This window comes from Mytilus californianus, unplaced genomic scaffold (genome assembly GCF_021869535.1).
Source record: "Mytilus californianus isolate M0D057914Y unplaced genomic scaffold, xbMytCali1.0.p SCAF_9, whole genome shotgun sequence".
Classification (NCBI taxonomy): Eukaryota; Metazoa; Mollusca; class Bivalvia; order Mytilida; family Mytilidae; genus Mytilus; species Mytilus californianus.
In genome coordinates, this window is record NW_026262745.1 from 80,662,826 (window position 1) to 81,635,714 (window position 972,889).

Below are 972,889 nucleotides of genomic sequence, written 5' to 3' on the forward strand. Positions count from 1 at the left end.
ATCGTGAGTGGAATATAGAGAGGGAGTTAATCTGTGAGAGAATGTGATTTCATAGTAAGGGCAGGGTGTACTGGTCTGGAAGTATAGTTTCTGTTTTGTCTCATGTAGTTTCTGTTTTCTACATCAATCTGATAAGTTTAAATATTGAGAAATTGCTGTCGTCTAAAAGTTCACAGGTTAACAGCCTTTCTTGTTACTGTTTATGTGCTGCTTATATATAAATATTGTAGCACTTCTCAGTAGCTAGATAGAGTTGTGGCTTTTCATCAAATTAAGCAGCAGCTTCTGTACAGTTCATGTTGGAATGATACCAAGTGCTGTGTTTTTCTTTCAAGTTGAGAACATTTTTGATCTTCATGAACTAGTAATTACACATGATGAAGCTTTTTATGGCCCCGCAACAAAGCTGTCGGGGCCATATAGTTTTACCCTTGTCTGTCATTCCATCATTCCGTCAATCCATCTTTCCATCATTCTGTCATTCCGTCATTCCGCAACAAACCATTATACGGGCTTTTTTTCTAACTGCCTTCAGATATTAGGCTGATTTTTGGTATGTGAGTTCACCATGATGAGTTTTAGATGAAGTTTTAGTTTCGTTCTGGTCCGCTAATTTTTGCCAAAATTACAGGCTTTGGACTTCGATAAATTGTTGAAAATCACAGTTATACAGACTTTTTTTTCTAAAGGCCTTCAGATATTGGGCTGATTTTTGGTATGTGAGTTAACCATAATGAGTTACAGATCAAGTTTGAGTTTTGTCCTGCTCTACTATTTTTGCCGAAATTACGGGCTTTGGACTTCGATAAATTGTTGAAAATCACAGTTATACAGGTTTTTTTCTAAACGCCCTTCAGATATTGGGCTGATTTCTGGTATGTGAGTTAACCATGATGAGTTACAGATCAAGTTTATGTTTAGTTCCGCTTTGCTAATTTTCCCCAAAATTACAGGCTTTGAACTTTGATAAATGGTCGAAAATCACAGTTAAATGGAGTTTTTTAAAGCCTGAAGATTTTGAGCAGAATTTTGATATGTGAGACTACCATCATGTTTGTGTTCACATGTGTTGTTGAAATTGCAGATTTTTCAACTTTTTGAGACAGGGCCATTCGTGTCGTTTCGACACATCTAGTCTTTTTTTGCAACATGTTTTTTTTATCAACACAACCAAAACACTTCAAAATTAAATATACACTTTTGACATTCATAATGATTATCAATTATTTTCAAATTTACATTAAATAATCAAATAACTTTAGTATAAGTAAATAGAAATGTATGAAATTTGAACACAAGGTTTATAACCACACAAGAAAGGTTGGGGTTGATTTAAGGGGTTGTGGTCCCAACAGTTTAGGGATTTAAGGAGGCAAAAAGGGGCCCAAAAAAACATTTTTCTAGTTTCCAGACAATAACTTGTGGAACATTGTATGGATCTCTCTGAAATTATACCACGATTTTCCATTCCTCAAAAGGATGGTTAGGATTGGCTTTTGAGGGTTATAGCTTAAACCAATTAGGAATTGGGGGCAAAAAAGGGGGAAAACAATGATTTCCTGTTTGATGGACTATTACTTATTTAAGTACATGAATGTTACGTTTGAATTACATCCCTTACACTACTTTTAAATCATGTATAACGAAATGTATTGTCTTGAGGTGATTTGCTGCCAATTTGTTTTTAGAAAAAAGTAAAATCACAAAAATACTAAACTCTGAGAAAAATTCAAAACGGAAAGTCCCTAATCAAATGGCTAAATCAAAAGCTCAAACACATGAAATGAACGGATAACAACTATCATATTCTGACTTGGTACAGACACTTTCTTATGTAGAAAATGGTGGATTGAGCCTGCTTTTATAACTAGCTAAACCTCTCACTTGTATGACAGTCACATCAAATTCCATTATATTGACAACGATGTGTGAACAAATCAAACAGACATAACAGGTGAAAATGTCAAAAATACAGCCATCAAGAGAGAACTAACTGTTTTAAAAAAGAATTTTAGGATGTATTTAAATGGGAAATTATGGTTGCAAATTCTATTTGGAATTTTAAATTGTAGATTACAGAAATTTCAGAAATTAAAAAGACATTTTCTTTAAATATAATTTATTTTTGCCAAAAAAAAAAGGGGAGGTGTCAATAAACAACAGCATAATAGTGTATTGCACAAGAGCAAAAAAAAAAAATGAGGGGTCAATACGCAACAGAAAGCTTAAGGGGTGTATTTTTTGGGGTAGGGGGGTCAATTCGCAACGATATAGTGTATTGCATATAAGCCAAAAAAATAATATAAATTGAAACATATAACCAATTTTAAGTTCCTTGACTACAGTTATTCTCTGTCAGAATCCTATTATGTGTCAAATATTTAATTACAATCCATATTCAGACCCAAGCGCGAATATTGTGTCCTTTTTTGCCCCAACTGTTCATGGTAGGACCTCTGCGGTCGTATCTAGCTGCGCTCGGCGAAGCAATTTATTATCTTTGAAATGTTTTGTAGGAAGTCTGCTTCACAGAAATACAAAACAAGTCGGTCATTAGGGATGACCAATAAGTACCCATAAGTGAGACTATAAAACATAACAAGGTTGAGAAAAATAAAATTTGGTACATTATAAACCTATAATAATGTAAGCTCTGTACAACTTTTTACCAACGAACAAATAAAAGTCGTATACAATTCATGTAAACAATTTAAGACATGCAAATAAAATAAAATGCATATCAATATGAAAGCATTATTAAGTGAAACAAGATGTCACAGTGCTCATGATAGCAACACTGAAAAAAGCACAGTTAAATTGAGCGCAGAGCCGGAATATAAAAGTAAAAACAAAGCAAAGGAGAAACTGAATATAAAGTACCGATGATAAAAGTATGTATGCAGTACCAGTGAAGATCCAGAAATTTTGATAAAGGGGATGGTAGTGTCCAAGAGGGGTCCCACTCCAGTCATGCTTCACTGATCCCTAAATAACTTAGTTAGTCAAACGAATTTTCCTACAAAGGGACCGGGACCCCTGTCCCCCACTTAATACGCCCCTGAGTACAAGTCATATTTTATGCCCATTATAGAATGACACGATTTCCCCGCTATAAATAACATTATCTTTAGTTTAGAATGAACAGTGTTTTCACAAGGTTCAGTTACAATTCATATTACATATAGATTTTTCTTTTAAATAATCATAACAGATATAAGTTTTAAGAATGTTCTAATTTACGAAAACAGGTTTGGTATTTGAATGTTAAATAAAACTGTTATTATAATAGTTTCCCAAAATAAAACCTTCCTCATTCAAAATATCTCTGACCATTGGCTATCGAACGGAGCAACAGGAGTACTTCTGTTTATTAAATAAAACCAACCGGAAGTTAGGTTGTTGTCGTGACTTTTCTACCAACTCATCCAAAGTGCAATATTGTTGTGTGATTTTACTTTATTCACGTGCTTTAGATAGATGACAACACAAATTACTATCAAGATAGATAAACAGAAGCTAAATTTTATTTACAATTTAAGTATCCAAATATTGTATGCTTTGTCATTACATAATTCAACCGACTAGATCTACAACAACCTATTCTCGGGAACCAGGTTCTGTAACCAACATCCTACAGACACTTGGCTGGTCAACACTAGCAACACGCAGACAAGGAGCCAGGCTTATACTCCTATATAAGATCCTGCATGGAGAAGCATCAGTCATTATCCCAGATTACATCAGGAGACCAACTGTAACAACCAGACAATACCACAGGCACAGAGACAGGTTTTCCAGAGTCAGCACTTCAACGGATGCCTATAAATACAGTTTCATCCCCAGAACAAATTTTTGACTGGAACCAATTACCTGAAAGTGACATCCAAGCCCCCACAACAGACGGCTTCCGGGTCTGTGTGTGGCAGTTCCTGGCGTAACTATTGATACCAGATTTTAACCCTGTACAGTTGCTGCAAACTTACATAATTTTATTTGATTTTGTTCCTGTAAATACACAAGTTTTTGTTTATTTTTAACTTGGCGTGTACTGGTTGACACACCCGCACAGTATATCTGTGTTATGGAAATTTCAACTGCAGATTAACCACAAAATATAGAAGAAGAAGTACAATAAACACTAGACAACAGGAATGACAGGATATATCTTCTGGGGGGTAAATGGTTAAAACTAGATATAAACAGATTAACTTACTAATGTTCTATTATATACTGGTAAAGTACTAGGGTATCAGTACTAGGGTATCAGGTTGTTCTGGCCCAAAATCAATCTGGCCCCAAAACAATCTGGTTAATTACACTGTGACCAATATTTACGACGGAAGCTTGATCAAATGTCGACAACCCATTTATGGTATTCAACAGCTCATTGGTCAGAGCTCTAGTCAAATCAGTATCCGGTCAAATCGGCACCCGGTATAGTCAAATCAGCACCTAGTCAAATTGGCACCTAGTTAAATGGCACCTGATGTAGTCTTTAGGCACACATGATAAATATATTTAACCCCAAAAATTTTTTTTGGATTGTATAATGGTATGATGTCGTCGTCTGCGTTGTCCGATGACACATTTGGTTTCCGGACAATAACTTTAGTTTACATGAATGGATCTCTTTCAAATTTAATAAAAACGTTCAATACCACAAAAGAAAGGTTGGGATTGATTTTGGGGTTGATGGTCCCACCGGTTAAGTAATAATAGGCCCAAAAAGGCCCCAAAACAAGCATTTTTCTACTTTCAGGATAATAACTTGTGTATAAGTATTTCAATTGCTCTGAAATTGTACCATAATGTTTAATACCACAAGTAAAAGGTTTGGATTCATTTTGCGGTCTATGGTGTCAACAGTTTAAAAGAATTAAGGGCCCAAAAGGGGCCAAAAACAAGCATTTTTGTAGTTTCTGGACAATAACTTGTGTGTAAGTGTATAGATCTCTCTTATATTGTACCACAAAGTTCCATATCACAAAAGGAAGACTTAGATTGAGTTTGGGCATTATTGTCCCATTCATGCAAGAATTAGGGGCCATAAAAGGGCCAAAAACAAGCATTTTTCTAGTTTCCAGACAATAACTTGTTGTAGTTTACAGTCAATAACTTGTGTTTAAGTGTATAAATCTCTCTGAAATTATACCACAAGTTTCCATACTACAAAGGGATAGTTATTTGGGGTTATGGCTTAAATCATTTAGCAATTAGGGGCCAAAAAAAGGGGGAAATACATGTTTTTCTGGTTAAAGGACAATTTAGACAATTTAAAAGCTGTGTTAGGGAGGTAATCCAATTTAAATTTAAAGAATACTGTTATATAAATGTTTGATTACCTCCCTTACACTGTTTGAAAATTATGTATTAAGAAATGATGATTGTCTTGAGATGATAAGCTGTAATTTTATTTAGAAGTAATACTATTCATTTATATTAATTTTAACCATGACTATGTCATTTTATATTTTTATATTTTATGATGTATTTATTAAATGAGTAGTTATTGTTTAAAACTCCATAAGAAATTTGAATTGAGATTATTATTGGAATAAAGGAAACGAGAAGATGAAAAAAAAGGGGGGGGGGGGTGTAGGGGGGAGACGGGGGTACAATTTTTCTCATTTCAGATTTCTTTAAATATTTTTTTTTAGGGGATTAATATTCAACAGCATAGTGTGTTACTCAAAAGCAAATGAATTTTTTAAGTTCATTAGACTACCAGAAACCTATACTGTGTCAACTATTTAATCACAATCCAAATTCAGAGCTGTATCAAGCTTGAATGTTGTGTCCATACTTGTCCCAACTGTTCAGGGTTCGACCTCTGCAGTCGTATAAAGCTGCACCCTGCGGAGCATCTGGTTACTTTATGTTTACATTAATATTTGAAGATTTGAACAAATCAAAGGGGAAACCAGGCATTATCTTGCATAATATGAAAAAGAAGATGTGGTACGATTGCCAATGAGAAACGAGCCACAAGAGACCAAATGACACAGAAATTAACAGCTACAGGTCACCTTACGACCTTTTACAATGAGCAAAGCCCATACATATAAGTTCTTTCAGTAATTTAACATGCCTAAATACCTTTGCTTACCATGATAAAAAGTTGAATAATGGAGATAAAGGGTATAATATATCAATGAGACAGCAACTTAATGACACAAAAAGTAAGAAGACATTTAAATATCAACACCAAAGCATCAAAGACCATTTGGATTGTATCTAAAAACCACAGGGTTAAGATTTTAAATACCTGGTTAAACTGTTGTATAACATTTCAAATACTGTTAATACAGAAATTATTGTATGGTTTTTATATTGTGAATGATATGGTTTTTTTTACTGACCCTGGTTATCCATGAGGGTCTTGCATGGTCGTATATGTGAATAATGTATCTGGGTGGGTATCACCAGGTGTATATGTATACACAATATATTGTGAGATGAAGCATAGCCAGACAACTGCCAGGGGTGTAGCTAGGTATCCAATAAACTGAAGGCACAAATTGCGGCAGGGGGTCTGGGGCCCCATAAGGCCCCTGGTAAGGGGTTCTGGGGGCGTAGCCCTCCGACGGAAAACAGTTTTCAGCATTTAAGTTGCAAAATTTTGTGTACAAAAAAACATAAAAAAACGTCATTTTATCATGATAATATACATGAAAACAATGTCGAAAAAATAAACATAATTCTACAATTACATCTGACTGATGAATTAACCGGCAGTACAATTGGAAATATAAAAAAAAAAACAATATCTATTTACTATTAATAAGCTAGGTGCATTTTTCTATATTTTTTTTATCTTAGGAAATTACTATTGAAACATTGTTTATCTGTTATCTTGAAATTATCGTTTGAAAAGGATGTTTTTTTATAGAGATGACTTAAGCCAATCAGAAAGTCAGACTAGAGGTCACATGTCTGGCATTTCATTCTCCTGTCTCATATTCTAAAATGTTATGGATAATTAAAACATTGTTGTGATGTCATTCTATTGTTTTACCCGTTCTTTATTTCAGTAGACCTCCTCTTTCTTAAAAATATTGGACAGCTAAAGGGTAGCATTACTGATTCTTACAGATAAATGATAGTTCAATCACTGAAATAAAAAAAAAACTATTAATTACCCCAATTGTTTTCATCATGTAAACAAAAATAAAACCGAAGATCAAATGACAATTAAAAAAACATTTTATTAAAGTCACCTTCCGATACAATAATTTTGTCCCTCATCAAAACGGTTTCTTGAGAAAAAAATCACTTTCAAATTGATTTTTGTCTCGCTTGACGGAGTCTAAAAGCGAGACATAGGTATGCTGTTTCCGGCGTCAGCGGCGACGGTGGCTTCAACAATGTATTAGTTTGTGATTATGTCTAGTATATAAGTATTTCAATTGCTCTGAAATTGTACCATAATGTTTAATACTACAAGTAAAAGGTTTGGATTCATTTTGCGGTCTATGGTGTCAACAGTTAAGAATTAAGGGCCCAAAAGGGGCCAAAAACAGGCATTTTTGTAGTTTCTGGACAACAACTTGTGTGTAAGTGTATAGATCTCTCTTATATTGTACCACAAAGTTCCATATCACAAAAGGAAGACTTAGATTGAGTTTGGGCATTATTGTCCCATTCATGCAAGAATTAGGGGCCATAAAAGGGCCAAAAACAAGCATTTTTCTAGTTTCCAGACAATAACTTGTTGTAGTTTACAGTCAATAACTTGTGTTTAAGTGTATAAATCTCTCTGAAATTATACCACAAGTTTCCATACTACAAAGGGATAGTTATTGGGGGTTATGGCTTAAATCATTTAGCAATTAGGGGCCAAAAAAAGGGGGAAACACGTGTTTTTCTGGTTAAAGGACAATTTAGACAATTTAATAGCTGTGTTAGGGAGGTAATATTTCAATTGATAGTACATATTGACGATCCTTCATTTAAAAAAAAAAATAGGCACGTAAACACTGAGACTACTACATAATAATACTAACTTTTGGAATACGGCGCATCGACCATTCATATTTTGATTCTTAAACCTTCACCCTCCCCGGCCACACAAACACATACACACACACAGTCAATACGTCATGCAGAAGTTCTGTTCTGTTCATACTAACGGTGTCTAACAAAATTCAAGAAATTCATATTTTCTTATATCCTGTACTGTAAAATCCCTACCTGCTTAGGAATTTGAATAATTATCATCATTACATGTAGATCTGAGAGTACTCGAAGTTACTGAAAGCTAGTTGATTGATTGATTGATTGATAGATTGATAGACATCAAGAGGCAAATAATTCATGCAGGTTCAGGACTAAAACAGATAGAGGTCGTCCAGGATGAAGGTCTGGAAATTTGGAAATACCATGCATTGGAAAATGAGGGTTTATGAAATAGGAACAGAAATTTGCCTTTCAGTAGACAACCTACTAACCCCTCAAAGAGTTGTTTCAAGTGTCTTAACGTGCAGAGAGCGTGGCATTCTTTCTCTCTTCACTAGGCATCAGATTGAACTTGGGCCAACAACAACTAATTAAAAAAAATCATTTATCTAAGTTGAGGTTCATTCAAGTATTTGTTGATTGAAGTGAATTATCTGAACCAAAGTTCTAGTTTATAGTTTCTATATTAGGTGGAATATAATGACATACAGTTCCAATACACCACTGATTCAATAAGGATGATAGACTAGTGTACGCATGACATTCGATAATTAAAGAGTTTTGACGAATTCACATGCATCTACAGATAACATTGTTTATTACTTTTTTTAATAAAAAAATTATTTGTTAAAAAATTATGTGTAGGCAGCTACGCCCCTGACTGCAGTTAATTACGTTTATTATATGCATTCAATTATAATTACTTTTTCATGTGATAGAAAAACTTTATAAAGTCATAAAGTAAAGATTATGTGAAATTATCTAATAGGTTTTTTCAGGAAAGTAACTAAAGTTAACTTTAAGTGCAGTATATCTGTGGACATTTTTTGTTCTGATAGTAATATTTTCTTTCTCTTTCACAATAGATGGATGGTAACTGAATCAATACAAATAGCCTCATTGAATTTGAAAAAGCTGCAAATGATCTCAGTAACAAAAGATTGTTAGTGTGCAGTGTGCAGACAGTGGTTAAACAGAAGTTAACATTCTATCAGTTTTGGGATTTTACAATCTGCTAGAGGAAATAATAGGAGAAAAAGGGACCTGTGTGGTAAAAACTTCCTAAAAGTCGTCCTTTATGTGTTCAACTTTTTCTTTTGGGTAAGTGTATTATATATATGTTTATAGTTGTAGAAAAGGCAACTTAAAAAGATATTACAATTTAAATGATTTATTGATTATTGGTTGCTTAGAATCATCCATTGGCAAATATTATATATGCATGTTCAGAACTAACTATATAAAGTATAGAATTTGTAAAAGTATAATATAAGACATAAGAGAAGATATAGATACATGTTAATTGAATAATCTCCCTTTGTTCTTTGTTCAAATTAAATGAAATTCTTCCTTCATTGTTTACTGTATTCTGTTGCCAGTAAGATTTTATAACCATGCTAACAGGATAAAAGATCCTAATATAAAATTATTTCTAATTTCTCAGCTAACATTGCTAACTTCAAATTACAAAAATATTACGTTTCCTAACTTTTCTTTATCATGTTCTGTCAATTAATTAAATGTTCTTTAAAATTCAATAGTATTTTTATGCATGATAAATTCTATATTTCTTTTCCAGCTGACAGCCCGGTTAGCTTTCCTAGCATTAGGGTTATATATCAAGTTCCAGAAGCATACCTATATCAATCTGCTAGGGAACAGTACTTTCCCTTTGGCAACATACTTGCTACTAGGAACAGGAGCCTTTATTATCTTGTCAGGAATCATTAGTTGTACTGGGACATGTATAGAAAATAGATGTTTTATGGTTATGGTGAGTTATTTCCCTTTGAACACATTGTCTACTAAGAATGTATACCAAAATTAAGTTTTTTAACTTTTCACAAGCAAACCCAACAATAAATTGAAAAAAAAACCATTTCAGCTAATTCCAATTACATGTTATTTTACTTATGATTGTAATGGATATTATGTTGTATGGTCTGTTCGTCTGTCAGTCCAAATAGATTTTTAGGTTGTTTACATTGACGTTGTGGTCTTATCAACATGAAAATAAGGCCACATGATGTGAAATTACTATGGTATTAGGCCTATTCCACGGTTCACTAAACATTGAAATTATTACATTCTCAAGTTTAAAGTCATATGAAACTAGTGACTAATGAAAAATAATGCTTATCCAATTCTTGAACCAATAAAATTGAGAATTAATGGAAATGGGGAATGTGTCAAAGAGACAACAACCCGACCATAGAGCAGATAACAGCCGAAGGCCACCAATGGGTCTTCAATGCAGCGAGAAACTCCCGCACCCGGAGGCGTCCTTCAGCTGGCCCCTAAACAAATATGTATACTAGTTCAGTGATAATGGACGTCATACTAAACTCCAAATTATACACAAGAAATTAAAATTAAAAATGATACAAGACTAACAAAGGCCAATGGCTCCTGACTTGGGACAGGCGCAATGCATGTTTAAATCATAAACTTAGTCTTCTCTGCACGATTTTATCATTTTTTACGCAAAGATATCGTTTTTAAATTGTCAATTTTTTTTCTCTCTGTCTGTTATGATCTAACAAATATGGTAGCTCATTAATTGCCGTGTTTTGAAGCCGAAGTTTACCGATTGTTACTTTTTAGTAAACTATCAACAAAAAAGGATGCAATCTATTGGCGATTTTATCATAAAGATGCTGCTAATAAATGCCTCTTTAATAAGCTAGGTGTATTTTTCTATATTTTTTTTATCTTAGGAAATTACTATTGAAACATTGTTTATCTGTTATCTTGAAATTATCGTTTGAAAAGGATGTTTTTTTATACAGATGACTTAAGCCAATCAGAAAGTCAGACTAGAGGTCACATGTCTGGCATTTCATTCTCCTGTCTCATATTCTAAAATGTTATGGATAATTAAAACATTGTTGTGATGTCATTCTATTGTTTTACCTGTTCTTTATTTCAGTGATTGGACTATCATTAACCTGTAAGAAACCATTATGTTACCTTTAGCTGTCCAATATTTTTAAGAATAGACCTCCTCTTTCTTAAAAATATTGGACAGCTAAAGGGTAGCATTACTGATTCTTACAGATAAATGATAGTTCAATCACTGAAATAAAAAAAAACCTATTAATTACCCCAATTGTTTTCATCATGTAAACAAAAATAAAACCAAAGATCAAATGACAATTAAAAAAACATTTTATTAAAGTCACCTTCCAATACAATAATTTTGTCACTCATCAAAACGGTTTCTTGAGAAAAAAATCACTTTCAAATTGATTTTTGTCTCGCTTGACGGAGTCAAAAAGCGAGACATAGGTATGCTGTTTCCGGCGTCGGCGGCGACGGCGGCGTCAACAATGTATTAGTTTGTGATTATGTCTAGTTTATGGTGAACCACTAGTGGTAAGTCAAAGATATTTGGTATGCAGTTGTATTGGTATTGGCACATCTCATTACCATGGGGATTATTTGGCCTCACCCCCTCAGTCATGGTCTATTGACTTTGAAACTTTGCTTAGTTTTCATGTATTAGTTTGTGATTAGGTCATTTTATGGGGAACCACTAGTGGTAAGTTAATGATTATTGGTATGCAGTTGTATAAGCATTGGCATATCTCATTTCCATGGAGATTATTTGGCCCCGCCCCCTCAGTCATGGTCTAATAACTTTGAAATTTTTGCTTAGTTTTCATGTATTAGTTTGTGATTAGGTCAGTTTATGGGGAACCACTAGTGATAAGTAAATGATAATTGGTATGCAGTTGTATAAGCATTGGCATATCTCATTTCCATGGAAATTATTTGGCCCCGCCCCCTCAGTCATGGTCTATTGACTTTGAAACTTTTGCTTAGTTTTCATGTATTAGTTTTTGATTAGGTCAGTTTATGGAGAACCACTAGCGATAGGTCAATGATATTTAGTATGCAGTTGTATTAGCATTGGCACATTTCATTACCAGGAAAATTATTTGACCCCTGCCCCCTCAGATATGGTTTATTGACTTTGAAATTTTGCTTTATTTAAATGTATTAACTTGTGTTTGAAATTTTGCTATATTTAAATGTATGAGCTTGTGTTCAGTTATGTTTAAAGGGAACTACTTATGATAAGTCAATGGTATTTAGTATGCAGTTGTATTAGCATTGGTACATCTCATTTCCATGGAGATTGTTTAGCCATGTACCGTCAGTCATGGTTCATCGACTTTGAATATTTGCAAAATGTACATGTTAAATAAAGTGTTTCTATTTTAATTTCAACATTTGCATTATCGAAATTACAAAAAAGCAGGACATATCTCTGTGATAACAGCTAGTTTATTAACACTACCAATACTTATAACACAGCCATTTTTCTCATGTTTTTGGGTTGTCTCTTTTAGCACTAATTCAATAAGTTGATTATGCTCGTTGTAAGTCTTGCTTTTATGAATTTCTTTTTCCAAAAGATTTATCCTCGTCCGTCTTTAGGTTATCAAAATTGACCTCTGGTGATTTCCTAACATCATTTTCAACTGCAACTAAAATGAAAAAAGCAATAAAGTAATGCTTCTAAAATTTGATAGATCATGCCGCAATACAAGGGTCATGAACAACGGAAACCTTATCCTGTGTGCAAAGTGCGAATTAGAACATCCTTCATGAACCAGGGGACTATGAAAGTTTTTATAATTTTCAGGTTTCAACGTGTAAAACAATGTAAGATATAAGCCTCTAACAGTCCATTCTGTAAAATATTTTACAGAATGGATTGTTATTGGCTTATATCCCTTAGAGAGAAAAATATCATGTGACATCAAACATTATCCATTGATTTTAGCAAACCTTAAATATCTAAATATTATAAAATATATCTAAATAAAGTAGTATACCGCTGTTCGAAACTCATAAATCGATAGAGATAAAAACAAATCCGGGTTACAAACTAAAACTGAGGGAAACTCATCAAATATAAGAGGAGAACAACGACACAACAAAAACACAACATTAAAATGTAACACACACAGAAACGAACTATAATATAACAATGGCCATTTTCCTGACTTGGTACAGGACATTTTAAGAAAAAAATGGTGGGTTGAACCTGGTTTTGTGGCATGCCAAACCTCCCGCTTTTATGGCAACGTCAAACACAACACCAAAACGACAACATCACATGACAGGACCACAAAACAAATAAATGGGAGAACATATAGGACAGAGAAACACACGAATAATAGCTAACAAAAGGTACTAGGCTTAAAATTCAATACGTCAGACGTGCGTCTCGTCCACACAAGACCAACCAGTGACGCTCAGATGAAAAAAGTTTGAAAGCCAAAACAAGTACAAAGCCAGAAATTATGGAATCATTGTTCAAAAGTACCTTTATGGTAGTAGTAGAATCTTTTTTTAAATATATTTCAATCTAATTTATGTACATACAGGTTGGAAGAGACTGATGAACTATACATATCTGGGACACAGAATCAATGAAACATCGTCAGTACTGAAAGGTCAACATCAAAGAGGGGTCTGTGCTGTAGACTTCTCAGGTATTTATTGTTTGTTCATTTTCAATCTTAATACAAAAAATTTATGCAGATTGAAACAGGATATTTTTGGTGGTTAACCTTGTAATGATTTTGACTGGAACAAAAGAATGGATGTCAGGAAAATCAGGAAAATAAGATTATAAGTACAGCTAGTATGGGAATAAAACCTGGAATTTTATCACCAGATCTGGTTGGACTTGGATATTTGTTGATTTGTGTTACTGCTTGAAAATAATCTACTACAGTGATACTTAATTTATTGCCACCTTTTGGAACATGTAAAATACTATCGACAAGTCAGGATGGCAGTATATCAAAGTAGAAATTTATATAAAAACTGCACACATTTGAGAAAAGTTGACTAGGATTATTCTGTAAATTCGTATTGGCATGCGTAGTCACCGGACACATCCATCTAGAACACCAATACCAATATTTAATATTCAAATAGTTCCAGTGTAATGCTGTGTGTTATTCAAGAAATAGAGTTAATTAATTGTCTATACAATTTTATACCCTTAAAGGTCACTTGCTGTGACAAAACTCCTGCAACTTTTATTGTATTGTACTTTCAATATTCGCATTGCACAGGCGCATGCAAAATCAATTGTTATATATAGTAATCCAGCATACATCCAAACGTGTAGAGCCGATTTTAACTTGGGGCCTACTATAAATAATAAAAACAATGGCAATACAACTATATCAAAGTAAGAAGATATATATTCCTTGATAATTATCAGATGTAGGCTTATCAGACTTTTCTTCCCCGATCTTCCTGATTCGCAGCGGGAGCTTTGCATGTATATAGCCTATGATTTTCATATAGTGTGAACAATGTATTTCTTCCACTGATGTCTTCCTATTTTTCTTATGCATTCCCAATATTTATATGTGTTGCGCCTTAAAGATGAAATCATATTCATTTGGATATGGTTCAGTATAACAGGAACATATATATTGATATACTGTTCCCAGGGTATAAGTTAACGGAGCTGTATGTCAAACTGAATTAAATTGTCTAGTCAGTTATGACATACAATTATCCATGACTTGAGTTTGAGCAGGTAGATGTTTCTTTGAGTTTATATCCTAAAAGGATTCACCACACGCACTGTTTAGGTTTTATTAGTCTATAGATTATTGAAAACACAAAAGGGGTCTGAAAGAGGGGGAGGGGGGTAAATTGTTTGATCCTTAATTTCTGGAAAAAATAACTTAATTTATACAGGGAAGTGAAAAAAAATAGTTTGTTTACCTTGAAAATTATGATAAAATAAATAAAACATTTAGTTTTAAAATAAATCGTGTTCCTGTCGATCTTTGATATTGAAGAAAATAGTTTTTATTCTAAATTGATTTGCATTAATATAACTGAGAAATTCACTGCATTTTGTGCTTAATCTATTGGGTTCTTAGGCTTAAGAATTGCGTTAATTAAACATGAAACTGGTTTTGCCAACTACTGGTATCAATTTGTTAAACAAAAAAATATGTAATGGATTTCCATTATAGAAAATTGTAGAAATGTATATAAATTTAGAACTAAATGCCCAAAATACAGCCTCGAAAATTTTCCATTTCAAGTTTTCATCCAAATCTACAATGCTGACTTTCTATCTGAAATGTTTTAATGTTCTGATATCATATTTATGTGTCTAGGCTGGTGTCAAGTTTTATTGATCATTTGTGAAATCCAGAAAAAAGTAGATTAACATTGAGAAAAATGTATTCATGGTCCTGGTTCTGGTGTTTTTAAAGTTATTCAAATGTGAGGTGCTTAATTTACATAAAAAGATGAAGATGATGTGTCCAGCTGTGTCCGCCTGTAGCCAGCAGATTAAATAAGTTTTATATAGATATTACGTTGTGTCCACTTGTGTCCGCCTGTAGTCACTAGTTTTTATATGTTTTATATAGAAATAGCACTGTGTCCTGCTGTGTCTGCCTGTAGCCAGCAGATTCTATAAGTTTTATATAGATATTACGTTGTGTCCACTTGTGTCCGCCTGTAGGCCCCTGTTTCTGTAATTTTTATATAGAAATATCACTGTGTCTAGCTGTGTTCGCCTGTAGCCAGCACATTCTATGTTTTATATAGAAATTACGTTGTGTCCACTTGTGTCCGCCTGTATCCCCAGTTTTTATAATTTTTATAGAGGAATAGCACTGTGTCCAGCTGTGTCCGCCTGTGGCCACCAGATTCTATAAGTTTTATATAGAAATTACATTGTGTCCACTTGTGTCCGCCTGTATCCCCAGTTTTTTATAATTTTTATAAAGGAATAGCACTGTGTCCAGCTGTGTCCGCCTGTAGCCACCAGATTCTATAAGTTTTATATAGAAATTACGTTGTGTCAACTTGTGTCCGCCTGTTTCCCCAGTTTTTATAATTTTTATAAAGGAATTGCACTGTGTCCAGCTGTGTCCGCCTGTAGCCAGCATATTATATAAGTTTTATATAGAAATTACGTTGTGTCCACTTGTGTCCGTCTGTAGCCTCCTGTTTCTTAAAGTTTTATATAGAAATAGCACTGTGTCCAGCTGTGTCCGCCTGTAGCAAGCAGATTCTATACGTTTTCTTTAGAAATTACATTAATGTGTCTACTCGTGTCCGCCTGTATCCCCATATATCTTAAAGTTTTAAATAGGAAATAGCACTGTGTCCAGCTGTGTCCGCCTGTAGCCAGCAGATTCTATAGTTTTATATAGAAATTACGTTGTGTCCACTTGTGTCCGTCTGTAGACCCCTGTTTCCTAAAGTTTTATATAGAAATAGCACTGTGTCCAGCTGTGTCCGCCTGTAGCCAGCAGATTCTATAAGTTTCATATGGAAATTATGTTGTGTCCACTTGTGTCTGCCTGTACATAGCCCCCTGTTTCTGTAATTTTTATATAGAAATAGCACTGTGTCCAGCTGTGTCCGCCTGTAGCCAGAAGATTCTATAGTTTTATATAGAAATTACGTTGTGTCCACTTGTGTCCGCCTGTATCCCCAGTTTTTATAATTTTTATAAAGGAATAGCACTTGGATTTCCATTATAGAAAATTGTAGAAATGTATATAAATTTAGAACTAAATGCCCAAAATACAGCCTCGAAAATTTTCCATTTCAAGTTTTCATCCAAATCTACAATGCTGACTTTCTATCTGAAATGTTTTAATGTTCTGATATCATATTTATGTGTCTAGGCTGGTGTCAAGTTTTATTGATCATTTGTGAAATCCAGAAAAAAGTAGATTAACATTGAGAAAAATGTATTCATGGTCCTGGTTCTGGTGTGTTTAAAGTTATTCAAATGTGAGGTGCTTAATTTACATAAAAAGATGAAGATGATGTGTCCAGCTGTGTCCGCCTGTAGCCAGCAGATTAAATAAGTTTTATATAGAAATTACGTTGTGTCCACTTGTGTCTGTCTGTAGACCCCTGTTTCCTAAAGTTTTATATAGAAATAGCACTGTGTCCTGCTGTGTCTGCCTGTAGCCAGCAGATTCTATAAGTTTTATATAGATATTACGTTGTGTCCACTTGTGTCCGCCTGTAGGCCCCTGTTTCTGTAATTTTTATATAGAAATATCACTGTGTCTAGCTGTGTTCGCCTGTAGCCAGCACATTCTATGTTTAATTTAGAAATTACGTTGTGTCCACTTGTGTCCGCCTGTATCCCTAGTTTTTATAATTTTTATAAAGGAATAGCACTGTGTCCAGCTGTGTCCGCCTGTGGCCACCAGATTCTATAAGTTTTATATAGAAATTACGTTGTGTCCACTTGTGTCCGCCTGTATCCCCAGTTTTTATAATTTTTATAAAGGAATAGCACTGTGTCCAGCTGTGTCCGCCTGTAGCCACCAGATTCTATAAGTTTTATATAGAAATTACGTTGTGTCAACTTGTGTCCGCCTGTTTCCCCAGTTTTTATAATTTTTATAAAGGAATTGCACTGTGTCCAGCTGTGTCCGCCTGTAGCCAGCATATTATATAAGTTTTATATAGAAATTACGTTGTGTCCACTTGTGTCCGTCTGTAGCCTCCTGTTTCTTAAAGTTTTATATAGAAATAGCACTGTGTCGAGCTGTGTCCGCCTGTAGCAATCAGATTCTATACGTTTTCTTTAGAAATTACATTAATGTGTCTACTCGTGTCCGCCTGTATCCCCATATATCTTAAAGTTTTAAATAGGAAATAGCACTGTGTCCAGCTGTGTCCGCCTGTAGCCAGCAGATTCTATAGTTTTATATAGAAATTACGTTGTGTCCACTTGTGTCCGTCTGTAGACCCCTGTTTCCTAAAGTTTTATATAGAAATAGCACTGTGTCCAGCTGTGTCCGCCTGTAGCCAGCAGATTCTATAAGTTTCATATGAAAATTATGTTGTGTCCACTTGTGTCTGCCTGTAGCCCCCTGTTTCTGTAATTTTTATATAGAAATAGCAAAATTACGTTGTGTCCACTTGTGTCCGCCTGTATCCCTAGTTTTTATAATTTTTATAAAGGAATAGCACTGTGTCCAGCTGTGTCCGCCTGTGGCCACCAGATTCTATAAGTTTTATATAGAAATTACGTTGTGTCCACTTGTGTCCGCCTGTATCCCCAGTTTTTATAATTTTTATAAAGGAATAGCACTGTGTCCAGCTGTGTCCGCCTGTAGCCACCAGATTCTATAAGTTTTATATAGAAATTACGTTGTGTCAACTTGTGTCCGCCTGTTACCCCAGTTTTTATAATTTTTATAAAGGAATTGCACTGTGTCCAGCTGTGTCCGCCTGTAGCCAGCATATTATATAAGTTTTATATAGAAATTACGTTGTGTCCACTTGTGTCCGTCTGTAGCCTCCTGTTTCTTAAAGTTTAATATAGAAATAGCACAGGTTTTATTAGTCTATAGATTATATAAAACACAAAAGGGGTCTGAAAGAGGGGGAGGGGGTAAATTGTTTGATCCTTAATTTCTGGAAAAAATAACTTAATTTATACAGGGAAGTGAAAAAAAATAGTTTGTTTACCTTGAAAATTATGATAAAATAAATAAAACATTTAGTTTTAAAATAAATCGTGTTCCTGTCGATCTTTGATATTGAAGAAAATAGTTTTTATTCTAAATTGATTTGCATTAATATAACTGAGAAATTCACTGCATTTTGTGCTTAATCTATTGGGTTCTTAGGCTTAAGAATTGCGTTAATTAAACATGAAACTGGTTTTGCCAACTACTGGTATCAATTTGTTAAACAAAAAAATATGTAATGGATTTCCATTATAGAAAATTGTAGAAATGTATATAAATTTAGAACTAAATGCCCAAAATACAGCCTCGAAAATTTTCCATTTCAAGTTTTCATCCAAATCTACAATGCTGACTTTCTATCTGAAATGTTTTAATGTTCTGATATCATATTTATGTGTCTAGGCTGGTGTCAAGTTTTATTGATCATTTGTGAAATCCAGAAAAAAGTAGATTAACATTGAGAAAAATGTATTCATGGTCCTGGTTCTGGTGTTTTTAAAGTTATTCAAATGTGAGGTGCTTAATTTACATAAAAAGATGAAGATGATGTGTCCAGCTGTGTCCGCCTGTAGCCAGCAGATTAAATAAGTTTTATATAGATATTACGTTGTGTCCACTTGTGTCCGCCTGTAGTCACTAGTTTTTATATGTTTTATATAGAAATAGCACTGTGTCCTGCTGTGTCTGCCTGTAGCCAGCAGAATCTATAAGTTTTATATAGATATTACGTTGTGTCCACTTGTGTCCGCCTGTAGGCCCCTGTTTCTGTAATTTTTATATAGAAATATCACTGTGTCTAGCTGTGTTCGCCTGTAGCCAGCACATTCTATGTTTTATATAGAAATTACGTTGTGTCCACTTGTGTCCGCCTGTATCCCCAGTTTTTATAATTTTTATAGAGGAATAGCACTGTGTCCAGCTGTGTCCGCCTGTGGCCACCAGATTCTATAAGTTTTATATAGAAATTACATTGTGTCCACTTGTGTCCGCCTGTATCCCCAGTTTTTTATAATTTTTATAAAGGAATAGCACTGTGTCCAGCTGTGTCCGCCTGTAGCCACCAGATTCTATAAGTTTTATATAGAAATTACGTTGTGTCAACTTGTGTCCGCCTGTTTCCCCAGTTTTTATAATTTTTATAAAGGAATTGCACTGTGTCCAGCTGTGTCCGCCTGTAGCCAGCATATTATATAAGTTTTATATAGAAATTACGTTGTGTCCACTTGTGTCCGTCTGTAGCCTCCTGTTTCTTAAAGTTTTATATAGAAATAGCACTGTGTCCAGCTGTGTCCGCCTGTAGCAAGCAGATTCTATACGTTTTCTTTAGAAATTACATTAATGTGTCTACTCGTGTCCGCCTGTATCCCCATATATCTTAAAGTTTTAAATAGGAAATAGCACTGTGTCCAGCTGTGTCCGCCTGTAGCCAGCAGATTCTATAGTTTTATATAGAAATTACGTTGTGTCCACTTGTGTCCGTCTGTAGACCCCTGTTTCCTAAAGTTTTATATAGAAATAGCACTGTGTCCAGCTGTGTCCGCCTGTAGCCAGCAGATTCTATAAGTTTCATATGGAAATTATGTTGTGTCCACTTGTGTCTGCCTGTACATAGCCCCCTGTTTCTGTAATTTTTATATAGAAATAGCACTGTGTCCAGCTGTGTCCGCCTGTAGCCAGAAGATTCTATAGTTTTATATAGAAATTACGTTGTGTCCACTTGTGTCCGCCTGTATCCCCAGTTTTTATAATTTTTATAAAGGAATAGCACTTGGATTTCCATTATAGAAAATTGTAGAAATGTATATAAATTTAGAACTAAATGCCCAAAATACAGCCTCGAAAATTTTCCATTTCAAGTTTTCATCCAAATCTACAATGCTGACTTTCTATCTGAAATGTTTTAATGTTCTGATATCATATTTATGTGTCTAGGCTGGTGTCAAGTTTTATTGATCATTTGTGAAATCCAGAAAAAAGTAGATTAACATTGAGAAAAATGTATTCATGGTCCTGGTTCTGGTGTGTTTAAAGTTATTCAAATGTGAGGTGCTTAATTTACATAAAAAGATGAAGATGATGTGTCCAGCTGTGTCCGCCTGTAGCCAGCAGATTAAATAAGTTTTATATAGAAATTACGTTGTGTCCACTTGTGTCTGTCTGTAGACCCCTGTTTCCTAAAGTTTTATATAGAAATAGCACTGTGTCCTGCTGTGTCTGCCTGTAGCCAGCAGATTCTATAAGTTTTATATAGATATTACGTTGTGTCCACTTGTGTCCGCCTGTAGGCCCCTGTTTCTGTAATTTTTATATAGAAATATCACTGTGTCTAGCTGTGTTCGCCTGTAGCCAGCACATTCTATGTTTAATTTAGAAATTACGTTGTGTCCACTTGTGTCCGCCTGTATCCCTAGTTTTTATAATTTTTATAAAGGAATAGCACTGTGTCCAGCTGTGTCCGCCTGTGGCCACCAGATTCTATAAGTTTTATATAGAAATTACGTTGTGTCCACTTGTGTCCGCCTGTATCCCCAGTTTTTATAATTTTTATAAAGGAATAGCACTGTGTCCAGCTGTGTCCGCCTGTAGCCACCAGATTCTATAAGTTTTATATAGAAATTACGTTGTGTCCACTTGTGTCCGTCTGTAGCCTCCTGTTTCTTAAAGTTTTATATAGAAATAGCACTGTGTCCAGCTGTGTCCGCCTGTAGCAAGCAGATTCTATACGTTTTCTTTAGAAATTACATTAATGTGTCTACTCGTGTCCGCCTGTATCCCCATATATCTTTAAGTTCTAAATAGGAAATAGCACTGTGTCCAGCTGTGTCCGCCTGTAGCCAGCAGATTCTATAGTTTTATATAGAAATTACGTTGTGTCCACTTGTGTCCGTCTGTAGACCCCTGTTTCCTAAAGTTTTATATAGAAATAGCACTGTGTCCAGCTGTGTCCGCCTGTAGCCAGCAGATTCTATAAGTTTCATATGGAAATTATGTTGTGTCCACTTGTGTCTGCCTGTAGCCCCCTGTTTCTGGTAGCACTCCACAGTTAGGTGTATAGTTTCGCATTTTGGCCCCTGTGGATGTTTCAAATATGAGAGCTAGTGTGCAATAAAATTCATTTTTGGATAGCTGAGGATTAAAATAGCCTTCCTATTGGGTTTATATGAACATCAAGATTATGTAATGTATGTAATATAGGCTGTTTTCTGTATGACAGTCCGTATTTGCATATCCATACCTACATTGGTCCGGCAATTATTGTAATGTTTTTTTCCAACTTTTTGTCGCACGAACTTTGTAATTAAATTTTACGAAAAAATGAGGCGAAACACACCCATTTTTTATTTGATTATTAGGAAGATTAATGTCAACAGTTTCTAAAAAGGTACCACTCATTGGCATTGAAATTCTAGTTTGATCCAAATTTTGGGGGGCTATGTGACATTTTCACCCCCCTTTTTGCAATATTTTATGGTAAATAAATGCAGAATGTTGCCATGGATACACATAGAAGGAATTATATTTCACCCTTTTAACTTTTGAAAATCAAATCTATGGAAGATACTGATTACATACATATGCACATGTACAATACAAACAGTTAGGTTAATGTATTAGAAATCCAGGAATAGGAGATGATAAAATATTTTGTGGTTTATTTTTAATTTTATTTTCTAACTGTGGAGTGCTACCTCTGTAATTGTCTCGCCTGCGACGAAAGTCGCAGAAAGTGAGACATAGGTATTACTATCCGGCGGCGGCGTAAACTATTTGTATAAAGCTTTATATTTCAGAAGGTAGAAGACCTGGATGCTTCATACTTTGTATGCAGATACCTTATGTTACGAACTTTCCGTCTGTCATATGTCCAATGTCCTTGACCTTATTTTCATGGTTCAGCGACTGCTTGTAAAAAAAGTTTAGTTTTTTTGTTATATAAATTTCTCACTTATTATGAGTAATAGGATAACTATATTTGGTATATGGGTTCCTTGCAACGTCTACATGTCCATCAGACAGGGTTCACCTGACCTCAGCCTCATTTCATGGATCAGTGATCAAGGTTAAAGTTACGTGATAAGTCCGTTTCTCAGATACTACAAGCAGTAGGTCAGCTATATGTGGTGTATGGAATGATTATAAGGGATACATGTCAGTCTGGCAGGTTTCATCTGACCTTGATCTCATTTTCACGGTTCATTGGTCAATGTTAAGTTTTTGTGTTTTGGTCTGTTTTTCTAATACTATAAGCCATTGGTCAACTATATTTGGTGTATGGAATGATTGTAAGGTGTACATGTCTGTCTGGCAGGTGTCATTTGTCCTTGACCTATTTTCATGGTTCATTGGTCAATGTTAAGTTTTTGTGTTTTGGTCTGTTTTTCTAATACTATAAGCAATAGGTCAACTATATTTGGTGTATGGAATGATTGTAAGGTGTACTATCTGACTGGCAGGTGTCATTTGTCCTTGACCTCATTTTCATGGTTCATTGGTCAATGTTAAGTTTTTGTGTTTTGGTCTGTTTTTCTAATACTATAAGCAATAGGTCAACTATATTTGGTGTATGGAATGATTGTAAGGTGTACATGTCTGTCTGGCAGGTGTCATTTGTCCTTGACCTCATTTTCATGGTTCATTGGTCAATGTTAAGTTTTCTTGGTTAAGACTATTTCTTAGAAACTATAAGCAATAGGTCAACTTTGTTTGGTTTATTGAATGATTGTAAGGTGTACATGTATTTCTTGTTTGGTTTATCTGACCTTGACCTCATTTTCTTGGATCATGTTAAGTTTATGTGTTACTTGTAGTAAAGCTTTATATTTAGGACTATCAACATAATATCTATGGTTAGAAAAGAAGGCGAGACATTTCAGCGTGTGCACTCTTGTTTTTATATAGAAATAGCACTGTGTCCAGCTGTGTCCGCCTGTAGCCAGCAGATTCTATAGTTTTATATAGAAATTACGTTGTGTCCACTTGTGTCCGTCTTTAGCCTCCTGTTTCTTCAAGTTTTATATAGAAATAGCACTGTGTCCAGCTGTGTCCGCCTGTAGCAAGCAGATTCTATACGTTTTCTTTAGAAATTACATTAATGTGTCTACTCGTGTCCGCCTGTATCCCCATATATCTTAAAGTTTTAAATAGGAAATAGCACTGTGTCCAGCTGTGTCCGCCTGTAGCCAGCAGATTCTATAGTTTTATATAGAAATTACGTTGTGTCCACTTGTGTCCTTCTGTAGACCCCTGTTTCCTAAAGTTTTATATAGAAATAGCACTGTGTCCAGCTGTGTCCGCCTGTAGCCAGCAGATTCTATAAGTTTCATATGGAAATTACGTTGTGTCCACTTGTGTCTGCCTGTAGCCCCCTGTTTCTGGTAGCACTCCACAGTTAGGTGTGTAGTTTCGCATTTTGGCCCCTGTGGATTTTTCAAATATGACAGCTAGTGTGCAATAAAATTCATTTTTGGATAGCTGAGGATTAAAATAGCCTTCCTATTGGGTTTATATGAACATCAAGATTATGTAATGTATGTAATATAGGCTGTTTTCTGTATGACAGTCCGTATTTGCATATCCATACCATACATTGGTCCGGCAATTATTGTAATGTTTTTTTCCAACTTTTTGTCGCACGAACTTTGTAATTAAATTTTACGAAAAAATGAGGCGAAACACACCCATTTTTTATTTGATTATTAGGAAGATTAATGTCAACAGTTTCTAAAAAGGTATCACTCATTGGCATTGAAATTCTAGTTTGATCCAATTTTTGGGGGGCTATGTGACATTTTCACCCCCCTTTTTGCAATATTTTATGGTAAATAAATGCAGAATGTTGCCATGGATACACATAGAAGGAATTATATTTCACCCTTTTAACTTTTGAAAATCAAATCTATGGAAGATACTGATTACATACATATGCACATGTACAATACAAACAGTTAGGTTAATGTATTAGAAATCCAGGAATAGGAGATGATAAAATATTTTGTGGTTTATTTTTAATTTTATTTTCTAACTGTGGAGTGCTACCTCTGTAATTGTCTCGCCTGCGACGAAAGTCGCAGAAAGTGAGACATAGGTATTACTATCCGGCGGCGGCGTAAACTATTTGTATAAAGCTTTATATTTCAGAAGGTAGAAGACCTGGATGCTTCATACTTTGTATGCAGATACCTTATGTTACGAACTTTCCGTCTGTCATATGTCCAATGTCCTTGACCTTATTTTCATGGTTCAGGGACTGCTTGTAAAAAAAGTTTAGTTTTTTTGTTATATAAATTTCTCACTTATTATGAGTAATAGGATAACTATATTTGGTATATGGGTTCCTTGCAACGTCTACATGTCCATCAGACAGGGTTCACCTGACCTCAGCCTCATTTCATGGATCAGTGATCAAGGTTAAAGTTACGTGATAAGTCCGTTTCTCAGATACTACAAGCAGTAGGTCAGCTATATGTGGTGTATGGAATGATTATAAGGGATACATGTCAGTCTGGCAGGTTTCATCTGACCTTGATCTCATTTTCACGGTTCATTGGTCAATGTTAAGTTTTTGTGTTTTGGTCTGTTTTTCTAATACTATAAGCCATTGGTCAACTATATTTGGTGTATGGAATGATTGTAAGGTGTACATGTCTGTCTGGCAGGTGTCATTTGTCCTTGACCTATTTTCATGGTTCATTGGTCAATGTTAAGTTTTTGTGTTTTGGTCTGTTTTTCTAATACTATAAGCCATTGGTCAACTATATTTGGTGTATGGAATGATTGTAAGGTGTACATGTCTGTCTGGCAGGTGTCATTTGTCCTTGACCTATTTTCATGGTTCATTGGTCAATGTTAAGTTTTTGTGTTTTGGTCTGTTTTTCTAATACTATAAGCAATAGGTCAACTATATTTGGTGTATGGAATGATTGTAAGGTGTACTATCTGACTGGCAGGTGTCATTTGTCCTTGACCTCATTTTCATGGTTCATTGGTCAATGTTAAGTTTTTGTGTTTTGGTCTGTTTTTCTAATACTATAAGCAATAGGTCAACTATATTTGGTGTATGGAATGATTGTAAGGTGTACATGTCTGTCTGGCAGGTGTCATTTGTCCTTGACCTCATTTTCATGGTTCGTTGGTCAATGTTAAGTTTTCTTGGTTAAGACTATTTCTTAGAAACTATAAGCAATAGGTCAACTATGTTTGGTTTATTGAATGATTGTATGGTGTACATGTATTTCTTGTTTGGTTTATCTGACCTTGACCTCATTTTCTTGGATCATGTTAAGTTTATGTGTTACTTGTAGTAAAGCTTTATATTTAGGACTATCAACATAATATCTATGGTTAGAAAAGAAGGCGAGACATTTCAGCGTGTGCACTCTTGTTTTTATATAGAAATAGCACTGTGTCCAGCTGTGTCCGCCTGTAGCCAGCAGATTCTATAGTTTTATATAGAAATTACGTTGTGTCCACTTGTGTCCGTCTGTAGCCTCCTGTTTCTTCAAGTTTTATATAGAAATAGCACTGTGTCCAGCTGTGTCCGCCTGTAGCAAGCAGATTCTATACGTTTTCTTTAGAAATTACATTAATGTGTCTACTCGTGTCCGCCTGTATCCCCATATATCTTAAAGTTTTAAATAGGAAATAGCACTGTGTCCAGCTGTGTCCGCCTGTAGCCAGCAGATTCTATAGTTTTATATAGAAATTACGTTGTGTCCACTTGTGTCCGCCTGTATCCCCAGTTTTTATAATTTTTATAAAGGAATAGCACTGTGTCCAGTTGTGTCCGCCTGTAGCCAGCACATTCTATGTTTTATATAGATATTACGTTGTTTCCACTTGTGTCCGCCTATCTCCCCCTATATCTTTAAGTTTTATATAGAAATTACGTTGTGGCCATTTGTGTCCGCCTGTAGGCCCCTGTTTCTGTAATTTTTATAGAAATATCACTGTGTCCAGCTGTGTCCGCCTGTAGCCAGCAGATTAAATAAGTTTTATATAGAAATTACGTTGTGTCCACTTGTGTCCGTCTGTAGACCCCTGTTTCCTAAAGTTTTATATAGAAATAGCACTGTGTCCTGCTGTGTCTGCCTGTAGCCAGCAGATTCTATAAGTTTTATATAGATATTACGTTGTGTCCACTTGTGTCCGCCTGTAGGCCCCTGTTTCTGTAATTTTTATATAGAAATATCACTGTGTCTAGCTGTGTTCGCCTGTAGCCAGCACATTCTATGTTTTATATAGAAATTACGTTGTATCCACTTGTGTCCGCCTGTATCCCCATTTTTTATAATTTTTATAAAGGAATAGCACTGTGTCCAGCTGTGTCCGCCTGTGGCCACCAGATTCTATAAGTTTTATATAGAAATTACGTTGTGTCCACTTGTGTCCGCCTGTATCCTCAGTTTTTATAATTTTTATAAAGGAATAGCACTGTGTCCAGCTGTGTCCGCCTGTAGCCACCAGATTCTATAAGTTTTATATAGAAATTACGTTGTGTCAACTTGTGTCCGCCTGTTTCCCCAGTTTTTATAATTTTTATAAAGGAATAGCACTGTGTCCAGCTGTGTCCGCCTGTAGCCAGCATATTCTATAAGTTTTATATAGAAATTACGTTGTGTCCACGTGTCCTCCTGTATCCCCATTTTTTATAATTTTTATAAAGGAATTGCACTGTGTCCAGCTGTGTCCGCCTGTAGCCAGCAGATTCTATAAGTTTTATATAGATATTACGATGTGTCCACTTGTGTCCGCCTATCTCCCCCTATATCTTTAAGTTTTATATAGAAATAGCACTGTGTCCAGCTGTGTCCGCCTGAAGCCAGCAGATTCTATAAGTTTTATATAGATATTACGTTGTGTCCACTTAAGTCCGTCTGTAGTCACTAGTTTTTATATATTTTATATAGAAATAACGTTGTGTCTAGCTGTGTCCGCCTGAATCCTAAGTTTTATATAAGAAATAGCACTTGGTAACTGTATCCACTATTATCAGGGGCGTGGCTAGGCCAATATGATGTGTACTCAATGCCGAAGGAGGAAGTCAAACGGCAGGGGGGTTTGGGGCCCCCAGAAGCTCTTGGTAAATGGTGCAAAATCCTGCATTCTCGCAATTTCCTAGGACTTATAATGACCTCACCAAAATCTTATTTTCATGAGTAACAAGTCAACTTTAACAAAAAAAAAAATTCAAAAAAAAAAATTTATTAGAGAAAAACAAACAAGTACTGTTGGCTTAGGAATTTGGATTTTCTAATGTGTAGTGGGTTGATCTTGATTAAATTAAATTAAAATAATATTCGCTGCTAGTTAGTTTAGGTTAAAAGGGGTGGTAAAGGGTGGTACTTGCACGGAAATAACGTTAAATACATAAAAGGAATAACAATTTCACGGTGAACGTGAATAATTTCGTCCATGAACGTTGATAACGAACGCGTATCATACGTTGGAAACCTTTAACTAGCAAGTATATAATATATACGTTTTAAGTCCCAAAATCTGAATCAAATCTAGTAAGGAAAATCATCAAATTATTTCCGATTTCTTTTTATTAACTTCCTAAACGATAGTCTTTTAATTTTACCAAGCATGGAATACAAGCACTTTAAATCTCGAAGCATTGAAAATAAGCACTTTTAATCTCGAAGCACGTATAATTAAGTTGGGGAAACACTTTGAACGAGGCACCCGTCTTGCACAACCGAACGTAAAAATAAAAAAGTCAAAACTCGATGATAGTCAATTTAAATAAAAGAAAGAAAAAAAACGGCAAGCACTATGCACGAAAATTACCCTTTTCCAACCCCGTTAAACTTAAGTCAGACTGGACTGTTTAAAAAAATCTGTTATGACGACGTATGTAATTAAGACTATGCATACCTCGCATGAAAATCATGAGAATGAATCGTTGTCCATAGTCTCTTTAGAACGTCATATTTTATTTCGTCAGTTATTTTGAAATCTTCAGAAAAGATGTCAGGACTGGGTAAGGAGACATAGAATTGTTTTCTGACACCTCGAGGACCATTTTAATTGTTTGCATCAGCAACATAAACATGATGCTGGTTCCGTAAATTAAAAGTAATTTCAGGAACGGAATATAGCTACAAAATGATTATTAACATGTTTGTAAGATAGTTTTTAATTTTATTTATTACTTTAGTTTTATTCTTACTAGATTTACCATATTTTTATTTTTGTATAATTTTCGATGTGTACGCAACTGCGTTTTTGCGTACCGGTTGCTACGCGCCTGATTATTGATTGTTTATATATAGATATAACGCTGTTTATATTTGTACTCTTTTTGGTGAAGCCATACATACGTGTCCATGTATCCCCGGACACAAAATGCATGCTAACTATATTTTGCACCGAAAATAGGACATATCTACGGATTGACGGCATTGCACAACACTGTAACTCGCCTATTTTATTACAGAGGCCTGCACGGAAGAAAGTCCCGCTCTAAAATTCTAAGTATTTTGCTAATTTACTTCACTATTATGCCGTCAATCATCATAACTCAACCCCTTGCACGTGAAAGGTGTTGTAGATTCGAACTTACAATCTAATAAAGTAAAAACAGCCGGAATAGCATGCCGTTCAGTTGTGTGTTGTTTGGTTGCTGTTTTATTGATGTATACCTTGCATCTTCTTTTGTTCATATTCTAAACATTGAAAATATTATCTCATTTTATAGCCGATGTTTATCATTAAAAAACTATTTCACGGCACCCCCTTTTCTAAAAGAAAAATCAAAACACAAAACAATGTAAAAAGCAAAAGTAAAACACAAAAAAAATGTTTTCCGCACATAATACGAAGCAAAACAAGCTACTTAAATTCTCTCAGAGATTAGCATACGATGTTAACTGTTAATAACAGATCTTTGATTGTTTTTGTTGAATTTATATATATATATATCTTTCATGGAATCGAGACTATTAAGAGCGAGACATATTGTGTATTGGTGGTCATCTGTCTATTTGTCGAAGACTGTATGTATGCATCAAGATGTTTTTTTTTTATTTCTGTTGTCGGGCTGCTGTTACATTGACGTATAATCCCTGTCTGATTCTCCTTCTATTTCACACTTAATTTTCCGTGTACACTGTTGGCTGAAAAAAAGGAAATCTGATAGCACTTATAAGACATATTTCTAGGACACCTGTCTTTTGTTGAAGACTACAGATCTCCCTCTAGATGTCTTTCGGTTTATTTCTGTAGTTGGGTTGCTGTCTCATTGACGTATACCTCACACCTCTTTTTATTCGTGCATCGTGCTATGTTTCGTTTACTATAGGTTATTAAAGAATGATATGATGTCCTGCACTCTAATATCGGTTACTGTACTTTAGAGAAAATATCATACAGCAACGCCATAAACAGTACAAGAGGGTCTGGATGGGGGCGGGGGGTCCTTCAATTCTGCATTCTTAATTTGTTGATCCATTTTTAGGCAGTTAAGCTGCCTTATGCTACCACCCTAGATTTGTGTTCTTCCCACTGAATGTTGTAAAAAGTGCTATTGTTATTATCTAGCTGGGTAATATGTTATTAATAACTAATTGGGCACTTTTTTCATACTTTCAATTCTGGAATACAAAAAATATGACCAGAAAAACCTTAAATGATCGTCGAACCACCCAAAATTTTTGAAGTTGCACATAGGCAGTAGTGCTCAATAGAAATCCGTACGTAGTTTATTATCCCATGTGCTTTTGGCTAAGAGCTTTTGGCTAAGATGACAAAGAACAATTGTATGAAATATTTCATCGCCGAAAATCTCTAATTGCAAGTCGTTTACATTTCCCAAATGGCAAACGGCGCAGCAATATTGTTCATGTACACCAAATCTCTATGATAGAGGAAATAAAGTTATACATAGTAGTCTAAGTTGGCGGTAATTTTAACTTACACGAAACGTAAGCTAGTAAGTATTCTGATGTTATAAAGTAAGTTTTGTTTATCATGATCTTCTTTTCGTTTAAGAAGATTGTGATTAATCAATTAATTTCAATTAAATGTATGCACATTTAAATTCCTTTCTTTTATTAAATTATTCCGACTGAACCTGCCAATAAGGTGTAACACCACTAATTCGGCCCGGCCAGAAAGCACATACCAGAAAGTAGTACATATTTAGCACAAAATAGTTCCTACGCATGAGTGTAACTTTCAAAATATGTAGAATATTTAGGTATTGTTGATATCAAATGAAAGCTTAATGACTGGTGATCATTGTAGAACACTTTTTGACTTATAATTTTAAATATTAAAAAAACTGCACCAAATTTTATAAAGAGGGTACTTTTTGCCTGTATGTCAGATCTGAAGTACCTGTTTTGGTACATCCGAAGTTCCGGGAACCAGTTCTTTCTTATATGCCATTAAAGGTATGTTGATTTTTCCAGTACAAGACACCGTAAAGTGTTGCTTTGACATGCAATGATTGTCACTTTATTTGAACTTGAAACAAAAGAGCTGTGTCTGCTTGAAATTGAGGAATTTAACATAGAAAGCAACGGGGCCATGAATTAGTGGTGTACTTCCATAAAGTCAGGGGAATATAAGTAAGGGGAAAGGAAACCAATGATACTATGCTTGGAAGATTTCGTTCGAACCTCTCTGGGTTTGACTATAATTTATGAGAAAATATCAGAGCTGTTCGAAAAATAATTTGTGTCATGCTATTGGTTTAAAAGTTTTGACGGAAGTATGACAATAAGTTATAACATGAATATTTATATATTTGAACTCTGTTTTTCTATCACTAAAAGGTCAATACACAGTTTTGTTTATCTAGGCGGCGTATTAATCACAACCACGCGCCACATCGTTCCTCCATTATACTGTTGAAGATAGTATAACCAGAGACATATAGATACATGTCTCTGGTATAACCATTACCGACAGTGTTTTTTTTTATTAATTAGTTTTTTTCTGCTTTTTGCTGTTTTTTTTTTTTTTTTGTCGGTGATCGAATTAATAGCAGATAGTTTGTTGTTAATCTGCAATACTTCATGTACACCTTATACTTGGTCCGCGGTGTATTCGACCGACTGTTTCATTTTACAAAGGATTTGATTTCACTATACAAATCCTGGATTTTACCATAGATGTATGGTTTTTTTAATACAGCTATGATTTTACGTACGGTTGTTTTTTTCTCTCTTGTTACACTAGTCCGTAAACGTGCGCATTATCCTTTCTTTTCAAAGGCTTTTGGTGGTATTTTCATTTTTCTTTCTTTCTTTTTTTTAGGGGGAGGGGGTACATTTGATTTTAAAATGGTATATAGAAAATAAAATATAAGAAATAGTAAAATAAGCAATGAAAATATCAGAAAACAGAAATAGAAAGTATTGACTCCGAGGTCATAAATGATTGGGCTATTATATTATAATTCATGCAATTTAAATTTTATGACTCCCTTTCTTTTTCTTTTTAATAATCGTTGTAGCCGTAACCTTTGGTATTGGTATTGTGTTTGAAGTTTAACACACGGTTTTCATTACCTTTATGGTTTATTCCTATTCAAAGAATTTGTCAGTTTAACTGATTGTATTTTTTCTCATTATATGAATTTAAAAATTTGAACTCTCGGTAGGTGGTACTTCGGTACGTAATCCTTTCACAAAAAAGCTAGGATATGCAGATATACGAATGAATATATTTTGTATAAATTTATGATTTCCCTTAATACGTTATATTATATCTTACTTTTTTAATACACGGGTTGGCAAGCGATTTCAAAATACTCTTGAAGAGTAATATATATGCATTGCTTTACATCATATTTTACCCTGTTTTCATCTTCAATCAATGTTTCATATACCATATCCGTTGCTGATCCAGGATTTAAAAAAGGGGGAACCACTAAAAAACATCAGGAGTGGGGCATACAGTCTAAATGCAATAGACATGTATTCCTATAAGGGTGGGCGGGTCCACTTGTCTACCCATCCCCTCACCTCAATCCAATTATGTATGGATTAAGGGGGAGGGCGTAGAATGCATACGCCCCCTTTAATTGGATAATGTATCATTGTTTAGCATTAAATCGTACAAGCAATTCTGGACCGCCCCAAATCTTTACAAATTCTTTTGATTCTTGTTTTTTAAAACACACCATCAGAATCAGAAACGAAAATAAAATATGAAAGCCAGCAACCAACGACAATCACCGAAATACAGCAGCACCTGTGTTGGAGACCCATTGGTGGCTATGGGCTGTTTTCTGCACTTTGGTCTGGTTGTTGTCTCTTTTAACACATTCCCCGCTTCCATTCTCAATTTGATCCTCCATGACATGGGACAAACGCATACAGAACCTGGCAGGGTTAATAATGTTTGTTAGTGCCCAGTCCTCCCTGTGACTCGAGACAGTGGTCAATTTAATTCATGACCCACTCTTTGTGACATTTTAAAGATAAACAAAACTTCGTCAGAAAGACACAACAAAGTATATAAGTTCAGCACTGATCCTGATATGAAGCTGTTATCAGTCACAGCAAAATGGTAAACTACAGGCTCAATGCGCCTAAAATGCTGATCTTTTTTTGTTTCAACTCGTCTTTTATTGACATACAATATTTAAGCAATATTTTACACACCACTAAGCACCATCGATCATGTCACTTTGGTTTGAATTGGTTCAGTAGTTTCAGGGCAGCTCTTTTAACTAGACAATAGTCTGTGTCACCATAGATGTATACATCTATGGTGTCACTCACTTGGATCTATTTGCATCTTCAAAAATGGCCACTCTCTTACATTATAGACCCGATTCTAATTCAGCATGCATATCTTATATGTAAATCATGCATATTGCTGATCATTTTGGCTGGTTACAGTTTCTCTTTTAAACTACTATTGAATTTGCCCAAAATGCAAAAATTGATTAAATCACTATTTAATGGTAATAATTCCTTAAAGACTCATCCAAAAGTGTTTGCTGTGTACAGACTGACCAGAATAAAAATCAACAAAGTTTATACTAGACACCATAAGAACCATTCACCTCAAGTTTGGTAAAAAGTTTACAATGGACAACAAGTAAGTTTATACAGTAGTTCAGTGGCTTTATGGGGATGTGAGCTAAAAGGTTTACAGACGACAAACAATGAACTGAGTATGAAGACACAATTAGTCACTTTTGCCAGATTAGCTTATAAAAAAGGATTCTCTCATAACTCATCTATTTTTAATGTGTGTATATGTCAATGTATACATTGTTTATTGTATTAATTTGAGTATTTTCTTGATCCAAAACAAACTTGTTTCATAGGTGGCTTTCGGTTGTTGTCTGCTCTTTGGTCGGGTTGTTGTCTCTTTGACATATTCCCCATTTCCATTTCCATTCTCAATTTTATTGTTTCATAAGTTTATGAAACTTGCCTTCCTCATGTCAGGTCAAACTTGATATCATTATGATGCCAATGATGATTCCAACAGTCTAAATTGTTATCAGGTCAAATATTTGCAATATTACAAAGCCTTGATGCAGATTTTTTTTAAATTTGTTGGACAAAATGATATATTTTCAAAGGGAATAAAAACAAAGAAGGCAAAAACAGCATTTCTTTAAAACATATAAAACTTCTGTATCAGACAATTACTTTATTTTTGGATATATTGTAATGTATGTGTCAGAATTAGATCCTATCAAACTAACTTATGCAGTAAACTTTTTTGTTTAAAATATGTACTACTTTCCAGTATGTTCTTTTTCGACTTAGCCTGATTGAGTGGTGTTACATCTTACAAAGTCTATCCAAATTATTTTTGCAAAAAATTCCGCTAAAGCCGGTGCTAGGGGCCGTCTTAAACTTGCAGTGAAGTGAGAGTTTCTTTGCTCAGAGTTGAGGTCTCACTGTGACTTTGGGATGAAGAACAGCAATAAAAGCACTGTTCCTTTGCTTTTTTGTTGTGCATTTACTGATTTTGTGTCATGGATGGATACTCCATAACCTTTGTTTTTCTATTAATATTGAAAATCTCTAAATCCAAGTCACTGCACCATATCCTAGGGACAGGGCCTCAAAATAGTTGTCAAACTGATATGTACTGATAGTAATACAACTTTATATTAAATATCAATGATCTATCACAAGTAATACCTGTCAAACTTACTAACTTAAGCAGAAAACTTAACAATTGTTGATGCCAGAGCCATCGTCGCCAGAAAAGGAACCCTTATGTCTCACTTTCCCGGACTTTCATCGCAGGCGAGAAAAAAATATATATATATAGTCGATTGTTTATAGCTTCTCATACAAAGAATAAAATTATTAATGTTTAGATAACTTATAAATAAAAAGTCAAATAAAGATAAAGTCACATATACAAGTACATAAAACTATATAAGCTCAGTATTCAGAATGAATTCAATTAATTTGCTTTCATACACTCAAATGGAAAAAAAAGTTAGGTCTTTAAATAGGAATATAGAACTCCTTACACAATTTATTCCTTGTGAAGAAGCTAATGAGGAACTGAAGAAATTAATTAATATCAGTCATTTCTTATGATTCAAAACAGCATCTGTATGCATGTAACTCCACAATCAGATGAGTCTCCTGCAAAAATTGAAATTGAGAGATGAAATAAAGAATAAAACATTTTATAGCAGTAAAAGGTAAACTGTTTTATCAAAATCAAAACATAACAACTTTATTTTAATTTAACTACAAATGGTACAGTGGCCAATTACAATGCAAAATATTAATACCGATTTAATTTTACTATTGAAATGTCCCCTATTCAAAAAGAACAAACAAATTTACTACTGTGAAAACTCACCTATTTCACCTGTACTATAAAGACTGTTTAATATCTTTATCCAATCAGTTTTTCCCACTTACATTAAGTGACCAACAGTGAACAAACAATTTGTAAATAAAAAAAAAAAATGAAATATTACAATACCAGTAATATTCTTTGAACTGGAAAAAAAGTTTTTTGTTCAAATAATGTTCTTTGATCCATTCTGTTATGTCAGGGTCTTGTATAAGGTATGGGTTTTACTCATTATTGAAGACCATTTGTTGACTTATAGTTGCTTTAATCCTGTCATTTAAACTCTGTTGGATAGTTGTCTCATTGGCAATCATATCACATATATCTAATATCCTTATTTTATACAATACTTGTTCTGTGCATTTAGTATATGAAATTGTTTGAGAAATTGAAGAAATTGATTTTTTTTTCTCTTCTTAAAATAACTCAAGGTTTTTCTGTGTAAAATGTTTATATATGGCAATGGTATTATGAAACTACAATATGTTTGAACTGTTTTGTGTAAAATTAAAATTAAATAAAACATGACAATATTGACAGATAGTTTCCAATGTGGCACATATTTTATCTGTCCAAGGACAATTATATATTACTTAAGAAAAATTTGTTGGGTTCTTATATACTTCTATGTATTAAATATCTTACAAAATGTAGTCAAGAAATCCCTAACAATGTAATTTTCCCTATAATATCTATTAACAAGCAGCATAACTCCTGTAAAAACAATTTGACTGAACAGTTCCAAGACCTTGCTGGTACAATGTATTAACCTTTGATAATGATTTTAATAACTTCTGACACCAAAAAATGTACAATGTATACCTACCATCAGATGGACGCAAGGTACTTCTACAAAATATTCTATATCCCCCATCCAGCATGGGTCAAGAAAACAACAACCACATTACTCAGTACATGCAGTACAACATGCATTTAATACCAACTTCTGGGGGTATTGCCTAACCTTAGAAAATCAGGTTTATAATAATTTGCCAACCCTGTAAAATTCAATGGCAAACTTTACATGTTATGTAATGTGAGTATGAACACTGCTTTGTGCTAGACAGGCGAACTTAGTCACCTTTTTAACATGCCATTTCTACTGTAAACATTCTACAGGAAGACATGAGCGGCTTAAGTCCTCAGCTGACCAAGTATTTACTCTAGTTACCCCTTAAAGCAGAGGGTGCTTAGCAGAGAAGCAGCAAAACCATTTTTCAAGTCAATAGATTGACTTGGCCCCAGATCCAACTTATAACTTCCCATGATTCATGCCTGCACACTACAGTTTAGTTACATTTTGTACCTGACATTACTACAAGACATCTGATGCAGTTCATGTACATTGTACATATACAAACTATATATACATGTATGTGTAAATGTAGAAGCAGCCTGCACTGTTAGCCACTAGTCTGATGCCCCAGACTAGTAAAATTTTATTTGGACTAGTTAATTTTTGCAAAACTTTGTTTAGACACATAAGGAAAATGTCTGAATATTTGCCTAGTAGTTCGAAAAGATTTTGGTGCAGACTGTCTAAGAAGAGGAATGTACAATATGTATTTCTATTAAATAATTAATTGCAATTTTGCTATATATATACATGTAATATACGAGCTTTTCTATTGTGGTAATTGAATAAAAAAGATACTGCCATGGTATATATCAATGTATGCTGAGACAGCAACCATACGACATGACTAAATGACATCTAGGCCCTACATGTACATATAAATTTGGGATAGATGATCAGATGGACACATATATGATAGCCAAGTCAGCTGACCTTGGCTATGGATTATACCTTCAGATAACTACCAGACACACTGCATAACTCAACATCCAAGCTGAACATGTATATTGTTTTGTACATCATGCATGTTAAACACTAATTATTGCATTATGGTTGTAAATTGCAAATCACTTTTGCTTCTGAACATCCTTTTCAGAATTAGGGACTATTTCTAGAGTTGGAAATGTACTGGGTGGTAAACAATTATTGACGTTGTGTTTCATTAGCATATCAATAAAATAACAACATGCAATATGTGCAACTGAAAACTCGTTATTTTGTTTACCGATCTTACTTTTTCAACATATAATATCAAGTAACAATAATATATCAATTATATTTTAAGTTATAACTTAAAAAATATGAAAGTATATCTTTTATACGCCAGAAATTTAAAAAAGTTGAAATCCCCATTATCTTGGGATTTCAATTTTAACATTTTTCAATAGCACAACTTTTTTGCAGTCAGATTTAACATATTTGCACCGTGTGATTATAATAGGCATATAGATAAACCGAAAGATCATGATCTTAAATAAATTATGGCAAAGTAACAAGTCATTCTTCTTCATACGATCTGCATAACCAACCTTTTTGTAAACACAAAACTTGATTTTCCCCGGATAGCCGCCATGTTTGCGTTAGATTAATGAGTTCTTTCCCCTTACTGATAAAGTTGTTGTTGTTTTATGAATGACAAAGATGAAAATCGACGTTGATCGGATGTTTTATAAAATGTGGACAACTCGTCCCAGAGACAACTCGGACCGCTTGTCAGATTTACTTAGGGTTTCATAAAATGTTAGACTAACATGTCAAGCGGAGCCATCAATCTTTCGTTTGTGCCTTGGGGTCTATTTAGGGGTATTTTGAGGGGCCTTAAGAAGGGAGGAGTTTAATATAGAACCCTATGGGATTTTATTTTTTTTCAATTTTCAAATGACTATTACTTGAAAATAGTAAGTGATAGACGCACACGGTCTTCAGTAATAATAACAGGACAATAGAACAAATCAAATAAAATATAGGGTGAGTTCCTGGGGGTCATCCCACCCCCTTCAATTCGAAAATGTGCTTTTATCTTGTAAACGGTCGCGATCCCCACCCCTAAACCATATATATACTTGTGTTGGGACAATAAAACAAATCAAATGAAAATTTGGGGGAATCCCCAGCGTCACCCCATCCCCTTATGTTTGAGAACTTGTAAAACGGTCGAGATCCCCACCCTACTGCATATATATTCTTGTATGGAACAGTAAAACAAATCAAATGAAAGATAGGGGAGTCCACAGGGGTCACCCCCTTGTTTTTTGAAAACTTGTAAACGGTCGAGATCCCCACCCCTAAACAGTATATATTCATGTATGGGACAAGGTAACAAATCAAATGAAATATAAAGAGAGTCCCTGTGGTCACCCCCACCCCCTTCTTTTTGAAAACTTGTAAACGGTTGAAATCCCCACCCGTAAACCATATATATTCATTTATGGGACAAGATAACAAATCAAATGAAATATAGGGGAGTTCCTGGGGTCACCCCCACCCCCTTATTTTTGAAAACTTGTAAACGGTCGAGATCCCCACCCCTAAACCATATATATATTCATTTATGGGACAATAAAACAAATCAAATGAATTATAGGGGGATTCCACGGGGGTCACCCCACCCCCCTTATTTTTGAAAACTTGTAAACGGTTGAGACCCCCACCCCGAAACCATATATATTCTTGTATGGGACAATAAAACAAATCGAATGAAATACAGGGTAAGTCCCCTGGGGATCACTCCCCCCCTTTTTGAGAACTTGTAAACGGTGAGATACCCAACCCTAAACCATATTTATTCCTGTTTGTCATTTCAAGAAGATTTGAATGATATACAGGGTCAATCTCCTAGGGGTCACATATGCATATCACATTACTATACCTAACCAATTTGTACTGGACTTTGCCCAATGTCAGGCGACCATGGGAATGAAGAATTATGGGAGCTCTGTTTGGAAGACTTCGTAACAATTATTTCTTGTTTCTTATAAAATTTAACTGATGCAAAAATAAGTCTAGGTTAATTGAATTTACTTTACTTATTTTTTTAATTATTTCTGGGCCTATGAAAATTTTTATTTATGGCTCATTTTAAAGAAAACATATAAATCTTTCAAGCAGTGTAAAGCCCAAGAATGTTTGACCAACTGTTTTATAATCACCTGTCATTTTACTCCAAACTTGGGATGGAGTGACATCATGGACTTGGTGAAGGTAAGGATCATTTACATTTACTATGGGCAGGTCAATCAGACCTCACCTTTGATCCCTGTAGTAGTAAACCTTTGGCTGATTTGTGTCTCAAAACTTTTGTACTGTAGAACCCAAACACAGTTTTACTGCCAGGGAAGCAAGTCCATTCATACTATTACAAACTCGTACTACGTCAACTTGTACCACTAAAAGTCAACTGGCACCAACATTAACTACCAACTACAACAACTGCAATCATTGCGAACTTGTACCATTGCAAACTCATCATTAAAAATATACATTGATATATGCATTGCTTTTGAGAACCTTGATAAAATATTAATTAATTTGCCTTAATAATCAATTCATTAAATAAACATACATGTACAATATACGAATGTTTAATGTTTGTTCTTTCAAATTAAAAAAAAAAAATGAAGCAACACTGCCACAGTTTTCATAATTATTTTTGCTTTGGTTTTTGGTTAACTGCCTATAGCGCTTACAGTGCTTTGATTCTTGATTCATTATAAATTTTGCCTGGTATTCTCTATTCTTTTTTTTTGCCCTTTATTCTGCACGTTTTGCCCATTATTCTCTATTTTGTAAACCGCATCCAGACCCTCATATCTTTGTGCAATGCAATGCAAAGATTAAAAAAAAACATTACCTTGTCATACTGTCAAAGAATTGTATGAAACATTGGCGGAAGCTTTTATGATTAAGAGATATATAGTTATATAAAAAAATAAGATGTGGTATGATTGCATGCCAATGAGACAACTCTCTACCAGAGACCAAATGACATAGAAGTTGCCAGCTATAGGTCACCGTACGGCCTTCAACAATGAGCAAAACCCATATCACAACGACAGCTATAAAAGTTCCCGAAATGACAAATGTAAAACAATTCAAACGAGAAAACTAACGGCCAGATTTATGTAAAAAAAATATAATCTAAAAACAAATATGATAGACAACAACAAATGACAACCACTGAATTACCGACTCCTGACTTGGGACAGGCATACGACCTATTCTTTTCCCCCATTCATATCCACGTTAAATTCTATTTTTCACTTCCAAATCTTTTAGGGGGATCAATATACCGTTATTTATACATCAGACCGTACTGGTTTCCGGAACTTTGAATACACCAAACCAGGTACTTCATATCTGAGAAACAGGCAAAATATGCCCTTAATTTTAGAATTCATTTATACATCTTTGCATTATTCAGAACTATCAGTCAATATGTGTTCTACGAGGATCACTAGTCCTTCACCTTTCATTTGATATCTTGATAACTAAAATATATTCTACATAGTTTTATATTTACACCTATGCGTAGGAACTATTTTGTTTTAAATATGTACTACTTTCTTGTACGTTCTTTGTGACCGTGTCCGAATTAGTGGTTCTATACCTTCTGGCAGTCAAGTCTAGCGCAAAATAAAAGAATTTACACACAAACCATTTTTGGGAAATTAGCACAAATGTCCTTCGGCGCTCTATGTAAGTATTACTAATTTTCTGGAGACAAATTCAAATAAGCGAAAACTAAACGATCGAAGAGGAAAATGAAAGAAAGAAAAAAAAACACTCCTCCCTTCGTGATTTTAAGTTAATATATCAACAATAGTCAGACTCTTTTTGAAATGATTTTGAGACTCTAAAAAGAGCCGTTTTCAATATGCAATTGTCTTTGTTCTGTAATAACCTGTCTGTCTGGGTGTAATCACTCTAACGGCTTCTTCGGCAGTGTTAACATTTGATTCTTCCTCTTACACTGCAGTGTAGACCGATTTTTCAGATCCTCTCCCCGTTTTTCCATTAGACGATTTATTAAATTGACTTCCTCTCTGCATGATCAACATAGTGGATTGTTTCTCCACAGTTCCGTTACATCTGGTACCATAGTGACGTCAACTTCGACTTACAACTTCCCCCCCTCACGGAATCATTAAAAAAAACTATTTCACGGCACCCCCCTTTTCTAAAAGAAAAATCAAAACACAAAACGATGTAAAAAGCAAAAGTAAAACACAAAAAAAATGTTTTCCGCACATAATACGAAGCAAAACAAGCTACTTAAATTCTCTCAGAGATTAGCATACGATGTAAACTGTTAATAACAGATCTTTGATTGTTTTTGTTGAATTTATATATATATATATATCTTTCATGGAATCGAGACAATTAAGAGCGAGACATAGTGTGTATGGGTGGTCATCTGTCTATTTGTCGAAGACTGTATGTATGAATCAAGATGTTTTTTTTTTATTTCTGTCGTCGGGCTGCTGTTACATTGACGTATAATCCCTGTCTGATTCTCCTTCTATTTCACACTTAATTTTCCGTGTACACTGTTGGCTGAAAAAAAGGAAATCTGATAGCACTTATAAGACATATTTCTAGGACACCTGTCTTTTGTTGAAGACTACAGATCTCCCTCTAGATGTCTTTCGGTTTATTTCTGTAGTTGGGTTGCTGTCTCATTGACGTATACCTCACATCTCCTTTTATTCGTGCATCGTGCTATGTTTCGTTTACTATAGGTTATTAAAGAATGATATGATGTCCTACACTCTAATATCGGTTACTGTACTTTAGAAAAAATATCATACAGCAATGCCATAAACAGTACAAGAGGGTCTGGATGGGGGCGGGGGGGGGGGGGGGGGGGGTCCTTCAATTCTGCATTCTTAATTTGTTGATCCATTTTTCTTGATTCATTATAAATTTTGCCTGTTATTCTCTATTCTTTATTTTTTGTCCTTTTTTTTTTAATTCTATTTTTTGCCCTTTATTTTGCACGTTTTGCCCTTTATTCTCTATTTTGTAAACCCCATCCAGACCCTCATATCTTTGTGCAATGCAACGCAAAGATTAAAAAAAACATTACCTTGTCATACTGTCAAAGAATTGTATGAAACATTGGGGAAGCTTTTATGATTAAGAGATATATAGTTATAAAAAAAATAAGATGTGGTATGATTGCCAATGAGACAACTCTCTACGAGAGACCAAATGACATAGAAGTTGCCAGCTATAGGTCACCGTACGGCCTTCAACAATGAACAAAACCCATATCACAACGACAGCTATAAAAGTTCCCGAAATGACAAATGTAAAACAATTCAAACGAGAAAACTAACGGCCAGATTTATGTAAAAAAAATATAAACGAAAAACAAATATGATAGACAACAACAAATGACAACCACTGAATTACCGGCTCCTGACTTGAGACAGGAATACCACCTATTCTTTTCCCCCGTTCATATCCACGTTAAATTCTATTTTTCACTTCCAAATCTTTTAGGGGGATCAATATACCGTTATTTATACATCAGACCGTACTGGTTTCCGGAACTTTGAATACACCAAACCAGGTACTTCATATCTGAGAAACAGGCAAAATATGCCCTCAATTTTAGAATTCATTTATACATCTTTGTATTATTCAGAACTATCAGTCAATATGTGTTCTACGAGGATCACTAGTCCTTCACCTTTCATTTGATATCTTGATAACTAAAATATATTCTACATAGTTTTATATTTACACCTATGCGTAGGAACTATTTTGTTTTAAATATGTACTACTTTCTTGTACGTTCTTTGTGACCGTGTCCGAATTAGTGGTTCTATACCTTCTGGCAGTCAAGTCTAGCGCAAAATAAAAGAATTTACACACAAACCATTTTTGGGAAATTAGCACAAACGTCCTTCGGCGCTCTATGTAAGTATTACTAATTTTCTGGAGACAAATTCAAATAAGCGAAAACTAAACGATCGAAGAGGAAAATGAAAGAAAGAAAAAAAAACACTCCTCCCTTCGTGATTTTAAGTTAATATATCAACAATAGTCCGACTCTTTTTGAAATGATTTTGAGACTCTAAAAAGAGCCGTTTTCAATATGCAATTGTCTTTGTTCTGTAATAACCTGTCTGTCTGGGTGTAATCACTCTAACGGCTTCTTCGGCAGTGTTAACATTTGATTCTTCCTCTTACACTGCAGTGTAGACCGATTTTTCAGATCCTCTCCCCGTTTTTCCATTAGACGATTTATTAAATTGACTTCCTCTCTGCATGATCAACATAGTGGATTGTTTCTCCACAGTTCCGTTACATCTGGTACCATAGTGACGTCAACTTCGACTTACAACTTCCCCCCTCACGGAATCATTAAAAAAAACTATTTCACGGCACCCCCCTTTTCTAAAAGAAAAATCAAAACACAAAACAATGTAAAAAGCAAAAGTAAAACACAAAAAAAATGTTTTTCGCACATAATACGAAGCAAAACAAGCTACTTAAATTCTCTCAGAGATTAGCATACGATGTAAACTGTTAATAACAGATCTTTGATTGTTTTTGTTGAATTTATATATATATATCTTTCATGGAATCGAGACAATTAAGAGCGAGACATAGTGTGTATGGGTGGTCATCTGTCTATTTGTCGAAGACTGTATGTATGCATCAAGATGTTTTTTTTTATTTCTGTCGTCGGGCTGCTGTTACATTGACGTATAATCCCTGTCTGATTCTCCTTCTATTTCACACTTAATTTTCCGTGTACACTGTTGGCTGAAAAAAAGGAAATCTGATAGCACTTATAAGACATATTTCTAGGACACCTGTCTTTTGTTGAAGACTACAGATCTCCCTCTAGATGTCTTTCGGTTTATTTCTGTAGTTGGGTTGCTGTCTCATTGACGTATACCTCACATCTCCTTTTATTCGTGCATCGTGCTATGTTTCGTTTACTATAGGTTATTAAAGAATGATATGATGTCCTACACTCTTATATCGGTTACTGTACTTTAGAGAAAATATCATACAGCAACGCCATAAACAGTACAAGAGGGTCTGGAGGGGGGGGGGGGGGGGGGTCCTTCAATTCTGCATTCTTAATTTGTTGATCCATTTTTCTTGATTCATTATAAATTTTGCCTGTTTTTCTCTATTCTTTATTTTTTGTCCTTTTTTTTAAAATTTTTTTTTTTGCCCATTATTCTCTATTTTGTAAACCCCATCCAGACCCTCATATCTTTGTGCAATGCAATGCAAAGATTAAAAAAAAACATCACCTTGTCATACTGTCAAAGAATTGTATGAAACATTGGCGGAAGCTTTTATGATTAAGAGATATATAGTTATAAAAAAAAATAAGATGTGGTATGATTGCCAATGAGACAACTCTCTACCAGAGACCAAATGACATAGACATAAAAAAAATATAAACGAAACACAAATATGATATACAACAACAAATGACAACCACTGAATTACCGCATGTACAAGAATTCGTTCGGTCTTTAATGCGCATGCGCTAGTAATTGTCCACAGACAGCAATTAATTTTACTATAGATTTGTATGGGCAAATAGTTTTTATACCCGTATTACTTTATATTAACTTTTGAATTTCTTCTTCGCGCCGTTAAATAAAGTTTATTAAAGGTTTAAACTGTGTAATGATGTAAATTTTATGAAAATAAGATATTTTAAACATCCGTCACTTTTGATTTAAAATTTGCTACCATAAGTAGCGAAGTAGCCCGTTTAATGTATACAGAGAAGGCATTGTTTTGCGAACCCCTGACATCTGTTTGCTTCAATAACAAATAGTATTCGTTATTTTCTTATTTTGGCGTCGATATTTTTATAATCTCCAAAGACAGGGAAATAAAATGATATTTTTGCCTAAAAATTAACTTTTGTAATTCTCCCGTCTTTTTATGGTTGAAAATTGAAAATTCTTTAATTTGTCATGGAATATAGAATATTAATTACACGCTTCGATACGAAGTCATCGGCAAACACTTATACTTTTATGAATCAGTATGATTATATCCTTTAAGACTTTGATAACCAATATAATTATGAATGTATACATGTTTACTCTACATGTAACATTAAAGTAGCAATACTTGCAATACACAAGGTATATGTTGGTTTTTTTTTGTGTTTTCCACTTTTCAATCATGAGAGAGGATAAAGTATACAATGGAATCATTATGTTGAAAAGTGAACTTCCAACAATTAACAATCTTAATATATTTTTCATTATTATGACAAAAATAAATTTGCTAAAAGCTTCAAAGAAAAACTTTGAGAAAATACACACGTATTATTATTAGGTTAGACTGGTGTTATTGTAGCGGATGCATGTGGAAATTAAAATCCTTCGGATTTATGACATAAAAGAAGAATCTTCATCGTTATTCCATATATATCGTGACCATATAAAACATCAATTGGATTAGGTTCTTTGGTTGCACCAGTTATATTTTTTTAACAGAACAAATGGCATGATTTTTTTTTATTATTAAAATTTCAATACTAGAAATTATTATTCCATAATTTTTCCATAACCGTAAGCTTACTAACAATAATATCTTTCCTGAAAAAACACATAAACTTCCCAATACTATGATAAAGTTTAAAATATGTTTTTAACAAAAATATTTACGAATTAACTTTTTACGACTACATGTACTGCATAAACCTACACACCCCGGGATACCAACATTGATTTGTGTGATTCAAGTAGCTAATTTAGATTGTTCTCCACAGGGAGTGATGCGTGTAATGTCACCGTGTATTTATTATTAATTTCTTACACTTTTCTTATCATTTCAAGTTGAAATCTTTCAGAGTTTTATCTTTGACGAGTTTTTGATTTGGCTAAGTTAGCTACATGTATTTGGAAAATCCCCCGTGTTTACTTAATACTTTGTCATAGTTCACGGAGATCCGTTACATATATTCCTTTAGAAATAAACATAATTATAAAATGATTAATTAAAACGAATATGAAAATAAATCAAAAATACTCGAAACTGTAACATATTTTACTAGACTCAAGCTGGCAGCCACTTTTAGCAGCCAATCAAGATAGCAGCCACTTTTTTCCAGCAGCCAATTTTGATGATATGTCTAAAAACCAAAAAACTGTATAAGACTCAAACGTTCCAAATATCTCAAAATCTTAGTTAATTGTAATTCAACAGCGGAATTTGACAATTTCACGGCTTGTAGTCATTCTCAAAAGATTTCAGTCCGTTCTAAATACCAATAATGATAGCAGTCACTTTTTTGTTGGCAGTTGTAAGGAATCGTATTATATATATAATTCAAACCAATTTGGAATGAATAAACAAGATGCAACGCACGATAGAAAAGTTACATACATGCTTTCCATAAACTCGGCATCCTCAAATATCAAGTATTTTCGCTGAAATCATTTTTAATATTTTTTTTTGTAAATATGAAATGAAAACATTTTGATATACTTGTAATGGTTATCTATATTTTAATGTGAACAAGTATTTTCACAAAACTCCTGCGTGGACTATTTTGTACGGCATGCATCATTACCAACTCATTGAATAAAAACTGAAACTTTCCTTGTCAAATGTGCCAGTACAAATAATTGACATATAACTAAAACTGTGGTTAAACGGGCCCGGATCCCAGACAAATATTTAAGCGGGGAATAACCTTAATCAACACCTTTAAAATGAGCTAGGTCTGGTTCGGAACTTTGCCGTAGGGAGTTGCCGAGGAGTACCGAAAGCATGTGTAGTTAATACGAAAAGTACGTATAGGGACAACTTTGAACCCCTGTGGTGGCCAGACGTATTTTTTTTCTATAACAACAACTTTGAAAATCTACAAATACCGAATGGGCCTAACTCCCAAAAAAACCTTCCAGTGGGCCCTTCCCTAAGTTATTACCTTTCATTTGAGCCATGTCCTGTAGCGAACTTTGCCGTACGAAGCTGGCGAGGCTTACCGAAAGAGTGTAAGGTGGAGACGTATTTTTTTCTATAACAACAACTTTGAAAATCTACAAATACCGAATGGGCCTAACTCCCAAAAAAACCTTCCAGTGGGGCCTTCCCTAAGTTATTACCTTTCATTTGAGCCATGTCCGGTAGCGAACTTTGCCGTACGAAGCTGGCGAGGCTTACCGAAAGAGTGTAAGGTGGAGACGTATTTTTTTCTATAACAACTTTGAAAATCTACAAATACCGAATGGGCCTAACTCCCAAAAAAACCTTCCAGTGGGCCCTTTCCTAAGTTATTACCTTTCATTTGAGCCATGTCCTGTAGCGAACTTTGCCGTACGAAGCTGGCGAGGCTTACCGAAAGAGTGTAAGGTGGAGACGTATTTTTTTCTATAACAACAACTTTGAAAATCTACAAATACCGAATGGGCCTAACTCCCAAAAAAACATTCCAGTGGGGCCTTCCCTAGGTTATTACCTTTCATTTGAGCCGTGTCCGGTAGCGAACTTTGCCGTACGAAGCTGGCGAGGCTTACCGAAAGAGTGTAAGGTGGAGACGTATTTTTTTCTATAACAACTTTGAAAATCTACAAATACCGAATGGGCCTAACTCCCAAAAAAACCTTCCAGTGGGCCCTTTCCTAAGTTATTACCTTTCATTTGAGCCATGTCCTGTAGCGAACTTTGCCGTACGAAGCTGGCGAGGCTTACCGAAAGAGTGTAAGGTGGAGACGTATTTTTTTTCTATAACAACAACTTTGAAAATCTACAAATACCGAATGGGCCTAACTCCCAAAAAAACCTTCCAGTGGGGCCTTCCCTAGGTTATTACCTTTCATTTGAGCCATGTCCGGTAGCGAACTTTGCCGTACGAAGCTGGCGAGGCTTACCGAAAGAGTGTAAGGTGGAGACGTATTTTTTTCTATAACAACTTTGAAAATCTACAAATACCGAATGGGCCTAACTCCCAAAAAAACCTTCCAGTGGGCCCTTTCCTAAGTTATTACCTTTCATTTGAGCCATGTCCTGTAGCGAACTTTGCCGTACGAAGCTGGCGAGGCTTACCGAAAGAGTGTAAGGTGGGGACGTATTTTTTTCTATAACAACAACTTTGAAAATCTACAAATACCGAATGGGCCTAACTCCCAAAAAAACCTTCCAGTGGGGCCTTCCCTATGTTATTACCTTTCATTTGAGCCATGTCCGGTAGCGAACTTTGCCGTACGAAGCTGGCGAGGCTTACCGAAAGAGTGTAAGGTGGAGACGTATTTTTTTCTATAACAACTTTGAAAATCTACAAATACCGAATGGGCCTAACTCCCAAAAAAACCTTCCAGTGGGCCCTTTCCTAAGTTATTACCTTTCATTTGAGCCATGTCCTGTAGCGAACTTTGCCGTACGAAGCTGGCGAGGCTTACCGAAAGAGTGTAAGGTGGAGACGTATTTTTTTCTATAACAACAACTTTGAAAATCTACAAATACCGAATGGGCCTAACTCCCAAAAAAACCTTCCAGTGGGGCCTTCCCTAGGTTATTACCTTTCATTTGAGGCGTGTCCGGTAGCGAACTTTGCCGTACGAAGCTGGCGAGGCTTACCGAAAGAGTGTAAGGTGGAGACGTATTTTTTTCTATAACAACTTTGAAAATCTACAAATACCGAATGGGCCTAACTCCCAAAAAAACCTTCCAGTGGGCCCTTTCCTAAGTTATTACCTTTCATTTGAGCCATGTCCTGTAGCGAACTTTGCCGTACGAAGCTGGCGAGGCTTACCGAAAGAGTGTAAGGTGGAGACGTATTTTTTTTCTATAACAACAACTTTGAAAATCTACAAATACCGAATGGGCCTAACTCCCAAAAAAACCTTCCAGTGGGGCCTTCCCTAAGTTATTACCTTTCATTTGAGCCATGTCCGGTAGCGAACTTTGCCGTACGAAGCTGGCGAGGCTTACCGAAAGAGTGTAAGGTGGAGACGTATTTTTTTCTATAACAACTTTGAAAATCTACAAATACCGAATGGGCCTAACTCCCAAAAAAACCTTCCAGTGGGCCCTTTCCTAAGTTATTACCTTTCATTTGAGCCATGTCCTGTAGCGAACTTTGCCGTACGAAGCTGGCGAGGCTTACCGAAAGAGTGTAAGGTGGAGACGTATTTTTTTCTATAACAACAACTTTGAAAATCTACAAATACCGAATGGGCCTAACTCCCAAAAAAACCTTCCAGTGGGGCCTTCCCTAAGTTATTACCTTTCATTTGAGCCATGTCCGGTAGCGAACTTTGCCGTACGAAGCTGGCGAGGCTTACCGAAAGAGTGTAAGGTGGAGACGTATTTTTTTCTATAACAACTTTGAAAATCTACAAATACCGAATGGGCCTAACTCCCCAAAAAACCTTCCAGTGGGCCCTTTCCTAAGTTATTACCTTTCATTTGAGCCATGTCCTGTAGCGAACTTTGCCGTACGAAGCTGGCGAGGCTTACCGAAAGAGTGTAAGGTGGAGACGTATTTTTTTCTATAACAACAACTTTGAAAATCTACAAATACCGAATGGGCCTAACTCCCAAAAAAACCTTCCAGTGGGGCCTTCCCTGAGTTATTACCTTTTATTTGAGCCATGTCCGGTAGCGAACTTTGCCGTACGAAGCTGGCGAGGCTTACCGAAAGAGTGTAAGGTGGAGACGTATTTTTTTCTATAACAACTTTGAAAATCTACAAATACCGAATGGGCCTAACTCCCAAAAAAACCTTCCAGTGGGCCCTTTCCTAAGTTATTACCTTTCATTTGAGCCATGTCCTGTAGCGAACTTTGCCGTACGAAGCTGGCGAGGCTTACCGAAAGAGTGTAAGGTGGAGACGTATTTTTAGCTCACCTGGCCCGAAGGGCCAAGTGAGCTTTTCTCATCACTTGGCGTCCGTCGTCCGTCGTCCGTCGTCGTCCGGCGTCGTCCGGCGTCGTCCGTCGTCGTCCGTCGTCGGCGTTAACTTTTTACATTTTGAACTTCTTCTAGAGAACAACTGAATGGAATGAAACCAAACATGGCATGAATGTTCCTTATGAGGTGCTGACCAAGTGTTGTTACTTTGTAGCTGATCCATCATCCAAGATGGCCGCCAGCGGGGGACTTAGTTTAACATAGGACCCTATGGGAAATGCATACAAATGACTTCTTTTAGAGAACCACTGAATGGAATGAAACCAAACATGGCATGAATGTTCCTTATGAGGTGCTGACCAAGTGTTGTTACTTTGTAGCCGATCCATCATCCAAGATGGCCGCCAGCGGGGGACTTAGTTTAACATAGGACCCTATGGGAAATACATAAAAATGTCTTCTTTTAGAGAACCACTGAATGGAATGGAACCAAACATGGCATGAATGTTCCTTATGAGATGCTGACCAAGTGTTGTTACTTTGCAGTCGGTTCATCATCCAAAATGGCCGCCAGCAGGGGACTTAATTTAACATAGGACCCTATGGGAAATACATACAAATGTCTTCTTTTAGAAAACCACTGAATGGAATGAAACCAAACATGGCATGAATCTTCCTTACGAGGTGCTCACCAAGTGTTGTTACTTTGTAGCCGATCCATCATCCAAGATGGCCGCCAGCGGGGGACTTAGTTTAACATAGGACCCTATGGGAAATGCATACAAATGACTTCTTTTAGAGAACCACTGAATGGAATGAAACCAAACATGGCATGAATGTTCCTTATGAGGTGCTGACCAAGTGTTGTTACTTTGTAGCCGATCCATCATCCAAGATGGCCGCCAGCGGGGGACTTAGTTTAACATAGGACCCTATGGGAAATACATACAAATGTCTTCTTTTAGAGAACCACTGAATGGAATGATACCAAACATGGCATTAATGTTTCTTATGAGATGCTGACCAAGTGTTGTTACTTTGCAGTCGGTCCATCATCCAAGATGGCCGCCAGCGGGGGACTTAGTTTAACATAGGACCCTATGGGAAATACATACAAATGTCTTCTTTTAGAGAACCACTGAATGGAATGAAACCAAACATGGCATGAATGTTCCTTATGAGGTGCTGACCAAGTGTTGTTACTTTGTAGCCGATCCATCATCCAAGATGGCCGCCAGTGGGGGACTTAGTTTAACATAGGACCCTATGGGAAATGCATACAAATGACTTCTTTTAGAGAACCACTGAATGGAATGAAACCAAACATGGCATGAATGTTCCTTATGAGGTGCTGACCAAGTGTTGTTACTTTGTAGCCGATCCATCATCCAAGATGGCCGCCAGCGGGGGACTTAGTTTAACATAGGACCCTATGGGAAATACATAAAAATGTCTTCTATTAGAGAACCACTGAATGGAATGGAACCAAACATGGCATGAATGTTCCTTATGAGATGCTGACCAAGTGTTGTTACTTTGCAGTCGGTCCATCATCCAAAATGGCCGCCAGCGGGGGACTTAATTTAACATAGGACCCTATGGGAAATACATACAAATGTCTTCTTTTAGAGAACCACTGAATGGAATGAAACCAAACATGGCATGAATGTTCCTTATGAGGTGCTCACCAAGTGTTGTTACTTTGTAGCCAATCCATCATCCAAGATGGCCGCCAGCGGGGGACTTAGTTTAACATAGGACCCTATGGGAAATGCATACAAATGACTTCTTTTAGAGAACCACTGAATGGAATGAAACCAAACATGGCATGAATGTTCCTTATGAGGTGCTGACCAAGTGTTGTTATTTTGTAGCCGATCCATCATCCAAGATGGCCGCCAGCGGGGGACTTAGTTTAACATAGGACCCTATGGGAAATACATACAAATGTCTTCTTTTAGAGAACCACTGAATGGAATGGAACCAAACATGGCATGAATGTTTCTTATGAGATGCTGACCAAGTGTTGTTACTTTGCAGTCGGTCCATCATCCAAGATGGCCGCCAGCGGGGGACTTAGTTTAACATAGGACCCTATGGGAAATACATACAAATGTCTTCTTTTAGAGAACCACTGAATGGAATGAAACCAAACATGGCATGAATGTTCCTTATGAGGTGCTGACCAAGTGTTATTACTTTGTAGCCGATCCATCATCCAAGATGGCCGCCAGCGGGGGACTTAGTTTAACATAGGACCCTATGGGAAATGCATACAAATGACTTCTTTTAGAGAACCACTGAATGGAATGAAACCAAACATGGCATGAATGTTCCTTATGAGGTGCTGACCAAGTGTTGTTACTTTGTAGCCGATCCATCATCCAAGATGGCCGCCAGCGGGGGACTTAGTTTAACATAGGACCCTATGGGAAATACATAAAAATGTCTTCTTTTAGAGAACCACTGAATGGAATGGAACCAAACATGGCATGAATGTTCCTTATGAGATGCTGACCAAGTGTTGTTACTTTGCAGTCGGTCCATCATCCAAGATGGCCGCCAGCGGGGGACTTAGTTTAACATAGGACCCTATGGGAAATACATACAAATGTCTTCTTTTAGAGAACCACTGAATGGAATGAAACCAAACATGGCATGAATCTTCCTTATGAGGTGCTGACCAAGTGTTGTTATTTTGTAGCCGATCCATCATCCAAGATGGGCGCCAGCCGGGGACTTAGTTTAACATAGGACCCTATGGGAAATGCATACAAATGACTTCTTTTAGAGAACCACTGAATGGAATGAAACCAAACATGGCATGAATGTTCCTTATGAGGTGCTGACCAAGTGTTGTTACTCTGTAGCCGATCCATCATCCAAGATGGCCGCCAGCGGGGGACTTAGTTTAACATAGGACCCTATGGGAAATACATAAAAATGTCTTCTTTTAGAGAACCACTGAATGGAATGGAACCAAACATGGCATGAATGTTCCTTATGAGATGCTGACCAAGTGTTGTTACTTTACAGGCGGTCCATCATCCAAGATGGCCGCCAGCGGGGGACTTAGTTTAACATAGGACCCTATGGGAAATACATACAAATGTCTTCTTTTAGAGAACCACTGAATGGAATGAAACCAAACATGGCATGAATGTTCCTTATGAGGTTCTGACCAAGTGTTGTTACTTTGTAGCCGATCCATCATCCAAGATGGCCGCCAGCGGGGGACTTAGTTTAACATAGGACCCTATGGGAAATACATACAAATGTCTTCTTTTAGAGAACCAGTGAATGGAATGAAACCAAACATGGCATGAATGTTCCTTATGAGGTGCTGACCAAGTGTTGTTACTCTGTAGCCGATCCATCATCCAAGATGGCCGCCAGCGGGGGACTTAGTTTAACATAGGACCCTATGGGAAATACATAAAAATGTCTTCTTTTAGAGAACCACTGAATGGAATGGAACCAAACATGGCATGACTGTTCCTTATGAGATGCTGACCAAGTGTTGTTACTTTGTAGCCGATCCATCATCCAAGACGGCCGCCTGCGGGGGGCTTTTTTTAACATAGGACCCTATGGGAAATACATACAAATGTCTTCTTTTAGAGTACCACTGAATGGAATGAAATCAAACATGGCATGAATGTTCCTTATGAAGAGGTGACCAAGTGTCTCTACTTTGTTGCCGATTTACTGTTCAAGATGGCCACCAGGATATTTTATTAAATAAAGGGACCAATATTAATCAAAATTTGGCCTCAATCATTATTTGGGTATCTGTTATGATTTTTATCTATCTTTACATGATTTCTAAAACCAAAGTAGAGTCAGGTGGGCGACACAGGCTCTAGAGAGCCTCTAGTTTTCTAAAACAACAACTTTGAAAATCTACAAATACCGAATGGGCCTAACTCCCAAAAAAACCTTCCAGTGGGGCCTTCCCTAGGTTATTACCTTTCATTTGAGCCATGTCCGGTAGCGAACTTTGCCGTACGAAGCTGGCGAGGCTTACCGAAAGAGTGTAAGGTGGAGACGTATTTTTTTCTATAACAACTTTGAAAATCTACAAATACCGAATGGGCCTAACTCCCAAAAAAACCTTCCAGTGGGGCCTTCCCTAAGTTATTACCTTTCATTTGAGCCATGTCCGGTAGCAAACTTTGCCGTACGAAGCTGGCGAGGCTTACCGAAAGAGTGTAAGGTGGAGACGTATTTTTTTTCTATAACAACAACTTTGAAAATCTACAAATACCGAATGGGCCTAACTCCCAAAAAAACCTTCCAGTGGGGCTTTTCCTAAGTTATTACCTTTCATTTGAGCCATGTCCGGTAGTGAACTTTGCCGTACGAAGCTGGCGAGGCTTACCGAAAGAGTGTAAGGTGGAGACGTATTTTTTTCTATAACAACTTTGAAAATCTACAAATACCGAATGGGCCTAACTCCCAAAAAAACCTTCCAGTGGGCCCTTTCCTAAGTTATTACCTTTCATTTGAGCCATGTCCTGTAGCGAACTTTGCCGTACGAAGCTGGCGAGGCTTACCGAAAGAGTGTAAGGTGGAGACGTATTTTTTTCTACAACAACAACTTTGAAAATCTACAAATACCGAATGGGCCTAACTCCCAAAAAAACCTTCCAGAGGGGCCTTCCCTAGGTTATTACCTTTCATTTGAGCCATGTCCGGTAGCGAACTTTGCCGTACGAAGCTGGCGAGGCTTACCGAAAGAGTGTAAGGTGGAGACGTATTTTTTTCTATAACAACTTTGAAAATCTACAAATACCGAATGGGCCTAACTCCCAAAAAAACCTTCCAGTGGGCCCTTTCCTAAGTTATTACCTTTCATTTGAGCCATGTCCTGTAGCGAACTTTGCCGTACGAAGCTGGCGAGGCTTACCGAAAGAGTGTAAGGTGGAGACGTATTTTTTTCTATAACAACAACTTTGAAAATCTACAAATACCGAATGGGCCTAACTCCCAAAAAAACCTTCCAGTAGGGCCTTCCCTAGGTTATTACCTTTCATTTGAGCCGTGTCCGGTAGCGAACTTTGCCGTACGAAGCTGGCGAGGCTTACCGAAAGAGTGTAAGGTGGAGACGTATTTTTTTCTATAACAACTTTGAAAATCTACAAATACCGAATGGGCCTAACTCCCAAAAAAACCTTCCAGTGCGCCCTTTCCTAAGTTATTACCTTTCATTTGAGCAATGTCCTGTAGCGAACTTTGCCGTACGAAGCTGGCGAGGCTTACCGAAAGAGTGTAAGGTGGAGACGTATTTTTTTTCTATAACAACAACTTTGAAAATCTACAAATACCGAATGGGCCTAACTCCCAAAAAAACCTTCCAGTGGGGCCTTCCCTAAGTTATTACCTTTCATTTGAGCCATGTCCGGTAGCGAACTTTGCCGTACGAAGCTGGCGAGGCTTACCGAAAGAGTGTAAGGTGGAGACGTATTTTTTTCTATAACAACTTTGAAAATCTACAAATACCGAATGGGCCTAACTCCCAAAAAAACCTTCCAGTGGGCCCTTTCCTAAGTTATTACCTTTCATTTGAGCCATGTCCTGTAGCGAACTTTGCCGTACGAAGCTGGCGAGGCTTACCGAAAGAGTGTAAGGTGGAGACGTATTTTTTTCTATAACAACAACTTTGAAAATCTACAAATACCGAATGGGCCTAACTCCCAAAAAAACCTTCCAGTGGGGCCTTCCCTAGGTTATTACCTTTCATTTGAGCCATGTCCGGTAGCGAACTTTGCCGTACGAAGCTGGTGAGGCTTACCGAAAGAGTGTAAGGTGGAGACGTATTTTTTTCTATAACAACTTTGAAAATCTACAAATACCGAATGGGCCTAACTCCCAAAAAAACCTTCCAGTGGGGCCTTCCCTAAGTTATTACCTTTCATTTGAGCCATTTCCGGTAGCGAACTTTGCCGTACGAAGCTGGCGAGGCTTACCGAAAGAGTGTAAGGTGGAGACGTATTTTTTTCTATAACAACTTTGAAAATCTACAAATACCGAATGGGCCTAACTCCCAAAAAAACCTTCCAGTGGGGCCTTCCCTAGGTTATTACCTTTCATTTGAGCCATGTCCGGTAGCGAACTTTGCCGTACGAAGCTGGCGAGGCTTACCGAAAGAGTGTAAGGTGGAGACGTATTTTTTTCTATAACAACTTTGAAAATCTACAAATACCGAATGGGCCTAACTCCCAAAAAAACCTTCCAGTGGGCCCTTTCCTAAGTTATTACCTTTCATTTGAGCCATGTCCTGTAGCGAACTTTCCCGTACGAAGCTGGCGAGGCTTACCGAAAGAGTGTAAGGTGGAGACGTATTTTTTTCTATAACAACTTTGAAAATCTACAAATACCGAATGGGCCTAACTCCCAAAAAAACCTTCCAGTGGGCCCTTTCCTAAGTTATTACCTTTCATTTGAGCCATGTCCGGTAGCGAACTTTGCCGTACGAAGCTGGCGAGGCTTACCGAAAGTGTGTAAGGTGGAGACGTATTTTTTTCTATAACAACTTTGAAAATCTACAAATACCGAATGGGCCTAACTCCCAAAAAAACCTTCCAGTGGGCCCTTTCCTAAGTTATTACCTTTCATTTGAGCCATGTCCTGTAGCGAACTTTCCCGTACGAAGCTGGCGAGGCTTACCGAAAGAGTGTAAGGTGGAGACGTATTTTTTTCTATAACAACTTTGAAAATCTACAAATACCGAATGGGCCTAACTCCCAAAAAAACCTTCCAGTGGGCCCTTTCCTAAGTTATTACCTTTCATTTGAGCCATGTCCTGTAGCGAACTTTGCCGTACGAAGCTGGCGAGGCTTACCGAAAGAGTGTAAGGTGGAGACGTATTTTTTTCTATAACAACTTTGAAAATCTACAAATACCGAATGGGCCTAACTCCCAAAAAAACCTTCCAGTGGGGCCTTCCCTAAGTTATTACCTTTCATTTGAGCCATGTCCGGTAGCAAACTTTGCCGTACGAAGCTGGCGAGGCTTACCGAAAGAGTGTAAGGTGGAGACGTATTTTTTTCTATAACAACTTTGAAAATCTACAAATACCGAATGGGCCTAACTCCCAAAAAAACCTTCCAGTGGGCCCTTTCCTAAGTTATTACCTTTCATTTGAGCCATGTCCTGTAGCGAACTTTGCCGTACGAAGCTGGCGAGGCTTACCGAAAGAGTGTAAGGTGGAGACGTATTTTTTTCTATAACAACAACTTTGAAAATCTACAAATACCGAATGGGCCTAACTCCCAAAAAAACCTTCCAGTGGGGCCTTCCCTAGGTTATTACCTTTCATTTGAGCCATGTCCGGTAGCGAACTTTGCCGTACGAAGCTGGCGAGGCTTACCGAAAGAGTGTAAGGTGGAGACGTATTTTTTTCTATAACAACTTTGAAAATCTACAAATACCGAATGGGCCTAACTCCCAAAAAAACCTTCCAGTAGGGCCTTCCCTAAGTTATTACCTTTCATTTGAGCCATGTCCGGTAGCGAACTTTGCCGTACGAAGCTGGCGAGGCTTACCGAAAGAGTGTAAGGTGGAGACGTATTTTTTTCTATAACAACTTTGAAAATCTACAAATACCGAATGGGCCTAACTCCCAAAAAAACCTTCCAGTGGGCCCTTTCCTAAGTTATTACCTTTCATTTGAGCCATGTCCTGTAGCGAACTTTGCCGTACGAAGCTGGCGAGGCTTACCGAAAGAGTGTAAGGTGGAGACGTATTTTTTTTCTATAACAACAACTTTGAAAATCTACAAATACCGAATGGGCCTAACTCCCAAAAAAACCTTCCAGTGGGGCCTTCCCTAAGTTATTATCTTTCATTTGAGCCATGTCCGGTAGCGAACTTTGCCGTACGAAGCTGGCGAGGCTTACCGAAAGAGTGTAAGGTGGAGACGTATTTTTTTCTATAACAACTTTGAAAATCTACAAATACCGAATGGGCCTAACTCCCAAAAAAACCTTCCAGTGGGGCCTTCCCTAGGTTATTACCTTTCATTTGAGCCATGTCCGGTAGCGAACTTTGCCGTACGAAGCTGGCGAGGCTTACCGAAAGAGTGTAAGGTGGAGACGTATTTTTTTCTATAACAACTTTGAAAATCTACAAATACCGAATGGGCCTAACTCCCAAAAAAACCTTCCAGTGGGCCCTTTCCTAAGTTATTACCTTTCATTTGAGCCATGTCCTGTAGCGAACTTTGCCGTACGAAGCTGGCGAGGCTTACCGAAAGAGTGTAAGGTTGAGACGTATTTTTTTCTATAACAACAACTTTGAAAATCTACAAATACCGAATGGGCCTAACTCCCAAAAAAACCTTCCAGTGGGGCCTTCCCTAGGTTATTACCTTTCATTTGAGCCATGTCCGGTAGCGAACTTTGCCGTACGAAGCTGGCGAGGCTTACCGAAAGAGTGTAAGGTGGAGACGTATTTTTTTCTATAACAACTTTGAAAATCTACAAATACCGAATGGGCCTAACTCCCAAAAAAACCTTCCAGTGGGGCCTTCCCTAAGTTATTACCTTTCATTTGAGCCATGTCCGGTAGCGAACTTTGCCGTACGAAGCTGGCGAGGCTTACCGAAAGAGTGTAAGGTGGAGACGTATTTTTTTCTATAACAACTTTGAAAATCTACAAATACCGAATGGGCCTAACTCCCAAAAAAACCTTCCAGTGGGGCCTTCCCTAGGTTATTACCTTTCATTTGAGCCATGTCCGGTAGCGAACTTTGCCGTACGAAGCTGGCGAGGCTTACCGAAAGAGTGTAAGGTGGAGACGTATTTTTTTCTATAACAACTTTGAAAATCTACAAATACCGAATGGGCCTAACTCCCAAAAAAACATTCCAGTGGGCCCTTTCCTAAGTTATTACCTTTCATTTGAGCCATGTCCTGTAGCGAACTTTGCCGTACGAAGCTGGCGAGGCTTACCGAAAGAGTGTAAGGTGGAGACGTATTTTTTTCTATAACAACTTTGAAAATCTACAAATACCGAATGGGCCTAACTCCCAAAAAAACCTTCCAGTGGGGCCTTCCCTAAGTTATTACCTTTCATTTGAGCCATGTCCGGTAGCAAACTTTGCCGTACGAAGCTGGCGAGGCTTACCGAAAGAGTGTAAGGTGGAGACGTATTTTTTTCTATAACAACTTTGAAAATCTACAAATACCGAATGGGCCTAGCTCCCAAAAAAACCTTCCACTGTGCCCTTTCCTAAGTTATTACCTTTCATTTGAGCCATGTCCTGTAGCGAACTTTGCCGTACGAAGCTGGCGAGGCTTACCGAAAGAGTGTAAGGTGGAGACGTATTTTTTTCTATAACAACAACTTTGAAAATCTAACAATACCGAATGGGCCTAACTCCCAAAAAAACCTTCCAGAGGGGCCTTCCCTAGGTTATTACCTTTCATTTGAGCCATGTCCGGTAGCGAATTTTGCCGTACGAAGCTGGCGAGGCTTACCGAAAGAGTGTAAGGTGGAGACGTATTTTTTTCTATAACAACTTTGAAAATCTACAAATACCGAAAGGCCTAACTCCCAAAAAATCCTTCCAGTGGGCCCTTTCCTAAGTTATTACCTTTCATTTGAGCCATGTCCTGTAGCGAACTTTGCCGTACGAAACTGGCGAGGCTTACCGAAAGAGTGTAAGGTGGAGACGTATTTTTTTCTATAACAACAACTTTGAAAATCTACAAATACCGAATGGGCCTAACTCCCAAAAAAACCTTCCAGTGGGGCCTTCCCTAAGTTATAACCTTTCATTTGAGCCATGTCCGGTAGCGAACTTTGCCGTACGAAGCTGGCGAGGCTTACCGAAAGTGTGTAAGGTGGAGACGTATTTTTTTCTATAACAACTTTGAAAATCTACAAATACCGAATGGGCCTAACTCCCAAAAAAACCTTCCAGTGGGCCCTTTCCTAAGTTATTACCTTTCATTTGAGCCATGTCCTGTAGCGAACTTTCCCGTACGAAGCTGGCGAGGCTTACCGAAAGAGTGTAAGGTGGAGACGTATTTTTTTCTATAACAACTTTGAAAATCTACAAATACCGAATGGGCCTAACTCCCAAAAAAACCTTCCAGTGGGCCCTTTCCTAAGTTATTACCTTTCATTTGAGCCATGACCTATAGCGAACTCTCCCGTACGAAGCTGGCGAGGCTTACCGAAAGAGTGTAAGGTGGAGACGTATTTTTTTCTATAACAACAACTTTGAAAATCTACAAATACCGAATGGGCCTAACTCCCAAAAAAACCTTCCAGTGGGGCCTTCCCTAAGTTATTACCTTTCATTTGAGCCATGTCCGGTAGCGAACTTTGCCGTACGAAGCTGGCGAGGCTTACCGAAAGAGTGTAAGGTGGAGACGTATTTTTTTCTATAACAACTTTGAAAATCTACAAATACCGAATGGGCCTAACTCCCAAAAAAACCTTCCAGTGGGCCCTTTCCTAAGTTATTACCTTTCATTTGAGCCATGTACTGTAGCGAACTTTGCCGTACGAAGCTGGCGAGGCTTACCGAAAGAGTGTAAGGTGGAGACGTATTTTTTTCTATAACAACAACTTTGAAAATCTACAAATACCGAATGGGCCTAACTCCCAAAAAAACCTTGCAGTGGGGCCTTCCCTAGGTTATTACCTTTCATTTGAGCCATGTCCGGTAGCGAACTTTGCCGTACGAAGCTGGCGAGGCTTACCGAAAGAGTGTAAGGTGGAGACGTATTTTTTTCTATAACAACAACTTTGAAAATCTACAAATACCGAATGTGCCTAACTCCCAAAAAAACCTTCCAGTGGGCCCTTTCCTAAGTTATTACCTTTCATTTGAGCCATGTCCTGTAGCGAACTTTGCCGTACGAAGCTGGCGAGGCTTACCGAAAGAGTGTAAGGTGGAGACGTATTTTTTTCTATAACAACAACTTTGAAAATCTACAAATACCGAATGGGCCTAACTCCCAAAAAAACCTTCCAGTGGGGCCTTCCCTAGGTTATTACCTTTCATTTGAGCCATGTCCGGTAGCGAACTTTGCCGTACGAAGCTGGCGAGGCTTACCGAAAGAGTGTAAGGTGGAGACGTATTTTTTTCTATAACAACTTTGAAAATCTACAAATACCGAATGGGCCTAACTCCCAAAAAAACCTTCCAGTGGGGCCTTCCCTAGGTTATTACCTTTCATTTGAGCCATGTCCGGTAGCGAACTTTGCCGTACGAAGCTGGCGAGGCTTACCGAAAGAGTGTAAGGTGGAGACGTATTTTTTTCTGTAACAACTTTGAAAATCTACAAATACCGAATGGGCCTAACTCCCAAAAAAACATTCCAGTGGGGCCTTCCCTAAGTTATTACCTTTCATTTGAGCCATGTCCGGTAGCGAACTTTGCCGTACGAAGCTGGCGAGGCTTACCGAAAGAGTGTAAGGCGGAGACGTATTTTTTTCTATAACAACTTTGAAAATCTACAAATACCGAATGGGCCTAACTCCCAAAAAAACCTTCCAGTGGGCCCTTTCCTAAGTTATTACCTTTCATTTGAGCCATGTCCGGTAGCGAACTTTGCCGTACGAAGCTGGCGAGGCTTACCGAAAGAGTGTAAGGTGGAGACGTATTTTTTTCTATAACAACAACTTTGAAAATCTACAAATACCGAATGGGCCTAACTCCCAAAAAAACCTTCCAGTGGGGCCTTCCCTAGGTTATTACCTTCATTTGAACCATGTCCGGTAGCGAACTTTGCCGTACGAAGCTGGCGAGGCTTACCGAAAGAGTGTAAGGTGGAGACGTATTTTTTTCTATAACAACTTTGAAAATCTACAAATACCGAATGGGCCTAACTCCCAAAAAAACATTCCAGTGGGCCCTTTCCTAAGTTATTACCTTTCATTTGAGCCATGTCCTGTAGCGAACTTTGCCGTACGAAGCTGGCGAGGCTTACCGAAAGAGTGTAAGGTGGAGACGTATTTTTTTTCTATAACAACAACTTTGAAAATCTACAAATACCGAATGGGCCTAACTCCCAAAAAAACCTTCCAGTGGGGCCTTCCCTAAGTTATTACCTTTCATTTGAGCCATGTCCGGTAGCGAACTTTGCCGTACGAAGCTGGCGAGGCTTACCGAAAGAGTGTAAGGTGGAGACGTATTTTTTTCTATAACAACTTTGAAAATCTACAAATACCGAATGGGCCTAACTCCCAAAAAAACCTTCCAGTGGACCCTTTCTAAAGTTATTACCTTTCATTTGAGCCATGTCCGGTAGCGAACCTTTCCGTACGAAGCTGGCGAGGCTTACCGAAAGAGTGTAAGGTGGAGACGTATTTTTTTCTATAACAACTTTGAAAATCTACAAATACCGAATGGGCCTAACTCCCAAAAAAACCTTCCAGTGGGGCCTTCCCTAAGTTATTACCTTTCATTTGAGCCATGTCCGGTAGCGAACTTTGCCGTACGAAGCTGGCGAGGCTTACCGAAAGAGTGTAAGGTGGAGACGTATTTTTTTCTATAACAACAACTTTGAAAATCTACAAATACCGAATGGGCCTAACTCCCAAAAAAACCTTCCAGTGGGGCCTTCCCTAGGTTATTACCTTTCATTTGAGCCATGTCCGGTAGCGAACTTTGCCGTACGAAGCTGGCGAGGCTTACCGAAAGAGTGTAAGGTGGAGACGTATTTTTTTCTATAACAACTTTGAAAATCTACAAATACCGAATGTGCCTAACTCCCAAAAAAACCTTCCAGTGGGCCCTTTCCTAAGTTATTACCTTTCTTTTGAGCCATGTCCTGTAGCGAACTTTGCCGTACGAAGCTGGCGAGGCTTACCGAAAGAGTGTAAGGTGGAGACGTATTTTTTCTATAACAACAACTTTGAAAATCTACAAATACCGAATGGGCCTAACTCCCAAAAAAACCTTCCAGTGGGGCCTTCCCTAAGTTATTACCTTTCATTTGAGCCATGTCCGGTAGCGAACTTTGCCGTACGAAGCTGGCGAGGCTTACCGAAAGAGTGTAAGGTGGAGACGTATTTTTTTCTATAACAACAACTTTGAAAATCTACAAATACCGAATGGGCCTAACTCCCAAAAAAACCTTCCAGTGGGGCCTTCCCTAAGTTATTACCTTTCATTTGAGCCATGTCCGGTAGCGAACTTTGCCGTACGAAGCTGGCGAGGCTTACCGAAAGAGTGTAAGGTGGAGACGTATTTTTTTCTATAACAACTTTGAAAATCTACAAATACCGAATGGGCCTAACTCCCAAAAAAACCTTCCAGTGGGCCCTTTCCTAAGTTATTACCTTTCATTTGAGCCATGTACTGTAGCGAACTTTGCCGTACGAAGCTGGCGAGGCTTACCGAAAGAGTGTAAGGTGGAGACGTATTTTTTTCTATAACAACAACTTTGAAAATCTACAAATACCGAATGGGCCTAACTCCCAAAAAAACCTTGCAGTGGGGCCTTCCCTAGGTTATTACCTTTCATTTGAGCCATGTCCGGTAGCGAACTTTGCCGTACGAAGCTGGCGAGGCTTACCGAAAGAGTGTAAGGTGGAGACGTATTTTTTTCTATAACAACTTTGAAAATCTACAAATACCGAATGTGCCTAACTCCCAAAAAAACCTTCCAGTGGGCCCTTTCCTAAGTTATTACCTTTCATTTGAGCCATGTCCTGTAGCGAACTTTGCCGTACGAAGCTGGCGAGGCTTACCGAAAGAGTGTAAGGTGGAGACGTATTTTTTTCTATAACAACAACTTTGAAAATCTACAAATACCGAATGGGCCTAACTCCCAAAAAAACCTTCCAGTGGGGCCTTCCCTAGGTTATTACCTTTCATTTGAGCCATGTCCGGTAGCGAACTTTGCCGTACGAAGCTGGCGAGGCTTACCGAAAGAGTGTAAGGTGGAGACGTATTTTTTTCTATAACAACTTTGAAAATCTACAAATACCGAATGGGCCTAACTCCCAAAAAAACCTTCCAGTGGGCCCTTTCCTAAGTTATTACCTTTCATTTGAACCATGTCCTGTAGCGAACTTTGCCGTACGAAGCTGGCGAGGCTTACCGAAAGAGTGTAAGGTGGAGACGTATTTTTTTCTGTAACAACTTTGAAAATCTACAAATACCGAATGGGCCTAACTCCCAAAAAAACATTCCAGTGGGGCCTTCCCTAAGTTATTACCTTTCATTTGAGCCATGTCCGGTAGCGAAGTTTGCCGTACGAAGCTGGCGAGGCTTACCGAAAGAGTGTAAGGTGGAGACGTATTTTTTTCTATAACAACTTTGAAAATCTACAAATACCGAATGGGCCTAACTCCCAAAAAAACCTTCCAGTGGGCCCTTTCCTAAGTTATTACCTTTCATTTGAGCCATGTCCGGTAGCGAACTTTGCCGTACGAAGCTGGCGAGGCTTACCGAAAGAGTGTAAGGTGGAGACGTATTTTTTTCTATAACAACAACTTTGAAAATCTACAAATACCGAATGGGCCTAACTCCCAAAAAAACCTTCCAGTGAGGCCTTCCCTAGGTTATTACCTTCATTTGAACCATGTCCGGTAGCGAACTTTGCCGTACGAAGCTGGCGAGGCTTACCGAAAGAGTGTAAGGTGGAGACGTATTTTTTTCTATAACAACTTTGAAAATCTACAAATACCGAATGGGCCTAACTCCCAAAAAAACATTCCAGTGGGCCCTTTCCTAAGTTATTACCTTTCATTTGAGCCATGTCCTGTAGCGAACTTTGCCGTACGAAGCTGGCGAGGCTTACCGAAAGAGTGTAAGGTGGAGACGTATTTTTTTTCTATAACAACAACTTTGAAAATCTACAAATACCGAATGGGCCTAACTCCCAAAAAAACCTTCCAGTTGGGCCTTCCCTAAGTTATTACCTTTCATTTGAGCCATGTCCGGTAGCGAACTTTGCCGTACGAAGCTGGCGAGGCTTACCGAAAGAGTGTAAGGTGGAGACGTATTTTTTTCTATAACAACTTTGAAAATCTACAAATACCGAATGGGCCTAACTCCCAAAAAAACCTTCCAGTGGACCCTTTCTAAAGTTATTACCTTTCATTTGAGCCATGTCCGGTAGCGAACTTTTCCGTACGAAGCTGGCGAGGCTTACCGAAAGAGTGTAAGGTGGAGACGTATTTTTTTCTATAACAACTTTGAAAATCTACAAATACCGAATGGGCCTAACTCCCAAAAAAACCTTCCAGTGGGGCCTTCCCTAAGTTATTACCTTTCATTTGAGCCATGTCCGGTAGCGAACTTTGCCGTACGAAGCTGGCGAGGCTTACCGAAAGAGTGTAAGGTGGAGACGTATTTTTTTCTATAACAACAACTTTGAAAATCTACAAATACCGAATGGGCCTAACTCCCAAAAAAACCTTCCAGTGGGGCCTTCCCTAGGTTATTACCTTTCATTTGAGCCATGTCCGGTAGCGAACTTTGCCGTACGAAGCTGGCGAGGCTTACCGAAAGAGTGTAAGGTGGAGACGTATTTTTTTCTATAACAACTTTGAAAATCTACAAATACCGAATGTGCCTAACTCCCAAAAAAACCTTCCAGTGGGCCCTTTCCTAAGTTATTACCTTTCTTTTGAGCCATGTCCTGTAGCGAACTTTGCCGTACGAAGCTGGCGAGGCTTACCGAAAGAGTGTAAGGTGGAGACGTATTTTTTCTATAACAACAACTTTGAAAATCTACAAATACCGAATGGGCCTAACTCCCAAAAAAACCTTCCAGTGGGGCCTTCCCTAAGTTATTACCTTTCATTTGAGCCATGTCCGGTAGCGAACTTTGCCGTACGAAGCTGGCGAGGCTTACCGAAAGAGTGTAAGGTGGAGACGTATTTTTTTCTATAACAACAACTTTGAAAATCTACAAATACCGAATGGGCCTAACTCCCAAAAAAACCTTCCAGTGAGGCCTTCCCTAGGTTATTACCTTTCATTTGAGCCATGTCCGGTAGCGAACTTTGCCGTACGAAGCTGGCGAGGCTTACCGAAAGAGTGTAAGGTGGAGACGTATTTTTTTCTATAACAACTTTGAAAATCTACAAATACCGAATGGGCCTAACTCCCAAAAAAACCTTCCAGTGGGCCCTTTCCTAAGTTATTACCTTTCATTTGAGCCATGTCCTGTAGCGAACTTTGCCGTACGAAGCTGGCGAGGCTTACCGAAAGAGTGTAAGGTGGAGACGTATTTTTTTTCTATAACAACAACTTTGAAAATCTACAAATACCGAATGGGCCTAACTCCCAAAAAAACCTTCCAGTGGGGCCTTCCCTAAGTTATTACCTTTCATTTGAGCCATGTCCGGTAGCGAACTTTGCCGTACGAAGCTGGCGAGGCTTACCGAAAGAGTGTAAGGTGGAGACGTATTTTGTTCTATAACAACTTTGAAAATCTACAAATACCGAATGGGCCTAACTCCCAAAAAAACCTTCCAGTGGGCCCTTTCCTAAGTTATTACCTTTCATTTGAGCCATGTCCTGTAGCGAACTTTGCCGTACGAAGCTGGCGAGGCTTACTGAAAGAGTGTAAGGTGGAGACGTATTTTTTTCTATAACAACAACTTTGAAAATCTACAAATACCGAATGGGCCTAACTCCCAAAAAAACCTTCCAGTGGGGCCTTCCCTAGGTTATTACCTTTCATTTGAGCCATGTCCGGTAGCGAACTTTGCCGTACGAAGCTGGCGAGGCTGACCGAAAGAGTGTAAGGTGGAGACGTATTTTTTTCTATAACAACTTTGAAAATCTACAAATACCGAATGGGCCTAACTCCCAAAAAAACCTTCCAGTGGGGCCTTCCCTAGGTTATTACCTTTCATTTGAGCCATGTCCGGTAGCGAACTTTGCCGTACGAAGCTGGCGAGGCTTACCGAAAGAGTGTAAGGTGGAGACGTATTTTGTTCTATAACAACTTTGAAAATCTACAAATACCGAATGGGCCTAACTCCCAAAAAAACCTTCCAGTGGGCCCTTTCCTAAGTTATTACCTTTCATTTGAGCCATGTCCTGTAGCGAACTTTGCCGTACGAAGCTGGCGAGGCTTACCGAAAGAGTGTAAGGTGGAGACGTATTTTTTTCTATAACAACAACTTTGAAAATCTACAAATACCGAATGGGCCTAACTCCCAAAAAAACCTTCCAGTGGGGCCTTCCCTAGGTTATTACCTTTCATTTGAGCCATGTCCGGTAGCGAACTTTGCCGTACGAAGCTGGCGAGGCTTACCGAAAGAGTGTAAGGTGGAGACGTATTTTTTTCTATAACAACTTTGAAAATCTACAAATACCGAATGGGCCTAACTCCCAAAAAAACCTTCCAGTGGGGCCTTCCCTAAGTTATTACCTTTCATTTGAGCCATGTCCTGTAGCGAACTTTGCCGTACGAAGCTGGCGAGGCTTACCGAAAGAGTGTAAGGTGGAGACGTATTTTTTTCTATAACAACAACTTTGAATCCTAACAATTCCCAAATAGGCCTAACTTCAACAAATATTTTAGTAGGGCCTTCCCCAAGTTATCACTTTTTATTTGAATCATGTCCGGTTGCAAACGTTGCCGTACGGAGCTAGCGAGGCTAACCGAAAGAATTTAGGATGTACACGTATTTTTTCTCTTAACAGCAACTGTGAAACCTAACAATTCCCAAATGGGTCTAACTCCCCAAAACACATTTCAGTGGGGCCTTCCCCAAGCTCTTACCTTTTATTTGTGCCATGTCCGGTGGCGATTTTGCCGTAGGGAACTGTACATAAAAACTGAAAAATGTGCCTATACCCATAATTGATAGTTAACTCATACTTTGAACGACCAGTGAAGTCATCATGTGCATTTTCCAACCCAGGTCTTCATATGTGTTGAAGAAATGGATAATAGTTTTCAATCAAACCACTGTGGTCAAAAACTTTGCAGTAAGGAAATGGGAGGATAGCGATTCCTACCACCACCGCTGTGCTGCAAAATGAAACATGGTTATATTTCTGGTGCACTTTCCCACCCAGGCATTATTATGAATAAAAGGGGCTTGGACAAGCTTTCAATTCTACTAGCTGTATGTTAATCTTACCAGTAGGACACTGTATACAAAGACTGAAAATAGTGAGACGAATGTACGGTGGACATTAAATTTTCAACTATTAAAAAAGAAAAAAAAAGAAACATAAACTTTGAACCCCTCCAATCCCTAGTAGTTTCTAAGTTAGTGTACATTTTCTCGCATTGTCTCTGCAAGCATGACCAGCTCTGTACGGCAAATTTAGTCACCGTACATGGCACAACTGAAAGGTAAAAAATCAGAGCAAGGCCCACGGAAATATATTTTTTGGGGGTTAGAACCTTCTAGGAAATTGATGTGGTTCAAAGTTGGTGTTAAATTTATTTTTCACGTGTCCACCGTTCATTTTTTCGGCAATCTTCAAAAGGAAATAAAAGGTAATAAATCAGAGCCGGGCCAAATGAAATTCTTTTTCGGGGGTTAGAACCTTCTGGGTGTCGTGAAAATGGGCCAAAAGACTTTAGAACATTATGTTATGTAATTGTTTCCCATACTTTCCCGCACTATTGTAATGTAACGTAGCACTATTGTTACTTATCGCACCGCGGGTAATTTATTACGTTGTGATTGGTTCAACACCGTCACGTGATGACCCCCTTTAGATCCGTAGAGGGTTAGTAAATTTTATAGTGGGTTCATGACGTCACGTCTACTGTTAATGGTGACGTCATCTATTGATGTTGTATTTCATTGTTTATTTTTCTACAAAACGCTGCAGAAAAAGTCTCGCGTGCGATAAATTCGTTATACGGTTCACTTCTTACCCCCTACGGACCATAGAGGGTGAATAAAATTACTAACCCTTTATGGATCCGTAGGGGGTCAGTAGCGAACCATATAACTTATAGTATCTACGCATCTTAGAATCATACAGCATCTCAACTAGCAAGGCGATATTTTCTTTCACAAGTATAACAATGTTAATAGATAAATAAAACAAATAGAGATGGTTCGCAACTCAAAACAGTACGAGCAGCACATCGACGAGCAGTAATAAAGCTTCTGTAAAAAGGAGACCAGACAGAAGATGTTGTTAACCTGAAATCCATCATAGAGCTAATCAAAACAGAGCAAAAGACATTGTCCGATCTTAATGAGAAGACTACGGAAATTATTGAACAAGATTAAGACATCGACGAAGAAATTGAAGAAGTTGACATATACGAGTTAGAGATCCAGATTGGTATCACGAAAATTGAGAAGTACATCTCAAAGAAGTAAGTCTGTCAAAAAATCAATCCGCATTAAACCCTCAAGCACCAAACTTCATATGCACTAACACCAGCGTACAAGAACATTAAAATCCGATAAATTTCAACTCAGAACAAATTGCCTAAAATCAACCTACCCACTTTTGGCGGAAATAAACTAGAATGGTCAACTTTTTGGGATACATATAATTCTGCCGTACATGAAAATCCTTCATTGAGTGACGTACAAAGATTTAATTATCTGAAATCGTAACTAGCCAGTGTATATCGGGAATGCAAATTACTAGTACAAATTATAACCAAGCAATACAAATTCTAGACGAGATTGTGGCCAACAACACAAAATTGTATACGCATACATGCAAAACTTAATAAATTTGCCTGCACCAACGCCCAGAATTAAAGGACACGATGGAAAGTTATATACGTGAACTAGAAGAAATCGGTCAATATCAAGAATCGTCTCGAAGCCAATTAATACCACTAATACTCAACAAATTTCCAAATTTAGTCAGACAAAACATTACTCGAGACCACGGTGATGATGATTGGGATATCTCAAGTTTACGTAAAGCAATAAAGAGAGAAATTTGTATACAAGAGGCCGCTAATGCCAATCATATTGAAACCGACATTATCTCAACCGCATCGATCGTTGGAAACATAAACTACAAATACAAGATGGAGGTCAACATGGTCTGAAGATAGTAACGACAAATGTACATTTAAGACTAAAAGGCCGTGTTTGTTTTGTCAAACCACGTATTACCCAAATGAATGTAAATATCACTGATATAAACGGCCGCACAAAAATTGTCCAGGAAAAAAAAGAGTTTGCTTTAACAGTTTCGGTATTCATAAGGGTTCGGAATGTAAGTCACAATATAGTTGCTGATGAGTTAGACACATCATAGTAGCATTTGCCGTAATAATTTACAAAATAGAAATTCCACTTCGAATGAAGATAAAGCCTAATAAAGCCTAACAAAACCTGCTAATGGAGATTTTCTAAGTACTACAGATACAAAGAACATCGCTATTCATTCTGCCGTTACAGCACCTACCGAAATTCTATCAAAAACTGCCGAAGCGCCCGAGTGATACCATGACGAAAGTGACTAACATTCTACTCATGGAAGGCACACAAAACTCATTTATTTCTCAAGAAGTTTAAGAAAAACTCCATATCATACCGAATGGTATAGTAAGCAATCAAATTTCAGCATTTGTCGGGAAAGAAGATTAGGTACGCAACCTGGAGAAAGCGACAATATCGATTGAGACCGAAAGAAAAGAAAGAATTCCAATGGAAGTAATAATTGTTCCATAAATTGCCCAACCGATACATATGAAGAAACGTGTAAATATCAACAGCTTGTCCTATTTACGAGGATTGCAACTTGGCCACACCGTCACACACGATGAAAAGTTCAACATTTCACTACTCGTTGGAGCAGATTACTACTGGTCTTTAGTAGAAGATGAAATTATCCGAGGTGACGGACCAACAGCGATTAAATCCAAAATAGCCTATATGCTGTCAGGACCGCTGAACACAGGTATTAATACTAGATAATGGACCTCTACGGTGATGAATGATTTAGTGGCGGACAAACCGAAGGAGTGCGCTTTACAGAAATTTGGGGAGATTGAGTCGAACTGTTAAGAGATGGATTCTGTTGAAAATATAAAAAATGTACAAAACCTAATGCTTGAGTACCAAAAATAAGCAACAGATGAAGATTTAAAGTACCTACATACATATCAGCAGACTTCACTGAGATTTGAAAATGGACAATACCACGCCAAATTGCCATGGAAACAGGACCACCCTGACTTGCCATCAAATTTTTATATCGCTAAATCGAGAACAGAGAGCACAACCAGAAGACTTTTTTTTGAGAACCATAGATACTACATAGATATGGGGATATTATTCAAGAGCAAGAGAAAAGAGGATTCATAGAAAAGGTAAATGAAGACACAAATCCAGTCAAAACTCATTACGTTCCTCACCATGCTGTTAAAAAAGACTCAGCTACCACACCCATTAGAATAGTATACAATTGGAGCTGCAGACAATCGCCATACTATGCCAGCTTAAACGACTGTTTAATGCCAATACCACCAGTACTTAATGATCTAACAAAATTCTGATGAGATTCCGACAAAATTGGAGTAAGCACAGATATTGAGAAAGCCTTTTTACATGTTGGCCTAGACAACAGTGACAGAGATGTAACACGCTTCCTATGGTTGAGCGATCCGAACGATCAAACAAGCAAGCTGACTACTTACAGGTTTACATCTGTATTATTTGGCGCCACATTTCTCCATTTATCTTAAATGCAGCATTACTGAAACACTTAGATAAATACAAAACGGAAACTGCATCCACTATGAAGAATGATTTGTATGTTGATAATGTTTTGTCAAGCCTTGAAAATGAGAAGAATGCTCTTACATATTTCTGTGAAGCAAGATCGTTAATGTCAGAAGCTGCGTTTGATCTACGCTCATGGACATCAAATAGTAGCCATCTACGAGAACTTGCACAATCTGAAAATGTACTTGACAAAGACACCAAAACGAAAATACTTGGACTACGTTGGGATACAATTACAGACAAACTTTCTTTTCCGGAAGTAAAATTGAACTAGGAAATCGGGAATATCACAAAGCGGGAGATTTGAGGCCAGTCATCAAGGATTTACGATCCGTTAGTACTTTTAAGTCCCATAACTGTGAGTGCTAAAACATTAATGCAAGATTTATGGAGACAGAAAATTGACTGGGACAAACCTATACACTCGGCAGAACTACAACATCTATGTATAAAACTTGTCAAAGATTTAAAGATAACAACAACTGCAGAAATTGAAAGGTACTATTTCACAATCTGGTTACTAGTAGTTATTATGGACCACAATGAATTACATATTTTCGTCAATGCAAGTATGGACGCATATTGAACATTATCATATATTTGTAATGGAAGACATTCAGCAGTAGTAATGGCGAAGAATCGTGTAGCACCACTAAAGAAGGTGACTCTTCAACAATTAGAACTCATGGCCGCATTTATTGGCGCTCGCCTCGCTAGCCACATCAGAACTACTCTACCTATCAACAAAGTGGTATTTTGGTTAGACAGTCAAATTGTTCTACACTGGTTGAATACGTCAAGACAGTTAAAACGATTTGTTCAAAACAGAATTTATGGGATCAGAAATTTGACTGCACAGGATGAATGGAGATATTGTCCAACTAAAGAGAATCCAGCAGATTTACTGACTCGAGGATTGACTGCAGAACAGTTTTTCACAGAACGCACTCTGGTTTAACGGACATGAATTGCTAACCGATGAGGAAGAATGGCCGACATGGATGTCAACACTCACAGATAGTACCGTATAATCATCCTTCGAAGAACACGAAAACAACGACGACCCAACAACAAAAGAAGAAAGTAACAGTCTAAATGAAGCTGGAGTTGACATTATTATTGACAGTACTTGGTACAGCACTTTATTCAAAACTATCCAAATTCCAAAATCATAGAGAAAACCCAACCAGCTTACAACTAGTGAATTACAAACATGTACAACATGCCATGGAACTATGAATAATGAACTGTCAGCAGAGACAATACTCGGAGGAAATTGCAAACTTTAAGTCATAGTACAGCAAAAGATTGTCGATCGTGAAACAGTTAAGACTATTTCTTGATACAACTGGAACTATTCGTTGCGGGGGAAGGATTCACAACGCACCATTGACAGAGACTGCTAGATTCCCTTATTTATTAATTAGAGACCACCCACTTACTCGATTGGTTGTTCTGGGTGTACCTGAAAGATTGAAGCATTCTGGAGTACTAGTATTAACTACAGTAACTCAGATGTGAAAAAACATACTGGATTCCATGCATTCGCCAGTACGTGAAGAAGGTTCTACACAAATGCATAACTTGCCTAAAAGTCAGCGGAAAACCATACATAGTACCTTATCCGCGGCCATTGCCGAATATCAGATTGACAGAAGCTCCGCCTTTTACAGACACTGGAGTGGACTTTGCAGGACCCCTGTACGTTAATGACAGACATTGAAATGAGAGGAAAGTATTTATCTGCCTGTTTACGAGTGCTGCAACACGTAACAGTCATCTTGAAGTAGTACCTGACCTAACAGAAGAACCATTTATACAGTCATTTAGAAGATTGACTAGCCGTAAATCTCTTCCTCGTACAATGATCTGGATAATGCGTCTACATACCTAGCAGCAGCAAACACAATAGAGAAATTCACAAATTCATCAACTTTGAAGGACAAGCGGCTTGCAAAAAATGGAACTACATGGAAGTTCATACCACGACGCGCACCTTCGTATGGAGGCTTTTGGGAGCGTCTTATTGGTTTGACAAAAACGTGTTTGAGAAGGACATTTGGTAGGTTATACGTCACTATGGAGACACTTCAAACTATCATCACAGAAATTGAAGCGATTATCAATGACCGACCCCTGACATATGTTTCTTCAAACATCACAGACGAAGAGCCTTTGACACCATCACACCTGCTATATAGGAGGAAAATAACTGCAACCCCGTATCCACAAACAGACAATCAAGATATAGCAAATATTTGCAGTGGAAAATCGGATATCTTGAAACGTGCACAACTACAGAGTAACATACTGGACAATTTTTTGGAACCGTTGGAAAAGGGAATATCTCACGTCATACGAGAATTCCATCGGACTACAGGAAACAACGAAAGAGCAATCAACACTGGTGATGTCGTGCATATTCATGAAGACATGTTACCAAGAAGCAAAATGAAACTAGCACGTCAGATTTGCCGCAGTGAGAACTAGCACAGGACACACAACGCGACCCATTGTTTAACTCTATCCAATTGAAGTGAATCTAAAAACTGACTTTGTACGAACAAACGATTCTAACGATCACGTTAAATCTCACGAAAACACATGTCGTACTTTATCAAAAAGAGAAGCATCAGTGCGAGCGAATGAAAGAATTCACCAGTTTGTATTTTGTGAAAGTTACAATTAAATTTTAGTGAAATCTAATATTGACAGTTTAAAGTTAATTTCACTTTCAACCGCAACTACACATGGACAATGTTGAGAATTATTTCATTTCTAAAAGCAATTAATTGGTAACAGGAAAATTGATTTTTTGATAAATTGTGTTTATTTTCTTTTGCGCGCCCGGAGAATGTTGTGGATTACGTTCATATGTTAATGTACTTTTGTTTGTCTACGTCGGAACGTCAATGACGTCGGCATGGGCGGAAGTCGAAACTATATGTTATTTAATTGTTGACTAGAATGGCTGTATTTATATATATCTCTTATTGTCACTACACAACTCTACAAGAAGACTTATATGTTGATAATGAACTTACCAGCATGTACTCCGAATAAGCAGCAGTTAAATAGAATCATTTTCATAACAGCGTGGACATGACTATTTCTTGGCGCGCTCAGGGTTATCAATTGACTGGGTCTGATTAGGTGAACGTTCGACTGTAACGCCCAGTTGTCATATCGTACGTGCTATACACATTTAAACTGTAGGTCGCCAAAGGTTGTAAACGCCTAAATCAAATTATACAAATAACTTGAGGACTAAATCTTGTGTGCTGATTTAAATGTGGAATACTTAAACTTTTTTTCCCTCTCGTGCACCTGTTTGTATTTTACTCTTTTATTCCATTTATATCCCCACTTGAAGGCCTCTGACAGACTGAGTGAGCGTAAAATCACTGTTATCGATAGCCGATGACAAACCAGTTTAAAGAAAATGATTCAGTTGCATTACCAACATAAGTATTGCAATTGTCCACGCTGTTATGAAAATGATTCTACTTCAATGAATCGAGATAATTACATAAAAAGGGAGGCTTTAACTTACAGTCATGGATGTCAAACAGCGACAAACTCAGAGATTTTGCCCCATCTGAAAAGTACTAGACACAGACAAGGAGACGAAAATATTAAGTATGCACTGGAATACAGTATCAGATACACTCAGTATTGCCGAAACGAAACAATTAAACAAGGACACACAATTGACAAAAAATGTACTTTTGCGACAGTCTTCCGCTATTTGTGATTCGTTAGGACTACTCGTACCGATCACTATTAGAATAAAAATACTTATTCAAGAAATTTGGGGAAAAGGATATGCATGGGACAAGACACTACCGAAAGAAATTGAAAACCCATGGACGATGTAGAGAATGACATCTTATAGATAACTTCGAAACCTAAATTACATAGATACTATTTTGCAAACCATGACGAGGAAACTAGCGAAACTAGTCTACACATTTTTTTATGAAAATCAAAAAGCATATGGAGCTTCTGTTTACTTGAGTAAAGGGACAGTGTCGACACTTGCTATCGCATAAAACCGTGTTGCGCCTTTGAAATTGATAACGTTACCGAATTAGAATTAATGGCTGCAGTGATCGGAACACGACTCTCATAAGATGTAATCGAAAACTTAGGAATTAAAAAGCAGTATTTTGGAGCGATAGTCAAAAAGTTCTACATTGGCTTACCTCATAAAAACCGTTAAACAATTAAACAAGGACACACAATTGACAAAACGTGTACTTTTGCGACAGTCTTCCGCTATTTGTGATTCGTTAGGACTACTCGTACCGATCGTGTAAGTGAAATTAAAGATATAACTGAAACTCACGAATGTAAATATGAACCCACAAAAATGAACCCAGCTGACCTTCAAACACGTAGAATAACTGCATCGCAATTTGAAGATTCGACATTATGGATTTATGGACACCAGTGGATAACGGACGAGCGTAAATGGCCTACGTGGACGGGACATATGGAGATAAGCACTAATATATCCAATCTAACAGGAACAGAGAGACACAAAATTGACGATAATACTATACGCAGCGAATTTCACAGATCATAGATATGTCAAGGTATTCTAATCTACATAAAATTATAACTGTGACTGGATACGTCTTGAAATACGTAAACAATTGTCAGAAAAACGACCAGATCGACTTAGAAGTTCACAAGGTGACAGGAAGCTCAAAAGAATTTTAACAAAATAGGAAATTTCATTAGCTATGAACTTATGGATCAAAGATACACAACAAGGCAGGTTCGTGAAAGAGCTAGAACATATTTCGTTGATTCCGAAAATTAAATCACTACCGCTTGTGCAACAATAACGTTTATATCTGGATGAAAGTGGAATCATACGATTTAAAAGCAGAATACAAAATTCATCTCTTTAAGAAAACGCTAAGTTTCCTATTTAATACCCAAGAACTACAAACTTACAGATTTTGTTATGAGGGACGCACCTCTAAGAAATCTACATGCAGGAGTCGGGCAGACAATCATACTGGATACCAGCAATTCGACAATGTGTGAACAGTGTCTTACGTAAATGTGTACAATGCCAAAAATCATTGGTTAACCATATAACAGACCAGAACCTCCATCGCTACCAAATGATCGAGTAAAAGACAGCATACCACCGGACATGCCTCAAATGAAAAGTAATAACTTGGGAAAAGCTCCACTGACATGTTCTTGGGGAGTTAAACCCATTCAGGAATTGTTAGGGTTCAACGTTGCTGTTAAGAAAAAAAAAGAACGTGCCCACCCTTCATTCTTTCGGTAAGCCTCGCCAGCTTCGTACGGCAAAGTTTGCTACCGGACATGGCTCAAATGAAAGGTAACAACGTAGGGAAGGCCCCACTGGGAGGTTTTTTTGGGAGTTAGGCCCATTCGGTATTTGTAGATTTTCAAAGTTGTTGTTATAGAAAAAAAATACGTCTCCACCTTACACTCTTTCGGTAAGTCTCGCCAGCTTCGTACGGCAAAGTTCGCTACCGGACATGGCTCAAATGAAAGGTAATAACTTAGGGAAGGCCCCACTGGAAGGTTTTTTTGGGAGTTAGGCCCATTCGGTATTTGTAGATTTTCAAAGTTGTTGTTATAGAAAAAAATACGTCTCCACCTTACACTCTTTCGGTAAGCCTCGCCAGCTTCGTACGGCAAAGTTCGCTAACGGACATGGCTGAAATGAAAGGTAATAACTAAGGGAAGGCACCACTTGAAGGTTTTTTTGGGAGTTAGGCCCATTCGGTATTTGTAGATTTTCAAAGTTGTTGTTATAGAAAAAAAATACGTCTCCACTTATACTCTTTCGGTAAGCCTCGCCAGCTTCGTACGGCAAAGTTCGCTACCGGACATGGCTCAAATGAAAAGTAATAACTTAGGGAAGGGCCCACTGGAAGGTTTTTTTGGGAGTTAGGCCCATTCGGTATTTGTAGATTTTCAAAGTTGTTGTTATAGAAAAAAATACGTCTCCACCTTACACTCTTTCGGTAAGTCTCGCCAGCTTCGTACGGCAAAGTTCGCTACCGGACATGGCTCAAATGAAAGGTAATAACTTAGGAAAGGCCCCACTGGAAGGTTTTTTTGGGAGTTAGGCCCATTCGGTATTTGTAGATTTTCAAAGTTGTTGTTATAGAAAAAAATACGTCTCCACCTTACACTCTTTCGGTAAGCCTCGCCAGCTTCGTACGGCAAAGTTCGCTACCGGACATGGCTGAAATGAAAGGTAATAACTTAGGGAAGGCACCACTTGAAGGTTTTTTGGGGAGTTAGGCCCATTCGGTATTTGTAGATTTTCAAAGTTGTTGTTATAGAAAAAAAATACGTCTCCACCTTACACTCTTTCGGTAAGCCTCGCCAGCTTCGTACGGCAAAGTTCGCTACCGGACATGGCTCAAATGAAAAGTAATAACTTAGGGAAGGGCCCACTGGAAGGTTTTTTTGGGAGTTAGGCCCATTCGGTATTTGTAGATTTTCAAAGTTGTTGTTATAGAAAAAAATACGTCTCCACTTTACACTCTTTTGGTAAGTCTCGCCAGCTTCGTACGGCAAAGTTCGGTACCGGACATGGCTCAAATGAAAGGTAATAACTTAGGAAAGGCCCCACTGGAAGGTTTTTTTGGGAGTTAGGCCCATTCGGTATTTGTAGATTTTCAAAGTTGTTGTTATAGAAAAAAATACGTCTCCACCTAACACTCTTTCGGTAAGCCTCGCTAGCTTCGTACGGCAAAGTTCGCTACCGGACATGGCTCAAATGAAAGGTAATAACTTAGGGAAGGCACCACTTGAAGGTTTTTTTGAGAGTTAGGCCCATTCGGTATTTGTAGATTTTCAAAGTTGTTGTTATAGAAAAAAAATACGTCTCCACCTTACACTCTTTCGGTAAGCCTCGCCAGCTTCGTACGGCAAAGTTCGCTACCGGACATGGCTCAAATGAAAAGTAATAACTTAGGGAAGGGCCCATTGGAAGGTTTTTTTGGGAGTTAGGCCCATTCGGTATTTGTAGATTTTCAAAGTTGTTGTTATAGAAAAAAAATACGTCTCCACCTTACACTCTTTCGGTAAGCCTCGCCAGCTTCGTACGGCAAAGTTCGCTACCGGACATGGCTCAAATGAAAAGTAATAACTTAGGGAAGGGCCCACTGGAAGGTTTTTTGGGAGTTAGGCCCATTCGGTATTTGTAGATTTTCAAAGTTGTTGTTATAGAAAAAAATACGTCTCCACCTTACACTCTTTCGGTAAGTCTCGCCAGCTTCGTACGGCAAAGTTCGCTACCGGACATGGCTCAAATGAAAGGTAATAACTTAGGAAAGGCCCCACTGGAAGGTTTTTTTGGGAGTTAGGCCCATTCGGTATTTGTAGATTTTCAAAGTTGTTGTTATAGAAAAAAATACGTCTCCACCTTACACTCTTTCGGTAAGCCTCGCCAGCTTCGTACGGCAAAGTTCGCTACCGGACATGGCTGAAATGAAAGGTAATAACTTAGGGAAGGCATCACTTGAAGGTTTTTTTGGGAGTTAGGCCCATTCGGTATTTGTAGATTTTCAAAGTTGTTGTTATAGAAAAAAAATACGTCTCCACCTTACACTCTTTCGGTAAGCCTCGCCAGCTTCGTACGGCAAAGTTCGCTACCGGACATGGCTCAAATGAAAAGTAATAACTTAGGGAAGGGCCCACTGGAAGGTTTTTTTGGGAGTTAGGCCCATTCGGTATTTGTAGATTTTCAAAGTTGTTGTTATAGAAAAAAATACGTCTCCACCTAACACTCTTTCGGTAAGTCTCGCCAGCTTCGTACGGCAAAGTTCGCTAACGGACATGGCTCAAATGAAAGGTAATAACTTAGGAAAGGCCCCACTGGAAGGTTTTTTTGGGAGTTAGGCCCATTCGGTATTTGTAGATTTTCAAAGTTGTTGTTATAGAAAAAAATACGTCTCCACCTTACACTCTTTCGGTAAGCCTCGCCAGCTTCGTACGGCAAAGTTCGCTACCGGACATGGCTGAAATGAAAGGTAATAACTTAGGGAAGGCACCACTTGAAGGTTTTTTTGGGAGTTAGGCCCATTCGGTATTTGTAGATTTTCAAAGTTGTTGTTATAGAAAAAAAATACGTCTCCACCTTACACTCTTTCGGTAAGCCTCGCCAGCTTCGTACGGAAAAGTTCGCTACCGGACATGGCTCAAATGAAAAGTAATAACTTAGGGAAGGGCCCACTGGAAGGTTTTTTTGGGAGTAAGGCCCATTCGGTATTTGTAGATTTTCAAAGTTGTTGTTATAGAAAAAAATACGTCTCCACTTTACACTCTTTCGGTAAGTCTCGCCAGCTTCGTACGGCAAAGTTCGGTACCGGACATGGCTCAAATGAAAGGTAATAACTTAGGAAAGGCCCCACTGGAAGGTTTTTTTGGGAGTTAGGCCCATTCGGTATTTGTAGATTTTCAAAGTTGTTGTTATAGAAAAAAATACGTCTCCACCTAACACTCTTTCGGTAAGCCTCGCTAGCTTCGTACGGCAAAGTTCGCTACCGGACATGGCTCAAATGAAAGGTAATAACTTAGGGAAGGCACCACTTGAAGGTTTTTTTGAGAGTTAGGCCCATTCGGTATTTGTAGATTTTCAAAGTTGTTGTTATAGAAAAAAAATACGTCTCCACCTTACACTCTTTCGGTAAGCCTCGCCAGCTTCGTACGGCAAAGTTCGCTACCGGACATGGCTCAAATGAAAAGTAATAACTTAGGGAAGGGCCCATTGGAAGGTTTTTTTGGGAGTTAGGCCCATTCGGTATTTGTAGATTTTCAAAGTTGTTGTTATAGAAAAAAAATACGTCTCCACCTTACACTCTTTCGGTAAGCCTCGCCAGCTTCGTACGGCAAAGTTCGCTACCGGACATGGCTCAAATGAAAAGTAATAACTTAGGGAAGGGCCCACTGGAAGGTTTTTTGGGAGTTAGGCCCATTCGGTATTTGTAGATTTTCAAAGTTGTTGTTATAGAAAAAAATACGTCTCCACCTTACACTCTTTCGGTAAGCCTCGCCAGCTTCGTACGGCAAAGTTCGCTACCGGACATGGCTGAAATGAAAGGTAATAACTTAGGGAAGGCACCACTTGAAGGTTTTTTTGGGAGTTAGGCCCATTCGGTATTTGTAGATTTTCAAAGTTGTTGTTATAGAAAAAAAATACGTCTCCACCTTACACTCTTTCGGTAAGCCTCGCCAGCTTCGTACGGCAAAGTTCGCTACCGGACATGGCTCAAATGAAAAGTAATAACTTAGGGAAGGGCCCACTGGAAGGTTTTTTTGGGAGTTAGGCCCATTCGGTATTTGTAGATTTTCAAAGTTGTTGTTATAGAAAAAAATACGTCTCCACCTTACACTCTTTCGGTAAGTCTCGCCAGCTTCGTACGGCAAAGTTCGCTACCGGACATGGCTCAAATGAAAGGTAATAACTTAGGAAAGGCCCCACTGGAAGGTTTTTTTGGGAGTTAGGCCCATTCGGTATTTGTAGATTTTCAAAGTTGTTGTTATAGAAAAAAATACGTCTCCACCTTACACTCTTTCGGTAAGCCTCGCCAGCTTCGTACGGCAAAGTTCGCTACCGGACATGGCTCAAATGAAAGGTAATAACTTAGGGAAGGCACCACTTGAAGGTTTTTTTGGGAGTTAGGCCCATTCGGTATTTGTAGATTTTCAAAGTTGTTGTTATAGAAAAAAAATACGTCTCCACCTTACACTCTTTCGATAAGCCTCGCCAGCTTCGTACGGCAAAGTTCGCTACCGGACATGGCTCAAATGAAAAGTAATAACTTAGGGAAGGGCCCACTGGAAGGTTTTTTTGGGAGTTAGGCCCATTCGGTATTTGTAGATTTTCAAAGTTGTTGTTATAGTAAAAAATACGTCTCCACCTTACACTCTTTCGGTAAGTCTCGCCAGCTTCGTACGGCAAAGTTCGCTACCGGACATGGCTCAAATGAAAGGTAATAACTTAGGAAAGGCCCCACTGGAAGGTTTTTTTGGGAGTTAGGCCCATTCGGTATTTGTAGATTTTCAAAGTTGTTGTTATAGAAAAAAAATACGTCTCCACCTTACGCTCTTTCGGTAAGCCTCGCCAGCTTCGTACGGCAAAGTTCGCTACTGGACATGGCTCAAATGAAAAGTAATAACTTAGGGAAGGGCCCACTGGAAGGTTTTTTTGGGAGTTAGGCCCATTCGGTATTTGTAGATTTTCAAAGTTGTTGTTATAGAAAAAAATACGTCTCCACCTTACACTCTTTCGGTAAGTCTCGCCAGCTTCGTACGGCAAAGTTCGCTACCGGACATGGCTCAAATGAAAGGTAATAACTTAGGAAAGGCCCCACTGGAAGGTTTTTTTGGGAGTTAGGCCCATTCGGTATTTGTAGATTTTCAAAGTTGTTGTTATAGAAAAAAATACGTCTCCACCTTACACTCTTTCGGTAAGCCTCGCCAGCTTCGTACGGCAAAGTTCGCTACCGGACATGGCTGAAATGAAAGGTAATAACTTAGGGAAGGCACCACTTGAAGGTTTTTTTGGGAGTTAGGCCCATTCGGTATTTGTAGATTTTCAAAGTTGTTGTTATAGAAAAAAAATACGTCTCCACCTTACACTCTTTCGGTAAGCCTCGCCAGCTTCGTACGGCAAAGTTCGCTACCGGACATGGCTCAAATGAAAAGTAATAACTTAGGGAAGGGCCCACTGGAAGGTTTTTTTGGGAGTTAGGCCCATTCGGTATTTGTAGATTTTCAAAGTTGTTGTTATAGAAAAAAATACGTCTCCACCTTACACTCTTTCGGTAAGTCTCGCCAGCTTCGTACGGCAAATTTCGCTACCGGACATGGCTCAAATGAAAGGTAATAACTTAGGGAAGGCACCACTTGAAGGTTTTTTTGGGAGTTAGGCCCATTCGGTATTTGTAGATTTTCAAAGTTGTTGTTATAGAAAAAAAATACGTCTCCACCTTACACTCTTTCGGTAAGCCTCGCCAGCTTCGTACGGCAAAGTTCGCTACCGGACATGGCTCAAATGAAAAGTAATAACTTAGGGAAGGGCCCACTGGAAGGTTTTTTTGGGAGTTAGGCCCATTCGGTATTTGTAGATTTTCAAAGTTGTTGTTATAGAAAAAAATACGTCTCCACCTTACACTCTTTCGGTAAGTCTCGCCAGCTTCGTACGGCAAAGTTCGCTACCGGACATGGCTCAAATGAAAGGTAATAACTTAGGGAAGGCACCACTTGAAGGTTTTTTTGGGAGTTAGGCCCATTCGGTATTTGTAGATTTTCAAAGTTGTTGTTATAGAAAAAAAAATACGTCTCCACCTTACACTCTTTCGGTAAGCCTCGCCAGCTTCGTACGGCAAAGTTCGCTACCGGACATGGCTCAAATGAAAAGTAATAACTTAGGGAAGAGCCCACTGGAAGGTTTTTTTGGGACTTAGGCCCATTCGGTATTTGTAGATTTTCAAAGTTGTTGTTATAGAAAAAAATACGTCTCCACCTTACACTCTTTCGGTAAGTCTCGCCAGCTTCGTACGGCAAAGTTCGCTACCGGACATGGCTCAAATGAAAGGTAATAACTTAGGAAAGGCCCCACTGGAAGGTTTTTTTGGGAATTAGGCCCATTCGGTATTTGTAGATTTTCAAAGTTGTTGTTATAGAAAAAAATACGTCTCCACCTTACACTCTTTCGGTAAGCCTCGCCAGCTTCGTACGGCAAAGTTCGCTACCGGACATGGCTGAAATGAAAGGTAATAACTTAGGGAAGGCACCACTTGAAGGTTTTTTTGGGAGTTAGGCCCATTCGGTATTTGTAGATTTTCAAAGTTGTTGTTATAGAAAAAAAATACGTCTCCACCTTACACTCTTTCGGTAAGCCTCGCCAGCTTCGTACAGCAAAGTTCGCTATCGGACATGACTCAAATGAAAAGTAATAACTTAGGGAAGGGCCCACTGGAAGGTTTTTTTGGGAGTTAGGCCCATTCGGTATTTGTACATTTTCAAAGTTGTTGTTATAGAAAAAAATACGTCTCCACCTTACACTCTTTCGGTAAGTCTCGCCAGCTTCGTACGGCAAAGTTCGCTACCGGACATGGCTGAAATGAAAGGTAATAACTTAGGGAAGGCACCACTTGAAGGTTTTTTTGGGAGTATGGCCCATTCGGTATTTGTAGATTTTCAAAGTTGTTGTTATAGAAAAAAAATACGTCTCCACCTTACACTCTTTCGGTAAGCCTCGCCAGCTTCGTACGGCAAAGTTCGCTATCGGACATGACTCAAATGAAAAGTAATAACTTAGGGAAGGGCCCACTGGAAGGTTTTTTTGGGAGTTAGGCCCATTCGGTATTTGTAGATTTTCAAAGTTGTTGTTATAGAAAAAAATACGTCTCCACCTTACACTCTTTCGGTAAGTCTCGCCAGCTTCGTACGGCAAAGTTCGCTACCGGACATGGCTCAAATGAAAGGTAATAACTTAGGAAAGGCCCCACTGGAAGGTTTTTTTGGGAGTTAGGCCCATTCGGTATTTGTAGATTTTCAAAGTTGTTGTTATAGAAAAAAAATACGTCTCCACCTTACACTCTTTCGGTAAGCCTCGCCAGCTTCGTACCGCAAAGTTCGCTACTGGACATGGCTGAAATGAAAGGTAATAACTTAGGGAAGGCACCACTTGAAGGTTTTTTTGGGAGTTAGGCCCATTCGGTATTTGTAGATTTTCAAAGTTGTTGTTATAGAAAAAAAATACGTCTCCACCTTACACTCTTTCGGTAAGCCTCGCCAGCTTCGTACGGCAAAGTTCGCTACCGGACATGGCTCAAATGAAAAGTAATAACTTAGGGAAGGGCCCACTGGAAGGTTTTTTTGGGAGTTAGGCCCATTCGGTATTTGTAGATTTTCAAAGTTGTTGTTATAGAAAAAAATACGTCTCCACCTTACACTCTTTCGGTAAGCCTCGCCAGCTTCGTACGGCAAAGTTCGCTACCGGACATGGCTCAAATGAAAAGTAATAACTTAGGGAAGGGCCCACTGGAAGGTTTTTTTGGGAGTTAGGCCCATTCGGTATTTGTAGATTTTCAAAGTTGTTGTTATAGAAAAAAATACGTCTCCACCTTACACTCTTTCGGTAAGTCTCGCCAGCTTCGTACGGCAAAGTTCGCTACCGGACATGGCTCAAATGAAAGGTAATAACTTAGGAAAGGCCCCACTGGAAGGTTTTTTTGGGAATTAGGCCCATTCGGTATTTGTAGATTTTCAAAGTTGTTGTTATAGAAAAAAATACGTCTCCACCTTACACTCTTTCGGTAAGCCTCGCCAGCTTCGTACGGCAAAGTTCGCTACCGGACATGGCTGAAATGAAAGGTAATAACTTAGGGAAGGCACCACTTGAAGGTTTTTTTGGGAGTTAGGCCCATTCGGTATTTGTAGATTTTCAAAGTTGTTGTTATAGAAAAAAAATACGTCTCCACCTTACACTCTTTCGGTAAGCCTCGCCAGCTTCGTACGGCAAAGTTCGCTACCGGACATGACTCAAATGAAAAGTAATAACTTAGGGAAGGGCCCACTGGAAGGTTTTTTTGGGAGTTAGGCCCATTCGGTATTTGTACATTTTCAAAGTTGTTGTTATAGAAAAAAATACGTCTCCACCTTACACTCTTTCGGTAAGCCTCGCCAGCTTCGTACGGCAAAGTTCGCTACAGGACATGGCTCAAATGAAAGGTAATAACTTAGGAAAGGGCCCACTGGAAGGTTTTTTTGGGAGTTAGGCCCATTCGGTATTTGTAGATTTTCAAAGTTGTTGTTATAGAAAAAAAATACGTCTCCACCTTACACTCTTTCGGTAAGCCTCGCCAGCTTCGTACCGCAAAGTTCGCTACTGGACATGGCTGAAATGAAAGGTAATAACTTAGGGAAGGCACCACTTGAAGGTTTTTTTGGGAGTTAGGCCCATTCGGTATTTGTAGATTTTCAAAGTTGTTGTTATAGAAAAAAAATACGTCTCCACCTTACACTCTTTCGGTAAGCCTCGCCAGCTTCGTACGGCAAAGTTCGCTACCGGACATGGCTCAAATGAAAAGTAATAACTTAGGGAAGGGCCCACTGGAAGGTTTTTTTGGGAGTTAGGCCCATTCGGTATTTGTAGATTTTCAAAGTTGTTGTTATAGAAAAAAATACGTCTCCACCTTACACTCTTTCGGTAAGCCTCGCCAGCTTCGTACGGCAAAGTTCGCTACCGGACATGGCTCAAATGAAAAGTAATAACTTAGGGAAGGGCCCACTGGAAGGTTTTTTTGGGAGTTAGGCCCATTCGGTATTTGTAGATTTTCAAAGTTGTTGTTATAGAAAAAAATACGTCTCCACCTTACACTCTTTCGGTAAGTCTCGCCAGCTTCGTACGGCAAAGTTCGCTACCGGACATGGCTCAAATGAAAGGTAATAACTTAGGAAAGGCCCCACTGGAAGGTTTTTTTGGGAGTTAGGCCCATTCGGTATTTGTAGATTTTCAAAGTTGTTGTTATAGAAAAAAAATACGTCTCCACCTTACACTCTTTCGGTAAGCCTCGCCAGCTTCGTACCGCAAAGTTCGCTACCGGACATGGCTGAAATGAAAGGTAATAACTTAGGGAAGGCACCACTTGAAGGTTTTTTTGGGAGTTAGGCCCATTCGGTATTTGTAGATTTTCAAAGTTGTTGTTATAGAAAAAAATACGTCTCCACCTTACACTCTTTCGGTAAGTCTCGCCAGCTTCGTACGGCAAAGTTCGCTACCGGACATGGCTCAAATGAAAGGTAATAACTTAGGAAAGGCCCAACTGGAAGGTTTTTTTGGGAGTTAGGCCCATTCGGTATTTGTAGATTTTCAAAGTTGTTGTTATAGAAAAAAATACGTCTCCACCTTACACTCTTTCGGTAAGCCTCGCCAGCTTCGTACGGCAAAGTTCGCTACCGGACATGGCTGAAATGAAAGGTAATAACTTAGGGAAGGCACCACTTGAAGGTTTTTTTGGGAGTTAGGCCCATTCGGTATTTGTAGATTTTCAAAGTTGTTGTTATAGAAAAAAAATACGTCTCCACCTAACACTCTTTCGGTAAGCCTCGCCAGCTTCGTACGGCAAAGTTCGCTACCGGACATGGCTCAAATGAAAAGTAATAACTTAGGGAAGGGCCCACTGGAAGGTTTTTTTGGGAGTTAGGCCCATTCGGTATTTGTAGATTTTCAAAGTTGTTGTTATAGAAAAAAATACGTCTCCACCTTACACTCTTTCGGTAAGTCTCGCCAGCTTCGTACGGCAAAGTTCGCTACCGGACATGGCTCAAATGAAAGGTAATAACTTACGAAAGGCCCCACTGGAAGGTTTTTTTGGGAGTTAGGCCCATTCGGTATTTGTAGATTTTTAAAGTTGTTGTTATAGAAAAAAAATACGTCTCCACCTTACACTCTTTCGGTAAGCCTCGCCAGCTTCGTACGGCAAAGTTCGCTACCGGACATGGCTGAAATGAAAGGTAATAACTTAGGGAAGGCACCACTTGAAGGTTTTTTTGGGAGTTAGGCCCATTCGGTATTTGTAGATTTTCAAAGTTGTTGTTATAGAAAAAAAATACGTCTCCACCTTACACTCTTTCGGTAAGCCTCGCCAGCTTCGTACGGCAAAGTTCGCTACCGGACATGGCTCAAATGAAAAGTAATAACTTAGGGAAGGGCCCACTGGAAGGTTTTTTTGGGAGTTAGGCCCATTCGGTATTTGTAGATTTTCAAAGTTGTTGTTATAGAAAAAAATACGTCTCCACCTTACACTCTTTCGGTAAGTCTCGCCAGCTTCGTACGGCAAAGTTCGCTACCGGACATGGCTCAAATGAAAGGTAATAACTTAGGAAAGGCCCCACTGGAAGGTTTTTTTGGGAGTTAGGCCCATTCGGTATTTGTAGATTTTCAAAGTTGTTGTTATAGAAAAAAAATACGTCTCCACCTTACACTCTTTCGGTAAGCCTCGCCAGTTTCGTACGGCAAAGTTCGCTACCGGACATGGCTCAAATGAAAAGTAATAACTTAGGGAAGGGCCCACTGGAAGGTTTTTTGGGGAGTTAGGCCCATTCGGTATTTGTAGATTTTCAAAGTTGTTGTTATAGAAAAAAATACGTCTCCACCTTACACTCTTTCGGTAAGTCTCGCCAGCTTCGTACGGCAAAGTTCGCTACCGGACATGGCTCAAATGAAAGGTAATAACTTAGGAAAGGCCCCACTGGAAGGTTTTTTTGGGAATTAGGCCCATTCGGTATTTGTAGATTTTCAAAGTTGTTGTTATAGAAAAAAATACGTCTCCACCTTACACTCTTTCGGTAAGCCTCGCCAGCTTCGTACGGCAAAGTTCGCTACCGGACATGGCTGAAATGAAAGGTAATAAATTAGGGAAGGCACCACTTGAAGGTTTTTTTGGGAGTTAGGCCCTTTCGGTATTTGTAGATTTTCAAAGTTGTTGTTATAGAAAAAAAATACGTCTCCACCTTACACTCTTTCGGTAAGCCTCGCCAGCTTCGTACGGCAAAGTTCGCTACCGGACATGGCTCAAATGAAAAGTAATAACTTAGGGAAGGGCCCACTGGAAGGTTTTTTTGGGAGTTAGGCCCATTCGGTATTTGTAGATTTTCAAAGTTGTTGTTATAGAAAAAAATACGTCTCCACCTTACACTCTTTCGGTAAGTCTCGCCAGCTTCGTACGGCAAAGTTCGCTACCGGACATGGCTCAAATGAAAGGTAATAACTTAGGAAAGGCCCCACTGGAAGGTTTTTTTGGGAGTTAGGCCCATTCGGTATTTGTAGATTTTCAAAGTTGTTGTTATAGAAAAAAATACGTCTCCACCTTACACTCTTTCGGTAAGCCTTGCCAGCTTCGTACGGCAAAGTTCGCTACCGGACATGGCTGAAATGAAAGGTAATAACTTAGGGAAGGCACCACTTGAAGGTTTTTTTGGGAGTTAGGCCCATTCGGTATTTGTAGATTTTCAAAGTTGTTGTTATAGAAAAAAAATACGTCTCCACCTTACACTCTTTCGGTAAGCCTCGCCAGCTTCGTACGGCAAAGTTCGCTACCGGACATGGCTCAAATGAAAAGTAATAACTTAAGGAAGGGCCCACTGGAAGGTTTTTTTGGGAGTTAGGCCCATTCGGTATTTGTAGATTTTCAAAGTTGTTGTTATAGAAAAAAATACGTCTCCACCTTACACTCTTTCGGTAAGTCTCGCCAGCTTCGTACGGCAAAGTTCGCTACCGGACATGGCTCAAATGAAAGGTAATAACTTAGGAAAGGCCCCACTGGAAGGTTTTTTTGGGAGTTAGGCCCATTTGGTATTTGTAGATTTTCAAAGTTGTTGTTATAGAAAAAAATACGTCTCCACCTTACACTCTTTCGGTAAGCCTCGCCAGCTTCGTACGGCAAAGTTCCCTACCGGACATGGCTGAAATGAAAGGTAATAACTTAGGGAAGGCACCACTTGAAGGTTTTTTTGGGAGTTAGGCCCATTCGGTATTTGTAGATTTTCAAAGTTGTTGTTATAGAAAAAAAATACGTCTCCACCTTACACTCTTTCGGTAAGCCTCGCCAGCTTCGTACGGCAAAGTTCGCTACCGGACATGGCTCAAATGAAAAGTAATAACTTAGGGAAGGGCTCACTGGAAGGTTTTTTTGGGAGTTAGGCCCATTCGGTATTTGTAGATTTTCAAAGTTGTTGTTATAGAAAAAAATACGTCTCCACCTTACACTCTTTCGGTAAGTCTCGCCAGCTTCGTACGGCAAAGTTCGCTACCGGACATGGCTCAAATGAAAGGTAATAACTTAGGAAAGGCCCCACTGGAAGATTTTTTTGGGAATTAGGCCCATTCGGTATTTGTAGATTTTCAAAGTTGTTGTTATAGAAAAAAATACGTCTCCACCTTACACTCTTTCGGTAAGCCTCGCCAGCTTCGTACGGCAAAGTTCGCTACCGGACATGGCTGAAATGAAAGGTAATAACTTAGGGAAGGCACCACTTGAAGGTTTTTTTGGGAGTTAGGCCCATTCGGTATTTGTAGATTTTCAAAGTTGTTGTTATAGAAAAAAAATACGTCTCCACCTTACACTCTTTCGGTAAGCCTCGCCAGCTTCGTACGGCAAATTTCGCTACCGGACATGGCTCAAATGAAAAGTAATAACTTAGGGAAGGGCCCACTGGAAGGTTTTTTTGGGAGTTAGGCCCATTCGGTATTTGTAGATTTTCAAAGTTGTTGTTATAGAAAAAAATACGTCTCCACCTTACACTCTTTCGGTAAGTCTCGCCAGCTTCGTACGGCAAAGTTCGCTACCGGACATGGCTCAAATGAAAGGTAATAACTTAGGAAAGGCCCCACTGGAAGGTTTTTTTGGGAGTTAGGCCCATTCGGTATTTGTAGATTTTCAAAGTTGTTGTTATAGAAAAAAATACGTCTCCACCTTACACTCTTTCGGTAAGCCTCGCCAGCTTCGTACGGCAAAGTTCGCTACCGGACATGGCTCAAATGAAAGGTAATAACTTAGGGAAGGCACCACTTGAAGGTTTTTTTGGGAGTTAGGCCCATTCGGTATTTGTAGATTTTCAAAGTTGTTGTTATAGAAAAAAAATACGTCTCCACCTTACACTCTTTCGGTAAGCCTCGCCAGCTTCGTACGGTAGAGTTCGCTACCGGATATGGCTCAAATGAAAAGTAATAACTTAGGGAAGGGCCCACTGGAAGGTTTTTTTGGGAGTTAGGCCCATTCGGTATTTGTAGATTTTCAAAGTTGTTGTTATAGAAAAAAATACGTCTCCACCTTACACTCTTTCGGTAAGTCTCGCCAGCTTCGTACTGCAAAGTTCACTACCGGACATGGCTCAAATGAAAGGTAATAACTTAGGAAAGGCCCCACTGGAAGGTTTTTTTGGGAGTTAGGCCCATTCGGTATTTGTAGATTTTCAAAGTTGTTGTTATAGAAAAAAATACGTCTCCACCTTACACTCTTTCGGTAAGCCTCGCCAGCTTCGTACGGCAAAGTTCGCTACCGGACATGGCTCAAATGAAAGGTAATAACTTAGGGAAGGCACCACTTGAAGGTTTTTTGGGGAGTTGGGCCCTTTCGGTATTTGTAGATTTTCAAAGTTGTTGTTATAGAAAAAAAATACGTCTCCACCTTACACTCTTTCGGTAAGCCTCGCCAGCTTCGTACGGCAAAGCTCGCTACCGGACATGGCTCAAATGAAAAGTAATAACTTAGGGAAGGGCCCACTGGAAGGTTTTTTTGGGAGTTAGGCCCATTCGGTATTTGTAGATTTTCAAAGTTGTTGTTATAGAAAAAAATACGTCTCCACCTTACACTCTTTCGGTAAGTCTCGCCAGCTTCGTATGGCAAAGTTCGCTACCGGACATGGCTCAAATGAAAGGTAATAACTTAGGAAAGGCCCCACTGGAAGGTTTTTTTGGGAGTTAGGCCCATTCGGTATTTGTAGATTTTCAAAGTTGTTGTTATAGAAAAAAATACGTCTCCACCTTACACTCTTTCGGTAAGCCTCGCCAGCTTCGTACGGCAAAGTTCGCTACCGGACATGGCTCAAATGAAAGGTAATAACTTAGGGAAGGCACCACTTGAAGGTTTTTTTGGGAGTTAGGCCCATTCGGTATTTGTAGATTTTCAAAGTTGTTGTTATAGAAAAAAAATACGTCTCCACCTTACACTCTTTCGGTAAGCCTCGCCAGCTTCGTACGGCAAAGTTCGCTATCGGACATGGCTCAAATGAAAAGTAATAACTTAGGGAAGGGCCCACTGGAAGGTTTTTTTGGGAGTTAGGCCCATTCGGTATTTGTAGATTTTCAAAGTTGTTGTTATAGAAAAAAATACGTCTCCACCTTACACTCTTTCGGTAAGTCTCGCCAGCTTCGTACGGCAAAGTTCGCTACCGGACATGGCTCAAATGAAAGGTAATAACTTAGGAAAGGCCCCACTTGAAGGTTTTTTTGGGAGTTAGGCCCATTCGGTATTTGTAGATTTTTAAAGTTGTTGTTATAGAAAAAAATACGTCTCCACCTTACACTCTTTCGGTAAGCCTCGCCAGCTTCGTACGGCAAAGTTCGCTACCGGACATGGCTGAAATGAAAGGTAATAACTTAGGGAAGGCACCACTTGAAGGTTTTTTTGGGAGTTAGGCCCATTCGGTATTTGTAGATTTTCAAAGTTGTTGTTATAGAAAAAAAATACGTCTCCACCTTACACTCTTTCGGTAAGCCTCGCCAGCTTCGTACGGCAAAGTTCGCTACCGGACATGGCTCAAATGAAAAGTAATAACTTAGGGAAGGGCCCACTGGAAGGTTTTTTTGGGAGTTAGGCCCATTCGGTATTTGTAGATTTTCAAAGTTGTTGTTATAGAAAAAAATACGTCTCCACCTTACACTCTTTCGGTAAGTCTCGCTAGCTTCGTACGGCAAAGTTCGCTACCGGACATGGCTCAAATGAAAGGTAATAACTTAGGAAAGGCCCCACTGGAAGGTTTTTTTGGGAATTAGGCCCATTCGGTATTTGTAGATTTTCAAAGTTGTTGTTATAGAAAAAAAATACGTCTCCACCTTACACTCTTTCGGTAAGCCTCGCCAGCTTCGTACGGCAAAGTTCGCTACCGGACATGGCTCAAATGAAAAGTAATAACTTAGGGAAGGGCCCACTGGAAGGTTTTTTTGGGAGTTAGGCCCATTCGGTATTTGTAGATTTTCAAAGTTGTTGTTATAGAAAAAAATACGTCTCCACCTTACACTCTTTCGGTAAGTCTCGCCAGCTTCGTACGGCAAAGTTCGCTACCGGACATGGCTCAAATGAAAGGTAATAACTTAGGAAAGGCCCCACTGGAAGGTTTTTTTGGGAGTTAGGCCCATTCGGTATTTGTAGATTTTCAAAGTTGTTGTTATAGAAAAAAATACGTCTCCACCTTACACTCTTTCGGTAAGCCTCGCCAGCTTCGTACGGCAAAGTTCGCTACCGGACATGGCTGAAATGAAAGGTAATAACTTAGGGAAGGCACCACTTGAAGGTTTTTTTGGGAGTTAGGCCCATTCGGTATTTGTAGATTTTCAAAGTTGTTGTTATAGAAAAAAAATACGTCTCCACCTTACACTCTTTCGGTAAGCCTCGCCAGCTTCGTACGGCAAAGTTCGCTACCGGACATGGCTCAAATGAAAAGTAATAACTTAGGGAAGGGCCCACTGGAAGGTTTTTTTGGGAGTTAGGCCCATTCGGTATTTGTAGATTTTCAAAGTTGTTGTTATAGAAAAAAATACGTCTCCACCTTACACTCTTTCGGTAAGTCTCGCCAGCTTCGTACGGCAAAGTTCGCTACCGGACATGGCTCAAATGAAAGGTAATAACTTAGGAAAGGCCCCACTGGAAGGTTTTTTTGGGAGTTAGGCCCATTCGGTATTTGTAGATTTTCAAAGTTGTTGTTATAGAAAAAAATACGTCTCCACCTTACACTCTTTCGGTAAGCCTCGCCAGCTTCGTACGGCAAAGTTCGCTACCGGACATGGCTGAAATGAAAGGTAATAACTTAGGGAAGGCACCACTTGAAGGTTTTTTTGGGAGTTAGGCCCATTCGGTATTTGTAGATTTTCAAAGTTGTTGTTATAGAAAAAAAATACGTCTCCACCTTACACTCTTTCGGTAAGCCTCGCCAGCTTCGTACGGCAAAGTTCGCTACCGGACATGGCTCAAATGAAAAGTAATAACTTAGGGAAGGGCCCACTTGAAGGTTTTTTTGGGAGTTAAGCCCATTCGGTATTTGTAGATTTTCAAAGTTGTTGTTATAGAAAAAAATACGTCTCCACCTTACACTCTTTCGGTAAGTCTCGCCAGCTTCGTACGGCAAAGTTCGCTACCGGACATGGCTCAAATGAAAGTTAATAACTTAGGAAAGGCCCCACTGGAAAGTTTTTTTGGGAGTTAGGCCCATTCGGTATTTGTAGATTTTCAAAGTTGTTGTTATAGAAAAAAATACGTCTCCACCTTACACTCTTTCGGTAAGCCTCGCCAGCTTCGTACGGCAAAGTTCGCTACCGGACATGGCTGAAATGAAAGGTAATAACTTAGGGAAGGCACCACTTGAAGGTTTTTTTGGGAGTTAGGCCCATTCGGTATTTGTAGATTTTCAAAGTTGTTGTTATAGAAAAAAAATACGTCTCCACCTTACACTCTTTCGGTAAGCCTCGCCAGCTTCGTACGGCAAAGTTCGCTACCGGACATGGCTCAAATGAAAAGTAATAACTTAGGGAAGGGCCCACTGGAAGGTTTTTTTGGGAGTTAGGCCCATTCGGTATTTGTAGATTTTCAAAGTTGTTGTTATAGAAAAAAATACGTCTCCACCTTACACTCTTTCGGTAAGTCTCGCCAGCTTCGTACGGCAAAGTTCGCTACCGGACATGGCTCAAATGAAAGGTAATAACTTAGGAAAGGCCCCACTGGAAGGTTTTTTTGGGAGTTAGGCCCATTCGGTATTTGTAGATTTTCAAAGTTGTTGTTATAGAAAAAAATACGTCTCCACCTTACACTCTTTCGGTAAGCCTCGCCAGCTTCGTACGGCAAAGTTCGCTACCGGACATGGCTGAAATGAAAGGTAATAACTTAGGGAAGGCACCACTTGAAGGTTTTTTTGGGAGTTAGGCCCATTCGGTATTTGTAGATTTTCAAAGTTGTTGTTATAGAAAAAAAATACGTCTCCACCTTACACTCTTTCGGTAAGCCTCGCCAGCTTCGTATGGCAAAGTTCGCTACCGGACATGGCTCAAATGAAAAGTAATAACTTAGGGAAGGGCCCACTGGAAGGTTTTTTTGGGAGTTAGGCCCATTCGGTATTTGTAGATTTTCAAAGTTGTTGTTATAGAAAAAAATACGTCTCCACCTTACACTCTTTCGGTAAGTCTCGCCAGCTTCGTACGGCAAAGTTTGCTACCGGACATGGCTCAAATGAAAGGTAATAACTTAGGAAAGGCCCCACTGGAAGGTTTTTTTGGGAGTTAGGCCCATTCGGTATTTGTAGATTTTCAAAGTTGTTGTTATAGAAAAAAATACGTCTCCACCTTACACTCTTTCGGTAAGCCTCGCCAGCTTCGTACGGCAAAGTTCGCTACCGGACATGGCTGAAATGAAAGGTAATAACTTAGGGAAGGCACCACTTGAAGGTTTTTTTGGGAGTTAGGCCCATTCTGTATTTGTAGATTTTCAAAGTTGTTGTTATAGAAAAAAAATACGTCTCCACCTTACACTCTTTCGGTAAGCCTCGCCAGCTTCGTACGGCAAAGTTCGCTACCGGACATGGCTCAAATGAAAAGTAATAACTTGGGGAAGGGCCCACTGGAAGGTTTTTTTGGGAGTTAGGCCCATTCGGTATTTGTAGATTTTCAAAGTTGTTGTTATAGAAAAAAATACGTCTCCACCTTACACTCTTTCGGTAAGTCTCGCCAGCTTCGTACGGCAAAGTTCGCTACCGGACATGGCTCAAATGAAAGGTAATAACTTAGGAAAGGCCCCACTGGAAGGTTTTTTTGGGAGTTAGGCCCATTCGGTATTTGTAGATTTTCAAAGTTGTTGTTATAGAAAAAAATACGTCTCCACCTTACACTCTTTCGGTAAGCCTCGCCAGCTTCGTACGGCAAAGTTCGCTACCGGACATGGCTGAAATGAAAGGTAATAACTTAGGGAAGGCACCACTTGAAGGTTTTTTTGGGAGTTAGGCCCATTCGGTATTTGTAGATTTTCAAAGTTGTTGTTATAGAAAAAAAATACGTCTCCACCTTACACTCTTTCGGTAAGCCTCGCCAGCTTCGTACGGCAAAGTTCGCTACCGGACATGGCTCAAATGAAAAGTAATAACTTAGGGAAGGGCCCACTGGAAGGTTTTTTTGGGAGTTAGGCCCATTCGGTATTTGTAGATTTTCAAAGTTGTTGTTATAGAAAAAAATACGTCTCCACCTTACACTCTTTCGGTAAGTCTCGCCAGCTTCGTACGGCAAAGTTCGCTACCGGACATGGCTCAAATGAAAGGTAATAACTTAGGAAAGGCCCCACTGGAAGGTTTTTTTGGGAGTTAGGCCCATTCGGTATTTGTAGATTTTCAAAGTTGTTGTTATAGAAAAAAATACGTCTCCACCTTACACTCTTTCGGTAAGCCTCGCCAGCTTCGTACGGCAAAGTTCGCTACCGGACATGGCTGAAATGAAAGGTAATAACTTAGGGAAGGCACCACTTGAAGGTTTTTTTGGGAGTTAGGCCCATTCGGTATTTGTAGATTTTCAAAGTTGTTGTTATAGAAAAAAAATACGTCTCCACCTTACACTCTTTCGGTAAGCCTCGCCAGCTTCGTACGGCAAAGTTCGCTACCGGACATGGCTCAAATGAAAAGTAATAACTTAGGGAAGGGCCCACTGGAAGGTTTTTTTGGGAGTTAGGCCCATTCGGTATTTGTAGATTTTCAAAGTTGTTGTTATAGAAAAAAATACGTCTCCACCTTACACTCTTTCGGTAAGTCTCGCCAGCTTCGTACGGCAAAGTTCGCTACCGGACATGGCTCAAATGAAAGGTAATAACTTAGGAAAGGCCCCACTGGAAGGTTTTTTTCGGAGTTAGGCCCATTCGGTATTTGTAGATTTTCAAAGTTGTTGTTATAGAAAAAAATACGTCTCCACCTTACACTCTTTCGGTAAGCCTCGCCAGCTTCGTACGGCAAAGTTCGCTACCGGACATGGCTCAAATGAAAGGTAATAGCTTAGGGAAGGCACCACTTGAAGGTTTTTTGGGAGTTAGGCCCATTCGGTATTTGTAGATTTTCAAAGTTGTTGTTATAGAAAAAAAATACGTCTCCACCTTACACTCTTTCGGTAAGCCTCGCCAGCTTCGTACGGCAAAGTTCGCTACCGGACATGGCTCAAATGAAAAGTAATAACTTAGGGAAGGGCCCACTGGAAGGTTTTTTTGGGAGTTAGGCCCATTCGGTATTTGTAGATTTTCAAAGTTGTTGTTATAGAAAAAAATACGTCTCCACCTTACACTCTTTCGGTAAGTCTCGCCAGCTTCGTACGGCAAAGTTCGCTACCGGACATGGCTCAAATGAAAGGTAATAACTTAGGAAAGGCCCCACTGGAAGGTTTTTTTGGGAATTAGGCCCATTCGGTATTTGTAGATTTTCAAAGTTGTTGTTATAGAAAAAAAATACGTCTCCACCTTACACTCTTTCGGTAAGCCTCGCCAGCTTCGTACGGCAAAGTTCGCTACCGGACATGGCTCAAATGAAAAGTAATAACTAAGGGAAGGGCCCACTGGAAGGTTTTTTGGGAGTTAGGCCCATTCGGTATTTGTAGATTTTCAAAGTTGTTGTTATAGAAAAAAATACGTCTCCACCTTACACTCTTTCGGTAAGTCTCGCCAGCTTCGTACGGCAAAGTTCGCTACCGGACATGGCTCAAATGAAAGGTAATAACTTAGGAAAGGCCCCACTGGAAGGTTTTTTTGGGAGTTAGGCCCATTCGGTATTTGTAGATTTTCAAAGTTGTTGTTATAGAAAAAAATACGTCTCCACCTTACACTCTTTCGGTAAGCCTCGCCAGCTTCGTACGGCAAAGTTCGCTACCGGACATGGCTGAAATGAAAGGTAATAACTTAGGGAAGGCACCACTTGAAGGTTTTTTTGGGAGTTAGGCCCATTCGGTATTTGTAGATTTTCAAAGTTGTTGTTATAGAAAAAAAATACGTCTCCACCTTACACTCTTTCGGTAAGCCTCGCCAGCTTCGTACGGCAAAGTTCGCTACCGGACATGGCTCAAATGAAAAGTAATCACTTAGGGAAGGGCCCACTGGAAGGTTTTTTTGGGAGTTAGGCCCATTCGGTATTTGTAGATTTTCAAAGTTGTTGTTATAGAAAAAAATACGTCTCCACCTTACACTCTTTCGGTAAGTCTCGCCAGCTTCGTACGGCAAAGTTCGCTACCGGACATGGCTCAAATGAAAGGTAATAACTTAGGAAAGGCCCCACTGGAAGGTTTTTTTGGGAGTTAGGCCCATTCGGTATTTGTAGATTTTCAAAGTTGTTGTTATAGAAAAAAATACGTCTCCACCTTACACTCTTTCGGTAAGCCTCGCCAGCTTCGTACGGCAAAGTTCGCTACCGGACATGGCTGAAATGAAAGGTAATAACTTAGGGAAGGCACCACTTGAAGGTTTTTTTGGGAGTTAGGCCCATTCGGTATTTGTAGATTTTCAAAGTTGTTGTTATAGAAAAAAAATACGTCTCCACCTTACACTCTTTCGGTAAGCCTCGCCAGCTTCGTACGGCAAAGTTCGCTACCGGACATGGCTCAAATGAAAAGTAATAACTTAGGGAAGGGCCCACTTGAAGGTTTTTTTGGGAGTTAAGCCCATTCGGTATTTGTAGATTTTCAAAGTTGTTGTTATAGAAAAAAATACGTCTCCACCTTACACTCTTTCGGTAAGTCTCGCCAGCTTCGTACGGCAAAGTTCGCTACCGGACATGGCTCAAATGAAAGTTAATAACTTAGGAAAGGCCCCACTGGAAGGTTTTTTTGGGAGTTAGGCCCATTCGGTATTTGTAGATTTTCAAAGTTGTTGTTATAGAAAAAAATACGTCTCCACCTTACACTCTTTCGGTAAGCCTCGCCAGCTTCGTACGGCAAAGTTCGCTACCGGACATGGCTGAAATGAAAGGTAATAACTTAGGGAAGGCACCACTTGAAGGTTTTTTTGGGAGTTAGGCCCATTCGGTATTTGTAGATTTTCAAAGTTGTTGTTATAGAAAAAAAATACGTCTCCACCTTACACTCTTTCGGTAAGCCTCGCCAGCTTCGTACGGCAAAGTTCGCTACCGGACATGGCTCAAATGAAAAGTAATAACTTAGGGAAGGGCCCACTGGAAGGTTTTTTTGGGAGTTAGGCCCATTCGGTATTTGTAGATTTTCAAAGTTGTTGTTATAGAAAAAAATACGTCTCCACCTTACACTCTTTCGGTAAGTCTCGCCAGCTTCGTACGGCAAAGTTCGCTACCGGACATGGCTCAAATGAAAGGTAATAACTTAGGAAAGGCCCCACTGGAAGGTTTTTTTGGGAGTTAGGCCCATTCGGTATTTGTAGATTTTCAAAGTTGTTGTTATAGAAAAAAATACGTCTCCACCTTACACTCTTTCGGTAAGCCTCGCCAGCTTCGTACGGCAAAGTTCGCTACCGGACATGGCTGAAATGAAAGGTAATAACTTAGGGAAGGCACCACTTGAAGGTTTTTTTGGGAGTTAGGCCCATTCGGTATTTGTAGATTTTCAAAGTTGTTGTTATAGAAAAAAAATACGTCTCCACCTTACACTCTTTCGGTAAGCCTCGCCAGCTTCGTATGGCAAAGTTCGCTACCGGACATGGCTCAAATGAAAAGTAATAACTTAGGGAAGGGCCCACTGGAAGGTTTTTTTGGGAGTTAGGCCCATTCGGTATTTGTAGATTTTCAAAGTTGTTGTTATAGAAAAAAATACGTCTCCACCTTACACTCTTTCGGTAAGTCTCGCCAGCTTCGTACGGCAAAGTTTGCTACCGGACATGGCTCAAATGAAAGGTAATAACTTAGGAAAGGCCCCACTGGAAGGTTTTTTTGGGAGTTAGGCCCATTCGGTATTTGTAGATTTTCAAAGTTGTTGTTATAGAAAAAAATACGTCTCCACCTTACACTCTTTCGGTAAGCCTCGCCAGCTTCGTACGGCAAAGTTCGCTACCGGACATGGCTGAAATGAAAGGTAATAACTTAGGGAAGGCACCACTTGAAGGTTTTTTTGGGAGTTAGGCCCATTCTGTATTTGTAGATTTTCAAAGTTGTTGTTATAGAAAAAAAATACGTCTCCACCTTACACTCTTTCGGTAAGCCTCGCCAGCTTCGTACGGCAAAGTTCGCTACCGGACATGGCTCAAATGAAAAGTAATAACTTGGGGAAGGGCCCACTGGAAGGTTTTTTTGGGAGTTAGGCCCATTCGGTATTTGTAGATTTTCAAAGTTGTTGTTATAGAAAAAAATACGTCTCCACCTTACACTCTTTCGGTAAGTCTCGCCAGCTTCGTACGGCAAAGTTCGCTACCGGACATGGCTCAAATGAAAGGTAATAACTTAGGAAAGGCCCCACTGGAAGGTTTTTTTGGGAGTTAGGCCCATTCGGTATTTGTAGATTTTCAAAGTTGTTGTTATAGAAAAAAATACGTCTCCACCTTACACTCTTTCGGTAAGCCTCGCCAGCTTCGTACGGCAAAGTTCGCTACCGGACATGGCTGAAATGAAAGGTAATAACTTAGGGAAGGCACCACTTGAAGGTTTTTTTGGGAGTTAGGCCCATTCGGTATTTGTAGATTTTCAAAGTTGTTGTTATAGAAAAAAAATACGTCTCCACCTTACACTCTTTCGGTAAGCCTCGCCAGCTTCGTACGGCAAAGTTCGCTACCGGACATGGCTCAAATGAAAAGTAATAACTTAGGGAAGGGCCCACTGGAAGGTTTTTTTGGGAGTTAGGCCCATTCGGTATTTGTAGATTTTCAAAGTTGTTGTTATAGAAAAAAATACGTCTCCACCTTACACTCTTTCGGTAAGTCTCGCCAGCTTCGTACGGCAAAGTTCGCTACCGGACATGGCTCAAATGAAAGGTAATAACTTAGGAAAGGCCCCACTGGAAGGTTTTTTTGGGAGTTAGGCCCATTCGGTATTTGTAGATTTTCAAAGTTGTTGTTATAGAAAAAAATACGTCTCCACCTTACACTCTTTCGGTAAGCCTCGCCAGCTTCGTACGGCAAAGTTCGCTACCGGACATGGCTGAAATGAAAGGTAATAACTTAGGGAAGGCACCACTTGAAGGTTTTTTTGGGAGTTAGGCCCATTCGGTATTTGTAGATTTTCAAAGTTGTTGTTATAGAAAAAAAATACGTCTCCACCTTACACTCTTTCGGTAAGCCTCGCCAGCTTCGTACGGCAAAGTTCGCTACCGGACATGGCTCAAATGAAAAGTAATAACTTAGGGAAGGGCCCACTTGAAGGTTTTTTTGGGAGTTAAGCCCATTCGGTATTTGTAGATTTTCAAAGTTGTTGTTATAGAAAAAAATACGTCTCCACCTTACACTCTTTCGGTAAGTCTCGCCAGCTTCGTACGGCAAAGTTCGCTACCGGACATGGCTCAAATGAAAGTTAATAACTTAGGAAAGGCCCCACTGGAAGGTTTTTTTGGGAGTTAGGCCCATTCGGTATTTGTAGATTTTCAAAGTTGTTGTTATAGAAAAAAATACGTCTCCACCTTACACTCTTTCGGTAAGCCTCGCCAGCTTCGTACGGCAAAGTTCGCTACCGGACATGGCTGAAATGAAAGGTAATAACTTAGGGAAGGCACCACTTGAAGGTTTTTTTGGGAGTTAGGCCCATTCGGTATTTGTAGATTTTCAAAGTTGTTGTTATAGAAAAAAAATACGTCTCCACCTTACACTCTTTCGGTAAGCCTCGCCAGCTTCGTACGGCAAAGTTCGCTACCGGACATGGCTCAAATGAAAAGTAATAACTTAGGGAAGGGCCCACTGGAAGGTTTTTTTGGGAGTTAGGCCCATTCGGTATTTGTAGATTTTCAAAGTTGTTGTTATAGAAAAAAATACGTCTCCACCTTACACTCTTTCGGTAAGTCTCGCCAGCTTCGTACGGCAAAGTTCGCTACCGGACATGGCTCAAATGAAAGGTAATAACTTAGGAAAGGCCCCACTGGAAGGTTTTTTTGGGAGTTAGGCCCATTCGGTATTTGTAGATTTTCAAAGTTGTTGTTATAGAAAAAAATACGTCTCCACCTTACACTCTTTCGGTAAGCCTCGCCAGCTTCGTACGGCAAAGTTCGCTACCGGACATGGCTGAAATGAAAGGTAATAACTTAGGGAAGGCACCACTTGAAGGTTTTTTTGGGAGTTAGGCCCATTCGGTATTTGTAGATTTTCAAAGTTGTTGTTATAGAAAAAAAATACGTCTCCACCTTACACTCTTTCGGTAAGCCTCGCCAGCTTCGTATGGCAAAGTTCGCTACCGGACATGGCTCAAATGAAAAGTAATAACTTAGGGAAGGGCCCACTGGAAGGTTTTTTTGGGAGTTAGGCCCATTCGGTATTTGTAGATTTTCAAAGTTGTTGTTATAGAAAAAAATACGTCTCCACCTTACACTCTTTCGGTAAGTCTCGCCAGCTTCGTACGGCAAAGTTTGCTACCGGACATGGCTCAAATGAAAGGTAATAACTTAGGAAAGGCCCCACTGGAAGGTTTTTTTGGGAGTTAGGCCCATTCGGTATTTGTAGATTTTCAAAGTTGTTGTTATAGAAAAAAATACGTCTCCACCTTACACTCTTTCGGTAAGCCTCGCCAGCTTCGTACGGCAAAGTTCGCTACCGGACATGGCTGAAATGAAAGGTAATAACTTAGGGAAGGCACCACTTGAAGGTTTTTTTGGGAGTTAGGCCCATTCTGTATTTGTAGATTTTCAAAGTTGTTGTTATAGAAAAAAAATACGTCTCCACCTTACACTCTTTCGGTAAGCCTCGCCAGCTTCGTACGGCAAAGTTCGCTACCGGACATGGCTCAAATGAAAAGTAATAACTTGGGGAAGGGCCCACTGGAAGGTTTTTTTGGGAGTTAGGCCCATTCGGTATTTGTAGATTTTCAAAGTTGTTGTTATAGAAAAAAATACGTCTCCACCTTACACTCTTTCGGTAAGTCTCGCCAGCTTCGTACGGCAAAGTTCGCTACCGGACATGGCTCAAATGAAAGGTAATAACTTAGGAAAGGCCCCACTGGAAGGTTTTTTTGGGAGTTAGGCCCATTCGGTATTTGTAGATTTTCAAAGTTGTTGTTATAGAAAAAAATACGTCTCCACCTTACACTCTTTCGGTAAGCCTCGCCAGCTTCGTACGGCAAAGTTCGCTACCGGACATGGCTGAAATGAAAGGTAATAACTTAGGGAAGGCACCACTTGAAGGTTTTTTTGGGAGTTAGGCCCATTCGGTATTTGTAGATTTTCAAAGTTGTTGTTATAGAAAAAAAATACGTCTCCACCTTACACTCTTTCGGTAAGCCTCGCCAGCTTCGTACGGCAAAGTTCGCTACCGGACATGGCTCAAATGAAAAGTAATAACTTAGGGAAGGGCCCACTGGAAGGTTTTTTTGGGAGTTAGGCCCATTCGGTATTTGTAGATTTTCAAAGTTGTTGTTATAGAAAAAAATACGTCTCCACCTTACACTCTTTCGGTAAGTCTCGCCAGCTTCGTACGGCAAAGTTCGCTACCGGACATGGCTCAAATGAAAGGTAATAACTTAGGAAAGGCCCCACTGGAAGGTTTTTTTGGGAGTTAGGCCCATTCGGTATTTGTAGATTTTCAAAGTTGTTGTTATAGAAAAAAATACGTCTCCACCTTACACTCTTTCGGTAAGCCTCGCCAGCTTCGTACGGCAAAGTTCGCTACCGGACATGGCTGAAATGAAAGGTAATAACTTAGGGAAGGCACCACTTGAAGGTTTTTTTGGGAGTTAGGCCCATTCGGTATTTGTAGATTTTCAAAGTTGTTGTTATAGAAAAAAAATACGTCTCCACCTTACACTCTTTCGGTAAGCCTCGCCAGCTTCGTACGGCAAAGTTCGCTACCGGACATGGCTCAAATGAAAAGTAATAACTTAGGGAAGGGCCCACTGGAAGGTTTTTTTGGGAGTTAGGCCCATTCGGTATTTGTAGATTTTCAAAGTTGTTGTTATAGAAAAAAATACGTCTCCACCTTACACTCTTTCGGTAAGTCTCGCCAGCTTCGTACGGCAAAGTTCGCTACCGGACATGGCTCAAATGAAAGGTAATAACTTAGGAAAGGCCCCACTGGAAGGTTTTTTTCGGAGTTAGGCCCATTCGGTATTTGTAGATTTTCAAAGTTGTTGTTATAGAAAAAAATACGTCTCCACCTTACACTCTTTCGGTAAGCCTCGCCAGCTTCGTACGGCAAAGTTCGCTACCGGACATGGCTCAAATGAAAGGTAATAGCTTAGGGAAGGCACCACTTGAAGGTTTTTTTGGGAGTTAGGCCCATTCGGTATTTGTAGATTTTCAAAGTTGTTGTTATAGAAAAAAAATACGTCTCCACCTTACACTCTTTCGGTAAGCCTCGCCAGCTTCGTACGGCAAAGTTCGCTACCGGACATGGCTCAAATGAAAAGTAATAACTTAGGGAAGGGCCCACTGGAAGGTTTTTTTGGGAGTTAGGCCCATTCGGTATTTGTAGATTTTCAAAGTTGTTGTTATAGAAAAAAATACGTCTCCACCTTACACTCTTTCGGTAAGCCTCGCCAGCTTCGTACGGCAAAGTTCGCTACCGGACATGGCTGAAATGAAAGGTAATAACTTAGGGAAGGCACCACTTGAAGGTTTTTTTGGGAGTTAGGCCCATTCGGTATTTGTAGATTTTCAAAGTTGTTGTTATAGAAAAAAAATACGTCTCCACCTTACACTCTTTCGGTAAGCCTCGCCAGCTTCGTACGGCAAAGTTCGCTACCGGACATGGCTCAAATGAAAAGTAATAACTTAGGGAAGGGCCCACTGGAAGGTTTTTTTGGGAGTTAGGCCCATTCGGTATTTGTAGATTTTCAAAGTTGTTGTTATAGAAAAAAATACGTCTCCACCTTACACTCTTTCGGTAAGTCTCGCCAGCTTCGTACGGCAAAGTTCGCTACCGGACATGGCTCAAATGAAAGGTAATAACTTAGGAAAGGCCCCACTGGAAGGTTTTTTTGGGAGTTAGGCCCATTCGGTATTTGTAGATTTTCAAAGTTGTTGTTATAGAAAAAAATACGTCTCCACCTTACACTCTTTCGGTAAGCCTCGCCAGCTTCGTACGGCAAAGTTCGCTACCGGGCATGGCTGAAATGAAAGGTAATAACTTAGGGAAGGCACCACTTGAAGGTTTTTTTGGGAGTTAGGCCCATTCGGTATTTGTAGATTTTCAAAGTTGTTGTTATAGAAAAAAAATACGTCTCCACCTTACACTCTTTCGGTAAGCCTCGCCAGCTTCGTACGGCAAAATTCGCTACCGGACATGGCTCAAATGAAAAGTAATAACTTAGGGAAGGGCCCACTGGAAAGTTTTTTTGGGAGTTAGGCCCATTCGGTATTTGTAGATTTTCAAAGTTGTTGTTATAGAAAAAAATACGTCTCCACCTTACACTCTTTCGGTAAGTCTCGCCAGCTTCGTACGGCAAAGTTCGCTACCGGACATGGCTCAAATGAAAGGTAATAACTTAGGAAAGGCCCCACTGGAAGGTTTTTTTGGGAGTTAGGCCCATTCGGTATTTGTAGATTTTCAAAGTTGTTGTTATAGAAAAAAATACGTCTCCACCTTACACTCTTTCGGTAAGCCTCGCCAGCTTCGTACGGCAAAGTTCGCTACCGGACATGGCTGAAATGAAAGGTAATAACTTAGGGAAGGCACCACTTGAAGGTTTTTTTGGGAGTTAGGCCCATTCGGTATTTGTAGATTTTCAAAGTTGTTGTTATAGAAAAAAAATACGTCTCCACCTTCCACTCTTTCGGTAAGCCTCGCCAGCTTCGTACGGCAAAGTTCGCTACCGGACATGGCTCAAATGAAAAGTAATAACTTAGGGAAGGGCCCACTGGAAGGTTTTTTTGGGAGTTAGGCCCATTCGGTATTTGTAGATTTTCAAAGTTGTTGTTATAGAAAAAAATACGTCTCCACCTTACACTCTTTCGGTAAGTCTCGCCAGCTTCGTACGGCAAAGTTCGCTACCGGAAATGGCTCAAATGAAAGGTAATAACTTAGGAAAGGCCCCACTGGAAGGTTTTTTTGGGAGTTAGGCCCATTCGGTATTTGTAGATTTTCAAAGTTGTTGTTATAGAAAAAAATACGTCTCCACCTTACACTCTTTCGGTAAGCCTCGCCAGCTTCGTACGGCAAAGTTCGCTACCGGACATGGCTGAAATGAAAGGTAATAACTTAGGGAAGGCACCACTTGAAGGTTTTTTTGGGAGTTAGGCCCATTCGGTATTTGTAGATTTTCAAAGTTGTTGTTATAGAAAAAAAATACGTCTCCACCTTACACTCTTTCGGTAAGCCTCGCCAGCTTCGTACGGCAAAGTTCGCTACCGGACATGGCTCAAATGAAAAGTAATAACTTAGGGAAGGGCCCACTGGAAGGTTTTTTTGGGAGTTAGGCCCATTCGGTATTTGTAGATTTTCAAAGTTGTTGTTATAGAAAAAAATACGTCTCCACCTTACACTCTTTCGGTAAGTCTCGCCAGCTTCGTACGGCAAAGTTCGCTACCGGACATGGCTCAAATGAAAGGTAATAACTTAGGAAAGGCCCCACTGGAAGGTTTTTTTGGGAGTTAGGCCCATTCGGTATTTGTAGATTTTCAAAGTTGTTGTTATAGAAAAAAATACGTCTCCACCTTACACTCTTTCGGTAAGCCTCGCCAGCTTCGTACGGCAAAGTTCGCTACCGGACATGGCTGAAATGAAAGGTAATAACTTAGGGAAGGCACCACTTGAAGGTTTTTTTGGGAGTTAGGCCCATTCGGTATTTGTAGATTTTCAAAGTTGTTGTTATAGAAAAAAAATACGTCTCCACCTTACACTCTTTCGGTAAGCCTCGCCAGCTTCGTACGGCAAAGTTCGCTACCGGACATGGCTCAAATGAAAAGTAATAACTTAGGGAAGGGCCCACTGGAAGGTTTTTTTGGGAGTTAGGCCCATTCGGTATTTGTAGATTTTCAAAGTTGTTGTTATAGAAAAAAATACGTCTCCACCTTACACTCTTTCGGTAAGTCTCGCCAGCTTCGTACGGCAAAGTTCGCTACCGGACATGGCTCAAATGAAAGGTAATAACTTAGGAAAGGCCCCACTGGAAGGTTTTTTTGGGAGTTAGGCCCATTCGGTATTTGTAGATTTTCAAAGTTGTTGTTATAGAAAAAAATACGTCTCCACCTTACACTCTTTCGGTAAGCCTCGCCAGCTTCGTACGGCAAAGTTCGCTACCGGACATGGCTGAAATGTAAGGTAATAACTTAGGGAAGGCACCACTTGAAGGTTTTTTTGGGAGTTAGGCCCATTCGGTATTTGTAGATTTTCAAAGTTGTTGTTATAGAAAAAAAATACGTCTCCACCTTACACTCTTTCGGTAAGCCTCGCCAGCTTCGTACGGCAAAGTTCGCTACCGGACATGGCTCAAATGAAAAGTAATAACTTAGGGAAGGGCCCACTGGAAGGTTTTTTTGGGAGTTAGGCCCATTCGGTATTTGTAGATTTTCAAAGTTGTTGTTATAGAAAAAAATACGTCTCCACCTTACACTCTTTCGGTAAGTCTCGCCAGCTTCGTACGGCAAAGTTCGCTACCGGACATGGCTCAAATGAAAGGTAATAACTTAGGAAAGGCCCCACTGGAAGGTTTTTTTGGGAGTTAGGCCCATTCGGTATTTGTAGATTTTCAAAGTTGTTGTTATAGAAAAAAATACGTCTCCACCTTACACTCTTTCGGTAAGCCTCGCCAGCTTCGTACGGCAAAGTTCGCTACCGGACATGGCTGAAATGAAAGGTAATAACTTAGGGAAGGCACCACTTGAAGGTTTTTTTGGGAGTTAGGCCCATTCGGTATTTGTAGATTTTCAAAGTTGTTGTTATAGAAAAAAAATACGTCTCCACCTTACACTCTTTCGGTAAGCCTCGCCAGCTTCGTACGGCAAAGTTCGCTACCGGACATGGCTCAAATGAAAAGTAATAACTTAGGGAAGGGCCCACTGGAAGGTTTTTTTGGGAGTTAGGCCCATTCGGTATTTGTAGATTTTCAAAGTTGTTGTTATAGAAAAAAATACGTCTCCACCTTACACTCTTTCGGTAAGTCTCGCCAGCTTCGTACGGCAAAGTTCGCTACCGGACATGGCTCAAATGAAAGGTAATAACTTAGGAAAGGCCCCACTGGAAGGTTTTTTTGGGAGTTAGGCCCATTCGGTATTTGTAGATTTTCAAAGTTGTTGTTATAGAAAAAAATACGTCTCCACCTTACACTCTTTCGGTAAGCCTCGCCAGCTTCGTACGGCAAAGTTCGCTACCGGACATGGCTGAAATGAAAGGTAATAACTTAGGGAAGGCACCACTTGAAGGTTTTTTTGGGAGTTAGGCCCATTCGGTATTTGTAGATTTTCAAAGTTGTTGTTATAGAAAAAAAATACGTCTCCACCTTACACTCTTTCGGTAAGCCTCGCCAGCTTCGTACGGCAAAGTTCGCTACCGGACATGGCTCAAATGAAAAGTAATAACTTAGGGAAGGGCCCACTGGAAGGTTTTTTTGGGAGTTAGGCCCATTCGGTATTTGTAGATTTTCAAAGTTGTTGTTATAGAAAAAAAATACGTCTCCACCTTACACTCTTTCGGTAAGCCTCGCCAGCTTCGTACGGCAAAGTTCGCTACTGGACATGGCTCAAATGAAAAGTAATAACTTAGGGAAGGGCCCACTGGAAGGTTTTTTTGGGAGTTAGGCCCATTCGGTATTTGTAGATTTTCAAAGTTGTTGTTATAGAAAAAAATACGTCTCCACCTTACACTCTTTCGGTAAGTCTCGCCAGCTTCGTACGGCAAAGTTCGCTACCGGACATGGCTCAAATGAAAGGTAATAACTTAGGAAAGGCCCCACTGGAAGGTTTTTTTGGGAGTTAGGCCCATTCGGTATTTGTAGATTTTCAAAGTTGTTGTTATAGAAAAAAATACGTCTCCACCTTACACTCTTTCGGTAAGCCTCGCCAGCTTCGTACGGCAAAGTTCGCTACCGGACATGGCTGAAATGAAAGGTAATAACTTAGGGAAGGCACCACTTGAAGGTTTTTTTGGGAGTTAGGCCCATTCGGTATTTGTAGATTTTCAAAGTTGTTGTTATAGAAAAAAAATACGTCTCCACCTTACACTCTTTCGGTAAGCCTCGCCAGCTTCGTACGGCAAAGTTCGCTACCGGACATGGCTCAAATGAAAAGTAATAACTTAGGGAAGGGCCCACTGGAAGGTTTTTTTGGGAGTTAGGCCCATTCGGTATTTGTAGATTTTCAAAGTTGTTGTTATAGAAAAAAATACGTCTCCACCTTACACTCTTTCGGTAAGTCTCGCCAGCTTCGTACGGCAAAGTTCGATACCGGACATGGCTCAAATGAAAGGTAATAACTTAGGAAAGGCCCCACTGGAAGGTTTTTTTGGGAGTTAGGCCCATTCGGTATTTGTAGATTTTCAAAGTTGTTGTTATAGAAAAAAATACGTCTCCACCTTACACTCTTTCGGTAAGCCTCGCCAGCTTCGTACGGCAAAGTTCGCTACCGGACATGGCTGAAATGAAAGGTAATAACTTAGGGAAGGCACCACTTGAAGGTTTTTTTTGGGAGTTAGGCCCATTCGGTATTTGTAGATTTTCAAAGTTGTTGTTATAGAAAAAAAATACGTCTCCACCTTACACTCTTTCGGTAAGCCTCGCCAGCTTCGTACGGCAAAGTTCGCTACCGGACATGGCTCAAATGAAAAGTAATAACTTAGGGAAGGGCCCACTGGAAGGTTTTTTTGGGAGTTAGGCCCATTCGGTATTTGTAGATTTTCAAAGTTGTTGTTATAGAAAAAAATACGTCTCCACCTTACACTCTTTCGGTAAGTCTCGCCAGCTTCGTACGGCAAAGTTCGCTACCGGACATGGCTCAAATGAAAGATAATAACTTAGGAAAGGCCCACTGGAAGGTTTTTTTGGGAGTTAGGCCCATTCGGTATTTGTAGATTTTCAAAGTTGTTGTTATAGAAAAAAAATACGTCTCCACCTTACACTCTTTCGGTAAGCCTCGCCAGCTTCGTACGGCAAAGTTCGCTACCGGACATGGCTGAAATGAAAGGTAATAACTTAGGGAAGGCACCACTTGAAGTTTTTTTTGGGAGTTAGGCCCATTCGGTATTTGTAGATTTTCAAAGTTGTTGTTATAGAAAAAAAATACGTCTCCACCTTACACTCTTTCGGTAAGCCTCGCCAGCTTCGTACGGCAAAGTTCGCTACCGGACATGGCTCAAATGAAAAGTAATAACTTAGGGAAGGGCCCACTGGAAGGTTTTTTTGGGAGTTAGGCCCATTCGGTATTTGTAGATTTTCAAAGTTGTTGTTATAGAAAAAAATACGTCTCCACCTTACACTCTTTCGGTAAGTCTCGCCAGCTTCGTACGGCAAAGTTCGCTACCGGACATGGCTCAAATGAAAGGTAATAACTTAGGAAAGGCCCCACTGGAAGGTTTTTTTGGGAGTTAGGCCCATTCGGTATTTGTAGATTTTCAAAGTTGTTGTTATAGAAAAAAATACGTCTCCACCTTACACTCTTTCGGTAAGCCTCGCCAGCTTCGTACGGCAAAGTTCGCTACCGGACATGGCTGAAATGAAAGGTAATAACTTAGGGAAGGCACCACTTGAAGGTTTTTTTGGGAGTTAGGCCCATTCGGTATTTGTAGATTTTCAAAGTTGTTGTTATAGAAAAAAAATACGTCTCCACCTTACACTCTTTCGGTAAGCCTCGCCAGCTTCGTACGGCAAAGTTCGCTACCGGACATGGCTCAAATGAAAAGTAATAACTTAGGGAAGGGCCCACTGGAAGGTTTTTTTGGGAGTTAGGCCCATTCGGTATTTGTAGATTTTCAAAGTTGTTGTTATAGAAAAAAATACGTCTCCACCTTACACTCTTTCGGTAAGTCTCGCCAGCTTCGTACGGCAAAGTTCGCTACCGGACATGGCTCAAATGAAAGGTAATAACTTAGGAAAGGCCCCACTGGAAGGTTTTTTTGGGAGTTAGGCCCATTCGGTATTTGTAGATTTTCAAAGTTGTTGTTATAGAAAAAAATACGTCTCCACCTTACACTCTTTCGGTAAGCCTCGCCAGCTTCGTACGGCAAAGTTCGCTACCGGACATGGCTGAAATGAAAGGTAATAACTTAGGGAAGGCACCACTTGAAGGTTTTTTTGGGAGTTAGGCCCATTCGGTATTTGTAGATTTTCAAAGTTGTTGTTATAGAAAAAAAATACGTCTCCACCTTACACTCTTTCGGTAAGCCTCGCCAGCTTCGTACGGCAAAGTTCGCTACCGGACATGGCTCAAATGAAAAGTAATAACTTAGGGGAGGGCCCACTGGAAGGTTTTTTTGGGAGTTAGGCCCATTCGGTATTTGTAGATTTTCAAAGTTGTTGTTATAGAAAAAAATACGTCTCCACCTTACACTCTTTCGGTAAGTCTCGCCAGCTTCGTACGGCAAAGTTCGCTACCGGACATGGCTCAAATGAAAGGTAATAACTTAGGAAAGGCCCCACTGGAAGGTTTTTTTGGGAGTTAGGCCCATTCGGTATTTGTAGATTTTCAAAGTTGTTGTTATAGAAAAAAATACGTCTCCACCTTACACTCTTTCGGTAAGCCTCGCCAGCTTCGTACGGCAAAGTTCGCTACCGGACATGGCTGAAATGAAAGGTAATAACTTAGGGAAGGCACCACTTGAAGGTTTTTTTGGGAGTTAGGCCCATTCGGTATTTGTAGATTTTCAAAGTTGTTGTTATAGAAAAAAAATACGTCTCCACCTTACACTCTTTCGGTAAGCCTCGCCAGCTTCGTACGGCAAAGTTCGCTACCGGACATGGCTCAAATGAAAAGTAATAACTTAGGGAAGGGCCCACTGGAAGGTTTTTTTGGGAGTTAGGCCCATTCGGTATTTGTAGATTTTCAAAGTTGTTGTTATAGAAAAAAATACGTCTCCACCTTACACTCTTTCGGTAAGTCTCGCCAGCTTCGTACGGCAAAGTTCGCTACCGGACATGGCTCAAATGAAAGGTAATAACTTAGGAAAGGCCCCACTGGAAGGTTTTTTTGGGAGTTAGGCCCATTCGGTATTTGTAGATTTTCAAAGTTGTTGTTATAGAAAAAAATACGTCTCCACCTTACACTCTTTCGGTAAGCCTCGCCAGCTTCGTACGGCAAAGTTCGCTACCGGACATGGCTGAAATGAAAGGTAATAACTTAGGGAAGGCACCACTTGAAGGTTTTTTTGGGAGTTAGGCCCATTCGGTATTTGTAGATTTTCAAAGTTGTTGTTATAGAAAAAAAATACGTCTCCACCTTACACTCTTTCGGTAAGCCTCGCCAGCTTCGTACGGCAAAGTTCGCTACCGGACATGGCTCAAATGAAAAGTAATAACTTAGGGAAGGGCCCACTGGAAGGTTTTTTTGGGAGTTAGGCCCATTCGGTATTTGTAGATTTTCAAAGTTGTTGTTATAGAAAAAAATACGTCTCCACCTTACACTCTTTCGGTAAGTCTCGCCAGCTTCGTACGGCAAAGTTCGCTACCGGACATGGCTCAAATGAAAGGTAATAACTTAGGAAAGGCCCCACTGGAAGGTTTTTTTGGGAGTTAGGCCCATTCGGTATTTGTAGATTTTCAAAGTTGTTGTTATAGAAAAAAATACGTCTCCACCTTACACTCTTTCGGTAAGCCTCGCCAGCTTCGTACGGCAAAGTTCGCTACCGGACATGGCTGAAATGAAAGGTAATAACTTAGGGAAGGCACCACTTGAAGGTTTTTTTGGGAGTTAGGCCCATTCGGTATTTGTAGATTTTCAAAGTTGTTGTTATAGAAAAAAAATACGTCTCCACCTTACACTCTTTCGGTAAGCCTCGCCAGCTTCGTACGGCAAAGTTCGCTACCGGACATGGCTCAAATGAAAAGTAATAACTTAGGGAAGGGCCCACTGGAAGGTTTTTTTGGGAGTTAGGCCCATTCGGTATTTGTAGATTTTCAAAGTTGTTGTTATAGAAAAAAATACGTCTCCACCTTACACTCTTTCGGTAAGTCTCGCCAGCTTCGTACGGCAAAGTTCGCTACCGGACATGGCTCAAATGAAAGGTAATAACTTAGGAAAGGCCCCACTGGAAGGTTTTTTTGGGAGTTAGGCCCATTCGGTATTTGTAGATTTTCAAAGTTGTTGTTATAGAAAAAAATACGTCTCCACCTTACACTCTTTCGGTAAGCCTCGCCAGCTTCGTACGGCAAAGTTCGCTACCGGACATGGCTGAAATGAAAGGTAATAACTTAGGGAAGGCACCACTTGAAGGTTTTTTTGGGAGTTAGGCCCATTCGGTATTTGTAGATTTTCAAAGTTGTTGTTATAGAAAAAAAATACGTCTCCACCTTACACTCTTTCGGTAAGCCTCGCCAGCTTCGTACGGCAAAGTTCGCTACCGGACATGGCTCAAATGAAAAGTAATAACTTAGGGGAGGGCCCACTGGAAGGTTTTTTTGGGAGTTAGGCCCATTCGGTATTTGTAGATTTTCAAAGTTGTTGTTATAGAAAAAAATACGTCTCCACCTTACACTCTTTCGGTAAGTCTCGCCAGCTTCGTACGGCAAAGTTCGCTACCGGACATGGCTCAAATGAAAGGTAATAACTTAGGAAAGGCCCCACTGGAAGGTTTTTTTGGGAGTTAGGCCCATTCGGTATTTGTAGATTTTCAAAGTTGTTGTTATAGAAAAAAATACGTCTCCACCTTACACTCTTTCGGTAAGCCTCGCCAGCTTCGTACGGCAAAGTTCGCTACCGGACATGGCTGAAATGAAAGGTAATAACTTAGGGAAGGCACCACTTGAAGGTTTTTTTGGGAGTTAGGCCCATTCGGTATTTGTAGATTTTCAAAGTTGTTGTTATAGAAAAAAAATACGTCTCCACCTTACACTCTTTCGGTAAGCCTCGCCAGCTTCGTACGGCAAAGTTCGCTACCGGACATGGCTCAAATGAAAAGTAATAACTTAGGGAAGGGCCCACTGGAAGGTTTTTTTGGGAGTTAGGCCCATTCGGTATTTGTAGATTTTCAAAGTTGTTGTTATAGAAAAAAATACGTCTCCACCTTACACTCTTTCGGTAAGTCTCGCCAGCTTCGTACGGCAAAGTTCGCTACCGGACATGGCTCAAATGAAAGGTAATAACTTAGGAAAGGCCCCACTGGAAGGTTTTTTTGGGAGTTAGGCCCATTCGGTATTTGTAGATTTTCAAAGTTGTTGTTATAGAAAAAAATACGTCTCCACCTTACACTCTTTCGGTAAGCCTCGCCAGCTTCGTACGGCAAAGTTCGCTACCGGACATGGCTGAAATGAAAGGTAATAACTTAGGGAAGGCACCACTTGAAGGTTTTTTTGGGAGTTAGGCCCATTCGGTATTTGTAGATTTTCAAAGTTGTTGTTATAGAAAAAAAATACGTCTCCACCTTACACTCTTTCGGTAAGCCTCGCCAGCTTCGTACGGCAAAGTTCGCTACCGGACATGGCTCAAATGAAAAGTAATAACTTAGGGGAGGGCCCACTGGAAGGTTTTTTTGGGAGTTAGGCCCATTCGGTATTTGTAGATTTTCAAAGTTGTTGTTATAGAAAAAAATACGTCTCCACCTTACACTCTTTCGGTAAGTCTCGCCAGCTTCGTACGGCAAAGTTCGCTACCGGACATGGCTCAAATGAAAGGTAATAACTTAGGAAAGGCCCCACTGGAAGGTTTTTTTGGGAGTTAGGCCCATTCGGTATTTGTAGATTTTCAAAGTTGTTGTTATAGAAAAAAATACGTCTCCACCTTACACTCTTTCGGTAAGCCTCGCCAGCTTCGTACGGCAAAGTTCGCTACCGGACATGGCTGAAATGAAAGGTAATAACTTAGGGAAGGCACCACTTGAAGGTTTTTTTGGGAGTTAGGCCCATTCGGTATTTGTAGATTTTCAAAGTTGTTGTTATAGAAAAAAAATACGTCTCCACCTTACACTCTTTCGGTAAGCCTCGCCAGCTTCGTACGGCAAAGTTCGCTACCGGACATGGCTCAAATGAAAAGTAATAACTTAGGGAAGGGCCCACTGGAAGGTTTTTTTGGGAGTTAGGCCCATTCGGTATTTGTAGATTTTCAAAGTTGTTGTTATAGAAAAAAATACGTCTCCACCTTACACTCTTTCGGTAAGTCTCGCCAGCTTCGTACGGCAAAGTTCGCTACCGGACATGGCTCAAATGAAAGGTAATAACTTAGGAAAGGCCCCACTGGAAGGTTTTTTTGGGAGTTAGGCCCATTCGGTATTTGTAGATTTTCAAAGTTGTTGTTATAGAAAAAAATACGTCTCCACCTTACACTCTTTCGGTAAGTCTCGCCAGCTTCGTACGGCAAAGTTCGCTACCGGACATGGCTGAAATGAAAGGTAATAACTTAGGGAAGGCACCACTTGAAGGTTTTTTTGGGAGTTAGGCCCATTCGGTATTTGTAGATTTTCAAAGTTGTTGTTATAGAAAAAAAATACGTCTCCACCTTACACTCTTTCGGTAAGCCTCGCCAGCTTCGTACGGCAAAGTTCGCTACCGGACATGGCTCAAATAAAAAGTAATAACTTAGGGAAGGGCCCACTGGAAGGTTTTTTTGGGAGTTAGGCCCATTCGGTATTTGTAGATTTTCAAAGTTGTTGTTATAGAAAAAAATACGTCTCCACCTTACACTCTTTCGGTAAGTCTCGCCAGCTTCGTACGGCAAAGTTCGCTACCGGACATGGCTCAAATGAAAGGTAATAACGTAGGAAAGGCCCCACTGGAAGGTTTTTTTGGGAGTTAGGCCCATTCGGTATTTGTAGATTTTCAAAGTTGTTGTTATAGAAAAAAATACGTCTCCACCTTACACTCTTTCGGTAAGCCTCGCCAGCTTCGTACGGCAAAGTTCGCTACCGGACATGGCTGAAATGAAAGGTAATAACTTAGGGAAGGCACCACTTGAAGGTTTTTTTGGGAGTTAGGCCCATTCGGTATTTGTAGATTTTCAAAGTTGTTGTTATAGAAAAAAAATACGTCTCCACCTTACACTCTTTCGGTAAGCCTCGCCAGCTTCGTACGGCAAAGTTCGCTACCGGACATAGCTCAAATGAAAAGTAATAACTTAGGGAAGGGCCCACTGGAAGGTTTTTTTGGGAGTTAGGCCCATTCGGTATTTGTAGATTTTCAAAGTTGTTGTTATAGAAAAAAATACGTCTCCACCTTACACTCTTTCGGTAAGTCTCGCCAGCTTCGTACGGCAAAGTTCGCTACCGGACATGGCTCAAATGAAAGGTAATAACTTAGGAAAGGCCCCACTGGAAGGTTTTTTTGGGAGTTAGGCCCATTCGGTATTTGTAGATTTTCAAAGTTGTTGTTATAGAAAAAAATACGTCTCCACCTTACACTCTTTCGGTAAGCCTCGCCAGCTTCGTACGGCAAAGTTCGCTACCGGACATGGCTGAAATGAAAGGTAATAACTTAGGGAAGGCACCACTTGAAGGTTTTTTTGGGAGTTAGGCCCATTCGGTATTTGTAGATTTTCAAAGTTGTTGTTATAGAAAAAAAATACGTCTCCACCTTACACTCTTTCGGTAAGCCTCGCCAGCTTCGTACGGCAAAGTTCGCTACCGGACATGGCTCAAATGAAAAGTAATAACTTAGGGAAGGGCCCACTGGAAGGTTTTTTTGGGAGTTAGGCCCATTCGGTATTTGTAGATTTTCAAAGTTGTTGTTATAGAAAAAAATACGTCTCCACCTTACACTCTTTCGGTAAGTCTCGCCAGCTTCGTACGGCAAAGTTCGCTACCGGACATGGCTCAAATGAAAGGTAATAACTTAGGAAAGGCCCCACTGGAAGGTTTTTTTGGGAGTTAGGCCCATTCGGTATTTGTAGATTTTCAAAGTTGTTGTTATAGAAAAAAATACGTCTCCACCTTACACTCTTTCGGTAAGCCTCGCCAGCTTCGTACGGCAAAGTTCGCTACCGGACATGGCTGAAATGAAAGGTAATAACTTAGGGAAGGCACCACTTGAAGGTTTTTTTGGGAGTTAGGCCCATTCGGTATTTGTAGATTTTCAAAGTTGTTGTTATAGAAAAAAAATACGTCTCCACCTTACACTCTTTCGGTAAGCCTCGCCAGCTTCGTACGGCAAAGTTCGCTACCGGACATGGCTCAAATGAAAAGTAATAACTTAGGGAAGGGCCTACTGGAAGGTTTTTTTGGGAGTTAGGCCCATTCGGTATTTGTAGATTTTCAAAGTTGTTGTTATAGAAAAAAATACGTCTCCACCTTACACTCTTTCGGTAAGTGTCGCCAGCTTCGTACGGCAAAGTTCGCTACCGGACATGGCTCAAATGAAAGGTAATAACTTAGGAAAGGCCCCACTGGAAGGTTTTTTTGGGAGTTAGGCCCATTCGGTATTTGTAGATTTTCAAAGTTGTTGTTATAGAAAAAAATACGTCTCCACCTTACACTCTTTCGGTAAGCCTCGCCAGCTTCGTACGGCAAAGTTCGCTACCGGACATGGCTGAAATGAAAGGTAATAACTTAGGGAAGGCACCACTTGAAGGTTTTTTTGGGAGTTAGGCCCATTCGGTATTTGTAGATTTTCAAAGTTGTTGTTATAGAAAAAAAATACGTCTCCACCTTACACTCTTTCGGTAAGCCTCGCCAGCTTCGTACGGCAAAGTTCGCTACCGGACATGGCTCAAATGAAAAGTAATAACTTAGGGAAGGGCCCACTGGAAGGTTTTTTTGGGAGTTAGGCCCATTCGGTATTTGTAGATTTTCAAAGTTGTTGTTATAGAAAAAAATACGTCTCCACCTTACACTCTTTCGGTAAGTCTCGCCAGCTTCGTACGGCAAAGTTCGCTACCGGACATGGCTCAAATGAAAGGTAATAACTTAGGAAAGGCCCCACTGGAAGGTTTTTTTGGGAGTTAGGCCCATTCGGTATTTGTAGATTTTCAAAGTTGTTGTTATAGAAAAAAATACGTCTCCACCTTACACTCTTTCGGTAAGCCTCGCCAGCTTCGTACGGCAAAGTTCGCTACCGGACATGGCTGAAATGAAAGGTAATAACTTAGGGAAGGCACCACTTGAAGGTTTTTTTGGGAGTTAGGCCCATTCGGTATTTGTAGATTTTCAAAGTTGTTGTTATAGAAAAAAAATACGTCTCCACCTTACACTCTTTCGGTAAGCCTCGCCAGCTTCGTACGGCAAAGTTCGCTACCGGACATGGCTCAAATGAAAAGTAATAACTTAGGGAAGGGCCCACTGGAAGGTTTTTTTGGGAGTTAGGCCCATTCGGTATTTGTAGATTTTCAAAGTTGTTGTTATAGAAAAAAATACGTCTCCACCTTACACTCTTTCGGTAAGTCTCGCCAGCTTCGTACGGCAAAGTTCGCTACCGGACATGGCTCAAATGAAAGGTAATAACTTAGGAAAGGCCCCACTGGAAGGTTTTTTTGGGAGTTAGGCCCATTCGGTATTTGTAGATTTTCAAAGTTGTTGTTATAGAAAAAAATACGTCTCCACCTTACACTCTTTCGGTAAGCCTCGCCAGCTTCGTACGGCAAAGTTCGCTACCGGACATGGCTGAAATGAAAGGTAATAACTTAGGGAAGGCACCACTTGAAGGTTTTTTTGGGAGTTAGGCCCATTCGGTATTTGTAGATTTTCAAAGTTGTTGTTATAGAAAAAAAATACGTCTCCACCTTACACTCTTTCGGTAAGCCTCGCCAGCTTCGTACGGCAAAGTTCGCTACCGGACATGGCTCAAATGAAAAGTAATAACTTAGGGAAGGGCCCACTGGAAGGTTTTTTTGGGAGTTAGGCCCATTCGGTATTTGTAGATTTTCAAAGTTGTTGTTATAGAAAAAAATACGTCTCCACCTTACACTCTTTCGGTAAGTCTCGCCAGCTTCGTACGGCAAAGTTCGCTACCGGACATGGCTCAAATGAAAGGTAATAACTTAGGAAAGGCCCCACTGGAAGGTTTTTTTGGGAGTTAGGCCCATTCGGTATTTGTAGATTTTCAAAGTTGTTGTTATAGAAAAAAATACGTCTCCACCTTACACTCTTTCGGTAAGCCTCGCCAGCTTCGTACGGCAAAGTTCGCTACCGGACATGGCTGAAATGAAAGGTAATAACTTAGGGAAGGCACCACTTGAAGGTTTTTTTGGGAGTTAGGCCCTTTCGGTATTTGTAGATTTTCAAAGTTGTTGTTATAGAAAAAAAATACGTCTCCACCTTACACTCTTTCGGTAAGCCTCGCCAGCTTCGTACGGCAAAGTTCGCTACCGGACATGGCTCAAATGAAAAGTAATAACTTAGGGAAGGGCCTACTGGAAGGTTTTTTTGGGAGTTAGGCCCATTCGGTATTTGTAGATTTTCAAAGTTGTTGTTATAGAAAAAAATACGTCTCCACCTTACACTCTTTCGGTAAGTCTCGCCAGCTTCGTACGGCAAAGTTCGCTACCGGACATGGCTCAAATGAAAGGTAATAACTTAGGAAAGGCCCCACTGGAAGGTTTTTTTGGGAGTTAGGCCCATTCGGTATTTGTAGATTTTCAAAGTTGTTGTTATAGAAAAAAATACGTCTCCACCTTACACTCTTTCGGTAAGCCTCGCCAGCTTCGTACGGCAAAGTTCGCTACCGGACATGGCTGAAATGAAAGGTAATAACTTAGGGAAGGCACCACTTGAAGGTTTTTTTGGGAGTTAGGCCCATTCGGTATTTGTAGATTTTCAAAGTTGTTGTTATAGAAAAAAAATACGTCTCCACCTTACACTCTTTCGGTAAGCCTCGCCAGCTTCGTACGGCAAAGTTCGCTACCGGACATGGCTCAAATGAAAAGTAATAACTTAGGGAAGGGCCCACTGGAAGGTTTTTTTGGGAGTTAGGCCCATTCGGTATTTGTAGATTTTCAAAGTTGTTGTTATAGAAAAAAATACGTCTCCACCTTACACTCTTTCGGTAAGTCTCGCCAGCTTCGTACGGCAAAGTTCGCTACCGGACATGGCTCAAATGAAAGGTAATAACTTAGGAAAGGCCCCACTGGAAGGTTTTTTTGGGAGTTAGGCCCATTCGGTATTTGTAGATTTTCAAAGTTGTTGTTATAGAAAAAAATACGTCTCCACCTTACACTCTTTCGGTAAGCCTCGCCAGCTTCGTACGGCAAAGTTCGCTACCGGACATGGCTGAAATGAAAGGTAATAACTTAGGGAAGGCACCACTTGAAGGTTTTTTTGGGAGTTAGGCCCATTCGGTATTTGTAGATTTTCAAAGTTGTTGTTATAGAAAAAAAATACGTCTCCACCTTACACTCTTTCGGTAAGCCTCGCCAGCTTCGTACGGCAAAGTTCGCTACCGGACATGGCTCAAATGAAAAGTAATAACTTAGGGAAGGGCCCACTGGAAGGTTTTTTTGGGAGTTAGGCCCATTCGGTATTTGTAGATTTTCAAAGTTGTTGTTATAGAAAAAAATACGTCTCCACCTTACACTCTTTCGGTAAGTCTCGCCAGCTTCGTACGGCAAAGTTCGCTACCGGACATGGCTCAAATGAAAGGTAATAACTTAGGAAAGGCCCCACTGGAAGGTTTTTTTGGGAGTTAGGCCCATTCGGTATTTGTAGATTTTCAAAGTTGTTGTTATAGAAAAAAATACGTCTCCACCTTACACTCTTTCGGTAAGCCTCGCCAGCTTCGTACGGCAAAGTTCGCTACCGGACATGGCTGAAATGAAAGGTAATAACTTAGGGAAGGCACCACTTGAAGGTTTTTTTGGGAGTTAGGCCCATTCGGTATTTGTAGATTTTCAAAGTTGTTGTTATAGAAAAAAAATACGTCTCCACCTTACACTCTTTCGGTAAGCCTCGCCAGCTTCGTACGGCAAAGTTCGCTACCGGACATGGCTCAAATGAAAAGTAATAACTTAGGGAAGGGCCTACTGGAAGGTTTTTTTGGGAGTTAGGCCCATTCGGTATTTGTAGATTTTCAAAGTTGTTGTTATAGAAAAAAATACGTCTCCACCTTACACTCTTTCGGTAAGTCTCGCCAGCTTCGTACGGCAAAGTTCGCTACCGGACATGGCTCAAATGAAAGGTAATAACTTAGGAAAGGCCCCACTGGAAGGTTTTTTTGGGAGTTAGGCCCATTCGGTATTTGTAGATTTTCAAAGTTGTTGTTATAGAAAAAAATACGTCTCCACCTTACACTCTTTCGGTAAGCCTCGCCAGCTTCGTACGGCAAAGTTCGCTACCGGACATGGCTGAAATGAAAGGTAATAACTTAGGGAAGGCACCACTTGAAGGTTTTTTTGGGAGTTAGGCCCATTCGGTATTTGTAGATTTTCAAAGTTGTTGTTATAGAAAAAAAATACGTCTCCACCTTACACTCTTTCGGTAAGCCTCGCCAGCTTCGTACGGCAAAGTTCGCTACCGGACATGGCTCAAATGAAAAGTAATAACTTAGGGAAGGGCCCACTGGAAGGTTTTTTTGGGAGTTAGGCCCATTCGGTATTTGTAGATTTTCAAAGTTGTTGTTATAGAAAAAAATACGTCTCCACCTTACACTCTTTCGGTAAGTCTCGCCAGCTTCGTACGGCAAAGTTCGCTACCGGACATGGCTCAAATGAAAGGTAATAACTTAGGAAAGGCCCCACTGGAAGGTTTTTTTGGGAGTTAGGCCCATTCGGTATTTGTAGATTTTCAAAGTTGTTGTTATAGAAAAAAATACGTCTCCACCTTACACTCTTTCGGTAAGCCTCGCCAGCTTCGTACGGCAAAGTTCGCTACCGGACATGGCTGAAATGAAAGGTAATAACTTAGGGAAGGCACCACTTGAAGGTTTTTTTGGGAGTTAGGCCCATTCGGTATTTGTAGATTTTCAAAGTTGTTGTTATAGAAAAAAAATACGTCTCCACCTTACACTCTTTCGGTAAGCCTCGCCAGCTTCGTACGGCAAAGTTCGCTACCGGACATGGCTCAAATGAAAAGTAATAACTTAGGGAAGGGCCTACTGGAAGGTTTTTTTGGGAGTTAGGCCCATTCGGTATTTGTAGATTTTCAAAGTTGTTGTTATAGAAAAAAATACGTCTTCACCTTACACTCTTTCGGTAAGTCTCGCCAGCTTCGTACGGCAAAGTTCGCTACCGGACATGGCTCAAATGAAAAGTAATAACTTAGGGAAGGGCCCACTGGAAGGTTTTTTTGGGAGTTAGGCCCATTCGGTATTTGTAGATTTTCAAAGTTGTTGTTATAGAAAAAAAATACGTCTCCACCTTACACTCTTTCGGTAAGCCTCGCCAGCTTCGTACGGCAAAGTTCGCTACCGGACATGGCTCAAATGAAAAGTAATAACTTAGGGAAGGGCCCACTGGAAGGTTTTTTTGGGAGTTAGGCCCATTCGGTATTTGTAGATTTTCAAAGTTGTTGTTATAGAAAAAAATACGTCTCCACCTTACACTCTTTCGGTAAGTCTCGCCAGCTTCGTACGGCAAAGTTCGCTACCGGACATGGCTCAAATGAAAGGTAATAACTTAGGAAAGGCCCCACTGGAAGGTTTTTTTGGGAGTTAGGCCCATTCGGTATTTGTAGATTTTCAAAGTTGTTGTTATAGAAAAAAATACGTCTCCACCTTACACTCTTTCGGTAAGCCTCGCCAGCTTCGTACGGCAAAGTTCGCTACCGGACATGGCTGAAATGAAAGGTAATAACTTAGGGAAGGCACCACTTGAAGGTTTTTTTGGGAGTTAGGCCCATTCGGTATTTGTAGATTTTCAAAGTTGTTGTTATAGAAAAAAAATACGTCTCCACCTTACACTCTTTCGGTAAGCCTCGCCAGCTTCGTACGGCAAAGTTCGCTACCGGACATGGCTCAAATGAAAAGTAATAACTTAGGGAAGGGCCCACTGGAAGGTTTTTTTGGGAGTTAGGCCCATTCGGTATTTGTAGATTTTCAAAGTTGTTGTTATAGAAAAAAATACGTCTCCACCTTACACTCTTTCGGTAAGTCTCGCCAGCTTCGTACGGCAAAGTTCGCTACCGGACATGGCTCAAATGAAAGGTAATAACTTAGGAAAGGCCCCACTGGAAGGTTTTTTTGGGAGTTAGGCCCATTCGGTATTTGTAGATTTTCAAAGTTGTTGTTATAGAAAAAAATACGTCTCCACCTTACACTCTTTCGGTAAGCCTCGCCAGCTGCGTACGGCAAAGTTCGCTACCGGACATGGCTGAAATGAAAGGTAATAACTTAGGGAAGGCACCACTTGAAGGTTTTTTTGGGAGTTAGGCCCATTCGGTATTTGTAGATTTTCAAAGTTGTTGTTATAGAAAAAAAATACGTCTCCACCTTACACTCTTTCGGTAAGCCTCGCCAGCTTCGTACGGCAAAGTTCGCTACCGGACATGGCTCAAATGAAAAGTAATAACTTAGGGAAGGGCCCACTGGAAGGTTTTTTTGGGAGTTAGGCCCATTCGGTATTTGTAGATTTTCAAAGTTGTTGTTATAGAAAAAAATACGTCTCCACCTTACACTCTTTCGGTAAGTCTCGCCAGCTTCGTACGGCAAAGTTCGCTACCGGACATGGCTCAAATGAAAGGTAATAACTTAGGAAAGGCCCCACTGGAAGGTTTTTTTGGGAGTTAGGCCCATTCGGTATTTGTAGATTTTCAAAGTTGTTGTTATAGAAAAAAATACGTCTCCACCTTACACTCTTTCGGTAAGCCTCGCCAGCTTCGTACGGCAAAGTTCGCTACCGGACATGGCTGAAATGAAAGGTAATAACTTAGGGAAGGCACCACTTGAAGGTTTTTTTGGGAGTTAGGCCGATTCGGTATTTGTAGATTTTCAAAGTTGTTGTTATAGAAAAAAAATACGTCTCCACCTTACACTCTTTCGGTAAGCCTCGCCAGCTTCGTACGGCAAAGTTCGCTACCGGACATGGCTCAAATGAAAAGTAATAACTTAGGGAAGGGCCTCCTGGAAGGTTTTTTTGGGAGTTAGGCCCATTCGGTATTTGTAGATTTTCAAAGTTGTTGTTATAGAAAAAAATACGTCTCCACCTTACACTCTTTCGGTAAGTCTCGCCAGCTTCGTACGGCAAAGTTCGCTACCGGACATGGCTCAAATGAAAGGTAATAACTTAGGAAAGGCCCCACTGGAAGGTTTTTTTGGGAGTTAGGCCCATTCGGTATTTGTAGATTTTCAAAGTTGTTGTTATAGAAAAAAATACGTCTCCACCTTACACTCTTTCGGTAAGCCTCGCCAGCTTCGTACGGCAAAGTTCGCTACCGGACATGGCTGAAATGAAAGGTAATAACTTAGGGAAGGCACCACTTGAAGGTTTTTTTGGGAGTTAGGCCCATTCGGTATTTGTAGATTTTCAAAGTTGTTGTTATTGAAAAAAAATACGTCTCCACCTTACACTCTTTCGGTAAGCCTCGCCAGCTTCGTACGGCAAAGTTCGCTACCGGACATGGCTCAAATGAAAAGTAATAACTTGGGGAAGGGCCCACTGGAAGGTTTTTTTGGGAGTTAGGCCCATTCGGTATTTGTAGATTTTCAAAGTTGTTGTTATAGAAAAAAATACGTCTCCACCTTACACTCTTTCGGTAAGTATCGCCAGCTTCGTACGGCAAAGTTCGCTACCGGACATGGCTCAAATGAAAGGTAATAACTTAGGAAAGGCCCCACTGGAAGGTTTTTTTGGGAGTTAGGCCCATTCGGTATTTGTAGATTTTCAAAGTTGTTGTTATAGAAAAAAATACGTCTCCACCTTACACTCTTTCGGTAAGCCTCGCCAGCTTCGTACGGCAAAGTTCGCTACCGGACATGGCTGAAATGAAAGGTAATAACTTAGGGAAGGCACCACTTGAAGGTTTTTTTGGGAGTTAGGCCCATTCGGTATTTGTAGATTTTCAAAGTTGTTGTTATAGAAAAAAAATACGTCTCCACCTTACACTCTTTCGGTAAGCCTCGCCAGCTTCGTACGGCAAAGTTCGCTACCGGACATGGCTCAAATGAAAAGTAATAACTTAGGGAAGGGCCTACTGGAAGGTTTTTTTGGGAGTTAGGCCCATTCGGTATTTGTAGATTTTCAAAGTTGTTGTTATAGAAAAAAATACGTCTCCACCTTACACTCTTTCGGTAAGTCTCGCCAGCTTCGTACGGCAAAGTTCGCTACCGGACATGGCTCAAATGAAAGGTAATAACTTAGGAAAGGCCCCACTGGAAGGTTTTTTTGGGAGTTAGGCCCATTCGGTATTTGTAGATTTTCAAAGTTGTTGTTATAGAAAAAAATACGTCTCCACCTTACACTCTTTCGGTAAGCCTCGCCAGCTTCGTACGGCAAAGTTCGCTACCGGACATGGCTGAAATGAAAGGTAATAACTTAGGGAAGGCACCACTTGAAGGTTTTTTTGGGAGTTAGGCCCATTCGGTATTTGTAGATTTTCAAAGTTGTTGTTATAGAAAAAAAATACGTCTCCACCTTACACTCTTTCGGTAAGCCTCGCCAGCTTCGTACGGCAAAGTTCGCTACCGGACATGGCTCAAATGAAAAGTAATAACTTAGGGAAGGGCCCACTGGAAGGTTTTTTTGGGAGTTAGGCCCATTCGGTATTTGTAGATTTTCAAAGTTGTTGTTATAGAAAAAAATACGTCTCCACCTTACACTCTTTCGGTAAGTCTCGCCAGCTTCGTACGGCAAAGTTCGCTACCGGACATGGCTCAAATGAAAGGTAATAACTTAGGAAAGGCCCCACTGGAAGGTTTTTTTGGGAGTTAGGCCCATTCGGTATTTGTAGATTTTCAAAGTTGTTGTTATAGAAAAAAATACGTCTCCACCTTACACTCTTTCGGTAAGCCTCGCCAGCTTCGTACGGCAAAGTTCGCTACCGGACATGGCTGAAATGAAAGGTAATAACTTAGGGAAGGCACCACTTGAAGGTTTTTTTGGGAGTTAGGCCCATTCGGTATTTGTAGATTTTCAAAGTTGTTGTTATAGAAAAAAAATACGTCTCCACCTTACACTCTTTCGGTAAGCCTCGCCAGCTTCGTACGGCAAAGTTCGCTACCGGACATGGCTCAAATGAAAAGTAATAACTTAGGGAAGGGCCCACTGGAAGGTTTTTTTGGGAGTTAGGCCCATTCGGTATTTGTAGATTTTCAAAGTTGTTGTTATAGAAAAAAATACGTCTCCACCTTACACTCTTTCGGTAAGTCTCGCCAGCTTCGTACGGCAAAGTTCGCTACCGGACATGGCTCAAATGAAAGGTAATAACTTAGGAAAGGCCCCACTGGAAGGTTTTTTTGGGAGTTAGGCCCATTCGGTATTTGTAGATTTTCAAAGTTGTTGTTATAGAAAAAAATACGTCTCCACCTTACACTCTTTCGGTAAGCCTCGCCAGCTGCGTACGGCAAAGTTCGCTACCGGACATGGCTGAAATGAAAGGTAATAACTTAGGGAAGGCACCACTTGAAGGTTTTTTTGGGAGTTAGGCCCATTCGGTATTTGTAGATTTTCAAAGTTGTTGTTATAGAAAAAAAATACGTCTCCACCTTACACTCTTTCGGTAAGCCTCGCCAGCTTCGTACGGCAAAGTTCGCTACCGGACATGGCTCAAATGAAAAGTAATAACTTAGGGAAGGGCCCACTGGAAGGTTTTTTTGGGAGTTAGGCCCATTCGGTATTTGTAGATTTTCAAAGTTGTTGTTATAGAAAAAAATACGTCTCCACCTTACACTCTTTCGGTAAGTCTCGCCAGCTTCGTACGGCAAAGTTCGCTACCGGACATGGCTCAAATGAAAGGTAATAACTTAGGAAAGGCCCCACTGGAAGGTTTTTTTGGGAGTTAGGCCCATTCGGTATTTGTAGATTTTCAAAGTTGTTGTTATAGAAAAAAATACGTCTCCACCTTACACTCTTTCGGTAAGCCTCGCCAGCTTCGTACGGCAAAGTTCGCTACCGGACATGGCTGAAATGAAAGGTAATAACTTAGGGAAGGCACCACTTGAAGGTTTTTTTGGGAGTTAGGCCCATTCGGTATTTGTAGATTTTCAAAGTTGTTGTTATAGAAAAAAAATACGTCTCCACCTTACACTCTTTCGGTAAGCCTCGCCAGCTTCGTACGGCAAAGTTCGCTACCGGACATGGCTCAAATGAAAAGTAATAACTTAGGGAAGGGCCTACTGGAAGGTTTTTTTGGGAGTTAGGCCCATTCGGTATTTGTAGATTTTCAAAGTTGTTGTTATAGAAAAAAATACGTCTCCACCTTACACTCTTTCGGTAAGTCTCGCCAGCTTCGTACGGCAAAGTTCGCTACCGGACATGGCTCAAATGAAAGGTAATAACTTAGGAAAGGCCCCACTGGAAGGTTTTTTTGGGAGTTAGGCCCATTCGGTATTTGTAGATTTTCAAAGTTGTTGTTATAGAAAAAAATACGTCTCCACCTTACACTCTTTCGGTAAGCCTCGCCAGCTTCGTACGGCAAAGTTCGCTACCGGACATGGCTGAAATGAAAGGTAATAACTTAGGGAAGGCACCACTTGAAGGTTTTTTTGGGAGTTCGGCCCATTCGGTATTTGTAGATTTTCAAAGTTGTTGTTATAGAAAAAAAATACGTCTCCACCTTACACTCTTTCGGTAAGCCTCGCCAGCTTCGTACGGCAAAGTTCGCTACCGGACATGGCTCAAATGAAAAGTAATAACTTAGGGAAGGGCCCACTGGAAGGTTTTTTTGGGAGTTAGGCCCATTCGGTATTTGTAGATTTTCAAAGTTGTTGTTATAGAAAAAAATACGTCTCCACCTTACACTCTTTCGGTAAGTCTCGCCAGCTTCGTACGGCAAAGTTCGCTACCGGACATGGCTCAAATGAAAGGTAATAACTTAGGAAAGGCCCCACTGGAAGGTTTTTTTGGGAGTTAGGCCCATTCGGTATTTGTAGATTTTCAAAGTTGTTGTTATAGAAAAAAATACGTCTCCACCTTACACTCTTTCGGTAAGCCTCGCCAGCTTCGTACGGCAAAGTTCGCTACCGGACATGGCTGAAATGAAAGGTAATAACTTAGGGAAGGCACCACTTGAAGGTTTTTTTGGGAGTTAGGCCCATTCGGTATTTGTAGATTTTCAAAGTTGTTGTTATAGAAAAAAAATACGTCTCCACCTTACACTCTTTCGGTAAGCCTCGCCAGCTTCGTACGGCAAAGTTCGCTACCGGACATGGCTCAAATGAAAAGTAATAACTTAGGGAAGGGCCCACTGGAAGGTTTTTTTGGGAGTTAGGCCCATTCGGTATTTGTAGATTTTCAAAGTTGTTGTTATAGAAAAAAATACGTCTCCACCTTACACTCTTTCGGTAAGTCTCGCCAGCTTCGTACGGCAAAGTTCGCTACCGGACATGGCTCAAATGAAAGGTAATAACTTAGGAAAGGCCCCACTGGAAGGTTTTTTTGGGAGTTAGGCCCATTCGGTATTTGTAGATTTTCAAAGTTGTTGTTATAGAAAAAAATACGTCTCCAATTACACTCTTTCGGTAAGCCTCGCCAGCTTCGTACGGCAAAGTTCGCTACCGGACATGGCTCAAATGAAAAGTAATAACTTAGGGAAGGGCCCACTGGAAGGTTTTTTTGGGAGTTAGGCCCATTCGGTATTTGTAGATTTTCAAAGTTGTTGTTATAGAAAAAAATACGTCTCCACCTTACACTCTTTCGGTAAGTCTCGCCAGCTTCGTACGGCAAAGTTCGCTACCGGACATGGCTCAAATGAAAGGTAATAACTTAGGAAAGGCCCCACTGGAAGGTTTTTTTGGGAGTTAGGCCCATTCGGTATTTGTAGATTTTCAAAGTTGTTGTTATAGAAAAAAATACGTCTCCACCTTACACTCTTTCGGTAAGCCTCGCCAGCTTCGTACGGCAAAGTTCGCTACCGGACATGGCTGAAATGAAAGGTAATAACTTAGGGAAGGCACCACTTGAAGGTTTTTTTGGGAGTTAGGCCCATTCGGTATTTGTAGATTTTCAAAGTTGTTGTTATAGAAAAAAAATACGTCTCCACCTTACACTCTTTCGGTAAGCCTCGCCAGCTTCGTACGGCAAAGTTCGCTACCGGACATGGCTCAAATGAAAAGTAATAACTTAGGGAAGGGCCCACTGGAAGGTTTTTTTGGGAGTTAGGCCCATTCGGTATTTGTAGATTTTCAAAGTTGTTGTTATAGAAAAAAATACGTCTCCACCTTACACTCTTTCGGTAAGTCTCGCCAGCTTCGTACGGCAAAGTTCGCTACCGGACATGGCTCAAATGAAAGGTAATAACTTAGGAAAGGCCCCACTGGAAGGTTTTTTTGGGAGTTAGGCCCATTCGGTATTTGTAGATTTTCAAAGTTGTTGTTATAGAAAAAAATACGTCTCCACCTTACACTCTTTCGGTAAGCCTCGCCAGCTTCGTACGGCAAAGTTCGCTACCGGACATGGCTGAAATGAAAGGTAATAACTTAGGGAAGGCACCACTTGAAGGTTTTTTTGGGAGTTAGGCCCATTCGGTATTTGTAGATTTTCAAAGTTGTTGTTATAGAAAAAAAATACGTCTCCACCTTACACTCTTTCGGTAAGCCTCGCCAGCTTCGTACGGCAAAGTTCGCTACCGGACATGGCTCAAATGAAAAGTAATAACTTAGGGAAGGGCCTACTGGAAGGTTTTTTTGGGAGTTAGGCCCATTCGGTATTTGTAGATTTTCAAAGTTGTTGTTATAGAAAAAAATACGTCTCCACCTTACACTCTTTCGGTAAGTCTCGCCAGCTTCGTACGGCAAAGTTCGCTACCGGACATGGCTCAAATGAAAGGTAATAACTTAGGAAAGGCCCCACTGGAAGGTTTTTTTGGGAGTTAGGCCCATTCGGTATTTGTAGATTTTCAAAGTTGTTGTTATAGAAAAAAATACGTCTCCACCTTACACTCTTTCGGTAAGCCTCGCCAGCTTCGTACGGCAAAGTTCGCTACCGGACATGGCTGAAATGAAAGGTAATAACTTAGGGAAGGCACCACTTGAAGGTTTTTTTGGGAGTTAGGCCCATTCGGTATTTGTAGATTTTCAAAGTTGTTGTTATAGAAAAAAAATACGTCTCCACCTTACACTCTTTCGGTAAGCCTCGCCAGCTTCGTACGGCAAAGTTCGCTACCGGACATGGCTCAAATGAAAAGTAATAACTTAGGGAAGGGCCCACTGGAAGGTTTTTTTGGGAGTTAGGCCCATTCGGTATTTGTAGATTTTCAAAGTTGTTGTTATAGAAAAAAATACGTCTCCACCTTACACTCTTTCGGTAAGTCTCGCCAGCTTCGTACGGCAAAGTTCGCTACCGGACATGGCTCAAATGAAAGGTAATAACTTAGGAAAGGCCCCACTGGAAGGTTTTTTTGGGAGTTAGGCCCATTCGGTATTTGTAGATTTTCAAAGTTGTTGTTATAGAAAAAAATACGTCTCCACCTTACACTCTTTCGGTAAGCCTCGCCAGCTTCGTACGGCAAAGTTCGCTACCGGACATGGCTGAAATGAAAGGTAATAACTTAGGGAAGGCACCACTTGAAGGTTTTTTTGGGAGTTAGGCCCATTCGGTATTTGTAGATTTTCAAAGTTGTTGTTATAGAAAAAAAATACGTCTCCACCTTACACTCTTTCGGTAAGCCTCGCCAGCTTCGTACGGCAAAGTTCGCTACCGGACATGGCTCAAATGAAAAGTAATAACTTAGGGAAGGGCCCACTGGAAGGTTTTTTTGGGAGTTAGGCCCATTCGGTATTTGTAGATTTTCAAAGTTGTTGTTATAGAAAAAAATACGTCTCCACCTTACACTCTTTCGGTAAGTCTCGCCAGCTTCGTACGGCAAAGTTCGCTACCGGACATGGCTCAAATGAAAGGTAATAACTTAGGAAAGGCCCCACTGGAAGGTTTTTTTGGGAGTTAGGCCCATTCGGTATTTGTAGATTTTCAAAGTTGTTGTTATAGAAAAAAATACGTCTCCACCTTACACTCTTTCGGTAAGCCTCGCCAGCTTCGTACGGCAAAGTTCGCTACCGGACATGGCTGAAATGAAAGGTAATAACTTAGGGAAGGCACCACTTGAAGGTTTTTTTGGGAGTTAGGCCCATTCGGTATTTGTAGATTTTCAAAGTTGTTGTTATAGAAAAAAAATACGTCTCCACCTTACACTCTTTCGGTAAGCCTCGCCAGCTTCGTACGGCAAAGTTCGCTACCGGACATGGCTCAAATGAAAAGTAATAACTTAGGGAAGGGCCTACTGGAAGGTTTTTTTGGGAGTTAGGCCCATTCGGTATTTGTAGATTTTCAAAGTTGTTGTTATAGAAAAAAATACGTCTCCACCTTACACTCTTTCGGTAAGTCTCGCCAGCTTCGTACGGCAAAGTTCGCTACCGGACATGGCTCAAATGAAAGGTAATAACTTAGGAAAGGCCCCACTGGAAGGTTTTTTTGGGAGTTAGGCCCATTCGGTATTTGTAGATTTTCAAAGTTGTTGTTATAGAAAAAAATACGTCTCCACCTTACACTCTTTCGGTAAGCCTCGCCAGCTTCGTACGGCAAAGTTCGCTACCGGACATGGCTGAAATGAAAGGTAATAACTTAGGGAAGGCACCACTTGAAGGTTTTTTTGGGAGTTAGGCCCATTCGGTATTTGTAGATTTTCAAAGTTGTTGTTATAGAAAAAAAATACGTCTCCACCTTACACTCTTTCGGTAAGCCTCGCCAGCTTCGTACGGCAAAGTTCGCTACCGGACATGGCTCAAATGAAAAGTAATAACTTAGGGAAGGGCCCACTGGAAGGTTTTTTTGGGAGTTAGGCCCATTCGGTATTTGTAGATTTTCAAAGTTGTTGTTATAGAAAAAAATACGTCTCCACCTTACACTCTTTCGGTAAGTCTCGCCAGCTTCGTACGGCAAAGTTCGCTACCGGACATGGCTCAAATGAAAGGTAATAACTTAGGAAAGGCCCCACTGGAAGGTTTTTTAGGGAGTTAGGCCCATTCGGTATTTGTAGATTTTCAAAGTTGTTGTTATAGAAAAAAATACGTCTCCACCTTACACTCTTTCGGTAAGCCTCGCCAGCTTCGTACGGCAAAGTTCGCTACCGGACATGGCTGAAATGAAAGGTAATAACTTAGGGAAGGCACCACTTGAAGGTTTTTTTGGGAGTTAGGCCCATTCGGTATTTGTAGATTTTCAAAGTTGTTGTTATAGAAAAAAAATACGTCTCCACCTTACACTCTTTCGGTAAGCCTCGCCAGCTTCGTACGGCAAAGTTCGCTACCGGACATGGCTCAAATGAAAAGTAATAACTTAGGGAAGGGCCTACTGGAAGGTTTTTTTGGGAGTTAGGCCCATTCGGTATTTGTAGATTTTCAAATTGTTGTTATAGAAAAAAATACGTCTCCACCTTACACTCTTTCGGTAAGTCTCGCCAGCTTCGTACGGCAAAGTTCGCTACCGGACATGGCTCAAATGAAAGGTAATAACTTAGGAAAGGCCCCACTGGAAGGTTTTTTTGGGAGTTAGGCCCATTCGGTATTTGTAGATTTTCAAAGTTGTTGTTATAGAAAAAAATACGTCTCCACCTTACACTCTTTCGGTAAACCTCGTCAGCTTCGTACGGCAAAGTTCGCTACCGGACATGGCTGAAATGAAAGGTAATAACTTAGGGAAGGCACCACTTGAAGGTTTTTTTGGGAGTTAGGCCCATTCGGTATTTGTAGATTTTCAAAGTTGTTGTTATAGAAAAAAAATACGTCTCCACCTTACACTCTTTCGGTAAGCCTCGCCAGCTTCGTACGGCAAAGTTCGCTACCGGACATGGCTCAAATGAAAAGTAATAACTTAGGGAAGGGCCCACTGGAAGGTTTTTTTGGGAGTTAGGCCCATTCGGTATTTGTAGATTTTCAAAGTTGTTGTTATAGAAAAAAATACGTCTCCACCTTACACTCTTTCGGTAAGTCTCGCCAGCTTCGTACGGCAAAGTTCGCTACCGGACATGGCTCAAATGAAAGGTAATAACTTAGGAAAGGCCCCACTGGAAGGTTTTTTTGGGAGTTAGGCCCATTCGGTATTTGTAGATTTTCAAAGTTGTTGTTATAGAAAAAAATACGTCTCCACCTTACACTCTTTCGGTAAGCCTCGCCAGCTTCGTACGGCAAAGTTCGCTACCGGACATGGCTGAAATGAAAGGTAATAACTTAGGGAAGGCACCACTTGAAGGTTTTTTTGGGAGTTAGGCCCATTCGGTATTTGTAGATTTTCAAAGTTGTTGTTATAGAAAAAAAATACGTCTCCACCTTACACTCTTTCGGTAAGCCTCGCCAGCTTCGTACGGCAAAGTTCGCTACCGGACATGGCTCAAATGAAAAGTAATAACTTAGGGAAGGGCCTACTGGAAGGTTTTTTTGGGAGTTAGGCCCATTCGGTATTTGTAGATTTTCAAAGTTGTTGTTATAGAAAAAAATACGTCTCCACCTTACACTCTTTCGGTAAGTCTCGCCAGCTTCGTACGGCAAAGTTCGCTACCGGACATGGCTCAAATGAAAGGTAATAACTTAGGAAAGGCCCCACTGGAAGGTTTTTTTGGGAGTTAGGCCCATTCGGTATTTGTAGATTTTCAAAGTTGTTGTTATAGAAAAAAATACGTCTCCACCTTACACTCTTTCGGTAAGCCTCGTCAGCTTCGTACGGCAAAGTTCGCTACCGGACATGGCTGAAATGAAAGGTAATAACTTAGGGAAGGCACCACTTGAAGGTTTTTTTGGGAGTTAGGCCCATTCGGTATTTGTAGATTTTCAAAGTTGTTGTTATAGAAAAAAAATACGTCTCCACCTTACACTCTTTCGGTAAGCCTCGCCAGCTTCGTACGGCAAAGTTCGCTACCGGACATGGCTCAAATGAAAAGTAATAACTTAGGGAAGGGCCCACTGGAAGGTTTTTTTGGGAGTTAGGCCCATTCGGTATTTGTAGATTTTCAAAGTTGTTGTTATAGAAAAAAATACGTCTCCACCTTACACTCTTTCGGTAAGTCTCGCCAGCTTCGTACGGCAAAGTTCGCTACCGGACATGGCTCAAATGAAAGGTAATAACTTAGGAAAGGCCCCACTGGAAGGTTTTTTAGGGAGTTAGGCCCATTCGGTATTTGTAGATTTTCAAAGTTGTTGTTATAGAAAAAAATACGTCTCCACCTTACACTCTTTCGGTAAGCCTCGCCAGCTTCGTACGGCAAAGTTCGCTACCGGACATGGCTGAAATGAAAGGTAATAACTTAGGGAAGGCACCACTTGAAGGTTTTTTTGGGAGTTAGGCCCATTCGGTATTTGTAGATTTTCAAAGTTGTTGTTATAGAAAAAAAATACGTCTCCACCTTACACTCTTTCGGTAAGCCTCGCCAGCTTCGTATGGCAAAGTTCGCTACCGGACATGGCTCAAATGAAAAGTAATAACTTAGGGAAGGGCCTACTGGAAGGTTTTTTTGGGAGTTAGGCCCATTCGGTATTTGTAGATTTTCAAAGTTGTTGTTATAGAAAAAAATACGTCTCCACCTTACACTCTTTCGGTAAGTCTCGCCAGCTTCGTACGGCAAAGTTCGCTACCGGACATGGCTCAAATGAAAGGTAATAACTTAGGAAAGGCCCCACTGGAAGGTTTTTTTGGGAGTTAGGCCCATTCGGTATTTGTAGATTTTCAAAGTTGTTGTTATAGAAAAAAATACGTCTCCACCTTACACTCTTTCGGTAAGCCTCGTCAGCTTCGTACGGCAAAGTTCGCTACCGGACATGGCTGAAATGAAAGGTAATAACTTAGGGAAGGCACCACTTGAAGGTTTTTTTGGGAGTTAGGCCCATTCGGTATTTGTAGATTTTCAAAGTTGTTGTTATAGAAAAAAAATACGTCTCCACCTTACACTCTTTCGGTAAGCCTCGCCAGCTTCGTACGGCAAAGTTCGCTACCGGACATGGCTCAAATGAAAAGTAATAACTTAGGGAAGGGCCCACTGGAAGGTTTTTTTGGGAGTTAGGCCCATTCGGTATTTGTAGATTTTCAAAGTTGTTGTTATAGAAAAGAATACGTCTCCACCTTACACTCTTTCGGTAAGTCTCGCCAGCTTCGTACGGCAAAGTTCGCTACCGGACATGGCTCAAATGAAAGGTAATAACTTAGGAAAGGCCCCACTGGAAGGTTTTTTAGGGAGTTAGGCCCATTCGGTATTTGTAGATTTTCAAAGTTGTTGTTATAGAAAAAAATACGTCTCCACCTTACACTCTTTCGGTAAGCCTCGCCAGCTTCGTACGGCAAAGTTCGCTACCGGACATGGCTGAAATGAAAGGTAATAACTTAGGGAAGGCACCACTTGAAGGTTTTTTTGGGAGTTAGGCCCATTCGGTATTTGTAGATTTTCAAAGTTGTTGTTATAGAAAAAAAATACGTCTCCACCTTACACTCTTTCGGTAAGCCTCGCCAGCTTCGTACGGCAAAGTTCGCTACCGGACATGGCTCAAATGAAAAGTAATAACTTAGGGAAGGGCCTACTGGAAGGTTTTTTTGGGAGTTAGGCCCATTCGGTATTTGTAGATTTTCAAAGTTGTTGTTATAGAAAAAAATACGTCTCCACCTTACACTCTTTCGGTAAGTCTCGCCAGCTTCGTACGGCAAAGTTCGCTACCGGACATGGCTCAAATGAAAGGTAATAACTTAGGAAAGGCCCCACTGGAAGGTTTTTTTGGGAGTTAGGCCCATTCGGTATTTGTAGATTTTCAAAGTTGTTGTTATAGAAAAAAATACGTCTCCACCTTACACTCTTTCGGTAAGCCTCGTCAGCTTCGTACGGCAAAGTTCGCTACCGGACATGGCTGAAATGAAAGGTAATAACTTAGGGAAGGCACCACTTGAAGGTTTTTTTGGGAGTTAGGCCCATTCGGTATTTGTAGATTTTCAAAGTTGTTGTTATAGAAAAAAAATACGTCTCCACCTTACACTCTTTCGGTAAGCCTCGCCAGCTTCGTACGGCAAAGTTCGCTACCGGACATGGCTCAAATGAAAAGTAATAACTTAGGGAAGGGCCCACTGGAAGGTTTTTTTGGGAGTTAGGCCCATTCGGTATTTGTAGATTTTCAAAGTTGTTGTTATAGAAAAAAATACGTCTCCACCTTACACTCTTTCGGTAAGTCTCGCCAGCTTCGTACGGCAAAGTTCGCTACCGGACATGGCTCAAATGAAAGGTAATAACTTAGGAAAGGCCCCACTGGAAGGTTTTTTAGGGAGTTAGGCCCATTCGGTATTTGTAGATTTTCAAAGTTGTTGTTATAGAAAAAAATACGTCTCCACCTTACACTCTTTCGGTAAGCCTCGCCAGCTTCGTACGGCAAAGTTCGCTACCGGACATGGCTGAAATGAAAGGTAATAACTTAGGGAAGGCACCACTTGAAGGTTTTTTTGGGAGTTAGGCCCATTCGGTATTTGTAGATTTTCAAAGTTGTTGTTATAGAAAAAAAATACGTCTCCACCTTACACTCTTTCGGTAAGCCTCGCCAGCTTCGTACGGCAAAGTTCGCTACCGGACATGGCTCAAATGAAAAGTAATAACTTAGGGAAGAGCCTACTGGAAGGTTTTTTTGGGAGTTAGGCCCATTCGGTATTTGTAGATTTTCAAAGTTGTTGTTATAGAAAAAAATACGTCTCCACCTTACACTCTTTCGGTAAGTCTCGCCAGCTTCGTACGGCAAAGTTCGCTACCGGACATGGCTCAAATGAAAGGTAATAACTTAGGAAAGGCCCCACTGGAAGGTTTTTTTGGGAGTTAGGCCCATTCGGTATTTGTAGATTTTCAAAGTTGTTGTTATAGAAAAAAATACGTCTCCACCTTACACTCTTTCGGTAAGCCTCGTCAGCTTCGTACGGCAAAGTTCGCTACCGGACATGGCTGAAATGAAAGGTAATAACTTAGGGAAGGCACCACTTGAAGGTTTTTTTGGGAGTTAGGCCCATTCGGTATTTGTAGATTTTCAAAGTTGTTGTTATAGAAAAAAAATACGTCTCCACCTTACACTCTTTCGGTAAGCCTCGCCAGCTTCGTACGGCAAAGTTCGCTACCGGACATGGCTCAAATGAAAAGTAATAACTTAGGGAAGGGCCCACTGGAAGGTTTTTTTGGGAGTTAGGCCCATTCGGTATTTGTAGATTTTCAAAGTTGTTGTTATAGAAAAAAATACGTCTCCACCTTACACTCTTTCGGTAAGTCTCGCCAGCTTCGTACGGCAAAGTTCGCTACCGGACATGGCTCAAATGAAAGGTAATAACTTAGGAAAGGCCCCACTGGAAGGTTTTTTAGGGAGTTAGGCCCATTCGGTATTTGTAGATTTTCAAAGTTGTTGTTATAGAAAAAAATACGTCTCCACCTTACACTCTTTCGGTAAGCCTCGCCAGCTTCGTACGGCAAAGTTCGCTACCGGACATGGCTGAAATGAAAGGTAATAACTTAGGGAAGGCACCACTTGAAGGTTTTTTTGGGAGTTAGGCCCATTCGGTATTTGTAGATTTTCAAAGTTGTTGTTATAGAAAAAAAATACGTCTCCACCTTACACTCTTTCGGTAAGCCTCGCCAGCTTCGTACGGCAAAGTTCGCTACCGGACATGGCTCAAATGAAAAGTAATAACTTAGGGAAGGGCCTACTGGAAGGTTTTTTTGGGAGTTAGGCCCATTCGGTATTTGTAGATTTTCAAAGTTGTTGTTATAGAAAAAAATACGTCTCCACCTTACACTCTTTCGGTAAGTCTCGCCAGCTTCGTACGGCAAAGTTCGCTACCGGACATGGCTCAAATGAAAGGTAATAACTTAGGAAAGGCCCCACTGGAAGGTTTTTTTGGGAGTTAGGCCCATTCGGTATTTGTAGATTTTCAAAGTTGTTGTTATAGAAAAAAATACGTCTCCACCTTACACTCTTTCGGTAAGCCTCGTCAGCTTCGAACGGCAAAGTTCGCTACCGGACATGGCTGAAATGAAAGGTAATAACTTAGGGAAGGCACCACTTGAAGGTTTTTTTGGGAGTTAGGCCCATTCGGTATTTGTAGATTTTCAAAGTTGTTGTTATAGAAAAAAAATACGTCTCCACCTTACACTCTTTCGGTAAGCCTCGCCAGCTTCGTACGGCAAAGTTCGCTACCGGACATGGCTCAAATGAAAAGTAATAACTTAGGGAAGGGCCCACTGGAAGGTTTTTTTGGGAGTTAGGCCCATTCGGTATTTGTAGATTTTCAAAGTTGTTGTTATAGAAAAAAATACGTCTCCACCTTACACTCTTTCGGTAAGTCTCGCCAGCTTCGTACGGCAAAGTTCGCTACCGGACATGGCTCAAATGAAAGGTAATAACTTAGGAAAGGCCCCACTGGAAGGTTTTTTAGGGAGTTAGGCCCATTCGGTATTTGTAGATTTTCAAAGTTGTTGTTATAGAAAAAAATACGTCTCCACCTTACACTCTTTCGGTAAGCCTCGCCAGCTTCGTACGGCAAAGTTCGCTACCGGACATGGCTGAAATGAAAGGTAATAACTTAGGGAAGGCACCACTTGAAGGTTTTTTTGGGAGTTAGGCCCATTCGGTATTTGTAGATTTTCAAAGTTGTTGTTATAGAAAAAAAATACGTCTCCACCTTACACTCTTTCGGTAAGCCTCGCCAGCTTCGTACGGCAAAGTTCGCTACCGGACATGGCTCAAATGAAAAGTAATAACTTAGGGAAGGGCCTACTGGAAGGTTTTTTTGGGAGTTAGGCCCATTCGGTATTTGTAGATTTTCAAAGTTGTTGTTATAGAAAAAAATACGTCTCCACCTTACACTCTTTCGGTAAGTCTCGCCAGCTTCGTACGGCAAAGTTCGCTACCGGACATGGCTCAAATGAAAGGTAATAACTTAGGAAAGGCCCCACTGGAAGGTTTTTTTGGGAGTTAGGCCCATTCGGTATTTGTAGATTTTCAAAGTTGTTGTTATAGAAAAAAATACGTCTCCACCTTACACTCTTTCGGTAAGCCTCGTCAGCTTCGTACGGCAAAGTTCGCTACCGGACATGGCTGAAATGAAAGGTAATAACTTAGGGAAGGCACCACTTGAAGGTTTTTTTGGGAGTTAGGCCCATTCGGTATTTGTAGATTTTCAAAGTTGTTGTTATAGAAAAAAAATACGTCTCCACCTTACACTCTTTCGGTAAGCCTCGCCAGCTTCGTACGGCAAAGTTCGCTACCGGACATGGCTCAAATGAAAAGTAATAACTTAGGGAAGGGCCCACTGGAAGGTTTTTTTGGGAGTTAGGCCCATTCGGTATTTGTAGATTTTCAAAGTTGTTGTTATAGAAAAAAATACGTCTCCACCTTACACTCTTTCGGTAAGTCTCGCCAGCTTCGTACGGCAAAGTTCGCTACCGGACATGGCTCAAATGAAAGGTAATAACTTAGGAAAGGCCCCACTGGAAGGTTTTTTAGGGAGTTAGGCCCATTCGGTATTTGTAGATTTTCAAAGTTGTTGTTATAGAAAAAAATACGTCTCCACCTTACACTCTTTCGGTAAGCCTCGCCAGCTTCGTACGGCAAAGTTCGCTACCGGACATGGCTGAAATGAAAGGTAATAACTTAGGGAAGGCACCACTTGAAGGTTTTTTTGGGAGTTAGGCCCATTCGGTATTTGTAGATTTTCAAAGTTGTTGTTATAGAAAAAAAATACGTCTCCACCTTACACTCTTTCGGTAAGCCTCGCCAGCTTCGTACGGCAAAGTTCGCTACCGGACATGGCTCAAATGAAAAGTAATAACTTAGGGAAGGGCCCACTGGAAGGTTTTTTTGGGAGTTAGGCCCATTCGGTATTTGTAGATTTTCAAAGTTGTTGTTATAGAAAAAAATACGTCTCCACCTTACACTCTTTCGGTAAGTCTCGCCAGCTTCGTACGGCAAAGTTCGCTACCGGACATGGCTCAAATGAAAGGTAATAACTTAGGAAAGGCCCCACTGGAAGGTTTTTTTGGGAGTTAGGCCCATTCGGTATTTGTAGATTTTCAAAGTTGTTGTTATAGAAAAAAATACGTCTCCACCTTACACTCTTTCGGTAAGCCTCGCCAGCTTCGTACGGCAAAGTTCGCTACCGGACATGGCTGAAATGAAAGGTAATAACTTAGGGAAGGCACCACTTGAAGGTTTTTTTGGGAGTTAGGCCCATTCGGTATTTGTAGATTTTCAAAGTTGTTGTTATAGAAAAAAAATACGTCTCCACCTTACACTCTTTCGGTAAGCCTCGCCAGCTTCGTACGGCAAAGTTCGCTACCGGACATGGCTCAAATGAAAAGTAATAACTTAGGGAAGGGCCTACTGGAAGGTTTTTTTGGGAGTTAGGCCCATTCGGTATTTGTAGATTTTCAAAGTTGTTGTTATAGAAAAAAATACGTCTCCACCTTACACTCTTTCGGTAAGTCTCGCCAGCTTCGTACGGCAAAGTTCGCTACCGGACATGGCTCAAATGAAAGGTAATAACTTAGGAAAGGCCCCACTGGAAGGTTTTTTTGGGAGTTAGGCCCATTCGGTATTTGTAGATTTTCAAAGTTGTTGTTATAGAAAAAAATACGTCTCCACCTTACACTCTTTCGGTAAGCCTCGCCAGCTTCGTACGGCAAAGTTCGCTACCGGACATGGCTGAAATGAAAGGTAATAACTTAGGGAAGGCACCACTTGAAGGTTTTTTTGGGAGTTAGGCCCATTCGGTATTTGTAGATTTTCAAAGTTGTTGTTATAGAAAAAAAATACGTCTCCACCTTACACTCTTTCGGTAAGCCTCGCCAGCTTCGTACGGCAAAGTTCGCTACCGGACATGGCTCAAATGAAAAGTAATAACTTAGGGAAGGGCCCACTGGAAGGTTTTTTTGGGAGTTAGGCCCATTCGGTATTTGTAGATTTTCAAAGTTGTTGTTATAGAAAAAAATACGTCTCCACCTTACACTCTTTCGGTAAGTCTCGCCAGCTTCGTACGGCAAAGTTCGCTACCGGACATGGCTCAAATGAAAGGTAATAACTTAGGAAAGGCCCCACTGGAAGGTTTTTTTGGGAGTTAGGCCCATTCGGTATTTGTAGATTTTCAAAGTTGTTGTTATAGAAAAAAATACGTCTCCACCTTACACTCTTTCGGTAAGCCTCGCCAGCTTCGTACGGCAAAGTTCGCTACCGGACATGGCTGAAATGAAAGGTAATAACTTAGGGAAGGCACCACTTGAAGGTTTTTTTGGGAGTTAGGCCCATTCGGTATTTGTAGATTTTCAAAGTTGTTGTTATAGAAAAAAAATACGTCTCCACCTTACACTCTTTCGGTAAGCCTCGCCAGCTTCGTACGGCAAAGTTCGCTACCGGACATGGCTCAAATGAAAAGTAATAACTTAGGGAAGGGCCCACTGGAAGGTTTTTTTGGGAGTTAGGCCCATTCGGTATTTGTAGATTTTCAAAGTTGTTGTTATAGAAAAAAATACGTCTCCACCTTACACTCTTTCGGTAAGTCTCGCCAGCTTCGTACGGCAAAGTTCGCTACCGGACATGGCTCAAATGAAAGGTAATAACTTAGGAAAGGCCCCACTGGAAGGTTTTTTTGGGAGTTAGGCCCATTCGGTATTTGTAGATTTTCAAAGTTGTTGTTATAGAAAAAAATACGTCTCCACCTTACACTCTTTCGGTAAGCCTCGCCAGCTTCGTACGGCAAAGTTCGCTACCGGACATGGCTGAAATGAAAGGTAATAACTTAGGGAAGGCACCACTTGAAGGTTTTTTTGGGAGTTAGGCCCATTCGGTATTTGTAGATTTTCAAAGTTGTTGTTATAGAAAAAAAATACGTCTCCACCTTACACTCTTTCGGTAAGCCTCGCCAGCTTCGTACGGCAAAGTTCGCTACCGGACATGGCTCAAATGAAAAGTAATAACTTAGGGAAGGGCCTACTGGAAGGTTTTTTTGGGAGTTAGGCCCATTCGGTATTTGTAGATTTTCAAAGTTGTTGTTATAGAAAAAAATACGTCTCCACCTTACACTCTTTCGGTAAGTCTCGCCAGCTTCGTACGGCAAAGTTCGCTACCGGACATGGCTCAAATGAAAGGTAATAACTTAGGAAAGGCCCCACTGGAAGGTTTTTTTGGGAGTTAGGCCCATTCGGTATTTGTAGATTTTCAAAGTTGTTGTTATAGAAAAAAATACGTCTCCACCTTACACTCTTTCGGTAAGCCTCGCCAGCTTCGTACGGCAAAGTTCGCTACCGGACATGGCTGAAATGAAAGGTAATAACTTAGGGAAGGCACCACTTGAAGGTTTTTTTGGGAGTTAGGCCCATTCGGTATTTGTAGATTTTCAAAGTTGTTGTTATAGAAAAAAAATACGTCTCCACCTTACACTCTTTCGGTAAGCCTCGCCAGCTTCGTACGGCAAAGTTCGCTACCGGACATGGCTCAAATGAAAAGTAATAACTTAGGGAAGGGCCCACTGGAAGGTTTTTTTGGGAGTTAGGCCCATTCGGTATTTGTAGATTTTCAAAGTTGTTGTTATAGAAAAAAATACGTCTCCACCTTACACTCTTTCGGTAAGTCTCGCCAGCTTCGTACGGCAAAGTTCGCTACCGGACATGGCTCAAATGAAAGGTAATAACTTAGGAAAGGCCCCACTGGAAGGTTTTTTAGGGAGTTAGGCCCATTCGGTATTTGTAGATTTTCAAAGTTGTTGTTATAGAAAAAAATACGTCTCCACCTTACACTCTTTCGGTAAGCCTCGCCAGCTTCGTACGGCAAAGTTCGCTACCGGACATGGCTGAAATGAAAGGTAATAACTTAGGGAAGGCACCACTTGAAGGTTTTTTTGGGAGTTAGGCCCATTCGGTATTTGTAGATTTTCAAAGTTGTTGTTATAGAAAAAAAATACGTCTCCACCTTACACTCTTTCGGTAAGCCTCGCCAGCTTCGTACGGCAAAGTTCGCTACCGGACATGGCTCAAATGAAAAGTAATAACTTAGGGAAGGGCCTACTGGAAGGTTTTTTTGGGAGTTAGGCCCATTCGGTATTTGTAGATTTTCAAAGTTGTTGTTATAGAAAAAAATACGTCTCCACCTTACACTCTTTCGGTAAGTCTCGCCAGCTTCGTACGGCAAAGTTCGCTACCGGACATGGCTCAAATGAAAGGTAATAACTTAGGAAAGGCCCCACTGGAAGGTTTTTTTGGGAGTTAGGCCCATTCGGTATTTGTAGATTTTCAAAGTTGTTGTTATAGAAAAAAATACGTCTCCACCTTACACTCTTTCGGTAAGCCTCGTCAGCTTCGTACGGCAAAGTTCGCTACCGGACATGGCTGAAATGAAAGGTAATAACTTAGGGAAGGCACCACTTGAAGGTTTTTTTGGGAGTTAGGCCCATTCGGTATTTGTAGATTTTCAAAGTTGTTGTTATAGAAAAAAAATACGTCTCCACCTTACACTCTTTCGGTAAGCCTCGCCAGCTTCGTACGGCAAAGTTCGCTACCGGACATGGCTCAAATGAAAAGTAATAACTTAGGGAAGGGCCCACTGGAAGGTTTTTTTGGGAGTTAGGCCCATTCGGTATTTGTAGATTTTCAAAGTTGTTGTTATAGAAAAAAATACGTCTCCACCTTACACTCTTTCGGTAAGTCTCGCCAGCTTCGTACGGCAAAGTTCGCTACCGGACATGGCTCAAATGAAAGGTAATAACTTAGGAAAGGCCCCACTGGAAGGTTTTTTAGGGAGTTAGGCCCATTCGGTATTTGTAGATTTTCAAAGTTGTTGTTATAGAAAAAAATACGTCTCCACCTTACACTCTTTCGGTAAGCCTCGCCAGCTTCGTACGGCAAAGTTCGCTACCGGACATGGCTGAAATGAAAGGTAATAACTTAGGGAAGGCACCACTTGAAGGTTTTTTTGGGAGTTAGGCCCATTCGGTATTTGTAGATTTTCAAAGTTGTTGTTATAGAAAAAAAATACGTCTCCACCTTACACTCTTTCGGTAAGCCTCGCCAGCTTCGTACGGCAAAGTTCGCTACCGGACATGGCTCAAATGAAAAGTAATAACTTAGGGAAGGGCCTACTGGAAGGTTTTTTTGGGAGTTAGGCCCATTCGGTATTTGTAGATTTTCAAAGTTGTTGTTATAGAAAAAAATACGTCTCCACCTTACACTCTTTCGGTAAGTCTCGCCAGCTTCGTACGGCAAAGTTCGCTACCGGACATGGCTCAAATGAAAGGTAATAACTTAGGAAAGGCCCCACTGGAAGGTTTTTTTGGGAGTTAGGCCCATTCGGTATTTGTAGATTTTCAAAGTTGTTGTTATAGAAAAAAATACGTCTCCACCTTACACTCTTTCGGTAAGTCTCGCCAGCTTCGTACGGCAAAGTTCGCTACCGGACATGGCTCAAATGAAAGGTAATAACTTAGGAAAGGCCCCACTGGAAGGTTTTTTTGGGAGTTAGGCCCATTCGGTATTTGTAGATTTTCAAAGTTGTTGTTATAGAAAAAAATACGTCTCCACCTTACACTCTTTCGGTAAGCCTCGTCAGCTTCGTACGGCAAAGTTCGCTACCGGACATGGCTGAAATGAAAGGTAATAACTTAGGGAAGGCACCACTTGAAGGTTTTTTTGGGAGTTAGGCCCATTCGGTATTTGTAGATTTTCAAAGTTGTTGTTATAGAAAAAAAATACGTCTCCACCTTACACTCTTTCGGTAAGCCTCGCCAGCTTCGTACGGCAAAGTTCGCTACCGGACATGGCTCAAATGAAAAGTAATAACTTAGGGAAGGGCCCACTGGAAGGTTTTTTTGGGAGTTAGGCCCATTCGGTATTTGTAGATTTTCAAAGTTGTTGTTATAGAAAAAAATACGTCTCCACCTTACACTCTTTCGGTAAGTCTCGCCAGCTTCGTACGGCAAAGTTCGCTACCGGACATGGCTCAAATGAAAGGTAATAACTTAGGAAAGGCCCCACTGGAAGGTTTTTTAGGGAGTTAGGCCCATTCGGTATTTGTAGATTTTCAAAGTTGTTGTTATAGAAAAAAATACGTCTCCACCTTACACTCTTTCGGTAAGCCTCGCCAGCTTCGTACGGCAAAGTTCGCTACCGGACATGGCTGAAATGAAAGGTAATAACTTAGGGAAGGCACCACTTGAAGGTTTTTTTGGGAGTTAGGCCCATTCGGTATTTGTAGATTTTCAAAGTTGTTGTTATAGAAAAAAAATACGTCTCCACCTTACACTCTTTCGGTAAGCCTCGCCAGCTTCGTACGGCAAAGTTCGCTACCGGACATGGCTCAAATGAAAAGTAATAACTTAGGGAAGGGCCTACTGGAAGGTTTTTTTGGGAGTTAGGCCCATTCGGTATTTGTAGATTTTCAAAGTTGTTGTTATAGAAAAAAATACGTCTCCACCTTACACTCTTTCGGTAAGTCTCGCCAGCTTCGTACGGCAAAGTTCGCTACCGGACATGGCTCAAATGAAAGGTAATAACTTAGGAAAGGCCCCACTGGAAGGTTTTTTTGGGAGTTAGGCCCATTCGGTATTTGTAGATTTTCAAAGTTGTTGTTATAGAAAAAAATACGTCTCCACCTTACACTCTTTCGGTAAGCCTCGTCAGCTTCGTACGGCAAAGTTCGCTACCGGACATGGCTGAAATGAAAGGTAATAACTTAGGGAAGGCACCACTTGAAGGTTTTTTTGGGAGTTAGGCCCATTCGGTATTTGTAGATTTTCAAAGTTGTTGTTATAGAAAAAAAATACGTCTCCACCTTACACTCTTTCGGTAAGCCTCGCCAGCTTCGTACGGCAAAGTTCGCTACCGGACATGGCTCAAATGAAAAGTAATAACTTAGGGAAGGGCCCACTGGAAGGTTTTTTTGGGAGTTAGGCCCATTCGGTATTTGTAGATTTTCAAAGTTGTTGTTATAGAAAAAAATACGTCTCCACCTTACACTCTTTCGGTAAGTCTCGCCAGCTTCGTACGGCAAAGTTCGCTACCGGACATGGCTCAAATGAAAGGTAATAACTTAGGAAAGGCCCCACTGGAAGGTTTTTTAGGGAGTTAGGCCCATTCGGTATTTGTAGATTTTCAAAGTTGTTGTTATAGAAAAAAATACGTCTCCACCTTACACTCTTTCGGTAAGCCTCGCCAGCTTCGTACGGCAAAGTTCGCTACCGGACATGGCTGAAATGAAAGGTAATAACTTAGGGAAGGCACCACTTGAAGGTTTTTTTGGGAGTTAGGCCCATTCGGTATTTGTAGATTTTCAAAGTTGTTGTTATAGAAAAAAAATACGTCTCCACCTTACACTCTTTCGGTAAGCCTCGCCAGCTTCGTATGGCAAAGTTCGCTACCGGACATGGCTCAAATGAAAAGTAATAACTTAGGGAAGGGCCTACTGGAAGGTTTTTTTGGGAGTTAGGCCCATTCGGTATTTGTAGATTTTCAAAGTTGTTGTTATAGAAAAAAATACGTCTCCACCTTACACTCTTTCGGTAAGTCTCGCCAGCTTCGTACGGCAAAGTTCGCTACCGGACATGGCTCAAATGAAAGGTAATAACTTAGGAAAGGCCCCACTGGAAGGTTTTTTTGGGAGTTAGGCCCATTCGGTATTTGTAGATTTTCAAAGTTGTTGTTATAGAAAAAAATACGTCTCCACCTTACACTCTTTCGGTAAGCCTCGTCAGCTTCGTACGGCAAAGTTCGCTACCGGACATGGCTGAAATGAAAGGTAATAACTTAGGGAAGGCACCATTTGAAGGTTTTTTTGGGAGTTAGGCCCATTCGGTATTTGTAGATTTTCAAAGTTGTTGTTATAGAAAAAAAATACGTCTCCACCTTACACTCTTTCGGTAAGCCTCGCCAGCTTCGTACGGCAAAGTTCGCTACCGGACATGGCTCAAATGAAAAGTAATAACTTAGGGAAGGGCCCACTGGAAGGTTTTTTTGGGAGTTAGGCCCATTCGGTATTTGTAGATTTTCAAAGTTGTTGTTATAGAAAAGAATACGTCTCCACCTTACACTCTTTCGGTAAGTCTCGCCAGCTTCGTACGGCAAAGTTCGCTACCGGACATGGCTCAAATGAAAGGTAATAACTTAGGAAAGGCCCCACTGGAAGGTTTTTTAGGGAGTTAGGCCCATTCGGTATTTGTAGATTTTCAAAGTTGTTGTTATAGAAAAAAATACGTCTCCACCTTACACTCTTTCGGTAAGCCTCGCCAGCTTCGTACGGCAAAGTTCGCTACCGGACATGGCTGAAATGAAAGGTAATAACTTAGGGAAGGCACCACTTGAAGGTTTTTTTGGGAGTTAGGCCCATTCGGTATTTGTAGATTTTCAAAGTTGTTGTTATAGAAAAAAAATACGTCTCCACCTTACACTCTTTCGGTAAGCCTCGCCAGCTTCGTACGGCAAAGTTCGCTACCGGACATGGCTCAAATGAAAAGTAATAACTTAGGGAAGGGCCTACTGGAAGGTTTTTTTGGGAGTTAGGCCCATTCGGTATTTGTAGATTTTCAAAGTTGTTGTTATAGAAAAAAATACGTCTCCACCTTACACTCTTTCGGTAAGTCTCGCCAGCTTCGTACGGCAAAGTTCGCTACCGGACATGGCTCAAATGAAAGGTAATAACTTAGGAAAGGCCCCACTGGAAGGTTTTTTTGGGAGTTAGGCCCATTCGGTATTTGTAGATTTTCAAAGTTGTTGTTATAGAAAAAAATACGTCTCCACCTTACACTCTTTCGGTAAGCCTCGTCAGCTTCGTACGGCAAAGTTCGCTACCGGACATGGCTGAAATGAAAGGTAATAACTTAGGGAAGGCACCACTTGAAGGTTTTTTTGGGAGTTAGGCCCATTCGGTATTTGTAGATTTTCAAAGTTGTTGTTATAGAAAAAAAATACGTCTCCACCTTACACTCTTTCGGTAAGCCTCGCCAGCTTCGTACGGCAAAGTTCGCTACCGGACATGGCTCAAATGAAAAGTAATAACTTAGGGAAGGGCCCACTGGAAGGTTTTTTTGGGAGTTAGGCCCATTCGGTATTTGTAGATTTTCAAAGTTGTTGTTATAGAAAAAAATACGTCTCCACCTTACACTCTTTCGGTAAGTCTCGCCAGCTTCGTACGGCAAAGTTCGCTACCGGACATGGCTCAAATGAAAGGTAATAACTTAGGAAAGGCCCCACTGGAAGGTTTTTTAGGGAGTTAGGCCCATTCGGTATTTGTAGATTTTCAAAGTTGTTGTTATAGAAAAAAATACGTCTCCACCTTACACTCTTTCGGTAAGCCTCGCCAGCTTCGTACGGCAAAGTTCGCTACCGGACATGGCTGAAATGAAAGGTAATAACTTAGGGAAGGCACCACTTGAAGGTTTTTTTGGGAGTTAGGCCCATTCGGTATTTGTAGCTTTTCAAAGTTGTTGTTATAGAAAAAAAATACGTCTCCACCTTACACTCTTTCGGTAAGCCTCGCCAGCTTCGTACGGCAAAGTTCGCTACCGGACATGGCTCAAATGAAAAGTAATAACTTAGGGAAGGGCCTACTGGAAGGTTTTTTTGGGAGTTAGGCCCATTCGGTATTTGTAGATTTTCAAAGTTGTTGTTATAGAAAAAAATACGTCTCCACCTTACACTCTTTCGGTAAGTCTCGCCAGCTTCGTACGGCAAAGTTCGCTACCGGACATGGCTCAAATGAAAGGTAATAACTTAGGAAAGGCCCCACTGGAAGGTTTTTTTGGGAGTTAGGCCCATTCGGTATTTGTAGATTTTCAAAGTTGTTGTTATAGAAAAAAATACGTCTCCACCTTACACTCTTTCGGTAAGCCTCGTCAGCTTCGTACGGCAAAGTTCGCTACCGGACATGGCTGAAATGAAAGGTAATAACTTAGGGAAGGCACCACTTGAAGGTTTTTTTGGGAGTTAGGCCCATTCGGTATTTGTAGATTTTCAAAGTTGTTGTTATAGAAAAAAAATACGTCTCCACCTTACACTCTTTCGGTAAGCCTCGCCAGCTTCGTACGGCAAAGTTCGCTACCGGACATGGCTCAAATGAAAAGTAATAACTTAGGGAAGGGCCCACTGGAAGGTTTTTTTGGGAGTTAGGCCCATTCGGTATTTGTAGATTTTCAAAGTTGTTGTTATAGAAAAAAATACGTCTCCACCTTACACTCTTTCGGTAAGTCTCGCCAGCTTCGTACGGCAAAGTTCGCTACCGGACATGGCTCAAATGAAAGGTAATAACTTAGGAAAGGCCCCACTGGAAGGTTTTTTAGGGAGTTAGGCCCATTCGGTATTTGTAGATTTTCAAAGTTGTTGTTATAGAAAAAAATACGTCTCCACCTTACACTCTTTCGGTAAGCCTCGCCAGCTTCGTACGGCAAAGTTCGCTACCGGACATGGCTGAAATGAAAGGTAATAACTTAGGGAAGGCACCACTTGAAGGTTTTTTTGGGAGTTAGGCCCATTCGGTATTTGTAGATTTTCAAAGTTGTTGTTATAGAAAAAAAATACGTCTCCACCTTACACTCTTTCGGTAAGTCTCGCCAGCTTCGTACGGCAAAGTTCGCTACCGGACATGGCTCAAATGAAAGGTAATAACTTAGGAAAGGCCCCACTGGAAGGTTTTTTTGGGAGTTAGGCCCATTCGGTATTTGTAGATTTTCAAAGTTGTTGTTATAGAAAAAAATACGTCTCCACCTTACACTCTTTCGGTAAGCCTCGCCAGCTTCGTACGGCAAAGTTCGCTACCGGACATGGCTGAAATGAAAGGTAATAACTTAGGGAAGGCACCACTTGAAGGTTTTTTTGGGAGTTAGGCCCATTCGGTATTTGTAGATTTTCAAAGTTGTTGTTATAGAAAAAAAATACGTCTCCACCTTACACTCTTTCGGTAAGCCTCGCCAGCTTCGTACGGCAAAGTTCGCTACCGGACATGTCTCAAATGAAAAGTAATAACTTAGGGAAGGGCCTACTGGAAGGTTTTTTTGGGAGTTAGGCCCATTCGGTATTTGTAGATTTTCAAAGTTGTTGTTATAGAAAAAAATACGTCTCCACCTTACACTCTTTCGGTAAGTGTCGCCAGCTTCGTACGGCAAAGTTCGCTACCGGACATGGCTCAAATGAAAGGTAATAACTTAGGAAAGGCCCCACTGGAAGGTTTTTTTGGGAGTTAGGCCCATTCGGTATTTGTAGATTTTCAAAGTTGTTGTTATAGAAAAAAATACGTCTCCACCTTACACTCTTTCGGTAAGCCTCGCCAGCTTCGTACGGCAAAGTTCGCTACCGGACATGGCTGAAATGAAAGGTAATAACTTAGGGAAGGCACCACTTGAAGGTTTTTTTGGGAGTTAGGCCCATTCGGTATTTGTAGATTTTCAAAGTTGTTGTTATAGAAAAAAAATACGTCTCCACCTTACACTCTTTCGGTAAGCCTCGCCAGCTTCGTACGGCAAAGTTCGCTACCGGACATGGCTCAAATGAAAAGTAATAACTTAGGGAAGGGCCCACTGGAAGGTTTTTTTGGGAGTTAGGCCCATTCGGTATTTGTAGATTTTCAAAGTTGTTGTTATAGAAAAAAATACGTCTCCACCTTACACTCTTTCGGTAAGTCTCGCCAGCTTCGTACGGCAAAGTTCGCTACCGGACATGGCTCAAATGAAAGGTAATAACTTAGGAAAGGCCCCACTGGAAGGTTTTTTTGGGAGTTAGGCCCATTCGGTATTTGTAGATTTTCAAAGTTGTTGTTATAGAAAAAAATACGTCTCCACCTTACACTCTTTCGGTAAGCCTCGCCAGCTTCGTACGGCAAAGTTCGCTACCGGACATGGCTGAAATGAAAGGTAATAACTTAGGGAAGGCACCACTTGAAGGTTTTTTTGGGAGTTAGGCCCATTCGGTATTTGTAGATTTTCAAAGTTGTTGTTATAGAAAAAAAATACGTCTCCACCTTACACTCTTTCGGTAAGCCTCGCCAGCTTCGTACGGCAAAGTTCGCTACCGGACATGGCTCAAATGAAAAGTAATAACTTAGGGAAGGGCCCACTGGAAGGTTTTTTTGGGAGTTAGGCCCATTCGGTATTTGTAGATTTTCAAAGTTGTTGTTATAGAAAAAAATACGTCTCCACCTTACACTCTTTCGGTAAGTCTCGCCAGCTTCGTACGGCAAAGTTCGCTACCGGACATGGCTCAAATGAAAGGTAATAACTTAGGAAAGGCCCCACTGGAAGGTTTTTTTGGGAGTTAGGCCCATTCGGTATTTGTAGATTTTCAAAGTTGTTGTTATAGAAAAAAATACGTCTCCACCTTACACTCTTTCGGTAAGCCTCGCCAGCTTCGTACGGCAAAGTTCGCTACCGGACATGGCTGAAATGAAAGGTAATAACTTAGGGAAGGCACCACTTGAAGGTTTTTTTGGGAGTTAGGCCCATTCGGTATTTGTAGATTTTCAAAGTTGTTGTTATAGAAAAAAAATACGTCTCCACCTTACACTCTTTCGGTAAGCCTCGCCAGCTTCGTACGGCAAAGTTCGCTACCGGACATGGCTCAAATGAAAAGTAATAACTTAGGGAAGGGCCCACTGGAAGGTTTTTTTGGGAGTTAGGCCCATTCGGTATTTGTAGATTTTCAAAGTTGTTGTTATAGAAAAAAATACGTCTCCACCTTACACTCTTTCGGTAAGTCTCGCCAGCTTCGTACGGCAAAGTTCGCTACCGGACATGGCTCAAATGAAAGGTAATAACTTAGGAAAGGCCCCACTGGAAGGTTTTTTTGGGAGTTAGGCCCATTCGGTATTTGTAGATTTTCAAAGTTGTTGTTATAGAAAAAAATACGTCTCCACCTTACACTCTTTCGGTAAGCCTCGCCAGCTTCGTACGGCAAAGTTCGCTACCGGACATGGCTGAAATGAAAGGTAATAACTTAGGGAAGGCACCACTTGAAGGTTTTTTTGGGAGTTAGGCCCTTTCGGTATTTGTAGATTTTCAAAGTTGTTGTTATAGAAAAAAAATACGTCTCCACCTTACACTCTTTCGGTAAGCCTCGCCAGCTTCGTACGGCAAAGTTCGCTACCGGACATGGCTCAAATGAAAAGTAATAACTTAGGGAAGGGCCTACTGGAAGGTTTTTTTGGGAGTTAGGCCCATTCGGTATTTGTAGATTTTCAAAGTTGTTGTTATAGAAAAAAATACGTCTCCACCTTACACTCTTTCGGTAAGTCTCGCCAGCTTCGTACGGCAAAGTTCGCTACCGGACATGGCTCAAATGAAAGGTAATAACTTAGGAAAGGCCCCACTGGAAGGTTTTTTTGGGAGTTAGGCCCATTCGGTATTTGTAGATTTTCAAAGTTGTTGTTATAGAAAAAAATACGTCTCCACCTTACACTCTTTCGGTAAGCCTCGCCAGCTTCGTACGGCAAAGTTCGCTACCGGACATGGCTGAAATGAAAGGTAATAACTTAGGGAAGGCACCACTTGAAGGTTTTTTTGGGAGTTAGGCCCATTCGGTATTTGTAGATTTTCAAAGTTGTTGTTATAGAAAAAAAATACGTCTCCACCTTACACTCTTTCGGTAAGCCTCGCCAGCTTCGTACGGCAAAGTTCGCTACCGGACATGGCTCAAATGAAAAGTAATAACTTAGGGAAGGGCCCACTGGAAGGTTTTTTTGGGAGTTAGGCCCATTCGGTATTTGTAGATTTTCAAAGTTGTTGTTATAGAAAAAAATACGTCTCCACCTTACACTCTTTCGGTAAGTCTCGCCAGCTTCGTACGGCAAAGTTCGCTACCGGACATGGCTCAAATGAAAGGTAATAACTTAGGAAAGGCCCCACTGGAAGGTTTTTTTGGGAGTTAGGCCCATTCGGTATTTGTAGATTTTCAAAGTTGTTGTTATAGAAAAAAATACGTCTCCACCTTACACTCTTTCGGTAAGCCTCGCCAGCTTCGTACGGCAAAGTTCGCTACCGGACATGGCTGAAATGAAAGGTAATAACTTAGGGAAGGCACCACTTGAAGGTTTTTTTGGGAGTTAGGCCCATTCGGTATTTGTAGATTTTCAAAGTTGTTGTTATAGAAAAAAAATACGTCTCCACCTTACACTCTTTCGGTAAGCCTCGCCAGCTTCGTACGGCAAAGTTCGCTACCGGACATGGCTCAAATGAAAAGTAATAACTTAGGGAAGGGCCCACTGGAAGGTTTTTTTGGGAGTTAGGCCCATTCGGTATTTGTAGATTTTCAAAGTTGTTGTTATAGAAAAAAATACGTCTCCACCTTACACTCTTTCGGTAAGTCTCGCCAGCTTCGTACGGCAAAGTTCGCTACCGGACATGGCTCAAATGAAAGGTAATAACTAAGGAAAGGCCCCACTGGAAGGTTTTTTTGGGAGTTAGGCCCATTCGGTATTTGTAGATTTTCAAAGTTGTTGTTATAGAAAAAAATACGTCTCCACCTTACACTCTTTCGGTAAGCCTCGCCAGCTTCGTACGGCAAAGTTCGCTACCGGACATGGCTGAAATGAAAGGTAATAACTTAGGGAAGGCACCACTTGAAGGTTTTTTTGGGAGTTAGGCCCATTCGGTATTTGTAGATTTTCAAAGTTGTTGTTATAGAAAAAAAATACGTCTCCACCTTACACTCTTTCGGTAAGCCTCGCCAGCTTCGTACGGCAAAGTTCGCTACCGGACATGGCTCAAATGAAAAGTAATAACTTAGGGAAGGGCCTACTGGAAGGTTTTTTTGGGAGTTAGGCCCATTCGGTATTTGTAGATTTTCAAAGTTGTTGTTATAGAAAAAAATACGTCTCCACCTTACACTCTTTCGGTAAGTCTCGCCAGCTTCGTACGGCAAAGTTCGCTACCGGACATGGCTCAAATGAAAGGTAATAACTTAGGAAAGGCCCCACTGGAAGGTTTTTTTGGGAGTTAGGCCCATTCGGTATTTGTAGATTTTCAAAGTTGTTGTTATAGAAAAAAATACGTCTCCACCTTACACTCTTTCGGTAAGCCTCGCCAGCTTCGTACGGCAAAGTTCGCTACCGGACATGGCTGAAATGAAAGGTAATAACTTAGGGAAGGCACCACTTGAAGGTTTTTTTGGGAGTTAGGCCCATTCGGTATTTGTAGATTTTCAAAGTTGTTGTTATAGAAAAAAAATACGTCTCCACCTTACACTCTTTCGGTAAGCCTCGCCAGCTTCGTACGGCAAAGTTCGCTACCGGACATGGCTCAAATGAAAAGTAATAACTTAGGGAAGGGCCCACTGGAAGGTTTTTTTGGGAGTTAGGCCCATTCGGTATTTGTAGATTTTCAAAGTTGTTGTTATAGAAAAAAATACGTCTCCACCTTACACTCTTTCGGTAAGTCTCGCCAGCTTCGTACGGCAAAGTTCGCTACCGGACATGGCTCAAATGAAAGGTAATAACTTAGGAAAGGCCCCACTGGAAGGTTTTTTTGGGAGTTAGGCCCATTCGGTATTTGTAGATTTTCAAAGTTGTTGTTATAGAAAAAAATACGTCTCCACCTTACACTCTTTCGGTAAGCCTCGCCAGCTTCGTACGGCAAAGTTCGCTACCGGACATGGCTGAAATGAAAGGTAATAACTTAGGGAAGGCACCACTTGAAGGTTTTTTTGGGAGTTAGGCCCATTCGGTATTTGTAGATTTTCAAAGTTGTTGTTATAGAAAAAAAATACGTCTCCACCTTACACTCTTTCGGTAAGCCTCGCCAGCTTCGTACGGCAAAGTTCGCTACCGGACATGGCTCAAATGAAAAGTAATAACTTAGGGAAGGGCCCACTGGAAGGTTTTTTTGGGAGTTAGGCCCATTCGGTATTTGTAGATTTTCAAAGTTGTTGTTATAGAAAAAAATACGTCTCCACCTTACACTCTTTCGGTAAGTCTCGCCAGCTTCGTACGGCAAAGTTCGCTACCGGACATGGCTCAAATGAAAGGTAATAACTTAGGGAAGGCACCACTTGAAGGTTTTTTTGGGAGTTAGGCCCTTTCGGTATTTGTAGATTTTCAAAGTTGTTGTTATAGAAAAAAAATACGTCTCCACCTTACACTCTTTCGGTAAGCCTCGCCAGCTTCGTACGGCAAAGTTCGCTACCGGACATGGCTCAAATGAAAAGTAATAACTTAGGGAAGGGCCTACTGGAAGGTTTTTTTGGGAGTTAGGCCCATTCGGTATTTGTAGATTTTCAAAGTTGTTGTTATAGAAAAAAATACGTCTCCACCTTACACTCTTTCGGTAAGTCTCGCCAGCTTCGTACGGCAAAGTTCGCTACCGGACATGGCTCAAATGAAAGGTAATAACTTAGGAAAGGCCCCACTGGAAGGTTTTTTTGGGAGTTAGGCCCATTCGGTATTTGTAGATTTTCAAAGTTGTTGTTATAGAAAAAAATACGTCTCCACCTTACACTCTTTCGGTAAGCCTCGCCAGCTTCGTACGGCAAAGTTCGCTACCGGACATGGCTGAAATGAAAGGTAATAACTTAGGGAAGGCACCACTTGAAGGTTTTTTTGGGAGTTAGGCCCATTCGGTATTTGTAGATTTTCAAAGTTGTTGTTATAGAAAAAAAATACGTCTCCACCTTACACTCTTTCGGTAAGCCTCGCCAGCTTCGTACGGCAAAGTTCGCTACCGGACATGGCTCAAATGAAAAGTAATAACTTAGGGAAGGGCCCACTGGAAGGTTTTTTTGGGAGTTAGGCCCATTCGGTATTTGTAGATTTTCAAAGTTGTTGTTATAGAAAAAAATACGTCTCCACCTTACACTCTTTCGGTAAGTCTCGCCAGCTTCGTACGGCAAAGTTCGCTACCGGACATGGCTCAAATGAAAGGTAATAACTTAGGAAAGGCCCCACTGGAAGGTTTTTTTGGGAGTTAGGCCCATTCGGTATTTGTAGATTTTCAAAGTTGTTGTTATAGAAAAAAATACGTCTCCACCTTACACTCTTTCGGTAAGCCTCGCCAGCTTCGTACGGCAAAGTTCGCTACCGGACATGGCTGAAATGAAAGGTAATAACTTAGGGAAGGCACCACTTGAAGGTTTTTTTGGGAGTTAGGCCCATTCGGTATTTGTAGATTTTCAAAGTTGTTGTTATAGAAAAAAAATACGTCTCCACCTTACACTCTTTCGGTAAGCCTCGCCAGCTTCGTACGGCAAAGTTCGCTACCGGACATGGCTCAAATGAAAAGTAATAACTTAGGGAAGGGCCCACTGGAAGGTTTTTTTGGGAGTTAGGCCCATTCGGTATTTGTAGATTTTCAAAGTTGTTGTTATAGAAAAAAATACGTCTCCACCTTACACTCTTTCGGTAAGTCTCGCCAGCTTCGTACGGCAAAGTTCGCTACCGGACATGGCTCAAATGAAAGGTAATAACTAAGGAAAGGCCCCACTGGAAGGTTTTTTTGGGAGTTAGGCCCATTCGGTATTTGTAGATTTTCAAAGTTGTTGTTATAGAAAAAAATACGTCTCCACCTTACACTCTTTCGGTAAGCCTCGCCAGCTTCGTACGGCAAAGTTCGCTACCGGACATGGCTGAAATGAAAGGTAATAACTTAGGGAAGGCACCACTTGAAGGTTTTTTTGGGAGTTAGGCCCATTCGGTATTTGTAGATTTTCAAAGTTGTTGTTATAGAAAAAAAATACGTCTCCACCTTACACTCTTTCGGTAAGCCTCGCCAGCTTCGTACGGCAAAGTTCGCTACCGGACATGGCTCAAATGAAAAGTAATAACTTAGGGAAGGGCCTACTGGAAGGTTTTTTTGGGAGTTAGGCCCATTCGGTATTTGTAGATTTTCAAAGTTGTTGTTATAGAAAAAAATACGTCTCCACCTTACACTCTTTCGGTAAGTCTCGCCAGCTTCGTACGGCAAAGTTCGCTACCGGACATGGCTCAAATGAAAGGTAATAACTTAGGAAAGGCCCCACTGGAAGGTTTTTTTGGGAGTTAGGCCCATTCGGTATTTGTAGATTTTCAAAGTTGTTGTTATAGAAAAAAATACGTCTCCACCTTACACTCTTTCGGTAAGCCTCGCCAGCTTCGTACGGCAAAGTTCGCTACCGGACATGGCTGAAATGAAAGGTAATAACTTAGGGAAGGCACCACTTGAAGGTTTTTTTGGGAGTTAGGCCCATTCGGTATTTGTAGATTTTCAAAGTTGTTGTTATAGAAAAAAAATACGTCTCCACCTTACACTCTTTCGGTAAGCCTCGCCAGCTTCGTACGGCAAAGTTCGCTACCGGACATGGCTCAAATGAAAAGTAATAACTTAGGGAAGGGCCCACTGGAAGGTTTTTTTGGGAGTTAGGCCCATTCGGTATTTGTAGATTTTCAAAGTTGTTGTTATAGAAAAAAATACGTCTCCACCTTACACTCTTTCGGTAAGTCTCGCCAGCTTCGTACGGCAAAGTTCGCTACCGGACATGGCTCAAATGAAAGGTAATAACTTAGGAAAGGCCCCACTGGAAGGTTTTTTTGGGAGTTAGGCCCATTCGGTATTTGTAGATTTTCAAAGTTGTTGTTATAGAAAAAAATACGTCTCCACCTTACACTCTTTCGGTAAGCCTCGCCAGCTTCGTACGGCAAAGTTCGCTACCGGACATGGCTGAAATGAAAGGTAATAACTTAGGGAAGGCACCACTTGAAGGTTTTTTTGGGAGTTAGGCCCATTCGGTATTTGTAGATTTTCAAAGTTGTTGTTATAGAAAAAAAATACGTCTCCACCTTACACTCTTTCGGTAAGCCTCGCCAGCTTCGTACGGCAAAGTTCGCTACCGGACATGGCTCAAATGAAAAGTAATAACTTAGGGAAGGGCCTACTGGAAGGTTTTTTTGGGAGTTAGGCCCATTCGGTATTTGTAGATTTTCAAAGTTGTTGTTATAGAAAAAAATACGTCTCCACCTTACACTCTTTCGGTAAGTCTCGCCAGCTTCGTACGGCAAAGTTCGCTACCGGACATGGCTCAAATGAAAGGTAATAACTTAGGAAAGGCCCCACTGGAAGGTTTTTTTGGGAGTTAGGCCCATTCGGTATTTGTAGATTTTCAAAGTTGTTGTTATAGAAAAAAATACGTCTCCACCTTACACTCTTTCGGTAAGCCTCGCCAGCTTCGTACGGCAAAGTTCGCTACCGGACATGGCTGAAATGAAAGGTAATAACTTAGGGAAGGCACCACTTGAAGGTTTTTTTGGGAGTTAGGCCCATTCGGTATTTGTAGATTTTCAAAGTTGTTGTTATAGAAAAAAAAATACGTCTCCACCTTACACTCTTTCGGTAAGCCTCGCCAGCTTCGTACGGCAAAGTTCGCTACCGGACATGGCTCAAATGAAAAGTAATAACTTAGGGAAGGGCCCACTGGAAGGTTTTTTTGGGAGTTAGGCCCATTCGGTATTTGTAGATTTTCAAAGTTGTTGTTATAGAAAAAAATACGTCTCCACCTTACACTCTTTCGGTAAGTCTCGCCAGCTTCGTACGGCAAAGTTCGCTACCGGACATGGCTCAAATGAAAGGTAATAACTTAGGAAAGGCCCCACTGGAAGGTTTTTTTGGGAGTTAGGCCCATTCGGTATTTGTAGATTTTCAAAGTTGTTGTTATAGAAAAAAATACGTCTCCACCTTACACTCTTTCGGTAAGCCTCGCCAGCTTCGTACGGCAAAGTTCGCTACCGGACATGGCTGAAATGAAAGGTAATAACTTAGGGAAGGCACCACTTGAAGGTTTTTTTGGGAGTTAGGCCGATTCGGTATTTGTAGATTTTCAAAGTTGTTGTTATAGAAAAAAAATACGTCTCCACCTTACACTCTTTCGGTAAGCCTCGCCAGCTTCGTACGGCAAAGTTCGCTACCGGACATGGCTCAAATGAAAAGTAATAACTTAGGGAAGGGCCTCCTGGAAGGTTTTTTTGGGAGTTAGGCCCATTCGGTATTTGTAGATTTTCAAAGTTGTTGTTATAGAAAAAAATACGTCTCCACCTTACACTCTTTCGGTAAGTCTCGCCAGCTTCGTACGGCAAAGTTCGCTACCGGACATGGCTCAAATGAAAGGTAATAACTTAGGAAAGGCCCCACTGGAAGGTTTTTTTGGGAGTTAGGCCCATTCGGTATTTGTAGATTTTCAAAGTTGTTGTTATAGAAAAAAATACGTCTCCACCTTACACTCTTTCGGTAAGCCTCGCCAGCTTCGTACGGCAAAGTTCGCTACCGGACATGGCTGAAATGAAAGGTAATAACTTAGGGAAGGCACCACTTGAAGGTTTTTTTGGGAGTTAGGCCCATTCGGTATTTGTAGATTTTCAAAGTTGTTGTTATTGAAAAAAAATACGTCTCCACCTTACACTCTTTCGGTAAGCCTCGCCAGCTTCGTACGGCAAAGTTCGCTACCGGACATGGCTCAAATGAAAAGTAATAACTTAGGGAAGGGCCCACTGGAAGGTTTTTTTGGGAGTTAGGCCCATTCGGTATTTGTAGATTTTCAAAGTTGTTGTTATAGAAAAAAATACGTCTCCACCTTACACTCTTTCGGTAAGTCTCGCCAGCTTCGTACGGCAAAGTTCGCTACCGGACATGGCTCAAATGAAAGGTAATAACTTAGGAAAGGCCCCACTGGAAGGTTTTTTTGGGAGTTAGGCCCATTCGGTATTTGTAGATTTTCAAAGTTGTTGTTATAGAAAAAAATACGTCTCCACCTTACACTCTTTCGGTAAGCCTCGCCAGCTTCGTACGGCAAAGTTCGCTACCGGACATGGCTGAAATGAAAGGTAATAACTTAGGGAAGGCACCACTTGAAGGTTTTTTTGGGAGTTAGGCCCATTCGGTATTTGTAGATTTTCAAAGTTGTTGTTATAGAAAAAAAATACGTCTCCACCTTACACTCTTTCGGTAAGCCTCGCCAGCTTCGTACGGCAAAGTTCGCTACCGGACATGGCTCAAATGAAAAGTAATAACTTAGGGAAGGGCCTACTGGAAGGTTTTTTTGGGAGTTAGGCCCATTCGGTATTTGTAGATTTTCAAAGTTGTTGTTATAGAAAAAAATACGTCTCCACCTTACACTCTTTCGGTAAGTCTCGCCAGCTTCGTACGGCAAAGTTCGCTACCGGACATGGCTCAAATGAAAGGTAATAACTTAGGAAAGGCCCCACTGGAAGGTTTTTTTGGGAGTTAGGCCCATTCGGTATTTGTAGATTTTCAAAGTTGTTGTTATAGAAAAAAATACGTCTCCACCTTACACTCTTTCGGTAAGCCTCGCCAGCTTCGTACGGCAAAGTTCGCTACCGGACATGGCTGAAATGAAAGGTAATAACTTAGGGAAGGCACCACTTGAAGGTTTTTTTGGGAGTTAGGCCCATTCGGTATTTGTAGATTTTCAAAGTTGTTGTTATAGAAAAAAAATACGTCTCCACCTTACACTCTTTCGGTAAGCCTCGCCAGCTTCGTACGGCAAAGTTCGCTACCGGACATGGCTCAAATGAAAAGTAATAACTTAGGGAAGGGCCCACTGGAAGGTTTTTTTGGGAGTTAGGCCCATTCGGTATTTGTAGATTTTCAAAGTTGTTGTTATAGAAAAAAATACGTCTCCACCTTACACTCTTTCGGTAAGTCTCGCCAGCTTCGTACGGCAAAGTTCGCTACCGGACATGGCTCAAATGAAAGGTAATAACTTAGGAAAGGCCCCACTGGAAGGTTTTTTTGGGAGTTAGGCCCATTCGGTATTTGTAGATTTTCAAAGTTGTTGTTATAGAAAAAAATACGTCTCCACCTTACACTCTTTCGGTAAGCCTCGCCAGCTTCGTACGGCAAAGTTCGCTACCGGACATGGCTGAAATGAAAGGTAATAACTTAGGGAAGGCACCACTTGAAGGTTTTTTTGGGAGTTAGGCCCATTCGGTATTTGTAGATTTTCAAAGTTGTTGTTATAGAAAAAAAATACGTCTCCACCTTACACTCTTTCGGTAAGCCTCGCCAGCTTCGTACGGCAAAGTTCGCTACCGGACATGGCTCAAATGAAAAGTAATAACTTAGGGAAGGGCCCACTGGAAGGTTTTTTTGGGAGTTAGGCCCATTCGGTATTTGTAGATTTTCAAAGTTGTTGTTATAGAAAAAAATACGTCTCCACCTTACACTCTTTCGGTAAGTCTCGCCAGCTTCGTACGGCAAAGTTCGCTACCGGACATGGCTCAAATGAAAGGTAATAACTTAGGAAAGGCCCCACTGGAAGGTTTTTTTGGGAGTTAGGCCCATTCGGTATTTGTAGATTTTCAAAGTTGTTGTTATAGAAAAAAATACGTCTCCACCTTACACTCTTTCGGTAAGCCTCGCCAGCTGCGTACGGCAAAGTTCGCTACCGGACATGGCTGAAATGAAAGGTAATAACTTAGGGAAGGCACCACTTGAAGGTTTTTTTGGGAGTTAGGCCCATTCGGTATTTGTAGATTTTCAAAGTTGTTGTTATAGAAAAAAAATACGTCTCCACCTTACACTCTTTCGGTAAGCCTCGCCAGCTTCGTACGGCAAAGTTCGCTACCGGACATGGCTCAAATGAAAAGTAATAACTTAGGGAAGGGCCCACTGGAAGGTTTTTTTGGGAGTTAGGCCCATTCGGTATTTGTAGATTTTCAAAGTTGTTGTTATAGAAAAAAATACGTCTCCACCTTACACTCTTTCGGTAAGTCTCGCCAGCTTCGTACGGCAAAGTTCGCTACCGGACATGGCTCAAATGAAAGGTAATAACTTAGGAAAGGCCCCACTGGAAGGTTTTTTTGGGAGTTAGGCCCATTCGGTATTTGTAGATTTTCAAAGTTGTTGTTATAGAAAAAAATACGTCTCCACCTTACACTCTTTCGGTAAGCCTCGCCAGCTTCGTACGGCAAAGTTCGCTACCGGACATGGCTGAAATGAAAGGTAATAACTTAGGGAAGGCACCACTTGAAGGTTTTTTTGGGAGTTAGGCCCATTCGGTATTTGTAGATTTTCAAAGTTGTTGTTATAGAAAAAAAATACGTCTCCACCTTACACTCTTTCGGTAAGCCTCGCCAGCTTCGTACGGCAAAGTTCGCTACCGGACATGGCTCAAATGAAAAGTAATAACTTAGGGGAGGGCCCACTGGAAGGTTTTTTTGGGAGTTAGGCCCATTCGGTATTTGTAGATTTTCAAAGTTGTTGTTATAGAAAAAAATACGTCTCCACCTTACACTCTTTCGGTAAGTCTCGCCAGCTTCGTACGGCAAAGTTCGCTACCGGACATGGCTCAAATGAAAGGTAATAACTTAGGAAAGGCCCCACTGGAAGGTTTTTTTGGGAGTTAGGCCCATTCGGTATTTGTAGATTTTCAAAGTTGTTGTTATAGAAAAAAATACGTCTCCACCTTACACTCTTTCGGTAAGCCTCGCCAGCTTCGTACGGCAAAGTTCGCTACCGGACATGGCTGAAATGAAAGGTAATAACTTAGGGAAGGCACCACTTGAAGGTTTTTTTGGGAGTTCGGCCCATTCGGTATTTGTAGATTTTCAAAGTTGTTGTTATAGAAAAAAAATACGTCTCCACCTTACACTCTTTCGGTAAGCCTCGCCAGCTTCGTACGGCAAAGTTCGCTACCGGACATGGCTCAAATGAAAAGTAATAACTTAGGGAAGGGCCCACTGGAAGGTTTTTTTGGGAGTTAGGCCCATTCGGTATTTGTAGATTTTCAAAGTTGTTGTTATAGAAAAAAATACGTCTCCACCTTACACTCTTTCGGTAAGTCTCGCCAGCTTCGTACGGCAAAGTTCGCTACCGGACATGGCTCAAATGAAAGGTAATAACTTAGGAAAGGCCCCACTGGAAGGTTTTTTTGGGAGTTAGGCCCATTCGGTATTTGTAGATTTTCAAAGTTGTTGTTATAGAAAAAAATACGTCTCCACCTTACACTCTTTCGGTAAGCCTCGCCAGCTTCGTACGGCAAAGTTCGCTACCGGACATGGCTGAAATGAAAGGTAATAACTTAGGGAAGGCACCACTTGAAGGTTTTTTTGGGAGTTAGGCCCATTCGGTATTTGTAGATTTTCAAAGTTGTTGTTATAGAAAAAAAATACGTCTCCACCTTACACTCTTTCGGTAAGCCTCGCCAGCTTCGTACGGCAAAGTTCGCTACCGGACATGGCTCAAATGAAAAGTAATAACTTAGGGAAGGGCCCACTGGAAGGTTTTTTTGGGAGTTAGGCCCATTCGGTATTTGTAGATTTTCAAAGTTGTTGTTATAGAAAAAAATACGTCTCCACCTTACACTCTTTCGGTAAGTCTCGCCAGCTTCGTACGGCAAAGTTCGCTACCGGACATGGCTCAAATGAAAGGTAATAACTTAGGAAAGGCCCCACTGGAAGGTTTTTTTGGGAGTTAGGCCCATTCGGTATTTGTAGATTTTCAAAGTTGTTGTTATAGAAAAAAATACGTCTCCACCTTACACTCTTTCGGTAAGCCTCGCCAGCTTCGTACGGCAAAGTTCGCTACCGGACATGGCTCAAATGAAAAGTAATAACTTAGGGAAGGGCCCACTGGAAGGTTTTTTTGGGAGTTAGGCCCATTCGGTATTTGTAGATTTTCAAAGTTGTTGTTATAGAAAAAAATACGTCTCCACCTTACACTCTTTCGGTAAGTCTCGCCAGCTTCGTACGGCAAAGTTCGCTACCGGACATGGCTCAAATGAAAGGTAATAACTTAGGAAAGGCCCCACTGGAAGGTTTTTTTGGGAGTTAGGCCCATTCGGTATTTGTAGATTTTCAAAGTTGTTGTTATAGAAAAAAATACGTCTCCACCTTACACTCTTTCGGTAAGCCTCGCCAGCTTCGTACGGCAAAGTTCGCTACCGGACATGGCTGAAATGAAAGGTAATAACTTAGGGAAGGCACCACTTGAAGGTTTTTTTGGGAGTTAGGCCCATTCGGTATTTGTAGATTTTCAAAGTTGTTGTTATAGAAAAAAAATACGTCTCCACCTTACACTCTTTCGGTAAGCCTCGCCAGCTTCGTACGGCAAAGTTCGCTACCGGACATGGCTCAAATGAAAAGTAATAACTTAGGGAAGGGCCCACTGGAAGGTTTTTTTGGGAGTTAGGCCCATTCGGTATTTGTAGATTTTCAAAGTTGTTGTTATAGAAAAAAATACGTCTCCACCTTACACTCTTTCGGTAAGTCTCGCCAGCTTCGTACGGCAAAGTTCGCTACCGGACATGGCTCAAATGAAAGGTAATAACTTAGGAAAGGCCCCACTGGAAGGTTTTTTTGGGAGTTAGGCCCATTCGGTATTTGTAGATTTTCAAAGTTGTTGTTATAGAAAAAAATACGTCTCCACCTTACACTCTTTCGGTAAGCCTCGCCAGCTTCGTACGGCAAAGTTCGCTACCGGACATGGCTGAAATGAAAGGTAATAACTTAGGGAAGGCACCACTTGAAGGTTTTTTTGGGAGTTAGGCCCATTCGGTATTTGTAGATTTTCAAAGTTGTTGTTATAGAAAAAAAATACGTCTCCACCTTACACTCTTTCGGTAAGCCTCGCCAGCTTCGTACGGCAAAGTTCGCTACCGGACATGGCTCAAATGAAAAGTAATAACTTAGGGAAGGGCCTACTGGAAGGTTTTTTTGGGAGTTAGGCCCATTCGGTATTTGTAGATTTTCAAAGTTGTTGTTATAGAAAAAAATACGTCTCCACCTTACACTCTTTCGGTAAGTCTCGCCAGCTTCGTACGGCAAAGTTCGCTACCGGACATGGCTCAAATGAAAGGTAATAACTTAGGAAAGGCCCCACTGGAAGGTTTTTTTGGGAGTTAGGCCCATTCGGTATTTGTAGATTTTCAAAGTTGTTGTTATAGAAAAAAATACGTCTCCACCTTACACTCTTTCGGTAAGCCTCGCCAGCTTCGTACGGCAAAGTTCGCTACCGGACATGGCTGAAATGAAAGGTAATAACTTAGGGAAGGCACCACTTGAAGGTTTTTTTGGGAGTTAGGCCCATTCGGTATTTGTAGATTTTCAAAGTTGTTGTTATAGAAAAAAAATACGTCTCCACCTTACACTCTTTCGGTAAGCCTCGCCAGCTTCGTACGGCAAAGTTCGCTACCGGACATGGCTCAAATGAAAAGTAATAACTTAGGGAAGGGCCCACTGGAAGGTTTTTTTGGGAGTTAGGCCCATTCGGTATTTGTAGATTTTCAAAGTTGTTGTTATAGAAAAAAATACGTCTCCACCTTACACTCTTTCGGTAAGCCTCGCCAGCTTCGTACGGCAAAGTTCGCTACCGGACATGGCTCAAATGAAAGGTAATAACTTAGGAAAGGCCCCACTGGAAGGTTTTTTTGGGAGTTAGGCCCATTCGGTATTTGTAGATTTTCAAAGTTGTTGTTATAGAAAAAAATACGTCTCCACCTTACACTCTTTCGGTAAGCCTCGCCAGCTTCGTACGGCAAAGTTCGCTACCGGACATGGCTGAAATGAAAGGTAATAACTTAGGGAAGGCACCACTTGAAGGTTTTTTTGGGAGTTAGGCCCATTCGGTATTTGTAGATTTTCAAAGTTGTTGTTATAGAAAAAAAATACGTCTCCACCTTACACTCTTTCGGTAAGCCTCGCCAGCTTCGTACGGCAAAGTTCGCTACCGGACATGGCTCAAATGAAAAGTAATAACTTAGGGAAGGGCCCACTGGAAGGTTTTTTTGGGAGTTAGGCCCATTCGGTATTTGTAGATTTTCAAAGTTGTTGTTATAGAAAAAAATACGTCTCCACCTTACACTCTTTCGGTAAGTCTCGCCAGCTTCGTACGGCAAAGTTCGCTACCGGACATGGCTCAAATGAAAGGTAATAACTTAGGAAAGGCCCCACTGGAAGGTTTTTTTGGGAGTTAGGCCCATTCGGTATTTGTAGATTTTCAAAGTTGTTGTTATAGAAAAAAATACGTCTCCACCTTACACTCTTTCGGTAAGCCTCGCCAGCTTCGTACGGCAAAGTTCGCTACCGGACATGGCTGAAATGAAAGGTAATAACTTAGGGAAGGCACCACTTGAAGGTTTTTTTGGGAGTTAGGCCCATTCGGTATTTGTAGATTTTCAAAGTTGTTGTTATAGAAAAAAAATACGTCTCCACCTTACACTCTTTCGGTAAGCCTCGCCAGCTTCGTACGGCAAAGTTCGCTACCGGACATGGCTCAAATGAAAAGTAATAACTTAGGGAAGGGCCTACTGGAAGGTTTTTTTGGGAGTTAGGCCCATTCGGTATTTGTAGATTTTCAAAGTTGTTGTTATAGAAAAAAATACGTCTCCACCTTACACTCTTTCGGTAAGTCTCGCCAGCTTCGTACGGCAAAGTTCGCTACCGGACATGGCTCAAATGAAAGGTAATAACTTAGGAAAGGCCCCACTGGAAGGTTTTTTTGGGAGTTAGGCCCATTCGGTATTTGTAGATTTTCAAAGTTGTTGTTATAGAAAAAAATACGTCTCCACCTTACACTCTTTCGGTAAGCCTCGCCAGCTTCGTACGGCAAAGTTCGCTACCGGACATGGCTGAAATGAAAGGTAATAACTTAGGGAAGGCACCACTTGAAGGTTTTTTTGGGAGTTAGGCCCATTCGGTATTTGTAGATTTTCAAAGTTGTTGTTATAGAAAAAAAATACGTCTCCACCTTACACTCTTTCGGTAAGCCTCGCCAGCTTCGTACGGCAAAGTTCGCTACCGGACATGGCTCAAATGAAAAGTAATAACTTAGGGAAGGGCCCACTGGAAGGTTTTTTTGGGAGTTAGGCCCATTCGGTATTTGTAGATTTTCAAAGTTGTTGTTATAGAAAAAAATACGTCTCCACCTTACACTCTTTCGGTAAGTCTCGCCAGCTTCGTACGGCAAAGTTCGCTACCGGACATGGCTCAAATGAAAGGTAATAACTTAGGAAAGGCCCCACTGGAAGGTTTTTTAGGGAGTTAGGCCCATTCGGTATTTGTAGATTTTCAAAGTTGTTGTTATAGAAAAAAATACGTCTCCACCTTACACTCTTTCGGTAAGCCTCGCCAGCTTCGTACGGCAAAGTTCGCTACCGGACATGGCTGAAATGAAAGGTAATAACTTAGGGAAGGCACCACTTGAAGGTTTTTTTGGGAGTTAGGCCCATTCGGTATTTGTAGATTTTCAAAGTTGTTGTTATAGAAAAAAAATACGTCTCCACCTTACACTCTTTCGGTAAGCCTCGCCAGCTTCGTACGGCAAAGTTCGCTACCGGACATGGCTCAAATGAAAAGTAATAACTTAGGGAAGGGCCTACTGGAAGGTTTTTTTGGGAGTTAGGCCCATTCGGTATTTGTAGATTTTCAAAGTTGTTGTTATAGAAAAAAATACGTCTCCACCTTACACTCTTTCGGTAAGTCTCGCCAGCTTCGTACGGCAAAGTTCGCTACCGGACATGGCTCAAATGAAAGGTAATAACTTAGGAAAGGCCCCACTGGAAGGTTTTTTTGGGAGTTAGGCCCATTCGGTATTTGTAGATTTTCAAAGTTGTTGTTATAGAAAAAAATACGTCTCCACCTTACACTCTTTCGGTAAGTCTCGCCAGCTTCGTACGGCAAAGTTCGCTACCGGACATGGCTCAAATGAAAGGTAATAACTTAGGAAAGGCCCCACTGGAAGGTTTTTTTGGGAGTTAGGCCCATTCGGTATTTGTAGATTTTCAAAGTTGTTGTTATAGAAAAAAATACGTCTCCACCTTACACTCTTTCGGTAAGCCTCGCCAGCTTCGTACGGCAAAGTTCGCTACCGGACATGGCTGAAATGAAAGGTAATAACTTAGGGAAGGCACCACTTGAAGGTTTTTTTGGGAGTTAGGCCCATTCGGTATTTGTAGATTTTCAAAGTTGTTGTTATAGAAAAAAAATACGTCTCCACCTTACACTCTTTCGGTAAGCCTCGCCAGCTTCGTACGGCAAAGTTCGCTACCGGACATGGCTCAAATGAAAAGTAATAACTTAGGGAAGGGCCTACTGGAAGGTTTTTTTGGGAGTTAGGCCCATTCGGTATTTGTAGATTTTCAAAGTTGTTGTTATAGAAAAAAATACGTCTCCACCTTACACTCTTTCGGTAAGTCTCGCCAGCTTCGTACGGCAAAGTTCGCTACCGGACATGGCTCAAATGAAAGGTAATAACTTAGGAAAGGCCCCACTGGAAGGTTTTTTTGGGAGTTAGGCCCATTCGGTATTTGTAGATTTTCAAAGTTGTTGTTATAGAAAAAAATACGTCTCCACCTTACACTCTTTCGGTAAGCCTCGCCAGCTTCGTACGGCAAAGTTCGCTACCGGACATGGCTCAAATGAAAGGTAATAACTTAGGGAAGGCACCACTTGAAGGTTTTTTTGGGAGTTAGGCCCATTCGGTATTTGTAGATTTTCAAAGTTGTTGTTATAGAAAAAAAATACGTCTCCACCTTACACTCTTTCGGTAAGCCTCGCCAGCTTCGTACGGCAAAGTTCGCTACCGGACATGGCTCAAATGAAAAGTAATAACTTAGGGAAGGGCCCACTGGAAGGTTTTTTTGGGAGTTAGGCCCATTCGGTATTTGTAGATTTTCAAAGTTGTTGTTATAGAAAAAAATACGTCTCCACCTTACACTCTTTCGGTAAGTCTCGCCAGCTTCGTACGGCAAAGTTCGCTACCGGACATGGCTCAAATGAAAGGTAATAACTTAGGAAAGGCCCCACTGGAAGGTTTTTTAGGGAGTTAGGCCCATTCGGTATTTGTAGATTTTCAAAGTTGTTGTTATAGAAAAAAATACGTCTCCACCTTACACTCTTTCGGTAAGCCTCGCCAGCTTCGTACGGCAAAGTTCGCTACCGGACATGGCTGAAATGAAAGGTAATAACTTAGGGAAGGCACCACTTGAAGGTTTTTTTGGGAGTTAGGCCCATTCGGTATTTGTAGATTTTCAAAGTTGTTGTTATAGAAAAAAAATACGTCTCCACCTTACACTCTTTCGGTAAGCCTCGCCAGCTTCGTACGGCAAAGTTCGCTACCGGACATGGCTCAAATGAAAAGTAATAACTTAGGGAAGGGCCTACTGGAAGGTTTTTTTGGGAGTTAGGCCCATTCGGTATTTGTAGATTTTCAAAGTTGTTGTTATAGAAAAAAATACGTCTCCACCTTACACTCTTTCGGTAAGTCTCGCCAGCTTCGTACGGCAAAGTTCGCTACCGGACATGGCTCAAATGAAAGGTAATAACTTAGGAAAGGCCCCACTGGAAGGTTTTTTTGGGAGTTAGGCCCATTCGGTATTTGTAGATTTTCAAAGTTGTTGTTATAGAAAAAAATACGTCTCCACCTTACACTCTTTCGGTAAGCCTCGTCAGCTTCGTACGGCAAAGTTCGCTACCGGACATGGCTGAAATGAAAGGTAATAACTTAGGGAAGGCACCACTTGAAGGTTTTTTTGGGAGTTAGGCCCATTCGGTATTTGTAGATTTTCAAAGTTGTTGTTATAGAAAAAAAATACGTCTCCACCTTACACTCTTTCGGTAAGCCTCGCCAGCTTCGTACGGCAAAGTTCGCTACCGGACATGGCTCAAATGAAAAGTAATAACTTAGGGAAGGGCCCACTGGAAGGTTTTTTTGGGAGTTAGGCCCATTCGGTATTTGTAGATTTTCAAAGTTGTTGTTATAGAAAAAAATACGTCTCCACCTTACACTCTTTCGGTAAGTCTCGCCAGCTTCGTACGGCAAAGTTCGCTACCGGACATGGCTCAAATGAAAGGTAATAACTTAGGAAAGGCCCCACTGGAAGGTTTTTTAGGGAGTTAGGCCCATTCGGTATTTGTAGATTTTCAAAGTTGTTGTTATAGAAAAAAATACGTCTCCACCTTACACTCTTTCGGTAAGCCTCGCCAGCTTCGTACGGCAAAGTTCGCTACCGGACATGGCTGAAATGAAAGGTAATAACTTAGGGAAGGCACCACTTGAAGGTTTTTTTGGGAGTTAGGCCCATTCGGTATTTGTAGATTTTCAAAGTTGTTGTTATAGAAAAAAAATACGTCTCCACCTTACACTCTTTCGGTAAGCCTCGCCAGCTTCGTACGGCAAAGTTCGCTACCGGACATGGCTCAAATGAAAAGTAATAACTTAGGGAAGGGCCTACTGGAAGGTTTTTTTGGGAGTTAGGCCCATTCGGTATTTGTAGATTTTCAAAGTTGTTGTTATAGAAAAAAATACGTCTCCACCTTACACTCTTTCGGTAAGTCTCGCCAGCTTCGTACGGCAAAGTTCGCTACCGGACATGGCTCAAATGAAAGGTAATAACTTAGGAAAGGCCCCACTGGAAGGTTTTTTTGGGAGTTAGGCCCATTCGGTATTTGTAGATTTTCAAAGTTGTTGTTATAGAAAAAAATACGTCTCCACCTTACACTCTTTCGGTAAGCCTCGTCAGCTTCGTACGGCAAAGTTCGCTACCGGACATGGCTGAAATGAAAGGTAATAACTTAGGGAAGGCACCACTTGAAGGTTTTTTTGGGAGTTAGGCCCATTCGGTATTTGTAGATTTTCAAAGTTGTTGTTATAGAAAAAAAATACGTCTCCACCTTACACTCTTTCGGTAAGCCTCGCCAGCTTCGTACGGCAAAGTTCGCTACCGGACATGGCTCAAATGAAAAGTAATAACTTAGGGAAGGGCCCACTGGAAGGTTTTTTTGGGAGTTAGGCCCATTCGGTATTTGTAGATTTTCAAAGTTGTTGTTATAGAAAAAAATACGTCTCCACCTTACACTCTTTCGGTAAGTCTCGCCAGCTTCGTACGGCAAAGTTCGCTACCGGACATGGCTCAAATGAAAGGTAATAACTTAGGAAAGGCCCCACTGGAAGGTTTTTTAGGGAGTTAGGCCCATTCGGTATTTGTAGATTTTCAAAGTTGTTGTTATAGAAAAAAATACGTCTCCACCTTACACTCTTTCGGTAAGCCTCGCCAGCTTCGTACGGCAAAGTTCGCTACCGGACATGGCTGAAATGAAAGGTAATAACTTAGGGAAGGCACCACTTGAAGGTTTTTTTGGGAGTTAGGCCCATTCGGTATTTGTAGATTTTCAAAGTTGTTGTTATAGAAAAAAAATACGTCTCCACCTTACACTCTTTCGGTAAGCCTCGCCAGCTTCGTATGGCAAAGTTCGCTACCGGACATGGCTCAAATGAAAAGTAATAACTTAGGGAAGGGCCTACTGGAAGGTTTTTTTGGGAGTTAGGCCCATTCGGTATTTGTAGATTTTCAAAGTTGTTGTTATAGAAAAAAATACGTCTCCACCTTACACTCTTTCGGTAAGTCTCGCCAGCTTCGTACGGCAAAGTTCGCTACCGGACATGGCTCAAATGAAAGGTAATAACTTAGGAAAGGCCCCACTGGAAGGTTTTTTTGGGAGTTAGGCCCATTCGGTATTTGTAGATTTTCAAAGTTGTTGTTATAGAAAAAAATACGTCTCCACCTTACACTCTTTCGGTAAGCCTCGTCAGCTTCGTACGGCAAAGTTCGCTACCGGACATGGCTGAAATGAAAGGTAATAACTTAGGGAAGGCACCACTTGAAGGTTTTTTTGGGAGTTAGGCCCATTCGGTATTTGTAGATTTTCAAAGTTGTTGTTATAGAAAAAAAATACGTCTCCACCTTACACTCTTTCGGTAAGCCTCGCCAGCTTCGTACGGCAAAGTTCGCTACCGGACATGGCTCAAATGAAAAGTAATAACTTAGGGAAGGGCCCACTGGAAGGTTTTTTTGGGAGTTAGGCCCATTCGGTATTTGTAGATTTTCAAAGTTGTTGTTATAGAAAAGAATACGTCTCCACCTTACACTCTTTCGGTAAGTCTCGCCAGCTTCGTACGGCAAAGTTCGCTACCGGACATGGCTCAAATGAAAGGTAATAACTTAGGAAAGGCCCCACTGGAAGGTTTTTTAGGGAGTTAGGCCCATTCGGTATTTGTAGATTTTCAAAGTTGTTGTTATAGAAAAAAATACGTCTCCACCTTACACTCTTTCGGTAAGCCTCGCCAGCTTCGTACGGCAAAGTTCGCTACCGGACATGGCTGAAATGAAAGGTAATAACTTAGGGAAGGCACCACTTGAAGGTTTTTTTGGGAGTTAGGCCCATTCGGTATTTGTAGATTTTCAAAGTTGTTGTTATAGAAAAAAAATACGTCTCCACCTTACACTCTTTCGGTAAGCCTCGCCAGCTTCGTACGGCAAAGTTCGCTACCGGACATGGCTCAAATGAAAAGTAATAACTTAGGGAAGGGCCTACTGGAAGGTTTTTTTGGGAGTTAGGCCCATTCGGTATTTGTAGATTTTCAAAGTTGTTGTTATAGAAAAAAATACGTCTCCACCTTACACTCTTTCGGTAAGTCTCGCCAGCTTCGTACGGCAAAGTTCGCTACCGGACATGGCTCAAATGAAAGGTAATAACTTAGGAAAGGCCCCACTGGAAGGTTTTTTGGGGAGTTAGGCCCATTCGGTATTTGTAGATTTTCAAAGTTGTTGTTATAGAAAAAAATACGTCTCCACCTTACACTCTTTCGGTAAGCCTCGTCAGCTTCGTACGGCAAAGTTCGCTACCGGACATGGCTGAAATGAAAGGTAATAACTTAGGGAAGGCACCACTTGAAGGTTTTTTTGGGAGTTAGGCCCATTCGGTATTTGTAGATTTTCAAAGTTGTTGTTATAGAAAAAAAATACGTCTCCACCTTACACTCTTTCGGTAAGCCTCGCCAGCTTCGTACGGCAAAGTTCGCTACCGGACATGGCTCAAATGAAAAGTAATAACTTAGGGAAGGGCCCACTGGAAGGTTTTTTTGGGAGTTAGGCCCATTCGGTATTTGTAGATTTTCAAAGTTGTTGTTATAGAAAAAAATACGTCTCCACCTTACACTCTTTCGGTAAGTCTCGCCAGCTTCGTACGGCAAAGTTCGCTACCGGACATGGCTCAAATGAAAGGTAATAACTTAGGAAAGGCCCCACTGGAAGGTTTTTTAGGGAGTTAGGCCCATTCGGTATTTGTAGATTTTCAAAGTTGTTGTTATAGAAAAAAATACGTCTCCACCTTACACTCTTTCGGTAAGCCTCGCCAGCTTCGTACGGCAAAGTTCGCTACCGGACATGGCTGAAATGAAAGGTAATAACTTAGGGAAGGCACCACTTGAAGGTTTTTTTGGGAGTTAGGCCCATTCGGTAGTTGTAGATTTTCAAAGTTGTTGTTATAGAAAAAAAATACGTCTCCACCTTACACTCTTTCGGTAAGCCTCGCCAGCTTCGTACGGCAAAGTTCGCTACCGGACATGGCTCAAATGAAAAGTAATAACTTAGGGAAGGGCCTACTGGAAGGTTTTTTTGGGAGTTAGGCCCATTCGGTATTTGTAGATTTTCAAAGTTGTTGTTATAGAAAAAAATACGTCTCCACCTTACACTCTTTCGGTAAGTCTCGCCAGCTTCGTACGGCAAAGTTCGCTACCGGACATGGCTCAAATGAAAGGTAATAACTTAGGAAAGGCCCCACTGGAAGGTTTTTTTGGGAGTTAGGCCCATTCGGTATTTGTAGATTTTCAAAGTTGTTGTTATAGAAAAAAATACGTCTCCACCTTACACTCTTTCGGTAAGCCTCGTCAGCTTCGTACGGCAAAGTTCGCTACCGGACATGGCTGAAATGAAAGGTAATAACTTAGGGAAGGCACCACTTGAAGGTTTTTTTGGGAGTTAGGCCCATTCGGTATTTGTAGATTTTCAAAGTTGTTGTTATAGAAAAAAAATACGTCTCCACCTTACACTCTTTCGGTAAGCCTCGCCAGCTTCGTACGGCAAAGTTCGCTACCGGACATGGCTCAAATGAAAAGTAATAACTTAGGGAAGGGCCCACTGGAAGGTTTTTTTGGGAGTTAGGCCCATTCGGTATTTGTAGATTTTCAAAGTTGTTGTTATAGAAAAAAATACGTCTCCACCTTACACTCTTTCGGTAAGTCTCGCCAGCTTCGTACGGCAAAGTTCGCTACCGGACATGGCTCAAATGAAAGGTAATAACTTAGGAAAGGCCCCACTGGAAGGTTTTTTAGGGAGTTAGGCCCATTCGGTATTTGTAGATTTTCAAAGTTGTTGTTATAGAAAAAAATACGTCTCCACCTTACACTCTTTCGGTAAGCCTCGCCAGCTTCGTACGGCAAAGTTCGCTACCGGACATGGCTGAAATGAAAGGTAATAACTTAGGGAAGGCACCACTTGAAGGTTTTTTTGGGAGTTAGGCCCATTCGGTATTTGTAGATTTTCAAAGTTGTTGTTATAGAAAAAAAATACGTCTCCACCTTACACTCTTTCGGTAAGCCTCGCCAGCTTCGTACGGCAAAGTTCGCTACCGGACATGGCTCAAATGAAAAGTAATAACTTAGGGAAGGGCCTACTGGAAGGTTTTTTTGGGAGTTAGGCCCATTCGGTATTTGTAGATTTTCAAAGTTGTTGTTATAGAAAAAAATACGTCTCCACCTTACACTCTTTCGGTAAGTCTCGCCAGCTTCGTACGGCAAAGTTCGCTACCGGACATGGCTCAAATGAAAGGTAATAACTTAGGAAAGGCCCCACTGGAAGGTTTTTTTGGGAGTTAGGCCCATTCGGTATTTGTAGATTTTCAAAGTTGTTGTTATAGAAAAAAATACGTCTCCACCTTACACTCTTTCGGTAAGCCTCGTCAGCTTCGTACGGCAAAGTTCGCTACCGGACATGGCTGAAATGAAAGGTAATAACTTAGGGAAGGCACCACTTGAAGGTTTTTTTGGGAGTTAGGCCCATTCGGTATTTGTAGATTTTCAAAGTTGTTGTTATAGAAAAAAAATACGTCTCCACCTTACACTCTTTCGGTAAGCCTCGCCAGCTTCGTACGGCAAAGTTCGCTACCGGACATGGCTCAAATGAAAAGTAATAACTTAGGGAAGGGCCCACTGGAAGGTTTTTTTGGGAGTTAGGCCCATTCGGTATTTGTAGATTTTCAAAGTTGTTGTTATAGAAAAAAATACGTCTCCACCTTACACTCTTTCGGTAAGTCTCGCCAGCTTCGTACGGCAAAGTTCGCTACCGGACATGGCTCAAATGAAAGGTAATAACTTAGGAAAGGCCCCACTGGAAGGTTTTTTAGGGAGTTAGGCCCATTCGGTATTTGTAGATTTTCAAAGTTGTTGTTATAGAAAAAAATACGTCTCCACCTTACACTCTTTCGGTAAGCCTCGCCAGCTTCGTACGGCAAAGTTCGCAACCGGACATGGCTGAAATGAAAGGTAATAACTTAGGGAAGGCACCACTTGAAGGTTTTTTTGGGAGTTAGGCCCATTCGGTATTTGTAGATTTTCAAAGTTGTTGTTATAGAAAAAAAATACGTCTCCACCTTACACTCTTTCGGTAAGCCTCGCCAGCTTCGTACGGCAAAGTTCGCTACCGGACATGGCTCAAATGAAAAGTAATAACTTAGGGAAGGGCCTACTGGAAGGTTTTTTTGGGAGTTAGGCCCATTCGGTATTTGTAGATTTTCAAAGTTGTTGTTATAGAAAAAAATACGTCTCCACCTTACACTCTTTCGGTAAGTCTCGCCAGCTTCGTACGGCAAAGTTCGCTACCGGACATGGCTCAAATGAAAGGTAATAACTTAGGAAAGGCCCCACTGGAAGGTTTTTTTGGGAGTTAGGCCCATTCGGTATTTGTAGATTTTCAAAGTTGTTGTTATAGAAAAAAATACGTCTCCACCTTACACTCTTTCGGTAAGCCTCGTCAGCTTCGTACGGCAAAGTTCGCTACCGGACATGGCTGAAATGAAAGGTAATAACTTAGGGAAGGCACCACTTGAAGGTTTTTTTGGGAGTTAGGCCCATTCGGTATTTGTAGATTTTCAAAGTTGTTGTTATAGAAAAAAAATACGTCTCCACCTTACACTCTTTCGGTAAGCCTCGCCAGCTTCGTACGGCAAAGTTCGCTACCGGACATGGCTCAAATGAAAAGTAATAACTTAGGGAAGGGCCCACTGGAAGGTTTTTTTGGGAGTTAGGCCCATTCGGTATTTGTAGATTTTCAAAGTTGTTGTTATAGAAAAAAATACGTCTCCACCTTACACTCTTTCGGTAAGTCTCGCCAGCTTCGTACGGCAAAGTTCGCTACCGGACATGGCTCAAATGAAAGGTAATAACTTAGGAAAGGCCCCACTGGAAGGTTTTTTAGGGAGTTAGGCCCATTCGGTATTTGTAGATTTTCAAAGTTGTTGTTATAGAAAAAAATACGTCTCCACCTTACACTCTTTCGGTAAGCCTCGCCAGCTTCGTACGGCAAAGTTCGCTACCGGACATGGCTGAAATGAAAGGTAATAACTTAGGGAAGGCACCACTTGAAGGTTTTTTTGGGAGTTAGGCCCATTCGGTATTTGTAGATTTTCAAAGTTGTTGTTATAGAAAAAAAATACGTCTCCACCTTACACTCTTTCGGTAAGCCTCGCCAGCTTCGTACGGCAAAGTTCGCTACCGGACATGGCTCAAATGAAAAGTAATAACTTAGGGAAGGGCCCACTGGAAGGTTTTTTTGGGAGTTAGGCCCATTCGGTATTTGTAGATTTTCAAAGTTGTTGTTATAGAAAAAAATACGTCTCCACCTTACACTCTTTCGGTAAGTCTCGCCAGCTTCGTACGGCAAAGTTCGCTACCGGACATGGCTCAAATGAAAGGTAATAACTTAGGAAAGGCCCCACTGGAAGGTTTTTTTGGGAGTTAGGCCCATTCGGTATTTGTAGATTTTCAAAGTTGTTGTTATAGAAAAAAATACGTCTCCACCTTACACTCTTTCGGTAAGCCTCGCCAGCTTCGTACGGCAAAGTTCGCTACCGGACATGGCTGAAATGAAAGGTAATAACTTAGGGAAGGCACCACTTGAAGGTTTTTTTGGGAGTTAGGCCCATTCGGTATTTGTAGATTTTCAAAGTTGTTGTTATAGAAAAAAAATACGTCTCCACCTTACACTCTTTCGGTAAGCCTCGCCAGCTTCGTACGGCAAAGTTCGCTACCGGACATGGCTCAAATGAAAAGTAATAACTTAGGGAAGGGCCTACTGGAAGGTTTTTTTGGGAGTTAGGCCCATTCGGTATTTGTAGATTTTCAAAGTTGTTGTTATAGAAAAAAATACGTCTCCACCTTACACTCTTTCGGTAAGTCTCGCCAGCTTCGTACGGCAAAGTTCGCTACCGGACATGGCTCAAATGAAAGGTAATAACTTAGGAAAGGCCCCACTGGAAGGTTTTTTTGGGAGTTAGGCCCATTCGGTATTTGTAGATTTTCAAAGTTGTTGTTATAGAAAAAAATACGTCTCCACCTTACACTCTTTCGGTAAGCCTCGCCAGCTTCGTACGGCAAAGTTCGCTACCGGACATGGCTGAAATGAAAGGTAATAACTTAGGGAAGGCACCACTTGAAGGTTTTTTTGGGAGTTAGGCCCATTCGGTATTTGTAGATTTTCAAAGTTGTTGTTATAGAAAAAAAATACGTCTCCACCTTACACTCTTTCGGTAAGCCTCGCCAGCTTCGTACGGCAAAGTTCGCTACCGGACATGGCTCAAATGAAAAGTAATAACTTAGGGAAGGGCCCACTGGAAGGTTTTTTTGGGAGTTAGGCCCATTCGGTATTTGTAGATTTTCAAAGTTGTTGTTATAGAAAAAAATACGTCTCCACCTTACACTCTTTCGGTAAGTCTCGCCAGCTTCGTACGGCAAAGTTCGCTACCGGACATGGCTCAAATGAAAGGTAATAACTTAGGAAAGGCCCCACTGGAAGGTTTTTTTGGGAGTTAGGCCCATTCGGTATTTGTAGATTTTCAAAGTTGTTGTTATAGAAAAAAATACGTCTCCACCTTACACTCTTTCGGTAAGCCTCGCCAGCTTCGTACGGCAAAGTTCGCTACCGGACATGGCTGAAATGAAAGGTAATAACTTAGGGAAGGCACCACTTGAAGGTTTTTTTGGGAGTTAGGCCCATTCGGTATTTGTAGATTTTCAAAGTTGTTGTTATAGAAAAAAAATACGTCTCCACCTTACACTCTTTCGGTAAGCCTCGCCAGCTTCGTACGGCAAAGTTCGCTACCGGACATGGCTCAAATGAAAAGTAATAACTTAGGGAAGGGCCCACTGGAAGGTTTTTTTGGGAGTTAGGCCCATTCGGTATTTGTAGATTTTCAAAGTTGTTGTTATAGAAAAAAATACGTCTCCACCTTACACTCTTTCGGTAAGTCTCGCCAGCTTCGTACGGCAAAGTTCGCTACCGGACATGGCTCAAATGAAAGGTAATAACTTAGGAAAGGCCCCACTGGAAGGTTTTTTTGGGAGTTAGGCCCATTCGGTATTTGTAGATTTTCAAAGTTGTTGTTATAGAAAAAAATACGTCTCCACCTTACACTCTTTCGGTAAGCCTCGCCAGCTTCGTACGGCAAAGTTCGCTACCGGACATGGCTGAAATGAAAGGTAATAACTTAGGGAAGGCACCACTTGAAGGTTTTTTTGGGAGTTAGGCCCATTCGGTATTTGTAGATTTTCAAAGTTGTTGTTATAGAAAAAAAATACGTCTCCACCTTACACTCTTTCGGTAAGCCTCGCCAGCTTCGTACGGCAAAGTTCGCTACCGGACATGGCTCAAATGAAAAGTAATAACTTAGGGAAGGGCCTACTGGAAGGTTTTTTTGGGAGTTAGGCCCATTCGGTATTTGTAGATTTTCAAAGTTGTTGTTATAGAAAAAAATACGTCTCCACCTTACACTCTTTCGGTAAGTCTCGCCAGCTTCGTACGGCAAAGTTCGCTACCGGACATGGCTCAAATGAAAGGTAATAACTTAGGAAAGGCCCCACTGGAAGGTTTTTTTGGGAGTTAGGCCCATTCGGTATTTGTAGATTTTCAAAGTTGTTGTTATAGAAAAAAATACGTCTCCACCTTACACTCTTTCGGTAAGCCTCGCCAGCTTCGTACGGCAAAGTTCGCTACCGGACATGGCTGAAATGAAAGGTAATAACTTAGGGAAGGCACCACTTGAAGGTTTTTTTGGGAGTTAGGCCCATTCGGTATTTGTAGATTTTCAAAGTTGTTGTTATAGAAAAAAAATACGTCTCCACCTTACACTCTTTCGGTAAGCCTCGCCAGCTTCGTACGGCAAAGTTCGCTACCGGACATGGCTCAAATGAAAAGTAATAACTTAGGGAAGGGCCCACTGGAAGGTTTTTTTGGGAGTTAGGCCCATTCGGTATTTGTAGATTTTCAAAGTTGTTGTTATAGAAAAAAATACGTCTCCACCTTACACTCTTTCGGTAAGTCTCGCCAGCTTCGTACGGCAAAGTTCGCTACCGGACATGGCTCAAATGAAAGGTAATAACTTAGGAAAGGCCCCACTGGAAGGTTTTTTAGGGAGTTAGGCCCATTCGGTATTTGTAGATTTTCAAAGTTGTTGTTATAGAAAAAAATACGTCTCCACCTTACACTCTTTCGGTAAGCCTCGCCAGCTTCGTACGGCAAAGTTCGCTACCGGACATGGCTGAAATGAAAGGTAATAACTTAGGGAAGGCACCACTTGAAGGTTTTTTTGGGAGTTAGGCCCATTCGGTATTTGTAGATTTTCAAAGTTGTTGTTATAGAAAAAAAATACGTCTCCACCTTACACTCTTTCGGTAAGCCTCGCCAGCTTCGTACGGCAAAGTTCGCTACCGGACATGGCTCAAATGAAAAGTAATAACTTAGGGAAGGGCCTACTGGAAGGTTTTTTTGGGAGTTAGGCCCATTCGGTATTTGTAGATTTTCAAAGTTGTTGTTATAGAAAAAAATACGTCTCCACCTTACACTCTTTCGGTAAGTCTCGCCAGCTTCGTACGGCAAAGTTCGCTACCGGACATGGCTCAAATGAAAGGTAATAACTTAGGAAAGGCCCCACTGGAAGGTTTTTTTGGGAGTTAGGCCCATTCGGTATTTGTAGATTTTCAAAGTTGTTGTTATAGAAAAAAATACGTCTCCACCTTACACTCTTTCGGTAAGCCTCGTCAGCTTCGTACGGCAAAGTTCGCTACCGGACATGGCTGAAATGAAAGGTAATAACTTAGGGAAGGCACCACTTGAAGGTTTTTTTGGGAGTTAGGCCCATTCGGTATTTGTAGATTTTCAAAGTTGTTGTTATAGAAAAAAAATACGTCTCCACCTTACACTCTTTCGGTAAGCCTCGCCAGCTTCGTACGGCAAAGTTCGCTACCGGACATGGCTCAAATGAAAAGTAATAACTTAGGGAAGGGCCCACTGGAAGGTTTTTTTGGGAGTTAGGCCCATTCGGTATTTGTAGATTTTCAAAGTTGTTGTTATAGAAAAAAATACGTCTCCACCTTACACTCTTTCGGTAAGTCTCGCCAGCTTCGTACGGCAAAGTTCGCTACCGGACATGGCTCAAATGAAAGGTAATAACTTAGGAAAGGCCCCACTGGAAGGTTTTTTAGGGAGTTAGGCCCATTCGGTATTTGTAGATTTTCAAAGTTGTTGTTATAGAAAAAAATACGTCTCCACCTTACACTCTTTCGGTAAGCCTCGCCAGCTTCGTACGGCAAAGTTCGCTACCGGACATGGCTGAAATGAAAGGTAATAACTTAGGGAAGGCACCACTTGAAGGTTTTTTTGGGAGTTAGGCCCATTCGGTATTTGTAGATTTTCAAAGTTGTTGTTATAGAAAAAAAATACGTCTCCACCTTACACTCTTTCGGTAAGCCTCGCCAGCTTCGTACGGCAAAGTTCGCTACCGGACATGGCTCAAATGAAAAGTAATAACTTAGGGAAGGGCCTACTGGAAGGTTTTTTTGGGAGTTAGGCCCATTCGGTATTTGTAGATTTTCAAAGTTGTTGTTATAGAAAAAAATACGTCTCCACCTTACACTCTTTCGGTAAGTCTCGCCAGCTTCGTACGGCAAAGTTCGCTACCGGACATGGCTCAAATGAAAGGTAATAACTTAGGAAAGGCCCCACTGGAAGGTTTTTTTGGGAGTTAGGCCCATTCGGTATTTGTAGATTTTCAAAGTTGTTGTTATAGAAAAAAATACGTCTCCACCTTACACTCTTTCGGTAAGCCTCGTCAGCTTCGTACGGCAAAGTTCGCTACCGGACATGGCTGAAATGAAAGGTAATAACTTAGGGAAGGCACCACTTGAAGGTTTTTTTGGGAGTTAGGCCCATTCGGTATTTGTAGATTTTCAAAGTTGTTGTTATAGAAAAAAAATACGTCTCCACCTTACACTCTTTCGGTAAGCCTCGCCAGCTTCGTACGGCAAAGTTCGCTACCGGACATGGCTCAAATGAAAAGTAATAACTTAGGGAAGGGCCCACTGGAAGGTTTTTTTGGGAGTTAGGCCCATTCGGTATTTGTAGATTTTCAAAGTTGTTGTTATAGAAAAAAATACGTCTCCACCTTACACTCTTTCGGTAAGTCTCGCCAGCTTCGTACGGCATAGTTCGCTACCGGACATGGCTCAAATGAAAGGTAATAACTTAGGAAAGGCCCCACTGGAAGGTTTTTTAGGGAGTTAGGCCCATTCGGTATTTGTAGATTTTCAAAGTTGTTGTTATAGAAAAAAATACGTCTCCACCTTACACTCTTTCGGTAAGCCTCGCCAGCTTCGTACGGCAAAGTTCGCTACCGGACATGGCTGAAATGAAAGGTAATAACTTAGGGAAGGCACCACTTGAAGGTTTTTTTGGGAGTTAGGCCCATTCGGTATTTGTAGATTTTCAAAGTTGTTGTTATAGAAAAAAAATACGTCTCCACCTTACACTCTTTCGGTAAGCCTCGCCAGCTTCGTATGGCAAAGTTCGCTACCGGACATGGCTCAAATGAAAAGTAATAACTTAGGGAAGGGCCTACTGGAAGGTTTTTTTGGGAGTTAGGCCCATTCGGTATTTGTAGATTTTCAAAGTTGTTGTTATAGAAAAAAATACGTCTCCACCTTACACTCTTTCGGTAAGTCTCGCCAGCTTCGTACGGCAAAGTTCGCTACCGGACATGGCTCAAATGAAAGGTAATAACTTAGGAAAGGCCCCACTGGAAGGTTTTTTTGGGAGTTAGGCCCATTCGGTATTTGTAGATTTTCAAAGTTGTTGTTATAGAAAAAAATACGTCTCCACCTTACACTCTTTCGGTAAGCCTCGTCAGCTTCGTACGGCAAAGTTCGCTACCGGACATGGCTGAAATGAAAGGTAATAACTTAGGGAAGGCACCATTTGAAGGTTTTTTTGGGAGTTAGGCCCATTCGGTATTTGTAGATTTTCAAAGTTGTTGTTATAGAAAAAAAATACGTCTCCACCTTACACTCTTTCGGTAAGCCTCGCCAGCTTCGTACGGCAAAGTTCGCTACCGGACATGGCTCAAATGAAAAGTAATAACTTAGGGAAGGGCCCACTGGAAGGTTTTTTTGGGAGTTAGGCCCATTCGGTATTTGTAGATTTTCAAAGTTGTTGTTATAGAAAAGAATACATCTCCACCTTACACTCTTTCGGTAAGTCTCGCCAGCTTCGTACGGCAAAGTTCGCTACCGGACATGGCTCAAATGAAAGGTAATAACTTAGGAAAGGCCCCACTGGAAGGTTTTTTAGGGAGTTAGGCCCATTCGGTATTTGTAGATTTTCAAAGTTGTTGTTATAGAAAAAAATACGTCTCCACCTTACACTCTTTCGGTAAGCCTCGCCAGCTTCGTACGGCAAAGTTCGCTACCGGACATGGCTGAAATGAAAGGTAATAACTTAGGGAAGGCACCACTTGAAGGTTTTTTTGGGAGTTAGGCCCATTCGGTATTTGTAGATTTTCAAAGTTGTTGTTATAGAAAAAAAATACGTCTCCACCTTACACTCTTTCGGTAAGCCTCGCCAGCTTCGTACGGCAAAGTTCGCTACCGGACATGGCTCAAATGAAAAGTAATAACTTAGGGAAGGGCCTACTGGAAGGTTTTTTTGGGAGTTAGGCCCATTCGGTATTTGTAGATTTTCAAAGTTGTTGTTATAGAAAAAAATACGTCTCCACCTTACACTCTTTCGGTAAGTCTCGCCAGCTTCGTACGGCAAAGTTCGCTACCGGACATGGCTCAAATGAAAGTTAATAACTTAGGAAAGGCCCCACTGGAAGGTTTTTTTGGGAGTTAGGCCCATTCGGTATTTGTAGATTTTCAAAGTTGTTGTTATAGAAAAAAATACGTCTCCACCTTACACTCTTTCGGTAAGCCTCGTCAGCTTCGTACGGCAAAGTTCGCTACCGGACATGGCTGAAATGAAAGGTAATAACTTAGGGAAGGCACCACTTGAAGGTTTTTTTGGGAGTTAGGCCCATTCGGTATTTGTAGATTTTCAAAGTTGTTGTTATAGAAAAAAAATACGTCTCCACCTTACACTCTTTCGGTAAGCCTCGCCAGCTTCGTACGGCAAAGTTCGCTACCGGACATGGCTCAAATGAAAAGTAATAACTTAGGGAAGGGCCCACTGGAAGGTTTTTTTGGGAGTTAGGCCCATTCGGTATTTGTAGATTTTCAAAGTTGTTGTTATAGAAAAAAATACGTCTCCACCTTACACTCTTTCGGTAAGTCTCGCCAGCTTCGTACGGCAAAGTTCGCTACCGGACATGGCTCAAATGAAAGGTAATAACTTAGGAAAGGCCCCACTGGAAGGTTTTTTAGGGAGTTAGGCCCATTCGGTATTTGTAGATTTTCAAAGTTGTTGTTATAGAAAAAAATACGTCTCCACCTTACACTCTTTCGGTAAGCCTCGCCAGCTTCGTACGGCAAAGTTCGCTACCGGACATGGCTGAAATGAAAGGTAATAACTTAGGGAAGGCACCACTTGAAGGTTTTTTTGGGAGTTAGGCCCATTCGGTATTTGTAGATTTTCAAAGTTGTTGTTATAGAAAAAAAATACGTCTCCACCTTACACTCTTTCGGTAAGCCTCGCCAGCTTCGTACGGCAAAGTTCGCTACCGGACATGGCTCAAATGAAAAGTAATAACTTAGGGAAGGGCCTACTGGAAGGTTTTTTTGGGAGTTAGGCCCATTCGGTATTTGTAGATTTTCAAAGTTGTTGTTATAGAAAAAAATACGTCTCCACCTTACACTCTTTCGGTAAGTCTCGCCAGCTTCGTACGGCAAAGTTCGCTACCGGACATGGCTCAAATGAAAGGTAATAACTTAGGAAAGGCCCCACTGGAAGGTTTTTTTGGGAGTTAGGCCCATTCGGTATTTGTAGATTTTCAAAGTTGTTGTTATAGAAAAAAATACGTCTCCACCTTACACTCTTTCGGTAAGCCTCGTCAGCTTCGTACGGCAAAGTTCGCTACCGGACATGGCTGAAATGAAAGGTAATAACTTAGGGAAGGCACCACTTGAAGGTTTTTTTGGGAGTTAGGCCCATTCGGTATTTGTAGATTTTCAAAGTTGTTGTTATAGAAAAAAAATACGTCTCCACCTTACACTCTTTCGGTAAGCCTCGCCAGCTTCGTACGGCAAAGTTCGCTACCGGACATGGCTCAAATGAAAAGTAATAACTTAGGGAAGGGCCCACTGGAAGGTTTTTTTGGGAGTTAGGCCCATTCGGTATTTGTAGATTTTCAAAGTTGTTGTTATAGAAAAAAATACGTCTCCACCTTACACTCTTTCGGTAAGTCTCGCCAGCTTCGTACGGCAAAGTTCGCTACCGGACATGGCTCAAATGAAAGGTAATAACTTAGGAAAGGCCCCACTGGAAGGTTTTTTAGGGAGTTAGGCCCATTCGGTATTTGTAGATTTTCAAAGTTGTTGTTATAGAAAAAAATACGTCTCCACCTTACACTCTTTCGGTAAGCCTCGCCAGCTTCGTACGGCAAAGTTCGCTACCGGACATGGCTGAAATGAAAGGTAATAACTTAGGGAAGGCACCACTTGAAGGTTTTTTTGGGAGTTAGGCCCATTCGGTATTTGTAGATTTTCAAAGTTGTTGTTATAGAAAAAAAATACGTCTCCACCTTACACTCTTTCGGTAAGCCTCGCCAGCTTCGTACGGCAAAGTTCGCTACCGGACATGGCTCAAATGAAAAGTAATAACTTAGGGAAGGGCCTACTGGAAGGTTTTTTTGGGAGTTAGGCCCATTCGGTATTTGTAGATTTTCAAAGTTGTTGTTATAGAAAAAAATACGTCTCCACCTTACACTCTTTCGGTAAGTCTCGCCAGCTTCGTACGGCAAAGTTCGCTACCGGACATGGCTCAAATGAAAGGTAATAACTTAGGAAAGGCCCCACTGGAAGGTTTTTTTGGGAGTTAGGCCCATTCGGTATTTGTAGATTTTCAAAGTTGTTGTTATAGAAAAAAATACGTCTCCACCTTACACTCTTTTGGTAAGCCTCGTCAGCTTCGTACGGCAAAGTTCGCTACCGGACATGGCTGAAATGAAAGGTAATAACTTAGGAAAGGCACCACTTGAAGGTTTTTTTGGGAGTTAGGCCCATTCGGTATTTGTAGATTTTCAAAGTTGTTGTTATAGAAAAAAAATACGTCTCCACCTTACACTCTTTCGGTAAGCCTCGCCAGCTTCGTACGGCAAAGTTCGCTACCGGACATGGCTCAAATGAAAAGTAATAACTTAGGGAAGGGCCCACTGGAAGGTTTTTTTGGGAGTTAGGCCCATTCGGTATTTGTAGATTTTCAAAGTTGTTGTTATAGAAAAAAATACGTCTCCACCTTACACTCTTTCGGTAAGTCTCGCCAGCTTCGTACGGCAAAGTTCGCTACCGGACATGGCTCAAATGAAAGGTAATAACTTAGGAAAGGCCCCACTGGAAGGTTTTTTAGGGAGTTAGGCCCATTCGGTATTTGTAGATTTTCAAAGTTGTTGTTATAGAAAAAAATACGTCTCCACCTTACACTCTTTCGGTAAGCCTCGCCAGCTTCGTACGGCAAAGTTCGCTACCGGACATGGCTGAAATGAAAGGTAATAACTTAGGGAAGGCACCACTTGAAGGTTTTTTTGGGAGTTAGGCCCATTCGGTATTTGTAGATTTTCAAAGTTGTTGTTATAGAAAAAAAATACGTCTCCACCTTACACTCTTTCGGTAAGCCTCGCCAGCTTCGTACGGCAAAGTTCGCTACCGGACATGGCTCAAATGAAAAGTAATAACTTAGGGAAGGGCCTACTGGAAGGTTTTTTTGGGAGTTAGGCCCATTCGGTATTTGTAGATTTTCAAAGTTGTTGTTATAGAAAAAAATACGTCTCCACCTTACACTCTTTCGGTAAGTCTCGCCAGCTTCGTACGGCAAAGTTCGCTACCGGACATGGCTCAAATGAAAGGTAATAACTTAGGAAAGGCCCCACTGGAAGGTTTTTTTGGGAGTTAGGCCCATTCGGTATTTGTAGATTTTCAAAGTTGTTGTTATAGAAAAAAATACGTCTCCACCTTACACTCTTTCGGTAAGCCTCGTCAGCTTCGTACGGCAAAGTTCGCTACCGGACATGGCTGAAATGAAAGGTAATAACTTAGGGAAGGCACCACTTGAAGGTTTTTTTGGGAGTTAGGCCCATTCGGTATTTGTAGATTTTCAAAGTTGTTGTTATAGAAAAAAAATACGTCTCCACCTTACACTCTTTCGGTAAGCCTCGCCAGCTTCGTACGGCAAAGTTCGCTACCGGACATGGCTCAAATGAAAAGTAATAACTTAGGGAAGGGCCCACTGGAAGGTTTTTTTGGGAGTTAGGCCCATTCGGTATTTGTAGATTTTCAAAGTTGTTGTTATAGAAAAAAATACGTCTCCACCTTACACTCTTTCGGTAAGTCTCGCCAGCTTCGTACGGCAAAGTTCGCTACCGGACATGGCTCAAATGAAAGGTAATAACTTAGGAAAGGCCCCACTGGAAGGTTTTTTAGGGAGTTAGGCCCATTCGGTATTTGTAGATTTTCAAAGTTGTTGTTATAGAAAAAAATACGTCTCCACCTTACACTCTTTCGGTAAGCCTCGCCAGCTTCGTACGGCAAAGTTCGCTACCGGACATGGCTGAAATGAAAGGTAATAACTTAGGGAAGGCACCACTTGAAGGTTTTTTTGGGAGTTAGGCCCATTCGGTATTTGTAGATTTTCAAAGTTGTTGTTATAGAAAAAAAATACGTCTCCACCTTACACTCTTTCGGTAAGCCTCGCCAGCTTCGTACGGCAAAGTTCGCTACCGGACATGGCTCAAATGAAAAGTAATAACTTAGGGAAGGGCCTACTGGAAGGTTTTTTTGGGAGTTAGGCCCATTCGGTATTTGTAGATTTTCAAAGTTGTTGTTATAGAAAAAAATACGTCTCCACCTTACACTCTTTCGGTAAGTCTCGCCAGCTTCGTACGGCAAAGTTCGCTACCGGACATGGCTCAAATGAAAGGTAATAACTTAGGAAAGGCCCCACTGGAAGGTTTTTTTGGGAGTTAGGCCCATTCGGTATTTGTAGATTTTCAAAGTTGTTGTTATAGAAAAAAATACGTCTCCACCTTACACTCTTTCGGTAAGCCTCGTCAGCTTCGTACGGCAAAGTTCGCTACCGGACATGGCTGAAATGAAAGGTAATAACTTAGGGAAGGCACCACTTGAAGGTTTTTTTGGGAGTTAGGCCCATTCGGTATTTGTAGATTTTCAAAGTTGTTGTTATAGAAAAAAAATACGTCTCCACCTTACACTCTTTCGGTAAGCCTCGCCAGCTTCGTACGGCAAAGTTCGCTACCGGACATGGCTCAAATGAAAAGTAATAACTTAGGGAAGGGCCCACTGGAAGGTTTTTTTGGGAGTTAGGCCCATTCGGTATTTGTAGATTTTCAAAGTTGTTGTTATAGAAAAAAATACGTCTCCACCTTACACTCTTTCGGTAAGTCTCGCCAGCTTCGTACGGCAAAGTTCGCTACCGGACATGGCTCAAATGAAAGGTAATAACTTAGGAAAGGCCCCACTGGAAGGTTTTTTAGGGAGTTAGGCCCATTCGGTATTTGTAGATTTTCAAAGTTGTTGTTATAGAAAAAAATACGTCTCCACCTTACACTCTTTCGGTAAGCCTCGCCAGCTTCGTACGGCAAAGTTCGCTACCGGACATGGCTGAAATGAAAGGTAATAACTTAGGGAAGGCACCACTTGAAGGTTTTTTTGGGAGTTAGGCCCATTCGGTATTTGTAGATTTTCAAAGTTGTTGTTATAGAAAAAAAATACGTCTCCACCTTACACTCTTTCGGTAAGCCTCGCCAGCTTCGTACGGCAAAGTTCGCTACCGGACATGGCTCAAATGAAAAGTAATAACTTAGGGAAGGGCCTACTGGAAGGTTTTTTTGGGAGTTAGGCCCATTCGGTATTTGTAGATTTTCAAAGTTGTTGTTATAGAAAAAAATACGTCTCCACCTTACACTCTTTCGGTAAGTCTCGCCAGCTTCGTACGGCAAAGTTCGCTACCGGACATGGCTCAAATGAAAGGTAATAACTTAGGAAAGGCCCCACTGGAAGGTTTTTTTGGGAGTTAGGCCCATTCGGTATTTGTAGATTTTCAAAGTTGTTGTTATAGAAAAAAATACGTCTCCACCTTACACTCTTTCGGTAAGCCTCGTCAGCTTCGTACGGCAAAGTTCGCTACCGGACATGGCTGAAATGAAAGGTAATAACTTAGGGAAGGCACCACTTGAAGGTTTTTTTGGGAGTTAGGCCCATTCGGTATTTGTAGATTTTCAAAGTTGTTGTTATAGAAAAAAAATACGTCTCCACCTTACACTCTTTCGGTAAGCCTCGCCAGCTTCGTACGGCAAAGTTCGCTACCGGACATGGCTCAAATGAAAAGTAATAACTTAGGGAAGGGCCCACTGGAAGGTTTTTTTGGGAGTTAGGCCCATTCGGTATTTGTAGATTTTCAAAGTTGTTGTTATAGAAAAAAATACGTCTCCACCTTACACTCTTTCGGTAAGTCTCGCCAGCTTCGTACGGCAAAGTTCGCTACCGGACATGGCTCAAATGAAAGGTAATAACTTAGGAAAGGCCCCACTGGAAGGTTTTTTAGGGAGTTAGGCCCATTCGGTATTTGTAGATTTTCAAAGTTGTTGTTATAGAAAAAAATACGTCTCCACCTTACACTCTTTCGGTAAGCCTCGCCAGCTTCGTACGGCAAAGTTCGCTACCGGACATGGCTGAAATGAAAGGTAATAACTTAGGGAAGGCACCACTTGAAGGTTTTTTTGGGAGTTAGGCCCATTCGGTATTTGTAGATTTTCAAAGTTGTTGTTATAGAAAAAAAATACGTCTCCACCTTACACTCTTTCGGTAAGCCTCGCCAGCTTCGTACGGCAAAGTTCGCTACCGGACATGGCTCAAATGAAAAGTAATAACTTAGGGAAGGGCCTACTGGAAGGTTTTTTTGGGAGTTAGGCCCATTCGGTATTTGTAGATTTTCAAAGTTGTTGTTATAGAAAAAAATACGTCTCCACCTTACACTCTTTCGGTAAGTCTCGCCAGCTTCGTACGGCAAAGTTCGCTACCGGACATGGCTCAAATGAAAGGTAATAACTTAGGAAAGGCCCCACTGGAAGGTTTTTTTGGGAGTTAGGCCCATTCGGTATTTGTAGATTTTCAAAGTTGTTGTTATAGAAAAAAATACGTCTCAACCTTACACTCTTTCGGTAAGCCTCGTCAGCTTCGTACGGCAAAGTTCGCTACCGGACATGGCTGAAATGAAAGGTAATAACTTAGGGAAGGCACCACTTGAAGGTTTTTTTGGGAGTTAGGCCCATTCGGTATTTGTAGATTTTCAAAGTTGTTGTTATAGAAAAAAAATACGTCTCCACCTTACACTCTTTCGGTAAGCCTCGCCAGCTTCGTACGGCAAAGTTCGCTACCGGACATGGCTCAAATGAAAAGTAATAACTTAGGGAAGGGCCCACTGGAAGGTTTTTTTGGGAGTTAGGCCCATTCGGTATTTGTAGATTTTCAAAGTTGTTGTTATAGAAAAAAATACGTCTCCACCTTACACTCTTTCGGTAAGTCTCGCCAGCTTCGTACGGCAAAGTTCGCTACCGGACATGGCTCAAATGAAAGGTAATAACTTAGGAAAGGCCCCACTGGAAGGTTTTTTAGGGAGTTAGGCCCATTCGGTATTTGTAGATTTTCAAAGTTGTTGTTATAGAAAAAAATACGTCTCCACCTTACACTCTTTCGGTAAGCCTCGCCAGCTTCGTACGGCAAAGTTCGCTACCGGACATGGCTGAAATGAAAGGTAATAACTTAGGGAAGGCACCACTTGAAGGTTTTTTTGGGAGTTAGGCCCATTCGGTATTTGTAGATTTTCAAAGTTGTTGTTATAGAAAAAAAATACGTCTCCACCTTACACTCTTTCGGTAAGCCTCGCCAGCTTCGTACGGCAAAGTTCGCTACCGGACATGGCTCAAATGAAAAGTAATAACTTAGGGAAGGGCCTACTGGAAGGTTTTTTTGGGAGTTAGGCCCATTCGGTATTTGTAGATTTTCAAAGTTGTTGTTATAGAAAAAAATACGTCTCCACCTTACACTCTTTCGGTAAGTCTCGCCAGCTTCGTACGGCAAAGTTCGCTACCGGACATGGCTCAAATGAAAGGTAATAACTTAGGAAAGGCCCCACTGGAAGGTTTTTTTGGGAGTTAGGCCCATTCGGTATTTGTAGATTTTCAAAGTTGTTGTTATAGAAAAAAATACGTCTCCACCTTACACTCTTTCGGTAAGCCTCGTCAGCTTCGTACGGCAAAGTTCGCTACCGGACATGGCTGAAATGAAAGGTAATAACTTAGGGAAGGCACCACTTGAAGGTTTTTTTGGGAGTTAGGCCCATTCGGTATTTGTAGATTTTCAAAGTTGTTGTTATAGAAAAAAAATACGTCTCCACCTTACACTCTTTCGGTAAGCCTCGCCAGCTTCGTACGGCAAAGTTCGCTACCGGACATGGCTCAAATGAAAAGTAATAACTTAGGGAAGGGCCCACTGGAAGGTTTTTTTGGGAGTTAGGCCCATTCGGTATTTGTAGATTTTCAAAGTTGTTGTTATAGAAAAAAATACGTCTCCACCTTACACTCTTTCGGTAAGTCTCGCCAGCTTCGTACGGCAAAGTTCGCTACCGGACATGGCTCAAATGAAAGGTAATAACTTAGGAAAGGCCCCACTGGAAGGTTTTTTAGGGAGTTAGGCCCATTCGGTATTTGTAGATTTTCAAAGTTGTTGTTATAGAAAAAAATACGTCTCCACCTTACACTCTTTCGGTAAGCCTCGCCAGCTTCGTACGGCAAAGTTCGCTACCGGACATGGCTGAAATGAAAGGTAATAACTTAGGGAAGGCACCACTTGAAGGTTTTTTTGGGAGTTAGGCCCATTCGGTATTTGTAGATTTTCAAAGTTGTTGTTATAGAAAAAAAATACGTCTCCACCTTACACTCTTTCGGTAAGCCTCGCCAGCTTCGTACGGCAAAGTTCGCTACCGGACATGGCTCAAATGAAAAGTAATAACTTAGGGAAGGGCCTACTGGAAGGTTTTTTTGGGAGTTAGGCCCATTCGGTATTTGTAGATTTTCAAAGTTGTTGTTATAGAAAAAAATACGTCTCCACCTTACACTCTTTCGGTAAGTCTCGCCAGCTTCGTACGGCAAAGTTCGCTACCGGACATGGCTCAAATGAAAGGTAATAACTTAGGAAAGGCCCCACTGGAAGGTTTTTTTGGGAGTTAGGCCCATTCGGTATTTGTAGATTTTCAAAGTTGTTGTTATAGAAAAAAATACGTCTCCACCTTACACTCTTTCGGTAAGCCTCGTCAGCTTCGTACGGCAAAGTTCGCTACCGGACATGGCTGAAATGAAAGGTAATAACTTAGGGAAGGCACCACTTGAAGGTTTTTTTGGGAGTTAGGCCCATTCGGTATTTGTAGATTTTCAAAGTTGTTGTTATAGAAAAAAAATACGTCTCCACCTTACACTCTTTCGGTAAGCCTCGCCAGCTTCGTACGGCAAAGTTCGCTACCGGACATGGCTCAAATGAAAAGTAATAACTTAGGGAAGGGCCCACTGGAAGGTTTTTTTGGGAGTTAGGCCCATTCGGTATTTGTAGATTTTCAAAGTTGTTGTTATAGAAAAAAATACGTCTCCACCTTACACTCTTTCGGTAAGTCTCGCCAGCTTCGTACGGCAAAGTTCGCTACCGGACATGGCTCAAATGAAAGGTAATAACTTAGGAAAGGCCCCACTGGAAGGTTTTTTAGGGAGTTAGGCCCATTCGGTATTTGTAGATTTTCAAAGTTGTTGTTATAGAAAAAAATACGTCTCCACCTTACACTCTTTCGGTAAGCCTCGCCAGCTTCGTACGGCAAAGTTCGCTACCGGACATGGCTGAAATGAAAGGTAATAACTTAGGGAAGGCACCACTTGAAGGTTTTTTTGGGAGTTAGGCCCATTCGGTATTTGTAGATTTTCAAAGTTGTTGTTATAGAAAAAAAATACGTCTCCACCTTACACTCTTTCGGTAAGCCTCGCCAGCTTCGTACGGCAAAGTTCGCTACCGGACATGGCTCAAATGAAAAGTAATAACTTAGGGAAGGGCCTACTGGAAGGTTTTTTTGGGAGTTAGGCCCATTCGGTATTTGTAGATTTTCAAAGTTGTTGTTATAGAAAAAAATACGTCTCCACCTTACACTCTTTCGGTAAGTCTCGCCAGCTTCGTACGGCAAAGTTCGCTACCGGACATGGCTCAAATGAAAGGTAATAACTTAGGAAAGGCCCCACTGGAAGGTTTTTTTGGGAGTTAGGCCCATTCGGTATTTGTAGATTTTCAAAGTTGTTGTTATAGAAAAAAATACGTCTCCACCTTACACTCTTTCGGTAAGCCTCGTCAGCTTCGTACGGCAAAGTTCGCAACCGGACATGGCTGAAATGAAAGGTAATAACTTAGGGAAGGCACCACTTGAAGGTTTTTTTGGGAGTTAGGCCCATTCGGTATTTGTAGATTTTCAAAGTTGTTGTTATAGAAAAAAAATACGTCTCCACCTTACACTCTTTCGGTAAGCCTCGCCAGCTTCGTACGGCAAAGTTCGCTACCGGACATGGCTCAAATGAAAAGTAATAACTTAGGGAAGGGCCCACTGGAAGGTTTTTTTGGGAGTTAGGCCCATTCGGTATTTGTAGATTTTCAAAGTTGTTGTTATAGAAAAAAATACGTCTCCACCTTACACTCTTTCGGTAAGTCTCGCCAGCTTCGTACGGCAAAGTTCGCTACCGGACATGGCTCAAATGAAAGGTAATAACTTAGGAAAGGCCCCACTGGAAGGTTTTTTAGGGAGTTAGGCCCATTCGGTATTTGTAGATTTTCAAAGTTGTTGTTATAGAAAAAAATACGTCTCCACCTTACACTCTTTCGGTAAGCCTCGCCAGCTTCGTACGGCAAAGTTCGCTACCGGACATGGCTGAAATGAAAGGTAATAACTTAGGGAAGGCACCACTTGAAGGTTTTTTTGGGAGTTAGGCCCATTCGGTATTTGTAGATTTTCAAAGTTGTTGTTATAGAAAAAAAATACGTCTCCACCTTACACTCTTTCGGTAAGCCTCGCCAGCTTCGTACGGCAAAGTTCGCTACCGGACATGGCTCAAATGAAAAGTAATAACTTAGGGAAGGGCCTACTGGAAGGTTTTTTTGGGAGTTAGGCCCATTCGGTATTTGTAGATTTTCAAAGTTGTTGTTATAGAAAAAAATACGTCTCCACCTTACACTCTTTCGGTAAGTCTCGCCAGCTTCGTACGGCAAAGTTCGCTACCGGACATGGCTCAAATGAAAGGTAATAACTTAGGAAAGGCCCCACTGGAAGGTTTTTTTGGGAGTTAGGCCCATTCGGTATTTGTAGATTTTCAAAGTTGTTGTTATAGAAAAAAATACGTCTCCACCTTACACTCTTTCGGTAAGCCTCGTCAGCTTCGTACGGCAAAGTTCGCTACCGGACATGGCTGAAATGAAAGGTAATAACTTAGGGAAGGCACCACTTGAAGGTTTTTTTGGGAGTTAGGCCCATTCGGTATTTGTAGATTTTCAAAGTTGTTGTTATAGAAAAAAAATACGTCTCCACCTTACACTCTTTCGGTAAGCCTCGCCAGCTTCGTACGGCAAAGTTCGCTACCGGACATGGCTCAAATGAAAAGTAATAACTTAGGGAAAGGCCCACTGGAAGGTTTTTTTGGGAGTTAGGCCCATTCGGTATTTGTAGATTTTCAAAGTTGTTGTTATAGAAAAAAATACGTCTCCACCTTACACTCTTTCGGTAAGTCTCGCCAGCTTCGTACGGCAAAGTTCGCTACCGGACATGGCTCAAATGAAAGGTAATAACTTAGGAAAGGCCCCACTGGAAGGTTTTTTAGGGAGTTAGGCCCATTCGGTATTTGTAGATTTTCAAAGTTGTTGTTATAGAAAAAAATACGTCTCCACCTTACACTCTTTCGGTAAGCCTCGCCAGCTTCGTACGGCAAAGTTCGCTACCGGACATGGCTGAAATGAAAGGTAATAACTTAGGGAAGGCACCACTTGAAGGTTTTTTTGGGAGTTAGGCCCATTCGGTATTTGTAGATTTTCAAAGTTGTTGTTATAGAAAAAAAATACGTCTCCACCTTACACTCTTTCGGTAAGCCTCGCCAGCTTCGTACGGCAAAGTTCGCTACCGGACATGGCTCAAATGAAAAGTAATAACTTAGGGAAGGGCCTACTGGAAGGTTTTTTTGGGAGTTAGGCCCATTCGGTATTTGTAGATTTTCAAAGTTGTTGTTATAGAAAAAAATACGTCTCCACCTTACACTCTTTCGGTAAGTCTCGCCAGCTTCGTACGGCAAAGTTCGCTACCGGACATGGCTCAAATGAAAGGTAATAACTTAGGAAAGGCCCCACTGGAAGGTTTTTTTGGGAGTTAGGCCCATTCGGTATTTGTAGATTTTCAAAGTTGTTGTTATAGAAAAAAATACGTCTCCACCTTACACTCTTTCGGTAAGCCTCGTCAGCTTCGTACGGCAAAGTTCGCTACCGGACATGGCTGAAATGAAAGGTAATAACTTAGGGAAGGCACCACTTGAAGGTTTTTTTGGGAGTTAGGCCCATTCGGTATTTGTAGATTTTCAAAGTTGTTGTTATAGAAAAAAAATACGTCTCCACCTTACACTCTTTCGGTAAGCCTCGCCAGCTTCGTACGGCAAAGTTCGCTACCGGACATGGCTCAAATGAAAAGTAATAACTTAGGGAAGGGCCCACTGGAAGGTTTTTTTGGGAGTTAGGCCCATTCGGTATTTGTAGATTTTCAAAGTTGTTGTTATAGAAAAAAATACGTCTCCACCTTACACTCTTTCGGTAAGTCTCGCCAGCTTCGTACGGCAAAGTTCGCTACCGGACATGGCTCAAATGAAAGGTAATAACTTAGGAAAGGCCCCACTGGAAGGTTTTTTAGGGAGTTAGGCCCATTCGGTATTTGTAGATTTTCAAAGTTGTTGTTATAGAAAAAAATACGTCTCCACCTTACACTCTTTCGGTAAGCCTCGCCAGCTTCGTACGGCAAAGTTCGCTACCGGACATGGCTGAAATGAAAGGTAATAACTTAGGGAAGGCACCACTTGAAGGTTTTTTTGGGAGTTAGGCCCATTCGGTATTTGTAGATTTTCAAAGTTGTTGTTATAGAAAAAAAATACGTCTCCACCTTACACTCTTTCGGTAAGCCTCGCCAGCTTCGTACGGCAAAGTTCGCTACCGGACATGGCTCAAATGAAAAGTAATAACTTAGGGAAGGGCCTACTGGAAGGTTTTTTTGGGAGTTAGGCCCATTCGGTATTTGTAGATTTTCAAAGTTGTTGTTATAGAAAAAAATACGTCTCCACCTTACACTCTTTCGGTAAGTCTCGCCAGCTTCGTACGGCAAAGTTCGCTACCGGACATGGCTCAAATGAAAGGTAATAACTTAGGAAAGGCCCCACTGGAAGGTTTTTTTGGGAGTTAGGCCCATTCGGTATTTGTAGATTTTCAAAGTTGTTGTTATAGAAAAAAATACGTCTCCACCTTACACTCTTTCGGTAAGCCTCGTCAGCTTCGTACGGCAAAGTTCGCTACCGGACATGGCTGAAATGAAAGGTAATAACTTAGGGAAGGCACCACTTGAAGGTTTTTTTGGGAGTTAGGCCCATTCGGTATTTGTAGATTTTCAAAGTTGTTGTTATAGAAAAAAAATACGTCTCCACCTTACACTCTTTCGGTAAGCCTCGCCAGCTTCGTACGGCAAAGTTCGCTACCGGACATGGCTCAAATGAAAAGTAATAACTTAGGGAAGGGCCCACTGGAAGGTTTTTTTGGGAGTTAGGCCCATTCGGTATTTGTAGATTTTCAAAGTTGTTGTTATAGAAAAAAATACGTCTCCACCTTACACTCTTTCGGTAAGTCTCGCCAGCTTCGTACGGCAAAGTTCGCTACCGGACATGGCTCAAATGAAAGGTAATAACTTAGGAAAGGCCCCACTGGAAGGTTTTTTAGGGAGTTAGGCCCATTCGGTATTTGTAGATTTTCAAAGTTGTTGTTATAGAAAAAAATACGTCTCCACCTTACACTCTTTCGGTAAGCCTCGCCAGCTTCGTACGGCAAAGTTCGCTACCGGACATGGCTGAAATGAAAGGTAATAACTTAGGGAAGGCACCACTTGAAGGTTTTTTTGGGAGTTAGGCCCATTCGGTATTTGTAGATTTTCAAAGTTGTTGTTATAGAAAAAAAATACGTCTCCACCTTACACTCTTTCGGTAAGCCTCGCCAGCTTCGTACGGCAAAGTTCGCTACCGGACATGGCTCAAATGAAAAGTAATAACTTAGGGAAGGGCCTACTGGAAGGTTTTTTTGGGAGTTAGGCCCATTCGGTATTTGTAGATTTTCAAAGTTGTTGTTATAGAAAAAAATACGTCTCCACCTTACACTCTTTCGGTAAGTCTCGCCAGCTTCGTACGGCAAAGTTCGCTACCGGACATGGCTCAAATGAAAGGTAATAACTTAGGAAAGGCCCCACTGGAAGGTTTTTTTGGGAGTTAGGCCCATTCGGTATTTGTAGATTTTCAAAGTTGTTGTTATAGAAAAAAATACGTCTCCACCTTACACTCTTTCGGTAAGCCTCGTCAGCTTCGTACGGCAAAGTTCGCTACCGGACATGGCTGAAATGAAAGGTAATAACTTAGGGAAGGCACCACTTGAAGGTTTTTTTGGGAGTTAGGCCCATTCGGTATTTGTAGATTTTCAAAGTTGTTGTTATAGAAAAAAAATACGTCTCCACCTTACACTCTTTCGGTAAGCCTCGCCAGCTTCGTACGGCAAAGTTCGCTACCGGACATGGCTCAAATGAAAAGTAATAACTTAGGGAAAGGCCCACTGGAAGGTTTTTTTGGGAGTTAGGCCCATTCGGTATTTGTAGATTTTCAAAGTTGTTGTTATAGAAAAAAATACGTCTCCACCTTACACTCTTTCGGTAAGTCTCGCCAGCTTCGTACGGCAAAGTTCGCTACCGGACATGGCTCAAATGAAAGGTAATAACTTAGGAAAGGCCCCACTGGAAGGTTTTTTAGGGAGTTAGGCCCATTCGGTATTTGTAGATTTTCAAAGTTGTTGTTATAGAAAAAAATACGTCTCCACCTTACACTCTTTCGGTAAGCCTCGCCAGCTTCGTACGGCAAAGTTCGCTACCGGACATGGCTGAAATGAAAGGTAATAACTTAGGGAAGGCACCACTTGAAGGTTTTTTTGGGAGTTAGGCCCATTCGGTATTTGTAGATTTTCAAAGTTGTTGTTATAGAAAAAAAATACGTCTCCACCTTACACTCTTTCGGTAAGCCTCGCCAGCTTCGTACGGCAAAGTTCGCTACCGGACATGGCTCAAATGAAAAGTAATAACTTAGGGAAGGGCCTACTGGAAGGTTTTTTTGGGAGTTAGGCCCATTCGGTATTTGTAGATTTTCAAAGTTGTTGTTATAGAAAAAAATACGTCTCCACCTTACACTCTTTCGGTAAGTCTCGCCAGCTTCGTACGGCAAAGTTCGCTACCGGACATGGCTCAAATGAAAGGTAATAACTTAGGAAAGGCCCCACTGGAAGGTTTTTTTGGGAGTTAGGCCCATTCGGTATTTGTAGATTTTCAAAGTTGTTGTTATAGAAAAAAATACGTCTCCACCTTACACTCTTTCGGTAAGCCTCGTCAGCTTCGTACGGCAAAGTTCGCTACCGGACATGGCTGAAATGAAAGGTAATAACTTAGGGAAGGCACCACTTGAAGGTTTTTTTGGGAGTTAGGCCCATTCGGTATTTGTAGATTTTCAAAGTTGTTGTTATAGAAAAAAAATACGTCTCCACCTTACACTCTTTCGGTAAGCCTCGCCAGCTTCGTACGGCAAAGTTCGCTACCGGACATGGCTCAAATGAAAAGTAATAACTTAGGGAAGGGCCCACTGGAAGGTTTTTTTGGGAGTTAGGCCCATTCGGTATTTGTAGATTTTCAAAGTTGTTGTTATAGAAAAAAATACGTCTCCACCTTACACTCTTTCGGTAAGTCTCGCCAGCTTCGTACGGCAAAGTTCGCTACCGGACATGGCTCAAATGAAAGGTAATAACTTAGGAAAGGCCCCACTGGAAGGTTTTTTAGGGAGTTAGGCCCATTCGGTATTTGTAGATTTTCAAAGTTGTTGTTATAGAAAAAAATACGTCTCCACCTTACACTCTTTCGGTAAGCCTCGCCAGCTTCGTACGGCAAAGTTCGCTACCGGACATGGCTGAAATGAAAGGTAATAACTTAGGGAAGGCACCACTTGAAGGTTTTTTTGGGAGTTAGGCCCATTCGGTATTTGTAGATTTTCAAAGTTGTTGTTATAGAAAAAAAATACGTCTCCACCTTACACTCTTTCGGTAAGCCTCGCCAGCTTCGTACGGCAAAGTTCGCTACCGGACATGGCTCAAATGAAAAGTAATAACTTAGGGAAGGGCCTACTGGAAGGTTTTTTTGGGAGTTAGGCCCATTCGGTATTTGTAGATTTTCAAAGTTGTTGTTATAGAAAAAAATACGTCTCCACCTTACACTCTTTCGGTAAGTCTCGCCAGCTTCGTACGGCAAAGTTCGCTACCGGACATGGCTCAAATGAAAGGTAATAACTTAGGAAAGGCCCCACTGGAAGGTTTTTTTGGGAGTTAGGCCCATTCGGTATTTGTAGATTTTCAAAGTTGTTGTTATAGAAAAAAATACGTCTCCACCTTACACTCTTTCGGTAAGCCTCGTCAGCTTCGTACGGCAAAGTTCGCTACCGGACATGGCTGAAATGAAAGGTAATAACTTAGGGAAGGCACCACTTGAAGGTTTTTTTGGGAGTTAGGCCCATTCGGTATTTGTAGATTTTCAAAGTTGTTGTTATAGAAAAAAAATACGTCTCCACCTTACACTCTTTCGGTAAGCCTCGCCAGCTTCGTACGGCAAAGTTCGCTACCGGACATGGCTCAAATGAAAAGTAATAACTTAGGGAAGGGCCCACTGGAAGGTTTTTTTGGGAGTTAGGCCCATTCGGTATTTGTAGATTTTCAAAGTTGTTGTTATAGAAAAAAATACGTCTCCACCTTACACTCTTTCGGTAAGTCTCGCCAGCTTCGTACGGCAAAGTTCGCTACCGGACATGGCTCAAATGAAAGGTAATAACTTAGGAAAGGCCCCACTGGAAGGTTTTTTAGGGAGTTAGGCCCATTCGGTATTTGTAGATTTTCAAAGTTGTTGTTATAGAAAAAAATACGTCTCCACCTTACACTCTTTCGGTAAGCCTCGCCAGCTTCGTACGGCAAAGTTCGCTACCGGACATGGCTGAAATGAAAGGTAATAACTTAGGAAAGGCACCACTTGAAGGTTTTTTTGGGAGTTAGGCCCATTCGGTATTTGTAGATTTTCAAAGTTGTTGTTATAGAAAAAAAATACGTCTCCACCTTACACTCTTTCGGTAAGCCTCGCCAGCTTCGTACGGCAAAGTTCGCTACCGGACATGGCTCAAATGAAAAGTAATAACTTAGGGAAGGGCCTACTGGAAGGTTTTTTTGGGAGTTAGGCCCATTCGGTATTTGTAGATTTTCAAAGTTGTTGTTATAGAAAAAAATACGTCTCCACCTTACACTCTTTCGGTAAGTCTCGCCAGCTTCGTACGGCAAAGTTCGCTACCGGACATGGCTCAAATGAAAGGTAATAACTTAGGAAAGGCCCCACTGGAAGGTTTTTTTGGGAGTTAGGCCCATTCGGTATTTGTAGATTTTCAAAGTTGTTGTTATAGAAAAAAATACGTCTCCACCTTACACTCTTTCGGTAAGCCTCGTCAGCTTCGTACGGCAAAGTTCGCTACCGGACATGGCTGAAATGAAAGGTAATAACTTAGGGAAGGCACCACTTGAAGGTTTTTTTGGGAGTTAGGCCCATTCGGTATTTGTAGATTTTCAAAGTTGTTGTTATAGAAAAAAAATACGTCTCCACCTTACACTCTTTCGGTAAGCCTCGCCAGCTTCGTACGGCAAAGTTCGCTACCGGACATGGCTCAAATGAAAAGTAATAACTTAGGGAAGGGCCCACTGGAAGGTTTTTTTGGGAGTTAGGCCCATTCGGTATTTGTAGATTTTCAAAGTTGTTGTTATAGAAAAAAATACGTCTCCACCTTACACTCTTTCGGTAAGTCTCGCCAGCTTCGTACGGCAAAGTTCGCTACCGGACATGGCTCAAATGAAAGGTAATAACTTAGGAAAGGCCCCACTGGAAGGTTTTTTAGGGAGTTAGGCCCATTCGGTATTTGTAGATTTTCAAAGTTGTTGTTATAGAAAAAAATACGTCTCCACCTTACACTCTTTCGGTAAGCCTCGCCAGCTTCGTACGGCAAAGTTCGCTACCGGACATGGCTGAAATGAAAGGTAATAACTTAGGGAAGGCACCACTTGAAGGTTTTTTTGGGAGTTAGGCCCATTCGGTATTTGTAGATTTTCAAAGTTGTTGTTATAGAAAAAAAATACGTCTCCACCTTACACTCTTTCGGTAAGCCTCGCCAGCTTCGTACGGCAAAGTTCGCTACCGGACATGGCTCAAATGAAAAGTAATAACTTAGGGAAGGGCCTACTGGAAGGTTTTTTTGGGAGTTAGGCCCATTCGGTATTTGTAGATTTTCAAAGTTGTTGTTATAGAAAAAAATACGTCTCCACCTTACACTCTTTCGGTAAGTCTCGCCAGCTTCGTACGGCAAAGTTCGCTACCGGACATGGCTCAAATGAAAGGTAATAACTTAGGAAAGGCCCCACTGGAAGGTTTTTTTGGGAGTTAGGCCCATTCGGTATTTGTAGATTTTCAAAGTTGTTGTTATAGAAAAAAATACGTCTCCACCTTACACTCTTTCGGTAAGCCTCGTCAGCTTCGTACGGCAAAGTTCGCTACCGGACATGGCTGAAATGAAAGGTAATAACTTAGGGAAGGCACCACTTGAAGGTTTTTTTGGGAGTTAGGCCCATTCGGTATTTGTAGATTTTCAAAGTTGTTGTTATAGAAAAAAAATACGTCTCCACCTTACACTCTTTCGGTAAGCCTCGCCAGCTTCGTACGGCAAAGTTCGCTACCGGACATGGCTCAAATGAAAAGTAATAACTTAGGGAAGGGCCCACTGGAAGGTTTTTTTGGGAGTTAGGCCCATTCGGTATTTGTAGATTTTCAAAGTTGTTGTTATAGAAAAAAATACGTCTCCACCTTACACTCTTTCGGTAAGTCTCGCCAGCTTCGTACGGCAAAGTTCGCTACCGGACATGGCTCAAATGAAAGGTAATAACTTAGGAAAGGCCCCACTGGAAGGTTTTTTAGGGAGTTAGGCCCATTCGGTATTTGTAGATTTTCAAAGTTGTTGTTATAGAAAAAAATACGTCTCCACCTTACACTCTTTCGGTAAGCCTCGCCAGCTTCGTACGGCAAAGTTCGCTACCGGACATGGCTGAAATGAAAGGTAATAACTTAGGGAAGGCACCACTTGAAGGTTTTTTTGGGAGTTAGGCCCATTCGGTATTTGTAGATTTTCAAAGTTGTTGTTATAGAAAAAAAATACGTCTCCACCTTACACTCTTTCGGTAAGCCTCGCCAGCTTCGTACGGCAAAGTTCGCTACCGGACATGGCTCAAATGAAAAGTAATAACTTAGGGAAGGGCCTACTGGAAGGTTTTTTTGGGAGTTAGGCCCATTCGGTATTTGTAGATTTTCAAAGTTGTTGTTATAGAAAAAAATACGTCTCCACCTTACACTCTTTCGGTAAGTCTCGCCAGCTTCGTACGGCAAAGTTCGCTACCGGACATGGCTCAAATGAAAGGTAATAACTTAGGAAAGGCCCCACTGGAAGGTTTTTTTGGGAGTTAGGCCCATTCGGTATTTGTAGATTTTCAAAGTTGTTGTTATAGAAAAAAATACGTCTCCACCTTACACTCTTTCGGTAAGCCTCGTCAGCTTCGTACGGCAAAGTTCGCTACCGGACATGGCTGAAATGAAAGGTAATAACTTAGGGAAGGCACCACTTGAAGGTTTTTTTGGGAGTTAGGCCCATTCGGTATTTGTAGATTTTCAAAGTTGTTGTTATAGAAAAAAAATACGTCTCCACCTTACACTCTTTCGGTAAGCCTCGCCAGCTTCGTACGGCAAAGTTCGCTACCGGACATGGCTCAAATGAAAAGTAATAACTTAGGGAAGGGCCCACTGGAAGGTTTTTTTGGGAGTTAGGCCCATTCGGTATTTGTAGATTTTCAAAGTTGTTGTTATAGAAAAAAATACGTCTCCACCTTACACTCTTTCGGTAAGTCTCGCCAGCTTCGTACGGCAAAGTTCGCTACCGGACATGGCTCAAATGAAAGGTAATAACTTAGGAAAGGCCCCACTGGAAGGTTTTTTAGGGAGTTAGGCCCATTCGGTATTTGTAGATTTTCAAAGTTGTTGTTATAGAAAAAAATACGTCTCCACCTTACACTCTTTCGGTAAGCCTCGCCAGCTTCGTACGGCAAAGTTCGCTACCGGACATGGCTGAAATGAAAGGTAATAACTTAGGGAAGGCACCACTTGAAGGTTTTTTTGGGAGTTAGGCCCATTCGGTATTTGTAGATTTTCAAAGTTGTTGTTATAGAAAAAAAATACGTCTCCACCTTACACTCTTTCGGTAAGCCTCGCCAGCTTCGTACGGCAAAGTTCGCTACCGGACATGGCTCAAATGAAAAGTAATAACTTAGGGAAGGGCCTACTGGAAGGTTTTTTTGGGAGTTAGGCCCATTCGGTATTTGTAGATTTTCAAAGTTGTTGTTATAGAAAAAAATACGTCTCCACCTTACACTCTTTCGGTAAGTCTCGCCAGCTTCGTACGGCAAAGTTCGCTACCGGACATGGCTCAAATGAAAGGTAATAACTTAGGAAAGGCCCCACTGGAAGGTTTTTTTGGGAGTTAGGCCCATTCGGTATTTGTAGATTTTCAAAGTTGTTGTTATAGAAAAAAATACGTCTCCACCTTACACTCTTTCGGTAAGCCTCGTCAGCTTCGTACGGCAAAGTTCGCTACCGGACATGGCTGAAATGAAAGGTAATAACTTAGGGAAGGCACCACTTGAAGGTTTTTTTGGGAGTTAGGCCCATTCGGTATTTGTAGATTTTCAAAGTTGTTGTTATAGAAAAAAAATACGTCTCCACCTTACACTCTTTCGGTAAGCCTCGCCAGCTTCGTACGGCAAAGTTCGCTACCGGACATGGCTCAAATGAAAAGTAATAACTTAGGGAAGGGCCCACTGGAAGGTTTTTTTGGGAGTTAGGCCCATTCGGTATTTGTAGATTTTCAAAGTTGTTGTTATAGAAAAAAATACGTCTGGCCACCACAGGGGTTCAAAGTTGTCCCTATACGTACTTTTCGTATTTACTACACATGCTTTCGGTACTCCTCGGCAACTCCCTACGGCAAAGTTCCGAACCAGACCTAGTTCATTTTAAAGGTGTTGACCTAGGTTATTCCCCGCTTAAATATTTTTCTGGGATCCGGGTCCGTTTACCCACAGTTTTAGTTATATGTCAATTATTTGTACTGGCACATTTGACAAGGAAAGTTTCAGTTTTAATTCAATGAGTTGGTAATGATGCATGCCGTACAAAATAGTCCACGCAGGAGTTTTGTGAAAATACTTGTTCACATTAAAATATAGATGACCATTACAAGTATATCAAAATGTTTTCATTTCATATGTACAAAAATAAATATTAAAAATGATTTCAGCGAAAATACTTGATATTTGAGGATGCCGAGTTTATGGAAAGCATGTATGTAACTTTTCTATCGTGCATTGCATCTGGTTTATTCATTCCAAATTGGTTTGAATTATATATATAACACGATTCCTTACAACTGCCAACAAAAAAGTGACTGCTATCATTATTGGTATTTAGAACGGACTGAAATCCTTTGAGAATGACTTCAAGCCGTGAAATTGTCAAATTCCGCTGTTAAATTACATTTAACTAAGATTTTGAGATATTTGGAACGTTTGAGTCTTATACAGTATTTTGGTTTTTAGACATATTATCAAAATTGGCTGCTGGAAAAAAGTGGCTGCTATCTTGATTGGCTGCTAAAAGTGGCTGCCAGCTTGAGTCTAGTACATATTTTGAAAAGTTTTAATTCTAAAAAATCGCATAATGGATTGTTACTTGATTACACAACGACCGAAATCATAAAGTCTCGCAGCATGCATGGAGGTTTACATCTACTGTGTCAAATGAAAGATACACACACGTATTCCTCATTATTAACTTAAACACAAAGTAGACTTATATAAGTCCATCTTTTTTAAGATGCCATAGTAAAAACAAATGTCTTGCTTTAGGAACGGACAAATCATATTTAAAAAAAACTCTTAATTCGACAAAAATGTTGAAACTGTGAAACTGATATGATGTTTGATTTTTTTTTATTGACCAAATGTTTTTTAATTTATTATTATGTTAGGTTGACGTTTTATTTTCAACTGAGACCATATGCAATCCCATCAGAAATAATTATGGTTCTCTTTTCACCGACATGTCCCTTTTTTTAACCAAGCTAATGTTTAAAGCTATTGATTTAAAGTACATTGGAAATTTCCATTATTGTATGACAAATATTCTACAAATCATGATTTTGCATGGACTAGACTTTTGTGCGAGTGTGTGGCTAGTTAATTTATCATATCCAGTATAAAAGTTATCCCAAGCAATGGAGTATAACAAATATGGCAATCTATGGACTTCTTCCATCTGGCAGTAAATGGGTATTCTTTATAGATTGCTGTTCGGTGTAAGCCAAGGCCCCGTGTTGAAGGCCGTACTTTGACCTATAATTTTTCATTTTACAAATTTTGACTTGGATATAGAGTTGTCTCATTGGCACTCATACCACATCTTCTTATATCTATTCGCTTCATTGTGCTGAATGTATAAACACGCAGCCACGTCCGATGCCACATCTCCTTTACGTTAGCATATATATATACCCTTGCAACAACTCTTTCAGGGGTTTGATGGCAAAAAATTTATTTTCGAGTTGCATTCGAAATTTCTGTTCTTCATCGTGTTCTTCCTAGTCGTTCCACTTATTGAATTATTGTTGATTTGTTCTCGTTCCGAATATGCATGAACTATTTGTCACTCGACGCCAAGCAAATCCGTCAATCATATCCGCGCATGATATAAAATTAATCTTTTGCACCTTAAGATGCCGAAAACTTTGCAGTAGAATGTAAAAAATTTCTTATTTGTATTTCAAGGTGCATTCACACTAAAATTGTTCATTCTTTTTTATGTCTCAACCCTTCATGGAAAGCTTGTATTAATTCAATGGACAACCGACTGAATAAATCAATAACAACACTAAACTGTTCTATCACGCTTAACATGATCTTTCAAAGAATGTGCGATGGGTGCGCTGAAGGTTAGAAAAAGAGTTGAATTCAAACGGTATTGAATAAAGACCACGAGCTAGTGTTTGTCATAGAATGTGGACATACTGAGTGTTTTAAATCAAGAAAATAGTTATAGGACACGGTGGTACTATCTGGATGCACAAACGGGAAAAGTTACCCGAGATGTTGAGATATTGAAATATAAGCGAAAAAAGGTTAAGTTCCGCTTATCTTCTATAATAAAGGAATTTAGCCTAAATAAAAAAAAGAGTGTTTAAACAATCTCTGCAATTGTTTAGTCATGACACAGTCTTTCGAATCAACTTGTACTTATTATATCTGCTAAAATGTAAAATGAAATTAGAAAAAAAACTTTTCCAAATGAAAAACTTTGGGATTCATGTCTAACATTGACAATATCACTTAATGATTTTGATGCGTCCAAAGCCGCTTTTCTGTATTTACCTTTATTTTGATATCCAAAGTTATAACACACCATACAATTAATTGGTTAAATGTGTCTTCTTAAAACTAAGGAATATAAGTATGAGTATGATGGCCATAAAATCAGTAGGACATCATCGTTTTCGAAGCAATAACATAAAGGTGTTAATTCTGTTTATTTATGTTTACCTTACTACCTTTACATATAAAAGATCATAAACTTGAAATAGATATTTAACCAAATTTGATTACATAATACTTTTTATTTATTATTAGTGGCCAAAGTTATGTATACCACATGTATTGAAGAAGTGAAATCAATTTTGTTTTAAATCGTTCTCAATTTTAAACTTGCAAAATTTGTTAGATTTCTTAGATGCATTTCGCCATCTTGCAGTTCAAAGATGAAAAAAGAAGCAAACATTTCACTAAGTTCGTTAATAGTTAAATTGAGTTAATATGAGTTTATAATTTTTCTCTGTACCGATGTTATGCATTGTCTGTATGAGAATCAAAATATATATAGTCATTCAACCAGACATGGCAAAATTCAATATTCAGTTAGGTGGGCAGATTTCTTTTTTTTTCTTTTCTTTGTTTTTTTTTTTTTTTTGTCTTATAAAATCAAATACTTCTATTTTTCATAACAGAGTTTGCATGTTTAGAAAAATGTTCAAAGATTAAGAAAGAATTTTTTACAATAGATACGCATCTCGTATAATAAAAACTAATTGAAATTATTATATATAAACCGTAATAATTCTAATTTGATTCTAAACTCGGTTTCTTATTAAGATTACAAATTGTTATACTATTGGAATTAAACGTGGATATCGATCATCAAACATTCAAAACCTGTTGTGATCCGATATTTAATTATTTATGTACACAAGTTGGCGTGCAAAAATCAACATGCTCCAGTCGGAAATACTGATAAACTCGTTTCCCTTTATAAGAAAATTGAGTTACCTCCCTTTTTTGAGTACGAGTTGTCTTTCTTGACCGAACTAATAGTTCAGTATGGGCTCCTGACTTGGGACAGGCATACCACCTATTCTTTTCCCCCATTCATATCCACGTTAAATTCTATTTTTCACTTCCAAATCTTTTAGGGGGATCAATATACCGTTATTTATACATCAGACCGTACTGGTTTCCGGAACTTTGAATACACCAAACCAGGTACTTCATATCTGAGAAACAGGCAAAATATGCCCTTAATTTTAGAATTCATTTATACATCTTTGTATTATTCAGAACTATCAGTCAATATGTGTTCTACGAGGATCACTAGTCCTTCACCTTTCATTTGATATCTTGATAACTAAAATATATTCTACATAGTTTTATATTTACACCTATGCGTAGGAACTATTTTGTTTTAAATTTGTACGTTCTTTGTGACCGTGCCCGAATTAGTGGTTCTATCTATGTAGTATAACGTAGTATAACGAAATCCGAGATCTATATTTTAATTAGAACGTCAACGTACGTAACAGCAGTACCGTAATCGGTTTATTGATTAGCAATTAATTATTAATTAATCAGAATCGTGCTATTCACGGTTCTGGATGCTGTTGCGAATAATGTTTGGTGTTGTCATTGGTTCATGTTCTAATCTGACACAGACTGAATAAACTGAAATGCCATGATGGATAATCTGAAGAATGCAATAGCCAACAACAATCGCCTGTTAATTGGGCCAATCTCCACAAATGTTGCTAGTTCTTTAAGTTTAACGCTTCAACTTAGAAACATTTTCACGGTCGAAGAAGCCAGCAGTTTTTCTTTTGATGAATTCGGGATTGGTTTCGTTCGGGATTTCGGCATTTTATGTTTTTTAATTCGGGATTTGGGGATAAGACCCCTTCCTACCCCTTTCTGCACTGTGCCCTTCCGTAACATATGCATAAACCCCGAGCATAAATCACCATTATTTCACATGTTGAAAAAAATCTATACTTCACCGGGAGGCACTTTTCGCAAGACCGTCGATTTACTCTTCCCATTGATCATTACAATAATTTAGAAAAACTGTAGGAATGGTGTAGAATTTCAGTAGAAAGTGCATTGTATTTATAATTATCACTATTCTGGTCATTTAAATATTGATTTTAATAAAGCGATTCAGTGTCCGGCGAAAAATCGCGATACCGTCGCTGGTGAAGTATAGATGTGCCCTTAAAAGCAAGCTACATGTATCTTGATAGTATAATATTTCCCAGAAGTCACAACATGATACTTGTACTGATTAGTGGTTCATCATTTTTTACCAATCAGTTTTTTTGGGGTATCAAGGTTTGTTTTGGATAGGGAAAAAATGTAAACTTAATATAAAAATAGACAAGCGGAATAACATTCCTTATTATTCTAACATGAAGAAAAGTTTTCCTTTTTGCAAGGGTGATTTTAGCATTTTTCATCGAAGTAAAATCAGAGATTGGGAGCTCCCCCAACCACTACCGGTAAAAATGATTATAGTCCTTTGAAATCTGAAATCTGATTTATTATGTAATAAAGTTTTCAATCAGGGAAATAAAAAGCCACCAAACTGTTAAAAAGGTGCAATGGAGTAAAAAGAAGAGTCGACAACCGAAGCGCTATCCAAAAAAGAATCGCCATCAATGGACAAAAGACAAACCAGGTAACAAATAAGACACACAAAGACAAACAATACCATTCAACATTAAGAACTAAAAAGAAATAAGAAACACGGACCCCGAAAAAAAAATGGGCGACCTCAGGTGCTCCGGAAGGGTAAGCCGGTCATTCTTGCAAGACACCAGCTGTCCAAAAAATCACGATAATTGCGACAAGCTTTCGAGTAAATGTGCACATGACAAAAACGTACACAATACATATAGACAAGATACAAATTTTCAAGAAACACAGTGCTTTATTTTAGTTCTTCATCTTGACAGTCGCTGCATGATTTTCAAAAATCATATCCTACAAGGTCAAGACGACCCCCCTAGTGTCGGCTTAAGTGGTTGTCTTGAAAATTCACATTAAAACATGTTAACCCTACCGCAATTTTGCGCCTGTCCCAAGTTAGGAACCTCTGGCCTTTGTTTTTCTTGTATTGTTTTCAATTTTTGTTCTTTTGTGTGTTATGGAGTCTGGAATGGAGTGCATTCCTCTGAACCAACTTACATCGTTGTTTCTTGGTCGGCTGCAGCCTACCCCAGTGTGTGAGGATTCCCGTATTGTTTTGACACATTCCCCATTTCCATTCACTTTTCTATTCACTATAGCTCAATAGTTGCTTGCCGCACTGTTGTTTTAATTTTTTTTAAATACTAAGATTCTATAACAAATAAACTGACAGAAATCTCTTATAAAGCATGAACTTTGCGCAATGATTTGTGGTGAAGTGGCGAGGTATAATTCTAAATATGGTGTGAAGGATTGTGTACCTAGTAGAATTCAGACAGCTAGAAAGACGGTGTATGCCTTCATGGGAGCTGGGCTCCATGGATTGAATGGACTTAACCCTAAAGTTTCGATGCACCTGGTGAAAATTTATGTGCTACCCAGACTTTTGTATGGCTTAGACTCTATAAGACTTTCCGTTTCTGATATGAAATTACTCTCCGTATACTATACCAAACTTCTAAAGCAAATTCAGCATCTGCCAGAGCGCACTGCTACTTCTGCTGTTTACTTACTTCTCGGTCAAATTCCTGTTGAGGCTGAACTGCATAAGCGTATGCTGAATTTTTTCGGAAACATCATCAGAAACCATGGTTCTGTCGAGCGTGAAGTTGCTATCAGACAATTGGCTGTAATGCCGCGTGATTCAAATAGTTGGTTTGTGAAAATTGTTGATTTAACCGAACAGTATGGCTTACCATCACCACATGATCTTATTAATGTGCCACCTGGAAAAATTGAGTGGAAAAATATTGTAAGAAAAACAATCTCCTCATATTGGATGGATCTACTAAAAACAGAAGTAAAATCTAAGTCATCTCTAAAGTTTTTAAATGTCAATAATATCACTCAAGGAAAAACCCATAATGTCTGGGATAGCTGTGGAACAGAGCCTTTTACTTCAACTATGGCCTGTATAAAAGCAAAAATCATGCGTGGAACATACACCTTACAACATGACAGAGCTAAGTTCGACAGATCTGGTGGAACTAATTCAGCATGTAAATTATGTGGCAAAGGAAGCGAGGACATTAAACATTTCCTTTTATGTTGTGAAAAATTGAGAGACATACAGGAGCATTTCCTAAATATTATGCTAGTAAAGTTATATGACAGTGTTGATGTAGGAGTGTATAATGAAATATTATCATCTGATGATTTGCAACTCAAAGTTATTATTGACTGTTCATCCTTTGAATTCCTAGACGAATCCACCATCTCTATAATTGAATGCATATCTAGAGGTTATTGCTATAGATTGCATCAGAGAAGAGCTTTGCTACTTCAAATAACCTAGAATTATACAAGTGACAATAATTTTGAAACCGTTAAATTGTGAACAATTCCATTTGGAGAACTTTTGTGAACTATACAAGCAGAAGTATGGATAGCTAGTAGAGGAGTCATGTACATACACGTTTTAAAGTATATATTTAATTACCCATTTTTTGTCATTAATTGTATATACCTGGTAATATAAAGTTAACGTTGAAATCCCAAAATAAAATATAAAGTTAACGTTGAAATCCCGATATAAATCATGTAGTTAAGGTGTGATTGAGCCCCTGTATATAGCAAGTCCCAAGTTACACCGGTTGGTGGTGCGCCTGACAGAGGCGGAACTTACAGAATAGGTAACAGGTATGACAGTGTTGTTCTCATTCATCGATCTTGTTATGTAAATTACACAAAAATGGAAAACAAACTACAAAACCCGCAAGTGATTGACACAGACATTCATATTTTATTTTTTTCAAGTTGTCGAGTAAAAAATGCTGCTTTTCAAAAATAATTTTTAGTGCCAGGAAACACCTAGAATGCAGGATTATAACGCTATTAACCCCAGAGCTTCTGGGGGCCTTAAGCGGCCCCATACCCCCTGCCGTAATGCAGCCTCGCTATGCGAGGCTGGAGGGACACTTCGTGTCCCTTTTGTCTAATTTGCCGAAACCGTACCATTTTTTTTGGCGGCATGCTACGCCTATGATACCAAAAACGACTTGAAGTCGGTGACCATACCGGATATTTTATATCGTTAAAACGGAAATTTATATAACATATAGTTTACGTATACCAGAGACATATAATACATATGTATTATATGTCTTTGCTTATAGTTATACCGTCTACAAAAGACGAACTAAACCATCGTCCAGCCGGGATGTTTTTACTACACTGTATATTGAATAGCACACTCTACTCTTTTTCTCTATAAACCACATATGCATGTATTTACATGCGCATCAGTCTGTTTCGATGCAGTGTGCAAAATGTCCTACCATAGGACCTCACCATAGCTCATGATGGTGCTCCTCAGAAACGAGGCTTATACAGAACTTACAATTTACGAACTTTTCATTGACATCTTTCCCTCACACTTACATTCCCCAAAATTTGACCTGCAACTTGACGTTGAGAGATTGTGTAACAGGGAAACTATTGATCCATTTGTTGATATTGTAGTTTAATTTCTTACGTAAGAAATATAGCAAAATGATGGACTAAAGAAAATTATAAGCTTTGGTTTTACCAGGTCCTATGGCAAAAACTATTTGAATTTTGTACCCTGACCATAATATTAATAATCGTACCTCGTGGAATATTTATATGTATGCCATTTCGTACCTCATGGAATATTCTTATGTATGCCATTTCGTACCTCTTGGAAAATTTATATGTTGCCATTTCATATGCTAATGGAATATTTATATATGATTGAGAATGGAAATAGGGAATGTATCAAAGAAAAAGAGACAACAACCCGACCAAAGTGCAGAAAACAGCCCAAGGCCACCAATGGGTCTTCAACACAGCTAGAAAATCCCGCACCCGGAGGCGGTCTTCAGCTGGCCCCTAAACAAAAATGTAAACTAGTTCAGTGAAAATGGACATCACACTAAAACTCCGAAACATATAAATGCACCAAAATAAAAAAAAACAGTCAAGACTAACAAAGGCCACAGCTTCCTGACTTGCTGTACCGGTCCCCAGACAAATAGGCATCCTGACAAATCAGCACCAGAGAAAGACACTTCAGCACCCTGACAAATCGGCACCTAGACAAATCGGCACTTTATAATGATAAAATCAATTATTTTATCCTTGATCAAAATATAGTGAACCAAACATTAAAGTTACCTGGCACTGATATATGTATGTGGGTATGAACTCAATTTACAAGTTTAGTGTTAATATAGCGATTATGTTCCACTGTTTTTACAAGTTACCAATTTAATTCCTGCACTATTTATGACATTATTGTCAATATTGTATATGGTATCTTCGAAAAAGTATCTTACGAAGTGGTTTATTCTTTTTGTTGTTTATTTGTGAAGACTGTATTGCAGCTTAGTCATTTGGGTAGCTGTCTTATTTTTGTGTATTCTTTTTCCTGATACATGAACATTTATTTTATAGAAACTGTATACAAACAAAGACAACATAAGCTCTAATGAGCTTTAAACCGACATACAAGACATTTATAACAATACAACAAATAATTTAATTGCATTTATAAGGGGATTTCTAATATTACTGTTAATTTTGCAATGATGAAAAAATTCCCTTTACTCCCTTATGTACAAATGCTACTAGCTCTATCGGAATTGGCTCCTGTATGGAAATGAAAAGTATGAAAGGAGAATAGGGGCTACCTGTTTTATAACAATTTATATAATAATTAAAAATATCTAAAAGCCACTTACCAGTGATGCATGTTCTATTTTGCCACTTTTGACAGCCACCAAATTGTAAAGCTTCCTGTCTTGGGCGGACAACATTGTGGCACTGTATGCATTTTGTACAACTGTCGTCTGACATTGTGTAAGAAAAGGATATTAAAAAGTGTTGACCTTTATATATACTTCTGGGTTTTTACTCATTATGGCTTGCACACGCTTTTATGTTTACGGCTTTTAATATTAAAACAATAAAATATAGTTTTCAGGTATTGTGTTGTCTTTACAGATGTAAGGATCAAACGAGAACACAAGCTGAAACACAAGCTATACACTTTTGATCTCTCATTTGTCTCTATTGAGAAATTATCAGATTTATACATAAAATACTGATTAATGCATAACTATAATTAATTATGATTTAATTAAATGATGTTTATTCAAACACCGTCATATCTAACAATCAATTATGATTTAATTAAATGATGTTTTACTATTCATACACAATCATTTAGGACATGTAGGATTTAATTAAATGATGATTTCAAATTTTGTATTGCATATTTTATCTACGGATTATAATATTACTGTAACAATTCTTTTATTTTTCCTAATATATATATTTAAAAAAATTAGGTGCCGAATTGTCTTGGTCCCATGTCCAGATCCGGAAATGTCCAAAATGTATGCCGAAATGTCTTCGGACTTGGGTGCCGAAATGTCTTGTTACCGCAAAAATGTGGGGGCTTAAACAGTTTTAGTGAGATCTCAACCCTCCCCCATTACCTCTAGCCAATGAATAAACAAACACACAGCAGTAATGTCAGTTTATCAGATATTACATGTATAAGCAATGGGTCAACTTTATTTAATTGGTGTATGGAATGATTGTAAGGTGTACATGTCTGTCTGGCAGGGTTCTGACATACAACCTTGGCTTGACCTCATTTTCATGGTTCATTGGTCAATGTTATGATTTTGTGGTTTGATCTGTTTCTCAGGTACTATTAGCAATTGGACCACTAAATTTGGTTTGAATTATAAATTTTTGTTTTACAAAATCTCCAATACCGATGTTGGTGCAAAATTTCAACGATTTACAAATATATGATACGAATAGTAAACATTTATTTATCTATGAGGTTCGAAATAGTATATGCAGTTTGTCCATATGGTCATAATGGTTTTGATCATGAGAATGAAATGGTAAGTGTTGGGTATGAAACTGTAGTTTTGAGTACGAAATGGCAAAGGTACAAAATGGTCAAGGTACGAATGACTAGCTTCCCAAAGATTTACTCCTCACTTCTCGTTGTATTAAATCCAGTATTGTTTACTACAACATACTCATACAAGATACACCCAAAAATACTCCAGAAACCAAAAAATTACAACACGGGCAACTTCACGTTATGGCCAGTCAAATTCTATTGGATTCATTGACTTCTATTGGTCACTTGATTTCAGAAAATGAAACAGACGACGACAGCCATTTTGTAAACAAATTTTTACGGATCACATCAAAGATTTTACCATATTTGATAGATGCTGTTTGTTTTCTTTTGGTAATTACAGAAAACCAATGTTATGATATGTTTCTTTATGTGATGATTAGATTTAAATCAGGGCTTCCAAAAAGTATTTGAGCCAGGTGGACATTTTTTTTCTTATCCCTTTTTTAGCCCCTTTTAGATGTGTATTTGAATTACCATACTTGTCAAGAAAACAATTTTTTATTAAAAATACAAAAGTATTTAGCATGGTGTATGTATCTGTTTTTAAGATAGGTTCAACTACAATGAACAAAGGAAGATAACTCCAACTCAATTTTTTTATTTTTCTAGCAAAATACAATTCAATGTTTTATTTAAAAATTCACAAAATTGCAAAATGAAAGCAGTCTTCACCCTTCAGTGCCCACAAGCACTTTGATTTGTCATGTGAATTTCTCACTGGAAAACTATATTTGGTATATGGGTTCCTTGCAATGTCTACATGTCTTTCAGATAGGGTTCACCTGACCTGGACCTCGTTAATTTTACTAGATCAGTAATCAAGGTAAAGTTACATGATAAGTTCTGTTTCTCAGATACTATAAGCAGTAGGTCAACTTTATGTCGTGTATAGAATGATTGTTAGGGGTACATATCAGTCTGGCAAGTTTTATCTGACCATGACCTTATTTTCATGGTTCATTGGTCAATGTTAAGTTTTTGTCGAGCCTGTGACTTTTGTTGAAGAAAGCTTGACATAAGGATAGTGATCAGACGGTAGGGGCGGCGTTAAATAACTACTTAAAAGCTTAATATTTCAGAGGGTAGAAGACCTGGATGCTTCATACCTTGTATATAGAGATGCCTTATGTTATGAAGTTTCCGTCTGTCTTATATCCTTTGTCCTTGACCTCATTTTCATGGTTCAGTGACTGCTTGAAAAAAAAGTTAAGATTTTTTGTAATGTTAATTTTTCTCTTATTATGAGTAATAGGATAACTATATTTGGTATGTGCATACCTTGCACAGTACTCATGTTTGTCAGACAGTTTTCACTTGACCTCGACCTCATTTAATGGATCAGTGAACAAGGTTAAGTTTTTTGTGGTCAAGTTCACATCTCAGATACTATAATCAATAGGTCTACTATATATGGTGTATGGAATGATTGTAAGGTGTAGATAGTCAAGATTGGAATCAAACGAACTTTGCCCAGACCGCCAATCGAGCTCGCCTCAATGATTGTAAAGTTAAGTTTTTGTGTTTTGGTCTATTTTTCTAATACTGTATGCAATAGGGCATCAATATTTAATGTATGGAAATATTTTATGATGTACATGTCAGTCTGGCAGGTTTTATTTGACCTTGACCTCATTTTCACGCATTGCTCAATGTTAATTTTTTGTGTTTTGGTCTGTTTTTCTTTAACTATAAGCAATATGTCAACTATGTTTGTTGTATGGAATGATTGTAATGTTTATATGTCTGTCTGGCAGGTATATATGACCTTGACCTCATTTTCATGGTTCATTGGTCAATAATAAGTTTTCGTGGATAAGTTTGTTTCTTAGAACTATATTTGATACTTTAACTATATTTGATCCATGGAATGATTGTAAAGTGTACATGTCTGTCTGGTAGGGTTCATCTGACCTTGACCTCATATTCACGGTTCATTGGTTAATATAAAGTTTTCATGGTTTGGTCTGTTGAATGATTGTAAGGTGTACATGGATTTCTGACTTGGTTTAACTGACCTGGACCTCATTTTCTTGGATCATGATAAGTTAATGTGATACTTGTAGTTAAACTTTATATTTAGGGCTATCAACATGAAATCAGTGGTAGTAAAGCAGGCGAGACATTTAAGCGTATGCACTCTTGTTGTGTTTTGTTCTGTTTCAAGTACTATAAGCAAAATGGTAAACTATATTTGGTGTTTAGAATGATTGTAAGGTGTACATGACTGTCTGGCAGGTATCATCTAATATTGACCTCATTTTCATGGTTCATTGGTCAATGTTAAGTTTTTGTGTTTTGGTCTGTTTTTTAAATACAATAAGCAGTAGGTTAACTGTATTTGGTGTATGGAATGATTGTAAGGTGTACATGTCTGTCTGGCAGGTATAATATGACCTTGACCTTATTTTCATGTTTCATTGGTCAATGATGTCATTGTTTAAGTAATCTTTAAAATTGGAATTATCTTCCTTTGTCCATAATTGTAGTTGAATCAACTACAACCAATGCTTCATACAAAGCAATGTTTAATTTTACTTCCCATTAATAAATTAAAGCAATAATTATCCTTCTGTGCTTACAAGCACTTTGATTGGTCATTTTTTATGCAATGCTTATTATCACAAAACACAGATCAAGTTTGAATTTTGGTGGCGTCACTTTTACCGTTCTAGAGTTATGCCCTTTACAAATGAAACAATTGCTGAATTTTTCGTTTCCATTCTCTAATTTTAGTTTGCCTCAACCAAATGTTATGAAACTTATACATCATGCTTATTACCACAAAACACAGATCAAGTTTGAATTTTGGTGGCGTCACTTTTACCGTTCTAGAGTTATGCCCCTTTACAAATGGAAAAATTGCTGAATTTTTCGTTTCCGTTCTCTAACTTTAGTTTGCCTCAACCAAATGTTATGAAACTTAGACACAATGCTTATTACTACAAAACACAGATCAAGTTTTGAATTTCGGTGGTGTCGCATTAACTGTTCTAGAGTAATGCCTCTTTATTAATGGAAAAATTGCAAAATTTTTATTTTCTTCTAAATATCAAGTTTGAATTTTTATTAAAATTGGAGTTATCTTCCTTTGTCCATGATTATAAATGAACCTATCCACAATATTCATTACCACAAAACTAATATCAAGTACAAATTTTTTGTTTCCGTTTTCTAGCTTTAGTGCCTCAACCAAATGATATGAAACTTATACACAATGCTTATTACTACATAATACAGATTAAGTACGAAATTTGGTGGCAACACTTTTACCATTCTTGAGTTGTGTCCCTTTATAAACATAAAAATTGCTGAATTTTTCATTTCTGTTCTCTAACTTTAGTTTGTCTCAACCAAATGTTATAAAACTTATACACAACTGTTCTAGAGTTATGCGTGTTTACAAATATTAAAATTGCTGAATTTTAAGTTTCTGTTCTCTACTGAAGTTAGCCTCAACCAAATGTTATGAGACTTACACACAATGCTTATTACCACAAAACTCAGATCAAGTTCAAATTTGGGTAGTGTCACTTTTACCGTTTTTTTCAGTTATTTGTTTAATTGAAACTAGTGTGTTTCCTTCAAAAAGTCCTATTAAATGAAATCAAAGCATACTGTACATTATAAAGGACAACTGCGTATACTTTTTAGAAGTTCTAACATAAAAATTGTTTTCATTAAATGTACTGAATTTAAATATGAAACCTTCAAACCACAAACTTGTCACCCGATGCATCAATTTTTTTCATCAAAGAAGTTGAAATTTTCTTCTTGACTTCTGGGAAACATAATTATGCTGAATTTAAAGGATCTCTTTTGTGTACAATACTGGAATATTTTTTTTTTTCCAGTATTGTATTACAGTGTTGTGGTTTTTAAAAAAACTATATCAGATGGCAAAACATAATAAATGAAATATGACATGACAATTTTATCAGATTTGAGCATAAAATATTCATCATAATAATAATTAATGATGTCAAAAAGAATTTTTTTTAGCACTAATACTCATATTTATGATTGACAAGGGTTGGAATATGTTTAAAGAACAAATGATGATAGAGCAATTGTCATCAAAGAAAGTCTCAAATCTGCAGTGGTCTTTATCTTAAGGGGACCATACTTTTCCTACAGAACAGTTTTCACAATAAGATTGATAGATAATTCTAAACATTTATCAAATTGCCATTCTGTCTAAATTGGAATGGTCAAACTGTTAACATCAAACCAAAGAATTCAATTTGACTTTTTTCACATGGAATAAAACTAATATTAAGAGTTAAAAAAAATAGTTTAAATAAATGTAATGAAACTGACTATTCAAAAATGTTTAAATAATCATTGCTAAAAAATGTAATTTTAGTATACTTATGGGTACATCATTAATTGATAAAGTAATTATTCAGATTTGATTATATAACAATAATAAGCCTTATTATTTATACTAGTGTTGGGGACTTGTGGCATTTATTAAGCAATATGATTGGAAGCAATTAAATTTTACAATTCACTCATATACTGCACTAAAATCAGATGCATTTTTTTTTCAAACTATGGATTGATTCAGACAAAGCTGAGAAATAATCAAAGTATCCCAAAATGTCAAAAACTTAGTTATATTCTTCCTATATGAAAAAGTATTGGAGAAAAGGAAGAATTTTTTATCCCTTGAAAATGACTCAATTTTTATATGTATTGAATTCTGTGATGTGTCTTTTTGTGAACTAGCCTGTGTCGAATTTGTGCCACTTGATATGCTGTAATACACAAATGTGCCACTTGGATCTGACAAAATTTCTGACGTATCGGTTCCAATAGTATTTTACTAGTTATGTCCCTTTTTTGACACGTATATACTTCAAACTTATTTGTACTATTATAATTATTTTAGCACCATATGCTGTTGTGTACAAGTTTAATAACCTTTTAACTATTATATAATTGATTATATATTTATACTACAGAATACCGATATATGTAAAACAAAAAGGGAAATATATTTTATCATTTTCAAAACAGTTCCTGGACTAAATAAGTCTTTGCAGTAACTCTGGGACATAATATATTATTTCATGATTTTCTTTGATATTTTGGTATTTATTTTTTTCACTGCTGTAACCAAATAAGTCCCTGAAAGAGATTGTTTTAAGTTCAAAGGACAAGACTTTTATATTTCTCTGTAAATGTAATATTTGTATTAACTTTAAACTTTTATTACAGGAGTCCTTCATCACAAAAATAATAAAATATTTACATTACTATTGTCTATAAATGATTTTTTCCTATCATCTTGATTTAAGCTTGTGCACAGACCATATAAAATTTTTGTTTCAGTTAACGTTGAATAAGTCAAATTCACAGCTGATTCATTGCTTTTTCAAACACATGTGCTTTTCCAAACACACCAAATATTGTGTACAATCGGTTCACATGCATGTTGACATCAATGTTTGAGACAAAAAAAAACTACAATGTCAAAAAATGTCTTTCCTTCGGAATTTAGTTCAAGCAGGGTTTCATAAGAGGTGACCAATCGTTTGGATTTAAATATTTTTTTATGCCCCCGCCGTAGCGGAGGGGGCATTAAATTTTACCCGTGTCCATCTGTACGTACAAACGTACGTACATCCCAAAGTTGGTTTTCGTTCTCTAACTTTAGTTTGCCTCAACCAAATGTTATGAAACTTACAAACAATGCTTATTACCACAAAACACAGGTCAAGTTTGAATTTTGGTGGCGTCACTTTAACTGTTCAGGAGTTATGCCCCTTTACAAATGGAAAAATTGCTGAATTTTTCGTTTCCGTTCGCTAACTTAAGTTAGCCTCAACTAAATGTTATGAAACTTATACACAATGCTTATTACCACAAAACACAGATCAAGTTTGAATTTTGGTGGCATCACTTTAACCGTTCTAGAGTTATGCCCTTTACAAATGGAAAAATTGCTGAATTTTTCGTTTCCGTTCTCTAACTTTAGTTTGCCTCAACCAAATGTTATGAAACTTATACACAATGCTTAACTTATTACCACAAAATACAGATCAAGTTTGAATTTTGGTGGTGTCACTTTAACTGTTCTAGAGTTATGCCCCTTTACAAATGGAAAAATTACTGAATTTTTCGTTTCCGTTCTCTAACTTAAGTTAGCCTCAACTAAATGTTATGAAACTTATACACAATGCTTATTACCACAAAACACAGATCAAGTTTGAAATTTGGTGGCGTCACTTTAACCGTTCTAGAGTTATGCCCTTTACAAATGGAAAAATTGCTGGATTTTTCGTTTCCGTTCTCTAACTTAATTTAACTTTGAGTTACATATTAATTTTTTTACTTCTGTAGAATTTATATAATGTTAGTTTATCTGAAAATATAAGAAAAAAGTAACAGACAATTTCGCATAATTTTCAACATATTTGTATTAGGACGGCAAATTTGAGTTATATTTTCTATTATAAAGAGATAGAAAGACATCAATTTCTGACTCCAAAGGCAAGTAAGAACCAGAAAACAGAAAATTTTCCAAATTGCAGCCAATTTCATTTTCCTTGAAAATAATGCAACTTCAGATTGGCAGGCTTTAATATCAGTCCCATCGTTGTCTTTAGAAAGTAGCAACAACAGTTGTTTCTAAGGGCTTGCTTTCCGACTGTTTTATAAAAAAATTCACAAACAAGAACATTTTCTTTTGGGAGTTAACTGAACTATTCCTATTTTCCCACCCATACAAAGCTATTGGTTTTATAGTATGGGAAAGGTGAAATAGATTTTATGTCTCTATAAAGTTTAAAACGAGCTTTCAGTCCTTTTTCGAATTGATACAAAATTTTCCTAGCTTGGTCAAATTTCCCAGTGTTTTTTTAACAGTATACCAAGATATTTGTAATTCATAACACGTTCAATGTTATCTTTATTAATTCTAATCTTGTCTGTCGACAGACAATCATCATGTTAATGATTCTTTGATAGTTATTTTTTTTTCTTTCTTTGGTATTAATTTCTAGGAACTTATAATCTTGACAATATTTATACAAAATATTTAACTTGTTCTGATCAAAGACCTTGGTGTGAATCTGAAAATAATGCATATAATGGGAATGGAATTTTTCACCCATTTAATATTGGGCAGTCACTTTTCTTCTCGATACTGTGGGTAATTCATTTATGAAGAACGTGAACAGACTGGGACTTTAACCATCACATTGAAGAACACCAACCTCTGATGTTAAAAAATCAGTTGCCTATTGGTGTTGCTGATTACCTTTACCTATTGTCATGATTGTCAGAGCTACAGATAAGAATTCACAACTTGGGGTTTTTATCCACCATTTTTTTATATAATTGAGTGAAATAGTTTTTTTCAATTGCATTATTATTTCCAATTCACCCCTCAAGCAAAAATCAAATTGGGTTTTTCACCATCAAACTCCTTAATGTATTGAGTTTTTTCATCATCAAGATATTGAATTTAGGTATGTTATATTGAAATGATATCAAACCGAGATGTTCATCCATCTTAAATATGTTTCTTTTGAAGATGAACTACATTTTCTTTTAAAATATTCATCGATCTATAAATATTCGAGAGATAACCTCATTAAAAAATTAAATAATGTTCTATTGAACAACAAATAACTTGCTTATATCAATTCTAAATAGTAATTCCCCAACAGTATCTAATTGTTGTGAATTATTTGAATGAATGCTTGTTGGTGAGAAACTCATTGTTAAAAGGTACTTGAACTTTTTAAAAATAATTTATATATTTTTTCTCATACTTATCCACTGTCACTCCTTCATTGTACATTTGTTATTTTAGTTTGTCTGTATTTTGTTGCCATAACCATTTATTGTTAACTATATTAGCATGAACACTCGTGTTAATATAGTTATCTTCTCTTATCTTCATTATATATGTGATAGCTGTTTTATTTGGTTTATACCCTGACGAACAATTGTTCGTTTAATTTGTGTCAGGTTTGTTTCAACCGTTCTGCCAGTTTTGTATTTTCTCTCAAATTAAATAAACTGGTGTCACTAGTGGGACAGTAACTAATTACCTTTTTAGAGCACATAAGATCACCCTTCGGTTTATTTGGGGTAGGTGTTGCTAAGTTTTTAGATTTTTATGTAGTATTTGTGAACATTGGATCCTGTAAGACAGTTTTGCCAGTCCTACTTTAAAAAAAAAAGATAGTTCCCAGTTGAATTAAGATACACCTTAAAACCTTGACTAGATCGACAAGGTTAAGGATATCACTCATCAACAGAAATGAAAAAAAAAAAAAACTTTTAAAACTAAAATAATACTTGAATGTTTTTGTTTAATTTTATTTACATAAATCTGATTAATTTAGTTGTCCCTAATAAGGTTTGGTTTCCATTGCTTTTCAACGACATAAATTGTAATTGATTTGGCTTTTCACTGTTCCAACTGATTTAATTCTCGCACCACTTATTAGTCATATGGAGACGAAACCCGTGTTTGTCGTTCTAACAAATTATGTTCTCGTTACTTAGGCGCGTATACTCGCCTTGGATGCATGGTTTTCTGTCTGGACTCGCCATTGCAAGAACCCGTGAGTCCGAGGAACGGTTCCTGACAACACTAGCTGAGTCTTATTATCATCATAATTATCCCTTGGCTATGCGTCTATTCAATATTTTTACCGGAAATTTACATTTGTTTTAATTCATTCATTGTCATTGCTATTAATAAGAAATAATAAGAATAAGAATATTTATTGAATCCAATTAAAGGGCCCGTTTCCGAGCATATACATATATATATAGTATTAATTATACAGTAATTTTTAAGATACCGGTATATTACTTTAAAAATAAATGATTAAATAACTATACTCCATACCAGATGGTGTTTGAAAATAAATAAAATAGAATATTAACTCTCTCTAATACATAAAAATAAATAAACTACTGTAACATCACTACTACATGTATATTTAGTTAGTTACTGGAATGCAAATTTTCTCTTATTTCAAAACAAGTACTTATAAATCTTGACACTGACATATTAACATTTTCAGACTCACATGACATTAACCAAATAAATTGTTCATACTTTGAAATAAAAGGGAAGTTTTTACATTGAATGCATGCTTCATTAAGAATAAAATTCCGTTCATTTTCATATACAGTGCATTTCATTAAAATATGAAACTCGTCTTCAACCTGCATATTTTTACACTGCCCACGAAATCTTATCTTTATCGATTTTTTTATATGTCGTAATGATATGTCCCGAGCACTACGAAAATACTTAAGATCACATGACTTACGCTAATTGGATAAACGCAGAGAAGATCGAAATCTGTTTACATCAGCATGTTTCAGTTCAGTTTCTTGTATGTTCCTCAATTAATTGTGGAGCACTACCCATAGGGTATAATTGTAGCAACTATATGTATGAAAGTGTTTACCTTTTTGAGCAACGGACAATTCCAACAGGGACCCAGATCAACTATTTGATGTAACGCTCTATATTTAGAACGAAAGAAGATTTCCAATTATAAATATTACAAAAATATATTTACGCGACGATAATGTATAGATAATATAAGGGTAATACTGCACACGATAACGACTAGAAGGGTTGAGAACGCATGGTTTTGACATATATATTATAGAGAAATTTTCATTAAATATTCTTCAAAGTTTGAAATATAATGTATACATAGTTTAGTTGCACTTGTCCATAGATAAATGTCCATGTATAAAGTTTTATAGACCATGTACAAATTTAGCCAGTGGGGTTTATGATGTAAGTAAACACTCGATTCAGATTACTAAATGACCATGTTATGTAAACCCCATTACACATGTTACTTTTAAGTGTATTGGGAAGGTTAAGAGTTTAAAGAAGGGTAATTCAACGGTCACTTCAAAGATGCAAAATTTTAGTACCGACATTTATTACTTTATTTGATTAATGGGATAGTTTCTCCGGGTACTATATAAACAAGTTTGTTCAGTTGGTGTACTATCTGTGTATTCCAACTGAACAGAACTTTGTGTTTTTATTTTAAAGGTAACCGGACAATTTCAGAAACCCTAGTGGTATGATAAAGTCCTAAAAAAAACATGAACAGCATACAAATTACTTGTCAGCCACATACACATACGAGTTTCATCCGACCTCCCTCTACACCAAGTCGAGTATAGTCTCACCCCAACTGACACCAAAACCAAGTATAAAATATAATTGGGTTTTCCTTTGCATAGATTGGGTTTTTGAACGCTGCAATCGTCAATTGCATTAGGTTTTCAATTGTTTTTATTGCGTGATCACGCAAATACGCAGCTTATCTGGAGCTCTGTATAATTGTTCAACCAGATTGTAAAATTGACAATACAATTGGGACATTTAAATTGACCAGTTGGTATTATTAGAGTTGAATTAACCTTGATGCTACCTGTACTGTTTTTTATTCACCTTACCCAACCGTACAGCTTTTCTTCACCTAGGGATATTCTATTATAAAATTGATAGGGAATCGTCGTCGTCTGTTAACTTTTACAAAATCTTCTCCTCTGAAACTATGGAGCCAAATTCAATTAAACTTGGCCACAACTATCATTTGGTTTTTTAGTTTAAAAAAATTGTCCAAGATGGCTGACATGGCTAAAAATAGACCATAGGGGTAAAATGCAAGTTTTGTCTATTATTTTGAAAACCACTATAAATAGAGAAAATCTGGCTGGGAAAAAATGTTCAGAATGAGGAGCTTTACCTATTGTCCCTTGAAGTCAAGACTGTCAGACAACTTCTTATAGGAGTTATTGCCCTTAAGTGACGAATTTTATCTTTTTTTTCAACAAAATGATCAGCAAAACAAGATCTACAAATTAGACAATATTGCAGAAATCCTTAAACAACTCCTTATTAGAGTTATTGCCCTTTAATGACAGTTTTTACCAATTTTTGCATTTTTGCCTAAAATCTTAAAAATAACAATAAACAGATAGAAACTTAAAAAAGCAAAAGTGATCAGCAAGACAAGTCTTCAAATATGTCTAATGGCTGAATTCTTCAGTGGACTTGTTATTGTAGTCATTGCTCTTTAATGACGATTTTAACCAATTTTTAGTGTTTTTGCTTATTATCTTGAAAACTTTAATAGATAGATATTAAAAGTCATGTGTATAATTTTGATTTCAGAGATAAATTTATCAAATCTGTTTGAATGAATAATATTAAATAGCTATCCAATACTACTATTAATAGCAATGCCTCTTTAGTATTCTATTTGGGGGTTTTTTGGGGGTGGGGTCCTCAGATTTAAACAAAAGAGTAATAAAACTTACTGACCATTTTTTGGGAATAATAACTAGACCTGACAACTGCATTAGATAATTTAAAAGACAAATTGTACGTCATGTTTTTAGCATCTCCCTGCTGATTTTGTCTAGTCCAGGACATTTATCAGGTTTCAATTTTTGCATAGCTATTTGTAATTTTGATATAGATATCTCAAAATTAAGAGGAAGAAAACTTCTTACTTTACCCTTTAACATTTTAAATCTTTCCTTCAAAACAAATTTTCTATCTAGCATTTTCTTTTAAAAAAATTTGTTGTGATCAGCTGTTGGTATAGTCAATTACAAGACTGCAACCTTAAAGTTAGAGGGGCATAAGATGCAATTTAGACAAAAAATTAAAATACGATTTTTTTGTTTCAAACAGTCATAAAAGCAGAATAATGAAATAATGTTTCGCTATAAGAAGTCAGTTTGGTTCAATTTGGTCAAAATAAGATCAAAAACATTGCAACCTCAGTTGAACCCGTTTTCATGCAACCCTAACTTGACCTTTGGCTGAAGATGGGTTACGCATGCCCTAAACATGCTAAGTTATTGTCTTTATCATGCAATTAAATTTGTACATTTTTTTTCCATCCCAATCGTTGAATTTGTTTTTGAAAGAAATCAACATGACTTAAACGCGGACCGCAATGAGGACCCAAATTGAACTGTTACGTAAACAGTAATTTGACATAACCGTTCGCTCGCAACAGAAGCAGGATACCAGGAGACTATATACGTCTAGTATACGTATATCGATATCGCTTCATGTTATCTGTACACCTGTATTAGTATAGTAGAAAGGTCGATTATTGGATAAAGTAAAGAAAAGAATGTCAACATTGAATATTGAAACAAGGGATCCACCATTAAAAAAAATCATTTCTTTGACCGATTCAGCCTACAAGAAATCATTCATATCCAGGTAAAACCATGATTTACATTTTTTAAATCTATGAAATCAAATCAAACAGACCTGGAAAAATTGTAATTATGCATCTCCACATGCTTCTCAGTCTATTTATATTTATATTTATGCTTATATCATGTATATAGGGTCGAATGACTATCAGCAGTCTTCGGAGGTAATCTCGATGGTTAAATAGATGGCGTCCAGTCTAAAATATGCACAAAATGCTAATACACTATATCGAGTTCATTCATTGTTCATCTTTTCTTTTGGACTTTTTTTAATTTGGAATTACGTTTTAGTATGTTATGAATCAAATATGAGAATTTTAGTCAAATCAGTGATCATGAATTTGACAGCAAATGCCCCTTTAAAGATAAATATCATGCATCAATTTCTTGTTCTGTTGTCTTTTATGAGTTGTTTATTCATTGATAAGTACACTGTATTATATTTAGAAAGGAGGGAATTAATTATGAAAATCTATATCAATATTTTTAGTTCATTTATTTTTTAGAATACAGAATTACTAAAAAGAAAGTCTGAGTATACACCACAGAAACATGCAGTCATTTGTAAGAGTAGGGTATGATGCATGCCAATCAGTGGTAAGACAAATTACCAAAACGCCAACATACTGCAAATTACAACAAATCAGGGTAAGTGTAGCATACTGAATAGCATGAAGTAGAGTAGAAAAGGTCAAAATTGTCCAAACCTTGTACAATTACAGAAATGAGGACCATGTGTAAGCTTTGCAGCTCAAAGAATTTTTTCTGAAGAGATGCTTTTTCCTCAATAGACGAATTTCAAATAGTGCATTTTCCTATACATTTCCTATGTCACAATACTTATGTTCGATCTGATTTTTCAATGAGGTAATTTATGCCTATTGACCTCGGGTCTACAAGTGTAACTCATTCATAAAAAAACACTTCCGGATTGGTCTGTAATGCCTTCTAAATTTAGAAATTTATGTATACACTTTGAAGTTTTGTAAATGCAGTTCCTCCCTCATGCTTAAGATGATGATGAAACTATGTACATTGTAAGATCCTAACATTCTCCCTTAGACTGAAATTGCTTATACTATTCAGTATGCAGTATTAAATGTTCATGAAACTTTGTGCATTGGAAAATCCCAACATAAAGATATGCATATTAAATGGTGGTTGGCAAAAAGTGGGGTTTTATGAGTATTTCCCAGCCCAGTGGGAAATACTAGGAAAACCTGGGTTTTACTGGGCAATACTGGGTAATAAGAAATAATGTCTTTGAAATTTTAAGATGATTGATCAGTGAACGATTAAAAATGCAATATATAAAAGACATAATATTTTAATTCATAAGTTCATTTGAGACTTTTTATACAATTTATAAATTTGAGAAACTCTAGGAATGCATGTTTTTGATTCAGCAATGCTGGATCTATATGATAACTCCGGATTTTGAGATGTTGCAGCATTTTAAGTTGAAGACATATCATGAAACTAATTATGTGTTTTTATACGACCGCAAAAAATTTTTGCGGTCGTATATTGGTATGACGTTGGCGTCGTCGTCGTCGTCGTTGTCTTCGTCGTCCTGCGTCGTCCGAAGACACTTTGGTTTTCGCACTCTAACTTTAGTTTAAGTGAATGGGTCTCTATGAAATTTTACCATAAGGTTCAATACCACAAAAGGAAGGTTGGGATTGGTTTTGGGGGTTATGGTACCAACAGTTAAGGAATTAGGGGCTAAAAAGGGGCCAAAAATAAGCATTTTTGTAACTTCCAGACATAACTTGTGTGTTAGTGTATGGATCTCTCTGACATTGTACCACAAGGTTCCATATCACACAGGGAATGCTGGAATTGATTTTGGGGGTAATTGCCTCAAAATATTAGGAATTAGGGGCCAAAAAAGGGGCAAAAAACAAGCATTTTTCTAGTTTCATGACAATAACTTGTGTGTAAGTGTATGGATCTTTCTGAAATTGTACTACAAGGTTCCATATCACAAAGGGAAAGCTGGAATTGAGTTTGGGGGTAATTGCCCAAAACATTAAGGAATAAGGGGCCAAAAAGGGGTCAAAAATAAGCATTTTTCTAGTTTCATGACAATAACTTGTGTGTAAGTGTATGGATCTTTCTGAAATTGCACTACAAGGTTCCATATCACAAAGGGAAAGCTGGAATTGAGTTTGGGGGTAATTACCCAAAACGTTTAGGAATAAGGGGCCAAAAAGGGGTCAAAAATAAGCATTTTTTCTAGTTTCATGACAATAACTTGTGTGTAAGTGTATGGATCTTTCTGAAATTGTACTACAAGGTTCCATATCACAAAGGGAAAGCTGGAATTGAGTTTGGGGGTAATTGCCCAAAACGTTTAGGAATAAGGGGCCAAAAAGGGGTCAAAAATAAGTATTTTTCTAGTTTCCAGACAATAACTTGTGTTCAAGTGTATGGATCTCTCTGAAATTGTACTGCAAGGTACCATACCACAAAGGGAAGGCTGGGATTGAGTTTGGGGGTGATGAATCATAAGGGGGTTCAAAAAATTTGGGGGGGGGGGATTTTTTTTTTTTCCTTTTATTTTCTTTTAAAATTTTCCATTTTAAGTTGGTTATTTCTGTTTTATATTTAAAAGCAAATAATAATGATATGGTAGGAGATACACACCAAACAGGATGTGAAAATTATTATATAATAAGTATTGTGCAATAGCAAGAAATTTTCAATTGCACAGTATTGCACAATAGCAAGAAATCTTCAATTGCACAGTATTGCGCAATAGCAAGAAATCTTCAATTGCACAGTATTGTGCAATAGCAAGAAATATCCAATAGCACAATATTGCGCAATAGCAAGAAATTGTCAATTGTTCAGTATTGCGCAATAGCAAGAAATATTCAATTGCACAGTATTGTGCAAAAGAAGATACTTCGTATAAATTGCTTATTTCTTGACCAATTTCAATGGGGTTTTATTCTTGAATTCTTGGGGTTCTTTAATATGCTGATTCTAACCGTGTATTAAGTTTTTGGATTTTGGGCCCTGTTTTTAAATTGGTCCACATTGAGGTCCAAAGGGTCCAAAATTTAACTTTGTTTGATTTCATCAAAAATTGAATTATTGGGGTTCTTTGATATGACGAATCTAACTGTGTATTTAGATTCTTAATTTTTGGTTCCGTTTTCAAATTGGTCTACATTAAGGTCCAAAGGGTCCAAAATTAAACTTTGTTTGATTTCATCAAAAATTGAATTATTTGGGTTCTTTGATATGACGAATCTAACCGTGTATTTAGATTCTTAATTTTTGGTTCCGTTTTCAAATTGGTCTACATTAAGGTCCAAAGGGTCCAAAATTAAACTTAGTTTGATTTTAACAAAAATTGAATTCTTAGGGTTCTTTGATATGCTGAATCTAAACATGTATTTAGATTTTTGATTATGGGCCCAGTTTTCAAGTTGGTCCAAATCGGGGTCCAAAATTAAACTTTGTTTGATTTCAACAAAAATTGAATATGTGGGGTTCTTTGATATGCTGAATCTAACGATGTATTTAGATTTTTGATTTTTTGGCCCCATTATCAACTTATCAACCACATTGAGGTCAAAAGGGTCCAAAATTAAACTTTGTTTGATTTCATCAAAAATTGAATTCTTTGGGTTCTTTGATATGCTGAATCTAACCATGTATTTAGATTTTGGATATTGGACCATAATAGGTGAATGTCCAATTTAAAATTTTTAAGTTCTTAGACCACATTCATTCTGTGTCAGAAACCTATGCTGTGTCAAATATTTAATCACAATCCAAATTCAGAGCTGTATCAAGCTTGAATGTTGTGTCCATACTTGCCCCAACTGTTCAGGGTTCGACCTCTGCGGTCGTATCAAGCTGCGTCCTGCAGAGCATTTTATTATGACTTCCAGAAACTTGATATTTATACACCATTTTAATCATCTACTGCCAACTTTTGACATCTAATTTGCCCTTAAATTAAGAAAAGATTGGTCGAACAGCTTCTTTATTTTAGATATACACTTGCATAAGAATTATGAAAGTATCTTATGTTTGTGTAAGTTAACAAAATTTGGTACAAGATGTGTATTAATATCAATGTTGATTCCCACACTTTTTTGAAATGCTATTATTCTATTCTTCTCAGGTAAGTAAGAGTACTGATAAAATACAGTATGATAGACAACTGTCATTATTTACAAACAATTTCATTCAAAGGTGAAGTATTAATTGGAATCTCCTCTATTTTATTGCCAATCATAATTGACCACAGTCAATATCTTTTGTATAACATAATTGAATGTACACTCTATTATACTGCTCAATTTATACCTTAATACACCATTTATTGTCAATTATTGACCTCAGTAGTATACCTATAGTAACTTTTGATCTACACTACATAAAATTATTCTGTAAATTCTGTTTCAAAGATGAATGATTAAAGGATTAAAAAGATGCATTTTTGCAAAGAAATAAAGAAAAAACCAAATATGTACAAAAAATGCAAGCAGGGTCTATTTTACTTGATAAATCAGTGTAATAATCATCTGATTTTAGTCAATAATTTAGGTTGATTTAAATTACAATTGTAATTAATTTGCTGTGAACAATAAACAAATATGCATTTTCTGCAATCAAATTTATTTGTTTATTCCCCATTATATTGCAATTTAACAGTGTAAGGTTATTTGTACATGTATTTGAATACAGGATTTTTTTCTCAATGAAGAATGAACTCCAATTTTAATAAAAAAAAAAGTTATTTAATTTTTGTTGTTAAAAAAGTGCATTTTCAATGCCTCTTTCTGGAAATTATTAAGTCAGACAACAATAAAAAAAATATATACTACACCTTCCTTTGAAGATTTCTATTTCCAATCATGTCAAAATTATTTAATTGAAAAAAAGAAGATATTGAAAATAAGTACCCCTTCTAAAAATTGAAATATCAAAAGAATTTGTACCAATATTGAAAAATTCTCCATTTTTGGGCAATTGAATACATTTATTTTTTAGTAATATTATGAAAAAAAAAAAAAACAACCATTCACAAGTGACTATTACTTACAGATGGTGGTATTCTGCTTTTCTGCTGTCATATTCATTTGACTGCTCATCTTCCCTCATCTCTGTCGCTCTCTGCCAGTGCTTTAATGTCTTCACATGGTTCCAACCTTCACCAGATGTTTCGACCCTGTACCATTAAATCCTCCAATTGGTGGGTCAGTAGAGTTGGCCTAACCTCTACTCATTAGCATCTGCTTTGCCTCTGTTGTTGTTGGTCTCGTCTTCCTTCTCTCCACATCAAGGGTTTCTGCCAGATGTTTAGGACCTTGTAATGCCGCCATCGATATCTTCCCTGTGTCAGTGCAACTTTACAGCCTGAAAGTATGTGTGCCATCTTACCTCTTTCTCCACTTAACTTGCAGCCTGGTTCTTCTATCAGTCCCCATTGGTGTAAGTTTGAAGGGGAAGGAAGTGTATCATAGACTGACCTAAGCATGAATGAAATTCTGAATGGTTCCATCCTCCATAACTCGGCCCATGTGATCTTTCTTTCTGGCAAGTTTTACTTCATCCATGCTCCTTGATGGCTGAACTCTACTGCTTTTGCCCTTCTTTGTTCTTCTTCTACTTTGTCTTTTTATTGACTGCACCATGCTGCTCTTCTTTTTGGTGTTGCCTTTGACCACGGTTGGAAATGTGTCATTCCTAAGCCATGTCTACCAGTAGTACAGGTGTTGCCGACTATGTCTTTGTGATGAAGAATACTTTCTGCTTGATCTACTGAAGTTCTCACTGACAATTTTCGACCAGTACATATCAGGATTCCAGCCTTACTGATCTTTTATCCTTTGAGTCTCTGGGAGTCATTGCTCTTTGATACCTTTTATTCCTCCAAAGTTGATGTTAAAGGTAGCTGGATTTGTGATGATCGACTGTAAAGACCTATGGCTGTAAAACTTGGTGGTACTCCTAGCCATCTTCTGAGGTAATTGTTTATCTTTCCTTCTATGGCTTCGACTGTTGTTGCTGTCATTTCATAGATCATGAGACGCCATGTCGGTCTTGGTAGCAACCCATGTTGGTATATCTATGCCTTAAACTTTCCAGGCAATCCACTCTTGTCTACCTTCTTAAGCCATTCTGCAACCTGTGTTTGTACTGTCTTCATATTGGAATTGTCTTTCAGGGTGTCATCAAACCATTTTCCAAGGCACTTAATAGGGTTATCTACAATTGTTGGTATTTCTTCCCCTTGGATCTTAAGCTGGAACTTCGTTGTAATCTGATCCTTTCTCAGTATCATTGATCTTGACTTTGGCTTAAATTTCATCCTGGCCCATGTGACTACCTCTTCCAGTGCTAAAAGTATCCATCTTGCTTAAATATATGGGATGATGTTGTTATTATAAGGTCATCCATGAACCCTCTTTTTGCTGGTAGAAAAATCCGTGAATCTGTCTTTGGACCTCTTGTTTCTCTTTCTGCTGTGTTCATGATGATATTCATACTCATAATGAACATGATGAATAGTATCTGTGAGATGGTACAACCCGTTACTATTCCTTTCTCTAACTTCTGCCAGGCTGTTGTCTTATTATCTACATCTACAGTTAATCATGGTAGTGATCCATTGCCTTCTCTATTAATTTGTGTGGTACTGATCTGTATATATTTGCCAGGTCTAACCAAACAACTGCGAAATTCTTCTTACCGATCTTCGCGTATTGTATTAGTTGGCTTAGAACACTAGTATGTTATACACACCCTGAAAAACCGGCAATGCCTCCTTTCTGCATAGATGTATCAATGTAACCATTCTCTACCATATATTCTGCCATCCTGTTTGCCAATACAGAGAGGTAGATTTTTCCCTCTACGCTCAACAGTGAAATTGTCCTAAACTGTGAAATGTCTTTTGAATCTTTTTCCTTTGGTACAAAGCACCCTTCCACCATCTGCCAGCTTTCTGGAATGTTCCCTTTTTTCCATAGTGTTCGGAATAGCTGCCATAGTTTCCTCAGTATCTTTGGGCATTTCTAGTAGACTTTGTATGGTACACCACTATACCCAGGCGCTGATCCTGTTCTTGCCTTTTTTACCACCTCACTAACTTCCTTCCATGTTCGGCCTTCTGCCAGCTTTCTGGAATGTTCCCTTTTTTCCATAGTGTTCAGAATAACTGCCATAGTTTCCTCAGTATCTTTGGGCATTTCTTGTAGACTTTGTATGGTAAACCGTTTTACCCAGGCGCTGATCCTGTTCTTGCCTTTTTTACCACCTCACTAACTTCTTTCCATGTTGCTTCCTTTGTTTCAAAGTCTATTGTTGGTTGTTGTTTATCTTCAACTCTTGGGCAATATCCCAAAGGTACCTCTCTTTCTTCGTCTAGTGTGATTCATACAGATACTGTTCTAATTCTTCCTTACTACAATGCAGATGTCCTGTTTTCTCCACCCAACAGTGTTTTTGTGTAGTTATATGGATTCTTGATGAAATTAGCTCTATTTTTGGCTTTCTTCTTATTACTATTCTTGAGTTGTTCTGCCCTTCTTTGTTCTTCTCAACTCATCTCTAATACTGTCTGTAAGGCAGGCTATTCCTAACTTCTCTATCTCATTACTTTTCTTGTACCTCCTGTTTAGGTCTCTGAACTCCTTCCTTAGCTGTTTAATTTTCTGTTCTCTCCTGTTTGACATCTGCTTGATGTTACTCCTTTCTTTCCTCTCCTCAACACAACTTCTCTCATTCCCGATGTTATATACTAGCATTGTCAGTGTTTTTATTCTCCTCTCAGCACATCCTTGAAGTGATGTTTCCAAAATTACTCCCAAATCATTGTTCAGATCTCTCCATTGGGCTTCACTGTTGGTCTTTGGCCATGCTATCCTTTCTTTCTGATGTGATATCTCTTACTTTTACTGTGTAATGTACTCCTCACTATTCAAGCGTTGGCTGCTGTCGTGGGATGATACTGTTGCTGAGAGATTCATTGCTCTATGGTTCGTGTCCTGAGTAGGATTCTCCTGTGTCTCAACAGATATATCTGTGCGCTGCTCTGTAGCAATTCCTTGACTGGTAAATCTTTAAGCCTCTGATTTTTGCAGATCTTTCCACAATGGCATTTAGCTTCTGTGTTCTTTCCTGTCAAAGTTTTTTGCATCATCTGGGGATGTAAGGAGACAAATTTGTTTTATCAACTGAAAAAAAAACAATTATCTTTCTGAATTTAATGCAAGAGTGATGTATCAAGTTTTTTTTCCACCACGATACCTGAGGATATGATTTTAAATTATGCACACAACTCTTCCAATCTTTCCATCAGTGATTTCGATTACTTTGATTGTCAGAAGTACCTAAGAAGTACATATGGATAGTTACTTTAAAAAGCAAAAGTGATCAGCAAGACAACGTCTTCAAATAAGTTTAATGGCTGAATTCTTCGGTGGACTTGATATTGCAGTCATTGCTCTTTAATGACGATTTTAACTAATTTTTGTCGAGCCTGCGACTTTTGTCGCAGAAAGCTCGACATAGGGATAGTGATCCAGCGGCGGCGGTGGCGGCGTTAGCTAACTCCTTAAAAGCTTTATATTTTAGAAGGTAGAATACCTGGATCCTTCATACTTTGTATATAGATGCCTCATGTTACGAAGTTTCCGTCAGTCACATGTCCAATGTCCTTGACCTCATTTTCATGGTTTTTTGTAATGTTAAATTCTCTCTTATTATAAGTAATAGGATAACTATATTTGGTATGTGCGTACCTTGCAAGGTCCTCATGCCCGTCAGACCGTTTTCACTTGACCTCGACCTCATTTCATGGATCAGTGAACAAGGTTAAGTTTTGGTGGTCAAGTCCATATCTCAGATACTATAAGCAATAGGTCTAGTATATTCGGTGTATGGAAGGACTGTAAGTTGTACATGTCCAACTGGCAGGTGTCATCTGACCTTGACCTCATTTTCATGGTTCAGTGGTTATAGTTAAGTTTTTGTTTTTTGGTCTGTTTTTCTTATACTGTATGCAATAGGTCTACTATATTTGTTGTATGGAATGATTGTAAGGTGTACATGTCTAGCTGGCAGGTGTCATCTGACCTTGACCTCATTTTCATGGTTCAGTGGTCAAATTAAGTTTTTGAGTTTTGGTCTTTTTTTCTAATACTACATGCAATAGTTCAACTATATTTGGTGTATGGAAATATTTTATGATCTATTTGTCAGTCACGCAGGTTTTTTTTTACCTTGACCTCATTTTCATGGTTCATTGGTCAATGTTTAGTTTACTTGGTTAATGTTAAGTTTATGTGACAGTTGTAATAAAGCTTTATATTTAGGACTATCAACATAATATCAATGATTAGTAAAGAAGGCTAGACATTTCAGCGTGTGCACTCTTGTTAGTGTTTTTGCCTATTATCTTGAAGACTATAATAGATATATAGACACTTTGAAAAGCAAAAATGATCAACAAGACAAGATCTACAAATTAAGTCAACAGGGTTGAAATTGTCGGTCAACTCATTATTGGAGTTTTTGCTCTTTAATGATGATTTTTACCAATATTTTGTGTTTTTGCCTATTATCTTGAAAACTATAATAAATAGATAGACACTTGAAAATCAAAAATTATCAGCAAGACAATATCTTAAAATAAGGAACATGATCGAAATTGTAAGTCGACTCATTATTGGAGTTCTTGCTCTTTAATGACGATTTTAACCAATTTTTAGTGTTTTTGCCTATTATCTTGAAAACTATAAATGATAAGACACTTTAAGTAAAAATAAATTGCTTCGCCGAGCGCAGCTGGATACGACCGCAGAGGTTCAACCCTGAACAGTTGGTGCAAAAATGGACACAATATTCGCGCTTGATACATTGTACTTTTTTTAATTGTCCATTAACCAGGAAACCCTTGTTTTTCCCCCTTTTTTGCCCCTAATTCCTAAACGGTTTGAGCCATAACCCCCAAAGCCAATCCTAACCATCCCTTTGTGGTATGGAAACTTGTGGTATAATTTCAGAGAGGTCCATACACCGTTCCACAAGTTATTGTCTGGAAAATAGAAAAATGCTTATTTGGGCCCCTTTTTGGTCCCTAATTCCTAAACTGTTAGGACTATAACCCCCAAAATCAATCCCAACCTTCCTTTTGTGGTTATAAACCTTGTGTTAAAATTTCATAGATTTCTATTTACATTTACTAAAGTTATTGTCCGGAAACCAAATGTCTTCGGACAACGCTGACGATGACGACGTGATACCAATATACAACCGCAAAATTTTTTGCGGTCGTATAAAAAATGATTAGCAAGACAATATCTACAAATGACTAAAATTTTGCAAAATCATTAGTAGACTCTTTTTAGGAGTGATTGCCCTTCAATGACTATTTGTTTACCCTTTTTTGTGTTTTGGGCAAAAACTAAAGAAGTTAGAGAAAACTGTAAATAGAAAAAATGATCAGCAGTGCATTCTCAATAAAAAAGAGATTTCTGTCATGAATTCTATTCTAGTCCACAATGTTGGAGAGTGTCCATTGTTGAAGATGCACATGGACCAAGGTGAGCGACACAAGCTCTTTAGAACCTCTAGTTTTATTTTGTTCCTATCTGGTCAATTTACCCAATACATGCAATATTTCTTTTTATTCATATTTCTTAGCTTTCATATTGTAATCATGTAAAAGATTTTAAAACTATATTGTATTTCAGAGTACCTGTGTTTTTGAGCATGAAAACTACACACCAGAGCGAAGAAGGGGAAGTCATCCAATATTTGACCAAAAATATGATGTGATAAAACTGATAGAAAACAAACATCAGATTCCACTTCCTGATATAGAATGCCTATTGACTAAAGTAGTTGATGGTAAGTCATACGACTAAGACTGTCTTCTCTTCTTAAACTACAAGACCAAATCTTTCAACTTAATTGTACAATTAAATGAGACTTACCTTAAGTCGAAATTTGATTGTAATTTTGTTGAACATATTTATGCTGAGAGTTAACATGAGATGCGCATGCAGATCGTAGAGGTCACTTTTCAGAGAATGTAGCAGAGCACATAAGCACATGATACACCAAAAGAAAACTGGGTGGGAATACGAGTGATAGGGAGGGCATGTTAACTCTCAGCATAAATAGGTTCAACAAAATTACAATCAAATTTCGACTTAAGGTAAGTCTCATTTAATTGTACAATTTTATTGAACCTATATGCTGAGAGTACCATGAGATTTCAGAGATATGTGATCTGTTACTCATGTTCACTGTAATTTAATACAGCCTCATCAATCATGATTTATTTTCAGGCTTTAAAAAACAAGATGTTGTATCAACTTTGTATTCTATCAAAGTACAAAAGTAAAGTAAATCAAACATACATTGACATATGCACATGTTATGTTAAACTTTAAAATGTCATTGATTGTAAATCTAACATATGTATTATCATTATTCATGTTATACATGAGACTTATCAGAATTTGATAAGATATGACTTCTCAAAACCTTCACACTATAATTATCATTATAATTTTGTTTAGATACAGGTTTATCATAAAATTTTCTGAATGTTGATTCATTTGACCAACCTGCCGCTTTTAAAATAGTATCTACTGAAGTAGCACACCATAGTGCTGCAGATGTACTTGCTGATCTAGTACTATGTGGTTTGCATATAGTTATGTCTACACCAGACGTTTGCAAAACAATCTTAACCCAACGTCCAAGAGTGTCTTTAGACACATGAGAATATGGTTTTATACAGCTCAAGATTAATTTTTGGGTTTTCCGAAAACATGATGTTCTAACTAAATACTCTTTTAGAACAGTTACAATACACAGACTATTATCCTCAATAAAAGCTGGCAACTCTATTGGTTGTAAATGCCTCCCTGGCTTTGAATATTTTAATAAACTTCTCACATCTATATATATGTTACTATCTGTAACAGTTATATCATCTAAATCTAAGCTATGAATGGTTTGTAACCTTTGACCTGTTAACAATAATAGCAGTGTAACTAGCTTATATGATAAAACACGTAAAGATAACATATAAACTGGTGTTAATGTCTTCAAATATTTAAGCACGACTTCAACATCCCAGGTTCTTTGATATCTGGGTAATGATGGCTTAAGATTGAATATGCCTTTTAGAAAGCGCTTCACCAATGGCCATTGCCCAACAGTTTTCTCTTGATTTACAGACATAAATGAAGATAACATACTTCTGGCAGTATTAATAGCACTGTAACCTAAACCTATTTTATATAACGAAGTTAAAAATTCTAAAACATTTAACTCAGTGGCTTTAAATGAATTAATTTTTCGTTCCCTGCAAAATAACAACCATCTTTTGAAATATGTCCAATATTGTTGTCGAGTAGCTGGTTTCCAAGATGCAATGATGATTTCGGAAGATTCTTTTGATAATCCATAATTTTGCAAGATTTCCCCCATATCCTGAAAACTGCTAATCGTAATTTCACTAAATGATGCTCTTTTGTTGGATTCTGGGGTTGATAAAGAAGATTTTTTCGACTGTTTATTATAAATGACTGTGCCACAATCCGATGAAGTATTTGTGGAAACCAGTTCTGAGTGTTCCACAATGGTGCCACTAATGTCATGTCCGCTTGATCCTGGTCCACCTTTTGCAATATCTTCCCTATCAGACTGAAAGGTGAAAAACAATAACAATTAATGTTACTCCATTTTACAGAAAAAGCATCTACTGCTTCAGCATATTTATCAGGAAAGTAAGAGTCCATTTTACAGAAAAAGCATCTACTGCTTCAGCATATTTATCAGGAAAGTAAGAGAAATAACGGAAAAATCAATAATATTAAAAACATCATCATGCAATTTCCACTCAATATCCACATTTATTGATCTCGATAGTCTATCTGCTTCTATATAAGAAACTCCTGGCAAATGACAAGCAGTAACCCAAATTTTCCTTTGTATACACCAAATCCACAATTCCTTTGTCAAATTGTTTAACTTTACAATGCGGCCACCCATTTTATTAATATAATTCACTGCGACCATGTTATCTAGATACACTTTTACATGAATGTTGTTTCTTGACGAACAAAACCAAATTAACGCTAAAAATGCTGCCTTAAGCTCTAGAAAATTAATATGGTTTTTCTGTTCTTCATATGACCAAAAACCTTTGGTTTCGAACAATGTATCTTGCACAACTGCACCCCAACCAGTGTTTGAACTATCAGTGTTAAGAATAAACTTCAGATCTATTAAAGTCATTGGTTTGAAACTACTATTTATATTATTAACCCACCAATTTAAATCTGAAATATTTCCATCTGACAAAGACATTTTTGCATCAAAATTTCCATAATTTTGTTTTAATAATATATCTTTTGTAATTTCTAAAGACTTTATATATAATGGTGCATACTGTACACCTGGTTCCGTTGCTACTAATTTTCCAATAACTTGTGCAAACTCTCTTATTGTAATCTCTTCTTTGAGAATTAACCGACTACATAATTTAATTATATTGTCTGCCTTTTCTTCTGTTACTCTAATTAACATTGTTATTGAATTAATTACAAAACCCAAAAATACAATAATTTGAGTAGGTTGAAGTACCGATTTATCTGGATGTATGGTAAAACCAAAATGATCTAATAATTGTACTGTGTCAATTATATTACTTTGACATCCAGAAAAGGTCTTGCTCACAAGTAAACTATCATCAATATATGGTGTGTTGCAATGTCCTTTACTTCTCAGTTTTGAAAAAACAACTTTTAAAATTTTTGTGAAAATTCGCGGTGCTGTTGTTAATCCATTTGGCAAACAAGTGTATTCATACAAAACCTCATTCCAATAAAATCTAAGATATTTCCTATCTTTTTCATTGATGCTAACAGAATAATATGCATCTTTTAAATCAACAGAACCAAACCAGCAATTTTGTGTAATGTTTGTTATTGCTGTTTTAAAAGTTTCCATTTTAAAGTGTATTTGTTCAATATCAAGATTTAACTGTTTTAAATTTAAAATTACTTGATAAGTGCCATCTTTCTTGGGTCTCACAAAAATATTTGAAACATACTGATCCTTAATTGGAGTAACAGGTTGAATAATTGTTTTTGAAATAAACTTATCTATTTCTTTTTGTACATATTCATTTTCTTCACTGCTGAATACAAGTGGGTATGGCTTTATAAGCTGTGTAGGAATGTTTTCAAATTCTAACTTATAACCTTTAATAATATTTAAGATCCAATAGTCAGATGTTAATTCCTTCCATCGATGAAAAAACTTTGAAATTTTCCCCCCAATAAAATTATTAGGAATATTTTGAAGTTTTATAGCAGTTAAGTCAATCAAGTGATCATTTGTACTTACATCACTATCAGAAATAACATGATCTACTTTTTGTCTTTGTTTTTCTTCTTGTTGAATGTCTTGCTGCGGTCTAAAAAACCATCATCATCATATTTCCTTATTCTTTTGATTGGTTTTCCTCCATCAATGTGGCGTTTTCTTTTCCCAAATTTATGAGGAAATCCACGCCCTCCATGGCCATGATGGCTACGTCCCCTGTTAGAAGACTGATATGAGTTCTTGGGATTATCATACGTATAATTATGGTCCTTCCCAACTTTTTTACACACACTATGCTCCGCATCTAGCTCTTTGATTTTTTCCTTAATATCGTCCCCAAACAGCATGTCAGTGACTGGTGTGGTATCATCACACAGACCTTTATACTGGGGTTGAATGTCCCCCTTAATGAAACTCCTTCGTCTGAAGGTTATTTCGCTATAACAAGCTTGAAATAGCTGGTACGTATCTCTGCACGTAACTGCATATGCTTGCAGTTCCTCTCTAGACATTCCTTCTTTCTTTGAAGATTTATCCACAAACATATCCATCATATACATCAATGGGCAAGCTGTTTTAGACAAGAGATTCTGTAAACGTTGTAATTTTACATCCACATCTTTATTCCGTGGTGTCATTTGTTTCCAAATACCTACAAGTATAATATAAATTTAGTATATATACACTAAAAAGTTTATAGTGTGTATATTATTATTACATGCAAAGGATTTTTACGCAATATTTATACGTGTACACATTTCGCATAATCATGATAATTAGTGCGAGTTTTTAATCATATTTATAATACTATATGATTTATTACCATGTAAATTATGGTTTGTAATATAAAAAATTGATTTGCAGATACACTTGATTTTTCACAAGATAAAAATTTTATTAAAATGCAATTTAATTGCATAAATCCTCACCTATGTTGACTCGTGGGACTTTTAGACTGCTCACATTAGCAGGCTTATCATATTTCTTTGTGAGATCTTTGTATTTTTCTTCATTGACTCGTGTCCTCAGTCCCTGGTTCATGTATGAGGCTAAACCAGAATTAATTTTTGGACCTGTCTTTTCATCTGAACTAATGAAGTCTTTCATGGATTCCAAGACATTTTCATTTTCTGCCTTTTCAATATCATTATCTACTTCATTCTCAGAACATGCTTCATCATCGCTATCGTAACTTTCGTCACTAGAAATATCTGAATATAATTCAGACGGTGCAGATATGTTTTTAGTTTGGTTATTGTTCATATCATTATCAAACAAACTGTCCAGTTGCGATTGGTAATCATCCTTTGTGGGTTTATTTTTCACGACCTTTCTTGGTCCGGCCATTGTTGCCGATTGTCTAGGATTCACCTTTGTGGAACTTTGTGTAGTATCAGTTCTTGAATTCTGATTTTTCATCAAAGTTTGGATATACAATTGATTTTGCAGTAGCATATTGTAGATATCCGGTGTGACTACTTCCGGAGTGTGAGTGACAGGAGCATTGCTCATGGCTCCTCCTCCTACATTAATGTTTTCAATGCTTGCTTGAAACCCACTAATATTGTTTTCATAACCTGGCGAAATAAGTTGCCTGTGGTCATTCATAATGCTAAAAATATTGTCACTTTTTGAACTAGTCTTGGCCGTGCCAGAAAGTTCCGATACCGAGTCAATGCTCGAATGTTCAGCCATGTCATTAACAAATGTATGCTGACAACTTGACAAATTATCCATCACAAGCTACATCGTTAGAATATTAATCCATCCAAAAACTATATCAAATCGTAAAGTTTGTATTCCAAATGTCACAAATATATTAATTTCCAGTTAAAAACAATTAATCCATTATTTTCAAATAAACATAAGAGGGATAAATTCCATGACTTGACCTCATAAGACCAAATACGCTAGTGACCTCTACGATCTGCGTGCGCATCTCATGGTACTCTCAGCATATAGGTTCAATAAAATGATTATTTTGAGACCCTTTACCATAAAAAGTCCTTATTTTTGGTGGTTTATGACTTTATGTGTAGCAGTAACAGATAACCTTAACTCTCAAATCCTGATTGCATTGGACAAGTGAAAGTAACCTTAGGTCAACAAAAGCCATTGTCCAAAATCAACCTAAGTAGAATTATTTAATTTTTACTTGAACACTTAAATGTAATTAAAATTGGGCATATCTACAACAGTAACTAAAAGTCACTTAGCATTTCTGTTGGTTAGACTACTACCTGGGGTTACCTGGGTATATCTTACTGATACGAATCATGCTCTACTTTTGGGTAGGTTTCATACAACAATGTCATACAAAGTAATGATAATGATATAAGCCATTTATTTAAACAGGATTTACCCATATATTAGCACATAGACTAGTTTATGCTGGGGTTCTGTATTGTAATACAAATAAAGTCAAATATAAAAGTTGCACACATAAATGTATAAAATCACATGTTAACACGAACAATTTATTCAAATAAAATTAGTTTTTGGAAGAAAAATATTGCTCTAAGTATAAGTTTTTAAAGGACAGTAATTAGGATTACTTCACAAATCTGCAGATCATTCCATAGACTTATGCCTGATACAATGAATGAAAGTTTATAATACTCAGAGTTGTACCAAAAAAATGTTACTTCAACTATGTGGTAATCCTATTAAGAACATAATTAAGCATAGGACCTTATTGGATAATGAAGCCAAAAACTTTCCGCTTTGACAACCAGAACTTTTAGAACAAAACTTTACCTTGACTCATCACAGTGATACCTTTTGTATAAAAACAGGTATTGTTTACAGAGCAATACAGGTTCTATTGGGGCTTCTAATTCCATGAGAATAAGATTGAAGGTAAAACTAGAATTAATGTTCTATTGCCTTTTTCAGATTTAATTATCAGTTAACGATATCCCAAAGTATATTATATGTTATAGATAACAATAATTTTGTAGTAAAATAATTTACAGGTGTAGGATACCCTGGCCAAGTTGTAATGGTGAAAAGATCTATTTTTAGAAACTCATTATTGCCATTGGGACATGCACTTTATCCCACATCAGAGAACATTGCTGAAGTTCGACAGAGACTGGAGGTAAATGCAGGCTAAGTCTTCTCATCTTATAGAAAAACGACTTTATATTTTTGTAGATAAAGTGGGATGAATATTTTGAATTAGGGAGTAACGTGCATCAACAAGGCAATTTTTTTCTCGCCTGCGACAAAAGTTGCAGAATGTGAGACAAAGGGGTTACAATTGGGGGTCATGGCGTAAATTATTTGTAAAAAGCTTTATATTTCAGAAGATAGTAGACTCAGACGCTTCATACCTTGCAGTGTTTTCAATAAGTTTTTGAATAAGAGGAAGAAAAATAAAAGTAGCAGGCAATCATGAGGGCCGCAAGGCCCGAACTGAGCGTTGCAGACGCCAGAGGGTGGATATCCCCCCTAGCGTTAAGCCGGGGGTTTGGAAAATTTTGAAAATCTAGATTGCAGGAGGTGGCATCTGGGCTGTTCTGAGTAGATTTTGACCTCTTATTCTTCATGTTAATTTGTCCATTTTTTAGTAGCTCATTTAAATTTTTCCTCAAAAATTGAAAATTAATGTGATTTTTTTTGCAGATTTTATATGACATGGCTTGCTTCACCCCTTTCCATGTTCAATGTTCTTCTTATTGCAAGTCTTTATCACTAAGGGCTATTCCTGAATTGATTGTATGGGGAGGGAAAAGCATTATTTGAATAAAATTTTAATTCATTTTTCCTTAATTTTAAGTTTTGATTGGGAAAATATGTGAAGTAGCCCATGCAATTTTTTTTTTATTAATGTGCCTTCCCCCTCTCCATAAAGACATTTCTGGAATAGCCCTTATAATTGTGTCTTCACTTCATATTATTTCTTAGTGTCTTGTATTATAGTTTCAAATAGAATTCATTGAGAACATTAATTGATGCTTTATTCGGTCATTCAAAAACTGGTAAGATTTATATTTAGAGGAAACCAGAGTTGCCTTTGGAAACTGTCAACCTGCAGAAAGCAACTGACAAAATATGGCTAGAAAAATATTAAATTTTAAATCCAGGAAATATGAACTATGTAGTGTCAACAGTTTATCAGGTTACACTTAATCCTCTCTGTTGGTCAGAGGGTAATCGGCACTTATCGAAAAAGTCAAATCAGCGCCTATTTTAAAGTCATTTCAGCATTTAGTTGGTCAGTTCCGTACCAAATAATGATTTTCATCTGTTTTCTGCTTTTTAATTATTTAGAAAAAATTGGGGTTGGATTTTATTTAGTTCAGTACATTGTTAAAAATAATCTTGTTATTAAGAAGTAAAATGTTTGAAGTTTTTTTTTTAAAACTCCTATAACTGATGTTTCATTTGATTTGTTATTTTTCAATTAATTATTTAATAACTTATATCAATTAAATAATTAACATGTTTGTTGTTTTAACTCTAAACAGTAGTTATTGATGTTTTTTCTTCAAAAACTTAAATAAAAACCAATGAAGCCATTACCCAAGCTGTTGTTTAATCATGAAAAAATAAGAAGCAATAAAAGGGCAAACTATGAGTCCATGTCATCAATATCAACTGGTTAAAACATGCATAATAAATATCCAATACCTTGAATACACATATAGTTGACAGAAGAAAATACACAAAGAAACAAAAAGAACTTGATTATACAATAATTCTGGCCATCCCCCCTCTTTATTTTATTTTTTTTGCTAAGAATACTAAAAACAATATATATTCAACGTATATTTGACTAGGTACCGAACTGAGTATACCGGGTGCCGATTTAACCACATTCCGAAGTGACTAGAATTCGTCAGATGTGGACTGATTTCACCGTGTTTTATTTTACTTTATACACCGGCGATTATGCAATAAAATACATAAATGCACACAAGTTTAAATCCATGTAAGATACACTAAGCGAGCTTTCTTATCTTTACTTTACTGTAAATCCGGCTCACGCTAAAAGGAATCACTGATCGTTCTCTTCATGTTTGATTCATGTTCAATTTCGATTGTACAGATTTTATTGTATTGTTTCAAACGCTCAAATGATTTAAAACTGGTTTACGTTGACTATTGTATTATTTACGCCTGGCGGACGACTCGGAACCAGTTAGTAAAAAAAAGATGTACGACAGATCCTGACTATGCGATTTTCGCCTATGTCATATTTTTGTCAATAAATTAATAGCCGGCACAAAACATGCATTAAGCGGCAGATTTTGCCGGTTGCCTGCTCTTATTGAGAACACTGCCTTGTATGCAGATACCTTATGCATAGATGCCAACCATAACGATTTTTCCGTAATTATTACAAATTTTGGACCAAAATTAGTGTTAAGATTAACAGTCTATTTGTTTTGGATTTATGTTCATTATCAGTTCTCTGTTTATATATCATTTTTATACGACCGCAAAAATTAAAAATTTTTTGGTCGTATATTGGTATGACGTTGGCGTCGTCGTCGTCGTCTGGCGTCGTCCGGCGTCCTCCGAAGACACATTGGTTTTCGCACTCTAACTTTAGTTTTAGTGAATGTATCTCCATGAAATTTTACCATAAGGTTCTATACCACGAAAGGAAGGTTGGGATTGATTTTGGGGGTTATGGTACCAACAGTTAAGGAATTAGGGGCCAAAAAGGGGCCAAAAATAAGCATTTTTGTAACTTCCAGACAATAACTTGTGTGTAAGTGTATGGATCTCTCTGACATTGTACCACAAGGTTCCATATCACAAAGGGAAGGCTGTAATTGATTTTGGGGGTAATTGCCTCAAAATTTTAGGAATTAGGGGCCAAAAAAGGGGCAAAAAAGCATTTTTCTAGTTTCATGACAATAACTTGTGTGTAAGTGTTTGGATATTTCTGAAATTGTACTACAAGGTTCCATATCACAAAGGGAAAGCTGGAATTGAGTTTGGGGGTAATTGCCCAAAACGTTTAGGAATTGGGGGCCAAAAAGGGGCCAAAAATAAGCATTTTTCTAGTTTCCAGACAATAACTTGTGTTCAAGTGTATGGATCTCTCTGAAATTGTACTGCAAGGTACCATACCACAAAGGGAAGGCTGGGATTGAGTTTGGGGGTGATGAATCATAAGGGGGTTCAAAAAATTTGGGGGGGGGGATTTTTTTTTTTCTTTTAAAATTTTCCATTTTAAGTTGGTTATTTCTGATTTATATTTAAAAGCAAATAATACTGATATGGTAGGAGATACACACCAAACAGGATGTGTAAATTATTATATAATAAGTATTGTGCAATAGCAAGAAATTTTCAATTGCACAGTATTGCCCAATAGCAAGAAATCTTCAATTGCACAGTATTGCGCAATAGCAAGAAATCTTCAATTGCACAGTATTGGGCAATAGCAAGAAATATCCAATAGCACAGTATTGCGCAATAGCAAGAAATTGTCAATTGTACAGTATTGCGCAATAGCAAGAAATATTCAATTGCACAGTATTGTGCAAAAGAAGATACTTTGTATAAATTGCTTATTTCTTGATCAATTTCAATGGGGTTTTATTCTTGAATTATTGGGGTTCTTTAATATGCTGAATCTAACCGTGTATTAAGTTTTTGGATTTTGGGCCCCGTTTTTAAATTGGTCTACATTGAGGTCCAAAGGGTCCAAAATTTAACTTTGTTTGATTTCATCAAAAATTGAATTATTGGGGTTCTTTGATATGCCGAATCTAACCGTGTATTTAGATTCCTAATTTTTGGTTCCGTTTTCAAATTGGTCTACATTATGGTCTAAAGGGTCCAAAATTAAACTTAGTTTGATTTTAACAAAAATTGAATTTTTAGGGTTCTTTGATATGCTGAATCTAAACATGTATTTAGATTTTTGATTATGGGCCCAGTTTTCAAGTTGGTCCAAATCGGGGTCCAAAATTAAACTTTGTTTGATTTTAACAAAAATTGAATATATGGGGTTCTTTGATATGCTGAATCTAACCATGTATTTAGATTTTTGATTTTTGGGCCCCATTATCAACTTTGTCCACATTGAGGTCAAAAGGGTCCAAAATTAAACTTTGTTTGATTTCATCAAAAATTGAATTCTTGGGGTTCTTTGATATGCTGAATCTAACCATGTATTTAGATTTTGGATATTGGACCATAAAAGGTGAATGTCCAATTTAAAATTTTTAAGTTCTTAGACCACATTCATTCTGTGTCAGAAACCTATGCTGTGTCAAATATTTAATCACAATCCAAATTCAGAGCTGTATCAAGCTTGAATGTTGTGTCCATACTTGCCCCAACTGTTCAGGGTTCGACCTCTGCGGTCGTATCAAGCTGCGCCCTGCGGAGCATTTTATTATCATTGTTACGCTTTATTTTTTTGGTTAGAATTGTCAAACATTAAGTGCTTGAATGATTCGGACTGTTATTTTCTTTAAGGTTTCTCTGGACTATCTACCAGTAAAAAACGATCTCTCTATTTCTTGTTCAATTCAGAATAATTAATGAACGAAACAAGTCTTTGTTTTCAATTTTACAATGTCTGATGGCACAATTAAATTTCTGAAGCAAGGAAAGAAATCTCAGACAACGAAATTGGAAACCAGAACATTATGCCTTTTGCATATGTTGCGAACACGACTTCCATTTAGTGCAATGGTGGATGTTCCTCACTTGCTCATCAACTTTGAATCGTAGTTCTGATAAATAAAGGAAATCATTTATTTGTCAATGAGTGCCACCCCCAAGGGTGACTGGGGAATAAAAATATGGTCATTACAGGTCTTCTTCCGACCGGCAGTAAAACCCTTACCAAAGTGGGGCGTCTGTTTTGGCTGTGCGGGATGTTCCAGTATGCAGCCTTGTCTATAGATAAAAGAAGATGTGGTATGAGTGCCAATGAGACAACTCTCCATCCAAGTAAAAATTCATAAAAGTAAACCATTATAGGTCCCAGTACGGTCTTCAACATACATGCATGGAGCCTTGGCTCACACCGAACAGTAAGCTATAAAGGGCCCCAAAAAATTACTAGTGTAAAACCATTAAAACGGGAAAACCAACGGTCTAATCTATATAAAAAACAAGAAACGAGAAACACTTATGAACCACATCAACAAACGACAACTACTGAACATCAGATTCCTGACTTAGGACAGGTGCAGTATAAGGACTTTAAATCTTATGCCTCGTGTAGAAAGAATGCCTGTTTTCATCCTGAACATGCATGGAATATTTGCCACTGGACTTTAAGCAACCAATCATCAATCACTGTGTACCTAGTTGTTCATATGACTATTATATATTATATGGTTCAGTAACTGCATGAAAAAAATTACTGTTGTTTTTTTTAAAGTGAAATACTTTCTTATTATGAGTAATAGGATAACTATATTTGGTATGTGGGTTCCTTGCAAGGTCTACATGTCTGTCACCTGACCTTGTCCTGATTTCAGTGATCAAGGTAAAGTAACGGGGTCAAGTCCATATCTCAGATAATATAAGCAGTAGGTCAACTATATTTGGTGTATGGAATGATTGTAAGGTGTACACGTCCAACTGACAGGTTTCACCTGACCTTGACCTCATTTTCATGGTTCATTGGACAATGTTTAGTTTTTGTGGTTTGGTCTATTTCTCAGATACTTAAAGCAATAGGGCCACTTACTATATTTGGTGTATGGAATGATTGTAAGGTTTACATGTCTGACTAGCAGGTTTCATCTGACCTTGACTTCATTTTCATTTTTTTTATTTGTGTTTGTATATTTTTAACCATTTACTGTTTAGTCCATTTTGTTATATCCTTTTGGTGTGGCTCTGTATTTATACATCCCGCCATTATGTTATTGTGTTACAGAGATGGGTCAAATTACTTTCAATGTAATTGATTGAATTACAATTACTTTGTCAATTGTACAATTAAATTAAATTAATGATTACACCATTTCTCAAAGTAACTAATTAAATTAATGGTTACATTGGCAAGTAATCATGATTACATCTGCTTACAATGAATTTCAAAATAACCCATTTGAATGATGTGAATGAATAAAGGTTATAACTATAGCACTTTTTGAGAAAGGATTTTACAAAGTTTACACTGTGCTCTGACTTTCCAAAATTCATCTTTAGGCAAAATAAAGTACTCCAAAATAGGTGGACCTGACATACTAATGTATCTGATCCCCTTTTCACAATGAAAATCAACTAATTCACTGTACACATATATAATTATAATGCCGATAGAAATTCACTATGCATATGGCCAGTCTTGAGCATATTTTTGCCAAGGGCTTTAGGAATGAGAGACATTAAATTTCTATACCAGGAGTTTTTCTTAATATGCAAGTCATTTCTACCTTTCAACATGTAATGATGTCCCCACAAAACAAGTTTTAAAAAAAAATCATTAAAACAACATTTTGTTGGTATCAAATTACATGTATATCCACATATCATAATATCTTAAAATGCTTAAAGTAAACAAAACTATTGTAACAAATTATATATTTATCAAATATGAATAATAAAAATATTCATTTAAGACATGATATAATGACCAAAAACACAATTTGAGATTTTGTTTTCATTTTAATCAGAATGTCCGTCAGAGCTCAGACATGAATAAGTCTAGTTTTGCTTTTGACTTGTAGAGGTCTAAATTTGCATGTTTCATAGGTTCTCTCCCTTTATTTTAAATCAAAATAAGACTCCAACAAGTCAATTAATGTTAAGCAAAAAATATTTAACATTTATCAAAAGGTTGTGATTAATGACTTCTTCAAGTCAAAAAGTTACCAAAATCGGTTAACTTCAAGACCCATGCATAAATAAAAAGAGGTCACACATCTACATGAAATTGAGACAACATTGTTAGGCAATACTTTGACTTCTGAAGAAAAATATGAGTAAGATTCTAAAAAAACAGAGACAATGTCCATTCACTTTCTGATGCAACCATTTATAACCACTGAAATTGGAAAAAATTTAGATGTAATGAAAACCTGTTCAATCAGATCATTACTTGTAGATAACTCAGGTCCTTGTAAATTCTCTGACAAGATTTTATTGTCATAGGTGATGTACTTTGACCACAAAGTCAAATAACGTGTTTTTGTCCTGTTTCATGACGTATAAATAGACTTAAACAAGTCTTTCATTTTCTGACTTAGACAAGTCCTAAATTGTAAACACAATTTTATCAAAATACATGATTTGACTTCTATAAGTCAGAGACATAAACAGGTCCGTTTTTGTTTCTGACTTATAGAAGTCAAATCATGTATTTTGATAAAATTGTGTTTACAATTTAGGACTTGTCTAAGTCAGAAAATGAAAGACTTGTTTAAGTCTTTTTTATACGTCATGAAACAGGACAAAAACACGTTATTTGACTTTGTGGTCAAAGTACATCACCTATGACAATAAAATACATGATTTGACTTCTATAAGTCAGAAACAAAAACGGACCTGTTTATGTCTGAACTCTGACTGTATTAAGTAATCAGGATTACAAGGTATTTTGAAAAGTAATTGATTAAATTAAAATACATGTAAACAGATTTTGGCTGATTTTAAATGATTACAATGATTACTTGAAAAATTGTAATCGATTACAGCTGATTAATGATTACCGGTACTATTACAATTACCCCAAGCCTGTTGTGCTATGGTCATTTTTGTATTCTTGTCTTTCATTTTTACGGTCTATATGCCAATTGCCATTGTGTTTTTCTTTGTTGAAATAGTTGTTTGTTTTTATAGTTATTAAGATTATAACACAATGTTGACTGCTGAACCCCATTTTTTGACATTGCCTTGACCGTCCTTCCGTCTTTCCTTCCTTCTGTCCATCCGTCTTTCAGTTTGTCTGTCTTTACATCCATATGTCCCATTTTTGTTTCTGCAGTCTAACATAAATTTGTCACATCCAAATTTTATGAAACTCATACCCAATGCTAAAAACCACAACACACAGACAGTGTTTGAATTTATAACTTGGAAAATAGCAAAGCTTTGAGAAGGGGCATTTGTGTCCTCAGACACATTCTTTTATTTCCTTTTTAGCTCACCTGGCCCAAAGGGGGGGGGGGGGGTGATCTCAGATGATCTAGAAGGGTAAGCAGATCTTGCTCCACTAGTGGCACTTTGTGTTGCTCATGAAAGTACAAAACCGGTATAAATCTAATTCGGTAGGTCAAATTCAAGGAAAAGAGGTTACGACAATTGAAACATACCTGTCATCATCTGTAAAACAGATATTCCATAGTGGTCAACCAATCTGTGCTACATTGAAAGAAGAACTTCACAATTGGGAAGCTGAAATCATCTCTTTTGTCATAAAGTTTTGTTCTCAGCTAACATTGTAATTTGATTAATGGACAAGACTTTAAATGATTGTACTTTCCAATCCCATCTTCCATAACAGTAGTTTATGTCACATACTGCAGGCAGTAGTCAAGAAAAGAAAATAAGTTTGATTTTCTTTGTTATTACTGTAAATATATTGATAAAACTTTGTAAATATGTATTGTATATTTTGGTGATAAGTAAAAATTTCTGAGTTTTACTTTTAACCAGCAAGACCAGAACACTTTAATGTTGTTAGGTACTTACATACATATGTTAGTTTGAATGTTACTTTTTATAAGATTTTTGCGTCGTATAATGCTATCATGTCGTCGTCTGCATCGTCCGAAGACGCATTTAGTTTCCGGACAATAACTTTAGTTTAAGTGAATGGATCTCTATGAAATTTTACCATAAGGTTCAATACCACAAAAGGAAGGTTGGGACTGAATTAGGGGCCAAAAAGGGGCCAAAAACAAACATTTTTGTAGTTTCCGGACAATAACTTAGTGTGTAAGAAGGTTCCATATCACAAAGGGAAGGCTGGGATTGAGTTTGGAGGTAATTGCCCCAAATGTTGACAGGAATTAGGGGCAAAAAACAAGCATTTTTCTAGTTTCCAGACCATAACTTGTGTTTTAAGTGTATGGATCTCTCTGAAATTGTACTACAAGGTTCCTTACCACCACAAAGGGATGGCTGGCATTGAGTTTGAGGGTAATTGCCCCAAACGTTTAGAAATTAGGGGCAAAAAAAGGGCCAAAAACAAGCGTTTTCCTAGTTTCCAGACAATACCACATCTTCTTATATCTAATAACTTGTGTTAAAGTTATTGGAACTCTCTGAAATTGTACATTTTTCCTGAAATGAAAATAATCTTCAAAATTTTTTTTCTTCCAGATTTTTCAAAATTTAAATTTTTTCAAAAAAAATTTTTTGGAGGGGATTTTTTTTTTCATAGTTATTTGTTTTTTTCAAAAAAATTTTCTATTTTTGTCTTGCTTGACGGAGTCAAAAAGCGAGACATATGTATGCTGTTTCCGGCGTCGGCAGCGTCAACAATGTATTAGTTTGTGATTAGGTCTAGTTTGAGGTGAACCACAAGTTGTAGGTCAATCATATTTGGTATTAGACTGGTACCCAGCCATTATTGAAAATCTTGATTTTGGGTCTGGTTTTCAAATTGGTTCATATTAAGGCCCAAAGAGTCCAAAATTAAACTTAGTTTGAGTTTAACCAAAATTAAATTCTATGGGTTCTTTGATATGGGTCAATATCCCCAATGCGCCTCCAATTGAGGAACACAAAAGTTGTGTGTAAACAAAAAATCTCTATGTAGTGATATTGGACATGTTTCAATTTTTAACAAGTGACTGAGCTTAACCATTTGTGTTGATCTGGAAAGTATAGGACCATAGAATAAATGTGTAAAAACTATGGAGTTATTATATGTATTCAAAGTATTAAATTTTCAAAGAAATTATTGTGTGAAAAAAGGGACTTTTTACTATGAAGAGCCACGTCACGAAAAGATTTTCGGGGTATGCTAATTTAGGGAAAAATGAATCACACTTCGTACCCCGAAAATTTAACCACATATGTGAAAATGTCTCAGCTTCGAAACGAACCATCATACATATCCAAGTTTACGATATGGACTGAGCTACAGAAGAAAACGTTACCATTACCGCCTATGGAGAAACAATTGCGCATATTGCCCCATATGCTGAATCTATCCAAGCATTTAGATTTTGGATATTGGACCATAATGCAAATGCATGTAAATATCCAATTTCAAATTTTTTTAAGTTCATAGACAACATTCATTCCGTTTCAGAAACCTTTACTGTGTCAAATTTTAAATCACAATCCAAATACAGAGCTGTAATAAGCTTGATTGTTGTGACCATACTTGTTCAGGGTTCAACATTTGCGGTCGTATCAAGATGTGCCGTCTGGAGCATTTTATATTTTGTTGTTTGAATTTCCATTATTATGAGTAATAGGATAACTAACTGTATTTGGTATATTGGTTCCTTGCAAGGTATACATGTCCATCAGACAGGGTTTACCTGACCTCAACTTCATTTCATGGATCAATGATCAAGGTTAAGTTTTCTTATCAGATACTATAAGTAACATGTAAACAATATTTGCTGTATGCAATGATTGTACATAAGGTATGGTTCATCTGACCTCATTTTCATGGATGATTGATAATGTTAAGTGTATGTGATACTTATAGTAAAAACTTCATATAACAGACTTCGCCTGTCCCAAGTCAGGAGCCTGTAATTCAGTTTTTGTTGTTTGTTGCTTTATATCTTATTTGTTTTTTTTTCATTATTTTGTACATAAATCAGGCCGTAATTTTTATGCCCCACCTAGGCATTATGTTTTTCGGTCTGTGTGTCTGTTCGTCTGTCCAGTCTGCTTCAGGTTAAAGTTTTTGGTCATGGTAGTTTTTGATGAAGTTGAAGTCAAATGAACTTGAAACTTAGGACACATGTTTCCTATGATATGGTCTTTCTAATTTTAATGCCAAATTAGAGTTTTGACCCCAAATTTCACAGTCCACTGAACATAGAAAATGATAGTGTGAGTGGTGCATCCTTTTACTTTGGACACATTCATGTTCTGAATTGTTTTACATTTGTCATTTCGGGGCCTTTAACAACTGACATTTCGGTATGGGTTTTGCTCATTGTTGAAGGCCATACCTTTAGTTGTTAATTTCTGAGTAATTTGGTCTCTTGTGGAGAGTTGTCTCATTGGCAATCATATCACATCTTACTTTTATATTTTCAAATTTCAACATAAATTCAGTCACAATATTAAGTAAAGCAGGCAAGACATTTCAGTGTCTGCATTCTTTATGTTCATCTTTGCTAGCCAAGGCCTACGATCCAGTCCCCTCGGACAGGATCGTAACCCTTGGCTAATGAAGATGTCGTGTTAAAAATCAGAAATTTTGAAAAGCATCTTTTTTGTGCCAAGTTTTCAACAAAAATATATTAAGGTGTATACTACGCTATCCAAAAGTGTCACATTCTCGATTGATTATTATAAAAATTGGGAAAAGATTGGAGTAAAAATATACGTTTGTTAAAAATTTTAGAGATTTGAACAAACAACTTTTTGCTTCAATTACAACAAAACTCAAGATCTATGTAAAATGTATAATATGCTTTTCCATGTAATCTTGGTTCAAGATTTGCAGTTAAATTGGAGGATACAGTGAAATTGTCTTCTTATGCTAAGATTTCAACAAGGATTGATATGTAAGTGTAAATAAGTATTTCAAAAATTAGAAAACCAATTTAAAATAAAATTGGTATAAACTTACATCTCGTTTAAAATCTCAAATTTTGAGAAATATCTTCTTGCGCTGGAATTTAACGAAACCGATATATAGTTACAATGTATTAAGGTCATCCTGAATTGTTCCCAGGGGTCAAAAGTGTGGTAAAACCTTATATTATGTGAAAAGATGGTAAATTTTGGGAAACACCTGTTTTGATAAGATTTAAATTTCAACAAAGTATACCAGACTTAAGAAAAAACATATGATACAGTACAAACAATGACAAACAACTTAAGGTCCAGAAAGCCTGACTTGGTATAGACACAAACTAAGGTGGGGTTTAACCAGTTTTATGTTCACACACACACCTCCTCTTTTGCAGATCTGCACCATGAGTCATAATACTAGAACAAACACAATAAAAACATAGAACAAGGAAAAACAATATAATTTTTTGATGATTTATTTTAAGGTAAAATATATTAGAAAGGTGATTCAAAGAGGAATGAAGTGAAAACAGCCATTATTTGCTAATCTATGGCAATGAGACAATATTGCACCCGTGATGAAAGGGCCATTGGCCCCAAGTCATTTTCAACTTATTAGTTGCAATTGATTTCCTATTTATGAATTCTTCTCTGGTTTAATGCACATAACTTCAATAACAATTATTGTTAATGCCAAGAGTATCAGGACAAAATTTGGGTGTAATAGCTACAAAGGTAACTGTTAGCTTAAAACCCAGTCCCCAATCATATATATTAAATAATTGATATTGGTTAATGTGCAGTACCATTAAAACATTTAAACCCGCTGCATTTGTTTGCATCTGTCCTAAGTCAGGAATCTGATGTTTAGTAGTTGTCGTTTTTTGATGTGGTTCATAAGTGTTTCTTGTTTCTCGTTTTTTATATAGATTAGACCGTTGGTTTTCCTGTTTGAATGGTTTTACACTAGTAATTTTTGGGGCCCTTTATAGATTGCTGTTCGGTGTGAGCCAAGGCTCCGTGTTGAAGACCGTACTTTGACCTATAATGGTTTACTTTTATTAATTTTGACTTGGATGGAGAGTTGTCTCATTGGCACTCATACCACATCTTCTTATATCTAAGTAAAAGTAAAAATTGAATGTAACACTTGGTACACATTAAGAATTTTATAGGCAAATCAATGGACTCAATATTGTTGGTCATGGTGAGTAGGGACATCCCAATTTTGCCATAGTGAGTCTAACAGCGGGAAGAAAATAAATAGCAATGCCTTAATTGACTATTTTCTGATAATTTTGGCCATTTATGCAAACTTTAGAAACAGTATGTGACAAACAACCCTATATTAAGAAAATCATGATCTAGCTTCACTTTATTTCTTTTCAACTTACCGGTAATAAGATGGTGAAAGAAAAGACAGAAGGGATCAAGATCATTTTTAATAAGCATATATAAAATCGAAAAATAATAAAAAATAATGCACTGTAATAATATTGCTAATCTATGGCAATGAGACAATATTGCACCAGTGATGAAAGGGCCATTGGCCCCAAGTCATTTTCAACTTATTAGTTGCAATTGATTTCCTATTTATGAATTCTTCTCTGGTTTAATGCACATAACTTCAATAACAATTATTGCTAATGCCAAGAGTATCAGGACAAAATCTGAATTACATGTACTTTATAATTTTCTAGTTGGCAAGAATAGGCTTCATAATTTTATAATTTTTGGGAATAAAAAACCTACAATACACCAGTTAATAGGAGCACAGAGATTTTTTTAATTATTTCAATACATGTACTACTATTTTGACACTTCCCTTCTGTAAAAATATGAATCAAAAATTGTAATCCTCCTAAAAAAACAAACAACACCATTTAACTATTCAAATCACAAAAGAGGAATGGTCAGTGCGTAATTATTGCAAAACATTTTTTGGTATACAGGATAGGGGTAAATAAAAAGTGGGGATGTGGGATAATTTTTTTTTTTGTTTTTTTTTGGGGGGGGGGGTAAAACATGGACTGTGTCATCTAAGGGAGCTACCATTTGATTTTTATGGGGGGGGGGGGGGGGGGGGCTAGGACGAAATTTGAAAAAAAGGCAGGACAGGAGTTTTTAGTAAATAAAAAGGCAGGATGAGCAACTTGGCAAAAAAAAAGGCAGGATGACAATTTAAGTAAAAAAAGTCAGGATAAACTAATTAAAAAAAAAGGCAGGACCGAATAGATTGAAAAATAAAAAGGCAGGACAGAGATTACAACAACAAAAAAATGCAGGACAAAATTTTTCATCCTAGCCCCCCATAAAAATCAAATGGTAGCTCCCTAAGAAATAAAAGGGAGAGAGTTTCAAAATAACAGCGATTTAGGAAACGACCCACCCACTCATTTATATCAAACAACAGCCTAATGTTGCAGTCTTCACGATAAACTTTTGAATCCATTAGCCTGAAGCTCAAGTTTACAAGATGATTGGTTCATGGATTATGATATGCATTATTGAATGAGGAAAACAGTTGACAATCTATTTTTCTTTGGTGTTTATATGCATGTTTCCCCCTGTTATTAAATCATGAATCAATGAGTTTGGTATATTTGTTTCCATCAAGAACAGACTTCAGTCAGGGGAAATTCAGTCTGACGTTTAACGCCATTTTCAACTGGTACCGTATGTGGACGTTCGACAAACCGGGAACCGAAACGTTCAAGTTCAAGGCCATCATTAGCTCATACCGACCATTAATATTTGTATATTACGAAGGCATACTGAATATTTTACGGAGGGAACCAACCTAATTTGGTATACAGTTGTATTAGCATTGGCACATCTCAATTCCATGGAGATTATTTGGCCCTGCCCCCTCAGTCATGGTCTATTGACTTTGAAACTTTTGCTTATTTTACATGTATTAGTTTGTGATTAGGTCAGTTTTTGGGGAACCATTTGTGGTAGGTCAATGATATTTGGTATACAATTGTATTAACATAGGCACATCTCATTTCCATGGAGATTATTTGGCCCTGCCCCCTCAGTCATGGTCTATTGACTTTGAAACTTTTGCTTATTTTACATGTATTAATTTGTGATTAGGTCAGTTTAAGGGGAACCATTCGTAGTAGGTCAATGATATTTGTTATGCAGTTGTATAAGCATTGGCATATCTCATTTCCATGGAGATTATTTGGCTCAGCCCCCTTAGTCATGGTCTATTGACTTTGAAAATTTTGCTTAGTTAACATGTATTAGTTTGTGATTAGGTCAGTTCAAGGGGAACCGTTAGTGGTAGGCCAATGTTAATTGGTATTCAGTTGTATAAGCATTAGCACATCTCATTTCAATGGAGAATATTTGGCCCCATCCCCTCAGTCATGGCCTATTGACTTTGAAACTTTTGCTTAGTTTACATGTATTAGTTTGTGATAAGATCAGTTTTAGATGAACTGCTAATGTTAAGTCAATGATATTTGGTATGCAAATTTATTGGCATTTGTAAGTATCGTTTCCATGGAGATTATATAGCTCCACCCCTCTTCATGGTTCATTGACTTTGAAACTTTTACATAGTTTACAAGTTAATGTTTGTGTTTAGGTTTGTTTAAAGGGAACAACTTATAATAAGTCAATGATATTTGGTATGCAGTTGTATTAGCATTGGCGCATCTCATTTACATGGAGATGGTTTAGCCATGTACCTCAGTCATGGTTCATTGACTTTGAATATTAGCCTAACTTGTTAAGTATTGCCATTTTAATTTTAACATTTGCATAATCAAAATTACAAAAAAGCGAGACATAATTCTGTGATAACAGTTTATTACATTGATTATTTCTGATTTATATATAAAAGCAACAAATACTGATATGACAGGAGTTACAGACCAAACAGGGTGTGTAAATTATTATATATAACAGATTAACTAAGTATTGTGCAACAGCACAGTATTGCACAATAGCACAGTATTGCACAATAACAAGAAATCTTCAATTGAAAATAAATACAAATCTTTTAACCAATTTCAGTGGGATTCATTTAAAGTCTTTTATTTTTGGGGGTTCTAACCTTGTATTACTATTTTGGATATTGGGCCCCATTTTTAAATTGGTCTACATTGAGGTCCAAAGGGTCCAAAATTAAAGTTTGTTTGATTTCATCAAAAACTGAATTATTGCGGCTGTATGATTTGCTGAATCTTATTGTGCATTTAGATTTTTTATTTTGGGCCCTGTTTTCAAGTCAGTCCATATTAAAGTTTGAAGGGTCCAAAATTAAACTTTGTTTGATTTCAACTAAAATTAAATTTTTGGTGTTTTTTTATATGCTGAATCTAACCATGTTGTTAGATTTTGGATATCAGACCATACTAGGTAAATTAAATGTCCCATTTCAAATTTTTAAGATCTTTGACGACATTTATTTTGTGTCAGAAACCTATATTATGTCAAAAATTTGATCACAATCCAAATTCAGACAGTATCAATCTTGAATACTGTGTCCAAACTTGCCCCAACTGTTCAAGATCCGACCTCTGAGGTCGTATCAGGCTGCGCTCGGCGAAGCATTTTATTCAGATATGAAGGGGAAAAGGGTACATGTCTAGTGTAATCAAATCCTTATCAACTTGTAGCCTTCACTTTTCCAGATTGATTGTGTATACTGTAAACATTGAAGATGTGGACCTCATTTTGTACACAGATATGGAGAAGCTTCAAGATGTTGAAACTTTGAAACTAAGTTAATTTTCAGCAACATTTCAATGGATGAAGCAGATAGTGAGACAGTAAATTTTCACTAAAGTTGCAGATTGAGGGTAGTCATATTGTGTACTGTGGATTCATTGATATTCATTGAATACTAATATTCGTGGATTTCATGGGTAGGAAGTAACCATGTTGTAAAAAAATAGTTACTGATTATTCATAAAACATTTTCATAGGATTAACTCAGACTGCCATTAAACATCTATTGTATATTTTCAGGAAACAGGAGAAATTAAGAAATATAATAACTTCACACCATATACAAGAAAGGTAAAGAATTTAGTGCTAATTTCCCATCTAAATGGATAAAGAACACTTTAAAAAGAATACGAAACTTCAGATATACTTATGATTTTGGCCAATTGCTAATGAATAAAAATCATCACTTTTGACACAGGCATAAAGTGGGTGCCATTAATTGTCTTCAATGATGAATACCGGTATCAGATGAACTTTATTAATTTCTTATCTTTATCTTGCTTGGTTTTAATTATGACTAGAAGATGCCTGTGAAATCGCAGTACAATTGGGCAAGTGTTGAAACAAAGAGTGTCAAGGGTGCCTGTGTTTACACATAAAAAGGGGGGAGGGGTCCGGACGTCGGGTGCCTGTGTTTACACATAAAAAGGGGGGAGGATCACTTCAACACGTTCAACGCACATTTCATTTTTGGACAGTTCTGCACCTGAGTAAAAAGGATTGAAGTCGTTTAATTTAGCAAAATGATGCACTTACAATACAATACAGGATCCTTATAGGCCTAACTGTCCTATTTTCTATCCTTTCCTCTTACTTTCACTTGGATTTCGCGGGCAGTACGTCGACTAAGCATGCACAAAAGCGTATAAGACACGGATCGATAATGGTTTCCGAATTTGGATCGTTTCTCAAAAATTGGCGTTTTCTGTGGAAAAAAGATTGTTACAAAGACAAATTTAGGAAGTACAAAACACTACATTTATACGTCATATCACAAATATTTCCGACTTTGTATGGTTTTATAAGAGCTTTATAAAAGTAAATTAAAACATATTTTTGGAAAGGTAGAACTACTGTGTTCCAGTTTACATCTGTTAAAAAATTCATAAAATTAAATATGTCATTTAGTCATACATGTACAATAACTTGCCAAATATGTGTTTAAAGTCATATGAAAAGAGTTTCTTTTAATTATAATGTGAATGAATTTATTGAACCAATGAATGCATATATACTAAATTAAATTTTTGTGGTCGTATATTGGTATCACGTTGTCGTCGTCGTCGTCCGAAGACAGTTGGTTTCCGGACAATAACTTTAGTATAAGTAAATAGATATCTATGAAATTTAAACACAAGGTTTATAATCACAAAAGGAAGATTGGGATTGATTTTGGGGATTATGGTTCCAACAGTTTAGGAATTAGGGGCAAAAAAAGGGGCCCAAATAAGCATTTTTGTAGTTTTTAGACAATAACTTGTGTTTTTAATATATGAAACTCTCTGAAATTATACCACAAGTTTCCATACCACAAAGGGATGGTTAGGATTGACTTTGGGGGGTTATGGCTCAAACCATTTAGGAATTAGGGGCAAAAAAGGGGAAAAACAAGGGTTTCCTTGTTAATGGACAATTTTAAAGCAGTGTAAGGGAAGTAATCCAATCACATTTAATATACAATGTTGTGTATGTTTTGGATTACCTCCCTTACACTGCTTGTAAACTATGTATAAGAAATGCTGTATTGTCTTGAGGTGATTAGCTGTCAATTTATTTTTAAATGTTACAGTAATAAATATTAATTTTAGCCTTGAATATGTATGTCATTTTCTATTTCAAGACTTTTATGATGTATTTTAATGGGTAATTATGGTTGCAAACTGCATTAGAAATTTGAATTGAGATTATGGGGGGGGGGGAGGTCAATACGCAACAGCATAGTGTATTGCACAAAAGCATAAATTGAATATAAATTCAAATCATATTACCAATTCTAAGTTCTTTGACTACAGTTATTCTGTGTCAGAAACCTATTTTGTGTCAGTTATTTATTTACAATCCAAATTCAGACCTGTATCAAGCGTGAATATTGTGTCCATTTTTGCCCCAATTGTTCAGGGTTGGACCTCTGCGGTCGTATCCAGCTGCGCTCAGCGAAGCAATTTATTTTACATTTATTTGAAATCCATGACGTAAAATCCAAAAAAACATATTTCATTCAGTGATTGTTGATTGAAAACTTTAGCTGCAAATTAACTTTGTCATAATAGTTGTTACATGATTTAGTGACTAAAAATGTTTCTTTCAGGATCATTTAATTCTATTTTTCTATCTTCCATGTTTGTTTACCTTTTCTTGCATCACAGTTTTTCCCTCGCACTTGCGCTGTGTGGTTGTCAATTTCTAACAAGTGGGATCATGGTTAAGGTCACTGCATATGAAAAAACTGTCAGCAAATAAGAGTACAGGAAGACTATAATTCAATATCAATATAAAAAGAAGATGTGGTATGATTTCCAATGAGACAACTCTCCACAAGAGACCAGTACATTTCTGAAGATTTGGAGAAGATAAAGGATATTCTTTTAAATGAAAGTCCATGTACATTTGTTTTACAGTAAAGCTTATCTATTCAAGTATATAAAACGTATTAAACATTTTTTATGCTTTGTATGGTTCCATGCTGATGTGACTGTTTACTTTGCATTTGGAAATCTTGAAGTAAAAAAATGGCAAAATAATGCATTTGCATTTCTTTCTGAGTAGATATATTTTATGTAAAGAACCTGCTGTACTATCACTGTCTATGATGAAAAGTATTTATGTCAATTAAATGGTTTTATCATTTTAGTTTTTGAAGGAAATATCAGAATTACACCTTCCCATACCAATGAATGGAGACAGCAAATGGCAGCTAGAAAAGTCACATGTCAGAATAGCTCTCAGACTTTTGGTAAATATCAAAAGCACCAACCATTCATTTTTTGATGGGCATGGTGTTTCTTTAAAATGAATTGTTTCTTGAAAGAAATAATGTGTTTTAGAAGGGAAGTGAAAAGATTACAGATAGTTTGTTTTGGAAGGGAAATTAAAAAATATAGTTTGTTTCCATTGAAAAAAAAAAGTGATTGTTAAAAGTTGAATACACTTATTTGTCTCAAGACAAAAAAACCCAACATTTTAACAAATTTATTAAAGCAAACAAATCATGATCACGTGGAAAAGTTGTGTGTTTACATCTGTTGGCAGCAATGTGCATTTTGGCGGGAAAATATGAGAAAATCTCTATATCAAGGACAACAGTGTATCTGGTATTTATAGCCAGTAATGAATTTCAGTCTGATTAAGAGCTGAAATCAGAGTGCCATTTAAATTTGTTTAAAAAATAAATATTATCTGGGGAACAGATTGAAACTGGAAATACTTAGTATATACTTACTTTACATCCATTTATGATTTTTTTTGGAAGGGGGGAGGGTTGCATTTTATAATATATAAAAATTGTCATTTTATATTGATATGAATTTACTAGTCAGAACAGAATTGTTTGAAATGGCTATAAAATTCTGTAAAACTCTGAAGCCTGAGCCTTATCTGGCCTTAACTTCTCCCTGCTTAATAGGTTCATAAAAGTGTAGTAACCACTAATAAGAGCAATTATGCAAGTTCCCCTTCAAATTTGATATATATGGCAACAACTTTAAAAGAAGGGCACAAAATTAGCAACAAATCAGGGACAATTTGTGTACATGGAGCGATGCAATCCAACGCTACACATCACATGTAATTTGTTGACCTTTCTCCACCACCCATGATTTTCATTCTGTGGTGTACCCTGATAGAACTTAATATGATGATATATTGTTAACATACATTCCTGTTACCAAAAACGAAATGACAAAAGTAAAACAATATGCAAGGGAATAACTTGATTTTGGGTTTATTAGAAAGGGAAAAAAATACTGAACATTATATTGGGATGTTATAAAAATGAGATGATGTGGTATGATTGCCAATGAGATAACTCTCCACAAGAGACCAAATGCCATAGAACAACTATAGGTCACCGTACGGCCTTCAACAATGAGACATTAGTTTTGAATTGTTATTTTTCATGTCAAGGCCTTTTATAGCCAACTATATGGTATGGGTTTTTGTCGAGCCTTCGACTTTAGTCGAAAAAGCGAGACATAGCGATCCTACATTCCGTCGGCGTCGTCGTCGTCGGCGGCGTCCACAAATATTCACTCTGTGGTTAAAGTTTTTGAAATTTTAATAACTTTCTTAAACTATCCTGGATTTCTACCAAACTTGGACAGAAGCTTGTTTAAGATCATAAGATGGTATCCAGAAGTAAATATTGTAAAAATAAAATTCCATTTTTTCCGTATTTTACTTATAAATGGACTTAGTTTTTCTGCTGGGAAATATTACATTCACTCTGTGGTTAAAGTTTTTCAAATTTTAATAACTTTCTTAAACTATCCTGGGTTTGTACCAAACTTGGACAGAAGCTTGTTTATGATCATAAGATATTATTCAGAAGTAAATTTTGTAAAAAAATAAATCCATTTTTTCCTTATTTTACTTTTAAATGGACTTAGATTTTCTGCCAGGAAACAACACATTCACTCTGTGGTTAAAGTTTTTAAAATTTTAATAACTTTCTTATACTATTTTGGATTTGTACCAAACTTGGACAGAAGCTTGCTTATGATCAAAAGCTAGTATCTAGAAGAAAATTTTGTAAAAAAATAAATCAATTTTTTCCGTATTTTACTTTTAAATGGACTTCGATTTTCTGCCAGGAAACAACACATTCACTCTGTGGTTAAAGTTTTTAAAATTTTAATAACTTTCTTATACTAATTTGGATTTGTATCAAACTTGGACAGAAGCTTGTTTATGATCAAATGCTAGTATCTAGAAGGAAATTTTGTTTTCTTCCAGATAAAATTACATTCAGTCTGAAGTTAAAGTTTTTAAACATTTATTAGATTCATAAACTATACTTGATTTTTACCAAACTTGGACTGAAGCTTCTTACAATCAAAAGATAGTATCAAGTGGAATATTTTTATTGATTTACTTCCTCATTTTTGTAGAGCCTGCGATTAACAGAAAAAGTAGGCGAGACACTGGGTTCCGCGGAACCCTTACGAATTTTTGGAATAAGATTGCTGTCAAGCAATCTGTTTTCTTTTACTTTTGACCACTTTCTAAGACTCTCACGTCAACTGTTTCGTGCTTTGTAAATAGCAACAACTCAGATTCTTTAGATTGTTTTGATTAAAAGAGTCAAACAAACAAACATGTTAAATTAAAACAACTTTCCTTTAATTTTCTTCTCAAAATCCTCATGTTTTGATATATCTCTTTTTTATAATAGTTAATTTTACAATATGGAAAATCAGTTTTACTATTAAGCAATATCTATATTTAGCATTACGTCAATATAGGAATTCCACTGTGTTCATTGTTAAATTGTGAGAGTTGTTCTGGAATAAATCAGATCGATAAGTACTGAAGTGACGTTTTTCCAATTAGGTTACCTTAATGAAACTTTGATATTGAACTTCCATAAGGAAATGGAGAACCAGCATTGACAGGTTGTCCTCATTTAAAACATAATCCAAACAGTTTGTTAACGTCTTTGAGCGCATGCGTAGTTTTTGTCGAGCCTGCGACTTTTGCCGCAGAAAGCTCGACATAGGGATAGTGATCCGGCGGCGGCGTTAGCTAACTTCTTAAAAGCTTTATATTTAAGAAGGTAGAATACCTGGATCCTTCATACTTTGTATATAGATGCCTCATGTTACGAAGTTTCCGTCAGTCACATGTCCAATGTCCTTGACCTCATTTTCATGGTTCAGTGACTACTTGAAAAAAAAGTTAAGATTTTTTGTAATGTTAAATTCTCTCTTATTATAAGTAATAGGATAACTATATTTGGTATGTGCGTACCTTGCAAGGTCCTCATGCCCGTCAGACAGTTTTCACTTGACCTCGACCTCATTTCATGGATCAGTGAACAAGGTTAAGTTTTGGTGGTCAAGTCCATATCTCAGATACTATAAGCAATAGGTCTAGTATATTCGGTGTATGGAAGGACTATAAGGAGTACATGTCCAACTGGCAGGTGTCATCTGACCTTGACCTCATTTTCATGGTTCAGTGGTTTAAGTTAAGTTTTAATGTTTTGGTCTGTTTTTCTTATACTGTATGCAATAGGTCTACTATATTTGTTGTATGGAATGATTGTAAGGTGTACATGTCTAGCTGGCAGGTGTCATCTGACCTTGACCTCATTTTCATGGTTCAGTGGTCAAAGTTAAGTTTTTGAGTTTTGGTCTTTTTTTCTAATACTATATGCAATAGTTCAACTATATTTGGTGTATGGAAATATTTTATGATGTACATGTCAGTCTCGCAGGTTTTATTTGACCTTGACCTCATTTTCACAGTTCATTGCTCAGTGTTAAGTTTATGTGTTTCGGTCTGTTTTTATTAAACTATAAGCAATAGGTCAGCTATATTTGTTGTATGGAAGGATTGTAAGCTGTTCATGTCTGCCTGGCATGGTTCATCTGACCTTGACCTCATTTTCACGATTCATTGGTCAATGTTTAGTTTTCTTGGTTAAGTCTGTTTCTTAGAAACTATAAGCAATAGGTCAACTATATTTAGTGTATTGAATGATTGTAAGGTGTACATGTATTTCTCGTTTGGTTTATATGACCTTGACTTCATTTTCTTGGATCATGTTAAGTTTATGTAATAGTTGTAGTAAAATTTTCATTTAGGACTATCAACATAATATCAATGGTTAGTAAAGAAGGTGAGACATTTCAGCATGTGCTCTCTTGTTATGTTCAAAAACTATAATTACATGTAGATTGAATTAGATAGCAAATTCATTTGTAGATGTATTATATTTGAGAAAGAAAATAAGATAGCGAATACATGTGTAGTTGTGTCATATATGAGAAAGAATACTAATAACAAGGAATTATTTGAATCTGGATTAATTTTGAATTCCGGAAAATTAATAAAAAATGTTTGATGAAAACTTAAACCCAACTAAGGAGGGTTACCCAAGGTTCAGGGATACTTTCAATGATATTTCAGTATGAACTAACTAACCCCCCTTAGCCATGTTTGGCTTACCCTCCTTAACTGGCTTAGTTTTCATCATACAATTTGTATCAACTTATAATCAAAATTATTCCAGTTCAAATAATTCCTTGTTTAATGAAATATTAATGGAAACAATGGCGATCTAATTCCTCAGAGCGATCAAGCTCTTTGATTCTGATTGTTGAAGGCTGTATGGTTGCCTGTTGCTTACATCCACTTCATTCGAACTTTGGTGGATAGTTGTTGCATTGGCAATCATTCCACATCTCCTTATTTTTATGCCCCACCAAGGGGCATTATGTTTTTTGGTCCGTGGGTCCTTTCGTTTGTCCGTCCGTCATACAGTTCGTCCGTTCGTCCATCCGTGCGTCCGTCCGTTCATCTGTCTGTCCCACTTCAGGTTAAAGTTTTTGGTCAAGGTAGTTTTTGATGAAGTTGAAGTCCAATCAACTTGAAACTTAGTACACATGTTCCCTATGATATGATCTTTCTAATTGTAGTGCCAAATTAGAGTTTTGACCCCAATTTCACGGTCCACTGAACATAGAAAATGATAGTGCGAGTGGGGCATCCGTGTACTATGGACACATTCTTGTTATATTATGAATTGCTATCTCAGACTTGCATTGCTGGAAGATATTTTATAACCTTTGAAAACCAATTTTTAAATGTATTTTGTAGTACAGCATGAAAAATTAACAAACAATCTATCAATACAAAGAAAGAAAATATATAGAAGTTTTGTTCTTAAAAACCACCTTATTGGCCATTTAAAACAAGCTTAAAATTTTATTAGGACTTTTTCTAAATAGCTGAAAATTCCTTTTAAAAATGGTAAGGGAGAGACAAAATATTGCACCATTTATCCAAAAAATGTTTCTATATATTCTTGTATGACATTATTAAGATAGCAACTTTTAGCTTTTCTCATCACATCATCGTTAATTTTTACAAAAATCTTCTCCTCTGAAACTACTGGGCCAGTTGGAACCGAACTTGGCCACAATCATCATTGGGGCAAATAGTTTAAAAATTGTGTCAGATGACACCGCCTTCCTGGCCATATCAACATGGCCGACATGGCTAAAAATAGAACATAGGGGTAAAACAAAATGTTTGGCTATTACCTTGAAAACCATTAAAGATGGAGAAAACCTGACATTGACTAAAATGTTCAGAATGATAAGATCTACCTCATGTCATTGACATCAAAACTGTCAGATGACTTCTTATAGGAGATATTGTCCTTAAACAATGAATTTTGCCAATTGTTTTCATTTTTGCATATCATCTCAAAAATTATAATGTATAATAGATAGAAAGAAACTTTAAAAAACAAAAATGATTAGCAAGACAAAATCTACAAATAAGGCAACATGATCGAAATTGTTAGTCAACACCTTATGAAGTTATTAATGACAATTTTTCCAAATTTTTTGCGTTTTTGCATATTATCTTGAAATCTATAATAGATAGATAGAAATTTTAAATAGCAAAAATGATCAGCAAGACAAGATTTACAAATAAGTCATCATGGTCGAAATCTTCAGTCAACTCTTTACTGGAGTTATTGCCTTAAATGATAATTTTTTGTGGTTGTATAATGTTATGATGTTACGTTGTCAGCGTCGTCATCATCGTCATCAAAAGACATTTGGTTGTTAAGACTGAAAATTTGACAATATTTTACTTTAGTGATTTATTTTATTTTTATAAGATAAGGGAGAATCAATGACTGCAGAACTGTTAAATGAAGTGAATGAACTTTACTGACTAGTGTGTCTGATTTATATTTTTATACTTGGACTTTCTCAAATCCATTGACAGATCTTTCCGGTGATATAATTAGAAAAACAATTGAACTTTATAGCAGTTGAAGGAATGTAACCTACAGTGGTGCTAACTAATATATGCAGTGACAGAACACATTAATTTATGGAAATTTTGTTTATAGAAGACCAAAGCCACATATTCTGCAGAATAAGCAAATAGTTTGCATTTCATTGTATTGTCATTTTAGTAAATATAAAAATAGGGACTTCCCACACTTTTCAGTTTCTCAGTTGCTTGTAGATGCATTCACATGTTTTGTTTTATATGTTATACACTTGTACCATGGATTGAAAAATAATTACAATTTGTCTGGCTTGAATATAGTTTTGGATGTTTTATGAAGCCAAAGTATTTAAGGACAATTTTGCATGTAACATATCTGGTGGCAGCGTACATGGGATTTTTAATAATTAGAAACTTTACATTTAATTCTTACAGTCATACAGTTATATTCGTTATGATATAAGTATAGTAAGGACTAATTGTAAGTTTCTAGACAATAACTTGAATATAACTGTATGGATCTCTATGAAATTGTACCACAAGGTTCCATATCACAAAAGGAAGGTTGGGATTGATTTTCAGGGTTATTGTCTTTAAAACTGTTTAGGAATTGGGGGCCAAAAAGGGGCCAAAAACAAGCATTTTTCTTGTTTCTGGACAATAATTTGAGTATAAGTGTATGGATTTCTATGAAAATTTACCACATGGTTCAAAAGGAAGTTTGGGATTGATTTTGGGGGTTGTGGCCCAAACAGTTTAGGAATTAGGGCCCAAAAAGGAATTTTATGTTTCAGGACAATTACTTGAGTATTAGTCTATGGATCTCTATGAAGTTGTACCGCAAGGTTCTATACCATAAAAGGAAGTTGGGATTGATTTTTGGGGTTATGGCCCTTATTCTTTAGAAAAAAGAGCCAAAAACAATACTTTGTATATATTGCTTATTTCTTGACCAATTTCAATGGGATTTAATTCAAAGTCTTGAATTCATGGGGATCTTTAATATGCTGAATCTAACTGTGTATTTACATTTTGAATTTTTGGGCCACATATTTAAATTGGTCTGCATTAAGGTCCAAAGGGTCCAATATTAAACTTTGTTTGATTTCATCAAAAATTAGATTATTGGGGTTTTTTGATATGCTGAATCTAAATATGTATTTTAGATTTTTGATGTTGGGCCCAGTTTTCAAGTTGGTCTAAATCGGGTCCAAAATTAAACTTTGTTTGATTTCAACAAAAAATGAATATAAGGGGTTCTTTGTTATGCTGAATCTAATTGTGTATTTAGATTTTGGATTTTGGGCCTTGTTATCAAATTGGTCCACATTGAGGTCCAAAGGGTCCAAAATTAAACTTTGTTTGATTTGATCAAAAAAAGGAATTCTTAGGGTTCTTTGATATACTTTCAAATTTTTATATGACTTCAAAAATTTTTTGCACCATATAATGCTATCATGTCGTATGAAGACCCATTTAGTTTCCGGACAATAACTTTAGTTTAAGTGAATGGATCTCTATGAAATTTTACCATAAGGTTCAATACAACAAAAGGAAGGTTGGGATTGATTTTGGGGGTTATGGCACCAACAGTTAAGGAATTAGGTTTTTTTGTAACTTCCAAACAATAACTTGTGTGTTAGTGAATGGATCTCTCTGACATTGTACCACAAGGTTCCATATCACAAAGGGAATGCTGGGATTGATTTTGGTGGTAATTGCCTCAAAATTTTAGGAATTATGGGCCAAAAAAGGGGCAAAAAACAAGCATTTTTCTAGTTTCATGACAATAACTTGTGTGTAAGTGTATGGATCTTTCTGAAATTGTACTACAAGGTTCCATATCACAAAGGGAATGCTGGAATTGAGTTTGGGGGTAATTGTCCAGAACGTTTAGAAATAAGGGGCCAAAAAGGGGCCAAAAATAAGAATTTTTCTAGTTTTCAGACAATAACTTGTGTTCAAGTGTATGGATCTCTCTGAAATTGTACTGCAAGGTACCATACCCTAAAGGGAAGGCTGGGATTGAGTTTGGGGGTAATTGCCTTAAAATTTTAGGAATTAGGGGCCAAAAAAGGGCAAAAAACAAGCATTTTTCTAGTTTCATGACAATAACTTGTGTGTAAGTGTATGGATCTTTCTGAAATTGTACTACAAGGTTCCATATCACAAAGGGAAAGCTGGATTTGAGTTTGGGGGTAATTGTCGAAACATTTAGGAATGGGGGCCAAAAAGGGGCCAAAAATAAGCATTTTTTTAGTTTCCAGACAATAACTTGTGTTCAAGTGTATGGATCTCTCTGAAATTGTACTGCAAGGTTCCATACCACAAAGGGAAGGCTGGGATTGATGATGGGGGTAATTGCCTCAATATTTTAGGAATTAGGGGCCAAAAAGGGGCAAAAAACAAGCATTTTCTAGTTTCAGGACAATAACTTGTGTGTAAGTGTATGGATCTTTCTGAAATTGTACTGCAAGGTTTCATATCACAAAGGGAAAGCTGGGTTTGAGTTTTGGGGTAATTGCCCTAAATGATTAGGAATTTGGGGCCAAAAAGGGGCCAAAAAACACATTTTTCTAGTTTCCAGACAATAACTTGTGTTCAAGTGTATGGATCTCTCTGAAATTGTACTGCAAGGTACCATACCACAAAGGGAAGGCTGGGATTGAGTTTGGGGGTGATGAATCATAAAGGGGTTCAAAAAATTTGGGGGGGGGGGGATTTTTTTTTTTTTTCCTTTTTTTTTTCTTTTAAAATTTTCCATTTTAAGGTGGTTATTTCTGATTTATCTTTAAAAGCAAATAATAATGATATGGTAGGAGATACACACCAAACAGTATGTGTAAATTATTATATTATAAGTATTGTGCAATAGCAAGAAATTTTCAATTGCACAGTATTGCACAATAGCAAGAAATCTTCAATTGCACAGTATTGCGCAATAGCAAGAAATCTTCAATTGCACAGTATTGCGCAATAGCAAGAAATATCCAATAGCACAATATTGCGCAATAGCAAGAAATTGTCAATTGTACAGTATTGCGCAATAGCAAGAAATATTTAATTGCACAGTATTGTGCAAAAGAAGATACTTCATATAAATTGCTTATTTCTTGACCAATTTCAGTGGGGTTTTATTCTTGAATTCTTGGGGTTCTTTAATATGCTGAATCTAACCTTGTATTTAGTTTTTGGATTTTGGGCCCCGTTTTTAAATTGGTCCACATTGAGGTCCAAAGGGTCCAAAATTAAACTTTGTTTGATTTCATCAAAAATTGAATTATTGGGGTTCTTTGATATGCCGAATCTAACCGTGTATTTAGATTCTTAATTTTTGGTTCCGTTTTCAAATTGGTCTACATTAAGGTCCAAAGGGTCCAAAATTAAACTTAGTTTGATTTTAACAAAAATTGAATTCTTAGGGTTCTTTGATATGCTGAATCTAAACATGTATTAAGATTTTTGATTATGGGCCCAGTTTTCAAGTTGGTCCAAATCGGGGTCCAAAATTAAACTTTTTTTGATTTCAACAAAAATTGAATATATGGGGTTCTTTGATATGCTGAATCTAACCATGTATTTAGATTTTTGACTTTGGGCCCCGTTAATAACTTTGTCCACATTGAGGTCAAAAGGGTCCAAAATTAAACTTTGTTTGATTTCATCAAAAATTGAATTCTTGGGGTTGTTTGATATGCTGAATCTAACCATGTATTTAGATTTTGGATATTGGACCATAATAGGTGAATGTCCAATTTAAAATTTTTAAGTTCTTAGACCACATTCATTCTGTGTCAGAAACCTATGCTGTGTCAAATATTTAATCACAATCCAAATGCAAAGCTGTATCAAGCTTGAATGTTGTGTCCATACTTGCCCCAACTGTTCAGGGTTCGACCTCTGTGGTCGTATCAAGCTGTGCCCTGCGGAGCATTTTATTCTAGTTTTCAGACAATAACTTGTGTTCAAGTGTATGGATCTCTCTGAAATTGTACTACAAGGTACCATACCACAAAGGGAAGGCTGGGATTGAGTTTGGGGGTGATGAATCATAAGGGGGTTCAAAAAATTGGAGTGGGGGGGGGGGGTTCCTTTTTTTCCTTTTTTTTTTTTTCTTTAAAATTTTCCATTTTAAGTTGGTTATTTTTTATTTATATATAAAAGCAAATAATAATGATATGGTTTGATTTCATCAAAAATTGAAATATTGGGGTTCTTTGATATGCTGAATCTAACCGTGTATTTAGATTCTTAATTTTTGGTCCCATTTTCAAATTTTAACAAAAATTGAATTCTTGGGGTTCTTTGATATGCTGAATCTAACCATGTATGTATTTAGATTTTGGATATTGGACCATAATAGGTAAATTTAAAATGTTTAAGTTCTTAGACCACATTCATTCTGTGTCAGAAACCTATGCTGTGTCAAATATTTAATCACAATCCAAATTCAGAGCTGTATCAAGCTTGAATGTTGTGTCCATACTTGCCCCAACTGTTCAGGGTTCGACCTCTGTGGTCGTATCAAGCTGCGTCCAGCAGAGCATTTTATTAAGTTCTTAGACCACATTCATTCTGTGTCAGAAACGTATGCTATGTCAAATATTTTATAATTTTTTTAAGACATTGATGAATGATATTTTGTAAATTGTTTTTTTTTCATTTTTTGGGTAAATTTTTGAAGAACTTCATGGTAGCTTTGTTTGTTATTCTGTATAAATTAATTTTCAGAATGCTCTATTTATATTTTTTTTTTTGATGAAGCGAACCCCTTTGAAATCTTAGCTTATATTGTCCATTGATGAATAAATAAATTCAATTCTTGGTGTAATTGGATATGCTGAATCAAACCGTGTATTTAGATTTTGGATATTGGACCATGATAGGTAAAAGTCCAATTTCAATTTTTCAGTTCTTTGACCACAATCTTTCTGTGTCAGAAACCTATGACATATTGTTCATTAACTTCTGTTACCTTAGCCTATAAAGTAGATCATGGTAATACATACATGTGTGTATTTCAAACTGGTTTGGAAGAAAATTTCAAGTTACTCCTTTTTAGCTCACCTGACCTGAAAGGTCAAGTGAGCTTTTCTCATCACTTTGCGTCCGTCGTCCGTCGTCCTGCGTCCGTCGTCCTGCGTCCGTCGTCCGTCGTCCGTCGTCCGTAAACTTTTACAAAAATCTTCTCCTCTGAAACTACTGGGCCAAATTTAACCAAACTTGGCCACAATCATCATTGGGGTATCTAGTTTAAAAAATGTGTGGCGTGACCCGGCCAACCAACCAAGATGGCCGCCACAGCTAAAAATAGAACATAGGGGTAAAATGCAGTTTTTAGCTTATAACTCAAAAACCAAAGCATTTAGAGCAAATCTGACATGGGGTAAAATTGTTCATCAGGTCAAGATCTATCTGCCCTGAAATTTTCAGATGAATCGGACAACCCGTTATTGGGTTGCTGCCCCTGAATTGGTAATTTTAAGGAAATTTTGCTGTTTTTGGTTATTATCTTGAATATTATTATAGATAGAGATAAACTGTAAACAGCAATAATGTTCAGCAAAGTAAGATTTACAAATAAGTCAATATAACCGAAATGTTCAGTTGACCCCTTTAGGAGTAATTGCCCTTTATAGTCAATTTTTAACCATTTTTCGTAAATCTTAGTAATCTTTTACAAAAATCTTCTCCTCTGAAACAACTGGGCCAAATTAAACCAAACTTGGCCACAATCATCATTGGGGTATCTAGTTTAAAAAATGTGTGGCGTGACCCGGCCAACCAACCAAGATGGCCGCCACAGCTAAAAATAAAACATAGGGGTAAAATGCAGTTTTTGGCTTATAACTCAAAAACCAAAGCATTTAGAGCAAATCTGACATGAAGTAAAATTGTTTATCAGGTCAAGATCTATCTGCCCTGAAATTTTCAGATGAATCGAACAACCTGTTGTTGGGTTGCTGCCCCTGAATTGGTAATTTTAAGGAAATTTTGCTGTTTTTGGTTATTATCTTGAATATTATTATAGATAGAGATAAACTGTAAACAGCAATAATGTTCAGCAAAGTAAGATTAACAAATAAGTCAACATGACTGAAATGGTCAGTTGACCCCTTTAGGAGTTATTGCCCTTTATAGTCAATTTTTATAAATTTTTCGTAAATCTTAGTAATCTTTTACAAAAATCTTCTCCTCTGAAACTACGTGGCCAAATTGAACCAAACTTGGCCACAATCATCATTTGGTTATCTAGTTTTAAAAATGTGTGGCGTGAGCTGGTCAACCAACCAAGATGGCCGCCACGGCTAAAAATAGAACATAGGGGTAAAATTCAGTTTTTGGCTTTTAACTCAAAAACCAAAGCATTTAAAGCAAATCTGACATGAAGTAAAATTGTTCATCAGGTCAAGATCTATCTGCCCTGAAATTTTCAGATGAATCGGACAACCCGTTGTTGGGTTGCTGCCCCTGAATTGGTAATTTTAAGGTAATTTTGCTGTTTTTGGTTATTATCTTGAATATTATTATAGATAGAGATAAACTGTAAAAAAACAATAAATGTCGGCAAAGTAAGATCTACAAATAAGTCAACATGACCGAAATTGTCAGTTGACCCCTTTAGGAGTTATTGCCCTTTATAGTCATTTAACCATTTTTTCGTAAATCTTAGTAATCTTTTACAAAAATCTTCTCCTCTGAAACTACTGGGCCAAGTTAATTATAGATAGAGATAATTGTAAGCAGGAAAAATGTTCAGTAAATTAAGATGTACAAACACATCACCATCACCAAAACACAATTTTGTCATGAATCCATCTGCGTCCTTTGTTTAATATTCACATAGACCAAGGTGAGCGACACAGGCTCTTTAGAGCCTCTAGTGTTGTATCTCTTTTTTTAGCTCACCTGACCCAAAGAGTCACTTAACGTCCATCATCAGTCAACATCGTCTGTTATCTTTAACAGAAATCTTTTTCTTTGAAACTTTTGTGCCAATTGGAACCAAACTTGGCCACAATCATCCTTATGGTATCTAGTCTAAAAAAAGCGTCCATGATCCCTTCCAACAAACATGGCCGACATGGCTAAAAATAGAAAATAGAGGTAAACCGAAATACAAGTTTTGTCTATTATCTTAAAAACTGCTATAGATAGAGAAAGTGTAAGAAATGTTCAGAACATAGACATCTACCTATTGTGACTGTAGTACTGCCCATTTACACCAAAACTGTCAAATACTCCTTAAAGAAGTTATTATACCCCATGCAACGAGTTGCGGAGGGTATTATGTTTTCGAACCGTCCGTCCGTCCGTCAGTCCGCCAGTCCGTCAGTCCATCAGTCCTGTTTCTTGTCATCGCAACTCCTCTCAAACCACACAACAGAATTTTTCGTAACCTTTTTAGATAATAAGGACATACTATGTAGTTGTGCATATCGACAGGAAATTACGATTCAATTCTTTTTCTAGGAGTTATGTCCCTTTGAACTTATTAACTTTAATGTACTACTGCAACAGTTTGTCATCACAACTCCTCTCAAACCACACAACAGAATTTCATGAAACCTTTTCAGATAATAAGGACATACTACGTAGATGTGCATATCGACAGGAAATTACGATTCAATTTTTTTTCCAGGAGTTATGCCCCTTTGAACTTATTTGCCCAATATACTACTGCAACCTTTTGTCATCGCAACTCCTCTCAAACCACACAACAGAATTTCATGAAACCTTTTCAGATAATAAGGACATACTACGTAGATGTGCATATCGACAGGAAATTACGATTCAATTTTTTTTCCAGGAGTTACGCCCCTTTGAACTTATTTGCCCAATATAGACGGGTTTATCTGTAATTGACCTAGAAAACAATTGGGGGGGGTGACGATATTTGTTCATTTGGGACGGCGCTTTCATATTTCGAAGACTAAGCGGCATGTGAAATATTTTATTCCTGGTTGCAGTTCTTGCTGAAAAAATTAAAGGTTGCACAAACAGCTGCATCCAAAGACAAATCCCAGCAAAACTAACTATTAAGGGCTCTTCCCTAAAAGCCTCGTCTTAATGGTCCATATATACAACCCGAAATTCCGACAGTTCAGTAGTCAGACGGTCCGTTATACATTCCTAATGTTATATTGTAATACTGTATTTCACTGTATTGTATACATCGGGCACTTATATATAAGAGTCTAATACAGATTAAGGATGAAAATCTACGAGACCTCTGTTTTGGGGTGGTTGGGAGGGGAGTTGGCAAAACTCTAAATGACGCTTCTAAAACATAACTAATCATCGTTTGGAATTTACATGTTGGAGTCTTTGATGGTTTCAGTGGCGGATCCAGAAAGGGGGGGGGGTTGGACGATCAATGCATTTGAATGGGGACATATAGTTGGAACCCCCCCCCCCCCCCTTTATCCTGGGTTGGGATCCCCCCCTTTTTAAAATGGCTGGATCCGCCCCTGGGTTAAATGGCATTCGTTTATATTAAGCACGGACTGGGGCATGATGTTATATACTATACATACTATAGTAGTTGTATGTCGAGTAATTTTCTGCAAAAGAAATTGGAATCGAACACTTTATAACTATAGGATTACATGGGCAATGAAAGTTCAAAACTTCTAAAGCCCATATTCTAATCGCAAAGTTATATCTACATATGGCCCGGACACCAAAGTAATACGATACGTTACTCAATTTTGAGCATTATACGTGAGTCGAACCAAAAGCACAAAACTCTCGTCTCTGTGGACCCGTCCGATTAGAGGATTGTTAAATTTTAGGACTGTCTCATTATAGGTCTGACCACGGAAATTTCTATGATTTGATATATACATTCGACCGGGCAAGACTATTTATTTTTATCGATGTAAGCGTTATAATTATTAATATCATGATTACCAAATGATTATAATCGAAATGTAACCTGGTTTAGTATTCGTATATAATTTATCATGCCTCGCATGTAACGTATCAAATACACTGAGTTATATTTTAAGGACACGACACCTGTCCTGCAATACACTTAGAATCCTTATCTAATTACTTTATTATTTATAGCACTTATAATTTTGCCGAGGTCAAGTACGACTTCACATTCTTGTGTTTACATTTAATATTATGCGGTCTGGGCAAAAGATGTATATCTTGTTTATATTTTTTTCACGGTTGTAATGGCGATCGTACTACGACGACGCCTAGGAGTCGCGTCACAAACTAAGGCAGATAATCGGAAAAACCTGTCTATACTACTGCAACCTTTTGTCATCGCAACTCCTCTCAAACCACACAACAGAATTTCATGAAACCTTTTCAGATAATAAGGACATACTACGTAGATGTGCATATCGACAGGAAATTACAATTCAATTTTTTTTCCAGGAGTTACGCCCCTTTGAACTTATTTGCCCAATATACTACTGCAACCTTTTGTCATCGCAACTCCTCTCAAACCACACAACAGAATTTCATGAAACTGTGTAGATAATAAGGACATACTATGTAGATGTGCATATTGACAGCAAATTATGATTAAATTTTTTTTTCTGATACAATTTTTTTTTCTTAAACTTATTTTATTTCTCCAATAATAATGTGGGGACGTGGGGTATGTGAGCACGCTCACTAAGGTTCTTTAATTACCTTGAATGATGATTTTTACCAATTTCTCTTATATTTGCCTATAGACTTGAAAATATGGTAGATAGAGTGAAACTTTCAACTGCAAAAATGATCAGCAAGACAAGATCTACAAATAAGTAAACATGGCTAAAATCGTGGGATGACTTTAAATAGGACTTAGAACCCCTAAATGACCATTTTTATTATTTTTTGCATTTTGGCTTAGTATGTTTATAAGATAAAATGAAAATTTAAATTCAAAAAATGATCAGCAAGACAAGACCAACATGTTTGTCTACATGGCTGAAATTGTTTGTCAACTCCTTATTAGAGTTATTGCCCCTAAATGATGTTTTTTACCAATTGTTGCATTTTTGGCCAAAAATATTGATATAGAAAATTAGTTAACAGCAAAAAAAGATCAACAGGAAAATTTCTAGAAATTTGTCAAGATGGCAGCAATTGTCTGTTGACTCTTTCCTAAGTTATTTATTGCCCTTTTATGATGATTATTTCCCATTTTGGCATATTTGGGAATTTAATTAATCAAATTGGAGTGTATACATTTTGCACATTTCCTCATCATCTTTTACCCTGACCCATCATGTGTTTAATATTAGCAAGATACACATGTATTTACTTTGATCAGTTATTTTTGGCTATAAGATAAGGATTTGACCATTCACATTATAGATATTGGAGGTGGTCAGTTTATAAAGCTTGTTGCAGTTTCAGCAGCCATATTTTGTTTCTCTGAGATTTAATTTGACCCACCCACCATCCCCTTCAGCACCTGTCTTAATTGGGGCTACTTGATAATTTATACCATTAAAAATTAAGAAAAACACATATCCATAAAAGTACATAAGGCCAACATAATTTCAGGGAAATTATTTCCCCCCAATTCATTTATTAGGTTACCTATATGTAATATAAGAATTGTTTATACAAATAATATTTCCAGCCAACTTTGATAATTTATCTTTCCAGTAAACATGCTAACATCTTGGATACATTTAATTAACATACACAGACTACTTACTACATCTTGAGAGTAATTTATCTGGCATTTGACACTTTGAAGTTACACTGCAATCTCACCAGGGAACATACTAATCTATTCTTAATCAGATACATGTTACAATTATTCACTGTGTGTGGTGAAAGGCAGGATAATTTCAGATCTTATAAAAATAATTACACATTATTTAGTATATATTAACTGAAGGTCAGTGATTTCAGTCTCCTCCCACTAGATGATTGATGTACCCAAAATCTGTGTGTTAAGCCATATGCATGGTCTTTGTGTAATCAGTTTCTTATTTCAAAGCAGTCAAAATAAGTTCAACTTGACAGTTTAACAGTGCTAGAATTCAATTTACCACCCACCAACCCCTTCCAAACACCTTCAATGATGTTCATGACATGAGAAACATCTCAGCTTTTACCAGTGATATTTATGCCCCCGCTGTAGTGGAGGGGGCATTAAGTTTTACCCTTTTCCGTCTGTTCATACGTCTCAAAATTGGTTTCCGTTCTCTAACTTTAGTTTGCCTCAACCAAATGTTATGAAACTTATACACAATGCTTTTTACCACAAAACACAGATCAAGTTGGAATTTTGGTGGTGTCACTTTTACCGTTCTAGAGTTATGCCCCTTTACAACTGGAAAAATTGCTGAACTTTTTCGTTTCCGTTCTCTAACTTAAGTTTGCCTCAACTAAATGTTATGAAACTTATAAACTTTGCTTATTACCACAAAACTCAGATCAAGTACAAATTTGGGTAGCATCACTTTTACAGTTATTGAGTTGTGTCCCTTCATAACATTATATGCAAGCGGGGGCATCATGATCTGTGTCCCATGGACACATTCCCCATTTATTTTTATTTTATAACTTGTTTTCCTTGATGGAATTATATCACTGGTCATTTCTAAAATTTCATTCATCCCCAAGCATTTTGGAGACAAATTTTATCACCATTTATTCCAGCGCCAGATTGATAGACCCTTCTACTTACTACTTGTAACAGCACCACATGGCTATCCCCCATGCAGACCTTGCACACCCCGGCTGCAGATGAGACGCCTAGTCTCATCCCCTTGGTGGAGACCCCTCGCTTCACATTCCTGGCTGGCGTATTGTCGAGCAGGCAGGTTCTTCCTCACACTACAGGTTGCAATTTGACTTGCTCGGCAGAAACTCCTAAATTCTTAATTATACTGAGTGTTTCTCAAGTGCCAAAATATTTTGTTACTGAATTTATTGTATTAATAAAAATTATTCATTCAAATATTCTGTCTGCTTTGAGCCAGTATGATTTATTGAGACTATGTTTTGGTTTACACACAGATACCCCCTTTCACACTTATGCTAATATTAAATTATTTGGGAGTTGATTTAGATCTACAATGCTCAATTTCGCTGATGGTGAGTTTATAAAATTTTTACTTGTTACAATTTACTTTTGACCTAAACTCACCATTGGGGACTTTGTGGATTGTGATATTAAATTTGAGTTTTGCTATCAAGAGAGTTACATCAGAACTAAGAAAACATTGGATCTACAAGGATTTGATTCATTACCATACAAACAGAAAATTATTTACATATTTACATACCAAGAGACAATTACAGATAATAAAACACCACCTATAAAAACTAGGTTTGCACAATCAGTCAAGTTATAACATCAAATCTATGCAGTGATGGGATCTACACAACCTTGCCTGCATGTAACATCAACTTATAGGTGAGGTACCACAGGGTTCCATCAGGGTGAGGGAGTCAAAATAGAAAAATGTAGCTAAATATTTTAAGTGAAGATCTATTTATATGACAACATCATTTCATTTGCCTGTGTAAAAAACTAGGTAGATGCATAGAAGAATGTCACATGATATGTCCTTTCAAACTCAACAAAGAAATAGCAAATTCCCTATTGACTTGTCATAGAATTACTGGAATTAAATTATTTTACAAATAAAATATTTGCTTATTGACCATTTTATCTTGTTAATTTGTTGAATTCAGAATGTAGAAATATCAAATGAAGGCTGCATAGAACTTCCAGAAGAGCCTGTGACTACACCAGGGAGATTAACTCTTGGAATAACTGTAAGTAGACACCTGCCTTTTTTATGACCATTTTGACCTCTAGAAGTCATTTGGTTGCTTTCTTACTGCTCACCCAATTTTGTCACTATAACCCGCCTACAAACAAATCTCATACAAGTGGGAGGTTTAGCTAGATATAAAACCAGGTTTAACCCTCCATTTTCTTTGCAAATTGCCTGTACTAAGTCAGGAATATTGGTTGATATACTGTGAAAGTCCTTTAATTCGTGGGATTTTTGAACATAATCATATGTTGTTTTATAATGATTTGTGGGATATTGCAAAAAAATGTGTTCATTTGCACTTACTTGTTCATCTTTCATTACTGACAACATTCATCAAATTTTTAATTAGATAATTGCTTTTCATTTTCAAGTCATCTATGCTTACACATTGTCTTAATTGAAGGAAATTGCAAAGTAAACATTTTAATCGTTGCACACCAGAAGTGATGACACTAATTAACCCAAGATGTTTGTTAATCAGTTGATCATTTGGATCAACTGATTAACAAACATCAAGAGTGTTAATTGGGTCATAAATATGTCACTTAAAGAAAACGTAACATAACAAACTAATTCTTTTGAAAGCTAGCCAAATATGATTTTTGTCGAGCCTGCGACTTTTGTCGCAGAAAGCTCGACAAATGACTTTAATAGCAGACTTGTTTTTGTACTGTTATGAATCACAGTTTATGACCAAACTCAGTAAAGACCTGTCTAAATTGCATTTAATTGATAAATTCAACAACACCTACCGTTATCTTGATGATATTTTTTCGTTAAATAATCAAGAATTTTCTCAATATACTGCCGAAATTTACCCAAAGGAACTTACTTTAAATAAATCAAATTTAAACGGTAACAACTGTCCTTTCCTAGATTTAGATATTTCGGTTTTACACGGGAAACTCCACACTAAAATTTACGACAAAAGTGACGATTTTTCATTCCCTATTGTTAATTTTCCCTTTTTGGATGGTGATGTTCCTTTGGCACCATCTTACGGTGTTTATTTTTCACAACTCGTTCGCTATGCCCGTGTCTGTTGTGACTTTTTTGATTTTAACGAACGTATAATCTATATATTACTGGTAAATTATTAAGCCAGGGATTTCGTTACCACAAATTACTTAAAACCTTAACTAAATTCTTCCACAGATATAAAGATTTGGTTTTGAAGTTTGGTTTTACCTGTAGAAAACTTATTTCAAACGGGATTGCACATCCTCATTTTTACGGCAATATTGTTTACCGTGCCCGGAAATTTAGAAACGATCCTGGTAAACTTATTGATCCTTTAAATAAACTTATTCTAAAAGCTTACCAATTCAACATTAAATATTGATTTTGTTATCAGTAAATTAAAAGCAAACTAAATATTATTGTTATATAAATATACACATTCATGGATCTACAATCTGTCGATACCTGTATCTTGGCATTGCACAAGGTCATGTTTTTCTCTGACTGTTTATGACGTCTTTACACTAAATCCATTGGATGTTGGATGTGTACGGATTGATAATTAAGTCTTAGATGCATGATTTTTTTTGTTAGTTGTTAGTGGCTTTGAACTTGCTGTCAGTAACTGCGAGTACTCTCAGATCTGTACTTAGTGTCTTTTTGTTGTTTGGATGTACAAGTACCCGGCCACGTCCACTTGTATTTGTAGTATTTGTATTTTTATCCATCTGATGAGTTAAGCCTCTTTCAACTGATTTTTAGTCCCCTACCGACGAAGTCAAAGGGGACTTTAGGTTTGCACTTCGTCCGTCTGTCTGTCTGTCTGTCCATCTGTCTGTCTGTCTGTCCATCTGTCAGTCTGGCAAATCAGTTTTCCAGACTTTTTATCTTCATGCTTGAAGATATTGATTTATCATGACAAGTTACAGGTCAAGTTCAATTTTCACGATTTTAGCTTTTCTCTTTGTTCAGTTAAAGCCCTTTCCCTAGAATTAAATGTTAGTGAAATACTTATTAATTAGTAGATTTATGTTCAAAGGGAAATAACTCATTTTTTAAAAGACTTTTAAAAGACAAAATGACATTTTGGATTTTTTTCCTTTTCTTTGGTAAATTGTTTGAAGAATTTAGTGGTAGGTTTGTTTGTCATTCTTGAAGATATTGATTTGATAATTAGTATATAGTTCTATCATGATAAGTTACAGATCAAGTTGGAATTTTGTTCCAGTCTGAAAATTTTGTGCAGAGTTATGGTCTTTGGACATAGAAAATTCACTTAAATAATCAGTTTTCATCAGTTTTTTTTGTCATGCTTGAAGATTTTGACTTGATATTTTTATGTAGTTTACACCATGACAAGTTATAGATCAAGTTAGAATTTCGTTCCATTACAATGATTTTGTAACCGGTAGGGGACTATGTATTGCCATGCAATACTCACAGAATACTTATAGTTATAGTTCGTTCTTATGTTGTACTGTTACACCACTGTACCAGGTTAGGGGGAGGGTTGGGATCCCGCTAACATGTTTAACCCCGCCACATTCTGTATGTATGTGCCTGTCCCAAGTCAGGAGCCTGTAATTCAGATGTTGTCTTTTGTTTATGTGTTACATATTTGTTATTCGTTCATTTTTATACGACCGCAAAATTTTTGCGGTCGTATATTGGTATGACGTCGGCGTCGTCGTCGTCGTCTTCCGAAGACACATTGGTTTTTGCACTCTTACTTTAGTTTAAGTAAATGGATCTCTATGAAATTTTACCATAAGGTTCAATACCACAAAAGGAAGGTTGGGATTGATTTTAGGGGTTATGGTACCAACAGTTAAGAAATTAGGGGCCAAAATGGGGCCAAAATAAGCATTTTTGTAACTTCCAGACATAACTTGTGTGTTAGTGTATGTATCTCTCTGACATTGTACCACAAGGTTCCATATCACAAAGGGAATGCTGGGATTGATTTTGGGGGTAATAGCCTCAAAATTTTAGGAATTGGGGACCAAAAAAGGGGCAAAAAACAAGCATTTTTCTAGTTTCATGACAATAACTTGTGTGTATGTGTATGGATCTTTCTGAAATTGTACTACAAACTTCCATATCACAAAGGGAAAGCTGAAATTGAGTTTGGGGGTAATTGCCCAAAATGTTTAGGAAAAAGGGGCCAAAAATAAGCATTTTTGTCGAGCCTTCGACTTTAGTCGAAAAAGCGAGACATAGCGATCCTTCATTCCTTCGGCGTCGTCGTCGGCGGCGGCGTCCACAAATATTCACTCTGTGGTTAAAGTTTTTGAAATTTTAATAACTTTCTTAAACTATCCTGGATTTCTATTAAACTTGGACAGAAGCTTGTTTATGATCATAAGATAGTATCCAGAAGTAAATTTTGTAAAAATAAAATTCCTGTTTTTCCGTATTTTACTTGTAAATGGACTTAGTTTTTCTGCCAGGAAACATTACATTCACTCTGTGGTTAAAGTTTTTAAAATTTTAAAAACTTTCTTAAACTATCTTGGATTTGTACCAAACTTGGACAGAAGCTTGTTTATGATCATAAGATAATATCCAGAAGTAAATTTGTTAAAAAAAAATTTCATTTTTTCCGTATTTTACTTATAAATGGACTTAGTTTTTCTGCCAGGAAACAATACATTCACTCTGTGGTTAAAGTTTTTAAAATTTTAATAACCTTCTTAAACTATCCTGGATTTGTACCAAATTTTGGACAGAAGCTTGTTTATGATCAAAAGCTAGTATCTAGAAGGAGAAATTTTGTTAAAATTTGTACCTGTTTATCCGTATTTTACTTATAAATGGACTTAGTTTTTCTTCCAGTTAACATTAAATACAGTCTGCAGTTAAAGTTTTTAAAACATTTATTAGATTCATAAACTATCCGGAATTTATACCAAACTTTGACAGAAGCTTCTTACAATCAAAAGATAGTATCTAAAGGAATATTTTTATTGATTTTTTTCCTCATTTTTGTTGAGCCTGCAATTAACAGCAAAAGTAGGCGAGACACTGGGTTCCGCGGAACCCTTACAAATTTTTCTAGTTTCCAGACAATAACTTGTGTTCAAGTGTATGGATCTCTCTGAAATTGTACTGCAAGGTACCATACCACAAAGGGAAGGCTGGGATTGATTTTTGGGGTAATTGCCTCAAAATTTTAGGAATTCTTTAAAATTTTCCATTTTAAATTGGTTATTTCTGATTTATATATAAAAGCAAATAATAATGATATGGTTTGAATAGGTGTTCTTAGACCACATTCATTCTGTGTCAGAAACCTATGCTGTGTCAAATATTTAATTACAATCCAAATTCAGTGCTGTATCAAGCTTGAATGTTGTGTCCATACTTGCCCCAACTGTTCAGGGTCGTATCAAGCTGCGCCCAGCGGAGCATTTTATTTGTACATAAATTAGGCCGTTAGTTTATCGTTTGAATTGTTTTACATTGTCATTTCGGGGCCTTTTATAGCTGACTGTGCAGTATGGGCTTTGCTCATGTTGAAGGTCGTACGGTGACCTATAGTTGTTAATTTCTGTGTCATTTGGTCTCTTGTGGAGAGTTGTCTCATTGGCAATCATACCACATCTTCTTTTTAGCTCACCTGGCCCGAAGGGCCAAGTGAGCTTTTCTCATCGATTGGCGTCCGTCGTCCGTCGTCGTCCGTCGTCGGCGTTAACTTTTTACATTTTGAACTTCTTCTAGAGAACCACTGAATGGAATGAAACCAAACATGGCATGAATGTTCCTTATGAGGTGCTGACCAAGTGTTGTTACTTTGTAGCCAATCCATCATCCAAGATGGCCGCCAGCGGGGGACTTAGTTTAACATAGGACCCTATGGGAAATGCATACAAATGACTTCTTTTAGAGAACCACTGAATGGAATGAAACCAAACATGGCATGAATGTTCCTTATGAGGTGCTGACCAAGTGTTGTTACTTTGTAGCCGATCCATCATCCAAGATGGCCGCCAGCGTGGGACTTAGTTTAACATAGGACCCTATGGGAAATACATAAAAATGTCTTCTTTTAGAGAACCACTGAATGGAATGGAACCAAACATGGCATGAATGTTCCTTATGAGATGCTGACCAAGTGTTGTTACTTTGCAGTCGGTCCATCATCCAAGATGGCCGCCAGCAGGGGACTTAGTTTAACATAGGACCTTAAGGGAAATACATACAAATGTCTTCTTTTAGAGAACCACTGAATGGAATGAAACCAAACATGGCATGAATGTTCCTTATGAGGTGCTCACCAAGTGTTATTACTTTGTAGCCGATCCATCATCCAAGATGGCCGCCAGCGGGGGACTTAGTTTAACATAGGACCCTATGGGAAATGCATACAAATGACTTCTTTTAGAGAACCACTGAATGGAATGAAACCAAACATGGCATGAATGTTCCTTATGAGGTGCTGACCAAGTGTTGTTACTTTGTAGCTGATCCATCATCCAAGATGGCCGCCAGCGGGGGACTTAGTTTAACATAGGACCCTATGGGAAATGCATACAAATGACTTCTTTTAGAGAACCACTGAATGGAATGAAACCAAACATGGCATGAATGTTCCTTATGAGGTGCTGACCAAGTGTTGTTACTTTGTAGCCGATCCATCATCCAAGATGGCCGCCAGCGGGGGACTTAGTTTAACATAGGACCCTATGGGAAATACATACAAATGTCTTCTTTTAGAGAACCACTGAATGGAATGAAACCAAACATGGCATGAATGTTCCTTATGAGGTGCTCACCAAGTGTTGTTACTTTGTAGCCGATCCATCATCCAAGACGGCCGCCAGCGGGGGACTTAGTTTAACATAGGACCCTATGGGAAATGCATACAAATGACTTCTTTTAGAGAACCACTGAATGGAATGAAACCAAACATGGCATGAATGTTCCTTATGAGGTGCTGACCAAGTGTTGTTACTTTGTAGCCGATCCATCATCCAAGATGGCCGCCAGCGGGGGACTTAGTTTAACATAGGACCCTATGGGAAATGCATACAAATGACTTCTTTTAGAGAACCACTGAATGGAATGAAACCAAACATGGCATGAATGTTCCTTATGAGGTGCTGACCAAGTGTTGTTACTTTGTAGCCGATCCATCATCCAAGATGGCCGCCAGCGGGGGACTTAGTTTAACATAGGACCCTATGGGAAATACATACAAATGTCTTCTTTTAGAGAACCACTGAATGGAATGGAACCAAACATGGCATGAATGTTTCTTATGAGATGCTGATCAAATGTTGTTACTTTGCAGTCGGTCCATCATCCAAGATGGCCGCCAGCGGGGGACTTAGTTTAACATAGGACCCTATGGGAAATACATACAAATGTCTTCTTTTAGAGAACCACTGAATGGAATGAAACCAAACATGGCATGAATGTTCCTTATGAGGTGCTCACCAAGTGTTGTTACTTTGTAGCCGATCCATCATCCAAGATGGCCGCCAGCCGGGGACTTAGTTTAACATAGGACCCTATGGGAAATGCATACAAATGACTTCTTTTAGAGAACCACTGAATGGAATGAAACCAAACATGGCATGAATGTTCCTTATGAGGTGCTGACCAAGTGTTGTTACTTTGTAGCCAATCCATCATCCAAGATGGCCGCCAGCGGGGGACTTAGTTTAACATAGGACCCTATGGGAAATACATAAAAATGTCTTCTTTTAGAGAACCACTGAATGGAATGGAACCAAACATGGCATGAATGTTCCTTATGAGATGCTGACCAAGTGTTGTTACTTTGCAGTCGGTCCATCATCCAAGATGGCCGCCAGCGGGGGACTTAGTTTAACATAGGACCCTATGGGAAATACATACAAATGTCTTCTTTTAGAGAACCACTGAATGGAATGAAACCAAACATGGCATGAATCTTCCTTATGAGGTGCTGACCAAGTGTTGTTACTTTGTAGCCGATCCATCATCCAAGATGGCCGCCAGCCGGGGACTTAGTTTAACATAGGACCCTATGGGAAATGCATACAAATGACTTCTTTTAGAGAACCACTGAATGGAATGAAACCAAACATGGCATGAATGTTCCTTATGAGGTGCTGACCATGTGTTGTTACTTTGTAGCCGATCCATCATCCAAGATGGCCGCCAGCGGGGGACTTAGTTTAACATAGGACCCTATGGGAAATACATAAAAATGTCTTCTTTTAGAGAACCACTGAATGGAATGGAACCAAACATGGCATGAATGTTCCTTATGAGATGCTGACCAAGTGTTGTTACTTTGCAGGCGGTCCATCATCCAAGATGGCCGCCAGCGGGGGACTTAGTTTAACATAGGACCCTATGGGAAATACATACAAATGTCTTCTTTTAGAGAACCACTGAATGGAATGAAACCAAACATGGCATGAATGTTCCTTATGAGGTTCTGACCAAGTGTTGTTACTTTGTAGCCGATCCATCATCCAAGATGGCCGCCAGCCGGGGACTTAGTTTAACATAGGACCCTATGGGAAATACATACAAATGTCTTCTTTTAGAGAACCACTGAATGGAATGAAACCAAACATGGCATGAATGTTCCTTATGAGGTGCTGACCAAGTGTTGTTACTTTGCAGTCGGTCCATCATCCAAGATGGCCGACAGCAGGGGACTTAGTTTAACAAAGGACCTATGGGAAATACATACAAATGTCTTCTTTTAGAGAACCACTGAATGGAATGAAACCAAACATGGCATGAATCTTCCTTATGAGATGCTGACCAAGTGTTGTTACTTTGTAGCCGATCCATCATCCAAGATGGCCGCCAGCGGGGGGCTTAGTTTAACATAGGACCCTATGGGAAATACATACAAATGTCTTCTTTTAGAGTACCACTGAATGGAATGAAACCAAACATGGCATGAATGTTCCTTATGAAGTGCTGACCAAGTGTTGCTACTTTGTTGCCGATTTACTGTTCAAGATGGCCACCAGGATATTTTATTAAATAACGGGACCAATATTAATCAAAATTTGGCCTCAATCATTATTTGGGTATCTGTTATGATTTTTATCTATCTTTACATGATTTTTAAAACCAAAGTAGAGTCAGGTGAGCGACACAGGCTCTCGAGAGCCTCTAGTTTATATAGGGATAGTGATCCAGCGGCGGTGATAGCTGCATTAACTAACTTCTTAAAAGCTTAATATTTCAAAAGGTAGAACACCTGGATGCTTCATACTTTGTATATAGATGCCTTATGATATGAAGTTTCCGTCTGTCATATGTCCATTGTCCTTGACCTCATTTTCATGGTTCAGTGACTACTTGAAAAAAAAGTTAAGATTTTTTTGTAATGTTAATTTTCTCTTATTATGAGTAATAGGATAACTATATTTGGTATGTGCATACCTTGCAAGGTCCTCATGCCTGTCAGACAGTTTTCACTTGACCTCTACCTCATTTCATGGATCAGTGAACAAGGTTAAGTTTTCGTGGTTAAGTCCATATCTCAGATACTATAAGCAATAGGTCTACTATATTTGGTATATGGAATGATTGTAAGGTGTACATGGCCAACTGGCAGGTGTCATCTGACCTTGACCTCATTTTCATGGTTCAGTGGTCATAGTTTAGTTTTTGTCGAGCCTGCGACTTTTGTCGCAGAAAGCTCGACATAGGGATAGTGATTTGGCGGCGGTGGCGTTAGCTAACTTCTTTAAAGCTTTATATATTTTAGAAGCTAGAAGACCTGGATGCTTCATACTTTGTATATAGATGCCTTATGTTACGAAGTTTCCGTCTGTCATATGTCCATTGTCCTTGACCTCATTTATATGGTTCAGTGACTACTTGAAAAAAAAGTCAACATTTTTTGTAATGTTAATTTCTTTCTTATTATGAGTAATAGGATAACTATATTTAGTATGTGCGTACCTTGCAAGGTCCTCATGCCCGTTAGACAATTTTCATTTGACCTGGACCTCATTTCATGGATCAGAGAACAAGGTTAAGTTTTCGTGGTCAAGTCCATATATCAGATACTATAAGCAGTAGGTCTACTATATTTGGTATATGGAATGATTGTAAGGTGTACATGTCCAACTGGTAGGTGTCATCTGACCTTGACCTCATTTTCATGGTTCAGTGGTCAAAGTTAAGTTTTTGAGTTTTGGTCTGTTTTTCTAATACTATATGCAATAGGTCAACTATAAATGGTGTATGGAAATATTTTATGATGTACATGTCAGTCTCACAGGTTTTATTTGACCTTGACCTCATTTTCATGGTTCATTTCTCAGTGTTAAGTTTTTGTGCTTTGGTCTGTTTTTCTTCAACTATAAGCAATAGATCAACTATATTTGATGTATGGAAGGATTGTAAGGTGTATATGTCTGTCTGGCAGGTATCATCTGACCTTGACCTCATTTTCATGGTTCATTGGTCAATGTTAAGTTTTCATGGTTAAGTTTGTTTCTTAGATACTATAAGCAATAGGTCAACTATATTTAATGCCTACGTTGATTATAAGGTGTACATGTCTGTCTGGCATGGTTCATCTGACCTTGACCTCATTTTCATGGTTCATTGGTCAATGTTAAGTTTTCTTGTTTAAGACTGTTTCTTAGAAACATTAAGCAATAGGTCAACTATGTTTGGTTTATTGAATGATTGTAAGGTGTACATGTATTTCTCGTTTGGTTTATCTGACCTTGACCTCATTTTCTTGGATCATGTTAAGTTTATGTGTTACTTGTAGTAAAGCTTTGTATTTAGGACTATCAACATAAAATCAATGGTTTGTAAAGAAGGCAAGACATTTCAGCGTGTGCACCCTTGTTGTGTTTTGGTGTGTTTTTCTAATACTGTATGCGATAGGTCAACTATATTTGGTGTGTGGAAATATTTTATGATGTACATGTCAGTCTGGCAGGTTTTATTTTACCTTGACCTCATTTTCACGGTTCATTGCTCAATGTTAAGTTTTTGTGTTTTGGTCTGTTTTTCTTATACTGTATGCAGTAGGTCAACAATATTTGGTGTATGGAAATATTTTACGATGTACATGTCAGTCTGGCAGGTGTCATTTGACCTTGACCTCATTTTCACGGTTCATTACTCAATGTTAAGTTTTTGTGTTTTGGTCTGTTTTTCTAATACTGTATGCAGTAGGTCAACAATATTTGGTGTATGGAAATATTTTACGATGTACATGTCAGTCTGGCAGGTTTTATTTGACCTTGACCTCATTTTCATGGTTCATTGCTCCATGTTAAGTTTTTATGTTTTGGTCTGTTTTTCTAATACTGTATGCAGTAGGTCAACAATATTTGGTGTATGGAAATATTTTATAATGTACATGTCAATCTGGCAGGTTTTATTTGACCTTGACCTCATTTTCATGGTTCATTGCTTATGTTAAGTTTTGTGTTTTGGTCTGTTTTTCTTAAACTTAAAGCAATAGGTCAACTATATTTGGTGTATGGAATGATTGATTGTAAGGTGTATATGTCTGTCTGGCAGGTATCATCTGACCTTCACCTCATTTTCATGGTTGATTGGTCAATGTTCAGTTTTCCTGGTTAACTTTGTTTCTTAGATACTTTAAGCAATAGGTAAACTATATTTGACGCATGGAATGATTGTAAGTTGTACATGTCTGTCTTGCAGGGTTCATCTGACCTTGACTTCATTTTCATGGTTGATTGGTCAGTATAGATTTTCCATGGTTTGGTCTGTTTCTTTTATACTATAAGCAATAGGTCATCTATATTCTGTGTATGGAATGATTGTATTAAAGGTGTACATGTATTTCCAGCTTGGTTTATCTGACCTTGACCTCATTTTCTTGGATCATAAATGTTAATGTGATACTTGTAGTAAAACTTTATATGTAGGACTATCAACATAAAATCAATGGTCAGTATAGTAGTCGAGACATTTCAGCATGTGCACTCTTGTTTTCTAAATGTGATACATGTATGCGAATATCCACAAAACTGAATTCATGGTATTTGTAATAGTGCTGTGGGTTATTTTATTTTTTGTGGGTACCAATTTTCATCGATTGACAAAAAAAATTTGTAATGTTTCTGGATAAATAAATTTGTTGTTTTGCCAAAGTTTGCATTTAAGTCTATACAAAATTGTACTTTGTTGAACATTTAATTCTAGGTTAAAATATCACAAAATCAATGAAAGTTGGTATCCCACAATTTATAATGAATCCACAGTATACCAAATTTACTTGTTTCTGTCTCTTAACATGCTATCAATAATGTATAATATAAACATTAGAAAATTCATTCATGTCAACTTTCTAGAGCAATGGGAGTGTTCTAATATCTTTTGCACAAAAATGTGTTTTACATCCCGTTTTTATACGACCGCAAAATTTTGGTATCACAGCGTCGTCAGCATCGTCTGAAGACATTTGGTTTCCGGACAATAACTTTAGTAAATGTAAATAGAAATCTATGAAATTTAAACGCAAGGTTTATAACCACAAAAGGAAGGTTGGGATTGATTTTGGGGGTTATAGTCCTAACAGTGTAGGAATTAGGGGCCAAAAAGGGGCCCAAATAAGCATTTTTCTAGTTTCCAGACAATAACTTGTGGAACGGTGTATGGATCTCTCTGAAATTATACCACAAGTTTCCATACCACAAAGGGATGGTAAGGATTGGCTTTGGGGGATATGGCTCAAACCGTTTAGGAATTAGGGGCAAAAAAGGGGGAAAAACAAGGGTTTCCTGGTTAATGGACAATTAAAAAAAAGTACAATGTTATGTTTGGATTACCTCCCTTACACTGCTTTTAAATTATGTATAAAGAAATGTTGTATTGTCTTGAGGTGATTAGCTGTCAATTTATTTTTAGAAGTTACTATTTAAAAATGCTGATTAAGGAATATTAATTTTAGCCATGATTATGTATGTCATTTTCTATTTTAAGACTTTTATGATGTATTTAAATGGGTAATTATGGTTGCAAACTCCATTGGAAATTTGAATTGAGATTATGACCATATCTTGAGGGAAAGAATCGCAACAGCATAGTGTATTGCACAAAAGCAAAAAAAAAGTGGGGGTTAATTTTTTAATTTTTTTTTTTTGGGGGGGGGGGGGGGGGTCAATTCGCAAGTGCATAGTTTATTGCACAAAAGGAAAAAATTGAAAATCATATAACCAATTCTAAGTTCTTTGACTACAGTTATTCTGTGTCAGAAACCTGTTATGTGTCAAATATTTAATTACAATCCTAATTCAGACGTGTATCAAACGCGAATATTGTGTCCATTTTTCCCCAACTGTTCAGGGTTGGACCTCTGCGGTCGTATCCAGCTGCGCTCGGCGAAGCAATTTATTTTTATTACCCGGTAATATTGTATTTATATTGTGTCATAGATCAAATTTATTCTTTCAGTGTATGTTTACTTGTTTTTTGTCTCGTCTGCGACGAAAGTCGCAGTATTCTAGACATAGGTATTACTATGCGGCGTTGGTGTCAACTATTTGTATAAAGCTTTATATTTCAGAAGGGAGAAGAGCTGGATGCTTCATACCTTGTATGCAGATACCTTATGTTACGAAGTTTTCGTCTGTCATATGCCCATTGTCCTTAACCTCATTTTCATGGTTCAGTGACTGATTGAAAAATAAGTTTTTTTGTCATGTGAATTTCTCACTTATTATGAGTAAAAGCATAACTATATTTGGTATACGGGTTCCTTGCAACATCTACATGTCCGTCATACAGGGTTAACCTGACCTCGACCTCAATTCATGGATCAGTGATCAAGGTTAAAGTTACGTGATTAGGTCCGTTTCTCAGATACTACAAGCAGCAGGTCAACTATATGTGGTGTATGGAATGATTGTAAGGAGTACATATCAGACTGGAAGGTTTCATCTGACCTTGACCTCATTTTCATGGTTTATTGGTCATTGTTAATTTTTTGTGTTTTGGTCTGTTTTTCAAGTACTGTAAGCAATAGGTCAACTATATTTGGTGTATGGAATGATTGTAAGGTGTACATGTCTGTCTAGCTGGTGTCATCTGACCTTGACCTCATTTTAATGGTTCATTGGTCAATGTTAAGTTTTTGTGTTTTGGTCTGTTTTTCAAGTATTATAAGCAACATGTCAACTATATTTGGTTTATGGAATGATTGTAAGGTGTACACGTCTGTCTAGCCGGTGTCATCTGACCTTGACCTCATTTTCATGGTTCATTGGTCAATGTTAAGTTTTTGTGTTTTGGTCTGTTTTTCAGACTAATAGCAACATGTCAACTATAATTGGTGTATGGAATGATTGTAAGGTGTACATGTCTGTCTAGCCGGTGTCATCTGACCTTGCCCTCATTTTCATGGTTCATTGGTCAATGTTAAGATGTTGTGTTTTGGTCTGTTTTTCAAATACTTATAGCAATAGGTCAACTATAATTGGTGTATGGAATGTATGTCTGTCTAGCCAGTGTCATCTGACCTTGCCCTCATTTTCATGGTTCATTGGTCAATGTTAAGTTTTTGTGCTTTGGTCTGTTTTTCAATTACCATAAGCAATAGGTCAACTATATTTGGTGTATGGAATAATTGTAAGGTGTACATGTCTGTGTGACAGTTTTTTTATCTGACCTTGACCTCATTGTCATGGATCTTTGAAATTGTTAAGTTTTTGTGATACTTGTAGTAAAACCTTTATCTTCAAGATTTTCAACATTAAATCAATGGTCAGTCAAACAGGCGAGACATTTCAGCGTGTGCACTCTTGTGTTAATATGTCTTTTTGATCGAGTTAAGCCATTTCAATTGATATTTTATAGTGTGGTTTTCTATGTTGTAATGTTACACTACTGTTTCGGGTTAGGGTGAAGGTTGGCGCCTGTTAAAATGTTTAAACCCACTGCATTTGCTTGCACCTGTCCCAAGTCAGGAGCCTATTGTTCAGTGGTTGTCGTTTGTTGTTGTGGTTCATAAATGTTTCTCGTTTCTTGTTTTTTATATAGATTAGACCGTTGGTTTTCCTGTTTGAATTGTTTTACTCTAGTCATTTTGGGGCCCTTTATAGCTTGCTGTTCGGTGTGAGCAAAGGCTCCGTGTTGAAGGCCGTACTTTGACCTATAATTGTTTAGTTTTACACATTGTGACTTGGATGGAGAGTTGTTTCAATGGCACTCATACCACATCTTCTTATTTCTATATACCTCCTGAGAGGGAAGCAGAAACACCAATTTTAGATAAAAAAAATCTCCAAATTTCTGCATCTTCCAAGATAATTTCAAATTATTCATCTCAATTTAGATTGGAATTTTTTTCCCAGATTAAAAATTTAAAAAGAAAGATAAATCAGTAGAAAAGAAAATAAGTTCTACAACAAATGTCCCAATAAAAAAACTCTCCTTGGGAGAGGGAGGAGTTTAACTATTGACATTGAAAGTATAATGACAACATTATATTTAGTATAGCTCACTGCTTGGTTCATGACAACATTATTTCTAGTATAGCTCACTGCATGGTTCATTACAACATTATATCTACCCGGTAGTATAGCTCACTGCATGGTTCATGACAACATAATATCTAGTATAGCTCACTGCATGGTTCATGACAACATAATATCTAGTATAGCTCACTGCATGGTTCGGGACGACATTATATCTAGTATAGCTCACTGCATGGTTCATGACAACATTATATCTAGTATAGCTCACTGCATGGTTCATCACAATATTATATCTAGTATAGCTCACTGCATGGTTCATCACAATATTATATCTAGTATAGCTCACTGCATGGTTCATCACAATATTATATCTAGTATAGCTCACTGCATGGTTCATCACAATATTATATCTAGTATAGCTCACTGCATGGTTCATGACAACATAATATCTAGTATAGCTCACTGCATGGTTCATCACAATATTATATCTAGTATTGCTCACTGCATGGTTCATGACAACATAATATCTAGTATAGCTCACTGCATGGTTCATCACAATATTATATCTAGTATAGCTCACTGCATGGTTCATGACAACATTATATCTAGTATAGCTCACTGCATGGTTCATGACAACATTATATCTAGTATAGCTCACTGCATGGTTCATGACAACATAATATCTAGTATAGCTCACTGCATGGCTCATGACAACATGATATCTAGTATAGCTCACTGCATGGTTCATGACAACATTATATCTAGTATAGCTCACTGCATGGTTCATGACAACATAATATCTAGTATAGCTCACTGCATGGTTCATCACAATATTATATCTAGTATTGCTCACTGCATGGTTCATGACAACATAATATCTAGTATAGCTCACTGCATGGTTCATCACAATATTATATCTAGTATAGCTCACTGCATGGTTCATGACAACATAATATCTAGTATAGCTCACTGCATGGTTCATGACAACATTATATCTAGTAAAGCTCACTGCATGGTTCATGACAACATTATATCTAGTATAGCTCATGACAACATAATATCTAGTATAGCTCACTGCATGGTTCGGGACAACATTATATCTAGTATAGCTCACTGCATGGTTCATCACAATATTATATCTAGTATAGCTCACTGCATGGTTCATCACAATATTATATCTAGTATAGCTCACTGCATGGTTCATGACAACATAATATCTAGTATAGCTCACTGCATGGTTCATCACAATATTATATCTAGTATAGCTCACTACATGGTTCATGACAACATTACATCTAGTATAGCTCACTGCATGGTTCATGACAACATTACATCTAGTATAGCTCACTGCATGGTTCATGACAACATTACATCTAGTATAGCTCACTGCATGGCTCATGACAACATTACATCTAGTATAGCTCACTGCATGGTTCATGACAACATTACATCTAGTATAGCTCACTGCATGGTTCATGACAACATTATATCTAGTATAGCTCACTGCATGGTTCATGACAAAATTATATCTAGTATAGCTCACTGCATGGCAACTTTATATCTAGTATGAGGGTCTTATATTACAGTAAAATAGGCCAAAAGAATAAAGAATATAGAAAAATAGGGCAAGAAAATAATGAATAGAGAAAAATGCATAAATATAAAGAAAGGAGCATGCATAACAATACTTAAGATAGCTCTCTGCATGGTTTCCATGATGACGAATGGCCCGACAATAAAAACAACAACTTTTCTCCTTTTCAATTTCAGATAAACGATACAAAATCAGTGAAGTTTAGAAGTACAGTATACCTTAAGTACAAAGATCCAGTGAAAAAAAGAAAGCATCCAGAGCCACAGATTACAGTATGGAGAAATGAACCCCTAGAATATGATGAATTGATACACTCTAATTGAATAATAAAGTTTACTTAATACTAAAGTGTATTGCTTGTATCTTTTAATTGTCCTGCACATTAATATGTAATTTTTGTCAGATTTGTCACCCATAGGTCAAGTGAGCAATTCTCAACAATTATTGTTGTCTGTTTAACTGACAACTGAGCCAAATGAAAGCAAACCTAGTCACAATCATTATTTGGGTAACTTGTTTAAATAAACAGTTGCGCCATGTGCGCATGATACGCCCGTCACTTTTTCAAAGAATAAAGTTCAATAACTTCTCAATGTCATATCAGAAATTCATGAAAAACTAAAGGGAGGTTATCTTAATAGATATAAACCAGTCACCAAAGTTTCATGATATCTGCTCAAAGCATTGACCGAAAACTGAAAAATACCCCCTTTTTATACGCCCGTTTACGGACGTATTATGGTATACCATTGACTGTCTGTCCATCCGTCTGTCCGTCCGTCCGTCCGTCCGTCCGTCTGACCGTCCGTCCGTCGTCAACATGTCGGACATTAATTCAAAAACACTTCAACCAATATGCATGAAACTTTGGTGAATTGTTTATATCTATTTCCGTGAGCTCCCTTTCGTTTTTTATAAATTTCGGATTTACCATTTCTGAGTTTTGGGGTTTTATTCATTAAAAAAAGGGGTATTTTCCAGTTTTCAGACAATAACTCAAAAACACTTTCACCAATTTGCAAGAAACTTTGGTGAATTGTTTATTTCTATCGACATGAGCTCCCTTATGATTTTTATAAATTTCAGACTATATGTTTCTGATTTATGGGATTTTATTCATTACAAAAAGGGGGATTTTCCAGTTTTCGGACAATAACTCAAAAATGCTTTCAGGATTTTTTATGAAACTTTGGTAAATTGTTTATATCTATTTTTAGCTCACCTGGCCCAAAGGACCAAGTGAGCTTTTCTCATCACTTGGCGTCCGTCGTCCGGCGTCGGCATTAACTTTTTACATTTTGAACTTCTTCTAGAGAACCACTGAATGGAATGAAACCAAACATGGCATGAATGTTCCTTATGAGGTGCTGACCAAGTGTTGTTACTTTGTAGCAGATCCATCATCCAAGATGGCCGCCAGCGGGGGACTTAGTTTAACATAGGACCCTATGGGAAATACATACAAATGTCTTCTTTTAGAGAACCACTGAATGGAATGAAACCAAACATGGCATGAATGTTTCTTATGAGGTGCTGACCAAGTGTTGTTACTTTGAAGGCGATCCATAATCCAAGATGGCCGCCAGCGGGGGACTTAGTTTAACATAGGACCCTATGGGAAATACATACAAATGTCTTCTTTTAGAGAACCACTGAATGGAATGAAACCAAACAAGGTATGAATGTTCCTTATGAGGTGCTGACCGAGTGTTGTTACTTTGAATCCGATCCATAATCCAAGATGGCCGCCAGCAGGGGACTTAGTTTAACATGGGACCCTATGGGAAATACATACAAATGTCTTCTTTTAGAGAACCACTGATTGGAATGAAACCAAACATGACATGAATGTTCCTTATGAGGTGCTGACCAAGTGTTGTTACTTTGAAGCTGATACATCATCCAAGATGGCCGCCAGCGGGGGACTTAGTTTAACATAGGACCCTATTGGAAATACATACAAATGTCTTCTTTTAGAGAACCACTGAATGGAATGAAACCAAACATGGCATGAATGTTTCTTATGAGGTGCTGACCGAGTGTTGTTACTTTGAAGCCGATACATAGTCCAAGATGGCCGCCTGCAGGGGACTTAGTTTAACATGGGACCCTATGAAAAATACATACAAATGTCTTCTTTTAGAGAACCACTGAATGGAATGAAATCAAACATGGCATGAATGTTCCTTATGAGGTGCTGACCAAGTGCTGTTACTATGAAGCTGATCCATAATCCAAGATGGCCGCCAGCAGGGGACTTAGTTTAACATTGGACCCTATGGGAAATACATACAAATGTCTTCTTTTAGAGAACCACTGAATGGAATGAAACCAAACATGGCATGAATGTTTCTTATGAGGTGATGACCGAGTGTTGTTACTTTGAAGCCGATCCATAATCCAAGATGGCCGCCTGCAGGGGACTTAGTTTAACATGGGACCCTATGGGAAATACATACAAATGTCTTCTTTTAGAGAACCACTGAATGGAATGAAACCAAACGTGGCATGAATGTTCCTTATGAGGTGCTGACCAAGTGCTGTTACTATGAAGCTGATCCATAATCCAAGATGGCCGCCAGCAGGGGACTTAGTTTAACATTGGACCCTATGGGAAATACATACAAATGTTTTCTTTTAGAGAACAACTGAATGGAATGAAACCAAACATGGCATGAATGTTCCTTATGAGGTGCTGACCGAGTGTTGTTACTTTGAAGCCGATCCATAATCCAAGATGGCCGTCAGCGGGGGACTTAGTTTAACATGGGACCCTATGGGAAATACATACAAACGTCTTCTTTTAGAGAACCACTGAATGGAAGGAAACCAAACATGGCAAGAATGTTCCTTATGAGGTGCTGACCAAGTGTTGTTACTTTGAAGCTGATCCATCATCCAAGATGGCAGCCAGCGGGGGACTTAGTTTAACATAGGACCCTATGGGAAATACATACAAATGTCTTCTTTTAGAGAACCACTGAATGGAATGAAACCAAACATGGCATGAATGTTCCTTATGAGGTGCTGACCAAGTGCTGTTACTATGAAGCTGATCCATAATCCAAGATGGCCGCCAGCAGGGGACTTAGTTTAACATTGGACCCTATGGGAAATACATACAAATGTCTTCTTTTAGAGAACCACTGAATGGAATGAAACCAAACATGGCATGAATGTTTCTTATGAGGTGATGAACGAGTGTTGTTTCTTTGAAGCCGATCCATAATCCAAGATGGCCGCCTGCAGGGGACTTAGTTTAACATTGGACCCTATGGGAAATACATACAAATGTCTTCTTTTAGAGAACCACTGAATGGAATGAAACCAAACATGGCATGAATGTTCCTTATGAGGTGCTGACCGAGTGTTGTTACTTTGAAGCCGATCCATAATCCAAGATGGCCGTCAGCGGGGGACTTAGTTTAACATGGGACCCTATGGGAAATACATACAAACGTCTTCTTTTAGAGAACCACTGAATGGAATGAAACCAAACATGGCAAGAATGTTCCTTATGAGGTGCTGACCAAGTGTTGTTACTTTGAAGCTGATCCATCATCCAAGATGGCAGCCAGCGGGGGACTTAGTTTAACATAGGACCCTATGGGAAATACATACAAATGTCTTCTTTTAGAGAACCACTGAATGGAATGAAACCAAACATGGCATGAATGTTTCTTATGAGGTGCTGACCAAGTGTTGTTATTATGAAGCCGATCCATAATCTAAGATGGCCGCCAGCGGAGGACTTAGTTTAACATAGGACCCTATGAGAAATACGTACAAATGTTTTCTTTTAGAGAACCATTGAATGGAATGAAACCAAACATGGCATGCATGTTCCTTTTGAGGTGCTGACCAAGTGTTGTTTCTTTGAAGCTGATCCTTCATCCATGATGGCTGCCAGATGGGGACAATGTTTAACAAAGGACCCTAAGGACAATACATACAAATGTCTTCTTTTAGAGAACCACATACTGAATGGATTGAAACCAAACATGGCATGAATGTTCCTTATGAGGTGCTGACTAAGTTTTGTTACTTTGAAGCTGATCCTTCATCCATGATGGCCGCCAATGGGGGGACTTCCTTTAACATAAGACCCTATGGGAAATACATACAAATGCTTCTTCTAGAGGTGCACTTAATGGAATGAAACCAAAACATGGCATAAATGTTTCTTATGAGGTGCTGATTAAGTGTTGCTACTTTGTTGCCAATTTACTGTTCAAGATGGCCACTAGGATTTTTTATTAAATTACAGGACCAATATTAAACCAAATTTGGCCTCACTCATTATTAGGGTATCTGTTATGATTTTAATCTATTTTTACATGATTTCCAAAACCAAAGTAGAATCAGGTGAGCGACACAGGCTCTTGAGAGCCTCTAGTTGTAAGCTCCCTTTTGATTTTTATAAATTTTCAATTTTATGTTTCTGAGTTATAAGATTTTATTTGTTTATAGTCTGACAACAGATTTACTAAGTATTACGCAACAGCACAGTGTATTGCACAACAGCAAGAAATCTTTCATATAACCAATTTCAAGTTCTTTGACTACGTTTATTCAGAAACCTATAATATATCAAATATTTAATTACAATCCAAATTCAGACCTGTATCAAGCTTGAATATTGTGTCCATTTTTGCCCCAACTGTTGGACCTCTGCGGGCTTATCCAGCTGCGCTCAGCGAAGCAGTTTATTAATGAACACAATCACATAACTCCGAAACGTAAAATCTAAAATTTATAAAAATCGAAAGGGAGCTTACGTCAATAGAAATAAACAATTCACCAAAGTTTCATGAAAACTGCTGAAAGCATTTTTGAGTTATTGTCCGAAAACTGGAAAAAAACCCTTTTTTATACGACCGCAAAAAAAATTTTGCGGTTGTATATTGGTATGACGTTGGCGTCGTCGTTGTCGATGTCGTTGTCGTCGTCGTCCAAAGACACATTGGTTTTCGCACTCTAACTTTAGTTTAAGTGAATGGATCTCTATGAAATTTTACCATAAGGTTCAATACCACAATAGGAAGGTTGGGATTGATTTTGGGGGTTATGGTACCAACAGTTAAGGAATAAGGGGCCAAAAATAAGCATTTTTGTAACTTCCAGACATAACTTGTGTGTTAGTGTATGGATCTCTCTGACATTGTACCACAAGGTTCCATATCACAAAGGGAATGCTGGGATTGATTTTGGGGGTAATTGCCTCCAAATTTTAGGAATTGGGGGCCAAAAATGGGGCAAAAAACAAGCATTTTTCTAGTTTCATGACAATAACTTGTGTGTAAGTGTATGGATCTTTATGAAATTGTACTACAAGGTTCCATATCACAAAGGGAAAGCTGGAATTGAGTTTGGGGGTAATTGCCCAAAACGTTTAGGGATAAGGGGCCAAAAATAAGCATTTTTCTAGTTTCCAGACAATAACTTGTGTTCAAGTGTATGGATCTCTCTGAAATTGTACTGCAAGGTACCATACCACAAAGGGAAGGCTGGGATTGATTTTGGGGGTAATTGCCTCAAAATTTTAGGAATTAAGGGCAAAAAAGGGGCAAAAAAAACAAGCATTTTTGTAGTTTCAGGACAATAACTTGTGTGTAAGTGTATGGATCTTTATGAAATTTTACAACAAGGTTCCATATCACAAAGGGAAAGCTGGGTTTGAGTTTGGGGGTAATTGCCCTAAACGTTTAGGAATTTGGGGCCAAAAAACAAGCATTTTTCTAGTTTCCAGACAATAACTTGTGTTCAAGTGTATGGATCTCTCATAAATTGTACTGCATGGTACCATACCACAAAGGGAAGGCTGGGATTGAGTTTGGGGGTGATGAATCATGAGGAGGTTCAAAAAATTTGGGGGGGTGGGATTTATTTTTCCTTTTTTTTCTTTAAAATTTTCCATATTAAATTGGTTATTTCTGATTTATATATAAAAGCAAATAATAATGATATGGTTTGAATAGGTAAATTAAAAAAAATTAAGTTCTTAGACCACATTCATTCTGTGTCAGAAACCTATGCTGTGTCAAATATTTAATCACAATCCAAATTCAGTGCTGTATCAAGCTTGAATGTTGTGTCCATACTTGTCCCAACTGTTCATGGTTCGACCTCTGCGGTCGTATCAAGCTGCGCCCAGCGGAGCATTTTATTTAATGAATAAAACCCCTTAACTCGGAAACGTAAAATCTAAAATTGATAAAAATCGAAAGGAGCTCATGGCAATAGATATAAACAATTCACTAAAGTTTAATGCAAATTGGTGAAAGTGTTTTTGAGTTATTGTCTGAAAACTGGAAAATCCCCCTTTTTTAATGAAAAAAAACCCAAAACTCGGAAACTTAAAATCATAAATTTATAAAAAAACGAAAGGGAGCTCACGTCAATAGATATAAACAATTCACCAAAAGTTCTTGCACATTGGTTCAGGCGTTTTTGAGTTATTGTCTGACATGTTGACGACGGACGGACGGATGGACGGACAACGGTATACTACGTCCCGTAAACGGGCGTACAAAAAACTTGTCCGATGATCCCGTCTGCCTACTAACATGGCTGACATGGCTTAAAATAGAACAAAGGGGTAAAATACATGTTTTATAGATATAGGAAGATGTGGTATGATTGCCAATGAGACAACTCTCCATCCAAGTAACAATTTATAAAAGTAAACCATTATAGGTCAAGGTACGGCCTTCAACACGGAGCATTGGCTCACACCGAACAGCAAGCTATATAGGGCCCCAAAAATTACTAGTGTAAAACCATTCAAACAGGAAAACCAACGGTCTATTCTATATAAAAACGAGAAACATGTATGAACTACATAAACAGACGACAACTACTGTACATCAGATTTTGTCTTTTATTTTGAAAACCACTAAAGATAGAGAAATAGACACAAATGTTTTGATTGTCAAGATCTGTCTACTGTCAGTATTCATCAAATTTTCTTATAGGAGTTATTGTCCTTTAATGACACATTTTTTGTCTCGCCTGCAATGAAAGTCGCAGAAAGTGAGACATAGGGATTGCTTTTCCGGCAACGGCTTAGACAACGATGGCGTCAACAATTTTTTAGATTTCTGCTCAAGTTAGTTTGATAGGAACTACTTGTGATAGATCATTGATATTTAATATAAAGTTGCATTACTATCAGTACATATCAGTTTGACAACTATTTTGAGGTTCAGGGTCTAGTGTCTGCAGGGGCAGATTCAGGCGGGGGCATGGCAGGCGTGCGCCCCCCCCCTAAAATTTGCAAAGCATGGGTTGTCCTCAGCTAAATAAAGAATATTTCGATAATTTTACCTCAAAAAAATTAAGTTTACACCCCCTAACCTAAAATCCTGGATCCCTCCCTGGTCTGTATTAATTAGCAATTTTCAATGTTAAGTTTTCTGCTTAAGTTAGTTTGATAAGATCTATTTGTGATAGATCAATGATATTTTGTATGAAAACGCATAACTATCTATACATATCAGTTTGACGACTATTATGAGGTCCTGCGCCCTAGGACATGGTCCAGTGACTTTGAATTAATTAACAATTTTCAATGTTAAGTTTTTGCTTAAGTCAGTTTGATAGGAACTACTTGTGATAGGTCAATGATATTTTCTATAAAGTTGCATTACTATCAGTTCATATCTGTTTGACGACTATATAGAGGCCCTGCCCCCTAGGACATGGTCCAGTGACTTTGAATTAATTAGCAAATTTCAATGTTAAGTTTTCTGCTTAAGTTAGATGTGCATTTATAACTGTGTTTATTCGTAATCATATTACCCATGTCGTATTTAAAGTTGCATATATGATAGGAACTACTTACAATATACAACGATATTTTCTATAAAGTTACATTACTGTCTGTACATCTCAGTTTGTCAAATATTTCTAGGCCCTGCCCACAAGGTCATGGTCCAGTGATTTTGAATTAATAAGCAATGTTGCTGTCTATATATATATCAAATTGTCTTTTTCTCAATTAAATGCCGACAGGCGAGACATATCTCTGTGTAAACAGTTTATTACTTTTATCTAGTAAAATATAATAGAGAGAAAGAGAGAAACCTTTTATTGGAAAAATTATCAGCAAGTTTTGTGAAAATCTACAAATAATGCAACAATCCCGAAATCCTCAGACAACTCCTTATAGGAGTTATTGTCCTTAAATGACCAATGTGAGGCATTTTTATACGACTGCAAAAAATTTGCGTGCGTATATTGCTATCACATCGTCCTCTTCGTCGTCGTCGTCGTCTTCGTCGTTGTCGTCCGAAAACATTTGGTTTCCGGACAATAACTTTAGTTTAAGTGTATGGATCTCTATGAAATTTAATCAAAAGGTTCAATACCACAAAAGGAAGGCTGGGAGGGTTTTTTTGGGTGATGGTCCCAACCGTTAAGGAATTAGGGGCCACAAAGGGGCCCAAAACAAGCATCTTTCTATTTTCTGGACAATAACTTGTGTATAAGTATTTTGATTGCTCTGAAATTGTACCACAAGGTTCAATACCACACGTAGAAGGTTGGGATTCATTTTGGGGGTAATTACCCAAACCGTTCAGGAATTAGGGGCCAAAACAAGCATTTTTCTAGTCTTCAGACAATAACTTGTGTTTATTAAGGATGTTCGCTACTCTGTTTTAAAATAACAAGCTTTTTAAAAGACTGTTCTAAATTTATAGTATATAAATAAAGGAACCAAAAAAGCAGAAAAAAATGAAGGGTCCGTGTGCTTGCTTTTGAGATATAAGCCATTGAAAATTTGGCGGGAAATGATTCTCTCTAGATTTTTCATACTTTTAACATTGTCCGCTTTTCTCTTTTAAAAACTATGAAAAAATAACAAGGATTTTATAAGATTTTCAAATATGGCTATTAAAACTATATGAAATAAAATTATAAAAAGAAAAGTAGGGGTAAGTGGACAAAATTATTTAATGGCAAAACATGGATAAAACCAGAGGATTCCGAAAATCTGGCAAAATTTCAAAAACGAGGAGCGAACATCCTTAAGTGTATGGATGTCTCTTAAATTATACCACATTTTACAAAAAGAAAATTTCTTCAAATATAATTTTTTTTTTGGGGGGGGGGGGGGGGGTAAATTCTTTTTCCTCAAGATTTAAGAAATTATCAATTTTCCTTTTTTTTTGAAAAAGGGGGGGGGGGTAAAAAAAAATTTGTTTTTTTTGGGGGGGGGGGTCAATTTTTTTTCTTCAAGATTTAAGAAATTATCAATTTACCAAAAAAAAAGGAGTCAAAATTTATTTTGCTAATTCTTTGTATATAGTCTGAAAACAGATTTAGTAAGTATTGCGCAGCAGCACAGTGTATTGCACAACAGCAAGAAATCTTCAATTGAATATAAATTCAAATCATATAACCAATTTCAAGTTCTTTGACTACATTTATTCAGAAACCTATAATATGTCAAATATTTAATTACAATCCAAATTCAGACCTGTATCAAGCTTGAATATTGTGTCCATTTTTGCCCCAACTGTTCAGGGTTGGACCTCTGCGGTCGTATCCAGCTGCGCTCGGCGAAGCACATTTATTGTATATTATCACAGGAGTTTGAAATCCTAGCAATAAAGGTGTATAAATATGCCAAACTCGACTATCACAGTAGAGCTTCTCTCGAAGAGAGAAATCCTAGCTATAAAGGTGTATAAATATGCCAAACTCGACTATCACAGTAGAGCTTCTCTCGAAGAGAGAAGCGATTGTGATATTATCTTGGAAACTCAAATTGATAGATAGTAACTTTTAATAGCTTAAATCATCAAGATAAAATCTACAAATAAGTCAAATATGGCCGAAATAGTAATTTAACTTTTAATAAGAGTTACGATATTGTCCTCAGATAATCATTTTACCAATATTACTTGTGCTTTTATCTGCACTACTATCGGCGATAGCAGGTCTAGTAACTGCTCAACTCCATTCATCCAAAAAACACTGGGTAGTAAACTTTAGAAAAAACTTTTTTGGGCCTCTATGAAAGAGAATGATTTTATATTTGGTCTGCAGCTTGATAATTCTAAGTTGTAGCGTGTAAGCAATTTTTACATCTGCGTGTAGCCACTTTCTGTTTGATGTTACTTTGAAATTTTACAACACTAATTGTACAAAGAAAATTTTCAACAATTTTCTTGGCTTCTATGGAAGGGAAAGGTTCTAGATTTGGTCTGCTGCTTGATAATGATGAGTTGTAGCATGTAAGCAAATTTTACACCTGCTGTGCAGTCACTTCCTGTTTGCTGATAGTTTACAACACATTTTTGCATTACTATTGAAGATAGAGACAGACTAAACAGTAAAAAATAAGAATTATCAGCAAGATCAACAAATAGGTCATCAAATTGTCAGTCCACTTCTTTTATGAGTTATGCATTGCCATTGAATGGATTTTACTTATTTTTTCATTTCTAGCAAAACACTATCGAGAGAAACTACACAGAAAAAAAAGATCAACACAAGTTCACTGAAAAGTGTTTTTAATCATGAATTATATTCTAGTCTACTATGTGTGTTTTTGCTGTGCATGTACTGATTTTGTGTCATGGATGGATACCCCATATCCTATGTTTTTCTATTACAATTCTGGAGAGTGTCCATTGTTAAAGAAGCACCGATGATAGTTCCAGGTGAGTGACATAAGTTAATAAATATTTGTCACTGTACGTCAATGAATTAAATCAATATGAAATTTCCGTCTCTTTACGTCACTGTCAATCAATACATCCTTCCATCAAGCAAAACAATTTTATATTTAATGGAAGCAATATTAGAAAAAGCCATTGGTGTGCCGAGTTAATTAATGATTAAATTAATACTTTTGAGATAATCCCTTGTTTAAATGTCTAAATTGTAGACTCTTTGACTCTCATATTTGTCAGTTGTAAACATTTATCAACATGTCTTTTGTGTGTCGTCACTCGAGTTGGTTTATCAATAACATTTCGTAAATTAAATATATTTAGAATTTAAAATAAGGAGGCCGCCGCCAAAATTGTTACGATCTTTTCTTATGGTTTTATTTGAAAGTGAATTAAATATTGATATAAATAAATAGCGAACCCGTGCAAATGGATTTTTGTGCAAATTCAAAGAGGGGAAGTCCATAAAAGCTGACAAAATCAAACGCTATCAATCAACGAAACAAGTTTAAAAAAAAACTGCCATATTCCTGACTTGGTGCAGGCATTTTCCGAAGAAAAATCATCGTTTTACATGTATAAGCAAGGATTTGTATATAGTACGTTACTATACAAATCCTTGGTATAAGAATGATTTTTTGTGGGCCGAATCAATCAACGAAATGGTATGTTATTCCCTTGTTTCACTTTTCAAGGTTGGCTTTCTTTCCTTTTTAATGAACGAAAAACATGATGAACACATGCGCATCTCCACGAAAGGTCAAGTTAAAAGGTTTGCATGAATGCATATTCAAATTGGTTAAATTTTTGACTTGCAAGTCAATAATACATCAGTGATGTTTTGGCTTATTTTGACGACAGCACATATTAACTTATTGTCCTAAAAGTTCAGAACAATTAAGGCAATGTTGTTGGCAAATGGATCCGGATTAATTTATTTCAGGGGACGGGAGGGAACCCATATCTATCAATCAACTAGCTTTCAGATCTACGTGTAATGACCATAATTATTCAAAGTCCTAAGCCGGTAGGGAATTTACAGAACAGGATATCAGATTGGAGACAACCCGCTAAATGGAGAATAGTTCCCCAAAAGGAGTAACTTTCCCTCAAATGAGGAATACCTATATTTTTCTGTGTTAAAAGCTTTTTTTATCCACATTTGATACCAGAATGCCTATTTGACGAAAAATATGCAGCACTTGAAATTTTTCAAGAGATGAATAGTTCTGAACAGATTTACTGAGAAGTTACAGCCTATCAAAGAGAAGCGAAAGATACCAAAAGGACATTCAAAATCGTAAGTCAGAAACAAATTGATAATGCCATGGCAAAAATAACGAAGAAACAGACAAACAACGGTACACAAAACACAACATATATTAAGTTGAGGGACGTAGCTGCCTTAGGGTACTTTAGGCACGTGCCTACACATAATTTTTTCACAAATATTTTTTTTTATGAAAAAAAAAAATAATGAGAACGTTATCTGTAGATGCACGTGAAGTCGTCAAAACTCTTTAATTATCAAATGTCATTTGTACACTAGTCTATCATCTTTAGTGAATGGAGTATTGGATGGAATTTTATGTACATTATATTCCACCTTATATAGAAACTAAAAAACTAGAACTTTGGTTCAGATCATTTTACTTCTATCGACAAATACTTGAATGAACCTCAACATGCTCAAAACCCTGACATTTTATTCTTAGATACACGATCTGCTGAAAGGCAACATTTCTGTCCCTGTCCAATAAACCCTCATTTTCCAATGGCATTCCAAATTTCCAGACCTTCATCCTGGACGACCCCTATTACAGGACCTACCTGCTTTATTTATTGTAAATTTGTTTTTGTCCTCAACATGCATGAACTATTTGTCACTGGACGTTTAGCAATCAATCAATCAATCAATCAACTAGCTTTCAGATCTACGTGTAATGACCATAATTATTCAAATTCCTAAGCCGGTAGGGAATTTACAGAACAGGATATCAGAAAATATGAATTTCTTGAATTTTTGTAGATAGTATGAACAGAACCGAACTTCTCCATTAGGCATCGACTGTGTGTGTGTGTATGTGTTTGTGTGGCCGGCGGAGGGTGAAGGTTTAAGAATGAAAAGATGAATGGTCGATGCCTAGCCCAATGGATAGTAACCAATAACTGAGACTACTATAACACAGTAGTTTCAGCCAGTAAAAACTGAGCAACACGAACATATAAACTTGTAAAATCATGATAATTTGCAAGGCTTTTAACATTTTTAAAAACACAAAATGATATAATATAATGGTTCTTTTGGAATTTTTTTCTGAAAATCTGTTCTATTTCAAATTAAAAGACTAAACAGAGACATATTTATTATATGGTACTATACAAAATTTAGTTCGTTGTCCGTTCATGAATATTCATGACATATGTGTTGTATTTGATATATAAGATGTCTATGCTCTGACTAAACTACGAAATCATTTTAATCAATATTAAATTATTACTTAATTGAAGGTTTGTTTCTCAGTCATTTTGGAAATATTTGCACATTTGCCTGGTTCTCTCCGACCTGTTAATGTTATGCAGGGAATTTCTATACTAAGTTAGTATAGAAAGTCCCTATGTTATGGTGGAATATTAAGTATGACTCCTAGCACCTGGGACTATAGTAAACTGGTCCGCCATTCCATCTAAATCTCCGCACCGAAGTGTAGACATTACGCACGATATTGCGTCTCGATTGGTAACGTCTAAATTTTAGATTTTTCGCCGATAATCGATGATATTTTTTTGTTGGCAATTTTTCTTCTGCAAATCAATATGGATACTTCTAAATGTTTGGTTGTACTGAATATGCATGAAATATTTCCCACTGGAAGTTACGCAAGTAACAAACAACACAATATATGTATTTGGGTAAGATAATAGGGTCTATATATGTATATAAAAAAAAGAAGATGTGGTATGAGTGCCAATGAGACAACTTTCTACTGAAGACCAAATGACGTAGAACGTATTTAGTATGCAATGTTTCCCCATTTAAATCCGAGAAGAAGGGGAGGAAGATATCCATTTTGCTTTAATAAAAAAAGTGTGTGTTTAGGGGGGGGATTACAAGTTAAACGGGTCTTTCTTATAAAGAACTCTATTATAATATGTATCAAAATGGTCATCATTTTTCTTTCGGAATTCGAGTTCCTGACATTTTGAATCATTTTTACCTTTTTAAAATTTCCTATAAATTGCGTTTTGTCGCAATCGTATATTTCTCCATTAAATCAGTTCTCACTATTATAACACGATAAGTATCGGATAAGAAGATTTTTAATAAAATGTTTGGATATTATTTGGTGTATTTTGCGAGTCTGTTCCACGGGTTTACAATTTATATTACAACCAAGGTTCCCCGACTTCATCTACCATAGAAAACTGTCCGAAATGATACAACCAAGGACGCTAAAAAGTTGCGTTAAACACCAAAACACAAAACAAACAAACATTTCGATTTGATTCTAAAAGACATAAATAGCGTCCCGAATCGACAACGTTGAAAACATAAGAAAATCGTTCAGTGGACAAACTTGCAAGACATTGGATTTCTTTAAAAACGAAGTTGTTTTGACTACGCAATTATCAAAAAGTATGTAACTGTTTTGTAGGGTTAAAGTACAATTACGGAAAAGCACTATTTTGTATGCAACCAATCGAAATCTTATTTAAATGACATCGCAACTGACAGTTTATTCGTAAAAAGTGGCGTAAATTCACAAATGTCCAATGTCGAATTAGTAATTCGACATTGGACATTTGTGCAAGACATTTGCCAGAAGCAGTTGCATTTTGTTTGTGGTGTGAGTGCTGTAAAAATTCGGTTTTGAAATGATCTATCTTTTTACTTTTGTGAGCATGATTTATGAAAACGAAATTTCATACAATCTTATATTTTAAAAACATATGAATTTTGATAACTTACCATTTTCCGAAATCTGACCGTGAGAAAGACTATTTATTTTTGCAAAAAATCAGCTTTTGCCGTTGCATCAACGAAAATTTTGTAATGACGCAATACTTTATATATGACGCATATCATTCATGCGGATTTTCACGGATTTTACACTGTTTCGAAGAGCACAAACACCCTATAAAAGTCAATATTATGCGTATAGTCTGTTACGTCTGACATGCATATTTTTGACGTTTTGCCAATATTTTTGTCCTTATTTTAGACTATTGTAAAATATTATAAAACAATTTGTTGATTTTTTGGGAACAGTAATACCTGCCTATTCTATGAATATAAATTGTATATAGCTTAACTGTTCTGATTTTATAGAAAAGCTGTTTATCAGTGTGGACTGGTTGATTTCACGGTATTGACGCAATTACGTGCGTTACGTCGTAGCGATAAGTGAACACAACAGGGGGCCTGTTTACTGGGACTAGTATACCTGTGTCAATATATTATAGAAGCCCCTCATGGGGGTGTCCAAGTAATCACATAATCACAAATGTTTTGCCAATATAATCACATATTCACAAATGTTTTGCCAATATAATCACATAATCATTAATTATTTTTTTAAACAAGATAATCAAATAATGTCAAAAATACAGTCCTAGATTATCAAATAATCAAATAATCATGAAATATTTGGTCTGGTAATAAAATAATCACTATAAAAACGGCCAAGTAATCACATCATCAAAAACCCCGTGAGGAGGCTCATTATATATCCCAGCTAGCACACACGACTTCATTTTTGAGGAGGTTCACGACACGACCGTTGTTGTGGATCGCAATGATATTTTAAAGTTAGGGTATAAGATGATTTGTTTTGTGTAAAGCGGTCGATAAGTAGACGTCAGCGTGTGTTAATTCAGAACCAAGTTATTTGAGACCCGGAAGTGATTCTGGAACCAATACATGTCTTAATACCATATATATAAGGCTACTAAGAACCAAAATTTTGGAAACGGTATAAATGTATCATTAGTTTGATCGAGGAAGTGTATATATATATAATAATCATTGGTCAAGTCAGTATCTCACTCCTGATGACTTATTAACAACGAATTATATTACAAAAACAATCAATAATAGTAAATAAAAATCGGTTGGTGTTAATTTGAATTAAAAAGTGTTATCTCCCTTTAACTGTTACTGTGACCTGGCTTAACATATGTGATTTTCATTATTTTATCATCCTTTCAATTTCATTTACATGTAAAAAAAGATCCAAAATTTAATTACTGAATGTCAAAAATCTTTTTATACTAAATTCAAATTAATTCTGTTATTGAAATAATGTGGTCACTTTAATGAGGTTAACGTAAAGATTTTTTCAGCTGAAGAATACATCGGGATTTGGCCTTTATTTTTTCTGGAATTCGGGATTTACACTTATCGGGACTCGGGAATGGATGCTTTCATTTTCGTTAATTCGGGATTCACTGTTTATTTTTGCTAGGATGACAACATCTCCCAACCCACCCCACCCCTCAATATAATATGTGTAACAATGTGCCAATTGTAAAATTCGTGGTATCTAATTGTTTAACGTTAGATACAGTTGCGGACCCAGGATTTAAAAAGGGAAATATCTTCGCATTTTTTCACATTGCATGAACATACAGTAATTGCAATTTTGTTGGATGAGGAGGGGGACCTCGATAATAAACAAAAATATGAGAAAATTCAGATCAGAAGTAAATCCTTTATTTTCACTCTTCTGACGTCAAAGGTGAGTCGTTGTAACTTTTTGAGTCCTCTACGTCGGAAGTTGCAGCAAAACGCAGCCTGAAACAACAAAGAAACAGACATATAGTTACTTGCATTTTCTGCTTTTAAAAAATAAATACATTCTGATGTAATCTGCACGGAAGACCCCATTTAGACAATGGAAGAAAGATGTAAAGAATGGTTATCAACTTTTTCTTTGCTGTATCGTATATTAATCCTCTAATTTCCTCGTACTTCTTTTAACACTGTCTTCCAATGAGGCATAAATTTTACTTTTAACTTTGAAAAGCGTTGATCGTACGAACACGTTTAGTATGAAGAGTATCGTACTTAATAATGCTTTGATCAAACACCAACCTGTGTCAACAACTTTGAAGTTTAGAAGAAGAACGTATATCAAACTATTCCTTAGAAATGTGCCAACATTTTATTATATCCGTATGTGTCTTTAATATTGGCCTTTTCAAGGCAGACCATTTTTATCTCATCGAGTACGGGAGGTCATGGGTTCGATCCCAAGTCGGGTCCAAACAAATACTTTAAAATTTTTATTACCGCTGATCCGCCTACTGGTTCGCGACATTTAGGAGAAGGAGCAAATACTGGTCGGCTCGGATTCCGAATAAAATGTCCATTTATAGATCCTTGTGGCAACCCTTTAAACATTGATTTACAATAACGGGAATGAGAACATACTTCAACACACTTTTTTCTATTATATAGTTAAAAAATAAAGCTGTGTTTTGTATACTGTTTGTATTTTGTATTTTGGTCTTTGTCTTCTTTTTTTATCATGGCGTTGTCAGTCTATTTTCGACTTATGAGTTCGAATGTCCCTTTGGTAACTTTCGCCTCTCTTTTTTTAAATAACTTTACTAAAGATTAAGAGATGAGGGGGAGACAAACAAATTATTTTTAGCAAGAGAAGGTTATTGGGTAGGCAATCGAAAGCCTTGGACAAATCTATTAATATTGCCACTACATATTTAATATGTTGATATAAAGCCTTTTTTCTAGTCTTCTACTATTTTTTATAAAGGTGATTGTCATATGTATCATTTTCGAAACACTGACAGAAAAGTGTAAAAAATGTGACCCTTTATTAGTCGAGAATGGCTTGAATGTTAACCAAAAATTCTTGCTGTTAAGTCCTCCTACACATCTTTCCAGGAAATAGTTTCTGATTGATTTCTTTTTTTTCATAACCAAATTTCATTGTTTTCAATAAGATTCGCTTTATTCAATTATTTTTACAATTTGATATTTATTATACGCCATCCTTTTTATATATATATTTTCCTACATATATTTCCTATATTTTTGTCGGTTACGTTATAGTTATTGACCAAGCAAGTCGGTATATGTCATTTAATCTGCACGGCTCGGGTAACCCTACTTGACCCGAACGACGTAGGAGTAACAATCCAGTGGTTCATTGTCGTTTGTTGCTGTCTGTCATGTTTTTTTTTGTTTATTGATTTATCATAAATCAGACCGTTGTTTTTCTTGTTTGCATTGTTTTACATTGTGCCATGTCTCTTATAGCTTGTTATTCGGTATGGGATTTGATCATTGTTGAAGGGCGTGCAGTGAACAATAGTTGATTCCATCAACGTCATTTGGTCCCTGGTGGATAGTTTTCTCATTAGCAATCATACCAGATGTCCTCATTTTTTAATTTAATTTAACGCTGAACGTTATAAAGTCACCCATCATCATTTTCCTCACGTGTCTATTATTGGTATCTATATACAGAAAATAAAAGTATTTAAAAACCATGTTTTTAGCACATTTATAAATATGCCTTTATTATCTGTCAAGTATCTATTGAAATAAAGAAATACATGTTTTATACAGTGACACTTTTACACCATGCAAACTACAAATGCAATAAGAGCAAGTATGGTGAACACATCTTTTTTTATACAAAAATATCTGCTTATTGTTTAGATGTCAACCATGGATTCTGTTAACTGCCAAATATAACTTTGGATATCATTATCTAGATGTGGGGAATGCGAGTTAATGCAACAGCAACCCGACGATTAAAAATAACCAAAAGACATCTAGAGGGCAACATATGGACCTGTTTGTTTACTCTTATTTTTGCCCAGCAACAAAACAATAAAATGAGAACAACAGATATGCAAAATCACATAGTATAATTAATGGCAATGAAACATTACATGTAAAGCTGTAATGGATAAAAAAATATTGATTCCATAAATAATTAAAATCAACCTCAAAATTATATAAATTCACACCTTTGAACATAAACTGCAAATGCTGATCCAGAAGGCAAAGCGGCAGGATCCCCTCTTTTATGGCTCTTTTGTTGAGTACTGCGCTCTTTTTTATGTAAATGTTCTGTTGGCTCTCCTATCCTACCACCCTTAAAAGTCTACCGTGGTTTTTTTTTTAAATACCAATTCGATTTCAAAGTGTGACCGAAATCACTTAAAATATTATTTAGTATTAAGTTATTTTTAGTTGCTCATGTACTTAACTTTGGAGATTTCTTATATTATAATATACAATGTAATTAAATTTATGTTGAATTATTGGTAACACTTGCAAAATTTTGATTCCAGATTTTCTCTTGCAGATGCTTATTGTTCTTACTTTAGAGTCATTATTTTTTCGAGAATCCCCTGTCGACTGAAGTTAGCCTAAGTTGAGAACATAAAACTTATTATAACATTAACGTTACCAATTTTACTGTATATATATAACTTACGTTTGTACCTCTCAGAATCGAATAGCACATGTATGGCGATTTTGAAAAATAAATTAAATTAACAGGACAGTTGTGATAAGAGCAGGTGATTGTTTGGCCCCCTTATTCTCCGAAAATAAATAATTTTGCTGATTTCATTGATATATGAGCAAGTAATTATATAGTCCTGACACATTAGTGCAAAACGATTGCTTGTGATGTCATAAAGTTGACAAAATCGACAATGTTGATATAAGGTAGCCACTTTAAACATAGTTTTTGGACAAAATAGATAAGGATTAGATATTTTTTTACACATTAACACCTTTATTAAATACCTCTTTTAGCAAAATATCTTTTTGGATAAAGCCTTTACTCCTTTCTTAATATTAATGACAATTCTCAAAACTGTGACGCCACTTTGGCAGTTTTGTAATTTTGAGCTAATTGTAAGAAGTTTGAAGCCCTAATGCAAATATGTAAGACAACATTCAAAATATAAATACTGATGTCTCACGGAGTAATTCTGTCTTATGAACATCTGAATGATGTTATATATGATAGATTTATAATACTTTTTTTGATTTTCGAATCCAAGGCTTTATCATATATACCTTCTCCAAAGCGCATTTCCTTAAAAAAATATCATAGTCTAAAGTCCGGGAATGAGACCACACGACCATGACTGCTAACATAACCGTGTTAAGAAAAGTTATACTTTTACTACGCTTTTATTGGCATTTCGTGTCAATATAAATAAGATCAAATACTGTATCGGTTAAAAAAAGAGACGAAAGATACCAAAGGGACAATCAAAATTTGTTAGTTAAAGAGACATCGACAAAAAAAAAAAAAACGACGAAAAGACCAACAAAATTTACAAAAAAAACATTGCATAGCAATTAAACTAAATATAAAATCCAAATGCAGGATTGACATCAAAACATCATAATTCATAAAATATGTAAAATAGAATATGTATGCAACAAACACAATGTGTCAATATGTTCAGTATATTTCTTCTACTTCTACTTTGTAGTGACCGCCTTCAACACGTTGAAGTTTATGTCACTTGTACTACACTACAATTACCACGCCCATAGACAACATATTCTCATAAAAAGGTCTAGTATATTTCATTTTGGCTAATAAAAACCAAACTACAATATAAAATTTGATGCCCACATGACAGTGTCATGTGCTGAATACTCTTGCCAAGTTTAAGTTAAAAATGTGTGCATATATGAATACTAAAATATTCCTAAAGAACACAAAACATATGATAAAATAATCATAAACTTGTCAATACACATACACAAGAAAATTCTAGTACATTTCATTTAGGCTAATAAAAACCAACAAATTACAATATCAAAATATCAAATTGGATACCCACATGACATTGCCATGTGCTTAATACTCTTGACAAGTTTGAGTATACATGAATACTGCAATATACTTAAACAAAACAAAACATATGATAAAAGTAATCATTAACTTGGCAATACATTAACTCAATCAATTAACATTGTTCATTTATATACAGTATATATATTATGGCTGTTTTTTTTTACTTTAATGTTGTCGTTCTTTGTGTTAATTATTTCATTTTACACACATTCTCTGTGAACTGTTGGAAATGGACCTTTCGAAAACCAAACTTGGGATAATAATCACAATTTAACCATATGAAATAAAGTAGTACTATTAATCGTATCGCAATACCAAAATAAAATATTATTGCATGTTAAATATTCTAAAAAAGAAAAAGAAAAAAAAAAGAGAAAACGGATAAAATTCTCAACGCTGTTCACACATAAACACATGATATATTGCATGATATATCGGAAAAATTGTCTCACTTTTCGGATTTTTCTTATCAAAATCATCCAGAAACATTCAATCAAATTTAAAGAGAATCCTACAAAAATAGAGGAGGTAGTGTGGCGATAAAAACATAGTATTGGTTGACTTTGAAAGCCTTTTCTGCTCAAAATAGTGCCCATTTCAAATGTTTCTGAGTGTCTAACTCATCTATGGTTATGATGATTGGAAACCTTCATCCAGATTTGAAGAGGATGCGACAAAAAATGAAGGTGCTATCAAGGCGACATCAACGTAGTGACGGACGACCGGGTCAAAACCATTTTACCTCAGCAAATACAGTACGTTACTATGGGGTGTTGCTGTTTTACAATAAAGTCTAAAATGACAGCTACTGTCGTGACCCTATTTTTTTTACCACTAAAAGTGACACAAAATACATATTTTATTTCCTGTGATTAAAATAATATGTATGGGGTAAGCAACAATCTAATACTTATATTCCGGCGTAAGATTCGATCTCCCGTTTATTCAACATGTATCTCAACATGTATCGTTCTATCTGAACATACACTTATGTTGCCTATCGTCACCGCGTTGGTAAGATATCGAAAAAAATACATATTCTTATATACACCCATTAACTAAAGCATAATTAATTCTTCTGTTTTAAAATAATATTTTTGTTTTTATTATAGCCAATAATTGCGTTTTCTTGGTAATATAACAGAGTCTCTAGTAATAGTATATATCTAGCAGCTTTGACCGTATATACATGTACCCTACAATAGTAACAATAATAAAAAATATTAAACTACAATATTAAACTTTCTTTAATTTTCATATGCCTAAATATAGATGTGAACCGTATTAATTCCCACACATTCAAGAATAAAAAAATAAAATTGAAATTCTTTTTAGATACTTCTATTGATTTATGTTCCAAATTTAAAACGGTGTTCTAGTCAATTCAGAAACGATAATCAACTTGCGATTAAAGGCGCTTGTTGATTTTCCTTTCTATATCCACTACTTCATATAAATTCTCTGCATTTGTTGTCTTGTTTTTTCTTTTCATTAATATTGCTGTTATCTTGTTTTACAATTTCTTTTTTTACTAATAAGCTACAGCTTTTAAAACAATAAGAAAATAAAAATATCATCATAAAACGTTGAATATTGATGTTATAAGACCATCATAATTACTATATACAAACAAACAAAAATAAAATGTAATATATTCAATTTGAATGCTCATAGTTATTTTCTATGCTTCTTTTTCCATTCAATATACATATCCACTTCTGCATCCATACATTTTTGGTTTGCTAACTCATATGGACACCCTGTCTTCCTCTGGTGGAAGTATATGATTGCCTCCTTATGTAAAACAAAGGTCACATAGTGGTCAGCAAAACTGAAAGTGAAATAACAAGAATTTAAACTTTAGTATGTAATGGTTATACATTGTAATTCCTATCTTTTTGTTTGTAAAGTCAGTTTAAGACATTGACGTTTTTAAACATTTTTGCAAATGTGAAAAAAAACTATAACCTTCTGCGACGTCCCATTTATAAATAATAACAGAAAACAGCATTTGTATTGCAAAACTTAACATACTTTACTTAGCAGACTGGATATATATATATATATACCATGCCGTCAGTATATCCGCCCATCTAAGGCTGCATTCGCGGCGCTTTGTCCAACGTTTTCGTATATATATACCCTGTGGTTGTTTAATTGTTCCTTTCCATAAAAATTGTACTATTTTGATGAAAAATAATGACCAAAAATTGGCCAAATTATTTCATACAAGAAATAGAGTGATTTCAAATGGCTTCAAATGGAACTATGTGCCACCAATGCGAATGTTGCTGTATTAGCTCCCACATTAACCCATCAGAATTAAAAATTGCCTCTGATGGTTATGTGTTTTATGTCATAATAACTAACAGAGGAAAACTTATTCACAAAGCATCCGTAAAGTTACCGCACCCGTAAACGTTGCGGAATGGTTGCGGAATTGAAAATTTTGTATTCACAAAAGCTGCGGAAATTTCGCATCCGTAAACGTTGCGGAATATGTCCGGTAATACCTGAGAATATTTACGGGACGTCATGACTATCCGTAAACGTTGCGGAATCGGGCACTTTTGTAAATTTTAAATTATTTTTACGAAAATATTTGTTTCGGGATAAAAAAATAACTGCAGTTTATAAGTTTTAACAAGTTTTACTTTTACTCCAGTCTATTTCTTTACAACCATTGTTATGAAAGCGGGTGCTTTGTGAGATACTTTAAAATATAAAAATAAGAAGATGTGGTATGATTGCCAATAAAACAACTCTCCACAAGAGACCAAATGACACAGAAATTAACAACTATAGGTCAACGTACAGCCTTCAACAATGAGCAAAGCACATACCGCATAGTCAGCTAGAAAAGGCCCCGAAATGACAAATGTAAAACTATCCAAAGAGAAAACTATCGGCCTGATTTATGTACAAAATAATGAACGAAAAACAAATATGATATACAGCAACAAACGGCAACTACAGGCTCCTGACTTGGGACAGGCACATATAGAATGTGGCGGGGTTAAACACGTTAGCGGGCGCCCAACCCTCCCCCTAACCTTGGACAGTGGAGTAACAGTACAACATATGAACAAACTATAAACATCAGTTGAAAAGGGCTTAACTCATCAAAAAGATACAAAGCAAAAACAAGTAACAAAAAAAAAACAGAGTGGATGTGGCAGGGTACTTATACATCCCCACAACAAAAAGACACTAAGTACAGATCTGAGAGTACTCTCAGATACTGAAAGCTAGTTCAAAGCCAATAACAACTAATAAAATAATATAAAAAAAATCATGCATCTAAGACTAAAATATCAACCAGTACACATCCAACGTCCAATGGATTTAGTATAAAGACATCATAAACAGTCAGAGAAAAATATGACCTTGTGCAATGCCAAGATACAGGTATCGACAGATTGTAGTGCCATGAATATGCATATGTATATAAAGATAATATTTAGTTCGATTTTAATTAACTGATAACAAAATCAATATTAATACCAATAAAAACAATATTCAAAGATCTAATTACAGTGTTGAATTGGTAACCTTTTAGAATAAGTTTATTTAAAGGATCGATAAGTTTGCCCGGATCATTTCTAAATTTCCGGGCTTGGTAAACAATATCGTCGTAAAAATTAGGATGTGCTATCCCGTTTGAAATAAGTTTTCTACAGGTACAACCAAACTTCAAAACCACAACTTTATATCTATGGAAGAATTTAGTAAAGGTTTTAAGTAATTTGTGGTAACGAAATTCCCTGACTTAATAATTTACCAGTAATACATAGATTACGTTTATTGAAATCCAAAACATCACAACAGACACGGGCATAGCGAACGAGTTGTGATATATAAACACCGTAAGATGGTGCCAAAGGAACATCACAGTCTAAAAAAGGAAAATTTATAATAGGGAACAAAAATCGTCCCTTTTGTCGTAAATTTTTGTGTAGAATTTCCCGTGTGAAACTGAACTATCTCAATCTAGGAAAGAACAGTTATTACCATTTATATTTGATTTATTTAGAGTAAATTTCGGCAGTGTATTTGGAAAGTTCTTGCTTATTAAACGAAAAAATATCATCAAGATAACGGTAAGTGTTGTTGAATTTATCAATTAAATGCAATTTAGACGTTTCTTTTTTGAGTTTGGTCATAAACTGTGATTCATAGCGGTACAAGAACAAGTCTGCTATTAAAGGGGTGCAATTGGTGCCTATAGGAATACCTACAACCTGTCAATAAACTTTATTGCCGAAACATACATAAATATTATCAAGGAGAAAATTAACAGCTTCAATCATCTCATCACACCTAAAGTAAGTAAATCTAGCATATTCACCTTTCTCATTAGAGAAGAAGGCATTAAATGAGTTGCAGCAAATATATTTGCATTCAGATTTACCAAACGACCAGTTACTTAAATAGGAAAACTTTTGTTTGATAAGATTGTGTTGAAGTGTAGTGTAAAGAGTTGAAAAGTCAAAACTGTCAACAGAATCAAAAGGACCACCAAAAGCACGTAATTTATCTAAAACACCCATAGAATCTTTTACGCTCCAAAAATAGTTAATTCCACTATTTTCATATATTTTATTGCAAAAGTTAATGATAAGTTCTTTGATAGTAGTTAAGGAACTAGTTTAAAGCACTGAAAGATTAGTTGTACAACACTTACTAGAGGCCGAGATGAAACGATATTTTACTGGGTTTTTTTGTGTGTGTAGTTTAAGTAACCATATTAGGGACCTTCAAATGTTCAGAAGAGGCCTTAAGCTGTGATTTGGTTATGATATGTTTGTTTACTATATGATTTAATGTAGAGCGCACGGACTTAAATGTAGAAGAATTTAAAATCTCATTCTTAAAAACATCCGTGTAGTATTAACGGCATACTACTACCACATTGTTGGCTGCTTTGTCGGCCGGTACGAACAAAAACCGCTTTGAAAGTGCTTGAAGTTTGTTTCTTATTCTAGAAATAGGCGTATCATGTACTCTTTTTATTTATTTCTGAATTATTTTCAAAATATAATATTCGAATATCCACAACATTCATGCATTTATTTAAATAAGAATCAAGAGATTTTTTATCAGGTTTTTTTCGTTTACACCAACTTTTACAATACGACGAAAGAGCCTCTATTCTGGCATGACGACACTGTTTCCAATCAATTTTAGATGGAGGACGATATTTTGGTCCCCTTTTCAAAAAGTTTTTAACCTCTCGGTCTTGAACGATATTGAGGTTCCCCGTAATAACATGACCATAGGGATCACATCTAAAATTCGACGATTCACAGTCTAAAGTTAGAGGAGTATTATTTTCTTCATTGACGTCTGATGTTACTGACTAAAAAGTCCGTACTACTGAAGCCCATTTAGGACCTCACAAATATATAATTTGATTTCGATATCACGAATTAAAATCGTTATCATGAATTGTAGAATTCGATATCACAGATTAATTCGTAATCACGAATTTATGGAATTGGATATAACAGTTTTTGTAATTCGTAATAACGGATTAAATTCGTTATCACAATATTTTGTAATTTGTTATTACTATTTTAATCCGTAATCATGAATTACAAAAATTGTGATAACGAACTTAATTTCGGAAATTCGTGATTTCGAATTCAAATATATAATTTGGGAGATCTTGAATGGGCTTCCATAAAAAAGTTAAATAGAATTATCATTTACTAAACGCTTGATGGTTGTTTAAGCGATAGTATTCAGCAAACAACTTTATTTACGAATACATTTTGAACCCGCTTTTTTACGTTCCTGGACAATCATTTTGCCGGTCTTAATAAAAAAAAACTATCATTATTCTATGATATAGAGCCTACAGAAATCAACAATTTTTTTTTCAAATCAAATGTTGCTTTTATATCAATTTTTTAAAGAAAGACAAACTATATTTTTCACTTCCCTTCTGAAACAAATGATGATTTTCTCCAGAAATTTAGTTGCAGGAACACTATATATATGAGAACGCTTAATCTGTGGCTGTAAATTATCTCTCTAAATGTAAACATTTTAAAGATAAGTCTCTTTTGAAATATTCTCTCACTTCTATGCGTTCTATCAGGGGATATTCTTCGTAGTGTGTTGTTTTATAAATAGCGCATAGCTGAGAGGGTGATAGAGCAGATTGTCACCCCGAGAAAAGATTGTAAACCGAATTATTACAAAAACAACAAAAGTGAAGCAAGATGTTTTTCTAGTTAAAAGTCTATGAAAAAGGTCTGAGAACGAAACGTAGAACTTGAACATTGTCTTGAACATCTTCTTAAACTAACCATGTTCTTAAACTATTGATGTAAATTCATTGTCATTTAAATTATAATGTTTTGCTTTATATCAAGGCAACACAAGTTAACTATAATAACTAGACAAAGTGATGCCCCCGCACTCCAATCTGAAGTAACTGTATTATAACAAAGTCAATGTAGGACTTTCTTTGAGATATTCTTGTGCCTGGGAGACACAAATGATGCCCCCGCAGATGCAAAATGTTTTTTTAAAATACACAAAGTTGAGCATGGGAGCACATAGGTCTATGGTTCGTTGTAGGAGGAATTATCCGAAAACCCTATGCACCTCTTATGCAAAAAAAAAAAATGACAATGTTAAATTATCTCCCACAAGAGTAAATATTAATAAAAATTAAAACCCTGACTACATGCACACCTTCAATATAAGTACAAACAGCCAGCAAAGTGAAAACCTCCTATATAGCATTCAAACTGTAGGACGAGTTATCTGGAATAGCTATGCACCTCTTATGCAAGTATAAACTCTAAAAATGACAAATTTCAACTATCTCCCAAAAGAGCAAATATCAATAAAAATCAAAACCCTGACCACATGCACACCTTCAATATATGTACAAACAGCCAGCAAAATGAAAACTTCCTAGTATTCAAATTGTATGAGGAGTTTTTTTGGAATAGCTATATACCCATAATGGGGCGGACGGACGGACAGAAGGACGAACGGACAGAAGGACGGACGGACAGACGGAAGGACGGACGGACGGACAGGGGTAAAACAATATGCCCCGAACTTTCAGTTGAGGGGGCATAAAAAGATGACAGACTCTGTACGGTGAAAAATGGAATACAAAACATTACACAAAAGCTACGGGAATTTCATATAAAACCGGGTGTGAACTCAGTTGTTCCTGTAAATTAAGCAATCATCGGATTTCATGTGACCCATTTCCTCAGTATACCCATCCCCCCTCCTCCCCCCTCCCCCCCTAGGCGTTGGTTCTAGATTTACATGTTTGGTTCTGGATTGACAAGGTGTTGGTTCTGGATTTACAAGTTTGGTTCTGAATTAACACGTTATATTTATACCATATACAGACTTGGTTCTGGATTGACAAGGTGTTGGTTCTGGATTTACATGTTTGGTTCTGAATTAACACGTTATATTTATACCATATACAGACTTGGTTCTGGATTGACAAGGTGTTGGTTCTGGATTTACATGTTTGGTTCTGAATTAACACGTTATATTCATACCATATACAGACTTGGTTCTGGATTGACACGTTATATATATACCATATACAGACTTGGTTCTGGATTAACACGTTATATATATATACCATATACAGACTTGGTTCTGGATTGACAAGGTGTTGGTTCTAGATTTACATGTTTGGTTCTGGATTAACACGTTATATATATATACCATATACAGACTTGGTTCTGGATTGACAAGGTGTTGGTTCTAGATTTACATGTTTGGTTCTGGATTAACAAGTTATATTTATACCATGTACAGACTTGATTCTGGATTGACAAGGCGTTGGTTCTAAATTTACTTGTTTGGTTCTGGATTTATATGTTTGGTTCTGAATTAACACGTTGTATTTATACCATATACAGACTTGGTTCTGGATTTATATGTTTGGTTCTGAATTAACACGTTGTATTTATATCATATACAGACTTGGTTCTAGATTGACAAGGTGTTGGTTCTAGATTTACATGTTTGGTTCTGGATGCTTACGTTATATCTATACCATAAACAGATTAAATCATTTGGTTCTGAATTAACATGGTGTTGTTTCTAGTTTTTCATGTTTGGTTCTGGATTGACACGTTATATTTATACCATATACAGACTTGGTTCTGGATTGACAAGGTGTTGGTTCTGGAATTACATGTTTGGTTCTGGATTGACACGTTATATATATATACCATATACAGACTTGGTTCTGGATTAACACGTTATATATATTCCATATACAGACTTGGTTCATATATACACCTTATATATATATATATATATAGACATAGGTGTATCGTTGTTCAGTCTTTTTCGAAGGGAAGGAAGATTTTGAAAAATCAGAGGGGAAATATACAGTGTAAGTATAACAATAAATTACAGAGATTTACGTTACAATAACATGAGGGTCTGGATGGGGTATTCATAGAGAAATATGGCAAAAACATATAACACGTATAATGAATAGAGAAAAATGAGCAGAAAATATAAAGAATAGAGAATAACTGGAAAATAAAAGAATTGTGTAATACTTTACTGATTAGAGAAATGAACGATGTACAGAATAAAGAAATTCTCCAATTATAGAAAATTTTAATTGTAAAATTATTTAAGCGTTATTTTTACAGATAAAGAAAAATGCCCTAAAAATTTAAAGAAGACAGAAATTAAGGATCCCCCATCCATACCCTCTTACATGGCTTCATCCTTATTTTACTTAAGGGGACGGGCATTTGATATTCTGGGTTTTTGTGGATTGGCTATTTATTTACATCTGTTCATGGCTACGCATGCATATTTTTTTAGCGGATTTCCTCCCCCCACCCCTCCCCCGAAAATCAAATAGTCGTCCACTAAACAGAACGAAGTAAAAAATCGCTTTCGTTTTGACGCTTTAATAATGTAGACATTTAGTAGATAATCATATTAATTTTTTTTGTCATTTAAAGATTTTTAATCATTTACATGCCTACATAAATAAACTACGTCAAATTAATCTTTCTCTTTAAATTCCAACCTCTGTTTTACTCATAAATAGTTTCTGGTCAATGAACTTAAGTTATTTCAATCAAAGTAATTTTCACGGGGGAGAAAATGCTTGTGTAATAGTAATCGTATTTTAATATTTTAGAAATACTCATAAATGTAGTAATTATAGACATTGTGTCATGATCGTTCTGTCTGATATCTTTGAAAACACATATTACATTCTAATATTGAATAAGACTAATTTAATATGTATAAAACTGGGACTAATAGATAAATGTATCAATTAGTCCCAGATATAAAATAAATACACATTTTTTTTTACTTTACTGGTACAGTGAAGCGTTCATCAACCCAATACCTAAGCTTTCAATAAATTTCTTTTTTTTTGGTACAATTGTATCTTCAAAATTAAGGGCAACAAGCGTTTGTAAATAATTACGATAGAACTGGAACCAAATATTCATGAGGGTCTGGATAGGGGTTCCTTTATATCTTTATTCTTTAATTTTTTAGATCATTTTTCTATATTTGTTATTTATTGTGCATGCCCATTATTCTTTATTCTTTATAATTGTTCACCATACTCTTCTCTATTTTTTTATTATCATTTTTGCCAATTTTTCTCTATTCTTTATTTATTCTGCACCTTTTTTTTTACCATTATTCTCTTTTCTGTAAACCCCATCCAGACTCTCATTCATCAGTGCCAAACAAAACATAAATTTATGTGTCTTTAACAGAGAAAGATATTTTAATGTTGCCATTTAATTCATGCATTTTTTTATTATCAGTTCAGCAGTTTAATGATGTCCATTGATAATTGTGTAGAAAGTGTGTTTATTCAGCTACTTAATTTGATAATAAATCCTGTATCGTGACAGTTCACATCATCTTTTGGGTAGATATATATGTCTATTAGTAGGCTATAACGCATGTGTAACATATGGTTCTATTTTCACTTCCGGCTCTTAATTGACATAGGTTCTGTTTTCACACACGCTGATGGGTACTGTTGAAGCGGTCTCACTAATTAGCGACAAGAAGAATGTTAGCGACAAAAAGCGACAAGAAGCGTCAAGAAGCGACAAGAAGAATAAATTTAGCGACAAGAAGCGACAAGAAGACTATTTAGCGACAAGAAAACTATTTAGCGACAAGAAAACTTAATAAAAATATTATTAAAATAAATATATTAAAAAAATATGCATTGACATTTTTATTTTAATATACGGAAAGTAAAGTGATTTTCATTTTTTTTTTAAATATATTGATAGATATTGATAAATATAGAAATTTTCCTGTCATAGTATGATATTAATTTTTACATGTTCTTGTGTTTTAGAACAATAATATATTCATTTTATAAATTTTTTAACACTCTCTTTGTCTAAAATATAATAAACTGACTGCATGCAAAATGCATTATACGTGAATCAGTGTCCAGAAAAGATAATGTTACTAAAACGTGAATATTTTATTTGGGTATTGACTTATCAAACGATATGTATGATGTTTATGCATAGTTTAAAGTTGATTGAAGATTAAAGGTAATTATAGACAATGTTGAGTGTTAAACAGTTGCTCACTATTTACAATTATTGTATATTCTGGCGCGTGTAGTTGTCATAGTCTGACGCGTGTACAAAGTTATAGGTGTTAATTGAATGTTATTGTAGCAATACAATAAGGGACACACGTCCGTTACTCCAACCAATTTGTTCATCCTTAAGCGTCATTATGCTTCTATGAAAAGAAGTAATTCTTACAAGAAAATAATCAGCTGGTTCGAAAAAAAATGCCTGGCCATTCATTCTCTTGAAACCATGAATAAAGCAATAGCAGAATACATAGGTACCTATCCTATTAAACAAACAAAATATTGCTGATGATATATGCAAGCTGTCATCAATATTAATTCTTTGAAAGAAATTGTTCAGATCACAGGCAAACCTCCAAATGTTATCTTGACTCATTAATTTCTTCATCTATCAATATAATAAAAAAAAATGAAATCTCTTTATTGCTGTCAATGCATTTTTTTTTAATATATTTGTTCTAATAATATTTTTTTTAAAGTTTTCTTGTCGCTAAATCGAGTCTTCTTGTCGCTAAATTTATTCTTCTTGTCGCTTCTTGACGTTTCTTGTCGCTTCTTGACGCTTCTTGTCGCTAATTAGTGAGACCCTGTGTAAAGCTATAAGATTTAGTTTCAGATTTGATTAAGTGTTATAAGTTCCAAATTTTAACAATATAATTTAGTGGGATACATGAAGATATGTATTTTTGTATTCCAATCAGAAAGTGTAAGTGTCCATGGGAATAGATATTTCATAAGAGCATACACTTAGTGATTTTACAAATTTTCTTTGAACAGTTGAATATGCCGAAATATCCTCCGATTTGCGATATACGAATACGAAAGTTTTATTTTGATTCGGGTCACATATAACATTACAAACATAAACTCTTGAGAGCTTTTTACAGAACATAAATAACATAATCAAAACTAACTTGTAGTTATCATAGGCGGATCCAGGGGGGGGGGGGGGGGCCCTGGGGGAAAAATTTGGTTGATTATATAGGGAATCACTGAAGCGTGACTGGAGCGGGCCCCCCCTTAGGTCAGTCAACGGGCCCCCCTTACAAAAAGTTCTGGATCCGCCACTGGTTATATATATATGATATATCATATCTCTGGTTATGCATTCTGTTTTATTTACACTATAGCTATCTCCATTTTTATCAAAACTGGACCTATAACACTTTAAGATTCTCAGGACGATATGTCAAGTATGTTGTACACTTGGATTACACAATGTCATATTTATCATGTGTGCTAGACCCATTGGTGGCCTTCGGCTGTTTTCCGCTCTTTGGTCGGGTTGTTGTCTCTTTGACACATTCCCCATTTCCATTCTTAATTTTATTTATCCAATAAAATATTTGATTTGATAAAAACAAAGAGCATGCAGATATTACAATGCATATATACAGCGGTACCTCGAATGACCAAATAACACTGTTATTATCCAAATAACACTTGTAATGACCAAATAACACTTGAAATTTTAATATTAGCACATATTGGTGACATTTAAACATTGATTATTAAATAATATCATATTATAAGTGTATTTTATAACTTAAAAATGATTTACAGAAAGCAGGTAAGTTCAAAAAGATCATTATAAATATAGTGTGTACATCCAACATGGTGACCAAGGAAAACACAATGGGAAGAATTAAAAGAATGATTGCATATGCATTCAAAGGGAAATGCTATGAAAATAAAGTATTTAATAATGTACTGAGTATTGTCCAATAATTGTTTTTCAGTAAGGTTTTGAAAAGTTAACAAGTACATCAAAGCCATGCAATTACTCCAATCACCTATTAGTTTTCTTAACGATTTACTCAATATATGCTTTCTGTAAATAATTTTTATACGCCCGTTTACGGGACGTATTATGGTATACCTCTGTCCGTCCGTCCGTCGTCAACATGTCGGACATTAACTCAAAAATGCTTTAACCAATTTGCATAAAACTTTATTGAATTGTTTATATCTAATGACGTGAGCTCCCTTTCGTTTTTTATAAAATTTAGATTTTAGGTTTCCGAGTTATGGGGTTTTATTCATTAAAAAAAGGGGGATTTTCCAGTTTTCGGACAATTAGTCAAGAATGCTTTCACCAACTTGCAAGAAATTATGGTGAATTGTTTATATCTATTGACATGAACTCCCTTTCAATTTTTATAAATTTTAGATTTTACGTTTCTGAGTTACAGGTTTTTTTTCATAAGAAAAGGGTGGATTTTCCAGTTTTCGGACAAAAACTCAAAAATGCTTTCAGCAATTCTTATGAAACTTTGGTGAATTGTTTGTATGTATTGATGTAAGCTCCCTTTAGAATTTTATAAATTTTACATTTTACATTTCTGAGTTATGGGGTTTTATTCAATAAAAAGGGGTGATTTTCCAGTTTTCGGACAATAACTCAAAAAATGCTGTCACCAATTCTCATGAAACTTTGGTGAACTGTTTATATCTATTGATGTAAGCTCCCTTTTTATTTTCATAAATTTCTAATATAACATTGAGAATTAATTGAACTTTATTTGTTTATAGTCTGACAACAGATTTACTAAGTATTGCACAACAGCAAGAAATCTTTAATTGAATATAAATTCAATTCATATAACCAATTTCAAGATCTTTGACTACATTTATTCAGAAACCTATAATATGTCATATTTAATTACAATCCAAATTCAGACCTGAATCAAGCTTGAATATTGTGTCCATTTTTGCCCCAACTGTTCAGGGTTGGACCTCTGCGGGCGTATCTAGCTGCGCTCAGCGAAGCAGTTTATTAAGTTATAAAATACACATATAATATAATATTATTTAATAATCAATGTTTAAATGTCACAAATACGTGCTAATATTAAAATTTCAAGTGTTATTCGGTCATTACAAGTGTTATTTGGATAATAACGGTGTTATTCAGTCATTCGTGTTACCCTATATACAGGATATATTGAAATCCCTCTAATATCAAAAGATGATATTTATTTTGATATTTTTATAGACATAGAAAAAGGGGAGGAAATCCTTTTTGATATTATCTTCCTGAGGAATTTTCTTATTTGACACCAAATTACAGAGTTAACTTAGTGTTTTATCTAAAGTAATTTAGCATGCCCTTTTTATACGCCTTTTTACGGGATGTATTATGGTATACCGCTGTCCGTCCGTCCGTCTGTCTGTCCGTCGTCAACATGTCGGACATTAACTCAAAAACGCTTAAACCAATTTGCAAGAAACTTTGGTGAATTGTCTATATCTATTGACGTGAGCTCCCTTTCGTTTTTTATAAAATTTATATTTTACGTTTCAGAGTTATGGGGTTTTATTCATTAAAAAAAGGGGGATTTTCCAGTTTTCGGACAATTAGTCAAGAATGCTTTCACCAACTTGCAAGAAATTATGGTGTATTGTTTATATCTATTGACATGAACTCCCTTTCAATTTTTATAAATTTTAGATTTTACGTTTCTGAGTTACAGGGTTTTTTTCATAAGAAAAGGGTGGATTTTCCAGTTTTCGGACAAAAACTCAAAAATGCTTTCAGCAATTCTTATGAAACTTTGGTGAATTGTTTGTATGTATTGATGTAAGCTCCCTTTAGAATTTTATAAATTTTACATTTTACATTTCTGAGTTATGGGGTTTTATTCAATAAAAAGGGGTGATTTTCCAGTTTTCGGACAATAACTCAAAAATGCTGTCACCAATTCTCATGAAACTTTGGTGAACTGTTTATATCTATTGATGTAAGCTCCCTTTTTATTTTCATAAATTTCTAATATAACATTGAGAATTAATTGAACTTTATTTGTTTATAGTCTGACAACAGATTTACTAAGTATTGCACAACAGCAAGAAATCTTTAATTGAATATAAATTCAATTCATATAACCAATTTCAAGATCTTTGACTACATTTATTCAGAAATCTATAATATGTCATATTTAATTACAATCCAAATTCAGACCTGAATCAAGCTTGAATATTGTGTCCATTTTTGCCCCAACTGTTCAGGGTTGGACCTCTGCGGGCGTATCTAGCTGCGCTCAGCGAAGCAGTTTATTAAGTTATAAAATACACATATAATATAATATTATTTAATAATCAATGTTTAAATGTCACAAATACGTGCTAATATTAAAATTTCAAGTGTTATTCGGTCATTACAAGTGTTATTTGGATAATAACGGTGTTATTCAGTCATTCGTGTTACCCTATATACAGGACATATTGAAATCCCTCTAATATCAAAAGATGATATTTATTTTGATATTTTTATAGACATAGAAAAAGGGGAGGAAATCCTTTTTGATATTATCTTCCTGAGGAATTTTCTTATTTGACACCAAATTACAGAGTTAACTTAGTGTTTTATCTAAAGTAATTTAGCATGCCCTTTTTATACGCCTTTTTACGGGATGTATTATGGTATACCGCTGTCCGTCCGTCCGTCTGTCTGTCCGTCGTCAACATGTCGGACATTAACTCAAAAACGCTTAAACCAATTTGCAAGAAACTTTGGTGAATTGTTTATATCTATTGACGTGAGCTCCCTTTCGTTTTTTATAAATTTTAGATTTTACGTTTCAGAGTTATGGGGTTTTATTCATTAAAAAAAGGGGGATTTTCCAGTTTTCGGACAATAACTTAAGAATGCTTTCACCAACTTGCAAGAAATTGTGGTGAATTGTTTATATCTATTGACATGAGCTCCCTTTCTATTTTTATATATTTTAGATTTTACGTTTCCGAGTTACAGGGTTTTATTCATAAAAAAAGGGGGATTTTCCAGTTTTCTGACAAAAAATCAAAAATGCTTTCAGCAGTTGTTATGAAACTTTGGTGAATTGTTTATATCTATTGATGTAAGCTCCGTTTAGAATTTTATAAATGTTACATTTTACATTTCTGAGTTGTGGGGTTTTATTCATTAAAAAAGGGGGGATTTTCTAGTTTTCAGACAATAACTCAAAAATGCTGTCAGCAATTCTCATGACACTTTGGTGAATTGTTTATATCTATTGATGTAAGCTCCCTTTACATTTTCATAAATTTCTAATATGACATTGAGAATTAATTGAACTTTAATTGTTTATAGTCTTGACAACAGATTTACTAAGTATTGCGCAACAGCACAGCGCATTGCACAACAGCAAGAAATCTTTAATTGAATATTAATTCAATTCATATAACCAATTTCAAGTTCTATGACTACATTTATTCAGAAACCTATAATATGTCAAATATTTAATACAATCCAAATTCAGACCTGTATCAAGCTTGAATATTGTGTCCATTTTTGGCCCAACTGTTCAGGGTTGGACCTCTGCGGGCGTATACAGCTGCGCTCAGCGAAGCAGTTTATTTTTGGGCGCCATGCATTTTTTCTTCCGAAAAATTTGACGCCATGTGCCCTTTTACGTTATCTGGATCGAGATCGGGTTTTTCTCTGATCGAAAGGCGACAACCACAACGGAGCATTGACTAAAGTTGGTTGCATGTTATTTCATGAAGACAATTTTTATCACTTCTGCGAGACTCGAGAACATACACTGTACATCAAATCATTCTAACTTTCGGCAAAATAAGTTTGTTACTTCATTAGAACGTGATGAAAGTTGCCTGAAGTAAATTTGTAATCCATTTATTGCATTAAAAAGGTCATATTCCTTTCCAAATTGCGAGCCAAACATCCTTTATTTTTGTAAATTTTCTTCGTCCACCATTGAAATATTTGTACGAACTACAGATCAGAGTCAGGATTCATCGGAAACAGACCAGCTATGAACTAAATCCTGATTCGTACGATAATGACTACGGATGATGAATGGCACAGCTGACTATTGATCCCAAAAGGAAAAATTACACATTCCACACGCATTAACATATATGTAAATATAACTCAACATTCAGACGTCTTATACGTTCGGGTATTTCACATCCAATCTTTTATGGTAATATTCTTTACAAAGCACAAAAATGTCAGTATTCACCTCAAAAGCTAACAAAACCTTTAAACAGACTTATTAAGAAGGGACATAGTTACGATACTGTTGTCAGGTCATTAAAGATTGCATATTTTGGCTTTAATATTGATTCACTTATAGGGTCTTTGCATCGGAATTAAACACATTTATTCTAAAACCAGTTGTTGGCATGACACGGGTTATGTTCTTCTCATATATTTTATGACGGTATAATACTAAACCCCTAACAGGAGGGATTGTGCCTGATATTCATATGATGAAGACATAATCTTTCAATCAGTTAAATGAGGTCTGGAGCTGGCATGTCAGTAACTGCTAGTAGTCTGTTGTTATTTATGTATTATTGTCATTTTGTTTATTTTCTTTTGTTTCCTATTCTGACATCGGACTCTGACTTCTCTTATACTGAGTTTTACTGTGCGTACTGTTGTGCGTTTGTTTTTTCTACATTGGCTAGCGGTATAGGGGGAGGGTTGAGATCTCAAAAAACATGTTTAACCCTGCCGCATTTTTGCACCGGTCCCAAGTCAGGAGCCTCTGACCTTTGTTAGTCTTGTATCATTTTGAATTTTAGTTTCCTGTGTATAATTTGGAGTTTAGTATGATGTCCATTATCACTGAACTAGTATACATATTTGTGTAGGGGCCAGATGAAGGACGCCTCCGGGTGCGGGAGTTTCTCGCTGCATTGAAGACCTATTGGTGGCCTTTGGCTGTTGTCTGCTCTATGGTCGGGTTGTTGTCTCTTTGACACATTCCCCATTTCCATTCTCAATTTTATTTTAGTTAGATCTACGTGATTAATGTATATGCATTGTTTCAATTTATTTATTAAAGTTGCTCCACTCTGGGACTATTATACTAATATCATTATATTATGTCCCAGCTTAACTTTGTTAAATTTATATATCTTTTTAATGAGAAACACTGAATTTCATAAACATGATAACAATGAGTACCCGGTAGTTTTATTGAATTTTAATTGATATAACATCTTTCTTTTCCATTTTGATATAAAATAAAGTTCTTTGTTATAAGTGCTAGATATTTAGTTGGTAGTTTCTGACAAGAGGACTTATATAATTGTGCAACTAAATATGATAAACTTAAACAATTTTGAATTTGAACTGTTACTTTAATTGTATACCCAGGTATGAATTGAACAATATAAAAAAAAATAAGATACATGTATATATGGACCTTTTTATTACAGTAAAAACCAACCATTGTAGGGCCTCGAGCGAACGAGCACTATTCTTTCAAATCTCACCACTTCTCCCTATGATTCTGAAGTAGTGTGAGCATTGAATATGTGTAAATTACTATTTTATTTATGTGCCCTATTTGGTATAGTCGACGCGCAAAGTGCCCTTTTTGTAAAAAAATTACCATGCCTTTATTCAGTCCTAGATAAAACACTATAACTCTTATAACTTTAAACATGTTCCACAGTAATCTTGCAGGCCGTACAGTAACTTGTAGTTACTTTCTTCCAGGGATGGGGTAATCGTAATCTGTAATCGTAGTGGATTGTAATTGATTACATTTTTTCAAGTAATCCACAGTAATCTGTAATCGACAACATTTTCGTAATTTAATCAATTACAGCAAAATTATTATCAGTTATTTTTTTATGACATTTCGATTACTTTAGTGAAATAGTTTAATGAAATATAACCTAGTTTAAATGAAAATAGACAACGGCATGTATTCATCAGTTTATAGTACAGATAAAATAGTATGTATAATTAATATGACTTGAGAGAGTATCAAATGCCTTATTCAGTTCTGTTGTCTACAGCTGCATTATGATAAAGTAGATACAATGTATAACAAATTTTACTGTATTCCAAGCTTTTGAAACAAATGAATTTCAATGCTTGTCAATAATTGAGGACCTTTTATATCAAAAGACAAAAATAAGAAAATAGATTATTACAAGAAAATAGTCCTAAGTTTAGTTCTGTATTACATTGAAGTAGTAAACGTATTTGTATTACTTCCTTAAAGCACAATTTTCAATAAGAGTTTGATTTTTAGCTTAGAATAGATGAAAACATTGATTCATCATAAAGTTATGATATAAGAATTAAGAAAGTATACAAAATCCTTTTGACAATGTACCAATGCATTGCAATTCTTGTTCAGTAATAGATACTTGTATCTCATTTTAACACTAGAAATATATATTGTTTACACAATTAAATAGAGAATATAGAATTGTCAACAACCATCTTGTCTTTGCTAATCAGATGAACAAAGGATTTCTAATCAATGAGATGTAGACTTTGTTTTGATTTCAATTATGTCTAATTAAGTGAGAAATTTACATTATATTGCCCTAGGTTATAAATTTTACTCCATTGGCAGCTTTATAACCTGTATTTAGGGAGGTTATCCAAACAAAAGGATGTACATGTAATCATAAATTATAAAGATCCATCTTTAAAACTAGCTAACTAATAATAAAATTTGCAAAATATGGAGAAAATTACTGAAAATATAAAGAAGTGATTAATGCAATGGTTGATGTCATTGCAAGAACTTTATCACCACTCCCTCATGATGTAAACCAAAATTTTCAAGAATTTTGAATATTTTGGATCCTTGGTATAAGCTTAGATCTAGACAACAACTGTCAAGATAATATTTGGAAACAATGATTGAAATGCTGTTATTGTAAAGTTCTAAATTTCCACTATATATGTTTGAGCAACATGATTGTTTTAATTTCTTTGTTGATTTTTTATAATTTTGTAGCATGTAATTGACAGTAATCGAAAAGTAATGTAATTACTTTTGATAAAGTAATCGATTGCAATTGATTACATACAAAAATCTGAGTAATCGATTATTAATCGATTATAGCAAAATCCTTCAAGTAATAATCGATTACATTTTTCAGTAATCGTGCCCATCCCTGCTTTCTACGTCATTTGGTCTTTGGTACAAGTCAGATCGGCACCTGGTCAATTCAGTACCTATAGAAAAAGTCAAACCAGCACTTATAATTTAAAGTCATTTCGACATTTGGCAGCTAATATTATTTTTACCTTTTTCTTAATTGGAACTATTGTTCCAAGTCTTTCCTACGGCCTCCCAAACAAGAAATAGCACAGGTTAGCTACTAAATATACAAAATGTATACACACTGAAATATACAAATGATATAGTTCCCTATAATTCTTATGTCTGTGTACATATGCACATATGAACTGTGAAATTTGGGTTATATCTTTGGAGCAGGTCATTGAAGTATGTACATATAAATAAGAAGATGTGGTATGAGTGCCAATGAGACAACTATCCATCCAAGTCACAATGTGTAATCAAAGTACTGAAGTACTGAACATCGGATGACCGCAAGTTATTGTGGATGGTCACAAGCACTTGTCTCAGAAAAAAAATCAAATCTCTATACCTGAAAGTGAGGTTAAAGTACATAGATATAGTTTTTTCTGAGACAAGTTCGTGCGTGGATGATGAATAAATGACAGGGAATTTAACTTACTGTAATAACTATTATATTGTAGTGATACAAATCAGTATACTCTGGTTTGTTGTTATATTTTATATTAATATTTGTATATAACAGTTACATGTATATATAATTTTCATCCATTTGTATATCATTATATGCTACTATTCTAATAATAGTGCAGTGCAAGTGCACGGTGGACACTCTTTTGTAATAATTCGATTTTTCTAATAGATTGGATTTGAGTAGGCATTCATATTTTCCCGCAAATCGTTCTTGAGATATTCTTCCGCATGCGTTAACACAAATTTTCGGTATTCTTGATTTATTATTGATATATATATTTCTCACGACAAAACATTTTCATATCATTTATCTATGTTCTTAAAAATTATTTTCATGAATATTAATTGATAAAATTGATATATAACAAGCGATAAGGAATGTTATTTTGCCTTAGGTTATCAGTCAAAATCGAAAGTCACGTGGGTAGAAATGTATCTGGCAACAATACATCGGAATGCCCTCATGGTCATTCGATGTAAAAAGTAGACAATTATAGGTCAAAGTACGGCTTTCAACACGGAGCCTTAGCTCACACTGAACAGCAGATATAAAGGGCCCCAAAAAGACTAGTGTAAAACAATTTAAACAGGAAAACCAACAGTCTAATCTATTAAAAAAACGAGAAACGAGAATGTATGTCTTTAAGTTTTGTCGATTTACAGGCTATTTTTGTCAATTAATTAGATAAGAGTAATGATACAATACCAGTATGGTCCGAGGACACAGTTATTGTCCTTTGATTTTCGTTGTCTACAAATATAGTCCCTAGTGTGGACAGTGTATAACTTGCAAATTTTTTTCATACACTTTCCAAATTTATTTCTTTATATTTTATGCATGAAATATTAAGTAGGGGGATGAAATTACATGTTAAAAAAATTTGGGTGATGAATTTTTATGTAAAGTAGTGATTTGGTCCAGTATAAAAAGGTCAAAAATTAGTATGTCTGAAGCTGTCAAACTGAATTATAGACCCCCTTAACATAGAATTGTCCATATTTTGAGTTAGAGTTGGTAGACTTTTCTATAATTTTGATATTATTTGTCCCAAAAGTAGTACACTACACTGTAAAAATCTTTTTGAGATATAACAGGTGCGATTTTTTCAATTTGAATTTATTGTCTAAAAGAAATGCACTACCAAATGAAATAACTGTGTTCTCAGGCCATATGATTGACAACTGCCATGATCACAAAACAATCAGAGACAAGGTGGTGCCTTGAAGGCTTCATTACAATGTCCCACCTCCTTAAATGCCAATCATATTGGCAAAATTATTAATCATCCTCAGTCTTACATAATTTAACAGACCCTTCATTATACACCTCAATACACAAATACTTGACCTAATTATTCACAAATGTATATAAATAGAAATGATAGATTTATTCATTGCCTTTTACTTTTGATCTACACTACATAAAGTGATTCTATAAATTATGTCTGAAAGATAAATGATTAAGGATTAACAAGATCTTTTTTCAAAAGAAAAGACAAAATATGAAATCTAGATATCAAAAGGTATCTAAGTAAGGACTTTATTTTACTTGATAAATATGTGCAATCCTAATCTGTAATTAATTAATAATTTAGGTTCCACTTATCAGTGCTTGGCTTGAAACAGTAAGTAAAATTTCCGAACTTTTAACCTGAGCAATCCAATATTTTTATTTGTTTATTCCCGATGAAATGTCTTTTTTTTACTATATTAGTCATTTAAATACAGGAAGGGTATTTTTGCAATTAAGAATGAATCCCCATTTCAATAAGATAAGTTTTTTATTATGTTTATTTGTTTACGTTGTAAAACATGTAAAAGGAAATTTATTTTCAATGCCCTTTTCTGTAAAATATTAAATTATAGATTGAATTAAAATACTCTCTACATCTTTTAATCTACAGTGTCATATAATCATGATAATTGTTTTCAAAATCAATAAGCAATTCTTAGAGGAGAAAAATAGTATACCTATGTTTTAACTTACAAAAACAACAACCTTTTTCGAATAATTTTTGTAGACAATATAGATCTTAGTTTCAAGTCTATCTGTTGGTCCCATGTCCTACAAGGATAATTAATAAACTTTATGAAAAGAACCTTTATTTGGTAATTAGGGCCCGCCAAATGGCGGACGCCCTATAGTGATCAGTCTGTTCGTCCGTCCGTCTGTCCCTCCGTCTGTCTGTCCGTCTGTCCGTCCTTCTGTCCGTCCGTCAGTCTGTCTGTCCGTCTGTCCGTCCGTCCGTCCGTCCGTCCGTCCGTCCGTCCGCCCGCCCGTCTGTCCGTCCTTCTGTCAGTTCGTCCGTCCATCGGTAACAAATTGTGTCTGCTCTATATCTAGAGAACCGTTATGATTTCAAAGTTTATACTTGACATATATATTAACCAACACCAGAGGGTGTGTCATAATGTATGTACAACTTCCTAGGTCAAAGGTCAAGGTCAAATCTTTGGTTTTAGTTGACAACCCCATGTCCTATGGTAGAGATCGTGTCCGCTCTATATCTTGAGAACCGTTATGATTTCAAAGTTTATACTTGACATGTATATTAACCAACACCAGAGGGTGTGTCATAATGTATGTACAACTTCCTAGGTCAAAGGTCAAGGTCAAAAACTTTGGTTTAAGTTGACAACCCCATGTTCTATGGTAAAGATCGTGTCCGCTCTATATCTTGAGAACCGTTATGATTTTAAAGTTTATACTTGACATGTATATAAACCAACACCAGAGGGTGTGTCATAATGTATGTACAACTTCCTAGGTCAAAGGTCAAGGTCATAAACTTTGGATTCTGTTGACAACGTCCAATGCTAAAGATACAAATTTTTTACCACACATTATTCACAGCGGGGCCCACAGAGATGGCTCCCATCTCAATGATATCTAGTTTCTTCTGTTTCTAAAGATAAAACGTAAAAGGTGAAACATGTAGCAGGGAAGGTTATTTGGTTAAGATATGAAATTGCAATTTTTAAACAAAATTGTTGTAATAGAAAAACAAAGGATATGGGGTTTCCATCCATGACACAAAATCAGTACATGCACAGCAAAAAATACACAAAAAGCAATGGAACAGCGCTTTTATTGCTGTTCTTCATCTCAAAATCACAGCTAGGCCTTAAACACAAGGCAAAAAAACTCTCACCTCACTGCAAGGTAAAGACGCAAATTATGTTTAGGTATGGTATGGACAAAAAAGAACATTAAGAGTAGTTTGAATAATTTCAAATTTGCTATCATTGATTCACATTTAGCTCATTTTGTCTACTGAAAAAGTGCTTATCCTTCTAAAGACCTAAAGTTAATGCAATTGTTAGCAATAGTGCTATATTAATGTCCTTTTTGTCGAGCCTTCGACTTTTGTCGAAAAAGCGAGACATAGCGATCCTACATTTCGTCGTCGTCGTCGTCGGCGGCGTCCACAAATATTCACTCTGTGGTTAAAGTTTTTGAAATTTTAATAACTTTCTTAAACTATCCTGGATTTCTACCAAACTTTGACAGAAGCTTGTTTATGATCATAAGATAATATTCAAAAGTAAATTTTGTAAAAAAAAAATTCCATTTTTTCCGTATTTTACTTATAAATGGACTTAGTTTTTCTGCCAAGAAACATTACATTCACTCTGTGGTTGAAGTTTTTGAAATTTTAATAACTTTCTTAAACTATCCTGGATTTCTACCAAACATGGAAAGAAGCTTGTTTATGATCATAAGATAGTATCCAGAAGTAAATTTTGTAAAAAAAAAATCCTTTTTTTCCGTATTTTACTTATAAATGGACTTAGTTTTTCTGCCAAGAAACATTACATTCACTCTGTGGTTGAAGTTTTTGAAATTTTAATAACTTTCTTAAACTATCCTGGATTTCTACCAAACATGGAAAGAAGCTTGTTTATGATCATAAGATAGTATCCAGAAGTAAATTTTGTAAAAAAAAAAATCCATTTTTTCCGTATTTTACTTATAAATGGACTTAGTTTTTCTGCCAGTTAACATTACATTCACTCAGTGGTTAAAGTTTTTAAAATTTTAACAACTTTCTTAAACTATCCTGGATTTGTACCAAACTTGGACAGAAGCTTGTTTATGATTAAAAGCTAGTATCTAGAAGGAAATTTTGTTAAAATTTTGTTTGATTTTTTCCGTATTTTACTTATAAATGGACTTTGTTTTTCTTCCAGTTAACATTACATATACAGTCTGCAGTTTAAGTTTTTAAAACATTTATTAGATTCATAAACTATCCTGGATTTTTACCAAACTTGGACAGAAGCTAATAACAATCAAAAGATAGTATAGAGAGGAATATTTTTATTTATTTTTTTCCTCATTTTTGGTGAGCCTGCGATTAACAGCAAAAGTAGGCGAGACACTGGGTTCCGCGGAACCCTTACGAATTTTTTTCCATATCATACCCAAATATAATTTGAAATTATTCAAACTACTCTTCCAATCTTTCCATCACTTTGATTTTTTTTTAAGGAATTACAGTATATTTAAAAAAAAAGATTTGCAAAACTCAAAATTTCAGATATTTATGAAATAGTTATTTTTTGTAAATCGTTAAAAAAAACAGCACATGTAAATGGGTTTTTTGTTTGAAGTTATCTCAATATTCTATTAAATTTGTAATAATGTTTTGGTCTGTTTTCGTTTTAAATACTCATAGTGTGGTGACGGATAAGGAAAAAGTTGATTATTAAAAGAGTTTAATTTCACTTCATATTACACGGCTAAAAATTTGCAGAGTCCTAGAAAAACGATTTTACTTGATTTTAAGATTGGTCTACCAAAAAGTCATATGGTGCAGTTTTTTAATTTTAGCGTTTAGCTAGCAAATTTGACTAAAAAGCTACATGCAAGACGAGGAATAACGTACTCTTAAATAGATTCAGGTAAATGGTAACTTGCCCTTCTACCACTCTAACACCTAACAGGGATTAAAACCTTATTCATTAATTACAAATACAAATTTACAGAACAAGCGTTTTACAATAAGCTGTGCGATATCAATGCTAACCCTAGTTTATATATCAAATCAAATTTAACAAACTAGACTGTAGGGCAGAACAATCATGACAATCAGAAACTTTCGACAAACTACAATCGTGATCATGGCAAGTATACTGCCGATCAGAGATGGGTTTTTTTCTTTACTTTTGTTGAGGGATATTTAGAGTTGGAACTATTCCTTTCTGGACAGGGGTCATTTGTCCTAGAAGCGCCCCGATGATTCAGTTGTTTTATATTCCCATCATTTTTATACGACCGCAAAAAAATTTTGTGGTCGTATATTGGTATGACGTTGGCGTCGTCGTCGTCGTCGTCGTCGTCGTCGTCGTCGTCGTCGTCGTCGTCGTCCGGCGTCGTCGTCGTCGTCGTCCGGCGTTGTCGTCCGAATACATATTGGTTTTCGCACTCTAACTTTAGTTTAAGTGAATGACCATAAGGTTAAATACCACAAAAGGAAGGTTGGGATTGATTTTGGGGGTTATGGTACCAACAGTTAAGGAATTAGGGGCCAAAAAGGGGCCAAAAATGAGCATTTTCTAGTTTCCAGACAATAACTGTGGAACGGTGTATGGATCTCTCTGAAATTATACTACAAGTTTCCATACCACAAAGGGATGGTTAGGATTTGCTTTGGGGGGTTATGGCTCAAACCGTTTAGGAATTACGGGCAAAAAAAGGGGAAAAACAAGGTTGTCCTGGTTAATGGACAAATACTTTAGTACAAAACATAAGTTAAAGCAGTGTAAGGGAGATAAATCAAATACATCATTGAAATTATCTCCCTTACACTGCTTTTAAATTATGTATAAAGTAATGGTTAATGAACAATAAAGATAATCTAAAACAGTGTAAGGGAGGTAATCCAAATACAACGTTTTGGTTACTTCCCTTACACTGCTTTTAAATTATGTTTAAAGAAATGCATATTTATAAAGGAAGACCAGTAAAAATATCTGCAAATGTTTTCATCTTTTTTTTTTACAAAAAAATCCATATGAAAGATTTGACACTATATTTTTATTAATTCTATTATAAAATAGATTAAGTTAGCACTATGGTAAATTTAAATGGGTAATTATGGTTGCCAACTCCATTGGAAATTTGAATTGAGATTATGACCATATCTTGAGGGAAAGAATTTTTTTGGGGGAAAAAGGGGGGGGGGGGGGGGGGGGGGATAAAAAGAAATTGTGGGGGGCCAATTTTTTCTCATTTCAGATTTCAGAAATTAAAAAGAATTATTCTTCAAATATTATTTTTTTTTCAAATTTCAAATATTGAAAAATTTCAAGAAGTAATCTTTAATTGCACAGTATGGCGCATTAGATTTGTAAAATCTTTGATCACATTTATTTATTTGTTATGCCGAATCTAACAGTGTATTTAGATTTTTAATTTTGGGTCCAGTTTTCAAATTGGTCTACATTAATGTCCAAAGGGTCCAAAATTAAACTTTGTTTGATTTTAGCAAAAATTGAATATATGAGGTTCATTGATATGCTGAATCTAAACATGTATTTAGATTTTTGATTTTTGGCCCAGTTTTCAAGTTGGTCCAAATTGGGGTCCAAAATTAAACTTTGTTTGATTTCAACAAAAATTGAATATATGGGGTTCTTTGATATGCTGAATCTAACCATGTATTTAGATTTTTTATTTGTGGACCCCGTTATCTAATTGGTTCATATTGAGGTCAAAAGGGTCCAAAATTAAACTTTGTTTGATTTCATCTAAAATTGAATTATTGGGGTTCTTTGATATTCCAAATCTAACCGTGTATTTAGGTTTTTAATTTTGGGTCCTGTTTTTTAAATTGGTCTACATTGAGGTCCAAAGGGTCCAAAATTAAACTTAGTTTGATTTTGACAAAAATTTAATTCTTGGGGTTCTTTGATTTGCTGAATCTAAACTTGTGTTTAGATTTTTGATTATTGGCCCAGTTTTCAAGTTGGTCCAAGATAGGGTCCAGTATTTAAACTTTGTTTGATTTCAACAAAAATTGAATATATGGGGTTCTTTGATATGCTGAATCTAACCATGTATTTAGATTTTTTATTTGTAGGCCCCGCTATCAAATTGGTTCATATTGAGGTCAAAAGGGTCCAAAATTAAACTTTGTTTGATTTCATCGAAAATTGAATTATTGGGGTTCTTTGATATGCCAAATCTAACCGTGTTTTTAGATTTTTAATTTGGGTTCCGTTTTTTAAATTGGTCTTCATTGAGGTCCAAAGGGTCCAAAATTAAACTTAGTTTGATTTTAACAAAAATTGAATTCTTGGGGTTTTTTGATATGCTGAATCTAAACATGTGTTTAGATTTTTGATTATGGGCCCAGTTTTCAAGTTGGTCCAAGTTGGGGTCCAAAATTAAACTTTTCTTTATTTCAACAAAAATTGAATATATGGGGTTCTTTGATATGCTGAATCTAACCATGAATTTAGATTTTTTATTTGTGGGCCCCGCTATCAAATTGGTTCATATTGAGGTCAAAAGGGTCCAAAATTAAACTTTGTTTGATTTCATCAAAAATTGAAATATTGGGGTTCTTTGATATTCCAAATCTAACCGTGTATTTAGATTTTTAATTTTAAGTCCCGTTTTTTAAATTGGTCTACATTAAGGTCCAAAGGGTCCAAAATTAAACTTAGTTTGATTTTAGCAAAAATTGAATTCTTGGGGTTCTTTGATATGCTGAATCTAAACATGTGTTTAGATTTTTGATTATGGGCCCAGTTTTCAAGTTTGTCCAAGTTGGGGTCCAAAATTAAACTTTGTTTGATTTTAACAAAAATTGAATATATGGGGTTCTTTGATATGCTGAATCTAACCATGTATTTTGATTTTGGACATTGGACCATAATAGGTAAATTAAAAAAATTCAAGTTCTTAGACCACATTCTTTCTGTGTCAGAAACCTATGCTGTGTCAAATATTTAATAACAATCCAAATTCAGAGCTGTATCAAGCTTGAATGTTGTGTCCATACTTGCCCCAACTGTTCAGGGTTCGACCTCTGCGGTCGTATCAAGCTGCGCCCCAGCGAAGCATTTTATTTTATGTATATGCCCAAAGTGTATTCTGCAATGAGGAAATGTTTTGAAATGCCCTATGATGCTGGACATGTTCAAAACAAACAGTCAACCAGCACTCTATTTCATTGCAGAACATGTCAAATGTCAGAAGCTTAACATTCATAAACTCAATATTATAAGGATTTGTGGTTTAAGATTTTTGTCTTGTTCGTTAACCACTATAGTGAAACTTTGGACCAATGTTGATATCAGTGATTTATTTAGCTTAACCTGTACGAATATATATGTTCCAACCAAGAGTCAGAACCTTGTTATAATGTTCCCACAATACAGTAGTCATTGGAGGTCTGAATTACTTATCGATTTTAAGATTTTAGCATGTTTAGTGTGATGTTAAAATATCCCCTAAGTAGAGATTTGTTTGTCTTGTGTGACTAAGTTTGGGATTGAACAACCGAAACAATTTCTTAGCAGATGAAAGGCGGTTTTAGTAATCAAAATGCATTTTTAAAGTTTTTAGTCTGTCTTATAATGATTAATATGGCAAGCCATTTTACTATTTATTCTACCTTCAAGATATCTAATAAACTTTATAAGATATCTTATATAAAAAACATTTATAAGATTTCTTATAATATTGAGAATGGAAATGGGGAATGTGTCAAAGAGACAACAACCCGACCAAAGAGCAGAAAACAGCCCAAGGCCACCAAGGGTCTTCAACACAGTGGGAAAATCCAGCAGGCGGGCTTCAGCTGGCCCCTAAACAAAAATGTGTACTAGTTCAGTGAAAATAGACGTCACACTAAACTCCGAAACATATTATAAATGAACTAAAATTAAAAAAACATACAAGACTAACAAAGGCCTTATATACTTTATAAGATATCTTATAAAGAAAATTATATGAGATATATCTTATAAATTATATAGGATATCTCATATATATATAAAGTAAAATCACAAAAATACTGAACTCCGAGGAAAATTCAAAAAGGAAAATAAATCCCTAATCAAATGGCAAAATCGAAAAGCTCAAACACATCAAACGAATGGATAACAACTGTCATATTCCTGACTTGGTACAGGCATTTTCTTATGTAGAAAATGGTGGATTAAACCTGGTTTTAAAGCTAGCTAAACCTGTCACTTGTATGACAGTCGCATCAAATTCCATTATATTGACAACGATGCGTGAACAAAACAAACAGACACAATAGGTAAAAATGTCAAAAATAGGGGTACAGCAGTCAACATTGTGTTATCATCTTAATCACTATAAAAACAAACAAATGTAACGAAGAAGCACAAAAAGGCATACATCAAATTTAACATCCTCATTTTGCTTTTTTATTATATGATTTTATTTATCTATGTAAAATTCACCCATAAAGGATGGAAGGTTTTAAGTACTGGCGTAAAAACGCATGTTTATCAGAATTTAAAAGTTTATAAGATATCTTATACAAACTAGATTATATAAGGTATCTTATATATTATATGATATGTCTTATATATTATATGAGATATCTTATAAATTATATATGGTATATTTTGAAGTTAGAATAAACAGTAAAATGGCTTGCCATAGATTAATGTTCCTATTGATACATCATGACAATGTTTAAAGTCAAATATAAGTCTGTTTTGAAAGAACTTTTGTTACCAGTTTGCCATGTACCAAATTCAATCTATATGCCCAAAACTCAAATTTTCCACTTTCATTGAGGTATAATAGATATTTATATTAACAAATACATATTTTTTTCTTATTTGTCTATACATTTTGTATAGTTTTGACGGCTTTTGTTTTTATTATTTGAAGAAGTACATCTTTTTAAAATGAAAATCAGCCCCCTTTTTGTAAAATTGCATACATTTACTCAGGAAACTCATTTAATGATGGTTTTCCATTTTTTTTTATGAAAAATTGAATAAGAAAGAAAACAGATGCAAGTTTGCAATTATTTTTCTGCAAAAAGGTATTTAAATTGGAATTAAATATTCAATGTTTTTTTCTCATGAAAATGGTTAGTGATCTTTGATTTTTTTTTCTCAGAAAAACTGCACCATATTATTTTTTGACGACCAAACTAATTTTAAAGTAAACACATTTTGCAATCGAATGATATATGATATAGCTGTGTAGTAGTTCCGATGATTAAATTTTGAAAATTCTGTCTCTGGTCACTGGGCTATTAAGAACTGAAATCAATTAAAAAAATTGTCCAGTTTGTTGTTTTAACTATTCACAGGTAGTTTTAGATGTATTATAATTCAAAAACTTAAATAAGACAATGAAGCCATTACACAAGCTGTTGTTTAATCCAGAGGAACTTGGTGAGCAAAATAAACATATTTTATGCAGAAAAAAATTAGCATGCGTAGCAACAGATGAAAATAAATAGTCAGTCTTTTTGTTTTCAATGCTTTTCAACTACACAAATGACTTGGCCTTCCATTGTTCCAACTGTTTTAATTCAAGCACCACTGATAAGTCATATGAAGACGAAAGTTTACAAAACCTGTGTCTGCTGTACTAGTTATAGCTTCTGAGGAAGAATGATAGAAGCTAGCATTATACTTTAAAGGGACATTAGCTGTCAAATTCATGAACACCGATTTAACCCAAATTCTCATTTGATTTTTAACACTAAAATGTATATTCAAATTACAAAAAGTCCAAAAGAAACAGTTAACAATGCATGGACTCGTTATTATGTGTCAGCATATTGGGCGTATTTTAGACTAGTCCCCATCTAATAAGCCATTGGAATGACATCCTAAGAATGCCCACTGTCATGTAACTGGATATAAACATAAATACATTTTGTAAAAATGAATCGAAATGCATGTGCAATTGTATAATGAAGATTTTTCTAGGTCTGTTTGATTCATGTTACTTATATATTAAAAATATGTTTGTAATCATTTGACTTTTAAAAGAACAAATTTTATGGGCAGGATCAGTTAACGAAATGGTTATTACTGGTGTCTCCCTTGTTTCACTTTTCTTTTAAATGAATGCTGAACATGCGCAACCCATCCACTTCAGGTCAAATTAAAGGTTGCATGAACATGATGAATATGGATTCAAAGGAGTTGAATTACTGACTTGCAAGCCAATAATACATCAGCAATGTTTTTTTAGCTTATCTTGAAGAAATTGTACCAAACTGACTGCTAATAAAGAAATATAACTAGTATTTCTATAAAAAGAGTTGGAGACAGAAAAATCGCCAGCTGCTATAATATGTTGTTGCCAGTTGAAGCAATCTTAGGAGCCAGCTAGAGTCTTCATTTCCTCTATCCAGCTAAAGTCTTGAAAACTGAGTTTTGTAAATCAATTTTGCATCCGAAATTTTTGTAAATATTAATATGAGATATTTTTGCTTCATTAATTAGTGATTTAGTCTCCTTGGAACTACTCGTCTCTATATTTGTAGTACGTGTAGATACTATCTTACCATTAAGTATTATCAGATAGTAGTTTCTGCTTTGGTAGTGACATCATACATAACCTACTATTCTAAAGTTCCCTTCTGATAAATTGAGGAATTATTGAGAAACTAAGGTTCCAATCCATCAGGCAAAGTTGACCCTTAAAAAGATTAATTTGGCTATTTTTATAGGTCCTTTCTGGTATTTTAGCTCTTTATGTCACTACACATGTTACATATCCATATATATTATATCCTTGGCTTTCAATGTTTGGGATTGAATAGTTTTTATACGACTGCAAAAATTAAAAATTTTTTGATCGTATATTGGTATCACGTTGTCGTCGCCGTCGTTGTCGTCTAGGTCAGCGTCGTCCGAAGACAGATGGTTTCCGGATAATAACTTTAGTATAAGTAGATAGAAATCAAAAAAATTTTAACACAAGGTTTATAACCACTAAAGGAAGATTGGGATTGATTTTGGGGGTTATGGTCCCAACTGTTTAGGAATTAGAGGCCAAAAAGGGGCCCAAATAAGCATTTTTGTAGTTTTCAGACAATAACTTGTGGAACGGTGTATGGATCTCTCTGAAATTATACCACAAGTTTCCATACAACAAAGGGATGGTTAAGATTGACTATGTGGGGTTATGGCTCAAACCATTTAGGAAATAGAGGCAAAAAAGGGGGAAAAACAATTTTTTTTTCTGGTTAAAGGACAATTAAGACAATTTTAAGCAGTCTAAGGGAGGTAATCCAATCCATATTTAAAACAACAATGTTTGATTACCTCCCTTACACTGCTTGTAAATTATGTATTAAGAAATGATGATTGTCTTGAGGTGATTAGCTGTCAATTTATTTTTAAAAGTTACTATTAATTAATATTAATTTTAGCCATGACTATGTATGTCATTTTATATTTTAAGACTTGTATGATGTATTTAAAAGGGTAATTATGGTTGCAAATTTTATTAAAATTTGAATTGAGATTATGACTATATCTTGAGGGAATGATTTTTTTTTGGAATAAGGGAAAGGGGGAGGTGAAAAAAGGGGGGGGGGGGGGTAAATAAGATTTTTTTTTGGAGGGGGAGGACTATTTTTCCTCATTTCAGATTTCAGAAATTAAAAAGAAAATTTCTTCAAATATTTTTTTTGGGGGTTAATTTTCAACAGGATAGTGTATTGCACAAAAGCCAAAAAATGGGGGTAAATTTTATTTAGGGGGGGGGGGGGGGAGGGGGTCAATTTGCAATAGCATAGTGTATTGCACAAAAGCAAAAAATTGAATATAAATTCAAATCATATAACCAATTTTTAAGTTCTTTGACTACAGTTATTCTGTGGCAGAAACCTATTATGTGTCAAATATTTAATTACAATCCAAATTCAAACCTGTATCAAGCTTGAATATTGTGTCCATTTTGGCCCCAACATTTCAGGGTTTGGACATCTGCGGTCGTATCTAGCTGCGCTCAGCGAAGCAATTTATTATCATGGTCAATCCAAAAAAGGGTTTTGGACGCACACAATTTATTAAGTGTCATTTTTATTTAGAAAGTAAATCTTATTAAAAGTCAGCATACATGTATATGAACACAATAATGACCATAGCATATAAAACTGTGATGAGCTCTTAACCAACTATAAAGGATAATTGAATATTAAAAAAAAACAATATTATATGCACACATGTAAATTATTTTATTGTTTATTTGCATAGAAATATGAAAGATACATAGCAGAGGAAGGTATTTTGGACCCACAGACAGATGGCTTCAAAAGAAGAGAAAGGTAATATACACAGGGAAAACTTACTTTGTATGGGAGGTAGAGCATGGACCATCTAATATTTTTAAAACTTCCGTGCTGTGTACAGATTTAATTAGGGGGCCTCTGTGGCCGAGTGGTCAAAGTAGTTACTACTGTAATCACTAGCCAGTCAACACTGAGGTTGTGAGTTCCAACCCCGCTCGTGCGGGTGCACTCGACTCCAATCTTAATTGACTAGGATTGTCAGTTTTCCTATCGAAGGTCAGTGGTTTTCTCCGGGCACTCCGGCTTCCTCCACCAATAAAAACTGGCCGCCACGAAATAGCCCAAAAGCGGTGCTTAAAAGTGGCGTAAAAAACACAAAAAATCAAAATCAAATCAGATTTAATTAGAAGGATTCTCTTTTGACTGTCATATATAGATAAAAAGCAAAAATGATCCACAATATAAGATATACAAAAATGCTTATATAACTGAGACCTCCAATATACTCTGCATAGCCTAGGATTTCTTGTCATTAAATATCAATATTTGACAAATTTTAGCATTTCTTACTTTTATCTTTAAAACTTTTATTGATCATGTTGATAGAGAGCAATTTTTACAGCAAAAAAAAAAAATAAACAATAAAATTTCTTCAAAAGATCAATGTGACTGAACTTGTGGAGCAATCAAATTATAGTTATTGCCCTATAGATTAAGAAACAGTAAATGTGCTACATCACAGATTATTGAAAATTAAGGTCAGAGGACAGTAAAATGTGCTATGTCACAGATGATTGAAGCCCTTAAGTTGAGCCTTTATGATCAAGGAAAAGAAAAATGTGTGATGTCACAGATAATTGAAGACTTTAAGGTTACACAACAGTAAAATGTGCTATGTCATAGATTATTGAAGCCCTTAAGGTATCAAAACAGTATAATGTGTAAAAAATTCTTTGGATGTTTTAGATAAATTACGTGCTTTTGATGGTCCTTTTGATTTGGTTGACACTCAGACAGTTTTGACTCTTCCACTCTTTATACTACACTTCCATGCAATCTTATCAAACAAAAGTTTTCCTATCTAATTAAATGGTTGTTTGATAAATCTGGTCGCAAACTTATTTTCTGCAACTCATATAAAGCCTTTTTCTCTAATGAGAAAGGTGAATATGCTAGATATACTTACTGGAGGTGTGATGAGATGATTAAAGCACTCAGTTTTATCTTTGACATCCTTTATGTCATTTCGGCAAAAAAGTTTATCGACAGATTGTAGGTATTCCTTTGGGCACCAATTGTGCCCCTTTAATAGCAGACTTGTTCCTTTATTGTTATAAATCACAGTTTATGGCCAAACTCAGTAAAGAACCGTCTAAATTCCATTTAATTGATAAATTCCTTTGAATAAAAACCTTTGAATTAGGTAAACTTTCGTGTAGAGTGTATTAAAATCTATAGAAATCTTCCTCAAAATAAATTAGTCCATAAAATTTTTCTTATAAATAAGCATTTTGGTTGCCAGATAAATTTTCCTTTAAATGATGTAAAACTTTAGTAGTTAGTGAACATCTAATAAGAGCAATTGCCAATTCAGGCTCCTTGGAAACTCTGGTTCATATATATATATATAGACGTTTTATATATATATATATCTATATATATATAAATAAGGAGATCAAATGACAAAGATACATATTGAAATATAAATAAAATGTTGCACTGATTTTTGTTGAAAAAGAAGTTTTTCTGCACTGTTCATGGTATTGCTGTATGCGATGTGCTTGAAACTTGCTTAATACTTTAACAGGCTGAGCTTGATCTTTACAATACTATCTCCCAATAGTTTACATGTTACATAGATGTCCTTGTTTAAGTATATATGAATATATTATAAAGTATGAAGAAAGACACTGCTGCTGTCATCAAGGTTCAAATGAAATAAAATGTACATTTTCATTATTGTGCATCTATAGGTATAGTAGAAAATATGGAGAAAGACATTGACACTGCTGCTGTCATCAGGTTTCCGTGGAGGCATGATAATAGTAATCATGGTAACAGAAATGAAGAATTTAACAAAAAGCCAGGAGAGTACATACTTCAGACATTATTTTTAGAATTCTGCACAGTTGCTGAGAAAAAGATAGAACAGGTCTTAGGAGAACCATTGGTAAGAATAATAATGCATTTAACATGTTGAATTAAAATGCTATTTTAGGTGTTAATTACCTGTCACCATAAACATGTAATTTTAACTGTTATACAAACAAGTATGTTTACTCAGCTTTAATCTCCTTTGAAAATGATAAGTTACATAAGAAATACATCCGATTTGAATTTTTATCATTAGGTCTGCATCTTTCGAAAATTCTTACTTTCGAACATCGAGACATCAGGGTCAATTTACATTAATTTTACATTGACGGGACTATAAAGTTTACTCAACTTAACCGAGTATTCGAATCAACTGAGATCGACTCATCAGAGGTAATTATGCATTGATCAAACCGGAATTTTACCGGGACTGAGAAATTACTTCGACTCATTCGAGTTTTCGACACAATCCAGTTTGACACAACAAGGTTCGACTGTATTACCAAACACAAATAACTAATCCATTAAACATGGATATCATTTTATTTGAAAATTTAGGAAACACAGGAAATGATAAGATAAAAAACTTAATAGACCTGACAAAACTTCGTAAAAATCAAGTAAATTTTACAGGACTCAAAAATTAATATTTACTAATGCTAGAAAAAATACATTTAAAAAAAATAATCCTTTTCACATGGCAGATAAATGCTGGGACCCCTGGCTTCCAATACTAGAATAGTTTTATGCCCCACCTACGATAGTAGAGGGGCATTATGTTTTTCGGTCTGTGTGGCCGTTCGTCCGTCCGTCCGTTCCTCCGTCCGTTCGTCAACTTGATACTTAGTACACATGTTCCCTATGATATGATCTTTCTAATTTTAATGCCAAATTAGAGTTTTGACCCCAATTTCATGGTCCATTGAACATAGAAAATGATAGTGCGAGTGGGGCATCCGTGTACTATGGACACATTCTTGTTTATTATAAGATACTAGGAACCTAACTTAGTCTCACTTTGCATTTTTACCTTATCTGCACTACAGTATATATGGTATAAATATAATATTATTATGTTTTTTTTGTTTTTACAGGCAGTCTGTGACTACTTTTTTTTGACATGATAAATTTGTAAACCTTCATGGATTGTTATGAAACTTGGACAGGAGCTAATCGTCAAGATCAAGAAATAGCGTCTATACAAAAAAAATTGATTTTATTTTAAAATTATGTATTTTACTGATAAATGGACTCTTAATACAGTCAACATTGCACTTTTACACTTACAGCAGCAATCCCAGGCCAGACACAGGGTTCTGTGGAACCCTTTACAAATTTTAACTATAATTTTTTTTCAGAAAATAAAAGGAAGATAGGGTCACCAAAATCTCTTTTTTTCTATCTACAAAACAAAATACGTAAAACTACAGTAGTGCATAATTTTTTAATGGAATTAAATAATAATAAATATGGGTTATTTCTCTGTACAGTTTTTTTAAAATTTTAAGACAGTGTTTATTATAATTATACTTCCATTGGAAAATAGGGGATATGTTATGGCAATTGCCTGATGCGGATCCAGGATTTTGAAAAAGGGGGGCCTGTGGGCCCCAAAACCTAGACAAAGTTTGGAGTGGAACCGGTAAAAAGTCTGGATTAACCATATATGCAGCTCCATAAATCCGCCTCTGATTGCACTAGTATTGAGGAATTGTCCCGATTAGTATATCATATTGCATAAGCTTGCAAGTGCAATATGATAAACTGACAGGGACAATATTACTCAATTTTAGTTCAATAACCATTTTGTAATATACATGAACAAATGTAGTACCAAATATTTTTCACCTTTTTTCAGCTATATTTTATATCATTCATGTTTAGCTTAGAATTGTTTTAAGCAGTAAAAATGTTAGTGTTTAATTTGCCTTGCAGGAAAAATCATTGACAAAATCTTTACAGAGAGGAGAAGATCCACAGTTTGATCAGGTAATTTAAAAGAAAGAAAATGTTGTTTGATGGATATCACTGTGTTTAAAATACATTTACCCATTTGATTAAAAAAAGGGAAAAGAAAGAAAGATGTGGTATGATTGCCATTGAGGCAACTACTGTACATGTAAAATTCTGAAATTATTGTGTGCATTTATTTTTGCAACTTTTGAAGAATGGACAAAAATGTGAAATCTGCATACAGATATATATATATATCGAATTCAGAATACAAGTTCTTTTTATTGCGATACATACAGAGCTACATTATTTGCAATAATTTCTGAATTTACAGTATCCACATGAGTTCAACTGATGTTGATATTAACATTTATAGGTCACAGTATGGCCATCAGATTAAAGCATGTCTACAAATATTAGAAAAATGCATACAAAATTACATTACCAAAAAAAATTATGTAAGTTTCTCCTTTCTCTTCATATAATGATTTGGTATATATTGTGATGGCCATTTATACGTTAAAATCCCACCTACTGATAAAAAATATTTTTCATTTTTCATTATCTAAATTACAATCTAGATTTTGATATATCACTTATATAATATGATACCAGTTTTGTCTATTTGACAATAATCAAGGATTTCCCATAATCCTTACCAATTGTCCCACATATTTTCATTTTTTTCTCGCTTTGACTGAGTTGAAAAAGTAAGACTTAGGCGAGCTGTTTCCAGCGGCGGTGTCAACAATTTATTAGTTTATGATTAGGTTAGTTTAAGGAGACCCATTAGTGATAGGTCAATAATATTTGATAAGCAGTTGTATTAGCATTGCCAGATCTAATTTCCATGGACATTATTCAGCACTGCCCCCTCAGTCATGTTCTATTTTTCTTAGTTTACATGTACAAGATTGTGATTAGGTCAGTTTAAGGGGAATCATTAATGGTAGGTCAAGGATATTTGGTATGCAGATGTATAGCATTAGCACATCTCATTTCCATGGAGATTATTTTGCTTCTCATTCCCCTGAGTCATGGTCTATTGACTTTGAATGTTTTGCATAGTTAACATGTTATAGTTTGTGATTATATATAAGTTTATGATTCACCTCTAATGTTAGGTCAATGATATATGGTAAGCAGTTGTATAAGCATTTGCAAGTCTCATTTCAATGTTGATTATATGGCCCCAACACATCGTTATGATTCATTGACTTTGAAACTTTTGCATAGTTTACAAGTTAAAGTTTGTGTTTAGGTTACCGTAGTTTAAATGGAACCACTTATGATAAGTGAATGATAAATGGTATGCAGTTTTATAAGCATTGGCATTTCTCATTTCCATGGAGTTGATTTTGCCCTGCACCTTTAGTCATGGTTCATTGATTTTGAATGTTTTGTATAGTTTACATGTTTAAATATTGCCATTTGAATTTCAACATTCGCATCATACTATCAAAATTACAAAAAGCGAAACATATCTCTGTGTCAACAGTTTATTATATAAGGCCCGTTGTTGAAAATATATCTTTTACAGTACCAGATTGGTCCCACCACTTCATTTTTGCAAATTGACTTGCGTATAACCTTGTGATAAAACATATTTTATTTTCCCCCTACTATTTTATTTCAGTTATTGTAATTTCATTCCTAGGAATGAAGAATTTACTTTTTTGGTATCAGTTTTTTTCTTACTTGTTTTAGTTTTTGTCTCGCTTTGACGGAGTCAAAAAGCGAGACATAGGTATGCTGTTTCTGTCGTCGGCGACAACAATGTATTAGTTTGTGATTAGGTCTAGTTCATGGTGAACCACTAGTGATAGGTCAATGATATTTGGTATGCAGTTGTATTAGCATTGGCACATCTCATTACCATGGAGATTATTTGGCCCAGACGGCGGCAGGGGGGTCAACAATGTATTAGTTTGTGATTAGGTCTAGTTCATGGTGAACCACTAGTGATAGGTCAATGATATTTGGTATGCAGTTGTATTAGCATTGGCACATCTCATTACCATGGAGATTATTTGGCCCTGCCCCCTCAGTCAAGGTCTATTGACTTTGAAACTTTTCATAGTTTACATGTATTAGTTTGTGATTAGGTCAATTTATGGGGAACCACTAGTGGTAGGTCAATGATATTTGGTATGCAGTTGTATAAGCATTGGCATATCTCATTTCCATGAAGATTATTTGGCTCCGCCCCCTCAGTCATGGTCTATTTACTTTGAAACTTTTGCTTAGTTTACATGTATTAGTTTGTGATTAGATCAGTTTAAGATGAACTGCTAATGTTAAGTCAGTGATATTTGGTATGCAAATTTATTGGCATTTGCATGATTTGCAAGTATCGTTTCCATGGAGATTATATAGCCCCACCCCTGATCATGGTTCATTGACTTTGAAACTTTTACATAGTTTACAAGTTAATGTTTGTGTTTACAGGTTTGTTTAAAGGGAATGACTTATAATAAGTCAATGGTATTTGGTATGCAGTTGTATTAGCATTGGCACATCTCATTCCATGGAGATTGTTTAGCCATGTACCTTCAGTCATGGTTCATCGACTTTGAATATTTGCATAACTTACATGTTAAAGTATTGCTATTTTAATTTCAACATTTGCATTATCAAAATTACAAAAAGGCGAGACATATCTCTGTGATAACAGTTTATTTTTTAACATACTCCAAGGACTGAAAATGTAACCTTTATGGTACAAGTTTTGTCCCACTCTTTTCCCCCCTCTATTTCAATTATTATTCCAAGAGTGATAAATCTCCCCATATGGTACCAATTTTGTCTCACATTTTTTCCCCCAATCCTTACCACAGGATTGAAATGTTACCTATATTTACCAGTACCGTCCCACCACGTTAATATTTTTTCTATCTTAATTTTTATTCCCTTATGTATAATAAGGAATTGAAACCATTACCTATATGGTACCAGTTCTTTTCCACTATTTTATTTCATTTGTTTCAAGTGAGACTAATATAAGACTCTTATCTATATACAGTCAAACCTGCCTTTACGTTTACCAACTCTATGTTAAATATAACTAATTTCCATAGGCTGGGACGAAACTGGAATATATGTAAGACACTTTCTTATTTTAAATCCCAGTTTCTTTCCAACCCTATTAAAAAATCATTACATTTAGCATAGAGGGTGGGACAAACTGGGATTATATATTGGACACTTTTGTTAACATACTGTGGATTCATTATTATTCGTTGGGTACCAATTTTCGTGGGTTTCATGGGTACAGTTAAACCACGAATTCATATGTTCAACGAATTACACATTGTCTATAGGCTTTGTACACAGAAATCGGCAAACCACGAATTCAAGTATCAACGAAAATGTAAGTTTTCCTCAATCCACGAAAATTGATAACCACGAAAATAAATGAATCCACAGTAGCTTAATATAGATCCTTTGAAGGATATTGAAATTGAATTCCTTTATTTTAGTACATACTCTGATGTAAGAAATTTCGACAACCACATAATGATTAACTGTCCTTAGATCATCAATGATGGGACAAATTGGTTTATTATAGGTCACATTTCAATACCATCCCATGTGGGATGAAAACATGATTATGGCAATTATAATAGATATGTAGAAACTGTAAGCAGCAAAAATGATCAGCCATACAAATTCTACAAAAATGCCATGGTGATTAAAAGCAATTGAATGACCCAATTATAGGAGTGCCTTAAATGAATTTGATTAATTTTTGTGTTTTTGCCAATTATCTAGAAAACTATAACAATAAGGTAGAAACTCCAAACATAAAACAATGTTCAGCAAAACAAGATCTCCAAAAATGCCTTGTAACTGAAACCTTTGGATAAGTTATTGGCCTAAAATCACAATTTTAGACTACTTTTAAGAATTTGGCAAACTATGATAGTCAAAAGTAGAAACTGTGAACAGCAAAAATTATCTGCTGTACAAGATCTACAAAAATGCCAATGCGACCAAACCATTGGATGACTCCTTAAGGAGTTAACCTTGTAAATGATGATTTTTATTCCTTTTTTTTGCATTTTGAGCAAAATCTATATAGGTAATAGATTGTGAGAAACTGTTAACAGCAAAAATCATCAGCAATACAGGATCAATAAAAAGATATTTTGGTAATTAATTATATTCTAGTCTATTACGTTGGTGAGTGGCCAATTGTTGAAGATGCACATAGATCCAGGTGAGCGATACAAGCTCTTTGCAGCCTCTTTTTTTAGATGCTGTAAGCTATAAGTCAACTATATTTGGTGTATGGAATGATTGTTAGGTGTACATGTTGGTAAAGAAATCTGCTCACCTGACTGTGACCTCATTTAATGAATCAGTGGTAAACATTATGTTTTCTTTCTTAGGTCTGTTTCTAAGATACTATAAGCAATAAGTCAACTATATTTGATGTACAGAATGATTATACTGATCAGATTTGATTCACCTGACCTTGACCTGATTTTATGTTCATATGTTAAGGGTATTAATACTGTGATCTTGAAGACTTTTAATAAAAAATTCAATCATGGTCAATAATTCAGGCAAAACGATTCAGCCTGTGCACTCTTATTATGTAAATAAGTCATGTAATCCCGGCATAGAAGAGAAAAAGGAATTTTTGGCCTTGATTTTAGTTAAATGTCAATATGCTGAATATTTGAAAGTTAATGATTTGAATGGGCAAATGAATATCAATACTTTTAATTATCCAAAGTGTGTGATTCATGCCCTTTTGGCCTTCTAGTTGTATCATAAATTTTAATAAAACCGTGTTTTAACATTTCTAGGAAACTTTGTTCTTTTTGATAGTTTGTAATAATGTTTCACTGTACTAAGACAGCATTTTTTTTGTGCTAGGAGACAACAGTATTCAGTAATGATTTGACTGAACTAACTAAGGGCTCAGTTGTTGCCCAAAACAAATATCAACAAGATAAAGACCGTAAAATCTGATGAGAAATAATGAACCCATGTAAAATGTCAATTTCTAAAATAGTTTTGTCAAAGATAACAGTAAATGGTGTTGAACCATGTAGAAAAGAGCATCAGATTTATGAACTGAATCTTTGTTGTCTTGAACTTGCAGTGAGGTGAAAGTGTTTTTGCTTTATGTTGAAGATCTCACTGTAACTTTTCATTTCTGATAAGAAAAATTCTAAAATTTGCATCAAAATTAATCAACCTTCCATCAAAAGAAATAATGTAGTCAAAGTGATCATATATCTGTCATTAACATTTTTTATTTATTTTCAGTTACTGAATGCGTTAGGCAGTGTTGCAGAACAAACATTACCTTCGTTGCTGAGGAGTTTATTTCTTTGGTTTGATAGACAGATGTTAATTGATGACGGTGGTGTTCGACAAAGGCATAAAAGTAAAGGGTAGGTTTAAAACAATATGAAAAGTTTAATAAGGCAGGCGAAGGATAAAGGATAGGTTTAAAACAGTGTATGTACATGTATGTCCAAGGCTCAGGTGAAAAAAAGGTCTAAAACAGTGAATGCTAGAAACATAAGAAGACAGACAATTCAGTTATTTAAATGGCAAAATCAAAGTTAATTTTTAAGTAAAATTTTTATAAATTTTGTAAATGTTTAGGCTGAACAGCTTCAAAACTTTGTTACATTTTATATCTTCATTCTGATGTGTTATTGAAAAAAAAGGAGATGAGGTATTATTGTCAATGAAACAACTATCCACCAGAGACGAACAAAAGTTCAGATTGTTTAGGGTGCCAAAAGTAAAAAAGTGACCATACAAATCACATCTGCAGCATTTTAAGAGAAAATATTAATTGATAGATAACAGTTAAACATCTCACTTAAAGCAATATTGGCTTTGATTTAGCAAACAAAGAATTATTCAAAAAAGCTTTAGTAAAGGTCAGGAAAAAGACCCATCATATTCATAAGTTGATGTGTAAAAGAATATGATTTTCAAAAATTAAAGAAAAGTATTGCAAAGCACTAATTTCTAACAAAAAGATTGAATTATATTATCACGAGACCTCTCGTTAGTACATCCACAACTGCACAGCACAACTGTGATGGAAAAAATGTGATGAAAGAAATGTAAACAAACATGGAAGTCAGATAGTGTTAATTGATTCTGATAGAAAAAATTTAAAACACCAAATCAATGAACAACTTTTTAATTAACAAAAAGAAATGCATGGAAATTATAAAAAAAACAAAACATCGCTCTATTGTATGTCTTTCATCTCACTTCTTTTTTATGTGCTCACGATTTTGTGTTGCTGTTTAGTAAGGTCACGTTGGGTAAACTTTGGCCATAAAACACAAAAGTTAGATAGCAATCAAAGCATTAACTGAATGAAATAATTTTTGTCCATTATATGTCATGTATTCATAATAAATGTAAAAAAATTGTGCATAGTTAAGTATATATTCATGCATTGGTTCAATAATTTCCTTAACATTATAATTTCAAAAAAGTTGTTTCTTATGACTGCATGAACATGATCAAAAGAAAAATGGAATAGAAAATTTAATAGTAACACATTTTAAATCGTAGCAAGACAAGTTGGTATGAATGTTTTTAACATAACTATATAGACAATACAATATTATATTACATATGGTGTAGCATTTTTCTTTTTTCATTGGTTATTAAGATCACATGATTTAAAGGTATTCCATGTACCTGAAGCCTTGTTTCTATTTTTAACAATATGGATGCTATGTTTCTATTTATATTTATATTGACAGTCAATATTAAAAATCTTGCAAAATACAATGTAAAATACACAGAAAGGACATTGAAGTCCATTTCCATAATGCACTTTTTATATGTAATATATAAATTAAGGACTTTCACTCAGTCAATACGTTATATATGGACCTGTTAGATTATATTGACACTCAGACCTCGTCCACGATCAATATTATCTGAACAGGTCCATATATAATGTATTGACCTCGTCAAAAGTCCATAATTGATAAATATATCATACATTTATTGTTAATTTTACAGAAGTAAAGATTTTCTGCTAGAAAGGAGAGATGTAAGTTTTTAAAAAACTATCAAACATGAACACACTTTGAAATTATTAAAAACAGTAGTAGAAAAAACAAACCAAAAGAAGGTTTAGACGAAGAGTAAAACATATGTGTTGCTATTTACTTTCCCCTCTAGGGGTTGATATTGACTTTCTACTCTGGGTATTGATATTGATTTTCTCCTCAGAGTGCTAATATTGACTTTCTCCTCTAGGGGTTGATATCGACTTTCTCCTCTAGTGGTTGATATTGACTTTCTCCTCTAGGGGCTGATATTGAATTTCTCCTCTAGGGGTTGCTTTTGACTTTTCCTCTAGGGGTTGATATTGACTTTCTCCTCTAGGGGTTGATATTGACTTTTCCTCTAGGGGTTGATATTGACTTTCTCCTCTAGGGGTTGATATTGACTTTCTCCTCTAGGGGTTGATATTGACTTTCTCCTCTTGGGGTTGATATTGATTTTCTCCTCTAGGGGTTGCTATTGACTTTTCCTCTAGGGGTTGACCTTGTCTCCTCTAGGGGTTGATACTGACTTTTTCCCATAGGTGTTTTTATTGACTTTCTCCTCTGTGTGTTGAATTCAAAGCTTGCATATTGACTTTCTCCTCTATGTGTTTATCATGAATAAGGCAAGGGTTTTTTAATTTGTTGGTTAACAGATCATGCAGATCTGCCAACCCAATTTTTCAGATTTTCAAAAAAAAACTTAAAATTTACATTTCATGTTTTTTTTTTTATTCCCACCAACCCTAATAAATACATTATCCCTGAAATATAAATAAAAATATCTGTGTAGCTGCATTGAACTATTTAAATGCATTATCTTAGCATGATTAAACACATACCCAATTTTTACAAACTTATACTGATGATGACATGCATTGTATATTTAAAACAGCTGATGATGTTTGGAATTCTTGTGTTTTTTTCTTCCCCAAACGACCAACCCGACTTGTTCACATAAAAAAATCTGTAAACCAACAAATTAAAAAAGCCTGGCCTTATTTTGCCTTTCACAGAAAAGATAATGTTTTCCAACCTTATGTCTGTTACCTTGGTAGAATTTTAGTTTTTTTGTCTGATCACCTTCAAAGGAGGTGGTGTGCTCTGTTTTGGCTTAACAATTGGAGTATTATGAAAATATGTTATTTTTGTGTTGAAATAGTTGATAGGTGTGTGCAAAGCTTAAACTGAAAGGGCTTACAAAGGAATATTAACAGAGATAAATTCCTTCAAAAATGGAATGATACAAAAGATAAAATCCACCACTCCCTCTCAATCCTCAAATAGAAATGCATTATTTTGACACTGTAAGGAATGGGAAATATCAAGTTAATGAAAATGCAAAATAGATATTTACTAAAGAGTTAATGTTGATATAGACAAATACCATAGTTAAATATTTAATGGGTACTTGTATGCACTTAAAACTGTTGGGTCCAAAAACAACTTGAAAATCGACCAAAATCTATGCATTTTTCATAGAAGTGGTTTTATATGACATCAATGTATTCTATATGTTATATACAGCATTGAATGAAGAAATGTTTCTTTACAGTTAGCTGTTGAATTCATTTACTGCTTAGTACTGATAGAAGTTCTAGCCAAGGTATGTTTCAATTATGTTATTAAATGTAAAAAAGGTTGTTATTTTTTATTTATTCCCTTGCAAATTAACACTATTTTATTTTGACATAATGTAGCTAGGGCATACAGATTAATACTTGTCTGTCCATCAAACTCAATATGGTTATTGTTATGTTCAGATCCATGATTTAGAAACTGATGGTAAAATATATCAAGGACATTTCATTACTACAATCACCTATATATTTTTAAGTTAAAATGTGACTGATATTTCACTAATACAGTTATTTTGTACAGTAGACTCCACCTAATCTGATATCGGCTAAACGAATATATCGGCTATTGTAATATTATTTCAAAACATTAAACCCTTCCCTATATGTTAATGTTAATTAGTCTCCTACCGACGAAGTCGAAGGGGACTTTAGGTTTGCACTCCGTCTGTCTGTCCAACCATCAGTCTGGCAATTCAGTTTTCCACACTTTTTTTCTTAATGCTTGAAGATATTGATTTGATATTTGGTGTATTGTTTTATCATGACCAGTTACAGATCAAGTTTGAATTTTATTCCGGTCTGATGATTTTATGCAGAGTTATGGTCCTTGGACTTAGAAAATTTACTCAAATAATCAGTTTTCCGCACTTTTTTTCGTCATGCTTGGAGATATTGATTTTATAATTGGTATATAGTTTTATCATGACAAGTTACAGATCAAGTTCAAATTTTGTTCTGGTCTGATGATTTTGTGCAGAGTTATGGTCCTTGGACTTAGAAGATTCACTCAAATAATCAGTTTTCCACACTTTTTTTCGTCATGCTTGAAGATATTGATTTGATAATTGGTTTATAGTTTTATCATGTAAAGTTACAGATCTAGTTCGAATTTTGTTCCAGTCTGATGATTTTGTGCAGAGTTATGGTCCTTGGACTTAGAAAATTTACTTAAATAATCAGCTTTTACACACATTTTGTCATGCTTTAAGATATTGACTTGATATTTGTTATATAGTTTACACAATGACAAGTTATAGAATGATCAAGATCGGATATAAGAATATATCGGCAATTAGGTTAAGAATATTCTGGAAGTTTTGTTCAAAACAATGGACCATCGGATATTTTCAATGTTTTTCTGACAGGAAATGGACCCGGAAGTTACGAAATTATAATCTTGCAGACAAAAAAATTTAGTTTTTACTAAATATAAAAAATATAAAGGAACTATTTCTTAATAAATTGTTGTCTTTTTTCATTGTCTTCCTTTTTAATGTGAATTAGATGCCCTTTAAATTCAAATGGTTTGAATTTATTTATAAAATATACAAGAGCAGTACGTTGGAAGAATTTTGTTAAAACTCTAAGTGCTCACAGAATCAGAAATATAATTTAAACTGAATGTACCTCCTTCTGAATAATTTATTGCAATATACATATAAATCCCTTTTGACAAGAGAAATCTGACTTTTGTCAGATAAACTTTTGAAACATGTGCATGACCACATGTCATGGACGCCATTTTGTTTTGTTTACAAAATGTGAAGAAGCATCGAGAACCATGACCTAAACATAAACAGTCTTCAGAAAACTTATACTTGATGCAATAATATTTTATTAATCATGATTATCTTCATAAATTTAAATTTGATTATTTAAAGAAATAAAATATATAACAAATATGATTTTAGTTTAGAGACTACACAGAACATGCTTTGATCTATTTATAGCTAAATTATCTTACTGTGATAAATGTAAATAATGGATATTAGTTCGTTTACAAAACAAATAAAGACACAAACTATGGATGGTAGATATTTATTCACATAAATATTTCAGGACATTTGATTTACTTTAATAAATATAGGATTTAAAAGCTGAAAACAAATATGAGCATTACATAACCGATCATAACCAGCTGATAATTTTTTACACAAACATCGTGGTGATGTGACTAATAAAAATCACTCCAGCCCTTATATAGAGCAGTGGTCAGGCCTAGTAACATATCAGGATTAGGTCTACTCATTATTGCAGAATATTCAATGAATATACATTCATCGTCTAATTGAATATATCGGGTAATGGGATATTTTTGCTGACATTTTGGGTATCCGATTTGTCGGAGTCTACTGTATATAAAAATGCATTTATTCACAATGACCTACATTTCCTTTAGTTAAATTTTGTGTTAAAAGTCTACTTTTCAGAAACCCATGTTAGTGTATCTGTGATTTCACTTTATCCTTTGAATAGTACAATGCTGTCAATAAACACTTGGGTTACTATGGTCATGCAGGACCATAGGGCCAAGTGAGCTGTTCTCATAACTTGGCGACCTTTATCGTCAGGAGTCTGTCATCGCCCATTGTTGTCGTTCGTTAACTTTTACAAAATTCTTCTCTGAAACTACTGGGCCAATTTAAGTGAAAACTGTCAAGACGAAGACTTATAGGAGTTATCGCCCTTAAATGACTAATTTACTGTCAAGTGAGCTTTTCACATCACTTGGCGTCCTTCGTAGTCGTCATCTTCCGTTAACTTAACACAAAAATCTTCTCCTCTGAAACCACTGGGCCAAATTTAACCAAACTTGGTTTCAATCATCATTGGGGTATCTAGTTTAAAAAATGTGTCCAATGACTCCGCCTGTCAATCAAGATGGCAGACATGGCTAAAAATAGAACATAGGGGTAAAATGCAAGTTTTGTCTATTATCTTGAAAACCACTATGAATAGAGAAAATCTGACTTGCCAGAAATGCTGAGAATGTTGAGATCTGCCTCTGTCCATTTATGGCAAAACTGTCAGACGACTTCTTATAGGAGTTATTGCCCTTGGATATCAAATTTTATCAATTTTTTTCCATTTTTTTGTTTATTATTTTGAAAATAATAATAGATACAGAGAATTTTTATAAGGAAACATGATTAGCAAGACCAGATCTACATAAGAGAACATGGCTGAAATCATCAGACTACTCCTTATTGGAGTTATTGCTCTTCAATGCCATTTTTTTAGCTCACCTGGCCCGAAGGGCCAAGTGAGCTTTTCTCATCACTTGGCGTCCGTCGTCCGTCGTCGTCGTCGTCATCCGTCGTCGTCGTTAACTTTTTACATTTTGAACTTCTTCTAGAGAACCACTGAATGGAATGAAACCAAACATGGCATGAATGTTTCTTATGAGGTGCTGACCAAGTGTTGTTACTTTAAAGCCGATCCATCATCCAAGATGGACACCTTCGGGGGACTTAGTTTAACATATGACCCTATGGGGAAATGCATACAAATGTTTTCTTTTAGAGAAGCACTGAAAGGAATGAAACCAAACATGGCATGAATGTTTCTTATGAGGTGCTGACCAAGTGTTGTTACTTTGAAGCCGATCCATCATCCAAGATGGCCGCCAGCGGGGGACTTAGTTTAACATAGGACCCTATGGGAAATACATACAAATGTCTTCTTTTAGAGAACCACTGAATGGAATGAAACTAAACATGATATGAATGTTCCTTATGAGGTTCTGACCAAGTGTTGTTACTTTGAAGCGATCCATAATCCAAAATGGCCGCCAGCGGGGGACTTAGTTTAACATAGGACCCTATGGGAAATACATACAAATGTCTACTTTTAAAGAACCACTGAATGGAATGAAACCAAACATGGCCTGAATGTTCCTTATGAGGTTCTGACCAAGTGTTGTTACTTTGAAGCCGATCAATCATCCAAGATGGCCGCCAGTGGGGGACTTAGTTTAACATAGGACCCTATGGGAAATACATACAAATGTCTTCTTTTAAAGAACCACTGAATGGAATGAAACCAAACATGGCCTGAATGTTCCTTATGAGGTGCTGACCAAGTGTTGTTACTTTGAAGCCGATGCATCATCCAAGATGGCCGCCAGCGGGGGACTTAGTTTAACATAGGACCCTATGGGAAATACATACAAATGTCTTCTTTTAGAGAACCACTGAATGGAATGAAACCAAATATTGCATGAATGCGCCTTATGAGGTTCTGACCAAGTGTTGTTACTTTAAAGCCGATCCATCATCCAAGATGGCCGCCTTCGGGGGACTTAGTTTAACATATGACCCTATGGGGAAATGCATACAAATGTTCTCTTTTAGAGAAGCACTGAATGGAATGAAACCAAACATGGCATGAATGTTTCTTATGAGGTGCTGACCAAGTGTTGTTACTTTGAAGCCGATCGATCATCCAAGATGGCCGCCAGCGGGGGACTTAGTTTAACATAGGACCCTATGGGAAATACATACAAATGTCTTCTTTTAGAGAACCACTGAATGGAATGAAACTAAACATGATATGAATGTTCCTTATGAGGTTCTGACCAAGTGTTGTTACTTTGAAGCCGATCCATAATCCAAAATGGCCGCCAGCGGGGGACTTAGTTTAACATAGGACCCTATGGGAAATACATACAAATGTCTACTTTTAAAGAACCACTGAATGGAATGAAACCAAACATGGCCTGAATGTTCCTTATGAGGTTCTGACCAAGTGTTGTTACTTTGAAGCCGATCAATCATCCAAGATGGCCGCCAGCGGGGGACTTAGTTTAACATAGGACCCTATGGGAAATACATACAAATGTCTTCTTTTAAAGAACCACTGAATGGAATGAAACCAAACATGGCCTGAATGTTCCTTATGAGGTGCTGACCAAGTGTTGTTACTTTGAAGCCGATGCATCATCCAAGATGGCCGCCAGCGGGGGACTTAGTTTAACATAGGACCCTATGGGAAATACATACAAATGTCTTCTTTTAGAGAACCACTGAATGGAATGAAACCAAATATTGCATGAATGCGCCTTATGAGGTTCTTACCAAGTGTTGTTACTTTGAAGCCAATCCATCATCCAAGATGGCCGCCAGCGGGGGACTAAGTTTAACATAGGACCCTATGGGAAATACATACAAATGTCTTCTTTTAGAGAACCACTGAATGGAATGAAACCAAATATGGCATGAATGCTCCTTATGAGGTGATGACCAAGTGTTGTTACTTTGAAGCCGATGCATCATCCAAGATGGCCGCCAGCGGGGGACTTAGTTTAACATAGGACCCTATTGGAAATACATACAAATGCTTCTTCTAGAGGTGCACTGAATGGAATTTTCTTACACGCAAGGATAAGGCGTGCTAAGTATTAAAAAAAGGGGATTTTCCGACTAGCAAAACGAATTAGAACTCATCTTTACAGAAACTTAATAGGTAAATACTTCACGCACAAAAATCACAGAAAACCGTTAAACATATTGTACTTTCATTCTTAGTAGCAATTTATAGTTATAATAATAATTTCTATTTCTTCCAATAGTAGTTTAGTTGTTATTTTATTTAGAAAACCTGGCAAAGGTATTTCAACTATTGAATAGAATAAATATCTAGAGACTAAAAGTATTGCAAGAAAGACTGAGAACAATCTTTACACTGGTGGCAGCGGATTTAGTTTTCTTTTTAAAGAAAATTTTAAGAATCTACGTGAATATTTTATTAGGCACGCAATTGATAAGTAAAAATATTTTAAAATTGTTACTGTCCATATTTGTTTACACTTTAAAAAAAAAATGAACATAATAAAAAAGGACACTTCAACAAAAGGTGAAAGAAAAGTTGGTGAGATTAATTAAGCTTATAGTATATATTTCATTAATTTTGTATTCAACAAGGATAAATTCTAATCCAAGTTGAAGGAAAATATTTATTGAGTTTAAATATATATCAACAAGGATAAATATAAATCCAAGTTGAAAAGAAATAATATAGTTAAACAAAATCTATGTCAACAAGGATAAATTTTAATCCAAGTTGAAAAGGTTATAATTATTAAATTTGAATATATATCAACAAGGATAAATATGAATCCAAGTTGAAATAAAATAGTTAAGGGGTATACATCAACAAAGATAAATTCTAATCTAACTTGAATGTTAAAAGATAAAAAATTTAAGTCAAATTTCAACAAGGATAAAATAAAATCCAAGTTGAGCTAGATTAATATTGAATACCATATTCAACAAGGATAAACTTTAATCCAAGTTGAGTTTTAAATTTAGGAGTCTATTTTAACAAGAATAAAATCTGAATCCAAGTTGAATATTAAACCATAATTTTTCAATAGGGTCCAGTTGTAAAATTTATAGTTTATTTCAAAGTTGTAAATTAAATAGTACATTTCACAAAATAAGTTTTACAACAAGGATAAATATAAATCTAAGTTGTAGTTATATTTCATTAAGGTCAAAGTTGAACGTCTATTGTCTATTTCAAATTTGTAATGTATATAGTCTATTTCACAAAGTAAGGATAGATTCATAATCCAAATTGTGTTTTAAAAGTAAGGCATAGGAAATTCTTTATCAATTTCAACAAGGATAAAAGTCATCTAAGTTGAATAAATCTAAAAAAAAAAAAGCACAAGATTAACAAGGATAAAATTTAATCCAAGTTGATTGGTAAATTTAAACTCTTGATTCCATTTAGCAGTCAAAAGTAAGATGTATAATTTGAGAAATAGACAACCTAGTATGTCTACGGGATCAATGTCTTTAGGAAGGGGAAGAGGAAGGAGATCTGGAATAAACCCACCAAGTAGTTTAGCCATTCCCAACCATGCCATATCATCTGGAAATATGGAGGCCCATTTTTCAGGGGAACCTAGAAACTCTCCTGATTATTGTAATGCAAGGTTTAATATCCCTGAATTCAATCATGGGGAGACAATAAATAAGTATCCAAATATATTGCCTACTTCAATTAATGAAGGAGAAAGGGAGATAACTCATTTGACTGATGAAAATCCTCGTACCATGGATCATGCTATCAACGTACCTGCTATAAGTCAAGAAATTGAGAATAACTCTAATCCATTCCTTGTTCCAACTCAAAGTCGAAAAGATAGCGCTTTAATTTCAAGATCAACCAATTCTGATAGTGATGAGCTCACACAATTAAGAAGACAATTAGATGCCTTAAAGAATGAAAATTTTGAATTCAAGAGAACAGCCCAACAAAACAGCCTTCCGATACCAAGTTCAAGTCAAACAAACCCTAATTAAAATCTGGTCAACACAATTACCCAGTCAACAGAGTATATAGAGCCGAATGTATATGCTGGTACCTATACCCATGTAAACCATGATATTGTTAGCAGCCCTCAACTCAACCCTCCCCCTAACCTGGGACAGTGGTGTTACAGCACAACATAAGAACAAACTGTAAAAATTAGTTGCAATGTGCACTTGCTTTTATGGAATTGTTTAAATAATTTTTTCCCATTTTTAGACTGGAGAACTTAGTGATTTTTTTGCCAAAAATTTTGAAAATGTAACAATTTTTGTTTTTAATCTAGATCTTTGGAATTTCAGAGGGTTTGTAAACCTATGAGGTTGTGCACCATCGATTATGGAATTGTTTAAAGATGATTCCCCACACTTACAATTTATATTTCCATATATTTAAATGTTCAGTATAGACCATTCTCTATATATGTTTTAAGAATCAAACTGCCCACCCCTGCCATTTGAATCTTTGATAAATTTTAACACATTTCTGGTGAATTGGACTTTTACAAAGCTTGATTCTCATATCATAAAAAAACATTGAAAGGCTTTGCTGTAAAAAGAAAACTGGTGAAAAAATCAGACTCTGGTAATTTTTTTTAAAACCTTTTTTTTCACTGGGATCACTTATTATAAGATAGTTATAAGATTTTACATGATGTTATATCTGCCTTTGAAAAATAGATGTATTTGTTCTGAAAAACTGTTAACTGAGCAAAATAATTAGAAGCCAAAAAATTTATCGATATGATATGTCATGATTATATTACTATACTGAATTTCTGATTTTGATGTGATTTGGTTTTTTATTGATTTGTTGGGTTGTTGCCTCATATGGATTTTACCACACATTTATTATTGTTAAAATTGTTTAATATTTTATTTTCAGTTAAACTTCCATCCAGGACATGATGATTTGGTTCAACATGTAATTGCTCAGTCATTCAAACATTTCAAATATAGAGACAAGTAAGATAATATGTACTATTTGACATGATTATGAATGTGTTGAGTAAGGGAAACAATATTACTATAGGAAATGTCACCTTCCAAGATGTAAAAAATCAATGGACCAGTGAAAAATATCTAAATTCTAATCTATAATGTCTACTTTTGAAAAATAAACTTAAAAACTCATTCTTCCTCATATAGATAAAGGATTAATTGATTGTTGTGTGTTTAATGCTTAGTTGCAAATATTTCCTGAATATTCAAGGGGATGATTTAATGAAAGTTACTTATTTTTTCTAGATATACTTAAAACAAACATTCATTACAAAACATAAACTGCTGCATCACATTGTATAACCTGTTTTCAGGTAAAAAGTATATGAAAAGTTGAATATCAAAACCATATTTGTCTTCCAAAAGAACAATGAAATAAAAATTATGTATGAATTTTGAAGTCTTATCTTAAGAAGAGTTATTCAGTCTCTATTATAAGTCTTTTCCTTGTTTTTTGGCATACCAATTTACCTTATTATCATTTCTAAGTATTTATGTGTCTGTCAAAATTCTAATGCAAAATTTACAAGCACATTCCTCTCGGGAATTCTCTGGAAACGTACATTTATGTGGCAGATTTGTTGAAAGATTTAATGTATCTTTAAAATTTTTAAACTTGACAAACTTACTGTTGATTATATGTATTTCAGTAAAACATTTTAATTTAGTTTTAAAATGATATGTTTCCATGGGTTATAGAACAATAAAAAATTACGAAATTTTTCCTGAAATTTGCCTATTTTTGGTCTCGTCTTGACAGAGTCAAAAAGCGAGACATAGGTATGCTGTTTCCGGCATTAGCGTCGGCAGCGTCAACAATGTATTAGTTTGTGATAAGGTCTAGTTCATGGTGAACCACTAGTGGTAGGTCACTGATATTTGGTATGCAGTTGTATTAGCATTGGCACATCTCATTACCATGGAGATTATTTGGCCCCGCCCCCTCAGTCAAGGTCTATTGACTTTGAAACTTTTCATAGTTAACATGTATTAGTTTGTGATTAGGTCAATTTATGGGGAACCACTAGTGGTAGGTCAATGATATTTGGTATGCAGTTGTATAAGCATTGGCATATCTCATTTCCATGGAGATTATTTGGCTCCGCCCCCTTAGTCATGGTCTATAGACTTTGAAAATTTTCCTAAGTTTACATGTATTAGTTTGTGATTAGGTCAGTTCAAGGGGAACCATTAGTGTTAGGCCAATGTTAATTGGTGTTCAGTTGTATAAGCATTAGCACATCTCATTTCCATGGAGAATATTTGGCCCCACCCCCTCAGTCATGGTCTATTTACTTTGAAACTTTTGCTAGTTTACATGTATTCGTTTGTGATTAGATCAGTTTAAGATGAACTGCTAATGTTAAGTCAATGATATTTGGTATGCAAATTTATTGGCATTTGCAAGTATCGTTTCCATGGAGATTATATAGCCCCACCCCTGATCATGGTTCATTGACTTTGAAACTTTTACATAGTTTACAAGTTAATGTTTGTGTTTAGGTTTGTTTAAAGGGAAGGACTTATAATAAGTCAATGGTATTTTGGTATGCAGTTGTATTAGCATTTTTCACATCTCATTCCATGGAGATTGTTTAGCCATATACCTTCAGTCATGGTTCATCGACTTTGAATATTTGCATAACTTACATGTTAAAGTATTGCTATTTTAATTTCAACATTTGCATGATCAAAATTACAAAAAGGCGAGACATATCTCTGTGATAACAGTTTTATTGTTAAAAAAAATTGACAAATCTCCCTTATGAAAACAATTTATTGATATCATAATTGAATCCTGTCATCAAGCCTGAGTTAATACATTGTACTTCACTTGTCTTAAAGCCTTTATTTTTTAGATCAGATTCTAAAAATTGTCATTATTAAATGTATCATACTTTTATTAGCTCATCTGGCTTACAAGGCAATGAGAGCTTTTGTCATCACTTTGCGTCTGTCAAACTTTACCTGAATGTTCCTTTATAGAGTCAAGTTAAAAATTGTATCTGGGGATTTGATTAATCAACAAAAATGACTGCTTTTGCTTAAAATAGAACATAGGGGTAAAATACAGTTTTTGGCTTATATCTAAAGAATTAAAGCAGTTAGAGCAAATCTGAATGGGGTTGAAATGATATCAGCAGGTTAAAGGTCAAATCTGAATGGGGTTGAAATAATAAGCAGGTTAAGATTCTACCTCCTGTGGAATTTTTTTTGAAAACAACTCATTTTGGAGTTCTTGCCAATGAAATTTTTAGTAAATTTTAAAGTTTTTTGCTGATATCTCTAAAACTAAAGCAGTTAGAGCAAATACAACATGGGTTAATTGATCAGCAGGTCAAGGTCTATCTCATCCAGAATTTTCAGAATTTTGCAGTTATTGCCCCTGAAATGTCAATTTTTGTGAATTTCACATTTTTTGGCTATTATCTTGAAAACTATAACAGAAAGAGAGAAATTTTATACAGCAAAAAAAAAACTAGAACACAAAGTCAACTAGACAGAAATCTTTAAATGACCCCTTAATCTTATAGAAGTTATTGCTGTTAATTTTTACCCTTTTTGCATTTTTTTTTAGAAAACTATAGTTGATGGAGAGAATCTCTTGATAATAAAAATGTTCATCTATATATGATCTATAAACAGGTCAACATGGATGAATTTTCAATTAACCTTATAGGAGTTATTGCCCTTGAAAGACTAGTTTACCTATTTTTTGCTTTTTTGTAGAAACTACAATAAATACAGAGCAATTTTAGAAATTTTAAAAACAAAACTGTTCAGCAAAATATGATCTACCAATAATTTAAAAATAAGAAGATGTGGGAGGATTGCCAATCAGACAACTCTCCACCAGAGACCAAATGAAGTAGAAGATTACAAATATAGGTTACTGTACCGCCTTCAACAATGAGCAAAACCCATGCCGCATAGTAAGCTATAAAAGGCCCAGAAATGACAAATATAAAACAATTCAAACGAGCAAACTAATGGCCTGATTGATGCACAAAAATATGATACAGCAACAAACGACAACCACTGAATAACAGGCTCCTGTCTTTGTACAGGCACATACAGATTGTGGAGAGGTTAAACATGTCTGCGGGCGCCAAACCCTTCACCTAACCTGAGACAGTGGTGTAACAGTTGAACAGGCTTGAGAACACAGTTATTTGGTAGTGCATTTTTTTGTCGAGCCTTGCGACTTTTGTCGCAGAAAGCTCGACATAGGGATAGTGATCCAGTGGCGGCGTTAGCTAGCTTCTTAAAAGCTTTATATTTTAGAAGCTAGAAGACCTGGATGCTTCATACTTTGTATATAGATGCCTTTTGTTACGAAGTTTCCGTCTGTCATATATCCATTGTCCTTGACCTCATTTTCATGGTTCAGTGACTACTTGAAAAAAAAGTCAACATTTTTTGTAATGTTAATTTCTTTCTTATTATGAGTAATAGGATAACTATATTTAGTATGTGCGTACCTTGCAAGGTCCTCATGACTGTCAGAAAATTTTCATTTGACCTCGACCTCATTTCATGGATTAGTGAACAAGGTTAAGGTTTCGTGGTCAAGTCCATATATCAGATACTATAAGCAGTAGGTCTACTACATTTGGTATATGGAATGATTGTAAGGTGTACATGTCCAACTGGTAGGTGTCATCTGACCTTGACCTCATTTTCATGGTTCAGTGGTCAAAGTTAAGTTTTTGAGTTTTGGTCTTTTTTTCTAATACTATATGCAATAGGTCATTATACGACCGCAAAAAAATTTTTGTGGTCGTATATTGGTATGACGTTGGCGTCGTCGTCGTCGTCGTCGTCGTCGTCCTCGTCGTCGTCGTCGTCGTCGTCCGAAGACACATTAGTTTTCGCACTCTAACTTTAGTTTAAGTGAATGGATCTCATTGAAATTTTACCATAAGGTTCAATACCACAAAAGGAAGGTGGGGATTCATTTTGGGGGTTATGGTACTAACAGTTAAGGAATTAGGGGCCAAAAGGGGCCAAAAATAAGCATTTTTTTAACTTCCAGACATAACTTGTGTGTAAGTGTATGGATCTCTCTGACATTGTACCACAAGGTTCCATATCACAAAGGGAATGCTGGGATTGATTTTGGGGGTAATTGTCTCCAAATTTTAGGAATTAGGGGCCAAAAAGGGGCAAAAAACAAGCATTTTTCTAGTTTCATGACAATAACTTGTTTGTAAGTGTATGGATCTTTATGAAATTGTACTACAAGGTTCCATATCACAAAGGGAAGGCTGGGATTGATTTTGGGGGTTTTCCCTCAAAATTTTAGTAATAAGGGGCCATAAAAGGGCAAAAAAAAACATGCATTTTTCTAGTTTCAGAACAATAACTTGTGTGTAAGTGTATGGATCTTTATGAAATTGTACTGCAAGGTTCCATATCACAAAGGGAAAGCTGGAATTGAGTTTGGGGGTAATTGCCCTAAACGTTTAGGAATTTGGGGCCAAAAAGGGGCCAAAAAACAAGCATTTTTCTAGTTTCCAGACAATAACTTGTGTTCAAGTGTATGAATCTCTCTGAAATTGTACTGCAAGGTACCATACCACAAAGGGAAAGCTGGGATTGAGTTTGGGGGCGATGAATCATAAGGGGGTTCAAAAAATTGGGGGGGGGGATTTTTTTTTTCCTTTTTTTTCTTTAACATTTTCCATTTTAAATTGGTTATTTCTGATTTATATATAAAAGCAAATAATAATGATATGGTTTGAATAGGCATACATGTGAACCTCCCGACGGAATACAATAATCCCGTTTTCAGGGGTCTACTCCCCCCTCCCGTTGAAAAAATCCCGTGTATGAAATTTTTCATGAATGAAAAATTTCTGCCCAACATAACATCTCAGGCATCTGGTGTAACTGACATTACCTGAAGTTATATTTTACCTGTAAATCAATTAACATGCATAATTATATGGCTTCACTTGTCAGCTTGGGTGTCAAACATACTGGTAAGCAACGATTTTTACCTCAGGCTAACTGCCGTTGTGTAACAAAAACTGTGTATTTATTGGGTTACTTCCCTTGATTTATCCTGTTTTAAGTTACTTTCCTTTTAATAATGAAAATTTTTAAAAGAATATAAATAAAATATAAATTGAACAAATAATCATAAAAGGATGGTTATTAAATGATTTTAAATGTCTTAGGACAAATAAAAAAATAATAATTTGAAAATTATTTGAGGATTCTATACTTCCTTTTAAGGCTTAAATTGAAATTTATATAATAACTATGACCCTAACTTTACAGATAGAATGAATTTCTGAGTTTGCAAATAAAAACTATTTGCAAGAGAAAAAAAAAAAAAAATAAAAACTATTTGCAGACAGCTAAACAAATGTTCTGGTTGCAATGATTGTTTTATAGAATATGAAGTAAAAAATTTAAAGAACATACTGGAAAAAAACAATGTTAGATTGAACATGTAGAATATAAAGATGGAGAAACTTTATAAGTACAAGGGTACTATAAACATAATAAATTGGTTGGAAAGTTGAAGAAAACACACTTTAAAAGACCATTTTTACAGCACACGGTTACATTTACAACAAAATTAATGTCGATTAATAACCTCCTGATCTGAGTCCAAATCTCCTGACCAAAATTTCCCAATCTCCTGATCTGAGTTTCACAGTCCATCACATGTATGAATAGGTAAATTGAAAATTTTTAAGTTCTTAGACCACTTTCATTCTGTGTCAGAAACCTATGCTGTGTCAAATATTTAATTACAATCCAAATTCAGTGCTGTATCAAGCTTGAATGTTGTGTCCATACTTGCCCCAACTGTTCAGGGTTCGACCTCTGCGGTCGTATCAAGCTGCGCCCCAGCGGAGCATTTTATTGTTTCTATTTTCTTATTATGAAACAATAAAAAATGAACTTTCACCTAAAAAGTGCCAAAATGAATAATTTCATTAAATATTATTTGTGTTGATCACAAATTGTTTACTTAGTAGAAAATTATTAAATTTAATTATTATACATTTGATTACTGATCAAAGGTACCTTTTATTTATTCATTTTTGTAACAATGAATGAGTTGTCTTTTACTTTGTCTGATACACTATTTACTCTTTGATTTTGCATGTACAGCAAAGAATATTTCTTCTTTGTCTTAATAATGTAAAAAATATCTAATTTAATATTCCAAATGATAAAATAAACAATAAGACAGAAATTAAAGTTTATTTTATTAGCTTATACAAACTTCAATGGTGTTTGTAATCTGTTGTCTCATATTGTATTTTCATTGTAGTCTCTTATTATATATTTCCTGAAGTCTCATAGTGTAACTATTATTTCTGTAGTTTTAGTAGGAGGTTGTGTAATTATTTTGTAACTGTTGAGTGATCCTGATAGAGCAAATCTCAATTAAAGTCAAGACAGCAACCCACATAATTGATCTTAATAGACAATTTACTGACTCCAAACAAACTAAACCAAGGCTAACATAAGGGGTTTCTGTGTGTAAACCAAAACATAGTATCAGCAAATCATACTGGCTTTAAGCAGAAAGATAGTTAGAATGAATAATAATTTCATTATTTACAACACTAAAAGGCAATTGCGATTATAATTTTCTTTCCTTTTTTGTTTGTTTCTATTTGATTATTATCAACTGAGACATACAATAAAATTAATTTTAGTTATATAATAATATATTGCATTACAGAATTGTGCCTAAATGCAAAGGGATAATAAATAAAAACGGTGGCGATTTCACTACGCTTTAAATCACTGCACAACCTGAAAATCTTTCTTTTATGTGTCATTCTTAATGACAAATTATATTTTGTTTCGTTCAATACTTAACAATAAAAACTTTTTGACAATCTTTTGGAATTATTCCGTAAATTTATACAGCCGTTAACATCTTTCACTCCAAATCCTCACAAGTCTCGTTAAATCTCGTGGAGACAGGTAATTAGGTCATATCGTAAAGAAAAACCTACAAGATTCTTATCCCGTTAGTATAATAGTCCCAGATTACAACTAACTTCATTATTTAAGAACTTTTCAGTAAAGAAAATCGCCAATTCTGATTTAAAAATTTGATTTTTTATTAAATGTACGTTGGATTAAGTAATTTTTCACAAGTCAAAGATGTGCTTTATTTACTATGTAATATGCATAGGTGAAATTGTCTTCACCAGATTAGACACTTAATTGTAAAATGCAAAATGATTTCATGGTAAATTAAACGTGTGAAACCATTGTCAGTATATACAAGCACTTTTACAGGTAATAGAATTAAAAATAAGATGATTTCCTGTCATTTGATAAACAGAACGAATCCCATAAATAAATCTGGAATCACTCGTAATTTAGTATTAAAGTCATATGAAACTTCAAATTTAAAAAAAAGTTGAATATGTTTTATACACTGGAATGGCTAAGTTTTACTATAAAACAAGTGTACATGAACTTTATTGTAAAAGCAAATTCTTTCTTTTATCAAAATCTACATAATTGTACTGCTGTTGAATTATTGTCTTCCCGTACACTAATTCGCCTATATTTTCCTGTATGCAGTGACCTTAACTACGGGACTTCTCGTTAGAACTTCGGCCACCGCACAGTGCAAGTGAAAGAATGTAAACAAACGTACACTGGAAGGTAAATAGTAATAACTGATTCTTAAAGAACAAATTAAATACACCAAATCATTTAACAACTGTTAAGGAAAAGTTTGATTAACAAATTAACAAATGGGAATGCATAGAAAATATTAAAAAAAATTATCTTGCCTATATGTCTCTATCAATTCACTTATTTTTTAAGGGCTCCTAGTGCTCTGTGTTGATTGTTTATCAATGTCATGATCCAGTAAACTTCGGCAACATATATATATACTCGAAAGTTAATTAACATGCGATGAACAATCACTGAATGAAATATTATTTGTCTATAATATGTTATAGATTTGTAATAAATGTAAAAAACTTGCATACAGGACTTTCTTTAGTATATATGCATGCATAGGTTGATAATTTCGATAACATTATAATTACAAGAAAGTTGTTTCATATGACTTTAACTTGAAACATCTGGTTTTTATTTTTTCTTCAAAATCGAAAGAAGCGTTGCAGATTCCTAAGAATTTGCTGTTTTTAGTCATTAAATTCATTTAAGTTTTAAACTGTTGCATTCCATAAATCTTTCTGGAATGTTTTTAGTAAAACGGTTAGAAACTTCATGAAGTAAATGCAATAAAACCAGGCAATACAAGTTCGTTGATGCCAAGAATCTAGTGTAAACAATTTCGACAGTTTGAAAAAAGACATGAAAGCAAAGATGCTAAGCATAAGAAGATCTACAAATAAGTCAACATTGCCGAAATAGTCCCGTTTAGTTATTATTGCCCCTGAATGACCATTTTTACCCATTTTATGATATTTTTGCAGAAACAAAGAGAGATAAAGAGCAACAAAATATAGCAAAATAAGGTCTTCAATTAAGTCAACATGTTTGAAATCGTCAAATGACCCCTGAGAGTAGTTCTTGAAAGAGGTTTTTTTTTTCCATTTTTGCAGTTATATAGTATATAGAAACATAAAATGCAAAACTGTTCTCCACAATAAGATCTACAAATCAGTAGCTGTAATAACACATTGCTGTTCATCACAAAATACGATATGTCTTACATCGCAATTGATAGCAATATTAGAAAAAATGTTTATGAATATCAGATCCTGATTTTTGTAAGATCAAAACAGGACAGGCAGATTTGATCATCATACTCATTATGATTAATGCATTTAATTGTTATTTTGCAGTATTCAGACTAACCCTAACTCTGGTAACATCAGTATTATTAGTGATCTTTATGCTGAAGTGATTGGCGTTCTAACGCTCTCTAGGTAAGACATTTGAAGGGCTTTTGTCTCGCCTGCGACAAATGTCGCTGAGATTTGTCGCTGAGTGAGACATAGGTATTACTATCCGACAGCGGTGGCGGCGAAAACTTTTTGTATAAGGCTTTATATTTCAGAAGGTAGAAGACCTAGATGCTTCATACTTTGTATGCAGATACCTTATGTTACGAAGTTTCTGTCTGTCATATGTCCATTGTCCTTGGCCTCATTTTCATGGTTCAGCGAACGATTATAGTTTTTTTGTTATGTGAATTTCTCACTTATTATGAATAATAAGATAACTATATTTGGTATATGGCTTCTTTGCAACGTCTACATGTCCTTCAGACAGGGTTCACCTGACCTTGACCTCATTTCATGATTAAGGTTAAAGTTACGTGATTAGGTCCGTTTCTCAGATACAATAAGCAGTAGGTCAGCTATATGTGGTGTATGGAATGATTGTAAGGGGTACATGTCAGTCTGTCAGGTTTCATCTGACCTTGACCTCATTTTCACGGTTCATTGGTCAATGTTAAGTTTTTGTGTTTTGGTCTGTTTTTCTAATACTATAAGTAATAGGTCAACTATATTTGGTGTATGGAATGATTGTAAGGTGTACATGTCTGTCTGGCAGGTGTTATTTGTCATTGACCTCATTTTCATGGCTCATTGGTCACTGTTAAGTTTTTATACGACCGCAAAAACTAAAAATTTTTTGGTCGTATATTGGTATGACGTTGGCGTCCTCGTCGTCGTCGTCGTCTGGCGTCGTCCGGCGTCGTCCGAAGACACATTGGTTTTCGCACTCTAACTTTAGTTTAAGTCAATGGATCTCCATGAAATTTTACCATAAGGTTCAAGACCACGAAAGGAAGGTTGGGATTGATTTTGGGGGTTATGATACCAACAGTTAAGGAATTAGGGGCCAAAAAGGGGCCAAAAATAAGCATTTTTGTAACTTCCAGACAATAACTTGTGTGTAAGTGTATGGATCTCTCTGACATTGTACCACAAGGTTCCATATCACAAAGGGAAGGCTGTAATTGATTTTGGGGGTAATTGCCTCAAAATTTTAGGAATTAGGGGCCAAAAAAGGGGCAAAAAACAAGCATTTTTCTAGTTTCATGACAATAACTTGTGTGTAAGTGTTTGGATATTTCTGAAATTGTACTACAAGGTTCCATATCACAAAGGGAAAGCTGGAATTGAGTTTGGGGGTAATTGCCTGAAACGTTTAGGAATTGGGGGCCAAAAAGGGGCCAAAAAACACATTTTTTCTAGTTTCCAGACAATAACTTGTGTTCAAGTGTATGGATCTCTCTGAAATTGTACTGCAAGGTACCATACCACAAAGGGAAGGCTGGGATTGAGTTTGGGGGTGATGAATCATAAGGGGTTCAAAAAATTTGGGGGGGGGGATTTTTTTTTTTTTCTTTTTTTCCTTTTTTTATTCTTTTAAAATTTTCCATTTTAAGTTGGTTATTTCTGATTTATATTTAAAAGCAAATAATAATGATATGGTAGGAGATACACACCAAACAGGATGTGTAAATTATTATATAAGTATTGTGCAATAGCAAGAAATTTTCAATTGCACAGTATTGCACAATAGCAAGAAATCTTCAATTGCACAGTATTGCGCAATAGCAAGAAATCTTCAATTGCACAGTATTGCGCAATAGCAAGAAATATCCAATAGCACAATATTGCGCAATAGCAAGAAATTGTCAATTGTACAGTATTGCGCAATAGCAAGAAATATTCAATTGCACAGTATTGTGCAAAAGAAGATACTTCGTATAAATTGCTTATTTCTTGATCAATTTCAATGGGGTTTTATTCTTGAATTCTTGAATTCTTGGGGTTCTTGGGGTTCTTTAATATGCTGAATCTAACCGTGTATTAAGTTTTTGGATTTTGGGCCCCATTTTTAAATTGGTCCACATTGAGGTCCAAAGGGTCCAAAATTTAACTTTGTTTGATTTCATCAAAAATTTAATTATTGGGGTTCTTTATATGCCGAATCTAACCGTGTATTTAGATCCTTAATTTTTGGTTCCGTTTTCAAATTGGTCTACATTAAGGTCCAAAGGGTCCAAAATTAAACTTAGTTTGATTTTAACAAAAATTGAATTTTTAGGGTTCTTTGATATGCTGAATCTAAACATGTATTTAGATTTTTGATTATGGGCCCAGTTTTCAAGTTGGTCCAAATCGGGGTCCAAAATTAAACTTTGTTTGATTTCAACAAAAATTGAATATATGGGGTTCTTTGATATGCTGAATCTAACCATGTATTTAGATTTTTGATTTTTGGGCCCCGTTATCAACTTTGTCCATATTGAGGTCAAAAGGGTCCAAAATTAAACTTTGTTTGATTTCATCAAAAATTGAATTCTTGGGGTTCTATGATATGCTGAATCTAACCATGTATTTAGATTTTGGATATTGGACCATAATAGGTGAATGTCCAATTTAAAATTTTTAAGTTCTTAGACCACATTCATTCTGTGTCAGAAACCTATGCTGTGTCAAATATTTAATCACAATCCAAATTCAGAGCTGTATCAAGCTTGAATGTTGTGTCCATACTTGCCCCAACTGTTCAGGGTTCGACCTCTGCGGTCGTATCAAGCTGCGCCCTGCGGAGCATTTTATTGTGTTTTGGTCTGTTTTTCTAATACTATAAGCCATAGGTCAACTATATTTGGTGTATGGAATGATTGAAAGGTGTACATGTCTGTCTGGCAGGGTTCATCTGACCTTGACCTCGTTTTCACGGTTCATTGGTTAATGTTAAGTTTTTGTGTTTTGGTCCGTTTTTCTAATACTATAAGCAATAGGTCAACTATATTTAGTGTATGGAATGATTTTAAGGTGTACATGTCTGTCTGGCAGGTGTCTTTTGTCCTCGACCTCATTTTCATGGTTCATTGGTCAATGTTAAGTTTTTGTGTTTTGGTCTGTTTTTCTAATATTATAAGCCGTAGGTCAGCTATATTTGGTGTATGGAATGATTGTAAGGTAGAAGACCTAGATGCTTCATACTTTGTATGCAGATACCTTATGTTACGAAGTTTCTGTCTGTCATATGTCCATTGTCCTTGGCCTCATTTTCATGGTTCAGCGAACGATTATAGTTTTTTTGTTATGTGAATTTCTCACTTATTATGAGTAATAAGATAACTATATTTGGTATATGGCTTCTTTGCAACGTCTACATGTCCTTCAGACAGGGTTCATCTGACCTTGACCTCATTTCATGATTAAGGTTAAAGTTACGTGATTAGGTCCGTTTCTCAGATACAATAAGCAGTAGGTCAGCTATATGTGGTGTATGGAATGATTGTAAGGGATACATGTCTGTCTGGCAGGGTTCATCTGACCTTGACCTTGTTTTCACGGTTCATTGGTTAATGTTAAGTTTTTGTGTTTTGGTCCGTTTTTCTAATACTATAAGCAATAGGTCAATTATATTTGGTGTATGGAATGATTTTAAGGTGTACATGTCTGTCTGGCAGGTGTCTTTTGTCCTTGACCTCATTTTCATGGTTCATTGGTCAATGTTAAGTTTTTGTGTTTTGGTCTGTTTTTCTAATATTATAAGCCGTAGGTCAGCTATATTTGGTGTATGGAATGATTGTAAGGTAGAAGACCTAGATGCTTCATACTTTGTATGCAGATACCTTATGTTACGAAGTTTCTGTCTGTCATATGTCCATTGTCCTTGGCCTCATTTTCATGGTTCAGCGAACGATTATAGTTTTTTTGTTATGTGAATTTCTCACTTATTATGAGTAAAAAGATAACTATATTTGGTATATGGCTTCTTTGCAACGTCTACATGTCCTTCAGACAGGGTTCACCTGACCTTGACCTCATTTCATGATTAAGGTTAAAGTTACGTGATTAGGTCCGTTTCTCAGATACTATAAGCAGTAGGTCAGCTATATGTGGTGTATGGAATGATTGTAAGGGATACATGTCTGTCTGGCACGGTTCATCTGACCTTGACCTCATTTTCACGGTTCATTGGTTAATGTTAAGTTTTTGTGTTTTGGTCCGTTTTTTTAATACTATAAGCAATAGGTCAATTATATTTGGTGTATGGAATGATTTTAAGGTGTACATGTCTGTCTGGCAGGTGTCTTTTGTCCTTGACCTCATTTTCATGGTTCATTGGTCAATGTTAAGTTTTTGTGTTTTGGTCTGTTTTTCTAATATTATAAGCCGTAGGTCAGCTATATTTGGTGTATGGAATGATTGTAAGGTGTACATGTCTGTCTGGCAGGTGTCATTTGTCATTGACCTCATTTTCATGGCTCATTGGTCACTGTTAAGTTTTTGTGTTTTGGTCTGTTTTTCTAATACTATAAGCCATAGGTCAACTATATTTGGTGTATGGAATGATTGTAAGTTGTACATGTCTGTCTGGCAGGTATCATTTGTCATTGACCTCATTTTCATGGTTCATTGGTCAATGTTAAGTTATCATGGTTTTGTCTTTTTCTTTTATACTATAAGCAATTGGTCAACTATATTTGGTGTATGGAATGATTGAAAGGTGTACATGTCTGTCTGGCAGGGTTCATCTGACCTTGACCTCATTTTCATGGTTCATTGGTCAGTGTTAAGTTTTCCTGTTTCAGTCTGCTTCTTAGATACTATAAGCAATAAGGTCAACTATATTTGATGCATGGAATGATTGTAAGGTGTTCATGTCTGTCTGGCTTGGTTTATATGACCTTGATCTCATTTTCATGGATCATTGATAATTTTAAGTTTATGTGATACTTGTAGTAAAACTTTAGCTTGAGGACTATCAACAAAAACGAATCATGGTTAGTAAAGCAGGCGAGACATTTCAGCGTGTGCACTCTTGTTTAACAGTATCATTTACTTTTAACAGTATCGCTACTTTTAACAGTATCGTTTACTTTTAACAGTATCATTTACTTTTAACAGTATCGTTTACTTTTAATAGTATTGTTTACTTTTAAATGTGCCATTTACTTTTACTATTGCATAATTATTAGGACCATAAGGTGACAAAATTTGACAAAAAGCTTGAAATGATTATATAAGTGAAATATTTATTGACCAAAATTCATAGGGTTTGTGAAAAATTAATAAACTTGATAGGCAGGAATGACTAGCCTTTTGATACGACCGCAAAATTTTTGCGGTTGTATAATGTAATAACGTTGTCGTCATCATCGTTGTCTGAAGACATTTGGTTTCCAGACAATAACTTGAGAATAAGTGTATGAATCTCTATGGAAATTTACCACAAGGTTCCACAACACAAAAGGAAGGTTGGAATTGATTTTGGGTGTTATGGTCCTAACTGTTTAGGAATTTGGGACAGAAAACAAGCATTTTTCTTGTTTCAGAACAATAACTTATGTATAAGTGTATTGATCTCTCTGAAATTGTACCACAAGGTTCCATACCAAAAAAGAAAGGTTGGGATTAATTTGGGGGGTTATGGCCCTAACAGTTTAGGAAAAAGGGGCTAAAACAATACTTTTCTAATTCTTTGTATAAATTGCTTATTTCTTGAGCAATTTCAATGGGGTTTAACTCAAAGTCTTGAATTCTTGGGGTTCTTTGAAATGCTGAATCTGACAGTATATTTCGATTTGGATTTTGGGGCCAGTTTTTACATTGAGGTCCAAAGGGTCCAAAATTAAACTTTGTTTGATTTCATCAAAAATTGAATTATTTCGGTTTTTTGATATGCCAGATCTAGCTGCACCCTGCAGAGCATTTTATATGTCTATTATCTTGAAAACTGTAATAGATAAATAGAAACTTTAAAAAGGAAAAATAATCAGCAGAATAAGGTCTACAAAAATGTCAACATGACTGAAATTGTCAGTTAACTTTTTATAGAGTTATTCCCATTTTATGAAGATTTTTATTAAAAAGTGACCATTGTTGAAGATGCTGGTGAGCAACATAGGCTTTTTAGAGCCTCTAGTTCTAAGTGTTATTGAAGTGTAAACTGGGCCGTATAACTCACAAACTGAATAAAAGTCAGAAAGACTAATGCATAATTTCTTTTTTGTTATGTATAAGAATATGAATAACAGTTCTGTAGGGTTTTTTCAATTTCGTATGTGTATCACACATGAATAAATCACAGTGAAATTTTCCATCATATGGTCGATTAAAATGTAAGCCAAGGAAAAAAATTCAAACAGACCAATCCCATTCAAATACAAATATAAGAACTATCAATGAGTTATTATTTTTTGGTAAGTTGTAAAATGGTAAAACTGTCTTACGTCACATGTTACAGTAAATAATCTTGTTCTATATTATATTTGATTGATTGCAGATTTCATGCAGTTAAGAAACATTTTAACCTAGAATTACGTGAACTAAAGATTCGTGATCAAACACCATATACAGCTCAGAGTATAATTAGCTTGCTTACAGGGCTGAAGTATTTCAAAGTAAAGGTGAGAAATAATACTGTTAAGATGCTAGAATTTAAATCTGTAGTTATCCCTGCTTGAATTCATAAAATTTTAACACATTTTTAGGATGCAGTTATATTGGCAAGTTATATATTGTTCAGTATATTAGACAAATTCTGGATAACAGGAGGGAGTTGGTATTGAGTCCACTCAGGACATATAGTGGCCATACCTGCCAACTTTTGAAAATCCCCAGGGGGGTTTAAGTGCGTGACAACAACTTCAAAGGTTACAATTTTTTGTGGTGTTTGTTGCGTGCGCTGTTTTGTGCTCTAAAAAAAGTGTCTTATCTTTTTCTTTTTTATACGCCCGTTTACGGGACGTATTATGGTATACAGCTGTCCGTATATCCTTCTGTCCGTCCTTCTGTCCCTCTGTCCGTCTGTCCATCTGTCTGTCTGTCTGTCTGTCCGTCCGTCCATCTGTCTGTCCTTCCGTTGTCAACATGTCGGACATTAACTCAAAAACGCTTTAACAAAGGAGTAGGGGCATTAAGGGTCATTTTTGGCCCAACTTAGAATGATGTTAATATTTACATATATGTATCATGGTAACATGTACTGATGATATATACCCAAGTTTAAAATGTGGTTGCCATGGTAACAGAGGTAGATATGATTTTAAAGATACGTCTGAAAACCACTGAAATATCTTGAAATCATCAAAATCATAATTCATGTGATCAGTAAATTAGGTATGTATGCTGTGCATTTATTGTAAAATAATATTCCATCTATTATCATGAAACTATTTATTTTGATTTGGTTGCTATGGTAACCGCAAATATTTTTTTTGTGCAATTATTCCTTTAAATGGCCATTTTGGCTGAATTATCAATTTATGTATAAATATTTGATATTGATGCGTAAAATATGTATTCAAATCAAAGAAAACAATAATGGCAATTCGTTTATCAGAAATATCACCATGACAACCAAATTCCATTCTAATGTTTAGTAAGATGAACATGTCTTCATCATATAAAATAGAGCCATTCATTTTATTCTTTCATTCCGAGAAGATGTTTTGATAACACTAGAGCTTCATTGTTGTGGACATATTTCAAAGTTATATGCTAAAATAAGGTTAACATATTTATGTAACTATAGCATTACTGTATGACTAAATGGAAGAATATATAATGGCTAATGGGTGTGACTAAAACAACGCAATGAAATACGGTGCCCTATTATAATTGCTTAAACTGTCTTTGTCATTTGAACTCTGGTGGATAGCTATCTCATTGACAACCATACCACATCTCCCTATTTTGAAAAAAGAAACATCATAAAACTTGCCAATCTATTTATTTCAGCCTATAAAAATTTATAATAATTTTAGCTGAGCTTAAATACATATGAAACTATTCTTCTACAGGAGTTTGGAATATATAATATTATACTGATGGAATCAATTTTACTGCTTCTTCACAGGAAAGGCGGAGAGATTTGATGAACTGTGTACCATTATGTTTTGTTCAAAATAACCAAACATAGATTTTTTTCATGACAAATATCTTTCATTACAGTCGGTTAAAATGAAAAGTGCCCTGTTGACAAGTTAAATGTCCCTTAAGTTAGGAAAAGTTGAAAAAATATAGAATTAACGAATCTTATTGTGACTTAACTAATACAAACGTAAAGGACAGGTATATTGCATGTAGTTGCCTCAATTTACTTTTGTTCAAGTTTATTATTTAAAAATCTTTTTAATATTTCTACATCAAGTTAACTCCAATCGGATAATTTATTAGATTGTGTCTTAGTTTAAACTGAATTTAAGCTGACAACCATGATACATGTTTAAGATTGTATAATTCAAGAAAGTCACATATATTAACACATGTGCAGTTATCAATGATAATATGTATAGTCATTCTTCAGTAACTGTAGCTTCATCATCACTTGCATCAATTTCCTCGGGTTCAGGAATATTCTTAGCATCTAATAAATACTGACCCCAGTTGTTAATTCGGAATTGTTTGTCAGTATACCTGCCGTAACCCAAATACCATATTACTGAAGCAATGTGAGAGCACATACGAACTACACGACTACTAATTTTACATTTACAATACCAACCAAGTACAACACAATCATTGAATGAAATCCATAATTGGTAACATTTTGAACTTATATGTCGGCTTTGAATTTTAGCAGATAGCAGAAACTGATCTTCAGTAGATATCAAAACCTCATATTTTCCTTCAGAGTCGAAGTGTTCTTCTGTGTATGATTTTGCCATCTTAAGTTGATATGTTCCAAAAGTTAGGTTTCTAAGTTCTTCTTCGTTCAGACGTGGAAATTCAATATCAAAATCTGTTGAATCTATCTTGGACCATTTATAACTTCGTTTGTCCAAACCATCATTTTCAACTTTATTTTTCAATTCATTAATTTGTTTTGACAAAAAAAAGCATTTTTGCACCCAGCAGCTTGTGGATCACCTATATTCATTGGTTTGAAATAACGCTTAATTAAAGAACAAGCAATTTGTACATAGTCACGAATGTGTGGAACTTGATTCATAGGTAAGACTTTGTCCAAATATCAAAAAAACTTTATCCTACCATTAATTGATTCAACAATCCAACAAAGTTTGGTTACAAGGCGTGTTGTATTACTCTCTTCGACAGAGTGTTGCTTTTCTCCCCTTCCAAGAAAAGACGGCATTTCAGACTTAATACCTAATTCATTTAATAGATCAAGAGAGTCTCGAAAACCACGGTCTACAATTAATATGTCATCTTCCTAAAGCCAATCTGTTATTTTCTCTATATTTCTTTTAATGATATGAGTTAAAATGTTTGCATCATTGTTTTTTCCGTCACCCATATATGGTCCAATCACACTCACTATATACCCAGACGTAGTTACAAAATCATTGGCTTTACCAATGGCCTGTGTTTATGCATGCTAAATGATCTTCGTTGGAATTGGAAATTGCCACTTTTTTGTATATATATATATATATGTTCCATCTACAACAAGGATAGCAGGATTTGTAATATCACCGAAGAGGGACTGTGCTAATGGAGATGTGTGATTATTTATTACATGATTCCGTGATATATGTTCAAACCCAAGATTTTCAGGGACAAAGGTTTCAACTAAATATTTTCTGGCAGATGAAATAGCACGCCTTGTAGCATCACGACCCAAGTTGAATAACGTGGACAGTAATCTGTTAGACATTCCACACTTCAGTTTAGTAAGAAAAATGCCAATGCATTGTCGAATAGTATGGCAGTGTGAATCCCTCATGGGTGAGTCTTGGATCTTAGAACACAGATCATCAAAATTAGCCTTTGTCAAGCCAGTTAAATTATATATCACTTTCTGAAAGAAAATTTGGGGAGTCGAAGTCAATACGCTTTTTACTATTTTTTAGCGCTATGTCCCTTATTTGTTTCAATAAATTGGTGATTTCTGTACGATTAAAATCGCTGGATGGTTTTTTTTTCAACAATTTGTTCACACGAAAAGCTGGAAAACAAGTCATCTGAAAGATGTCCAGAGCAACATCTTGCACCTTGTGGTAAAATAATAAGTCTTTGTAAAAATAAGTCATATCTAGCAGAATTTGGAACTGTTACAAGTTTTGGCCCATGACGTTTACATACTACACATGGTGCGTGGCTGGCTGTTGTAGATGGTAACTTAAGCTGAATACTTGGGGGTGAACGACAATCAACATAATTTTTACTAGAGCTTCTTACAACTGGAATAAAATCTGGATCGTTGTCTAAATACTCAGTTTTTCTTTTTGGAGTTTGTTTCTTTTGTATTTCTTTTCCACAGAATAATCTACATTTATTACATGTTACACCTTCAATAACTTCTTGTGGACGAATGAATAATTTATTTACAGGATATTTCCGGATTTCTTTATTTTTTTTACCACTTAAATTTCTTCTTTCAGCCGGTTTTGTACGTTTACTACAGACAACACATGGATAACACTTAAGAGGAGGCATGCTGAAAGTAGAAGTTAAACTTGTTTTCAATGCATAAGGGAGAAAAATAGATTCATCAGTTAATTTTTATTTTGGAATAATTTATGCATATACATATAGGATTATCGGGAAAATTACATTCTTTTGATTTTCTTTTTTTTTTAATATGCCTCGTCTTTTATCTTTTATATACAGACTTAAAAGTTGATGTTCCCAAACAGCTGACTGGGAAGTATGTCACTGATTAGTCTACTTCCGACCTGTCATAAAAGATCTTAAGTTAAAACCCTTGTCAAATATGGGGCACCCGGACGGTTGTGCGGGATGTATAAATACGCAACTACATCTGGTCAAAATGGGGACGCCTAGTCAAAACCTAAAAGCCGGCGTCATGTTAGACAACCAGTTTAAATAACATATATTTCTGAGACAACAGCCTGTGTCTGAGAGGTCCCGCAATCATGCTATGTTGTGCATGTATGTTGATATGTAAAATCCTTTCGCTCATTCCATATCATACCTCCATTGGCCGTGAAAAAATCTTATTTTGAATTTAAGCAGCGTACCTTAAACAGCCTATAATATACCTATTGTATAATTATTTGTTTGTTTTTGCATTGAAGCAAGCAACAATTAATCATTTGTTTTACATAATAAATCATCAGTTCATCTTTTAACATTTTAAAAATACGCAATTAGTTATGTATTGACGACATTCATTTACATTGAAACAAACCTAGGATTCAATATACTGATTTTGCCATCATATCATGCTTTAATCGTTACGCTTTCTTGAGAATCTCATATCTGTAATTTTCTATATATACTCATAGATTAGTCTTCTTTCATTTTCGAAAGTTTACGATATTTGCATAATTTTTTTCGTGATAGCAATGTATAATTGATATGTATATTTTTTCAATATCCTATATTATCAAAATGTTTAAACATACATCAAGATGTTTTATATATAGATTGATATTCTTGAAAAAAAATTAAATATTTTATTTTTTATAACAGTATTTTTTGTACAGATTGATATGGGAGGTAATCGTCAATTGTTTACTGGCTACTTAAAAAATAGAAACGATGGTTTTCCAAACCAAAATATGATATATTACTTGTTTTGTTTCTTTGCATACATAAGTGAAATGTAAAACAGATTATAATTTAACAGAGTGGATCTTTTAGTATAATAATCAGACTGTTTTACATTTTTAAAGTCACACTTGAGACAGGAGTTGATGTGTCCAGTCAAGTCCTCTGTCTCTGATCTGTTCTAAGCTTTGAACACATATTAACAGTGGTTTTCTTTTACTTTGAATATAACAATTCATCAAAAATATAAATAATCAACAGTTGTATCCATAGTAAAGGATGTATAACAGTAAAACGGTTTGTATAACTTTTGAGGCACCAGTTTTATAAATGTTCTGATCATTTGTTTACGGGGGATAAAAATAGAAAGGTAGATTCCGCGATATACTTTTAGTTCAATGTCAAAAATCAAGTTTCACTTTGTATGACTGTAGAATGGGTGGCGCATAATGGCCTTGGACACATTTTCGCCGTTTTGCTATTTTTTTCTGTAAAATTTGTGAGCCTTTATCCAATACTTGCCTAAAAGGCTGTTTGTAATGTTACAACTGTTGATATTCCTCTTTACCCCATTTCCAAGGTTATTCGCACATATTGAGAAATACGCAGGTGTTTTTAAATGATTTTGGCAATTATGTAAGATTTATATGGCAATCATGTGCAGTCTTAAAGTAAATATTTGTGAGAAAAATCGCATAGGAATGATCTCTCAAGCTAATTCATGTAATTGCAAACATTCGTTTTTATAATATACCAGGATAATGAGGATGGTCATGTCATACATTTCGGCGAAAATGTGTCCCCCATGGTACACGAACAACTTGATTTCCTCTTAAGTTTGCGTTCGTTTTTAGAACAATTAACCAATGTTTTGAAGATAATTTCTTTATCAAACATTTTTTTCATATAGTTAAATTTCTGAATCCTTTATAAAAAGTTCCAAATATTCGAATGTAGGTCGGATGTAAGTGGAAATGAACGAATTATGCGGCGAATATGGGTCTCTCACTCTACTAACCTGTTTTTTGTTATTTGTGCTTCATTTTTACAACAATATGCACATTTTTAATGGAAGAAATATTTTTTCAACACAATCTGGCTGCTATCGTCTGCTATTTTGGAACATTTCAAAACTATTGAGTATCCCGATCACGCATTCGATCGCGTTTAGTACGGACATGGTGACACAATGACACGATCATGGGTCAAGAAACGTAATTTTATTCTTACTACAAATATTATCAAAATAATTTCCAGACCATTTTTATAACATATGATTCATTATTTTTGTTAAGAAATAGGTTCGTGAATTGACGACAACGTTTTACAAGTACAATTGTCCTTTGAAATCAGCTCACATTTCGTTTATTTTCATACCGTGCGCATGCAAGAAACAAAAAGATATTTGAGTATGCTATGTGTTTTTTCATGATAAAGATTGTGTATGAATATAAAGTTGTTTCTTGTGTGCGCACATAGTTTATTTTATATAAATTTGACAAATTTTCCAAAATTTTACTGGAAAACGTCCGAAATAGGCACAAAAACGTTGTTATTGTGACGTCATCGACGCAATATGACAGAAAAAAATATCAAAAATCTCAAGCTATTTTCTTAAAGTATTCAAACAATACAAGTTTTTAACTTTTCATGTGTTTTAAAATTTCCGAAAAATTTAGGCCAAAAAGGGGTCTTAATGCCCCTACTCCTTTGCATAAAACTTTGATGAATTGTTTATATCTATTGGCGTGAGCTCCCTTTCGTTTTTTATAAATTTTAGATTTTACGTTTCCGAGTTGTGGGGTTTTATTCATTAAAAGAAGGGGGATTTTCCAGTTTTCGGACAATAACTCAAGAATGCTTTCACCAACTTGTAAGAAATTGTGGTGAATTGTTTAAATCTATTGACATGAGCTCTCTTTCGATTTTTATATATTTTAGATTTTACGTTTCCGAGTTACAGGGTTTTATTCATAAAAAAGGGGGATTTTCCAGTTTTCTGACAGAAAATCAAAAATGCTTTCAGCAGTTCTTATGAAACTTTGGTGAATTGTTTATATCTATTGATGTAAGCTCCGTTTAGAATTTTATAAATTTTTCATTTATCATTTCTGAATTATGGGTTTTTATTCATTAAAAAAGGTGGGATTTTCCAGTTTTCAGACAATAACTTCAGCAGTTCTTATGAAACTTTGGTGAATTGTTTATATCTATTGATGTAAGCTCCGTTTAGAATTTTATAAATTTTTCATTTATCATTTCTGAGTTATGGGGTTTTATTCATTAAAAAAGGGGGGATTTTCCAGTTTTTGGACAATAACTCAAAAATGCTGTCAGCAATTCTCATGAAATTTTGGTGAATTGTTTATATCTATTGATGTAAGCTCCCTTTACATTTTCAAAAAATTCTAATATGACATTGAGAATTAATTGAACTTTATTTGTTTATAGTCTGACAACAGATTAACTAAGTATTGCGCAAAAGCACAGTGTATTGCACAACAGCAAGAAATCTTTAATTGAATATAAATTCAATTCATATAACCAATTTCAAGTTCTTTGACTACATTTATTCAGAAACCTATAATATGTCAAATATTTAATTACAATCCAAATTCAGACCTGTATCAAGCTTGAATATTGTGTCCATTTTTGCCCCAACTGTTCAGGGTTGGACCTCTGCGGGCGTATCTAGCTGCACTCAGCGAAGCAGTTTATTTTATATGGTATACTGATGATGACCGTATAAGCCTTTTTCTTCTTTTTATTTGCATGATTCTAGTACTTAAGTTATTGTGTAGAAAAGATGAACATGTAGCTAGAATACTAGGATATATTTTCTTGTGTAGGAATATTAAAGTGATTGTTGACTTTTCCGATTTTAAAATATGCACAAAGAAGGACATTTATCTGATTCCTTGTGAAAAATAAAAGATAGTACATTGTACTTTAAATGATTTTGTTAATTAATTACAAGAATGACAACACTGCATGATCTGTTACAATAAGTATAATGTCCATAAGCTACTATTGATTATGTTTATGGTAGCACTATATCTTTGAATGTTGTTAGTCAGCCATGCTTTTCTTCTTAACCTGTGTAAGAACCTTGTTGCAGATGAAAATTCATCTGCCATGATCACGATTTTTACAATTCTGACATACAGACAGAGGAATACAACTCAAATATTCCAAATAAGTTCAAAATTTAGCATGTTTGCAATGCCCAATAATCATGAGAAACAACAATTTTGATTGGCTGATCACGATTGTCTTCCCTTGGGAAAAATTCACAATCGGGAACAATCATTTTTTTCTTGTAGAATTTCACAAAAGCCTGTTTTAGAGCTTTTTTTAGATCACGATCGTGCAATCGTGACAAGGGGTCAAAATCGTGTAGTTCACGCCTAAATCGTGAAAGTTGGCAGGTATGAGTGCCCAACACTTTGTCCCTATACTATCACCAGGAAACCTGATATCAGATTTTAGCTGAACAGAGACATGAACTAAATAGAACTCAAAATTTTATTTACAAATGTACAAAACTTAAGTAAAACATAGTCAAATGTACAAAAATCTAGAAACATTATAGCTGAGAGGGTGATAAAGCAGATTGTTACCCCGAGAAAATATTGTCAACCGAGTATCATTAGTGATCTACTGCTCACAGTTCAACTTGTTTCAACCTCTGTGTATAAAGCAGGTGGTTTTAATTTAAGTTTTACAGAAGTAATCCTATGTTAATAACATTTTAATCTGTTTTCTCTGTAGATGCATCCAATAGAGGAGTTTGAAGCAAGTGTGTCATTTTTACATGAGCTGGCTCAGTATTTCCTGGATGTGAAAGATCGTGACATCAAGCATGCCCTGGCCCAGTTGTTTGTGGATATATTACTTCCAGTGGCAGCAGTATGTATACCGTTAGTTTGCATTGTATTCTGACATCATACTCTGTTTGTTTTCTTTGTTAACGGATGTACTTTGCACAGTTGTTTTGCCAGTATAAATAGATTAATGAGAAGGGAGGGGTGTAGGTTAAAGGGAAAATTCACGATTTTTTACTTTTCATCTTATCATGTTCATAATACCATAAAAAACATATTCACCAAGTTTTATCTGGATATGAACACTAATAAAGAAGAAAATTGGGAATTAATAATTTAATTTATTCGAACCTTCCTGACTTCTTTGACGTAGTTTAAGTCTTTTTGCATGCCGGGAGTGAATAAATCTCATTGTAAGTCTTGTTCGTTAATCATCTTATAACGCGATTTAAAGCGCAACGATGACTTTTGGCGTAGCTATTAACCAACTAATAATTAAGAAAGTAAAGTGATCAGCCGTGCAACTTTCAAAATTAAAATGTACGATTTATATTTAAAGGATTTCTGATATGATTATAGTAATAAAAGTAAATCATACAATAGAATATATTTTTATGATTTTTTTTTCCGATGGTTATTTTGAACAAACATATATAACTGAATAATCGAATGATATTGTTTTACAAATGCATGTTTGTATTCTCGCCTGAAGGCTTTTACTTCAGTCTAGCAATCATTTCCAACTAGTACTGTGTAAATACAATGTGTATTGTACTGTGACACTTAGTGACTACCTGTTGAATGCGTGGTTAAATTCAAGGCAATTAAAAGATAAGCATTCTGTAATTCTATTCTTTTGATCTTCACTCAGTGAATTTTAGCCAACACGGCCGGTTCACCGTTACAGCTGTGAACAACATTTCGTATGAATGATAAAAACATTAATTATTTAGGGAGGAATATGGTGGCAAAATACCTGAGTCGCCGTTATATATATCTTTTATATTTTGCGTAAGCTTAATTTTAAAATAGATAGGTGAGTATTTTATTGTAACATCGATATTCTGAATTACTTTCAATTAAATAATTTTATAAATAAAAATGGCCAACGAAAACGAGCGTATAAACCAAACACTGTACTTACTTTTTCAAATTATCATGGGTATTAACCTTGAATATTTCAATGTTTAGAGAAAATTATCGCGGTTACATGATTAATATAGCTTGGTCCGTCCCGGTACGTGTAAACACCGCTCAGGACCTCCTGAGTGCACTCAGAACATACAAAGTGCATTCAGGACATGAAATAGTTGTTTTAGTGAGTAGTGAAGGTATGCATTCGATAGATAATTTAATTCTCCATCTTATAATTTTTGTTTTGATAAAATCAATTTAATATTTAAGAAGTTATTGAAGTTTTCATTGGCACGCACCGATTTTATGAAATATGTCAGGCATGACCTATGATTATATTGAATATCAATTATCATGTTGATTAGGTCGTTTGATCTTTAATAATTAGGAGTGATTAGTGATGGTGCTAACCTCATACAAGTAAGCTTGGCAAACAAACAAAACCAAGATGTCTTTAGAAAAATAAAGAACAATGAAGATATATTGTTTTAGAAAAAAATGTTAAATAAACTTTTCGTTTTGTTTGTAATAGTTGAAGCCATTTGAGAAATATGAGAAATCTACATATAGTTGGGAAATTTTAATTCAATTCATTTCATTTGAAAACGTTCAAAAATATAGATATAAATTATTGCAAAATGTGGCGATTATTTCACGTAGTAAGATTTGGTTTAACATTGAGCTCGTTCTTGTCCAGTATTAAGATTCCTTGAGCAGTTTTAATGTAAAAGTAAATTCTGAAGAATGATTTGTTGTAAAACAGTGAAAAGAAAATGTCTAAATTTTATTTCTGAGTAATATAAATGTTTAACAAATCAGCATTTAGTAAGATTTTATTTCTCATTTAAATCGTTCTTGTCCATGCAGTAATACAAGCCTAGAACTAATTTCAATGTGTAAATAAATTCTGAAAAAAATGAATTTGTCTCCGTTTTCTGAAAATTACAATATTTGGGTATTATTTCTAAACATTTTGTAAGTAAGATTGTAGTATGATTCTAAACTAAATTAAAAAAAAATGATTTTTTTATTGTAAAACAAATGAAAAAAATATTTAATTTTGTTTCTCAGTTCTTCCCATGTTTATTTTTGTCAGTTTACTGTCCTAAATAAGTGCTATCGTATATTGAACTCTCGCCATTTATCATATTTTGGTATTTTACTGTAAAAAAAAATTATGAACATTTCGGTCCGTACAGAAAACATGATGTATCATTTCAATGTTGGTTTTCGAAAACAAAAGAACAGCGAGAAAGACTATTTCGGAGACTGTTGATTGACACGAAATCCGTCCAAACCACGACTAAGTCTTCGTGCACATATTTTGAAGTGCCAAAACCCCAGAAACTTGCTCGTAAGCCAAACCAAAGAAAAAGAACAAGGTCAGCATGTACGCAGCCAAGATATAAGACTTGCCAAATCATATAAATAAATTCATCTAAATATTTTCATTGTAAATATTGTACATAATTGTCTTCTCTATACCTATGTTTATGGTTTATTGAGAATAAAGATATACAAATTCAATAAAATTTGATATTCAGTAAACATTGTTTTTGTTTATTAAGTTGATTTGGAGAGAGAGAAAAAAGAAAATCCCAAAGAAAAACAAAAATCGAACTTGTTACAGAAAAACGGCAACTATAAAATAACACGATTTTTTTATTTTCTTTATGCATGAACTGCAGACCACAACAAAATTAATTTAGCCGTCATCATGAAAAATAAACTGAAAAAGAACATCGAAATAATACCCAAATATGATAATTTAAATACAATTAAATACAACAATGATGAAGTAGAGCAGAATATAATGGTACAACAGTGCCATCGTTCTGGAGATCCATAGGTATCCATAGAATTTTTTTTTTTTTTTTTTTCTCCATAAACGTAAAATTTACTATGCATAATTTAAATTTAACTACATTAAACAATCCCTAAAAACTTAAAACATTGTGTTATTAATTTTAAACGTAACACTGTACTAACAACACAATTCATAAACAACAATAAAGATAATCCAATCAATTTTGTTGATTGAATAATTCACGGCTCAGTAGTTGTGTAATCAGTGACACGTGCCCTCATTATTTTATAAGAATTGACATATCTATCTAAGTTCGATTTCAAATTCTACCAAAATTTAACTCTTATAAATAAGTAGCATGTAACGAATATATACAGCCATCCTGTGTGCTAATACGATGCCTATAAAGGGTCCTGAGTGCACTTTGTATGTCCTGAGTGCACTCAGGAGGTCCTTAGCAGTGTTTAGACGTACCTGGTCTGTCCACAGCGATCTACATTTACCTAATCGGGAATGCCCTTATTAAAATATTTAAAATCTCACAACGTATACATACTTTAGCTATTTGACCAACGATGTTTAAAAAAAAAATAACAGAATCAATCTAACGTCAACTTTCCTTTTTTGAATGGAGACCGACCGGCGGAATCAATTTCTGTGATTTAATACCAAGAAAGAAAAAAAATCCCGAAATTAATTTGATACTTTGATACTCAATATTTTTCCTGGAAAATATTCACATCCTCGTTTGGTCTGAAAATAAGATAAGAATTCGGTATACAGAACATGCAGAAGTGTGAATGTCATAAAACCTTGTTATATCAGAAACCATTATAAATGTGAACCTGTATACGTAAGACCTCATGGGACGTCACCTAACCACATACAGGTAATATACAAGTAGCTCTGTTATACCCGGAAGTGTCAAGGTAAATCACTACCGATACAGAATGATGTACCAATGCAAAGAAAATTCTGATGATTGTGAAGCATGATCATTCATGACTTTAGAGGAGTCTTAGGTGGAAATTGGCAGTACGATTTAAATTCTGACTAGATTTTTTTCTCTCAATGTAAATCACTGAACTAAAAAATAACGAAACCTACGTCCAAGATCAGAATTCTTCATGTAAATTCATAAATACAACGTTCTTATTTTGTAACTTTCGATATACTTTACCTCCAACCACCGCCCCCTCTCAACCTGGGAACAGTATATCTAACATTACAATGTTTGTGTACCTGCCCAAATAAAAAAAAGAAAGAAGAAAAAAGAAAGAGATGAACGGTAAGTCACATCAGATTCAAATATTTATATGGTTGATTGTCGTTAACTAGAGATGTATAGTTACATGTCTCTGCGTTAACTTATAAGAATGACAGGAAAGTATATACTTGAAATAGATTTATGATGAATAAAATGCAACTGCGGCACCCCTTTTTATCAAAGTGTACATGCATGTATTTTAATGACTGTCCGTTATTTCGATTAAGAATGACAATTGTACGTGACATTCTATAGTTGCCAGTGAGACTTTTTTTTACCATGCAGATATGCGACTTTTCGTATTTATATTTTCTCTTATATTATTCTCATTTAATATTTTATGTATAAGTGCAATATTGGGAATGGTTAATTCCCCCACAAGCCAACTAAATAAATTAATCAACCCTCTAGCTAATCAGACATTAATACAAATACTATCAGTCTATCCGGAGTGAAGTTTCTTTATTTCTTCAAATAGATTTTTTGGGGATCATTAGTGTACGTCCAGTGGCATATATATATAACATGCATGTCGGAACAGAAAAGTTAGCATAATGTACTTTTAGAACCATGTTCACATCATTATACATTATACCCAACAATTGTGGTGATGACAAATTTCTTGAACTGTTCGAGAACAATCTAAATGAAATATAAATCTGTGATTTTACTATGTCCATAGCTTTGATGAACCAAAGCAAGTAAGATATCAACCTGTATTTAAATCAAATTGGTTCTGGATGTTTCTCTGTTATATTCAAAAACATGTATATATTTTTAATTGCGACTATCTATAGTTCCGTAACTTTCTATCTAGGCGTATGTGTATTAACCAATGATCGACAAGTGCGTACATTTTTGTTAAATCAATATTTGTATGTTTCAAAATGTCCATCATTATTGACAACGAGTATATACTTACATTTTCCACAATTTAACCTTGGAAAAATTTTATCAAATCTTTTTTGGGAATTATTTAGATTTTCATCAATATCATTTTTTACACCAGAAATGTTATTTATAAACAAGCGTGTGTGTTTAGTAATGACTAGTATATCACTATCGGACACGCAAGACAAAGATGTATATTACACCTGATAGTTTCAAAATGGAAAGTTACAAGTTTTCGGCTGTGTACACTGATCAATACCCTGAGAAATGAAGGAATGCATGAACTTGCTTTATGTAATTGTGTAATAAGAGTTTTTAAGCCCGACAGGAAATCGCATGAATACCTGGACGTGTCACTTCACAATACCTCTGGGAATAATTCCTTTAGCCATGCTGGTGATCAGATAAGGGAAGGTCTAAATTTATTTAAATAATTAGATATAAGAAAATGTGGTATGAGTGCTAATGAGACAACTCTCCATCCTAGTCACAAATTGTCAATTTATAAAAGTAAACCATTATAGGTCAAAGTACGGTCTTCAACACGGAGCCTTGGTTTATTACATAAAAGAATTATGAACAAATTAGATTTTCGAAAACAATTATACACAGGACACTTATTTATGACTTTGAACTTTGACTTTTTAACTAATTCCCATAAATTTCTTGTTTCAAAACTTAGTAAAAACAAGGATTTGTTTAGTAACAAATACAAATCCTTGGTAAAAAAAAAACAGTTTAAAAACGACAGACCATAGTTATTTAAAAAAAATAATTACATTTTCCGTATCATGTTAGTTAGGAAAGGTTGCACAACCATGTCTATTATAATCATTTTTGTGATCCTGGAAATTGTTTATGCTTTTCTTGTCGGATAAAACAACTGTATGCTTGACAAGATATCGACACGCAATTACGACTACGTTAGGTTACTGCTGGTTTTGGTCCTTTGTGGTTTCTAGATATATCGTGGTTTCTAAACCGAGAAGATGTCAAAATGGCCGCATGCAGAGAATTGGTACTCTAAATTTAAAATTGATGGTGATCTCTTATATAGCAGAATAAAACTTTAATATTTATGAATTTGTGCTTTTTTATACAGAATGCACATAATATCAATTTTTTCATTTTTTTGCAAAGTTTCCCTTTAAAAGACAATGTCACATCATGCTTAGTTGTCTGCAGTTATTCGATTAACTTGATTGCATTATGTGCAATTTTCTATCTGGACTGAAAATATAAAAATAAGAAGATGTGGTATGATTGCCAATGAGACAACTATCTACCAAAGACCAAATGACTTAGATGTAAGCAAATATATGTTATCTACACATATTTGCTCCTTTTAACAGAAGTTACTCTAGACACTTTTTGTCGAGCCTGTAACACGTAGTGATCCTAAGATTCCATCATCGGCGTCTGTGTTATCGACATTAAGGTTCAGTCTGTGGTTAAATTTATTTAGACATCAATAACTTTGTCAAATCTTCATGGAATTTTAGGAAATTTGGACAGAAGCTTGTTTATGACCAAAAGACAGTATCAAAAAAATATTTAGATTTTCATTCTTCCGTATATTACTGATAAAAGGACTTAATTTTTTTTACATTTAACAAGTAGATACAGTTTGAGGTCAAGGCTTCCAAAACGGTCATATTTGACGGACAAATATAAATTTATTTGTCAGACTGGGACAAGCATGAAACGGACATCATACGTGGGTTTGCCATTCCAACGTTCATGTAATTCAGAAACATCAACCATTTTGACTTGACCTTGTGCCTTAAGCAGCCACACTTTTCCGGTCATAAAAGTGACAGTACTCTATAGTATACAAGCCCTACTATAATCCCCCCTCATAACAATCAAGGTTAATTAAGTGTCTAACAGGTGAGATTTACCTGTGAGCACCTGTGTCAAGTAAACTATTTGTACCGGACATCAATCGATCTTTTCGGAAGTTATTTTTTTATTAGAATTAAAAACATTCCTGGTTTAAATCTAACTACTTTTTAGCAAAACAGATTTAGACTATCAGAAAAACATATTTAAAGAGATAAGATCATAATTTACAAAAGGTGGTAAAAAAGTTTAACGGACAGAACCCATGGATTGAAATATTAGAAGTGTGCGCATGTGCACAAGTGATATTTATTATTTAATAATGCGTTCGAATTCATCCAAAACGATAAAAATGTCATTTATATCATTATCTTCATTCATCTCAAGTATTTTCCCTCAGAAACAACGTGAAAAGAACTGCTTAAACTCAATAATGCTAGATAAAAATACACGGATTTTGCACAACTGTCTCTGTTCCGCGTTCTATTGTCGTCTAGTAAATATCTAGTATTGGAAAATGTGTTTATCAAATAACTAAGCTGGTCCTCGACTGACTAATACACTTTGTTAAGTCTGAGGATATATGCCAATTCGAACCATGCACCGTGTTGAAGACCGTACTGTGACCTATAATGGTTTACTTTTATAAATTTTGACTTGGATGGAGAGTTGTCTCATTGGCGCTCATACCACATCTTTTTATGCTCCGTGTTGAAGACCGTACTGTGACCTATAATGGTTTACTTTTATAAATTTTGACTTGGATGGAGAGTTGTCTCATTGGCACTCATACCACATCTTCTTATATCTAACTATCAATGTAATTGTTAATGTCAAAAATGGAATTTATATGAAAACTGAAAAAGTATGAAGTCCATGAAGTTTATCGTCCTTTAATAGTTTAATAGCTTTATTATATGGTCCATCTTTTGTTATGGGGTAACCTGTCTAAAGGGATAAAAAACCAGATTGAAAAGAAATGTCCGGCTGGCTGAAATATTTTTTAGAAGCCCTGTTTGAGGTTTGAGGTTGAAGTTTTTCAGTCATTAATAACTTTGTCAAACCTTCATGGAATTTTATGAAATTTGGACAGAAGCTTAGTTATGACCAAAATACAGTATTCAGAGCAAAATTTTGAAAATATTTTTTTTCTTTTTTCCGTATTTATCTGATAAATGGACTTTTTTTTTACATTTGACAAGTAGATACAGTCTGGGATTAAAGTAGTTACATATCAATTACTTTGTTTTTGTTGAGCCTGTGACTTTTGTCGCAGAAAGCTCGACATAGGGATAGTGATCCGGCGGCGGCGGTGGCGGCATTAGCTAACTTCTTAAAAGCTTTATATTTTAGAAGGTGGAAGATCTGGATGCTTCATACTTTGTATATGGATGCCTCATGTTACCAAGTTTCCGTCAGTCACATGTCCAATGTCCTTGACCTCATTTTCATGGTTCAGTGACTACTTGAAAAAAAAGTTAAGATTTTTTGTAATGTTAAATTCTCTCTTATTATAAGTAATAGGATTACTATATTTGGTATGTGTGTACCTTGCAAGGTCCTCATGCCAGTCAGACAGTTTTCACTTGACCTCGACCTCATTTCATGGATCAGTGAACAAGGTTAAGTTTTCGTGGTCAAGTCCATATCTCAGATACTATAAGCAATAGGTCTAGTATGTTCGGTGTATGGAAGGACTGTAAGGAGTAAATGTCCAACTGGCAGGTGTCATCTGACCTTGACCTCATTTTCATGGTTCAGTGGTTATAGTTAAGTATTTTTGTTTTGGTCTGTTTTTCTTATACTGTATGCAATAGGTCTACTATATTTGGTGTAAGGAATGATTGTAAGGTGTACATGTCTAGCTGGCAGGTGTCATCTGACCTTGACCTCATTTTCATGGTTCAGTGGTCAAAGTTAAGTTTTTGAGTTTTGGTCTTTTTTTCTAATACTATATGCAATAGTTCAACTATAGTTGGTGTATGGAAATATTTTATGATCTATATGTCAGTCATGCAGGTTTTATTTGACCTTGACCTCATTTTCAAGGTTCATTGCTCAGTGTTAAGTTTTTGTGTTTTGGTCTGTTTTTCTTAAACTATAAGCAATAGGTCAACTATATTTGTTGTATGGAAGAATTGTTACATGCCTGCCTAGCATGGTTTATCTGACCTTGACCTCATTTTTATGGTTCATTGGTCAATGTTTAGTTTACTTGGTTAATGTTAAGTTTATGTGACAGTTGTAATAAAGCTTTATATTTAGGACTATCAACATAATATCAATGATTAGTAAAGAAGGCGAGACATTTCAGCGTGTGCACTCTTGTTATACAGTTAACATTTACAGACAGTCTGGGATTAAACTTTTTTGACAAGATAAATTTGTAAACCTTCATGGATTGTTATGAAACTTGGACAGCATCTAATCAATGGACTCATTTTTTAAGTCAACATTACACTTTTACACTCACAGCAGCAATCGAAGGCGAGACTTACAATTTTATAAACAATGCAATAATATCTGTTCCTGTAGGGAACAAATACTGCAATGTTTTTTATACGACCGCCAAAAAATTTTGCGGTCTTATATTGGTATGACGTTGGCGTCGTCGTCATCGTTGTTGTGGTCGTCGTCGTCGTCGTCATCGTCCGAAGACACATTGGTTTTCGCACTCTAACTTTAGTTTAAGTGAATGGATCTCTTTGAAATTTTACCATAAGGTTCAATACCACAAAAGGACTTTAGTACAAAACATAATTTAAAGCAGTGTAAGGGAGATAAATCAAATACATCATTTGAATTACCTCCCTTACACTGCTTTTAAATTATGTATAAAGTAATGGTTAATGATCAATTAAGATAATTTAAAACAGTGTAAGGGAGGTAATCCAAATACAGCATTTCGATTATTACCCTTACACTGCTTTTAAATTATGTTTAAAGAAATGCATATTTATAAAGGGAGACCAGTAAAAATATCTGCAAATGTTGCATCTTTTTTTTTTTAACAAAAAAATCCATATGAAAGATTTGACACCATATTTTAAATTCTATTATAAAATAGATTAAGTTAGCACTATGGTAAATTTAAATTGGTAATTATGGTTGCAAACTCCATTGGAAATTTGAATTGAGATTATGACCAAATCTTGAGGGAAAGAATTTTTTGGGGGAAAAAGGAGGGGGGGGGGGGGGGGGGTAAAAAGAAATTGTAGGGAGTCAATTTTTTCTCATTTCAGATTTCAGAAATTAAAAAGAATTATTCTTTAAATATTATTTTTTTTTCAAATTTCAAATATTGAAAAATTTCAAGATGTAATCTTTAATTGCACAGTATGGCGCATTAGATTTGTAAAATCTTTGACCACATTTATTTATTTGTTATGCCGAATTTAACCGTGTATTTAGATTTTTAATTTTGGGTCCAGTTTTCAAATTGGTCTACATTAAGGTCCAAAGGGTCCGAAATTAAACTTTGTTTGATTTTAACAAAAATTGAATATATGGGGTTCTAAACATGTATTTAGATTTTTGATTTTGGGCCCAGTTTTCAAGTTGGTCCAAATTGGGGTCCAAAATTAAACTTTGTTTGATTTCAACAAAAATTGAATATATGGGGTTCTTTGATATGCTGAATTTAACCATGTATTTATATTTTTTATTTGTCGGCCCCGCTATCAAATTGGTTCATATTGAGGTCAAAAGGGTCAAAAATTAAACTTTGTTTGATTTCATCAAACATTGAATTATTGGGGTTCTTTGATATGCCAAATCTAACCGTGTAGTTAGATTTTTAATTTTTGGTCCCGTTTTTTAAATTGGTCTACATTAAGGTCCAAAGAGTCCAAAATTAAAGTTAGTCTGATTTTAACAAAAATTGAATTCTTGGGGTTCTTTGATATGCTGAATCTAAACATGTGTTTAGATTTTTGATTATGGGCCCAGTTTTCAAGTTGGTCCAAGTTGGGGTCCAAAATTAAACTTTGTTTGATTTCAACAAAAATTGAATATATGGGGTTCTTTGATATGCTGAATCTAACCATGTATTTTGATTTTGGATATTGGACCATAATAGGTAAATTAAAAAAAATTTAAGTTCTTAAACCACATTCATTCTGTGTCAGAAACCTATGCTGTGTCAAATATTTAATCACAATCCAAATTCAGAGCTGTATCAAGCTTGAATGTTGTGTCCATACTTGCCCCAACTGTTCAGGGTTCGACCTCTGCGGTCGTATCAAGCTGCGCCCAGCGGAGCATTTTATTCCAATGGAAATAATATTCCACAATAGTTCTTCCATTTGGAACAAATTTTATAAAGAAACTTCTATTCCATGAAAAGGTCACCATATGTCCTTCAACAATGAGCAAAATGTAAAACAATTCAAAAAGCATAGTAGTAATAATTTACTTTTTACTGAGGAACTCTGTTTCAGTATATGTGCCTAAGGAAAATCAGTGTTGGAGATATTTCATTCAGATTGAGTCAATATCTATTTCTTATAGAAGTTCTTTTTTGTATTACAGATATACTTTATCTCACCTTGTGAAAATATTTTTCTGTTTAAGAAGTGCTAGAAGAGAGTGTGATTTTTTTCTATTACGCACCCATGAAAGACATGGCATACATAATTTTCCTGCATTAATATTGACTTGTCATATGGTTTGGGTTTTGTTTAGTGTGTGAAGGGTTTAAATCAAAGTGAAAGACATGTCAATAAAATTGAGAATGGAAATGGGGAATGTGTCAAAGAGACAACAACCCGACCATAGAGCAGACAACAGCCAAAGGCCACCAATGGGTCTTCAATGCAGCGAGAAACTCCCGCACCTGGAGGTGTTCTTCAGCTGGCCCCTAAACAAATATGTATACTAGTTCAGTGATAATGGACGTCATACTAAACTCCAAATTATACACAAGAAACTAAAATTAAAAATGATACAAGACTAACAAAGGCCAGAGGTTCCTGACTTGGGACAGGCGCAAAAATGCGGCGGGGTTAAAAATGTTTTTTGAGATCTCAACCCTCCCCCTATACCTCTAGCCAATGTAGAAAAAACAAACGTTCAACAGTACGCACAGTAAAACTGTAAGACAAAGCCAAATATGAATAAAAACACCTTGAATGGTAATTTAGTTGCTATTCACTGTGTTGGGCTTACATATTGAAAACTGTAGGAGATTTGGAGAGATTTCTGTAATTGAAAACAAATCAATAATTATGGAGGGCCATATCAGTTCATTTTTCATGAGGTTTATTTAATTTGAAATGATTTTCAGCTCAACTGTCAATAGTGCCATAGAGCTATATGATCTGTTGTATTCCCTTTGCATCTTTTGTCAATCTGTCATGGATCATTGGCAATGTGATGCTTATGTGATACCTGTGGTAAAAACATTATCTTAAAGGGGCATTAGCTACGATTTAACAAAAATTTAAGATACAAATCTTTCTGTTTCAAGTATTAAAAGCAGAATTTTGAAATAATATTTCGTAATAAGCAGTTTGTTTTGCTCAAATTTGTCAAATTAAGCTCAAAAACATTGCTGATATATTATTGACTTGCAAGTGAATAATTCAACCTCATGTGAATCCGTATTCATGTGAACTTTAATTTAACCCCTTAGCTGGAGATAGGTTACCCATGTACTAGGCGTGTTCAGCTATTAAAAGGAAAAGAATGTCAACATTGAAAGTGAAACAAGGGTGAACCATTTCATTGACTGATTCGATCCACAAAAAATAATTTTTATACAGGTGAAAACAATGAAAATAAATAAGAAGATGTGATACGAGTGCCAACAAGACCACGCTCCATCCAAGTCACAATGTATAAAAAGTTAACAATTATAGGTCAAAGTACGGCCTTCAACACAGAGCCTTGGCTCACACTGAACAGCAAGGTATAAAGGGCCCCAAAATGACTAGTGTAAAACAATTCAAACAGGAACTTATTATACGACCGCAAAAAAAATTTTGTGGTCGTATATTAGTATGACGTTTGCGTCGTCATCGTCGTCGTCGTCGTCATTGTCGTCGTTCGGCGTCTGCGTCGTCGTCGTCCGAAGACACATTAGTTTTCGCACTCTAACTTTAGTTTAAGTGAACGGATCTCAATGAAATTTTACCATAAGGTTCAATACCACAAAAGGAAGGTGGGGATTGATTTTGGGGGTTATGGTACCCACAGTTAAGGAATTAGGGGCCAAAAAGGGGCCAAAAATAAGCATTTTTGTAACTTTCAGACATAACTTGTGTGTAAGTGTATGGATCTCTCTGACATTGTACCACAAGGTTCCATATCACAAAGGGAATGCTGGGATTGATTTTGGGGGTAATTTCCTCCAAATTTTAGGAATAAGGGGCCAAAAAGGGGCAAAAAACAAGCATTTTTCTAGTTTCATGACAATAAATTGTGTGTAAGTGTATGGATCTCTCTGACATTGTATCACAAGGTTCCATATCACAAAGGGAAAGCTGGAATTGAGTTTGGTGGTAATTGCCCAAAAAGTTTAGGAACAAGGGGCCAAAATGGGGCCAAAAATAAGCATTTTTCTAGTTTCCAGACAATAACTTGTGTTCAAATGTATGGATCTCTCTGAAATTGTACTGCAAGGTACAATACCACAAAGGGAAGGCTGGGATTGATTTTGGGGGTAATTCCCTCAAACTTTTAGTAATTAGGGGCCATAATCGGGCAAAAAAACAAGCATTTTTCTAGTTTCAGGACAATAACTTATGTGTCAGTGTATGGATCTTTATGAAATTGTACTGCAAGGTTCCATATCACAAAGGGAAAGCTGGGTTTGAGTTTGGGGGTAATTGCCCTAAAAGTTTAGGAATAAGGGGCCAAAAAGGGGCCAAAAATAAGCATTTTTCTAGTTTCCAGACAATAACTTGTGTTCAAATGTATGGATCTCTCTGAAATTGTACTGCAAGGTACCATACCACAAAGGGAAGGCTGGGATTGATTTTGGGGGTAATTGCCTCAAAATTTTAGGAATTAAGGGCAAAAAAGGGGCCAAAAAAACAAGCATTTTTGTAGTTTCAGGACAATACTTGTGTGTAAGTTTATGGATCTTTATGAAATTGTACTGCAAGGTACCATACCACAAAGGGAAAGCTGGGATTGAGTTTGGGGGTGATGAATCATAAGGGGGTTAAAAAAATTGGGGGGATTTTTTTTTCATTTTTTTTCTTTAAAATTTTCCATTTTAAATTGGTTATTTCTGATTTATATATAAAAGCAAATAATAATGATATGGTTTGAATAGGTAAATTAAGAATTTTTAAGTTCTTAGACCACTTTCATTCTGTGTGAGAAACCTATGCTGTGTCAAATATTTAATTACAATCCAAATTCAATGCTGTATCAAGCTTGAATGTTGTGTCCATACTTGCCCCAACTGTTCACGGTTCGACTTCTGCGGTCGTATCAAGCTGCGCCCCAGCGGAACATTTTATTTTTTAACCTACAACATGAAATCAAACAGACCTAGAAAAATTACATCGGGTTATATGACCGTCGGCAGTCTTCGGAGGTCATCTCGATTGTTAATTAGATGGCATCTAGACTATAATACACAGGAAATGCTGATATATATTATTGAGTCCATGCATTGTTAATTGTTTATTATACGACCGCAAACATTTTGGGTTCGTATATTGGTATCACTTCGTCGTCATCCGAAGACACATTGGTTTCCGGACAATAACTTTTGTTTAAGTGTATGGATTTCTATGAAATTTTACCATAAGGTTCATGACCACAAAAGGAAGGTTGGGATTGATTTTGGGCATTATGGTCCTAACAGTTCAGGAATTAGGGGCCAAAAAGGGGCCAAATAAGCATTTTTCTAGGTTTCCAGACAGTTACTTGTGTTAAAGTGTGTGAATCTCTCTGAAATTATACCACAAGTTTCCATACAACAAAGGAATGGTTAGGATTGACTATGGGGGGTTATGGCTCAAACCGTTTAGGAATTAGAGGCAAAAAAGGGGGAAAAACAAGTTTTTTTCTGGTTAAAGGACAATTAAGACAATTTAAAGCAGTCTAAGGGAGGTAATCCAATCCATATTTAAAACAACAATGTTTGATTACCTCCCTTACACTGCTTGTAAATTATGTATTAAGAAATGATGATTGTCTTGAGGTGATTAGCTGTCAATTTATTTTTAAAAGTTACTATTAATTAATATTTATTTTAGCCATGAGGCATGACTATGTATGTCATTTTATATTTTAAGACTTGTATGATGTATTTAAAAGGGTAATTATGGTTGCAAATTTTATTAAAATTTATGAATTGAGGTTATGACTATATCTTGAGGGAATGATTTTTTTTTGGAATAAGGGAAAGGGGGAGGTTAATGGACAATTACTTAAGTACAAAAAATAATTTTAAAGCAGTGTAAGGGAGGTAATTCAAACACATATTGTCAAATTACCTCCCTTACACTGCTTGTAAATTATTTATAAAGAAATGTATTGTCTTTAGGTGATTAGCTGTCAATTTATTTTTAGAAATTACTATTTTAAAAATGTTTAGTAAAGGTAATTTAATTATAGCCATGATTATGTATGTGAAGGAATTTTATTTTTAGATATTTTTTAGATATTACTATTTAATGTTGCTGATGGAGGATTTTTAACTTTAGGCATGATTATGATGTCATTTTCTATTTTAAAAATTATTTAATTTTAGCCATGATTATGTATGTGAAGGAATTTTATTTTTAGATATTACTATTTAATGTTGCTGATGAAAGTGTTTTAATTTTAGGCATGATTATGATGTCATTTTCTATTTTAATACTTTATGATGTATTTAAATGGGTTTTTATGGTTGCAAAGTCCTAGCTATCAATTTATTTTTAGAAGTTACTTTTAAATGCTGATGAAGGAATTTTATTTTTAGATATTACTCTGAAAAGTTGCTGATGAAGGTTTTTTAATTTTAGCCATGACTATGATGTCATTTTCTATTTTAATACTTTTATGATGTATTTAAATGGGCTTTTATGGTTAAAAAAAGCATTTTTCTAGTTTCCAGACAGTAACTTGTGATTAAGTGTATGGATCTCTCTAAAATTGTACTACAAGGTTCCATACTACAAAGGAAAGACTGCAATTGAGTTTGATGGTTAATGCTAAAAGGGGGATTCAAAAAGATTGGGGGGAAGAGGGGGTTTCCAATTTTTTTTTAAAAGGGTTCATATTTTTTTTTCAAAATTTTCAAAATTTCAAATTTTTGAAAAGTTTCAAGAAGAAATCTTCAATTGCACAGAATTACGCATTAGATTTGTAAGATCTTTGACCACATTTATTTTGTGTCAGAAACCTATATTATGTCAAAAATTTGATCACAATCCAAATTCAGATAGTATCAAGCTTGAATATTGTGTCCAAATTTGCCCCAACTGTTCAGGGTTCGACGACTGCAGTCGTATCAGGCTGCGCTCAGCGAAGCATTTTTTTTCAGACTTATTGTAATTTGGATATACGTTTTAGTATGTTGTAAATCAAATAGAAAATTTGAGTCAAATCGGTGAAAATGAAATTGAAAGCTTATGTCCCTTTAAAGACTTTTTAAATAAAATTATGTCATGATCAGTAAAGCAGGCTAGACATTTCAGTGTGTGCTTTCTTGTTGAAAAAACTCTGAAACTACAGGGTAAATGTTTTGAAACTTTAGAGGATTGATAAATATAAAACCATCTTAATCTTTTTAATTTGTAAGAACTTCTCTTCTCTTTTTAAAATTTTTACACAGGAACATAGGTTGATATGATGCATAGATACCAGAAGAGCAATACAGGTTCGCTGGAGCCTCTTGTTTTGTCAATTTCGTGGTATGAGCAAAAGTTACATGTTCTTTGGTTCTTAAATTCGTGGATTTTAGTTTTCTGAAGAAGAAAAATGCAAGTGAAGAATTTGGAGCTATCAGAAACGAAGATTCTTGAAAATAATCATATGTTGTTTTATAATGAATTGTGGGACATTGCAAAATATGGTGTTCATTTTCACTTACTTGTTAGTCTTTCCTTACTGATAACATTCATCAAATTGTATAATGAATTAATTGCTTCCAGAAATAAGCTGATTCATCTATGCTTACAAATTGTCTCATGGAAAGAAATTGTAAAGTAAACATTTTAATTGTTGCACTGTGCACCTGTTATCAGAAGTGATGACACTAATTAACCTGAGATCCAATGATCAACAGATTAACGATCATTTAAGGTATTAATTGGGCCATAAACATGAAGAAAAGGGTTAATAAAAAAAATGCTACAAGGTACTTTGAATTGTAGAATTAATAATTATGAAATAAAAAAGCAAGCCCATAATAAAATTATTATTTTTTTCGTATGAGAATTATGAAGAGATATCATCGCATATCATCACCGGAGGTCTGACTTTCATCAATCAAAACTACTTTTTCATGAGAATTAAAAGGTTTAAAGTTACAGTTAAGGTTTTTGAAAGAATAAATTGGTAAAATCCTGTCTGAAGTTGTAAATATAGTTCATAGTGTGTTTGCTGATATTTGATGTATTCTCTAGACTATATGCTTGTATCTATGTACCGTAGTCAAACCTACATGGGGATCTTACCATGTCTTGATTTGGACAACAGTTGTTTTATTTCGTTGGATACTTAAATTCGTGAATGCATCCATCCACAAAACCATGAAAATTGATACCCCAGAATAAACATACTTTCACAGTATTAGGTAAAATGTATCATAGGAGACCAGTATTCTCTTCCATTTGAGTGAGGTTATAACAATATTGAAAAAAGGCCTATAAATGTCTCTACTCCTTTCATATTCTTTAATTTTTCTTTTGTAGACTGCTAAGAATGAAGTAAATGTTCCAGTTCTGAAAAATCTAGTTGATTCCCTGTATACATCAGCTGTAGATATGACCACAAAGAAAAAACATAATTTTGTAAGTAACAAGCAATAGCATTTATAAAAGAAGGTACAACCTTAATCAAGACCTATTAGTGTCATGTTGTTGAGAACAGAAATGTACATTTGAATTTGTAAAAGATTAGATTCAGAATAAATGTTAAAATATTTATGAATCTGGAATCTTTGAGAATCATTGTGAGATCACACTTCTCAAACAAATCATTCTGTGAAAAAAATTGTTCATTTTTGTTACACCTATCAGGGACAGTTTAATACAAAAATCTGCCTTAAACTGACAGAATAAAAAAAAAATCAAATGTGCCAAGCTTCTAATTGATACTTTATGAGCTTAGATATCAAGATAAAGAACAGTAGTTACTTATCTAAATCTAAGTTCTTGAAAAGTAGAACCAAATAAAAAATTGTCAATTTGTTTTTAAACCTTTAGTCCCTTATATCTTGGATATAATAAGTTTCTGTTACTTTTGTGTAAGCAGCAGAATGGGGGTGAATGGTTTATGAATTTTTTTTATTTCAATTTTGTCGAGCCTTCGACTTTTGTCGAAAAAGCGAGACATAGCGATCCTACATTCTGTCGGCGGCGTTGTCGTCGGCGGCGCCGGCATCGTCCACAAATATTCACTCTGTGGTTAAAGTTTTTGAAATTTTAATAACTTTCTTAAACTATCCTGGATTTCTACCAAACTTGGACAGAAGCTTGTTTATGATCATAAGATAATATTCAAAAGTAAATTTTGTGAAAAAAAAAATTCCATTTTTTCCGTATTTTACTGATAAATGGACTTAGTTTTTCTGCCAGGAAACATAACATTCACTCTGTGGTTAAAGTTTTTGAAATTTTAATAACTTTCTTAAACTATCCTGGATTTCTACCAAACTTGGACAGAAGCTTGTTTATGATCATAAGATTATATTCAAAAGCAAATTTTGTAAAAAAAAAAATTCCATTTTTTCCGTATTTTACTTATAAATGGACTTTTTTGCCAGTTAACATTACATTCACTCTGTGGTTAAAGTTTTTAAAATTTTAACAACTTTCTTAAACTATCCTGGATTTGTACCACACTTGGACAGAAGCTTGTTTATGATCAAAAGCTAGTATCTAGAAGGAAATTTTGTTAAAATTTTGTTCCATTTTTTCCATATTTTACTTATAAATGGACTTAGTTTTTCTTCCAGTCAACATAACATACAGTCTGCAGTTTAAGTTTTTAAAACATTTATTAGATTTATAAATTATCCTGGATTTTTACCAAACTTGGACAGAAGCTACTTACAATCAAAAGATAGTATAGAGAGGAATATTTTTATTTTTTTTCCCCTCATTTTTGTTGAGCCTGCGATTAACAGCAAAAGTAGGCGAGACACTGGGTTCCGTGGAACCATTACAAATTTTTTCAATTTCAAATATAGAAACTGATATCAAAGTAATCTTTAAAAATTTCCCTATTATAAAAGATTAAACCAACCATTTTTTTATTGGCCAGTAATTATGTCATCCGATTGACAATGTCGCTTTTCCCCCGTTTCTTTATCCCTATTATTATTATTCTTCCACCTTTTTTGTCTGAAGCATTCCTGGAAGACTAATGGACCAATATTGATAAAACTTTAGCATAATGGTAATCACCATATGTAGATTTGCAATTCCACTTTTGAACTTTTAAAATGGCCTCCGGTACCATGGAAACAGCAGAAATGCATAAAAATAGGAAAGTGTTCCAAACTTATTGAAACTTAACAGAAATGTCACTGGTCATGATGAGATGTGGCATCTAAGTTTTGAATTTTTAAAATGGCTGCCGTTACCATGGAAACAATGCAAAAAAAATTTAAATGCTCCAAACTTTATGAAAGTTTACAAAAATGTTAACTAGCATATTAATAGAAGAGCTATTTGACTTTGGAATTCTCAAATCGGCAGCCGTTTGCCATTTTCAGAAATATGTACATACATGACATACGAATTGAAATTATATTTCGATGCAAGTAAAGCTCATTTTTTTTTTGTATATCTAAATATCTATGAAATAGGTGAGCATATTGTACTGCTGATGAATAAAGTCCTGTTAATTGTTAATACATTAAAAAGCACTGTCTATAATTTGTTGGAATAAAGACGGATTTTTCAATATTGATGTCAAACCCAACTGACTCTCTTAAGAGTTTAACCTTTTCTGTATGTTGTGTATACAACGATCAAAGCTTTCTGCCTGCAAAAGTGAATCATCAATGTAAAAATATGAATCAATACCCATACTCTGAATATATAAAAAAATTACTTTCAGTATTTTGTAAATACTTTTGAAGCATAGGCAATTCCATTCAGTAGACATTGAAATTCATATAACTTTTCATTCCAAACAAATTTTAAATATTTTCTGTCTTCATTAGTAGATTGAAATGAAAAAATATGCATATTTTGGTATTAATATTGATTCACTCATAGGGTCTTTGCATCGGAAATAAACACATTTATTCTAAAACCAGTTGTTGGCATGTACTGGTTATGTCCTTCTCATATATTTTATGATGGTATGATACTAAACCCCTCACGAGAGGGATTGTGCTTGATTTTCATATGATGAAGACATAATCTTTCAATCAGTTTAATTGAGGTCTGGAGCTGACATGTCAGTAACTGCTAGTAGTCCTTTGTTAATTTATGTATCATTGCCATTTTACTTAGTTTCTTTTGTTACCTATTCTGACATTGGACTCGGACTTCTTTTAAACTGAGTTTTACTGTGCGTATTGCTGTGTGTTTGTTTATTCTACATTGGCTAGAGGTATAAGAGGGGGGAGGGGGGAGGGGGGGTTGAGATCTCACAAAACATGTTTAACCCCACCACATTTTTGCGCCTGTCCCAAGTCAGGAGCCTCTGACCTTTGTTAGTCTTGTATGTTTTTTAGTTTTAGTTCATTTATATGTTTTGGAGTTTAGTGTGGTTTCCATTTTCATTGAACTAGTACACATTTTTGTTTAGGGGCCAGCTGAAGCCCGCCTCCGTGTGCAGGATTTTCTGGCTGTGTTGAAGACCCATTGGTGGCCTTGGGCTGTTTTCTGCTCTTTGATCAGGTTGTTGTCTCCTTGACACATTCCCCATTTCCATTCTCAATTTTATCTGTCAAATCCAAATTTACACAATTCCTATTAAAATCAAATCTCTTGTTTGAAATGGTGATAACTAATAAATTGATTCAATGTTTTCAAATTAATGACAGGTCTCATTTTAGCATTTTTCTTTTTCACTTAAAATACATTTGAAATCATCAAAAGTCTCTTTGATGGCACCTTTCTCTAGCATATCAAATATTTCTTTATCAATAAGTTCCTTTTCCTTATTGTTAAATTTTGTAGAAACTGGAACTTTTTCCTGAACTGGCTTTTTATCAAATTCTATTTTACATCCCTTAAATGTAGAGAGGATCCAACTGTCTCTCTTTGAATATTTCCAAATAGAAATAAAGTTTCTTTGTTTACCTGACCTTCTTTTAAGTTTGTTTTTTTTGTATCGTCCTGAACATGCATGAAATATTTGCCACTGGTAGTTAAGCAACCAACAATCAATCAATCTTTTAGTTTTAGAAATTTTATTTCTCAACTTTATAACTTTCTTTTCTGACTGTTAACACTGGGTCTGTTTGAGCCTTCTCTTGACTGACCCCTCTGATAATTTTTGTCTTGGGTGCTGATAGCTTGAGCCGCTGCCCCTTCTTCCTTAAAAACAGTCCTAGTTTCTACCTCTGTAATTGGCCATAGTTAAAAATGTTTTTAATAATCTTATTTGTTTCATAAATATCTTTGAGCCTCTTCCCAATATCATCTCCAAAAGATTACTTCCAACATCTTCGCTTTGGTTACAAAGCTGATGATATTTTCTGTCAATTTGTGGTTTCAATGACATGCTTCTGATTAAATGTTCAAAATGTGTATGACTTAGGATAGCTAAAGCTTTTGAGATATACTGGCTTATCATTTTTACATCCGAAGTCTTTGATTTTTGAATTTCTGCCACTTTACCATACCACAACCTAAAGTTTTTTGTCTCACCTGCTACAAAAGTCGTTGAAAGCAAGACATAGGTGTTGCTTTTCTGGTGATGGCGTGGTCGGCTACAACAATTGTTAAATTTTTTTATTAAGTTAGTTTGATATGAACTACTTGTGATAGATCAATGATATTTTCTATAAAGTTGCATTACTATCAGTTCATTTTAGTTTGGCGACTTTTTCGAAGCCCTGCTACCTAGGTCATGGTCCAGTGACTTGGAATTAATTAGCAATTTTCAATGTTAAGATTTCTGCTTAAGTTAGTATGATAGGAACTACTTATGATAGACAATGATATTTTCTATAAAATTGCATTACTATCATTACATTTCAGTTTGATGATCATTTTGACGCACTGCCCTCTATGTCATGGTCCAGCAACTTTGAATTAATTAGCAATGTTGCTGTCCATTAGATTGTCTTTTTCTGAGTTTTCTGCCACAGACCAGACATATCTCTGTGTCAACAGTTTATTGTACTGTCTGTAGATTTAAATCAGAAGTTTTGGCTCTACAGTCAAGAAATTGCCACATCTTGGCATTTAATGGAGGGGTTACCAAACATTTACTATTGCCTGAAACTTTCATTTCTTTGGTCATGACTGACACATCAGATTTTCTCTTACAAATACTTTCAAAAACCTTTAACTCGAGAACATCTTCATCAAATTTCTAATCGTCTTTGAAGATTTTAGCTAATTCATAGTCAAATTCGTCATCTGATGCTGCAACTTGTGGTTCTTTCTCCTCATCAGAATAAATGTTAAAGTTCATGTCCATCACCTGTTCATCATCTGTGGAGTGGTATGAATTTATTGAAAATATCACGAAACACTTAGTTGTCTATGTCATTTTTATTGCAATATGGCCAATAATGGTGTTTTCGTGGTTCTATTGTGACTCCTTTGCTAAAAATGAAATATGATGAAATATTTTCGAACTGAAATTTTTTTTCATGAAAAAACACTCCATACAGCAATGAACCCCACTCATGGGTAAATAATAATAATAATAATAATAATAATAATAATAACAATTCTTTATTTAAAGAGGGTTACACAGTTAGCTATAAAACTAATCTTCCCTGAGGCCCTCGTGAAATACAATGAAATATAACAAACAATTACAAAATATGAAACAAACACACATATATGAAAAAATGAAATAAAAAATTGTTATGAAATATACAATTTTCAAAGCAGGTAAAAATTACAAATTCATATAGTATTGGCAACATCCAAATTACCTCACCAATATCTTAAGTTTGAGTAAGTGTGTGAAAATTATTATGCATATAAAATTACACAGCTTCTTAAAGTTCCAACAAGTAATTTTTTAAATCTTTTTAGAATGAGCTTGTACTTGAGGTTGATTTTTTCAGGGATATTGGTAAGTTATTTCATAAAATAAATCCTGAATATATAAAAAATTTCTTATACAGCTCTGTTTTGGCTTTTTTGAAGACACATTCCTCAAACAATATTGGTTTATTTCTGGCATTTCTTTAAATTTTTCAGTGAGATATACAGGGGCTTGGTTCATAAGGCATTTCTGCATCAAAACATATTTGTGGTATGAAATTCTGTTCCCTCTGTCATCCACCCAAGCTGTTTAAACAGTGGAGCTGATGATGAAAGTGGATCAGCATCTGAAATAAGTCTTGCAGCCCTTTTCTGCAATTTAATTATTCTGACAAGCTCATTTTTAGCACAACCTCTCCAAATAATGCAACAATAATCTATCAGTGGGAGAATATAACCATTATAAAATAATTTTCTTGAATCAATATTTAGAAATTTCTTGATTTTAGAGAGTAAATGCAGTCTAGATGATATTGATGAACATAAGTAATTAACATGGCCTGTCCAGGACAGATTAGAGTCAATTCTAACACCTAAAAGTTTTTCAATTGATGATTTTTGAAGAATATTATTCTCAATAGTTATAACTGGTTCTGCTTGATTTAAACGCAGCCTTTGTCTTGTACCTATAACCATACATTTCGTCTTATCCAAATTTATGAACATGTTATTTTCATGACACCATTTTTCAACACATTGGAGATCATCTTGTACTTTTAATTGCATATCAGCAATACTCTTTCCTGATGTATGCATTGTTGTGTCATCAGCATACAAGTCTGTATGGCAGTTTTTGATGTGTAATGGAAGGTCATTTATGTACAAAACAAACAAAATGGGACCAAGTATTGAGCCCTGTGGAACACCAAAATTTATAAACTTTTTATCAGAAAACTGATTATTTATATGGACTTGCTGTGTTCTTTCACTCAAATATTATTTAAAAAAATCAACAGTATCTTCATGGAAGCCATAAATTTGAAGTTTTTTACATAAAATTTCATGATCAACATCATCAAAAGCTTTCTTAAAATCCAAGAGGACTGCCAAATTGATATTTCCATTATTCATTTCATGTAGCCATTTATCAATGATATTAATGAGGGCAGTTTGACATGAATGGTTAGGTCTAAAACCAGACTGGGAAGGGTGTAAAATTTGAAACTTTGTCAAATAATTATACAGATGTTTAGATACATGTCTCTCTATTAATTTTGATAATGTTGGCAAAACAGATATTGGTCTGTAATTGCTAACTATGTTTTTTTTTCACCAGATTTGAAAATAGGAGCTACCTTGGCATTTTTTAAAACCAATGGATAAATACCAGTATCAATCATTCGATTAAAAATGTATGTTAAGGAAGATGCTATGAAAGGAGCACTCAGTTTTAAAATCTTTGGACCTATATTGTCAGAACCAGAAGATGTCTTAACATCTAGTTTAACTATTTCATCAAATAGTTCTAAAACTTTTACTGGAGGAATGATGAATTTATTGTGCCTTTTTTTCAAGAATTTCATTTGTCGAAGTTTGTCAGAGTATTAAAATTTGAGTTGCTTGGTGCCCTGCTATGCCTTAATTTTTCAACACATGAGGTGAAATAATTATTGAATGCATTAGCAATTTCTTTCTGATCTGTAGTTTTTATGGTCTCCAGTTGTAATAAGTTCATGTGGTTTTGATGGATTAGATGGATTTAGACTGTGAATACATTTCCATAGTGTTTTAGAATCTTTTGAGTCTTTTATCATATCATTATAATATTTCTGTTTAGATGTATCGATGATATGTTTTGTTCTGTTTCTCCAGAATCTATATTCAGCCCACATTCCCAGTGAATTATATTTATCTCTCATTTTTCTTGCATATGAGATTTCTTTATTGTACATTCTGGCTGTCGGTCTTTTTTTACCCTCTATTTCACAATAGGGGCATGTTTATTTAAATTGTTATTAAAAATGTTGTACCACATTTCAATACAAACAGATGGGTCATTTTCAAATTCAATACGTTGAAAAGGTGCACTTTTAAAATCTTTTAAATAATTTTGCTCATTAAAATGTCTTCTGACACCCACTAGTGTATTAACAGCTAGTTTCTCATTTTCTTCAACGTGTACATTGTGCTTAAATAACAATATGTAACTAGAATTGTTATTGCAAGCAAAAGCAGATGCCACCCTTCCCAATTACCACTAAACAGCAGCCATTTTGAAAATTCCTAAGTAGTATTAAAGCCACATCTACGCATGCAAGTTAAAATCTCTGTAAAGTTTCATTTATTTTGAAGCATTTTCAATTTTTTCACATTTTCACAGTTTCCATGGCATTGGCAGCCATTTTGGAAATTCCAAAGTAAAATGCCATATCTACACATGCCAATTAACATTTGTGTGAAGTTGGATTAAGTTTGGAGCTTTTTGAAATTTTTGGACATTTTTGCTGTTTTCATGGAAAGGGTGACCATTTCAAGAATTCCAAAGACAGATGCCACATTCGCACATGAGAGAGAACATAATATCAAAGTTTCACTGGGTTTGACCTAACATTTTAAGAGGGGAAATGCTAATTTATGGTTTTTGGACCATTTTAAAAATTTTTGAATTGTTTCCATGGTAACGACAGCCATTTTGGAAATTCAAAAGTCAAAGGCCACATCTACATATGCCAGTTAATATTTCTGTAAAGTTTCACTAAGTTTAGAAAATTTTGAAATATTGATATTTATCCCCTGTTACCATGGCAGCATAGATGTTCTGATGATTATCAAAATCATCCAAAATTTGTATATAGTGAACAACTACTTTGTATTAATATTTGATGATTTTAAGTTCAGGCATACTCAAATTATTCACCAAAAACAAAAAGCACGACGACGACGACCGAAGACATTTCGTTTCCAGACAATAACTCTAGTTTAAGTGTAAGGATCTCTTTTCCAAAAAAAAAATTGGGGGTCACAATTTATTTTGCTAATTCTTTGTATATAGTCTGAAAACAGATTTACTAAGTATTGCGCAACAGCACAGTGTATTGCACAACAGCAAGAAATCTTCAATTGAATATAAATTCAAATCATATAACCAATTTCAAGTTCTTTGACTACATTTATTCTGTGTCAGAAACCTATAATGTGTCAAATATTTAAGTACAATCCAAACTCAGACCTGTATCAAGCTTGAATATTGTGTCCATTTTTACCCCAACTGTTCAGGGTTGGACCTCAGCGGTCATATCCAGCTGTGCTCGGCGAAGCACATTTATTTGCATTTGTTCTGATTCCATGGTAACTTCACATCTACATAGGGTGCGCCTCATTATGCTGATGTTTCATCAACATTGGTCCAGTTGTCCTCCAGGATTGCCTGGGACAAAAATAGGTGGAAGAATAATAATAGGGAAAAAGAAACGAAGGAAAAGCAATAGACTATAGTTCGGGGTGACATAATAATAAAATGAAAAAAGTATATTAACAACTATTACCTGTATTTCTGACTATAACTTCTTATTTACAGCACATGTTTCCATTAGTGACTTGTCTCTTATGTGTCAGCCAGAAACAATTTTTCTTACAAAATTGGCCATACTTTCTTACCATGTGTTTGTCACAACTCAGATCTAAAGATACCAAGATGTCAAGGATAGCTCTGGATTCTCTACATCGACTTTTGTGGTAAGTGATTCAATCTGGTTAAATTGAAAATTCTTTGTTTTTGGTGAAACATTACACTTATGAGAGATAACTCTCTATAAGTCAACAGAATGTTTATATAGCACTATGAAATTTAAATATCTTATGAATGCAGACTTATGGATATACTCAGGTCAGGTTTATGAATTTTTGTCAGATGTTCGGACTTCTTGGGTTTTTTCCTACGATACAGGGTAAAATATTTTGCCCCATATCACCCACTTTACTTTTCATAGAAGACTTCAATAGCTCATAAAAAAGTCATTACCAAAATTTAAGCAGATTCTAGATTTTTTTTCGTACGATTTGATACCCAAATAATGCCATAAGGTAAAACTTAACCAATGCTATAAGGTAAAAGTCTGAGTCAGCCTTTTCCCGCCATTTAAAAAAAAAAAATATCACAAAGTACATCCTTAAGTTCAATGTAGATGACTTCTATTCTCTGGCTTTAACAATTTTTACTAGAATCTACTGGCTAATGTAAAACAAAATTAGAGTTTAAAATTGTTTTGCTGAATTGTAATGATTCTGAAAAAATGAAAATCTGAAAAAATTAAAAATATGAATATAATTTAAGCAAACTGTTGAAAGTACCTTGATATTTATGTCACAATTATCAATTACTGCTGATTTATTTAAACATGTTTTATAGAATATTTCCTTTTGGAATATCTATTTCCTGCTGCTACACACAATGCAAATCATTACATTTACTGCCATAATATTTGAAAAATAAAACACAGCAACTACTTCAAGTTCAATCCAGAAAAATCTTCCTTGAACCTAATACTTGATGAGCATAGCAGTAAAACAGAAAAAAAAATTTAATTTAAGAAACTGATATCCAATGAAGTTAAAAAGATTAAACAACAAAACACACATTCATGTGAAGAAATAAGAAACCATGAAGTTTAAAGATATCAAGATTCTCTTTGGAAATGCTCCAAACAATCCTCATGAAAACAATTTGCAATTAACAGTTATTGATTTGAATTTGTACAAGCACCTTCAAAAGAATTGGTGGGTTATACCAGGTTTTAACCTGGGAAGTTTTGCTGTATGTACAACCTGGTTGTATCACATTCACTTGAGTTTCAGTATACTAGGAATCTTAGAGTCATTGTCCCAATCCTAAAGCATATCAGCTTGAAAGCATCCACAAGTGATGTCAATGTTAAATGAAAGTACTTTATGGAGAAAATCAAGAGATTTCAAGCACTAGTACTAAAGATTGAAGCTCCAGTGGTCAGATTGTTAACAGTATTAGGTATATGGATTGGTTGTTAGGAGTATATGTCTGTCTGACATATTCACTTTAACCTCAGTTGCATGCTTCAGTGGTTTTAAAGTTTTCAGCATGATTTCTGTTCCTCAGTATATATACAATTAAGGTTTAAAATATTTGATATGTGCTTTGGTTTTAGGGGTAAATGTCCTACTTGTGGTAATGTTCTCATCTCGGGTGCAGGAGGTAGTGGTATATTTGGTACTGAATATGGGTTCCTTGCAAGGTTTACATGTCTGTCAGACAGATGGACCTGACCTCAACCTCATTTCATGGATCAGTGATCAAGGTTTTTGTGGTCAAGTCCGTATCTCAGATACTATAAGCAATAGGTCAACTATATTTGGTGTTTGGAATGATAGTAAGGTGTACATGTCCGACTGGAAGGTTTCATCTGAACTTGACCTTAATTTCATGGTTCATTGGAGAATGTTAAGATTTTATGGTTTAATTTGTTTCTCAGGTACTATAAGTTATAGGGCCACTATATTTGGTGTATGGAATGATTGTTTGGTGTACATGTCTGTCTGGTATGGTTCATCTGACTCTGTGACCTCTTTTTCATGGATCATTGATAATGTTAAGTTTATGTGATACTTGTAGTAAAACCTTCATATTACAGACTTTCAACATAAATTAATCATAAGTAAAGCAGTTGAGACATTTCAGTGTGTGCACTCTTGTAAAGAAGAAATAAGTTTGCAGGTAGATTATTTTAATATTGATTTCATCAAAATGCCTTTATTTGAATTTGTATGTACTGTATATTGTATTTGTATTTGTAGGATTTACATGGTCCGTATTAAGTGTGAAAGTAACACTGCTACACATAGTAGACTGCAGAGTATTGTTAGCAGTTTGTTCCCAAGAGGTTCCAAAATGGTCACACCCAGAGATGTACCTCTTAACTTTTTTGTTAAAATAATACAGTTCATTGCTAAGGTAATTAGGCCAAAAGAAAATGACCAATTTATCAGCTAACCTTACCCAATGGAATAATCATAATGTGTACATGTCTGACCGGAAAGTTTCATCTGACCTTGACCTTATTTCATGGTTCATTGGTCAATGTTCCATTTTCGTAGTTAGGTCTGTTTCTCTGATGCATAAGCAATAGGTTAACTATAATTTATGTATGGTATGATTATAAGGTGTTCATGTTTTTCTGGCAGGGTTCATCTTACCTTGACCTCATTTACATTGATCATTGGTAATGTTAGTTTTATTTGAAACTTATAGTAAAACCTTCATATTGCACACTATCAGCATGAATTAAATCATGATTAGTAAAGCAGGGGAGACATTTCAGCATGTGAACTATTGTTGGTATTTATCAGATAATTTTGGATTTAACATTAAAATTACATATTAATATGGATAAGGTAAATTATCAGTTTTGAAAAGAAATAAGGGTGCCCTCAACAATTTCAATAACAAACATGGCGAAACGTAAACAAACTGCAAAATCAAGTTTTTCTGTTATTCTTGCTTATAGTGTAACAGTAAATTCTGCCTGGTAAGATATCTTATAAAGAAAATTTAATGAGATATCTTATAAATAATATGATATATCTTATAAATTATATGATATATCTTATAAACTATATAAGATATCTTATAAACTATATGAGATATCTTATAAAGTTGATTAGATATCTTGAAGTTAGAATAAATAGTAAAACGGCTTGCCATATTTTGGAGTAAAATACCGCGGACAATACAAGATTGAATTTGGTAGTTTTTGTCGAGCCTGCAACTTTTGACGCAGAAAGCTCGATATAGGGAAAGTGATCGGCGGCGTGGACCACGACGGCGTTAACTAACTACCTGAAAGCTTAATATTTCAGAAGGTAGAAGACCTGGATGCTTCATACTTTGTATATAGATAACTTATGTTATGAAGTTTCCGTCTGTCATATGTCTTTTGTCCTTGACCTCATTTTCATGGTTCAGTGACTACTTGAAAAAAAAGTTAAGATTTTTTGTAATGTTAATTTCTCTCTTATTATGAGTAATAGGATAACTATAATTGGTATGTGCATACCTTTCACAGTACCCATGCCTGTCAGACAGTTTTCACTTGACCTCGACCTAATTTCACGGATCAGTGAACAAGGTTAAGTTTTCGTGGTCAAGTCCATATCTCAGGTACTATAAGCAATAGATATACTATATTTGGTGTATGGAATGATTGTAAGGTGTACATGTCCAACTGGCAGGTGTTATCTCACCTTGACCTCATTTTCATGGTTCAGTGGTTAAAGTTAAGTTTTTGTGTTTTGGTCTGTTTTTCTATAAGCAATAGGTCAACTATGTTTGGTGTATGGAATGATTGTAAAGTGTACATGTCTGTCTGGCAGGGTTCGTCTGACCTTGACCTCATATTCATGGTTCATTGGTCAACATAATGTTTTCATGGTTTGATCTGTTTCTTGTATACTATAAGCAGTAGGTCAACTATATTCAATGTATGGAATGATTGTAAGGTGTACATGTATTTCAGGCTTGGTTTATCTGACCTTGACCTCATTTTCTTTGATCATGATAAGTTAATGTGATACTTGTAGTAAAACTTTATATTTAGGGCTATCAACATAAAATCAATGGTAGTAAAGTAGGCGAGACATTTCAGCTGTGCACTCTTGTTTTCTTATCACATGTTTTTTTCAGTAATAATGAATAATAGGCCAACTATATATTGGGTATATAGAATCATTGGACAGTATATATATATATATTTATTCAAGATAAAAGGCATGGATTTTGACAGACAATTAATTAAAATGACATATAGATATAGCACTAGACATTTTAAATAGTTACAACACTAAAATGATTTACATGTTTACTAAAAATTATAACTTAAAAAATAAAAGTATGGAAATTGTCATGATATTTTGATATTAGACTAGATTTTAATAAGTAAATTATATAGACTAGATTATCACTGCAGCCTTATACCCTAGGATGACCCACAAAAGTTATTGAAACTTATTTCCAGTGTGGTCCTTTTAAGAAGAGACTTCCAGTTCTCACCAAAGGTTGACACATATAAATAACAAAAATCATTAAAAATTATCACAGATAAATGGTCAAAGCCTCAGTAAAATTAATAAAAAAACAAATTCACTATTGAAGATGGATTTAAATTTATCCATCAAAATTTTTTTCACTTGTACTTTAAAATTATATTTCTTTGAGCAACTTTTAACTATTTCTGGTAGGGAATTCCAGTCTTTTATTCCATTATAAATTAGAATAAAAAAAAGTGGTAGATTCACACCCTTTTATTCCTGGTATATAAAAATTCTTATTACTAGATCTTGTATTGAAAGATCTTTCATTTCTAACAAAATTAGTATGCAAATAATTTGGGCATATATTGTTAAAAATGTTGAAAACATATGATTGAGTCTTAGTTGTTTGACTCTATTACTAATATTTAAATAACCTAATTTCTCAAATTCAATATATGTCACACTCTTTCTAGGATGTAATTGCAGAATAAATCTCACAATCTTATTTTGTGCCACTTGAAGTTTATTCTTCATTTGTTTTGGTATACCCCCATCCCTAGATTTTCCATCATCTATCATGGAAAACATCATGGAATTCCATGGAATTCCATGGAGTATTGGAACCTGTTTTTCATGGAAATCCATGGAAAATAAAAAGAGAAAAAAAGTTAAATAATATTTCCATCTGAAACATTTTCCATGGAATTCCATGGAAATATATTCCATGATGTTTCTTTTTCCATGGAATTCCATGGAAATATTTCCATCATTTCCATTTAAAATGGATTGCTCAAATTAACCTTTTGGCAATATACCCTGTTTAACCTTATCTGTAATAATGAACATAAAAAAACTAGGTGCAATGTCTTTTTTCGGTTTGGTAAGGTCTTCTGAGTCTTGCACTCATCAGTAATAAGCAATAAAACTCAACCATCATTTTAACCTTTAATTCAGATTCATTTGATGTATTATGATAAATACAATAAACAAGCAAAAACTTTCAAATTTGGTATATGTTTGCACTGCCTTTAATTTATAACAAGAAATTAAGGTTATAAATGTCACTTTTGTCAACACCAATCTTTAGTAGATCCATCCTGTAGAACAGCATTAACCATTTGTTTTGGAGTTTCATTTCTTCCTCATGACACCTAAAAATATAATTTTACTGTAATAAATAATAAAATATTCTTTAAATAATGTCCTGAACACAATAATGGTTAACAACTTTAGTGGGTGATATGTTCATTTGATACTTATTTTATGGGGAAAACTCATGCAATCAAAAGAAATCAGTTTAATTACAAGTGAAAATATTTATTTGGAATGTGTGATGTCTAACAAAATATTCTTCCCCTTTAAAATCCTGGATTCACAACTGCTGTTTAACTGTCGAATACATTAAATAGAAACCTCATTTCTGTGTTATATGTACCAGTGACAGTCCCAACAATCTGGTGCATGAAGTTGAGAGGTTGTTCTGGCCTTTGTCTTAAATATTTGTTTTTAATAATCATTGTATATAAATGTCATCATTGGTATTGTCCATATCTTTAGAACTTAGTTTTGATCTGTAAATTGCTATAAAGATACACTTTTTTACTTTTATGGATCTATGTCTCATTGGCAACCAATTTCCACAGATCTTAAATTTTATAACCAAATTACTTCATTAATGGATTATAAGTTATTATAATACACTATATACAGTTTGTCTTGTCTTAAAATATCATCATAATTGAAAAGTGAAAAATCTACTATCTAGTAGGTGTTTTAATGTTATTATGTTGAACTGAAGGAGCTTGCACGCATTCAAAATTGTGGAATCTAATTCAGTGTACTTACCAAAAGATATGCTCCTAAGTCCAATTCAGTCAATGCAAGACATCAGAGAATAAATCTGCACTATTTGTAGAAGAACTATTTGGAACTTTTTCATCTGCAAACAATGTAAATTTTACATTTTGGTCAGGAGAGAAGACATCTTTGTTTGTTACCTGCATATCCATTGCAAGTTCAAATTTTAAATGTGTTGGGGGTTGTATTAGGAGTTATCTGATTTCTTTTAAAAGATCCCCAATTGAATACTGTTAATTAACTATATCTTGAATATTTTATATATATTATAATAAAAAAATACCCATTTATTGTTTATTTACCGTCTTATGTTTTAAGTAATAATAATTGCACAAAAATGTATAAATCCATGTGCTACCCTACATTTGGCCTCACACTGTATGGTCATATCACTTCCTGTCTTCTACACTAAGATTAATGAAAAACAGATAGCACATTACATTTCTTTCACTGGCTCACATGTCTAATTGATGATAAAGAATTAATGCATGGAAATGATTTGTGTGTACATTTTTTCCATGCTTAAGTCATCATTCAACCCTCTATCCATCTCAAAAATATTCTAAGTTAAGATTCTATCCTTTTTTCCATGTTAAAAATATTCTAAGTCAAGATTCCATCCTCTTTTCCATCTCGAAAATATTCTAAGTCCACTTTCCATCTTCTTTTCCTTCTACAAAGTTTTATTAGTGTACTTTCCATCCCATTTTCCATCCAACAAGTATTTTTTCCATGGAATTCCATGGAAAATGATAGAATAAGTAACACATATAAATTTCCATCTGTGATGGAATATTTTTCCATGGAATTCCATGGAAAAAAACGAAATTTCCATCATTTTCCATCATTTTTTCATGGAAAAAGTTGAACTGCATGGAAAATCTAGTGATGGGCCTTCATACCAGCATGCACATGCATAATCAAAATGACATTGAATCAGAGAAAAGCACAATGTTTTCCTAGATTAAATATTTAGACACTCTTTGTTTCTATATAAAAACTTAAAACAGATAACAAAAAACAAATCATGAAACTTTGAAATGGAAAAATACTTAATCCTAAACTCGTTCAAAGGGTATCTACACGTCTCAATCTTCAAAATCGATTATCTAAAAATACTACAATCGCTAACATTTTTAATAACAAAAATCGTGGTTATCCTTCTATCTGTAAGTGTCATGCCAAAAAATGACTTACATGTCCACGTCTTTCCACCAACAATACGGTAAGGTCCACGTTTAATGGTCGCACATTTTCCCTAAATTTTGAAACTGATATCACTTGAAAAACTAACAGTATTATATATTTACTCACATGAAACAAACCGGGATGCGGTATTCAGTACCTAGGTGAAACTGGACGATATTTATCTAGACGCATGCAAGAACACCTTTATCGTTTTAAAAGACCCCATAAATTCAAAAGTATCATTTATCAACACCTTAAGAAGCACAATCATCCTTTTAAATATTTAAGAGTTCAACCTTTAGAAGTAGTTAATAAGCAGCTTGGGAAATCTCATTCAAAATTTGTACGATCACGAAAAAATAATTGAATTAAATTGGATTAAAAAATTACAGACAGTCTATCCTCTCGGTCTTAACGACAATATCATGGGAATTGGTAATATATCTAAAACAGATTCTGCTAACATTTTGGATATAGTTTCTAAAACAGTACGTAAAAACCGTTCTCATGGGCGTAGAACAAATCGCAATCAAAGAAAATTTCGTAATAACAATACAAATATTTCTGACCTAATTTCTATTTCAAAAAACACTCAAGCGGTACAGCATCCGCGTGTATCTATCGTTTAACCGTTCCTAGCGTTATCGATTTTAGTCAGAAAAGTAAAAATGTACCTCTTACAAATATTCACATTAAAATTAAATAATGACAAATACATGTGTAAACTAAGTTTTTTATAGTTAATGATGCCAGATTTTTAAAATGCAGCGAAAAGTATAATTAGTTCTTTTTTATACGCCCGTTTACGGGACGTATTATGGTATACCGTTGTCCGTCCGTCCGTCCGTCTGTCCGTCCGTCTGTCCGTCGTCAACATGTCGGACATTAACTCAAAAATGCTTTAACCAATTTGCATAAAACTTTGGTGGATTGTTTATATCTATTGACATGAGCTCCCTTTCGTTTTTTATAAAATTTAGATTTTACGTTTCCGAGATATGGGGTTTTATTCATTAAAAAAAGGGGGATTTTCCAGTTTTTGGACAATAATTCAAGAATACTTTCACCAACTTGCAAGAAATTGTGGTGAATTGTTTATATCTATTGACATGAGCTCCCTTTCAATTTTTATAAATTTTAGATTTTACGTTTCCGAGTTGCAGGGTTTTATTCATGAAAAAAGGGGGGATTTTCCAGTTTTCGGACAAAAACTCAAAAATGCTTTCAGCAATTCTAATGAAACTTTGGGGAATTGTTTGTATGTATTGATGTAAGCTCCCTTTAGAATTTTATAAATTTTACATTTTACATTTCTGAGTTATGGGGTTTTATTCATTAAAAAAAGGGGTGATTTTCCAGTTTTCGGACAATAACTCAAAATTTCTGTCACCAATTCTCATGAAACTTTGGTGAATTGTTTATATCTATTGATGTAAGGTCCATTTTTATTTTCATAAATTTCTAATATGACATTGAGAATTAATTGAACTTTATTTGTTTATAGTCTGACAACAGATTTACTAAGTATTGCACAACAGCAAGAAATCTTTAATTGAATATAAATTCAATTCATATAACCAATTTCAAGATCTTTGACTACATTTATTCAGAAACCTATAATATGTCAAATATTTAATTACAATCCAAATTTGGACCTGAATCAAGCTTGAATATTGTGTCCATTTTTGTCCCAACTGTTCAGGGTTGGACCTCTGCGGGCGTATCTAGCTGCGCTCAGCAAAGCAGTTTATTTTAATTTGTAAACACGCAGCAGCTCTTGAGATAAAAAAAAAAAGTGACTGTGATAAAAAAAAAATATTTTGCTTGAAATAAAACGAGAAAGCTGGTAGTTATTTAATAGCCAATAAAGGGACCAAAATGAGCATGTTTGATGAATGCCAATGGATATTGTACGCAAACATTAATCTATATGAAGGTATCGTCTGATCAAAAATGTAATTTCGTCGAGAATATACAATAATATTTGCCACGGTACGTTAAGCAAATTTAATTGAACCAATTCCGTCCCGAACTTTTAAAAATTCACATTAAAACATATCTTTTTTTTTTTTGTCTAATTCGCCTGGAAAATTAAAATTTCGTTTAGCTTAAACAGTTTTAAATGCGCCCCGTACTCGTATACCGGATACCAAATATACATGAACACTGTTTGTCTTGAGTCTGATAGTGCTCTGCTAGTCATTACTAAATTCATACGTGTAAAACTGTACAATTTTACTCATCTGCCTTCAACACAAAGTCTTGGCTAACTCCGAACAGCAAGCTATAAGGTGCCCCAAAATGACCAGTGTAGAACCATTCAAATGGAAAAACTAACGGTCTATATATTCGACTTTTGAAATACATAATCAAACAACAACCACTAAACAGCAGGTTAGGGCAGATGCAAACAAATGCAGCGGAGTTCAAAAGCCCAAATACACGAATAATTCTCGAGACTTAAGTGACATTGTTTTAATAAGATCAGAACCTTATATGTGTTAATTTTAAAGCAAAAGATATAAGTTTGTAAGAAAAATATTGACGTACCAATTCTAATAGCTAAGAAAATTTCCTTTTGCTAAACGATGATAACATTTTAACATTTTGGTATACCTTATAATTCATAATCTATTTCTGAAACGACTTCTCGCCTTGGACATGTATGAAATGTTTGCCACTGGACGTTAAACAACCATTAATCAATCATTCAAATTGTGCTTTAAAAATAAATAAGCCGCAAGTGTATCCATCAATGAGTGCTGTTGTTTGTTTGTCCATTTAACATATACTGAATTCGTTTTTGTCCAGAATTATATTCCTAAGAAGAGTTCAAGTATGTAAATAAATTCATAGGGTATCATGTGCTAGTTGAAATTTTTCAGTGAAATCAGTATTGTGTGTCCAACGTTCTTTCATGCATATCAAATGTTGTATCCACTTTTTGCTGTTCGTAGTCTGTTAGTCCTTGGTCTCCAAACTTTAGCACACACTTATGTAATGACCAATCTCGAAAGGGGGAACATTTTTTTTTATTAAAAAAAAAACTAAAACAATTTCTATATTCTATCATTCAATTAACCGATGTACACTTAAGATTTTCAACTATAGATGTTGAATTAAAAAAAAACAATAATAAGTCCCAATGTATTTTTATGGCAAACATATCTAATGGGTTATTTTCTCATGCAAAATAATTATTTTTTTCATTTTTTCAAGATAATAGTGTTATCAGATATGTTCTTTGACACGTGTCTTACGGGTCACCGATTTTTGGCAAAATCAAAGAAAATCAGCAAGTACCTAAACATTAGTTTTAAGAATGTTGATGCTGTATTAATATATGGAACATGTCTTCATACCAAAATAGAGTACTCACATTTAATTTTCTTGTAAATGAAATTGGAAATGAATATGGGGATAATGGACGTTATACTCAACTCCGAAATATATAAAAGAGACTAAAATTAAAATTATACAAGACTAACAAAGGCCAGAGGCTCCTGAATTGTGACAGGCACAAAAATGCGGCGAGGTTAAACATATTCATATTTTTTTTCGAATTTTCTTTTTTTGTGAAATTATTCAGCAACAAATTAATCTATTTATTTTTAATACAATGAAACAAGATTTTTTTAACGAAATGAAGTATTTTTTCGTCCCTTATATTCAAAGGAAATAAACAGTTTGTCAAAAAAAAAAAAAAAAAAAAAAAAAAAAAAAAAAAACTCCACCCATCCTTCTCTTCAGAGGCAAAAAAAAAAAAAGATAACAGAATATAGAGGTGGTATAACCAGAATTATTCAGTCGTTATATTCCGCTGATCTACGATTACTACATAAATTCACAATTTTATGAATGTTGACATTGATAGAAATAGTTTTTATACGACCGTCAATTTTATTTTTTAAGGGACGTATTATGGTATACAAATGTCCGGTGTCCGTCTGTCTGTCAGGCGTAAACATGTCGCACCGTAACATCAGAACGACTTATTCAAATTTTATGAAACTTAACATAGTTGTTTCTTATGATGGTCAAACGATCTGTACACTTTTTGGTGAAAATAAGATTAAAACTTTTTGAGTTACGGGACTTAGTTACTAAAACAGGTGTGTGTTTTTTTTCACATGTCACGCCGTATCTCATAAACAATTTATGATTATTGCTTAAAACTTTACAAACTTCTTAGTTATATTAATCTTAAGATCTGTATACTTTTTGGTGATGATTCAACATTTTATTTTAGAGATATTGAGTATTTTGTTAAAAAAGGGGGAGGGGTTTTTCCACATGTCGCGCCGTATCTCAAAACAGTTTATGATTATTGCTTAAAACTTTACACACTCCTTAGTTATATTAATCTAAAGATCTGTATACTTTTTGGTGATGATTCAAAATTTTATTTTTGAGTTATTGAGAAATTTTGTAAAAAAAGGGGGAGGGCTTTTTCACATGTCGCGCCGTATCTCAAAAACGATTTATGATTATTGCTTAAAATTTTACACACTTCTTAGTTATATTAATCTAAAGATCTGTATACTTTTTGGTTTTGATTCAAAAGTTTATTTTTGAGATATTGATTTTTTTTGTTTAAAGGGGGGGTTTTCACATGTTGCGCCGTATCTCAAAAACGATTTATGATTATTGCTTAAAATTTTACACACTTCTTAGTTATATTATTCTAAAGATCTGTATACTTTTTGGTTTTGATTCAAAATTTTATTTTAGAGATATTGAGTTTTTTGTAAAAAAAGGGGGTTTTCGCATGTCAGGCCGTATGTCAGAAACTATTTATGATTATTGAATAACAATTCACACACAAGACGACGGGCGTATCATGCGCTAATGGCGAAGCTGTTTATTTGAAAATATTTTATCGAACTTTAATATCTTAATCTGTAAAGTTCAACGAGACTTTTTGTACCTTTTTGCATGGACTGTCTCGGATATAACGATAACGCAAATCATGTGTATTAAACATGGTATAGGCCCAGGAGGATATCATTTCATTATCACTTCCTAATATCCAATCCACAGACACGAGTCACACGACATCCCCGTATCTTCTAATTTTACTAGTATACGAATTACCAACAAATTTGGCATTTACCAGTTGTTGACGCTAGTAAGAAAATGAATAGTTAAGTTCGAATTATTATTATTTCAAATGTCAAAAACACTTTAAGTGTTATAACAGATCATCTAAAAATCAAACTAAATAAGAAGTATCACAGCTCAGATCGGCCAATGTAACTTATTAGGACTTATAACTAATTGAAATACAAACACATTGCTTATAGTTTGCCTAACGCTTATTTGAATCGTAAGCCATTACTGATTTAAAAACCTGTAGTATCAAAATTGAATTACATAAATTAAAAAGAAATACATTGTGTATCTAAAGTATTTTCATCAGCTTTCCGGATGACCCTAATAATATTTACCTTTCAAATGATTTTTCTACAGAAGGTTATATATCTTCTCTCTGGTCACTAAATTGCCCTAAAGCTAAAAGTCACCGTCAGATGTATAGTAGAAGGCAAAAATTGCTTAGTTGTTAATTTCTGTGTTATTTGGTCTCTTGACGAGAGATTATACCACATTTCCTTATTTTTTTAGATTTGTTTGTGTTCAATGTGCAAACAATGCAAAAACATATTATATAGTATCTTTAAAATGAAACTGTGTGTAGAAATACCGCAAAGGACTTCTTAGTGCACTAAGGACACAAAAACGATGTTTTAAGATCACAAAGAACATGGATATAAGTATATAACTCATAAATATAAAGTTAGGTATCAATAGATATTGTAATTTTGAAGCAAAATGACTTCTTAATCAGTGCGTGCCACTCGGCACGTGACCAACAGCTTATTGCAAATTCCCAATCATTAAGTTCAATCAACCATATCCAAATAACAATCGTCTTTTGATCGTTACTAATTGATTAATTAATGATAGTTGTTGAATAAACCTAACGGTTTAGGATGTTATAATTTCAAGCTGATGAAAGAAAAATTAAAAACTGAATTTTATGTTTACTTTGCCTTTGTTTTATTTTGTTTTGAAGGAAATTGCTTTAGTAAACTTTTTTTTTAAAAGAAACCTGTTTTGAGATAGAAATTGAGAAAAAAAATGCTTCTGAGATTTCATTTCCACATTTACAACTCTATACTTTACATACTATCATTATACCTTGAAAGACATTTGAGAGTAAAACATATCCTTCAAAACCCGATTATAGAAATGATATAGAAAGACTTCAAGAGGTTAATATTATTTTCAAAAAGAGAATAATCATATTAAATTGTCTTCTATGAAAGTTACCTTTATTACGGATGTCATTGTTTTTTTATTCTCATTCTCCGCCATATGTGTATTTTGTATAATTATAAAATTCAATTATGTTATTAATATAACACTGATGCATTTAAAAAAATAATGTAAACCATATATTCTTGCTCCTAAATAAAACTCTTATAATCTTATCCTTAGTAAATCTAGTATGTGTACCCATTAAATGTATTTCGGTTGAACAAAATTACCGTTCTATAACTAAAATTTGGCCCAGTGATTTCAGAGGAGAAGATTTTTTGTAAAAGCTAACGACGACGGACGCAAGATGAGCTAAAAATAAGAGTAGAAAATACGATATTACATAGAAGTAAAAAATATAACAGACAGAAATACAAAAAGCACCATATAACTGCATTTATCATGTCTATAAAATATTTCAGGTCTGCAAAAACATCACTATCAATCAAGCATATAAAAAAACAATTTCTTCTACTTAGAATATTACAGCAGGTCTTGTCAACCACACCAAAAACAGTACTTTTAAAAAGATTATGAACTTATCATCATCAGATAAAAATCTTTTAACTTCATAAAATAAACTTTCACGTAAATCTGCATATAAAGGATGTCTAATATACTATGTTTCTCATCTTCAATTTTACATGTTTAATCAGTATACAAAGTGGATTCTAAACGGTCAAGGTTTTTCGAATTTCGGGATGTCAGGATTTAACTTTTTTAAATTCAGGACTTCGGGATTTCATGTTTTTAAGCCCGGGATTTCGGGATCAGGACCCCTCCGCCCCCCCCCCCCCCCCCCTCACAAAAGATATGATCATAAAATTTAAAATAATGTATTTTTACAAAGTCTATTTCTATATGCCATGTCCTTTGTGAAAGTTGTATCATTCCATAAGGTCCTTAGTGCACATTTTTCTTCTTAGTGTACGAAGGAGGTCCTTTGAGGTATTTCTACGAATGTGCTGCCTTGGAGCCTTTATATCAGGAGACTGAATTAACGAGAGCTTCTAAACACCACCTAGGCCGCCTTTGTGCACTAAGCTCCTTTAACTGGGCCAAGCCCATGATGGGATAGTGTTATGAATAAAAAATAAACGTACCGTCAAATGTAGTTTTTCCACAAGATATTATATTATCTGATGTTGTTTGTCAAACAAATCAATCAACAAAGAAGCATGGATATTGAGCACTTGTATAACACTTGTACATAAGTTTAATAATGACAACTATCCATTTTGTTATAAAAAACATATGCATATTTTTTAATTTGAGGTTTCATATGACTTTAAGATCAATACCTCTTTATCTCTTCTAATTACGAAAACACAAGAATTATTTTTTTTAGTTTGAAGTGATTTCTTAAAGATTTATTGGATCAATTAAGAAGGTGATTAGACATTACACAAGAAGAGCGCGTGCCACATTAAAATAATAACATATTTTTTAAATTTTAAATAAGGAATCGTTTTGAAACTAATTTTTTATTAAGTTTTTGAAAAAAGTCATATTAATGGAAATTAGTTAAAAAGTCAAAGTTCAAAGTCATAAAGAAGTGTTCCGTGTAGAAATGTTTTGGAAAGTCTAGTTTGTTCATAATTTCTCTATGTAAAACGGTTTTGTAAACTTCTTTAAATAAATTCGGATCTTCCCTCATCTGATCACCAGCATGGCTGAAGAAGTTGTTCCCAGATGTATTGTGAGGTGACACGTCCAGGTATTCAAGCGATTTCCTGTCGGACTTTAAAACTCTTATTACACAATTACATAAAGCAAGTTGGTGCATCACTTGACCTCTGAGGGTATTGATCAGTGTACACGGCGGATAACTTGTAACTTTCCATTTTGAAAATATTAGGTGTAATATACATCTATGTCTTGCGTGTCCGATAGTGATATACTATAGTCATTACTTATACGCTTGTCAATAAATAACATTTCTGGTGTTAAGAATGATATTTATGAAAATCTTAATAATTCTCCAAAAAAGATCTGATAAAATAAAAATCTATTTACATATTTTCCAAGGGTATATACTAGTTGTCAATAGATATGGACATTTGAAACATACACATTATAAATGATTGGTTTATACGCCTTGAAAGAATGTTATGGAACTATAATAATAATAGATAGTCTCAATTTAGAATATATACATGTATATACATATTGAATATACGAGAGAAACATTCAAAACCAATCTGATTTAAAAACAGGTCAAAGTATTACTCGCTTTAATTTGGTTCGTCGAAGTTATGGACAAAGTAAAATTACAGATTTATCTTTCAGTAAGATTATTTTGAACAGTTTAAGAAATTCGTCATCATCACAATTGTTGGGTATAATCAGAGACATATGTCTAATGTATAATAATGTGAACATGGTTCTAATAGTACCTTATGTCAATTTTCCTGTTCCGACATGCATGTTATATATATGCCACTGGACGTACATAAATGATCCCCAAAAAGAATTTCTGAATAATATGATTTATGATAGTTTGTATGAGTGTAACCATTGTAACCAATGTAACCATTATGTCAATGGGGGTTACAAAACAAGGTAACTCAATTATGGTGCAAATTTTGTGCCTTATATACCTTTTCTGCTCTCTGGTCGGATTGTTGTCAGACACATTTTCTATTTCCATTCTCCATTTTGTTCAATTGGTTGCATGCATTTTTGTTTTATTTCTCTCTGATGTTTTCGCAGAATTAATCTAAATATTTTAAAGAAGACATTTAACTCTTTCTTCTAAAACTTTTAGCATTAAAAGCTAATTGCATGAAATTGAATTAGTATGTTATTATCAGTTTTATCACTTTTTCGGATGAACTTCATAATATTGACCCAGGAAATGATTTTTGACAGAATTTTATATATTGTAGAATTCGTTCTTTTTATCGACACATTAATTGATTATTTGCTTCCGTAAAATGTTATTTTTCGCGACGTCAAACTGTGAAATATCGGGAAAAAATGCATCTTTTCGAGATTTAACCATAAGCTTAAAAACGAGAACATGGACCCCCTCTTTTTAAAAATGGCGTTTGGCATGATACTGTAAGAAGACAGAGACATATAATACAATTCGGCGTTTTACGTTTCCGCATTTTTGCACTACGTTTCCGCATTAAAATTCTTACTTTTCCGCATTTTTATAGTACTCTTTTCCGCATTGTTTTAACATTGATTTTATTAAAGGTTATTTACGTTTCCGCATTTAAATTTTTAATGAAACCCCCCCCCCTTTTACTCACCAACTGGGTGGAAGTAGGACTTCGAGCAGGATAAGTCTTTATGACTAAAATGAAACTACAAATGTATCAACTTAAAATGATAAAAATCACACATGGTCATATATCAATTAAAAGTCAATGTTCAGCACTAAAAGTTTATATATATTTTAAGCGTCAGTATACTATTATACAGTACATGTAGCACAGTTTAAAGCGGTAAACTTGAAGCCAACTGACTTTATAAAGTCTAAACTCATATTCTATTCTCTACCATACTTGACAAACTGTTCGGATACTAATTCAGCACGTTCGCGATCATTTTTACGAACTGATGCTATTGCTGATAAAGACCGAATTTTGATGTAAGTTGTTGTTTGGATCTTCTGCAAAACGTCCATAAAAATAAATATAATTGTGTAACATGGATAGAACTGGAAGAACCGATTCCGGCCCAGTTGTGGTTCTTTTGGTATCTGTGTCGGGAGGAGATGACCATATTTGATAATAAAGTCTTATACCGATATATCATTATTACCATTTTTTACAGGTGAAATACAGGTTAAAATGCTGAAAAGTGGTATCTATTTATTTCGGAAAAGTAATGCACAAAAACGTGAACTGGATTTTTGCTAAAAATGCGGAAACGTTATACACCCATACAATTACTATATGTCTCTGATGAAGATTATTCGTTCCAACTTTTATGAAGAAATAACCGACTTTTTTCAACTAGATAAATAAACAACAAAAATGCCGTTTTTTTTTTCTTCTAAAATCAATTTCTTTCTTTAACAAAAAGGATTTTTGATCAGGATTGTTACACAAATGTAGAGCCCAATTTTGTAACGGAGATATTCCTTATCTCTTTACCGAAATCCGCATATGTTTATCTTTTGAAACAAAATTTAAGGAGACAGAAATGTTCGAAAACTTCAAACCCGTTTATCTTTAAAATTCAACACATGAAGATATAGATATAGTTTTTATTACATATTCAAGTTGATTTTGTAAATATTAGCTTGTATGTGAACTTTCATAGAAAAAAAAACACTGTGTTGTTGGTCGTTTGCCCATAATTGCCCTAAAGCTAAATGTCATCGTCAGATTGTGAGGGTCTGAATCGGGATTCATTATTTCTGTATTCTATCATTGTAGGCAATTTTTTCTATTCGTTATACCTTTTGCCGATCATTTTTTATTCCATGTATTCTAGAACCTCATCATTTTCTTTTTTATGTATTTGTCTGGTTATTTTCTGTTTTCTTAATTCTTTTGTCAATAATTTTCATCCACAACGTCATGTATAATGGAAGACGATAAACATTTTAGTATACATACCACCCATTGTCAATTCTCCCCTGATATACAAACCACGTGTAGTTATTTCTCACTTGGACACAGGACTTATATATATATATATATATACAACTCGTCTAAACATCAACCCAACAATGTTAGATCTGTAAATTTGCTTTCGCAAATTTTTGTTCTTCCCTCGCCGGGATTCGAACCCATGCTATACTGAGATATCGTGATATATATTTTACGTAATAGTAACGAATGGAATTTTATCGCACTGGCTTGTTAAATGTCTTTTGATCTGACAACAAGAATACATTTGTTTATCATAATTTTTTACTTTATCTAAAATTAAGAATGGAAATGGGGAATATGTAAAAGAGACAACAACATGAAAACAGAAGGCCACCAATTATATTTGATCATGTTTTAGTTTCGAAAAAGGCATCAACCATCGTATTTTCAAAAAATCTCTACAAGGATGATCAAAGTTTTAATGACCTTGAATGGCTATACAGACTGAGTCCTCGCACGGTCGGTCTCATAAATTTGCCGAATTTAAGAAACTTTATCAAGAGATAGGCTTTACCTAGCTTTAGGCCCCGGGTTTAAAAAAATATCCATTAAGAACCAAATTGTGGCTTCTTTATATTTAATTTTGTCGAAGAGAACAATTACACTAAGTGCAACATGCGAGAAGAGGTTTCATTTTCGCTTACATTTTTTTTTTTGAAGTGACTAATCTTTTGAGGTTACGTCACGGAAATATATTTCAAATGAAAAGGTGCAATTGGATGAATCCCTAAAAAAAAATAAAAAAAAAAAATATAGAGATAAAATTACGGCTATTCGTCAATCAGACAGCAATCCTACATAAAAACAAGTAGGTTATCTGACATATAGAATAAAAGGTTAACTTTAAGCATAACCCGCGCTGATATCAACTTTCTAAGTTCTGAGTAAAATTCAACATACATGTAGGACTCTGAAACGTAAAATATACGGAAGTTTTTTTTTTTTACGTACGATTCACGGAGAGTGCCATTCCCTAAATACATACAGGTCCACAAACTATTATAATGTAAGGGTAAATGAGGATCTCATTAGAGGAACAAAGTAAAGATGCATGCTGAAGGAAGAATAATTTCCACACGAAGAACATCAAAAAGGACATTCTCTCAATTAGTATGCAACTGTAACTAATACATCCATAGACATTAATACTAGTTATTGCTTTATATGCTGACATTGAAACAAATACACTGCTCATATAAAATTTGGCATTACTTTCCCGGGGAAAAGAATACGTTTCTTACGCTTCCGGAAATAAATACCTTACTTTTCCGAGAAAATAGTACAATTCCGGTATGTTCAGGCAAAAGTAGTAATATCTTTTAAAGTCAAATTCTAAGAAAAGGATGCACACAAGAGCTAACTGTACACATTCTGGTATGTTGTGTGGTTGAGTTGCTGTCTCTTTTACGTCTTTATCACATCTTCTCTTCGTATCTGTACGCGACTTTGATATCGTCATGCATGGACACAATACTTCACTATATTCGTTCCATTTTCGTATTTTGACATGATTAATATACAAATAAGAAGATGTGGTATAATTGACAAATTCGAGTATTTATACTACATAACATAGGTGATGTCATGATCACAAAACTTCCAATAACTTTGACATTGATCATTAGTTATATTTTACTATTTTGTAAATTTGAGTTATTGACAAACAATCGCAGGTCTTTATTTGTAGCAAGAATTATTTTACATGCGGACATAACGATAATCCCTTCGTAAACCCACTTCAAATTTCATTTGTCGTTTGCTGCTTTTACACAAATAACACACATTTTTAACCAGTGACCGGTATTACAATTTTACACAGGTTTAAAAGTTCATTGAGCTGTTACTTTAATTACAAGTTTTAGCAAGATGAAACTGTTTACTAAATGAATTCAACAAATGTCAAGCTCATCTAGATCAATTTTATTATTTAACAAAAAAATGTTTTTAATTACAAGCTATTTTAAATGTCGGTATAAATGTTAAAGTTTTTTTCTTACCGAAAATATAATATGCATCTATTAAAACTTATTGTCTATTGATTAAAAAAACATCTTTCACTTCTAGGTTTGTGATGAGCACAATTACGACCGTCTTATTATCTTTCCGGTTTTTATTTTTTCGCAGATATATTTAAAAGACCATACCTTACTTACATGCCACAAGTTTTCATATTAGTAAGCAATATTGAAAACAAATAATTTGATATAAAGAGCTATTTTATTTTTAACAGATTAACACTTTGTGCTTTTTAAATCGTGCATCAATATTTATAAATTTAGTTATATATCTATTGTTCATTCGTTTATCTTAATTATGAAGCATGTTTATATATTCAAATTCAATTTTTTTATTAAAGTCTCACCACTTGTATAACATTATACATTCCAATATACATATAAAACATTACGTATAACATAAATATTGGAAAACATATATAAAACTAACCTCCATTAAAATATCTTAAATCGATAATGCTCGGAGCGGATTAATGATAGATACACGAGGATGCTGTTCTGCTTGAGTGATTTACCTTACAAAAAGGCGGACACTTTAAAGTTTAAAAGGACTTAACATCAGTTTGATTCCGTTTAACGGGGGCGTGGCTAATTAGTTTGACGCAGTTTAACCACATCTCAAATTAACTTGAATGACCGCAAGGGAAACTATTTGACTGGTATTAAAATGATTTGATATGGATTGAAATGCATTAAAAATAATTTTTAATTTTTGTTAATCTTTATTCAATTTTCATTAATCTTAACATTGTTCGTGACCGAGAGTTGAAATCATTCCTCCGTAAAGGACCTAAATATCATCCACGACTCACTCCGTACTTACTGCTCTAAATGGATAAAACGAGAAAAAGCTGACAAGAAATCATTAGATTCTTTTTTTAATTCGGTAATGAACATAGTTTTTTTTTTAACTTTTGATTTTTTTATTTCCAACAATTACAACATATACATGACATACATACAATATAATACATATAAGATATATACAATGTCATTATTATAAATACATCTTAATTGGAAATATTTTACATTTTCTATTGAAAATAAAAAAAAAAATAAAAAAAAAAAAATATAAAAATTAATAAATAAATAAATAAATAAATTATGATAATTAACAGATTGGAGTTAAGAGTAAAGAAGAAGGGAAAAAAAATAAAAAAATAAAAAAACAAAAGGATTATCCAGTTACATCCCTATCTATATTTTAAATATCAAGTATTTATGTTGAAAAATATTTGCAAAATTAACTAGACATATTTCTTTTGTAACAGCCATCAACACAGATCAAGTACATAACATGAGAATAATATTTTCTTTAAAATAGATTATAATTAAATAGTCATAAGTTATTGTAACAAAAATAGACATTAGCTGGTATTCAATAAAAGTTTATCAAAAACATTCCATACATTGTCAAATTCAATTATCTTTTTATTTTTTACAGCTATCATACTCTCTAATTTATACATATCTTTCAGCTTTATTATAGCTGCTTGCAATGCGAGATTCTTTTTAAAGCATCTAGAATTATACACATATTGTTTAATATAAAGAAAAATCATGTTGTATGGGTTGTTGGGGAATATCTTGGATGAGTCTCCAAAAAGAAAGTTTAATTTATTCATTGGGAGACTTATTCCACCAGAAAGGAACCAATTATCAATATCCGATAGAAAAATTTGTACAGTATTGCAATTCCAAAATAGGTGTTCTATAGACTCGTTCTCTGATTTACAAAATGTACATAAAGGATCATCGGTCAATTTTATTTTAACTAAATACTGATTTGTTGCAATAATGCAATGGTTAATCCTATATTGCAACCACTGTAATTTACTATTTTTTGTAACAGCAAAAGGCAGTCTGAAAATCTTTTTCCAGTTCAGATTCTGTTCACCTAAAATTTTAACCCACTTAAGCTGTCCAGTAGGAGTAACATTATTTCTTGTCAGTACAGAATACATATCTTTTGATCCTTTACAATGTTTTAAAAATACTTGCAGACATGATGGTATAAAAGGACAAAATAATTTGTAAGATCCTTTAGTGAAAGATTTTGATGCCTCTTTCACTGCCGAAATTAACACTGTTAAATTTAAGAAAATCTGTGTTAATGTTATAGTTTTGCTTAAATTGGTCAAATGAAATATACGATCCATCTTGGTCAACTATATCATTTACAAATCTAATACCACTTTTGAACCATTCTTGATAAATTACTGATTTATGACCAATCTTAATATTATTATTTAGCCATAGTGGATTTGATAAAAATGAATCATAAGTCAAGTTTCTTTCTTTTTGAATAATAATTTCCCAGGATCTTAGTACATCTTTCCAAAAATGGTTGTTAACTGTCATATAAAGTTGTCTAATATAATCAACACAACAACTTTCTTTTATCTATATTTGACATGAAAATATTTTGCCATTTACTATCTCTCTGCAAAATCCTTCTAATCCATGTTGATTTAAGGGCTGTAATGAACATATTCAAATCAAGCATTTTCAAACCTCCCTCCAAATAATCTTTGATTAGGATATTCTTCTTAACTCTATGTATAGGTGAGTTCCATATGTATATATAAATAAGTTCATTTATTCTCTTAACAATATCATCTGAAGGATTTGGCAGAGAGATAATGGGATGGTTTACAATAGGCAAGACTAGAGTTTTAATCACAGTTATTCTACCTATTACAGTTAGATTCCTTTTAGACCATTGATTTAAAGTATTTTTAATCTGTACAATTCTTTCAGAATAATTTATCTTAACAATTTTTTCAAGATCTACATCAAAATTGATTCCTAGTAATTTAAAAGTAGTTTCACCCCAAGAAAGATTTCTGTTAGGACATAATGTATCCGTACTATATTTTTTGCTCCCAAACCAAATAACTTGTGTTTTTATGAAGTTAATATTCAATCCAGATATTTTTGCAAACCAGTCTAATTCTAATAGTGATTCTTGCAGAGATTTTTCACTCCCATCCAAAATCAAAGAGGTGTCATCAGCAAATTGTGACAATTTATGCTCAACCCGTGTGACCTTTATACCACTAATGTCACTATTTCCCCTTATTTTCAATGCCAGAATCTCAATGAATATAGTTGATATACGTATTCAACATATTAAAGATCATTTTACTCCTAACAACAACCATAATAGCCCATTTTCCCGTATCAAACATAAGCTAAAAGAACTCTCCAAGGAATATATTTTTGTCCCGACTGATAAGGCTGCTAACAATATCATTATTGTTTGACGTAAATTTTACATTGATGTTCTACAAAAGGAAATCACCAATTCACCAACATTCCAACTGACTCCATTTTCGGAAAATGACATCTGTAACAAACATAAACTTTTAGCTACCTCTTTACAAGCAGAACCAAATACAATGAAAGTTCCAACTATGTACTGGCTTACGAAGCTGCACAAAACTCCTTACAAATATAGATTAATTTCGTCTTCAAGCCATTGTTCCACTACTAAACTATCTATTCTACTTACTAGTACACTTGGTACAATCAAAAACCTGGTAATAAATTGTTCAAATAAGGCCTTTGAAAATAGTGGAATTAATTACTTTTGGAGTGTCAAAAATTCGTTGGAAGTACTTGATGAATTGCATGCTTATATTGGTGATTTCGAATCTGTTCAAAGTTTTGATTTTATTACCCTATATACCACGTTGCCTCATAATCTTATTCAGAAAAAATTCACACACCTGATTAAATGGGCATTTAAAAAGTCTGAATGCGAATGAATATGTATGTTCAAACTCTTTTAGGTCATTTTTTAGTACAACAAACAAAAGAACTATGTCAATTGGACCTGCTTTGATACTATAACTGCCCTTGAATTTTTACTAGATAACATTTTTGTTCGCTATGGAGATTCCGTATATCGTCAGGTTATCGGAATTCCCATGAGGACTAACTGTGCACCACTTATTGCGGACCTGTTTCTGTATTGTTATGAGTTACAATTTATGACTAAAATCAGCAAAGACCCATCGAAACAACATCTGATTCAAAAATTTAATAACACTTTTAGATATTTGGATGATATATTGGCTCTCAATAATGACGACTTCAGTATGTACACTAAGAGATTTATCCTGCCGAACTGACTTTAAATAAAGCTTATACTAACAATGAACACTGCCCTTTCCTGGATCTTGATATCTTTATCTTTAACAGAAGCTTAATACCAAAATTTATGATAAAAGAGATGATTTTTCATTTCCTATTGTTAATTATCCATTTTTAGATGGTGACGTTCCCTTGTCGCCATCTTATGGTGTTTATATATCTCAACTTGTTCGATTCCCTCGTGTATGTAACAACATATTAGATTTCAATGAAAGAAATCTGTATTACTGAAAAATTATTACACCAGGGTTTTCGATATCACAAACTAGTCAAAACATTTACTAAATTTTATCATCGGTACAAGGACATCATTCGTAAATATAAATCAACATGCAGACATCTTATAGGTTCAGGTATTTCATATCCAATATTTTATGGTAATATTCTTTACAAAGCACAAAAATGTCGGCATTCACCTCAAAAGCTAACCAAACCTTTAAACAGACTTATTCGGAAAGGATATAGTTACGATACTGTTGTCAAGTCATTAAGGATTGCATATTTTGGTAATAATATTGATTCACTCATAGGGTCTTTGCATCGGAAATAAACACATTTATTCTAAAACCAGTTGTTGGCATGATACGGGTTATGTTCTTCTCATATATTTTATGATGGTATGATACTAAACCCCTAACGGGAGGGATTGTACTTGATTTTCATATGATGAAGACATAATCTTTCAATCAGTTTAATTGAGTTCTGGAGCTGGCCTGTCAGTAACTGCTAGTAGTCCTTTGTTCATTTATGTATCATTGTCATTTTGCTTAGTTTCTTTTGTTACCTATTCTGACATCGGACTCTGACTTCTTTTAAACTGAGTTTAACTGTGTGTATTGCTATGTGTTTCTTTATTCTACATTGGCTAGAGGTATAAGGGGAGGGTTGAGATCTCACAAAACATGTCTAACCCTGCCACATTTTTGCGCCTGTCCCAAGTCAGGAGCCTCTGGCCTTTGTTAGTCTTGTATGTTTTTTAATTTTAGTTCATTTATATGTTTTGGAGTTTAGTGTGACGTCCATTTTCACTGAACTAGTACACAATTTTATTTAGGGGCCAGTTGAGGACCACCTCCGGGTGCGGGATTTTCTCGCTGTGTTGAAGACCCATTGGTGGCCTTCGGCTGTAGTCTGCTCTTATGTCGGGTTGTTGTCTCTTTGACATATTCCCCATTTCCATTCTCAATTTTATTAAGCCTTTGATTGACTTTTTTCACTATAGAATTGAGAATAAAATCAACTGTCAGAAACTGATCAATTATTATTCCCAAATATTTTACAAAATTTTTGGATTCAATATTAATACCATTACAGGAGATAGAAAAATCACCCGGTATTAGAGACAGAAGTTTTCGACCAGGACCAAAATTTATACTCTCCGTCTTTCCCAAATGTAGGGACAATTTATTGTCAGTTAACCAATCATGGCATGACTCCAGCATTCTGGATAATTTATGCGAGATGACCCCAGGGTCTATATGGGAAAATAAAATTGCAGTATCATCTCCATATATCAAAACTTTACAATCTTACTTGGTCAATGCTAGTTTGAACATCATTTACACTTACAACCTGTTTTCTGTTTGTCAAATAGGACTCATACCAAGGTATAGATCTAACCCCAATAACTTCTAATTTGTCACATAATATCTTGTGATCTACTGTGTCAAACGCCTTCTGTAGGTCTAATAGGACCATTCCTGTAAAAATACCTTTGGCTGCTTGAGTTTTAATGTGATCTATAAAGTGAATGAGACAAGAATCAGTTGAATAAGAACTTCTAAATCCTGATTGAAACTCAAATAATAAATTATTTGAAATCAAGAATTTTTCAAGTTGCTTATAGGCAGCTTTTTCTAGAATTTTAGAAACAATACTTAAAATGCTAACTGGCCTGTAATTTTCAGGCTTGAGTCTGTCATTTTTCTTAAATAGGGGCTTGACCTTAGCCATTTTCAGATCGTCAGGTACCGTACCTTCAGAGATAGATAAATTTATCAAGAAAGTAATGGGAATTTTCAGAATTGGGGCTGCATCCTTAAGAAACCTTGCCGGAATACCATCTAGACCCATGCTCTTACTTATATTTAAACTACATAGTTCTTTATAAACAAATTCCTCTGTTATATTTTTTAGATTAAAAAGTATATCTGATTTCCTTCTCTGAACATAGACAGATTTAACAATATTTGTAGTGGCACTATACAAACCCTTTGCGCTTGGTAGTTTTTCTACCAATTTTGCAGCTATAGTTGTAAAAAAAATGTTAAAATTATTTGATATTTTTTTGTTATCATGACAGTTCTGCCCATCAATATTTAGTACTATATCTGGATTTGATTTAGGATCCTTTTGATAATTGATATCCCAAATTTTTAAAACTATTCCAAAGTTGTTTACTTTTGTAGTATCAAAAGGGAAGAAAGGATTATTTCTGTTTTCTTCAATTTCACTACTATAGTAGTCAGATTTTGCAATTTTACATGATCTTTGAACATGATTTCTAAGTTTACTAAACTTTTTATAATCTTCAGGATTTTTAGAAATCTTAAAAGTCAGATAAAAATTTGTCTCTCAGTTGAATATTTATCAAAATTTCTGCTGATATCCATGGTTCTGTTCTTTGTTTAATACAAACTTCTTTAAAAGGAACAACACTGTCAAGAATATCCATAAACATTTCTTTAATAAAAGGCCAGGCCTCATTTATGTCTGAGGCACTGAAACACTTTTCCCATTTTGCTTTAGTAAGCTTAGCTATAAATTCATCTTTATTATATGATTTCACAGATCTGACTTAAACATAATTGTGCTTATTATATACAGATTTTGCTAATTTTCTAGTACAATATACCATACAATGATCACTGAAACCAATATTTAATACACCAGACTGAGAGATTTTCTCAGTATTATTACATAAAATATGATCTATTACAGACGCTGTAAATTCTGTAATTTTTGTTGGCTCTTTAATAATTTGACTTAAGTTAAACAATTTTAAAAGCTCATTAAAAGATTTATACAGTGATCCACTCTGATCTTTAAAACATATGTTCAGGTCACCAAGTAATATAATTTCACAATCCTCTCTTAGCTGAGACAAAAAAAAATTCAAATTTCTCAACAAAATTACAATTTTGAGGGGTCAATAACAAGTCTCTACAAAAATTGGTTTAGATTTTGGTAATAATAATTCAATACACAAAAATTCATCATTATTGTTTATTTCGTCCAAATTTATTGGTGTAAACCTGGACGAAATAAACAATAATGATGAATTTTTGTGTATTGAATTATTATTTCCAAAATCTAAACCAATTTTTGTAGGGACTTGTTATCGACCCCTCAAAATTGTAATTTTGTTGAGAAATTTGCAATTTTTTTTTTTATTTTCTTTAATGTATATACACACATCACCTCTACATCTGTTGCGGTCTTTTCTGAGGATAGTGTATCCAGGGATGTTAGCCTCTGTATTGGTTATTGTTTCATCAAACCAGGTCTCGGTTACAGATATCACTGCTGCTTTTGTTATACGACTGCAAAAAAATTTTAGGCGTTATCATCCGAAGACATTTGTTTCCGGACAATAACTTTAGTATAAGTGAATGGATCTCTATGAAATTTAATCACAAGGTGCAATACCACAAAAGGAAGGTTGGGATTGATATTGATTTTGGGGGTTATGGTCCCAACTGTTTAGGAATTAGGGGTCAAAAGGGGGCCAAAAAGGCATTTTTATACATCTGTTTACGGGACGTATTATGGTATACTGTTGTCCGTCTGTCCTTCGGTCCTTCCGTCTGTCCGTCCGTCCGTCCGTCGTCAACATGTCGGACATTAACTCAAAAACGCTTTAACAAATTTGCATAAAACTTTGGTGAATTGTTTATATCTATTGACGTGAGCTCCCTTTTGTTTTTTATAAATTTTAGATTTTACGTTTCCGAGTTATGGGGTTTTATTCATTATAAAAAGGGGGATTTTCCAGTTTTCGGACAATAACTCAAGAATGCTTTCACCAACTTGCAAGAAATTGTGGTGAATTGTTTATATCTATTGACACAAGCTCCTTTTTGATTTTTATAAATTTTAGATTTTACGTTTCCGAGTTACAGGGTTTTATTTATAAAAAAAGGGAGATTTTCCAGTTTTCAGGACAAAAAAAACAAAAATGCTTTCAGCAGTTCTTATGAAACTTTGGTGAATTGTTTATATCTATTGATGTAAGCTCTGTTTAGAATTTTATAAATTTTTCATTTATCATTTCTGAGTTATGGGGTTTTATTCATTAAAAAAGGGGGGATTTTCCAGTTTTCAGACAATAACTTCAGCAGTTCTTATGAAACTTTGGTGAATTGTTTATATCTATTGATGTAAGCTCCGATTAGAATTTTATAAATTTTTCATTTATCATTTCTGAGTTATGGGGTTTTATTCATTAAAAAAGGGGGGATTTTCCAGTTTTTGGACAATAACTCAAAAATGCTGTCAGCAATTCTCATGAAAAATTGGTGAATTGTTTATATCTATTGATGTAAGCTCCCTTTACATTTTCATAAATTTCTAATATGACATTGAGAATTAATTGAACTTTATTTGTTTATAGTCTGACAACAGATTTACTAAGTATTGCGCAACAGCACAGTGTATTGCACAACAGCAAGAAATCTTTAATTGAATATAAATTCAATTCATATAACCAATTTCAAGTTCTTTGACTACATTTATTCAGAAACCTATAATATGTCAAATATTTAATTACAATCCAAATTTAGACCTGTATCAAGCTTGAATATTGTGTCCATTTTTACCCCTAATGTCAGGGTTGGACCTCTGCGGGTGTATCCAGCTGCGCTCATTGAAGCAGTTTATTCTAGTTTCTGGACAATAAATTGTGTATAAGTGTATGGATCTCTCTGAAATTGTACCACAAGGTTCCATACCACAAAGGGAAGGTTGGGATTGACTTTGGGGGTTATGGCCCAAACCGTTCAGAAATTAGGGGCAAAAAAAGGGGGAAAAAACAAGGTTTTTCTGGTTAATGTACAATTACTTAAGTATTAGTCTATGGATCTCTATGAAATTGAACCACAAGGTTCCATGCCACAAAGGGAAGGTTGGGTTTGACTTTGGCGGTTATGGCTTAAACTGTTCAGGAATAAGGGGACAAAAAAGGGGGGAAACAAGGTTTTTCTGGTTTCCAGACAATTACTTAAGTATTAGTTGATGGATCTCTATGAAATTATACCACAAGGTTCCATACCACACACGGAAGGTTGGGGTCATTTTGGGGGTTATGGCTTTAATCGTTAAGAAACTAGAGGCCAAATAGGGGCCAAAAACAAGACTTTTCTTATACTGGCTAAGCTGGTTCTAACATAAATTATTTCTGATCTATATAAAGAAACAACAAATACTGATATGGCAGGAGATACACACCAAACAGGGTGTTTAAATTATTAGTCCCCTACCGACAAAGTTGAAGGGGGCTTTAGGTTTGCACTCCGTCCATCTGTCTGTCTGTCTGTCCATCCGCCTGTCCGGCAAATCAGTTTTCCACACTTTTTTTCTTCATGCTTGAAGATATTGATTTGATATTTGGTGTATTGTTTTATCATGACAAGTTACAGATCAAGTTCGAATTATGTTCCAGTCTGATGATTTTGTGCAGAGTTATGGTCCTTGGACTTAGAAAATTCACTCAAATAATCAGTTTTCCGCACTTTTTTTCGTCATGCTTGAAGATATTGATTTGATAATTGGTATATAGTTTTATCATGACAAGTTACAGATCAAGTTTGAATTTTGTTCCGGTCTGATGATTTTGTGCAGAGTTATGGTCCTGCGACTTAGAAAATTCACTCAAATAATCAGTTTTCTGCACTTTTTTTCGTCATGCTTAAAGATATTGATTTGATAATTGGTATATAGTTTTATCATGACAAGTTACAGATCTAGTTTGAATTTTGTTCCGGTCTGATGATTTTGTGTAGAGTTATGGTCCTTGGACTTAGAAAATTTACTTAAATAATCAGTTTTCCACACTTTTTATCCTCATGCTTGAAGATATTGACTTGATATTTGTTATATAGTTTACACCATGACAAGTTATAGATCAAATTAGCATTTTGTTCCAGTGAAATGAATTTTTAACCGGTAGGGGACTATGTATTGCTATGCAATACTCTCAGAATGCTTGTTATACTGTAAATTCAGAAATTATTGCATGCATTTATTATTGCAATTTTTGAAAAATGGACGAAAATGCGACTTCTTATTATTGCGATACATATCCAGCCACATTATTCGCATTAATAAAAACCTCGCAATAATTTCTGAATTTACAGTATATAGATTGTAAACAGATTTACTATGTATTGCGCAACAGCAAAGTATTGCACAACAGCAAGAAATCTTCAATTGAAAATAAATACAAATCTTTTAACCAATTTCAATGAGGATTAATTTAAAGTCTTGAATTGTTGGGGGTTCTTACCGTGTATTACTATATTGGATATTGGGGCCCCATTTTTAAATAGGTCTACATTGAGGTCCAAAGGGTCCAAAATTAGACTTTGTTTGATTTCATCAAAAACTGAATTCTTGTGGTTCTATGAAATGCTGAATCTAACTGTGCATTCAGATTTTTAATTTTGGGCCCTGTTTTCAAATTAGTCCATATTAAGGTCCAAAGGGTCCAAAATTAAACTTTTTGTTTGTTTGATTTCATGGTTTTTTTTATATGCTGAATCTAACCATGGAATTAGATTTTGGATATTGGACCATTTAGAAGATTAAATGTCCCATTTCAAATTTTTAAGTTCTTTGACCACATTTATTCTGTGTCAGAAATCTATAATGTGTCAAATATTTAATCACTATCCAAATTCAGAGCTGTATCAAGCTTGAATATTGTGTCCATACTTGCCCCAGCTTTTCAGAGTTTGACCTCTGCGGTCGTATCCAGCTGCTCCAGACGGAGTGCATTTTTTTAAACGCAATAGTCTGTAGTTCTGGAATTTTTGTAAGTAATGAGCGGGCATTCAGGTGGATAAAGTGCATTCCCTTCTGGAAACATTTAAAGACTTCATCAGAATATAAATTGTCATTTTTTGGAGCTTCGGCAGAACTCACTGACACTGGGTCACAACTGTTACCATCATGTTGATATTGGTCATCATCCTTGAAAAAGAGTCTGAAAAATTTGGTAATTGACATTTCGAACAATACCATTCATCATTACTTTCAGATAAGATGTTGTATGTTTTTACAGTAATGTTCATGCATTTAATGTTGAACCATAGATCACATTAGTCACACATTATTGCTTTCTTGTTGGAACGAACCAGCTTTGTACAGCTCCCTCATCGGTATTTCGCTGGGCCAGGATTGGAAGCTATGACACCACATACCAGAATGTTTATAAGAGAAAAAAGTGCTTTTCCATTTCGGGCATGGAGGCCGCCATTTTTTATTTTCTGTAAACTTTTTTGCATCAGATTTTCAACTGATAAGTCATTAATTTTCAAATGTTCTATGTTCGTACTGGCATAGTATCCTAGATCTTCAGCTTTAACAAGTACTTGCTCATAGTAATGGTCTATAGGTGGATAAAATCGAGTTAAAATACTTATAAAAAGGAGAGCAAAATTTAGCCATGCCATCTTGGCAGAACCGGAAGTCAACCTCTGACATGTTTGTCAGACAGGGTTCACTTGACCTTTACCTGATTTCATTGATCTGTCATCAACATTAAGTTTTCATGATTAGATCTGTGTTTCTATACATAAGCAGTAGATGAACTATATTTGGCGTATGGAATGATTGAAAGGTATTCCTGTCTGTCTAGGTTAAGTTTTCATGATTAGGTCCATTTCCAATAAGTTTTTATACGACAGCAAAAAAATTTTGCGGTCGTATATTGGTATGACATTGGCGTCGTCGTCGTCCGAAGACACATTGGTTTTCGCACTCTAACTTTAGTTTAAGTGAATGGATCTCTATGAAATTTTACCATAAGGTTCAATACCACAAAAGGAAGGTTGGGATTGATTTTGGGGGTTATGGTACCAACAGTTAAGGAATTAAGGGCCAAAAATAAGCATTTTTGTAACTTCCAGACATAACTTGTGTGTTAGTGTATGGATCTCTCTGACATTGTACCACAAGGTTCCATATCACAAATGGAATGTTGGGATTGATTTTGGGGGTAATTGCCTCAAAATTTTAAGAATTAGAGGCCAAAAAAGGGGCAAAAAACAAGCATTTTCTAGTTTCATGACAATAACTTGTGTGTAAGTGTATGGATCTTTCTGAAATTGTACTACAAGGTTCCATATCACAAAGGGAAAGCTGGAATTGAGTTTGGGGGTAATTGCCCAAAACGTTTAGGAATAAGGGGCCAAAAAGGGGCCAAAAATCATCATTTTTCTAGTTTCCAGAGAATAACTTGTGTTCAAGTGTATGGATCTCTCTGAAATTGTACTGCAAGGTACCATACCATAAAGGGAAGGCTGGGATTGAGTTTGGGGGTGATGAATCATAAGGGGGTTCAAAAAATTTGGGGGGGGGATTTTTTTCCCCCTTTTTTTCTTTAAAATTTTCCATTTTAAATTGGTTATTTCTGATTTATATATAAAAGCAAATAATAATGATATGGTTTGAAAAGGTAAATCAAAAATTTTTAAGTTCTTAGACCACATTCATTCTGTGTCAGAAACCTATGCTGTGTCAAATATTTAATCACAATCCAAATTCAGTGCTGTATCAAGCTTGAATGTTGTGTCCATACTTGCTCCAACTGTTCAGGGTTCAACCTCTGCTGTCGTATCAAGCTGCGTCCAGCGGAGCATTTTATTATTTTTAGATAAGATTAGAATTGATCACTGCAAGAAAATTAGCTTACAAGGATTCTTGTATACAACACTCATACAAAGAAAAGTAGTAAATTTGTTAACATTAATTAAATGTCATTTTCCATTACAAAAAATCCACTAATCATGTTATGACATTGATGATGTATTTTTTCTTTATTTTGTAGGAGAGAATAGATTTTGCTATGAAGGAAATCATTTTTGATTTATTGGGTGTGGGACGCCAGGCAAAAGTTGGTCTGACACCAGAGGTAGGATTTATAAAATAGTATTATTGCGAACCCAATGAAAGTTTTCCACAGTGCCATCTCTATCTTGACCATGTATTTAAACTTTTGCAAGTTCACCTGTCCTATTGAATGAATACAATAGCTATTTTTCTCTGTGTAGTTTATTCACTGGGACCTTTAAATTTCTTCTAAGAGAAATCTATCATTCATTGATTAAATTACCTGTGTAAAAAAAAATTCTTATATATAGACAAAAATACTTTTTTTATACTCATTAATTGCGTGTGCTGATGTATTTATTCAATATTTATAATATATTTTCATTCAGTTTAATATAAACATTGATTCAATCATAAAAAGTTGATTTCTAACAAAAGTTTTATCAATGTTCCTATTGAAATTTGATTTTTTTTTGTTTAGTTATAGAATACATTTAAGAAGATCTTAATTTGAAACATCATTATTTTCAAGTTCTTATTCATGTCAAACAAATTTTTTTTTAAAAGGAACAATGTTGAAAGTTTTGTCAGAAATCAAATTTTTATGATTGAATCAATGTTTATATTAAACTGAATGAAAATATATTAATAATATTGAATAACTACATCATCACACGCAGTTAACGAGTATAAAAACAGTATTTTTGTCTATATATAAGAAATTTTTTTTACTCAGGTAATTTAATCAATGAATGATAGATTTCTCTTAGAAGAAATTTAAAGGTCCCAGAGAATAAACTACACAGAGAACAATAGCTATTGTATCTATTCAATAGGACAGGTGAACTTGCAAAAGTTTAAATACCTGGTCAAGATAGAGATGGCACTGTGGAAAACTTTCATTGGGTTCGCAATAATAAAGAAATATAACATGTAATTTCAACCGTTTGAAGGAACTGAATTAGATTGAAATTAATTTCTTCTAGTTGTCTGCCCATAGACCATTATTTATATTCCCGCGCTTCATGGGATATAACCATTCAGCACGACAGGGCGGATTCGATTAGACGTGTTTCCCAGTTAATACCAAACATGGATTCAGATACACCCTCTGAAGAAATATCTTTGCGTACAGTTTTAGACGCAGTTAATCGTCAAAAGCAGGATATTGAAGTTCTTGTGGACACCAAAATCAGCGAAAAGATTAATAGTTTGCGCGACGAAATCCACGGAACAAACCAATGTATGAAAATTCAAGTCAAGAAGTTGAAGTCGGACTCCCAGTATAAATGGCGTTCTGAAGGTAATAAAATTCAGTTCAATGGTAATACCGAAAATTTAGAAGATTTAACCCAGGCTCTGTGGGCTATTGACAATGGCAAAGTTGACTATGCCAGAGACATTATTGCATCATGCACCGATAGGCTTAAACAAAGAAATAAGTTAATAAAGATCGCGGACACTTCTGATGGGGGATGGGACACTGCTCGCCAGTACGAGGCAAACCCAATTGCTAGCGATTCAGAAGACGAGTCCAAGATAATCAGAGCTGAAAACAGGGCCATTAGGAAGAAAAAGGCAAAGAGCAAACCAGCTCCTAAACAACAGCAGGTTCCTTCCACCGCCAACCCTAGCTTTAATCCTCAACAGCCTTTTCGAGGGGGCCAGCCGTCTTGGTATGGAAGTTTCCCGTATGCCCAAGACCAGTATGCTGGAAAATCTCAACGGGGACCATGCTTCAACTGTGGGTCGTACAAGCACTGGAGAGTTAACTGCCCCTTCCAAAACAACAAGACAGCAGCATCACTCAAAAGAAACTAGTTTTGTAAAAGATGAGTATAATTTTGACACAATTTCTTTAGAAAATTTGTCTGAACCAACTTTTACACATGATTATTTCCAATATGAGCAAGATGGTACTGATATAATTGTTAAGGGTAGGCTGAAGGAAAATATCCAATTTTGGATAAATATTGGTGCTTATGATTATATTATTGACACTATAAGAGATGGTTATAAGTTACCATTTTATTCTATTCCTCCGTCTACGTATTTATATAACAATGTATCAGCTTTAAAAAATTCCGATTTTGTGCATACAGCTATTCAGGATTTATTACATAGAGGTTTGATAGTTCAGTGTGATAAGCGACCTTTCGTTGTTAATCCTCTTACTGTATCAGTTCAATCTAATTCAAAGAAAAGATTGATACTTGATTTGAGAGCGGTTAATTAACATTTATGGAAACAGAGCGTTAAATTTGAGGATATGAGAACTGCTCAACAGCATATTAAATTGAACTATTCTATGTTTAAGTTTGATGTTCACTCAGCTTATCACCATGTTGATATTTTTGAACCCCACACAGAGTATTTAGGTTTTTCATGGACCATTAATGGATGTCCTACATTTTTCAAATTTCTTGTTTTACCATTTGGATTAAGTACAGCTTGTTTTCTTTTTACTAAACTGACTAGGCCGCTTGTAAAGAAATGGGGATCTGAAGGTAAACAAGTCATTATGTATCTTGATGATGGGTTAGGTATTGAACAAGGTAAAGATATGTGTAAGATTGTGTCAGAACAAGTTAAGCTAGATTTAGTTAAAAGTGGCTTTGTACCTAAGGCCGAAAAATCATTGTGGGAACCTACTAAACGTCTGGTTTGGTTAGGAACATTTATTGATACAGAGTATGGCTTTTATAAAATACCAGATAACAGAATAGATAAGATGATACATTCTATTGATGACATTATATCTTGTTTAACTGGGCCTAAAAGCGTGTACGTGAAAAAAGTTGCATCTGTTGTAGGTCAGATAATATCTACATACTTAGTTATTGGAAATTTAGTTTATTTAATGACTAAACATTTAACTATAGACGTGAACACATCTGCGTCTTGGTATTCTTATATTAAACTTTCTGAATCCAGTATTGAACAGTTACAATTCTGGAAACTGTATATTAGTGAAGTTAATGTAAAACATTTTAGTGTTGATGAATCATGTCATAGTATTATCTATAGTGACGCTAGTGATACAGGCTTTGGAGGTTATATTGTAGAAACACCACAAAGCATTGCACATGGTATGTGGGTTGAATCAGAACGTAGTAATAGTTCAACTTGGAAGGAACTTTCAGCGGTTAAGAAAGTTTTGCTGTCATTAATTAATTTTATATCTGGAAAAAAGGTCAAATGGTTTACAGATAACCAGAATGTTGTGAGCATTGTTAGCAAGGGCAGTACAAAAACTATTTTACAAAATTTAGCGTTGGACATATTTAGCGCATGTTTGAAGTACAATGTCAATATTGATATAGTTTGGATACCTAGGACACTAAACGAAAAAGCTGACTTTTTGAGTCGCATCGTTGATCATGATGATTGGGGTATATCATATTATATATTTCAATTGATAGAAGCTTTATGGGGACCTCATGAAGTAGATTGGTTTGCTTCTGACCACAATTTCAAGTTACTGGTATTTTATTCAAGATTTTGGAATGAAAATTCTTCTGGTATTGATGCTTTCACAGTTAATTGGTTTGGGGTTAACGGTCTTTTTGTACCGCCTGTATTTCTTATACCACGTGTTATTAATTACATGAGACAATGCAACGCTGTAGGTACATTGATTGTTCCTTGTTGGCCATCCGCAAGTTATTGGCCTATGCTATGCCCAAATGGGGGCGATTTTACAGATCAAGTTATTGCACATGTAGAATTACCAAGCGGTAAGGAGTTTTATACTCCTGGTAAAAGCAAGAAGGCCATTTTTGGTAATACTGATCTTACTTTTAAGATGTTAGCTTTGAGGCTAGATTTCAGAAAATAATACTGATATGTATGAAGATTGTAAACCTATTTTGCTTATGAAGCTGTTTATGCTTATCTGAATTTTACAGATGATATTTTAAATAGATATAAGAAGATATTTTAAAGGCTGTTTTAGTGCCTTGTTTGTGTACTAACGTTACAATGCATAACTGAATTGGTTTCAGATTTTGGCATTAAGGCTATAATTGGCCTTGTTGAGAACTAATATACTAACAAATACAAATGCTTATGTTAAGCATTTAAGACTATTGTGCATAGTCTTGTGAGATATACTAACAAGTATTTTTCTGTTGGTAGTTTCCATCATTTAAGATGCTATTATTGTTTAATTATTGTTTATACATGTGTTTTTGCAGGCTTATGAATCTGAGATTAATTCTTTGCCATCAACTCTGCATACCAATGTTGATGTTCTTATGGATTTACTTTGTGAATCTAAAGCTGACAGTACCGTTAAAACTTATCATGCAGGATTTATCCGTTGGAAAAAGTGGGCCGTTCATAACGGTATAGATGGTTGTGATATTTTACCGGCAAAACCTTTGCACGTTGCACTATATTTATCTTCATTAGTTCATAACAGTAACACTGCTAGTCCGGTTATTTCAGCATTTTATAGTATACAATGGGCATATCATATGATTGGTCAAACGTCTCCTACCGAAAATTTAGTTGTGAAAAATGTTTTAGAAGGTGCAAAACGGCGCTTAGCTACACGAACTGAGAAAAAGGAACCAGTTACTCCTGAGCTTCTAACTAAAATGTATAGTTCATTATTCAAGGAATACAATGTTATGTCACAGCATATTATTTGCGCGTGTTTACTTGCTTATTCTGGATTTTTGAGAGTGTCCGAGCTATTAAATATACGCATATGTGATATCAAGTTTGAATTAGGTTATGTATCTATATTTATTCCGAAAAGTAAAACTGATATTTATCGTGATGGCAATTCTGTAGTAATAGCCTGTATGGATTCCGATATTTGTCCAGTAAAGAATTTAAAGTTATATTTGTTGTGGGCTGATATTTCGCCGGATTCAGATGAATTTATTTTTAGAAATTTAACAAAATTCAAGGATCGATATGTACTTCGGAAGGATAACAAACCACTGTCTTATACACGTATGAGAGAATTATTTATTGGAGCTTTTCAACCATTTGTGTCAGATATTAAAAAATATGGATTGCACAGTTTACGTTCTGGTGGAGCTACAACTTGTGCCAATTTAGGCATTTCCGATCGATTGTTCAAAAGACATGGTAGATGGCGTTCAGAGACCGCCAAGGACGGTTATATTAAAGACTCTTTAAAAGACAGATTAATTGTTTCTGAAAATTTAGGTTTATAACCTGATAATGACTTTTTATTTTGAAAGTGAATTAAGTTCTATAAGCAAGATAAAAATTTTATTGCCCGTTCTTTGTAGTTCAGCACATGGCACTGTCGTGTGGGTATTCAATTTGAACATTAGTTTGGTTTTTATTAGTGTTATGTGTATAGAATTGGGTAGTCTATGGGCGTTAGTAATCGTAGAAGAAATGTAATTTCAACCGTTTGAAGGAACTGAATTAGATTGAAATTAATTTCTTCTAGTTGTCTGCCCATAGACCGTTATTTGTATTCCCGCGCTTCATGGGATATAACCATTCAGCACGACAGGGCCGATTCGATTAGACGTGTTTCCCAGTTAAAATTTTTATCTTGCTTATGTGAATTTATTTGATGTTATATTTACTGTTTTGATTTCAGTAGTATTTATTAATTACTGACTATATTTTGTCGACATGATATTATGTATCATAATGTGCAATTAAAATCAGCACATGGCACTGTCGTGTGGGTATTCAATTTGAACATTAGTTTGGTTTTTATTAGTGTTATGTGTATAGAATTGGGTAGTCTATGGGCGTTAGTAATCGTAGAAGAACATAAGGAGATGTTATGATTGCCTATGCAAGAAGGCTTTAAGCATGATTTCAATATCAACAGGATTTGAACTTGCTTCCAGTAACTGCAAGCCTGGTTTACTAAAGTATTTTTATGCCCCACCTACAATAGTAGTAGGGGCATTATGTTTTCTGGTCTGTGCGTCCATTCGTTAGTTCGTCCGTCATATAGTCCGTCTGTCCGTCCGTCCGTCGTCAACATGTCGGACATTAACTCTAAAACGCTTCAACCAATTTGCATAAAACTTTGGTGAATTGTTCATATCTATTGACGTGAGCTCCCTTTCGTTTTTTATAAATTTTAGATTTTACGTTTCTGAGTTATGGGGTTTTATTCATTAAAAAAAGGGGGATTTTCCAGTTTTCGGACAATAACTAAAAAATGCTTTCACCAATTTGCAAGAAACTTTGGTCAATTTTTTATATCTATTGACATGAGCTCCCTTTTAATTTTTATAAATTTTAGATTTTATGTTTCCGAGTTATGGAGTTTTATTCATTAAAAAAAAGGGGGATTTTCCAGTTTTCTGACAATAACTCAAAAATGCTTTCAGCAGTTCTCATGAAACTTTGGAGAATTGTTTATATCTATTGATGTAAAACCCTTTCAATTTTTATAAATTTTAGATATTACACTTCCGAGTTATGGGATTTTATTCCTAAAAAAGGGGTGATTTTCCAGTTTTTGGACAATACCTTTAAAGTGCTTTGAGCAGTTTTCATTAAACTTTGGTGACTGGTTTATATCAATTAAGATAACCTCCCTTTAGTTTTTCACAAATTTCTGATATGACATTGAGAAGTTATTGAACTTTATTCTAAAAAAATGTGACGGGCGTATCATGCGCTCTTGGTGCAGCTGTTTATTCTAGTTTCCAGACAATAACTTGTGTTTAAGTGTATGGATCTCTCTGAAATTGTACTACAAGGTTCCATACCACAAAGGGAAGGCTGGGATTGAGTTTGGGGGTAATTGCCCAAAACGTTTAGAAATTAGGGGCAAAAAAGGGGCCAGACAATAACTTGTGTTAAAGTTTATGGAACTCTCTGAAATTGTACATTTTTCCTGAAAAGAAAATATTTTTTAAAATTTCAAAAAAAATTTGCGGGGGGGTTTCAAAAAGTTTGGGGGAGGGATTTTTTTTCAAATCTTTTTTTGGGGTTCAATTTTTTTTTCTTCAAAATTTTTTTTTGGGGGGTTCATACTTTTTTCTTCAAAATTTTTCAAATTTTTTCAAAAATTTTTTTTGGGGGGAGGAACAAATTTTTTGGGGGGATTTTTTTTTTCATAATTTTTAGTTTTTTTTCCCAAAAAATTTTTCCATTTTTACATTGATTATTTCTGATTACTATATAAAAGCAACAAATACTGAAATGACATGAGTTACACACCAAACAGGGTGTGTAAATTATTATATATAACAGATTAACTAAGTATTGTGCAACAGCACAGTATTGCGCAATAGCACAGTATTGCGCAATAGCAAGAAAACTTCAATTGAAAATAAATACAAATCTTTTAACCAATTTCAATGGATTAATTTAAAGTCTTTAATTTTTGGGGTATCTAACCTTGTATTACTATTTTGGATATTGGGCCCCATTTTTGAATTGGTCTACATTGAGGTCCAAAGGGTCCAAAATTAAACTTTGTTTGATTTCATCAAAAACTGAATTATTGCGGCTCTATGATATGCTGATCTTATTGTGCATTTAGATTTTTAATTTTGGGCCCTGTTTTCAAATTAGTCCATATCAAGGTTTGAAGGGTCTTAAATTAAACTTTGTTTGATTTCAACTAAAATTTAAATTTTTGATGTTTTTTATTTTGGATATCAGACCATACTAGGTAAATTAAATGTCCCATTTCAAATTTTTAAGTTCTTTGACCACATTTATCTTGTGTCAGAAACCTATATTATGTCAAAAATTTGATCACAATCCAAATTCAGACAATATCAAGCTTGAATATTGTGTCCAAACTTACCCCAACTGTTCAGGGTTCGACCTCTGTGGTCGATCAGGCTGTGCTCGGTGAAGCATTTTATTGCCTTATATCTTAAAAATTATAATAGATAGATAAAAACTTAAATTAGCAAAAAATATCAGCAAGACAAGATCTACATTAAAGACGATATGGTGGAAATTTTGTAGTTATTGCCCTTTAGTGACGATTTTTACGATTTTTTTTTGCGTTTTGCCTTATATGATAAAAATTATAATAGATTAATAGAAACTTTAAATAACAAAAATGATCAGCAAAGGAAGATCCACAAACAAGTCAAATTTTGCTGATATAGTTAGAAGACTGTCACTCTTCATATTCACTTTTTTTTCCTCTCCGTAGACACATTGGTTTTCGCACTCTAACTTTAGTTTAAGTGAATGGATCTCCATGAAATTTTACCATAAGGTTCAATACCACGAAAGGAAGGTTGGGATTGATTTTGGGGGTTATGGTACCAACAGTTAAGGAATTAGGGGCCAAAAAGGGGCCAAAAATAAGCATTTTTGTAACTTCCAGACAATAACTTGTGTGTAAGTGTATGGATCTCTCTGACATTGTACCACAAGGTTCCATATCACAAAGGAAAGGCTGTAATTGATTTTGGGGGTAATTGCCTCAAAATTTTAGGAATTAGGGGCCAAAAAAGGGGCAAAAAACAAGCATTTTTCTAGTTTCATGACAATAACTTGTGTGTAAGTGTTTGGATATTTCTGAAATTGTACTACAAGGTTCCATATCACAAAGGGAAAGCTGGAATTGAGTTTGGGGGTAATTGCCTGAAACGTTTAGGAATTGGGGGCCAAAAAGGGGCCAAAAATAAGCATTTTTCTAGTTTCCAGACAATAACTTGTGTTCAAGTGTATGGATCTCTCTGAAATTGTACTGCAAGGTACCATACCACAAAGGGAAGGCTGGGATTGAGTTTGGGGGTGATGAATCATAAGGGGGTTCAAAAAATTTGGGGGGGGATTTTTTTCTTTTCTTTTTTTTTCTTTTTTCCCTTTTTTTTTTCTTTTAAAATTTTCCATTTTAAGTTGGTTATTTCTGATTAATATTTAAAAGCAAATAATAATGATATGGTAGGAGATACACACCAAACAGGATGTGTAAATTATTATCTAATAAGTATTGTGCAATAGCAAGAAATTTTCAATTGCACAGTATTGCACAATAGCAAGAAATCTTCAATTGCACAGTATTGCGCAATAGCAAGAAATCTTCAATTGCACAGTATTGCGCAATAGCAAGAAATATCCAATAGCACAATATTGCGCAATAGCAAGAAATTGTCAATTGTACAGTATTGCGCAATAGCAAGAAATATTCAATTGCACAGTATTGTGCAAAAGAAGATACTTCGTATAAATTGCTTATTTCTTGATCAATTTCAATGGGGTTTTATTCTTGAATTCTTGGGGTTCTTTAATATGCTGAATCTAACCGTGTATTAAGTTTTTGGATTTTGGCCCCGTTTTTAAATTGGTCCACATTGAGGTCAAAAGGGTCCAAAATTTAACTTTGTTTGATTTCATCAAAAATTGAATTATTGGGGTTCTTTGATATGCTGAATCTAACCGTGTATTTAGATTCTTAATTTTTGGTTCCGTTTTCAAATTGGTCTACATTAAGGTCCAAAGGGTCCAAAATTAAACTTAGTTTGATTTTAACAAAAATTGAATTTTTAGGGTTCTTTGATATGCTGAATCTAAACATGTATTTAGATTTTTGATTATGGGCCCAGTTTTCAAGTTGGTCCAAATCGGGGTCCAAAATTAAACTTTGTTTGATTTCAACAAAAATTGAATATATGGGGTTCTTTGATATGCTGAATCTAACCATGTATTTAGATTTTTGATTTTTGGGCCCCGTTATCAACTTTGTCCACATTGAGGTCAAAAGGGTCCAAAATTAAACTTTGTTTGATTTCATCAAAAATTGAATAATTGGGGTTCTTTGATATGCCGAATCTAACCGTGTATTTAGATTCTTAATTTTTGGTTCCGTTTTCAAATTGGTCTACATTAAGGTCCAAAGGGTCCAAAATTAAACTTAGTTTGATTTTAACAAAAATTGAATTTTTAGGGTTCTTTGATATGCTGAATCTAAACATGTATTTAGATTTTTGATTATGGGCCCAGTTTTCAAGTTGGTCCAAATCGGGGTCCAAAATTAAACTTTGTTTGATTTCATCAAAAATTGAATTCTTGGGGTTCTTTGATATGCTGAATCTAACCATGTATTTAGATTTTGGATATTGGACCATAATAGGTGAATGTCCAATTTAAAATTTTTAAGTTCTTAGACCACATTCATTCTGTGTCAGAAACCTATGCTGTGTCAAATATTTAATCACAATCCAAATTCAGAGCTGTATCAAGCTTGAATAATGTGTCCATACTTGCCCCAACTGTTCAGGGTTCGACCTCTGCGGTCGTATCAAGCTGCGCCCTGCGGAGCATTTTATTTTTAGTTTACGATTAAAATTTTTGAACATCAACAAACTTTTTCAAATTGTTCTGCTTTGTTAAACCTTCATGAGATTTTACAAAACTTGGACAGACGCTTCTTAATCATGTTAATCAAAGGATAGAACCCTGAGCAATATTGTGATTTTTTTCTTCTTCTTCTTCTTTTTTTCTGATTTTTGTTGAGCTTGCGACTTTTGTCACAGAAAGCTCGACATAGGGATAGTGATCCGGCGGCATTAGCTAACTTCTTAAAAGCTTTATATTTTAGAAGGTGGAAGGTCTGGATGCTTCATACTTTGTATATGGATGCCTCATGTTACGAAGTTTCCGTCAGTCACATGTCCAATGTACTTGACCTCATTTTCATGGTTCAGTGACTACTTGAAAAAAAAAGTTAGGATTTTTTGTAATGTTAAATTCTCTCTTATTATAAGTAATAGGATAACTATATTTGGTATGTGCGTACCTTGCAAGGTCCTCATGCCCGTCAGACAGTTTTCACTTGACCTCGACCTCATTTCATGGATCAGTGAACGAGGTTAAGTTTTGGTGGTCAAGTCCATATCTCAGATACTATAAGCAATAGGTGTAGTATATCGGTGTATGGAAGGACTGTGAGGTGTACATGTCCAACTGGCAGGTGTCATCTGACCTTGACCTCATTTTCATGGTTCAGTGGTTATAGTTAAGTTTTTGTGTTTTGGTCTGTTTTTCTTATACTGTATGCAATAGGTCTACTATATTTGATGTATGGAATGATTGTAAGGTGTACATGTCTAGCTGGCAGGTGTCATCTGACCTTGACCTCATTTTCATGGTTCAGTGGTCAAAGTTAAGTTTTTGAGTCTTGGTCTTTTTTTCTAATACTATATGCAATAGTTCAACTATATTTGGTGTATGGAAATATTTTATGATCTATTTGTCAGTCACGCAGGTTTTTTTTTACCTTGACCTCATTTTCAAGGTTCATTGCTCAGTGTTAAGTTTTTATACGACCGCAAAAAAATTTTGTGGTCGTATATTGGTTTGACGTTGGCGTTGTCGTCGTCGTCGTCGTCGTCCAGCGTCGTCGTCCGAAGACACATTGGTTTTCGCACTCTAACTTTAGTTTAAGTGAATGGATCTTTTTGAAATTTGACCATAAGGTTAAACACCACAAAAGGAAGGTTGGGATTGATTTTGGGGGTTATGGTACCAACAGTTAAGGAATTAGGGGCCAAAAAGGGGCCAAAAATAAGCATTTTCTAGTTTCCAGACAATAACTGTGGAACGGTGTATGGATCTCTCTGAAATTATACTACAAGTTTCCATACCACAAAGGGATGGTTAGGATTTGCTTTGGGGGGTTATGGCTCAAACCGTTTAGGAATTAGGGGCAAAAAAGGGGGAAAACAAGGTTGTCCTGGTTAATGGACAAATACTTTAGTACAAAACATAATTTAAAGCAGTGTAAGGGAGATAAATCAAATACATCATTAAAATTATCTCCCTTACCATGCTTGACCAATAAAGATAATTTAAAACAGTGTAAGGGAGGTAATCCAAATACAACGTTTTGGTTACTTCCCTTACACTGCTTTTAAATTATGTTTAAAGAAATGCATATTTATAAAGGAAGACCAGTAAAAATATCTGCAAATGTTGCATCTTTTTTTTTTACAAAAAATCCATATTTGACACTATATTTTTAATTCTATTATAAAATAGATTAAGTTAGCACTATGGTAAATTTAAATGGGTAATTATGGTTGCCAACTCCATTGGAAATTTGAATTGAGATTATGACCATATCTTGAGGGAAAGAATTTTTTGGGGGAAAAAAGGGGGGGGGGGGATAAAAAGAAATTGTGGGAGGTCAATTTTTTCTCATTTCAGATTTCAGAAATTAAAAAGAATTATTCTTCAAATATTATTTTTTTTTCAAATTTCAAATATTGAAAAATTTCAAGAAGTAATCTTTAATTGCACAGAATGGCGCATTAGATTTGTAAAATCTTTGATCACATTTATTTATTTGTTATGCCGCATCTTAACAGTGTATTAAGATTTTTAATTTTGGGTCCAGTTTTCAAATTGGTCTACATTAAGGTCCAAAGGGTCCAAAATTAAACTTTGTTTGAATTTAGCAAAAATTGAATATATGAGGTTCTTTGATATGCTGAATCTAAACATGTATTTAGATTTTTGATTTTTGGCCCAGTTTTCAAGTTGGTCCAAATTGGGGTCCAAAATTAAACTTTGTTTGATTTCAACAAAAATTGAATATATGGGGTTCTTTGATATACTGAATCTAACCATGTATTTAGATTTTTTATTTGTGGACCCCGTTATCAAATTGGTTCATATTGAGGTCAAAAGGGTCCAAAATTAAACTTTGTTTGATTTCATCTAAAATTGAATTATTGGGGTTCTTTGATATTCCAAATCTAACCGTGTATTTAGATTTTTAATTTTGGGTCCTGTTTTTTAAATTGGTCTACATTAAGGTCCAAAGGGTCCAAAATTAAACTTAGTTTGATTTTAACAAAAATTGAATTCTTGGGGTTCTTTGATATGCTGAATCTAAACATGTGTTTAGATTTTTGATTATGGGCCCAGTTTTCAAGTTGGTCCAAGATAGGGTCCAGTATTTAAACTTTGTTTGATTTCAACAAAAATTGAATATATGAGGTTCTTTGATATGCTGAATCTAAACATGTATTTAGATTTTTGATTATGGGCCCAGTTTTCAAGTTGGTCCAAATTGGGGTCCAAAATTAAACTTTGTTTGATTTCAACAAAAATTGAATATATGAGGTTCTTTGATATGCTGAATCTAACCATGTATTTAGATTTTTTATTTGTGGGCCCCGCTATCAAATTGGTTCATATTGAGGTCAAAAGGGTCCAAAATTAAACTTAGTTTGATTTCATCAAAAATTGAATTATTGGGGTTTTTTGATATGCCAAATCTAACCGTGTTTTTAGATTTTTAATTTGGGTCCCGTTTTTTAAATTGGTCTTCATTGAGGTCCAAAGGGTCCAAAATTAAACTTAGTTTGATTTTAACAAAAATTGAATTCTTGGGGTTCTTTGATATGCTGAATCTAAACATGTGTTTAGATTTTTGATTATGGGCCCAGTTTTCAAGTTGGTCCAAGTTGGGGTCCAAAATTAAACATTATTTGATTTCAACAAAAATTGAATATATGGGGTTCTTTGATATGCTGAATCTAACCATGTATTTTGATTTTTGGGCACCGTTATCAAATTGGTCCACATTGAGGTCAAAAGGGTCCAAAATTAAACTTTGTTTGATTTCATCAAAAATTGAATTCTTTGGATTCTTTGATGTGCTGAATCTAACCATGTATTTATCAAATTGGTCCACATTGAGGTCAAAAGGGTCCAAAATTAAACTTAGTTTGATTTCATCAAAAATTGAATTATTGGGGTTTTTTGATATGCCAAATTTAACCGTGTTTTTAGATTTTTAATTTGGGTCCCGTTTTTTAAATTGGTCTTCATTGAGGTCCAAAGGGTCCAAAATTAAACTTAGTTTGATTTTAACAAAAATTGAATTCTTGGGGTTCTTTGATATGCTGAATTTAAACATGTGTTTAGATTCTTGATTATGAGCCCAGTTTTCAAGTTTGTCCAAGTTGGGGTCCAAAATTAAACTTTGTTTGATTTTAACAAAAATTGAATATATGGGGTTCTTTGATATGCTGAATCTAACCATGTATTTTGATTTTGGACATTGGACCATAATAGGTAAATTAAAAAAATTCAAGTTCTTAGACCACATTCTTTCTGTGTCAGAAACCTATGCTGTGTCAAATATTTAATAACAATCCAAATTCAGAGCTGTTTCAAGCTTGAATGTTGTGTCCATACTTGCCCCAACTGTTCAGGGTTCGACCTCTGCGGTCGTATCAAGCTGCGCCCCAGCGAAGCATTTTATTCTAATCTCCTTTTATGCATATGTATGAGTCATAAATCTAAAGAAAAAAGCATCTGATAAATGTCTAGTTGATATCTGATTGATATTACATGTATTTGATATATTTTAAAATTTAGTTTTTCTTTGGAAAACAAAAAAATTAAAACAAAACAAAAACAACAGGTGATTTCTTTTCCTCTCTTCATGTCAATACATTTTAAGCATGCTCAAAATAATTAGTGTGTCTCTTCTAAAATATTTTAACACAATCTTAAATTTTCAGCGCATGAGTATAGGGTTAAGAGCTTTTCTTGTCATAGCTGATAGTTTGCAGCAGAAGGATGGAGATCCACCAATGCCCCAGTCACAACCAATACTGCCATCTGGAAGTACAGTCCGTGTAAAAAGGACATTTTTGAATAAAATGCTTACAGAACCAACTGCCAAAACTATTGGTCTTGTACAGTACTACCCTCACATACTTAAGGCATTTGATTCCATATTACGAGCACTAGATTTACAAGTAGGGAGAAGTTGGTTGATGACCAAGTCTGAAAATGCCAGTAAAGAACCTGAGGAACTCATGACGTAAGATACTGACCAGTGTTAATGTAATAAATTCCTTATCTTCCTTTACTAAATAAAAAATGAAAATAGAAAAAAATAAGTGTGTACATCCTGAATATAAATAAGTCTAAATTGAAAACAACGTTCAAACCTATGATTGCGTTGGATAAAAACCGCAATTTTTATATGTGTGCATGCAAAACAAATTTCTTGATAGAGGGGTCTAAATACAGCACAAACATCCTGAATATATACATACATTTGAACCATCTGTCCTTCAATACAATAATCTTGTTTTCAGGGGTCTCCTTCTGTTCTCAAATTGAAGCAATCAAAATCCTGTGTATCAAAAATTTAATGAATGAAAATTTTCCGACACCATTTTTACTACGCCTGTTTACAAACATTCACTATTGTGGTAAAAACCAGAAGATTATTGAAGGCATGTTTTACAATTGCTTTCTGGTGTAACTTTATACATTACGCAACTCAGTTAGATTTTGCCCCTAATGTTAATTAACAAGTGATTATAGTTAGATTGCACAGTCAACTGGTGATAGGATATTAATTGCTCCATATGGCTTCTGTTTATGATGCACACCAAGGAAGATTACATTTAAATACCGGCATTGATAGAAAAGTGGAATGTTGTTGTCAAATCATCGATCGGGAAGGTTTTGATGCAAAAAAATATTTTATAAACTTTCAACTCAGCAAAGTAATGCTCACTATTTCACACTCCAATGCTGTAGCGGAGGGGGCATTAAGTTTTACCCTTGTCCGTCTGTACGTCCTGAAATTGGTTTCCGTTCTCTAACTTTAGTTTGCCTGAACCAAATGTTATGAAACTTATACACAATGCTTATTACCACAAAACACAGATCAAGTTTGAATTTGGGTGGCATCACTTTTACCTTTCTAGAGTTATGCCCCTTTACAAATGGAAAAATTGCTGAATTTTTCGTTTCTGTTCTCTACCTTAAGTTTGTCTCAACCAAATGTTATGAAACTTATTCACAATGCTTTTAGATCAAGTACGAATTTGGGTAGCGATGCTTTTACCTTTCTTAAGTTATGTCCCTTTATAATGTTATATGTAAGTGGGGGCATCATCTGTGTCCAATGGACACATTCCCCATTTATTCTTACAGGACCCAGTGTTCCAAGACCAGTGCTTTAGTTATTTAATGACAATGTCAATGTAATACAGGCAATGCTTTAGCTAATATATTTTGTGTTTGAAACAATGACAATGTTAAGTTTTCTAGCAAAATGACTTTATCAATAGGTAAAAACCATGCATAACTAAGTAACTATTGTTATTGTTTGTTGTCTTTTTATCATATTATAGAAGTATAGCATATGTCTTTCTTATATATCTAGGCCAATGACATTGAATATAAATAAAAAAAATATTGAGGCATGAATAGAACACTATCCTTCAATTCTCTCTTTGTACTCAAAGGAAAGTTTTAATCACAGTACTTTATTCATGATCAGTCAACAATAAACAATGAAAAGCAAAAGCAGATACACAATCTTTGAACTGATATCTTTCAAATAGACATGCTACAAGGGTACAGTAAACACTTTGATATATTACATTGAGATGGAAGATTGAAGAAAAAACACACAAAAAAGACAATTTTTACATCAAACAACAAAAATGTAGATAAAAAGTCTGATCTGAGGTCTAAAATCCTGACCAATTTCCTAATCTCTTGATCTGAGTTTCACAGTCTATCACATGTATTTATATATTTGCACTGAAAATGATTTTTTTTGCTTTTGTTTCTACATCTATACAGACAAAACATTTCTTTATAAGTTTAATAGTCAAGCAGCAGAGGTAAGCTCTTAACTCAATCACAACTACAGTAAGGCTATGAAATGCTTGGAGCTTTTCATATTTATTTGATTCTACACCTTGTGCAATTAAAGTTTATATTTCAAGACAATTATTCCATATTTTCATGAATTTTATATATAAGAAAAGTCTATGCATGTTATATACAATTTTCTGTATAACACTAATTTTATGATAAGAAGTTTTATTTGTAAGACACATTTGAACTTGGCTACAGATGCAAAAAGGAATAATTATTATGTATCAACAATTCCTCCTAAACACTTGAAATTCACATACATGCCATATCTTATTCAATTCATGATTTTCAAGTATAAGAAATACCTGTTAATTTACCTTATAAATGCAGGTTATACCTTGTTCAACTCAACAACTGAGGGTCTGGATGGGGTTTATAGCTTATAGATAATAATGAGCAAAAAGTGCTGAATAAAGGACAAAAAAAAATAAAGAATAGAGAAAAAAAGAGGTAAAAATTGAAGAATACAGAAAAGAAGGACCCTAACTAATTTTCTGACTGAAAATTCCCCCCTCTCTTCCTTGAAATTTAGAAAATAAGTTAATTATGATAAATATGAAACTTACTGTTTGATTTGCAGTGGAGAACGAAAGGCTAAGATAGAGTTGTTCAGGACCTGCATCGCTGCTATACCTAGACTTATACCAGATGGAATGTCCAGTCAAGAACTAGTAGAACTTCTTACTAGACTAACAGTCCACATGGACGAAGAATTGAAAGGGTGAGTTGTCATAAAGAGTACAGAGATTGCTAATTTCTAGATTTACCCTCACTGTGAAAGCTAAAATAAGATAGCTGGGAATCCAAAATTGGATAAATAATCTTATGCTGCTTTGAACTACAACATGTGCTTTTTGGTGGTGATACAACTTACCAAGTTTTTCTGAATCATTTTGCAAAAAATCCGCTCACCGGTGCTAGGGACCGTCCTAAACTTGCAGTGAGGTGAGAGGTTTATTTGCTCCATGTTGAAGGCCTTACTGTGACTTTGAGATGAAGAACAGAAATAAAAACGCTGTTCCTTTGCTTTTTGTGTGTTTTTTGCTGTGCATGTACTGATTTGGTGTCATGGATGGATATCCCATATCCTTTGTTTTTCTATTGAAATATTTAATTCAACATTTTAGATTTATAATCTTTATTTTTCAGTTTCTAACAAGTCGAAAGAAATAAGACTTTATTTATTTTATCTAATCTTCATAGCCACATTCATGTGAGTTGACATCTAGTTGTCAGATATTGAATGACATACAGCCATTTATATAATAAGTGAGCCAGTTTCAGCTTTTGCTATCACTTGGATGTTGTCTGTTGTCTGTCATTGCATGTTAACATACCGCAGGCTACGAAGTAGCAGATTGTATAGTTTTTTACCTGAGTTATTGGATGTTTGTTTAACACAGCTAACACTATTGGTTAGACTTGATGCACATTTACATATGATTTATTTTATGATTTATATTATTGGTATGAAAAAAAAAGTATTGGACCTTTCCAATACAAGGTCAGACATATCTTAAATGACATTAGCATGATTAGAAAGGGCAATTACCAATCATTAATTCCCACTATTTATAACCCTTGAGTAATGCAATTTTTACTTGAATGATTGAACATATTTAGCAATTGTTAAAAAGTGATCAGAAATATTTTACTGTATGTTCTATGAAATATGATTTATTATATTTTAAGTCATGCTTTCCAAGCTTTACAAAACCTGATGTTGGAATCTAATATATGGAGAGAACATGTTATTTCTGGTAAGTTTCATTTACTTTATCTAATAAATCTTCACAAACAAATACCACAGACAAAAGGAAATGTATGTTGTACTTAAATGTGACACCAACCCAATGACAAAAAAACCCCAAATGACATCCAGAGGTCAACATAAAGTGTCTAAAAGTCATTTCCATTGTGGAGAGTGGACACCATATCTGCATAGCTATTATTACTTTTTTTACATTTGTTATATTATGTATTGATATTTTAGAATTTTTCCATTGTTTGTATTTATGTATTGTTCGCCTTCAACCCATCAGGGTATAAATGTGCATTTCTTAATAAAGTTATAAAAAGTCTTTTTCATAAAGAATGAGTATGATGTCAGACAAACTTGCAGAAATAGACAGAAACTTTATATACAGTGGAACGGCAAACGCCTGAATCTGACAGATAAAGGTCAATCTGTCGACACAAAAAGTACCTGTATGTAAAATGTTCACGCCTATAAACAGCGCCACCTATATTTTTTTCTTCGTTGTCTTTGAGAACGATGTTCCGTTATTTAGGAAATTAAAACATTAAATTAACTAAAACATAGAAAAGTAAGTGTAGAAAACATATTCAAAGATGTATTTTCACATGACTGGTTATGCATGATATGCTGGCAATGTGCGCAATGTCCTTTAATCCAAGATTGAAAATGAGTTTGTTTCCTATGTCAAAATAGCCGTTTCCAATGTTTACATTTTTCCATCAAAACAAAAGCTGAAACTATTGCTTGTCCGTCCATGAATATGCAAATTATTTATTGTTTTGAGTAGCTTGACATTTACTGTTATATAAGTGGCTATAGGTTACTATCCATCATTACAAAAGTAGGATGTGTTTGATGTGTACATCTCTGGAATGTGTGTATTCATTTTTTTTTACCGTAAAAATCAGTGTTATCTTTAATACATTTCCATGCATACACAAGTAATAACAACAAATACAATTTTTATACAACTTATAAAGTATGCAGACATGTTTAATTATTCTTCTTAGCAAATATTTGTTTAAATGAAACTGATGGGTCGTTTTATAATTCAAACACAGCACACAAACATTTGGTCGTTCATTGATGTTTGTTTTCTTAAAATGCATGTTTTTGTCCCTGCATACTTAGCTATAACCACTATTTTTTTCTTATTGTTTAACAGTAAATATAAGTAGTATTTACAGATTGTAATTTATTGCTTTCAAGAGTTATATAATACACCTATTATTCGCCTAAAAATAATCAAATTTTAAAGTAAATTTTGATTTTATTAGATAAATACTTACCATCATAAATTCTAGTGTACCCCAACTGCGTCATTAGGTCAGATGGAATATCCCCGACTAAAAATAAACGTACTGTCAGACAGAAACGTAAAGAAAAGGGATGAAGGGGAGGCGGGTGGGACCTATAATTTATGATGGTAAGTATTTATCTAATAAAATCCAAATTTACTTTAAAATTTGATTATTTTATAGCTATAAATACGTTACCATCATAAATTCTGAGTAACAGAATCTAAAGTAAGGCTGAATCCCCTGTAACAGAAGAAACAGGAGGAAAGTTCAATCTTTGTGCTGAAACTATAGGTCCAAGAGAGTATAAACTCTCGGCAAAAGTAGCCAAAGATTGGAGGTAATGTGAGATAAAAGAGTTCTCATTTCTCCAGAAACCTGCAGACAATACCTCTTCTAAAGATGCACTGTTAAACAGAGTCCAGGATGTAGAGATACCCCTAACATCATGAGCTTTAACATTAAAACTATCCAAAAGTTCTGCCTAATAGAAGAACCATAAGCTAAAGATATGCATTTGCATATCCAAGTAGAAATAGTTTTAACAGAAAGATCTGAGATTCCTTTTTTAATAGGAATAAAGAGTCTTGAGTTAGAAACAGAACGTAAACTCTTCGTTCTATCCAGATAAATAGAAAGGATTCTTACTGGACATAAAAGTACAGAAATAGAATCGCTAGGGAGTGCAGGAATCACGACTGGTACTACACCGTTATCTGGAATCTGATGCTTTGCCAAAAAAGCAGGATCAGTTAAAAGAGTAACAGAAGATTTATCCCTGTTAAATCGAAGGCAAGCATCAGAAATAGAGAAGGTATGGATTTCACTCCTTCTCCGTCCAGAAGCCAAAGCTAAAAGAAAACAGCATTTATAGGAAAGAAACCTTAAATCTATTTTTTCTGCTGGTTCAAAAGGAGAAAGTTTTAAAGAAGATAAAACTAGTCCAAGGTCCCACTTAGGAACTAAAGTTTTTTGTCTTGGTCTTTCAAGACTAAAACTACGAACCAAAAGAGAAATATGCTCATTGTTTCCAAAATCAGGACCACCAGAAGTATGAATAGTTCTTGAAATAGCTGATCTATATCCCTTAATGGTAGAGGGACATAGTCCTTTGGATTCAAAAAGAAATACTAGAAAGTCTGCTAATTGTTGTACAGTGACTTGGAAAGGATCGATTTCCCGCTCACTACACCAATCTGAGAAGGTTGACCATTTTGCATCATAGACAAGGCTAGTGGAGTCTCTGACAGACTTTGTGAGATGCTTGGTTGCTCCTTCAGAAAAACCTCTCTTTTTGAGGCTAACCCTGAGAGAAGCCAGGCGTGTAGACGAAGTTTTTCTGGATTTTGATAAAGAACCTTGCCCTTGATTTGAGACAGAAGGTCTGGTCTCAGAGGAAGAACTAGAGGACAAGCACATGATAGGCGCAGAAGGTCTGGAAACCAAGACTGTTTGGGCCATGCTGGAGCAATAACTATGAGCTTGCAATTCTACCCTGAAGTACTGGGGAGAGAAACCTGAAAGGAGGGAAGGCGTACCCGAACATTCCTTCCCAAGATAGGCTCATTGTGTCTACCGCAAAAGATTTCAGATCTGGAACCGGAGACACAAATGTGGGAAGTTTGTGATTGAGACTGGTCGCAAACAGATCTATCTGAGGTGAACCCCAATGAAGAGTCACAGCTTTGAAAACTACTTGAAGTAGTTCCCACTCCGTGTTTATTGGAGCAAGGGATCTGGATAGAGTGTCTGCTAGAATATTGAGGTGCCCCGCAATATGTCTCACCACTAGATGAACCTGGAGTTGAAAACACAGAAGGAGAATGTCTCTGGCTATCTGATAAAGAGAAGGCGAGTGAGTTCCTCCCTGATTCTTGAGATAAGCTATAACTGTTGTGTTGTCCGTGGCCAGAATGACAGACTGATTCTTTAGAGACAGTTGGAAATGATTCAGTGCAAACAGAACTGCTTTCATTTCCAATACATTGATATGCTCTTCCAAAAGATCTGGATTCCAGACTCCCGAGATTGTAAGCCCCTCCAGATATGCTCCCCAACCGAGGGTGGAGGAATCTGTGAATAAAGTTAGACTGGGAACTTGAGGGGACAGAGATAGGATTACATTTTCCCATTGAAGATGTGAAAATAGAGGCTGAGTGATTGGAATCAATAATTCCCATTCTTGTGAAGGTAGAATCCAAAACTTGTGCAAATAAAACTAAAGCGGACGAATGTGAAGGCGTCCCAATGGAATTACATCTGCCAGAGAATTCAATAGACCCAGAAGTTGCAAGAATTGATGTGCTCTGACTGATTGAACAGTCAGGAATAAATGAATTTTCTGACATAGTTTTGTAAATTTTTCCTATGGGGGAAGAACTAGGCCTAGATTGGTTAGGAAATGTTCTCCCAGTAAAACAAAGTCTTGAGAAGGAACTATCTCTGACTTTTTCCAGGAAATTAGGAAGCCTAGGGACAGAAAGTAATTGATGACCAAATCTGTCTGAACCCTCAATTTGATGGGGAAAAATTCCTTGAGAAGGGAATCGTACAGGTAGGAATGAATCTGAATAGACAGGGAATGTAGGTGAGCTATAGCTGCCTGCATGATTTTGGTAAAAGCCAAAGGGGCTGTAGATAGGCCAAAAGGGAGAGCTTTGAACTGGAAAACTTTGTTGTTCCAAACGAAGCGAAGGTATTTCCTGTAAGTATGGGAAATGGGAATGTGGAAGTAAGCATCTGAAAGATCCAGAGAGGTAGTCCACATTCCTGGAAGGATTGAAGCCCTGTATGATCTGTTGGTTTCCATTTTGAAATGGGGAACACTTAGCAAGTTGTTCAGAATAGATAGGTCTATGACCGGCCTCATTCCTCCCGTCTTCTTTGGAACCAGAAGAAGACGGGAATAAAATCCCGGAGATAGAGTTAAGAGCGACACCTCCTCTATTTCAGATTTCGGTAACATAGTTTCTACTTCTACTGATAGAAGTTGATACTTGACTGGATCTTGAGTATGAGACAAACTTATCGGAACTGCAGACAGAGGAGGTGGGTTCTTGAACTGAAGTGTTAATCCCCCTCGAATTATTGACAGCACATAACAGTCTGAGGTAATTTTCTTCCACTGATTTACGAAAAAATTTAACCACCCCCTACTGGTATTGATTTTTTGAGGAACTTGTTGTAAATTTTCCCCTGGGGAAGCTGTCAATAACCTACGAGGGGGGAAGAACCTAGGTACTTGACCCAGATTTCTTGGGGCCCTTAAAACCTTAGAAGGCTTACCTGAGCTTTTACCGGAGTTATGGGATTTGTTCTGAGGTTTGCCATAGTTATTCTTCCTTTTCTTAGCAGAAGAAGGAGGACCACCAGAAGCAGAAGTACTAGTAGAACTAGATGTAGCATTAACCGACCTCTTGCCATTGTTAACTTGTACATTAACTTTGATGGGAGGAGGGTTTTTGCTGAGTTCCTCTTGAACCCGCTGTATGGGTAAACCAAACATCTTGTCAGAAAGTGTAGATTTCAGTAAAGAATCTTTGAAAGACTCAGCAACAGAAGTTTTTTCTAAGAAACTCTGCTCTTTTAGATAGGGTGCAATTAACAATAGAACCCATTAAAAGCAACTGAGATGAACCTAGAGCTTTATCCAGTTGAAGTAAGAAAGATCGTACTTCTGCTGGAACAACCGAATCTTCACTGTTAAGCAAATGTCCGGTTGCAGCTAGAAAATGTTCGGCTGTGCCAAGAACTTGAGAAGCACTACGAAGGAGATTCTCAGTCTTTGCCCAAACAGTTTGAGTGAGAAGAAGACCATCTACTGGCTTTGTTCCCAATAAAGACGAAAAAGATTTGTCACAAATGGGAACAAGTCTACCCAGCGAAGAATCAAAGATATCAAAATCTTTGTACTTGAAGTGATCAGAAAAGGAAGACATACCAAATCCAGAGATATTGTTATTGGCAACCTTTTCACTAGCCGAATTAGCAATACCTTCATTGATAATTTGAAAAGCAAATGCCATATGGCCAGATTCAGGAAAAGAATTGTGAGAAGTCACAGTATCCTGAAAAATACCAAATGAAGCTTCAAAAGTGGAAGAAGGTCTCTTCGGCTTGGAAGGAGAGGCAAAAGGGATATGTGCTTCATCCCTCATCAGGGTATACACCTTATCCCTAATATCCTTCCAAGGATGAAGTCGGATCCTCAGTCTCCTTGAGGGAAGGTTGGTGAGCTGACTTAGAAGTAGGCTCAGGGGCCGTCTTCGATACCTTGGGAGAAGAAGAACTATCAACATCCTCATCAGTGAGGAAAGCCCTTTCTTGACTCCCAGGGGAAACAGAAAGCTCGTCAACCTCCCTCTCATCATTTTCTACAGACTTAGCTGGAGAATGTTGATGAGAAGAAACTCTATTCTCCAGTAGAGACATACGACTGGATAGAATACTAAACTCAGCCTTGAAAGACTCACCAAAGTCCAAAAGTAACTTCTGGAAACCATCTAAGGATGGTGCAGACTCAGAACCCTGATTACCATGAGAAGAGCTAGAAGACTGAGCTCGAGAGTCAGGTACAGGGTTAGAAGGAGCTACTGCAGGAGTCAAAGATACTGCTACTGGTGGAGCAGTAGCTACCCCAGAAGGGGGACCATAGATATTGTCCCTATAAGGCCAAAAACCAGGTTGGTTTGGCATAAACCCACCATAAGGGTAAGACTGTGGCCAAGGTTGGCTGAGACCATGAGGGTAAAGGTTGGGTGCCTGAGTTGGGAAGCATATACCCACAATAGGATACTGGGGGTCTAGAACCTGGTAAGTTCAAGCCCATAGCTGTACCTGGGACAGAACGAATAGTACCCGATGAATTAACAGGCCTAGATAAGGTATGAGCCACTGAAGTTGACGTAGGGACCCCCCCAAATACATGGCCGAACCTTGTGAAAGGGTCGGACAGGTAGCATTACCAGACACCGTTGTCGAAACTCCGGTTAATGTACTGGTAGTTAGGGGGGACTTAAAGGTAGTGACCCATCCAGGAGATAGTCCGAACCAGGAATAGTGATGAAAGGACTATTCAAATTATAGTCCATAATTAAATTTAGTCAAAAAACAAATAATTTTGTCTAGAAATTAATACTAAACAAGGGAATAATTTTCCAATAATACACAATATAAATTTGAAAAGCAATTAAGCAATTCAAAAAAACTTTACAACAAAAAACTTCTCTGTTAAATCTGTAAATACACGTGTGACCAATGTCGCAGATGGAAATTGAATGGGAGAATATGGGTACACAGGGGGTATATGTCCGGACCAGTGACAGTACGTTTATTTTTAGTCGGGGATATTCCATCTGACCTAATGACGCAGTTGAGGTACACTCAGATTTTATGATGGTAACGTATATATTTATAGCTATAAACATAGGTTTAGCTTGGTCCCTATAAAAAGTTGAGTCTATAATGATGTAAATTTACCATGTTCACATTACAGCTGCATTTTTTCCATTTAATATATTTTATATATGTACATAGAGAACAATGGAGTAGATGTACATGGGTTCAATTCCCATCCTAGGCATCAATTTTAATAGATGGGTGCAAAGCGGGCAGATTGACCTAGTGTCCCCACATCTACTCTGTTGTTCCTATATGTCTCGAAATTCTATTCGCACTAAGTCCTTAACATCTTTCTTTTCTAAGTATAGAGCTGCTCCTCTTAAGATTTATATATAGTCCAGGGGCTAAGTCCTGTCTTTTCTTGTCTCTCTTTTCATCGAATTCTGATTTTAGAGCACCCCTTGTATGCCACCAAGCAATAACTCCTCTTTTTGTGATACTGTCTGAAAACAATGTACTGGTTTTGTTCATTGTTGATGTCTGTACAGTGACTTATAACTGCTAACAGCCACATTATTTGAACTCTGGTGGATAGTTGTCTCATTGGCAATCATACCACATCTCCTTATTTAAGTATGGGTTATTTGAAGTAGATGACTAACAAATATTTGACAAACTAAATACTGTAAATTCAGAAATTATTGTGAGGTTTTTATAAATGCAATAATGCGACTTGGTGATTTTCGCAATAATACATGTAATAAGAACTTGCATTCTGATATCTGATACTATGCAGATTTTCCTGAAATTGCAATAATTAGTCTCGCATTTTTGTCCATTCTTGAAAAATGGCAATAACAAATGCATGCAATAATTTCTGAATTTACAGCATTCAAGTCAGCTTTGTTTTGTTTTGTATTTCAATAGCCTTTGCATTTTTGCATGTTTAGAGCAGTTTTATATGAATTTGGATTAAATTTGAAGTTGATTCAGTAAATTTTTTGACACAATAACCTTTTATTATTTCTAAAAAGCATATTCTGATTCTATATACTGATCACCTTAACTTCATTCATTATTCAATAAATAATTTAATTAAGGGACTCTTTCCATTTGTTGAAACTTAATGGTTATTTGTAGTACTTTTGAAATCAAATTTAAGAAAAAATTTCACAAACTTGTATTGACAGAAATGTTGTGAACTGTATGATATCATACTGCATTTCAGCTTTTTGTTCAGTTTTCTTTGCATTGATTATAATGTTTTAAATCCATTTCTGGCTTTTTGGATGTTTGGATTTTTTCTCTTAATTTAGAGCCAGCAGCAGAAATGCACATCTGATATAGTTTCTAATCTTAAAGCAGGTATAAAAAAATTGTTAAAATTCTGTTTATACTTTCGTCCTTGAGGAAAATGACAGCTTAAGTTATATTGATCGACGGATGCAAAGTGATGACTTGAGACTTACATGACATGTTAGTGTAACAGCCACTATGTTCCGTCAGTTACTTTGTTCCGGCGGAACTTTTCAACTAGTTATTTTGTCCGATGGAACTTTCCAACTAGTTGTTTTATTCTGAGTGCAGTCGAAAAGTTCCGGAAAAAAGTAGCTAGTTGAAAAGTCCCGGAACAATGTAGCTAGTTGAATAGTTCTGGCGGAACAGAACAACTAGTTACATCGTTCCGAATATACCATATTTCGTCCTTTTTGTAGAAAGAAGGGAAAGAATGAGTATCAGTATATATAAGAGCAAATCATTAATTTACAAGAATACCCAATGCACTGAAAGGGGTTTCTTTGGGGACAAATATGCAAAATTTAAGTTGTATTTCATAGCTCACATAAAACGGAATAAGTTGCATTATCATGCAAATTTAGTATTCATAGTACCCTCAAGAGAGGGAAGAATACCCCCCTCCTCATGTGGTTCTTTGCATCAATTCTCCAAATGGAACTTTGTGACTGGTTGATAAGTTCCGTTGGAACTTTTGGGCTAGTTTGTTAGTTCCAGTTTTGACTTATTTGCCAAAGAGGAACTTTGTGGCTAGTTGATAAGTTCCTTTTGACTTTTGTAATCAGTATCTTCGTTTCCCTTTGAAAGGTTCAAATATAATATGTTGCACTTTTACTTTGCATCAATTCTCCAAATGGAACGTTCTGCCTGGTTGATAAGTTCCGTTGGAACTTTTGGGCTAGTTTGTTAGTTCCGGTTTTGACTAATTTGGCAAAAAGGAACTTTCTAACTAGTTGATATGTTCCGTTGGAACTTTTCAACTAGTCACTTTGTTCCGGTGGAACTTTTAAACCAGAGGAAGAACAAAGTAACTAGTTAATAAGTTCCTTCGGAACTTTTCGGCTAGTTAGTTCTTTCCGCCCGGAACTTTCCAACGTCGGAACAAAAGAGCATTTACATAAGCACATTTGAGACGACAAATGCCAAGTGACACACTTAACACATTCCATGTGATCCTGGGTACTACTGTGCTTTATAATTACATGTACCTCAAGACCTCTTACTTAAATTTGTAGATCCTCTTATGATAGTGTCTATCAAGTGTCGCTCTTTAACCATGGAACAGCTGGTGCCAAATTATACTCAACATAAACATGTATATACAACACAGGCCCAAACACTACAAGTCTCTCAACTTTGTCTATAAGATGAAGAACCACAATTACTGACCATATAAAATCCAGAACCAGACAAATGACTAAACCTGACATAATTACTTCTACAAATTGATAAGGCTGTTGATAACAAAGGCTTGATAAAGTTTAACTTTTATTATATACATTTAATATAAGTTTGCCCTTTGGGAGTCAGTATCTCAGCTGGGAAAATTTTGCTCCAGGCCCTGTCGACGACACTTGGTATAGTGGGTAGCCAAGCCCCGTGGACATGGACACTCCGCCAATCAACTGGAACGCAGAGGGTGCTACGAAAAGGGGTTGAATTGACGGTGGAGAGATGAAAAGTAGTTAATTACTTGGGGATAAGAAGAGAAATTAACCAGTGGTGAATTTCGTAATGGTCCAAAGATCAGATGTGAAACAGCTGAGTGACCCCCAAGGAATTGAATAGGAAAGTTGTTGTAAGGGGATGGACTTATTGTGTAACACCTTGGACACCTTCAATAATTCACTGATACATTGTAATGAAAGATAGAAATAATAAAATTAACAAATTAAACAAAACTTACCTAAGTTGTAGTTTGATGTTAATTTGGTAAGGTCCAATCTCCCAGAATAACATGAGTGAACAATTGATCACGTGACACAAATCAGACTTCAGAGGAAAAGTCAGGAAACTGAAATTCACATCCACTGGGAGGGCATAAACACAACAGTGGAAATTCTAAATTTTGCTATGCTTCTACACTATGTGATTTGGAGTTCGATTTGTTATGACTGAATTATGATAAAGTACAGAAAACTGAACTCTAAAGACTCGTGTTATTCTGGGAGATTGGACCTTACCAAATTAACATCTAACTACAACTTAGGTAAGTTTTGTTTAATTTGTTAATTTAGTAAGTCCAATCTACCCAGAATCACATGAGTCTTTAGAGTTCAGTTTTCTGTACTTTATCATAATTCAGTCATAACAAGTCGAACTCCAAATCACATAGTGTAGAAGCATAGCAAAATTTAGAATTTCCACTGTTTTGTGATATATGTACAACTGCATCTATTCCAATAGTATTTTGTAAATTATATATCTTTATATACACATGATATTTACAACATTTATTTTCCAGTTGAATTTAAGACTTCATTACTAAATGTACTGTCATTAGTAGTGGGTCGTTTGTAATGTTTTCTAAAAACACTATCTTTTCTCCATCCTGCTGTTCTCAGAATAGTATCTATAGGTATCTTACCACTCACATAAGAAGTACAAGCTCCTCTTGTGCTATGAGGCGAGAAAATAGTCATATCAATGCCTGCTAAAGCAAGAACTTTTTTAATCCAGCTAGCTATAGTACACTTTTTGACAGCTTTGTGTGGTTTTTGATGACTTACAAATAATTGTGTTACATCATTTCTAAGTGCTGCTGTTCTTTCTAAATATTCATTTAAGGTATACACAACACATATTCTATAATCTGGTTTATATGCCTCAATAAACACTGATTTTTATATGACCGCAAAAAAATTTTTGTGGTCGTATATTGGTATGACGTTGGCGTCGTCGTCGTCGTCGTCCGGCGTCGTCTTCGTCGTCCGGCGTCGTCTTCGTCGTCCGGCGTCGTCGTCCTAAGACGCATTAGTTTTCGCACTCTAACTTTAGTTTAAGCGAATGGATCTCTATGAAATTCTACCATAAGGTTCAATACCACAAAAGGAAGGTGGGGATTGATTTTGGGGGTTATGGTACCAACAGTTAAGAAATTAGGGGCCAAAAAGGGGCCAAAAATAAGCATTTTCTAGTTTCCAGACAATAACTGTGGAACGGTGTATGGATCTCTCTGAAATTATACTACAAGTTTCCATACCACAAAGGGATGGTTAGGATTTGCTTTGGGGGGTTATGGCTCAAACCGTTTAAGAATTAGGGGCAAAAAAGGGGGAAAAACAAGGTTGTCCTGGTTAATGGACAAATACTTTAGTACAAAACATAATTTAAAGCAGTGTAAGGGAGATAAATCAAATACATCATTGAAATAATCTCCCTTACACTGCTTTTAAATTATGTATAAAGTAATGGTTAATGAACAATTAAGATAATTTAAAACAGTGTAAGGGAGGTAATCCAAATACAATGTTTTGGTTACTTCCCTTACACTGCTTTTAAATTATGTTTAAGGAAATGCATATTTATAAAGGAAGACCAGTAAAAATATCTGCAAATGTTGCATCTTTTTTTTTTACAACAAAATCCATATGAAAGATTTGACACTATATTTTAAATTCTATTATAAAATAGATTAAGTTAGCACTATGGTAAATTTAAATGGGTAATTATGGTTGCAAACTCAATTGGAAATTTGAATTGAGATTATGACCATATCTTGAGGGAAAGAATTTTTTTGGGGAAAAAAGGGGGGGGGGTGGGTTAAATGAAATTGTGGGGGGTCAATTTTTTCTCATTTCAGATTTCAGAAATTAAAAAGAATTATTCTTCAAATATTATTTTTTTTTCAAATTTCAAATATTGAAAAATTTCAAGAAGTAATCTTTAATTGGACAGTATGGCGCATTAGATTTGTAAAATCTTTGACCACATTTATTTATTTGTTATGCCGAATCTAACCGTGTATTTAGATTTTTAATTTTGGGTCCAGTTTTCAAATTGGTCTACATTAAGGTCCAAAGGGTCCAAATTAAACTTTGTTTGATTTTAACAAAAATTGAATATATGGGGTTCTTTGATATGCTGAATCTAAACATGTATTTAGATTTTTGATTTTTGGCCCAGTTTTCAAGTTGGTCCAAATTGGGGTCCAAAATTAAACTTTGTTTGATTTCAACAAAAATTGAATATATGGGGTTCTTTGATATGCTGAATCTAACCAAGTATTTAGATTTTTTATTTGTGGACCCCGCTATCAAATTGGTTCATATTGAGGTCAAAAGGGTCCAAAATTAAACTTTGTTTGATTTCAACAAAAATTGAATATACGGGGTTCTTTGATATGCTGAATCTAACTGTGTATTTAAATTTTTATTTTGGGTCCAGTTTTCAAATTGGTCTACATTAAGGTCCAAAGGGTCCAAAATTAAACTTAGTTTGATTTTAACAAAAATTGAATATATGGGGTTCTTTGATATGCTGAATCTAAACATGTATTTAGATTTTTGATTTTGGGCCCAGTTTTCAAGTTGGTCCAAATTGGGGTCCAAAATTTAACTTTGTTTGATTTCAACAAAAATTGAATATATGGGGTTCTTTGATATGCTGAATCTAACCATGTATGTAGATTTTTTATTTGTGGACCCCGCTATCAAATTGGTTCATATTGAGGTCAAAAGGGTCCAAAATTAAACTTTGTTTGATTTCAACAAAAATTGAATATACGGGGTTCTTTGATATGCTGAATCTAACCATGTATTTAGATTTTTGATTTTTGGGCCCTGTTATCAACTTTGTCCACATTGAGGTCAAAATGTCCAAAATTAAACTACGTTTGATTTCATCAAATATTGAATTATTGGGGTTCTTTGATATGCCAAATCTAACCGTGTTTTTAGATTTTTAATTTTGGGTCCCATTTTTAAATTGGTCTACATTAAGGTCCAAAGGGTCCAAAATTAAACTTAGTTTGATTTTAACAAAAATTGAATTCTTGGGGTACTTTGATATGCTGAAAGTTGGGCCCCGTTATCAACTTTGTCCACATTGAGGTCAAAAGGGTCCAAAATTAAACTTAGTTTGATTTTAACAAAAATTGAATTCTTGGGGTTCTTTGATATGCTGAATCTATACATGTGTTTAGATTTTTGATAATGGGCCCAGTTTTCAAGTTGGTCCAAGTTGGGGTCCAAAATTAAACTTTGTTTGATTTCAACAAAAATTGAATATATGGGGTTCTTTGATATGCTGAATCTAGCCATGTATTTTGATTTTGGACATTGGACCATAATTGGTAAATTAAAAAAATTGAAGTTCTAAGACCACATTCTTTCTGTGTCAGAAACCTATGCTGTGTCAAATATTTAATCACAATCTAAATTCAGAGCTGTATCAAGCTTGAATGTTGTGTCCATACTTGCCCCAACTGTTCAGGGTTCGACCTCTGCGGTCGTATCAAGCTGCGCCCAGCGAAGCATTTTATTACATATGTTTCTCCTAATTCTAGGTTTCGAATGTCAATAAGAAATAAACTTTGTATCCTTTGTCCTGTTGTCAAAGCCAACAACATTACCAATTTGAAAGTTAACTTCTTTAATGAAATATTTTTCACTGGCTTCAAAGTTTTTAAGAACTTTAAAACGATATCAATGTTCCAAGTGACATAATATTTTGGAAAAGAAGGTCTTTTATTAAAAAGTCCCTTAATAAACTGCTTCACTTGGACATGTTTTCCAATTTGAACATTAGTTATCAAATACACAAAACTTGACACAGCAGATTTAGCAGTATGTAAAGCACTGTAACCCAATCCATTTTCAAATAAATTGAAAAGAAACTGTAGAACATTGTTTATAGATGGATTAAATTGATTAATCTTTTCTACGTTACAAAAAAGCATCCACTTTTGGATATATGACCCATATTGTTTTTGTGTACTTTCTCTCAATGATGATATTGGCAGCGTCTTTTGATAAGCCTCTTTCACACAATTTTTCCCTGAGACCATGAAAACTCCCAATCTCATATTTTTTAACTGATGATTTTGACTTGTTTTCTGATTTTTTAAGATATTTTGAACTTTTGGTAGAATGTAGGGTTGTTTACATACTAATTTCAGCATCACAGGAAACCAAGGTTGTGTTGAAAATAACGGAGCTATCACCACTGCTGTTGCTTTTTCGAGACAAATTTTCTGTAATACTGCACTCAATACACTGAAAGGTGGAAAAATATATGCGTAATAGTCACTCCAGTTCAAAGAGAAAGCATTAACTGCAAAAGCATTAACATCTGGTCCAAATGAAACATACTTATCTAACCTGTAATTATATTTTGACGCAAATAGGTCAATATCACAAGGTCCAAACTTGTCCATGATATGAGCAAAAATATTGTCTACTATCATCCATTCCATATCAGCATTTAGCTTTTGCCTGCTGAGTGCATCTGCTTTAATGTTCAACTTTCCTTTTATGAAGAAAACACTTAACCAGATTTTTCTATGCATACTCCATAACCAAATTTGTTTAGCTAGTCTATTGAGTGATGTTTTTCTTCCGCCCATTTTATTCAAATATTTTATAGCTGTAGTGTTATCCAGAAATAATTGAACATGTTCTCCATGCGAATTTTCATAAAATTGTTTTAAGGCCAAAAAGGCTGCTTTTAGCTCAAGATAATTTATATGTTTTTGTCTCTCCTCTTTCGACCAAATACCTGATATATCTAAATTGTTTGTAACATCATATCCTATCATACTACTATCAGACTCAATTTTTCTGTCTGGTGATTTGAATACAATAGGTTTGAAACTATATGGTAAATTAAGAATCCACCAATTAACACAGTCTATAGATTCCTTTAAAAGCTTCATTATCCTGTCAAAATTTCCTTTATTTATTTTTAACTCAAAGTCTTTTTGTATTTCTAAAGTTTTGTAAAACAAGGGTGCATATAAAACACCATGTTCAGCTGCAATTAATTTCCCAAACTTTAGCAAACTCACGCACCGTAATAGATTCTTTCTTCAACATTTCGACACTTAAATTTACAATGTTTGCCACTTTCTTAGCTGTTAATCTAACAGTCATATTATCTGAGTCTATTTCAAAACCTAAAAACTCAATTTTTATACGACCGCAAAAATTAAAATTTTTTTGGTCGTATATTGGTATGACATTGGCGTCGTCGTCGTTGTCGTCGTCGTCTGGCGTCGTCCGAAGACACATTGGTTTTCGCACTCTAACTTTAGTTTAAGTGAATGGATCTCCATGAAATTTTACCATAAGGTTCAATACCACGAAAGGAAGGTTGGGATTGATTTTGGGGGTTATGGTACCAACAGTTAAGGAATTAGGGGCCAAAAAAGGGGCCAAAAATAAGCATTTTTGTAACTTCCAGACAATAACTTGTGTGTAAGTGTATGGATCTCTCTGACATTGTACCACAAGGTTCCTTATCACAAAGAAAAGGCTGTAATTGATTTTGGGGGTAATTGCCTCAAAATTTTAGGAATTAGGGGCCAAAAAAGGGGCAAAAAACAAGCATTTTTCTAGTTTCATGACAATAACTTGTGTGTAAGTGTTTGGATATTTCTGAAATTGTACTACAAGGTTCCATATCACCAAGGGAAAGCTGGAATTGAGTTTGGGGGTAATTGCCCGAAACGTTTAGGAATTGGGGGCCATAAAATAAGCATTTTTCTAGTTTCCAGACAATAACTTGTGTTCAAGTGTATGGATCTCTCTGAAATTGTACTGCAAGGTACCATACCACAAAGGGAAGGCTGGGATTGAGTTTAGGGGTGATGAATCATAAGGGGGTTCAAAAAATTTGGGGGAGGGGGGATTTTTTTTTTACTTTTTTTTTTCTTTTAAAATTTTCCATTTTAAGTTGGTTATTTCTGATTAATATTTAAAAGCAAATAATAATGATATGGTAGGAGATACACACCAAACAGGATGTGTAAATTATTATATAATAGGTATTGTGCAATAGCAAGAAATTTTCAATTGCACAGTATTGCACAATAGCAAGAAATCTTCATTTGCACATTATTGCGCAATAGTAAGAAATCTTCAATTGCACAGTATTGCGCAATAGCAAGAAATTTCCAATAGCACAATATTGCGCAATAGCAAGAAATTGTCAATTGTACAGTATTGCGCAATAGCAAGAAATATTCAATTGCACAGTATTGTGCAAAAGAAGATACTCCGAATAAATTGCTTATTTCTTGATCAATTTCAATGGGGTTTTATTCTTGAATTCTTGAATTCTTGGGGTTCTTGGGGTTCTTGGGGTTCTTTAATATGCTGAATCTAACCGTGTATTAAGTTTTTGGATTTTGGGCCCCGTTTTTAAATTGGTCCACATTGAGGTCAAAAGGGTCCAAATTAAACTTTTGTTTGATTTCATCAAAAATTGAATTCTTGGGGTTCTTTGATATGCTGAATCTAACCATGTATTTAGATTTTGGATATTGGACCATAATAGGTGAATGTCCAATTTAAAATTTTTAAGTTCTTAGACCACATTCATTCTGTGTCAGAAACCTATGCTGTGTCAAATATTTAATCACAATCCAAATTCAGAGCTGTATCAAGCTTGAATGTTGTGTCCATACTTGCCCCAACTGTTCAGGGTTCGACCTCTGCGGTCGTATCAAGCTGCACCCTGCGGAGCATTTTATTGTAGTTGGTGTAACAACTGATTTCCCATCGTGTATGGTAAATCCTAAGCTATCAAATAACAGCAATGAGTTTTTTACATTGTTACTACATTCTTCATGTGAGTCACCGATGAGTAAAATATCATCTATATATGCACAATTAACATATCCTTCCTTCCTCAAAGAGGAAAGAACTGGTTTTAATAGTTTTGTAAACACTCTAGGAGCTGAAGATAAACCGTTTGGCATAGCAGTAAACTGAAAAAAGTTTTCTTTCCATTTAAATCTTAAATATTTCCTGTCCTCAAGGCTAATTTTTAGACTATAAAAGTCATCTTTAATGTCCAGTCTAGAAAAGAGGCAGTTTTGTTTAACTAATTCTATAGCTGACTTGAAAGTTTCCATTTTAAAATGTTTATACTCTAAATGTTCATTTAAATTACTTAAATTGAGGATAAGTCTATGAGATCCATCAGGTTTAGGTCTTATAAATATGTGTGACACAACATCCCCAAACTGATGGTTAGTTAGTTCAATGACACTTTTATTCAACAAATTTGATAGCAGGTCATCAATAATGAGTTGCTCAGTGTCATTAAATTTTATTTCTTTACGTGAACATTTATTACAAGGTTCAGTCTCAAATTCTAAGTGATAACCTTGAGACACAATGCTCAAGAGGTTTATGTCACTTGTAATGTTTTTCCAAACTGGTAAACAGTTTGAAATTTTTCCTGCTACAAAATTGGCAGGTATATTTTCAAGACAATGTAATTCATTGTCCATAAAAGTACTTACATTATCTTGTGTAACTAGTGTTTTTTGTGGCCCAGATTTCCCTTGCCTTTCTTGTTTTTCTTTCCTTCTTGGTTCATCTGGGCCCTTTGGCTAAAAAAGAACTTTTAAAGCCACTGCTATAACCACTGTTAAAACCATTGTTCTTATTATTGTCCCTGTTTGATTTCTCAGGCTCTCTAGTTTTATCTTTGCCAAAACCTTTAACAGATCCAATCTTTTTCCCAAGTTTGACACTATCATCAATTTCCTTCATTCTTTTTTCCAGGTCTTCCTGTTCACCAAACAGATATTTTGAAGAAATCTTTTCCCCTTCATTGGAAAGTACATAGTACTTCTTGTCAAGTGCTGGAGTCAGTAATCTTTTTCGCTGGCTAGACATGTCTCTATGTGCATACAGTAACATATTCAAAGAATCAAGTGCCAATTCAAAATTTTCTTCAGATTCATCTGTTGAACTTTTCAAACTTTTGTCCATCAACAAAACCAGAGGAATCATCCCATTTACTAAATATCCTTGCATTCTCTGAAAATTACGATTCGAGTCCTTCAAACGTTTGTCAGTTTCTTTCGAAGTCCATAATACCTTATTGACCTTAGGCACTTCCAAATAATCACAATTATCAGGTCTTACGTATTTTTCTAAAAGCTCTTGGACCTCTTTGCTTCTATGGTCTACAGTAGACTCGGATCCTTGGTTTACGATTTTCGCTATTTCCTCATGCACGGAAGGCCCTAATTTTGGCTTTTTGGAAAGATCACGTTCTACTCTTTTGATCTTCTCAAACTTTGTAGGTGCAATTTCCACTTTTCTATGTTTAATCTTTGGTTCTCCTTCCTCATCTTCATTTGACGATTCAAATTCTCCTTCTGATTCTTCTTTCGATATGCTGTCATAAAAACTGTCAGCTGTATCAGCGCGCTTGCGTACTGGAAGCTGTAGAAGGTGCGTGTTTGTTATTGTTTTGAATACACGCGTTTTTAATCTCCGAAACAGATTGGGTCAGAGCGTTAATTGCTCTCTGTTGTTCTAAAATAAGCTTCTGGTTATTAATCATCTGCTCCTGGTACATCCCAAGTAAATCCGGCCTATTTGTCTGGTTAGATGTAGCGGTACTCGTAGCCCCTCCTTTTTTAATTTTTCCCGAAAACATAGAAGTAGCACTATTTTTTCGTTACATTTTCTGATGGAGCTCCAATAATTTGAAGAGAACCATCATCATTTACAATAACTGTTTGGTTTTCAAATATATTACAATCTTCCACTTGGATAGGTTCTATCGTAAATACCTCGGCCATTGTCTTGTAAAAAGCCCTCGCTAATTTGCCGAAGTCGATAACAAAGAAATTATCTGTAATACGTTATTTTGAACCGTATTTTCAAGATATCTAGTTCCTAAAATCACATATATCCCAAATTCAATTCAATTTCCTGAAACTTCACAGAATTAAAACCATAATTCGAATAAATTTTTCCCACAAAATAAAAATCTAATTTGCTTATGAAAGGATCAACCTTGTTCTGATTTGTGTCACATGATCAATTGTTCACTCATGTGATTCTGGGTAGATTGGACTTACTAAATATGTATTTAATCATATGAATCAGTTATTTAAATAAAGCAAGCAAATACATGATATTCAAAATACACAAATGTTTAATATCTACAGGTATGTACATATGCTAATGTATACTATATAGTATAAAATAAGAATAATAGCAAACATTATTTTACACAGGATATGACATAATGGATAGAAACAAGTATCATGATGATAACTTTTGTTGTGCCTTTTTTATTACATTTTTACTAGTTCTTATGTAGCGACAATAACTATTAGACTTCCATCTACCTAATGTTTTAATTAAGTGATCCTCAATATTAGATTTTCCAGCTGTTGTAGCAGCTCCAATTCGAAATGAATGTCCGTTAAAGGAATGAGGATTATATCCACATATACCCAAAAGATGCTTTAACTTGCTAATGAAAAATTCTCTTTCTAGAGCTTTACCCGATTTGTCAATAAACAAAGCACTATTATTTTGAAATTTAAACATGGTTTTCCTTACAATCAAATAATCATGTAAAGCTTTAAACGGACAAAAATCATGATTTAGCTTGTGAAGTTGAATATCCACACCCATCCTGAAAGGGTCAGTCTTAGACTGCTTTAAATGTAAAATAACATAGTCAGAATAAAACAAAACATCAGATATACATATATTGTTGTTACAATCAAATGATTTTGACTTGCGAATTGTAAATTCGCCACAGCGTAAGAAACCATAAAAAGCTACTGTAAAAGCAGTATATAACATGTGGTCAATAAAAGGTGAAAAAAGTCCTTCTTTAAGTTTAACACATAAATGTTGAAGGATATCAAAAGTTATGGGTAAGCGATCTTTAATGATCGGTTTCTGTAATCTTTTAATAGAATTAAAAAACAAGGACAGTCTCTCTAAATTGTTACTAGAATCGTTGAAAGGAGAACATATATTGTCCTTCAAGCATCTATGTCTAATTCCACATATGTATAGTTTAATTGTAGAGTACTGTAGTTTGAGATGTTGAAAGCAATGTGTAGCAAAATATATCAATAGATCTTCTGACACTGAATGAGGCTTGCTGTCAGTAACACTAATACCATTTAATAACAAAAATTTAAAAAAATGATTATAACTGGTCTCATATGACAGTTTCTGTCCCATCAGAAACAGAAAAATGCCGTAATTTACTAACTGTTTCGCTCAGTTATGTCTGGTTGAAGAAGCCATGTTATTTACCAAAGTTTTTATAGCCGTAAAATCACGAAACTATTAAAAAAAACTGATTCAAGTTCTCAATTCCTATTCAAAAGAAAGACAAATTATACTCTATTTAACTGCAATGAATATTATGTCCGAGATCACTAATTTACGATGAGGTATAAAGAGTTGACTACAGTTCTAGTGATAAAATCGTAATCACACTCTGGAAATAAAAGTCGTGTACAAAATACCTTTCCAGTCCAGAGAATCTTCCACAATAAAGTCTCAAGTTTAACAGCAGAAAAATCAGTATAATAAGTAAAACTGTAAAATGAAATTGAAAACTTATTCCTATAGAGTAAACGTCCTTTGTATTCAACAGCCAAATCAAAAGTGAGAAGCCGGCAGCCTGCAATTGTAATCTGAGAACCTAATCCCTGATAATCAGACAGACCAAATTAGGCATGACCTTTGACCTTATAATGGAATCAACTGCCCCATCTCATGGAAGAAACCATTCCGTCTGAATAAACAACACTTATACTCTGCATAAGTTACAATCTACTGCAAATAATCTTTTTTCCATTCTTTTTGAAGCATATATGGTCTACATTTTCAGCTTTTCCATATTGTATTTTATTGTAATGCAAAGTTATATTCTATTGTAACAAGAGTTCTGCTGATGAATCAAGAACAGAACTGGATATTAATCCTTTCTCTTGTTGGATCACTAGAAGGGGCTGCACTGGTCCTGCACCAATTAAACCGGTGAACATGTTTCTAAGTTTCACTTCACTCATCATTTTAGAATAATTTAACAACACTTTTTAGCAATAAATATAAAGAATAATGAAGCTTATTCACTCAAGATTCGAACACTTTAAGTTTTATTTATGTACAAGTAAAATTAAGATGATACGAGTTGAAAAACCATAGGGCATGCACGTTTACAAAAAAAAGTAAACTCTGACCTTTTGTCACGTGACCATTGTCTTGACCTTAGAAGCCATTAAATCGTTTGCCATCCAACTGTATAACAAAAATGATCAGCAAGACAAGATCTACAAGTAAGTCAACATGGCCAACATTGTTAGTAAGTCATTGCCCTTTAATGATGATTTTTCTGATTTTTTTGCATTTTTGCCTTTCATCTTGCAAACTATGATAGATAGATGGAAATTTTATATAGCAAAAATGATCAGCAAGACAAGATCTACAAATAATTCATTATGACCAAAGTCGTTGGTCAACTCCTTATTAAAGTTATTGCCTTAAGAGTTGATTTTCCCCAATTTTTCATTTTTGCCCTTTTATCTTGAAAACTATTATTAATAGATAGAAACTTTAAAAGCAAAAATAATCAGCAAGACAAGATCTACAAATCAGCCATCATGGCCAAAATCTTCAGTCAACTTGTTATTGCCCTTTAATTTTTACCATTTTTATGCATGTTGTGCCTATTAAAACTACAATAAAGAAAAATGATCAGCGGGATAAGATCTACAAATATGTCAACATGACTGAAATTGTCTCAATAGAGTTATACCCCTTTAATGATGATTTTTACTAAAAAGTGGCCATTGTTAAAGATGCAGGTGAGTGACACAGGCTCTTTAGAGCCTCTAGTTTTAAGATCTTAGAAAATAGTATAATCATGCCACACCTCCTTATTTTTATAATCAAATGATTAAAATACTCATAACCAATAAGTAAGTCTTGGTTAATTAAGGGAAAAGGCAAAGGAAAGATGAGATATTCCTGATTGACAAAAATGTTAGTTTTCTTTAACAGAAGAGTTCTGGATTGGTCTTTAACTAGACATATTAGCTTGAGCTTTATAAAAAATACTGTATAGACAAGACTGGTGAAAAATAGTATGAAATTTAGAAAATTATTTTGTAATATAGAATAAGGAGATGTGGTATGATTGCCAATGAGACAAGTATCCACCAGAGTTCCAATGACGAAAATAAAAGCAATTATAGGTCACCGTATGGCCTTCAACAACGAGAAAAACCCATACCATATAGTCAACTGTAAGAGGCCCAACATGAAAAATGTGTAACAATTCAAACGAGAAAACTAACACCCTTATTTATATAATTCAATTTACAAAAACAAATATGACAGACATGAACCAACGACAACCACTGAATTACAGGCTCCTGACTTGGGACAGGCACATGAAGAATGTGGTTGGGTTAAACATGTTTGTGAGTGCTCAACCCTCCCCTTTACCTGGGACAGTGATGTTACAGCACAACATAAGAACAAACTGTAAAAATCAGTACCAAATGGCTTAACTCAATTAATTGGTACGAAGCACAAATAAACCAAATAACATAAAAACAATAGACACAAAGCACCGAAACTAGTTTAAAGCCAATAACAACTAATAAATAAATCATGTTTTCCCAGACTAAAGTATCAACCAGTACACATCCAACTGATTCAGTTTAAAGAAGTCTGAGAAACACATGACCTTGTGCAATGCCAAAATATAAGTAAACAGTATGGACAGGATGTATGATCATGAGTACTCATAACTGTACATATATTGCAATAGTTTTAGTTTTATATAAAAAAAAAATAATTTGTTAACATTTCTTAAACCAGGTTTTCTGTTGACGATCTGTTTATTGTTTTAGGGTAGAATGGTGTATAGGTGGCTGTGTGGCTCTGTCTGTTTCTGTGTGAGACTCTTCAACCAATACTTTTCAAATTTTGATATGTTGTTAAAGATGACAAAATGGAAGTTTATTTTGTTATTGACGATTAACTTTAGCTGTTCAGGAGTTATGGTCCTTGATTGATTGTAAAATCTATTTAAGCTGTGCAGTAACTAATTGTAATTTTTAAAAATCCTGAACAGCACTGGTATAACATATATTCCTAACTTCCTGTATTTGTAAGGAATTTAAATTGAGAATAGACAAGGCCAGAATTGGAAAAAAACTCTTATGCAGCAACTGTTTATGGTTTTTTGTTTGTTTCAGGCTTTGTATTGTTTGTTCAAAAAGATATAGCTGATACACAGACACAGATTCTAGACAGTACAATACGACTCATCATGCAGTTACTTGTTCAGTGGAAATCTAATGTCAATTCACATAAAGTAAAACCTATATTCCAGCTTTAAAAACATTCACGGATTTTATGAACATTAAACAACTTAATACTACAGAAAAGAAATTTTTTTGGTCCTAATATTTAGTAATTTACACCATTTCTTAGATTCTTGGGAATACAAAACAACTAATCATGTAGTTCCTTATACACATAAAATCTTTAAGCCTCAATTTAGGTGTCTTCAGGATGGGGGAAATTTACAAAAAAGGCACTTTTTCCGTTTGACAATTCATCTTTTAAGCATACTTTTTTCATTAAGTTGGATGTACAATAATTGACCACATAAAAACTTAAAAAGAATTTGATTAAAGTACAAGTAGTATATCTACTGAATTTGGGCATGTATAATCCATAGTTTTTTTTGGCATCAAGATTCAAATTTCCAGGCAGGCTTGTATATTATATAGTACTACAAGCAAGAAATAGGAGAAAAAGTTGATTCTACAATTTTTGTTTACCTTTTGCTACCATGATTTTTGTTGACAAATTAGAGGGCGCCCTAATTTCTATTTTTTATAAGACCGCAAAAATTAAAAATTTTTTGGTCGTATATTGGTATGACGTTGGCGTCCTCGTCGTCGTCGTCGATGTCGTCTGGCGTCGTCCGGCATCTTCCGAAGACACATTGGTTTTCGCACTCTAACTTTAGTTTAAGTGAATGGATCTCCATGAAATTTTACCATAAGGTTCTATACCACGAAAGGAAGGTTGGGATTGATTTTGGGGGTTATGGTACCAACAGTTAAGGAATTAGGGGCCAAAAATAAGCATTTTTGTAACTTCCAGACAATAACTTGTGTGTAAGTCTATGGATCTCTCTGACATTGTACCACAAGGTTCCATATCACAAAGGGAAGGCTGTAATTGATTTTGGGGGTAATTGCCTCAAAATTTTAGGAATTAGGGGCCAAAAAAGGGGCAAAAAACAAGCATTTTTCTAGTTTCATGACAATAACTTGTGTTCAAGTGTATGAATCTCTCTGAAATTGTACTGCAAGGTACCATACCACAAAGGGAAAGCTGGGATTGAGTTTGGGGGTGATGAATCATAAGGGGGTTCAAAAAATTTGGGGGGGGATTTTTTTTTTTTTCTTTTAAAATTTTCCATTTTAAGTTGGTTATTTCTGATTTATATTTAAAAGCAAATAATAATGATATGGTAGGAGATACACACCAAACAGGATGTGTAAATTATTATATAATAAGTATTGTGCAATAGCAAGAAATTTTCAATTGCACAGTATTGCACAATAGCAAGAAATCTTCAATTGCACAGTATTGCGCAATAGCAAGAAATCTTCAATTGCACAGTATTGCGCAAAAGCAAGAAATATCCAATAGGACAATATTGCGCAATAGCAAGAAATTGTCAATTGTACAGTATTGCGCAATAGCAAGAAATATTCAATTGCACAGTATTGTGCAAAAGAAGATACTTCGTGTAAATTGCTTATTTCGTGATCAATTTCAATGGGGTTTTGTTCTTGAATTCTTGGGGTTCTTTAATATGCTGAATCTAACTGTGTATTAAGTTTTTGGATTTTGGGCCCCGTTTTTAAATTGGTCCACATTGAGGTCCAAAGGGTCCAAAATTTAACTTTGTTTGATTTCATCAAAAATTGAATTATTGGGGTACTTTGATATGCCGAATCTAACCGTGTATTTAGATTCTTAATTTTTGGTTCCTTTTCAAATTGGTCTACAGTAAGGTCCAAAGGGTCCAAAATTAAACTTAGTTTGATTTTAACAAAAATTGAATTTTTAGGGTTCTTTGATATGCTGAATCTAAACATGTATTTAGATTTTTGATTATGGGCCCAGTTTTCAAGTTGGTCCAAATCGGGGTCCAAAATTAAACTTTGTTTGATTTCAACAAAAATTGAATATATGGGGTTCTTTGATATGCTGAATCTAACCATGTATTTAGATTTTTGATTTTTGGGCCCCGTTATCAACTTTGTCCACATTGAGGTCAAAAGGGTCCAAATTAAACTTTTGTTTGATTTCATCAAAAATTGAATTCTTGGGGTTCTTTGATATGCTGAATCTAACCATGTATTTAGATTTTTGATTTTTGGGCCCCGTTATCAACTTTGTCCACATTGAGGTCAAAAGGGTCCAAATTAAACTTTTGTTTGATTTCATCAAAAATTGAATTCTTGGGGTTCTTTGATATGCTGAATCTAACCATGTATTTAGATTTTGGATATTGGACCATAATAGGTGAATGTCCAATTTAAAATTTTTAAGTTCTTAGACCACATTCATTCTGTGTCAGAAACCTATGCTGTGTCAAATATTTAAATCACAATCCAAATTCAGAGCTGTATCAAGCTTGAATGTTGTGTCCATACTTGCCTCAACTGTTCAGGGTTCGACCTCTGCGGTCGTATCAAGCTGCGCCCTGCGGAGCATTTTATTTCTTTTCTAATCAATATTAGTATGTCATTTTAATGAAAACAATACTGATAAATATCAAAATATTAAGCTTCAGTTCAAAATTCTTCTTTCATCTCGTAGCATAAAAAAATCTCCCTGTATCTACTTAATGATGTAAAGAGTTGGGAACCTAGTTTGTTATTCTTTCCAATTTAATGTTTAGACAGCTTCAGGTACACAATATTCATTACCACAAAACTAAGATCAAGTACAAATTTTTTGTTTCAGTTCTCTAACTTCAGTTTGCCTCAACCAAATGTTATGAAACTTATACACAATACGTATTACCACAAAACACAGATCAAGTTTGAATTTTGATGGCGTCACTTTAACCGTTCTAGAGTTATGCCCCTTTATAAATGGAAAAATTGCTAAATTTTTAGTTTCCGTTCTCTAACTTAAGTTTGCCTCAACCAAATGTTATGAAACTTATACACAATGCTTATTACCACAAAACACAGATCAAGTTTGAATTTTGGTGGTGTCACTTTAACCGTTCTAGAGTTATGCCCCTTTATAAATGGAAAAATTGCAAAATTTTTATTTTCTTCTAAATATTATAATAAGTAATTTTTAGAATTGGAGTTATCTTCCTTTGTCCATGATTATAGTTGAATCAACTACAATCAATGCTTTATACAATGCAATGTTTAATTTTGACTTCCACTGATAAAACACAGATCAAGTTGAATTTGGGTAGTGTCACTTTAACCATTATTAAGTCTCCCAAACGAAGTTTGGGAAGACTTATTGTTTTTGCTCAGTTCTTATTATTTTTATTCTTCTTCTTCTTCTTCTTCTTCTTCTTCCGCCGAACTTGTCCGCACCCGTTCTCCAAAACCACTGGTCAGATTAACTTAGGGTTTCACAATATGTTAGACTAACATGTCTAGTGGTGCAATCAGGGTTTTGTTTGTGCAATGGGGTTTATAAAGGGGTACTTTGAGGGGCATAAAGGAAGGAGGGGTTTACTATAGAACCCTATGGGATTTTATTTTTTTTATTTTCAAATGATTATAACTTGAAAACAGTTAGTGATAGACACAATATTTATAATTGAAAATGTTCTAAATGATAAAGCACATTAAATGAAATAAAAGCTTAGTCCCCAGGGGTTACCCCTACCCCCTACCATTAGAGAAAGTTTTAATATCTTGGAAGTAGTCAAGATCCCCACCCCTAAACCATATATATTTTGATTTGTCATGATAAAGCACATCAAATGAAATACAGGGTTAGTCCCCAGGGGTCATCCCCACCCCCTGCCATTTGAGAAAGTTCTAATATCTTGGAAGTGGTCAAGATCCCCACCCCTAAACCATATATATTCTGGTTTGTCATGCCGAGATGATTTGAATGATAAACAGGGTTAATCCCCAGGGTTTGTCCCGACCCCCTGCCATTTGAGAAAGTTCTAATATCTTGTAAGTGGTCAAGATCCCCACCCCTAAACCATATATATTCTGGTTTGTCATGCCGAGAAGATTTGAATGATAAACAGGGTTAGTCCCCAGGGGTCTACATGACCCCCTGCTGTTAGAGAAAGTTCTAATATCTTGGAAGTGGTCAAGATCCCCACCCCTAAACCATATATATTTTGGTTTGTCATGATAAAGCACATCAAATGAAATACAGGGTTAGTCCCCAGGGGTCATCCCCACCCCCTGCCATTTGAGAAAGTTCTAATATCTTGGAAGTGGTCAAGATCCCCACCCCTAAACCATATATATTCTGGTTTGTCATGCTGAGATGATTTGAATGATAAACAGGGTTAGTCCCCAGGGGTCGTCCCGACCCCCTGCCATTGGAGAAAGTTCTAATATCTTGTAAGTGGTCAAGATCCCCACCCCTAAACCATATATATTCTGGTTTGTCATGCCGAGAAGATTTGAATGATAAACAGGGTTAGTCCCCAGGGGTCTAGCCGACCCCCTGCCATTTGAGAAAGTTCTAATATCTTGTAAGTGGTCATGATCCCCACCCCTAAACCATATATATTCTGGTTTGTCATGCCAAGATGATTTGAATGATTAACAGGGTTAGTCCCTTTACTGGACCAAACCAATTTGTACTGGACTTTGCCCAATGTCAGGCGACCATAGGAATGACGAATTATTGGAGCTTCGTTTGGGAGAAATCATTTCTTGTTGAGTTATGCCCCTTTATAAATCGAAAGATTGCAAAATTTTTAGTTTCCATTCTGTAACTTAAGTTTGCCCCAACCAAACATTATGAAACCTATACACAATATTCATAACCACAAAACTAATATCAAGTACAAATTTTTTGTTTCCGTTTTCTAACTTTAGTTTGTCTCAACCAAATGTTATGAAACTTACAAACTACATAATACAGATTAAGTACGAAATTTGGTGGCAATACTTTTACCATTCTTGAGTTATGTCCCTTTATAAACATAAAAATTGCTGAATTTTTCGTTCTGTTCTCCAACTTTAGTTTGTCTCAACCAAATGTTATAAAACTTATACACAACCGTTCTAGAGTTATGCGTGTTTACAAATAGAAAAATTGTTGAATTTTTAGTTTCTGTTCTCTACTTGAGTTAGCCTCAACCAAATGTTATGAGACTTACACACAATGCTTATTACCACAAAACTCAGATCAAGTTCAAATTTGGGTAGCGTCACCTTTACCGTTCTTCAGTTATGTCCCTTTATAACTATATGATATGCAAACGGGGGCATCATCTGTGTCCACATGTGGACACTATCCACATTTATTTTATATGTTTCTACACCTGATTCATGCCTCAGCGTTGGAGAGTATGATCAGTAGATACTGTCTTTTTTGTCCAATCACAGTGTTCAGATACATTAACTTAAGTTAGGGTACACAAAAGAGCAACCTAAATTCCTGAATGTAAATACTACCATAGATATAAGTAGATGTGGTATGAGTGCCAATGAGACAACTTTAATAACAAACACAACTTTTGCACCACTTTTTTGGCAAATTTATTTGTTATCATTTCTTAACGAGGTTTTCTGTTTGAAATCTGTTAATTGTTTTAGGGTAGAATGGTGTATAGGTGGCTAAGTGGGAGGGTGGCTGTGACTGTTTCTGTGTGATTACTTTTGGACTGTTCAATCAATACTTTTAAAATTTTAACATGTTGTAAAGATGACAAAATGGAAGTTTATTTTGTTATTGACGATTAACTTCAGATGTTCAGGAGTTATGGTCCTTGATTGATTGGAAAATGGCACTTTGTGTTGTTTCTGTGCAATAAGTTGAGAACTGTTCAAACAATGCTTTTCAAATTGTAATCCAGAAAAGTGCTTCGAACACACAAAATTTATAAGGTGTCATTTTCATTTATTATGGGTAACTGATGACAAAATATATGCCAAGTTTGAAATTGGTGATTTTCACTTTGCTGTTCATGAGTTATGGTCCTTGAATTGATAAAAAAAATAGCATTTTGTTATTTTCTGTGTATTTTATCAGGAAAAATAGTTGGCAATGTATAGTTTTATGAATATGAGCATCTGTCAATAACGATAAAAAAATCAGCAAAGAACATAAGAGTGATTTAAAAATTTGTATTTTTTAGGAAAAACAGCCAACAGAGAATATTGTAGTGAATCGACTGGAACCATCAAATCTTGGAGTATTACATGAAGTTGAAGGCTTGGCTATTGTCTTACTTTGTAGTAACAGAGTTGTTACCAGGAAACTGGCATTACATTTGCTGAAAGAAGTTAGGAATATATTTTTTGCTAATGCTGTTCAGGTTAGTAAATATTACAATTAGTTGCAGCACAGCTCAAGTAGATTTAGATTTTTTTTACCAATTCATGCTGGACACAGTGTACATACCTATCTCTTTGTTCACAGATATTTATCTTTTATTTTCTAAAGCTAATGCATTTAAATGTTGTCATACTGTTTTCCTTGTACTTTCAACTATAGCTATGTCTTAGGCGGAATAGGTGGATCATTCAGAACTTTCAAAATCATGTGAAAAAATTATTAAATAAAAGTGCACAAAGAGGTATGCATTGTACCTCCAAAGGCAGGCAGGATGTCTACTTAAAATTTAGCGTACTGTAAATTCAGAAATTATTGCGTGCATTTATTATTGCGATTTTGTCATTTTAGACTAAAATGCAATTTTAATTTTTGCGATATTGAGAAAAATCCTGTTTAATTCATATAAAAATTTAAAATGCGAGTTTAAATTATTGCGATTATAACCCTGTCGCATTTTTGGCAATAGTAAAAACATCGCAATAATTTCTGAATTTACAGTATTTAATCAAATAGGAAAAGCTGATGAATTAAATTACATGAGATTTGTTTAGAATTGTTGTACGGTACACATTATAAGAATAAGAAGATGTGGTATGATTGCCAATGAGACCACTATCCACCAAAGTTCAGATGAAGTGGATGCAAGCAATCTGTCCATGTCCATCTGACATGGTTTACATGCTGTTAACCTGTTTTTCAATGTTTATTGATCAACATTAAGTTTTATTGATTAGGTTTAAGTTTCTCAGATGCAACAAATATCATGGTAGCTTCACTAGTGTAATGTAATGATATGTACTTTATTGGTACAGGGAGTAAACAGTAATGAGCCTTGTCTGTTAGAGGTTATTGACAAGGCTTGTCCTGAAGTGGTGAAGAAACTGTTACCATCATTACCAGCTGCAGAAAAGGTACCATTTTACCTGAAGACATATCATTGTAATTGAGATGCATGGATTTATCATAACTAAGACATGGAAAACAGTATAAAAGGGACGAAAATTCCAAGGGGCAATCAAAGACCAAAGTAAAAAAATTGAAAGATAAACTATTCCACAAAACATTACTCAGGAAACTAAAGATTGAGTAACATGAGCTGCAAGTTCATAACCAATCTAATCATTACATTTTCTTTATTTTCTTTCTTTTTATAAGAAATCTAATGAGATAAGAAGAGTAATAAAGCTCAGGGTTAAAACTTTAAAACATCCTTCTTGAAAATGATAAAAACAAGGTGCCCCAACTATATTATATTTTGTCACCCCCTTCAGATTCTAAATAGAACATAACATTCAGGTCAAGGATACAGGCTATAAACAAGCTTCATTTAGAGTCGACATGGTTTACAAAACAAATCATCTCAAATGTTTTATTTCCAACTGCAATGGCTTGGATTAAACTTAAAACAATCAATTTAGAACTGAACTTTCATTTTCAAGTATACATAATAAATTTTCAAAATCATCATCAGCATATGACAGAGTATTATCATCAGCATATGACAGAGTATTATCATCAGCATAGTTATATAGAGTTCTATGTTCAATGAAATAAAATATCAGTAATAAAGATATTAAATAATGAAGGTCCCAGGATTGAGCCTCTGGGTACACCTTTCTGGATTTAGTTTGATTAGTTCCCTACAATCTGTAAGATAATTTTGAAGTAATTTCACTTATTTTAAAGAAAGCCCATAGGCAGATAGTTTACTTAAAAGAATGTCATGTAGAAGAGGTTCAAAAGCTTTTGAAAGATCCACAAATATTTCTGCTGCATAGCCTTTAATTTTTCTTTGAGTTTTTTTGAAAATTGCCTGCTGAAATTTTCCCGTGGTACCTCTTAAGGTTTTGTCTATTTTGTGCAATTTGGGGCTCAAGTGGTAGCAAAAAACAAAAAAAGTTTTGTGTGTCAGGCCACAATTAAAATAATGTTTGTTTCCCCTACCCCTGCCCTTACCATTGGGGCTGACCAGGCAGGCAGGTATAACATTTTTAGCTCACCTGGGCCCGAAGGGCCCCATGTGAGCTTATGCCATCACTTGGCGTCTGTCGTCTGTCGTCGTCGTCGTCTGTCGTCGTAAACTATTTCAAAAATCTTCTCCTCTGAAACTACTGGGCCAAATACCTTCAAACTTTAACTAAATGTTCCTTAGGGTATCTAGTTTATAAATTGTATCCAAAGTTTGTATCCATCGACAAACATGGCCGCCATGGCTAAAAATAGAATATACGGGTCAAATGCAGTTTTTGGCTTATATCTCAAAAACTAAATCTTTTAGAGCAAATGTGACATGGGGTAAAATTGTTCAATTGGTCAAGATCTATCAGCTCTGAAATTTTCAGACGAATCGAACAACCCATTGTTGGGTTGCTGCCACCGAATTGGTAGTTTTAACAAAATTTTGCAGTTTTTTGTTATTATTTTGAATATTATTATAGATATATATAAACTGTAAGCAACAATAATGTTCAGCAAAGTAAGATCTACAAAAAAGTTAATATGACCAAAATTTTCAATTGACCCCTTAAGGAGTTATTGCCCTTTAAAGACAATTTTACACAATTTGTTCATCAAGTTTGCTAACATTGAAAAATCTTCTCCTCTGAAATACAGGTGAGCGATTCAGGCTCTTGAGAGCTCTTGTTTTTTTAGGATTCTACTTTTAATTGTACTAGAATTGAAAAAGATTAGAACGGCAATCTAAATATCATCAATTCATTCTAAAAACTATAGACTGGAAGAATACAATTGTTGTACTCAGTTTTTTCACAATTCTGACAATCACAAATAATATATTTTTTTGTTGTGTCATTAATGGCCTTTCCTAATATTTAATACTGGTATCTTTTTAGTAATATGTATTGCCAGATACTTGAAAGCCTACAACATATTTTTATGGTCATTGAACACTGAATTTCTAAGGTCATTGATTGCTCTTCACCTCAGTGTCAGATATACAATATGCCAGGTCACTATATTAAAAAAGAATTGATATATGAAACAGAATATTTATACAACAAGTGACTAGAATCAAACAGAATCAAACAACTATGACATCATGATCAGAATATTGTAATACTGTTGCAGATCATTTTTTTTTGGATTTCATTTGGGACTGTCCCTTTGAGCAGCAATGCACAGTTGACACACTGGCAGAACAGTTTTAAATTTGGTTATCAATGCAGGATCCCTTGGACAGTCAACTGATGCACAATGTGCACAAATATCTTTCCTGCCAACATCAGAGCCATAGTAAACGAATTATATAGGTGTCAAACAGTTCATTTTTCATAATAAGATATTCAGACAACGGTAAAATAAAAAAAATAGTGAACAACAAATTATATTCTTTTCCCAAAAGCGATACTTAGAAGAATGTGCTTGAGGACATAACCAGTGGAGATTTACAAGTTTTAAAGATTTGTCAAATTGAAGAACAACATTTATTGACTAGAAAATCTGGCTTGAAAAATTGAAGAACAACATTTATTGACTAGAAAATCTGGCTCGAAAAATTGAAGAACAACATTTATTGACTAGAAAATCTGGCTCGAAATTGTTCAGGGAATCTTTTCTGACACAAACGTAGCTGTGGAACCGTAGCTCATAAGTCCTTGTGATATTTTTTGACAATTTGCGGACCATCTATGGTACGGTCTGCAAATTGTCAAAAAATATCATAAGGACCTATAAGCTATGGTTCCGCAGCTGTCACAAATGGTGAGAAGACTTTCGTCTGTGGATGTCAATCTGGAAACTCCGCTGGTTATGTCCTCAAGCACTTCCTTCCGAGTATCCCTTATTGGAAAAGAATATAATGTGTTGTTCACTATTTTTTATACGACCGCAAAAAAATTTTGTGGTCGTATCTTGGTATGACGTTGTCGTCGTCCGAAGACACATTGGTTTTCGCACTCTAACTTTAGTTTAAGTGAATGGATCATTATGAAATTTTACCATAAGGTTCAATACCACAAAAGGAAGGTGGGGATTGATTTTGGGGGTTATGGTACCAACAGATAAGGAATTAGGGGCCAAAAAGGGGCCAAAAATAAGCATTTTTGTAACTTCCAGACATAACTTGTGTGTTAGTGTATGGATCTCTCTGACATTGTACCACAAGGTTCCATATCACAAAGGGAATGCTGGGATTGATTTTGGGGGTAATTGCCTCCAAATTTTAGGAATTAGGGGCCAAAAAGGGGCAAAAAACAAGCATTTTTCTAGTTTCATGACAATAACTTGTGTGTAAGTGTATGGATCTCTCTGACATTGTACCACAAGGTTCCATATCACAAAGGGAAAGCTGGAATTGATTTTGGGGGTAATTGCCCACAACGTTTAGGAATAAGGGGCCAAAAAGGGGCCAAAAATAAGCATTTTTCTAGTTTCCAGATAATAGCTTGTGTTCAAGTGTATGGATCTCTCTGAAATTGTACTGCAAGGTACCATACCATAAAGAGAAGGCTGGGATTGATTTTGGGGGTAATTCCCTAGAGATTTGAGGAATTAGGGGCCATAAAGGGGCAAAAAAACAAGCATTTTTCTAGTTTCAGGACAATAACTTGTGTGTAAGTGTATGGATCTTTATGAAATTGTACTGCAAAGTTCCATATCACAAAGGGAAAGCTGGGTTTGAGTTTGGGGGTAATTGCCCTAAATGTTTAGGAATTTGGGGCCAAAGAGGGACCAAAAAACAAGCATTTTTCTAGTTTAAAGACAATAACTTGTGTTCAAGTGTATGGATCTCTCAGAAATTGTACTTATACATGTGAACCTCCCGACGGGAGTACAATAATCCTGTTTTCAGGGGTCTCCTCCCGACCTCCCGTTGAAGACAAAAAAATCCCGTGTATGAAATATTTCATGAATGAAAAATTTCAGCCCAACATATCTGGTGTAACTGACATTACTGAAGTTATATTTTACCTGTAAATCAATTAACATGCATAATTATATGGCTTCACTTGTCACTTTGGGTGTCAAACATACTGGTAATCAACGATTTTTACCTCAGGCTAACTGCCGTTGTGTAATAAAACTTTGTTTATTTAAAATGAATGTTGGGTTACTTCCCTTGATTTATCCTGTTTTAAGTTACTTTCCTTTAAATAATGTAAATTTTTAAAAGAATATAAATAAAATATAAATTGAACAAATAATCATAAAAGGATGGTAATTAAATGATTTTAAATGTCTTAGGACAAATAAAAAAATAGTAATTTGAAAATTATTTGAGGGTTCTATACTTCCTTTCAAGGCTTAAATTGAAATTTATATGATAACTATGACCCATGTATTCAGTTTGAATGTGTTACTTATCATGCATCAAAAATCTACTTGCATTAAAGATAAAAAAAAAAAAAAAAATCTACTTGCATAAAGATAAAAATAAAAGATCTACTTGCAGATAGATAAGCAAATGTTCTGATTGCAATGAATAATGGTAAAAAAGATATGACCTAAAAAATTTAAAGAACATACTAAGGCCACACCAATTTGATTTTTAGTTCTTCGGACAAAAGCTCCAAAAAATATGGGGTGAGCGAGCCAAATTTTTTTGATTGTATATATTTCTTGAAAATGAGTTTTGTTGAGGCGGGTGCTCTACAAGTGGAGCGAGCGGTATAATTTTTTTTTTAAATTGTGCAATTTAGAATTTTATGTACATGTTAAAACTGGGTTACTTCAAAGAAAAAGGAGGAGAAACATGCTCTAATGCATATAATTTGATGTATTTGTGCCTGTAGTACAGTCTATACCATACCCAACTTTCTGGTTCACTTTGGTTTAGTATAATTTTGATTATTTTCGTCAAATAAGCTTTGACTGCGTAAACTTTCATTCAAATTCATACATGTGTATATATTAAGGCAGCATAGCGGATGAAGTTTAGCAAGAGGAATTATGTTAGTTAGGTAAATATAGTGTGTGGAATACAATTAAAATATGTGTATATATTCCAAAAAAAGCCCTTGAAAAATATTAAATATCTTTGATATAGTTGTTTTCGTTATATGGTAATGATTGTTTATTGGCTGCTTGACATCTAGTTGGAACTATTTATCCATAATAGGATCAACATAATGAGTGAGGTGAATATTTCAGCAACATCCTTAGTAAAATAGTTATATTGCTATGCATGTAGATCTCAGTGTAATGAAACATTCCCTTAAAGTATCTTAAGTCCTTTAACCACATTCACATGCATTATTCTGACTTGGCAAAATACATTTTCCTTTTGCCCCTGAAACCTGCAATGTATTTCAAACTGGAAGTAATTGCACCAATAATACATCCCTAATTATTATTAGCATGCCAATTTCAATACCACCACTTCGGTCTCGAACGTTGGAACTCTTAAATTTTGCCCTTACAAAAGAGTTCTGATTGCATGTCAATAAACTAACAAGGGGATATGGGGTTTTCATCAAAATAGGATTAATCTGTTAATTCTGTTAATCTGTCATTTTTTTTAAAAATCAGGTGAATTTAATATTAGTTTCATCTAAGACAGATAGCTCTACTTATGTCTGTTGTAGTCCGAGATTACTCTGACGTCCAACGGCTGTTTTGCCAGACAAGCTGGGCCGTGGAACAACAACACCATATCTTGCATGTCTGGCAAAACAGCCGTTGGACGTCAGAGTAATCTCGGACTATGTCTGTTGAAACAATGATCGGGGATGACAATGGTTAAAACGAGTACTGATGTGATCGTGGTCATCTAACGAAAGATTTTTTATTTTGTCTCCTAGAACAGGTCTTCATAGGTAAAACGAAATGCATTTCAAATAACTGTGTGTTTAATAACTACTTGTCGTCGGCAATGATCTGACATAACTTAATGTTGGCATCCCAGTTTTTGAACTTTTATTTACAAATCGATTTATCACACTTGCGTTTGAATAGATCGGCGCAATATATGCACAAGAAAAAACGTCTATGAGAAAATAAAATTTGTCAAAGATTAACTAATCTTGGAGCTGCATGCGGCCCAAAAATTGGCGGAAGCAGTAATTATTTTTTTTTATTGAAAAGTCAATTTCTCCAAAACAGGAGTGGGAAAATCCAAAGAACTATTAATCAAATTGGTGTGGCCTAAAAAAGAAGAATGTTAGATTGAACAAGTTGAAAGTTCAAAAAGATAGAGAAAATTTATAAGTACAAGGGTACTATAAACATAATACATTCGGATGGAAAGTTGAAGAAAACACACTTTAACAGACAATTTCTACAGCACACGGTTACATTTACGACAGAATTTATGTCGATTAAAAACCTCCTGATCTGAGTCCTAATCTCCCAAACTCCTGATCTTAGTTTCACAGTCCATCACATGTATGTGTACTGCAAGGTACCATACCACAAAGGGAAGGCTGGGATTGAGTTTGGGGGTGATGAATCATAAGGGGGTTCAAAAAATTGGGGGGGGGGGGGATTTTTTTTTCCTTTTTTTTCTCTAAAATTTTCCATTTTAAATTGGTTATTTCTGATTTATATATAAAATCAAATAATAATGATATGGTTTGAATAGATGAATTAAAAAATTTTAAGTTCTTAGACCACATTTATTCTGTGTCAGAAACCTATGCTGTGTCAAATATTTAATTACAATCCAAATTCAGTGCTGTATCAAGCTTGAATGTTGTGTCCATACTTGCCCCAACTGTTCAGGGTACGACCTCTGCGGTCGTATCAAGCTGCGCCCAAGCGGAGCATTTTATTTTATTTTACCGGTGTCTGAATATCATATTATAATGAAGGATTTGTATAGTAAGACTATACAAATCCTTGTTATAACAGACGACAACAAGGCAATCTTGCCATCCATCTTGAAATGGATTTAAGGAAAACAACTGAGGACTATTGAGAAATACTTTTCATAAGGACTGATGTCCGACAATCTCCGATTTTTTTCCGGAAATTAAAAATAGTGTTTTTTTTATAAACGCCGATTAATTTTTTTGACTCACTGGCTTTTTTTAGACACAGCAGGGGCGAGGGGAAACAAACTTAAAATTAATTTTGGCCACAGTAGTTCTATCTAAAGAATAGTGTAAACCTTAGGAACAATACTTCAAAAAAACAATATTTTCTTTGATACCCTGTACTTATATAAACTCAAAAGGACCTTAATAATGCCACGGTTGGTCATGGAAAGTTAGGTGAGCAATTAAGGCTTCTAAGAGCCTCTAGTTGCTGTTCTTTATAGTATTTAGTATATAGTATATAGTATAAATATTTTTCTTGGTATAGATTAATAGCAATTATATACATGTACCGGTATTCAAATTTTGAATTTTTCATCAGCATTAAACATTACGTTTAGCATGTTGGACAAATTATTCACTAGAGTTCACATTCAATTTAATTCATTTATATATGATATGTACAATTTATATTTTATGCAGACTATTTTACAAGTAATCAGTATTATGACAGACACCTTCATTCAAGCAAAGATACAAGTTTGTCTTCAATAATTAATCCAGCTTTATGTTTTACTCCCACATATTTATACTTTACACTCAAATTAAAGCACTGTCCTCTTTGGCATAAAGCTGCAAATAAGGACCCCAGATTTGGTTTAGTTTCTATTTATGTTGTTGCCTATGCCAGATAGTATGTTCCTCGAAAAATCATCTATTGTCCCTATATAAACTTTGTGTTAGTGTATAAGACTGAAGCATATGGTCAAGCAAATATGACAGTGATGGGTAAATCAAAGACAGAGTGTTGATTTTTTTTTGTCAAAATATGTCAGAGGTTTACAAAATTACAACTTGTACACAACATACATACTGGAAATGAAAATGTTGTATATTTTTCAGCCGATTATTTTAACCTCTGCCAACATTGATCTTGCATGGATCATTGATAGATCAGCCTCTGTTTGGAATCCAACATCACATGACCGTAAACTGGAGGAACATTCAACACCAATGTTTGCCAAAGTAGACCCATGGAACCGTTGTCTGGCTACATTTGTGTCTTATGATTATGGAATGACCATGTGTCCTCATGCTGTTGGAGCTGCTTGGCCAATTGTTTATTCTAGATTGCATTGTCTATTTCCATTGGTGGACCCAACGTAAGTATGCAGATGTTAACTATTACCCTGCTGAATTGTTTTCAGAAAATGTCTAATTTTCGTTTATTTGCAAAAATATGCAAATTATATGCAAATGAAGTATACCCTGCTGTTGGTGCATATTTATTCCATTAAAACTAAGATAGGGGATTACGGGGCGGGTTGGTTTAGGTGAGGAGGTGGTTAATCTGCCCCAAAGTTTGGTCATCAGGTGCAATTTTGAAGATTTTTCGTCCTATTTCTTGTTCTGGAAGACCGAGGGATGCTGATAGATGTGTCTCACTGTGGTCTGCATGTAGAGTGGACCCCAGTGAACACATTGACCCCAAAAGTGCTGTGTTCAGAGTGAACCTGATCTTAGTATGGTAGTCTAAAGATGGTCATTTCCACCATAAATCCAGAATTTTCCAATATTCGTGATTTTTGGCTTTGCCTGGCCCTGCAACCGGAAAGCAGTCCTTCCCTAAGCATATTTCAATAATTTAGATGAACAGTAGTTATATGCCCGTGGGTTGAAACTGTTTCTGGAAGTTGTAGGTCTGTGTACTGTGTGTCCCAGACACTGAAGGGAGGCCACCCCCGAAAAAAATGTTTATCCGATTTCAATATTTGTTTTTGGGCTCAAACTGCACGTTAAACCTGAGAAACATGACAATAAATAGCCTTAGGTTGAGGGAACATGCTTCAATTTCAAAAAACATGCCATACAGTTGACCTCTAAAAGTATGGAGAGCCGTTGGAGCCAAAAAACGGTATTTTGGGTAGAGGCTGTAATTTTACGGCTCCCGCATGGTAAGGGTTACGATTGACATCCTTAAAAGTAAAAGTGTACCATTGGACACATTAAAATGTTATTTAGGTCTAATTTTTTTAATGAAAAATATTTGAATTTAATATTACGGGTAATTAATCTATGGTCATTTTTTTTTTTTTTTACCTTGGTTCCTGTAATGATATTAAGGTACACTAAAAAAGGAAACCAGAAAGTAGAATAGAGAATGAAAACGGGGAATGTGTTAAAAAGACAACAACCTGACCAAAGAGCAGAAAACAGCCAAAGGCCACCAATGAGACTTCAATGCAGCTAGAAAATCCTTCAGCGAAATGGATGCCACACTAAACTATGAAACATACAAATGAACCAAAATAAACAAAAAAACAAAAGACTAAAAAATACTAGAGGTTCCTGATTTGGGACAACTTCAATGCATTAAACTAAATGTTGTACTAGACCAATTTTTAAGGTGCTAGTTCACAAGGGAAAGGTCTGCAGGAAGACTGTAAGAATGACAATTTTATTTCCTGACTAGTATTTAAATAGTATGGATAATCTTTTACATCAAGAATATAAAGGTTGATAAACAGAAGTTAAGATTGTGGGTAAATTATGTTCTTCAGTGAAGTCAAGAAGTCATTTCCAATAAAGGATTATTAATCCCTTGAAAAGAAGAATATAAAGAGTCAATGGATGTAAATATTATCTGTTCTGTAATTAGTGTGGGATTGCTTAGGAATAAATGAAATATATTTTTTCTCTTCAGTACTATTATGAGTGAGTACAGGGCTTCTTCACTTCTACGATCAGGAACCTCCAGTAAAAAACCAACATCAGAGAAAGATCTTCACATGCAGTTATGGCAAAATTATGTCATTTTGGCTTGTGCTATAGCACAGAGAGATGTAATAGCTCCTCTAAGATGTGCATCACCAGACCCTGCGTAAGTGTAAATCACCTGCTACAGTACAAAAAGACTATTTTATTTTGAATGTGAATTCAACGACCCTTGTACCATCATATAAGATATTATGAAGAGATTTTATAGTTTGTAATTACATGTATATATAAAGGAAAAGATGGAATATGCACTTATTAATGATATGTGTATGCAATACGAGTACAGTGTATTCATTTATTTTGGTGGGTACCAATTTTCGTGAATTGAGGAAAAATTGTATTTTCATGGATATTTGATTTCTTGATTTGGTAAAGTCTGCTTACAAGCCTATGGAAAACTTGTACTTAGTTAAACATTTAAATTTGTAGTTCACCTCTATTCACGAAACCCATGAATATTGGTATAAGACGAATAATAATGAATCCACAGTAATTAGATTTTGTCAGTTAAAAAAAATATATATATATATAACAAAAGTCAATCAATATGGTGCACAGAATGTATATATAAAAATTTAATCCTAAAGACTTCATTTCACGTCAAATAATTAAAGTGTCTCTTGTTAAATCGTTGCATGAACATTGCCAAAAGGCACGGAAATGCTAGTGACATTATTTTAAAGAACGTTAATTATTTGATGTGAAATGTAGTTGTTGCAAATTATCAATTTTTATATATTCTTTACTTTGTCCAGCATTCTAGACTCCTGGGCACACTAAGCTATATAAAAGATAGTTTCATTAGTCATGCAGTCTCATCAATATTATTATATAGATATAAGATGTGGTATGAGTGCCAATGAGACAACTCTCCATCCAAGTCAAAATATACATTTTATGACATGATATCTTTACAACAGACTTTCTCTAATAGATAATCTTGGGTTATACAGGACAATTTCTAACAAATTACATATACTTTGTCAGAGATTTAGCCTTAGTTCTACCTTGGTGCAAATATTGCAGATATAACATTGTTGTCTTTTTTCAGACTTTTTTATATTGTACATAAATCAGATCAAACTTAAGCTCTTAAGACCATTTTTGTCTCTCCTGGGACAAAGTCGATGAAAGAGAGACATATGGATTGCTTTTTCGGCTATGGAACAGCTCCAGCGTCAACAATTGTTAAGTTTTCTGCTTAAGTTAGTTTGATAGGAACTACTTGTGATAGATCATTGACATTTAACATAAAGTTACATTACTATCAGTTTCACAACTATTTTGAGGCCCTGACCCCTAGGACATGGTCCAGTGACTTTGAATTAATTAGCAATTTTCAATGTTAAGTTTTCTGCTTAAGTTAGTTAGATAGGAACTACTTGTGATAGATCATTGATATGTTATATAAAGTTGCATTACTATCAGTACATATCAGTTTCACGACTATTTTGAGGCCCTGCCCCCTAGGACATTGTCCAGTGACTTTGAATTAATTAGCAATTTTCAATGTTAAGTTTTTCTGCTTAAGTCAGTTTGATAAGAACTACTGATATTTTGTATGAAGTTACATTACTATCAGTACATATCAGTTCAACGACTATTTTGAGGCCCTGCCCCCTAGGACATGGTCCAGTGACTTTGAATTAATTAGCAATTTTCAATGTTAAGTTTTCTGCTTAAGTTATATTGATAGGAACTACTTACAATAAACAACGATATGTTCTATAAAGTTACATTACTGTCTACATATCAGTTTGTCAACCATTTTCAGGCCCTGCCCACTAGATCATGGTCCAGTGACAGAATTGATAAGCAATGTTGCTGTCCATCAGATTGTCTTTTTCTGAATTGTATGCCGATAGGCGAGATATATCTCTGTGTCAACAGTTTATTCCTAATACAGACAACAAATACATAACCTAACTTTTTTCTTAAAACATGCATAAAAAGATAAAGCAGCACATATAAAAATGCATAAATAGAGCATAACAGCACATTCGTATTAAATTACATGCAAATTCCAACTAAAATTAAAAAGTTAAAAAATATTTTGTACCAAGAGAGAAAAATTAGCAGGACTATAACTAATAATTATAATAATGTATGAAGCTTAGCTGTATGCAGAAAACCAGTTTCTTCTAACCCATGCCAAACTTTTAGATTTTAAGTTATGAAAATCTATTTTGTCCTGAAATGATCTGGAAGGTTGTCCAAAAAATATGTTATCCCACCATCTCCGTATTTTTAAGTCTCCCAAACAAACTTATTGGTTTTGCTCAGTTCTTCCTCTTCCTCTTCCGCCACTTTTAAATTTGAACTTGTCCGCACCCGTTCTCCAAAACCACTGGTCAGATTAACTTAGGGTTCCACAATATGTTAGACTAACATGTCTAGTGGTGCAATCAGGGTTTTGCTTGTGCAATGGGGGTTTTTAAAGGGGTGCTTTGAGGGGCAAAAAGGAAGGAGGGTTTTACTATAGAACCCTATGGGATTTTATTTTTTTTTATTTTCAAAAGATTATAACTTGAAATCAGTTAGTGATAGACACAATCTTTATAATTGAAAATGTTCTACATGATAAAACACATCAAATGAAATAAAAGGTTAGTCCCTAGGGGTCACCCCACCCCCAGCGATTTGAGAAAGTTCTAATATATTGTAAGTGGTCAAGATCCCCACCCCTAAACCATATATATTCTGGTTTGTCATGATAAAGCACATCAAATGAATAAAAGGGTTAGTCCCCAGGGGTCACCCCCACCCCCTGCCGTTTGAGAAAGTTCTAATATCTTGAAAGTGGTCAAGATCCCCACCCCTAAACCATATATATTCTGGTTTGTCATGCCAAGATGATTGTTTGTCATGTCAAGAAGATTTGGATAATATATAGGGTCAGTCCCAAGGGGTCACCCCCACCCTCTGCCATTTGTCATGCCAAGATGATTGATATTCTGGTTTGTCATGATAAAGCACATCAAATGAAATAAAGGGTTAGTCCCAAGGGGTCATCCCCACCACCTGTCATTTGAATATGTTCAAATATCTTGTAAATGGTCGGGATCCCCACCCCTAAACCATATATATTCCTGTTCGTCATTTCACGAAGATTTGAATGATATATAGGGTCAGTTTTAGTTAAAGATAATAATGAAAATTTGTTTCTTAATTTATTCACAAATTTTGTTGGTCATTAAGTATATTGTGCTGAGTAACTGAGATAAAAGAATTAATAAACATAAACAGAACACATTTGCATACATTGGTAAAGAAAATACTAAGAAAAAATAAGACAGGGTACCAACGCCTGGTAAATCTTTAATATGATAGAATCCACTTGATTGCAATTGAAAATAACAAATGACAGTGAAGCCACTTGAAAGGGTATGGAATTGCAAGTAAAGTGTTGTTCAATTGAATTTGGGTGAAACACAAACTGTAATCACTCTGACAATAACTTATTGAATATTTTAGTACTATAATGCAAGATGACAAACACATATTTTTTTTTTTTTTAGCAAATAACAGACTTTGACAATAATATTAACAAACATTTTAATTTCTACGACATGCACATATTATTGAACATTTTTGTTTTAGTTTTCTTCCATACCTTCTTTCTCTTTCTAATAATACTCACCATGGTAACATTGTGACTTAATTTATCACTTCCCAAATTTTGTACTTTCAGCCCGATTTTCTGTATTGTTTTTATTCTGATGATGGTGCCCTGGGCACCGAAACATGTTGATTTCTTAAATTTACTGCAGCAATCCATAAAGTGTTGTTGTTATAACTGCTTTTACATTTAAAAAATAGGAATAAAATGTCAAAACGTTGCGTGCAAGATTCTTTTTATACGACCGCAAAAAAATTTTTGTGGTCGTATATTGGTATGACGTTGGCGTCGTCGTCGTCCGGCGTCGTCGTCGTCGTCGTCGTCGTCGTCCGGCGTCGTCCGAAGATACATTGGTTTTCGCACTCTAACTTTAGTTTAAGTGAATGGATCTTTATGAAATTTTACCACAAGGTTCAATACCACAAAAGGAAGGTTGGGATTGATTTTGGAGGTTATGGTAATAACAGTAAAGGAATTAGGGGCCAAAAATAAGCATTTTTGTAACTTCCAGACATAACTTGTGTGTTAGTGTATGGATCTCTCTGACATTGTACCACAAGGTTCCATATCACTAAAGGAATGCTGGGATTGATTTTGGGGGTAATTGCCTCCAAATTTTAGGAATTAGGGGCCAAAAAAGGGGCAAAAAACAAGCATTTTTCTAGTTTCATGACAATAACTTGTGTGTAAGTGTATGGATCTTTCTGAAATTGTACTACAAGGTTCCATATCACAAAGGGAAAGCTGGGTTTGAGTTTGGGGGTAATTGCCCTAAAGGTTTAGGAATTTGGGGCCAAAAAGGGGCCAAAAAACACATTTTTTTCTAGTTTCCAGACAATAACTTGTGTTCAAGTGTATGGATCTCTCTGAAATTGTACTGCAAGGTACCATACCACAAAGGGAAGGCTGGGATTGAGTTTGGGGGTGATGAATCATAATGGGGGTTCAAAAAATTTTGGGGGGGGATTTATTTTTTTTTCCTTTTTTTTATTTTTTTCCTTTTTTGTTTCTTTTAAAATTTTCCATTTTAAGTTGGTTATTTCTGATTTATATTTAAAATCAAATAATAATGATATGGTAGGAGATACACACCAAACAGGATGTGTAAATTATTATATAATAAGTATTGTGCAATAGCAAGAAATTTTCAATTGCACAGTATTGCACAATAGCAAGAAATCTTCAATTGCACAGTATTGCGCAATAGCAAGAAATCTTCAATTGCACAGTATTGCACAATAGCAAGAAATATCCAATAGCACAATATTGCGCAATAGCAAGAAATTGTCAATTGTACAGTATTGCGCAATAGCAAGAAATATTTAATAGCACAGGATTGTGCAAAAGAAGATACTTCCTATAAATTGCTTATTTCTTGACCAATTTCAATGGGGTTTTATTCTTGATTTCATGGGGTTCTTTAATATGCTGAATCTAACCGTGTATTTAGTTTTTGGATTTTGGGCCCCGTTTTTAAATTGGTCCACATTGAGGTCCAAAGGGTCCAAAATTAAACTTTGTTTGATTTCATCAAAAATTGAATTATTGGGGTTCTTTGATATGCCGAATCTAACTGTGTATTTAGATTCTTAAATTTTGGTTCCGTTTTCAAATTGGTCTACATTAAGGTCCAAAGGGTCCAAAATTAAACTTAGTTTGATTTTAACAAAAATTGAATTCTTAGGGTTCTTTGATATGCTGAATCTAAACATGTATTTAGATTTTTGATTATGGGCCCAGTTTTCAAGTTGGTCCAAATCGGGGTCCAAAATTAAACTTTGTTTGATTTCAACAAAAATTGAATATATGGGGTTCTTTGATATTCTGAATCTAACCATGTATTTAGATTTTTGATTTTTGGGCCCCGTTATCAACTTTGTCCACATTGAGGTCAAAAGGGTCCAAAATTAAACTTTGTTTGATTTCATCAAAAATTGAATTATTGGGGTTCTTTGATATGCCGAATCTAACCGTGTATTTAGATTCTTAATTTTTGGTTCCGTTTTCAAATTGGTCTGCATTAAGGTCCAAAGGGTCCAAAATTAAACTTAGTTTGATTTTAACAAAAATTGAATTCTTAGGGTTCTTTGATATGCTGAATCTAAACATGTATTTAGATTTTTGATTATGGGCCCAGTTTTCAAGTTGGTCCAAATCGGGGTCCAAAATTAAACTTTGTTTGATTTCAACAAAAATTGAATATATGGGGTTCTTTGATATGCTGAATCTAACCATGTATTTAGATTTTTGATTTTTGGGCCCCGTTATCAACTTTGTCCACATTGAGGTCAAAAGGGTCCAAAATTAAACTTTGTTTGATTTCATCAAAAATTGAATTCTTGGGGTTCTTTGATATGCTGAATCTAATAATGTATTTAGATTTTGGATATTGGACCATAATAGGTGAATGTCCAATTTAAAATTTTTAAGTTCTTAGACCACATTCAATCTGTGTTAGAAACCTATGCTGTGTCAAATATTTAATCACAATCCAAATCCAAAGCTGTATCAAGCTTGAATGTTGTGTCCATACTTCCCCCAACTGTTCAGGGTTCGACCTCTGCGGTCGTATCAAGCTGCGCCCTGCGGAGCATTTTATTTGATAATAGAATAATCACAAGTGCTTTGGAAGGATGAGAAGTTTCCATATTGCATAAAGTAATGATAAACTCTGGTGCTTTCTATGAGTTATTATTGTCTCGCAGGTGACAAAAGTCGCAGTATGCAAGACATAGGTATTAATATATGGCGGCGGCGGCGGCATAAACTATTTGTATAAAGCTTTATATTTTAGAAGGAAGAAGACCTGGATGCTTCATACCTTGTATGCAGATACCTTATGTTACAAAGTTTCCGTCTTTTTGTGATGTGAATTTCTCACTTATTATGAGTAATAGGATAACCATATTTGGTATATGGGTTCCTTGCAACGTCTACATATCCGTCAGACAGGGTTCACCTGACCTGACCTCATTTCATGGATCAGTGATGAAGGTTAAAGTTACGTGATTAGGTCCGTTTCTCAGATACAATAAGCAGTAGGTCAATTATATGTGGTGTGTGGAATGATAGTAAGGGGTACATGTCAGTCTGGCAGGTTTCATCTGACCTTGGCCTCATTTTCATGGTTCATTTGTCAATGTTAAGTTTTTGTGTTTTGGTCTGTTTTTCAAGTAACAGGTCAACTATAATTGGTGTATGGAATGATTGTAAGGTGTACATGTCGGTCTAGCCGGTATCATCTGAACCTTGACCTCATTTTCATGGTTCATTGGTCAATGTTAGGTGTTTGTGTTTTGGTCGGTTTTCCAGATACTAATAGCAATAGGTCAGCTATGTTTGGTGTATGGATCAATTGTAAGGTGAACATGTCTGTCTGGCAGATATTATCTGACCTTGACCTCATTTTCATGGTTCATTGGTCAGTGATAAGTTTTCATAATTTTGTTAGTTTATCAGATACTATAAGCAACAGGTCAAATATTTTTATGCTCCGCCAATGATAGTAGAGGGGCATTATGTTTTTCGGTCTGTGCGTCCCTTCTTTCGTCCGTCTGTCTGTCCAACTTCAGGTTAAAGTTTTTGGTCAAGGTAGTTTTTGATGAAGTTGAAGTCTAATCAACTTGAAACTTAGTACACATGTTCCCTATGATATGATCTTTCTAATTTTAATTTTAAGTTTATGTGATACTTGTAGTAAAACATTCAACATAAATTCAATGATAAGTAAAACAGGCGAGACATTTCAGCATGTGCACTCTTCTTATCTTTATCTATAAAAGTTTTAAGTACATACTCACTACCTAAGTAAAGTATGATCATCCAACAAAAAAGAACCTAAACCTTGTAAATTTCAAAAGTAAATTTGAACCCCTGAAACCCCTGCAGTGAATGTTTTTTGTAATATTAAAAATGTCTTTTGATCACACAGTCTAAATAAGGCTTGGATAATCAAACCATTACTTGTCATTTAAAATGTTTATAAACGGAATATATTGCGCTGGGTATTGCTCTGTGTAAAATATTGTGTGAAATATGTGTAAAATATATTATGGTTTTAGGGACCATCATTTTATGAATTAAATGTTCCAATAATTGAATCCTATAAAGATCCCCAGCTATAAGGTATAGATTAATAACAGTTTAAAGGCAAACACATAAAAGTTTATATGAAGACAATATTTGAGTATTAATTTTGAAGAGTTGCTTGTCTTACAGGTCATCACCAGAAAGTACTTCATCAGACAAGGCTGACAACAGACAGAATGGTACAACAGCAACTGGCCTCTTTCATCTGATTGCACCCTTACTGAAATGTGAAATATCAGATATGAGGGATACAATAGTAAATGGCTTAGGATACACAAATCCTGCTGTGTTCAAGTGAGTTATCCCTGCTATTAGCTCAATTTGGCCAAATGGCCAGTGTGAGCTTTTACCTTCATATTCCATCTGTCATCTCCCTAGTTATTTAAAAAAAATGTCTTGTCTGAACCACAAAAAAAGTAAAATTGAACTATTCAATATGGCATCAACTGTCAAATATAGTTTTTGGAAAGATTTACTTGTTTCAATTCTTTCAAGTTCAGATAAATGATAAATCTGCCAAGTGAAATTACTGACATCAAAGACTTGTCAGATCTTTTTGTTTGACATTTTTGCTTCACATTTTCTCATGTTGTTTGAATTAAAAACAGTTCTCTTGCATCAGAAAAACTACTTACATAAAATAAGGAGATGTGGTATGATTGTCAATGAGGCAACTATCCACCAGAGACCAAATGACATAGATATTAGCAACAATAGGTTGCCATAGGGCCTTCAACAATGAACAAAACCCATACGGCAATGCAAGCTATAAAAGGTTCTAATATGCAAAATGTAAAAAAATTCAAACGTGAACCAATAATTTTATGATAAACTGTTAAATTTCTATCTCCAAATTAAAAAATTGGGTTTCTGTGAACAAATTTAGTAGTCTTTTGGTTTTGTGTCACTTGGTTGTTATCTTCTTAACCTGTGCCAAACTTTCAGCAAATTATTTACATATATGGTGATTACATGTAATTATATTTCTTATAAACAATTAAAGTTAGTATGCCCAAGCCTAGAAAAATATAAATGTAACAAAGAAACAGAAAGTACAGTCAAACTTTTTATATATATATATAAATAATCACTACCTACAAACGGCACATATTATAGATAACAAATAACTATCTACAAAGAGCACTGAGTTTTTTTAGCTCACCTGGCCTTTAACCCTTTCACCGTTAGCTGCCCAGACAGAAGCTACTCTGAGACGATGGCTTCCCTGGCTACTGTTACTCAAGTGGGAGATCTTCATAATAAATGTCAATCAAAACTTGTCTGTAGTTATTTGTGTCATTATTTCATTCACTAACACCATGTTCACAGTTTTGTTCATGTTTTGATAATTTTTTCTTCATAAAATATTCAAATTTTAAAATTTTCAGCATTATCTAGGTGAAATTCTCAAAATTCTGCTCTTTGACCCAAAATCGTAATTTTTTAACCCAAAACAGCAAAATTAAAAAAAATTTAATGAGGCTGTACAAATTCCTTACACTGAACGATGTCCATTCCAAGTGTTTTGTACATAAAACTACATTTTAGGTCAAAAAAGTATACTAGTTTGGCTTCAATTCTTCCATATTCTTTCAAAAAAAATGTTCCCTCATTTCAAATTCTTGTAAATGCCGTAAATTTCCTCTGATTTTGACATGGTTTTGAACAAACGGAAGCGCCATGTTTACACTTTCATCCGGGTATTCAACAAAGAAAGATAACTCGTGTTTGCACTGTTTTGAGCGGGAAATATAAAAGAGGTATTCTGATCCCGGTAAAACGGGACTCATCGTCAGCTGTCTGAAGTGTGAATCACGGAAAACCGGAACTCATCGGCAAAAGGGTTAAGGCCACTTGAGCTTTTGCCATCACTTGGCGTCTGTCGTCAATCCATCATCCGTCTGTCTTCAAAATCTTTTAAAAATCCAAGGATTTGATCCATCAACAAACATGGCCGCTGTTGCTAAAAATAGAACACAGGTGTAAACTGCTGTTTTTGGCTAATATCTCAAAAACTAAAGCAGTTAGAGAAATCTGACATCGGTTATGAATGATCAGCAAGTCATGGTCTATCACCTGTAAAATTTACAGAAAAATTGTACAAACCATTTTCGAGTTATTGCCCATGAAATGTAAATTTTTGACTCGCCTTGATGAAGTCAAAAAGTGAGACATAGGATTGCTATTTCTAGCCTTGGCGGCGGCAGCAGCATCAACAATGTATTAGTTTGTGATTAGGTCAGTTTATGGGGAACCATTAGTGGTAGGTCTATGGTATCTGGTATGCAGTTGTATAAGCATTGGCACATTTCATTTCCATGGAGATTATTTGGCCCAGCCCCCTCAACAGACCAACCCAAACATCGTCGGACCGCAGGTCATGACCTGTAAAAAACTTGAAGGTCCGCCACCATCCTGTGAACTACAGGACCTCCTGTCCTGTTCATTTTTGCAGCATGCAGTATTAAAATTGGGAAAAATGTGTTACTATATCAAACACAAAATATTGTTTTCCTCCTGAGATCAATGAAAAACAATTGTCCTTATGTTAATTAGGATTGCGGAAATACCCTAGTCATATTTATAGATATATATGGGCAACACAAATAGTAACCCAATCAAAATGAAATAATATAAAAAGCAGCCAATGAAATCAGCTTCCATTGACACACGGCGAGATTTTCTTGTCAACTATTTTATGCATTCCCTGAAAATCAGCATTTCTAATGTGACTTCTTTTTATGCCCCCGCCGTAGCGGAGGGGGCATTAAGTTTAACCCTTGTCCGTCTGTACGTACGTACGTCCCAAAATTGGTTTCCGTTCTCTAACTTAAGTTTGCCTCAACCAAATGTTATGAAACTTATACACAATGCTTATTACCACAAAACACAGATCAAGTTTGAATTTTGGTGGCGTCACTTTTACTGTTCTAGAGTTATGCCCCTTTACAATAGAAAATTGCTGAATTTATCGTTTCCGTTCTCTAACTTTAGTTTGCCTCAACCAAATATTATGAAACTTATACACAATGCTTATTACCACAAAACACAGATCAAGTTTGAATTTTGGTGGCGTCACTTTTACTGTTCTAGAGTTATGCCCCTTTACAAATGGAAAATTGCTGAATTTATCGTTTCCGTTCTCTAACTTTAGTTTGCCTCAACCAAATGTTATGAAACTTATACACAATGCTTATTACCATAAAACACAGATCAAGTTTGAATTTTTGTGGCGTCACTTTTACTGTTCTAGAGTTATGCCCCTTTACAAATGGAAAATTGCTGAATTTATCGTTTCCGTTCTCTAACTTTAGTTTGCCTCAACCAAATGTTATGAAACTTATACACAATGCTTATTACCACAAAACACAGATCAAGTTTGAATTTTTGTGGCGTCACTTTTACTGTTCTAGAGTTATGCCCCTTTACAAATGGAAAATTGCTGAATTTATCGTTTCCGTTCTCTAACTTTAGTTTGCCTCAACCAAATGTTATGAAACTTATACACAATGCTTATTACCACTAAACACAGATCAAGCTTGAATTTTGGTGGCGTCACTTTTACTGTTCTAGAGTTATGCCCCTTTACAAATGGAAAATTGCTGAATTTATCGTTTCCGTTCTCTAACTTTAGTTTGCCTCAACCAAATGTTATGAAACTTATACACAATGCTCATTACCACAAAACACAGATCAAGTTTGAATTTTGGTGGCGTCACTTTTACTGTTCTAGAGTTATGCCCCTTTACAAATGGAAAATTGCTGAATTTATCGTTTCCGTTCTCTAACTTTAGTTTGCCTCAACCAAATGTTATGAAACTTATACACAATGCTTATTACCACAAAACACAGATCAAGTTTGAATTTTTGTGGCGTCACTTTTACCGTTCTAGAGTTATGCCCCTTTACAAATGGAAAATTGCTGAATTTATCGTTTCTGTTCTCTAACTTTAGTTTGCCTCAACCAAATGTTATGAAACTTATACACAATGCTTATTACCACAAAACACAGATCAAGTTTGAATTTTGGTGGCTTCACTTCAACCATTCTAGAGTTATGCCCCTTTAGAAATGGAAAAATTGCAAAATTTTCATTTTCTTCTAAATATCAAGTAATTTTATTAAAATTGGAGTTATCTTCCTTTGTCCATGATTATTGTTGAATCAACTACAATCATTGCTTTATACAATGCAATGTTTAATTTTGACTTCCACTGATAAAACACAGATCAAGTTGAATTTGGGTAGTGTCACTTGAATCATAATTGAGTTATGCCCCTTTATAAATCGAAAGATTGCAAAATTTTTAGTTTCCATTCTGTAACTTAAGTTTGCCCCAACCAAACATTATGAAACCTATACACAATATTCATTACCACAAAACTAATATCAAGTACAAATTTTTTTGTTTCCGTTTTCTAACTTTAGTTTGCCTCAACCAAATGTTATGAAACTTATACACAATGCTTATTACTACATAATACAGATTAAGTACGAAATTTGATGGCAACACTTTCACCATTCTTGAGTTATGTCCCTTTATAAACATAAAATTGCTGAATTTTATGTTCCATTCTCTAACTTTAGTTTGTCTCAACCAAATGTTATAAAACTTATACACAACCGTTCTAGAGTTATGCGTGTTTACAAAAAGAAAAATTGCTGAATTTTTAGTTTCTGTTCTCTACTTTAGTTAGTCTCATCCAAGTGTTATGAGACTTACACACAATGCTTATAACCACAAAACTGAGATCAAGTTCAAATTTGGGTAGTGCACTTTTACCGTTCTTCAGTTATGTCCCTTTATAACTATATGATATGCAAGCAGGGGCATCATCTGTGTCCACATGTAGACACTATCCACATTTATTTTTTTTAAATATATTATTAGACGATTTTAAGGCTCACTGGCTTGTCCCCTACTGCCTAAACCCTTTCAGTTTGAATATTTTGAAGATTTTGTATCTCGATTGTCATGTCTGTTGCGTCACTTTCCAGCATTTCTTTTTCCCCGGTTCAATACGCATGCGCTGGAAACATTTGTTGTAAACAATAACATGACTTTCCTCCGTTTTTATGATGGGGCCGTGCTATGAAGCTCTGGATGAATCCATGAACTCAAATAAAGTACGATTATGCCAAAAGAGGAATGAATTTAAATAAAGTCTTAAAAAATTTTTATTCAATGTGATTAAACATGCAAAAGTGTAGTACGAGATAGTAGTTTTGGTTACTTCATTTATCAGTTTTTATCATAGTCAAAGCACTCAGAATGCAGGATTTTGCATCTACTTTTTCAAAATTTTTCTAGGAGGGGGATGACCCCAGACACCCGTTAGCAGGTTCGCTGCGTTTCGCGCTGCTCACCAGTGATAATAAGTAGGTCCTGTAACAGCAATGAAGGTCCTGTAAAAAATATTTGTTACTGGACCTCCTGACCTGTTAAAACAATTTAAGTTTGGCTGGGTCTGCCCTCAGTCATAGTCATTGACTTTGAAACTTTTGCTTAGTTAACATGTATTTAATAGTTTGTGATTAGGTCATTTTATAGGGAACCACTAGTGGTAGGTCAATGATATTTGGTATGCAGTTGTAGTAGCATTGGCATATTTCATTCCCATGGAGATTATTTGGCCCAACCCCCTCAGTCATGGTCTATTGACTGAAACTTTTGCTTAGTTAACATGTATTATTTTGTGATTAAGTCAGTGTATAGGGAACCACTAGTGGTAGGTCAATGATATTTGGTATGCAGTTTTATTAGCATTGGCATATTTCATTTTCCTGGAGATTATTTGGCCCCACCCCCTCAGTGATGGTCAATTGACTTTGAAACTTTTGCTTAGTTTACATGTTACAGTTTGTGATTAGGTCAGTTTATGGGGAACCACTAGTTGTAGATCAATGATATTTGGTATGCAAGTTTGCTTACAGTTGTATTAGCATTGGCACATCTCATTTCCATGGAGATTGTTTGGCCCTGTTCCTTCAATCATGGTTCATTCACCTATTTTGCATGACTTGCATGTTAAAGTATTGCTATTTTAATTATAACATTTGCATTTTACTATCAAAATAGACATATCTTTGTGTAAACAGTTTAGTAGTAAATTTCAAAGTTTATGGCTAACATCTCAAAAACTAAAGTAGTTACATAAAATCTGACATCGGGTAGAAGTGACCAGCAAATTAATATCTATCTCCTGTGAATGTTCATGTTAAAGTTATTGCCCCTGAAATGTCAGTTTTTGTTTTGCCTCTACAAAGTTGACAAATGTGTGCTGATTCTGGCATTGGCGGCGTCAGCAACGTCAACAATGTATTAGTACATTTGTATGTGATTAGGTCAGTTTATGGGGAAAAACTAGTGGTCCATGATATTTGGTATGCAGTTGTATTAGTATTAACACATCACATTTCCATGGGGATTATTTGGCCCCATCCCCTCAGTCATGCTCGATTGAGTTTGAAATTTTTGCATAGTTAACATGTATTAGTTTGTGATTGGGTCAGTTTATGGGGAACTACTAGTGGTATGTCAATGGTATTTGGTATGCAGTTGTATTAGCCTTGTCATTTCTCATTTCCATGAAGAATATTTGGCTGTCAGTCATGGTCTTTTGACTTTGAAACTTTATTTCAAAAACACGTTTATATGTTATTATGTTTATCGGAAGTCAACACTATACTAGAATTGCACAACATAACCAGAAATAAACATCGTCATCAATATGCATTTCTTGGCATTATTCTTCATTGAATTCTTAAGTTTGTGGTTTGCTGTGACCCAGGAAACTCACGAAAAATTGGTATACCAGGAATAAAAATAATCCACAGTATATTAGTTTGTGGTCAATTTAAGGGGAATCATTAGTGGTAGGTTAATGATATTTGGTATGCAGATGTATTAATATTGGCACATCTCATTTCAGTGGAGATTATTTAGATCCTCCCGCTCAGTTATGGTCTAGTGATTTTAAATATTTTGCATAGTTTACAATTTAAAGTTTGTGATTAGATCAGTTTAAGATAAACCACTAATACTAAGTTAATGACAGTTGTATGCAGTTGTAAAGGCATTTGCAATTCTCATTTTCATGGAGATAACATGGCCCCGCCTATAACATCATGGTTCATTGACTTTAAAACTTTTGCATATTTTTCAAATTTAGGTTAGTTAAAAGGGAACCACTTATTGCAAGTCGAAGGTATTTGGTATGCTATTTTCTAAGCATTGACATTTCTCATTTCTATGGAGACAATTTGGTCCAGCACCTTCAGTCATAGTTCATTGCATAGTTTACATGTTTAAATATAACCATTTTAATTTCAACATTTGCATTTTACTATCATAATTACAAAAAGTGAAACATATCTATGTGTCAACAGTTTGTTTTTAATTTGGCATTTTTTGGTTATCATCCTGAAAACTATAACAGATAGAGAGAAATTTTAATTAGAAAGAATGACCAGAACAGAAAGATATACAAACAAGTCAAAAATGTCAACTGACCCCTAATAGGAGAAAAAGAAGCTCTGTGTTAAAAGGGACCTGCCCATAAAGAGCACATGTTTCTGTTCCAATAGGGGCCCTATATATACAGGTTTGAATGTTTGTAAAAAAATAGTAATATTCATAAGTTAGGCCAGGGTTTTTTAATTGACGTTGTAAGAAAATAACACTTGACCATCCGTGTCACAAACGAAGTGTCAAGTAATCGCAAAGCGTTTTGTGTTTGTACCGGCCGACAAAGCAGCCAACAATGTGGTGGTGGTATGACGTAAATACTACACGGAAGTCCTTAAGAATGAAATTATACATTCAACTACATTCAAGGCCGTACGCTCCACAGAGAGTCATATAGTAAATAATTATGTCACAACCACAGCTCAGCTTAAGGCGTCTTCTGAACATTTGAAGGTCCCCACTATGTATTGGTTACCTAAACTACACAAAAAACCCTTAAAATATCGTTTCATCTCGGCCTCTATTAAGTGTTCTACTAGTATGTTCTACTAGTAGAATTTCAGTGCTTTTAACGAGTTCCTTAACTACTATCAAAGAACTGATCATTAACATTTGTAATAAAACATATGAAAATAGTGGAATTAACCATTTTTGCAGTGTAAAAAATTCTTTGGATGTTTAAGATCAATTACGTGCTTTTGATGGTCCTTTTGATTCGGTTGACAGTTTTGACTTTTCCACTCTTTACACTACACTTCCACACAGTCTTATCAAATTAAAGTTTTCCTATTTGATTAAATGGTCGTTCGATAAATCTAATTGCAAATTTATTTGCTGCAACTCATATAAAGCCTTTTTCTCAAACGAGAAAGGTAAATATGCTACATATACTTCCTGGAGGTGTGATGAGATGATTACAGCCATAAGTTTTCTCCTTGACAATATTTATGTACTTTTCAGCAATAAATTTTATCGACAGATTGTAGGTATTCCTATGGGAACCAATTGTGCTCCTTTAATAGCAGACTTGTTCCTGTGCTGTTATGAATCACAGTTTATGGCCAAACTCAATAAGGACCCGTCTAAATTCCATTTAATTGATAAATTCAACAACACTTACCGTTATCTTGATGATATTTTTTCATTAAATAATCAAGAATTCTCTAAATATAATGCCAAAATTTACCCACAGCAACTTACTTTAAATAAATCAAATATTAACAGCAATAAGTGTCCTTTCCTAGATTTAGATATTTCAGTTTTACACCAGAAACTCTACACAAAAATTTACGACAAAAGGGATGAATTTTCTTTCCCTATTGTTAATTTTCCTTTTTTGGACGATAATGTTCCTCTGGTACCATCTTACGGTGTTTATATATGTAGGACTCAAATCTATGGTGGGTTCCAAATCTATGGCAGATTCCTAATCTATGGTAAATGTGACGTCATGCCACCCCAAATCTATGGCAGATTGTTTTACAATCCTAATCTATGGCAAGTTTTGTAATTTCCTAATCTATGGCGGTTTTTTTGTTGTTTTCAAATCTATGGCAAAGTTTGTGCAAATGGAAAACAATGCAGTACATATACGACCAATGACTTGTCTTAAACAATTGGGCATGTACGACGGGAGCATGTATATAAATATTTGTGAAATAAACATTTCATAATGGTCAACCAAATCGTGTTGGCAACCAATCAAATTCGTAAAGGATGAAATCATATACCTTAATACAGACTTCAAGATTGAAATGATGTGCACCGTAAAAATAAACATTTTTTAATCTGTGCATGTTACCTATTTAACCCATTCATTAAACCAACTAGTAAGTCCCTTATAAACAAAAAAAAGGGGATAGTTTTTTTTATAAAACAAAAATGATAAATAAAAATGAACAGTTTGAGTTTTCAAATAATATTTACTTCATCGTTAATATCATTTTTATTTGAAGACGATTTAAATCAAATTGGTATCCGGTAATTTTATCTTTCACTTTATAAACTTTGCCAGCTGTAGACAGTAAAATATTTACTATAACTCCTTTTCTAAAATATCCGGTACTGAAAAAAGCGGTGCCCTTGTTCATCGCGGGTTTCGGCCGGTACAGCACATTTTGTCCCTCTTCCGGATAATAAGTCATATCTTCCTTTAAACCATCCGCAAATTGTTGTCGAGGGAAATACCTTCATATGGAATCGTGTTCAAATCTATGAGTTCCGCCAACGTTTGCGGCGGCGACGATGTAATATTGCGTTATTCTATTGTGACGTAATTTAAAGATCTGCCATAGATTTGGAGAAAACAAAAATCTGCCATAGATTTGATTTGTTTGACGTTTGTTACGTCACATTTGCCATAGATTAGGAATCTGCCATAGATTTGGAACCCGCCATAGATTTGAGTCCTACATATATCCCAACTCGTTTGTTATGCCTGTGTCTGTAGTGACGTTTTGGATTTCCATGAGAGTAATCTATGTATTACTGGTAAATTATTAAGTCAGGGATTTCGTTACCACAAATTACTTAAAACCTTTACTAAATTCTTCCAAAGATACAAAGATTTGGTTTGCAAGTTTGGCTGTACCTGTAAAAAACTTATTTCAGACAGAATAGCACATCCTCAGTTTTACTGTGATGTTGTTTACTGAGCCTGGAAATTTATATACGATGCGGGTAAACTTATCAATCCTTTAAATAAACTTATTCTAAAAGGTTACCAATTCAACACTGTAATTAGATCTTTGAATATTGTTTTTATTGGTATAAATATTGATTTTGTTATCAGTAAATTAAAATCATACTAATAGTTTTGTTATACACATATGCACATTAACGGTACTATAATCTGTCGATCGTTTGGCATTGCATAAGGTCATGTTTTCCTCTGACTGTTAATGACGTCTTTACACTAAATCCATCGGATGTTGGATGTGTACTGATTGATATTTTAGTCTTAGATACATGATTTTTTTTATTAGTTGTTATTGGCTTTGAACTAGCTGTCAGTAACTGCGAGTACTCTCAGATCTGTACTTAGTGTCCTTAGATGGATTTGGCTATTTTTAGGTCCTTTTTGGTTTATAGCTCTTCAACGTCTGGTCCTTATACATCCTTGGCTTTCAAATATTCGGCTTTGAGCGTTCCTGATGAAGGTAAATCCAGAAAAGCGCTTCGCATGAAATTTATAACGTGTTGTATTCATTTCTTGTTGTTAGGGATGAGGGATGGATAAATACCCTGCCACGTCCAGTCTGTGTTTATGTTTGATGTTTTTCTGCTTTGTATCAAACTGACAAGTTAAGCCTTTTTAGCTCACCATTCCGAAGGAACTGTGAGCTTTTGCCATCACTTGGCATCCGTCATCGTCCGTCGTCCACCGTCGTCCATCGTCCATCGTCGTCTGTCGTCGTCCGTCTGGTGTAAACTATTTCAAACATCTTCTCCTCTGTAACTATTGAACCAATTCCAACCAAACTTAAGCTGAATGATGCTTAGGGTATCTAGAATAAAGTTTGTGTTTTATTTACTGTTTCGTCAAATAGCATGGCCACCATTGCTAAAAATAGAACGTAGGGGTAAAATGCAATTTTTGGCTTATATCTCAAAAACCAAAGCATTTAGAGCTAATCTGATGAGATGTAAAAATGTTTATTAGGCCACGCTCTGTCAGCCCTGAAATTTTCAGATGAATTGAACAACCCATTGTTGGATTGCTGCCACTTAATTGGTAATTTTAGGAAATTTTGCAGATTTTGGTTATCTTGAATATTATTAATGATAAATATAAACTGTAAACAGCAAAAATGTTCAGCAAAGTAAGATCTACAAATAAGTTCGGATTACCAAAATTGTCAATTGTCCCCTTAAGGAGTTATTGCCCTTTAAAATCAATTTTTCACAATTTGTTCATTTAGTTTGCTTACTTTAAAAAATCTTCTCCTTTGAAACTGCTGAATCAATTTCAGCCAAACTTGGGCTGAATGAGTTTCAGAGTATCTAGTATAAATTTTGTATTTTATTTTCTTGTACATCAAGAAACATAGCCACTATGGCTAAAATGAAACATAGGGGTAATATGCATTTCTTTGATTTTGAAGAAAATATGACAGATACAAAGAACATTTCAATGGAAGTTTTAAGCCATTCATTAATATATATTGAAAAGCAAAAATAATCATTGATGAAAGATTTAAGCAAAAAATTACAGGTGAGCGATTCAAGCTCTTGAGAGCCTCTTGTTCAACTGATTTTTATACGACCGCAAAAAAATTTGTGGTCGTATATTGGTATGACGTTGGCGTCGTCGTCGTCGTCGTCGTCGTCCGGCGTCGTCGTCCGAATACATATTGGTTTTCGCACTCTAACTTTAGTTTAAGTGAATGGATCTTTTTGAAATTTGACCATAAGGTTAAATACCACAAAAGGAAGGTTGGGATTGATTTTGGGGATTATGGTACCAACAGTTAAGGAATTAGGGGCCAAAAAGGGGCCAAAAATGAGCATTTTCTTGTTTCCAGACAATAACTGTGGAACGGTGTATTGATCTCTCTGAAATTATACTACAAGTTTTCATACCACAAAGGGATGGTTAGGATTTGCTTTGGGGGTTTATGGCTCAAACCGTTTAGGAATTAGGGGCAAAAAAGGGGGAAAACAAGGTTGTCCTGGTTAATGGACAAATACTTTAGTACAAAACATAATTTAAAGCAGTGTAAGGGAGATAAATCAAATACATCATTGAAATTATCTCCCTTACACTGCTTTTAAATTATGTATAAAGTAATGGTTAATGAACAATAAAGATAATCTAAAACAGTGTAAGGGAGGTAATCCAAATACAACGTTTTGGTTACTTCCCTTACACTGCTTTTAAATTATGTTTAAAGAAATGCATATTTATAAAGGAAGACCAGTAAAAATATCTGCAAATGTTTTCATCTTTTTTTTTTACAAAAAAATCCATATGAAAGATTTGACACTATATTTTTATTAATTCTATTATAAAATAGATTAAGTTAGCACTATGGTAAATTTAAATGGGTAATTATGGTTGCCAACTCCATTGGAAATTTGAATTGAGATTATGACCATATCTTGAGGGAAAGAATTTTTTTGGGGGAAAAAGGGGGGGGGGGATAAAAAGAAATTGTGGGGGGCCAATTTTTTCTCATTTCAGATTTCAGAAATTAAAAAGAATTATTCTTCAAATATTATTTTTTTTTCAAATTTCAAATATTGAAAAATTTCAAGAAGTAATCTTTAATTGCACAGTATGGCGCATTAGATTTGTAAAATCTTTGATCACATTTATTTATTTGTTATGCCGAATCTAACAGTGTATTTAGATTTTTAATTTTGGGTCCAGTTTTCAAATTGGTCTACATTAATGTCCAAAGGGTCCAAAATTAAACTTTGTTTGATTTTAGCAAAAATTGAATATATGAGGTTCTTTGATATGCTGAATCTAAACATGTATTTAGATTTTTTATTTGTGGACCCCGTTATCTAATTGGTTCATATTGAGGTCAAAAGGGTCCAAAATTAAACTTTGTTTGATTTCATCTAAAATTGAATTATTGGGGTTCTTTGATATTCCAAATCTAACCGTGTATTTAGGTTTTTAATTTTGGGTCCCGTTTTTTAAATTGGTCTTCATTGAGGTCCAAAGGGTCCAAAATTAAACTTATGTTGATTTTAACAAAAATTGAATTCTTGGGGTTCTTTGATATGCTGGATCTAAACATGTGTTTAGATTTTTGATTATGGGCCCAGTTTTCCGTTGGTCCAAGTTGGGGTCCAAAATTAAACTTTGTTTGATTTTAACAAAAATTGAATATATGGGGTTCTTTGATATGCTGAATCTAACCATGTATTTAGATTTTTTATTTGTGGACCCCGTTATCTAATTGGTTCATATTGAGGTCAAAAGGGTCCAAAATTAAACTTTGTTTGATTTCATCTAAAATTGAATTATTGGGGTTCTTTGATATTCCAAATCTAACCGTGTATTTAGGTTTTTAATTTTGGGTCCTGTTTTTTAAATTGGTCTACATTGAGGTCCAAAGGGTCCAAAATTAAACTTAGTTTGATTTTGACAAAAATTGAATTCTTGGGGTTCTTTGATTTGCTGAATCTAAACATGTGTTTAGATTTTTGATTATGGGCCCAGTTTTCAAGTTGGTCCAAGATAGGGTCCAGTATTTAAACTTTGTTTGAATTCAACAAAAATTGAATATATGGGGTTCTTTGATATGCTGAATCTAAACATGTATTTAGATTTTTGATTATGGGCCCAGTTTTCAAGTTGGTCCAAATTGGGGTCCAAAATTAAACTTTGTTTGATTTCAACAAAAATTGAATATATGAGGTTCTTTGATATGCTGAATCTAACCATGTATTTAGATTTTTTATTTGTAGGCCCTGCTATCAAATTTGGTTCATATTGAGGTCAAAAGGGTCCAAAATTAAACTTTGTTTGATTTCATCGAAAATTGAATAATTTGGGTTCTTTGATATGCCAAATCTAACCGTGTTTTTAGATTTTTTATTTGGGTCCCGTTTTTTAAATTGGTCTTCATTGAGGTCCAAAGGGTCCAAAATTAAACTTATGTTGATTTTAACAAAAATTGAATTCTTGGGGTTCTTTGATATGCTGAATCTAAACATGTGTTTAGATTTTTGATTATGGGCCCAGTTTTCCGTTGGTCCAAGTTGGGGTCCAAAATTAAACTTTTTTTGATTTCAACAAAAATTGAATATATGGGGTTCTTTGATATGCTGAATCTAACCATGAATTTAGATTTTTTATTTGTGGGCCCCGCTATCAAATTGGTTCATATTGAGGTCAAAAGGGTCCAAAATTAAACTTTGTTTGATTTCATCAAAAATTGAATTATTGGGGTTCTTTGATATTCCAAATCTAACCGTGTATTTAGATTTTTAATTTTAAGTCCCGTTTTTTAAATTGGTCTACATTAAGGTCCAAAGGGTCCAAAATTAAACTTAGTTTGATTTTAGCAAAAATTGAATTCTTGGGGTTCTTTGATATGCTGAATCTAAACATGTGTTTAGATTTTTGATTATGGGCCCAGTTTTCAAGTTTGTCCAAGTTGGGGTCCAAAATTAAACTTTGTTTGATTTTAACAAAAATTGAATATATGGGGTTCTTTGATATGCTGAATCTAACCATGTATTTTGATTTTGGACATTGGACCATAATAGGTAAATTAAAAAAATTCAAGTTCTTAGACCACATTCTTTCTGTGTCAGAAACCTATGCTGTGTCAAATATTTAATAACAATCCAAATTCAGAGCTGTATCAAGCTTGAATGTTGTGTCCATACTTGCCCCAACTGTTCAGGGTTCGACCTCTGCGGTCGTATCAAGCTGCGCCCCAGCGAAGCATTTTATTATAGTTTGTTCTTATGTTGTGCTGTTACACCACTGTCCCAGGTTAGGGGAGGGTTGAGCGCTCACAAACATGTTTAACCCCGCCACATTCTTTATGTGCCTGTCCCAAGTCAGGAGCCTGTAGTTCAGTGGTTGTCGTTGGTTCATGTCTGTGATATTTATTTTTCGTTAATTGTTTTGTTATAAATTAGGCTGTTAGTTTTCTCAATTGAATTGTTTCATATTTTTCATGTCCGGGCCTTATATAGTCGACTTTACAGTATGGGTTTTTCTCATTGTTGAAGGCTGTATGCTTACATCCACTTTATTTGAACTTTGGTGGATAGTTGTCTCATTGGCAATCATACCTGTTCTCCTTATTTTTATATAGACCCGTCCACCGGAAAGACGAGGATATTGGTTTCTTCCTTGTCAGGCAATCCTGTTTTTTGATATCCAAATGGACAGACTTTATTTTTAGGCCCCTACCGTAGCGGTGGGGGCATTAAGTTTTACCCTTGTCCGTCTGTACGTACATCTCAAAATTGGTTTCCGTTCTCTAATTTGAGTTTGCCTCAACCAAATGTTATGAAACTTATACACAATGCTTATTACCACAAAACACAGATCAAATTTGAATTTTGGTGGTGTCACTTTAACCGTTCTAGAGTTATGCCCCTTTATAAATGGAAAAATTGCATATATATAAATTTTTGACGGGACGTATTATGTTATACAAATGTCAGGCATCCGTCCGTCTGTCTGTCCGTCTGTCTGTCCATCTGTCTGTCTGTCTGTCTGTCCGTCTGTCTGTCCGGCGTAAACATGTCACACCGTAACTTGAGAATGACTTATCCAAATTTCATGAAACTTAACATAGTTGTTTCTTATGATGGTCAAACGATCTGTATACTTTTTGGTGAAAATAAGATTAAAACTTTTTGAGTTACAGGACTTAGTAACTAAAACAGGTGTGTTTTTTTTTTTCACATGTCGCGCCGTATCTCAAAAACAATTTATGATTATTGCTTAAAACTTTACACACTTCTTAGTTATATTAATCTTAAGATCTGTATACTTTTTGGTGATGATTCAAAATTTTACTTTAGAGATATTGAGTATTTTGTTAAAAAAGGGGGAGGGGTTTTTCACATGTCGCGCCATATCTCAAAAACAGTTTATGTTTATTGCTTAAAACTTTACACACTTCTTAGTTATATTAACCTTAAGATCTGTATACTTTTTGGTGATGATTCAAAATTTTATTTTTGAGTTATTGAGTATTTTGTAAAAAAAGGGGGAGGGGTTTTTCACATGTCGCGCCGTATCTCTAAAATGATTGATGATTATTGCTTAAAATTTTACACACTTCTTAGTTATGTTAATCTAAAGATCTGTATACTTTTTGGTTTTGATTCAAAATTTTATTTTTGAGATATTGATTTTTTTTATTTTTAAAAGGGGGGTTTTCACATGTCAAGCCGTATCTCAAAAACGATTTATGATTATTGCTTAAAATTTTACACACTTCTTAGTTATATTAATCTAAAGATCTGTATACTTTTTGGTTTTGATTCAAAATTATATTTTAGAGATATTGAGTTTTTGTTAAAAAAAAAGGGGGTTTTCGCATGTCATGCCGTATGTCAGAAACTATTTATGCTTATTGCATAAAAATTCACACACAAGACGACGGGCGTATCATGCGCTCATGGCGCAGCTGTTTATTAAAATTGTAATTATCTTCCTTTGTCCATGATTATAGTTGAATCAACTACAATCAATGCTTTATACAATACAATGTTTATTTTTGACTACCACTGATAAAACACAGATCAAGTTGAATTTGGGTAGTTTCACTTTAACCATTATTGAGTTATGCCCCTTTATAAATCGAAAGATTGCAAAATTTTTAGTTTCCATTCTGTAACTTAAGTTTGCCCCCAACCAAACATTATGAAAAATACACAATATTCATTTCCACAAAACTAAGATCAAGTACAAATTTTTGGTTTCCGTTTTCTAACTTTAGTTTGTCTCAACCAAATGTTATAAAACTTATACACAACCTTTCTAGAGTTATGCGTGTTTACAAATAGAAAAATTGCTGAATTTTTAGTTTCTGTTCTCTACTTAAGTTAGCCTCAACTAAATGTTATGAGACTTACACACAATGCTTATTACCACAAAACTCAGATCAAGTTCAAATTTGGGTAGCTTCACTTTTACTGTTCTTCAGTTATGTCCCTTTATAACTACTGTGAATTCATTTATTTTCGTGGGTATCAATTTTCGTGGATAGAGAAAAAAAAAGACGTTTCGTGGTATACGTAAATTCATGGATCGCTGATTACAAAAAAAAATCATATACGTAATTCGTGGATTTCTTTTTGATTTAGAAAATCAGATCACCTCCTTGGTTTGATCGATAAAAAACAAACAAAAAAATAGGAGTTCATTGAAAAAGTTTTGAATTGTGATAATCCTCGCTTGGTCATTCTAGGTTAAAGTGTTCATTGAAAACGGGAAGGTCTATTAATAGGACAGATAAAACCAGGACAGTTATTTTTTATACGTTTTTATCTGTAACTTTTGTTTTACTCAACAAATTGTTAAACTTTAAATTGTATAATAAAGAAAAGGTTATTTACTTACATTATTTGTAAAAAAATTTAAAATAAAAAAAAATCTGCCAGGACTGTTAAATTCTAAGAAAAAAACGGCTGAAATTGGCGAGAAAAATTTACTTATAATTGAAATAATTTCTCCAAAACAACTGTCTGGCATAATATTTTTGCGCGGTTATAAAGTTTACGGAATAATCATTCCAAAAATCTATAATTCAATATTTATTTCGTCTTTTAAAGGTAAAAAAATCTGCCAGGACAGTAGCCTTTTGCGTCAGAATTTTTGTTGAAATTAGCTCAAAATCAAAATATAAAGTTAAATATCTTCTTCAAAATGAATGTCTGGTAAGCAAATTTTGGTTCATTGGAAAGTTTAAATCAAAGCTTTGAGAAAATATAAAAAATATGGACTTTTATTTCATTAACACAAAAAAAATCTGCCAGGACAGTAGCCTTTTGCGTCAGAATTTTTGTTGAAATTCAAAATCATTGGATAAATTTGAATATTTTCTTCAAAATGCAGGTCTGGCAAGAAAATTTGTGTTCATTGGAAAGTTTGAATTATCAGCTTTATAAAAATATAAAATTTTATGAACTTTTATTTTGTAAACATTAAAAACAATCTGCCAGGACAGTAGCCAACTATGTTAAATGTTTGTATAAATAGCGGTCATTGAAAGGGCATGCATTGGCTTATATTTTATTAATCAAAAACATTTCATACGCATACATATATATAAATCATCATACAATACAATAGAAAAAACACAAAGGTTAAAAACTGCAAAATCATTTTTTATTATATCGGAAGTAAAATCTTAACAAATTAAGTCCGGTAAATTATGTTTTGACAGTAATAAAAACTTCAAAGTCACTGATTGGTGTCAAATCCTTCAAAAGGTGTTTATTCACTAATTAATATTGTGTTTAGAGCACAGGAATGTGTCGCCTTCTGTCATCCCCGTACACGAAACGTATTTCCAAATGTTGCATTTTTAACTCCTTTCTGCCATTCACACCCTAACATGTATTCTACTGAATCACATTTACCACACTCACAATTACATTCCACCACACTAGTTTTATATTTCAGTTTACCTTTCATGCTATTTTTTTTCTTTGGAAATGGAATAAATTCACTTTTTTCCAAACAAATCACAAGATGTTCTCTAAAAAGTTCAGTGTCAAATTCTACATGTATCCCACCTGAAAAACTTGTAAAACGTAATTCTACAGCATTTGCAATTGCGAACAACCCACAATCTATGGAATTAGTTTGTTTCTGAACTTCTGGTATCTTGACCAACAGACGTTTTTTATCATATGAATATATTTGTGAAAGGTATTTCTGAAGATGATGTTAGTGTGCTGTACATGCTGTCCAATAAATTAACTTCATTTGATTGTTTGGTTAAAGAAGTGACCAGTGCGAATGCCCTGTATGATGAATTTGTACAACTGGGCCCTGTTAAGGTGTAAAACTTGTCTCAAAAAGCCATTTTTGTTGTTGATTACAGTACACTGGAACTGGAGCATATAAACATACATGTCCTGGACTTGTTTAAGTGTACCTACTGTGTGTATTCTTTACAAATAATTAGAACTTAAAACAATAGATATCTTCTCATAGGTATTCATTACCACACGCTCGTTTAGGGTTGACATAACATAATACACAAATACACAGATTCAACGACTGGTCGTAAAGTTTGGCACGTGCCAACCAAATTTTTAGTTATAGTAGGACTGTTGGGCAGATTTTTGAGTTATTAATCTATTATCAAATGAATAATTTTATCTTTTCCTAAAATTTATTGTTCAAACTTTACAACGAATAACAAAAATAATAATAATCTATTCAACTTTCTATTTCGATTTGAAACAAATTCCTCCACAAGTTAAGACATAATAAGTTACTGTCCTGGTAGATTTTTATTTACTTTAAAAATGAAAATTGTTCAATTTATTTTTATTTTATAATTTAGTCTGTTACTTTATAATAGTAACAAAATATTATGCCAGACAATCGCAATAAAGAAACTATTTCATTTATAGTTAGAAATTGCGATGTTAATTTCCGCCATTTATACAGAAATTTAACGGAGTAGGCTACTGTCCTAGCAGATTTTTATACGACCGCAAAAAAATTTTGTGGTCGTATATTGGTATGACGTTGGCGTCGTCGTCGTCCGTCGTCGTCGTCGTCCGAAGACACATTGGTTTTCGCACTCTAACTTTAGTTTAAGTCAATGGATCTCTATGAAATTTTACCATAAGGTTCAATGCCACAAAAGGAAGGTTGGGATTGATTTTGGGGGTTATGGTACCAACAGTTAAGGAATTAGGGGCCAAAAAGGGGCCAAAAATAAGCATTTTTGTAACTTCCAGACATAACTTGTGTGTTAGTGTATGGATCTCTCTGACATTGTACCACAAGGTTCCATATCATAAAGGGAATGTTTGGATTGATTTTGGGGGGAAATGCCTCAAAATTTTAGGAATTAGGGCTAAAAAAGGGGCAAAAAACAAGCATTTTTCTAGTTTCATGACAATAACTTGTGTGTAAGTCTATGGATCTTTCTGAAATTGTACTACAAGGTTCCATATCACAAAGGGAAAGCTGGAATTGAGTTTGGGGGGTAATTGCCCAAAACGTTTAGGAATAAGGGGCCAAAAAGGGGCCAAAAAATAAGCATTTTTCTAGTTTCCAGACAATAACTTGTGTTCAAGTGTATGGATCGCTCTGAAATTGTACTGCAAAGTTCCATATCACAAAGGGAATGTTTGGATTGATTTTGGGGGTAATTGCCTCAAAATTTTATGAATTAGGGGCCAAAAAAGGGGCAAAAAACAAGCATTTTTCTAGTTTCATGACAATAACTTGTGTTCAAGTCTATGGATCTTTCTGAAATTGTACTACAAGATTCCATATCACAAAGGAAAAACTGGAATTGAGTTTGGTGGTAATTGCGCAAAACGTTTAAGAATAAGGGGCTAAAAAGGGACCAAAAATAAGCATTTTTCTAGTTTCCAGACAATAACTTGTGTTCAAGTGTATGGATCTCTCTGAAATTATGCTGCAAGGTACCATACCTTAAAGGAAAGGCTGGGATTGATTTTGGGGGTAATTGCCTCAAAATTTTAGAAATTAGGGACCTAAAAAGGGGGCAAAAAACAAGCCTTTTTCTAGTTTCAGGACAATAACTTGTGTGTAAGTGAATGGATCTTTATGAAATTGTACTACAAGGTTCCATATCTCAAAGGGAAAACTGGGTTTGAGTTTGGGGGTAATTGCCCTAATTGTTTAGGAATATGGGGCCAAAAAGGGGCCAAAAAACAAGCATTTTTCTAGTTTCCAGACAATAATTTGTGTTCAAGTGTATGGATCTCTTTGAAATTGTACTGCAAGGTACCATACCACAAAGGTAAGGCTGGGATTGAGTTTGGGGGTGATGAATGATAAGGGGGTTCAAAAAATTTGGGGGGGATTTTTTTTTCCTTTTTTTTTCTATAAAATTTTCCATTTTAAATTGGTTATTTCTGATTTATATATAAAAGCAAATAATAATGATATGGTTTGAATAGGTAAATTAAAAATTTTTAAGTTCTTAGACCACATTCATTCTGTGTCAGAAACCTATGCTGTGTCAAATATTTAATCACAATCCAAATTCAGTGCTGTATCAAGCTTGAATGTTGTGTCCATACTTGCCCCAACTGTTCAGGGTTCGACCTCTGCGGTCGTATCAAGCTGCGCCCAGCGTAGCATTTTATTTTTTTTGTGTTAATGAGTTCATATTATTTTATATTTACATAAAGCTTATATTCTAAACTTTCCAATGAACCAAAATTTGCTTACCAGACATTCATTTTGAAGAAGATATTTAACTTTATATTTTGATTTTGAGCTAATTTCAACAAAATTTCTAACGTAATAGGCTACTGTCCTGGCAGATTTTTTTACCTTTAAAAATCGAAAAAAATATTAAATTATAGATTTTTAGAATGATTATTCCGTAAACGTACAAAAATATTATGCCAGACAGTTGTTTTGGAGAAATTGTTTCAATAATAAGTAATTTTTTCTCAGCAATTTCAGCCATTTTTTTCTTAAAATTTAACTGTCCTGGCAGATTTTTTTTAACTTATTAATTTTTTATTTTAATTTTTTTTACAAATAATGTAAGTTAATACACAATCTAAACTTTAACAATATGTTGAGTAAAACAAAAGTTACAGATGAAAACGTATCGAAAATAACTGTCCTGTTTTTAGACCTTCCCATTGAAAACTTCTATTACAATAATGGGCAGGGCAGAGACAAATTATTTGTTTGTTTTACAATTGTTTTACAATTTTTCAATTTTTTTCAATTTTTAAATTGTCAGAATTTTATAAGGCATTCAAAACTCTTTGATTGAAAGCTCATTTCCCTAATCACGATATAATTAACAGTCATATAAGTTAAAGGTGTGAAAATAAATGTTCCTGTCATAAACAACATTATCCCCGTACTTAATCCTATTGATTTTAAATCACCAGTAAACCAAACTATGACACGGTAATAAACAACTTGCAGTTATTTTTCATGAACAGTTTTAATCAATTTTAAAAAGTTAATTATCACTGATATTCGATATATTTATTATTGATTTTATCAAAATACTTGTATCTTATTTCAATTAAAACATGTGTTATGTTACAATGTTTATCGCTAGTCAACACTATACTAGAACTGCATAACATAACCGGAAATAAACATCCGACTCCATACACATTTCTCGGGATTATTCTTCGTTGAATTCTTAAATTCGTGGTTCGCTATGACCCACAAATCCCACGAAAATTGGTTTACCACGAATAAAAATGAATCCACAGTATATGATATGCAAGCGGGGGCATCATCTGTGTCCACATGTGGACACTATCCACATTTAATTCAATCTATGAAATAAGAAAATTCCTAATTGTTTGTGGATATCTCTTTCTTTTAACTTGACTTTCATGTTTGGACGGGTCTATTTCATCTATGAAAAGTAAAACAAATTAACTTAACAGGTTTTTGTCTCGCCTGCGACGAAAGTCGCAGTATGCGAGACATAGGTATCACTATCCGGAGGCGGGGGCGTAAACTATTTGTATAAATCTTTATATTTCAGAAGGTAGAAGACCTGGATGCTTCATATCTTGTATGCAGATATCTTATGTTACAAAGTTTTCGTCTGTCATATGTCCAATGTCCTTGGCCTCATTTTCATGGTTCAGCGACTGCTTGAAATTTTTATTTAGTTTTTTTGTCATGTGAATTTCTCACTTATTATGAGTAATGGGATAACCATATTTAGTATATGGGTTCCTTGCAACGTCTACATGTCAGTCAGACAGAATTCACCTGACCTCGACCTCATTTCAAGGTTAAAGTAACATGATTAGGTCTGTTTCTCAAATACTATAAGCAACAGGTCAACTATATTTGGTGTATGGAATGATTGTAAGGTGTACATGTCTGTCTGGCAGGTATCATCTGATCTTGACCTCATTTTCATGGTTCATTTGTCAATATTAAGTTTTTGTGTTTTGGTCTGTTTTTCAAGTACTATAAGCAATAGGTCAACTATATTTGGTGTATGGAATGATTGTAAGGTGTATATGTCTGTCTGGCAGATATCATCTGACCTTGAACTCATTTTCATTGTTCATTGGTCAATGTTAATTTTTTTGTTTTGGTCTGTTTTTCAATTATCATAAACAATAGGTCGACTATACTAATTGTAAGGTGGTGTATATGTCTGTCTGACAGCATTTATCTGACCTTAGTTTCGGTAATGCTTTTAGTTTAACTTTTATCTTTAAGACTTTCAACATAAAATCAATGGTCAGTAAAGCAGGCGAGACATTTCAGCGTGTGCACTCTTGTTAACATAGGTTTCGTTCCTCGAAATTATTTGCGCAAACAACATTTCGAGGTCAGTTTTGATTGTCTATTTTTAGAAACACAAACTACGGATTATTTTTAGACTTTTATTTTTTTCTGTTAATGTTTAACATGCTAAAATAATGCATTTAATTTCATGAAAATGCTGTTTTGCTGATATATTTCAGGGATAATGTATTTGTTAGGGTCGGCAGGAATAAAAAAGCATGAAATGTCAATTTTTTATGCCCCCGATGTAGCGGAGGGGTCATTAAGTTTTACCCTTGTCCGTCTGTACGTCCGTCCGAACCTCCCAAAATTGGTTTCCCTTCTCTTACTTTAGTTTGCCTCAACCAAATGTTATGAAACTTATACACAATGCTTATTACCACAAAACACAGATCAAGTTTGAATTTTGGTGGCGTCACTTTTACCGTTCTAGAGTTATGCCCCTTTACAAATGAAAAAATTGCTGAATTTTTGCTTCCATTCTCTAACTTTAGTTTTCCTTAACCAAATGTTATAAATCTTATACATAATGCTTATTACCACAAAACACAGATCAAGTTTGAATTTTGGTAGGGTCACTTTTACCGTTCTAGATTTATGCCCCTTTTTCGTTTCCATTCTCTAACCTAAGTTTGCCTCAACCAAATATTATGAAACTTATACACAATGCTTATTACCACAAAACTCAGATCAAATACAAATTTGGGTAGCGTCACTTTTCCCATTCTTGAGTTATGTCCTTTTATAACATTATATGCAAGCGGGGGCATCATCTGTGTCCCATGGACACATTCCCCATTTATTTTTCTTTCTGAAAATCGGAAGGTCGGCAACAAATTAAAAAACTCTCCCCTGACAGAAGGTAAATTTTGCAAATGAGTATTAATCACAAATGATGTTGGCATGCTGTCCAGTCTTATGATAAAGAAAGATTTTTGCTGCTTATTTTGAGAAAAAATGCAGGAATATAGATTTGACAGTCATCTTTTACTTTGCAGGTTTGGTTTTGATTTTGGCTGCATAATACAGTTTGACTTTGTTTTATCTGACAGATATGACTAGTAGGTTAAGATTTGTTTCTTAGTAAAGTATGATTAGAATTTAAGATTTTTTAATGGCAAAGAATTATAAAAAGATATTTGTCCTTGACAGAGATCTTGTAGAAGAACTGGTTCCTTATCTAAAAGAAGCAGTGGAGAGAAAACAGGAGAATATCAAAAGAAGAAGAAAAAAGGACATCATACGTGTACAGCTGGCTCATGTGTTTGAATTGATTGCCTCACAAAAAACATTCGCAATGAGGTAAACTTGTGTATATAGATTGTAGTACGTTTTGGATATAAAAGTGAATGTGTTTAAATCCAAACTTTTAGAATCAGGCAAAATTTTTGTATAAATTGATAAATATTTGGAAGAATCAAGAAAAAGACTTTGAAAAATAGGCAAATTCTCAGGTAAAAAAAATATATGTACTTGTTTCCTGCCTCCTGACGATCTCCGTCTCAGACCCTCTGACCCATTTTTAGCTCACCTGGCCGAAAGACCAAGTGAGCTTTTCTCATCACTTGGCATCCATCCTCCGTCATCCGTTGTCCTCGTCTGTTAACCTTTACAAAAATGTTCTCCTCTGAAAGGGAAACTTCGCAAAAAAATTGAAATTTGATATTATGTTTATTCGATATAAATATGCATATTTCCATTAATATTAATGTTTTATTCTCCTAAATATATGATCAAATTGGATTTTAAAATCTGACTATCAACTTTCGACATGTTGCCATCTTGATAGCATCTCTATACAAATAATCACGTGATATCTAAATACCACAAAGTCCCAAAACAAGCATGGCATACAGGAGTTTCATTCCATGTCAATATGATGTTGATGTGTTTCTGGTTAAACAACTTTGTATGTTATATATTTATTTGATTCTGGGTTCTCTCCTAATTTGATAAATGGCATGGCTGAAAAAATTAATGCCAGAGGTCATGTCAAAGTTACACATTCGGATATTCTAGCGAATTCCTGGAGGGTATAACATTACACAATGCGGGTATCCATGCATGAATGCTTCCTTGCTAAGTTAACCAGGTGTGCACAGGTAAAATTTATGAAAGATGCCATACCAAATGCTGCCAGATGTAATATACATCCTATGTACAACTTTCCAATGTTGATAGTAATATACAAGATATGAATAATGAAATCATACAAATATCAAATTGAGCGTGTACAGTTTATTTAGTTAACACTGAGTCTATATATTAATGGAATGTATAAAGAACGAAATTTATGATTATTATGAGATGCACCAGCTGAAGATAATGATGAGAAAGCATATATTTTCAAAATTTCTAACGGTTAAATTTTGACAAACAAATAGTATTAACTTGAAGTTCATAATAATTATGGACATATTGTTAATTTTATATAAATTTCAATTGACATTTGATACTGATATATTTGACTGTAGAGAACAGAAACAGATGCATTTTGCACTCAAATGTCAGCAAATCGACCTTTTGTAAATGGATAGAAAGTCACTGGGACAGATCCATTAACATTACAATTGTTTGAAAATACATGTATAAGAGAGACGTCTTGAACTTATTTCTTTTTACTATAGAAATATTCATTTTAAAGTTTTGGAAATTCAGTGTCAATTACCATTTTTCAATGAAGACTTATGAAATTTAAATTGTACGAGGCATATAGTTGTGGGCACCATGAAGCCAATTTGACGAGCTGATTTGACAGCTTGTTTTCTTAGCAATTATGCAAAATTGTTTTTTTTATGCTCCACCTACGATAGTAGAGGGGCATTATGTTTTCGGTCTGTGCGTCCGTTCGTTCGTTCGTTCGTCCGTCTGTTCGTCCGTCTGTCCCGCTTCAGGTTAAAGTTTTTGGTTAAAGTTTTTGGTCAAGGTAGTTTTTGATGAAGTTGAAGTCCAATCAACTTAAAACTTAGTACACATGTTCCCTATGATATGATCTTTCTAATTTTAATGCCAAATTAGAGTTTTGACCCCAATTTCACAGTCCACTGAACATAGAAAATGATAGTGCGAGTGGGGCATTCGTGTACTATGGACACATTCTTGTTTACAAATAAATTTTGTTTTTAATGTTAGATATTTTGATAAAAATACAAAGTTGTTTTTGTTCATCAGATAAAATTATTCCAAATGTTAATTGTGGCTTTTTATTCAGCTACATTCATGACATTTTTCCTGTTTGTCTTACTTCAAATATTTACTTATCTAACAGTCCATCATTCTGTGTTATGCAGATCAACTAACAATGACCCATTTTCTGTCTATTTCATGTTACTGAGAGAGCGTCACACTTTCCTTTATCGTTTATCTAGCGCTTCACGTTTTATTTATTGCACGTCAAAGTGAAAACAATCACTGTGTATATATATAAACGTATTACTTTTGTTCATGTGCTATTAGCCACGACAAAGACAACAGACAATTTTAGGGACCATATATAAATCTTCTTATGAAAAAATACGCTCCAATTCATATTAATACAATAAAGTGAATAAAAGTTATTCATGAGCAAAATTGACAACTTTTGATCACGAATAGTTTTTTTAAACATTTAGCAATAAAGGAAACCTTAATTATCTAATAAGCTTTCTAATAAGCTTGTATTTATACTTTATTCCATTATTGAAAAAACCGGGTTATCGACATTCTGTTAAAAAAGTAATTATTTGGATCTTTACAAGAGTTTTTTTAACTGAGACTCCTGGTGAAACCGCTCTAGGTGCGAAAGTCATTTCGAATGCATCATAAAAGTCGGTCTAATACACCAATATAAAAAAAAAAAATATATTTTTTATTTTACACAGCGATTTTCAAATATATGGATAAGAGCGTTCCCAGTGGGGTTAGTGAAAAGCGCTTCGGAGGTACTTAATTATTTCAATGCTATTTTGTCCTTTTTATACATATTTAATTTGTGAAATACATGTTAAAGTATTTCATGATTTATTTCAAAATTTGCAATGGAGCATACGCAAAAGATAATAAAATATTCCACGGAAGTCAATGTATTTGCCACCCTGTCTCCCCTCTATATATTAAATTATTTTTGTTTATATATGTGTATTATACTTGCCCTTGTGTCTTATTACTCATTCGTATTGACATTCACACCTGGAACGGTGTACCCTACAGGTTTAAATGCACACGGATAAAGATCAAAAGAACAGTTATACAGAATAAATACCGAAAATCATGCACGTTGTACTGTTGTATTTTTTCAGTTGAAAACTTTACAATTTAGATACTTTTTCGATTTTTTCACCTGGTGGCATTTTAAATACACATCGCCAAATTTTAATACAAGTGAAATAATTCCGTAAATAAAGTAAATTAAACACATATATAAATGCAATTGATATTTTTCTAAGCACATTTAGTACATTTCTTAGTTTATACACTCCTTATTTAGGGCCATTTTTAGCTCACCTGGCCCGAAGGGCCAAGTGAGCTTTTCTCATCACTTGGCGTCCGTTGTCCATCGTCCATCATCGTCCGTAGTCTTTAACTTTTTACATTTTGAACTTCTTCTAGAGAAACACTGAATGGAATGAAACCAAACATGGCATGAATGTTCCTTATGAGGTGCTGACCAAGTGTTGTTACTTTGTAGCCGATCCATCATCCGAGATGGCCACCAGCGGGGGACTTCGTTTAACGTAGGACCCTATGGACAATGCATACAAATGTCTTCTTTTAGAGAACCACTGAATGGAATGAAACCAAACATGGCATGAATGTTCCTTATGAGGTGCTGACCAAGTGTTGTTACTTTGAAGCCGATCCATCATCCAAGATGGCCGCCAGCGGAGGACTTCGTTCAACACAGGACCCTATAGACAATATATAAAAATGTCTTCTTTTAGAGAACAACTGAATGGAATGAAACCAAACATGGCTTGAATGTTCCTTATGAGGCGCTGACCAAATGTTGTTACTTTGAAGCCAATCCATCATTCAAGATGGCCGCCAGAGGGGGACTTAGTTTAACAAAGGACGCTATAGACAATACATACAAATGTCTTCTTTAAGAGAACCACTAAATGGAATGAAACCAAACATGCCATGAATGTTCCTTATGAGGTGCTGACCTAGTGTTGTTACTTTGAAGCCGATCCATCATCCAAGATGGCCACCAGAGAGGGACTTAGTTTAACATAGGACCCTATGGACATTACATACAAATGTCTTCTTTTAGAGAACCACTGAATGGAATGAAATAAAACATGTCATGAATGTTCCTTATGAGGTGCTGACCAAGTGTTGTAACTTTGTAGCCGATCCATCATCCAAGATTGCTGCCAGCGGGGGACTTTGTTTAACATAGGACCCTATGGACAATACATTCAAATGTCTTCTTTAAGAGAACCACTGAATGGAATGAAACCAAACATGGCTTGAATGTTCCTTATGAGGTGTTGACCAAGTGTTGTTACTTTGTAGCCGATCCATCAACCAAGATTGCTGCCAGCGGGGGACTTTGTTTAACATAGGACCCTATGGACAATACATTCAAATGTCTTCTTTTAGAGAACCACTGAATGGAATGAAACCAAACAGGGCTTGAATGTTCCTTATGAGGTGCTGACCAAATGATGTTACTTTGAAGCCAATCCATCATCCAATATGGCCGCCAGAGGGGGACTTCATTTAACAAAGGACCCTATGGACAATACATGTATACTAATGTCTTCTTTAGGAGAACCACTGAATGGAATGAAACCAAACAAGCCATACACGTTCCTTATGAGGTGCTGACCAAGTGTTGTATCTTTGTAGCGGATCCATCATCCATTTGGCCGCATGCGGGGGACTTAGTTTAACATAGGACCCTATGGACAATACATACAAATGTCTTCTTTTAGAGAACCAATGAATTGAATGAAATAAAACATGGCATGAATATTCCTTATTAGGTGCTGACCAAGTGTTGTAACTTTGTAGGCGATCAATCATCCAAGATGGCCACCAGCAGGGACTTAGTTTAACAAAGGACCCTATGGGAAATACATACAAATGTTTTCTTTTAGAGAACAACTGAATGGAATGAAACCAAACATGGCATGAATGTTCCTAATGAGGTGCTGGCCAAGTGTTGTTACTTTGTAGCCAATCAATCATCCAAGATGGCTGCCAGCGGGAAACTTAGTTTAACAAAGGACCCTATGTAAAATACATTCAGAAGTCTTCTTTTGAAGAACTACTGAATGGAATGAAACCAAACATGGCATGAATGTTCCTTATGAGGTGCTGACCTAGTGTTGTTACTTTGTAGAAAATCCATCAACCAAGATGGTTGCCAACGGGGGACTTAGTTTAACAAAGGACCCTATGGGAAATATATACAAATGTCTTCTTCTAGAAAACTGCTTAAATAACAAAGGACCCTATGGGAAATATATACAAATGTCTTCTTCTAGAAAACTGCTTAAAGGATTGAAACCAAACATGGTATGAATGTTTCTTTTGAGGTGCTGACCAAGTGTTGTTACTTTGTAGCTGATTTGTCATTGTTCTTACAAAGTCATTTTCTACAATTTCAATGAATTTATTGGTAATTTCTGTAAATTTTACAAAAGTCTTCTGCTTTTGATTAAATTATGGGGCCAATATTAAACCAAATTTGGACTCAATCATTATTAGGGTATCTGTTATGATTCTAATCTATTTTTACATGATTTCCAAAACCAAAGTAGAATCAGGTGAGCGACACAGGCTCTTGGGAGCCTCTAGTTATTTATAAAGTTATTCAATTAAGATTAATTCAGTATTTTATTATCACAATAAAATATTCATCTGGCATAATTTATTTAAAACTGAGAATATGCCAAATGATTTAATTTCTTCTTTAATTTTTGTGTCTCAAACTCGCAGTTCTCTCATATCATCTTTACCAGATGTTATTCACACCTTGAACGGTGAACCCTGGAGGCTAAAATACACTTGATTGAAGATCGAATGCTTATCTTTTAATTACCGTGAATTTAACCACGCCTTCACCAGGTATTGTCAGAGTAAACTACACACATTGTATTAAATACCTGTCAACCTCTGAAACTGAAAATGCAGGTCATGACCTGCATTGAAGAAGAAAATGTAAGGTCATAACACGTACGAACTTTTTCGGTCCATTTTAGTATTAAGAGTTTTTTTATACGACCGCAAAAATTAAAATTTATTTGGTCGTATATTGGTATGACGTTGGCGTCGTCGTCGTCATCGTCGTCGTTGTCGTCGTCTGGCGTCGTCCGGCGTCGTCCGAAGACACATTGGTTTTCGCACTCTAACTTTAGTTTAAGTGAATGAATCTCCATGAAATTTTACCATGAGGTTCAATACCACGACAGGAAGGATGGGATTGATTTTGGGGGTTATGGTACCAACAGTTAAGGAATTAGGGGCCAAAAAGGGGCCAAAAATAAGCATTTTTGTAACTTCCAGACAATAACTTGTGTGTAAGTGTATGGATCTCTCTGACATTGTACCACAAGGTTCCATATCACAAAGGGAAGGCTGTTATTGATTTTGGGGGTAATTGCCTCAAAATTTTAGGAATTAGGGGCCAAAAAAGGGGCAAAAAACAAGCATTTTTCTAGTTTCATGACAATAACTTGTGTGTAAGTGTTTGGATATTTCTGAAATTATACTACAAGGTTCCATATCACAAAGGGAAAGTTCGAATTGAGTTTGGGGGTAATTGCCCGAAACGTTTAGGAATTGGGGGCCAAAAAGGGGCCAAAAATAAGCATTTTTCTAGTTTCCAGACAATAACTTGTGTTCAAGTGTATGGATCTCTCTGAAATTGTACTGCAAGGTACCATACCACAAAGGGAAGGCTGGGATTGAGTTTGGGGGTGATGAATCATAAGGGGGTTCAAAAAATTTGGGGGGGGGGGATTTTTTTTTTTTCTTTTTTTTTCTTTTTTTCCTTTTTTTTCTTTTAAAATTTTCCATTTGTAGTTGGTTATTTCTGATTAATATTTAAAAGCAAATAATAATGATATGGTAGGAGATACACACCAAACAGGATGTGTAAATTATTATATAATTAGTATTGTGCAATAGCAAGAAATTTTCAATTGCACAGTATTGCACAATAGCAAGAAATCTTCAATTGCACAGTATTGCGCAATAGCAAGAAATCTTCAATTGCACAGTATTGCGCAATAGCAAGAAAAATGGAATAGCACAATATTGCGCAATAGCAAGAAATTGTCAATTGCACAGTATTGCGCAATAGCAAGAAATATTCAATTGCACAGTATTGTGCAAAAGAAGATACTTCGTATAAATTGCTTATTTCTTGATCAATTTCAATGGGGTTTTATTCTTGAATTCTTGGGGTTCTTTAATATGCTGAATCTAATCGTGTATTAAGTTTTTGGATTTTGGGCCCCGTTTTTAAATTGATCCACATTGAGGTCCAAAGGGTCCAAAATTTAACTTTGTTTGATTTCATCAAAAATTGAATTATTGGGGTTCTTTGATATGCCGAATCTAACCGTGTATTTAGATTCTTAATTTTTGGTTCCGTTTTCAAATTGGTCTACATTAAGGTCCAAAGGGTCCAAAATTAAACTTAGTTTGATTTTAACAAAAATTGAATTTTTAGGGTTCTTTGATATGCTGAATCTAAACATGTATTTAGATTTTTGATTATGGGCCCAGTTTTCAAGTTGGTCCAAATCAGGGTCCAAAATTAAACTTTGTTTGATTTCAACAAAAATTGAATATATGGGGTTCTTTGATATGCTGAATCTAACCATGTATTTAGATTTTTGATTTTTGGGCCCCGTTATTAACTTTGTCCACATTGAGGTCAAAAGGGTCCAAAATTAAACTTTGTTTGATTTCATCAAAAATTGAATTCTTGGGGTTCTTTGATATGCTGAATCTAACCATGTATTTAGATTTGGGATATTGGACCATAATAGGTGAATGTCCAATTTAAAATTTTTAAGTTCTTAGACCACATTCATTCTGTGTCAGAAACCTATGCTGTGTCAAATATTTAATCACAATCCAAATTCAGAGCTGTATCAAGCTTGAATGTTGTGTCCATACTTGCCCCAACTGTTCAGGGTTCGACCTCTGCGGTCGTATCAAGCTGCGCCCTGCGGAGCATTTTATTTTTATATACTATAACATATACATGTACCACTGAGTTTCCTAAAAATAATCACTTTTGTATTTGATAAGTATATAAATATTTATCATTAATTAAATATCTTTCTAAAGCAATGCCTTTTATTGTTTTATTCACAATAGTTTACTTCTTTTTATTAATGAATGTCATAAACCTCAGCTAATCAATTATAGCTAATGTGCTCCTATACACAGGAGGAAGATAAACAGAAAGAAGTTAGTGTGTTTCCTTTCAGTGTAATATCTAGAGCATATGGATTTGATTTAAAGCTTTTATATTTAAGTGATAACAAAATTATTCTCTCCAACAGAAATGTATTAAAAGGTTCAAATTGTTTTAAAATGATTTTTACAGGATATTTGATATTTGCAAATGGCAAATCTTTTAATCAGGGCATAGAATTGTATGTCAAGCTTGACTGGCTTCAACTTTCTGTGGTACAATTAACAAACAATCCTCATATTGTTACTTTTCAATCAAATGTAATGTTTTGATAGCTGTCATTGCCACGGTAAATAAGCAAATTTAATTCTAATTTCAATTGTTTACCTTTTCAAAGGAAGAATGCTGAGAAAACCGAAAGTATATTTGACTTCTAAATACCGGAAACAATACCGGTCAGAAATACGGGTGAAAACAGGTCATTGTCTGAAATCCCGGGTTATTTGAATACTCGGCCGGTATTTAAAAAATCCTGAGTGAAGGGGGAAATTCTTGGGTGTAACCCGCAGAATACAGGTCAGTTGACAGCTATGGTATTTACACAGTCCTAGCGGGGAAATGTTTGCTAGACTGGATTAAAAGGTCTGAAAACATACATTCATTGTCATCACATTATCAGTTATATATGTTTGTTCAACATATCCATCTAAAAAAGGTTTTACAAAAAAATATTATTGTACGATTCACTTTTATTACTATAGGCACACAGAAATCCATAAAATTTATATCTGCCTTTACCATTAGAATTTATAAAGTTAAAAAGTTGCACGGCTGTTCGTTTAATTTTTTATGCCCCCGCCCTAGCGGTGGGGCATTAAATTTTACCCTTGTCCGTCTGTACGTCCGTAAGTCCGTTCGTCCCAAAATTGGTTTCCGTTCTCTAACTTGAGTTTGCCTCAACCAAATGTTATGAAACTTATACACAATGCTTATTACCACAAAACACAGATCAAGTTTGAATTTTGGTGGCGTCACTTTAACTGTTCTAGAGTTATGCCCCTTTATAAATGGAAAAATTGCAAAATTTTTAGTTTCCGTTCTCTAACTTAAGTTTGCCTCAACCAAATGTTATGAAACTTATACACAATGCTTATTACCACAAAACACAGATCAAGTTTGAATTTTGAAAACAGTCATGGATGTTAATTCCACTTCTGGCATGCCACAGTTTAAAAGTACGTCACAATAGACTGGTAAATTCCAATAAATGAAATTAATAATTTCCAATTTTCTTCTTTATTAGTGTTCATATCTAGATAAAACTTGGTGAATGTGTTTTTTTATGTTTTAATGAACATAATAAGATGATAAGTCAAAAATCAGAATTTTCCCTTGAAACAACTGGGCCAAATTTAACCAAACTTGACCACAATCATTATTGGTGTATCTAGTTTCAACAATGTGTCCGATAACCCACCTTTCAACCAAGATGGCCGACATTGCTAAAAATAGAAAATAAGGCTAAAATGCAAGTTTTGTCTATTATCTTGAAAACTGCTATGAATAGAGAAATTCTGACGAGGCAGAAATGTTCAGAATGTTGAGATCTACCTGCTGTCCATTTACATCAAAACTGTCAGACAACTTCTTATAGAAGTTATAGCCCTTAACACTTTTAGTATGGAATTTTTTTTAGCGCGTTTGTATAGCCAGATTTTTTAGCACGAGTGGTTTTGTGGCTGGAATTAATTTAACAAGTGCCTTCATACAGCTATCATGGCTATTTGTCATCGATTTTCGTGAAAATATTTTGAGGTAAAGTCGTATACTATTTGTGATGTGGTTTGAGCCATTAGAAAAGGAAGCAATCGTAACATTTTAGCTTTTAGACGGATGGATTTTTTTTTACTGCATGTTTACAAAATCAATGACAGAGAAGGGACGAGTTTCTTTTTACTGTTCCCGTTTTCTTGTTTTAAACTTACGTTCGATATTTTGTTTTTTTACAAAGAATAACATTAAATGTCAATGACAACACCAATGCTGATTGGAAAACTGATAAACAACCTACAATTTGAGAAGTGGCAGCGAGGGAAATCCATCATTTCCAATGCTGAGTTCATGTCAACAACAATAAAAGAGAGACAACTCAACTGGAATTGGCGGATGACAACTCTTTTATACGTTGCTGTCTCTTTGTCATAGTAATTTACCTTACTGGCAAATAGAGGAAAATTTCAAACAGAGTAACAGGCATGCATCCTAATAGCAATTTAAAAAAAAATACATCCAAAAATTAAATGAATAAATAGATGAATAAAAAAAAATTACTGCTTAAGGGAATGAAATGTTTTAGAAATTGTTATAAGGTTATTTAACAAACAAAAAAATTACAAATTAAAATTTTTGTTACTTGTCTTCTAACTTTTTTTTAGTTTTCCATTCTGGAAGGTCATTTTCCTACATTTGGTATGAATACTACTTTGTCCTTATCCACAGTTATTCTTTAGTTTTGTTCAAAGCTTTTAAATGAATAAGTTCACAAATTGAAACGGTAAAGTCAATAAATCAAAAAATGTTTCCAACAAACAACATCAAATTGTAGATTTTTTCTAACAGTATTTTTAACAGAATGGAACACAGTAAAACAATCTCTGAGACAGAGATGTTTTCCACAGTCTAGGCAGCCATATCTTGTTTGTCTACGAGTGTCTTGCTGATTATTTTTGACCCTCATGGGACAGACATGGCACCGACTTTTATTTCCAAAGGAACCAGGCAAGTGTCTCTGTGTTAGACGGTCTTCAACTGGAACAGGTGATGGACATCCCTTATGAACTGACCCCCTGTGTATCCTCCTATCCGTCCGGGTACTGCCTTTGAAATCAAGAAAGGTTATCTGTCTCTTAACAGGTCCTGGTTGATAATGAGGAGAGAGCAAAAAAAGCCTGAAGGCATTAAATTTCAACATTTCTATCATGGTAAAGAAAATCCTTTTTGGCCATTTCAAGGTTTTATGTTGAAAAACATAGTATTGTATGTACTGGTCTGCCCTATCAACCCCACCCATGTACTGTGTGTAATCACAGATCATCTGTGGACATGGTATCTTTTGTTGTTGCTGCACATTCCTCTGCACTGCCCCAACGGAAAAGTCATGTATGTTAGAAATTAAGTTAACATTTTTTTTGTCCTTCCATACAACAGCAGCTATTACATCCTTCTGTCTGAACTGCATGTCCCCACGAACATTTACACCGTCAGGGCTTTTCCTCGTTATATCTTTTGGAAGCTCTCTCATATTCAGTCTTACTTTACCACATGCCCCAGTGTTATATTTTTGAAATAAGTCTGTAAATAATGTTGGAGAAGTGAAGTAGTTGTCCATATAAACATGGTACCCTTGTCCTGTGACATTAGCCTTTTCTATGCATGTTTTAACTACATGGTTTGCCAGACCATTATCTGTCCCATTTATCCTTCCACTGTACACCTGACAGAATGAAACATACCCTGTGTCAGCTTCAGCTATTGTTCACATTTTAATGCCCCATTTGGTAGGCTTGGCTGGCATCTAATGTTTAAAAGACAATCGTCCTTTGAAGGGAACCATCACCTCATCAACTGATAATTGCCTTTTAGGAATGTACTGATTAACCATTTAATCAGTAAACATATTCATTAACATTTCAATTTTGTATAAAGCTGTATAATTGGGTTCACCTGGCTGTGGGGCTTGCTCACTGTTGGAGAAATGAATGTACCTCATGATTTGCATGAAGAGATCCCTTTTCATGACTTTACCAAAGTAAGGGGTCTCAAGGATAACATCTGTGGTCCAGTAAGATTTGATATCTGGTTTTACTTTGATACCCATCAGGAAACATAAACCAAGAAATGCTCTCATTTCTTCAGTTAAGTTGGCGTAATTTTAACACATGCAGATTTATTTTCATCAGGATGCTCCAAAATTTGTTTATTAGCTATGTTAGTATATCTGTCTGTCTCCTGTATGATGAATTTCAAGATTTCACGGGTAAACAACAATGAGAAAAAATCAACAGGCTCTTTATTTGGCTCTAATACTGTTGTAGGACCTGTATTCCTACGTAGTAGAAACAAATGTGGTAAACCCCTTTCATAATAGTTAAAATCATCATGACACCCATCAGCTTCAACTGCAGTGTCACCAACCTCATCATTAGAGGGGTCATCATCAGAAAATTCATTTTCACTTTCAATTGCATGTAATTCACCTATTCCAATTTATTCGAGCCTCTGATTGTAGCACTGTGCAAAAGCATCAACTTTGTTTTGAGGAAATCTTTCAAACTCTTCATCTGAAGATTCAGACATTTTGAAACTTTCACACGGACGACAATACTACATGGTTTATTTCAGTTTTACTATGGGGCCGCCTTTTAGCCTAGAAAATTTTGATTGGCTGCACAAAAATATGGATTAGCTAATTTGGGAGATGACCTGAAGGTTATGGGAAATTTATATGTCGGCGAAAAACCATAAACTTCCGATCGTCAACAGAGTGTAAATCAAAAACATGCAAAGGTGAAACGGAAAAAGACAGAAATTACTGGCTTATCTTTTTATTAAACACTGTCAAGTACAGATTGCAACTTGGGGTATGTAAATGGTTTAAAGATTTCGTGTGTTACGGTGAACGGTAATGAATTTTCAATTTTTAAAGCAACCATGTTGACTGCACATGTATGACAAGTTTAAAAAAATGGCTGCACAAAAATGCAAATCGAAAATGCGAAGAAATGACATAACTATGACTTTTATTGTCAAAATTTGTACATTATATATATAAAAATCTGAATCCTGTTAACATACTATGGTAACGGATGCTTTACAGCTTTACGTAATTGATCTCATATTCAAACTGAAAGTAGGCAGTACATTTTTTATTTTCCATAATGGCTTGAGGCATCACACGGCTGTTACCAGGTGATGCATTCAGGCATCATACGGCCGTTACCAGGGGAGTCAACAAATATGACTGCCATGGCTAAAAATACAACATACAGATAAATTGATTATATATCTTGCTGCTAGGCGAAGGGGGGAGTAAGGTTTACCCTTGTCCCTCTGTACGTCCGTCCAAAATTGGTTTCTGTTCTCTTACTTTAGATTGCATAAACCAAATGTTATGAAACTTATACACAATGGTTATTACCATCAAATACAGATCAAAAATGAATTTGGGTGGAGTCGCTTTCACTGTTCTCGAGTTATGTACTTTATGAATGAATAAATTGCTGAATTTGCCATTTTCACACTACAAGTTGGGCATCTTTGTCCCATGGACAAACTTCTTTTATTTTTTACTAATTTTCAAGTATATGCCTCTAATCTTTAAAAAATATAATAGTCTTAACAGATAGGTAGAAACTGTTAACAACAAAAATAATCTGTATACAAGAGCTATAGGAATGCAAATATGACAGAAACCATGGGCTGACCCCTTAAAGTAACAAATGCCCTTAAAAGACAATTTTAACCGGATTTTCGAAGGAAATATCGGTTATTAATTGGGGATGTAGGGCGGGCGGGCGGTCGGATGGGCGGCTGCCAAACAGAGTCTCCACAATAACATGAAAACGCTTTAACAAATTTTTTTCAAATTTAAATATGTTGTTTCCTGGGACTTAATGAAGGTCTAGTTCAATTTTCAAAATTTTAGTATTTCTCCTTTTTGAGTTATTGCCATTTTTAATATCCAAAATTGGTATTTTTAAATATTTTTCTCTCTTGTTATCATATTATGACTAAGCATAATGTCTTATCTCACAAAAAAAAAATTGGAGTGACAGATTTATTTGAAAATTTTCTATTTCCTCAGTGGTGATGATTATAAGCTATACTATTAGACATTTTGAAGTTAATTACATTATTAATTATTAATTAGAATCTGGGTTATATCTTAGCATATGATAATCATTGGAGTGACAGATTTATTTGAAAATTTTCTGTTTCCTGATAAGATCTGTAGGACTGTATAAATAAGGTTTGAAATTTACTAGTATGACTGTATAAATGAAGTTTGAAATTTACTGTTCATTATTAGACATTTTGTAGATAATTAAGTCTCCCTCAACCATAAATATTCTTACCCCCACCCCCCTTCAATTTGAGAATGTGCTTTTATCTTGTAGACGGTCGAGATCCCCACCCCTAAACCATATATATTCTTGTATGGGACAAGAAAACAAATCAAACGAAATATTGGGGGAGTCTTCGGGTTCACCCCCACCCCCCTTCTTTTTGAAAACTTGTAAACGGTCAAGATCCCCACCCTGAAACCATTCTTGTATGGGACAATAAAACTAATCAAGTAAGATAAAAGGCGAGTCCCCTGGGGTCACCCCCACCCCCTCCTGTTTAAGAACTTGTAAACGATCAAGATCTCCATCCCTAAACTGTATATATTCTTGTATGGGACAATAACACAAATCAAATGAAATATAGGGAGAAGTCCCGGGGGGTCACCCCCACCCCCCTTCTTTTTGATAACTTGTAAACGGTCAAGATCCCCACCCCGAAACCATATATATTCTTGTATGGGACAATAAAACAAATCAAATGAAATATAGGGGAAGTCCATGGGGGTAACCCCCACCCCCCCTCCTTTTTGATAACTTGTAAACAGTTGAGATCCCCTCCCCTTAACCATATATATTCTTGAATAGGACAATAAAACAAATCAAATGAAAATGAGGGGAAGTCCCCTGGGGTAACCCCACCCCCCTTTTTTTTGAAAAACTTGTAAACGGTTAAGATCCCCACCCCGAAACCATATATGTTCTTGTATGGGACAATAAAACAAATCAAATGAAATATAAGGCAAGTCCCCTTGGGTCACCCCCACCCCCTCCTGTTTGAAAACTTGTAAATGGTCGAGATCCCCACCCCTAAACCATATATATTCTTGTATGGGACAGTGAAACAAATCAAATGAAATATAGGGGAAGTCCTTTAAGAACTTGTAAACGGTAGAGATCCCCACCCCTAAACCATATATATTCTTGAATAGGACAATAAAACAAATCAAATGAAAATGAGGGGAAGTCCCCTGGGGTAACCCCATCCCCCTTTTTTTTGAAAAACTTGTAAATGGTTAAGATCCCCACCCTGAAACCATATATGTTCTTGTATGGGACAATAAAACAAATCAAATGAAATATAAGGCAAGTCCCCTTGGGTCACCCCCACCCCCTCCTGTTTGAAAACTTGTAAACGGTCGAGATCCCCACCCCTAAACCATATATATTCTTGTATGGGACAGTGAAACAAATCAAATGAAATATAGGGGAAGTCCTTTAAGAACTTGTAAACGGTAGAGATCCCCACCCCTAAACCATATATATTCTTGTATGGGACAAAAAAACAAATCATATGAAATAAAGGGCAAGTCCCCTTGGGACCAACACTCCCCCCCCCCTTTTGAGAACTTGTAAATGGTCGAGATCTCCACCCCTAAACCATATATATTCCTGTTTGTAATTTCAAGAAGATTTGAATGACATACAGGGTCAATCCATAGGCATCACTTATGCATATCACAAACCAATTTGTACTGGACTTTGCCCAATGTCAGGCGACCATGGGAATGACAAATTATTGGAGCTTTGTTTGGGAGACTTCGTAAATTATTTCTTGTTACTGATAATTTTTATAGATTTTGAAAAGACATTGTATTAAGGATAAATAAAATTTTGGATTTTTTTCTCTTCTTTTCTTTGGTAAATTGTTTGAAGAATTTTGTGGCAAGTTTGTTTGTTATTCTGTAAAAACTAATTTTCTGAATGCTATATTTTTTTTTTTGATGAAGAGAACTCCTTTAAAAACTAAGTTTATATTGTCTATTAATAAACATATATTTAGATTTCTGATTTTGGGCCCAGTTTTCAAGTTGGTCCAAATCGGGGTCCAAAATTAAACTGTGTTTGATTTCAACATAAATTGAATATATATAGGGTTCTTTGAAATGCTTAATCTAAACCTGCATTTCTTTTTATTATTAATAAGATAATACCACATTGAGGTCCAAAGGGTCCTAAATTAAACTTTTGTTTGATTTCATCAAAAATTTAATTCTTTGGTTCTTTGATATGCTGATTCTAACAATGGTTGAGTGTTAATTCATATCTAATTTTAGAGAACTTAGTCATCACTGGTTGTTGTTATTATATTATTGATTATAATTTGAAAAATTGCATCATATCTTATTTTAGAGAACTATTTATCCAGTTTGAGTTATTTCCCTTTGCACAGAAAATATTATGGATAAAAGTAACCTATGTTTCATTTCAACATAAATTAAATATATATAGGGTTCTTTCAAATGCTGAATCTAAACCTGTATTTAAATATTAGATTTTTTGGCCCAGTTTTCAAGTTGGTCCAAATCAGGGTCCAAAATTAAACTTTGTTTGATTCAACAAAAATTGAATTTATGGGGTTCTTTGAAATTCTGAATCTAACCATGTATTGAGAGATTTTGGATTGTGGGCTCCTTAATCAAATTGGTCCACATTGAGGTCCAAAGGGTCCTAGATTAAACTTTTGTCTGATTTCATCAAAAATTGAATTCTTGTGGTTCTTTGATAAGCTGATTCTAATATGTACTTAGATTTTGGATATTGGACCATAATAGGTATGTAAATGTCCAATTTCAAATATTTCAATTCTTTGACCACATTCATTTTGTGTCACAAATCTATGCTGTGTCAAATATTCAATCACAATCCAAATTCAGAGCTGTTTCAAGCTTAAATGTAGTGTCCATACTTGCTCAACTGTTCAGGGTTCGACCTCTGCAGGAAAATCCGGATTGCTGTCACTCTGACAGCCTCTTGTTTACTATCTTTTGAATTGATGCCTATTATTTCAATTTTTGATAGGTGAGCAAATGAGGAGCCTCTTGTTCTTGATGTCCTTTGCCCTTTTAAACATTTATTTTGCTGCCCTTGCTGTTTGTTTAATCATGCCGTTTTCATGAATTTATTAGGTTTTTGTCGAGCCTGCGAATTTTGTTGCAAAAGCGAGACATAGCGATCCTACATTCCGTCGTCGTAGGCGGCGTCCACAAATATTCACTCTGTGGTTAAAGTTTTTGAAAATTTTAATAACTTTCTTAAACTATACTGGATTTCTACCAAACTTGGACAGAAGCTTATTTATGATCATAAGATAGTATCCAGAAGTAAATTTTGTAAAAACCTACATCATAAAGCTATTACTTCTAAAGGCCCAGATGTTTTAACTAATGTTTAATGTATTTTTCATCAGATGTATAACATTGATTTTATTTATTCAGTGATTCTGTGATTGAGAAGGGAGAGAATTCACTAAACAAGACATTTGTAGAGTACATTGATGGAGCTCGTCAGTATTTAGAGAGTGAGAGTGACAAGGATCTCCCAGTATTGCAGGACATTCGTCTTCATTTCAGCAGATTCATTAGACAGCTTATATCTAATACTCCAAGTAAGATAACCTGTTTATAGAGGCCTCTTGTAAAATAACCAGTTTACAGATATAACCTGTAAGATAACTTGTTCACAGAGGCCTCATGTAAGATAACCTGTGAGTTTTTTTATTATGAAATTTTTTATTAGTTTAAAATCCAAAATTACCGGATTGTTACCAAATTTGACAATAAGCACTAGCTATACGTAAAACACGAACACATATCTATGACATGTAATTATCTGGCTTATTATTTGGTTACACACCATTATTCCGACAGCTCATTATTCTAACCCCCATTGTTCCGACAGCCCATTTTTCTGACAGCCTATTGGTCTGACAACCCACCAATCCAACAACCCATCAATCTGACGCTAAGAAATACTTATTGCGTGGTATCAGGGTAAAACAAATATGTCTGTCTGTATCATAACGTATATGTATTTACAGATGTACAGAAATTATTCTGTATATATTAAATAGGTATATAGAATTATGTTTATATTGAATTCTATATATATATATATATATATATATATACTGTAATCCGAATTCTGTATATGGGTAATTTAAATTTGTGTATAGAAGTATATTATTCATTTATTTATTTTTTCGCCTTTTTCGTATTTACGGAAATCGTTTATGTAATTGCAGAATTAAAAAAAACGTATATACAGAACTATTTCCGTATGTAAAGACTTTGAATTCCGTATATACGGAATTATTACTTAACAAATCTGTACATGCGCAATTACAGAATAATTTTTCATACAGAATTTTAATTACGCATATACAGAATTTTAATTATGTATATACAGAATTTTTATTTTATATATATAAAATGCAGAATTCCAATTACGTTATACACGGAATTATTTATACAGATTCTCATCAGACTATTTCCATCAAATAAGGTGGGGTAGAATATGATTGGTTTTATAAAACACAGAATCTATTCTGTCGATTGGATATTGTGTGGCTCCAATGGTCAAATCCAACACGCCACCTTAGGGATTAGGTCTGAAACGCTCACAAAGTTGGTGAAGGCCTATAAAAAAACTACAGAACACATCAAACTCTTTTATGTTTTACTTGTGTTTGTATTGTTATGTTCCATCCACATCTTTTGCTTATATATCTTGTTATTTTATACTCACTTCATAAGGACCCACGCTCACAAGGGACTATTTGCTATCCTTGTTGAACAAGCAATTGTTTGCATGTATCTTGTTGTCCTTCAATAACTCCCCCGCTCAGATTTTTAATCATTTACATTTGTGTTTGAAATTAAACTAAAAGCATAAACTGAACGAACAAATACAAATAGACAGTTTTACCAAAATTAACCACAAGTTCTGCAAAAGTGCAATGGGATTTCTGATAATATGCTTACCAGGACATAAAATTTGTAAATAGATGATAACCATGAAAGACTTCTTTATGCATTTAAGTCACTTTTATTGGAAAGTAAGACACATTTCAAAGAATTTAAAGGAAAGGGTGTGATTATTAGTCCCCTACCAACGAAGTCGAAGGGGACTTTAGGTTTGCACTCTGTCCGTCTGTCTGTCCATCTGTCCGTCTGTCCATCCGTCAGTCCGGCAAAACAGTTTTCCAGACTTTTTTTCTTCATGCTTGAAGATATTGATTTGATATTTGGTGTAGTGTTTTATCATGACAAGTTACAGGTCAAGTTCGATTTTCACGATTTTAGCTTTTCTCCTTGTTCAGTTAAAGCCCTTTCCCTAGAATTAAATTTTTGATGAAATACTTATTAATTACTAGATTTCTATTCCAAGGGAATTAACTCATTTTTTAACTTTCCCTAGAATTAAATTTTTGATGAAATACTTATTAATTACTAGATTTCTGTTCAAAGGGAAATAACTCATTTTTTTTTTTTAAAGATTTGTAAAAGACATTGTATTAAGATAAATGACATTTTGGATTTTTTTCCTTTTCTTTAGTAAATTGTTTGAAGAATTTAGTGGTAGGTTTGCTCCATTACAATGAATTTTTAACCGGTAGGGGACTATGTATTGCCATGCAATACTCACAGAATGCTTGTTGTCTTTATTACTTAACCCTTACCATGCAGGGGCCGTAACATTACAGCCTCCACCCAAAATAAGTTTTTTGGCTCCAATGGCTCTCCATACTTTTAGAGGTCAACTTTATGTTATGTATTTCATGCATTTGTGCATATTCCCTCAACCTAAGGCTATGTATTGTCATGTTTCTCAGGTTTAAGGTGCAGTTTGAACCCAAATACTAACCTCGTAAATTGAAATCTGATAAAACTGGTTTTTCTGGCGGGGTAGGCTTTCCTTCAGTGTCTGGGACACACAGTACAGAGGCCTAAAACTTCAAAAAATTGTGCCAAATCCCAGGCATATAACTACTGTTTGTGTTTATTATGGTAATACGCTAAGGTTGCAGGTCCAGGTGAAGCCAAAAATCGGGAAAAATTGGAAAAGTTCTGTATTTTTGGTGGAAATTACCATCTTTAGACTACCATACTTAGATCAGGTTCACTACAAACTCTGTACTTTTGGGGTCAGTGTGTTCACTGGAGTCCACTCTACATGCAGACTACAGTGAGACACATCTATCAGCATCCCTCGGTCTTCCAGGTCAAGAAACAGGACATAAAATTGTCAAAATTTACCCTTTTTGTACCTGGTGACCAACTTTATTGAATGACTTGATCACATCATGTTGTACCCGTAATCATCTTATTGGTATCATGGTAGCCATATTAAATGACTTGATCACATTATGTTGGAACCATCTTCAGTAGTGGTATCATGGTACCCATATTAAATAACTTGATCACATCATGTTGGAACCCTCTTAGTGGTATTATGGTAGCCATATTAAATGACTGGACTCTTAGTGGTATCATAGTAGGCATATCAAATTACTTGACTCTTAGTGGTATCATAGTAGGCATATCAAATGACTTGATCACATCATGTTTGAACCCTCTTAGTGGTATCATGGTAGCCATATTAAATTTAAATGACTTGATCACATCATATTGGAACCCTCTTAGTGGTATTATGGTAGCCATATTAAATGACTTGATCACATCATGTTTGAACCCTCTTAGTGGTATCATGGTAGCCATATTAAATGACTTGACTCTTAGTGGTATCATGGTAGCCATATTAAATTTAAATGACTTGATCACATCATATTGGAACCCTCTTAGTGGTATTATGGTAGCCATATTAAATGACTTGATCACATCATGTTTGAACCCTCTTAGTGGTATCATGGTAGCCGTATTAAATGACTTGACTCTTAGTGGTATCATGGTAGCCATATTAAATGACTTGACTCTTAGTGTTATCATGGTAGCCATATTAAATGACCTGACTCTTAGTGGTATCATGGTAGCCATATTAAATGACTTGACTCTTAGTGGTATCATGGTAGCCATATTAAATGACTTGACTTTTAGTGGTATCATGGTAGTCATATTAAATGACTTGATCACATCATGTTGGAACCCGCTTAGTGGTATCATGGTAGCCATATTAAATGACTTGATCACAGATGGAACCGTCTTAGTGGTATTATGGTAGCCATATTAAATGACTTGACTCTTAGTGGTATCATGTTAGCCATATTAAATGACTTGTCTCTTAGTGGTATCATGTTAGCCATATTAAATGACTTGACTCTTAGTGGTCTCATGGTAGCCATATTAAATGACTTGACTCTTAGTGGTATCATGGTAGCCATATTAAATCACTTGATCACATCATGTTGGAACCCTCTTAGTGGTATCATGATAGCCATATCAAACGACTTGAATCTTAGTGGTCTCATGTAGCCTTATTAAATGCCTTGATCACATCATGTTGGAACCATCTTAGTGGTCTCATGGTAGCCATATTAAATAACTTGATCACATCATGTTGGAACCATCTTAGTGGTATCATGGTAGCCTTTTACCTTAAGTGCTGGAGGTCGTGGGTTTCTATCCCTGGCTGGGTGAAACCAAATCTTGAACTTTTACTGCTACTCCACTAAGCAAACATTATTTAATAGTAGAAGCAAAGACTGGTAGGCATTGTATCAGAATAATGTGTCCAAGTAGAGAAACATGTTTTCCTGCTAACTGTTACCTACCGAAATATAAAAAATAAGGAGATGTGGTATGATTGCCAATTAGTTAACATTCCACTAAAGTCCAAATAAAGTAGATTGACAATACAATAAATGAAAAAAAAACAAGTTTTTTATACAGCAACTTATGACAACCACTGAATAATATTAAAATATTGAAAATCCACTGAGTGAGTCAGTCTAATACAAAGTAGGATTCATAATCATATCTGATATGTATGATAATATTTGCTACTTGATGTTAAACACCAGTCCATCACAACCTGTTTGAGGGGATAAATATACCTCATTTTAATTTTAGTGGAATACAAGAGAAGTTTACTAACCAGAGATTTGAGATACAGTCTGTTCCATCTCTTTGCTAATTGGAGTGGGAAGTTCAGCCATACTATTGGGGATACTATAGATAGGCGGTAAGTTTACCTTTAAGTCCCAAGAAAAAAATCTGAGATATGTGATACAGTCTGTTCCATCTCTTTGCTAATTGGAGTGGGAAGTTCAGCCATACTATTGGGGATACTATAGATAGGCGGTAAGTTTACCTTTAAGTCCCAAGAAAAAAATCTGAGATATGTGATACAGTCTGTTCCATATCTTTGCTAATTGGAGTTGGAAGTTTCCTCATATTTAGGGGATAATGTAAATTTATGGATAATCTTTTTTTGGCTGTGCCAGTATTCAGAAATCCAGTATTTATAGATATTGCATATGAATACAACTCATAAAGTAAAATAGTGCTGTATATATGGAAAATAATGTTTTATATATTCAACATTTTATAATAATTAAAGGTCTTTTAGCTAAAAGAAAACATTATCAGCAGTATGAAACACCAAATCTAAAAAAATAAGGGATTACCTTCCTGTCTTTATACATTGTTAGGCAGATTGGAAGATATTTATGCCCCCGCCGTAGCGGTGGGGGCATTAAGTTTTACCCTTGTCCGTCTGTACTTACGTACGTACGTCCGTCTGTACGTCCCAAAATTGGTTTCCATTCTCTAACTTGAGTTTGCCTCAACCAAATGTTATGAAACTTATACACAATGCTTATTACCACAAAACACAGATCAAGTTTGAATTTTGGTGGCGTCACTTTAACCGTTCTAGAGTTATGCCCCTTTATAAATGGAAAAATTTCAAAATTTTTAGTTTCCGTTCTGTAACTTAAGTTTGCCTCAACCAAATGTTATGAAACTTATACACAAGGCTTATTACCACAAAACACAGATCAAGTTTGAATTTTGGTGGTGTCACTTTAACCGTTCTAGAGTTATGCCCCTTTATAAATGGAAAAATTGTAAAATTTTTAGTTTCTGTTCTCTTACTTAAGTTTGCCTCAACCAAATGTTATGAAACATATACACAATGCTTATTACCATAAAACACAGATCAAGTTTGAATTTTGGTGGCGTCACTTTAACCATTCTAGAGTTATGCCCCTTTATAAATGGAAAAAATTGCAAAATTTTTATTTTCTTCTAAATATCAAGTTATTTTTAAAATTGGAGTTATCTTCCTTTGTCCATGATTATAGTTGAATCAACTACAATCAATGCTTTATACAATGCAATGTTTAATTTTGACTTCCACTGATAAAACACAGATCAAGTTGAATTTGGGTAGTGTCACTTTAACCATTATTGAGTTATGCCCCTTTATAAATAGAAAAATTGCTGAATTTTTAGTTTCTGTTCTCTACTTAAGTTAGCCTCAACCAAATGTTATGAGACTTACACACAAAACTCAGATCAAGTTCAAATTTGGGTAGCGTCACTTTTACTGTTCCTCAGTTATGTCCCTTTATAACTATATGATATGCAAGTGGGGGCATCATCTGTGTCCACATGTGGACACTATCCACATTTTTTTTAATGTTTCTAGAAGAAAGAAGAAATTTGTACTGAAGCATTACATTTTGATATTTTTCAGTAAACACTAGATTTTTTTTATAATTAGACAAATAATTTAAATGATTCTAAAATTTCAAATAATATTTCAACTTAAAGTGCCCTATTGCTTGTAGCACTGTATAATCTACACCCCTGTCTGGCAATGTGAGTAAAAACCAGGTAGTTTATCATTAATTCTCTGCTGCAAAGTAGTGCAGGGGACATAGAAATGCAGAACAACCACCTGTAGGGTCTTGTAAGTACTATCATGCCTATGTTTCTTGACAGATTTTTATGAAATTTATATCAGCAATGTCTCTGACAAGTTAAAAAATCAGCATTGATAATTTTTTTATTTCTGATCTTTATGATGACAAGTGTTGTGTCAGTTATAATCACCTATCTCTGATCTTTATGTAGGTTTTTTATTTGATATATTTTTCACATTTGATTGTTTTCTAGGCCTGCTAAAGACGAAAGTTGTACAGAATTAGAACTATCAGCTGTTAGAGCCATGTCTGCTGTTCTATGCTGTGGTCCTGTATTTGACACTAATGGCCTCAATGATGATGGGTATATCTATCAGTGGTTGGATATGTTACTTAGTTCCCATGACGACAGGGTAGGTACACCAATTGATTTATTGTTTGATGGATTATAAACACACTATAATGTTATATCAAGTGTGACACTAATTGAGGGGCATGTAACACTAAATCTTTAGAGGGTATTTTTACATTTACATTTTCATTAAATTAATTATATGATTTAATTAACACATGATAATGTTAAATCTGCTTTAACTAAGAAGAAGTTTGCATAAATTGATTTTTGTATTGACTGCAAAAATGACATAATGTGAGGAATAGAGATGGTGATCAGGTAAGGGATGAATCACAGTGTAAACATTTTGTTTATAAAGTATACGGTGGACCATTTATTTTCATGGATTGAGGAAAAATTGTTTTTTCATGGATATTTGATTTTTCCGGTTTGGATATTAGCGTATAGAAAGTTTGTACTTTGTTGAACATTTTAGATTTGTGGTTCGCTTATATCATGAAATCCATGAAAATTGGCATCCCACGAATAATAATAAATTCAAAGTACATTAAACGGATAACAGGAATTACCAAAAATATTGGCCACATATACCACCAACAACCATCTCATCTTCAGATTTCAAAGGGTAAATGAGCTGGATAATCCATATCTTGCAAACAGATTTCTTATTGTTTGAAAAAATACAAAGATATCAAGGATGCATTCCAAACCCATACAGCAAAGAAAGACAGACAACACCATGGTTACAAAAAAAAGGAGGAAAAGACAAACTACCAGTACTGTCATTACATAGAAAACTAAACATTGAGCAACATGAACCCCAAAAAAATTGGGGAGTAAACGAAGATGCACTGCAAGGGACAGCAATCTCTTACCTATAAATGTTTTTTGTCCTTAACTCATTTTCATGGTTTGATAACTGTATTAGTAGGTTTTTTATGGCAATATGAGTAGTTAATTATATATGTTACATTTAATCTTTCTAAGATGTGTATGCTCTATCTCATTTCATGATTCATTTATCAATGCTAAGCATCATAATAAGGTTAGTTTCTCAGAGACTAAAAGTAATTTATCTGTAGAGGCAATTATTGATTCTAATTTATGAATTTCAAATTTATTCTTCCTTTGAAACTTGTAACTCATAATGGGGAGATCCTTTACAAAGTTTAAAATTTTAATTGGTGCAAGATGAATTTGGTAACTGATGTCACATAGGTTTCCATTGAACCTGATAGAGAATTACATCTTTATACTTTGGTCTCTGGTGGATAGTTGTCTCATCACCTTATTTTTATACGCCCGTTTACGGGACGTATTATGGTATACCGTTGTCCGTCCGTCATCAACATGTCGGACATTAACTAAAAAACGCTTTAACCAATTTGCATAAAACTTTGGTGAATTGTTTATATCTATTGACGTGAGCTCCCTTTTGTTTTTTATAAATTTCAGATTTTATGTTTCCGAGTTATGAGGTTTTATTCATTAAAAAAAGGGGGATTTTCCAGTTTTCGGACAATAACTCCAAAATGCTTTCACCAATTTGCAAGAAATTTTGGTGAATTGTTTATATCTAGTGACATGAGCTCCCTTTCCTTTTTCATAAATTTTAGATTTTACGTTTCTGAGTTATGGGGTTTTATTCATTAAAAAAAAGGGGCAGTTTACAGTTTTCGGACAATAACTCCAAAATGCGTTTAGCAGTTCTCATGAAACTTTGGTGAATTGTTTATATCTATTGATGTTAGCTCCCTTTCGAATTTTATAAATTTTAGATTTTACGTTTCCGAGTTATGGTGTTTTATTCATTAAAGAAGGGGGGATTTTCCAGTTTTCGGACAATACCTCAAAAATGCTTTCAGCAGTTCTCATGAAACTTTGGTGAATTGTTTAAATCTATTGACAAAAGCTCCCTATCGATTTTCATAAATTTCTGATATGACATTGAGAAGTGATTGAACTTTATTCTTTGAAAATGCGACGGGCATATCATGCGCTCATGGCACAGCTGTTTATTAGCTTACCTGGCCAAAATGGCTAGTTTGAGCTTTTGCTACCACTTGGGGTCCCTCGTCTGTTGTCATGGTCCGTCTTGGTCTGTCGTCCATTTAATTTTAAGAAGATCATCTCCTCTGAAACTACTGTTCCAAATCTAACCAAACTTGACCAGTCATCATTGGGGTATTTAGTTTAAAAAAATGACTGATGACCCTGCCTACCTACCAACATGGCCAACATGGCTTAAAGTAGAACATAGGGGTAAAATGTAAGTTTTGTCCATTATCTTAAAAATCACTATAGGTAGAGAAAATCTGACGAGGCAAAAATCTTAAGAATGATGAGACCTTCTGTTTATTTACATCAAAACTGTCAATCAAATTCTTGCAGGAGTTATTGCCTTGAAATGACAAATTATACATTTTTTTTTCCTTTTTGCCTATTATCTTGAAAACAATGATAGATAGACATAAACTTTATATTGCAAAAATGATCAGCAAGATAAGATCTTCAAATAAATCTCATGGCAAAAATCGTCAGTTTGCTCCTTATTGGAGTCATTTCCCTTTAATGACGATTTTTACCATTTTTATATGACCGCAAAAAATTTGCGTTCGTATATTGCTATCATGTGGTCGTCGTCCAAAGACACATTTGGTTTCCGGACAAAAACTTTAGTTTAAGTGAATGGATCTCTATGAAATTTTACCAGAAGATTCAATACCACAAAAGAAAGGTTGGGATTGTGTGTAAGTGTATGGATCTCTCTGAAATTGTACCACAAGGTTTCATATCACAAAGGGAAGGCTGGGATTGATTTTGGGGGTAATTCCCTCAAAATTTTAGGAATTAGGGGCCATAAAGGGGCAAAAAAACAAGCATTTTTTCTAGTTTCAGGACAATAACTTGTGTTTAAGTGTATGGATCTCTCTGAAATTGTACTACAAGGTTCCATACACCAAAGGGAAGTCTGGGATTGAGTTTGAGGGGTAATTGCCTCAAACGTTTAGAAATTAGGGGCAAAAAAGGGGCCAAAAACAAACATTTTTCTAGTTTCCAGACAATAACTTGTGTTAAAGTTAATGGAACTCTCTGAAATTGTACATTTTTCCTAAAAAAAATAATCTTCAAAATTTCAAAAAAAATTTGGTGGGCAGGATGATTGTTCAATTTTTTTGGGGGGGAGGTTCATACTTCTTTTCTTTAAGATTTTTCAAAGTTTCAAATTTTTTCCAAAAAAAATTTTTTCGGGGGATTTTTTTTTCATAATTTTTATACGACTGCCAAAAATTTTTGCAGTCGTATATTGGTATGACGTTGATGTCGTCGTCGATGGTGCCGGCGTCGATGTCGTCGTCATTGTCCGAAGACACATTGGTTTTCGCACTCTAACTTTAGTTTAAGTGAATGGATCTCTATGAAATTTTACCGTAAGGTTCAATACCACAAAAAGGAAGGTTGGGATTGATTTTGGGGGTTATAATACCAACAGTTAAGGAATTAGGGGCCAAAAAGGGGCCAAAAATAAGCTTTTTTGTAACTTCCAGACAAAACTTGTGTGTTAGTGTATGGATCTCTCTGACATTGTACCACAAGGTTCCATATCACAAAGGGAATGCTGGGATTGATTTTGGGGGTAATTGTCTTAAAATTTTAGGAATTAGGGGCAAAAAAAGGGGCAAAAAACAAGCATTCTTCTAGTTTCATGACAATAACTTGTGTGTAAGTGTATTGATCTTTCTGAAATTGTACTACAAGGTTCCATATCACAAAGGGAAAGCTGGAATTGAGTTTGGGGGTAATTGCCCAAAACGTTTAGGAATAAGGGGCCAAAAAGGGGCCAAAAATAAGCATTTTTCTAGTTTCCAGACAATAACTTGTGTTCAAGTGTATGGATCTCTCTGAAATTGTACTGCAAGGTACCATACCACAAAGGGAAGGCTGGGATTGATTTTGGGGGTAATTCCCTCAAAATTTTAGGAATTAGGGGCCATAAAGGGGCAAAAAAACAAGCATTTTTTCTAGTTTCAGGACAATAACTTGTGTGTAAGTGTATGGATCTTTATGAAATTGTTCTGCAAGGTTCCATATCACAAAGGGAAGGCTGGGTTTGAGTTTGGGGGTAATTGTCCTTAATGTTTTGGAATTTCGGGCCAAAAAGGGGCCAAAAAACAAGCATTTTTCTAGTTTCCAGACAATAACTTGTGTTCAAGTGTATGGATCTCTCTGAAATTGTACTGCAAGGTACCATACCACAAAGGGAAGCCTGGGATTGAGTTTGGGGGTGATGAATCATAAGGGGGTTCCAAAAATTTGGGGGGGGGGGGGGGATTTTTTTTACCTTTTTTTTCTTAAAAAATTTTCTATTTTAAATTGGTTATTTTTGATTTATATATACAAGCAAATAATAATAATATGGTTTGAATTGGTAAATTAAAAATTTTAAGTTCTTAGACCACATTCATTCTGTGTCAGAAACCTATGCTGTGTCAAATATTTAATTACAATCCAAATTCAGTGCTGTATCAAGCTTGAATGTTGTGTCCATACTTGCCCCAACTGTTCAGGGTTTGACCTCTGCGGTCGTATCAAGCTGCGCCCCAGTGGAGCATTTTATTATATGCTGAATCTAACCATGTTGTTAGATTTTGGATATCAGACCATACTAGGTAAATTAAATGTTCCATTTCAAATTTTTAAGATTTTTGACCACATTTATTTTGTGTCAAAAACCTATATTATGTCAAAAATTTGATCACAATCCAAATTCAGACAGTATCAAGCTTGAATATTGTGTCCAAACTTGCCCCAACTGTTCAGGGTTTGACCTCTGTGGTAGTATCAGGCTGCGCTCAGTGAAGCATTTTATTTGCATTTTTGCCTATTATCGTGAAAATTATAATAGAAAGATAGAAACTTTAAAAAACAAAAATGATAGGTAAGACAAGATCTACAAATAAGTCATATTGCAGAAGTTGACTCTTTGTAGGAGTTTTTGCCCTTAAATGATGATTTTTGCCTGTTATAATACCCCCACGGAACAAAGTTCTGTAGGGTATAATGTTTTTTTACCAATCCGTCCGTCAGTCCGTCTGTCAGTCCGTCCGTCAATCCATCAGTCTGTCCGTCAGTCCGTCAGTCTGTCCGTCAGTCCTGTTCTTGTCATCAAAACTCCTCTGAATCCACACAACAGAATTTCCTGAAACTTTGTAGATAATAAGGACATACTATGTAGATGTGCATATCGACAGGAAATTATGATTCAATTTTTGTCTCGCCTTGACAGAGTCAAAAAGCGAGACATAGGTATGCTGTTTCCAGTGTCGGCAGCGTCAACAATGTATTAGTTTGTGATTAGGTCTAGTTTATGGTGAACCACAAGTGGTAGGTTAATGATATTTGGTATGCAGTTGTATTAGCATTGGCACATCTCATTTCCATGGAGATTATTTGGCCCTGCCTCCTCAGTCATGGTCTATTGACTTTGAAACTTTTGCTTAGTTTACATGTATTAGTTTGTGATTAGGTCAGTTTATGGGGAACCACTAGTGGTAGGTCAATGATATTTGGTATGCAGTTGTATAAGCATTGGCATATCTCATTTCCATGAAGATTATTTGGCTCCACCCCCTTAGTCATGTTTTATTGACTTTTAAAATTTTGCTTAGGTTACATGTATTAGTTTGTGATTAGGTCAGTTCAAGGGGAACCATTAGTGATAGGCCAATGTTAATTGGTATTCAGTTGTATAAGCATTAGCACATCTCATTTCCATGGAGAATATTTGGTCCCGCCCCCTCAGTCATGGTCTATTGACTTTGAAACTTTTGCTTAGTTTACATGGATTAGTTTGTGATTAGATCAGTTTAAGATGAACTGGTAATGTTAAGTCAATGATATTTGGTATGCAAATTTATTGGCATGTGCAAGTATATTTTCCATGGAGATTATATAACCCCGCCCCCTCATCATGGTTCATTGACTTTGAAACTTTTACATAGTTTACAAGTTAATGTTTGTTTTTAGGTTTGTTTAAAGGGAACGACTTATAATAAGTCAACGGTATTTGGTATGCAGTTGTATTAGCATTGGCACATCATGGATATTGTTTAGCCATGTACCTTCAGTCATGGTTCATTGACTTTGAATATTTGCATGACTTACATGTTAAAGTATTGCTATTTTAATTTCAACATTTGCATTATCAAATTACAAAAAGGCGAGACTTATCTCTGTGATAACAGTTCATTTTTCTAGGAGTCATGCCCTTTTGAACTTAGAATTTTAGCCTAAATATACTACTGCAACAGTTTATCATCACAACTCCTCTAAAACCACACGACAGAATTTGCTGAAACTTTGTAGATAATATTAAAGGACATACTATGTAGATGTGTATATTGACAGGAAATTATGATTCTATTTTTTTCTAGGAGTTATGCCCCTTTGAACTCCGAATTTTGGCCTAAACATAGTACTGCAACAGTTTGTCATTGCAACTCCTCTGAAACCACATAACAGAATTTCATCAAACTTTGTAAATAATAAGGACATAATATGTAGATGTGCATATCCACAAAAAATTAATATCAGTTGACTTTTCTAGAAGTTATGCCCTTTTGAACTTAAAATTTCGGCTTAAATATACTTCTGCAACAGTTTGTCATCGCAACTCCTCTGTAACCACACAACAGAATTTCCTGAATCTTTGTAGATAATAAGGACATAATACTTATGTAGATATGCATATCCACAAGAAATTATTATCAGTTGATTTTTGGAGGAGTTATGAGTCTTTGAACTTAGGAATATTGTGAGATTTTGTTTGCCCACTGACAATGTGGGGGCGTGTGGTTTATGAGTGTGCTCTCAAATGTTCTTTAATTTATAAACTATAATAGATAGAGAGAATTTTAGGGAGCAAAAATGATCCACAATGCAAGATCTACAAATTAGTTGATATTGTCGAAATGGTTGGTCAACTTTTTGTATGAGTTAGTGTCCTTAAATGACCATTTTTAAGCAAATTTCCTTGAAAACTATAATAGATAGATAGAAACTTTAAAAATAAACAAGACAAGATCTGCAAAAAGGTCAGCATACATGTAGATGAATTTGTCAGTTTTTCTTTTTGGAATTATTGCCCTTAATTGACTATTATCACGCTTTTTTGTGTTTTGGGCAAAAAGTATAGAAGATAGAGAGAAACTGTAAACAGGAAAAATGATCAGCAATACAAGTTCAACAAAAAAGAGAAACTCCCATCATAGCTAAAAGTAATTCTGATCATTTTCAAATAAGTAAATTTTCTGAAAAATGATGTAAACAGCTGGGCTTAAATTGCTCCTGAACTTAGGGTTTAATAGGATTGGACAGTTGTCCTTGTTGACATTTCCTATGGTCCAGGTGAGCGATACAGGCTCTTCTAGTTTTCTAGTTGTTTTACATGATAGAAATACATTGTTCAAGTAATGCAAACTGTTACTTTATTAAAGTAACCAAAAGACAATAGATATATGTAAGGGTAATTTTATGTGAAGGGCAATATAGGAGTTACAACAATCTTTATTGGAATTCATTTGTGAAAATACAATTTATTGGTATTTCTCCTGTTTAAGCAACCACAATTGAACAGTGTATGGTTATTATTAAAAATGTTGTAGGCCAATTTTTTCAGAAAATCCCTTTTTTGCAACAAATCAAAAATGCAACTCATATGAGAAAGTACATTTCAAAACTTGCATGTACATGAAATGAAATTTAGAAGACAAACATTTTTGGTTAAGACCTGTATATAAAAATAAGAAGATGTGGTATGATTGCCAATGAGACAATTATCCAAAAGAGACAAAATGACACAGAAATTAACAACTATAGGTCACAGTACGACCTTCACAATGAGCAAAACTCATACAGCATAGTCAGCTTTAAAAGGCCTCGAAATGACAAATGTAAAACAATGTTCATATATGCACTTGACTAATCTGTCTTTTGACACCCATCAGATCAAGGAAGAGGTAAGACTTCTTATGTATGGTGTGCATTAAATGTCATTATTAGCTATTGCATTAGAATATGCTTGTTATGAACACCTCATCATTGAACAATTTAGGAATAATTTAGTTTTTTGTTATGTAAACAACTAATTATTGCTTAATTTCAGTATTATTTCTTTAGTGTATGCATAATATGGAAATTGACACAATTTGCACACCATACCTTTTTGCATGTTCATTTGTATTTTTAGTTTTTTTTTCAGTTTGCTAGTGCTTTCTTACTATGCCTCTCATGACCATGACCTTTTATTACACTTTAACAGGTGTGTTAAAATATTTGATTTAAGGCCAAATTGAAAAATTGAAACTTTTTGCCTTGTTATCCATCTAGCTATCTTTCACTCTTACTTGAGCATGTTGAGTAATGACAAGATTCCAATTATTTCCTGTATTATTACTGCAAATATGAATAAATTGTAGGAGATTTAAGATAGAATTGATTTGTCAATTTGTTTGAGAAAATCTAAGTTTTTTGTTAAAATTTATAAATTTATATTTTTATACGACTGCAAAAAATTTTTGTGGTCGTATATTGGTATCACGTCGTCGTCATCGTCTTCGTCGTCCCAAGAAACTTGGTTTCCGGACAATAACTTTAGTATTAGTAAATAGAAATCTTTTTGACGGGACGTATTATGGTATACAAATGTCGTCTGTCCGTCTGTTCGTCTGTCTGTCTGTCCGTCTGTCCGTCTGTCTGTCCGGCGTAAACATGTCGCACCGTAACTTGAGAACGACTTATCCAAATTTCATGAAACTTAACATAGTTGTTTCTTATGATGGTCAAACGATCTGTATACTTTTCACATGTCGCGCCTTATCTCAAAAACGATTTGTGATTATTGCTTAAAATTTTACACACTTCTTAGTTATATTAATCTTAAGATCTGTATACTTTTTGGTTTTGATTCAAAATTTTATTTTAGAGATATTGAGTTTTTTGTAAAAAAAAAGGGAGGTTTTCGCATGTCGCGCCGTATGTCAGAAACCATTTATGATTATTGCATAAAAATTCACACACAGGACGACGGGCGTATCATTTGCTCATGGCGCAGCTGTTTATTCTAGTTTTCAGACAATAACTTGTGGAACGGTGTATGGATCTCTCTGAAATTGTACAACAAGTTTCCATACCACAAAGGGATGGTTAGGATTGGCTTTGGGGGGTAATGGCTCATATCGTTTAGGAATTAGGGGCAAAAAGGGGGAAAAAACAAGGGTTTCCTTGTTAATGGACAATCACTTTTAAGTACAATGTGAAAATTGGATTACCTCCCTTACACTGCTTTGAAATTATGTATAAAGAAATTTTGTATTGTCTTGAGGTGATTAGCTGTCAATAATTTGCATTTTTGACTTACCTTGATGGAGTCAAAAAGCGAGAAATAGGTATGCTGTTTCCGGTGTCGGCGGTGGTGTCAACAATGTATTAGTTTGTGATTAGGTCTAGTTTATGGTGAACCACTAGTGGTAGGTCAATGATATTTGGTATGCAGTTGTATTAGCATTGGCACATCTCATTACCATGGAGATTATTTGAAACTTTGCTTAGTTTACATGTATTAGTTTGTGATTAGGTCAGTTTATGGGTAACCACTAGTGGTAGGTCAATGATATTTGGTATGCAGTTGTATAAGCATTTGCATATCTTATTTCCATGAAGATTATTATGGCCCAGCCCCCTCAGTCATGGTGTATTGACTGAAACTTTTGCTTAGTTTTCATGTATTAGTTTGTGATTAGGTCAGTTTAAGGGGAACCGTTTGTGGTAAGTCAATGATAATTGGTATGCATTTGTATAAGCATTAGCACATCTCATTTCCATGGAGAATATTTGGTCCTTACCCCCTCAGTCATGTTCTATTGACTTTGAAACTTTTGCTTAGTTTACATGTATTAGTTTGTGATTAGGTCAGTTTAAGATGAACCACTAATATTAAGTCAATGATATTTTGTATGTCAATGTATTGGCATTTGCAAGTTTCATTTCCATGGAGATTATATAACCCCACCCCCTCATTGTGGTTCATTGACTTTGAAACTTTTACATAGTTTACAAGTTAATGTTTGTGCTTAGGTTTGTTTAAATGGAATGACTTATGAAAAGTCAATGGTATTTGGTATGCAGTTGTATTAGCACTGGCACATCTCATTTCCATGGAGATTGTTTAGGCCTGTACCTTCAGTCATGGTTCATAGACTTTAAATATTTGCATAACTTACATGTTAAAGTATTGCTATTTTAATTTCAACATTTGCATTATCAAAATAACAAATAGGCGAGACATATCTATGTGTTAACTGTTTATTTGTTAGGTTTTGCTGCTATTTTTATTGCAATAAAGGGTTGTAAGTCAACAACTTTTTGTCCCTCACACTAATGTTAAGATCATCATATTTAATAGTGAGTGTTCACAGGATTTTGATTATGTCTATCAATTTAGTCACAGCTTTTATATACACACAGTTCCACCAACCAGTATCTTTGGACTTGACATCCACAGCTGACTTTCTGTTTTATTCTGATATCAACTAAAAAAATACAACCAAAAAATTCATGCATCATCAATTACAATATTTTTAAACTTTCTTTTAAGTAAGCATAATTCTGCTTTTAAGTAAGCATAATTCATGGTATGAAAACATTTGAAAATAAAGGAAATATTTTTTGTATATACAGTATTAATATGGGATATATGTATTGTAGAAGCATTTATACATTCTTTAGTTTCGTATTGTTTGATTGTTATTTTTAAATAAAACCCTGCACACCTTTATCACGTTTAATGTTGAATACATGAAAAATGTAACAATCTTAAGATAGCTGTGATATGAAAAACAATACTGTGGTTATACAATTCATAATGATTCTCTCACACTAGCGTCGGCATTTTTTTTTTTAATGTCAATTTGAAATTGTTAAATATGAAAATTTGTCAGATATTAAGTTACATTTTGAGAGAAGACTTTATCCATTAATTTTGATATGAAAGCAGAGGACTTTTTTTGGTGAATAATAGCAATGTGTATTTTACCGTTTTCGAAGGTTTTGACTGTTACTGGTAGATTATGTAGTGTTATATATAGTCTTGGATGATCATATTGCACCATATTGCACCATTATTTTATTTCTTACTTTATGCCTCATTGATATTTTCTGTATATCTAAATATATAGCCTGCATGATACCTCATGGGTCTTTTTAGAGACAACTCTAATATTTGTGCAAATGATGATAAACTATCATTTTAATCTACCGGTAATCATATATATAGAAGTTATGTCCTATGTCCTTAAGGTTGTTTTTATCTGCCAAAATATGTAAAGCACCTTGTGATCACATCTACTGAGTCTAGAAGTAGAAAATTATATCTGGATGTTTGGTATATAGGTATTTTCTCAGTGTTGTCATCAAATATAAAAAAAGGAGATGTGCTATGATTGCCAATGAGACAACTTTCCACCCAAGTCAAAATGATGTGGATATAAGCAACTATAGGTCACCTTATTGTCATAAACAATAAGCAAAAAGTATACTGTATAGTCTGTTATGAAAGGCCCTGACTTGACAAAATATGAAACAGTTCAAACTAGAAAACCAAAGACTTGATTTATGACAAAACAATAAACAATTATGACAGGTCTTAAGCAACCAATGACAACCACAACATTACAGGATCCTGATTTTATGTTCTTTTTTATGCTCCCTGAAAATAAGGCTCCCTAAAAATATTTTTTGGGAGCATATAGTAATCGCTCAGTCTGTCTGTCCTGTCCGTCTGTCCATCCGTCTATCTGCCAGTCAGGCTTGATTGGAATGATACTTATATAGATAAAAGATATAGGGGAGGGAAGGAAGCCTATTGATTTTTGGGTCAAAAGGTAAAAGGTGAATGCCACCATTTCTAAATAAATGAACCATGGTTTCTGGATGGTAAATTGATTTTCCCTTGCTTGATTAGAATGAAACTTACACAGATGAAAGATATAGGATGGAAAATATTACCCCAACTTTCACGGCCTTAAAGGTTGCACTTTGTAAATACAGCTGTTTCATAAACCACGCCTCTTTTGGGGAGATATTTAATATTCATAGATATTTTTTTTTGTTTACTAACTGGTTCCCAGATATGATCTCTTTGTTTTATCTTATAGAGACACAACTTGGAAATTTTACCAGTATAAATACACATGGATAGCGGCCAAATTAAATTCTGAGGAAAACCCAAATTGAAGGGAGGGGTAGTACAGAATTTTAGTATAAGTTTAAGCTCTTAGAAGTACAAGACATATAAATGTTGAAAATATGTTACACAGCCCTATGTTTTGACCTTTGGAAAAAATATTAGTGCATATGAACTTTTCATTTTAGGATTTAATTTTTTATGAAACTTCATAGTAAAAGTTGCACAGTTTTAGCAGTAAAAGGAGTTCCCATGGGAAACTGCATTGTCTATGTTTACAGAAGTGCAACCTATAAAAAAATGACAGAAATTGTGTGAAAATGTTTTGGAATCCTTGCAGTGTACTTTGCTTTTATGAGAAATTTTATTCATTAGTAGAATATAGCAAATACAAAAATTCCAAACTAATGATTAATTCCTTAATCAAGGTTTTGGTAAAAATGAAAAGAAATTGACAATAAATTTTGGAATTTCAAGAAGAAAAAGACATGAAATTTAAATTTTTTCATTTCTGAATTACCAGTGTATTTTTTATATTTTAAATCTTTTTAATACTTTTTCATGCAGCGATTATGGAACAGTTATGTAAGTTGTTTTGTTGTGCAATCAAAGTTTTCCTATTGTTGCCCAGATTGTCCTATACATGTCAAAATATTCCAAAGCTGCAATTTTACCCACCGTTATTAATGCATCATTGTTATCTATTTCAGCAAATTATTTTTTAAAGTCATTTGTAATAATTTAGACATCATACTTTTAAACTTATTTGTTTACCCTTCATCCTCTTAAATATATTATGTATTTTGCTTCCCAAACCTTTGTTTTCAAATGTACTTGCATTGTGAAGGTAATTACTTACAGTTCAATGGTTACTATTAAGGGCATACGATACAGTAGCAAGGGCAGATGATATGATACATCCAAATTTAACACAATGTTGCTAATGAAAAGCATCCAAAATTTGTGGAAAAATCAATAACGTCATTTTATCGGAGACATTGGTTTGAAAGTATTTGCATAGGAAAACGAAGATTATGAATATTCAAGCACTTGAAATGTACTGAGGGGGGGGGGGGCATAAACATGTTTACTTTTCTATTACCAATAAATTCTTATTTGATAGTATTTTGTATAGAGTTTTGATGTACAGTAGGAATTACTGCACAACAATGCTGCATTAGGAATACACTAAGTCTTAATTTAGCACCAAAAAAGGGAAATGGGATGGCCAGCATTTGAAAACCTAGCTTTTGTATTTGTAGCTAAAAAACTAACACATGGACCCCTGTTTTTTTTATATGACCGCAAAATTTTGTGCGTCTGTATTATGTTATGGTGATGTCTGCGTCAGCGTCTGAAGATATTTTGGTTCGCAGACAATAACTTGAGTATAAGTGTATGGATCACTATGAAATTTTAGCACAAGGTTCCTTACCACTAAAGGATGGTTGGGATGGTTTTTGGGGGTATTGTCCCAGCGGTTTTGTAATTAGGGGCCGAAAAAGGTCAGTTTTACTGGTTCATAGGAAATAAATTCGTTCGCAGACAATAACTTTAGTATTAGTGTATGGATCTGTATGAAATTTTAGCACAAGGTTCCATACCACAATAGGAGGGTTGGGATTGATTTTGGGGGTTATTGTCGTAGCTGTTTTGTAATTAGGGGCCAGAAAGGAGCCAAAAACAATTATTTGTCTGGTTTTAAGACAATAACTTGAGTAAAAGTGTATATATCTCTATTAAATTTTAGCAAAAGGTTCCATACCACAATAGGAAGGTTGGGATTTATTTTGGTTATTGTTGTAGCTGTTTAGTAATTAGGGGTATGGAATGATTGTAAGGTGTACGTGTCAAACTGGCAGGTGTCATCTGACCTTGACCTCATTTTCATGGTTCAGTGGTTAAAATTAAGTTTTTGTCTCGCCTTGACAGAGTCAAAAAGCGAGACATAGGTATGCTGTTTCCAGCGTCGTTAACGGCGTCGGTGATGGCGACAAGCGGCAGCGGCGTCAACAATGTATAAGTTTGTGATTAGGTCCTAGTTCATGGTGAACCACTAATGGTAGGTCAGTGATATTTGGTCTGCAGTTGAATTAGCATTGGCACATCTCATTACCATGGAGATTATTTGGCCCCGCCCCCTCAGTCAAGGTCTATTGACTTTGAAACTTTGCTTAGTTTACATGTATTAGTTTGTGATTAGGTCAGTTTATGGGGAACCACTAGTGGTAGGTCAGTGATATTTGGTATGCAGTTTTATTAGCATTGGCACATCTCATTACCATGGAGATTATTTGGCCCCGCCCCCTCAGTCAAGGTCTATTGATTTTGAAACTTTGCTAAGTTTTCATGTATTAGTTTGTGATTAGGTCAGTTTATGGGGAACAACTAGTGGTAGGTCAATGATATTTGGTATGCAGTTGTATAAGCATTGGCATATCTCATTTCCATGGAGATTATTTGGCCCCGCCCCCTCATTCATGGTCTATTGACTTTGAAACTTTTGCTTAGTTTTCATGTATTAGTTTGTGATTAGGTCAGTTTAAGGGGAACTGTTAGTGGTAGGTCAATGATAATTGGTATGCAGTTGTATAAGCATTAGCACATCTCATTTCCATGGAGAATATTTGGTCCTTACCCCTCAGTCATGGTCTATTGACTTTGAAACTTTTACTTAGTTTACATGTATTAGTTTGTGATTAGGTCAGTTTAAGATGAACCACTAATGTTAAGTCAATGATATTCGGTATGCAAATGTATTGGCATTTGCAAGTTTCATTTCCATGGAGATTATATAACCCCACCCCCTTATTATGGTTCATTGACTTTGAAACTTTTACATAGTTTACAAGTTGATGTTTGTGTTTAGGTTTGTTTAAAGGGAACGACTTATGAAAAGTCAATGGTATTTGGTTTGCAGTTGTATTAGCATTGGCACATCTCATTTCCATGGAGATTGTTTAGCCCTGTACCTTCAGTCATGGTTCATTGACTTTGAATATTTGCATAACTTACATGTTAAAGTATTGCTATTTTAATTTCAACATTTGCATTATCAAAATAACAAATAGGCGAGACATATCTCTGTGTTAACAGTTTATTTTGTTTTGGTCTTTTTTTCTACTACTATATGGAATAAGTCAACTATATTTGGTGTACGGAAATATTTTACGATGTACATGGGGAACCACTAGTGGTAGGTCAGTGATATTTGGTATGCAGTTTTATTAGCATTGGCACATCTCATTACCATGGAGATTATTTGGCCCCGCCCCCTCAGTCAAGGTCTATTGATTTTGAAACTTTGCTTAGTTTTCATGTATTAGTTTGTGATTAGGTCAGTTTATGGGGAACAACTAGTGGTAGGTCAATGATATTTGGTATGCAGTTGTATAAGCATTGGCATATCTCATTTCCATGGAGATTATTTGGCCCCGCCCCCTCATTCATGGTCTATTGACTTTGAAACTTTTGCTTAGTTTTTATGTATTAGTTTGTGATTAGGTCAGTTTAAGGGGAACTGTTAGTGGCAGGTCAATGATAATGTGGATTCATTTATTTTCGTGGGTACCAATTTTCGTGGATTAAGGAAAACTTGCATGTTCGTGGATATTTAAATTCGTGGTTTTGCCGAAGTCTGCATACAAGCCTATGGAAAATTTGTTATTCGTTGAACATTTAATTTCGTGGTTCACCAGTACCCACGAACTCCACGAAAATTGGTATCCAACGAATAATAATGAATTCACAGTAATTGGTATGCAGTTGTATAAGCATTAGCACATCTCATTTCCATGGAGAATATTTGGTCCTTACCCCTCAGTCATGGTCTATTGACTTTGAAACTTTTACTTAGTTTACATGTATTAGTTTGTGATTAGGTCAGTTTAAGATGAACCACTAATGTTAAGTCAATGATATTCGGTATGCAAACAGTTGTATTAGCATTGGCACATCTCATTTCCATGGAGATTGTTTAGCCCTGTACCTTCAGTCATGGTTCATTGACTTTGAATATTTGCATAACTTACATGTTAAAGTATCGCTATTTTAATTTCAACATTTGCATTATCAAAATAACAAATAGGCGAGACATATCTCTGTGTTAACAGTTTATTTTGTTTTGGTCTTTTTATCTAATACTATATGGAATAAGTCAACTATATTTGGTGTACAGAAATATTTTACGATGTACATATCAGACTGGCAGGTTTTATATGACCTTGACCTCATTTTCATGGTTCAGTGGTTAAAGTTAAGTTTTTTATTTTTTGGTCTGTTTTTCTTAAACTATAAGAAAAGCTATAGGTCAACTATATTTGGTGTATGGAATGATTGTAAGTTGTATTTGTCTGTCTGGCAGGTATCAACGGACCTTGACCTCATTTTCATGATTTATTGGTCAATGTTAAGTTTTCATGGTTAAGTTTGTTTCTTAGATACTATAAGCAATATGTCAACTGTATTTAATGCATAGACTGATTGTATGGTCTACATGTCTGTTTGGCATGGTTCATCTGACCTTGACCTCATTTTCATGGTTCATTGGTCAATGTTGAATTTTCCTGTGTAAGTTCGTTTCTAAGAAACTAAAAGCAATAGTTCAACTATATTTGGTGTATGGAATGATTGTATGGTGTACATGTATTTCCGGTTTGGTTTATCTCACCTTGACCTCATTTTCTTTGATCATGTTAAGTTTATGAGATACTTGTAGTAAAGCTTTATATTTAGGACTATCAACATAAACCCAATGGTCAGTAAAGCAGGCGAGACATTTCAGCATGTGTACTCTTTTATATATAAGTGTGTATAAGTTTAGGTTTCAGGACAATAATTTGTGTATTAGAGTATGGATCTCCATAAAATTTTACCACAAGGTTCCACACTTCAAAAGGAAAGTTGGGATTGATTTTGGAGGTCATGGCCCAAACTGATTTATAATTAGGGGTCGAAAAGGGACCAAAAAACTAGGATTTTCTGGTTTCTGGACAATAACTTGAATATAAGTCTATTTATTGCTATTTAATTGTGCCACAAGGTTTTATACCATAAAATAAAGTTTGGGATTGATTTTGGGAGTTATGACTCTAACGGTTTGGTTAAAAGGGGCAAAAAAAAATTCTTTTGTAATACTTTGTATAAATTGCTTATTTCTTTAGCAATTTCAATGGGGTTTAATTCAAAGTCTTGAATTCTTGGGGTTCTTCAATATGCTGAATCTAATTGGGTATTTATTATTTGGATTTTTGGTCTGTTTTTGAATTGAAATTAAGGTTCAAAGCTAGGGTCCAAAATTAAACTTTGTTTGATTTCTTCAAAAATTGAATTATTGGTGTTCTTCGATATGCTGAATCTAACCATGTATTTAGATTTTTAATTTTGGGGCCTGTCTTCAAGTTGGTCCACATTAAGGTCCAAAGAGTCCAAAATTAAACTTTGTTTGATTTAATAAATAAATGAATAGTTGGGGTTCTTTGATATGCTATATCTTAGCGTGTATTAAGATTTTTGATTTTGGGCACAGTATTCAAGTTGGTCCAAATTGGGGTCCAAAATTGAACTTTGTTTGATTTCATAAAAAATGAATTATTGGTGTTATTTGATATGCCCAATCCAACAGTGTTTTATGTTTTTGATTTTGGACTTGGTTTTTAAAGTTGGTCCAAATTGGGGTCCAAAATTACACTTTGTTTGATTTCATCAAAAATTAAATTATTGGCGTTCTTTAATTTGTGCAATCTAACAGTGTTTTAAATTTTGGATTTTGGGCCCGTTTTTTCAAACTGGTCCACATTAAGGTCCAAAGTATCCAATATTAAACTTAGTTTGATTTTAACAAAAATTACATTCTTGGGGTTATTTGATATGCTGAATCTAAAGATGTATTGACATTTATGATTTTATGGCCCAGTTTTCAAGTTGGTCCAAATCGGGGTCCAAAATTTAACTTTGTTTGATTTCAACAGAAATTGAATATATGTATTTCTTTGATATGCTGAATCTAACCATGTATTCGGATTTTGGATTTTGGGCCCCATTGTCAAATTGGTTCACATTGAGGCCCAAAATTAAACTTTGTTTTATTTCATCAAAAAACGAATTCTTGGGGTTCTTTGATATGCTGAATCTGACCATGTATTCAGATTTTGGATATTGGACCATAAAAGGTATGTTCAATTTCAAATTTTTATGTTCTTAGACTAAATTCATTCTTTGTCAGAAACCTATGCTATGTCAAATGTCTAATCGCAATCCAAATTGTCAAATATTTAATCATAATGCAAATTAAAAGTAGAATCATAGTTAAAAATAGATACAAGCATCATATTTTAATTTTTATAAAATTATGTAAAAATATTGTTTGAAATTAACTGTTCATTATTAGCATGATAAGATATTTTGAAAAATGAAGGTAAGTTTTATAGATTTTTTGAAGACATTGTATTGATGATGTATGATATTTGAGAAATTGTTTTTATAATTTTTTTTGTAAATATTTTCAGAACTTCGTGGTAGGTTTGTTTGTTATTCTGTTTAAATTAATTTGCAGAATGCTATACATAAATATTTTTATTTATGAAGTGAACCCCTTTAAAAACTTAGCTAATTTTGTCCTTCAATAAATAAATAAATTAAATTCTTGATGTATTTGGATATGCTGAATCTAATTGTGTACTTAGATTTGTCCAATTTTAAATTTTTCAGTTCTTTGACCACATTCATTCTGTGTCAAATATTTAATCACAATCCAAATTCAGAGCTGTATCAAGCTTGGGTGTAGTGTTCAGGGTTCGACCTCTATGGTGGTATAAAGCTGTGCCCTAGCAGAGCATTTTATTTTCTTTTGTAATCAACTATGTACTGCTTCAAGAATGTTAGTTCGAAATTGCAAAGTAAAATCTACAGTAAATTTTTGGAAAGATTGGAATTGTTCCAATTCTTTCCTAAGGCAACGGTCTCCCAAACAGAAAGTAGACAGATTTGCTACTAAATCAGTAACTAAATCTATACACACTGACATAGTTCCCAATTGTTCTCATGTCTGTGTACATATGCAGAAATGAACTGTAAAAAATTTGGTTACATCTTAATTAAGAGTATTTTTTTCAAGAATAATAGTCTTTACTTTTTTTTAATTTACTGGCTAGTTTTGTCTTTTTGTTTAAGTAAGAGTATTGATACAATATCAGTATGATTGACAACTGTCATGATCAAAGAACAATTAAACACAAAAAGTGGATCAATAATTGGAATTGTATATAGACCCCTCCTCTTTAATGCCAATCACAATGACCAAATTGCATAACTTGAGTTTATACATAACATGACAGACCACTCAATACACAATAACTTGACCTCATTAGTATTAGATAGATATTTGATCTATATAAGTCAGTGTCATTAGGTGGTCTCTGTCTTCATGTGTTATTGATACATTTGTACATATGGTTAACATATGGTTAACATGAATATTAAATGTGCATTTCTTTGATAAAATTGAATACAGATGATAGATTTTAATCATTCACCTATCTTATAACTTTTTATTTACTCTGCATCAAACAAAAAATAAGATAAATGTAAATTTTGGGAGAAAAAAAAAGACTTAGTTTCAAGTCTCTTTATCCATTGGTTCCAGGTATTACTGAGAAACTACAATACAATCACCGTATGACCTTCAACAATGAGCAAAACCCATACCACATTAATATTTGATGTTAACATAAAGAGAGAATGAGACTCACAAGAAGATAAACTATGTTGTCCTGTATAGTATATGGATTTTTTAAAGTAAACTTTCTTTTTTTAAATTGCCAATTCACAAGGTAACAGACAGCAGGAAGACATATTACTCCATCTGGGCACATTTTTTCTGTAACCTAGCATACCAGTCTTTGCTTTTTTCCTAAATGCCATATGCTTTTCACTGAAGCAGCAAATACCTTTTATAAAATATGTGATTTGATCTGGCTTTTTGGATTAAATCCACAATCACCTGAAAACAACACAATCATGCTAGCTGCTACTATGAGAGGTATTAAATAAAAGTAATACTGTAATTTCAGAAATTATTGCGAGGTTTTTATTAATGCGACTGGGCGAGTATCGCAATAATAAGAATTCGCATTCTGACATCTGAGACATATAATGTATTCAGCTTTTCCTGAAATCGCAATTATTAATCTCGCATTTGTGATAATTATTCCAAAATCGCAATAATAAATGCACGCAATAATTTCTGAATTTACAGTAGTGGGCATACTTGAAATTGCAATCCACCTTAAAATACATTTAATTTCTCGTCATGAATTCTTTAAGTTCTAATTATTTGTATTTATTGACAAGTTGACAGTGCTGACTATTTAAGGTGTCTCATCCTAAAAAGATGGCTTTCCCAGAAGTGTGTCCCCTTCATACATATTGATTCAATCAATATAGAAAGGAGTTGCCAATGTAGAGATGGAAATGCTGTTATGATACAATGTAGCTCTTGAAAGCCACTTATTTTATTCACATGTGATCATTATGGTTCCTATGAATAAGATAATAAATATGTCTTAAACTAGAAGGTGTGATAATGCCACTTATTTGGCCCCTTGCATTCTATAAATCAAAAAGTATAATAAATCTACCAAATAACATCCCTCAAATTTAGTCTGTCAGACATCAGTATTTATATTTTTCAATTTTGCCTTACATATTGCCATTCAGGCTACAAACTTCTTGCATTTAGTGCAAAACTGCAAAAACTGCCAAAATAGCCTCATTTTGAGATCTTGTCAGTAATATTTAGATATGAGCCAAGGCCTTAAATTATATTTTACTTCAAAATGTATTTACAAAAGTGTTAACTTGTTTTTGTTTAGACAGTGGCTCATATTTATGTATTGATAGAATGAGTGTGAAATGGCCATTTCAGGTCAACTATGTCAATTTCGTCATTTATATGACATCAGTAACATCATGTGATGTTTCTTTACTTAAGTGTCCAGATTATGTCAACTGGTTCATTTATTAATTGAATCAATATAGTTTTGAAAGGCTTGTAAAAGTGCACTTTTTTGCAATTTCAGGGGCCTAATAATAGGTCTTATCATACCTCCTCCTTTGTGTCAAAAAAAATCAAATAAAAGTTTAGGACCAGTAAGGCCTAAATTTGGCTCCAAAAATTGGACTTTCTTAAATCATGTCTAAATACCAAAATTTTCGATTTAGATAAGTAAGACATGTTTTCAGTTTTCAGTTTACTTTTTGTTTGATAGCCTCAAAATTATGATAATTTACCAGAATTATGCCACATTTCCTGTTCCTTCTTGGTGAAAGTGACCAACCATGTCTACCTGTAATTGTTGTACCTTACCATGTATACTGGTACATGTATAAATGTACCTAGAAACAGAATAGTTCCAATTTCCCCAGTTACTGATCCAGGATTTTCAAAAAAGGATCCCAAGGGCCCACCAAAAAAATTTGTACTAAAAGCATAAACTTAACTAATTACCTGAAATGTATTTTATTGTTACAGATCTATGACTTAGCTAAAGAAACTGTGGTTTTACTTTTGGATTTTAACCCTGATACCCAGGGGCTACTAGACTGGGTCATTGACAGATGTTATACAGGTGCTAACGAAGTGGCTGATGGATGCTTTAATGCCCTTGCAGCAGTCTTCCAAACTAGAGAATATCCATGTGACCATGTAGCCATGTTGAATCTTGCTTTACTAAATGTTGGCAGTCCAAGAATGCAGACCCATGACACAGCAGTACAGTTGCTACATCTTTTAGACACACGGTTTTTCCAAGAAGAGCCAATATTTACGTGTGATTCTTCAGAGGAACACCACCAGCGAATGCCTCTGCATGACATCTACTTATCTGTCTCCTATTGTCATTCACAAATATATCTTTCAGACCAATTAGCAAGACTTCATCCGGACCTAACCATGCCTATTTTTTCAGGTAATACTGTCAACATTTTTATATAAAGTGATATAAATAGAAATTATCTGTTGCCTTGTTTTACTTCAGGTACAAGATTAATGGTTCACCCATCAGAAATAGCAGAGACATATAAATACAGTATATATGTCTCTGGAAATAGTCTTTTTTACTTTTTTCTCTTTTAATTTTTAGGGTTTGTGATTTAGGTAGTGACTTGGCCAGAACTGTCATGTGACAGCATGAGATCTGCCATAATGTACATACAAGTTTTGATTTGAATATAAAATTTATTTAATATGTATATATGTTAACTCTATTTTATTATAAAGGACATTTATGTGATTTTTTGAGTATGCTAGTTTTTGGAAAGTTTGCTATAGCTTGCTATAGCAATATACTTTCCTAAGGCATCATCCTCAAACCGGAAGTTGGACAGACTATCTTAGTGTTCTACTCCTAGATAATGTAGTACTAGTGTTTGAATACTAATTCTAGGAAGATGCTTTTGAAATTTTGAGTTACTTCTATTTTGATTAGCTTACAGCTTGAATTAAAATGTACTGAATGTTCATTGATAATTCAAATGAATTCAACTTCATTTTGAAAATGGCTATCACAAACACTACCTCGCGGATCTGCACTGCGTGGGAAATAAAATCAATACACATCTACATGAGACAGCAGTTTCTACATTATGCTTTTATCGGTATTCCCCAGACATGCGTGAGATCCATATATGTTTACCTCCCGACAGGAGTACAATAATCCCGGTTTCAGGGGTTTCCTCCCGTCCTCCGGTTGAAGAGAAAATAAATACCGTGTTTAAATTATTTCATGGATGAACATTTTTCGACACTATTTTTACTGCGATTTTTACAAATGTTTATTTAAGACGTAAAAGCCTGAGTGTATCGAAAGTATCCTGGTATCTCATCTCAGCCCATAACAGACTCGGACTATAACAAACTCGGCCTATTACATAATCGGCCTCACAAAATCGGACTATAACAAAATTCGTATATACTATTTGTTATTAAGTCTCCCAAACAATGTTTGGAGACTTATTGTTTTTGCTCAGTTCTTATTATTTTTCTTCCTGGGGTCTTTTTAGGGGTATTTTGAGGGGCCTACAGAAGGGAGGGATTTACTATAGAACCCTATGGGATTTTATTTTTTAAAATTTTCAAATGACTATATCTTGAAAACAGTAAGTGATATATAGACACACGCAGTCTTCAGTAATGATCACAGGACAATAAAACAAATCAAATAAAATATAGGTTGAGTCCCTGGGGTCATCCCAACCCCCTTCAATTTTAGAATGTGCTTTTATCTTGTTAACGGTCTAGATCCCAACCCCTAAACCATATTTATTCTTGTATGGGACAATAAAACAAATCAAATGAAATATTGGGGGAGTCCCCGGGGTTACCCCACCCCCTTCTGTTTGAGAACTTGTAAATGGTCGAGATCCCCACTCCTAAACCATATATATTCATTTATGGGAGAATAATACAAATCAAATGAAATATAGCGGGAGTCCCTCTGGGTCACCCCCACCCCTCCTGTTTGAGAACTTGTAAATGGTCGAGATCCCCACCCCGAAACCATATATATTCTTGCATGGGACAATAAAACAAATAAAATGAAATATAGGGGAAGTCCACAGGGGTCACCCCCACCCCCCTTCTTTTTGAAAACTGTAGATCTCCACCCCGAAACATATTTATTCTTGTACGGGAAACAAATTTTGAGGTCGTATATTGGTATGACGTTGGCGTCGTCGTCGTCGTCGTCCGAAAAACACATTGGTTTTCGCACTCTTACTTTAGTTTAAGTGAATGGATCTCTATGAAATTTTACCATAAGGTTCAATACCACAAAAGGAAGGTTGGGATTGATTTTGGGGGTTATGGTACCAAGAGTTAAGGAATTAGGGGCCAAAAAGGGGCCAAAAATAAGCATTTTTGTAACTTCCAGACATAACTTGTGTGTTAGTGTATGGATCTCTCTGACATTATTCCACAAGGTTCCATATCACAAAGGGAATGCTGGGATTGATTTTGGGGGTAATTGCCTCAAAATTTTAGGAATTAAGGGCCAAAAAAGGGGCAAAAACAAGCATTTTTCTAGTTTCATGACAATAACTTGTGTGTTAGTGTATGGATCTCTCTGAAATTGTACTACAAGGTACCATACCACAAATGGAAGGCTGGGATTGATTTTGGGGGTAATTGCCTCAAAATTTTAGGAATTAGGGGCAAAAAAGGGCCAAAAACAAGCATTTTTCTAGTTTCCGGACAATAACTTGTGTGTAAGTGTATGGATCTTTATGAAATTGTATTACAAGGTTCTATATCACAAAGGGAAAGCGGGAATTGAGTTTGGGGGAATTGCCCAAAACGTTTAGGAATAAGGGGCCAAAAAGGGTCCAAAAATAAGCATTTTTCTAGTTTCCAGAGAATAACTTGTGTTCAAGTGTATGGATCTCTCTGAAATTGTACTGCAAGGTACCATACCACAAAGGGAAGGCTGGGATTGATTTTGGGGGTAATTGCCTCAAAATTTTAGGAATTAGGGGCCAAAAAGGGGCAAAAAACAAGCATTTTTCTAGTTTCAGGACAATAACTTGTGTGTAAGTGTATGGATCTTTATGAAATTGTACTACAAGGTTCCATATCACAAAGGGAAGCTGGGTTTGAGTTTGGGGGTAATTGCCCTAAATGTTTAGGAATTTGAGGCCAAAAAGGGGCCAAAAAACAAGCATTTTTCTAGTTTCCAGACAATAACTTGTGTTCAAGTGTATGGATCTCTCTGAAATTGTACTGCAAGGTACCATACCACAAAGGGAAGGCTGGGATTGAGTTTGGGGGTGATGAATCATAAGGGGGTTCAAAAAATTTGGGGGGGGGATTTTTTTCCCCTTTTTTTTCTTTAAAATTTTCCATTTTAAATTGGTTATTTCTGATTTATATATAAAAGCAAATAATAATGATATTGTTTGAATAAAATTTTGAAGTTCTTAGACCACATTCATTCTGTGTCAGAAACCTATGCTGTGTCAGATATTTAATCACAATCCAAATTCAGTGCTGTATCAAGCTTGAATGTTGTGTCCATACTTGCCCCAACTGTTCAGGGTTCGACCTCTGCGGTCGTATCAAGCTGCGCCCAGCGGAGCATTTTATTGAGAACTTGTAAATGGTTGAGATCCCCACCCCTAAACCATATATATTCCTGTTCATGATTTCAAGAAGATTTGAACGACATAATGATACAGGATTAATCCCTAGGCGTCACTTTTGCATTTCACTTTACTAGACGAAACCAATTTGTACTGGACTTTGCCCAATGTCAGGTGACCATGGGAATTATTATGGGAGCTTTGTTTGGGAGACAGCTTGCTGTTACAATTATTTCTTGTATTAAGTAAACATTTTTAAAAGTCGGAAAAAAACGTTAACCACACAATCTACTAATAGTAGTCCGAGTTTGTTCAATATATAACAATTCGAACAAGAAAACTAACTGCTTAATTAGTAATAATACAATTTACTAAAAACAAATATGAAGGACCTTAATCAATAAAAAATACTTAATCACAGGCCCTTTACATGGGATGGGCACAGAAATATTTTTAACAGAGCTTTCTGTATATTTGATTATTTTAAATCAACAGTTTAAGGTTGCAATAGAAATTATCAAAATTTTACATGACAAACATATGAAAAAAGTGATTTTTGATAATTGCTGATGAGACAATGGTTTAGGGAAAAACACCAAAGCTGTGATTAAACACATATTTGAAATAATACACATCTACAACCTATTTGAAATAATACACATCTACAACCTATTTGAAGTAATACACATCTACAACCTATTTGAAATAATACACATCTACAACCTATTTGAAATAATATACATCTACCAATGCAAACTTTCCACAGGTGCTACCCAGCACTTTGATTATTAACAACTTTAGAAAAATTATATACTTGTGCTTAAATTTTGTAACATTCAAATATTTTTTATCTATTAAATGCGAAAGTTCTTTCAGTTTTGAATTAGTTAGGATTTGGAATTTTACTGTTACAATGTTTCATGGATTAAAATACAAAATATCTAAAAATAGATTTGAAAATTTTATAATGGCAGATTTTGTGCCTACTGGTAAATTCTTTTAAAAGAGACATCTACTTTTTATACGACCGCAAAAAAATTTTGCGATCATATATTAGTATGACGTTGGCGTCGTCCGGCGTTGTCGTTGTCCGAAGACACATTGGTTTTCGCACTCTAACTTTAGTTTAAGTGAATGGATCTCTATGAAATTTTACCATAAGGTTCAATACCACAAAAGGAAGGTTGGGATTGATTTTGGGGGCTATGGTACCAACAGTTAAGGAATTTGGGGCCAAAAATAAGCATTTTTGTAACTTCCAGACACAACTTGTGTGTTAGTGTATGGATCTCTCTGACATTGTACTACAAGGTTCCATATCACAAAGGGAATGCTGGGATTGATTTTGGGGGTAATTGCCTCAAAATTTTAGGAATTAGGGGCCAAAAAAGGGGCAAAAAACAGGCATTTTTATATGGACAAATACTTTAGTACAAAACATAATCTAAAGCAGTGTAAGGGAGATAAATCAAATACATCATTTGAATTACCTCCCTTACACTGCTTTTAAATTATGTATATAGTAATGGTTAATGAACAATTAAGACAATTTAAAACAGTGTAAGGGAGGTAATCCACATACAACGTTTTGATTACTTCCCTTACACTGCTTTTAAATTATGTTTAAAGAAATGCATATTTATAAAGGAAGACCAGGAAAAATATCTGCAAATGTTTTACAAAAAAATCCATATCAAAGATTTGACACCATATTTTAAATTCTATTATAAAACAGATTAAGTTAGAACTATGGTAAATTTAAATGGGTAATTATGGTTGCAAATTCCATTGGAACTTGAGGGAAAGAATTGTTTTGGGAAAAAGGGGGGGGGGGGGGGGGGGGGGGGTAAAAAGAAATTGTGGGGAGTCAATTTTTTCTCATTTCAGATTTCAGAAATTAAAAAGAATTATTCTTCAAATATTATTTTTTTTTCAAATTTCAAATATTGAAAAATTTCAAGAAGTAATCTTTAATTGCACAGTATGGTGCATTAGATTTGTAAAATCTTTGACCACATTTATTTATTTGTTATGCCAAATCTGACCGTGTATTTAGATTTTTAATTTTGGGTCCAGTTTTCAAATTGGTCTACATTAAGGTCAAAAGGGTCCAAAATTAAACTTAGTTTGATTTTAACAAAAATTGAATACATGGGATTCTTTGATATGCTGAATCTAAACTTGTATTTAGATTTTTGATTTCGGGCCAAGTTTTCAAGTTGGTCCAAATTGGGGTCCAAAATTAAACTTTGTTTGATTTCAACAAAAATTGAATATATGGGGTTCTTTGATATGCTGAATCTAACCATGTATTTAGATTTTTTATTTGTGGGCCCCGCTATCAAATTGGTTCATATTGAGGTCAAAAGGGTCCAAAATTAAACTTTGTTTTATTTCATCAAAAATTGAATTATTGGGGTTCTTTGATATGCCAAATCTAACCGTGTATTTAGATTTTTAATTTTGGGTCCAGTTTTAAATTGGTCTACATTAAGGTCCAAAGGGTATAAAATTAAACTTAGGTTGATTTTAACAAAAATTGAATATATGGGGTTCTTTGATATGCTGAATCTAAACATGTATTTAGATTTTTGATTTTGGGCCCAGTTTTCAAGTTGGTCCAAGTTAGGGTCCAAAATTAAACTTTGTTTGATTTCAACATAAAAATTGAATATATGGGGTTCTTTGATATGCTGAATCTAACCATGTATTTAGATTTTTTAATTTTGGGCCCCGCTATCAAATTGGTTCATATTGAGGTCAAAAGGGTCCAAAATTAAACTTTGTTTTATTTCATCAAAAATTGAATTATTGGGGTTCTTTGATATGCCAAATCTATCCGTGTATTTAGATTTTTAATTTTGGGTCCCGTTTTTTAAATTGGTCTACATTAAGGTCCAAAGGGTTCAAAATTAAACTTAGTTTGATTTTGACAAAAATTAAATTCTTGGGGTTCTTTGATATGCTGAATCTAAACATGTGTTTAGATTTTTGATTATGGGCCCAATTTTCAAGTTGGTCCAAGTTGGGGTCCAAAATTAAACTTTGTTTGATTTCAACAAAAATTGAATATATGGGGTTCTTTGATATGCTGAATCTAACCATGTATTTTGATTTTTGGGCCCCGTTATCAAATTGGTCCACATTGAGGTCAAAAGAGTCCAAAATTAAACTTTTTTGTTTGATTTCATCAAAAAATTGAATTCTTTGGATTCTTTGATATGCTGAATCTAACCATGTATTTAGATGTTGGATATTGGACCATAATAGGTAAATTAAAGAATTTTAAGTTCTTAGACCACATTCATTCTGTGTCAGAAACCTATGCTGTGTCAAATATTTAATCACAATCCAAATTCAGAGCTGTATCAAACTTGAATGTTGTGTCCATACTTGCCCCAACTGTTCAGGGTTCGACCTCTGCGGTTGTATCAAGCTGCGCCCAGCGGAGCATTTTATTGGTTTGTATACTTGTTTGCTGTTATTCATATAACATAATTTTAGTTCCTGATTTGGGTCTATATTTTTGGAAATGCTTTGATTTTCACATAACTTATTTTTCCCTTCATGCATGTTTGTCCAAAAAAATACTAAAAAGTAACTCAGATGTCTGTTTCTAAGGAAGTTAGTCCATTTTTTGTTTTAGAAATAACGCACCGATTTCAGACTGCCAAATCTGCTGTCAGACAGATACTATTAAGAAATTTGTTGCCATGGCTTCACAATATGGAGTTGGTGGATCCTTCACTCCCACAATCCTCTCCTCTCAGTAACTTTCTGATTCGTCTCCAAGACAACCAATCTGATAGCTTCAAACCTCCATTGAAAGGAGAAGGATGGGGCTCACCAGAGGGAACTAAAATGGTGCTAAATAACATGTTTTATCTAACTGTTAAGGTGAGTTTGTCTTGTATAAATGATGGATATGTTTTAGCTCACCTAGACTATTTGGCATCTGTTGTCCTCTTCTGTCATCCTTCGTCTAAAAGTTTTTCAATAATCTTCTCCACTAAAACCACCGGAACAAATACAACCAAACTTGGGCGTAATGGTCTTGGGGCATCTTGTATAAAGTGTGTTTTTTGTTTGTTCCTGCCAATCAACCAACATGGCCACCATGGCTTAAAAAATAATGAAAGGGTAAATGCTAGTGATTGGCTATTATCGTAGAAATTATAATGGATAGGGAAATTTGTCAGGAGCAAAAACGCTCAGAATGAGATCTACCTACTCTCCATTTCCTACAGGAAATATCAGACAACTTCATATAGGAATTATTGCCTTTTAATGATGATTTTTTTCCTCCCAATTATCTTGAAAACTTTTATTGATACTGAGAAACTGTACATTGCAAAAATGATCAGGAAGCCAAGAAACAAATAAGTCAATATGATCAAAATTGTTATTCTTTGTATTTCCCTTTTGGTTATTTACTTGAAACCATAATAAATAGAGAGAAACTGTAAACAGCAAAGGTGATCACAAAGATACATTCTACAAATAAGTTGACATAATCAAAATTATCAATTGTCTACTTACAAGAGTTATTGCCCTTAGAATCCTTAGATAACCCTTTTTACCAATTTATTGCATTTTTGGCAATTATTAAAAAAGAAATGAAACTAACGTCCTAATTTATTACAAATCAATTTACAAAATACAAATATGGCAGAAATGAACCAACAACAACCACTGAACTACAGGTTCCTGACTTTGGACAGCGACAAGAGAATGTGGTGAGGTTAAACATGTTTGTAAACGCTCAACCTCCTAACCTTGGACAATGGTTTAACTGCACAACTTAAGAACAAACTAAAAATCAGTAGCAATTGGCTTAACTCAAAAGACCGGTACAAGGGACAAAAACAACTAACATATAATCAATAGACAGAGCACAGAAATAAGAGTACGGTACTCGCAGTTACTGAAAGCTAGATCAAAGCCAATTACAACTAATAAATAAATCATGTTCTTCTACAGATTTAGTGTAAAGATGTCATAAACAGTCTGAAAAACGCATGACCTTGTGCAATGCCAAAGTATAAGTAAACAGTAATATTCATTGCATTATCTTATTAAAGATTAAAGCATGGAATTGGATTTTTTTCAACTCATTCCTAGGGACAGATAGTACAAATTTTAGTAATTGATATAAATGACTGTGAGAGCCATTGATTAAGAGTCTAACATATTTCTGTTAATTTTAATTCTGACAATAAACTCTATATGGTATATTCATTATACATGTTATATGCAATGTTAAATTTACAATTTCAGTATGGAGATGACCATCCGAGAGAAATAGAGGATTTGTGGGCAGCATTAGTTGTATGTTGGCCAAACAATTTACGAGTAGTTATTCATTATCTTGTCATTATAACAAACATGGCTGCCTCGGAACTGATGCAATATGTAAGTGCAATAAAAAAATTAACCTTTGACGCTTTAGACTATAACTATATTTCCTTTCTTATATAGAAATCCAGTATGATGTCTATTCCTTAATTTGCAGAAACACCACATTTACCTTGAAATGAGAAGAATAACAGCAACAAATACAAAAGCTCAAAATACACTTTATAATGTAATCTATGATTCTGTTGTACAACTCTATACTGTACACAGAATTTTATTCCTGATTTACACAGTGTAGCATTCTTGTTTTCATTGGATTGCCACCATTTAAGTTTGGTATGATTTCACTGACTCACTAAATCCACCACCAATAATTGTGTTACTGAACTTGCCTTTATAAATATCAATTAGTATGTGCAACAATGTAAAGCTCATTTGCATACTTTTTGTTATTAAATAAAGAAAAAAAAAAGTTTAATAATACGAATTTCTTTTGTTCATTTTCTTTTCTTGGTAGTGATGTTCTGCTGGTTCTTTCTTATGGAGTGTATATTTCTTAGTTGATCTGCAGTGAAGTCTCAGATTTCAATGAACATTATATTTTCATTGCTAAAAACTTTTAGAACAGAGATATAGATATCATAAATTAGCTGGAACTTTTGCTAAATGTTAACACAAATATAGAGATTTACTGTGAAAGTATGATCCCATTCTCAGTTTGCCTCGAGCAGAGAGACTACTTGTAGAAATGCCCATCTTATGTAGTAAAATTGGTCCTGTTAATATTATTGCAGAAATTTGAAAAAAGTGGTATTTCACATTCTGCCTTTTACAGTAATGCTGTTTATGAAGCTAACAAATTTAGGAAATGTCATTCAAATCTGTCTCATTGGCTTCATGTTCAATCACTTTGTTATATATTTTTTATGCCCCCACCGTAGCGGAGGGGGCATTAAGGTTTACCCTTGTCCATCTGTACGTCCGTCCGTCAGTCTGTCAGTCCTGTTCTTGTCATTCCAACTCCTTTGAAACCACACAACAGAATTTCATGTAACTTTGTAGATAATAAGGACATACTATGTAGATGTGCATATCGACAGGAAATTATGATTCAATTTTTTTTCTAGGAGTAATGCCCCTTTGAACTTACAATTTTGGCCTGAATATACTAATGCAACAGTTTGTCATCTCAACTCCTCTGAAACCACACAACAGAATTTCATAAAACTTTATAGATAGGACATACTATGAAGATGTGCATATTGACAGGAAATTATGATTCAATTTTTTTTCTAGGAGTTATGCCTTTTGAACTTACATTTTTTTGCCTGAATATGCTACTGCACCAGCTTGTCATTGCAACTCCTCTGAAACCACACAACAGAATTGCATGAAACTTTGGGAATAGTTTATCGACAGGAAATTATGTTGGAATGTTTTTCTATGAGTAATGCCCTTTGAACTTACAAATTTGGCCTAGATATAGATGGGTTTATCTATTATTGACCTAGAAAACATGGGTGCATCCATTAACTTCTCACGTGACCGATCAGCCATTACAACCGTGAAAAATAACGCACATGTATTGATCGAAACATTATCGATTTTCTGTTTACATTTGTATTTCTTTCATTTTCTGATTTATTTTACTATGGATACAGCCGAAAGTTATAAAAAAGGTGGAGGCATTTCTTGTGCAGATAATAGTTCTACAAATAATCGTAGAAAACTTCAGATGTGGAAAAATCAATATGTGAATTACACAATGAGTTGCACAATGACTGCCCTTGTTTGATTCCATATAAGTCTCATTTGATGCCTTTTGACGAGCCAACAAAACTTGAGTGGATCAAAGCTATAAACAGAAAAACTTTGCATAAACAGGTGTTAAAAATTCTTTAGAGGTTTTAGATAAAATACATTCTTTTGATGGTCCTTTGAATTCTGTTGACAGTTATGATTTTTCTACTCTCTATACTACACTTCCACACAATCTTATCAAGAAAAAGTTTTCATATTTAATTAAATGGTCTTTTGAAAAATCTCATTACAAATTTATTTGCTGTAACTCGTTTAAAGCCTTTTTCTGTAACGAAAAAGGAAAGTATGCTAGATACACTTACTGGAAATGTGAAGATATGATTGAAGCTTTAAATTTTCTCCTGGACAACATATATGTACGTTTCGGCGATAAAGTGTATCAACAAGTAGTAGGTATTCCTATGGGCACTAACTGCGCCCCTTTAATAGTAGATTTATTCCTGTATTGCTATGAATCTCAGTTTATGACCAAACTCAGTAAAGACACGTCATTGTTACATTTGGTTGATACATTCAAAAATACCTTCCGTTATCTAGATGATATTTTTTCGTTAAATAATCCAGAGTTCTCTAAATATACTACCGAAATTTACCCAATAGAACTTACTTTAACTAAATCTAACATAAACAGCAGTAGTTGTCCTTTTCTGGATTTGGACATTTCAATCTCTAAAAGACAACTCCATACAAAAATATACGACAAAAGAGACGATTTTTCATTCCCTATTGATAATTTTCCTTTTTAAACGGCGATGTTCCTTTGGCTCCATCATACGATGTTTATATATCCCAACTCATTTGTTATGCCCGTGTGTGTAGTGATGTCATAGATTTTAACGAACGTAATCAATGCATCACTGGTAAATTATTAAGTCAGGGATTTCGTTACCATAAATTACGTAAAACTTTTGCTAAGTTCTTTCATAGATACAAAGATTTGATTAGTAAATTTGGCTGTACCTGTAGAAAACTGATTAAAAACGGTATTTTACGGTAATATTGTACTTAAAGCGCGGAAATCACTATGTGATCCGTGTAAACTCATCGAACCTTTAAACAAACTTATTAGTAAAGGTTATCTTACCAATATTGTAATTAGATCTTTGAATATAGTTTACATTGGCACTAATATCGATTTTGTCATCAGTAAATTAAAACATAACTAAATTTGTATTCTTTTGAAACGGGATGTATAAAGACACACCCACGTTCATTTTGATCTATAAAGAGGTTAAACTCCTAACTATCCTACTGTCTGTCGATACATTTATTTTTGGCATTGCACTAGTCATGTCTTCTATGACTGTCCATGACTTTAAAATACTAAATCCGTGGGATGTGTTTGAGTTGATTTTAGTCTCTGATGCATGATTTTTTATTATTAATTGTTTTGGCTTTTAACTAGCTGTCAGTAACTGCGAGTACTCTCAAATCGTACTTTCTTGTTTATTTGACCTGTTGATACTAATTGTAATACTTTTTTGTTATTTAATGTTATTCAGGGTTATATCTGGTCTATATACCAGCTTTGATAAGTGTTTGGTATTACTATAAATTTTCACTTCGTACTATGAACATCAAAATTATTTATTTGGAAAAGTATTTCCTTTCTCTATTGGAACTGTACACGTATACCTAACAACAAAATTATTTTCATTTACCTGTGTTTAAAGATATCGCTGATATTTTTGTTCGAGCATATTGTTTTTCTTAAATTGCTTAACATTTCATAAGGAAATAACATGTTACTTTTATTATTCTTCCCTTAGTTTATTTATTTTGTATTTACATTGTATCATAGGTCAAATTTATTTGTTCAGTGTATGTTCACTGGTGTTAATATGTCCTTTGATTGAGTTAAGCTATTTCAGTTGATATTTTATAGTATGTCTTTCTATGTTGTGATGTTACACTATTGTTTCAGAAAAAGGGTGAAGGTTTGGTACCATTAAAACGTTTAAACCCGCTGCATTTGTTTGCACCTGTCCTAAGTCAGGAATCTGATGTTCAGTAGTTGTCGTTTGTTGATGTGGTTCATAAGTGTTTCTCGTTTCTCGTTTTTTATATAGATTAGACCGTTGGTTTTCCCGTTTGAATGGTTTTACACTAGTAATTTTTGGGGCCCTTTATAGCTTGCTGTTCGGTGTGAGCCAAGGCTCCGTGTTGAAGACCGTACTGTGACCTATAATGGTTTACTTTTATAAATTTTGACTTGGATGGAGAGTTGTCTCATTGGCACTCATACCACATCTTCTTATATCTATTTTGTATGGTCCAGACATTTTTTTCTGGATGGTGCGCCGACTGCACACAATTCATTTTTTATGCCCCCGCCGTAGCGGTGGGGGCATTAAGTTTTAACCTTGTCCGTCTGTACGTACGTACGTACGTCCGTCCGTACGTCCTAAAATTGGTTTCCGTTCTCTAACTTGAGTTTGCCTCAACCAAATGTTATGAAACTTATACACAATGCTTATTTTCACAAAACACAGATCAAGTTTGAATTTTGGTGGCGTCACTTTAACCGTTCTAGAGTTATGCCCCTTTATAAATGGAAAAATTGCAAAATTTTTAGTTTCCGTTCTCTAACTTAAGTTTGCCTCAACCAAATGTTATGAAACTTATTTACAAGGCTTATTACCTACAAAACACAGATCAAGTATGAATTTTGGTGGCGTCACTTTAACCGTTCTAGAGTTATGCCCCTTTATAAATGGAAAAATTGCAAAATTTTTAGTTTCCGTCCTCTAACTTAAGTTTGCCTCAACCAAATGTTATGAAACTTATACACAATGCTTATTACCACAAAACACAGATCAAGTTTGAATTTTGGTGGCGTCACTTTAACCGTTCTAGAGTTATGCCCCTTTATAAATGGAAAAAATTGCAAAATTTTTATTTTCTTCTAAATATCAAGTAATTTTTTAAATTGGAGTTATCTTCCTTTGTCCATGATTACAGTTGAATCAACTACAATGAATGCTTTATACAATGCAATGTTTAATTTTGACCTCCACTGATAAAACACTGATCAAGTTGAATTTGGGTAGTGTCACTTTAACCATTATTGAGTTATGCCCCTTTATAAATAGAAAATTGCTGAATTTTTAGTTTTTCTGTTCTCTACTTAAGTTAGCCTCAACCAAATGTTATGAGACTTACACACAAAACTCAGATCAAGTTCAAATTTGGGTAGCGTCACTTTTACTGTTCTTCAGTTATGTCCCTTTATAACTATATGATATGCAAGCGGGGGCATCATCTGTGTCCACATGTGGACACTATCCACATTTTTTTAAAATAAAACTTGTTATGAAAGTAAAATTATACTGGCAGACGAATGTTAACACGTTGTGAAACGACTTTAAAAAAAACTTAAACTTATCTATGAAAATTAATCCAATGACTACAGTTCATCTATCTCTTTTTGTACAGAAGTTCCACACATCAGATGCAGATCCAGGATTTTGAAAAGGGGGACCCCCAAACTAGACAAAATTTGTAGTGGAAGTGGTAAAAAGTCTGGATTAACCATAAATGAAGCTCCATAAAAGGGGGGCACGGTCACCTCCTCCCCCTAAATCCGCCCCTGCACATTTCTTTAGATAGTAACAATGAAACCTACCCCGAGGCTACATGTAGTTTTAATTGTAAGGAAATCAACCCAGTATGAAGAGACAAACTTTTTATTCATGACGACTATCTTCATGCTGCAAAATGGACAGACATTCCGACAACATCAACTCAGACAAAAATATTGTTAACAGAGGAGTAAGGAGTTCAAAATTAAATAAATGGGGGGAACCACGTCAGCGTATAGAAATATTATGAATGACAGTAACGCCTTATTGTATAATTATGTAACTAAGTTTTCTTTACTTTAGTGGAATTACTACACAATTTAATTTTCAACTACGATATTGCAGATCAGCTGTTGCTCGATCTTACTGATGAGGTTAACACTTAGTTTGATAGTTGGTTATTTGGGACGGCGCTTTCATATTTTGAAAAGTAAGGCTTGTAAAATATTTTATTCTTGGGTGCCAGTTCTTGCTGAAAACCTTAAAGGTTTTACAAACAGCTGCATCCATAGACAAATCCCAGCAAAACTTACTATTAAAGGCCCTTCCCTAAAAGCCTCGTCTAAATGGTCCATAAATGTAGGCCTGTGTGCTTAAAGTATATATAACTTTACTTTCTTTATACGACGTATACAGTTACTTCTGTCGGAAGTTGATTTGAACTTTCCTCAGTAGATTATTCTGTGCATGAATTATAAAGTTTTACACATTAGAAAGGATTTTTCAAAGATCTTGGTAATCAAATAGTTTACTTGAACCTACGGAAGCGTAGCTATAATCCGACAACCTGAAATTCCGACAGTTCAGTAGTCTGACGGTCCGATATACATCCCTAATGTTATACTGTAAAACTGTATTTCACTGTATTATAAACATCGGGGACTTATAAAAGAGTCTAATACAGATTCAGGATGAAAATATACGAGACCTCTGTTTTGGAGTGGTGGGGAGGGGAGTTGGCAAAAAACACTAAATGACGCTTGTAAAACATAACTAATCATCGCTTTGAGTTTACACGTTGGAGTATTTTGTGGTTTAATGACATTCATTTATTTTAAGCACTGGCCGAACATGATGTTTTACTATGCATACTAGTAGTTTTATGTCGAGTAATTTTCTGCAAAAGAAATTGGAATAGAACACTTAATAACTATATGATTACATGCGCTGTGAAAGTTCAAAACTTTGTAAGCCCATTTTAATCGCAAAGTTAAGTCTACATATGGCCCGACGCATCGATAGTATATAGCACAATTCATGCAGAGACAAAAGTAATATGAAAATATCACTCAATTTCGAGCAGTATATGTTAGTCGAACCACAAGCACAAAACTCTCGTCTCTGTGAAAAAGTTTATCATCAAACGGTACATGTGTATAGGTATATTTTTTTCAGCAGAGACAAGTAATCGCGCGTCGGAGAAAATGGGCTGTCGAATTATAGGACCGTCGGATGAGAAGATTGTTGAATTTTAGGACTGTCTCATTATAGGTCTGACCACAGAAATTTCTATGATTTGATAAAATTGCACCTGTTTTTTATACGACCGCAAAAAATTTTTTGGGATCGTATAATGGTATGATGTTGTTGATGTCTGCGTCGTCATCCGAAGACACATTGGTTTCCGGACAATAACTTTAGTTTAAATGAATGGATCTCTATGAAATTTTTTAAGAAGGTTCAATACCACAAAAGGAAGGTTGGGATTGATTTTGGGGATGATGGTCCCAACCATTTAGGAATTAGGGGCCCAAAAAGGGGCCCAAAACAAGCATTTTTCTAGTTTCTTGTCCTCTGAAACTGCTGGGCCAAATTTAACCAACCTTGGCCACAATCATCATTGGGGTATCAAGTTTAAAAAATGTGTCCAATGACCCCGTCTGCCAACCAAGATGGCTGACATGGCTAAAAATAAAACATAGGTGTAAAATGCAAGTTTTGTCTATTATTTTGAAAACTGTTATAAATAGAGAAGATCTGACTGAAACAGAAATGTTCAGAATGTTGAACTCTATCAATTGTTCATATACGTCAAAACTGTCAGACGACTTCTTATAGGAGTTATTGCCCTTAAATGACAAATTTTACCATTTTTAACTGGATTTTCGAAGGAAAAATCAGTTATTGATTTGGGGATGTACGGCGGGCGGGCAGGCGAGCGGGCGGCTGCCAAACAGTGTCTGTTCATTAACATGCAAACGCTTTGACGAATTTTTTTCAAATTTTGATATGTTGTTTCCTGTGCCTAAATGAAGGTCAAGTTCAATTTTCACTATTTTAACTTTTCTCATTTTTGAGTTTTTCGACTTTATAGAAGTCCAAATATATACTTATTATATGATTGAGTTTTTCCCTTTGAACAGAAATTGTGATTTGCAAATATCATTTTCATTAGATAATAATCTATTTTTATTAAAGGATATATTTCATTACATTACATTGTGTAGATAAAATTGTTGACATTGATAGATAAGTTGCAGATCTATATTAGTTTGTGACAAATGAAAGAAAAAATATTGGGAACTATTAATTATATATATAAATTTTGATTACACTAAGTGTTTTTAATTTTTTCTTTTTTGCCTATTTTCTTGAAAATTATAATACATAAAGAGAAACTTTAAATTGCAAAAATGACCAGCAAGACAAGTTCTACAAATAAGTCCACATGGTCATAATCATCAGTCTACTCCTTATTAGAGTTATTGCCCTTTGATGATAAGTTTTACCATTTTTTTTGCGTTTTTGCCTTATATCTTAAAATTATAATAGATAGATAGAACCTTAAATTAGCAAAAATGATCAGCAAGACAAGATGTACATTTAAGACAAAAGGAGGAAATCATACACGACTCCTTAGAGGAGTTATTTCCCTTTAATGACGATTTTAATCCATTTTTTTTAGTTTTGCCTTATATGATTAAAAATTATAATAGATAAATAGACACTTTGAATCACAAAAATGATCAGCAAGGCAAGATCTACTAAAAAGTCAAGTTTTTGCGATATAGTTAGTAGACTGTCACTCTTTATAGGAGTGATTGCCCTTAAATAAGGATTTTTTTTACCCTCTTTTGTGTTTTGAGCAAAAACTAAAGACGATAGAGAGAAACTAAACAGACCAAATGATCAGCAATACAAGATCAACAAAACAGAGATTTTTGTCATGAATTCTATTCTCGTCTACAATGTTAGAGAGTGTTTTGTTGAATATGCAAATAGACCAAGGTGAGCGACACAGGCTCTTAAGAGCCTCTAGTTGATACATAGAATCATTTCAAAGTATACTGGATCATTGATCAATGTTATGTTTTCATGAATAAGTCCATTTCTGAGATTCTATAAGCATGATAAGCAGTAGCTTAGGGTCGGAAATGGTTATATTTGTCATACATGACCTAAACTGAAACCTGTTTGACCGATATGGCAGATTGGGATTTAGATCCCCAAATATTTTTTTTACAGAAAGTATTTTGGTCATTTCATTGAGATCAGGTTTTTTATTGCCATTTTGCACTAATTTTTGTTTTGCAATGCTTTTCCATTAATAAAACTGCCACTCAGGTATGATAATCAGAGGGAACTCCTAATCAGGTGTGGGGTAATGTTAATTTGTAATAGTAATGCCCTCTAATGCATTACATTTCCCCACGTAATGAATGTAATGTGTAATACCCAAATTTTTGCATTACATGTAATTGTAATGTAATGCATTTTATTGGCAAAAATGCATGTAATTTATGCATTACATAGCATTACTTCTTGTCTGATAGTGCTACATATTGCTACAAATTTCAGGGATAATAAGTACCTACTGTTTTATTCTTTCTTTTAAGAAAATTGGAAAATTAAAAACAAATCAATGTCTATAGTTAAATGTTTAACAAAAAGTGTAAATTTGAACTGTTGATAAACTAATGATTTTGTTTATCTAACCTTAATACTAAAACATTTATACTAATGATTAAATCAGATCTATTTTTAAAACTTACAAAAATAATATTGTTTTTCATTTGCAGTCATTTTCATACACCATTAGAGTCACTGAAAAACATATACATAGAATGATTGATAATTGACACCTATCAAAAACTACTAATTAGTTTGTATAGCAATAAATTCCTTTCTTTTGACAAGTAAATTTATGAATTTAAAGTAATTAAATAACATTGAGACTAAGTTAACAATATAATCAAAAAACATAATGGTAGAATAAATTCCTTACAACATTTCTGTTATTCCTTTTTTGAGAAAACACAGAGATGTATACTTCAAAATATAAAAAGCCTGACTCAGAAGAACAATCAACCTTGGCAAATTTTGTAAACCATCTGTTATTCAGAAATATATATTAAATGACCCAAAGCAAAACAAAGTTACAGATTCATTTTTCGAGTATATTGCTTGAAGGAATTACTCACATTTTCAACAGTTGAAAGTCAAAACTTTGAGAACTTTATAGAAAATTCCAAGCCGGAAACATCTCTCATCTAAATTGATACAGACTAAGGCCAAGGATGTACATCAAAAATTGTATGATAACCTTCAGGAAGCTGATCACATTTGTTTGACTGTTGACATTTGGTCTAATACGGCAATGAAAGGATTTTTAAAATACCTATTTAATAGTTACCAAGATTTCAGTATAAAATGTTGTATATATGTTTCTTTTGATAATAAAATTTATAGAATGTAATGTGTAATATAAGGCATTACTTTGGTAAAGTAATTGTAATGTAACGCATTACTTTCCAAAATACATGTAATTGTAATTGTAATATGCTGGTTTTGTCCAAGTAATTGTAATGTAATGCATTACATTGCAATGTAATTCGCCCCATGCCTAATTAGTGCCCTACCGACGAAGTCGAAGGGGACTTTAGGTTTGCACTCTGTCCTTCTATCTGTCTGTCTGTTTGTCTGTCCATCCATCAGTTCGGCAAATCAGTTTTCCACACTTTTTTTCTTCATGCTTGAAGATATTGATTTGATATTTGGTATATTGTTTTATCATGACAAGTTACAGATCAAGTTCGAATTTTGTTCTGGTCTGATGATTTTGTGCAGAGTTATGGTCCTTGGACTTAGAAAATTCACTCAAATATTCAGTTTTCCGCGTTTTTTTCCGTCATGCTTGAAGATATTGACTTAATAATTGGTATATGGTTTTATCATGACAAGTTACAGACCAAGTTCGAATTTTGTTCCGGTCTGATGATTTTGTGCAGAGTTATGGTCCTCGGACTTAGAAAATTCACTTAAATAATCAGTTTTCCACACTTTTTTTTCATCATGCTTGAAGATACTGACTTGATATTTGTTATATAGTTTATGCCATGACAAGTTATAGATCAAGTTAGCATTTTGTTCCAGTACAATTAATTTTTAAATGGTAGGAGACTATGTATTGCCATGCAATACTCTCAGAATGCTTGTTACCAGGTTAATGCCTGCAGGAGATATTGACTAAAGATAGCTAATCACTTTTTATAGGACTGCAAAAAATTTTGCAGTCGTATATTGGTATCATGTGGTCGTCGTCATCGTCTGCGTGGACCGAAGACATTTGGTTTCCGGACAATAACTTAAGTATATGTAAAAAGAAATCTATGAAATTTATACACAAGGTTTATAACCACAAAAGGAAGGTTGGGATTGATTTTGGGGGTTATGGTTCAAACAGTTTTGGAATTAGGGGCCAAAAAGGGGCTCAAATAAGCATTTTTCTAGTTTCCAGACAATAAATTGTGGAAAGGTGTATGGATCTCTCTGAAATTAGACCACAAGTTTCCATACCATAAAAGAGATGGTTAGGATTGGCTTTGGGGGGTTATGGCTCAAACCGTTTAGGAATAAGGGGCAAAAAAGGGGGAAAAACAAGGGTTTCCTGGTTAATGGACAATTACTTAAAAGTACAATGTTTGGATTACCTTCCTTACACTGCTTTTAAATTATGAATAAAGAAATGTTTTGTTTTTTTTTTTTGGGGGGGGGGGGGGGGGTCAATTCGCAACAGCCTAGTGTATTGCACAAAAGCAAAAAAAAAGGGGGGTAAAATGTTTTTTTTTTTTTTGGGTGGGGGGGGGGGGGGGGGGGGGTGTCAATTCGCAACATCAAAGTGTATTGTACAAAAGCAAAAAATGGACCATCATCCAAACATCTGTGATGTGATGGATGAAGGTCATTATATGAGGAAGCCAAGGGCTTCCGAGGGTTAATAGTGAACCTTTTATTATGTGCCAGCCACACGCCTATTTTACAGTTGAGTGATTTTTTGTATGTCCAGGTAGTATATAAGGCCAGGTGACCTGAGTAGTATCCTCTTTTATTTTGAGGCAAACAGTAAAATCTCCAGTGTAAATGGGTAGTAACACGACCAGTATTTGCATTTATATCAAACCTCATCGGGAATGGGTTTTCACTAGGGAGGGTACTATTAACCCTCGGAAGCCCTTGGCTTCCTCATATAATGACCTTCATCCATCACATCACAGATGTTTGGATGATGGTCCATTATATATCATAACCCGGGCTTGACTCGGGTTAATAGTGAACTCTTTACAGCCAAAAATGCAAATACCAACAAGAACAACAAGAACATCAATCACCATAACCAAACAATTGGTCTCTCATACTTTAACAAGTATATATGTATGAGCCTAAATCATATCAAAATATTTAACTGCAGATAAAAAGAAAATTCATCTGTCTCCATTCATGTATATCACTTGTACGAAAGAGAATACACAATCACCAATATGTCTATCTACTATCTTTTTATTCCATGTGTTAGATGTTTCTGTTTTCATACCAAAATCATAAACAGTCTCTATTAATACCAAATATAAAACATCCTCTAGTAGAAAACCTAACTACCACTCTACATAATATGTACATGTAGTAGATCATAAATTATCACATTTTGTCTCCATAACATTACTCCAAAACTACCCAGAATTGCAATGACTATCATGAAATAATAGAATATTTCTTTGTTTTGTGGAATAAAGACATAAGCTTCATAATAACTTTTATTATGTTCAAAAACAAAAATCTGTTACAATCTTCAGAAAACAATTAATACTCTATAAAGTTCACTTTAAAATGCCTCTCACATGTAACAAATATAACAAAATAACACTGTTGTTTTCTCATTATTCTTAAATTATCACATTTTCTCTATGCTTCTTCTCAAACGTTCTCGAAATTTAATGCTATTGACTAAAACTGTTCGATTCAACTCCAAATGTCAGCAAACTCCTGTTGCAAAAAACCAAATGGAATGTCCAAAAACCATTCATCTCGCAGAAATGCTAGATACATCATAACATGTACGTAGAAAAACCATAGCTGATCCTCCTGGTCCACCATACAGTTCCTGTAAACCACTAGCTATAAATAAGAATTAAATACTGTTTCAGTATATGATGGCAATGGAGTTTCAATATCTTTAAAATAAAACTTTTGAAAAGTGTAAGCTGACCTCCAGTTAGCAGTTTTTAATATATCATTCAGTGAAATTCCAGCTTGTTTAGCAGCTGAAGTTGAAGCACTACGATATGAGTGTGCCTTAAATTTGTTTATATCAATTCCTGCATTACCTAACACTATTTTCAACCAACGAGCAATAGTTGAAGTTGTAACACGTTTGAATGTTCTAAAAGAAATGAATAAATTTTTACTTTTTCGAACATCCTTTGTCCGTAAAATATAATGTTTAATACATCTAACAGGACAAATATCCTGTTTTTGATATTTATGTATGATAACATCCAAATTAGATTTGTTTGGTTTAGTTGTTTTTAGTAAAACTGGTATCTTAAAAATCAAAGAATTGTCTGTTACAGATACAAATCTCAGATCTAAATTAACAAGTGTTTGTGATCTTTGAGCTGATGACAATGCAAATAAAGCAATGCATTTCAGAGTTAACATTTTTAGAGATAAATTCTCATTTGGATATAATTGTGATAAGTACTTCAAAACTGTACCAACATTCCATGTAAATGTATATCTAGGTAAAGACGGCCTTAAATTAAAAATGCCTTTCATAAATCTAGTTATGTGTTTATCTTTTGCTAATTCAGCCATACCCATTAATGTCAGAGTCTGACAAATAGCTGATTTATGAGAATTAATACAGCTGTAAGATTTTTTGTTTTCATACAAAAAAGATAGATAATTCAAAATTTGTATCACAGATGGAGAAGTGGAATTAATTTGTTCTTTACTACACCACAAAATCCACTTCCTCCAAGCATATTCATACTGTTTATTGGTTGAATCTCTCCATGATTCGGAGAGAATTCTAACAGCTCTTTTTGAAAAGCCTTTATCAATGAGATATCGCCGGATACAATACAAGCGATAAGGAATAATCTTCGTTTGTTCATTGAATGTCTTTGACCATTGTGAGCCAAAGTTAATAGATCTGACCAATTTGGTAATTTTAGTGGAGTAGAAATTAATAATTCTAATAATTTTGGAAACCATGTTTGTGTGGTCCAAACAGGAGCTATAATTAATGCCTTCCTTACCTTGTCCTCTTCTATTTTCTGTAGGACTCTTGGCAACTGACTGAAAGGAGCAAAAATATATGGTAATAAATTACTCCAAGAGAGAGAAAATGCATCTGAAGCATAAGCTTCTGGATCAGGAAACCAACTAACATACTTTGGCAGTTGTTTGTTTAAACGAGACGCAAACAAATCAATCTCTGGGTTAAATAAACTTAAAGTCACTTTTTCAAAAACTGAACTATTTAGTTTCCACTCTGAAGAATCATTAAATTGTCTAGATAAATTATCTGGTTGTATATTTTGTTTTCCTGGGATATGTACCGCAGATATAAATACTTTTCTTTCAGTACTCCAAAACCAAATTTCTTTTGCAAGTTTTAAAAGCGATAATATTGATCTCCCTTGATTATTGATGTATGCAACCGCTACTGCGCTGTCTGTTCTAACACAAATATGACAATCTTTAACAGATCTACAAAGAGCCTGCAATGCCAAAATTATTGCTTTTAATTCTAACACATTAATATGATTCTGACATTCATCTATATTCCATCTACCTTGGGTACAATCTTTCTCAAATACTGCACCCCAACCTATCAACGACGCATCAGTTTGTAAATAAACTTTTGGAGGCTCTTGTCGAATTGGACAACCATTTTCTTTTTTAATATTTTGAATCCACCATAAAATCTCATTTTTACTCTCCACCGACAAAGACATATGAGCATTAAAATTTTTAAAAGATTTTTGTAAAGCTTTTGTTTTGTCAATGTCCAAATATCTATGCTGTAAATGTGCAAGTGTAATTGCATGATAAGATGAAGAATATAACCCAATTAATTGGGCAACCGTACGAATTTGTGTAATCTTCCTTTCAAACACTTTGTATGAAATTTCTATAATTTTTTGTATTTTATCTTCTGGTAAAAATACCTTGAACAAAACTGAATCAATAATGAATCCCAGAAACATTGTTCTTTGTGAAGGTATAAAATTTGATTTCTCTATATTTATTGAAAAACCTAGTGATTCTATTAAATCATTTACAAAATGTGTGTTTCTTTTTGCTTGTTCGAAACAAAGTGCTTGTAATAGGGAATCATCAATATAAAAGAAAGAACTAATGCCTAACTGTCTCACATGTGAAAATACCACTTTCATGATTTTTGTAAATATTCTTGGAGCCGAAGCTATTCCGAATGGGAGACATTCAAAATTATATAATTTGTTGTTCCACATAAATTTCAAATACTTTTTACTGTCTTCGTGTATCGCTACAGACCAATATGCCTCGGACAAATCCAGGCTTGTAAAAAATGCATTTCTAGAGATGCTTTTCAAAATAACTTCAAGAGTTTCTTGTTTAAAATGATAATACTGAATATAACTGTTTAATTTTTTCAGGTTAATAACTGGTCTAAATGTTCCATTTTTCTTTTTTACAAGAAAGAGATTTGAAATAAATTCACCTTTCTCATGGTGTGAAATTTTAATTGCTCCCTTTTTTAACATATCAGATACCTCTGTATCAACTAATCTTTCCTCATTTTTATTAAATTTTATAGGTCTTGGAATTATTTTCTGAACTGGTATCTCATCAAATTCTATTTTGTAACCAGTAATTGTTTCTAATACCCAACTATCTGATGTTAATTTTTTCCAATTTCTAATATGATATTTTAATTTACCAATGTTTAAGCCAACTTTTTCAACATGTTTACATGTAATACCAACCTTCAATTTTTTCTTCTGTATTGAGAATTCATCATGGGTTGCCTGTATGACCCTCTTGGGTAGCGGCTCTGCCCTCTGAAAATGTCTCTTGGGTTTGACATACCAAACCGGTACCCTCGCCGATAGGATCGGCCTCTGTAGTTTTTTGAACTGAAAGTTTTGTTTATCTTTTGTGCATCATTAATCTCCCGAAGTCTTTTACTAATATCATCTCCAAAGAGTTTTTCACCCACGACCTCATTTCTGTTACACAGTTGATGGAATTTACGTTCAATATGAGGCTTCAAATTCATTCTCCTTTTAATAGATAGCTCAAAATGCAAATTACACTATAGAAATAGCTCTTGAAATTAACTCTCTCATTGTCTTAATACAAGGATTTTTCCCTCGTAATAATTCCGCCACCTTAATCAAAGGGACCATGCCTGCCCCTGTTAGCTTTTGAATATTCTGAGAAATCAAATCCTCAGTCTTAGCTCTACGGGCTAAAAATTGCCAAATTTCTGGGTTGACAGGTGGTGGTACTAAAGCTTTACAATTGCTAGGTATCTTGCTATCCTTAGTCAAAGATGTAACATCCGACTTTTTCTTACAAATTTTTTCTATGACTGATGCTATCGAAGGGCTGACCTCAGAATCAAACCGTTCATCGTCCTCAAAAATTTTTGGCATTTCATAATCAAACTCCTCGTATTCAGACAAATCATCAGTTTCAAACAAATTGAAAACATTTTGGTCATTTTCGACCTCATTAATGTCATTATCTTCAAGTTCCTGTATAAAACTATGGGAGTCACTACTTGGACCTGCAGTACCACTACTATTGACATTTATTGCAGACACAATATTACTAGATAAGTCAGCAAATAATTGTTTCAGTAACTCATTTTGCTCGGCTTGAGCTTGTTTACTTTTAGAAGTTTTTCTGGGAGCCTTTGGCTTACTACAGCTAGCGGACGGTTCGTCCTGCGTAATTTGAATACTTCTTTTCAAAGGTGCTTTGCCTTTCTTATTTTTGCCTGGACCTTTTCCCGGTCCTTTTTCTGTAGGCACAACCACTGTTTTCTTATTAGTTTTTACGTTTGTACTCACAGTTTGTGAAATAGAATCTATATCCGGTTTATCTAAAACCTGAATGCACTCCGGTGTATTTGAAGCGTGATTCACACTTATATTTTCAGAAAACCCGGAGAAACTTGCGTCAAACTCATCCTCGGAAGCAAAAAGCTTCATAATCTCCTCATAGTTTCTTTCATCTTCAGATTCTGAAGAAGATGGTCTACGAGACCTTGCCATTTGAAAATCTATAGTATAGACACGTGTATCGATCAAACAGGGTCTGCTTGATACGTACTTAAATGCGTGCGGCCTTGAAATAAAAGAGGATACTACTCAGGTCACCTGGCCTTATATACTACCTGGACATACAAAAAATCACTCAACTGTAAAATAGGCGTGTGGCTGGCACATAATAAAAGGTTCACTATTAACCCGAGTCAAGCCCGGGTTATGATATATAATTGAATATAAATTCAAATGATATAACCAATTCTAAGTTCTTTGACTACAGTTATTCTGTGTCAGAAACCTATTATGTGTCAAATATTTAATTACAATCCAAATTCAGACCTTTATCAAGCGCGAATATTGTGTCCATTTTTGCCCCAACTGTTCAGTGTTGGACCTCTGTGGTTGTATCCAGCTGCGCTCAGCAAAGCAATTTATTACCTGTGTTCTCAAACATACCTGACAGTAGCGATCAAGATCAGAACTAATGTTGAAAAGAAATTCTATTCCATGACAAGTAACTTCATTACCTAATAACTTATCATAAGAGACATCACCAATTTCAATTTAAAAATTAAAACGTTTATTAGATTAGGTAGAAAAAATTAAGTTTTCAAGAGTCAAACATTGTGCTTTATTTACTGTATACTGATGAGTGCAAGTGTCTTCTCCAGATACAACACTCAATAGTAAGATGCAAAAGGATTTCATGCCAAATTAAAAGATTCCGATAATAACGCCAGATGATATAAATACTTTATTATAATATAATAGCATTATTTATCTATTGATGTCATATTAATATTTTTGTAAACGACTAACAATATGCAGTTTATCTACCTGAAGAATCCCTGAACTTCTGGTACTAATGAAACAGGGACCTTCACTGAGATAGCTGTGTCAGTGGAGTAATTGTTAACAGCATGTGCAATACTGTTGTTGAATAAAAAAAGATAAAAAATTAAAAGAGTGAATTACATTCAAAACATTTTACAGATAATGAATTAAAAAATACAATTTGATAGACAGAACAAAATCCAAATCACTTGTAAATTATGATTAACTAGAAAATAAAAAGTTGGGTGGTCGATTCCTCAAGCCTGGTAAACCATCAAATCTCATCCAAATTGTTAAGCAAGAAAAACTTTACTGAGACTTTCTGTTGAGCTTTTCTGGTATGACGTATCAAAAATATAGATAGGGTAGGTTGACTTTTCATCAATTTATTGTCAATATGTGAATATTTTGTTAAATAGGAGAATATCATGCCATAGATAACTAAATGAGGGCTTGTCTCGTTTGTTAATCAAACCAATTTAATTTAAAATGACATCAGAATGACTTTTTTCCCGCAAAATGACAGTGAGATTATCAACAAATATATCAGTATATTGGTATTCTTCTTAATGAATATAAATGTAAAAGAACAGTTTTTGCTATTTCTTTATGAATATAATGTTATAAAAGCTGAATAAATAGAAATTGCTTGTCTTTCAAAAAAACGATTGAACAAAGAGTTTCTCTTGATGTACATAATTTGATTCCTATATAAAATTTTATGTCTCATTCAAATATTTATGACATTGCGATTTTACACTTTAATTTAAAAATTACCACTATTACCAAATAGGAAATAAATCATTATAAGATTCAAACATCGATTTGTGTCATTAATTGGCAATCATACCCTGTCCTTTGTACTTGTTTCAGATTTGTTCTGGCCCATCAATCAGGATGGCCACTATTGTATGATATAGAACATAATGGTTCAACTCAAGTACTTGTCTAAAATCAACCATACTAAATAGAGTAATCTATCACTGGTAAAAATGCTTAGAATTTCAAGATCTGCCTGCTCTTCATTTAAACCAAAATTATAAGACAACCCTCATCGAAGTTATTGCCCTTAATAGATGACTTTTGACATTTTGCCTAGTATCTTGAAAACTATTACTGTGGATTCATTTATTTTCGTGGGTACCAATTTTTGTGGATTAAGGAAAAATTGTGTATGTTTGAATTGTGGATATTTGATTTCTTGGTTTGACAAAAGTCTGCCTACTAACCTTTAGAAAATTGATGCTTCGTTGAACATTTAAATTCGTGGTTCACATTTTCCAACGAAATAGATGAAAATTGGTATCCCACGAATAATAATGAATCCACAGTATAGTAGGCAGACAGAAATTGTACACAGCAAAAATAATCAACAATATAAGATGTATAATAATGCCACTATGACCTATACCATAAAACAAATGTAGAAGAGTTGTTCACCTTAAATGTCCATTTTTTTAAACCAATTAAGTGGTTTTGCCTCTTATCTTGAAAACAATTATAGATAGACAGAAACTATGTTAACAGAAAAAAAAAATATCTACTGTTTAAAATCTTGTATATTAGTATTATTATTATTATACAGTATTTTCAACAGTGCATTATATAATTTTAAAATTACCCCAAGTGCTTTACAACATAATATCAATTCACAGATACAAGTATTTACAATAAATTATGAAAGCCCATGATAAAAAATTAGCATATGAGAAATGATCACTAATAACTTTTAAAAAGATGAAAAAGAGATGTTAAAATTTATAGAAATCTGATTTTAAATATCTTGCATATAAAACTATACTATTAAATGTACTGATAAACAACAAAATGTAAAAAATGGGCATGATAAAAAAAAAAGACAATAAATCTGTACAAATAAACAGTAATAGAAAGTAAAAAAATATTTAGTTAAAAATTCAAAAATTACAATGAGGTAGAAATTGTTTAAAAGAACTATGAAAAAGCATGTCTGAATAAATGAGTTTTCAGGTTTTTCTGAAAAACATTCACAAAATGTTGGCAAATCATTCCAAAGAACGGCAGCTGCTTTGTTGAATCGTCTTTCCTCGTATGTTTTAGTTCTTACATCTGGCATTGTTAAACTCATGGCATTTTCAAATCTCAGTACTCTTATCGCTTTGTAGATAGTAACAAGTTCGTGCAAGTAGACCAGTTCTTCCTCGTGCAAAGCCTTGAATACATACAAAATAAGTTTATATTGGCTATGATAGTTTACAGGCAGCCAATGAAGAGATTTAAGGATTGATGTGATGTGGTCATACTTCTTCCTCCTTGTAATAACCCTGGCTGCTGTGTTTTGGACACGCTGTAATCTCTGAATGATGGTAGCTGGGAGTCAATACAACAACATGTTCCCATAGTCCAAGGGCATTAGAGAGCATACTAATGTTTTGCATGCTTCGATAATAGATAGATGAATTTTGTCCAATGTTTCTGATCTGATTGAAACAGGGTTCTGAAAATTAGCACTGATTTGCTTTTCCCTTGCCTTTTTATCGAAATAAATGCCTAGGTTTTTAACGCATGCAGCATCACTGACAATTTTTCCACCAAAATTGAGATGAAAATCTAAAAGGTCCTTCACTCTGATTTTGGAAGCAAATACTATAAGTTCAGTTTTATCCTCGTTTTATTTTATCATATTTTAGCACATCCACCTGCCCTTGTCAGCCACACAAGCCTCAAGTTGACTTGCTATGTTCGGTCAATTATCATGTGGTTTGAACACGAGATAAATTTGTGTGTCGTCTGCATAACAGTGATAGCACATTTTATGGTGTTTACATATTTCACCAATTGGTCTGAAAAAAAAAAAACAATAAGGTTTTGGTCCCAGGACTGATCCTTGGGGAACACCATACTGGAGAAGAATTTGATCTGAAAGAACAGAACCAATAGTGATGCGTTGAGTCCTCATCTCGAGATACCATTTCAACCAATTAAGTGTTGTACAGGTTATCCCACAAGAGTGTTCCAACCACTTCACCAGAATAGAATGATCGATCACATTGAAAGCAGCCGATAGTTCTAGCATTAGTAAAACAGCACAACAGTTCACTACTGGATGAAAAAACAACTGTCCATACCAGTAACAGTCGTTGTACAACTGTCTTAATCTGTTATTGTCAAGTGCAAGACTAATGTCGTGATGAACATCATTACATGTAGTAATACTGACTCAGTTGAATGACAAGTACAGTAGGCTGATTGTACGGTGTCATGGAAGAGAGTTTGACATATGATGGTTTTCAAGGCTAGTCTCAACTACCTTTTTCGAGCAATTTGGATACAAACCTAGATTAGAGACTGGTCAATAATTTTAAAACACATCTTTGTCTACGACCACTCTCCTTGAAAGATGGTGTACACAACATTGTTGCAGTGACTATATTGGTGATGACAGTAGCTAAACTGTTCAAACAAGGTTTTAATATCTTTGTCGGAAGTGGGTCCAATTGGCATGATTTGGTAGGAGCATTCAGAATAATCTTACACACTTCCTCTACATATTCGGGTGTAAAGACAGTGAGTGGGCAGCCTTCAAATTTTAAATCTTCATTGTCACTGCAAGACGATTCATTTACTTTACATAGATTGGTCCTTATAGTTTAGATTTGTCCAAGGAAATATTTTACGAATCTATTTGATACTTCCATTTCACTGTGGTGTGATGGCAAAATAACAGCGTTTGTGTTTCCCATTAGACTGTTCATGAGCTGAAGTAGTTTCTTTTGGTCATGTCCAACTTCCGAAATTTTACTTGAATAATAGTCCATCTTGCATTTGAAGAGCATTTTGCTTGTCCTGGAACAATGTTCTTTGTAAATCTGTGTCCCACTCTTTGTTTGGTTGCAGAGTGATCACTTTTGATTGTATTGAAGCATGCATGTCGAGGACAGATGGAAGTACTGAGTCATATAAAACAGGTAAATTTTCAACCAAAGTCTTCTGCTCATTTAAGAAAAGGAGAATTGTTTATATCTTTTTTCGATATTTTTAATGTTAATTCCTTTGAACTTCTGAAAAGTCACTGACTTGCGTTGCTTCGACGGTGTAGTGACATATAGTTCACGAAGCACCGCAAAAAGATCTAGCGAGGAAATGCCTTTGTCATCACAGATTTGGATATCCACAATTGATGGTGTGCTAGCGAGAATGGAACTGTTCTGGACCCACTGTTCTCCCTGCATAAGATAATGTTGAGTGTTTCCACGGATATGCTTAGTGTTGATAACATACTGTATGAGACCATGGTTGCTGATAGTCTCTTCAAATTTATGAGTTTCACAATCGTTCTTGTCGTCGAGATGGAAACTCAAGTCCCCTGTCAGAATAATTTCCTCAGGAATTTCAACAAGTCAAGAAGGTCAGACTACTAAAAAAATATTGAATTTTTTAGTTGATTCTTCAGAAATGGAGGAGGACATTAGATCATATTTAAACGAAATTGACGATTTGATGCACTTACACTGCATTTAAGGAGTTTACAATGTGTGAATTTCTTTGTTGTTTTCTGAATAGGTTTGATAATCAAGTTAGATTTATGTACAATGGCAACACCTCTGCCTCGTCAATCTGATATTGCAGTATGCTGTATATTGTATTCGTTAGAAGGTAAAAGTGCTGATTCCAAAAACACAGGTCCCTGGTTCAAATCCTGGAGGAGACCATTGTATTTTTTAGTGAGAATCATGATCTCAGATTACACTTGGCACCCAACTAAAAACCCCATTGTGTTTAGAGGTGATATCTAGCCAGTGTTTGTGTTGTGAAGAGTCATAAGGATATGATGACTCGTGAGGTGATGGAAGCATGACAAGATTGCTTCCTTTGAGTAGTAAATACTTAAGCAGCTGTAATCAGTTGAGGTAGGAAAGTACTTCTTTTAAAGATCAGTCAGTTAGAGCACTGACTTTGAACACTGAGGTCCGGGGTTTGAGTCCTGGAGATGACAATGTGATTTTCTAGTGAGAATCATGCTCTTCAGTTACACGTACATGTACAATACATAAATACCAGGTGAGTAATATAGGTTCCTTGTTGCCTCTTATTCTCTCTTTAAATTCATAAGAAAACAATTGGGGGAGGGGGAAATATGCATAGGTTAGTACAGGAACTGCTATTTCTGGAAATGAATGAGTTTCATTAATTGCAACTCTTGTTTTCCTTTCAAAGAAGGGATACCTATATTTTTACCATTAGTTTTTCTCCTTATGAAATTCTCATATACATGTTGTACTGGTAGTTGTGTTAAGGTCAGATTTTTTTTATCAATTGGCATATGGATGTATAAAGTTAATGTGGTGTGTCATGTAGCATGTAAATTTAAAGAACAAAGTGAGGATTTTTGTTACTCAAATGGTTGTAGATATCATTTTAATTCATGTTTGGTTTTTTTAGCTACTGTGGATTCATTTATTTTCGTGTGTACCAAATTTCTTGGATTGAGGAAAACATACTTTTTCATGGATATTTGATTTCATGATTTTGCTGAAGTCTCATGCATACATACCCAAAGAAAATTTCTAATTTGTTGAACATTTAAATTTGTGGTTCACTATGACCTATAACCAAATCCACGAAAATTGGTATCCCACGAATTATAATGAATTCACAGTATATAAAATGGGATAAATTAGAAACATGTGAACCAATACCTGGACAAGCTTTTATTAGGGGAACCTGTCCAATTTTACATCTTGATTCAGTTCCAACAGCTAGAATTTACAAATGAACTACAATTTCAGAACTCAAAACGCTTTAAATAATATAAAATGTCCATGAAAAATATTTGTTTTTATATTTAATGTGTAAATGCCCCAAGGACCAGCCAGGTTAGTTGGAGATGGAAGATTGTGGTAAAACTGTGTTTGAAATATTGAAATATACTCGTTGGTTTTCCTGTTTCAATATTGTTTTACACTAGTCATTTTGGGGCCCTTTATAGCTTGCTGTTCGGTGTGAGCCAAGGCTCCATGTTGAAGACCGTACTTTGACCTATAATTGTTAACTTTAACTGACTTGATATCTATATCTTCCAAGGTTTATCATTACCTTTGATAGTTCAAACAAAATAGTGCATTGAAGTGATCATTATTTAGATCCTATCCAGTGAATGTCATGCAATTTATTGATGATATGTTATACTTTGATATTTAAGTTACAATATGATTTGTATTTGAATTACCATACTTGTCAAGAAAACATTTTTTTATGCCCCCGTCGTAGCGGTGGGGGCATTAAGTTTTACCCTTGTCCATCTGTACGTACGTATGTACGTCCCAAAATTGGTTTCCATTCTGTAACTTGAGTTTGCCTCAACCAAATGTTATGAAACTTATACACAATGCTTATTACCACAAAACACAGATCAAGTTTGAATTTTGGTGCCGTCACTTTAACTGTTCTAGAGTTATGCTCCTTTATAAATGGAAAAATTGCAAATATTTTCTTTTCTTCCAAATATCAAGTAATTTTTAAAATTGGAGTTATCTTCCTTTGTCCATGACTATAGTTGAATCAATTACAATCAATGCTTTATACAATGCAATGTTTAATTTTGACTTCCACTGATAAAACACAGATCAAGTTGAATTTGGGTAGTGTCACTTTAACCATTATTGAGTTATGCCCCTTTATAAATCGAAAGATTGCAAAATTTTTAGTTTCCATTCTGTAACTTAAGTTTGCCCCAACCAAACATTATCGAACCTATACACAATATTTATTACCACAAAACTAAGATCAAGTACAAATTTTTTGTTTCTGTTTTCTAACTTTAGTTTGCCTCAACCAAATGTTATGAAACTTATACACAATGCTTATTACTACCAAATACAGATAAAGTATGAAATTTGGTGGCGACACTTTTACCATTCTTGAGTTATGTCCCTTTATAAACATAAAAATTGCTGAATTTTTCGTTTCCGTTCTCTAACTTTAGTTTGTCTCAACCAAATGTTATAAAACTTATACACAACCGTTCTAGAGTTATGCGTGTTTACAAATAGAAAAATTGCTGAATTTTTAGTTTCTGTTCTCTACTTAAGTTTGCCTCAACCAAATGTTATGAGACTTACACACAATGCTTATTACCACAAAACTCAGATCAAGTTTAAATTTAGGTAGCGTCACTTTTACCATGTTCAGTTATGTCCCTTTATAACTACTGTGGATTCATTTATTTTCGTGGGTATCAATTTTCGTGGATAGAGAAAAAAAGACGTTTCGTGGTATACGTAAATTCGTGGATCGCTAATTACAAAAAAAAAAAAAAAAATCAGATATGTAATTCGTGGATTTCTTTTTGATTTAGAAGATCATATAACCTCCTTGGTTTGATCAATAATAAAACAAACAAAAAAGAAGAAATTCATTGAAAAAGATTTGAATTGTCAAAATCCTCGCTTAGTCATTCTAGGTTAAAGTGTTCATTAAAAACTTCTATTACAATAATGGACAGAGACAACTAATTATTTGTTTGTTTTACAATTTATAAATTCTTGTCGGAATTTTATAAGGCATTCAAAACTCTATGATTGAAAGCTTATTTCCCTAATCACGATATAATAAACAGTCATATAAGTAAAAGGTGTGAAAATAAATGTTCCTGTCATAAACAATATTACCTACGGGCAATATCCCCGTACTTAATCCTATTGATTTTTAATCACCAGTAAACCAAACTATGACACGGTAATTAACAACTTGCAGTTATTTTCCATGAACAATTTTAATCAATTTTAAAAAGTAAATTATCACTGATATTCGATATATTTATTATTGATTAAATCAAAATATTTGTATCGTCTTCATTAAAAACACGTGTTATGTTACAATGTTTATCGCTAGTCAACACTATATACTAGAACTGCATAACATAACTCCATACACATTTCTCGGGATTATTCTTCGTTGAATTCTTAAATTCGTGGTTCGCTGTGACCCACGAAACCCACGAAAATTGGTATACCACGAATAAAAATGAATCCACAGTATATGATATGCAAGCGGGGGCATCATCTGTGTTTACATGTGGACACTATCCACATTTATTTTATTAAAAATTACATAAGTAATGCATGATGTATGAATCTGTTATAAAGATAGGTTCAACTACAAATGTACTTTCATGAACAAAGGAATTAAACTCCAACTCAAATTTTTAATGTTCTTAGCAAAATACAAATCAATGTTTTATTTAAAAATTCACAAAATTTCAAAATGAAAGCAATTCTTTACCCTTCAGTGCTCATAAGCACTTTGATTTCATGTTGTGGCCATCTTGAACTAAATGTAACCATATGTTTAAATATTAACAAATTGGTGTTTTTTAGGCTAAGAGAGTAATAACCTACCTAGGAAGAGCAAAGCCTGAACGACTTGTTGATGAGTTAATGAACGAGTTGCAGACTGTAGAAACTCTCAACATGACAATAGAGCGAACTCAGACTCCACCATATTTTAGGTTGTCACACCAAAAACGTTCAACAGCAGTTTCTAATACAACTGATGATGAAAAACTTGTCAATCAAGTAGATACACCACTGGAAAAAGGGACATTACACACAAAACGTCATAGTGCAAATGAAGCAGATGCTCCAAGTGAATGGTATGTTTTACTGCTCATGGAAGTTATATTCTGACAATTTTTATGCACCTGTTCAAGGATATTTGCTGCTGAAATTCAAAATAAAAACGTTTTGATACATAACATTTTTTATACGACCGCAAAAAAATTTTGCGGTCATATATTGGTATGACATTGGCGTCGTCGTCGTCGTCGTCCGAAGACACATTGGTTTTCGCACTCTAACTTTAGTTTTAGTGAATGGATCTCTATGAAATTTTACCATAAGATTCAATGGAAGGTTGGGATTGATTTTGGGGGTTATGGTACCAACAGTTAAGGAATTAGGGGCCAAAAAGGGGCCAAAAATAAGCATTTTTGTAACTTCCAGACAAAACTTGTGTGTTAGTGTATGGATCTCTCTGACATTGTACCACAAGGTTCCATATCACAAAGGGAATGCTGGGATTGATTTTGGGGGTAATTGCCTCAAAATTTTAGGAATTAGGGGCCAAAAAGGGGCAAAAAACAAGCATTTTTCTAGTTTCAGGACAATAACTTGTGTGTAAATGTATGGATCTTTATGAAATTGTACTACAAGGTTCCACATCACATAGGGAAAGCTGGGTTTGAGTTTGGGGGTAATTGCCCTAAATGTTTAGGAATTTGGGGCCAAAAAGGGGCCTAAAAACAAGCATTTTTCTAGTTTCCAGACAATAACTTGTGTTCAAGTGTATGGATCTCTCTGAAATTGTACTGCAAGGTACCATACCACAAAAGGAAGGCTGGGATTGAGTTTGGGGATGATGAATCATAAGGGGGTTCAAAAAATTTGGGGGAGGGATTTTTTTTTCCTTTTGTTTTTCTTTAAAATTTTCCATTTTAAATTGGTTATTTCTGATTTATATATAAAAGCAAATAATAGTGATATGGTTTGAATAGGTAAATTAAAATTTTTTAAGTTCTTAGACCACATTCATTCTGTGTCAGAAACCTATGCTGTGTCAAATATTTAATCACAATCCAAATTCAGTGCTGTATCAAGCTTGAATGTTGTGTCCATACTTGCCCCAACTGTTCAGGGTTCGACCTCTGCGGTCGTATCAAGCTGCGCCCAGCGGAGCATTTTATTTCAATAGTTATGGGTAAATTAAACTTTTGCTAAAATGCTTCTTTTTGAGATACATGTTTTAAAAAAATTAGAATTTTTGGCAAGAAAAGATGTCTGAAATGTATGAAATCCTTTACATATCAGTATGTTCATATCATCATATGTCATTTTTTTTATTTTTAAAGTGATCAACAAGATAAATGTTTTGCAAATATTAGAGATCATTAAAAAGAAAGAAGATACCATGAGGCCAGTCAAAAATGAGGTCATAGGCTGACAAACAACACAATGACCCCTCCCCCATAACAAACAAATGGAGATAAAAAAAAGTCCACAAAACACTGCACAGAATATTTAAAATTGAGCAACATCATGAACCAGGGTTGATCTCAGGCGCTCTGGAGAGGTTTCAGGGAAATTTGTCTTTAATAATTTAATGATATATTAATAAATACTTTTTTTTAAAGAGGGTAACATCAGTTAGTACAATACAAATCTCTTGTGAGGCCTTCTGAATAACACAAAATATAAGTCTTATATGAGTTTAAAAACTGGGTATAATAGTAGATAGAAATAATGAGACATCTTCCCAGGCTTATGTGAACCTTTGAATTTAATGTGAAAAAGCACCAATTGAAATGATATCGATAGGTATACAGTAAACCAAGTGATTTTTGTGGATACTTTATTTCATGTTTAGCCCTTTCTAACAGACTTTGTAGTGATTTATTTTCTAAATGTATTTATATAAGTGAAAGTCAAATTTTCACACATTCACATATTTTTTTCTTTTCTGAAAGTTGCAAAAATAAATCTTTTGTGAACATTTGTTGGTTTACAGTAACCATGCAATGTCTTTTCACATTTATATAAATTTTTAATAAATATTATAGCTATTTTCTTTTGTGTACTGTGGATTCATTAATATTCGTTTGATACCAATTTTCGTGGATTTCGTGGGTACAGGGGAACCACGAATTTAAATGTTCAACGAATTACAAATTTCCTAAAGGAATATATGCAGACTTTGCCAAAACCACGAAATTAAATATCCACGAAAGTGTAAGTTTTCCTCAATCAACGAAAATTAGTACCAACGAAAATAAATGAATCCACAGTATTTTCAAGTTACATTTAGTGCTTTTTAGAAATTCATGAAGATTACAATTATGGTACATTTTATTCCTCAAAGTAATTTTTTAAGTTGTGCTATGAAATCAATCTTTAAGACCATGCATGATGAATAAAAATGATCCAATTTGTAAAATTTACATTCAAGTTTTCAGGTCATGACAAAAAATGAATAGATTCAAGATTACTGTATTCAATTTCATAATAGCACTCCAATTCAGAATTTGAGGCTGTCTATGTTTCTTATGAGAACATTAGGTCATGTGATCATGTCATGGCCATGGTTTGTTGGAGTGTGAATGAAATCATACATTTTGTTTTTTTTGCAGTACCATGTTAACAGAGTCAACAATGTCCCTTAGAAGTAATTCAAGTTCTGAATCAACACAGGATCAGTTTCTAATGGGTAAGTTTTTCAAATGACTAAAATGATACTAAAGATTTCTTTGATTTTCTATTCTTGTTTTACCAAATAGAGAAAATCTTGTATCCAAATACAAAATGTCTAGATTACGGTATCATATTGTTGTTTTTAAGAGCTTGTATCTTTAATCATAGACTTTGCAACTGATTTTTATACGTCCGTTTACGGGACGTATTATGGTATACCGTTGACCGTCTGTCCGTCCGTCTGTCCGTCCGTCTGTCGTCAACATGTCGGACACATTAATCCAAAAACGCTTTAACCAATATGCATGAAACTTTGGTGAATCGTTTATATCTATTGACATGAGCTCCCTTTGGTTTTTTTAAAAATTTCAGATTTACCATTTCCGAGTTTTGGGGTTTTATTCATTAAAAAAGGGGGATTTTCCAGTTTTCAGACAATAACTCAAAAACAATTTCACCAATTTGCATGAAACTTTTTGTGAATTGTTCATATCTATTGACGTGAGCTCCCTTCCGTTTTTTATAAATTTCGGATTTACCGTTTCTGAGTAATGGGGTTTTATTCATTAAAAAAGGGGGGATTTTCCAGTTTTCAGACAATAACTCAAAAAAAATTTAACCAATTTGCATGAAACTTTTGTGAATTGTTCATATCTATTGACGTGAGCTCCCTTTCGTTTTTTAAAAATTTTGGATTTACCGTTTCCGAGTTTTGGGGTTTTATTCATTAAAAAAGGGGGGATTTTCCAGTTTTCAGACAATAACTCAAAAACAATTTCATCAATTTGCAAGAAACTTTTGTGAATTGTTCATATCTATTGACGTGAGCTCCCTTTTGATTTTTATAAATTTCAGACTATACGTTTCCGATTTATGGGGTTTTATTCATTACAAAAAGGGGGATTTTCCAGTTTTCCGACAATAACTCAAAAATGCTTTCAGCATTTTTTATGAAACTTTGGTAAATTGTTTATATCTATTTTTGTAAGCTCCTTTTGGAATTTTATAAATTTTCGATTTTACGTTTCCGAGTTATAAGATTTTATTTGTTTATAGTCTGACAACAGATTTACTAAGTATTACGCAAGAGCACAGTGTATTGCACAACAGCAAGAAATCTTTCATATAACCAGTTTCAAGTTCTTTGACTACATTTATTCAGAAACCTATAATATATCAAATATTTAATTACAATCCAAATTCAGACCTGTATCAAGCTTGAATATTGTGTCCATTTTTGCCCCAACTGTTCAGGGTTGGACGTCGGCGGGCGTTTCCAGCTGCGCTCAGCGAAGCAGTTTATTACAGTTTGTTCTTATGTTGTGCTGTTACTTTTTTTATGGCCAATTATAGGGTGTTTTTTTCTCATTGTTGAAGGCCATACGGTGGCATATAATTGCTTACATCCACTTCATTTTGGTGGATAGTTATCTTGTTGGCAATCATACCAAATCTCTTTATTTTTAGTCCCCTACCGACGAAGTCAAAGGGGACTATAGGTTTGCACTCTGTTGATCTGTCTGTCTGTCTGTCCATCCCTCAGTCCAGCAAATCAGTTTTCCACACTTTTTTCTTAGTGCTTGAAGATATTGATATGATATTTGGTAAATAGTTTTATCATGACCAGTTACAGATCAAGTTTGAATTTTGTTCTGGTTTAATGATTTTGTGCAGAGTAATGGTCCTTGGACTTAGAAAATTCATGCAAATAATCAGTTTTCCACGCTTTTTTAGCTCAACTGGCCCAGAGGGCCAAGTGAGCTTTTCTCATCACTTGATGTCCGTCGTCCTTTGTCTGTCGTCGTGGTTGTATGTTAACTTTTACAAAAATTTTCTACTCTGAAACTATTGGACCAAATTTAACCAAACTTGGCCACAATCATCATTGGGGTATCTAGTTTAAAATATTTTTCATATGACCTCGCCTGCTAACCAAGATGGCCGACATGGCTAAAAAATAGAACATATGGGTAAAATGCAAGTTTTGTCTATTATTTTGAAAAATGTTATAAATAGGGAAATTCTGACGGGGCAAAAATGTTCAAAATGTTGAGCTCTACCAATTGATCATGACGTCAAAACAGTCAGGTGACTTTTAATAGGAGTTATTGCCCTTAAATGAAGAAGTTTACCATTTTTTTTTTATTTTTGCCTTTTATCTTGAAAACTATAATAGTTACAAAAATGATCAGCAAGACAAGATCTACAAATAAGTATGCATGGTAGTAATTGTTAGTCGACCCTCATTAGAGTTATTGACCTTTACTGACGATTTTTACCAATTTTTGGCGTTTTTGCCTTCTATCTTAAAAATTATAATAAATAGATAGAAACTTAAATAACAAAAATGATCAACAAGACAAGATCTACATTTAAGACAATATGGAGAAAATTTTCCAACGACTCCTTATTGGAGCAATTGCCCTTTAATAACGATTTTTACCATTTTTTTTTTGCATTTTGCCTTATATGATAAAAATTATAATAGATAAATAGACACTTTAAATAACAAAAATTATCAGCAAGGCAAGATCCACAAACAAGTCAAATTTTGCTGATATAGTTAGTAGACTGTCAATCTTCATAGGAGTGATTGCCCTTAAATGAGGATTTTTTATCCTGACCTTTGTGTTTTGAGCAAAAAATACAGAAGATAGAGAGAAACTAAACAGACAAAATGATAAGCATTACAAAATAATAAAAAAAATGAAATTTTTGTCATGAATTCTATTCTTGTCTACAATATGTTGGAGAGAGTCCATTGTTGATTATGCACGTAGACCTAGGTGAGCGACACAGGCTCTTTAGAGCCTCTAGTTTTGTTATGCTTGAAGATATTGATTTGATATTTAGTATATAGTTTTACCATGACAAGTTACAGATCAAGTTTGAATTTTGTTTGGTTAGAATGATTATTTTGCTGAATGATTATTTGGCAGAGTTATGTTTCTCTGATTTAGAAAATTCATGCAAGTAATCAGTTTTCCACACTTTTTTTCGTCATGCTTGAAGATATTGATTTGATATTTCTTATATAGTTTACACCATGACAAGTTATAGATCAGGATAGCATTTTGTTCCAGTACAAAGTAAAATCCCAAAAATACTGAACTCCGAGGAAAATTCAAAATGAAAAGTCCCTATTCAAATGGCAAAATCAAAAGCTCAAACACATCAAACAAATGAATTGTTAGGGGACTATGTATTGCAATACAATACTCTCAGAATGCTTGTTATTTTGATACTTGGTATGTATATTACATAATCTTTCCGAAGTCATCAACAACACTAATTCTAACAATATTGAAGTCATCAACAATGAAATTCAATGACATATACAACTCAACAAACATAAAGCCAAGATCATCATTGGTGCCAATAGTAGTACTCTGATATCAACTTTGATTTTAGCCAAAAACTGTCAATATAGAAATAAGGGGATGTGGTCTGATTGCCAATGAGACAACTCAACCAAAGTTCAAATGAAGTGAATATAAGCAATTATAGGCAACTGTACAGCCTTCAACAATGAGGCTGACCTGGTACAGGCACATACAGAATGTGTTGGGGTTAAACTAGTTTGAAGCGCCAACCTTCCCCTAACCTTGGACAGTGGTGTAACAACTATGCAGAACAATAACAAATATGAGAAACAGCAAAAAATGACAACCATTCAATTACCGGCTCCTGACTTGGGACAGGCACATATACAATGTGACGGGGTTAAAATAGTTTGCTGGCGTTAAACCCTCCCCCTAACCTGCTACAATGGTTTAACAGTAAAACATAAGAACAAACTAAGGGCTTAACTCATCAGATTGATACAACATGTACAAAGCAGAAAACTTCTATCAAAAACAAAGACTGGACGTGGCAGCTAATCTATACATCCCACAACAAAAAAGATACTAAGTAAAGATGTGAGAGTGCTAGCAGTTGGGTCAATATCTTTAAATGTTTTTCCATAGACGGTAATGGTAACGTTTTTTCCTGTAGCTCAGTCCATATCGTAAACTTGGATATGTATGATAGCTCGTTTCGAAGCTGTGACATTTTCACATATGTGGTTAAATTTTCGGGGTACGAAGTGAGATTACTTTTTCCGTAAATTAGCATACCCCGAACATCCTTTCGTGATGCGGCTCCTCATGGTAAAAAATCCCTTTTTTAACACAATAAGTTCTTTGAAAATTTAATACTTTGAACATATCTAATAGCTCCATAGTTTTTACACATTTATTCTATGTTCCTCTACTTTCCTAATCACCACAAATGGTTAAGCTCAGTCATTTGTAAAAAATAGAAACATGTCCAATATCACTACACAGAGATTTTTTGTTTACACACAACTTTTGAGTTCCTCATTTCAAGGTGCATTAGGGATATTGACCCAGTTACTGACAGCTAGTTAAAAGCCAATAACAACTAATAAAAAAATCATTTAAGACTAAAATATCAATCAGTACACATCCAACATCCAATGGATTTAGTGTAAAGACGTCATTAATAGTCAGAGAAAAACTTGACCGTGTGCATTGCCAAAATATAGGTATAGACAGATTGTAGTACCTTGAATGTACATATTTGTATAACAATAATATTTAGTATGGTTTTAATTTACTAATAACAAAATCAATATTTATACCAATAAAAACAATATTCAAAGATCTAAATACAGTGTTGAAGTGGTAACCTTTTAGAATAAGTTTATTTAAAGGATTGATAAGTTTACCCGGATCATATCTAAATTTCCGAGCTCAGTAAACAACATTCCCGTAAAAATTAGGATGTGCTATTTTGTTTGAAAAAGCAGACTTTAATGTATACAACAGCATCAACACGGTGCTTGCATTTGAGAGAAGAACCTACACAGACAACTACGACTCATTTCACAAAAAATCTTATGATAAATATTGCTCGTAAGTTATGAACATTTCAGTTTAACTTAAGATCAATTTTAGTCGTAAGATTTTTTGTGAAAAGAGCCCCAGGACTACAGATGGTTATATAGAAGGTGAAAATATTGTAAACTTAATCAACATCAACAACATTTAAATCAACAGTGATATCATTGGTGGTAGTTATGTAAATAGATCACAACAATCCATCATCTACAGTTTCTTTCCAACTGTATCACCAGGTATGAAAATCACTCAAAATCCTTATATAATCATAATAATAATAAATTCTTTATTTAAAGAGGGTAACTCAATTAGAACTAGTCTAATTTTCATTGAGGCTCTCAAACAAAATACATGTATACAGTTAACATTCATACATCAATATATATATATACAAATCAATCATTCAAACATTTAAATGGCAATAATTAATAAAGTTTTCAAATTCTAACCATAAAAGAAAAATTATTTGACTTGCATAGAATTTTCAAGAAAATGTAACAATTTTTCTTGAATAATTCCACATTACGACATTTTTTTATTGTGAATGGTAAATTATTCCATACCTTGGTTGCAGAATAATGAAAAGATTTTTTATAAAAACTATTATTTGGTCGTTATTAGAGACCGATCGTAAGTTGTAGTGTCGAACATCATTATTGTTTAGCATTGAAAGTAATCAGGTGCTAATCCATTTACAATTTTATACATTAGAATTGATTGTTGGTACTTTATTCTTTCTGTAAAGGATAGCCATTTGAAAAAAGAAAACTAAAATTAGATGGAACAGAAATATCACATTCAAGTATTATTCTTCCTACTCTTTTTATACGACCGCAAAAATTAAAAATTTTTTGGTCGTATATTGGTATGACGTTGGCGTCGTCGTCGTCGTCGTCGTCGTCGTTGTCGTCGTCGTCGTCGTCGTCGTCGTCCGGCGTCGTCCGAAGACACATTGGTTTTCGCACTCTAACTTTAGTTTAAGTGAATGGATCTCCATGAAATTTCACCATAAGGTTCAATACCACAAAAGGAAGGTTGGGATTGATTTTGGGGGTTATGGTACCAACAGTTAAGGAATTAGGGGCCAAAAAGGGGCCAAAAATAAGCATTTTTGTAACTTTCAGACAATAACTTGTGTGTAAGTGTATGGATCTCTCTGACATTGTACCACAAGGTTCCATATCACAAAGGGAAGGCTGTAATTGATTTTGGGGGTAATTGCCTCAAAATTTTAGGAATTAGGGGCCAAAAAAGGGGCAAAAAACAAGCATTTTTCTAGTTTCATGACAATAACTTGTGTGTAACTGTTTGGATATTTCTGAAATTGTACTACAAGGTTCCATATCACAAAGGGAAAGCTGGAATTGAGTTTGGGGGTAATTGCCTCAAAATTTTAGGAATTGGGGGCCAAAAAGGGGCCAAAAATAAGCATTTTTCTAGTTTCCAGACAATAACTTGTGTTCAAGTGTATGGATCTCTCTGAAATTGTACTGCAAGGTACCATACCACAAAGGGAAGGCTGGGATTGAGTTTGGGGGTGATGAATCATAAGGGGGTTCAAAAAATTGGGGGGGGGGGGATTTTTTTTTTTTTTTTTTTTCTTTTTTTCCTTTTTTTTTTCTTTTAAAATTTTCCATTTTAAGTTGGTTATTTCTGATTTATATTTAAAAGCAAATGATAATGATATGGTAGGAGATACACACCAAACAGGATGTGTAAATTATTATATAATAAGTATTGTGCAATAGCAAGAAATTTTCAATTGCACAGTATTGCACAATAGCAAGAAATCTTCAATTGCACAGTATTGCGCAATAGCAAGAAATCTTCAATTTAACAGTATTGCGCAATAGCAAGAAATATCCAATAGCACAATATTGCGCAATAGCAAGAAATTGTCAATTGTACAGTATTGCGCAATAGCAAGAAATATTCAATTGCACAGTATTGTGCAAAAGAAGATACTTCGTATGAATTGCTTATTTCTTGATCAATTTCAATGGGGTTTTATTCTTGAATTCTTGGGGTTCTTTAATATGCTGAATCTAACCGTGTATTAAGTTTTTGGATTTTGGGCCCCGTTTTTAAATTGGTCCACATTGAGGTCCAAAGGGTCCAAAATTAAACTTTGTTTGATTTCATCAAAAATTAAATTATTGGGGTTCTTTGATATGCCGAATCTAACCGTGTATTTAGATTTTTAATTTTGGGTCCCGTTTTTTAAATTTGTCTACATTAAGGTCCAAAGGGTCCAAAATTAAACTTAGTTTGATTTTAACAAAAATTGAATTCTTAGGGTTCTTTGATATGCTGAATCTAAACATGTGTTTAGATTTTTGATTATGGGCCCAGTTTTCAAGTTGGTCCAAGTTGGGGTCCAAAATTAAACTTTGTTTGATTTCAACAAAAATTGAATATATGGGGTTCTTTGATATGCTGAATCTAAACATGTATTTAGATTTTAGATTTTTGGCCCAGTTTTCAAGTTGGTCCAAATTGGGGTCCAAAATTAAACTTTGTTTGATTTCAACAAAAATTGAATATATGGGGTTCTTTGATATGCTGAATCTTACCATGTATTTAGATTTTTTATTTGTGGGCCCGCTATCAAATTGGTTCATATTGAGGTCAAAAGGGTCCAAAATTAAACTTTGTTTGATTTCATCAAAAATTGAATTATTGGGGTTCTTTGATATGCCAAATCTAACTGTGTTTTTAGATTTTTAATTTAGGTACCCGTTTTTTAAATTTGTCTACATTAAGGTCCAAAGGGTCCAAAATTAAACTTAGTTTGATTTTAACAAAAATTTAATTCTTCGGGTACTTTGATATGCTGAATCTAAACATGTGTTTAGATTTTTGATTATGGGACCAGTTTTCAAGTTTGTCCAAGTTGGGGTCCAAAATTAAACTTTGTTTGATTTCAACAAAAATTGAATATATGGGGTTCTTTGATATGCTGAATCTAACCATGTATTTTGATTTTGGACATTGGACCATAATAGGTAAATTAAAAAAATTGAAGTTCTTAGACCACATTCTTTCTGTGTCAGAAACCTATGCTGTGTCAAATATTTAATCACAATCCAAATTCAGAGCTGTATCAAGCTTGAATGTTGTGTCCATACTTGCCCCAACTGTTCAGGGTTCGACCTCTGCGGTCGTATCAAGCTGCGCCCAGCGAAGCATTTTATTTATGATTCTATCTGAATCTTTTTGTAATAAATTTCCCCAAACTGAACTACAACAGTCTATATATGGTAGAATATATGCATTATAAAATAGTTGTCTTATGTGTATAGGCAAATATTCTTTAAGTTTATACAAAAGTGATATTTTAGATGAGATAATCTTACATATACGATCAACATGTTCTTCCCAGCTTAAATTTTCATCAATGTCAATTCCAAGTAATTTTAAAGAATGGACATTCTCAATACAGGTTTCGTTGATGGTAATACATAATTCTGATAGTTGTGTAAGTTTTTGTTTTGAACTCAATTTCATACACTTTGTTTATTGTGCAATTGATTTTCATACTGTTATTGTTACACCAAGATTGTACAGCATTTAAATCATTTTGCAATATGCTGTTAATTTTTTCAATTTTCTGATCATGAAAATGCAATGTTGAATCCTCAGCATATAAATCCATGTTGGATTGTTTAACATGAAGTGGTAAATCATTGATATAAATTAAAAATAACAGAGGACCTAAAATAGATATTGAGGCACTCCATATTTTACAAATGTTTAATCAGATTTAATGTTTGCGTATTGAACTTCTTGTTGTCTTTCAGACAAATATGATTTTATCCAATTTATCATATGTTCTCTGATATGATAAAATTTGAGCTTTTCTAAAAGTATGGCATGGTTAATAAGATCAAAAGCCTTACTGAAATCCAAAAACACAGTACCAACTTTTTCTCCATTATCTAAATATTTTAACCATTCGTCAATTAGTTTAGCAATGTTTAGTTAGGGCGGTTTGACATGAATGACCTCGCCTAAAACCTGACTGAGCTATATGTAACAATTTTTTATTATTCAAGAATTGATATAACTGTGAAACCTGACTGAGCTATATGTAACAATTTTTTATTATTCAAGAATTGATATAACTGTGTACATACATGTCTTTCAAAAATCTTTGATATGGTATTTAAAATAGAAATTGGACGATAATTGGAGGGAACATCTGTTGTTCCTCCTTTATGTATAGCAGTTACTCTAGTATGTTTCAATTTTTGCGTAAAACGATTAGATGTTATACTTTTGTTTATTAGAAAAGTTAGTGATGGCGATATTATCTCTGAAATAAGCTATAAAAACTGGCTGCTATAAGCGAATTATTATTTCACTATTTCACTTTCATTAATGATTGAACAAAAATAAAATCATATTTTAATTTTTGTTATATCTCGTAGCTTAGTCAAATGCACCTTTAAGACAACATAGATGAACAAATTACTACTCCAACTATTGAAGAATAATATTGTATCCAACATTTTTTTCAAGCGTAATTTCCCTTGAAAACAAAAAGTTGTTTTTTAAATTAATGCAAAGTGAAAATATTTGTATCATTATTTCTTTGAAATCTTAGTTCCATAATTTATAATAGTAAGTTGAGTCCAATGCCAACTGGCAATATCATTTAATCCTTGATTTAATCTTTTATAAGCCCAAACATTAAATTCTTATCCTTCTAAATCTCTAATGGTTCAAACTTTACAAGATCCATTTTTTCTATAAATTTCAACAACATCCATAATTCTTAAAAGTTCAATTAGAAGTTCTTTCCAATTTAGGATACTTTTTAACTGGGTTTTCCAAAGAAAGAATCCAGTTATTGATTTGGCGAAATACGGCAGGCTATGGGCGGGCTGCCAACAGTTTCTATGCAATAACTTATAAATGACTGAACAAATGCTATTCAAATTTTAATATGTTGATGCTAATGGCAAAATGGAGGTCAAGTTCGATATTGACAATTTTTACTCTTACCGTTGAGGAGTTATGGTCCTTGATATATTGGAAAATGGCACTTTATGTTGTTTCAGTTCAATAACTTATGAACCGTTCTACAAATAGTTTTCAAATTATAATATGTTGTTACTGATTGACAAGATGGAGGTCAAGTTCAATATAGACGATTTTCACTTTTGCCGTTCAGGAGTTATGGTCATTGATCTATTGGAAAATGGCACTTTATATTGTTTCCTAGTAAATACTTATGAATCACTTTTGATTTTGAAATTTTAAGTTGTTACTGATGAAAAAAGGAGTTTGATATTGATGATTTTCACTTTTGCAGTCCAGGAGTTATGGTTATGGTTCTTGATGGTTTGAAATATGGCATTTTATGTGGTTTCTGTACATTTACTTTAGAACTGTTCAACCAATGCTCTTGAAATTTCAATATGCTGTTAATGATGTCAAAATTATAATGGTGGTCAAGTTTGATATTGATGATTTTTTTTGCCATCCAGGAGTTATGGTCTTTGATAGATTGGAAAGTAAATTATCTTGATGATATTTTTTCGTTAAATAATCCAGAGTTCTCTTATAAAATATACTACTGAAATTTACCCAAAGGAACTTACTTTAAATAAATCTAACATAAACAGCAGTAGTTGTCCTTTTCTAGATTTAGACATTTCAATTTATAAAGGGAAACTCCATACTAAAATTTACGACAAAAGAGATGATTTTTCATTCCCTATTGTTAATTTTCCTTTTTTAGACGGCGATGTTCCTTTGGCTCCATCATACGGTGTTTATATTTCATCACTGGTAAATTATTAAGTCAAGGATTTCGTTACCATAAATTACTTAAAACATTTACTAAATTCTTTCATAGATACAAAGATTTGATTAGTAAATTTGGCTGTACCTGTAGAAAACTTATTAAAAATGGTATTTCACATCCTAAATTTTACGGTAATATTGTACTAAAAGCGTGGAAATCACTATGTGATCTGTGTAAACTCATCAAACCTTTAAACAAACTTATTATTAAGGTTATCTTATTAATGTTGTAATAAGATCTTTGAATATTGTTTACATTGGCACTAACATCGATTTTGTCATCAACAAATTAAAACATTACTAAATTTGTATTCTTTTCGAATGGGTTTTTGGGAAAACCCGCTGCATTTGTTTGCACCTGTCCTAAGTCAAGAACCTGATGTTCAGTGGTTGTCGTTTGTTGTTGTGGTGCATAAGTGTTTCTCGTTTCTCGTTTTTTATATAGATTAGACCGTTGGTTTTCCTGTTTGAATGGTTTTACACTAGTAATTTTTGGGGCCCTTTATAGCTTGCTGTTCGGTGTGAGCCAAGGCTCCGTGTTGAAGGCCGTACTTTGACAAAAAATGGTTTACTTTTTACACATTGTGACTTGGATGGAGAGTTGTCTCATTGGTACTCATACCACATCTTCTTATTTATATAGAATGTTGTAGATCAAAAACCTAAAAGTGCCTTTCAAAATACAGAAAACCCAGTTTGCTGTCAATTTGACAGCTCATTCCTTATAATAGATTTAAATGATAGGCCATGTGAGTTTTTGTCATCACTTAGCATCGTCCAACGTTGTAAACTTTAAAACAATCTTCTTCTCTGAAACTAATAGGCCAAATGTTACAAAACTTTACCAACATGTTCCTTAGGGTATCTAGTTTAAAAGTTGTTTCTGGGGTTTAGATCCATCAACAAACATAGCCTCTGTTGCTGAAAATATAACATAGGGGTAAAATGCAGTTTTTATCTCACCTGCGACGAAAGTCTCAGAAAGCGAGACAAAGGGATTGCTTTTCCGGCGACGGTGACAGCTGCGGCAGTGGTGGCGTCAACAATTGTTAAGTTTTCTGCTTAAGTTAGTTTGATAGGAACTACTTGTGATAGGTCATTGATATTTAATACAAAGTTGCATTACTATCAGTGCATATCAGTTTGACGACTATTTTGAGGCCCTGCCCCCTAGGTCGTGGTCCAGCAACTTTGAATTAACTAGCAATTTTCAATGTTAAGTTTTCTGCTTAAGTTAGTTTGATAGGAACTACTTGTGATAGATCATTGATATTTAATATGAAGTTGTATTTCTATCAGTACATATCAGTTTGACAACTATTTCGAGGCCCTGCCCCCTAGGTCATGGTCCAGCAACTTTTAATTACTAGTAACTAGCAATTTTCAATCTTAAGTTTAACTGTTTTCTGCCTAAGTTAGTTTGATAGGAACTACTTGTGATAGATTATTGATATTTAGTATGAAGTTGCATTACTATCAGTACATATCAGTTTGACAACTATTTTGAGGCACTGCCCCCTAAGTCATGGTCCAGTGACGTTTGAATTAATAAGCAATTTTCAATGTTAAGTTTTCTGCTTAAGTCAGATTGATAGGATCTACTTGTGATAGATCAATGATATTTTGTATGAAGTTGCATTGCTATCAGTATATATCAGTTTGACGACTATTTTGAGGCCCTGCCCCCAAGTCATGGTTCAGCGACTTTCAATTAAATAGCAATTTTTAATGATAAGTTTTCTGCTTTAGTTATAAAAAAGAAGATGTGGTATGATTGCCAATGAGACAACTCTCCACAAGAGACCAAATGACACAGAAATTAACAACTATAGGTCACCGTACGGCCTTCAACAATGAGCAAAGCCCATACCACACAGTCAGCTATAAAAGGCCCAGAAATGACAATGTAAAACAATTCAAACAAGGAAACTAACGGCCTAATTTATGTACAAAAAATGAACGAAAAACAAAGATGTAACACATAAACAAACAACAACCACTGAATTACAGGCTCCTGACTTGGGACAGGCATATACCAACAGAGTGTGATATGAACTACTTTGTATAGATCAATTATATTTTCTATAAAGTTGCATTACTATCAGTACATATCAGTTTGACGACTATTTCAAGGCCCTGCCCTCTATGTCATAGTCCAGTGACTTTCAATCAATTAACAATTTTCAATGTTAAGTTTTCTAATTAAGTAAGTTCGATAGGAACTACTTACTAGAGACAATATATTCTATAGAGTTACATTGCTGTCTGTACATCTCAGTTTGTCAACCATTTCGCGGCCCTACCCACTAGTTGGTCCAGCGACTTTGAATTAATTAGGAATGTTGCTGTACATCAGATTGTTTTTTCCTGAATTTTATGCTGACAGGTGAGACATATATGTCAACAGTTTATTGGCTAATATCTCAAAAACTAAAGCAGTTAGAGCAAATCTGATGGCAGAAAGCATGTAAAGGCGGTTAAAGTCAATCCACTGCTACATTTGTAGTGAAATCAGAAACCCCATTTTAGAGTTATTGCCCCTGAATGTCAATTTTCTTGTAAACATCAAAGTTTTGGTTTATAACTAAAATTAAAGCATTTAGAGCAAATCTGACATGGGAAAGAATTTACCTTGGAAGACTTAAATTTTACTCATTTTTTGCATAAAAGATAATGTAAAAATAGGGTCAGCGGATCGGGTATAGCGACAACCAACAAATTAAAAAACCCTCTACTGAATGAGTAAAGAGGATTATGCAGTATAAAGTGGGCTGTTTTTTTTTTGCTCTTTGGTCGGGTTGTTGTCTCTTTTGACTCATTCCCTGTTTCCATTCTCAATTTAAGATGATTATGATTTTTTTAGAAGTTATCTATATAAAAATAATAAGATGTGGTCTAATTGCCAATGAGATAACTCTCCACCAGTGACCAAATGACATAGAAGTTAACAACTATAGGTCACCATACGGCCTTGAACAATGAGCAAAACCCATACCGCATAGTCAGTTATAAGAGCCGGTCTTGTTACCTCTCTCATATGAACAATTCTTGCCATTCTTTTGAAACTTTTATCATAGGAATGAATTATTTTTTAAAGAGTTATGTTTCTTGGAAATATTAATTATATCGAAAATTGCATTGTTAGCGCTCTCACATATACAATTCTTGCCAAATTTTTATGAAACTTATATCATTGGTTTATATCAGCAATGTCTTGGACAAGTTCGAAAATCAGTGCCAATCAATTAATTTTAAAAGAGTAATGCCACTTTGAAATATTAATTATATGGAAAATTGCATGGTATGCGCTTTCACATGTACAATTCTTGCCAGATTTTTATGAAACTTATATCATAGGTTTAAATCAGCAATATCTTGGATAAGTATGAAAATCAGTGCCGATCAATTATTTTTAAAAGAGTTATGCTCCTTGGAAATATTAATAATATGGAAAATTGCATTGTAAGTGCTCTCATGTATACAATTCTTGCCAGATATATATTAAATACATATCAAAGGTTTATATCAGCAATGTCTCTGAAAATTTAAAAAACCAGTGCCCTGATGATCAACAATTTTTAAAGGAATAATGTCCCTTGGAAATATTAATTGTATGTAAAATTGCATTGTTAGAGCTTTCAAACCTTCATTTCTCTAAGATATTTACCTGTATAAAAAGTTTTTAAATCAGTTATGCTCTTTAAAAGAATTTCCAAGGAGCATAACTTTTTTTTTTAATTATTGTCCTGGGACAGATAGAATAATTATGTGCAACCCGGGGACAATGGAACTCTGTTCATTTATTCTTTTTTTTTCTGGTCTTTCTCCAAAATTTTCACAGGACTAACAAGACTGATAAATTTCAACAGTTATGTTTAACTGGAAGTATATTTAACTTACGTGTATTTTGCTTTGTGTGATTTTATTGCTTTGCATCACAGTGCAAAACTATTATCTTCATACGATATTCATGCCATTTTGAAATTATTACATAGCAAATATCGGTTCTCATTGGTTGCCTAATGCTGTGAGAAAGATTCTATTGGCTAGAATGAGATATAGAATTGGGAACATGTCCCGGACAGGAGAAGATATTAAATACATACGAAATAACAGTATGAGTATTTAGGGTCCGATCCAATACCCGACCAATGAATAATTTTGCCTTTACTTCATTACCTTGCTTTATAATGTCGAGTAAACTTCATGTTAATAAATAAAAGGAGGGACTAAGACGAACAAGTTTCTGAGTGCTCATGTGACTATATATGCATGTACACCAACACTAAAAATACATATAACTGCCAATGATCTTCAAGAATTTTGTTCGAATACATTAATTCCATGTTATAAAACCACATGATATACCAACTTCATGTTAATAAGTAAAAGGAGGGACTAAGACGAACAAGTTTCTGAGTGCTCATGTGACTATATATGCATGTACACCAACACTTAAAATACCAAAAGGTACCATAAATTGTGCATTAGAATTGTTTTGAGAATGATCTGGAACTTTTTAGAGGCATCAAATAACAAGTTAGTAAAACGGTGGTGTAGGAAAACATGTATGAGGATATCGAAATGCAAATAAATATTGCGTCAAAAATGACCAAGAAGAGCTTAAAAAACCACACTTATGGGTATATGCATAAAGGAGGTAAGTAACTCCTTTTCCATACTTTAACAACCACATCTTATTTAAAAGTATGATGCAGCGAAGCACTCCAAAGCTTTTTAGAAAGCTAAAACTTGTGTGGGTTATGGGTTTAATGAGGATATCTTCGATCTATATTGGAGGTGAAGAATACATACAGATACAGATACAAACACAACTGTACAAGCTGGTTCCAAATCTCTTTAACAAACTATGTTTTTGTTTTTTAAACTACTCAAATTGAGAAATGTCATACCTGCAAACCTCTGAAACCCTCAAAGAGGGAGATCTCCCCCCCCGGCTATGACAGCTGAGGGGGAGATTTTGCGAGAACAACATTTTCAAGTGAAATATATGACCTGTTTATTTATTCATCTACAATGTACAAAACACCAAATATACTTTATTTCTTCAATCATGGTTATATCCTATACAAGGTGTGTTGTTGTTTTTTTGCCTTTTTCAATACCTCTGAGCATACATGTGGCAGAGTTGTCAATCCACAACTGGAGATTTGAAATTTTCAGCTGAAGTATTGATAGTTGTGTCCCTTCAGGCCAGCTTTACAGATTGGTTCAATACATTACTTATAAATTTCAATTTAAACATTGAATAGAAGTAATGATCTCTTAAATGATTTTCAAAAAATATTATTTTTATTTGTCCTAAGACATTCAAAATTATTAAATTACAATCCTTTTATGATTCTTTGTTCAATTTTTATTTAATTTATATTCTTTCATCAATTCACATTATTTTAAGGAGGGTAACTTAAAACATGATTAAACAGGGGAAGTAACCCGAAATTTCTTTGAAGTGTTTTCAAAATACACAAACATGACAATGCTTGAGGTACGTCGTTAATGATGGTTGATTAGTATTATGTTTGACACCCAAGCTGTCAAGTGAAGCCATTTAATTTCACAAAGGTCTGTGATTTACAGGTAAGTAACAACTATTCTCATCAGTGACACAAAAACGTAATTAATTAGCAGGAGTCTCCCGCTCAAAACGGGAGGGTTGGCAGGTATGGAAATGTTGTTTGATACTGTTATTTTTTTAAGAATAACTATTTTCTTGGAAAGGTTGGACACTTGGAGATGCATCTTATAACTCAATGTTCTTGAGATAAATTCACACCAAGCAATTATGATGAACTGGAATGTGTAACTACAAATAGTGAAAACCAAAATTGACCCTAAATATTCAATTGTACTTTGCTGAGTATAAATCAAAATCAATTTGTTTCTAGAAAATTCCATCCTAAGTTGCTTTGTAGCTGGTAAAATTTTAAAGGTATTAGTGCATAAATATACTCGTGCAATAATATGTTCTTTAGAAATGCAATGTAACATTACCATTTCCATGCCATAATAATTGAAAAATGTCTAAATTCCTTAAATGTTAGCCTTTCCTGAAAAGTAATATGATTGATTATAATCAATCTGGACAATAAATTCATTTTTTATACGCCCGTTTACGGGACGTATTATGGTATACCGTTGTCCGTCTGTCCCTCCGTCTGTGCGTCCGTCCGTCTGTCCATCGTCAACATGTCGGACATAAACTCAAAAATGCTTTCACCAATTTGCATAAAACTTTGGTGAATTGTTTATATTTATTGATGTGAGCTCCCTTTCGTTTTTTATGAATTTTAGATTTTACGTTTCCGAGTTACAGGGTTTTATTCATAAAAAAAGGGGGGATTTTCCAGTTTTCGGACAAAAACTCAAAAATGCTTTCAGCAATTCTTATGAAACTATTTTATTCATTAAAAAAAGGGGGATTTTCCAGTTTTCAGACAATAAGTCAAGAATGCTTTCACCAACTTGCAAGAAATTGTGGTGAATTGTGTATATCTATTGACATGAGCTCCCTTTCGATTTTTATAAATTTTAGATTTTACGTTTCCGAGTTACAGAGTTTTATTCATAAAAAAAGGGGGGATTTTCCAGTTTTCAGACAAAAACTCAAAAATGCTTTCAGCAATTCTTATGAAACTTTGGTGAATTTTTTGTATGTATTGATGTAAGCTCCTTTTAGAATTTTATAAATTTTACATTTACATTTCTGAGTTATGGGGTTTTATTCATTAAAAAAGGGGTGATTTTCCAGTTTTCGGACAATAACTAAAAATGCTGTCACCAATTCTCAGGAAACTTTGGTGAATTGTTTATATCTATTGATGTAAGCTCCCTTTTTATTTTCATAAATTTCTAATATGACATTGAGAATTAATTGAACTTTATTTGTTTATAGTCTGACAACAGATATACTAAGTATTGCACAACAGCAAGAAATCTTTAATTGAATATAAATTCAATTCATATATAACCAATTTCAAGTTCTTTGACTACATTTATTCAGAAACCTATAATATGTCAAATATTTAATTACAATCCAAATTCAGACCTGAATCAAGCTTGAATATAGTGTCCATTTTTGCCCCAACTGTTCAGGGTTGGACCTCTGCGGGCATATCTAGCTGCGCTCAGCGAAGCAGTTTTTTTTCTTCAGTTTCTCAAGTTATAAAATAGTTTTTACTTGCCATTTTATTTCTTTATGTCATTTCTTTATTGTATATATCATATTTTTATACGACCGCAAAAAAATTTTTGTGGTCGTATATTGGTATGACGTTGGCGTCGTCGTTGTCGTCCTCGTCGTCTGGCGTCGTCCGGCGTCGTCCGAAGACGCATTGGTTTTCGCACTCTAACTTTAATTTAAGTGAATGGATCTCTATGAAATTTTACCACAAGGTTCAATACCACAAAAGGAAGGTTGGGATTGATTTTGGGGGTTATGGTACCAACAGTAAAGGAATTAGGGGCCAAAAAGGGGCCAAAAATAAGCATTTTTGTAACTTCCAGACATAACTTGTGTGTTAGTGTATGGATCTCTCTGACATTGTACCACAAGGTTCCATATCACATAAGGAATGCTGGGATTGATTTTGGGGGTAATTGCCTCAAAATATTAGGAATTAGGGGCCAAAAAAGGGGCAAAAAAACAAGCATTTTTCTAGTTTCATGACAATAACTTGTGTGTAAGTGCATGGATCTTTCTGAAATTGTACTACAAGGTTCCATATCACAAAAGAAAAGCTGGAATTGAGTTTGGGGGTAATTGCTGAAACGTTTAGGTATTGGGGGCCAAAAAGGGGCCAAAAATAAGCATTTTTCTAGTTTCCAGACAATAACTTGTGTTCAAGTGTATGGATTTCTCTGAAATTGTACTGCAAGGTACCATACCACAAAGGGAAGGCTGGGATTGATGATGGGGGTAATTGCCTCAATATTTTAGGAATTAGGGGCCAAAAAGGGGCTAAAAACAAGCATTTTTCTAGTTTCAGGACAATAACTTGTGTGTAAGTGTATGGATCTTTCTGATATTGTACTACAAGGTTGCATATCACAAAGGGAAAGCTGGGTTTGAGTTTGGGGTTAATTGCCCTAATTGTTTAGGAATTTGGGGCCGAAAAGGGGCCAAAAAACACATTTTTCTAGTTTCCAGACAATAACTTGTGTTCAAGTGTATGGATCTCTCTGAAATTGTACTGCAAGGTACCATACCACAAAGGGAAGGCTGGGATTGAGTTTGGGGGTGATGAATCATAAGGGGGTTCAAAAAATTTGGGGAGGGGGATTTTTTTTTTTTTTTTTTTTTTTTTTCTTTTTTTTTCTTTTAAAATTTTCCATTTTAAGTTGGTTATTTCTGATTTATATTTAAAAACAAATAATAATGATATGGTAGGAGATACACACCAAACAGGATGTGTAAATTATTATATAATAAGTATTGTGCAATAGCAAGAAATTTTCAATTGCACGGTATTGCACAATAACAAGAAATCTTCAATTGCACAGTATTGCGCAATATCAAGAAATCTTCAATTGCACAGTATTGCGCAATAGCAAGAAATATCATATAGCACAATATTGCGCAATAGCAAGAATTTATCAATTGTACAGTATTGCGCAATAGCAAGAAATATTTAATTGCACAGTATTGTGCAAAAGAAGATACTTTGTATAAATTGCTTATTTCTTGACCAATTTCAATGGGGTTTTATTCTTGAATTCTTGGGGTTCTTTAATATGCTGAATCTAACCGTGTATTTAGTTTTTGGATTTTGGGCCCCGTTTTTAAATTGGTCCACATTGAGGTCCAAAGGGTCCAAAATTAAACTTTGTTTGATTTCATCAAAAATTGAATTATTGGGGTTCTTTGATATGCCGAATCTAACCATGTATTTAGATTCTTAATTTTTGGTTCCGTTTTCAAATTGGTCTACATTAAGGTCCAAAGGGTCCAAAATTAAACTTAGTTTGATTTTAACAGAAATTTAATTCTTAGGGTTCTTTGATATGCTGAATCTAAACATGTATTTAGATTTTTGATTATGGGCCCAGTTTTCAAGTTGGTCCAAATCGGGGTCCAAAATTAAACTTTGTTTGATTTCAACAAAAATTGAATATATGGGATTCTTTGATATGCTGAATCTAACCATGTATTTAGATTTTTGATTTTTGGGCCCCGTTATCAACTTTGTCCACATTGAGGTCAAAAGGGTCCAAAATTAAACTTTTGTTTGATTTCATCAAAAATTGAATTCTTGGGGTTCTTTGATATGCTGAATCTAACCATGTATTTAGATTTTGGATATTGGACCATAATAGGTGAATGTCCAATTTAAAATTTTTAAGTTCTTAGACCACATTCATTCTGTGTCAGAAACCTATGTTGTGTCAAATATTTAATCACAATCCAAATGCAAAGCTGTATCAAGCTTGAATGTTGTGTCCATACTTGCCCCAACTGTTCAGGGTTCGACCTCTGCGGTCGTATCAAGCTGCGCCCTGCGGAGCATTTTATTAATTTCTGATTTAAAAAGAAAAAAAAATTTCTCTCCATTTTTCTTTTCTTACTAGAAAACTAGATACCACACAAAAGTAGCCTCTTTACTTGACTGTGTCACTCTTCTCTCAGATTCCAAACATAGGATGCAACCACACAGAAGTTGTCTCTTTACTTGAATGTGTCTCTTTGCTCTCAGATTCTAGCTAGAACACAGACACAACCAAACAAAAGTAGCCTCTTAACTTGACTGTGTCACTCTGCTTTCAGATTCTAACTAGAACACAAGAATACTATACACAACCACACACTGTGTCACTCTGCCTTCAGATTCGAACAAGAACATAAAATACAACCACACAAAAGTTGTCTCTTTACTTGACTGTGTCACTCTGCTATCTGATTCTTACAAGAACATTAGACACAACCACACCAAAGTAGCCTCTTTACTTGACTGTGTCCTGTGTCACTCTACTCTCAGATTCTAACTAGAACACAACAACACTATACACAACAACACTAAGTAGTCTCTTTACTTGACTGTGTCACTCTGCCTTCAGATTCTAACTAAAACACTAGACACAACCACACAAAAGTAGCCTCCTTACTTGACTGTGTCACTCTGTTCTCAGATTCTAACTAGAACACTAGACACAACCACACAAAAGAAGCCTCTTTACTTGACTGTGTCCTGTGTCACTCTACTCTCAGATTCTAACTAGAACACAAGAACACTATACACAACAACACTTAGTAGCCTCTTTACTTGACTGTGTCACTCTGCCTTCAGATTCTAACTAGAACACTAGACACAACCTCACAAAAGTAGCCTCTTTACTTGACTGTGTCACTCTGCTATTATATTCTAATAAGAACACTAGATACAACCTCACAAAAGTAGCCTCTTTACTTGACTGTTTCTCTCTGCCTTCAGATTCTAACTAGAACACTAGACACAACCTCAAAGAAAGTAGCCTCCTTACTTGACTGTGTCACTCTGTTCTCAGATTCTAACTAGAACACTAGAACATAAGATGCAACCACAATAAGGAGCCACCTTACTTGACTGTGTCACTCTGCTCTCAGATTCTAACTAGACACAAGCACACTAGACACAACAACACAAAAGTAGTTTCTTTACTTGGCTGTGTCACTCTGCATTCAGATTTGAACCAGAACACTAGACACAATCTCACAAAAGTTGTTTCTTTACTTGACTGTGTCACTCTGCTCTTAGATTCTAACAAGAACACTAGAGCATAAGATACACCAATACAAAAGTTGTCTCTTTACTTGACTGTGTCACTCTACTCTCTGATTCTAACCAAAACACTAGACACAACCACTTAAAAGTAGCCTCTTTACTTAACTGTGTCACCATACTCTCAGATTCTAACTAGAACACATGAACATCAAATACAACCAAACACAAGTAGCCTCTCTAATTGACTGTGTGTCACTCTTTTCTCTAATTCTAGCTAGAACACTAGACACAACCACACAAAAGTATCCTCTTTACTTGACTGTGTCACTCTGCTCTCAGATTCTAACTAGAACACTAGACACAACCACACAATAGTTGTCTCTTTACTTGACTGTGTCACTGCTCTCAGAATCTTAACTAGAACACTAGACACAACCACACAAAAGTAGCTTCTTACTTGACTGTGTCACTCTGCTCTAAGATTCTAACTAGAACACTAGAACATTAAATATAACCACACAAAAGTTGACTCTTTAATTGACTGTGTCACTCTACTCTCTGATTCTAACTAGAACACTAGATACAACACAAAAGTAGTCTCTTTACTTTACTCTGCTCTTATGTTTGAACTGGAACACTAGAAAACAATGATACCACACACAAGCTAAGTATCCTCTAATTTTAGCTGTGTCACTCTGCTCTCAGAATCTTAACTAGAACACTAGAAACAAGTGATGGATACAAGTTTTTTAGAGTATATTTCTGGACCATAAAGACCATTACATGATCGAAATTTTCAAATTTATGTTTTTAGATGATGTTGACCTACTTATGGCTTCCCCGGCGAGGGAAATGAGAAGAAGCGAGACTCCACAGCCTTATCCTTTACCCATGCCAGCTTATGGTGGATACTTTGCTCCACTGACTGATTATCTTCCAGAGAATCTTCATCCTACTCCTGGCTTCCACAGGTAATAATTCATTGCATATATAAAAACATCCTGTAGTCTGAATAAAACAGTCTGGTTTACAGTAAGTATTTTAACATCAACTTTATTATGGCCTATTATATGTAAATATTTCCTACTTTTGAATTACATGTAAACCATATTAACTTATCAATCTGTAATTTCTTTTTCAGGCTTTCAAATGTTAAGATTTCTTTCTTTTAGACTTTTGTAAGCATACTTTTTTTGTGGGTGTATTTTTTCCAGCATACTAACTATCACTAGAAAATCAAAGGGTATGCAAAGCACAACATCAAAGTAAATACAACATGGTTACAATATGGAGAAGACAAATAAATAGTCCACAAAACATTTCATAGAAAAATCAATTCTGAGCAACACAAATTTGATAAACAATTGAGGATGTATATGTTGTCAGATTTTGGGGGTTGTTGTCCTAACTGTTAAGGAATTAGGGGCCAGAAAGGGGCTGTTGTCCAAAGACATTTGGTTTCAGGACAATAACTTGTGTATAAGTGTATGGATCTCTATGAAATTGTACCACAAGGTTCCATCCCTTAAAAGGAGGGTTGGATTGATTTTGGGGGTTATGACCCAAGCTTTTAAGAATTAGGGGCCAAAAAACAAGGATTTTCTGGTTTCCAGACAATAACTTGAGTAAAATATATTTTATGATGGCATGATTCTAAACCCATAAGAGAGGGATTGTGCTTGATTTTCATATGATGAAGACATAATCTTTCAATCAGTTTAATTGAGGTCTGGAGCTGGCATGTCAGTAACTGCTAGTAGTCCTTTGTTAATTAATGTTGTTCATTGTCATTTTGCCTAGTTTCTTCTGTTACCTGTTCTAAAATCAGACTCGGACTTCTTTTAAACTGAGTTTTACTGTGCATATTGCTGTGTGTTTGTTTATATATATTCCATATTAGCTAGAGGTATAGGAGGAGGGTTGAGATCTCACAGAACATGTTTAATGCTGCCACACTTTTGCACTTGTCCCAAGTCATGAACCTATGGATATTAGTGTTGTATGTTTTTTTAATTTTGGTTCATTTATATGTTTCGGGGTTTATTGTGACATCCATTTTTGCTGAACTAGTATACATTATTGTTTAGGGGCCAGCTGAAGCCTGCCTCTGGGTGCAGGATTTTCTCGCTGTGTTGAAGACCCATTGGTGGCCTTAAGCTGTTTGGTCAGGTTGATGTCTCTTTGACACATTCCCTGTTTCCATTCTCAATTATTTGTCTATCATCTTGAAAACCACTATAAATAGAAAAATCTGATGGGGCAAAAAACATTGGTAAGAATAAGATAAAACACACATTTATGCCCTGCAACTGAAAGTTGGGGGGCATATTGTTTTACCCCTGTCCGTCCGTCCGTCCGTCCGTCCCATTATGGGTATATAGTTATTCCAAATGACACCTCCTACATTGGAAAGCTATGAAGTTTTCACTTTGCTGGCTGTTTGTACATATATTGAAGGTATGCATGTGGTCAGGGTTTTGATTTTTAACCGGATTTTTGAAGGAAATATCGTTTATTGATTTGGGGATATACGGCAGGCGGGCGGACGGGCGGACAGGCGGGAGGATGGGCGGCTGCCGCACATTGTCTCTTCAATAACATGAAAACGCTGTGATGATTTTTTTTCGAATTTAGATATGTTGTTTCTTGTGACTAAATGAAGGTCAAGTTCAATTTTCACGAGTTTAGTATTTCTCCTTTTTGAGTTATTGCCATTTTAATATCCAAAAGTGGTATTTTTAAATATTTTTCTCTTGTTATCATATTATGACTAAGCATATGGTAAATGTCTTATCTCACAATAAAAATTGGAGTGACAGATTTATTTGAAAATTTTCTATTTCCTAATTGGTGATGATTATAAGCTATGTTGTTAGACATTTTGAAGTTAATTACATTATTAATTATTATATATGTAATGTTAGAGTACTATGTTAAACCATAGTTCTGTTCAAAGGGAAATAACTCTTCAGATTTGCAAGTATGATTTTCATTATTAATTATATCTGGGAAATATCTTTCTTTTCTTTGGTAAATTGTTTGAAGAATTTTATGGTGTGTTTGTTATTCTGTAAAAACTAATTTTCTGAGTGATATATGTATATAATTGTTTTGTTGTGTCTGTTAATTTTGATTTTTACTTGATCCTGTTTGGGGTTCCAGATTTGAAAATTCATTAGATAATAATCTATTATTTATAAGTTAAAAAGTTATAATTAAGATAAGATAAGTTGCAGATCTATATTAGTATGTTACAAATGAAAGAAAAAATATTGGGAACTATCAACTATATATATAAAGTTTGATTACACTAAGTGATAAGATAACACACATCTGGTTATTGTCAATGCAATCACCCAATTATAAATGGAGTGACAGATTTATTAGAAAACTATTAATTATATTTGATTATAATTTAAAAATAAATATAACATCATATCTCTTTACATCATATCTAATTTTAGAGTCTATGGTTAAATCATATTTAAATTAGATTTACATTATTGGTTCATGGAAATAAAGTTTGAGTTATTTCCATTTGAACAGAAATGGTTTAACTAAGAAGTATTTCATCAAAAATTGAATTCGTGGGGTTCTTTGATATGCTGATTCTAGCAATGTACTTTGATTTTGGATATTGGACCATAATAGGTAAATGTTCAATTTCAAATTTTTCAGTTCTTTGACCACATTTATTTTGTGTCACAAACCCATGCTGTATCAAATATTCAATCACAATCCAAATTCAGAGCTGTTTTAAGCTTAAATGTTGTGTCCATACTTGCTCAACTGTTCGTGGTTCTACCTCTTCAGGAAAATCTGGTTTGCTGTCTCTCTGACAGCCTCTTGTTATTGATATTTGCTCTTTTAGGAGATAGTTGAACTCTGTCATTTTTGGAGTATTTGCTTGCATAAGAGGTGCATAGCATTTCCGTATAACTTCTCCTACAGTTTGAATGCTAGGAAGTTTTCATTTTGCTGGCTGTTTGTACATATATTGAAGGTGTGCATGTGGTCAGGGTTTTAATTTTTATTGACATTTGCTCTTTTGGGAGATAGTTGAACTTTGTCATTTTTTGGAGTATTTACTTGCATAAGAGGTGCATAGGGTTTCCAGATAATATATTGAAGGTGTGCATGTGGTCAGGGTTTTGATTTTTATTAATATTTGCTCTTTTGGAGATAGTTGAACTTTGTAATTTTTTAGGAGTATTTACTTGCATAAATTTAAGAGGTGCATAGCATTTCCAGATAACTACTCCTACATTTTGAATACTAGGAAGTTTTCACTTTGCTGACTGTTTGTACATATATTGAAGGTGTGCATGTGGTCAGGGTTTTGATTTTTATTAATATTTGCTCTTTTGGGAGATAGCTGAACTTTGTAATTTTTAATCAGATTTTCGAAAGAAAAATCGGTTATTGATTTGGGGATGTACAGCGGGCGGGCAGCTGCCAAACAGTGTCCATTCATTAACATGAAAACCCTCTGACGCAATCTTTTCATATTTAGATATGTTGTTTCCTGTGACTAAATGAAGGTCAAGTTCAATTTTCATGATTTTAGCTGTTCTCGTTGTTGAGTTTTAAACCTTTCAGTAGTACAATTTATTTTTATTATATGAATTTGAGTTATTTCCCTTTGAACAGAAATTAATAATTAATTTCTTTGTCATTTGGTCTCTTGTTAGATTTTTTTTTAATTTTGAGGCCTGTCTTCAAATTGGTGTTCTTTGATATGCTGAATCTAAGTGGTATTTATATTTTTGATTATAATTTGAAAATAGATATAACATCATATCTAATTTTAGAGAACTATTTTTTAGTGGTTAAATCATATCTAATTTTTGGAGTATATACTTGCATAGGAGGTGCATAGCGTTTCCAGATAACTCCTCCTACCATAGACCTATGTGCTCCCATGCTCAACTTTATTTTAAAATCTGCAGGGGCATCATTTGTGTCTCCCAGACACAATAATATCTCAAAGAAAGTCCTACATTGACTTTGTTATAATACAGTTACTTAAGAGTGGAGTGCAGTGGCATCACTTTGTCTAGTTTTTGTACGCCCATTTACGGGACATATTATGGTATACCGTTGTCCGTCTGTCCGTCCGTCTGTCCGTATGTCCGTCATCAACATGTCGGACAATAACTCAAAAATGCTTTAACCAATTGGCATGAAACTTTGGTGAATTGTTTATATCTATTGACGTGAGCTCCCATTTGTTTTTTATAAATTTTAGATTTTACGTTTCCGAGTTATGGGGTTTTATTCATTAAAAAAAGGGGGATTTTCCAGTTTTCGGACAATAACTTATTCATCAAAAACACTTTCACCAATTTGCAAGAAACTATGGTGAATTGTTTATATCTATTGGCATGAGCTCCCTTTTTTCGATTTTTATAAATTTTCGATTTTACGTTTCCGAGTTATGGGGTTTTATTCATTAAAAAAAGGGGAATTTTCCAGTTTTCGGACAATAACTCAAAAATGCTTTCAGCAGTTTTCATGAAACTTTGGTGAATTGTTTATATCTATTGACGAAAGCTCCTTTTCAATTTTTATAAATTTTAGGTTTTATGTTTCCGAGTTATGGGGTTTTATTCATTAAAAAAAGAGGGATCTTCCAGTTTTTGGACTATAACTCAAAAACACTTTCACCAATTGGCATGAAACTTTGGTGAATTGTTTATATCTATTGACGTGAGCTCCCTTTTGTTTTTTATAAATTCTAGAATTTTCGTTTCCGAGTTATGGGGTTTTATTCATTAAAAAAAGGGGGATATTCCAGTTTTCGGACAATAACTCAAAAACACTTTCTTCAATTTGCAAGAAACTTTGGTGAATTGTTTATATCTATTGGCATGATCTTCCTTTTTTCGATTTTTATAAATTTTTGATTTTATGTTTCCGAGTTATGGGGTTTTATTCATTAAAAAAAGGGGGATTTTCCAGTTTTCAGACAATAACTCAAAAATGTATTCAGCAGTTTTCATGAAACTTTGGTGAATTGTTTATATCTATTGACGAAAGCTCCTTTTCAATTTTTATAAATTTTAGATTTTACGTTTCCGAGTTATGGGATTTTATTCATAAAAAAGGGGTGATTTTCCAGTTTTCGGACAATATCTTTAAAGTGCTTTGAGCAGTTTTTATGAAACTTTGGTGACTGGTTTATATCTATTAAGATAACCTCCCTTTAGTTTTTCATGAATTTCTGATATGACATTGAGAAGTTATTGAACTTTATTCTTTGAAAAAGCGACGGGAGTATCATGCACTCGTGGCGCAGCTGTTTATTTTCATTAAGATAAAAAGTCTTACAAATGAATCTCATTCCTGTCTCAAAATTTATATATTTTTATCAAAGATCTTGACTGAGCGACAGCGAGGGGTAAAATATAGGGATAAAGGGCCAACCCGTGGTAAAATCAATATAAATTCAAGCCCCCATGAATTATTTCTATTCTAATAGGACAAAGACAGCAATTCTTTTGGATCAAAGCTCTATGTGAAGGGAAATGTTTGCTGTTCTCGAAATTGAACACACTATTAATATTGACGTAAACGATGAAGAAAATTGAATAAGTGACATTCTTAAACCATATACAATAACATACTAAGACAGATTTGGATGAATTTAATTGACTATCTTACTTTCATATTAGAAGACATGGACATTATACAAATTTTTACCATCGTTTGTTTATGTTTTCATGTTTTGAGGACTCAGTTTCCCATTCGTGCATTTTCCCGTAAAATCCTAACATTCTTACGTCATCTTTCAATGACGTCATTTACACCATCTGACGAGAGGTAAATCATTTATAAAAAACATACGACGTGGGAGTAGAATTAGAACAGCCCAAACAAATCATGACGTTTACTATCAGCTAACATATGAATATATTAGAATTTTACCTCGGGTGTGTACTCAAAGTGTTTGAAGAACGTTATATTAGAATTGCTAAGCAATCCAAGATGGTGGAAGAAACCTGATCTACCTTAAAGATTCTTTTTTTCAAAACTTCTTACTGAGGGTGCTTGATTGTTGATGATGAAATATATCCAATGATTTATTAAAAATGTTTGCAGAAGTAACATGGCAGTGATGTTTCTGACAGATTTGGTGTTGGATGGTTTGGAGATTGACTGGTCTGCACATCTTCCATTGATGTTACATCTTATATTTTTAGGTAAGTTGTAAGACCCATTTCCAAATGACCAATGTGGTGCTATTTAACATCACTTGCTGTAATGCACTTTTCTGAAAATTTTACATTTTTATCTTACCTACTGAAATACTGTGCCACTTTAATCCAGAGACAGGCCAAATAAAGTACCCAATTTAAAAGTCTTTTACAATGTATTAAAAAATTATTCTTTTACTCTAAAAGGGAAATAGGAAAAATGATTTGGAAATTCCTCAGATTGTGTAGCAGTGCTGCCACAGAGGCTCTATGTGAACCTCATTGGAAATTTTATTTTCATCTTTTTATCTGCATTTACTTGGCCAAAATGGGTCAAATTTTATTGCAAGAATAATGTGCAGAAAGTCCTTGAAAAAGATCTGTTATCATTTTAGTCATATGAAAAAGAAACATTGATGCTATAATCAAAGAATGTGTCTTATAAGTCAGTTTTCAGATAAATCTAAAACTATGAACTCAATTTAACCATTTTATGATTTAGAATCAGTACATGTCCTTTTTACACTGACCTTAGCTATATCTATAGAACAATATAAGTACCAACTGTCAGATCCATGTACAAAAGGGGAGTATAAATAATTGGTTCATAATATAAGAGGCACACAACAATAGCTAAATAAGCAATACATGCTTCTTTGAACCACCTATTTTTTTATGCCTTACCTACTATAGTAGGTTACCAATATATTTTCCAGTCTGTTGATCTGTTGTTCCACTCCATAGCAGGTTAAAGTTTTGGTTTATATAAGTTTACCATGAAGTTGTTGTATCAGCAATCTGAAACTTAGTTCATGTGTTCATTGTGATGTAAACTTTGAAAAATATATACCACTTTAAGTTTTAATCCAGATACCATGATTCACTAAGCAGGGAAACATGATAGAGCGAGTGGGCATGGTGTATGGACACATATTTTTGTTTTAGATGAATTGATAATATTTCATAGTACTTTATATACTATTAAATAAGAAGTGAATATAAAAAGCTTTTGAAACTAAAACACAGATTGGATTTTCTGTGTTGGTTTTTGCAAGTAAAATCACACACAGCTTGTGATTTCTTTACATAGTTTTATGGTCAAGGTACAGTAAATGGGTTATGTCACAGTTTTGGTGAAATTTTTATGGCCTTGGCACTTAGTAGTCGATGCCACATCATTTCACCCTTGTCCATAATTCCTTCATTTCTGTCATGCAGCAACGAACATTGATACAGACTTTTTAGCTCACCTGGCCCAAAGGGCCAAGTGAGCTTTTCTCATCACTTGGCGTCCATCATCCGTCGTCCTGCGTCCTGTGTCCTGCATCCAGCGTCCTGCGTCCGTCGTCTGTAAACTTTTACAAAAATCTTCTCCTCTGAAACAACTGGGCTAAATTTGACCAAACTTGTCCACAATCATCATTAGGGTATCTAGTTTAAAATATGTCCGGTTGACCCGGCCAACCAATCAAGATGGCCGCCATGGCTAAAAATAGAACATAGGGGTAAAATGTAGATTTTGGCTTATATCTCTGAAACCAAAGCATTTAGAGCAAATCTGACATGGGGTATAATTGTTTATCAGGTCAAGATCTATCTGCCCTGAAATTTTCAGATGAATCTGACAACCCGTTGTTGGGTTGCTGCCCCTGAATTTGTAATTTTAAGGAAATTTTGCCGTTTTTGGTTATTATCTTGAATATTATTATAGATAGAGATAGACTGTAAACAGCAATAATGTTCAGCAAAGTAAGATCTACAAATAAGTCATCTTGACCAAAATGGTCAGTCGACCCCTTAAGGAGTTATTGCCCTTTATAGTCAATTTTTAACCATTTTTCGTAAATTTTTGTAATCTTTTACAACAATCTTCTCCTCTGAAACTACTTAAACAAATTTAACCAAACTTGTCAACAATCATCATTAGGGTATCTTGTTTAAAAAATGTGTCCGATGACCCCGCCCGCGAACCAAGATGGCCGACATGGCTAAAAAATAGTTCATAGGGTAAAATGCAGTTTTTGGCTGATATCTCTGAAACCAAAGCATTTAGAGCAAATCTGATGAGGATAAAATTGTTCATTAGGTCAAGATCTATGTCCTGAAATTTTCAGACCAATCAGGCAACACGTTGTTGGGTTGCTGCCCCTGAATTGGTAATTTTAAGAAAATTTTGCAGCTTTTGGTTATTATCTTGAATATTATAATAGATAGAGATAAACTGTAAACAGCAATAATGTACAGCAAAGTATGATCTACAAATAAGTCAACATGACCAAAATTGTCAATTGACCCCTTAAGGAGTTATTGCCCTTTATAGTCAATTTTTTACAATTTTCATAAATTTTTGTAAATTTTTACAAAATATTTTCCACTGTAACTACTGGGCCAAGTTCATTATAGATGGAGATAATTGTAAGCAGCAAGAATGTTCAGTAAAGTAAGATCTACAAACACATCACCATCACCAAAACACAATTTTGTCATGAATCCATCTGTGTCCTTTGTTTAATATGCACATAGACCAAGGTGAGCGATACAGGCTCTTTAGAGCCTCTAGTTTTTAGCTCACCTGGCCCAAAGAGCCAAGTGAGCTTTTCTCATCACTTGGCTTCCGTCGTCGTCTGTCGTCCTGCGTCCGTCGTCGTTAACTTTTACAAAAATCTTCTCCTCTGAAACTACTGGGCCAAATTTGACCAAACTTGGCGACAATCATCCTTGGGATATCTAGTTTAAAAAATGTGTCCGGTGACCCGGCCAACCAACCAAGATGGCCGCCATGTCTAAAAATAGAACATAGGGGTAAAATGTAGATTTTGGCTTATATCTCTGAAACCAAAGCATTACGAGCAAATCTGACACGGGGGTAAAATTGTTTATCAGGTCAAGATCTATCTGCCCTGAAATTGTCAGACCAATCAGGCAACACGTTGTTGGGTTGCTGCCCCTGAATTGGTAATTTTAAGAAAATTTTGCAGCTTTTGGTTATTATCTTGAATATTATTATAGATAGAGATAAACTATAAACAGCAATAATGTACAGCAAAGTTAGATCTACAAATAAGTCAACATGACCAAAATTGTCAATTGACCCTTTAAGGAGTTATTGCCCTTTATAGTCAATTTTTAACCAAATATTTTCCACTGTAACTACCGGGCCAAGTTCATTATAGATAGAGATAATAGTAAGGAGCAAGAATGTTCAGTAAAGTAAGATCTACAAACACATCACCATCACCAAAACACAATTTTGTCATGAATCCATCTGTGTCCTTTGTTTAATATGCACATAGACCAAGGTGAGCGACACAGGCTCTTTAGAGCCTCTAGTTTATAAATGCCTTTTGACGCATTTATAACTGAGAATTCCCTTTCGTAGAAGTGACAAAATTTTTCCTTGTAAAGTTTTATTTATCTATTATAGTTTTCAAAATAACAGACAAAATTGCAAAAAAATGGTAAATCATACATGTGATAGGGCTTTGGACTGAAAATTTCGTGAAAATAACAGTTATACAGACTTTTTTTCTAAACACCTTCACATATTGAGCTGATTTGTATTATGTGAATCTATTATGGTGAGTTACAGATCAAGTTGACATTTGGTTCCACTCTGCTGAATTTTTCCAAAATTACGGGCTTTGGACTTTGAAAATTTCATGAAAATAACAGTTATACAGACTTTTTTTCTGAATGCTTTTGCATATTGAGCTGATTTTTATACGACCTCAAAAGATTTTGCGGTCGTAAATTGGTATCACGTCGTCGTCGTCATTAAAAGAAATTGTGGGGGGTCAATTTTTTCTCATTTCAGATTTCAGAAATTAAAAAGAAAAATTCTTCAAATATTTTTTTTGCAAAAAAAAAAGTGGGGGTCCCTGGGGGTCAATACGCAACAGCAAAGTGTATTGCACAAAAGCAAAAAATAAATTGAATACAAATTCAAATCATATAACCAATTCTAAGTTCTTTGACTACAGTTATTCTGTGTCAGAAACCTATTATGTGTCAAATATTTAATTCCAATCCAAATTCAGACCTGTATCAAGCGCGAATATTGTGTCCATTTTTGCCCCAACTGTTAAGGGTTGGACCTCTGCGGTCGTATCCAGCCGTGCTCGGCGAAGCAATTTATTAGTAAATGTGAGTCTACAATGATGAGTTGCAGATTGAGTTAATGTTTGATTCAGCTTTGCTGATTTTTGCAGAAATTACGGGGCTTTGGACCTTGAAAATTTTGTGAAAATAACAGTTATACAGACTTTTCATTATAAAATTTCCACTCTTAAAAATGGCTTCAAGCTTTTCTTGTGAGCAGGGCCATTCGTGTCCTTCAGACACATCTAGTTAAATCAACTTTGACTTGTTGAACTATAACTTAAAGTTGAAAAAAAAATGCATTTATTATCTGTTTTATTTTCTGAAACATTACTGATTGAATTTCTTTCAAAATAGGTGAACATTTGTAAAAAAAAAAGAACATGAAATTGGCTAAAAACTTTCTTAAAATCATCAAATCTCAAATTTCAAATCCAATGATTTTTCTTAGAAAATTATATGTTATTGATACATATACAGTCGACTCAGTCTCGTTATCTCGAAGTCAGTCGGACCAGAGAAATATTTCAAGACACCCGTAGTTCAACTCAAACTAATACCGGATGTTTGACAGACAAAGGAACACAACTCTCACTTAGCTTGGTAAGGCTAAAATAACTCCATATGTATGGGTCAGGATAGATATTCTGGTCTGAAATTGATGTATCTGTATGTTATTGTGTTTTATAATTTTAATAAAATTATGTTTTTTTTTTGTCTCTTTATTATTTCTTTGTACAGTAACAATATTTCGGATAGTTTTTGGCCAAGAGAATAATTTTGGACATTGATCCAAAGGCATGTTGAAAGAAAAGAAAACAAATCTTATGTAACACAAGTAAATAATTTCTCAGATTTTAGAAAAATTAGATTGCTTTTCATTTTCTTTTTTTATCTCGATCTTTTCCCACAAAAGATTACAAGTGATTAAAGATGCCTATTGAGTAGTTTTCAGTTGTTCACTGACTCTCACTTTATGCACAAGCAAGCTCATTAATTATGGTTAATAGATCATAAAACTTTTTAAATATTTTTTTCATTATCTATAACAATGTATCGGTAATTATTAGTCCCCTACCGACGAAGTCGAAGTGGACTTTAGGTTTGCACTCCGTCCATCTGTCTGTCTGTCTGTCTGTCTGTCTGTCCATCTGTCAGTCCAGCAAATCAGTTTTCCAGACTTTTTTTCTTAGTGCTTGAAGATATTGATTTGATATTTGTTTTATTGATTTATCATGACAAGTTACAGGTCAAGTTAAATTTTCACGATTTTAGCTTTTCTCTTTGTTCAGTTAAAGCCCTTTCCCTACAATTAAATTTTTGATGAAATACTTATTAATTAGTAGATTTCTGTTCAAAGGGAAATAACTCATTTTTTAAAAGACTTTTAAAAGACAAAATGACATTTTGGATTTTTTTCCTTTTCTTTGGTAAATTGTTTGAAGAATTTAGTGGTAGGTTTGTTTGTCATTTTTGAAGATATTGATTTGATAATTAGTATATAGTTTATCATGACAAGTTACAGATCAAGTTGGAATTTTGTTCCAGTCTGATAATTTTGTGCAGAGTTATGGTCTTTGGACACTTAAATAATCAGTTTTCAACAGTTTTTTTTCGTCATGCTTGAAGATTTTGACTTGATATTTTTATGTAGTTTACACCATGACAAGTTATAGATCAAATTAGAATTTCGTTCCATTACAATGAATTTGTAACCGGTAGGGGACTATGTATTGCCATATTGCCATGCAATACTCACAGAATGCTTGTTTATTATGGTGATCAAAGAAAATCTTAGGTAAACACTCTCAGGAAAAGAATGTCATAAATCAAAACAGTTGTCAATGTCTGGAAATTTAATTACAGGTATGTGTTGTCAGATAAACTGGTCAAGCCAATTAAATCCTGGAGGTCATGTTTTTACATATGTGTATTACTTCGACAGAACCAAAGCAATTCATATGCTTTTGTTAACCTTGGGATCATAAAACTTCGGTTCGACATAACCGAAATTCCGACTCGTCCAATTTCGACTCATCAGGAGTCAAAATACATATATTTGTATGAAACAAAGTTTGGGTCGACGGGAAATTTTAACTCATATGAAATTTCGAGTCAACCAATCGAGACAACAAGAGTTAACTGTACTAATTTCAATGATGTAAAATAATCATACTGTCAAGACTTTAATTTTGGTGTATTAGCCAATCTGTTACCAAGTTAGTAGTGAAAGACGTCAAAAAATGATGTTTGACGACTTATAACGTGTTAATGGTTTCTATGAATTCTATTTGAAAAGATAATTTATAGCACGACTTTTGGTATGGAAACTTTTTAAGGTTGAAAAGAATATGTTGACCCTTAGATGTCTGTTATACTTTGCTGTCTCAATGATGCACACCTGGTGTCATTTAAATTGTTTGTAATTTTAGGTCTAGATCACATGAGAGCTTTAGTGTATGAACACTGTAAGAAACTGTTAGAGAATCTTATGTTACTAGCAGCCCAAGATAACGAGAATGTTGCAAGAACTTTATTACAGTACAGAAGTAATATTACAGATACACTGACACTGATAGCAGAAGACAGAGATATTCATGGAGCATTGGGTTAGTAAAATAATGAAGTATAATTCCAAATACACTGACAGTGAAAGCAGAAGACCAAGATTTCCAGGGAGCATTAGGTTAGTAAAATAATGAAGTAATATTACTGAAACACTGACACTGAAAGCAGAAGACAGAGATTTCCAGGGAGCATTGGGATAGTAAAATAATGAAGTAATATTACAGAAACACTGACACTGAAAGCAGAAAACAGAGATTTCCAGGGAGCATTGGGTTAGTAAAAAAATGAAGTAATATTACTGAAACACTGTGTCTGAAATCAGCAGACAGAGACTTCCAGGGAGCATTGGGTTAGTAAAATAATGAAGTTATATTACTGAAACACTGACACTGAAAGCAGAAGACAGAGATTTCCAGGGAGCATTAGGTTAGTAAAAAATGAAGTAATATTACTGAAACACTGACTCTGAAAGCAGAAGACAGAGATATCCTGTGAGAATTAGGTTAGTAAAATAATGAAGTAATATTACTGAAACACTTACTCTGAAAGCAGAAGACAGTGATATTCATTGAGCATTGGGTTAGTAAAATAATGAAGTAATATTCCAGATACACTGACACTGAAAGCAGAAGACAGAGATTTCCAGGGAGCATTGGGTTAGTAAAATAATGAAGTAATATTACTGAAACACTGACACTGAAAGCAGAAGACAGAGATTTCCAGGGAGCATTGGGTTAGTAAAATAATGAAGTTATATTACTGAAACACTTGACACTGAAAGCAGAAGACAGAGATTTCCAGGGAGCATTGGGTTAGTAAAAAAATGAAGTAATATTACTGAAACACTGACTCTGAAAGCAGAAGACAGAGATATCCTGTGAGCATTATGTTAGTAAAATAATGAAGTAATATTACTGAAACACTGACTCTGAAAGCAGAAGACAGTGATTTTCATTGGGCAATGGGTTAGTAAAATAATGAAGTAATATTCCAGATACACTGACACTGAAAGCAGAAGACAGAGATTTCCAGGGAGCATAAGGTTAGTAAAATAATGAATTAATATTACTGAAACACTGACACTGAAAGCAGAAGACAGAGATTTCCAGGGAGCATTGGGTTAGTAAAATAATGAAGTAATATTACTGAAACACTGACTCTGAAAGCAGAAGACAGAGATATCCAGTGAGCATTAGGTTAGTAAAATAATGAAGTAATATTACTGAAACACTGACTCTGAAAGCATAAGACAGAGATATCCAGTGAGCATTAGGTAAGAGAAATAAAAGTAATATTACTATTAGTGAAACACTGACTCTGACGGCAGAAGACAGAGATTTCCAGGGAGCATTAGGTTAGTAAAATAATGAAGTAATATTACTGAAACACTGTCTCTGAAAGCAGAAGACAGAGATTTCCAGGGAGCATTAGGTAAGTGAAATAATGAAGTTATATTACAGAAACACTAACACTGAAAGCAGAAGACAGAGATTTCCAGTGAGCATTAGGTTAGTAAAATAATGAAGTAATATTACTGAAACACTGACTCTGAAAGCAGAAGACAGAGATATCCAGTTAGCATTAGGTTAGAGAAATAAAAGTAATATTACTATCAGTGAAACACTGACTCTGAAAGCAGAAGACAGAGATATTCATGGAGCATTGGGTAAGTAAAATAATGAAGTAATATTACTGAAACACTGACTCTGAAAGCAGAAGACAGAGATTTCCAGTGAGCATTAGGTTAGTAAAATAATGAAGTAATATTACAGAAACACTGACACTGAAAGCAGAAGACAGAGATTTCCAGGGAGCATTGGGTTAGTAAAATAATGAAGTAATATTACTGAAACACTGACACTGAAAGCAGAAAACACTGACTCTGAAAGCAGAAGACGGAGATATTCAGTGAGCATTAGGTTAGCAAAATAATGAAGAAATATTACTGAAAAACTGACTCTGAGAGCAGAAAACAGAGATTTCCAGGGAGCATTAGGTTAGTAAAATAATAAAGTAATATTACTGAAACACTGACTCTGAAAGCAGCTGACAGAGATTTCCAGGGAGCATTAGATAAGTAAAATAATGAAGTAATATTACAGAAACACTGACACTGAAAGCAAAGACAGAGATTACCAGTGAGCATTAGGTTAGTAAAATAATGAAGTAATATTACTGAAACATTGACTCTGTCAGCAGAAGACAGATATCCAGTGAGCATTAGGTTAGTAAAATTAATAAAGTAATATTACTGAAACACTGACTCTGAAAGCAGAAGACAGAGATTTCCAGGGAGCATAAGTTAGTAAAATAATTAAGTAATAATACAGAAACACTGACACTGAACGCAGAAAACACTGACTCTGAAAGCAGAAGACAGAGATATTCAGTGAGCATTAGGTAAGAGAAATAAAAGTAATATTACTATTAGTGAAACACTGACTCTGACGGCAGAAGACAGAGATTTCCAGGGAGCATTAGGTTAGTAAAATAATGAAGTAATATTACTGAAACACTGTCTCTGAAAGCAGAAGACAGAGATTTCCAGGGAGCATTAGGTAAGTGAAATAATGAAGTTATATTACAGAAACACTAACACTGAAAGCAGAAGGCAGAGATTTCCAGGGAGCATTAGGTTAGTAAAATAATGAAGTAATATTACTGAAACACTGACTCTGAAAGCAGAAGACAGAGATATCCAGTGAGCATTAGGTTAGTAAAATAATGAAGTAATATTTCTGAAACACTTGTCTCTGAAAGCAGAAGACAGAGATTTCCAGGGAGCATTAGGTAAGTGAAATAATGAAGTTATATTACAGAAACACTAACACTGAAAGCAGAAGGCAGAGATTTCCAGGGAGCATTAGGTTAGTAAAATAATGAAGTAATATTACTGAAACACTGACTCTGAAAGCAGAAGACAGAGATTTCCAGGGAGCATTAGGTTAGTAAAATAATGAAGTAATATTACAGAAACACTGACTCTGAGAGCAGAAAACAGAGATTTCCAGGAAGCATTAGGTTAGTAAAATAATGAAGTAATATTACAGAAACACTGACACTGAAAGCAGAAGACAGAGATTTCAAGGGAGCATTGGGTTAGTAAAATAATGAAGTAATATGAATGATACACTGACTCTGAAAACAAAAGACAGAGATATCCAGGGAGCATTGGGTTAGTAAAATAATGAAGTAATATTACTGAAATACTGACACCGAAAGCAGAAAACACTGACTCTGAAAGCAGAAGACAGAGATATTCAGTGAGCATTAGGTTAGTTAAATAATGAAGTAATATTACTGAAACACTGACTCTGAAAGCAGAAGACAGAGATTTCCAGGGAGCATAAGTTAGTAAAATAATTAACTAATATTACTGAAACACTGACACTGAAAGCAGAAAACACTGACTCTGAAAGCAGAAGACAGAGATATTCAGTGAGCATTAGGTTAGTAAAATATTGAAGTAATATTACTGAAACACTGACTCTGAAAGCAGAAGACAGAGATATTCAGTGAGCATTAGGTTAGTAAAATAATGAAGTAATATTACTGAAACACTGACTCTGAAAGTTGAAAACAGAGATTTCCAGGGAGCATAAGTTAGTAAAATAATTAAGTAATATTACTGAAACACTGACTCTGAAAGTAGCAGACAGAGATTTCCAGGGAGCATTAGATTAGTAAAATAATGAAGTAATATTACAGAAACACTGACACTGAAAGCAGAAAACACTGACTCTGAAAGCAGAAGATAGAGATATTCAGTGAGCATTAGGTTAGTAAAATAATGAAGTAATATTACTGAAACACTGACTCTGAAAGCAGAAGACAGAGATTTCCAGGGAGCATTAGGTTAGTAAAATAATCAAGTAATATTACTGAAACACTGACTCTGAAAGCAGCAGACAGAGATTTCCAGGGAGCATTAGATTAGTAAAATAATGAAGTAATATTACAGAAACACTGACACTGAAAGCAGAAGACAGAGATTACCAGTGAGCATTAGGTTAGTAAAATAATGAAGTAATATTAGTGAAACACTGACACTGAAAGCGAAGACAGAGATTTCCAGGAAGCATTAGGTTAGTTAAATAATGAAGTAATATTACTGAAACACTGACTCTGAAAGCAGAAGACAGAGATTTCCAGGGAGCATAAGTTAGTAAAATAATTAAGTAATATTACTGAAACACTGACTCTGAAAGCAGAAAACACTGACTCTGAAAACAGAAGACAGAGATATTCAGTGAGCATTAGGTTAGTAAAATAATGAAGTAATATTACTGAAACACTGACTCTGAAAGTTGAAGACAGAGATTTCCATGGAGCATAAGTTAGTAAAATAATTAAGTAATATTACTGAAACACTGACTCTGAAAGCAGAAGACAGAGATTTCCAGGGAGCATTAGATTAGTAAAATAATGAAGTAATATTACAGAAACACTGACACTGAAAGCAGAAAACACTGACTCTGAAAGCAGAAGATAGAGATATTCAGTGAGCATTAGGTTAGTAAAATAATGAAGTAATATTACTGAAACACTGACTCTGAAAGCAGAAGACAGAGATTTCCAGGGAGCATTAGGTTAGTAAAATAATTAAGTAATATTACTGAAACACTGACTCTGAAAGCAGCAGACAGAGATTTCCAGGGAGCATTAGATTAGTAAAATAATGAAGTAATATTACAGAAACACTGACACTGAAAGCAGAAAACAGAGATTACCAGTGAGCATTAGGTTAGTAAAATGATGAAGTAATATTACTGAAACACTGACACTGAAAGCAAAGACAGAGATTTCCAGTGAGCATTAGGTTAGTAAAATAATGAAGTAATATTACTGAAACACTGACTCTGAAAGCAAAGACAGAGATTTCCAGTGAGCATAAGATTAGTAAAATAATGAAGTAATATTACTGAAACACTGACACTGAAAGCAGAAGACAGAGATTACCAGTGAGCATTAGGTTAGTAAAATAATGAAGTAATATTACTGAAACACTGACTCTGAAAGCAGAAGACAGAGATTTCCAGGGAGCATTAGGTTAGTAAAATAATGAAGTAATATTACTGAAACACTGACTCTGAAAGCAGCAGACAGAGATTTCCAGGGAGCATTAATTTAGTAAAATAATGAAGTAATATTACAGAAACACTGACACTGAAAGCAGAAGACAGAGATTACCAGTGAGCATTAGGTTAGTAAAATAATGAAGTAATATTACTGAAACACTGACACTGAAAGCGAAGACAGAGATAACCAGTGAGCATTAGGTTAGTAAAATAATGAAGTAATATTACTGAAACACTGACACTGAAAGCGAAGACAGAGATTTCCAGGAAGCATTAGGTTAGTTAAATAATGAAGTAATATTACAGAAACACTGACACTGAAAGCAGAAGACAGAGATTTCCAGGGAGCATTAGATTAGTAAAATAATGAAGTAATATTACAGAAACACTGACACTGAAAGCAGAGACAGAGATTACCAGTGAGCATTAGGTTAGTAAAATAATGAAGTAATATAAATGATACACTGACTCTGAAAGCAGCAGACAGAGATATCCAGGGAGCATTGAGCTAGTAAAATAATGAAGTAATTTTACAGATACGCTGACTCTACTTTACAGTATAATAATAATCAGAAAGAGAGATTTTTCTCCTCAAAATTTCGAGATTTGACTGCTCTTATCAGGAGATAATCTTCTGAGAGCTCATGATTATAAAATTTAAAAAAAATACAGGGAAGTTTTCACTGACATCTGGAGAGTTGAAAACATATGTTTTTAATTTGTGTGCAGAAGACTGAAACTTTGGAAAACAGGATTGATAGTCTCTGTTTGGTATTGTAGTCTCTTGTAAAAGGAAGTTGAAATTTGATTGGGAAAAGGCAAAATTGTGCAAACAAAGTTGGGTATTTGCAATTTGAAATGAGTCAGAATATTTGACCCTAAAAATGCTAGGAAAATCCTTGCTGTCAAGATTTTCCTTTGATTAGTCTAATTTCATTCTTTCTGGTCTTACAACAATTTTTCTAAAAGTCTCAATTATTAACTATAATTAGAAAATATTGTCCTGTTCAAAAAATATCTCTATTAAACACCTTTTGTACAGGTAACAGCATGCTTAAAAAAATTCAAGGAACTACCCAGTGTTGAAAAGAAAATGGTATAAATCACAATAAAACATATGATTCTGAATTCCAAGCACATTGCATTACTTATAGGTTTAAAGTTTCTATTGAGAACGATTTGCCATATATTTTACTGCTGAGCTACCAATTTAAAGAAGTAGGGGCACTGTCAAAGAGGTCCAATTTGCCCAAATATTAGTGCAAATTAAAAAAATATCATGCATATTCTTAAATTTGTCCTAACTTTACTAAGGTACATTCATACATGTGATGGACTGTGAAACTCAGATCAGGAGATTGGGAAATTTTGGTCAGGAGATTAGGACTCAGATCAGGAGGTTTTTAATCGACATAAATTTTGTCGTAAATGTAACCGTGTGCTGTAGAAATTGTCTTTTAAAGTGTTTTTTCTTCAACTTTCCATCTGAATGTATTATATTTATAGTACCCTTGTACTTATAAATTTTCTCTATCTTTATTCAACATGTTCAATCTAACATTCTTTTTTTTTTTTAGTATGTTCTTTAAATTCTTTAATTTACATCTTTTTTATCATTATTCCTTAGAACAATCACTGCAATCAGAACATTTGTTTAACTATCTGCAAAGAGGTTTTTTTTGCATGTTAAAAAGCATTTTCAAAGATATTACAAGGGTCATAGTTATTATATAAATTTCAATTTAAGCCTTGAAAGGAAGTATAGAACCCTCAAATAATTTTCAAATTATTATTTTTTTATTTGTCTTAAAACATTTAAAATCATTTAATTACCATCCTTTTATGATCATTTGTTCAATTTATATTTTATTTATATTCTTTTAAAAATTTACATTATTTAAAGGAAAGTAACTTAAAACAGGATAAATCAAGGGAAGTAACCCAAAAATTCATTTCAATTATTTAAATACACAAAGTTTTTATTACACAATGGCAATTAGCCTGAGGTAAAAATAGTTGATTACCAGTATGTTTGACACCCAAGCTGACAAGTGAAGCCATATAATTATGCATGTTAATTGATTTACAGGTAAAATATAACTTCAGGTAATGTCAGTTACACCAGATATGTTGGGCTGAAATTTTTATACGACCGCAAAAAAATTTTTGTGGTCGTATATTGGTATGACGTTGGCGTCCTCGTTGTCGTCATCCGGCGTCGTAGTCATCGTCCGAAAACACATTAGTTTTCGCACTCTAACTTTAGTTTAAGTAAATGTATCTCAATGAAATTTTACCATAAGGTTCAATACCACAAAAGGAAGGTGGGGATTGATTTTGGGGGTTATGGTACCCACAGTTAAGGAATTAGGGGCCAAAAAGGGGCCAAAAATAAGCATTTTTGTAACTTCCAGACATAACTTGTGTGTAAGTGTATGGATCTCTGACATTGTACCACAAGGTTCCATATCACAAAGGGAATGCTGGGATTGATTTTGGGGGTAATTGCCTCCAAATTTTAGGAATTAGGGGCCAAAAAGGGGCAAAAAACAGGCATTTTTCTAGTTTCATGACAATAACTTGTGTGTAAGTGTATGGATCTTTATGAAATTGTACTACAAGGTTCCATATCTCAAAGGGAAAGCTGGAATTGAGTTTGGGGGTAATTGCCCAAAAGTTTAGGAATAAAGGGCCAAAAAGGGGCCAAAATTAGCATTTTTCTAGTTTCCAGACAATAACATGTGTTCAAATGTATGGATCTCTCTGAAATTGTACTGCAAGGTACCATACCACAAAAGGAAGGCTGGGATTGATTTTTGGGGTAATTCCCTCAAAATTTTAGTAATTAGGGGCCATAAAAGGGCAAAAAAACAAGCATTTTTCTAGTTTCAGGACAATAACTTGTGTGTAAGTGTATGGATCTTTATGAAATTGTACTGCAAGGTTACATATCACAAAGGGAAAGCTGGGTTTGAGTTTGGGGGTAATTGCCCTAAACGTTTAGGAATTTGGGGCCAAAAAGGGGCCAAAAAACAAGCATTTTTCTAGTTTCCAGACAATAACTTGTGTTCAAGTGTATGGATCTCTCTGAAATTGTACTGCAAGGTACCATACCACAAAGGGAAAGCTGGGATTGAGTTTGGGGGTGATGAATCATAAGGGGGTTCAAAAAATTGGGGGGGATTTTTTTTTCCTTTTTTTTCTTTAAAATTTTCCATTTTAAATTGGTTATTTCTGATTTATATATAAAAGCAAATAATAATGATATGGTTTGAATAGGTAAATTAAAAATTTTTAAGTTCTTAGACCACTTTCATTCTGTTTGAGAAACCTATGCTGTGTCAAATATTTAATTACAATCCAAATTCAGTGCTGTATCAAGCTTGAATGTTGTATCCATACTTGCCCCAACTGTTCAGGGTTCGACCTCTGCGGTAGTATCAAGCTGCGCCCCAGCGGAGCATTTTATTCATTCATGAAATATTTCATACACAGGATTTTTTTCTCTTCAACGGGAGGTCGGGAGGAGTCCCCTGAAAACAGGATTATTGTACTCCTGTCGGGAGGTTCACATGTATATACATTGAAGGTGTTTTGAAAATAAAAACTGATTCACTATAAAACAAGTTTCTAAAAAAAAAAAAGATTGTATTTTATAGAATTTCTTGATTTTCCTTGTTTTTTTTTTATCAATTTTTCAGTATTCTTTGGATTGTAAAAGTATTATTGGCACCCAAGAAACAACTTTATATTTGTGTGATTATTTAGATAACTAGACTAAAGTTTCTCTAAAATTATTTTATTGTTTCTTGGCTGCTCACAATGTTTCCTCAAAGGAAATGCGGATGGAAAACTGCAAAAAGCACTTTCTTTGTTTTCATGAAAAAGAAGACCATATTATGCATTATTTTGACTTCATAACATTAAAAAATGTCCTTCTTTTTCATGTTTAAAATGCTTCAATGAACACATTTAAGTCAAGCATGTGATGTTGATGAAAGATCTTTGATAGTCTTGATTATTCACAAATTTTCCAGATCATGGGCTATTTAGAGCGTGACATACGACTATGAAGACACTTTGTTGACTGTTTGTTTTTTTTTTTGTGTTAGCTTGGTTGCTGTCTCTCATTGACATATACCCCACATTACATTTTATTCCTACTCTTTTTTTAAGGCTTTTGATCCACACTTAAATCTTATCAAATACTTTAAAATTGATATTTGCTACTTCTCAGCTCAGCATGCAGCACTTAGAAGTAAGATCAAAGAGAAGTAAAGTGACGGGAAAAAGTTTTGTGCATAAATCCATTACTGTAACTGTCACATGAATTTTAGAATATGAAATATTATAATTGTTAAAGTAAAATATCTGTAATAATATTACAGCAGAAAGCCAGGGAGAAGAGGTGATGTTGAGGTCAATGATCAGTGTTGACAGCAGTCAAACTGTGGTGCCTGATGTGACCACACCTATAGAACAACCCACTGATCCAGAATTGTTACAAACTGTTGAGGAAGTTGCTAAAGCCATACTTGATTTTATGGAAATAAGGTAGAGTTGTTAATATTGTAAATATAGTAGTCACCCGAAGGGTCAAATGAGCCTGTCCTATCACTTGGCATTGCTCGTCTGTAGTTGCCCATTAATTTTTATACAAAATTTCTCCTCTAAAACTTATATAGATATAAGAAGATGTGGTATGAGTGCCAATGAGACAACTCTCCATCCAAGTCAAAATTTATAAAAGTAAACCATTATAGGTCAAAGTAAGGTCTTCAACACAGTGCCTTGGCTCACACCGAACATCATTATTTTGACTGCCAATTGGAACCAAACTTTGCCATAATCCTCATTTGGGTATCTAGGTTAAAAGATTTGTGTGTGATTAGCCCGCCTGCCATCCAACATGTCCGACATGGCTAAAAATAGAACATGAGGGGAAAATGCTATTTCAGTTTATTATCTTGATAACCCCTACAGGTATAGAAAATCTGACAGAGCAAAACTTTTGAGATTTACCTACTGTCAGTTTACATCAAAACTGTCAGAACACTTTTTATACGTCTATTAACAGGACGTATTATGGTATACCATTGTCCATCCGTCCGCCCATCTGTCCGTCCGTCTGTCGTCAACATTTTGGACAGTTACTCAAAAAGCTTTCACCAATTTTCATGAAACTTTGGTGAATTGTTTATATCTATTGACGTAAGCTCCATTTCAATTTTTATAAATTTTAGATTTTACGTTTCCGAGTTGTGGGATTTTGTTGTTATAGGATTTTATAGGATTTTATTTTCATAAAAAAATGGGGGATTATCCAGTTTTCTGACTATAACACAAATATGCTTTGAGCAATTTTCATGAAACTTTAATGAAGTGTTTATATATACGGACATAAGTTCCCTTTCGATTTTTGAAAATTTCTGATTTCACATATTGGATTTTTGTGACTTTATTCATATAAAAGGGGTGATTTTCCAGTTTTCAGACCATAACTCAAAAACGCTTCAAGCAGTTTTAATTAAACTTTGGTGACTTGTTTATATTTATTGAAATAAGCTCCCTTTTAATTTTTTAAATTACTGATATGAAATTGCGCAGTTATGGAACTGTATTTGTTGAAAAATAGTCGAAAACTGTATGTTTTTCACACTTTGAACAGTTAAAGAATTCTATTCTTTTAAAAATCAAGGCCACAAACTTAGTTAAACTTGAGGTAGCTCACAGTATTTCTAGTTAATCATATCAATTCATTTAAAGCATAAAGACGAGCTAAAGAGGGCATCATGTCACAGCTCTTTATTGCCCCCCGCGCAACGCATTGATGGGGACATAGAAATACCAGGACTCCGTCCATCCGTCCATCCATCCGGTCTTGTTAGCGCTCTCACATGTACAATTCTTGCCAGATTTTTATGAAACTTAAATCATAGATTTATATCAGCAATGTCTTGGACAAGTTTGAAAATCAGTGCCGATCAATTATTTTTAAAAGAGTTATGCCCCTTAGAAACATTAAATATATGGAAAACTGCATCGTTAGCGCTTTCATGTGTACAATTCTTGCCAGATTTTTATGAAACTTATATTATAGGTTTATATCAGCAATGTCTTTGACAAATTCGAAAATCAGTGCTGATCAATTATTTTTAAAGGAGTTATGTCTCTTTGAAACATTTGTTATATGGAAAATTACATTTTTAGGGCTCTCATGTGTACAATTCTTGCCAGAATTTTATGAAACTTAAATCATAGGTTTATATTAGCAATGTCTTTGATGAGTTCCAAATCAATGCCTATCAATAATTTTTAAAAGAGTTATGCCCCTTGGAATTATTAATTATATGGAAAATTACCTTATAAGCGCTCTAATGTGTACAATTCTTGCCAGATTTTTATGAAATTCATATTATAGGTTTATATCATCAATGTCTTTGACGAGTTCAAAAATCAGTGGCGATAAATTATTTTTAAAAGAGTTATGCCCCTTGGAAATATTGATTATATGGAAAATTGCATTGTCAGAGCTCTCATGTGTACAATTATTGTCAGAATTTTTTGAAACTTATATAATAGGTTTATATCAGCAATGTCTTTCACACTTTCGAAAATAAGAGCTGATCAAATATTTTTAACGAGTTATGCCCCTTGTAAATATTAATTATAATGGAAATCACACTGCATTTGCTCTGAAGCCTTCATTTCTCTAAGATATTAAGAAAAAGTTTTAAAGAACGAAAAAAAAGTGGGAGTATGTCGTGGGTAGTTAATAAAGAATAAGGAGATATGGTATGATTGCTAATGAGACAACTATGCACCAAAGTTCAAATAAAGTCAAGGTTGTTAAATACCCCTTAGTAGAAGTAGTACAAGTGTCCAGTTAACATTTTGCTGCAGTAAATTAGTGCTAACATATTTGAATATAAAATAAATAAATGTTTGGTCAAATTGACACGAATGGCCCTGCTCTCAAAAAAATTGAAGCCATTTTTAGAAGTGGAAATTTTCAAAGTGCAACGCCCATAATTTTGGTAAAAATCTAAAGGAGCGGAACCAAACATAAACTCAATCTGTAACTTACCGTAGTAGACTCACATACTAAAAATCAGCTCAATATGGGAAGGTGTTTAGAAAAAAAGTCTGTATAACTGTTTCAGTCCAAAGCCCTGTCACATGTATGATTTACCATGTTTTGCAATTTTGTCTGTTATCTTGAAAACTATAATAGACAAATAAAACTTTACAAGGACAAATTTTGTCACTTCAATGTAAGGGAATGATCAGTTATGCTTCAGTATACATGTTGACTCAATCAATTAATATTGCATGCATCGATGCAGGTCCATGAAATAGCTAGGTCACACTTTGAATTAGTATTACTAATTTAGTAAACCAAAATATTGCAAGGTTGTTGATTGCTTTATATTAATAGGATTATGGTATTTCTTATATACCAGATGGGAAGTGCTGTCCTGTCCATTTTTTATACTCAGAGAAGAGAGTTTTCACTAGTTCAAATGCCACATCTATCATTTATGAAGTAGATTTTTAGTTACAACCTTTTTCGGACTAATGGGGTGTCAGACAAATTGGAGTGTCAGGCTAATGGGGTGTAAGAATAGCAGGTCAACCCTGTCTAAATAAAGCATTCCATAGTATGCTAATGCTCCCTTTTTATGCCATAGTTTTGCTAAATGCAAATCCTTTAAGACGAGTCAGTCAACTTCAGAGATTCAGAGATAGATATTCAGTCATTTAAGAAAAATTATATGAGGTATTTGTAGTGGTTTGGTATTGTTTAAAGGTTGTCTTTCCATTGTTTATAAGTCTACTGATTGCTTTTAGTTACACTTATCAATACATCAGTCATACAGATAAGATAACATTTATTTCAAATAGAGGACCCATAATGGACAAAATCAACACAATAATTAGATAGATATATACATATCATACACATACAAAAACAAGACAAATTCGAGATAATACAATAACATATACAATATATGGCCAAAAGTAAATTTCAAATACACATTTTTGCTTAATATTTCATATAAAAACAAATTGTTTCAAAAAGATATTTTGAAGGCATTTCTTGTTAGATTGAAACAACGAAGTAAGTAAGTAATGAATACCTGGCCATTCACTGTGCCATAGTTATCAGTGTTTATGGACCATATGCATTATAGAAATAAGGTAAAAGATATATTGAGGAAAAAATATATATAAACTTTCAACTTATCTTAGGGGAAAATAATAATTGAACCAGTAGTTTGGTTTTTATTTTCAGACGAGGTCGCCCACTTTGGAGTTGTGAAGACATTACTCCTCGTACGCTAAATACTCAGAGTGCAGTACAGGTGGAATATTTCCTTAAACTTGTCATCAAATACTTTCAGGAGTTATCTCCTAAAGCTTTTGTAGAACAGAGATGGTCACAGGTGGCACTGCAAGTTGCCTTGTCTTGTTCATCTAGACATTATGCTGGCAGGTCATTTCAGGTTTGTTATCTGTTTGTTATCACTTTTGCCCTTTTCCCTTTTTGAGTTTTCAGAAGTACAGAACCCACCAGGTCAATGTGATATAAATCTAAACCCACCAGGTCAATGTGATATAAGTCTAAACCCACCAGGTCAATGTGATATAAATCTAAACCCACCAGGTCAATGTGATATAAATCTAAACCCACCAGGTCAACATGATATAAGTCTAAACACACCAGGTCAATGTTATATAAGTCTCAACCCACTAGACCAATGTAATCCAAGTCTGAACCTGCAAGGCCAATGTTATACAAAGTCTGAACCCGCAAGGCCAATGTTATACAAGTCTGAACCCACTAGGCCAATTTAATCCAAGTCTGAACCCGCAAGGCCAATGTTATCCAAGTCTGAACACACAAGGCCAATGTTATTCAAGCCTGAACCCACAAGGCTAAAGTGATCCAAGTCTGAACCCACTAGGCCAATGTGTTCCATGTCTGAAACCCACTAGGCCTAATTGTTCCAAGTCTGAACCCACTAGGCCAATTTGATCTAAGTCTGAACCCACTAGGCCAATGTGATCCAAGTCTGAACCCGCAAGGCCAATGTTATTCAAGTCTGAACCCACAAGGCCAATGTGATCCAAAATTTCTTCCTTTTTAAAAGTATTGCTGATAATACTTTATTTCAGCCAATTCAGGGCTTTCTTCTACAAAATACTCATCAGTGGCACACAAATCCAAGCAGTTAGAAGGCCACATCAAATACAAAGTTGAAGAAAATTAAAAACCGAAAAGTATCAAAAAAGTTGTGCCAAATACAGCAAAATAAGTCATCAAAGATAAGATACCAGGCTGATAATTTTGTATACCAGACGGGTATGCAAAGGCAAACTATTCCTTGGGGGTAGAAAACCCTAAGGGTTTCAAATGATTCAACATTTTATAAATATTCAATTTACAGAAAATTAACCTATCAGTGATACTTTATGTCATCACAAAAGTACTGACTACTGGGCTTGTGAAATCCTCATGAAAGAAACATTCACCAGCAGTGGCATCCACCCAGTGGTTGTAAATACTTATCAAAGATACCAGGCTAGCCTAGTAATTTAATCACTTTCTTAGTTAAGCAGTGTGGGGGGAAATTATTACTTTGTTCTTTGTTCTTCTCTCAGAATTTATATATCTGGTGAGCCTACCATCTAACCAATATGTTTGTCATAACTTTCAATAAGAATCATGTCTGGTGACCCCTACAATCTAACCAATGTGTTTGTCATAACTATCAATAAGAATCATGTCTGGTGACCCCTACCATCCAACCAATGTGTTTGTCATAACTATCAATAAGAATCATGTCTGGTGACCCCAACCTTCTAACCAATGTGTGTGTCATAACTATCAATAATAATCATGTCTGGTGACCCCCTACCATCCAAACAAATGTTTGTCATAACTATCAATAAGATTCATGTCTGGTGAGCCCTACCATCCAACCAATATGTTGGTCATAACTATCAATAAGAATCATGTCTGGTGACCCCTACCTTCCAACCAATGTGTTGGTCATAACTATCAAAAAGAATCATGTCTGGTGAGCCCTACCATCCAACCAATATGTTGGTCATAACTATCAATAAGAATGATGTCTGGTGACCCCTACCTTCCAACCAATGTGTTTGTCATAACTATCAATAAGAATCATGTCTGGTGACCCATACCTTCCAACCAATGTGTTTGTCGTAACTTTCAATAAGAATCATGTCTGGTGACCCCTACCTTCCAACCAATATGTTGGTCATAACTATCAATAATAACCATGTCTGGTGACCCCTACCATCCAACCAATATGTTGGTCATAACTATCAATAAGAATCATGTCTGGTGACCCCTACCTTCCAACCAATGTGTTGGTCATAACTATCAATAAGAATCATGTCTGGAGAGCCCTACCATCCAACCAATATGTTGGTCATAACTATCAATAAGAATGATGTCTGGTGACCCCTACCTTCCAACCAATGTGTTTGTCATAACTATCAATAAGAATCATGTCTGGTGACCCCTACCTTCCAACCAATGTGTTTGTCGTAACTATCAATAAGAATCATGTCTGGTGACCCCTACCTTCCAACCAATATGTTGGTCATAACTATCAATAATAACCATGTCTGGTGACCCCTACCATCCAACCAATATGTTGGTCATAACTATCAATAAGAATCATGTCTGGTGAGCCCTACCTGCCAAGCAATGAGTTTGTCGTAATTATCAATAAGAACCATGTCTGGTGACCCCTACCTTCCAACCAATATGTTGGTCATAACTATCAATAAGAATGATGTCTGGTGACCCCTATCTTCCAACCAATGTGTTTGTCATAACTATCAATAAGAATCATGTCTGGTGACCCCTACCTTCCAACCAATGTGTTTGTCGTAACTATCAATAAGAATCATGTCTGGTGACCCCTACCTTCCAACCAATATGTTGGTCATAACTATCAATAATAACCATGTCTGGTGACCCCTACCATCCAACCAATATGTTGGTCAAAACTATCAATAAGAATCATGTCTGGTGAGCCCTACCTGCCAACCAATGAGTTTGTCATAATTATCAATAAGAACCATGTCTGGTGACCCCTACCTTCCAACCAATATGTTGGTTATAACTATCAATAAGAACCATATATGGTGACCCCTACCATCTAACCAATGAGTTTGTCATAACTATCAATAAGAACCATGTATGGTGACCCCTACAATCCAAACAAATTTTTGTCATAACTATCAATAAGAATCATGTCTGGTGACACTTACCTTCGAACCAATGAGTTTGTCATAACTATCAACAAGAACCATGTCTGGTGACCACTACCATCTGATCAATGAGTTTGTCATAACTTTCAATAAGAACCATGTCTGGTGACCCCTGCCTTCCAACCAATGTGTGTGTCATAAATATCAATAAGAATCATGTCTGGTGACCCCTACCATCCAAACAAATTTTTGTCATAACTATCAATAAGAACCATGTCTGGTGAGCCCTACCATCTAACCAATGAGTTTGTCAAAACTATCTATAAGAATCATGTCTGGTGACCTGTATCTCCAACCAATGAGTTTGTCATAACTATCAATAAGAACCATGTCTGGTGAGCCCTACCATCCGAACAAATTTTTGTGATAACTATCAATAAGAATCTTGCCTGGTGACCCCTACCTTCCAACCAATGTGTGTGTCATAACTATCAATAATAATCATGTCTTGTGACCCCTACCATCCAAACAAATGTTGGTCATAACTATCAATAAGAATGATGTCTGGTGACCCCTACCTTCCAACCAATGTGTTTGTCATAACTATCAATAAGAATCATGTCTGGTGACCCATACCTTCCAACCAATGTGTTTGTCGTAACTTTCAATAAGAATCATGTCTGGTGACCCCTACCTTCCAACCAATATGTTGGTCATAACTATCAATAATAACCATGTCTGGTGACCCCTACCATCCAACCAATATGTTGGTCATAACTATCTATAAGAATCATGTCTGGTGACCCCTACCTTCCAACCAATGTGTTGGTCATAACTATCAATAAGAATCATGTCTGGAGAGCCCTACCATCCAACCAATATGTTGGTCATAACTATCAATAAGAATGATGTCTGGTGACCCCTACCTTCCAACCAATGTGTTTGTCATAACTATCAATAAGAATCATGTCTGGTGACCCCTACCTTCCAACCAATGTGTTTGTCGTAACTATCAATAAGAATCATGTCTGGTGACCCCTACCTTCCAACCAATATGTTGGTCATAACTATCAATAATAACCATGTCTGGTGACCCCTACCATCCAACCAATATGTTGGTCATAACTATCAATAAGAATCATGTCTGGTGAGCCCTACCTGCCAAGCAATGAGTTTGTCGTAATTATCAATAAGAACCATGTCTGGTGACCCCTACCTTCCAACCAATATGTTGGTCATAACTATCAATAAGAATGATGTCTGGTGACCCCTATCTTCCAACCAATGTGTTTGTCATAACTATCAATAAGAATCATGTCTGGTGACCCCTACCTTCCAACCAATGTGTTTGTCGTAACTATCAATAAGAATCATGTCTGGTGACCCCTACCTTCCAACCAATATGTTGGTCATAACTATCAATAATAACCATGTCTGGTGACCCCTACCATCCAACCAATATGTTGGTCAAAACTATCAATAAGAATCATGTCTGGTGAGCCCTACCTGCCAACCAATGAGTTTGTCATAATTATCAATAAGAACCATGTCTGGTGACCCCTACCTTCCAACCAATATGTTGGTCATAACTATCAATAAGAACCATATATGGTGACCCCTACCATCTAACCAATGAGTTTGTCAAAACTATCTATAAGAATCATGTCTGGTGACCTGTATCTCCAACCAATGAGTTTGTCATAACTATCAATAAGAACCATGTCTGGTAAGCCCTACCTTCCAAACAAATGTTTGTGATAACTATCAATATGAATCTTGCCTGATGACCCCTACCTTCCAACTAATGTGTGTGTCATACCTATCAATAATAATCATGTCTGGTGACCCCTACCATCCAAACAAATGTTTGATATAACTATCAATAAGAGTAATATCTGGTGAGCCCTACCATCCATCCAATATGTTGGTCATAACTATCAATAAGAATCATGTCTGGTGACCCCTACCTTCCAACCAATGTGTGTGTCATAACTATCAATAAGAATCATGTCTGGTGACCCCTAACTTCCGACCAATGTGTGTGTCATAACTATCAATAAGAATCATGTCTGGTGACCCCTACCTTCCAACCAATGTGTTTGTCGTAACTATCAATAAAAATCATGTCTGGTGACCCCTACCTTCCAACCAATATGTTGGTCATAACTATCAATAATAACCATGTCTGGTGACCCCTACCATCCAACCAATATGTTGGTCATAACTATCAATAAGAATCATGTCTGGTGAGCCCTACCTGCCAACCAATGAGTTTGTCATAATTATTAATAAGAACCATGTCTGGTGACCCCTACCTTCCAACCAATATGTTGGTCATAACTATCAATAAGAACCATATATGGTGACCCCTACCATCTAACCAATATGTTGGTCATAACTATCAATAAGAATGATGTCTGGTGACCCTTACCTTCCAACCAATGTGTGTGTCATAACTATCAATAAGAACCATGCCTGTTGACCCCTACCATCAATTAATGAGTTTGTCATAACTATCAATAAGAACCATGTCTGGTGACCCCTACCTTCCAGCCAATGAGTGTGTCATAACTATCAATAAGAACCATGTCTGGTGACCCCCCTACCTTCCAACCAATGTGTGTGTCATGACTATCAATAAGTACCATGTCTGGTGACCCCTACCATCCAAACAAATGTTTGTCACTACTATCAATAAGAATCTTGTCTGGTGACCCCTAACTTCCAACCAATGTGTGTGTCATAACTATCAATAAGAACCATGTCTTGTGACCCCTACCTTCCAACCAATGTGTGTGTCATAACTATCAATAAGAACCATGTCTGGTGAGCCCTACCATCCAACCAATATGTTGGTCATAACTATCAATAAGAATCAAGTCTGGTGACCCCTACCTTCCAACCAATGAGTTTGTCATAACTATCAATAAGAATCATGTCTGGTGACCCCTAACTTCCAACCAATGTGTTTGTTATAACTATCAATAAGAATCATGTCTGGTGACCCCTACCTTCCAACCAATATGTTGGTCATAACTATCAATTAAATTCATGTCTGGTGACCCCTACCATCTAACCAATGAGTTTGTCATAACTATCAATAAGAATCATGTCTGCTGACCCCTACCTTCCAACCAATGAGTTTGGCATAACTATCAATAAGAATCATGTCTGATGACCCCTACCTTCCAACCAATGTGTTTGTCATACTATCAATAAGAATCATGTCTGGAGACCCTTACCTTCCAACCAATATGTTGGTCATAACTTTCAATAAAATTCATGTCTGGTGACCCCTACCATCCAACCAATATGTGTGTCATAACTATCACTAAGAATCATGTCTGGTGACCCCTACCTTCCAACCAATGTGTTTGTCATAACTATCAATAAGAATCATGTCTGGTGACCCCTACCTTCCAACCAATATTTTGGTCATAACTATCAATAAGAATCATGTCTGGTGACCCCTACCTTCCAACCAATATGTGTGTCATAACTATCAATAAGAATCATATCTGGTGACCCCTACCTTCCAACCAATATGTTGGTCATAACTATCAATAAGAATCATGTCTGGTGAGCCCTACCATCTAACCAATGAGTTTGTCATAACTATCAATAAGAATCATGTCTGGTGAACCCTACCTTCCAACCAATGAGTTTGTCATAACTATCAATAAGAATCATGTCTGGTGAGCCCTACCTTCCAGCCAATGTGTTTGTCATAACTATCAATAAGAATCATGTCTGGTGAACCCTACCTTCCAACCAATGAGTTTGTCATAACTATCAATAAGAATCAAGTCTGGTGACCCCTACCTTCCAGCCAATGTGTTTGTCATAACTATCAATAAGAATCATGTCTGGTGACCCCTACCTTCCAGCCAATGTGTTTGTCATAACTATCAATAAGAATCATGTCTGCTGACCCCTACCTTCCAACCAATGAGTTTTTCATAACTATCAATAAGAATCATGTCTGGTGACCCCTACCTTCCAACCAATATGTTGGTCATAACTATCAATAAGAATCATGTCTGGTGACCCCTACTATCTAACCAATGAGTTTGTCAAAACTATCTATAAGAACCATGTCTGGTGACCCCTACAATCCAACCAATATGTTTGTCATAACAATCAATTAAATTCATGTTTGGTGACCCCTACCTTCGAGTATACTTAAAAATCTTCTCTGAAAACAAGAATAAATGTAACCTAACTATGCCAAAATTATCCAACAGTAGTCTTGTTTCAAAATTTTGTAATTTTTCAAAAGTGTAAGAATTTTGTGAGGAGAGGAGATATTTTCAGTTGATGATATGAAGCAATTCGAAATTAAATGGAAAAAAAAACACAAATAGGATGTTTTTATGATCAGTTGTTCACAGATTTAAATTATGTGTGTACAGGTAGTCAATTGCATGATTTGTCAGTTGTATACAATATTTGTAGATATTAAGAGCATTGAAAATCCGACCTTCAACACAGATGTTGGCTGACATTCTATCACGTCTTGTAGAGACTGTAGCTGAACAGGGAGATGATATGCAGGTATGCACAAATTCATTCATCAGTTATTTTCCTTGATATGATTATTTGTTTGATATATATTTTCATATATTTTAGGGTTCATCAAACTATGGAATTTATTATCCAATGAAATATACTTTTTCCATTGATTTCTGCTGTGCAGACTAAAATCAATCCTTGAAAGCATTTGATCTATTGATTTGTCTCAGTTTTAGCTCACCTTGCCCACAGGGCCAAGTGAGCTTTTCTCATCACTTGGCGTTTCGTCTTCATCCGTCATTAACTTTTACAAAAATCTTCTCCTCTGAAACTGCTGGGCGAAATGTAGGTGTTAAATGTTAAGAATGTTGAGCTCTACCTCTTGTTATTTTAGGTCAAAACTGTCAGACGACTTCTTTGAAGCAAAAATGATCAGCAAGACAAGATCTACAAAAAAGTCCACATGACCAAAATTGTTAGACGACTCCTACAGTTATTGCCCTTTAATGAAAATATTTACCAATTGTTTGCGTTATTGCCTAATATCTTAAAAACTATAATAGAAAAATAGATAGAAACAATAAAAGCAAAAATGATCAACAAGACAAGATCTACAAGGATTTTTTTTCCAATTTTTGTTGAGCCTGCGACTTTTGTCGCAGAAAGCTCGAAATAGGGATAGTGATCCGGCTGCGGCGGCGGCGGCGGCGTTAGCTAACTTCTTAAAAGCTTTATATTTTAGAAGGTGGAAGACCTGGATGCTTCATACTTTGTATATGGATGCCTCATGTTACGAAGTTTCCGTCGGTCACATGTCCAATGTCCTTGACCTCATTTTCATGGTTCAGTGACTACTTGAAAAAAAAGTTAACATTTTTTGTAATGTTAAATTCTCTCTTATTATAAGTAGCAGGATAACTATATTTGGTATGTGCGTACCTTGCAAGGTCCTCATGCCCGTCAGACAGTTTTCACTTGACCTCGACCTCATTTCATGGATCAGTGAACAAGGTTAAGTTTTGGTGGTCAAGTCCATATCTCAGATACTATAAGCAATAGGTCTAGTATATTCGGTGTATGGAAGGACTGTAAGGTGTACATGTCCAACTGGCAGGTGTCATTTGACCTTGACCTCATTTTCATGGTTCAGTGGTTATAGTTAAGTTTTTGTGTTTTGGTCTGTTTTTCTTATACTGTATGCAATAGGTCTACTATATTTGGTGTAGGGAATGATTGTAAGGTGTACATGTCTAGCTGGCAGGTGTCATCTGACCTTGACCTCGTTTTCATGGTTCAGTGGTCAAAGTTAAGTTTTTGAGTTTTGGCCTTTTTTTCTAATACTATATGCAATAGGTCAACTATATTTGGTGTATGGAAATATTTTATGATCTATATGTCAGTCGTGCAGGTTTTATATGACCTTGACCTCATTTTCACGGTTCATTGCTCAGTGTTAAGTTTTTGTGTTTTGGTCTGTTTTTCTTAAACTATAAGCAATAGGTCAACTATATTTGTTATATGGAGAATTGTTAAACTGTACATGTCTGCCTGGCATGGTTCATCTGACCTTGACCTCATTTTCATGGTTCATTGGTCAATGTTTAGTTTTCTTGGTTAATGTTAAGTTTATGTGACAGTTGTAATAAAGCTTTATATTTAGGACTATCAACATAATATCAATGATTAGTAAAGAAGGCGAGACATTTCAGCGTGTGCACTCTTGTTAAGGGGTTCATATTTTTTTTTTCAAAATTTTTCAAATTTCAAATTTTTGAAAAGTTTCAAGAAGAAATCTTCCATTGCACACTGACAGTATTTAGTAATATATTTTTATTTTTTGCGGTCGTATATTGGTATCACGTCGTCGTCAGCGTTGTCCGAAGACAGTTGGTTTCCGGACAATAACTTTAGTATTAGTAAAAAGAAATCTATGAAATTTGAACACAAGGTTTATAACCACAAAAGGAAGGTTGGGATTGATTTTGGGGGTTATGGTCCTAACAGTTTAGGCCAAAAGGGGCCCAAATAAGCATTTTTCTAGTTTCCAGACAATAACTTGTGGAACGGTGTATGGATCTCTCTGAAATTATACAACAAGTTTCCATACCACAAAGGGATGGTTAGGATTTGCTTTGGGGGGTTATGGCTCAAACCGTTTAGGAATTAGGGGCAAAAAAGGGGGAAAAACAAGGGTTTCCTGGTTAATGGACAATTACTTAAGACAATTTAAAAGCAGTGTAAGGAAGGTAATCCAAACACAACATTTTGATTACTTCCCTTACACTACTTTTAAATTATGTATAAAGAAATGTTGTATTGTCTTGAGATGATTAGCTGTCAATTTATTTTTAGAAGTTTCTATGAAGGAATATTAATTTTAGCCATGATTATGTATGTCATTTTCTATTTTAAGACTTTTATGATGTATTTAGACGGGTAATTATGGTTACAAACTCCATTGGAAATTTGAATTGAGATTATGACCATATCTTGAGGCAAAGAATTTTTTGGGGGGAAAATAGGGGGAGATGAAAAGAAATTGTGGGGGGTCAATTTTTTATCATTTCAGATTTCAGAAATTAAAAAGAAAAATTCTTCAAATATTATTTTTTTTGCAAAAAAAAGGGGGGGGGGGGGGAGGTCAATACGCAACAGCATAGTGTATTGCACAAAAGCAAAAAAAAAGGGTGGTAATTTTTTTTTTTTTTATTCTCCCGCTGTAGCGGTGGGGGCATTAAGTTTTACCCTTGTCCGTCTCACAATTGGTTTCCGTTCTCTAACTTGAGTTTGCCTCAGCCAAATGTTATAAAACTTATACACAATGCTTATTACCACAAAACACAGATCAAGTTTGAATTTTGGTGGCATCACTTTAACCGTTCTAGATTTATGCCCCTTTATAAATGGAAAAATTGCAAAATTTTTAGTTTCCGTTCTCTAACTAAAGTTTGCCTCTACCAAATGTTATGAAACTTATACACAATACTTATTACCACAAAAAACAGATCAAGTTTAAATTTTGGTGGCATCACTTTAACCGTTCTAGAGTTATGCCGCTTTATAAATGGAAAAATTGCTGAATTTTTAGTTTCTGTTCTCTACTTAAGTTAGCCTCAACCAAATGTTATGAGACTTACACACAATGCTTATTACCACAAAACTCAGATCAAGTTCAAATTTGGGTAGTGTCACTTTTACCGTTCTTCAGTTATGTCCCTTTCTAACCATATGATATGCAAGAGGGAGCATCATCTGTGTCCACATGTGGACACTATCCACATTTATTTTTTGTGGGGGGAGGGGGGGTAATTCGCAACTGCAAAGTGTATTGCACAAAAGCAAAAAATTGAATATAAACTTAAATCATATAACCAATTCTAAGTTCTTTGACTACAGTTATTCTGTGTCAAATATTTAATTACAATCCAAATTCAGACCTGTATCAAGCGCTGATATTGTGTCTATTTTTGCCCCAACTGTTCAGGGTTGGACCTCTGCGGTTGTATCCATCTGCGCTCGGCAAAGCAATTTATTAAGATCTTTGACCACATTTATTTTGTGTCAGAAACTTATATTATGTCAAAAATTTGATCACAACCCAAATTCAAAGTGTCAAGCTTGAATATTGTGTCCAAATTTGCCCCAACTGTTCAGGGTTCAACCTCTGCGGTGGTATCAGGCTGCGCTCAGCGAGCATTTTATTTTGTATTTTTTTACTATTATCTTGAAAATTATAATATAGATAAGTAGAAACTATAGAAAAATTATCAGCAGGATAAGATCTACAAATATGTCAACATGACTGAAATTGTCAGTTAACTCTTAATAGAGTTGTTCCCCGTTAATGATGAATTTTACTAAAAAGTGCCCATTGTTTAAGATGCAGGTTAGCAACACAGACTCTTTAGAGCCTCTAGTTCTTATTATCTAAAATAATAAGCTGTTAAGATGTATTTAGAATACAAACATCAACAAATAAATGTAAATATAACTTCCTAAAAGGCCAGTAATGGTTAAATGATTTTGATCTTCTACTTTCTGATTAACTTCACACTAAAAACGGGAAAAGATACATTTGTACCAAGAGGGACATCATAAACCATAAGTTGTGTAAAAACAGACAATAGCATCTCCATAAAGAAAAAGGACAAAAAACGAGCAAATACACCAAAAAATACACAGAAAATAAAGATTGAGCAGCACAACCACCACAAAATAAACCAGGGTGAACTCATGTGCTTTGGAAAGATAAGAAATGTCTTCTCTACTGGTGCCACCTGTCATGTACTCATTGCATGTACAAAGTTGGTGATAAGTCACATTGGTTAATGTCACAGTCATTAAAAAGAGAACAGGATTGTCGATACAACTAATGAAACTTATTCCTGGACATTTGTAACACAGATTTTTTACAACAATAAACCAGATCATGGTGGCATCTTTAAAAATATTTAAGGGATGACTTTAACTTTACCATTTGAAACCCTTGGTTCAGTTAATAGCTTCCTTGTAAGCAGCTGCTCTTCTTCAAAGAAATCATTACAGAAAAGCACCTTCCCTTGAATACTCTATACAATACGGTGACCTATACTTGTTAATTTCTATTTTTAGCTCACCTGGCCGAATGGGCCAAGTAAGCTTTTCTCATCACTTGTCCTCCGTCGTCGTCTGTTAACTTTTACAAAAATCTTCTACTGGGCCAAATTTAACCAAACTTGGCCACAATCATCATTGGGATATCTAGTTTTAACAAAAGTGTACAATGACCCCGCCTGCCAACCAAGATGGCCGACATGGCTAAAAATAGAACATAGGGTTAAAATGCAAGTTTTGTCTATTATTTTGTAAACCGTTATAAATAGAGAAAATCTGACACGAGCACAAATGTTCAGAATGTTGAGCTCTACCAATTGACCATATACGTCAAAACTGTCAGACGACTTCTAATATGAGTTATTGCCCTTAAATGACAAATTTTACCATTTTTTTTTCAATTTTGCCTATTATCTTGAAAACTATAATAGATAGAGAGAAACTTTAAATTTCACAAATGATCAGTAAGACAAGTTCTACAAATAAGTCTACACATGGTTGAAATCGTCAGTCAACTCCTTATTAGACTTATTGCCCTTTGATGATGATTTTTACCAATTTTTTGAGTTTTTGCCTTATATCTTAAATATGTAAATTATAATAGATAGATAGAAACTTAAATAAACAAAAATGATCAGCAAGACAAGATCTACAATTAAGACAATATGGAGGAAATCGTCTGACAACTCCTTATTGGAGTTATTGGCCTTTAATGATGATTTTTACCATTTTTTTTTAGTTTTGCCTTATATGATAAAAATTATAATGGATAAATAGACACTTTTAATCCCAAAAATTATCAGCAAGGCAAGATTTACTAACAAGTCAAATTTTGCCGATATAGTTAGTAGACTGTCACTCTTTATAGGAGTGATTGCCCTTAAATGAGGATTTTTTTTACCCTCTTTTGTGTTTTGAGCAAAAATTAAAGAAGATAGAGAGAAACTTAACAGACTAAAAGATCAGTAATACAAGATCAACAAAATAGAGATTGTTGTCATGAATTCTATTCTCGTCTACAATGTTGGAGAGAGTCCTTTATTGAATATGCACACATTTTTGTTAAGGGGCCAGCTGAACCCAGCCTCTGGGTGCGGGATTTTCTCGCTGTGTTGAAGACCCATTGGTGGCCTCTGGCTGTTTTCTGCTCTTTGGTCGGGTTGTTGTCTCTTTGACACATTCCCCATTTCCATTCTCAATTTTACATAGACCAAGGTGAACGACACAGGCTCTTTAGAGCCTCTAGTTATATTTACCCATTAAAATTTTGAAAATAACTTTATGAGAAAGTTTAATACTATGATACCATTATGAAGTCTCCCTTAAAACCCTAAACAATGTTTAGAAACTTTGCTCAGATCATATATATTTAATAAGTCAGCCAAACTGAAATAAGGGAGACCTATTGTGTTTGTCCAATTTCTTATTTAGAGTTGCCCAAACTGAAGGTTCAAAAACTCATTGTGATTAGGTATTTCCACCTTTCTAAGATGTGTGAAATATATGCCTTTTTTAGAACTATTTTCCAATTTTAAATGATTTTTCAAAGTATTCCAAGATCCAGACTTTTACAAGTATACAGAATTAGTATTTTCAAGCTACAGGTAGGTTAAGTATTCCAACCAACAGTGCCAGTGCAAAAAGGTGTTTTGATTTTTTTTCTTCACAGGGATATGTTACAGAAATTATGTTGACATTGGAAGCTGCAGTTGATAACCTTGACCTTGAAATAAGGTCATTTGACATCATGAAAGAAATTTTCAAATCAACACCTAATCTTCTGAAGGACCAAAGCAATGAATCTGCTAACAAGAGGTTGTCAGTCTTAGGACCAAGACAAGACGTTCAACAACATTCACGAAGTACAAGTTACTCAGTAACTGGTCCTGCCCATAGAATGAAACCATGTAAATATTAGTTCACAATTATTAGACCTGATCAACCTTGTGATTAACTTGAAATCTCACAGTGAAAATATTGACACTGAGTAACTGACCCTATTAAAAAAAGTTATGGTAATCAGTGTTATTAGCATTGGTGTTTGCTACTTTTTTGACAAAATTTACCCGACTTTTAAATCAAGACATTTCTGAGTATGTCAAAATATTTAAAGGCTAGTTTGGAATATTGTACATCATATGCCTGACACTATCAAAGCAGTATAAAATTTGTAGTAAATGTTTTTACCTGTGTCCTCCTATGGCAAAAGTAGGTCTAGTAACGGTGCAACTTCGTCTTTCATTTTGTCCATCTCTCTGTCTGTCATTCATTCAATCCATCTGTACATTTGTCTGTCAATCTGTCCATCAGTCTTTCCATCCATCCAATAGACCTTGGGTAGAAAACTTTCGTCAGTTTTCATGGCTTTTATGAAGGGAATGATTTTAAATTGGTCTGTGCAGCTTGATAATATTGAGTCCCTGTCTGTAAGCTATTTTAACATCTGCTGTGCAGATACTTCCTGTATGTCGATAGTTTGAAATTTTAAAACTTTCAATGTGCATGGAAATTTTTCATGAAATTTTTCTTGGCTTCTATAGAGCAAATTATTTTATATTTGGTTTGGAGCTTCATAGTGTTGACTTGTAGTGTGTTAACAATTTGTGTATCTGCTGTGCAACAACTTCCTGTTTGTCAATAGTTTGAAATCAATAGCATGCAGCTAAGAAGGTCAACCCTGGTATTGGTCTTGTTCCAAATTCAGATGTTTTGTATGTGGGAATTACTTATTATTGACCAATGACTTAAAGTACATTATAAATTTCCATTTATTACCATTCAATGTGTATTGAGAACTGGTCATTAATGCAGATCTTATACAGAAAAACAGGTCTAATACAGAATTAGTTTGAAGGTATTAGTTTGAAGAATTAACTGGTCTATAATTCAGGATTTAAACTTTCGTTCAAAAATAGAAATGTATATTATGAAATGTGTTAGCTTACAACAAGTTAAAAGTTAGATTTGTTGTTATTTTTCATATGTAGATATGCAACAGTACTAGATATTTAGTTGGTACATTTTTGTCTCGCCTGAGACATAGGGATTGCTTTTCCAGTGACGGCTTCTGCGTCAACAACTGTTAAGATTTCTGCTTAAGGTATAAAACCACTAATTCATAGCCCCATTGCTTTCTATGTTAATTTCTGCAATTTCAAGCATTAATGGCTTCTTTGTCTTAAGTTCAAATAAAGTGGCAGTTATTTCATGTCAAAACTGTACCTTATCCTGACTTGTGCTGAAAAAATCAACATACCTTTAATTGCAAATTAGAGCGTACTGGTTCCCGGAAGTTTGATAGTACAAAAACAGGAACTTCTGATCTGAACAACAGGCCAAATGAGCCCTCCTATAAAAATTTCATATACTTCTTTATTATTCAAATAAAACTTTCAACAAGGGTTCTACAGTGGTCCCAAGTCCCCAAGCTTTCATTTGATACTAAAACTACCCAAATATTTCCACTATTGACAAAGATACAGCTATGCGTAGGAACTATTTTGTTTAAAATATGTACTACTTTCTTGTATGTTCTTTCCGACCGGGCCTGAATTAGTGGTTCTATACCTATAACAGCACCAAACTTGTTATATTGACTTCTGCTTGACTTAATTTCCTTCTATGATCTATTTCTAGCATAGAAAAACACATCAAGCTTTTGTCAAAACACTATATCACTGAATTCAAGCTCAAATTGGACTGGTAGTAGCATATGCGTTAAACAAAGAAAACTACATATGGATACTAATAGTGACAGATATGACACTTTTTCAATTTTTACCAGTTCTGATTTGTTAATATCTACTCAAATAACAGTGTTCTTAACTATATGTCCTAATTTTATCAGAGATTCTTCCTTGAATATAAATACAGTGGTCCAAACATAAAATATAATTGATAATTTTGTCCCCCCTTTTTTCTACATGTTGGAAAAGGAGAGTGTTTTGGTAAAAAACCATACTTTTATGTATAAACATGGATCAACAAGAGCAATTTATGTATCTCCAAGCTAGACAACTTGCTAAAATGGTTATAAAATGCATTTCAAGTGAGATTTTGGAATTCCTATATAAGTACACACCAATTTTCCTTGAAATAAATAATTCACTAAGAAACACAATAAAACATGAACACTCACTAGATAATTTGACCAAAAACAATATTTATACTGAAAACTAGTCATGATATACAAGTCTCATTGGTTTCAGTGTTAGATAATCCAAAAATTAAAATTTCAGGTAAAATCTTAAATGTGTGCATGCTAAATGACCAAAAAAGGCTAAAATACCTTATTGTAGCATTTTGAGGGTTGTAATTTGACACTCACATAATTGTTACATAAAAAAAATAATGTAACATGATTTCTGACAAAAAATGTGACCAATTTTCACTGTAAAGGGTATGATTTTTAAAAATAGAATTTCACATGCCGGTCAGTAAAAGGTATAAAACCACTAATTCATAGCCCCATTGCTTTCTATGTTAATTTCTGCAATTTCAAGCATTAATGGCTTCTTTGTCTTAAGTTCAAATAAAGTGGCAGTTATTTCATGTCAAAACTGTACCTTATCCTGACTTGTGCTGAAAAAATCAACATACCTTTAATTGCAAATTAGAGCGTACTGGTTCCCGGAAGTTTGATAGTACAAAAACAGGAACTTCTGATCTGAACAACAGGCCAAATGAGCCCTCCTATAAAAATTTCATATACTTCTTTATTATTCAAATAAAACTTTCAACAAGGGTTCTACAGTGGTCCCAAGTCCCCAAGCTTTCATTTGATACTAAAACTACCCAAATATTTCCACTATTGACAAAGATACAGCTATGCGTAGGAACTATTTTGTTTAAAATATGTACTACTTTCTTGTATGTTCTTTCCGACCGGGCCTGAATTAGTGGTTCTATACCTTAAGCCAGTTTGGTAGGATCTACTTGTGATAGATCAATGATATTTTGTATGAAGTCGCATTACTATCAGTACATATCAGTTTGACTACTATTTTGAGGCCCTGCCCACTAGATCATGGTCCAATGACTGAATTAATAAGCAATGTTGCTGTCCATCAGATTGTCTTTTTCTGAATTTTATGCCGATAGATAAAGGCAACAGTAGTATACCGGTGTTCAAAAGTCATAAATCGATTTAGAGAAAACAAATCCGGGTTACAAACCAAAATCGAGGGAAACACATCAACTATAAGAGGAAAACAAAGGAACAACAGGAACACCGAAGTGCAACAAAAACAAATGCCAACACACATAGAAACGAACTATTTGATAACAACTGCCATATTCCTGACTTGGTACAGGACATTCTAAGATAAATTGGTGGGTTGAACCTGGTTTCATGGCATGCCAAACCTCCCGCTTTATGACAATGTTTAAAAATATCGCTAAAACACTACGTGACAGAAATACAGCACAAACACAAGTAAGAACATTCATAACAGAGAAACGCACAAACAAATAATATTATAGTCGACACAACATACAAACCACAGAACAACAACGAACATATTCTCCATCAACAAAAAACACTACAGGATTTCAAAAACAGTAACGCGCTTACGTAACTAACATGCAATCTGGAACTTTATACAATTATTTTCACAATATTGGTCCAAACAATTTTCATGACAATAATGGTATTGAAAGGCATTTTCATAATTATTTTGACTACAAACGATAAGACATAACAGATTATCCAACCTAAACCATAACAGAAACAACAAAATAAATCCATTAATGTTGGATGTACAAAACACCGAGACACACAGCACAGCAATGTAAATTCACATTCAGTATAATAGTCATATTCGGGAATATGACAATGATGGTATTGTACGGCAATTTTATAATTATTTGGACAACAAACGATACGATATAACACATTATTAAACCGAAACCATAACAAAAACACGTCGTATAGCAATGTAAATTCACTCTCGGTATAGCAGTCATATTCGGGATTAGATCAGATTAGGATAGGCGAGACATATCTTTGTGTCAACAGTTTATTTTTGGTAGTTTCTGACAAGTGGAAACATGTAATTGTATATAAATATAAATGTTAATTTAGGGCAAAAACTGAGACAACTGTTACTGATATGGTATTCTGAGACATGATATAAAATTGGATTTGAACAATACAAAAAGAATTAAGAAAATAGGATACAAGTGGTAAGATAAAAAACAAACATTATAGTGCAATGAACGAACAAGCACTTTGTTTAAGTCTCACCACTTCTTCCTATCAGTATCAAAGTCACTTCTCCTTATGATATTGAGGTAGTTAAAATCAATCATCAATAGTCTTTTCTTTATTTGATCAATATAATCTCTTGTCCACTGGACATGGTGTAATATTTTTATATAAGGTTGAATCTAGTATAAATCACTAAACATTCACTGGCAGTAATTGCTTTGAAGCACTCTCACATCTGCTTTCATTTTGGCATAGTAGACAAAAAAATGTAAACAGAAAAAAACGATAAATAATACAAGATCTACAAATTTATTAAGATTGCAGAAATAGTCAGTTGCAATTTAATGATGATTTTCACCCATCTTAAGCATATTTGGAAAAGCTGTAGTAGATAAAAAAAAATTGTAGACATCAAAAATTATCTGCAATACAAGATCAGTTTACTTAGATCTGCAAATATATCAACATAGCCCAAATTGTCATTCAACTTCTTAATATAGGCCTTATTGCCATTAAACGACTATTTTTACCCTTTTATGTGTTGGGCAAAAAAAAAACAGAAGAGAAAATGTAAACAATAAACAATATCAGAAAGACAAGATCTACAAATAGGTGAACAAAGCATAAAAGCAAAAAAGTCCACTTCTTAAAAAGTAATTGCCTGTAAATGGCGATTTTCACCTATTTATTGTATTTTGGGCAAAACAAACTGCAGTAGATGGAGAGAAACTGAAAACACAATGATCAGCAATAGAAGATCTCTAAAAAGAGATTGTAGTCATGAATTATATTCTAGTCTTTAATGTTGGACAGTGACCATTGTTGAAAATGCAAATAGATGCAGGTGAGCAACATAATTTTACTTGTCCTCTGACATTGGGTTCCTGATTGTTCCTGGTATACCAATTTTCACAGATTTCCTGGATATAGGATCCGATGAATTTAAATGATCAATCGACAATGTAGTAAACATTTTCTATAAGCTTTGTATGCAGACTTTGGCAAGACAATGAAATTGAATATTCACGGGTACACTTGTTTTCCTGATTCCAAGAAAATTTTTGCCTATGAAAATAGATAAATCCACAATAATTGTTTTTCGTCTTGAACATGCATGAAATATTTGACTCTGAACATAGGAACTACAGGTGAGGTGAGATCTCTATTATAATTTTGTAAGCCATCAGATTTAAGGATCATTTGTATAAACACTACAGCAGTACTTTAATTGAGATATAGCTTGTGTAAAGCATCTTTACTATAGATTATCAATGGTTTATCAAATGAGAGGATGTTTCTCAGCTACATCTCATAGTAGGGCGACAGGACTGACAAAATATCACTTGAGAAGTTGGATAATGAAAAATTATCACAAAAAAAGATCAGAGCAAAATTTTAGAAAATAACGATAATATGCTGCAAGATCATTTTGTATCTGTTAAAAAATTAAATCAAATTTATCAAAGAACATGAAAAAATATTGACATTTCTATTTAGGATTCCAGTTTTCTCACTTGGTACCAGAAAACCTATTTTCATATGGGCTTATTCTGTTTTTCAGATGATCTGAGATTAAGGAGTAGTACAGATGTAGAAAGTAGATTACGTACAAGTATGACACGATCAAGGAGTGCTCAGTCTTTGAAAAATATGGACCCGTCTGGAAATGAGGATAAATTGACTATTGTATCACAAATGTTCTGGATAGCTGTTTCCATGTTGGAATCTGATTATGAATATGAATTTATTCTAGCTGTAAGACTGCTTGATAAGGTAAGTAAACCAGGGGGAATAACTCTTTGGAGTTTTTTCAGGCTTTTTCATTATAAAGGATTGATTGATTGATGATTGCTTAACATCATTGAAGAACAAATAAGATAAAGAGTTGATTGTCAGCCAAATCTCTTTTTGAAACATTTATTTAATAAAGATTAGGCATTTGTGTTATCCATTTATATGTAGTTCAGTTGTTAACTTTTTCTGGTTTGGAAAATCATTACTTTCATTCATATAAAAAAGGAGATGTGATAAGAATGCCAATGAGACAACTTTCCTACACTGATACAGTATTTGACAATCGATTGGATAGACTTTTATCATCTATTGTTAAGTCAATTGGATTCAATTGTATGCTGCTGTAGGATCAATCAATTATTGTAGGAAAGTACTATCATATGTATTCAATTCACTTAATCTATTCAATCAACCCTTTATTCTTAGAGTTGATTAAGTTGTAATCGTTTAAGAGTTGATCAATTCAATCAACTTTCTCATCTGGTTTTCAAAGGTCATGACCGTATCAATCTTATTCAGTCATTACAATTGTTTGAGAGTTGATCAATTCAATCAACTGTCTCATCTGGCTTTCAAGGGTCATGACCCTATGAATTGTATCTGTCACCAAGGTCCAGAGCACTGTTAGATAAGGGGGAGCTAACTCGTATGTACTTGAACCAAGGGACAGGGGGCCAGTCTATCGCTAGACTTAATGTTCTGATAGGCATAGCTAAAACGCAAGGAAGGTTTTCATAATTTAATAAACGATAACAATTTTGATGAATGATGATAACAATCAATTAGTAAACAATGCCAAATAATAATAATTAAGGTACAAAGTATAAAATCTAAATATCAAATCCAAAGTAAAACTATTTCTCTTTACAATGTAAACAGTGTCTGTTCATTAACATGAAAGCGCTTTGACGAAATGTTTTCAAATTTAGATATGTTGTTTTCTGTGACTAAATGAAAGTCAAGTTCAATTTTCACGATTTTAGCTTTTCTCGTTGTAGAGTTGTAGACCTTTCAATAGCCAAAAATGATACTTATTATATGATTGAGTTATTTCCCTTTGAACAGAAATGGTGTAATTAATAAGTATAAGTATAGATAGTCTATCTATGATTGTATCTGTTCAATTGATTTTAGTCAGGATTTATCAAAAATTTCTTTATAACTATTTTTTATAAGTCATGCATGTTTTGAAGGTAGATGTCACAGTTGTTATGTGGTATTTTATTTTTGTTGTGTGTGTGTTAATGTTTAATTTTAACTTGATCCTGTTTAGGGGTCCAGATTTGCAAATATCATTTTCATTAGGTAATAATCTATTTTTATTAAAGGATATATTTCATTACATTACATTGTGTAGATAAAGTTGTTGACATTGATAGATAAGTTGCAGATCTATATTAGTTTGTGACAAATGAAAGAAAAAATATTGAGAACTATTAATTATATATATAAAGTTTGATTACACTAAGTGTTTTTAAATAATTTTCACCTGTTATCCAGATAACAAAGCATGTGGTAAATATCAATCACACAATTAAAATTGGAGTGACAGATTTATTTTAAAATTTTCTGTTTCCTAAGTGCTGTTGATGATAAGCTCTGTAGGACTGTATAAATATAGTTTGAAATTTACTTTTCATTATTAGACATTTTGAAGATAATTACAGATAAGTTTTATAGATTTTTAAAAGACATTGTATTAATGATAAATGATATTTTTGATTTTTTTTTCTCTTCTTTGATAAATTGTTTGAAGAATTTTGTGGTAGGTTTTTTTTTATTCTGTATAAACTAATTTTCTGAATGCTATATATATATTTTTTTTTTGATGAAGTGAACTCCTTTAAAAACTAAGCTTATATTGTCTATTAATAAACATGTATTTTTTTTAATTTTGGGCCCAGTTTTCAACTTGGTGTAAATCTGGGTCCAAAATTAAACTGTGTTTCATTTCAACGAATATATATAGGGTTCTTTCATATGCTGAATCTAAACCTGTTTTTAAATTTTGGATTTTTGGGCCCAGTTTTCAAGTTGGTCCAAATCAGGGTCCAAAATTAAACTTTGTTTGATTTCAACAAAAATTGAATTTATGGGGTTCTTTGAAATGCTGAATCTAACCATGTATTTAGAGAGTTTGGATTTTGGGCTCCTTTATCAAATTGGTCCACATTGAGGTCCAAAGGGTCTTAAATTAAACTTTTGTTTGATTTCATAAAAATTGAATTCGTGGGGTTCTTTGATAAGCTGATTCTAACAATGAACTTAGATTTTGGATATTGGACCATAATAGGTAAATGTCTAATTTCAAATTTTTCAGTTCTTTGACCACATTCATTTTGTGTCACAAACCTATGCTGTGTCAAATATTCAATCACAATCCAAATTCAGAGCTGTTTTAAGCTTAAATGTTGTGCCCATACTTGCTCAACTGTTCAGGGTTTGACCTCTGCAGGAAAATCTGGTTTGCTGTCACTCTGACAGCCTCTTGATTTTAAATCTCTTGTAAATTTAAGTTTAGAAATATCCAAATCAAATTTTACTGTTTAAATTACATTCATTTAAAGTCAGTTTACTGGGGTGAATTTCTGCAGTAGATGATTCTTCTTTTTTTAATGTAAAAATATCATCGCAGTGAAGTGTTATGTAACAGTACTGTGACATATCTGCTATTAAAGGGATTTCAATTGGAGCCCATTGAATTCATAAAAACTGTCAATGAACTTTATTGCAAAACAAGGTTTTGTGCTTCATGCCAATCTTATGAGACAAGCCATTTCCACCTGATTTTTACAGTTTGTTCTTATGTTGTGCTATTACATAACTGTTTCAGGTGAGGGGAGGGTCGAACACTCAAAATTATGTTTAACACTGCCTCCTATATGTGCCTATCCCAAGTCAAGAGTCTGTACTTTAGTGGTTGTTCTTTGATGCTGTCTCATAAATTTCTTTTTTATACGACCGCAAAAAAAAATTGGTGGTGGGGGGTAAAAATAAATTGGTGATGGGGGGTGGGAGGGGACAATTTTTTCTCCGCAAGATTTCAGAAATCAAAAAGAAAATCCTTCAAATTTTTGGCTCACATGGCCCGATAGGGCCAAGTGAGCTTTTCTAATCACTTGGCGTCCGTCGTCTGTCGTCCGTCGTCGTCGTTATCGTCGTTAACTTTTTACATTTTGAACTTCTTCTAGAGAACCACTAAATGGAATGAAATCAAACATGGCATGAATGTTCCTTATGAGGTGCTGACCAAGTGTTGTTACTTTGAAGCCGATCCATCATCCAAGATGGCCACCAGCTGGGGACAGTGTTTAACAAAGGACCCTATGGACAATACATACAAATGTCTTCTTTTAGAGAACCACTGAATGGATTGAAACCAAACATGGCATGAATGTTCCTTATGAGGTGTTGACTAAGTGTTGTTACTTTGAAGCTGATCCTTCTTCCACGATGACCACCAGCGGGGGGACTTCCTTTAACATAAGACCCTATTGGAAATACATACAAATGCTTCTTCTAGAGGTGCACTGAATGGAATGAAACCAAACATGGCATGAATGTTCCTTATGAGGTGCTGACTAAGTGTTGTTACTTTGAAGCTGATCCTTCTTCCAGGATGGCCGCCAGCAGGGGGACTTCTTTAACATAAGATTCTATTGGAAATACATACAAATGCTTCTTCTAGAGGTGCACTGAATGGAATGAAACCAAACATGGCATAAATGTTTCTTATGAGGTGCTGATGAAGTGTTGCTACTTTGTTGCTGATTCACTGTTCAAGATGGCCACCAGGATTTTTTTTATTAAATTACAGGGCCAATATTAAACCAAATTTGGCCTTACTCATTATAAGGGTATCTGTTATGATTTTAATCTATTTTAACATGATTTCCAAAACCAAAGTAGAATCAGGTGAGTGACACAGGCTCTTGAGAGCCTTGAGTTATTATTTTTTTTTTTGAAAAAAAAGGGGGGGGCAGGTCAATTCGCAACAGCATAGTATATTGCACAAACGCAAAAAATTGAATATAAATTCAAATCATATAACCAATTCTAAGTTCTTTGACTACAGTTATTCTGTATCAGAAACCTATTATATGTCAAATATTGAATTAAAATCCAAATTCATCCTGTATCAAGCGCGAATATTGTGTCCATTTTTACCCCAACTGTTCAGGATTGGACCTCTGCGGTCGTATCCAGCTGCGCTCGGCGAAGCAATTTATTTTAGATGTTAGAATGTGTGATTAACAAGTTAGATAATAATGTTTATCCTGAAATGGCAGTTTTACAGTTTCAGCTGCTGCATTTGCTCTACTATAGTTGAATTTCAGGACCCAGTTGTTCATCTCTTGGTTAAATATAACCCTTGGTTAATTTAACACGTTATATCTTTTAACAGAGGAACCAAGGGTTAAAATTCTGTTGTTCAACTTCTTTTTAACCCTTGGTTAAGTAACTCATGGTTAAATTTTCAATGCTTGTTTATTTTTTATCAAAATAAAGAATTATCAGCACTTTGCTTGGGTCCTAGAAAAACTGTTTGGTCAATAAATATGACTACTTGCAAAAAAGATACACTTTTCAGAGTCTAAATTCATTAAATAGTACATCAACAATGCGTACCAGAAGGAGAGCACCTTTTGTTTGAAAAGAAGTGTTGATCCTTGAATGGTACTTCATTATAGAAAACTAAATTATAGTTAAATATTGCTGCATGAATTTGTTTATTGACATACAATATAACTGGATAAAAAGATGTTGATTTGATTGTTACTATTAGATTCAAATATGAGAGTAAACCTCGATGCAAAAAGGGGGAAGGACTGTAAAACTAAATAATCAGTTTTTAGATTCTAATGGCCAATGAAAACGAAGAAAATGTTTAACCAAACTTTTAGTGACCTTTCCAATCGTGCAATAACAATGCTCCTTGGTTAAATTTATAACAGAGGTCTGAAGCAAGGTAAAAACTGAATCATTTAACAAAAGATTAACAAAGGGCTAAATTTAACCACTGGATGAACAACAGAAAGTAACTTAGGGTTAAATTTTAAACAAAGGTTATGATATTTAACCCTTGGTTAAAATTTAACCAAGAGATGAACAACCAGGTCCTGATGTTAGAGGTTTGTTGATCATTATTTTATTCTTATTAGCTATGGTACTTGCTCTATAAAATAAAACAACTGTCTTTTATTAAGATTGGACATGAGCTTCCACAAATCCACATGTATTTTTTTTTATTTGTGGTTTTTTTCTCTCTTGCTTTTGATATTGTTATAAATCTTTGGTTTGCCATCAAATGGAGGCAGCTGCCTCCACATAATTTACGGCCCTGTATTGGTTTTCTCATTTGAATTGTTTCACATTTAGTATTTATGTTGTCGCGTTTTAAGGATGACTATATGGTATGGGTTACTCATTGTTGAAGGCCTTATGGTGACCTTTAGTTGCTTACATAAGCTTCATTTATTGATTAGTTGTCACATTGGCAATCTTACCATATCTCCTTATTTTATTTAAGTAATTTTGGACAATATGGAAGTTGAAGTGAATTAATCATGTATGCTGCATGGAGCTTATAGGTTTTCTAGTTTACTAATAATTGCTACATGTAAAGTTTTTATTTATTTTTATAAGATACTGAAACATTTACAACCAGAGAGACCAGATTGCCGTGAAAGATTAGAAAAGATAGAGCAACAGCTGAAGTGGAACAACTTCCCTGGTGTTCAGACGTTACTGTTAAAGGTTTGTGGATGTTTTTTTATCTAGATATCTTTTTATGCCTCCAATGAATGTGCTTGTGCTGTTTTGTTTGTATGTTTGTAATTCTTTATACACTTTGTTTTCATAACTTCTCTTCAACTAGTGGCTGAATTTCGATGCATCTTTCAAAGAATCTTAAGTATATATATATGATAAGTTCAACAGCTAATTTTTTATTGTCTCGCCTTGACGGAGTCAAAAAGCGAGACATAGGTATGCTGTTTCCGGTGGTGGCGGCGTCAACAATGTATTAGTTTGTGATTACGTCTAGTTCATGGTGAACCACTAGTGGTAGGTCAATGATATTTGGTATGCAGTTGTATTAGCATTGGCACATCTCATTACCATGGAGATTATTTGGCCCCGCCCCCTCAGTCAAGGTCTATTGACTTTGAAACTTTGCTTCATTTACATGTACCGTATAGCATGTATTTTTTTTGCGGGGTGTTTATTTTCGCTTATTTTGGCGGATGAAGGAAAATCGCGAAAATAAATTCCGCGAAAATTTATGCATACATTTGGTATTTTCTAATAGCTAAAGCGTTTTGTAAACAATCTATGTTTTCCGGTCGACGGGTCAATAACTGTTAATGATAGTTTAAACAACACAAATGCCATAGGGCATTATTCACATATAATTTATGAAATCGCTGTCAAGTGTTAATTAGTTAATTAGTGTTAAATAATATAAGAGTGTAAGGTACTCTGTCAAGTATTTACCCTTTTTAATTAGTGTCAAATTATATAAGCTTTGCAAGTTACTATTAATAACTTTATAACCTAATTAGAACATCAAAGGTCAATTTCATAACTAATCAACCGTAACATTTACAAGAAGTTTGTACACCTGTGACAAATATCTAAGTACCGGTATTCTATTGATTAACTGTATCAAAATATAATCAATAAATGAGACGTCGTGCAGGTAAAACAATCATTTAACCATAACAATAGACACGTGTTTGTCAATTTTTACAACTTTTTAACTGCAACCATTTCAGATTCCGCCAAAATATTTAATTGGGATTTAAGATTCCGCCAAAATGAAAACTGCCAAATTTTTTCGTATACTTTGTTGCCCCTAAATCGCGAAATTTTACACCCGCTAAAATAACCCGCTATACAGTATTAGTTTGTGATTAGGTCAGTTTATGGGGAACCACTAGTGGTAGGTCAATGATATTTGGTATGCAGTTGTATAAGCATTGGCACATCTCATTTCCATGGAGATTATTTGGCCCCGCCCCCTCATTCATGGTCTATTGACTTTGAAACTTTTGCTTTGTTTTCATGTATTAGTTTGTGATTAGGTCAGTTCAAGGAAAACCGTTAGTGGTAGGTCAATGATAATTTGTATGCAGTTGTATAAGCATTAGCACATCTCATTTCCATGGAGAATATTTGGTCCTGCCCCCTCAGTCATGGTCTATTGACTTTGAAACTTTTGCTTAGTTTACATGTATTAGTTTGTGATTAGATCAGTTTAAGATGAACCGCTAATGTTAAGTCAATGATATTTGGTATGCAAATGTATTGGCAATTGCAAGTCTCGTTTCCATGGATTATATAACCCCACCCCCTCATCATGGTTCATTGATTTTGAAACTTTTACATAGTTTACAAGTCAATGTTTGTGTTTAGGTTTGTTGAAAGGGAACAACTTATGATAAGTCTATGGTATTTGGTATGCAGTTGTATTAGCACTGGCACATCTCATTTCCATGAAGATTGTTTTGCCATGTACCTTCAGTCATGGTTCATTGACTTTGAATATTTGCATAACTTACATGTTAAAGTATTGCTATTTTAATTTCAACATTTGCATTATCAAAAGTACAAATAGGCGAGACATATCTCTGTGTTAACAGTTTATTGAAATGTTTTTAGGGATTTCATGGAAATTGCCATATCTGCAAAATAAATTGGGCATCATTTGTACCCAAGGAGTATTTGTTCATACCCAAGGAGTATTCTGGATCATATGTGCATATTCATACAAAATGATTGTATTGTCCAGAATTAAATTAGAATAAAATATAAGGTAATGTGATATGATTGCTGATGAATAGGAGTATCACTTTATTGCAGTCCTAAAGTTAGCCATCTGGTACAAAAAACATAAATATTGATAATTGTTCATCCTATTTCTTGGTCTGCATGGGGGTCACCTGCTAATCTGACAACCTGTTGGATCTACAACCCATTAGTTTGACACCCCATTGGTCCAACACCCTGATAGTCTGACACTCCATCAGTCTGATATCTAAATATTTAAAAAAAAAAAAGAAGTAGTTTTTGTTATATTTTTTATATTTGTATATTTTTTAAAATTTTTATTTGATTTTTTTGACTACATGTACATCTTGAACAGCTTTATATCTTATCATGTTAATGATATTACATTGAACTACTTGACTGTAAATTAACTATGTGTAAATATCTGTTTTTGATTGTACAAAAAAAACAATGTATTGTAATTTGTATGTGAGGGCCTCAGGGAAGATTAGTTTATTGTAACTAACTGAGTTTACCCTCTTTAAATAAAGAATTTATTATTATTATTATAATTATTATTACTCGTGGGAACAGTTGTTGCATGTATTTAAGATAGGTTGGTGTATAAGTGCTAAAGTCGCAATTGAAAAATTTACTTCATAGAGGCGATGGACATGATATTTGAACTAGTGATTACACTCTCTTTTGAGTTTAAAGAAATGGAAAAGACAGCACTTCCCACCTGGTATGCAAGATATGTTATGATCCTATATATATTAGGTAATCGACAACGTTAACTAATTCAAATTGTGACGTACAAACAACGGTACATTGCCTGCTCATCTGCATGTTCTACAAAGGAATTGTCCATTAGATTGACAAAAATTCTTTCCGCAGTGAAAGAGGGTCTTCAGAAATACTGAGAAACTTTTACTCGTGTAGTGGTATTAACCATATGTGGATTCTAAAAAATCTCTAAAGAACTTCTGGATAATTTTAAATCTCAATCTTTCTCTGCAATTAATTCTATCAAAACTTTTGATTTTTCAACCCTGTATACCACCATTCCCCATGTGAAATTGAAAAATTGTCTAAAAGGAATAATCCACTTTTGAATATAAAAATGGTAGCATACGCTATAAATTTATTACTTTGGGATACCATACGGCATATTTTGTTAATAGTGAACAAAAAGGTAAAACATGCTACACAGAGGAACATGCAAGTGATCAGTATGCTGGAGTTTCTTATTGACAAAATATTTGTTGAATTTGGAGGAAGACTTTTTCAACAAATTGTCGGCATTCCTATGGGAATGAACTGTGCGCCTCCTCTTGCCGACCTTTCATTTGAGTTCAGACACTTGTCAAAAACAAGAAGATCAAAGAAGCCAGATCATTTAAATTCACATTCAGATATATTGTTGATGTTCTTTCCATTAACAATCCAAACTTTTCTGATTGTGTTTCTTTAATATATCCTCCAGAACTAGAAATTAAAGAAACAACAGACATGGCTTCCTCCGCCTCATTTTTAGACTTACACCTCGAATTTGACATAAGTGGTCATCTCAGTACCAGAATCTATGACAAACCAGACGATTTTAATTTTGAAATTATCAATTTCCCCCAGCTTAGTAGCAATATACTAACTTCAATTGCATATGGGATATACATTTCCCAACTCATTCGGTATTCAAGAGCTTGCAGCTGCTACACAGATTTTATAAAACGTCACCAGTGTCTGAGCAGAAAGTTGATGAACCAGGGTTATGTCAAAGAACGTTCTGAAAAAGTTCATCAGAAGATAACAAGACCTTGTTGATAAATATTCCATATCAACTTCACAAATAATACATGATGGTCTTGAAGTATAGATTCTAGGTACTGACATTGTTTATCATCCTAATTATGTGTTATAATGTTCTTTTATTTGTCTTTGTAAATTATTAACCTTTACTGTTTAGTCCTTTTTTGGTAATATCCTTTTGGCGTGGCTCTGTACTTATACATCCCGTTATTGTGTAATTGTGCTATGGTCATTTTTTGTATACTTGTCTTTCATTTTTGCTTATGTGCTTTGTCTATATGCCATTTTGTTTTTCTTTGTTGACATATTTGTTTGTTTTTATAGTGATTAAGATTATAACACAATGTTTACTGCTGTACCTGTAATTTTGACATTTTCACCTATTATGTCTGTTTGTTTTGTTCACACATTGTTGTCAATATAAAGGAATTTTATGCGACTGTCATACAAGTGAGAGGTTTAGCTAGCTATAAAACCAGGTTTAATCCAGCATTTTCTACATAAGGAAATGCCTGTACCAAGTCTGGAATATGACAGTTGTTTTCCATTCGTTTGATGTGTTTGAGCTTTTGATTTTGCCATTTGATAAGGGACTTTCCGTTTTGAATTTTCCTTGGAGTTCGATATTTTTGTTATTTTACTTTTTACAAAAAAAAACACTCCACAAAAAAAGGGAATTTGAATAGCAGTCTTTCATTGTAAAAGAAAATGTCTAGATCACAATAATAGAAAAGAAAGGAAAGGATATGGGGTATCAATCCATGACACAAAATCAGTATATGCACAGCAAAAAGCACAAAAAGCAAGGGAACAGCACTTTTATTGCTGTTCTTCATCTCGAAGTCACAGTTAAGGCTTCAACACGGCCTCTAGTACTGGTTTGAGCAGAATTCTTTGCAAACTGAAAATCATGCCACAACTGTGAATTGAAGAACAAAGTAATAGAGTAATATTAACTGACAATCACACTGAAGTGTGCCAAAAAAAACCCCATTTAGACAACCATGGGGCACATCCAGATATATGTTAGATATCTAGGCAGGAAATAACGTATGTATAGGGCAAATAATTTGGCAAGACTATGTAAGATGTGATACCACCAACTCGGGCCCAGTTAAAAAGAACATACTGGAAAGTAGTACATATTTAATTAAATATCAAACTATGTAGAATATGTTTTGGTAATTTAGGTGTCAAATGAAAGGTGAAAGACTGGTGATCCTTGTAGAACACCTTTTGACTGATAATTTTGAATAAAACAAAAGTGTATAAATGAATTCTAAAATTGAGGGCATATATTGCCTGTTTCTCAGATATGAAGTACCTAGTTTGGTGTATCCAAAGTTCCAGTAACCAGTACAGTCTGATGTGTAAATAAAGGAAAATTGACCCCGGCCTCCATAAATGTTTGAAAGTAAAAAATTAAATGAAGAAAGCAATAGGGGTCTTATTAAAATTTTATTACACAAACTGTCCTTAAATTGAGAATGATGTAGCACACATCAGAGAAGTTATCTCATGAATAAATATGCCATAACATTAAAAAACCATAAAAACATATCCCTCAAATTTACACAGAGAAACTTTCTACGGCCTCCACACAGCACGAGAGACAAACTCCATTAATATAATAGAAAACTCTCTGAAATGGTAAAAAATGAAAAGATTTCATTTACAATGAAAAGAAATTTATTTCAACAAGCATGTTGGTTTCCATTTATCTACACTAAACTTGAATTTAAAGATGGAATACTTGAAAATGAAAGACAAAATATCCACAGTAAAATTGTACAATCTATAATATTTGGTTCTTTAATGAATACTTTATTAAGGTTGAAACTCAATATAAAAGGAACCCCCAAGGGTGACTGGGGAATAGAAGTATGGTCACCATTGGTCTTCCTCCGACCGGCAGTAAAACCTGTGCTAAAGTGGGGCGTCCGTTTGGCTGTGCGGGATGTACAAATTTGCAGCCACGTCCGGTCAGAATGGGGACGTTAAATCCGATGCCTCGTGTAAAGATAGTGCCACGCTCTTTGCACGTTAAGAACCCTTGCAACAACTCTTTGAGGGGTCCGTAGGTGACCTGTTGCAAGGCTAAATTTCTGTCCCTATCCAATATACCCTCATTTCCCGTGGCAGTCTAAATTTCTCCGACCTTAATCCCTTAATATATTACAGAACCTACCTATTGTATTTATTGTAAACTTGTTCTCGTCCTGAATATGCATGAAATATTTGCCACTGGACGTTAAGCAACCAACAATCAATCAATCAATATAAAAGGATGACATTTGCTGTCAGAATGGACTTTGTTGCCACTGGACTTTAACAAAAATCTATCAATCATTAAAGAATGACTAGGAGTGTCTCTGACAGCAGTGATTTAGATTTTTCAATTGCATATTCATTAGAAAGCAAATTCTTATGAACAAAATAATAATGTATCAGTGTTCTGTTCTTTCTGCTTACCAAATAATCGATTATGGGTCAAAATTTTAATAGGTTGAACAGCATAAGCAAACACACTGTGAAAGAAATTCTGTAAGAACACTAGGGTAATGACACAGGAATAAAATGAAAGATTGTATGCCTACAGAAATTTAACAAACACAATACTTTTTATGCATTTTTATAACGTTCTGCGATTTATAGGCACATTTATATGTATGATCTTCTGCATTTTTAAAGTTATGGTGTATTTATTCTTGAGATAACTTCTCTTAATATGTGTGCCTCATCATTCTCTAAATTTTAACCAGTTTGTGTACTAAAATTTTGATTAAACGCACACCACCTATTCTTGGTCCTCATTCCTATCCATGTTAAATTTTTCACTTCCAAACATTTTATGGGGGGCGGGATCAATATACCGTTATTTATACATCAGGCCGTATTGGTTACTGGAACTTTGGATACACTAAACCAGGTACTTCATATCTGAGAAACGGGCAATATTTGCCCTCAATTTTAGAATTCATTCATACATGTTTGTATTATTCAAAATTATTAGTCAATATGTGTTCTACAAGGATCATCAATCCTTTACCTTTCATTTGATACCTCAATAACTAAAATATATTCTACATAGTTTGATATTTACACCTATGCGTAGGAACTATTTTGTTTTCAATATGTACTACTTTCCAGTATGTTCTTTATTTACTGGGCCTGATTTGGTGGTGATACATCTTACAAAGTCTATCCGAATCATTTTGCAAAGAATTCTGCTCAAACTGGTGGTAGGGGACGTCTTAAACTTGCAGTGAGGTGAGAGTTTCTTTTGCTCTGTGTTGAAGGTTCTCTGTGACTTTGCTGTGCATGTACTGATTTTGTGTCATGGATGAATACCCCATATCCTTTGTTTTTCTATTATATTATCTCCACTCCAAGTTGACCAGTCTTTTTCTTCTAAATGTCGTTTCCTTGACCTAGAAGTTGCAAATACCAAAGTTGTTTGTTTAAACCCACTACACGCCCTCTTGCTCATTTGAGACAAGCACAAAAACAGGACACAAATGATGCGTTTGTATAGGGAAATAATCTGGACTTGAGTTCTTGACCACAAATCTTAAGTACATCGCACAGGTTGCCAGAGAAAACCTAAACAGAAGCCATTAATATCTTATTCTGGAGAGGGAAACTATATTGTTTAACACTGAATTCTTCTTGTTCTTTTTAAGCTCACCTGGCCCAAAGGGCCAAGCAAGCTTTTCTCATCACTGAGCATCTGCAGTCCGTCGTCATCATCATCGTCTGTCGTCGGTAACTTTTACAAAAATCTTCTTCTCTGAAACTATTGGACCAAATTAAACTAAACTTGGCCACAATCTTCATTAGGGTTTCTAGTTTGAAAATTGTGTCCAATGACCCAGCCTACCAACCAGCATGGCCGACATAGCTAAAAATAGAACATAGGGGTTAAATGCAAGTTTGGTCTAGTATCTTGAAAACCGCTATGAAAAGAGGAAATCTGACTTGTCAGTAATGTTTAGAATGATGAGATCTAATTATTGTTCATTTATATCCAAACTGTCAGAGAACTTCTTATAGGAGTTATTGCCCTTAAATGGTGAATTTTCCTTTTTTTCCCATCTTTGCCTATTATCTTGAAAATTATAATAAATAAAGAGAAACTTTGAAATGCAAAAATGATCAGAAAGGCAAGATCTACAAGTATGTCCAAAGTTTGAAATCATCAGACGATTCCTTATTGAAGTTATTGCCCTTTAATGGCGATTTTTATCAATCTATTGCGTTTTTGCCATATATCTGAAAAACTATAATAGATAGTTAGAAACTTGAATTAGCAAAAATGATCAGCAAGACAAGAATTACAATTAAGTTTTGCACTGTTGTAATCATCTGACTACCCTGTATTGAAGTTGTTACCCTATAATGACAATTTTTACCAATTTTAGGAGTTTTTGCCTAATATCTGAAAAACTATAATAGATGAATCGAAACATAAATATGCAAAAATGATCAGCAAGACTAGATCTACAAATAAGTCAACATAGCCAATATTGTCAGTAGACTCCTTATTGGAGTTCCTGCTCTTTAATGACGATTTTTACCAATATTTTATGTTTTTGCCAATTATATGGAAACTATAAAAGATAGAAAGACACTGTAAATAGCAAAAATGATCAGCAAGAGTTAGACATGATCTACAAATTAGTCAAATGTGCAGAAATCAATAGTAGACTCTTTATATGAGTTTTGGGGGCAAAAACTAAAGAACATAAAAAGAAAATGAATACAAAAAAAATTATCAGCAAAACAAGATTAACAGTACATCATAAAAACAAACTATAAAAATCAGTAGCAATTGGCTTAACTCAAAAATTCGGTACAGGGGACAAAAATAACTAACATAAATCAATAGACATCAAGCACCAAAATAAGGTCTATACAGCCTTCAACAATGAAAAAAACTCATACTGTATAGGCAGCTATAAAAGGCAGATACATGAAGAATGTGAAACAATTCAAATGAGAAAACTAACAGCCTAGTTTATAACAAAACAATTTACAAAAACAGATATGACAGACATGAATGACAACCACTGTACTACAGGCTCCTGACTTGGGACAGGCACATAATCTGATTTTTATAGCTTGTTCTTATGTCGTACTGTTACACCACTGTCCCAGGTTAGGGGGAGGGTTAGGTGCCAGCAAACATGTTTAACCCTGCCACATTCTGTATGTGCCTGTCCCAAGTCAGGAGGCTGTATGGTGACTTATAGTTTTTAAGTTCTATGTCATTTGGTCTCTAGTAGGGAGTTGTCTCTTTGTCAATCATGCCACATCTTCTTATCTTTATACATAAAGAATGTGGTGGGTTTAAACTTTAAACATGTGTGTGAGCGCTCAACCCTCTCCCTCACCGGGGATAGTGGTGTGACAGCACAACATAAGAACAAACTGTAAAAATCAGTTGCAATTGGCTTAAATCAAAAGATTGGTAAGAAGAACAAAAGATCGGTAAAAAGAACAAAAACCACTAACATCAAAACAATAGACACAAAGCACCAAAATAAAAGTACTCACAGTTACTGAAAGCTATTTCAAAGCCAATTACAACTAATAAATAAAACATGTCAGCCGAAAGTATCAATCAGTACACATCTAACAGATTTAGCACATATACACCAACCTGTGTTGATAACTTGCATCGCCTGTTCCCACAAAGATTGGGTCCTCCTCTTATTATTGATTAATTGACTAGATTGTCATTTTTCCTACCGTAGGTCAGTGGTTCTCTCCGGGGACTCCGGTTTCCTCCACCAATAAAAACTGACCGCCAAGAAATAGCACAATAGTGTTGAAAATGGTGTTAAATATCAATCAATCAATCAATCAATCTTATTATTGAATGACATTTTTTATTTGGCTTTCTAATACATGTATAACAAAAAAATACCTTTTTTAGAATATATTCCAATGTTGAACTAATTGTGTGTCAAACTATTAGGGTGTCAGAATATTGGGGTGTCAGACTAATGGGGTGTCCAAATATCGGGACTGCATCCTCCTGCAAGAGCCAGGCTGACTGAAGTTATTGTAGTCTGCATAGAGAATGAACCTGTGTGATCACACAAACCACATCAGTGCTTAGGTTATATAAATTATTCTGAGTAAGGCAGTCCATTAAAACAAAAATCAAGACTCTTCCAATTTTCATTAATTTTTGGCTTCACCTGGAGATTCAACTGGAAGCAGTAGTTTCTGAAGTGTATTTGAATCATAAATATGGTCAGTAGCTTTATTCCTGCGATTAATGTTGTTTTTGGAAGTGCCATACCACAGTATTGCATGGGCCAGACATAGAAGGGAAGCATGTCCCTCCAGAATTGCCATTTTTCTTAGATTTTATTTTAAAATGTTGAATTTACCTTAAACCTGATTAATGATATTTTGTTGGATTGCTGTCAGTACATCAGTTTGATGACTATTTCAAGGCCCTGCCCCTTAGGTAATGGTCAAGTGACTTTGAATTTATTAAAAATTTATTAATTTTTAACCCGATTTTCGAAGGAAATATAGGTTATTGATTTGTGGATGTACGGAGGGCGGACGGGCGGCTGCCAAACAGTGTCTCTTCAATAGCATGAAAACGCTTTGATGAATTTTTTTCAAATTAAGATATGTTGTTTCCTGTGACTAAATGAAGGTCAAGTTCAATTTTCACGATTTTAGCTTTTTTCATTGTTGAGTTATCGCCCTTTTTAATAATCAAAAATGGTACTATTATGTGATTGAGTTATTTCTCTTTGAACAGAAATGGTTAATTATATATATATAGTTTGATTACACTAACATGACTAATTTTCATCTGTTGATAGATAACAGAGCATCTGGTATATGTCTTATGATTTGATTGATAGATTTATTTGAAAATTTTCTTTTTCCCAAGTGTTGATGATTATAAAATTAAAATTGAGAATGGAAATGGGGAATGTGTCAAAGAGACAACAACCCGACCACAGAACAGACAACAGCAGAAGGCCACCAACAGGTCTTCAATGCAGCGAGAAATTCCCGCACCCGAAGGCGTCCTTCAGCTGGCCCCTAAACAAATATATATACTAGTTCAGTGATAATGAACGCCATACTAAACTCCAAATTGTACACAAGAAACTAAAATTAAAAATAATACAAGACTAACAAAGGCTAGAGGCTCCTGACTTGGGACAGGAGCAAAAATGCGGTGGGGTTAAACATGTTTATGAGATCTCAACCCTCCCCCAATACCTCTAGCCAATGTAGAAAAGTAAACGCATAACAATACGCACATTAAAATTCAGTTCAAGAGAAGTCCGAGTCTGATGTCAGAAGATGTAACCAAAGAAAATAAACAAAATGACAATAATACATAAATAACAACAGACTACTAGCAGTTAACTGACATGCCAGCTCCAGACTTCAATTAAACTGATTGAAAGATTATGTCTTCATCATATGAATATCAGGCACAATCCTTCCCGTTAGGGGTTTAGTATCATACCATAAATAAATAATACCACATTGAGGTATATAAGCTATATAGGACTGTATAAATAAAGTTAGAAATTTACTGTTCATTATTAGACATTTTGAAGATAATTACAGATAAGTTTTATAGATTTTTAAAAAGACATTGTGTTAATGATAAATAAAATTTTTGATTTTTTTTTCTTTTCTTTGGTGAATTGTTTAAAGAATTTTGTGGTAGGTTTGTTTGTTATTCTGAAAAAACTTATTTTGGGCCCAGTTTTCAAGTTGGTCATAATTGGGGTCCAAAATTAAACTGTTTGATTTCAACATAAATTGAAAACACATTTGTATATAGGGTTCTTTGAACTGTTGTATCTAAACCTGTATTTATTTTAATTATTAATTAAATAATACCACATTGAGGTCCATAAGGGTCCTAAAATAAACTTTTCTTTAATTTCATCAAAATTTTAATTCTTGGGGTTTTTTGATATGCTGATTCTAACAATGTTTAAGTGATTACATCATATCTAATTTTATAGAGATTAGTCATCACTGGTTGATGTTATTATATGAATTTGAGTTATTATATGAATTTTGAGTTATTTCCCTTTCAACAGAAAGTAGTATTTCATATAAATTGAATTCTTGGGGTTCTTTGATATGCTATTCTGATAGCCTCTTGTCTATGTTAAGTTTTCTGCTTAAGTTAGTTTGATAGGAACTACTTGTGATAGATCAATGATATTTTCTATAAAGTTGCATCACTATCAGTACATATATGTTTTGCAACTATTTCAAGGCACCGCTACCTAGTTCACGGTCAAGTGACTTTGAATTAATTAGTAATTTTCAATGTTAAGTTTTTTGCTTAAGTCAGTTTGATAGGAACTACTTTTGATAGATCAATGATATTTTCTATAAAGTTGCATGACTATCAGTACACATTAGTTTTATGTCTATTTAGAGGCCCTGCCCTCTAGGTCATGGTCCAGCAATTTTGAATAAATTAGCAATGTTGTCCAACGAATTATCTTTTTATGCCCCACCTATGATAGTAGAGGGGCATTATGTTTATTCGGTCTGTGTGTCCGTTCTTTCGTCCGTCCGTCCGTTTGTCCGTTCATCCCACTTCAGGTTAAAGTTTTTGGTCAAGGTAGTTTTTGATGAAGTTGAAGTCCAATCAACTTGAAACTTAGTACACATGTTCCCTATGATATGATCTTTCTAATTTTAATGTAAAATTAGAAATGACCCCAATTTCACAGTCCACTGAACATAGAAAATGATAGTGCGAGTGGGGCATCCTTGTACTATGGACACATTTGTTTTGAATTTTCTGCAGACAGGCGAGACATATCTTTGCGTCAACAGTTTATTGGATTTTTTAGTATTAACTAGAAAACTAAAATAGATATATGTGAAACTAAACAGAAAAAATCATACTTGGTCATAATTTTTTATAGGGTCCAGGGTGAGCTATTCTACTCCTTTGATCCTATAGTTTGTTACAGGTATAGAACCAGGTCAGAAAGAACATGCAAGAAAGTAGTACATATTTTAATCAAACTAGTTCTTATGCATAGTTGTTACTTTGTCAATAAGTAAAATATTTGGGTAATCTTGGTATCAAATGAAAGCTTAATGACTTGGGATCACTGTATAACCCTTGTTTAAAGTTTCTTTTGAATAATAAAAAAATATATGAAATTAAGATAGGAGGGCATATTTGCCCTGTTGCTCTGATCAGAAGTACCTGTTTTTGTACTACCCAACTACCAGGAACCAGTGAGCTCTAATATCTATACTATTAAATGAGAAGACCTCATTTTGTGTGTCGCTTCTGTTCCTTCCACAATAAATTAATCATCATGCCTCTGTGTCCTATAGGTACCATGCATAGTCGCATTTGTCATCCATGCCTCTGTGTCCTATAGGTACCATGCATAGTCGCATTTGTCATCCTCGCTTATGATTATTCCGGTTAGGTTATTTTGGGAGGAAAACGAAAATAAAGGCGTCCGGATATTGTTTCCGTCATCGGACGGACTTTTAAGTCATAGACAAGACTTCCGTTTAGTCCGTTTAGTTCTGTTTAAAATTACACAGAATTTTGGTAAATTTACAAACAACCCTTAATTCCTAACTTGATTACATACAATGTTTTTAACGAATATAACGACCCAGGTCATGTGAAAATGAAAACAAATCTATGGATATAGTAAAGTTTCCCACTGAAAAGTCTGACGCCATTTCAGTAAAATATGACGTTTTTGTGCACAAATCACATTGTGACGTTGTCGAGTTATAGTGAGTATTTCATGATGGCTCTACGAGCGTAACTTGATTACATACATGTTTTGGGTACCTGAGCTACAGGAACCGGTAACGAACATTCCATCGATCCCTGGAATCGAAAAAAATACAATTTCTTGGGACCCCTGGAACCTATACATAATCGTATTTTATTTAAGAAATAACTCATGCAAGCCATATATTTTGAAAATTTTCACATGGCCTGGGCTGTTATATTGGAATTTTAATGTTTTGGGTACCTGAGCTACAGGAACCGGTATCAAACATTCCTTCGGTCCCTGGAAGCAATAAAAATCCGATCTCTTGGGACCCTTGAAACCAGTATATAATCATGTTTTATTTAAGAAATAATTCATGCAAGCCATAGATTTTTTTGAAAATTTAGCCTGGTTGTTATATTGGAATTTTATCGCGACCATAAGCAAGGGATGAAATTAATGAATATAATGACCCAGGCCATGTCAAAATGAAAACAAATCTATGGAATGCATGTATTATTTTGATTCTAATATGGTAAAGTTTCAGACTGAAAACTCTTGACGCCATTTCAGTAAAATATGGCGTTTTTGTGCATAAATCGCATTGTGACGTCGTCGATTTATAGTGGTTGTGGTTTATTGAGTATTTTTTTATGGCTCTATTCATATGACCTAATAAGCACCCCATATTAGAATTAATTTGCGTTCCAAAAGTCAACACCTCATTAAGTCTGACGCCATTTCCCGATTTCAGTAAAATATGACGGTTTTGTGCACAAATCGCATTGTTTATTGAGTATTTTATTATGGCTCTATTCATAATTCCAATCTTATTTGCAAATATCACATAATAATCTGATTTCATTAGTGGAATCCGTTTCGAATAAATGACATTGAAAAGGTTAACATAACTTTATTCTGTCTTCTGCACACCGAAACAAAAAGCATAGTGACAAAGCAACTCGCCTTCTAAAAATTGTGCGTTCATGTTACTACAAATAGTTGACCTTTGCGTTGACCTTCTTTAGATTTATATCCAATATTTTGAACTGGTGAAAAATTCAAAATGTTATATTGACATCAGTTCATGTTTAAGATACTTTTGATACCTTTCCTGAAATTCTCCAGTCATAAAATCTTTTACAAAAATTCATCCTACAACAGTTTACATACTTTTAACCACGCTCTAAATGCCTGCGATTTTGCGGGTGTGTTCTAGTGCAATTAAAATTATGTCGATTTTTTTGGCACAAATCAGGATAAGGTATAGTTTTGACATATAATGGCTATCACTTTATTTGAATTTAACACAAAAATAGCTATTAATTCTCGAAGTTGCAGAATTTAAAATAGAAAGCAATGGGGCTATGTATTAGTGGTGTTATTCCTTCAAGGTATTAAGTTGTCAATTAAGCATAGCTTACTGTGTGAAAAGAAAGGATCTGGTTTTGATTTACATTATGATAATTTGTGGAAACAATATGAGGTCAATTACAATAAACGATTTTTTTATTATGAAAATTGTATTTGAAAAATAAATAATACTTTTACAAGTAAAATGAAATAACATGTTTGATGATATCAATTTGATACATCTGAAGCACTTTTCTAGATCTATCATCATCAGGTATGCTCAAAGCAGAAAATTTTGAAAGCCAGCTATGTTAATACCGAACAACACTAATAAAGAGCTATATGACCAATTTTGGGACCAAAGAGTAATAGCCAAATCTGTCTAAGGTCAACTTTGTCTGAAGGAATTTGAACTTTAGATTTTTTATAATTTTTGAATTCATATACCGGTAATTATAGAATGACACTTTCTGAAAATAAAATGAAGAACAATGATAATGATTATAAACATGGAACCAAACAATATTTGTGCTCTTTGTAATTTTGTCTCAGAAAAAAAATGGAAAACTAAAAAGCTGTAATGAATTAAACTCTTGTTTTTTTACAGGGTTTTACATCAACAGTGACATTTGAAGGCACTTGGTATTTGGTGTCCAGACTTACTGTGTCTATATCTGCCCCTGTTGTGGATCCAACAGACAGTTTAGGTTAGGTTTATGTATGATTCTTGTCTGAACCTGCTTACAGAATTAAACGATGAAATTTAGCACCCCTGTCACTTCTTAAAAAAAAATACAAACTGCAAATATGTTGTTTTATATAACTGGTAATAATGTCCATTTTAAAAGTGTTTGTGGCAGAATACAACAAAAGGGGTTATTATCCTATTGATTACCCAATTTGTACTGCAAGACAACAACAAAGGCAGTTGAATATATTTTGTTTTCTTTTTCTTATCCGATTTATACTTTTCCTGACAGAATGATTATTTTTTATAATTTAGTTTGTTTAATCTCAGTTCTTCATTGATCAAAAATCAATTATGACGTCAAATTTTCGTGAGGTCTTCTGAATTTCCTAATTGTGAAGTCAAGAAAAAAGGCGACCATGCCTGATGACGTCACATATAAAGAACACACTATTTGATGATCAGTGAAAAATTTTGTATACATAAAGTCTAAAAATCATTAGAGAAACAGATTCCACCACCGAATCTTGTGCTATACAATATTTTTCCACTCTTGTCAGTTAAATTTTCAATATTTGAAAAGCTTGGCAAACCTCAAGTTAAAATTTGAAATTGAACTGAGTGAAGAAATATAGTATCACACTCGATGAATCTATATTTATATATATAAGAAATATGTAACCATAGAATGCTTAAATGAACGAATGCTTAATTTCACACTGATGTTTTTGAAATGACAAAATGTATTAAAACATTTTAGACAGACCTAAAGTGTTGAAATAGTTCAAGTTGAACTTTGCAGCACTTTTATAAAGCATACTAAAGTAAAGTAAAGCATACTGTAAAAAAAAAAGGTGCATTTATTATATTATTTTTTTTACATTTTTCATAATATATTTTCCTGTTTCCTAATTATTGTCTTTCCTACTTTGTTACTTTTTTTTCATTAAGCGTACCTTGAGGTATATTTTCCGGAATTACCCAAGTGAAGATGAATTGCCATGCGATAACGTTCTAAAAGGCATGTGATACGCAAATTTAATGCTATTATCATACTGGTATTTACTAAATATGATAATATTACATATTACACATCCAACAAGTAGTTGGATATGATCTCTTGTGTTTGATGATTATAATATTTATATTCTCGAATATCTTTCTAATACTCTAGATAAAGAGAATAATAATTTTTCTGCTTTCTAGGATTTCCAGTGAATGTTATTGCTCTGTTGCCTTTACTGGTACAAAATTATGAATGCCTTACTCCAAGTTGTCGAGATGCAGCAGATCATATAGCACAAGTTAGTAAGATTGTACTCAAAGTTTAATCAAGAAGCCATATTGGTTTGACTATGCAGGGGATATAACTCTATACAATTATAATTCAATTGATTGGATAATGACCAGCATAAATTTCTATAATCTACCCATCTGTAACTTAAGGAAGCCACCATTTTAAATTCCAGAATTTATTGGTATGAGATATCTTCAATGATAAACTTTTCTTACCCAAAAAATCTTCGTCAAATGTATTCCACTCTAAAGCATACACAGCCTAAAAGGCCTGGGCACAGTTGTTCAAAATACTGGATAAAGTTATCCACTAGGTAAGCTTAACTCTTAGTACTTCCTGCCAAATTGCAAAATGGACACACCCACAACAAAAAAGGGGGAAAAGGGCTGCAAATTTCAGTGAGGCGGATAAAGTCCATAATGTATCCAGTGGAAAACTTTATCCAGTCTTTTGAACAACCAGGCCCTGGTGTTTTACATAGGTTAATCTTAAAATACTAAACAGTTATCTCCAAATTATATAATCATATTCTATTTAAAAATGGGCCATATTTGGAGAATGCCAGTTCCTCTGCATGAAAAAATATCTCAATCTGGAACCATAATACGTTGATTTCTATGAAAACATTCGACTTAAATAATACTATTTAGCTCACCTGACCCAAGCAGTCTTGTGAGAGTAATTCTCATTACTTGGTATTGTCGTCTGTCAGATGTTAATTTTTACAAAAATTATCAATATTTCGATCAAAAATTTTCACTACTCAAATAAACCTCTTTCATAGTTCACACATGCGCAAGTGTTATCTGTTAACTTGAAAACTGCCATAGAAAAAGAAATCTGACATTGGCAGACATTTTTGGATTAATCTACCTACTGTCCATTTGCACCAAAACTGTCAGACGTCTCCTTATAAGAGTTATTTGAATGACAATTTTTACTAAATTTTTATATGACCGCAAATAATTTTTTGGGATCGTATAATGGTATGATGTCGTCATCGTCTGCGTCATCGTCGTCGTCGTCGTCCGAAGACACATTGGTTTCCGGACAATTACTTTAGTTTAAGTGAATGGATCTCTATGAAATTTTTTAAGAAGGTTCAATACCACAAAAGGAAGGTTGGGATTGATTTTGGGGATGATGGTCCCAACCGTTTAGGAATTAGGGGCCCAAAAGGGGCCCAAAACAAGCATTTTTCTAGTTTCAGGATAATAACTTGTGTATTAGTATTTCGATTGCTCTGAAATTGTACGACAATGTTTAATACCACAAGTAGAAGGTTGGGATTTATAATAGGGGTTATGGGGCCAACTGTTTAGGAATTAAGGGCCAAAAAGGGGCCAAAAACAAGCATTTTTCTAGTTTCCAGACAATAACTTGTGTGTAAGTGTATGGATCTCTCTGATATTGTACCACAAGGTTCCATATCACAAAGGGAAGGCTAGGATTGAGTTTGGGGTTAATTGCCCAAATATGTAGGAATTAGGGGCCAAAAAAGGGCCAAAAACAAGCATTTTTCTAATTTCCAGACAATAACTTGTGATTAAGTGTATGGATCTCTCTGAAATTGTACTACAAGGTTCCATACTTCAAAGGAAAGGCTGGGATCGAGTTTTGGGGTTATTGCTCCAAGGGGGGTTTCAAAAAGTTGGGGGGGGTGGGGTGGGGTTTCCAATATTTTTAGAGGATTCATATTTTTTTTTCAAAATTTTGAATTTTTGAAAAGTTTCAAGAAGAAATCTTCAATTGCACAATAGATTTGTAAGATCTTTGACCACATTTATTTTGTGTCAGAAATCTATATTATGTCAAAAATTTGATCACAATCCAAATTCAGACAGTATCAAGCTTGAATATTGTGTCCAAATTTGTACCAACTGTTCAGGGTTCCACCTCTGCGGTCGTATCAGGCTGTGCTCATCAAAGCATTTTATTACTTATTGTCTTGAATTTTATAATAGATCAAGAGAAACTTTGAATAGCAAAAATTATCAGCGGGACAATTTCCACATATTTTTCAGCTTGGCCTTAATTGCGGTTGACTCCAAATAGCAGTTATTGTCCTTAATGACAATTTTTACCAATTTTTTACATTTTTATCTATTATCTTGGAAACTATAATAGAAAGAGGAGAAACTTTATACTGGCAAAATTATCAGAAAGACAAGATCTGCAAATAAGTCAACAAGGCTGAAATCAATCGTTGACTCATTATATGAGTTATTTCCACAAAATGATAATTTTTACCATTTTTTTGCTTCTTTGCTTATTATCTTGAAAACTAGAAAAGATAAAGAGAATCTTAGATAGGTATAATTATCAGCAGGACAAGATGTAAGCATTTGTAAACATGGACAAAATGGTCTATTGAGTGCAAATAGAAGTTATTGCTCTTAAAAGATTTTTTTATATTTGCTATTATCTTGAAAACTATGATAAATAAAGATAAACTTTAGATAGCAAAAATGATCATGAGGACAAGATCTACAAATGTATCCACATGGCCGAAATCATCATATAAAACCTTAGTTATTGCCTCTAAATTATAAATTTTAACTATTTTTTACCAAAACCATTGTGGATAATTAAAAAATTATAAACCTCAAAAGATCAGCAGGAGAATATGTATACATATAAGTCATGAATGCTGAAATTTTCAGGAGTTATTGCTTAAAATGATTTTAACATTTTATTTATGTGTTGGGTAAAAACTATAGAAGATAAAGAGAAACTGTTAACATAAAAAATGATCAACAAGATAAAATCTACAAATAGGCAAATTAAGCCAAAATTTAAAGTCCACTTCTTAGAGAAGAGCTGTTGAATGACGATTTTTAACTATTTTTGGTATTTTGGGCAAAGACTATTTTAGATAGAGAGAAACCGTATAGAAAAAAATTATCAGCAATACAAGGATATTAGTCACAAATTTTATTCTGTAAGTGAAAAAGGATCCCCAGTTTAAAGACAAAGATAAAACCAACAGTAGTTGCAAACAACATCACACCGCAATGTTCTTGATTGAAAATTTAATTAGGTTAAAAACTTAAAAAATTGAGTCTGTGACAAACAAAATGAACCAATTGAATGTGACAAATTTAGTTCACTTACTTTTTTTTAACAATAATAACAACTACATGTACTTTTATCCATTGAAAATAAACTTAATAATCCAATTCACATTCCTTCAATTTCACTGGTTTCTTTTAGTAGAGTATAAAAGCTTGAGACCCTTAAGCTTTTCCATTTAATGAAAATGGTAGATTTTGGTCCTTTTACATTGCAGGTTTGTTCACAAAAATCAGATAAATTAGATAACCTTGGGACAGTCATGTCACTCTACAGCCATGGTACGTTTGGGAAAGACAGTTTCCAGTGGACAAAATGTGTTGTTAAATACCTGTTGGATGTGTATTCATATACTAGTTTGACTCTCCTGTCATTCTTAGTAGAGGTAGGTACAAATGTACCAGAAAGTATGGTATTGGTGGCAAATAGAAATACAATGCTGGTCACTGTAACAAACATGGAGGCCATACTGTGACCTCTAGTTGCTAGCTTCTCATCATTGGTGTATGGTGAAATATTGTCTCATACCTTATCCTTTTATTTGTTTATGGTTTTACAAATTAGATGTTAACTCAGTGTTCTGAAATCTGACATAAAATGGTTAGTTTATTTCATTCATAATTATTAGTTAACAATATTGCTGTTATACACTTGAGGCCATGAAAAACAATAATAGTCAACTTGTTATAATGACCAGGATGGCATTCAGAATTGTATTTGATCAATGTGGGACACTGTTAACTGGCTTCATCTATGACTGTCACCATTCCTACAGATGGGTGCAGACCAAGCATAACACAAACTAAATGCCAAGTTAAATCCACATGGACATATTTTGTATGTCTACTTTTAGATTCTGCTTTTATTTTCTAAAGTCCTGAAAATTTAATAAAAAGGAATTATTTCCAAAGAATTGATGCACAAATTTAAAGCATACTTATGTAAAGAAGATATTCCAAATATTTTCACAAAAATAACGCTTGTGTTTATCTTTTGAAACAAAAAAACTTAACTGTGTCTGTCAACAGAAATAGAAATGTAACAAAAATTAATATTTTGAGTAAAAGTCTAAATATGAATGTCTATTTATTTCTAAAAGTAGCACATGAAAGTATATTTTTTATTATATATTTGAATTTACTAGGTGAAAATAGCTTGTATGCAAATTTTCTTTTAAATGTCACTGTGGGATCAAAACTGGATCATATGCCCTTAAGTCAATAGTTGCATTTACAACAGATATCAGACATTTACTTTTTGTGTTAACTATTTGTAAAAATTATTATACAAAAGGATATGTTTTACACTGTACACACAACGCACACTTTTATCTTGTGTCATGGTTTCATTTGTTTTCCTATGAAAATATCTGTACTATAAATCATAAAGATGGTCAAGGGGAGGAGCCAGGTTGTATTACAACTTCCACTCAGTGACGTCACATTGTACAACAACTTTCATTTTTGGAAAGTTGTGTTCCCCCAAAAGTGCTTCACATTGAAAAAAAGACAAAGCAATATGCCACATGTACAAATTCTTTCAATTTAATCTGTTCTGAACAACTGTCACCTGAAAGAAGAATATTTCAAAATTTGAAAATCAATGTTTGAACGGTTCTAAATCAATTAAGCACACATATACTGTGTCAACCGATACCCTGTCTGGCTACTCCTTGTACTACCCAGAATTGATCACCATATTTTTTTTAGAAAACCCTGTGAAAGTTTGAATTTCATCATGGCCATTCTAGTTTTTGACAAGGAGTTTCATTATTAACAGTGCATGACTTTCCTCTGAATTTGTTTCACTCAGTCACAGGATTAAATCGTAGTGGAATTTTCCTGAAGTAATTTATTTGCATAACATTAAAATTGCTGTCCTAGACTATTTTTAGAAAAAAACAATGGAAAATCTTACATATTGTAGACGAATTTACATACAGGAATTGGTCCATTGATTTTTGTGTTGATGTCTGATGGCAAATATTCCATGTATTATATTAAAGAAAAACATTGAAAAAGTCGTCAACAAACCTTAGTTCATATAAAAGGGTATACCAAGTTTGTTTTTGTTATACCCACTGTCTTACAAATGTGCATGGAGCATTAAAAATGATAGGAATCCATTAGAATCATTGCTATTAATTTGTTTACAAATTGAAATTGACATTGAGTAAAACCTTGTGATTGATTATCAAATACCCCCTATTTGAAATTACCATATAAAGGTGATTTGATTTAAGGTCAAAACATATATGATAAAAATGAACTCCTTGCCACAATTATAAAATTGATAGCGTTTCTACTGTTTGTAACTAATTCGCTGATGCCATTCATTTTGAAAGAACAATTGTGGAATGCAATGGCAAAAAAAATATACAACAGTCTAAAACAGTTTTGATATGTATTTACCTGTAGATACAAACATATTCTAAACAGTTTTTTCAATATTAGTGAATTTCTTCTATATTGAATTAAAGGTACTTGAGAAAGGTCCTTCATCCTACCAGAAATCTGTGTTCCAAATCATACATTGTATGGTTCATTATATTGAACTGAACCAGCCATGTACCATCCTTAACCTAGAGCTTTTCTACACAGTGTGTCGTCATGTGGGGGTATGTATCATTAAAAACAAAATTTTATAGATTGGATTTTTTTTATTTCATGTGTTATAAATTGTTTTCTTCTTTTTATACGACCGCAAAAAAATTGCGTTTGTATATTGCTATCACTTTGTCATCGTCATCCAAAGACATTTGGTTTCTAGACAATAACTTTAGTTTAAGTGTATGGATCTCTATGAAATTTAACCAAAAGGTTCAACACCACAAAAGGAAGGTTGGGAATTGTTTTTGGGGGTGGTGGTCCTAGCGGGTCACAATTTATTTTGCTAATTCTTTGTATATAGTCTGAAAACAGATTTACTAAGTATTGCGCAACAGCAAAGTGTATTGCACAACAGCAAGAAATCTTCAATTGAATATAAATTCAAATCATATAACCAATTTCAAGTTCTTTGACTACTTTTATTCTGTGTCAGAAACCTATAATGTGTCAAATTTTTTATTACAATTCAAATTCAGACCTGTATCAAGCTTGAATATTGTGTCCCTTTTGCCCAAACTGTTCAGGGTTGGACCTCTGTGGTTGTATCCAGCTGCTCTTGGCGAGGCACATTTTTAATTATATCCTCATTAAAACGAGGGTGTTCTAGACTGTGAAGTTGGTGCATTATTAGGAAACTTGAAATTATAGGTTTTGTCATGATAAATAAGGCTGCTTTTTACATAAATATGAAATAGAAGAAAAACAATCAAGTCAAAAGATTCAGACAAAAGGAAAAGTTGATGAAGTTTTCCACTGATACACAAATAATATGGCTTCAACTAACGAAAGAGGTATTGTGTTTAGATACCTCTATGTCAGTATTTTCTCTCTATTACTCATATAATCTTTTCCACTGACATAAGAGCTCTAAGTGTAAGCCAGGGGATTAACGGAACATGATGACCTGGAATACAAACATGTCTCTGATGCAGGATTTTTTTATTATTAATTGTTTTGGCTTTTAACTAGCTGTCAGTAACTGCGAGTACTCTCAAATCGTACTTTCTTGTTTATTTGACCTGTTGATACTACATGTAATTGTATTGCTTTTTTGTTATTTAATGTTATTCAGGGTTATATCTGGTCTATATACCAGCTTTTATAAGTGTCTGGTATTACTATAAATTTTCACTTCGTACTATGAACATCAAAATTATTTATTTTGTAAAAATATTTCCTTTCTCTATTGGAACTGTATACGTAACAACAAAATTATTTTCATTTACCTGTGTTTAAAGTTATTGCAAACGGCTGATATTTTTGTTCTAGCAGATTGTTTTTCTTTGATAGTTTAACATTTCATACCAATATAACATGTTACTTTTATTATTCTTCCCTTAGTTTATTTATTTTGTATTTATATTGTATCATAGGTCAAATTTATTTGTTCAGTGTATGTTCAATGGTGTTAATATGTCCTTTGATTGAGTTAAGCTATTTCAGTTGATATTTTATAGTGTGTCTTTCTATGTTGTGATGTTACACTATTGTTTCAGAAAAAGGGTGAAGGTTTGGTACCATTAAAACATTTAAACCCGCTGCATTTGTTTGCACCAGTCCTAAGTCAGGAATCTGATGTTCAGTAGTTTTCGTTGGTTGATGTGGTTCATAAGTGTTTCTCGTTTCTCGTTTTTTATATAGATTAGACCGTTGGTTTTCCCGTTTGAATGGTTTTACACTAGTAATTTTGGGGGCCCTTTATAGCTTACTGTTCGGTGTGAGCCAAGGCTCTGTGTTGAAGACCGTACTGTGACCTGTAATGGTTTACCTTTATAAATTTTGACTTGGATGGAGAGTTGTCTCATTGGCACTCATACCACATCTTCTTATATCTAATTATGATGTATGAACTTATAACACTTTATTCATAAACTTACATTGACACTTACCCTAAACATTAAAGGGAGGATTGAAGGCTAAAATAATGTTTTCATTTCAAAGACTTGATATTTCACCAAATCATAAGCCAAACATCAAGACTACATGACTACCATGTAAGATAACTTAATTGAAGTCACAATAGATGCCAAAATGTTGGTTAGATATTAACCTTATTTATCATTTATCATCAGGTTTAAAGTCATATGAAACGACTTTCTTATAATTTTTATGATATCAAAATTATTGAGCCAATGCAAGCATATATACTGAACTAAGTCCATATGCACGTTTTTTACATTTATTATGAACCTGTAACGTATTATCAGAAAAAATATTTCATTCAGTGATACTTGATTGCAAGCTAATTAACTTTCGAGTATGTTGCAAAAGTTTACCAGATTGTGACATTGATAAACAATCAACACAGAGCATGTTCAGCACGTGAAAAATAAATGAATTGATAGAGCCACGATATACTTTTTTATATTTTCCATGTGTTCCCATTTGTTAATAGAACTTTTTCTTAACAGTTGTTACATGATTGGGTGTGTTGAATTTGTTCTTCAAGAATCAGTTATTACTATTTACCTTCCAGTGCACGTTTGTTTACATTTACTGTGCGGTAGCCGACATTCAAACGAAAGGTCTTGTAGTTAATGTCACTGCATATGGAAAAATATCAGAGAATTAGAGTACTGGAAGACAATAATTCAATGGCAGTACATTTATGAAGATTTTGATAATATAAAGGATTTTCTTTTACAAGAAAGTTCATGTATTCTTGTTTTATAGTAGAACTTAGCCTCTCAAGTATATAAAACATATTTAACTTTTTTTTTAAATTGTAAGTTTCATATGACTTTAAAGTTAACCGTAACATTCAAAATCAGTTGAATGAAGTTGAAGGATGAAATAATGCTTTCATTTAAAAGACTTGATATATTTGCAAATCATAAGCCAAAACATCAAGTCTACATGACTACATGTTTGATTGAGATATATCATGATAGGGGCCCAAATGTAGGTTAGATGTTTACTGTAACATACAAATCAGTTAAAAGAAGTTTACCATAACTGATTAAAAAATTGCACAGGATGATTAACTAAACTGATAAAAATTATCCGACAAAGATAACGGATAATTATCCGGTAACAGATAACATTTTAAGACACTATATAGATAGAGTGCCACTATCAATCCATCATTCTGCCTCTGAAAAAGGTCCATGAAGGACCTAAACAGGTCAGGCTATGAATCATCACCAGGCGCTGTTAATTATGTGGCATTACCTTTACTTTTTACTATGCCCCCGCTGTAGTGGAGGGGGCATTAAGTTTTACCCTTGTCCGTACATCCCATAATTGGTTTCCGTTCTCTAACTTTAGTATGCCTCAACCAAATAATATGAAACTTATACACAATGCTAATTACCACAAAACACAGATCAAGTTTGAATTTTGGTGGCGTCACTTTTACCGTTCTAGAGTTATGCCCCTTTACAAATGGAAAAATTGCTAAATTTTTCGTTTCCGTTCTCTAACTTTAGTTTGCCTTAACCAAATGTTATGAAACTTATACACAATGCTTATTACCTTAAAACACAGACCAAGTTTGAAATTTGGTGGCATCACTTTTACCGTTCTAGAGTTATGCCCCTTTACAAATGGAAAAATTGCAAAATTTTTAGTTTCCGTTCTCTAACTTAAGTTTGCCTCAACCAAATGTTATGAAACTTATACACAATGCTTATTACCACAAAGCACAGATCAAGTTTCAATTTTGGTGGCGTCACTTTTACCGTTCTAGTTTCTTAATGCTTGAAGAGATTGATTTGATATTTGGTGTATTGTTTTAACATGACAAGTTACAGATCAAGTTTGAATTTTGTTCTGGTCTGATGATAGAAAATTCCCTCAAATTATAAGTTTTCCGCACTTTTTTTCGTCATGCTTGAAGATATTGATTTAAAATTAACAAATTAAACAAAACTTACCTAAGTTGTAGTTTGATATTAATTTGGTAAGGTCCAATCTACCAGAATCACATGAGTGAACAGATGATCACATGATGCAAATCAGACTTCAGAGTGGAGAAAGTCAGGAACTGAAACTTCCATAATGAGGGTGGGCACAAATCACAACCCGGCGGGCATGTGATTCTGGTAGATTGGACCTTACCAAATTAATATCAAACTACAACTTAGGTAAGTTTTGTTTAATTTGTTAATTTAGAAAGTCCAATCTACCTATAGAATCACATGAGTCTTTAGAGTTCAGTTCTGCACTTTCAGTCAAATTCTTTGTTAAGTAGCAACAGTTATACTATAAACACTACATATTTTCACTACTTGAAAACACTACTAATTCTTAATTTCGGAAATTATATACATCCATATACACAAAACTATCTTATTTCCCCTTGGCCAATAAGATTTCTTTTACTGAAGGAGCTGTCATTAGTAATTGGTCTTTGATAAAATTTTCTAAACACACTATCTTTCCTCCATCCAGCTGTGCGAAGAATCGTAGCTATTGGAATTGGTCCACTAACATAGGAAGTAGCAGCTCCTCTAGTACTATGAGGTGTGAAGATTGTCATATCTATTCCAGCCAAAATTAAAACTTGTTTAATCCACTTAGCAATGGTACCCTTTTTTACAGGTTTATACGGTTTTTGGAAACTCAAAAACAATTGAGTATTATTAAATCTCAACTTATTTGTGCATTCTAAATATTCATGTAATGTATGAACCACACAAATCCTAAAATCTGGCTTAAATGCTTCTATAAATATCTCTGGTAACTGATATCCAGGTCTAGTTTGCTTAAGCAAGTCTCCATATCTTATTTTAACTGAGTACGTATCAAGTTCCAAATTTCTAATATCTATTAAGAAAATACTCTGCATTCTTTGACCTGTTGTCAAAGCTAATAACATGGCCAATTTAAATGTTAAGTTTTTTAATGTAATATCTTTCACTGGTTTCCAAGTCTTTAACAGACTTAACACAATTTCCACATTCCAGGTACAATTATACCTAGGTAAAACCGGTTTTTTGTTAAATATTCCCTTCATAAATTGTTTTATCATGAAAATGTTTTCCAATTTGCACATTAGTAATAAGGTAAACAAAACTAGATACTGCTGATTTAGCAGTATTAACAGCACTATATCCTAGGCTGTTCAGATGCAATTCTAACAAAAACTTTAATACACTATTTACAGATGGATCAAATCGATCCGTTTTTTCTTTGTCACAAAAAAGCAGCCATTTTTTTATATATGTCCCATACTGTTTTTTGGTAGAATCTCTCCATGAATTGATGATGATGTCGGCAGCCTCTGCTGATACTCCTCCCTCACACATCTTATTCCGGAGATCTTGAAAGCCGCCAATCTCATGTTTTTCAAAGGATGAGTTTGATTTGTTTTGGGATTCGTCAGAATCCTTTCCACTTTTGGCAAAATATATGGTTGATCGCAAATCATTTGTAGTAGCTGAGGAAACCAAGGCCGTGTCGAAAATAAAGGTGCTATAACTAATGCGGTTGTTTTTTCCTGACAAATTTTCTGTAACACTTTACTGATCACACTGAAAGGAGGGAATATATAAGCATAAAATGTATTCCAAGTTAAAGAGAATGCATTAACAGCCAAAGCATTCACATCTGGGCCAGAGGATACATATTGTTCTAATCTATTGTTATGTTTTGATGCAAATAAATCAATGTCACATGGACCAAGTTTATTCATTATACACTCAAAAATACTATCAATGATCATCCATTCCATATCTGAATTAGACTTGTGTCTGCTTAACGCATCTGCTTTTATATTTAACTTCCCTGGTATATGAAAAACACTAAGCCAAATTTGTCTATGTATACACCACAACCATATCTCTTTAGCTAAATTATTTAACTCCTCTTTTCTTCCTCCCATTTTATTCAAATACTTAATGGCAGTTGTATTATCAAGAAATAATTGTACATGTTCATTAGGAGTTCTGTCACAAAAGGCTTTTCATGCAAGAAAAGCTGCTTTCAGTTCCAAAAAATTTATGTGTTTATTACGTTCACTTAAACTCCAAACACCTGATAATGTAAGATTATTTGTTACATCAAGTGCTCCATATCCTAACATACTACTGTCAGATTCAATTTTTCTATCTGGTGGTTTAAAAACAAATAGGTTTATAACTATCATGAATGTTTTCAACCCACCAGTTTATACATTGTTTACTCTCATTTGATAATATAATCCTAGCATCAAAATTTCCTTTATTCAATTTCAATTCAACATCCTTTTGTATTTCTAAAGTTTTGTAAAAAACTGGTGCATATAAAACACCATGTTCACTGGCAACCAACTTTCCTATTAACTGTGCAAATTCACGTATAGTAATAAAACATTTCCTTAACAAAGTTCTGCATAATTCCACAATATTTGCAACTTTCTTGGGTGCTAGGTTCACTACCATGCTCACAGGGTCTATACTGAATCCTAAAAATTCAATGTTTTGAGCAGGCACAACAACTGATTTTTCTTTATGTATAGTAAATCCAAGGCTATCAAACAATTTCATTGTTTCTTGGACATTATTTAGGCATTCCTCATAAGTATCCCCTACCAATAAAATGTCATCAATATACGCACAATTAACATATCCTTCTTTCCTTAAAGAAGATAACACAGGTTTTAACAACTTTGTGAAAATACGAGGAGCTGGTGATAAACCATTAGGCATAGCTGTAAACTGATATAATTGACCTTTCCATGTAAATCTCAAAAATTTTCTATCTTCCTTTTTTATTCCTAAACTGTAATATGCATCTTTAATATCCAACTTTGCAAAGAAATTTTTATTTTTCACAATAATGTATAATGCTGACTTGAAAGTTTCCATCTTGAAATGTTTATATTCCAAATGCTCATTTAGATTACTTAAATTTAATATTAATCTAAATGAACCATCAGCTTTGGGCCTAATAAAAATACTAGATAATACTTCCCCACACTGATGAATTACAGGTTCAATAACCTTTTTGTGTAAAAATTTTGTTAACAAATTGTCGATAACTATTTGTTCACTTTCATTAAATTTAATTTCTTTTCGTGAACATTTACTACATGGTTCACATTCAAATTCCAAGTGATAACCTTGACATACAATATTCAAGAGGTTCCTATCACTTGTAATTGTTTTCCATGTTTCACTATACTGAGCTATTTTTCCAGCAACAAAGTTGTCAGTAGTATTATGCAGACAATTAAGATTTAATAATGTACTTACATTACTATTACTATGTGTGTCCATTTCTAATGGCCCAGATTCCCCTTCCCTTTCTTGCTGAAGGGTTTCTTCTGTTCTCGTAGTATCTGGGCCTTCTTGGCTAAAAAATTGTTTTTAAATCCACTTTTCCCTTTGAAACTTCCATTATCAGACTTAAAATTATCATGACGAGAATAAGTATCCTTAACTTCAGGTACATGTGCCTTATCCCTGTTCCATGCACTTTTAACCTTCATTTTATTGCCCAATTTCGTACTATCGTCTATTTCTTTCATCCGTTGTTCCAGATTTTCTCTGTCCCCAAATAAATAGTTCGGCGAAATTTTCTCATCTTCGTGGCTCAGAGCTAAATATTTTTTGTCTAAAGCTGGCGTTAACAACTTCCTCCTTTGACTAGACAAATCTCTATGTGCATACAACAGCAAATTTAAGGAGTCCAGGGATAGTTCAAACGTCTCTTCCGATTCTTCCGACGAGCTTTTCAAAGACTTTTCCATCAGCTGAACAACAGGTACCATCCCTTTAACTAGATACCCCTGGGTTCTTTGCAGGGATCTGTCATTATCTTTCAGACGTTTAGATGTTTCCTTCGAACTCCACAGCACTTTGTTCACCTTTGGAACCTAGAGAAATTCACAGTTCTCTGGTCGAACATATTTGTCCACTAATTTGTGAACTTCTTTATTTTTATGATCCATGGCAGACTCCGCCCCTTGATTAACGATTTTTGCAATCTCCTTGTGTACCGGCGATCCTAACTTTTGTTTCTTAGACAAAAAGTTCTCAACTTTTTTCATTTTCTCCATTTTTGACATTTTCGTCGTAACTTTCATCCTTTTTTCCGGTGGTTCCTTCGGCATATCCTCCTCTTCCTCCTGAGAAGATTCATAATCACGTTCCGATTCCTCCTCCGAAACACTATCATAGAATGTATTTGGAGATTTGCCCCGTTTATTGTTTGTTATTCTCAACTGCATCGGCGCAATCGGATCAGCTGTTTTCTGAAGAACCGCGTTTTTTATTTCAATTACCGATTTGGTTAGTTCATTGATAGCTTTTTGTTGTTCAAAGTAAAGCTTTTGGTTGTTTATCAATTGCTCATTGTATTGAGCTAACAAATCCGGTCGCTGTTGATTAACTTCAACACTTGCATTAAAAGGTACATTGTTAGGCTCCACCCCCTTTTTGTTTTTCTCAACTGTCGCTCATTTCGGAACAGAATTTTAACGGGTGGACTGTGAAGATGATGGAGCTCCAGTATGAATCAACTGAAGAGAACCATCATCCTTCACCACTATTGCCTGGTCTTGGAAAACATTGCAATTTTCCACCACTGGATCCAAAATAATAAATTCCTCTGCCATTGTTCGGAATTTCCTAAACGCACGTGCCCTCTCTATCAGCGCAAACACATTTAACAAAGAAATTTGTTTACAAACGTAAGTTCATGTCAAATGAATATTACTAATAACATCACTATAGTAAAACTTTCAAACTACGAAAAATTCCTGACTATCCAAACACTAACATATATGAAATTTTGAATTTTTGTCTCCTGAAAGAAAGTCTAACTTTGCATAACAAAGGATCAACCTCGTTCTGATTTGCATCATGTGATCATCTGTTCACTCATGTGATTCTATAGGTAGATTGGACTAACTAAATTGGTATATAGTTTTATTATGACAAGTTACCGATCATGTTCGAATTTTGTTCCGGTCTAATGATTTTGTGCAGAGTTATGGTCCTTGGACTTAAAAAATTCACTTAAATAATCAGTTTTTTAACACTTTTTTTCGTCATGCTTGAAGATATTGACTTGATATTTGTTATATAGTTTACACCATGACAAGTTATAGATCAAGTTAGAATTTTGTTCCAATGCAATGAATTTTTAACCGGCAGGGGACTATGTATTTCCATGCAATACTCACAGAATGCTTGTTTATGATAAAGTTGAAATTCAAGGCAATATTTGCCAAAAGTGAAGCTTGTCCTTTTACCATCTTTGATATGACTTCCGGTTAACAGTATAATCATAGTTTATTAGGAATCGGGAAGTGTTTATAATTGAAAGAAATAACTTTCTCCCTATTCCTCTGTATTGCTTTTATAACCATTACTACTGGACTGTAATGGTACTAACAAGAAAAGGGGGTTACTTGCATCTTATTGTGAGTAAAACTCATAGTTTTTGAAAGGACTGAAGATCTTACATTTCAGTAATTAATGAAATAGCTCAAAAATGTCTTATGAATTTTGCTTCTAGGATTATGTGAATATACTATGCACACAGTTCCAGTTTAGACAAAGGTTTATTTTCAATGGCATCAAAATATTCACTGGTTTATCGAGAAAATACTCAAGGAGACAAATGTTTTTTGTTGTTGTTTTTTCAGACTTCCCATTGGAAAGATGCTTTGAAGATTCTAAAATTGGCAGTGACACGATCGTCAACTCTTGCTGCAGCCCCACCAAATCTAGGAATTGGTGAAATGAGCACCTATGTCTCTCATACTTCATTTGCGGAGACAGAAATCTTTGTGAAGAAAGAATTACCTGGTTTGTTGATTAAAATTGTTACATATTTTAAAGAAATCAGTTTGAGCACAAATAATTGAAAAGCATTTTTTTTTTCTTTTGAAGAAAAGAAGAAAATGTGTATGAGTCATTTGTGATGATATTGGGATTTACTATTATAGTGTCTGATGGTCATAGGACTAAGAATCAGGATAGGAAACAAATGTCTGACTAGGGGGTAAAATGCAAGTTTTGTCTTTTATCTTGTAAACAGCTATAAATAGAGTAAATTTTCAGAATTTTTCGATCTACATCTTGTCTATTTACAAAACCATCAGACGACTACTTATAGGAGTTATTGCCCTTAAAAGACAAATTTTACCATTTTTTTCAGTTTTGTTTATTATCTTGAAAAATATAATAGATAAAGAGAAACTTTATATAGCAGAAATGTTAACCAAGACAAGATCTACGAATAAGTTTATTTCGGTATAATCGCATGCAACTGTCTATTGGAGGTTTTGCCCTTTAATGTCAGACAATTTTTACCATTTTTTAACCGGATTTTCGAAGTAAAAAAAATCGGTTATCGTTTTGGGGATGTACGGTGGGCGGGCAGACGGGCGGGCGGACGGGTGTCTGCCAAACAGTGTCTCTTCAATAACAGGAAAACCCTTTGACAAAATTTTTTCAAATTTAGATATGTTGTTTCCTGCGACTAAATGAAGTTTAAGTTCAATTTTCCTGATTTTAGCTTTTCTCGTTTGTGAGTTATCGCCCTTTTTAATATCCATAAGTGGTATTTTTTTGTGATTGAGTTATTTTCCTTTGAACAGAAATTGTTAATTATATACATAAAGTTTGATTACACTAAGTCTTTAAAGATAATTTTCACCTGTTTATATGTCCTGTTATCAGTTTACTAAACATATGGTTAATGTCTTATCTTGAGTGACAGATTTATTTGAAAATTTTCTGTTTTCTAAGTGTTGATGATTAAAAGCTATATAGGAGTAAATATAGTTAGAAATTTACTGTTCATTATTAGACATTTTGAAGATAATTACAGATAAGTTTTATTGATTTTTAAAAGACATTGTATTAAAGATGATAAATAAGATTTTTGATTTTTTTTTTCTTTTCTTTGGTAAATTGTAAATTGTTTGTGATTCTGTAAAAACTAATTTTCTGAATGCTATATATATTTTTTTGATTAGGTGAACTCCTTTCAAAACTTAGCTTATATTGTCTATTAATAAACATATATTTAGATTTCTGATTTTGGGCCCAGTTTTCAAGTTGGTCCAAATCGGGGTCCAAAATTAAACTGTGTTTGATTTCAACATAAATTGAAGATATATAGGGTTCTTTGAAATGCTGAATCTAAACCTGTATTTATTTTCATTATTAGTAAGATAATACCACATTGAGGTACAAAGGGTCCTTAATTAAACTTTTGTTTAATCAACAATTGAATTCTTGGGTTCTTTGATATGCTGATTTTAACAATTTTGAGTGTTAAATCATATCTAATTTTAGAGAACTTAGTCATCCCTGGTTGTTGTTATTATATTATTGATTATAATTTGAAAAATTACATCATATCTAATTTTATAGAACTTAGTCATCACTTCACTGGTTTATTGATTATAATCATATCTATTTATCCAGTTTGAGTTATTTCCCTTTGCACAGAAAATATATGGATAAAATTAAATTGTGTTTCATTTTAACTTACATTAGATATATATAGGGTTCTTTCAAATGCTGAATCTAAACCTGTATTTAAATATTAGATTTTTGGGCCCAGTTTTCAAGTTGGTCCAAATCAGAGTCCAAAATTAAACTTTGTTTGATTCACAAAAATTGAATTTATGTGGTTCCTTGAAATGCTGAATTTTACCATGTATTGAGAGATTTTGGATTGTGAGCTCCTTTATCAAATTGGTCCACATTGTGGTCCAAAGGGTCCTAAATTAAACTTTTGTATGATTTCATCAAAAATTGAATTTTTGGAGTTCTTTAATATGCTGATTCTGACAATGTACTTAGATTTTGGATATTGGACTATAATAGGTAAATATCCAATTTCAAATATTTCAGTTCTTTGACCACACTCATTTTGTGTCACAAACCTATGCTGTGTCAAATATTCAACCACAATCCAAATTCAGAGCAGTTTTAAGCTTAAATGTAGTGTCCATACTTGCTCAACTGTTCAGGGTGCGACCTCTGCAGGAAAATCTGGTTTGCTGTCACTCTGACAACCTCTTTTTGACACTAGTTTGTGTTTTTGCCTAATATCTTACAAACTATAATAGATAGAAAGAAACTTTAAATAGCAAAATTGATCAGCAAGACAAAATCTTTGAACAAGACTAATGGCCTTAAATGTCAGTGGGTTCCTTATTGAAGTTATTGCTCTTTAATGAGGATTTTTAACAACTTTTAGTGTTTTTGCCTATTAACTTTGAAAACTATAATAAACAGATAGACACTTTGAATAGCAAAAATGGTCAGCAAGAGAGGATCTACAAATAAGTCAACATGGATGTTATTGCAAGTCCACTCCTTATTAGAGTTCTTACTCTTTAATGATGATTTTATCAATTTTTTTGCGTTTTTCCTTATTATCTTGAAAACTATAAAAAAAAAAAAATAGATAGACTCTTTCAATAGCAAAAATGATCAGTCAGAAAAGATCTACAAATAAGATAAATTTTGACAAAATTGTTAGTAGATCTTATATAGGAATGGTTGCCCTTAAATGATTTTTTTTTACTTTTTGTTTTGGGCAAAAACTAAAGAAGTTAGAGAGAGAAACTGTAAACAGAAAAAAATGATCTGCAATACAAGATCAACAAAAAGATTTTTGTCATAAATTCTATTCAAGTTTACAATGTTGGACACTGCCCATTGTTGATATTGCACATAGACCTAGGTGATTGACACAGGCTCTTTAGAGCCTCTTGTTTCATGACATCACAATGTCAAATTCAGAGGAAAGCAGTAAAATTTGACATAATAGTTGAATTTTAACCAATGAAGAACTGAAACCTAACAAACTACACATTGATTATTTAAATATACTGGTTGGTGTTTTATATATAAATCGACTAAGCATTCAAGTTAGTAATTCTATGCTCCTAGGCACCTCTAGTTATGGAGTAACATTCAACTATCTCCTGCTAGGCACCTCTAGTTATGGAGTAACATTCAACTATCTCCTGCACATAGCGTGTTTATCTCCCAGTTGTTAATATATTCCAGGAGCTGAGTTTCCTCTGAAAATTATCCTTAATGAAATGGTTCTGCTTACAAATGTCCTCAATTATTAATTTGTAGTCACCTCATTAAAAATTTCATAGACACCACCATGACTTAGTTGACAAATGTGTAATATGTGTGACAATGATGTTTATTTGCAGTAGCATAAACAATCTCATTCTTCTTTACTTATCTATGATAACACTGAATACACATCAACAAATTTTTAGTTTTCATTAACAACATGATAGGTGCCTTTAGTTTAGCAGGAACTTCTTACACTTCCAAAGAACCTGAGATTACTAAGTCACAGATGACCATTGATATGTTCCATTCATGGAGTTACAATCATGTCCTTTTTTATGATCATAGAATGAAACTTATTACAGGATTTAAATGTGTCTTGAGAACACTATGAGTGCCATTAGTGAAGCAGAAATTACTTATCATCAGGAACACCTGGCTCTTCAATCCCCAAATTTTTGGGGTTGTGATGCTCAATATTAGTTTTCTGTGGACTGTTTTTATACGACCGCAAAAATTGAAAATTTTTTGGTCGTATATTGGTATGACGTTGGCGTCGTCGTCGTCGTCGTCGTCGTCGTCCGAAGACACATTGGTTTTCGCACTCTAACTTTAGTTTAAGTGAATGGATCTCCATGAAATTTTACCATAAGGTTCAATACCACGAAAGGAAGGTGGGGATTGATTTTGGGGGTTATGGTACCAACAGTTAAGGAATTAGGGGCCAAAAAGGGGCCAAAAATAAGCATTTTTGTAACTTCCAGACAATAACTTGTGTGTAAGTGTATGGATCTCTCTGACATTGTACCACAAGGTTCCATATCACAAAGGGAAGGCTGTAATTGATTTTGGGGGTAATTGCCTCAAAATTTTAGGAATTAGGGGCCAAAAAAGGGGCAAAAAACAAGCATTTTTCTAGTTTCATGACAATAACTTGTGTGTAAGTGTTTGGATATTTCTGAAATTGTACTACAAGGTTCCATATCACAAAGGGAAAGCTGGAATTGAGTTTGGGGGTAATAGCCCTAAAGTTTAGGAATTGGGGGCCAAAAAGGGGCCAAAAATAAGCATTTTTCTAGTTTCCAGACAATAACTTGTGTTCAAGTGTATGGATCCCTCTGAAATTGTACTGCAAGGTACCATACCACAAAGGGAAGGCTTGGATTGAGTTTGGGGGTGATGAATCATAAGGGGGTTCAAAAAATTTGGGGGGGGGGATTTTTTTTTTTCTTTTTTTTTCTTTTTTTCCTTTTTTTTTTCTTTTAAAATTTTCCATTTTAAGTTGGTTATTTCTGATTAATATTTTAAAGCAAATAATAATGATATGGTAGGAGATACACACCAAACAGGATGTGTAAATTATTATATAATAAGTATTGTGCAATAGCAAGAAATTTTCAATTGCACAGTATTGCACAATTGCAAGAAATCTTCAATTGCACAGTATTGCACAATAGCAAGAAATCTTCAATTGCACAGTATTGCGCAATAGCAAGAAATATCCAATAGCACAATATTGCGCAATAGCAAGAAATTGTCAATTGTACAGTATTGCACAATAGTAAGAAATATTCAATTGCACAGTATTGTGCAAAAGAAGATACTTCGTATAAATTGCTTATTTCTTGATCAATTTCAATGGGGTTTTATTCTTGAATTCTTGGGGTTCTTTAATATGCTGAATCTAACCGTGTATTAAGTTTTTGGATTTTGGGCCCCGTTTTTAAATTGGTCCACATTGAGGTCCAAAGGGTCCAAAATTTAACTTTGTTTGATTTCATCAAAAATTGAATTATTGGGGTTCTTTGATATGCCGAATCTAACCGTGTATTTAGATTCTTAATTTTTGGTTCCGTTTTCAAATTGGTCTACATTAAGGTCAAAAGGGTCCAAAATTAAACTTAGTTTGATTTTAACAAAAATTGAATTTTTAGGGTACTTTGATATGCTGAATCTAAACATGTATTTAGATTTTTGATTATGGGCCCAGTTTTCAAGTTGGTCCAAATCGGGGTCCAAAATTAAACTTTATTTGATTTCAACAAAAATTTAATATATGGGGTTCTTTGATATGCTGAATCTAACCATGTATTTAGATTTTTGATTTTTGGGCCCCGTTATCAACTTTGTCCACATTGAGGTCAAAAGGGTCCAAAATTAAACTTTGTTTGATTTCATCAAAAATTGAATTCTTGGGGTTCTTTGATATGCTGAATCTAACCATGTATTTAGATTTTTTATTTGTGGACCCCCTATCAAATTGGTTCATATTGAGGTCAAAAGGGTCCAAAATTAAACTTTGTTTGATTTCATCAAAAATTGAATTATTGGGGTTCTTTGATATGCCAAATCTAACCGTGTATTTAGATTTTTAATTTTGGGTCCCGTTTTTAAATTGGTCTACATTAAGGTCCAAAGGGTCCAAAATTAAACTTAGTTTGATTTTAACAAAAATTGAATTCTTGGGGTTCTTTGATATGCTGAATCTAAACATGTGTTTAGATTTTTGATTATGGGCCCAGGTTTCAAGTTGGTCCAAGTTGGGGTCCAAAATTAAACTTTGTTTGATTTCAACAAAAATTGAATATATGGGGTTCTTTGATATGCTGAATCTAAACATGTATTTAGATTTTAGATTTTTGGCCCAGTTTTCAAGTTGGTCCAAATTGGGGTCCAAAATTAAACTTTGTTTGATTTCAACAAAAATTGAATATATGGGGTTCTTTGATATGCTGAATCTTACCATGTATTTAGATTTTTTATTTGTGGGCCCGCTATCAAATTGGTTCATATTGAGGTCAAAAGGGTCCAAAATTAAACTTTGTTTGATTTCATTAAAAATTTAATTATTGGGGTTCTTTGATATGCCAAATCTAACCGTGTATTTAGATTTTTAATTTTGGGTCCCGTTTTTAAATTGGTCTACATTAAGGTCCAAAGGGTCCAAAATTAAACTTAGTTTGATTTTAACAAAAATTGAATTTTTGGGGTTCTTTGATATGTTGAATCTAAACATGTGTTTAGATTTTTGATTATGGGACCAGTTTTCAAGTTGGTCCAAGTTGGGGTCCAAAATTAAACTTTGTTTGATTTCAACAAAAATTGAATATATGGGGTTCTTTGATATGCTGAATCTAAACATGTATTTAGATTTTAGATTTTTGGCCCAGTTTTCAAATTGGTCCAAATTGGGGTCCAAAATTAAACTTTGTTTGATTTCAACAAAAATTGAATATATGGGGTTCTTTGATATGCTGAATCTTACCATGTATTTAGATTTTTTATTTTGTGTGCCTGCTATCAAATTGGTTCATATTGAGGTCAAAAGGGTCCAAAATTAAACTTTGTGATTTCATCAAAAATTGAATTATTGGGGTTCTTTGATATGCCAAATCTAACCGTGTATTTAGATTTTTAATTTTGGGTCCCGTTTTTTAAATTGGTCTACATTAAGGTCCAAAGGGTCCAAAATTAAACTTAGTTTGATTTTAACAAAAATTGAATTCTTGGGGTACTTTGATATGCTGAATCTAAACATGTGTTTAGATTTTTGATTATGGGACCAGTTTTCAAGTTTGTCCAAGTTGGGGTCCAAAATTAAACTTTGTTTGATTTCAACAAAAATTGAATATATGGGGTTCTTTGATATGCTGAATCTAACCATGTATTTTGATTTTGGACATTGGACCATAATAGGTAAATTAAAAAAATTCAAGTTCTTAGACCACATTCTTTCTGTGTCAGAAACCTATGCTGTGTCAAATATTTAATCACAATCCAAATTCAGAGCTGTATCAAGCTTGAATGTTGTGTCTATACTTGCCCCAACTGTTCAGGGTTCGACCTCTGCGGTCGTATCAAGCTGCGCCCAGCGAAGCATTTTATTATGGTTGTTGTCTCCTGTTGATGAAGTCGAAAAAGGCATGCTGTTTCCGCGGTCAGCAGCAGCAGCAGCGTCAATAAGGTATCAGTTTGTGATTAGGTCAGTTTATGGGAAACCACTAGTTGTAGGTCAATGATATTTGGTATGCAGCTGTATAATCATTGGTACATCTCATTTCCATGGAGATTATTTGGCCCCGCCCCCTCAGTCATGGTCTATTGACTTTGAAACTTTTGCTTAGTTTATATGTATTAGTTTGTGATTAGGTCAATTTAAGGGGAACCTTTAGGGGCAGATCAATGATATTTGGTATGCAGTTATATAAGCATTGGCACATCTCATTTCCATGGAGATTATTAGTCCTACCCCTCAGTCATGGTCTATTGACTTTGATTTTTTGCTTAGTTTACATGTATATAAACTCATCATAGATACCAGGACTAAATTTTGTATATACGCCAGACGCGCGTTTCGTCTACAAAAGACTCATCAGTGACTACATGTATTAGTTTGTGATTAGGTCAGTTCAAGGGGAACCATTAGTGGTAGGTCAATTATATTTTGTATACAGATGTATTATCATTAGCACATCTCATTTCCATAGTGATTATTTGGTCCTGTCCCTTCAGTCATGGTTCATTAACTTTGAATGATTTGCATATATAAAAATAAGAAGATGTGTTTTGATTGCCAATGAGACAAATCTCCACCAGAGACCAAAGGACATAGAAGTTAACAACTATAGATCACAATAGTTTACATGTTTAAATATTGCCATTTAAATTTCAACATTTGCATTATACTATCAAACGTACAAAATGCGAGACATATCTCTGTGTCAACAGTTTATTTTTATACGACTGCAAAAATTTGATTTGCGGTCGTATATTGGTATGACGTTGGCGTCGTTGTCGGCGTCCAGAGACACATTGGTTTTCGCACAATAACTTTAGTTTAAGTGAATGGATCTCTATGAAATTTTACCATAAGGTTCAATACCACAAAAGGAAGGTTGGTATTGATTTTGGGGGTTATGCTACCAACAGTTAAGAATTAGGGGCCAAAAAGGGGCCAAAAATAAGCATTTTTCTAGTTTCAAGGCAATAACTTGTGGAATGGTGTATGGATCTCTCTGAAATTATACCACAAGTTTCCATACCACAAAGGGATGGTTAGGATTTGCTTTGGGGGGTTATGGCTCAAACCGTTTAGGAATTAGGGGCAAAAAAGGGGGAAAACAAGGGTGTCCTGGTTAATGGACAAATACTTTAGTACAAAACATAATTTAAAGCAGTGTAAGGGAGGTAATTCAAATACATCATTTGAATAACCTCCCTTACACTGCTTTTGAATTATGTATAAAGTAATGGTTAATGAACATTTAAGACAATTTAAAAGCAGTGTAAGGGAGGTAATCCAAATACAACGTTTTGATTACCTCCCTTACACTGCTTTTAAATTATGTTTAAAGAAATGCATATTTATAAAGGAAGGCCAGTAAAAATATCTGCAAATTTTGCAATTTTTTTTTTTACAAAAAAATCCATATGAAAGATTTGACACCATATTTTAAATTCTATTATAAAATAGATTAAGTTAGCACTATGGTAAATTTAAATGGGTAATTATGGTTGCAAACTCCATTGGAAATTTGAATTGAGATTATGACCATATCTTGAGGGAAAGAATTTTTTAGGGGAAAAAAAGGGGGGGGGGGGGGTCAATTTTTTCTCATTTCAGATTTCAGAAATTAAAAAGAAAAATTATTATTTTTTTTGCAAAAAAAAAGTGTGTGTGTGTGTGGGGTTAATACGCAACAGCATAGTGTATTGCACAAAAGCAAAGAAAAAAAGGGGGGGGGGGGGGGTAAATTTTTTATTTTTTTTTGTGGGGGGGAGGAGGGGGGGGTCAATTCGCAACAGCAAAGTGTATTGCACAAAAGCAAAAAATTGAATATAAATTCAAATCATATAACCAATTCTCAGTTCTTTGACTACAGTTATTCAGTGTCAGAAACCTTTTATGTGTCAAATATTTAATTACAATCCAAATTCAGACCTGTATCAAGCGCGAATATTGTGTCCATTTTTGCCCCAACTGTTCAGGGTTGGACCTCTGCGGTCGTATCCAGCTGCGCTCGGTAAAGCAATTTATTTCTTTTGTCATGATTTTTTCTGTCTTTCTTTTACTTCTTGTTTCTGATTTTCCCCTTCATATCTTTTCTTTTGTCCAAGATAAAAGTTCATTTGTTGAATGTTTCTTTCTTGGAGAATCCAGTTTGTACAGCTAAACTTAAAATATCCTCAGCGTCAAAATGTGAAATAATTATATACAAAATGTTTGGCATATTAACTTTTATTTTAGGAAGGACATTGGATTTCACTGTTGATCTTGCTAATGTTCCAATAATTGGACAGAAATATGTCAACCTTCAAGAAACAGTTCCTGAGGGATCAGTTCCTCCTTTGTCTCCTGCCAGAAAAGGGTCCAGTCACATTGATATTGAATCTAACTGGAAAAGACCACAAGCTTCTCAGGTTTATAAATAATTAAATCAAACAAAAACAAACTCTCTTGTGACTGAAGATGGTAGACCATTCTTTTCTACATGTTAATTGCAGCAAACAACCTATCACTTTATTGTACACTTTATTATATCCCCACTCAGAAGGAGGGGTATACTGTTCTTTATTTATTTTTAAATTTCGAACAATTAAAACATATCCATGACATACATTCAGTTTATTGCATATTCAATGTGCGCAATGAATATACTACTACAGATTTGTTTTGTTTCCTTACTTCATAAGAATAATATATACAACAAACAAATTGAAAATTTGAAATTTGGCCGATTATTTGTCATGGCATTTATTCAACAATATAAACCAAAAAACAAGGAACCTCAACAAACTGGCCAACAAGTTAAAACTTGATGACAATTGATCACTGAAGGGAAAACCAACAGTGAATGCAAAACAATTTCTAGCTGCTGGGCAGATCCATAACAGCTCAATGAACAATATTTGAATAAATCACTGCCAATTGAATCATGTTGATAATGACATCCAACGCACTTTCCATTTTAAACTAATGCCATGACGATAGACATATTTTTTGTCGAGCCTTCGACTTTTGTCGAAAAAGAGAGACATAGCGATCCTACATTCCGTCGTCGTCGTTGTCGTCGGCGGCGGCGTTCACAAATATTCACTCTGTGGTTAAAGTTTTTAAAATTTTAATAACTTTCTTAAACTATCCTGAATTTCTACCAAACTTGGACAGAAGCTTGTTTATGATCATAAGATAATATTCAAAAGTAAATTTTGTAAAAAAAAATTCCATTTTTTCCGTATTTTACTTATAAATGGACTTAGTTTTTCTGCCAGGAAACATTACATTCACTCTGTGGTTAAAGTTTTTGAAATTTTAATTACTTTCTTAAACTATCCTGGATTTCTACCAAACTTGGAAAGAATCTTGTTTATGATCATAAGATAGTATCCAGAAGTAAATTTTGTAAAAAAAAAATTCCATTTTTTCCGTATTTTACTTATAAATGGACTTAGTTTTTCTGCCAGTTAACATAACATTCACTCTGTGGTTAAAGTTTTTAAAATTTTAACTACTTTCTTAAACTATCCTGGATTTGTACCAAACTTGGACAGAAGCTTGTTTATGATTAAAAGCTAGTATCTAGAAGGAAATTTTGTTAAAATTTTGTTCCATTTTTTCCGTAATTTACTTATAAATGGACTTAGTTTTTCTTCCAGTTACATTATATACAGTCTGCAGTTTAAGTTTTTAAAACATTTATTAGATTCATAAACTATCCTGGATTTTTACCAAACTTGGACAGAAGCTACTTACAATCAAAAGATAGTATAGAGAGGAATATTTTTATTAATTTTTTTCCTCATTTTTGTTGAGCCAGCGATTAACAGCAAAAGTAGGCGAGACACTGGGTTCCGCGGAACCCTCACGAATTTTCTTCATTTATTACTGCAAATTCCTTGAGTTTTCGGTTTTCATTGCATCTGCTGATGAATGTTGAAACTTCTGAGATTTTTGATAATACATGACAATCTAATCGGAACATTCAATACATTTGGATCTGTTCACCATGCAATCTGAAAAATAAACTAAAACAGCAGCAATTTTGTTTATTAAAGGGAGGGAGGGTGGGTTGTACTATCTTGATGAAAAATTGTCGTGGAATGAAAATTGAGAAGAAACACGTTTTTATATATGACCAAAGTCCACAAGGCGCTTCAAAGCATATTCTTTTGTATGTTTAAACATATGGTTATGTAAAGATTTAAATTGCAAACAGTAAATAATGGACTGTACATTTAAAACACAATAAAACAAATAAATGTATTTTCAATGCAATAAATCAATTTAATTATTAGATCATTTAAAAATTTTAATAATACATGTAAGATATGAAATATCATAATTATAATAAATACATTATAGTTGGAAATATTAGACATTTTATATAGAGCAGATCAAAAGACATATAACATTAAGTAACAGATAGAAGGAAAAAAAGAGGAATTATCCAGTTACATCTCTAACTTTATTTTTAAGTGTAACACATCCATGATGAATAATATTTTAAAAATGAATTGTTCAAGACGACCACTATTTTTACTGTGTCTTTGTAAGAGTAAATTTTGTCGTGTAGTAAAATTTGTCCGCCAGACTTTTTTTCCTAGGTATTCAAGTCCATGACCATAATTTCACTAGGAATTAAGTCCCAGGATAAATTTTCCTACGAAAATAAGTCTATAGCTAGTAAAATATACCTGGCACTTATTTTCCTAGGAAAAGGGCTTGCTTTTCTAGAAAATTTATGATCACCTAGGAATATTAATGACATGGACATGAATTTCTAGGAAAATTAGTCTGGGTACATAAATTTTATTAAATGATTAATGCACAACTGTTAAACAATATTAAAACATAACAATTAAAAATTCCATTGTTTACATGTAAATGATTTCTTTGATTACAAATTTTCATCGTAAAATAAAGGACATGGAAGTTTTTATGTAGGAATAGTAATAACATGGACGTGAATTCCTAGGAAAATTAGTCAGGGGACATGAATTACTGACAACGGACAAAAAATACTAGTAAATTCTGTAACCATGGACTTTTTATACTAGTAATATGTGTTTTCGCCCGGAAACATTTTAACAGGACCAATTTATCTTTTATATCTTTTTACACTTTTCATTTAGTCTTAATTAGTTCCTTTGATATCTTTCTAAAACTTGTTGGCACTTTTGTGGCCCATTATGTTAATATGTTGCAAATTAAGAAGCCAGACTTGTATAACCACTTCAAAAGCACCTGAAAAAAAACATGCAGAATATTGGACTTGATGTATGTATCCTGTGAAAGTATCCTGCATATACTCTTTCAGTTACATATACATTCAAATTTTACATGTTTTTAGTTACCCCCAGTTTTAGATTAATTATTTTTTTACTACAGCAGTTTGTATTACTCGTTTGTGTTCTTCCCATATTGTATTCACCATTAATATTAAATAAATGAAGTAAAGGTTACATTTTGAACACCAAACATTGTTTTACATTCAATCTTTTCCTTGGAGGATTGAAGATTAGTTACTTCTGAATCGAACTCAGTACAGGTGTAATGAATGGAAATTCTTTGATAGGAAAATTTCTCATTCATTATTTATAATTTTGTATAATTAAAATATTGATTAATGATTCATGTACTTCTGCATACTTTATTTTTCTCAAATATCTAGATGAGCATCTCTAACATTGAAATCATTTCATAATAATAATAATAATAATAATAATAAATTCTTTATTTAAAGAGGGTAAACTCAGTTAGTTACAATAAACTAATCTTCCCTGAGGCCCTCACATACAAATTACAATACAATCAAAAACAGATATTTACACATAGTTAATTTACAGTCAATTAGTTCAATGTAATATTACTAACATGATAAGATATAAGGCTGTTCAAGATGTACATGTAGTCAAAAAATCAAATACAAATAAAAATAAAAGAATATACAAATACATTGTAGAAAACATAATCTTATCAGGACTGTGTTAAGTACTTCTTGATACTTTGTTTAAAAGTATAAGTGTTTTGAGCTTTACGCATTTTGTGTGGTAGTCCATTCCATAACACTGATCCAGAATAAACAATAGATTTCTTAAATAGCTCAGCTTTTGGCTTAGGAACTATCAGATTACCTTGAGTGACGCCTCTCAGGGAGTAAGGATTATTATCTGATTTCAGTTTAAACTTTTGAACTAGGTACATTGGTGCTTCCATACGCATACATTTATATAGAAGTAAATATTTGTGGTATTTTATTCTATTGTCAACTGTCATCCACCCAAGTTCTTTAAATAAGGGGGCTGAGGGGGATAAAGGAACTGCATCTAGAATTAATCTTGCTGCCCTTTTTTGGAGTTTTAAAATTCTTGCTATCCCTTCATTTTTACATTCACCCCAAATAATACAGCAGTAGTCAATCAGGGGCAGAATATACCCATTGTAATATGTTTTCCTTGCATTTATATCTAAAAATTTCTTTATTTTAGAAAGAAGGTATATTCTGGATGATATATTAGCACAAACTTGGTCAATTTGATTTCTCCAGTTAAGTGTGCTGTCAATTTTAACACCTAATAACTTTTCACATGAAGAATTTTGTAATACTTTTGAATCTATTATTAAGTTTGGTTGATAAGTCTGAATTGATAGTTTCTGCATTGTTCCAGTAACCAAACATTTTGTTTTATTTGCATTAATGAACATGTTATTCATTTTGCACCACTCTTCAACCCTGTATAAATCTTCTTGAACATCATCATGTATATTTTCTATGTTTTTCCTTGATTTATGAAGAGTGGTGTCATCAGCATATAGGTCTGTTTCACAATTTTCAATGCATAAGGGAAGGTCGTTTATAAATAGCACAAACAATAGAGGACCAAGTATAGAACCTTGGGGGACACCAAATTTTACATTTTGTTGTTCAGAGTAAACATTACAAATGTTTACCTGCTGTTTTCTGTTATTCTGTTATTCTTATAATGAAGAAACAAAGCTGATAATGAAATATTCTTGTTGGATGTTTTTATTCCTTCCACATAAAACATTCGAAAATTACTGTGGAAGTGCGTTTTTCCCTGCATAATTTTCATTTCAACACATATTTTTTTTTTTACAACTATTTGTGAGAAATATATGAATAGTTTCTGTTACATGGTTATTATATTTTTAAGACCAGAGCAAGAGAAAGGCTTGCAGACTTATTGACATGTTATGGACAGAAGAAATTACCAAAGAGTCCATCTGTAAGTTATATTTTTGTTAGTAGAGACAAATATTGTTAGAGGAGATGATCACATTTGTAACTAAATACTCATAGTTAACAAAATGTTGTTGGAAGGCACATGTTTAGAAGATATAATTATTTTTAATTATTAACTCTGATTTAAGCACTTAATTTTCAAATACATCATGTACATATTTGAGAGTAAGGAATATTGAGCACATACAAGAACAAAATAAGTATATGTATGATGAGCCAAGAGAAACTTGGGTAAACAATTTTGTTGGTATGTGAGTAAAATCTTTGTTTTTTCACTAAAATATTTCGAAGTTGCTTTTTATGAGATATATACTATCTAATTTTATTTTTACCCGTCTGCCATCAATCCCTCAATCTGTCTCAAAAACTCTTATATTTTATTGCTACCTTAATGGATATATAGCGTAAATTATGATTTTGAGGTCAGTATTCTAAGGTCAAGGTCAAAATTGCTAAATATATACTAAAATTAGGGCAGAAAAGCCATTTCCAGATCATAACTTAAAACTAATCATATCTGTCAACTGACCCGTATTTTGTAGGTGTGACCTGTGATATTACTAGCTAATCTGAGATTTGTAAATGACCCATAACGGTCATCAAATAACCTGGGATTTCAGTATCAGACCCGTTTTCACCCATATTCTAGTTCCATGAGACTTGGGTTCTTATTTGAAAATTTTTCCTTGAAATACTTTAAAATTTGACGTTCAGTTTGAACTAAATTTACTGTTCAAGATTGTTCAACAACTGCCAAACAAAAGTTTGTCACTCCATTGCTGTGAAAGTCACTAATCTGCTAATTGTCTCATTAATTTTTGCATACAGAGGTGTCAAACTTCAAAGGAAATAGCCAAGAAAGTCTTAAAATCGGTGTAGGCAAAAATTCAATAATCTATGACAAGTGCATAAGTAAATTCATTTTCAAACAATACTAATCTCTAAATGCTAAATTGTTCATAATAGTAATCCCAAACCTGAATTAAACGACTTAAAACGTAAAAATATGCCTAAATCCCTCTTCAATCCATGTGCAAAAACTGACAGGACAAAAATGCATTTCTTCTTATTCTCCTGTATATTGCTCCTGTAATAGGAGCACCTTGGAATCAAGGGAAAACACTATCCATTTATAAGAATATATTCTCAACCAGTACATGTATTCATAAATGACATAACAATTTTTACATCCCTCAGGCTGGTCCTGTATGAATTAAAACTGTCGTGGATCTCTAAAAAACCTATATAAGGGGAACAACTCTTAACTATAACTATCTAAATAGAAACCCTCAACTGTATCAAAACTCAACAATATGAAACTTCTGAACTAAATGTATATAATAAAATTGTCATAATACAAGAAGAGGTTTGAATTAGTTATTTGATGAATTACTAAAACATTCAACCTAATAGTATGTTGCAACAATGTGCCAAAAGTATGCCTTTATTTGTTCCATATTTTGATAAATTATACAATGAATTTTAATTACTTTACTCTTATAAAGTAAATATGAAAAACTTATGTAAAATTCAGCTGAAAAAAGTTTTGTTCACATTATGACCTGAAATTTTTTTACCCAATGCAGGTCATGACCTGCTTTTTCACTTTCAGAAGTTGACAGGTATGTTATATGGGAATGGAACCATACTTCAGTATATTGTCACATATAAATGGATGGAAGATCCCTATACATTTTAAGGTCAAAGTCATAGTTACTAAAAATAGACTGAAAAAAAACCCAGAAAAGTGGTTTGTTTAGGGGCCAGCTGAAGGACGCCTTCGGGTGCGGGAGTTTCTCTCTGCATTGAAGACCCATTGGTGGCCTTCGGCTGTTGTCTGCTCTATGGTCGGGTTGTTGTCTCTTTGACACATTCCCCATTTCCATTCTCAATTTTATTTTTGATTATGGCTAGGGGAACCTTATATGGGATTGCAACAAAACATGCATCTATGGTCCCCTTTAAATTGAGAACTCCATTAATTTTAAGATAATTGCTTCCTAGTTAAGGGTCATATTTTAACCATCTTGCATTTATATAAAAATAAGGAGATGTGGTATGATTGCCAATGAAACAACTATCCACCAAAGTTCAAATGAAGTAGATGTAAGCAATTATAGGCAACTGTGACAATGAGAAGCAATGAGAAAAAACCTATGCCTTATAGTCGACTATAAAAGGCCCAGACATGAATAATATGAAACAATTCAATTGAGTAAAACTAGCTGCCTAATTTATAACAAAACAATTACGAAAAAACAAATATGACAGACATGAACCAACAACAACCACTGAACTACAGGCTCCTGACTTGGGACAGTCACATACAGGATGTGGCAGGGTTAAACATGTTTGTGAGCCCTCAACCCTTCCCTAACCTGGGTCAGTGGTGTTGCATCCCTCACAACAAAAAACACACACAAAGTACAGATCTGAGAGTACTCGCAGTAACTAACAGCTAATTCAAAGCCAATAACAACTAATAAAATAAATTGTGTATCTAAGACTTAAAAGACTAATATATGGTCACATTTAGTGAGCAGATGATACCTATCAATTTTGACATTAGTATATAAAGGCCATAGTTATTGAAAAAACAAATTAAGTGCAGAAAGCAGGTTTCCCTATGATCATCATGATAACTCAAGGACCTCACATGGAATTTGAACAAGGTTTGGACATATTGTACATATAAGGGAAGGGAGATCCCAATTGATTTAAGATCAACACTACCAATGGCAAAATCATAGTTACATGTAGCAGTATTTGAGTGTAATTTGTAAAATATAGGGTCGTAGAAATTTGATTATCATAATTTCCTTTTTTATACACCCGTTTACAGGACGTATTATGGTATACCGTTGTCCGTCTGTCCGTCTGTCCGTCCGTCGTCAACATGTCGGACATTAACTCAAAAATGCTTTAACCAATTTGCATAAAACTTTGGTGAATTGTTTATATCTATTGACATGAGCTCCCTTTAGAATTTTATAAATTTTACATTTTACATTTCTGAGTTCTGGGGTTTTTGTCGAGCCTGCGACTTTTGTCGCAGAAAGCTTGACATAGGGATAGTGATCTGGCGGCGGCGGCGGCGGCGGCGGCGGCGGCGGCGTTAGCTAACTTCTTAAAAGCTTTATATTTTAGAAGGTGGAAGGTCTGGATGCTTCATACTTTGTATATGGATGCCTCATGTTACAAAGTTTCCGTCAGTCACATGTCCAATGTCCTTGACCTCATTTTCATGGTTCAGTGACTACTTGAAAAAAAAGTTCAGATTTTTTGTAATGTTAGATTCTCTCTTATTATAAGTAATAGGATAACTATATTTGGTATGTGCGTACCTTGCAAGGTCCTCATGCCCGTCAGACAGTTTTCACTTGACCTCGACCTCATTTCATGGATCAGTGAACAAGGTTAAGTTTTGGTGGTCAAGTCCATATCTCAGATACTATAAGCAATAGGTCTTGTATATTCGGTGTATGGAAGGACTGTAAGGTGTACATGTCCAACTGGCAGGTGTTATCTGACCTTGACCTCATTTTCATGGTTCAGTGGTTATAGTTAAGTTTTTGTGTTTTGGTCTGTTTTTCTTATACTGTATGCCATAGGTCTACTTTATTTGGTGTATGGAATGATTGTAAGGTGTACATGTCTAGCGGGCAGGTGTCATCTGACCTTGACCTCATTTTCATGGTTCAGTGGTCAAAGTTAAGTTTTTGAGTTTTGGTCTTTTTTTCTAATACTATATGCAATAGTTCAACTATATTTGGTATGTGCGTACCTTGCAAGGTCCTCATGCCCGTCAGACAGTTTTCACTTGACCTCGACCTCATTTTATGGATCAGTGAACAAGGTTAAGTTTTGGTGGTCGTCCATATCTCAGATACTATAAGCAATAGGTCTTGTATATTCGGTGTATGGAAGGACTGTAAGGTGTACATGTCCAACTGGCAGGTGTCATCTGACCTTGACCTCATTTTCATGGTTCAGTGGTTATAGTTCAGTTTTTGTGTTTTGGTCTGTTTTTCTTATACTGTATGCCATAGGTCTACTATATTTGGTGTATGGAATGATTGTAAGGTGTACATGTCTAGCGGGCAGGTGTCATCTGACCTTGACCTCATTTTCATGGTTCAGTGGTCAAAGTTAAGTTTTTTGAGTTTTGGTCTTTTTTTCTAATACTATATGCAATAGTTCAACTATATTTGGTGTATGGAAATATTTTATGATCTATTTGGCAGTCACGCAGGTTTTATTTGACCTTGACCTCATTTTCAAGGTTCATTGCTCAGTGTTAAGTTTTTGTGTTTTGGTCTGTTTTTCTTAAACTATAAGCAATAGGTCAACTATATTTGTTGTATGGAAGAATTGTTAGCTGTACATGCCTGCCTAGCATGGTTCATCTGACCTTGACCTCATTTTCATGGTTCATTGGTCAATGTTTAGTTTACTTGGTTAATGTTAAGTTTATGTGACAGTTGTAATAAAGCTTTATATTTAGGACTATCAACATAATATCAATGATTAGTAAAGAAGGCGAGACATTTCAGCCTGTGCACTCTTGTATTCATTAAAAATAGGGGTGATTTTCCAGTTTTTGGACAATAGCTCAAAAATGCTGTCACCAATTCTCATGAAACTTTGGTGAATTGTTTATATCTATTGATGTAAGCTCCCTTTTTATTTTCATAAATTTCTGATATGACATTGAGAATTAATTGAACAGTCTGACAACAGATATACTAAGTATTGCACAACAGCAAGAAATCTTTAATTGAATATAAATTCAATTCATATAACCAATTTCAAGTTCTTTGACTACATTTATTCAGAAACCTTTAATATGTCAAATATTTAATTACAATCCAAATTCAGACCTGAATCAAGCTTGAATATTGTGTCCATTTTTGCCCCAACTATTCAGGGTTGGACCTCTGCGGGCGTATCTAGCTGTGCTCAGCGAAGCAGTTTATTTGGAGAGGAAAACTTTATTGTTATACCACTAAGATGTCGTAGAAGTCTCTTTAAGCTTTAGGTAAGGCATATTTGGTGTATAGATTTCTTATAAAGTGTACATGTTCATCTGACATACTGTGGATTCATTTATTTTTTTGGGTACCAATTTCAGTGGATTGAGGAAAACTTGCGTTTTTCGTGGATATTTGATTTCATGGTTTTGCCAAAAGCTGTTTACAACTTTACAGAAAATTTGCAATTCGTGAACATCTAAATTGGTGCTTCACTGAATCCATGAAAATTGGTATCCTACGAATAATAATGAATCCACAGTATTTAATTTCACCTTTATTTGAGGCACATTTCATGGTTCACTGTACATGTTCAAAGAAAAGTTTTCATGACAAGGTAATTTCTTCAGTTACTGTAGTCTTAGGTCAACTATAATGCTATATGGAATGATTGTAAGGAATGTATGCATTTCTTACATGGTTCACTAACCTTGACCTAATTTTCATGGTTCATTGATAAAGGTTCAGATTTTTCAGATTCTCAGTTACCCTACTATAAATATGTAGGTCAATTATATTTCTTGTGTTCTTAGCCATCTGCCAGGATTCCTTTGACATTAATTCATTATCAGGTTTCAATAATAAGTTTTGTGAGAACCTGAGATCTCCAATACCTTTAACAAAAGATTCATTTATAACCAGTAAAGCTGGATAATATAAAAAATGTGTATGCACATAGATAACTGCTATTATGCTGCAATTGAAAAAAACCTAGGCCTGGATACTGATACATTATTAATAAAGATTTTAAAACAATATATTAAACTTTAATGTGACTATATTTTTTATGCTTTCATGGTAGGATACAATGATTACCAAGGAAATCTTTGGTAAAGGTAGATTACCTTCCTGAATTCCACGGTAAAACCTGGTGCTTCATTTAGCTAAGCTCAAAACTGTAACTATTTTGTATTTACAGAGGAAACACTGCAACTGTAATTTGTATGTATCTTTTGGTTGATGCAAAAAAGTCAACATTTTAATTACCATTTATCTAAGCATAGTCTGTAAATGTTATGCAAAACATATCAAACTAGAATTCATTTGCCCATAAATTATCTAGAAAATGATTAACATTCATTAGATTTTTTCATATTTTGCGAAAGTAGATATTTATTTTATGTGTTATACAGTATATTGAAAAGAAGAGTTAAAAGTTCAGATAAGATTGAACACGTTTCCATGTTTATAATTGATTTACAGATATTATGTGAGATCACATGAAATCTGTCAAATTGATAGCAGACCAAAGAAACTTTTGTGTTACCATGGTAATGAGTTGTTGAAGAGTGCAGCTAATGAGCAACAAAAGAGAGCAGTGAATAAGTGGCAAAAGCCAATCTGATTGAAATACAGATCCTAAGGATCTGACAATGCTCAATTCTACTCTGTTGTAAAAAACCTTTAGGGATCCTTTGGTTTTGTCGTAATGATACCAGACCTGCCAACTATCCCAATTTTGGCGGTATCATCCCGATTTTCATGCCTCAACCCGAATCCCGATATCGGGATCATAAAACAAGTCAAAATCTACCCGAAAAAATTATTGGTTACCGATTTTGAAGTTTTTCTGATCAATTTCTATAAATCTATAATTTTACTTGGCGACATATTCATGACAAGTTTACGACCCTGTGCTAATCAACGGTCACAACAGGTGTCATAATTTGTTGTTACAGGTAATCTGCTTATCTGATGGGTCATAACAATCCCCAAAATTAATTAATTTGTTAACAGAATCTGTCAGTCAGCATTTAATTTTAATCATTTTATCATACGATCACAATTTGCAACGTTTACCGTAGTTTCATGACAAAATCGTAATTAACTGAAAGTCGAAAACTGTAATGAACTCATTAGAAAACATCGTTTATCTTGAAATCCGTTAAATTTTTTGAAATCAGACGTGTTTCTGTTCAGTTCTGATTTAAAATCGATGCCATTTTGTATTCACTTCCACTGTTTATAAGCCTCCGCCGGTAAGAGCACATCTGAGCACAAAGAAAGATAACTCAAATTTTATCCATTTTCTCAAATTTTATCCATTTTCTCATTAATACTGATAGACTAACTCAAAATCTGTCTTCATCCTTCTAACTTTAGGACAATTAGGTTTAGGTCCTTTGAGTCATGGTGCAAAGATAAGAAGGTCTTTGAAGGGGGAAAAGGGGGGTCTTCACTTTGTATCCTTTATTTTTTTTAGGCCATTTTTATCTATTAAGTTATATTGCCAATTAATAAGTACAAGAATCTTGCAAATAAAAGAAATCAAGGCTTATTAGCTCATCATCAGTATACCAAAAGAAAAAAGAAGAAATATGAGACTATTTCAAGAGTAAAAAACAGTGCACACAGAAACATCGCAAAAATTGTAACCCTTAAAAATCTGGTCGCGCACTAAATCCCCCATGGAGATTTTCAAAAGTTGGCAGGTCTGCGATACACACCATCGAAAATTTGAAGGCTGAAATTTTATTGGCTTATGTAATTACCAGAACAGACACAGAATCTGTATTGTATTTAGATTGTGGCAATAGCTTGCAGTGAATGAGTTGTGAAAGGAAACAATGAATAAGTGGCAAAACAGTTTAGTGATTGAGTGGCTGAAGAGTGTTGCAAATAAAAAAGTATAACAAAAATACCAAACTCCAAGGCAAATTTAAAAAGGTGAAGTTAAAAACAGACAAAATCAAACGCTTTCAATCAACAGAACAAGTGAAAAACAGCTGCCATATTCCTGACTTAGTACAGGCATTTTCGGAAGACACTTACTTGTAAGACAGTTGTTTATAGTTCCATTTTATTGACAAAATCTGGTAAGGAACCCAAACAGACATAATAGGTTATTTGACAATAATTGGGATCCAGCAGCCAAAACTGTGTAAACATATATCACAGACATACAACTGACTAAAAAATTCAAACAAACATACAAATTAATCTAACAAAGGCGCCAACAAAAAAATGTAGTAGATAGTAATAAACTCATCAAAGACACCAGGATTAAAATTTTGTTCCCCAAACGCACGTTTTGTTAACAAAAGACTCAACAGTGACGTAATTTGACAATGACGTCAACAACAAAAAAAGATTTTGTCGTACAAAATCATCCTCGAAAGTTTTAGGACCGCAAGGCCAGGAATGCCCAAAGTTAAGAATTCAAAAACCTTATGGAAGGATGCATTAATACTGAGTCACATCAAAAGTCATATGACCAAAAGAAACATAGTAGCATGAAGACAAAAAACAGGAAAACTAAAATAAAAAAAAAGAATTCACAACTTCAGCACCTAGAATCTATAACTCAAGACCATCTTGTATTATTTGTGAAGTAGACACTGAATATTTATCTATTAGGTCTTGGTACTTTGCGATGAACTTTTTTGAGAAAAAGGACAAGATATTCTTTGACAAAAACCATGGCTCATTAATTTTTTGCTCAGACACTGATGACGTTTTACAAAGTCTGAGTAGCAGCTGCAAGCTCTTGAATAACGTATGAGTTAAGAAATGTATACTCAATACACAAGTGAAGTTTGAATACTGCTGCTAAAGTGAGGAAAATTTATAATTTCAAGTGGTGAAAGAGTGCAGCGAATGAGTGGTGAAAAAATGAAGTGAATGAGTGTTGAAAGAGTGCAGTGCATAAGTAACAAAAAAGTGCAGTGAATAAGTAATACAAGAGTGCAGTGTATAAGTAACACAAGAGTACAGTGAATAAGTAACACTAGAGTGCAATGAATAAGTAACAAAAAAGTGCAGTAAATAAGTAATACAAGAGTGCAGTCTATAAGTAACACAAGAGTGCAGTGAATAAGTAAAATAAGAGTGTTGTGAATAAGTAACATAAGGGTGCAGTGAATAAGTAACATAAAAGTGCAGTGAATAAGTAACATAAGAGTGCAGTGAATAAGTAACATAAGAGTGCAGTGAATAAGTAACAAAAAAGTGCAGTGAATAAGTAATACAAGAGTGCAGTCTATAAGTAACACAAGAGTGCAGTGAATAAGTTACACAATAGTGCTGTGAATAAGTAACATAAGAGTGCTGTGAATAAATAACATAAGAGTGCAGTGAATAAGTATCATAAGAGTGCAGTGTATAAGTAACATAAGAGTGCAGTGTATAAGTAACATAAGAGTGCAGTGAATAAGTAACATAAGAGTGCAGTGAATAAGTAACAAAAAAGTACAGTGAATAAGTAATACAAGAGTGCAGTCTATAAGTAACACAAGAGTGCAGTGAATAAGTAACAAAAAAGTGCAGTGAATAAGTTATACAAGAGTGCAGTCTATAAGTAACACAAGAGTGCAGTGAATAAGAAACACAAGAGTGCAGTGAATAAGTAACACACGAGTGCAGTGAATAAGTAACACAAGAGTGCTGTGAATAAGTAACATAAGAGTGCTGTGAATAAGTAACATAAGAGTGCAGTGAATAAGTAACATAAGAGTGCAGTGAATAAGTAACATAAGAGTGCAGTGTATAAGTAGCACAAGAGTGCAGTGAATAAGTGACACAAGAGTGCAGTGAATAAGTAACATAAGAGTGCAGTGAATAAGTTACATAAGAGTGCTGTGAATAAGTAATACAAGAGTGCATTCTATAAGTAGCACAAGAGTTCAGTGAATAAGTAACATAAGAGTGCAGTGAATAAGTCACAAAAAAGTGGTGTGAATAAGTAACACAATATTGCAGTGTATAAGTAACACAAGAGTACAGTCTATAAGTAACATAAGAGTACAGTCTATAAGTAACACAAGAGTACAATGAATAAGTAACACAAGAGTGCAGTGAATAAGTCACAAAAAAGTGGAGTGAATAAGTAACACAAGAGTGCAGTGAATAAGTAACACAAGAGTGCAGTCTATAAGTAACACAAGAGTGCAGTGAATAAGTAACACTAGAGTGCAGTCTATAAGTAACACAAGAGTGAGTCTATAAGTAATACAAGAGTGCAGTGAAGAAGTAACATAGGAGTGCAGTGAATAAGTAACATAAGAGTGCAGTGAATAAGTCACATGAGAGTGTCTTGAATTAGTCACACAAGAGTGCAGTGATTAAGTAACACAAGAGTGCAGTGAATAAGTAACATAAGAGTGCTGTGAATAAGTAACATAAGAGTGCAGTGAATAAGTAACATAAGAGTGCAGTGAATAAGTAACATAAGACTGCTGTGAATAAGAAACATAAGAGTGCAGTGAATAAGTAACATAAGAGTGCTGTGAATAAGTAACATAGGAGTGCAGTGAATAAGTATCAAAAGAGTGCAATGAATAAGTAACAAAAGAGTGCAGTGAATAAGTAACATAAAAGTGCATTGAATAGGTGACTAAAGGGTGCAGCAAATAAGTGGATAAAGAGTGCAGTTAATAAGTAACACAATAGTGCAGTGAATATATAACATAAGAGTGCAGTGAATAAGTAACAAAAGAGTGCTGTGAATAAGTAACAAAAGAGTGCAGTGAATAAGTAACATAAGAGTGCAATGAATAAGTAACAAAAGAGTGCAGTGAATAAGTAACAAAAGAGTGCAGTGAATAAGTAACATAAGAGTGCAGTGAATAAGTAAAGTAACAAAAGAGTGCAGTGAATAAGTGACTAAAGGGTGCAGCAAATAAGAGGATAAAGGGTGCAGTGAATAAGTAACACAATAGTGCAGTGAATAAGTGGATAAAGAGTGCAGTGAATTAGTGGCAAAAGAAAACTGTGAATAAGTTGCAAAACAGTGCAGCAAAAAAGTGTCTGAAGAGTGCAGTGGATAAGTGACAAATAAGTGCAATGAATAAATGGTAAATATTGCCTGAATTAGTGGCAAAAGAGTGCAGGTAATAAGTGACTAAATAGTATAGCCACCATGATCTGTAATCAGATGAATAATAACTAATGATATTTGTGCAAACAATAAAAAAACAGCAAGGAATATTTGTGATCCTGCAATTTTTATACGACCGCCAAAAAATTTTGCGGTCGTATATTGGTATGACGTTGGTGTCATCGTCGTCAGAAGACACATTGGTTTTCGCACTCTAACATAGTTAAAGTGAATGGATCTCTATGAAACTTTACCATAAGGTTCAATACCACAAAAGGAAGGTTGGGATTGTTTTTGGGGTTATGGTACCAACAGTTAAGGAATAAGGGGCCAAAAATAAGCATTTTTGTAACTTCCAGATATAACTTGTGTGTTAGTGTATGGATCTCTCTGACATTGTACCACAAGGTTCCATATCACAAAGGGAATGTTGCGATTGATTTTGGGGGTAATTGCCTCAAAATTTTGGGAATTAGGGGCCAAAAAAGGGGCAAAAAAAAAGCATTTTTCTAGTTTCATGATAATAACTTGTGTGTAAGTGTATGGATCTTTCTGAAATTATACTACAAGGTTCCATATCACAAAGGAAAAGCTGGAATTGAGTTTGGGAGTAATTGCCCAAAACGTTTAGGAATTTAGGGCCGCAAAGGGTCCAAAAATAAGCATTTTTAGCTCACCTGACCCAAAGGGCCAAGTGAGCTTTTCTCATCACTTGGCGTCCGTCGTCCGGTGTCCGTCGTCGTCGTCGTTGTCCGTCGTTAGCTTTTTACAAAAATCTTCTCCTCTGAAACCACTGGGCCAAATTTAACCAAACTTGGCCACAATCATCATTAGGGTATCTAGTTTAAAAATGTGTCCGATGACCCCGCCAACCAACCAAGATGGCCACCATGGCTAAAAATAGAACATAGGGGTAAAATGTAGATTTTGGCTTATATCTCTGAAACTAAAGCATTTAGAGCAAATCTGAAAGGTGGCAAAAATGTTCATCAGATTTAGATTTATCTGCCCTGAAATTTTCAGACCAATCCGTCAACCCGTTGTTGGGTTGCTGCCCCTGAGTAAGTAATTTTACAAAAATTTTGCAGTTTTTTGTTATTATCTTAGATATCATTATAACATCTGATATCTAATACTATTAATTATGATTTTAGCCGTATTTTACATGATTTCCAAAGCATCAGTAAATACAGGTGAGCGACACAGACACAGGCTCTTGAGAGCCTCTAGTTCTAGTTTCCAGACAATAACGTGTTTTCAAGTGTAAGGATCTCTCTGAAATTGTACTGCAAGGTACCATACCACAAAGGGAGGGCTGGGATTGATTTTGGGGGTAATTGCCTCAAAATTTCAGGAATTAGGGGCCAAAAAGGAGCAAAAAACAAGCATTTTTTCTAGTTTCAGGACAATAACTTGTGTGTAAGTGTACAGATCTTTATGAAATTGTACTACAAGGTTCCATATCACAAAGGGAAAGCTGCGTTTGGGGGTAATTGCCCTAAACGTTTAGGAATTTAGGGCCAAAAAGGGGCCTAAAAACAAGCATTTTTCTAGTTTCCAGACTATAACTTGTGTTCAAGTGTATGGATCTCTCTGAAATTGTACTGCAAGGTACCATACCACAAAGGGAAGGCTGGGATTGAGTTTGGGGGTGATGAATCATAAGGGGGTTCAAAAAATTTGGGGGAGGGATTTTTTTTTTTCTTTATAATTTTGCATTTTAAATCAGTTATTTCTGATTTATATATAAAAGCAAATAATAATGATATGGTTTGAATAGGTAAATTAAAAATTTTTAAGTTCTTAGACCACATTCATTCTGTGTCAGAAACCTATGCTGTGTCAAATATTTTATCAGAATCCAAATTCAGTGCTGTATCAAGCTTGAATGTTGTGTCCATACTTGCCCCATCTGTTCAGGGTTTGACCTCTGCGGTCGTATCAAGCTGCGCCCAGCGGAGCATTTTATTATAATCATCTTTCAGAGTAATGAATTTCAGTTGGATAATTGTAATACTGTATCATAAGGCTGTGTTTGTTTAGATTTAGGTTGTTGTTATCATTTTAATTGCATTTGCTTTTGTTCCTGTTATCCTATGTATTTATACCCACTCTTATAGGTATAATACCACCAAATCATAGTACGTCACATCCTGTTTCATACGAAAAAGGGTTGAAAAAAATATTCCCTTGAATTTGACAGTTGTATGAAATTAATCATACATTTCATTGCAGTAAAACATTTCTGAGTCATAAAGATATATCTTGGGTGTTTCAAAGCACCATTCTTTTTATGCCCCCGCCATAGCGGTGGGGGCATTAAGTTTTACCCTTGTCTGTCTGTACGTACGTACACCCCAAAATTGGTTTCTGTTCTCTAACTTGAGTTTGCCTCAACCAAATGTTATGAAACTTATACACAATGCTTATTACCACAAAACACAGATCAAGTTTGAATTTTGGTGGCATCACTATAAACGTTCTAGAGTTATGCCCCTTTATAAATGGAAAAATTGCAAAATTTTTAGTTTCCTTTCTCTAACTTAAGTTTGCCTCAACCAAATGTTATGAAACTTATACACAATGCTTATTACCACAAAACACAGATCCAGTTTGAATTTTTGTGGCATCACTTTAACTGTTCTAGAGTTATACCCCTTTAGAAACGGAAAAATTGCAAAATTTTTAGTTTCCTTTCTCTAACTTAAGATTGCCTCAACCAAATGTTATGAAACTTATACACAATGCTTATTACCACAAAACATAGATCAAGTTTGAATTTTGGTGGCGTCACTTCAACCGTTCTAGAGTTATGCTCCTTTATCAATGGAAAAATTGCTAAATTCTTCTAAATATCAATTATTTTTAAAATTGGAGTTATCTTCCTTTGTCCATGATTATAGTTGAATCAACTACAATCAATGCTTTATACAATGCAATGTTTAATTTTGACTTCCACTGATAAAACACGGATCAAGTTGAATTTGGGTAGTGTCACTTGAATCATTATTGAGTTATGCCCCTTTATAAATCGAAAGATTGCAAAATTTTTAGTTTCCATTCTGTAACTTAAGTTTGCCCCAACTAAACATTATGAAACCTATACACAATATTCATTACCACAAAACTAAGATCAAGTACAAATTTTTTGTTTCAGTTTTCTAACTTTAGTTTGCCTCAACCAAATGTTATGAAACTTATACACAATGCTTATTAGTACATAATACAGATTAAGTACGAAATTTAGTGGCGACACTTTTACCATTCTTGAGTTATGTCCATTTATAAACATAAAAATTGCTGAATTTTTCGTTTCCGTTCTCTGTTTAGTTTGTCTCTATCAAATGTTATAAAACTTATACACAACCCTTATAGAGTTATGCGTGTTTACAAATAGAAAAATTGCTGAATTTTTAGTTTCTGTTCTCACTTAAGTTAGCCCCAACCAAATGTTATGAGACTTACACACAATGCTTATTACCACAAAACTCAGATCAAGTTCAAATTTGGGTAGCGTCCCTTTTACCGTTCTTCAGTTATGTCCCTTTATAACTATATGATATGCAAGCGGTGGCATCATCTGTGTCCACATGTGGACACTATCCATATTTATTTATTTTTTTTATTCTTTTTTTTTTTAAGTCGTCTTGAAGAGCCTGCTATACTGCCGATTACGCCCTGACTCCATTTCTGAGTCACTAACCTGGGTAACTCTTGCAGTGTAGTTGGTCTTCTTAACGATCTTTTCTTTAGTACTGCTGGTATTTTTGTAGAAGTTGTTTAATTACTACCGGTTACGACCTGACTCTATTTCTGAGTCACTAATTGGTAACTCTTGCAGTATAGTTTAGTTATTTTAGAGGAGCTTATTTATATTACCTTTTTATACTACCGCAAAAAAATTTGTTGGGATCGTATAATGGTATGATGTTGTCTTCGTCGTCTACATCTTCGTCCGAAGACACATTTGGTTTCCGGACAATAACTTTAGTTTAAATGAATGGATCTCTATGAAATATTTTAAGACGGTTTAATACCACAAAAGGAAAGTTGGGAATGATTTTGGGGATGATGGTCCCAACCGTTTAGGAATTAGGGGCCCAAAAGGGGCCCAAAACAAGCATTTTTCTAGTTTCAGGATAATTAATTGTGTATAAGTATTTTGATTGCTCTGAAATTGTACCACAATGTTTAATACCACAAGTAGAAGGTTGGGATTTATTTAAGGGGTTATGGGGCCAACAGTGTAGGAATTAAGGGCCAAAAAGGGGCCAAAAACAAGCATTTTTCTAGTTTCCAGACAATATCTTGTGTTTAAGTATATGGATCTCTTTGAAATTGTACTACAAGGTTCCATACTACAAAGGAAAGGCTGGGATTGACTTTTTCAGTTATTGCTCCAAGGGGGGGATTTTTTTTTTCCAATTTTTTTAAGGGATTCATATTTTTTTTTCAAAATTTTTCAAATTTCGAATTTTTGAAAAGTTTCAATTGCACAGTATTGCACAATAGATTGGTAAGATCTTTGACCACATTTTTTAGCTCACCTGGCCCAAATGGCCAAGTGAGCTTTTCTCATCACTTGGCGTCTGTCGTCCGCCGTCGTCCGTCGTCGTCTGTCGTCGTTAACTTTTACAAAAATCTTCTCCTCTGAAACTACTGGGCCAAATTTGACCAAACTTTGCCACAATCATCATTGGGGTATCTAGTTTAAAAAATTTGTCCGGTGACCCGGCCAACCAACCAAGATGGCCGCCATGGCTAAAAATAGAACATAGGGGTAAAATGTAGAATTTGGCTTATATCTCTGAAACCAAAGCATTTAGAGCAAATCTGACATGGGGTAAAATTGTTTATTAGGTCAAGATCTATCTGCCCTGAAATTTTCAGATGAATCGGACAACCCGTTGTTGGGTTGCTGCCCCTGAATTGGTAATTTTAAGGAAATTTTGCCGTTTTTGGTTATTATCTTGAATATTATTATAGATAGAGATAAACTGTAAACAGCAATAATGTTCAGCAAAGTAAGATCTACAAATAAGTCAACTTGACCAAAATGGGCAGTTGACCCCTTAAGGAGTTATTGCCCTTTATAGTCAGTTTTTAACCATTTTTCGTAAATTTTTGTAATCCTTTACAAAAATCTTCTCCTCTGAAACTACTAAGACAAATTTAACCAAACTTGTCCCCAATCGTCATTAGGGTATCTAGTTTAAAAAATGTGTCCGATGACCCCGCCCGCGAACCAAGATGGCCGACATGGCTAAAAAATAATACATAGGGTAAAATGCAGTTTTTATACGACCGCAAAAAAATTTTGTGGTCGTATATTGGTATGACGTTGGCGTCGTCGTCGTCCGGCGTCGTCGTCGTCCGGCGTCGTCGTCGTCCGAATACATATTGGTTTTCGCACTCTAACTTTAGTTTAAGTGAATGGATCTTTTTGAAATTTGACCATAAGGTTAAATACCACAAAAGGAAGGTTGGGATCGATTTTGGGGGTTATGGTACCAACAGTTAAGGAATTAGGGGCCAAAAAGGGGCCAAAAAGGAGCATTTTCTAGTTTCCAGACAATAACTGTGGAAAGGTGTATGGATCTCTCTGAAATTATACTACAAGTTTCCATACCACAAAGGGATGGTTAGGATTTGCTTTGGGGGGTTATGGCTCAAACCGTTTAGGAATTAGGGGCAAAAAAGGGGGAAAAACAAGGTTGTCCTGGTTAATGGACAAATACTTTAGTACAAAACATAATTTAAAGCAGTGTAAGGGAGATAAATCAAATACATCATTGAAATTATCTCCCTTACACTGCTTTTAAATTATGTATAAAGTAATGGTTAATGAACAATAAAGATAATCTAAAACAGTGTAAGGGAGGTAATCCAAATACAACGTTTTGGTTACTTCCCTTACACTGCTTTTAAATTATGTTTAAAGAAATGCATATTTATAAAGGAAGACCAGTAAAAATATCTGCAAATGTTTTCATCTTTTTTTTTTACAAAAAAATCCATATGAAAGATTTGACACTATATTTTTATTAATTCTATTATAAAATAGATTAAGTTAGCACTATGGTAAATTTAAATGGGTAATTATGGTTGCCAACTCCATTGGAAATTTGAATTGAGATTATGACCATATCTTGAGGGAAAGAATTTTTTTGGGGGAAAAAGGGGGGGGGGGATAAAAAGAAATTGTGGGGGGCCAATTTTTTCTCATTTCAGATTTCAGAAATTAAAAAGAATTATTCTTCAAATATTATTTTTTTTTCAAATTTCAAATATTGAAAAATTTCAAGAAGTAATCTTTAATTGCACAGTATGGCGCATTAGATTTGTAAAATCTTTGATCACATTTATTTATTTGTTATGCCGAATCTAACAGTGTATTTAGATTTTTAATTTTGGGTCCAGTTTTCAAATTGGTCTACATTAATGTCCAAAGGGTCCAAAATTAAACTTTGTTTGATTTTAGCAAAAATTGAATATATGAGGTTCTTTGATATGCTGAATCTAAACATGTATTTAGATTTTTGATTTTTGGCCCAGTTTTCAAGTTGGTCCAAATTGGGGTCCAAAATTAAACTTTGTTTGATTTCAACAAAAATTGAATATATGGGGTTCTTTGATATGCTGAATCTAACCATGTATTTAGATTTTTTATTTGTGGACCCCGTTATCTAATTGGTTCATATTGAGGTCAAAAGGGTCCAAAATTAAACTTTGTTTGATTTCATCTAAAATTGAATTATTGGGGTTCTTTGATATTCCAAATCTAAACGTGTATTTAGGTTTTTAATTTTGGGTCCTGTTTTTTAAATTGGTCTACATTGAGGTCCAAAGGGTCCAAATTAAACTTAGTTTGATTTTAACAAAAATTGAATTCTTGGGGTTCTTTGATTTGCTGAATCTAAACATGTGTTTAGATTTTTGATTATGGGCCCAGTTTTCAAGTTGGTCCAAGATAGGGTCCAGTATTTAAACTTTGTTTGATTTCAACAAAAATTGAATATATGGGGTTCTTTGATATGCTGAATCTAAACATGTATTTAGATTTTTGATTATGGGCCCAGTTTTCAAGTTGGTCCAAATTGGGGACCAAAATTAAACTTTGTCTGATTTCAACAAAAATTGAATATATGAGGTTCTTTGATATGCTGAATCTAACCATGTATTTAGATTTTTTATTTGTAGGCCCCGCTATCAAATTGGTTCATATTGAGGTCAAAAGGGTCCAAAATTAAACTTTGTTTGATTTCATCGAAAATTGAATTATTGGGGTTCTGTGATATGCCAAATCTAACCGTGTTTTTAGATTTTGAATTTGGGTCCCGTTTTTTAAATTGGTCTTCATTGAGGTCCAAAGGGTCCAAAATTAAACTTAGTTTGATTTTAACAAAAATTGAATTCTTGGGGTTCTTTGATATGCTGAATCTAAACATGTGTTTAGATTTTTGATTATGGGCCCAGTTTTCAAGTTGGTCCAAGTTGGGGTCCAAAATTATACTTTTTTTTATTTCAACAAAAATTGAATATATGGGGTTCTTTGATATGCTGAATCTAACCATGAACTTAGATTTTTTATTTGTGGGCCCCGCTATCAAATTGGTTCATATTGAGGTCAAAAGGGTCCAAAATTAAACTTTGTTTGATTTCATCAAAAATTGAATTATTGGGGTTTTTTGATATTCCAAACTAACCGTGTATTTAGATTTTTAATTTCAAGTCCCGTTTTTTAAATTGGTCTACATTAAGGTCCAAAGGGTCCAAAATTAAACTTAGTTTGATTTTAGCAAAAATTGAATTCTTGGGGTTCTTTGATATGCTGAATCTAAACATGTGTTTAGATTTTTGATTATGGGCCCAGTTTTCAAGTTTGTCCAAGTTGGGGTCCAAAATTAAACTTTGTTTGATTTTAACAAAAATTGAATATATGTAGTTCTTTGATATGCTGAATCTAACCATGTATTTTGATTTCGGACATTGGACCATAATAGGTAAATTAAAAAAATTCAAGTTCTTAGACCACATTCTTTCTGTGTCAGAAACCTATGCTGTGTCAAATATTTAATAACAATCCAAATTCAGAGCTGTATCAAGCTTGAATGTTGTGTCCATACTTGCCCCAACTGTTCAGGGTTCGACCTCTGCGGTCGTATCAAGCTGCGCCCCAGCGAAGCATTTTATTGGCTCATATCTCTGAAACCAAAGCATTAAGAGCAAATCTGATGGGGATAAAATTGTTCATTAGGTCAAGATCTATTTGCCTTCAAATTTTCAGACCAATCAGGCAACAGGTTGTTGGGTTGCTGCCCCTGAATTGGTCATTTTAAGAAAATTTTGCCGTTTTTGGTTATTATCTTGAATATTATTATAGATAGAGATAAACTGTAAACAGCAATAATGTACAGCAAAGTTAGATCTACAAATAAGTCAACATGACCAAAATTATCAATTGACCCCTTAAGGAGTTATTGCCCTTTATAGTCAATTTTTTACAATTTTCGTAAATTTTGTAAATTTTTGTAAATTTTTACAATATATTTTCCACTGTAACTACCGGGCCAAGTTCATTATAGAGAGAGATAATAGTAAGGAGAAAGAATGTTCAGTAAAGTAAGATCTACAAACACATCACCATCACCAAAACACAATTTTGTCATGAATCCATCTGTGTCCTTTGTTTAATATGCACTTAGACCAAGGTGAGCGACACAGGCTCTTTAGAGCCTCTAGTTTTGTGTCAGAAACCTATATTATGTCCAAAATTTGATCACAATCCAAATTCAGACAGTATCAAGTTTGAATATTGTGTCCAAATTTGCCCCAACTGTTCCGGATTCGACCTCTGCGGTCGTATCAGGCTGCGCTCAGCGAAGCAATTTATTTGTTACTTATATAAATTTATGCTGTTATATATTGAACTTAGCAGACCAGACATATTGTTGTTTGTCTTTAGGAGGATCTAGTAATATTTTGGTATATATATTATGAGACTTACACACAATGCTTATTACCACAAAACTCAGATCAATTTCAAATTTGGGTAGCGTCACTTTTACCGTTCTTCAGTTATGTCCCTTTATAATTATATGATATGCAAGCGGGGGCATCATCTGTGTCCACATGTGGACACTATCCACATTTAATTTATTTTGTGTTTCTATAAAATATTTTGGAAACTTGAGGTTACATGGTTACTAAAGCTTGTAAACAGGAAGAAAAGGGCTGAAATTTGATTGGTTAACTTCCAGTGATGGTTATTATCTTATATGCAATGAAATGTTATGTGAAATTTTGTATGTAGAACTGGACAGGATAAAACTTTACTCATGCCAAGTATTTCTTTGTTTGAAACAAAAATAAATTCTGCACAATTTTTTGAAAAGTGCCAATTTAACAAATACTAATAAGGGAAAAACAATGGTGGTATTACTCCTTATAGAAGGGGCTATATTGCCTCATTTTTAGCTCACCTGGCCAAGTGAGCTTTTCTCATCACTTGGCGTCCGTCGTCTGTCTGTAACTTTTACAAAAATCTTCTCCTCTGAAACTACTGGGCCAAATTTAACCAAACTTGGCCACAATCATCATTGGGGTATCTAGTTTAAAAAATGTGTCCGATGACCCGGACTGCCAAACAAGATGGCCGCCATGGCTAAAAATAGAACAAAGGGTGAAAATGTAGATTTTGGCTTATATCTCTGAAACCAAAGCATTAAGAGCAAATCTGACATGGGATAAAATTGTTCATAAGGTCAAGATCTATCTGCCCTGAAATTTTCAGACAAATCAGACAACCCGTTGTTGGGTTGCTGCCCCTGAATTGGTAATTTTAAGGAAGTTTTGCAGTTTTTATTAGACCGCAAAAAAATTTTTGCAGTCGTATATTGGTATGACGTTGGCGTGGTCGTTGTCATCGTCGTCATCCGAAGACACATTGGTTTTCGCACAATAACTTTAGTTTAAGTGAATGGGTCTCTATGAAATTTTCAAGTTTCAATACCACAAAAGGAAGGTTGGGATTGATTTTGGGGGTTATGGTACCAACAGTTAAGGAATAAGGGGCCAAAAATAAGTATTTTTGTAACTTCCAGACAATAACTTGTGTGTTAGTGTATGGATCTCTCTGACATTGAACCACAAGGTTCCATATCACAAACGGAATGCTGGGATTGATTTTGGGGGTAATTGCCTCACAATTTTAGGAATTAGGGGCCAAAAAAGGTGCAAAAAACAAGCATTTTTCTAGTTTCATGACAATAACTTGTGTGTAAGTGTATGGATCTTTCTAAAATTGTACTACAAGGTTCCATATCACAAAGGGAAAGCTGGAATTGAGTTTGGGGGTAATTGCCCAAACCGTTTAGGAATAAGGGGCCAAAAATAAGCATTTTTCTAGTTTCCAGACAATAACTTGTGTTCAAGTGTATGGATCTCTGAAATTGTACTGCAAGGTACCATACCACAAAGGGAAGGCTGGGATGGATTTTGGGGGTAATTGCTTCAAAATTTTAGGAATTAGGGGCCAAAAAGGGGCAAAAAACAAGCATTTTTCTAGTTTCAGGTCAATAACTTGTGTGTAAGTGTATGGATCTTTATGAAATTGTACTACAAGGTTCCATATCACAAAGGGAAAGCTGGGTTTGAGTTTGGGGGTAATTGCCCTAAACATTTAGGAATTTTGGGCCAAATAAAGGCAACAGTAGTATACCGCTGTTCGAAATTCATAAATCGATTGAGAAAAAAACAAATCCGGGTTACAAAAAGGGGCCAAAAAACAAGCATTTTTCTAGTTTCCAGACAATAACTTGTGTTCAAGTGTATGGATCTCTCTGAAATTGTACTGCAAGGTACCATACCACAAAGGGAAGGCTGGGATTGAGTTTGGGGGTGATGAATCATAAGGGGGTTCAAAAAATTTGGGGGGGGGGGATTTTTTTTTTTCTATTCTTAGACTTTTATGATGTATTTAAATTGGTAATTATGGTTGCAAACTCCATTGGAAATTTGAATTGAGATTATGACCATATCTTGAGGGAAAGAATTTTTTGTTTGGAAAAGGGGGGAAGGTTAAAAAAAAATTTAGAGGGGGGAGGGGGGTAAAAAAGAAATTGTGGGGGCGATTTTTTTTTCATTTCAGATTTCAGAAATTTAAAAGAAAATTTCTTCAAATATTATTTCTTTTTGCCAAAAAAGGGGGAGGGGGTAAACATTTTTTTTTTTTTAGGGGGGGGGGGGGTCAATAGGCAACAGCACGGTGTATTCCCAAAGCAAAAAAAGGGGGGGTAAATTTTTTTTTGGGGGGGGGGGGGGGTCAATTTCGCAACAGCATAGTGTATTGCACAAAAGCAAAAAATTGAATATAAATACAAATCATATAACCAATTCTAACTTCTTTGACTACAGTTATTCGGTGTCAGAAACCTATTATGTGTCAAATATTTATTTACAATCCAAATTCAGACCTGTATCATGTGCGAATATTGTGTCCATTTTTGCCCCAAATGTTCAGGGTTGGACCTCTGCAGTCGTATCCAGCTGCGCTCAGCGAAGCATTTTATTGTTTATTATCTTGATTATTATTATAGATAGAGATAAACTGTAAACAGCAATAATGTAAAGCAAAGTAAGATCTACAAATAAGTCAACATGACCAAAATGGTCAATTGACCCTTTATGGAGTTATTCCCCTTTACCGTCAATTTTTAACAATTTTTTGTAAATTTTTGTAATCTTTTACAAAAATCTTCTCCTCTGAAACTACTGAGACAAATTTAACTAAACTTGGTCACAATCATCATTAGGGTATCTAGTTTAAAAAATGTGTCCGATGACCCGGCCCGCCAACCAAGATGGCCAACATGGCTAAAAATAGAACATAGGGGTAAAATGCAGATTTTGGCTGATATCTCTGAATCTAAAGTATTTAGAGCTAATCGGACATGGATAAAAATGTTCATCAGCTTAAGATCTATCTGCCCTGCAATTTTTAGACAAATCAGACAACTCATAGTTGGTTGCTGCCCCTGAATTGGTAATTTTAAGGAAATTTTGCAGTTTTTATACGCCTGTCAAATTTTTGACGGGACGTATTATGGTATACAAATGTCCGGCGTCCGTCCGTCTGTCTGTCCGTCTGTCTGTCCGTCCGTCTGTCTGTCTGTCTGTCTGTCTGTCTGTCCTGCGTAAACATGTCGCACTGTAACTTGAGAATGACTTATCCAAATTTCATGAAACTTAACATAGTTGTTTCTTATGATGGTCAAACGATCTGTATACTTTTTGGTGAAAATAAGATTAAAACTTTTTGAGTTACGGGACTTAGTAACTAAAACAGGTGTGTGTTTTTTTTCACATGTCGCGCCGTATCTCAAAAACAATTTATGATTATTGCTTAAAACTTTACACACTTCTTAGTTATATTAATCTTAAGATCTGTATACTTTTTGGTGATGATTCAAAATTTTATTTTAGAGATATTGAGTATTTTGTTAAAAAAGGGGGAGGGGTTTTTCACATGTCGCACCGTATCTCAAAAACAGTTTATGATTATTGCTTAAAACTTTATACACTTCTTAGTTATATTAACCTTAATATCTGTATACTTTTTGGTGATGATTCAAAATTTTATTTTGAGTTATTGAGTATTTTGTAAAAAAAGGGGGAGGGGTTTTTCACATGTCGCGCCGTATCTCAAAAACGATTTATGATTATTGCTTAAAATTTGACACACTTCTTAGTTATATTAATCTAAAGATCTGTATACTTTTTGGTTTTGATTCAAAATTTTATTTTTGAGATATTGATTTTTTAAATTTTTTTTTAAAGGGGGGGTTTTCACATGTCGCGCCCGTATCTCAAAAACGATTTATGATTATTGCTTAAAATTTTACACACTTCTTAGTTATATTAATCTAAAGATCTGTATACTTTTTGGTTTTGATTCAAAATTTTATTTTAGAGATATTGAGTTTTTTGTAAAAAAAAAGGGGGGTTTTCGCATGTCACGCCGTATGTCAGAAACTATTTATGCTTATTGCATCAAAATTCACACACAAGACGACGGGCGTAACATGCGCTCATGGCGCAGCTGTTTATTGGTTATTATCTTGAATATTATTTTAGATAGAGATAAACTGTAAACAGCAATAATGTTCAGCAAAGTAAGATCTACAAATAAGTCAACATGACCAAAATGGTCAATTGACCCCTTAAGGAGTTATTGTCCTTTATAGTCAATTTTTTAGATAAATAAACACTTTAAATCACAAAAATGATCAGCAAGGCAAGATCCATTAAAAAGTCAAATTTTGCCGATATAGATAGTAGACTGTCACTCTTCATAGGACTGATTGCCCTTAAATGAGGATTTTTTTTACCCTCTTTTGTGTTTTGAGCAAAAACAAAAGAAAATAGAGAGAAACTAATCAGACTAAAAGATCAGTAATACAAGATCAACAAAATAGAGAATTTAGTCATGAAGTCTATTCTCGTCTACAATGTTGGAGAGTGTCCTTTGTTTGATATATATGCACATAGACCAAGGTGAGCGACGCAGGCTCTTTAGAGCCTCCAGTTCTGTCTGTTAGTTCTTTATTCTGTTTTGGCTGTCTTGCCATGGTCATTTGTCCAACAAAATTTTTTTTTTAAAACAACTGAACAGATTGATTTCAAATTTAGTCAAAAGCTTGACAGTGATGAGTTGTAATGTGTGTGCACTTTTCAGATCCTTTGAATAAGGAGTTGGGGTATGCTTAGCACAACAACATGTGCATTCTTGTTCCTATTATATATAGTTAGTGTTTAACAGCTAAACCACCAGTTAAAAGTCTTATTTATGTTGGTTTTTTGTTTTAAGAAAAAACAATTGACACCGAATTAATTGAATTTTTTTTTCTTTTCTTTGGTAAATTGTAAGTTGTTTGTTATTCTGTAAAAACTAATTTTCTGAATGCTATATATATTTTTTTGATTAGGTGAACTGACTCCTTTCAAAACTTACCTTATATTGTCTATTAATAAACATATATTTAGATTTCTGATTTTGGGCCCAGTTTTCAAGTTGGTCCAAATCGGGATCCAAAATTAAACTGTGTTTGATTTCAACATAAATTGAAGATATATAGGGTTCTTTGAAATGTCGAATCTAAACCTGTATTTATTTTCATTATTAGTTAGATAATACCACATCGAGGTACAAAGGGTCCTAAATTAAACTTTTGTATAATCAAAAATTGAATTCTTGGGTTCTTTGATATGCTGATTTTAACAATGTTTGAGTGTTAAATCATATCTAATTTTAGAGAACTTAGTCATCACTGGTTGTTGTTATTATATTATTGATTATAATTTGAAAAATTACATCATATTAAATTTTATAGAACTTAGTCATCACTTCACTGGTTTATTGATTATAATCATATCTATATATCCAGTTTGAGTTATTTTCCTTTGCACAGAAAATATATGGATAAAATTAAATTGTGTTTCATTTCAACTTAAATTAGATATATATAGGGTTCTTTCAAATGCTGAATCTAAACCTGTATTTAATTATTAGATTTTTGGGCCCAGTTTTCAAGTTGGTCCAAATCAGGGTCCAAAATTAAACTTTGTTTGATTCACAAAAATTGAATTTATGTGGTTCCTTGAAATGCTGAATCTTACCATGTATTGAGAGATTTTGGATTGTGAGCTCCTTTATCAAATTGGTCCACATTGTGGTCCAAAGGGTCCTAAATTAAACTTTTGTTTGATTTCATCGAGTTCTTTGATATGCTGATTCTGACAATGTACTTAGATTTTGGATATTGGACCATAATAGGTAAATGTCCAATTTCAAATATTTCAGTTCTTTGACCACATTCATTTTGTGTCACAAACCTATGCTGTGTCAAATATTCAACCACAATCCAAATTCAGAGCAGTTTTAAGCTTAAATGTAGTGTCCATACTTGCTCAACTGTTCAGGGTTCGACCTCTGCAGGAAAATCCGGTTTGCTGTCACTCTGACAGCCTCTTGTTTAAGTTAAAAGAGGTTTGTAAATTTCTCCACAAAATAAAATTGATAAATAAAACAAGTGGATATATGTACATATTATTAAACAGCTCATTATAAACTTCTGATAAGCTTTTATTTCACAGTTACCTAACATGCTATAATAAGTTTTGAGAAGAGAACTTCATGTACAGAGGTATTCCTTGTGTCCATGCAATAGGTGATATTATGCATTACCTGATTTCATCTTATCTGCTTTGTAACAATGTAACATACATAGAATTGTTATTGTAATTATCTAAGCTTTTGGAATGGACAGAAAAGGTTTAAATTGACAGGTTAAAGCATAGATTTATAATTGCTATCCCATGTTTAACAATGTTTAACCATTTTAAAGCAAATTGTAATCAAAATGAAATAGCTTTTGCTTCCCATCCTTGGCTGTCTGTTTGGTTCAAAATGAACTATTTTGTAAAATAAAATCTTTCCTTAATCAAAGCATTCTATTTTTAGAATGCATGCTTGAAATCATCAGGCATTTTAGGAACTGGGAAAACGAGATTTTCTCAAATTTTGGACACACAATACACAAAATCTTTAAGATGAAATCATGACTAAAGAAGATTTCATGAAATGAAAGTATGTCAAGAATATGTTCACAAAATAATATCCAATTATTGGTTTTATAAAGTGACCAAAGTGTAGCCAAGATACACTAGAATGCTTCATAACTCTAAATACCGGGTAGTTAAGATATGAATTATGGGATGGAGAATTTGATTTCAGAATATATTCTCTGATTAATTATGATTTTTCAGGTAATATTTAGCCAGTCGAGTGATACTTTGGACCATCAACAGAGTGTTGTGTCTAGTGGCGAAGAAACATCACTACCAGATGCTGGATCAAGTAGGTTTTGTCATGAAATGTTAAAGTATTGTACTAAATAATAAGGGTCAGTGACCGTCCGTCAGAGGGTAACATTCTCATTTTCCTATTTAGATCACCTGGACCAGAGATCATTTAGAGCTACTGCCATCACATAGTATTAAAAGTGTGGCAAAAGATACCAAAGGGATATTCAAAACTTATAAGTCGAAAAAACAAACTGACAATGCAATGGTAAAAAAAACACAACAGTACACAAAACACAACATCGAAAAATATAGACTGAGCAACAGGACATGTTGCTCATGTAAGTACATACTCTGTGATAAGTCTAATTTGCTAAGTCACGTTCAAGAAAAAGAGGATGGGATTGTGGTTAAGAGAATTGGAACACATCCGTTGTCATCTGTGAAACAGATATTCCATAACTTTCAACCAACTTGTGATGGTGTCAGTAAAATTTTCAAAGGGATGATCTCAACTTCACCACTTGGAATTAATGGTTCAATAGCTTCTGTGTAAGCAGCAACCCTCTATCAAGGAAATCATGATAAGAAATGCAAGCTCTAGAATATTGTATCAACTGGGAGATATATACTCGATATGCAGGCGTTGCTGGAATGTTGCTATATAGAAATGGAAAGTTCAGAATTGGGAAACTGAAATCGTCTCTTTTGTGGTAAAGTTTTGTTCTCAACAGACCCTCATTGTTAATTTCTAGAGACAGACTTAACTGTATCTGTTGTATCCTTTATTTCAAGTTCCATGGGGTAGTTGCGTTCAACATAGCCACCAAACTTTGAATTGTTAAATAATAGGACATCATCTATATAGCAGAACGTGAAGTTAAAGGATAATTAATGCTAGCTTCTTTTGATTCTTCCTAACAAGATCCTGTATAAAGTCAGCCTCACATGAATCAAGGAACAATTTTTGTGGTTCATTGATCAATGTTAAGTTTCAGTAGTTAGGTTCTCTTCCAAGATACTATAAGCAATAAGTCAACTTTTTTTGGTGTATGGAATGATTGCAAGATGTACATGTCTGTCTGGCAGGGTTCGTCTGACCTCGGCCTTGTTTTCATGGTTCATTGGTCAATATTAAGTTTTCCTGGTTAAGTCTGTTTCTTAAATACTACGAGCAATATGGTCAACTTTAATTGATGCATGGAATGATCGTAAAAGAGAGGCGAAGGATACTAAAGGGACATTCTAACTCAAAAGTTGAAAATAAACTGACAATGCCATGGCTAAAAAGAAAAAGACTAACAAACAACAGTACACAAAACACAACATAAAAAACCAAAGACTGTAAGGTGTATATGTCTGTCTAACAGGGTTCATCTGACCTTGATCTCATTTTCATGTTTCATTGGTCAATATTCAGTTTTCATGGTTTTGTCTGTTTCTTGTATCCTATAAGCATAAGGTCAACTACATTTGGTGTATGTAATGATTGGAAGGTGTACATGTCTGTCTGGCTTGGTTTATATGACCTTGACCTCATTTTCATGGATCTTTGATAATGTTGAGATTATGTGATACTTGTAGTAAAACTTTATCTTTAGGACTTTTAACATAACATCAATCATGGTTAGTAAAGCAGGCAATACATTTCAGTGTGTGCACTCTTTTTGTAATTTTTGAAGGTCATTAGCTGACCTATAGTTGCTTCAATCTATAGCTATGTCATTTGGTCTATGGGTTAATAGTTGTCATTGACCTCATATTCGTGGTTCATTGGCCAGTGTTTAGTTTTTGTGGTTATGCTTGTATGTTAGACACTACATGTATAAGCAAAAGGTCAACTATATTTGGTTTCTGGAACAACTGCAAGGGTCTACATTTCTATTGGCATTGTTCATCTGTCTTTGACCTGCTTATGCTTAGAAGTTGTCCTTCCTTTGTTAATTCACTTTTCTTGGCTGTCTAATCAAATCATCCAGGATTTCCAACAGCTTCCTTCATTTGTGGAATTTTCTTTTTTGCTGTAATTACAAGTTTTGGCCTGTTTGTATGTGGTTGTCAGGTGGCATGGTGCACAGTGCGGGTGTTCATTGAAAAGTGGATACATAATTTGTATACCGATAATTGAACTCATACAGTTTTCAACCAAGTTCTACAAATTTGCACAGAAAGATTGCAAACACGTTGAAGTTGTGCACCTGCTATTATGGAATTGTATGAGAATTTTTTCCTATTTTCCAGATTTTGAATAAGTTTATTCTGTACTTGTGACTTTTAAAATTCTAAAAAGATATTTTAAGTTTAATCCTTTCCCAACTTTTCTGCTTTATTTTGCCAGTTGTTGTAGTTATAAAAATAAGGAGATGCAGTATGATATGTGAACCTTTATTTGTTCTGCCAAAATAAAAGTTCTGCTGGAAACTTAGTCAATAAACAATGCCATAATATCTGTTCCTGCTGGAACAAATGTTATACACCCTTTATTCCATAAGTTGTTCCAGTGGAAAAAATGTATAGAATATTTCTTCCATTTAGATCTTATATTATGATAGAACTTCCATTTAATGACAGATTGCCAATGAGACAACTATCCACCAGAGAAAAAAGGATGTGGATATAACTATAGACATACTTAAGCTTTGATAATTCATGATACACAACCAGACTTAATAAAAGCAAAGTAGAATCATTACAGAGGTGTTTTGTTATATTTGCAGGTGACAATGACCCAAATGTCAATGATATTAATCTGACAATCAAAGGCTTTGATTTTCTGGACAATGAGCTCAATGATTCCGAGGTTTGAATTTTATCTCTTATTCTTCATTTGAAAATTGTAGAACATATTTTACTCTCCGCATGCTGAACTGTTTTCAGAAAATGTCTAATTTTAGTTCATTTGCAAAAATATGCAAATTATATACAAATGAGCTTATACTCTGCTGCTGATGCATATTGATGTCAATAAAGTTAAGATAGGGGATCACAGGACAAGGTGGGTGGGTGTGATGCTGCCCCAAAGTTGGTTTTAAGTTGCAAAAAGCAACAATTTTGATTTTTCGCTCTATTTCTTGACCTGGAAGACAGAAGGGATGCTGATGGATGTATCTCATTGTAGTCTGCATGTAGAGTGGACCCAGTGAACACATTGACCCCATAAGTGCTTAGTTCAGAGTGAACCTGATCTGAGTATGGTAGTCTAAAGAAGGTCATTTCACCAAAAATTGGAATATTCAGATTTTTCTCGATTTTTTGGTTTCACCTGTACCTGCAACAGGAAGTAGTCGTTCCCCAAGCGTATTTCAATAATAAACACGATCAGTAGTTATATGCCTGTGGGTTTATCCTATTTTTGAAAGTTTTTGGCTTCTGTACTGCGTGTCCCAGACACCGAAGGGAAGCCCACCGCTCCAGAAAAAACAGTTTTATCAGATTTCAATTTTTATTTAGTATTTAGGGTCAAACTACACCTTAAACCTGACAATAAATAACATAAGTTTGAGGAAACATGCTTCAATTTCGAAATACATATCATACATTTGACCTCTAAAAGTAAATTTGGCAATTGGAGCCAAAAAAACAGTATTTTGGGTGGAGGCCGTAATGTTACGGCTCCCGTATGGTAAGGATTAAGATCTTTTAGAGTTTACATGATAAATTATTACTTGGTCAAAACAAATTTTATGTTTTCTAGAAAGTATGATATTTGCCATTGTAGTCATGCTAATTATTTTTGTATCATAGAGCAAAGTATGTTGCAGCAATGAGAATGTTAGAATTAGGGATGCTATTCTGGTGGGGAAGGCTTCAACAGTTGGGTAAATCTGATTATTTCAGAGGGTAGTAGAGCTGGATGAATCTGTACATTTCAGAGGGAAGAACAGGATGAATATTGTTATTTCAGAGGGTAGTAGAGCTGTATGAATTTGGTTATTGCAGAGGGTAGTAGAGCTGGATGAATCTGGTTATTTCAGAGGGTAGTAGAGCTGTATGAATCTGGTTATTGCAGAGGGTAGTAGAGCTGGATGAAACTGGTTATTTCAGAAGGTAGTAGAGCTGGATGAATCTGTACATTTCAGAGTGAAGAAGAACAGGATGAATATTGTTATTTCAGAGGGTAGTAGAGCTGTATGAATCTGGTTATTACAGAGGGTAGTAGAGCTGGATGAATCTGGTTATTCCAGAGGGTAGTAGAGCTGTATGAATCTGGTTATTACAGAGGGTAGTAGAGCTGGATGAATCTGGTTATTACAGAGGGTAGTAGAGCTGGATGAATCTGGTTATTACAGAGGGTAGTAGAGCTGGATGCATCTGGTTATTACAGAGCATGATAATTCATTATTAGTCTGAAGTTTCCAACTGAACTGTGATTAGAATGATTGCATAAACAAAACTAGATAAGTTGAACATTACACAATCTTTTCTTAAGCCCCTTCTGTAGCGAAGGGGGCATTAAGTTTTACCCATGTCCGTCTGTACATCCGTCCGTAAGTCCCAAAATTGGTTTCCGTTCTCTTAACTCTAATTTGCCTCAACCAAATGTTATGAATCTTATGCACAATGCTTATTATCACTAAACACAAATCAGGTTTGAATTTTGGTGGCATCACTTTTACCGTTCTAGAGTTATGCCCTTTACAAATGGAAAAATTGCTGAATTTTTCGTTTCCGTTCTCTAACTTTAGTTTTCCTCAACCAAATGTTATGAAACTTATACATAATGCTTATTACCACAAAACACAGATCAAATTTGAATTTTGGTGGCCTCACTTTTATCGTTCTAGAGTTATGCCCTTTACAAATGGAAACTTTCTGAATTTTTCGTTTCTGTTCTCTAACTTTAGTTTGCCTCAACCAAATGTTATGAAACTTATACACAATGCTTGTTACCACAATACACAGATCAAGTTAGAATTTTGGTGATGTCACTTTTATCATTCTAGAGTAATGCCCTTTACAAATGGAAAAATTGCTGAATTTTTCGTTTCTGTTCTCTAACTTAAGTTTGCCTCAACCAAATGTTATGAAACTTATACACAATGCTTATTACCACAAAACTCAGATCAATTACAAATTTGGGTAGCGTCACTTTACCGTTCTTGAATAATGTCCCTTTATAACATTATATGCAAGTGGGGGCATCATCTGTGTCTCATGGACACATTCCCTAATTATTTCAAATATATATGGTCTATAGACTAGTTTCCAGTTCTTCTTAATGAATGAGGTAAATAATGTCATTGACCAATTGACTCTTACTGTGACCTAAGCATTGTGATATGAGAATTGTACGAGGAAATGCATGAATACGAAAGTTGTCTTTAGAATCATTGTAATATGTACTTGTATGTCAAACATCTTGACCTCATTTTTATGCTTCAATAATTAACATCAAGTTCTGAGTAATACATCAATAGTATCTGTTCTGTAGAATTAGTAAATGTCCATCTGACAGGGTTGACCAAGGGTTGACCTGATTCTTACCTTATTTTCATGTTTCATTGATAAATGTAATTTTATGCCAGTAGTACCTGATCACAAAGATAAGTGTTACATTAAGAATTTAAAAAGGCATGTTGTTAATATGAAAACAGGTGCCAAATTGGAATAATTGCACTTTAGCATGTGGACTTGATTGGAGAAAAAGGGTTTATTAATATATTAACATATAAATGAATTGGAAAAAAATGTAATTGTATGGGTTAAACCATTTGAAAAGTGGCAATATTGATTCCTTGTGTGGTTTGTCAAATACACATTGTTATTATCAAAATAATCCCATGTTATCTGATTTATGATTGATGCTTCTTTTTATATTGGTATCACGTCGTTGTCCTTGTCGTCGTCCGAAGACACATTGGTTTCCGGACAATAACTTTTGTTTAAGTGTATGGATTTCTATGAAATTTTACCATAAGGTTTATGACCACAAAAGGAAGGTTGGTATTGATTTTGAGGGTTATGGTCCTAACAGTTCAGGAATTAGGGGCCAAAATGGGGCCCAAATAAGCATTTTTCTAGTTTCCAGACAATAACTTGTGAAATGGTGTATGGATCTCTCTGAAATTATACCACAAGTTACAATCACAAAGGGATGGTAAGAATTTGCTTTGGGGGGTTATGGCTCAAACTGTTTAGGAATTAGGGGCAAAAAAGGGGGAAAAACAAGGGTTTCCAGGTTAATGGACAATTACTTAAGTACAAAACATAATTCAAACACATATTGTCAAATTACCTCCCTTACACTGCTTGTAAATTATTTATAAAGAAATGTATTGTCTTTAGGTGATTAGCTGTCAATTTATTTTTAGAAGTTACTATTTTAAAAATGTTTAATAAAGGTTTTTTAATTTTTGCCATGACTATGATGTCATTTTCTATTTTAAAACTTTTATGATGTATTTAAATGGGCTTTTATGGTTAAAAAAATCATTTTTCTAGTTTCCAGACAGTAACTTGTGATTAAGTGTATGGATCTCTCTAAAATTGTACTACAAGGTTCCATACTACAAAGGAAAGACTGCAATTGAGTTTGATGGTTAATGCTAAAAGGGTGTTTCAAAAAGTTTGGGGGCAATTTTTTTTAAAAGGGTTCGTATTTTTTTTTTTTTATTTTCAAAATTTCAAATTTTTGAAAAGTTTCAAGAAGAAATCTTCAATTGCACAGTATTGCCCATTAGATTTGTAAGATCTTTGACCACATTTATTTTGTGTCAGAAACCCATATTATGTCAAAAATTTGATCACAATCCAAATTCAGATAGTATCAAGCTTGAATATTGTGTCCAAATTTGCCCCAACTGTTCAGGGTTCGACCACTGGGGTCGTATCAGGCTGCGCTCAGCAAAGCATTTTATTAAAATGCTTGACCCACAATAATAAGGGTGACATTGTGTATTCCAGTCTGTCTGTACATCTGTTAGCTTAAAGATTTGGTTTAAGGAAGTTAGATGTGAAGCTGAAGTTACATTAACATGAAACTTGATACATATGTTCATTATGACTTGAACTTTCTGAAATTAAGCAAAATTAAGGTTTTGACCCTGATTTAAAAGTTTTTTGAAACATCGAAATGTGATATGGTCTGAAATCTGTCCATTCTAAGGTTAAGGTTTGGTTTAAGGTAGTTAACTGTGAAGTTGTTTTCACATCTTCATGCATACATGTTTATAATGATGTGAATTTTCGAAATATGACAAATTATGGTTTTGATCCTTATTTCATGGTTCAATGAATTATGGACACAGCAGGCACTAAGTATTTTGATGACACAAACTGTTATAACCAAAGAATAAGTGCCTATTTTATGCTCATTGTAAACTGTGAACATATATTTGTTCCGCATGATACTTGTTCCCCCTGGAACAAAACTATGGATAATAAAAGTTCTTGGGAACAAACATTACATAATACTATTTCCACCTTCATAAGATATTCACCTGGAACTAAAACATCATATGGTTTCATAATATTTGTTCCTTTAAAGATAGAGTGTTATTTGATTTTTAACACCTGATTACATCTTAATTAATGTTCACCTCACATGGCATTTACCTGCACATGTAGTACAAACAAAGAATGGAGTCTGAGGAATACAACAAAAATTGTACATATTTAAACGATGGCTCTTATTCTAAAGAAGGTAAGAATATATATTTTTAATATTTTATTACTGCATGCTCCACTGTGACTTACTTAACTAAATGGTCCGTTAGTCTGTATCAATGAAGAAAGTTTATTTTATACTTTAGTCAAGCATGAAGTTAGCCACAAATTTCAGACGAAAATGCCTGTACTTTATTATTGGAAATTTACTTCCATACATTTGTAGCTAGAAATTATTTTGGATATTGTGGTATATATTCCTAGAACTTTGAAGATATAATAAATATTTCTAGAACTTTAAATATCTAATAACCATGATAACTATTCCTGAAACATTTATAATATAGCCAATATTCCAATATGCCTGAAACTTTTATAATATAGCAAATATTCCTAGAACTTTTAGATATAAAAAATATTCCTGGAACTTTTTATAATATAACAAATTCTCCTGGAACTTTTATAATATAACAAATATTCTTGGAACTTTTATTATATAAAACATTGTCCATAATATTTATTCAAAAGAACTTTTAGCATATAACAAAAGTTCCATTGGGAACTTTCCTTATGTAATATTTTATCCTTTGTGAAGGAAATTTTCTTATAGCATTGGATAAAATATTATATAAGGAAAGTTCCCAATGGAACTTTAGTTATATGATAAAAGTTCTTTGGAACAAATATTATGGGGGAACTTATATTCTGTCACAAAAAGGTTGAATTCATCATCCAGGCAATTTATGCTAATAAACTGAAATTGAAAGTTTGCATAGTTATAACCCTTAGATAACTCTTTTCATACCCCTGCTCAAAAGGAGATATTTTCATCCATCCATAAATCATTTTTGTCACATATATATTTCTCAAGAAAACCTTTTTCTGATCCATCACTTACCTACTTCCTGTTTGTCACATACATTTTTTTCACACTGATGCACACCGATGCACACATAATAGAGGGGCCAAATTTTTAAGGTCTTTGACCACATTTTTTTGTGTCAGAAACCTATGTTATGTCAAAAATTTGATCACAATCCAAATTCAGACAGTATCAAGCTGGAATATTGTGTCTAAACTTGCCCCAACTGTTCAGGGTTCGATCTCTGCGGTCGTATCAGGCTGTGCTTGGCGAAGCATTTTATTAGACCTTTTCTTTACATCAGGATTGGTTGTTTTTCATAAAATATGATAAATACAGTATATGAGATAACTCACAACAATTTTGTTCACATTGTTTAAAAAGCCAATATTTCTTCTTTTCATAAAAATTGATGCACTTTTAATTGAAATCAGTCATTTCAAATGCCTACGGATGAGTTATTTTTATAAAATTTGAATAATCTAAGGATAATGATGCCTAAACTTGTGTGTGTTTTGACAAAGAGTGCAATTATTTCTTTATTTTGATGGAAATCATAAACTGCCATTGAATTTAGTTCGTTTTGTACATCAGGATGGATTGTTTTTCATAATTTATGATGAATATAAGTGAAAAGATGTTAAAATTGTTCTCGATGTTTAAAAATGCCATTTTTCTTCTCTTTATCCAATTAAATGCAATGTTATTTGCAATCAGTCATTTTAAATGCCTCTGGATAAGTTTTTTTTATGCCCCCGCCATAGTGGAGGGGGCATTAAGTTTTACCCTTGTCCGTCTGTACGTACGTCCCAAAATTGGTTTCTGTTCTCTAACTTTAGTTTGCCTCAACCAAATGTTATGAAACTTATACACAATGCTTATTACCACAAAACACAGATCAACTTTAAATTTTGGTGGCGTCACTTTTACCGTTCTAGAGTTATGCCCCTTTACAAATGGAAAATTGCTGAATTTATCGATTCCGTTCTCTAACTTTAGTTTTCCTCAACCAAATGTTATGAAACTTATACACAATTCTTATTACCACAAAACACAGATCAAGTTTGAATTTTGGTGGCGTCACTTTTATTGTTCTAGAGTTATGCCCCTTTACAAATTTCCTTTGTCCATGATTGTAGTTGAATCAACTACAATCAATGCTTTATACAATGCAATGTTTAATTTTGACTTCCACTGATAAAACACAGATCAAGTTGAATTTGGGTAGTGTCACTTTAACCATTATTGAGTTATGCCCCTTTATAAATCGAAAGATTGCAAAATTTTTAGTTTCCATTCTGTAACTTAAGTTTGCCCCAACCAAACATTATGAAACCTATACACAATATTCATTACCACAAAACTAAGATCAAGTACAAATTTTTTGTTTCCGTTTTCTAACTTTAGTTTGCCTCTGAAGTTGAACCAAATGTTATGAAACTTATACACAATGCTCATTACTACATAATACAGATTAAGTACGAAATTTGGTGGCAACACTTTTACCATTCTTGAGTTATGTCCCTTTATAAACATAAAAATTGCTGAATTTTTCGTTTCCTTTCTCTAACTTTAATTTGTCTCAATCAAATGTTATAAAACTAATATACACAACCGTTTTTACAAATAGAAAAATTGCTGAATTTTTAGTTTCTGTTCTCTTCTTAAGTTAGCCTCAACCAAATGTTATGAGACTTACACACAATGCTTATTACCAAAAAACTCAGATCAAGTTCAAATTTTGGTAGCGTCACTTTTACTGTTCTTCAGTTATGTCCCTTTATAACTATAAGATATGCAAGCGGGGGCATCATCTGTGTCCATATGTGGACACTATCCACATTTATTTTTTGATGAAATGTGAATAATATAAGGATAAAGATGCTTAAAGTTTTGTGTTTGTTGTATATGAATAAATTATTTCTTTATTTTAATGGAAATCATGAACTGCCATTGGATATTAGTACTTTTTGTACATCTGGATGTTTTTTTTCATAAAATATGATAAATATCAGAGAAAAGATACTAAAAGGTTGTTGTCATTGTTTAAAATTGCCAATATTTCTTCTTTTTATGAACAATATGCATTGTTGTTTGCATTTTTAGACTTGTACCTCGAATTTGACACAAGTGGTCATCTCAGTACCAGAATCTATGACAAACAAAACGATTTTAATTTTGAAATTATGAATTTCCCCCACCTAGTGAAGTAGCAATATACCAACTTCCCCTGCATATGGGATATACATTTCTCAACTCATTTGGTATTCAAGAGCTGCTACTCAGACTTTATAAAACGTCAGCAGTGTCAAAGCAGAAAGCTGATAAACCAGGGTTATGTCAAAGAACGTCTCGTCCTTTTTCTAAAAAAGTTCATCAAAAGATACCAAGACCTTGTTGATAAATATTCAGTATCACAAATAATACATGATGGTCTTGAAGTATAGATTCTAGGTACTGATGTCTCTTATCATCTTAATTAAGTGTTAGAGTGTTCTTTTTATTTGTCTTTGTTTATTTTTAACCTTTACTGTTTAGTCCATTTTTGGTAATATCCTTTTGGCTTGGCTCAGCATTTATACATCCCGCCATTGTTTTATTGTGCTATGGTCATTTTTTGTATTCTTGTCTTTCATTTTTGCTTATATGCTTTGACTATAGCCGTCCCGTCTTGTTAGAGCTCTCACATGTACAATTCTTGCCAGATTTTAATGAAACTTATATCATAGGTTTCTATCAGCAATGTCTTGGACAAGTTCGAAAATCAGTGCCGATCAATTATTTTTGAAAGAGTTATGCCCCTTGGAAACATTAATTATATGGAAAATTGCATTGTTAGCGCTCTCATGTGTACAATTCTTGCCAGATTTTTATGAAACTTATATCATAGGTTTCTATCATCAATGTCTTGGACGAGTTCGAAAATCAGTGCCGATCAATTATTTTTGAAAGAGTTATGCCCCTTGGAAACATTAATTATATGGAAAATTGCATCGTTAACGCTCTCATTTGTACAATTCCTGCCAGATTTTTATGAAACTTATATCATAGGTTTATATTAACAATGTCTTGAACAAGTTCAAAAATCAGTGCCAATCAATATTTTTTAGAAGAGTTATGCCCCTTGGAAACATTATATGGAAAATTGCATCGTTAGCGCTCTCATGTGTACAATTCTTGCCAGATTTTTATGAAACTTATATCATAGGTTTATATCAGCAATGACTTGGACGAGTTTAAAAATCAGTGCCTATTAATTATTTTAAAAAGAGTTATGCCCCTTGGAAACATTAACTAAATGGAGAATTGCATTGTTAGCGCAATGGTCGAGCGGCTACCAAACAGTGTCCGTTCATTAACATGAAAATGCTTTGACGAAATATTTTCAAATTTAGATATTGTTTCCTGTGACTAAATGAAGGTCAAGTTCAATTTTCACGATTTCATCTGTTCTCGTTGTTGAGTTTTAGAATTTTAAGTAGCAAAATTTATTTTTATTATATGAATTTGAGTAATTTCCCTTTGAACAGAAATTAAAAATTAATTTCTTTGTCCTTTGGTCTCTTGTTGTTTTTTTTTTAAATTTTGAGGCCTGTCTTCAAATTGGTCCACATTTAGGTCCAAAGGGTCCAAAGGGTCCAAAATACAATTTTTTTTATTTAAAAAAAAAAAATTGAATTCTTGTTGTTCTTTGATATGCTGAATCTAAGTGGTATTTAGATTTTTGATTTTAATTTGAAAATAGATATAACATCATATCTAATTTTAGAGAACTATTTTTATATCATTTATTCAGTTTGAGTTATTTCCCTTTGAACAGAAAATAATAAGTATTTGGATAACATTAAACTGTGTTTCATTTCAACATAAATTGAATATATATATAGGGTTCTTTCAAATGCTGAATCTAAACCTGTCTTTAAATATTGGATTTTTGGGCCCAGTTTTCAAGTTGGTTCAAATTAGGGTCCAAAATTAATTTTTTTTGTGTCACAAACCTATGCTGTGTCAAATATTCAATCATAATCCAAATTCAGAGCTGTTTTAAGCTTTAAATGTAGTGTCAATACTTGATAAACTGTTCAGGGTTCGACATCTGCAGGAAATCCGGTTTGCTGTCACTCTGACAGCCTCTTGTTACCTATTATGTCTGTCTGTCTGTTTTGCTCACACATTGTTGTCAATATAATCGAATTTTACGCGACTGTCATACAGGTGAGAGGTTTGGTTGGATGTGGGGCCAGGTTTGATCCACCGTTTTCTACATAGGGAAATGCCTGTGCCTGATCAGGGGTGTGACGGTTGTTTTCCATTAGTTTGATGTGTTTGAGCTTTTGATTTTGATTTTGCCATTTGTTGGGGGACTTTACGTTTTGGATTTTCCTTGCAGTTTGGTATTTTTGTTATTTTACTTTTTGCAATCATTTATTTCAAATGCCTCTGGATAAGTTATTTTTTTTATAAAATTTGAAGAATAAAAGGTAAAAGATTCTTAAACTTTATATTTTGTTTTAATTTTTTAGAGTGTCCCACTTGCATATTTCTTTATTTTATTGAAAAGAATTCACCAAAATTTGAAATATTTGATCAATTGATTTTTTTAGAGCATTTTTTGAAAAATTTAGTACATTCAACAATCGCAATAAACACCGTTTTTAACACTCATCTGGTTTGAAAAAATGCCTATATATTAACGACAATTCCAATTCTTTAATAAGATTTAAATTTTAGTTTTATCTGAATATTTCTGTTCTCGTCTAACAAACGCAAAATTTTAGTGCTAATAACTGAATGATTAATAATAAAATGTCAGGCTTCGGTATTTGAATGATTCATATTTTTCTGTGACACCATTTTAATTAAATGAAATGAAACTAAGATTCCGTAATTTGTATGAGTTCAACATGTGATGCAGAAGAGTTCAAATCGTCAGAAAGATCAATCCGTCCGATCAGTCAAAGATTTTCACTATAAGTCTGACGAATTGTTGATATGAGTTGACGTGAACTTGACTGATCGGTGACTGATCCATGACTGTTGACTGTAGTAACGCCTAAGGTTGCAAGTACTGTATCTTGAAAATTATAGTAGAGAGAGAGATACTTGACATAGTAAAAATGATTAAGTTTAATATTGGTAAAGTGATTATGCTTAGTTATCTTCTTTTGAATGTTTCACATTGTTTAGTGTATAATATATGTTACAGTGAATTTGTAAAATCAGGGATATTTCAGGGATTTTTTATAATCACTGAACTGATTAGTGATTTTATAAAATCCCTGAAATAATTAAGATCTTTTTTACAGATTCCCTAATTAAATTTCAGGGAGTTTTTAAAAATAATTAATTCTTTTTGATTTAAAAAGTCTTATAAAAAAGCCTACAGCAGTTACACTCAACAAGTTTGGGGTTAACTTATCCTTTCATATTACTACTAAGTGAGTGAATGCAACTTCGTGTTCTACTTGTAAAATAAATGTACATGTTTTATGTGGAAAATTGGTCATAACAGAAGAGTTTCCGTCAAAAGTAATGATGCGGAAACGGTCATTCAAAATGAACGTGCAAACGCTTCTCAATCAATGGAAAAACAAGCCAATCGTATGTTAAGTTGGTCTAATAGAGTTTTAGAAGAAATAGACATTGGATGTGATGTTGCTATTCCTATCACAGTTGTTAGTCATGGGAAGGGTGACACAAGACATATAATAGAAATTGTTCATGGAAAGTCTTGCTATCAAACATGGCATTTTTTGTTAGGGTCATACACAAGAAACCAGTTTAAACCCACTGATTTCCTGTTTTTGAGTCCATCAGCTGTATCTATTGACAATTTCATATTTTTTGGACAAGCAGTTAAACTGTTTTCCATTTGTGATGGACAAGGTTTTATTAAATGTGGATGTTCTGGAAAGGATAGATGTTAACAAAATAGGTGCCTGTCGAAAAGCAGGGCAATTACGATGCATTCATTATAATTCTTGGGTTACCAATTTTCATGGATTTCGTAGGTACAGGTGAACCACAAATTTAAATATTCAACGAATTACATGTTTTCTATAGACTTGAATGCAGACTTTGGCAAAACAAGGAAATCAAATATCCTCGAAAATGCAAGTTATTCTCAATCCACGAAAATAAATGAATCCACAGTATGTGACAGATGATGATGGAAGTTTTTAACGACCTTGACTGGCTATACAGCCCTCACACGGTCGGCCCTGGCTTGCGCCTTTTTGGGCATTTAAATAATTTAATTTTTACAATAAGGTAATTGACATAATTTAGAACGACAAATAAGAAAAAAAAAAACCTATTATGAATAAAAAGTAAAAGTGAGTAAAAATTTAAAGGATAGAATAACTAATAAATAAATAAATTGATGAATAAAATTAATTGATGAAAATAAAATAGAACTAATATTAAATAAAAAAAAAAAAAAATATAAAAATGAAATTATTTTAAGAAAACCAAAGAAAAAAAAAAGTGAATAAATAAAAAATAATTAAATGGAGCCACCAAAAGTAGGGACAGGAGGAAAACTAGGTCAAGCAAACGGCAGTGAGCGGCAGCAACATTGTCCTGGTACACCAGCAGCTAAGTAAACAGTGGATAAATTTGATATGCCAAATTGTGTATGTGAATTTAGTTGCCAAATATTTTGTATAAACCGAAATAGGCCTAAATATGTGTTTGTGAGTTTTGCAAAAATAATTAGTAAAAGGTTTTGTATGTACAAAACAAAGATAAGTAAATAAAAGGAAATAAATAAAAAAAACCAAAGGTTGTATGTATAATTTTGACTGCTTTGTGCTAGCCTACCATAGTTGCAGGACTTTATAGTGCTAGTACACTGGAACGCTGTTTGCAGGAAGACAATGCCCCACGCTAATTAAAACTGTGTTAGCGCAAACCAGATCTTGTGAAGTACCATTTTTTAAGTCTTAGATTTGACTTGCAGCTTAATGATAAGAAAAATTTATATAAGGTCCAAAAGTGTAGACACAAAAATAATTTGGGTGCCGCAAATTTGGAAAAAAAAAACCAAAAAAAAAAACAAAGGTTATCGTGAGTTACTGTTTAGTTAGCATAGTTTCAATAGTTTAATTGGTTTAACATAACATATATTTTAACCGAAATTTTTTTTTTTTTTTTTTTTTTCTTAATATTTGTTCTTAGATATATATATATTCATTTATTTATTTTTTGTTAGCTTTTTATATACTTATTTTCATTTATTTATTTATTTATTTTTTATTTTTTTATTCTTTTTTTTTAGTGGTCTTGAAGAGCTTGCTGTACTGCCGGTTACGGCCTGACTCCATTTCTGAGTCACTAAGCCGGGTAACTCTTGCAGTGTAGTTCGGGTATTCTTAACGATGTTTTCTTAGTACTGCTGGTATTCTTGTAGAAATTGTTTTACTACTGCCGGTTACAACCTGACTCCATTTCTGAGTCAATAATTGGTAACTCTTGCAGTATAATTTAGCTATTTTTATGCCCCCGCTGTTGCGGTGGGGGCATTAAGTTTTACCCTTGTCTGTCTGTACATACGTCCCAAAATTGGTTTCCGTTCTCTAACTTGAGTTTGCCTCAACCAAATGTTATGAAACTTAAACACAATGCTAATTACCACAAAACACAGATCAAGTTTTAAATTTGGTGGCATCACTTTAACTGTTTTAGAGTTATGCCCTTTTATAAATGGAAAAATTGCAAAATTTCTAGTTTCCGATCTCTAATTTAGGTTGCCTCAACCAAATTTTATGAAACTAATACACAATGCTTATTACCACAAAACACAGATCAAGTTTGAATTTTGGTGGCATCACTTTAACCGTTCTAGAGTTATGCTCCTTTATAAATGGAAAAATTGCTAAATTTTTAGTTTCTGTGCTCTAACTTGAGTTTGCCTCAACCAAATGTTATGAAACTTATACACAATGCTAATTACCACAAAACTCAGATCAAGTTTTAAATTTTGGTGGCGTCACTTTAAATGTTCTAGAGTTATGCCCTTTTATAAATGGAAAAATTGCAAAATTTTTAGTTTCCAATCTCTAATTACAGTTTGCCTCAACCAAATGTTATGAAACTTATACACAATGCTTATTACCACAAAACACAGATCAAGTTTGAATTTTGGTGGCATCACTTTAACCATTCTAGAGTTATGCTCCTTTATAAATGGAAAAATTGCCAAATTTTTAGTTTCCGTTCTCTAACTTGAGTTTGCCTCAACCAAATGTTATGAAACTTATACACAATGCTAATTACCACAAAACACAGATCAAGTTTTAAATTTTGGTGGCGTCACTTTAAATGTTCTAGAGTTATGCCCTTTTATAAATGGAAAAATTGCAAAATTTTTAGTTTCCGATCTCTGTTTTAAGTTTGCCTCAACCAAATGTTATGAAACTTATACACAATGCTTATTACCACAAAACACAGATCGTGTTTGAATTTTGGTGGCATCACTTCAACTGTTCTAGAGTTATGCTCCTTTATAAATGGAAAAATTGCAAAATTTTTAGTTTCTGTTCTCTAACTTAAGTTTGCCTCAACCAAATGTTATGAAACTTATACACAATGCTTATTACCACAAAACACAGATCAAATTTGAATTTTGGTGGCGTCACTTTAACCGTCCCAGAGTTATGCCCCTTTATAAATGGAAAAATTGCTAAATTTTTAGTTTCCGTTCTCTAACTTAAGTTTGCCTCAACCAAATGTTATGAAACTTATACACAATGCTTATTACCACAAAACACAGATCAAGTTTTAAATTTTGGTGGCTTCACTTTAAATGTTCTAGAGTTATGCCCTTTTATAAATGGAAAAATTGCAAAATTTTTAGTTTCCAATCTCTAATTATAGTTTGCCTCAACCAAATGTTATGAAACTAATACACAATGCTTATTACCACAAAACACAGATCAAGTTTGAATTTTGGTGGCATCACTTTAACCGTTCTAGAGTTATGCTCCTTTATAAATGGAAAAATTGCTAAATTTTTAGTTTCCGTTCTCTAACTTGAGTTTGCCTCAACCAAATGTTATGAAACTTATACACAATGCTAATTACCACAAAACTCAGATCAAGTTTTAAATTTTGGTGGCGTCACTTTAAATGTTCTAGAGTTATGCCCTTTTATAAATGGAAAAATTGCAAAATTTTTAGTTTCCGTTCTCTAACTTAAGTTTGCCTCAACCAAATGTTATGAAACTTATACACAATGCTTATTACCACAAAACACAGATCAAGTTTGAATTTTGGTGGCATCACTTTAACCATTCTAGAGTTATGCTCCTTTATAAATGGAAAATTTGCCAAATTTTTAGTTTCCGTTCTCTAACTTGAGTTTGCCTCAACCAAATGTTATGAAACTTATACACAATGCTTATTACCACAAAACAAAGATCAAGTTTTAAATTTTGGTGGTGTCACTTTAAATGTTCTAGAGTTATGCCCTTTTATAAATGGAAAAATTGCAAAATTTTTAGTTTCCAATCTCTAATTACAGTTTGCCTCAACCAAATGTTATGAAACTTATACACAATGCTTATTACCACAAAACACAGATCAAGTTTGAATTTTGGTGGCATCACTTTAACCGTTCTAGAGTTATGCTCCTTTATAAATGGAAAAATTGCTAAATTTTTAGTTTCCGTTCTCTAACTTGAGTTTGCCTCAACCAAATGTTATGAAACTTATACACAATGCTAATTACCACAAAACACAGATCAAGTTTGAATTTTGGTGGCATCACTTTAAATGTTCTAGAGTTATGCCCTTTTATAAATGGAAAAATTTGCAAAATTTTTAGTTTCCAATCTCTAATTACAGTTTGCCTCAACCAAATGTTATGAAACTTATACACAATGCTTATTACCACAAAACACAGATCAAGTTTGAATTTTGGTGGCATCACTTTAACTGTTCTAGAGTTATGCTCCTTTATAAATGGAAAAATTGCAAAATTTTTAGTTTCCGTTCTCTAACTTGAGTTTGCCTCAACCAAATGTTATGAAACTTATACACAATGCTAATTACCACAAAACACAGATCAAGTTTTAAATTTTGGTGGCGTCACTTTAACTGTTCTAGAGTTTTCCGATCTCTATTTTAAGTTTGCCTCAACCAAATGTTATGAAAGTTATACACAATGCTTATTACCACAAAACACAGATCGTGTTTGAATTTTGGTTGCATCACTTCAACTGTTCTAGAGTTATGCTCCTTTATAAATGGAAAAATTGCAAAATTTTTAGTTTCCGTTCTCTAACTTAAGTTTGCCTCAACCAAATGTTATGAAACTTATACACAATGCTTATTACCACAAAACACAGATCAAATTTGAATTTTGGTGGCGTCACTTTAACCGTTCCAGAGTTATGCCCCTTTATAAATGGAAAAATTGCAAAATTTTTAGTTTCCGTTCTCTAACTTAAGTTTGCCTCAACCAAATGTTATGAAACTTATACACAATGCTTATTACCACAAAAAACAGATCAAGTTTTAAATTTTGGTGGCGTCACTTTAAATGGTCTAGAGTTATGCCCTTTTATAAATGGAAAAATTGCAAAATTTTTAGTTTCCAATCTCTAATTACAGTTTGCCTCAACCAAATGTTATGAAACTAATACACAATGCTTATTACCACAAAACACAGATCAAGTTTGAATTTTGGTGGCATCACTTTAACCGTTCTAGAGTTATGCTCCTTTATAAATGGAAAAATTGCTAAATTTTTAGTTTCCGTTCTCTAACTTGAGTTTGCCTCTACCAAATGTTATGAAACTTATACACAATGCTAATTACCACAAAACTCAGATCAAGTTTTAAATTTTGGTGGTGTCACTTTAAATGTTCTAGAGTTATGCCCTTTTATAAATGGAAAAATTGCAAAATTTTTAGTTTCCAATCTCTAATTACAGTTTGCCTCAACCAAATGTTATGAAACTTATACACAATGCTTATTACCACAAAACACAGATCAAGTTTGAATTTTGGTGGCATCACTTTAACTGTTCTAGAGTTATGCTCCTTTATAAATGGAAAAATTGCAAAATTTTTAGTTTCCGTTCTCTAACTTAAGTTTGCCTCAACCAAATGTTATGAAACTAATACACAATGCTTATTACCACAAAACACAGATCAAATTTGAATTTTGGTGGCGTCACTTTAACCGTTCCAGAGTTATGCCCCTTTATAAATGGAAAAATTGCCAAATTTTTAGTTTCCGTTCTCTAACTTGAGTTTGCCTCAACCAAATGTTATGAAACTTATACAGAATGCTAATTACCACAAAACACAGATCAAGTTTTAAATTTTGGTGGTGTCACTTTAAATGTTCTAGAGTTATGCCCTTTTATAAATGGAAAAATTGCAAAATTTTTAGTTTCCAATCTCTAATTTAATTTTGCCTCAACCAAATGTTATGAAACTTATACACAATGCTTATTACCACAAAAAACAGATCAAATTTGAATTTTGGTTGCATCACTTTAACCGTTCTAGAGTAATGCTCCTTTATAAATGGAAAAATTGCAAAATTTTTAGTTTCCGTTCTCTAAATTAAATTTGCCTCAATCAAATGTTATGAAACATACACAATGCTTATTACCACAAAACACAGATAAAGTTTGAATTTTGGTGATGTCACTTTAACCGTTTAGAGTTATGCTCCTTTATAAATGGGAAAATTGCAAAATTTTTATGGTCGTATATTGGTATGACGTTGGCATCGTCGTCGTCCTCCGAAGACACATTGGTTTTCGCACTATAACTTTAGTTTAAGTAAATGGATCTCTATGAAATTTTACCATAAGGTTAAATACCACAAAAGGAAGATTGGGATTGATTTTGGGGGTTATGGTACCAACAGTTAAGGTATTAGGGGCCAAAAATAAGCATTTTCTAGTTTCCAGACATAACTTGTGGAACAATGTATTGATCTCTCTGAAATTATACCACAAGTTTCCATACCACAAAGGGATTGTTAGGATTTGCTTTGGGGGGTTATGGCTCAAACTGTTTAGGAATTAGGGGCAAAAAAGGGGGAAAACATGGTTGTCCTGGTTAATGGACAAATACTTTAGTACACAACATAATTTAAAGCAGTGTAAGGGAGAAAAATCAAATACATCATTTGAATTACCTCCCTTACACTGCTTTTAAATTATGTATAAAGTAATGGTTAATGAACAATTAAGACAATTTAAAACAGTGTAAGGGAGGTAATCCAAATACAACATTTTGATTACTTCCCTTCTGCTGCTTTTAAATTATGTTTAAAGAAATGCATATTTATAAAGGAAGACCAGTAAAAATATCTGCAAATGTTGCATCTTTTTTTTTTTACAAAAAAATCCATATGAAAGATTTGACACCATATTTTAAATTATATTTTCAAATAGATTAAGTTAGCACTATGGTAAATTTAAATGGGTAATTATGGTTGCAAATTCCATTGGAAATTTGAATTGAGATTATGACCATATCTCTAGGGGAAGAATTTTTTTCGGGAAAAAGGGGGGGGGGGGTCAATTTTTTTCTCATTTCAGATTTCAGAAATTAAAAAGAATTATTCTTCAAATATTATTTTTTTTTCAAATTTCAAATATTGAAAAATTTCAAGAAGTAATCTTTAATTGCACAGTATGGCGCATTAGATTTGTAAAATCTTTGACCACATTTATTTATTTGTATGCCGAATCTGACCGTGTATTTAGTTTTTTAATTTTGGGTCCAGTTTTCAAATTGGTCTACATTAAGGTCCAAAGGGTCCAAAATTAAACTTAGTTTGCTTTTAACAAACATTGAATATATGGGGCTCTTTGATATGCTGAATCTAAACATGTATTTAGATTTTTGATTTTGGGCCCAGTTTTCAAGTTGGTCCAAATTGTGGTCCAAAATTAAACTTTGTTTGATTTCAACAAAAAATGAATATATGGGGTTCTTTGATATGCTGAATCTAACCATGTATTTAAATTTTTTATTTGTGGGCCCCGCTATCAAATTGGTTCATATTGAGGTCAAAAGGGTCCAGAATTAAACTTTGTTTGATTTCATCAAAAATTGAATTATTGGGGTTCTTTGATATGCCAAATCTAACTGTGTATTTAGATTTTTAATTTTGGGTCCCGTTTTTTAAATTGGTCTACATTAAGGTCCAAAGGGTCCAAAATTAAACTTAGTTTGATTTTAACAAAAATTGAATTCTTGGGGTTCTTTGATATGCTGAATCTAAACATGTGTTTAGATTTTTGATTATGGGCTCAGTTTTCAAGTTGGTCCAAGTTGGGGTCCAAAATTAAACTTTGTTTGATTTTTAACAAAAATTGAATATATGGGGTTCTTTGATATGCTGAATCTAACCATGTATTTTGATTTTTGGGCCCCGTTATCAAATTGGTCCACATTGAGGTCAAAAGGGTCCAAAATTAAACTTTGTTTGATTTCGTCAAAAATTGAATTCTTTGGATTCTTTGATATGCCGAATCTAACCATATATTTAGATTTTGGATATTTGACCATAATAGGTAAATTAAAAAATTTTAAGTTCTTAGACCACATTCATTCTCTGTCAGAAACCTATGCTGTGTCAAATATTTAATCACAATCCAAATTCAGAGCTGTATCAAGCTTGAATGTTGTGTCCATACTTGCCCCAACTGTTCAGGATTCGACCTCTACTTATCTTTCTTTGTCCATGATTATAGTTGAATCAACTACAATCAATGCTTTATACAATGCAATGTTTAATTTTAACTTCCACTGAAAAAACACAGATCAAGTTGAATTTGGGTAGTGTCACTTTAACCATTATTGAGTTATGCCCTTTATAAATCGAAAGATTGCAAAATTTTTAGTTTCCATTTTGTAACTTAAGTTTGCCCCAACCAAACATTATGAAACCTATACACAATATTCATTACCACAAAACTAAGATCAAATACAAATTTTTTGTTTCCGTTTTCTAACTTTAGTTTGCCTCAACTAAATGTTAAGAAAATTATACACAATCCTTATTACTACATAATACAGATTAAGTACGAAATTTGGTGGTGACACTTTTACCATTTTTGAGTTATGTCCCTTTATAAACATAAAAATTGCTGAATCTTTCGTTTCCGTTCTCTAACTTTAGTTTGTCTCAAACAAATGTTATAAAACTTATACACAACCATTCTAGAGTTATGCGTGTTTACAAATAGAATAAAATGCTCCGCAGGGCGCAGCTTGATACGACCACAGAGGTCGAACCCTGAACAGTTGGGGCAAGTATGGACACAACATTCAAGCTTGATACAGCTCTGAATTTGGATTGTGATTAAATATTTGACACAGCATAGGTTACTGACACAGAATGAATGTGGTCTAAGAACTTAAAAATTTTAAATTGGACATTCACCTATTATGGTCCAATATCCAAAATCTAGACCAATTTGAAAACAGAACCAAAAATTAAGAATCTAAATACACGGTTAGATTCGGCATATCAAAGAACCCCAATAATTCAATTTTTGATGAAATCAAACAAAGTTTAATTTTGGGCCCTTTGGACCTCAGTGTGGACCAATTTAAAAACTGGGCCCAAAATCCAAAAACTTAATACACGGTTAGATTCAACATATTAAAGAACCCCAAGAATTCAAGAATAAAACCCCATTGAAATTGGTCAAGAAATAAGCAATTTATACAAGTATCTTCTTTTGCACAATACTGTGCAATTGAATATTTCTTGCTATTGCGCAATACTGTACAATTGACAATTTCTTGTTATTGCGCAATATTGTGCTATTGGAAATTTCTTGCTATTGCGCAATACTGTGCAATTGAAGATTTCTTGCTATTGCGCAATACTGTGCAATTGAAGATTTCTTGCTATTGTGCAATACTGTGCAATTGAAAATTTCTTGCTATTGCACAATACTTATTATATAATAATTTACACATTCTGTTTGGTGTGTATCTCCTATCATATCATTATTATTTGCTTTTAAATATAAATCAGAAATAACCAACTTAAAATGGAAAATTTTAAAGAAAAAAAAAAGGAAAAAAAGAAAAAAAAATGAAACCCCCCCCCCCCCAAATTTTTTGAACCCCCTTATGATTCATCACCCCCAAACTCAATCCCAGCCTTCCCTTTGTGGTATGGTACCTTGCAGTACAATTTCAGAGAGATCCATACACTTGAACACAAGTTATTGTCTGGAAACTAGAAAAAAGCTTGTTTTTAGGCCCCTTTTTGGCCCCAATTCCTAAACGTTTAAAGCAATTACCCCCAAACTCAAACCCAGCTTTCATCTTGTGATATGGAACCTTGTAGTACAATTTCATAAAGATCCATACACTTACACACAAGTTATTGTCCTGAAACTAGAAAAATGCTTGTTTTTTTCCTATTTTTGGCCCCTAATTCCTAAAATTTTGAGGCAATTACCCCCAAAATCACTCCCAGCCTTCCCTTTGTGGTATGGTACCTTGCAGTACAATTTCAGAGAGATCCATACACTTGAACACAAGTAATTGTCTGGAAACTAGAAAAATGCTATTTTTTGGCCCCTTATTCCTAAACGTTTTGGGCAATTACCCCCAAACTCAATTCCAGCTTTCCCTTTGTGATATGGAACCTTGTAGTTCAATTTCAGAAAGATCCATACACTTACACACAAATTATTATCATTACCCCCAAAATCAATCCCAGCATTCCCTTTGTGATATGGAACCTTGTGGTACAATGTCAGAGAGATCCATACACTAACACACAAGTTATGTCTGGAAGTTACAAACATGCTTATTTTTGGCCCCTTTTTGGCCCCTAATTCCTTAACTGTTGGTACCATAACCCCCAAAATCAATCCCAACCTTCCTTTTGTGGTATTGAACCTTATGGTAAAATTTCATGGAGATCCATTCACTTAAACTAAAGTTAGAGTGCGAAAACCAATGTGTCTTCGGACGACAACGACGACGATGACGCCTACGTCATACCAATATACGACCAAAAAATTTTTAATTTTTGCGGTTGTATAAAAATTTGGGTAGTGTCACTTTAACCATTATTGAGTTATGCCCCTTTATAAATCGAAAGATTGCAAAATTTTTAGTTTCCATTTTGTAACTTAAGTTTGCCCCAACCAAACATTATGAAACCTATACACAATATTCATTACCACAAAACTAAGATCAAGTACAAATTTTTCTAACTTTAGTTTGCCTCAACTAAATGTTAAGAAAATTATACACAATCCTTATTACTACATAATACAGATTAAATACGAAATTTGGTGGTGACACTTTTACCATTTTTGAGTTATGTCCCTTTATAAACATAAAAATTGCTGAATCTTTCGTTTCCGTTCTCTAACTTTAGTTTGTCTCAACCAAATGTTATAAAACTTATACACAACCATTCTAGAGTTATGCGTGTTTACAAATAGAATAAAATGCTCCGCAGGGCACAGCTTGATACGACCACAGAGGTCGAACCCTGAATAGTTGGGGCAAGTATGGACACAACATTCAAGCTTGATACAGCTCTGAATTTGGATTGTGATTAAATATTTGACACAGCATAGGTTACTGACACAGAATGAATGTGGTCTAAGAACTTAAAAATTTTAAATTGGACATTCACCTATTATGGTCCAATATCCAAAATCTAGACCAATTTGAAAACAGAACCAAAAATTAAGAATCTAAATACACTATCCACATTTATTTATTTTTTTATTCTTTTTTTTTTTAAGTCATCTTGAAGAGCCTGCTGTACTGCCGATTTCTGAGTCACTAACCCGGGTAACTCTTGCAGTGTAGTTTTAACGATGTTTTCTTTAGTACTGTTGGTATTCTTGTAGAAGTTGTTTTATTACTGCGGGTTACGACCTGACTCCATTTCTGAGACACTAATCGGTAACTCTTGCAGTATAGTTTAGTTATTTTAGAGGAGCTTATTTATATTACCTTTTTTGTTACTTATATAAATTTATGGTAATCAATTTCTGTTATATATTGAACTAAGCACGACCAGACATATTGTTGTTTGTCTTTAGGAGGATCTAGTAATATTTTGGTATTAATATTTTGTATTTGAACCTTATCTAAATTTAATTTTAAATTTTGTCTGGCTTGTGAGTGATTAATACAGGTAACTAGTACGTGTTCTATATCCTCTTTAATGCCGCATGTATTGCATATTTGAGATACGTTGCGGATGTACTGTCCTAGTTGACCAGGTAGTAAAGTAGTACCCAACCTAAGTCTAGTTAATGTTTTTGCATGATATCGATTACCTTGATAAAAAGTAGGTTTTTTATTTACTGTATTATTTATCGAACAACTCGCTAAGGAGCATGTGTTATCCCATCTAGCTTGCCACTTTTTCTTATATAATGCTGTTGTTATTGCAATGAATTTGTTTGCACTAAAACTCATGTTAAGACCAATTTTATCGTTACTTAGCGCTAGTTTTGCTAGTTTGTCAACCTGTTCATTACCTAAGATCAACGTGTGCTGGTATCCATTCTATGGTGACTTCTATATTTTTCTGTTTGAATTGATTTTAGGATATCGGGTCTACTTGATACATCATTTTGTATAGATTGGATTGCACTATATGAATCAGTGAGAATAACAACTTTTTGCCCTGACTGTTGGTTGAAAAATAACCACTTTAATGATTGATAAATGGCCGTCATCTCTGTGGTGTACATGGAAAGAATGTCTGACGTTTGTTTATAACTTGCAATCAACTTTGATGGTATAAGAAAGGCGTAACCAGTTTTACCCGAGGCTGGGTCTTTTGAGCCATCGGTGTATATTTTTAAATGATTTTTATAAGCATTGTCAATGTACTCTAAAGCTTTTACTTTATGATATGCGGATTTACTTTTTTACTGATGCTGTCTTTTATGTTACTGGATGTTATTGCTTGGCCTACAATCGATGGTGGTGGATCTTGAATATTTTTAGTTACCAAATTTATTTTTTCTAGGTCGTTATCTTTAATTAGATTTTGAACTCTGAATCCATATGTTAATACATTCAGAAGGACATCAGTAAGTTTTAATGCTTTAATAACTATTAGCACATGTTACACAAAATGACCATTAACAGGAAGAGGTCTCACTCCTACAGGAAGTGAGTAATGTTAGAAACATAATAAAGAGTTATCTCTCTTTATATAGTCAAAGTAACATTAGATTAACATTCCCTCTACTTTCTTTTGTTTTATACAATTACAAGATCTTCACAGGGTTTAGACTACCCTCAGATCTTAGGGGATTATTCTGCCCCATATGAAAACATAAAAGTTGTTAAATTAAAAGTACAAGATCGTCACAGGGTTAGACTACCCTCAGATCTAGGGGATTATTCTGCCCCATGTAACAAACATAAAATGATAAAATGTTATTAATTATTTCACTATTTAAACAAAGTCCTTCAACATTTTTCCTGTTTGAATAAATTGCAAAAGTTCATAAGATGAAGCTCCAAACATTGTCATGCAATTTGCTAATTGTTTATCTCCTGAACACCATTTAATATTATCTACTTCTTTCGACACTAATGACTCAGCTATTGCTGCAATGTCAATTCTTAAACGCTTGTCATCTACAAGTTTAGTTGAATAAACAGCTTCAAGTACACTTTTATTGTCAATGTAAGCTTCAATTGGTATAGTTTGATGTTTTAATCCTAAAATGTCTTCAATTATTCGACGGTGATAAAAACTAGACTCTAACCCATCTTGTAAGCTTAAGGCTTCTGCTGCAGTTGTAGATCTTACTACACGTTTGATTTTGTTTGCTTGCCAAGTTATAGGACAGCTATTACTTTCATTATCAACTATCCAAATTACATGAGATTCTGTACTTCCAGTTCCATTACTAATATTTCCCAGAGAGGCGTCTGTTAAAACGATAATTTTCCATTCTTTTATATCTTTATTCATTTTTGGAAATGAAATTATTGATTTGATTTCCTTAAGTCTATTACTTGCTTTGATTGCTCTTATCAAATGTGCCACTGTCCCTTCTTTAAGTTTAGTACTCATGTCTATCATTTCAAAAGCCATATCAGGTCTTGAAACGTGAACAACCCAATTTATTTGGCCAATTAACTTCCTGTACAAGGTTTGCTCACTTGTATTAAGGACATCTTGTTTCATAGCGGCTCTTGACGGTTCTATAGTTGTGTTATCTATTTTCTCCATATATGTAGAATGATCCAGAATTATGCCATTTTTGTTCTGATGAATTTGAAATCCTACATATGAAAAATCTTTCTCTTCAATTTTTCCAGCAACAAAACTTGTCCGCAGTTTTCTCATAACTTCCTCAAATTTTTCATCTCCAGAATGAAGAAAGTCATCTACATGACAACAAATTATTCCACTTAAACGTTGGTCAGTATGTTTGACAAACACTGCAGGGTCCAAACTACATTATTTACATCCCAAACTTAAAAGCTCTTCCCTTACACTTAAATAGAATTGTCTTGCTCCATCTTTAAGTCCATACAAACAGTGCTTTAATCTCCATATTTTTCCTTTCTTAGAATTGCTTTCTGGTGGGGGCTTCAGAAAAACATCTCTATCTAATATCTTCCCTTGAAGAAAAGCTGACTTTATATCGGTTGTTTTAACGATCCAATTCATGCTAGCAGTAATTGAAAGGAATATTTTAATCATTCCTTTTCCTACTGTTGGACTGTCTCTCTGCATGGTTAATTCTTCTTCAAAACCTCGCACAACAAGTCTTGCTTTTGTTTGATTATCTTTGGTTGTAATAACCCATCTTGTAGAAAGAGCATTCTGACCTATGTCATCACATTCTTCATAAGTGTCAAAATTATGGAGTTTTGAAAGTTCTGTTTGTTTAGCAATTTCCTCATCATTCAAAAGGGAACTGTTTGTCATATTTACACCAATTTCATTCTCATCACTGTCACCTGTGACCTTTTCGGCTCAACTTTATCTAAATCTACACCTTTCTCATCTTCATCAACATCATCTTGAACATTATACCAATGTTTATTTTTCCCTGTTGCTTTTCCTGCTTTACTTAGTACAGTAGCTTTAGTCAATGTGTTTGAATTAGGCAGTTTGTACTGAATTTTGTCATTTTCTTTTAGATTAGGGATTGTTTTTGCCTGAATGTTCTCCATCTGAGGAATTCTTTCTTTTGATGTTGAAAATAAAACGGAAAAAACAATTTTTCTTTTCTACACGGGAAACTTCATTATTTTCATTTTATATTTGGTTTCATGATTGCCTGTTTCATTTGTATCAGAAATTTCAATATTGTCATTTTGTTCCCGAAAATTAATATCTTTAGTTTTAGTTAATCTGTTTGGAGAAACTCTCACAAAGACTCCTCCATGTCGAACAAAATTACTTTTCCATCCTGGAAAACTACCTTTCCCGGTCCTAGCCGGCGATCTTTTCCCTCTCGCTTATAAAAAACCCTGTCACCGTGATCAAATATCTGCTCTGATGCTCTTATTTTGCCACGCAGTGCTCGTCTAATGCGTTCATCTGACTCTGATTGAATGTAAGCTTTTCGGGAATCGTGTAAAATATTCAAATGTTTTGCAAATTTTTCACTTGAAGTTCTTCCTTCTAAAGCGGGCAAAGTAAAGTGTCTTTCAAAATGTTAGGAAGGTTAGGATTGAGTCCAAAAACAAGTTGATGACTACTGAATCCATTCCACATCTGTAAAGCATTTCTTGCCATATTTACCCAACAAAGTAAGCTCTGATCATTCACCTGTCTATAATCAGCCTCTAGCTTCATAAGCATTGTATCAGTAATTGCATGGACTCTCTCACATAGTCCATTTTGGAAAGGACTTTCACCAGCTGTGGTATAAACTTTAACATTCAGTATTGATGCAACCTCTCTCATTTCATCTGAGCTAAATTCACCACCATTATCTGTTAATATAGTTCCCATAACACCAAATATTCCAATCCAATTAGTCATCATTTTCTCAATAACGCCTGTAGTCTTCTTACTATCAATAAAAACAGATACAGTGTACCGTGACCACATGTCAATCATGTGCAAAATCCACCGTCCATTCCACTGTTTTAGGTCCATTGCCACTTTTTCATTGAATTGAGATGCCATAGGTAGGGACACTACTGGTCTTGGTGGTGTTTTTGCATATCGCTTACAAATTTCACATTGTTCCTCTATAGTCAACATTTCTTGTTCATATTCCTCTTTCCATACTCCAGCATCTTTCAAAAGTGCAACTAAACGCTTCATTGGTGGGTGTGCAAATTGTCTGTGCAACTTAAGTAAGGTTGCATATCTCTTTTTCGAATCTAATTCTTCAAGTCTCACAGCACATACATCTGTGACTGGAATTTCTTCAGTTTTATCTATTGGAATGCAGTAGTGGCCTGATGAAGTTAAATTCAATGATATATGTTGACCAAATATCTCTGCAGTATCATTTTCCAGGTCCATTTTCACACCTGCCTTTTTCATAGCTGTTCGAGACAATAAAAGTGGTATGTCCGAATCTACAACATCAGTTCTTATTGTGACATCTTTACCTGCGATAACTGCTGGCAGACTATACTCTCCAATTGACTTTAAACGTGTTCCACCTCCAAATTTAAATACCTTGTTGCCATCCTCCTTAAAAATCTTCGCTTTATCTGTTCCACTTAAAGAGTCAACATAACTCCTCATCCATAATTGTCCACATACAGTGCTACTACATGCACTATCAAGAACAGCACAGTTTCGTGCATCCATCCCAAGACGAGTGATATCCTCACACACATTTCCTGTAAACATAACTACTTCCTCTTCCTCTGCTATATTTACTCTCTCCTGCATATTCTCCCAGCTATGTGGACAGTTTGCCATCATATGTCGGAAAGATCCACAAGAAACACATCAATAATGTCCCGTCTGCACCTTTCGGATTTATACTCTTCTTTACTGTAGAGCTGCCACCCCTTGTCCAATTTGTTTGTCCACCCCGTTGACTTTTATTAAATCCTCTACTATAAAAGTTGCCTCTACCTCTTGAAAAATCTCCCTTACCATTATAATGAAATGGTTTTTGTCTATTTCTAGAATACCCTGCTACCAGGAGGGCTTCTTCATTCTCAGCCAAAAATGCAGGTTCAAGTTTAATGCTACCTATTGAGGTAGAAATTTTGTCTGAATCACACATTTCACCCTTAAATTTTTTTAGAGATCTCTTTGCTTCGTCATACAATGTTGGTTTGTTTTCATAATTCATGCCTGTAAGAACTAACATTTTTTTCTTCTTTGGTAATTTTGGCTGTTCTCAGCAGTTTAAATGCCAATATTTCAGAGGGCAACTTCATATTTTTCTTTTCAATTTTTCGATACTTAGCATCAAATGTTTCTACATAATCTTGAATCGATTGATAAGGGCCCCTTTGAAAATCTTCAAAATCTTCAAATTTTGCAAGACTGTCGGCTAAGTCATCTTTTGCAAGATGTTTGTCCATAAATGTAATTAGTGTGGTCAAACCAGTGTCTTCCTTTAAATCATCTAAACTTATCTGATCAAACACTTTTTCTCTAATTTTTGATTCATCATCTCCAGGTAGGGATAAGGCTATTACAACACCCTGTTTTTTCTTATCTAAATCAGTTATTTCTTTCCAGGCCAAAAGTTCTTGCTTGTAAAGTTCATATGTTTTCAGTTTTGCATTGTAATTGGGGGGATTTATTTTTGTTGACATTTTGTCCACCTTTGTATTTTCTCTCCACTTTAAACTCTATTATTATACACTCTGATGTCTTTTCTTTTCAACCACGCTCTGCTACCATTTGTTAATGCATTCAGAAGGACATCAGTAAGTTTTAATGCTTTAATAACTATTAGCACATGTTACACAAAATGACCATTAAAAAGTAAAATCACAAAAATACTGAACTCCGAGGAAAATTCAATCGGAAAGTCTCTTAATAGGAAGAGGTCTCACTCCTACAGGAAGTGAGTAATGTTAGAAACATAATATAGAGTTATCTCTCTTTATATAGTCAAAGTAACATTAGATTAACATATTATGGTCATTTCATTTATGATTATAAATTTGATATTCAATACAGTCATCTACTAATTGATTGGCTTGATTTGTTGTATTCTAGTACGAGCATAATATTTAAGTGAAAGGTGGTCTCTTCTTAGTTGTAATGGCATTTCGCCTGACTCAGCTAGTATTGTTTCTAGCGGGTCGATTTGTGAGCCCCTAGTACTATGCGAAGACCTTTAGCTTGTATTCTATCTAGTTATTCTCAATCCACGAAAATAAATGAATCCACAGTATGTAACAGTAGATGTCACCCAAACTAATCACTGTACAATAGTTTTAACCAGTAGTGTTCATTAAAAAAATATATTTAAAAATCATTGGTCTATTTATATTAAGAAAAACACATTTCTAATATCAAGTTTAAACTTGTAATCAGGGATTTTACAAAATCCCTAGCAATATTTTCAGTGATTTTATAAAATCCCTAACAATTTCAGGGATTATACAAAATCACTGAAACTCAGTAAGTGATTTTACAAAATCACTAATTATTCCAGGGATTTTACAAAATCTCTGATTATACAAATTCACTATAACATATATATTTCCAATCATTCAAAAGTAAATATCAGGGGTAAAATTGAGTAACTCAATATTTGCATATCTATGTCAAAGATTTTCACCTCTGAAACCCCTGAACCAAGTTAAAACAACCTTAAAAAGAATGATCCTTAAGGTATATAGATTTTAGATTGTGTATTATTTTCTTGTCTGTCCATGACTAAAATAGAACTTAGAGCTAAAATGAAAATAATGTTTTGGTATTTTGTCAAGTCCATATCTCAGATACTATAAGCAATAGGTCTAGTATATTCGGTGTATGGGAGGACTGTAAGGTGTACATGTCCAACTGGCAGGTGTCATCTGACCTTGAACCCATTTTCATGGTTCAGTGGTTATAGTTAAGTTTTTGTGTTTTGGTCTGTTTTTCTTATACTGTATGCAATAAGGTCTACTATATTTGGTGTATGAAATGATTGTAAGGTGTACATGTCTAGCTGGCAGGTTTCAACTGACCTTGACCTCATTTTCATGGTTCAGTGGTCAAAGTTAAGTTTTTTATTTTTGGTCTTTTTTTCTAATACTATATGCAATAGGTCAACTATATTTGGTATATGGAAATATTTTATGATCTTTATGTCGGTCCCACAGGTTTTATTTGACCTTGACCTCATTTTCACGGAAGACGGAAGGCGAGACATTTCAGCGTGTGCACTCTTGTTGATATATTAAAGTAAGCATGCTTATTACTGTTCCTTATATCTTTTAATGGAAAAAAAGCACAAAATCCATATGTTATCAATTCACAATTTAAACATTGATTATACCTTTCATAGCTGAAAGTGCCTTTCATAAACCTTTATTACCTTACTGACTTTATAAAAATCATCATGTTTAGATGATAAATCATGAAAATCTTGTGTTTTTTACTCTTAATCAGGTAGATTTAAGGATTTTTTCACTCAGAAAATAATGTTTTTGTTATTTGTTTCTTTCATTGAAGGAAAAGAACATTTTTATTTTTGTATAACTGTTAAGATCATTCACAGACCTTTCTAAAACAGGTTTTAGTTTTAAAATCCATCAAGTAATAACCATTTTAGAGTTGTTTTTGTGTGTGTGTTCAAATTGGGGAAAATGGAGTTTTTTTTTTGTGAAAATAACATTGTGACGTCATGTCTTTATGATGTCATAATCTAGAATTATACAAACATAACAGAGTGTATATTTTTTGAAAAATGAAAGGGAAAAGGAAAAGAAACCAATATAATGTTGGTAACCAAGCACATTTATTGCGTTTTGAATCCTTAGCAACAGATCAAGGTTGTGGTGTTATTAATAGTATTGCTCCATCTACAGCTCCATCTACACAGGTTTTAAAAAATTCATCTGTGCAAGTTTCACCTGCACCACCTACCGGTAAACTTGAATTTTCTTATTCCACTACAGATTTGACACCTAAAACCACCACAGAATCTGTCTGGTTAACCCGACTTACTGGAAAGGAATTCAAGTTGTACTCATAAGAGAGTTACGATAAAAAATCTTATGTAGCCCCACAAACTGAAAATTGCGCTACTACGGTCAAACTACTAAGACCCCATAAATTGTCTGATGATTATCTAGATGAATATCTAGAGGAGAAAAGTACTGAAAATAGAACAGTAGATAGAGATCTTAACATCTTAATGATTAGTAATCTTATAATTTGTCATTTACATAAAAGTCCAAATTGTGATGTTCCACAGTTTGAACTGGTACAAGAGACTCAATGGGGTCTCGGTTGGATTTGGGAAATGAAATGTACCAAGTGTAAATTTATTTCAGAAAAATATAAACTGTTTAGAGAAATTAACACAGGACGTCCTGGCCGCAAGAGTGCTACAATTAACTATGGGTTTCAGACTGGCGTGATTAACTGTAATATTGGTAATGATAGCGCGCGACTACTTTTGACTAGTTCATGTATTCCTCCTATGTCAAAATGGACAATGCAGAGAATAACAAATAATGTTTGTGACAAGGTTGTAAAGCTTGCTGAAAATGAAACCGAACAAGTGGTTGAGAATTTCAGAAGGAGAAATCAAACCTTAGGTTTAAATAAAAATAGTCCTGTAAAATTACAAATGGATGGTACCTATCAGAGTGTGCATATAAAAAGTAGGCATAAAATGGGACAAAATGCATCACAAGCAATTGGTTTTGCCTGTGAAAATGAAACTGACAATCATGATATCATTGGTTTTCACTTAATAAACAAACTATGCTGGGTTGGTGCATGGTTACGCGGTAAAGGTTATGATGTTGAATGTCCTAATCATGAGTACTGCACAGCAAATACTAATAGGTATGATCCTTTGAGTGAGAAGGATCTTGGGTATGAAATAGGTAAAAAAATGGCCAAACTTGATTTACTTGTGGACTATTGTACTACTGATGGGGATGCAAAAAGTGTACAAGGTTTACAAGAAGCAATGCAAGAAATATTTGACCCTTTATGGTCAGTAAATAGACTTGCAGATACTATACACAGGGGTCCAAGTCAGTTCTGTGAAGTACTCAGAGCAAAATTTAGTGTCGGTATGTTCCCTGGAGCTACAAAGGCCCAAAGGAATGATATTTAAATAGCGTTTGCCAATGATTTAAAATTACGGTCACACGGTATAATGAAATCATTATTTGCAAAATATAATGGTGACTGACAACAAATTTCAAAACGTTTGCCCCGTATTGTTAAGTCTGTCATGAATTGTTATAGTGGTAATTGCAGTGATACATGTAGATGGAGCACAACACTATGTAATGGTGGTAAAAAAACTAGCTGGTGGAACAAATCTATTAATCTTAACAGTCATGGTTTACAAAATGGGTCTTTGAAACCAAACAAGATAGACAAATTATTAATAGAATCATTGTTAGACCGCTTTAAATCAGATGCAATTTTTCAGCAATACTAACAAGTATGAGTCCGTCAATAGAACAATTTCTACATACCTACCTAAAAATAAGAATTTTTCACACAATGCCATAGGCCGTGCATCTGCAGCAGTCTTGAAAGTCAATAATAAAAGGGATGTTGCATTGGCTAAGACTCTAAAAGCTGTAGGCTGTGGTCTAGGTAAAAAGTCTCGTGCTGTAGTGGCTCTGAAAAAAATACGTAAACATAAAATATATGATTGTGCATATCAAAAAAGTTTAAGAGTCAAATTAAACAGGTTACAGGCTCGTAAAAAACAGGCTATCAATTTCTTGTTAAACAAGAGAGTGCGAAAAAGGCTAAGCAGATATAAAAAACATCAGTTAGAACCTAAGCTATGTCAGAATGCAAGTCCTAAAGAATTCGTTCCACAGCCAGGTTGTAGTTTTTGGCCAGATTAACATTTAAAATTGAGAATGGAAATGGGGAATGTGTCAAAGAGACAACAACCCGACCACAGAACAGACAACAGCAGAAGGCCACCAACAGGTCTTCAATGCAGCGAGAAATTCCCGCACCCAGAGGGGTCCTTCAGCTGGCCCCTAAACAAATATATATACTAGTTCAGTGATAATGAACGCCATACTAAACTCCAAATTGTACACAAGAAACTAAAATTAAAAATAATACAAGACTAACAAAGGCTAGAGGCTCCTGACTTGGGACAGGCGCAAAAATGCGGCGGGGTTAAACATGTTTATGAGATCTCAACCCTCCCCCTATACCTCTAGCCAATGTAGAAAAGTAAACGCATAACAATACGCACATTAAAATTCAGTTCAAGAGAAGTCCGAGTCTGATGTCAGAAGATGTAACCAATAAAAATAAACAAAATGACAATAATACATAAATAACAACAGACTACTAGCAGTTAACTGACATGCCAGCTCCAGACTTCAATTAAACTGATTGAAAGATTATGTCTGCATCATATGAATATCAGGCACAATCCTTCCCGTTAGGGGTTTAGTATCATACCATCATAACATATATGAGAAGAACATAACCCGTGTCATGCCAACAACTGGTTTTTAAATAAATGTGTTTAGTGCCGATGCAAAGACCTTATAAGTGAATCAATATTAACGCCAAAATATGCAATCTTTAATGACCTGACAACAGTATCGTAACTATATCCCTTCTTAATAAGTCTATTTAAAGGTTTTGTTAGTTTCAGAGGTGAATACTGACATTTTTGTGCTTTATAAAGAATATTTCCATAAAAAATTGGATGTGAAATACCTGAACGTATAAGAAGTCTGCATGTTGAGCTATATTTACGAATGATGTCCTTATACCGATGATAAAATTTAGTAAATGTTTTGACTAGTTTGTGATATCGAAAACCCTGGTGTAATAATTTTTCAGTAATACATAAATTTCTCTCGTTAAAATCTAAAACATTGTTACATACACGAGCGAATCGTACAAGTTGAGATATATAAACACCTTAAGATGGTGACAAGGGAACGTCACCATCTAAAAATGGATAATTAACGATAGGAAATGAAAAATCATCTCTTTTATCATATATTTTAGTATTAAGCTTTCCGTTAATGATATAGATATCAAGATCGAGGAAAGGGCATTTGTATTAATAGGTTACTCAATTTGCTTTTTTTTCAGCCTTTTAGGAAGCTACTGCATATTTAGTTATTTCTTTATTTACAGTGATTAATAAATATCTTATCATATATTAAAACAAACACTTTTTCAGGAATGTATGAGCATGTTTTGAGTTAGTTGTGTTTTTTATATTAAAAAGTTTGTTTCATTTTAATAAACAATTATGAAAATGGGATAATGGTCCAAGACACTGAAATAAACTTTGTGTCATACAAAAAGACCATTTCGTATCTCCCAATGCATGCGTGCATCCATCCACAATACATGCATTCATTAGAAAAGACAAACAATAAAATAAAATTTTAAACAAAATAAAACCATGTAAAATGAATATTACAACATTTACAGTTTGACTTTGTAACTTGATGTCATATTTGCAATTATTTTCATTCTGTTATTCTTTATTTTGTTTTTGTTGTCTTATTTTAATAATTACTGTATTTTGTTCATTTATTTGTCTCTATGTTTCACTTTCATTTAGTTCTTTAAGCATATTTACTTCATTTGATTTAATGTCCCAATTTTCTGACACAGTGAAATGAAACCATCAAGAGTTACTCCCCTTGCACTGTAAATAATAGTAAAGACTGGTCAAAACAACACATAATTTTTGTCCATGAGCTTATAAACTTGCATAAACATGCTTCCATGTTTGTTTCAGTGTCTCGGGGGTGTGAGGGTGGGCTTTTCTCCCATTTTCATTTTTTACTTGTGTTAAAAACTCGTTTTTGCTGAAATGATTAATGTGGAGGTAAAAAGTGCAAGGCATATACTTCCACGTAAGTTTCTTAAATATAAATATAAAATCATGACAAACCACAATTTTAGATTCAGCATGCAGTTAGTATAGTTTGTGCCATGCAAAATATGTGTGGTGCATTGGTTTGAAGCTACACATATTTTTCTTTGGTTGTTAATTTCCCGAGGTTCTCTTCACTGTTTAAAAGCATAAAATTTTGATATTTTTTATAAAAATCAAAAGTATGTGAAGCCATTTTGTATTGTTATTCCCCCGACGTAGCGGAGGGGGGCATTAAGTTTTACCCTTGTCCGTCTGTACTTACGTCCGTCATTACGTCTGTCAGTACGTCCCAAAATTGGTTTCAGTTCTCTAACTTTAGTATGCCTCAATCAAATTTATTATGAAACTTATACACAATGCTTATTACCACAAAACACAGATCAAGTTTGAATTTTGGTGGCGTCACTTTAACCGTTCTAGAGTTATGCTCCTTAACAAATATAAAAATGCCGAATTTTTATACGACCGCAAAAATTAAAAATTTTTTGGTCGTATATTGGTATGACGTTGGCGTCGTCGTCGTCGTCATTGTTGTCGTCGTCGTCCGAAGACACATTGGTTTTCGCACTCTAACTTTAGTTTAAGTGAATGGATCTCCATGAAATTTTACCATAAGGTTCAATACCACGAAAGGAAGGTTGGGATTGATTTTGGGGGTTATGGTACTAACAGTTAAGGAATTAGGGGCCAAAAAGGGGCCAAAAATAAGCATTTTTGTAACTTCCAGACAATAACTTGTGAGTAAGTGTATGGATCTCTCTGACATTGTACCACAAGGTTCCATATCACAACGGGAAGGCTGTAATTGATTTTGGGGGTAATTGCCTCAAAATTGTAGGAATAAGGGGCCAAAAAAGGGGCAAAAAACAAGCATTTTTCTAGTTTCATGACAATAACTTGTGTGTAAGTGTTTGGATATTTCTGAAATTGTACTACAAGGTTCCATATCACAAAGGGAAAGCTGGAATTGAGTTTGGGGGTAATTGCCTGAAACGTTTAGGAATTGGGGGCCAAAAAGGGGCCAAAAATAAGCATTTTTCTAGTTTCCAGACAATAACTTGTGTTCAAGTGTATGGATCTCTCTGAAATTGTACTGCAAGGTACCATACCACAAAGGGAAGGCTGGGATTGAGTTTGGGGGTGATGAATTATAAGGGGGTTCAAAGAATTTGGGGGGGGGATTTTTTTTTTTTCTTTTTTTTTCTTTTTTTCCTTTTTTTTTTCTTTTAAAATTTTCCATTTTAAGTTGGTTATTTCTGATTAATATTTAAAAGCAAATTATAATAATATGGTAGGAGATACACACCAAACAGGATGTGTAAATTATTATATTATAAGTATTGTGCAATAGCAAGAAATTTTCAATTGCACAGTATTGCACAATAGCAAGAAATCTTCAATTGCACAGTATTGCGCAATAGCAAGAAATCTTCAATTGCACAGTATTGCGCAATAGCAAGAAATATTCAATAGCACAATATTGCGCAATAGCAAGAAATTGTTAATTGTACAGTATTGCGCAATAGCAAGAAATATTCAATTGCACAGTATTGTGCAAAAGAAGATACTTCGTATAAATTGCTTATTTCTTGATCAATTTCAATGGGGTTTTATTCTTGAATTCTTGGGGTCTTTAATATGCTGAATCTAACCGTGTATTAAGTTTTTGGATTTTTGGCCCCGTTTTTAAATTTGTCCACATTGAGGTCCAAAGGGTCCAAAATTTAACTTTGTTTGATTTCATCAAAAATTGAATTATTGGGGTTCTTTGATATACCGAATCTAACAGTGTACTTAGATTCTTAATTTTTGGTTCCGTTTTCAAATTGGTCTACATTAAGGTCCAAAGGGTCCAAAATTAAACTTAGTTTGATTTTAACAAAAATTGAATTTTTAGGGTTCTTTGATATGCTGAATCTAAACATGTATTTAGATTTTTGATTATGGGCCCAGTTTTCAAGTTGGTCCAAATCGGGGTCCAAAATTAAACTTTGTTTGATTTCAACAAAAATTGAATATATGGGGTTCTTTGATATGCTGAATCTAACCATGTATTTAGATTTTTGATTTTTGGGCCCCGTTATCAACTTTGTCCACATTGAGGTCAAAAGGGTCCAAAATTAAACTTTGTTTGATTTCATCAAAAATTGAATTCTTGGGGTCTTTGATATGCTGAATCTAACCATGTTTTTAGATTTTGGATATTGGACCATAATAGGTGAATGTCCAATTTAAAATTTTTAAGTTCTTAGACCACATTCATTCTGTGTCAGAAACCTATGCTGTGTCAAATATTTAATCACAATCCAAATTCAGAGCTGTATCAAGCTTGAATGTTGTGTCCATACTTGCCCCAACTGTTCAGGGTTCGACCTCTGCGGTCGTATCAAGCTGCGCCCTGCGGAGCATTTTATTTGTTTTTGTTCACGTAACTTAAGTTTGCCTCAACCAAATGTTCTGAAACTTATACACAATGCTTATTACCACAAAACTCAGATCAATAAAATTGAGAATGGAAATGGGGAATGTGTCAACGAGACAACAACCCGACCACAGAACAGACAACAGCAGAAGGCCACCAACAGGTCTTCAATGCAGCGAGAAATTCCCGCACCCGGAGGCGTCCTTCAGCTGGCCCCTAAACAAATATATATACTAGTTCAGTGATAATGAACAAGTTCACATTTAGGTAGTGCCACTTTTACCATTCTAGAGTTATGTCCCTTTATAACATTACATGCAAGCGGGGGCATCATCTGTGTCCCATGGACACATTCCCCATTTATTTTTAATTAAATAGCACTTAAAGAGTGTAATTGACCTTAATTTCAGCAGCTATCATCATAAATTGTGATCATTGAACCATGAAATACTCCATCACCTTTGAAATTAAATTTCACAATTTGGGTCAAGATTCTTTATTAATTTTCCATAGACGATAATGGTAATGCTCAGTCCATATCGTTTACTTGAATATGTATGATGGCTCATATCAAAGCTGAAACATTTATACATGTCTGGTTGAATTTTCAGGGTGGCAAGTGAGATTACTGTTATTTTATTCACATATTGCCGGACCCCGAAAGATGGTGAAAAATGTCACTCTCCTCGTGAAATAATCCCAAAATTCTGATCATAAAATTCAATAAAAAATTTGTCCTTTCTAATAATTTATTTAAGGTCTAATCTACATATTTCTTTTCTCATCACACCAGCTCTATAAAACAGTTCTTATTGTTTAATTATGTCCATTTTTAAAATCACAGCATCCACAGTTGTATGGCGGACTAATATTTTTTTTTAATTACGTCATCTGAGTTCCTTATCTCAAGGTCCATTAGGGATTTTTTGAAAGTGCAGCTAAAATGTAACAGTAATATGCCATTATTTGAAGAAGAAAACCAGTCTAGTTTGTCTATATGGGCTCTAATATTTAAAAAAAGATTGATATTAGGGCAGATCTCTTGTCTTGTCTTAAAGAGTGAAATAAGGACAGAAAATCCTAATTTCACTCTTTTTTGCCTCGGCAAAAGCAGGTATAGTTTTCCTGGTTTCTATACAAAAGGAATGATTTAATATTTGGTCTGCAGCTTGATAATGTTGAGTTGTAGCAAGTAAGCAATTTTTATACGACCGCCAAAAAATTTTATGGTCGTATATTGGTATGACGTCGGTGTCGTCGTCGTTGTCCGAAGACACATTGGTTTTCTCATTCTAACTTTAGTTTAAGTGAATGGATCTCTATGAAATTTTACCATAAGGTTCAATACCACAAAAGGAAGGTTGGGATTGATTTTGGGGGTTATGGTACCAACAGTTAAGGAATTAAGGGCCAAAAATAAGCATTTTTGTTACTTCCAGACATAAAATGTGTGTTAGTGTATGGATCTCTCTGACATTGTACCACAAGGTTCCATATCACAAAGGGAATGCTGGGATTGATTTTGGGGGTAATTGCATGAAAATTTTAGGAATTAGGGGCCAAAAAAGGGGCAAAAAACAAGCATTTTTCTAGTTTCATGACAATAACTTGTGTGTAAGTGTATGGATCTTTCTGAAATTGTACTACAAGGTTCCATATCACAAAGGGAAAGCTGGAATTGAGTGTGGGGGTAATTGCCCAAAACGTTTAGGAATAAGGGGCCAAAAATAAGCATTTTTTTAGTTTCCAGACAATAACTTGTGTTCAAGTATATGGATCTCCCTGAAATTGTACTGCAAGGTACCATACAATAAAGGGAAGGCTGGGATTGATTTTGGGGGTAATTGCCTCAAAATTTTAGGAATTAGGGGCCAAAAAGTGGCAAAAAACAAGCATTTTTTTAGTTTCAGGACAATAACTTGTGTGTAAGTGTATGGATCTTTATGAAATTGTACCACAAGGTTCCATATCACAAAGGGAAAGCTGGGTTTGAGTTTGGGGGTAATTGCCCAAAACATTTAGGAATTTGGGGCCAAAAAGGGGCCTAAAAACAAGCATTTTTCAAGTTTCCAGACAATAACTTGTGTTCAAGTATATGGATCTCTCTGAAATTGTACTGCAAGGTACCATACCACAAAGGGAAGGCTGGGATTGATTTTGGGGGTGATGAATCATAAGGGGGTTCAAAAAATTTGGGGGAGGGATTTTTTTTCCCTTTTTTTCCTTTTTTATTCTTTAAAATTTTCCGTTTTAAATTGGTTATTTTTGATTTATATATAAAAGCAAATAATAATGATATGGTTTGAATAGGTAAATTGAAAATTTTTAAATTCTTAGACCACATTCATTCTGTGTCAGAAACCTATGCTGTGTCAAATATTTAATCACTATCCAAATTCAGTGCTGTATCAAGCTTGAATGTTGTGTTCATACTTGCCCCAACTGTTCAGGGTTCAACCTCTGCGGTCGTATCAAGCTGCGCCCAGCGGAGCATTTTATTACATCTGTAGTAGAGTCACTTCCTGTTTGATGATAGTTAGAAATTTACAACACCTTATTGTACAAGGAACATTCTCGTCAAACTTTTCATGGCTCCTATTGAAGGGAATGATTTGGTCTGCAGCTTGATAGTCTTGAGTTGTAGCAAATAAGCAATTTTTATACGACTGCAAAAAAAATTTTGGGGTCTTATATTGCTATCACGTTGTCGTCCGAAGACATATGGTTTCCGGATTATTTAGTTTTTAAGTGTATGGATCTCTATGAAGTTTAACCTAAAGGTTCAATACCACAAAAGGAAGGTTGGGATTGTTTTTTGAGGTGATGGTCCCAACCGTTTAGGAATTAGGGGCCAAAAAGGGGCCCAAAACAAGCATTTTTCTAGTTTCAGGACAATAACTTGTGTAGAAGTATTTCCATTGCTCTGAAATTGTACCACAAGGTTCAATACCACAAGTATAAGGTTGGGATTCATTTTGGGGGTAATTGCCCTAACTGTTCAGGAATTAGGGGCCAAAAAGGGTCTAAAACAAGCACTTTTAGCTCAGCCAAGTCAGCTTTTCTCATTACTTGGCTTCCATCGTCATTAACTTTTACAAAAATCTTTTCCTCTACTGGGCCAAATTTAACCAAAGTTGGCCACAAACATCATTGGGGTATTTAGTTTAAAATATGTGTCGGACGACCACGCCCATCAGCCTACATGGCTGCCATGGCTAAAAATAGAACTTAAGGGTAAAATGCAGTTTTTTGCATATATCTCTGAAACTAAAGCATTTACAGTAAATCTGACCTTGGGGTAAAAATGTTCTTAAGGTTGAGATCTATCTGCCCTGAAATTTTCAGACGAATCAGACAACTCGTTGTTGAGTTGCTGCCCCTGAATTGGTAATTTTAAGGAAATTTTGCAGTTTTTGTCTCGCCTTGACGGAGTCAAAAAGCGAAACATAGGTATGCTGTTTCCGGCGTCAGCGGCGACGGCGTCAACAATGTATTAGTTTGTGATTAGGTCTAGTTCATGGTGAACCACTAGTGGTAGGTCAATGATATTTGGTATGCAGTTGTATTAACATTGGCACATCTCATTACCATGGAGATTCTTTGGCCCCGCCCCCTCAGTCAAGGTCTATTGACTTTGAAACTTTTCATAGTTAACATGTATTAGTTTGTGATTAGTTCAGTTCAAGGGGAACCATTAGTGGTAGGCCAATGTTAATTGGTGTTCAGTTGTATAAGCATTAGCACATCTCATTTCCATAGAGAATATTTGGCCCCGCTCCCTCAGTCATGGTCTATTTACTTTGAAACTTTTGCTTAGTTTACATGTATAAGTTTGTGATTAGATCAGTTTAAGATGAACTGCTAATGTTAAGTCAATGATATTTGGTATGCAAATTTATTGGCATTTGCAAGTATCGTTTCCATGGAGATTATATAGCCCCACCTCTGATCATGGTTCATTGACTTTGAAACTTTTACATAGTTTACAAGTTAATGTTTGTGTTTAGGTTTGTTTAAAGGGAACGACTTATAATAAGTCAATGGTATTTGGTATGCAGTTGTATTAGCATTGGCACATCTCATTCCATGGAGATTGTTTAGCCATGTACCTTCAGTCATGGTTCATCGACTTTGAATATTTGCATAACTTACATGTTAAAGTATTGCTATTTTAATTTCAACATTTGCATTATCAAAATTACAAAAAGGCGAGACATATCTCTGTGATAACAGTTTATTGGTTATTATCTTGAATATTATTATAGAGAGAGATAAACTGTTAACAGCAATAATGTTCAGCAAAGTAAGATCTACAAATTAGTTAGCATGACCAAAATTGTCAAATGTCCCCTTAAGGAGTTATTGCCCTTTAAAGTCAATTTTTAACAATTTTTGTAAATTTTTGTAATCTTTTACAAAATCTTCTCCTCTGAAACTACTGAGACAAATTTAACCAAACTTGGCCACAATCATCATTAGGGTAACTTCTTTAAAAAATGTGTCCGATGACCCGCCTGCCAACCAACATGGCCGCCATGGCTAAAAATAGAACATAGGGGTAAAATGCAGTTTTTGGCTTATATATCTGAATTTAAAGCATTTAGAGCAAATCTGACATGGGGTAAAAATGTTCATCAGGTTGAGATCTATCTGCCCTGAAATTATCAGACGAATCAGACAACCCGTTGTTGGGTTGCTGCTCTGAATTGGTAATTTTAAGGAAATTTTACAGTTTTTAACCAGATTTTTGAAGGAAAAAAATCGGTAATGGATTTGGGGATGTATGGCGGGCGGTCGGGCGGGTTCGTTCATTTACATGAAAAAGCTTTGATGAAATTTTTTCAAATTTTGATATGTTGTTTCCTGTGACTAAATGAAGGTCAAGATCAATTTTCACGACTTTAGCTTTTCTCATTCTTGAATTTTGGACCCTTTTAGAAACCAGAAATTTACTTATTATGTGATTATGTGTTGTTGACATTGATAGATAAGTTGCAGATAAGATATTAGTTTGTGACAAATGAAAGAAAAAATATTGGGAACTATTAATTATATTTGATTATAATTGAAAACATCATATCTAATTTTAGAGAACAATTTTTTAGTGGTGAAATCATATCTAATTTTAGATTTGCATTACTGGTTCATTGAATCAAGTTTGAGTTATTTCCCTTTGAACAGAAATTGTTTTAATTAATAAGTATTTCATCAAAAATTGAATTTTTGGGGTTCTTTGATAAGATGATTCTAACAATGTACTTAGATTTTGGATATTGGACCATAATAGGTAAATGTCCAATTTCAAATTTCCCTGTTTACAGTATTGGTATTGATCAATGATATTTTGTATAAAGTTGCATTACTATCAGTACATATCAGTTTGACAACTATTTCGAGGCCCTGTCCCCTAGGTCATAGTCCAGTGACTTTAAATTACTTAGCAATTTTCAATGTTAAGTTTTCTGCTTAAGTCAGTTTGATAGGAACTACTTGTGATAGATCAATGATGTTTTCTATAAAGTTGCATTACTATCAGTACTCTAAATTTGAAGATAATTTTGACGCCCAGCCCTCAATGTCATGGTCCAACAGCTTTGAATTAATTAACAATGTAGCTATCCATCAGATTGTCTTTTTCTAAATTTTCTGTCGACAGGCGACACATATCTCTGTGTCAACTGTTTCAACTGTTTATTTTACGCAAATATGTAGCAAATATCGTCATGAGCTCTGTAACATCCATCACCTGTTCCCACAAAGGATAGGAATTATGTATCACCATTAACATCATATTTTGGATCAAAGTGCTATAGGTCAAGGCAAATATTTGCTGTTCCTGTAATTGAACACACATAGTGTGTTTACAGTACAAAAGGTCAAAAATTAGACAAGGTTTTACTATCATAAGGGTCAAAGGTCAAAGTGACCTAACAGATTAATGTTTCTGCGTACAAAGTTTTGTCAATCAAAGTATTATGGTACAAAAGTTATGCACCGAACACAAATTAGACAATGTTTTACTACACTACTAAGCCTTCATTATAGCATTTTTTCAACAAAAATAGAATTTACAGCTAAATGATTGCATCAAAGGCATAAACCTTGCTACTTAAAAGAAGCAAAAGGTTCTTTTTTTTCAATTTTACTAATAATAAGATATGATCTAAACCTATGTGTTTAAAATTTTGGTAAAACTACAAAATTACAATTTGTGACAAAATTTCGAATTTGCTACTTAAATAAGTGATTTTATAAATCACTTATTTTAGTAATTCCCCTGACTGCTTATCAAGTAGCAAAATCAAAAGCTCAAACATTGTCTGATTTTGTTTTGTACAGTAGCACTCAGATTGACAAAACTTTGTATGCAGAAGCATCATGGGATTGGGATGTGTCAAAAATCAAAATCAGGTCACTCTGACCATTACCTTGACTTCTATGATAGTTATTTGTGTTAAATCAATGGCTGAAAGCAATAAAATCTCAAAATGTCATTGTCTCAATACATAATTTCACAGCAAAATGCAATTATTGTATCAGTCCCGATATGAGGACAGCTTTAATTTGAAATTGTACACAGAGAATATTGTATGGGTAAATATTTTTGATGATAATATACTAAACAGAATGAGTTTTGTTAAAGTAAATTGATCAAAAATCTGAGAACTCTATTGAGGTGTTGTAAATGAATCAATAATGACTTTAAATGTAGTTATAAATATGAGCTTATTAACAAGGAAATTTTAATATGGAAAGATAGAAACATGCTGAAGTACCAAAAGAAAAAGCAAAAGATTGTGAAACTAATTCTCAAAGAATGTAAAGAAATGCCTCAAACTGCAAACAATTAAATCCATAATTCTAAAGAAATTGTTAACTTTCTAAGTTTGTATCAATCTTACTTGTAATAAGCTTAAGCTTGTGTTGATTCATTCCTAACTTGATTATTTATATTTAACACATTTATTGCTTTATTATCACCCTTGTCCTTCACTTGCTTTTCCTTACAAATATAATCTGTTTATTTTGTTATGTAATTGTATAAAGTAAATAACTGCACTAATTCATACATAAAAGTTCAGAAATACAAAAAGTCATAGTAGAATAAATTACCTATACATGTTTGATTTTTTTAATTAATTAAAAAATTAAGAAATTAAAATTCTTTATATCTAATCTAGAGAGAACTGTGTATTCTGAAATTATTCCTGGTAACAAAATTTACCAAAAAATTACACCCCATGAACAATGTATTGTTTGCATCAGAATAGATTATTTGAATCTGTGCCTCATACAAAAATATGCAAGTGATGTTCTGCCGACATGTCAGTTTTCTATTTGAATCTGTAATATTATTTTGCATAGAAAATATGGTCCTCGAACAATATCAGTTTTCAAAGATGATAAAATCATAAAGCTGGGTGTCATTTTGGTTCCTTGGAAACAGATGACAGAATTTATTGATGTGTAAACTTTTAACAGGCAGTATAGTCCTAACTAATAAAATGGCAGCATTCAGAATGATGAAAACAATTAAACGTGACTGAAATAGAATCCTGGAATTTATTGATGTCTGTTATTATAATTACTTTATCTCTAGGAGAATGAATTAGAACTATATCTTCATATAATTTATATCATATTTGGGCATAATGAATCTTTTATATTATGTGAAAAAGGAGGGCAAGTTCAGTCCAGTTTTTTAGCCCCATCACTTTTGTGTCCGTCCTCCAACTATCCGTTGTCCATCATCAGTAAACTATACTTTCAAAATTTTCTCCTCTAAAACTGCTCAATGGATTTAAACCAAAGATTGTCTGTTTCATCTATAGGATGTTAACTATAAAGCTTGTGATTTTCGTCAAGGTTGTTCAACCAACATGGATGCCATGTCTAAAAATAGAACATAGGGAACAAAGTACAGTTATGGCTAATATCTCTGAAACTATAGCAAGTAGTGAAAAACTGACACAGGTGCAAATGATCAGCAAGTTATATCTACCCTGAAATTTTTGGAAAAATCTGTCCACCTGTTTTGTAGTAGTTGCCCCTAAAATGTTGAAATTTTTGGCATTTCCTTGCCATTATTTCTAAAAGTATAGAAACTAGTTTAAAAGTGCATATTGTAAATATGAGTATGACAAGATAATTCCACCCTGAAAATTGGAATTGGAGAAAAATCTATTGACTTGTTTTGGAGTTATTGCCCCTGAAATATCCATTTTTTTCTCTCCAATTTTTAGCAGCTGTTTACTGTTATCATGAAACCTATAGGAGCTAGGTTAAAAGTGTAAATTGCAAAAAGGTTCATCAAATTAAGATTAATCATCTGATGACCTGAAAAAAATCATTTTGCAGTTTATATACGACCGCAAAAAAATTTTGTGGTCGTATATTGGTATGACGTTCGCGTCATCGTCGTCGTTGTCCGGCGTCATCCGTTGTCCGAAGACACATTGGTTTTCGCACTCTAACTTTAGTTTAAGTGAATGGATCTCTATGAAATTTTACCATAAGGTTCAATACCACAAAAGGAAGGTGGGGATTGATTTTGGGGGTTATGGTACCAACAGTTAAGGAATTAGGGGCCAAAAATAAGCATTTTTGTAACTTCTAGACATAACTTGTGTGTTAGTGTATGGATCTCTCTGACATTGTACCACAAGGTTCCATATCACAAAGGGAATGCTGGGATTGATTTTGGGGGTAATTGCTTCCAAATTTTAGGAATTAGGGGCAAAAAAGGGGCAAAAAACAAGCATTTTTCTAGTTTCATGACAATAAATTGTGTGTAAGTGTATGGATCTCTCTGACATTGTACCACAAGGTTCCATATCACAAAGGGAATGCTGGAGTTGATTTTGGGGGTAATTGCCTCTAAATTTTAGGAATTAGGGGCCAAAAAGGGGCAAAAAACAAGCATTTTTCTAGTTTCATGACAATAACTTGTGTGTAAGTATATGGATCTTTATGAAATTGTACTACAAGGTTCCATATCACAAAGGGAAAACTGGAATTGATTTTGGGGGTAATTGCCCACAATGTTTAGGAATAAGGGGCCAAGAAGGGGCCAAAAATAAGCATTTTTCTAGTTTCCAGACAATAACTTGTGTTCAAGTGTATAGATCTCTCTGAAATTGTACTGCAAGGTACCATACCACAAAGGGAAGGCTGGGATTGAGTTTGGGGGTAATTCCCTAGAAATTTGAGGAATTAGGGGCCATAAAGGGGCAAAAAAACAAGCATTTTTCTAGTTTCAGGACAATAACTTGTGTGTTAGTGTATGGATCTTTATGAAATTGTACTGCAAGGTTCCATATCACAAAGGGAAAGTTGGGTTTGAGTTTGGGGGTAATTGCCCTAAATGTTTAGGAATTTGGGGCCAAAAAGGGGCAAAAAAACAAGCATTTTTCTAGTTTCCAGACAATAACTTGTGTTCAAGTGTATGGATCTCTCTGAAATTGTACAGTGAGTCATACATGTGAACCTCCCGACGGGAGTACAATAATCCCGTTTTCAGGGGTCTCCTCCCAACCTCCTGTTGAAGACAAAAAAATCCCGTGTATGAAATATTTCATGAATGAAAAATTTCAGCCCAACATATCTGGTGTAACTGACATTACCTGAAGTTATATTTTACCTGTAAATCAATTAACATGCATAATTATATGGCTTCACTTGTCACCTTGGGTGTCAAACATACTGGTAATCAACGATTTTTACCTCAGGCTAACTGTGGTTGTGTAATAAAACTTTGTGTATTTAAAATGAATGTTGGGTTACTTCCCTTGAGTTATCCTGTTTTAAGTTACTTTCCTTTAAATAATGTAAATTTTTAAAAGAATATAAATAAAATATAAATTGAACAAATAATCATAAAAGGATGGTAATTAAATGATTTTAAATGTCTTAGGACAAATAAAAAAATAATAATTTGAAAATTATTTGAGGGTTCTATACTTCCTTTCAAGGCTTAAATTGAAATTTATACAATAACTATGACCATGACAACAGTTTGAATGTGTTAATTATCATGCATTAAAAATCTATGGTTCCATACCACAAAGGGAAGGCTGGGATTGAGTTTGGGGTGATGAATCATAAGGGGGTTCAAAAAAATTTGTGGGGGGGATTTTTTTTTTCCTTTTTTTTCTTTAAAATTTTCCATTTTAAATAGGTTATTTCTGATTTATATATAAAAGCAAATAATAATGATATGGTTTGAATAGATAAATTAAAAATTTTTAAGTTCTTAGACCACATTCATTCTGTGTCAGAAACCTATGCTGTGTCAAATATTTAATTACAATCCAAATTCAGTGCTGTATCAAGCTTGAATGTTGTGTCCATACTTGCCCCAACTGTTCAGGGTTCGACCTCTACGGTCGTATCAAGCTGCACCCCAGCAGAGCATTTTATTGGCTGTTTTCATGAAAAATATAGGAGCTAGGTTAAAAGTGTAAATTGCAAAAAGGTTCAGCACAAGATGTATCTACCTGATACTGGTATTCAGATCTGTCAACCTTTTTTGAAACTATTGCCCCTGAAATAATGTTTTTTGCAATTTTTGCTGTTACATGTATCAAGAAAAATTAAGGATCACCTGTATGAAATATTCCACACAGAATGTACACAAAATATAGTAGGAATATTGCATTTAATTCCTACCAGAAAAGAGTGATATTCTAGTCAGACAGTAGTAGGAATCCACACGGAAAATAGCCGAAATATTTAAATTAGCAGGAATTTCTTAGTAGGAATATTGTATATTCCTACCAGGAATATTTAAATTAGCAGGAATAATTTGGCGGGAAAATAAAATTCCTACTAGAAAACCTGGCAGGAATTTTTCAAAATTCCACATAGAAAAAAATATTTTCTAGTAGGAATCTAAAAATATACAAAATGTAAGTGTATATTCACAAATACACAACTGGGTCAATCATTTAAGTTTGAATCTCAACAACAAAAAACAAAGGAAATGCATGGAATATATTCATTTAAAAAAAGTTGACTTTTGAAATGTATGAGGAAGCTGTGATATATCCAAACATATATGTAGATGGGTAAAAATGTTGATTCTAAGTTGAAATTAAAAATTATGAAAAATTAATAAGTAAAATTATGCACTATTGTTGAATTAACTGAATACTAAATATATTGGCAAACAGATAAAAAATTTCATCTTAAAAGTATAAAATTTCCCTTCAATCTACATGAGCCATATTTTCTCCTATTTCAATATTGTAGTTGTTCAACCCTTGCAGCATATTGTGTTCCAACACAACTTTTCATTCTTCTACCCTTCAACTTTTGAATTTGTGAACTGGAACTTGTTTGCATTTAACACAGCAAAATTTGTGTCATTAGCAAACAAGAATCAAGTTTAAGATAATTAAAAAGATTCCATGTAGAAAGATTTTCTAGTAGGAATAAATTAATTCTGGTAGGAATCTTGTAGTAGGAAAATGAATAATCTTATCATATTTTCTGTCCAAATTCCCACTTAAGATTTTCAAAACAGAAAAAAATCCATACAGACTTTTAAAATTCCAGCTAGATGGTAGGATTTTGCAAGTGGAGAAAATAAAAAATCCAGTCAGAATTTTGTTCATTTTCCATGTCCACCTACTTTCTATATATAATCTTTGATTCTAGGTGGATTCCTACTACATTCCTACTAGTGTCTAGGTGGAATCCTACTACTTATTTCGTACGGGCTGAGTAGGTTAAAAGTGAAAACTGCAGAGTTATCAGCATGACAAGATTTATCTACTCTGATATTTTGACAATCCATTTTCACGGGTAGTAACCTCGTCATATCGAGAAGCGTTTAGTACAGTGATTTTGTCATTGTTTGGTTAAGATGAACATGGTTGTGTTAAGTTACTTCCCCGAACAATTGCCTCAGTTCTATTCAAACGAGCAAATAAAAAGCAAATAAGATGTTTGAATTTGCATTGTTAGTCAAACGATCTACATTGGAATTGTTGTTTTCAAGAAACTAACGCAGAATAAGCAAACTATCGAAATTGCTATGGTTTGGTTAAGTTATGACATGGTTCGGTTAAGTGTCTAGAAATTCGTCATGGTTTTGATCAAGTTTGTCATGGTTTAGATCCAAATTAATATATATTTGTTTCAGCTCAATATTGATAGTTTGTTTAAACACGCTTGTAATTAAACGAGGTTACACAATTTACCAACTGACTAAAAAGAAAAAAAGCCTTTTAAACCAAAATCAGATGCTGTAATTGGCAAAACGTACATTAAACAATTTAACTACTCGTGACTTGTCTTTGTATGCAAATCGTACTACTACGAGTGTCTTGTAAAAGATTTAGGAATAAATAAGCACTCATGTAATCCCACATACAAAAACATCATTTGACAAGGATGAGATTTTGGTGATTCATAAGTCCTTAATAGCTTCAATGAACATTACTTTGAGCAGCAAATCGGAGGACTTACCTTGTTTGTATTGGATACCTAAGCTTCACAAAATTCCATACAAACAGCCGTACATTGCCAGCTCATCTGCATGTTCGACGAAAGAATTGTCCATTAGATTGACAAAGATTCTTTCTTTAATGAAAGAGGGTTTTCAGAAATACCGTGTAACTGTTTATTAACCATATATGGATTTAAAAAAAAACTCTTAAAGAACTTCTGAATAAATGTAAATCTCGATCTTTCTCTGAAATTAGTTCTATCAAAACGTTTAATTTTTCAACCCTGTGTACCACCATTCCCTATGTGTAATTGAAAAATCGTCTAAAAGAAATAATTTAAATCTACAATGCTTTTCAACATAAAAATGGTAGCGCACGCTATACGTTTATTACTTTTGGATACCATACGGCATATTTTGTTAATAGTGAACAAAAAACTAAAACATGCTACACAGAGGAACAAGTGACCAGTATGCTGGAGTTTCTTATTGACAACATATTTGTTGAATTTGGAGGTAGACTTTGTCACCAAATTATCGGTATTTCTATGAGAGCGAACTGTGCGGCAGCGACGTCTTCTTATCTTCATTTAGTCGGAGTTCCTTCAGACATTTGTAAAAAACAAGAAGATCAAAGAAGCCATATCATTTAATTTCACATTCATATATATTGTTCTTTCCATTAACAATCCAGACTTTTCTGATTGAATTCCATAAATATATCCCTCAGAACTAGAAATTAATGAAACAACAGACACGGCTTCCTCTGCCTCATTTTTAGACTTAAACCTCAAATTTGACAAACGCGGTCATCTTAGTACCAGGATTTATGACAAACAAGACGATTTTAATTTTGAAATTATCAGTTTCGCCAACCTTAGTAGCAATATACCAACTTCTCCTGCATATGGGATATACATTTCCCAACTCATTCGATATTCAAGAGCTTGCAGATGCTACTCAGACTTTGTAAACCGTCACCAGTGTCTGAGCAGAAAGTTGATGAGCCAGTGGTATGTCAAAGAACGTCTCGTCCTTTTTCCAAAAAAGTTCATCGGAAGACCTTGTGGGTAAATATTCCTTTTCAACTTCACAAATAATAAACGATGGTCTTTAAGTATAGATTCTAAGAACTGACGTTGTTTGTCATCTTAATGACGTGTTATGGTACTCTTTTTTTTTGTCTTTGTAAATTATTACTTTAACTGTTTAGTCTATGTTTGGCCCAATCCATTTGACGTGGCTCGGTACTTATACATCCCGTCATTGTGTTATTGTGCTATGGTAAATTTTAGTATTGTCTTTCGTTTTTGCTTATGTGCTTTGTCTATATGCCTTTTTGTTTTTCTTTGTTGAAATATTTGTTTTGTTTTTATAGTGACTAAGATTATAACACAATGTTGCCTGCTGTACCTTTATTTTTTTTACATTTTTAACTATTATGTCTGTTTGTTTTGTTCACACATCGTCGTCAATATAATGGAATTTTATGCGACTGTCATACATATGAGAGGTGAAGCTGGCTATAAAACCAGGTTTAATCCACCATTTTCTACAGAAAAAAATGTCTGTACCAAGTCAGGAATATGACAATTGTTATCTGTTCGTTTGATGTGTTTCAGTTTTTGATTTTGCCATTTGATTAGGGACTTTCCGTTTAGAATTTACCTCGAAGTCCCGTATTTTTGTTATTTTGCTTTTATAATTTAAATAGTCTCTGCTCTTTTAAACTATCTTTTGAGATAATAATTACAAAAAAACAGAAAGCGCTGCTTCTGTTTCACATAGATTATTTGTCCATGATTGACTCTGTCGATGATATCGTGAGCGGCATCACTTGTTCAATTTGTAAAGTTGCAAAACGTATCAGCTTGTCAAAAAGTAATTTTTGTTCTTCTTTTTTTTTCTACTAAACTATATATCTGTTGTTTTATTTTGAACCAGTCTATGAGGAATAAAAGGAGATATGGGGTTATACGCCCATGCTATAGTATCCCAACTACAAAACTAAACAAACGATATCAAGAAGACACAATAAGTCTTCAACCATCCACGAAACAAATAGTTAACGCGTGACGTGGACAACAGTTAAAACTTATTTGTTTTACAAACTATTAGTAAACATAAAAAAAAAAAAAAATATAAACAAGTTCAGAATTCAAATATATGAAAAATCACAATTCCGAATTAGAATGAAGCCGATTTAATGTCCACTTTTATCAATTATTATTACGAACGAATAAAAATGATTATGTTTTTGTAATATTGTATAATACATTGGTTTTCTCATTTAAATTATTTATACATATAATTTTGTCGGAGCCTTTTATAGCTGGCTAAAAGGTATGGATTTTGTTCATTGTTGAAGGCCATACGACGACATATAGTTGCTTACATCTACGTCATTTTGGTCTCGGGTGGATAGTTATCTCATTGGCAATCAGACCGCATGTACTTAATAATATATTTAATACTACATTTAATGTGCGTATATATGTCTTTTGTATTCCAAATTAAACTATTTAAAAAAGAGTATTTCAATATATATAATGTCTGTTTATTTTGATCGTTACTCTTCCTTCATTCACGAATAGAATCACATAACTGAACCATGTTCAACATGAAATAAAACATGACACGAATGAACCAAACCATGACACCGAATATTCTGTAATCTCAAATTGTGTGCACTAGGGGCTGTTTTTCGGGAAAATTGACGGCAGTTTTATATCATAACAAAATATGTGATGTAGCAGACAGTAAGCAAACCACTTTTCTTTGTGCATTAGAAACGAATCACAACTTTTAAATTTTGACATACGCAAGCATATTCTGTGTCAAATTGATAACTATATGATACAAATTTTGATGTGATAACATATTAGCTATAAACAAAGATACTTACCAGCTTGAATTTGTTGTCATTAGTTCCTTTAACAAACTATTCGAATGTTTATATTTTGGAACTGTTTGTCAACAAAAACACTTAACACAACCATGTTCATCTTAACCAAACTATGACAAAATCACTGTACTAAACGCTTTTCGATATGACGAGGTTACTACCCGTGATTTTTGAGTTCTTGCCCTTGAAATAATAACTTTTTTGCAATTTTTGGTTGTCATGCTGAAAATTAAAGAATTAAAGGAGCTAGGTTAAAAGCATAAACTGCAAAAATGATCAGCAACACAAAAAGTCTTTAGTTTTCTATGTTGTGTTTTGTGTACATGTTGTTTGTCGTTTTCTTTTTTAGCCATGGTGTTGTCAGTTTATTTCGTCTCATGAGTTTAAACGTCCCTTTGGTATCTTTTGCCTCTCTTTTTCTTTAACTATAGTGTGTGCATTTTAAAATCCTAATTAGCAAACAAGCAATACAGGCACAGGTCTTGTTCCTTCTATTTTTTTATTTTTTTTTAAAGATTTGGGGAGGGTGAGGTGTTTTGTTGAAGAAAAACATAGACTTTACTGTATTTACGAAAGATGGTAGGTATCTTTTATTTATCACTCTACCTTAAACCACTTACTGGATTTTAACAAAATTTTCACAGAATATTTCCTATATAATGAAATAATTTTTTTTGGCAAAACGTTGACTTGACCACAAATGGGAGTCGTTTTGTATATATAATGGTAAGTTTCTAAGAAACTTTCACAGAATCTTTCTTGCATGGCGTTATTATATTTTCTTTACCCCAAACACAGACCTTGCACTTCCTACAAAAGTTTGTAGACAATGATTTATCTGCAACTCCTCTTTAGCCCATGGACTGTATTTCTTTGACACTTTCAGATAAATTTAATATAAAGATTAAAGATGTGGTATGATTGCCAATGAGACAACTATCCACCAGAGACCAAATAACTAAGAAGTAAGCAACTATTGGTGTTAGTTGATTAATTATGGCTTCAATATAAAATCTATTGTCTAATCTAATGTCTTTACTAATCTATAAACAAAACCCACCAAGTAACATGTACCTGAAAATAATATAAACAAAATAATAGAAAACACAATAGTTAACAATCTAATCCTTTTCTCTTTTCATTAGAAATGTTAATGTCCAAATAATAACGAAAATAAAGGCAATTGAAATGTGATAATATCAAGTAGTATTTATCTGATCTTTCTTCTCCTTTTTTTTATTGTCAGTTACACCAATTACAAAAGGCTTGAATTCAAATGTCCTTTTTCAAAACAACGTAAGATGTCTTGTCCAGAAGCACCATGCTTTGTAAGAACATTGGCGATTTGTTCATTAGTCTGAATCCATTTAATTTCTTTAAGCTCTCCATCTTGAAGCAATTGCTTTATTGCATTGATCTCCACCCTCAATCTCTTCTCTCCAACAGGTTTATCAGAGTATATTGCATGATAAAGGTTTTTGTTGTCAACAAAACAAGTTACTGGAGTATGCTTCAATTCGTGCTCATTATGCATTAATTCCTTAAACAGAGCTGCTAAAGATATTACACAATCCACACCATCAGCTAAGGCCAAGGCTTCACTTGCCAAAGTACTACGAACAACCCTTCTCAATTTCTTAGACTGCCAAGTGATGGGATTCACTTTACCATCATCGCCCATCAAAAAGACAACATAACCACCTTGACTTCCACCATCTGGAAGATTTCCAAATGAAGCATCACTGAACAACATAAATTTCACATTATGTCCAAGATTCTGGAATTGCAGTGAAACAGGATCATTTTGCACCTTCCTTATTATCTTATTGACTTTCTTTAGATCTTCAATAGTGCTAGTCTTAATTTTTGATGAAATGGCAGCAACATCAAATGCAATGTCTGGACGTGTTTGTCTTCCTAACCATAATAATTGTCCTATTTTTGACCTCAATAGAGTCTGCTCTGATGATGAAAGAGGAGACGTTTTAACTCTGTCTTTATCTATTAAAACAGTCTTCAACATTTTGACATAGTCTTTCTGGCTGAGAACAATAGTTTCATTTTCTTGGCTGAGATCAAGACCCAAATATTTGAAAGACTCACAGGATTCTTTCCCTACCTTGAACATATCCCTAATTCTGGATACAACACTTTCCTCAAAGGAACTGGATCCTGCCCAAAGAAAGTCATCTACATGAACTGCTAGGACACCAGTCAAACCTTTTTCATTATACCAATAAAATACTGCTGAATCAATCTTTGACACTGTTCCTCCACAATCTAGCAATGTTGTTTTAACTTTTTCGTACCACTTTAAGGATGCATCAGCAAGACCATATACACATTTGTTTAGGCGCCAGACTTTACCATTTGCTTTAGCTTCTTTAGGAGGTCTCAAGTAGACTTCTCTTTGCATTTTCTCTCCTTGCAGGAAAGCAGTTTTAATATCCACTGAATTAATTGACCATCTTTTATTAGCAATAATTGATAAAATCAGTCGTAGAGACTGCTTTTCACATGTTCGAGAATTCTTTGGTATCTCATCTATGCTGTCTTCTTCAAAACCTTTTGCTACCAATCTAGCTTTTCTATGAAATTCGTTTTCCAATTCTTTCATAGTGTAAACCCACCTTGTGGAGATACAGTTTTGACCATTGTCTTTAACTTCTTCATACACATTGTGCTTTCTCCAGTTATCCAGTTCTGCCTCTTTAGCCTCGGTAAAATCAATATCACTTAAAAGTACATCTTCATTCTCGTCATCTGACTGGTTTACAACTTTTAAATCATTGACTGTTCTTAGATCAATTGAAATCTGTTCACCCCTAATATTTTCTGGCTGATTGTATTCTATATTGTACCAGCTCTTCTTATCAGTTGTAGCCTTTCCTGCCCTGCCTAAAATTATTGCTTCTCTTGTGTCATTTTCACCAGTAATTTTAAAATTCACCATCTGATCCTTCTTTAATTTCATACAATCATTTGCCTGTGACTCAGCATTATGTTCCATACTTTCCTCATGTATATCATTCTCTGCCTGATCCAAATCAAGGCTGTCTCTCTCATCAGATTCAGGACTATCTTCACCATTCAAACTACCATTCTGGCTACCAGCATGACTATCATCTTGATCAGCACTATCAGCAGCACTCTCGTCTGCAGATCCTTCAACATTTTCTTGGTTTTCATCATTGTCAGTATCATTGTGAAGAGGCTCTTCATCATCACTCTCATAGTATACTAGGTCATGATCTGGTTCAGTGTTGTTGTTGTTGTTATAGGTTGCAGCTTGCGACTTACGCACATGAGTTGACTTTGCTGTATGCTTATGAGTAATCTTTTGTTTTCTTTCAACATCAATGTCTCTTTTTATTCTACTTTCATGTACGCGCACATATGTACCTCCATATCTTACAAAAACAACTACATTATCTTGACCTATTACCCAGCCAGGTCCTTTCCACTGATTGTCTCGAAGGAAGAAAACTTTGTCACCATTTTTGAATTTTTCTCCTGAAGGCCGGATTTGCTTGCGTAATGCCCTTCTAACTTTCTCTGCCGCAATAAATGCTTTTCTAGCTTCGTGTAAGCCAACTAGATGTTTTCCCATAACGTTACTAATGGTTGTACCTTCTAATGCAGGAGGCTTGTTAACTATAGATGATGGCATGTTTGGGTTCCTTCCAAAAACTATTTGATATGGACTATAGCCATACACGTTCAACAAACTGTTCTTAGCATGAACTGCCCAACTGACGGCAGTCTCCCATGAAAGATTAGAGCTCTCTCTCATTTTATTGATGGTTTCTGTTAGAGTTGCATTGTGTCTTTCAACTACTCCATTGGACCATGGACTGTATCCTGCTGTTGTTTTTACTGACATATTCAAATTTTCTGCCATGTCTCTAAATATCTGTGAATTAAATTCTCCTCCATTATCTGTATAAACACCAACTTCAGGTGCACCATAAACACCAACCCATATCTGCATGAACTTGTCTACAATAACTTTAGAATCCTTTCTTCTGATGATAGCAGCTGCACTCAATCTGCTGAATAAGTCAATAATATGTAGATAATAAAAGTTATGGTCAATTTCATGAAGGTCCATTGCCACAATTTGATTGAAATCATTTGCATGTGAAAAGGCAACAACTGGTTTGGCTTTTGGATGTTTGAACTTGTGGCAAATTAAACACTTTGAGCAGATATCTTTAAGAATTGTCTTTGTTTCAGAATCAACATCACCAGCACTTTGCAAAAGGGATAAAAGTTTATCTGATGATGCATGTCCAAACTGCTTGTGCAACTTCAATAGAATCTCCCTTTTCTTCTTAAAAGATAATTTTGTATCAATGCACAAAACCTCCTCACTCTCATTTTTGTTTCTGTTTGTATATTGCTTGTCTTTAATGTTGATACAGTAATGACCAGTTGAAGTTAGGTTCACATCCACTAACTGTCCAAACATGGTAACCTGGTCATTGCTGAGATCAAGGATAGTGCTTGCTCGCTTCAGAGAGGTTTTACTTAACAATAACGGTATTTCACAATCCACTACTTCTGTTTCAATTGAGCACTTAACTGACCCAATTAGTGCTGGGATTTTCACTTTCTGATATGAGTATACTGTTTGTCCATCACCAAACTTGAATGGTACATGACTTTCAAAACAAGTAATTTGATCAAGCCCTGGATCAAGTGATTCTACAAATTCATACAACCATTTAGAACCACATACTGTCTTAGAACATGCAGTATCAATAACTGCGGCATTGTAGGCTTCTGCGACAAACACTGTTAGAGGCTTAAATTCTTGTGCTGAGGTAAATAATGTTATATTTACAGTTTCATTTAATTCATCACTCTCATGTTCTGTTAAATTTACATCAAGCTGCTTGTGAGGACAATCCTTGACCCAATGAAATTTGGAATCACATATTTTACATCTTGAGACATTACCATTAAAGACTGGATTCATTTTAGTCTTAAGTCTACTAAAGTTGGTAGATCTATCAGCTCGATTACGAGGAAAATTTCTTCTTGAACTTCAACCTCTCTGATAATAGCCATCACTGACAAAAGCTGATTCTTCTTTAACAGTTACAACAGAGTCTCGTTCTCCAGGAACATTTTGAGATTTTGATGCAAATATCCTATTCAAAGCAGATTTCATTGTGTCGAATTTAAGGTCAGAACATGCAGTTAATGCCAGCTGACGATAACTTTGACTTAATCCAGCATTGTCAAGAAGTTTAAAAGCTAGAATTGCGTCTGGAAGTCCCATATCATATTTCTTACATTTATTATATCTCTGCTCAAATTCAATGATATAATCAGACATGCTTACATCCTCTCCTCTGTGGAACTGATCAAATACAGTATAAGCAGCATAAGCCTGATCTATTTTATCCTTCTGAAAAAGCTTGTCCAACTCAGTTATTAGCTTATCTACTCCTTCATCAACATTTAAATCACTGGGATCTACTTCTAGGGCTACTTCCCTTGGTTTTCCTTGTAAAGACAAAGCTAAAGCCAAACCTCTCTTCTTCTTGTCCAGATCAGTCACAAGTTGCCACATTTTTACCTCATTTTTCCATTGTTGATAACTTTTATCTTTGGTCAAACCTGGTGGGTTCTTGTAACTAGGTGCTGTTGCCATCTTTATTAGCTCTGCTACCACTGTTAGTTGATTAATTATGGCTTCTATTATAAAATCTATTGTCTAATCTAATGTCTTTACTAATCTATAAACAAAACCCACCAAGTAACATGTACCTGAAAATAATATAAACAAAATAATAGAAAACACAATAGTTAACAATTAGTTGAGCAAAACCCATGCCATATAGTAAGCTATTAAAGGCCTTAAAATGTAAAACAATTCAAATGAGAAAACCAACAGCCAGACATATGTACAAAACAATAAGCAAAAAACAAATATGATAGACAGCAACTAACAACAACTACAGATTTATAGGCTCCTGACTTGGGAAAGGCCCATACAAAAATGTGGCAGGGTTAAACATCTTTGCAAACGCCAAACCCTGCCCAACCTGGGACAGTTGTCACAGCACAACATAAGAATAAACTGTGAGTATCAGTTGAAATAGGCTTTACTATAGCACAAAATACAATTAACTAACAAAAAACTATAGACACAAAGTACTGAGTACTCACAGTTACTAAATTAGTTCAAAGCTAATTACAACTTAGAAATAAATCATGTTTCCCAGATTAAAATATCAATCAGTCCATATCCAAAATGGATTAAGTGTAAAATGTCATGCCCCTGCACACTCTATATTTCCTTGTTTGATCTGAATTGTGTTTTTTTTTGTTTCCCATAGCAAAGCATGGACAAACATACATATTGGAAATTTGGGTTGTGACTTTGTGATCTTGGAAACACAGTTTTTATACAACCGCAAAAAATTTTGCGGTCGTATATTGGTATCACGTTGTCGTCATCATCGTCAGCGTTGTCCGAAGACATTTGGTTTCCAGACAATAACTTTAGTAAATGTAAATAGTAATCTATGAAATTTAAACACAAGGTTTATAACCACAAAAGGAAGGTTGGGATTGATTTTGGGGGTTATAGTCCTAACAAGTTAGGAATAAGGGGCCAGAAAGGGGCCCAAATAAGCATTTTTCTTGTTTCCAGACAATAACTTGTGGAACGGTGTATGGATCTCTCTGAAATTATACCACAAGTTTCCATACCACAAAGGGATGGTTAGGATTGGCTTTGGGGGGGGTTATGGCTCAAACCGTTTAGGAATTAGGGGCAAAAAAGGGGGAAAAACAAGGGTTTCCTGGTTAATGGATAATTAAAAAAAAGTACAATGTTATGTTTGGAATACCTCCCTTACACTGCTTTGAAATTATGTATAAAGAAATGTTGTATTGTCTTGAGATGATTAGCTGTCAATTTATTTTTAGAAGTTACTATTTAAAAATGCTGATTAAGGAATATTAATTTTAGCCATGATAATGTATGTCAATTATGGTTGCAAACTCCATTGGAAATTTGAATTGAGATTATTTTGAGGGAAAGAATTTTTTTTTTTGGAAAAAGAGGGGGGGGGGGAGGTGAAAAAAAAATTGGGGAAAGGGGGGGGGGGGGGTAAAAAAGAAATTGTGAGGGGGTGGACAAATTTCTCATTTCAGATTTCAGAAATTTAGATGAAAATTTTTTTTTTTTGGGGGGGGGGGGTCAATTTGCAACAGCATAGTGTATTGCACAAAAGCAAAAAATTGAATATAAATTCAAAACATATAAACAATTCTAAGTTCTTTGACTACAGTTAATCTGTGTCAGAAACCTATTATGTGTCAAATATTTAATTACAATCCAAATTCAGACCTGTATCAAGCGCGAATATTGTGTCCATTTTTGCCCCAACTGTTCAGGGTTGGACCTTTGCGGTTGTATCCAGCTGCGCTTGGCAAAGCAATTTATTCTGGTTTGATATAAAATGAAACTATAAAAACTATGATGTAGCATGTTACTGCTTAGCTAATGAATTAACCTTGTTTTCTTTTCTCTAAAGGATTCCATCAGCAAGGTAAGAAGACTAATACATACTGCTTAGTACTAAACTATCTCTATTTCCAGTCTCTGTTTGCACATATAACATCCTACTATTGATTATTCTAATGAAATCTTTATGTAATAAACTTTTTCAATGGATAAAATTTACAGTCAAATCCACAATTGACATGTTTTAATTGCTGGAATTCACAAATGTTTGATTAATACAATATAATCTAAAATGAAACATAAGTTGCCTCAAAAACTCCATTTCAATGAGTTTTTATCCAAATTTGAATCGTACAAATAACGAAATAACCTTGAATGTTTTCATTTGTATGACGTCATGTTTCGCCATGATGTTTAAGCGCCAAAATCATTCATGAATTTTCATGGAATTTTATTTTATCGTACATTTATACATTTTGACAAGCTCTAATGTACAATTTCTTGTTGTAATGCATTCGAATAGGAATAACAGTACTGTAGTTAAAGAGATGCCGCAGTCAATTTTGATTGGACAGTAGCAAATATCTATTTTACTGGCTCCGATACCCGTCACCAGCAAAACTGCATTTGCAACAGTCAAATCGCCAATTAACGGTGGCAACTCTTTAACTACAGTACTTTTATTCCTTAATTTTATTGTATGTAAATAAAATATTCAGTCAGTCATTAAGTTAATAATATATAGGATTTCTGTCTTTAATGCCAAAATTGGAAAGAAAGAAAGCATGTGTCAACAGATTCCTTGGTAAAATATATCAATTTCTATGACAAAGATTTATTTATATCAAAAGTAGCAATAGAATTCTACAATGCAGTCATCCAAGAAAAAAGTTAATCATTACCTCCTTCCCCCCTAAAGTTAATCATTACCTACTTCCCCCCTAAAGTTAATCATTACTTCCTTCCCCCCTCACCTTTCTTCTTTAACTACCATACTTTAATTGGTCCGTATTTTTGACTGTGATAAATCTTATTTGTGCAATTGATATGTACAATATTTTTTGTCTCGCTTTGATGAAGTTGAAAAAGCCAGACTTAGGTGTCCTATTTCCGGCTGTGGAAGCTTCAATAATGTATAAGTTTGTGATTAGGGCAGTTTATGGGGAACCACTTGTTGTTGGTATGCAGTTGTATTAGCATTGGCACTTCTCATTTCCATGGAGATTATTTGGCCGCCCCCTCAGTCATGATCTATTGACTTTGAAACTTTTGCTTAGTTTACATGAATTAGTTCTTGATTAGGTCAGTTAAAGGGGAGCCATTCTTTGTAGGTCAATGAAATTTGGTATGCAGATGTATTAGCATTCGCTCATCTCATTTACCTCAGTCATGGTCTATTGACTTCGAATATTTTGCGTAGTTTACGATTAGATCACTGTATTTCATTTTATTCTAATATTAACTCAATGATAGTTGGTATGCCGTTGTATAAGCATTGACATTTCCAATTTTCATGGAGATTATTTGGCCCTGCACCTGCAGTCATGGTTCATTGACTTTGAATGTTTTACATAGTTGACATGTTGAAATATTGCCATTTTTATTTTAACATTTGCGTTTTACTTTCAAATTACAAAAAGCGAGACATCTCTATGTCAACAGTTTATTTTGAAAATGTGGATCTTACCTTAATTTAGTTTTCGTGATATGAAATATTGAAATAATAGTTATCCTTAATCATGTATACATGATTAGTTTTCTGAATTGAATTGTTTAATATTTTTCATGTGGGGCCTTTTATAGATGACTATACGTTATGAGTTTTTTGAAAGAAAAACATAGATAAAAATTAATAAATCTGTTTGAATTTATATACATGGGAAATCACGAATCGTGTTTAAGGTCGTTTTCTAGCTATAATCCTTGAATTTATGAAATTGACATTATATATATAATTATTATTAATATACTTATTCTTTTTCATCTACGTAACTCGATATGCCTGTTTTTCGCCACTAGAAAGATGTGCACTGATTTTTTTATGCCTTCTGTCCATCTGTCCCGCTTCAGGTTAAAGTTTTTGGTCAAGGTAGTTTTTGATGAAGTTGAAGTCCAATCAACTTGAAACTTAGTACACATGTTCCCTATGGTATGATCTTTCTAATTTTAATGCCAAATTAGAGTTTTGACCCCAATTTCACGGTCCATTGAACATAGAAAATGATAGTGCGAGTGGGGCATCTGTGTACTATGGACACATTCTTATTTAAAGTTTATTTCAGGCAAATTTCCTAATTCAATTAAGGGGGGGGGGGGGGGGGAATGTGTCTGTGAACAGGTCAACTGAGCTATTCTGATCACTTGGCTTCCTTCTTCCATCAGTTAACATTCACAAAAATATTCTTCTCTGAAACTATTGGACCAATTGATTCCAAACTTGGCCACAATCATCATTTGGGGTAACTAGTTTAAGAGAATGAGTCTGATTATATACCCCCTGCACACAAATATAGCCAACATGGCTAAAAATAGAACATAGGGGTATAATGCAAGTTTTGACGATTATCTTGAAAACTGCTGTTGATAAAGAAAAGATGACAGTGGCAGGAAAGTTTAGAATGTTGAGATGGTCATCAACACAGAGCCAAAATAAATCTCACCTCACTGCAAGTTTAAGATGGGCCCTAGCACCAGTTTGAGTGGAATTCTTTGCAAAATTATTCAAATAGACTCTGTAAGAAAAGAACAAAAAAGATCATACTGAAAAGTAGTACATATTTAAAGCAAAATAGTTCCTATGCATAGGTGTAAATATAAAACTATGTAGAATATATTTTAGTAATTAAGGTATCAAGTGAAAGGTGAAGGACTGGTGATCCTTGTAGACCATATATGGACTGATAATTTTGAATAATACAAAAATGTATGAATGAATTCTTAAATTGAGGGCATATATTGCCTGTTTCTCAGATATGAAGTACCTGGTTTGGTGTATCCAAAGTTCCGGTAACCAGTACGGTCTGATGTATAAATAATGGTATATTGATCTCTCCCCTACTAAAATATTTGGAAGTAAAAAATTTAATGTGGATAGGAATGAGGGCTAAGAATAGGTGGTGTGTGTCTTGTTAAAGTTTTAGTACACAAACTGGCTTAAAATTGAGAGAATGATGTTGCACACATAAGAGAAGTTATCTCAAGAATAAATACACCATAACTTTAAAAATACAGAAGAGAATACATATCAAGCACGGGGAAACTTTCTAGGGCCTCCACACAGCACGAAAGACAAACTCTGTTTATATAATAAAAAAACTAAGGATATGGGGTATATCCATCCATGACACAAAATCAGTACATGCACAGCAATAAACACACCAAAAGCAAAGGAACAGCGCTTTTATTGCTGTTCTTCATCTCAAAGTCACAGTGAGGATTTCAACACGGAGCCAAAAAAAATCTCACCTCACTACAAGTTGAAGATGGCCCCTAGCCTAGCAACGGTTTGAGGGGAATTCTTTGCAAAATGATTCGAATAGACTTTGTAAGATGTACAGTAACACCACCAAATCGGTCCAGGTCAAAAAAGAACATACTGGAAAGTACCGGTAGTACATATTTTTTAAAAAATAGTCCTTATGCATAGGTGTAAATATGAAACTATGTAGAATATATTTTAGTAATTAATGTATCAAATGAAAGGTGAAAAAATCTCTCACCTCACTGCAAGTTTAAGATGGCCCCTAGCACCGGTTTGAGCAGAATTCTTTCCAAAATGATGTCTATTTACTAGGGATGTCAACTCGGTGAACAATTAATAATCTAGTAATCGTTGGTTTTATCGAGCGATACTCGAGTACTCGCTAGGGAATATATCTACAACATGGAAACACAAAAATATAACTTTACATTATGTGGTTTGTTGTTCAACGTGCGAAAAACCATCTACATAAATATCTGAGACAAGGAATTACACACCATAATTAATAGCTCATTACATACAAGTACTAATTAAGCAAAAAAACAATATATTAATTTAATGAACACCTATTTAAAAAGCATAACAAGGAAAAACCAGATCAAACAAAAGTATTTGGTAATCGTTAAGAAAACACATTTAATGTTTACAAAGGCATAAGGATTAGAAGTTTAACTATTCACTGAGGGTCACTAGAGGATGCAACAAATTTATTTTGGAAACATTTTCTTGTCAACTATTGTTGGGGACAGTCAGTTTTGCAACTTTGTAAATTACAGTCTTGCAGACGAAAATATTTGCTCTGACGGTACCGATGTGATAGAATGGCTAAGACATGTTAAGTTTAAAGTATAAGCCTGATATAGCCCACGCATTTTTTTAATAACAATTTAGCACAAGCATTCGAAACAAAATGTATTTTATTTACTAGTATGATTAATCAGTGATGAATATTTAATTATCTGAAAGAGGTTCTAAAGAAGAACAATTTTATATAAAGAAGACAGCAATATTCTAACAGGAAACCGATTAGTCGAATATCGTTTTGGTATTCGATACTTGGTACTACCGAGCGATTCTCTAATACTCGAGTACTCGTTGACATCCCTACTATTTACATCAAAACTGTCTCAATGACCTCTTATAAGAATTATTGCCCTTAAATGACAAATTTTACCATTTTTATGCCCCCGCCGTAGCATTAAGTTTTACCCTTGTCCGTCTGTACGTACGTCCGTATGTACGTCCGTCCGTACGTCCCAAAATTGGTTTCCGTTCTCTAACTTGAGTTTGCCTCAACCAAATGTTATGAAACTTATACACAATGCTTATTACCACAAAACACAGACCAAGTTTGAATTTTGGTGGCGTCACTTTAACCGTTCTAGAGTTATGCCCCTTTATAAATGGAAAAATTGCAAAATTTTTAGTTTCTGTTCTCTAACTTAAGTTTGCCTCAACCAAATGTTATGAAACTTATACACAATGCTTATTACCACAAAACACAGATCAAGTTTGAATTTTGGTGGCATCACTTTAACCGTTCTAGAGTTATGCCCCTTTATAAATGGAAAAATTGCAAAAAATTTTATTTTCTTCTTAATATCAAGTAATTTTTAAAATTGGAGTTATTTTCCTTTGTCCATGATTATAGTTAAATCAACTACAATCAATGCTCTATACAATGCAATGTTTAATTTTGACTTCCACTGATAAAACACAGATCAAGTTGAATTTGGGTAGTGTCACTTTAACCATTATTGAGTTATGCCCCTTTATAAATCAAAAGATTGCAAATTTTTAGTTTCCATTCTGTAACTTAAGTTTGCCCAAACCAAACATTATGAAACCTATACACAATATTCATTACCACAAAACTAAGATCACGTACAATTTTTTTGTTTCCGTTTTCTAACTTTAGTTTGCCTCAACCAAATGTTATGAAACTTATACACAATGCTTATTTTCTACATAATACAGATTAAGTACGGTACGAAATTTGGTGGTGACACTTTTACCATTCTTGAGTTATGTCCATTTATAAACATAAAAATTGCTGATTTTTTTTTGTTTCCGTTCTCTAACTTTAGTTTGTCTCAACCAAATGTTATAAAACTTATACACAACCGTTCTAGAGTTATGCATGTTTACAAATAGAAAAATTGCTGAATTTTTAGTTTCTGTTCTTTACTTAAATTAGCCTCAACCAAATGTTATGAGACTTACACACAATGCTTATTACCACAAAACGCAGATCAAGTTCAAATTTGGGTAGCGTCACTTTTACCGTTCTTCAGTTATGTCCCTTTATAACTATATGGTATGCAAGAGGGGGCATCATCTGTGTCCACATGTGGACACTATCCACATTTATTTTTCTTCATTTTTGCCTATTATCTTGAAAACTACAATAGATAGAGAGAAACTTAATAGCAAAAATGATTACCAAAACATTAGATCTTTAAATAAGTCAAACATGGCCAAAATTGCCTGTTAACTCCTTATTGGAGTCATTACCCTTTCTAATTCAATTTCATGAACAGAAAACCCTTTAAAATCGTTAGACTTTTACAACTTTCTGACGTAATTGATCTAGTTTTACAAAGACCTGTCAACAATTTGTCAGCTTTATTTATCCTTTTGGTAAAAGGAATTTGCCCCTTGAACTGTTAAGGAAAATATTTTGCGGTTATGCAGTTGTAAACTTGGATTCTACTGGCTGCCAGGCCATCTGCTAAATAACTATGTTCCTCGTACACAACCCAATGAAATTGCCCCAAAAAAGAAAATGTCTTACAAAACATCTGCCTGTAGCCAACCAGCAATTGTGTTATAACCTGTTGACTTAATTCATATGTGCTATCAAAAGAACAAACCAAGGAACACACCGCCTCGTGATGACCTTAGTGTATTGCCCTAGATGAGAAGACAAGTTGACCTTTCAACCGGTCTGTGTGTGGAAAATTCCACTGGTTGACATCTACATGCAAGATGCAACCCAGGGCGTTAATCATTGAGAGGAATTCACATGAAATATATTTAATATACTTCTGTGTAATATATCATACAAAATTAAAATGTATAAAAGATGTAAAATAATGTTTAAAATCTAAATAATGAATAACAAGAATGTGTCCATAGTACATGGATGTCCCACTCACATATGGAGTCAGTGTTCTTAAAAACAATAGTAAAGGAACAGTTGTTAAAAACTTGTGGGCAGTGTGTAGTACAATCTGTGTTTACGGAAGTTTCAGAAAAATCATTGATTAGTTCGTTTAGATTGACGCCTTGCAATGATTCATTAAATGTTTGTGTACTGTTTCCTTGTAGGGTTGAACTCGGATGCTTTGGCTTAAAGGAAGTGCACAGTGGGGGGTCTGCTAAATGGCAAAGGCGGAGCTTTGTATTCCTTTGCAGATGTATATATAGTATTTTGTCTAACTTGATAAGTAATACAACTACGTTTTGTACTCATGACAGCGGTGCTTCCTGCTGTAGAAATATTCCATAGAGGAAGTAATGTAGATGAAGGGCCAATTAGCAAAGTTTTAGAGGCACTGTAGAGCTGGTGCTCGGTAAAGCATGAATATTGGATGATTTTTCACCAACAGTTGAAGCTAATTCTTTAGGAGGTTTTGGGATGCTTTCTGTTAACGTCTGTCCCATACATATCTTATCATCATTATCAACCTGCTGGAACAAAGAAAGTGATGCTACTGATTTATGTCCAGCAACAGCCATTATCTGTACATTACAATATAAGTTTTTAGCTGAAACAGTTGCCCCGGTAGCTCGAATAGAATGGTTTGTGTAGATTTCAGACAAGTTGCACTTCTTGTTCAAGTATGTTATGAAATTGCCTAGCATTTTTTCGCCCACAGGGATGTTATAATACCGTGTAGGGTCCTCCTCGCAGAACTGATCTTTCGGTCTTTGCAATAGTTTTTCAAACGACGGATTTAATTTATTTATATAATTTTCAGAGGAGGACACGGGACAATATTCGACACCAGAATTTTCTGGCATTATTCCTGAAGTTTTTTCTTTGTCACTGCTGTGATGGTTTTTTGTCAGCTCATCCAAAGTTTTAACAACCTATTTAAGCCCTGTCTTCAAGTCTTTTTTTCACAGAAAACGTCAATTTTGTCATTTGTGGCATATTTTCAGTAAAGCACAAATATTGGATAATTTTTTCACCAACAGTTAAAGCTAATTCTTTAGAAGGTTCCGTGATGCTTTGCGAATATTGAATTGAACTTTAATTTGAAGTCCAAATGGTATACTTGGTGATAGATATATTGATATTGATATATAGTTTCCTTCTGTCACCTTCGTCAATAGACAGATAATGCTGAACGTCTCCTAAACCCATGCGTTTTAGTTCTGCCATTGCCGCTCTGAAATTTGAAACCCATTGGTGGCCTTCGGCTGTTGTCTGCTCTTTGGTTGGGTTGTTGTCTCTTTGACATATTCCCTCATTTCCATTCTTAATTTTATTTCATTTTTCACAATGTCAGATTTTTTATTGTACCGTGGAGCCTTTAAATATCTATTCAATGAAGATCTCAAGCACTGCAGTGAATTTATTTTAAAATGATTTCAATCAGCTTTACCCACATCCATATAGAAATAGCCGAACGTTACATCTAGTTTTAATGTGTCATTATGTTCGAATCCTAGATCCATTTTCTTTTCTTTTAAATACTGCGGGATAAAAGTAGCAGCTGCTATATTCTGCTTTATCGTCCCCCGCACAACGCATTGCAGGGAACATAGAAATACCATGCGTTCATCCGGTCTTGTTAGCGCTCTCAAATGTACAGTTCCTGCCAGATTTTTATGAAACTTATATCATAGGTTTATATCAGCAATGTCTTGGACAAGTTGGAAAATCAGTGCCGATCAAATATTTTTAAAAGAGTTATGCCCTTGGAAATATTGATTATATGGAAAATTGTATCGTTAGCCGTCTCATGTGTACAATTCTTGCCAGATTTTTATGAAATTTATATTATAGGTTTATATCATCAATGTTTTTGATGAGGTAGAAACTCATTGTCGATCAATTAAAAGAGTTATGCCCCTTGGAAATATGATTATATCGAAAATTGCATTGTTTAAGCACTCTCATGTGTACAATTCTTGCCAGATTTTTATGAAATTTAAATTATAGGTTTATATCATCAATGTCTCAGACAAATTTGAAAATTGGTGCCGATCAATTATTTTTTAAAGAGTTATGTACCTTGGAAATATTGATTTTATGGAAAATTGCATTGTTACTGCTCTCATGTGTACAATTCTTGCCAGAATTTTAAGAAACTTATATCATAGGTTTATATCAGCGATTTCTTTGACACTTTTGAAAATAAGAGCTGATCAAATATTTTTAACAAGTTATGCCCCTTGGAAAAATTAATTATAACAGAAATCCCATTGCATTTGCTCTGAAGCCTTCAATTCTCTAAGATATTTATAAATTGTTTTAAAGAACAAAAAAAAGTTGTTTTTTTTTAGTTATTCCCCTTGGATAGATAAGATATGTGCAACGCATGGGACATTGGAACTCTGTTCTTTTTTCGTTTGATCAGCACTCATTTTAAACGTTTTTGTTTGATTTCTTCATCAGTTGTGTCAACAAATTGTCTTTTACCAGGCTCCATCTTTAGAAAGCATAAGAACACATCATCTATGCGCTACATGGAAAATCAATAGATCATCAGGTTATGCGATCAGTGGGCGGAGCATACACATTAAGAATAAGGGTCAAAATATGCAGTCAGTGGGAGGAGTATTCATGTGTATATTGAACGTCAGGATTTGAAAAGTGAAATCTAGGTCATTTGTGATTTTAGTGTTTTATTAATTATATACTCGATACAGTGAATACTGTAAGCATAACTGCACAAAAATGTTATTATGCTTTGACCCAACTAGCATATAGCTATCATTGTTATGCTATTTCATGTGGAGATAAATAGTTTTTGATTTTAATTGCATCTTTAAAAAAATATCGACATCTGATTAGTCTCGGATTCAATCATCAACCTTGTCTTCTTATATTTCACCTATATTTCTCGTCCTCATTAAATATTATGAAGCTTAAAATAGTGACCTATTCCAGCAGCTCATCCCTTCCACTCATTTCATAATAAGTGTCCCCCCCCCACACACACACACACCCCAAGATCTTTAAGGGAAGGGTTTGGGTTGGGTTGGACGTTGTTTAGCTCTCCCTAGCTCTATCCAAGATAGCAGACGTTGAAAAACAGAAGACCAAAATAAAATGGGGGAATATAAGAAGAATAAAAAACTACTCTCAGACGATAAAGCAAATTAAACATGTATGCTAACATATTTTAAGCAATGCTTAATTGCTATGAATGATTTTAAAGGAGATGTGAAGTATTTACAACTAACTTAGACAGCAACCCAATAAAACAACAAACAAAACAATTTACTTCTAAAGTTCAACCTACGGTCTTCTACAATGGACATGTCATTACAATATTTCTAGTTTTTGAACCTCCCAAGTCTAGCTATAATATATAGAATAGTTCTGAATACATGTAAAAAATTATCTTAATAGCAAAAAATGAATTCAGATATTACTTAAAACAATGAAAAAAATCAGCAACAAACTTCTAATATTTGTTTTGAGGGATTATTTATACTATGCATGCTATATGAGAGAAAGAGAAATAAAGAAAATTATAAATTCAAAAGACGAAAATACTTACTGTTGGCATTTTAAGATTATTCTTAGTTGTATGTTGTCTACAAGAATTGTAAAACAAGTATAAACATAGATATACTTAATCATAAAACAAAAAGACATTTATATGTCAACATATGGACGGTCTCCCACAAAAGATTATGCCAATCCAGTATGTTAAGCTTTGAATGGTAAGTACGATAAGGGCCTTATTCGCACCCAACATTAAATGGTATAGTAAATAAATATGAAGACATGTACAAGTAAAACAATAACAAACAATATAGTATTAAATTGTATGCTTAATAACGTTTTTGGTAAAATTTGTTGATTCTGATATGTTGACGGCCTCATAGTGAAATCTAAAATAGCATTGCAGAACTTATCACCTTCGTTATAACCAATGACATTATTATGATTTGAATAAGAATGGCGAAACTACTATGTTTTGAATTTCAGGCGCTTACAATAGGTCTTATTCAACAAATTACCCTTTTGAGTATTTTTCTCAAAAAAGTATATTCAAGAAGTCCAATAAAACAAAATAATCTCAAAAGAGAAAGATTTAATTGTAAGGATGCTCATTATTCAAATATAGAAAAAAGAGACGTGGGGCATTCCAGATTGCACTCCATCTACAATGAATAGAAAAGATCTTCAACAACAAATTAATAACCATACATATGTAAAGCTTGACATTTTAAGGATCATTTTGAAAATATCTGAGAAACCATTGGAAATATATTATTTGTGTTCTTATATGTTTTAATTTTACTAAGTTTCACTCTCTACACTTTTCGATGCCTATTATGAATGAAAAACATTCAGGTGGAAGCGGTCATACTTTTCTAACACAAGGAAATAAACAAACAACTAAAGAAAAAGTAAACGAAAAACATATCTGTTTGAGAAAAAAAAATCGATAAAAAGGTACAAACACAGATGATTAAGACGTCTTATTACCCCTCCATTTCTAGTGTTAATACATTCCCCCCTAAAAGAAATTGGTAAATCTAAAAAATTGTATTAGCCTTTTGTAACTTGTTCATTCTTATTTATCTGCTGATTGTGCTCGTCTTGCTAGGAAATATCTTGAATTTGAGCTGCATCAGCATGAATCATTTTGAGATTTGTCCTGAAAGAATCAGGCTGAGTGACAAAATATTTAAAACTATGATGATGATAAAATCAAATTCTAATATATTTATTTTACTCTCAATTTCAAAAAGGTTGGATACAATGAAATTGACACATTCTATTGACTTATTGTTTTGGTGACCACTTTACATTTCCTATTATACATTTACATACATAATGATGATATACAGAAAGAACTTGTGTAATTGCTTTTAAATTCCTGAATAATATTATTGAAATCAATCAATTGCATCTTGAAAATTCCGTGTTATTAGAATGTAATGAAATTGAAGGTGGTGCTGACAATATTGAAAATTTGAATTGCTTAATGTAATTGAACCCATCTCTGAACATTTCCAATTTTTAGTTTCAAATATATGAAGGATAGTCCTAAATTACAATGTTCATAGAATATTATCTCGTAAATTATCTAAACTGATAACATAATTTGTTGGGGGAGAGAGATATACTGTGGATTCATTATTTATCTTTGGATACTAATTTTTGTGGATTTCATGGATAAAGGTGAACCTCGAGTTTAGATATTCAACTAAGTATAAATTTTCTACAGTTTAGATGCAGACATTTTACAAAACCACAAAATCAAATATCCTCGAAATCGCATTTTCTTTTTTTTATCAATCGACGAAAATTGATACCCCTGAAAATAAATGAATCTACAGTAGTTTGGTTTAGTCATGTTCCATATTTATATGCCCGTTTACTGGACGTATTATGGTATACTGGTGTGTCTGTCATGAACACTTCGGTTAATAACTCAAGAGCGCTTTCACTAATTTTCATGAAACTTTGATAAATTGTTTATATCTGTAGACGTAAGCTCCCTTTCAATTTTATATAAATTTTAGATTTTACGTTTCCGAGTTATTGGATTTTATTCATAAAAATATTTGGGATTTTCCAGTTTTCGGACTATAACTCGAAAATGCTTTGAGCAATTTTCACTTAAATATGGTGAATTGTTTATATATATTGACATAAGTTCCATTTCGATTTTTTTTAATTTCTGATTTTACATTTTGAAGTATTGCGACTTTATTCATAAAAAAGGGGGGGTTCCAGTTTTCAGACAATAACTCGAAAATGCTGTGAGCAGTTTTCATGAAACTCTGGTGACTTGTTTATATCTATTGAAATAAGCTCCCTTTTGTTTTTTTATATATTTCTGATTTGACATTGCAGATTTATGGAACTTTATTTGCTGAACATCTAAAACTGTCCATTTGTCACAATTTTGAACAGTTATGGAATTTAATTTGTTCAATAATCGTGGCCACAAACTTAGTTAAACTTGAGGTGGCCTTAATAGTGCCTAATTAATCATGTTTTGTGCTAATGGGTACCACTATGTGTGCATGTCTTTTTTATGCCCCCGCTGTAGCGGAGGGGGCATTAAGTTTTAACCTTGTCCGTCTGTACGTCCCAAAGTTGGTTTCCGTTCTCTAACTTTAGTTTGCCTCTACAAAATGTTATGAAACTTATACACAATGCTTATTACCACAAAATACAGATCAAGTTTGAATTTTGGTGGTGTCAATTTAAACGGTCTAGAGTTATGCCCCTTTACAAATGGAAAAATTGCTGAATTTTTCGTTTCCCTTCTCTAACTTAAGTTTGCCTCAACCAAATGTTATGAAACTTATACACAATGCTTATTACCACAAAACACAGATCAAGATTGAATTTTGGTGGTGTCACTTTTACTGTTCTAGAGTTATGCCCCTTTACAAAAGGAAAAATTGCTGAATTTTTCGTTTTCGTTCTCTAACTTTAGTTTGCCTCAACCAAATGTTATGAAACTTATACACAATGCTTATTACCACAAAATACAGATCAAGTTTGAATTTTGGTGGTGTCACTTTAACTGTTCTAGAGTTATGCCCCTTTACAAAAGGAAAAATTGCTGAATTTTTCGTTTCTGTTCTCTAACTTAAGTTTGCCTAAAATGAATGTTATGAAAATTATACACAATGCTTATTACCACAAAATACAGATCAAGTGTGATTTTTGGTGGTGTCACTTTTACTGTACTAGAGTTATGCCCCTTTACAAATGGAAAAATTGCTGAATTTTTTGTTTCCGTTCTCAAACTTAAGTTTGCCTCAACCAAATGTTATAAAACTTATACACAATACTTATTACTACAAAACTCAGATCAATAACAAGTTTGGGTAGCATCACTTTTACTGTTCTTCAGTTATGTCCCTTTATAACTTTATATGATATGCAAGCTGGGGCATCATCTGTGTCCCATGGGCACATTCCCCATTTATTTTTTTTCGGGAGGGGGGGTCTATTTGAGAAATGCTCCCAGTATTTCTAGTGGATATTATAAATTCATTTAATGTATAAAGATGAGCTAAAAGGGCAACAAAGCGTATCATGCGCTCATGACGCAGCACTTTATTATTCATTAATTTACACTGAATATAAGCCTTTAGATCTAAAACTTCAAAGACCGAAAGTCTGAAAACAGTTCATTGATTATACGTCAGTTAGTTGAATAAAGCATTCCAAACAGAAAATGGTGTTAATTGTAGAATTGCACATTTGATTGTTATTAGCTTGAATAGAATCCTGAATGACTATACAGGAAAGATATCTCTATGATTAGTTCTCTAAATTTTGGCACAAAGTCAATTTAGATGTGCACACTCTGACTCACTTTTTACAGTCAATATTACACTTTTATGCTGACAGCATTTGATCTCTTGTGGAGAGTTGTCTCATTGGCAATCATACCACATCTTCTTATTCTTATATTGAATCATTGCTCATTGTTGAAGGCCGTACGGTGACCTATAGTTGTTAATTTCTGTGTCATTTGGTCTCTTGTGAAGAGTTGTCTCATTTGCAATCATACCACATCTTCTTTTTTATATTTATGACTTACACTTTACTTTTATATAAATGTGCATGTGGGTGTATGATATTGAAATATACCAATGGAAGGGGGTATGATATTGAAGTATACCAATGGAAGGGGGATATGATATTAAAGTATACCAATGTTCATATTCTGCTATGCATGCTATGTCTGTCACATCATACAATACTCACATCTAGTAGAAGGTGTAAAAGCCAGGAACGTGAGACAAAACCTGTAATAATATCAGTTTGACATGTGTTAACATGTATGATCTATGACAGATGTAAAATGTCACTGGTGAGTTGAGAAACTGAGACTGTGACAATTAACAAGTTTTAAGCTCAGCAGTGAGTGTTCTAAATGGCCCTGTAAGATTTTGTCATCACTTGGCCTCTGTTGTTGTCTGTCATCAAAACTTTTAAAAACATCGCATCCTCTGAAACCACTGCGGGCAATATAATATCAAACTGTACCAGAATATTCCTTATGGAGTCTAGTATAAAAATTGTATCAGGTGATTTGATCCATAAACAAACATGGCCATTGTAGCTAAGAACATAGGGGTAAAATGCAGTTTTTGGCTTATATCTCAAATGCTAATCCAATAAGAGCAAAAATGACCAGGGAATAATGAACAGCAGGTCAAGGTCTATCTCCTGTAAACCTTTCATAAAAATCAGATGTTTGAGTGATTGCCTCTGGAATGTGATTTTATTTTTTGAATTTCACAGTTTCTGGCCTTTAAGACAAAAGCTAAAACAAGTAAAAGCAAAACTGGCCTGGATTAAAATGATCATCAGGTCAATTTCTATTTTTCTATGCAATTTTCAGAAAAATAAGAAAATTAAAGAGTTGTTATCCCTTAAATGTCTAATTATTGCAAATTTCAATTTTTTTGGTTGTTATCTTGTAAAGTATAATAGATAAAGAGAAAAGGAGTAAGTTTGGTATGGGCCATATTTGGACCCAAATAATAAGTCCATAGTTTGAAAATAGAAAATGTTTCAAGTTAATGAAAAGACACATAAGAAAGTGAAATAGTAATATTTTTGTGCAGATTTTCTTATAAAGTGTTTTAATGTACAACCCAAATAGGCCAAAAGTAGAGATTTGATGAAATTTGACAAAATTGCCTGGATTTAAACAAAGTTTAGGCCTAGGAAACAAAATAAACTTTCAAATCATATGTGTAAAATGTTATTATAACTAGCATAATGTTAAAAGATATCTCTTGTCGATGCATGCCCTCTATTGTTATCAGTCTTCATATGAACATTCTATACTGTGTGATGCTGTTTCAGATTTATCCTTTTTTATACGACCGCAAAAAAATTTTTGTGGTCGTATATTGGTATGACGTTGGCGTCGTTGTCCGAAGACACATTGGTTTTCGCACTCTAACTTTAGTTTAAGTGAATGGATCTCTATAAAATTTTACCACAAGGTTCAATACCACAAAAGGAAGGTTGGGATTGATTTTAGGGGTTATGGTACCAACAGTTAAGGAATTAGGGGCCAAAAAGGGGCCAAAAATAAGCATTTTTGTAACTTCCAGACATAACTTGTGTGTTAGTGTATGGATCTCTCTGACATTGTACCACATGGTCCCATATCACAAAGGGAATGCTGGGATTGATTTGGGGGTAATTGCCTCCAAATTTTAGGAATTAGGGGCAAAAAAAGGGGCAAAAAACAAGCATTTTTCTAGTTTCATGACAATAACTTGTGTGTAAGTGTATGGATCTTTCTGAAATTGTACTACAAGGTTCCATATCACAAAGGGAAAGCTGGAATTGAGTTTGGGGGTAATTGCCCAAAACGTTTAGGAATTAGGGGCCAAAAAAGGGGCAAAAAACAAGCATTTTTCTAGTTTCATGACAATAACTTGTGTGTAAGTCTATGGATCTTTATGAAATTGTACTTCAAGGTTCCATATCACAAAGGGAAAGCTGGGTTTGAGTTTGGGGGTAATTGCCCTAAATGTTTAGGAATTTGGGGCCAAAAAGGGGCCAAAAAACAAGCATTTTTCTAGTTTCCAGACAATAACTTGTGTTCAAGTGTATGGATCTCTCTGAAATTGTACTGCAAGGTACCATACCACAAAGGGAAGGCTGGGATTGAGATTGGGGTGATGAATCATAAGGGGGTTCAAAAATTTTGGGGGGGATTTTTTTTTCCTTTTTTTTCTTTAAAATTTTCCATTTTAGATTGGTTATTTCTGATTTATATATAAAAGCAAATAATAATGATATTGTTTGAATAGGTGTTCTTAGACCACATTCATTCTGTGTCAGAAACCTATGCTGTGTCAAATATTTAATCACAATCCAAATTAAGTGCTGTATCAAGCTTGAATGTTGTGTCCATACTTGCCCCAACTATTCAGGGTTCGACCTCTGCGGTCGTATCAAGCTGCGCCCGGCGGAGCATTTTATTAGAATTGGAGTTATCTTCCTTTGTCCATGATTATAGTTGAATCAACTACAATCAATGCTTTATACAATGCAATGTTTAATTTTGACTTCCACTGATAAAACACAGATCAAGTTGAATTTGGGTAGTGTCACTTTAACCATTATTGAGTTATGCCCCTTTATAAATCGAAAGATTGCAAAATTTTTAGTTTCCATTCTGTAACTTAAGTTTGCCCCAACCAAACATTATGAAACCTATACACAATATTCATTACAACAAAACTAAGATCAAGTACAAATTTTTTGTTTCCGTCTTCTAACTTTAGTTTGCCTCAACCAAATGTTATGAAACTTGTACAAAATGCTTATTACTACATAATACAGATTAAGTACGAAATTTGGTGACAACACTTTTACCATTCTTGAGTTATGTCCCTTTATAAACATAAAAATTGCTGAATTTTTTGTTTCCGTTCTCTAACTTTAGTTTGTCTCAACCAAATGTTATAAAACTTATACACAACCGTTCTAGAGTTATGCGTGTTTACAAATAGAAAAATTGCTGAATTTTTAGTTTCTGTTCTCTACTTAAGTTAGCCTCAACCAAATTTTATGAGACTTACACACAATGCTTATTACCACAAAACTCAGATCAAGTTCAAATTTGGGTAGCGTCACTTTTACTGTTCTTCAGTTATGTCCCTTTATAACTATATGATATGCAAGCGGGGGCATCAACTGTGTCCACATGTGGACACTATCCATATTTATTTTTCTTCATTTTTGCCTATTATCTTGAAAACATTTATTGAAACTGCAGGTTTCCGGTCCTAAAAACCAATGGAAGTAATGGCCTGTTTTCATGAATTTCGAGGAAAGTTTAAAGTTGTTTTGCATTTGTGAAGTCATGAAAAGAAAGCTGACATGTAAATTTTCCACAAAGAGACCTATTTCCTATCTTGTTATTGTGTTAACTATGATTTCTTATGATAATGGTCAATAAATCCTGATTTGAAATAGCTAGAAATAGGTGGACATATTAGGGCCTTATTGAACCTACTCCTTTTGAACAGTAAAAATGACCAGAACAATATAAGCCAAATTTGCAGAAATCGTCAAATGACCCATTATTCGAGTTATTGCCTTAAAATGAATATTTTTACCCTTTTTGTATTCATGTACAAGAATTCGTTCGGTCTTTAATGCGCATGCGCTAGTAATTGTCCACAGACGGCGATTAATTTTACTATAGATTTGTATGGGCAAATAGTTTTTATACCCGTATTACTTTATATTAACTTTTGAATATCTTCTTCGCGCCGTTAAATAAAGTTTATTAAAGGTTTAAACTGTGTAATGATGTAAATTTTATGAAAATAAGATATTTTAAACATCCGTCACTTTTGATTTAAAATTTGCTACCATAAATAGCGAAGTAGCCCGTTTAATGTATACAGAGAAGGCATTGTTTTGCGAACCCCTGACATCTATTTGTTTCAATAACAAATAGTATTCGTTATTTTCTTATTTTGTCGTCGATATTGTTATAATCTCCAAAGACAGGGAAATAAAATGATATTTTTGCCTAAAAATTAACTTTTGTAATTCTCCCGTCTTTTTATGGTTGAAAATTGAAAATTCTTTAATTTGTCATGGAATAGAGAATTTTACATGCTTGGTTAAGAAGTCATCGGCAAACACTTATACTTTTATGAATCGGTATGATTATATCCCTTAAGACTTTGATAAACAATATAATTGTGAATGTATACATGTTTACTCTACATTAAAGTAGCAATACTTGCAATACACAAGGTATATGTTTTTGTTTTTTTTTTTGTGTTTTCCACTTTTCAATCATTAGAGAGGATGAAGTATACAATGGAATCATTATGTTGAAAAGTGAACTTCCAACAATTAACAATCTTAATATATTTTTCATTATTATGACAAAAATAAATTTGCTAAAAGTTTCAAAGAAAATCTTTGACAAAATACACACGTATTATTATTAGGTTAGACTGGTGTTATTGTAGCGGATGCATGTGGAAATTAAAATCCTTCGGATTTATGACATAAAAGAAGAATCTTCATCGTTATTCCATATATCGTAACCATATAAAACATCAATTGGATTAGGTTCTTTGGTTGCACCAGCTATATTTTTAACACAACAAATGACATGATTTTTTTTAATTTTTAAAATTTCAATACTATTAATTATTATTCCATAATTTTTCCATAACCATAAGCTAACTAACAATAATATCTTCCCTGAAAAACACATAAACTTCCCAATACTATGATAAAGTTTAAAATATGTTTTTAACAAAAATATTTACGAATTAACTTTTTCAACTACATGTACTGCATAAACCTACACACCCCGGGATACCAACATTGATTTGTGTGATTCAAGTAGCTAATTAAGACTGTTCTCCACAGGGAGTGATGCGTGTAATCTGACCGTATATATATTATTAATTTCTCACACTTTTCTTATCATTTCAAGTTGAAATCTTTCAGAGTTTTATCTTTGACGAGTTTTTGATTTGGCTAAGTTAGCTACATGTATTTGGAAAATACCCCGTGTTTACTTAATACTTTGTCATAGTTCACGGAGATCCGTTACATATATTCCTTTAGAAATAAACATAATTATAAAATGATTAATTAAAACGAATATGAAAATAAATAAAAAATACTCGAAACTGTAACATATTTTGAAAAGTTTTAATTAAAATAAATCGCATAATGGATTGTTACTTGATTACACAACGACCGAAATCATAAAGTCTCACAACATGCATGGAGGTTTACATCTACTGTGTCAAATCATAGATGTTTATACATCTATGGTCAAATAAAAGATACACACACGTATTCCTCATTATCAATTTAAAGTCTAAGTAGACTTATAAGTCCATCTTTTTTTAAGAGGCCATAGTAAAAACAAATGTCTTGCTTTAGGAACGGACAAATCATATTTTAAAAAAACTCTTAATTCGACAAAAATGTTGAAACTGTGAAACTGACATGATGTTTGATTTTTTTTTATTGACCAAATGTTTTTTATTATTATGTTAGGTTGACGTTTTATTTTCAACTGAGACCATATGCAATCCCATTAGAAATAATTATGGTTCTCTTTTCACCGACATGTCCCTTTTTTTAACCAAGCTAATGTTTAAAGCTATTGCTTTAAAGTACATTGGAAAATTCCATTATTGTATGACAAATATTCTACAAATCATGATTTTGCATGGACAAGACTTTTGTGCCAGTGTGTGGCTAGTTAATTTATCATATCCAGTATAAAAATTATCCCAAGCAATGGAGTATAACATATATGGACTTCTTCCATCTGGCAGTAAATGGGTATTCTTTATAGCTTGCTGTTCAGTGTAAGCCAAGGCTCCATGTTGAAGGCCATACTTTGACCTATAATTTTTTATTTTACAAATTTTAACTTGGTTATAGAGTTGTCTCATTGGCACTCATACCACATCTTCTTATTTATATTCGCTTCATTGTGCTGAATGTATAAACACGCAGCCACGTCCGATGCCACATCTCCTTTACGTTAGCACATATATATATATATACCCTTGCAACAACTCTTTCAGGGGTTTGATGGCAAAAAATTCATTTTCGAGTTGCATTCGAAATTTCTGTTCTTCATCGTATTCTTCCTAGTCGTTCCTCTTATCATGCTTATTGAATTATTGCTGATTTGTTCTCGTTCCGAATATGCATGAACTATTTGTCACTCGACGCCAAGCAAAACCGTCAATCATATCCGCGCATGATATAAAATTAATCGTTTGCACCTTAAGATGCCGAAAACTTTGCAGTAGAATGTAAAAAATTTCTCATTTGTATTTCAAGGCGCATTCACACTAAAATTGTTCATTCTTTTTTATGTCTCAACCCTTCATGGGAAGCTTGTATTAATTCAATGGACAACCGACTGAATAAATCAATAGCATCACTAAACGCTTAACATGATCTTTCAAAGAATGTGCGATGGGTGCGCTGAAGGTTAGAAAAAGAGTTGAATTGAAACGGTATTGAATAAAGACTACGAGCTAGTGGTTGTCATAGAATGTGGACATACTGAGTGTTTTAAGTCAAGAAAATAGTTATAGGATACGGTGGTACTATCTGGATGCACAAACGGGAAAAGTTACCCGAGATGTTGAGATATTGAAATATAAGCGAAAAAAGGTTAAGTTCCGCTTAACTTCTATAAAGGAATTTAGCCTAACTAAAAAAAATGAGTGTTTAAACAATCTCTGCAATTGTTTAGTCATGACACAGTCTTTCGGATCAACTTGTACTTATTATATCTGCTAAAATGTAAAATGAAATTAGAAAAAAAACTTTTCCAAATGAAAAACTTTGGGATTCATGTCTAACATTGACAATATCACTTCTTTAATGATTTTGATGCGTCCATAACGCTTTTCTGTATTTACCTTTATTTTGATATCCAAAGTTATAACACACCATACAATTAATTGGTTAAATGTGTCTTCTTAAAACTAAGGAATATAAGTATGAGTATGATGGCCATAAAATCAGTAGGACATCATCATTTTCGAAGCAATAACATAAAGGTGTTAATTCTGTTAAATTATTTATGTTTATCTTACTACCTTTACATATAAAAGATCATAAATTTGAAATAGATATTTAACCAAATTTGATTACATAATACTTTTTATTTATTATTAGTGGCTAAAGTTATGTATACCACATGTATTGAAGAAGTGAAATCAATTTTGTTTTAAATCGTTCTCTATTTTAAACTTAGATGCATTTCGCCATCTTGAAGTTCAAAGATGAAAAAAGAATCAAACATTTCACTAAGTTCGTTAATAGTTAAATTGAGTTAATATGAGTTTATAATTTTTCTCTGTACCGATGTAATGCATTGTCTGTATGAGAATCAAAATATATATAGTCATTCAACCAGACATGGCAAAATTCAGTATTTTAGGTGGGCAGATTTCTTTTTTTTTTTCTTTTCTCTGTTTTTTTTTTCTTTTGTCTTATAAAATCAAATACTTCTATTTTTCTTAACAGAATTTGCATGTTTAGAAAAATATTCAAAGATTAAGAAAGAATTTTTTTCAATAGATACGCATATATAAAAATGTATAATAAAAACTAATTAAAATTATTATATTAAAACCCTAATAATTCTAATTTGATTCTAAACTCGGTTTCCTATTAAGTTACAAATTATTATACTATTGGATTAAAGCGTGGATATCGATCATCAAACATTCAAAACCTGTTGTGATCCGATATTTAATTATTTATGTACAAGTTGGCGTGCAAAAATCAACATGTTCCTCGGAAATACTGATAAACTCGTTTCCCTTTATAAGAACATTGAGTTACCTCCCTTTTTTGAGTACGAGTTGTCTTTCTTGACCGAACTAATAGTTCAGTATGTTTTTTTAAGAAACTTAAGTTGATCATGTTGATAGAGAGACTCTTTTTCTATGCCTTATCAGCTTTAAAAGGCTATATTGCCATGAGAGCTTTTTCAAAAACAAATATTTAAAAAAATTAAAAACCAATTGATCAGAGAACAATTGAAGGTCTTTCCACATCAATTTTCTAAATGATTGATAAGAAGCTACTTCCGGCTTACTCAAAGGTATTATTGGCGCCCAAGCATAGATTTTTTCATGGTGATTCAATAAATATATGGGTTCTTTATATTTTTGCCTGAAATAAGGGAGATAATTTGCTACTTCCGGTTTAAATAATGTCATATTCATTCTAATATGATAGCTTTATTCACACTGATTCCAAAAATATATGGTTTCTATATATGTTTGCCTGTAAGAAGGAAGATATTAGGTACTTCCGGTTAAATCAAGGTCACTTCCGGTCTCAAATGATAGGTTTCTGTATTGGTATTTAAAAAAATATAGTTTCCATGTATTTTTTTCATGAAATAAGTGCAAAAATGGCTACTTCCGGTTTACTTAAGGTCACTTCCGGTTGATAGTTTTCAAGGTCATATGTCACCCAACATTTTGCAAAAGACCCTATGGCTTTATCATGTACCAAATAGGAGGAGTAATCAATTACCCTTAAATTTAACCATTTCAGGGACAATAACTCCTATAAGATGTCATTGGATTGTTTCAGACCAAATGTATCATATCTCAATCACAATTAGGCAAACATTTTGCACTAGTTCTTTTATATATATCTTTAAAAGTGACAGAGGAAATCAAATAACAAGGAAAAGTCAAAATTTAGAATATGACCTTGACCTTTGACCTTGGCCTCAATTTCATTTGAATGAACCAAAGACCTCAAATCAATATACCTTAGGTATCTATCACTGACCATTCATGCTATACATTTATATATTCCTTTTTTAAAATACAAAAGGGGAAATAACTCTCATATGGAGTTATCGTATCGCTTCGGTCAAAATTGGACAAAACATTCTGAGGATATAACAAGCAATTTGGTAAAATATATTTGTCGTTTTATTTTACGGTTACTGAGGAGATACAGTCACAAGGAAAACAGTGTTCGGGGAGATAACTCCTACAAAGAAAAGTATTCGGTTAAGCAGGGTAAATTTCAAAGGCGCATAAACTGTTCGATATCATATACCAAACATCTAAGCGACATCTTGCGAAACAAAATTTATACGCAAGAAATAAAAGTGGCGGAAGAAGAAAAAAAAAATAAATAATAATTAAAAACCAATTGTTCAGAGAACAATTGAAGGTCTTTCCACTCATAAAGATCTATTTTGAAATAGAACTATTAAAATTTGGTGTAAAATATCATATTCAGCGTTTAATGATAGTTTATTGTACACTGATTCCAAAAATACATGATTTCTATACATTTTTTTCAAAATAAGGGAGATAAATTGTTACTTCCGGTTTGAAAGATGTCACTTCCGGTTTTATTTGATAGTTTACTTGATACTGATTCCAAAAATATATGGTTTAATATACTTTTACATTAAATAAGTACAAAAAATAGCTACTTCCGGTTTACACAAGGTCACTTCCGGTTGGCTTTTCCATGGTCAAGTGGCTTGCAACGTAATGCAAAAAGTCCTATGGCTTTATCACGTATACTAACGAGGAAAAAGCAAAGGTCAAAATCTAGAACGTCAAATTTACCTATGACCTTTAGCTCAATTTCAAGGTCATAAACCGAGGGCTTCAAATCAAAAGACCATAGGTCTTAATTATATATGGTTAATGAGTTATATCACTTTACGCCTAATTTTTAACATAAGAGGGGAGAAAACTCCAATTTAATGTTGGCGTACCATTTCAACCAAAATTTATGTGTTACGACATGTCGCAACTTACAATTTAGTAAAAATATCTTGTCGATATCTTATACGGTTTTTGAAAAGAAGTGAAAATAAGCCAAAATCAACATTTAAAATATGACCTTGACCTCTGACCTTAAAATTGAGAATGGAAATGGGGAACGTGTCAATGAGACAACAACCCGACCACAGAACAGACAACAGCAGAAGGCCACCAACAGGTCTTCAATGCAGCGAGAAATTCCCGCACCCGGAGGCGTCCTTCAGCTGGCCCCTAAATTTTCTTTTTTTTGGATCAAGGACCTCAAATCAAAAGATCCTTAGGTATCTATCACTTATGGTTTACAAGATAGAAATGCATATCACTAATAACAAATGCATAAGGGGAAATAACTCCCATATGGAATGTTCATATCGCTTCGGTCAAAATAGGACTGTATTTTTTCACCTAGCATTAGCAATGAGGCGAAATGTTATTGAAAACCAACTGTTTAAGGATTTAAAAGTGTACAAATACTAGAAGACTAACTTTAAGAGTGGTTTTAATTAATTTCCTAGCAAGCCACATCAACAGAAATGTCAATTTTTATCTAAATTGGAGTCATGCAAAATACAATCTACATTTAATTTTGATTGTAATGTTACACAGGTGCATCCCATGTTCAACATTACCTTCTCCTGAAACCACAGTCAAAACTGAAATAAGATTTGATTTAAATTAAAACTTTGCTCTGAGTGTTATTAATACACCTTATCGCTATTTGTCCGCCATTACTGGACATCACAAAAGTTCCCTTAAATTTTGACGTCATAATAGAAAATATCTGACGCCACAATGGAAAAGTGATTGTTGTATGACGTCAAAAGTTCAAGCGAGGCAGATTCTCGGGTCAAGCAGGAATAGCGATAAGGTGTATAGTTTTAAAAAGGGGTTTGAGAACTGCCATTTGTTGACAGTAGATATAGTCATGGTGAGCAACACAGGCTTCAAATAGTTCAAATTTTTTTTTTTGGGGTCTGCAGATACATTTAGCTAAGAAATCTTTCTAACTCTGATTGGCACATATTTATATTACATAAACTGTTTCAATGTTTATGTAAACTGTTTCAAATTTATTATGTTTATGTAAACTGTTTCAATGTTTATGTGTATGTCTCTGAAATCAGAGACAATTAAAAATATCTCCCCTTTAAACATGTGGGAACAGTAAATCACTGACTAAAGATAACAGATTGACTGGATTAATATTAAATGATCTTATTGCTTATGGAATTAGTCTGTGTTAAATTGGACAATCTGATATAATCAAATAATCTTTGATCAACACATCACAATTCATGAAAAAATAGTTAGTCAGAATGCCTTCCTTGAGATACAAACTGCTTAACACCAATCTGAACTTCAGTCAAAAATGATAAATTAAAGTATTGTGATTTCAGGATAATGATTTCTTCACTTTGCCTGACAGCAGACGACACTCTTTACAAATGTTGACACCTACAGGAAGTAGTGGGCATACACAATTTGGTAGTGTTCCTGACTTGAAGTTACTTGGAGCCATGAGTCTAGCTGAGTCCCCAATATCACCTAGTGATAGTATAAGCCTGCATGAAGAGAAAATAGCTGATACTGAGGTAGTAATAGAATTCCTCCAAATGAATTATAGAATTTGAGATAAAGTTATTAATAGGAGTATGTATTTGGTTAATGTTAATGTACAGCTGACTATGTATGAACTTATATTATACTGGAGAAAATATCCGAGCTAATCTTAATCAGTTACTTTGGCAGGGGATATTTTGCAAAAAAAAACCTCCAAGCAATCTTACATGTCTGTGAACCTATTCTCATTCGAGTGGATAATTCTATTTTTATACCCCATGCAACTTTCCCCACACAACAAAGTTGAAACTTTCTTGTTAATTTAGACATAATATGTAGATGTGCATATCCACAACAAATGTTTATCAGTTGACTTTTGTAGGTGTTAGTCTCTGAATCTGGTGAGATTTTGTTTGCCCAGTGACAATGTGGGGGCTGGGGGTACATGAGCGTGCTCACAATGGTTCTTTAAAATTAAATGTTTTATCTAAGGTTGCTTTTATAAATTTTGTTAAAAAATTTCCAAGCAACCTTACATGCCTGTAAACCTATTCTCTTGCAAGCTATAAAGGGCCCCAAAAATTACTAGTGTAAAACTATTCAAACGGGAAAACCAACGGTCTAATCTGTATAAAAAACGAGAAACGAGAAACACTTATGAACCACATCAACAAACGGCAACTACTGAACATCAGATTCCTGACTTAGGACAGGTGCAAACAATTGCAGCGGGTTTAAACGTTTTAATGGTATATATTATTTTTTATAAGTTTCTGTCTGTGGCTGAAACCAAAATTACTCGGACCTGGTTTGTCTACTTAAATTTTTGTCTCGCCTCAAGAAAGTCACAAAGATGAGACATAGGCCTTCAGTTTCCTGTGTAGGCAGCAGCATCAACAAATTGTGATGATGTCAGTTTAAGGGGAACCACTAATGGTATTTCTATGGTATTTGGTATGCAGTTGAAAAAAATTTGCACATCTCATTTCCAAGGAGATTATTTGGGCCTGCCCCCTTGGTCATGGTCTATTTAATTAGAAACTTAGCATAGTTTACATGTTGAAGTTTGTGATTAGGACAGTTTGAGTGAAACCACTAATGGTAATTCAATGATATTGGTATTTAGTTTTATAGTTATTAGATCATCTCATTTCCATGGAGATTATTTAGGCCTGCCCCCTCAGTCATTGCCTTTTAATTAGAAACTTAGCATAATAGAAAAACAAAGGATATGGGTATTCATCATAGTTTACATGTTGAAGTTTGTGATTAGGTCAGTTTAAGGGAAACCACTAATGGTAATTCAATGATATTGGTATGTAGTTTTAATAGCATTAGCATATCTCATTTTCATTGAAAGTATTTGGTCCTGCTCTCAGTCATGGTCTTTATTGACTTTAAAAGCTTTACATAGTTTGCATGTTAAAGTTTGTGGTTAGGTCAGTTTTAAGACAAATACCTCTATTATTTATGCCTAAATTCAAGTGCAACAGTATAATGCCGTAGACGGTTTATGACGTCGTGACTTTGCAAATTGGAGATGTTTTCTGAGAGTTATTCCCCTTTGATCAGATGAAGTAGAATGACATTTGTTTTGAAAGGTATATTTTCCAAAAAGTTGAAGTGTTCCTCAATTGGAAAAATATTTTGTTTGTTTCCCTTTTAGGATAAAAAAAACCTGCTATATATACACACATAAAAAAGAAGTAATCAAGGAAAAATGAAAAAGAAAAAGGAAGAAATATACACAAAAAGCAAACAAACAAATACCTTCGAGGAGGTGGTTACTCTCTATGAAAAGCAGATGTGTTGATGGAATGGGCTTCTTTTTTATATGAATAAAATGGAATGAGGGGTATACGTATACAGCAATCCAACAGAAAAAAAACACTGTCTGGAATTTGTTGCCTTCAGATTTTCTGCAATGTATTCCAAAGCAATTGCGAATATTTTAATAAATTCTCTAAGAGAAAAATATTGGTCAATTTTTTACAATACTGGATTTATTTATAGATATTTTATCATTAAAAAGGTGGGAAAATGTTTATAGCAACATATTTCATATAGATTTGTCCTACAGAAGATAATGATATCAATAATATAACTTCTACAAAAAATCAGGTTAACAAAACAAACAATTTTTGTGAGATATAGACTTTTTATGAAATATTACACCGCAAATAACTACAAGTTCCAATTTCCAAATTTTGTCAAAAAAAAACGTTATAAAACGAAAATGAGGTTGGTAACCTGATTTTGTTATTGGCTAATTGAAAAGCTTTTACTTAGGCTAAAGTGATAAATAAAACTTAAAGAAGATTATCATTGGTAGATATATTTGTATGCAATTGAAATAGCACTAGCATATGTCACTTCCATTGAACGTACTTGACTTGCCCCTACTGTAATTGTTCATTGGCTTCCGATGTTTTGCATAGTTTACATGTTAAAGTATTGCCATTTTACTATCAAAATTACACACAGACGAGACACATCTTTATGTCAACAGTTTATTGTCTCACTTGACAGAGTCAAAAAGCGAGACATAGGTATGCTGTTTCCGGTGTCGGTGGCGACGGTGGCGGGGTCAACAATGTATCAGTTTGTGATTAGGTCTAGTTCATGGTGAACCACTAGTGGTAGGTCAATGATATTTGGTATGCAGTTGTATTAGCATTGGCACATCTCATTACCATGGAGATTATTTGGCCCTGCCCCCTCAGTCAAGGACTATTGACTTTGAAACTTTTCTTAGTTTACATGTATTAGTTTGTGATTAGGTCAGTTTATTGGGAACCACTAGTGGTAGGTCAATGATATTTGGTGTGCAGTTGTATAAGCATTGGCATATCTCATTTCCATGGAGATTATTTGGCCCTGCCCCCTCAGTCATGGTCTATTGACTTTGAAACTTTTGCTTAGTTTTCATGTATTAGTTTGTGATTAGGTCAGTTTAAGGGGAACCGTTAGTGGTAGGTCAATGATAATTGGTATGTAGTTGTATAAGCATTAGCACATCTCATTTCCATGGAGAATATTTGGTCCTTACCCCTCAGTCATGGTCTATTGACTTTGAAACTTTTGCGTAGTTTACATGTATAAGTTTGTGATTAGGTCAGTTTAAGATGAACCACTAATGTTAAGTCAATGATATTTGGTATGAAGTTTCATTTCCATGGAGATTATATAACCCCAACCCCTAATTATGGTTCACTGACTTTGAAACTTTTACATAATTTACAACTTAATGTTTGTGTCTGAGGTTTGTTTAAGGGAACGACTTATGAAAAGTCAATGGTATTTGGTTTGCAGTTGTATTAGCATTGGCTACTCTCATTTCCATGGAGATTGTTTAGCCCTGTACCTTCAGTCATGGTTCATTGACTTTGAATATTTGCATAACTTACATGTTAAAGGATTACTGTTTTAATTTCAACATTTGCATTATCAAAATAACAAATAGGTGAGACATATCTCTGTGTTAACAGTTTATTCAATTACAAGTTAGTCTAGCTAGTCTTAAAACAAACACAAAAAAACCAAGGCAGATAGGGTGCAGCTCTCAGAATTAATTAATGTTAAGGTATTTTAATACATGTAGCAATTATGTTCTTGATATGCAAATAGAATGTTTTTTTCAAAAGAAATATATTTAATAATTTGCAACTTTATCTCAAAATAAAAGACTTTTCTTTAAATTTAAAAACACTATATAATTAATTAGCTGTGATTTTTTTTGTTCTGAAGGTAGCTTTGAACGTAACATAATAGACAACTGTAAGCACACTTACAATATATTTGTGTAAGGGTAACTTTTCACAGATATAATATTACAAGTTATATGGTTTGCCATTGACCCCCTACGAATCCATAGAGAGTTATTCTTTAAATTGTCAGTGCCAGTTATTTTCTGTTCTGTTCTGTAAATTATTTTATTTACGTCAGAAACCCAATCAAAGTTTTTATTAGCTTGGTTTAACATTGTGAACTTTCTTCTGATATCAAGTTCAAATACGTACCTCCCAAAATTAGTTTCAGTTCTCTAACTTTAGTTTGTCTCTACCATATGTTATAAAACTATTACACAATGCTTATTACCACAAAACACAGATCAAGTTCAAATATGGGTGGCGTCACTTTTACCGTTCTTGAGTAATGCTCCTTTATAATGTTTTATGCGAGAGGGGGCATCATCTGTGTACCATGGACACATTCTCCATTTATGTTACAAAGATCTCTATTAGAAGATAGGTATTATGATTGCACAATTGATGAAGTTTGAATTATTACATGTACTTGAATGCTTGGATGTCTTTTTGTAAATGATATCTGCTATGATAGATACATTCTGTTTGTATTCTTTTGTTTATGTTTTTTCAAGGACCAAAGGAAGAATTACTTTAACTATAAAAGATGATGCATGCAGTTATTTCACAAAAATTGGAGATTTAGCTTTTTTGTATAGCATGAGCTAACATTCCATAGAATATAAAAATGTAATATGTTTTTATTAACACATGTATATAACTATATATTATTCATTCAGCCACCAGAAGAAGATGGGATGCCCAAGTTACCATTGGTTACTTCCATTACAATCAAATCACCAAGACTCGAGGAGAGCAGACGATCAAGTGTGTCCTCTTGTTCTACGTAAGTTTATGTCAAGTTCTTTATTTTTGAACTCATATGATCATGAAATATTTATTAAATAACTAGAAACCCTCACATGATAGAAGCCTGTTGCAGAACCAATTCCATGTATATTTAGCACTTCAACTTTGGTATTGGTTGGCCTTCCAACTGTTTTGAATTAAGTGTCACTGATGAGTCTTATGTAGATGAAACTAGTGTCTGGCATAAAATATTGTTAGCCTGGTATCTGCGTCTGGCGCAAATAAAAAATTTCAATCCTGGTATCTATGATGAGTTTATTGGATGAGATTTCACAAACACTGGGTTGATGCGACTGCTGGTGGACATTTCGTATTGACATGAAATATCATTGATATGTTTGTAATGGCCTGACCGTTAAGTTTAACTGATGATTGGGCTCAGGCAAAAAAGACTATGAGGTGCTGATACTTTATTCCTAAACCGATCTAACAAATGGTAAAAAGCTGAAAATACAAAATGAAATACAATTTTACAATGTGTTGAATTAATGTTATAATGTAAGAAATGTCAAATATAAGTAATAGCACAGTCCATTGACCGCAAAATCAAGTTGTAATATAAAAGTGAAATTTCCAGTATATCACAGATAAAAGAGTACAAATATATGATGAGGGGTTTGAAGGCATCAAATACAAAGTTATAATGTAACTCACTCTGTGAATAGCCACAAATTGTGTCCAAGATGACGTTTGTCCTTAAATGTTCCTCAGTTCTGTAATGACCTTACAGTTCAATTTGAGATATGTGTGAGAAAGGGAACAGGTAACGATGATAACGATATTTTGATTTTATGGTTTAAACATGAATAATACTCCTAGATCAGGATCACATAAATTGATTGTGAAAATAATCAAACAAACTATATAAATTGTGGAATGTGTTTTCCAGAATAATGTTCATTTTTCTGTAAATTTACTGTTTATAAAATGTTGAATTATTCGAAACACCAAGGTTTTTCTACCCTGGGGTATAGAATTCCTTAGCCTTATTTGGCACAACTTTTTGAAATTTTTAGGTTTTTAATGCACATCAACTTAGTATTTTATTTGGCCTTCCAAATCTTTTGATAAGCGTGTCACTGATGAGTCTTATGTAGATGAAAAATGTGTCTGGTGTAAAAATTATAAGCATGGTATCTTTGAAGTGTTTTTATACGACCGCAAAAAAAATTTGCTGTCGTTTATTGGTATGACGATGGCGTCGTTGTTGTCGTCCGAAGACACATTGGTTTTCGCACTCTAACTTTAGTTTAAGTGAATGGATCTCTATGAAATTTTACCATAAGGTTCAATGCCACAAAAGGAAGGTTGGGATTGATTTTGGGGGTTATGGTACTAACAGTTAAGGAATTCAGGGCCAAAAATAAGCATTTTTGTAACTTCCAGACATAACTTGTGTGTTAGTGTATGGATCTCTCTGACATTGTACCACAAGGTTCCATATCACAAAGGGAATGCTGGGATTGATTTTGGGGGTAATTGCCTCAAAATTTTAGGACTTAGGGGCCAAAAAAGGGGCAAAAAACAAGCATTTTTCTAGTTTCATGAAAATAACTTGTGTCTAAGTGTATGGATCTTTCTGAAATTGTACTAAGAGGTTCCATATCACAAAGGGAAAGCTGGAATTGAGTTTGGGGGTAATTGCCCAAAACGTTTAGGAATAAGGGGCCAACAATAAGCATTTTTCAAGTTTCCAGACAATAAATTGTGTTTAAGTGTATGGATCTCTCTGAAATTGTACTGCAAGGTACCATACCACAAAGGGAAGGCTGGGATTGATTTTGGGGATAATTGCTTAAAAATTTTAGGAATTAGGAGCAAAAAAGGGGCAAAAAACAAGCATTTTTCTAGTTTCAGACAATAACTTGTGTGTAAGTGTATGGATCTTTATGAAATTGTACTACAAGGTTCCATATCACAAAGGGAAAGCTTGGTTTGAGTTTGGGGGTAATTGCCCTAAACGTTTAGGAATTTGGGGCCAAAAAGGGGCCTAAAAACAAGCATTTTTCTAGTTTCCAGACAATAACTTGTGTTCAAGTGTATGGATCTCTCTGAAAGGGAAGGCTGGGATTGAGTTTGGGGGTGATGAATCATAAGGGGGTTCAAAAAATTTGGGGGAGGGATTTTTTTTTCCTTTTTTTCCTTTTTTTTTCCTTTAAAATTTTCCATTTTAAATTGGTTATTTCTGATTTGTATATAAAAGCAAATAAAAATGATATGGTTTGAATAGGTAAATTAAAATTTTTTAAGTTCTTAGACCACATTCATTCTGTGTCAGAAACCTATGCTGTGTCAAATATTTTATCACAATCCAAATTCAGTGCTGTATCAAGCCTGAATGTTGTGTCCATACTTGCCCCAACTGTTCAGGGTTCGACCTCTGTGGTCGTATCAAGCTGCGCCCAGCGGAGCATTTTATTATATTTTATCAATACATGAGAATGTCTGTATTACCACTGCAAAATTATACCAGCTAGAAATGGTCACTCAACACTTCCACATTACAAATCTTAAATGGAATATAAACAGTATTATAATCCCCTGCTGCACGGCTCGGGGGATTCTAATGGTCTCTGTCCATTTGTTAGTCTGTTTGTCCATTTGCCATTAATACTCAAGAGATAATTTGACATACAATTTCATGCTTGGTAAGATTAATTATTCTGAAGGTCAAGTTCAATTTTCATGATTTTAGCTTTTCTCGTTGTTCATTTATAGCCCTTTCCAAAGAATTCAATTTTTGATGAATTAATCCAATTCTGTACAAAGGGAAATAACTCATTTTTTTAAAGATTTTTAAAAGACATGGTATAAATGATAAATGACATTTTGGATTATTTTTTCTTTTCTTTGGTAAATTGTTTGAAGAATTTTGTGGTAGGTTTGTTTGTTATTCTGTATAAACTAATTTTCTGAATGCTATATATATAATTTTTTTTTTAATTAGATAATAATCTATTTTTATTAAAGGATATATTTCATTAAATTACATTGTGTAGATAAAGTTGATAGATAAGTTGCAGATCTATATTAGTTTGTGACAAATGAAAGAAAACATATTTGGAACTATTTAATATATTAGATTATAATTTGAAAATAGATATACAATGTGTTACATCATATCTAATTTTAGAGAACTATTTTTAGTTGAAATCATATCTGTTAGAGTACTATGTTAACCCATATTTCTGTTCAAAGGGAAATAACTCAAACTTATTCCACGAACCAGTAATGATAACATCAAATTTCTTTCTAACTATTTTTTTTTAAGTCATGTGTGTTATGAAGGTAGATGTCACAGTTGTTATGTGGTATTTTATTTTTATACGACCGCAAACAAATTTTTGTGGTCGTATATTGGTATGACGTTGGCGTCGTCGTCGTCGTCGTCGTCGTCGTCTGGCGTCGTCCGGCGTTGTCCGAAGACACATTGGTTTTCGCACTCTAACTTTAGTTTAAGTGAATGGATCTCTATGAAATTTTACCACAAGGTTCAATACCACAAAAGGAAGGTTGGGATTGATTTTGGGGGTTATGGTACCAACAGTAAAGGAATTAGGGGCCAAAAAGGGGCCAAAAATAAGCATTTTTGTAACTTCCAGACATAACTTGTGTGTTAGTGTATGGATCTCTCTGACATTGTACCACAAGGTTCCATATCACAAAAGGAATGCTGGGATTGATTTTGGGGGTAATTGTCTCAATATTTTAGGAATTAGGGGCCAAAAAGGGCAAAAAACAAGCATTTTTCTAGTTTCAGGACAATAACTTGTGTGTAAGTGTATGGATCTTTCTGAAATTGTACTACAAGGTTCCATATCACAAAGGGAAAGCTGGGTTTGAGTTTGGGGGTAATTGCCCTAAACGTTTAGGAATTTGGGGCCAAAAAGGAGCCAAAAAACACATTTTTCTAGTTTCCAGACAATAACTTGTGTTCAAGTGTATGGATCTCTCTGAAATTGTACTGCAAGGTACCATTCCACAAAGGGAAGGCTGGGATTGCGTTTGGGGGTGATGAATCATAAGGGGGTTCAAAAAATTGGGGGGGGGGGGATTTTTTTTTTTTCCTTTTTTTTTTCTTTTAAAATTTTCCATTTTAAGTTGGTTATTTCTGATTTATATTTAAAAGCAAATAATAATGATATGGTAGGAGATACACACCAAACAGGATGTGTAACTTATTATATAATAAGTATTGTGCAATAGCAAGAAATTTTCAATTGTGCAGTATTGCACAATAGCAAGAAATCTTCAATTGCACAGTATTGCGCAATAGCAAGAAATCGTCAATTGCACAGTATTGCGCAATAGCAAGAAATATCCAATAGCACAATATTGCGCAATAGCAAGAAATTGTCAATTGTTCAGTATTGCGCAATAGCAAGAAATATTTAATTGCACAGTATTGTGCAAAAGAAGATACTTCGTATAAATTGCTTATTTCTTGACCAATTTCAATGGGGTTTTATTCTTGAATTCTTGGGTTTCTTTAATATGCTGATTCTAACCGTGTATTAAGTTTTTGGATTTTGGGCCCCGTTTTTAAATTGGTCCACATTGAGGTCCAAAGGGTCCAAAATTAAACTTTGTTTGACTTTAACAAAAATTGAATTCTTAGGGTTCTTTGATATGCTGAATCTAAACATGTATTTAGATTTTTGATTATGGGCCCAGTTTTCAAGTTGGTCCAAATCGGGGTCCAAAATTAAACTTTGTTTGATTTCAACAAAAATTGAATATATGGGGTTCTTTGATATGCCGAATCTAACCATGTATTTAGATTCTTAATTTTTGGTTCCGTTTTCAAATTGGTCTACATTAAGGTCCATAGGGGTCCAAAATTAAACTTAGTTTGATTTTAACAAAAATTGAATTCTTAGGGTTCTTTGATATGCTGAATCTAAACATGTATTTAGATTTTTGATTATGGGCCTAGTTTTCAAGTTGGTCCAAATCGGGGTCCAAAATTAAACTTTGTTTGATTTCAACAAAAATTGAATATGTGGGGTTCTTTGATATGCTGAATCTAACCATGTATTTAGATTTTTGATTTTTGGGCCGCGTTATCAACTTTGTCCACATTGAGGTCAAAAGGGTCCAAAATTAAACTTGGTTTGATTTCATCAAAAATTGAATTCTTGGGGTTCTTTGATATGCTGAATTTAACCATGTATTTAGATTTTGGATATTGGACCATAATAGGTGAATGTCCAATTTAAAATTTTTAAGTTCTTAGACCACATTCATTCTGTGTCAGAAACCTATGCTGTGTCAAATATTTAATCACAATCCAAATGCAAAGCTGTATCAAGCTTGAATGTTGTGTCCATACTTGCCCCAACTGTTCAGGGTTCGACCTCTGTGGTCGTATCAAGCTGCGCCCTGCGGAGCATTTTATTGTTGTGTGTGTTAATGTTTAATTTTTACATGATCCTGTTTGGGGTTCTGATTTGCAAATATCATTTTCATTATTAATTAGATAATAATCTGTTATAAATATTCATCACAATCTAAAAGAGGGACGAAAGATACCAGAGGGACAGTCAAACTCATAGATCGAAAACAAACTGACAACGCCATGGCCAAAAATAAATAGACAAACAGACAAATAATAGTACAGATGACACAACATAGAAAACTAAAGACTAAGCAACACGAACCCCACCAAAAACTGGGGATGATCTCAGGTGCTCCGGAAGGGTAAAATTCAGAGCTGTTTAAGCTTAAATATTGTGTCCATACTTGCTCAACTGTTCAGGGTTCGACCTCTGCAGGAAAATCCGGTTTGCTGTCACTCGACAGCCTCTCGTTATGGGAGCTATGGGACTTTGACCATTTTTTTGCCCTACTGAGTCTTTTATTTTTATAAAATATATTTTTACTATTAATAAGTTTTCTTTTAAATAATTTTTTAGTGCAATCATATTGGTTTGTTCCAATGATAATTTGCTTCTATAAATATAGAATTTTGTTAACAGAATTATTAAGTTTCTTATGTCATTTTTATCAATTTTTATTAGAATGCCAAATAAAACCAAATCAATATTTAAAGTTAGTTCTCTTTCTATCTTTTCAAATATCCAGGAGTTAAGGTCTTCCCATAATTTTGATATATACAGACAAGTCCAGAATATATGTTCTATTGTTTCAACCCCTCAGCACCCAAAACTACACTTATTTGTATCTTTAACTTTTATTTTAAAGAGAAGTTCATTCGTGCCTAAAATTCAATGTACTATTCTGTATTGAAACCACTGCAATTTTGAATTCTTGGTAATATAAAAGGGCAATATATGGATATTTTTCCAATTGTAGTTTGTATTGAGAATTAAGGACCATTTTTGTTCACATTTCTGTTTAAGGTTTGACTTTTAACTATTTAAAATATTATACATATCTTTTGAACCTCTCTGGGATTTAAAAAAAAAATTATAACTGAGGGCAAAACTGGGCCGTTTTCTCTCACTAAGTCAAAGGGACATGTATTATATTCTTTTAAATACTTTTTATTGCAGAAATTAAGCCTTGATATGTAAGGAAATTGTTTTGATACTGTATACATTTTTAAAGTTATCAAAAGTCATGAAATTTCCACATTCATCTAACAAGTCATTAAATTTTATATTATTATTAATCAGCCAAACCACTTTTTTAGTCCAATCTTTATATAAAACTGATTGATTACCAATCTTTATTTCATCATTCTTCCATATATTGCATGTGTTAATTTGAGAATTATCTTGTAAATTTTGAAGATCATTCCAAGCATCAAATACTTCTTTCCAAAATGGATTTTTCAGCTTTTTATAAGGGCCAAGAAATTGCATTTCCAAAAAATTCAAAGGAGTAGGTCCAGTAAGACCCCTTTTTGGCCCCAAAATATAGCAGTTTTACAAAATTGTTAAAATGTAAACTTTTAGCTATTTACTGAAAAATAGAATACTTCTGCTACATAAATTTGGGCTTTTTTTGACAATACAATGCACATATATCGGGTACTAACATCATTAATTCATGCTAAATTACTGAAATCTTCACAACTGTAGCATTTGAGTTAAATTTTAGACGGTTTCTGTCTTAAATGGAAGTGGCCGCATTTGTGTTCATTCTTTATATTGAAATGTAAGTTGTATTTGATGATAATACATAACATATATAAAGGTTGAGAGTGAACACGGATGCGGCCACTTTCGTTTTTGACAAAAACCATCTGAAAAGTGACATATTATGGCATATTTGATAGATTTTTCATATTTAAGCTTGAATTTGAGCATCTGAAATGACTAAATCAGTTCAAATCTTTCACATTAACTAATTGAATCGACTGAAATAGACACTTAAGTGTTTAAAAAGTGTCCAAAATCTTTCATCAGATGAACCTCAAATTTGAGGCCAAAATCGGCCCTTACTGGACCTACTCCTTTTCTGAAAAGAGGAATAGTTTCACAAGTTTTGAATTATTTCTATTTATTCTTCTTATCCAGGTTAATTTTAAACCTTTTATGTAGTTTTCAATATTTATCATTTTTAGACCTTCTGAACAGTGTGGTTTGGATAAAGTTTCTCTTTTAACTTTATCTGGTTTGTTATCCCAGATAAAAGAAAATATTTCCATTTTTATACAATTACACCCGTTTACAGGACGTATTATGGTATACCTCTCTCCGTCTGTCCGTTCGTCCGTCCGTCTGTCCCTCCGTCGGTCGTCAACATGTCGAAAACATTAACTCAAAAACGCTTTATTCAATATGCATGAAACTTTGGTGAATTGTTTATATCTATTGACGTGAGCTCCCTTTCGTTTCTTTATAAATTTCGGATTTACGGTTTCCCAGTTTTGGGGTTTTATTCATTAAAAAAGCGGGGATTTTCCAGTTTGTGGACAATAACTCAAAAACAATTTTCACCTATTTGCAAGAAACTTTGGTGAATTCTTTATTTCTATCGACATTAGCTCCCTTTTGATTTTTATAAATTTTAGACCATATGTTTCCAATTTATGGGGTTTTATTCGTTACAAAAATGAGGATTTTCCAGTTTTAGGACAATAACTCAAAAATGCTTTCAGCATTTTATATGAAACTTTGATGAATTGTTTATATTCAGTATTGATGTAAGCTCCCTTTAGAATTTTATAAATTTTAGATTTTACATTTCCGAGTTGTGGGGTTTTATTCATTAAAATAGGGGGGGATTTTCCAGTTTTTGGACAATAACTCAAAAACAATTTCACCAATTTGCAAGAAACTTTGGTGAATTGTTTATTTCTATCGACATGAGCTCCCTTTTGATTTTTTTAAATTTTAGACTATATTTTTCCGATTTATGGGGTTTTATTCATTACAAAAAGGGGGATTTTCCAGATTTCGGACAATAACTCAAAAATGCTTTCAGCATTTTTTATGAAACTTTGGTAAATTGTTTATATCTATTGTTGTAAGCTCCCTTTTGATTTTTATAAATTTAAGATTTTACATTTCCCAGTTATAAGATTTTATTGATAAAAAAAGGGTTGATTTTCAAGTTTTTGTACAATATCCTTAAAGTGCTTAGTGCAGTTTTCATTAAACTTTGATGACTGATTTATATCTATTAAGATAACCTCCCTTTAGTTTTTTATAAATTTCTGATATAACATTGAGAAGTTATTGTTTGTTTATAGTCTGACAACAGATTTACTAAGTATTGCACAACAGCAAGAAATCTTTAATTGAATATAAATTCTATTCATATAACCAATTTCAAGTTCTTTGACTACATTTATTCAGAAACCTATAATATGTCAAATATTTAATTACAATCCAAATTCAGACCTGTATCAAGCTTGAATATTGTGTCCATTTTTGCCCCAACTGTTCAGGGTTGGACCTCTGCGGGCATATCTTACAACATCGAAATAGGGGGTATTGAAACAATGTGGGTTGAAATTAAACCAGATTACAAAAAATCCTTTTTATTATGTTTTGTGTATAGGCCACCAAAGTCACTGATAGATTGGGTTGATGATTTTGAAAAAGAAATAAGAGTGGCAATGACCATGAATTCAGATATAACAATTATGGGTGATTTTAATTTTAATTTTAAAGCACCAAACAAACCTCCTCAAAAATGGCTGAATGTTTTAGAATCGTACAATTTTCAACAACTGATTGTAGATGCCACAAGGGTAACAAAAGATTCTAGTACATTGATTGATCATATTTATGTCAATAATCCAATTATGGTACATGAATCACATGTGTGTAGATATGCAATTAGTGACCATTATCCTATCTGTTTAACAAGGAAAGAAGCAAATATAGGAAAAAAGAATACACACAGTACAATTACTTATAGAAATTTCAAAAATTTCAACCAGGATGAATTTTTATTAGATCTGCAAACTACACCTTTTCATAAAATTGAATTTGAAGAAAACCCCTCTGACTGTCTACAATTGTTTTATGATATGTTGAACAAAGCTTTAGATAAACATGCTCCTGTTGTTAAAAAGAGAGTAAAAAGGGACAGACAGCCTGAATGGTATAACAGTGAAATCATTTACGCTAGGAATATGAGAGATAAATATAATGCACTTGGTTTATGGAGTGAGTATAGATTTTGGAGAAATAAAACTAAACATATCATAGATAGCTCAAAAAAGAATTATTATAAAAATATGGTAAAAGACTCCAATGACCCTAAAACTTTATGGAAATGTCTTCACAGTCTGAACCCAAAAGTTAAAAATACACCATATGAATTAGCCACAGAAGATAACAATACAACTAAAAGTAAAAAATCAATAGCAGAAACTTTTAATAACTTTTTCACTTCCTGTGCTGAAAAATTAAGAGAACAAGGAAGTTATACACCTGTAAACAAAGCAGATTTCAGTAATCTTGGTAAATTTGTTAAAAATAAATTACATAAACATGATAAATTTTCTATACCACCAGTGATCATGAATGAGCTATTTAATGAGTTAACAAAACTTGATATAAACAAAGCATCTGGTATGGATAATATAGGACCAAAAATCCTAAGATTAAGCGCCCCTGTTATTGCATCACCTCTCACATACATATTTAACAGAATGATAGATACTGGTATATATCCTTCTTTACTGAAGAATGCTAAGGTAACACCAGTTTTCAAGGATGGTGACAAGCTTTTAGCAACAAATTACAGACCTATATCTGTTCTTCCAACTTTATCAAAATTAATAGAAAGGCATGTTTCTAATAACATGTACAAATACTTATCTAAACTTAAAACTTTTACACCCTACACAATCTGGTTTCAGGCCGCAGCATTCTTGTCAAACTGCACTTATTAATATCATTGACAAATGGTTGCAAGAAATGAATGATGGTAATTTAAACCTAGCAATTTTATTAGATTTTAAAAAAGCTTTTGATTTGGTAGATCATGACATTCTTTGTTTAAAGCTTGAAATTTATGGATTTAGTGAGGCTACTGTTAGTTTTTTCAAGTCATACCTGAATAATAGAAAACAGCAGGTAAACATTTGTAATGTTTACTCAAAACAACAACATGTAAAATTTGGTGTCCCCCAAGGTTCTATACTTGGTCCTCTATTGTTTGTGCTATTTATAAACGACCTTCCCATTGAAAATTGTGAAACAGACCTATATGCTGATGACACCACTCTTCATAAATCAGGGAAAAACATAGAAAATATACATGATGATGTTCAAGAAGATTTATACAGGGTTGAAGAGTGGTGCAAAATGAATAACATGTTCATTAATGCAAATAAAACAAAATGTTTGGTTACTGGAACAAAGCAGAAACTATCAATTCAGACTTATCAACCAAACTTAATAATAGATTCAAAAGTATTACAAAATTCTTCATGTGAAAAATTATTAGGTGTTAAAATTGACAGCACACTTAACTGGAGAAATCAAATTGACCAAGTTTGTGCTAATATATCATCCAGAATATACCTCCTTTCTAAAATAAAGAAATTTTTAGATATAAATGCAAGGAAAACATATTACAATGGGTATATTCTGCCCCTGATTGACTACTGCTGTATTATTTGGGGTGAATGTAAAAATGAAGGGATAGCAAGAATTTTAAAACTCCAAAAAAGGGCAGCAAGATTAATTCTAGATGCAGTTCCTTTATCCCCCTCAGCCCCCTTATTTAAAGAACTTGGGTGGATGACAGTTGACAATAGAATAAAATACCACAAATATTTACTTCTATATAAATGTATGCGTATGGAAGCACCAATGTACCTAGTTCAAAAGTTTAAACTGAAATCAGATAATAATCCTTACTCCCTGAGAGGCGTCACTCAAGGTAATCTGATAGTTCCTAAGCCAAAAGCTGAGCTATTTAAGAAATCTTTTGTTTATTCTGGATCAGTGTTATGGAATGGACTACCAAACAAAATGTGTAAAGCTCAAAACACTTATACTTTTAAACAAAATATCAAGAAGTACTTAACACAGTCCTGATAAGATTATGTTTTCTACAATGTATTTGTATATTCTTTTATTTATATTTGTATTTGATTTTTTGACTACATGTACATCTTGAATAGCCTTATATCTTATCATGTTAGTAATATTACATTGAACTAATTGACTGTAAATTAACTATGTGTAAATATCTGTTTTTTGATTGTATTGTAATTTGTATGTGAGGGCCTCAGGGAAGATTAGTTTATTGTAACTAACTGAGTTTACCCTCTTTAAATAAAGAATTTATTATTATTATTATTATTATATCCAGCTGAGCTCAGCGAAGCAGTTTATTATGCAAGCTGACTTTCTATCTGACAGGTTTTCATGTTTTGATATTTGTGTTTCTATGTTTAATTCAAGTTTCTATAATCATTTGTGAACCCTGAATCTAGAAAAAAGTAGATTATTTTTCTATGTTGTGATGTTATACTATTGTTTCAGAAAAGGGAGAAGGTTTGGTACCATTAAAACGTTTAATCCCGCTGCAAATGTTTGCACCTGTCCTAAGTCAGGAATCTGATTACAGTAGTTGTCGTCTGTTTATGTAGTTCATACGTGTTTCTCGTTTCTCGTTTTTATATAGATTTGACCGTTCGTTTTTCTGTTTGAATGGTTTTACACTAGTAATTTTTTGGGGCCCTTTATAGCTTGCTGTTCGGTGTGAGCAATTGCTCCGTGTTGAAGGCCGTACCTTGACCTATAATGGTTTACTTTTATAAATTGTAACTTGGATGGAGAGTTGTCTCATTGGCACTCATACCACATCTTCCTATATTTATCACAGAAAAAATGTGCAAAATGTGTTGTATTTACGGTCCTGGTCTAACGACCTGTTTGAAGGAAGTGAAATGTAAGGAGCTATGTACATATAAGTTGAAGTCCATCATAAAGAGTTCACTGAATCTGTATAGAAAGCACTTTACAATGTTGTTGTACCTGTTTCCTTTCATATGACACCTTTTTTATGCCCCCACCGTAGCGGAGGGGGTATTAAGTTTGACCCTTGTCCGTCTGTTGGTTTCCGTTCTCTAACTTAAGTTTGCCTCAACTAAATGTTATGAAACTTATACACAATCTTATTACCACAAAACACAGATCAAGTTTGAATTTTTGGTGGCGTCACTTTAACTGTTCTACAGTTATGCTCCTTTACAAATGGAAAAATTGCTGAATTTTTCTTTTCCGTTCTCTAACTTTAGTTTGCCTCAACCAAATGTTATGAAACTTATACACAATGCTTATTACCACAAAATACAAATCAACTTTGAATTTTGGGGGTGTTTTCACAAAAAAAATGAAGGGTTAAAATACTCGCAAGTCATGAATGAACATTTCAGTTTTAGTTACAATCAATTTTAATCGTAAGATTTTTATTCATGAGAGGTCCGCTGGCCGAACATGCTTATATACATGAAGATAACTGCTAACTTTGACAGATAATTCAATTAAGTGTATACTGAATGTAAAAAATGCCAAAATATTTCATGAATTTTCAGCAAAAATTTTGATTCAAAATTTGGTTCCCTGTATTTGATTCGGGGTTTGGGGGTGTGTTTAAGGGCTTTGATCGGAAAAATATCATATTTTGGCATAATAAAGTAGCACATGGGCAATAATACCATATCTCCTTATTTTGATATTGGCTTGAATAACAATAAATGTCTTGTGCAAGGAAAAAAAAGTTGCAATCTGCATCTATAATTGATGTTTACTGCTAACTTTGACAAATATTTTGATTAACTGTTTACTGAAAGTCCAATGGCAAATATTTCATGTATTTCAACAAGAAACAAAAACATGAATTGTTTAACATACGTTGTAAGATGTTTTAGAACTTTTAAGCATTTTCACACACAAATAATTCTAATTTGGTTCATGATAAAATCTTTTAAAGAACAAAAAAATATTATACTGCTTAGGACCCATCATAATGATCGTTCTTTAAATGCATCAAGACATATTTGAAGTTGAGCTATTCTTTAAAAAAAATTCGATAAATACGTTTGATTTAAGAAATAATTCATGGAAACCATAGATTTGTTATATTAAAATACATTCTTCTACATTAATTGAGACGATAGAGAAAACTATAAATATTTTTGTAACACTCGATAAAAATTCACAACCTTTAACTTAAAATTTGAGTCAGCCTTCGCCATTCTCCACACTACACGCGCATCACATTATTTTATGCAAACACCCTACTTCAGGTACATGTAATTTTTATAAACAGATATTTCCCGATTTCCAAGTTCCAATGATTAAAACATATTAAACAAAACGAAAAATAATCTTGACTTTTTTCCGAAAGCAATTAATTTTCTTATGTCATTCTGCTAAATATGGACCGATTTTTTAGATCTTTTCAGCTTTCACCTTCATTAATTGAACGGGAAAAGGTGTCATCATTCATGTGGCGATCCACAAATAACCACGGGAGTATCCGTGTTTATTTACATTGGTAGGTAGATAAGACATTCGATAACAAATCACGTGATAGGATCAGCTTCAGTAAACGGAACAGTCGAAGGCGGCATCACAGATACCCCACAAAGGAGTTAGCACGTGCTTGACAAACTGAGTCGGAACCTTTTATTTTCTCAAAGAAATCAGTGGGATGGGAATGTGCTAATTTTTCGTTGGAGTTCCTGTCAATATAATACTTCCATGCTTATATGTAATATAAGTAATGTTTATACAAACAATATTTCCAGCCAACTTTGATAATTAATCTTTCCAGTAAACATGCTGACATCTTGGATACATTTAATTAACATATACAAAGACCACTTGCAACATCTTGAGATTAATTTCTCTGGAATTTGACACTTTGAAGTTACACTGCAATCTCACCAGGGGACATACTAATCTATTCTTAATCTGATACATATTACAATTATTCACTGTGTGTGATGAAAGGCAGAATAATTTCAGTCTCATAAAAATAATTACACTTTAATAAGTATATACAAGTTGCTTTCTTTAAAAAAAGAAATGCAATCGTAAACCCAAATGCTTGTTTGGCATTAAATATTAGATAATTGTTTTTTTTAGATAAGAGTTAGTTTCTTGGCTTATGTTCAAATACAAATGTGAAGAAATTTATTCAATTAATGATTATTTGTGCTTAAAAAAAGAAATGCAATACTTGAAACTTAATAGCTGTTAATTTTTATTGGAATTTGAGATATGTTCATGGTTATTTGAACAATGGCTTGATATTGTTCGTTATTCAGATCCTTACACCTGCTCTGCAAGGTTTTTGTGATGCTTAGGGTAGTAAACATTGGCAATTTTAAGTTGTGTGCTTTGTGCTCTTATAAAAGTTTTAGATGACAAACCTCTTTTGTTAAAAACAAAAACTTTTTAAAACCTTTAACTCGATTTGAAGATATTTTTTGAATGTCCCTTTTTATTTTGATGTTTTCTTATATTTTAAATTGTGGGTCATGAAAAAAGGCTTGCAAGTTTAATTGTAAATATATATAATTTGAATTGCACTGTATTCTCTTCACCTTGATGACCAAAACCAATTCATTAAGAAAGCTATTTACAGCCTAGACAAAACAGCTTACACCTTGTACTTATAAATAAACAAACTAAATTGAAAACAACAAAACAACTAACATAATAAAACCTGAAATTATCACTGCATGAATAACCATTTCTAAACATTAGTTTGTTTAAAGGCCACATTTATGAACTGTTGTAATGTGTTCCATTTTTTATTTGAACACGTTTTTTCATTAACTTTTAAAGGGTGTCTTTTACTTGGTAAAGTTACACTACTGTCTTATGGTATGTATGTAAATTCTTTTAAAACAGGTGTATTCATAAGCACATGTCCCAAGTCAGAAGCATGTTGTTTAGTGGGTTTTTTTGGTGCAGTTCATATTTGCTTTTTGTTTCTGATTTGAAGTTAAATTAGATTTGATTTTTCCTGTTTGAATTGTTTTATAACAGTGTCTTGGGGCCCCTAGTAGGATGCAGTTCAATGTGAGCCAAGCCTTTGTGTTGAAGGCTGTATTATAACCTATAATTGCTTACTTTGACTACACTGTGTCTTGATGGAGAGTTGTCTCATTGGTATTCCAACCCAATTAAAAACAGATATTCCCTCTGACATTTGACAAATCCATTAGAATAATCTAAATATTGAAATGGAACTGAAGTTGCCTTGTAGGTTTCTTATATTGACCTATCCTTTTTCTCTCGTTCTGGATAGTTTTATACTAGTCATTTGGGGGCACTGTATAGCCTACTGATCACTGAGATGGCTTGTATTGAAAGAAAAAATGTAACCTGTAAAATTTTGCTTAATTGTACCACATTGTGTCTTGAAAGGGAGTTGTGTCATTGAAATTCATACCACATCTTCTGATTTTTATATTGAAGCAGTTTTAAATGAAAAAAATCATTGATTTCCAATATTGAATTTTTTTTTTAACTCAAATTTGTCGCTACTAAAGAAACTAATTCCTCAATTATATATGTCATACAATGTCATGTTTCTTGCTGCTTCTATGTTAAAGTGAAAGAAATCGTAAATGCAAACAACAAAGCAACTTAATACCAATAATATTTTATTTTAAACAAACATTATACTCACTTACTGTCTTGTAATCTAATTAATTAGTACAACAACCGATTTGTTTTTGCAACGCAACTTTAACATCACAAAGAAACACTTACAACCCATACACCGTAGCTGTTATATAAGACTTCAGAGAAAGTTTAGTTTACACAGTTATGAGAACAGTTGACCAAGAGCTTTTAATTAATTAGATAACGCGTTTACATTATCACAATGGTCACACAAAGCTCTGCTACTTGTGGTCAAAATTATAAAAATATAACATAAATAAAACAAACTTCAAAATTTCCTAAAAACTATTTTAAATGCATAAAACCTAAGTATCAATTATCCTGTCGTCTTTCAAAATCTCCTTACACTATTTTACATTTTCGTATTTAATTTATTAAAACCGAAAATTCATCATCTGATCGTTTTCAAGAAATAATAATTTTTTTTTTTTTTATTTTGAGGAACATTTTGAAGAGCCTTAATTACTACAGGTTAGATAATCTGTTCCCTGGCCCAGATAACTGTAAATAGAAATAATTTTTTCTTATCTCTGCCTGCATCTGTCATCACTCAGTGTCTATATTAAAATAGACATTTGACTTGGATGGAGAGTTAGTCTCATTGGCACTCATACCACATCTTCTTATATCTATTTGATATCTTATCGCTGACCCTGTTAAGTCTGCTGAAATTGCATGCATGATTAATTTTAAGGTTATCGATCATAATTAAAGCGGCACATTTAATTCGTTATTTCATTGCTTGAAGTATTATTTCTTTCATCTGCATTGTCAAATGTATTCTTTTTTAAATATATTTTAGATTTAGATTTCAGTTTTAGTTTTTTTTTCATATTCAATATCTATTTATTCACATTCTAATAACGAAAAAGGATCCAGATATACCTATAACAATCTGATTTGTTATTTTAATCAAGGAGGTTATATGACCTCCTTGTTTTTTAAAAAGGAAATAATGTTGCAATATTTAAACAAAGAAAATAACTGTATTTCAATTTGCAATGTACTTTCATAATTAATTTAAACGTTATTTTTAATAAACAATATTTTTTTTCGAAAAATTCTCGTTTTTTACATCCATTCAAGGACGTATAATAGATTAAATACGTCCTTGGTCTATTCTAGAAGTAAAATTTTAATAAAGTGCAAGAAAGACTTCTTTTTAATTTCAGTATAAAAAAATGAATTAGCCTGCTTTGTACATCAAGTACATCTTCCCTAGACTCAAAATCTTAAATGAAATGCTAGTAATACTTCTTTTATAGATTTTAGTTTTAACGATTCTCGTTCCGAATATAAATCGCATTGTTTACATGAAATCTTATCTCATATCTAAACACAGCTGGTTTCAACGTTCGACTCTAATTAAAATAAGTACGCATATATGTAGGTAAATATTAGCAGCTTGTAATTGCGTGCAAGGAAGTATTCAAATGCTTATTAAAGTAGCTTGCATCATAATAAATTTCGCATCATATGTAACATATCTCTATAGCAACTTTAAGATGCTAATGCTTATTCAACAGGTCAATTAATAAGCTATTGCGCATGTATATGAAAAGTGGTCATAGAAAGAACAGATGTATTCCGAATAACATCCGGTGTTCCGAAGGGGTTTACGCAATAAACTGTCAGTCTCCTCCCACTAGATGATTGATGTACCCAAAATCTGTGTGTTAAGCCATATGCACGGTCTTTGTGCAATCAGTTTCTTGGTTCAAAGCAGTCAAACTAAGTACAACTTGACAGTTTTACAGTGCTAGAATTCAATTTATTATTATTTCAACTTTACAACTGGACTTAAACTTGAACATTGTCACAATGTGGCTGCATTACTGAACTGCTACCATACTGATTTGCAATGCTTTGTAAATGTAACTTTGTTTTGTTTTTACCATCTGATTTAATTATTAACCTATGCACAGCTGAGTTTTCAATGTTTAAAAACTTGTGTAGTACATTTACACATTTCTTTTTCGGATATATTCGAATTTGGATGACTTATATAATGCAGCATTGCATTGTGTGTATTATACTTCTGGAGTTTATAACATTGTTAACTGTGTCGGAGAGTATTGTGTGAAAGAGCAGAACCTGACATCATCAGATCCATATGTATTTGTGACCTTACAGAGATTTCCATCATTCCATCGAGTGCTTATGCACTGGCCATACCTCCTATACAACTGTTCTAGGCAAGTATTTTGTATTGAACTTTTATTTCTTATATACAGATGTGGGGATTTTCTTCGAAAATTATAAACTTAAGGCAAACTAGAGACTAGATTTCACTGGTTTATATAAAAGAAATAATCTAATTCATCTTTCTTTTATAAATACATATCTTACATGCTTATTCAGAAAACAGCCTCATGAAATACTTAAGTAGGATTCTTTTCATCATCTTTATAGGAATAAAAGTGGTTTTTTTTTTTTATTTGTCTCTCTCTCTTATAAAATTTTTGTTTGTTGTCCTCATAACATAGTAAGCTACCCCACCTATGCAGAATAATTATTAAATAGTTTCATGATCTAAAGACAACTAAGATAAAGAAATTCAAGGGCCCTAGCTGCCATAATGAGTGAAGTAATTTTAACATTTTTTTTTTATTTTTTCTTTCAATTTAGAATTCTGACAATCACATAGAATAGTATATTTTATACATGTTGAATATATTATTACTCCTAGTCCTTGCATCAAGTATATAATATGGAGATTTTAAATACATTTTACACACCTTGTGCATCTCAATTAATATACATTACTGATTCAGAAGTTGAGAAATGACACTTGTTGACAATTAGTGTAATCATCGAAGTAAAATGAGTCAATATAATACTTCCATGGTGTTATTAAAGGATGTAGTCATGTCAAGTTAAAATTTTTGTCAGGTGCTCAGACTTATTGGGGTTTTCTTATCTTCCTATGATACAGGGTAAAAAAAGTTTACTCATATCAGAGGCAGATTTAGGGGGGGGGGGGGACCCAGAGGCACAGGCCCCCCCCCCCTTTTGTGTGAAAAATTTGGTTGATTATATAGGGAATCACTGAAGCATGACTGGAGCGGGCCCCCTCTTAGGCAGTCAGTGGGCCCCTCTTATGAAAATTTCTGGATCCGCCACTGCATATCACTTACTTTCTTAGTATATAAGACTTCAATAGGTCATTAAAGGTTTCTTACCAAATTTAAACATGCAGATCTTAGATTTCTTTCTTATGATTTGAGACCAAAATAATGCAATGTTTTATATATATTTTTAACTTATTTTTTCCCCCTGAACTAATGAGCTCTGGTTTATAGTATAAATTTTAAACTCCAGATCCTTTTTAATTTCACCCAACTAATTCCTTATAACAGATTTCAAATGATTCTAAATGATAAACAGTAACTTTGCTTGTTTTACATATAAATTTATATATATTTATAGTTTAACATAAGCATTTGATATCGACTATTACTGACACCTTTCTTCTTTTCTTTATTTGCATATCTAAACACGGAGGAAATGGAGACAGATTGCACCTCCTGTAATGCACATTAGGTTCATCAGATTCACAATCAAAGACATAAGACACTATCAAGTTCTTCATTTTACCTAAGATGTGGCTACAGCTAGAATTATATGTCAATGGGACGAACAATTATTTCCAGACCATATTATTCAACTTTACTTTTGTTCAACTGGAGCTCAGTCATACCTATATATTCTCATGGACATTGGCAGTATGCTAATCATAGTATCACCAGTTGGATGATCTTGAACAATATTTCATCTTTCATCTGTGGTTTAAAGCACAATCAGCAACTAGTCTCACATTTATCAAATTCAGAATTTCTCATGTGTAAACAGGATTACAACAGACATGACTACCATATTTTGATACTAGAACCTCTGTATTTCCACATGGACCCAAGAGTATGTTCAGATTTGTTAACTGTGTGGACATTTTTTCTCCAACTATTCAAACAGAACATGTAGGATACCCGGTCTAGCATATTGACTACGAGGCAGCACTACAGCCCCATCAGTGCCAAACGAGTCCAGAAGTATTTGATTTCAAACCAAATTGTAAACTTACTTGGGACGTTGCTATTTCAAGCATACTTGAATCCTTAGAATCTGACAACATACACTTTTTAAATAGACTACTTTGCATTTAAAATATGGCAAACCACATGAACCAACATGACCAAGGAACCATACAGTTTGCCTATTACTTTAAAGATATTATAGAGATTGTATTATGTTTAAGACAGGTGTTTTTACCACTTTTTATACGACCGCAAAAAATTTTTGCGGTCGTATATTGGTATGACGTTGGCGTCGTCGTCGTCCGAAGACACATTGGTTTTCGCACTCTAACTTTAGTTTAAGTGAATGGATCTCTATGAAATTTTACCATAAGGTTCAATACCACAAAAGGAAGGTTGGGATTGTTTTTGGGGGTTATGGTACCAACAGTTAAGGAATTAGGGGCCAAAAATAAGCATTTTTGTAACTTCCAGACATAACTTGTGTGTTAGTGTATGGATCTCTCTGACATTGTTTCACAAGGTTCCATATCACATAGGGAATGCTGGGATTGATTTTGGGGGTAATTGCCTCAAAATATTAGGAATTAGGGGCCAAAAAAGGGGCAAAAAACAAGCATTTTTCTAGTTTCATGATAATAACTTGTGTGTAAGTGTATGGATCTTTCTGAAATTGTACTACAAGGTTCCATATCACAAAGGGAAATGCTGGAATTGAGTTTGGGGGTAATTGCCCAAAACGTTTAGGAATAAGGGGCGAAAAAGGGGTCAAAAATAAGCATTTTTCTAGTTTCTAGACAATAACTTGTGTTCAAGTGTATGGATCTCTCTGAAATTGTACTGCAAGGTACCATACCACAAAGGGAAGGCTTGGATTGAGTTTGGGGGTGATGAATCATAAGGGGGTTTAAAAAATTTGGGGTGGGGGATTTTTTTTTTTTTTCATTTTTTTTCTTTTTTCCCTTTTTTTTTTCTTTTAAATTTTTCCATTTTAAGTTGGTTATTTCTGTTTTATATTTAAAAGCAAATCATAATGATATGGTAGGAGATACACACCAAACAGGATGTGTAAATTATTATATAAGAAGTATTGTGCAATAGCAAGAAATTTTCAATTGCACAGTATTGCACAATAACAAGAAATCTTCAATTGCACAGTCTTGCGCAATAGCAAGAAATCTTCAATTGCACAGTATTGCGCAATAGCAAGAAATATCCAATAGCACAATATTGCGCAATAGCAAGAAATTGTAAATTGTACAGTATTGCGCAATAGCAAGAAATATTTAATTGCACAGTATTGTGCAAAAGAAGATACTTCGTATAAATTGCTTATTTCTTGACCAATTTCAATGGGGTTTTTATTCTTGAATTCTTGGTGTTCTTTAATATGCTGATTCTAACCGTGTATTAAGTTTTTGGATTTTGGGCCCCGTTTTTAAATTGGTCCACATTGAGGTCCAAAGGGTCCAAAATTAAACTTTGTTTGATTTCATCAAAAATTGAATTATTGGGGTTCTTTGATATGCCGAATCTAACCGTGTATTTAGATTCTTAATTTTTGGTTCCATTTTCAAATTGGTCTACATTAAGGTCCAAAGAGTCCAAAATTAAACTTAGTTTGATTTTAACAAAAATTGAATTCTTAGGGTTCTTTGATATGCTGAATCTAAACATGTATTTAGATTTTTGATTATGGGCCCAGTTTTCAAGTTGGTCCAAATCGGGGTCCAAAATTAATTTGTTTGATTTCAATAAAAATTGAATATATGGGGTTCTTTGATATGCTGAATCTAACCATGTATTTAGATTTTTGATTTTTGGGCCCCATTATCAACTTTGTCCACATTGAGGTCAAAAGGGTCCAAAATTAAACTTGGGGTTCTTTGATATGCTGAATCTAACCATGATTTTATACGACCGCAAAAATAAAAAATTTTTTGGTCGTATATTGGTATGACGTTGGCGTCGACGTCGTCGTCGTCCGAAGACACATTGGTTTTCGCACTCTAACTTTAGTTTAAGTGAATGGATCTCCATGAAATTTTACCATAAGGTTCAATACCACGAAAGGAAGGTTGGGATTGATTTTGGGGGTTATGGTACCAACAGTTAAGGAATTAGGGGCCAAAAAGGGGCCAAAAATAAGCATTTTTGTAACTTCCAGACAATAACTTGTGTGTAAGTGTATGGATCTCTCTGACATTGTACCACAAGGTTCCATATCACAAAGGGAAGGCTGTAATTGATTTTGGGGGTAATTGCCTCAAAATTGTAAGAATTAGGGGCCAAAAAAGGGGCAAAAAACAAGCATTTTTCTAGTTTCATGACAATAACTTGTGTGTAAGTGTTTGGATATTTCTGAAATTGTACTACAAGGTTCCATATCACAAAGGGAAATGCTGGAATTGAGTTTGGGGGTAATTGCCTGAAACGTTTAGGAATTGGGGGCCAAAAAGGGGCCAAAAATAAGCATTTTTCTAGTTTCCAGACAATAACTTGTGTTCAAGTGTATGGATCTCTCTGAAATTGTACTGCAAGGTACCATACCACAAAGGGAAGGCTGGGATTGAGTTTGGGGGTGATGAATTATAAGGGGGTTCAAAGAATTTGGGGGGGGGGGATTTTTTTTTTTTCTTTTTTTTTCTTTTTTTCCTTTTTTTTTTCTTTTAAAATTTTCCATTTTAAGTTGGTTATTTCTGATTAATATTTAAAAGCAAATTATAATGATATGGTAGGAGATACACACCAAACAGGATGTGTAAATTATTATATAATAAGTATTGTGCAATAGCAAGAAATTTTCAATTGCACAGTATTGCACAATAGCAAGAAATCTTCAATTGCACAGTATTGCGCAATAGCAAGAAATCTTCAATTGCACAGTATTGCGCAATAGCAAGAAATATTCAATAGCACAATATTGCGCAATAGCAAGAAATTGTCAATTGTACAGTATTGCGCAATAGCAAGAAATATTCAATTGCACAGTATTGTGCAAAAGAAGATACTTCGTATAAATTGCTTATTTCTTGATCAATTTCAATGGGGTTTTATTCTTGAATTCTTGGGGTCTTTAATATGCTGAATCTAACCGTGTATTAAGTTTTTGGATTTTGGGCCCCATTTTCAAATTGGTCCACATTGAGGTCCAAAGGGTCCAAAATTTAACTTTGTTTGATTTCATCAAAAATTGAATTATTGGGGTTCTTTGATATACCGAATCTAACAGTGTATTTAGATTCTTAATTTTTGGTTCCGTTTTCAAATTGGTCTACATTAAGGTCCAAAGGGTCCAAAATTAAACTTAGTTTGATTTTAACAAAAATTGAATTTTTAGGGTTCTTTGATATGCCGAATCTAAACATGTATTTAGATTTTTGATTATGGGCCCAGTTTTCAAGTTGGTCCAAATCGGGGTCCAAAATTAAACTTTGTTTGATTTCAACAAAAATTGAATATATGGGGTTCTTTGATATGCTGAATCTAACCATGTATTTAGATTTTTGATTTTTGGGCCCCGTTATCAACTTTGTCCACATTGAGGTCAAAAGGGTCCAAAATTAAACTTTGTTTGATTTCATCAAAAATTGAATTCTTGGGGTCTTTGATATGCTGAATCTAACCATGTTTTTAGATTTTGGATATTGGACCATAATAGGTGAATGTCCAATTTAAAATTTTTAAGTTCTTAGACCACATTCATTCTGTGTCAGAAACCTATGCTGTGTCAAATATTTAATCACAATCCAAATTCAGAGCTGTATCAAGCTTGAATGTTGTGTCCATACTTGCCCCAACTGTTCAGGGTTTCGACCTCTGCGGTTGTATCAAGCTGTGCCCTGCGGAGCATTTTATTACAATAGCAGTGACAGTATGAACATAGATATTATTGCTTTATACACAGTGGAGAATTTACTGTTGAAATTTACTATGTTAAAGTTATTTATTTTTTGGAATACAGTGATGTTTACTGTAGAGTATAAATGCATTTCAACTTTTTATATATTTACACACCAAATGTTCACATTGGAGACAGCAGTACAAACAAACAGTCAATACCACCCCAGAATCTAACAGTTGTTTATAGCTGTGTACTTTGAACTTTAGACAAACACATCAAAAGAATTATTAAATATATAACTGAATGTAACATGTATTCAATGATGGGAGCTTCAGGCATGAGAAAGAATTATTTATTAACTGCATAACTGAACAGTGGCATTTTATTCAAAAATCTTTTTAGAAAAATTTATCATATTTGAGTATTAAATATAGTTTTATAGCATTATCATGCCTGTATTTCAGTACCAGTTATGATAGACCTTGGCTTAAATCTACTAGCACATTGGGCTATCCCTAACAGACCTTACACACTAACAGCTACAGATGAGACACCAAGTCTCACCCCCTTTTGGAGACCCCTCGCTCCACATTCCCAAACTGGCATATTGCCATACAGACAGTTTCTTGCTCTCTGAATTACAATTTAACTGAATGCATCTCTCATGATGTTCAAATCTATATGAATCAATCTAGCTAGCTAGTAGTTCTCAGTTCAAAAACTTTGATATTGAATACCAATTTTATAGCATTCTCATCATTGAATTACTGATAATAATTTTTATAGCAATCTCATCATTAAATTACTGATAATTATTTTATAGCATTCTAATGTTAGAACTTTGATATTGAATACCATTTTATAGCATTCTCATCATTGAATTACTGATAATAATTTTTATAGTAATCTCATCATTGAATCACTGAATATCTTTTTATAGCTTTCTCATGTTAGAACTTTGAATATCATTTTTTTATGGCATCTCTTTTACACTATATTGTAAATAGTATGTCTTGTTGTGTACATGTACATGTATATTATCTTTTTTTTTTTTTTTAATATTTTTTTTTTTATTCTCATGACATTATTGAAAGTTATAATTATCCAAAATCCTTGGGGGTACTCATCTGTAACCATCTGAGTTTTTGGACCTTGATGGAATTTGATCTCTGGTCATTTCTAAAATTTCATTCATCCCCAAGCATTTCGGGGAAAATTTTATCAAATTTATTCCAGCACCAGATTGATAGACCCTGCTACTTGCTACTTGTAATAGCACCACATGGGCTATCCCCCATGCAGACCTTGCACACCCCGGCTGCAGATGAGACGCCTAGTCTAATCCCCTTCGTGGAGACCCCTCGCTTCACATTCCCGGCTGGCGTATTGTCGGGCAGGCAGGTTCTTCCTCACACTACAGGTTGCAATTTGACTTGCTTGGCAGGAACTCCTAAATTCTTAATTATGCTGAGTGTTTCTCAAGGGCCAAAATATTTTGTTATTGAATTTATTTTATTAATAAATATTATTCATTTGAAAGTTCTGTCTGCTTTGAGCCAGTATGATTTATTGGGACTATGTTTTGGTTTACACACAGATACCCCCTTTCACACTTATGCTAACATTAAATTATTTGGGAGTTGGTTTAGATCTACAATGCTCAATTTCACTGATGGTGAGTTTATAAAATTTTGACTAAATTTTTTACAATTTACTTTTAACTTAAAACTCACCATTGGGGACTTTGTGGATTGTGATATTATATTTGAGCTTGGCTTTCAAGAGAGTTACATCAGAACTAAGAAAACATTTGATCTACAAGGATTTGATTCATTACCATACAAACAGAATAAAAAAAAAATATGCATATTTACATACCAGGAGACATTTACAGATAATAAAACACCACCTGTATGAAATATTCCACACAGAATGTACACGGAATATAGTAGGAATATTGCATTGAATTCCTACCAGAAAAGAGTGATATTCTAGTCAGACAGTAGTAGGAATCCACACGGAAATTAATAGCCGAAATATTTAAATTAGCAGGAATTTCTTAGTAGGAATATTGTATATTCCTACCAGGAATATTTAAATTAGCAGGAATAATTTGGCGGGAAAATAAAATTCCTACTAGAAAACCTGCTAGGAATTTTTCAAAATTCCACATAGAAAAAAATATTTTCTAGTAGGAATCTAAAAATATACAAAATGTAAGTGTATATTCACAAATACACAACTGGGTCAATCATTTAAGTTTGAATCTCAACAACAAAAAACAAAGGAAATGCATGGAATATATTCATTTAAAAAAAGTTGACTTTTGAAATGTATGAGGAAGCTGTGATATATCCAAACATATATGTAGATGGATAAAAATGTTGATTCTAAGTTGAAATTAAAAATTATGAAAAATTAATAAGTAAAATTATGCACTATTGTTGAATTAACTGAATACTAAATATATTGGCAAACAGATAAAAAATTTCATCTTAAAAGTATAAAATTTACCTTCAATCTACATGAGCCATATTTTCTCCTATTTCAATATTGTAGTTGTTTAACCCTTGCAGCATATTGTGTTCCAACACAACTTTTCATTCTTCTACCCTTCAACTTTTGAATTTGTGAACTGGAACTTGTTTGCATTTAACACAGCAAAATTTGTGTCATTAGCAAACAAGAATCAAGTTTAAGATAATTAAAAAGATTCCATGTAGAAAGATTTTCTAGTAGGAATAAATTAATTCTGGTAGGAATCTTGTAGTAGGAAAATGAATAATCTTATCATATTTTCTGTCCAAATTCCCACTTAAGATTTTCAAAACAGAAAAAAATCCAGACTTTTAGAATTCCAGCTAGATGGTAGGATTTTGCAAGTGGAGAAAATAAAAAATCCAGTCAGAATTTTGTTCATTTTCCATGTCCACCTACTTTCTATATATAATCTTTGATTCTAGGTGGATTCCTACTACATTCCTACTAGTGTCTAGGTGGAATCCTACTACTTATTTCGTACGGGCACCAATAAAAACCTTCAAAAGTATGTTTACATTATGGGACAACAATTAACACAGCACAAAAATTCACACCATACACAACTACAAAGACAATATTGTTTGTATAAATACCAAAATAGAGTTTTTACCCCAATTTCACAGTCCACTGAAACATAGAAAATGATAGTGCAAGTGGGGCATCCGTGTACTGTGGACATATTCTTGTTTAATTTGCATTTAAATGTCTAAAAGAAATGCACTACGAAATAACTGTGTTCTTGAGCCATTTATACAGTGAGCTAGAAGTCTCTAAAAGAATACCAGGTGAGAAAATGTTGACTTTCATTGTTTATATGGTTCTATTTACTTTACAGACACAGTATAGTTAGCTCAGACAGTGACATGGAACAGGTGGAGTTAAGTTCCAGTGCAACATCACCAGGGTTTTCACAGATTCACTCAAACTTCATGTACCTGACCATTCAGACAGATGAAGTTGAAGAAACATGGAAGTCACATGTTGCTAAGGTCATGTCTGAGTCTTCTGCCCTGCTAACGCTTAATACAACTCATATCTTTCCTAAACTATACAAGGTTAGTTTTATGTCAATACTCATCATACTATTACAATATAATTGTGTAAATGAATTTAGTGAAATCAGTGTAATTATTAAAGTTTTCATCGTGAAAGTCGAAAGTATGATAAGGCGTGACTTTTTGACCTTGAACTTCAAAAAATCAAAAATTATTATAAATCTACCAAATGACATCCTGCAGATGTTGATAAGACATTAGTCTGACAGCCATGAGTAATTTAGTTTTGAATGGTGTCTTAAATATTTGCATTAAGGCTTCAAACAGTCAAACTTCTTGAACTTAGTGCAAAAACTGCCAAAGTAGGCTCTTTTATGAGCTTTATCCAAAAAGATATTTTACTACAAAATATATTTATGAAGATGTTAATGTATGAAAAATATACCTTTTGGTAAACCCTAGGTTCCTATCTATGTTATGTTTAAAAAAAACTATTTTTATGATGTTTTAGTGACATCTCAAGTTACCTACAAATAAGTATCTAGATTATATTAACCTGTTAATCATTTAACAATAAAATTAACCTGATTTTGAAAGTCTTGAATGATTGATCTATTTTTATACGACCACAAAAAAATTTTGCAGTCGTATATTGGTATGACTTTGGCATCGTCGATGTCGTCCGGCGTCCTCGTCGTCCGAAGACACATTGGTTTTCGCACTCTAACTTTAGTTTAAGTGAATGGATCTCTATGAAATTTTACCATAAGGTTCAATACAACAAAAGAAGGTTGGGATTGATTTTGGGGGTTATGGTACCAACAGTTAAGAGTAAGGGGCCAAAAATAAGCATTTTTGTAACTTCCAGACAATAACTTGTGTGTTAGTGTTTGGATCTCTCTGACATTGTACCACAAGGTTCCATATCTCAAAGGGAATTACCTCAAAATTTAAGGAATTAGGGGCCAAAAAAGGGACAAAAAACAAGCATTTTTCTAGTTTCATGACAATAACTTGTGTGTAAGTGTATGGATCTTTCTGAAATTGTACTACAAGGTTCAATATCACAAAGGGAAAGCTGGAATTGAGTTTGGGGGTAATTGCCCAAAACGTTTAGGAATAAGGGGCCAAAAATAAGCATTTTTCTAGTTTCCAGACAATAACTTGTGTTCAAGTGTATGGATCTCTCTGAAATTGTACTGCAAGGTACCATACCACAAAGGGAAGGCTGGGATTGATTTTGGGGGTAATTTCCTCAAAATTTTAGGAATTAGGGGCCACAAAGGGGCAAAAAACAAGCATTTTTTCTAGTTTCAGGACAATAACTTGTAAGTGTATGGATCTTTATGAAATTGTACTACAAGGTTCCATATCACAAAGGGAAAGCTTGGTTTGAGTTTGGGGGTAATTGCCTTAAACGTTTAGGAATTTGGGGCCAAAAAGGGGCCAAAAAACAAGTATTTTTCTAGTTTCCAGACAATAACTTGTGTTCAAGTGTATGGATCTCTCTGAAATTGTACTGCAAGGTACCATACCACAAAGGGAAGGCTGGGATTGAGTTTGGGGGTGATGAATCATAAGGGGGTTCAAAAAATTGGGGGGGGGGTTCCTTTTTTTTTCTTTAAAATTTTCCATTTTATATTGGCTATTTCTGATTTATATATAAAAGCAAATAATGATGATATGGTTTGAATCGGTAAATTTAAATTTTTTAAGTTCTTAGACCACATTCATTCTGTGTCAGAAACCTATGCTGTGTTAAATATTTAATCACAATCCAAATTCAGTGCTGTATCAAGCTTGAATGTTGTGTCCATACTTGCCCCAACTGTTCAGGGTTCAACCTCTGCGGTCGTATCAAGCTGCGCCCAGCGGAGCATTTTATTGAGTTTGCCTTGGAGTTTGGTATTTTTGTTACATTTTTTACGCGGAGGGGGCATTAAGTTTTACCCTTGTCTGTACGTACATCCGTACGTCCCGAAATTGGTTTCTGTTCTGTAACATTAGTTTGCCTGAACTAAATGTTATGAAACTTATACACAAGGCTTATTACCTCTAAACACAGATCAAGTTTGAATTTGGGTGGCGTCACTTTTACAGTTCTAGAGTTATGCCCCTTTACAAATGGAAAAGTTGCTGAATTTTTTGTTTCCGTTCTCTAAAGTTTGCCTCATGCAAATATTATGAAACTTATACACAAAGCTTATTACCACAAAACACAGATCAAGTTTGAATTTGGGTGACGTCACTTTTACCTTTCTAGAGTTATGCCCCTTTACGATGGAAAAATTGCTGAATTTTTCATTTCTGTTCTCTAACTTAAGTTTGCCTCGACTAAATGTTATGAAACTTATACACAATGATTATTACCGTTCTTGAGTTATGTATCTAAATAACGTTATATGAAAGCACGGGCATCATCTGTGTCCCATGGATACATTCCCCATTTATTTTAGAATAGGACACAGATCTGAGGAAAGGACATAGATCTGAGGCTTACATATAATATAAATAATGTAAGAATATTTCTTATCTATAATAATGTAAGAATATTTCTATTCAACCTTCAGAGAAATTAATTATTTAATGAATTGTGTAGTGATTTTTCCTGCTCAAAGGCCTCTGAGAGATATACATCTGCTTTATTATTGATAGCCAATCATGACAGTCATGACTTTCTAATTGATTTGGTAAAATGGTCTTTATAATATAACAACTGATCCTTATATTTGGACACCTTGTCAAAAGGAGTCAGTAATCAGTTACATTCATGTCTTTCTTTATTTTAGGAACTAAGACGTCGTTTGGATACCATGACAAAGGAAGCTTGTTATTATATTGCCAAGACAGATTCTTTAAAACACATAGCGACACAGTTAAATATCCTTTTGTCAATATAACAGGAAGGTGAAAAATATGATCATTAGACTTTCAAGCTTTGGAGTTTGTATATCAAAATATGAATTAATTAGATACCATGCTTTAATATTTAGCATTTTAGGTTTCTTAGATACTATGAGCAATAGGTCAACTATTTTTGATGTATGGAATGATTGTAAGGTGTAGAGTCCTTTTGGTAGAGTTCATCTGACCTTGACCTCATGGTTCATTGATTAGAATTGGTTAATGGAGAAAATTCATTCAGGTGGAAGGATACCTGACTAATTTAATATTGAACTATTAATAGTAAATTTAAGTCAGTTAGGTGTGGGCATTTGTTTCAGGTTGGAGAATTCATTTTGACTTTGTTCCTTTGCTTTTATTTTTGTTAATAAATAAATACACAATATCCCTTCATTCCATTAAGAATTGTATATGATCCTTAACTTCCAAACGACAGGTATTAGATATGACGTTTCTCCACATGGAATGTCCATTCTTCTTCTGTGACAGTGAAACAGTAAGTTTACAACTTTGGAGGCCTTTATTTCTTTTAAACTAGAAAACTTTTAAAAATTGCTCTAATTTATTATGAAATTAAGCATCAATTTTACAAGATTGTCAGCCACATCTTTTTTGTTTATGTACAAACACTTGATTTCTTAATGTGATAAATATTCATCTGTATGAGTAATGGGATATGGGGTATTTTTCAATGAGATGCAACCAAACAACACAATGTTACCAGACATCTGGTAGTCAACTGAAGTCAACTGAAGTTTTCGACAACAACCAATATTCACTGGTGTAGGAGCCAGGGGGATCAAAGGGTACAAGTATAATTACACCCCCCCCCCCCCTTTTTTATTGCCACAGAATTATTTTTTTTTTTGCTTATCACTTTCAAAACAAAGGACAAAACAGATACAATTAAGTCTGCCTCATATCTTGACTTACATCTAGAAATTGACAATTAAGTTCGGTTGAAAACAAAACTTTATGACAAAAGAGATGATTTATGCTTCCTAATTTTGATCTCTCCATTTCTATGCTCCTGCATAAGGAGAATATATCTCCCAGTTGCTACTATATTCCAGAGCTTGCATTTCCTATCATGATTTCCTTGATAGAGGGTTGCTACTTACAAGGAAGCTATTAAACCAAAAGTTCCAAAAGGTATCCCTTCGAAAATTTAACACACACCATCATTTGTTTGACCATTATGGAATAAACGACAGATATGTTCCACCTGTTGTAACCACAATCACGTTTTCTTTTCCTGGAATGTGACCTACCGAATTAAACTTATCACCTTTTTTGTACTTACATGAGCAACACGGCGGGTGCCTCATGTGGAGCAGGGTCTGCTTACTCTTCTGGAGTACCTGAGATCACCCCCTGTTTTCGATGGGGTTAGTGTTGCTCAGTCTTTAGTTTTCAATGTTGTGTTTAGTGTACTTTTGTTTGTCTGTTGGTTTTTGTCGAGCCTGCGACTTTTTTCGCAGAAAGCTCAACATAGGGATAGTGATCCGGCGGCGGAGGCGTTAGCTAAATTCTTAAAAGCTTTATATTTTAGAAGCTAGAAGACCTGGATGCTTTATACTTTGTATATATATGCCTTATGTTACGAAGTTTCCGTCTGTCATATGTTCATTGTCCTGGACCTCATTTTCATAGTTCAGTGACTACCGGTACTTGAAAAAAAAGTCAACATTTTTGTTGAGCCTGCGACTTTTGTCGCAGAAAGCTCGACATAGGGATAGTGATCCGGCGGCGGCGGCGTTAGCTTACTTCTTAAAAGCTTTATATTTTAGAAGGTGGAAGACCTGGATGCTTCATACTTTGTATATGGATGCCTCATGTTACGAAGTTTCCCTCAGTCACATGTCCAATGTCCTTGACCTCATTTTCATGGTTCAGTGACTACTTGAAAAAAAAATTCTCTCTTATTATAAGTAGTAGGATAACTATATTTGGTATGTGCGTACCTTGCAAGGTCCTCATGCCCGTCAGACAGTATTCACTTGACCTCGACCTCATTTCATGGATCAGTGAACAAGGTTAAGTTTTGGTGGTCAAGTCCATATCTCAGATACTATAAGCAATAGGTCAAGTATATTCGGTGTATGGAAGGACTGTAAGGTGTACATGTCCAACTGGCAGGTGTCATCTGACCTTGACCTCATTTTCATGGTTCAGTGGTTATAGTTAAGTTTTTGTGTTTTGGTGTGTTTTTATACGACCGCAAAAAAATTTTTGTGGTCGTATATTGGTATGACGTTGGCGTCGTCGTCGTCATCGTCGTCCGGCGTCGTTCGAAGACACATTGGTTTTCGCACTTTAACTTTAGTTTAAGTGAATGGATCTCTATGAAATTTTACCACAAGGTTCAATACCACAAAAGGAAGGTTGGGATTGATTTTGGGGGTTATGGTACCAACAGTAAAGGAATTAGGGGCCAAAAAGGGGCCAAAAATAAGCATTTTTGTAACTTCCAGACTTAACTTGTGTGTTAGTGTATGGATCTCTCTGACATTGTACCACAAGGTTCCATATCACAAAAGGAATGCTGGGATTGATTTTGGGGGTAATTGCCTCAAAATTTTAGGAATTAGGGGCCAAAAAAGGGGCAAAAAACAACCATTTTTCTAGTTTCATGACAATAACTTGTGTGTAAGTGTATGGATCTTTCTGAAATTGTGCTACAAGATTCCATATCACAAAGGGAAAGCTGGAATTGAGTTTGGGGGTAATTGCCGAAACGTTTAGGAATTGGGGGCCAAAAAGGGGCCAAAAATAAGCATTTTTCTAGTTTCCAGACAATGACTTGTGTTCAAGTGTATGGATCTCTCTGAAATTGTACTGCAAGGTACCATACCACAAAGGGAAGGCTGGGATTGATGATGGGGGTAATTGCCTCAATATTTTAGAAATTAGGGGTCAAAAAGGGGCAAAAAACAAGCATTTTTCTAGTTTCAGGACAATAACTTGTGTGTAAGTGTATGGATCTTTCTGAAATTGTACTACAAGGTTCCATATCTCAAAGGGAAAGCTGGGTTTGAGTTTGGGGGTAATTGCCTTAAACGTTTAGGAATTTGGGGCCAAAATGGGGCCAAAAAACACATTTTTCTAGTTTCCAGACAATAACTTGTGTTCAAGTGTATGGATCTCTCTGAAATTGTACTGCAAGGTACCATACCACAAAGGGAAGGCTGGGATTGAGTTTGGGGGTGATGAATCATAAGGGGGTTCAAAAAATTTTGGGGGGGGATTTTTTTTTTTTTCATTTTTTTTTTCTTTTAAAATTTTCCATTTTAAGTTGGTTATTTCTGATTTATATTTAAAAGCAAATAATAATGATATGGTAGGAGATACACACCAAACAGGAAGTGTAAATTATTATATAATAAGTATTGTGCAATAGCAAGAAATTTTCAATTGCACAGTATTGCACAATAACAAGAAATCTTCAATTGCACAGTATTGCACAATAGCAAGAAATCTTCAATTGCACAGTATTGCGCAATAGCAAGAAATATCCAATAGCACTATATTGCGCAATAGCAAGAAATTGTCAATTGTACAGTATTGCGCAATAGCAAGAAATATTTAATTGCACAGTATTGTGCAAAAGAAGATACTTCGTATAAATTGCTTATTTCTTGACCAATTTCAATGGGGTTTTATTCTTGAATTCTTGGGGTTCTTTAATATGCTGAATCTAACCGTGTATTTAGTTTTTGGATTTTGGGCCCCGTTTTTAAATTGGTCCACATTGAGGTCCAAAGGGTCCAAAATTAAACTTTGTTTGATTTCATCAAAAATTGAATTATTGGGGTTCTTTGATATGCTGAATCTAACCGTGTATTTAGATTCTTAATTTTTGGTTCCGTTTTCAAATTGGTCTACATTAAGGTCCAAAGGGTCCAAAATTAAACTTAGTTTGATTTTAACAAAAATTGAATTCTTAGGGTTCTTTGATATGCTGAATCTAAACATGTATTTAGATTTTTGATTATGGGTCCAGTTTTCAAGTTGGTCCAAATGGGGGTCCAAAATTAAACTTTGTTTGATTTCAACAAAAATTGAATATATGGGGTTCTTTGATATGCTGAATCTAACCATGTATTTAGATTTTTGATTTTTGGGCCCCGTTATCAACTTTGTCCACATTGAGGTCAAAAGGGTCCAAAATTAAACTTTGTTTGATTTCATCAAAAATTGAATTCTTGGGGTTCTTTGATATGCTGAATCTAACCATGTATTTAGATTTTGGATATTGGACCATAATAGGTGAATGTCCAATTTAAAATTTTTAAGTTCTTAGACCACATTCATTCTGTGTTAGAAACCTATGCTGTGTCAAATATTTAATCACAATCCGAATGCAAAGCTGTATCAAGCTTGAATGTTGTGTCCATACTTGCCCAACTGTTCAGGGTTCAACCTCTGTGGTCGTATCAAGCTGCGCCCTGCGGAGCATTTTATTCTTATACTGTATGCAATAGGTCTACTATATTTGGTGAATGGAATGATTGTAAGGTGTACATGTCTAGCTGGCAGGTGTCATTTGACCTTGACCTCATTTTCATGGTTCAGTGGTCAAAGTTAAGATTTTGAGTTTTGGTCCTTTTTTCTAATACTCTATGCAATAGGTCAACTATATTTGGTGTATGGAAATATTTTATGATCTATATGTCAGTCGCACAGGTTTTACTTGACCTTGACCTCATTTTCACAGTTCATTGCTCAGTGTTAAGTTTTTGTGTTTTGGTCTGTTTTTCTTAAACTATAAGCAATAGGGCAACTATATTTGTTGTATGGAAGAATTGTTAGCTGTACATGCCTGCCTGGCATGGTTCATCTGACCTTGACCTCTTTTTCATGGTTCATTGGTCAATGTTTAGTTTTCTTGGTTAATGTTAAGTTTATGTGACAGTTGTAATAAAGCTTTATATTTAGGACTATCAACATAATATCAATGATTAATAAAGAAGGCGAGACATTTCAGCGTGTGCACTCTTGTTTGTAATGTTAATTTCTTTCTTATTATGAGTAATAGGGTAACTATATTTAGTATGTGCGTACCTTGCAAGGTCCTCATGCCCGTCAGACAATTTTCATTTGACCTCGACCTCATTTCATGGACCAGTGAACTAGGTTAAGTTTTGGTGGTCAAGTCCATATATCAGATACTATAAGCAGTAGGTCTAGTATATTTGGTATATGGAATACTTGTAAGGTGTACATGTCCAACTGGTAGGTGTCATCTGACCTTGACCTCATTTTCATGGTTCAGTGGTCAAAGTTAAGTTTTTGAGTTTTGGTCTTTTTTCCTAATACTATATGCAATAGGTCAACTATATTTGGTGTATGGAAATATTTTATAATGTACATGTCAGTCTCGCAGGTTTTATTTGTCCTTGACCTCATTTTCACGGTTCATTTCTCAGTGTTAAGTTTTTATACGACCGCAAAAATTAAAATTTTTTTGGTGGTATATTGGTATGACGTTGGTGTCGTCGTCGTCGTCCGAAGACACATTGGTTTTCGCACTCTAACTTTAGTTTAAGTGAATGGATCTCCATGAAATTTTACCATAAGGTTCAATACCACAAAAGGAAGGTTGGGATTGATTTTGGGGGTTATGGTACCAACAGTTCAGGAATTAGGGGCCAAAAAGGGGCCAATAATAAGCATTTTTGTAACTTCCAGACATAACTTGTGTGTTAGTGTGTGGATCTCTCTGACATTGTACCACAAGGTTCCATATCACAAAGGGAATGCTGGGATTGATTTTGTGGGTAATTGCCTCAAAATTTAGGAATTAGGGACCAAAAAAGGGGTAAAAAACAAGCATTTTTCTAGTTTCATGATAATAACTTGTGTGTAAGTGTATGGATCTTTCTGAAATTGAACTACAAGGTTTCATATCACAAAGGGAAAGCTGGAATTGAGTTTGGGGGTAATTGCCCAAAATGTTTAGGAATAAGGGGCCAAAAAGGGGCCAAAAAACACATTTTTCTAGTTTCCAGACAATAACTTGTGTTCAAGTGTATGGATCTCTCTGAAATTGTACTGCAAGGTACCATACCACAAAGGGAAGGCTGGGATTGATTTTGGGGGTAATTGCCTCAAAATTTTAGGAATTAGGGGCCAAAAAGGGTAAAAAACAAGCATTTTTCTAGTTTCAGGACAATAATTGTGTGTATGTGTATGGATCTTTATGAAATTGTACTACAAGGTTCCATATCACAAAGGGAAAGTTGGGTTTGAGTTTGGGGGTAATTGCCCTAAACGTTTGGGAATTTGGGGCCAAAAAGGGGCCTAAAAACAAGCATTTTTCTAGTTTCCAGACAATAACTTGTGTTCAAATGTATGGATCTCTCTGAAATTGTACTGCAAGGTACCATACCACAAAGGGAAGGCTGGGATTGAGTTTGGGGGTGATGAATCATAAGGGTGTTCAAAAAATTTAGGGGAAGGATTTTTTTTTTCTTTAAAATTTTCCATTTTAAATTGGTTATTTCTGATTTATATATAAAAGCAAATAATAATGATATGGTTTGAATAGGTAAATTAAAAAAATTTAAGTTCTTAGACCACATTCATTCTGTGTCAGAAACCTAAGCTGTGTCAAATATTTAATCACAATCCAAATTCAGTGCTGTATCAAGCTTGAATGTTGTGTCCATACTTGCCCCAACTGTTCAGGGTTCGACCTCTGCGGTCGTATCAAACTGCGCACAGCGGAGCATTTTATTGTGTTTTGGTATGTTTTTCTTCAACTATAAGCAAAAGATCAACTATATTTGTTGTATGGAAGGATTGTAAGGTGTATATGTCTGTCTGGCAGGTATCATCTGACCTTGACCTCATTTTCATGGTTCATTGGTCAATGTTAAGTTTTCATGGTTAAGTTTGTTTCTTATATACTATAAGCAATTAAGGTCAACTATATTTAATGGATAAATTGATTGTAAGGTTTACATGTCTGTCTGGCATGGTTCATCTGACCTTGACCTCATTTTCATGGTTCATTGGTCAATGTTAAGTTTTCTTGGTTAAGACTGTTTCTTAGAAACTATAAGCAATAGGTCAACTATGTTTGGTTTATTGAATGATTGTAAGGTGAACATGTATTTCTCGTTTGGTTTATCTGACCTTGACCTCATTTTCTTGGATCATGTTAAGTTTATGTGTTACTTGTAGTAAAGCTTTATATTTAGGACTTTCAACATAAAATCAATGGTTAGTAAAGAAGGGGAGACATTTCAGCGTGTGCACTCTTGTTTTCTTTTTTAGCCATGGCATTGTCAGTTATTTTTCGACTTTTCTTTTTTAGCCATGGCAATGTCAGTTATTTTTTCGACTTGTGAGCTTGAATGTCCCTATGGTATCTTTTGCCTCTCTTTTTCAAATGTCCAAGTGATATTCACACCACGAATTGCATGGATAATTTAAGACAATCTGGGTGCTGTGTGCAGAATGTTTTCCCTCCTCTGTGCCCCTTGTAAAGGTAAATCATATGGAAAATCAACATTGAAAGTACTCTCATGCCTAAATGAGTAGAGCCACTGAGTAACCCAAATAAAGGCCCTGTAAAGGTGTTTTTTTTTAGTAGATAATGTGTATGTGTTGCAAAATTTGTACTTTTTATACGCCCGTTTACTGGACATATTATGGTATACCTTTGTCTGTCTGTCCGTCCGTCTGTCTGTCCATCCGTCCGTCTATCCGTCCGTCTGTCTGTCCGTCAACAACATGTCGGACATTAACTCGAAAATGCTTTAACCAATTTGCATGAAACTTTGGTGAATTGTTTATATATATATTGACGTGAGCTCCCTTTCATTTTTTATAAATTTCAGATTTGACGTTTCTGAATTTTGGGGTTTTATTCGTAACAAAAAGGGGGATTTTCCAGTTTTCGGAAAATAACTCAAAAACAAACTTTGGTGAATTGTTTATATATATTGACATGAGCTCCCTTTTGATTTTTATAAATTTTAGATTTTATGTTTTTGAGTTATGGGGTTTTATTCTTTACAAAAAGGGGGATTTTCCTGTTTTCTGAAAATAACTCAAAAACAAACTTTGGTGAATTGTTTATATATATTGACATGAGCTCCATTTTGATTTTTATAAATTTTAGATTTTATGTTTTTGAGTTATGGGGTTTTATTCTTTACAAAAAGGGGGATTTTCCTGTTTTCGGACAATAACTCAAAAATGCTTTGAGCAGTTTTCCTTAAACTTTGTTGAATTGTTTTTATCTATTGACTTAGCTCCCTTTCAATTTTTATAAATTTCAGATTTTAGGTTTATTATTTATGGGGTTTTATTCATTAAAAAGGGGGGATTTTCCAGTTTTCGGACAATAACACAAAAATGCTTTCAGAAGTTTTCATGAAACTTTGGTAAATTGTTTATATCTATTGACATAAGGTCATTTTCAATTTTTATTAATTTCAGATTTTACGTTTACTAGTTACAGGGTTTCATTCATAAAGAAAGGGGGTTTTCCAGTTTTCGGACAATATCCTTAAAGTGCTTTGAGTAGTTTTCATTAAACTGTGGTGACTGATTTATATCTATTAAGATAGCATCCCTTTAGTTTTTTATAAATTTAGGATATGACATTGAGAAGTTGTTGAACTTTATTCTTTGAAAACGTGACAGGCAAATCATGCGCTCATGGCGCAGCTGTTTATTTAAAGCATAATAAGTAAAATTGTATATCTGCTTCATATTTATAAATATGTTAGAGCCTAGAATAGAAATAGATTTCATTTTAGTCCGTTTTTCTAGAAATTTGTCACCTTTTTCAACCATTTTCCATGATTCATATGTAGCGCCACTTCTCGCCCATTGAAATTTTGAAAAGTAAAGAATATGATATTTAAAGAATATTTCAGCAAAAATATTTGTGGGCGAGGGTGACCCAACTGTTTATTTTTTTCGAAAACTGTCATAAATTTTTCCAAATTGTGCAAAAAAAATCAGGTTTTATCAAAATACACCTACATTTATGACGTTACAAATACCTCACTATGATGCAACTGGTGAAATCTTTTTTAACTGAAACAATTGGACATTTTGATATACTGTGGATTCATTAATCGTGGGTACCAATTTTCGTGGTTTGAGGAAAACATGCATATTCGTGGATATATAATTTCGTGGTTTTGGCAAAGTCTGCATTCGTTCCTTTAGAAAATTTGTAATTCGTTGAATATTTAAATTCGTGGTTCTTTTGTACCCACGAAATCCACGAAAATTGGTATCCAACGAATATTAATGAATCCACAGTATATGTTTTCACCAAATTTTCACAACATTAACATTTTAAAATTTTGCATATTTGTAGGGCAAAAATTATGAATTAGAGAACCAAGTCCTTTTTTATCAGAGTTTGATTAAATGTATGTTAAAAGGTTTACACCAGCGTCACCTAAGACAACTTTGAAAAATTAGCAAGGATAGACTATTTTTACTGGAATTAGACCCCTTAGAAATAAAATTGATTTGTCAATTTCAGTTTTGATGGTAGGGGAGCATTTTTAATATTTTAGATTTTATATGGGAGCATATCTTTATACATTCCTCATTTCTTCTCAATCGGAGTAAAAACATGGCCGTCAGAGACAATTTTTGGATTCTGATGGATCGAAATTTCAGATTTCTTATCGTCTGAATGCCTAATCTTTCTAGGAATGATGACTGGAAGGCCTTCTTAATAAAATCCTCATTTTGTGCTGATCAGGTGGCATCCACAATGGCTAAAAGGGCTCATACAATGTAGGTTTCCTTTGAAGCCTTTGGGAAATAATTTTTTTATCATCTTTTCTTAAACCAGAAGGCAAATATTAACTAAATTTTGCAGGGTTAATGTATTGAAGGGTGTATATAAAAATCCTCACTTTGTCCAATCGATTTAAAAACATGGCAACCAGAGACAATTCTTGATTCTGATTGGTCGAAATTTCAAATAACTTTTCCTCTGACAATACGATGCCAAATTTCTCAAACTTTATAGGATAGGTGATTGGGATACCCTCTACTAAACATCATCATTTCATGCTAATTATACGACATACCTGGTGGATACAGTGGCACATAAGTTTCAAGCAAAACTATGGGAAATCACATTTTCATCATTCCCTTTGAAACAGATGAAAGTAACCAAACTTTGCAGGAATAATGTATGGAAGAGTATCTATTAAAAAAACTTATTTCATTCCTATCAGATGAAAAACATGGCTTCCTGTTCCAGAGGCAATTCTTGATTCTGGTTGGTCCTATTTCAAATTTCTTCTCCTCTGAAACTTCAATGTAAAATCTTGTTAAACTTCATCAGAATGATAAAAGAGTAATTCATTAAAAAAAGTCATATTTTTGTGCTGATTAGATAGCACACCAGGTGGCTACTGTGACAAATTAGGCTGTTCTCCAGGTGAGCGATTCAGGCTCCTTAGGACCTCTAATTTATCGAGCATGTGTATAATTAGTCAACAATAGCTCATAGTACATCTAGTTTGTATATATTACATATTATAGAAAACAAATGATATGGGGTATCTATCCATGACACAAAATCAGTACATGCACAGCAAAAAAAAAAAACACACAAAAAGCAAAGGAACAGTGCTTTTATTGCTGTTTTTCCTCTCAAAGTCACAGAGAGGCCTTCAACATGGAGCAAATAAACTCTCACCTCACTACAAGTTTAAGACGGCCCCTAGCACCAGCTTGATCAGAATTCTTTGCAAAATTAACTCAGATAGACTTTGTAAGATGTAACACCACCAAACGAGCCTGGTCAAAAAGAACATACTAGAAAGTAGTACATATTTAAAGCAAAATAGTTCCTACACATAGGTATAAATATCAAACTATGTAGAATATATTTTGGTTATTTAGATATCAAATGAAAGGTGAAGGACTGGTGATCCTTGTAGAACACAGTTTGACTGATAATTTTGAATAATACAAAAATGTATGAATGAATTCCAAAATTAAGGGCATATATTTTCTGTTTCTCTGATATGAAGTACCAAGTTTGGAGTATACAAAGTTTCAGTAACCAGTACGGTCTGATGTATAAATAACGGTATATTGATCCCGACCCCCATAAAAGGTTTAGAAGTGAAAATTTTAACATGGATAGGTATGAGGGCCAAGAATAGGTGGTGTGCATCTTATTAAAATTTTAGGACACAAACTGGCTTAAAATTGAGAGAATGATGAGGCACACATAAGAGAAGTTATCTCAAGAATAAATACACCATAACTTTTAAAATACAGAAGAGCATTATGTATGTATACATGTTATTTGAAAGATTTCTAAATTCATTAAAAGGATGAATAGAAAAAGTGATACCTATATTTGTACTTTTTGGACTCACTCAATCCCATTGTTACCAATTGATATTTATGATAGTGTTGTTTTTTTTCCACAGTTGACAGGAAGCAGAGTATTAGAGAAACATAAATTTAATCTGCTCGAAATACAGGAATGCATAGATACATATTGTCTCAGGAAAGACCAAGCAGAACAGGTATACAATTATCTGAGGTTGTTCCTAATTTGTAAGGATTTTGATTTTTTTTTTCAAACATCCACAAATGTCAGGATGTTGAACTTTGTCATTTTAGGGTGAAATTATGTATCCTGGGTACATGGTTTATCTTGCTCACTCCTATAGTTTTTGCATCACCTGGGACTGAGTTCGAGACATAGTGATTACTATCCGCAATGACGGCAACTGCATAAACTATTTGTATAAAGCTTTATATTTCAGAAGTTAGAAGACCTGGACGCTTCATATCTTGTATGCAGATGCCTTATGTTTAAAAGTTTCAGTCTGTCATATGTCCATTGTCCTTGACCTCATTTTTCATTGTTCAGCGACTGCTTGAAAAAAAATTACAGTTTTTATGCCCCTGCCGTAGCAAGGGGGCATTAAGTTTTACCCTTGTCCATCCGTACGTCCCAAAGTTGGTTTCCGTTCTCTAACTTTAGTTTGCCTCCACCAAATGTTATGAAACTTATACACAATGCTTATTACCACAAAACACAGATCAAGTTTGAATATTGGTGTCGTCACTTAAACCGTTCATGAGTTATGCTCCTTTACAAATGGAAAAATTGCTGAATTTTTCGTTTACATTCTCTAACTTTAGTTTGCCTCAACCAAATTTAATGAAACTTATACACAATGCTTATAACCACAAAATACAGATCAAGTTTGAATTTTGGTGGTGTCACTTCAACTGTTCATGAGTTATGCCCGTTTACAAATGAATAAATTGCTGAATTTTTCGTTTCTGTTCTCCAACTTAAGTTTACCTCTACCAAATGTTATGAAACTTATACACAATACTTATTACCACAAAACTCAGATCAAATACAAATTTGAGAAGCATCACTTTTACCGTTCTTCAGTTATGTCCCTTTATAACTTTATATGATATGCAAGTGAGTCCCATGGAAACATTCCCCATTTATTTTGTCATGTGAATTTCTATACTCACTTATTATGAGTAATAGAATAACTATATTTGTTGTATGGATTCCTTGCAAGGTCTGCATATCAGTCATACAGGATTCACCTGACCTCCTCATTTCATGAATCTGTGATCAAGGTGAAGTTTTCACTGTCAAGTCCCTATCTCAGATACTGTAAGCAATAGGTCAACTATATTTGGTATATGGAATGATTGCAAGGTCTACATCTCTGTCTGGTAGGTTTTATCTAACCTTGACCTCATTTTCATGGTTCATTGGTCAATGTTATGTTTTTTTAATGGTTTTGTCTGTAACATGGCATAAACTGTCCGCTGATTACTTATAGGGGTTATTGCCCTGCAATGATTTTTTTTAACCCATGTTTTTGGCATATTATGCAAAAACTATATTAGATAAAAGAAAAACTACATAAATGATAGGTAAGACAGGATCTACAAATACCTCAGCTGGAATTTATCAGTCGACTCCTTTTAGGAGTTATTGCCCATAAATGAAGATTGTTATCTTTTTTATATGTTGTTCAAAAACTATTGAAGATAAAGTGAAACTGTAAACAGCAAACATTATCAGCAATACAAGATCGATTAATAAGAGATCTTAGTCACAAATTATATTTTAGTCTTCAATGTTGAAAATGCACAGAGATCCAGGCTAGATGAGCAACACTGGCCCTTCAGATATCATAGCTATTTCAACTACTTTATATAGTAATCATCTTTTTACAAGTATTTGGTAGAAATAAAACATGTTAGAACAGATATTTTAGCCATGGTATTTTGAACCCTCTACCATGGAAAATTGAATCTTCCCATCTATAGACCTCAGATTTTCAAATTGTCATAGCTAATCAAACTACTTTATATAATTATAATGAATTTAATAAGTATTTTGTAGAAATAAAAATATTTTTACTTCATCATTATATTTTGAACAGGGGGTTCAATTTTCCATGGTAGGGGACCATGGAAAATTGATTTTCAAATTGTCATCTATCGTCGTTCGTTGTCTGTTGTCCATTGACTTTTTCAAAGATCAACTCCCCTGAAACTACTGAGCCAAAGGAGTAAGCCAGGTAAGACCCTTTTTTGGCCCCAAAATATAGCATTTTTACAAATTGTTTAAAATGTAAACTTTTATCTATTTATTGGAAAGTAGAATATGGGCTGTTTTTTGACAATACAATGCACATGCATCAGGTACCAGCATCATTTATTCATTTAAAATTACTGAAATCTTCACAATTTTAGCATTTGTCCTAATTTTTAGACGATTTTTGTCGAGCTTTCGACTTTTGTCAAAAAAGCGAGACATAGCGACTCGTCGTCGTTGTTGTCGTCGTCGGCGGCGTCCACAAATATTCACTCTGTGGTTAAAGTTTTTGAAATTTTAATAACTTTCTTAAACTATCCTGGATTTCTACCAAACTTGGACAGAAGCTTGTTTATGATCATGAGATAATATTCAAAAGTAAATTTTGTAAAAAAAAAATTCCATTTTTTCCGTATTTTACTTATAAATTGACTTAGTTTTTCTGCCAGGAAACATTACATTCACTCTGTGGTTAAAGTTTTAGAAATTTTAATAACTTTCTTAAACTATCCTGGATTTTTACCAAACTTGGAAAGAAGCTTGTTTATGATCATAAGATAGTATCTGGAAGTAAATTTTTGAAAAAAAAAATTCCATTTTTTCTGTATTTTACTTATAAATGGACTCAGTTTTTCTGCCAGTTAACATTTCATTCACTAGGCTGTGGTTAAAGTTTTTAAAATTTTAACAACTTTCTTAAACTATCCTGGATTTGTACCAAACTTGGACAGAAGCTTGTTTATGATTAAAAGCTAGTATCTAGAAGGAAATTTTGTTAAAATTTTGTTCCATTTTTTCCGTATTTTACTTATAAATGGACTTAGTTTTTCTTCCAGTTAACATTACATACAGTCTGCAGTTTAAGTTTTTAAAACATTTATGAGATTCATAAACTATCCTGGATTTTTACCAAACTTGGACAGAAGCTACTTACAATCAAAAGATAGTATAGAGAGGAATATTTTTATTAATTTTTTTCCTCATTTTTGTTGAGCCTGCGATTAACAGCAAAAGCAGGTGAGACACTGGGTTCCGCGGAACCCTTACAAATTTTTGTCTTAAGGATGTACACCTCTGAGGAGCCAACAATTTCTAGAATTAAACTTTTTTTCTTAACCTGATTTTTGGGTTTATATGACTGTAAAAAGATAATTGGTGAAGAAAAAATCATATGGTGGTGCACTTCTTTTTTTGCTACAGCCATTTGAAAGTACCCAATTTTGATGATTTTCCCATTTTTCATCAATTTTTACCCATTTTTGGGCTATTATCATGAAAAAAATCACAGTTTCACAATTGAACTTTTTTTCATACTTTCACTAAAGATGAAGTGGACCAATCTGAATAAATTTAACTTAAAAAAAACTATGGTTAGGTGTTAATATAAGAAAGATTTATAAAATTTTGTTGCTTTTTCGTGTCAAATTTACCATGTTGTCAATTTTGTAAATTTGGGATTTTTCTCTTTTTTTAGAACAAAAAGCATATTATTTCAACTTCTTTGTTATAAATGATTTAAAAAATACATATCTAAGAAATTTGAAAAGAAAACATTGATATGGGATGTACATGTATCTGGTAAAATCATTTCTTGTACCCCTCACCCATTTTCTCAACATTTTGGCTAATGAGACTGACGTGATTGGTCATAAAATTTGAAAATTTTATTACTCAAATACTACTTATTGTAAATACACAATTTTTTCACAGAGTTAAGTTTGATTATAATATTTTTTAAATTCATTGATATTTTCCACTTATATCACATATTTTGGAAATAATTCCAGAACGAGATTTCAACGTGACTGAAACCTCAGAAGAATACATCCTTAAATGGAAGTGGCCGCACTTGTGTTCAGTCTTAACATTTAAATGTATTTTGTATTTGATGATAATACATAACATATATAAAAGTTGAGACTGAACAGGAATGCTGCCACTTACATTTTAGACAAAAACCATCTGAAAAGTGACTGTTTTATGGCAAAATTGATAGATTTTTCTTATTTAAGGTCAAGGAACAGTAAATGGACTATGTCACAGATTTTGGAATAATTTTGCACACAACTTTGGCTCTTTGAACTATATCTGAGAATCGAAAAAAAATAATGCCTTTATCTCTTTTATTTTCTGAAATATTACTGATTGAATTCTTTCAAAGTAGGTGAACATTTGTAAAGGAAGCACATAAAATCAAAGAAAAACATATTCTTGTATGGGACAATAAAACAAATCAAATGAAATAAAAGGCGAATCCCCTGAGATCACTCCCACCCCCTTCCTGGGAATGACTAATTATGGGAGCTTTGTTTTGGAGACTTCGTAACAGCATCATGTTACAATCATTTCTTGTATTAAGTAATTTTTTTTTAAAGTGGGAAAAAAGTTAAACACCCAATATACACATTTACAACCTATTTGAAATATTACACATCTATCGTTGCAAACTTTCCACAGGTGCTATCCAGCACTTTGATTAAGAAAAATATATGCATTAAAAAATTGGAAATTTGATGATTTTAAGACAAATTTAAGAATGTTTTTCGCCGATTTTATGTGCTTTCTATACAAATGTTTACCTATTTTGAAAGAATTCAATTAGTAATATTTCAGAAAATAAAAAAGATAAAGGCATTATTTTTTAGCTCACCTGACCTGAAAGGTCAAGTGAGCTTTTCTCATCACTTTGCGTCCGTCGTCCGTAAACTTTTACAAAAATCTTCTCCTCTGAAACTACTGGGCCAAATTTGACCAAACTTGGCCACAATCATCATTGGGGTATCTAGTTTAAAAAATGTGTCCGATGACCCCGCCAACCAACCAAGATGGCCGCCATGGCTAAAAATAGAACATAGGGGTAAAATGTAGATTTTGGCTTATATCTCTGAAACCAAAGCATTTAGAGCAAATCTGACATGGGGTAAAATTGTTTATCAGGTCAAGATCTATCTGCCCTGAAATTTTCAGATGAATCGGACAACCCGCTGTTGGGTTGCTGCCCCTGAATTGGTAATTTTAAGGGCATTTTGCCGTTTTTGGTTATTATCTTGAATATTATTATAGATAGAGATAAACTGTAAACAGCAATAATGTTCAGCAAAGTATGATCTACAAATAAGACAACTTGACCAAAATGGTCAGTTGACCCCTTAAGGAGTTATTGCCCTTTATAGTCAATTTTTAACCATTTTTCGTAAATTTTTGTAATCTTTTACAAAAATCTTCTCCTCTGAAACTACTAAGACAAATTTAACCAAAATTGTCCACAATCATCATTAGGGTATCTAGTTTAAAAAATGTGTCCGATGACCCTGCCCACAAACCAAGATGGCCGACATGGCAAAAAAATAATACATAGGGTAAAATGCAGTTTTTTGGCTCATATCTCTGAAACCAAAGCATTTAGAGCAAATCTGATGGTATAAAATTGTTCATTAGGTCAAGATCTATCTGCCCTGAAATTTTCAGACCAATCAGGCAACATGTTGTTGGGTTGCTGCCCCTGAATTGGTAATTTTAAGAAAATTTTGCAGCTTTTGGTTATTATCTTGAATATTATTATAGATAGAGATAAACTGTAAACAGCAATAATGTACAGCAAAGTTAGATCTACAAATAAGTCAACATGACCAAAATTGTCAATTTACCCCTTAAGGAGTTATTGCCCTTTATAGTCAATTTTTTACAATTTTCATAAATTTTGTAAATTTTTGTAAATTTTTACAAAATATTTTCCACTGTAACTACTGGGCCAAGTTCATTATAGATAGAGATAATAGTAAGGAGCAAGAATGTTCAGTCAAGTAAGATCTACAAACACATCACCATCACCAAAACACAATTTTGTCATGAATCCATCTGTGTCCATTGTTTAATATGCACATAGACCAAGGTGAGCGATACAGTCTCTTTAGAGCCTCTAGTTTTGATTCATCTACGAGCGAAAGGTGTATGCAAAATTTTTAAGAAAATCTGTGACATAGCCCATTTACTGTCATTTGACTTTAAGCTTGAATTTGAGCATCTTTAATGACCAAATCAGTTCAAATCTTTTACAAAAACTAATTGAATCGACTGAAGTAGACACTAAAGTTTAAAAAATGTCAAAAAAATTTCATCAGATGTACTCTAAATTTTAGGCCAAAATTGGCCCTTACCGACCCTTCTCCTTTAACCAAACTTGGCCATAATCAGTCGGGTATTTTGTTAAGAAATGTTTCTGATGACCTCTCCTGCAGACAAACATGGCCAACATGGCTAAAAATAGAAGATAGGGTAAATTGCAATGTTTGTCTATTATCTTGAAAAACATTTTTTATAGGGAAAATCTGAAAAAAGAGCAGAAATGCTCAAAATGATGAGATCTACCTAATGTCTATTGACATCAAAACTGTCAAATCAATTCTTATAGAAGTTATATTGTCCTTAAACACTGAATTTTGCCAATTTTTATACGCCCGTTTAAGGGACGTATTATGGTATACTGTTGACCGTCTGTCTGTCAGTCTGTCCGTCTGTCCGTCCGTCCGTCGTCAACATGTCGAACATTAACTCAAAAAAGCTTTAACCAATATGCATGAAACTTTGGTGAATTGTTTATATCTATTGACGTGAGCTACCTTTCCTTTTTGATAAATTTCAGATTTACCGTTTCAGAGTTTTGGGGTTTTAATCATTAAAAAAGGGGGGATTTTCCAGTTTTCTGACAATGACTCAAGAATGCTTTCACCAACTTGCAAGAAATTTTGGTGAATTGTTTATATCTATTTACATGAGCTCCCTTTTGGATTTTTATAAATTTTAGATTTAACGTTTCCGAGTTACAGGGTTTTATTCATAAAAAAAGGGGGATTTTCCAGTTTTCGGACAATAACTAAAAAATGCTTTAAGCAGTTCTCATGAAACTTTGGTGAATTGTTTATATCTGTTGATGTAAGCTCCCTTTAGAATTTTATAAATTTTAGATTTTACATTTCTGAGTTGTGGGGTTTTATTCATTAAAAAAGGGGGGATTTTCCAGTTTTTGGACAATAACTCAAAAATGCTTTCAGCAGTTCTCATGAAACTTTGCTGAATTATATATAGCTATTGATGTAATCTCCCTATTGATTTTCATAAATTTCAAATATGACATTGAGAAGAAATTGAACTTTATTTGTTTATAGTCTGACAACAGATTTTCTAAATATTGCGCAACAGCACAGTGTATTGCACAACAGCAAGAAATCTTTAATTGAATATAAATTCAATTCATATAACCAATTTTAAGTTCTTTGACTACATTTATTCAGAAACCTATAATATGTCAAATATTTAATTACAATCCAAATTCAGACCTGTATCAAGCTTGAATATTGTGTCCATTTTTGCCCCAACTGTTCAGTGTTGGACCTCTGCGGGCGTATCCAGCTGCGCTCAGCGAAGCAGTTTATTTTATTCATGTTTGCCTATTATCTTAAAATTATAATAGATAGACAAAATCTTTATATAGCAATATTGAGCATTTATGTTTTTTTCCCTAGTCAATTAACAAACATAGACGCCTGGCTAAAAAATGATTATCTTATATCTAAAAAACTATTTTTCTAATTTGCAAGTTTTTGCCTATAACCTTGAAAACTATAAAAGTTGGAAGAAACTGTAAAGGGGAAAAAATGATCTCCAAAAAGTTCCAATATATCTGAATCCCATTGGATGACTCCTTATAGGAGGTATTGCTTTTGAATGATGATTTTTGACTAATTTTCAAGTTTATGCCTATCATCTTGAAATTAATGAAAGATAGGTAGAAACTGTTAACAGCAATATTGATCAGCAATGCAAAACCTATAAAAATTCTTCTATGTATGAAATTATTGGATGACTCTAAATAAGAGTTGTTGCCCTTAAATGATGCTTTTTGACTAATTTAAGAGTTTTTGTCTATTTTTTGAAAAAATATAATAGATAAATAGAAAATGAAAACAGCAAAATGATCAGCTGTACAAAATCTACAAAAATGCCAATAGTGACAGCTATCAAATGACTCTTTATAGAAGTTAATATCCTTTATAGATGATTTTTTACTATTTTTTTAGTATTTGCCTCTAATCTTGAAAAATATATTATGCATGTAGAAACTGAGACTACTATAACACATATGTGTTATAGTAGTCTCAGGTAGAAACTGCTAATAGCAAAATGATGGGCAGTGTTCTCCCAAGACCGTTTTAGCGTCGCGGTACAGAGACGCTAATTTTTTTTCCTGTGATGCTATAATAATTTCCGCGACGCTATAATTATTTTGAGGATGCTATTTTACTTGTCTCTGGTCCAAGGACACAGTTATCGTCCTTAGATTTTCGTTGTCTACAAATACAATCCCTAGTGTGGACAGTGTATAACTTGCAATTTTTTTCATACACTTTCCAAATTTATTTCTTTATATTTTATGCATGAAATATTAAGTAAGGGGATGAAATTACATGTTAAAAAAATTTGGTTGCTGAATCTTTATGTTAAGTAGTGATTTGGTCCAGTTAAAAAAGGTCAAAACTAGTATGTCTGAAGCTGTCAAACTGAATTTTAGACCCCTTAACATAAAATTGTCAATAAACTACACTGTAAAAATCTTTTTGAGATAGAGCAGGTGCGATTTTTTTAATTTGACTTAATTTTTTTTTTTTTTTGGGGGGGGGGCAAGAAAAGGGGTGGGCTTATCTTGCCCCGTTAACACAAAGATATAACAATATAGGGTATTTAACAGGTTTGGGCTCATATAGCCTTTATTTTATTTAATTTTCTCAGTTTGAAATTGTTCTTTTTAGCCACTTCTTCAATGTTCAGCTTACATTCTTCTGAATACAAAAAATTCCTCTTGTCTCGTACGTCTAGCCAGTGGTCATGACTTCTTTTGATGGCGTTGTAGAAAGTTGTTTCTTTTTCTTTCTCGATCAGTTTGTAAGGATCCAGCTTATCTGAATAAACAAGGATAAAACTGTTTTCCTTTTCAACCTCGAATAGGAAGGTCTTTTGTGGTAGATCGAGAGTTATCTTTCCTATCCTGTATCGTGTAGTTTGTTCAGATGTTACCATTACTGCATAACTTGCTGAAAGTTGACCCTCGGCACCTGTTGTGCAGGCGGGATCCTTGTGTGGTGTACAGGATAGTTTTCTGTCGTCATTGAGTACTGTGACTAACGGTTGTTCCTGTGTAGTCATTTCCTCTGTATGTTGAGCGGTATATTCTCCGTTCTCTTCGGTGTTGTTGGTTGTATCTACATCTGGGTAATTTTCTAGACATTTTTTTTGAGCGGGTTCTCCGTTCTCAGTTGTCGATGGAGTGGCCTTCTTAGCTATAAAAGCTTCTAGACGGCGTTTAGTCCTGTCTGTTCTAGCTTTTGATGACCTTTCTGTGTCTTTTGTAATGTAGGTGACTCGGTCTGCTCTTCATGTTGTCTGGACTTTTTATACGACCGCAAAAAAATTTTGTGGTCGTATATTGGTATGACGTTGGCGTCGTCGTCGTCGGCGTCGTCGTCGTCGTCCGTCGTCGTCGTCCGAATACATATTGGTTTTCGCACTCTAACTTTAGTTTAAGTGAATGGATCTTTTTGAAATTTGACCATAAGGTTAAATACCACAAAAGGAAGGTTGGGATTGATTTTGGGGGTTATGGTACCAACAGTTAAGGAATTAGGGGCCAAAAAGGGGCCAAAAATGAGCATTTTCTAGTTTCCAGACAATAACTGTGGAAAGGTGTATGGATCTCTCTGAAATTATACTACAAGTTTCCATACCACAAAGGGATGGTTAGGATTTGCTTTGGGGGGTATGGCTCAAACCGTTTAGGAATTAGGGGCAAAAAAGGGGGAAAAACAAGGTTGTCCTGGTTAATGGACAAATACTTTAGTACAAAACATAATTTAAAGCAGTGTAAGGGAGATAAATCAAATACATCATTGAAATTATCTCCCTTACACTGCTTTTAAATTATGTATAAAGTAATGGTTAATGAACAATAAAGATAATCTAAAACAGTGTAAGGGAGGTAATCCAAATACAACGTTTTGGTTACTTCCCTTACACTGCTTTTAAATTATGTTTAAAGAAATGCATATTTATAAAGGAAGACCAGTAAAAATATCTGCAAATGTTTTCATCTTTTTTTTTTACAAAAAAATCCATATGAAAGATTTGACACTATATTTTTATTAATTCTATTATAAAATAGATTAAGTTAGCACTATGGTAAATTTAAATGGGTAATTATGGTTGCCAACTCCATTGGAAATTTGAATTAAGATTATGACCATATCTTGAGGGAAAGAATTTTTTTGGGGGAAAAAGGGGGGGGGGAATAAAAAGAAATTGTGGGGGGCCAATTTTTTCTCATTTCAGATTTCAGAAATTAAAAAGAATTATTCTTCAAATATTATTTTTTTTTCAAATTTCAAATATTGAAAAATTTCAAGAAGTAATCTTTAATTGCACAGTATGGCGCATTAGATTTGTAAAATCTTTGATCACATTTATTTATTTGTTATGCCGAATCTAACAGTGTATTTAGATTTTTAATTTTGGGTCCAGTTTTCAAATTGGTCTACATTAATGTCCAAAGGGTCCAAAATTAAACTTTGTTTGATTTTAGCAAAAATTGAATATATGAGGTTCTTTGATATGCTGAATCTAAACATGTATTTAGATTTTTGATTTTTGGCCCAGTTTTCAAGTTGGTCCAAATTGGGGTCCAAAATTAAACTTTGTTTGATTTCAACAAAAATTGAATATATGGGGTTCTTTGATATGCTGAATCTAACCATGTATTTAGATTTTTTATTTGTGGACCCCGTTATCTAATTGGTTCATATTGAGGTCAAAAGGGTCCAAAATTAAACTTTGTTTGATTTCATCTAAAATTGAATTATTGGGGTTCTTTGATATTCCAAATCTAACCGTGTATTTAGGTTTTTAATTTTGGGTCCTGTTTTTTAAATTGGTTTACATTGAGGTCCAAAGGGTCCAAAATTAAACTTAGTTTGATTTTGACAAAAATTGAATTCTTGGGGTTCTTTGATTTGCTGAATCTAAACATGTGTTTAGATTTTTGATTATGGGCCCAGTTTTCAAGTTGGTCCAAGATAGGGTCCAGTATTTAAACTTTGTTTGATTTCAACAAAAATTGAATATATGGGGTTCTTTGATATGCTGAATCTAAACATGTATTTAGATTTTTGATTATGGGCCCAGTTTTCAAGTTGGTCCAAATTGGGGTCCAAAATTAAACTTTGTTTGATTTCAACAAAAATTGAATATATGAGGTTCTTTGATATGCTGAATCTAACCATGCATTTAGATTTTTTATTTGTAGGCCCCGCTATCAAATTGGTTCATATTGAGGTCAAAAGGGTCCAAAATTAAACTTTGTTTGATTTCATCGAAAATTGAATTATTGGGGTTCTTTGATATGCCAAATCTAACCGTGTTTTTAGATTTTTAATTTGGGTCCCGTTTTTTAAATTGGTCTTCATTGAGGTCCAAAGGGTCCAAAATTAAACTTAGTTTGATTTTAACAAAAATTGAATTCTTGGGGTTCTTTGATATGCTGAATCTAAACATGTGTTTAGATTTTTGATTATGGGCCCAGTTTTCAAGTTGGTCCAAGTTGGGGTCCAAAATTAAACTTTTTTTGATTTCAACAAAAATTGAATATATGGGGTTCTTTGATATGCTGAATCTAACCATGAATTTAGATTTTTTATTTGTGGGCCCCGCTATCAAATTGGTTCATATTGAGGTCAAAAGGGTCCAAAATTAAACTTTGTTTGATTTCATCAAAAATTGAATTATTGGGGTTCTTTGATATTCCAAATCTAACTGTGTATTTAGATTTTTAATTTTAAGTCCCGTTTTTTAAATTGGTCTACATTAAGGTCCAAAGGGTCCAAAATTAAACTTAGTTTGATTTTAGCAAAAATTGAATTCTTGGGGTTCTTTGATATGCTGAATCTAAACATGTGTTTAGATTTTTGATTATGGGCCCAGTTTTCAAGTTTGTCCAAGTTGGGGTCCAAAATTAAACTTTGTTTGATTTTAACAAAAATTGAATATATGGGGTTCTTTGATATGCTGAATCTAACCATGTATTTTGATTTTGGACATTGGACCATAATAGGTAAATTAAAAAAATTGAAGTTCTTAGACCACATTCTTTCTGTGTCAGAAACCTATGCTGTGTCAAATATTTAATAACAATCCAAATTCAGAGCTGTATCAAGCTTGAATGTTGTGTCCATACTTGCCCCAACTGTTCAGGGTTCGACCTCTGCGGTCGTATCAAGCTGCGCCCCAGCGAAGCATTTTATTCCATCTTATTACTAGCTTGTATTCTCCATTCCTTGCTGAGAGGTCCCAGTTGGCGGTTTGATGTTCAAGTAAGTGTACAATGGTAAAGATATCTCCAGTCAAAAGTGAAGGTGAACATGACTCATTGCTCGCTGTCATAACGATTCACCTAATCTCGACATGTTTAACTAAAAGTATTCGATTAGCCAAATGAATTTAATTTGACTTTATTTTTTTAAAATTTTTTCCAGGACAAGAAAAGGGGTGGGCTTATCTCGCCCCGTTAACACAAAGATAACAAAGGGTATTTACGGGGGGTTTGGGCTTATTATCGCCTTTATTCTGTTAACTTATATCCAAATTTCTTTACTACTTCTTCTATGTCTTTTTTTCTTTCTTCAGTAAACAAGAAGTTCCTTTTGTCTCTTACATCAAGCCAATGTTCGTGACTCCTCAATATTTCTTTGTAGAAGACCGGGTCTTTTTTCTTCTCTATTCGTTTATAAGGAGCCAGTTGGTCTGAATAGACTAGAATGAAAATCTATTCTTCTTTTACCTCTAAAATATAGGTCTTTTGAGGTAAATCTAAAGTTACTTTATCTACCCTGGGTCTATGTATTCGTGGTGTTGTTGTTTTTTCCAATCCTGCAGTGGTCGTAAGTCGACCCTCGGCACCTGTTAAGCAGGCGGGATCTTTAGGTTTCGTATAGGTAGGTTTCTGTCTTCGAGGGAAGTTTCTGCCGGCTGTTCCTTTGCGTTCGATTCCTCTGGGGATTGAGCTGTAGTGTCTACCAGCTCACCGTTGTTGATGGTGTTAATGGCGTCGGGGTAATTTTCTAGGTCTTCTTTGTGAGCGGCATCTCCTATCTCATTAATTGTTGGCATGGATTTTCTAGCTATGAATGCTTCAAGGCGGCGTTTGTTTCTGTCAGCCCTGGCTTTCGATGACCTTTTCCGAGTCTTTGTTGTTATGGTTGGTGTCTCGACATGCTCCACATTTTTGGATTTCTTCCATCTTATTACAAGTTTGTAATTTCCTTTCCGTGCTGAGAGATCCCAGTCGTCCGGTTGATGCTCAAGCAAGTGTAAGATGGTGAAAATATCTCCAGTTAATAGTGGAGGTGAGCATGTCTCATTACTCGTTGTCATATCGATTCAGCTACCTGACATGTTTAATTAAAAGTATTCGATTAGTCAAATGATTTAATTTGACTTTATTGTCTAAAAGAAATGCACTACTTATAGGTTAGACAATACTTGGTCATGTTTTATGAAGATTTAAAGGGAAACTTCGGAAAAAAATGAAAAATTGATATTATGTTGATTATGTATAAAAAACCACAAATTCGTAAATATTAAAGTTTAATTCTGCTAGATAAGAGATCACCATCGATTTTAAATTTAGAGTATCACTTCTCCGCGTGCGGCCATTTTGACATCAACCCTGAATAGAAACCACGATATATCTACAAACCACAAAGGACCAAAACAAGCAGTAACCTAACGTAGCCGTAATTCACTTCTGAGGGTATTGAAAAGTGTACACGGCCGATAACTTGTAACCTTCCATTTTGAAACTATCAGGTGAATATACATCTTTGTCTTGCGTGTCCGATAGTGATATGATAGTCTTTACTTAACCATAGATATAATAGCCATTATATATATGACTAAACTCATACGCTTGTTTATAAATAACATTTATGGTGTAAAGAATATTTATGAAAATCTAAATAATTCCAAAAAAAGATTTGATAAAATAAAAATATATTTACATATTTTCCAAACGTAAATTGGGGAAAATGTAAGTAATTACTCGTTGTCAATAATTATGGACATTTTGAAACGTACAAATATTGATTTAACAAAATGTTCGCACTTGTCGATCATTGGATTATACGCCTAGATAGAAGGTTATGGAACTATAGATAGTCGCAATTTAGAATATATACATGTATATTGAATATACGAGAGAAACATCCAAAACCAATCTGATTTAAATACAGGTCGATATCTAACTTGCTTTAGTTCATCGAAGTTATGCACTTAGTAAAATCACAGATTTTTATTTCAATTAGATTATTTTGAACAGTTTAAGAAAGTCGTCATCATCACAATGGTTGTGTATTATGTATAATAATGTAATAATGTGAACATGGTTCTATTATATTATACCGGTAGTACCTCATGTCAATTTTCCTGTTCCGACTTGCATGTAATATACCCCGGTATATGCCACTGGACGTACACTAATGATCCCCAAAAAGCTTATTTGAAGAAATAAACTTCACTCCGAATAGACTGATAGTAGATGTATTAACGTCTGGTCAGCTAGAGGGTTGATTAATTTATTTAGTTAGATTAAAAGGGAGGGGGATAAACCATTCCTAATATTGCACTTATGCATAAAATATTAAGTGAGTGTAATATAAGAGAAAATATAAATACGAAAAGTCGCATATCTGGCAACTATAGAATTTCACGTACAATTGTCATTCTTAATCGAAATAACGGACAGTCATTAAAATACATGCATGTACACTTTGATAAAAAGGGGTGCTGCAGTTGCATATTATTCATCATAAATCTATTTCAAGTATATACTTTCCTGTCATTCTTATAAGTTAACGCAGAGACATGTAACTATACATCTCTAGTTAACGACAATCAACCATATGAATATTTGAATCTGATGTGAATTACCGTTCATCTCTTTCTTTTTTCTTCTTTTTTTTTTTTGATTTGGGCAGGTACACAAACATTGTAATGTTAGATATACTGTTCCCATGTTGGGAGGGGGCGGTGGTTAGAGGTAAGAATATCGAAAGTTACAAAATAAGAACGTTGTATTTATGAATTTACATGAAGAACTCTGATCTTGGGCGTAGGTTTCTTTTTTTAAGTTCAGTGATTTAAATTGAGAGAAAAAATCTGTCAGAATTTAAATCGTACCGGCAATTTCCACCTAAGACTCCTCTAAAATCATGAATGGTCATGCTTCACAATCATCAGAATTTTCTTTGCATTGGTACATTCTGTATCGGTAGTGATTTACCTTGACATTTCCGGGTATAACAGAGCTACTTGTATATTACATGTATGTGGTTAGGTGACATCCCATGAGGTCTTACGTATACAGGTTCACATTTATAATGGTTTCTGATAAAACAAGGTTTTATGACATTCACACTCCTGCATGTTCTTTATACCAAATTCTTATCTTATTTTCAGACCAAACGAGGATGTGAATATTTTCCAGGAAAAATATTGAGTATCAAAGTATCAAATTAATTTCGGGATTTTTTTCTTTCTTGGTATTAAATCACAGAAACTTAAAGAATATACTGCTTGTCCGCTTTAGGTGTATTCTTGTCGGTAAACGGACAGAAAGTCACAGGACAAAAAGTCACAGGATATAAAGTCACAAATTTGATAGGACAAAAAGTCACAAATAATTTGTTGACAATTGTTTGAATATATAAGAGAAAGATCTTGAAATATTTTCTTTTTATTACATATATCCATTTTTAGGTTTAGGAAATTGTTCATAAGCCTTGATAAATGAAAATTTATTAAATTTTAATCATGCAAAGTATAATTCCTTGGCACCATGAAGCCATTTAAGTACTAATCCACTTTGACATTTGTTTCCATAACAATTATTTGATCATTATTGATATTTATTGAATAAAAGTTAATAACAAAGTTGCTTTATATATAATAGTTCAAGAAAAAAACAAAAAAAAAAATTCTTAAAATTAGTGTTTTCTTGTTCAAAGAAAAATAAATTTAAAACTGAATTGTGACTTTTTGTCCTGTGACTTTCTGTCCTACATTCTTCTTGTCAGTTAAGACTGACATATATGTCTCTGGTATATAGTGGGTTTAGGAATGAATGATAAGTCTTGCAAAGGTACAAGATATAAAGCACATTGAAAATTGATTCCGCCGATGTGTCTCCATTCAAAAAAGGAAAGTTGACGTTAGATTGATTCTGTTATTTTTTTAAACATCGTTGGTCAAATAGCTAAAGTATGTATACGTTGTGAGATTTTAAATATTTTAATAAGGGCATTCCCGATTAGGTAAATGCAGATCGCTGTGGACGGACCAAGCTATATTAATCATGTAACCGCGATAATTTTCTCTAAACATTGAAATATTCAAGGTTAATACCCATGATAATTTGAAAAAGCAAGTACAGTGTATGGTTTATACGCTCATTTTCGTGGGCCATTTTTATTTATAAAATTATTTAATTGAAAGTAATTCAGAATTTCGATGTTACAACAAATACTCACCTTTCTATTTTAAAATTAAGCAAAATATAAAAGATATACATGTATATAACGGCGATTCAGGTATTTTGCCACCATATTCCTCCCCAAATAATTAATGTTTTTATCATTCATACGAAATGTTGTTCACACCTGTAACGGTGAACCGTGTTGGCTAAAATTCACTGAGTGAAGATCAAAAGAATAGAATTACAGAATGCTAATCTTTTAATTACCTTGAATTTAACCACGCATTCAACAGGTAGTCACTAAGTGTCACAGTACAATACACATTGTATTTTCACAGTACTTGTGGGAAATGTTTGCTAGACTGAAGTAAAAGTCTTCAGGTGAGAATACAAACATGCATTTGTAAAACAAAATCAGTTATATATGTTTGTTCAAAATATCCGTCGGAAAAAAAATTCATAAAAATATATTCTATTGTATGATTTACTTTTATTACTATAATCATATCATAAATCCTTTAAATATAAATCGTACATTTTAATTTTGAAAGTTGCACGGCTGATCACTTTACTTTCTTAATTATTAGTTGGTTAATAGCTACGCCAAAAGTCGTCGATGCGCTTTAAATCGCGTTATTAGATGATTAACGAACAAGACTTATAATGAGATTTATTCACTCCCGGCATGCAAAAAGACTTAAACTACGTCACATAAGTCAGGAAGTTGGAATAAATTAAATTATTAATTCCCAATTTTCTTCTTTATTAGTGTTCTTATCCAGATAAAACTTGGTAAATATGTTTTTTATGGTATTATGAACATAATAAGATGAAAAGTAAAAAATCGCGAATTTTCCCTTTAAAGCCCAAGGCGTAGCCGAGGGTTTTAAATCTTCATAAAACATGACCAAGTATTGTCTGACCAATTTAGAACATATTCACACCGTCGAGTGACATAATAAAATTAACCTCTCATTGTAATAATTAAATTTTGATATTAGCTCACTTTAAATATTGCCTTGGTTAGTAAAGCGGATGTAAATCATTTAAATGGTCATTTCAATTAATGGAATGAAGGAGCAATGAAATAGTTTTGTGATAACAAAAAAGGATAAATTATTCAAAAATGGATATTTCTTCTGCATCAGGTACAATTTAATCTTATATTTTTGGAATTCCTTCATTTTAAAAAGAACACAATGTTATATAAATATTCTTTTCTTTAATTGTATAAAATTTTTGATAATGAAAAAACTTCATCAATCAATTTTGATTTTTATCGACAGCCATTGATTCTTAAACATTGGTTTTCAGGTCTTGTTTAAAAATTAGATTAAATACTAAATATATTTTACCCACACCTTTGCCCCCTTTTCATTTCTTTTCTTTTTTTTTGGGGGGGGGGGGGGTCTATATATTCACCATTAAATACCATTTACAATGTTCTCCTGATTTCATTTATAATAATTAGGCAAATAACAGTACTCATGATTTTTTTTTTTTGCTCTTTTCCTTTGGAAATTGCCATGGGGGATTGTACACCTCATTAGAGCAGTTTTTAAGAGTTCACTTTCATAATTAATCTACAATGAAAAGTCATTCATCATCATGTATAGCATTTTATAGTGCATGGAAAGCCATGTACTATGAAAATTAGAAGGAAAAAAACTGACTTTTCATTGGATGAGAAAGGGTGAGTATGTTCTAAGAAATAACTGTGTTCTCTGGCCTAATATATCGCAAAACAATGTCCTAAATTTTGAACTTTCACCTAATTACCGCTTGTGATCATAAAAATTATATCACCTTTAATTGTAATCCCTTCAAGTCGGACAATAGAGGCAATTTAGAGTGATTAAATAGGTGTTAATTGCCCTTTGGGTGATATCTGTTTGGATACGAATACCCCAAGCTGACACTTGTGACATGACTTATACCACGTGGTCCAATCACAAATTTCGACATGGAGAAAATGTAATCAGAAAATCATAAAACAATTCCGAAATTTATGTTTGCATAATGGTGTCAGACCACCAATTAAAAATCCCTATCTGTTCAACCAAATTTTGCAATTTTCACAGCTTTCTAAATATTTTACCTTAATTTAGTTTAACTTCATAGAAACCAGGTATATTCTGAATTGTACATGTATCACCTTTCTACATGCAAATTTTCAACCAATGTTTAAAATCTTCTAAGAAAGAATTGCATTTGGGAAAATAACTACTTCAAAAATAACCCCTGGTTTTCAGGAAATCTTAAATTAGTATACTTTGTAGCGCATTAATCCTGAATTTTTAATGCAAACTCATAGACAAGTGAATTTTGGCTCAAAATGGTCTAAATATAATTCCCTTTCACCAAAAGTTTCATTTCTGCAAATTTGTTGGTTAGTTTAAGTAACCAATGACATCAAAAGCACTATTTTGTGTCAGAGTAGGGCTACTTTTACATACGTTCTAAATTGGAGGGAGTAATTGGTGGTCTGACACCTAAAGAGACTCAAAAGTTGCTCAGAAATCTTTTGTTTTGCTTTATTCTTAATCCTTAGTCAATTTGTAGTTAAAAACATCCTATCTGAGCATAATGTGACTTATATTACAAATTTCACAGCTCAATTTAAACTGGCTGTAATGTATGACTTTGATAGAAAATACTTGAAAATTTCATTTTGGACTACAGGAACATAAACTTTCAATATCAAGATCATTGTTTGTTGATTTTTCCTTGTTTGTTCTAGTGCTTTAAAGACTTTCCACAATTTTTACAATGAGTTTAGTAAAAAAATCCAAGGTATTGAAGAGTCAAGGAATATTGACCCCCCCCCCCCCCCTTTTTCACCTGGTGTCAGTAATGGGACTATTAATTGATCAAAAGTGCAGTCATGGTCATTTACCTGTTTTTATTTACTATCAGTTAATAAAATTGAAGATATAAAACTTTCATTTGAAATAATAAATGGGATTTTTGTGAGTTTATGCAGTATTTACATCAGGCTATGTTAGCTGCCAAATACATGGTAATACGCAATGATATAAGGTGTAAAAAACAAATAATTTCATTAAATCTTCATGATGACAATTTTTTTTTGGTAGTAAAAATCCTATGTATTAATGTTTAACACCACAGAAACAACTTACTGTGCATTTATAACAATTTAGGACATTTTTTTATATGAAAGCATATTGTCAGGGTGGGAAAAGCTAAAAATAGCACAAATTCAGGTTTAAGGCTCTAAATTTGCAATATGTGACTATTTGCATAAAAAAAGATTGAAATGTGGCTACTATCATTTCAAATGATCAGTTAAGACAAAAAAATCAATTGTTTTCTGATTTTGGGGTTTCACCGCATTTCGCTTTAAAGGTGTCAGACCACCAAAAAAAAAAATCCCTATCTGTTCAACCAAATTTTGCAATTTTCACAGCTTTCTAAATATTTTACCTTAAGTTTAACTTCATAGAAACCAGGTATATTCTGAATTGTACATGTATCACCTTTCCACATGCCAATTTTCAATCCATGTTTAAAATCTAAGAAAGAATTGCATTTGGGAAAATAACTACTCCAAAAATAACCCCTGGTTTTCAGGAAATCTTAAATTTAAGTACACCATGTAGCGCATTAATCCTGAATTTTTAATGCAAACTCATAGACAAGTGAATTTTGGCTCAAAATGGTCTAAATATAATTCTCTTTCACCAAAAGTTTCATTTCTGCAAATTTGTTGGTTAGTTTAAGTAACCAATGACATCAAAAGCACTATTTTGTGTCAGAGTACTTTTACATACGTTCTAAATTGGAGGGAGTAATTGGTGGTCTGACACCTAATGGAAGTTCATAGATACAAACGATTTACCTCTTTAGAAAAGAGGTTTGGTTGTATATTTTTACAATTTTCCAAAAAATTACTTTCTTTCCCTTCTGGTACTACTTGTTCATTGAGAGCGTATCTTAAACATTTTTATTTTGAGCTAAATAAGTTTGATAAGTGATCATAATTGGCATTAGTTAATGTTTCATCCATTTTATGCATTAAAAGCGTCATATTCAATCCCAATATCTTGTCAAACATTGTTTATTTTCGTTAATTTTGCTTCGGCCGCCATTGAAATATTTATGTAAAATACGGATTGGAACTGGACCATATATGACAAAAATCCGCATTTTTACGATAATAACTACAGATGCACAAATGGCACAGTAGACAGAAAAAATGATCCCAAAAGAGAAAACTACGCATTCTACAAGCATTAACAGACTATTTGTTAGATCTCCTTACTAAATGTAACCTTTTTGAAAATGTATTGTTTCAATATACTGATTAAAGTAGCTTAACTTTGTTAAAAATATACATCATTTTGATATAAAGAAACAACTGGGACTAATTCATTGAATACCATGAAACAATGAATTTCACAGCCATGATAAAGAAAAAAGTTTTTTAATTGAAATTTTATTACTATATGTCATACTTTCTCTTCCCTTTTTAAATAAAAAACAGTTCTTTTTTTTTACTAGATAGTAGTATTGTATATTTACAGGTTGCACTATCATTCATTTAGTTGGGTAGATAGGGTAACTGGAACCACACATATATTTTTATTTGGCCCAAGAGGAAAAAAATAATACTGTAACTATAAATGAATATAGAAAACATAAACTGAAACAACTGTTATCATGGTTATAGTTTAATTGTATTCTCAGGTATGAATTGAACAATATAAACATATATATCATAAAGGAAATAGAGCATCCATCGCTGCATCACAACAAATGACATTGAAAAAAATACAGTTTATTTTTTTACGCCAAATGTGATGCTATCCAAAATTTCTGGGGAGAAAACTGTTAGGTATACAAGATCTATAAGAATCCAAAAAACAAACCATTGGCTGACCCTTTAAAGTAGTAATTGCTCAAGACGATTTTTTACCTAATTTTTGAGTCTGCCAATTATCTAAATTTTTGACAAGTGAGCAATTCGGGCTCTTAGGAACCTCTTGCATCCAGACTTAGGAACTTTGTAATTTTCAGGAGAATATTCAAAACATGGTACCAGTATTAAGCTCACATAGCCAGCTCTTGCTATTACTTGGTGTCCGTTGGAGCTAGTTTCAACTAAATTTGGAATGAATGATCCTTATGGAATCTAGTTTAAAATTTTTGTTTTTAATTCTGGTCAGTAAACAAACATGGCCACCATGGTTAAAAATAAAAGATAGGTGAAAGATATCAAATGGACATTCAAACTCATAAGTTGAAAATAAACTGACAACGCCATGGAAAAAACATAAGGGTAAAATGCAGTTTCTGGGTTATATCTAAAAAATTAAAACAGTTACAGCAAAACTTACAGGGTAAAAATGATCAGAAGGTCAAAATCTAAAAGTGAGGAAATTTCCAGTCGGATTCGACAACCCATTTTGCCCCTGAAATAATAATTTTTACGAAATTTCTCATTTTCAGCTCACATGGCCCGAAGGGCCAAGTAAGCTTTTCTCATCACTTGGCATCCGTCATCCGTCGTCAGTCGTCGTTAACTTTTAAAAAACTCTTCTCCTCTGAAACCACTGGGCCAAATCTAACCAAACTTGGCCACAATCATCATTAGGGTATCTAGTTTTAAAAATGTGTTCGATGACCCCCCCCCCCCCAACCAACCAACCAAGATGGCCGCCATGGCTAAAAATAGAACATAGGGGTAAAATGTAGATTTTGGCTTATATCTCTGAAACCAAAGCATTGAGAGTAAATCTGACATAGGGTAAAACTGATTATCAGGTCAAGATCTATCTGACAAATCTGACAACCCGTTGTTGGATTGCTGCCCCTGAATTGGTAATTTTAAGGAAATTTTGCAGTTTTTGGTTATTATCTTGAATATTATTATAGATAGAGATAAACTGTAAACAGCAATACTGTTCTGCAAAGTAAGATCTACAAATAAGTCGTCCATGACCAAAATTGTCAGTCGATCCCTTTAGGAGAAATTGCCCTTTATGGTCAATTTTTAACAATTTTTCGTAAATTTTTGTAATCTTTTACAAAAATCTTCTTCTCTGAAACTACTGAGACAAATTTAACCATACTTGGCCTTAATCATTATTAGGGTATCTAGTTTAAAAAATTTGTCCGATGACCCCCCCTTCCAACCATCATGGCCGACATGGTTAAAAATAGAACATAGGGGTAAAATGCAGTTTTTATACGACCGCAAAAATTAAAAAATTTTTGGTCGTATATTGGTATCATGTTGTCATCGACGTCGTCAGCGTCGTCCGAAGACAGATGGTTTCCGGATAATAACTTTAGTATAAGTAAATAGAAATCAATAAAATTTTGACACAAGGTTTATAACCACTAAAGGAAGGTTGGGATTGATTTTGGGGGTTATGGTCCCAACTGTTTAGGAATTAGGGGCCAAAAAGGGGCCCAAATAAGCATTTTTGTAGTTTCCAGACAATAACTTGTGTTAAAGTGTATGAATCTCTCTAAAATTATACCACAAGTTTCCATACTACAAAGGGATGGTTAGGATTGACTTTGGGGGGTTATGGCTCAAACCAAATAGTAATTAGGGGCAAAAAAGGGGAAAAACAAGGGTTTTTCTGGTTAAAGGACGATTGAGACAATTTAAAAGCAGTGTAAGGGAGGTAATGCAAATCAATTAAAAGAACACTGTTTGATTACCTCCCTTACACTGCTTGTAAATTATGTATTAAGAAATGATGATTGTCTTGAGGTGATTAGCTGTAAATTTATTTTTAGCAGTTACTTTTAATTAATATTAATTTTAGCCATGACTATGTATGTAAATTTTATATTTTAAAACTTTTATGATGTATTTAAATGGGTAATTATGGTTGCAAACTCCATTAGAAATTTGAATTGAGATACTGACCATAGTGTATTGCACAAAAGCAAAAAACCGGGGTAAAATTATTTGGGGGGGGGGGGTCAATTTGCAACAGCATAGTGTATTGCACAAAAGCAAAAAATTGATTATAAATTCAAATCATATAACCAATTTGAAGTTCTTTGACTACAGTTATTCTGTGTCAGAAACCTATTTTGTGTAAAAAATTTAGTTACAATCCAAATTCAGACCTGTATCAAGCGTGAATATTGTGTCCATTTTGGCCCCAACTTTTCAGGGTTGGACATCTGCTGTCGTATCCAGCTGCGTTCAGCGAAGCAATTTATTGGTTTATATCTCTGAAACTAAAGCATTTAGAGCAAATCTGACAGGTGGCAAAAATGTTCATCAGATTTAGATTTATCTGCCCTGAAATTTTCAGACGAATCCGACAACCCGTTGTTGGGTTGCTGCCCCTGAGTTAGTAATTTTACAGAAATTTTGCAGTTTTTTGTTAATATCTTAGATATCATTATAATATCTAATATCTAATACTATTAATTATGATTTTAACCTTAGTTTACATGATTTCCAAAGCATCAGTAAATACAGGTGAGCGACACAGGCTCTTGAGAGCCTCTAGTTTGGTTGTTATCTTGAAAACTATTGTAGAAAAGATTAAATTTCAAAACATCAAAAATGTTTAGCAAAGTAAGATCTACCGAAAGATGAAGAACCATATTCGTCAATTGATCCAATATAGGAGTTATTGCCCTTGAAAGACTATATTTATTAAATTGTTAAGGTTTTTTCCAGAAACTATGATAGATAGACAGAAACTTCAATCAGCAAAAATGTTCAGCAAAGTAAACCTACAAATTAGTCAACATGACCAACATTGTCAATTGATCCATTATAAGAGTTATTGCTCTTGAAAGATAATTTTTACCAATTTTTATACGACCGCAAAATTTTTCCCTTCGTATTTTCGTATTATAAAAATAAGAAGATGTGGTATGATTGCCAATGAGAGTCATCTCTCCACAAGAGACCAAATGACACAGAAATTAACAACTATAAGTCGCCGTACAGCCTTCAACAATGAGTAAAACCCATACTGCAAAGTCAGCTATAAAAGGCCCTGAAATGACAAATGTTAAACAATACAAATGGGAAAACTAACGGCTTGATTTATGTACAAAATAATGAATGAAAAACAAATATGATATACAGCAACAAACGACAACCACTGAATTACAGGCTTATGTTATGGCGATGTCTGCGTCATTGTCCAAAGACATTTTGGTTCGCAGACAATAACTTTAGTATTAGTGTATGGATCTCTATGAAATTTTAGCACAAGGTTCCATACCACAATAGGAAGATTGAGATTGATTTTGGGGGTTGTCATAGCTGTTTTGTAAGTAGGGGCCAAAAACAAGCATTTTTCTGGTTTGCAGACAATAACTTGAGTATAAGTGTGTGGATCTCTATGAAATTATAGCACAAGGTTCCATACCAAAATAGGAAGGTTGGGATTGATTTTGGGGGTTATTGTCATAGCTGTTTAGTAATTAGGGGCCAAAAACAAGCATTTTTCTTGTTTCAGGACAATAACTTCTGTATAAGAGTATGGATCTCTATGAAATTTTACAAGGCTCCATACTTCAAAAGGAAGGTTGAGATTGATTTTGGGAGTCATGGCCCAAACCGTTTAGGAATTAGGAGCCAAAAAACTAGGATTTTTTTGTTTCGGGACAATAACTTCTGTATAAGAGTATGGATCTCTATGAAATTTTACAAGGTTCCATACTTCAAAAGGAAGGTTGAGATTGATTTTGGGAGTCATGGCCCAAACCGTTTAGGAATTAGGAGCCAAAAAACTAGGATTTTCTGGTTTCAGGACAATAACTTGAGTAAAAGTCTATGTATTGCTATTTAATTGTGCCACAAGGTGTTATACCATAAAAGGAAGGTTGGGATTTATTTTAGGGATTATGACCCTAACAGTTTAGGAAAAAAGGGCCCAAAAACAATACTTTTTTCCATTCTCAATTTTATTTTGTAATACTTTGTTTACATTGCTTATTTCTTGACCAATTTCAATATTTTTTTCAAACTGGTCCACATTAAGGCCCAAAGTATCCAAAATTAAACTTAGTTTGAATTGTAAAAAAATGAATTCTTGGGGTTCTTTGATATGCTGAATCTAAGCATATAATTAAATTTTTGATTTTGTGCACAGTTTTCAAGTTGGTCCAAATTGGGGTCCAAAATTAAACTTTGTTTGATTTCAACAAAAATTGAATATATGCGGTTCTTTTATATGCTGAATCTAACAGTGAATTTAGATTTTGGATTTTGGGTCCTGTTACCAAATTGGTCAACATTGAGGTCAAAAGGGTCCAAAATTAAACTTTGTTTAATTTCTTCAAAAATTGAATTCTTGGGGTTCTTTGATATACTAATTCCAACCATGTATTTATAATTTGGATATTGGATCATAATTGGTAAATGTCCAATTTTAAATTATTTAAGTACTAAGACCACATTCACTCTGTTTCAGAAACTATGCTATGTCAAATATATAATCACAATCCAAATTCAGAGCTGTATTGCACAATTAATTGAAATTGTAAGTAGAGTCATAGTTGAAAAAAGATATTGCATCAAACCTAATTTTAGAGAAGAAATTATATAAAAATTTAGTTTGAAATAAACTGTTCATTATAAGATATTTTGAAAAATAATTAAGGTAAGTTTTATAGATTTTTTAAAGACTTTGCATTATTGAGGAACAATATTTGGAATTGTTTTTTCATTTTTTTACAATACTTTTCTTATAATTTGTAAATTGTATAAATTGCTTATTTCTTGACCAATTTCAATGTGGTTTAATTCAATGTCTTGAATTCATGTGGTTCTTTAATATGCTGTATCTAACCATGTATTTAGATTTAAGATTTTGGGCCCCATATTTAAATCGATCCAAGGGTCCAAATTTAAACTTTGAGTGATTTCATCAAATATTGAATTATTGGTGTTCTTTGATATGGCGAATCTAACCATGTTTTTAGATTTTTAAATTTTGGGGCCCTCTTTCAAATTGGTCCACATTGAGGCCCAAAGGGTCCAAAATTAAACTTTGTTTGATTTAAAAAAATATTGAATTCTTGGGGTTCTTTGATATGCTGAATCTAACGGTGTATTTAGTGTTTTGTCTCGGCTGCGACAAAAGTTGCATTATGCGAGACATAGGGATTACTATACGCCAGCAGTGGCATGAACTATTGGTATAAAGCTTTATATTTCAGAAGGAAGAAGTATGGATGCTTCATACTTTGTATGCAGATACCTTATGTTACGAAGTTTCCGTCTGTCATATGTCCATTGTCCTTGACCTCATTTTCATTGTTCAGCGACTGCTTGAAAAAAAATTATAAATTTTCATGCCCCCGCCATAGCGGAGGGGGCATTAAGTTTTACCCTTGTCCGTCCCGTCTGTCCTGTCTGTCGCATACCTCCCCAAAATTGCTTTCCGTTCACTAACTTTAGTTTGCCTCAACCAATTGTAATAAAATTTATACACAATGCTTATTACCACAAAACACAGATCAAGTTCGAAATTGGGTGGCATCACTTTTACCGTTCATGAGTTATGCCCCTTTATAAACATAAAAATTGCTGAATTTTACGTTTCTGTTCTCTAACTTTAGTTTGCCTCAACCAAATGTTATAAAACTTATGAACAATGCTTATTCCCACAAAACACAGATCAAATTCGAAATTGGGTGGCGTCACTTTTACCGTTCATGAGTTATGTCCCTTTATAAACATAAAAATTGCTGAATTTTTAGTTTCCGTTCTCTAACTTTAGTTTGCCTCAACCAAATGTTATGAAACTTATACACAATACTTATTACTAAAAAACGTTTGAAATTGAGTGGTGTTGCTTTTCCGGTCTTGAGGTATGCCCCTTTATAAATGGAAAAATTGCTATATCTGTCGTTTCCATTCTCTAACTTTAGTTTGCCTCAACCAAATGTTATGAAACTTATACACAATGCTTATAATCACAAAACGGTCTTAACTACTTGAATCCTGCATCTGTTTGTGGAAGTTGACTCATGCATATTTACAAGCGGGGGCATCTGTGACCCATAGACACATTCTCCATTTATTTGTCATGTTGAGTATTAGGATAACTATATTTGATATATGGGTTCCTTTCAATGTATACATGTCTGTCAGACAGGGTTCACCTGACCTCGACCTCATTTCATGGATCAGTGATCAAGGTTAAAGTTACATGATAAGGTCTGTTTCTCGGATACTATAAGCAGTAGTTCAACTATATGTGGTGTATGGAATGATTGTAAGGGGTACATGTCAGACTGGCAGGTTTCATCTGACCTTGACCTCATTTTCATGGTTCATTGGTCAATTTTAAGTTTTTGTGTTTTTGTCTGTTTTTCAATTACTATAAGCAATAGGTCAACTATATTTGCTGTATGGAAGGATTGTAAAGTGTACATGTCGGTCTTGCCGATATCATCTGACCTTGACCTCATTTTCATGGTTCATTGGTCAATTGTAAGTTTTTGTGTTTTAATCTGTTTTTTGAATACTAATGGCAATAGGTCAGCTATATTTAGTGTATAGAAAGATTGTAAGGTGTACATGTCTGTCTGGTAGGTATCGTCTGACCTTGACCTCATTTTCATGGTTCTTGGTCAATGTTAAGTTTTTCTGTTTTGAACTATTTTCAATTTCAATAAGCAATAGGTCAATTATAGTTGATGTATGGAATGAGTGTTAGTGAACATGCCTGTCTGGTAGGTACCATCTGACCTTGACCTCATTTTCATGGATCTTTTTTTGGATGTTAAATTTTTGGAAAGATTGGAATTGTTCTTGTTCTTGTTAGAGCTCTCATTTGTGCAATTCTTTCCTAAGGCACTGGCTTCTCAAACAGAAAGTAGACAGATTTGCAACTAAATCAGTAACTAAATCTATACACACTGACAGAGTTCCCAATTGTTCTCATGTCTGCGTACATATGCAGAAATGAACTGTAAAAAAATTTGTAACATCTTAATTAAGAGTATTTTTTCAAGAATAATAGTCTTTACTTTTTTTGATTTTTACTGGCTAGTTTTGTCTTTTTGATTTAGTAAGAGTATTAGATACAATATCAGTATAATTGACAACTGTCATGATCAAAGAACAATTAAACAGAGAATCTTTTAAAGGCATGTTTAAACATGCATTTATATACATTACAGTCCTATGATACTTCAAATTAAAAAAAAAGTTGAATATGTTTTACTTTAAACAAGTGTACGTGGACTTTTTTGTGAAAGGAAATCCTTTATCTTATTAAAATATTCAGAAATGTACTGCCAATGAATTATTTTCTTCCCTTACACTAATTCGCCGATATTTTTCCGTATGCAATGACCTTAACTACGAGACCTCTTGTTAGAACTTCAGCACCTGCACAGCGCAAGTGCAAGGGAAAAGCCGTATTAAAAGAATATAAACAAATGTCACTGGAAGGTAAATAGTAATTATTCATTCTTACAGACCAAATTGAATACTCCAAATCAATTAACAACTGTTAAGGTTATTTAATTAACAGATGGGAGCGCATGAAAAATATAAATGTTTTTTATCTGGCTCTATCAATTCACTTATTTACCACATGCTCTACGACTCTGGGTTAATTGTTTATCAATAGTTAATTGTCCCCCGTGCAACGCATTGTTGTACAATTCTTTCTAGATTTTTATGAAACTTTTATCTTAGGTTTATAACAGCAATGTCTTGGACGAGTTTCGAAAATCAGTGCCGATCAATTATTTTTAAAAGAGTTATGCCCCTTGGAAACAGTAATTATATGTAAAATAACATTGTTAGTGCTCTCGTGTGTACAATTCTTGCCAGAATTTCATGAAACTTTTATCATAGGTTTATATCAGCAATGTCTTTGAAGAGTTCGAAATCAGTGCCGATCAATTATTTTTAAAAGAGTTATGCCTCTTGGAAACAGTAATACTATGTAAAATAACATTGTTAGTGCTCTCGTGTGTACAATCCTTGCCAGAATTTTATGAAACTTATATCATAGGTTTATATCAGCAAAGTCTTTGAAGAGTTTGAAAATCAGTGCCGATCAATTATTTTTAAAAGAATTATGCCCCTTTGAAATATTGATTATATGGAAAATTGCATTGTTAGTGCTTTCATGTGTACAATTCTTGCCAGATTTTTATGTTATTTATGTTATAGGTTTATATCATCAATGTCTCGATAACATTAAAAAATAAGTGCCGATCAATTATTTTTAAAAAAGTTATGCCCCTTGGAAATATTGATTATATGGAAAATTGCATTGTTAGCGCTTTCATGTGTACAATTCTTGCCAGAATTTTATGAAATTTATATCAGAAATGTCTTTGACACTTTCAAAAATAAGTGATGATCAAATATTTTTAACAAGTTATGCCCCTTGGAAATATTAATTATAACGTAAATCGCATTGCATTTGCTCTGTAGCCTTCATTTCTCTAAGATATTTAAAAAAGGTTTTAAAGAACAACAAATAAAAAGGTTTTTTTAGTTATTGCCCTTGTAACTTGGATAGATAAAATATGTGCAACACGGGAGACATTGGAACTCTGTTCTTTTATTAGCTTGTGATCAACAATCACTGAATGAAATATTATTTGTTGATAGTACATCATAAATTCGTAATAAATTTAAAATACGTGCATAGAGGACTGAGTTTAGTATATATGCATGCATTGGTTCAATAATATCCTGAACATTAAAATTACAAGAAACTTGTTTCATATGACTTTAAACAGCAAAATAATCTTTGATGCAAGGTCTACACAAAACATTCCAGGTGAGCTCATAGGAGCCTCTTGTTTGTTTAATCAAATTCTTCTTCAGTTTTTAACTCCGATCCTTGAAACTACACAGATAGGTTGCACACATATTGAAGTTGTGTACGTGTCTTTATGAAATTGTTAGATGAATTTTTTCCCAATTTTCCATACTTGCAACTAAGTCATTCTTAAGCAAAATTTTCATAAGATGGTACCAAATTTTGTTTTCAACCAAGATCTTTTGACCTACAAACCTTTTTAGTTTGTGCACTTTTCATTAAGGAGCTGTTTAAAGATTTTTTTCACATTTTCCCATTGTATATTTCCATATATTCAAATGTTCATTATAAACCATGCTCCATAGTTTATGACACATTCTGTGCAAACTGGTTTAAAGCAATTTTTACAAGTTGTGCACTAGCTGAAGCATATATGGATCATTTTACTTGAAACTTTACACTGTTGTTTTGACTGCTGAAAGTTTTGATATTTTGACATTTTAGATTTTCTTTTCCAAAGTTGTGTAACTTTAACCATTGAAGTTTATTAGTACCCTTATACCCAAAAGGAATTTTCTGCAGTGCCTTTTATGCATACTTCTTACTGAATGCCTTCTACAATATTTGATTTTATTCTTGCAACAATTTCAGTATGCAGATGATGTGCTCCTTTTGCAGATGTTTTAATATGTACTGGGGTTCAAGAGGGATGGAAACGATTAATTATGTCATTTATCCAAGCATTGGGTTTGAAAGACTTTGTGTTAGCATCTTAATGCATCTCATGCAAAGCTCTGATTCCTTCTCCGGATTTTCAAACATTTTGGCCTCAAGCATTACTGAAGAAACATTAATTGTCGTAATGCACATCTGGTGCAGTAAAATTGGTACAGTTTATGTTATTTTAAAACACATTTTTAGCTCACCTGGCCCAGAGGGCCAAGCGAACCTTTCTCATCACTAATTGGCGTCTTTCGTCGTCGTCGTTAACTTTTTACATTTTGAACTTCTTCTAGAGAACCACTGAATGGAATGAAACCAAACATGGCATGAATGTTCCTTTTGAGGTTACTGACCAAGTGTTGTTACTTTGAAGCCGATCCATCATCCAAGATGGCCGCCAGCTGGGGACTTCGTTTAGCATAGGACCCTATGGACAATACATACAAATGTCTTCTTTTAGAGAACCACTGAATGGAATGAAACCAAACATGGCATGAATGTTCCTTATTAGGTGCTGACCAAGTGTTGTAACTTTGAAGCCGATCCATCATCCAAGATGGCCACCAGAAAGGGACTTAGTTTAACATAGGACCCTACAGGAAATACATACAGATGTCTTCTTTTAGAGAACCACTAAATGTAATGAAATAAAACATGGCATGAATGTTCCTTATGAGGTACTGACCAAGTGTTGTAACTTTGTAGGCGATCAATCATCAAAGATGGCCGCCAGCAGGGACTTAGTTTAACATAGGACCCTATGGGAAATACATACAAATGTTTTCTTTTAGAGAACCACTGAATGGAATGAAACCAAACATGGCATGAATGTTCCTAATTGGTGGCTGACCAAGTGTTGTTACTTTTTAGCCAATCAATTATCCAAGATGGCTGCCAGCGGGGAACTTAGTTTAACAAAGGACCCTATGTGAAATACATACAAAAGTCTTCTTTTGAAGAACCACTGAATGGAATGAAACCAAACATGACATGAATGTTCCTAATGAGATGCTGACCAAGTGTTGTTACTTTGTAGCAAATCCATCAACCAAGATGGCTGCCAACGGGGGACTTAGTTTAACAAAGGACTCTATGGGAAATATATACAAATGTCCTCTTCTAGAAAACCGCTCAATGGATTGAAACCAAACATGGTATGAATGTTTCTTTTGAGGTGCTGACCAAGTGTTGTTACTTTGTTACTGATTTGTCATCCAAGATGGCTGCCAGCACTGGGAGTAAGTTTAACATAGGACCCTATGGGAAATACATACAAATGTTTTCTTCTACAGAACCACTGAATAGAATGAAACCAAACATGGCATGAATGTTCCTAATGAGGTGCTGACCAAGTGTTGTTACTTTGTAGCGGAACCATCATCCAAGATGGCCGCCAGCAGGGGACTTAGTTTAACATAAGACCCTATGGGAAATACATACAAATGCTTCTTCTAGAGGAGCTTTGAATGGAATGAAACCAAACATGGCATAAATGTTCCTTATGATGTGCTGGTGAAGACCTTAATACATGTATCTTTATAGATTGAGATATACTGTAAACTGCAAAAATATCAAGAAAAGAAGATCTACACATAAGTCAACATGAGCAAAATTGTCAATTGACATCTTGTTAGAGTTATTGTCCTTATAAAGTCATTTTCTACAATTTCAATGAATTTATTGGTAATTTCTGTAAACTTTACAAAAGTCTGCTGCTTTTGATTAAATAACAGGGCCAATATTAAACCAAATTTGGCCTCAATCATTATTAGGGTATCTGTTATGATTTCAATCTATTTTTACATGATTTCCAAAAGGCTCTTGAGAGCCTCTAGTCATTTGTTATAAATGAGAGCTATGTATGGTTAGAAACAAATTCAAACATTTGAAAATCAATGCTTAAATTATTAACTATTTTAGAGCCTTGAATTGATAAAGTCAACAATAAAACAACAGTCTTTAGGTGATGGTGGAACTTCAACAGCTGTGTCTAATGAAGAACAGGTGAGCATGCATTACTTTTATTAAATCTTTGTAGTGGTTTACTTGAAACATATTTCAATAATATTTGTCTTGGGTTGCTGTCTGTCATGATTGTTTTACCTTTATTGTTGTTAAATAAATTAAAACAAGGAAATATTGGAATCTGGAATAATTTTGAATTTTGGAAAATTGATATGAAATGTATGATGAAAACTAACCCACCTAAATAGGATTAGCCATGCGGGCATGGCTAAAGTTTAGTTTACTTTCACTAATATTTCAGTATTAACTAGCTAACCTCCTTTGCCATGCATGCATGGCTAACCCTATTTAGTTGGTTTAGGTTTCATCATACATATGTTATCAATTTAAGGTGTTGGTTTTTTGTCTCACTTGCGATGAGGATGGCATAAATTATTTATAGAGAGCTTCAACCCGAAATAAGTTAACAGATGTATTGATATTCATTCGCATAAGGTTGATTTTCATCGGACGAAGCTCATATACTATCATAAGAGAAAGTTTGTTCTGGCTTTCAGTTGAATTGTAGATCTCCCAAATGACATACAGTTGATAAACCATGTATCTAAAAATTTTCTTTGAAGACTTACTTTTAAATTCTTACCTTTTCTTTCTGCCTTATTTCTCTGTGATTTCATATGTACACTTTTTGTTTGTATCCTATGACTATAAACTATTTGTTACATTTCAGAAACTAGATTTATGTCGGAGATTGTACAGTTTAATATTTCAGCTCATACTGCTGTTTGAGAATTATGTAAAGGTGATGGATATATTTAGGTCTTTGGAAGGCTCACCACAGGTAATATTAGATAGATTGGACTTATTGATAAATTTTTGGTATAGAAAACTCAATCATAGGAATACTTCATACCACAAATTGTAAGAACTTCTACTGTCTCTAAGTATTTATTATATTAAGAAATAAACCTGCTCTGAACCCTTATAACTATTTGTTAAAAGATACCTAGGAGGCTGTCAGGTTTGTACAGTCTGTGCTCACATTTTTAACATTTTTTTCCATTTTAATGATAAATTGAGTTAACCTGTATGAAATATTCCACACAGAATGTACACATAATATAGTAGGAATATTGCAATGAATTCCTACCAGAAAAGAGTGATATTCTAGTCAGACAGTAGTAGGAATCCACACGGAAAATAGCCGAAATATTTAAATTAGCAGGAATTTCTTAGTAGGAATATTGTATATATGGAATATATTCATTTAAAAAAAGTTGACTTTTGAAATGTATGAGGAAGCTGTGATATATCCAAACATATATGTAGATGGGTAAAAATGTTGATTCTAAGTTGAAATTAAAAATTATGAAAAATTAATAAGTAAAATTATGCACTATTGTTGAATTAACTGAATACTAAATATATTGGCAAACAGATAAAAAATTTCATCTTAAAAGTATAAAATTTCCCTTCAATCTACATGAGCCATATTTTCTCCTATTTCAATATTGTAGTTGTTTAACCCTTGCAGCATATTGTGTTCCAACACAACTTTTCATTCTTCTACCCTTCAACTTTTGAATTTGTGAACTGGAACTTGTTTGCATTTAACACAGCAAAATTTGTGTCATTAGCAAACAAGAATCAAGTTTAAGATAATTAAAAAGATTCCATGTAGAAAGATTTTCTAGTAGGGATAAATTAATTCTGGTAGGAATCTTGTAGTAGGAAAATGAATAATCTTATCATATTTTCTGTCCAAATTCCCACTTAAGATTTTCAAAACAGAAAAAAATCCATACAGACTTTTAAAATTCCAGCTAGATGGTAGGATTTTGCAAGTGGAGAAAATAAAAAATCCAGTCAGAATTTTGTTCATTTTCCATGTCCACCTACTTTCTATATATAATCTTTGATTCTAGGTGGATTCCTACTACATTCCTACTAGTGTCTAGGTGGAATCCTACTACTTATTTCGTATGGGAGATTCTTTTGTTGCAGTTAACATTTAGATACAGTCAGTGGTTAAAGTTTTCTTTATTCAGATTAATTTTTTGACTGATTGTATCACATGTGTTTGAAAAGGTAACTTAGAGTTGTATATGATCAAAATGTCCATCCTGATGATTTTCACGAAAGTGCCCCCAGTTGCTAAACTAAATTTATTACTTTAATTAAAAATCACAATCACATGAACAGATACATCCATCAAATAAGTATAACAACCAATATCTTTAAGGATGTACACCTCTGAGGAGCCAAAAATTTCTAGAATTAAACTTTTTTTCTTAACCTGATTTTTGGGTTTATAAGACTGTACAAAAATAATTGGTGAAGAAAAAATCATATGGTGGTGCACTTCTTTTTTTGCTACGGCCCTTTGAAAGTACCCAATTTTGATGATTTTCCCATTTTTCATCAATTTTTACCCATTTTTGGGCTTGTATCGTGAAAAAAATCACAGTTCCACAATTAAACTTTTTTTCATACTTTCAATAAAGATGAATTGGACCAATCTGAATAAATTTAATCTAAAAAAACTATAGGTAGGTGTTAATATAAGAAAGTTTTATCATATTTTGATGCTTTTTCGTGTCAAATTTACCATGCTGTCAATTTTGTCAATTTGGGATTTTTCTCTGTTTTAAGAACAGAATGCATATTATTTCAACTTCTTTGTTATAAATGATTGAAAAAAATACATATCTAAGAAATTTGAAAAGAAAAAAGTGATATGGGATGTATATGTTTCTGGTAAAATCATTTCTTGTACCCCTCACCCATTTCTCAAAATTTTGGTTAAAAAGACTGACTTGATTGATAATAAAATTTGAAAAATTTATTACTCAAAAACTGCTTATTGTAAATACACAATTTTTTCACAAAGTTAAGTTTGATTATGATATTTATTAAATTCATTGCTATTTTCCACTTGTATCACATGTTTGGGAAATAATTCCAGAACGAGATTTCAACGAGACTGAAACTTCAGAAGAATACATCTTTAATGCAATGGAAATATAAAACACATTTATATATGTTTGTTGTTTCATAAGCCAGATCACCATTGTAATTAATGGTCCTAGTAGTCAGATTGCCTACAAGTTATAATGAGTGGTCCTAGAAGTCTAATCTCCTACAAGTTGTAATTAGTGGTCCTAGTAGTCAGATTGCCTACAAGTTATAATGAGTGGTCCTAGAAGTCTAATCGCCTACAAGTTGTAATGAGTTGACCTAGAAGTCAGATCTCCTACAAGTTATAATTAGTGGTCCTATTAGTCAGATCGCCTACAAGTTGTAATTAGTGGTCCAAGTAGTCAGATCGCCTACAAGTAGTAATTAGTGGTCCTAGTAGTCAGATCGCCTACAAGTTATAATGAGTGGTCCTAGTAGTCAGATCGCCTACAAGCTATAATGAGTGGTCCTAGAAGTCTGATCGCCTATATGTTGTAATAAGTTGTCCTAATAGTCAGATGGCCTGCACGTTGTAATGAGTGGTCCTAGAAGTCTGATCGCCTACAAGTTGTAATAAGTGGTCCTAGAAGTCTGGTCGCTACAAGTTGTAATTAGTGGTCCTAGTAGTCAGATGGCCTACAAGTTACAATTAGTGGTCCTAGAAGTCAGATCGCCTACAAGTTGTAATGAGAAGTCCTAGTAGTCAGATCGCCTACAAGTAGTAATTAGTGGTCCTAGTAGTCAGATCGCCTACAAGTTATAATGAGTGGTCCTAGAAGTCAGATCGCCTACAAGTTGTAATGAGAAGTCCTAGTAGTCAGATTGCCTACAAGTTATAATGAGTGGCCCTAGTAGTCAGATCGCCTACAAGTTATAATGAGAAGTCCTAGTAGTCAGATTGCCTACAAGTTGTAATTAGTGGTCCTAGTAGTCAGATCGCCTACAAGTTATAATGAGTGGTCCTAGAAGTCAGATCGCCTACAAGTTGTAATTAGTGGCCCTAGTAGTCAGATTGCCTACAAGTTATAATGAGTGGTCCTAGAAGTCTGATCGCCTACAAGTTGTAATAAGTGGTCGTAGTGGTCAGAATGCCTACAAGTTATAATGAGTGGTCCTAGAAGTCTGATCGCCTACAAGTTGTAATTAGTGGTCCTAGTAGTCAGATCGCCTACATGTTGTAATAAGAAGTCCTAGTAGTCAGATTGCCTACAAGTTGTAATTAGTGGTCCTAGTAGTCAGATCGCCTACAAGTTATAATGAGTGGTCCTAGAAGTCTGATCGCCTACAAGTTGTAATTAGTGGTCCTAGAAGTCTGATCGCCTACAAGTTGTAATTAGTGGTCCTAGAAGTCAGATTGCCTACAAGTTGTAATTAGTGGTCCTAGTAGTCAGATCGCCTACAAGTTGAAATTAGTGGTCCTAGTAGTCAGATCGCCTACAAGTTGTAATTAGTGGTCCTAGTAGTCAGATCGCCTACAAATTATAATGAGTGGTCCTAGTAGTCAGATCGCCTACAAGTTGTAATTAGTGGTCCTAGTAGTCAGATCGCCTGCAATTTGTAAATAGTGGTCCTAGTAGTCACATTACCTACAAGTTATGATAAGTGGTCCTAGTAGTCTTTCAAACTTTTCAGTGTTGCCTTCATAAGTGGTCCAAGTTGTCTTTCAAATGGAACCTATTTGTCTTTTGTCTAAATTTATTTAAGATTGATCTGAGTTGTCAGACTTGTCATGTATTCACTGTACAGGTGCAATGACCTCTTGTAAGGTTCATTTTAAGGGTTAGGATCATTTTTTGGTTTTACTTGAAAGTATCAACAATTATGTCTGATATTTTTTCATTTCAATGAGAATGAGAAAATCCAGAAGAAGTAGAAGGCAAAGGTTCCTTTATTAAACAGGAATTAGAACAGAGGACAGGGTATTCTTTATTGTATATTTGATAGATTTTTAGCCTACTTACTGTTGAGGGATCTGTTTACACAGTTTTGTTTTTCTCTCACAGTTTTTTTTTTTTTTTCACAATATGACAATAAAGTATTTGTATTGTATTAATATCAAATAAAAAAAAATCCTAAGAGCTACTTAGCTGTTTAATTCATCGTAATGGGGCAATATTAGACAGGAACAAACTGGCATCAAATTGATCTTGAGCCAAAAACATAAGGTGTTATCACTCTCTTCACTAAGTTCAGAATTCAAAGAATAACTGTGTGTATGTAATTTTACTGCAAAAGTATTTTTTCCAAGTAATTTTTAATTACTGAACATAAAACATAGCAAAGCAAAAATAATATTTTGTCAGATAAATACCGATTATGTCAATTCTGAAGATTTTGATAGAAACATTGTCATGATAAAGCTTGAGAAATATGAAAAAAAAAGTAGAAAATAATAAGATATTAAAAAATCTAAAAGAATTTTAGTGACTGCTTATACAAGGAAGTACTTCTTATTTAAATTTAAATAGAAAAAAATAATTATGAATAAGATGCTTAATCTTTCAGGTAGCAGATATTTCTTTACAGCTCTGTTCTCTCAAAGAACAATTGAATCATGCATTAGAGGAGTTGGAGAACGGACAAGTATCACCTATTAATATTGATTCATCAAAACCAGTCACAAAACAAGAGGCTGTGAAGAATTTATTGGAGTATATCTCAGGACAGCAATATGTGAAGGCTGTGCAATTAGTAAGAGCATTCAGGTATGTCTTAAACTGCCATTAAAAATGACAGGAGCTGTATCTTACTGCATACCAAAGTAATACATCTATATTAAAAATAAGAATGAAATACAGAAGTAATTTTAAGACTGAAATAATGTAAGAATATAAAAAGCCACTCTCTCATCCCTCCTGTTCAAAATTCAAATCTTTTTTTGCTTTTTGAAAATACCAACTTCAAAATTCGTCAGTCTCAATTTTTGTCTTGCCTCAATGAATTTGCAGAGGCATTACTAAGGCAAGAAACTTCATTGGAGTCCTTGGCAGAGTCAACAATTTGTTAAAGTTTGTGATTAGGTCAGTTTAAAGTCATATGAAACGAGTTTCATGTAATTTTAATGTTATCGAAATTACTGATCCAATGCATGCATATATACTAAACTTAGTCCTGTATGCTCGTTTTTATGCCCCAGCTGTAGCGGAGGGGGCATTAAGTTTTACCCTTTTCCGTTTGTACGTACATATGTCTGTACATCCCAAAGTTGTTTTCCATTCTCTAACTTTAGTTTGCCTCAACCAAATGTTATGAAACTTATACACAATGCTTATTACCACAAAACACAGTTCAAGTAAGAATTTTGGTGGCGTCACTTTAACTGTTCTAGAGTTATGTCCCTTTACAAATGGAAAAATTGCTGAATTTTTCGTTTCCGTTCTCTTAACTTAAATTTGCCTCAACCAAATGTTATGAAACTTATACAAAATGCTTATTACCACAAAACTCAGATCAAGTAAGAATTTGGGTAGGGTCACTTTTACCGTTCTTGAGTTATGTCCCTTTAAAACGTTATATGCAAGCTGGGGCATTATCTGTGTCCCAGGGACACATTCCCCATTTATTTTTTAGCAGAAACTAGTAGATATTGTTAAAGAGAGAAACTTTGATCAGCAAGACAAATCAATCAAATGATTGAAACCTTCAGTTGATTCTTTAAAATGGAAAAATTGCTGAATTTTTCTTTTCCGTTCTTTTAACTTAAATTTGCCTCAACAAAATGTTATGAAACTTATACACAATACTCATTACTACAAAACTCAGATTAATAACAAATTTGGGTAGCGTCACTTTTACCGTTCTTCAGTTATGTCCCTTAATAACTTTATATGATATGCAAGCGGGGGCATCATCTGTGTCCCATGGACACATTCCCCATTTATATTAAAAGAGTTATGCCCCTTGGAAATATTGATTATATAGAAAATTGCATTGTTAGCACTCTCATGTGTACTATTCTTGCCAGATTTTTATGAAATTTGTATTATAGGTTTATATCATCAATGTCTCAGACGAATTTGATAATTCGTGCCGATCAATTATTTTTAAAAGAGAAAAATATTGATTATATGGAAAATTGCATTGTTAGGGCTCTCATGTGTACAATTCTTGCCAGAATTTTATGAAACTTATATCATGGGTTTATATCAACAATGTCTTTGACTCTTTCATATATAAGTACTGATCAAATATTTTTAACGAGTTATGCTCCTTGGAAAAATTAATTATAATGGAAATCGTATTGCATTTACTCTGAAGCCTTCATTTCTCTAAGATATTTATAAATTGCTTTTTTAGTTATTGCTCTTGGATAGATAAAATATGTGCAATGCAGGGGACATTGGACATTGGAACTCTGTTCTTTTATAATATATTTATTATAAATTTATGAAATATCGTTTATATATAGACAAAATATCATACAGAAAATTGTCCTTCTATGGATATTAATTCATAGATGGATAAAATATGATAATAGATATTCATGAGTCTGATGGGAGACTATTTCACAGGACAATATTTTGTCCGATGGGAGACTATTTCACAGGACAAGATTTTGTCCGATGAGAGACTATTTCACAGGACAATATTAACATGATCTGTTTTCTCCCCTCTTAAATAAATAAACTTGATAGTGAGAAGTAATGATTAAATGGTCAGTGAAGACATACTGATAATTTATTTTAGGATGCCTAAAAATCAAACCATTATTTATTTTTGTTTTGTAGATCAGTGTGGCCTAATGATATGTTTGGACAAGGAAATGAAGATGATATTTTATCATTACTAAACATTTACTGTGCTTATCAGGCTGAGAAGACTTCTGGTATGTAAAAACTGCTCTTTCATAGTTATAATATAAAAATTAGAAGATATGGTATGATTTCAAATCAGAAAACTTTTCAATGAATACCAATGGACAAGGATGTTTACATCTGCATGTCATTTCACAACCTCAAGTTGATATACACAGATAAAAAAAACGTATGTTTTAGGAAATTTTTGTGCTTTTCCAATCTCCATTATGCTGGTGATAGACATTTAACCTGATATACAGTTGCTTATCATTAATACAGCAGCACAGCACATTGACTTAAATAAAAAGAGTATTATATTCATTATGATGTGAAATTTTAAAAATGTATTTGCTGAGTTTGGACCCTGATTTCCCAGTTAAGTGTGAGAGGGGATGGTGCCTTATGGACGCATTTTCTTGTTTATAACATTCATTTAAGATACCTGATCTCTTGGTTTAATTTGCATTCTGTAGGAAACAGGCAAATGTTTATTTCAGTAAAAATTTCAGTTTGAGCTATATTTGAGTTGAAGTTTGGATTAAAGTTTTAGTTAGATGTATTTTGCTCTTTGAGGTAAGAGTCACAATTTGAGTTAGACTGTGAATTATTTGAATATTTTTAACTCTTTTTATAAAAAAGGTAAGCATTATGTTACAAATACTGAACAGATTAAATGCAAACTTAGTTGGGAATAGTTTATTTTTACTCCTATCTTACATCTGTATATCTGTACGTACATCCCGAAATTGGTTTCCATGCTCTAATTTTAGTTTGCCTCAACCAAATGTTATGAAACCTATACACAATGCTTATTACCACAAAACTCAGATTGAGTACGAATTTGAATAAAGTCACTTTTACCGTTCTAGAGTTATGTCCCTTTACAAATGGAAAAATTGCTGAATTTTTCGTTTCCGTTCTCTTAACTTAAATTTGCCTCAACCAGGAACATATATATTGACGGGACTTGACACTACCTGATTGTAGTCGATTTTATCGTCGTGCCATAGTTAATAAAGATACGATACAGAAACGGACATGTGTTAAAAACGGACTCGCTATTATCCTAATAATTTCTGATATTACCAATAAAATGTCATTCAAACTAGTTTTATAGTGATACTAGTGTATCAAACTTGTATTCTGTCAATTCAAATTTGTTAAAATCGCAAGCATTTCATCACAGAATTGTGCAGAATGCAAAAAAGGTAATAAAAAAAATGGCGGCCATTGCCGCGATGATTTACAAATTCCCAAACTATTATAAAACACTTCACATCAAATAAATCAAACTTATTTTGGTAATGTTATATGACAAAATATATCTACTAAATGATAAAACTTGTATTTATTTACAATTAGAGTTATGTGGTTTATTTGTTGAGCAGTTCTGATAGTTTTTCAGTCAGACGCTACCAAAATCCGTAAATCTCGGGAAGTCTCGGGGAGTCCGAGATTTTATCAATTTTATACTGAAAAGCGTATCAGATTCATTTCCCGTTAGATATACTGTTCCCAGCCTCAACCAAATGTTATGAAACTTATACACAATGCTTATTACCACAAAACTTAGATCAAGTACGAGTGGGTAGCGTCACTTTTACCGTTCTTGAGTTATGTCCCTTTATAATGTTATATGCAAGCTGGGTCATTATCTGTGTCCCAGGGACACATTCCCCATTTATTTTTTTGCAGAAACTATAGTAGATCTTGTTAAAGAGAGAAACTTTGATCAGCAAGACAAATCAATCAAATGATTGAAACCTTCAGTTGATTCTCCTAAATGATGATTTTTGTCTTGCTTGTGATGGCGATGGCGTAAACTATTTGTTTAAAGCTTTATATTTCAGAAGGTAGAAGACCTGGATGCTTCATTCCTTGTATACAATTGTTCTTGACCACATTTTCAAGGTTCAGCGACTGCTTGTAAAAAAATTATGGTGTTTTTGTCATGTGAATTTCTCACTTAATAGGATAACTATATTTGGTACATGGGTTCCTTGGAAGGTGAACATGTCGTCAGACAGGGTTCGCCTAACCTCAACCACATTTAATGAACCCGCGGTTAAGGTTAAGTTTACCTGGTCAAGTCCGTATCTCAGATACTATAAGCAATAGGTCAACTATATTTGGTGTATGGAATGATTGTAATGTGTACCATTTGTCTGACTGGCAAGTTTCATATGACCTTGACTTCATTTTCATGATTCATTGGTCAATGTTATTTTTTTCTGATTTGGTCTATTTTTCATTTGCTATAAGCACTAGGTCAACTATATTTGGTGTATAGAATGATTGTAAAATGTATATGTCTGTCTGGCAGGATTCATCTGACCTTGATCTTATTTTCATGGTTCATTGGTCAATGTTGAGTTTTCATGGTTTTGTCTGTTTATCAAATAATATAAACAATAGGTTAACTGTATTTGATGTATGAAATTGATCATTGATACTGTTAATTCTATTTGAAACTTGTAGTTAAAACTTCATATTATAGGCTTTCAACATAAATTCAATCTGACATGATAAGTAAAGCAGGTGAGACATTTCAGCATGTGCACTCTTGTTGAACAAAGGTTCACAAAGGGTCAGTATTGGCTCTAAAATTCCTCAAAAGTCTTCATGGTATTTCATTAAGAGCAATAGGTGTTGTTATTATAAAAATATATTGTTTTAGTCATTAGTAAGAAATAATCATAATTTATTTTAACATTTGAGTTATTGCTTATTTTCACTTTTTTACAGTTTCTGGAGTATTTGTATTAGTGGGACTTGAAATTGATCTTTCTCCAGTTTACACACAACTGATGACATTAAATACTCACACATCATCTTTGGACAAGATTGTTACCGTAGAGGACATTCCTAAGACACCTGATTCTAGTTCTTTGTGAACTTGAAGATGACCTTGAACTCAGAATAGTTTGGATTCATTTATTCTATGTTTACCATTTTTCTTGGATTGAGGGAAAAATGAAATTTAATAAGAAATTTAAATTTCATGGATTACCTACTTTAAAATGATGCAACTTGCTGTTACATATATGTAATATAAAAATGATAGTTATTTCTTGGATACTAAGCATATATATGTAATATAAAAAGAAGCTTCTTTATCATATACCGAGCATGTCCAGTTCTGCATATGCAATGATACTAAAGATGAAAGGCATTTTTCAAATCAACAGAATAAAATATACATTTTCAAGTGCTTATCAGCCAGGCATGACTTCACATTATAAGTTATATGGTTCGCTACTGACCCCCTACGGATCCATAGAGGGTTAGTAAAATCCATAGGGGGTGAGGCCGAAGGCCGAATCCCCTATGGATTTTATTCACCCTCTATGGTCTGTAGGGGGTCAGTAGTGAACCGTATAACGAATTTATCGCACGCGATACTTTTTCTGCAGCGTTTTGTAGAAAAATAAACAATGAAATACAAAAACAGCAATAGATGACGTCACCATTAACAGTAGCCGTGACGTCATGAACCCACTATGAAATTTACTAACCCCCTACGGATCCATAGGGGGTCGCCACATGACGGCGTTAAACCAATCACAACATAATAATTTACCGGCGGTGCGATAAAGTCAGTTAATGCAGGGTTGTCAGCCTGGGTACATTTGTAGATCAGAAGTATATGAAACACACTGAATACATGGCCTATTCTATATCAACTCAGGCTGATATTGGTCAAGGGGTAATAGTTGAGTTAATATGGATAAGGCCATGTATTAATCTTTATATAATGATAATATTTTGATACTAGAATAATGTGGAATGAGCAGATTATAAGACCATAAAATTTTTGCATTCGTATTATGTTATGGCGATGTCGTCGTCAGAAGACATTTGTCGTCCGAAGACATTTTGGTTTCCAGGCAATAACTTGTATATTAGTGTATGGATCTCTATGAAATTTTATCACAAGGTTCTATACCTCAAAAGGAAGGTTGGTGATTGATTTGGGGGGTCATGGCCCCAAACGTTTAGGAATTAGGGGCCAAAAACAAGCATTTTTCTTTGTCTGCAGAAGACATTCTGGTTTCCAGACAATAACTTGAGTATAAGTGTATAGATCTCTATGAAATTGTAGCACTAGGTTCCATATCACAATAGGAAGGTTGGGATTGATTTTGGGGGTTATTGTCCTAGCTGTTTTGGAATTAGGGGACAAAAACAAGCATTGTTCTTGTTTCAGGACAATAACTTGTGTATTAGTGTATGGATCTCTATGAAATTTTACCACAAGGTTCTATACCTCAAAAGGAAGGTTGGTGATTGATTTGGGGGTCATGGCCCAAACCGTTTAGGAATTGGGTGCCAAAAAGGGGCCAAAAACAAGCATTTTTCTTTGTCTTCAGAAGACATTTTGGTTTCCAGACAATAACTTGAGTATAAGTGTATGGATCTCTTTGAAATTGTAGCACAAGGTTCCATATCACAATAGGAAGGTTGGGATTGATTTTGGGGGTTATTGTCCTAGCTGTTTTGGAATTAGGGGACAAAAACAAGCATTGTTCTTGTTTCAGGACAATAACTTGTGTATTAGTGTATGGATATCTATGAAATTTTACCACAAAGTTCTATACCTCAAAAGAAAGGTTGGTGATTGATTTGGGGGGTCATGGCCCAAACTGTTTAGGAATAAGGGGCCAAAAAACTAGGATTTTCTGGTTTCTGGACAATAACTTGAGTATAAGTCTATGGATCGCTATGAAATTGTACCACAAGGTTCCATACCATAAAAGGAAGGTTTGGATTGGTTTTGGGGGTCATGACTCTAACCGTTTAGGAAAAAGGGGCCATAAACAATACATTTGTAACACTGGGTATAAATTGCTTATTTCTTGACCAATTTCAATGGGGTTTATTTAATACAAAATCTTGAATTCTTGGGGTTTTTTAATATGCTGAATCTAACGCTGTATTAAGAATTTGGATTTTTAACCAGATTTTTGAAGGATAAATCAGTTATTGACTTGGGGATGTACGGTGGGCGGGCGGCTGCCATACATTGTCCGTTCATTTACATGAAAACACTTCGATGAAATTTTTTCAAATTTTGATATGTTGTTTCCTGTGACTAAAAGAAGGTCAAGTTCAATTTTCACGACTTAAACTTTTCTCGTTCTTGAATTTTGGACCCTTTTAGAAACCAGAAATTTACTTATTATTTGAATGAGTAATTTCCCTTTGAACAGAAATTTATAAGTTTATGTATAGCTGAGATGTATAGATAGTCTATCAATGATTGGTTATGTTCAATTGATTAGTCAGGAGTTGTCAGAAATTTATAACTATTGTTATGCCCCCGCCGTAGTGGAGGGAGCATTAAGTTTTACCCTTGTCCTTCTGTACGTACGTCTGTCCGTACGTCCCAAAGTTGGTTTTCGTTCTCTAACTTAAGTTTGCCTCAACCAAATTTTATGAAACTTATACACAATGCTTATTACCACAAAACACAGATCAAAATTGAATTTTGGTGGCTTAACTTTAACCATTCTAGTTTTAAGTCATGTGTGTTTTGAAGGTAGATGTCACAGTTGTTATGTGGTATTTTATTTTTGTTGTGTGTGTTAATGTTAAATTTTTACTTGATCCTGTTTGGGTGTCCAGATTTGCAAATGTCATTTTCATTAGATAATAATCTATTTTTATTAAAGGATATATTTCATTACATTACATTGTGTAGATAAAGTTGTTGACATTGACTGATAAGTTGCAGATAAGATATTAGTTTGTGACAAATGGAAGAAAAAATATTGGGAACTATTAATTATATTTGATAATAATTTGAAAACATCATATCTAATTTTAGAGAACAATTTTTTAGTGGTGAAATCATATCTAATTTTAGATTTGCATTACTGGTTCATGGAAACAAGTTTGAGTTATTTCCTGTTGAACAGAAATTGTTTTAATTAATAAGTATTTTATCAAAAATTGAAGTTTTGGGGTTCTTTGATAAGCTGATTCTAACAATGAACTTAGATTTTGGATATTGGACCATAATAGGTAAATGTCCAATTTCAATTTTTTTAGTTCTTTGACCACATACATTTTGTGTCACAAACCTATGCTGTATCAAATATTCAATCACAATCCAAATTCATGGCTGTTTTAAGCTTAAATGTTGTGTCCATACTTGCTCAACTGTTCAGGGTTCGACCTCAGCAGGAAAATCCGGTTTGCTGTCACTCTGACAGCCTCTTATTGGTTTTGAATTGGTCTATATTAGGTCTAAAGTGTCCAAAATTTAACTTTGTTTGATTTCATCAAAAATTGATTTATTGGTGTGCGTTGATATGCATAATCTAACCATGTATTTAGATTTTTAATTTTGGGGCCTGTCTTCAAATTGGTCCACATTAATGTCCAAAGGGTCCAAAATTAAACTTTGTTTGATTTTTGAAAAATATAATTCTTGGGGTTCTTTGATATGCTGAATGTAACTGTGTATTTACATTTTTGATTTTGGGACCGGTTTTCAAATTGGTAGAGTCCAAAGGGTCCAAGATTAAACTTTGTTTGATTGTAACAAAAACTGAATTTTTTCGGGTTCTTTGATATGCTGAATCCAAACATGTATTAACAGTGTTCTCCTCAGGGCCTGAAAGGACCGCGATGTATAATTTTTTACCGTGGTGGTATTCTTCTTACCGCGATGTATTATATTTCTCCGTGGTGCTAAAATTTTCAGTTAAAAAAATCGAAAATCGGTAAAGTTTTAAACGACTTGTTAAATCTTTACCGTGCGGTATAAAATTCCAGGTGAAATTTGACCAGTTCAAACCAGTTCAGATCGGTCTCACTAATTAGCGACAAGAAGAATTTTAGCGACAAGAAGAATAAATTTAGCGACAAGAAGACTATTTAGCGACAAGAAAACTTAATAAAAATATTATTAAAAAAATATGCATTGACATTTTTATTTTGATATACGGAAAGTAAAGTGATTTTCATTTTTTTTTTAAATATATTGATAGATATTGATAAATTTCCCTGTCATAGTATGATATTAATTTTTACATGTTCTTGTGTTTTAGAACAATCTTGAATCAACTTTAAACTATGCGTACACATCATACATATCGTTTGATAAGTCAATACCCAAATAAAATATTCACGTTTTAGTAACATTATCTTTTCTGGACACTGATTCACGTATAATATGCATTTTGCATGAACTTGATGAAGTCAGTTTATTATATTTTAGACAAAGAGAGTGTTAAAAAATTTATAAAATAAATATATTATTGTTGAAAGAAATTGTTCAGATCACAGGCAAACCTCCAAATGTTATCTTGACTCGTTAATTTCTTCATCTATCAATATAATAAAAAAATGAAAATCTCTTTATTGCTGTCAATGCATATTTTTTTTAATATATTTATTCTAATAATATTTTTTTAAAGTTTTCTTGTCGCTAAATAGTTTTCTTGTCGCTTCTTGTCGCTAAATTTATTCTTCTTGTCGCTTCTTGACGCTTCTTGTCGCTAATTAGTGAGACCCGTTCAGATTGTTTACACGACGTGATCGATTTACCTATAGGTTGCAATTCTGTAAATACAGACAATGCAATTTCCCATAGGAACTCCCTTTGCGGCTAAAACTGTGACACTTTTACTATGAAGTTTCGTGAAAAATAATATCCCAGAATGGAAAGTTTATATGCACTACTATTTTATTCAAAGGTCAAAATATAGGGCTGTGCGGCATATTTTCAACATTTATATGCCCTGAACTTCTAAGAGTTTAAACTTATACTAAAATTCTATACTACCCTTACCTCCATTTTTGGACCTCCTAAGAATTAAAATTTAGTCGCTACCATGTTTATTTATACTGGTTACATTCCCAAGTGATGTCTCTATGAGATGAAACACAGAGATCATCAATGGGAACCAGTACGTTAACAAATTAACATACCTATGAATATTAAATATCTCCCCAAAAGAGGCGTGGTTTGAGAAACAGCTGTATTTACAAAGTGCAACCTATACAAACATTTATTCAAATAGAAAACTCTCTAAAAACACTTTTTCTCACAACAATACTTATTTATCAGAATTATAGCCTTAAAGAAATCACTGCATATACTCTAAGTCTCCTTTTACAGTACATTTTATACCCCTACCCCTGTTTCAATTTTTTAAAGATTTTGAAAACAAGACTCTAATTATTGCCAGCTTACCCTATGTGCATGTTTTCTGACATGAACTGTCTAAAACCTGTTTGAAACTATTCTGATAACAAATTGAAAGCATTTTAGAATACTATAAATGTTTTGTTTAGTAGTTAAGCATTCCAACATTCAAGATTATACAAAGTATCCAATCCTGCCTGTGTCTCCAGTCCACATCTTACTGTATGCCTATTTGTCAATGAAAGTTCACAATTTTTGCCTCAAATGGTCAGTTTAGAATTCTTGTCACAACAGTATCATCCCTAACCATATATCTAACATAAGTTAGTTAATATATGTCCTAGAAGTGTTTAAACAAAGGCATATTTGCAAAAGTTGTATTTATGAAGATATCAGTCTGGTGCATAAATTCACTAAAAGTTTGATTGAAATGACTGCTTACATCTGATTTTTGCATAACTTCCTAGCACAGTTATTGTTTACTTTATAAAAGACCTTTAAAATAAAAAAATCATAGCATTTACAAGTTAAATTATCTGTTTTATGACTCAGGGGTAGGCATTTTCCTCTGTTTTTTGCCCCTGGGGCCTCACATTTCCTAATTTTTTTCCCTGTTTCTAGCAATGTGAAATATTTACGACATATTTAGGATAGAACACACTATTGTAAGTTTTACTGAGGTCTTTTTGTAATTCTAGCTTGTACTTTTTTATGCCGCAGTCACAAAAAAGCACATTTAGGCGTTACGGCTTACTTTTGGGTTATCGACAGGACAAAAACACCCCACCAGAAATATTTAGGAAGGATCAATGAGTTGCAATTACTGCGAAGAGTAAATATAAGCACTTCTAAACAATTTAAATTACAAATAGGCATATATTATGAATTTATTTTGAATTCAGGGCTTTAAGTAAACCATGCATACTGTAAACTGTGAATTTATGCTGAGTCATCATAGTTAAGGCCCAGGATTTTCTCAATCTTCATGAAATATTTATAAAACTTCATATTTGAGTTAAATTCTTTAAAATCTCTGAGATAAACCAGATTTTGTGAAATTCTGTATGTTCTATTTTTTAACCCTATATAGGTTGCAATTCTGTAAATACAGACAATGCAATTTCCCATAGGAACTCCCTTTGCGGCTAAAACTGTGACACTTTTACTATGAAGTTTCGTGAAAAATAATATCCCAGAACGGAAAGTTTATATGCACTACTATTTTATTCAAAGGTCAAAATATAGGGCTGTGCGGCATATTTTCAACATTTATATGCCCTGAACTTCTAAGAGTTTAAACTTATACTAAAATTCTATACTACCCTTACCTCCATTTTTGGACCTCCTAAGAATTAAAATTTAGCCGCTACCATGTTTATTTATACTGGTTACATTCCCAAGTGATGTCTCTATGAGATGAAACACAGAGATCATCAATGGGAACCAGTACGTTAACAAATTAACATACCTATGAATATTAAATATCTCCCCAAAAGAGGCGTGGTTTGAGAAACAGCTGTATTTACAAAGTGCAACCTATACAAACATTTATTCAAATAGAAAACTCTCTAAAAACACTTTTTCTCACAACAATACTTATTTATCAGAATTATAGCCTTAAAGAAATCACTGCATATACTCTAAGTCTCCTTTTACAGTACATTTTATACCCCTACCCCTGTTTCAATTTTTTAAAGATTTTGAAAACAAGACTCTAATTATTGCAAGCTTACCCTATGTGCATGTTTTCTGACATGAACTGTCTAAAACCTGTTTGAAACTATTCTGATAACAAATTGAAAGCATTTTAGAATACTATAAATGTTTTGTTTAGTAGTTAAGCATTCCAACATTCAAGATTATACAAAGTATCCAATCCTGCCTGTGTCTCCAGTCCACATCTTACTGTATGCCTATTTGTCAATGAAAGTTCACAATTTTTGCCTCAAATGGTCAGTTTAGAATTCTTGTCACAACAGTATCATCCCTAACCATATATCTAACATAAGTTAGTTAATATATGTCCTAGAAGTGTTTAAACAAAGGCATATTTGCAAAAGTTGTATTTATGAAGATATCAGTCTGGTGCATAAATTCACTAAAAGTTTGATTGAAATGACTGCTTACATCTGATTTTTGCATAACTTCCTAGCACAGTTATTGTTTACTTTATAAAAGACCTTTAAAATAAAAAAATCATAGCATTTACAAGTTAAATTATCTGTTTTATGACTCAGGGGTAGGCATTTTCCTCTGTTTTTTGCCCCTGGGGCCTCACATTTCCTAATTTTTTTCCCTGTTTCTAGCAATGTGAAATATTTACGACATATTTAGGATAGAACACACTATTGTAAGTTTTACTGAGGTCTTTTTGTAATTCTAGCTTGTACTTTTTTATGCCGCAGTCACAAAAAAGCACATTTAGGCGTTACGGCTTACTTTTGGGTTATCGACAGGACAAAAACACCCCACCAGAAATATTTAGGAAGGATCAATGAGTTGCAATTACTGCGAAGAGTAAATATAAGCACTTCTAAACAATTTAAATTACAAATAGGCATATATTATGAATTTATTTTGAATTCAGGGCTTTAAGTAAACCATGCATACTGTAAACTGTGAATTTATGCTGAGTCATCATAGTTAAGGCCCAGGATTTTCTCAATCTTCATGAAATATTTATAAAACTTCATATTTGAGTTAAATTCTTTAAAATCTCTGAGATAAACCAGATTTTGTGAAATTCTGTATGTTCTATTTTTTAACCCTATATAGGTTGCAATTCTGTAAATACAGACAATGCAATTTCCCATAGGAACTCCCTTTGCGGCTAAAACTGTGACACTTTTACTATGAAGTTTCGTGAAAAATAATATCCCAGAACGGAAAGTTTATATGCACTACTATTTTATTCAAAGGTCAAAATATAGGGCTGTGCGGCATATTTTCAACATTTATATGCCCTGAACTTCTAAGAGTTTAAACTTATACTAAAATTCTATATTACCCTTACCTCCATTTTTGGACCTCCTAAGAATTAAAATTTAGCCGCTACCATGTTTATCTATAGGGAAGCACTAATGACAGGACGATTGCCCGGATAGTGACAGGACGATTGACCGGATGAGATATAAATAGTCATAACTTTTTTGTTATTCGGTAGATTTTTTTAATATTTGTAGACCTTAGAGATATTAAACTATATTTTATGAAAATAAAACAAGTTAAATGAAAAAAAATATTTTTGAGCAAATAAAGTTGACCGGACGGTTTTCACACTCGCCGATATACGCTATACATACATTCAACTGGTCGACAACAGGTGTTAATATCTCTTTTGTTTTACAATATTTGTCGATGAAATTAAGGAATCTGTGAGAATAATAAATATATAATACGAAAATATAAACTTTATAGTAAACAAAAATGTTTTTCTGCAAAAAAAAATTGACCGGACGGTATTGACATTCGCCGATGTACGCGTTGATTATATTGAACTGATCAAACAAAGTGTTTATATTTTTTTTGTTTTACAATATTTTTACATGAAACTAAGAAATATGTGAGATCAATAAATATATGATATGAAAATATAAATTTTATAGTAAAAACAATTGTTTTTCTTCAAAATAATTTGACCGGACAGAATTAACATTCGCCGATAAATGCTTTAAATATATTCAACTGATCGACAAAAAGTGTTAATATTTTTTTTGTTTTATAATATTTTTTCATGAAATTAAGGAATCTTGGAGATCAATAAATATATGATATGAAAATACAAACTTTATAGTAAAAAAAAATGTTTTTCTTCAACAAAAAAGTTGGCCGAACGGATTTCACATTCGACCGATATTTGCTTTAAATATATTGAACTGATCGACACAAGTGTTAATATCTCTTCTTTTTTTGCAATATTTTTAATAAATATATTATATGAAAATATTAACTTTAGAGTAAATAGTTTATATTACTTTAGAACAAATGGAATTGTATATTTGTTCAAATAGTAAAAATTGCGGCAACAAATTATTAGCCGACCCCTTCCGTCTGCCAGAATTATTCTGCCCCCTGCTCACCAACGGGGAGGTGGAAGTGGAAATTTCAAAATTACATCGTTATTACAAACAAAAAATTCTAATTGCCAACTGATTATATAAGGTAATTCAATTAAATGTATTTGATGTCTCAGGTGTGAAAACTTTAATGACATGTTATTTGGCTTGATTGGTGATTACGACAAGTGTCTAAATTAGATTAATCTAATTAAATATAAGTACTTCTAGTGAACTCACTCAAATCAACATTTTGGGCTCAAAGTTTTTACTATAAAGTTTTTATTTTCGTATAATATATTTATTAATCTCACAGATTCATTTATTTCATGGACAGATATTATAAAAAAAAAAAGAAGAGATATTAACACTTGTGTCGATCAGTTCAATATATTTAAAGCATATATCGGCGAATGTTAATTCCGTCCGGTCAACTTTTTTTGCAGAAAACATTTTTTTTTTACTATAAAGATTAAATTTTCGTATAATATATTTATTAATCTCCAAGATTCCTTAATTTCATGGACAGATATTGTAAAAAAAGAAGAGATATTAAAACTGGTGTCGATCAGTTCAATATATTTAAAGCATATATCGGCGAATGTTAGTTCCGTCCGGTCAACTTTTTTTGAAGAAAAACAATGTTTTTTACTATAAAGTTTATATTTTCATATCATATATTTATTGATCTCGTAGATTTCTTAGTTTCATGTAAAAATATTGTAAAACAAAAAAAATATAAACACTTTTTGTTGATCAGTTCAATATAATCAACGCGTACATCGGCGAATGTCAATACCGTCCGGTCAATTTTTTTGCAGAAAAACATTTTTGTTTACTATAAAGTTTATATTTTCGTATTATATATTTATTATTCTCACAGATTCCTTAATTTCATCGACAAATATTGTAAAACAAAAGAGATATTAACACCTGTTGTCGACAAGTTGAATATATGTATAGCGTATATCGGCGAGTGTGAAATCCGTCCGGTCAACTTTATTTGCTCAAAAAAAAATTTTTCATTTATTTTGTTTTATTTTCATAAAATATATTTTTATATCTCTAAGGTCTACAAATATTAAAAAAATCTACCGAATAACAAAAAAGTTATGACTATTTATATCTCATCCGGTCAATCGTCCTGTCACTATCCGGGCAATCGTCCTGTCATTAGTGCAACCCTTATCTATACTGGTTACATTCCCAAGTGATGTCTCTATGAGATGAAACACAGAGATCATCAATGGGAACCAGTACGTTAACAAATTAACGTACCTATGAATATTAAATATCTCCCCAAAAGAGGCGTGGTTTGAGAAACAGCTGTATTTACAAAGTGCAACCTTTAATGGCTTTATGAGGTTAACCTTTGTTGATTGGATTTAATCGATGTAATTAACACTTGTAACATGATTCTTTTGTGTTTTAATTAAGAGATCATAACTTTATGATCGTAGATACTTCACTCACCACCTGACAAGTCGGCAAATACTTTGTACACAAACCGTGTTGACCCGATAGTTGTACACACGACGGAACACATTTTGTACATTATAAAGTTGGCTCATTACGTATAATTGACCATTATACACTTCTCAATACTTATATAATAGTATTATATATGTCTCTGATTAAACCATGGCCAAATTATCTTTAATTTTGACATAGATTATATTGCATGATATTCCGGTTTCAAACTATCATAGTATCTGTCAACAAGTGATTCAAAGGGGACGGATCACATAACCCAGTTAGTTCACATAGAATATCCAAGATTATTTACAATTAACTGCAATCTATTCTATTTTATAAATAAAATGCATGACTGTACCTTCAAACTGGATATCAATATCCATATGATAATTAATGAATAACAGAAGTGATTTGCAAATTTTATCCATAAGCACATGTTTAATCTATTTATATCTACTTCCTGTCATTTAGGCGGGAAAATAGGGAGACTTTGTTGTTGACATTGAATACGGTTACTAATAGATCTATAGAACTAGGATAAATTTATAGATTTAGGAATTCTTATTAAATGGATTTAAATTATTAAATAAAGATTTAGATTTCAATGCAGTATTAAGTCTGTATCTATGTTTAATTATCACTAAAGACAAGAAAAGTTAATATTTACATGAAATCTATGGCAAAATGTTTTGAAATTTATGAAAAATATCTTTTTATTGAAATTTAAGATAGAAACTGGTTCAAATAATAAAACAATATTTGTTCTTGTTAATTTTATATCTCCTTATGACAGGAATCCTTTCACAATACAACATCTTTCATTCTAGAAATAAGAAAGTTTTTTAAATTGAACATTTTTGTTCTCTTTTGAATAATATTTTATTCTTATTGATCATCAATTTTATAAAAGATTTAATAACTTTAAATTTAGACGAATATTTTGTAATGAATCATGTTTTATTTATTTTTAAAAAATATTAAAGTATACATGTCAAACTGTTAATTGATTTACTTTTTTTTTACCAATAATTTTCAATGTCTACATAACACAGTACCACAGCATTAAAACAAAACAGGAGACATAAAAACTACAGTTACTAGAAATATAGCTAAGCGACGCGACGCGACACTACCGATTGTACGAATCATTTTACCAAGTAGTCCACACGCGTCACCCTGGTGCTATCCAAAAATCCTGGGGAGAACACTGATTAAGATTTTTGATTTTGGGCCCAGTTTTGAAGTTGGTCCAAATTGGGATCCAAAATTAAACTTTGTTCGATTTCAACAAAAATTGAATATATGGGGTTCTTTGATATGCTGAATCTAACCTTGTATTTAGATTTTTGATTTTGGGGCCTGTTGTCAAATTGGTCCATTGAGGTCCAAAGGGTCCAAAATTAAACTTTGTTTGATTTTATCAAAAATTAAAATTCTTTGGGGTCTATGATATGCTGAATCTAAACGTGTATTTAGATTTTGGATATTGGACCGTAATAAGTAAAAGTCAAATTTCAAAATTTTCAGTTCTTTGACCACATTTATTCGGTGTCAGAAACCTACAATGTGTCAAATATTTAATCACAATCCAAATTCAGAGCTGTATCAAGTTTGAATGTAGTGTCCATACTTAACCCAACTATTCAGGGTTCGACCTCTGTGGTCGTATCAAGCTGAGCCCCGTGGATCATTTTATTTTATTTTGTTTTGTTATACATATTGAAATAACGAATAATAAAATGTTTATAGGTTTCGTAAAGAGTGAGAATTTGATATTGCTTGATATCAACTCATATCCAGTTATTTAATAATAAACGAGCCTTTGGCAAGTTTATTATTTCTATTTGAATTAAATAACGAGAATTGATATCAAGCGATATCCAATTCTCACGAGTTGTTAAACCTCTTGTTTCTCTTATTGTAAACATTCTCTTTGTGTTGAATAGAAAAGTCCGTGAATCGTTGATCAATTTTTTTTCACATACCAGTATGATGTCATATATCATGTTCCAGTTACAAACTTAAACTTCAAACTTTAAAAAAAAATCGTATGAAATAAGATTTGACAAAAATAAGATTTTCAAGTGAAAAGTGTGAGTGATTTGTATATTATCGAAGAAATCACATACCTCCCTTTCCATGGAGACAATGAACATTGTTTTGACCTTTGAAAGTAATTAATGAAATTTCGAATAACCAATGAAAAAGTCGCAATATATTTCGTGATGCTAGATAAGCCAATCAAATTACCTCATTTTTCGTATCACTGCACAGTGTGTGATAAGTGTAAAATGGCTGCCCCGGAATTAGACAGGATCATTTGTCAGTCGTGTTTATTTACAGGCCGCAACTATTAGAGAAAACCATGAACATGTTGAAGAGAGTGACAGAAGTGACAGATTAAATGAGCAAGGCGTGGCTTTATATGATTTGTAATATTAATAGGCGATGACATATTTCAAAGGTTGAATTCTTGGGGTTCTTTGATTTGCTGAATCTAACTCTGTATTTACATTTTTGATTTTGGGACTGGTTTTCAAATTGGTCTACATTAAAGTCCAAAGGGTCCAAAATTAAACTTTGTTTGAATGTAACAAAAATTGAATTCAAGGGGATCTTTGATATGCTGTATTTAGATTCTTGAATTTGAAGCTTTCAAGTTGGTCCAAATCGGGGTCGAAAATGCTGATGAATGAAACTTAATTGTGCTTTTCATGAAATAAATATGTCAATCAAATATTGGCGCGCTTACTATTGCTATGCATAAAACGTCCCTTTCTTCTGAAAATGATCACATGGAGCAAGTCTTTTCAGTAGGATTTGTGTTTCAGATACATGTACATGCCAATGAATTGTAGCCTTGGAATATTTTTGTTTACAGACCGGAGAGCGATTTATGCATTATTGAATTATCCAAGAAAATTCTAGAGGGTTTTATTAGC

The 972,889-nt window shown here is 34.7% G+C and overlaps 3 protein-coding genes and 8 long non-coding RNA genes across 22 annotated transcripts; 5 read left to right on the plus strand and 6 right to left on the minus strand.

Annotated features, from left to right (window-relative positions):
• Positions 1–3,400: 3,400 nt before the first annotated feature.
• LOC127716501 (uncharacterized) lies at positions 3,401–298,420 on the plus strand. Of its 7 annotated transcripts, none has more exons than XM_052222740.1 (11): positions 3,401–3,934; positions 9,042–9,276; positions 9,755–9,949; positions 13,575–13,682; positions 227,087–227,228; positions 237,305–237,461; positions 243,935–244,059; positions 260,595–260,645; positions 263,206–263,307; positions 281,997–282,080; positions 298,249–298,420. In XM_052222740.1, the coding sequence occupies exons 5-11, from the start codon at positions 227,133–227,135 to the stop codon at positions 298,393–298,395; spliced, it is 762 nt and encodes a 253-aa protein (XP_052078700.1). In that variant the 5' UTR covers positions 3,401–3,934; positions 9,042–9,276; positions 9,755–9,949; positions 13,575–13,682; positions 227,087–227,132; the 3' UTR covers positions 298,396–298,420. The 7 variants fall into 7 exon arrangements, with proteins under 7 accessions (XP_052078700.1, XP_052078698.1, XP_052078699.1 ...); XM_052222738.1 differs by lacking the exon at positions 3,401–3,934 and adding an exon at positions 3,976–4,175; XM_052222739.1 differs by lacking the exons at positions 3,401–3,934; positions 9,042–9,276; positions 9,755–9,949; positions 13,575–13,682 and adding an exon at positions 211,771–211,898.
• LOC127716524 (uncharacterized) lies at positions 34,753–35,577 on the minus strand. The gene is made up of 2 exons (XR_007988974.1): positions 35,490–35,577; positions 34,753–35,266 (listed from the first exon to the last, which is right to left on the minus strand). It is a non-coding gene; the product is annotated as an uncharacterized LOC127716524 (long non-coding RNA).
• Positions 239,040–242,797, minus strand: LOC127716484 (uncharacterized). 2 transcript variants are annotated; one of them, XM_052222708.1, is made up of 3 exons: positions 241,889–242,699; positions 240,981–241,611; positions 239,040–239,273 (listed from the first exon to the last, which is right to left on the minus strand). In XM_052222708.1, the coding sequence occupies exons 1-2, from the start codon at positions 242,694–242,696 to the stop codon at positions 241,004–241,006; spliced, it is 1,416 nt and encodes a 471-aa protein (XP_052078668.1). In that variant the 5' UTR covers positions 242,697–242,699; the 3' UTR covers positions 239,040–239,273; positions 240,981–241,003. The 2 variants fall into 2 exon arrangements, with proteins under 2 accessions (XP_052078668.1, XP_052078669.1); XM_052222709.1 differs by lacking the exon at positions 240,981–241,611 and having other exon boundaries at positions 241,889–242,797.
• Positions 298,421–329,817: 31,397 nt separating the features above from the next.
• LOC127716465 (protein furry homolog) lies at positions 329,818–961,039 on the plus strand. Of its 2 annotated transcripts, XM_052222678.1 has the most exons (63): positions 329,818–329,944; positions 351,987–352,057; positions 353,995–354,191; positions 356,051–356,104; positions 361,349–361,476; positions 363,089–363,119; positions 364,673–364,723; positions 372,681–372,760; positions 381,613–381,696; positions 388,037–388,160; positions 397,003–397,140; positions 414,856–414,954; positions 423,872–424,029; positions 426,121–426,277; positions 457,548–457,631; positions 472,021–472,325; positions 474,771–474,911; positions 475,883–475,950; positions 499,095–499,213; positions 505,241–505,420; positions 506,253–506,351; positions 514,275–514,534; positions 516,076–516,252; positions 523,987–524,151; positions 548,424–548,573; positions 565,973–566,142; positions 570,563–570,674; positions 572,615–572,774; positions 594,487–594,922; positions 601,735–601,985; positions 603,366–603,500; positions 629,580–629,854; positions 632,384–632,460; positions 654,692–654,848; positions 660,979–661,079; positions 667,604–667,780; positions 677,206–677,371; positions 681,114–681,324; positions 688,526–688,624; positions 694,845–695,082; positions 700,945–701,156; positions 706,824–706,934; positions 722,493–722,592; positions 723,780–723,877; positions 727,160–727,327; positions 729,422–729,559; positions 739,126–739,288; positions 748,785–748,957; positions 753,713–753,784; positions 780,472–780,562; positions 783,225–783,307; positions 843,321–843,335; positions 868,661–868,855; positions 873,370–873,476; positions 900,839–901,058; positions 903,788–903,878; positions 904,334–904,398; positions 915,341–915,439; positions 948,463–948,546; positions 949,238–949,348; positions 953,971–954,170; positions 956,193–956,290; positions 959,007–961,039. In XM_052222678.1, the coding sequence occupies exons 2-63, from the start codon at positions 352,036–352,038 to the stop codon at positions 959,153–959,155; spliced, it is 8,679 nt and encodes a 2,892-aa protein (XP_052078638.1). In that variant the 5' UTR covers positions 329,818–329,944; positions 351,987–352,035; the 3' UTR covers positions 959,156–961,039. The 2 variants fall into 2 exon arrangements, with proteins under 2 accessions (XP_052078638.1, XP_052078639.1); XM_052222679.1 differs by lacking the exon at positions 843,321–843,335.
• LOC127716526 (uncharacterized) lies at positions 544,746–875,992 on the minus strand. Its single transcript, XR_007988977.1, has 2 exons — positions 875,878–875,992; positions 544,746–545,081 (listed from the first exon to the last, which is right to left on the minus strand). It is a non-coding gene; the product is annotated as an uncharacterized LOC127716526 (long non-coding RNA).
• On the plus strand, positions 577,893–587,997 carry LOC127716511 (uncharacterized). 3 transcript variants are annotated; one of them, XR_007988957.1, is made up of 2 exons: positions 577,893–578,272; positions 587,356–587,997. It is a non-coding gene; the product is annotated as an uncharacterized LOC127716511 (long non-coding RNA). The 3 variants fall into 3 exon arrangements; XR_007988959.1 differs by lacking the exon at positions 577,893–578,272 and adding an exon at positions 581,431–582,379; XR_007988958.1 differs by lacking the exon at positions 577,893–578,272 and adding an exon at positions 586,920–587,189.
• LOC127716516 (uncharacterized) lies at positions 615,864–619,179 on the minus strand. The gene is made up of 3 exons (XR_007988966.1): positions 619,099–619,179; positions 617,383–617,422; positions 615,864–616,237 (listed from the first exon to the last, which is right to left on the minus strand). It is a non-coding gene; the product is annotated as an uncharacterized LOC127716516 (long non-coding RNA).
• LOC127716520 (uncharacterized) lies at positions 620,623–778,257 on the minus strand. Of its 2 annotated transcripts, XR_007988971.1 has the most exons (3): positions 776,176–778,257; positions 665,113–665,167; positions 620,623–620,727 (listed from the first exon to the last, which is right to left on the minus strand). It is a non-coding gene; the product is annotated as an uncharacterized LOC127716520 (long non-coding RNA). The 2 variants fall into 2 exon arrangements; XR_007988970.1 differs by lacking the exon at positions 620,623–620,727 and having other exon boundaries at positions 665,075–665,167.
• LOC127716513 (uncharacterized) lies at positions 743,028–745,880 on the plus strand. Its single transcript, XR_007988960.1, has 2 exons — positions 743,028–745,059; positions 745,582–745,880. It is a non-coding gene; the product is annotated as an uncharacterized LOC127716513 (long non-coding RNA).
• LOC127716514 (uncharacterized) lies at positions 924,528–927,851 on the plus strand. The gene is made up of 2 exons (XR_007988961.1): positions 924,528–926,444; positions 927,367–927,851. It is a non-coding gene; the product is annotated as an uncharacterized LOC127716514 (long non-coding RNA).
• A 2,707-nt stretch (positions 961,040–963,746) lies between the features above and the next one.
• Positions 963,747–970,258, minus strand: LOC127716527 (uncharacterized). Its single transcript, XR_007988978.1, has 2 exons — positions 969,750–970,258; positions 963,747–964,199 (listed from the first exon to the last, which is right to left on the minus strand). It is a non-coding gene; the product is annotated as an uncharacterized LOC127716527 (long non-coding RNA).
• Positions 970,259–972,889: the final 2,631 nt, after the last annotated feature.

What these genes read in the sequence shown, in the direction of transcription:
- LOC127716484 (XM_052222708.1), bottom strand. Translation starts at nt 242,696, where the DNA reads ATGGATAATTTGTCAAGTTGTCAGCATACATTTGTTAATGACATGGCT. An exon ending in AGTCCCACGAGTCAACATAG is followed by an intron (nt 241,612 to 241,888) that starts GTGAGGATTTAT and finishes TTATACTTGTAG; the next exon opens with GTATTTGGAAACAAATGACA.
- LOC127716465 (XM_052222678.1), top strand. Translation starts at nt 352,036, where the DNA reads ATGGCTTCAAAAGAAGAGAAAG. An exon ending in CAAAGGCATAAAAGTAAAGG is followed by an intron (nt 361,477 to 363,088) that starts GTAGGTTTAAAA and finishes TTAATTTTACAG; the next exon opens with AAGTAAAGATTTTCTGCTAG. An exon ending in TCTTTCCTAAACTATACAAG is followed by an intron (nt 901,059 to 903,787) that starts GTTAGTTTTATG and finishes TCTTTATTTTAG; the next exon opens with GAACTAAGACGTCGTTTGGA.
- LOC127716501 (XM_052222740.1), top strand. Translation starts at nt 227,133, where the DNA reads ATGCAGTCATTTGTAAGAGTAGGGTATGATGCATGCCAATCAGTGGTA. An exon ending in GAATAGCTCTCAGACTTTTG is followed by an intron (nt 263,308 to 281,996) that starts GTAAATATCAAA and finishes TGTTGAATTCAG; the next exon opens with AATGTAGAAATATCAAATGA. An exon ending in GATTAACTCTTGGAATAACT is followed by an intron (nt 282,081 to 298,248) that starts GTAAGTAGACAC and finishes TTTCAATTTCAG; the next exon opens with ATAAACGATACAAAATCAGT.